Below are 978,956 nucleotides of genomic sequence, written 5' to 3'. Positions count from 1 at the left end.
GTGAAGTGCACAATATTAGATTTCTGAACATTCAGACCAAGTTGCCATTGAAATCTTGTCAAGATCTGACTGAATATTTATGCAACTTCTTTCAGTACTTCATTGTAGAGAATTGCATTGTCCGATTAGCCGGTTGGTTGATTTGGGGCTTGGAGACCAAACAGCGAGGTCATCGGTCCCATCATATTAGAGAAGGACGGGGAAGGGTGTCAGCCACGCACTTTCAAAGGAACCATCCTGGCATTTACCTGAAGCAATTTAGGTAAATCACAGAAAACATAAATCAGGCTGGTCGGACGCAGGTTTTAACCATTGTCCTCTGCAATGAAAGTCCGGTGTGCTAATCACTGTACCACTTTGCAGTGCACCTGCAAAAAGCTTGATTTTTTACAATTAATACTATCTGCAAGCCCTCCCATGAACCATTGACCTTGCCGCTGGTGGGGAGGCTTGCGTGCCTCAGCAATACATATAGCCGTAACATACGTGCAACCACAACAGAGGGGTATCTGTTGAGAGGCCAGACAAATGTATGTTTTCTGAAACGGGGCAACAGATTTTCAGTAGTTGCAGGGGCAACAATCTGGATGCTGAAAGCAAGGGAAAACTACAGCCATAATTTTTCCTGGCAGCATGCAGCTTCACTGTATGCTTAAATGATGGTGTCCTCTTGGGCAAAATATTCTGGAGGTAAAATAGTTCTCCATTCAGACCTCCGGGTGGGGACTACTCAGGAGGACGTAGTTATCAGGTGAAAGAAATCTGGTGTTCTATGGGTCGGTATGCGGAATGTCAGATCCCTTAATCAGGTAGGTATGTTAGAAAATTTAAACACGGAAATAGCTAAGTTAAAGTTATATATAGTGGGACTTAGTGAAGTCTGGTGGCAGGAAGAACAAGACTTCTGGTCAGGTGAATACAGGGTTATAAATACAAATCAAACGGGGGTAATGCAAGGGTAGGTTTAGTAATAAATAAAAAAATAGGAGTGCGGCTAAGCTACTACAAACAGCATAGTGAACGGATTATTGTAGCCAAGATAATATTAAGCCCACACCTGCCATAATAGTACAAGTTTATGACAACTAGCTCTGCAGACATCGGCAGAAGACCCAAAGGACAACCTAAGCAATGTTGGGCTGGTACGATTCATAAAGACCTCCATTGGATGAACATCCACCCACATGCAACCTGTGAGAGTGAAAGGGGGGGGGGGGGGGGGGGGGGAAGACCCATGTAGCAGACCCCACAGGTACGCAGCACAAACACTGAAGGGAAAGAAGACATTCAGTTGGCTTAAGAAGAGGCTTACCAGATTATTTTGTGGCCAGCCCAGGACATACTGTTGATACCTTTTAAAAGTGTCATGTTTACTTTGGCTTTGAAAAAATCTGATGTTTGCTGATGCAGTAGCAATGATAGCACTCTTTCGTTTAGCTGTTTTTACATGGACTTTAATATCACTCTTCCTTTATGTGCAGTAGAAAATTCTCCAGTACATAGCATGGGATAACCATGTCCAGCACTATAATCGATACACAGTCGCAAAAATTTGTACCCTTGTTGCTGATTAACATTAAACACACAATTTTGCCCATCGCTAAATAATGAAACAAGAAATGAATACAGATAAAATGATTGTAAACCAAAACAAATTACTTCAAACATGGAAACAAACACATTGCCCCTGTTGTGTTACCAAGTGACTGACAATAAGCGAAACACTGACGGAACCAGTGGCCATGCCTCTCCACTGGCACCAGCACTTACTCCAAGGTCAGCTAAGAGTGGCATGACCATAAGAGAATGTTTAAAAAATGGGATGTACAACACAGAAGAATAATATGTAAAAAAATCCCAATGTCATAAAATAATGAAACCCTGTTTACTTTTTTTTGCAGCCCCAGGCAGCGTTAAAAATCCAGGACTGTCTGGTCTAATCCCAGACATATGGTGAGCTTAAGTAGTAAGTCAACGTGAGCAAGTAAACATAATTACTTGCTGCTTAGATCATTTTTAGATGAGAATGGAAGTGATCATGTTCTTTTATTTACTGTATTTTGTATAGCACAGTTAAAGCAGCATCTCATTTCTCCATCCCACTGCAACCATCCAGAGGTCAAACTAAAGCAATATATATTTGAAAAGCTGTAATTTAACATTCACATCGCCATGTCAATGATACTTCAGTATGATAATTGTTTTGTGTGTGTGTGTGTGTGTGTGTGTGTGTGTGTGTGTGTGTGTGTGTGTGTGTGTATACACCTGTCCTTTTTTTCCCTAAGGGAAGTCTTTCCGCTCCCGGGATTGGAATGACTCCTTACCCTCTCCCTTAAAACCCACATCCTTTTGTCTTTCCCTCTCCTTCCTGAAGAAGCAACCATCGGTTGCGAAAGCTAGTAATTCTGTGTGTGTGTTTGTGTGTTTTGTTCATTGTGCCTGTCTGCCGGCGCTTTCCCGCTTGGTAAGTCTTGGAATCTTTGTTTTTAATATATTTTTCCCATGTGGAAGTTTCTTTCTATTTTATATACTTCAGTATGAAACGGAAATGTTACTCCATCGTTTGCAGCATGTAACTTTAGTCTGAAGATGGCCGTAACTGGTCAAAACCAGTTACAACATTGTGAAATGTTCATGCAATTATGCCATGTAACATACAAAAAAATTAAAGACCTAGATTCTTAGAATAAATACAAAAATCACACAAGAGAAAAATTAAGGTTCACCACAGCTTTAAACAGTAAACCAAAATAAATGCCTGTAAAACACAGTGCATAAAATAGTGCTACAGAAATTTAAACAGTTGTGATATTCACTATTTTGCTTTTATGAAATATTTTGCACTTTAGTTTCCATTTGTGACCAGTGTTACCTCACCCATTGCTGGAAGTTTCATGTATCTTAATTTAGGAACAATATTTTTTTGGGTTCTAGAGATCTTGACAGTATTATCTCAGTTATCACAGGCTTAGTAGACTGTGCTGCTTTTGATAGGCAGGTGTCAAAAATATTTTATTGTAATTAGTTCAATGTTTCAAATTTTGAAATGTTGGGTTGGTATGTCCACCAGCACCTTTGCACTAAAAATATTCTGACAGTAAAATGTTGTCTTACTTAATAGCCATGTGTTTTGGCAATTAAACATAATTGACACATGAATTTTCTGAACGCTTTGCCTTAACTTTGTTTGCGATTGCTCTTTGGCATGGTTACGCAATTTAAGATATTTCTAATCTGCAGAAATTATTCTTAACCCTTATCCATTCCACGAAGAAATTGATAAACAACTACATTCTTCACATAACTTAATTAAAATATTAATGGATTATGATACAAAACTAAAAATGCCTGCAGCTGAAAATAATGACTATTGAATACACCTCTGAATGCAAATGAAAGTTATCATGAGAATACAATCATTACAAAATCCTGGGAAGAATAAACAGGTTAAGTTATACTCTGCAGATGAGTTTTTACGAGTAACAGTAGATAATTTTACCTTTGTTAACAGATTAAAACTTATTTCTACAAATAGTTGTGAATCAAACTCACAATGCCACACAAGTATTTGTCAGCAGGGACACCAAAGCAGAATTATGTATCTACAAACCAAGTTATGTAAATGTAGAAGAGTATGTAGTGTTTTGGAGAATGTTTGCCAATATGAGCAACACGTGTGGTCTAGAGGTAATGTGACTAGTAATAAAAATGTCCTGGGTGCTGGGTTTGACTGTAGCCAAAGCACTTTTAATAAACATCAGCAATGGTGGCAAAAGACTTCCAGCACAAGGAACAACCCTCATTCTACCAACAGCCCTGTCGAAGGGGGTGGATGAATGCACAAGAGTTTGGTGCACTTGCCTTTGGGACTGGAAAATACCCATAATAGGCAGAGGAATCAGTAATGATCAATGGCATCAGCATGTAGAAGGCAATGGAAACCATTGCATTAAAGACACAAGGTGTATCCACAAGACATGCTGCCTGTAACTGAAAAACTGTGATGATGCTATAGAAGAAGAAATTGCAGTCGCTACAGAACAGAAGATAGGCAATCTAGACTTAACCAGAATTTAAAATAGCTTGAAGACTTTAGATTAGATAAAGCATCAGAATTTCTAAAGTCATAGGGTTATGTGGCAACCAAACCACTATTCATGTTTGTGTGCAGAATCTATGAGACTCGTGACACTGGATCACAATTTGAGGAAAGTGTCATCCACACATTCCGAAGATGGCAAGAGCTGATAAGTGCAAGAACTATCACACAATTGGCTTAATAGCACTTGAGTCCAATTTGCTGACAAGAATAATACACAGAAGAATAGAAAAGAGTTGAGAATTTGTTAGAAGGGTTTTGGAAAGGTAAAGGCAGCATAGGGGCAGTCCTGACATTGCACTTAATAACAGAAACAAGACAAAAGAGCTTCATAGGTTTGGTTGACTTGGAAAACGTGCTCAACACCACAAAATGATGCATGATGTTTGAAATTCTTAGAAAAATAGGAGTAAGCTATAGTGAACGGTGGGAGTATGCAATATGTACAAAAACCAAGAGGGAACACTAAGAATGGAAGAAGAATTCAGATTAAAAAAAAGAGTATGAGTCTTATCACCCCTGCTGTTCGATCTACACATCAAAGAAGCAATGATGGAAACAAAAGTAAGGTTACGAGTGGGATTAAATTCAGGGTGAAATGATATCAATTAGTTAGAACAGCAATCTGAATGTGTCACACCTTCTGAATAAATGTTGGAACAAACTTCAGCTGTTACATAACTCTACATATACTAGCCAGAGAATCTCAATCTGTAGTTTCTGCGCACCACATCAACATGATTGCAACAAATCTGTCACTTCTATTTCCTGTGCAACAAGGCAACCAAAAATTGTATGTACACATTATTAAATATTATTCCAGACTTTGCTCCAATGAGTATCAACTGTTTTAACCTGCAAGTGTCCACTTTTTCCTCCACAAACAGTATGCTAAAATAAATAATATCACAATTTGTAACAGATGCATTAAAGAAGCTTCACAGATTTAATCAATTTAAAAGATACAGTCTTTGAGTTGCTTAAAATAATAACAAAAATAACTTAAATGCCATGACAAGAAGTATAAAATTCAACAGATCATTTAAAGAAGTTTATATTTTGTACATGCAAATGATCACTTAATGATATGGAAACTAAACAGCAATGCCATGATTAGTACATGGAACATCATTTTTTTTCCAATTACTCTTTGTTCTTATGTAATAGCTCAGTGCAGGTTCAAGCAGTCTCAGGAACTGATATAGTGTGGAAGGAATTTATGAACTGTCCCTTGAGTTACAATGCAAATATATAAGTCAAAAGATTCCGTTGGAAAAAGTGAATTCTACTTACTTACAGTAGTAACTTACAACGTTCATTTTTTTAAACACAAAAGAACCTCTTGTGAGGTCTCATTTTCTTGCTACTGAAATTAGCTGAAGGATTTTGGCCTGAAATGTTTAAATTCAAACAATAAGGTGACTATTATATACACCTGTATCTGTTAAGTACCATAAATACTGCACTAGTTTATGGTTGTAAATTAATTTGTTCTTACTGTCAGTTGTAACTTATGTGGCTCTATACTGAATAATCTGCAGTCCCACTCTCAGTATCACAGTACAAAAATGGGAGGAAAAAATTCTACACATTTAGCATAAATATTTATCTAGATAAAATGAATGTTCCACTTCACTAAAAAAAAAAATGGGATTGCCAAGGCGGTATTAACAAAACACCTGAACACTACAAAATCTGGCTTCTCTTGGGGGTGCACCTTCTGTCAGTACACAAAAATCTTCTCTGGTATGCACAAAATTAAAGCTGACTATTTCTTGGAACAGAAAATTTAACTTATTAATTCAATTCACCTGGTAGCCAAAAAACAAAGCCACAGTGATGAAAGTTACATCTCAACATGATCTGCACCTAAACAACCACCTCTTCACTTGGCAACTAACAAATTTGTTTTTAAGTTACATACTACCTATTAAAACAACAAGGATGTACTAAGTTTCATTCTCACTGAATCATAATTTGGATCGTAGGTTTCATCTAACAGTATCACTGGGTATTAATGAACTACCAAAGAGTAACCAACATCACACAATGTAATATGATGCAAGCAAAAATTAACAATCAAGGAAGTTAGCAGCCATCAACAACTCTAGAGCAATCTCAGGTGCAATAGGGAATTCTGGTATCTCCGTTGAGCTGTTCGTGTAACGTACTTTGTACGTAAAGTACATACACACCTTCTGCAGAACATGAGAGCTGAAAATTAAAGTTCTGACATAAGTGAAATTCTACACACAATGCGTCATCATAACAATATATCCTATGTCGCATTGCAAATTAACAAATACTGCCGTGCTCACCCTAGTTTTAAAGAGAAAAAAAGGAGACCATCAGCAACAACATAACGTGTCAATAAAAAGACTACTTTACAGACACAAACAAAACCATATATTTGTAATTAAGGCAAGAGATATAAACAACTGAAAACTTACGGGATTTCTCTAAAATTAACTTCATTGGTTTCATTTTCTGCGAACTGTCCAGGTCCGCTGAGCATAGCTTTAATAGTTCCCGACGTCAGGGCATGTTCTCGTTTGACTATAAATTCGTGGCCATCCGATGATATCAGTTTGACATACATTGCATCGGGGCCCTCGCACCCGCCGTAGACCTTTTCTTCATCCTAAGGGAGGCAGAAACTGTTGTAAAATTATTGAATTAATGGAAAACGGTCTTTAACTTCGTGATAGTACATTGACCAACCTTTTTGTCATCCGAGATGTCGCCAGACATAGTGATACTGAACTCTGAAACATTATTTCAATTACATTTCACTGGGATATAACGAGTGGAAGATCTGCGAACTTTCGAAATTATATGTCATGGGCGCATAGATCATAATAACACCAAATACACTTTTTTAATCTTACGTACCTAATTCAATCTTCTGAGTATGACTTTCAATACTGTACACTACCACAACTCAACAGCATCGCAGGGAACTCGTTTCCGGTTTCAAAATTAAAGTCCACTGTCAACGAATATCACTTTCGGCGTACAGCAAGCGCCATCTGACGCATATTTTCTCTCATACGAACAAAGATAGTAAGGAATGTTGATGCCTCCAAAGATTAAATCGTTACTACGTTAGATTGAAATGTCTTCATAGGAACTTCTTAGATATGTCGCATCCAAAACGGATGGTTGTTATTTCTTTGTGTTGATGTTTGGCAGTGTTGTTATCAAACATGTAGGCGGCCCAATAAAAATCGCGATAAGCACGTGATAAAAGAAACAATGGCTCGACAAGGATGTGTGTACGTATCGTTTTGCTGGCACAGCAACGTAAGCATCACTTGAAGGTGGACGTGACAGAATGGCAGCTACGATACTGGTAACTGGTGGGGCTGGGTATGTGGGCTCACACACAGTAATTGAATTACTAAACTCCGGGTATGAGGTGGTGGTCGTTGACAATCTAGTGAATGCTTGCCAAGGTGAGAGGTTGTAGATATTAACATTTAAATAGTTGCTGCACTTTAAAATGTGAATGACATCGTGAAAATGTTGTCAGTATCTTAACACGACTGTCATGTAATATTTTACACTTTAACTTCTACCGTACTGTACTTTAGCAGCTTCATTTTATGCTTGGGCTAATTTATTATTTTCTTTCCTAACGCTGCTATTCACATTTCCCTAAAAATGATGAAATGAAAACTTAGCACAGCCAGTTTCAGGTTCCATGTGGTGTCTGGGGGCAGATTCTGAAGCTACACTACACCTTACTAATTACAATAACCAAAAAATGCACACAAAACTGTTGCAAATAGATAACTTCTAGCAGTGATATCCTAAAACATAGAGCACGTTTTCTCCAGAGAAATTTGCTTCATAATGCCACAGAACTGCATCAAGCAAATCAATGATTTGTGAAGATTCATTATTCTAATACTACTGCTGAAATTTTATGCTAATTTAGTTTTAGTTGCTTTTTGATTCTAGTATAGAAAATCATTTTCTATGTATTTAACCAGCGTATTGGATCTTGAAGTCTCAAATTTTTATTTTTTTTTAGTACACTGATGTTTATTTTTTCGGGGAACCATCTAAAATGTAAGATTTTTTTATGGATTTCAGGTTAGTCGTCTTTTTTTTAATGTCGTTTTTTAAAAGAGAGAGATTACAATATTTTAGATAGTTTTACTTACATTTTGAAGTTTCAGTTTTATGTTTTTTTCCCACATGAAGCATGGACCTTGCCGTTGGTGGGGAGGCTTGCGCGCTTCTGTGATACAGATAGCCATACCTTAGGTGCAACCACAACGGAGGGATATCTGTTGAGAGGCCAGGCAAATGTGTGGTTCCTGAAGAGGCGCAGTAGCCTTTTCAGTAGTGGCAAGGGCAACAGTCTGAATGATGGACTGATATGGTCTTGTTTTAACACTAATCAAAATGGCCTTGCTGTGTTGGTACTGCGAACAGCTGAAAGCTGTAATTTTTCCTGAGGGCATGCAGCGTTAGTGTATGCTTAAATTATCTACATTTATACTCCGCAAGCCACCCAACGGTGTGTGGCGGTGGGCACTTTACGTGCCACTGTCATTAGCTCCCTTTCGTGTCCAAGTCGCGTATGGTTCGCGGGAAGAATGACTGCCTAATAGCCTTCATGCGCGCTCGAATCTCTCTAATTTAACGTTCGTGATCTCCTCAGGAGGTATAAGTAGGGGGAAGAAATATATTCGATACCTCATCGAGAAACGCACCCTCTCGAAACCTGGACAGCAAGCTACACCGCGATGCAGAGCGCCTCTCTCGCAGGGTCTGCCACTCGAGTTTGCTAAACATCTCTGTAATGTTATCACGCTTACCACATAACCCTTTGATGAAACGCGCCGCTCTTCTTTGGATCTTCTCTATCTCCTCTGTCAACCCGACGTGGTACGGATCCCACACTGCTGAGCAATACTCAAGTATAGGTCGAACGAGTGTTTTGTAAGCCACATCCTTTGTTGATGGACTACATTTCCTAAGGACTCTCCCAATGAATATCAACCTGGTACCTGCCTTGCCAACAATTGATTTTATATGTTCATTCCACTTCAAATTGTTCCGCACGCATGTCGAGGGCAACAGGTTGAGTTCTGTTATTAAAGAAGTCTTCGAGCCACTCACATATCTGTGAACTTATTCCATATGCTCGTCTCTTCATTAACAGCCTGCAATGGGGCATCGTGCCAAATGCTTTTCGGAAATATAGAAATATGGAATCTCCTTGCCCTTCATCCATAGTTCTCAGTATATCATGTGAGAAAAGGGCAAGCTGACTTTCGCACGATCGATGCTTTATAAAACCATGCTGATTCGTGGACATAAGCTTCTCAGTCTAAAGAAAGTGTATTATATTCCAACTGAGAATATGTTCAAGGATTATGCAGCAAACAGAAGTTAGGGATATTGGTCTGTAATTTTGCGACTCCCTTCTTTTACCCCTCTTATATACTGGGGGTCACCTGAGATTTTTTCTAATCTACTGGGGCCTTTGTCCTAGGCGAGGGATTCACGATAAATGCAAGCTAGGTAAGGGGCCAATGACGTAGACTACTCTTTGTAAAAGCGAACTGGGATTCGATCCGGACCTGGTGATTTATTTGCTTTCAAATCTTTCAGATGTTTCACTACGCCGAGTATACTTGTTCACCTCTAAACTCAGCACAGTTACTGCCTGCAAGCAAAGACAAAGGACGCTTAGATAGCCCTCTTGAGTGCCATCTGCTTACCATCTGATGACCATGACAAATTAATAGCTTCAAATCCTCAATATCCACTTACTATACTCTCATGGCAACGAACACAGTTCATGAGGTGTTGTACTTTTTCCAGCAGTGTATTAGGGAAAACGGTGGAGAGAACGTATAAAATAGAAATGATAAATTGCTGTTAGACTTCTCATGTTTTAATATCTTCAGTAAAATCAATACATTTTTCCGACATAAGGAGATACACAGAATAACCTGGGCTCAAAGAGGACACCAGTCCAAAATAGCTTATATTTTGGTAAACCAGAAAACAGCAAATATATAATGATGATGTAAATAAAATCGAAAGAAACTTCCACATGGGAAAAATATATTAAAAACAAAGATTCCAAGACTTACCAAGTGGGAAAGCGCCGGCAGACAGGCACAATGAACAAAACACACAAACACACACACAGAATTACTAGCTTTCACAACCGATGGTTGCTTCTTCAGGAAGGAAAGGGAAAGACGAAAGAATGTCAGATCCCTTAATCGGGCAGGTAGGTTAGAAAATAAAAAAAGGGAAATGGATAGGGTGAACTTGGACATAGTGGGACTTAGTGAAGTTCGATGGCAGGAGTAACAAGACTTCTGGTCAGGTGACTTCAGGGTTATAAATACAAAATCAAATAGAGGTAATGCAGGAGTAGGTTTAATAATGAATAAAAAATAGGATTGTGGGTAAGCTACTACAAACAGCATAGTGAACACATTATTATGGCCAAGATAGACACGAAGCCCACGCCTACCACAGTAGTACAAGTTTATATACCAACTAGCTCTGCAGATGACGAAGAGATTGAAGAAATGTATGATGAGATAAAAGAAATCATTCATGTAGTGAAGGGAGATGAAAATTTAATAGCCATAGGCAAAGGAAGAGAAGGAAACATAGTAGGTGAATATGGAATGGGGGTAAGGAATGAAAGAGGAAGCCACTGGGTAGAATTTTGCATAGAGCATAACTTAATTATAGCTAACACTTGGTTCAAGAATCATGAAAGAAGGTTGTATACATGGAACAGGTCTGGCTACACCGGAAGGTTTCAGCTAGATTATATAATGGTAAGACATTGATTTAGGAACCAGGTTTAAATTGTAAGATATTTCCAGGAGCAGATGTGGACTCTGACCACAATCTATTGTTTATGAACTGTAGATTAAAACTGAAGAAACTGCAAAAAGGTAGTAATTTAAGGAGATGGGACCTGGATAAACTGACAGAACCAGAGTTTCAGGGAGATCATTATGGAACAATTGACCAGAATGGAGAAAATAAATAAAGCAGATGAAGAACGGGTAGCTTTGAGAGATGAAATAATGAAGGCAGCAGAGGTTCAAGTAGGTAAAAAGATGGCTAGTAGAAATCCTTGAGTAACTGTAGAATTATTGAATTTAATTGATGAAAGGAGAAATTATAAAAATGCAGTAAATGAAGGAGGCAAAAAGGAATACAAACATCAAAAATAAGATCGACAGGAAGTGCAAAATGGCTAAGCAGGGATGGCTAGAGGACAAAATAAGGATGTAGATGGTTATTTGCTAGGGGTAAGATAGATACTGCCTACAGGAAAATTAAAGAAGACCTTTGGGGAAAAGGGAACCACTTGTATGAATATCAAGAGCTCAGAGGGAAACCGAGCTCTAAGCAAAAAAGGGAAAGCAGAAAGGTGGAAGGAGTATATAGAGGGTCTATACAAGGGCGATGTATTTGGGGACAACATTATGAAAATGGAAGAGCATGTAGATAAAGATGAAATGGGAGATACAATACTACGTGAAGATTTTGACAGAGCACTGAAAAGCCGAAACAAGGCCCCGGGAGTAGACAACATTTCATTAGAACTACTGACAGCCTTGGGAGAGCCAGTCCTGAAAAAACTCTACCATCTGGTGAGCAAGACGTATAAGACAGGCAAAATACCCTCAGACTTCAAGAAGAATATAATAATTCCAATCCCAAAGAAATCAGGTGTTGACAGATGTGAAAATTACCGAACTATCAGTTTAATAAGTCATGGCTGCCAAATACTAACACGAATTCTTTACAGGTGACTGGAAAAACTGGTGGAAGCTAACCTCGGGGGAAGATCAGTTTGGATTCCGTAGAAATGTTGGAGCACACGGGGCAATACTGGCCCTACAACTTATCTTAGAAGATAGATTAAGGAAAGGCAAACCTACGTTGGTAGCATTTGTAGACTTAGAGAAAGCTTTTGACAATGTTGACTGGAATACTCTCTTTCAAATTCTGTGGGTGGCACAGGGCTAAAATACCAGGTGCAAAAGGCTACTTACAATTTGTACAGAATACAGATGGCAGTTATAAGAGTCGAGGGACATGAAAGGGAAGCAGTGGTTGGGAAGGGAGTGAGGCGGAGTTGTAGCATATCCCCCGATGTTACTCAGTCTGTATATTGAGCAAGCAGTAAAGGAAACAAAAGAAAAATTCAGAGTAGAAATTAAAATCTATAGAGAAGAAATACAAATTTTGAGGTTTACCGCGGACGTTGTAATTCTGTCAGAGACAGCAAAGGACCTGGAACAGCAATAGAATGGAATGGACAGTGTCTTGAAAGGAGGATATAAGATGAACATCAACAAAAGCAAAATGAGGGTAACGGAATGTAGTTGAATTCAGTTGGACAATGCTGAGGGAATTAGGAAATGAGTAGTAGATGAGTTTTGCTGTTTGGAGAGCAAAATAACTGATGATGGTCAAAGTAGAGAGGATATAAAATGTAGACTGGCAATGGCAAGGAAAGCATTTCTGAAGAAGAGAAATCTGTTAACATCGATTATAGATTTAAATGTCAGAAAGTCATTTCTGCAGGTATATGTGTGGAATGTAGCCATGTATGGAAGTGAAACATGGATGATAAATAGTTTAGACAAGAAGAGAATAGAAGCTTTTGGAATGTGGTGCTACAGAAGAATGCTGAAGATTAGATGGGTAGATCACATAACTAATGAGGAGGTATTGAGTATAATTGGGGTGAATGGAAACTTGTGGCACAACTTGACTAGAAGAAGGGATCGGTTGGTAGGACATGTTCTGAGGCATCAGGGATCACCAATTTGGTATTGGAGGGCAGCATGGAGGGTAAAAATCGTAGAGGGAGACCAAGAAATGAATACACTAAACAGATTCAGAAGGATGTAGGTTGCAGTAGGTACTGGGAGATGAAGAATAGTGAGCATGGAGAGCTGCATCAAACCAGTCTCAGGACTGAAGACAACAACAACAATAATTTTCATTCAGTTTCTTATAACCTTTAAAAGACACCGTATTTGTTATGACAGTGGTCTTGAAAATTCTGAATTTTACCCAGTTGCTTAAATTTTACTTTACATTTAAGCATGGTATCTAAAGCATAATTATTAGGACTTTGGAGTCATTAATAATGCCATAGTCAGCCAAATAACTTTTATTTTCTTATTTTATTAGTCAATTTATTACATTATTAGATTTGTACATTCTTGTTTAGACAAAAATTTGGTTTTCCAATGTTAGCTGTAAAAATATTTTAACTTACCAGTGCACTGTGAAGTTGTTGTTGGAAAGCTCTTGTAGAATATAAAATTTTTTGATTAAAGGATGCCACTCACTGAAAAGCAGAAACGTTCAGCTGCTGTATGGCGCACACACAAAATAAAAAAGCTGGCAAATTTTCAGAATTATCCTTTGCTCAGCAAGAGTAAAATACACACACACACATACCTATGCTCCTACATGGTGCTGGCTGGATTAACAAAGTCAGTGCTATATTTCGGCGGGCACACTAGTGTTGGTGGGTGTAGTGTTGGGTGGGGATGGGGTAGGTAGAGAGGGAGGTAAGTGGCAGGTAAGGAGAGCGTTTGAGGGTGGCTGGCTAGCTGCTCACAGGGAGGTGGCCAGTTTGCCGGCCAGGAATGTGGGAGGGAGGGTGGCTGCCACAATTGTAGCAGTCAGCTGGAAATGGCTCACCCTTTTACCTCCTCACCCTTTTACCTCCTGGATCCCTACTCATCATAGTTGATACATTTCCCTGTACACCGACATCCATCATGACCTTGCTGTTGTCAGACATCTCTCCCAACATTCTGCAGACTTCAAACAAACCAACTTATTCCTTATATAGCTTACTAACTATATTATGACTCACATCGACTTCTCCTTTGAAGGGGAGGCTTACAAACAAATCTCGTCCGCATACCTGGATTGAACAATTTGTAGGAATATGAAATGGAACGATGACATAGGTTCAGTTGTAGGTAAAGCAGGTAACAAGTCTTGGCTCACTGATAGAATACTAGGGAAATGTAATGAGTCTATAAAGGAAATTGCTTAAAAAACATCTGTGTGACCCATTCTGCAATATTGCTCAAAAAACATTCTTGCGAATTATTCTACAACACTCCTCAACTGCATGGAAGCTGTACCACATAGTGCTAATGGGAGATATTGACTGTATACAATGAAGGCCAGCACAAATTGTCACAGGTTTGTCTGATTATAGGGAGAGAGTCATGGAGATGCTGAAGAAACTGAGCTATTAGACAGCTGAGTATGTTGGAAACTATACAAAAAAAGGCTACTTACAAAGTTTCAAGGACCAACTTTAAGTGGGGAAAGAGAAAAGATTCCTTTGTTGCTATTATATCCAACACATTTCCATCATGCATGGCCTCCCAAACTATCTGTTCTAGGTAAGTAAACAATGGAAAATCCAGAATGGAATAAATAATATTATGAGAAGGAAAGTTGCTACTCTCCATATAGTGTGGTTTCAGTTAACAGAACATAGAGATAGTGCATTTGTCGCAATAGACAAGACACTACAATGCACGGACATAGGAACCAAAACAGCATGTGAGCAAGGTAGGTAAGAAAGCACATGAGATTGACTTCGTAAAACTCAGTATCAACAGTGGGTATAAACTTGTAAATGAATCTTTCTATCAACTGCCAGACTCATGTGCAGAGGTAACTGAAAACTTCACAGTAAACCTCAGTTAATTAGTGCATACATTTCCAATTCATACTGTCATCACTGCTGAAGATTTTAACTGTCTAATAATCAACTGGGGTAGTTAGTTTTATTTTATTTATTTATTTATTTAACCTGGCAAGATTTAGGGCCATCAGGTCCTCTCTTACATCTAACCAGGCATTCTACTTATTTTACATTCATATGTTTTAGTAGGCATGTTAAACTACATCTAATACAAAAAGTGAGATAAACAGTTAGAAAGGTACATCTGGAAAAATACATTATTGAAGAGAAAGATTTTAGATAGGAGTGCTGGCAGCAGGGAGTATGAGGGAGACGCATGGTGAAGGGAGGAGAAGAATAGAGAGACATAATGAAACATAATTACGGAAATATAAAGGAAAAGAAGACTGCGTGGCTAATAGAGATAGATGAAGAGGAAGGCATCTCAGGAGCAAGATATGAGACGCTAGCTTTGCTATTTGACAGATGAGAGGATTGGCCTTGCACATTAATTTTGTGGAGAATTTTATGAGGATGATAGTAGGAAATGCTTCAACTTCTTCTTAAAAGCAACAGGAGATTGAATTTTCCTCAAGGTAAGGGGCAGTTTGTTCCAGAGGCGGACAGCGGCAACTGAGTAGGAGTTTGCAAAAGTTTTTGTTTTGTGAGTGGGCACAGTTAGGATACCAGATAAGAGTGACCTCGTGTTTCGATTATGATGGCATGACAGGTTTTTAATCTCTGAAGCTAGGTACTGGGGTCCTTGCGCAATGAGGAGTCGGTGAAGTAGACATAGAGTGTGGTAATCACGCAGTTCGTCCGGCCGCAGCCACCCTAGCTCGGAGTATGAAGCACTAACATGATCATATCAGCGAATGTTGCAGGTGTAACGCACACAGGCATTCATGGTTAGCTCTAGCCGTCTTTTGTTTTCACTGTTCATGCCTTGTTGAATCACATCACAATAGTGGAGGTTCGGTAGAACGAGTGCTTGCACGAGCTGGCATTTCAAGTCCTGTGGAAATATGTTCCGAAGCTTTTTGAGAGCATAGAGACAAGCAGACGTCTTTCGGCACACTGCGACTGTATTCTCCGCCCAATTGAGATGCTCGTCCAAAGTTACACCCAAGTTCTTCACTGTTTTCTGATATGGTATTGGAGTACCGTCGAGCAGAATAGGAGGTAGACGTTCGCGGAAATCTGAACTTATTAATTTCTGATGGGCTATTAAGATTACTTGCGTCTTTTTTGCATTTAATTTAAGCCCCAGGTTTTTCGCCCATGTCACTACTGAAGACAGATCATCATTCATCAGAGCTATTGCAGTGTTTACATCTTCAGGTCTGACGCTTAGGTAGAGCTGGAGGTCGTCGGCATAGAAATGATGTTTACAGGAGGACAAAACTGACGAATTATCGTTGACATATAAAGAAAACAAAAGTGGCCCTAAGACTGATCCTTGTGGCACTCCCGAAGAAACATGTTTCCAGGAAGATTTTTCATTTACGCAGACAACACATTGCTGTCTGTCTTTTAAGTAGCTTTCTAACCATCTCATTGCACTATCAGAGAAATTAAGCTGTTGCATTTTTCTGAGTAATATGTCAAAGTTAACAGTGTCAAAAGCTTTGCTGAAGTCCAGTAGCATCAATATTGTTGCCTTTTGATTTTCGATGGCATATTTCAGGTCATCAGTTACTTTAATTAGAACAGTGTTTGTGCTGTGATGTTTAGGGAAACCGGATTGAAATTTGTCATATAGACTGAATTCATGCAAGTGTTCAGTGATTTGGTCATGAACAATATATTCAGGTGCTTTGGAAACAGCAGGCAGTATGCTAATTGGTCGGTAATCACTAGGCAGTTGCGGGTTTTCGATCTTAGGATGGGTTGAATTATGCTTCTTTTCCATGCAGTGGGGTATATTCCGTTCACGAGGGAAAAATTAAATATGTCAGTTAAGACAGGTACTAAGATATCAGCAACATTCTTAATCATGTTTATACCAATACTGTCGTTGCCTATTGCATCAGAAGAGATTCTCATTATTGCTTTTCTTTCCGTATTTGTTGTTACATGTTTTGTTAGTTATCCTGTTTGGGGATTCTTGTGGACGGTAATTATCAGCCATGCTGGTATTCAGAGGTGCAGAGAAGAATTCATTTAATTTGTTATCTGACACATGAAAAGTAGTTTCCGATTTTGCCTTTCCAACCCCCAAGCTACAGAGATTCTTCCATAGAGTCGTGGGTGTCAGATCGCTGCATACAAGGGAACGAGCATGCCTGATTTTGGCATTGCGAATGCATTGTTTCACTCTGTTCCGTAGCTTTCTATGTGATGGGCATGACGAGACACCCTGCAAATCAATGCTAAGTCTGAAAATTATCTAGGACAATATCTGAGAAGGAAAGTTGCTACTCACCATATCACCATATAGCAGTACGCGCACCCCCCCCCCCCCCCCCCCTCCAATCCCACACACACACGCACAACTGCACTCTCCGGCAACAAATGCGGACGAGTTGACCATTTACATTTGTGAGTCATTGATATTGTAGACATAGGAACCTACATTTGTTTTTGTTTCGTGAAGTGCAAAATATTCCATTTCTGAACATTTAAATAAAGTTACCAGTCTTTGCTCCACTTTGGAATCTTGTCAAGATCTGACTGAATATTTACATAGTTTCTTTCAGACAGTACTTCATTACAGATAACTGCATCATCTGCAAAAAGTCAGGTTAATCTGCAAGGTCATTAATATACAACATGAACAGCAAGGATCCCAACACACCTCCTTGGGATTCACCTGAAGTTATTTCTACAACTGTAAATGACTCTCCAACCAACATAACATCTGCATCCTCCCTACCAGTCACAAATTTCGCTCAGTACCCCCATTCAGTCTTACATTCAACAAAAAATGTAGGAGTTTAACCAAGTCAAATGCTTCTTGGAAGTCAAAAAATAATGTATCTACCTGTGTGCCGTGATCCAGGACTTGGAAAGTGTGAGGTGGGTTTCATATGATGAGTTTCTTTGGGTCCATGGTGAATGGCATGTAGAACGTCATTCTGTTAGAGATATTTCATTATGTTTGAGCACAGAATATATTCTAAGGTTCCACAACAATGGATGTCAAGGGTGCTGGATAGTAGTTTATGTATCACTTCTGTTACCATTCATGTAGACAGGTGTGACTTGGGCTTTCTTCTAACTAGTGGCACAGTTTTTTGAGTGGTGTATGGCATATTTGGTTTAAAGAGGAGCTAACTCGGCCATAAATTCTGTATAGAGTCTGGTAGAGATTCAATGGGCTCTGGAGCTTTGTCAGTTTTAGTGATTTCAGCTGTTTCTCGGCACCTTCGACACTAATATTTATATATCTCATTTTTGCAGTGATGTGAGAATTAGAAATGGGGTGCTACTCCCAGATTTTAATTTTTTAAAGGAACGTTTGAAAATAGAATTTAGCTTTTCTGCTTTTGTTTTACTGCCTTCAATTTCAATTCTTGTCTTACTATGGTGCCACTAATGGTCTTTACATATGATCACAATTTCTTTGGGTTTTGTGGGAGACCTTTTGATAGTATTATGCTACAGTATCATAGAAGTTTCACTAACTGCATGCTTGTCAGCCAAACGCATTTCGTTTGGGTTCATTTTATCTGTAGTCTTGTGCTGTGCCTTACTCCTATTATGTGGTAATCTGTATCTTTAGGAGTTTCTTTACATCGAATGTGTACCACAGACAGTCCCTACCATTGCCAACTGTTCTACTAGGTACATGTCTATCAGGTGCAAGGCAACTGTTCTTTTACAGGCTCCTCACCTTATTGTTCACACAGTGGAGGAGACATGATCATTTCTATTATTCATCCACAGTGTCAGCAAGGTTGTTTTCAACATTTTATTTCTACTGCAATCCTGTGCATTATACACAACTTACTTATGAAGAAGTCTGAAAGTCAGAAGTAACATAGAAAACTTGTTAACAAGCTTGTACTGAAAGCTATCAAGGATGGCAGGGACATTAAGGGACTGGTTTACCAAACTTGTAGAAAACTGGCAAATAATAATTGATGTACCTGAAAAAGTGCTTCTGAAGTGGCTATCTAAATATTACTTCTTTCATTGATCTGTGGGTATTGGAATAGTAGCAGTAGTGTTGCATGTTATTAGAAATTGTACGCTGTTCTCATAACCATGCAGACATGGGAATACTACATAGTAAAGATGAATGCGAAAAAAATAGAAATAGTGGCTCATGTCATGCCTGAAGAATGTGAAGTGTTCGAGAAAGGGAAGTTGACATCTGCAGATAAGATTAGCTATAAATGTGGCAACAGATGTTCTCTTGAGAAATTATCTAAGCTGTCTGTTCATTACTGATAAAATGCACACTCCATTTCTCATATGTGCTAACCTACAAATATATGGAATAATCATTCTGGTTAGATTGCTCCTCGTTTTTTAAAATACCTGTGGCAATGGAAGCTGTTAAAGTGAAATGCATTCTGATTTTTTATTAATAATGGATACTCCAATCTCATTTCCTAAACTGCAGATTTCATCCTTCAGGTTTCTTGTACACAGTATTAGTCTCTGTGTGGAATGAGTCCAAAATAATAACAACAATAGTAATAATAATAAGATAGTTATTACAATGTAACTGATACTACATGACTGTTTTCACAGATGCCTCTTGAAACAGGATGAGGGTAGCTACATATTTTATTTTAATAAAGTGCAATGACAAGGTAATGGTTTACATATATAGCAAGTATGCCGGGATCCATGTTGCAGATTATCTGAATATCAGCATGAAACATAATTCTCTGGGAATAAGGATGTTAAGTATGGATGAATAACTTTAAACAGTGTTGTATAATACACCTTAGATTTGTGTGAACGTACTGGTTTGTGGGGGATGACCCATATCTGCTGTAACTAAGTAACTATTTTAGAAAGCTGCTACATCTTAGATGTTAATAATGTTAAAGCCTTTTTGCAAATCAGTGGTGTAAGAAGGAGAGTAATGCAAGAAGTGACCAGTGGATTTGAAAGTAATTTTTTTACTGATCTGTCAAGATATTAACAAAATTTTGGACTTACATCAAGTCTGTAAACAAATTACAACCATCTATACTATACAGTCATTCAGTGATCACTCTGGCACCAAAATGAATGTTGGCAGAGATGGCTGAAACACTAGTCTTCTGATATTTTTCACTTTAAAGGTTTGTAATAGAATTCCTCCTTTCAATCATTTTAAAAATGCCAGAGTGGCAGAGATTGAAAAGTTATTGGGAATAGAAAATTAACTAAAATTATTTAGCACATGAAAGGCGTAATTTAACACTTCTGCTATTGCATATTTTTAATTTGCCTTTGGTTTATTCAAACATGACCAGCAGTTTGGATTCTGTTTAGATTACACAAAAGAACTTGCTCGACTTTTTAGCAACAGTTTATCATAAGTCACTAGAGACATAATGAGCTCCAGGCAATAGCAATAAGTAAATAAATGCAGGTCATTCCCATTTTCAGGGAGAATAATTGGACAGATACACATTACTGTAGGTTTGTATTACTAACATCTGTCTATTTTGTGGAATCATGAGTAAGTTTTATGTTTGAGTATTACTGCTTTTCTTCAGAATGGCACTCTCCTCTGTAGGAATCAACATCTATTACACAGGAATAGAGCATGTGGAACAAAGCACGATCTGTTTGTCACTGAAATTCAAGAATCAATAGATAACGGCATCCAGAATGTACTTGACACAATTAGTGAACAAAATAAGAGCTTACCAAGTTTCAGAAAAAAATTGTGACTGCATTTAGGACATTGTAGCATATAGAGTTTCACATGTCATCTTTAATGGTACAAAATTAACTGATGTAAAAGTTGCTTCAGTAGTACCATGGGAGCATTTAATGGCCATTGCTGTTCATGATATGTACAGGGTATATTAGCAAGAATGGTCAGTATTCAGAGGTATGGCAGGAACGATCATTTGAAGCAAAAAAGTCTAGTAATCAGGGGCTTTAAAATGCACACTTTAAGAGCTTTGTGTATTTCCTCATCTCTCATGCTGGGAAACAAATTTCTTTTACTGTAAGCTATTTCCTTTCTATATTTTGGGACGAAGCAGAATGCACCAAAACAAGAAAAAATTGTATAGTAGACATAGACTCCGGCAGGCAAATGAGCTATGAGCACTTTTCCAGTAGAATAGACATGTTTCACAGTCTGAAGATGACCAAGTGCTCAAAACTCTTAATTTATGTGCTTCAGAGCCCATGTTTATCGAACATTTTTTTTCTTGTTTTGGTCCTTACCTCCTCTCAAAATATGGAAAGCAAAGAACTTGCAATAGAAGATGAAGTAGTGTTAACAGTTCTTACAGTGTGCATTTTAGAGCCCAATTTTACTCTAGTCTTCTGCTTTGAATGATCCTCTCATCATATCCCTGAATATTGACCATCCCTCCGGGGACACCCCTTGTAAATGATCTAGTGCGTAATATCAGGAGTTCTTTGAGGCTGCTGAAAGATTATAGTGTTGTGTATGGAAATGTTGCAGTGCTAGAAAGTTGTAGTGAAAGGCAGAAGGTAGGATCTACCCTTGGTGCAGAGGTTGGCAGTCAGTATTCATCACAAATAAGTTTAATAATTTGCTCATAAACAGGTGGAAAGACCCATTATTATTCTATTACTTTATTGGTGTTTAACCGTGGCAAACAGTAACAACCATAAAATACCTAGGGAGTTTGTGTCTGGAGTGAATAGAATGACGACATAAAACTAGTTGTGGCAAAGGTATTAGACAGATATTTATTGAAAGTTTATCCATGAAATAAATGGCTTAAAATCTGTGGATCTAGTGATTCTTGAGTATTGCTCTACAGCCAGGGACACTTATTTTGTAGGAATTTTTGAGGAGCTGTAGATGATCTCAAGATGAGAAGTTAGAGAAGACTTTAAAAGACATGACCAATTTCTCTACAGATTTTTTTAAATAAGTGCCAGAGTGTCACAGAAATGCTAGTCAAATACCAGTGTCTGATGCTCTCACAGAGAGGTTTACTGTCAAAATGTGAAAGTTTATGTTCCAAGAACAGTCAGGTAATGTATTACTTCCCATCACATGGGCCTCACAATACGACCATAACAAAAATGCAAGAGATATTTCAGCCATTTTTTAAGTCTTCTGATTGTTTTATTGCAGCCTACCACAAATTCTTCTATGTCAATCTTTTCATCTCAGAGCAGCACTTGCAGCCTATGTCTTCAATTAATTGCTCTAAGTTTTCGAATATCTATCTTCCTCTACAGTTTTTACTCTATGTAACTCCCTGTAGTATCAAGGAAATTATTCCACAATGTCTTAACAGATGTCCTATCATCTTGTCCCATCTTCTTGCTAGTGTTTTCCATAACTTCCTTTCCTCATAATTTTGTGGAGAACCTTGCATTCTCTACCTTATAAGGCCACCTTATTTTCAAAATTCTTTTGTAACACTACATTTCAAATGCTTTGATTCTCTTCCGTTTCCATTTTCCCACAATCCACGTTTCTTCCCCATACAGCACTCTGCTCCATATGTATATTCTCAGAAATTTCATCATCAAATTAAGGCCTTTGTTTGATACTATCAGACTTCTCTTGGCCAGGAATGCTCTTTTTGCCAGTGATAGTCTGCTTTTCATGTCCTCCTGACTCCATCTATCGAGGGTTATTTTGCTGCTCATGTAGCAGAATTCTTTAACTTGACGATGTAGACATAGATCCTATAAGTAGTGAGAGAAGAAGTGCACAAAGCCACCATATGTGTGAAAAAAAAAAGGAAAGACAAAATCAAACAATGGAAAGTCGAGGAGGGAATAACACAGTATTGTGAAAAGAATAGATTGCTACTCACTGTATAGAGGAGTCATTGAATCACAGATAGGCCAACAAAAAGACTGCTGTATATTTTAGCTTTCACTCAAAAGGCCTTCTTCTGAAGTAAAACACACACACACACAACTAGCACACACATGAACACTGTCTCTGACACTGTGAATCTCAAAACAAGCTTCTAAAATTACTTTTATATCTGGAGGAACACAATACTGTAAACATAAACAGTGTCTGAACTAGTTCTGCTTTACAAGAAAGAGGCAGACAGGTGTAGATTATAGAGCTATTAGTGACTAAAGTTGCCATCAACCATGTAGGCATTAACTTGAGATTTGTAGATTTAGAGAAAGCTGTTGATTCAGTTTCAGCAGAATCTGTAGTAACAACCATCAAGTAGCAAGTTATTATTGTCATTATTATTATTGTCACATTGGAATTCTTGAGCTGTACCACATCCACAGTTTCTTTGAAGGTTGTAGTGTGTGGTTCTTATGGTCTGCCCACTAGCTTTACATTTGTTGTGATCCTGTTTTCCTCAATTCATCTGAAACCTTTGTAACCTTTATGTGTGTCCTTTCTGCAGGAAATGTGTGTATTAAGAAGGGTGTTAATTTTATCTCAGCATCACTTTCTCAAGTTTAAAAGCTTTGAGATTGTGCTGCATTTCTTAAGTCCATGTCCCCTATCTTCTTTCCCAGATTTCTCATCAGTAGTTGTAAGATTCTGTTTTCTGGCAGGGAGAAGAAGTATGAGAAACAAGAGATTATTTCCTTCTTCATTGTAGCGATGATTGATTTTGAATTCTGCAAGGTACAAACAAACACTGTATGTTACACAGGCCAAACAAGAATTACATAGATCACTACTCACGTTGGAGTCCACAGTCAGTGGGCTCTCGGTCCCACAAAGTGATGCTAGAGGATGAGTCCACAACCACAAAACGCCAATCACTTAGCTGGGGACCATAAAGGTTGTGTTCGGAGTTCTTACTGGCTCAGAAATATGGACAGTCAATTTCACAGGAAAGGTTGCAAGCCAACCGCTCCATAAGGATGGAGACGTCCATCAACAGCGAAGTATGAGCCATGCAAAGAGGGACACGAAACAGAATCTAGTTTTACAGTGGTGTCATAAACACTTGGGTAGTAATGCAGATTCTGAACTGCTTCATGTAGCAGAGTGATCTCTCTGTCATACATTGTGCCTGCCTTTGTAGGCTCCTTGATGCCACAAGTCTTGCCTATTGCAAATGCTATCTGCAGTCATTGCTAGTGTTGCTCGCTGCATCTATTGGGCGTCTCCCATCAATATGCCCAATGCTGGTTGTATTGATATCCTCACCCAGCAGTAGATCAAACATCTCTGCATCTTCAGCACTGCTATTAGGAGACAATAATTGGATCAGTATCTCAGTAGACAGTTTCATTATCGAGGATTCCCCTAATTCGGTCAACCTTTTTTTCTTTCTTTTTTTGTTAATAGAGGGAAATTTGGATTTGAAACTGGAGTCAGGCAAAAGAGCTTGAATATCACGAAAACTATTCTCAGCAGCCCTATAGAAATTTTCATCTCCTTCACCAAGAAAAAGAGTCTCTGGGTATTTATTAGTGAAATGTATCTGAACCGCTTTAGTTTTACTGTTGACATTGTGCTGTTTGCCTCTTAATGCAAAAAACCTTCAGCAACTAATGGGAGAAGTTTATACAATAACTTTGAAAGTGGACCTGAAAATTTTTTGTAATAAGACTAAAATAATATACATTAGGCACACCAGAAATAAAATAATACAAATTAACAAAGCAGTGAGTTTTTGTGTTTAGGGCAGGTGAAGACAACCACGTGGACAGCATAAGAAATAAGGAGAAGATTGAAAATGGGCTGTTTTATCTCTGTGGTAAACAGAATTGTTTTGAGAACAAGTCTTCTTCTGTGTCTCAAATAAAGAGTTTACAGTCAGTATGTATTACCAGTTTTGATTTTTGGCAGTGAGAGATTGATTTTTTTACTGCAAAAAATATTGAAAAATTGATGGTTGCTCAGCAAGCAATGGAGAGATTCATGTTGGAGATTACTAGGAGAATGGGCGAAACTGAGAAAATGCACAAAGAACAAATTGAATTGGAAGATATAGTTATGAATGTAGTGGAAATGAAATGTAAATAAGCAGGACATACAGCAAAACAAGTGAATAGTAAATGTCCCCAGGAGTTATTGCGCTGGGTTCCAAGAGATAATAAAATGCTTCACACGGCAGCACAATGGAAGTGCAAACACCCTATCCCATGTTCCTGTAACATCAATTATTGAACTACTTAATTGGAGAGAGGGGGTTCCCAACTGTGTTTTATGTTCTTATACTGTGTGTGTTGCTGTCCTTATATTTTTATTGTTTCTGTTTTAATCTTCTTACGTGTACAGAAATGAAACTAGGTTTGTAAATAATTAAATCAAAATTAATATGAAAACTACTACTCTATGTTCATAAGTCATGACCCTTCCCTATCCCCACCCCAACCCCCCCCCCGAACCACACTTCCATAAACACCAACAGAAACACAGTTAAGAAGAAGTTCATCATGATTTTGCTGTTACACAAATAATTACTGAACAAACTGAAAAAGTTGAAGCATTTAGACAATTGTGTTTGTACAGATCTTTCTCGGCTGAACTCCTCCTCTTCCTGCAAAGGCTTAATTCAGATTCGCCTGGTCCTTTTCCAAATTCACCTTTCTTGTTATTGACATCAACCATATTCAAGTCCGCATTCAAACCGTAGCCCATATAAAACCCTTACAGCCTAGACATCTGTGGCGAACACTTATACTCCATCATTAAATCCCTCAAAAAGTACACCAACAATCTCTCCCAAGCTTTATCTTCCCACAACTACCCTGCAGATCCTAATTACAAACAAATCTCCTGGACAGTATTGTCTACTCACCCTCTAATTAAAACAGCCACCTCTTCTAAAAACCTCAGAACCACACCCCTGTTTTCCAGTGCCACCCAGTCTTTGAATGCCTCAGTATATTACTCTTCCAAGGGTGGGACTTTCTCAGTCATGACCTGAAATAGATAATCTCTCTCTGATATCCTCCCTGTATCACCCACTATTGCCTTTCATCACCCTGTTAACTTCCATAACATCGTAGTCACACTATATAAAATCACCAAACCATTATCCCAACTGCAAGGTTCCTATCACTGCAATCACCCTCCCCTGTGAAACATGTCCCCAGACCACTACTGGTAAATCTGCAATATCAGAGGCAGAGCTACTTCCAAAACTACATTTTTTTCCTTTTTATCGACACACTTGTGTCAACTGCACAGAAGGTATTTAATATACACATGACCACCACTAAACTAGCTGAGCACATGAAAGGGAATAAAAACACTGTCCATCTCGAGGACACACAGTATGCAGTTCCTGAACATGGTCTACAGTATGCATCAAGTGACCTGAGTGCCTGTATTTTCTTTATTGTTTTTAACAACAATGTAGTATAGAGACTGTGAGCGCGCGCCCACACACACACACACACACACACACACACACACAAAGGAAGCGCACCTCACGCACACACAACCACCAACTACAGCATCTCCGGCCAGAATGCGCGAGATGCTGGGGTTGGTGATACTGTGTGAATGATGTGTGCTTGTGTATGTGGCTGTAGTGTGCCTCTCTTTCACTGATGAAGGCTAAGGTGTCTGAAAGCTTTGCCTGCCTGCAACTTGACATGACTTCTTTAGGTCCTATTCACACAGGGTTACCTGACAACGAAGAGACTGGAAGAATGGATGACTCGATTAACTGATCACAATCACATAGGCACGACACAAGAGTCTGTTGTTGCCAAGTCACTTGTGTTGTGAATAGAAAATTAAAGCAGTTCCAATGGCTGTGGGCAAAGAACGTATGTAGTATGCATTTTTGTGTGCTATGGCCCCAGTAATACAATGTCCAGTGACTCTATTAGTGATGATCATCTTATAATAGAGTGTTATTATTACCATCGGTACAGAAGGAGAAAAGAGCTGTGGGTTCATCCTTATACTGAGAATAATACAAATTTTAGGTTACAAGTTGCCTAATTGCTTGGGTGCATTGGACGGGAAACATGTCCGCATTGAAAAATTACCTGGGACATGTTCAACTAACTTCAATTATAAACAGTCCCCTCCACAGTATTGTTGGCATGCTGATGATTTAATCATTATCATTTTAATTGATTATGCATGTAAAAATAGTGATGGAGGAATATCTTGTGATTCAGTAACCAAAAACTGGATTACAAATGGAAGATTAAACTTGACATTCCGTTCGAGGCTACCAGATGATGAAAATGAATATAATTTCCCTTATTATTTTATAGGAGATGAAGTGTTTCCATTATCACGCTACTTGATGCCACCATACCCACAAAGAACACTCAATAATGCGAAGAGAATTTATTATCATAGATGAAGTAGAGGAAGGAAATCTGTTAAAGGCTAATTTGGAGTGCTAACACAGAAGTTTCAAGTCCTGGGCAGTCCTTTTCATTTTCGAACTACACGAAGTGTAGTGACATAATAAAATTCGTGTGCATACCACATAATTTCTTTCGAAAATGTGAGGGTATCCAATACAGTTGTGGTGAACAACAATGCAACAACTTCAAAACGCCATTAGTCAGAATCCTGCCAAGGAAAGACATTGCACTGCATCCTCATTCTGCTGCTTATGAAGTAAGGAATTATTTAGCCAACTACCTTCTGACACCTCGTGCTTCCTTCCTGTGGCAGTGGAAGTACTGGATCAATAGTAATCAGGATCTACTATAACAGTCTTTCTTCACAAAATTATTCATTTTGTAACATGTATTTCTGTAAAACTTCTGTATGATTTCATTTACATATTGATACATAATTAAAAATGTTTTAGTTACATATTTATTACATCAATTGTATGGTGGATGCTTATAAATTGTTGAGTAGTTTTTCAATAAAATGGATCTTAAAGCATAGTATATAGGGCTTATTTATTTTATGTTAAAAATTTTAATTACTGATAATGTACTTACCTGGCAGATCAACCTCCTTGGCTACTTCATGCCACGCTCTCTCATGTCACCTCCTTCCTTGAATACTCTTTCAATTTGTAATTTTATAGTTCCGGATATTTCTCCCACAAATTTCAAATTACACATTTGTTCATACATTGCACAACCCAATGGTACGAATGCAACTGAGAGACTAGGTGACTAGCATGTCAGGTCACATAGTATCTAAGTTGCAACGACTCTGGAATGCTGCTACTGAAGTATCCCTGTGTGGACGACCCCACCTAATTACACATGTCGGCCCCATGTTGAACAGGGCTTTAGACTAACAGCAATCTGTCTTCTCCTACATTGTTGATATTCCTACCTGGAGTTTCCATTGCTCGACTGTATTTGTTTTAGTTTTTCATCTTTGTTCGTTCCTTCTTTTTGTTTCTACTGTTTTAGTTTTTAACTTCTCTTCCCCCTAATAAGTCTATATTTCACACTCTTTCCTTTCTACATCTGGACTGAAATGGGCACAGTGCTTACCATTGTACTGTTTCTGATATGTTGCTCTCTTTGACTCCTGCCCTTTCATTGTTATTTATTCTTGTCCACACTACTGGTGGGTCCGTCTCGTCCTGGGGACAGAGTGACCTTCCCTTCGTTTTTGACCTTCCCCAACCTCACTGGGAAACAAGCTAAGATAGTGTCATCCCATTTATATGTATCTATCAATAGTACTAAACACTTTGCCTCATGGATGGAATTACTGTACAGTAAACCTGTTTTATAATTTATTAGTTTTCTTGATTGAGTACAGTTAGACCCCCAATCCAATTATGTGCTCACTGCTGATTCAACATTTCCATAACACCCTGCAAACTGCAGTACATGTGGTAGTCATGAAGTTTTAACTATCACAGCAAAAAAATAGTTATTTTTTGTTTGTTTGCAGGTACATGTTTACAGTTTTGGCAAATGTTGAAACCACTGTGCCACAGTATAATAGCACACCACTGGTGGAGACTACACAAAATGTCACAGCCCATTGATAAAATAATTTATAATGTGGTAATTCATTTTCAGCAGTAGCAGCTTAAAGTTTGCAGCTGTTTCAGACAAATCCATATAACTTCTTTAACTGTTTGGGTTGGCCTAACATGGCTGCAGCAATTCTACTGCTGCTGAAAATAGAGTACCATGCGCAGGCAAATCCAGATAACTTCTTTAACCTCTGGATTGGCCTGACATGACTGCAACAATTCCACTGCTGCTGGAAATAAAGTACCTTGTGATACTCCACTGCTGGGCTGTGCGATTTTGTTTTGGTACCTGTAGAGGCATACAGTGGCTTGGTAATTTCAACATGTACCAAAACTGTAGACATGTACGTGCAAACAAGCCGAAAACGTAACTTTATTTTTATGAATTAATAACTGAAACTTTTTGGAGTGTTTCTCATACCTTTCTCCCCATCATCACAACATTTTTACACTTGAGCAGCACTCTACAGACTATCTAAAGTGAAGAAGTCTTTGCAGACTTCGTCATCAGCAGATGACAATGTTGCTGTAGGTTAGATTGCGTATATTTCTCCACATTAACACACTGACTACCACATGAGTTAAATATAACTAGCAGATAATTTTCTCTTTGAGCCACATGAAGTAAATAAAACTCGTGGACATATTCTCATTTAAAATTCCATGCTAACTCTCAGCGGCATACTGTAAAACAAATCGTATGTGTGGCCTACGGTTATCCAGAGTGCAAGAAAAGTTATAGGCATTGCTATTCATGAGTTCTACACAACTCTCATGATTCAGTCATCTTGGACTTTTCTTCCTTTTGTTATTTAATTTTAAACATTACTTATACTATAGTATGTAAATTACATACTGTTTTCATTTACATTTTCCAACTGGATTTGAAAAAAATGGATAAGGCACTTTGTTCCTCTAAGGCCTATATGCACTGGGCACTCTGTATCTCACATATATAAGAACTGTGCTTAAAAAAAAAAAAACTGTGCAGACCTGTGGGTCACAGTTCTTACAGTTCCATGCAGTTTTGTTGGCATTTCTTGATAGCTTGCTTTCATCCATATTCATACATCATTTTTCGCGGCACTGTGCACCTTTGTCTGGCTACTCCCGCATTCACAAGTGCAAGCAATGCAGTGGCTTTACTGAGGGATGTCGTAGGTTTATATGCATCTTTTGTGCGGAACAGTTTGTCACTTTCTCTTATGAACAAAGTAAGAGCATATGGACTATCAGACCAATTGTGTGATTGGATTGAAGAGTTCCTAGATTACAGAATTCAGCATGTCACTCTCTATGGAGAAAAGTCTTCCGTAGTAAGAGTGATTTCAGGTGTGCCGCAGGGGAGTGTCGTAGGACTGTTGCTATTCACAATATATATAAATGACCTTGTAAGTAACATCTGAAGTTCAGTGAGGCTTTTGGCAGGTGATCCTGTAGTATATCGAGAGGTTGTAACAATGGAAAATTGTAGTGAATAGTAGTCTATAGGAGGTCTTTATTCAACAGTAGATGTAAAATGGCTGATAAGTGACAGTTCTTCTGGTAGTGCATTAAAAATATGAAAGTCGCTTGAAGCTACAGCAAAAAATACCTTTTTGCACTTGGTTGGCTTAGAAAACCATGATGTACAGTAGAAGAAATGTTCTCAAGTGAAGATATCGTCCACACACAGTTATTCACTTTTCTGTGAGAATTAAGTCTTCAGTTATCAAATTGCTAATGTAGAATGATCTTCAGGTTGAGAAACTCAACTTCTAGTATGTTTGAAACATCAGCAGTTAATAATAATTAGATAATAAAATCCATTGTTACAGGAAAAGATGGCCAACCTGAGGCCCTGAAACGTGTTGAGAAGATCACAGGAAAGAAAGTTAAATTCTACAATGTTGACCTGTTAAAGTTAGAGGAACTGGACAAAGTCTTTTCTGCGGTAAGTATTTATGGTGTATAGATTTACTAGAAAATGAAATAGCTTTGTAGCTACTATTTTACTTTAATAACAAAAGAATAGTGACATCTTGCTATTGTTATGCTCAAACTGACGGCCTGTCTTGTAAAAAAGAAACCAAGTGAATCTCGAGCAAAGTTGGTAATAATTGATAGTTATATGTTCCAGGGATCATTTTGCACGATAGATAATAATGATGTGGAATGAGTCATTTTACACTTGCATCACAAATTAATTTGTACATATGGCTACATTCTGAACATTTTTAAGGGCAGTTTTTCTGAAAAAAAGATATGCAGGTGTGAAGTAGTAATTCCTACCCACAACCTTTTACGCATTATGGTAATAGGAATTCTTCTGCAGAATAGAAGAAATTGTAAAGGAGAAACATTTGTAGTTTGTTCTCATATTTTACTCTGCTATCTGTCAGACATTTTGTGTCAGTGGATAAGTAATCAAAAATTTTTGTCGCAGCATTTTTTTTTTTTGCATCCCTTTTTGAGCTAAAGACAACAGAGTAATGAATGTCATTTTTCCTTCTGGTATTGTAATTGTGTACATTATTGTTACTTTTTAACTGTAGTGAATTACTTACAACAAATTGATGAGGGATGTACTGTGAAGCAATAGTCAGAAACCCGAACTCCTGAAGTAGATGTCTACAAGGTGATAATGGCTGAACAGCACATATTATTCTTACAGCATGCTTTTGTGAATGAAGGATTTCTTTTTGAAAGATGATTTACAGCAGAACATTATTCCACATGGCTTACTGAAACTTATTAATATTGTGTCCTCTGTCATATATAAAATATGATTCTGTTGCAAATGCAGTAATTGAATACTACTATTAATTCAGCCTAATCATCCGCTGTAGCAGAAAAGTTTTTTCCTGATATAGTGACTGATTGCTCACTTACATTTCAGAACATTGCACTGTAACACAAATGGGGCAACACAAAAAGAAATAACCAATAACATTTACTAAGAATACATTACAATATAGTTCTTAACTTTGGTACAGTTTGATGCAGAGCACTTGATGTCCTAAACCCAATACAGTGATATCTAAATAACTTTCTACATCTACATCCATACTCCGCAAGCCACCTGACGGTGTGTGGCGGAGGGTACCCTGAGTACCTCTATCAGTTCTCCCTTATATTCCAGTCTCGTATTGTACGTGGAAAGGAGGATTGTCGGTATGCTTCTGTGTGGGCTCTAATCTCTCTGATTTTATCCTCATAGTCTCTTCGCGAGATATACGTAGGAGGGAGCAATATACTGCTTGACTCTTCGGTGAAGGTATGTTCTCGAAACTTTAACAAAAGCCCGTACCGGGCTACTGAGCGTCTCTCCTGCAGAGTCTTCCGTAACGGTTTCGCGATTACTAAATGATCCTGTAACGAAGCGCGCTGCTCTCCATTGGATCTTCTCTATCTCTTCTATCAACCCTATCTGGTGCGGATCCCACACTGCTGAGCAGTATTCAAGCAGTGGGCGAACAAGCGCACTGTAACCTACTTCCTTTGTTGTCGGATTGCATTTCCTTAGGATTCTTCCAATGAATCTCAGTCTGGCATCTGCTTTACCGACGATCAACTTTATATGATCATTCCATTTTAAATCACTCCTAATGCGTACTCCCAGATAATTTATGGAATTAACTGCTTCCAGTTGCTGACCTGCTATTTTGTAGCTAAATGATACGGGACCTATCTTTCTATGTATTCGCATCACATTACACTTGTCTACATTGAGATTCAATTGCCATTCCGTGCACCATGCGTCAATTCGCTGCAGATCCTCCTGCATTTCAGTACAATTTTCCATTGTTGCAACCTCTCGATACACCACAGCATCATCTGCAAAAAGCCTCAGTGAACTTCCGATGTCATCCACCAGGTAATTTATGTATATTGTGAATAGCAACGGTCCTATGACACTCCCCTGCGGCACACCTGAAATCACTCTTACTTCGGAAGACTTCTCTCCATTGAGAATGACATGCTGCGTTCTGTTATCTAGGAACTCCTCAATCCAATAACACAATTGATCTGATAGTCCGTATGCTCTTACTTTGTTCATTAAACGACTGTGGGGAACTGTGTCAAACTCCTTGCGAAAGTCAAGAAACACGGCATCTACCTGTGAACCCGTGTCTAAGGCCCTCTGAGTCTCGTGGACGAATAGCGCGAGCTGGGTTTCACACAACCGTCTTTTTCGAAACCCATGCTGATTCCTACGGAGTAGATTTCTAGTCTCCAGAAAAGACATTATACTCGAACATAATACGTGTTCCAAAATTCTACAACTGATCGACGTTAGAGATATAGGTCTATAGTTCTGCACATCTGTTCGACATCCCTTTTGAAAACGGGGATGACCTGTGCCCTTTTCCAATCCTTTCTAGAGACCTACGGTACACCGCTGCAAGAAGGGGGGCAAGTTCCTTCGCGAACTCTGTGTAAAATCGAACTGGTATCCCATCAGGACCAGCGGCCTTTCCTCTTTTGAGCTATTTTAATTGTTTCTCTATCCCTCTGTCGTCCATTTCGATATCTACCATTTTGTCAACTGAGCGACAATCTAGAGAAGGAAGCACAGTGCAGTCTTCCTCTGTGAAACAGCTTTGGAAGAAGACATTTAGTATTTCGGCCTTTAGTCTGTCATCCTCTGTTTCAGTACCATTTTGGTCGCAGAGTGTCTGGACATTTCGTTTTGATCCACCTACCGCTTTGAGATAGGACCAAAATTTCTTAAGGTTTTCTGCCAAGTCAGTACATAGAACTTTACTTTCGAATTCATTGAAAGCCTCTCGCATAGCCCTCCTCACACTACATTTCACTTCGCGTAATTTTTGTTTGTCTGCAAGGCTTTGGCTATGTTTGTTTGCTGTGAAGTTCCCTTTGCTTCCGCAGCAGTTTTCTAACTCGGTTGTTGTACCACGGTGGCTCTTTCCCATCTCTTACGATCTTGCTTGGCACATACTCATCTAATGCATATTGTACGATGGTTTTGAAATTTGTCCACTGATCTTCAACACTATCTGTACTTGAGACAAAACTTTTTTGTTGAGCTGTCAGGTACTCTGTAATCTGCCTTTTGTCACTTTTGCTAAACAGAAAAATCTTCCTACCTTTTTTAATATTTCTATTTACGGCTGAAATCATCGATGCAGTAACCGCTTTATGATCACTGATTCCCTGTTCTGCATTAACTGATTCAAATAGTTCGGGTCTGTTTGTCACCAGACGGTCTAATATGTTATCGCCACGAGTCGGTTCTCTTTTAACTGCTCAAGGTAGTTTTCAGATAAAGCACTTAAAAATATTTCACTGGATTCTTTGTCCCTGCCACCTGTTATGAACGTTCGAGTCTCCCAGTCTATATCCGGTAAATTAAAATCTCCACCCAGAACTATAACATGGTGGGGAAATCTACTCGAAATATTTAATATTTTCCAAATTATTCTTCAGGTGCTGAGCCACAACAGCTGCTGAGCCCGGGGGCCTATAGAGACATCCAATTACCATGCCTGAGCCTGCTTTAACCGTGACCTTCACCCAAATCATTTCACAATTCGAATCTCCGTCAATTTCCTTTGATACTATTGCACTTCTGATCGCTATAAATACGCCTCCCCCTTCACTGTCCAGCCTCTGTCTGCGGTATACATTCCAATCTGAGTTTAGGATTTCATTACTGTTGATATGTGGTTTCAGCCAACTTTCTGTCCGTAGTACTATATGGGCATTGTGACCGTTTATTAATGAGAACAGTTCTGGGACCTTTCTATTGACGCTCCTGCAGTTTACTATTAGCACATTAATATTGTTATTCCCTGTTGTATTTTGCCCACTCCTGCCTTGCCGCATCTCAGGAGGCGTCTTGTCGGGTCTAGGGAGGGAATTCTCTAACCTAAAAACACCCCATGTGCACTCCACACGTACTCCGCTACTCTCGTAGCCGCTTCCGGCGTGTAGTGCATGCCTGACCTATTCAGGGGGACCCAACATTTCTCCACCCGATAGCGGAGGTCGAGAAATTTGCACCCCAGCTCTCCGCCGAATCGTCAGAGCCTCTGGTTTAAGCCTTCCACTCGGCTCCAAACCAGAGGACCGCGATCGGTTCTGGAAACGACACTACAAATAGTTAGCTCTGATTCTACCCCGCGAGCGAGGCTTTCCACCTTCACCAACTCCGCCAACCGCCTGTACGAACTGAGGATGACCTCTGAACCCAGACGGCAGGAGTCATTGGTGTCGACATGAGCAACAATTTGCAGTCGGGTGCACCCAGTGCTCTCTATCGCCGCCGGTAGGGCCTCCTCCACATCTTGGATGAGATCCCCCGGCAAGCAGACAGAGTGAACACTGGCCTTCTTCCCCGACCTTTCCGCTATTTCCCTAAGGGGCCCCATCACCTGCCTAACGTTGGAGCTCCCAATAACTAATAAACCCCTCCCCCCGTGTGCCTGCTCGGACCTTGCTGAAGGAGCAGCCACATGTCCACTCACAGGCAGAGCGGGCGATGCCACACGGCCAGCCTCCACATTGACCCTCCGCCTCATGCACCGCGAATGCCGCTGAACCCGCCACTCCCCTTGGGGAGAGGGTGGCCCAACCGCACCCGGTACCTGCGAAGATGTCTTGACAGCAGGGACAATGGGTGAAGCATGTAACACCTGGGGTGTACCTTGCGACACACCAGACTCCCCACTGCCGCTATACTCCGAGGCAGCAGCCTGAAGATGGCTGACCGCGGCCATCAACATGCTCAGCTGTTCGCGAAGAGTGTCCAGCTCCTCCTGCGTCCGTACACAGCAGTCACTCATCCTATCCATCCTAAGGAATCAATTTACTGGAGAGACTTAATCAACTTTTAACTAGACTGCTAATTCACTAAAGGCGGCTGATTATTGACTAAACTGTGATTGCTAACCACTTCTTGTAGAAAACAATGAAAATAGCACTACCTGTCTATGGACTGTATTCAAAACAAACACTAGCACTACTGGCACTATGGTTGACTAAAGGGACTCTCTCTGACTGAATTCAAAACAAACACGAAATCTATGGAACACTATTAATAGCACTCGACAATTAAAGCTTCCTAAAAGCAAAAACACACGGAAGAAGTGTCAAGTAAGAAAAATACAGTTAATACTTAAATTAAGGTAGCTCACTGCACAGCAGATGTGAAGCAGACGGCGGTTAGGACGACACTGACACTACTGGAACTTTGTTGTCTTTTGGCAGCCTACGATATTGTCACTGTAGCTGAAGGCAATTTTACAGATGCTCTGTTAATGGTCCTAGTTTACTGCAAATGTTGTCTCCGAAGCCAGAAGGTAGTCAGCTGCTTTACAACTATGGTTGGTCTCCCCATCGTTTTCCCATACTTTTACACAGAAATGAGTGACAGATCATTCAGTTTAAAAAAAATTTCTTTTGACTGTTTTCAAAACTCAGCCTGCAGATGCACGAGTGGCTTTAAAATTGACAGTAATGTTTAGTGCAGTCTTCCATAGGGTTTCCACTGAGAGAGGAAGATCAATAAAGCAATTTCTTTATTGTTTGAAAGTTCTTATTAATCTTGCAGTGAGTGCAATGGCCTTGGGATGAAACACTGCGATCCTGAAGTGTGAAATATTTCAAAAAACAGTTTAAATTTCTGAGAAGAAAATTGTGTGCTGTTGCCAGTGACAATAGGTTTCAGTCCTAAAGTAAAAAGACCTTTGACAAAGCCTGCAGATATCAAGGACATCTGTATCACAAATGGAAATTTGGAGGAAGCTTCAACGATGAGTTAGTAGCTTCTGAGAAATGGTCCTGGAAAATCAGTATGTAGATGTGACATAGTTTCTGAAGCTTATGGCCACAGAAAATATTGTTGAGGCAGAGCTAAATGGTATTTTTTATGTAAGTGGCATTTAGACAACATCATTTCAATGACTTCATCAATATTTCTCCAGTAACCGTGTTGTTTGCCAATGTTTGGTACAAACTGCGCCCAAATGGCACTGATGTTGTATCTGTAGTCACTTACACTTAAACATTGCAGAAATAACCACTCGTGTCTTGCCTGATTCTTAATGTATCAGAATAATACAGTCATACACTATAATTGCATACGTTGTATTCTAATAAGATTTAATTTCTGGTTCATTAAATAACTTCTTGTTGGGCTGTACCAGTTGAATATACAGTTTCATCTTGGGCTAAACAGGATCTTTAGGCACAAGTTTTGCAATTAAATTTGAGTTTACAGGGAAATTTTCCATGGTGTCTTAACTACTGACAACTATTGACAAACAAAAATTAACTGATGAGTCAAAGTTTGTCTGGCATTGATGACAAATGTGAAGGAAAGTCTATGTTCATATTTTGTGCTGTGGACGTGAATATAATTTCGTAGTTGTAATTCAACAGAAGTAGCCTCCAGCACCGCAAATGTTGAGTATTTTTCAGTCCAAAGATAACCACTAAAGGTTTGTGGCCTGCAAGGAGGATAAATTTATGTCCGTAATTACAATCATCAAATTTCTTGGCTGCAAATATAATCACAAGAGCCTCCTCCTCGATCTGAGTGTAATTTCTTTGTGCCACTGTCAGAGTCTTTGAAGCAAACACAATTGGTTGTTCAAACCCATGACATTTATGTGACAGAGTGGCACTTATGCAATAATCTGATGTATCCACAGCAGTTGTGAGCATTTTGCTTGAATCGTGTGTTGGAAGACATTTGGCATCAAGCAGTGCATTAGTATTCACTGTCCCAGCTCCGTTTGGTGCTTTATCATAACAACTTCTTCAGTGGTTCACTAATGAAAGGTACACGAGGGAGAAATTTCTTATACTAATTTATTTGCTCTAATACAGAACGTAATTGTGTGACATCTATGGGAGCAGGAAGGTTTTTAAAGGTGTCAATATGTTGTGGCATTGGCTGTGTCATGAGCAGTGTGACGCAAGTATTGAACTTCACTTTGAAATAAGATGTATGCCTTGTTGCATTTCAGATTGGCTGCTTTTAGGATTTTGGAAGCAGTTTCCAAATTCTGTAACAATTCCAGTGGAGTTTTGCTCGAGACAATTATGTCGTCAAGATAGCTCACAGTGATCGGAACTTTCTGAATTAATTGTTCTGAATACTGCTGGACCAGTCTTTGTGCAGTGATTATTCCATAGAAGAATCTTTTGTAGTAGTACAGACCAAATGTAGTATTTATCACCATAAATATCTGTGTGTCTTCATCCAAAGATATTTATAAATAGGCTTCTTTAAGATCCAGCTAGGCAAAGTGCATACCACCAGTTAATATGGACATCATTTCTTCCAGCTAGCGAATAGGATATGAATCAATAATAGAGGTAATTGTCACTTTTATCCCCGCAGATGCAAAGTGAGCCATTTGGCTTCTGTAGAACTAAGATCAATTTTGCCCTTGGCTGCTGATTATGGCCTCAATTATGTCATTCTGATCAAGATCGGAGAGTTCCTCTTTACTTTACCTTTTAACACAAAAGGAATGTTGCGTGCTTTGCAAAACTGTGACAATGCCTTCAGCTTTAGTGAAATGTGTGCCTTGTAACTTTTGATACTGTTGTTGCTTCAGAAAAAAAATTTCATCATATTTTTGCAACAGCTAATTTAACTTGCCTTTCTGAATGTCAGGGGCAAAAGTCTAGATCAGGGTCAGCAGCAGCCACAGTCGTGCTTATCTACTGTGCATAGGTTGACAATACATCAGTTCACTTAGCCAGTGGGATGATCCTTCAATATAATCAATGAGAGGCGAAAAGAGAGGCAATGTATTTATAGCACCATGTTCTTTGCTGTTTTTCAGTGTATCAGTGACTTTCAAAAGAAATAGTTTGTGATTATGGCAGCAAGTGCATAAAATGGACTGATTTAAGTGATTTAGTTCTGTACAGTGACATCGTCTGTTGGTGTGCGTATTATGGATTAAGTGCAGAGACATGAAAATATATCAAAAGTGTTGGTGAATGTGCAAGCACACTGAGTAAGTGATTGTTTTTTTAAATCAAATCATGAGAAAAGGTAGGTGGATCAACATTTATTAATAATAGAGTTGCACATATGATATGTTGAAAAACAATGATCCCCTTACCTTGTCCCATGATTTACTTTAAAAACATTGATCCACTTACTCAGTGTACGGACACAAAATGGCTCTGAGCACTATGGGACTTAACTTCTGAGGTCATCAGTGTGCTGACACAGATTGAGTCTGTAGCAAAGCATAGCAGAAAAATATTTCGTTGCTTTCTGAATGTATCATGGGTTGCAATGCTGTCCTTGATTTGCGAGTCAAACAAGAAGCTATGAAATTTATAATCCACATTTACAGCGATGTTTTACAGTTTCTTCTGAATATATTACTTTGAAACACACTGTCTGCCTGCTGCTCTCATTGGCTGAATAACACAAACAGCTGAAACACTAGCTTTTGTTCCTAGCATACATCACAGAAGTGCTGACAGCATTCCTGGATGAACCACATTAAGTACAACACTTATTCTAGACTTTTACGAAATGTCAATTTGAATTTGAGTTGTTCGCTCATAAATGGTGAAGCCCAAAGCATTGAAGAGATCCAGTCCTAGAAGATTAGTTGCGTTATTTGAATTTTCAGCTATAAATTTAGCTCATTTTGTAAATTGTTTATACGTTACATCTGTTGAAAATTATTGTCTTACTGGAATCTTCTAATTACTGTAACTGAACAGTGAACTTTGAATATCTGTTAACGTCGGCATTCCAAACTTATCGGTACGCCTGCAAATTAAAGACTGAAATTGATGACACTGTGTCAATTTGATATTCACTTGGCATTTCATTAACTCAAAGAGTCACAGATAACGACTTGATGATGCCAGATGTTTCACCTGTGAAAGTTTTCGAATTTGTCCATGTTTTGATCTATTTTTTACTTTTTATTTTTAACCATCACATGACACCTAAGTGTCTGCTGTTTTTGTTGGTTGTGCTTCATTTTGTACACCTCAGCTCTGTCTGCTCTTTTTACACTGAGTGGTCAGCCCGGCTGATTGCCATGCAGGGCTCTGGGTTTTATTTGCAGCTGGGTTAGAGATTTATCTGCTCGGGAAATAAGTGTCGTCATTGTCATCATCATGGATACCCAAGTCGCTGAAGTGGCATCAAGTAAAGAGACTTGCACTTGGTGGTCAAACAATCCCGTATGAGGTCTCCTGGCCAATAATGCCATACAATCATTCATTTCACAGTAATTGCAGTATGTGTTGTGACAGGAAAAATTTTCTGTTTTGTGGTTTACACCAGAGCATGAACGAGGTTGTAATTTTGTACGTATTTCTGAACTTGTTTACTGAATGTGTCAGTCAAGTAGCATGCACTCCCAGTATCTTCTGGATCTGGCCCTACAGGTTGTATGACCAGGTTGATGTGTAATCTTTTGCACTGTATTGCTTCAGCAGATACATGCTGTTCATATGCCCAGATTAGTGGCAAACAGTCTTGTGAAGACAGGTTTGTTAGACTAAGCAGGTCCTTCTTTACTTTGTCATGAGAGTGTGTGGTGAACTTGTCACAAATTAGTGAGTCTGCATAATGTTTCGTACACTGATCATTTACACAATGAAATTTACATTCCCAAGTCAGGCCCTACTCTTTATAGTTTTGATTTGAATTCTTGAAACATTGAAAAAATCATTATTTGGTGGCAACAGCAGCAGCATGACCTTGCAAATCAAGATATTTGGCAAGCATGTCTTTAATTTCAGTTATTAAAATGTCACCAGTCCACAAGTAGGTTACAATTTCAGGAGAAATTGAAATATGAGGTCTGTTACAAAAGTATTGAACCTTTTTTTCTGAACACGTAATCCAAATGAATCTAGCATACGTGCATGAGCCAACCTTGAACTTTCGCGTGCATGCATGAATTTTTTCCCACCAGACAAAAGCATCATTTGCTGGCAAGCAGCAGTTGAGTGAGGTAGTATGTAATGGTTGCGTTGGTTTTTCATTCCAAAGGAAATGAAGGAAAAACAGTAGCACCACTACTTCATCAAATTTTGCCTGAAATTGGGTCACAGTCAGGTGGAAAGATTCAGACAACTTTCGGTGACGAAGCTATGGGCATCACACAGATTGCCAAAGTGAATGCTGTAATGCAAGACCATCATGTGACTATCAGAGAAATTGTGGGAGAGGTGGGCATCTTCACCTTTTCAGTACATTCCATTGTGATCATAGGTTTGGCCATGAAGAGAGTGTCAGCAAAATTCGTGCCAAAACTGCTGATGGCAGTGCAAGAGCAACTTCTTGTTGAAGTCTCACAGGACATTTTGGACTCCACAAACAGTGACCTGAACTTTGTGAACACCATAATCACTGGTGACGAGTCTTGAGTGCACAGGTATGACCTGGAAACCAAATCCCAGTCATCACACTGGGAACATTCCTCATCACCGAGACCAAAGAAAGCCCGCCAAGTATGCAGCAATGTCAGACTGATGCTGACTGATTTCTTTGACTCCTGTGATGTGGTGCACCACAGTGTCAAATACTCATCAAAGAAAACTACAGGGAAGTCCTCTTTGCCTCCATAATGCAGTGTGGCGCAAAAGACTAGACGTGCAGTCAACAGGAAATTGACACCTCTATGGAAACAATGCTCCAACACATTCCTTGCACTTGTTTCAGACTTTTTCTGAGAAAGAACAGATTACTGTGTCTCAGCAGGTTCCTTACTCTCCTGATTTGGCCTCCTGTGACTTCTGGCTGTTCTCCAAACTCAAGATGCCATTGAAAGGTATGTAACTTCAGACAAGAGAGGACAATAAGGCAGCAATAACAGCTGAACTAAATTCCGTTCCAAAAGAGGCTTTTTTGGCATGCTTCGAACAAGGCAGCACAGCTGGGAGAAGTGTGTGGAGTCCCAAGAGAACTACTTTGAAGGTGATTGGGTATCCAGCACTCCAGATAAACCAGGTTTCGTTTCCCGGCCAAAGGTGATTTTCTTTTCAGATCATCTGAAATCTAATGAGATAATCCTGCTCCAGATGCTGGATATAGTTGTTCCAGGTCACAGCTTTCCAATCAGATGCTGTAAAGGGTGGTTGAGGCATGTTTAATTGAAGTGGTTGCTTGTGGCCTTAGTTATTGCTTTCTTCAAGTCTGGCCAAGCACACCGCTAAAATCAAGACAGTGTAAGATGTTCCTTGAAAGCTCATAGCACTATTACCAGCTTTCAGCTGTAAAGAGCTAATGGATGCAGGCGAAAATGGTAACCATCTACAGAGCTGTGACAACACTGGAGCAGTGCCATAGAGACGTTTGCAAAATTGCGTTACGTTATTGGTTGAGATAGGCCCACAAAGCTGCCACCTCCAGCCCACTGCAATTTTCAGAGATCAACTTGTGCCTACTCAACTGTAGGAGTTCTTGGTTTGCTGACAGCTGTTGTAGTAAATTTAGCTTTGTTTGTAGGACAAGTTCTGGTTGGGTCATGTCTCAGAAATGTGCTAAGAACAGTTTACAAAATTCGTGGAAGTTTTCCTGGAAAGGAAACGGATTAGAAACCCTTGAATCAACTATGGACAAAATATTTTAAGCCATGCGGTGTTGCCACAAAATGGTGGAATTGATCACAAACTCTAAGAAACAAATGAAAATAAAAATTTTCATACCTAGTAATTTCTCTCTTTTCTCCAGTATAGTTTTCTTTTTACTTGTCACCCAGTAAAGATAGTGCTGTGGGTTTGCACTGTCTAGTTGTCAAAAATTTCTGATTTTTTTAAATCCTGCTCCCCTGGCAAATGTTGGGGATCGGAGACAATTTATCAACAATGTTTAAAGTTTGTACTGTTGCCAAAATGTTCTGAATGAAGTTAGTGAATGCTACTGTTAGTTTAGGTGAAACGTCCAGTCCTGTAAAGGTGGCTGACTGTACAATCAAACACTTGTTTGAAATGGTGGCATTATAATAGAAATATGGCAACAGAATAAGAAATAACCAATAACATTTATAAAGAGTATGTTAAACATAGTTAATTTGGTTACAGTTTGGTGCATGGCACTTGGTATCCTAAACCTAATTCAATGATATCTAAATAACTTTGCTGTCTCTTAGTAGTCTACCATATAGTCACTACAATGGAATGTAAATTGTGTAGACACTTCGTTAATGGTCTTAGTTCTCCATAAAAAGCAACTGCTAAGTCAGAAGGTGGTCTTCGTAGTACTGTACAAAACTAGCTGCAGGCACTGAACTGAATTGTCTGACTGCTGGTTCAGAACATTATTTGTCTGCGACACATGTTTTGTGCCTGTCTGTCGAAGAATTCCTTTGTCTGCCAGTACAAGGCAGAAGCAAAGTAGTCCATGGTTGACAGTCCACACTATTGGTAGGTGTAAATGGATGCATTGAAGGAAATGTCACTGAAGCAGAAAGAGATTGAGTTTTTGAGTGCGATCTGGAGAGCAGTGCACAAAACTGGGAGGCACGAGACAAGTGTTGTGCCTGTGGGTTGGCGGCCTCTTGTGGTACTTGTGTATATCTTGCTTGGTAAAAAACAGATTCTAACATTGATATTTATTATTATTATTGATGTGCAGTGTGGACTGTAATTTAAATGCTTATGTCCTCCCATACAAACATACTGATGTCGGCAGTGTGCTGATCCTGTAGTGTACAGCAGCCAGGTTGAGCAACCCACATGTTTGCTTATTGAAGCTCATATTACTGATGTCCATTTGGACATCTTTTTTCAGAGTAGAGTTACATTCCAAATTTAGAACTTTTTGAATTATTTATGCTTCCAAATTTGATATGTTGTTGTACTGATATTTTACTTGGACTCTACTGTATAACTAATTTTGCTAAGATGTTATGTACAATAATTCAGTTTTTTACATTTCCTGTACGTGATAGTGGAAATTGCTGTTACATTTGTCAGTATAATCTGTAGGATTTAGCAATGTAATGTAATGTAAAATTTAATTACTAGCATGAGATGTATGATGAGTTGGCTTGTAATTATAGGAGATTTAATTTTCACATTTTATTATCATGTGTAAGATACTGGAATTTAAAGATATTTTTATTGTGTTTCAGCATCCAATTTCCCTTGTTATGCACTTTGCTGCTCTTAAGGCAGTTGGAGAGTCAGTGTCATTACCTCTTGCTTACTATAAAAACAATGTCAGTGGCTCAATCATTCTCCTTGAGGTATGTCATTTGCCTACTAATTATGATTGGCTTAGCTTTAAAAATTCTCTTTTTGTGGCACTTTATTCCTTTATAACTGTAGTGGATATAATAAGCAATAACCAGGAAATGCTGTGTAACAGACCACCATGTAGCTGAAATAATGGCTTATAGTTTCTCAAGGGAATCTCTGTTCAAGTGGCAAAAATGGTAAGACATAATGATTTTGGTAAGTCAGACTGGGACATTGCCAATATTATGGATTAAACTGTAATTTGTGTTGGGAGGTAAGTCAACCTGTCCTCCTCAATGTAATAGAGCAAAAGAGTGAGACAGTCCCGAAACATTTTGCCACTAATAACTGTTACCTAAATGGATATATTGAAATCGAAACACACTTTACACGGATTTTTTTAATAAGTTGCAAATAATATGTGTTCAACATAGGCAGTGAGGTTTAGCCAGTTACTCTCCCTAACCGATTCCTCCTTTCCATGTTTTTGGCAGCTCCACAGTGTTGAATTGACAAATTATCTGAAACCTTTAAGAAAGCTATCTTGCTTCCAGTAATACTTAATAGTTGTGGATGTTTTTCCACTAAGATTACTGCTTCAACCAGAGTAAAGGATAACTGCAAGATTCAATACAGAGAATGAAGCAGAATATGTTAGTGATGACAAAACAACCTCCTCTGGGCATTTATTGACTATCACAGGCCAGCTGCTGTGGCCAAGTGGTTCTAGGTGCTTCAGTACGGAACCGTGCTGCTGCTAGGGTCACAGGTTCGAATCTTGCCTCAGGCATGGATGTGTGTGATGTCCTTAGGTTAGTTAAGTTTAAGTTGCTCTAAATCTAGGGGACTGATGACCTCTCATGTTAAGTCCCATAGTGCTTAGAGCCATTTGAATTTGACTATCACAGTCAGGGACACAGATAGCAGTAGATAGCTCCCTTTTCCATTGCAAGTTTTAGACTGAGTTTACATTGCTTGGTCTTGCTTCATTATCTGTGTGCATTTGAATTAGCAATCCTTTTTTTTTTATCTTAACTGAGATAATGGCGCCTTTATAGGCACAAAACATTTAACATTGCACATTTCAGTTTGTCCCCTTTTAAAGCTCTTCACTACCATAAACTGTCAGACATCTCTGTTCTCTTACACACTACATTTTTGTAACGAATGGCTCAATAGCTTTGCAGTCCTAAAATTGATTGCATTGTTGGTGCAATACAAACAATTTAACTCACTACATAGTTGAGGTTCTGATTTGTCGATAAGCAAATAAACAAGACTCTGATTAAAAATAAAATTGTATTGCAGTTGCAGGTCACACACAACTTTTTTATTATTGGCTTCATGCATTAGACATGAACGTCTTCAGAAATTTAGTATCTAGCGGTAACATATTAAATGTATCTCACTGTGTACAGTGGTGACATCAGATGTAAAATGACATTTTACATTTCGCCACCAAATTTCTGCTTGCATCTGATGAACAAAACCTGTAATAAAAGGAAGTTGTATGCAACTTGTGGCCGCTCCACAGTTTTATTCCTTATGGTCGCTGTTCCCTGCAGGTGATGCCTGCAAGATGTCAAATGTTGCTAGCTTCCAAACAGTCCTTCTTCAGATCTATACACATACTCCTGTATGCCTACATTATCATGACTGACAACATTTTGCCAGGACTGTAGCTCACCTGGATCAAGGGTTTGTGTCAGGTAGAGTGCTTAACTGCAACCAGAATGGTTGCGGGGTTGCCGAGAATGAAAGTGCGGGGGGACCAAACGGGAGCGGCCCGCAAACAAACAAAACGAACGGGGAAGGACTGACATAAACAACAATGAACGACCTAGCAAGACCTAATGAACAACAATATGCAAATAGCAATTGGGTCACAAGCGAAACATCACAAATCCACAATGTCCACTCGTACATGGAAACCAAGTAGACATGCTGTCTGTAGGGGAGATGTCAATAGACTAATGCGAATATTAGACTGCCTGCTGAGCGAGAGGCAGGCGCTTAAACACCTGATATAGTACATTGTTATTGGCCGCTGGGACCACATGCTTCACTGTGGCACCCTCACATTATACACAGGCTTGGAGTGCGCACACAGCCACGGCTTACGGCGCGATGGCTGGAGAGACCTCTAGTGGTAATCGAGGTCCATGGCGTCTGGCACGCATTCGAAACCCGCACACTTGGTACCAGATAGAGTGGGCGAGGAGAGAGAGGACGCACATTGTCCACCACCTCTCTTGTTGACAGCATCCAAACCTCTGTCCATGTCATGCACAGTGCCTTCCATACTAAAATAGGGCCAAATGTTGTCAACACATTTGCAGTGATGGGAAATCTGCCCACTGTGCTGAAAGCCTTACTGAGACTCCCAAACAGGCAGACAGAGTTCCCATACTCTGTCCACCCCTAGGAACCAACTACAAAGGAGCATCTGCCTCACCACTCAGGATCATCTCAAACTGGAACAACTGAACCATATCCTCCGCCAGGGCTTTGACTGCTTATCTCCACACCCAGAACAAGGAATATCCTGCCTACAATCCTCCCACCGTCCCAGAGTGGTATATCACTACCCATCCAATCCTCCCATAGCCTAGTCCATTCTTACATCACTCCCTCACCATGTGCTCTGTTGAGATGTATATAATTTCATCCTTTACTGAAGATTTCCACAAATGGGATCATTAAATGAGTCTATAACAAATTTTTGTCAGCTGAGCCACAAATTTAATTCAGAGTTGGAAATTACATCAGATGGAGTTAGTAATTGATAAGTTGGTTCAGGTGCTCACATTCCTCTTGGAGTCTCACAATACTTAACATATATATTCCAATTACGCTTTGCGTTAATGGTATATATCTGAGACTCAGCACCTCAGCTGTTTGGTGATCGTTACCTTTAGTCCATAAATTATTTATAAATACTGCAAACTGATTATCTTGTGGTAGATAGTTGAACATGACTGTAATGTATATTGCTAAGATAATGATTTACTGATCCTTCATTACTTAATTTTTTGAAATTAATTTATCACTTTTCTTGCCTGTGGTTGAAATTCAATTCGCCCAATTGAGACAATGGATCTGATCTATGATAAATGTCATTTATCTTAAAGCAGTACACTCCACATAAAACTGTGTTTCAAATTTTAGCCTCAGATCTAACCCATAGCAAATGTTGCATTGTAGCTACAAGCATTCGTGAAATAATTCTTTGGGTTCTCTGTAATTGTTTTATCATTTGAAGTGAGTCCCTGGTACGGTTCGTTGAAAAATAAATTGTGTTAATGGTGGCAAATTAACTTTTCCCTTATAACAACACAATCTGAATGCCATTGTGCCGTGTACAGTAACCTCAGATGCAAAATGATTAGCATTACAAAATCCCCCCAGGTGTTCTTTCATGAATTCATGTATGATGACCATGGGGCCCCAAGCTATTGCAGCCCATTCTTCCTTTCCTGTACCCCTCCCTTCCCTTCCTTGCTCCTTCCCTGCTGCCTCCTCCTTCCCCTCTCTTGGTGTTCTTACTTATGTCGAGGTGGTGTCCACCTTGTTTACTGTATTTCTTCTGATTTTGTTCTGCTTGCCTTTTCTTTCTCGTCATTCCTTTTCAACATTTTTGGTCCCCCTTTGGGGTTCGACCTCTGTTTCTAAATTTCCTCTCTGTAGTGTGAACCATTTGGGGAGAAACTTCCTCCCTATATGGATTCCTCCCCCCCCCCCCCCCCCCTCGCAACCTGAGTCTGACCTCTTATTTACGGATGTCACCCCATCCTCAGGATGGATGGTGACCCATCAGTGTTATTGGCTCCAGCCTGTTCGCCTCCCATTTGGATACCCACTCCATGATTATTCAATGGAACTGCAATGGCTACTACTGTCACATCCCAGAGTTGCAGTTCCGCATTGCCTTTTACTCAGCAGCTTCTGTTATTCTCCAGAATCTCATTTTACTGATGCTCACTAACTGACTGTTCATGGGTTTTGTGCTTTGTTGCAACTGGGTTGGCCCTTTAAGGGCTTCCAGTGGCATTTGCACGTTGGTACATACAGATATTGTTATTACATGGATCCCACTTCATACCAAATTGGAAGCAGTTGTCATCTGTGCCCACTTGGAGTCCGTAATCTCTGTCTCCCTCCTGACAGGCCACCTATGTCTGCTGCGCTACTTCAACAACTACCTTCCTCCTCCTCGGGGATTTTAATAGCCATCACCCTTTGTGAGGCAGTTCTTTTACCCATTTCTTGTGGATGGCGACTGGTGCCTTCTTAATGATGGTTGCCCTACTCGTTTTAGTGCCATGTATGGCACTTCTCTGCAACTGATCTTTCGCTTTCTTCCCTTTCTCTCCTCTCTTCGTTTTACTGGTTGCCACATCATGACTACTGTGATAGTGACCACTTCCTGTTGATTGTCTCATTCCCTTCCCACCGTCTGATGACCAGGTTACCCTGCTGGGCTTTAAATCGTGCTGATTGGCCTGTATATAGCTCCGAAGTCATATTTACACATTATTTGCCAGGTTCTAATGATGAAGTCATCCGTGATCTTTGAACTCGGTACAGGGAATTATTTTCCACCAGGATCTTCTTCTCCAAACTGACGAGGAGCTCTGTGCAAACCTCAAGCGACAAGGAGTCCGATTTATCCACCGTGTACAGCTAGGTCCTAAAAACAATCGCACCGATACAGGCGCCTTTATCCTGGCCTTTGAGGGGGATACCCTCCCTCTTCCCACACCTTCAGCCTCACCCTCACTCCCACTCTTACTCCCCCTCCCCCTCCCCCTCGTCATCAGTACCCATACCCACCCCTTCAGGTGCTGCTCCCCCTCCTCTGCCGTAGAAGTGCTCCCCGTCTTCAGCAGCCGCCGGTACTGGAGCTTCCTCCCAGGACACCTCCCTGAAAGGCAATATGCTGTTGCACATCGGCTGTGCGATCCACGACCAGTGGGCGCCAAGATTGCCAGGTGTAATTTGTGCCTGACCTCGATGCAATGTGCCCTTCTCTTTCTTCACAAAAGAAGAAGCAGAAACACAAGACCAAGGGCAAAGCCCCTCCGGTACATCCTGAGGTACTGCCTTCTCTTCCTCCAGCCAATGAACCAACAGGGTCTGACCCCACCTATATGGACATTACCCCATCCTTATCAGTGACGGACGGCGACTCGGTGGAGTGACCGGCTCCGGTCCGTTTGCTTCCCATTTGGACTCCAGCTTGAGAATCCTCCAGTGGCATTGTAATGGCTATTTGCATCATCTCCCAGAGTTGCAGCCCCTTCTTTCCTCCTACTCTGCTGCTAGCATTGCTCTCTAGGAGGCCTATTTTATCAATCCTTACTCACACACCCTTCGTGGGTTCCATGCATTCTGTCGAAACTGAATTGACCCCTTGCGGGTGATGTTTGCACCGTGGTCCTCAAGGACATTGTTAGTAAATGGGTTCCCCTCCATACCACTCGGGAAGCCATTGCTGTCAGTCCATCTGGCCACTCGAATCACAATCTGTAACCTCTACCTCCCGCCTGACAGGTTACCCACATCCCTTGCCTTAGCAACCCTTCTTCAACAGCTCCCTTCTCCCTTGATGCTTCTAGGGGACTTTAATGCCCACAACCCTCTTTGGGGTAGCCACACAACTACTGCACTGGGCAGGACAGTTGAAGCTGTTCTGGCAGGGCTTGACTCTGTCTCCTAAACACCAGCACTCCCACACACTTTAGTGTGGCACACGGCACTTTCCCTGCCATTGACCTCTCCATATGCAGTTCCGGCCTTCTTCCCTTCATTCAGTGGGGATATCCACGATGACTTATGTGACAGCGATCATTACCCGATTGACCTTCATTCAGTATATCTCACTCGTATCACCCTCCAAGGTGATTGGTGAGCCTTCCCCTCTGCCACCATCCTCCCTGTACTACCACACAGCAGTATTTATGAGTCTACACAGACTTTGATTGCCGCCATTCTTTCCGCTGCTGTTTCATCAATCCCTTCTTCCTCAGGTTCCCCGCGTTGGAAGATGGTCCCTTGGTGGACTCCGGAAATTGCTGCAGCCATAAAAGACCGCTGCTGTGCTCATCAACAGTCCAAGTGGCACTCTTCTACTGCTCTCCTTCTGGTCTTTAAACGATTCCACAATCGGGCCTGTTACCTAATCAAATTTCTGAAATGTATTTGCTGGGAACGATGTGTGGCTGCCATAGGACCGCACCCCCATGGCTTTCAGTTTTCTGTGGCTATGTCTTGTGTCATGCATTTCTGCCGTCGCTGTACATTCCATCCCCATCCGGACATGTCCCTCGATGGCCAATCCCTCGAGGTGGTGGACATCCATCGCTTCTTAGGTCTAGTCTTCGATGCCCGGTTGACATGGCTCCTTTCGCCAGCTGAAGAGGACGTGCTTGTTACATTTCAATGTTCTTAGATGTCTGTGCAATACCACCTGGGGTGCAGACCGCCCTATTCTCCTGTGATTGTACAAAGTGCTGGTCCAGTCTTGTTTAGACTACAGGAGTCTTGCCTATGGTTGTTTGTCACCTTCGACATAGCAGATACTAGATCCCATCTACCATTGTAGGGTACGACTTGCGACTGGTGCCTTCCGGACTAGCCCCTTGATTAGCCTTCTCACAGCAGCAGGGTTCCACCGCTGCGAGTTTTGCGCTAACAACAGCTGATATATTAATATATTATGTGCTCCACATTCGCTGCACTCCAAAGCACCTTCTTTATCCTGACACGGAAATCAACCTCCCGTGACGGCGGCCACGATGTGGGCTTACCATGGTTGCCCACATTCAGTCACTCTTTTCTGGAGCTCTAACACTTCGCTTCACTGCCTCTTTTCTCTGCTTACGCAAGAACCCCTCTGTGTTGCGTCTCTCGGCCACAGCTCTGTCTTGATGTCTCCATCAATTCAAAGGATTCTATCCCTCCAGAAGCCCTTCGCCACCAATTCTACTGTCTCCTCAGTTCATTCCAGGATTGAGAAGTGATTTATACTGATTGCTCCATGGTTGATGGTCACACTGGTTATGCTTACACGTATGCGAGACACATGGAACTTCATCCCTTGCCAGATGGCTGTAGTGTTTTTACTGCAGAATTGGTCAACATCTTGCACACACTGGACCATGTCTGCTTCTGCTCAGGACTATCCTTCACTATCTGTAGTGACTTCTGCCTTGTTTGGATATCTGGTAATGAACTTGCCGTTCGACTGGCTAAATTGGCTACTAATGAGCCATCTCTTGCTGTTGGCATTCCAGAAATAGACCTTCGCTCAGTGTTATGTCGTCAGGTTGTGGGACTTTGGAATGCAGAATGGCACACAGTTTCTTCGCCGAACAAGCTCATGGTTATAAAGGATTTTATAACTATGTGGCAGTTCTCCTTATGGGCCTCTCAGAAAGCCTCTGTCATCTTTTGATGGCTCCACATTGGCCATACTTAGCTGACTCACGGTTATCTCCTCCGTCGTGAGGACCCCCCTCTCTATCGTTGTGGATCAATGTTGACCGTGGTTCACCTCTTACTGGACTATTCCAACTTAGCCACCCTGCAACGGACTTTTAGCTTCCCAGACTCGCTACCCCTGGTGTTAGCTGACAATGCCTCCGCGGCTGATCCTCTTCCCATCACCCCCCCCCCCCCCTCCCCCAAAGGCAATCTGCTGCTCCGCATCGGCAGCACGATCCACAGCCAGTGGGTGCCAAAGTAATTCTGTGCCCACCCTCGCTGAAGTCTGCCCTTTTCTTCCTTCCCAAGAGAAGAACAGAAACACAAGAACAAGGGCAAGGCCCCTCTGGTATCCCCTGAGGTGCAGCCTTTCCTTCCTCCAGTCAATGAACCAGTAGAATCTGACGCCGCGTATATGGATATTACCCCATCCTTATCGTTGACGAATGGTGACTCGGTTGCGTGACTGACTCCGGTCCGTTCGCTTCCCATTTGGACTCTGGCTTGAGAATCCTCCGGTGGAATTGTAAGGAATATTTGCGTCACCTTCCAGAGTTGCAGCCCCTTCTTTTCTTCTACTCTGCTGCTTGCATTGCACTCCAGGAGACCCATTTTGTCAATTCTTACTCATCCGTCATTTGTGAGTTCCATGCTTTCTGTCGGAACCAAATTGGCGTCCTACAGGCTTCTGATGATGTTTGCACCTTGGTCCGCAAGAACATTGTTACCACTCTGGAAGCCATTGCTGTCAGGGTCCATCTGGCCACTCCAATCACAATCTGTAGTCTCTGCCTCTCACCTGACGGGCCGCCCACATCCCTTGCCCTCACCACCTTTCTTCAACAACTCTCTTCTCTCTTCCTGTTACTAGGAGACTTTAATGCCCACAACCCTCTTTGGGGTAGTCATACGACTACTGCCCTGGGTAGGACAGTTGAAGCTGTTCTGTCAGGGCTTGACCTCTGTTTACTAAACGCAAGTGCTCCCATACAATTTAGTGTGGCGCACGGCACATTCTCTACCATTGACCTCTCCATCTGCAGTTCCGGCCTTCTTCCCTCCATTCAGTGGGGTGTCCACGATGACTTATGTGACAATGACCATTACCTGATTGTTTTGACCTTCTTTCAGTGTATCTCGCTCCGTCACCTTCACAGGTGTGCCATTCTAATGCTGATTGGTCTGCATTCTCCTCTGCTCTCATCCCCCCTGTACTGCCACACGACAGTGTTGATGAATCTACACAGACTTTGGCTGCTGCCATTCTTTCAGCAGCTGTTTCAACAATCCCTTCCTCCTCAGGTTGCCCCCATCGGAAGATGGTCCCTTGGTGAACTCCGGAAATTGCTGCAGCCATAAAAGAGGTCTTTAAACGACTCCGCGCCCGGGCCTGCTACCTAATAAAATTTCAGAAAGGGATTTGGTGGAATAGATATGTAGCTGGTACCATAGGACCACACATCCCCTCTTCACAAATCTTGGTGAAACTCAGGCGAATTTTTGGCCACCGTCCTCTCACCGGGTTGCAGGGATTTCTGTTCATGGTGTTGTCCTTACCAATCCGGAATTTTTAGCCGAAAATTTTGCTCAACACTGTGCTCAAGCTTCGCCATCGGCTCAGTATCCGCCCACATTCCTTCTCTAGAAAGAGCACTCAGAATGACTGCTTTTGTCTTTTGCTTCTCGCCACTTGGAGCCCTATAATGCCTCATTCAGTGAGTAGGAATTTGCCAGCACCCTCGCCTTTTGTCCAAACACGGCTCCTGGACCGGATCGGATACATAACCAAATGCTCCAACACTTATCGGTGGCTGGCCACCTTTGTATACTGACCCTCTTCAACCGTCTGCGGAGTGAGAGACTCTTCCCTACCCAGTGGCAGGAAGGCATTTTTATTCCGTTGTTGAATCCTGGGAAGCCACCTCTTCAGTTGGATAGCTACCATCCAAGTAGCCTTACCGACACCCTCTGCAAGCTCCTTGAATGCCTGGTGAGTCTGGTGGCTGTTTTGGATCCTTGAATCCCACAACCTTTTGTCATTTACTCAAGGTGGTTTTCGCTGTGGCCGCCATATGATGGATAACTTAGTCCACTTGGAGTCTGCTATGTGATCGGTTTTTGCCCATTGGCAACACCTCCTTGCAGTCTTCTTTGATCTGCATAAAGCCTAGACACCATCTGGTGCCACCATATCCTCTCCACCCTCCAAGAATGGGCCCTTCTCTTTTTGGGTTCAAGTTGGCTCCTCCTACAGCACTCCCCATCAGCAAGAAAATGGAGTTCCACAGGTTTCAGTGTTGAGCATCCCTCTCTTTCTCGTAACTATTAATGATCTGGTGATGGCTGTTGGGCCGACAGTGTCACAACCTTTGTATGCGGACGATTTTTATATCTATGTCGCTTCCTCCGTAATGGGCCCTGCAGAATGCCATCTACAATGGGCAATCTGCTGGGCACACTCATGGGCTTTCTCCCATGGCTTTCAGTTTTCAGCGGCCAAGTCATGTGTCATGCACTTCTGCTGTCACCGTACAGTCCATCGCCATCCGGACTTGTTCATCGATGGCCAGCCCCTCGAGTGGTGGACTCCCATCACTTCTTGGATCTAGTCTTCGCTGCCCGGTTGACATGGCTCCGTCATCTTCGCCAGCTGAAGAGGACATGCTGGTCCCACTCAATGTTCTTAGGTGTCTGTTCAGTACCACCTGGGGTGCAAACCGCTCTGTTCTTCTGCGATTGTATCAAACACTGGTCCAGTCTCGTTTAGATTGTGGAAGTCCTGTCTATTGTTCTGTGTCACCTTCGACTTTGCAGATACTAAGCCCATCCACCACTGTGGGGTCCAACTTGCGACTGGTGCCTTCCGGACTAGCTCCGTGCTTAGCCTTCTCGCAGAGGCGGCGATTCCATCTCTGTGGGTTTGTGCCAACAACAGCTGATATCTTATGCGCTCGGCATTCGCTGCACCCCAAAGCACCCTAATTATGGTCTCCTTTATCCAGACACGGAAATCCCCTTGCCGCAGCGGCAGCCACGATGTGGTCTTACCATGGTTGTCTGCATTCAGTCGCTCTTTTCTGAGCTCCAGCAATTCCTTTTACCACCTCTTTATTCCACTCACACATGTACCCCTCCGTGGTGCGTCCCTTGGTCACAGCTGTGTCTTGGTCTCTCAATTGATTCAAAGGATTCTGTCCCTACGATGGCTCTTCACCACCAGTTCTACTGTCTCCTCAGTTCCTTCCAGGTTTCAGAAGTGATGTGTACTGATGGCTGCATGGTTGCTGGCCGCACTGGTTTTGTGTACACCTATGGACGACGCATGGAACTTCTTTCCTTGCCAGGTGGCTGTAGTGTTTTTACTGCACAATTGGTAGCCACCTTGTGTGCACTGGGCCATTTCCACTCCTGCTCAGTACTATCCTTCACTATCTGCAGTGACTCATTGAGCGATATGCACGCTATTGGCCAGTGCTCCCCTTGCCAGCCATTGGTCATCGCTACCCAGGACTCCCTTTCTTTCCTTGCTCAACATGGATGCTCAGTGGTTTTCATTTAGACCCCAGGCCATGTTGGGATTCCTGGCATTGAACTTGCCGATCAACAGGCTAAATTGGCTACTACCAGGCCATCTCTTGCTATTGACATTTCGGAAATAGACCTTCACTCAGCATTGCGTCATCAGGTTTTTGGCCTGTGGGATGCAGTACGGCGTACTCTATCTTCGCCGAACAAGCTCAGGGTGATTAAGGAATCTACAACTCTGTGGTGGTTCTCCTTACAGGCCTCTTGTAAAATCTCTGTCATCCTGAGCCAGCTCCACATCGGCCATACTTGGCTGACTCAGGGTTATCTCCTCCATTCCGAGGACCCCCCCTCTCTGTTGTGGATTGATGTTGACTGTGGCCCACATCTTCTTGGGCTGTCCCAAATTAGCCACGCTGCGACAGACTTTTAGCTTTCCAGACTTGCTACCCCTGGTGTTGGCTGACACTGCCAGTGGCGGATCTCATTTTAATTTTATTCGTGATGAGGGTTTTTATCACTTTATTTAAGGGTGGGACATTCCACCTTATCAGTGAGTGGAGGGGATGACAGGCCCTCTTGCTCCCCATTTCGCCCCGATTGTATTGGCTTCAACTGGGCTTGGTGGTTCACCCCAGTCCTCTGGCTTCCCACTCCTTTCCTTATGGGGTCTGTTATGCCTTAAGCGTCTCTCTTGTCTCCTGTGCTTCTTCCTTCATGCCCCTGCCGTTAGTCACTTTCTTTCCCTCACCTCTTCTTCTTCCCTTTTTTCTTCCTTCCCTGTTAATAGTTTATCATTTTATGGACATTGTAGTTCCCTCTTCTAATATGAGATTTTATCGGTTTTAGTTACTCCTAGGTCGGAGGGACTGATGACCGCTTAGTTTGGCCCCTTCTCCACTCAACCAACCAACTGGCTTTAAATGATTACTCAAGTAATATACTACAAACCCTTATACATCCCTGACATAGAAATCATGATAAGATTAGAATAATTACAGCATCATCCATAGAGCCATTCAAGCAATCATTCTTCTCATGCTTCAAACATTAATGGAATGGGAAGAAGCCCTAATAACTGGTACAATGGGGTGTTCCCTCTTCCAAGCATTTCACTGTGGTTTTTAGAGTATAGATGAAGATGTAGACTAGACAGATTTTAGTGCACAATAGAGAAGGTATTATCAAAGTTATGAATGTGAAAACATCATTCTTGTTTTACCACTCTCAACAGCTAGGTACACGTGATTTTTTTCTTTATACACGTCTATGGCAAAGTACCTTTCAAATTATGTAAGTTTCGTTGACCTCCTTGTATAATTAATATTAAAAATCAGTACTTTAATTTTTGTGTTTGTGTATTAATATTATGATTGATTGACTAGTTTTATGTGTTTTCACACCAGTCTTTGCAAGAAGCACATCTATTTAGTTTAATGCAGACAAGAGCCCTTTTGTTGTTCATTCTCTCTCTCTCTCTCTCTCTCTCTCTCTCTCTCTCTCTCTCTCTCTCCCCCTCCCCTCCTCCCTCCCTCTCTTTCTTTCTTTCAACTTCTTTATCCTTCCTGTGTGTGGGATAGGAATTTGTACTAGGATTTTGTATATCCCATACATTTGTAAGGAACAGCACTCCAGACAATAAGAAGTGATGAACTGTAAATGGAATTCAAAGTTACATTTATTGCATTATCGATAATGTATAAATCAAGAGTAGAAAAGTCCTGTTGAATGTTTTGTGCCCTTGCCTTTGTCTTTCCACAATATCCAATCCCCCCAGAATTTAATTTGAACTACATTACAATACCCTTCTTTTGCTTTCTTGATGTTCAGTTTATAACTTCTTTTCATAACACTATCCATTCTATTCAGCTGTTCTTCCAAGCCATTTGCCATCTCTGACAGAATTTGTGTGTCATCAGCAAACATCAAAGTTTTCTCCAAGAAGTTCATTTTCCTTTCCAAATTACTTATTATACAAACAGAATAACATAGGGAATCAGTTACAACCCTATCTCAATCCCTTCACAACCACTGTTTTCTTTTAACGTCCTTCAGCTCCTGTAGATTTGGCCTGCTTCGATCTATCTTCCAAAATAAGTCACACAAACCGATATCCCTTGCGGCTGGCTTCTACCAGTCTTCCCATTCTTTTGAATATATTTATCAGTATTTTGAAACCTGGATTTTCCATTGTTTGACTTATTCAACTGATGGTTCAGTAATATTGAGACCTGCCATCACCTGTTTTCTTTGGAACTGGAATTATTACATTAATCTTGAAATCTGAGTGTATTTTACCTGTCTCATGCATTTTCCATGCGAGGTGGAATATCTTTGTCAAGGCCTGTTCTCCTAAAGAACTTCATAATTCTGAGGGAATTTCATTTACTCCATCTTTGCATGATATATTGTCAATATTGTTTCTTGGTTTTTCTGTAACCTAGCTTTCCTTTCTTTTATGAAGCAACTGCAGATTATGACTTGATGGTGGTGGTGGTGGTGGTGTGTGTGTGTGTGTGTGTGTGTGTGTGTGTGTGTGTTTTACTAAATAAATGTAATTTACTTGTCAACTTGATTGGTTACCAGGTAATGAAATCTCATGGTGTGAAGAAACTAGTTTATTCATCATCTGCAACAGTTTATGGAACTCCTCAGAGATTGCCATTAACAGAAGATCATCCCACTGGTCAAGGCTGCACCAATCCATATGGAAAAAGTAAATACTTCGTGGAAGAAATACTCAAGGACTTAGTTATATCTGATAAGGTATCTACATAATTATGTAAAATAGTTGTCATGGATAATACAAATTTATGATTCAGAGGACTTGCTTGCCCTCGTAAACATGTTGAACTTTTTTTGGAGTGCACTGGTGGTGTAATGATTACATATTTTGCTCCCCCTTGACACCGGTGTCTCCAAACTCGAGGAAAGGTAGGTGAGCATTGATCATATGCTTCGCCTCACCATGAAGTATGTGATGTGTAATCTATCCTCAATCTTTCCACTGTCACCATATTTTGTTGTTGCTTTATTCCTTTCTACTACCGAGCAAGGTGGCACAATGATTAGCACGCTGGATTCGCATTCGGCAAGACGACAGTTCAAACCTGCATGCGGCCATCCTGATTTATTTTTTCTGTGATTTACCTAAATCACTTCAGGCAGGTGCCAGGATGGTTCCTTTGAAATGGCATGGTCGACTTCCTTCCCCATCCTTCTCTAATCCGATGGGACCGATGACCTTGCTGTTTGATCCCCTCCCCCCAGATCCTTCATTTCTATAATTGTATGCCTTCCCTGTTAACATATACTTACTGTTTCTTTTTGTGTTTATTTCTCTCCCCCTGCCCATCCATCTGCTCCACCATTTCTAGTATTTGTTTCCCGCATTTGTGTCTGCATCAAGCAATTCAAGTAGCACTCTCAGCTGGAGTGGGCAGTTCATTTCTCACATAATGAACTATGATGTAACATCAAGTAAAAATACCTTTCTTCCAACAAACTCCATTCCAGTTTTAACAACACATTTACAAATAGTACACAAAATTATGTATTTTTTAGAGATCTTAAATGTGGTTCATCAATTAAACTGCATACGTTTTGTAGTGTGCAAGTTTAAATGAGAAAACCATCAAACACGACAGTTTTGCATATCATCATGGTTTCAGCTCAATTTCTCTCTACCAACTACTGACAGTACAGCATACATGATGCTGCACAAATATGACAGTCATCAAATATGATGGACCAAAGAAACTGTATCTTTGTGACATACAGACAGACTAACAGAAGAATTTAAATTACACTGCACAAGTAGTAAGATTAATCGCTTCTTAAGAAATTATGTGCGTTGTTTTTGCCAACTCATAATCATAACCTTTTAGAATGACCTAGACCTTGGGCTTTGTAACATATCACACTGTTGCCGCAGACTATATTCACAAATAGTAAAAATAATATTAAATAAACATTGGAAGAAACACAGTCGATGGTCTATTCTACTTCCTAAAAAACATGTGCATGACGTCATGTACCCTGTGCTGTGATTTGCTAATGAACCGAACTGAGTAGGGGCTATGTTGACTTACATGTTAGCACAGTTGAAGTACCATATTTGTGATTTTGTATTTATGCATGTGTACTATCAAAATATGCCGTTTGATACTTCACTAAGATCTCTCGAAACCATGTTGTTTATGGTACATTTCTAGTGCAAACATATCAGGGAACGTGATTTCACAAAATACAACTATTGCTTCTATTCCAAAATAAAAGATTTTTCATTTTTTCGGAAAAGGATTTTTTGGTGACATTCTCTTACAGTTACAGATCCAGGTTCACAGCCATAGGGTCTTGTTTCAACCATAGTATGATAATGATGAACTCCATTAATGCCGATATATGAAAGATTCCATTAAGTGTACCTGGAATTACTGGCCTAAGCCATGAATGTATTCTGAACAGATACAAATTCATCTGTAATGTAGTGGAAAAGCAGTTTTTCCTGTGGAAAATGTAGACATTGTCAAACAATTTCTGTTGTACTGATCATAAATGTAGAATACAAGTGGCTGTTTCAACACTATAGTGAAGTATTGATGTACTGACAGATAATATTTCAGAAGAAAATGAGGTTATGACAGTGCTTCCTTTTTAGAAACTTTCCAGTGGCGTGTGGTTGCTGAGTTATTTTTCCTTTTATTGATTAGGTGTAATGGGTTTTACATAAATGTGTTCCATTTTTTCTGTAATGTAAATATGTGCAATTTTTGATGTCAATGAATCTGATATTGATAAGTATATTTTCCTCTCTTTATTTATTTATTTTTTTTTTCACTGATAAACAAAATAAGGCAAAAATAAGGGACAGGTGCGGAACTTCGAAAATAAGCTATCAGAAACTGATAAAGAAATTGGCAAAAAACAGCAAATTTGGTTAAAAAGCTTAGAAATTAGCATAAAGTAGCACTGAGTTGGCCATAAAATAAAACGAGTTTTTCCTATCCCTATTTATAACACAAAATGCAGAAAATTATTGTCCATTTTGTCAGCATGGCTTCCTCTTATTACTAGTACATACCAAAAAAATCTTTTTGTGGTTTTTCTCTCAGTTTGCTAATTTTTGTAGTTAAGACTTTCATCCCTGACCTTGAAATTGTTGTCCACTATTGTACTCTCAGGAAAGAGCTTTGACAAGATTATTTATTGTGATGTCCCCATAAGATGTGCCAGTTAATAAATTATTGAATGTAAGAAGAGAGGAAAAACTATTAACATATTCACACAGGTGGAGATAAGGAAATGAAAAGACAGATTCGAAGAAAATGGGACTGAAAAAGGAAAGACAGTAGCCCCAAATTCTAATTCTAAAATGGATTTTACTAATATAATAATATGAAATAATATTCAACATTAGTTTAATGTTATTTGCAGTTGCAGGCTTTTATACAAAAAGTCCAACAATTTATCCTCACATAGTTATAAGAGAGATAAGATTAAAACCCTATTGTATATTTCCTAATGTAATATTGTTCGTCTCACAGGAGGATATCCTAAAGAATGGCTAGCAGTGATCTAAGTGAGATGCTGTCCTCTTCACATAACAGCAATTTCTCTGTCAAGAGCAGGGTGTTCTCTTATTTACAGGAAAAATATGCTCCTCTATATTGTTGCATATGTAATGCTGCTTTTGCTTGAACCTAAGAGAACATTTAACCCTTTCCACTCCTATGTCGAGTGCCACTCGACATCGCGAAATTTGTTTCCTGCTGCGATGTCGAGCCTCATTCGACACAAATTTTCAAAGCTCTCAGACGTATTTTGAGTCCACTAGGCATTATTGCTGTAGTGTGCTGCCATCTAGGAGAACTAGTGTTAACTTGGTGTCGAACAGAGCAGCTGTGTTAAGTCACAGATTGTAATTATTGCATTCAAGTCGATGCATTTGAAATGGCTAGTTCTTCAAGTATGGTCCTTTCTGTGGAAGAGACTTTAGATCTTTTAGAGCAATCTCTAAGTGAAAACAAGAGTGAAAATGATTTTGATTATGATAATGATTCATTTCAAAACAATTAGAGTGACAATGATGAAGAAAACAGTGACAATGTGCATGTTTCTAGTGATTCAGCAGAGGATTTGTGGCGAATGTGAAGCGACACTGACACGAACTTTTGACGAATCAAAGTGTGGTTTTATAACAGAAAGTAGTTCTGTTCCATCATTGCCTGTCAGATTCTTTCAATTAATTTTTACAGATAACCTATTTCAACAAATAGCAGATGAAACGAATAGGTATGCTACATCAAAAAGATGTAAAGTGGCACCACTTCCACAACATTCTGCATGGTGGGACTGGAGAAATGTTACCATGGAAGAAATGAAACGCTTCCATGGTGTGCTACTGAATATGGCATTACAAATGTGTAAGAAGTTGCAGGACTTTTTTTCAAGAGAATGGTTACAATCATCCAACTTCTTTCCAGGCTGTTTTAGTCGCTGACGATTTATGCAAATTTTCTGGGCACTTCATGTTTCTAATCCGACGAGTGCTACACATGTCAACAGTCAGGTTCAGTCACGTCTGAGTAAAGTGACATATGTAGTGAATTACTTGTCTGGCACATTTCTCGAAATTTATCGACCCTATCAGTATTTAGCTGTTGATGAATCTACAGCATCGTTCAAGGGTCGTGTATTATTCAAAATGTACAATCCTCAAAAACCAACAAAATGGGGACTCGAAGTTTATGTAATTTCAGATTCATCAAATGGTTATATCTGCAGTTTGATACCCTATTTTGACGCTGTAACAACTGAGTCATTGATTTGTCCACACTTGAATTTTTCTGAGAGAATAGTTCTTCAGCTGCTAGCTAATATCAGAAATGCTACAGGGCAATTAGGGTATCATTTGTACACTGACCGTTTTTATACAAGTGTTGCATTAGCTGATGAGCTGTTGAAACTGAACATGCATCTCCCAGGAACGATTCAGGCCAATCGCAAAAACCTTCCAGCTGCAATCAAGTAAGGAGCTGTGCGTCTAAGGAAGCACGAAATAAAATGCCTCCGGAACAATAAAATGATGGTTCTGGCATGGCAAGGTAGACGAACAGTTCTCATGCTTTCTACAAAAGCCAATAACTCAGTGTCACTTATAGAAAGGAGGAACAGATAGGAAAGGGAAGAAATAAAGAAACCATATGTGATTATTGATTATACTTCAAAGATTGGTGGAGTTGATCGATCTGACCATTTTATTTCCAGTTACGGTTTTCTAATGAAAAGTCTCAAGTGGTGGCGAAAACTATACCTTTGGCTGTTGGAGGTAGGACTTGTAAACAGCTATTTACTATACAAGAACCACTGTGAGAAAAACAACTTGACAATACTGTCTCACAAAGCATTCTGTAAAAGTGTTATAAGAGGATTAATTGCCGAAGAAAGAACTCGAGGACAGAAACGAGGACGTCATTCAACTTCTGATGATGAGGAATGCTTGAATGGAAAGCTGCACATCATCAACAAGCTTCCTGGGAGCAAGAATAAGGATTGTGCGGTGTGCTCAGACAGAAAAAAGAAAGGTGGCAGGCGATGCTCTCCACCCTGAAGAGTGTTTCAAAAAATACCACACAATGGAAAGTTTTGTACTGTAAAAGCTTACGTAAATATATGAATGAAAGCACACATTTTGTTTTAATGTATACCCCAATTGTTGGCCAGCGGCCACATTGTTTCCACAAAGAGATCCGCGCAAATCTCTGCGGTGCACTGCCGCCCAGGCGGCGGTGATTTAAATAAGAGCGCGCGGAGCTGCCCTTTGTCTGCCTTAAGAGTGCAAAGGGTTAATACTCTTGACAGAAGATAAAAGTATTAGCTGCATCAACACTGGAACACAGTCAGCTGTCTGCAGTCTGGTGCACCTAAAATTTTCTGAAATTCCATAAACTCTTAATAGCAGTACCAGCATAAGAACTGATTGTGAGTAACGATTAGCTTTTTTCTGAATAAGTTGGGCACTGTGACCATATTTAAACAAATTACTAATCCAGACTAATGGCTGCCAACAATGAAAATCTCAAACTGAAATTAATTGTGCCAATACTCAGAGAGAGAATCTTAATTTTTACATAAATAAAATCATGTATCATTTTAAGAAACAAAGCATGTATTTTAAAGGTAACAAATGCATAATTTCCAGCAATTCAGACTTTTATCATCTGAGCAAAATAAGAGCATCCAGATATTACAATAAGACAAAGCAGAATGATCACAAAGAAGACATTTCTGAATTGCAAAAGAAACAATTTTCTTAAGTATTCGATGCTTTGGTCACATCAGAGATGCCACTGGTATAACCATTTTCAAACTGTGATAGAATTCCTATGACCTGTGTCTCTGTGTTTTACATCATTTTAACACAATACACTTATATTTTTCACTAAATTTTTCCAGGAGACATTACACATTCTTTGTGGAAATGCTTACCTTCATTGGGCAAAGGAATGCTCTTATTTCACCCTGTGGGCCGTTTCTTTCATATCAGTCTAGTAGGATGCCAGTTCCATGCTATTTTGAGTGCACTGTCAACAGCAACCTTGCAACCCTTCCTTGCCACTGTATTACAGAATGACTCATGTTCAGTCCTTACTACTGAGAGAGGTAACCATTTGGATGGATTCCTATACTTACAACCTAACATCGTCATCCTGTGCATAGAAACATTGATAGGACTCATACAGAATTACAACAACTCATCTATTAAAAATAGTGTAAATCCATCCTCAATTATACCAGCTACAAACTTGAAAATTTCCTGCAAAGTCAAGTTACAAAATTTATGAATTACAAATTATAAATATTAGTAAATTACTTTTAGTTAAACAGATAGCTGACATTTGGTGATGACCAAATGCTATCAGACTACCAATTAATAACTGCTCATTAGCAAGAATCTCTAATGTCATAAACTTTTGACTTGGCCTAATATGAACAAACTTCAAAATCCAACAGAAGCTGGATAAAAGAAACTTCCTCACATTCCCATTCGTGTATTCCAGGGTTCTCTGACCCAGCCAACCTAACACAGTGAACTCCATAGTAGCTTACCACACACATACCACCCCCTTCCTTTATACTATCTGTTTCTTCAATGGAGTGACATCACCTGACATACCATATAACTACTTACTAGAATTCTCTGACCCCATAAATATAAGTCACACAGTATTCCATCTTACTGTGTTAATGTCACGTGGCTACAATAAACCTGAACTGAAACATTTGCTTTGCAATAAAATAAATAAAATGCACATGTAACAATTTAAAAAGATGACAGTGAAGAAAATAAAGGATTTTAAAGCACTTAAAACTACAGAAGACAATACAACAGCTTTAGAAACAACGACAAGGTATAAAATGTATGGTAGATATAAAACAACCAGGACTAAATAACTGATAGCTACATGTGACACAGAAAAATAAACAGAAGACCACCAAAGATAGCACAAAAAGTGCTGAAACATATTTGGGTAAAGCAAAAGTAAACAAACAGTGCCTTGCTTAAGATGTAATTTCTCTCTAATATTTAATAATGATTAAACATTTTGTAACTGCATAATTTTCTAGTATATCACAGCTACAAACCCTTGGCAGTAGCTTATTGAGACACTCTTCTTCTCTCTTATTGATATGCAGCATCTATCTGTTTCATCTGTAATTACTTTCATAATGCAAATTCAGTCTTCAGAATGAGAGTTTCACTCTGCAGCGGAGTGTGCGCTGATATGAAACTTCCTGGCAGATTAAAACTGTGTGCCCAACCGAGACTCGAACTCGGGACCTTTGCCTTTCGCGGGCAAGTGCTCTACCAACTGAGCTACCGAAGCACGACTCACGTCCGGTACTCACAGCTGCGAACCTTGCAGAAGAGCTTCGTTAAAGTTTGGAAGGTAGGAGACGGATACTGGCAGAAGTAAAGCTGTGAGTACCGGTCATGAGTCGTGCTTCGGTAGCTCAGTTGGTAGAGCACTCCCCAGTCCCACTCTTCCTCCTCCTCTCTGTTCCAGTTTGCACCTACTGACTTCACCTAATCTAGTCACATCTGTGATCCCCTCTTGTTCAACCACAGACCTGCAACCCACATTACAATCTTTTTATTTATTTTTCCTTTGATGTTATTGTCTCATCATGCCAATTTCAGTTGGTTTTTGCCTTTCAATATCAGCCTACTCCCTCAGATTTCATCTAGTTTCTCCGTACTTCATCTGTTTCATCCTCTTCGTGATTTTCACCATGTGTTTGGGTGTATTTTCAAAATGGTGAAAACCAACTGAAATAGGCAATGAGATCAAAGGAAAAATGAATAAAAAGATTGTAATGGGGGGTTGCAGGTGTGTGGGTTAATAAGTGTGAAAAAGGAGGGTGACAGATATTACAAGATTAACTGAAGTTAGTAGGTACAAACTGGAATCAAGAGGAGCAGGAGTGGGCATGAGGAGGGTTTGGTAGGATGAGATACCACAGTGTGTGACACAGGGAAGGTATGGGAAGTAACACACACAAATGTGCGAAAGTGACTCGGGGGAGAGTGATCAATTTGAAGGTATAGGATTAAAGATATCGGTGAGGGTAATGTGGAACAAGAGACGCTGCACCAACAATTCACGTGGTCTTGTAGCAGTGTGCTGTGCATGGCTAAGTTATTTATAGTAAGAACCTCAGTCTTATCGACAAAATTTTGGAGGTTGAGCGAATATATTTTCTGAGTATTTTGATACAAGGTACCCATTTTTTCATAACGGATTATTATTTCCTACCATTATTTATCTTTTTTTTTGTATTGCAACACAAATAACTGCAGTCAGTGGCATGTGCTGTGTGTCTTGTTTGGAAACAAATTTGTTGCATTTCATTTCTGTTTAGGGTTAGTTTTTTCAGCAGTATTAGTTGTACATTAACAGTGACACAAAGCAGTATGGATAGGTTTAATGCTGAAGGGTTGATCAGTATGCATGCCGAGTTTGCAGTGGAAGAGCCGAATGATGATGCTATGCTGGGCTGTTCTTGCAGTGAAGGCAACCACCTCACAGTACTTTCGCATCTGTATGTAGCTGCATTACTCCGAGTTTTGCGTTGTACATTTTCGTGACTGCATATGACGGGCTAACCCGCTGTTATGGAGGTATTTAAACAGAAACATAGGTAATTGGGGTAACAAACTGAGTAATTCATAATTAAATTGTTATTCTGTAATGAGCCACTAGAGACCACAAATGCCTTTTACCAAAATACACAAAAAATATTCCTGACCAGCCCTTGAAGTTATTTGTTGGAATTCAGATACACCTGTAGAAGCCATCATTCCATGTTACCTAAAATGCGGGACAGCTGCTACCATTGGCAATAGTGGGTGCGCACCATTACAACTAAGAAAACATGAAAAGCTCCGTGATTGTATTTGACAGTGTGTCACAAATTTGATGTTACTGTCTCGATAAAGTGGTAGTGCTGTATTATGTACATAGTGATGTGAGCATTTGTGTTGCTGGTGCATTTCTTACAGAGGTTAAAATACAAATAAAATGTATTAATATATAGCAATTTACAAAAAGAGACTACAATTTTACTGTACTAAGTTATTGAAAGGCCCAGCAAATAGGTATATGTAAGGAAGGAAAACGGGTGTGTGTGTGTCTTTACAATCATACGTCAACAAAATTACTCCTTCCAATAGACCATTAGTGTCATTCCTTCAGATATTTTCTCACTCCTTTGACGAACTCCAATGGTAGTAATTAGTCCCAAAAGCTGTAAACGGTTTTTCTGTTATGATATTTCCAGTGATGTATTTGCTTCCATCCCCATGGTATGTTACAGTCAAGCATGTATTAAATCTGGTAATTAACTTGTGCTGCTTCATTCTCCTTTGCTGTGCACAATCCCAAGCGATTATTCTATTGTCATGGAGATACTTGAATCATCTTCATATTTTATCTTTTTGAATAGCAACTGAAACCACAAAACACTTTTGATTGTTATTTTCATGCCTCATGTTCCACTGTATACAACTAAAGTTAATAGCAGAAGGAGAGGGTACTTTGTGTATTATTGTAACATCCCATATTAATTATGCCTTTCTGATATCTTTTATAAATATATTTGCTTGCAGTGTAAACCATGTGCTGCATTGTACTGTTATGTTTTAGGAATGGTCAGTTGTCTCATTGCGTTACTTTAACCCTGTTGGTGCCCACAAATCAGGTCATATTGGAGAAGATCCTAGTGGGATACCCAACAACCTCATGCCATACATATCTCAAGTGGCTGTTGGTCGTCGACCTTCATTGTCTGTGTATGGTTCTGACTATGAAACACCAGATGGTACAGGTATGTCATTATCCTTTTGTTTTCTTTCAAATGTTACACTCTAAAATGTCTGTGTATTATATTAACATTTCTGCTTGTGTTCGTTTCATTCAGCATTTGTCTTGTCATGTATCAAGTAAAATTTTTTTTATGAAAGATTGATGTACAAATAACTGAAGGAGTAAAGTTCTCAACTTACGTTATTTCTTCATAGTTAATACAGAGATACAGGTGCGCGCGCGCGCTCACACACACACACACACACACACACACAAACACACACACACACACACACACACACACACACACACACACACACACGAGTGAGAGAGAGCGATGGTGGTGAAAAAGAGGAGTAAGTTGGATTTACTTATGTTATAGATCTATTGCTGTTCTCCCACAAAGATTAATTCATTTGTTCGTCATGTTCATTCATCGTAGTGACTTCTACCTTTCTCTTGCTCAATATAGTCTTCATCCACCTAGATATGGCAGTCTCATTGCTATAGTCTTCTCCAGCTCTACCACAGATTCAAAGGTTGTGTTGCTAACATCCCCCTTGATAGGAAGATGCAGAGAGTGATTTTCTGAAAGTCTAGTTCTTTTTCCACCTTCCCAACAAGTTGGTGAAGAGGTGCTGTTTCACATAATTTGCCTGATTTATATGCATGTTGATTTTCATGTAAAGAAAACTTAGTTAGCCTCCTTTCCCAAATGTGCTCATTAATCAGTATTTCTAATGTCATGAAAAGAAAGGAGGACAGACTGGTGAGTCTCGTATCCTTGGGACCTACATAGGAACCTAATTAAACTCTCTCTTGCCAGTTGCAGCAAAGCTTGAAAAGTACCTCTTGGATTAGTTGGTATTCTGGTGAGCATTTTGTGAAGTCTAGTGTAAGCACCTGTACCTTCCACTTTCCTTCAAAATACCTTACAGGATTATAGTTTTGCTTGCTTAATCACAAGTTTGTATATGACAAGAACCTCTCGATATTTTGTCCATTGTCCTTTCCTTCTTGCAAGGTTGAACAGTCCTCTTGTCAGCTTCCTTTGCAATTCCCTGTTATTGTTCCACCAAGGTACATTCCTGTTTGTAGGCTTTTTGGTGATATGGGGTCATAATGGCAGGCAACAATGCATCTGCCATTTCCTTAAAATCTACTGGATTCCTTATCCAAGTTTTTACTTCAGATAAGTGTGAGTTGAGGTCTTTCATTTAAGAGTCCCAGTATGTTTTTCTAAGATTCCTGTAGGCCATGGTATGTTTAGCACCCATTTCAGCCTCAAACTGCATGTATATCGTGTTCAGGTAAGGATGGCTTCAAGACCACATGTCCTTGTTTGACATAGGTGCCCATTAGATTAGATCCAACTGTTATATCAGTTGCTTTTTCCCTTTTTCTTACATTGCTGAGTGAAGGTTTGTTGCCTCTATTCAGTACCTCCAGCTTATCCTTGAATAAAATTTCAAGAATGTGCTCACCTCTGTTCTTGGTGTCGCTGCTTCCCTACACCAGGTTGTAGTCATTGGCATCGGAACCTACCAGCAGTTCCGCATTCTGCTGTTAGCAGACATGTACTTCAAGGAGTACTGTCCTCACAAGGAGGGCAAGCTGAGGCAAATTCTGTTTCCCTTGTCTTCCTTCCTCATGTTGCTTTATCGTGGTGGTCACCAAGTTCCTGGAACAGAAGTCTGCCATCACGACGAATGAAGTTCCATTCTTAACATAAATTAATGTTCTGGAATCCTTTAGGTTCCTAGCATAAATCAACTTAAGTCCAGTTCTTCCAAAGCCTGAAGCACCCCCTTTATATTGATAAGGTTCCTGGATAAGGGCCATGTCAACCTCCTGTCTTCGTAGAAGACGATTTGGGGTGTTTAACCATAAATTTTGGTCAACTGCTACAACTTTTTGGTTGATTACCCTCCAGTCTGCTTTCAAGACTTTTTGCTCATGTGCCCATACTTCTTCAAACAGCCTTAGGAGGAATTCCTTAAGAAGTTTCAGTACCCAAATAGTTATCTTTGCAGTCTATGGAAGATAAGCCGCTGTCTTGACCAGCAACTTCACCTACTCCGATATAGATATCTTGGGTACCACATCCTTAAGTCAATCCACTTTTTCCATCACCTCGCAGGCAAAGATACAAGCACCCTTGAGCAGATAAACCCTCCTGACTCTGGGCCTGGACATGCATTCTTCCCAATCTTCTCAAAGAGTGTCATCTGAACAAGCTCCATCTGCTGAGAGATTATATTGACCAGTGGGTACCCCTGTTGGGTAACTGCCAACCTGAAAATGGAGACTGCAGCTCTATAGGTCTGTTTCCCTATTTCTTGCCTCAGCTTTTTCTGGGTCTGTTCATCTTGATAAGTTGGTGTATTAGACTCATCCATTGTTCCCTTATTCCCTGCCTTAGAGTAGAAGGGACGTGGTTGTATCTACATTGTGAAGCAGTCCCCCCCCCCCCCCCCCCCTTTTTTTAAAAAAGGTCTTATGTTAAAGACCTTTTAGTTCCTCCATTGATCTTTAGGACACCATTCTTTTCTTCTTGTTCTTCGAGAAGTTTTCTCCTCTGAACCCCAGACATGAATTTGTTCTTGACCTAGTCCAACTTCTCAGTAACAGTTTCCACTTCTAGAACTAGTCTCTTACCTAGTCCAATTGCGGAAACAAATTCCATCAGTTCCAACCCTGATGCTTGGGTGTTTGAGGTCTCATCAAGACCCTCAGTTTTTGTTTTGTTTTGCTTGTTCTCCATTTTGGTCCCATGAGAATTGGTAATTGCTCAGTTGACACCACGGAACCCCACCTAGTGCGGAGTTAATTACTCAGGTAGTTCGCCTGGTATCCCCGAGGCTATGTTATTGACACATGTTCCTATGTGCTGCATACCCATTGTCACAGAGCGCATCACTCCTTTGGTTAGGTACCTGGGGATTTGGGGAAGGAAGTAAGGGAGCATTGGGGCTTTGGGACAAGGGGCTTGTAGAGAAAAGGAAGAATTATCTTAATAGATACTGGTGTTGTCTGGTTACAATATTACATCATACAGGCTTATTCCTCTCCTCGCTACGTTGCTGTAAAACAAACTGGATGAGTACTCCACAAACTTCTAGAGATTACATCAAACAAATAATGAGGAAAGGCAGCCACTCACTTGCTGTTGAATGATGTTTGGTGTGTAGGTACACTTAGAATATGAAAATAAAGTTTTCAAGATTTTGTACTTTCATCATTTTTTTCTTGTGTAGAGAACAACTTCCTCCTCTGCCCCCTCCTAAGTGGCTAGACTGTGTGGAAGGGCCTTCTGGGTATGGAATATGTGGCATCTGTCAAATTGGAAGTGTTGTTAGTGGTAGGTAAGTTCCATGTGGACAATAGTGAGCCATTTTAAGTTTAGAAAATTCTGGAGAGTTATCAAGTGATGATTCAGAGGGAGTGGGGAAAGTACAGTTAGATGGAGGAATAAACTGAATAAGGCAGGGTTCAGTATTGGTTTTATGTTGAGTCTGATTCGTGGGGTTGCTAGAAAGAAATGTTTCCTCTTTAGGGACCAGGAGTAGGAGTGGGCTTTAACAAGCCTAGCATGATTGAATTGGGGGCAAGAAGATGAGGCCTTTAGAAAGGACTAATGCTTCCGTAGGAGTGAGGCTTTTGGGGAATAGATTCAAAAGTGTGTTGCCGGTCTGTTTAGGTTCTGGGTTCTGTAGTGTGGCAGGAGGGAGTTTCTGAGGATATGGCAGGTGTAGTATGTCGAGGGGGAAGATATTTTTTTATAGTCGCCTTCGGCATTACGTTTTGCAAATTTTATTGTTATATTATGCCAATTTTGGTGTTACTTTCTGCTGATTTTGTTTTTAGTTTTTGACAGCTTATTTTTTAAGCGTAAATGTGATTCTTATTTTGGGCTTATTGCTTTGTTTTTTGTTGTTATGTTGAAGCTGAGAATATACCCACTGATTACATTCTATTAACAGACATCACATTTATTTAAATGATTAAAAAAAGAAAATTTATCTGTTGAACCCATTAAATCCAATCAGTCCACAAAACAAAAATATTTTTGAAAAGTTCCCTTCTGGGACATTATGATGCAGGTTCACCAACACTTCAGAATAGTGTGAAAACAACCAGGCACAGTGTAAAACTGAACACAAAAGACAAAATGTCTATGGCGCTGCAGCAGATATTTGACAGTGTTCGTGTACCCTAACTGGCATGTAAAGTTGCTTTTCAACTAAATTGTGAAGGTATTTGTATCCCTTCAGAATATTTTACACAGCTGAGACTTTAGGATTAAATGAGACCACTCACTGAAAAGCAGAAGCATTGAGTTGTCAACAGGCACATGGAAAAGAAGAAAATTTGGTAACTTTCGGAATTACCCTGTGCCAAGCTAGAGTATAAGCACGCGCATACACACACACACACACACACACACACACACACACACACACACACACACACAAGGTCTATTCAAAAAATTCCGGAACTTTTCCACAAATTTTCCTGCACTTACCTTCTACTTATTCGAAATAGTCTCCTACAAAATTGGTACACCATTCCCAACACCATTTCCACTTCAGTCTTGGTATGGATCTTGTTGTATTGAGTGAAGCCCTGTCTATGAATTTTCTTTTATCTCATCTATAGTTACACATCTTTGTCCTTTCAACTGGATTGTCAGCTTTGGAAATAAAAAAAAAGTCCGCAAGGGCCAGGTCTGGAGAGTACAGAGGATGAGGCAGCGCAGTTATTTTGATTTTTGTGCAATAGTCATGCACCAACAGGGATGAATGTGCAGGTGCGTTATCATGATGCCAGAGCCATGAGATTTCTCACCACATTTCAGGCCGTTTCCTTCTCACAGGCATAGCAACTCGTCCAGATAGTACCATCGATTAACAGTTTCCCCCTGTGGCACAAGCTCATGATGAACTAATCCTTCAAAGTATAGAAAACTATCAGCGTGGCTGTGACATTTGGCCTGAATTGAGGTGTCTCCCCCCCCAAACCGTTGTTTGGGTCTCATCATCACAACTGTAGACCCATGTCTCATCACCAGTTATGATTCTGTTAATGAACATCTCATTCTCATTTGCACAGTTTAAAAGCTCTTCATAGATTGGAGGCGATTGTCTTTCTGGCTGGTGTTGACTCATGAACCAAGGGATGAACTGGGTGGCAACACTATGGATTCCAAGATGCTGTGTCAGGATTTCATGTCATGATCCAACCGAAATGTGACATTCTTCTGCAGTCTCTCTGACAGTCAGTCTTTGATTGGTATGCACAATTTCATTGACGTTCCTGACATGAGCATCTTTGGTAGACATTGAAGGGCGTCCTGAACGCAGGTCATCTTCAACTTCCATTTGGCCATTTTTAAACCGAGTATGGCATAAGCTCTCATCACTATAGGCTTTCTGCATAATTTTGTGTGTCTCTGTAAAGGTTTTCTTGAGTTTCGCGCAAAATTTTATGCAGGTGTGTTGCTCTTGTAACTCTGCCATCTCAAAATTCGCAAACTGTGTGACACAGTGTTCTGCTCAATAGAGCACTGAACAATAACAAACAAACATACAACATTGAAACTTCTGGCAGTTACACATTAAACACAGGCATGTGCAGGGGTGCCAGCCGCATTTCGCTCCGACACACCATTAGCGCGAAATTACGAATGTTCCAGAATTTTATTAACTGACCTCGTATGCATGCCTATGCCCCTATGTGGTACCGGCAAGATTGACCATGTCAATGCTATTCTGTGACAGGTGGGTTGCTTGTGATGGGGTACTGTCAGGTGGAGTGGGTAGAGGCTAAGAGAAGTAGGGAGAGGGACTTGAGGGGGGTAGAGGGTAAAAGAGGCAGGGAGAGGGATTGGGGGGGGGGGGGAGTAACAGCTCAGAGGGAGGCTTGTTTGCTGGCTAGGAACGCAGGAGAGAGGCTTAGCAGGTATAGTTGTAGCAGCTGGAGGGAAGCGGCACATGCTGAAGGCAATGTGGGAATGTGAATTGGGAGGGGATGACAGGATGGAGGAAGGGGAAACTGTTGGGTGGAAAAACAGTGGGTTACCTGATATTGAGCCTGGGACAGTTATGGGAGCTCTTGCCACAAAATGCTTCTGCTTTTTGGTGAGTGGTCTCCTTTAATCCTAAAGTATTTACATCTTACTAGAACTTTCCTACAACATTTTCATAACTTAGACTTGCCATTCTTGGTACATGTAAGAGAATCTTTTTGCAAGTCAGCGTTAATAGATTTCATTATCATACCATGGCTGAAAGAAGAACCTAGAACTGTGAACACACATTACATGTTTTTGAGGCCATAAAAGTTGTTAGCTTAATTAGAAGATGCAACCCCGTGTGTTTCATTGTTTCCTTCACTTCTGTCTGAAGTATACATCCCTTCATTTTCTCAAAGTTTGCTGGTTTAACCACAACAATTCATTTTCCCACTATAATGAAGCAATCTTCACTTTTAAAGAGGGATGCAGGTGATGATTTTATATGGGGATTTCTTAATTCATGATATTTTTATGCACCAGATTGTACTAAAATCGATGTGGTTGGGCAGGTGTTTAATGCAGTGCATCAGTTAAACTGTATATTTTTGTAGTATATGAATATAGATACGAAAATAACAAATTGCACTTGAGTTCCACAAACTTGTAAATCTACATCACTTGGTCAACATATCAGCACACAGGAAACGTAATGTCTTGCAAAATTTTTGTGGCAGTAAAACAAAACTCTGAGAATGTTTATTTCAATATTTATTCAATGTTATTGTTACTATTTTGTGAATGAAAAAAGGAATAGGGTTCCATATTTGCTGTTTCTCATATCTTGTGCGCAATGTAAATGTGTAGTTTAATTGATGTGCCACATTAAAGATCTCGTCCAAATGCGACATTCTTTTTTGCGACAGATTGTGTAAAAGTGGTCTGAAATGTCACGTTGGTGAATAAAACTTTTACTGGTATAAAGAGAGTTGGAAGTAGCATCTTTTCATATGGTGCCACATCAACAACCATAATTCTCTATTCAAGAAATCAACTGCCATTTTATACACAATACTCAGTGCTGAGAAAGAAAGTCAAAATCCAGTTTCAGGATTCAATAACTATTGTTTACTAGTGTGAGGCTTAGAATGACAAAACCATGTCCAGAATGTGTGTTTTTGGTTGGCATACAACATTCAGAAATTGCAAGGAAGGAGTTGAATATTAACAATGTGCTGGACATATCAGCTGTGCATTCACCTGTGCCTGATGATCTACAAATACAGAAGTTGTGCCAAAGGTTGTCTTGACGAATGAAAGAAACACTATGTAACAGTTTTTTTGTGAACTGTTGGAACATTTGGAGACCAATCCAGGTCCTCTGGGCAGAGCTGTAGCTATTGATGAACCTTAACTTTTGAGTATGATTCAAGAGTAAAGGGCAAAAGTTTCTAGTAGCACACAAGTGCCGCTACTTGATCAAAGAATTCTTGAATAAAGAAGAGAGTAACAGATATTCATTGTCTTGTTTGAGATTAAAAGTGTGCTGCGAAAGAAATTTATGTCTTGTGTAAGAATTTTGGCTGCACTCTGTTCCAAGGGAGAACACCGGTACCTGAATGTTCCGTCAAAACTGCACCCTGTCACACATCTCTGAATGTTGAGCTAGCACTGGCCAAACACAAAATGAAAATAATTAACTAACCAACTTGTTGTAAAAAGAATGAAGTTCTACTGCAAATTTCTGTACTTCACATATTATTTATTGTATTTTTCAGTGAAATACTGTTGAATCTGTGTAAATTAGAACATTACTTGGTTTCATGACTTCTGTTTCCTCATGCTAGCTAATAAGCATGCTTGTCTAAGGATTGCTGTCTCAGAATGAAAGCTGATATTAAAGTATTAGAATTTTCTTGTAGTGTAGTCAGTCAGAGTGACAAAAACTGTTTGAAAATTTCTAAAAAAAAGTATAACATAATTTTTATCTTATTGCATTCCTCATATTTCATGTATGTTCTGCTTGTAATATGTAATCACTGTTAAAGTAGGCTAACTTTAATTCTCTTCTGTGTTTCCACATCTTTACAACTTTCTATTGGACGGTGTAGAATCTTAAATAATGGTTTGGGCACATCCAGTGCATTTTGAACTAGTGTTTTGAAGGTCAGCATTAAAATGCAACATAAATTTGAAGCAGTTTTTGTGGTGCATTTGTAATCATCGACAGCAAACAGTATTTTAAGATTGTAAAAAAGTGATTCAAAAATGTGTGGTGATTATGATACCATCACATGCCTCATATTGTGAGTTGTTAATTTTTTATGTAGAACAGATAATTTCCGCGAACTCTTTGTCCTTATTCCCTAGAACCAGTATAAATGGCACTTTTGTAACAATTACATAAAATTTATTTACATATTTTGACAGAGTAGAGTTACACTTATGCTAATCTATACCTTATATTCGGAATCAAGATTACAAAAAACTGTTTTATTCCAGGTGTCCGTGATTATATTCACATAGAAGATCTGGCTCTTGGACATATAGCAGCTGCAAAATTGCTTTTATCTTCATTGTCAGGTCAATTCAAGGTCTATAACCTTGGAACAGGTCGTGGGAATTCTGTTCTTGAGGTATGCTGCAGTACTTAATTTTTAAAAACAATGGTTTCCAAAATAAAATAATTGGAGTTAAAAGAAAAATCCCTCTTAACAAAACACTAGCAGACATGCACGCGAGCAAAGAATGTCATTTCTACTGTTGATTGTCATGTCCTGCCATCACACTCTTAACCACAATCCTCGATAATTTACCATTCTGCAGTTCCAGCTGTCTCTTTTGTCATAAGAAGCAACCTCTGGCATTGAATTTGAAAACCTGATTTTTTGTGTCACCCGGCCCATGTTAACATCTACACACTAGACTTGTTATGTCTACTGGGTAGACTAGTTATTCTTCTTGTTTCACTGTAAGTAAATATCTTTGAACTGTGTATCAGAACCATATAATTTGAATTACTTTATTGGATGGACACACGAAATTTAATTTTAATGTATTATAAGCTGTGGACTAGACTACATGTGAAATAACTTTGTTAGTACACTACTGACTTTGCAAATGTAAGCATGATGAACTGTCCATCATTGCTGCCATCTGTTGGTTTCTTTCATTGTAGAACTACACTAGTCGGACTTGTAGTGTGGTTTCATGACTGTGCTGGTGGACACTGGTACACACATAGCAGTATTTTAGAAGATATTTTTGATGGTGTTTGGAATAGAATTAGCACTAGAATAAAATAATGTTGTATTACCACTATTCTTACAGTGATGCTTGGCTTGTCATTTTGAGCAGAACTATCTCCTTTAAATAATAACTATTAACTATTGACAACAGATGATAACAGAAATATTAATAACTCAGAAGAAGATAATCGGCTTCAGCCATCTTACTTCCAGTATAATAAGCCTACAAAATCGTAGACATAGCTTTCCAAGTAGACTACTTCTTGAAATTATCTGTTCCACTAAGTATGCAGGTATCATAAGAAAAGTTTTGCTTCCTTTAAATTTATATTTTTAGACTTCAAAAATTGAGTATCTGGAGAATTATCAGTTACAAACACATTTATGGCATCATAAATTATGGCACCTTGTCCTCAACTAGTGTATCTACTGTACCTTTATGCGAGAACGGTTTGTTGTATTTGCTGATTCTGGGAACTTTATGGAACCAAAACACAAATTTCCATTCTGGTTGTGGTTTCATCATATAGGATGTTTGTCTTTATTCCATCTATAACTTCACTGGTGAATTTACTATAGTCAGAAGAAATTTATAGGAATAAAACAAACTATCATGTAACGTGCGAGACAGTAGTCACAAAATAATCATCAGTTTCTAGGCATAACTTTGGACAAAAAAGATGATTTAGGTGTGACTTTAACAACTTCATTTTGTGCTGCATGTCATCATAGCGACTGTACTACAGTGTAAACATGCAAAAATTTTACCGTTACTGATGTGTCTTGTCTTTAGTGCAAAATTTGAAGGTAATGACTTTTAAGAAACTTTGAAGTGAATTTTGTAAGTGATGATTAGAATATGCATTTCTGTTTGAGAGAACATTTGAAATTTTTTGCAAGTACAGTTATTTTCTCGTATGCCAGTAAGCTATAGATATGGCAGCATACATAACAATTTTTGCATATTTACGTTAAAGTCACCCCTACAGTGCAGCAACTTGCACACATCATACCAGGCATCATACTTACTACATTTTCCCAGGGTTTCCCCTACCATATTTAGAAAACAAATTACTTTTTTATAGTACCTGTAAAGTGAGCCAACTATATAATCTTTTTTAAGTTTTTTCTTGTATGTTGTGAAACTTAAAATTTCCCATTACTTCATAGACATTATGCAGTGAATTACAGTGCAGTCTGTGACAATTATTGGGAAAAAATCTTGAAAAGTGGGGTAGGAAACACTGAACTGTTAATGCAGTATGCTGCTGTTGTATGCACCTGGTTTCTGAATTTCTCAATTTTTGTGGGAGCTTATTTAAAAATGCAAGGCACAGTAAACCACTGGCCACATTGTCATATGTGCCCAAAAAAGTGGAACCGTTATACACAAAAAATGTGAATTATAGGCATGTACTTTTCACTTTGATAATTCTGTTTATGAAATTGAAGTATGACTATCAATGTTAACCAGAAGACTTCAAACTGCAGTTCATCTCACTACAGAGATTGCAAGTAATATGACATTCCAGTTGTGCTTACAGGTCTGTATCATACCTATTAGAGTTAGTGCACCAGACCTGAGGGCAGTTTCTCCTGTTATTTCTAATGTACATCATAATCTCAACTCTCAAAAGCAAATAACTTATCTTTTAAATATTTCTCAGACAAATTCCTCTATCAAGGTAGATTTTTGTTCAAGAATTCGGCAATCCACGACTGTATGACATGATTTTCCAGCTTTGCTAGTGAGATGTTAGCTTTTGCAAAAACTTCAACAGTTCCTTTCCCAAAACAGTCTTTTTATTGATTTCTTCTTTTAACACTATTTAGGTTTTCAACAACTGATGACTGTTTATATGAGTAATGAGAAGCAGCAGCTTGATTCTCATTGATGAACAGAGTGCTTCTCTTATATAATGTTTCTTGACAATGTCTTTCTGTTGTTCGCCAACTAGACAATGGCAAAATCTTTACTACACTGTTTTTTAATCTGTTGCATATAAGCCATGACTAGCATATTGCTGAAGGGACGAATGACTCATACTTGACAATATGGCAGACAGAACTGGGAAGGTAGTAGAAGCAGAACCGAACTGAACTGCAGAACTATACCAGCATATTTTAGAAAGACTAGGCATGGCGGCTCACTAGAGCAGCTGAGTCGATAGAAATGCAATGATATCAACTCGTATTGATTGCTTTCTGGTCACTGCCAACTTTGGCTGACAGACAACATTATGTTTAGGGTGACTAAATCTACAAAACCAAAAGTGACAAGGTGAATTAATGATAACTGTTGAGTGTAACTGATTTTTAAATCATTTATTGTCATTCTAGGCACATTAAACAGTGTGCCCTCATCTAGTTACAGACAGCAGCAACTAAAAACCATAGGCCCAACTGGTCAACACATTTCAATTTCTATTGATTCTGCTACTCCCAGCAACTACCTTGCTGGAATTTGCTTGTGTGTATGAGTTTATATTGCAGGTCTACTGGCTAATGTGACAACATGTTATAAAGATCTTTCACCTACCCAACAGTTAATGAGCACAATGATACACCACCGCAGTTTTGACAGGTGTCCACATTCTCTTTTCAAACTGGGATTTTCCAGATGCTGTACAATATGAGTAACGGTCGATTACTTGATAGATGCAGAAAATAAAGCTGGGGCTTTTCACGGAAGATACATTGCTAGTGGTGAATGTATAAAATAAATGAATAATAACTTTGCAGAGAGCCACATGATTTTTCCGCTGTATCCATAGGTAGATTCCATGAAAAAGAAGAGTGCAGAACTCCTGCTGTTCAGTTTGAGAAGAGTGCAGAACTCCTGCTGTTCAGTTTGCTGATAATGAACCTAATTTCCCTGTTGGGACTGCTGTTATGGTATGGTTCTATTGTGATTCTTAACTGGATTTTGAATTGTTTGTTTCATTTTGTTTTCAGGTGATTAAAGCATTTGAAGAAGCAAGTGGTCGTAAAATTCCATATACCATCTGCCCCAGAAGACCAGGTGACATAGCAGCATCGTATGCAGATGCTTCGCTTGCTAACAAAGAGCTGGGTTGGACTGCTGCAAAATCTCTTCGCGATATGTGTTAGTATACATATATGAGTATTTGAGTGAAAATAATTCATTTTTTTATATAATAGAACTGGATAGACAAGACAATCTATTCATCAAGTGCCAGGAGGAGAAAACACATACAAAAGTTAAGAAAATATGCAAGCTTTCAGAGCCAGTGACTCCACTTCCTGGAAGAAAAGTTTAAGGGGAAGGAGGAGAGATGACGGCAAAGGGCTGGTGAGGTGTAGGATATGGGTAGAATTACAAAAAAGTTGCCCAGAACCCTGGGTTAGAAGAGAAGTACCATACAGGATGGGAAGGAAATATATGAATACATACACACATCAAAAAAGTTTTGATTCACCCCGGTTCGCAGAACTCCTGAAGATAGACGTTGACACAGACGCATCCCCTTTGACTGTTCAGAGATGTCACTAAACACGCCCAAACATGTAAGCAACCATGCATGAGCAGCGCCTATTAGACGGAGGAGGTCTGACAGACGATCAGTTCCAGTCTTTCCACCAGGAAGGAGGTACACGGCTCTTCTATCAACGTAGTTCAACCATGCCTAGACAGTCAAACCATGGTTTGATCACGTCCACATTGTTACTTTGTGCCAGGAAGGGCTCTCAACAAGGGAAGTGGCCAGGCGTCTCGGAGTGAACCAAAGTGATGTTGTTCAGACATAGAGGAACTGTCGATGACATGCCTCGCTCAGGCCGCCCAAGGGCTACTGCTGCAGTGGATGACCACTACCTACGGAATATGGCTTAGAGGAACCCTGACTGCAACGCCACCATGTTGAGTAATGCTTTTTGTGCAGCCACAGGATGTCATGTTAAGACTCAAACTGTGTGCAATAGGCAGCATGATGCGCAGCTTCACTCCCAACGTCCATGGCGAGTATCCATCTTTGCAACCAAGATACCATGCAGCACAGTACAAATGGGGCCCAACAACATGTCATACGGACCACTCAGGATTGGCATCGTGTTCTCTTCACCGATGAGTTCTGCATGTTCCTTAAATTAGACAATCGTCTGAGACATGTTTGGAGGCAACATAGTCAGGCTGAACTCCTTAGACACATTGTCCAGCGAATGCAGCAAGGTGGAGGTTCGCTGTTGTTCAGGGGAGTATTACATGGGGCTGCTGCTGGTGATCATGGAAGGCACCATAATATCTGTATGATACATGAATGCCATCCTATGACCAACAGTGCAAGCATATTGCCGAGGCAATCGTCTTCATGGACAACAATTCGTGCCCCCATTATGCACATCTTGTGAATGTCTTCCTTCAGGTTAACGACATCACGTGACTAGAGTGGCCAGCATGTTTTCCAGACATGAACCCTAACGAACATGCCCAGGATGGATAGAAAAGAGCTGTTTACGGTGACCCGCTGATGAACTTGTGGATAGTATGCCACGACGAATACAGGCATGCATCAATGCAAGAGGACGGGCTACTGGATGTTAGAGGTACCAGTGTGTACAGCAATCTGCACCACCAGCTCTGAAGGTCTCGCTGTATGGTGGTACAACATGCAACGTGTGGTTTTCATGAACAATAAAAAGGGCGGAAATGAAGTTTATGTTGATCTCTATTCCAATTTCTGTAAAAGTTTTGGAACTCTTGGAACTGAGATGATGCAAAACTTTTTTTGATGTGTGTACATTGTTGGCATTAACATCTTATTGATAGAAGTGCATTAGCATTCAGATTTATAACAACATATTGCCTGCTGACAGTGAAACAATAGTAATTTTAATGACACATTGCTAATTGGAATTTTGCACCAATCATCAGTTACATACAGGAATTATAATTACATCCTCAGGATGATTGATCGGTGGTGCTTATTTGTTACATGGGTGTGCCACCCTGCTGTCATCTGCAGCTTGGTGGTTGCCCTTCTTCATTTCTACCTGTTGTTGCCATCCTAGAATTTCCATTAGCATTGTAATTATAATTTACAATTTGTAAAATATTTACATGTAGTATAAACACCAAAATTTTAGATAAATCACTGCCTTTGCAACCCTTAAGGCTCTATAACTCTGTCAAATTGCAACATTTTCAGTGAGATAATATACATAATTAATTAGAACTTGAATGTTTAGGGCATTGGCATCGCATAAGAAATCTGATAATTTAATAGTATTTTGCCAGAGCAGTGTCCCCCCCTCCTCCTTCTGTAAGTAAGTCTAGCAGACTATAGACAGAAGCTTTCTAGTATGATGTTATATAGGTGATCATGAAGCAGTTGGTAATGTGCAGCCTGTTGAAATATGACTACTGTGTGTTAACTGTAAGACGGCAGAGTTGTGAGGGGAGTGCGGGGAAAGGAGGAAGCAAGCATTGGCTGGCTAGCAAGGGTAGAGGAGCCATTGGCGGGGGGAGCACAAGGCACGCCTACCACTTGCAGTGCTGGCACCACAAATTGCACGTCATGCTTACATAAAATCAGGCGTAAGGCTTGTAAGTAAAACTCGCTTTAAATGTTGTTCGTAAATGAAACTGAAATTGTCATGTACATTGAAATCCATATATATAAAAATGAATGTATGTACGTTTGTCTACTATACGCTCACAAACTATTCATCCGATTGCAATGAAACTTTGGTGAATTGTTCTCCGAACGCCCAAAAAGAGTAATGGACAATGTTTCAACAGTTAGGTCACTGTAGCATGCATAGCGCAATTGATTAGGTAAAGGCTTGTCATGCAGCGGACCCTGGATCAATTCACAGTGCTCGAATTGTTATTATTTTTTTAAAACTATTAATTATAAAATTTGAATATACTTAAACAGGTCATATAGTATAACGTAACTGTCAATCTCTATATATAAAAATGAATGTATGTAATGTATGTCTGTCTTCTGTGTGTTCCCAAACCATTCATGAAATTTTGGTGATTTGTTCTCAGTACGCCCATGAAGGTTCCTAACACAAAAAACAGCCATTCTTGAGGGGATATGACGTCATAAACAATGAGATTCCATCGCGGGAAAATACCCAGATTTATGCATCCACTATTTGAGAATGAGAGCACTTAGCGACTAGCAAGAAACGTTACATACAATTTCAAACCTTTACGAAAATTTTTCTTGCTGACACCCCCCACAAAATAATAGAAAGAAAAAAGGTTGTCGCTTACTACATTAGGCATGACGTTTTAATGTAGTATTTCGTTACTATTAACTCTAATCGCAACATATTTTGCTTACAGTATCCACATATATCAGTAAATGCGCCGGCAAATTTATGTCTCTTTACGCCATATAACTCAGGAGATATAACGTGGTAAACATCGAGTTGCGTGAAAGTGCCGTGTCATGCATGATGTTTTGTTCTGTTATTTCTTTCTACTAACACTATTCGCAAACGTGTTAAAGAAGTATGTAAAACCACAGGCGTATTCCTAAAAAACGTTGTGCCAAAATTTTAAATCAATCGGTCAACAACTTTTCGAGATTTCTTCCGTTGTGAAGCACGGGCGTACAGCTAGTGTTTAATAAATATCTTAACTGCAGCAATGAAGTACGCTTGTCGCAAGGAAAGAAAACAGTCTGAAATAGAAATAAAATTTATGACGCAATGATTGGCAGATTGTTTCTCGTATTTATTCGAGATGTCATACTTTTGTAAAAAACATTTAAAGCCATGTGGTCCACCGCTTTCACTGTCACTATGTTTCGTTCCTGTGTTTGATTAAAATAGAACAGAAATACAATTTACAGCAAACTAATAGGGGATGGTTTTTGTTATTTATTCAAGCTGTGATCTTTTGTAAAAACATTTCACGCCATGTGATCAATCGCTTTCACTGTCACTGTCTTCCGTTTGTGTGTCTGTGTCTTCCTCACTTACATCTGATGTGGCTGTGTTAATGATAATTTCGTCCACAGCAATTTCGATGACACCATCACATGCCCAATATTCTTCTTCTGTTTCTTTAACTTTTTTGCAATATCCCTTCCAATCATTGGCAGTAACCGACTGGAAAGCTGCGTCCACAAGATTCAGCATGTTTGTGGCAGCCAAGTCCCCTGATATGTTGTGCTCCCTAACATGCCTTTTTATCTTCGCTCATGCTAATTCTATTGCGTTTAAGTCACAGTTGTAAGGTGGCGAGCGAATGACCTGGTGGCCTTTGCTTTCAGCCAACAGGTTTACAGCAAGAGACTTCTCAGCTGGCTTATTTGCTCGTACTTTTGCATACAACTCGTCCTTCCTCGTACTCTCATCACGGGGGATATTTCTGCATTGGAGTTCTCTCTTTTTGCCTGTTATGGTAAGGAGCGTTATCCATAACAATTACTGAATTAGGCGGGAGATTTGGCAGTACCTTCTCTCCGAACCACTTCTCAAAGTTTGCCAAATTTATCTGACCGTGATAATCGCCCTTTGTCGGCTTTGCCCAGAACATAAGTTGCCCTTCCTTGACGAACCCATTCTTGGATCCGACACTTGTAACTATCAATCTTCTCGATGACTTCCCCCATGCAGTGACACCAAGGACACTCTCTTCACATAAGTCACCCTTCCTCTGCCAACATTTATTAAACGTTAAGTTATTATTGATCCACGACTCATCGAGATAAAATATTTCTCTGCCTGCTTCCCTGAAGTTCTTCATGTCAACAAGGAAACTAAATCGCCCGTGTACAATGTCTGGACGTTCTAACAACACATTCCTCTTGTTTTCCACCTTACGCCATATGAATCCTATAGACAAAAATACTTTTCTCAGAGAGACAATACTCCACTTCCAGCCTATTTTGTCGTGCAAAACAGGAAGCAGTGTTTGCAGGCTTGGCACAATCTTCCGCACTGAATAAAATTCCACTATCATGTCGCAAATGACATGCTGGTTGAAATCATTGATCATTACTTCAATTTCTCCACTTCTATTCCTAAGTTAAAAGAGAAAGATTTATAAGAAAATGCCTACTGCACTGCATGTATTGTTTTTAATTTGGAAATGTACTGTAATATGAATGTGTTTTGAAATAATACAGTAACCAGTGGTATTTCCATACAAAGCAATACGGTAGCAAGGGAAAATGAAATATAATGTAATTCAGACGAAATAGGGGGCTCCTTCAAAGTGATCGCGAACAAAATATCTGAAATGGAATGTGGTTTCTTGCCAGGCGTTTGTGGTGATACGCCAGGATGATTCTTGGAATCCAATGCTACGCATGCTTTGTCTTGTGTATGTAGCAGCTCTCACTGAAGATTTGTAAGTGGGGTGAAGCAATTGTTCTGCTCCCTTTCCCTTTCGTAGCATTCAATCACACGCAATATAATTTTGCAAGCATCACTACGTAATACTGGTTTCCTTCTAACGGTAGTCCTACCGGTAGGGGTTGTTGGCGACTCCTGAGATGGGCCAGCAACTGCCTCTTCACTCATTTTGATAATGTTTATCACAACTGCACAATAAAAACACGCAGAACAGTACAGCGCAAAACAATAATGAAGCCGACGACAATGGCTACCTTGTACAACACAGTCAGCTACGTAATGTTGGCAGCAGTCGAAACTGCGTGCCTACCGAAGCGTCCCGACGTTTATTGACTTCTACCGATTCAGGACTTGGGAGAGGTCTGCCATCTAAAAGTTTACACACCGTAGGTTCTCTCTCTCATGTTTATGAATGACTAGGTTCCCCCTCTTATGTTTATGAATGACTAGGTTCTCTCATGTTTAAGAAATAATGGCATTTGTTGTGTTTCATTAAGCAAAACAGACAGTGATATGGCTGCTTACTGAAATTGGATATAAATGTGTATGAAAGCCATGTTTGGTTTTTGTAACTAATTTCCAGTGAATTGTAAGATTGTTGTCGTGAACAGTCACAGGATTCTAGGCTTCTCAATTGATGTTCGTCTGGTCAGGTGATTTGAGTTACAGCTTTAGACATGTTCACAATCAACACTCCAACCTTGCCTTTCCTTCATTGTTATGTGCCCTTTATTCAGAACATGAACTGCTAATGTAAACAGTTTGTGAAGGATGCAACATAGAAGTGGCCTGCATAAGCCTATGTACTCTCAAATTAAAGAAATTTTAATCTCATAATATAATACCTGGATATTAGATAATAAGAATTCAGTAGAATGCATTAAAAAAAGAAAGGCATGTGGTTTATGCATCTCAGTTTCCGCATGTCGATCATCAGTCAGTCAGTCATTTCACAACCACTGCTGGCTAAAGGCCTCCTCCAGATTACTGCACATAATACAGTCTTCAGCCAAATGTATCCATTTTGCTCCTTGTGTGTTTTCTTATGTCAAGTATCTCCTTTCCATGTGGTCATTGTCTCAGTCTATTCTTATACCTTGAAATCTAGTGAATAGCTTCATTAGACTTCTACCATTCATTGTACCACCACAGTAGTAGTAATGTATTCATTCAAATATCATTTTACATTGATAGATGATTTGTCAGCCTTATACAACGAAAAGTTTAGTCGTATGTGTCGTTGTCTGTGTTGTCATCATCATCGTCGTTGTTTTCAGTCTGAAGGCTGATCTAATGCAGCACTCAATGCTAGGGAGCATGTCTCCATCTCTGCATAACTAATGTGACCTACATCCATTTGATCCTGTTTACCATATGCATCCCTTTACAGTTTTTACCTCACATGCTCACTCCCATTACCAAACTGACAATTAACTGGTGCCTCCAAATATGTGCTATCAACTAGTCATTTCTTATAGTCAAGTTCTCATAAATTTCTTTTGTCAACAATTTGATTATCCAGTCTGCCCATCTAATCTTCTGTCTCCTTTGGTTATGCGTAATGTACAATACTCTTGTTTGCATACATGTATGGGAAAAGTTAGCTGAATAAAATGAAATATAAATTATACAGTGTCAGTTAAGTTTCTCCACTCTTTTCACTGCATACACCGCGCACACTTTCTGATCACTTTAGGGCTACTACTATGCTGCTGTGTATCTGTTACATCTTCTAGTCTTCCATTCTGCCTCTCTGAAAAACTTGGCATCAACTCATAATGAATGAGATATTAAAAGTAGAAAAATGGTGGGACATTTTTAGTATTTTATGCATTAATGACCATCTCTCCTGCTACTCCTTACCAACACATGCCCTCTCCCTCTCCCCTCTGTGTTCTCTAAGTAATCTTTAACTGCATAATATGCATTACTTAAGAGGTACACCTGTACAATTCTGACCCCTAACAGCAAATGCTGTTTCTCATTGATAAATCAAAGCTGATTCCTGTTCCATGATTGTGTGTAAAACTGTTTGTGTCTTACCTAATACTGTTGTCCTCACATGCACAACAGATTGGGAAATGAACACATGTGGCAGTAAAAATCCCCAATTTTTTAAAATCTTCTCTTGAAATTAGCCCAAGGGGCAGCCAGATGAAAATGAGACAGACAGAAAAAAAGTAAGTAAACTGTTTATTATTTCAAAAGTGATTTCCATAGAAAAATGGTGGGACATTTTTAGTATTTTATGCATTAATGACCATCTCTCCTGCTACTCCTTACCAACACATGCCCTCTCCCTCTCCCCTCTGTGTTCTCTAAGTAATCTTTAACTGCATAATATGCATTACTTAAGAGGTACACCTGTACAATTCTGACCCCTAACAGCAAATGCTGTTTCTCATTGATAAATCAAAGCTGATTCCTGTTCCATGATTGTGTGTAAAACTGTTTGTGTCTTACCTAATACTGTTGTCCTCACATGCACAACAGATTGGGAAATGAACACATGTGGCAGTAAAAATCCCCAATTTTTTAAAATCTTCTCTTGAAATTAGCCCAAGGGGCAGCCAGATGAAAATGAGACAGACAGAAAAAAAGTAAGTAAACTGTTTATTATTTCAAAAGTGATTTCCATAACTGTTAACACATTTATCCCGTTGTGGGACAATGTGATCAGTGCTTTCATGGAAAAATGTTTGCTGTTATGTATGAAACCACAATTATATCCAGCCAGCATCTCTTCATCCATAGCAAATCTATGACCACAAAAGTCTTTCTTCAACGCTACAAAAATATAGTAACTGCATTGGGAGAGGTCGGGACTGTATGGAGGAGATCTAAGGGCTTCCTAGCGAAACTTCTGCAGTGCATTTGAAACACATGGGCTCGTCCATGTGTTGCCCAGTTTGTTTCAAGTATGCTGCAGAAGTTTTGCTAGGAAGCCCTTATACATTCTGCATACAGTCATATTTTTGGAGCCCTGAAGAAGGATACATGTGGCCCTGATCTGCTTTGGATGAAGAGGTGGACGCTTGGCTACAGTCATGGTTCCATAGGCAACCACAAACATTTTCCCAAAAGGGCACTGACTGCCCTGTCTCACAGTGGGGTAAAAGTATTACCAGTTATAGTGATTACTTATGAAGTGATAAACAATTTACTTCTTTTCATCTGTTTTGTTTTCATTTGACTACTGTTATACTAGTAATTATTTTTCGTATGGCACTTCTCAGCTGTTTGAAAACTTTAGCCATTTTTTGTGTATTTGATCCCTAGTAAAGTCATATAGCTAAGAATTGAATGTACATAGGAACATTATATTGGCACTAGCAATTGGCTGTTACACAGTAGAAACATAAGGGTGTGATTGCATGCAGCCACTATCTTTGTACTACTATGTTTGTGCCATGTCAGTTAATAATACTAGCCAACATAAAAAATATTTTCAAGTGTTTCTTTCATTTAATGAGTGAAATCTCACTTATTTTGAATGTGTGTGTGTGTGTGTGGGGGATATGACAAAAAAATTAACAATGTTGGAAAACATATTTTTTTTTTTTTTTTTTACATTGTTGATATTCCTACCTGGAGTTCGTTGTTTCAAACAAAGAAGTTTATTAGCTCTACTTTCTGTGATCGACAATAGGTGGAAATATTATATTCTAGTGTATTAAGAGGAAATAATATATTTTAACTAAATAGGTCAACAACATCGGAAGTTCAGTTGAAGTATATGGTAGGTGGTTGTATCTGAAGAGAATCATATGGTGGCTTCATGAGCTCGTTTTCTTTTGACTTTCCTCTTGTGAGTTCCGGAGCATCCCGATACAGAGACCAGCAGTAATCTGAAAGCTTTGGATCATTCTAATGGCTGTGATATATCTGCCCCATTACAGTAATTTCTGGGTGGCACCTTTCCCCATGTTCATCACTGACAGCTTCACAACAAGGAGGGAAAAAGTCTAGATGTGAGTGGAGGAAATGCACCTTAGGGACATGATAGATCCAAGTTGATGGTACTTTTGCAGGAGTACTACCATCAACTAAGAATTGTTACTGTCTCTTTTGTTACCTAAAAATCCATGAAGGCTTTACTAACTTCCTTTTCTTTCCCCTCCAAAATGTGATCAAACACAGGGTCCTTCACAGTTGCCGAATTTGTGGCCCACAAAAATACAGTAAAACTCCGCTTTTATGTTCCAGAATAAGCGTTTCCCATCATTTATGACATTTTTATTGCTCTTGTCAAATTTACTATGTCCACAATGTTAATTCACACCAAATTTTGCATCAACATATTTATAATTTTCACACAATTTACACTTTATGAAAAAATATTCTTGATGAAAAAAATGATGTAATTGACGTAAAATGATGTAATTCTCATATTATAATGGCCATCAATTAGTGCTTACAAACACTGTGTGGAAATGGTACATCAGTAAAAGTCAGAACAATTCATGCAGTATCTCTTGCTGCTACAAGCTCTACTCGGCATGGTGGCTGGTAGTAACTATTGGTTCATTCGAATAAAGACATCATGACTAGTCACAAGCATTTACACAGTGTTCTTACCGTTATCAAATCACATCATTGTAGCATTGTAGCATTAGTTGACACCTTAGCTTACTTTAAGTTGCTCAGATGTTTTAGTTTTAATCACAGCACCAATTACCTATTTTTTAGTACTGAGCAAAGCGCATTTTGAGATTTATTCTCTTTGTAAAGCGCAGTATTTATGTATGTAGTTTTTGTGCTGTCACACAAACAAAAAATGTTGGTGAGAGTTTGCTGTGGTTTTCTACATAATTGAGGAGGCACATTGCCTGATGACTTCAAAAATATGGCTACAGTGCAAGAGATGCAAAACAACACATATGCAAACACCACACAAAATACTGATGTAAATATTTGCACTTGACAAAGAAAAAATTCACAAAACACGTCATGCTAAGCACAAAAATAAATAACTGGTGCGGTGTTTCATTATTTAAATAATGAATGGCAGCTGTAGGCTTTGTAAAAACACCAGTTCCAATGAAACCAGCAGTTTTTATTAGAAACAAATCTTTAATTGATAATAAACAAGTCCCTGACAAGTATTTTGATGCCCAGCAGACCAACACTGACAACGATAGTTCAGGTATACATGCCGACGTCGCAAGCTGAAGATGAACAGATAGAGAAAGTGTATGAGGATGTTGAAAGGGTAATGCAGTATGTAAAGGGGGATGAAAATCTAATAGTCATGGCGACTGTAATGCAGTTGCAGGGGAAGGAGTAGAAGAAAAGGTTACAGGAGAATATGGGCTTGGGACAAGGAATGAAAGAGGAGAAAGACTAATTGAGTTCTGTAACAAGTTTCAGCTAGTAATAGCGAATACCCTGTTCAAGAATCACAAGAGGAGGAGGTATACTTGGAAAAGGCCGGGAGATACGGGAAGATTTCAATTAGATTACATCATGGACAGACAGAGATTCCGAAATCAGATACTGGATTGTAAGGCGTACCCAGGAGCAGATATAGACTCAGATCACAATATAGTAGTGATGAAGAGTAGACTGAAGTTCAAGACACTAGTCAGGAAGAATCAATACGCAAAGAAGTGGGATTCGGAAGTTCTAAGGAATGACGAGACACGTTTGAAGTTCCCTAATGCTATAGATAGAGCAATAAGGAATAGCGCAGTAGGCAGCACAGTTGAAGAGGAATGGACATCTCTAAAAAGGGCCATCACAGAAGTTGGGAAGGAAAACATAGGTACAAAGAAGGTAGCTGCGAAGAAACCATGGGTAACAGAAGAAATACTTCAGTTGATTGATGAAAGGAGGAAGAACAAACATGTTCCGGGAAAATCAGGAATACAGAAATAAAAGTCGCTGAGGAATGAAATAAATAGGAAGTGCAGGGAAGCAAAGAAGAAATGGCTGCAGAAAAAATGTGAAGACATCGAAAAAGATATGATTGTCGGAAGGCCAGACTCAGTATACAGGAAAGTCAAAACAACCTTTGGTGACATTAAAAGCAATGGTGGTAACATTAAGAGTGCAACGGGAATTCCACTGTTAAATGCAGAGGAGAGAGCAGATAGGTGGAAAGAATACATTGAAAGCCTCTATGAGGGTGAAGATTTGTCTGATGTGATAGAAGAAGAAACAGGAGTCGAGTTAGAAGAGATAGGGGATCCAGTATTAGAATCGGAATTTAAAAGAGCTTTGGAGGACTTAAGGTCAAATAAGGCAGAAGGGATAGATAACATTCCATCAGAATTTCTAAAATCATTAGTGGAAGTGGCAACAAAACGACTATTCACGTTGGTGTGTAGAATATATGAGTCTGATGACATACCATCTGACTTTCAGATAAGCATCATCCACACAATTCCGAAGACGGAAAGAGCTGACAAGTGCGAGAATTGTCGCACAATCAGCTTAACAGCTCATGCATCGAAGCTGCTTACAAGAATAATATACAGAAGAATAGAAAAGAAAATTGAGAATGCGCTAGGTGACGATCAGTTTGGCTTTAGGAAAAGTAAAGGCACGAGAGTGGCAATTCTGACGTTACGGCTAATAATGGAAGCAAGGCTAAAGAAAAATCAAGACACGTTCATAGGATTTGTGACCTGGAAAAAGCGTTCGACAATATAAAATGGTGCAAGCTGTTCAAGATTCTGAAAAAAGTGGGGGTAAGCTATAAGGAGAGACGGGTCATATACAATATGTACAACAGCCAAGAGGGAATAATAAGAGTGGACGATCAAGAAAGAAGTGCTCGTATTAAGAAGGGAGTAAGACAAGGCTGTAGCTTTTCGCCCTTACTCTTCAATCTGTACATCGAGGAAGCAATGATGGAAATAAAAGAAAGGTTCAGGAGTGGAATTAAAATACAAGGTGAAAGGATATCAATGATACGATTCGCTGATGACATTGCTATACTGAGTGAAAGTAAAGAAGAATTAAATGATGTGCTGAACTGAATGAACAGTCTAATGAGTACACAGTGTGGTCTGAGAGTAAATCGGAGAAAGACGAAGGTAATGAGAAGTAGTAGAAATGAGAACAGTGAGAAACCTAACATCAAGATTGATGGTCATGAAGTCAATGAAGTTAAGGAATTCAGCTACCTAGGCATAAAATAACCAATGACGGATGGAGCAAGGAGGACATCAAAAACAGACTCGCTATGGTAAAAAAGGCATTTCTGGCCAAGAGAAGTCTACTAATATCAAATACTGGTCTTAATTTGAGGAAGAAATTTCTGAGGATGTACGTCTGGAGTACAGCATTGTATGGTAGTGAAACATGGACTGTGGGAAAACCGGAACAGAAGAGAATCGAAGCATTTGAGATGTGGTGCTATAGACGAATGTTGAAAATTAGGTGGACTGATAAGGTAAGGAATGAGGAGGTTCTACGCAGAATCGGAGAGGAAAGGAATATGTGGAAAACACTGATGAGGAGAAGGGACAGGATGATAGGACGTCTGCTGAGACATGAGGGAATGACTTCCATGGTACTAGAGGGAGCTGTAGAGGGCAAAAACTGTAGAGGAAGACAGAGATCGAAATACGTCAAGCAAATAATTGAGGACGTAGGTTGCAAGTGCTACTCTGAGATGAAGAGGTTAGCACAGGAAAGGAATTTGTGGCGGGCCGCATCAAACTAGTCAGTAGATTGATGACACAAAAAAAAAGAAGAAGAAGAAGAAGAAGAAGTACATATATTATGCATAAAGTGTGAAAATGCAAGAGGTATCCTGTACACAACCTTCACAGCTTAAAACATTATTTCCCACATTTTACACCACTTTTTTTTAAAGTCCCTTTAAAAGTGTAAAAGCAAAGTTAACTGTACTCTCCGTAACCTTTGCATTACTTAACAAAGGCCTGCCCTTCTTAGTTCATTGCTTTGACAAAATTTTCATCAACCTCAGCTTTATAGTAGGGGTGGAAGAATAACATCTTTTGGATCTGTGAGAGGTTCAGCATTGACATTTTTCAGTCTAGGGTTAAGATTTCTTGCAGGCCAGTGTGCTTGAGTATAATGTGATTTTCTATCCCTACTGTTCCGCATACGTAAAATGCAACAGAACTAAGTGTAGCCTAGTTGTATTCCTAAGAGAGCAGCGATGACTTTTAGATCACTATATATTTTCCATTTGTTTTCAGAATATATGATTGAGTCAAGGAGAGCTTTCATGTTTGCATAAGTCTCCTTGATGTGAACTGCATGACTTAAGAAGCAATACAGCTGTTGTGAAGCCATACACCTTTCAAACTTAGCTCGAAGAATCTGTGAGTAGCCTCTAGGATCATGGTTCGCATGCAAAGATTTCATCAAACCATTAATATAAAACCAAACAAGAAGAGAGTTTTTCTTCTCAAAATGAGGAAGCAGATTCCTCAAACATTGTCTGCAATATGAAACCTTAATGTTAAAGAAGATTCCATTGCTGTATTCTTGATCCTAAAAGTTCATTGTTGTCCTTTGACAACCCAAGATGTCGAATGAGGCCACTCAATTCCAATTGACTCAGTTGGTGTGGTTTGTTATATTTTTCCACAAAATCAGGGTCATGGGATGCGTAAAGCTCCTTAGGTTCTTCTCCCACACTGCCTTCGTCTTCTATTTCCACCTCAAAGTTCTAGGGGTAGAGTAGAAGCTAGTGAAGTATCTGAATGTGAATGTGAAGTATCTGAATGTGAAATAGGTCGAATAGCAGATCGAGGATACAGGTACTGAATTGTTTTTCTGCGTTTTGTTGATAATTCTGCCTTTATAGGTGGAATCAAGCAGAAATAGCAGTCATCTATGCGACTTGTAGGGTTTCGACTAACTATAGGTAAAGCAAAAGCCATAGATGAGTCTTTATTTTTCAGTCATTCATAAAGTATAACAGAAGAAGAGTTGCAACATATATTTGGACCCCGTGACGTATCCCAGTCCCTTACCTTCATAAAAATGAGAGGTGTCAGATTCCGTTTCTGTGATGAAAATGTTATTCATCACAAATGTAAGAAATGTTATTCACTGAATTTACACATTTTCATAAAGTTTACAACTTAAGACTCGAAATATCATAATTTCCGCACTAATTAAAACAGAAACAATATGTATGTTTATAATCTAAAGACTACAGAAAAAAAAAAATATTTTTTGCAGTGACAGGTGTCCCAATTTCGAAAACAATTTTTTTTCCAAATAGAAAATGTAGACTAAGAAAATGATATGCCACTTTACTTTATCACCAAAACAAGAGCTGGTCAGTCATTTTTATGGTTATTCATATATTCAGCAGGAGAAAATACATATAATCAGCTATTTTTGCACCCGTTACATTTTCATTGTTGGCCAGTGGAATCAATATTATGAAAGAGGAAGCCTTCTGGTAGAATTTTGCACAGAGCAAAACTTAATCATAGCTAACACTTGGTTCACGAATCATGAAAGAAGGTTGTATACATGGAAGAACCCTGGAGATACTAAAAGGTTTCAGATAGATTATATAATGGTAAGACAGAGATTTAGGAACCAGGTTTTAAATTGTAAGACATTTCCAGGGGCAGACGTGGACTCTGACCACAGTCTATTGTTAAGAACTGTAGATTAAAACTGAAGAAACTGCAAAAAGGTGGGAATTTAAGGAGATGGGACCTGAATAAACTGAAAGTACCAGAGGTTATACAGAGTTTCAGGGAGAGCATAAGGGAACAATTGACAGGAATGGGGAAAAGAAATACAGTAGAAGAAGAGTAGGTAGCTTTGAGGAATGAAATAGTGAAGGCAGCAGAGGATCAAGTAGGTAAAAAGACAAGGGCTAGTAGAAATCCATGGGTAACAGAAGAGATATTGAATTTAATTGATGAAAGGAATGAGATCGACAGGAAGTGCAAAATGGCTTAGCAGGGATGGCTAGAGAACAAATGTAAGGATGTAGAGGCTTATCTCACGAGGGGGTAAGATAGATACTGCCTACAGGAAAAATGAGAGACCTTTGGAGAAAAGAGAACCACTTGCATGAATATCAAGAGCTCAGATGGAAACCCAGTTCCAAGCAAAGAAGGGAAAGCAGAAAGGTGAAAGGAGTATATAGAGGGTCTATACAAGGGCGATGTTCTTAAGGACAATATCATGGAAATGGGAGATATGCAGCTGCGTGAAGAGTTTGACAAAGCACTGAAAGACTTGAGTCGAAACAAGGCCCCGGGAGTAGACAACATTCCATTAGAACTACTGACAGCCTTGGGAGAGCCAGTCCTGACAAAATTCTACCACCTGGTGAGCAAGATGTATAAGACAGGCGAAATTCCCTCAGACTTCAAGAAGAATATAATAATTCCAATCCGAAAGGAAGCAGCTGCAAAATACTAAGGCGAATTCTTTACAGACGAAGCCAACCTCGGGGAGGATCAGTTTGGATTTCGTAGAAATGTTGGAACACATGAGGCAATACTGCCCCTACGACTTATCTTAGAAAAAGATTAAGGAAAGGCAAACCTACGTTTCTAGCATTTGTAGACTTAGAGAAAGCTTTTGACAATGTTGTCTGTAATACTCTCTTTCAAATTCTGAAGGTGGCAGGGGTAAAATACAGGGAGCGAAAGGCTATTTACAATTTGTACAGAAACCAGATGACAGTTATAAGAGTCGAGAGGTATGAAAGGGAAGCAGTGGTTGGGAAGGGAGTGAGACAGGATTGTAGCCTCTCCCCAATGCTATTCAATCTGTATATGGAGCAAGCAGTAAAGGAAACAAAAGAAAAGTTCAGAGTAGGTATTAAAATCCATGGAGAAGAAATAAAAACTTTGAGGTTCGCCAATGACATTGTAATTCTGTCAGAAATGGCAATGGACTTGGAAGAGCAGTTGAACGGAATGGACAGTGTCTTGAAAGGTGGGTATAAGATGAACATCAACAAAAACAAAACAAGGATAATGGAATATAGTCAAATTAAGTCAGGTGATGCTGAGGGAATTAGATTAGGAAATGAGACACTTAAAGTAGTAAAGGAGTTTTCCTATTTGGGGAGCAAAATAATTGATGTGGTCGAAGCAGAGAGGATATAAATTGTAGACTGGCAATGGCAAGGAAAGCGTTTCTGAAGAAGAGAAATTTGTTAACATCGAGTATTGATTTACGTGTTAGGAAGTCGTTTCTGAAAGTATTTGTATTGAGTGTAGCCATGTATGGAAGTGAAACGTGGACGGTAAATAGTTTAGACAAGAAGATAATAGAAGCTTTTGAAATGTGGTGCTACAGAAGAATGCTGAAGTTATATGGGTAGGTCACATAACTAATGAGGAGGTATTGAATAGAATTGATGAGAAGAGGAGTTTGTGGAACAGCATGACTAGAAGAAGGGATCGGTTGGTAGGACATGTTCTGAGGCATCAAGGAATCACCAATTTAGTACTGGAGGGCAGTGTGGAGAGTAAAAATCATAGAGGGAGACCAAGAGATGAGTACACTAAGCAGATTTAGAAGGATGTAGGCCGCAACCTAACATGTTAAAAACACCACTCATAAAAACAGTTTTCTTCCAGGGCTATACCTAGGGTTCTATTAGTGAGACAAAGGTAGGGTAAGATATTTTGGATAGGCTTGGGCTAGGGCAGTTATGGTTGCGTGTGGGAGTGAGAGGTGAGTTGCATATTAAAGAGAGTACAAATATGTTGCTCCGATTGTTGTGCTCAGAGAGGAGCACTTTCTCATTGGATATGTTATATTTGATTACATAACTTCTTTCATCTTGCTCTGCTAAGGTCAGGTAATTGTTGAAGTTTTTTCTGTAGTAGACGCAAACAGTAGCAAGAGGGTGTGTTGAAAACTAATGCCTCCAAATTATATTTTATGTGAAAACTCTGAAAGCTTTTTGGATAAAAGAACTTCATTAAAATTCCACGTCTTTTCTTCACTTCTACGTATTTATTTCTCAACAAAGTTACTCTGGCGACAAACACATTTCTCCCAACAAGAGACCAGTTTGTTGATACTGTCACCGTAGAATGGTTGACGTTGTCGACAGAACCACTGCTTCAGCGCTGCTTGCACTGCTGCATCACTATCAAAGTGTAGGCCTGAAAAGTGTTCTTTAAGTTTTGAAAACAGATGAAAATCAGATGGGACCAAGTTGGGACTGTATGGAGGTTGATTGATGACAGTGATCTTGGGGCTGGATTGTTGCAGATATCACAGTACTTGTGTATGATCTGGCATTATGATGCAGTAGGAGAGAGTGCTTCAAGCATGGCTAAACTCTTTGAAATTGTGCTTTCAGTTTTTTGAGAATCTCACAGTTTCTTGCAGAGTTTATCGTGATGCCTTCAGGCATGAATTTAAAATCCACCACAACTTCAATATCCCAAAACTTTGTGAGCATGACTTTACCTGCTGATAGCATGTTCTTGAATTTTTTTAGTGTGAGAGATTCTTTGTGCTGGAACTCCATGGATGATCTCTTGTTTTCGGGGTAGAAATTGTGAACAAACCTGTATCACCTGTCGCAATATTGTTAAGGATCACATCACTCTCACACTTAAAACACAAAAGAAATTGTTGACAGGTGCTACTGTTCTGTTTGCTGTTGGGAGTAAGCATTCGAGACACGACACTGTACCTAGTTTTCTGTACCACATTTCTGCAGTGATGACCTGCACACAAACTCCTGATACCCCTCAATTAAGTGAGATATGACAATGAAAACAATCCATTATTGACAAAATAATTTAATTGGATAGGTAAAAAATTTACTCACCAAGCGACAGCAGAAATCACGCACAAAAGATGGTTGTAATTGGCAAGCTTTCAGAGTCAGTGGCTCCTTCTTCAGGCAGAAGGGTTGAAGGGGAAGGAAGAGGGGTGAAGGAAAAGGAAACCTGTGAAAACACTTTGATAATTAGTTCATTCGTTTTAGAAATTAGTATGTTCATACAGACAGACAGACAGACATGGTTTTACAGTTTCATTATTAGTTTAGATATAAACCAAGGGGTGGGGGGGGGGGGGCTTTCAGACAGTCATATCACTTGCACCAACACACAAATTTGTATGCAGTAGGAGGATTTCCCCCACCCCCCACCCCCCCGAATAACTCAGTTTTTCTTGCAGATATATAGTAAGGAATGGAACTGAATACATTGTAACAGCTGAAAATTTGTGCCAGACCTGGACTTTTCACCAGGATTTCTGCCTATCATGAGTAGTGTCCTTGTCCATTAGGCTATCCCCTGAGTATTCCTCCAGGTAAGACTGAAGCCATCATTGTCAGTTATGATTCCACCTGTGATTGTCAAACACTACAGGTAGTAGTGTTGGGAAATCCCTTTGCATTAGAAAGCTATTTTTGCACCTCAGTAGATTATTATTGATACTCCCCTCAACATTTCTTTAACTTGATGTTCCATTTTATTATTCCACAGATTCAGTTCTCCTTGTGAGGTGTTTCCCGTTGCACTAGAACTTTGAGTTACATTTGTTGCTGCATCATTTAATTTATAGTTGAATTTCTAGCTGTAGCAGAGTCTTGTAGACTCTTCTTACATCAGTCAATATTAAATCTCTTTTTGCAAGAATTGTTGCATTTTAGGAGCTTTCCGCTGTCTTTGAAATGATAGGGATATTTTTGCCTGTGTCAAATGCTGACCTATTCCACATTCTTCTGCACTGTGTGTGCTTACGTCCTGAAATTTTAACTATAAATTGTAACAATGGAAAGTCTAAGTTGGAATATCAACAGTATTATGAAAAGGATAGATAGCTACTCACCGTGAAGATGTTGAGTTGTGGACAGGCACAATGAGAAGACTGTTTCACATTAAGCTGTGGCCAAACCTTTTTCAGAAAGGACACTCACACTTACACATAAGTAAGCACACCTCATGCACCCATGGCCACTGTCTCCAGCCACCCACCAAAAATAATGGTCATGTGTGTGTGGCGTGTGCATACTTGTTTGAATGAAGGGGTACATGTTAAACCTCTTCATAATATTGTTAACTATGAACTCTGTTTTGCTGTAATATAATCAGTCTCAGATGTGAAGTATTTTTCCTTTTGTGCCAGATACATGTGTATTTCTTTGTGATTAAGGTATTCATTTAAGATTTTTTCATAAGTTTGTGTCACACAAGTCTGCTACTCTCTCACTATTGGTGTTGGGATCATTTAGATTCTTCTAATAGACATTTTTTCCTAACTCTGACTTGCCATTCCCTTTGTATTTATCATTATTTGATAAAATTTCTCTTTCGTGTTTTCTTTCTCATCACTTGGAGAATATGATACAATAATAAAAAAATTTCGTCTTTACGGCCAAGTCTGCGCATATCACTTGTTTATCAATTTGTTCCTGTTTTTATCATGTTGGAGAGTTAAATATCACACTTGGAACATTAGCCTTCACCCTTATTTTATTTTTATTCCATTGTACATACCTCCATCACTTAGAGTTTAGATATCCTCATGTGTTTAATAGACCATAAATTGATTGATTCTATCTCAAAATATGTGATATAGATGACTCTTGCAACACATAACTAGCTTAATAGCACCTATATTTAAAATAATCTATGTACCAACCACAGGATTAAGTTGATTCACTTGTTTAGAAATGTTTCGAGCAGTTTTACTATTTTCTTTGCATGTAAGTTGTGTCATTTGAAGTCTTACTGTTCGTCGTTTTGCTTTTAACTATGATGCTTGAAAGCATAAGGGAATTGAAGATGAAGAAAGGAAAATTCTCTTGAGAAAAATTTTAACTTACATAGAAACATAATGGCTGGCCAGTACTTACCTTCAAGCAAAGTTCACCATACTGCTAACAGACACATGTAATTTTTTTTTTAATAAAATGTACATAGCTTTCAGAGTGTTAGTTCCTTCTTCAGGCAGGCAAGAGTTACAGATTGGAGAAGGTTTCAAAGGAGTATCAGGTCATTCAGATCCGGTGGACATAGGTGAAGGGGGACATGTCAGGGAGTAGGAGACCAAAGGAGTGTGTTAGTTTCAGCCCAGAGATGATACAGGGTGACAATTATTGAACTATATGAAAAATAAATAAATTAATTAATTAGATATGGCGTCCACACACTTCATTCAATATTTAAACGTCACTGCAGATATTCGGATTTAGGTTACAACATGTTCGATAGGCCTGCCATCACTGACGATGATGTGGGGCAGACCGAAATTCACCATGACCCGCCGAAGTGTCGGAGCATTGCTGCTGCCATTGACCTCCTGAATGGCTTTTTTCAGCTCATGATTAGACGCTGGACTGGCATTCGGGAGGACGACGGTTCAATCCCGCGTCCGGCCATCCTGATTTGGGTTTTCCGTGATTTCCCTAAATCACTCCATGTAAATTCCGGGATGGTTCCTCAGAAAGGGCACGGCCGACTTCCTTCCTAATCCTTCCCTAATCCGATGAGACCGACGACCTCGCTGTCTGGTCTCCTACCCCGAAACCAATCAACCAACCTTTTCACCTCAGCAATGATTTTGGGATTATTGCTGTACATCTTGTCTTTAATATAGCCCCACAAAAGGGAGCTGCATGTGTTCAAATCTGGAGAATATGGCTGCCAATCGAGGCCCATGCCTCAAGCAAGTAAATAAATGACTAAATAATGAAATTCTACCAGTGGGTAGGAAGGAGGAGGATTGTTCATGGAAGTCCAGGAGTGTGGTGGAATGCGAGGTTGTATCAGAGATCATAGTTTCCATCTCCAGAATTAAGGATAGAAATATCAAATTGTCATGTGTGGTGAAGCAGTATAAAGTCTCTTGAATCATGCTGTACAACAGGCTCAGGAAGTGTGCACTGGGGTCAGTCTGGAAATATATCATCTGACAACAGTGTTACAGAGATTAGGAAGGCAATAAAAGGCATCAGTGAGTGATGTGGGAAGGGTATCTGTGAGGGATGATTTCATTTAAAGGCTTGACCTGACAAAGTTGTTGGCAGAGTACTGTATCGAGGTCTGTTGGGCAAGAAGGGCACAAAATGCCTAAGATAATTGTTTGTGGACAAGGTGTGTGTGCTAGTTCAAGGAGATAGAAACCTGGGAAAGATGTTTGTAAGATTCTTTGATCGGTTCAGTGTTGGAGGAGATACGTTCTCCACGGATGTGTAGACTATTAGGAAGAAAGCATTTGATGTAGGAGTGACAGTTGAATTGATAAGCTGCAGCTGGTCAGTATTGTGTGTTCTTCATAGCCATTTCACAGAGTTTTTTTACTATTTAAAAAAAATAATTTGTTAGGAAGCAAGCACAGCCTGTCATTAACACTTTGATTGTTGCAGGTGCAGACACATGGCGTTGGCAGTCACAGAATCCACATGGATTTTCTTCATCAGAACATTAGTTACGATAAAGGATGGTACCACCTTGAAGACTGTTCATAATTGCAACTGTGCATATTCAAAAATAATTGGAAGAAACCATTACCACTAGTTCCAGTATTTATGCACCCAATAATCTGTAATTTCAATGAAGTAACATAATTTTTGTGTATGACACTATGACATATGCAATGTTTTGCATTCATAAGGGCCATAGTCTTCTTTTTATGAATTCATTATATCTGACTACTCCAAATTTGGTCCGCGTTCATTTGTTAGTCGTCAGTGTGGCTGCCTGCCACACAGTGGACCCAGTTCAGTTCCTGATACTGTCATGGATTTTTTCTCATTTGGAGGACTGGAACGGAGTCCACTCAGCCTCATGATGCCAGTTGAAGAGCTACTTGTATGAGAAGTAACAGCTCGAAGGCTTGCAGAGCCAGCAATAACTCGAAAAGCAGTGTGTTGACCCCACACCCTCCATACTGCCTCCAGATGATGCCATTGGCTGAGGATGACACAGCAGTCGGTCCAGATTGGCTCATCTGAGGTTATAATCACCGAGCTTTTCATTTGTTCCAAATTTGACTGGCATAAATTATTACTTCTTGTGTTTAATGATCTTGGATTTCAAATCTTTTCTTATCACATTATCGTATCAAGTTACACTCCCCCCCCCCCCCTCCCCGCGCCCCTCCAATGTGGGTGAATTTATGAAATGGGATGTGTGTGCATTACATTCAGTGCTTACAGATCACTTAAATACATATTTTAAAAAAGTATGCTTGCATCCCAAAAGTTTTGTTCAGATGACACTAGTAATTATTCATATTGTCCTACAGGAGTAAGACATTAAAATCTCTGTCAGTATTATTTTGATCTAAAGTGACAAAGAACACACACACACACACACACACACACACACACACACACACACACACACACACACACACACAATGGTTAATGTTCCATAGATTAGTAACACAAGTATAGGTTATCTACTTGCAGCTTGAACAATGAAACAAGCAGCTACCCAGTTTGTAATGTATTAGTAAAGCAAACTGAAATTGTAAAGTATCAGTTTTATGCAAGGTATGTAACACATGCAGCTGCTCAATACAATACTCTCCATAAAGTGATCTGCATACTTAAAGAAAGACCAGTGGAACATTTGTCTTCATAGTGGATCGCCTAATTGAATACTTGGATAGAAAGACAGTATAGTATTGTTTATAGGACATAATTACATGATAAACCATTGGAGGTACTCCAGAATATGTTTGGAGGTATGTTGAAGTTTTGGAATAGGGATCAGCTGCAAAAAATGTCCATTATTGTGATTTTGAGATTGAAGAAAATAATGTGTGCCACACTTCAGAACTTTATTTGCACCCAGAGAAGAAAGTTTGCTACAGTTAAAGTATTTTATACATAATTAATCTGATTGTATTAATACAAGCTTTACCCTGAGTTGCTGATTTTCCATTCACAGGCATGTTTACAATTTTGAATAGTGTGCAGAGTTGAATTCTTTTAATCAGTTACACATAATAAGTTAAGGAAAAAAAAATGAGACCTGTCTCTGTGATCAACTTTCTGAATAGAACAAGGTGTTGAAATTGTCATAGCAGCCATACTTGGGTCAAATGCTAGATTTTCCCTCTTATTTTTGTTTACTGTAAGAACAAGCTGACTTGAGATTATGTTAGCTGTCATTGTAGAAGGTCATCGTAAGAGTTGCAGACTTCAAAGTGGAAATGCGTAGATAAAATGTATACTCACCAAACGGCAACAGATGAAAACATATATAAAGATTAAGTGTGGTGCAGCCCCCAACAATTGGTCTTTCTTCCTCATTCTGTCTGGTAAGTTGCCTCTGACATGGGGTTCTGGGCAACTTTTCTGAACTCTTCCCATTTCCTAAACCTCACCAGCCAGTCCTTTTTCTTCGTCCCTCTTCCTTCCTCTTCAACCCTTCTGCCAGTAGCTGCTGGCTCCAAAAGCTTGCACATTTGCTTAACCTATATATATGTTGCCTCCTCTTGCTGCTGCTTGGTAAGTAGCTTCTTTATCTATCCAATTTTAATACGTTTGAAAAATTTATTATTTTCATTGCTAAGCTTCAAGCCGACATTTTATTAGAGATCTTTCCCTTTTTCTTGCATTTTTATTGTCATAGATCATGTTTTAGATTAAAACACTTGCCAACAGACGAAATGAAGATATGAAACATAAAGAGGAAAAAAAATAAGTTGTCTTAAATGGTACAAGGTAGGAAATAAGGCAGTGACATAGTGCATACTGCAAATATTTTATCTACAAATAGAATAATATTGCTTTGCTCAGTTAAAGAAAGATCTTGGTGTTGAATAGAAAATTAACGTTCTGCTAGAATCGTGTAAATAGTCTGTTCTCTTAATTATTGGCTATAAAATCTGTAGGAGAAACGTCCATTATTTTTTACAAAAACCCGCCAAATTGTAATAAAGATTATATTTCATAACATGTTACTATTAGATTAGTGCAGAATTAATTTATAAAAACTACGCTTATTTTGTCAAAATGTTACTACTATGTTTGCTTGGAAGAATTTGGCACAATGCAGAAAGAAACTAGTCCATTCTAATTTGTTTGTCATTAATACTCTTCAAATGTGACTAATTTCAAATTATGACATATGGACTCATGATTCACTATTGTCTGAGATTTTACAGCTGTGGATGTAACTAAACAAAACATTCATAAGTCTAATGACATACACTAAAAGTCCTTTAAAAGTCCTTTTCAAGCATTCACTTTCAAAAAGTGCATCTTATTGTCTGTTCTTTATAATTATCTTTAATCGTTTTGTAATGTGAATGCCATGCAATTCTCACCTAAGTACAAATGACATAGAGTATGGTAAGCAATCTTTTACACTTAGTGTTCCAAACTGCTGATTTCTGTTTATTGAAACAGAATTCGATCCTAGTCGTCCTTGCATGCAATTGTGTTATGCAAAATAAAGCTTTAAAGGTTGTTGTGTGAATTATATTAATTATTTTGTTATGTCATCGGTTTGTGTGCCCTAACAGCAGCAACCAAATCGAAATATGTTCCTTATTTGAATATGTACAGTTTTGTGATTTGCAATTTTATTGATCAGTGAAGTAGTTGCAGTGTACCGGTAGTACAATATTTGGTTGTTTATATTTGTATATATTGACATCTACCGACGTCTTACGAACGTTGGAGACTATGAAACATGTATAATTCCTATTTTACGGCCAGTTGTACAAAAAAAAAACAACAACACTGTAACTGTTTTTAGACGGTGTGGTGCAGTAAATATTATTTTATGGGCCTTGCGTTCTTTTATTATGATTTATTTAAACCCTCATACATGTATTTTACCACTTGTTATATTGTCTCTATTCAATCAACGTGGGACACAATGCAGAAATAGTGGATGACGTCAGTTTGCGTGATTGTGGACGGTACCATCTGCACACGCGCAGTGATCGCTTGGAATTTTAATGTCGAAATGTAGTACGTGTAATTGTTTGGTTGTATTGATGACGACGTATAAGTATAAAGCGCGAATCTGTTAATTGACATTAGAGGTAAGTTAGTTTATTGATAGCATCCATGAAAGATGGTTTTTCATTTTTTTGAAAGTTTGAGAATTGCACGATGCGGCGGATGAACATTTTGTGCTGCGGCAGCAAGTGGCGTCTGTGTTCGTGCCCAACCCATCGACGAACTAGTGATCTAAGTTGGCGGTTGTGTCAGAACTCTGTTTTTGTTGTTGTTTGATGGAGATTTCGACTATCAATTAAGGTAACTACCATTTTTATTTAAGTTAACGTTAGTTTTCATTGAACTGTTACATTGCGACGCTTTTAATATAATAATATTCGAGGTGTAAGTACGAACAGCGGTTTGTTTTGATGCGTTTGAATGGAATGTAAAAGGCTCATTTGTGTTGAATAAATTAAACTAACCACGTAGAGTGATAAACAAAAATAACGCTTCAACGGAGTGTCTTTAAATAAATGAACGAAGTATGGAACGTCATTAAGTAACAAAATATAAACATCAGGTACCGGACGGCGGCTTTCCTCGTAGACTGTTAACTGAGATGAAACTTATTCCAAACATGTAAACATCATTCAGAATTTTATTTTATGGTGTAAGAAGCGCGTGGCCTGAATAAAAATATTTGATATAGTATTTTCACCGCACGTGACGTATGTATATGTGGAACCATCAGTGCAATATCAGTTTGTGTTGAGGAAATTTTCTGTTAAATGCTTATTGAAACGAAACTAAATATTTGAAAGAAAAAGTGCTTATTACCGATGGGTAGCACAGCACCTTTCCCTGCGTTAATTGTGTGGATCATGCAGTGATCGAAAATTGACAGCGCAACGTATCTACAGATTTAATACGTACAAGAAATCAAACTGACTTGTTACTACTACTCTAGTATGCAACAAAACAACTGCATATTTTGAGTATGAGCTAAGATGAATATAATAGATTCACAATGGACTTACATTTAAACATGAAGCTGCACCTGTTTAGCGTAAACCGGCCCAAGCGTCATACAGATTGGCGCGAAACCTATAGGGCATATTATATAAGCACATTGACGTACACAGTAATGAGTGCTGCATGATTATGGATTACAGTTGTGGTCTCATACAGAGATGTAGCAGATCATTTATTTGTAGATGCTGTAAACTGATTTCTCAGTGATGACATAGCCTTGCAAAACCACAGATTTTGTCATTTTGTTGAAACATATAACAACTGTTATCCATTAAAAGGAAAAGTACTGTAAATAATAAAGATTTTTCAGAAAACTATGATGTATATTATTTTGTTGTGTTATTAAATTTGGGACAGAACTCGCAAATGCTAACAATATGTAGACTGTATATAGGGAAAGAATCGGCTTGAGTGGAACTAGATACTCGATAAACATCGTCAAAAAAATGAAATCATGGTCTGTATGTAGTATTTCTACTCTTTTAGTTTGACAACCATTCCTTTTATATTTTTTGAGTGTCAGTGGGTGTCAGACTACAAGGCAAAAGGTCCGGAGGGGACCAGGGTTCAATCCTAAGTCGGCCTTAGAATATTTTCCGTCACACATCGCTTCTTGGGCCACTGGCAGTGATTTAGTAATATGAATAATGTGAAGCTGCACGGAAGTTCAGTGTCCACGTTAAACTGTTTTTATTTGCGTAGTTAAGTCTGTTTTAGTGGGAGTAGGAAGGCAATGGCTTACTGTCCCCACTGAGACCATGTTTAGTAAAACACTTTGGTTTTCAAAGCAGCCTTCGGTTTAGTGACAGATTTACGTGAAACAGCGTGCTAGTTATATTATAAATATAACCGGTCGTTTTGCACTGAACAATGCATATAGGCGACATGGTAAATTCGGCGGGTCTCAATTTTTTTACAGTTATATCTTCGAGGTGAAGAAAAGTTAGTAAATTCAAAGGCTTATTATTCCGTACCGGTATTTCCACAAGTTGTATTTCGGCTCGGGATGTGACGTTTGAAATTAGAGCTTGTGACACAACGCCGCATGTGCGGCATTTCTGCAGCATTACGCGCTGTGACCCAGCAACCGTGATCAAAGCCGTGACCTTTGGCGCAGGGGAGTGTTCGCTGTCGCCAGTGACATCATCCTGGATTGGGGTCATATCACTCGTGTTCCATCAAGGGCAGTACTGCAGGTGCTTACTGATTTCAGTTGTTACAAGGTATTGGTTGGGTACAGCGGTGGAGTAATCTAAATAAAAACTTAGACACGTAGCATTTTTTTTCCGAAATACGTCGAAGAAGACAATGGGATTGTACTCATAACAAATCGATTGTTAGTTTTGGTTTGTTGCGTAATTATGTGCACCGCGACTGCATGACTCATTAGGAATACGACAGAATATTTACATCTTTACGTTTTCTACATTATTTAAGTAGTACAGTTTTAGAGTTTCAACATTTAGAGAAATGTTGACTGGAACACATTTTATGAAATTTTGTAGGTGGCAGGGATAAAATACAGGGAGCAAAAGGTTATCTACAACTTGTGTAGAAACTAGATGTGAGCGTCAAAAGGGCATGAAAGAGAAGAAATGGTTAAGAAAGGAGTGAGAGTTGTAGATTATTCCTTATTTTATTCAATTTGTGGACTGAGCAGTCAGTAAAGGAAACTGAGGAAATGTTGCCATTCTGTCAGAGACTGCAGTGGAAATGGAACATCAGTTGACTGTAATGGATAGTGCCGTGAAAAGAGGTTATAAGATGAACATCAACAAAAGTGAAAGAATGGTAATGGAATGGTTAAGTCATATGCAGCTGAGGGAATTTGGTTTAGAATTGAAACGCTGAAAGTAGTTTATATGTTGTGCTGAGAATGATCAATGTAGACAGGATACAAGGTCAAGTAAAGCATTTCTGGAAAACGTGTTAAAATTGAGTGTAAGATTAAGTTTTAGGAGTCTTCCCTGAAGATATTTTTCTGAGTATAGTGTTGTATGGAAGTGGCACGTGCTTGATAAGTGGTATAGACAAGAGGAGAATTGAAGCATTTGAAATTTATTGCTACAGCAGAATGCTGAAGGTGAGGAGGTACAGAGTCAACTTGAGGAATAAAAAAGTGTTGTGGCACAACTTGAGTAAAAATAGTGATCAGTTGATAAGGACACGTCCCGGGTCTTCAAGAAATAGCCAATTTGGTAACGGACCAAGGAGAGGAAAGGGGGGGGGGGGGGGGGGTGAGCAAGGCTTGCTACAGTAGAATAGGTTCAAATGATTTATATTGCAGTGGTTAGGTAGAGCATTTTTTTTTTTTTTCCTCACATGTGGGAACAGTGCAGAGTCACAAGGAGCAAGGTCTGGATTGCAAGGAGGGTGCTCAAGAAGCCTCAGTCCTGTTCGCCACAAATATTCAGCACATGCTTTGGCGCGGTGAGTTGGAGCGTTGCCATGATGGATGAACCAAATGCTCGTTCTTGATTTCGATCGCACGTTCTTCAAAGATTGGATGACTGGTCAGAAAGAGCTCAGTGCACCACTTCTGTGTGTCCAAAACAGCGCTCTCCACAATTCCTTTGCATTTGAAAAAAAAGACAGCTATCATTTTCTTCTTTAATGATCGGGATTTTCTGACAGCTACATGTGTGTCGTCATCTTCAAAGATTCAACCTTGTTTTGAGTCATAGGCGGCACCTCGTAATAGGACCCCAAGCCTCGTCAACTATCACGATATTATTCACGTACTAAGATTGCCTCTTAGACAACTTCTTTAACATACCACTACTCCAAGTCTCACGTTGTGTCATCTGCTCTTCGGTCAGTCTATGCAGAGACCCAGAGACAATAAAGTTTCTTTATTTTCAAATGATAATGCAGAACAGAACGAATTGCTGGTGCATTTAGTCCTAAGGTATCCTCTGTCTGCTTGTAGGTCACTTGCCTGTCTTCGTATAGCATTTTCCTCGCTGCATCAATATTTTCCTCCTTAACTGATGATCGTGGCCTTCCCATCCTCCAGAGTGAAATTTTCTCTACAGAGTTCACTGTACCATCTGAATATAATTGTACGATGTGGACACACATCACTGAGTGCAAGAGTCATTTCTTCAAAGCAATGGTTTATGTTTAAACCATGCGCAAAGTTGCACCGCAAAACTGCCCAAATATCACTTTTTGACCACGATGCCAAAGCAAGCACTTCCAACTAACCCTGCTTAGTGAACGACTGCGCCCACGGCACAGCGTCTACAATGCAAGTGTGATGTATTATCAGAACACAGCAACAGTCAGCCTCCTGCGACTCATTGTTGCGCCGTATTGTAAAACTTTCCTAGTAACCCTTTCATTTATATTGTTGGGTTTTAGCCTCAGTTGCATAACCCCATCTTGAAAAAGCAAACAAAATAGTTATGTATCTTTGTCCTCAAACAAAGCTCTCTCTTTGGTGAGAATGTTACTGTCTCACTTCTTTTCTCTTTCTGGATTTACATCCTTTTGCCAAAAGAAGAATGATTCATCATCTTGTCTCCCGTTATTTTTTTATCTCCGGAAATAATAGAGCAGTTTGTCATGCTTGGAAAAAGGATGTTATGCTGTATTTTTTGTTTTTGAAGTTGCAGGTCTCCATGACGTAACGCGAACACTTGGAAGTCTTATGCTGTAATTTTTTCCTCATCGTGCAGACCATGCAGCTGAATGCTTGGTTTCTGATTCATTTTCTTCCAGCGTGTTTGTAAGCACATACGTATATCCCGAAGCAAAATTTTGTGTTTGTCTAAGAAAAATAGCCTGTTTACCAAATGAATGCACGTTATTTGCATTATTTGAGGCGAAGCTGCACTCGATATCTGAGAGCACTAAGATGAGAAGGAAGGACACGGTGAAATTCTTATGCTCTCGATCCCTGGAGCTATGGTCGCCAAACTTATAAATGTTATGAACTACCGTGCCGTTTTTAAATCCTGCTGTGGGCTACTAAAAGAAAGTAGAACAGAAATAAGTGTTTTTTTTTTTAATCTGACATTTGTTTGTTATTAAACTTACATCTAGTAAATATGAAATGAATTTTAATTTCACTGTAAATAGGAAAAAATTCAGATTCAATTGTGCATAAGAAAGAAATTGAAGTGCAGTTAGTGATTTCAATACAGATATAAGAACAGATTTTTTTTTATCATAATTGTTTACTCGTTTCTGTCAGCAGAAAGTTATTTTGATGTTATGAGAGAGAGTGGCTGCCATTCAAATGCAGTTATCCAAACGTTCGCCAGTCAGTCTGTACTGTATTATAAATTGCATACTAGAAAAGGAAACCTCACACACATGTATTTTCAGTCGAACCTGGACCAAAATTAGTGTTTTTTTTTTTTTTTAAATAGGAACAAGAGGTTAAATATGTTCAGAGCTTGAAGAAAGTGATTTGAATCATTTTGAATATCAGTCAGTACCAACTCCACTTCAGAATTGCCTTCTTGAAAATCAAATTACTGCATGACACAAGTAGCGAACTTTTCAGCATCAAACTCCATAAAAGTGATTAAAAGGGCGTAGGCTTAGCGTCTGGGGCGTCGCTCATCCGGTGCACGGTTCGTCGATACGGCAAAGCATGTGTGATCTGTCTCTCTCAATAACCATTCTGACGAAAGATGACCTCAAGATGGGCCAAATCGACTGACAAACTAACATGGTCCGAGATGACGTGGGCCCTCCGAACCAAGATACAAGTACCGCTTCATGTTCAGCGGGATGATGACAACCGCCTGTAGATGTGTCAGTGTAAGTAGGCTTCCTGTAAACAGCGTGACCCAACGTGCCATCAACTTCCTCCCGACCAACACATCAAGGAAGGGAAGCCGGTCATCCTTTCCTCCTCCGAATAGTCGAGTGGAGGTGTTCTGAAAAGTCGTTCACAGTGCCATGAGGCCAAACTGCGATAGTATCGTCTACATATATGAAAAAACGCGAAGGTTTCATAGCACTGGTTATTAATAAAAGGTAAGTGGAAATTAACACATAGGTTCGTTAATTCAACACCAAACGTGATTAGCCGTAGCGAATTAGACAGAGCAACGCGAGTAAAGAGAGTGGGAGGCCAAATTAAAACTTACTAGAATACCAGTGAAACTGTACGTCTCGGCCGGTTCTTCTGTTTACCATTCTACTTTTGACGGTTCTACGTATCTGATCTGCAGAAATACTAAAGCACTGTCGAGTTGTCAGTTTTCTCAGCGCTCTGAGCACTATGGGATTCAACATCTGAGGTCATCATTTCCCTAGAACTTAGAACTACCTAAACCTAACTAACCTAAGGACAACACGCACATCCATGCCCGAGGCAAGATTCGAACCTGCGACCCTAGCGGTCGCGCGGTTCCAGACTGAAGCGCCTAGAACCGCTCGTCCACACCAGCCGGCGTTAAGTTTGGATGGTGCCATTATTGATCCAATGACACCAGAAGTGTTTGTTTCCCGTGTGGTCAAAATTTAGTTGTCAACTTAATATCATTCCATTTTTAGGCTTAGTGTTTTCATTTACTTACAATGTTACTATGGCTTCGAGCTTGTGAGGAAAACGTTAGAAGCACATGAAGGTAGCGGCGCAAATGATCTTGAAGATGAAAATGACCGAGTTGACATTAAACTTATTACGAACAAAGCTGTGCCTAGTGAATCAGATACTGAAGAGAGAAATGAATAAAGAGAGAAGACATCTAGTAGCACAAGCAGCTATAAGTAGTCCGCTATTGAGCCTCAAAGGAATGTGAGAACACCAGTCCACAGTTTGATCATGAAAGTTTCTATACTGAAAGGCACTACAAGAAGATTAGGAGACTCGTGCAGTCCCTTGGAAGCGTGGGAATGTTGATTTACCAGACATACGTTAGATATGTAGAAGATATTTCCCAAATCCGTTGTTCAGTGAGTGCGGAGAGAACAACTTGGATGAATGTTGAGTATTGGTGAAAGATTGTGTTTCTGTTCATAGGTGCCATTCCATTATATGCCGTTAATTTTTCACTCCTAATTCGTTCATCTTACATCAATCTATCACTGTTTCATGTTATTTCTAATGCAATACACTAGTTTGAATTTTTGTGTTCCATTTCGCTTCACTGTTATGCGTGATTAGGTGCTCTTGTTTTCCTTTTGTGATTTCTTTTGAGTTTTTTATGTTAAACAGATGTTTGGTTTTCTAATTTTTATACAAGGGATTACCCAAAAAACCTTGATTATTTTGTAAAAGCTATATGTTTTCAAATTGTTTACAAGACAACCTTATCCCCTTTAGAATACTCTCCATTCCATTTAATACATTTGTCCCATCGGTGCTTCCACTGCTTCAAAACATTTTTTGGACTCGTCTTTAGAAATGGCTTACAGCTCCTCCCTCGTTTTTCTTCTTCTTCTTCTTCTTCTTCTTCTTCTTGGCTTCTTTAGTGTTGTTAAATCGGTGTCCTTTCATGCCCCTTTTCAGCGTAGAAATAAAGTCGTATGGAACCATGTCAGGTGAGTAAGGTGCGTGGGGCGGCGGAACCAGTCCATTTTTAACCAAAACCTATCCAGCAGAGATGGCTGCGTGTGCGGGAGCATTGTCGTGGTGGAAGAAGTCTCCTGTCTGCCACAAATACTGTCTTTTTGACGAACTCTGTTGTCCAATCTTCTTAAAACTTCCAAATAAAAGGTGAGCACAGTCTCCAATTTTTTCAATATTTTCGTAGATTCGGAAAAATGAGGTTTGTCATCAATCGACGTGTCGCCATTTTCAAATCAAGGAAACCACTCGTATACTTGAGTTATTCCCATAGCGTTATCTTGGTAAGCTGTTTTCAACATTAAAACAATTTCAGCAGCATTTCTACCGACTAGAAAACAAAATTTCACAGCTGCACGGTTCACTCAAACTTGCCATCATAAAAAACGAAACAGAGCTAGCAAAAACAATCACTGTGGACAAGCAGAAAGCCAGGTCGACAACTCAGGCGGCACTGAACTGGCATTGAGGTACGCTATACGCGCCTAGCGGCCGAAATGCGTACTACACAAGCCCCGCCCACCACAATGGTATTCCGGTCTTTTGTATGAATAAATATCTGTGGTGGAAATAAAATAGGTAACTTTCCACAGAAAAAAGTGGTATCCTTTCGGACCCCACACCGCCATTTATGCTCCAAAGGAGTCACAACTCCTTAGGGGATTAACAGTCGCTCTCTAACTGAACTCAACAATGAACAAAACGCTACGGTAGCGACACTGCAGCTGGGTTGTGGTTTGCCTTCGTATTTTCTATGAATGAACATGTTCAGAAAATGAAGTGTACTATATTTTCATTTTTTAAAGAAAGTCTATTGAAAAAATTACTCTATATTGCCGATACACTTGTTGACTATTTCCACATAATTGCCATCCCTTTCAGTGCATTTGGTGATCCGTGGCATAAGCTGCTGTATGCCACGAGCTCTCCCTCAAGTTAATCCCTCCCCCTCCTCCCCCCCCCCCCCCTTCAGAACGTCTTTCTGCACCTCCTCGTCGGTTGAAAATTCAATTCCACTCGTGGTTCAAAAAAACATTCCAGCCGAATGAGTCCAAGAGCGCCTTCTATCCCACTTCTGAGGAACTTTCACATGCTGGTAATCTGCTTACATTCCTTTTCTTCTTTACCTATGTTTCAGATGCATAAGTCGGTATTGGGATGTAGAAACTTTTCTTGTGCGTCATATTTCTTCCAGATTAGGCTGCCTGTCTGTCACATCCACTGGTCTCTCATTTCTTCCATTTTCCTCTATCAGACTTCCTAAGTACTTGACACTTTGCACCTTTCTCAACTGCTCACCTCCAATTCTTATTCCACTAGTTGTCGTTGTGACCAGGATCTCAGAGTTTCTTCCCAAGCATCCAGCTGTTCCTGAATCTCCTGCCATCCTGTTTTCCCACATCAAGTCATGCACGAAGACCTTTGCTTTCATTTTATCTGCTGTAGTTTTTCTGCCAACTTAGTCATTATCTCGAATAAGACTACAGTGAAGAGGAGAGGTGAAAATGCACCACATGTTTGCTGGAGCCAGCCCGTCCTTTCATTTCCCACTTATACGCAGCCCAAGCTTCCACAGTATATCTCCTCCACTGTGCTTGTAGTCTCTTTTTTTCCACTTATTTTGTAGTGCTTCCCAGACCTTTCTTCAACAGACGCTATCAAATACCTTTTCCATGTTGCGAAAGACCATCATAGTGGTGTTCCTGGAGTTACCGTGCTTGAAAATATGAGGTTGACCTCCCAGGTCTGAAGCTATGCTATTGCTCTCTCGTTCTCTCATATATACATTATTTAATTAAGTCTACCGAAAATATAAGTGCCGATAGAGGTCTCTAAACGCCCAGGGACCTGGACTACCTTGCCAATGCACAAATCCGGTTCTTGCGATATTGGCTTACGTACTAGCAAGAACTAATCATCTTAATTATGTATTCGTCTTAAAAATAAAAAAGAATGTGAAATTGTTCTTAGTCATATCTCTTGTGAATGTATCAGATGAAGGGACTGTTTCTCTTTGGGAAATGAAGGACGACAATTTAAAGCGAGTGTACGGGCTGTATAGCGCCGTCCCTCGGTCCCGCTTTTCGAATCAACTGCGCCGGAGCGTCGCTTTTGAAAAGAGAGACGCCACAGCTGGTCGCCAGGGACGGCAGCCTCCGCCTCGCCGCTATTGTATGGGGCCCCGTCCCCCTCACTCTACCTTCGCCAAGCTTAAAGTTATTCCGCCGCACCAGGGTTCAAGGTGCGACAGCACCGCCCATCTCAATGAATGAAACAGGCGTGGGAACGTCAGTCGCTGCTAGAACGATCAAACGGCCTGTGTTACACTGTATAAGCGTTAACTTGCAATGTTAGTTGATGTCCAGTCACTACCGATATGCGTAAACTACTGATTTCTTATTTTAGAAGAACAGGTAGAATCACTATTTCATTGGATAAAGAAACACTCTTCTACAGTTGAAGAGTGAAAATGGAAACATTGTAACTGCCAAATCACGCCGGCCGGGGTGGCCCAGCGTTTCTAGGCGCTACAGTCTGGAACCGCGCGACCGCTACGGTCGCAGGTTTGAATCCTGCCTCGGGCATGGATGTGTGTGATGTCTTTAGGTTAGTTAGGTTTAAGAAGTTCTAAGTTCTAGGGGACTGATGACCTCAGATGTTAGGTCCCATAGTGCTCAGAGCCATTTTGCCAAATCACACATTTGGCAACAGAATGAAGAAAAGCATTTGATCTCTGTTTCTAAGAACCTCCAACATGGCAGCGTGTCAGCAATCGTTGGTTAATATATTAAAAAAATTAAAAATCCGCCTCGATTGCGAAAAAAGCACCTAGTGTTAGGTGTTAACCCAGGTTTCGGCGTAGATAATTACACCTTCTTTCGTTTATAAATGTCTAGCTATGGTGTTCGTTTAATCATTGACAAAGGTCTTCTTAGGCACTTGTGGGTTTTATTGTTGTTCTGAAGAAGGTGTAGTTATGTACGCCGAAACCTGGGTTAACACTTAAGTGCTTTTTTCGCAGTCGAGGCGGGTTTTTAGTTTTTTAATATAATCTCTGTTTCTGCTTAACTGATGTGTATCCAATAAATTCAGAAGCTATTCCGAAACCATAGGCTGCTCACCGTATCACAGCAAACAATAATGAGACATACATGGTGATTCAAAAAGAATATCACAACTTTGAAAATCTGTATTTAATGAAATAAATATGATGGAACCTTGAAGAGTACTTAACAACGTTTTTTCAGTAGAAAACAAGTTCATAAATGTTCAGTGTGACTCCACCAGACACTCTAACGACATCAACTCGATACTCGAACGCTTTCCATACTCTCTGTAGCATCTCCAGGCTAACAGTTTGGACAGCTGCAGTTATTCCTTCTTTTAGTTTCTCGATGTTAGCTGGTAGATGTGGTCGAAACACCATATCTTTAACAAATCCACATAGAAGAAATCACAGGGCCTAAGGTTAGGCGTCTTGGAGGCTAGTGATAACGTGCTCTGTCACGAGCTGCCTGGCGACCGATACATTGGTGTGGGTATGTTTCGTTCAAACAGGCACGGACAGAGAAGTGCCAATGGGGTGGTACCCTACCCTGCTGAAACATAAATTGAGGCACTTGTTCTTCGAATTGAGGGAACAGCCAATTCTGCAACATTTCCAGATATGTTTGCCCAGTTACAGCTGCACCTTAGAAGAAAAAAGGTCCAAAAACTTTGTTGGCTGAAATGCAACACAAAAAATTTCACCTTAGGTGAATCACGTTCATACTAAATTGTTTCCCGCGAATTCTCAGTGCCCCATAAGCGGACAATGAGCCGAGTGATTTTCCCTGCTGTGTGAAATGTCGCTTCATCGCTGAACACTAGCTTCGAAATGAACCGGTCTTCTGTTTCCATTCACTCAAGGACAAACTCGCAGAACTCGATTCTTTTCACCTTATTAGCTTCGGAAAGGGTTTGAACCATTTGTAGAGGATACGTTTTCATTACTAACCTTTTCATTGGGACTGCTAAATGGTCGGTTGTGGCATTTTCAGCTCTCTGCTAGCTCGGCTGGTCGATTTTACTGGACTGCGAGCAAATGCTTCCTGAACGCAACCAACATTTTCTTCACTCGTGCTAGGCCGTCCGACCTTTTCCCCTCGCACAAACACTCTTTCGTAAATTGTTTATAGCAACGTACGATACACCGTCTCTCAGGAGGATGAACACCATACTTGGTTCCAAACGCACGCTGAACAACTGTCGTCAATTCACTTCTTCTGTACTCGATAACGCAACATGCTTTTTGTCGAGCAGTCACCATCGGCACTGACAACAGACGTGAAGGTTATGTGCCCAGCAACGCTCCTAGCGACCACATGAGCAACCAAATGAAACTTCAGAGCTTATTTCAATCAACGACAGAAAGAGCACAGCTCTCATTTTCTTCTTTGCAAAGTTCTCCATTTTCAAAGTTGTGGTATTCTTTTCGAATCACCCTGTATTAAAAAATATATATTCCTGACATTGCCAGAAGGAGGGCGTTCTGTAATACAATGAACTCCGGAAAAACCCCAAGCAGCCAGGTACGCTAATAATGTGTTTATCTGGATGACCGGTTTTGGTAAGATTATCTTACCATCGTCGGATTTGCAAGGACGGAACCAGAGTGACAGGGTAATGATTTTAGAAAAGGTGTAACCGAATAAGGTTGGCATGGCCATAAATATGAAAAAGTTGCATACATTCAGCTGTACAATTCGCTCAATGTCCGCCATCTGCACTTTGTATCGTGTCATATCACATCGCGGGCTACCAGCAGTGGCGCCTCAACGGCCGGTCAGCTAACGTACGAGCCTCCGCAGCAACCACCTCCTTCATGGGCTCATGCTGACTGCTGTCCATCGGCGACAAAGGCGAGAATTTTCACGCCAGTATCGCAAATGGACGTCCACTCAGCGGCGACAGATGGCTTTTTCAGATGACTCAGGTTTTATGCCCCACCGGACATATGGCCGTTAGCGTGTACCGCGTGAAGTGTCTGAAAGAAAAAGAGTCCATGGCGGAGGGAGGGAGTGTTATGGTCTGGGGAATGCTTTCGTCGCATTCCCTGAATGACCTCGTCGTTCTGGAATCCACACTGGATCAACGCAAGTATGCATCTACACTGGATCAGCGCAAGTATGCATCTACCCTTAGGGGCTATATCCACCCATACATGCAGGTTTTTTTCCTCGGCACGGTAGCATCTACCAGGAGGACAATGCAACGTATACACAGCTCGTAGTGTACGTGCGTGGTTCGAAGAGCACTGGGATGAGTTTGCCGTACTCCCATGGCCAACAGGCTCCCCGGATTTGAAACTAGTCGTCAACCTGTGGGACAATCTCGCTCGAGCTGTATCCGTCATGGATCATCAACCGAGAAACCTAGGGCAACTGGCCACGGCATTGGAGTAGTCATGGACCCACATCCCTGCCGATACCATACAGAATTTCATTGACTCTCTTTCTGCACTGCAAGAAGTGGCTATTCAGGCTCTTTAACTGTCTATCTCTGTTTCTGCTTAACTGACTTGCACCCAAAAAATTCAGAAGCTATTCCGAAGTGACTGGACATTGTAAATGCCAATAAAATGTTCCAGTATAATCATAATAAGTTGTTCAAATCAGCGGTTATTACATTTGATTTTATTGACACACACACACACACACACACACACACACACACACACACACACACACACCTTCTCGTCCCTCCGGATCTGCCCTTGGTAGAGCTGCACGTGATAGCGAGCGCTTTGCGGCGAGCTCTGTGAATCGTTGTTGAAACTCAGAGAGCGGAAGTTCCGAGAAGAGTCTGCCAACATACCATTTTCTCTCCCACAGATCTGGCGCACGACGAGAAAATCAAGGAAATTAGGAGGTTCTGCGATCCGCATCGTTGTTCGCACGCGCTGTTCGTGTATGGAAGAGGAAATGGGAGAAAAGATAGCGGTAGCAGAGAGTACATGTCGTAAGGTGGATTGTGGAGTGTGGATGTAGATGAGCAGCCGCATTGTTTTCGCATATCATTGGCTGGCTTAAACCCTTTAGGTATTTATCCTTCTGTTCAGTTTAGTAAGTCACGGTTGAATTATCTACAGAAGAATGAAGCGATTGGTTGATGCTGAACAGGGCGAAGATAAACTTCAATCACGGGGAATGCAGGAACGTGAGTAGTTCTCACCGTGGAACTTACCTTCGAAGTAAGGTAGGTTGAAGAAAGACAAACAAACATTTGTAACTTTTGTGCACTCAGAAAAAAAAAATCTTTTGGAAACGTGTATGGAATATACTGTTTGAAATTCTGAAATATTAAAGATAATATACTGAGAGCGAAAGGTTATCCTCAAATTGTACAATAAAAACCTAAAAAAGGGCCGCAGTAATTGGAACAGGTGTGTGGCCTGTCTGCTGTAATATTCAATTTGTACAGAGAACAAGTAGTAAAGGAAACCATAGAGATATTAGGTTTGCCGAAGATACTGTGATTCTGCCAGAGGCAGCAAACGATTTGGAAGCTCAGTTTAACGCAATGGATAGTGAACTGAAAAACTGTTAACAAGATGAAGATCGTTAAAAGTAAAGAAATGAACTGCTATCGAATTAAATCAGGTGAGACCGAGGCAAATGGATCAGGAATGAGGCGAAAAAGTAGTTCGCAAATTTTACTATTTGGATTGCAAGAAACTGATGTCGGTAAAAGTAAAACAAGAAAAGTTCTTGTAAAAAAGAGAAATATATTGACCACTGAATATAAATTTAAGTGTTAGGAAATGTTTTCCGGTAGTATTTGTGAGGTTCGTCGCGGATGTGAGACGAGGGCGATAGATAGTACAGACAAAAACGAAATAAAAGAATTTAGAGTTTTATATTACAGTAAAATGCTGGATATTTGATGGGTGATCGGATAACCAATGAGGAGGTACTGGAACAAATCAGGTTAACTGAAGGAAGTGGTCGCGTGATAGGAGACATCACGAGGCATCAAGGAATAGTTAGATTAGTAATGTGGGAATTGAAAGAGATAAAAAAATTCTGCAGGGAGATTACGGCTTGACTACAGTAAGCAAGATCAGTTAAATGTATGTTGCAATATCCACGGAGAGATTAAAGTAGTTTGTACGGGGAAGACTAACTACCAGTTTCGCTCCGAAGATTGCAGCAGCCACATTCTGTTCATATCAAAGCCAGTGCTGCAGTATGATGTACTTACTTAAGTGCTTCACGCACGCGCATTTCTGATCGTGGACGGTCAACTTTCAAACATTCTCGGAAAAGTCGAATAAATCTCAGGTATCCGTGAACTGCCTCTGTACCATGATTATCTCCTGCACAGACCAATTGCTTTAGTGATCCTAGGGATAGTGGTTATCGCTGAAACAAAAGGTTTTGTGCTACACCGGTTCTCATCGTCTGCATTTTAATCTGACTGTTAAAACCATTCCAAACAACCGGTTTCTGAAATTACTGATTTTCAGTTTTTTGTTACTATAAACATAGACTTCAAACAAAGATGGAAATGGATAGGTTTAAGTTAGATATAGTGGGAATTAGTGAAGTACAGTGGCAGAAGGAAAAATACTAGGTGAATATGGACAGGGTAACAGGAATGAAAGAGGAAGCCACCTGGTACAACTTTGCTCAGAACACGATTTAATCATAGCTAATACTTGGTTTAAGAATCATGAAAGAACATTGTATACGTGGAAGAGACACTAGAAGGATGGAGATTGATTATGTAATGGTATAACTAAGATTTCTTGGCCTGATTCTAAATTGTAAGACATTTCCAGGGGCAGATGTGGACTCTGACCACAATTTATTGTGGATTAAACTGAAGGAACCAGAGGTTGTAGAGAGTTTGGATGGGAATATTAGGAAACGATTGACAATTCACAACGACAGATGGTTTCGTTGTATTGTAACATTCTGGTTGTTTTCGCTACTATGTATTTCACCGCCTACGTTACGCGAGGTTCTCGTGCATTACACTAGTGCCCTCCCTCGTTAGATGTGTTCCATAGCGCAAGCTTCACCTGTTTGACGCTAGCACACAGCTAAATTCGTCCCATATTTTCTATTTTACATAAATGTTTTTAAATGGTCAGATATGTTTATTTATTAAGACAGAAAGTTTGAATTAGCACAACTTTTAATAATTTTTGATGCGCTTATGTAGGTATTCATGGATTTTATTATGCACGAGTGTCTGGTACATACCACAAGTGCCCTCTCTCGGCGAAACCATCTGCCCTAGTGCTTTCACACTCTTGTCTCGATAGTTCATAGGCGAAGTACTGGTACTAAACTGTTCGCATTGACCCTGTGCACATAGTCATGTTGTACAAATGGAGAAGATGTCTTAATTATTGACGATGCCTTTGGCACAATTGATTTATTAATCTCCATTGCATGATGTAATTTTAGTAAGTAACTAAAAGATTTTGTGCCTGTATTACTCTGGTAATTTCACTGTTACTTACGATTTTGTGTTTCTCACTTCCGATGATAAGGCTTTTCTAATGAAAGTGTCTTCCTGTTCAGGATTTTTTACTTCTGGTGAAGGTATATTTATAAATACCGAAACCTTGGTCAAGAATTTTAATAAATTTTTATCCCGCAACTGTTTTGGCTGTCATCCTTTATCGCGATGAGAAGGTACTGAATAGAATTAGGAAGAAAAGAAATTTGTGGCACAACTTGACCAGAAGAAGGGAGCGGTTGGAAGGACGCATGAGTCATCAAGGGATCACTAATTTAATTCTGGAGGTAGAAATCCTAGAGGGAGGCCAAGAGACAAATACAGTAAGTGGATCCAGAAGGATGTAGGTTGCAGTAGTTACTGGGAGATGAAGAGGATTACACAGGATAGAGTTGCATGGAGAGCTGCATCAGACCGGTGACGGATACCTATGGGGGACTTCCTCTCACCCCCCCCCCCCCCCCCCCACCCTCCTTGCCGGGGCCGCCCGCATTGCCGCCCCCGCCAGTCAGCCCGCACGTCGTTCGTTCGTTTCTTTCGTCAGTCGACTCGACTGAATTGAGTTATCGAGTAGCTGTATTTTCCTATGTAGCAATCGCGTCCGCGTCATCGTATTTTATACGTTTCTGTCTGGCTCATGGTTAGCTAACACATACCTACGAAAAAAGTTGCTTCTACTCTGTTGATCTCGATATGTAATTCTGTCTGGCATTTGTTCGAGAAAAGTCACGAATATTCTATTATTTTCTTGCACAGAGAACGTAGCGTTATAAATACGGACTACTTGCAGAATAGGAAGCTTGCTTGCATTCAGAAGCAGAAATATTAAGACTGAAGAATGAATAAGTAAAAAGTTGGATGTTTTTCCTAGATCTGACTATCCTACTTTTCACACGCTGTACAAAATATTTGCTTGTCTACCTGCGCCTTGCATTGCTGAAGTAGAAAGAAATTAGGAGCTTACAAAGACATGGCTGAGGTCGACAATGGATGACGATCGACTTAATGGCTTTGCTCTGCTGAACCCTCACCCTAACATCGATTGTCCTGTTGACGATGTAATTATCCAATTTTCCAGGAGGAATAGGCTGATAGAATTCTTCATTTAAGGAAGAGAACCACAATTGTAACGTTTTTATAACGTAAGATGGCACTGTCTTGTATATGTGTATAATCATTTTAAATAAAACTTTCTTAAAATTTACATGTGACTTGATTATTTTTTATTAGGTAAAAGTTAGGGGTAGCTCAAGATATCATCAGCGCCCCCTCCTTGAGGTTTTTCTGTATCCACCACTGCATCAGACCAGTCTTCGGACTGAAGACCACAACAACAACGGTCCAGCTAGGGTAAATATAGCCACGAATTCAGCCTTTCTGTTTCTAGATCTGACAACCCTAGACGCCACAAGGGTACAGGCACATTATTGTTTCCCCATCGCTGTACCAATTCGTATGTCTTGTGTTTGTTACTGGTTCCTTGAAAAAAAAAAAAAAGTATGTGTGAAATCTTATGGGACTTAACTGCTAAGGTCATCAGTCTCTAAGCTGGTTTCTAACCATAGGCGCTGTTATTAAAATATTGTGTGCCGGTTTTCCAAATTTCTATAAAATCCAATATTTTAAAGCAATGGAAGTTTTACGAATAAACATCATTCGTTTTTTAAAAAAAAAAGTTTTATTTAAAAACCAAAAATTTTACTACAGCTGCTGTGGCAAGTCGATGTAGCCGTTTTTACTTGGTTATTAGTAAAAAACGAAAAAACCTGTTGTAAGCGAGACCAAATAAATACCGAAAAATACCGGTATTGGTTTTAACCGGTAGGTATTTCCCATCCCTGGGTGACACCCCCCCCCCCCCATAGATAAAAATTCAAAAGATGGTAAAGAAGAGGAGGGGGGAGGTATGAAGTCCATGGAATTATTCTCCCCTACAGAACCATTTGTATGGTAGATATCACCCAGTGCCTCTCGAACAACGTGGTTGCAATGTGCTAAAAGCTTCATCATGCATAAATCATACGATTTCACGTATTTTCGGAAGCATCCTCTCTAAGAAGTCTGGAAGTAAATTCTCATTAAAACCCTTTTAGGCGGATCCTCTAAGACATGCTGGGAGAATATATTGAGCTTCAAGCCAATCACGTCCAGTCCATACACAAATAATTAAACTTCTGTCGGTTTCCAACATGAATAGTAAAATGAGGATTTTCACCCTTCCACAAATATCAGTTATAAAAATTTGTTTACCTATCACTTCTGCAACGCTGCTTCATCTGCAGATAAAACTGAAGATAAATGCAAGTAATTGATAGTTTCTGCAACAAGCCATTGGCACAAATTCTCCTCTAGTCGTTGATCTATAAGCGGAAGACCCGGCAGACGTTGAAAATGATACGTAAGTATTAAATACCCCTTTGCGTTACTGTGAGATGTATTGCATGTTAAGGCAACGTGCCGCGTGCTGAGACCTGGATGTTCTTAGAGCCAGCTGAATGGTTCTTTATAGCCAGATTTAAGAGCTGGTCTTGTTCTACTCTGTTAACCATAACTGAACCAGATGGCGCAACGGCTAATGCACAGTACTAGTATTCGGAAGGACGCCGGTCCAAATTTCCTTTCGAGTATCCAGATTTAGGTTTCCTGATGTTTCCATAAAGTGCTTAAGGGAAATATATGAGATTGTGCTCCGTGTGGAATGACCTCGTCATCGACAGGGCGTTAATGCCCTTTCATCTTCGATATAGCATTTGTGGAGTTACATGTTCCTTCTCAGCAACCGCATGTGAACAGCAGCATATGTTGGACGTCTCGGCCGTTTTCCATCAGCAGTTGCAGCCGTGCAGTCTCATATTTGTTGCACTTTGCTTGGTCGTATTCTACTTGATTGCGGAAGTAAAATCCAACCATAATGAAAGGGGTCACTTTGTAGGTTACTCATTAGTAATCCGCGCCTGAAATGTTAAAGACAGATTATTTCGAGCTTATAGAAACGTCAAAAATAAAGTGTCCATAACCCGTAACCTTTGAGCGTACAATGGGTGCCTCTGCATATTGAGTTGCCATAATAATGGCGTGTGACGAGGGCCTCCCGTCGGATAGACCGCTCGCCTGATGCAAGTCTTTCGATTTGACGCCACTTCGGCGACTCGCGCGTCGATGGGGATGAAATGATGACGATTAGGACAACACAACACCCAGACCCTGAGGTGAGAAAATCTCCGACCCAGCCAGGAATCGAACCCGGCCCATAGGATTCCAGGAATCGAACCCGGCCCATAGGATTGACAGTCTGTCGGTCTGACCACTTTTTTTTTACACTTGTTCGTGGCGGACGTCCCATGACGCCCGTTGAAATTCGTTATTGATCCATTCACTTAGTTTTTTTTTTAATTACAGAGGGCAGCTAACCCTCTGACCGAGCTCGCTGAGCTACCGTGCCGGCTACCGCTCAGCTACCGGGGCGGACAGTTCCATCCATTATGGTACTCGAGTATCTAATAAAATCAATTTTGACAGTTAATGCACGATGTAGAACAGATTGCTCAGGGATATCAGAAGAGCCAGTCTATTCAGCGAGAAAAATCCTAATAGGTATACGGAATCCCAGATGCCTTTGTCAACAAGCAGTACCGTAAGTTGATGGGGTTCAAACAACGCTACGCTTCATGTTGCCATAAACGTCCTAGTTTGCCGTTACTCGATGTAACCATAGTACTGTGACAAGGCTGTAATTTCGCAAATTGTTGAAAATCGTGTACATGTTATGCAACGGCTTCGCCGTGACTTACCTCACGACTTTTATTCTGCCAGTTCATTTGTCTTACCTATTAGTCGCTTTCCGGAGAACACAAAAAAGGATATAATGGCAGATTTTAAGAGGAGGACAAACAGAGCGGCCGACAGTAGCTGCACTCGCTCTCCATCAACAAGGAACTCCTTGACTATAAGGAAGAAACTTTCAGATAAGCTTATACGGAGAAAGATAAGGAAAATCTGAGTTGAATGGAATGCTACAGATGGAAGAGAAACGCGCCTGAGAAAGAGGAACATAAGATTTTATCAACCTTACCGAAATGGGACATAATCCTTCCAGATGCATTCAGAGAAGAGTGAAGCAAGTAAGGAAATCTAGAAGGTTTTCAATTGACTCCAAAGCATACTTCATAGTTGCGCTGAGTACATTCAGACAACCTCAGAACTGCTCTCACTCGGACACCATCGATAATTGAGTAACGACGGTGCAACCTAGGTGTCGCTGTCCTCTAATTAGACGTTTGTGAAAATTTTAACTCCGACAATAATTTAAAATATTGATGTAAATGAACGTAAAACGCTTAATGCCACTACAACCTCGTTACTCTCACAGAACTGATATACAGTATAATGCAAGCATTACGAATTGCATAAAAAGTATACAATCGCGTCATCGAATTTAAGAGCCAGTTAAACCGAAGAGGAATGGGATTTTAATAAACAAAACATGTCAATTTGTTCTTTCTTACATTAACCATCAGAACGTGCATTCACCGCGAGCGTACAGTGGCATGTTCAATATGTCCTCCTTGTTGGTAAACAACGTTCTTAAAAGCATCATTGACTGGTTTCCTGCAATTGTTCTCGCCCTCAATTTTATAAAGACACAACGTTGTCAGTTCTGCACATCTAGTGGTGCTAAACCAATCATAAGCGTAACACATCGTGAGGAAACAATAAACAGGATGGAAACTTCGAACTTCTTAGGTTCCATGTTGATGAGAATATAGACTAGGAGAAGCACGTTTTGGTGTTCCTAAAGCAACTTAGTCGAGCCACATTTGCGCTTGGAATCATTGCAAATCTTAGAGAGCAACAGATTAGTAAGCTGACAAACTGAAAAAAGTTTCTCATTGAGAACTCCTTATGTTCCATAGAAGAATTTGTAGTACAATAATGTGCAAAGGGTAGTGATAGGAATTTCTAACTCGGCCCATGGCTGGACATAGCACCCCATGCACTCAGTTTTTCTCCGTAATTTTCAGTATCGCGTGCTACATTACGAACTTCTCATGCTTAAAATCTGAGATTCTGCCAATCGACGCTACCGTTCAGATGAAAGCTAAAAAAAAAATTTAAAATTGTTAATTATGTAACTATATTTACAAATTAATTTTGGATGTGAATGAAGGTTCGTGTAGGAAATCCAGTATAAAGTTTGCTGTATGGGGACGGGCTCCAATCTTCCATGAGCCATTGCATCTCCATTGTTAGCCCTGTTGGTGAAAGTTGCAGAAAATAATTGTTTTGCGACGTGTTCATGTAGTGCGCGCTGTTAACTGTGTCGCTGAAAAAGATTGGTCCAGTGACTGCATGGCTGGACATGGCACCACATGCCCTCAGTTTTTCTCCGTAATTTACAGTCTCACGTGCAACATTATGAGCTTCTCTTGCTTAAAATCTGAGATTCTGGCAATTGACGCTAGGGCGTTCAGATGAAAGTACACTTCATCAGAGAACCATGTGTTACGAATCACGGCATCATCATTTGCAAGAGCCGAAGTTACAAATATTAATCGTCATTCTTCGTTATTTTCACTCAGTTTGTGCAACGTTGCCATGAACTGAAGAGGTGGTGACACGCATGCGTGCTATTGACAAGTGCTGTCTTCTCGTGACTCACGTTCGAACTGCGGCTACTCGCCACAACATTGCACCTTTGCCAACCTCTAAATAAAATGCTACACAATGTCAGTGTGTGAAATTTCGTGCGCCATGCTGTAGCTGCTAAGCGTTGAAGCACATGTATCGACGGTTGGCGAGTGAGTTTTACCTCTAGATAAAATGTAATCAGAGGCATGTTTGGCGGAAAGAATTGCTAGAAAAAACACCGGATTTCCTTTAATGGGAGGATATCTTTGGTGTTCTGGACAGCGTGTGACTGTAATGTGTAGTGGGAACACAGCACCAAATATGCGCTGTCGGGAAGAATAGTTTTTCGTTCTCTGGCATTATTTCCACTTTATGGGAACCAAGATAATTAAAAACGCTTCGTACACTCCACTTCGCGTCATGCCTGCCGCTTATCCTCTGACGCTCTGAAGCAAATAATGTATTTTCACCTTGAACAGTTGACAACTCTGGCTAGGCTGGGCGCATAAACTCAAGGTCTGGTCAGCGGGTTGGTAGGAGGCATTGTTTTCGAATGAACGCTACCTTAACCCGGGCTGTTTGATACATACTAGACTTTAGTGTGATAAACATTGTAGAAAAATAGGGTGTTCCATAGCGGTAGCATGCAGAAGATTATTTGTTCGCCCTTGGACGAGACGAAGACATGTTGGAGACTAGACGAGATCGTTGAAGTCTCTCTGTCCGCTAGACATCAGCTTTATTGTATTAACTGGGAATAGATGAATCGCTTAACAAGCGACGTTATAAGTCAAAGTACACGTAGAACGTCAAGCAATAGTACCGAGCGAGTGGTGCAGTGGTTAACACCCTAGACTCCCATTACGGAGGATGAGGTTCAAATCCGCATTCGATCAACCAGATTTAGGTTTTTCGTGCTTTCCCTAGGTCCCTCAAAACAAATGCCGGGGTTTTTCCCTTGAAGTGGTACTGCCGATTTCCTTCCCTAATCCGAGCTTGTGCTCGGTCTCTAAGTGATCTCGTTGTTGACAGGATATTAAACTCTAATCTCCCTTCCTTCCCTTTTTTTCAACAAATAAGGTTACAATAGGGCCAGTGGACTATTGGGACTGAGGGAAAGCGCTATCTACCACACATAACGAGTGTACCAGTTGAATTAGATCTGCTGAATTGTACGGGATGAAATCAAAGATGACTTGACATGAAATGGTATCAAAGAAAACTGGTGCTGAACCTGCGTTTTAAGTATTAAATTGTGTCTGATTTTACCAGAATTCGCCTCAAACCGTGATACCTGGATTTTTCGCAACCACCCAACTCTATCCGTTATGTTATCCGAACATACCTCCAGGCTTAGCAAATTTTAACGGTCACCGGTGTTTCTGCCTATGTTTTTCGTTCTCAGCTACCCGAAATGTGGTCCTACAGGATATGTGGGAATAGCACGACTAAGGGGATAAAGTCAGTAGAGCACTGTGGCTTATCCTACCATAAGGGATGTACGTCAGAGCTGAATTGAATTCGCTGAAATGAAATGGATATTGTGCCTTAAGTCAGTGAAGTTACAATGACGTGGTCCTACAACCGATCCCTTCCCCCAGTGGTGTGACTGCAGTATAGGCGAAAGCATCAGCCAGAATGAAAGTTTGACTTAGGCGTGGAGACGTGCTCAGATACACGACGATCAAGGTAACTGACCACGAAAAGCAATAAATTGTGTTTTCGAGTTCCACTCTGACACCAATTTTCCTCTCCGCCCCGATAACTGCATGGTCAGCGTGACGGATTGCCGTACGAAGGGGCTCTGGTACGATTCCCGGCTGGGTCGGGGATTTTCTCCGCTCAGAGACTGGGTGCTGTGTTGCCCTCATCATCATTTCATCGCCATCCGGCGCGCTGGTCTCCCATTGTGGCGTCGAATGTAATAAAACCTGCACCAAGGCGGCCGGACCTGCCCCGTAAGGGGCTCCTGGCCAATAACGCCAAACGCTCATTTCCATCAATTTTCCTAAGTCACAACATATTCATCTCTCACACATACACTGCTAAACAGAAAAGAAAGAAGCACCCAGAATGGAAGGAAGAAACAAAATGAAACTTCGCGTGTTCGGAGATTACGTGATAACTTGGCAATGTTGACGGATGCATGCACGGATTAGGTTGGAAACGGCAGCCATAAAGTCGTTGTATCCTTTCCTGAGACAAGCTGGCACATAACTGCTGTAACTGGTCCTTGACTTTTTGGGTACTGGCACCGGGAAAGAGTTGACTTCTGAATGGTCCAGCGGATGTTCTATCAGGAAGTGATCTAGGGACCTTGCTGGCCACAGAAGTACATCAACATCGCGTACACAGTTTATAGAGACACGTGCCATGCGTGGACAAGCATTGTCCGGTTGTAAAACGGCACAACGATAGTGTAGCGTGAGAGATAATACATGAGGACGCAGCATATCTGTGACGTACCGTTGTGCCGTCAGAGTTCCCTCGGTAACTACCAGCCGTGACTCGAAGTCATATCCTGTGGCTCCCCAATCCATCACGGCAGAAGTAACATAACAGTACCTGTCCAAAACTTTGGAAGAATGGGACCTCTACCCAGGCATTGCCACACTCGCCGGTGATCATTACCTGATGCAGCAGAAAACCACAATCCATCGCTGAACAATGCGACGCCATTTATCAACGGTCCGTTTCCCGGTCACTGCATCCCTCCAAATGCAGCCCGTTGTGTTGTGTTGAAGGCAGCTTACGCATGCGACTATAATTTCGAAGTCAGGCTGCTGCTAGTCTCGGCCCGAGGGTACTTGGTGGCACTATATGTTGCAGAGAGTCCATTACTTGTTATCACTGGACAGGCCCAGACGTGAAGAGGGTTAGGATGTGCTTGGCGTACAATTCAGCGATCCCCCCATGTGGTGGTTAGACATGGCCGACTGGAACCTTTAAGACCGATTGTATTTACCCTCACGTTCCCATGAAGTCCATCGTCAGGTTCCTGTCACATTTGAATGCCCCACAAATCTGAATATTGCACGATCCGACCAGACAATCACAATGAGACACACAATGACGCCCCTTTCAAACTCTGTCAGATGCTGATAACGTTGTCTTACGCAGCATCTCCGTGTCCTACACAGTGTCCACTCAACATCTGACGCTGTGTACGCCCCTTGTATACCCTATCAGTAAAGACTAAACAAGAACTATACTAATGTATTCTGGTGGTCGTTCCACCTGTCACAAAGAATAGCAAATATAATCATTTACGTATTTGGCTATAGTGTGTACGTCTAAGAGGCAACATTGATATCCGATATAATTGTGCTGTCTTATGTTTTAAAATCGCTTCGCGTTTATTTTCATTGGCCAAACGAAAAGGGATTTTGAAACAAGATTCAGGGAGCATAATTATGCAAGTAATGGCAGTGCCTTAGGCTGTTACTTGAGAAACAACGGGCACCATTTACGTCCTATTGAGAATAGTTGAAACACTGCGCACTTTGTACCCAATGGCAGGGATCTGGACAGAAGACCTTGACATTTATATGCGTCGTGATACTAACCCAGATAGTATAATCAATGAACAAGTAATAAGTAACAGACAATGGTTTCTCACTGTTTTTCCAAAAAAATGGTTCAAATGGCTCTGAGCACTATGGGACTTAACTTCTGAGGTCAGCAGTCCCCTAGAACTTAGAACTACTTAAACCTAACTAACCTAAGGACATCACACACATGCATGCACGAGGCAGGATTCGAACCTGCGACCGTAGCGGTCGCGCGGTTCCGGACTGTAGCGCCTAGAACTGCTCGGCCACTCTGGCCGGCACCGTTTTTGATGTGCTGCTAGTTTCATTTCTCATTTTCACTTGTAACTAATACAAATGTTCTATCTTACGTTTTATTTGTGACGTACACACTAAGAAAAATAAAACGAATTACTTTATGACTAAGATTTTAAGCCTAGATTTAATCTTTTTACTTTACCTTTTTTGTCTTTTACTATTTATCGTAAATGTGCTTTAAATTGCTTATATGTTGACATGAAATAATACACCACTTTAAATTTGTATTAATTTCTGTTATTGCTGTAAAATAAATCTTGTTAAAAAGTAATGGATTACTATCCCGTATTGGAGGGATGCATCGCCACCACCCATACGGCAACTAGCGTAAGCGAGGTTGTTTATGCGATACTGAGGTCCGCTATACTCATTCGTCTGCTAAAACGAAACGAAACTACGTCCGAACAGGCCTTGGAAGGCGCAGCTGTACCGACCGGCCGCCGTGTCATCCTCGACGCACAGGCGTCATTGGATGCTCATATGGACGGGCATGTCGTCAGCACACCGCTCTCCCGGCCGTATATCAGTGTACGAGACCGGAGTCGTTACTCCTGAATCAAATAGCTCCTCATTTTGCCTCAGAAGGTCTGAGTGCACCCCGCTTGCCAACAGCGCTCGGCGTACCGGATGGGCACCCATCCAAGTGCTAGCCCAGCCCAACAGCGCTTAACTTCGGTGATCTGACGGGAACCAGTGTTACCACTGCTGAAAGGCCGTTGGCCATTCGTCTGCTAGCTGCGTTTGTGTGAATATAGTAACTAAATGACCTTATAAGTCGAAAGTCTTATTGGTCACAGCATTGTAATCGTGTTGCGTTGTAGTACGTATTTATGCAAAGGAAAATTTTGTGAATATTGATTCATACCTGTGTATCTGTATAAATAAGTTACTGCATGTGTTCACATTTATAATGTACTACTGTATTATTAATGTAGCAGGTCATCTAATGATGGGTTACACCTGAAATGCGTTAAGAAAATAAAGGAGTGCCATTAAAATCTAGTGACTACTTTTTGCGTCCTATCAGCTTTTTTATAATTATATTAAAATGACTGTTATCATGATGACAAGTGTCGTGGAAGATAGTGAAAACTAACGCATAAGAGATTTTCACTTTTTCCACTATTGACTGGATTCCTGTACGCCCTTCTTCCAGCACCAATGCCTCTACGTCTCTTACAATCTCACTTCGTCACATAGAGACGGGGTGCCACGTCGTTCTTCGTCATCCCGACTTGTTTGACCGCACAGGGAGCGGCTGCGCCGTCTAACCCCTGTTATATGATGGTGTGTTGTTTCCGTACATTTGCACTCTTTTTAGCGTGAGTTATTGTACAGTAGTTCCCCCTTCAAAAGTAGAAATACGTTACTTCACGATACTTATCTTTGTTACTGAGCTGCGGCACTATGTTTTGATTCCTCCGTTGGCATATTGTGGCGCGAGGATTTCAGCGTGGTGTAGAACGGTAGATGTGCTCCTGCTCCCAAACCAAACATTAATTAAAAATGGCTCTGAGCACTATGCGACGTAACTTCTGAGGTCATCAGTCGCCTAGAACTTAAAACTACTTAAATCTAACTAACCTAAGGTCATCACACACATCCATGCCCGAGGCAGGATTCGAACCTGCGACCGTAGCGGTCGCTCAGTTCCAGACTGTAGCACCTAGAACCGCACGGCCACTCTGGAAGGCCAAACATTAATTACGTAGCATTAATGGTTCAAATGGCGCTGAGCACTATGGGACTTAAAATCTGAGATCATCAGTTCCATAGAACTTTGAACTCCTTAAACCTAACTAACCTAAGGACACCACACACATCCTTGCCCGAGGCAGGATTCGAACCTGCGACCGTAGCGGTCGCGCGGTTCCAGACTGTAGCGCCTAGAACCGCTCGGCTACTCCGGCCGGCGTAACTTTAATTTTTGAGGTGACAATTTAAGCTTAGCCGGCAGCGGTGGTCTCTCGATTCTATGCGCACAGTCCGGAGCCGCGCGACTGCTACGGTCGCAGGTTCGAATCCTGCCTCGGGCATGGACGTGTGTGATGTCCTTAGGTTAGTTAGGTTTAAGTAGTTCTTAGTTCAAGGGGACTGATGACCACAGATGTTAAGTCCCATAGTGCTCAGAGCCATTTGAACCAATTAAAGCTTAACGGCTACTCATCGTATTTTTCGGCTTGTGAAGCGATACATGAAAACTCTGAGATCAGATTTTTTATCATGTCTTGCCTTTTGAAGTCGAAAGTTCGGAACGCGCTTGCGAACAGTGTATTTCGGAACGTGAGAGAGTCGACTGTTGCTTTCGCCGAGTGGTGTGGGCCTGTGGTGTAGAGTAGACTCTGGAGACCTCCGCGGCGCGGGGCAGATGTGCTGTAACGTAATGTAACGGTACGGGCGGACACGGCAGACCGGTCCTTCAGGCGCCGTGGCCTCATTCGGACGGGGCAGCCGCTGCGGCCAGAGCAGCCCAGCTCAAGAGTGCGCCTGCACTGGCCCCGTTCCCGGCGGGCCGCCGTCATTGCATTTTCTGACAGCGCCGTCACGCGCTTCTATAGCGGTCGGCATTCATTTCACGATTTTACGTTCCGTGAAGTGCACAACTTTGTAAGTCTCTGCCCTGAAAGCGTTCTTCGCACCAGCAACACTACAGTTGAGCCTAGTTTTACCAGGACTGACGTGAGACCGAAGATAATTATCGAAATTCCTGGTGTCCGGCAATTAAGGGAAAAAAATTTCAGTCCTGCTGAAGTGGTTTCCGCCTGGCGTTCCAAATAAGCCATTGTTTTGTACTTCTGCGTTGCTAACTCCCTAGGTACCATAATAATTATGTCGTGTACGTAACCCAGTGGCCAGGCGTAAGTTTTTCAGTTGGACGCCACTTCGGCAGCTTTTTGTCACTAATCTAGCCTAGTTATCCATCCGGGGAATGGAAACCTACAGATCAGCGTGGAATCCGAACTCCACACATCGAGAAGAGGTAAAGGATAGGTTAAAGGCATAATGTGAAACGTCCCCTTAGAAAAATTAATGAATTACTGTGCTGATAAACCGCTTACATTATTTGATTTTCAAACAGCTGAGCGTAACTGAACGTACTCAGACATTTCGCTCTTTACCTATTCTGATAAACATTAGACTGTCACACAATATTTTTAGCGCAACGCAATCTGACTTTCAATAATCCTTACAAAAGAATGGCCCTGACTAACATTGACCTATATCTTTCTTGAATCACCTACCTCACAAAAATCTTCGTTACTCGAACTACTGCAATACGGCGAGCGCAACTACTGCCAGCTAAATAAAAGATTGAAGCTACTGAAGGCACTAATTACTGATAGGCATAGTTAGCAAATGAAAGATTTTGATAGAGAACAAACAATGTATTTACCTTAATAGTGTTCAAAAGTCATAATATATATATAAAGCAGTTCATGACATCCAGTCTTACAAATTTACTGTCTCTGATGGATGCACGTCCAGATCATCCACTCTCAAACTCCGCCATTTCTCTCCCCACATCCACCACTGCTGGCGGCTCACCTCCAACTACGCAACGCTACGCGCTGTTAACAGCCAACTTCCCAACACTACAATAGCAAACAACAATGCAAACTAGCCACGGACTGCACACAGCACAGCCAGTGATTTTCATACAGAGCGATACGTGGCTCTGTACCATTAAAAAAAACCTAAACAGCCTTCTTATAAATGAAAACTTCAGTGCTCCGATCGGGATTCGATCCCGCAGCATCTCGGTTTCCGCGCACACGCTTTACATTACCCTCAGACCCGAAATAGTCATTGTGTCCTCAGATTGAGCACCAACTTCGTCAGCTGAACCATGATCATTGTCGCCATTATCCGCAGACGAAAATGGCGATAATTTCATCATCAGAATCATCATTTTGTAGCGAAGGCATTCAGTATGTTTCTGATTAATTTTCGACTCTGTCACCGTTGTACACTCCTGGAAATGGAAAAAAGAACACATTGACACCGGTGTGTCAGACCCACCATACTTTCTCCGGACACTGCGAGAGGGCTGTACAAGCAATGATCACACACACGGCACAGCGGACACACCAGGAACCGCGGTGTTGGCCGTCGAATGGCGTTAGCTGCGCAGCATTTGTGCACCGCCGCCGTCAGTGTCAGCCAGTTTGCCGTGGCATACGGAGCTCCATCGCAGTCTTTAACACTGGTAGGATGCCGCGACAGCGTGGACGTGAACCGTATGTGCAGTTGACGGACTTTGAGCGAGGGCGTATAGTGGGAATGCGGGAGGCCGGGTGGACGTACCGCCGAATTGCTCAACACGTGGGGCGTGAGGTCTCCACAGTACATCGATGTTGTCGCCAGTGGTCGGCGGAAGGTGCACGTGCCCGTCGACCTGGGACCGGACCGCAGCGACGCACGGATGCACGCCAAGACCGTAGGATCCTACGCAGTGCCGTAGGGAACCGCACCGCCACTTCCCAGCAAATTAGGGACACTGTTGCTCCTGGGGTATCGGCGAGGACCATTCGCAACCGTCTCCATGAAGCTGGGCTACGGTCCCGCACACCGTTAGGCCGTCTTCCGCTCACGCCCCAGCATCGTGCAGCCCGCCTCCAGTCGTGTCGCGACAGGCGTGAATGCAGGGACGAATGGAGACGTGTCGTCTTCAGCGATGAGACTCGCTTCTGCCTTGTTGCCAATGATGGTCGTATGCGTGTTTGGCGCCGTGCAGGTGAGCGCCACAATCAGGACTGCGTACGACCGAGGCACACAGGGCCAACACCCGGCATCATGGTGTGGGGAGCGATCTCCTACACTGGCCGTACACCTCTGGTGATCGTCGAGGGGACACTGAATAGTGCACGGTACATCCAAACCGTCATCGAACCCATCGTTCTACCATTCCTAGACCGGCAAGGGAACTTGCTGTTCCAACAGGACAATGCACGTCCGCATGTATCCCGTGCCACCCAACGTGCTCTAGAAGGTGTAAGTCAACTACCCTGGCCAGCAAGATATCCGGATCTGTCCCCCATTGAGCATGTTTGGGACTGGATGAAGCGTCGTCTCACATGGTCTGCACGTCCAGCACGAACGCTGGTCCAACTGAGGCGCCAGGTGGTAATGGCATGGCAAGCCGTTCCACAGGACTACATCCAGCATCTCTACGATCGTCTCCATGGGAGAATAGGAGCCTGCATTGCTGCGAAAGGTGGATATACACTGTACTAGTGCCGACATTGTGCATGACCCCAGGAATGTGTCAATAAAGTTTCCCCTTCCTGGGACAATGAATTCACGGTGTTCTTATTTCAATTTCCAGGAGTGTATTTCAGACACCAAATTTAGTAGCAACGTTGTCCAGCAGTTCTCCTTTATTCATCCTGTACACAACCTGTAACTTTTTGTGCGTAGATGCTACCATCTTTTTACTCTTTGAAGTTATTTTACACTCGCAACAAACGGGGGCAATTAAGTAGTATGCAGCCCAATGTTATCAACTGACACTGAGCCAGACTCAGTGTATGGCGGCTGACCATATTTAATGCACTTACGGCAGTAACTGTAATGAAAAAAAGTAAATCGATCCGCATGAACCAGAGGTCCCCATCAAGGAGAGCTGAATAAATTAGCTTCTAGTGCACAACAATTTTTATCGGATAGAATTCTCTCCGAGGTAAGTAACAGAATCATCTGCGAAAGAAGTAACATTTCAACTAACACTATCTCTAGTATAACATCAACAGTAATGGGCCTATTAAGGTTCCCTGCGGCACATTACATATTACTACAAAATGAGTGTGTGTGTGTTTCCTGTACCAGAAATTTTTCGATCATGTCGCGAAATACCACATTAATCTATTTTCTATGGAAGTCATCGATGTGATAATGAATCAAAAGTGTTTCGAAAGTTTGGAAACACCGAATCAATCCAATTCAATCGATGAGGTCATGTGTGAACACGATAAGTTGAATTTCGTGCGATCCGTGTTTTTGGAACACGTATTTTCTGAAATGACACAAATGTTTCGCGCTGGCTGCGCTGCGTTGAAATGGCTCTCAAATGGTTCTGAGCGCTATGGGACTTAACATCTGTGGTCATCAGTTCCCTAGAACTTAGAACTACTTAAACCTAACTAACCTAAGGACATCACACACATCCATGCCCGAGGCAGGATTCGAACCTGCTTCCGTAGCAGTCGCGCGGTTCCGGACTGAGCGCCTAGAACCGCTAGACCACTGCGGCCGGCTGCGTTGAAATTGGCGATTTTTTTACATAGTTAGAGCCGGGTAGTTTAAGCAAGGTTAGCGCCCGACTAGATACACGAGTGAAATAGCCGTAACAGCATATCGAAGCTGATGGTCTCCAAGACAGCGTAATCAAAGTAAGCCTGCGCAATCTTGGAGCCTGAAGACGACCACAAACGTAACAGCAAGCTTGACAAACATTCATGATCAAGCTCTGTGGCAAGTGTGGGTGACCGTCTGTAGGGTAACTATACTCTTGCATTCAGACTGTTAAGGCTGCTTGAGGCGTGGTTGATTTTCTGTGGCGTTGCTGGCCATTAAAATTGCAGCGCAATGAAGATTGCATTCAGGAGACGTTAAATTGACAATGCAATGCACTACACACTTCGATATTAAAGGGATTAGCATTTCAACACCACCGCAAAAAGTAGGTATGACTAACGCCATCTCCATTTTGTATACAGGATGATGATTCAGCAGCTGCCCTACCACTGGGTTTTATGCAACCCACAACAACTTCAAATACCACGTGCAAGGTTTTCATATTCTCTCACTTGCTACGCACAAACTATTTGCCCTGCAGCATAAATGAACAGGACGTTTGTGTAGGACACCTAATGAAGTTAATTTTCCTAATGGGATACGTTTTCACCAGAGATCGAAGTTTTCGAATTATTCAAGAAACACATTAAATTTCCTACAAATAGGGACTGTTCATTTCTTCTGTAGGGCTAATAGATAGGGCTTAGTGAGCGAGAGAATACGAAAATCTCGCACATGGTTTCTGAAGGCATTGCGTATTGCGTAAAACCCGACAGTAGAGGCAGCTGAATCACCGTGTATAAGGAAAGATTACGGAGCGGAAATGTAATTTAAATCTTGGTTGTTTGTTAGACCTTGTTATGTCGTGTCTAGGAAGGAAAATATCTAGCAGCACGTGTCGGAATTCTACAGTGGTATCGTCTCTAATGACCTCGTTGTCGACGGGACGTTAAACACTAATCTCCTCCTCGTCCTCCTCTACAGTGGTAGGATTGTGGCCTGTCGGGACTGGATTATCGTTCTCGAATGTTGCTGCTCTTGTTGGTCAGGGTCCCACGACTGTCATGAGAATTCAGTATTGTTGGGTTCAGGGGGGCAGTATTCATTTACTCAACACCGTGCAGTTTCTCAGCACTCCCAAGCAACTAGCACCCGAGAGGACAGACATTATGTTAGCTCGGCCGTGCAGGATCCTTCTTTCATGGCAGTAAACGGGCTTGTTCCCAGCAGAACAGCTATTCACACAGGCTGTGCAGTGACATCTGGATCACCACGAGCTGTCAGCACGGCGACCGTTATTGCGACTACCCTTTTTTTGACACGGCGGCAGAAAAATGCTCGCTGACAGTGGTGTTCCCAAAGACACCACGGACACAGGAGTGGCACCACATCGTTTTTTCAGGTAAGTCCCATTCTGCGTACAGCATCACGATGGATGTTTCAATGTGGAGGCTGCATTGCCAGATTGAATACTCCGTCATCATCATATGATCCCAGACCTAGAGTGATCGTATGAGGTGCCATTTCGTACGCAACACGACCACATAGCAATCTGTGTGGCAGGCCTTACAATTCTGATGTGTTGCAGTGCTGTATTTTCTGACGTCTCTATGACGTTATCTTTCAACAAGAATAACACAAGACCGCATATTGTCAGTTCTGTCCTGCTCTACCTCAATTAGAGGATGTCTGACTACTGCCCGCGCCTAGCATGTTTACCAGATCGCTTACTCGTTGAAAACATCAGGTCGTCAATTACCGAGAGACTAGCGCGTGCCGGCCGCGGTGGTCTCGCGGTTCTAGGCGCTCAGTCCGGAACCGCGTGACTGCTACGGTCGCAGGTTCGAATCCTGCCTCGGACATGGATGTGTGTGATGTCCTTAGGTTAGTTAGGTTTAAGTAGTTCTAAGTTCTAGGGGACTGATGACCACAGATGTTAAGTCCCATAGTGCTCAGAGCCATTTGAACCATTTTTAGACTAGCGCGTACCATTCTGCAACCACTACGATTTAGGAATTCTTACACAGAGTTGAAGCAGCCTGGAATGACACACCCACATCTGTTATCCAAGCTCAGGGCCACTCGACGTTCAGCCGTGTTAGAGCCTTGTTGCTTTACCAGTGTATACTGTGTGTACACCATACAGATTTAATCCTGTATCCTTCCTGCTCTAGAGAATGTAATGGGTATAAGTTGAGATATTTTTATATGTGGTACCACCTTATTATGTAAATACACCATTGTGTTGGTTGTTTTTTCTCTGCGTCGAACAGTCTTGCCACAGACACGTCACAAACTTTATGACCTGATGTTTTCTGCATGGCCGTAACTACACCACTAAATGGACTACGTCTGTCAGTGTACACTAACCGTTTTGCGTTGACGTGTCCACACTTCAGTCCTTGACCTGCTGCCCAGAGGAAAATAATCATTAGTGGCTTCCTCTTACCACATGTCCTTAGTGGTACTAACCAACCAGAAAACATGCCACCCCTAATAGCTACAACTAGAGACCGGATTATAAATATTTGCATGTTGCATATGCATTTGCATATTCAACTCCTTTTAACCGGTTATTGCATTTTTTAAACTAAAAACGAGCGACGATGCATATTTTCGCTCTATGTTTACAATGTTTTAAAAATATAGCTCGATCTAGTTTTGATGTCTCACAGATTGACCACGACCTAGAATGCTAACCTAGAGGTCACGGTCTGTAGAAATCATGACAGAAGAGGAACAGGAACAGGCAGACACAGTCAATGCTCTTGCGCCTGCTCCCCGGTTAATCCCCTCCGCTGTTATACCGTAAGCGTCGGCAACAATTAAAACTGTGCATGCTTTTAGTCGCACGTCCATTCTGTTAGTTCAGCTGTCTATTTACTTATGCACAGTTGAACGTTTCTACGACGTGTTGTACGTCATGCAGCCCGAATAAAGAAACGTCATTCCGTGGATAGCCGACCATCCTGGAACATTCACATATGACGGAATTGTTTCGTGCAAAAAATTTTCAAATAGACCAGCATGTCTAGACAAGGCAGGAACGCAGAAGAAATGACCACGACAACAACTTCTGACAACAGCAAGTTGCAGTAGCAGGGATTTGTCCAAAGGTAACCAAAAAAGTTGGTTTAAGATGGATCTATGTGAAGCATTTATTGCAAGAAATATTCCTCTTCATAAACTTACAAACCATATCCTCAAAGGCTTTCTGCGCAAATATTGCTTAAATCAAAATACACCAGATGAATGAACATTGCGTAAAAATTACTTACCGACAATTTACGTAAATGTACTGTAAGAAATACGCAATGAGCCGGCCGCGGTAGTCTCGCGGTTCTAGGCGCGCAGTCCGGAACCGCGTGACTGGTACGGTCGCAGGTTCGAATCCTGCCTCGGGCATGGATGTGTGTGATGTCCTTAGGTTAGTTAGGTTTAAGTAGTTCTAAGTTCTAGGGGACTGATGACCACAGATGTTAAGTCCCATAGTGCTCAGAGCCATTTGAACCAAATACGCAATAAACTCAAAAAAATGGTTCAAATGGCTCTGAGCACTATGGGACTTAACATTGGAGGTCATCAGTCCCCTAGAAATTAGAACTACTTAAACCTAACTAACCTAAGGACATCACACTTCCATGCCCGAGGCAGGATTCGAACCTGCGACCGTAGCAGTCACGCGGTTCCAGACTGAAGCGCCTAGAACCGCTCGGCTACAAACCCGGCCAATGAACTCAAGGACAGCATTATCTGGATTTCGGTTGACGAAAATAGAGATACTTTTGACCGTTACATTGCAAATTTCATTGTTGGCGCTTTAAAAGAAGAGCTCTCTTCTTCTATTTAGCAGCCTGCAAAGAACTTGAAAAAGTAAATCATTCTACGATCGCCAGATTTGTGAATGAGGGTATTAGAAAAATATTTAGAGAATCTTCTTCAGATGAAAGGGTGTATGTGTTTATTTCAAATGCTGCTCCCTATATGATCAAAACAGGAAAAGCCCTCTAGTATTTTATCCCAATTTGATTCATGTGATGTTCTTTGCTCATGGAGTACATTGCCTTGCTGAAGAACTATGTTCCAGCTGAAGAACTATGTTACACGCTTGTGAATGTAAATAACCTGATTTCATCCACAAAGAAAGTGTTCATTAAGGCTCTTGCTCGCATCAAGACCTACCAAGAGAAACTGCCAAATGTGCCTTTACTTCCTGAACCAGTGTTAACTCGTTGGGGTACGTGTGTCGAATCTGTGTTGTTTTACAATGAACATTTCTAGGCCATTAGAGGGGTAGTATACGACTTCGATAGCTTTGGCAGTGCAACGAATCTTTTAGTGATGCCGGTATTAAAAAAGACATTGCTGTGACTGGCACTCATTTTTCCCATATACCTGCAAATATTGGTTCAAATGGTTCTAAGCACTATGGGATTTAACATCTGAGGCCATCAGTCCCCTAGAACTTAGAAGTATTTAAACACAACTAACCTAAGGACATCACACACATCCATGCCCGAGGAAAGATTCGAACCTGCGACCGTAACAGCAGCGCGGTTCCCGACTGAAGCGCCTAGAACCGCTCGGCCACAGCGGCCGGTCTGCAAGTATTAAAAATCTCGAAACCTTAGATTTGACGTTGAATGAATCTATTCAGTTAATGAAAAAATTATTTTAGTGAACTCCTCATTGGCGGAGGTATTCCCAAGAAAACACAAGAAGAGTTTGAAAACATTTTAAACGATAACCCAGGCTTTTGAACCCTTGTGCCGAATTGATAGTTTTATTAATCGAACGGGTGAACTTTTTACCAGAAACAATAAGTGCTAACATAGCACCCAAATTCAAATACTGCACTGTTACGTCAGTTGATGTAGAACGGTCGTTTTCGGCTTATAAAAATGTTTTGTGTGATCGAAGACAGACACATACTACCGAACGTCTGGAACAGTACTTGGTCGTTTATGTTTACAATAGTGGAAAAATATAAGATAAATTGTAAATGATACGTTGGTCCTATAGTATTAATTAACAGTTATTGCTGTTAAAAAAAAACCTCATGATTGTGTGTTGTTTCTTTAAATAAAATCTTAGAGACAATCAACCACGGGGAGCTGCCGTAGTGAAGTAGTTGGCCTCTAGATGGCCTCAGCGTTGCAGATGGGAACCGTCGTAAGCAACACACACCATATAACTGATTGTAAGGCTACATCTTCATGCAAATGAATAAATATAATTGAAATTTTGCTGTTCATGCTTTTTTTCTGAATTTTTTATAGAGCTTTCCAGTACTGTAACGCCTTGTCACGACAGCTTACATAAATAATGTCAGTGACATTCACGTAATATCGCCAGCAATTGTGGATCAACTGATCAATGATATGAAGATGTGCGAACAAAATTTCAAACTACAGGAATTGCCGAATTTTAAAATCCGGTTTGCTCCCGCGCCCTTGAAAGTTGGAAGTTATCAAGAGCGTATGATTAGAATTTTGAATAATAGCAACATTTTGGCATGTGAATATATTTGCTTCATAGTGTAAGTACACCGTTTTGACGGGCCGAATGCCCTAACCAAGATGATTGAAAAATGAAGTTGCTGTTCCGTTATTGAAATAGCTCTTCTGTTGGCAATGCAGGTGCGTAAAAAGAACCGCATTCTGTTTCTAGCTTCATTACTCAGTCAGGTTAGGGGAGTCGAACTAGCTCCCAACAATGCTGTGGTAAGTGCTATGTCACTGTGTTCTGTAGGCGCTTTCGACTTTCGAGATTATCACGGAAGCCTGACAAGCCGTAGTTAGTGCTTGCGGCTTTCGAATGCAACAGTCATGCTGTGTATCACAATGGAGACATTTCGCAACAGTGAAAAAGTCGCGCGTGAGCCGAGAGCAGCAGGGGGTGCTCATCTCTTCGGTGTAAATAGTAGATTTTGATGTCTATGTCTTCTGCATATAATAATGAGATAGGGACCAGGTCCCATTAAATGGCGCTGTAAGTTGTATACAAGACAAGAACACCGCCTCACGATAAAGAAAACTGGTCAAGATTTGTCCAGTGAAATTAGTGTAACAAGTTCATCCTGTTTTTTCATTCGGTTAGGAAAGGTGCTGAACAAAGTTTTATAAGTAAGAATACAACTTGTATTCATTAGAATTTTTATTGATTGTGCTCTTCTCTTTCTAGCAAACAGACGCTACACAGCAGTCAGATTTTTGTAATTTTTTAAATATAATTTATGGTACGTGAAGTTCAGAACTCAAATATACATGTCCCAAAGCAATTAGAGAAAGTTTTCAAAAATACTCCAGAGAATCATGACGTTTTAATATGCTACACTAAGGTGGTGTTCTTTCCACAAGGAGCGTGCGAATGTCGTAGGTTGCTTCCCTGACGCTTGAGGGGGGTCTGATTTCGAAACCCAGCGAATTCAAATTTTTAAACAAAGGTGCATATTCTACGAGCATTTACATTCAGCTTAAAATAGAAAAAGACAGAAAAAATTAATTTATAATTTTTAAGTATACAATCTTGATTAACAATCTTTTATAAGAGATCGGCAAATACGAATTTTTGTTTGCAGTGAAAACTGGATTTCTGTGTGCGGTATATAATTAGAAATATGAAGACGTTTATTTCTCATTGAGATGACAGTTAGATGTGTTACTTGGCTTATATTTGATGAATTCTCTTTGTGCGTAAATTTTTTGGACTGTTAGCATAGTATAGGCTACAGCGTAATGTAATTTTTTAGTCTGTATTTTTGTTGGAGTTTGTAAGTCATTAAGTGATCAGCGAATGTGGAATGTGCGCTGTGGTTTTTCAGGGATATGAGGCGCTCGGAATACCTCGTTTTGTTTTTCTGTTACATCGTACAGTCTGTGGACATACACTGTTTCCTTTGTTGTTGTGAAGTCTTTGTACCTCTATTGTACTGTCGTATGGTATTCTAACTGAAGTCCCTGTTCAACCTGTTCCCTGTTGTGTTCACTAGTACGTGTAGTGCGTGTCGATGAAAAATTGACAGAAATGGTAATACAGGTGATTACTCTATGTACAGGTTGCCCATACCTTACATTAATATTACGGCGTCGATTCCAATTAAATTTGCCAAATAAGCACAAGTCGAAAGTGGACTATTGCAAAGGTACGGCCATAAAATGACAAACATCATTGAGCGCGTGGACGTCTGTGAATCCATTAGTTCATACAACTAATAGTTCATTTGCTAACGCGCTCATATACTGATGACTAGTTCAGTTAGACTAATTAAGCCAAAGTCTAAAATGGGAAACATTCAGATACGTTGAACCACCCAGCTGCTGCGGCGCACAATATTCGAATGATTTGTAGTTATAATCCGAAGTCGGGAAGTCTGCGTAATTTGGTGATGCGTTCCTGAAGACGGTTGTCAGTGATAGGGAAAACTGTGGAACGACCGAGCGTCTGTGACCCCAGGATACATTTAGGCGTGCAGGCGTTGAGTTTGGCCGCGATCCGAGGACAACCCGATGGAAGCCGAAGCTGGTAGCAGCAACAGCGAAGCGCGACGACGCGCGAGCTAACGACCTCGGGACGTGTGGCATGGCGCGCTTTCTCGCAGGTGATTGTCCGGGATGGCGCGGCCACGTGTTACGGCACGGACAGCACTGCCAAATCTGTATGCGCGTGTCGCCACACTCGACTCACAGTGGGTATGGCGTTTTCTCAGCAAGCATACAAGCAGCGCTGAGCTCTGGCTTGTCGGTGTAAGCTATAGGAATCATTTCTAAGTCGCAAGGTACATTCAAATAGTATGCCTCTAAATTATACTATCCCAGGGATGTGGGAGGATCGGCGAATAGACCTACGTATATACTCCGCAATGTCGGAGGATAAATAATACTGATATTATCGATTTTCTCTGCTTTTCCATTTGCCTACTGGTCTAGGGAAAGGTTATTAAAATTATTCTTGCTACACTACTTTCCATTAAAATAGCTACACCACGAAAATGACGTGCTACAGACGCGAAATTTAACCGACAGGAGGAAGATGCTGTGATATGCAAATGATTAGCTTTTCAGAGCATTCACGCAAGGTTGGCGCCGGTGGCGATACCTACAACGTGCTGACATGAGGAAAGATTCCAACCGATTTCTCATACACAAACAGCAGTTGACCTTGTTGTTCAAAAATGGTTCAAATGGCTCTGAGAACTATGGGACTTAACATCTGTGGTCATCAGTTCCCTAGAACTTAGAACTACTTAAACCTAACTAACCTAAGGACATCACAACCATCCATGCCCGAGGCAGAATTCGAACCTGCGACCGTAGCAGTCCCGCGGTTCCGGGCTGAGCGCCTAGAACCGCGAGACATACTTGAAAATATTTTACTCACTGTTAAAGTTCACATTTTATAAACTGACTACAATATGCGTCTTTTCAACATGACGTCCAAGACTTCACTCCCTAATGAGCGCTTACGCGCCCAAAAATCAGAGATACAAGTACGTCAAAGATCATAGCGACAAAAGAAAGAATTCACATAAGAATAATATCATTGCAATATAAACATATCAATGTATCAAACTACCTCTACATTAATGAAATCAAATTTGAATGTTGTCTCATAAATACGTTAACTACTTAACAGAATCTCAGTAGAATACTGCTGGTATCGAGAGGTTGAGGTGAGGTGCCGTAATGGTTACGTAATTTAAGTACCATTACAAAGACAACAACCAACCAACGAACAGTTCGACGACGTTTGCAGCAGCATGGACTATCAGCTCGGAGACCGTGGCTGCGGTTACCCTTGGCGCTGCATCACAGTCACGAGCGCCTGCGATGGTGTACTCAACGACGAACCTGGGTGCACGAATGGCAAAACGTCATTTTTTTCGGATGAATCCAGGTTCTGTTTACAGCATCATGGTGGTCGCAACCGTGTTTGGCGACATCGCGGTGAACGCACATTGGAAGCGTGTGTTCGTCATCGCCATACTGGCGTATCACCCGGCGTGATGGTATGGGTGCCATTGGTTACACGTCTCGGTCATCTGTTGTTCGCATTGACGGCACTTTGAATAGTGGACGTTACATTTGAGATGTGTTACGACCCGTGGCTCTACCCTTCATTCGATCCCTGCAAAACCCTACATTTCAGCAGGATAATCCACGACCGCATGTTGCAGGTGCTGTACGGGCCTTTCTGGATACAGAAAGTGTTAGACAGCTGACCTGGCCAGCACATTCTCCAGACTTCTCACCAATTGAAAACGTCTGGTCAGTGGTGGCCGGACAACTGGCTCGTCACAATACGCCAGTCACTACTCTTGATGAACTGTGGTATCGTGTTGAAGCTGCATGGGCAGCTGTACCTGTACACGCCATTCAAACTCTTGACTCAATGCCCAGGCGTATCAAGGCCGTTATTACGGCCAGAGGTGGTTGTCCTGGGTACTGATTTCTCAGGATCTATACACCCAAACTGCGTGAAAATGTAATCACATGTCAATTCTAGTATAATATATTTGTCCAATGAATACCCGTTTATCATCTGCATTTCTTTTTGGTGTATCAATTTTAATGGCCAGCAGTGTACTATGCTATGGTCTTCTGTTTCGTACCCGTCTAGAGGGGGGGATTCGATGTGGGCTCGTCATTGACCCAGTGAATCACGATCATTTATAGTCAGGTGGCAAAAGTAACAGGACACATCTTGATATCGTGTCGGACCTCTTTATGCCCGGCATAGTGCAGCAAGTCGACGTTCTCTCCTGAGCTCGCGTCTGCTCTTATGTGGGAGCCCTTTAGTACTCCACACTCGCTGCAATCAATTGATCATTGAAGACGCCTAGCCATTCGCGTTGTGACTGGCGGCAGATCAAAACGGTGAGATCTGACGCGCACCCACCACGAGTCGTCTTTTAGCCGAGAAAATGAATGACGTAACAGAGGTTACGGGTTTTATACCGGACTACGCTATGTCATAATATCGATAAGTCGAGTTCGGTTAAGCGATATACTTAATCGATATTTGTCCAGAAAATATATCCGTAACATTGATATTTTGAGGCAGTATAATCAGATAATATTGTTATAATCATTTAACTCGTAATACAGAAAACTCAACTCTACTTCCTTTGAAATATTTACAACACACGGTATAGCGTGTACTTGAGTGATTTATTCTGTTTTTTTTTGTATGTGTAGTATAATATTTTTCATTTTTTTCCAAAGATTTCTCTACGTATAAAATAATGTGTAATTAAATTTGGTTTTTCCTAAATTTTTCATTAATTCATGAAACTCACCCCTCACAGTTTTAAATAACTCGTGCAGTCATAATTGAACTGAACTTAAAAACTAAATTTTTGGCACTTATAGATCGAAATGTCGATTCTTGAATGAGTGAAGTGTCGAATTGGATGCTTAATACAGAGATATTCGCTAATATCGATATTCATCTCTCGATGTCCCATAAAGGCTTAACTGGAGTTGTATAACTCCCGAAGATTACTTACTGTAGTTTTCTTTGTAGCCTTGGTCCGTTAAGGTCCTGCCTGCGTTACCTGTACCTTAGGTGTGTTGTAAATTTGTCGTGCGTTACCTTATAACGTTCGCTTTCTTTACGTATGCGACCAGTCTCTTACTGGATTCCCCTGAAAACCTGGAACGCTGAATCGTGTAGAAAATGAGTGAAGATGTAAAAAAATGAATGTGTAAAAGAAAATTTTTGTTGTACGGAGTTATTCTCCTGTGTGTTACGTAAAAATAAACTATATTTATAGCAACAGTGAGACTGTCAGTAGTTAATTCAGGTTTTATTCGAAAATTGTTGCTTTGTTACGTTAGGGATGTTGTAATAAAAATAAAGAAAACTATACACGTTTATCATATAGCGCTAGAAAACGCAATTTCCTAAACAAAGTAAAGTTAAAAAAACGCACAACGAAAACAAACCAGAAGTCGCTTCTGTACTTCGTAGTTGTTTCTGTCATCAATAATCAACTTTCGCAGTTATCACTAATACAGGAAATTCTTGCCTTTGATCGTGATGACGAACTGTCTGTTGACCACAAAATAACAACAATAGTTAAACAGTTTTTTTATGTTTCTGAATTAAACTGTACTTGCATCAAAAGTAATTACTTTGGTTACATAAAAGCGCAGAAGTTACGCCAACTAATCTTCATTATTTATAAAATGTAGTTTATATTTTTGTAACCATGTAAAATACGCACACTGAACGACGTACGGTTATAATTATATGTAAAGCAAACAAAAAACCGAAGAGAAGCCGTCGGCTCTCTGTTTCCCTTTTACACATTCATTTATTTATCTTCCACTACCAATGCTATCAGTACTATCGATAATCCTACCATTAACTACGTGATTTGTATAGTGTATCAAAACTGCTGAATTCTAGTGCTGGTAGAATGCCACTCTAGCGTTAACACTGCAAAGACTCGCCGTATGCAGGGACCCTGGTACGAAGACACGAGACCGCCAGTTGGCCGCCGGCCGGCGAGTCTTGTGAGCGTGGCTCCGGCTGCTGACCGTGGCGCTGGCCAGATGCCCCACTACACAGCGCCCACGCAGCTCCAGCCGGCAATCTGTGCATGACTGATGACATCACCGGCGCTTATTCCCTGCAGCTAACAGGGGCACGTAGGGTGGGAGTGGGGCCGTAGGGGAAAAAGGAAAAGGAAAGGAGCGTGCCGCCGGCGCGGCGCGGCGCCTTGGCACACTCACAAGTCGGACGTGACTCGTCTGGTGAAAACATCGCCGATCGCGTTTCGCAGGTCACCCAGACGCGCGTCACTCAGCCCTGTTTTCCTGCAGCCCAGTTACAAAAAGCACGTTCCGCAGTTGGTCAGCGCCTTAGATTCGGTATATTCGTGGAAAACTCTGGTCGAGACCGCGCCTTTAGTTGTTCCCTTCCGACAGAATAATAGACCGAAATTACAGTGACGACACCCAATGGGGAAAACAACAGATCGACGAAACACTGTGTCATGCACAAATATGGTCGTTCAGAGAGAGCCAATGGTCGTACAGAGACAGACAGACAGAAAGCGCACAGAAGCTGCCAAGTTACCTGTGCGAAGAGTAATTCATGTTTCAGTATGTTCCAAGCTAATCTACCTGAATAGTTCTCAGACACATGTGTTTAATGCTAGAAAAGATTGCTTTGTAGTTTCATGATCGTTTACAATATGAAAACCTGCATAGATACACGCGCGTAGCTCGACCGCACTCCACCAAAAACATCTCAAGACGATGTTCGGGGATATTTCATGAGCATTTTGGTGAAAAGGACCACTGGGTGACCATCGGCCCTGGGCCAATGGGCCGGCCGGAGTGGCAGAGCGGTTCTAGGCGCTTCAGTCTGGAACCGCGCGACCGCTACGGTCGCAGGTTCGATCTCTTCCTCGGGCATGGATGTGTGTAATGTCCTTAGGTTAGTTAGTTAGGTTTAAGTAGTTTTAGGTTCTAGGGGACTGATGACCTCAGCATTTGAGTCCCATAGTGCTCAGAGCCAGTTGAACCATTTGGGCCAGTGTTCTCCGGCAACAGACACAGCGAAATAATGCAGTTGTGACTGATACGATTTATTTCTCCCGCTACCCTAATGAACAGTGAAAAGGCCTGCAATAGGCAACCACCAAACGTACAACACAAAATAGAGAGTAAAACTGGGTTTTCACAGGCATCAAGTAAATCCACGTGCATCCACCACTCGCATAAGTCACCTTACATGCAGAAACACCCAACTTGCACACAGTCATGCCAACTTGCGCTTAAGTTAACGAAGGAAAGTTAAAAGATGTTTAAATTTCTTACAAGGTGGCGCTTCCCCCACTATCGCCCACGAGCGCCAGCGACTGTTGCAAGGTGATTTTACTCTCATTCTACTTCTGGTTCGTTCGACAGAGTAGATCTTGACACGTTTGTTTATGTACGTGAAAAGTTAGGGTTATGCCAAAATAATAGCCTCAGTCTTCAACTAAGTAAATAAATACTTCGTAAACTGCTAAGTGATCTTAAACCGTGTGAGAACGTGAACTTGTTGAGGTTGATATCGTACGACAGCCAATATTGTAGAGGAACTTTTTATTTTAAGATAATGATTATTTTCCCTTTAGTCACTGAGTGTAAATATTGGAGAGGAATGGAAAGTTATTAGAGGTTTTAGAGATTTAAAACTACTCCTGATCCTCGTTAGGATCCTGTGTTAACTTAGCTTTGTTCGTCTTGGCGTTCCCATTCAGTAATAACTGTTCTGCACAGTACACTGAGATGACAAAAGTCATGGGAAAGCGATATGGACATATACAGATGGCTGTACTCTCGCGAACTCAAGGTAGAGAAGGGCATTACATTGGCGGAGCTGTCATTTTCAAAATATGGCTCTGAGCACTGTGGGACTTAACATCTGAGTTCATCAGTCCCTTAGAACTCAGAACTACTTAAACCTAACTAACCTAAGGACACCACACACATCCATGCCCGAGGCAGGATTCGAACCTGCGACCGTAGCGGTTGCGCGGTTCCAAACTTCAGCGCCTAGAACCGCTCGGCCACATCGGCCGTCTCTTTCGTAATAACAACTACAAAAATATGGTGCTAAACTTCATATGTACTCATCACATTCTTCTGCACCTGTCACATATCCTTGAGACACAGCTCTCACACTTCGCTATAGGAAAGATGTCACTGTTCTCGAAGAAAGAAAATGATACCAAATATGCTGAACGTATCTTTGGAGATCTCCTGGGAGACAAACTTTTTGTTTTTTCTTAATATTAGTACAATGTACATAATCACGACTATTGCTTTGATTTCGTGGTTTCATTCATCATAACAACAGTTTTCAGATCACATTACAACTAAGGCAGTATATTAACGAATTATTGTTTTTTCCCCCAAATACATATGACGTCAAGATAGACGTATGGATCTGAAAGGGGACACGTCCTTCTTTGTGTAGATTCTCCTGCTGCGTCCGACTAGTTTGTGTAGCAGTGAAGCAGAAACCTTTATGGTGAGATGACGGAGAAGTAGCAAAGAACAGATAAAACGTATTTTATCAGTCTGCCGGCACCGAGTCTTATTTGAACTTCTCTCTTGGTTTCTCGACCACCTTTCCGCTCTACTTAGCCGACGCTGCGTCCATTGTTCTTATCTCTTGCGGCAGACTTTTGGGTCTAGTCGGTCTTTCCACTTCGTCTCCTTCAGCATAACCACTTTCATTACTGTTCCCTCTTCGTTTACTCCCCATCTCTGGAGTACTGAAACTGACTCTTTGCCGTACAAAAGTACTCGTATCAGTGATCTTACAGCTCTCCCTTCCACCCTAAATTAAGTTATCAACAACGTGCACCTTTTCACAAAACCCGATTTGTAGGTATCCTCAACAAAGCTCGGTACGTGTCTTACCGGTAGTTATAATTATACGTAGCTTTAGCATCTTACCTCATAGCGTGACATACATGTACTGTAGCCCTCAAACAGTGCGATAAAGAGTCTTACATTTGGAGTCTGACAAGTGTATTTCGCCCCGTTTTCGACAGTTTGTCATGCTTTCAGCAATGGATTGCGTTATGAGGTTCCGAACCCGCTCCTTATCTACGTCTACATCTATACTATGCAAACCATTGTGAAACGCATGGTAGAGGGTACTGTCCGTTGTAGCAGTTATTGTGGATCCTTCCCATTCTATTTGTGTATGGAACGCGGAAACTATGATAGCGTAAATGCCTATGTACCCGTTGTAATTGACGTAATCTTGTCTTTGCGATCCCTACGGGAGCGTTACGCAGACGGTTGTACTATATTCGTAGATTCCCCTCTGAATGTTAGTTCTTGAACCTTTTCAAGTAGCCTTATGCGGAATAATTGATATCTATTTTGAAGCGCCTGACAAATTTTTTTTAGTATCTCCGTGAAGCGCGCCCATGGGCTCAACAGACCTCTGGCCATTCATGCTGCTCTTCTTTGTATGCATTCCGTATCTCCCATTAGCCCAATTTCGTAAGGATTCCACACATTTGGTTGCACGAGTAGTTTGTAAGCAGTTTCCTATGTAGGCTAAGTGCATTTAGCCAAAACCAATAACGTGAAGTCTGCCACGTGCTTTACCTACTACTGAAGATGTGTAATTCCATTTTATATCCTTACAAATTGTTACACCGACATATTTATTGAGCTGGTTAATTCCAGTTCTGACGTACTGACGCTGTGATATGGAATTCCAGGCTTTTTCGTTTTTTAAGTGCACAATTTTAGACTTCTTAACATTAAAAGCGAGTTGCCAATCTTTGCAATATTTCAGATTCTTATCAACATTGGAAAATAATTCTTCACTTTTTTCAGACATTAATTCAGTATACATGATGATATCATCATCTGCAAACAGTCTGAGGTTGGTTGCTATTAATATTCTCTGCCAGGTCGGTAATGTACAAAATGAACAGCAAGAGTCCATGCTCTCTTCGGTGGGGCACCCTTGAAAATACTTTTACGTTTTTCGAAGATTCATCATCCAAGATAACATATTACGTTATTCCTAACCAGAAATTCTCAGTCCTTATGTACGCACAGCAAGTGAAGACGGAAACAAATTACGTGATTGATAGTGGATGCCTATAGACTCATCTCTCCGGTATGTCATATTGGCGTTTTTCTTTCGCTAGAAGTCAGCATTTTGATAGATCATTGAGCCTTTTGTGCAGCCTGTAAAAACCTGCACTCCGTGAAGCTACCTGTTTTGCTCTTTTTAGACAGCAGCCTCAGTACCTGTCTAACACTCGACGTTCTTTGGAAGACTCGATAGATTGTTGGGTGGTTGAGCACAAAGGCTTTTCTTTCCTGTTGCGTCGCACACTGCTGCTCCAGCTTAAATTATTCTCGTCAATCTGCATTACACTTTCAGTAAGAGCACACATAGGACGACAGGTTCTGTTTCAAATTATTCCCCATTTGCCTGAGAGAAGAACGCTATTCATGAAACATATGTAGCTGATGAACAATTAGGTTGTGAACGTGACATGTACTGTAAAACTTGGTTAAGTTGGGTCCGAAAAACAGAGTGGTTAGAATTAAACTTCCACCACTTCAGAAGGCCCTCATGAAAAACGAGTCATCGTCAGACAGTGAAATTTTGTGGAAACATTTGTAAGGACATTCGGAAGAGAAATAACGAATAAATCGTTGATGAAACACGTTTCAATTTCCACATGAGAGGCTAATAACATTTGTTAATTGCCTATCATGTTTACGTTCCATTTTACAAAGGATGCTCGATGTGAAAACCATCTGCATCCACGACAGTTTGTGGGAATACCATTTTACTGTAGTTCTCAGTGCTTTTCGAACTTTCGACCATAGAATGTTCAGCTATCGTGACACAGCTCATGCATGCTTGAAGATCGTACATTGCATTGAGCATTCTTAGCCATAGCGACAGCAACAATTTGTGGCACAATTGGCTGTCGGCCTCTCCCGGGAACAATTCCCAAATCGCAAGTTAAGTTGAATTTCGGAATCATGTTCTTTACCCCCAGCGCGGAAAGAGGACCTCTCCGTATCCTTGTAATATGTCGACACTCCCGAAGTTTCTGTTTTCTTGACAAAACAGCTGCTCGCGCTGTCCAGGCCATCTTGACACTATCTGCAGCTGTAGTGCACGCTTATGCATGTGTTCCAACCCTATGTCGCCGTAGCAGTAGCGCCGCTCGACGGCAAGCCATGACACTAACACTACTAACAAAGCAAATCCCGCAGCGCACAGTCTGGAGTGCCGGGAACAGCTCGACATTTCATTGAGTATTGCGGTTTGGCATTTTTCGGTCGGCACAGGTTTCTTCATTTCGGCGGAACCGCGGTGTCAGCGCTGTTCACCCTCTTCGCTATTTTTTTGTGGTGTGAAGGAACGACTTTGGCATACCCATTGTCTGTCTGCACTAAAAGAGACAGTCGAGCGGTCGTCGTCACAAGCCTATAAAAATGAGTAGGAATGACGGAGGGGGATGAGAATGTTCAGTATACATTATGCAGTCACGTAAGCGGCAAGTACTCCAAATTTGATATGAATCAACATTAAAATACAATGCTGAAAGAATTTAAAGATTTAGTTAACAGTGAAAGGACAAAAAATTGCAACGATCGACAGACGGGGTTCTTTGTTCTGTATATCAAGAAATTATTTTTCTTAAATTTGCAGATATGGGGCACGTGAAGAAATTGGTAGTAAAAGTAGTGAAATTTCTGAAGTTGTACGCATTATTCCACTGTTAATTGCAAGGGCATGACGACTTTATATATTACTACGCCAAGTACGTTGGTTAAGTCGAGGGAAATGCCTGGGACGATTTTTCAATTTAAGACCGCTGTTGTTGAATTTATGAATGAAACCTGAGTGCGGGGACGAAAACCCCGAATGCATTTAAGTGAATTTTACGGCACACTGCTTACAGTAAGACACCGCAAGCTGAGAAACAACTTCTGTCTGATTTGGTGGGGATTCATTTAAAAAAGGCATCGCGTTGTAGAAAGGTCACATTGCGACAAACACAGTGCAATTCTGGTTCAAAAATGACTCTGAGCACTATGGGACTTAACATCTTAGGTCATCAGCCCCCTAGAACATAGAACTACTTAAACCTAACTAACCTAACGACGTCACACACCCATGCCCGAGGCAGGATTCGAACCTGCGACCGTAGAAGTCCCGCGGTTCCGGACTGCAGCGGTTTAGAACCGCACGGCCACCGCGGCCGGCACAGTGCAATTATCCAAAGTCACTGGCGCTAAATAAAACGCGATGTTTGAAGAATTCATTGTGGCCGCAAAAGAATTGCAAGGACAATTTCCTAAGCATTTTGAAGGACTCCCAGTTTTACACCTGTTTTCGAGACCCTTTTCTATTTCTGTTTAAAGCACTGCAGAGCATGTGCAGAAGTAACTCACTGATCTACAAAGTAATTCCTGTTTTAAAGACAAATCCTTTTAATGTTAAAATTGCGCAGGACATCTGCATTGCGTACCTCAGTAGATTTCCAAATGTCCACAATGAAGTTGCAAAAGTGCTACAATATTTCGATCGACATATGTATGTGAAAGACCTTTTTTTTCGATTATGAAACTAAATAAATCACGATTAGATGGCAACGTGAATGAGAAAAGCTATGAATTTGTCTGCATGTGTCCGTATCCTGACAGTTTATGCCAAACAAAATACTATTATGTCTTCAGTGCGTCAAAAATAAATAATATTGAAAATATGTTCAGTTTTTGATCTACAGTATGTTGATGAGAAATGTGAAATACAAAACCAAGTAGTATGCAGTGCAATGCGTTGCCATTTAAATGCCGGCCGCGGTGGTCGTGCGGTTCTAGCGCTGCAGTTCGGAACCGCGGGACTGCTACGGTCGCAGGTTCGAATCCTGCCTCGGGCATGGATGTGTGTGATGTCCTTAGGTTAGTTAGGTTTAAGTAGTTCTAAGTTCTAGGGGACTGATGACATAAGATGTTAAGTCCCATAGTGCTCAGAGCCATTTGAACCCTTTTTTTTTGGCATTTAAATGCTGCACGTTTGTGATTTCCCCTTCTTCCCCAGCGGAGACATGGCTTAGCCACAGCCTGGGGGATGTTGCCAGAATGATATTTTCACTCTGCAGCGGAGTGTGCGCTGATATGAAACTTCCTGGCAGATTAAAACTGTGTGCCCGACCGTGACTCGAACTCGGCACCTTTGCCTTTCGCGGGCAAGTGCTCTATCAGTTTTAATCTGCCAGGAAGTTTCATATCAGCGCACACTCCGCTGCAGAGAGAAGATCTCATTCTGGAAACATCCCCCAGGCTGTGGCTAAGCCATGTCTCCGCTATATCCTTTCTTCCAGGAGTGCTAGTTCTGCATGGTTCGCAGGAGAGCTTCTGTAAAGTTTGGAAGGTAGGAGACGAGATACTGGCAGAAGTAAAGCTGTGAGTACCGGGCGTGAGTCCTGCTTCGGTGGCTCAGATGGTAGAGCACTTGCCCGCGAAAGGCAAAGGTCCCGAGTTCGAGTCTCGGTCGGGCACACAGTTTTAATCTGCCAGGAAGTTTCATATCAGCGCACATTCCGCTGCAGAGTGAAAATCTCGTTCTGGAAACACACGCAATAATCATCGATGGTCATGGGAAAATACACACGCTTCAGTGGATACCAATCTCCAAATTCGTTTTGCCATAAATGTTTGGTGTGGCATGATCGGTAACCTTTTGATAGGTCCATTTATTATCAATCAGCGGTTGACGGGAGAGAGGTACGTACATTTTTTGGAAAATTCATTTGTGGACCTATGGGAAGGCGTTCCTTTAGCCAAGCGAACTGGAATGTACTTTCAACATGACGGTGCCCCTCCACAAAGTTACCTTACGTGCGAGGGACCATCTCAACCGCACCTACCCTAACCGCTGGTTTGGCCGTGGCGGTGCTATTAACTTTCCTCCAAGATCACCTTACCTTACACCTTTAGATTTCTGTTTATGGGGTTGGATGATATCAAAGGTGCACGAAGTGAAGGTGAATACACGAGATGAACTGCTCCGTCGCATCATGGACGCTGCTGAATTGATTAGGCACCAAACACAGGCAACACATGTTATCGCTAGAGCGCAAAAGTGCATTGACGTTCATGGTGGGGTATTCGAACCTTCTCTGTGAACTGTGCGATAAGTGTTAAAGCCGTTTGTAAAAGACGTGGTACATCTTTTTCAACTGAATACATGTAACATGCATGTTGTAACGCATTATGTACTAAACGCAAAGTAAATAAACATAATGTGAAAATGTGTAACATAACTGTAGTTCTCTGTAACATTGTTTTCTAGAAAATCACGTTACGGTCCAGTTATATTGCGTATACGTTCACGTTGTCCACATCAGTTTTCCAAAATTAAAGTTCCTTTCAATCCCCATACCTCTCTAACGAATCATTTACGGACCTATGTTCACATAACATTCTTTGTTCAGTACTACTTATACTATCACTGTGTAAAAGCCGGCCGGAATGGCCGAGCGGTTCTAGGCGCTACAGTCTGGAACCGCGCGACGCTACGGTCGCAGGTTCGAATCCTGCCTCGGGCATGGATGTGTCTGATGTCCTTAGGCTAGTTAGGTTTAAGTAGTTCTAAGTTCTAGAGGACTGATCACCTCAGATGTTAAGTCCCATAGTACTCAGAGCCTTTTGAACTGTGTAAAATATTGACCTTTCCTCCCCAAACACCCTGTATATTGCGTTTTCTTGCGATCTGAAGAATTTTGAGAGAGGTTATCAGTAAAAATAAATAAACGTGGGCTGTGCATATCATGTGGGTAGTGTAAAACGTTTGTGAGCAGCAGCGTCATCAGCTTGGTCATGTACAGACCAGACAGGCTAGTCAGTTAGGCAGACGCTGCGTGACCGCCCAAGACATCTCTCCTCTGGTGGTCCCCGTGACCAACTGCCCCTCAGGGGGTCCTGTGGCAACAGAAGACATTAAGGCCGCGGAGACAGGGCAGCGTCCCAGCTGTGCAAATGCCGGCGCGCGTTGCTCGACTCCTAATGACATTCTGATTGCAAAACTGATCCATTTACCCTTTTTCTCTCGTCTGCTTGCACAAGCTAAATTTCAGTTCCTAATGTGGGTCACTGGAGGCCGGCTCTCACGTTAACAGATTAAAATCTTCTCCATTTTGATGCTTCTCTGCTTCTGTCTTTTGCTTCTGTCATGAAGACAGCAGGTGTGGAATAAAAATCAAACTGTAATGCAAATATATCTAACTAATTGTATGCTATTTATAATGGGAATTCAGGCCTCCGTATTAAGCAAACAACTGTTGTTTATAAACGCTCATGTTTCAACACTTTATGCCATACATCAGTGGGTACTTTTATTTAGAAAATAAGAACTGACTAAAAATACCCACGATGACAGAAAAGTGATGAAACATCTTCGGACATTTATAAACAACAGTTGTTTACATAACAGGTGGACCTGAATTCCCATAATTTGCTCTGCAAAAATGGTTGCTACTAGAACTTCAAAACCAAGATGTTTATGCACTTTATGTTTTTCCATACGCTTGTTATTAAGAATTATCTTGCGTGGCCAGAAATATATACAGTTATATACTCTAACACTGTAGTTTTTAGGTCTAGCATTTGCGCTTTTTGGCGTCGTGTTTTGTTACTTAACCATGTATGTTGATGAACGTGGAATTACTTTTTCCGTGCTGATAAAGCTTGTAAGCTTTCTATGTAATTTACCTGTATTTAAAGTACTGAATATTATTTCTTCAAAAACTTTCTTCTCGTTTAACGTGTGCTTTAGGTACCGTGTTCAACTTCTCAGCAAAACTAACTGTTGGTAGGCCCTGTGTTGCGCCTGTGAACCGCATCGGGAAATAAAACAAATCTTACTGAAATGCTGCATTTCAAATAGTAAATGTAATTAAATGCCAAAAGAAACTAATTATGTCCCCAGTGAAAATTACTTAATTGACACTCGATATGAAAGTAGGTTATGGAAGTTAGCAAACATGAAGTGCAATGTCAGATTTAAAATATCCACAAAATAAAATACAGCTCAACGCAACAGAAACTAACTGCTTAAGATTAGCTATGCTGTTCACTATAAATTAATCTGCCTACTTAGCAAACACCTGTAAATTCTGACTACGTACAAGAATGCAAAATGAGATCTGCAGTGAAATAAAAGTAACTTACCTAATGCTCAGCATACTGCATTATGTCTCATGTACTGACGTTCTCGAAAGCGAATAAAAATCAGCGGATGTAGCAACTGAATCAAAATAATCTCTACATTTTTCTTTGCTTGTCAGAAACAGTCTGCCTTTGCATATAGCATGAGTTGCAATACACGCACGACAAAATGTGGAGGAGGGTATTACTTAGAAGAACATTGTCCATAAAAATTTATAGGCTAATTATTGTCAAAAAAAGACCGTACGGCATAATAAGACTCTAACAACTACGAATTTATCTCATTATAAAAATTAGACATTTCAACTAACAGCGTTATTTGTTATACCGGTGATCAAAAAGTCAGTATAAATTTGAAAACTGAATAAATCACGGGATAATGTAGATAGAGACGTACAAATTGACACACATGCTTGGAATGGCATGGGGTTTTATTACAACCAAAGTTCAAAAAATGCCCGACAGATGGCGCTTCATCTGATCAGAATAGCAACAATTAGCATAACAAAGTAAGACAAAGCAAATATGATGTTCTTTACAGGAAATGCCCAGTATGTCCACCATCATTCCTCAACAATAGCTGTAGTCGAGGAACACTGTAAAGCATTTCCGGAGTTATGGTGAGGCATTGGCGTCGGATGTTGTCTTTCAGCATCCCTAGAGATGTCGGTCGATCACGATACACTTGCGACTTCAGGTAACTCCAAGGCCAATAATCGGATGGACTGAGGTCTGGGGACCTGGGAGGCGCAGCATGACAAAAGTGGCGGCTGAGCACACGATCATCACCAAACAACGCGCGCAAGATATCTTTCACGCGTCTAGCAATATGGAGTGGAGCGCCATCGTGCATTTTGGTTCTAATAAAACTCCATGTCATTCCAAGGATGTGTGTCAATTTTTACCTCTCTATCTACATTATTCCGTGGTTTATTAAGTTTTCAAATTTATACTGACTTTTTGATCACCCGGTATAATGAAAACAGAGACATCACATTAACACAAATCATTAATATTATTAGTTATCTAATGGTCAAAGATTTTCTTCAGTTGATAGTTTTGACAAACAAACATTTCATTCTTGCGCATGCATGGATTACCTTAACCTATTCCCCCAAAAACTCCGGATAATTTCCCCCAGATTCACAAATATCAGATCTCCTCCTCTGAAAACTCAACTGCTCGCTACGATGCTTCTAACAACAACAACAATAATAATAATAATAATAATAATAATAATAATAATAACCCAGCGCTGCACAACTGACTGGCGACCAAGCGCGCCACAGATCACACTAAACACAAGAGTCGAGGCTTATCGGTTAACGTAACTAAACTGCTTTTCACTTTACTTATGATATTATGAGGTATGTTTTGTATAAGAAATGCAGTAATGGTCTCTCGAGTTTAGCGTGAGTAACAGAGAATTTTGATAGGCTTGGTCCTCTCAGTGGGTGTTGAACTCTTCCCTTCTCATAGATTTTAAATGGCCGACTTCGCCACTGCGAGCTGCAGTTTAACGTTTAAAGTCAATCGCCTAGCGACTTGGCAGTCATTTTCTTCCCCAATTTCGTCGTACAGTGATAGTGTCTCATCAGTGGTACTTTAATGTTTGGTCTCATTTTTTCCTTCTTCCCCATTATGGCAACTTTACCTCACCTGTCCGTATGTCCATCTACCGGCGAATCGTGTAAATAATACTGGAAGTTGAGTGTCAAGACATAGCTTCGCCACTAGCACATGCGTCCCATGAGCTAGTGTTTTTACTACCTACTTCGGTTTTTATGACATGTCACTGCCGTAATCTTAAAGGCTAGCAGAATTTTAAAGCCTCCACAAGGCGATGTGATTGCCCGCTCAGGGAAGTGCAGTGAATGAAGATAGATCGCTTAAGAATGTAGCAAGTGTAGAACCATCTTAGGCCGGTATTACACAATCATATTTCTTTGACAAAGACATATGATCAAATATTCGTCAAATTTCTTTTACAAAGACCTTTGACGAGACGCTAAAAAGGTGTATTACACTGTCGTCGTATTTTCCATCAAATTTCAAGCTGGTGGACAACAACTTATTATTATGCGCTGCAGTTGCTAGTACCAAAATTATGCTGTGTGTGTATTTGGAACAAAAGCGGCGGAGAAAAAGGAAACGTACGAGATAGTAAAAGCACTCAGCAAAATTTGTTACGAGAGCTGCTAGTGGAGGACGTCAAGTCTGTATATAAATTACTTACGAATGGATGAGAGTGCACTTCAGGATTTGCTCAGTAAAGTGGCTTTTCATATTAAAAGACACAATACTCTTTTCAGAAATGCTATATATGCAGAAGACAGGTAAACTATGACTTCTTGATACAGGAGAGAGCTACTCTACTTTACAGCACAGCACTGGAATATCATATTGACCGGCCGCTATGGCCAAGCGGTTCTAGGCGCTTCAGTCCGGAATCGCGCTGCTGATACGGTCGCTGGTTCGAATCGTGCCTCTGGCATGGATGTGTGTGACGGCCTTAGGTCAGTTAGGTTTGAGTAGTTCTAAGTCTAGAGGACTGGTCACCTCAGATGTTAAAGTCTCGTAGTGTTTAGAGCCATCTGAATTTGAATATCACATTACACATTAACCAAAACAATTTCAGAAACGTTTGAAGCGATTTATAAAGCAATGAAGTGGGAATATGTGAAGGCAAATAAATGTTTAGTACTCTGTATGGGCAATAATAATTATTTTTATTTTTGAATGATTTAATTAATGGAATTAGTGTTCCAACAATTACAAAATTGTTAGACAAAATTTCGGGCGAACTGCCGGATGTTAGTAACTTCCTGCCACAATATTTCGGCGCAGAGTCTTCTGGCTATCTTCAGGTGATACTGGCGAAAACGCACTGAGCTGTAGTATTTAGGACCCCTCCGCCACATGCGTGGTGGATTCAGTTGGCGTTGCGCGTGCGCTACTTGAGCGCGTTCGATTCTGCTGCGCCGCGCGCCCTCCGTGGTGAAAAGTCGCCGCATCGATATCAATTCGATTGTCTTCACACGGTTCCTTCACAGACCTATACCGGCTACGGAGGACACGAAGTTTTTCAACGGTTGGAAACTTTTCAACGTTGAAAAATAGTTGGAAAATCTCTTTCCCCTAAGACGTGCTCTGAGATTGCTGAAAAGATGAAAATCGCATGTGCAAGATCTTTCTTCCTTCTCGATCAGTGTCCCTCACGTCTATGTGGCCTTGGTAAAATTGTTGGCACCATTCCCTGTGGCTGGAGACGGCACTGCATTTAGTCCTAATACCGCCAGATTTTCACAGTAAATCTGTGTACAATTATTGCGTTTTTTCCCATAAGAAGCGTTCTGCCCCGCGTACTTCAACTTTGGAGTACGCTCACAGTTGCTGCGCCATTTTCACTAGGACACTGTGATGCACCTTCTATATGTACCGCAGCAGAGCTGTCTGTCATTGAAACCCAAAACATGTACTCTCTTCTGGGAATGCTCCGCCCTTGTTACGCAATGGTCTTAGTTGTGTGAATTGCTTTCTGAAGTCTTTACCTATTTTGAGACATTATCACATGTTGGATACTTGATTGGGTCCGCAGCTATGTGAACCATTTGGTGTCATTAAATAAGCGTATGGCTGTCGAATTATTTCATCAATAATGCACAGGTCACCAACAGTGCGAAATGAATGACGCGTCCATGTTGTTAGTTAAGTCACCTGTAGGGCAAGACTTAGGGATAAGCCAGTATTTTGGTTTTATCTGTACCGGTTTTTTTGTTTGTTAAGGAAGTTATAAATAGCGTCCGCACTTTCCTAGGATACTGTGACTGACGAGGATAAAAAATTGCACATTAAGGTACAAACTGTACGTGACAATAATCCGAAGAAATCCTCATAGCTTTAAGTGAAATTTATAGTGATGTAATGCTGTGTCATAATACAGTTCATCTCTTTTATAAGCGTTTTATTGAAGGTCGTGTGAACATGGACAGCGACAAAACAGCATAAAGGCCTTAGAACTTAACAGATGATCAAATGTGAAACTTGTGGAAGATCCACTGGAAAAAGTCCGTCATGCAACAGGTGAGGAAATTTGTGAAGCTACAGTGATACTATCGACATCAGTGTTCCGTATTTTGACAAGTGAGTTGAACGAGAGAAACCTTTCCGGGCGTTGCTGTAACTAGTATTTCACTTTGAAGTTGAAGCTTTCTTGCATCGTATCGTTGTTATTGATGAAACGTTGGTTAGCGACTTTGTGGCAGAGTTGAAAGTACAGTCGAAAGAACGGATAGGTCAGTGTTTCTCACGAACAAAAATGTCGGCCTCAATTAGAGATCAAACAAATGATGATATTAGCTCATGATTACCATAGAATCAACAGTAGAGAAAGCGTTCCATGTTGACATGGCGTCAAAGAAATGTGTTATACTGAATTCGTGCAACACCTGAGCAGAAAAATCCACAAAACCGGACTTAGTTTGCTCGAGTCTCGGCAGGTCCGTCTCCACGATAACGCTCGCCGTCACACCGCCAATGTCGTACCAGAATATCTGCGAGAATGTGGTGCCTCATGAATCATCCAGTCCTAATGCGAGTACCCTAGTCAGTGACTTATACCCAAAGTTGTAACACTCCTTGCGAGGAGGCAGGCATTCATCTCTGGAAGAGCGTTCTGCCACCCTTACCTGAACTATGATTAGCAAAGATACTATGAAACTCCCGCAACATTGGAATGCATCACTTCAGAAAGGAGACAATATTGAAGGCCTCTAGAGAAAGTATCAAAAAAATAATCGTGGCAAAAAATAAAGAATTATATGTTTTATTTATTAAATGACTCTCGTAAGTATTACTTGTCCTGCATTAAGCTACATTTTAAATTTTGAATTCATCACAGTTCAAATATTCACAACGTTGAAAAGGGCATCCGCAATACATAAAAATCGCCATACAGAGACAACCGTAAAAAAAAACACACTTTGCACATTAAAGGTAAAGGCTGAGTGTGTAATAGGACTGTTGATACGTTTAAAAATATCGTGAAACCGATATATCGATATTTAAAAAGTATAATTATTGCCATCTATATATCAAAAAAATTATCGATTGTGGACGGGAAAAATATCAACATACCGACAAAAACAAGTATCGGCTGCACGTTGTAAATATGCTGCCAGTTTTAGAGCTGTATATTTAAGTATTGATTTATTGTTAGATATTCTATACGTCAACAAGCTAGCAGCCTGCTTATCCATCTTAGAGCAAAAATTGAAAGCAAGAAGATGCACGTTCACTTTTGGCGATAACCACTTTGCTAACAATGGTAACTGCAAGTAAGTTGCACGATAACAGGTGTCTGATACTGATAGTCGTACGGTTTCGTCACATACCAGATTTGTATGGAAAACTTCATGGCCGACTTCTCTCTCTCTCTCTCTCTCTCTCTCTCTCTCTCTCTCTCTCTCTTTCAAACGCTAGCGAACTAGCTGGTGTAGTGTCAAAATTGCATGGTGACGTTGAACGTTGCAGTTTCTGTGTGCAGCGCAGATTACGTCAGCATTTCCCCTCTCCCGTCTCCGCACACGATAAAGACCATTCCTGTCATTTAGATTTCTGTTCATCAGTTTCACCAACTGTTTTTGAAGGATACCGATGTGAAGAAATAGTACACTAGTTGCGTTAAAAAATTTGTGCTATTTCTTCACATCGGATATCATGTTATTCCTGTCACACCGCCAGTTCCCAGTACAGTTTGACTACTTCTTTGTGCTATCTATACTGATGGACGTGTGCGGGTATGGAGACAACCTCATGAATCCATTGACCCTGCATGTCAGCAAGAGACTGTGGAGACTCTGTAATGATGTGGGCCGTGTGCAGTTGGGGTGATTTGGGACTCCTGATACGTCTAGATACAACTCTGACAGGTGATACGTACGTAAGCATTCTGTCTGATCACCTTCATCCATTCATGCCCGTTGTGCATTCCGACGGACTTGGGCAATTCCAGCAGGACGATGCGACGCCCCACACGTCCAGAATTGCTACAGAGTGGCTCCAGGGACACTCTTCTGAGTTTAAACACTTCCGATGGCCACCAGACTCCCCACACATGAACATTATTGAACATGTCAGACATGCCTTGCAGCGCTCTGTTCAGAAGAGATCTCCTCCCCCTCGTACTCTTACGGATTTATGGTCAGCCATGCGGGATTCGTGGTGTCAATTCCCTCCAGCACTAACTCAGAGATTAGTCGAGTCCATGCCACGTTGTGTTGCGGCACTTCTGCGTGCTCGCGGTGGCGCTATATGATATTAGACAGATGTACCAGTTTCTTTGGCTCTTCAGTGTATGTGTGCTCCACATTTTCTCCTAAACCACTGGACCGATTACAACCAAACTTGTTTAAAACATTACTTACTGTCTGGGAAGAATTGCTGTGGGGGCAATAACCACCTATTTAGGAAAGAGGTGGGTTTGGGTGTAGCCACGGATGCGCGAATACCCGACTTTACTCTTTCAATATTTGAGAATGAGAGCACTTTGCAACTTGCAACAGCCTTTGCACATAATTTAAAACCTTTACGAAACTGTTTCGCTGACAATTCCCACAAAATAATGAAAGGAAAAAGTTTAGCGCTTACTACATTTTCTCTGTTCATCTAGTAAAACTGTTGCATCAGGCATGACGATTTGATTTATTACTTATTTGGTACTAAATGTATTCGTGGCATATTTCGCAGACAGTGTTCACATCACTGAATGTACCTGCAAAACTATGTCATTGTACGACTCATAGTTCAGGAGATATGTCGCCATAAACACAAAGCTGCGTGAAAAACTGCCGCATCATACTTAAGCGTTTAAATTTATTACTACTTTTCTATACTAACTCTGTTCGCAGTATATTTAGCAGACAGTATCCGTATTAACCTCTGAATGAACCTACAAAATTTTACCTTTGTACGACACCTTGTTCAACAGATTTGACATCATAAACATTTAACTGCGTGAAACCGAAACTACAGGGCGGAATTCGTTGAGCTACAAGAGAACATGTGCACAGATATGTGCGACATACTTGTAACGTGCGTATGTGTGAAAAACCATGGGTAAAAAGCTCTTTGTAAAACCCTGTATTGATTTCAACCAATTTTTGTGCAGAGACTACTTATTACCTGGAAAGAAATGCTTTGTGGTGTTACAACCAGCAACATCGTATTGTGGTAGGAGTGATAACGTGAGGAGGGGGGAGGGAAGGAGGGAGAGAGAGAGAGGGGGGGGGAGAAGGAGGTAGAGGTTCACAGAGGAAGAAGAAACGACGAGGAGATGGACAGAAAGAAGAGGAGGAGCAGATGGACTGAGAGGTGGAGAAGGCGAAATGGATAGAAGGGGAAGGTGAGGAGATGGACAGAGGAAGAGGGGAAGATGGTAGAGAAAGGAAAGAGGTGAGGAATATATATAGAGGCGGAGAGGACTACTTTGAGAGACAGTGGGGGAAGGAGGAGATGGTCTAATAGAATATTGCAACGCCGGATACTCAGCTATAAAAACGTTCCTTTTTTTCCTTCGACTCTTATCACTGTAGTCTTTCTTTTGTGCAAATTGTAGATAACCTTTAGCCCCCTGTATTTTATTCCTACTAGTTCCAGAATTTCGACGAACGTATTCCAGTCAAAATAACTGAGGTAAGGTTTCTGCAACTCTACCCCTCCCCCTCCCCCCTCCGCTCCCTTGGACCAAGGACGTGGCCGTCGGTGGGGAGGCTGGCGTACCTCAGCGATACAGATAGCCGTACCGTAGGTGCAACCACAACAGAGGGGTATCTGTTGAGAGGCCAGACAAACATATGGTTCTTGAAGAGGCGCAGCAGCCTTTTCAGTAGTTGCAGAGGCATGGATGATTGACTAATCTGGCCTTGTAACACTAACCAGAACGGCATAGCTGTACTGGTACTGCGAGCGGCTGAAAGCAAGGGGAAACTACAGCCGTAATTTTTCCCGAGGCATGCAGCTTTACTGTATGGTTAAATGATGATGGCGTCCTCTTGGGTAAAATATTCTGGAGGTAAAATAGGCCCCCATTCCGATTTCTGGAGGGTGACTACTCAGGAGGACGCCCTTATCAGAAGAAGCAAAACTAGCGTTTTACGGACCGGAGTGTGGAACGTTAGATCCCTTAATCGGGCAGGTAGGTTAGAAAATTTAAAAAGGGAAATGGATAGGTTAAAGTTAGATATAGTGGGAATTAGTGAAGTTCGGTGGCAGGAGGAACAAGACTTCTGGTCAGGTGAATACAGGATTATAAATACAAAATCAAGTAGGGGTAAGGCAGGATTAGGTTTAATAATGAATAAAAAAATAGGAGTGCGGGTAAGCGACTTCAAACAGCATAGTGAGCGCATTATTGTGGCCAAGTTAGACACGAAGCCCACTCCTACCGCAGTAGTACAAGTTTATATGCCAACTAGCTCCGCAGATGATGAAGAGATTGATGAAATGTATGATGATATGAAAGAAATTACTCAGATAGTGAAGGGACACGAAAATTTAATAGTCATGGGTGACTGGAATTCGATAGTAGAAAAAGGAAGGGAAGGAAACGTGTCAGGTGAAAGTGGAATGGGGATAAGAAAGGAAAGAGTAAGGCGCCAGGTTGAACTTTGCACAGAACATAACTTAATCATGGCTAACACTTGGTTCAAGAATCATGAAAGAAGGTTGTGTACATGGAAGAGGCCTTGAGACGCTGGAAGGTTTCAGACAGATAACATAATGGTAAGACAGAGATTTAGGATCCAGGTTTTAAATTGTAAGCCATTTCCATGGGCAGATGTGGACTCTGACCACAATCTATTGGTTATGAACTGTAGATTAAAACTGAAGAAACTGCAAAAAGGTGGGAATTTCAGGAGGTGGGACCTGAATAAACCGAAAGAACCAGAGGTTGTACAGAGTTTCAGGGAGAGCATAAGAGAACAATTGACAGGAATTGGGGAAAGAAATACAGTAGAAGAAGAATGGGTAGCTCTGAGGGATGAAGGCAGCAGACGATCAAGTAGGTAAGAAGAAGAAGGCTGGAAGAAATCCGTGGGTAACGGCAGAAATATTGAATTTAATTGATGAAATGAGAAAATATAAAAAAGCTGTAAATGAAGTTGGCAAAAAGGAATACAAACGTCTCAAAAATGAGATCGACAGGAAGTGGAAAACTGCAGGGATGGCTAGAGGACAAATGTAAGGTTGTAGTGGCTTATGTCACTAGGGGTAAGATAGATACTGCTACAGGAAAATTAAAGAGACCTTTGGAGACAAGAAAACCACTTATGTGAATATCAAGAGCTCAGATGGAAACCCAGTTCTAAGCAAAGAAGGGAAAGCAGAAAGGTGAAAGGAGTATATAGAGGGTCTATACAAGGGCGATGTACTTGAGGACAATATTATGGGAATGGAAGAGGATGTAGATGAAGGTGAAATGTGACATGTGATATTGCGTGAATAGTTGGACAGAGCACTGAAAGACCTAAGTCGAAACAAGGCCACAGGAGTAGACAACATTCCATTAGAACTACTGACAGCCTTGGGAGAGCCAGTCCTGACAAAACTCTACCATCTGGTGAGCAAGATATATGAGACAGGCGAAACACCCTCAGGCTTCAAGAAAAATATAATAATTCCAAACCCAAAGAAAGCAGGTGTTGACAGATATGAAAATTACAGAACTGTCAGTTTAATAAGCCACGGGTGAAAAATACTAACGCGAATTCCTTATAGACGAATGGAAAAACTGGTAGAAGCCGACCTCGGGGAAGATTGGTTTGGATTCCGTAGAAATGTTGGAACACGTGAGGCAATACTGACTTATCTTAGAAAATAAATTAAGGAGAGGCAAACCTACGTTTCTAGCATTTGTAGACTCAGAGAAAGCTTTTGACAATGTTGACTGGAATATTCTCTTTCGAATTCTGAAGGTGGCAGGGGTAAAGTACAGGGAGCGAAAGGCTATTTACAATTTTTCCAGAAACCAGATGACAATTATAAGAGTCGAGGGGCATGATAGGAAAGCAGTGGTTGGGAAGGGAGTGAGACAGGGTTGTAGCCCATCACCGATGTAATTCCACTCTGTATATTGAGCAAGCAGTAAAGGAAATAAGAGAAAAATTTGAAGTAGGAATTAAAATCCATGGAGAAGAAATAAAAACGTTGAGGTTCGATGATGACATTGTAATCCTGTCAGTACAGCAAAGGACCTGGAAGAGCAGGGTTATTTGGCAAGCGTCATAGCGTTACGGAGATGTTTAGCAAACTCAAGTGGCAGACTCTGCAAGAGAGGCGCTCTGCATCGCGGTGTAGCTTGCTGTCCATGTTTCGAGAGGGTGCGTTTCTGGATGAGGTATCGAATATACTGCTTCCCCCTACTTATACCTTCCGAGGAGATCACGAATGTAAAATTAGAGAGACTCGAGTGCGCACGGAGGCTTTCCGGCAGTCGTTCTTCCCGCGAACCATACGCGACTGTAACAGGAAAGGGTGGTAATGACAGTGGCACGTAAAGTGCCCTCCTCCACACATCGTTGGGTGGCTTGCGGAGTATAAATGTAGATGTAGATGTAGCAGTTGAACGGAATGGGCAGTGTCTTGAAAGGAGGATATAAGATGAATATCAAAAAAAGTAATATGAGGGTAATGGAATGTAGTCTAATTAAGTCGGGTGGTTCTGAGGGAATTAGATTAGGAAATCAGACGCTTAAAGTAGTAGATGAGTTTTGCTATTTGGGGAGCAATATAACTGATGATGGTCGAAGTAGAGAGGGTATAAGATGTAGACTGGCAGTGGCAAGGAAAGCGTTTCTGAAGAGAAATTAATGAACATCGAGTATAGATTTAAATGTCAGAAAGTCGTTTCTGAAAGTATTTTTATGGAGTGTAGCCATGTATGGTTCAAATGGCTCTGAGCACTATGGGACTTAACATCTGAGGTCATCACTCCCCTATAACTTAGAACTACTTAAACCTAACTGACCTAAGGACAGACTGGAAGCGAAACATGAACGATAAATAGTTTAGACAAAAAGCGAATAGAAGCTTTCGAAATGTGGTGCTACAGAAGAATACTGAAGATTAGATTGGTAGATCACATAACTAATAAGGAGTTACTGAATAGAATTGGGGAAAAGAGAAATTTGTGGCACAACCTGACTAGAAGAAGGGATCGGTTGGTAGGACATGTTCTGAGGCATGAAGTGATCAACAATTTAGTATTGGAGGGCAGCGTGGATGGTAAAAATCATAGAGGGAGACCAAGAGATGAATACACTAAGCGGATTCAAAAGGATATAGGTTGCAGTAGGTACTGGGAGATGAAGAAGCTTGCACAGGAGAGAATAGCATGGAGAGCTGCATCAAACCAGTCTCAGGGCTGAAGACCACAACAACAACAACAGATGCTAGAAATATAGACGGGTTGTCTTTTTTTTTTGTCTATCTTGTAAGATTAAGTCGTAACATCAGTATTGCCCCACATCGTGGTACTTGTATCCAGAATCCAAACTGTTCTCCCTATGTGCCGGCTTCTACCGTCATTCTACTCTAGTGTACATAATTTTGTCAGTATTTTACAACCATGACTAATAAAACTGATAATATTTACACCTGTGAACACCTGCCATGTTTGCAGTTGGAATGCTTAGGTTCTCCATGGAGTTAAAAAAAAATCTAGTTGCATTGTTGACCGGGAGGCACCATCCGGGGAAGTTCGGCCAACGGGCGCAAGTCTTATTTCAGGTGACGCCACATTGGGCGACTTGCCCGTCGATGATGTTGAGATGATGACAACTCACACCCAACACCCAGTCCACGGACGGAGAAAATCTCCAACCCCATCGGGAATCGAACCCGGGCCCACTGCATGGTAGGCAGGCAGGTTACCACTCAGCTTTTTTAATTTTATTTGATTCTTATCGGATGTCACATGACATACGTGCTGAAGCTCGTTGTTGATCCCTTCACTCAGTTTTTACAGAGAACAGCCAGCTCTCTGACCGAACACGCTGAGCTACCATGCCGACTCTAAGCAAGCGGACGTTAAAGTTCCACCTCATGTGGTGTCCATAAGGGCGTGTCGAAAGACCCACCGCCATCCCTAGGAGCACCGATTTTGTTTTTCGTGCGTTACGTTACGTTTTCGTTACGTTTCTCTCAGAGGGCCACACCGCATCACGAAAGTCGGTTGTGCCGGCTGGGCGTTGGTCGGGCTTGGCTCACGCGTCAGCAGCGACGCTACGTCACGTGACCTCTAGCGTTGGAGCGGTGAAGGGGTTAGGAAGGGGGGGGGGGGGGGGTCAAGCCAAGCGGCTCTCTCCGCTTTCACCTTTCTCGAGACAGTCATGCACTCGTCGTATTGTTCTTATTCGCGTTCGCTTGCTGCATAATGGCGCTGGAGACGATCAGGAATCTCGATCGTAAAATACTTAGACATCATCATCTTCTTTCTGATTTAACAAGGCCAGCTATTCACGAATTATAATGTATTGGATGTAGAATAATAACCACAAGCAGTCACAATAGAAGGTGATTTAACACTTGGCCAATTTCGGGCTTGTGCCCATCTTCATGTGGTTTACATTTATGTACATGTTTCCATACTCAGTGCTGGAAATCTCTCTTTAAATTAAAAACAAATAATGTTATGATGAATATACAGGCCGACCGTAGTGGCCGTGCCGTTCTAGGCGCTACAGTCTGGAACCGGGCTACCGCTATGGTCGCAGGTTCGAATCCTGCCTCGGGCATGGATGTATGTGATGTCCTTAGGTTAGTTAGGTTTAATTAGTTCTGAGTTCTAGGCGACTGATGACCTCAGAAGTTAAGTCGCATAGTGCTCAGAGCCATTCATTTGAATCTACAGACAGAGTGAAACTTTTGGGAGTGACAAAGCGACATGTGTGTTATAAAATATTATATTACTTCCACACAGGTGGTGTATCCATATCGTTTTCACATTACATTTATGACATTTTATTTACAAAATATTTCGTTTTTTACATGTTTGCTGTGTATTAGCCACAATGCTAATTATTGTTGTTTCTTCATTTTGTCTTTGATAAAGTAGTGGCACTTTAGATGTTATTAGCTTCAGTAGCATATGCAGTCACGACATCCAACGTGTTTACAGTGGGAAGCAGAAGTTATGATCAAAGTGCTTAGGTCAAAGAAGTACAGAGATGTTTCACAAGAATATACATAACAGACAACACAGTTTATGAAAATAAAATTGTGTCATGATTGTGGAGCCACAGTGTCATTGTGTCATTTATAGTACATAGGAGGGTGAGTCAAATGAAAACCTTAAATTTGTAATAACAGATAGAAATTTCGCGCCGCTATCCTGTAAGTTGGTAAGCATGCTGCAAACAGTGTGCAGCATAGCGCGCAGGTGGCAGCATAGTGCAGGTACCGTGCACATACCATCGCAGTATCAGTATAAAGATGGTCGTCCCACTTGCGACTTGCACCAGGGAAGAACAGCGTTCTGTTATTCGGTTTTTGCGTAGTGAAGGTGTGAAACCTATTGAAATTCATCGACGAATGAAGATTCAGTACGGTGATGCGCGTTTGTCACAGCAGCGAGTCTGCGAATGGAGTAGGAAGTTCGTAATTGGTGTGACTTCAGTGGAAGATGCTCCCCGTCCAGGTCAGGCACAACGAGTTGTGACTCCACAGAACATTGCAGTAGTAGAAGCCATAGTGAATGATAACCGCCAAATGACATTGCAGCTTGTTTGCAGATTAGTCATGGGTAAGCACACTACTTTATGCATGATGTGCTCCAGTTTCACAAAGTGTCTGCAAGATGGGTGACCCCGCAGCTGACTCCTGAAATGAGAGAACGACGTGTTTATGCTTGTGAAGAACTTCTTCGGCGCTTTGAACGAAAAGGTGATGGCTTCCTTGCAAGAATCGTTGCTGGGGACGAAACCTGGGTTCACTTCCACCAACTGTAAACGAAGAGAGCGAGCAAGGTATGGCGCCATTCCTCATCACCAAAAGCAAAGAAGTTTCCAACAGAACCATCAGCAGGGAAGGTTATGCTGACTCTCTTTTGGGACGAAAAAGGCGTCATTTTGGAGCATTACATGCCTAGAGGGACCACTGTCATTAGTGCATCATACACAGATCTCCTAAAAAATCATCTGCGGCCTGCAATCAAATCAAAGCGACGTGGATTGCTGTCAGCAGGTGTCCTTTTGCAACATGACAATGCAAGGCCCCACACTGTCCATACAGTTGCAACAATCACAGACCTGCATTTTGAGTGTCTTCCTCATCCACCATACTCACCAGACCTGGTCCCATGTGATTTCCATATGTTTGGACCACTCAAAGAAGCAATGGGGGGAAAGAAGTTCCGTTCTCATGAAGAGGTACGCCACGCGGTGCATGAGTGGTTGCGCGGACTGCCAAAAGATTTATTTTTTTCTAAAGGAATTTATGCACTTTGTAAGCGCTGGAGGACTTGCATTGAGCGTGGGGGAGATTATGTTGAAAAGTGATATAACTTTGTACCACTTCTGCACAATAAATAATATTTAAAAAATATTTAAGGTGTTCTTTTGACTCACCCTCGTGGAATGGTTGCTGGCGAATTATATAAGGTTAAATAGGCAATATCTGTCTTTATTTTCAAAAAGTTGCTAATTGTGAGGGGGACATGAGTTACAGTTTTTGATTTTTAAAATATTTCATGAAATGACTTGTTTGCATGGTGTACTTGTTCCTTGAAAATTAGGTGTTGTGACTTAGAGCTATCACAGTGTAACTTTCCAGCTCTTCAGTAAGATTAATTTTCTTTCGTTTGCTGACAGTGCGTATTATATGCAGGTTGTTTTTCTTTAATGACTGTGGATGGGTGGTCATGTTCTTTCAGATGTGTTGCAAAATTGGATTGTTTAGCCGGAAGGCATCCACGCCGTTTGGCCTACATAGAATTGTGGGCAATTGTCATACAAAAATTTGTAAATACCTTATCTGGTGTGACACTGGCTATTTGTCTTCTTGCAGTGAATTATGTCTGTTAGCAGAAGAATTTTACCTCGTGAACGATTATAAATTTAAAAAAAAGCCTCGGTGTCTGAATTCTTTCTTTAATTCAAAATTGACAAAATCGTAGATTTTCATTTTATGTGGTGTTTTTTTCTAGTTTTTAATTTTTCCCGCCCATCTCATGTCACATCAATATTAAGACATTTAAAAGCAGAAGCGCACACTTTTATTTACGTAGGAATCCGTCTCATGAACAAGATACAAGATTGTTATATGTATTTGTTCGAATTTTTTACACTCATCGTGTTTTTAGGATTACGCCATAGGTCTAAAAAAGCTCGAAATTTGATTAAACTTTTTTCTGTAAAGTAGTTCTGAAATGATGCCGTATTACCACAATTCCTGTGGGAGAAACTATAAACAGGTTTTACAATTTTTCTTTTTAGAGAAGTTCATGAGGTTTCGTCACAGGATGTAAGTGTGAATATGTTACAACTAATCATTCTCTTCCTTTGTATAGGCGTCTAATCGTACATATCAAGATTTTATCTTGAGACCAAACTCTGTACAAAATCAGTGTATATAAACAAGAGCCTGTTATATATTTCGCGAACTGGATTTCACTCTTGAAAACGACGTGTTTGTTTTAAGTTTGAAGTGTGTACAAAGCCACTGTTAAAAACACGGCGATGTAGATGTGAACACAGTGGAGAGTAATGTGGTGTTGCGAGAACCTGTACCGCTGGTACGTTCGTGGCTGGTAAACGTTATGGTATCAGCATTAGCCGGCTGCGTTGTGCCTTCGGCGCGCTGGTAACCAGTCAGTGGCATTTCCTCACCGCCAGTGAGGTAAGCAGCAGTGATTCACAGCGCGCAACAAGGCGGTGCACTCAGCCCATACACAGCCTGCACACGGCAGCTGTTACAGCCAGAGCTTCGTTGCCACTTAACGGCAGAGATCACTTTCGTGATAGGAACACAAACACAACTGATGCTGTTCAGTGGTTCTTAAGTACCCTGGACGCCGGTAATATTACACTTAGAGAGGTAGAGACAAGGCTAATCATAAATGATAGTACGTAAAACAAGGCGGCTGTAATGTATGGTTAACATGCGATATCCACTGACGTGAAAACTTCTCTAAAGTTCGTATAATACGTAGCTGAACAAAGTAACAGACGCTACGGAGCTATAAGCTGCCTTGGTTTTCGTTATAATTTGTATATTTCAGTACATTTAAATAATATACCATGCTTTCAAGTTCAGTGTCCCAGTAGCAAAGTTTAGTCGATCATTATTTTAACGTGTTTATTTCAAAATAAAACAACAGCATACTCAGGAAAATGTTTTCCCTCAATAAATTATACTCTGGTCTTCAATTTCCTATGTAAATATTAATAAGTGCAGGGAATGTACAGCATTTTTGCCCTATACCCATGTTGGTTGTAAATTCATTTGTTTGGTGTGCTGTCAGCTGTAATACTATCCGTGTGTTACACTACAGACTTAATAGTGCTGCAGTTAGATATCAGAGTATACCAATTCTTTTCCAGTACAGCTCAAAGTTTAATTTTTGAAACATTATCGAAAGTTTTTCTAAAGTCAGTAAACTTTATAAAGTCCGTACATTAAACACTCAACATTTCTTCTTCCATAATATTAACATCATCCAAATTATACTTGTTGTCATGATACTGAAAGCAAGGGGAAACTACAGCCGTAATTTTTCCCGAGTACATGCAGCCCTAATGTATCGTTAAATGATAGAGTTCTCTTTGGTAAAATACAAATACATCGGAGATAAAATAGACCCCCATTTGGATCTCGGGGCGAGGACTACTCGTGAAGATGTCGTCATCAGGAGAAAAAAAACTGACTTTCTAGGGATCGGAGCGTGGAAAGTGAAAAAAGCGAAATGGATAGGTTGAAGTTAGATATAGTCGGAATTAATGAAGCTCGTTGGCAGAAGGAGCAGGATTTCTGGTCAGGTGATACATGGTTATAAATACAAAATCAAATAGGGGAAATGCAGAGTGGGTTTAGCAGTGAATAAGAAAATAGGAGTGCGGGTTAGCTACTATGAACAGCATAGTGAATGCATTATCGTAGTCAATATTGACACGAAGCCCACGCCTACAACAGTAGTACAAGTTTACATTCCAACTACCTTCGCAGATGATGAAGAGATTGAAGACATGTATGATGAGATAAAAAAAAATTGTTCAATTATTTAAAAGATACAAAATTTAACTGTGGTGGGGAATTGTAATTCGATGGTAGGAAAGGGAAGAGAAGGAAAAGTACTAGGTCAATATGGACTGGGGGAACGGAATGAAAGATGAAGCCGCCTGGTAGAATTTTGCACAGGGCATAATTAAATCATCAGTTGGTTTAAGAATCATGAAAGAAGGCTGTATACGTGGAAGATACCTGGAGACACCGGAAGATTTCGTATTTATTATATAATGGTTAGACGGAGATTTACGAACCAGATTTTAAATTGTTAGACATTTCCAGGGGCAGATGTGGATTTTGACCACAATTTATTGTTTATGAACTGTAGATTAAAACTGGAGAAATTTGAAAGAGATAGGAATTTAAGGAGATGAGCCCTGGATATGCTGAAAGAACTTGAGGTTGTTGAGACTTTCAGAGGGAGCATTAGGCAACGGTTGACCAGAAGAAGGGGAAGGAATACAGTAGAAGACGAATGGGTAGCTTTAAGAGATGAAGTTCTAAAGGCATCATAGCACCATATAGATAAAAAGACAGGTCTAAAGGATTCCATGGATGTCACAAGCGATATTGAATTTAACTGATGGAGAACATTTAAAAATGTAGCAAACGAAGCGGGCGACAAGGAATACAAATGTTTTAAATGTAGCTCTTTCGTGAAGTTATTGACTATTTGTATAATGTAGTGTAGTGCCGTATTGATTTTAAAAATTCTTGGGTATTGATATCTTGTTCTTGTAGAGTCTTCCCTACTGAAACCTTCCTCCAGATACTGGTAGCAGCAAGTTGCCGCACGGAAGAAGGCGATAGCAAGAAGAAAGAAACACCGGATGGAAAGATTCTGGAACACTGACGCGATACCAATACCTAAGTACTTTCAGTAGCAACGACGACGACCGATAAAGCCTACATTGTTATGTAGAGTAGTATTGTTGTCATTATAATAATTTTCATGATGATATAAGGAATAGTGTGAAGTCCAGTGATGGCATGTAGCTTACTCCTCTCGACTAGCCCATCAAGCTAAACGCCCCATTCGACGTCTAGATCATCATCAAGATTGTCGCGTGGTGTCACTCTATGAGACATTAAATCATAATATTCTACATCTGTACTCCGAAAGCACGTGGATACTTCTACCACCACTAAAGTTTCCAACCCTCTCTATTTCATTCTCGTTGCGAATGCTGTGTGGGAAGAAAGACATTTTTGTCATTAGGATTCTAACTGGTCAGATGCACCCGCCACGAATTCCTCTCTAGTGTTAGCTCTGCATCTCAGAGTGGCTGTTGCAACCAACTTTCTCAATTATTTGTTGGATGTATTCCTGTCTCTTATCTTCCCCTATAGCTGTTACTTGCTACCCTCTGCACCTCCTTGTAGTGCCGTGGAAGTTATTCTCTGATATGTTAACAGATTCCCCATCGTCCTGTCCCTGCTTCTTGTCAGTCCCTGCTTCTTCATCGATTCTGGGGAACCTCCTTAGTCCATATCTTACTACCTCTACTTACTTTTCAGCTTTCTTCTACAGGCTGATCAGAAACGGTTTGAAAAGACTGTAAGGGAGGAGCAGGGGAGGTTGTGCTAAGAAGCATTTGTTAAGAAAAAAATTCGATACGTTGCGCCTTTTCTGAGTTATTTTATAATGAAAGTAGCCAGTCAAGCCGTTGCGCGGGAAAATTCAAGCACTTGCGCGTGCTAAAATGCGGCAATGCACAGATAACTGTGGTTCCATGAGTTACCATTTATTCAAATGCTCATTACAAGTTAAAATGTGCCTTTTTCGGAAATGGTAAGCTTAACCTAGCTGAACATAAGCTAAGTTTGTTTGGTCTGACGAAAGCAAATGAAGAATAAGTTTGGCGAACTCTCTCCTGCAAGCTTCTTGAATTTGCATGTTTGGTACTAGTAGACTCCTTTTGGCCGGAAATCTATCCCTTTGGCACTAAAAATGTTACTGGGCCTGCTGTTGAAGCTGGAACGTTCCCGAGTAAATACGAAGACGTCGTCGCTTGTATCCATAACGTAAACAACGTAGCTCTGTTTGGAAGTTGGGTCTGCCAAGCCCGATATGTTACGGCCAGGGGGGAACTCGCAGCGTCTGTTCACGTGTGCTGGCACAGATTTGTCCTGAACATCGCTGTAGATGATGCACTCTTGGGTTGTGGAGGCATTAATTTGTCTGAGAAATTATTTATGTCCTCGTTGCGTACCGTGGTCTGGTATGAATTACCACCGCAGTTGTTTCTTATATCATTATTTAATATTCAGTGAATTGATTGAGATAGTCGTTGGTCTAGGCCGATAGTAGTTCTATAGCCCATGTCAGGGAGTAAAACGTTTTCCTCTAGCTAATACAACGAGCGCAACTGTGTATCGAAAGCTAGTTCTGTACGTTAGTCTACTTAAGATATGAATATCACATTATTCTTATACAGATAAAAAAGAAAGAAGATTGTAGTTTAACGTCCCGTCGACGACGATGTCATTGGAGACGGAGCATAAGCGCAGATTGGTCGAAAGATGGGGAAGGAAATAGACTGCTTGTTTTCTGAAGAACCATTCCAACCAGCATTTTGCATTCAGGGAAACGATGGAAAACTGAATCTGCGTGCCAGACGGGAATTTGAACCATCTTACTCCCAAATGCGACTGCAAAGTCTTATCACTGCACCACTTTGCTCGCTTTTCTCAATATGTGTCTTACTTGTAATGTGGTTGGTCGAACTCGTAATGCGGCAAAAAAAAGTTGATTTAACTCGAATCGTCAGGTCTACGTCCACTTTTCTGTTCGAAAGACGTCAGTGATGTATGTGTTATATCTCCGCTCTCTTTTGAATTATCTTGGATTATTGAAACATTATTAGCGATCTCTCTTCCAACACTTCATGCCCTTCTTGTTAAACATTCAAAAGTGTGTTCTTCAATCCAGATGTGAATGGTTCAGATGGCTCTGAGCGCTATGGGACTTAACATCTGAGGTCATCAGTCCCCTAGAACTTAGAACTACTTAAACCTAAGTAACCTAAGGACATCACTCACATCCATGCCCGAGGCAGGATTCGAACCTGCGACCGTAGTGGTCGCGCGGTTCCAGACTGTAGCGCCCAGTCTTAACAGCTCACATTGAGACAAATGCACGGATATAACTATTTTCTGCGCCACGGAGCAAAAATACATTAAAATGCGTTTTATTGCGTTATTCATATTATCTCCTGAACAGAGAGCGACACGGAAGTTCGCACCACTCTGCTCGGAAACCCACGTCATTGGCATCTTATATCTGACATTTATGCGTCACTTGACGGAAACTTGCATCACCGGCGTAAGACACAAAGTCACGCTTCAGCGCTAGACTTCACAAAAATTAAAATGTGATTTGAACCACAGAAAATGTTTTGTTGTGATCTTCAGTCTGGACATTGGTTTGATGCAGATGTCCAGATAGCCTTTCCTGCGCAAACCCTTTTATTTCTGCTTAACACACGTCCATTTCAACTTGCTTACTCAAATTCGAGCTTAGGGCTCTGTCTGCAACATTTACTTCCACACATTCCCCTACCGAGCGAGGTGGCGCAGTGGTCATTAAACCCGCATTCGGGAGGACAACGGTTCAAACCTGCGTCCGGCCATCCTGATTTATGTTTTCCGTGATTTCCCTAAGTCCCTTCCGGCAAATGCCGGGATGGTTCCTCTGAAAGTGCATGGCTGACTTCCTTCCCTAGCCTTCCCTAATCTGATGGGATCGATGACCTCGCTGTTAGAGTTCCCTCTCCCCATATTAACCTATCCCAATCCAGCCACATTCCTCTGACGATTTCTTTAATACCTCAGCATATGCTTTTCAACACATACCTTCTTTAATGAAGTTATGGCGTAAATTTCTTTGCCCTCCTATGTGATTCATTAATCAACACATCTGCCCATACAACCTTCTGAAGTCACCTATACACCACTTTTCAGAATATTCTGTTCTCTTTCTGAACTGTTTATCGTTGACGTTTCACTTTCGTACAAGGCTATGCTCCAGAGAAAAACCTGCTGACTTACTGACAGTTAAATTTATGTTAGATACTAACAAAATTACCAGTTTGTATTTATATCCTTTGTACTTATAGCATCGTCATTTCACTGCCCAAAGAATAAAACGCATCTAAGTTACTACTTTTAGTGATTCATTTCTTAATCTGATTACCTGAGGATCGTCAAATTTAATTCGGTTACATAGATTACCTTTGTTTTACTTGTGTTGATGTCCATCATATAACCTCTGTGCAAGACACTATCCAATGTATTTCGTTCGACATGTCGAAGAAAATAATACATTACAAAGTAAAAATCGTGAATCATAATAAATGATATAACATATGAGAGAAAATATTAAGTGGATAGGAGTATACACCATACACACCGCAAACAGATAACATATCTGAACTGAAAAGCACAAAACATAATTTTATAAGACTTATTTAAAAGAAGGACCACCATACACATTGCAATGAAATAGCAACCTGAAGATTACTAAGCCGCTGTAGGGCTTCGCCAGAGACATTAAAGATGTCTTTAATTCCTCTTCCTTTGAAACCATAAATTACTCAATTTAAAATATGGCCCATAGTTTGAAATTCACCGTGCTCACAGAATTGATCATTTGCAAGATCCCACTTTGTCATTGAGCTTTTACAGTAACATGTTCCAGTTGTTGTTGCGTTTAACCTTGTCCAAAGTCAAGGGCAAACCTAGAACCTGTTTGGTCACGCCAGCAATAAGGGATGAATTATTCAGGGTTTTTCTTCACCAGTGTTCCCGCCAGTCCCTTCCTTCCTCAAAAACATCGAACGTTTGGATGGTTTTCCAGAGAGGGGCCCTCGACTTCAGTCGATCCATTGTGTGTAAATGACGATGAATTGGGAGATCGCACTGGTTTGATGTCTTCTTCCATTCATTTTTTATTGCAGCTTTGCGTCTGGTATTTGAGCATTGGCCAGCACCGGTGGCCACGTTGTGAGGATCGATTTCAATGACCCGTTTATGAACCTCATTGATTCATTGTGCTCCACAACTTTTTTGTGTGGGCACTCATTGCTCATACTGAGGCGCAGTATTCTGCAATACTACATATCAGTGTCAATACTGATATGTGCAATGTGTTGGCTAGTATAGTATTTCTGGATTTCAAATTTTGCTTCACTTCTTTTAAGTGGTGCCTGTAGGAAAATATAATGTCAAGTTTAACTCATAAGTAGTCGAGTGTTTTCAAGTTTATTGGCTCTCTGTAGAGTTTTAAAGCTCAACTCCGTGTTAGCTGCTTTATTGTTGAGATGCTTTGTGATACAGATTTTGAAGGATTTGGTTAAATGTTTCATTTGGTATAAAACTCATGAAGAGCAAGTGAGTCACTATTCGGAGTCGCTTGACTATGATTTTATGGCAGTTGCTAAATCATCAGTGTAGGCAAATTTATGAGACTGTGTGCCGGGTAAATACGATATAGACAGGTTTAAAAGTAAAGGGCAAGCACTGAACCTTGAGGTGGCCGTTGTTCTGACACTGCTTACGTTGTCTCTCAGGTGGACACTGTAAGTTCACTCCAATAGCACAGATTTCATCATCTTAAGCTTTTGTTTGCATTTCATGACTTCTGTGAGTTTATCTAAAAGCCCTTTGATCAAGACTGTGTCATATGCTGATGACAAATCAACCTGGTTTCATTGCATCGTGGAAGCCTCTTTCTATGTATATGGCCAACGTCAATACTGGTTTACAACAGCTAATATTTTTCCTGAAATCACTTGTTCCACCAGCATCACCATTTCGATGAGTGGCATTAATCTCGAGCCCAATATCCACTCAAATAGTTTGTAGGTAGTACACGGTGGAGAGATAGGTCTGAAGTTGTTTGAATCGTCTGCTATTTTCCCTGGTACTGCAGTCAGCCTTGCCTCCTTCCATCTCTTTGGTAGTTTTATAGAATCAGTTTTTTTCAGAGTCTGCTATTTCTGTGAAGAATCTGGCCAAACAGATTTTTGGGTATGGCCCCAATTAAAAAAAAATATTCCAATATTACACCATTCATACCGGGGGCCTTAAGATTTTGCAGTTGATTTCACCAGTATCAACTGTAAATGCAATGTCTATTTCACCAGCATCTGCACACGCAGCTCTTCAGCTTTCAACTCCTCCTTTTTGAACTGCTAATTTTTAATGTTTGGTATTTTCTTAAGTGTGGAAGCAATTTGGTTTGGTGAGACACTGGTAGCTGAAGTTTTCAAATGCCTTGTTAGTCCCAGTTTTTGTAGCACATTCCAACCCTTATTACTAGAATGTGTAAAGTTAAGAGAAGACTCTGTACCCTGCCAAATGTTTCTTCATTCTTGATTTAAGAGCTCGATTACACACACAGCAACTTCATTGCCTTTAGTCTAGTATTTGCACTATTATTGTGACCAGCAAAGGATTTGCCCTTTCCTTCCTCCATGAGGGATGGATTTGCTACTGTGGTTATTAGTAGCCCAGTGAATGGATGGATAGAGAAAGGGACGGAGAGAGAGTAGGAAGAGATGGATAAGAAGAAGGGGCAAGAAGAGATGGATAAGAAGAGGGGGTAAGAGGAGGTGAGCTGAGAGAGAGAGAGAGTAGGAGATGGATAAAGAGGGTAGAGGGGATGGACAGATAGGGAGGAGGGGATGGCCAAGTGGGGAGGAAGAGGTGGGCACAGAGAGGGACGGAGTAGGAGATGTACGAGATATGTGTAGAATGCATATGCAAGTGAAGTCTAGGAGAAGCAGTTTTTTGTGTGTGTGTGTGTGTGTGTGTGTGTGTGTGTGTGTGTGTGTGTGTGTGTGTGTGTGTGTGTGTGTGTAAAGCAGACTGTATGTGTGTCTAGGATATCCGATATCATCCTAAAGTCCTGGATCGATTTCAGCCAAGTCTGGTACATAAACAGCAGACTTCACAAGTATCAGCCCCTGTCATATAGGCTGCCCTGCAAGACTGACATGTTTTGAGCGAGTAGTATCGGCCTTATCTACCTGCTTTGCAGGGGAGCCTACATGTGAGAGGCAAGAAACTTTCTTCCAGCCACTAGTGTGTAGGCTCCTTGCACAACAGGTGTGTTGTGTTTGAGGAGTACTGGACATAAGAGACCGACCGACAGACAGGGACGAGGGGGGGCACAAACAGAGAAGGGGAGGAGAAACTGAGAGAGCGGGAGGGGAAGATGTAGGAGGGAGGTCGAATGTGCAGAAGAGTAGTGGGCATGTGGAAAAGGAAGGGAGGGAGCAGGAGGGGGAAAAGAGAGGAATATTGGCAGAAGGACAAGGAAGGTATGGTCGGGGAGAAAAGGCACAGGAGATGTACAAATAGGTAGGGGAAGAAGGAATGCCGGCCGCGTTGGCCGTGCGGTTCTGGCGCTGCAGTCCGGAACCGTGGGACTGCTACGGTCGCAGGTTCGAATCCTGCCTCGGGCATGGATGTTTGTGATGTCCTTAGGTTAGTTAGGTTTAAGTAGTTCTAAGTTCTAGGGGACTTACGACCTAAGATGTTGAGTCCCATAGTGCTCAGAGCCATTTGAACCATTTGAAGAAGGAAATGAAGAAAAAGAGAGAATAGGGAGGGTGAGGGAGACAGATCGTTGGGGGAGGAAGATGTGGACGCAGAGAGGACAGAGGAGATGTGGGCAAAATGTTTTTCGAAAGTGTGTTTGACTAACCTGATACTTTTCGTAATAAGAAGGATAAAATCTTTATCAAGGCCGTACGTTTCCCCTTTCATATGACTGTAAATGGAGAAAAGACCGCGTTGTCCGATTATGCTACATCATTCATGCAAGTTTCACTGTCGTAGATCGAGAAAGTGTAAGTTCTCAGACTGTGTTCCTGTGATTTTTAACGATACTTGGTCGGTGTACAGTACTTCCTGTTATTGTCTTTCTGGAGAACCCAAATTGCTTTGTGCAGTGAAATGCGGAACGGTGATATATTTATGAAGAATACGCCGAATGCTTCTGTGAATTGTACATGCGTCTATCTTTGTATTTACGAGAACTGGCCTACGAATTTGTTTTAAAAGTGTCACGAACCGCCTTTCCTGCTGCCTTTTTGATACTGTACTGATTCGTCCCTTGAACGCGTTGCCACAATGTATGCATTACATACGCTGCTGTAGTGATTTTTTGTGTAAAACTGATGAACGGTATAATTATGCAGGATGTAACAAACAGAAATGGCCAGACTTTCAGGAAACATTCCTCACACGAAGAGGAAGAAAACATGTTACATGGGCATGGGTCTGGAAACATTTCATTTCCAACTTAGAGCACAGTTACAGAACGAGACCCTAACAAATAGTCACCAACAACGACAACACAAACACTGACTAAAATCTTCGTTGAACAAATGTTTTTGAGTGGGGTCCGCCTTTAGCAAAACACAATTTTGTTTTTTGTCCCAGACATGTTTCACTGCAATTGCAGCATCATCACTAGGTTTTTTATTATTATGGCTTCTTACCACATGGTGTGGTTTTCCTGTTGTATTACGTTTTTGCAGTGACTATTTTTCTTTACAGTTTGTCACCTGCAACTTTCACCAGCGTCTATCAGAAGTCACTTTTCTATTTCATTAAGTTTATTTACACATAATTGCTATTTCACTGTTTATTTACATGTACGACGTAAAAAATAGCAATTCTACGTAAATAAACTTTATAAAACGGTAATATGACTTCTGATAGACGCTGGTGAAAGTTGCAGGTGACAAACTGCAAAGAAAAACAGTCATTGGAAAAACATAATACTTACTTACTTACTTACTCACTGGTCATATCGGACTCCAGAGTCCATTACATAATAACATAATAAAGCAGGAAAACCGCACAATGTGGTAAAAAGCCATAATAATAAAAAAAAACTACTGATATTGCTGCAACTGCAGTGAAACATGTCTGGAACAAAAAACAAAATTGTGTTTTGCTGTGCTGGCCGCGGTGGTCTCGCGGTTAAGGCGCTCAGTCCGGAACCGCGTGACTGCTACGGTCGCAGGTTCGAATCCTGCCTCCGGCATGGATGTGTGTTATGTCCTTAGGTTGGTTAGGTTTAACTAGTTCTAAGTTCTAGGGGACTGATGACCACAGATGTTACGTCCCATAGTGCTCAGAGCCATTTGAACCATTTTTGTGTTTTGCTAAAGGCGGACCCCACTCAAAAACATATGTTGTTGTTAAAGCAAACACAGACAAAAGAGCTTCAACATCAAGATGATTCTTTGATGAAGTTGTGATTGCACAATTTCCTGAAAGTCTTCGACAAACCAATACGTGCTGAATGTCAAAATTTACCATCTGATCACGTTGAAATGTAGTCTCGTCCATAAACAGCTCATTGGCGCTGAAGTGAGAGTTGTCACATTATTGAATGATCCATTCGCAGAAGTGTACCCGTGCATGAAAATCAGTTGCTGACAGAGCCTGTACATGCTGTACATGGTACTGTTATGGCAGCTTCTCATGTAGTACTCTCCAGTCATGTGGTCAACATTACTCATTACAGTTACTCTTGACACAAGAGCCGTCGTCAACTGCACGAAGAAGTTTCGCCTCCAGTTGAGGTGTCCTCATCATTCTAGGCCTACCCCAATCGCGAGTAGTAGGTTTAGGCTACCCATGCTCCCTAAGGTGACGATCATTTGCTTCAAACGTCCTCTAGAAATCTCTTTCAATATAGACGTTGAGCGCCGCGGCCATTACCATCTGCTAATCTGTACAGAAGCAAAAGGGCTGGCATCTGCGAACTCCGCGTTGGAGTACACTTGCATTGCATAGTGCTAGCAACGAAGTGCGTGATGAACACTAAACGGTTGATGCTACGTGCTTGCACAGTCCGTGATGAACAGTAAACAGTTGATGCTAGCAGAGCACCGAAGATAGTCGCATGTCAACACAAACAATGGCGTGAATCATACGTCAACATTACTTTCGTTCTATTGGAACAGTGGCTGTGAACCTAAGAATTACGACTTACTGTACATTCTATCCAAGAGGGTGTTATAAACATTGCAGGAAAATAAAGGTGTCATGTAATACTGGTACGTTCTGTTTCTATGTGTTTCCCGTGATTAATGTGATTACGAAGACAAGTAGAAAAAGAACACTAACGTGGAAATAAAGCGCTTCCGGAGCGCTGTCCATATAACGCATTTTATACCTCGATCTGTGAGGAATATTTCCTGTAAATTTGGCGGTACGTTTCTGTTACACCCTGTACTTTCACTCAACCACGTCTTTAGATTGTTCGGCTATGCTGCTTCATCTATTTTGTATTCCACTTGCTAAGTTCATAAAGGAAGACAGAACGTCGCCTTTTTCTTTGTGTAGATGAAGGCGTCTGAGACTTTCTGGAACTGATGCTTGCAAGCACGCGTTGTACAAAACTCATGGGCAATAGAGCCATTAAGAAAAATCTGAAGGCAACGCTCAAGCGGTCTCGCTGATGATTGGCGCTTGTTAAGGACACTCAAAGCTCCATTAGAACGGGTAGACTTGTGACCACTCCAAGTCAGCTTCTCCGCTAACCTGCTATATCGCGTGCAATGAAGCAGCATTTTGCGGTCTTCTGAACTAAACTTTCTATGGTAAACTATGGTTTTCCGAAATGTCACATATTGGGATGAGTCGGGTACTACACAGCCGTTATCCACTGCCAGGCGTAACGTATTACTAACCATGCAAGTTTTACTTTTCTGAATGCCGAACCTTCAATACAATTTTTAAGTGAGTGGAAAGTTCAATATAGGCATAAATCACAACTGTGCGAACGTATAGTGGGATATTACGACAAGTGACGTGCCATTTGGGAAATACGTGTGTGGAGTGAATTCATTTAAACTAAGTCAGACCCTTTCCTTAAAGTGTGTGTTACTTCGCTTTGAAGAATATTTTCCATTATATATTTTTTTACATTATATATTTTCTCATGTGGAACTTTTGGGTTAGCATAATGCTGTGAAATGATAAGCATCTTGCATCTTATAGTGCAATCTGTAGAACAATATGGACGCAGCATTAATGTTTGTGATACAGGTCTAATACTGTGTCCTCCAGATACCAACGTGTGGCGGAGGCTACATGCAGTACAATGCATGAACAAAGCGATTTCCATAACGAATGCTCTTTTGAAGTACGTTCTTATCTGCTTCTCCCTCTTTCTTAACCTTTATCCCTTTCTCAGGACTCTATTTTCTTTGCCTAATAATAGTAATAGGTTTGTCAGTCCATTCAATCCGCTGTTTAGTGCACACGTACAAGCGCTAGCTAACAAACTGTTTGCTTCTCGCGGATCGCGACAGCAGAGGGACGTCATCAATCTAGGGCGCATCCATCTTTATGTACAACAGTGGTTGGTTTGCATTTTGAGAATGCTTCCACGCACAGTCAGTTTTATATGGTAAGTACTGTTAATCATATGTATTTGCGATTTATGAGTTATCAAAAGGTGGTTCAAATCTTGCAAGACTTTCTGTACATACGGGGTGAACAAAAATACGGAAACGCCAGAACACATCGCATACGGTGTAGGAAAAACGTTGGCATTCTAAACAGTTTCCAGTCGCCAACGGATAAATACAGGCCTTGTTTGCTTTCCAAGGGAATTGAGACAGTTCCTCCTGCAAAACAATGGCATCTCCAGGTAACAATGACGGAGGTGGACAGCGATCACTTTTCTCTAAAGTAAGTCATGATTGCTCAAAAAAAGTGAGATCTGATGCTGTGGTAGCCAGGGGATGTGAGCCAGTTCGCCCTCGTGCTCACAAAACCAGTCCTGCTCGATGTGAACAGGGTGCCCTGTCCTCTTGAACACAGTATCACAACTGGGGAACAAAAATTACACCTTGCGATGAGCCGGATCAGCCAAAATGGTTACACAACCCTTGGCAGTAATGCGAACATGGAATGACCGGCTTTCTTAGTATCAGTGTCGTCCCCATTGTCTTTTGGATATATTGTAAAAGTAGGTTCTAGCTAACATTCTTTACATGATAAAGAAAATACTAAAATAGGAGACTTTTAGAAACAATTTCCACAAGTGATATTAAAGGCAAATAAAATGGCCGCAAAATTATAGCTTACGTTAGATCTAGTTATCAGATGAAAAGTATATCTTGATCAAAGCTCTTAAAACTCTTAACAGTGTGCTCGGAGAGAAGCCATTCACCTGAATAGCATGATCGTATGGGACATCAAGCAATATTTGTGACTGGATTGAGGATGTTTTTGGTATGGGGACACATGAAGTTATCTCGGAAGCAGAGTTTTCGACAGATGTAGAAGTAACTTCGGGTGTGTTGCAGGGAAGCGTGTTAGAACCCTTGCTGTTCATATTAAGGATATTGCAGACAATATAGCCTCAGAGTTTCTGCAGACAACGCAGTTAGCTGTAGTGGAGTCCTGTCTGAAAGAAGCTCTTGATAAGATTCAAAGTGGTGCAAAGACTGGCAACTTGCTGGAAATGATTAGTAATGCTAAATTGTGCGCTTCACGAAATGAAAGAAGATATGGCATCCTGTGACTATAATATCAATGAGTCACAGTTGAAATCGGTCAGCTCATACAAAGACATAGGTGCGAAACGATCACATAGGCTAATTCGTAGGTGAAACATGTGGCAGACTTCGGTTTATTGGGAGGCTATTGGAAAAGTGCAATCAGTCTGCAAAAGAATTGCATTCCAAAGACTTGTTTGGCCAATCCTAGTCCAATTAGGACTAACAGGAGATACTGAAGCCGGCCGTTGTTGTCGAGCGGTTCTAGGAGCATGAGTCCGAAACCGCGCTGCTGCTATGGTCGCAGGTTCGAATCCTGCCTCGGGCATGGATGTGTGTGATGTCCTTAGGTTGGTTAGGTTTAAATAGTTCTACGTTCTAGGGGACTGATGACCTCAGATGTTAAGTCCGATAGTGCTTAGAGCAATTTTTTTGATATGCTGAACGGATACAAAGAGTGGCATCGCGAATAGTCACCGGTTTGTTGGACCCACGGAACAGATGCTGAAGAACTGAGCTGTTTTTCATGGAATAGTTTGCGTCTATCCTGAAGCTGCCACGGCTGCAAATTGTGTCATAGAAACATACTTACATAATTTCTAGAACCAATGTTAAGTAATGAATCTAGAAATGCATTACAACCCCCTGTGTACCCCTACCACAGACATATGAAGAGAAGATTAGACTAATTACACCACGCACAGAGGTACTTAAGCAATCATTCTTCATACGGTCCATATGTGAATGGAAAGAGAGAGGCCCTAATAATTGGTACAATGGGAGGTAACATTTGTCATGCACTTGGCGGTGGTTTGCAGAGGATGGATGTAGATATAGACTTCGCGGAGTACACACGGGACTCATGGAATAGCAAGATATGACTGCCCAAATCATCACCGAACGCCCACCATGTTTCATCCTAAGGATGTAAACTCGGCCGGAATAGGAAACAGTATGAAACAAGACTCATCCGAACAAGTGACTTTCTTCAATTGCTCTGCAGTCCAGAGTTTATGGCTTCGGCACCACATTTTCCTGTGACGGAAATTTGCATCACTGATGTGTAGTTTTGGAATTCCAGCCCGCCTTGCAATCTGTAACTTACGGAGATTCCTTCGAATAGTTTTGGTGCTGACAGGATTCGCGAGTGCGACATTCAGTTCTGCAGTGGCTTTGCAGCTGTCATCATCTTATTTTTCGTCACAATCCTTTTCAGTAGCCGGCCGGTGTGGCCGTGCGGTTCTGGCGCTTCAGTCTGGAAAGGCGCTGCTGCTACGGTCGCAGGTTCGAATCCTGCCTCGGCATGGATGTGTGTGATGTCCTTAGGTTAGTTAGGTTTAAGTAGTTCTAAGTTCTAGGGGACTGATGACCTCAGATGTTAAGTCCCATAGTGCTCAGAGCCATTTTCAATCCTCTTCAGTGGCCTTTACGCATCACTAAACCCACACTTTCGCGCGCGTTGTGACTTAGCAGATGGTGTTTTTCCCCTTTTACTGTATGCGGTTTAAATCTTTATTACGGTGTCTCTTGAAACACCAAACACTTCGGATTCCTTGGTTACGGAAACACCCACCTCACGAGCACCAAGAATTTGCGCACGTTTGTCTTCGCAGAGCTCCGACATAATGCACTCAGATGAACACAGAACGCTGTTCCGACTGACACTTGCAACGTATTGATGACATTGCACAGGTGTCGTTCGTGATCAAATACAACAGGGCAACCTGCAGGCTTAGCCAACAGTTGCATTTATGTTCATGTATGCATTGCTCGCGTGGTTTCCATATTTTTGCCCGATTCCTGTACAACAACATTTACCAAATCAGTATTTTTTAGCAGTAAACTGTAGCCTTCAGTTCCCACAACCATAGCGTAGACACGTTTACGTTGTAAGCGCTTCATTGGGCCTCTTCAGTTGACGGTTAATCATCTAAAGCATTGAGGTACTTACAGTTATATATAGATGACAATTACTGTGTATTTGTTAATTAATCTGCTTATATGCTACAACACCCCTTTTTTTTCTTTTTAACCTCATAACACTAAAGGGGGGAGGGAGATGTTACATTGCTGCTAAACCATCGTAAATAACGGGTGTCCGGGAAGTAAGGACACATTTGAATTTTGTGCCATTTTGTCATATGCCGTGGTTTTTTCATGTTTGTTATCTGCGATCCTTCCCATTAGTAGCCTGGTAGCTTTTGTGTGGTGAGCATTGTTCTTTGATGTTTATTTTCGTCTTCTAGCAAGTGGCAACGGAACAACGAATCCAAGTGATAATAAGTTACTACAAAAACAGTGAAAGTCCCACGGCAACCGTTTGTGAATTGCGTGTGGCACTCCGAAGTAATGCTGCTACAACCGAAACGCCAGTTCAGAAGTTGATCCGGAAGTTTGAGACCACGAGTTACGTTTCAACGTTAAGAGAACAGGACGACCGCGTTTTGTTCGGACACAAGAAAAAAATGCTGTCGTGCGTGACAATGTGACCGTAAGACCCAGAAAAATCACTTCGCCGGCGAGATCAACAATTGAATTTATCACGAAGTATCTGAAAATGTGTGCGTACAAGATTCAACTTACACAAGAGTTGAAGGGTGCAGATCATGGAAAGACACTTCGATTTGCTCAATGGGTCTTGGCTTGACAAGCGGAGAACTTCACAAAAAGAATAATTTTCCCAGATGTGGCGCACTTCCACTTCAGCGGGCACGACAATAAGCAGAACTGTAGAATTTTCAGTACCAAAAATCCGCGAGTGACCGTGGAAGTTTAGAGGTATCCACAACGCACGACAGTGTGGTGTGGGTTCGGAGCAGAAGTAGTGATCGTCCCTTACTTTTTTTTAAATGATGAGGGAATTGCCGTCACTGCGAACGGCGACCGTTACCCAAAGGGTTTTTTCCCTCTTATTAATGAAAATGGCGATTTTTGTCTCAACAAGACGATGCAACATGTCGCACATCCCTTGAAACGATAAACGACTGCTGCGCTGAGTGAAAGGTTTCCTCAAAAAATTATCTCCTTGCTTGACAGTCAGAAATAGCCTGCCAGATCATGGGATCCTACACCTTGTTTTTTGTGGAGATTTGTGAAATCAAAATTGTACGTGAACAAACCACAAATGACACACCAATTGAAGGATGAAATTCAAAGGATTGTTAATGGCAACCCACCTGATATTTGTGAACGCATCATCGGGAACTTCAATGTACGCATTGCTCATGGCTGCGCAGCCTTAGGTGGTCATATGAGGGATACAGTTTTTCGTACATAACTGGGGGGGTTACTTAATATGTCTGTAAATAAAAATTATATTTTCAATAAATTTTGTGTGTTCAATAGCAATTTAACATTCGTCCCTAGTTCCTGGACACCCTCAATTACTACTCCACATTTTGTTCAAAGGAAGACGTAATTTATAGGTAAGGAATTAGTTAATTACAATAATTAAATCTCCAGTGGTAGTTTACATACCAAATTAGGTACAAAAAATGGTTCAAATGGCTCAGAGCAGTATGAGACTTATCATCTTAGGTCATCAGTCCCCTAGAACTTAGAACTATTTAAACCTAACTAACCTAAGAACATTACACACATCCATGCCCGAGGCAAGTTCGAACCTGCGACCGTAGCGGTCCCGCGGTTCCGGACTGCAGCGCCTAGAACCGCACGGCAACCACGGCCGGCTAGGTATAAAAATGCCCTGTTTTGTACCCTATTGCAATGGTAAATTTTACGAGGTTTTAGTAATTAGGGTTAATTGACTCACTTGGAGAGGACTTGATAATCAGTCGAAACCGGTAATGACTTAATTTTTGCAATCTGCGACAGATATATACAATAAAAAATAGTACAGTTGTCAATGTACCTTTTTGTAGTACATGACATAGGACGAACATTCGACGGTTCAGTGTGCCTTAATTTTGTTAATTTGAATATTTGAATCGTTTTATGAGTTGTGTGTGGATGAAGTGGTGTATATACACTCCTGGAAATTGAAATAAGAACACCGTGAATTCATTGTCCCAGGAAGGGGAAACTTTATTGACACATTCCTGGGGTCAGATACATCACATGATCACACTGACAGAACCACAGGCACATAGACACAGGCAACAGAGCATGCACAATGTCGGCACTAGTACAGTGTATATCCACCTTTCGCAGCAATGCAGGCTGCTATTCTCCCATGGAGACGATCGTAGAGATGCTGGGTGTAGTCCCGTGGAACGGCTTGCCATGCCATTTCCACCTGGCGCCTCAGTTGGACCAGCGTTCGTGCTGGACGTGCAGACCGCGTGAGACGACGCTTCATCCAGTCCCAAACATGCTCAATGGGGGACAGATCCGGAGATCTTGCTGGCCACGGTAGTTGACTTACACCTTCTAGAGCACGTTGAGTGGCACGGGATACATGCGGACGTGCATTGTCCTGTTGGAACAGCAAGTTCCCTAGCCGGTCTAGGAATGGTAGAACGATGGGTTCGATGACGGTTTGGATGTACCGTGCACTATTAAGTGTCCCCTCGACGATCACCAGAGGTGTACGGCCAGTGTAGGAGATCGCTCCCCACACCACGATGCCGGGTGTTGGCCTTGTGTGCCTCGGTCGTATGCAGTCCTGATTGTGGCGCTCACCTGCACGGCGCCAAACACGCATACGACCATCATTGGCACCAAGGCAGAAGTGACTCTCATCGCTGAAGACGACACGTCTCCATTCGTCCCTCCATTCACGCCTGTCGCGACACCACTGGAGGCGGGCTGCACGATGTTGGGGCATGAGCATAAGACGGCCTAACGGTGTGCGGGACCGTAGCCCAGCTTCATGGAGACGGTTGCGAATGGTCCTCGCCGATACCCCAGGAGCAACAGTGTCCCTAATTTGCTGGGAAGTGGCGGTGCGGTCCGCTACGGCACTGCGTAGGATCCTACGGTCTCGACGTGCATCCGTGCGTCGCTGCGGTCCGGTCCCAGGTCGACGGGCACGTGCACCTTCCGCCGACCACTGGCGACAACATCGATGTACTGTGGAGACCTCACGCCCCACGTGTTGAGCAATTCGGCGGTACGTCCACCCGGCCTCCCGCATTCCCACTATACGCATTCGCTCAAAGTCCGTCAACTGCACATACGGTTCACGTCCACGCTGTCGCGGCATGCTACCAGTGTTAAAGACTGCGATGGAGCTCCGTATGCCACGGCAAACCGGCTGACACTGACGGCGGCGGTGCACAAATGCTGCGCAGCTAGCGCCATTCGACGGCCAACACCGCGGTTCCTGGTGTGTCCGCTGTGCCCTGCGTGTGATCATTGCTTGTACAGCCCTCTCGCAGTGTCCGGAGCAAGTATGGTGGGTCCTACACACCGGTGTCAATGTGTTCTTTTTTCCATTTCCAGGAGTGTATCTGCGGTCATCTTGTAAGGAACGCTCACGGAATTAATAGAATAAAGATGCTTTCTCACGTGCATAACTTCATGTGCGCACTAGGCGCATGCTTCCGTTGCTGTAAGGGGCGATGGGTCTCATGCACAAGAGCGGTCACGCTCTCCCAGGCGGGGAGATACTCGTACGTGTGCAACAGTCATGCGCCAGTTCGCGGTTCTTGTCATCCGGTGCTTTTCCCGCTGAAAGATCCAGTTTTTCTCACGCAATAAAATTTGCCTTTGCGTTAGTTCATTGGCCGAGTGGTCTAACGATAAATACGGGGAATCAGTATTACCGTGCATTTACTTCTTACTGTATGGTTAATTCCGTTGTTTATAAAAACAGCTTGAAACTAAATAACTGCCTGCAGTTCCTCACGAGCAAGAATAACCTGGAAACCACAACGGCAAACCTGAGCAAAATGAAAAAGTCTTCGCTCGTAGTTCCGAAGAATATGTAGTGAAGAATAGCAATTCCGGGACCCTTGACGTGCCGAAGCCCTGTTGGTTCCTCTACGAACTGCTTTGGTTAATACGTTGTTTGTGTCAACGAGAGCAAATTAAAAAAAAGACTGAAATCTCTAGCAGAAATGCCCATTCATGATTCATAAAGTACTTTTTGATTTCCAAATTTAATCGGAAACGTAACATCTAATATTTGATATTTCATTAGCCGCCAGCACATCCATATTCTGCGGAAACTGCTCCTCTCTATGTTTCGAAAATTTCAACTCTGAACACATCCGGCTTACCCAGCGAATCGATTTCATCAGAGTAACAACAAACTGTACCGAAGTTTCGGATTGTTTAAAATGCTTCAGTCTGTTGACTCTCCAGGTGGAGCAAAAATTTCCATTCGTAATATAAAATAAAGGACTTTATAAGCACGTTGATTTGATGGTTGTTACATTTTCTCTTCATCATAAATTATCTCGTTTATAGAGTTCATCTTTACGATTACACGTTTTGCGAGACAAGTATAATACAGGTAGTTGCATGTTCTTGACCTGTTCATTGCAAATGTTAAGAATTTCACAAGTGTCATGTTCCTCGCAGTAGGTCTGATAGGTAGCATTGCGTGGTCCTCGGGCTGCCTTTAGACGGCTTGTTTATGGTGCAGTCTCGATGCTCAGCACTGCCAGCATACCTGGCTGACCCTGACTAACGATTCCACTGCCCACTGTCCAACTCCACGGGCGCATTTAACTACGGGCTAGCCCGGGCAGTGCATAATGAACATGCCGCTGCAGCGTGATTACTAGAATAGCGTGCGTACTGCTCTCTGGGTGTGGATGGCATCAATCATACACACATGTTTAGAAAGTGGCATGCACCTACTACAAGCGTGCTTCTGCGTAAGGCGCGCGAGGACAGGCGAAACGCGAGCAGTTGTAAACGCAGCTAAAGTCTGTCGCTAATGCACGTCTTTTTCTGTTCGTTGTTGTTGAACGTTTCTTCTAATTCCTTGCACTGAGTAAGCATTCAGCAATTGTGCAGCTGATCTCTGAATATTCTCTCTTTTGTTAAGCTAATTTGTTAGTAGACCCATTGTTGCTGTTGTGGTCTTCAGTCCTGAGACTGGTTTGATGCAGCTCTCCATGCTACTCTATCCTGTGCAAGTTTCTTCATCTTCCAGTAACTACTGCAACCTACATCCTTCTGAATCTGCTTAGTGTATTCGTCTCTTGGTCTCCCTCTACGGTTTTTACCCTCCACGCTGCCCTCCAGTGCTAAATTTGTGATCCCTTGATGCCTCAGAACGTGTCCTACCAACCGGTCCCATCTTCTTGTCAAGTTGTGCCACAAACTCCTCTTCTCCCCAATTCTATTCAATACCTCCTCATTAGTTATGTGATCTACCCATCTAATCATTAGCATTCTTCTGTAGCACCACATTTCGAAAGCTTCTATTCTCTTTTTGTCCAAACTATTTATCGTCCATGTTTCACTTCCATACATGACTGCACTCCATACAAATACTTTCAGAAACGACCTCCTGCCACTTAAATGTATACTCGATGTTAACAAATTTCTCTTCTTCAGAAATGCTTACCTTGCCATTGCCAGTCTACATTTTATATCCTCTCTACTTCGACCATCGTCAGTTTTTTTGCTCCCCAAATTGCGTAATGATCACAAAATTGAAAATAACGATCGGGCGACAATTTTTAAGCGGTATTCTTCGCAGATATATTACAGTTTCCTACAATTATGGCAATAAATTTCTCTCTGTCTCACTGCTAGAGTCATGTGGTTGCCGATTCTGTAGTCAAACAGTATATACTGAGGTGACAAAAGTCATGGGATTCCTCCTAGTATCGTGTCGGACGTCCTTTTATACGCCATAGTGCGGCAACTCGGTTCGGCACCGATACAAGTACTTTTAAGTCCCCTGCAGAAATACTGAGTCATGCTGCGTCTATAACCTTACATAACTGCGAAAATGTTGCCGGTGCAGGATTTTGTGCACCAACTGACCTGTCAATTATGCCCCAGAAATGTTCGATAGGATATATGTCGGGCGATCTAGGTGGCCAGACCATTCACTAGAATCGTCCAGAATGTTCCTCAGACTAATCGCGAACTGTTGTGGCCCGGTGATGTGGAGCATTGCCATCCATAAAAACTCCCTCGTTCTTTGTGTACTTGAAATTCATGAATGGCTGTAAATGGTCTCCATGTAGCTGACCGTAATAATTTTCAGTCGTGATCGGTTCAGTTAGACAAGGAAGACCCAGTCAATTTTACGTAAACACAGTTCACACCATTATGGAGACACTACCAGCCTGTACAGTGCCTTGTTGACAACTTGGGTTCATGGCTTCGTGGGATCTGCGCCACACTCAAACCCTACCGTCAGCTCTTATCAACTGAAATCTGGACTCATCTGGCCAGACCACGGTTCTCCAGTCGTCTAGGATCCAACCGATATGGTCACGAACCCAGGAGAGGCGCTGCAGGCAATGTCATGCTGTTAGATTTCGACTTACTGTCCTAACTGATACGTTCATCGTACGTCCCACGTTAATTTCTGCTCTTATTTCACCCAGTGTTGCTTGTCTGGTAGCACCGACAACTCTGTGCATACGCCGTTCCCCTAGATCCTCAAGTGAAGGCCGTGGGCCACTGCGTTATGAGAAGTAATGCCTGACATTTGGCATTCTCGGCTCATCCTTGACACTCGCAATCTTGTGTCGATTGCCGAAATGGAGTGTCCCTTGCGTCTATCCCGAATTACGATTCCGCGTTCAATGTCTGATCATTCCCGTCGTGCGACTATTATCACGTCGGACACCTTTTCACATGAATCACTTGAGTGCAAATGACAGCTCTGCCAATGTACTGCCCTTCTATACCTTGTGGACGCGACACTACCGCCATTTGTAAAGGGTGAACGTAATAAAATCGACACACTTCAGTGACGGATTCCGATTGGAAATGGAGGAAAAAAGGTCCTATGAACATGTGTTCGGGAATGCATCATTGGCACGGTAGATGGCACTGACGAATGACAGTTCCTCTGACCACGTTCCGTGTGTTCCTTGTATGTTGCAGGTAGCAGGTATAGTAGCGGTTGTTATGCAGGATACACGTAATAATCGCTCTTTGGCTTACACCATGTTGATGTAAGCTAGCATTCGTCTCAATGTCCCGTAGAACCCGATCTGCCGGCTCCCTGCAATGTCATCTGTCTGAAAGGACCCATGATTACACAAACGCCCAAAAAGGGGCTTGAAATGGCATGTGATGTGGGTGGTGTCTGTGAGGGTTCTTGTTTTGGTACAGCCGTGCTAGCTCTCGACTGTTTCCATACGCTTGGCCGTACACAAACACCACCGTGGCTTGTTGCTTATAGTATGTCGCGTCAGTCACAGAGCCTGCAACACACAAGGCACGCACGGCACAGGGTCAGAGGATGGTTCATTCGTCAGCACCATCTACCGCGGCAACGATGCATTTCCGGACACATGTCATAGGACCTTTTTTTCCTCCATTTCCAGTCAGGAATCCGTGCCTGCAGTTTGTCGGTTTTATTCGTGTTCGCCCTGTGTATGTGCATTTTACTATCCCATAACTTTTGTCACCTCAGTGTACAGATGGTTCAAATGGCTCTGAGCACTATGGGACTTAACTTCTAAGGTCACCAGTCCCCTAGAATTTAGAACTACTTAAACCTAACTAACCTAACGACGTCACACACATCCATGCCCGAGGTAGGATTCGAACCTGCGACCGTAGCGGTCGAGCGGTTCCAGACTGAAGCGCCTAGAACCGCTCGGTCACAGCGGCCGGCTATCTCCTCCACTGCATAAGTGCTCGTAGACATTACACATTTTAGATCCCATTTTTATGAGACATTTTTTCTTGTTCTGGTCCATACTACCACATCTGAAAGTTTGTCGGTGGGGTTCACCCTGTATAGAACAATGAAAGATGTCCAAGAAAATGTTATTTCCGATAAGTTCACAGAGATGGGTACCATTTTTAATGGTTGCATTACATTTATTACGATAAAAGATACGAGAAGCTAGCAATGTTCCTGATTAGCACAATGTTATTGCTTAAACATCTAAAAAAAATTATCCAGTACTGATACGAAGTTTTAAAAAAATCGTGATTTTATTTGAGAAGAGTCATCGAATAAATTTTTATCCTATTTCTTCCTATGGGTGTAAATCTCATTTCGATATATTCATTCTGTGGCGTTTGATCGTAAGTTGCAGTGCTCAGAACACAGTTCATTCCTTTGCTATCGACATTTTAGGCGAAAAATTATTGTTCAATCATAACGGTCCTCGCTCTCGTCTGTGTACATTCAGAGAGGTTGCAATTACATTTAGTCATAATGATATAGTGTTTACCATATTGTATGTCTGTATTTATAGCCGAGGAAGATGGTGTTCTTATGTGCCTTTTCCCTTTGTTTCAGGTGAGTAGGGGAACACTGCAGAAGTTCAGCGACCGCACAGACAAAGACGAATGGCTTTGTCGATATTGGCGTCCAAGAGGATGTCAGAGACTCGCTGCTGGCGGCGCGCAATAGCTACTTGCACGCTACTCTTTAAGGAGGATTTATATTCCTCTTCTGTGGTATTCACCTCTCGGTAAGAATTACATTTCGCCGCGCTGAGCGGCGAACTACTGATAAGTGGGAGGAAGGGGGGGGAGGGGTGTACGACTTCAGGCGTTGTTGATGTTTTGTCCTGATCTCGGTACCTGGCAGAGAAGTGAAGGATAACGATAAATGTGCATATAAGGGTATCTCAGATAGATTATATAATGGTAAGACACAGATTTAGGAACCAGGTTTTAAATTGTAAAACATTTCCAAGGGCAGATGTGGACTCTGACCACAATCTATTGGTTATGACCTGTAGATTAAAACTGAAGAAACTGCAAAAAGGTGGGAATATAAGGAGATGGGACCGGGATAAACTGAAAGAACCGGAGGTTGTACAGAGTTTCAGGGAGAGCATAAGGGAACAATTGACAGGAATTGGGGAAAGAAATACAGTAGAAGAAGAATCGGTAGCTTTGAGGTATGAAATAGTGAAGGCAGCAGAGGATCACGTAGGTAAAAAGACGAGGGCTAGTAGAAATCCTTTGGTAACAGAAGAAACATTGAATTTAATTGATGAAAGGAGGAAATATAAAAATGCAGTAGATGAAGCAGGCAAAAAGGAATACAAACGTCTCAAAAATGATATCGACAGGAAGTGCAAAATGGCTAAGCAGGAGTGGCTAGAGGACAAATGTAAGGATGTAGAGGCTTATCTCACTAGGGGTAAGATAGATACTGCATATAGGAAAATTAAAGAGACCTTTGGAGAAAAGATAACGACTTTATGAATATCAAGAGCTCAGATGGAAACCCAGTTCTAAGCAAAGAAGGGAAAGCAGAAAGGTGGAAGGAGTATATAGAGGGTCTATAGAAGGGCGATGTATTTGAGGACAATATCATGGAAATGGAAGAGAATGTAGATGAAGATGAAATGGGAGATACGATACTGCGTGAAGAGTTGGACAGAGCACTGAAAGACCTGAGTCGAAACAAGGCCCCCGGAGTAGACAACATTCCATTGGAACTACTGACGGCCTTGGGAGAGCCAGTCCTGACAAAACTCTACCATCTGGTGAGCAAGATGTATGAAACAGGCAAAATACCCTCAGTCTTCAAGAAGAATATAATAATTCCAATCCCAAAGAAAGCAGGTGTTGACAGATGTGAAAATTACCGAACAATCAGTTCAATAAGCCACAGCTGCAAAATACTAACACGAATTCTTTACAGACGAATGGAAAAACTAGTAGAAGCCGACCTCGGGGAAGATCAGATTGGATTCCGTAGAAATGTTGGAACACGTGAGGCAATACTGACCCTACGACTTATCTTAGAAGAAAGATTAAGGAAAGGCAAACCTACGTTTCTAGCTTTTGTAGACTTAGAGAAAGCTTTTGCCAATGTTGACTCTCTTTCAAATTCTGAAGATGGCAGGGGTAAAATACTGGGAGCGAAAGGCTATTTACAATTTGTACAGAAACCAGAGGGCAGTTATGAGTCGAGGGACATGAAAGGGAAGCAGTGGTTGGGAAGGGAGTGAGACAGGGTTGTAGTCTCTCCCCGATGTTATTCAATTTCTATATTGAGCAAGCAGTGAAGGAAACAAAAGAAAAATTCGGAGTAGGTATTAAAATCCATGGAGAAGAAATAAAAACTTTGAGGTTCGCTGAAGACATTGGAATTCTGTCAGAGACAGCGAAGGACTTGGAAGAGCAGTTGAACGGAATGGATAGGGTGTTGAAAGGAGGATATAAGATGAACATCAACAAAAGCAAAACGTGGATAATGGAATGTAGTAGAATTAAGTCGGGTGATGCTGAGGGAATTAGATTAGGAAATGAGACACTGAAAGTAGTAAAGGAGTTTTGCTATTAGGGGAGCAAAATAACTGATGATGGTCGAAGTAGAGAGGATATAAAATGTAGACTGGCAATGGCAAGGAAAGCGTTTCTGAAGAAGAGAAATTTGTTAACATCGAGTATAGATTTAAGTGTCAGGAAGTCGTACCTGAAAGTATTTGTATGGATTGTAGCCATGTATGGAAGTGAAACGTGGACGATAAATAGTTTAGACAAGAAGATAATAGAAGCTTTCGAAAGGTGGTGCTACAGAAGAATGCTGAAGATTAGATGGGTAGATCACATAACTAATTAGGAAGTATTGAACAGGATTGGGGAGAAGAGAAGTTTGTGGCACAACTTGACCAGAAGAAGGGATCGGTTGGTAGGACATGTTTTGAGGCATCAAGGAATCACCAATTTAGTATTGGAGGGCAGCTTGGACGGTAAAAATCGTAGAGGGAGACCAAGAGATGAATACACTAAGCAGATTTAGAAGGATGTAGGTTGCAGTAGGTACTGGGAGATGAAGAAGCTTGCACAGGATAGAGTAGCATGGAGAGCTGCATCAAACCAGTCTCAGGACTGAAGACCACAACAATAAGGGTAGCTCTAGAGACTACGTCTTCGACGTCTCGCAGTTTGTAATATACCTTTACGCTATTTATGTTAGTGTAGGATCGCGTGTCACCTGACGGAGAGCATTTCATCTTGCTGAGTAAAAATTGTCTTTCACTGTAATGCATCATCCTGTAGACCCTGATTTTAAGGACGATATGAGCATGAGATTGCGTGGTAGGAATGTTTCGAAAATGGCCGTTCTTAAAGGTGAATGTGGCCTCTTGCTGTGTTATTCCAGCACCTGTGGCAAGTAATGGGCTATCATTCGTTCGCCTTAAGTTTTTTGTTTGTACACAGACAACTTCGTGTTTTGCGTACCTGATTTCATAGCAGGGCTTATTAACGGCCGTTCTGCACGTCGGGTTGAAACAGATTTGCTGCCCGCTGCCGTCAACAGTTCAGTGTCATTTCCATATCCCGTGCCACTGATGACAGCCTCATGCTTTCGCCAGTACAATTTCCCTCTCGTAAATCTGTAAAATTCTGGAATTGTTCTTCGGCACGGAAGCTAGTCGCGTAGTTTCGAGGGCGCAGTGGCCAAGGTGTCGGAAGACTTTGATCGATCCGCGTTCCGGCCATTAGATTTACGACCGCCATAATTTCGTTCATTTGTTCGATGTAAATGTCAGCGTGATTCATAAGGGCCTGCGCCCTGCGCGGAACTCTAGCTCGCTCTTTCACATTTGAAAGCTCGCTGGGTTAGTTTCGCTCAATTATCGGGCGGCTATCGTCAAATTTACAGTTATACCGTGAAGATGAATATAACATTTTAGTCGGTAGTTTGATGAAGGGAGCAACCGCCAAAAAATCCATTTTTTTTCCCTTTCTTTCCACCATACACATGTTCGTATGTAGATGCACGTTGTGATCTTTGAAAAGCGCACGAAGACCTCTATTGTGTCGGCTTATTCTGACTTGAATATATTCCTCAGTTTGAAGAAGGTAACATATCTCACTTTCGAGCTCGTCCACCCTCAACGTTGTGGTTGCACTAACAGCATGTGTTCGTATTTGCTGTTCAATCTTTTAAAACATCGTGTTTGCAGTGCATCTGAGTATTGTTTTCTGTTAAATACCTTCATTGAAGGTGATTGAATAACAATAATTTATGTAGTAACTATTCTAAGTGGTTTAAAAGCATTTTAGTTTGCCGACAACGAAGTCCCTGGAAATTTACTCGTTTTCGATTTCAAAAAACAGGATATCAGTATACTTCCTACCTAAAAATTACAGACCACACCTGAACTCGATGATCGTGTGGCAAAAAAAAAGTGCTCAGCATTCCACCATAAATTTCATAAAATGTAAAAATTCCAATACAAGACAAGAAGATCAAGGCTGTATGATAGACAGTTACATACATTCCACATGAGTACAGACTATTTCATGAGGAGGCGTTGATGAGATCAACAACAGCTGCTGCAGAGGACGATAAAAACGGGCAGTAAAGATTTTTAGGGTAAATTTCATAGACAATGCTTTCAAAACCTGTAAGTTGTATAGACATTTTTCGTATAAGTTTGTTATCAACTTTTGTGAAAATTTAGCTATTTATGAAGTCGAAATAAGAATTTTTAATGCCTAATTCATAATCAGTTTGAAGAATAGAAAATATCCACGGTTTTACATACTGTGATGCGTCCTTCAGGACAATCCAATTCGACTTTCCAAGGAACTGTGATAGTAGGAAAAAGTAAAGAATCTCATATAAAAGACAAAATTAAAAATAAGAAAAATGGCTCTGAGCACTATGGGACTTAACTGCTGAGGTCATCAGTCCCCTATAACGTAGAACTACTTAAACCTAACTAACCTAAGGACATCACACACATCCATGCCCGAGGCAGGATTCGAACCTGCGACCGTAGCGATCGCGCAGTTCTAGGCTGAAGCGCCTAAAAATAAGAACAGTAGGAAGTTATTTGTATTTCCACACAAAAGGAGGTTTTGGATTCGTTCCCTTATTCAGACTTATGAGTCAACTGACACCTTCAACGATAAGAGATACGCCGTAAATATTCACAAGGCATCGGCATTTCTAATCTCTTGCAGTTCAACCATATCGGCCCGCGGGCTCAAGGTCAACATCGATATCGCGGCGCAACACCATCTACCGGTAAAATGTGCCTGCGGTCATCGTTGCCGCTATAAATCGGAGGTAATGGATCAGTGTGACTTGGGCAGACGTGCAGGATGTCTCTCAGACGTATGTGTGAACCGTGCCGTCAACTGAGTGAGTTTGAAAGAGGGCATGAGAGCATGTTATGCATCTATACCTGGGTGTTAAAATTACGAACAACTTCAGTTGGAAGGACCACATAGATAATATTGTCGGGAAGGCGAGCCAAAGGTTGCGTTTCATTGGCAGGACACTTAGCAGATGCAACAAGTCCACTAAAGAGACAGCTTACACTACACTCGTTCGTCCTCTGTTAGAATATTGCTGTGCGGTGTGGGATCCTTACCAGGTGGGATTGACGGAGGACATCGAAAGGGTGCAAAAAAGGGCAGCTCGTTTTGTATTATCGTGTTATAGGGGAGAGAGTGTGGCAGATATGATACACGAGTTGGGATGGAAGTCATTACAGCATAGACGTTTTTCGTCGCGGCGAGACCTTTTTATGAAATTTCAGTCACCAACTTTCTCTTCCGAATGCGAAAATATTTTGTTGAGCCCAACCTACATAGGTAGGAATGATCATCAAAATAAAATAAGAGAAATCAGAGCTCGAACAGAAAGGTTTAGGTGTTCGTTTTTCCCGCTCGCTGTTCGGGAGTGGAATAGTAGAGAGATAGTATGATTGTGGTTCGATGAACCCTCTGCCAAGCACTTAAATGTGAATTGCAGAGTAGTCATGTAGATGTAGATGTAGATATCCGGGAAATTGCTGCTCGTATGGGACGATGTGTTTCGGCAGTGCAACGGTGTGTGCAGAACAGCTCACGGAAGGCCGTACAACACGACGAGGTGGGTCAGATCACACCACCCAGACCACGCCTGAGAAGATCGACATTTCATCCGAATGGCATTGCAGGACAGATCTGCATCCTCCTTGGCTCTCACGCAACAGTGGAACAAGAAATATGTGTGAGTTCTTAAGGGATAAAACTGCTGAGGTGATGGGTCCCTAGACTTACGCACTACTTAAACTAACTTATGCTAAGAACAACACACACACACACACACACACACACACACACACACACACACCGATGCCCGAGGGAGGATTCGAATCTCCGGCGGGAGGGGCAGCGCAGTCCGTGACATGGTGCCTCAAACCGTACGACCACTCAGCGTGGCACAGTGGAACACATCGTACACTATCAGGGGTGACGGTCCGGCACCGTTTATTACGGCATGGGTTTTGTGCTCGCCGTCCACTTCTCCACCTCTCTGCCTACCTTTGACGGACGTGCAGAAACATGCTATACGGCAACGGTGTATTGAACGACGACAGGAACGGCATAAGATAGTGTTCTCGGACGAATCCAGGTTCTGTTTGTTTGAAAACGATGGCCGCATTTTGGTTCGCCACAGACAGGGGGAGCGACATCACACTGACTGCATTCGGACAAGTCATACAGCGCCGACTCAAGGTTTTATGATGTGGGGTGCTATTGGGTACAGCCACAAATCTTAGTTCGTGCATGTCCAGGGCGCTGTGATCATTGTGACCTACGTGAATGACATCCTGCGACCCGTAGCCATACCCTTTCTGCACAACACCCGAGACGCCATTTTTTAGCAAGACAATGTAGGACCACATGCCGCTGCACGAACACGTGCCTTCTTGGTGTCTCAGGATGTCAGCCTTTTCCCCTGGCCCACTAGATCACCAGACTTGTTGCCGACGGGTGCAGCGTTGTGACCCATTGACAATCCCCATAGAAGATCTTCGGAACCAGGTGAATGCAGCATGGATAACTAAACCACAGGACGCCATTCGAGCCTTATAAGCGTCGATGCCATCACGTATGTAACAAGTTATCAGGGCCCATGGCGGACCCTGTGCCTACTAGGCAACAGGACACATGATGAACCGAGGTGGCGAAAATGCTAAACATTTCTGCAGAACATACTGATGTACTTGCCCTGTGTATATGACTAGTCGTTCAAAGTGTTAAGTTTTTTCTGAACATGAGTGTATGCCATATCTCAAGGCCCTGGTACCCAGCAGGGCTACACGCTTCCTCTATTTCTTAAACTACTTTCAGTCAGTTTACTTGTTCTTGACCGACGGATAAGTGGGACAATAGAGCAGCCTATATTATTACCTACTGCACGTACCTTTTGTCGCAGTCTGCTAACGCTGTCACTTAGTGCCTCCTTCAACATTCCGTAAAGCGCGCAACAAAGCGTGAGCTAAAAGGAATGGGAAAAGTGGCCACAAAGCGACCATCAGTACTGCTCGTGCAGAGGGCAAGTTGCGCACACTGTGTGTCTTACCCAGCCAATCTCCTTGACATTTAGTGCTAGTCGAACCTACTAGGTTGCTTTCGGCCAATTTCCTCGGGAGTAGATGAGGTGTATAAACAAAAGATGAACACGCGAGATGAACAGCTTGGTCGCATCATGGACGCTGCTACCCGCAATAGCGAAAGTGAGAAGCACTCAGACAAGCAACACATGTTCTCCAAAGGGTGCACAAGTACACTGCGGATGATGGTGGGATATGGAACATTGATTGTGAACTGTAAACCAAAACTGTATTTCATTTTGCAGGGCCGGCCGGAGTGGCCGAGTGGTTCTAGGCTCTACAGTCTGGAAATGCGCGACCGCTACGGTCGCAGGTTCGAATCTTGCCTCGGGCATGAATGCGTGTGATGTCCTTAGGTTAGTTTGATTTAAGTAGTTCGAAGTTCTAGGGGACTGATGACCTCAGAAGTTAAGTCCCATAGTGCTCAGAGCCATTTGAACCTTTTTTTTTATTTTGCAAAACAGTAGTCCAGATGACTGGTAGGTTATTTCAACAGAACCAAATGAGCTGATAACAGTTGTGGATTGATTGATGACTGCATGATTGGAATAGAAATTGCATTCAACAAATGCTGTGCAGTTCTGTTCGTATGTCCTGACTGATACCTTACAGCGGAATTTACGGAGGCCAACTGATCGACATAAAATTATAAGCGTTATAAGTGTACTTCTCCGTTCTATTCTCATATTTTGTACCACCTATTTTTAATTTTTAATCTGATGATTCTGATACTAATAAAACTTTTTTAAAAACACTCCATTAAATTAACATGCTTATAAGTCTTGAACTTTGATGATGTGAAACCAGTGACAAGAAGAGCCGTTAATGTCGTGTTTTCGGGCGTTCAGTCAGCTTGAGCGTAAAATGGCATAGCGTGCGCCGGGAGTCGAACTCGGCTACAAATAACCCAGCATTATCGTCAGCCCCACGAATTGCAGCCACATGTTCGGCAACATTTCCGACCCCTGTTGCTCCGTAATGTTTGCGACAATAGACTTACATCTTCGGGCCAGATGCGTTCTTAAGCACCGGAAACTGAACGGAAGGAGCTAGTGGACGGGAGTGAGTCTCTCCTGGTTTTGTATTTCACAAGGAAAAAGGTAAGAAAAAGAGAAATCAGGGTTTGTTCGCTTCTAAGTAAGCGAACTGCTTCCGAAACTTCCACTCATGAACTGATTCTGGATACGTGTCTTCTCCAGAATGTTGAAATACGATTTTGAATGTGTCGTGTAAGCAACTGGTTTGAGAATTGACAAGAACAATACCAGTATGAAAGATAGTACACCGCTTACAGCAAGATTGGCTACTGATGATACGTACAGAAATTTGATGTACTTCTTTAAGCTATAAGGGAAAGATGGAAAAGATAAGTAAGCGTTCATCATATCGAAAATAATCGCTGTAACTGTTAATGCATGTTGCCAAATTGTTCGAGTGCACTGCAGAAGTTTCTCTGGGAAGCCCTTACACATCCTCCATACAGTCCCGATCTCTCCCCATGCTATATCCATATTTTCGCAGCCATGAAGAAACATTTTCGTCCGTCGATTTCTTTCGGACGCCTGGATCCAGTTGTAGTTGGCAACCGCAATTGTTTTCCCATGAAATCATTGACCGTCTTGTCTCTCATTCGAATAAACTTATTAGCAGTCGTCGATTGCCTTTGGTTAAACAGTTTACTTAATTTTTCTCATTGTCTCATTTTCATTTGACTGCCCCTTATACACTTTTCATGGATATGCATCTTGGTACCAGATGTTTGCAACGTTTTCTCGGAAAGACTCAAGAGATTAATTACAATAGTCTCAAACAGCCGTCCACGGTTCATCTTCATATTTTCTGTGGTTCACTATTACAGTTACAGTACTTTGAATTTCATAAATGCGATATTTTACGACCACAGTTATGTGGCATGAAAAGCAATATTTACAGAGACAGTAATAAAAGGCAAGAAATACACGCGACGAACCTAAAAAAAGCAAGAAGTCTACATACATTCTTCGCAAGCGACCGTATCCTGTACCACTATTAGTCGTTTCCGTTCCTGTTCCATGGAGCGACGGAAAAACGACTGTCTGTATGCCTCCGTATGAGCCCTGATTTCTCGTATCTTATCTTCGTGGTTTTACGGGAAATGTATATTGGCGGCTGTAGGGTCGTTCTGCAGTCAGCTTCAAATGCCGCTTCTCTTACGTTTTCTCAATAGTGTTTCTAGAAAAGACTGTCGTCATCCCTCCAGGGATTCCCATTTGAGTTCCCGAAGCATCGTCTTAACACTTCCGTGTTGTTCGAGCCTACCGGTAACAAATCTAGCGGCCTGACTGCTTCATTGTCTTCCAATCCGACCTGGTGCGGGTCCCAAACACTGGAACAGTACTCAAGGATAGGTCGCACTTGAGTCCTAGATGCGCTCTCCTCCGCAGATGATCCACACTTACCTACAGTTCTTCCAATAAACCGAAGTCGACTATTCCTCTTGCCTACCACAATTCTCAAATGCTCGTTTCATTTCAATTCGCTTCGCCACGTTACGCGCAGATATTTAAAAGACGTGACTTTGTCAAGCAGGACACTACTTATGCTGTATCAGAACATTACGGGTTTGTTTTTCGTACTCATCCACATTAACTTGTATTTTTCTGCAATTAGAGTTAGCTGCCATTCATCACACCAACTAGAAATTTTGCCGAAGACACCTTGTACCATCCTACAATGACTCATATTCGACACCTTCCAGTACAGCACAGCATCATCGGCAATCAACCGACGATTTTGCCCATTCTGTTTGCCAGATCATTTAAGTATATAGAAAGTGTTAGCGATCCTGTCACACTTCCCTGGGGCGCTCCGGACGATACCCTTGTCTTTCATGAACCCAAGCCGTTAAAACGCACAACATACTGGGTTCTATTACTTAAGAAGTCTTCGAACCACTTACGTATTGGAGAACCTATTCCATGAGTTCGACATTCGTTAAGAGTTTGCAAATGCTTTTCGGAAATCTAAAACTAGGGAATCTGCCTATTGTCCTCCCTCCATAGTTCGCTGTACATCATGTGAAGAAAGGGTAAGTTGAGTTTCACGTGACCGATGTTTTCTAAAACCACTCTGATTCGTGGACATAAACTTCTCGGTCCGAGAAAATTTATTGTATTCCAACTGAGAAGAATTCGGCGGCAAACCAGTGTTTAGGATATTGGTTTGCAATTTTGCGGTTCCATTCTTTTACCCTTCTTGCATATGTGAGTTAATAATAATAACAATAAAATATATAAATGTGGTGATTGAAACCGGATGTGTTTATACCTCAGAGTACCTCTCCATAAACACAGCCTCACAGTTAAATAATTTGAAGAAGAAACAAAGGAAAACAATTTGGCAAATTTTAGGTCCAAAGTTTGAAAATGGGATTTGGAAATTGAGAAGCGACAAGGAGGATATGAAAAAAACTGAGAATATAGCAGGTACAATGAGAAAACGGAGGTCAATATTTTATACCAAAATTTCATGGTTTACAGACGTTAGGTAGGATCTACAGGGGATGGAAATAAAAGACAAAGAGATAGAAAACAGGCATGAATTCAGGGAAAAGGTACAAAAACTGAACGGTTTAAAAAAAAGTCAAAAGTAGAGAGGAGGACATGAGTAGGAGAAATTAAGTAACAACAGTGAGCAAGAATGGAGAAGTATTGGTAGCCAAAAAAAGGAAAATAATGAATTTCTAAAATCAGATGTTTCGCGTGGTCCTAATTCGGCCAGATTCCAATAATATAGCAGTGTTGTTGTTGTGGTTTTCAGTCCTGAGACTGGTTTGATGCAGCTCTCCATGCTGCTCTATCCTGTGCAAGCTTCTTCATCTCCCAGTACCTACTGCAACCTACATCCTTCTGAATCTGCTTAGTGTATTCATCTCTTGGTCTCCCTCTACGATTTTTACCCTCCACGCTGCCCTCCAATGCTAAATTTGTGATCCCTTGATGCCTCAAAACATGTCCTACCAACCGATCCCTTCTTCTAGTCAAGTAGTGCCACAAACTTCTCTTCTTCCCAATCCTATTCAATACTTCCTCATTAGTTACGTGATCTACCCATCTAATCTTCAGCATTCTTCTGTAGCACCACATTTCGAAAGCTTCTATTATCTTCTTGTCTAAACGATTAATCGTCCACGTTTCACTTCCATACATGGCTACAATCCATACAAATACTTTCAGGTACGACTTCCTGACACTTAAATCTATACTCCATGTTAACAAATTTCTCTTCTTCAGTAACGCTTTCCTTGCTATTGCCAGTCTACATTTTATATCCTCTCTACTTCGACCATCATCAGTTATTTTGCTCCCCAAATAGCAAAACTCATTTACTACTTTAAGTGTCTCATTTCCTAATCTAATTCCCTCAGCATACCCGACTTAATTCGACTACATTCCATTATCCTCGTTTTGCTTTTGTTGACGTTAATCTTATATCCTCCTTTCAAGACACTATCCATTCCGTTCAACTGCTCTTCCAAGTCCTTTGCTGTCTCTGACAGAATTACGACGTCATCGGCGAACCTCAAAGTTTTTATTTCTTCTCCCTGGATTTTAATATCTACTCCGAATTTCTCTTTTGTTTCCTTTACTGCTTGCTCAATATACAGATTGAATAACATTGGGGAGAGGCTACAACCCTGTCTCACTCCCTTCCCAACCACTGCTTCTCTTTCTTGCCCCTCGACTCTTATTACTGCCATCTGGTTTCTGTACTAATTGTAAATAGCATTTAGCTCCCTGTATTTTACCCCTGCCACCTTTGGAATTTGAAAGAGAGTATTCCAGTCAACATTGTCAAAAGCTTTCTCCAAGTCTACAAATGCTAGAAACATAGGTTTGCCTTTCCTTAATCTAGTTTCTAAGGTAAGCCGTAGGGTCAGTATTGCCTCACGTGTTCCAATATTTCTACGGAATCCAAACTGAATATAGCACTAATAATAATAATATTATTAATAATATGTTTACATAATAAATAGTGCATCAGTTAAAAAAAAATCCAAGAAATTGCATTTCAGAGAAGTATAGCATTTGAAAAGCATTCATCCGAAAATTTGAGTAGAACGTTTGTCATGGAATTAGTCTAACAACTGTAACACTTACAAACTTAAGCAATTCTGACAGCATTACAATTTACGTGAGATATAGTTGATGTGCGCGCTCAACATTATCAATATTTCACTTAACACAACAACTGTGAACAAAAGTCTGGAAACTATGGCAGTGTGTCTGTGTATATTAAGGGGATGCTTTCTCTTTCAGTCGTTTCCATCTAGGCTGCGTAAGGGAACGGATTTGTGTGTGTGATAGATAGAGAGAAAGAGAGTTTTAATGAATGGCCTTTCCCTTTCTGTCTTCTCTTAAAAGCGACCATTCACAGCCTGACAGGTTCGCCTACCCGACCAACTTTGTGTGTGGACCGGCCACTGGCGACTGTTCGGAGGATGCTACCTGCCTGCACTGGCGGAATGTGGGCTCGCAGGTATCGATTAGGGCCAGCAGGTAGAGGTCTGCCAGTCAAACCAACGGGTCCGGACCACCGACCCGATCGCGGATCCATCGCCCACACACAGGCGAACAGCTCGGGGCAGACCGGCTGACGATTGGCCGATTCGTCTGTCTGTGTATGGGGGCCCCTTGCTGAAAATCCTATTGTTTGTAGGTTCTGTCTGTATACTTGCGAACTATGTGGGTTTTATTGCTGATACACTACTTGCCATTAAAATTGCTACACCAAGAAGAAATGCAGATGATAAACGGGTATTCATTGGACAAATATATTATACTAGAACTGACATGTGTTTACATTTTCACGCCATTTGGGTGCATAGATCCTGAGAAATCAGTACCCAGAACAACCACGTCTGGCCGCAATAACGGTCTTGATACGCCTGGGCATTGAGTCAAACAGAGCTTGGATGGCGTGTACAGGTACAGCTGCCCATGCATCTTCAACACGATAGTACAGTTCATCAAGAGTAGTGACTGGCGTATTGTGACGAGCCAGTTGCTCGTTCACCGTTGACCAGACGTTTTCAGTTGGTAAGAGATCTGGAGAATGTGCTGGCCAGAGCAGCAGTCGAACATTTTCTGTATCCAGAAAGGCCCGTACAGGACCTGCAAAATGCGGTCGTGCATTATCTTGCTGAAATGTAGGGTTCCGCAGGGATCGAATGAAGGGTAGAGCTACGGTTCGTAACACAACGGAACTGTAACGTCCACTATTGAAAGTGCCGTCAATGCGGATAAGAGGTGATCGAGACGTGTAATCAGTAGCACCTCAAACCATCACGCAGAGTGATACGCCAGTATGGCGATGACGAATACACGCTTCCAATTTGCATTCACCGCGATATCACCAAACAGGGGTGTGACCATCATAATGCTGGTTTCATCCGAAAAAATGACGTTTTGCCATTCGTCCTCCCAGGTTCGTCGTTGAGTACACCATCGCTGGTGCTCGTGTCTGTGATGCAGCGCCAAGGGTAACCGCAGCCATGGTCTCCGAGCTGATAGTCCGTGCTACTGCAAACGTTGTCGAACTGTTCGTGGAGATGGTTGTTGTCTTGCAAACGTCCCCATCTGTTGACTCAGGGATCGAAACGTGGCTGCACGATCCGTTACAGCCATGCGGATAAGATGCCTCTCTATTCTCGACTGCTAGTGATACGAGGTCGTTGGTATCAAGCACGGCGTTCCGTATTACCCTCCTGAACCCACCGATTCCATATTCTGCTAACAGTCATTGGATCTCGACCAATGCGAGCAGCAGTGTCGCGATACGATAAACCGCAATCGCGACAGGCTACAATCCGACCTTTATCAAAGTCGGACACGTGATGGTACGCATTTGTCTTCCTTACACGAGGCATCACAACAACGTTTCACCAGGCAACGCCCGTCAACTGCTGTTTTTGTGTGATAAATCGGTTGGAAACTTTTCCTCATGTCAGCACGATGTAGGTGTCGCCACCGGCGCCAGCCTTGTGTGAATGCTCTGAAAAGCTAATCATTTCCATATCACAGCATCTTCTTCCTGTCGGTTAAATTTTCTCGCCTGTAGCACGTAATCTTCGTGGTGTAGCAATTTTAATGGCCAGTAGTGTAGCAGGGACAGTCAGCCTGGTAATGTGCCCATTTCCAGGTTTTAGTGTTGCGTGTAAGTTCGTCAACTTATCCTCGAGGGCAGGCCCCCAGAGAAGTAGCTCAGAAGTATCGTGTGTTAAATGCAGTTCGTAATTTCAAGAATTATTTGTCATTTTCGAGATTCTTGGTTTTTGTTACTTCATTCTCCGAAAGTTAGCTGTGGAATTTGGAAATTGATACTTGTAAAAATATAAATGCTGCTGCTTTTATGTGTCTCGGGGAGAGTCATGACAAACTCACACCATGCCCCGTGGATTTAGTGCCCACTCGCAGACTGTGTTGTGGGCGCCCCCTGCTCCCTCCGTCGCCCCCATGCCCCATACTATTGGACGCCGTAAATCACGGATCGTGTAACTGGGTCCGTTGTCAGAGCACGGCCACAGCTCTGGTGACCAGGGAGAGGATGAGCTCCGCGGTCGTAAAACGCTTGTGCCAGCGGAACAACGACAACACCGTAATCTCCGTTATTACGACCGCCGGGGCTGGCCGCCGGACACAACGGCACCGGAGCGAGCAGCTAGCAGTGCTAGAGGCTAGCGAGCTGTACACGCCGTCGCTTTCCGGGTCACTCTGCCAGCGGCCCAGGGCCACAGCTGTAGTGATAGAGTGGCGATATTTTTCTGCGACGATCGTTCAGTAAGTAAAGCAAAACATTTTTCTCCTCAAAGCATGATGGTTTAATTCGTGATTTAAACGCACCATATTACAACACTGGTCATTAAAATTGCTACACTACGAAGATGACGTGCTACAGACGCGAAATTTAACCGACTGGAAGAAGATGCTGTGATGTCCAAATAATTACCTTTTCTGAGCATTCACACAACGTTGCCGCCGGTGGCGACACCTACGACGTGTTAACATGAGGAAAGTTTCCAACCGATTTATCATACAAAAACAGCAGTTGACGGGCGTTGCCTGGTGAAACGTTGTTGTGATGCCTCGTGTAAGGAAGACAAATGCGTACCATCACGTGTCCGACTTTGATAAAGGTCAGATTGTAGCCTGTCGTGATTGCGGTTTATCGTATCGCGACACTGCTGCTCGCATTGGTCGAGATCCAATGACTGTTAGCTGAATATGGAATCGGTGGGTTCAGGAGAGTAATACGGAACGCCGTGCTTGATCCCAACGGCCTCGTATCACTAGCAGTCGAGATGAGAGGAATCTTATCCGCATGGCTGTAACGGATCGTGCAGCCACGTTTCGATCCCTGAGTCAACAGATGGGGACGTTTGCAAGACAACAACCATCTGCACGAACAGTTCGACAACGTTTGCAGTAGCATGGACTATCAGCTCGGAGACCATGGCTGCGGTTACCCTTGGCGCTGCATCACAGACACGAGCACCAGCGATGGTGTACTCAACGACGAACCTGGGAGGACGAATGGCAAAACGTCATGTTTTCGCATGAAACCAGGGTCTGTTTACAGCATCATGATGGTCACACACCTGTTTGGCGATATAGCGGTGAATGCAAATTGGAAGCGTGTATTCGTCATCGCCATACTGGCGTATCACTCGGCGTGATGGTTTGAGGTGCCACTGGTTACATTTCTCGTTCACCTCTTATCCGCATTGACGGCACTTTGAATAGTGGACGTTACATTTCAGATGTGTTACCACCCGTAGCTCTACCCTTCATTCGATCCCTGCGAAACACTACATTTCAGCAGGATAATGTACGACAGCATGTTGCAAGTCCTGTACGGTCCTTTCTGGATACAGAAAATGTTCGACTGCTGCCCTGGCCAGCACATTCTCCAGATCTCTTACCAATTGAAAACGTCTGGTCAACGGTGGACGAGCAGCTGGCTCGTCAGAATACGCCAGTCACTACTCTTGATGAACTGTAGTATCGTGTTGAAGCTGCATGGGCAGCTGTACGTGTGCACACCATCCAAGCTCTGTTTGACTCAATGCCCAGGCGTATCAAGGCCGTTATTACGGCCAGAGGTGGTTGTTCTGGGTACTGATTTCTCAGGATCTATGCACCCAAATGGCGTGAAAATGTAATCACATGTCAGTTCTAGTATAATATACTTGTCCCATGAATACCTGTTTATCATCTACATTTCTTCTTGGTGTAGCAATTTTAATGGCCAGTAGTGTATTCCCCAATTCTTTAACCATAAAACCGTTTTCAACTTAATTGCCTTTCAAATCTGTGGTCTTACGCCACCTTAATAGGAGTATGAGAGCCTATATGTCGTCGTTATAATACTCTACTGGTCGGCGTCACAACCACGTTCTTGCTGCATCAATATCTTCCCCATCATTGCTGTAACGCTTCCCGTGAAGCCCATACTTTGAAAGGTGCACATATTAGGAGAAAAGTTATGAAAGATGTACATACTTCGTAAAATGATAGTTTGTTTGATACATTTGACAATTGTATTTGGAATATTTACCATTAAGAGCATCTTTGCTTGTCTGAATACATTAGTGATACGTGTCCTTGGGCAACCGGAAGTAGTTCAAGTATTATTGAGCAGAGCGCGGGCGAACAAGGGAGCCAGCAGTTGTCAGCCAAAGACAGACGGACAATGTTGATTCGTCGCATAGTGGGGAGAGCGTAGATGGCGGACGTGCCGCATAGAGAATGGAATTTTATTTGATGTGCTCCTTCATATGTAATCCAGGATAGCGTGTATTTTCCATTAATTATTGTAGTGTCAACATTTAGGAGTGTCTGATAATATCTATATGTTGGTATACCTAGTATTCAATATACTAATTAGTTCCCTCCCATCATTGTTAGTTAAAAGCATTTCATTTAAACAGGCAAAGAGTAAATTTCTTCATAATTTATTATATGTAAAGGTTATTCTTATGGTATAAGTCAGTAATGAGAAAATGTTATCGTTCATTCTGGTTCCAGTTTCCTTTCTCTCTCAGTAACTTGATTCTATATAATTGTAGAATGCACCTCTTGTCATTTATAAATATTCGACTGAACTACTGCGTGGCAGCAAATCATATTTTCGGAAAGAGAACAAAAGTTTAATTTATAAAAAAAAAATGGCTCTGAGCACTATGGGACTTAACATCTGTGGTCATCAGTCCCCTAGAACTTAGAACTACTTACACGTAACTAACCTAAGGACATCACACACATCCATGCCCGAGGCAGGATTCGAACCTGCGACCGTAGCGGTCACGCGGTTCCAGACTGAAGCGCCTAGAACCGCACGGTCACACTGGCCGGCGATTTAATTTGTAAAAGTAAGATAAAGTAAGGTAGGGCAGTTGTCGTGCAGCGATTTATTTCAGGAACCTGCAGTTCAGCACTTCACAATCTTGCATTGTGCAGAAAAAGCCGAGTTACCCGTTTCAAGGTAAGAACCAATTCTAGGGCCTAACCGAACCTTCAGAGATGAAATAAGAAGCACTTTTCATTACCAAAATTGACATATAAACTCAGTAAATGCGTTTTTCTAACAGGACACTCATTTATTACCTGTCAGTTAGCTATTGTGTGTTACTGTTTGACGAGGAAGCCATTTTGCTAGTTACTGATAAATATTCTTGATATTCAATTTCATTTCGAAGTAGTCAGATGCAGTTTACATTAATCTATATCACAGTCATCAAAAGTAATTTGCACAGTTATGGGGTCAAATGGCTCTGATCACTATGGGACTTAACTTCTGAGGTCATCAGTCCCCTAGAACTTAGAACTAGTTAAACCTAACTAACCTAAGGACATCACACACATCCATGCCCGAAGCAGGATTCGAACCTGCGACCGTTGCGGTCGCACGGTTCCAGACTGAAGCGCCTAGAACCGCTCGGCCACTACGACCGGCTGCACAGCTATGTTCGTGTTTAACAGTAGGGTAGGAAAGGCGATTCTAGAGAAGAATCTGTAATCGGAATTTAAAGTTATACAGTACCCAGGTAAAACGCAATAGTTGCGTCATGTTCATTCAGTTACAATAGTAGAATTGTATTTAGAAAGCTTCATCTTCAGTGAGCCAAAGAGATGGAAGTCCGAAGATGCGAGATGCATGCTGTAAGGCGGATTTTGAAGTCTAGCCCGTTTAAGTTTTATGATCTCTTGGGTATTCAGTCTTGTGTGTAGCCTTGTTGACACAAACACGCTGTAATCGTTTCAAACGGCTCTGAGCACTATGGGACTTAACATCTGAGGTCATCAGTGGCCTAGAACTTAGAACTACTTAAACCTAACTAACCTAAGGACATCACACACATCCTGGATTCAAACCTGCGGCCATAGCGGTCGCGCGGTTCCAGACTGAAGTGCCTAGAACCGCTCGGTCATACCGGCCGGCTTGTAATCGTTTCCTAAGTGTTTCACAATAAACTTCGGTGTGAATTGATGGAGACATCGCGAGAGGTTATAAAAAATCAGATAGCAGTTACAAACTCAGACAAGCTCAGCATGGCGAACTGTGTTCTCGGATCCATATTACAATCGGATCGTGATTTTGGAGCGTGGAGTGAGGAAGAGATGGCGCTGTTTGCTGTATTTAGCACAAAGGCCCACATCTTGTCTACTTTCAGTCCTCCTCCTTTTCTGTTAAAGATGTTTCTGTGATCTTGAATTTCTATAGCCTCTCTTTACATTTTCGGAACTGTAGTATTGGAGAGACGAATTGAGTGGTTCCCCACTTCAAGTACATGATGTGCTACTGCAGTTATATCCGTGTTGTCAAGATGACAATTGCTCTTGTGTTCATTAAACCTGACGTTGATGCTTGTTTTACACGGGATTCAGTGAGGTTCTGGAAGGTACCGGCATGGATGTAGAGCCATATTGACTTCAGTGCCGTCTAGGTAATTCGGTTGAGGATCCTTGGCTCGAAAAGCCCGGTCGACGTGGTCCCACAAATGCGGCGACTTTGGTGGCCAGGGGAGTCGTCAGCGCGCTGGGGAAAGACGAACTGCATGTAGGGGTGAACACAGTCCCCAAGGATATACTTGTGTTGATCCATTGTGCGTTCCAGAATGACGAGATCGCCTAGGGAATTCTTCGAAAACATTCCCCAGACCATAACGCTACCTTTCCCGGCCTGAACCCTTCCGACGATTTTTGAAAGATGTTTGCTTTTAGACGTTGCAGGCAGTACGCGGTTAACGGCTTCTGTCATGTGAAAATGCCACCTATCGCCACTCAGTGGACATGACTGGACCATGTAGTATTCCGCTGTTCACTTGACCACATGCGCAAGGCATTTGGTATACTTCTGCTGTGGCAAGTAGTGGAAGTCGCTCCGTTACTAAATGGCGCAAACATCGCCAACTCTTTGGGCTACAAGCCGCATAAGACATGTTGGCGCGACACTGCGATCTTACGAAGCGACCTGATGATGTCACGGTCCGACCGTTATTTGCTGAGCGCATTTGAGTTCGAAACTACTAATTGGGTCTTTATCGCCTCTTATGACGTCTCCAGCCCTAGGAGACCAAAAGTTCGGCACAGAAGCACGCCTTGGACCACGGCCTTGTTGTTGTTGTTGTTTTTGTTGTTGTTGTTGTTGTTGTCTTCAGTCCTGAGACTGGTTTGATGCAGCTCTCCATGCTACTCTATCCTGTGCAAGCTGCTTCATCTCCCAGTACCTACTGCAACCTACATCCTTCTGAATCTGCTTAGTGTACTCATCTCTCGGTCTCCCTCTACGATTTTTACCCTCCACGCTGCCCTCCAATGCTAAATTTGTGATCCCTTGATGCCTCAAAACATGTCCTACCAACCGATCCCTTCTTCTAGTCAAGTTGTGCCACAAACTTCTCTTCTCCCCAATCCTATTCAATACCTCCTCATTAGTTACGTGATCTATCCACCTTATCTTCAGTATTCTTCTGTAGCACCACATTTCGAAAGCTTCTATTCTCTTCTTGTCCAAACTAGTTATCGTCCATGTTTCACTTCCATACATGGCTACACTCCAAACAAATACTTTCAGAAACGACTTCCTGATACATAAATCTATATTCGATGTTAACAAATTTCTCTTCTTCAGAAACGCTTTCCTTGCCATTGCCAGTCTACATTTTATATCCTCTCTACTTCGACCATCATCAGTTATTTTACTTCCTAAATAGCAAAACTCCTTTACTACTTTAAGTGTCTCATTTCCTAATCTAATTCCCTCAGCATCACCCGATTTAATTTGACTACATTCCATTATCCTCGTTTTGCTTTTGTTAATGTTCATCTTATATCCTCCTTTCAAGACACTGTCCATTCCGTTCAACTGCTCTTCCAAGTCCTTTGCCGTCTCTGACAGAATTACAATGTCATCGGCGAACCTCAAAGTTTTTACTTCGTCTCCATGAATTTTAATACCTACTCCAAATTTTTCTTTTGTTTCCTTTACTGCTTGCTCAATATACAGATTGAATAACATCGGGGAGAGGCTACAACCCTGTCTCACTCCTTTCCCAACCACTGCTTCCCTTTCATGCCCCTCGACTCTTATGACTGCCATCTGGTTTCTGTACAAATTATAAATAGCCTTTCGCTCCCTGTATTTTACCCCTGCCCCCTTTAGAATTTGAAAAAGAGTATTCCAGTCAACATTGTCAAAAGCTTTCTCTAAGTCTACAAATGCTAGAAACGTAGGTTTGCCTTTTCTTAATCTTTCTTCTAAGATAAGTCGTAAGGTCAGTATTGCCTCACGTGTTCCAACATTTCGACGGAATCCAAACTGATCCTCCCCGAGGTCTGCATCTACCACTTTTTCCATTCGTCTGTAAAGAATTCGCGTTAGTATTTTGCAGCCGTGGCTTATTAAACTGATAGTTCGGTAATTTTCACATCTGTCAGCACCTGCTTTCTTTGGGATTGGAATTATTATATTCTTCTTGAAGTCTGAGGGTATTTCGCCTGTCTCATACATCTTGCTCACCAGATGGTAGAGTTTTGTCAGGACTGGCTCTCCCAAGGGTGTCAGTAGTTCCAATGGAATGTTGTCTACTCCCGGGGCCTTGTTTCGACTCAGGTCTTTCAGTGCTCTGTCAAACTCTTCACGCAGTATCGTATCTCCCATTTCGTCTTCATCTACATCCTCTTCCATTTCCATAATATTGTCCTCAAGTACATCACACTTGTATAAACCTTCTATATACTCCTTCCACCTTTCTGCCTTCCCTTCTTTGCTTAGAACTGGGCTGCCATCTGAGCTCTTGATATTCATACACTTCGTTCTCTTCTCTCCAAAGGTCTCTCTAATTTTCCTGTAGGCAGTATCTATCTTACCCCTAGTGAGATAAGCTTCTACATCCTTACATTTGTCCTCTAGCCATCCCTGTTTAGCCATTTTGCACTTCCTGTCGATCTCATTTTTGAGACGTTTGTATTCCTTTTTGCCTGCTTCATTTACTGCATTTTTATATTTTCTCCTTTCATCAATTAAATTCAATATTTCTTCTGTTACCCAAGGATTTCTCGCAGCCCTCGTCTTTGTACCTACTTTATCCTCTGCTGCCTTCACTACTACATCCCTCAGAGCTACCCTTTCTTCTTCTACTGGATTTCTTTCCCCTATTCCTGTCAATTGTTCCCTTATGCTCTCCCTGAAACTCTGTACAACCTCTGGTTCTTTCAGTTTATCCAGGTCCCATCTCCTTAATTTCCCATTTTTTTGCTGTTTCTTCAGTTTTAATCTACAGGTCATAACCAATAGATTGTGGTCAGAGTCCACATCTGCCCCTGGAAATGTCTTACAACTTAAAACCTGGTTCCTAAATCTCTGTTTTACCATTATATAATCTATCTGATACCTTTTAGTATCTCCAGGGTTCTTCCACGTATACAACCTTCTTTCATGATTCTTAAACCAAGTGTTAGCTATGATTAAGTTGTGCTCTGTGCAAAATTCTACTAGGCGGCTTCCTCTTTCATTTCTTAGCCCCAATCCATATTCACCTACTATGTTTCCTTCTCTCCCTTTTCCTACACTCGAATTCCAGTCACCCATTACTATTAAATTTTCGTCTCCCTTCACTATCTGAATAATTTCTTTTATTTCATCGTACATTTCTTCAATTTCTTCATCATCTGCAGAGCTAGTTGGCATATAAACTAGTACTACTGTAGTAGGTGTGGGCTTCGTATCTATCTTTGCCACAATAATGCGTTCACTATGCTGTTTGTAGTAGCTTACCCGCATTCCTATTTTCCTATTCATTATTAAACCTACTCCTGCATTACCCCTATTTGATTTTGTGTTTATAACCCTGTAGTCACCTGACCAGAAGTCTTGTTCCTCCTGCCACCGAACTTCACTAATTCCCACTATATCTAACTTTAACCTATCCATTTCCCTTTTTAAATTTTCTAACCTACCTGCCCGATTAAGGGATCTGACATTCCACGCTCCGATCCGTAGAACGCCAGTTTTCTTTCTCCTGATAACGACATCCTCCTGAGTAGTCCCCGCCCGGAGATCCGAATGGGGGACTATTTTACCTCCGGAATATTTTACCCAAGATGATGCCATCATCATTTAATCATGCAGTAAAGCTGCATGTCCTCGGGAAAAATTACGGCTGTAGTTTCCCCTTGCTTTCAGCCGTTCGCAGTACCAGCACAGCAAGGCCGTTTTGGTTAATGTTGCAAGGCCAGATCAGTCAATCATCCAGACTGTTGCCCCTGCAACTACTGAAAAGGCTGCTGCCCCTCTTCAGGAACCACACGTTTGTCTGGCCTCTCAACAGATACCCCTCCGTTGTGGTTGCACCTACGGTTCGGCCATCTGTATCGCTGAGGCACGCAAGCCTCCCCACCAACGGCAAGGTCCATGGTTCATGGGGGGGGGGGGGGGGGGGGGGGGGACCACGGCCTATGGATGCAAATACAGGCCGTGAAAGCCTGCACTGAATGAGCTACAGATTTGTGTAAAGCATCAACCGGTAATCGCAAGGCCTGGTACTTATACCCTCTGTGCTGCATAAAAATAGTGAAGTGTTTTGGTCATTCTCCCTTATGTTAATTACATACAATTCTCTAACAGGCCGCTGTGGGGGAGCGGTTCTAGGCGCTTCGGTCCGGAAACGCGCTGCTGCTACAGTCGCAGTTTCGAATCATGCCTCGGGCATGGATGTGTGTGACGTCCTTAGGTTAGTTAGATTTAAGTAGTTCTAAGTCTAGGGGACTGATGACCTCGGATGTTAAGTCACATAGTGCTTAGAACCATTTGAACCATTTGAACAATCCTCTATTCCTGTCGCGTGCCAATTACTTATTCATTTCGGCATAACTATTCATTAGAACTCTTTTATGTATATACGTCTAGAGAAAGTACCTACCGCAGACTTAAATCCAGAAAACCACCACGGCCAACACAAGCTGTGCCTCGTGTATATGATACATACCAAGAATGTAAAGAAGTTTAGGGAGAAATTTCACCCGGCAAGTTCTCGCCTTATTACTGAGTCTACTAAATGGATTTGGTGTTCCCAGGAAATAGTGGGCAGTTTCGAATCGATTTCGTACTGGGTACGGATGTTGTGGCGCTTGTTTGAATAAATGGGGTTCAAGGGATACCCCGACGTGCGACTGTAGGGTTTCTGTGTGCGAAATACGCAGCACCTGATCGAAGAGTGTTTATTACGAAAAATTCCTGGTGGTCTCAATAAACTGCATTTGGTGACACCAAGATCTGTGGACTGGATAAGAGTTCTCATGGTGTCTACGACCCGGGACAAACGGGAGATCCGGGAAAAACCCGGGAATTTTTTCATCCCGGAGAAAACCGGGAAAAACCCGGGAATCTTTTTGAAATCCGGAAATTTTTTCATTGTTTTTGTTCTCAGCCTAATTTTTGGTACTTTGACTGGTAACAACCAATACTCTAACAAAGGATACTACTGTATCCTGCTACTGCAGAATAATACTGCAGCCATGAAACATGAACGAGAGAAAAAACTAAAATAAAACTTAAATTGCAAAGGAAATGCGCCATATACAGCAACAGAACACAGTGCTCATACAAGCGTCTGCCTACAGCAAAATGTGTCAAACACTTTAGGAAGACTATGCAATGCTTCGTAATAACAAATTGCCTCCGATGAGCATGACTTTACAACTGTAAACATTAGATTTGTTTTAGCAGTTACGAAATGGATCATGCTCATGCGCAGTTGAGTAGTAATTGCTTCCGCTTCTGGCTACAGAAAAAAAAAGGCAGCTAGGTGCTACTGGTAAAAATTTTATTGGGCAGCAGCCCTGGATCTAGGAGTGTGGGGGAAGGGGGGGAGGCATATTCATATAAAACTTGTTTCACAAAGCGCCTAGCATCCACCGCAGGTTGGTCTATCGATTATTCGTATGACATTGAAACGTGTCCCTGTCGGTTTGTGAACATTGTTGAACACATTCTGAGTTGGAAAATGAACAATTTTTTCAGCCTTCAGTTGCAAGGTAGTTTTTCTCGTTTACCTAGGTTTCGATTCCAGTAATGGAATCTTCTTCAGAGCAAAAAATTAAATTATTTTGTGAGCCAAACACTGGCCATGTCACAGATTAAAAATTAAAACAATGAAGACGCATAAGACGGAGTTTCCATGCCGCTCACGTGTGGTTCTTATATCTGGTCGGCGTGGCTCCGTCTACGTTCGCCTTAATGGTTTTAATTTTGACAGACATTATCTTATGATTATGCGTCTTTATTGTTTTAATTTTTAATCTGTGACATGGCCAGTGTTTGGCTCTCAAAATAATTTAATTTTTTGTCTGAAGAAGATTCCATTACTGGAATCGAAACCTAGGTAAACGAGAAAAAATACCTTGCAACTGAAGGCTGAAAAAATTGTTTATTTTCTGTACATATCACGGTTGCTGTGCGCGCTGCCTTATGTTAAAGATTTGTACATTCTGAGTTGATTTCTGAATGAATCATAAGTTGATTTGTGAATGCGTGCATAGTGTACGTGATGTCTCTTTCAGTGGAATCCTCGTCACATCTAGAAATAAACTTTCCTGCAGACAAAGGGGGCTATACGAGCTGAGCAGAGCATAGACAAATGAAAGAAAGCCAACCACTGTCTGATTATGTGGTTGATAGGGTTTGCGAATGATGAGCGTTTTTACGATTACCAGCTAAATCCACAGATTCAGACTACCAGAGTGCGGGTAAATGACTAACAGGAATAACAGGTAAGAAAGATTACGTATTATCTTCTCAATGTATCCGAGAAAATGAAATTTTGACAGAAAATTTTTGGCCAGATCGCAATACTAGCAAGAGCCAGTTCTACAGTCTCCGGCTAGCAGCCTCTTTAAGGTCTATTCGGGAAGTAGCGCAGAAAACGCGTTGTACGAACACGTAACAATGGCCAACCGGAGAATAATCGCGGGGTAACTAAACTGGTGATTCTGGCAGAGTTGTCAAGTTAACCGGCGGATAAGCTTTGACATTGGCAGGAATAGGTACGGAATTAGTGATGACAACATTGTTTGTCAGAACGAGGAAGGAGAAGAAACGGGTACATCACACAAATTATGGAAGAATAAAGACGATTCCAAATTTCGATAAAAATTTCGCACTACTAATTTTCGATCTCATGCTTGAGAAACTGGAGCGTATGAATGAAGTGTAAAACTATTTCCTAACGTAAAGCTTTCTGCTTGTAGTAGGCCTAATAGGCATTTGATATTGGTACTTTGTGAATTATAATCTGCCATCTTATAAAAACGACCATTTCTGCCAAAACGGTCTCGTTTATTTGGCGTGTGTTACAATTGTTGCAGTATTATAAAGGCCTATTTTGTTTTATCTCGCAGACAGTGACAAGGTATAGGTAGTGAGGTCGAGAAACCACACCATTCTTGGACCTATTTGTAATTAAGAGCTTTTTCCGTATTAGACAACGACATTTCGATTTTTCATGTAGCAAAACGTTTGACGATCTTTGATGAGGTAACAGATCCTTTCGCAGAAAGCTGTAGCAAGATTAGGCAGAAAAAAATCTAGGAGCTAAGGATAAAAGAAATGTTTACTGTCTTGCTTGTCTCTTCTCTTTCCTGGCTTTATGTTTCCTATACTTAATTTTATGCCACACAAAGCAGCAAGTTGTTAGCTAATAGAGAATAAAGAGTGCAAATTTTCTGAAGAGTTTTTTTTTTCTTAAAAAAAAAAAGAGAGGCAGGATGTCAAACCGGCAGACTGGAAGCAGGAGAGGCACCATAGGACATTTTAATTTCCGCTGTCCTGAATGTAGTTTGATGGCATCCAGTACAAAATACACACGTTTCAATTCCACAGACCGAAATACAGTGACGTGCGATAGAAGAATGCTGTGTGGAGAGGAGTGGCGCTGCACTTTGGCACACTTAAGGTCAGATAACATGTCTTACAATTCCTCGGACACGTATGTTTTATGTATCAGAGTCTTCAGAAAGATGCGCGCTACAAAATGAATGTATTTTTCTAAATTAGATTTTTTTAATTTTTGACGTCCTATCTCAAACGCTCGAGGGACGCCACTATCTTCTATTGACCCGGTTCGGAAATAACGTAGATACGGGTCTGATACGCAGAGCAGTCTGAGTTATAATAGGGAAGCGGGTAGTCTGCATGTGACCCGTGTTTACATTTAGTGATTTTGCTGTTTCCTCTTTGTCTACTGGACTCACGTCAAATGAAAACAAAATTGATTTCTTTGGCCGGGAGCTGTCATGTGAATTAAAATACATTCACATAATTACGGAGGGCTAAAATACGTTATTAGTTTCAGATTTTATTTTATTTCCACCTTTCTGATAGTCAAGCATTAATTGCCATGCAGAACAATGAAGTTATTTTTATCGGTTTTGCTGAAGAAATTTCTTTTATTAATATTTTCCGCTGAGGCAGTCAATATATTTGAAACAAAGGGTTTAATTTCAAACTATTGGCTAGTTTCAACTGTTCGGAGCATTTCAAGTGTACGTTTTCATCTCCTAGAACGTATGGCCTTATGCCATAACAAAGAACCAGACATGAGATAACAAAGTAGTGGTACCCAAGGAAATTTACACCATGAAACAACACTGAAAAGCTTAATATAAGGTCGATGCCTAATTCACTGGGAATCTGGGATTCATTTAAAAATCAGCTCTTTGATGACGAGCTACTTAAGAATTTATAGCCCAGAAGATCATACTTTTATGTCGTTATTAACAAATTTACTGGTACATTTGTGTGATATATCTTACAACGTAATACGTGCATAAAAGCCCAACATTATATGTGAAAGCTTAGCTTCTCTTGTAGCGTATTGGCCTTAGAGATCAATATTATATGTGAAAGCTTTGTTTTTCTTGTAGCAACATTATATATATATATTCCTTTAAACCATTAACTTTTCCTGTTCGTGTGTTCGCGTTACTTAACAGTGATGTTGCTATTGGTTGACCACACCACGTGTCCGAAGCTGAATATACGCTGTCATCGGCTGGCGAGATCACGTGACATGAACTATGGCTTACAAATAGGCATCGCAATATCGATTTCAATGCTTCGGAAAGTAACAGGTAGTGCTTGATGGAATTCGAATTTATACTTTTGTAATACGAAAATATGCAGCGTACATGTTACTGCACATCAAACATCTTTCCAAAAGGTGTTTCGTTTTCTAAAGCGCCGAGAAATCCTACGCGCATGTATAAAACCATAACCATTCAAAGGATTGATAAGTTACACAGTTCCGAGAGAAAATATACTGTCAATCAACAGGGAAAAACTGTGTTTCCACCCGGGAGAAAGTGTATTTTTAACCGGGAAATCCGGGAATTTTTTTTTTTTCCTCGTCCACGTATACACCCTGGTTCTAGATAATTAGTTATAAAATTGTTGTGTGTTTCTTTATATTATGTAGTTTTTAATGTTGTTTAACGATTTATGTATGAAGTCTTTAAACAAGAGTGTAAAATGATCCTGTAAGCCATACGAATAGTAATAATACCCTATATCCTCATACCAGACCTCCTCCGTATCTGTGTGTTCAGTGTAGATAACGGAGGACCTGGGTTCAATTCCCGGTAGTTGGTCCTTGGTGGGAGGACTGGTACGGGGTTTACTCGTGATGCCAGTTGAGGAGCTGCTTGAATGAGCAGTAGCGACTGCAAAGTCTGGCAAGTCGGCAGAGCGATCGGAAGATCATAATGCTGATCTAATGTCCGCTCTTACCGCATCCGCATAACACCGTATGGCAGGGGATGACACGGCGGCCTGTCCACATCATTTGGGCCTTAATGGCCTGGATGAGGAGTTAATTTAAATACACATACCTACGCCTGCTCCTGGAATATCTCGCGGGCGGAGCTCGGAATATGCAAGAGCTAGAGCGCCAGCGGTAGCGCTAATGTTGGAAACACGCTGCTGGAAGGTTCCATCGGCGACAGAATGGGATGGCGTGGGTGGCAGTTGCGGTGCTGTGGCAGCGAAGTGTTGGCTGACGCTTCGTGCGGAAAGAGACAGCGATGCGACGAGCTGCGGCACGTGGCTCCCGATCGAAGCCGCCGGTCTCGAAATAGTGGCGCTTCTGCATAAACACGGCCGGACGAGCGAGGACTGTCACTTGTAGAAAAACAAACGGCCGCCTCGTGTGATGTGATGTGATGCGATGCGACGCGACGCGACGTGATGTGATGCTGGGCTCCGCAGGCATTAAAAGCGCCATCTGGCCGCCTCCGGAAGCGTGTCGCTGTTGGTGTTTGTGTTTGTGCTGGCCGAGTACACCGGCCGAGCGCTGGTCTGCGCAGTGTAAACAGTCCAGGAATATCGCCGCCGCTGCCGGCTACGCAGCGCCCGTCTGGGCGGCGCGAAGGAAGCGAGACCGCCAGCTCGTGTGGCCTCTCGTTCTAAATTGAACGGGACCTCTTCGCACTCTATGACTAAACAGAGGACGCGGTTGTCAGCAGGACGCTGGGCTGCACCACCAATGGAGGACATGGGCAGGTAAAATTGTGGCCTGTAGAGTTTTTCGTAGCGACCTCCCACCAACGTTTTAGGTACCTAGGCTCCACAATCGCTGCTGATGGAATTAGAGTTAGAATCAATTGAAGCTGGAACGATTACACAGATAATGTTGTGGGAAATACAAAGCTAAGACTGCACTTTATTGGCAGAACACTTAGAAGATGCAACACATAAGACTAAAGAGACTGCTGCACTACGCAAGTCCGTCTTCTGCTAGAATATTGCCGTCCGATAGGGGGTCCTTATCAAATGGAATTCTCGGAGGACATCGAAAAAGTTAGAAGAAGAGCAACTTGTTGAGTAATATCGTTAAATAGGGGAGTTAGTGTCACGGATATGATTAGCGAGTTGGTGTGGCAGTCATTAAAACAAATGCTATTTTCATTGCAGCGAGACCTGTTCACCAAATTTCAATCTGCACCAATTTCCTCGGAATGCGAAAATATTTTGTTGACATCCACCTACATTGGCAAAAATGATCACGTTGCTAAAATAACAGAAATCAGATGTTGCAGGGAAAATTCAAGTTTTTTTCGCGCGCAGTTGGAGAGTGGAACGGTAGGGAAATAGCGTGAAAGTCTTTCAATGGACCCTGTGTAAGGACTCAAGTGAGAACTGCAGAGTAGTCATGTAGATGTGGATGGAAATCTCAGCCTAGAAATCCGTAACCGCCTGAGCAACACATGGCTCAAAAAGCGTTCTGTGACTGGCGTATGTGATTGGAATATACCAAATAGGCTCAAGTCGAAAGTATACCGACCCATACCCCGTTAAGTTGCATTGTACGGTGCTGCCCTTCAGCAAAAGACGTGGGACAACGACTTGAGCCGGCCGCTGTGGCCGAGCGGTTCTAGGCGCTTCAGTCCAGAACCGCGCTGCTGCTACGGTCGCAGGTTCGAATCCTGCTTCGGGCATGGATGTGTGTGATGTCTTTAGCTTAGTTAGGTTTAAGTAGTTCTAAGTCTAGGGGACTGATGACCCTCAGATGTTCAGTCCCATAGTGCTTAAAGCCATTTTTGAACGACGACTTGCTGTCATGGAAACAATGAGACTGAGATGCACATCTGTTTTAACACTGAACGATCATGTCACAAATGATGAAGCTCGTAAGGTATATGGAGAAGGCCAGTAGCAGAGAAGATGAAAGGAAGCCATCTACAATGGTATGTTTCTGAGAGCAGAAGCAACAACAGTGGCAAGGACAGGTTTAAGAGTAAACAGTAAACGGGCAGTATAACAACCTAGGTAGCCATGGATTGACACCCTGCACGAGGAACTGAAGATCTCAGACCTGCGCCCTGATCAGGAACAAGAGGGGATAAAATGGTGACAGAAAGCTCAAGTAGCGGACCCTGCAACCATGCAAGACGAACGCTAAGGAATGAGAAGACGAAGAAGAAGAAAAAGACGACGAAGAAGAAAAAGATCCATCATGTAAACAAGACTCTCATTTTTCAAGCTATGTCGGTGGATGGATCGCCGTCGATCGCATCGCCTGCGATCAGCGGCGACGCAGGTACACTGCAGATGTCGAGCAAATAATTGGCCTTACTCAGTATACACACAAATAAACACACTTCCACACACAACAGGCTTACGTATTTATATATAGGGCACATTATCCCAGAATTAAATTGAAAGTAGGTTCCGTCCTTCGGTTCTGGCCGAGGTTTTCAGGAGACTAATGCAAAAGCTGGAACTAAAAATTCCCTCCAAAATTGGAAGGGGATTTCCCAATTGGGAGTTCCTGTGCCACGCTACCAGCTCCCCTGGTCTTTGGGTGAAAAGACTCTGATCCTGCCAAGGGTCAGTACTAGAAGCTGTTATACAAGGTGTCGCAGAAGGAGTGGCTCGTATTCAGAGATATGAAAGAAAGGACCTTTCGAAGTAAAAATGTCTCGTAAACGTGGGCTGTGAGCACTTGTTTATCGATGCTACAGTGGAACACGTCTCGTCTACTATACAAGTGCTCTTAGTTCTTAAGCTTTAGAGCACATTTTTGCTAGACTTTTTTGCTTCGAATAATCGTCCCTGTCACTGACCACACTATCTCATGGAACACGCTGTGTAGACAGAGTGTGCCAGATAAGGTTTATCTCTGTAACTTATAGAATAATAAATGAAAGGAATATTTATTTAGGTAAGTCAGCGTAAGAAACGTTACTCTCTCTGCAGAGCTGTGAAGTACTTTATTTAGTCATTTTCGTGTGGGCTACAGCAACAATTTATAATTTTGTAAATGCAACAGTATATTTTTTATCATGTAGCTGGTGTATTTAAACAAACTGTGTGCAAATCAATGTAAATCCAAATTTTAGTCATGTAGCTAGAAACGGCAACATGGTGTAGACTCTGTCATTGTGCTCAGGATGTTCCAGTGGTGGGATGTTAATTTAAGTGAGGTTTCGAACGAGTGGCCATTTTCCTGAATACACAACTCACTGCGCCGTCTAAACGATCTGAGCGCTCGTTTGACACCTTAGTGTATCGTGTATTGAGCTGGGCACCTAGAAACGACGGAGAGGTTTCGTCCCGCCCTGGCCCTCTGTGGTCCATAACCCCCACTACAGGCCACAGCAGCCCATCCACCACACCACCGTCCCACATCGAACACAGGGTCATTGTGCGTTTCGGCCCCCAGTGGACTACTGGAGCCTCCCCCCTCCCCCCCCCCCCCCCCCCCCCCAAGGAACGTCTCATACCAGACGAGTGTAACCCCAAATGTTTGCGTGGGAGAGTAACCATGGTGTACGCGTACATGAAGACAGTGTTTGCGCAGCAATCGACGACATAGTGTAACTGAGGCGGAACAAGGGGAACCAGCCCGCATTCTCCGAGGCAGATGGAAAACCGCCTTAAAACCATCCACAAGCTGGCCGCCACACCGGACCTCGACACAAAGCCGCCGGGCGGATTCGTGCACGCTTCCCCGCTCGGGAAGCAGCGCCGTAGATCGCGCAGCTATCCGAGCCGGCTTGAACAGCTTACTTAGATGAACATTCCGCCACCTGAACATTCATCTAAACGCAGTCGATGATGTACAGTGTATTGCAGTTGCGTAAGCTTCCGCGGCCAGAGTCATTTGACATAAAAGGTTTCTGATTTAGTACCGCATCATAATATAAAAAACTATACTGGAGAAACCACGGTGCGGTCACGGTTACAGTGGCCTTCCTCTGGATCTAGCTTTTTTTCCTTTTTTACATTGTGACGCGGCATCATACTCAAAAACTTTTTTGTCAGACGTACAGCATGTTGCACCCACCCCTAAAACTTCGAACTTTTCCAGCTTCCAACTGAAATTGATAGATATTTGGATTACATTTATTCGTACAACGTTGGTTTAAGTATATTTACTATATCGTAGAAAACCCACTGCACTGTCAAAAAAATTGTCCCCGAAAAATTACTAGGTAAAATTTGTTCATAAGTCCGCAAAAGAGTAACGTTTCTGAAATTTACCTATCTCAATAAATAATTCTTTTCAGATATTACTTTATAAGTTACAGAAAAAATACCTTATCTAAAACACCCTTCAGATTGTCTACCTCCGAAAGTACGTCGTGTCAGAACTCAAACTAACTGCACTACGTGTGCGAGTAGAAAATGAAAAGTATATATGTAAACCAGCCGCGTCATGTTGAATTAAAACTCGAACTTTCTGAGATATGGATCTCTTTCTTCGTCAAAAACTGACTGCCTATCTCTTGTTTCGCCTTACTCCGTCCCTATAGTAAAAGAAGATGTAGAAATGTTGGGTTAGGTTGTTTGGGAAAGGAGACCAGACAGCGAGGCCATCGGTCTCATCGGATTAGGGAAGGACGGGGAAGAAGTCGGCCATGCCCTTTCAGAGGAACCATCCCGGCATTTGCCTGGAGTGATTTAAGTAAATCACTGTAGAAATGTGAATTAGTAAATTCAACAGAGAGAGTGACTGTTAATCTTAGTGGACCCTGGGGCAAGATTCTAGAAACGGATAATTCTCTAAAAACCAAAATTAAAACATGATTTCAAAGGAGGGTGGTGGTGCTGCTTCCGTCTCGAAACCTGTCCCGTATAGACGGGGCGGCATTCGCTTTACTGTCCATTTACTGCATTTATGCATGTCAGGCTCTCCCCAGGTAACGTCACTCTACCAACAGTAGGTACCGTTACTCTACAGGTTTTATCGCATCCTCCAAATGCTGGAACGATATGCACGACGCAACGCAGTCTTAGCATCTGACCACCATTTCCTTCTTCTTTCCTGTGTCATGCCATCCTAGGACACCTCTGTTTCTCTTACACGTCCCGTTAAGCTGAACCCCAAAATCGTCTAGTCCCCCCATCGTTGCAAACCGTGGGCGGCTACCACGCCTCCAACAACTCGTCCCACCTTGTTTCATCCGCAAACTCGCCATGTCCTTCCAACGCAATTTCAATAGCCTTCCCCTCGCAGACAATCGATTCTTGACTGATATCTCCCCTTCCTTCCAACGATAACCTTACGCACCCATTCTGAATGAATGATAGAGGCTACACTTTCCTTTTCTTGCTGGTATCCTTTTGATCTCCTAACACCTACCTAGCATCTATCAGTTCCTTCCCACATACACATCCCATATCCTGTACTACACCACTAGCCATTAAAATTGCTACACCACGAAGATGACGTGCTGCAGACGCGAAATTTAACCAACAGGAAGAAGATGCTGTGATATGCAAATGATTGGCTGTTCAGAGCATTTACACAAGGTTGGCGCCGGTGACGGCACCTACAAAGTGCTGACTTGAGAAAAGTTTCCAACCGATTTCTCATACACAAACAGCAGTTGACAGGCGTTGCCTGGTGAAATGTTTTTGTGATGCCTCGAGTAAGGAGGAGAAATGAGTACCGTCACGTTTCCGATTGTGATAAAGGTCGGATTGTAGCTTATCTTGGTGACGGTTTATCGTATCGCGACATTGCTGCTCGCGTTGGTCGAGATCCAATGACTGTTAGCAGAATATGGAATCGGTGGGTTCAGGAGAGTAATACGGAACGCCGTGCTTGATCCCAACGGACTCGTATCACTAGCAGTGAGAGGCATCTTATCCGCATGGCTGTAACGGATCGTGCAGCCACGTTTCGATCCCTGAGTAAACAGATGGGGACGTTTGCAAGACAACAACCATCTGCACGAAAAGTCCGACGATGTTTTGCAGCAGCATGGACTATCAGTTCGGGCACCATGGCTGCGGTTACCCTTGACGCTGCCTCACAGACGGGAGCGCCTGTGATGGTGTACTCAACGACGAACCAGGGTGCACGAATGGAAAAACGTCATGTTTTCGGATGAATCCAGGTTCTGTTTACAGCATCATGATGGTCGCATCCGTGTTCGGTGTCATCGCGGTGAACGCACATCGGAAGCGTGTATTCGTTATCGCCATACTGGCGTATCACCCGGCGTGATGGAATTGGGTGCCATTGGATACACGTCTCGGTCATCTCTTGTTCGCATTGACGGCACTTTGAACAGTGGACGTTACATTTCAGATGTGTTACGACCCGTGGCTCTACCCTTCATTCGATCCCTGCGAAACCCTACATTTCAGCAGGATAATGCACTGCCGCATGTTGCAGATCCTGTACGGGCCTTTCTGGATACAGAGAATGTTCGACTGCTGCCCTGTTCAGCACATTCTCCAGATCTCTCACCAATTGAAAAGGTCTGGGCAATGGTGGCCGACCAACTGTCTCGTCAGAATACGCCAGTCGCTACTCTTGATGAACTGTGGTATCGTGTTGAAGCTGCATGGACAGCTGTACCTTTACACGCCATCCAAGCTCTGTTTGACTCAATGCCCAGGCGTATCAAGACCGTTATTGCGGCCAGAGGTGATTGTACAGGGTACTGATTTCTCAGGATCTATGCACCCAAATTGGGTGAAAATGTAATCACTTGTCAGTTCTAGTATAATATATTTGTCCAAAGAATATCTGTTTAACCATCTGCATATCTTCTTGGTATAGCAATTTTAATGGCCAGTAGTGTAGATAACACCGTCTCCACTACCGTCAAATATCAATCTCTGCTCACAGGAGCCCCCTCTCACCATCCTCATAACTAAAAAACTATACACTATATCATCACCATCATCTTGTCATAAACGTGCGAAAAATTAGGGCTTATAGAGAGTCGTTTCTCTGTAGTTGGGAGTGGAACAGAAAAGGAAGTGAATAGTAGTGGTACAGGTTACCCTCCGCCATGCACTGCACGGTGGCTTGCTGCGTGTATATGTAGATGTAGATCATACCATTTTTGATCTCTTAAATATTTTACATTGCTTTCATAAATTATGATACCAGCTGGCTGCAGAGCGACAATTTGGCCGCCGCCAGCCAATCCCCAGAAAGGGGAATATGCGTTACATTTAAATTCTAAAAAAAAGGTTCCAGCTGCCCCCTTCTCAGGTCACTTGCATCTCCTTTTCGAATTGTCTAATAAGTGGAAACTTCAAATAAATCAACAGAAAAGGTAAGCCACCAATTTTGGCCCTTCCACTCGGCGGTTCCGGATTCTAGATTTCCCGCCTCTCCGCGTACAAGCAACTCATTATTTCACTAACACAGTGTCTAGGACTGACGCTTGACAGAAAGCTCACATGGACTGCACACCTTCTTACCAGTAATCACAGTACCCGAAAGCAACTAAAAATTCTGGAGTCTGTATAGCACTATCATTACTCTCACCTCTAAATAACTCATCCGACTCATCCTTAATTATGCCAAAGTTGTCTTAATGTCAACCTCTCCTAAATTTTACAGATTCCTTGTAATCCTTGAAAGATAAGTTCTCCATCTCGCTTTCCGCATCCATCTCCCGCACTGTCTTCTCTTCTTGAAGTACCTTCGAAACCAAAAGATTTATCGGAAAATCAGTCCCATTACCCAATATCCATTCAACATATCACTTGTCCGGGTACCCTGTTAAGCCACTACATCCACATCTCAGTTTCATACCTTATCCATCCTCGCCTGTCGAGTTTCAACCAATTCCCAGTATCCAACCAAGAAATCTGTCCCGAGATATAACACTTCATTCAGTCCAAATCAGCAGCGCTTCACTTTACCCAATCCTCCAGTTTCCTCCCTCCTCAATCGTATCGTTGATAACTGCAGTTTTCACAGAGCCATTTTGTAGTACTCAGTATTTCATCTCCTTCATGAAGATGGCGTATCGTGTCACGTGTCGCTCGACTTATTTGAGTCATAATATAACCTCGCAACTCTGTGAGCACATGTCATGCAGCCGAAGGTGACAAAATTGGAGTCTGGTTGCAGTGTTTGTCAAAAATCAGAGGATAGATTAGCGGGACTAGAGGAGTATTTTAGTACAACGAAGTTTGTAAACCCGTCTAGTGGAAAGTCCTGCTTGACCTTGCGATCTTGACAGGGGAGACCTTGACAAGGGAGACGCTTGTATGTCAACTCCGTTGTGTAGTAAACAGTTCGTAAATAGAACCGTTAAAAGTGTGGAGAGATAAACGACTGGTTTATGCGATGATGCCACCAGCCTGGAGTCTACTAAAAATTCCCCGTGGCTAGCTAAAGTATTGCTTACAATCCCACACGCTCATTTAGCTCAGCGCCGTTTATTTAACATTAACATTGGTGTAATTGCAACTGTGAGAAAAAATGATTTTTCTTCAAAATCAGGTAGTGATGAAGGCATACCCTCTATCCGGAAGGAGAGTGTCAGTTCCCAGCACTACCGTCTCGAATTAGGTTTTCCACGCTTTAGATAAACAATTCAGTCAGATACCATTGTTGTTCTTAAATTAAAGACCGCGACCATTCTCAGTCCTCAGCCCTGCCAAATCTTGTTTCAGATCTGTCTCTAATGACCACGCCGAGCACATGTCATTTTCAGCATTGCTCCAAAAGACAAAAATCTTAAAATTCAACGACGCAGTTTACACAATGGATGTCAAAAACGAAAGGATGCCCATATATTTCAGAGTAATACTGTTCTTAGAACACTATACTCATAAACTAGAAAATAGATTACCAGTGATTTTCTTACCGAAGTAAAAAAATCATTTCGCCGCTATCTACTTATTTAAATTAGATCCATTGCCGATTTCAGACCGGCAGGTTCACCATCAGATAGCTGTACACTGTTGATTTGCTGTTTTTTTTTTACCCTGTGTGGACAGTGAAATGTCCCTACTTATCTGCGTCGCGCTCAGTTTTTCTTTTTTTGTGCAGCTGTTGAAAATCTTGTGTGGTTTCTGAGCGACTCCTGGCGTGTAAATTTTTCAAATTCCACCGAATAAAGAAATGAACGATTTATCATCATGTGATTCGAGCATCCAACGTATGAACTCATTATTAATCGCGGCTCTCCGGATGCCAAAAGGCATTCTGTTTTGTAGGTCACTGCTAACACCAGAAAGGGCCGAATTGATGGTTCAGACTTTAGGCATTCCAAACGCGGCCACTGTGTGAAAGAATGAAATGAATGTTGTGGCTAAGACACTGTAGTTGCGTCAGGGAGGAGCGAGGTACAAATTCGCGTCCTCTACTGATTTAGGTTTTTCTGTAGTGATTCTAAGTCACTCCAGACAAACACCAGAATATTTCCTTAAGTAGAGGTTACAGTAGGTGGACAGGTTGGTAAGTGTGAGACCACAGAGGTCCAAAGGTATGGGGTTCAATTCTCAGTCTGAGTTCCCACTATACACTTCTTTCACCACTTTTTTAAATAGAAGCTAGGGTCGTTGGTTATATGGACTGGTATGAGACTGCAAATCCGAGGGTCCTCAGTCGATTCGATGATTTTTCTCTGTCATTTATTTCTTCTTTCACTTCTTTCAGTGATTTGTATGAAATAGGTTATCATTAAAGTATCCATGTATTAGAAGCAGGAACTTTCACCTTGCCTAAACCGCCTACACAAAAGTGCGGTCATAGCCAAGGATTCGCAATAGACAACCGTAAGCAAAAGACTGACTTCTAAAGAAAAACACGCGTTGTTATGAAATTGCTAAACAGCTGGTAGTTACATTGTGGCTGATAACGTGCCGTTACCCTAGATGCTGAATTTAACCACTACACTGTGAATACTGTCGGGGGAAGCTTTCGTGGTAATCTAGAGAGATCATTGCGATCGCGAGAGTGGGAGTCCGGTCAAGGCGACTTAGGGAGTTGGCTGCGACGTCGGAGGTAACTTGCAGCTTCCAGCAGGCTGCTGCGACGCTCCTGCCCGAAGCAGATGTTCTCGCCACGTTAAGACAGTTGTTGTTTTATCACGGGTGGCATTATGGGTCTCTGCTCAAGGTAATTAACAGCAAAACTGTAACGACACTCTATACCACGGGTAATCAGCCTTTTTTTACCACTGCCCACTTTCGTATCTCTGTTAGTAGCAAAATTTTCTAACCGCACATGGTTCCAATACTGTACTATATAAATTTCTTTAAAGCAGAGTTACAGCAAGTTAAAGTATATAAGAATAGTTACCAAATATTTTGTGTCAAAATTTTATGAAAACCCAGTAAAAATGTTTTCAAACCCTTTACCGCGTACTAGGGATGTTGATGAAACGTGGATATATCGTTATTTCGCGAAGATAATAACGACGTATCGACGATATTTACTTGATCGATATGTCAATATGACGATATCAAAATAGCAATATTGAGCCCCGATATTTTATTTATTACTTTTTCGCAATTTTCGGTAAATATATGAAATTATTCTTTTGAAATTGTAGTAGAACATAAGTTTACTTTCACTTTGTGAAATAGTATTACTACTTTTTGAGCTTTCGCCATGTGCAGTCTTTCTGTTAGACCGAGTGAAGCAAGAATGCGTGGCGCAGGGAAGAAGGATGATTGAACTGGGTTCGTGGTTTGGAGGGAGGTGGGGGTGGCAGTGTGAATGGAAAAACAGGTTTCCTTCCGATATGAAGAAATAGTACACCAACGCAGTTGTTAATTAACGACACAACAGTCAACCAAAGAAGTATTTTAATACAAGCTTTTCATCTGCACCGAGTCCCATTATCACCTTACAGATTTTCAAATTAAGTGGTTTTTCTTTCAATTCTTGCTCTAAGGGGAATAGGTAGACAGCTAGGTTGTTCATGCTCAGAATATCAAATAATAAATAAGTTATTAAACATACAACTCTAAAACCGGCAATATACTTACAATGTGCAGCCTATATTTTTATGGGCCGATACGTCGATATTTTTCCTTCGATTTATCGATACTCTTTGTCGATTAATCGACGGCCTGTAATGACATTTTCCCAAATGTCAGTGAAAGCTGGACTGGCCACTAGTGGGCGGTAGGGACCAGGTGGACTGTCTCTGGTCTAGATGACAAGTGCCAACAGCCGAAAGCGACAACCGTCGGCGCCTCCCGAATGTACCATCTGACTGCAACAGCTGATGTCTGAAAAGGATGAGGAATGACCGGTCCTCAATAAGTTTCCGAAGCCAGAACGTAATTCTACCTACTAGAACGTCGAAAGCAGTTAAGGCCTTCGTTCCTCAGAGGCATCCCCTCCTACCTAGGTGCCAACCGACCCAAAAGAGGACGTTTCCTGTACCAACGTGCTTCTGTGAAGAAGCAGGACCCGTTCGAATTTTCGTCGGATTCCATTGTCATCGTTTTGCTACGTTCTCTCATGATGGTCGTATCATAGATCAGATTTCGGGATATGGCTCGGTGCTGTGTGAAGAATCGGCCAATGACTTTTCTTTGAGAGGGAGGTCTGTACGTAAAGTTAAACAAATATTGAAATAAAATTGATATTAAAAAATAAATGCACTGGAGAATTAGTTGTAACGAATAGATTAATATTCTGTATGAATAAAAATTTGGTTTTAATTAATTGGAGTCTGTTTCTTTATTATTTGATCTCGCATGGGCGCTCATGTAAGCAGTTTGGTGCATGGCGAAGTGTGCTAGTGTCAGGTTCAGGTGGCTGATCGTTCGCACGTCTGTAGTGTTGGTAACAGAAGGAATGGCACCCAGCTATTTGCTTCATGCTGAGATGAGGGACACTGAACTATTTCATACAGTTATGAACTAAATTTGACGGATGTGTACGTTGCTACACCACAGAAACAAATTCAACGACGCTACCGTGAGCGCTAATGAGATGCGTTATTCGACAATAGGGATTGACAGATGTGGCTGTTATATTCAACCGAAATCTTCCGACTTAGTAGTGTGGCAGAGTAGGGAACAAAGAGGTGTATTGGTTTGGTGCATAAGTTCGTAGCATTTTTCCATAAATTTAATAAACTCAACAGATACACACAACAGAGACCTTAGTCATCAACAGTATATTCTCCTTCGTTATTTACAACAGTTTGCGAAAGATTAATTTTTCGATTCCGCGACTGTAGAAATTACATGATTTTGAGACGAAGAACTCGTCGAGCCATATTCGGAGCGCTTTTCATCCGGAAAGGAAGTTCCTTAAGGTTGTTCGTTAGAGAGCGGAAAAGATGAAAATCTGAAGGGGCAAGATCAGGTGAATAGCGTGGGTACGGAATCAGTTCCCAACCCCGCTTCTGCATAGTGTTATTTGTCAACCTAGCAGAATGCTTGAGGCCTTTATTGTGTCCTGGTTGCTGTTATTGGACTGAATAAGACGTCTCAAATGCTTCAAATGGCTCAGAGCACTATGGGACTTAACAGCTGTGGTCATCAGTTCCCTAGAACCTAGAAATACTTAAACCTAACTAACCTAAGGACATCATACAGATCCATGCCCGAGGCAGGATTCGAACCTGCGACCGTAGCGATCGCCCGGTTCCACTCTGGAGCGCCTAGGACCGCTCGGCTGCACAGGCCGGCTAAGACGTCTCAGTTCTTGATAGTAAATGTCAGCAGTGATACAGTAGTTACCCTTCGGGGAAGCAATTCGGAGTATATCACACCGTCGTTGTTCCACCAGATATATAACTTCATCTTTTGTGAAGGCGCGCAGGCTTTTGTACGGGGAGTTATTGCTTTGTTTGAGCTCCATACAAATACTTCCAGAAACGACTTCCTGACACTTAAATCTAAACTCGATGTTAACAAATTTCTCTTCTTCAGAAACGCTTTCCTTGCCATTGCCAGTCTACATTTTATATCCTCTCTACTTCGACCATCATCAGTTATTTTACTTCCTAAATAGCAAAACTCCTTTACTACTTTAAGTGTCTCATTTCCTAATCTAATTCCCTCAGCATCACTCGTTTTAATTCGACCACATTCCATTATCCTCGTTTTGCTTTTGACGATGTTCATCTTATATCCTCCTTTCAAGACACTGACCATTCCGTTCACCTGCTCTTCCAGGTCCTTTGCTGTCTCTGACAGAATTACAATGTCATCGGCGAACCTCAAAGTTTTTATTTCTTCTCCGTGGATTTTAATACCTACCCCGAATTTTTCTTTTGTTTCCTTTACTGCTTGCTCAATATGCAGTTTGAATAACATTGGCGAGAGGCTACAATCCTTTCTCACTCCCTTCCCAACCACTGCTTCCCTTTCATGCCCCTCGACTCTTTATAACTACCATCTGGTGTCTGTGCAAATTGTAAATAGCCTTTCGCTCCCTGTATTTTACCCCTGCCACGTTTAGAATTTGAAAGAAAATATTCCAGTCAACATTGTCAAAAGCTTTCTCTAAATCTACAAATGCTAAAAACATAGGTTTGCCTTTGCTTAATCTTTCTTCTAAGATAAGTCGTATGGTCAGTATTGCCTCACGTGTTCCAACATTTCTACGGAATCCAAACTTGATCATCCCCGAGGTCAGCTTCTACCAGTTTTTCTATTCGTCTGTAAAGAATGCGCGTTAGTATTTTGCAGCTGTGACTTCTTAAACTGATAGTTCGGTAATTTTTACATCTGTCAATTCCTGCTTTCTTTGGGATTAGAATTATTATGTTCTTCTTGAAGTCTGAGGGTATTCCGCCTGTCTCATACATTTTGCTCCCCAGATGGTACAGTTTTGTCAGGACTTGCTCTCCCAAGGCTGTCTGTAGTTCTAATGGAATGTTGTCTACTCCCGTGGCCTTGTTTCGACTCAGGTCTTTCAGTGCTCTGTCAAACTCTTCATGCAGTATCATATCTCCCATTTCATCTTCATTTACATCCTCTTCCATTTCCATTATATCAAAGCGATAACCATTCTCTTGCTGTGCTTTGTCCAATGACAGTATTCCCATAGACGCCGCAAATGTTTCTGGCTGCCTCCGCTGCTGTCACCCCTCTATTGAAATCAAACAAGAGAATACGTCGGAAATGTTCCGATTGCTCCACGTGGCACTCCCATTTTGTAGCGTCCCCAGTTCCACTCACTATCTCAAAATGACAGTACGTGAAGTCAGATACCAACAGCGAACTACAAGTAAGGAATGACAAGCGATAAATTAACCCGTAGCATCCGGAATACCAACAACGCTACAACTTAAAACATCAACCCAATAGAATGGATGGCGGTAGCAACTCGCTGAGTGTACAAGGTGAGTCAAAAGTTCTTGGACACCTTCATAAGTTGGAAGTTTAAAGGGAAAATTGAAATGTGATGATGGGATCATAGGTCTGATGTGCGGTCGCAACTTTTGGGATGAATGTCATTCATAGCCGCTATCTTGAAATTCGCCAATTTGGATTCAAGTCTTTTTTTTTAATGGGAAGGGAGGTGTATGACATAAAATAACACACATTTGAGCCCTGGAGCTGAGTGGTGTAATTTGTTTTTGTCTGTCTTGTACAGTTTAGAGGATATTAATGTTCAAAGTTGCACGTGCTGTCCATCCCGTGCAATGCACAACTGTAGTCGCCGCAACCACATTAATAACTTCTAAACTGTACAAGATAGACAAAAACAAATTACACCATTCAGTTCCAGAGCTCAAGCGAGTGTTATTTGATGTGTCATAGAATCCCCTTCCCATTAAAAAAAAAGACTTGAATCCAAAATGATGGATTCCAAGATGGCGGCCATGAATGACGTTCACTCCAAAAGTTGCGGCCCCACGTAAAACCTATGTTCCCATCATCACATTTCAATTTTCACTTAAATCTTCCAACTTATGAAGGTGACCAAGGACTTTTGACTCGCCCAGTATTATGCGAAATATTTCTCCCGTTCAAAGGGCTACTGAATGACGTTCAGTAACACTTGCAAGTATTCACCAGTGAAAATACATATTCAGACAAGAGATGAGTGCAGCGTCAGAAGTAAGGAGCTAAAGTCGTGGGCACCGTTGCGTGAGGATAACGATTGCCGCATAACTTTGATTCGTTCATAACACGTCACCATAGCACTTAGAGATTGCGTGTGCCGCTGTGCCGGAATGGCGGCGAGACTACAGAACCGGTCCGAGTATCGTGGGATTGCCTGCAAGCGCTGAGCGGTAGCAGGAGCTGACAAACCGGACGAGCGCCGCATCCCGTACTCAGCCGTCGCTGTTCGTCCGCGTGTGCGTGTGTATGTGTATGGTCTGCCACAGTTTACCATTCACGGAAGCCGCCCGGACGTGGAAACAGGATCCTACTCCCGCCCTCCTGTGTGTGTGTGTGTGTGTGTGTGTGTGTGTGTGTGTGTGTGAGAGAGAGAGAGAGAGAGAGAGAGAGAGAGAGAGAGACGGCGGGCTTAGCTTGTCAGGTCCCATTATCATGACAACAGGTGCGTTTCCGCAGCGGCATTGTCCTTTCATCTTGCACTCATATTTCCTTGCGAAATCAGAGCTCGTGTTTCATGTGTACAAGAATACTTCGGTTTCCATTATGATCGTAAGTAGTAAGGATGTTGTTGTCGTCATTAAGTCCAAAAACTGCTTGGTGCAACACTCCACGGGAATGTACCTAAGCAAGCCTCGTCGTTTCTACATAACAACCAGGCACGGATCCAGGGCTCGATCCTGGATAAGGACGGGGGTCATCTACATCTAATCAATACTTTGCAAGCTGCCTGACGATGTGTGGGGGAGGGTTCTTCTAGTATCAGTATCTGATCTCTCCGTACCTGTTCCATTCGCGAATGTAGCATGGGAAGACTGATTATCGGTTAGTCTCTTTATTAGCTCAAATAACTCGAATTTTCTCGCTCTGGTCATTTCGAGAGATGTACGTAGGAGGAGATAGTATGTTGTCCGACTATTCACGGTACGTACTGCCTCGGAATTACAGTAGTAACCCACTCCGTGATGCTCAACGCCTAACTTGGAGTTTGTTCAATATCTGTCCAACGCTCGCACGCCGACTAAACCACCCGGATCCTATGACGAAAGGCGCCGCTCTTCGTTGGATGTTCTCTACACCTTCTATTAGTCCTGCCTGGTATAAGTCCCACAGTGATGAGCAATACTCAAGAATCGGCCGAGTAAGCATTCTGTAAGCCAGTTCTTTCATGGATGGGTTACATTTCCTTAAGATTCTTCCTATGAATCTCAGTTGTAGCATCTGCTTTTCGTATTATTTGTTTTATGTGGTCATTCCGCTTAAGGTCGCTCCGGATGGTTACGACTGGATATTTTGCAGTATTTACTGTTTCCAGTCAATTTTTTTTCTCTTTTGTCTGTGGTCGGCATTAAACAAATGCTTTATTCTTCGAGCTTTCTTGGAGTATCGGGGCCGGCCAGAGTGGCCGAGCGGTTCTAGGCGCTACAGTCTGGAACCGCGCGACTCAAGTGGCTTACTCCTTATAAATCTTTACCATTTTTGGACCGCTTTCCGTTGGCGACTAAGTGTCTGAGACAAAGAACTGTATGCCAGCTTGGTATTCTAGTTTATCCATTTGAGCGAAACACACACGACAGTACCATTAAAGTATCAACCAACCACCGTTACTCAATTTATTCAAAATAGAACCGCACCAGCTTCGGACATACGTTTTATTTTATGGCTTCTATATTGAACTGATACTGAGTTTCGAAAGGTTACCCAATGTTTCTCGGAGTGGTTGTTCCGTCGAAATTCCAATGTTCTTTCTGAACGGATGAGGTCTGACTTTGAAATGCTTCATACTGCAACAAGTCCCGTAGTTCGTCGTAGCATTGAGGAACGTGTAGTGGTGTACACCGATTGTGCTTCAAAACGTAGAAGTGAAAAAAGATGTTCGTTTTGGTGTATTTTTTGGGCTTTCTGAAACTAAAAGTTGGTTTCCAGAGTCAACACAGAATTTTCGACGGCCCGACCTCTTTGAGAAACTTTGACTGCAGCAGGAAACTCCCTATATTTCGTTATTAACACAGCGTAAAAGGCGTTAAATAAAAAGTGCGCTACCGGCTGGAGATGAACCTGTGATTGGTTGCCTTTGATGGTACATTTTTGAAAAAGTGGTGTAGTAAATTGCAGCTGATAATGGTTTCATTTAGAAATATGTATTGTTCTATTTGCTGACCTAAACTGGTGTAAGGACAATATTACTCTGGAAAATATCTGTGCCCGATTTTGATGAATCGTGATGTAAATAGCTTCGTCAGATGGCATTATTTTTGTCTTGACTGTTAGACCGTTATTAAACAGAAAAGCTACTATAAAGCTTCACCAGCTGCGACATAGTCGCGTATATGAACAGTGATCCAATACTGTCAAATGTTTTTTATTCCAGTCTTTGATCACAATATCAATTCTTTTGACGATGACCGGTTACAGTCAGTAATGACCATCCTCAGATCTTTTCTACATCATGTCCCAAAGTGATAAGGCCGTAATGGCATAGTCAAAACATATAAATATACTCAGCACAGCATCGCCACATCGTAGAAAAGATCTGAGGATGGTCATTACTGACTGAAACCGTTCATCGTCAAAAGAATTGATATTGTGATCAGTTACTATAAAGCTGTTTAGACATAAATTCTCACGAAACTGCAAATTCTATAACCTCTTGTGTCGTATGTTTAAAGACGTCTAAAGTAACGACTTGTCCGAGATCATATCACATAAAGCGAAAAAACGTACGCACACAACATGAAATTTCCGTGTTATTCAGATAGAAAGCGCAATCAATTACCTCTTGCTATGTGGAAAAATTGTAATCTAATTTATGAAAAAAAGTCACTGAATTTACAGTATTTTCGGCTTGAGTATGTAGGACAGAGATTAATGATGGAGTGAGATAGTTTAATTTTTAGGATAGATGTAGTTTCACTGAAATTGTCCAGATTTGACTTTACCACAATTCCTGAATAATTCAGATCCAGTGTCAGTTTATGTCTCTCGGTGAAATTCATCATGTCCAGTAGAGTCTACACTGTTAGTAATTTTAAAAAAAAGATTACGTTTTGAAATCATAAGGGCATTTCCCCCGCAAAGTCCAGTACAGACTGTGAAGCTAACAGATGAAAAGCTTCTGTACTCGTAGGACAGATTAAGTGCACGTCACGGCATTGGGTACTAGAGATATGTTATCTGAGTTGTTAGAGCAGACAGATAAGTCAGTTATTGGCTCGATAGCGCATTCGAGCCTTTCTTGAGTTACTTATTTACCCACGATAAGTTGCTGTCACTTGCTAGTGCATCAAAGAAAACAGTACACTGGAAGTGAGAACGCCTTCAGTGTATTGAATACAGTCGCGTCCACAACTGCGAAAAATGGATAGAACTAGAAAGAAAACAATATCTTAGGGATCTTATCTGCAACGGATGCATCATAGGCGTTCATATTGCGGTCATCGCTTATTATTTTATCGTAGTTACTTCTTTCCTATACTTCTTTGCTCCTGGCGCCTCCATTTTGTTGTATGATTTGTCGTGCTGAACATATTTATTGTCTCTCACTGACAGCAGCGTCTGCTGCTGTGTAAAGTATAGTGTTATCAATGAGTTTTCAGTACTTATCTTATTGTGTCGCCAATCAGTCTGTGTGCATCGTAACCGAGCGAGATAGCGCAGCGATTAGGACGATGGACTCCTGTTCTGGAAGAACGGGGCGTTAAAATCTCTGTTATATTACGCATATTGAGTACACATCTCTAGGAAAGTGCGTTTTGGATTAAGTTTCAGTTGGATCAAATCGGTGTGCACATTGAAGCTTTGTTTCCTAGGAATGGGAGGGGAAAGGTCCTGAGGGGGATGAGAGGCAGTTTAATTTAAGACTGCGTAAACACTATATTGAAATACGAGTGTACACTGACGACCAAAAACGTTACGACCACTGTCTAGTGAACCAATTAGTTCGCTGTTACGAGGCTAATTCACTTATTTCTGCGACGCGTTTCAGAGATTTAAACCCCCATCATCAGGTGAATTTATGTGGACTAATGAACCAGGTATGAGTTGTATCACGACTGTGCGGAAACTTGTGACGCTGTCTAGTAGAAGACGAAAACAAAACACTATTTCAGTACACGGCTCCTAGTTTCGTTGAGGTCTTTAAAAGCGTGTACGATAGTATAAATGAGAAAGCAAAAATATCTCCAGTTACCACGAGCTCCTTGTGATAGGTAAACGCCGGCCGCAGTGGGTGTGTGGTTCTTGGCGCTACAGTCTGGAGCCGAGCGACCGCTACGTCCGCATGTTCGAATCCTGCTTCGGGCGCCGGCCGGAGTGGCCGAGCGGTTCTAGGCGCTACAATCTGGAACCGCGTGACCGCTACGGTCGCAGGTTCGAATCCTGCCTCGGGCATGGATGTGAGTCCTTAGGTTAGTTAGGTTTAAGTAGTTTTAAGTTCTGGGGGACTGATGACCTCAGATGTTAAGTCCCATAGTGCTCAGAGCCATTTGAACCCTACCTGCTTCGGGCATGGATGTGTGTGATGTCCTTAGGTTAGTTAGGTTTAAATAGTTCTAAGTTCTAGGCGAGTGATGACCTCAGAAGTTAAGTCGCATAGCGCTCAGAGCCATTCGAACCATTTTTTTTGATTGGTAACAGTGAACTTGTTGTTTCATTCGATGTTACGAGTAATGGAAGTTACAAACGGCAGATTGTTGTGGCCCGGTGTTTGGTCGCAGGTTCGAATCCTGCGTCGGGCATGGATGTGTGTGCTGTCCTTAGGTTAGTTAGGTTTAAGCAGTTCTAAGTGCTAGGGGACTGATGACCACAGATGTTAAGTCCCATAGGCTCAGAGCCATTTGAACCGGTGTTTGGGAACGAGCACATCGGAAATGGCGAGGCTGTTGGCACGATACTGTCGTGAGCACCTTTGGAAAATGGGGCTCCAAGCTGTTGGACGTCACGCCTCATCGCAGTATGTGGACGCTTGCCCGTTCTGTAAAGGACAGCCGGCGATCTGTGACCTATCTGACATCAGAGATGAGGGTTATTGGGAAAGTAAGATCCGATCAGTCACGAAATGGAAACCACAGTGAAAATACGATGAAGTTCTGGCATATGTGTCGGGGAGGGTGTCTAATACGGCCGTAGATCGAATCCCATATCTCTTCTCGGCTCGAAAAGCGCAGTGAGCTGATAAAAAAGCCTATAAAATAACGTCTTCCGCTATTTATGATTGCCTGCTGAGAAATTTCGCCTGATTTCGCGCAGCCCACCTTTAAAATAGCTGCCATGCATTACCCTCTTGATGACAATTCTTGGCAGCGCAGGGGCGATGAAGACGCTCCTGCAGCGTTTTCGATGGAAGTGTTTGATCACCCACCACACAGACCGCACTTGGCTCCCTCTGAGTTTCATCTCTGCTCACAGGAACCGCTGCCTATGAACACAACATTTTGGTTAAGCCAACGAGCTGCAGACCAGCGTAGAGAATCGGAGGAAAGTACAGGTGGCTGCCTTCTATGACGAGAGTATTGGAATTTTGGTACAGCGCTACGAGAAATGTCTAACAAGGAACCCCTTAAGTGCGAGGTCGCCCCACATATTGTCTACCTGCAACCACAAAATTCCATTTTGGATGCTGATGGCAACAGGGGGCGGGTTGGAGGTATCCAGTGGAGAGCACAGCATGAGCCTACGGCGCGTAGTTGGACTGATTAGTCGACGAGTAAATCACAACATCGCTGTAGTGCAAGCGGTGTTGGTACAAAGCAGAGCAGTGGCACCGGTAAACAAAGCAAAACATTGCATTGTATCTACAATACCACTTGCCGAAGTTGACGTATCGTCAAAAAGAAACCTAAGGAACTTCACAGAGTGAGAAGGAAGTGGCAGAAGAAATGTTTGCGTTTCTGCAGTTTGAGTCCGTCGTATACTTTCTACTGTGCGGACATTGTACATTAGGAGTAAAATGATGACGGCACGTATTTAACAAGTGAAACTGATACTGGAACAGGCGTCGAGCCTTGTGGTTCATCATCCTTGTTGGACAGGGAGACGCAAATCCCGTCGCCAGTGGAACGTAGAAAAGGACTATCATTGTCCAAGGAGCGGGTACTGAACATAATTACATAAGTGGGAGATCATCCGCGGCATAGTAACGAAACAATTATCAACAGATTTCGAATACGTCCAAAGTGTAGTGTATAAGAAAAACAACTGGTATTCAAGGGAGGATAATGCGTACTTGTTACAAAAACTGTTGTTTGTGCGTTTCAAGTATGTTCGTTTCAGTTTACAGGATGTGCATGATAGTAGGTTGCGTTATGCACATCAAATTGGGCGCGATGATTTCAAGAGAAGCAGTGGATGGTTGTACAGAAATGGAAATCATAAAATAACGAAATTTCAGACAAAGCGTCAACTTGACGATGCAGAATCGGCCTGAAAATTTTTGGATGAAACAAACTAATCCTATTGTTCAGCGAGGTGTATTCAACTCAGACCAATCGGGATTTGAAGAAGAAATACGTGTGAATGTAAGTCTGGAAATAAGAGGTGCCAAGAGAATTGTGTCAAGATCAACTAACATCAAAGTCTTAACGTATTCGTATACAATTATGCCGACTGTTAATCTGAATGGTAAATTGGCTGGAAAGTTATTTATTGTGCCTGCGAGAAGTTGAAGGTGCTCTGCCCCCTACGCTTCTTTCTCGTGTGCGCAGTCTTGCAAGGATAATAGGGGCTGGCCGTGCGGTTCTAGGCGCTGCAGTCTGGAACCGAGCGACCGCTGCGGTCGCAGGTTCGAATCCTACCTCGGGCATGGATGTGTGTGATGTCCTTAGGTTAGTTAGGTTTAATTAGTTCTAAGTTCTAGGCGACTGATGACCTCAGAAGTTAAGTCCCATAGTGCTCAGAGCCATTTCATAATAGGGAATATTTACTTTACAGCAAGCAAGAGTGGGAAAATGAGCGTACCCCAACTATGGTAGAGCACTGCTTTTGGTCAATAGCTGGTCAAAATAATATGATTTTGCCTGTTTCTTAGTCTGCGTATAAAAATCATACTCCTTTAGAGCAAACTATCCAAAAATGGCCCATGCCGGAGGCAGGATTCGAACCTGCGACCGTAGCAGTCGCGCGGTTCCAGTCTGAAGCGCCTAGAACCGCTCGGTCACCGCGGCCGGCCAAACTATTTATCGTGAAAAGTGTATGACACTGCAATACATACCACAATGAACCACTGGACGAATTCGCCCTCTGTATGTTCGTTTTGTTTTCGTGCCTATAAAACATATTGCACTATCTGCAGATACGCCTTAAAGGATAGCCAGTTTCACGATAAGCCACACGTTTGTAAATCCCAAGGAGTTCGCCTTCGATCTTGATGGTGCGAACCTTTGTGATCACTGTGGCACGCCATTTTTTATTCGGTGTTCATCATGCAAGTTAGTGGTTTGTTTTGAACATGTCTTGATTGTCGACGCTGTCCATTTTGTGAAGTGTAACACACAAATCCCATAGAAGGTTGATCTCTGCACCTTCCGGACACTCATTTTCTGTCCGTTACTGATCCATATGGTGAGCCATTAACAACTAATAATTTTCCTGTCATAACTGTTAAACAACACTTTCAAATGAGCCTTATTAAAGCGGCGACTATGTAGAGAAGTAGTTGGAAGATGTAACTGCAGCAAATAAAACATTTTTGATTTACAATGTGATTTCCATTTCATGGCTGATCGGACCTTCGGTCCGAGTAGCCCTCGCACAATGCTGGTGCAGCCACAAGTGTTTCGGATCTCAGCGTTCAGGGCACTTTTTGAATATGAGGTTTCGCAGTAGGCCACCTCTAAGTGTTCCCATGTGGACTCAACGATATCGATAATTACGATTGCAGGGAGGCACGGGATCTTCACGATTGAACCGTCGATCAATGGAAACGAATCGCGTGGTCGGGTGAATCTTGTTTCTTGTTATAGTATGTGGGCGAGGCGAAAATATGTGGGCGAAGGAAGTTCTTTGCTGTATTCTAAGATGACTAATGGTAAGTGGCTAGTTGGCATTGGAAAACATGTTGGGGCGATGTGGATTCCTATGACATTATGGTGTAATGAATATAACGTTCTAGATGAGCCTTTTATAGAGCATTGCATGTCATTCTATTGATTATGATGACGACGGTGTTCGTGAGCCACGTCCTAAACCTCTCACAAATGCGCATACGCCACTGGATCGCCGCGCGGCGTAGCCGCGTGGTCGAGAGCGTCTTGTCACGGTCCGTCCGGCTCCCGGTCGGAGGTTCGAGTCCTCCCTCGGACATGGGTGTGTGTGTTGTCCACAGCGTAAGTTAGTTAAAATGGTTCAAATGGCTCTGAGCACTATGGGACTTAACATCTGTGGTCATCAGTCCTCTAGAACTTAGAACTACTTAAACCTAACTAACCTAAGGACATCACACACATCCATGCCCGAGGCAGGATTCGAACCTGCGACCGTAGCAGTCGCGCGGTTCCGGACTGAGCGCCTTAACCGCGAGACCACCGCGGCCGACTGATAGCGTAAGTTAGTTAGATTAAGTAGTGTGTAGGCTTAGAGATCGATGACCTCAGCAGTTTGGTCTCATAAGACCTTACCACAAATTACCTGATTGCCACTGTATCGATTTTGGAAGCTCACTTTCTGGACAGTCCTCGAACGTTCTGTGGTTCTTTGGGCCTCTCTTTTTGGCGTAACTTAGAATACGCGTTTGTGGAATCAGCTTATTTTAACCGAACGGAGTTTAGGTCCTATTGCACCGGAAGTTGCTCTGGGTGTTTAGTATCCTGACAAAGTCTTTGTAAATGTTACTGTAATGTAGCTCAAGAAGTATGAAGGAATTTTTCGGAATTTTTAGAGGGGATCAGGATTCAGCTTATTATTTTCATACGAAGGGCATTCATGCATTGCTAAGAAAGGATACAAAACTTTACACTTCACAACCGGTACATACATACCCTCGCTGATACGCACGCACGCACTCAGCGGAGAATGCGGCGGGAGACGTGGGCAAAGCAACAGACATCATTACGGATTCTGCACGGAGTAGCAGTACTGTCGCTTTTAATGCCATACTTTACGGACTACTCTTTTTTTCTGTTTAAATTACTCCATTTGAGCCGGCGTCTAATGATGCTTGCCGCAGGAAAAGGGCGCCCCTCCACTTGAGACGTCCGTTGTTTCGGTCTGAGCTCCGTGGCTGCTCTAATGAGCAAAATCGCTCCCGCAGCTGACGCACTGCTTGCATCAATTCCAGCCCATTAGCTGCTGCGAAAGCGATGCGAAGATGCGACAGACTTGAATAGAGCCGTACTGCTCTGCACAGGATTGTATTGCCACGCTGGTAATGTTCGTACATTTGTGCGGTCCCGCCCCCTTCCCCCCCCCCCCCCCCCTTCCCCCCGTTTCACTCAAAAGGAAAATGAGACTGAATGACTGAAAACGCTACAAGGCTGTAAAGCCTTCTGTGTGACATTTCTAGCTCGGTAAACTGAGTTTTTCTGTACCCCTAATGCCAGATGTGGTTTGTAAATCACACATTTGTAATAGGTGTGATCTTACGGTCGCAGTGGAACGATATATTTATTCCAGTAAAGCCACAGATGTCGCCATCCGTAACATGTAATAATATTTTTATATGGATTGAAATTTTTGCCGTCACTATGCTGTTATCCACATTCATACATAGTTGTTGTTGTGTTCTTCAGTCCTGAGACTGGTTTGATGCAACTCTCCATGCTACTCTATCCTGTGCAAGCTTCTTCATCTCCCAGTACCTACTGCAACCTACATCCTTCTGAATCTGCTTAGTGTATTCATCTCTTGGTCTTCCTCTACGATTTTTACCCTCCACGCTGCTCTCCAATACTATATTTGTGATCCCTTGATGCCTCAGAACATGTCCTACCAACCGGTCCCTTCTTCTTGTCAAGTTGTGCCACAAACTCCTGTTCTCCCCAATTCTATTCAATACCTCCTCATTAGTTATGTGATCTACCCATCTAACCTTCAGCATTCTTCTGTAGCACCACATTTCGAAAGCTTCTATTCTCTTCTTGTCCAAACTATTCATCGTCCATGTTGCAATTCCATACATGGCTACACTCCATACAAATACTTTCAGAAATGACTTCCTGACACTTAAATCTGTACACGATGTTAACACATTTCTCTTCTTCAGAAACGCTTTCCTTGCCATTACCAGTCTGCATTTTATATCCTCCCTGCTTCGACAATCATCAGTTATTTCGCTCCCCAAATAGCAAAACTCATTTACTACTTTAAATGTCTCATTTCCTAACCTGATTCCCTCAGCATACCCGACTTAAATCGACTGCATTCCATTATCCTCATTTTGCTTTTGTTGATGTTCATCTTATATCCTCCTTTCAAGACCCTATCCATACCGTTCAACTGCTCTTCTAAGTCCTTAGCTGTCTCTGACAGAATTACAATGTCATCGGCGAACTTCAAAGTTTTTATTTCTTCTCTATGGATTTGAATACCTACTCCGAATTTTTCTTTTGTTTCCTTTACTGCTTGCTCAATATACACATTGAATAACATCGGGGAGAGGCTACAACCCTGTCTCACTCCCTTCCCAACCTTTGCTTCCCTTTCATGTCCCTCGACTCTTATAACTGCCATCTGGTTTCTGTACAAATTGTAAATAGCCTTTCGCTTCTGTATTTTACAACTGCCACCTTTAGAATTTGAAAGAGAGTATTCCAGTCAACATTGTCAAAAGCTTTCTCTAAGTCTACAAATGCCAGAAACGTAGGTTTGCCATACATACATAGTACAGGCCTTCAATCAATGATTCGTTCCAGAATAAGATTTTCACTCTGCAGCGGTGTGTGCGCTGACATGAAACTTCCTGGCAGATTAAAACTGTGTGCCCGTCCGAGACTCCAACTCGGGACCTTTGCATTTCGCGGGCAAGTGCTCTACCATCTGAGCTACCGAAGCACGACTCACGCCCGGTACTCACAGCTTAACTTCTGCCAGTATCTCGTCTCCTACCTTCCAAACTTTACAGAAGCTCTCTTGCGAACCTTGCAGAACTAGCACTCCTGAAAGAAAGGATATTGCGGAGACATGGCTTAGCCACAGCCTGGGGAATGTTTCCAGAATGAGATTTTCACTCTGCAGCGGAGTGTGCGCTGATATGAAACTTCCTGGCAGATTAAAACTGTGTGCCCGTCCGAGACTCCAACTCGGGACCTTTACATTTCGCGGGCAAGTGCTCTACCATCTGAGCTACCGAAGCACGACTCACACCCGGTACTCACAGCTTAACTTCTGCCAGTATCTCGTCTCCTACCTTCCAAACTTTACAGAAGCTCTCCTGCGAACCTTGCATTACTAGCACTCCTGAAAGAAAGGATATTGCGGAGACATGGCTTAGCCACAGCCTGGGGAATGTTCCCAGAATGAGATTTTCACTCTGCAGCGGAGTGTGCGCTGATATGAAATTTCCTGGCAGATTAAAACTGTGTGCTCGACCGAGACTCGAACGAACGAATGATTCGTTCGTTGTCAGAGTCCTATGTTCCGCAAAGTATTGCATGGACAAATATGGCTGAAGTCTGAATAGAACCGATAACTCACCATTGTGCCCACCAGCTGACGTTGCGAGTGCAGTGCCTTGGCAGAACGGCGACGAAACAAGAAAACAGTTTATTATGTTATCTGTTACAACAGTCCGGGTGTCATTCGGAAGGAATTGTGGAAAAGAACCGCCATCTAACCAGGACACGGTGCGATAGTATCGACAATTTTGGGACACTGGTCGTTTCTATAAACAGAAAAGTACCTGTGGACCAAGCGCATCAGATGCAACCATAGAGAGGGAGAGGAAGTTTTGTAAACACTCTAAGAAGATCAACGGTCCGCGCATACCTCGAACTTGGAGCACCGCAGCAAACTATTCAAGATTTTGCGACCACGGTTACATTTGATTTGAAAGCGTACCGTCTGCATCTCATAGCCTTAAATTTTCCCTCACAATGCAGGAAGCACTTGAAGATGAACATTTAGCCTTCAAACCTAACCTTCAGTGGCCAAACAACCTTCTATATCTCTGGAAAGGTTAATCGCCTGCCGGCCTCGGTGGTCTAGCGGTTCTAGGCGCGCAGTCCGGAACCGCGCGACTGCTACGGTCACAGGTTCGAATCCTGCCTCGGGCATGGATGTGTGTGATGTCCTTAGGTTAGTTAGGTTTAAGTAGTTCTAAGTTCTATGGGACTGATGACCACAGTAGTTAAGTCCCATAGTGCTCAGAGCCATTTGAACCATTTTTTTGTTAATCGCCACAATGTGGCTGTGGGGTTCTGAACACTCACGAAATTGTGGCGCATGAACTAGTTTCACCGTAGGTTAACGTTTTCCATGCAGTGTCGCAGGCGAAGGCATATGGGCAGTTTTTCTGCTATGAGAAGACTGTGACGGAGGCTATGTAACTCTGTATGTTGCTGTTGTGATTGACTCCTGATTCCGAGAATTTCATCGTCCAACAAGACGGTGCACCCCCTTCATTGGAGCATCGAGGTTCGTCTCTAGCTAAACGACGAAATTCCTCATCGCTGGATTGAGCATAATGGTGAAGATGGTGCGGATCTCTTCCCTAGGAGTAACTCAATCCCCACGCGTTAAGGAGCGTGTTCACGTGCCACCACTGCCACGAACACCGCTACAGCTCAGGGAACAATGCTGCTGTGATGGCCATTTAAGGATATTGCTTTATAAGGTACGAAACGAGCCTTACTATCGCTTTGATATATGTGGTGGGACTAGAGAAGTACTAACAGAACATTTATTGAGTGCAAAAAGCAAACTCGGTGAATTTACAGCCCGATTCATGCATCAGTCGTATTTGTACATGTAATACTTTTAGGATATAAAGCTTTTAAAACTAATGAGTCATTCATAGTAGCCGTGTATCATTTCCGGTGAATTTAGCATTTCAGTAATTGCCATTTAAAAACATGTAGAGGTCAGTGTGTCACGACTGATACGAACAAAAAACTAATGTATCTCTCTGTTGTCAGGTCACGTATCTGAAAGTGGCTAATCATTTCATTTTATGCTAATCCACTCTCGTAGGTGCCAACAAGACTGCAAACAGTTGCATTAACCAGCGTTCTGATTAAAATTTCGTGGCCCATCTTGTGTATGATCCATCCTGTGTGAGCTATATTGACATCGTAGCCGACTGGACACGGAACTCTAAAATAAGGAACTTCGATATGCTTAGGAAGTCGCTTGATAACATAATATTACTTAGTGTGCAAGATCTGCCACTTTTTACCGTTTCCCATATTGTAACGGCTTTCGACTGTCGCCTATATTTCCTTACAAAGAGTGAACAGAGTGTCAATACTTTATGTGAGGCTGTACATTGCACATCGTACTTCATTTCCATCTTTTGTTTGGATCATCAACATGAATGAAACAAATTCGATACATTGCGCTGTTTCCAAGTTAATTATCTTTGAAATTAGGCAATCAGGCTGCTCCGCTCGCAAATTCAAGCGGCCAGCCAGATACAATTATTCCCAGTTACTCTCATAGAGTAGATGATAGCGCAAGAGACTCCTCAACTTTTGGTTCGGATTCAAACTCTACTACGGCCCCGCGTCCATTTTTTGTATCGCACTCCATTGGAAATCAACTGAAGAACACATTTGGGCGTGCATCGGCCTTATTGGCGAACTTCAACGCAAATTATCTCGGAAACGGCGCAACGTATCGAATTTTTTTCTTGATAATTATTTCTCAGCACAACCTCCCCGGCTGCACCTTTACAAACTTTTCCAACTTGGTTAACAGTAACGGTCTTACCACACTTCCCTGAGGTACTCCTGATATTATATTTACATTTGTTGATTCTATAACTAGCCAGGTAGGCTGTCCGTTCAAAGATCGAAGGAAAGCAACGACATACCACCTACAATATGAGCACGCCTAGTAAAGAAAGCGCTGTGATGTTGCAACAAGCCTTTACCTGTACGTTATTTTGACAATTACATGTTTTTGTCAGTGTTGAAGTTTACGCAGGCCTATGTCTAAATTGCAACAACCACATTATTAGAACTACAAACATCGGTTTCCAAATTTGGTGTCGTAAGCAAGGTTCGAATAACCACTTTACCTTCTGTTCAAACCACAGTGAAAACCCATCACAGTAAATTACAGTCGTATGTGTACTTTTTCTTTTTTAATCGAAATCGTAGCTTACATTAACGTGACCAACGCAGTTAACCGATCGCGCCGTAGACGGTCCCTCTTTTCTCCTTTTGGATAAAACTAAGAACGGGCCAGGTCTGCGTGCCAGAGACGTAGCGTCTCACACGAGAAGCCGCCAGACTTTCATCTTTCAAGGAGAAGAATAACCTTCACGTGTCAGTAAACAGGTTGTGTAACGGACAGCAGTTTGTTCTCTTTTCTCGGTTTGCAGAAATACTTAAGAACTAACGAAAGTAATGTTGCTAATGCTTTCTAAGTTATTATGCGACGGTACTGTTTCTTCGTGTACGGACCATCTCCATAGAATCGCCAGCAAAAATAGTGTGCTGGTTCACAGCCTCTCCTCAGAATGCAGACTACTGTGTATAGCAACCTTTTCAGCTTTCACAGAAACAAAAAAAGTGGTACACATCGCTGTAATGTTCCTCGAAATATTCGTCTTTTAAATTTCTACACATCTGCGTGCTATGCACCCTTCTACGGAACCTTTTTTTTTCTTTTCTGATGTTGATACCTTAAAAACATGGTTCTGGAAGGATACAGTACATTCTTGACTTCTTGACGTATTTTTGGATTGACGTAAGTGAACATAAAAAGTCGATGGGTGATAAAATCGGATGAATATGGGCAATCACACATTGTTCGATGTTTTTTTTCCTCCGTCAAGTCGACCGAACGACATCGAAAATTACAAATGCAGTGTGCGCGTGATTATCGAGACAGGGCCGTGGATGAATGGAAACGTGTCACCTAGTCTGATGAATCACGTTTGTGCTACATCAGACCGGATGCGTCGTCGTCCAGATGAACAGCTGTTCTATTCTTGCGCCGCATCGTGGACGTACGCTAGTGAGGACAGGATTATGCTACCGGGGACCTCCACCTGGGCTTCTGTCTTATGATAGTAATCTAAGGCATCGTTACAGTTGCGGAACGTCATTGCGGGTCGCCTGCAACCCGCCGTGTTTGATGACATTTCCGACAGCGAAGGCGTATCCCAGTATGATAACTGCCCATGTCACAAGGCCAGAATCTTGGTACGGTGGTTGGAAGGGCATGATAGTGAGCTCATGTCCATTTCTTGATGACCGTTAAATTCACCTGATCTGAACCGAACTGGGGCGCTATCGGTGTCTACAAACTATCCGCGTGACCTGTGCGGAGACATCTAGTACCACATACCTCCGAAAACCTACCAAGGGCTTGTCGGACTCATGCTACCCAGAATCGACGCTGAAGTGCATTAACAAAGTGGACTGACGCGCTATTAAGTGGTTAATCACGACGCGGCTCAGCAGTGTAAGTAGTTTGTACAATTTAGTATAAAGATTAGAATAGCGGTGACCCACACAGACTTGAAGAAAAGACTCCAGCAGTTCCGAGACACTCAACAGCTGGAAGGTAAAGTGTAGGTTGGGTATAGTATAACTGGGTATGACTCGAGGTCATCCCGAGACGGCCGTGATACCTTGAACATGTGTAGAATCGAGATAAAGTAGTAGTATATAGGTAGGTTTCTTTCTTTATCTTTTGTTGGTGGTTCGTTTATTCAAATTTAATTTCAGTTTTTCATCTTCATTTATACCCCTAATGCCACCTTACGGTGTGTAGGAGAGGGTGCTACTGGTATCATCTTTTTCTCTATTCCCTGCTCCAGTGACGAATATGTGCGTGGGCAGAACGACTGTCGGCGAATCTAATATTCTTCTTTGTCTTTGTTCGTCGTCTGCGCAGGGTCGGCGTGATTATTAACTAATTTGGCATGATTCATTGTAAGGCGTGTCCGGACGCCGTTCCTGTCGCGCCCGTTACACCCCTCCCCCCCCCCCCCCCTTTACAAAATGTGTGTACTGTCTGCGTGTAGTGTTATTTTTGTGAAAGTTTACTAAATGTTTGCGAATCGTGTAACTGAGGTGCATCTTGGCTACCAGTTTTGTATTCACCTAGTTGAATGTGAGAAATCGTCTTAAACTACATCCAGGCTGGTCGGCATCCCGGCGCTCGTCGTTAACCCGCGGGGCGGGTTCGATGTGGAGGTTGTGTCACCGTCCTGGAAGCGTCTTCGTGGCAATTTCTCGAGATGTATAAGGGGGAAAGTAACACAATCTGGGTAAGTGTGTGGGGGGCACGAAGGAATTAAGCGCATGGGACGGTAATCGGGAGATGTAATGTGCAAACAAACAAATGATTATAGTTTCAGAAAAATTGGTTGATCGTTTCAAGGGAGTAAGCTTCACAAATTGAGTAAGTCAGTAACTTGTTGATCCTCCTTGGGACATTTCGGAAACAGTTATTCGGGTTGGCATTCATTGATAGAGTTGTTGGGTGTCCTCCTGAGGGATACCGTGCTAAATTCTGTGTAATTGGCGCGTTTTAATGTCAAAATACCGAACTCGTCGGAGGGCCCTGCCCATAATGCTCCAAACGTTCTCAATTTGGGATAATACAGAGAAGACACGCCGTAGAAAATTTCGCCGTTTTCGGGCGGGCACTATCTTTCAGGAATGTAATCCCAGGATGGCTTGCTATGATGGGCAAGAAAAAGGGGTGTAAAATATCATCGACATACCACTGTGTTGTAAAATGGCGCCCCAGACCATCACTCCCGGCCGGCAATCGATAGTCAGGTTAGTATCCCACGGGGTGTCTCTAGACAAGTGTTCACTGGTCATCGGCGCTTAGTTCGAAGCGGAACTCATCACTGAAGACAATTTTACTCCGACCAGTGGGGTTTCTGGTCGAAGGCGTTTCCGAAGACATCCTAGAGAGCGGTAGAACACCAATCTGACCGTTGCTTATCATTTGGCCCCGCATCCAGGAGCGATGGGCTGGGCTGCCATTTCTTTTCCTAGCAGAAACCCTGTGGTTGTCGTCTGCAGCACGCCTACGGCACAGAGGTACGTCGACGGTATTCCACGCCCCGTTTTGTTACTCTTCATAGCAAGCCGTCCTGGGCAAGGTAATGGCCATCTGCGCACGTCGAGAGTTTCTTCTACTGCTTGTGTTGGTGCTTGGCAAACCCTATCTTGACCAGGAAGGTCACCGAAATCTCTACCCAACTGAGGACGATTGGAGCATTATGGGCAGGTCGCTCCAAACAGCTTGGTAATTTGACGACCTTACGCGCCAGTTGGACAGAATTGGGCTCGGTGTCCCTCAGGAGCAGAACCAAAAACTCAGCCAGTCAGTGCCAAGCCGAGTAACTGCTTGCATAAGGGTCAGACTGGACCAACGCTTTATAAACTTGCTCAGTTTGTGAAGCTCATTTTCTTGAATAAATCATGTAATTTTTCTGAAATTGTAATCATTTGTTTGTCGTTACCATATTATTCCTTCGTGGTGCAGTTTTTTTGTCTTTTTTTGTTTTTGTTTTTGTGTACATTGCCCGACTCTCCTTAGAATGCGCGCTTCGACATTTCAACAGAAAACATCAGCGTGGTGCACGACCTCTCTCTCGCATCGTATGCCAATGGTGTTTGTCGAGCATCTCCGAAACGCTCTCGCGCCGACTGGATTTGTTTGTTGGATCTTCATTGCTTCTTTTATTATTTCTATTCGGTTATGGTCCCATACCAAAGAATAAGACTCAAGAATCGATCGAACAAGTATTTTATAAGCTGCTACTTATGTGGATGAATTACGTTTCCTCAAGTTTCTCCCAATGAATATGAGTGTGGCATCTGCTTCAACTATTTTTTTTATGTGATCACTCCACTTTAAGTCGCTTAGGATGGTTGCTGCTACACATTTTACGGTAATTATTGTTTTCAGAGTTTTATCGCCAATAGTGTAATCAAACAATAGTATCTACGCGCCCATGCGTTACGTGTATTTACGTTCGGGGTTAACTGCTAGTCCCTGCATCAGTCGTGATTCCCCTGCGGGTGTTCCTCATTATGTTATGTTAAAACGTTTCGTTCTGTAAGATTGTCATTGTACAGAGCTTGTGGGTTGAAAGACCAGTGGCAGAACTCTGTGAGAGTAAGCAATAAATAAATTTATAATGAATGAGTAAATGTGTCCGTAATTAAGATTCTTGTGCCTAAAAAGATGTGTGATTCAGACGAATCTGCTTCCTATAACGGCGTTAACTGTTTTAGGTAACGTTCTAATTACTGTGAAGGGAAACAGAAGGAGAACGAAGCGCGGGCGTTTCGATATTAATGAGCGCTTAATGCAGTTTCTCACTTAAGGTGGTCCGTGAAATTCGGCGTACCATAAAATCGCTCCAAGTAGGGGGAACGCCACGCCGCGCCGCGCTGGTGGAATTGCCTCATCACTTATTCATTGCGCCTGCGCGTAGCGCGCGGCAACCCGCAACGCCAAACCTTGTTTGCCAGTTTGCGCGTCGTCTCCCGCCACGTGGGTGGGTGCCAGCACGCACCTGACCCTGAATCTGACGTGCTTCGGCGTTTATCAAGTGCATACACAACACTTTTACACTCCGGCTGCTTACGATGCTTCCATGTTTAGAGCGCTCGCAGCTCGACACTCGAGGATTTGTTTATAGCAATGCCGTGTAAAGGAGAATTGTTTTTGCATGTAATACAAATTAGTTGAAGACAGGCCCCAACAATTACAGAGGAGTATCACTGCTGGATATAACATACAAGATTCTTTCTAAAGTCCTTTTGAATAGGGCAGAGCCGCAATTGGACCGCAAATCGGGGAATACCGGGGGAGGTTTTATAAAGGGTAGATCATGACGCGAACAGCGCGACTGCTACGGTCGCAGGTTCGAATCCTGCCTCGGGCTTGGATGTGTATGTGATGTCCTTAGGTTAGTTAGGTTTAAGTAGTTCTAAGTTCTAGGGGACTGGTGACCTAAGAAGTTAAGTCCCATAGTGATCAGAGCCATTTGAACCATTTTTTTCATTGACGTTCTAGTAAAAGGATACAACGTTTTTATAGTTTTGTGCAGGTCAAAATCTGATCATTTAAAGCAAATTGCCAACGCCAAATGAAACCATACCAACAAATACACGTTGCAAACCCATGCAACATGTTATAAATCAGTTAAGCGAGACCAGGTCGTCTTGTTCACTGGAGTAAAATCACACTCTGGTATCGAATCAATGAACTAGATGAGCAAGTAACTTGCAGAGGAGTATTACTGAAAAGTTAAAAAAATGGATCAAATGGTTCTGAGCACTATGATCATCAGTCCCCTAGAATTTAGAACTACTTAAACCAAACTAACCTATGGACACCACACACATTCATGCCCGAGGCTGGATTGGAACCTGCGACCGTAGCGATCGCGCGGTTCCAGACTGTAGCGCCTAGAATCGCTCGGCCACCCCGGCTGGCACTGAAACGTTAACTCTCGCGTCTATACTTTAACCACGTTATCATGGCGAGAACGGTCTCTAGGTGGCAATAAGAATGGAATCTTGGTTAAAGGGAAGACATTACGCATGAATTTAGACGACAGGCCCATCACAGCTGTAGATAACTTCGTGTAATTGCCGTGGAAAGTAAGTACCAACTAGACCTGTTATTGAATTGAGATCAACAATCGCAGTTTCGTATAATTTATTTGTTAGATTCCGCCGTCTGCGATTGTGACAGAAATTCACAGAGAAATACTACACTTTTTTTTTCGTTTACGGAAAGTACAGGGAATATTTCTATGCAAACTAATTGACTTCCGACAACGAACTACGATCATGTGTCTCCTGTGTAGGAACAAGATAGCCAGAAGTGTCCTGTGTTCGTTTGGAATATTGTTTCATTGCGAACATCAAACTATGACTATGTCATGATAATGTGTGTTACTTCGATATATTTGAAATGTGCCTAGTGTATAATTTTATATATTTTACGTTCTAAGTTCTAAGAGGAATTGTCGCTCATCCTTACGTTACTTGTGCAGGTTTAATTCGGTAATGTCAGTGGAAAAGCTTTCGGTACATCATTGGTGACTTACTTACTGGTTGGCCAGGGCAGATAAATTTTGAAAAAGTATAAATACGTCGTCTGTGCGTTAGGACGGCTTGCTGCATGTTACTCCCATACTTCACCAGACTGAACCTTTTCGCAATGTGCCACGCCCCATTTAAAACTCAGGTATAGGTGGCGTAGGTGTGTTATCTTTGCGTCACGCGGTGTCGAAATCCTTAGAAACGCTTATCTGCTACTTTCCATAAATCAGCGTCGTCCTTCAAGGTGTCGCAGGCAATTTATTTTTCCGCTAATGTACACCGTGTCGTAAATGCAGGCGCCTTTGTGCGCACTTTAGCGAGTGCCGCCGCCTTTCTGCTCGTGTGCACTCCCTCCGGTTCCCTATTAACCCCTGCGCGCTCCTTCCATTTTCCTACGCTCCCGGGTAATTAGCAACTCCTTGCGAGCGCCGCCCTCTTCGACGCGCGCTTAAACCAATTTGCAGGTAACTAACTGAATGTGTGTATGCATCAGTGCCTTTCCAAGTCAGTTATTCGCGCCGTACCTGCGCCTCTTGACAGAATATACTGTGTGTACTGGGGTATTCGTTTGGCCTTCAGCTTCTTCCAGACCAGGTTCTTACATATGATGGAAGACGGAATATTCGAAATGGTGTTACACGCAGGTCGAATCGGAGACAGAAATTTAACAAAGTTAAACGGAGATCAGGTTCGGAACCAGGGTTTGGTTGTGTGGCAGGGGGAATGAGGAGGGTCATAGTTTATTACTCTCTCCCCTCCTCTCCCCTAATACATTTTGCTGTCGCGCCGACTTTAAAGGTGCCACAAGTACAGGGCATGGGCAAATATATAGAAACACGACAAAAACAACATATTACTTTGTCTTCTTATACGGTGTAGATAAACTGTTAACGTTCAAAGCAGCTTCCAGACGTCTCAGAAAGGATAAATGTCGGTCCTGTATGGTTTTCAAAGGAGTCTTATACCATCCTTCCTGCAAAATAAAGTTCGGGTCAAGATAGTGGAGGCGAGTAAGGATCAAGTACGTGACAAAGGCTCAATAATATTGGGATCTGCTGACTGTTGGCCAGGCGAAATACGACATGTCATCTTCGTGCTCACAAAACCAGTCTTGGACGATGCGAGCTGTGTGAACAGTGGTCTTGCTACCTTGGAACACAGCATCACCATTGGGGAACGAATATTATACTGTACCATGGAGTGGACTCGATCGTCACATAATATTTGCCAGTAATGCAGACTTGCATAGAAACCATGGGGACCATGGAATACTCTGATATGGCTGCCGAAATTGTCACCGGACCCCAGCCATGTTTCACTCTTGGGACATAAACTCGGCCAGAAGCTGGGAACAGTGTGAAACGACACTCTTTCAACCAGACGAAATTGGCCGGAAGTTGTAAACAGTGTTAAACAAGAGCTTTCCGACCAGATGACATTCTTCCATTGCTCCAAGGTCCAGGTTTTACAAGTACGGCATCACGTTTCCCTTTTATAACCATGGGCATCAGTAAAGAGTGGTTTTGGAATTCGAGCACACCCCTCTTCTGGAGCTCCCTTCGTGTTGTTTTGATGCTGGCAGGGTTCGCGAGTGCGACATTTAAGTTCTGTTGTGATATTTTCAGCTGTAGTCCTCTTTATTTTTCATCGCAGTCCTCTTCAGTGTATGGGCGTCACGACCACTCCACACGCACACGCACACACACACACACACACACACACACACACACACACACACACACACACACACACACACACACACGTCCGAGCGGGGACTTATCGCATGATGTTTTTCCCAGTTTCCCTGTATGTGATATAAATCTTCCATGTGGCGCTGCTAATTTTTTTACGGATACAGCATCGTCCCCTGGGTGAAGAAGATATAATCTCCGCGTCCGACAGGTGACGGCCCAGTTCGATAGCAGGATGAAGAGTACCCATCCACATCTACATCTACTTCATACTTCGCAAGCCACCTAATGGTCTGTGGCGGAGGGTACTTTCAGTACCAGTATCTGATTCCTCTAACCCTGTTCCACTCGCGAATAGTGCGTGGGCAGAATGATTTTGGTAAGCCTCTGCATTGGCTCTAATTTCTCAAATTTTCTCCTCGTGCTCTATACGCGAGATGTATATGGGGAGAAGTAATACATTGTCCGATTCCTCTTGAAAAGCGTTGTTTCGAAATTTTAGTAGTAAATCTCTCCGTGTTGCACAACACCTCTCTTGTAACGTCTGCCAGTGGGGTTTGTTTACCATCCCCGTAAAGCCAGCTAAACGATACCGTGACGAAACGCGCCGCTCCTCGTTGGATCTTCCCTATCTCCTCTATCAGTCCTACCTGATAGGGATCCCAGATAGATGAACAATACTCAAGAATAGAGCGAATAAGCGCCTTATAGGCCACTTCTTTCGTGGATGAGTTACATTTCCTTAAGATTCGTCCGATGAATCTGCGTCTGGTGTTTGCTTTTCCCACTATCTGTTTTATGTGGCCATTCCATTTAAGGTCGCTCTGGTTATTTACGCCTAGATACTTTACGGCAGACACTGTCTCCAGCTGCTTGTCATAAATACGCACTCGTATAGCAACGTCAATGTTAGGCACTTCGATAGCAGCGTCAACGTTAGCGACTTCTTTAGGACTCTCTAAGTGGCACAGGCACTGAAGAAGACTGATTATTTTGTTTGTAATTTTCTTATTGTAATAAACCTCATTAATACGAGCTATTTGTTGGTCTAGCGAACCGAGTAAGCAGGATTCCTAGACACAACTTCAACCATCATAGGACAGCCAACAGTTTGCTCGCATTTGATTTATTTAGCTGCGACATAATGCGCAGATGAAGAAGAAATTGATGAAATGTATGGTGAGATAAAAGAAATTATCCAGGTAGTGAAGGGAGACGAAAATTTAATAGTGATGGGTGACTGGAATTCGGGAGTAGGAAAAGGGAGAGAAGGAAACATAGTAGGTGAATATGGATTGGGGCTAAGAAATGAAAGAGGAAGCCGCCTGGTAGAATTTTGCGCAGAACATAACTTAATCATAGCTAACACTTGGTTCAAGAATCATGAAAGAAGGCTGTATACATGGAAGAGACCTGGATATACTGGAAGGTTTCAGATAGATTATATAATGGTAAGACATAGATTTAGGAACCAGGTTTAAATTTTAAGACATTTCCAGGGGCAGATGTGGACTCTGGCCACAATCTATTGGTTATGAGCTGTAGATTAAAACTGAAGAAACTAGTGTCTTGAAAGGAGAGTATATGATGAACATCAACAAAAGCAAAACGAGGATAATGGAATGTAGTCGAATTAAGTCGGGTGATGGAGAGAGAATTAGATTAGGAAATGAGGCACTTAAAGTAGTAAAGGAGTTTTGCTGTTTGGAGAGCAAAATAACTGATGATGGTCGAAGTAGAGAGGATATAAAATGTAGACTGGCAATGGCAAGGAAAGCGTTTCTGAAGAAGAAAAATTTGTTAACATCGAGTATAGATTTAAATGTCAGGAAGTCGTTTCTGAAAGTATTTGTATGGAGTGTAGCCATGTATGGAAGTGAAACGTGGACAATAAATAGTTTAGAGAAGAAGAGAATAGAAGCTTTCGACGTGTGGTGCTACAGAAGAATGCTGAAGATTAGTTGGGTAGATCACATAACTAATGAGGAGGTATTGAATAGAATTGGGGAGAACAGGAGCTGCTGACGTGGCAACGCATTACGTAACAGTGACTCAGCACTTCGTTGCTGGACTTGCATTTTGGCGGACGCGGAGCACCTAGTTCGGCTAGTGCTCCCGTCCGCGATAACGCCAAAATCCAAACTATCCAAATCACAAAAACTGCATAGTTCATTCGATGTACCCTTGCCTACTGATCATCCATACCAAATATTATTCAATTTGATCAACAAATGACAGAGACTAGAAGAAGGGATCGGTTGGTAGGACATGGTCTGAGACATCGAGGGATCACCAATTTAGTATTGGAGGGCAGAGTGGAGGGTAAAAATCGTAGAGGGAGACCAAGAGATGAATACACTAAGCAGATTTAGAAAGATGTAGGCTGCAGTAGGTACTGGGAGATGAAGAAGCTTGCACAGGATAGAGTAGCATGGAGAGCTGCATCAAACCAGTCTCAGGACTGAAGCCCACAACAACAACATAATGCATTGGCATCTACGTAGGGCCGGCTGGAGTGGCCGAGCGGTTCTAGGCGCTACAGTCTAGAACCGCGCGAACGCTACGGTCGCAGGTTCGAATCCTGCCTCGGGCATGGCTGTGTGTAATGTCCTTAGGTTAGTTAGGTTTAAGTAGTTCTAAGTTCTAGAGGACTGCTGACCTCAGATTTTAAGTCCCATAGTGCTCAGAGGCATTTGAACCATTTTTGAAGCTTTGACAATGCCAGCCAGTCGTGCTGGAGAGACGTCAGAAAAATTATCAAGCAAACGTCGGCCGAAGAACACGTGACAGAAGCCAGCAGGCGCTTTGTCAACAAGTGGCCACGAAAGCCTTAACAATTTTGATTTTAACAACAGTAACAGTATAATACAAAATATTTCAATATAATAATAATAACAATAATAATAATAATTTGTTGCCGTCAGTGGCGTGTACGTCTTTTTAGTACGACATCTAAAAAATAGTAAATCAGATAAATATAGAATCTGAAAAACCTGCTCGCTACATATTTAAGATTTGATGTGTCGTGCAATTTGATTTAAGACTTAGAACAGAAGCAAAGTCAAAGAATTATGACGTCATAATTTACAAGTATAAAATCTGAGTGTGCACTCTTCTTTTGCCTTTGTCCCTCATCGACACGGGATCGCCATGGTTGTTATCGGAATTGGGGTGGTTAATTTAAGAGGCTGCCAAATGTCCTTCCTGTGTCTCCCCATCACACCGTCCGCCCCCTTGTCGTTTCTAAATTGCATACATTAAAACTGTGAGCATTTCTTCCCCGACACTGTGAAACATTACGTCTGTCGTAGATTGTAGACAGTTGGGAATGTGGGTCTCACGGGAAGTGTGCAAGGGGTAAGTGCCTGCAGTCGCGCTATTCATCTGTGTCCTCGGTGGCTCCGATGGACAGAGCGTCTGCCATGTAAGCAGGAGATCACGGGTTCGAGTCCCGGTCGAGCCACACGTTTTCAGCTGTCCCTATCGAGGTATATCAACAGCCGTTGACAGCTGAGGGTTTCAATTAATTACTATTTATTCTAGAGAAGCTGCACGGTCATCAATGGTATCTGTTCTTTCGAGAGCAGTTACTATCTTCATAAATACTGTGAAACCGGTCTCTTGTGCTGCGAGCTCTTTGCCTTACGTACTGTAGAGGTGGTAATAAGGACGATGCCAAGAATAAAATGTCCCGTAAAAAAATGGTTCAAATGGCTCTGAGCACTATGGGACTTAGCTTCTGAGGTCATCAGTCCCATAGAATTTATAACTACTTAAACCTAACTAACCTAAGGACATCACACACATCCATGTCCGAGGCAGGATTCGAACCTGCGACTACAGTGGTCGCGCGGTTCCAGACTGTAGCGCCTAGAACCGCTCGGCCACTCCGGCCTGCTGTCCCGTAAACATAGGTTCTGATAAGCGTACCCTAAGAGCCATGAGCAGTTGTTCATTTTCGATACTTCGAAAGATATCTCTGCTGCTGAACAAGTGCTCGTAGCTTTTAAGGTACGCTCTTCAGACACACACGACTTCTTATAACTAATGGCTCATCACTAGACAGATAACTTCCTCCATATGCTTTATTAGACTGATGTATAATATTAAAAGTCTTCCGAGCAATTACATCACGAGTTGGAAAGGAATCCAAATAACTCTTCTTAGCATCACTAGATCGAACAAAGGCAATAGTAATCCAACCATTACCCGTTCCTTGCACTGACATAGCCAAACTAAATCTTGCAACAGCGGAAAGCCAGAGGTGCCTCACACAGAGTGCATCCCAGAGTGCCCCTGAGAGCTACAACACCAAGAAGAATCGCTTCTCGGCTTTTCACAAGATCAATGTGTAGTTTTTTTTGGTTTTTGTTTTAATAAAAAATTTGTAATAAGGGAAAATAATATATTTATTAGTGTCAAACATTAGAATAATAAAACATAATATCTCCTTGTACATTACAATCATTACCCAAGGAACCACCACTCTTACACCATAAATATACAGATTCAGAACTTTCAAGTTTACGACACACACGACTTCTTAAAACTAGTGGCTCATCACTAGACAAATAACTTCCTCCATATGCTTTATTAGACTGATGTACAATATTAAAAGTCTTCCACGCACTTACATCACGAGTTGGAAAGGAACCAAAGAACTCTTCTTAGCATCACTAGTTCGAACAAAGGCAATAGTAATCCAACCATTACCCGTTCCTTGCACTGACATAGCCAAACTAAATCTTGCAACAAACCACAATCACTATTCATACTTATACCTCTGGGTTTCCGCTGTTGGCCGTGCTATAAATAGCGTGATTCTGGAAGATGACGTCAGTCAGCCTGCAGCCGCACGAGCAGCATGTACGTAATGTGATTGTGTCGTAAAAATATATAACTGTAAACTTCATGGGTCATATTGCCAATATTTTCATGATGTTTATGGCAAAATGCCCGTTCAGTTAGCTTTTCAAAATTTTTCTGACCCATTGACTGGATTATAAGTGTTGTTGCTGTTTTTTGTAGTTTATACTTTCGACTGACGTAATTGTCGTCCATAATATTTGGTAGGATCTGCCTTTCATTCGTGCTTGGGCGCTGCGGTGATTCGTAAACGCAGACAACAGCAAACGCTGACGGCCTGTGGTCCCGCCGCGACCGGCGCTACCTCGCCGTGAGTGATTGCCAGCGGTGCAGCGGTATTATACGTAATTGGCCGTACGGTCGCCGCAGCCGGCGTAATGTCCGGCGACCCGTGTCGTAACCACAGGGGCGCGGCCAGTACACGGGGAATGCCGGAGCGTGGCGGCGTGTCGCGGCTGTGATTTGATGGGCCCGCCGTGACTGCGCGCGCTGCCATTACGTCCAGGCCGCGGCTGCGGTCCTCTGCCGGCATGGGGCACTCATCTCGTCACCAGACGAGTTCATTAGCGGCGTGTGGTGCACGCATCAGGTCTATAACACTGCATTTTGATACGTAGAGAGCTACTTGTTCACAACTGTTCACAACTGTTCTTCCATTTACGTATTACTGACGGAGCGTAGACTTAAGTGATAAAAGTCATGAGATAGCGAGATGCACGTATACAAATGGCGGTAGTATTGCGTACACAAGGTATAGAAAGGCGGTACATTGGTGGAGCTGCCATCTGTACTTAGGTGATTCATATGAAAAGGTTTCCGACCTGATTGTGGCCACACGACAGAAATTCAGAGACTTTGGACGTGGAATGGTAGTTGGAGCTAGACGCATGGGACATTCCATTTCGGATACCATTCGGGAATTCAGTGTTCCAAGATCCACAGTGTCAAGAGCGTGCCAAGCACATTTCATGCATTACCTCTCACCACTAACAACGCAGCGACCGACGGCCTTCAGTTAACGGCCGAGAGAAGCGGCGTATGCGTAGAGTTGCTAACAGGCAGCACTGAGTGAAATAACCGCAGAAATCAATGTGGGACGTACGACGGACGTGTGTGTTACGACGGTGCTGCGAAATGTGGCGTTAATGCACAGGATAAAGTGGCCTGGAGTACAGCGTTCCAGGGTGGAAAGAAGAAAGAAAGCACAGGAAAGGAAAATGCAGTACTAACCTGACTATAACAGATGTTGAAAGTGACCACCATTCATCTCCTGGCGCTTTTAGGCTCTGGTCAGCAAGTGATTAATGCGGATCGAAGCTGGACTGCTGGAACTGCTGCTATCTCATCCGAAATGTCCTGCTGCAGTTCATGAAGTCTTGAGGGTTGTTGCGATAAGCTTTAGATTTGAGGGCTCCCCAACCAAAGTAATCGCACACTAACAGATCGGGTGACTTGGTTAGCTAACTAGGGCCGCGAGCGCGCTGGCCTCTGCAAACAAATACACTCCTGGAAATGGAAAAAAGAACACATTCACACCGGTGTGTCAGACCCACCATACTTGCTCCGGACACTGCGAGAGGGCTGTACAAGCAATGATCACACGCACGGCACAGCGGACACACCAGGAACCGCGGTATTGGCCGTCGAATGGCGCTAGCTGCGCAGCATTTGTGCACCGCCGCCGTCAGTGTCAGCCAGTTTGCCGTGGCATACGGAGCTCCATCGCAGTCTTTAACACTGGTAGCATGCCGCGACAGTGTGGGCGTGAACCGTATGTGCAGTTGACGGACTTTGAGCGAGGGCGTATAGTGGGCATGCGGGAGGCCGGGTGGACGTACCGCCGAATTGCTCAACACGTGGGGCGTGGGGTCTCCACAGTACATCGATGTTGTCGCCAGTGGTCGGCGGAAGGTGCACGTGCCCGTCGACCTGGGACCGGACCGCAGCGACGCACGGATGCACGCCAAGACCATAGGATCCTACGCAGTGCCGTAGGGGACCGCACCGCCACTTCCCGGCAAATTAGGGACACTGTTGCTCCTGGGGTATCGGCGAGGACCATTCGCAACCGTCTCCATGAAGCTGGGCTACGGTCCCGCACAGCGTTAGGCCGTCTTCCGCTCACGCCCCAACATCGTGCAGCCCGCCTCCAGTGGTGTCGAGACAGGCGTGAATGGAGGGACGAATGGAGACGTGTCGTCTTCAGCGATGAGAGTCGCTTCTGCCTTGGTGCCAATGATGGTCGTATGCGTGTTTGGCGCCGTGCATGTGAGCGCCACAATCAGGACTGCATACGACCGAATCACACAGGGCCAACACCCGGCATCATGGTGTGGGGAGCGATTTCCTACACTGGCCGTACACCTCTGGTGATCGTCGAGGGGACACTGCATAGTGCACGGTACATCCAAACCTTCATCGAACCCATCGTTCTACCATTCCTAGACCGGCAAGGGAACTTGCTGTTCCAACAGGACAATGCACGTCCGCATGTATCCCGTGCCACCCAACGTGCTCTAGAAGGTGTAAGTCAACTAACCTGGCCAGCAAGATCTCCGGATCTGTCCCCCATTGAGCATGTTTGGGACTGGATGAAGCGTCGTCTCACGCGGTCTGCACGTCCAGCACGAACGCTGGTCCAGCTGAGGTGCCAGGTGGAAATGGCATGGCAAGCCGTTCCACAGGACTACATCCAGCATCTCTACGATCGTCTCCATGGGAGAATAGCAGCCTGCATTGCTGCGAAAGGTGGATATACACTGTACTAGTGCCGACATTGTGCATGCTCTGTTGCCTGTGTCTATGTGCCTGTGGTTCTGTCAGTGTGATCATGTGATGTATCTGACCCCAGGAATGTGTCAGTAAAGTTTCCCCTTCCTGGGACAATGAATTCACGGTGTTCTTATTTCAATTTCCAGGAGTGTATGTCAGGCGTGCAGATTGTGTAAGTGTGCTGCAAGGTTCTGCCGAGCTGTAAGAGCCGTCGCTCCATCGTGTTGAAAGTCGTTATATGCACACATTTACGTCCAATCGTATCCGCTCGTCCGGGCCACTTTTATTTGGCCCACCCTGTACTATGACAGTAGACGACTGACGCGAGCGCCTTTGCTAGCGGCACAACATGGTCCGCAGAGCCTCTCCTGGGCTCGTGACAATGTCGGTTGGTCCCTAGGCGACTGGAAAACCGTCTCCTGGTCAGAGGAGTCCCGATTTCTGTTGGTAAGAAATTATTGGTGAGAGATGATAGTAGGGTTTGGGTGTGACGCACACCCCACGATGCCATGGATCCCCCAACAAGGCAGTGTACAAGTTGATGGGGCCTCCATAACAGTATGGGCCGTGTTTATATGGAATCGACTGGGTCTCTGATCCAACTGAACTGGTGATTGACTGGAAATGTTTATGTTCGGCTACTCGGAGACCGTTTACAGCCATTCATGGATTTCACGTTCCCAAACAACGATATCGTGTCAGCGGGCCACAGTTGTTCGCGATTGGTTTGAAGAACATTCTTGACAATTCGAGCAACTTATTTGGCCACCCAGATCGCCCTACATGAATTCTATCGAACATTTATGGGACCTGATCCAAAGGTTAGTTCGTGCAGAAAATGGTGTGCCACCAAGTTTTTGCAATTATGGACGGCTGTAGAGACGGCATGGTTCAATATTTCTGCAGGGGACATCCCAAGTCTTCTTGAGTCAATTCCACGTCCAGTTGCTGCGTTACGCCGATCAAAAGAATGTCCGACACGATTTTAGGAAGTACCCCATGACTTTTCTCACCACAGTGACTAACAACAGAAGGCGGATTTAGGACAAGGAAGGAAATATACATCTGCATCCACCGCAATGCTCTACAACTCACCTTATTGCGGAGGCACTTCTGGTATCGTAACACGTCAGTACAGCGAAGATGCTGAGGGTATTTAAATGCGAATGACTGGAAAAAAGCGCCATTGTTTTCTCAAAATCCTTATGAGTTAACTTAGACAGAGAGAAAAAAAGAAAAACTGTGTGTCAGAGATAGCGTGTGCACCGTTCGTAATTCCGCCTTTATTAGTGAGCTATGCAGACGGACATTTTTTCTTCGCTTTGTACGCGAATGCATTAGGCAAACAGTCGCCAATATTTATTTGTTGCTTATTCAGCCTGACCAGATTTGGAACTTACGGCCCTACCTTTCATCTGAGCAGAGATATTGTAAAAAGATTCACAGGAGTCACAATAATAATAATAATAATAATAATAATAATAATAATAATAATTGACACTAATAAACAACTGTGGCAACATGGGGAGGGAAAAGTTGGGAGGGGGGACTGACGAGTGAGCTGCAGATTAGTATATGGGAGAGTTGGCTAGTGTGATAGAACGTGGGACTTTAATCGTATTTTGAAGTTTCGAATGAATTTATTATATCTGATTTTTTTTAGGGAGATTGTTCGAAAGTCGCGTGCCTGATACAGAAAATGATTTAGAGAACGTGGCAATGGTACATGATGGTACAGAGTGGATTTTACTGGAGAAGACGATAGCGCAGGCATAAGGGTTGATAGTCTATGTTCTTATCGGCATGCAGCCACGATAATTGTTCGTAAGCAGGAGTGATATAGTCGAAATAGCGTACGTCATAAGTCTATCGCATGCAAGCATTCATCACCAGTTCTATCTTGCTCTAGCTTTTGCACGAAAGTCCTTGGAGAATATCATCACTATAGTGAAGTACAGGGAGTATTAGTGACTTTGCGAGCTTCTCTTTGAGCACGAAAGGAAATACTTTTTTATCTTTCTGTAGTGAATGAATTGACGCTGATACCTTCTTGCAAACTGTAGTTGTATTTCCACTCCAGTCTATGTGGTGGTCCAGAATTAACCTCAAGTTCTTTGACGAAGAGGAGGTGGTTATTTCTGTGTCGTTTAGCATTAACGATGGAAGAGATTCTCTGAACTGCTTGGTACTAAATGCTTTGTGAGCGATTAAGATTACTTGCTTTTTAGAGGAATTAAATTTCAGACCTATGCGCTGAGCCGACTGACATAAGGTAAGTAAATTATCATTTACATACTGGATGGCTATTTCTCAAGTTCGTTGGACTTCCACATAGATATAATGGAGTGTTGTCAGCGTACATGTAATATTTGTAGCGGGAGGGAATAGTTGACAAATCATTAACATACAATGAGAAAAGTAATGGGCCCAGTATTGAGCCTTTGGGGACCCCAGGTACTGCAACCCTTCAGTTTGACCTTTTTGTTCCAATCATTACACACTGTTGGCGAGATATAAGTTATGGGTGGAACCATTGCGCAGCACTCGCAGAAGAATGTGGCTTTCGAGTTTAACAAGTAGAAGTCAAAGTCAACAGCGTCGAAAGTTTTGCTGAAATTCAAAACGCACCTAATAGTCGCCCGCAATTTATCCACACCTTGTTTCTGTTCGTCATTCACTTTTATAAGAGCGGTCGTTGTGATGCGATTTTGCAGGGAATCAGGCTGGTATTCATCTAAAAGGTTATTTGTTGTTAGCTAATTGGTAAGCTGTTCGTGGACTATGTATTCTTAGGCTATGTAATCTTAAATCTTGGATAATGCTCATCGAATGCAGAATGTTGTTTGGCGCACCCCTTTTTGGGTATTCGTTTTATGAGATGTTAGGAAGATGCTGGAGGTCAGAGAATGGCTAAAAATGTTAGTTATTTAGAGCAGTAGGGGACCGACGAGAAAACTTATCATTACACTGTTATATTATCATGCCCTGACCTTGCCGAACGAATACGCACAGCGGACTTCCTGACTGTGTTAGGGCTTAACGGCTGCAGGAAAAAAACTTTCGTTTGTACCAACCGCTGATACTTTAAGGATTAGATTAGTACTTGTTCCATAGATCATGAATACGACACTTCGTAATGATGTGGAACGTGTCAGGTTAATAAAAGGTGTCTATACAAGATATTACATTACACAAAATAATACATGACACTTAATATTTTTAATATTTTTTTGTGGGGCTTGGGGAAATTACCCACTTACTATATCCAAAAATTCATCTAATGAGTAGAAGGAGTTGCCATTAAGAAATTCTTTCCATTTCCTTTTAAATGATATATGGCTATCTGTCAGACTTTTGATGCTATTCGGTAAGTGACCAAAGTCTTTTGTGGGAGCATAATTTACCCCCTTCTGAGCCAAAGTTAGATTTAACCTTGAGTAGTGAAGATCACCCTTTCTCCTAATGTTGTGCCCTTGTACACTGCTATTACTTTTGAATTCGTTCGGGTTGTTAATAACAAATTTCATAAGTGAATACATATATTGTGAGGCTACAGTGAAGATCTCTAGCTCTTTAAATAAGTGTCTGCAGGATGATCGTGGATGAGCTCCAGCAATTATTCTGATTACACGCTTTTGTGCAATGAACACTCTTTTACTCAATGATGTGTTACCCCAGGATATGATCCCATACGAAAGCAGAGAATGAAAATAGCGTGGTAAGCTAATTTACTGAGATGTATATCGCCAAAATTTGCAATGATCCTAATAGGGTAAGTAGCTAAACTCAAACGTTTCAGCAGATCCTCAGTGTGTTTCTTCCAATGCATACACATAGAAATTTTGAATATTCTACCTTAGCTACCGATTTCTGATCAAAGTCTGTATTTATTAATTGTGTCATTCCATTTACTGTGTGGAACTGTATATACTGTGTTTTATCAAAGTTTAATGAGAGCCCATTTGCCGAGAACCACTTAATGATTCTCTGAAAAACGTCGTTTACAATTTCACCAATTAATTCTTGTCTGTTGGGTGTGATAGCTATACTTATATCATCAGCAAAAAGTACCAGCTTTGCATCTTTGTGAATATAGAATGGCAAATCATTAATATATATAAAGAACAGCAGAGAACCCAAGACCGAACCTTGCGGCACCCCATTCTTGATTGTTCCCCAGTTTGAGAAATCACCAGTTTTTTTTGCATATTATGTGAACTGCTTATTTCAACTTCCTGCACTCTTCCAGTTAGGTATGATTTAAACCAATTGACCACTGTCCCATTCATACCACAGTACTTGAGCTTATCTAGAAGTGTTCCATGATTTACACAATCAAAAGTCTTTGAGAGATCACAAAAAATCCCAACGGGTGACTTCCGGTTACTCAGAGCATTTCATATTTAATTAGTGAAAGTATATATAGCATTTTCCGTTGAAAAACCCTTCTGGGAACCAAACTGACATTTTGTTAAAAGTTTATTTTTACTAAGGTGTGAAGCTGCTCTACAGTACATTCCTTTTTCACGAATTTTGGATAAGGCAGTCAGAAGAGAGATCGGGCGGTAGTTGTTGACATCAGACGTATCCCCTTTTTTATGCAGTGATTTAACAATGGCATACTTCAGTCTATCTGGGAAAATACAGTGCTTCAGAGAGCTATTACATATGTGGCTGAGAATCTCACTTATTTCTTGGGAACAAGCTTTTATTATCTTGCTGGAAGTGCCATCAATTCCATGTGAGCTGTCGATGGCCTGCTCCTTAATGCTTTCGTCAAGTAAAGATGGGTATGAAGTACCCTCTGCACAATATGTACAATGGCTTGCGGAGTGTATAATGCAGATCTGTTGGCGACTGCAGCGTTCGTACGAAACAGATTGGTTACAAAAGCCGGACACAGTCTGTTGTGTATTCTGGAATAGTATGGAAGTGTGACATATGAATATCAAAGAAAGAAAGGTTGGGGTGTTGTTGGGGCGGTCTTTCTGTTCCATTTATTCGAACAGACACAAATTTACAAATTACGTTGAACTTAGAGAGTTTTGTGCTCAATAATGACAGCCGGCACGTATCAGTTACGCATGCGGAGATGAACACTAAACTAGGCCGTGCGGTTCTGCGCACTACAGTCTGGAACCGAGTGACCGCTACGGTCGCAGGTTCGAATCCTGCCTCAGGCATGGATGTGTGTGATGTCCTTAGGTTAGTTAGGTTTACTTAGTTCTAAGTTCTAGGCGACTGGTGACCTCAGAAGTTAAGTCGCATAGTGCTCAGAGCCATTTTAACCATTTGAACCACTAAACTAGGTTGTTGTTACTGTGCGAGCACCTTTATTCCGCTCCGGCTAGCACGGGAAAATATGTGACGGAGGAGGGCGTGTCCCTGGCCTGTTGCTGTGAACTCGTTGCTGCTGCGAATATATGTCACTGCCTGTCGTGTTTGGGACGAGTTAATAGTCGCACTCTGTAAGTAGTTGGCTACAGCAGGTGTAACGTTGACGACATTGTCATTAGAGATAGAGCATACGCTCGGGGTAGGAAAAGACGGAAATCGGCTGCGTCCTTTTCAAAGCCTTTAATTAAGCTATTCGTGGAACTATTTCGCTAAGAAGAGATCGTGAGAATACAAAGTAGTGCAACGTAATTCTTCAGAGTTGTTTGCTGCCCCATTGAGTGCAATAGTCAAGCTCTGAATTATATCGCCTGGTGGTACCTTTTTGCACTAGTGAGTGTAATCCGTAGTAATGTAATTTATCATTTATATTAAGGACATGGAACTCTTTAACGAGATTAATTATTTCTCATTTATCAAAGAGGTGAACAAGTCTGATACATTGAGTAAAGACTACATTTGGAATCCTTAAAAATGATATGTACGAGTATTTGAGACTTAATACTTCTCCCTCGAACAATATTTCAAATAACTGCAACACATTTTGCCTAAAATTGCTTGCCAAAAAGTGCGTTCTTGAGATTTGTGAATTTTTTGAAGACACGTACTGCCCTGCCGGGTGGAAGTGAGAAGTTACCGTGTTAGCTTCCTGTGTGTGCTGCAGCGTTGTAATGACTTGCGTGAGCCAGTAAGTGGTACCAGTATTACTGATGGTGGTATTTCTTCTAGCGTTAGTGCCATGAAATTAAAAAAAAAAATGCTATGTAGCTAATTGTGTTACCATCTGGAACGGCTCATTTGTATTCCCCGTGACGTCTTCGTGATCGTCAAGTGTGCGACCTATAGCAATGTCCTTCCAATTGAAATAACATACTTTCCAAAATCGTAGAAAGTTCTTATAGAAGTTTTTATAAAAAAATAAGTACTTTTACAGATTATAATTTTGCTAAGGCATTACATTCAGAAGTTACGGAAAGAATGGTCATTCACAACCAAATGTGATGAATATTATTATCGTAAATAAGTACTTATCTTTTAACGCTATTTTGTCTAAAACTGACATGGTGAGACCGTGGCTGTATACAATTAATGTAGGTTGATTCTTACAAAGAAGAGAACAGCAACCAGCCACTATTAATACTGCTATTTATTTAAGCAAATAGCGCCGTAACCGGTTTCGAACTGAAAAGTTCATCTTCAGACGGCTGTTCACAATATTTATAAGACGCACTTTACATAATTATCAGTTTTTGATATTTATGCTTCCACTGCAGCGAAATATTCTTGGTGTGTTGGTGCCATCCAAAATTCCGCGAAAATTTTTTGCGAAGTTGCAGGTTTGAATTTTTCAAATATTGTATAGTATATGCAGCACTTATTTGATTTGCAAATGACCATATTGTGCAAAGTAACACACACACACACACACACACACACACACACACACACACACACACATACACCAAAAAGTATTTGCCACTTGTGTTGACACAAAAACTGATAATTATGTAAAGTGCGTCTTATAAATATTGTGAACAGCCGTCTGAAGATGAACTTTTCAGTTCGAAACCGGTTACGGCGCTATTTACTTAAATAAATAGCAGTATTAATAGTGGCTGGTTGCTGTTCTCTTCTTTGTAAGAATCAACCTACATTACTTATCTTTTTCTTACTAAAAATACTGTCGTCTTAACAGGTCATGATTTGGTCCTCAGGCTGATTATTTTTCAGTGAAAACACTATTCCTTGATTGTTCTTTACATTTTGATGGAAATTTCTCTTATCACGAAAGTACAACACACCCAAGAGAGCTTTTTGCGCAGCACTTTTCGGAACAAAAGGCATTCTTTGCGCGTAGTACAGTTGCTTGTATAATAGAAGCGAATCACAGACTGACTGATTCCACATTGATTACGGGTAACCGCAGACTGGCGCATTCGGCGTACATTCAGTTCCATATAGCAAAGCATTGTTTTCCAGAATGTTCGAGAAGCTATTTGTTCGAATTGAAGTTTACAGTTACATCTGGTTTTTATGTCTCTACCGATTTGAAGCGTACTGATATCTCTTTACGCTTACAAAAATCTAAGGATCAAAGTAGTAAAAGAATGTACTTAATAACTACGAAATAAATTCAACAATTTCAAAATATTTCACATGTCAAAGTTTTACATATCTAACTTTTACAGCATACCAAATTGTTTTCGAAGAAATTGAATGTGTTTTTGAACTATAATTTACCGAACAATGTGGCATTACGTAAATCATATTTGAAAAATAATAAAGTCCACGTGACATTAGTTATAAATGATACAGGAAAAATGGTAACTGAGCACATTTCTCATAGACACAAAATATTTTCATTGTATGTTTTTTTAAAGTGAGATCCATAGGTTGACTAAGTTCCATTACGAAATAATTTCACATAATAGTTCGCAACAAATGTGTTTTAAAATATCTTAAACAAATTTGGGAAAGAATGCGAATACTTCAGACTATAGCATACTAATATAAATACCACTTCTCAACCGAAATCAGAATAAACATTGCCAGAGATAGAGGTGGAATCGCAGATTTCTGTTAACTCAGTATGGTATCGTAAGCTTCGGGTGATACATAAAGCCCTAAATCTAGGTTTGTTGTACAGGGAACCTGAAGTATTGCTCATGTCTTGTATCGCCTTGAACAACTGGGAAACATAAATTTATTTGCATCTCGTTTTGCTGTAAGCCTTAACAATGTTTTAGTATCAGTCCTTCTTTCATAGAAGAAGTGTTATCTTATGCAGAAAGTCTGTATTGAAAAATGTGGATATATGGCATTAGAAAACATTCAGAGCAGAGTCTGAATTTTGATGTAACGTGTCATTTATTTCTACCAGATAAACTTAAACGTTGCCTTGCCAAACCCCTTCCCATATAAGACATGTGTTGCAACGCAAACTTATTTGACAGTATATGTTCAGCAAAGCTCTGAACCCTCAACACGTGCGGTTATAGGCGCTTCAGTCTGAAACCGCGTTACCGCTGCGGTCGCAGGTTCGAATCCTGCCTCGGGCATGGATGTATGTGATGTCCTTAGGTTAGTTAGGTTTAAGTAGTTCTAAGTCTACGGGACTAATGACCTCAGATGTTAAGTCCCATAGTGCTCAGAGCCATTTGAACGATTTGAACCCTCAAAATTTAGCATGTTTCAGTTGTTTACGACTATCTTTTCTCTTCTGTTCACAGGTACGTTCGTTTACTGGTTGACTATTCGAACATCGACTGATGTTGCTGTTCTGGGTATGTTAACTTGTTTCAAACAATCGATAAATTCTCAATAATTCACATGGATGGGAAAAACGTTAATACAGCATTCACTAAATTGGTTTTCATGTCACCGAATTTCTAGTGTTTGCAGTTTGAATGTGATTTATGGTCTCCTGCTTTCCGATTGAGATCATAAACTGAACGCTGATTAAATGAATGGAAGTGGAAAACACTAAGTGCTAAATCTCAAATTTGTCAGGGGAATTATTCTGGTAACCCAGAATTATGTGCTTACCTCATCACCGCAAAAAAAATGAGACAGGTTAAAAAATAAATACTTCATTAAGAACCAGGAAACGAGTGGCTGTAGGCGCCATTAACTTAGTTTTTTTGTTCAATGTGCCATTAATACTGAGGCACCACTTTCTATTTGTGATAATAAAAACTGAATTAGTGGACGTACTCCCCCAATTATTGTGTTTCTTACACAACTCCATTCTTGGGACCCGATGTTGCCAAGTTTACCGTAAAACTCCGTGTGCCGTTGAGGAAGAAGTGGAACATCGCCAAAAGGTCTTTCTGCTTTCCAACTGATAAACATGTTTGATCTTTCAGATGAAGTACAGCATGGCATACATCTCCGTTGGTCTTTCCTGTTTTGAAAACATTGACATTTTTCTATTCTTCTGTTTGAAAGTAAGAATTTTTAATAGCGTTTGAGATGAATGAGTATGAGACACTTAGATGATACAGCAGTTGTGGATCTTACACGCCTGCATTGAAAACACTATTTCAGCAGCATCTTCACGATCAAGGGAGTCAGATGTACGCACAAGAGTACCATGGAATGGGTTCATAGCTTTAGACGACGGAACTGCTGACGGAAGCACTGCATGGCACAAAGACCGTCAATTTCTTGTAATGGATGTTTGAAAATGTGTTCCATGATTTGACTCTTGGAACAAGTCTAGAGGACATAGACTAGAGTATCAAAATCACAGTAGCACAGAAAACACATTTTTTTTAATGTCACTTAGATCGTTTCCCATTTCCTCTCATCAAAAAATGGCTGTGCTATAATCTCCTATGTTGTTAATTTTCTGTTCATGTAATCGCAATATCTTCCACATAACATGAGAGACAGTTGATTTCAAAACACAAACTGGCAAAAAGACGGCTGACATATTTATTCGATCTTCGTTTACTGTAACATACGCTCGAATATTCTGCTCAGTTGTGCGTCATCTTCCAGTTAATTTTAGCCGTTACTGACTTCCTTGAGCGTCCGATAACTATGCAGTTGTCATTTCGTAGTGTTGCCACTGTTATTCCTTACACTCGTCTAAATTCACTGTAACTACAGGAACAGACTTAAGTTTCGCAACTTCGTGGAACACGCGGCTATCTTTTACACAGACGCTTTGCTGACCTCCCATTGCAACTCAACATAACATAAAATACACATGATCTTACGACTATCGTTGCATCGGAAGATGGTATTTTGCGGAGACTCTACCTAAACAAGGAGATGTTATTTGAAATTCAAAGAAGAAGCCTGCATTCTGCAAGACAACACGTATCGGCTATAGCTGCTCCTCGCACTGTGGAAGCAGCTGCGAGATTCCGATGGGATTTGGTCATCTGCCTTCTCGTCGTGACCTCCCGCGCAACAGCTACTTCTGCCTCCACCTGAAGAACTGGCTCTCATCTCGAAGCGAAAACTAGATTGCAGAATTGCATGAGTCCCGGAGACAGAAATATTACACTGAGTACTTGAACTGTTTGCCGATATTCGCAGTGGAATGGTGACTACAGTGGAAAGTAATGTACTTTCCATTTTTCGCGCAAATACTTGTCTCCATGTAAAAGTTTTACGCTCTCACAGTTCCCTCCATTAACAAAATAACTATTTCGGAATGAATTCATCACCGTGCAGCGGAGTGTTCGCTGATGTGAACTTCCTGGCAGATCAAAATGAGTGCAGAGCGAGCCTCGAACTCGGGACCTTCGCCTTTCACGGAAAAGTGCCCTACCAGTTGAGCTTTCATAGTACGATTCACGACCAGTACTCTCAACTTCACTTCCGCCAATACGTCATATCCTACTTCCAAACTTTCATATTAGTGTCACTCTGCTGCAGAGTGAATTCATTCTGCGAACAACACCTCAGGCTGTGCCTAAACAATTTCTACGCTGTATCTTTTCTGGCAGCTGTGCAAGTGCCGCAAGTTTCCCAAGATAACTTCTGTGAAGCTTGGAAGGTAGTAGATGCGGTACTGGCAGAAGAGGAGGCGTGAGAAAGAGTCGTGAGCGGTCGTTGAGTAGTCCAGTTGGTAGAGCACTTTCCCGCGAAAAGCAAAGATCCAGACTTAAAGTCCCAGTCCGGCACTCAGTTTTGATCATCCAGGAAGTTCAAATTAACTATTCCGTGATATCTCAATAAATGTGATATCAAATGATCCCTTCTTGTAGTCAAGTTGTGCCATAAATTTGCCCTGGGCTAGATTCACTGCCTCTCTATTGGTTAGTCGATATACCAATCCATTCTTTAGCAGTCTTCTGTCACATCAGATTTTAGACATTTTGAACGTGGCTGCTTGGTTCAGCGACCGTTTATAAATTAAAATTTAAACAAATGAGCCCTCGGTCACAATTTTTTAGTCGTATTAACCAGGTTTCAACACTTCTAGATTCTGATGAAGGCACTCTTAGAAGTGTTGAAAAGTGGTTAATACGACTAAACAATTGTGACCGAGGCCTCATTTGTTTAAATTTTTAATTTCAGGAGCTTCTTCTTCTATGAACTGTTTGTCGTCCACATTTTAATTCTGTACAAGGTAAATACCTTTAAAAGCGTTGTTAACAAATGCGTACTTGATGTGAACAAATTTCATTTTTTCAAAACCGCTTTTGTTGCTACTACGTGTCCGGATTTGATATCCCCTTTACTTCAACAATCGTCACTTACTTACAAAACTCGTCTACTGCTTTTAGTGTCTCGTTTCTACTCTAATTCCATCCGAATTACGTGATGTACTCGTAATTCGATTACATTCTACACAAATCAAAAAAAGTTTTGCACCACCTCGGGTCCGAGAGTTCCAGAACCTCTACAGAAAATGGCAATAGAGTCAATTTAAACGTCATTTCAGCTCTTTTTATAGCTCATAAAAACCACACGTTGCATGTTGTATCATCAGAGGTGATGGTCCAGATTGCTGTAAACACCGGTAGCACTTCCTATTGCATTAATGCTTGTCTGCATTCGTCGTGACATACTATCCTTAAGTTCATCAAGGCACTGTTGGTCCAGATTGTCCCACTCCTCAACGGCGATTCGACGTAGACCACTCAGAGTGGTTGGTGGGTCACGTCGTCCATAAACAGCACTTTTCAATCTATCCCAGGCATGTTCGATAGGGTTCATGTCTGAGAAATATGCTGGCCACTTTAGTCGAGCGATGTCGTTATCGGAAGGAAGTCATTCACAAGACGTGTATGATGGGAGCGCGAATTGTCGTCCATGAAGACGAATCCCTCGCTAATATGCTGCCGATATGGTTGCACTATCGGTCGGAGGATGACATTCATGTTTCGTATAGCCGTTACGGCTCTTTCCATGGCCACCAGCGGCGTACGTCGGCCTCACGTAATGCTATCCCAAAACAGCAGGGAACCTCCACCTTGCTGCACTCGCTGGACAGTGTGCCTAAGGCGTTCAGTTTGGCCGGGTTGCCTCCAAACACGTCTCCGACGATTGTCTGGTTGATGGTATATGCGACACTCATCGGCGAAGAGAACGTGATGCCAATCCTAAACGGTCCATTCGGCATGTTGTTTGGCCCATGTGTACCGCGCTGCATAGTGTCGTGGTTGACGTCGGGAGTGAAGTTGCGCATCATGCACCCTATTGCGCACTGTTTTAGTCGTAACACGACGTCCTGTGGCTGCAAGAAAAGCATTATTCAACATGGTGGTGTTGCTGTCAGGGTTCCTCCGAGCCATAATCCGTAGGTAGCGGTCATCCACTGCTGTAGTAGCCCATGGGCGGCCTGAGCGAGGCATGTCATCGACAGTTTCTGTCTTTCTGTATCTCCTCCATGTCCGAACAACATCACTTTGGTTCACTCCGAGACGCCTGGATACTTCCCTTGTTGAGAGCCCTTCCTGGCACAAAGTAACAATGCGGACACGATCTAACCGCGGTGTTGAACTTCTAGGCATGGTTGCACTACAGACAGCACGAGCCGTGTACCTCCTTCCTGGTGGAATGACTGGAACTGATCGGCTGTCCGACACGCTGCTTCTATAGGCGCTGCTCATGCATCATTGTTGAGTAACATCTCTTTACAGCAAAGTGACTGTGTCTGTGATACATTATCCACAGTCAACGTCTCTCTTCAGAAGTTCTGAGAACTGGGGTGACGCAAAACTTTTTTTGATGTGTATATTAACCTTGTTTTATTTTTTATACTATTCATCTTATAACTTCATTTCAAGACAATCTCCATTCAGTTCAACTGATCTTCCAAGTCTTTTACCATGTCTGACAGTATTACAGGTTCGTCGGCTCACCTCAAAAATTTTCATTTTTGTTCTTTGAACTTTAATTCCCTTTACTTATTTCCACTCTGTATTAGTAGCGAGAAAATGTCGAGAGACGGTGCGTGTGTCTTAATATTGCTTGAGCTGAGTATTTACAGGCGATGGCGTCAGTCGTGCATTCCACGCACGATGTTTGTGTAAATGGAGCTCCAAGGCTTGATCTTTTAATATCAGCTGATGTCATCGAGGTCAGTTAGGTTTACCGAACCGGTGCCGTTTCAGGCTTGTTTCCTGACTTCATACAGAATCTGAAACATATGATAATTATTTCCCCAAAGGGTAGTACTGTTTTATGGCGACTGTGTTGTAATGACGGTATTTATATTAAACTACAAATGGAAGAAAGGAAGTTTGAAAGTAGGCCTGAAAATTAGCTGTAATAAGACTGAAATAATATAGAATGAACTCGCAGAAAAGAAAATTTTACAAATTAACAGTGTATTGATGGATATAGTTAGAGAGGTTTTGCATTTAGGGCAGCTGAAGAGAATCATTCGATGAACAGTAAAAGGAGTAAGTAAGAAAAGAAAACGGCGCAGAGTAATTTTGATGAAATAAAAACGGTTTTCTAAACTACCCTTTGACGTGTCTTTTGTCAGTGTGTGTTACCAGTTTTGACTTATGGCAGTGAGGCATAGTCTTATAATGAGAAAACCATTCTGCAACTAACGGTTGTAGTGGACATGTGTGCCTTTAGAATATTTTCAGAGACAGGAAGACATTGAAATGGGTTATGGAACAGACTGAAGTAGAAGATGTAAAGATAGCCATACTGAAAGTAACATCGAAATGTATGGCACAGGCACCCAGGCAAATAGATGGTAGATAAACCAAGGTGTTCCTTGCAACATTCAAAAAGATAAGGAAAGACGTAGGTAACAAAATAAACTAAATGGTAGGTAGGCAGATGAAATCAGAAAATATGCTGGGGATATGTATTGGCTGAAGACCATAATGCATAGGAAAGCCTAGAGACCCATCAACGGATGTCAGATGGGGAACCAACCAGTGACATCGTTAGAGAGTTATTTCTGACATTTCTTCTTTAGCAATGCGTTTTGAACCCCCCCCCCCCCCCTTTTGCCAATAACTATCGAACCTTGAGTTTCTCTGTGCGGAGAATACAGCACGGAAATTTAAAATCTTGGTTTACAGGAATATTCCAGAAAGATAAGACAAACACACACACACACACACACACACACACACACACACACACTGTGAACACTAGCGTCAGCACACAACCACAGGCGACCAGCGTCAGAATTTATCAATCGTGCATATTAACAAACAACGGTGAGGTAGCATTAACTGTGCACCTCTGTTACTTGACCAGGGGGATCAAGATTCCAAGTAAAACACAAGCAATAACTTCAATCTTTAATGTAAAGTAACTTACTAATTTAATCTCAACTGCTTTCTTAACACCAGTATCCCCATTGCTGGAAGTGTATGCCATACTCCGCGTGTCGTTATAACCAGCAAGATGACCGGTGACAAGAAAGTGTTCTCGAGTAGCAGATTTGGTCTGTTATTGTAAGCGTGTGCTACGTTTATGCTCAATACACCGGTCACCCGCGGCCCTGATGGCCTGCCCAATATATGACGTCACATCTCCAATAAATACGATAGACACGCGCCTTGCGCATTTTCAAATGGTTCAAATGGCTCTGATCACTTTGGAATTTAACATCATAGGTCATCAGTCCCATGGAACTTAGAACTGCTTAAACCTAACTAACCTAAGGACATAACACACATCCATTCCCGAGTCAGTATTCGAACCTGCGGCCGTAGCGGTCGCGCGGTTCCAGACTGTAGCGCCTAGGACCTCTCGGCCACCGCGGCCGGCCCTTGCGCATTTTGGGTCCCTGCTTTGCAGATCCTGAAAGGATCCAAACCTTAGAATATTTCCAAAAAATACGACCAATCGTGTTGGAAATGCTTCCTGCATAAGACAGAAAAGTCAGATTCTTGGATGATATTTCGGTATCCTCTTCATTCACCCGATGCGCGATTGGTCGACAGCGCAACACTTGTCTAATCTGTCTTTCACTATAACCATTCTGACGAAAGGTGATTTCGAAGTGGGCTAACTCAGTTGACAAACTTTCAGGATCTGAAATGACATGGGTCCAATGAACCACAGTACGAAGTATTCCCTGTACTGAGCCAGGCGGTGACAACTGTCAGCCGTAAGTTTCAAGCTCTTCAATGACATGGGTTCTATGAATCAACGTACGAAGTACCCCTTTACGCTGAGTCAGATGGTGACAACAGTCAACCGTAAGATACAAATCAGTGTGCGTTGGCGTACTATGAACGACAGGTCTCAACGTACCATCACCCTCGCTCTTTACCAACACGTCAACGAAGGGAAGGCAGTCAGCCTTTTCCCCTCCATCGTGAAGGGAATATTCGGGTGGATTGAACTAAACTGCCATTTATACTTCCATGAGTATTACCCCCCGCCCCCAAAAAAAGTGGAAGTTAACAGTTGTGGAAACAGGTTCGGTAATGCAACAACAAACCTAACCTCAATTATCCCTAACGAATCAGACAGAGAACGCGAATGAAGAGAGAGACCACATCAAAACGTGCTAAAATATAAGAGTCACTCAAACATAATCTCTCTAATCGACATAATAGATCAGCCGAACTCTTTAATTTGATGCTCACACTGACGTACTAGTGGGCTCGAGTAGCAAGATGTTTTGCGACACGATATATCGGAGCGACAGTCTTACTCAGAGTCGACCTAAGGGGAACATCTTCCTTGTTGAACTTCGGAAGACCATATAACTTTGAGAGCGAGCACAATAAGAATGAAGACTCTTGATAGTCTCCTGAGACAAGGAAAATTTTCTTCAGATGGTTGTTACTCTTTCTCTCTACTCTTTTTGTCTACGGTCAGCACTGACCCTGGTGTGGTGTCACCGCCAGACACCACACTTGCTAGGTGGTAGGCTTTAAATCGGCCGCGGTCCGGTAGTATACGTCGGACCCGCGTGTCGCCACTATCAATGATTGCAGACCAAGCGCCGCCACACGGCAGGTCTAGAGAGACTTCCTAGCACTCGCCCCAGTTGTACAGCTGACTTTGCTAGCGATGGTTCACTGACTTCTACGCTCTCATTTGCCGAGACGATAGTTAGCATAGCCTTCAGCTACGTTATTTGCTACGACATAGCAAGGCGCCAATATCCGTACTACTGATATTGTGAATCATGTACCATAAAGAGCGACTTTCTCCATTAATGGATTAAAGTTAAGTATTCCACCAGCTACGTCCGTTTTTCTCAATTCTAATTCCCTTGCCGTGTTACAGACCTCATGCCAGCCTGCGTGAGCTAAAATGCGTGCATTTCGGCCTCCTTTAGTACTAAGGGGTTGGTTCTCCAGCCAACCATAACACCTGGGATGCGCTGTATCAGATAGTAAACAATGCATCTTTTGAACGTGTTCCTGCTTGTCCACCACAACTATAACATTGCCCTTGTTCATCGGTAAGATAACAATATCAGGACACCCCCTCACCCGGGTGACCGGAAAGCAGCCCTTTCGGCTGATGTTATGATACTCTTGGGTGAATACGCCCCAGAAAACACACGACATGCTTCTCTTCTAACTCCTCGATAGCATCAGTACGTATTTCAAAACCAGCCTCTTCGAGTGGACTTATAAAATCGCTTGGGCGTCAGTGCAAAATTTAACCCTGCATTGTCCAAAGCTTTCTCCGTAAGCCCGATCACAGAACGTCTAAATGTAGTATTACACTCCGAGCCACAGGAACTTTCAAACTTCGCCGAATGCCCGGTGGTTACAGTACGAAATTCTCAGTCTGAGTGCGACCAAGAAGAACTTTCCAGCCAATCCAAAGAAAATGCTGAAATTTTCAAATCAGTAATTAAATGAAGCCAAAATAATTCGTTGCAAACAAAATCTGTCGGCGAGTACTCGTATAATGGACTATTTCACGAACAAGAGCTAAACTAGGGCATTACTTTATCCGATTGGCTGCGGAAGTATTAATATGATGCAAAATTTTGGCAAATCTTGGAACTGCTTTACTGTCTCGACACAGTAACAATTTTTAACTGTGGAATTCCGTGTAACTACTTGTGCACAAATGGTTCGTTCATCTTCTGTCACAGAGAACAACACTCACTTGAGTGCAAAGGCAGTTTAAGTAGAAACTGTTGAAAGTGTGTTGCTAGATTGATGCGTAGGTTTTGTTATGCTTGTTGCGTCAATTTACTATGAGAACATTAATCGATTGTCAGTTCTTATCTGAAACATTAATATTAGACTTGAAGAGACTGCTGAATTTCCGATGTTTAACAGTAGTGAGAATCGTTGCGGACAATGGAAAAATTGAGTAGCAAATGGAAGCAGTCGACCGTCAAGATATGCTCTGCGAATTTAATAAAGGGACAAAGAAAGCGGTTACGGTTCGAAATATTTATGCTGAATTTGGGGAGAATTCTAAAACAAGAAAGTGGTCTTCTCGGTCGATGGATGTTCGTTTTAACGTAAGGGCCGGCCACTGTGGCCGAGCGGTTCTAGGCCCTTCAGTCTGGAACCGCGCGACCCCTACGGTCGCAGATTCGAATCATGCCTCGGGCATGGGTGTGTGTGATTTTATTAGGTTAGTTAGTTTTAAGTAGTTCTAAGTTCTAGGGGACTGATGACCTCAGATGTTGAGTCCCATAGTGCTCAGAGCCACTTGAAACATTTAACGTAAGGTATTTCCGTGTTCAGATGGATATCTCAGACGTCTATGAAGATCGTTTGAACTCTTTAACACACAATAATCTGTCATTGTAGCCAAAAATCAGCAAATGTTTTCGGTGACTGTGACCGTCGACCATTGTGTGACGTTTGTTTTCCAGTTTTGAAAGGTTCCGTAATTTGATGTAAGGGCTCCGAAAGACCTAATCCTAAACAAGAAAAATCAGCAGGCGCTGTCGTATCAACCAGTTTCTAGCAGCTATCGGTAGATAAAACGAGGAAAAAGAGAACCACTGTATACTCGATAAAATCTACCAACTACGTTATGATATACAAGAATAACATCATACTTAAATGCACATGCTGGAACCGATTTCCGTTGCGTTTTCTTCAGAACTGAAGGGGACGGTAGGTAGAGGTCGAGGTTTTTGTAGATGTTATGAAATAATTTATTTGCCTATTAATAGATGTTTATCTCAGCTAAAGGAATATCGACCTCGGTAGATTTTATAGTTACATTCATTAGACTAGTGCGATATGAATAATAAAATTTTTTAAGCTTCAAATTAAAAAAGTTAAATTTCGGCATTTATAATAACGGGGTAGGAAAAGAGTGATGGTAGAATGAGTTCCTAGGGCGCTACAGTCGTGGACTGTGCGGCTGGTCTCGGCGGAGGTTCGAGTCCTCCCTCGGGCATGGGTGTGTCTGTTTGTCCTTAGGATAATTTAGGTTGAGTAGTGTGTAAGCTTAGGGACTGATGGCCTTAGCAGTTAAGTCACATACACTCCTGGAAATTGAAATAAGAACACCGTGAATTCATTGCCCCAGGAAGGGGAAACTTTATTGACACATTCCTGGGGTCAGATACATCACATGATCACACTGACAGAACCACAGGCACATAGACACAGGCAACAGAGCATGCACAATGTCGGCACTTGTACAGTGTATATCCACCTTTCGCAGCAATGCAGGCTGCTATTCTCCCATGGAGACGATCGTAGAGATGCTGGATGTAGTCCTGTGGAACGGCTTGCCATGCCATTTCCACCTGGCGCCTCAGTTGGACCAGCGTTCGTGCTGGACGTGCAGACCGCGTGAGACGACGCTTCATCCAGTCCCAAACATGCTCAATGGGGGACAGATCCGGAGATCTTGCTGGCCAGGGTAGTTGACTAACACCTTCTAGAGCACGTTGGGTGGCACGGGATACATGCGGACGTGCAATGTCCTGTTGGAACAGCAAGTTCCCTTGCCGGTCTAGGAATGGTAGAACGATGGGTTCGATGACGGTTTGGATGTACCGTGCACTATTCAGTGTCCCCTCGACGATCGCCAGAGGTGTATGGCCAGTGTAGGAGATCGCTCCCCACACCATGATGCCGGGTGTTGGCACTGTGTGCTTCGGTCGTATGCAGTCCTGATTGTGGCGCTCACCTGCACGGCGCCAAACACGCATACGACCATCATTGCACCAAGGCAGAAGCGACTCTCATCGCTGAAGACGACACGTCTCCATTCGTCCCTCCATTCACGCCTGTCGCGACACCACTGGAGGCGGGCTGCACGATGTTGGGGCATGAGCGGAAGACGGCCTAACGGTGTGCGGGACCGTAGCCCAGCTTCATGGAGACGCTTGCGAATGGTCCTCGCCGATACCCCAGGAGCAACAGTGTCCCTAATTTGCTGGGAAGTGGCGTTGCGGTCCCCTACGGCACTGCGTAGGATCCTACGGTCTTGGCGTGCATCCGTGCGTCGCTGCGGTGCGGTCCCAGGTCGACGGGCACGTGCACCTTCCGCCGACCACTGGCGACAAAATCGATGTACTGTGGAGACCTCACGCCCTACGTGTTGAGCAATTCGGCGGTACGTCCACCCGGCCTCCCGCATGCCCACTATACGCCCTCGCTCAAAGTCCGTCAACTGCACATACGGTTCACGCCCACGCTGTCGCGGCATGCTACCAGTGTTAAAGACTGCGATGGAGCTCCGTATCCCACGGCAAACTGGCTGACACTGACGGTGGCGGTGCACAAATGCTGCGCAGCTAGCGCCATTCGACGGCCAACACCGCGGTTTCTGGAGTGTCCGCTGTGCCGTGCGTGTGATCATTGCTTGTACAGCCCTCTCGCAGTGTCCGGAGCAAGTACGGTGGGTCTGACACGCCGGTGTCAATGTGTTCTTTTTTCCATTTCCAGGAGTGTATATACACTCCTGGAAATTGAAATAAGAACACCGTGAATTCATTGTCCCAAGAAGGGGAAACTTTATTGACACATTCCTGGGGTCAGATACATCACATGATCACACTGACAGAACCACAGGCACATAAACACAGGCACCAGAGCATGCACAATGTCGGCACTAGTACAGTGTATATCCACCTTTCACAGCAATGCAGGCTGCTATTCTCCCATGGAGACGATCGTAGAGATGCTGGATGTAGTCCTGTGGAACGGCTTGCCATGCCATTTCCACCTGGCGCCTCAGTTGGACCAGCGTTCGTGCTGGACGTGCAGACCGCGTGAGACGACGCTTCATCCAGTCCCAAACATGCTCAATGGGGGACAGATCCGGAGATCTTGCTGGCCAGGGTAGTTGACTTACACCTTCTAGAGCACGTTGGGTGGCTCGGGATACATGCAGACGTGCATTGTCCTGTTGGAAGAGCAAGTTCCCTTGCCGGTCTAGGAATGGTAGTACGATGGGTTCGATGACGGTTTGGATGTACCGTGCACTATTCAGTGTCCCCTCGACGATCACCAGAGGTGTACGGCCATTGTAGGAGATCGCTCCCCACACCGTGATGCCGGGTGTTGGCCCTGTGTGTCTCGGTCGTATGCAGTCCTGATTGTGGCGCTCACCTGCACGGCGCCAAACACGCATACGACCATCATTGGCACCAAGGCAGAAGCGACTCTCATCGCTGAAGACGACACGTCTCCATTCGTCCCTCCATTCACGCCTGTCGCGACACCACTTGAGGCGGGCTGCACGATGTTGGGGCGTGAGCGGAAGACGGCCTAACGGTGTGCGGGACCGGAGCCCAGCTTCATGGAGACGGTTGCGAATGGTCCTCGCCGGTACCCCAGGATCAACAGTGTCCCTAATTTGCTGGGAAGTGGCGGTGCGGACCCCTACGGCACTGCGTAGGATCCTACGGTCTCGGCGTGCATCCGTGCGTCGCTGCGGTCCGGTACCAGGTCGACCGGCACGTGCACCTACCGCTGACCACTGGCGACAACATCGATGTACTGTGGAGACCTCACAGCCCCACGTGTTGAGCAATTCGGCGGTACGTCCACCCGGCCTCCCGCATGCCCACTATACGCCCTCGCTCAAAGTCCGTCAACTGCACATACGGTTCACGTCCACGCTGTCGCGGTATGCTACCAGTCTTAAAGACTGCGATGGAGCTCCGTATGCCACGGCAAACTGGCTAACACTGACGGCGGCGATGCACAAATGCTGCGCAGCTAGCGCCATTCGACGGCCAACAGCGTGGTTCCTGGTGTGTCCGCTGTGCCGTGCGTGTGATCATTGCATGTACAGCCCTCTCGCAGTGTCCGGAGCAAGTATGGTGGGTCTGACACACCGGTGTCAATGTGTTCTTTTTTCCATTTCCAGGAGTGTATATATATATATTTAAAGAAAGAATGAGTTCATAAGCATCATTGTATTGTGTGCCCTCTTGGTCGTGAACAGTATCAACCAATCCTCTTCAATATCCTTGTAGCCGACGAGAAATTATGCCTTCCTATGTTAACTGCAAAAACAGAAGGAAAAGTACGTGTTTGTGAAAAAGGTGTGTGTTCACGCACAAAGACAGTGTTATGCACCTGATGGAACAATGGGAGTGTTGTATCTTACACGTTGCTTCCCAGGAGTATAGCCATCACTGCTGACATTTATTGCCAACAACAGAGACACCTTGCGTACGCCCTCCAAGGAAAACAAGCAACAAGAGTGCGCCTAAGTGCTGCTACTTCACCATAACGGTCTGCACTCGGCCAGGCTGACAGGAGCAGCCCTGCAATCCCGCTCTCTGTCCCGTGCCGCAGACTGTCGCCTTTTCTTCTCTACCGCTCTGTATCCAACAACTATCACGGAAATTACTTTGAAGACGAAAGTGAGCTTCCTATTTAGTGTAACCGTTTCTTTAACTCCACACGAGCTGGTTTATAATGGAGTAGTTTCCAAATCTACCCAAGCATTGGTAAAATGTTGTAGATAACGTAAGAGGCAAATTATATCATTGGTCACTTATTTCTCCCACTTTTATTTAATGACCTGGTATATAGATTCCTTGAACTTTCTTAGATAATGTGTTTCCATAGAGGTTCTAATACAGGAAATTTGCAAACTTACCAGAGAGTGGACCCGAACTGCAACCAGGGAATTTCGGTGGTTGTTCAGGGATACTATCTGAATATTGTACTTCAAGATTAGCCCGTGGTCTCAGGCACTCTTTACAGAGTAATAATGTAATTTTGTTTGATCCGGTTCGTTGTCCTTGGATGGGTGATCGTCTGGGTCTGCCGAACGATGTTGGTAAGCTGGCTGCACTCAGCACTTGTGAGGTCGATTGAGGAGCTACTGACAACGGCTGGGAGAGCGGTGTGCTGACCACATGCCACTTCATATCCGCATTTAGTGACGCCTATCGACTGAGGGTGACACGGCGGTCGATTGGTTCCGTTGGGCCTATCGAGGCCTGTTCAGACGCAGTTCGGTTTTTTATCCCAGTTACATTTCTTACTGTGACATAGCTTCACAACAGTGGAAAAGATAGTACTCTGCAGTAATTTTAACACGGAAATATCCTCTTTATCTCAGGCGCCTATTTACTTATGCAAAAGGATTAGTGTTTCCATCACTTCGGGAACAGCTTACATTCAGCAAACCTGTACACAAGTTGCATATCGGCCAACTCTGCGTCAGTAAACCTACCCATAATGCTTTGTATCACTCTTAATCTACAGCTAACGCTGCCGGAAAAACAAACCCAAGACAGAATCAAACATTAAGGAATGCAAGCTAGAGGCCGTGGAGTAAAGTGGACATCACTGTTATAAACAGCAAGTATCGTGAATGAGTGGAATAGGTTTGTTCCCACTCAACACACACAGTACATCCCGCCGATGTCTACGGATACTTGCATGCATTTTAGGTGTAATACAAATACAAAAGTGGATGGATGCAAAAAATCAAACGAAATGAAATTAAAGTGGAACTTCGTTTAACCTGGATCTCCCGTTCACAAAAATCGTACTTTCTTTTGTTTTGTTTGTTGTTCGTACAGTAACAGTACAGCATTTGATACTCTGGGCCGCGCAGTATTAGCCGAGCGGTCTCAGGCGCTCCAATGGTGGACTGTGCGGCTGATCGCGGAGGAGGTTCGAGTCCTCCCTCGGGCATGGGTGTGTGTGTTTGTCCTTAGGATAATTTAGGTTAAGTAGGTTAGGGACTGATGACCTTAGCAGTTCAGTCCCATAAGATTTCACACACATTTGAACATTTTTTGATACTCTGGAAGTAGTAGCGGTAACAATCGAGAATGAGAGATGTTAAAGTGAAATTCATTCAACTGGCCTCACAGATACCGGCACGGTGACAGCTAACGAGTTAACACTAAGCTGTAGAATATACTGCTGGACTCGTTTGCAACGAGTGTAAAATAGCATCGAAGAGAAGACACTAGTCCGTGCAGAAAAAGTTACATGCACTGTATTCTATGGATAAAGGAGAATTGTTGCAAAACGTTGCTGCTGAATTTGGTGTAGGATTTCCACGGTGCCAGATTGGAAGAAGAACCGGAAATATGACAAAAATTATTGCCGTTTGCACGAGTGCAGACAGTAAAGATAGCGATGATGGACCACTGGACGGAGTTGCCGTCCACTGGAAGGCATCAGTACACCTAAAGAAGCTGCGGCGCAGATGGACAGAACAATGGTTGATATGGAATGCCAGGCGGAAACAGGTTCTATCGAAGTAACGCTGGTTAAGCTCAAAATGGTTCAAATGGCTCTGAGCACTATGGGACTCAACATCTGATGTCATCAGTCCTCTCGACTTAGAACTACTTAAACCTAACGAACCTAAGGACACCACATACATCCATGCCCGAGGCAGGATTCGAACCTGCGACCGTAGCGGTCGCGCGGTGCCAGACTGAAGCGCCTAAAACCGCTCGGCCAAACCGGCCGGAGATGGTGAAGCGCCTATGTGATCGTACTGAGTCTAAACCACATAGGACTTCAGCTCTAAACGTACTTACTGATTAATTCATTGTATAAAACTATGTTTTTATATGTAGCCACATGTATGTGAAAAAAAATTACAATGGGCGTATTTACGTGAAATTAAATATAATGAGTGTGTTTATGGGACTTAATCCGTGTTATTCTAATTTCCTTCTGAATCTCTAGATTTTCGATGTCCGCCTCGGTAGCTGTGCATTCTGCGCTCAGATTGCTAACCGAAGGTGCGTGGGTTCGACTCCGGCTGCGTCGGAGATTTTCTCCGATCGGAGACTGGGAATAGTGTTGCCCCTACGTTCGTATAGTCATAATAGGCACTTCCAGAAAGCCAATAGATTAAAAAAAGAGATTTATCGATAATCCGAATGAGCTAAGATTGCACGTAATCCTTATAAACGAGGTTCTACTGGACTCTGTGTATCGAGCCACCAGAGACCACTGGCTCCTTACACAAAATACTCAGAAAATATCATTGGACAATCTTCGTAATTTTGTTGGTGAGGTTTAGATTCACCTTATAAATTTATAGGTGTATATTAACCCATTACTGGCCAAATCTCTATCAGATCATTTTTTGCAAACTTTTATACATAAGTACGTTACATTGAGTGATTAATTGAATAAAAAGTTGTTTTGAAAATTTTCAGTTTATTAGAACAAAAACTACAGACCGTCCCATTTTTGGGACATTGGCCAAATGCGCTATCCATATTCACAACCTTATTCTCCATGCATAATATTGTAAGAAACAACACAAACAATAAATAAAGAATGTTTTAATATTATTGAATGTCTATTCTGTATGAAATGAAGCAAAACACTTGACGTGTACACCAACATTACACCTATCACTTTTTTTTTCTTGCAGTACGCACATCTCTTCTGTGTTTTACTCTCTTCTGCGTTTACTTGACACAATGAAATGATTTCCTGGATCTAGTCATACATCTGTGCTCACCCATCCTCCAATCAATTTGCTTCCTTCTGGTCCTCTGCGTTTTGGTACTGATCCCGTTTTCTTTGATTGGTAAAACATCACTATTCTCTGTCGGACATCCAAAAGTGAGACTTCTCTCTAGAGTACCGTCTACATCTTGTACAACAGACTCATTGTTCAATACATTTTTGTCAATGTCTTCTTCATCTGTTATTACATCTGCATCGCGTGGAATAATCGCCAATTCTACGTCATCATCTTCATCGTCACTCTTTTGATGGTTCGCTAGTTCTGCTAGAATTTCTTCAAGTGTAAGTCCACGCGGCATGTTTTTATCCAGTTGGAATCTTATAATTCGAAGAGAACATGAAAAAAAAGCGGATATAAAGAACGTAAAATGTATTTCTTCTCTGCATAATACGTGTATACAAGAATAGGGCACATCAACAGTAAATGATAGTGTAAGATGCCATTGTCCCATTATTGGGACGCATAAAATATATCGATATTGCACTTACTTGAAAAAATCTGAAGTATACTTAATCTTACATGGACATCCATATGTTCATAACAAACACGCCCAGACAACTAAATCACAGCTCATTGTCGTCCAGGAACTACCAGCAGACATACAGTGCTTCCAAGTGCGAGAACAAAAAATCGACAAGTCTGTAATTTTCCTGACGTGAAGAACTTTTAAAAAAAAAGTTATTTATTTTACATTTACAGGCATTATAGCAGTTAGTTGAACCTACAGGTGCAACAATAAAGGCTAAAAGCTCCATTGCTTACGTAGAAATACGTAAAATATACGCGTCCCAAAAAAGGGACAATGGCCAGTAATGGGTTAAAAGAGTTGTTTTAGATTAAAAGCGCAGGAAGTGTTAAAAAACAACCGCCTCGTCGCAGAGTGGTGGCTGCCGCTGTCGATGCCGGTTACGAAGTGTCGGCCCTTCACTGTTTAATGCCACTCTGGGGGTAGAGGAGCGGCGCATAATGAAGACAGCGGCCACTTGCAGCCCCGTGCGTCCCAGGAAGGGGAGGAGAGTCCTGTGTTTTGCGAGCGGACGTCCGGCTTCGGCTAATGAGCGGGGTTCCGTCCCCACTGCGAGTCCCTTTCTCTTCCCCCCACCCCGCCTCTTTTCCCCAGCGCTGCCAACACGCGTTCGACAGCGGGCGCCAGCGGCGGCGTCGGCGTCGGAGTGGGCATCGATTGTGCGCGCGCCCCGCCGGCGCCGCTCTAATTGGGGACGCACACTTCTCCCTCCCCTCCCTCCCGCCCCTTCAGCGCTCCCCCACTTCAGGCTCCCACTGCCACAACAGGCGCTCCGCAGACGCTTTCACTGGGCGCGCAGCGTGCGGAAGCAGCGACACCTGCAGTTAAAATTAGCCAGTCGCTAAACAAAGCATCGCTGTCTGAGAAATCGTACACACTGAAACATTCCTTTCGTCCGTGGCCCGGAGCTACCGTGGTGTCGTGCGTTGTCCTGTTCTCGGCCCCGGTTAGAATCCACGCACTCTTGGCGATTTGTGGCGAGCGAGACGAATTACACTTAAGTACTGCTCCCCAGATTTAATAGGAAACGTTTAGTGGGGGACCCGGATTAGTTCTCTGCAGTGCAACACATGTAAAGTCAATTTAAATATGCGTGCCAGTGCCCACGAGACAGTTTGAACTTCTCACTACTCCAGAGTCAATAGTTAACGTCCCGCAGCAATCTAACTACAGTGCGCATCAAAAGCAAATCGTAATTGACGACTAAATTTGAATTTTGACTCAAAGGTGCCTCCAACCTTCCTCTGTATTTGTGCAACAACGTGGCGCCCTGGGACGGCGCTCTAGAGCTCGGCGACGCTTTAAACAGTTGAGTATCGACACATGGGAAAAAAGGCCCAGCCTCAGCAATTTCATCTGAGTTGAAGGTCTGTTTATGATGTTACATTGGCACCAAAGTTCGCGCGGTCTAAGGCGCCTTGTCACGGCTCGCCCTGTCAAAGGTTCAAGTCCTCCCTCAGGCATGGATGTGTGTGTTGCTCTTAGCGTAAGTTAGTTTAAGTTAAAGTCGTGTGTAAGCCCAGGGACCGATGACCTGGCCGGCCGGAGTGGCCGAGCGGTTCTAGGCGCTACAGTCTGAAACCGCGCAACCGCTATGGTCGCAGGTTCGAATCCTGCCTCGGGCATGGATGTGTGTGATGTTCCTACGTTAGTTAGGTTTAAGTAGTTCTAAGTTCTAGGGGACTGATGTCTTCAGATGTTGAGTCCCATAGTGCTCAGTGCCACTTGAACCATTTTCAACCGATGACCTCATAGGTCCCATAGGAACTTACCACAAATTTCCAAATTTTTTTCACCAAAGTTCTGTCCACCGCCACCACGGACGTGTCACTCGATGGAAGGTCTTCACATTCTCGTTTCTCCACATTTCACATATTTTTTACCACCTTTGCGATAAAGGTCAGCAACCACGACACCCAACTTTAAAATCTCGATTTATTTCGTTTGTGTGGTGAAGGAAAACACTTCGACACTCAACCGCTCAGTATCGTAGCGATAAGTACGTTGTCCAGGCACATTAATGCGACCACCGCATACGTTCGACGTCACCGTGCAATGACCAGTGGAGGATTTACACACATCAAAAACTTTTGCATCAGCTCGGTTTCGAGTGTTCCGGAACATGTAGAGAACATTGGAATAGAGATCAACTTAAACATCATTTCCGCCCTTTTTATTGCTCGTGAAAACCACACATTGCATGTTGCATCACCATAAATTGAGATTTTCAGAGGTGTCGGTCCAGATTGCTGTACACACCGGTACCACTAATACCCAGAAGCACGCCCTTTTGCATTCCTGCTATCCACAAGTTCATCAAGGCACTGTTGGTCCAGATTGTCCCCCTCCTCAACGGCGATTTGGCGTAGATCCCTCAAAGTGGTTAGTGGGTCACGTCGTCCATAAACAGCCCTTTTCAATCTATCCCAGGCACTTTCGATAGGGTTCGTGTCTGGAGAACATCCTGGCCGCTCTAGTCGGGCGATGTCGTTATCCTGAAGGAAGTGATTTACAAAATGTGCACGATGAGGGCGTGAATTGTCGTCTGTGAAGAATGGCCCGCCAATATGCTGCCGATATGGTTGCGCTATCGTCGGAGGATGGCTTCACGTATCGTACGCATTACGGCTCCTTCCATGACCACCAGCGGCGTACATCGGCCCCACACAATGCCACTCCCAAACAGCAGGGAGCACTCGCTGGACAGTGTGTCTAAGGTGTTGAGCCTGACCGGGTTGCTTCCAAACACGTCTCCGACGATTGTCTGGTTGAAGGCATTCCTGAGCGGTCAATTCGACATGTTGTTGGGTCCATCTGTACCGCTCTGCATGGCGTCGTAGTTGAAAGATGGACCTCACCATGGACGTGAAGTTGCGCATCATGCAACCTATTGCGCACAGTTTGAGTCGTAACACGACGTCCTGTGGCTACACGAAAAGCATTATTCAACATAGTGCCGTTGCTGTCAGGGTTCCTCCGAGTCATAATCCGTAGGTAGCGGTCATCCACTGCAGTAGTAGCCCTTGGGCGGCCTGAGCGAGGCATGTCATTGACAGTTTCTGTCTTTCTGTATCTCCTCCATGCCTGAACAACATCACTTTGGTTCACTTCGAGACGCCTGGATACTTCCCTTGTTGAGAGCCCTTCCTGGCACAAAGTAACAATGCGGACACGATCTAACCGCGGTATTGAACTTCTAGGCAGCAGACAACATGAACTGTGTACCTCCTTCCTGTTGGAATGACTGGAACTGATCGGCTGTCGGACCCCCTCCGTCTGATAGGCGCTGCTCATGCATGTTTGTTTACATCTTTGGGCTGGTTTAGTGACATCTCTGAACAGTCAAAGTGATTGTTTCTGAAATACAATATCCCCAGCCGGTGCCTATCTTCAGGAATTTTTTGATGTGTATATAAAGCGTGTCGGAGAAATGTGAAATACAATGCAGTCGTTGTCGTAACGCGAAATTGGAGCGATTTATGTGACGTCTAGAATGACATTATCATTGGCTTTTGGGGCAAGGGTGGAAACTTTCGGAAACGCAAAGCTTGTAAACTGTTCGTATGTTGCTGTGTTTAAGGTGCAGGGTGCGGCGCTTAAATTAGGACATATGAGACTTTTTTTTAAAACAAATTTATTAACACAAAATAGAAATGAAAATGAGAATCCTTATACATATAAGTAGGGGTATCTTTCAGGTGTAACATTACTCGATGTATTCACCCGCAATGGTCGCCTCCAATCTTATCCTGGATCGATCGCACGCAAACTTTAAACATCGCTGTCTGCATTCGCGAATGCTGCTTGCATTGCGGGGCGTAGACATGCAACATTCGGGTGCCTCGTCTTATTGATCACTCTTGCGACTACGCCCCAAACATAGCAGTCGTATTTGCACGCTGATACTGCAGCTGGACGTCCAATGAGCGCTGACAGGTGACCTTTTCGGGTGAATCATGTTTTATGGCTCATTGGCCAGATGGCCGTTGGCGTGTACGGCGTGAAAAGTCTGAAAGGAATCATCACGTAACAATAGTCGAACGGGCCCAGGCTGAAACAGAAAACGTTATGGTCTGGGAAATGTTTTCATGATATTCTCTGAATGATCTCGTCCTTCTGTAAGGCACACTGTATTAAAACAAGTATGCATCTGTCCTTTTGATTCATTTCCACCTCTTCACGCAATTTGTTATTCTTCAGTACGATGACATTTATCAGCAGGACAATGCAACATGTCACTGAGCTTGCAATGTATGTGCGTCGTTCGAAGAGCACCGGGATGCGTTTAGCGTACTAACCTAGCCACCAGACTTCCCAGATGTAAACCCAGTCATGAGTCCGTCAGACCATTTCGTTTGGACTGTACCTGCCATAGATCCTTAACCGAGAAACCTAGCGCAGCTGGCCACAGCACTGGAGTCGGCATGGCTGCACATACCTGTGGGTATCTTCCAGAAACTGCTCGATTTTCTTGGTGCACGTCCGCGCTGGAATAGGTGGTTATTTGGCTTTGACAGGTGGTCACATTAATGTGACTGGACAGAGTATTTATTCGTACCAGACTTATGAACCCAGTCTGTAGCGTCAGCCGGTCACCGTGTCCTTCTCGCCGCAGTTCGCTGTGGGTGGCCGGATAATTGGCACGGGCTGGGAGCGCGTTGGCGCTGCCGGTCCCTACAGCTGCCGCCTGTTGCGACATACGGCGAGATGAGGCGTCGCGTCGGCGCGCGCCGCTGTCAGCGTTCCGCGTGATGCTCACCCGCGGGCAGTGACGGACGGAAGCGGAGATGCGCAGCCGACTCGGCTGGAAAGTGTCCAAGCTCCGCTGCAGGCTGCACCGGCTGCCGGCACGATCAGTGGGCGCGCACCATCCACCGCCGACGCTCCTGGTCTTGTCACGTTACTCACCGTGCGTCCGTACAGCAGTTAATATACAGCACAATTTCTGTCCTTGCAATTAAGGAACAGAGACTTCACTCATAATAGTTGTGTGTATACTCTGATGACCAACTGCATAATAACGTACTGATACAGCTGTGGAACGTAGTAGGCATGCGTCCATGATTTCCACCAGTCATTGGTGCGTTTCCGGAGATATGGGACACTAGGTGTCTACGCAGGGTGTTACAAAAAGGTACGGCCAAACTTTCAGGAAACATTCCTCACACACAAATAAAGAAGAGATGTTATGTGGACATGTGTCCGGAAACGCTTAATTTCCATGTTAGAGCTCATTTTAGTTTCGTCTGTATGTATTGTACTTCCTCGATTCACCGCCATGATTTCATATGGGATACTCTACCTGTGCTGCTAGAACATGTGCCTTTACAAGTACGACACAACATGTGGTTCATGCACGATGGAGCTCCTGCACATTTGAGTCGAAGTGTCCGTTGGCTTCTCAACAACAGATTAGGTGACCGATGGATTGGTAGAGGCGGACCAATTCCATGGCCTCCACGCTCTCCTGATCTCAACCCTCTTGACTTTCATTTATGGGGGCATATGAAAGCTCTTGTCTACACAACCCCGGAACCGAATGTAGAGACTCTTCGTGCTCGTATTCTAGACGGCTGTGATAGAATACGCCATTCTCCAGGGCTGCATCAGCGCATCAGGGATTCCATGCGACGGAGGGTGGATGCATGTATCCTCGCTAACGGAGGACATTTTGAACATTTCCTGTAACAAAGTGTTTGAAGTCACGCTGGTATGTTCTGTTGCTGTGTGTTTCCATTCCATGATTAATGTGATTTGGAGACAAGTAATAAAATTAGCTCTAACATGAAAAGTAAGCGTTTCCGGACACATGCCCACATAACATATTTTCTTTCTTTGTGTGTGAGGAATGTTTCCTGAAAGTTTTCCCGTACCTTTTTGTAACACCCTGTATACAAGTCACGCAGTTCCCGTAAATTATGGGTCGGTGGTTTGCAGGCACTATCCTGCACCTCAAACCAGCTCTGCACCTCTGGCCTTGTGATGCATTGTATTGTATGTGAAGTCCCTACTTTGCTTTTGATTTTGTGTTGAGGTTACCAGCCTGAACGTTTACAGGCTGGTGTTTATTTAATTTTTTATACTTTGGTTGCTAGATTACCTTTGTTGTTGCTTTTATTTAGGGCTTAAGATTTTTCTAACACTTTATATTTCCCTTTATTAGTTGATTTTGGTTCTTATTATTTTATGTTTTATGTATTTATAATTTTGGCTTTTTTAGTTAAGATGCCAATATTTTTGGTTCATTTAAGTCTTCGTAAGGTTCATGTTAACCCGAGACCTAGAAACGACAGAGAGGCTTAGTCCCCGTCGCAGCCGCAGTGGTCCACAACCCCACGACGACTACCGCAGTCCACTTCACCCCTCCACAGCCCCACACCGAACCCAGGGTTATTGTGCGGTTCGGCCCCAGGTGGACCCCCCAGGGACCGTCTCACACCAGACGAGAGTAACCCCTATGTTTGCATGGTAGAGTAATGGTGGTGTACGCATACGTGGAGAACTTGTGTGCGTAGCAATCGCTGACATAGCGTAACTGAGGCGGAATAAGGGGATCCAGCCCGCATTCGCCGAGGCAGATGGAACACCGCCTAAAAACCAACCACAGACTGGTCGGTTCACCAAACCTCGACACAAATCCGCCAGGCGGATTCGTGCCAGGGACCAGGCGCTCCTTCCCGCCCGGAACTGTGATACATACAGTGCTCCTGCTGGAAGACGCTAACGCGTCGTGGAAGACATCAAGCAGGAAGGGATGCGGGTGGTCCGCAGTAGTGTTTACGTGGTCCACAGCAGTTCGGTGCCTCCGATTACTACCACAGGTCCCATGAGAGTCCAGATGAATGAGCCCCATATCACAATGCTACACCCACAGGCCTGGTTTCGAGGAGCAGTTCTACACTGAAGATCCAAAGACTGGTACACTTGCCTAATACCACGTAGGGCCCCCGCGAGCACGCAGAAGTGCCGCAACGTGACGTGGCATGGACTCGACTAATGTCTGAAGTAGAGCTGAAGGGAATTGACACCATGAATCCTGCAGGGCTTACATAAATCCGTGAACAGCACGTTGCAAGGCATCCCAGGAATGCACAATAGATTTGAATTGATGCAGGTGATCAGACAGGATGCTTACGTACGTATCACGTGTCAGAGTCGTGTCTTGACGTGTCAGGGGTCCCATATCCCTCCAGCTTGAACAGTTCCCTGCTGACATGCGGATTCATGACGTTGTCTCCATACACGTACACGTCCATCCGCTCGATACAATCTGAAACGAGACTCGTGTTTCTAGTCATCAACAGTCCAATGTCGGGGTTGACGGGCCCAGGCGAGACGTGAAGCTCTGTGTCGTGCAGTCATCGAGGATATACGAGTGGCCTTCGGTTCCGAAAGCCCATGTCTATGATGTTCCGTTGAGTGATTCGCAAGCTGACAGTTGCTAAAGGCCCAGCTCTGAAATCTGCAGCAGTTTGCGGAAGAGTTCCATTTCTGTCACGTTGAACGATTCTCTTCAGTCGTCGTTGCTCCCGTTCTTGCAGCATCTTTTTCCGGCCGCAGCGATGTCGGAGATTTGATGTTTTACCGGATTCCTGATATTCACGGTACACTCGTGAAATGGTCGAACTGGAAAATCCCCACTTCGTCACTGCCTCTTAGATGCTGTGTCCCATTGCTCGTGCCCCGACTATAACACCATGTTCAGACTCACTTAAACCTTGATGACATGCCATTGTAGCAGCAGTAACCGATCTGCGCCAGACACCTGTCTTATATAGGCGTTGTCGACCGCAGCGTCGTGTTTTGCCTGTTTAAATATCTCTGTATTTGAATACGCATGCCTATACCAATACCTTTGGCGCTTCAGTGTATGACAGCGTATCTGTACACTATCATTTACCTTGTGTAACTATTCATCCGACCAGGGGACTGGTTTTCATTGATCCATTGTCCAGTCTCGTTGATCCAAAGACCAATGAAATGGCATCATGTCTACGACTTTGCTTCCGCTGTTTTGCAATACGCAGCAGCTGTGGTTAAGTGGTGGATCAGGTGGTAGGTCTTAAGTGTCGTACAATGAGCTTAGACATTTGTAAGCCCAAGGCCATCAAAATACTAGTCGATTTGTCATTGCACCATAAAGTTATTCTCGGGTGAATACGTCAACTTACGAGCGCAATTCTCGTCATTTGCTGTATGTTTTATTTTTCTGCTTTAATATGAAGAAGTCAGCGGCCTAGAGTCATAAAATGCTGGGTAAGACCTATGGCGAGGCGCGTATTAGTGAAAAAACGCGCAGAGAATGTTTTTAACGCTTCAAGAACGGTGATTTTGACGTCGAAGACCGGCATGGCGGTGGAAGAAAGAAGGTTTTCGAAGCTACTAAAACCGGCGGAAACAATCTGAGGAGACCGTTGTCGAAAGCAGTTGATGCATTTGAGTCGAGCACTGAAAGAAAAACGGCCACAGTACAACGATAGACATGACAGCATATTCTCCCTCTGACTACCACCTTTTCCGGTAAATAGCTTATGGTCTGGCCGATCAGCACCTCTGTTCATAAGAGCAAGTGCAAAATATGATCGGTTCCTAGATGAAATGACATCCAGTTCTTCCGACACGGGTACCGTATACTGCCCGAAAGATTTGAAAAAGTTGTGGCCAGCGATTCCCAATACCTAGATTCGCAGTTTTTTTTTACTATAAAGCCTCGAACTTCGAGAATAAACGGAGGAAGCAAAGTTGTAGACCTAATAACTGTCCATGTCATCAGGTCAGCATGAGAACACGTCAGAGCAGCGTGCTACGGAGCACTGTGTTCAAGGATGTGCGCTGAACAAGTGTGCTCCGAAACGCTTGTCCCCACACCAGCATTGTACTCTGACGTCAGATAAACCTATCCTGCTTTACAAGGAGGAAAAGTCTCTGACTACTGTGTTCTGTGATGAGACGTCGATGATAAAACATTCTTGCCTACTCGTGGTTTCACTGCCCTTCAACCAGTTTCCATAGATGATCTCGACAAAAGCACGCGACCACCTTAGCCACCTTCGAGAAGCTGGTGTCCACGCACCGGACTAGAACAATCTGCCCTCTCTCAAGGTCGCTTGTGTCAATGGATTTTCTCATTTGCGTACAGCCGTTAGTATGCTTCGTGTCTGTCCCGCCGATATACTTTTCTTATCAGGTCACATGTCCGCAACACTACGACGCTACATTCAGTTTCGCCTTGGCCAGTCGTCGTAATCTTTGGGCTCTTTGTGTTCGTCTAATGATTATAGACATAATGGGTACTACTCTTACCGAGATATTAAAGCATGTAAGTTTTTTTTGTTTCATAGAACGATGTACCTCTTTAAACTACATTCGAAAGGTCTTGAAAACACGAGTACAGCGTTGAAACATGTCGCAAAAGTGTCCGGGATGTATGCGAAATACGAAAGCAAGGCATCTGGAATCGGAAATTTAGTTTCAACAATGCAAAATGGGGCTCTTGTTGCACGCTCCGTTGTTACTGTAAAATAAAAAGCATACAAAAAATGGACGCCACCGAGATATTGTGACTTCGTCCTCGTAACTGTCATCGTTTGTGTTTTGTGCTTGCTGCAGAGTGTATGACACTTTATACAACAGGTGAAACCGCAAGGCAGAGGCATAAATTTGCACTTTGCACGCTGTTGTTGCGCCACCAGCCGGCAGTGCTGCTAAATGTTTTCACATAAATCACGCGTGTGGAAAGAGTAGGAAACTGTGTAATATATGCGATTGCAAGCTTTCTCGGCGTATTTCATCTTTGAAATCTTCACGGGTTATCAGCCGAGTGGCGTCGTCTTCTTGTCGCAACGTTTCAATGGATGGCGTATCCATCATCTTCAGGCGAAGTGCGACTAGAAGACGACGCCACTCGGCCGATAACCCGTGAAGATTTCATAATTGTGTAATAGTTTTGTTCTGAAGTCATATTCTTTGCTCGGTGCTACTTCCATGTCTTGTCAAATTCACTGAAAATCATCTTGCACAAGAACTGGTGTCTACCCTTCATATTGTCTGTTGTCATTTAAACGCGTTGGAGTGTATTTATTTTGTAACCGTTTACTTCTGACAACCGTCGTATAGCACAAACCTGATTATCAGGTGTACCGTACTCGCGCTCCTCAGTGCGGCGGTACTTACATACCGGCGTGACTGTAGCAAGTAGAGTTGTCAGTTGCAGAATTTGACAGTAGAATCTTATTATAGAATCTGTTTACAAGGCTTAGTGTCGATGGTTTTTGTCCAGATACGTCGGTAATAATAAAAATGTTATTCGCTAGACCACACTGCACGGGGGATCAAATTTGCGTGCTAACAAAGCAATTCTTCATCTTTGTGCTTCCCTCGCTTTCGATTCGCGACAGACATTTAATCACCTGTCCTGTCTGTCTTTAGGAACAACGACACCCGCACAGAGAGGGGAACGCTGCATCTTTATTCATAACGCTGTTTGGAAGCAAAAGATAGGGAACAGAAGCAAAGTCAAAAGAAAACTTGAATACGTTATTCTTCCTGCAGAAATATCTTTCTGTGTGTGTCAACTAAGAAAATATTTTTTTTGTTATTTCGTGTTCTTTTTTTAAAGCTACTGCGCTCGTACAAAAAGGAAGTGGAAAAGTCGTGGTTGTGGTTCACGACCCACGTTTTTCACACAAATTCCCTTGATTTCACAAATCTCATCTATGAATGTTTCTGAGTACACAAATTCTGGACAAGGATGCACCACAAGGTGATTCAGCAACTAACGGCATTCTGCCGTTTTAGTTCCTCGCGCTTCGGAGTGGGCTTGGTACATGTAGCGACAATTGTAGTGTTGGTGCGCGTGGCTACTTTGTTATGACAGATTTCAACATGGTTCACAAATAAGTAACAGATCAGATTCTGCAGAAAGAAACTGATAATTTTCGGTGCACATAAATGTCAGCGTCAGGACCAGAGACTTGTCATAGTGGCATGAAGAGCGTGCCTCACCAGTGCCAGTACCAAAGGAGAAAAGATGAAATATGGACGTTAGAGAGAGGCACCAAATTGGCAACGAGGTAATGTATTCTGTCTCCAGGCAGAACACATGAAGCCCGGTCCTTCTTGCACAACACTAGAGTGAGTTATAACAGTATCCCCTCGATGTTTATCGTCTGTCCATTACTTGTATTCTTTCCACTGTCCTCGCCTGCCCACTTCTTTCACTTGCGATTTTTCTTTTTTTTTCTTTTTTTATATTGTGTATTTCGTTTTCCGTGGGTTTTATGTTAACATTGCGAACGATATGAGACTAACATAATACTTGCTAAGATCTGTTAAAATTGTATTTGGATATTTTGCAATGCGCCCCTTTTTCTTAAGCCGAATATTGACTTGTTTTAACAAGAACGAAACACAGACGGCTTATGAATATACAAAAGAGATCCGTAATACATTAAAAACTCTAAGGGCTTGCTATGAATCCTGAATATTTTAACAAGAGTGTATGCTCACAGGAGCACTTTTTTTACTTGCTTCAAATAAAAAGTAGGTCCAAATGATAAAATCTTCCGTTTCTCCTCATGTAATCCACTGCTGGCCCTGTTAGAGTTGTTATGAACAGAGCTCACGCTGATTCTGTTAAGGTATTTTAAATTACATGTTCCAGATAGTCGATAGGTGAATATAAAAAATGGGACGGGACAAAATTGGGCTATTAGAAATGCCAGTTATCTGGAAATCCAACTTCATCTTTCCGGCTTCAGATCAACGTTTCCCCGATTGTCAGATGCCGGGTGTCATTAGCAGACTCTATACCACAAAAAATTATAGATTTCGACAGGGAGCAGGGAGTAGACATTTTTAACGTGAACGATCAGCGTGTGTGGATTCTACACTGTGGACCCGAGTTCGATTTGCAGTACTTTAGTACTTAGACAGAACATCCTCATGAGTATAAGGATCAGCAAATTGTCTGTACTGTACATTTTTTAAATATATTTTCAGTCTCAGTCGCACTCTACAGTAAACTCCCACTAATTTCGGTTTGTACATATCCATTTTCAAGTCATTGTACTCTATAGCATTTCAGTACTAACGTGAACCCATTACCTGGTTCAGTTTAAAGTCTCCCAGTAACAAGTTTGAAGGACCATATCTCCTTGTAACCAGGTAGCTGGAAGGGCCAGAGAAGTTTCGAAGGTGCCAGACAACTACTTCGCGTTGGGTGGTTGAATTTTTGTCTTTTTTTTTAAATACATGTTTAGAAACATCGTCTTTTACTCGACGAGGTGGCGTATTCGTGAGGAAGTGAGCTCAAAACCATGTCCTGGCATCCTGACTTAGGTCTCCTCATAGTCTCCGTGCATAGCGCCTGCAGTCTGTACGGCTGGCTACCTGTTCCGCCGAGCTCGGTTTTACTTTCATCGCAATGTACTTTTTCGCTCCAGTCTGTTCCCCGACACATTTGATTGTTTATTTTCACTCCATAGTAATTCCCAACGTGCATCTATCCTTTACCCGCTTAGCAATCATCAGTTTTTGAATAATTCGTTAAGTCCCTGTCTTACAGCAGTAAGTGAAAAGCTGATAATAAACACTCACTGCAAACTTTCCATTTCAGACAGTTCAAAAAGAATGTTTTTGAAAACGATATTTAGTCCACCGGAAGCACTCCCAGGCATTGTTCTCCTTCTGTTTCTTTTACTGCCCTTGCAGCTGTCGTCTTCAATTTCCACAGATAAAAATCTCTTCAGCTTGTTCCAAGTCTACGTTGATAAATTGCACTGTTGGCTACAGTTACATACCTTTAAGCTTATTACAGTTGATTTTCAGGCCTAGTTTCAACCTTGCTTCATTAATTTCTTCAGTTAATTGTTGGAAGTTGATCTGTACTAAAGATAACACGTATACATATTAAATGAAACAACAACGTATATTCGACACCTCAAAACAAACACCACCAAATGCTGTAAACAATTATTCTGTAATAATGTTGTTACGATGTATATTCTTTGCACTTAGCGATTATGTCTTCTCTTCTGCTATACGAACCTTGCACCCAGCTGACTCCAGACGCCATATTTGTTTACAAATGTGGCAGTATACATGTGATATGTTAAGACAGCAAAAGGAACCTGTGACCACTGGAGGTACTCTAGTTCACTTATTTAATGTTTACCGTTAGATATCAGTTTAATTTTTTGTCACAAGTAATCCTAAACCATATTCTGAAATAATGTCTTGTTTCTCCACTAGGCAGTGCCACAATTTCCTCCAAAAATCGTAACACAGCACACACACAAATGTCATACTAACTAATATAAATCCACCCGATGATGAAGGTTTAAACCTTCGAAACGCGTCGTGGAAATAAATAAAACGGTGACTGGTAACAGTAAACTTGTTGTTTCATTTAATGTCATTAACAGCCACGGTAAAGCCTAACCTAAAAATGTTCGCATTTGAAGTATACATATTGTTTTTTTTTCTTACTGTTAATGGATTTTAAAACTACTTCTACTCGTCGTATTCCCGAAGTACCGACGGTTGGAACAGCGTCCAAAACAACAGAAAAAAAATGTTTTACTCTATATCCGCCTTTGTAAAATTTCCCTTTGGCTACCGGTTTCTGCATACTGTACCACCCTGTAATGAAAAAATCCCAGCGCATCGTTAGCACAATAATGTAAGAGAAATTTACGTTTTTTTCCATGATAGCAAACGTATAGTGCATAGTGCAGCCATGATATATATAGCTAGCTCCTGCCTCTGGCACTCAGTTGTCACGCTAGGTTCACAAGTAGGTGTGTCAAACGCTTTAAGTGGATGCAAATTGAGGCCAGCAGCGATAACAGTGCCCCCTACCACCACCCCGCCCCCTTTGTGCAGAGTTCGTGTTTACAACTTAAAAAAGGGTCGTAATGTAAAAGATATCTAAAAAATAAAAACGGCATCAAATATGAAATATAAGCAATTACATATACACTGAGGTGACAAAAGTTGTGTCGGCCGCGGTGGTCTAGCGGTTCTAGGCGCTTCAGTCTGGAACCGCGGGACTGCTACGGTCGTAGGTTCGAATCCTGCCTCGGGCATGGATGTGTGTGATGTCCTTAGGTTAGTTAGGTTTAAGTAGTTCTAAGTTCTAGGGGACTGATGACCACAGATGTTAAGTCCCATAGTGCTCAGAGCCATTTGAACTAAAGTTGTGGAATAGCGATATGCACATTCACAAATGGAGATAGTATCGCGTAAACAAAGTATAAAAGCGCAGTGCAGTGGCGGAGCTGCCATTTGTACTCAAGTGATCCATTTGAAAGGGTTGCCGACTTGATTATGGCCGCACGACGGATGTATATCCGTACGCAGAATGGTAGTTGGAGCTAGACGCTTGGTACATTCCATTTCAGAAATCGTTAGGAAATCCAATATTCCTAGATCCTCAGTGTCAAGAGCGCGCCGAGAATACCAAATTTCAGGCATTACCTCTCAGCACGAACAACGCAGTGGGCGACGGCCTTCAGTTAACAACCGAGAGCTGTGGCGTTTGATAGAGTTGTCGGAGCTAACAGAGAGGCAACGCTGTGTGAAATATCCGCAAAAATCTGTGTGAGGCGTGCGACGAACGTATCCGTTAGGAGAGTGCGGCGAGATTTGGCGTTAAAGGAGCTACGAGGGCAGACGATCGTCGCTAATGTCGTTGCACGATGTGATCAGCAGCGCCTCTCTTGAACTCGTGGCCATATCGGTTGGCCCCTAGATGACTGGAAAATGTGGCCTGGTCGTCTGAGTCCAGATTTCAGTTGCTAAGAGCAGATGGTACGATGCGAGTTTGGCGCAGACCCCACGAAACCATGGACCTAAGTTGTCAACAAGGCACTGTTCAAGCTGGGGTGGCTCAATAATGGCGTGAGCTGTGTTTACATGGAATGGACTGTGTTCTCTTGTCTAATTGAACCGATCATTGACTGTAAATGGTTATGTTCGGCTACTTGGACACCTTGTGCAGCCATTCATGGACTTCATGTTCCCAAACGACGTTGTCAATCCGCGCCACAGTTGTTCGTGATTGGTTTGAAGAACGTTCTGGACAATCCGAGCGAATGACGTGGCCACTTATATCGACTGACATTAATCCCACCGAACATTTATGGGACATAATCGCGTGGTAGGTTCGTGCGTAACACTCTGCACCGGCAACACTTTCTCAATTATGGACAGCTATAGAGGCAACATGGCTCAATATTTCTGCAGAGGACTTCCAACTTATCTTCAACATTTCGCGGCCCTGTCAGCAACTGTATAAATATTAATTTTAAATTTAATAATGAAAAGCCTCAGTTGCACCGTTAGGTTTCAGTCGGGATAACCCAACCTTCTTCAGATTAACAGTAACTACCGTTTGTCCATAGTGGACATCGCCAAGCTAAAACTACAAATCCATACTTTATCGTCAGACATAAAACTCTTCTGGAACTGCCTCGGCCCCACCTCGCAACCGCGATGCGGCAGCCACGAGTGCTGTACTGGTCGCGATGTGGGGCCGAGGCAGTTTCAGATTAAGTTTTATAGTCTGATGATAATTTATGGATTTATAGTTTTAGCTTGACGATGTCCACTATGGACAAACGGTAGTTACTGTTAATCTGAAGAAGGTTGGGTTGTCCCGACTGAAACCTAGGTAAATTCTGGGTAAACGGTGCAACTGAGGCTGTTCATTATTAAAATTGACTTCCAACTTGTGGAGTCCATACCACGTCGAGTTAGTACACTACGCTGGACAGAAGGAGCTCCGACACAATATTAGGAGGTACCCCATGACTTTTGTAACCTCATTGTATCACATATATTTATATAAACCGGCCGGCCGCGCTGCTGCTACGGTCGCAGGTTCGAATCCTGCCTCGGGCATGGATGTGTGTGATGTCCGTAGGTTAGTTACGTATAAGTAAAAGTCTAGGGCACTGATGATCTCAGATGTTAAGTCCTATAGTGCTCAGAGCCGTTTGAACCATTTTTGATATAAACCGTATACAAACAGTAAATGTAACCAGAGATTTGCTGTTTTGCTTGTAGTGTTTTATTATAGTCGCTGCTACTTTATTCTATGTTTTGTGCGCAATTTCTTAAATTTCGTGTTTTATGCTGTTTTTATTTTTTATATATTTTACTCTCTTTGAAGTAGTAAAAATGAAACGCTGTACGTTGGAAGCACTCTTATCACGAATGGCCGCAGTTTGCCTCTATTTAAAGGTTAGTATTTCACACACTTACCGAGCGAGGTGGCGCAGTGCTTAGCATACTGGACTCGCATTCGGGAGGACGACGGTTCGTCCCGCGTCCGGCCATCCTGATTTAGGTTTTCCTTGATTTCCCTAGATCACTTCAGGCAAATGCCGGGATGGTTCCTTCGAAAGGGCACGGCCGATTTCCTTCCACATCCTTCCCTAATCCGCGCTTGTGCTCCGTCTCTAATGACCTCGTTGTCGACGGGACGTTAAACACTAATCTCCTCCTCCTTCACACACTTACTTGTGGATACCTTGCCGGGAACTAGCTCTAGATAGAAGAACATAACCAGTGCGCAATGAGCTGATTCCGAACAGTCTATCTCAGAGGCACGATGTGGCAAAATGCGAGAGAATAGGAAGGACTGCAGCCGTGAGTCGTAACTTTTGGAGAGGCCATCTTACTCGAGCTCAGCTGTAAAACGGCAGAGTGCGGCTGCGGAATGATTCCGGTTACTGCTGCTTCCACATGAAACATCCGTTGGCGGTCACACAAATCGCCAGCGCACTGAAAAATTAATGCGCCATTTTGGAGATGAAAACGCGATCCCTTCGACACAAGGCGCGTGTGGTGGATTGTGTAAAGGATATATATAAAACATTAACACATGAAGCAATTCTGACCGTATTATTTACTTAGGAAGATAGGTTGATAAAAGACAAACCTAACTTTATAGCACATTTATACTTCGAGGAAGCTGCTGAAATTCTGAAGGCAGCATAGATAAAATAAGGGACAACTTGTCCACGAACAAGCATGCAGATATAAGTGTCGAAGGACATGAAATGGAAGCAGTAGTTGAGAAGGGAGTGAGACGGAGCTATAGCGTACCCCCAATGTTATTCAATATTTACAATGAGCGAGCATTAAAGGCAACGAAGAAAAGGGGTTTAAAGTTCAGGTTTGCGGATGTACTGAAATTCTATCAGAGACGGCAATTGACTTGGAAGAGCAGTTGACCGGCTTGGTCAGTGTCTTGAAAATAGTTTATTATGATGATAACCAACGAAAAAAACAAGAGGAGTGGTATAAAGTAGAATTAAATAAGGTAATTACAGAGTGGATTACATTAAGAAATCAGACAGGCAAAATACGAGATTAGTTATGTTATTTAGGCAGCAAAGTAACTGACAGTGGCTGAAGTAAAGAAGAAACAAGACGCAGACTGCTGAGAACAAGAAAAGCGTTTCCTAAAAGAGAGCTAATTTACTTACTTAGTTGGCCACATGAACGAAAATCGGTTAATCACCTGGCTACCAGTGTCTCCGAGTCTCACTTGACTACATCCTTATACATAATTTTGGGTGTACAAAGTGGTTTCGTACCTTTCGGCTCCCCTTCTAACACTGGCTGCACAATCCTTCCTTCTCTACTCTATGCGTGTCCTAGCCTCTCAGTTCTTATACTCAGAAACAGTTAACATCGATTATAAATTTAAAGGTGAGGATATTTAGTATTGTGTAGTTTTGTACGAAAGTGAAAAATGAACGATTGGAATTTAAGACAAGTAGAGAATGAAGCGTTTGAAATGGTACAGAAGAATATCGAAAATTGGATGAGGTAATAGTAAAACAAATGAAGAGGTACTGAATCGAATTGGTGGAAAAGAAACTTTATGGCACAACATGATTAAATGAAGGGATTGGTTGGACAGATCCTGATGCATGATGGAATTGTCATTTTGGTACTGGAAGAAAGTGTACTTTCAAAATTGTAGAGGTAGATAACGTTTTGAATACAGTAAGCAGTTTCAAATGGATGTAGGTTGTACTAGTTATGTAGAGATGAAGAGTCTTGCACAGGATAGGCTAGTATGGAGAGCTACATCAAGCCAGTCTTCGGACGGAAGCCCGCAACAACAATATGGACTGATTAAATTTAATTAAATATAAACATAGGCGTCCGCGGCCATTGTCACAGTCAGTAAAATTTTTCTGGGTTTGTGACGGCAGTGTCGGTATGTAAACCCACCAACGTTTCGGTCACTGTTGCAAGTGACCTTCTTCAGGGTGTGTTTGTTTAATGTAAAAAAAAAAAAAAAACCGTTGAAGTAGGTCACTGGCAACAGGGGCCGAAACGTCGATAGTAAACAAAAACTCGCTGAAGAAGGTCACTTTGCAACAGCGACCGAAACGTCGGTAGTAAACAAAAACACGCTGAAGGAGGTCACTTGCAACATGGACCGAAACGTCGGTAGTTTTACATATTGACAACGTCACAAACCCAGAAAAATTTTACTGATCATGGGCTCATGTCGGACGCCTCGGAGGTAGTTTGAGGTCTGCACTGTTTTTGTATAGGATCCTACACTGTGTGTGAAATATTATGGGACTTACTGCTAAGGTTATCAGTCCCTAAGCTTACACACAACTTAAACTAAATTATCCTAATGTCCGAGGGAGGACTCGAACATACGCCGGGACCAGCCTTTGGATCCTACAGCTCCAACCTGTTGTCCAACCCAGAAGTCAACATTTCAGCCAACACAGTAGATAATACACTGAGTATACCACGCCCATCTCGTGAACACTTTCTTGCTGGACGAACCAATCAATTCCTGAAAAGTGGAATGAACGATCTGTGATATCTGCTGACATAAACCCGGCCGAGCCGGACTGAGTGACCGAGCGGTTCTAGGCGCTTCAGTGTCGAACCGCGCGACCGCTACGGTCGCAGGTTCAAATCCTGCCTCGAACATGGACGTGTGTGATGTCCTTCGGTTAGTTAGGTTTAAGTAGTTCTAAGTTCTACGGGACTGATGACCTCAGCAGTTAAGTCCCATAGTGCTCAGAGCCATTTGAACCATTTTTTGAAACCCGGCCGAGCATGTTTGCGAGCAGTTGTAGTGAGTCGTTGCAGAAAGAGCAGTCATTGTCGAAGAATGGAATATGCATGAACATTAACGCACAGAGCACCTTGTGGACAGCATACCAAGAAAGATCCAATCTTGTTACGATGCATGGCGGGGAGCAACATGGTACTGAATGTTTCCCAGTAACAGATTTTGATTTCACAATTGTACAAAGTTGTGCCCTTTCGAAAAGACTGCCTATATTTTGATTATTGTTTTGTTTATATTTCAACGTAAATCTAATTTTTAAATTTCGCAATGCATATTTTTTCATTCCCTGTTCTTCGTGAATCAAAGTGTACACAAATTTTCAGATTAGTACACTTAAGAATATCAAAGGAAGGTAAGTAATTAAAATCCCTTGACATATGAATATGGAAGAAATTATGTTTATACCAAATGAAATATTTGGAATGCAAACAGCGGTATATGGAAGTGTGAAGTGGTTCAGTCTTGTTAGTTCTTGTGCTTTGTGTGCCAGATTCAGCACAGATGTTACAAAAAACGTAAATAGGACACACTAAAGTAAAGAAATTTTTCTGGACATGGACAAGTTTCGGTGCATAACCTCACTGGCACACACAGCAAATATACCTCAATTCACTCCAAAGGGATCTATAAGTGATAGTTAACCTACATGTATCTGTAGCGCGTCTGATGATGGCAACATGCTGCCGAAACGCGTCGCGCTGAAAATATTGCTAAACAAAGATAACTGAAGCTGAAAAATTATTTCATAAAAATATTTCAATATTAAAAAATAAAAGCAAATATCAAAATTACTAATAGCATTTTTTCGTTATTCCGCTACAATGTGTTCTATTGTGATTTCTAAGTTTGGAAGCAGAGATATCCAGGCTGTCACAGAGTTGCTGTCTTTCTTTTTTTCCCCTTATATTCTCTCTGTCGAAATACAGCATGATTCAGGTATCCTCCGTTCTTTAGCCGCGAGCCCATACATAGGTCCTCAAATTGTCTGCACAACACATGACTTTGTCGAATGACAAGTGTAATTGCTTATAATGTGGAACAGTAGCAACACAGACGCCGCACAGCATCCCTCCGCGTGAGGCGTAGATCTGGCTTTGGGTGCTGCTTTAGGCTAGATGGGCCTTGTTGCGTGCTGCTTATAAATAGCCGTGCCGACTCATGAATCACGCTCTTGTTGCCAGAGATAACACGCCGAGGAACGGGAAGGTCCGGAATTAGGACAGAGTTTACTGAAGCGTTCGGCTCCATTATTGCCACAATGTTTAAGGTAGTCTGCTGGATCGCGATCCGTGGCGTACTCGGTTTAGCTTGAGCTGCCCACAGCCTTCAGATTGCGGACGAATGCCACTCGAGATAGGCTGTCGAGTGGGTTACTTTCCGAGCGTATTTATACACGCTATGGTGATCGATGCCCGTATTTCTCGTCCGCAGTTAAGTGCTCCACCCCGAGACCTTACTGCTGCGTCGGTTTGCCCAGTATCTCTTCAGCGCCCTGCTGTACATTGATTTTTCATTCCATTGACCCCGGGAGGAGGAGGTAATCGTTTACTTTTATCAAAGCAGTTTCAAAATATGAAAAAAAGGTTCAAATGGCTCTGAGCACTGTGGGACCTAACATCTGAGGTCATCAGTCCCCTAGAACTTGGAACTACTTCAACCTAACTAACCTAAGGACATCACACACATCCCTGCCCGAGGCGGGATTCGAACCTGCGACTGTAGCGGTCGCGCGGTTCCAGACAGAAGCGCCTAGAACCGCTCGTCCACTCCGGTCGGCATCAAAATACGACTACAGGATGATTTTTGTTGTTCACTTTTTGAAGTAGATGTACCGCGTAATGTGTCTCCATTATCTTTGTAACTGTTTGTTAGCTTTTTGCGTTGTGTAGACAGTCCTTTTAAGTAAGGGAGTGTCTTCTCCTTACGCTCCGTCCATGCGAAGGTTAATTATGATTTTCTGTCTCCGTTAATTCGTCCCTTCTCACAAGGGGTTCTAAACATTGATTAAGAAACTGAGGAGGTAGATAAGGGTCGTAACACACAAATAATTGAGCTACAATTAAAAGATTCATAATTAGCCATTGCGCTGCTACAAGCGTGCTCTTTTGCATTCCATGCTGAAGCGGCTTTCGTTATGGGTGTACTGCCCGCCTAATGTTGGTGCCTTTGCTGAGACACGGCGTTCCGGCCGATGTGAAACACACATCATCCGATATTTCGAAAACTTTTAGGTGAAAAAACCTGTGTTTTTCACGTCTTACAGTCTGATACCTTCATTCGATAAAGAATTGAATTTCTTTTCGTTATCCGTCTTACTTATTGCGGTGCATCAAATTAAGTAAAACATTGCAAGAAACTTTAAAGCGGTTACAGAGGTTAAACGCATTGCGAAAGCTTTATTTTACGTCATACATTACAGTGAATGAAATGTAGATAAGATATCGGAAATTTATTTAAAACTCAGAGCAGAACAATATCTCTTTTCGTTCTTAAATTATTGGCTTTTATATCCGAAGGATGGTCGCGCGCGATTTGCTCATTCACGTCCTTGCGCATTGAGAATCACGTGGTCGTAACAATCGTCATATCTCATAAACGATTCAAGATATCGAAATGTGGTTTCTTGCAAATGATAGTAAACAATGAGGCACATATCTTCTATGATAAATACTCGAAACTTTTTTATTCACCGAGATATGGAAATAACATACCCGCAGTAGTGATGTCGACAATTCAGGACGCATTCAGACGTACATAGCACTGGAGGAAAATGCAAGTCACGCGCGTATGCGCGCTCACTACACGTGGGGAACGGCGTAGCATACGGTGCCACAGTAGCGAAAGGGTTAGAACCAGCTCTTTCACACTGTCGAGAACATCCTCCACAGAAGTATGGTAGCATCCAAGAATTTGCTGCAGACAGCTGTAAGTAAAAGACTTAACGTTTAAAGGGAAACCGGCATTGTTAATAAGTTACTAAATACGTTTGGTAGTAGAGTGTCAGACAATATGCTTCTAGGAGCGAAATTTCACCTCTGTACTACAGGTATTGTTGGCGAATGATTTCGAGATAAACCGGAGAAATGATTGCACACATGATATTTCGAACGAGGGCACAAAAAAAAAGAAAAAACCTGGGGGTGGCACTGAAAAAGCTGTTTATTTACTCCGTTCCACTGTAGCCTCTTACTTCCAATTTAAACAGCCGCTGTGTTGATTCTTACATAAATTATCCAGTTTTTGCATTAATAATTATTGTCATCCTACACAATACTACCTCTCATCAGTGTAACTATTTATACTATTAATAATAATAATAATAATAATAATAATAATAATATTCTATCCTGTGCAACCTTATTCATCTCCCAGTACTTACTGCAACGTACATCTTTCTGAATCTGCTTAGTGTATTCATCTCTAGGTCTCCCTCTAAGATTTTTACCCTCCACGCTGACCTCCAATGCTAAATCTGTGATCCCTTGATACCTCAGAACATGTCCTACCAACCAATCCCTTCTTCTTGTCAAGTTGTGCCATAAACTCTTCTTCTCCCCAATTCTATTCAATACATCCTCGTTAGTTATGTGATCTACCCGTCTAATCTTCAGCATTCTTCTGGAGCACCACATAATGATAATAATATATTTAAAAAAGAGATGCGATGCTTCATTACTGCATGGCAATGTCGAAGGTAGCTTGGGATATCCAGCAGACTGCTACAACGCTCCTGCTCGAAACACTTTCTAGCGCCGCATTAAAACGGTTCATGAGCGTCACTACGTGTGTCTATCAAAGGTAATTAAAAGAGATTGAAGGCTGCAGCCGAATGCGATAACCTTTGGCGTCTTCCGAGCGTACCATTTAACTGCAACCTCTGATGTTCTACATTTTAGAATACAGAAACGGAACAATGCCTTTTTTTTTTTTTTTTTTTTTTTTTTTTTTTTTTGAGGTTTTCCACCCTTTTATTGTACCAACTGCCGCAAGGGAGGACGTCTTAAAAGAGGAGTCGATAAAGTTTTAGCGGATTCTAATGGCTGTCGCCATTTCGAGGAAATGTTCTCTCGTGATGACTGTATCATAGATCAGATGACGGAGAGAGTTGTACAGACATCGAGATAATATTAAAAAATTAAATACACCTGTGTGTTAGTTTTAGCGAGGTGATAATTATTCCATAGGAATATAAATCAAGCTCGTGCTCCGCGTTCTGGCCCTGATGGGGGAATATGGACCGACCGACCGCCGTGTCATCTTCTACCAGCAGCACCAGTACTGGTTGCGATATGATGGGGCTTGGGGTCAGCACACCTATCTCCCGGCCATTGTCAGCTTTCTTGGAATTACTACTTCTCACTCCAGTAGCTCATCTTGGCATAACAAGGGTGAATGCATATTGTTCCAGTCTTCTCACGAGGCCCCTGGCAGTAGCGGGAACCGAACCCGGGACCTCCTCATACCAGCGAGATGCGCTGACGACTGATCTATGTAGGCGGGCAATATAAATCTTGTTTTAATTATTTGGAGCTTTTTTTTCTTATTCGATCTCGCGTGAGCGCTCATGTACTCGTCTCGTCGTTTTTTCTTTTTTTCTTTTTTACCTTTTTTTTTTAAACTTTCACGGGCAGTTTTCTTACCGACTGAGTTATGCAGGCGCAACTAACAACCTGCCCTCACAACTTCAGCGCCCTTATCTGATTGCAGTGCAATCTTGCGCAGCACTTTGCTCGTAAGTGATGGTATATTTTGTAGAATTAATACTGCCTTTTGTTTATTCTTCTCTAAATCATCGGAGGCACTCTATATGGTACGTTTTTGTGTTTCCACGTTCGATGAGTATTCCATTGTTGTGCACGCAGTTTGTACGACTTTGGTAGTCATCGTGATCAGGTGTTGCGAGCCATGGACTAACGCGTGATAGGTGACACCCACGATCGGGGTTTAAGTACTCGTCGCGCACCATGTGCTTGAAGACGGACCGCAGATTCGGCATGAGAAAACATGGGAAAGGAAATTGGACGTATCCATTCGGAAGTAACGTTACTGTATTTTTCATAATTATGGACAACATCGTAGACCTAAACCTGAATGACAGGACGGACCGTCCATCTCATGAACAATCATAAAATATCGATCACACAGTAAGTTTGAAATTAGTAACTTTTCGTACTGAGTTAGGACTCGGGCAGATTGTTGTTAGCTGCGGAACACTGAAAAACTAGGCAAGGAGCGAGGTACGGTGAATGATGCAAAAAGAGTAGACTGAATGTTGATCGACTACAGGATCAGTCGTTGAAACACTTTGCGCAAAAATGAACGCTTCATCTAGAATGAGCAACCAATCTGTCGCTTTGAGATACTCTAAAAAATAATTGCATTCTCAAAAATGGCTCTGAGCACTATGGGACTTAACTTCTGAGGTCATCAATCCCCTAGAACTTAGAACTACTTAAACCTAACTAACCTAAGGACATCACACACATCCATGCTCGAGGCAGGATTAGAATCTGCGACCGTAGCGGTCGCGCGATTCCAGACTGTAGTGCCTAGAATATTACGGCCACCAACGCCGGCAATTGTATTTTAATATCAGGTCATAGTGCGTCAGTCAGAGCTAATTTGTGTCCCAAGAGGAAAACGCAATTTAATCTTTGAATAAAATACATCAGTTACTTGAAAAGTTGAAATACTTAAATATGTTGTTGTCATGAGCATACAATGCAGTTACGCATGGGAAAAAATGTCAGACATATCACCGCCAAAAAGTTATTCACAAACTCTTACCCTTATTACACTTTTTAATGACTTTTCTCACATTTCTGTATCGATTTCCTGAATGACGCGCTCGATTTGGTTGTTTCACTCAGCAATAGTTTTTTCTTCGCGTAAACACGTAACTTCACGTGTCCTCGCTGGAAATAGTCATGCGACGTCACGTCACAGGTACTTGGTGGCAAATTCTCGTGTCTTCTCCGTGAGAAGCTGCGATCTGGAAATTACTCGTGCAGCGAAGCGAGTGATTCGCGCGCGGTATGACAGGCGGCGCCGTCTTGCTGGAACCATTTGATTTCGAGGTTCATCTAATCCAGGTGGAACCAAAGAAATTCAGTTATCATTTTTGATAACGTAAGCCATTCGCCATCACTGCATTACCCCCCCCCCCCTCCCTGCATTCTCGAAAAAATAAGGCCCAGTCATTCTGCTCGCCCAAAATTCGCAGCAGACAATGGCTCGTTGTGCGTGCGTCGGCTGCTAAAGTGGTAGGTGACGATTCTCGTTGCCCCAAATCCAATAGTTACGCTTGTTGACGTAGCCATCCAATTGAAATTGCTGAAGATGACACTCCTCGCGTAATTGTTAAGTGTTTTCCAACAACTACTCGGCGAATCACTCCGTTGCAGGTGATCGGCTGGCAGTAATTGTCGCGTCGGTCTAGCCTTGCGAGGATTTAGATGAAGATCATTTGATAGAATTCGCTGCATGGTGCTCCTCGATGTGTCCAGTTCTTGTGGGCGACGGCGAATCGTCTTTCGGGGACTTCAGGTTACATTCTCATGCACTGAGACAGTATTTTTAGCAGACCAGCCGGCACGACGTCGCTTTGATGTCCGAACTACTTTCCTCATACCCCACTAATAGTCGTCGAATCGTCGATGAATCTTGTACGTTTCTTTGACCGAAAGTTGTACGTAATTTTTAGATCTTCCTAAAAAACTTTCCACTTATCTGCAGCCGGCGCGCAGTCCGGAACCGCGAGACTGCTACGGTCGCAGGTTCGAAACCTGCCTCCGGCATGGATGTGTGTGATGTTATTAGGTTAGTTAGGTTTAAGTAGTTCTAAGTTCTAGGAGACTGATGACCTCAGCTGTTAAGTCCCATAGTGCTCAGAGCCATTTGAACCATTTTTGAACTTACCTGCAGTATTTTCTGACATTTAAATAGCGCTGGACAAAAGCAGTAATCACACCAATCTTTAAACATGGAAACAGAAAAGATTGTAACAACTACAGAGGTATCTCATTTATCAGCGTTGTGGGTAAAATCTTCTCAGATATTGTTGAAAGAAAAGTGCGAGTAATAGTTGAGGACCAATTGGATGAAAATCAGTGTGGGTTTAGGCCTCTTAGAGGTTGTCACGTAACGTGTATCCACAGGACATGTGGCCTGTAGTTGAAGAAGTGTCATGATATCTCTCCATTGCCAAGAGATTCCGGAATAGTCCCCCATTCGGATCTCCGGGAGGGCACTGCCAAGGGGGAGGTTACCATGAGAAAAAGATTGAATAATCAACGAAAGGATAATGTTCTACGAGTCGGGGCGTGGAATGTCAGAAGCTTGAACGTGGTAGGGAAGCTAGAAAATCTGAAAAGGGAAATGCAAAGGCTCAATCTAGATATAGTAGGGGTCAGTGAAGTGAACTGGAAGGAAGACAAGGATTTCTGGTAAGATGAGTATCGGGTAATATCAACAGCAGCAGAAAATGGTATAACAGGTGTAGGATTAGTTATTAATAGGAAGGTACGGCAGAGGGTGTGTTACTGTGGACAGTTCAGTGACCGGGTTGTTCTAATCAGAATCGACAGCAGACCGACAACGATAGTTCAGGTATACATGTCGACGTCGCAAGCTGAAGATGAACAGATAGAGAAAGTGTATGAGGATATTGAAAGGGTAATGCAGTATGTAAAGGGGGACGAAAATCTAATAGTCATGGGCGACTGGAATGCAGTCGTAGGGGAAGGAGTAGAAGAAAACGTTACAGGAGAATATGGGCTTGGGACAAGGAATGAAAGAGGAGAAAGACTAATTGAGTTCTGTAACAAGTTTCAGCTAGTAATAGCGAATACCCTGTTCAAGAATCACAAGAGGAGAAGGTATACTTGGAAAAGGCCGGGAGATACGGGAAGATTTCAATTAGATTACATCATGGTCAGACAGAGATTCCGAAATCAGATACTGGATTGTAAGGCGTACCCAGGAACAGATATAGACTCAGATCACAATATAGTAGTGATGAAGAGTAGGCTGAAGTTCCAGACATTAGTCAGGAAGAATCAATACGCAAAGAAGTGGGATAGGAAGTTCTAAAGAATGACGAGATACGTTTGAAGTTCTCTAACGCTATAGATACAGCAATAAGGAATAGCGCAGTAGGCAGCACAGTTGAAGAGGAATGGACATCTCTAAAAACGGCCATCACAGAAGTTGGGAAGGAAAACATAGGTACAAAGAAGGTAGCTGCGAAGAAACCATGGGTAACAGAAGAAATACTTCAGATGATTGATGAAAGGAGGAAGAACAAACATGTTCCGGGAAAATCAGGAATACAGAAATACAAGTCGCTGAGGAATGAAATAAATAGGAAGTGCAGGGAAGCAAAGAAGAAATGGCTGCAGAAAAAATGTGAAAACATCGAAAAAGATATGATTGTCGGAAGGACAGACTCATCATACAGGAAAGTCAAAACAACCTGTGGTGATATTAAAAGCAACGGTGGTAACATTAAGAGTGCAACGGGAATTCCACTGTTAAGTGCAGAGGAGAGAGCAGATAGTTGGAAAGAATACATTGAAAGCCTCTATGAGGGTGAAGATTTGTCTGATGTGATAGAAGAAGAAACAGGAGTCGAGTTAGAAGAGATAGGAGATCCAGTATTGGAATCGGAATTTAAAAGAGCTTTAGAGGACTTACGGTCAAATAAGGCAGAAGGGATAGATAACATTCCATCAGAATTTCTAAAATCATTAGGGGAAGTGGCAACAAAACGACTATTCACGTTGGTGTGTAGAATATATGAGTCTGGCGACATACCATCTGACTTTCGGAAAAGCATCATCCACACAATTCCGAAGACGGAAAGAGCTGACAAGTGCGAGAATTATCGGACAATCAGCCTAACAGCTCATGCATCGAAACTGCTTACAAGAATAATATACAGAAGAATGGAAAAGAAAATTGAGAATGCGCTAGGTGACGATCAGTTTGGCTTTAGGAAAAGTAAAGGCACGAGAGAGGCAATTCTGACGTTACGTCTAATAATGGAAGCAAGACTAAAGAAAAATCAAGACACGTTCATAGGATTTGTCGACCTGGAAAAAGCGTTCGACAATATAAAATGGAGCAAGCTGTTCAAGATTCTTAAAAAAAGTAGGGGTAAGCTATAGGGAGAGACGGGTCATATACAATATGTACAACAACCAAGAGGGAATAATAAGAGTGGACGATCTTCAATCTGTACATCGAGGAAGCAATGATGGAAATAAAAGAAAGGTTCAGGAGTGGAATTAAAATACAAGGTGAAAGGATATCAATGATACGATTCGCTGATGACATTGCTATCCTGAGTGAAAGTGAAGAATAATTAAATGATCTGCTGAACGGAATGAACAGTCTAATGAGTACACAGTATGGTTTGAGAGTAAATCGGAGAAAGACGAAGGTAATGAGAAGTAGTAGAAATGAGAACAGCGAGAAACTTAACATCAGGATTGATGGTCACGAAGTCAATGAAGTTAAGGAATTCTGCTACCTAGGCAGTAAAATAACCAATGACGGACGGAGCAAGGAAGACATCAAAAGCAGACTCGCTATGGCAAAAAAGGCATTTCTGGCCAAGAGAAGTCTACTAATATCAAATACCGGCCTTAATTTGAGGAAGAAATTTCTGAGGATGTACGTCTGGAGTACAGCATTGTATGGTAGTGAAACATGGACTGTGGGAAAACCGGAACAGAAGAGAATCGAAGCATTTGAGATGTGGTGCTATAGACGAATGTTGAAAATTAGGTGGACTGATAAGGTAAGCAATGAGGAGGTTCTACGCAGAATCGGAGAGGAAAGGAATATGTGGAAAACACTGGTAAGGAGAAGGGACAGGATGATAGGACATCTGCTAAGACATGAGGGAATGACTTCCATGGTACTAGAGGGAGCTGTAGAGGGCAAAAACTGTAGAGGAAGACAGAGATTGGAATACGTCGAGCAAATAATTGACGACGAAGGTTGCAAGTGCTACTCTGAGATGAAGAGGTTAGCACAGGAAAGGAATTCGTGGTGGGCCGCATCAAACCAGTCAGTAGACTGATGACCCAAAAAAAAAGAGGTTGTCAGGACTAGATCTTTAGCTTACGGCAAATAATGGAGAAGTGTTATGAGTGGAACAGGGAACTGTATCTTTGCTGTATATACCCAGAAAAGGCATATGACCGGATTCCTAGGAGGAAGTTATTGTCAGTTCTACGAGATTATGGAATAGGGGGCAAACTTTTGCAAGCATTTGAGGGTCTTTACATGGATAGTCAGGCAGCAGTTAGAGTTGGCGGTAAATTGAGTTCATGGTTCAGAGTAGTTTCAGGGGTAAGACAAGGCTGCAACTTGTCTCCACTGTTGTTCATATTATTTATGGATCATATGTTGAAAACAATAGACTGGCTGGGTGAGATTAAGATATGTGAACACAAAATAAGTAGTCTTGCATATGCGGATGACTTAGTTGTGATGGCAGATTCGATTCAAAGTTTGCAAAGTAATATTTCAGAAATGTAAGGACTATGGTATGAAGATTAGCATCTCCAAAACGAAAGTAATGTCAGTGGGAAAGAAGTATAAACAAATTGAGTGCCAAATAGGAGGAACAAAGTTAGAATAGGTGGACGGTTTCAAGTACTTAGGATGCATATTCTCACAAGATGGCAACATAGTAAAAGACGTGGAAGCGAGGTGTAGCAAAGCCAATGTAGTGAGCGCTCAGCTACGATCTACTTTCTTCTGCAAGAAGGGATTCAGTACCAAGACTAAGTTATCTGTGCACCGTTCAATCTTTCGACCAACTTTGTTGTATGGGAGCGAAAGCTGGGTGGATTCAGGTTACCTTATCAACAAGGTTGAGGTTACGGATATGAAAGTAGCTAGGATGATTGCAGGTGCTAGTAGATGGGTACAATGGCAGGAGGGTGTCCACGATGAGGAAATCAAAGAAAAACTGGGAATGAACTCTATAGATGTAGCAGTCAGGGCGAACAGGTTTAGATGGTGGGGTCATGTTACACGCATGGGAGAAGCAAGGTTACCCAAGAGACTCATGGGTTCAGCGGTAGACGGTAGAAGGAGTCGGGGCAGACCAAGGAGAAGGTACCTGGATTCGGTTAAGAATGATTTTGAAGGAATAGGCTTAACATCAGAAGAGGCACCAATGTTAGTACTGAATAGGGGATCATGGAGGAGTTTTATAAGGGGGCTATGCTCCAGACTGAACGCTGAAAGGCATAATCAGTCTGAAATGATGATGATGATGATGATGATGATTTAAATATCGTTGATAACTATAGTCCGATTAAAATTACATGATAGCTTACACCTCACGCTTTGAGCTGGTTTCCTCCAATCAGAGCGCTCAGCATCACGCCCGAACTGTCACAATTGACATGCGTATGGCACCTTCATTTCGTATTTCATCACATATGATAACCACGTAGAAACAAATCACAAGCGGCTTGCAGTGAAACTGCGTAATTGACGGAAAGACATCGAGTAAAAAAGTGATTTCTTGCATTCCCCAAGGTAGTGGTATAAGCTCTTTGCTGTTCCTTATTTATAAAAACGATTTGGGAGACAATCTGAGCAGCCGTGATAGGTTGTTCGCAGATGACACTGTCGTTTGTTAACTAGTAAACAAGTTGCAAAACGATTTGGAAATCTGTATGGTACGAAAATTGACAATTGACACTAAATGACGAAAAATGTCAGGTCATTCATATGACTGCTGAAAGGAATCCCTTTAACTTCCGTTACACGGTAAATCAGCGAGATCTAAAGGCCGTAAATTCATCTAAATACCCAGTAATTACAATTACTAACAACTTAAAATTGGAAGGAACACATAGAAAATGTTGTAGGGAAGGCTAAAGAAAGACTGCGTTTTATTGGCAGGACACTTAGAAAATGTAACAGACCTACTAAGGAGACTGCCTACACTATGCTTGTCCGTCCTATTTTAGAATACTGTTGTGCGGTGTGGGATCCTTACCAGATACGACTGACGGAGTACATCGAAAAGTTCAAAGAAAGGCAGCACGTTTTGTATTATCGCGAAATATGAGAGAGAGTGTCACAGAAATAATACAGGATTTGGGCTGGACAACATTAAAAGAAAGGCGTTGTTCGTTGCGACGGAATCTTCTCACGAAATTACAATCACCAACTTTCTCCTCCGAATGCGAAAACATTTTGTTGACGCCGACCTACATGGGAAGAAACTATCACCATGATAAAACAAGGGAAATCAGAACACGGACGGAAAGATATAGGTGTTCGTTCTTTCCGCTCCCTAGAATTGTGAAGGTGGTTACAGACACACACACACACACACACACACACACACACACACACACACACACACACACACACACACACCGATGCTAATGAAATAAAACGTTTCATACACTACTGGTTTGTTACGTAAAAAACTTTACATTTAAGTTATTATAATCACGGAAATTAACTTACGTTAGAAAATCTTCGACAATGCGTGAAGCCGAATATTTGAAGGCTGCAATTCATCGTTGCGACAGGGCCATCATAGTTGTAAATACAGCTGCTCTATCCAGCGTTGTGGAATAACGCAACATTTAGCGTATTAATCCCACTTGTAGAAGGTTGTAAGCTGAATCTTGTCAAATGTTGCAATTTTTTAATTTGTAAGTCTAATTAAAAGAGTTTGATTAATATTTTTATTCAATTAATTGCTTTAAATTTGTTTCTGACACTGTAATTGTTTTAAATTTGTTTCTAATAGTTTCCGCTTCATATTCGTCATCGTATTGGCTTTTTTATTTGCTGCTATTTTTCTTTCGACCATTCTTTCTTCCGTTCATCTATTAGATGATTACCATTATTTACATAATTGTTTTTTCGTTTGGAATCTGCCTGTGTCGTCTATAAACTGTAACCAACTGTCAACGAGAACTGCTCATTGGTTAGTAACGCGGCAACTCGTATAGCCAGTGTAAGGATAGTTTCAGGTAACCAATGACAGCGAGAAATTGCACTTGGCATTTAACGCTGAAACTGAATTTTCTTCTGCTTCAGTTTTCTCGTAGAGCTTAGCATTAATTGCCGTGACCGTAACGAATGCCTCAAATTGTTAAGCGCCATTTTCTCGGACACTTTGCACATCACGAGGTTGTAGCTATCCACGAGTTTGAATTCAGGGCTAGAAAACGCCTCGTCTGCCGTAGTTTAGTCATTGGTCACTTAAAATGAGAGTCGACAGAGAATCTCGCATTTCCGATACACACGCATAAAAGCATTGTTATGTGGTGTTACTCGCCTGCCTGCTTCAGTGGCCGAGCGGTTCTAGGCGCTTCAGTCTGGAAGCGCGCGATCGCTACGGTCGCAGGTTCGAATCCTGCATCGGGCATGGACGTGTGTGATGTCCTTAGGTTAGTTAGGTTTAAGCAGTTCTAAGTTCTAGGGGACGGACGACCTCAGATGTGGTGTCCCGTAGTGGTCAGAGCCATTTGAACCATTCGTTACTTGGAATGCCTGTAGTATCGCAAGTCGGCGCCACCTGCTCGTGGGGAGGGAGGAGTGACCCAGCGCGGCGGCGACACGTGTGTTATTGACGGCGGGCGGACTTGTTGCGTGAGGCAGCAACCCGCAGCGCCGCGCGGGATGGCGTCGGGCGCCTATCGAGCGACGGGGGCGCTGCCTGCAGTAACGCTGCCTGCAGTAACGCGATCTGCAGCCACTACGCTGCCGCGCGCCGCGTGGTGAAACTGCGCCTGCAAATATAGGACTCCAGAAATACGGCTGGCTTCACCCTGCCTGCCCGCCCGTGGCGACCGAGGCCGGCTCCGTGACAGACCAGTCTCCGTGCGTCCAGCTTTACACGGGTGTCCACAGTGCGGAACATAACATACAGGGTGTCACAAAAAGGTACGGCCAAACTTTCGGGAAACATTCCTCACACACAAAGAAAGAAAATATGTTATGTGGGCATGTGTCCGGAAACGCTTACTTTACATGTTAGAGCTCATTCTATTACTTCTCTTCAAATCACATTAATCATGTCATGGAAACACACAGGAACAGAACGTACCAGCGTGACTTCAAACACTTTGTTACAGGAAATGTTCAAAATGTCCTCCGTTAGCGAGGATACATGCATCCACCCTCCGTCGCACGGAATCCCTGATGCGCTAATGCAGCCCTGGAGAATGGCGTATTGTATCACAGCCGTCCACAATACGAGCACGAAGAGTCTCTAGAGTTTTCAAATGCCCCCATAAATGAAAGTCAAGAGGGTTGAGGTCAGGAGAGCGTGGAGGCCATGGAATTGGTCCGCCTCTACCAATCCATCGGTCACCGAATCTGTTGTTGAGAAGCGTACGAACACTTCGACTGAAATGTGCAGGAGCTCCATCGTGCATGAACCACAAGTTGTGTCGTACTTGTAAAGGCACATGTTCTAGCAGTACAGGTAGAGTATCCCGTATGAAATCATGATAACTTGCTCCATTGAGCGTAGGTGGAAGAACTTGGGGCCCAATCAAGACATCACCAACAATGCTTGCCCAAACGTTCACAGAAAATCTGTGTTGATGACGTGATTGCACAATTGCGTGCGGATTCTCGTCAGCCCACGCATGTTGATTGTGAAAATTTACAATTTGATCACGTTGGAATGAAGCCTCATCCGTAAAGAGAACATTTGCACTGAAATGAGGATTGACACATTGTTGGATGAACCATTCGCACAAGTGTACCCGTGGAGGCCAATCAACTGCTGATAGTGCCTGCACACGCTGTACATGGTTCGTAAACAACTGGTTCTTCCGTAGCACTCTCCATACAGTGACGTGGTCAACGTTACCTTGTACAGCAGCAACTTCTCTGACGCTGACATTTGGGTTATCGTCAACTGCACGAAGAATTGCCTCGTGCAGGTGTCCTCGTCTTTCTAGGTCTTCCCCAGTCGCGAGTCATAGGCTGGAATGTTCCGTGTTCCCTAAGACGCCGATCAATTGCTTCCAACGTCTTCCTGTCGGGACACCTTCGTTCTGGAAATCTGTCTCGATACAAACGTACCGCGCCACGGCTATTCCCCCGTGCTAATCCATACATCAAATGGGCACCTGCCAACTCCGCATTTCTAAACATTGCACTGACTGCAAAACCACGTTCGTGATGAACACTAACCTGTTGATGCTACGTACTGATGTGCTTGATGCTAGTACTGTAGAGCAATGAGTCGCATGTCAACACGAGCACCGAAGTCAATATTACCTTCCTTCAATTGGGCCAACTGGCGGTGAATCGAGGAAGTACAGTACATATTGACGAAAATAAAATGAGTTCTAACATGGAAATTAAGCGTTTCCGGACACATGTCCACACAACATCTTTTCTTTATTTGTGTGTGAGGAATGTTTCCTGAAAGTTTGGCCGTACCTTTTTGTAACACCCTGTATACTCGTGTACATTTACACTGCGGTTACAAAAGCCATGCAATAGTGATGTACACCTATACAGACGACTACAGTATCACATGCACTACGTACCGGGTGATAAAAATTCAGTATAAATTTGAATACTTAATAAACGTCGGAATACTGTAGATAGAGAGGAAAAAATTGACACACATGCTAGGAATGACATGGGGTTTTATTAGAACAAAAAAAAACAAGGTTCACAAAATGTCCGACAGATGGCTCTGGACAGCAAAACGTCAGTGACTGTGCATGACAATCGTGTATAAAAGGAGCTGTAATGAGAGAATCAGATGCGTCAGCAGTCACAGCATGTTGAAGTTACCTGAAAAGGCGCTTTTAGTGAAGCTGTATTATCACAATGGGCAATGTGCTAGTTCAGCGTTACGATCCTATCGCCATAGGAAAGGGATTCGAACGGCTAAAGGTCCGTTGACAAATGCAGCTGTGGCGTGAATGATTTCGAAGTTCGAAGCCACGGATTGTTTAGACGATAGACCCCATAGTAGCCGACCGAGCACCAGATGGGATTGACGGAGGACATCGAAAGGGTGCAAAAAAGGTCAGCTCGTTTTGTATTATCACGTAATAGAGGGGAGAGTGTGGCAGATATGATACGCGAGTTGGGATGGAAGTCATTAAAGCAAAGACGTTTTTCGTCGCGGCGAGATCTATTTACGAAATTTCAGTCACCAACTTTTTTCTTCCGAATGCGAAAATATTTTGTTGAGCCCAATCTACATAGGTAGGAATGATCATCAAAATGAAATAAGAGAAATCAGAGCTCGAACAGAAAGGTTTAGGTGTTCGTTTTTCCCGCGCGCTATTCCGGAGTGGAATGATAGAGAAATAGTATGATCGTGGTTCGATGAACCCTCTGCCAAGCACTTAAATGTGAATTGCAGAGTAATCATGTAGATTTAGAACAGGAGACAATTATTTGGTTTCGAAAAAGCTATACGGTTTTTTGGGGGGAGGGGAGGAAGAAGAGCCTAACGGTACTGAACTCGAAATACTGTCCCAAGGCGTCTGCACAGGCATTGTAGAAGACGATGAAGGCGAAGGGTAAGTGAAGCACAGCACAACATCACAGACTGTCAAATGACAGCAAGAAAGGGCCCTTTCTTACGTTGTCAGGAGGTTGCCCTTCAGTACAAATGCAAATACCGAAGTTCTGATAATACATCTTGAGCGAACACCTGTAACATTATAGAACTTAATCACAATAGAAAACCAGCCATGTACAAGAAGTACAAAGAGCCAAAACAGATTTACCTAAGTCAGCTAAAACTGTACATTATACTCTTTTTGCCCTACTGGAAAGAAATGGATCAGATAGCAAAACTGTCTCTAGATTACGACAAATGCTATGGTCTATCTCATTTGTGATGTACGTGGCGTTGCACCCGCCGTCTCGTTGGCTCTAAGTTCCTAGAGATGCGTGGTCCACACAGCTTGTACTTTAGCAGTTGTAAACGACAACACAGAGAAACCTTTTTAGCGGCTTGGAGAAATTTTAGGGTAAACATTGGCTGCAAATTTTTAATATCATACGTGTTTTTAGTGGTTATCTGAACTCCCTCCAAGCTGCACGGAATATGTTTGATGAGCCGGGCGGGTGGCCGAGCGGTTCTAGGCGCTACAGTCTGGAACCGCGCGACCGCTACGGTCGCAGGTTCGAATCCTGCCACGGGCATGTTTGTGTGTGATGTCCTTAGGTTAGTTAGGTTTAAGTAGTGGACTGATGACCTCAGAAGTTAAGTTCCATAGTGCTCAGAGCCAATATGTTTGATGAATTCATAATGAGCTGTTTTCTGTAAATCTGTTAAAAAGTGTTACACACACACACACACACACACACACACACACACACACACACACACAGACGCGCGCGCGCGCGCGAGAGAGAGAGAGAGAGAGAGAGAGAGAGAGAGAGAGAAAAGTACAAATAGAGTTGGTAGGTGTTGAAATAGACAGTGGAACATACAGCAGGTCTCACAAATTTATGAGATGTTCTATGTCTAGTTGCATTTCCTTGATGGTATATTTGATGTAGTGTTATATTGTCTATCATTTGCTGCTACGCTAAACTGCAGCATTACAACGGTCACGGCATTTTTAATAGTTCTTTCAGTCACTGGGAAGGAACGGCCGTTCGTGTGTTAGTTTCCGCAGAGACAAATATGAGGGAAAGGCATTAGGAGATTTGAGTAAGTGCTGAGAAACTTAATACCAGCGTGCAGTCTACAATAGGATTATTAAGAAGCTTTATACGGGTCAGCATTTCGAGCTTGCATCCGGCTGAGCACGGTTCTTAATACGCGACTCAGAAAACCAGTATCTCTAGTTCTGTAATCAGATATCTAAAAACTGCACACACTATATCTCGGTGTTCTTATGACGATCATGCGAAAATACTACTCGTCGCAAGGCTTTCAAATCGTGTGAAGCTGAACGAAACCCTCCTGTACTAGCCGTTGTACCACGAAACCAATACCGGACCTTCCGGGGCAGTGGTTAAAACACTGGACACGCTTCGTGAATGACTGGGACCTAATTTTCCTATGATCACCCAGAATTTAGTTTTCGTTCCTTTCTCGTAATCGTTTGAAGCGAAGACTGGGTTGTTTCCTCCGAAAAGAAGAAAATCCTTTTCCATCCTTATCCTATTCGAGTTTGTGCATCCTCTATACTAGCCTTGTCGCCAGCTATAACATTAAACCGTAATCGTTGGTTTCTTTAGAATAATCACCCAGGACTCACTGAAAAGTTAGTATTAGTAAAATATACCATCCATGCGGGAAAATTTTCTCACTGAAAGCAATTGTCTCAAAATGTGGAATAACAGCATGGTCTCTTTGCAAGTGAATGTCCTCTACCTGTTCATAGTTCTGCAGAGATTCTCTGAACAAGAACCATATTCTTTCATTACTGCAGAAACTTTTTCACTTCTCCATGAACGAATAGTGAATATAATTGCGATTCACACTGTAGGTTACTTTGAGTAGCAATCCAGTTGATGTAGTGCCATGTAAACAGAGAAGTATCGTTGATTGTCTATACATTTGGATTCTTTCTGTTGCTGAGAACGACCAAAGTAGAAGGAGTGCTGCACCACTGCACACTACCTACCTGTGAGTAAATTGTCGCTTATTCCACTGGAACACGTGAGGCAATACTGATCTTACGACTTATCTTACAAGAAAGATTAAGAAAAGGCAAACCTACGTTTTTAGCATTTGTAGACTTAGAGAAAGCTTTTGACAATGTTGATTGGAATGCTCTCTTTCAAATGCTAAAGGTGGCAGGGGTAAAATACAGGGAGGGAAAGGCTATTTACAATTTGTACAGAAACCAGATGGCAGTTATAAGAGTCGAGGGACATGAAAGGGAAGCAGTGGTCGGGAAGGGAGTGAGACAGGGTTGTAGTCTCTCCCCGATGTTATTCAATCTGTATATTGAGCAAGCAGTAAAGGAAACAAAAGAAAAATTCGGAGTAGGTATTAAAATCCATGGAGAAGAAATAAAAACTTTGAGGTTCGCCGATGACAATGAAATTCTGTCAGAGACAGCAAATGACTTGGAAGAGAAGTTGAATGGAATGGATAGCGTCTTCAAAGGAGGATATAAGATGAACATAAAAAAAAGCAAAACGAGGATAATGGAATGTAGTCGAATTAAGTCGGGTGATGCTGAGGGAATTAGATTAGGAAATGAGACACTTAAAGTAGTAAAGGAGTTTTGCTATTTGGGGAGCAAAATAACTGATGATGGTCGAAGTAGAGAGAATATAAAATGTAGACTGGCAATGGCAAGGAAAGCGTTTCTGAAGAAGAGAAATTTGTTAACATCGAGTATAGATTTAAGTGTCAGGAAGTCATTTCTGAAAGTATTTGTATGGAGTGTAGCCATGTATGGAAGTGAAACATGGACGATAAATGGTTCAAATGGATCTGAGCACTATGAAACTTAACATCTGTGGTCATCAGTCCCCTAGAACGTAGAACTACTTAAACCTAACTAACCTAAGGACATCACACACATCCATGCCCGAGGCAGGATTCGAACCTGCGGCCCTAGCAGTCACGCGGTTCCGGACTGACCGCCTTAACCGCGAGACCACCGCGGCCGGCGGACGATAAATAGTTTGGACAAGAGGAGAATAGAAGCTTTCGAAATGTGGTGCTACAGATGAATGCTGAAGATTAGATGGGTAGATCACATAACTAATGAGGAAGTATTGAATAGGATTGGGGAGAAGAGAAGTTTGTGGCAGAACTAGACCAGAAGAAGGGATCGGTTGGTAGGACATGTTCTGAGACATCAAGGGATCACCAATTTAGTATTGGAGGGCAGCGTGTAGGGTAAAAATCGTAGAGGGAGACCAAGAAATGAATACACTAAGCACATTCAGTAGGATGTAGGGTGTAGTAAGTACTGGGAGATGAAGATGCTTGCACAGGATAGAGTAGCATGGAGAGCTGCATCAAACCAGTCTCAGGACTGAAGACCACAACAACAACATATTCCTAGTGCGTATTGGATTCGATGAGGTCACTTTTGAGAAGCAAATACGAATAATTTGCCACAGATAGCTTTAATGTTTTTGCAGTGTGCGCCGCGTATAATCTACCACACGAGAAATCGATTACCGTAGTTGAGGGAATCTAATTTCCCGTCCATGTGTCCCGACGTTAACATTCAGGAAGCTTAGATGTGTGTTTGTATTTAAAATAAAGCGTGTACGTTTTGAAGAAGACACAGATACCGCAGTAACGTTTCTTCGTGCGACCAGTAACGCTGGGGGAGCTACTGGCTCAGCGTTCTTCTGTATCAATAGAAAGGAAGCAGCCGAGGATAATTGCGACGCTCCCCTAACGTTGCGTAGCAGCGCCTCGTGCATTAAAAACTCTCGCAAAACTGTGCAGCATAAAAGTTTTAATCGCCATTGAGTCGGGATAGCAGTTGACTGGAAGATCCAAAGAGTAGCTTTTACTGCATAATTGAAAACTTCATGAACGCGCTGTGATTAAGTCCCTTTTCAACGACATACATTTGGAATTGCAACTGTGAATAGCCTTCCTTACTGTTCAAATTTGTCAATACACGCGTGCTGCGCCTGCTAAATGCTTCCTATTTTGTAGAGAGAGAGAGAGAGAGAGAGAGATTTGCTTGACTATTGTGTGCGAGTTGTGTCAACCGCTGTTCAGAGACGAGGAAAGGAGTAAATTGAAGTGTATTTGTTCGGACGTCGGTGACAGACTGCCTTCATCAGTACTCATTACTTTTAAAATAATATACTCAGTTTTCAAGAAGGACGTAATGATTCTAATCCAAAACAAGGCAGATCCTGACATTTGTGAATATTATTGAACCATCACTTTAGTAACTCATGGTTGCGAAATACTATAAAGAAATATTTACAGAAGCAGGGAAAGCCTGATGGAAGTCTAACAGCGGACGATTTTTTTGAGTTCTGGAGAAATGTAGGAACACGCGAGGCAGTACAGCCCCTACGACTTGGCGTAGAAAATAGACTGAATAAAGGTAAACCTATATTTATGTCATTTGTAAATTTAGAGAAAACTTTTGATTTTGTGACTGGATCACAATGAAATTCTAAACGTAGCATGGATGTATTACAAGTAGCGAAAGGTTGTATACAGTTTGGACAGAAATTAAACTGCCGATATAAGACTCGAGGGAGATGAAAGGAAAGCAGCAGTTGAGGAAGGACTAACGCAGCTTGTAGCCTATCAACAATGTTATTCAGTCTGTACGTTGAGCAATAAGTAAAGCCACTAAAGGGGAAATTGGAAAAAGGAATTAAAGTTCAAGGAGAAGAAATAAAATTTTTGTGGTTTTGCTGATGACCGTACAGTTCTGTGAGAGAAGGCAAGGGTACTGGAAGAGCGGTTGAAAGAAATGGATAGTGTCTTGAAAAGAGGCTATAAGATGAACACCAACAAAAATAAAAAAAAAGTAAATGAGATGTTGAATTTAAATAAGTCGATGCTGAGGGATTAGATTAGGAAATGAGACACCGCAAGCAGTTGAAGAGTTTTGCTATTTAGGCAACAAGATAATTGACAGTGGCCGAAGTTGAGAGGAGGTACACAGTGCGTTCCAGATCTGTCAGCACTGTGGCTATGAAAAACAAAAGTCATGTATTATGTTCACACAAAATCACTGCATTTATCCAAAATAGGTTACCTCTGAATCACTACACAGATGAAATCGTTTGAAAAGTGTTTTTTTTAACAATCAGTGTACTCCTGTTTTAAAACTACACTCCTGGAAATTGAAATAAGAACACCGTGAATTCATTGTCCCAGGAAGGGGAAACTTTATTGACACATTCCTGGGGTGAGATACATCACATCATCACACTGACAGTACCACAGGCACATAGACACAGGCAACAGAGCATGCACAATGTCGGCACTAGTACAGTGTATATCCACCTTTCGCAGCAATGCAGGCTGCTATTATCCCATGGAGACGATCGTAGAGATGCTGGATGTAGTCCTGTGGAACGGCTTGCCTTGCCATTTCCACCTGGCGCCTCAGTTGGACCAGCGTTCGAGCTGGACGTGCAGACCGCGTGAGACGACGCTTCATCCAGTCCCAAACATGCTCAATGGGGGACAGATCCGGAGATCTTGCTGGCCAGGGTAGTTGACTTACACCTTCTAGAGCACGTTGGATGGCACGGGATACGTGCGGACGTGCATTGTCCTGTTGGAACAGCAAGTTCCCTTGCCGGTCTAGGAATGGTAGAACGATGGGTTCGATGACGGTTTGGATGCACCGTGCACTATTCAGCGTCCCCTCGACGATCACCAGAGATGTACGGCCAGTGTAGGAGATCGATCCCCACACCATGAAGCCGGGTGTTGGCCCTGTGTGCCTCGGTCGTATGTAGTCCTGATGGTGGCGCTCACCTGCACGACGCCAAACACGCATACGACCATCATTGGCACCAAGGCAGAAGCGACTCTCATCGCTGAAGACTACACGTCTCCATTCGTCCCTCCATTGACGCCTGTCGCGACACCACTGGAGGCGGGCTGCACGATGTTGGGGCGTGAGCGGAAGACGGCCTAACGGTGTGCGGGACCGTAGCCCAGCTTCATGGAGACGGTTGCGAATGGTCCTCGCCGATACCCCAGGAGCAACAGTGTCCCTAATTTGCTGGGAAGTGGCGGTGCGGTCCCCTACGACACTGCGTAGGATCCTATGGTCTTGGCGTGCATCCGTGCGTCGCTGCGGTCCAGTTCCAGGTCGACGGGCACGTGCACCTTCCGCCGACCACTGGCGACAACATCGATGTACTGTGGAGACCTCACGCCCCACGTGTTGAGCAATTTGGCGGTACGTCCACCCGGCCTCCCGCATGCCCACTATACGCCCTCGCTCAAAGTCCGTCAACTGCACATACGGTTCAGGTCCACGCTGTCGCGGCATGCTACCAGTGTTAAAGACTGCGATGGAGCTCCGTATGCCACGGCAAACTGGCTGACACTGACGGTGGCGGTGCACAAATGCTGCGCAGCTAGCGCCATTCGACGGCCAACACCGCGGTTCCTGGTGTGTCCGCTGTGCCGTGCGTGTGATCATTGCTTGTACAGCCCTCTCGCAGTGTCCGGAGCAAGTATGGTGGGTCTGACACACCGGTGTCAATGTGTTCTTTTTTCCATTTCCAGGAGTGTACATTTAGTACCGCAGTACAGTTTTCTTGGATATCCTTAATTATGTGGTAACGGAGTCATTTCATTGCCGGCTTCAATTTGGGGAACAACCAGAAGTCGGATGGGGCCAAATCCGACGTAGACGCCGGATGATGCAGAACTGTGATCCGTTTGCTGGCCAAGAAGCTGAGCATGATCTTTGCCTCGTGGACTTCCATTATGTTTCCTCCCATTTCCATCAACTTTATGATTCCGTCATTTCTAATGCGGTCTAGTCTTGCGGCTCCGGCACTGTCTCCAGTAATCCATCTCCATATAGAAGATAATTTTCTTCTCTCTTTCTTATTTTTCCAAATTTCTGGCCCATATGGATATATGTTTTCTACTTCTTTTTTTGTAAACAAATCTTTTTAGTTTTGTTTTTTATCTTATCATTCCATATGATTTGAGCTTTTGCCAGTGACACGTTTCTCTTGTTTTATCCTATTTTCAGTATCTTCTATGGTATTTAAAGTCGCAGGTATAGTCTCCTTAGATATTTAAAAGAACAACAAAATGTAATACTAAAATTCCCCGCATCCAAATAATGCTGTTTATCACTTCTCACTAACATGTGCCAGGTTTTGTTGTGTTTATTTTTACTACGCTACCACTTTTTTGTCGTATTCTTCAAACAGTTTTCTCAACACATATTAAAGACGTTGAGAAGTAATTACACTTCGATGGGAACGTCCGTGGAAGGTGATAAACTATATTATCCTACTGACGACGTGGTAATTGCTGGAAGATAACAACCATAATTATATCTTCCAGCAATTATCTCCTTGTCATCAGTGAACGGGAGTAATATAATTTATCATCTTCCGCGGGAATTTACTTCTCTATGTCTTTAATAGTTCTGCCAGGTAAGTACACTGTCGGAATCCTCAGTTAATTCAGAATTTCTCTGATAACACAATGCATCAACAATACAAGGCTCTACTTGCATTAACGTAGGATATTAAGACACCATTATTCCTCACGCTCAGGTACAATACTCCAATGACACTGTGTCAGACGCGTTTTTTAGGTGTGTAGATGTTAAGTGGACTGTTCACTCTGATTCAGTACGTTCTTCTCATAGTCTACGTAACCGCAAAATAAGTAGACTTCTAGAAAAGTTTACCAGTTACATGAAGCGGACGACCACAGACTTATCATTGTTATCATGACCCAGGGTTCACTTTCTTTTTTCAGAGATAGTGGTGGTGGGGGGAGGGGGCACTTTCTTACTTGCTCCGTCCTCCTCCACCTCCCCTCCCTCTCTCCCAAATACAGCTTGCCGTTACCTCACTGTTTACGTGACATAGACGTGTATGATTTGAAGAGTAATAACAGTAAAATACTCGTATTTGTAATATTTTAATACAATACTGATAAATTTGTTTAACTATGGTAAAGTATATAATCCGTTGACAGCAGTGAATAAGCACATCGGTTTAGCGTAAAGTCCAAGAAATAACAACTGAGAAAAATATAGTCTTTGTAAAGTGTACTTTCGACAAATCTAGTAGTGTACTATTCACGCAAGTTTACACTCGGAGCCGTGACTAATGGAAGCCAGCTTGGAGTACGCGAATAATAAATGTGTCACCCAATTAATGAACAGTTGTAATAGCGATACACTCTCGCAACTTTGGTTAGGTCATAATTAACATAATATAAAACCTAATTGTGCACACCCAGTTATCAGTATTTCACTGATAAGGGCCTCAAACACGGCCAACTGATTCGGCTCATATTTGAAAAGTCGCTTGTGTACGACCTAGTCCGCAGCTCGTGGTTTCGTGCGGTAGCGTTCTCGCTTCCCGCGCCCGGGTTCCCGGGTTCGATTCCCGGCGGGGTCAGGGATTTTCTCTGCCTCGTGATTACTGGGTGCTGTGTGATGTCCTTAGGTTAGTTAGGTTAAGTAGTTCTAAGTTCTAGGGGACTGATGACCATAGATGTTAAGTCCCATAGTGCTCAGAGCCATTTGAACCATTTTTTGTACGACCTAAAATGATAGACTTCAAGATATTTTGGCTCATACCAACTCCTCGCTCCCCTACTCCGTTTCTGATAGAACTATTCCTGAAGTTCAAGACGCACAATCCACTTTGAATTGGTGGGATTCATAGGCGACTGACAACTGGAGCATTTTTGATAAACATATGTGGAGTCCAGAAACGAAACTGTTTCGAATTCTGCTTGTGTACCCATAGATGTATGCTGGTAATGTTTTGTTCTGTTGTGAATTTTAGTATTACACGTCACGAATATTACTAGGTCGAGTTTCCCACTTCACTGACGCAAGTTACAACCCTCTGCCGTTAGAGGGCTCGTAACTGTAGTGTGTAACACGGTGGTACGTAACGTAACTACGCCGATGCGTGAAGAACATTGGCCTGTAATCCAGTTTCCTGCGTCCAGGTATGATGAGCACACTCACCTTTAGCATGACAATACCAGACAACTCATGAGCGCTGCGACACCTGCAACAATCCGATGCCTTCGGTTCGCTGTCATCGATCATCCTCCGTAGAGTCCCGTCTTAGCATTACCAGATTCTCATCTGTATCATCTTGGTATCGCTCTTGTGTTCGGTTCTAGGTAATCAAACAAAGAACACGTTTGGCGACAGAGTCTCTAGCGGGACGTCCGAATTGGCACTCTCAGCAGCCTGATTGACTTCAATGCTACTTAACTCGGGAACGGCGAACGTATCGAATTTTTTTCCTAACACTTATTTATCGGCACACCTTTTCAGACTGTTTGTGTCCGTCCTGTACATGTATTAGTGGAAATTCTTTGCCTATGCGTCCTTCCTTACTAACTTTCTGTGGTTTGCCGGTTCTACGTACGACTCCACGAACCGTATCGGATTAGTCATTAACAGCAATTATGGTCAGTCTATAATTGTGCACCGTTACCTGCGTGGAATGTAACTGGTCGGTGTGCAAAACAATCCATTTGAACTGGCGCTTATACAAGCAACGGGGAAGGTACCTTGTGTTCGATGAGACTTGTAAGTTTTAGATTACATTGCTGTAGTCCAGTCTTAGTCTTCTCGCTACTGTATTCTTTGGAAGTTAGTTATGAAATATGAAAATTGATATTATATACACTCATGTTTATAAATTAAGGATAATTGCAGAATGTGTTGCCACACAATGTGGCACTAAACAAAACTGGCGCTAATAGCATAGACACTTAGGGAACACACACGACACAGTCTGTAAGTCCACGGTATTGGTGACAAGTTGAGAAAACCGTCCCGAAACACATGTGCTAAAAACGCCGCTGTTTACTGCGCATGTACCCCGACATAAATATGGGATACGATAACCATGCACACATACACAGGCCGCACAACTGATTGGCATACTTTGGATCAGGTGGTCGAGCCTCTGCTGGGGTACAGCCTCCCATTCTGGCACCAGTGCCTGTCGAAGCTCCTGAGGTGTCCTAGGGGTTTGAAGTAGTGTACGGAGGGCATCCCAGTCATGCTCGATGAGGTTTAGGTCTGGAGAACAGGCAGGCCACTCCATTCGCCTGATATCTTCTGTTTCAAAGTACTCCTCCACGATGGTAGCTCGGTGGGGCCGTGCGTTAGCATCCATCAGGAGGGAGGTGGGACCCACTGCACCCCTGAAAAGGCGGTCATACTGGTGCAAAATGAGATTCCGATACACCTGACCTGTTACAGTGTCTCTGTCAAAGACATGCAGGGATTGTACGTGCACCAATCATAACCATATCCCACACCATCAAACCACGACCTCCATACAGGTCCCTTTCAAGGACATTAAGGGGTTGTTATCTGGTTCGTGGTTCACGCCAGATGAAAACTCGGTGAGAATCACTGTTCAGACTATACCTGGACTCGTCTGTGAACATAACCTGGGTCCACTGTTCCAATGACCATGTACTGTGTTCTTGACACCAGGCTTTACGGGCTCTCCTGTGACTAGGGGTCAGTGGAATGCATCTTGCAGGTATGCGGGCGAATAAACCGTCTGTTCAGTCGTCTGAAGACTGTGACTCTGGAGACAACTGTTCCAGTGGCTGCGGTAAGGTCCCGAGCAAGGCTACCTGCAGTACTCCGTGGTCGTTTGCAGACACTGATGGTGAGATATCGGTCTTCTTGTGGTGTTGTACACTGTGGACGTCCCGTACTGTAGCGCCTGGGCACATTTCCTGTCTTATGGAATCGTTGCCATGATCTTGAGATCGTGCCACGACCTGCTGTGTTTGACCAGCCTCCAGTCGCCCTAGTATTCTACCCCTCATAACGTCATCAATATGTGTTCTTTGAGCCATTTTCAACACACAGTCACCATTACCACGTCTGAAAACGTCTGCACACTTACTCGCTGCACTGTACTCTGACAGGCACCAACACACCTCAGGGTATGTGGACTGCTGCCAGCGCCACTGTACGACGATCGCTGGTCAAATGCATCAAATTGTCATACTCCGAGGTGATTTAAATGGTTCAAATGGCTCTGAGCACTATGGGACTTAACGTATATGGTCATCAGTCCCCTAGAACTTAGAACTACTTAAACCTAACTAAGGACACCACACAACACCCAGCCATCATGAGGCAGAGAAAATCTCTGACCCCGCCGGGAATCGAACCGGGGAACCCGGGCGTGGGAAGAGAGAACGCTACCGCACGATCACGAGATGCGGGCGGTGATTTAAACTCGCAAACCCACACCAGAGCGTTGTTTCACCATGTATCAGCATTATGCTTAATTTATGAGCATAAGTGTATAAAAATACACACACTTGTCCCTTTTCTTGTTCTGGATCATGACCCCACGACACTTCTGTCCTTGCTGGCAAGCCGAAAAGCGCCGCAGAATGCAGTTTACATGCGTCATTGTGGAGGAGCAGACTTCGGAAGGGCGGACAGTCGTCTCTGGCGGTAAGGCTTCGCTGCTTTACATAAGCGTCGGGCGGACCTGTTCCGTGTGCTTGCCGCTCCGTGAAGCGACCCGTGTTAGTTTACACCTGCCCACCGCCGCGCCTCTGGTGCCCGTCGCCCTCACCACTCTGGACGGTAATCAGGGGGAGCCGTAAACACCGGGTAAAGCTACGTTTTCATAGCTGCGTACAACGCGTACGAGACCGTGTTCCCCACTCACACAGTACAAACATGCCAGGCCGTTTAACACAGAGTCGCTGCGGGCGCTACCTGCGGGAAACGCCTGCGTGCTTCGGGAAGAGCCTGTCCGAAACGCAGCAGCGATTTGCTCGGTCGGAGGACCGGGAGAAGTCGAACTGAGAAGCAGGCAACTACTAGATGACAGGTGCAGTAATTTGTTTCGCGCTCAAGTAGCTCAAGAGTAGCTACGGTAATTCTTTCGGTCTACCTATTGAAGCATTCACCAAAAAGTCGACTGACAGCTTCTCAGCCTCAGAAGATGAGCAACTAATGGAATTAGTTCTCGAACTGAATATTTTTGTGGGATATGCTCGAAGCTTATTGAACAACCCAAATGAAAAATGAGTTAATTTGCGCAGAAATGGGAAGAAAAACGAATGCAACAAGGAGGTAGAAATGTATTCATTGTGTCCAATGTAATAAATTTGTAAATAGCTTTTGTATTGATAGTTTATTTACCCATAGTTACAATGAGTTGGATGTTATGAATGTAATCAAAACTATGAACGATGATACCCGAATACTGTTCCCAGTAATATACAGTCTTCCACACTGGCGCAGTGTTTAGCACACTGGACTCGCATTCGGGAGGACGGCGGTTCAACCCCGCGTCCGGCCATCCTGTTCAAAAAATGTTCAAATTTGTGTGAAATCTTATGGGACCTAACTGCTAAGGTCGTCAGTCTGTAAGCTTACACACTACTTAACCTAAATTATCCTAAGGACAAACACACGCACCCGTGCCCGAGGGAGGTGTCGAACCTCCGCCGGGACCAACCGCATAGTCCCTGACTGCAGCCGGCCATCCTGATTTAGGTTTTCCGTGATTTCCCTAAATCGCTCCAGGCAAATGCCAGGATAGTTCCTTTGAAAGGGCACGGCCGACTTCCTTCCCCGTCCTTCCCTTATCCGATGAGACTGATGACTTCGCTGTCTGGTCTCCTCCCCCAGAAAACCCAATACAAAATCCAATATTAACAGTTTTTTTTAGATGGAGCTCTGTATTGGCCTTCGCTCTCTAGCGCGCCTAGCAAAACGTTCCTCGCGTCACATTCCATCTCGCCTCGCGCGAACCGACCACACAATACACTGAGGCGACAAGCCACAAGATACCTCCTAATATCGTGTCGGACCTTCTTTTGCCAAGTGTAGTGTTGCAACTCGACGTGGCATGGACTCAACAAGACGTTGGAAGTCCACTGCTGAAATACTGAGCTGTTCAAATTGCTGTGAGCACTATGGGACTTAACATCTGAGGTCATCAGTCCCCTAGACTTAGAACTACTTAAACCTAACTAACCTAAGGGCATCACACACATCCATGCCCGAGGCAGGATTTGATCCTGCGACCCTAGCAGCAGCGCCTTTCTGGACTCAAGCTCCTAGAACGGCTCTGCCACAACGGCCGGCTAATCTGAGCTGTGCTGCGTCTGTAGCTGTCCATAAATGCGAATGTGTTGCCGGTGCAGGATGTTTTCCACGAACTGACCTCTTGATTATGTCCAGTAAATGTTCGATGAGATTGATGTCAGGCGACCTGAGTGGTCAAACCATTCGCTGACATTTTCCAGAATGTTCTTCAAACTAATCGCGAACAGTTGTGGCCCGGTGACGTGGCGCATGTCATCTATAAAAATTCCATCGTTGTTTGGGAACTTAAAGTCCATGAATGGCTGCAAATGGTTTCCAAGTAGCCCGAGCATAACTGTTTCCAGCCAATGATCGGTTCAGTTGGATCAGAGGATCCTGTCAGTTCCGTGTAAACACAGCCCACACCATTCTGGAGCCAACACCAACTTGACCAATGCCTTGTCAGCAACTTGGATCATTGGCTCCGTGGGAGCTGCGTCCAAGCGATGTGGCCACGAACACAGGAGATGCGCTGCAGCCGATGTCGTGCTGTTAGCAAAGGCTCAAATGGTTCAAATGGCTCTGAGCACTATGGGTCTTAACATCTGAGCTCATCAGTCTCCTTGAACTTAGAACTGCTTAAACCTAACTAACCTAAGGACATCACACACACCCATGCCCGAGGCAGGATTCGAACCTGCGACCGTAGCGGTCGCGCGGTTCCAGACTGAAGCGCCTATAACTGATCGGCCACACTGAGAGGAGTTAGCAAAGGCACTCGCGTCGGTCGTCTGCTGCCGTAGACCATTAACGCCAAATTTCCCCGCACTGTTCTGACGGATATGTTCGTCGTACGTCCCACACTGATTTCTGCGGTTATTTCATGCAGCGTTGGTTGTCTGTTAGCACTGTCACTTCTACGTAAACGCCGCTATTGAGGAAACGATCCACATTGGCAATGAACTCGTCGTCGTCCTGGAAAGTGCCAGCCGCGTAATTGTGTCTTCATCTGAGTAAATGCGAAGAAGTCAATGGGTACCAAGCCAGAAGGGCCCCGGGATGAGTCAAAATTTGACATATCAAAAAATGGCTGCATGTGTAACTGTGTCCTGTTGCAGAATGTGCTTGGCCATTTCGTGGTGCTGAGACACCTCTTTGGATAGCTTTCACCTACGGTTCGTCCTGACAGCCCCCTGTAATGTCTTCAGGAGAATTTGGTCTGCTCGTGTGACAGTTTGCCCCTTAAGAGCATTATTTTTGCATCACTCGACAGCAGTCCAAAAAAACAGTTAGCATCACTTTGTGTGATGATGACTGGGTCTTCGCCCTTTTCGACACTGTGGACCTTTATGTGTCCTCTTTTTGCTTCCCCCCCCCCCCCCCCCCTCCTTTCTGCGCCATACAGACTTTTTTTATCACATTGAAGGCAGCGTTTCCCGACTGAGTTTTCGAAATACCTTATGCCGTACATAAAAATTCTCCAAAATTTTACAATTTCGGCAACTTCTCCAAAAATATCTTAAACCCAGCTACTGTTTTAAACTATTATTTATTATCAACTTTGTCAGCTTGAAGAGTTGGTATTAAATGTTCAGGATCATAAAATTTGTCATACATATCAAAAAATGATGGTTCATAACTAAAATTTTTAATTTTTAAATGATAACCTGCTTTTTTAAAATTCTTCTGTTGATTTAGCCTCAGCGCGGCACCTACAACACACTTCGCAGCTCGACACCCTCTATCCACTACCGTGTTGTGAACACATAAAAACCACTCCTGTGTTTTCTACTTTCACCTCCTGAACGGTCTTAACCGCCGATCTTCCATTACCTTAGATTTAATTATAACAGATCATATCAATACCGAAACGTTTTCCAGAGATACTCAATATTTGACGTCTCCTTAGAAAGCGATACGACAACTAAACTCGATAGATGTCCCAAACGGTCGAAGCTGGTCATTTACACGTCATAGTAATGCCACGGTGAAGTTCATCGTGGTGAGCCGGACATCTTCCATAAAAGTTAAGTCCAACGATTACTCTGAAGAGAGACTGACAGATAGTTAATATCTAGAAAACTTAAATATGTGTCGTTTGATCTAAAATATTAGAGATGGCATTAGTAGCAAGGCTAGACAGATAAAATACGTCCGCAGTTTCTCTGGTACCGAAATTTTCTTCACCAAAAATTTCTTCATTTTCCATTTTCCCAAAGACCACACAAAAACATTTCTCCAAAACTGCTAAAAATAAAACCCAATTTGCAGCCGCCGACAGGAAGCGCTGCGGATAGGAACCACTCTGTGATGTCGCATTGCTATCTTACAATTCCACCAGATCAGCAAGGATTGTTGCAGCTCTGTCCTTCAGATGCAGAAAATTACGGCACGGTACTCCACTTTACCAACGAGATGCGCCATTTTGATATGGTTCTTCTACTGGCGTGTTACGATACAGTGGCGCGGGATTTCACCGTGCATCGGCACTGGAACCATGTATTCCCGAATATTATGTCACTTTAGTTTTTCGAGGTGATAATTAAAGCTTTTTTACTACTTCTCGTTGTGGTAAAAGATGTATATCGCTGTATTAAAAACACTCGTTGCATCGAACTGAACAAAACTGTATTTTGTACATTTCGATGTATTCGATACATCGCTGTTCTTTTCATTCTTTGCATCGACTGGGCGTACATACACACTTTTATTTATTTTGTTACATTTGTTGCCTTCTGGGAGCGCAAGGCACACGGCACATGGACATTCGTTCGTTTCGTGAATTTGAATTTAATATCGCTTTATCCGAGTAGGTTTAACCAAAGCGAATGTGTCGTCTGTTGTTACCGATAATGCAGCCATGTTCACAGCAGGTAAGTTAGAATTGCGTAATCGCCGTAGCGGAGTCCAGCAGGGACTCAAACGGTCACTGAGCCACACACAATCAGCTTTCTGTCAGAAGAACCACATTTCTATCTCGCTCACATCTTGAATTTTATGGCTCAGGGCATAATCGCATGCAGTGGAAGGCAAAACATTATTTCTAAAATTAAACCAACAGTAACATGGTTTAAACAGAGTTGCACTGTTAGTGACGAATTGCCCAAAAGTTCCACTGTTACGACAAAATTAGTATAATGGGTGCCCACTCATTGGAACATTACTTACTGTATGGTACAAAGATTTTTAGATCTGCGGATTGCATTAAATGACATTCTTTTCCTTCAGACCAATGCTCCTTCAATGCTCCGTGGATCAGAAAATGCTTGTGACATATTGCGATCTCAGAGGCTGGTACAAAAGAAATTTCTGGTGACAAATATCGCACGTATAGGAAAATGATGCCCTTAGTCCGTGCAAGTTTTCAAAAATTGCGTCACCTGTCAGTGAAAAACCCGTGGCGAAAGAGTTGCAGAAAGTTGCTCTCAGTGAAATAACCAGAAGCATGAGTTCCATAGCTCCTGTGACTGCTATTCCATTGTAAACATTTTAGATCCCGCTTCAAAAGAAAACACCTAAACGATGCAGTAGCTTGTGCGAGTGCTGTAGCAAAAATTAATAAATTCATGGAGACTGACTGGAGTTGATTTGAAGATACTGAATCCGACTCTTGACATCTGTGATAAAAATGGAGATGTATTTTCACTATACAGTTATCATCAGCAAACTTATCGAAAGAATAACTAATCTGAAGATGAACTTTAAATTTATCCGAGAACTTCTCTTGGAAGACCAAACGAAAATCAGTTGGAAATTCGATAAATTTATAAAATACAATGACTAAAATTTTATAAAATCTCAATTAAATATTTGACAATAGTCGACACATGTGTTCCATCTAAGAGGCTAATTTCACAGATGGTTTTGAATAGACAACGAAATCGATTGACGGCCAAGCAATTCAGTGTAATTTTGTTTTTGAAAAGCATAGAAAAGAAATACTGGGATTTTTGCGGTAACTGTCTTGCTACATTCTAGTAAAAGATTTTGGACACCATGAAAACATCTATTTTCTTTTAGTTGTATCGGTATTCAGTTTAAAAAAAGAGAGAGAAGTCTATCTACTGGGGAAAAAATCGATGTGTTTCTCGATAGATCATTATTACATCGATCCCACCATGCCATGCATTACATCGAAAAAAATCGATTTTTTTAATGTCCACCTTAAACCCTCGTGTGGTTTGATGGAAAGGGAGCTGTTGTTAACCATGATAAATGTTTTGTTTCGCTTTATACGAAAGAAACTGTGATGTTACATTAGTATTTTGTCATGAATACAGTGTCATTTCATGTTGAACGTTTTCGTGTTAGAAAGTGACTGCTATTTCTTTATCTTACTAAACACTAAAAATGATAGACCGCTTTTTGATCTTGGAAGAAAATAACCTAAATACGTTAAGGCGTGTACTCGAGTACAGCGCGCTGGCAACAGTGGCTGTGCCCACGCCAGACAACCTGTCCCAACTACGGAAGAGTTATGCAGCGAGTGCCCTTCTCTTTGCGTCATCGCCCGCCATGTCGGCTCACGTCATAGCCGGCAGTGTCATAGTGATGACGTACCGCTCTCCCTTACCCATTGCTTTCTGCGAAACAGCCTAACCGCATGAAGTCAGCCCAGTTATTCGGCTGGGATCTGGAAGCAAAAGCGTCGGTGGCGGAAACATCTCTAGTTTCTAGCCTTCGGGTACATTTTCCTCCCCAGTTTAACTTCCCTCCTTGATGGCAATCACACCAAACGGACAGCGACGGTAATGATTTTTGTGTCTGACGTCCGAGGTGGACGGGGGGGGGGGGGGGGGGGGGCGTGGGTACGCTCCGCCCTTTACTGTAACTTGGTTGGTTGTAGCAGAAGATCCAGTTGTGATCTTTCCGGTCCATGTTCATTGCCTTTTTACCGGTTCGTTTTGTCCGATACAGTCGAATCCTAGAATATTACTCTGATCTTCGTCATCTTGTCTTCGGGGCCCCTATGAAAGTGAGACGCCGGCGGTTGTAGTATATTGCGCTTCCTCACATAATAATGTTTCTTCAACCTTTTTTGCCTCCAAACTATATTCCTGTCCCGGTATAATTTCCTTCAGTCTTCAAGCGCCTGCCAATTCACATGTCACAGCATTTCCGCGACGCTCTCCTGTGAGTAAAAAGTAACCTGTGACCATGTTGTGCCTTTGAATATGTTCAACTCCCCTGCTAGTCCTACGTGTCGTACACTTGAGCGATACTTCAATATGACACCTACAAGTGATTTGAAAGCAGTCTTTCTTCTAGACCTCAGTTTCCTAGTATCCTGCCAGTGAATCGAAGACTGCTGCATACGTTACTTAGGATTGAGTGATCATTCCACTTCACATGCCTACAAAATGTTACACCCAGGTATTTCTATGAACTGACTGTTTTCAATTGTGACTCATTGATATTGTCTCTATCGGAAGATATTATTCTGCGTTTTGGGAAGTGCAAAGTTTTACATACTTGTATTGCACTTTGGTGGATATGATACACGTGACGTATGCAGGCCAGTGATGTCATTACAATGCTGTAGGATCGTCACTTGGTTGTCTGGTTGTTACAGAAGAGACCATGAATCCCAGGAACTGCATATACACTCCTGGAAATGGAAAAAAGAACACATTGACACCGGTGTGTCAGACCCACCATACTTGCTCCGGACACTGCGAGAGGGCTGTACAAGCAATGATCACACGCACGGCACAGCGGACACACCAGGAACCGCGGTGTTGGCCATCGAATGGCGCTAGCTGCGCAGCATTTGTGCACCGCCGCCGTCAGTGTCAGCCAGTTTGCCGTGGCATACGGAGCTCCATCGCAGTCTTTAACACTGGTAGTATGCCGCGACAGCGTGGACGTGAACCGTATGTGCAGCTGACGGACTTTGAGCGAGGGCGTATAGTGGGCATGCGGGAGGCCGGGTGGACGTACCGCCGAATTGCTCAACACGTGGGGCGTGAGGTCTCCACAGTACATCGATGTTGTCGCCAGTGGTCGGCGGAAGGTGCACGTGCCCGTCGACCTGGGACCGGACCGCAGCGACGCACGGATGCACGCCAAGACCGTAGGATCCTACACAGTGCCGTAGGGGACCGCACCGCCACTTCCCAGCAAATTAGGGACACTGTTGCTCCTGGGGTATTGGCGAGGACCATTCGCAACCGCCTCCATGAAGCTGGGCTACGGTCCCGCACACCGTTAGGCCGTCTTCCGCTCACGCCCCAACATCGTGCAGCCCGCCTCCAGTGGTGTCGCGACAGGCGTGAATGGAGGGACGAATGGAGACGTGTCGTCTTCAGCGATGAGAGTCGCTTCTGCCTTGGTGCCAATGATGGTCGTATGCGTGTTTGGCGCCGTGCAGGTGAGCGCCACAATCAGGACTGCATACGACCGAGGCACACAGGGCCAACACCCGGCATCATGGTGTGGGGAGCGATCTCCTACACTGGCCGTACACCTCTGGTGATCGTCGAGGGGACTCTGCATAGTGCACGGTACATCCAAACCGTCATCGAACCCATCGTTCTACCATTCCTAGACCGGCAAGGGAACTTGCTGTTCCAACAGGACAATGCACGTCCGCATGTATTCCGAGCCACCCAACGTGCTCTAGAAGGTGTAAGTCAACTACCCTGGCCAGCAAGATCTCCGGATCTGTCCCCCATTGAGCATGTTTGGGACTGGATGAAGCGTCGTCTCACGCGGTCTGCACGTCAGCACGAACGCTGGCCCAACTGAGGCGGCAGGTGGAAATGGCATGGCAAGCCGTTCCACAGGACTACATCCAGCATCTCTGCGATCGTCTCCATGGGAGAATAGCAGCCTGCATTGCTGCGAAAGGTGGATATACACTGTACTAGTGCCGACATTGTGCATGCTCTGTTGCCTGTGTCTATGTGCCTGTGGTTCTGTCAGTGTGATCATGTGATGTATCTGACCCCAGGAATGTCTCAGTAAAGTTCCCCTTCCTGGGACAATGAATTCACGGTGTTCTTATTTCAATTTCCAGGAGTGTATATTACTGCTGGTTCTCTTCTTCGCCTTTACGGTGACTACCAAACAATACATGTGTTCATTAATTCTAAAAGATGAAATTTTAGGAACTTGATACTACATTGCAGTTGATGTTGAGATCGCTAAATTCGCCGGATACCTGCCTTGTCGAATACAGCTAATATTCCATCATGCACCAGCTCATATCTTAGGAAGCACATCCGCGTAATCAGTTTGCACTGTTGGCTTGCGCGTGAGCATGTGGCCCCGTCTATCTCTGTCCAAGTCAAATGGTTCAAATGGCTCTGAGCACTATGGGACTTAACATCTATGGCCATCAGTCCCCTAGAACTTAGAACTACTTAACCTAACTAACCTAAGGACATCACACAACACCCAGTCATCACGAGGCAGAGAAAATCCCTGACCCCGCCGGGAATCGAACCCGGGCATCTCTGTCCGTATGGCAAGGACTGGCAGTACCTGTGTTACTAAGAACTGTCACTGTTTCGTTTAGCAGTAAAGCGTCGATATGCTATTGGATGGAGGATCATGAGGTTCTGGCGCATAAGTGTACAGTTCTGCTGCTTAAACGTCGAAACATCCTCGTATATGACATGATCAAGAGCATAAGGTCATCAGTCCCTAAGCTTACGCACTACTTAACCTAAATTATCCTAAGGCCAAACATACACACCCATGCCCGAGGGAGGACTCGAACCTCCGCCGGGACTAGCCGCACAGTCCATGACTGCAGCGCCTTAGCCGGCCGCGGTGGTCTAGCGGTTCTAGGCGCTCAGTCAGGAACCGCGCGACTGCTACGGTCGCAGGTTCGAATCCTGCCTCGGGCATGGATGTGTGTAATGTCCTTAGGTTAGTTAGGTTTAAGTAGTTCTAAGTTCTAGGGGACTTATGACCACAGATGTTGAGTCCCATAGTGCTCAGAGCCATTTTGCAGCGCCTTAGACCGCTCGGCTAATCCCGCACTGCGAATTATTATCCACGGCTATATAGAGAAGTTATCGAAATATATAAACACGGGGACAATTTTAACAGAAAATAAGAAACCATGAAACTCAGTGATATATGGACTGTGGCGCTACAGAATCGATGAGAAATTTTTACCTTTGACGTACTATATTCGATACTTAAATTTTTTTATCTTTGACAAGGTTTATCTCTGCTATCCAATGAAATCCAGACAACGCCCACTTTCCACAGTATTTAGGCCGCTCTTCGACGTTCAACTAGTCAGTCGGCAAGACTCAGCACAACAAGAAGCCCCTCCGAAGATGTCCCCCGGCGGCGCTACAGTTTGTAACCGCGCGACCGCTACTGTCGCAGGTTCGAATCCTGCCTCGGGCATGGATGTGTATGACGTCCGTAGGCTAGTTAGGTTTAAGTAGTTCTAAGTTCTAGGGGACTTATGATCTCTGAGGTTAAGTTCCATAGTGTTCAGAGCCATTTTTTCCAAAAATTTCCAACGTAGCCGAAAAGTCAGGGATTGAAGAGTTCCATGGACCACGGCCATACAACTCGGAAAAATTCTCAGCAGCAGTCACTAAAAAAACTGAACTACTCCCAAACAGGCCATGAAGGCCCAACGGTAGGGCCTGGCTGCCGTGTCATCCACAGCTCACAGCGTCACTGGATGCGTGGTCACCATACCGTCCTCCCGGCCGTATGTCAGTTTACGTGATTGGAGTAATTACTTCTCAATAAAATGGCTCCTCAGTTTGCCTCAAAAGAGCTGAGTGCATCCCACTTGCCAACACCGCTCACCGGCGTGGATGGTCGCCCATCCATGTGTTAGCCCAGCCCGACAGCGCTTAACTTCAGTGATCTGACGGGAACCGGTGCTACCACTGCGACAAGGCCGTTGGGCCACGAAGGACTCACTACCCTTCCCTAGTTCCACTCCACAGTTGGAGTGAATGTACCTTGTTATACTGCATAAAAATACTTTATTTCGTATTACTTTACAAAGTGCACAAGGTGATTTTCGGTAATACTTTACAGGGGTTTCGCGAGCTGTGGCCATTGGCTGCTCGAGACATACGTCTGCTCGCTGCAGTCTCTCGAGGTTATTTGAGGCGTCCGCTCTCAGCGGGTACTTGGGTTCAAATGGTTCAAATGGCTCTGAGGACTATGGGACTTAACAGCTGAGGTCATCAGTCCCCTAGAACTTAGAAATACTTAAACCTAACTAACCTAAGAACATCTCACACATCCATGCCCGAGGCGGTCGCGCGGTTCCAGACTGAAGAGCCTAGAGCAGCTCGGCCACCCGGGCCGGCACTTTGGCGTTCCTGCGTGCATAAAGGGCCAGGGAAGTCCACCTCCACACACACAGAATTACAGCATTTCCAGACAGGGAGCAGACTGTGCTGGACAGACTGACATATCCAGTTTGTAAAATACCACTAGATGGCACTTGGAGTCGCTAGTGAGTTACGGAACCCAACAAACGTCGACTAATTACTGGATGTCACCACAGTAAAAGATGCATCAGCGACCTTTGAAGTTGCACAAGTCGACTGTCGGTGATCTAATAGTGAATAGGAAACGTGGAGGTTGGACCACAGGTAAACCAAAGACAGGCAGACATCATGTACTGCTGGGCAGGGACCGCCTAGTGCTGCGGAGGGTGTTTGTAGAAAACCACATGAAATCATGGTAAGGAATCACTCGTGAGCTCCACAGTGCAATCTAGCTCTTGCGTAGGGAGGTAAGAAGAATTGCGTAGAATGGTTGAGCATCTCCTTATAAGTTACACGTTTCTGAAGTAAGTGCTACGCGTGAGGTGGCGTAAAGAGCACTGCAGTTGGACTGGAAACGAGTTATTTATAGCCATGATTCATTATACACTGTGGAAATTAGATGGAAGGGTTTGGCAGATACCTGGAAAACGATATCTGTCACCACGTGTTATGCCAACAATGAAATACAGAGAAAGTGGTCTTACGGTTTGAGTGTGTATTTCGCGGTTAGAGTGTGGTCTCCTCATTGGGCTAAACGCTAAACGCGGGAGGATATTGATAAATTTTGCCGGCCGGTGTGACCGAGCGGTCCTAGGCGCTTCAGACTGGAACCGCGCGACCACTACGGTCGCAGGTTCGAATCCTGCCTCGGGCATGGATGTGTGTCATGTCCTTCGGTTGGTTAGGTTTAAGTAGTTCTGAGTTCTAGGAGATTGATGATCTCAGATGTTGAAGTCCCATAGTGCTCAGAGCCTTTTGAACCATTTGACAAATTTTACAGCATTGTGTACTGAATACAACAGAGCAATACTTTGGAGAATGTGATTGTTTGTGTCAGCATGACGGTGCATCCTATCTTAAAGCAACGTCTGAGAAGCTATGGTCGGTGGACAGTAACATCCCTAAAATGAATTGGCCTGCCCAGGATCGCGACCTGAACTCAATGGAACATCTTTGGGATGAGTTAGAATGTCGATTTGCCCTCTTACCTTTTCTGGTTTCGACTCTTGAGGAAGAATGGGCTGCCATTCCTCCACAGACATTCAGACACTTCGTAGTAAATGTCCCGGAAGAGTTCAAGTCGTCATTGGGGGCGCATCGCATACTAATGTCCACAAATACTTGTCTCAATACTTTTGATCAGATAGTATTTATTGTAGACTTTGACGTACTGTGATACAAGAAGCATGTATGATTCAGTGAGGTGTAACTGGCTGTTGAACCAGCAACTGGGTAGATTGTTTTCGTCTCGGAGTCGAGGACTTAACGTTCTGTAGACGATCATCGCCGCGGTGCGGGAACCGCTACGCCCGGAAACGACGCTGCGTGTAGGTGGACCGGACGCGTTCCGTCACGCGCCTTCTGAGCACGGCCCGTGACCCTTGAGTCACGCCTGTCTGAGGCCGTGACGCGAGCCCGCCTGCCGCGGGACCCGCCACAGACGACGCATCCAGTGGCAGCTCATTACTCACAACTATTTCTGCTGTTGCTGTCTCGTACGAGCAGGCGGCAAGTCGTAGCCAGAACACTTCCAGTGTTCTTGTTTTGGTCACCAAACCTAGCGTTAGTTTCCCGCAGCTCTCCATTTCTGTCACCAGTCAGTTATCTTTGTTTTCATGAACTGTCAATTCCGGGTCATGTGCACTACCGGATGCACTGCAAGGCTCCAATCAGTGCACGAGCCGGACTAGGAACGAATCCAAAAGTGGTTCAAATGTCTCAGAGCAGTATGGGTCTTAACATCTGTGGTCATCAGTCCCCTAGAACTTGGAACTACTTAAATCTAACTAACCTAAGGACATCACACACACACATGCCCGAGGCAGGATTCGAACCTGCGACCGTAGCAGTCGCGCGATTCCGGACTGAAGCGCCTAGAACCGCTTTGCCACCCCGGCCGGCCTAGGAACGAATCCGTCCGCAAGGCTGAAGAGTTCGATCCACCGTTTTAGTTAGTTTAAGGGGTACACAGCCCCTCCTATACAAGCTACGTCAAGTTTCAGGAATATGTTCTCTTATAACACATATTTTTCGTTTCTAGCATTTGTAGACTTAGAGAAAACTTTGGACAATGTTGACTGGAATACTCTCTTTCAAATTCTAAAGGTGGCAGGGGTAAAATACAGGGAGCGAAAGGCTATTTACAATTTGTACAGAAACCAGATGACAGTTATAAGAGTCGAGGGACATGAAAGGGAAGCAGTGGTTGGGAAGGGAGTGAGACAGGGTTGTAGTCTCTCCCCGATGTTATTCAATCTGTATATTGAGTAAGCAGTGAATGAAACAAAAGAAGAATTCGGAGTAGGTATTAAAATCCATGGAGAAGAAATAAAAATGTTGAGGTTCGCCGATTACATCGTAATTCTGTCAGAGACAGCAAAGGACTTGGAAGAGCAGTTGAACGGAATGGATAATGTCTTGAAAGGAGGATATAAGATGAACATCAACAATAGCAAAACGAGGATAATGGAATGTAGTCGAATTAAGTCGGGTGATGGCTGAGGGAATTAGATTAGGAAATGAGACACTTAAAGTAGTAAAGGAGTGTTGCTATTTGGGGAGAAAAATAACTGATCATGGTCGAAGTAGAGAGGATATAAAATGTAGACTGGCAATGGCAAGGAAAGCGTTTCTGAAGAAGAGAAATTTGTTAACATCGAGTATAGATTTAAGTGTCAGGAAGTCATTTCTGAAAGTATTTGTATGGAGTGTAGCCATGTTTGGAAGTGAAACATGGACGATAAATAGTTTGGACAAGAAGAGAAACTTTCGAAATGTGGTGCTACAGAAGAATGCTGAAGGTTAAATGGGTAGATCACATAACTAATGAGGAAGTAATGAATAGGATTGGGGAGAAGAGAAGTTTGTGGCACAACTTGACCAGAAGAAGGGATCGGTTGGTAGGACATGTTCTGAGGCATCAAGGGATCACCAATTTAGCATTGGAGGGCAGCGTGGAGGGTAAAAATCGTAGAGGGAGACCAAGAGATGAATACACTAAGCAGGCTCAGAAGGATGTAGGTTGCAGTAGGTATTGGGAGACGAAGAAGCTTGCACAAGATAGAGTAGCATGGAGAGCTACATCAAACCAGTCTCAGGACTGAAGACCACAACAACAACAACATAACACATCTACACATATATATACATAGATGAGCCAAAGAAACTGTCTAATATCACGTAGGGCCCCCGCGAGCAGCAGAAGTGCCGCAACACGACTTGGCATGCACTCGACTAATGTCTGAAGTAGTGCTGGACGGAATAGACACCATAAATCCTGCAGGGATGTCCATAAATCCGTAAGAGTACGATCGGGGGGGGGGGGGGGGGAGATCTCTTCTGAACAGCACGTGCAAGGCACCCCAGATCTTCTCAGTAATGTTCATGTCTGTGAAGTTTGATGGCCAGCGTAGGTATTTAAACTCAGAAGAGCATTCCTGGAGCCACTCTGTAGCAATTTTGGACGTGTGGAGTGTCGGTTTGTCCTGCTTTAATTGCCCAAGTCCGTCGGAAAGCACAATGGACATGAGTGGAGCGCAGATGATCAGACAGGGTGCATACGTGTGTGTCCCTTATCAGAGTCGTATATAGACGTATCAGGAGATAAGTGTTTAACGTCCCGTCGATAACGAGGTCATTAGAGACGGAACACAAACTCGGATTAGGGAAGCATGGGGCAGGAAATCGGCCGTGCCCTTTCAAAGGAACCATCCTGGAAATAACGGAAAACCTAAATCAGGATGGCCGGGAGTGGGATTGGACCGTCGTCCTCCCGAATGCTAGTCCATTGTGCTAACTACTGCGCCACCTCGCTCGGAAGACGTATCAGGGGTCCCATATCTCTCCAATTACACACGCTCCACACCATTACAGATCCTCCACCAGCTTGAACAGTCCCCTGCTGACATGCAGGTTCCATGGATTCACGAGGTTGTCTCCATACGCACACACGTCCATCCCCTCGGTACAATTAGAAAGGAGGCTCGTCCGAACAGCCAACATGTTTCCAGTCCAATGTTGGTGTTGACGGGCCCAGCCGAGGCGTAGACCTTTGTGTCGTGCAGTCATTACGGTTAACCGAGTGGACCTTAGGCTCCGAAAGCCCATATCTATTATGTTTCGTTGAATGGTTTGCACGCTGACACTTGTTGATGCCCCAGCATTGAAATCTGCAGCGGTTTGCGGAAGGGTTGCACATCTGTCACGTTGTACGATTCTCTTCAGTAGTCGTTGGTCCCGTTCTTGCAGGATCTTTTCCCGGCCGCCGCGATGTCGGAGATTTGATGTTTTACCATATTCCTGATACTCACGGTACACTTGTGAAATGGTCGTAAGGTTCATCACTGCCTCGGAGATGCTGTGTTTCATCGCTCGTGCGCCGACTATAACACCACGTTCCAACTCAAATCCTGTCAGCAGCAGTAACCCATCTAACAACTGCGCCAGACTCTTGTTGTCATGTGGGCATTACCGACTGCAGCGCCGTATTCTCCCTCTTTACATGTCTCTGTGTTAAAATCCCCAGCCCGGTTTTTCTGTCTGTGTGCGAAAGCTAGTCTCTGAAATTACTGTATGTACTTTGATACAGTTTTCACTGACAGATAGACTGATTCACGAAGAAGGTTTGTGTACACGGCGTGTACGTCTAAAAGTCGTCAGGCACATTTTCACTGATATTTCGGCAGGTATTTGAATTTTCGTTTCTGGAATGTGTATCCGGAGTCAGCCCATACAAATTCTGCTCATCACGTTTTTCATCCGACGACCATTGTCCACGGTAAGCGTTGGTTTGTTTCCCATTGCAAGGAAAATTAATTTTAAAGCGGAATTTTGCGTGCCCTCTCGATAAAGCGAACCCAAATTAGTGTACTACAATGTTTATTTTGTCGATATTTATTAACAGGGAGTAGAAAACACGTAGAATAGACGTTACCCGAGCAGCGACAGGACCGCCCTGGCCCGCAGTGACTGCTAGTGGTTTGTAGCAGCACTGCTCAGTCCCTGGTGGAGTACTGGTTATTCTCTGTGTTTTGCTGTCCCTCATAATACACATCGATAAAACAAATATCGCACTAGACTAATGTGGGAACGTTTTAATCGTAAACTTTTGAAATGTTGGCTTCAAAATTTGTCTTATTACAAATTACCGCGCTTATCATAGAATGATCAACAAATTTTTATATCGCTTATTTAAAATTGAACAAACTAAAAGCAAAATCGTGAACAATTGCCTATTTCTTCTACGCCCATCTGTCATGAGACAGTAATATAGATCAGCGCTTCAGTCTGGAACTGTGTGACCGCTACAGTCGTAGGTTCGAATCCTGCCTCGGGAATGAATGTGTGTGATGTCCTTAGGTTAGTTAGGTTTAAGTAGTTCTAAGTTCTAGGGGACTGATGGCCTCAGGAGTTAAGTCCCATAGTGCTCAGAACCATTTTTTGATTAAAATTGCAACGCCAGTAAGGCGGCCTAAAATTAACACTTAATTTGGACTGAAGTGTACTTACTATACGCAAGTCGTTAGCTTTTCAGTGCAGCAGCAGAAAGTAAGCAGGAGTAACGCCGTCTACAGTCTTTATATAAAAAAAAAAGACTATCCACGGGTTGCTCATTCAGAAATCGCATATGGGTGATGGTTCTTTGTGAGAAGAGCGTGTTATGCATCGTATAAGAAAGGAAACCTCTATCATCACTCTTCGGAATCCGACAATGGCAGATCGTGGGCTATCGAGAGTTCCGTTTCCCATTCTGCTCTGTTGCTGCTGGCATTGGTCGGGATCCCACGACTGTCATGTTAATATGGAATCGGTGGGTACAGGGGCGCCATAATCAACGCCTCCAGGATCGCAATGGCCGCAAGCGACTAGCGCTTGAGAGGACAGACATGATATTTCGACCTTCAGGATCGTTGAGCCAATCACATACTTTGATCAGGGGACAGGCTGGCTTTCCGCTAGACATAAATCCATAAGGACAAAGTGACGACGTTTGAAGCACCGTGGACTGTTAGCACAGCACAGCGCACATTGTCGCAGTTTCTCTTGGCAGCAGCGACAGAGAGAGAGAGAGAGAGAGAGAGAGAGAGAGAGAGAGAGAATGAGACGGGCCGATGGTGGTGCGTCCATTAACGACACTGGATACAATGCTGGTAACATGTCGTCTTTTAGGCGAGATACAGTTGTATGCACATCATCCCAATGGGCGTAAACGTGTGTGAAGGCTATGAGGAGAATGAACGTTGCCAAAGTACATTCATCCCCATCATACTGGCCCAGCACATGATGTAATGGTATTGGGTTCTATTGGGTACTCAACAAGATCACCGATGATTCGCGTAGCTGGTAATTTGGACAATACCCGTAACATTTTTGATGTATTGAGACCGGTGGCTGCGCCCTATTTTCAAGGTCTTCCGATATATTTCAGGAAGATAACACTGAACTGTATGTTGCCCTTTGTACTTGGACCTACCTCTGGACAAAGGCTGTTCGGCTATTGCCGTGGTCCGTAGGTTCTCCAGATTTCTCACCAACTGAAAACATCAGATCACGCTTTGCCGAGAGACTGGCATGCCACCACTCGCTAACGACTACTGTTGATGAACTCTGGCATAAGCAGCATGGAACGACATATCTATATAGTCGTCCAAGCTCAGTTCGTCTTCTTGCCCTGCCGGGCTAGGGCCACAGTTGCTGCTAGAGGCGGCGGCTCAGTGTACTAAATTTCGCCCGCTCCATCCCTCGATATTACCTTGAAATTTAACTACGTATCCTTCGTTCTAAATTGTATACGCACAGTAAGTAAAAATTAATTATTTGCTATCCTTCCTGGTGTTGCGGTTGTAATGGGCTGTGATGAATTTCCTTTTAATTTTATCTCAAGAATACATTTAGCGTCGCGACAGGTAGCAATAGAGCGTACGTAAAACGGACCACTCGAGTTCTCAACGAATGTAAGTATAATAGATTGCCAACACGCCGACTGTATGCACCCTTATAAATCAGTGTGGCCCGACAATAAAAGCCCTAAAAAAAAAATTCTCAAGAAGATGTCGGACATTACCAGACAGATATAGTGACTAGCGGTGTACGATGCATCCGAAAAAGTCAGTGCAAGAATAACTGAGTAAGCTGGAAGATATCATGGAGCAAAATGAATAAAGGGAAAGGGGGGGGAGACATTGCGGTGAATCTCCGTCGTCCCAGGCGCCATGGAAAGGATAATTTTTAGCGGTGATATCTTTTTATATCTGAAACCAGGCACGTAGCGCCGCGCATACAGAATAGGTAACCAGAGCGAAAACTTTTAATTGCAGCCACTGTCACGTATTTGCCATAGTATTTGTTTAATAATGTGTGAGCGCAGACGGTGGCGGAATCTCGCGTTTCGTTGAACGAATAGTAAAGTACGTACATTAAGGGAAAACTTGCTCCGTGATATCTAAAAATGGACGAAGTAATTATGCGACTAGCCGGTCCCATGTAGTCGTCGTATGATGGTCGAAGAAACCTGAAGGTAGAGCTGCAATATGCTGACATAAAACGAGTTAAGAATTCGTATAAAATAGTGGACTCTCTTATAAAAAACAATCGTATTAAGATGTGTGGATAAAAATTATAGGTCAGTATCGTAAACATTACTTTATTGATAACTAGTTTCAGCTCATTGACGAGCCATCATCAGATCAATAAAAAAATATTACTTAATTCAGTGTGTATCAGCCACCAGGCATCACACATGGTTTTAATCTGTTGAAATGAATCGCTGTTATTATCATGTATACACCAAAATGGAAGGTCGTTCAAAAAAATTGGTTCAAATGGCTCTGAGCACTATGGGACTTAACATCTGTGGTCATCAGTCCCCTAGAACTTAGAACTACTTAAACCTAACTAACCTAAGGACATCACACACATCCATGCCCGAGGCAGGATTCGAACCATAGCAGGCGCGCGGTTGCGGACTGAGCGCGTAGAACCGCGGCCGGCATAGAAGGTCGTCATGGTTATATAATTTACAACTTCAGCCATGTGTCACATATGGATACATGTCTGGTACATGGCTAACACTGTCCATTATGTAACAATGATGACGGCCTACTTGAGTTTGTACATGACAATAAGAGCAATTTAGCTCAACAGATTATGTCGATGTCTAATGCATGGTGGCCTATCTACACATAATTAAATAATAATTTTTGTTGATCTGAAGATGGTTCTTCAATGAGTTAAAACTAGTCATCCATAAAGGATTTTTTGTGATCTTGAGCCAGGACTTTTATTCACACATTTTAACGTAACACATCGTCTGTCTCCTTACTTGGCTCTCTCAAATAACAGTCGTATTAGGAATAAAAAAACTGAAGGAAAACTTAATAAGCTGGTTTGACATTAATGAAGAAAGATAAAGGTGACAAAGCTTCTGAATTTGACACCAAAGTAACGAATACACCCGATTTACAGTCTGGTCTAGATCGAGCACTGTCGGAGACCAGTGTCGCCTCCTCGTATAAAGCGGAGTTTACCCGCGCTTGTGCTCGAGAAGTGGGATTATTGGGTAAAACTCTTGGGCTACCAGAATGAAATTTTCACTCTGCAGCGGAGTGTGCGCTGATATGAAACTTGCTGGCAGATTAAAACAGTGTGTCGGACCGAGACTCGAACTCGGGAACTGTGCCTTTCGCGGGCAAGCGCCATACCAACTGAGCTGCCCAAGCACGACTCACGCCCCGTCCTCACAACTTTGCTTCTGCCAGTATCTCGTCTCCTACCTTCCAAACTTTACAGAAGCTCTCTTGCGAACCTTGCCGAACTAGCACTCCTGAAAGAAAGGATATTGCGGAGACATGGCTTAGCCACGGCCTGGGGGATGTTTCCAGAATGAGATTTTCACTCTTCAATGAGTGTGCGCTGATATGAGGTGCTGGCAGAAGTAAAGCTGTGAGGACGGGGCGTGAGTCGTGCTTGGGTAGTTCAGTTGGTAGAGCACTTGCCCGCGAAAGGCACAGGTCCCGAGTTCGAGTCTCGGTCCAGCACACAGTTTTAATCTGCCAGGAGGTTTCTTGGGCTACCACTGACGGGCCGTCGTTATTGGCGAGAAAGAGAAGTATTCCCGCACTAATACTAAAGAAGGGCTAAAGTGCTTGTGGCTAGCATTGGTAGGCCAACGTTGGTTGGAAAAGGATTTTTCCCACACATGTGCTGGAGAAGAGTTATTGGTTAAAATTCCTCGTGCTGCCATAGGCGGGCCGACATCATTGGCTAGAAGCAAACGGTCAGAGCATGGAAGGGGTAATGTTTATCCAAAATATGTGTTACTGTCAGCAGAGGTGGCTTCCAGGGCGTTGTCTGTATTGCTCGCACGCTGCGCCCGCTTATTCACTTCCTTGGTGGCGGGGAGCCACGATGCCCGAGCCTATAGCCGCACTCTTTTATTGGAGTTTCTTAGAAATTTCATTTGCTTCTCGAACTTTTCTTCTATAAATGTTGGTTTCCGGAGCCCGGAGTGGCCGAGCGGTTCTAGGCGCTACAGACTGGAACCGCGCGACCGCTACGGTCGCAGGTTCGAATCCTGCCTCGGGCATGGATGTGTGTGATGTCCTTAGGTTAGTTAGGTTTAAGTAGTTTTAAGTTCTAGGGGACTGATGACCTCAGAAGTTAAGTCCATAGTGCTCAGAGCCATTTTCCTGGAGTAGCAGACGTACTATATTGAAATCGATTCCAAGGCCAAAGTTCTCGTGATATTCCCCCACCGTCGATTTCATACTTTGTTTTAGCGACATGTGCCTTTCGTTTTTCCTGAATACGTTTTTTAACAGTCCTTCCTGCTCCTCCCCTATATACTACGTCGCAGCAAAACTTTTATAGAAGCCCGCAGTGTGGAGGCGCTCAGGTGCATCAGTTTTCCGTCGGAAAAAGTCTTATTTGTAACGTCACTTATTTCTAACGTCACACACGTGTGACACTCTGTAGAAATGAACCATAAAAAAACTGCAAGTACAAGTTCTTCCAAATTTCGCCACCAGTAATATAAATAATGATAATCAACTAAAAATTGCTCCACAAGCTGCGACATTGTCGCGAATAAAACAGTGACCTGTATATACAATAAGTTTCCTTTAATTTATGACTATGGTCGCAAACTTTTTGTTAACAGATTACCGGTTTCGGTCTATAATGACCTTCATCAGATCTGTTTTATAACAACATCAGGACTTTGTTTTTATAAAACAGATCTGATGATGTTGATTATAGACCGAAGCCGGTAACCAATTAACAAAAATTTTGTGACCATAGACGTAAATTAAAGGAAACTTATTATAAAAATTGCTCGTTTCTTTTAAATATTTCCTTAAAGTCAAACGAACGAAGCAGAACCTGAACCTCAAAACCATAACGAAAAAATGGCGTAGTATGCAGAAGCCATGTCAGCTGACGGTGGGCAGTTCTGGGGAGTTTTGAAGAGAGTTATGGCAGTTACTAACGCAGTCACCCGAAATTGGAAATTTGTGGTAAGGTCTTATGGGACCAAACTGCTGAGGTCATCGGTCCCTAAACTTACACACTACTTAATAAAACGTACGCTAAGTACAACACACACATCCATGTCCGAGGGAGGACTCGAACCTCCGTCGGGGAGGAGCCGCGCGAACCATGACAAGACGCCTCTGTCCGCGCGGCTACCCTGCGCAGCCAGACACCCGAGCAGCTGTTTCCGATGACTCGATCTATTCGACCTAATAAATAACATCATGGGCATCGTTGTGGACTCCATATTGAAGTAGAGCAATACTTTTTTTTATTTTGCCCTAAATAATATATACAAACCTTACACGAATGTCCTGTTTCTCGCTAAAGTCGCCTCACACAATATATGAAGCTGTGTAATTGCAACCTTGGACAAATCAATGAGCACAAGACATATATTTCCATAATAATAATGAGCGTATGGCATTGGTGGCCGGGAGACCCCTCGGGGGCGGTTCGGCCGCCGCTCCACACGTTCTTTGACGCCACCACGGCGACTTGTGAGTGAATGAGGATGAAATGATGATGACAGAGACACAACACTCAGTCATCTCGAGGCAGAGAAAATCCCTGACTCGGGACCCCGTGCGCGGGAAGCGAGAACGCTACCGCAAGACCACGAGCCTCGGACTATATATCCTTAAGAGGTGTGGATTTGAGGGTTCGCCTTTTATGCCAAAACAATAAGCATAGACAGAGGTCAAACTTCGTAGAAAAGCCTTAAATTTTAATGACGTTAGAGGTATTTACAGAGTAAATTAATGCATCTGCGTCATCCCGTCTTGCACACTAGTGGGTACGCGGAAGGTAGTATAGTTCGAGACAGGCTCGGCGCGCCGTGACAGAATAGTCTGCGCGGCAGAGACGCCAGACACCGTGGAGAGGCAGTTGGCGCACTGCGCCTCTGTGGTAGCTGCCGTCTGTTTGAAGCGCACAGATCTGTTTGCCTTGAGACGGAGCGTTACGCGATAGGGCACTGTGCAAGCCATCCCGCGATAAGCGGCCGCCCACGCAGTACAGCGCCGTCTGTCCGAGTTCGCCGAGCGAGTTCCAGCACTCCGTGTATCTGCCTACCTACCAGGGCCTCAGCCAAGCTGACGGACGCCCACATTACGCCAAGATACCCAATCATTTAAACACGAGACCCACTGGACCACGGTCAAACAGCAGTGTTGTTTCGTCCACAAACGGTGCGGTCTGACCCATTTCCTGTTAGTCCCTGTACCCCCTTGACTTTGTACAACTGGAGAAATAAATCCTTGTTTTATTGGTATCCTCTGGTTCCCCTTTCTTCTTCTGCCTTAACTATGTTGTGCAAATCTTCGGTTAAGACGGTTGTGCTACGGTGAAGTCACTGATGACAGTGCCACTAAAGTAGAATTATTAACACCGGTTTTTCCGAAACTCCTTCATCAAAGAAGACGAAGTAAATATTCCTGAATTCCAATCAAGAACTAATGCCAAGATGAGAACCATAGAAGTAGATGTCCTCGGTGTAACAAAGCAGCTTAAATCACTTAATAAAGGCAAGGCCTCCGGTCCAGATTGTATACCAATCAGGTTCCTCTCAGAGTATGCTGATAAAATAGCTCCATATTTAGCAATTATATACAACCACTCGCTCACAGAAAGACCCGTACCTAAAGACTGGAAAATTGCTCAAGTCACACCAATACCCAAAAAGGGAAGTAGGAGTAATCCGCTGAATAACAGGTCTGTATCACTAATGTCGATTTGCATTACGGTTATGGAACTTACACTGTATTCGAACATTATGAAGTACCTCGAAGAAAACGATTTATTGACTCTGTCAGCACGGTATCAGAAAATATCGTTCTTGTGAAATACAACTAGCTTTTTAGTCTCATGAAGTAATAAGTGCTATCGACAGGGGATGTGAAATTGATTCCATATTTTTAGATTTTCAGAAGGCTTTCGACGCCGTTTCTCGCAAGTGTCTTCTAACAAAACAGCGTGCCTGCGGAGTATCGCCTCAGTTGTGCGACTGGATTCGTGATTTCCTGTCAGAAAGGTCACAGTTCGCAGTGATAGACGGAAAGTAATCGATTAAAACAGAAGTAATATCCGGCGTTCCCCAAGGAAGTTTTATAAGCCCGCTATTGTTCCTGATCTATAATAACGACATAGGAGACAGTCTGAGTATCCGTCTTAGATTGTTTGCAGATATGTCATTTACCGTCTTGTTAAGTCATCAGGTGATCAAAACGACTTGCAAAATAATTTAGATAAGATATCTGTATGGTGCGAAAATGGCAATTGACCCTGAATAAAGAAAAGTGTGAAGTTATTCAGATGAGTACTAAAAGAAATCAGCTAAATTTCCATTACGCGATAAGTCACACAAATCTGAAGGCTGTAAATTCAAGTAAATACTTAGGGATTACAACTAAAAATAACGCAAATTGGAAAGATCACATAGATAATATTTTGGGTAGAGCAAATTAAAGACTACGATTCATTGGCAGAACACTTAGAAGGTGCAACAAACCTACTTAAGAGACTGCTTACACCACGCTTGTCCGCCCTGTCCAGAAGCATTGCTGTGCGGTGTGGGATCCGCATCAGGTGGGACTGACGTATGACATCGAAAAAGTACAAAGAAGGGCAGCTGGTTTTGTGTTATCGCGAAATATGGGAGATAGTGTCACAGACATGATACGTGAATTGGAGTGGCAATCATTAAAACAAAGGCGTTTTTCGTTGCGACGGGATCTTCTCGTTAAATTTCAATCACCAGTTTTCTCCTTCAATTGCGAATACATTCTGTTGCCACCCACCTACATAGGGAGAAATGATCATCACTATAAAATAAGAGAAATCAGGGCTCGCACAGAAAAATTTAACTGCTCGTTTTACCCGCGTGCCGTTCGAGAGTGGAACGGCAGAGAGACAGCTTGAGGGTGGTTCACTGAACCCTCTGCCAGGCACTTTATTGTGAATAGCAGAGTAATCACGTAGATGTTGATGTAGATCAATGCGATCTGTGCCATTTACAAGTCGTATTTGAGAACATTGGAGAATATTTGTAAAAACAATATTGATTTTTTTTTCCTTGAAAAATACATTGGTGCGAAAGAGACAGAAGATTACCTGATGGCCATCACAATGTGATGGCGACTACATCAAACACTCTTCAGTCCACAGCCATAACAGTTACTATTCTTCAACCACTATAGTTCGCCACGGGGAAACAAGAGAAGTACCAGATAAAACAGCCAGTGATTAGCGGTGGTAGATAGTTTTGAAGTTATCATCAATTACACACACACATACACACACAAACACAAAACAGCATTTACGTTCCTTCGGACTACGACTGCTCTGAAAGGTAAATACAGAGAGGAGACGTCACTCGAAAGTTACCCTGGCGTTCTATTTCACTATTTGTGTCAGTTTTTGAGGCTTCCGCTTCTGATCGTTATTGCACTGGTTCTGACTTCGTACGTGACAGCAGAAACATTGGAAAGTGGAGCCATTGACGTTGGTTCCGACGTCACTGTATGTCTGTCCAGACACTAGGCGGTAGATACCGTTGGACAAATATTTAATACCACTGGACTAAGTGTTTTCTGTTCGATTATCTATTTTCTCTCGTATAGGACAATGCAACATGCAAGTTAACGAGTTCCGTTAAAGTTTTCAGATGGCGTATTTGGTTTTGTTTCAGTACGATTGTCCATGTTGCGTGGAAGTTTGAATTGGCGAATGTGCAACTTTTTCAGGTCACTCCTAGAGCGATTGTATTTTTGGTTCCACACTGTAAGAGCTGAGTTTGACAACTTTTTATATTTGTTCTGTCTAACGTCATTTAGAATTTTTTTTTATATAGGTTGGTCTCACACTTCGCGTACCGCAGTTGTGACCATCAGCCACTTTCGGACGGCTACCTAATTGCACAATGTTGTCCCTAGCGTTCGGATAACTCAAACAGTTTTTTTTCCGAAAAACTTAACTTCAACGTGACACACTGGCGGCGTGGTGAGTGAGTGGTTGCGCAGTTATCAAACACTATTTTTATACAGTGATTCACGCTGTCTGTAAGCCAAAGATGTCGGAAACTGGTCGCGTGGAGGACACTGTGTTGAAAAAACGGAGCAACTTCGTTTCACTGAGGTGCAGTAAAGAAAGCAGTTCACTTAAGATTTCGATGTGACACAGGAGTAATTATACTCGAGCTTTATTAAATTAATATAGAGTGCAAGTGTGCGCAATACAAATTTTATGTGTGCAGCAGGTAACACTGACAAAATCCGTAGTTGGTAGGAAACGGCTTTCCACATGTAACCTGGAAAGGCCTAAGAACCTCTCGGTAGTGTGTCATGGCCGTCAGGAACCCGGTCTTCTTGCGAGCGTACGTTTCCGTGACCACCACTGCCAGCAATAATGTACTTTGGCTACATTCCTGCCAAGTCGTTGTGCAATATCGCGGAAGAAACTTCCCGCTTCTCGTAGCCCTATTACACGCTCTTATTTAAACTCAGTGAGGTGTTGATCACTGCGTCTTTGTCGCCGCATGGGCAGTATTGACATAACATCAGCTCACCACGTCCTATCTCAAAGGTAACTAACGCTCACGATCGTTACAGCGTTTATTTAAAGCAAATCTCATTTGCGTCATCATAGTGGCGCTTTACTAGCGCCACTGTTATGCAACTGGTGCGAAATCTGAATAGACATAGTCTTTCAGGCGTAGAAACAAGCACACAACTCCTTCTTGGTGATGCGTTTTTTTTTTTTTTTTTTTTTTTTTTTCAATCAGTGTCTGTACTGGAGTCAGTTTTTCGTAACAGTTATTCATGGTTCATAAGAAATTTTTCATAAAGTAAATACAATAAAGAAAATATGTATCGCCGCCTTTCTTTCACATGACTTATTCGTGTAACTTAACGTGTAGAGAGCTAGCGAGACGGAGGTGAGCCAAAGTCGGATCGAATCCTCGTGGCAGAGTAACGACCATTGGCCTCGAACACCAGCCAGACTGAGTATAGTTTTTAGGCGGTTTTCCACAATCGTTTAGTCAAATACTGGGATTGCGCCGAATCTCCGCGAAATCTCCGAACGAGTTAAAATACGATAACACGGAACAAAGTTTACACTATTCGCAGACACGTGGCGCACACGACTTCCTTCCATTAGAGAGTGTAAACACACACACACACACACACACACACACACACACACACACACACACAGAGAGAGAGAGAGAGAGAGAGAGAGAGAGAGAGAGAGGGAGTGGCCGATGTTTAACTCGAAGCTGATTGGCTGAGAGCTCAGGGCGCCATAGTTTTAACCGTCTTTTGTTTACTGTAGCTGGAGAAGTGTGCTCGGTTCTGTTGTAGGCCGATTTTAACGCTGCCAATGCCCATTATGTGCCATAATTATTTGCAGAAAGAAATACAGTAAGTTTTGGCTCACTTCTGCTGTCCTTCCGTTTACGTAATTTGTCATCAATAAAGAATCATACCATAAATCGAATGTGCGGCGATGATTGTCACATTAGCATTCTGACGCCAGTTTCTGTAGACTAAATTTTGATTCACGGGAGATTTAATTAATTTAATGTAATTTTTAAGCTCAGTAAAGAGCAATTCCGTTATTGAAAGTAAAAACAATAGCGAAGATAGTTTCATGACAGTAGTATTCCCGATAAATGAAGAAAGACGTAAACAATGGGCTATTAAAGTTAACGCAGGAAATGAGATTCGTAAAACCGACAAATTATTCCTGCTGTGGAAGTATGTATTTTGTGCTGTTTTTGTCATTAATAATGTCTAATCAACAACATTTTGTTGTACTAATGTTCCAGGAATATTCAGCTGTACGATTTGTACGTTGCTAGCACAAGAACGAATAAAAAAATTTGCATTTTTAGTACTAGACTGTTTTCATACGATGATTTTTAGTTGTTGGCCTAAAAAAATAGGTAAAATTTTTTACTTAGTACACTTGTAAATGTGTATTTCGTTTTTGTCTCAGTGGTTAAATTGTATAGCGCCCATCCAAAATAATACCAAGACCTCAAGTTCAGTTTTCAGTCAGTTCCATTTTTTCCTTCTTTTCAATTATAGCTTTCTTCGTCTCTGATAGTGATTTGTTAATGAGAAAATTTGACCTGCCTATTGTGACATATGCCAATAGTACACCCATGGACTGTGTGGCTGATCCCGGCGGAGGTTCGAGTCCTCCCTTGGGCATGGGTGTGTGTGTTTGTCCTTAGGATAATTTAGATTAAGTAGTGTGTCAGCTTAGGGACTGAGGACCTTAGCAGTTAAGTCCCATAAGATTTCACACACATTTGAACCCAATGTACATACCGCACATTTTTATCGACAATCACACGGCAAAGTATTGACTATGGGAAATAAAGGGCAAAGAATATAAATCTGACGATTGTTATTCTGCAAGCGTGTACAAGATGGATAACCAATTACCTTTTATGTCCTACTATGTGCAATTATTTTTTTTTGTTTCCGAAAATCAGGTTCTATGAATTTGTTTCTTTTCTTAGGTTCTTTTTGTTTCAGCTACGTATTGCTGAATTACCTCATGAAAGAGAATGTTATTAGGTCTACAGTGTCTCACTGAAATCATACACGGGTGAAAAATAGATATATCGAAGTACTAATTTCACCGATGAATATCCCAGCAGGAAATGGCTTCAGAACATCTGAAGTAAAAGAAATGAATCTTTATTTTTTCGGTTCCATTATTTCAGAACGTCTAGAAATCCAATGAGTGGCTATTATTTCACCTTTCTTTGCGTTCGTTCTATAACACTCTCCTGGCGTACTAATACTAGTGATTGCACACTGTAGAACTGCCCCTTTACTGGAATTTTTATTTTGACCGTGATCGTGTAAGCATTTGGAGGTGTTTGTTTTGAGGTGTCGAATATATGTGTTTGTACTTCAGGTGATACATAACCTGCATGAAACAAAACACCATGTTAACAACACAAGTATTAGCATCCTACACATCCAACCAAAAGGCAGAAACACTCCAAAGGAAACAACCAGACTCCATCTTAAATGACAAAAATGACAATATTTACAAAAGTATCATCTCTATTTTCAGCAACTGCCTACACTCTTAAAAATGCGCGCGCACCCACACGCATACACACACACACACACACACACACACACACACACACACACACAAACCCTAATATTTACCATAAATGTTGACAGCCGCCAAGCGTACAAGAGATTGACCTCATTCACAGATAATTCATCACACTAACAGCTAGTACCCCTTGTCAGCTTAAAACTGTATGTGCATCAACTACTGGCACAAATTGTATACCTATCTGCATATTTTATAGCATTAACCAACGTATTACCCCAACCTTTAGGCAGCTAATATATGTAAGATGTAATCTTAAGAGTCCTTGCCATGTGAATGTTTGCTCTCATACACCCCTGGAAATGGAACAAAGAACACATTGACACCGGTGTGTCAGACCCACCATACTTGCTCCGGACACTGCGAGAGGGCTGTACAAGCAATGATCACACGCACGGCACAGCGGACACACCAGGAACCGCGGTGTTGGCCGTCGAATGGCGCTAGCTGCGCAGCATTTGTGCACCGCTGCCGTCAGTGTCAGCCAGTTTGCCGTGGCATACGGAGCTCCATCGCAGTCTTTAACACTGGTAGCATGCCGCGACAGCGTGGACGTGAACCGTATGTGCAGTTGACGGACTTTGAGCGAGGGCGTATAGTGGGCATGCGGGAGGCCGGGTGGACTTGCTCAACACGTGGGGCGTGAGATCTCCACAGTACATCGATGTTGTCGCCAGTGGTCGGCGGAAGGTGCACGTGCCCGTCGACGTGGGACCGGACCGCAGCGACGCACGGATGCACGCCAAGACCGTAGGATCCTACGCAGTGCCGTCGGGGACGCACCGCCACTTCCCAGCAAATTAGGGACACTGTTGCTCCTGGGGTATCGGCGAGGACCATTCGCAACCGTCTCCATGAAGCTGGGCTACGGTCCCGCACACCGTTAGGCCGTCTTCCGCTGACGCCCCAACATCGTGCAGCCCGCCTCCAGTGGTGTCGCGACAGGCGTGAATGGAGGGACGAATGGAGACGTGTCGTCTTCAGCGATGAGAGTCGCTTCTGCCTTGGTGCCAATGATGGTCGTATGCGTGTTTGGCGCCGTGCAGGTGAGCGCCACAATCAGGACTGCATACGACCGAGGCACACAGGGCCAACACCCGGCATCATGGTGTGGGGAGCGATCTCCTACACTGGCCGTACACCTCTGGTGATCGTCGAGGGGATACTGAATAGTGCATGGTACATCCAAACCGTCATCGAACCCATCGTTCTACCACTCCTAGACCGGCAAGGGAACTTGCTGTTCCAACAGGACAATGCACGTCCGCATGTATCCCGTGCCACGCAACGTGCTCTAGAAGGTGTAAGTCAACTACCCTGGCCAGCAAGATCTCCGGATCTGTCCCCCATTGAGCATGTTTGGGACTGGATGAAGCGTCGTCTCACGCGGTCTGCACGTCCAGCACGAACGCTGGTCCAACTGAGGCGCCAGGTGGAAATGGCATGGCAAGCCGTTCCACAGGACTACATCCAGCATCTCTACGATCGTCTCCATGGGAGAATAGCAGCCTGCATTGCTGCGAAAGGTGGATATACACTGTACTAGTGCCGACATGTGCAATGATCTGTTGCCTGTGTCTATGTGCCTGTGGTTCTGTCAGTGTGATCATGTGATGTATCTGACCCCAGGAGTGTGTCAATAAAGTTTCCCCTTCCTGGGACAATGAATTCACGGTGTTCTTATTTCAATTTCCAGGAGTGTATAATCACTCTTTCCTCCTCCTCCTCCACTCTCTCTCTCTCTCTCTCTCTCTCTCTCTCTCTCTCTCTCTCTCTCTCTCTCTCTCTCTCTCTCTGGATGGGCGGTGAATGGGCTGCCAGGGTTACAATATCCCTCTCTCGGCTTAGAGCACTTACAAAAACAGTCATGAAATGACAAAATATAATCATAGACGCAAACATTTAAAAAGATTTCAAAATACAAACGAGAGATGGTTACAAATGCACAAATCGGTTTTCTTCGTTTAAAGTTTAAAAAGGAAATAAACATTCTGACAGTTAAAGTTAAAAATACAAAAAAATGGACGTTTAAAATGAAAATTAAACGGCAACCTTCAATAAAAAGAAGCAATGCACTCTCACTAAAGAGTCCGAAGGACATGCGCCGGGTGAAGAAGCCGTGGGGAGATTAAACATTTGGATGATGGTGGGTATAAATGTATGAAGCTGTTGGGTGGCATCTGTAGAAAAAAGATAGTTGATAAGGTGTGTACTGGGAAAGATGCAAAGGAAGGATGAGTCTGGTAGGTGGGCGGGGCCATGGTATCAGGAGGGAAGGTGGAGGGTGAGGCCTGATGTGGAGTGGAAGTGGGAAAAGCTATAGCTGGTAGGATGGATAAATATCGGAGCGGATTTTATTGATTGGGAGAGGGGAGTCGGTGACGTTGCGTTGGGCTAGAATATGGAGTGTGCGTAGGTATAGAGATGGTGGGACGTGTTAATAAAGCCGCGACATCGTACCAGGGTTGGTGATGAGAGGGGAGACAATGGGGTTATTGGAATCCAGTTTGCGAATGGTATAGGAATTGCAGAGGTGTTAGATGAAGGTAGAGGAATCGGACTGTACTTAAGACACATGACCAATTGGATATTGAGAAGAGCAGAGTTATTCGAGCAAGAATCGATTAATTTGAACCCGAGATGGCTGTAAAACTTCATTAGTGAAGGACAGTAATTTGGATATAGTTACCAAGCTGCTATTTTAAGTTAGACTGTATGTAAACCTTTACATTGCACAGAACGTGAGCTATTCATGGAGACCCTAAATCTCCTATAGATGAAGTAACATAATACAATTTTATGACTTTAATAGCACAAATAGTTCACTATAAATTAAGTTTCGCACGAACATTCACTATGACTTGCTGGTTAACTGATTATAACATGGGGGAGAAATCTTAAGCTGTTTTTTCTCACAGCACATATCCTGAGCAGCTCTTTCAATAATAAACAATAATTACTACTTACATAAAAACGAATATGTACACGAATTCACCTTTTATGAATGTGTAATACAAATATGTCTTTTACTGTAGATTGAAATTAAGCATTTTTTTACCTACCACATGGAACACTTTACCCGAAAGACTATTTGTATAACTAAATCCTATTGCTCAAAAGAATTATCAGTTCTTTTAATTATTGTAATTTACCGTTTAAGTCCTTTCACTTTCTCATAAAAGGTTACTTCGGAAAATTCTTGTAGCAGGAGTAGGCTCTTGATGTAATATGCTGTGTGAAATATTTTCTTGGCGTCGTAAATGCAGATTTTAGAGCAACATAATAAATGCTGTGATACACGGGCTAGTAAAAATCCACAACCGAGACATAATTACTCCAATTTTCCAGAAATTTTTGCCTCATTGATCACACGGCATGTTGACTTCTCGAGAGCTAGCCACTGACTGTGCCACGAAGAGTTCTGGCATCTCTTCACGCCACTTCACATTTTACATACCCGCCTAAGCGTTTTCGTTCCAGAGAGACATACATCGAGCTTTTATGAAGTATACAATTCTACATGCCCTAATAATGAAGTAGAACATAAAATGATATGACTTCAAAAAAGACATCTACAAACTATATCCAGCTTACATATTGTTACAGAATAAGGGAAAAAAAAATATTTACATACTCTCAAGTCAAAGAAGTTACCAAAACAGATGTTATAGTATAGATAATCGACATAAGTGTTAACAGTCCGACAAATACACTGCTACACATTAGACTGCTCAGGCAACGGCTCAGGGCGCTCTACACCAAACGTATAGCTATATTGCCGCGCGATTTGAGGCGCCTTGCCACGGTCTGCGCGGCTGCCCCCGTTGGACGTTCTAGTCCTCCCTCGGGCATGGGTGTGTGTGATGTTCTTAGCGTAAGTTAGACTAAGTAGTGTGTAAGCCTAGGGACCGATGGCGTCAGCAGTTTGGTCCCATAGGAACTTACCACAAATTTCCAATTTTTTTTTGTAGCCATATAGCGTTTAGGCACGTTCCTAATAACAAGCTAGAAGTGCAGCTTTGGTGTCATTTTTACGATCCCTGTCATGTTATATCCAATAGGCGACTGGATATCATGTTGCGACGCTATCTAGTTGTACATCCACCACGAAGTCTGGAAGAAAACATAGCAGCCAACTGAGGATTGGTCACTATTTCTTCGTAAATGCTGTCTCTCTGACCACTATGGGACCAACATCTGAGATCATCAGTCCCCTAGAACTTAGAACTACTTAAACCTAACTAACCTAAGGACATCACATACGTCCATGCCCGAGGCAGGATTTGAACCTGCGATCGTAGCGGTCGCGCGGTTCCAGACTGAAGCGCCTAGAACTGCTTGGCCACTCCGGCCGGCGCTAAAAAACAGATAGCTATAGATGGATAGAAAGGGAGAAAGAGAGAGAGGTAGAGAGAATGAATCGAATCGGAAGAAACTGAGTTTCATGTGACAATTTGACTAAAAGAAGGGACTTGTTGACACGACATACCAAGACTTCAAAGGGAAGTTAATTTAGTAATGGAGGGAAGTGAGTGTGTTTGTGTGAGGAGGGAAGGATTATTTTATAGAAACGGACCAGGGCTTGAACACAGTAAACTGGCTGGCTGCAGTAGTTATGCGGATACACTGTTTGATCGAAAGTATCAGGACAGTCCTATGTAACGCGGAATTGACCACTAGATGTACGACGAGTAGCCGACCTGCCAGTATAAAAGGAGGCGGGGAAGGATTGTGTCGTCAGTAGACAAGCATAATGGGTCGCTCAGGAGAGCTCAGAGATTTCGAATGTGTTCTAGTCGTTGAACAACAAATCCGTCAGGGACATTTCAACCCTTCTAAAGCTTCCCAAGTCGAGTGTTCGTGATGTGATAGTAAAGTGAAAAGGCGAAGGAGCAATCACAGCTAAACCAAGTCCAGGTATACCTCATCTACTGAGAGACAGCGGTCGGCGAACATTGCCGATGGTAGGCGCAAAAACGCGCATGAAATCAGGAGAAGAAATTACTCCAGAATTCCAATGTGCTACCAGCAATCCAGCTAGGACAATGACTGTGCATAGTCAGTTAAAGAGAATAGTCTAAAATGGTCGAGCACCTCCTCATAACTATCACATTTCTGTAAGCAATGCTAAGCAACGCTTTAGGTGCTGTCAAAAGCGACGCCGCTCGAGAGTGAATGACTGGAAACGGGTAATTTTGAGTGATGAATCACACTCTAGCCTGTGGCAATCCGATGGAAGGATTTGTGTTTGGGGAATTCCTGGAGAACGTTACATGCCGTCATGTGTCGTGTCAGCAGTGAAGTACGGAGCAGTGAGTGTTACTTACGGTATGGGGGTGTTTTTCATGGTTAGGTTGTGGTGCTCTTAAGTGTGTTTAAGAAGACGCTAAATACGGAAGGATTTGATCAGATTTTACAAGATCGTCTACTGCCTAAAGTACAGAAACAGCTCGGAGACGGTGATTGTTTGTATTAGTGTGTCAATGCATCCTGCCAAAAACAGCACCTGTGAAACAATGGTTTGTGGACAGTAACGTTCCTGAAATGGTGTGACCAGATCCCCGACCTGAACGCTGCGGAACGCCTTTTTAATGATTTTTGGACAACATGGTTGTGGGGAGAAGCAGCGATTAGTATGATTAATCAATAATTCAAGAACAGTCTTAATCGCATTTATTATTGTTATAATACCGTTATGTAGACAGGAGTGACACCACTAGCATTCGACCAATGGTGTAAACGCCCAGAAGATGACCTCTACGTCGGGTTGAAACTGGTTGGCGGTATTATAACAATAATAAATGCGATTAAGACTGTTCTTGAATTATTGCATATTTAATGAGCTAGTACGTTGATTTCGCTCCAGACCCCAGCTTCTATCACTACCTTCTCTGGTTTCGGCTGTTGAAGGAGAATGGGCTGCGGTTCCCACTCAGACATCTCGCAAAAGTGTCCCTTGCAGAGTTCAAGCTTTCAAAAGAGCAAGAGGTGGACATACACAAATTATTAATGTCCACTAATAGGTTTACATATACTTTTGATCAGGTAGTTTCTTTAGAGACTGTCCATTATAATTATCCGGACTGTTATGCCGTGGTCGGTTGATGAATGCTGTGTCAATTCCCTACGTTTCGTCCCCGTCTGCGGAGGACATCTTCAAGGGGGTCTGTAGCTGGATGGAAGGTCCAACACACCCACTGGCTCGCTACTGACTGCCGCTAAATTCCATGTCCGCGCGCTCCCGCGCCGAGGCGTGACGTCACGTGTTTTGAAAACGTCAGTGCAATGAGGCGCTGTCCGCTGCCGTCGATCGCTGTTGCCAATACCCAGTAGTGGACGGGTGGTACACATCCTCTTCAACACCGGCATCCATATACCGTTTAATTTCACACCCTCCTCCTTTCGATTGAAATTATTAGGGTGCTTGGCGATTTCGATTGCCTCCCTGTAGGGCTTTTCGTAATATCCGCTTGTGGCCGCTAGTACTTGCGTCTCCTCGAAACGAATATGGGCGTTACCTGGTTGGAAAGCATGCTCCGCAACAGCTGATCGTTCAGTTTCTCCTCTTCTACAATTGTCCTTGTGTTCTTCCAAACGTTTTGAAACAGTTCTTTTAGTGGTACCCAGGTAAACATTTCCACAGCTGCATGGTATTCTATACACTCCAACTTTTTCCAATGGTTTTCGAGCGTCCTTGGCAGGCTTAAGGTGTTCCTGTATATTTCTGGTGGGCTTGTAAATTACGGTAATATTCCGGTGCGTCAAAATCCTCCCTGTTCTCTCCGTCACATTTTTAACAAACGGCAGGAAAAGCTTGGATTTCTGCGTGGCTGCCTCAACGCACGTTTTATTTCGGCGGACGAATATCCGTTCTTCATTAGTGCATTGTAGAGATGTTCCATCTCAGCGTCGAGCAATTCAGGTTCATAAATACACTCCTGGAAATGGAAAAAAGAACACATTGACACCGGTGTGCCAGACCCACCATACTTGCTCCGGACACTGCGAGAGGGCTGTACAAGCAATGATCACACGCACGGCACAGCGGACACACCAGGAACCGCGGTGTTGGCCGTCGAATGGCGCTAGCTGCGCAGCATTTGTGCACCGCTGCCGTCAGTGTCAGCCAGTTTGCCGTGGCATACGGAGCTCCATCGCAGTCTTTAACACTGGTAGCATGCCGCGACAGCGTGAACGTGAACACTATGTGCAGTTGACGGACTTTGAGCGAGGGCGTATAGCGGGCATGCGGGAGGCCGGGTGGACGTACCGCCGAATTGCTCAACATGTGGGGCGTGAGGTCTACACAGTACATCGATGTTGTCGCCAGTGGTCGGCGGAAGGTGCACGTGCCCGTCGACGTGGGACCGGACCGCAGCGACGCACGGATGCACGCCAAGACCGTAGGATCCTACGCAGTGCCGTAGGGGACCGCACCGCCACTTCCCAGCAAATTAGGGACACTGTTGCTCCTGGGGTATCGGCGAGGACCATTTGCAACCGTCTCCATGAAGCTGGGCTACGGTCCCGCACACCGTTAGGCCGTCTTCCGCTCACGCTCCAACATCGTGCAGCCCGCCTCCAGTGGTGTCGCGACAGACGTGAATGGAGGGACGAATGGAGACGTGTTGTCTTCAGCGATGAGAGTCGCTTCTGCCTTGGTGCCAATGATGGTCGTATGCGTGTTTGGCGCTGTGCAGGTGAGCGCCACAATCAGGACTGCATACGACCAAGGCACACAGGGCCAACACCCAGCATCATGGTGTGGGGAGCGATGTCCTACACTGGCCGTACACCTCTGGTGATCGTCGAAGGGACACTGAATAGTGCACGGTGCATCCAAACCGTCGTCGAACCCATCGTTCTACCATTCCTAGACCGGCAAGGGAACTTGCTGTTCCAACAGGACAGTGCACGTCCGCATGTATCGCGTGCCACCCAACGTGCTCTAGAAGGTGTAAGTCAACTACCCTGGCACAGCAAGATCTCCGGATCTGTCTCCCATTGAGCATGTTTGGGACTTGATGAAGCGTCGTCTCACGCGGCCTGCACGTCCAGCCCGAACGCTGGTCCAACTGAGGCGCCAGGTGGAAATGGCATGGCAAGCCGTTCCACAGGACTACATCCAGCATCTCTACGATCGTCTCCATGGGAGAATAGCAGCCTGCATTGTTGCCTAAGGTGGATATACACTGTACTAGTGCCGACATTGTGCATGCTCTGTTGCCTGTGTCTATGTGCCTGTGGTTCTGTCATTGTGATCATGTGATGTATCTGACCCGAGGAATGTGTCAATAAAGTTTCCCCTTCCTGGGACAATGAATTCACGGTGTTCTTATTTCAATTTCCAGGAGTGTATTTCTAGCTCTTTCCGCTAACGTCTTGATAACACCTCGCTTCTGTTGTGGGTGGTGGTTCGAACCATAGTAGCCCGGATAATTATAATGGACATGACATTTCCGACCTTGAAAATCTACATTTTAGTATTTAGAGATTCTCAGGATACAGTAGAGAGTAATACGATGTCAGTAGTCAGTATAGTCTTCGCCAGAAGACAACAACAACAACGACGACGACGGCAGCGTTGTTGCTGCACGAGGCGTGAGCGAGTAGCAAGGCGGGAGGAAAACAGCGCAGCGGTGTGTATGGAGATGGGCCGCCGGTGTGTCCGGCAATGCGCTGCGCACGGGAGCGCGCGAGGAATGTGCTGTGTGTGCGGGCTGGATGGCCGGCTCGCGTCGCACGCCGTGTGGCGGCCTTTGTGGCGTTGTGCGTAGCTGCTGCGCCTCTGGCTGCGTACGCGCGTCTCATGGCACCCGCTGCTGCACGCCATCTGTCATGTGTAATTACATCGCACCCGCCCGCCGGACGTTGACTTTCCCACTCTGCCGCTGTGGACATTGCGTCTATGTCATACCGTTCACTGTGGCCCGATGGCTAATTGGACGAGTGCCAGACCAAACAATTCAAAGCTCTGGGGTTCGATGGTTCGATTCTCAGTGAAGTGAAATATTATTTTCCTCTGTGTCTTACGGCTTCATAGTATACGTCGCCATAAAAAAAGCCTAGACTACGTAAGTAGTGTAAGCTGCAGGAAAATACGAATGATATACAGTATGTACGAGGAAAAGGAAGTGAAGGGAACGTAGCAGGAGAATATGGATTAGGGCTAAGAAATGAAAGAGGAAGCCGCCTGGTAGAATTTTGCACAGAGCATAACTTAATCAAGAATCATGAAAGAAAGGTTGTATACAGCCAAGAACCCTGTACATACTAGAAGGCTTCAGATAGAGTATATAATGGTAAGACAGAGATTAAGAACCAAGTTTTAAGTGGTAAGACATTTCCAGGGGCAGATGTGGACTATTGTCTATTAATTATGAACTGTAGATTGAAACTGAAGAGACTGCAAAAATGTGGGAATTTAAGGAGACGGGACCTGGATAAACTGGAAGAACCAGAGGCTGTACAGAGTTTCAGCGAGAGCATAAGGGAACAATTGACAGGAACGGAGGAAAGAAATACAGTAGAAGAAGAATGGGTAGCTCTGACGGATGAAATAGTGAAGGCAGCAGAGGATCAAGTAGGTAAAAAGACGAGGGCTAGTAGAAATCCTTCGGTAACGGAAGATATATTGAATTTAATTGATGAAAGGAGAAATACAAAAAATCAGTAAATGAAGCAGTCGAGAAGGAATACAAACGTGTAAAAAATGAGATCGACAGGAAGTGCAAAATGGCTAAGCAGGGATGGATACAGGACAAATGTAAGGATATAGAGGCTTATCTCACTAGGGGTAAGATAGATACTGCCTACATGAAAATTAAAGAGACCTTTGGAGAAAAGAGAACCACTTGCATGAATATCAAGAGCTCAGATGGAAACCCAGTTCTAAGCAAAGAAGGGAAAGCCAAAAGGTGGAAGGAGTATATAGAGGGTCTATACAAGGGCGATGTTCTTGAGGACAATATTATGGAAATGGAAGATGATGTAGATGAAGATGAAATGGGAGATACGATACAGAGAGTTTGACAGAGCACAGAAAGACCTGATTCGAAACAAGGCCCCCGGAGTAGACAACATTCCATTTGAACTACTGACGGCCTTGGGAGAGCCAGTCCTGACAAAACTCTACCATCTGGTGAGTAAGATGTATGAGACAGGAGAAATTCCCTCAGACTTATAGACGAATATAATAATTCAAACCCCAAAGAAAGCAGGCGTTGACAGATGTGAAAATTGCCGAACTATCAGTTTAATAAGTCAGAGCTGCAAATTTCTAACGCGAATTCTTTACAGACGAATGGAAAAACTGGTAGAAGCCGACCTCGGGAAAGATCAGTCTGGATTCCGTAGAAATGTTGGAACACGTGAGACAATACTGACCCTACTACTTATCTTAGAAGAAAGATTAAGGAAAGGCAAACCTACGTTTCTAGCTTTTGTAGACTTAGAGAAAGCTTTTGCCAATGTTGACTGGAATACTCTCTTTCAAATTCTGAAGGTGGCAGGGGTAAAATACAGGGAGCGAAAGGCTATTTACAATTTGTACAGAAACCAGATGGTAGTTGTAAGAGTCGAGAGGCATGAAGTGGAAGCAGTGGTTGGGAAGGGAGTGAGACAGGATTGTAGCCTATCTTCAATGTTATTCAATCTGTATATTGAGCAAGCAGTAAAGGAAACAAAATAAAAATTCGGAGTAGGAATTAAAATCCATGGAGAAAAAAAAAACTTTGAGGTTCGCCGATGTCATTGTAATTCTGCCAGAGACAGCAAAGGACCTGGAAGAGCTGTTGAATGGAATGGACAGTGTCTTGAAAGGAAGGATTTAAGATGAACATCAACAAAAGCAAAACGAGGGTAATGGAATGTAGTCGAATTAAGTCTGGTGATACTGAGGGAATTGGATTAGGAAATGAGACACTTAAAGTAGTAAAGGAGTTTTGCTATTTGGGGAGTAAAATAACTGATGATGGTCAAAGTAGAGAGGATATAAAATGTAGACTGGCAATGGCAAGGAAAGCGTTTTGACGAAGAGAAATTTGTTAACGTCGATTATTGATTTCAGTGTAAGGAAGTCGTTTCTGAAAGCATTTGTATGGAGTGTAGCCATCTATGGAAGTGAAACACGGACGATAAATAGTTTAGACAAGAAGAGAATAGAAGCTTTCCAAATGTGGTGCTACAGAAGAATGCTGAAGATTAGATGGGTAGATCACATAACTAATGAGGAATTATTGAATAGAATTGGGGAGAAGAGGAGTTTGTGGCACAACTTGGCTAGAAGAAGGGATCGGTTGGTAGGACATGTTTTGAGGCATCAAGGGATCACCAATTTAGTGCTGCAAGGCAGCGTAGAGGGTAAAAATCGTAGAGGGAGACCAAGAGATGAATACACTAAGCAGATTCAGAAGGATGTAGGATGCAGTAAGTACTGGGAGATGAAGAAGCTTGCACAAAGTGGAGTAGCATGGAGAGCTGCATCAAACCATTTTCAGGACTGAAGACCACAGCTACAACAACAGGAGAACCCATGAGTGAATAATACGAATCAAAGACTGGGAGAGATTAAAAATAGTCTGACATACATGTAGCGGGATTGTAATAAGACGTTAAAGAGTATCAGTGATAAGATTCGCCGATGACATTGGTAGAAAAATTGTAGGACCTCTTGAATGAAATGATCATTCTAATAAATACACGGTATGTAGTGCGGCGAAACCAATCGGGAGTAAAAGAAACGAGAATAACTAAAAAATTAAAACTGAGAACCATGTAGTAGAGAAAGTCTTGGAATTTTGCTTCTAGAGTTGCAAAATAACGCTTGACGAAGCGAGAAGGCAATTAGAAGCATACTATCACAGGCAAATAGAACATTGCTCGCTAAGAAAAAAAAGTCTACTGGTTTTGAGCGTAGGCATTAATATGCGGAATTACTTCTAAGGATGTGCGTTCGAAATGTGTGTGAAATCTTATGGGACTTAACTGCTAAGGTCATCAGTCCCGAAGCTTACACAGTACTTAACCTAAAGCATCCTATGGACAAACACACACACCCATGCTCGAGGGAGGACTCGATGTGCGTTCCAAGTATAGCATTGTGTTGAAGTGAATGATATATTATGGGAAAACCGATAAAGAAGAGGATCGAACCGTTGGAGATGTGTTGCCATAGAAGGATTAAATGATCGGATAACTCAGTGCGAAAAGGAATATGTGGAAAATACTGTTTAGAAGAAATGACTGATTACAGGATGTGTGTTAAGATATAACGGAATAACTTATCTCACATTTGCTACGCTTTACCTTCATCTCTGCAGAAGTACCCTTCTGCAAGAGTATTCTAGAAACTGCCAAATCAGGGTTGCAAAGTCAGCCCAAACCGCTTGCTTTGTACCTCGTGTTACGGAGTGCCGCGTCATGTCTTCGGAATTTGTAATAGAATAGGCTACAGTATCGACCCGTTCGATGACACGCCTTCCTTTGACGTGATAACTTAATTTTAACAGAGGTAAAATTTAGGAACATGAACTGATTGAACGTCCTGTCTTTATTTGCAATCAGTATTCAATTAAATCATAGTGGTATTTTTAATTACGTACATAACTGTTTTGTTTATAAAGTAGCGCTTTGGGTTCGTGGTTATAAAAGCACAATAAAAATGTGTTTCACTTATTGTTTTACTCTATATTTGACGCCATCGGAAACTTCCAAACTAATTAATAAAGAATTCGCATTCACTTAAACTCTTCATGACATGAACATTTGCCTTAAATTAATCGGTTGAAAAATTTTATCTCCACAAGCTACACACTACACTTGATGCCTTAATGGAAATTCACCTACACTGGTTTCCTTGTCACACTTGGCGTCAACCGGTGGAAACCACCAAGAAATTGCAGCGCTCAAATAGCCTAGTACCTCTGTATCTTCTGTCTTTCGTGTTAAACAGTTTTTATTGACAATGCAACCTCAGCCCTAGCCACTTGCTAACAGCTTTTATTACTGAACGAATATAAGTATTTCAAAGTCGGAGTCAATACCGTACTCAGTGCTGGGAAAAAGGCAGGAATCCATGTGCTGGGCGAGGGCTAGCGTGGGTGCTTTGCCCTAATTGTTCTCCGAACAGTTGTGAAGTGACAAGTGCATTTATCTATATCGTGTGGATGGTTGAGGTGAGTTGTTATGCTGCAGTGTCGGTGTTATTTCGGATGAAGAAGGGGCGAAAGGGAAGAGAGGGTGAAAGACCCCGCCAGCGGATACTCTTCCCCTCTGGAATTTATCAAGGCGGCCGCCGAGCTTAAAGCACCGATCCTAGTGGCAGATAGCAACTTGGGACCACAATAGAAAGGCTTAAATCTGTCCCAGGATTCTCAGCTCATAGAAATACGTTAACTCCCTTCTCTCTCTTTTGACTACCGAATGTCGACGATCAAATTACTTCGTAATCTCAGACGTTAAGAGACTTGCATCCTGCAGCAAGCCTTACATTGTAAACTTTTGAAGAGAGAACCAGTTGGCAACCGACTACTAGATGACGAAACCGGAACAGGCCTTTCCTACAAGGAGACTTTACCTGCTGGCGCCCTTCGATTGCTTAATATTTATAGGGTTGGAAGTTTACAAGGAAGATTTTTTGAAATTGACGCATTGTAGAAGATATTTTGTTATTGCGTCTGTTTGTCACGGATTTTTGCAGCACTATGCCTTCGTCGGTCGTAGGTTCGTCGTCACATTGGTTTATGCGTATTCAGATTAGTTAGTTTCACTGTTTCTCGTTGTTTGTTTTCGCTAACGCTTGCTCTCATCTTCACACCCTCTGCCTCTTTCATAGGTGCATTCTGAAGTTCCTCATCCGGTGCGTTGTCAGTAACGCTGATAGCCTCTTCATCGATTGAATTACTTTTATTGTATGCCATGCCGGTCTCCATTCCGTTCACTTGCTCTGCGGCGATATGCGCATTAACGCTTGCTGTCATCTACACATGCTCTTTCAGATCCGTAGGCGCATCTGCTGTTTCACGTCATGTGTGTTATCAATGAAGCTGATATCGCCTCTGGTCGATCGATTTACTTTTTATTGACAGCTTTATCACACTACACTCCGTTCCCTCTCTCCTCGGCGACAATTCCTGTAACTTCTTCACTCACATTTCTCCCACTTCCAGGCACGGATATACCCATATAGGGGTCTGTCCGCCTAAACAGAACTCTTTATAATATGTCGCTGCCTCTGTTTGACTTTTTCCAATAGGCAGTTGTACAGGGCGCCTCGGTCTCAGTCTTCCCTCAGGTGTTCAGTTGATTTGGATATGAAGCAGGTGAGAGTTTGACAGCCACACAAAACATACGCCCTTTGACCGTATACAATCAGAAAAGTGGGTACGTGCTTTTGTAATTCCACTTTGGGTGTTCGATTGCCATTACACTTGTCACTCCAAAAGTTGTCGGACACACTGGTTCTCTGATACCGTAAACTGCCCAATACAGGCTAAGTCAATCTCTGATTTATTTCGAGTGGCACATTACAGACACGCACTGATTCCAAGCAAAACCTGCATAACTGTGCTAACAGGACCATGATTATGCTTAAATCTTACGCTATCATCAGTTTTACTGACTATTCGCACCCAAATTTCACTATTTGTTCATTTAGCATAATCACAACTTACAGCGTTGTTAATTTGGGTACCTGTCACCTCGTCATCATTGCAAATTGACATCAGTAATCTGTAATTTCGTACAGGGGAGGGGTGGGAGTAGCGTTTCGGTATTTCTTCCTTTCAAAAGAAAATTTCAAGTTTTCTACCTTCTAGGAAGACATTTTACGTACAGTTCAGCTGACACTTTCCTGGAGTACTCCGCAGTAAACAAGCGCTCCGCTGCACAGTGCCGCAGCCATTTCCTCACGCCACGGGTCCAAACACGGAATGACCGCTACCAGCGACTGCGTTAGTAAACTAGTAATGATTTGTACCTAACTACTCACGGACAGCTTCTGATCTTCAAAGGCTATTTATTTATTTCTTGAGAATTGTGTCGCTCTGCTTTAGGAAGTTAATGTCCGGGCACTGATCAGCAGATCGTAAGTATAAGAGAAATACAAAAGGGTCAGTTGGTAAGACCCCTTTCTTAGCGTAGACCTGGAAAACCAAAAGAGGATACGACAATTCTAAATCGTCCGAGCCGAGCTGTGGAGTACGGACTTCCAGCGTTTTATTCTTGGTTCTCAAAATTACTAATTCGAACACTGTTCTCGAAAAGAAGAGCTGTCGAAAGGTCAATTTACACGCTCCGATAATTTCGATTTTATTCATCAAATTCGTATATAGAAGAACACACATCAAAAAATGTTTTGCATCACCCCGGTTTCCAGAACTCTTGAAGATAGACATTGACTGTGGATACTGTATCACAGACACAGTCCCTTTCACTGTTCAGAGATGTCACTAAACCCGCCCAAATGTGTAAACAACCAGGCATGAGCAGCGCCTATTAGACGGAGGGGGTCCGATAGCCGATCAGTTCCAGTCATTCCACCAGGAAGAAGATACACGGCTCGTGTTGTCTTTAGTGCAACCATGCCTAGACGGGCAGTACCGCGGTTCGACCGCGTCCGCATTGTTACTTTGCGTCAGGAGGGGCTCTCAAAAAGGGAAATATCGTGGCGTCTCGGAGTGAACCAAAGCGATGTTGTTCGGACGTGAAGGAACTGTCGCTGACATGCCTCGCTCAGGCCGCCCAGGGGTATACTGCAATGGATGAACGCAACCTACGGATTATGAATCGGAGGAAATCTGACTGCAACGTCACCATGTTGAATGAAGCTTTTCGTGCAACCAGAGGACGTCGTGTTACGGCTCAAACTGTGAGCAATAGGCTGCATGATGCTCAAATTCACTCCCGGCGTCCATGGCGAAGTCCATCTTTGCAAAGCACGACACCACGCAGCGCGGTATAGATGGGCCTAACAACATGCTGAATGGACCGCTCAGGATTGGCATCACGTTCTCTTCACCGATGAGTGCCGCATATGCGTTCAACCAGACAACCGTCGGAGACGTGTTTAGAAGCAACCCGGTCAGGCTGAACGCCTTAGACACACTGTCCAGCGAGTGCAGCAAGGTGGAGGTTCAGGTTCCCTTCTGTTTTGGGGTGGCATTATCTGGGGCCGACGTGCGCCGCTGGTGGTTATGGAAGGCGCCGTAACGGCTGTACGATACCTGAATGCCATCCTCCGACCAATAGTTCAGCCTTATCGACAGCATATTGGCGATTTATTCGTCGCGGCGAGATTAGCCGAGCGGTCTAGGGCGCTGCAGTCATGGACTGTGCGACTGGTCCCGGCGTAAGTTAGAGTCCTCCCTCGGGCATGGGTTCAAATGCCTCTGAGCACTATGGGACTTAACTGCTGAGGTCATCAGTCCCTAGAGCTTAGAACTACTTAAACCTAACTAACCTAAGGACATCACACACATCCATGCCCGAGGCAGGATTCGAACCTGCGACCGTAGCAGCAGCGCGGTTGCGGACTGAAGCGCCTAGAACCGGTCGGCCACCGCGGCCGGCTCGGGCATGGGTGTGTGTGTGTTTGTCCTTAGGATGATTTAGGTTAATTAGTGTGTAAGCTTAGGGACTGATTACCTTAGCAGTTAACTCCCATAAAATTTCACACACATTTAGCATTTTGAACATTTGAGGTATTCGTCTTCGTGGACAACAATTAGCGCCCCCATCGTGCACATCTTGTGTCTGACTTCCTTCAGGATAACAACATCGCTCGACTAGAGTGACCAGCATGTTCTCCAGACATGAACCCTATCGAACATGCCTGGGATGGATTGAAAATGGCTGTTTATGGACGACGTGACCCACCAACCACTCTGACGGGTCTACGTCGAATCGCCATTGAGGAGTGGGACAATCTGGACCAACAGTGCCTTGATGAACTTGTGGATAGTATGTCACGGCGAATACAGGGATGCATCAATGCAAGAGGACATGCTACTGGGTTTTAGAGGTACCGGTGTATACGGCAATTTGGACCACCACCTCTGAAGGTCTCGCTGTATGGTGGTATAACAAGCAATGTGTGGATTTCATGAGCAATAAAAATGGCGGTAATGATGTTTGTTTTGATCTCTATTCCAATTTTCTGTACAGGGACTCTCGGAACCGAGGTGATGCAACACCTTTTTTGATGTGTGTAGAAAGTACATTTTGCACTAGAACAGATCGTAGATTTTAGGACTCAATATTTCGCCGAACTAAACAGGACGGCAATTTCAGAGAATCTATCAATCTCGTTCTGAAAGCCCTGACGAAGTTTGACAAAGAATAGTGATGCTGGACTTAAACGTATCGTTGACTTGCTGGTATGGAGGGTTCAGTATGAACGATGAACTAGGATGGAGGATTAAGGAAGCCTCGGATTTACTAACATAACGATCCAAACATTCGCCCTCTATATTTAGGAAAATGACTGGAAACGTAATTCAGGATCAGTATGCAGGTATTGAACTGTGCTCCCATTGAATATGAAGAGAAGAAGGAAGGCAGATTAGTGTTTAACGTCCTGTCGACAAGCTCGGATTGGGGAAGGAAATGACCGCGCTCTTCCAAACAAACCGTCCCGGCACTTGCCTTAAGCGATTTAGGGAAAGCACGGAAAATCTATCGGATGACCGGACAGGGTTTGAACCATTGTCCCGTGTGCTAACCAGTGTGCTACCTCACTCGGTATCGAATATGAGCCCCTCCTTTAATGTGTCGTGATGGCTTCACGATGCGTAACTGGAGTTGGCCACTTTACACAGCAGATGCTTGTATTGTAGAGTGTAGCCTTGTCTGGAAGTGAAGCATGGACGATAAACAGCTCTGATAAGAAGAGAATAGAAGCTTTTGAAATGTGGTGCTACAGAAGAACTTTGAAGATTATATTTGTAGATTACGTAATTAATGAGGAGGTACTGAACAGTATTAGGGAGAAAAGAAATTCGTGGCACCACCTGACAAGAAGTGTAGGAGGGATCGGTTGGTAGCACACATTCGGTAAGTGGGGGGGGGGGGGGGGTAATCGTCGTAGGGGAGACCAAGATTGAATACAGTAAGCAAATTCAGAAGGATGATTCGGATAGGATGAGGCTTGCGCAGGATACAGTAGCGTGGAGAGCTGCATCAAACCAGTCTGCGGACTGAAGACAACAAGAAAACAACCACGACACGACACAGCAGCACGCCTGTACTCCAGTTGGGTTGCTGACGGCAGTGTGACATGTCGCCCCAGCGGAAATACGTTCACAGGGCGCAGGGCACGCAGCGCTCTCGCGTTGCGTCACCCCGGAACCAGAGTCGGCCGTCCACATCAGAAGCCGTTTGTGGCGGCTGAATCACTGCAGTTGCTGCGATCGCACGACCGTTACGTGACCGCCGGTCTGCGGGCGAGCTGTGTACCGACGCCTCGGTCACGTAAGCCGTGCCCGGCAGATAATTGTCTGCGGCCGACGGAACGGAAATAACTCGGGTCTGCCTGATGAAGCCGTGCGGCCGAGGAATGCCTGCCGCACCCTTCGTGACAGCCGCCCAGCGCTGCTACTGCTCATTAGGGAGGACGTATAAGAACAATTTTCAGTCCCAGTCGCACATATATACAGCTGCCAGTCTAATCAGTCTGGAGACGGCGTCATCACTAATCTTTTGCAGCGAAACATGGAACGGCTAGTCAATCTCTCGTTAAGAGGCGTCTGCACTTTTGAATTGATTTCAGTGGGCGACGGATACGTACACTACGTGATCAAAAGTATCTGGACGCTTGGCTGAAAATGACTTACAAGTTCGTGGCGCCCCCCGACGGTAATGCTGGAATTCAGTGTGGTTTTGGCTCACCCTTAGCCTTGATTACATCTTGCACTCTCGCAAGCATACGTTCAATCAGGTGCTGGAAGGTTTGTTGGGGATTGGGGAATGGCAGCCCATTCTTCACGGAGTGCTGCACTGAGGAGAGGCATCGATTGGTCGGTGAGGCCTGGCAAGAAGTCGGCGTTCCAAAACGTTCCAAAGGTGTTCTATAAAATTCATGTCAGGACTCTGTGCAGACCATTACAGGGATGTTATTGTCGTATAACCACCGCCACAGGCCGTGCATTATGAACAGGTGCTCGATCGTGTGTAAGATCCAATCGCCATCACCGAATTGCTCTTCAACAGTGGGAAGCAAGAAGGTGCTTAAAACATCGGTGTAGGCCTGTGCTGTGATAGTGCGAAGCAAAACGACAAGGGGTGGAAGCCCCCTCCATGAAATACACGACCACACCATAACACCACCTGAACCACTGTTCAGACGTCCAATGTTTACGCTCCTTACACCAAGCAAGCCGTCGTTTGCCATTTACCGGCGTGATGTGTGGCTTATGAGCAGCTGCTCGACCATGAAATCTAAGTTTTCTTACCTCCCGCCTAACTGTCATAGTACTTGCAGTGGACCCTGATGCAATTTAGATTTCCTGTATCATTGTCTGGATAGATGTCTGCCTATTACACATTACGACCCTTTTCAACTGTCGGCGGCCTCTGTCAGTCAACAGACGAGGTCGGCCTGTACGTCCCCCTTCTCGCTTCCACTTCACTATCACATCGGAAACAGTGGACCTAGGGATGTTTAGGAGTGCGAAATTCTCACGTACAGACGTATGACACAAGTGACACCCAATCACCTGACCACGTTCGAAGTCCACGAGTTCCTCGTAGCGCCCCGTTCTGCTCTCTCACGATGTCTAATGACTACTCAGGTCGCTGATATGGAGTACCTGGCAGTAGGTGGCAGCACAATGCACCTAATATGAAAAACGTATGTTTTTGGGGGTGTTCGGATACTTTTGATCACATGGAGTATCTGTCAAAGAATGAGAAGGGCATTAGAGTACACAGTGTGTTACGACTTGTGGTAGAGTCATTTAATCGTACAAAAACACGGACCAGCGGAAGCGAAAATGTCCCACGCAAGTAGGCAGAAATTCCTGTGATAGCATATCAGGTTATGATCGTAACGATGTTGAGTTCGTCTTTAGATCAATCACAGCTGGTTCATTCATGTTAGAGCTGTTCTTTATAATGCGAGGGACGAAAGTCAAATATTGTAAATACATGCTTTTATTTTATGTGTAAATATACATGCTTTTATTTTATGTGCAGATGTGAAATGCGATATAAGAATCCCATTCTACTCTGAAGTGATAATGGGGTACCTTCCATTATCGTGTCGAACCTCCTTTTGCCCGGCGATGTGCAGCAGCCTAAGTCATTTGAAGTCCCCTGCAGAAACACTGAGCCCATGCTGCCTCTATAGCCGTCCATAATGGCGAAAGTGTTGCCCTTGCAGGATTTTGTGCACGAACTGACCTATCCCATAAATGTTGGATGGGATTCTTGCCGGGCGGTGTGGGTGGCTAAACCGTTCGCTCGAACTGTCCAGAATGTTCTTCAAACCATTCGCTGATCGGTTTAGTTGACAAGAGGATCCGGTCTATTCCACGTAAACACAGCGCACAATACCACCAACCATCAGGAGCTCGCTCAGTGCCATGCCTTGTTGACAACTTGGGTCTATGGCTTCGTAGGTTCTGTGCCACACTCGGACTCTACCGTAAGCTGAAAGCGGGACTCATCTGACCAGCCCACGGTTTTCCAATCGTCTAGGGTCCAACCGGTATGTCCACGAGCCTAGAAGAAGCGCTGGAAGCTACGTCGTGCTATTAGCAAAGGTACTGGCGTCGGTTGTCTGCTGCCAGTGTCTACTAACGCCAAATTTCGCCGCACTGTCCTAACGCATACGTCCGTCGTACATCCCACATTGATTTCTGTGGCTATTTTACGCAGAGTTTCTTGTCTGTTAGCACTGACAACTCTACACAGACGTCGCTGCTCTAGGTCGTTAATTGAAGACCAATGCGTTGTCCGTGGTGAGAGCTATACCTGAAATTTGGTATTCTCGACCCACTGTTGACACTGTGGATCTCGGAATATTGGATTCCCTAACGATTTCCGAAATGGAATGTCCCATGCGTTTAGCTGCAACTACCATTCCGCGTTCAAATTCTAGTAATTAATGTCGTATGGCCGTAATCACGACGGAAACCGGAGTACAAGTGACAACTCGTCAATAAACTGCCCTTTTATGCCTTGTGTACGCAATATTACTGCCATCTGCATATGGACAAATCGCTATCCATGACTTTGGCACCTCAGCGTAATTGCAACACTGATCCAGTTTTCGGGAATTGTCGTCCCCCTCAGACATTCTGTAAAGTATAAACAATTTCGACAATTTTCTTACATATTACTTTGCCTCTAACCGTTCCTATTGAAACGTCATCATCTACTAGCAAGTTTCCGGTCTTCATATCTAGAATTGATTTTTAACCTTCTGGAATGTCGGTGTTTTCATTATCAACTATCTGTGTTTGTGATTCATCTCTTGAACTACACTGCCGAATGAAAATGTGAAGCACTGAGAAGACATGGTCGGATATAAATGTAACTTTATACCATGTACACACCATAGGTGGGTATGCAAATTATTTAACTATTTTGCAGCGTCTGTGTTTGACGGTGTATTATGAATGTCTTTCAGACATGCAAGCGTCTCTCAAGATGAAAGGCTACATCCCTGACGCACTCTTATGTTGACCTTATTGGCCCTGTCTTCTCTTTCCTAGTATTTATTGTAATTATTGTGTGTTGAAACTTTTCTGCAATACTTCTATTAAATAACTTCATTTCCCTATGAGATTTTAGAGCATATGAAATAGGCGAAATTTATCTGTAATTGCGGGTAAGAGTAGACTTCAGATATACAATTTATTAGTGGCATATGAAAATATCAACCATGCGGGAGCTTTGATCTTTCCCTGTCTTGTTACTCTGTGTTCTGCATATTATTTGAAACTTTATTAGTGATGTGGTTTTCATATTCACCTCGAATAACGGAACCTAACTTCTGAAATATGGCAGCTGTTCTACTGATTGGTCATCTGGTACTGTTTTCGACCTGAAATTTTTGTTTGAAGACCATTACTTTGGTTTATTAGTGAAATTTTTAGATGATATTTCTTACAAACTTGATTTAGGCAGTGTGTTTCAAACTGGAGGTCATTTTCTGTCGTCTGCGTAATTATTCGGTCGTCGGCAACGCGCGGAGTGGCAGTGAGGTTTGAGGCGCCATGTCACGGACTGCATGGCCTCTTCCGCCAGAGCTTCGAGTCCTCCCTCGAGCATGGGTGGTGTATGCTGTTCTTAGAATAAGTTAAAGTGATGTGTTAGTCTATGGACCGATGACCACAGGAGTTTGGTCCCTTAGGAATTCACATACACACATTTGTATTGTGTGTGTGTGTGTGTGTGTGTGTGTGTGTGTGTGAGTGTGCGTGCGCACTCGTTCTCTTGTATTAATCGGACACTTTTAATTTTCCGCTTCCGCTCTCAAACAGTCCTCCCCCTTAGCTGAGTGTTCAGCACGTGTAACTGCCATGCAGCGGGCCCAGATTCTCAGTTCCCGGCCGTCTCGGAGATTTTTCTGCTCGTGGACTGGGTGTTGTGCTGTCCTTATAATTATCGACCGGCAAGTCGCTCATTGTAGCTACAAATTAAAAAAGACTTGCACGTCGGTGGCCGATCTTCCCCAGATGAGGACTCCCGGCCATCAATGCCGTACGATATCACTGTCAAACAATGTCGTCTAGCTATATGTTGAATATATTAGATGAAAGGCTACACTCCTGCCACACTCTTCTGTTGATCTATGCTGGTCCGGTCTTCTCTTACCCTGTATTTATCATAATTTCTGTGTTTTGATGCAAACGCTTTAATACCTGTGTGAAATAACTCAGAAAACGTTTATTTCCATGATGTCCTGAAGCTTGCTTTCATATCGAAAGCTTAAAGGGCAAGAAAACGTATTCCTAAATCTTTTCCCCTAGCTGCATCATAATCCAACCTATGCATGGTTCTCAGAATTAACGGGGGGGTTCGAAAAACTGCTGTTTAAATTGATCACAGACCGCCTTCATCCGACTGCGTTAGTGCCTCGTCCGTATTAACCTGGGGCTCTACGAATCGTTGAACACTCAAGCGTCCTTCCTTCCTTCCTTCTCTCTCTCGTGTCGTTAACACTTGCGTCCGACCACCTGTTGAGAAAAGCCGTAAATTAAAAATAGCGACCCTCCACATCTATTTCCTCCGTATGACCAGGAATTGGCTGTCCTGTGACGAGGGGAGTTGGGGGAACGAGTTTCAGTTTGCGCTCCGGGTCAGTCCGTCAACGGCGCTCCCTTTGATCTCTCGCGCGGCCGCACCGCTTTGCTGCTCAAACAATCGCCCGTTACAAAGTACACATCCCGGCGGAAAACTTTACGCCGCGCCTGCTGCCCCACAGACTCTTTCAGCTTTACACTCTGGTGATGCCAAGTTGCCACAGGGGCGAAACAAACGGCTGTTCTTAGCCGTCTCGTCTTCTCATTCGCTACCTACTTTATATAGTACTGGCGTGCAGGTAATCTCCCCGACTTTCTGTGCGGTTTAATGCGGAAAAACTACAGTAAACAGAAGCATTTATTTTTGTCTGTATCCTTTTTTCTGATGGCTGCAGTTCTTTACATACGAGTCTAATGTTTGCTAAATCGTTAATTGTCAGATATGTAACTTAGTCAGGCGCCGAGACCGCCTATACACAAAACGAATTCTCTTCTTCAGCCCGCTATGGATACCGTTGTCACCAACTGGCATAACAACTGGTCAGCCTCCTTACAGCGCATGTGGGTCGTATGCATAGCGTTAAGAACACTGACGATTTTACCAGCCGAAATAAACTTTAGCATCTTGGCCAAGGTTATACAATGGTCAGTCAACCGCTGCGTAAATCCCCTCTCTCAGTTATCTGTTAGTACAGTTGTGGGATTGTTTAAATGCACGTTGGCATCGTCGCATTTCCTATAGTGCGGCCAGTATTTCGATCAGTTGGACGGCGTGGCGATGGGAAGTGCGTTAGCTCCATCGATAGCCAACCTTTTTATGGACAAAAAAATGAAGACATCGCTTAGGACATGGCTCCAGCTAAGCTAAATAGCTTTTATCGCTACGTCGGTGATACTTCTATCATCTGGCCCCATGGACGTGAAATACAGGGAGACTTCTTAGAACTCCTGAATGTCGTTCGCTACTGCATTAGGTTTACGATGGAAATAGAGATAGCTGGTGAATTGTGCTCCTTTGACGTCCTCGTTCAACAGAAAAGCAGTGGCCGCCTCAGCCAGAATGTCTACAGGAACTGTACAGGTACGGGTCGGTGTCTACAATTTTTTAGCCACCTCCATCGGGCACAAAAACGTGGCGTTCAGAACGCACTTTTCAAATATGCTGAAGTTATCTCAGACGCTGAAAACCTGCGACTTGAGCTAAGGCACCTCCGAAAAATCTGTCGGGAAAATTGCTACAACTACCGCCAGGTATCACAGGTTATTTCTGGTGAGACGCGCAGGAATAAACCAATCGAAGAGGAGAGCAAGAAAACCGTTTTTGCTATTATGTCATAGGGAATCGGGAAAGATTAACGGCTCCTGAAGAGACGAAACATTTCGTCACTGTTCAGGCCCCTAGCAAAAATATGACAGCTCATGAGGTCAGTGACGGACGATCAAGGGTTCAGAACGATTGGAGTTTACAAGATACCATATCATTGTGGCTGCCATTACGTCGGCCAAACAGTACGCACTATGGACCAACGCCGGAGGGAACAACGAGAGGTGCTTACGCCTATGTTATCCCGAAAAGTCAGCCATGCAGAACACTCTTTAGAAAATCGACACGGGTTTCTGTTCGACGAAACATCATTATGAGGACGAAATGATTTTGGAATAACGTTGTAAAAGAAGCTATAGTAATAAAAATATCTGAAAACACCATCAATTACGGTGGCAGTTTGCAGCTTTTTACAATCCGGGGCCAGGCCACCGTGAGTTTGCAGCGGACGCGACGGACGGGGGACGGAAACGATGTCATATTTGGCGAGGAAGTGACGTCACAGCCCGCAACGCGGCTATGTAGCTACGGGGCCAACGACGACACGGAAGGCATTTGCGACTTGACAGTTTCCGAGGATAGCTCGACCGAAAGCTCGTGGGTCTTTAACCACCTAACGTGGCTGGAAGCCTGAGAAGACTTCATCAATTATAACGCCACGAGACTGTTTATTCAAATATAAACTAATTTTTCTGTTATGGAAAAATAAACCGTTCTGTAACGAAAATCGTTAACGCCTGCCTGTTCGGCGGTGCTTGCTAAGTTGTGGCCAGTTTCGAAATCTGGCGGCGGAAGAAATCTTCACCACCAATATTTGGCCCCCAGGGAGAGGAAAGATGGTGGGAAGTTCCTGATAAACAGACTTTGTGCCGATATCCCGGATGAATTTCCAGGCCTCTACGCAGTGTCTCGAGGAGCAAGGAGGGTATATGACTGTTAATGTTGATCTAGTCTGTCGGATGGGGACGTTAACCCTAGAACACTAATGAGGAGAAAATGTTGCATTGCTACTAAACCATCATAAAGTATACTACTCCACATTTTATTCCAAGTGAGTCATAATTTATAGGCTACACATTCATTAATTACCATTATTAGATATCCAGTGATCTGTTACTTTCAAATTAAGTACAAAATGCCCTGTTTTGTAGCCTAATGCAATCGCAAGTTTTACATGGAATTTAGTATTATAGGGTTAGTCAATAAGTATGTGCAATCAATTTTTAAATAATTTATTACAAAATAGTACACAATTGTTATTGACATAGTCACCCTACTTTACAGTGAGCGTGGTCCACCGCTGCAAAATCTTCCCGATGCCCTCTGAAAAGCAACATTTGTCCCCCTTCCTCCACCTGTTGATCGGAGCTGAATCGACAGCCTCTTTAAGCATCCTTAAGTGGATCAAAGCGATGGTAAACCGACGCAAGGTGGGGGTTCAGGACTGTATGCGGAGTGCTCCAACACCTGGAAACACAGCGCCTGAAGAGGTTGAATGGTGTAGGGGCGGTATGTGGAACACGTATTGTCAAGCAACAAAAGAACACGTGTTATGTATGATTATGATTTCTAATGCAGAGGCACGACTAATCTGAATATGGTTTGCACATCATCAACAGTCACCCGTCTGTTATTCGGAATGAAGGCACAGACTTGTTCGCTATTGGCATCCGTTGTGGCTGGGCCGGCCCTTTGTGGACGAGCGGTTCTAGGCGCTTCATTCTGGAATCGCGCTGCTGCTACGGTCGCAGGTTCGAATCCTGCCTCGGGCATGGATGTGTGTGGTGTCCTTAGCGTAGTTAGGTTGAAGTAGTTCTAAGTTCTAGTGGACTCATGGCCTCAGATGTAAAGTCCGATAGTGCTTAGAGCCATTAGAACCATTAGTTGTGGCTGTAGCTGGACTCCCCCGTCTTTCATCATCCTTCATGCTCGTTTGACCACTGTTGAACTGTTCAGTTCACTGGTAAACACTACGGTGTGAAAAAACATTGTCCCCATATTGTCCTGAATGTCTATGAATTGCCGTAAACAGCGTGTGGCGCAGTTATTATAGTGTATCGTTCAAAAGTACAAAGCCAGCTGAAGGCTAACGTCTAAAATAATATGATTCCTGTTGACGAACACTGAAAGGCCAATCAGTAATAAGTATACAAGAAAAGAAAACAAATAAGTACGATATTTTGAGCTTTACTTTTATGAAATCCAAGTGCTTGAAGCATAAAATTCCATATCTTGCAATAATCATTATTAGAATTACATTCCATTGTGGCTTACTGCTCAATAAAGACTTGCTACCATATGAAATATTAAGATCTTTATACTATACAATTTGAGCTGCTTCTCATGAACATTATGGAAGTTGCTATATGAAAGCTATTTTCTAAATAATAAACAGAAGTTAATCGATCACGGACGTGAAAAAGTATATTATTTAAATTGTACCACTACTACACGTTCAACAAGGATACAGTTGCAAGTGAATAGAAAATAATTTTGGTATTTCTTTTTCATTACTGCTGAGAAGAAAAGTTCTGTTTCAAAAATCTAGAAAAGAAGAGATCCAAGAAAAGAAGAGGTACAACAAAGTGGCTAAGAAACGACATGGGAAGAATTTTACCCTTTTCCCCAAAGTAAAATTACTGCGCCAGAATCTGGAAAGAAAATAAAACAAATTTTACAGTCATTTAACAAAGTACATGGATCCTAAACATGACTCATAGATAAGTTGCAAAGGCTTTTGTAAAATATGTCTAACCTAACGAGATCAGTCCTACTGTTGTAACATTACCTACACTGATTCCAACAACGCAAAGCAGACTTATGCTGAAACCTTCCACGGGCGAAGGCAACGGTGCCATCTAGCGGCTGGTGACCCAAAAAACTGTGGAGTTAAATCTAAAGACAGAGCAAAGTAGCAGGTACTTGTTTACTTACCATCGTAGCTTTCTACGTGAGAATTTCGATGAACAACCCATTAGCAAGATGTCACCAGATAAGTTTACAAAGGAGAATACATCACAATTATTTATGTGAGTGGCTCTGCATTGTATGCGATCTATATCGGGTCGGACATCGTCTGTAAACAAAGAAGCAGCTACGAATGGTCACAGGATTTTTTAATCTGGCGAGAGGGAGTAACTGAAATGTAGAAAAATCTAATCTGGCAGCAACTCAAAACAAACACGCCGCACAGCTTGCCTAGTTCCTCCGTAGGAAACTTCAAAGTAAGACTAGGGAAATAACAGCTCGCACAGAGGCTTATTTGCCACGTACTTCGTGCAGATTCAAAACATGGTTCAAATGGCTCTGAGCACTATGGGACTCAACTGCTGTGGTCATTAGTCCCCTAGAACTTAGAACTACTTAAATCTAACTAACCTAAGGACATCACACACATCCATGCCCGAGGCAGGATTCGAACCTGCGACCGTAGCAGCCGCACGGTTCGTGCAGATTCGCAGAGATGGATGTAGATAGGCTTCATAATTTCCTCTCTTCCCAGGATCTCTTCAGCCGTCCTTACGTGGGTTGTGAATTCGGACATCATCGTGCTATATACGTGACGAATTTCTGGCGTCAGGTTGAGGAAGACACACGTTGCTGAGTGTTTCCAGACGCCCAGGGTAATATCAGAAAGGCAGGTATTCTGAACGGGGTTTCGAACGTGAACAAATGAAGTGTAAGAACTTCACCTTCGTTACACGCACATCGCTTCGCGTTTAAGTACAGACAAAGCACCATGGCTGCCTGGGCACGAGAATTATGTGTATCGGTAAATGCATTTAAACAGGCCTGTGCAGCTACCATAATATACATCGACGGTGGAGACTATCTCGTGTCTTTGATAAAATGAAAAGTTAATTTGTGCATGTCCATTTCGAGACCTGATGTATATACTATCGTAAGTATGCGGGAACCTATTACTGGATACCAGTATGGGGTGCGTCCACCCTTCGTCCTTATAACGATCTGTAGTCGTCTGGGGACATGTCAACGAGGTGTCTGAATGACTGTGGAAGAACGGCAGCCCCAGAGAAGGCAGTGATTTTGAATGTTGGAGTCAGGAGCTCGCTGTGGTCTGGAGTGAATGCTCGACGGCCCCTGTCTGAAGGACGGTTGAAATGCACTTGATACATTTCGTTGGCAATGGATGTCATAAGCAAATTTGTGCTCTACGACCACAGAAGTATTGAAAACGTGGAAAACTGCAACATTGGTCATATAAATTTGAAACTATTATTATTATTATTATTGAATATCGATTTCAATCACAGAATGATCATCTTCATTGTAAGACTAATTCTAGTGGACTCACATAATCATCTACGAAGGAAGTGGCTTACAAGGTACTAGTTCGACCGATTCTTGAGTATTGTTCTTCTATCTGGGATCCCTACCAGATAGGACTGACAGGAGAGATAGAGAAGATCCAACGAAGAGCGGCACGTTTCGTCACGGAATCGTTAGTCGGCACGAGAGCGATACGGAGATGCTCAGCTAAAAGTCTATTGGCAGACGTTACAAGAGAGGCGTTATGCATCACGGAGAGGTTTATTACTGAAATTTCGAGACAGCACTTCCCGAGAAGAGTCAGACAACGTATTACTTCCCCCTACATATGTTTCGCGTAATGACCATGAGGAGAAAATGCCAGAAAGGTTGGAGGGCTCAATTAGTGGTATAGTAAGTACCCTCCGCCACACACCATTCGTGGCTTGCGGAGCATGATGCAGAGGCTGAGAACACAATATTCTCCGCCTCCTTTTACACTGGTGAGTCCACATCTCGTGACATCTAGTGGTCAATTCCGCGTTTAGTAGTGGTGTCCAGATACTTTTGATCAGGCGGTGTAGTTCGCGTGCGGCACCTGTAGCTGCCAGTTTGCCGCTGGAGCGCGCTGCGTTGGACAATCAATCGCCGTGCACTTCCCCGTGAACAAGCCATATAATTTCTTTATGTTAGCAGGATGGTAGAGATAACGTCAGAGCGTTACACGTTGCATGCCACATTCCGTGTGAAGGTGGCTGAGTCTAGCCTCAACAGGGGTTAGGGTCGGCCGAAATAACCGCAACAAGAAGGCAGCACTAGAGTAGTGCAGCGGTGCGCCGCAGGTGAGGAAGCGGCAGGTGTTTGCAGGGCTCATCCCGCGGACACTCGACGCTCTTTGTGCTCCGTTGCCGGGCAACGCGGCCCGAGTGCCCGCGAGCTGAATAACCCGCTCCACGCGCCTCAAAGGCCGCTTTAGCCCTCGTCTCGCGCCAAGGACGCCGCCACCAACCCCAAAGTTCCGCCTCGCGACACCGCAGCCAAATCCTTGCCACCTCAACGCGATCATTGGCGCCAAGCAGCAGCAGATGGCAGGTGCTGTGGTTAACGTTGCTGTTTTGACAAGAGTTCCTTCCCAAAGGCGTGGCGTACGGCTTGCTTGAACCAGTAACCAGACACGCGCCTTTTAGTAGTTAATAACAGGATGCGGATTTTGTAAACAATATAAATTGTTAGATAAATACACTAAACTAAGTGCTTTTCTATTTGCAGATGATTAAATAATAATACAAAAGGTGAGCCGACGTGCAATTGATAGTACATCAGCTATAATAAATATATGTAGAATGTCAGCTTAAATTTCATTACATAAGACGAAAGTCATGGCCTTTTTAGATAAATATCCAATATGATCCAAAATAGTGTTAACAGCTTAGTTATTGAAAAGATTTTGCATTTCCAATATCTGGGCTGCGGCACGTGTTATGATGATCCTAATGGTGTAGATGGAAAGTTATACAAGTTTCAAGCAATACTTAGAACAATAAACGGAACATTTGAGTATAAAACTTGAAGAGATTCAAAAATTAAATTTTATTGAAAATACTGCAATACTTACGTTGTTGTGTGCAGGCGACAGTTAGATAAATGGAAAGAAAAACGACAGCACAGTACAACCAGCAGAAGCAAGTTACTTGAGGAGAGTGAAGAGCTCCTCAAGAAGGTATTTGTGAATGTTCTCGTTGTTAATGAGGAAATAACTGAATACAGAGAGAGGTGGGAAGAACATATAAGTTGAATGAGGAATGAAAGACCTATCAAGACAATCCTGTCCGAAAAGAAGGCGAGACATAGGTCGACGAAGCAAACAACGGACGTAGACATTGGGAAGGCTGAGCAGGCAGTTGCTTAGTCCCTGTATCTAAGACGACGATCAGTCGGAGCTAGACAGTGGGAAAAATAGTATAGAAGCTAACAATGACACAGGATGAATCACTTAAGACTACCGCTACAAATATTTGTGGTTCTGCGATGTTCTGAGTTTTCGAAACATGGCTTGGACCCACTCATTCAAGTTACCGTTATCTTGAATCACGATGTTTATTTCAACTTTGTCGGTGACTAAATGTTTCCCTTTGGTCTATATTTTCACGGTGGGTGTTCTGTGTGAACTCCAGTCTTTCAAGACGCCAACAGCCATGGACACACCCACCATCGCTCTTTGATTGGCCCGCTAAAACACCGGTACTAACCCCGTAGAAAATGTCCGGGACTACACGGGAAAACATGTAAAGGGTAGCAATCAACATCGCCGTAGTTTTGTAGCTCTGAGAGATCTAATCAAGAAAGATTTGCTGTCGGCGGATATGCCATATCTAAAGAAACTTGTGGATTTCCTTCCCCGCCGATTGAGGCAACTGCCAAGACTAAAAGCGTTGCTAAACCATGAGTTCTGGGGTGACTAATTTGTCTGGTTTATAACAGATGAAAACCTTTAACACAGTGCAGTTTCTGCTACATTATGCTATGTTTGCCTGCCTACAGAGATAAACAACGTATATCTACAGTTTTGGGCTTTTCATCTATCACATTTTCCGTCTATTTCTGTATCAGAGGTTTTATTGCAATTTTATCTCATTACATCTCTTTCGCGAATTCTCAAATGCCGCTATAAAAATAATGTTTTCCACTAAAAAACTTAGTTGCCTCAATGTCTCGTTTACATATAAAGCCACGTATTGTAGCTCTTCAACAAATTACACACCTTGTTGCCAAGGAGTTACTTCCACGTCTTCGATTGTAGGAAACGACACATTCCTTCTCCCTTGCCTCACGCATACCCCACGCACTTGTGCTTCACCCCGTCTTTTCTCCCTCCCCCCTCCCCGTTCCTCCTCCTCCGACGCGCACACACACACACACACTCTTCAGGTCCATGTAGAGCACTTCCCTTTGAAACCCTCTCCAGCACGTTCACGCGTGTCTGGCACGTACCACAGACAAAGATATGTTACTCTGTGAACGTACACATCCCTCTCTCTGCAAATATACCTGCGTGAATTCCAAGTTCATGATTTCTGTTACCACTTCCTTTCGCCCTCTTTCCTATGCTTGACATTACTGTATGCTCCATAGCAGATACATTTAAATGTTTTTTTGTTTATATTCACTTTTCTTTACTACGAAATTTGACTGTAAATGTATCCTGAGTGTGCGGCGTGTTATATTTATTCATGTTTTGCATTTTACTTCGCTGTCTTACATAAAGATGTTATCAAATAGTACCGATACGACATCATTATACGTCTGGTTAATAATTATTGACATTGTTAGTGTCAGATTACGAGTAGTATTCATAAAGTTACAGTTACGATCACGGAAGAATAAAGTTATGTAGTAATTTTTGTTTATTTGAAGGCAAATATCTGCAGGTCCGGTACATATTGAAATCATAGTACCGTAGCAGGTCACTAGAGAAGGCAATTTCACTTCATTGGTGCCCCGCATTTGTTTCTCTTTTTTTTTCCCCTACCATTACGATCCTTCGGTATAGCGCAGCGGAATCGCTGACGAGGACCTCCCATCGATCTAGAGGGCGGAGATCGGCTCGTGGAGGTGTTTGGTGAGGCGTGTGTCAGTCGGGCGTTCGCAAGCCTGCAGGGAAGGTCCCGGGAGCTCGTGGTGTGCCCTTCGCACGTAAAAAAAAAAAAAAAACTGAATTAATTTTGTGATAGGATGGATTATGGTCAATCGAACCGGAGCGTGCTTACAGGGCAGATCCCAAGAGCCTGCGCTTCTCGGTATCCCGTTTAAAAGTGAAGAAAATTGTGGAAAGATTCTACTGACACTCGTACCAGAGCTAAAATGCGAGAATAACGCGTAGGTGTGTGAGCCAAGCTCATATTTATGTTTAGTATCTTGTGGAGTTGTTATGTAATGAAAGGCGGTTCCACAGTAACGAACCGGCAATGATGAACTCATACAAGGTCGTGATAAATGAGCGAGTGCAATCAGAACAAGTAAGAACGCGTTATGTAAATTTAAAGTGGAATAAAATAATCTATGTCTTACAAAAATGTTCACATATTATAATCTCGTCATTATTAATAGAATATTTTGGAAGGGACAAGACCACAGAAAGTGTGGGAGAATCGATAGGATATGCGTCGTAGGCTCATGGTCAGAACTTCAATTGTCGGCGCATGTACCTTGGGTGTAAATTCGGCCTCTGTACCTGGCTACTTATTTATGTCCGATACCTAATTTTCCAACCAGCCAGACTACAGCAAGTGTTAATCACCTATAGTCGTATATAAAAGCAATAAAATAGTAGGGGTGGCTTACAACCTGTCAACAAACAGAAATTATTTTTTTCTGAAACTTGCAGGTAGAATGAAAAAGAAAAATACTAGTCCTTGCTTTTACGCTTTTCAATTTATACGTGAGTTTGTAATTCGACATGGAAAATTTCTAGGAAGCGCCACTGGTCTCGATATCAAGGAAAATTTATATTATATTTTCGAAATCGAGTATAAAATCAATTTTTCCATCTGCGGAATGCAGTCTTCCACCCATTTTTATGGGTCCTGTAGCAGTTACGCTGGTTTAACGTAGAGAGGCAGTGGAAATGTTACACAAAGATACACCATCGTGTATGTCCGTTATGAGTTACAGTAGATCACCCTGTCTGTTGACTGAAGTATTTTCATTGGAGTTTCTGTACAGGCTGCAGGTTTTCTTTGATCTGCTATACTGAAACTCTGGGCTGGTAAGGATCACTGCAATAGGTGGGCCTCTCCAGATGAAATTAATTCGCGTCTCTAAGAAAATAAAACCCACTATGCTAACTCAAGATGGAGAACTGAAACGCAATAAGCATCTGATTTTACAAGCCAGCACTGAGCCAGAAACAAACCAATGCAGACAGCATTTGGAAGCTCAACTCTGCAACATTTACCGCCTGATATGAACGTACGCAGATGTTGCGTGGACATCCGATCCTACCAGAGACATTTTAAATCCCTCAGAGTCATGTGGAAAATAGATGCCCCGCGTCATATGCAGCGCCTGTTCGCATCTTACCTGCTAGTTACCGTAGCACTTCGATAACATACTTCATTTTCTGGGGGAGCCAACCCAACACTCTTGGTGGATACGCCATATCTAAAGAAACTTGAGGACTCTCTTCCTTGCCTTCCACTGGAGTAATATTTGGTAAGAGAGAGGCTCAGTCGCGGACATAACATCCATATTTCGGTTTTCCATGGTTTTCTTGATTCACATGGAAGCAAATTAGCACGGTGATCACGTATAAAAGGCAACGGCCAATTCATTTCCTTTTCCTGTCCAATCTAACGATTTTTCTGCTATCGACGCCTTTATTTTTCATTTCCAGCAACATCATAGCAACAACTGCTTCGTCAATTTCTTCATTTTTTTTAACGCTCATTGGGTGTTTTTCCTTAAACCAGGTTAAGTAAACATATTCTTTTGAGCCAGTGACTGTTGAATGCTGCCTACGTCGAATGGAGGTAACTTGCATCGGCCTTGTTACCTCTAACGATACTTTTATAACTAAATGTGTAATACTGCACGAACAAAATAATCGGACACTCGTATGTCTCAATGTACAATTCAGCTGAACAAAATAGTCATTTTACGCTAGGGTTTAGTATATTTTTCATGTATCCTTAACACCGGTCGTTTTAAAATAATACTTCAAATTACTGGAACCTCCCACAATTTATTATTATTTGCACTACGCATTTTAAAGTGTCACACCTCCGTCATCAGGTGGACTTGTGCCAATTAATAAGGCGTGTGTGTATCGTACGTACGTCATTTGCGGAAATATGTGGCCCTGTCTGGTAGCAAAAGATGGGGAAAAGAAAGAAACACTAACTTTACCACCACTCAATACCACCCCACAACAGCACCCTTACAACGAGGACCCACTCATCACACTATGTACACCAAATTTAGAAAATCGCGGAAATTTTAGAACAAAGCCCCAAGTCTAGTCACAATAAAGAAATCATTGAAAATCATGCGATTAAAAACCTTCAGTTCTGTCATAATCAACTTGTGCAATCTCTCTCTCTCTCTCTCTCTCTCTCTCTCTCTCTCTCTCTCTCTCTCTCTCTCCAGGCGTGCTTCATAAAACACACAAAGACCGAATTAATATGTTATTTTTGTATGTTCTTTGCCCTTGTCAGCTCGTAATAGGTCATACTTGCTTAATTCATTGTATACAAAGTGCATGTGATGTAGGGCCTAAACACGACCGAGAAAGACATTTAAATTTGTCTTTCTGTTAACCATGCACATGGGTGTCCTTAGATATTTCTCCAGAAGGTTGGGCAAGACGCTAAAATTGCCTTTTTTATGTAAATGAGTTGTTCAGTTCCGAGATTTGCCTTGCCTCAATAACTAAATTTTATAGGTGGCCTAAAAAAGTTGTTCTATGCCAGATAACTCGATACTTTACACTCAGTATATGAACAAAGACTCAGGCAGTCGTGAGTGTAAGCACCCCATCTTGTCTGTGTCGATCGAATCAAAAGCCTCCATGTAACTTAGAGCCTTGTACTACAACGTGTTATTTTTCTGCTTCGAGACAATGCCAGATGCTACACGAAAGTTCGTACACACAATACAAATGCGCTTCATTGATTGACATAAATAGATCTGACGATTTGGCGGTGGGGAGGGGGGAAGTGTAACGTGTAGTGGAAATTATAATAAACTACTGTGACTGGCCACGAACAAGCCTAAACCAAAATTTTGGCGTTTATATGTTGTTTTATTGAATACTTGGACAGATATTGAAAGGTTGTCTTTTTGTTTCAGGTGGGTGAATCTCCAGTCTTCTCGCTGAGAATGGATCGACGCACGCGCTTTGCTTGTTGCTCTGAAGAAGCGAAGCGAGGTGCTTCACGTGGCTCGTTTCACTAGCATTCAGGTAACGCCCCCTCTCCTCCCGAGGCCGACTCCTGAGCGATGTGTGGCGGCGCAGCAATGGTTTCCCTTAAATAAACCTGCGGTTTCCCCGAAAGCGTGCTGTTCGGAAATCCGCGCGAATCGCGTCTCGTCGCGCAGCCGTCGCTATTAGAAGCCCTAGTTATTTTCGGAGTATTACGAAAAGCCGATTACGTGGAAGCAACTATAGGGTTTCCCAGAAAAGCGCTAGCCAGCGCGGCCGAGAAGCACGTCATGCGCGTTTCAAAACACACCGGAGAGTCTGGTCACTCTAGACCATGTTGTGACTAGGGGAACGTTTTCCTCTAAAGCTAGAAACGTGTAGCCTATTTCTTTACGTGACGTCCGTTCTTGGACATTTAAAGAGTAAGTAAACCACGCTCGGTCCAGTAGGCATAATTTGCGTTGTTTTTTCCTCGGCTGCGAATTTCCTATCTTGGAAAGCAGAGCCCGGTGCTGTTTTCAGTTGTAGGGATATATATTATCTGGCCTCCTTCGTTTATTGCGAACATATTTCAGTACCAACTATCCAAAAGTTGGTTGTTTGATTCCATATTTGGTGTCGAATATTTTTAATGGCGCTCTAGGAGTCAAAACGAAATGGTGCAGCCCATTGATAAAGGGGAGAATAGTGCGGTAAGTTGACTTCGGCATCAACTAAGTTGACTTCGGCATCAAATGTTCAAAATGTTCAAATGTGTATGAATTCCTAAGGGACCAAACTGCTGAGGTCATCGGTTCCTAGACTTACTCACTACTTCAACTTGCGTTAAGAACAACACACACACACACACACACACACACACACACACACACACACACACACACACACACACACCCATGCCCGAGAGAGGACTCGAACCTCCGGAGGGAGGGGCCGCGCAATCCGTGACATTGCGCCTCAAACCGCGCGGCCACTCCGCGGGGGCTACTTCGTTATCAACGGTATGTTCCAGCTGTGTCAGGCTAATCCAGACAACTAAGGAAGTCAGCTTGACTGACTTGACACAGCTGTAACATACCGCTGGTGCCGAGGTCGGCTTACCGCACGATACTCCACTTCATCAATGGGCTCGACCATTTCGTATTGACTCTTCGAGTGATATCCTGCGGTACTACATCACAGGGATTTCAAAGTGTACCATTAATTCAAACATGTACCTGCAAATACATAAAACTGATTATGTAACTTCATTTTTTCGAGGTGATAATTAAAGTTTATGGCTAATCCTTGTGCGGTATCTAAATTCGCTTATGTGCTGTATTCCATAGAGACGTTTGCTCTTGAGAATATAATAAAGGAGCTTCTCGTCCAAGGCGTGAAGGCCCAAGGGACGTGTACCGGCCACCGTGTCGTCCTCTGCCTGGCTCCGTCATGCACATACGGTCTGGAGAGGCATATGGTCAGCCGCTACTACTCGGTCAAGTAGCTTCTCAGTTGGCACCACGAGGCTGAATGCACCCCGTACCAGTCTACCCACCAAGAAAATCTCCTTGTCAGCACAGGGAACCGCTTGGATCTCTGCGAGGCATCCATCAACGCTGACCACTCTGCTACGTAGGCAAATTCTTCAGAATATATCCCCCCCCCCCCCTGTGACTAACTAAAGGTAAAGCTGTCGTTTCAGGATCACAGTTCCTTACCAGGCATGGTTCTATCGGAGGTACTAACCTTCCTTCTACTTTCGCACTGACTTAGCGAGACCCACAGTTTATCATCGATTCAAAACCATTACAATTCAGATTCTTCACACTGACAAATGTTACCGGAAATGAAACCAAGCTCGAACTCGAAACCTCTGTATTAGTAGTCAAGCACTTTAACCAATGAGGCTCCAAGCCACCTCTCTAATTACTATGCTCTAAATATTCTGTTGTTGCTCTATCGACCTTCTGATATGAAATCCTTTTTTATTCCTTTTTTTATCGTTGTGGCAATTTGTTGTACAAACTGCGTTAAACGTTTTGCAGTTAACCCATTGTTTTTGTAATAGGGCGGTAGCCAGGCGCGGAAGTGGTGAGGGGTTGGATTAGCTAATAAACACGTAATACCTTAAAAACATCTACTACAAATAAAATTTCCCACAGCTTATCAGAATCTTAATTACGCCTGTAATTGATGACGTCCACAAAGGACTTCAACAAGCAAGCATTGCAGAAGATAACTCAATCGCAACTTCTCATTTAAATCCTGAAACGCTCAGTTAACTTTAAACTCCGGAAAATTACTGCGGCTACAAGCCAAACAGTTCTTGCAATGATAAAGTTTGCTAATGACCAAAGTAGAATTCTGAGAGACTAAAACCCAGTTCAAACCTTTCACAGCATTCCATTAAATTAATTACTCTCTGAGCCACTTAAAGAATTAAGTTTTGCACGTGAATAAGGCTGCGCGTTATCTCATAAATTACAGTAATAACCGGCTTAGGCATCACGCCAGAACCAGCAGACGTGAATACCGGCATCAGGTGAAGGAATCCTTACGTATAGCGGTAACAGGAGACTAAACCGTGACCCACATAACGCTCGCCAGCCATCACTACAAGCACTATTAGTAAGCTATCTGGAACACATGAAGGAAATATAAATAGTCTCAGAACAAATGAGCACACACAGTTTAAAAGGAACATGTTCAGATCTCCACAAATCAACAAAATTTAACCACTTGGACTTCAGCAGCTACCGCATTGATTCAAGAAGCGACTGAAAATAGCCACTGAAATGTATCAACACCTCCGACCTCAATCTTACACAATTAGGTAATTGTTTAAGGACTGTGACGATCTCAACCACCTAACTTGCTCGCGTTCAGCAAACTTTAATTAACTTCTCGAGTACCAGGTCAAATTTTATCACAGCCCGAATAGTTACACTCAACTCGATCCAAGACTGTCATTTTCTTTAAAAAAAAATTAAATTAAAAAAAAGAAATGAAGCCTCACAGTGGCAGACAACGAGAGTGAAATAAGCCTGGTAGGTTTCGCCATAAGAATGACAGTTTCCCAAGAAAATTTATCAGGGCTCACCATTAAACAAAGGAAGTCTCCGCAACAAGAGAACAAATCGAGCCGGATCCTAAGGATGTTCACGATCCACGTAAAGTCACCATCACACTGCCGTATCACAACAGCCATGGCTCTTTGCTGCTAGCCTCCAACATTGTATTGGGAACATGGCTCTACTTCAAAGATTTAATTATTTAATACTAGACTCCAGCGAGAGACGCTCCGATAGGGGGCCTACCAACTCCACTTCGTCGTCGCTCGCGTTAAGTTCATGAAGTACTTCTAGAGCCGTAAAGTGTTTTATCAGTGTGCTGATGCTGTGTGCCGCGCATCGTATGTAGGCGATTTTAGGATATTGTTGGTGTAAAATGTTGCATGCAGCCATCATATTTTGAGCATTTTCTGTTATAACAGCAGCGAACTATCACTGCTTCTTGCATCGATACGTCGGTGACAGTATACTCACAATATTGCGCAGTTTCCTTTTGCACTTCAGGACGAGTGTTGTTGTAAAATTCTGGATCCAGAATGCTTGTTATGGAATTAAGCGCACTGTGACCTTCAACATTCGTCCAGCCATCCACAATTAATGCGAGCGAACGAGACTTCTGCATCTTCTACGTAACAGCTACTTGTGCACGTTTGTATTAGGCTTCTAAAAAGCGTCTTCGGAGCGGATAATGCGTAGGTGGCTCACAACTAGATCGTAACTTTTGGTTCAATGGTTCAAATGGCCCCTTAGCACTATGAGAATTTCCAGAATGAGATTTTCACTCTGCAGCGGAGTGTGCGCTGATATGGAACTTCATGGCAGATTGGAACTGTGTGCCCGACCGAGACTCGAACTCGGGACCTTTCGCGGGAAAGTGCTCTACCATCTGAGTTACCGAAGCACGACTCACGCCCGGCCCTCACAGTTTTACTTCCCGCCAGTGTCTCGTCTCCTACCTTCCAAACTTTACATAAGCTCTCCTGTGAACCTAGCAGAACTAGCACTCCTGAAAGAAAGGATACTGCGGAGACATTGCTTTCACTATGAGAGTTAACTGCTGAGGTCATCAGTACCCTAGAACTTAGAACTACTTAAACCTAACTAACCTAAGAACATCATACACATCCATGCCCGAGGCAGGATTCGAACCTGCGACCGTAGAGGTCGCGCGGTTCCAGACTGTAGCGCCTAGAACTGCTCGGCCACACCGGCTTGCCAGTATCTTTTGGAAGGTATGTGGCCGTTATTTAAGCAACCAAGTAAACATGTTATAAAACAATGATGCCTGTTGCGATTAAACCGTTGCATACGATGTTTTTATATCTCATCACTGGTATTGCAGTGCAGCCCGTGGTTGTGTCAGGCCCTGGAAACGAGAGATGACGCCGCCACGGAGGAAGCGCGTGGGCGGCGCCTCCAGTTGACCCGGCGCCCCGTGCTGGCATGGGGGCAGCTCGGTGTTCGCTGCCTCTCTGGCAGCTGCCCGCCACCGACTCGCCGGCACTAACCACTCGCTCACATTTCGTTACGCTACCGCTGAACTGGTGTGCAAATTAGAAGGAGCGTTCTTGATGTAACGTGTCCAGTAGAAGGAAGGAAGATTAGGGTTTAACGTCTACATCTACATTTATACACCCAACGGTGTGTGGCGGAGGGCACTTTACGTGCCACTGTCATTACCTCCCTTTTCTGTTCCAGTCGCGTATGGTTCGCGGGAAGAACGAATGTTTGAAAGCCTCCGTGCGCGCTCGAATCTCTCTAATTTTACGTTCGTTATCTTCTCGGGAGGTATAAGTAGGGGGAAGCAATATATTCGATACCTCATCCAGAAACGTACCCTTTCGAAACCTGGCGAGCAAGCTACACCGCGATGCAGAGCGCCTCTCTTGCAGAGTCTGCCACTTGAGTTTGCTAAACATCTCCGTAACGCTATCATGGTTACCAAATAACCCTGTGACGAAACGCGCCGCTCTTCTTTCGATCTTCTCTATCTACTCTGTCAATCTGACCTGGTACAGATCCCACACTGATGAGCAATACTCAAGTATAGGTCGAACGAGTGTTTTGTAAGCCACCTGCTTTGTTGATGGACTACATTTTCTAAGGACTCTCCCAATGAATCTCAACCTGGTACCCGCCTTACCAACAATTAATTTTATATGATCATTCCACTTCAAATCGTCCCGCACGCATACTTCCAGATATTTCACAGAAGTAACTGCTACCAGTGTTTGTTCCGCTATCATATAATCATACAATAAAGGATCCTTCTTTCTATGTATTCGCAATACATTACATTTGTCTATGTTGTGGGTCAGTCGCCACTCCCTGCACCAAGTGCCTGTCCGCTGCAGATCTTCCTGCATTTTGCTACAATTTTCTAATGATGCAACTTCTCTGTATACTACAGCATCATCCGCGAAAAGCCGCATGGAACTTCCGACACCATCTACCAGGTCATTTATATATATTGTGAAAAACAACGGTCCCATAACACTCCCCTGTGGCACGCCAGAGGTTACTTTAACGTTTGTAGACGTCTCTCCACCGATCGCTGTTTCCGGAATCCATGTTGATTCCTACAGAGTAGATTCTGGGTTTCGAAAACCGACATGATACTCGAGTAAAAAACATGTTCTAAAATTCTACAACAGATCGACGTCAGAGATATAGGTCCCGTCGATATCGAGGTCATCAGAGGCGGAGCACAAGCACGGAATGTTTCGGCAGTAGGTGTACTTGTAATGGTTTTAGCGTCGTCCGCCAACAGATAGCATAGTGGCATAGTTACCAGAGCGCCATCTGTGTCTGCCCTTTAGTACGAAACGCTCACAGCCAGAAGGCTCAGTGTGGTGCAAACGTTTGAAGCAAGCAGACAACCATACCACCGAGATGAACTCGTGCTTCCTACAGTCAACGGGGCGAGTTTGAAAGGGGTGTGATTGTGGCCTTGCGCGAAGCAGGGTGGTCCTTTCGGAGAACTACCACACAAGTTAAAGGTGCTACGATGCTGATATCAGTGGTCACGTGAACGTTCTCACACCCATAGACGGCGTTTTGGACACCCACGCAGCACAGACGCCCGCTAGGATCGTTGTACAGGTTGCCCGAAAAGTCTTTCCTGGTTACATAAATTGATAACTCAGGCTAGAAGCAAAGTTTTTTTTCACCCATCGTTCAGGCCTTGTTGCCCAATGACAGTACACGTCGATATGACTTTGCGGTCGAAATGCTATCACGATTGAGGACGATGATGGTTATCTCAGACGAATTGGCTTTTCCGACGAAGCGACCTTTTTTTGGCAGTGGAGTAGTGAATCGCCATAATGTGCGCATTTGGGGTTCACAACCCCCTGGCGAGGTCATGGAGTGCACCAGAGGCAGTCCAAAGGTGAATGTTTGGTGCGCGCCAATGCACGATCGAATTATCGGGCCATTCTTCTTCGCTGAGGCTACCATCACATCTGCAGTGTATCTGAACATGTTTCAACTGTATGCTGTTCCTCAACTGCTTCATTATCACCCCGATGTCTTGTTTCAGCAAGACGGTGCACCGCCTCATTGGGGTTTGGACGGTCGCTATCTCGATATGACCTTACCTGGGCGATGGATTGTTCGTGATGGGCCAACGGTTTGGCCTCCACGCTCTCCTGACGTAACCCCATTAGACTTCTTTTTATGGGGTTATGTCAAGGAGGAGGTCTACGAACACGTGTACCAGATGTTGAAACCTTGCGGCATCGGATAACCACAGTCGTTGAATCGAACCCTCCAGTGATGTTGGCTAATGTGTGGACAGAAATTGAATATCGCCTAGATGTGCTACGTGCTACCAAGGGTGCTCATGTGGAAGTTTACTGATGTGTGAAAAAACTTTGATAGTTTGTAAACAATTACACACCAGTTCATATTTGTATCTTACTTCTTCCCTGAGTTATCAATTTATGTAATCAGGGAAAGACGTTTCGGGCACCCTGTATTGTAAGGGCAGCAGTGGCAGATCGTACAACTAGCACAGCAAAAATAAGAGGGCTTGTGAGTACAGACGTACCAGCACGAGCTGTTTCGAACCGGTTATTAGCAATGGGACTATTGGCAGGCATACCTCTAGCGTTAGCCCGTCTTCTACTCATATCACACAGCATCGACGTGCACCGTTCGACTGGTACCGTCAGAGGATCAATTGAGGAGTTTGATGGACTATGGGCGTAACCGAGAAAAGTGCATTTCCGGTAAAAGTGAGTTGAAGATTTGTATGTTTATATCTTATTTTAAAAAAGTTATATTTCCATGACGTAATAATATTGTCTTAGACCATACTTTTAACATACAGAATCATTCCTTACCACTGAAGTTATTTCGTCCATTTGTGATATATTATCCAAAATATGATGAATGGTTTACGCCCATTTTCCATCAAACCATGATACCTCTAGAAAATATTATGGAATTTGAGTTGAAAATTGCTTTTATTATTTTATTATCCAGTTAAACAGTACATTAATAAAAATAAATGTTCATGGCCATTATAGTTCAAAAATGGCTCTGAGCACTATGGGACATAACTTCTGAGGTCATCAGCCCCCTAGAATTTACAACTACGTAAACCTAACTAACCTAAAGACATCACACACATCCATGCCCGAGGCAGGATTCGAACATGCGACCGTTGTGGTCGCGCGGTTCCAGGCTGTAGTGCCTAGAACCTTTCGGGCCATTATAGCTTATGTTCCTGTCCAGGATCAGTAGCTTCTTCACTGTTTACTCTGTCTTCTTCTTCATACCAGCCTTTTACTGTATCAGGAAGAAAGCGCAAACAGGTCTTCAATGTCCTTCAACTTTCCCCACTGTTTCTTTTCTTCTTTTTGTCTGTAAAGTCATTTTCTGACTCATTACCACTAACTTCACTCATTATATCACACAAGTTAACGCGCAACCCAGTTCAGAGTCGATAAAATAACCTATACGCAGTAAACAAGGTGACAATTGCCTGTAATGCACTGCCCTATACCAAAGATATCGAGCTGAAATTTTCAAGGTGGGTAATTCAAATATGGAGGTATCGATTTAGCATTTTGACGGAAAAGGGCGTAAATCCAATTATGCCCATAGTTCATCACACTCCTCAATTGTAAGGTGGAATGTTGGCCGTGGTCTTCAGCGATGAAAGCAGATTCTGACTTCACGCAAGTGATGGTTGTTTGCGCATACCACGTAGACTTCGTGAGTTCTCTCTCTCGTAGAGTGCATTTGTGCAAGCCTTATGTTTTTGGATGAGATAAGCTACAAATGTCGTTCGCCGTAAGTGTTTCTGAAGGGGACGCTAACCAGCGCTTGGTACGTGCAGAATGTTGTTGGACCCGTTCCTTTACCGTTCGTGCTACAGGAAGGTAAGGTTTTGTTCCAATTGCATGACGTTCGTCCACATACTCCTTGTGAAACTCGCCATACTCTGCAAGACATGCGCCGACCGCGGTGGTCTCGCGGTTCTAGGCGCGCAGTCTGGTACCGTGCGACTCCTACGGTCGCAGGTTCGAATCCTGCTTGCTTGCTTTTTTTTTCTTTTTTTTCTTTTCTTTTTTTTTCTTTTTTTTTTTTTTTTTAAGACATGCAGCAACTTCTTTGGCAGCACCATCTCCGGACTGTCTCCTATCGAAGACGTTTGGGGTCTGATGGGAGAGATGTGATTCATGCGATTCGTCAGCCAACAGCTCTTACAGAACTACATGAAAAGGTCGAGCGGGCGTTGAGTAACATATCTGAGGACAGTATTCGCAATATGTACGATCGACTGGATGCCAGAGTCACCACCTGCATTGGAACCCGTGGAGGCTACATCACGTAACTAACACGGGTGTTGCGGCATGGGTTGGTACCTTGTGCTGCTGATCTGTAAATGTAATCATTTCGTGTGTTTCATATGCACTGTTGCAACAATAAATCTTGAATGAATTGGAAACCTCAAAAAGGTTGTACTAATTTTATCCAGCAATATACACTCCTGGAAATTGAAATAAGAACACGAGGGTAGTTGACTTACACCTTCTAGAGCACGTTGGGTGGCACGGGGTACATGCGGACGTGCATTGTCCTGTTGGAACAGCAAGTTCCCTTGCCGGTCTAGGAATGGTAGAACGATGGGTTCGATGACGGTTTGGATGTACCGCGCACTATTCAGTGTCCCCTCGACGATCACCAGAGGTGTACGGCCAGTGTAGGAGATCGCTCCCCACACCATGATGCCGGGTGTTGGCCCTGTGTGCCTCGGTCGTATGCACTCCTGACTGTGGCGCTCACCTGCACGGCGCCAAACACGCATACGACCATCATTGGCACCAAGGCAGAAGCGACTCTCATCGCTGAAGACGACACGTCTCCATTCGTCCCTCCATTGACGCCTGTCGCGACACCACTGGAGGCGGGCTGCACGATGTTGGGGCGTAAGCGGAAGACGGCTTAACGGTGTGCGGGACCGAAGCCCAGCTTCATGGAGACGGTTGCGAATGGTCCTCGCCGATACCCCAGGAGCAACAGTGTCCCTAATTTGCTGGGAAGTGGCTGTGCGGTCCCCTACGGCACTGCGTAGGATCCTACGGTCTTGGCGTGCATCCGTGCGTCGCTGCGGTCCGGTCCCAGATCGACAGGCACGTGCACCTTCCGCCGACCACTGGCGACAACATCGATGTACTGTGGAGACCTCACGCACCACGTGTTGAGCAATTCGGCGGTACGTCCACCCAGCCTCCCGCATGCGGCATGCTACCAGTGTTAAAGACTGCGATGGAGCTCCGTATGCCACGGCAAACTCGCTGACACTGACGGCGGCGGTGCACAAATGCTGCGCAGCTAGCGCCGTTCCTGGTGTGTCCGCTGTGCCGTGCGTGTGATCATTGCTTGTACAGCCCTCTCGCAGTGTCCGGAGCAAGTATGGTGGGTCTGACACACCGGTGTCAATGTGTTCTTTTTTCCATTTCCAGGAGTGTATATATGCGTGTGTGCGTGAGAGAGAGAGAGAGAGAGAGAGAGAGAGAGAGAGAGAGAGGAGAGGGAGAGGGAGGGAGGGAGGGAGGGAGGGCGGGCGGACAGGCAGGAGGGACAAGGGGGGTCACCGGAAAAGAAGTACAAGGGAAGAAGCGGAGCCGGCTGCGGTGGCCGAGCGGTTCTAGCAGCTTCAGTCCGGAACCGCGCGACTGCTACGGTCGGAGGTTCGAATCCTGCCTCGGGCATAGATATGTGTGATGTCCTTAGGTTAGTTAGGTTTAAGTAGTTCTAAGTTCTAGGGGACTGATGACCTCAGATGTGAAGTCCCATAGTGCTCAGAGCCATTTGAACAATTTTTGGAAGAAGCGGAATAAATTAAGACAGGGGGAAAAAAAAGCACTGCACACTTCCCATTGGATTTCCGAAGCCATATCAGCGAAATTGAGAGTTCGCAATTTAGCCACGTTGCATGATATCAGATTATCACAGTTATGTCGCAGTGGGTTTAGTTCCATCGCCAAACCTATACGCCATTTGAAATACACTGATGGAAATGGATAGTGTTACACAATAAAGGAACTGCCCGATATTGTGTATCAAACTTTGCGAAGATGTTCACCACATGAGGCGTATCGAGTGATTAAACTTTCATTTTATTCGGAACTCTGCCTGTAACTTCTGTCCGGATTTCAACTGCTATCATCCATATGTTCATGAGTAGCATCAGTTTGAGGGTGCGTCCCATACAGGCACGAATACACAGTTACATTCTTTGTCCATGGAAACAAAAGCCTCCCAATGTCATTTTCGGGAGGTTCTTGCCATCCTGAAACACATGCTGTGACAGTCCATGACGAGTGATGGCTGGAGGTTGGTCTGAAAGTATACGTCTTCTAGAATTCTGGAAACAACTTCCAGGCTATGGCTAAGCCATGTCTCCGCAATATCCTTTCTTTCAGGAGTGCTAGTTCTGCAAGGTTCGCAGAAGAGCTTCTGCAAAGTTTGGAAGGTAGGAGACGAGATACTGGCAGAAGTAAAGCTGTGAGGACGGGGCGTGAGTCGTGCTTGGGTGGCTCAGTTGGTAGAGCACTTGCCGCCAAAGGCAAAGATCCCGAGTTCGAGTCTCGGTCCGGCACACAGTTTTAATCTGCCAGGAAGTTTTAAACGTCTTCTCATCACACCGCAGAGGTGCTCTATTGTTGACAAATCAGTGGACTGGAAAGACCAGTCAAGCATTCGTGCATGCCTTAAGGCGTTTGACATGTGAACTGCAGTGTGAGGCCTTGCACTATCCTTCCGGAACATGCCATTTAGTACACTCGTCATGAAGGGTATAACAGGTTTACGATTTTTGCCCTACACTGCCAAACAAAGTTACAAAATCAATCCTCTTGTCATATCTAATGCCTCACCACACGACGACTCCCATGTGTCGAGAATCGCTGCTCGCTATGGTCTGCGAGCACGTTGGCGTCGATCCGGCTGCCACAAACAAAGGTGAGATTCATTTCTAACCACCACAGAATACCACTGTGTCCCAACTGGTCCTCCACTATGCAGGTCTGTGTTTTCTGTTGTGTGGTGGCAGCGGCGAACGGCGCATGGCAACTCGAATTTCAACCCACCTTCCAGTAACCTGCTCCCGCGGATTTGTGGTGACACTCTGCCTGTAACTTCTGTCCGGATTTCAACTGTTGTCCTCCATCAGTTCATAAGAGCCGATCTAGCAGTCCTACGATCTCCTCGTGATTTAGTCCTTTTGAAGGACCTGCGGATATTCTTCTTTGCACATTGTTGTCCTGAGGCCGTCTCGTTACCACTAGTTCTGAAGTTATTACACTAAAACCCAGCTTTCTACACGATCTGTCGGTATGATGCTCCCATGTCCCTCAAGTCACTGGCCTGACCATTCTCGATGTCCCATATGTGCAAGTTACACGTGGACATCCACTGCACATGCATGCTGCGTTGCGATATCCACATGAAAAGTTCGAGAACATTGGACACATACAATAGCAATCAAGTACTTACATCACCCTTAATCTGTAGGAATGATTTCCCTCTGTGCTGAAAATAAGTTCGCAGAAGGAGGAAATTTTAATCAACATATGCCGCAGGCATGGAAATACCAGAGTGTCAGTTTCAACCGTTTGCGCAAACCGGTAAGTGTAACACTTTGAATTTCCGTCAGTGTAGATATACTGGCGTCTGATGGCATCCTCCATGTCCTTTAAAGGTAACGATCCATGTTACAGCTCCAAGAGAAGATACGTCTGCATTAGATATGAATGCCGGCTGTATAACTCATGTCATACAGTGCACAAATGACATCGTTAGGGTCGGCAGTTTGCTAGCGGCTTGAAAGAAGCCAGCGGAGACGAATATAAAAGCGTCCTTACGCCCCGAGTGAGATATATGATGGTTGGTAAATAGTAACAAGTCCCGCTAGCAGGGCAGCCATGCACATCTTTAACGAGTGCAGACATTGCCTGCAGGAGGACAGCGACCGTTAGTAATCAAAACTGCAGATCAGCCAAAGGTCGCCTGTAACTTTATTTTGATGTATTTCAGTCAACCAACGCGAGCATCTTCAGAAATTACATAACCGAGGGCTACACTTTAAAAAGGTGACTTGTGGCTGCTCTGCAGTTTTAAATGCGCATCTTTTTTTCGCCCCAGAATTATTTCGAAAGTCCCTGACGTATTGTCCGGAAGCAACATAATGACTGACTTCACCACAGCCATCGTGTTCTCCATCGGAGTCAAAGCAGATAATACGAGTATTATATTGGCAGTTGGAGATTTTCGTCGCCTGACTCGCTGCTAGTTTTTGTTACCCATATGTGGTGCGCCACTTGTAACAAAGTGGTCTAGTAATATTTGAACTATTGGGGTTCGATACTTCTTCCACTGATCACAATTACGATTTTTCGGTTTTCACTACATCATTTCAGACGAATGCTGGGACAGTTGCTGAAATATTGAGATCACAGTGTGACTGACATTGGCCATACGCAGTTTCATCACAATAACTGCCGATAGATGAAGTGGAGGATATAAAATGCCGACTGGCAATATCAAGAAAAGCGTTTATGGAAGGAAGGAGAAATTTGATGACATCGAATATAAATTTAAGTGGTACGAAGTCTCTGCTGAATGCTGAATGTTTTTATCTAGATTGTATGCTTGTACGGAAGTGAGACGTTGCCGATAAACAGTGTAGGCAAGGGAATAAAAGCTTTTCAAATGTGGTACCAAAGAAAAATTGTGAAAGTAAGATGGGTAGATCGAATAACTCAAGAAGGTACAGTGAATTAAATTTGGGGAAAAAGGAATGCGTGGGAGAACTTAGCTAAGAGAAGGGATCAGTAGACATGACACAGCCTGAGGCGCGCGCGCGCGCGCGCGCGCGCGCGAGTGTGTGTGTGTGTGTGTGAGAGAGAGAGAGAGAGAGAGAGAGAGAAGCTCGGTGATAGTCCTGCCATTAGTGACCCTTGACAATTGTTATCCCTTTTATTGTAGGCACATGAGCAGCGAAATCACCATGTTAACTATCGTGCTTTTGTTTTTACTGGTCAATGCATAAGTTCAGCAATCTGGCATATAAGTCCATTCTCTCTCTCTCTCTCTCTCTCTCTCTCTCTCTCTCTCTCTCTCTCTCTCTCTCTCTCGTGTAGTAGCAAAAATTGAAAACTTCTACAACGTGTATCAGAGACTTCCCATTGTCTTTTAAGTGTTAGTTGACTGTTTATCATATCAATTTTGTCGAATTACCCTTTCTTTTACCGATAAAATGCTGCTCATAGTCGAATTACGAAGTCCAATCCACACAGTCCCAGTGTTACTAGTATAGTGATCCTAATGTGCTGTTTTTCTTCAGAGGGAAATATTTCTTTTCTCTCCTCTAACGGTCACAGCAGGTTTATATATTTGAGCTATAATCCCAACCAAATTGTTCTTAATGTTTAGTAACAGCAGATGGAACTTGGAAACACCTTTTCTTATGCTAATAAGTTTATTAGATTTCAACATAGCTACACGGTTTGCTTGTTCATTTACCTTCCATTTTTATCAAAACAAGTCGCTAGATATGTAGCTGAAGTTTTTCTGCAATGCTGTAATCTCAAGACTGGAGCACGCCTGAAACGTTATTTTAATGTTTTTATAGCTTGGTTTTTAGTAAGCAGTTGAAAATTTTGAGCTGACGTGTTAAAGGTGAAACGTTGTTGGCCAAGGAGCCCTGTTTGATGCCGTGTCTGTAGAAGGCATTAGATACAGTTACCCACAGTCATTTTAGTGAATAAAATACGAGCTTACCGTGTATCGAACCAGATTTGTGACTGAGTTCAGGACTTCGTAGCAGGTAGACCTCGAAAACATTTTCTTAACAGGACGGTATCGCCAGACGTAAAGGTGATTCGGATGTAACCCAAGGGGGCGTTACAATGTGTTTTCCGCGCACTAAATGCATATAACTGATCAAGTGGATAACGTTGGATGTTATGTGAGGCTGTTCCCAGACGATACTGTTGTCCATAGGAAGGCTGCAGCAGCAGAAAACAACAATGGAATGGACAAAAACCTGCGGAGGATCGATGATTGGTCTAAGTACTGGCAGCTGATCCAGAACATAAGAAAATGTAAAGTATTACGCATGATGGGCGAAGAGATACGTTATTGTTCGTTGTTGTTGGTGATAAATCTCTGTAAATAGCAACTACCATAAAATAGCGGGTGGTTATAATACAAGTGCAGCAGCTCGCGGGGGTCCAGTATGGGCTCTTAACTATCGGAGGGAGGCGGAACTTATTAGATATGCTAATGCGTTAATGCGGAACCAATCTGTGCTGGAAAAAAATTACTCACCAGGTGAAAACCTGTCACTGTACATCGTCTCGTCGACCTCTCCGGTGCTCATACTGAACAAATTGTGAATGCGGCGGTTAATAATAAAATTAACGTTATGCCTTTCTCACGTGTTTCACCTTTTCTTCCCACGTCCCGCTCCTAATTAATTACATGTGGAAACATTTCTGTACGTCTTTCTTGCATTCACAACGCCAGTTTTGCACCTGGTAGCCAAAATTATAACAATTTTTTCCAGCGTAAATTGTCTCCGCATTAACACATTAGAATATGTACCAAGTTTGGCTGCCATACGATAATTGGCTCTGAGCACTATGGGACTCAACTGCCATGGTTATCAGTCCCCTAGAACTTAGAACTACTTAAACCTAACTAACCTAAGGACATCACACATCCATGCCCGAGGCAGGATTCGAACCTGCGACCGTAGCAGTCGCACGGTTCCGGACTGCGCGCCTAGAACCGCGAGACCACCGCGGCTGGCCATACGATAATTACGGCCCATATTTGACCTATGTGAGTAGCTGAGTAGCTGCGATTTAACTGTAACCACCCAGTACATCAGAGCAACCGTCTGGATCGATCTAAGGCGGAATGACCACATAAAATTAACTGTAGGAAATCTGTCCACTTCATCCCAGACAATGTCAGTAGGATTACAATCAGGCCTTTGGGACGGCCACACCATAACTTTCAGTTCCTTTTTTTTTTTTTTTTTCCTTTGATGCAGTGTACTTCCTGCAAAAGGCCGTTCGATGTTTTCGGTCTTTATCCTACTCTAATGTGAAACATTTCCCAATTAATCGTAATCCTTATGGTACTTACGATGGAGAAGTATGCAGTGATAACTCTTCTTGTCGGTACACTCTTCTATTTTCATAATGTCGCCAACTCTGTCTCATGCAAAACACCCACCAACGATATCAGAAACCCCACCGTGTTTAAGTATCGGTAGAATGCGCTACTCGACCACTCTTTCTCCTTCAGATCGACGAACAAATGTCGTCCGTATGGTATGAGAAAGTTCGATTCATCTGTTAATAACACTTTTTTCCACTCGAGTGTTCTTGCCCATTCGAATCTTTTCTTTTTATTTACATGCTTCGGAAGGGATTTCCTCACTGCTACATTGTCCTTTCAATCCGGCACCAATCACTCTCCTTCTTACTGTTGACCCGATATATTTTTCTTGTCCATTTCTACCAGTACTGGGCGAATTAATGCTGCCGTTTTGAACCTACACTATCTGATCGAAAGTATCCGGACACCTGGCTGAAAATGACTCACAAGTTCGTGGCGCCCTCCATCGGTAATGCTGGAATTCAATATGGTGTTGGCCCGCCCTTAGCCTTGGTGGCAGACACTCTCGCAGGCATACGTTCAGTCAGGTGCTGGAAGGTTTCTTGGGGAATGGCAGCCCATTCTTCAAGGATTGTTACACTAAGGAGAGGTATCGATGTCGGTCGGTGAGGCCTTGCACGAAATTGGCGTTCCAAATCATCCTCAAGGTGTTCTATAAAATTAAGGTCAGGACTCTCTGCAGGGAGTCCATTATAGGAATGTTATTGTCGTGTAACCACTTCGCCACAGGCCATGCATTATGAACAAGTGCTCGATCGTGTGAAAGATCCTATCGCCATCCCCGAATTGCTCTTCAGCAGTGGGAAGCAACACAGTGCTTAAAACATCAATGTAGGCCTGTGCTCTGATAGCGCCACAAAAACAAGGGGTGCAAGCCCCTCCATGAAAAACACGACCACGCCATAACGCCACCGCCTCCGAATTTTACTGTTGGTACTACACACGCTGGCAGTTATCGTTCACCGGGCATTCGCCATACCCAAACACTACCATCGGATCGCCACATTGTGTACCTTTACCTGTAACTCCACACAACGTTTTTCCACTGTTCAATTGTCCATTGTTTACGCTCCTTACACCAAGCGAGACGTCGTTTGGCATTTGATGATGATTAGGACAACACAACACACAGTCTCTGAGCGGAGAAAATCTCCGACCCAGCCGGGAATCGTACCCGGGACCTTAGGATTGACCTTCTGTCCCGCTGACCACTCAGCAACCGGGGGCGGACATAATAATAATAATAATAATAATAATAATAATAATAATAATAATAATCTACTACAGTTCCCATTCCCTGTCTGAGTCTGCAGGGACCATAAGCCTCTCCATGTCCTCCCAACAAGTTCTTCTCTTTACTCTGTCCCAGTCTTCTCTTCTTCACACATTCCATCACTTCAACGATTCTCCTGTCTCTCGGTCTTCTTCTGGATCTCTTACCTCCTACTGTCATTTCACGAGCCTCTCTTGGTATGCTGCCAAATTCCATTCTTTTAACATGACCATACCATCTTAATCTTGTCTTTACTATGGCCTCTACCATGGGCTTCCGTTTCACTGTCTCAATTTTTACTTTTCTATTCCTGTTTGCCCTATCCAAATTCTCTGAAAATTAATCTCGTGAGCCTGTATCCAGCTCTCTACATTTTTCGTTTGTTTTTATCCGCGTTCCCGGTGTTCACTTGAGTACTGAAGTATGATATGCTCGATATATATCGTTTGTTTACTTTTTCTGTATGAGGGGCAGTCAAATGAAAACGAAAACCCGTCACAACGGGAGGATGGAATGGTTCCATTCAAAAGCAATCACCAGACGCGTTAAGACTTTTTCGCACTGAGAGAGACGAGACGATCAAATCCTGTTTAATAGAACGCCGTCGGCCGTTGACGGATCCACAAGTTCACCCACTCTTGCACTTCCTCGTCCAAATGAAACCGACGTTCACGCATGCCTTTCTTCAGGTCGCCAAAGATATAAAAACACGGTGAAAAATCCAGGCTGTACAGAGGATCTCGCAGTGTTTCCCAACCAGAAATTCAGGCTTCACCGATTATCAATGTGGAGGTGCACGTTATCGTGCAATCGAATGATTCCGTCCGCCAACATTCCGACAGCAAATGGCAAAACCAACAGTGGGAACTCTCTCCCACTAAAGTAGTCCGAAGCTGTCCACACAAGTTCTGGTAAGGTAATGATGACCTCCTTCGACTGCAGTGGTCCTCTGCTCGTCGAGATCCTCGATGTGGAACCAGAATCAATGCCCAGCACTATGAAGACACTGTGCAGAAACTGGGACGCGCCGTAAAGTCAAAACGCCGAGGGATGATGTCGAACGGACTCATGCTGTTGCACGATAATGCCAGACCCCACACTGCCAATCGGACGAAGGCAGTGTTTCAGCGATTAGGTTGGGAAACACTGCAACATCCTCCATACAGCCTGTATGTTTCACCATGTGATTTTCACATCTTTGCCGACCGGAAGAAAGACATACGTGAACGTTGGTTTCAGTTAGATGAGGGAAGTGCAAGAGTTGGTGCGGTTGTAGATCCGTCAGCGGCCGACCGCGTTCTACGAAACAGGAATTAATTGTTTCGTCTTTCTGTGGAAAAAATGTCTTAACGTGTGTGGTGATTACTTTTGAGTGGATCCATTACATGGCACCGTTGTGGCGAGCGTTCGATTTTCATTTGATTGCTCCTTATACATTCTTGCTCCACACCAAGTTTGTTGCCCTCTGCTGAAATCCAGCTGCTCCTCCTCTTTTACTGATCTCATTATTCCTCTCACTGACTTCTATTACGCGCCCCGGGTGCTTGAAACTTCCAGCTTTCTTGTATACTTGGCCTTTAATACTTATATCCGTAGCTCCTCTCACCTTTTTCGTCGTTATCACCGTCGTTTCACACTTTTTCCAATTAAATTTCAACCCATGTCGTCCCACCACTTCCTACCACACATTTAGCATTTGTTATAATCCTGCTTTTCCATTTCTCCACACCATTAAATCATCGGCAAACACCATTGCTTTCACAGTGTAATGTCCTGCTCGTGCTTCCACTAAGAGCATTATCTCATACATAAAGGTGATTAGAAATAAATGGGATAGCGTACGCCCTTGCACCATCCCATTTTTTTTTTCTATTCTGGCTAGTGTCTTTTGACAGATGCTGCTTTTACACAACTCACGCTTCTTTGTTAGACATGATTTTTTCTCTTCGTGGTCTCTCTTCCTGATCTCGCTTCTTTCCACAGTATCATAAACCTTCTCAGTGTCCAAGAACACCATTACTAAATCCTACGATATTCATATTGTTTTTCTCGGATTGCCTTACACTAAAAACTAGATCCACTGTCGAGCTACCCAGTCTAAGCCTATAATCTGTCTCTCCCCCGTCTGTCCAGCTATCTTTTTCGTAACCTGTTTTTCATGGTCTTCTCGAATACCCTGGCAGCCTGGTACATCAATCCCTTATAATTTTGACGTATTATCCTGCAACTTCTCTTAAGAACTGTGCACTATGATTACTTTTCTTCAGTCTTCAGGTGTCTTTTTTTCCGATATTGTTTTCATGGCTCGGCAGATATCCACGGCCCTGCGACAATTCCAGCTGCTCATCAATCAAAAAACAAAAATATTCATATGTGGAAATGCAGCAGTCTTCTCCTGTCCGTTCTTTTACCGCTAGCTAGCCCTCTAGCCGCAGAAATATTACTGTACGCAATAGTTTTTCCAAGTGGGAACGTCGAAAACTGTTTAAATATGGAAACTGCAAAGCCCAGAGTAACAGCAGGAATAATAGTGTCTCAGCGGAATCAGTAACTTGGAGTTAAGCCTAATTCTTCACACACACACACACACACACACACACACACACACACACACACACACACGCACCCACACCCTGCCCAGCACGTGCTGACAGGCACGTACGAACAGCAGGAGAGTTCGTCCCATGCACGATGCGCGCACGACGTCGTCCTTTGGCGTAGTGGTCTCTCAGCGAGCGCGACAAAAGGATACATTTGTCAATTGAGGTCAGCCAGAGTAGCGCGAGCTTCTCTTCATCTGGCCAAATGCCTCTTTCGTCACAGCTGCAAGAGCGGTCGCTGAGAGCCGCGAACTGGCGGCCACTGAGACAGTGCAGGTTTCGACCCTCCAGTTTTGCAACTTAACGTACTTTCCTCCTTTGTATGTTCTTATCTGACTAATAATAATAGTAATAACAATAAAACGGAAAACGTTATTACTATCAGTAACGTTGCTGATTGTCCTGCTTTCGGCAAGACAGAACTAATCAGCCGCCACCTCTCGCAAGACGGAAGATACCGAGCATTTCATGAGACAAGGGCGACAGAAATGAGATAACAATACATTAAATACGCTCAATCCCATTGGAAATGTTTGGGGTGCAGTGCTTCACGCCAGAAGGACCGGGTGCATTTTGGAACTATCTTTCATACTGACACAGCTGCAAACAGGAAACAATGACCTTTAAAACCGTCACAAGGGGAATTCTACCACGCGCTTTTCTAGTCTCTCGTTCGAATGGGATGGTCGGGCAGCTGGCTACACAGACAAGAAGTACACACAGAAACTAAAAATAGTTTGCTGACTGTTCGGTACCAGTTACTCTCTACAAGAAAATATAACTCGTCTTAACTGTACACATACGCGACAGAATGAAATGAACTTTTCCTTGGCAGTAATCTCGGCTGAACTGAGAGAGTGTGTGTCAGTTTCTCCTACAAGAGGAAACAGGATGGAGAAACCACCATTACCTGTGTTTGAAAAATGTCTGTGCCTTCCTGAAAGATAATTAGGTAACCTACCTGCAATCACCTCTGAATCGCATATTACGTCGCTGTCGTACCAAGCTTTAAATTCTCTCTCCTGCTCAGTCACTTCACCCCCACCACCATCACCACCACAATTTTCATACTTACATTCCTTACACTCTTCACCCACCCTTCGGCTGCCCGAAATATTCAACCTTCCCTAAACTTCTTCTCCCAGTAGAGAACGTGTTACAGCCGGAAAGGTCACTGTGTTTATGTACACTACTGACCATTAAAATTGCTACACCAAGAAGCAATGCAAATGATAAACTGGTATTCATTGCATAAATATACACTCCTGGAAATGGAAAAAAGAACACATTGACACCGGTGTGTCAGACCCACCATACTTGCTCCGGACACTGCGAGAGGGCTGTACAAGCAATGGTCACACACACGGCACAGTGGACACACCAGGAACCGCGGTGTTGGCCGTCGAATGGCGCTAGCTGCGCAGCATTTGTGCACCGCCGCCGTCAGTGTTAGTCAGTTTGCCATGGCATACGGAGCTCCATCGCAGTCTTTAACACTGGTAGCATGCCGCGACAGCGTGGACGTGAACCGTATGTGCAGTTGACGGACTTTGAGCGAGGGCGTATAGTGGGCATGCGGGAGGCCGGGTGGACGTACCGCCGAATTGCTCAACATGTGGGGCGTGAGGTCTCCACAGTATATCGATGTTGTCGCCAGTGGTCGGCGGAAGGTGCACGTGCCCGTCGACCTGGGACCGGACCGCAGCGACGCACGGATGCACGCCAAGACCGTAGGATCCTACGCAGTGCCGTAGGGGACCGCACCGCCACTTCCCAGCAAATTAGGGACACTGTTGCTCCTGAGGTATCGGCGAGGACCATTCGCAAACGTCTCCATGAAGCTGGGCTACGGTCCCGCACACCGTTAGGCCGTCTTCCGCTCACGCCCCAACATCGTCCAGCCCGCCTCCAGTGGTGTCGCGACAGGCGTGAATGGAGGGACGAATGGAGACGTGTCGTCTTCAGCGATGAGAGTCGCTTCTGCCTTGGTGCCAGTGATGGTCGTATGCGTGTTTGGCGCCGTGCAGGTGAGCGCCACAATCAGGACTGCATACGACCGAGGCACACAGGGCCAACACCCGGCATCATGGTGTGGGGAGCGATCTCCTACACTGGCCGTACACCTCTGGTGATCGTCGAGGGGACACTGAATAGTGCACGGTACATCCAAACCGTCATCGAACCCATCGTTCTACCATACCTAGACCGGCAAGGGAACTTGCTGTTCCAACAGGACAATGCACGTCCGCATGTATCCCGTGCCACCCAACGTGCTCTAGAAGGTGTAAGTCAACTACCCTGGCCAGCAACATCTCCGGATCTGTCCCTCATTGAGCATGTTTGGGACTGGATGAAGCGTCGTCTCACGCGGTCTGCACGTCCAGCACGAACGCTGGTCCAACTGAGGCGCCAGGTGGAAATGGCATGGCAAGCCGCTCCACAGGACTACATCCAGCATCTCTACGATCGTCTCCATGGGAGAACAGCAGCCTGCATTGCTGCGAAAGATGGATATACACTGTACTAGTGCCGACATTGTGCATGCTCTGTTGCCTGTGTCTATGTGCCTGTGGTTCTGTCAGTGTGATCATGTGATGTATCTGACCCCAGGAATGTGTCAATAAAGTTTCCCCTTCCTGGGACAATGAATTCACGGTGTTCTTATTTCAATTTCCAGGAGTGTATTATACTAGAACTGACTTGTGATTATATTTTCACGCATTTTGGGTGCATGGATCCTGAGAAATCAGTACCCAGAACAACCACCTCTGGCCGTAATCACGGCCTTGATACGCCTGGGCATTGAGTCAAACAGAGCTTGGATGGGGTGTACAGGTACAGCCCATGCAGCTGCAAGACGATACCACAGTTCATGAAGAGTAGTGACTGGCTTATTGTGACGAGCCAGTCGCTCGACCACCATTGACCGACGTTTTCATTTGGTGAGAGATCTGGAGAATGTGCTGAACAGAGCAGCAGTCGAACATTTTCTGTATACAGAAAGTCCCGTACAGGACCTCCAACATGCGGCCGTGCATTACCCTGCTGAAATGTAGGATTTCGCATGGATCGAATGAAGGGTAGCCACGGGTCGTAACAAATCTGAAATGTAACATCCACTGTTCAAAGTGCCGTCAATGCGAACAAGAGGTGTCCGAAACGTGTAACCAATGGCACCCCATACCATCACGCCGGGTGATACGCAAGCACAGCGATGACGAATACACGCTTCCTATGTGCGTTCACCGCGATGTCGCCAAACACGGATGCGACCATTATGATGCTGTAAACAGAACCTGGATTCATCCGGAAAAATGACGTTTTGCCGTTCGTGCACACAGGTTCGTCGTTGAGTACACCATCGCAGGCGCTCCTGTCTGTGATGCAGCGGCTCTGAAAATATAATCATTTGCATATCACAGCATCTTCTTCTTGTCGGTTAAAATTTCGCGTCTGTAGCACGTCATCTTCGTGGTGTAGCAATTTTAATGGCCAGTAGTGTATGTTTATTCTGCAAACTATGAGAAACAGTGATTAGTCACGCATATGATTTACGATTTATAATGTAATTAATAATGAAAAAGAGCGGCCAATTCTGGAATTACAACAGATTTGGCCACTTTCACAGAAAAAAGTAACTGACGAATATTTCGTAACGAAAGAAGATTAGCGCCAGACCGGTATTCGAACCCGGATCTCTTTCGTATTGTTAGCAATCGCTTTAACCAATCAGCTCGTCCGAGTACGTCTACAAGACCGGCGCAGATATTTATAGTCGCTTCGTACTTTACTAGTAAACAACCGGGTGTTCTCTATTCGAAAACAGTTCAACGGGTAAAGTTGGCGGACCATAACTTTTCTTGCTGTAGGGATGAACTTCAACTGAATTAAAATCGGGTGGCTTAATCGGTTACGGCGACTACTCGCGATCAACAAGAGTTCCCGGGTCGCATCCCAGCCTCGCCTATATTTTAATTTGTCACGGAGTATTCATTACATTGCAGGTACAGATTTTCTAAATGGATTTCACTGACATCATCGCATTCCACTGATTTCATTACCTTTTTTGATTCTGTTCATTTTATTGATTTTAATTTAACATAAGAATTCGCTCAATTGCGAATTGCATTTTGCAGCAGTAGTTGTAGGACAATTGGAGAGAAAGTCCACCTGTTGCAAGATAAAGTATCTTGATTTACTCATACATATTTCAGCATTTTCTGTGATATCTTCAATGTCTTTTTTTCTGTTCTGTCTCACATAACGCTGTCAGTTATTTTCTGCTGTTAGTTAGTTTGTTTGTTTGTAGTGTTTTTTTACATTTAACATCGTACAGCTCGTCTGTTTTCTGACAGTACGGTATTGGTTGCCCTAATTTTAGAAGTGTAGAAAAACACGTCCAATAACACGTGAGTTGGCGGTAGAAACCTCAGTTTTTGTGATAAAATAAATGAAATGCGTGTGTAAGGGCTAAAAGCAGAATTAGAGAAGAAAATAAAACCGTTTTAACATGACTAAAACAACATGAAACAAGGCTGCAGCAGTAGAGCCATGAAAAGCTGCACATGTGCGCGATACATAAAAAACTACAAGCACAAAGTAACTGTTAGTGTATGATAGACACAATAACAAACAATAAGCTATTGAAGTTTGCACTACCAGCGTCGAGACGTGTAAGTTAATGTAAAAATAAACAGTGTTTTCCCTACGGCGGAATTTCTCTCCAATTTTCCTAAAGTTATTACTGCGAAATGCAATCCGCGTTTCAGTGAATTCTTCAGTTGAATTAAAAACAATAAAATTAATAGAATTTTTCTTCACATGCACCGAAAGTAAGTAGAGCAACAACAGCCAAAAGAGTGTCAGTAATTTCAGAATTAGATTAGATGATAGGGCTTCGAAACGAGACAGAAGATTAGAGAGCCGCAGCATTCCTGAATAGTTTGGGGAAGGCGACACAGGAAGCGGTATACTGACAACTATACTATTAGACGCAGTCTAAAGTGTTTATATCCTATAATAAGGCTCAGACTTTGTTACTCTGATAAATCTCGTACTTACCCCTTAACCTTTTTCTCTTTGCGTTAATTCTGGATTGATCATACGACAATAATAAATGTAGTTGTACACACTCCATACAATGTGTCGGATTTCTTTGGCCTCTTTTAACAAAATGCGCGGCGATATATGGGACCAGCGAAAGCAGTTTCTCTGTCCTAACACAGGCTATTAAGGCATAAATATTTACTTGTACAAACTGAAACGTTTATCATTTCGTTTGGAAAATATGACTCCCGCTGTTGATAGGACAAAGGAAGACATTTAATTTTTCGGTGGCGGACGCTGTTGTTTGTTGTTGTGATCTTCACCGGTTTGATGCAGCTAGCCGCACAAATTTATAACGCGCAAGCCTCTTCATCCTTGCATAACTACTGCAAAATACATCTGTTTTAGCTTCTTAATGAATTCAAGTATTTTTACACCCTCCCTCCCGTCCACTTCTTTCCGTTACCAAATTGACACTTCCTTGATGCCTCAGCGCCGTCATATCAACCGATCCCTTATTGTAGTCGTGCCATGAATTTTTTTCTGCAATTTGATTCATTGCCACCTCAGTTATTCGATATACCCATCCAGTTTTCAACATTCTTCTGTAGCATCAGGTTTCAAAAGCTTCTATTCTCTTGTAGTATGACGGGCGTATCGTCTACATTTCACTTCCGTACAGGGCTTCTACACTCAAAGAAATAGCTTCAGAACGTAATTCATAACATTTAAATTTATATCGAATGTCAACAAATTCCTCACTTTTCAGACACGCTTTTTTTGCTATTGTCAAACAGCATTTTATAACACCTCTACTTTTTTCATCAACAATTATTTTGGTGCCCAAATAGCGAAAGACATCGACTACTTTTACTGTCTCATTTCCGTATGTAATTCTCTCAGCATCACATGGTTTAACCGACTACATTGCATTACCTTTGATTTAATTTTCTTGCCCCTTCATCTTACAATCTCTTTTTAAGACAATATACATTCTTCCAGAATCTTTGCCGTCTCTGGTATAATTACAATATCTTCGGCAAATTTTTACTTTCTTCTCCCTGAACCTCCCTTCTGTTTCCAAATTTTCGTGGTTTGCTTGCTCAGTATACAGATTGAATAACATCGGGAATAGGCTAGAGCCCTGTCTCACTCCCTTCTCAACCACTGCTTCCCTTTATGCCCCTCGAGCATTATTATTGTCGCTCCCTGTGCTTTACCCCTACTACCTTCAGAATTTCGAAGAGAACATGCCAGTCAACATTGTCAAAAGCTTTCTCTAAATCCACAAATGCTAGAAACGTATGATTGCCCTTCATTAACCTATCTTTTATGATAAATCGTAGGTCAGTATTACTGATCTTGCTGGAGGTCGGCTTCTATCAGTTATTCCATTCACCTGTTAACAATTCTTGTCAATATTTTGTAACCATGAGTTATTTAAGGCTGGCCGATGTGGCCGAGCGGCTCTAGGCGCTTCAGTCTCGAAACGCGCAACCGCTACGGTCGCAGGTTCGAATCCTGCCTCGAGCATGGATGTGTGTGATGTCCTTAGGTTAGTTAGGTTTAAGTAGTTCTAAGTTCTAGGGGACTGATGACCTCAGATGTTAAGTCCCATAGTGCTCAGAGCCATTTGAACCATTTTGTTTCGTTATGGCTGGCAGTCCTACGGAGTTCGATAATACTGAGGGAATGTCATCTACTCCGTGCTCTCACAGAGCTCTGTCAGTGCAGACAGGGGAATATCGAGCACTTCCAGAGCCAAAGTAAAGAAACCACGATTGCGTTTCACAGCATCAAAACAAAGTGCACGACATGTAAGTGCATGTGCACTACAGAAAAATGAAAATATATTGAATGCCAGCGAAGTGCAATCTTCTAGAAACAGGGCACATATGTATAGAACAACATTAGAAATGAAGTATGAAGCAAAAAATCATGGGCGGTATTGTAATTTAATGTTGTTTTATGATAGTAATGCAAGGCATAAGAACTGTATACGATCTTTATAAACATACACTCCTGGAAATTGAAATAAGAACACCGTGAATTCATTGTCCCAGGGGAAACTTTATTGACACATTCCAGGAATCAGATACATCACATGATCACACTGACAGAACCACAGGCACATAGACACAGGCAACAGAGCATGCACAATGTCGGCAGTAGTACAGTGTATATCCACCTTTCGCAGCAATGCAGGCTGCTATTCTCCCTTGGAGACGATCGTAGAGATGCTGGATGTAGTCCTGTGGAGCGGCTTGCCATGCCATTTCCACCTGGCGCCTCAGTTGGACCAGAGTTCGTGCTGGACGTGCTGGACGTGAGACGACGCTTCATCCAGTCCCAAACATGCTCAATGGGGGACAGATCCGGAGATCTTGCTGGCCAGGGTAGATGACTTACACCTTCTAGAGCACGTTGGGTGGCACGGGATACATGCGGACGTGCATTGTCCTGTTAGAACAGCAAGTTCCCTTGCCGGTCTAGGAATGGTAGAACGATGGGTTCGATGACGGTTTGGATGTACCGTGCACTATTCAGTGTCCCCTCGACGATCACCAGAGGTGTACGGCCAGTGTAGGAGATCGCTCCCCACACCATGATGCCGGGTGTTGGCCCTGTGTGCCTCGGTCGTATGCAGTCCTGATTGTGGCGCTCACCTGCACGGCGCCAAACACGCATACGACCATCATTGGCACCAAGGCAGAAGCGACTCTCATCGCTGAAGACGACACGTCTCCATTCGTCCCTCCATTCACGCCTGTCGCGACACCACTGGAAGCGGGCTGCACGATGTTGGGGCGTGAGCGGAAGACGGCCTAACGGTGTGCGGGACCGTAGCCCAGCTTCATGGAGGCGGTTGCGAATGGTCCTCGCCGATACCCCAGGAGCAACAGTGTCCCTAATTTGCTGGGAAGTGGCGGTGCGGTCCCCTACGGCACTGCGTAGGATCCTACGGTCTTGGCGTGCATCCGTGCTTCGCTGCGGTCCGGTCCCAGGTCGACGGGCACGTGCACCTTCCGCCGACCACTGGCGACAACATCGATGTACTGTGGAGACCTCACGCCCCACGTGTTGAGCAATTCGGCGGTACGTCCACCCGGCCTCCCGCTTGCCCACTATACGCCCTCGCTCAAAGTCCGTCAACTGCACATACGGTTCACGTCCACGCTGTCGCGGCATGCTACCAGTGTTAAAGACTGCGATGGAGCTCCGTGTGCCACGGCAAACTGGCTGACACTGACGGCGGCGGTGCACAAATGCTGCGCAGCTAGCGCCATTCGACGGCCAACACCGCGGTTCCTGGTGTGTCCACTGTGCCGTGCGTGTGATCATTGTTTGTACAGCCCTCTCGCAGTGTCCGGAGCAAGTATGGTGGGTCTGACACACCGGTGTCAATGTGTTCTTTTTTCCATTTCCAGGATTGTATTTGTTAAATTACGTCGTAACAGTGACCATCGAAGAAACTTCGAAATAAAGCGGAACGAGTATGGCTTAGGTAACTCTGCTAAAGTCGTCACAGATATCAACCTATGTCCAGGACCGATTAAAGGCACAAGCGACATCAGATGCCACTTGAGTCGCCAGAGACACCACAACTGGAATATTTCTGTTCAGGATGTATCACTATTAGTAGCGGCCGCTTAGGCCGCCAATATGAGACTGGCACCCAAGTGCAAGATCTGCATACAGCGTATATCAGAATTAGTAGCGAAAACGTAAACGGGCGAAAGTGTACGAAGAAAAAGGGTGGCGGGGGAGGTGGCGCCAAATGATAAGTCGCTTGTGCGAAAAATTTTCTAGAACTGGCCTAGCCTATATTATTTGCGTAACAGATTGCGGAAAAAAGTAATCCTGGAAACAAGAAAAACAACATGTCGAATTATTCTCGCAGTATCTTATCTCATCTTCATTAACTTCCTCTTCAAATGGTTCAAATGCCTCCGAGCACTATGGGACTGAACATGTGAGGCCATCAGTCCCCTAGAAAGTAGAAGTACTTAAACCTAACTAACCTAAGGACATCATACACATCCATGCCCGCTCGGCCACACCGGCCGGCAAACTCCCTCTTCTCCTTCCATAATACTGCCTTCGGTATTGAAGATTGTTGTATATAGACCGTCTGTGTATTCCATCCTTCCTTCAGCCTTCCCTTCTCTGCTTCGTGTATGCGCTTGTCTATCACACAAAGGTTTCGTAATATTTCTTACAATGGTCATCTATCTTTCAGGTTTTAAATTGTAAGACATTTCCAGGGGCAGATGTGGACACTGACCACAATCTATTGGTGATGACCAGTAGATTAAAACTGAAGAAACTGCAGAAAGGTGGGAATTTAAGGAGATGGGACCTGGATAAACTGAAAGAACCAGAGGTTGTACAGAGTTTCAGGGAGAGCATATGGGAACAATTGACAGGAATGGGGGAAAGAAATAGAGTAGAAGACGAATGGGTAGCTTTGAGAGACGAAATAGTGAAGGTAGCAGACGATCAAGTTGGTACAAAGACGAGGGCTAGTAGAAATCCTTGGGTGACAGAAGAAATATTGAATTTAATTGATGAAAGGAGAAAATATAAAAATGCAGTAAATGAAGATGCAAAAAGGAATGCAAACGTCTCAAAAATTAGATCGACAGGAAGTGCAAAAGGGCTAAGCAGGGATGGCTAGAGGACAAATGTAAGAATGTGGAGGCTTATCTCACTAGGGGTAAGATAGATACTGCCTACAGGAAAATTAAGGAGACCTTTGGAGATAAGAGAACTACTTGTATGAACATCAAGAGCTCAGATGGAAACCCAGTTTTAAGCAAAGAAGGGAAAGCAGAAAGGTGGAAGAAGTATATAGAGGGTCTATACAAGGGCGATGTTCTTGAGGACAATATTATGGAAATGGAAGAGGATGTAGATGAAGATGAAATGGGAGATACGATACTGCGTGAAGAGTTTGACAGAGCACTGAAAGACCTGAATCGAAACAAGGCCCCCGGAGTAGACAACATTCCATTGGAGCCAGTCCTCACAAAACTCTACCATGTGGTGAGAAAGATGTATGAGACAGGCGAAATACCCTCAGACTTCAAGAAGAATATAATAATTCCAATCCCAAAGAAAGCAGGTGTTGACAGATGTAAAAATTACCGACCAATCAGTTTAATAAGCCACAGCTGCAAAATACTAACACGAATTCTTTACAGACGAATGGAAAATGTAGTAGAAGCCGACCTCGGGGAAGATCAGTTTGGATTCCGTAGAAACACTGGAACACGTGAGGCAATACTGACCTTACGACTTATCTTAGAAGAAAGATTAAGGAAAGGCAAACCTACGTTTCTAGCATTTGTAGACTTAGAGAAAGCTTTTGACAATGTTGACTGGAATACTCTCTTTCAAATTCTAAAGGTGGCAGGGGTAAAATACAGGAAGCGAAAGGTTATTTACAATTTGTACAGAAACCAGATGGCAGTTATAAGAGACGAGGGGCATGAAAGGGAAGCAGTGGTTGGGAAGGGAGTGAGACAGGGCTGTAGCCTTTGCCCGAAGTTATTCAATCTGTATATTGAGCAAGCAGTAAAGGAAAAAAAAGAAAAATTCGGAGTCGGTATTAAAATCCACGAAGAAAAAATAAAAACTTTGAGGTTCGCCGATGACATTGTAATTCTGTCAGAGACAGCAAAGGACTTCGAAGAGCAGTTGAATGGAATGGACAGTGTCTTGAAAGAAGGATATAAGACGAGCATCAACAAAAGCAAAACGAGGATAATGGAATGTAGTCGAATTAGGTCGGGTGATGCTGAGGGAATTAGATTAGGAAATGAGACACTTAAAGTAGTAAAGCTGTTTTGCTATTTGGGGTGCAAAATAACTGATGATGGTCGAAGTAGAGAGGATATAAAATGTAGACAGGCAATGGCAAGGAAAGCGTTTCTGAAGAAGAGAAATTTGTTAACATCGAGTGTAGATATAAGTGTCAGGAAGTCATTTCTGAAAGTATTTGTATGTAGTGTAGCCATGTATGGAAGTGAAACATGGACGATAAATAGTTTAGACAAGAAGAGAATAGAAGCTTTCGGTATGTGGTGCTACAGAATAATGCTGAAGATTAGATGTGTAGATGACATAACTAATGAGGAAGTATTGAATAGGATTGGAGGGGAAGATAAGTTTGTGGCACAACTTGACTAGAAGAAGGGATCGGTTGGTCGGACATGTTCTGAGGCATCAAGGGATCACCAATTTAGTATTGGAGGGCAGCGTGGAGGGTAAAAATCGTAGAGGGAGACCAAGAGATAAATCCACTAAGCAGATTCAGAAGGATGTAGGTTGCAGTAGGTACTGGGAGATGAAGAAGCTTGCACAGGATAGAGTAGCATGGAGAGCTGCATCAAACCAGTCTCAGGACTGAAGACCAAAACAACAACACATGCTTCTACAACCTTGACTGTTGAAAGTACCAGTACTGGTACTAGAAGAAGTCTTCTGTTGACATCAGCGGGCAAGTAGGGTGCCTTAGAGTAAGAATAGTGACATCATTTCTGAACTCCCTGGAGAGGTTACGAGTTGACGCCACCCGGCTGCCATTAGGTCGCCATATCAGGGAGAAGGGCAGGAATGCGACACAGAAGGAGGGCACGACAATTAGCGCCGAGGTCGGTCAGCGGACGAGGAGGAACGGGGCCTACACTTTACGCTGGCCTTCACGTGACCACCCACAGCTGAGCCCTTTAATCCACACTCGGCGCGGTAGGAGGGTCGGTAAAAAATTTTTGTTTGTTAGAGGACCTACTCAGATTACGTGTTCCACCGGCCTTTCCATATGCATCTGCAGTTGTACTTCGCAAGTCACCTTATCGTGTGTGGCGGACGGACGACTGTAATTTCCTTCCTTCCTTATGCCCTTAGGATCCCATCATCAGTGTGTAAAATTCAGTGTCTTTTAGTTACATATTATTCATATGTACACTCAATTCTTAGCTATGGAATTCTTTCTTGGGGAACAAATGCACAACGGATGAACACAATTTTCAAACTCCAGAAAAGAGCCATAAGAATAATAACCAGAAATAGTAGTTGAGCCCATTGTAAAGATCTGTTCAGAACACTGGGGATTTTAACTGCTGCATTTGAATACATTTACCAGTCAGTTGGTCACATACAAAATAACATTGGTAATTTCTGCACAAACAGCTCTGCCCATGACCATACAACAAGAGATAGACTCACCTTACGTTAACGAAAAAAAAAAACATAAAACTCAAAACAGCAGTTTTTACCGGGGAATAAAAACTCTACAATAAATTACCAAAAGAGATTAAAGAAATTGCCAAAATACACTTACTTAAAAAGGCACCTAAAAAGTACCAGTTGTGCAATACACTTTATACATTGAACCATTACTTAGCTAAAACAAGGTAGGGGTTTGATAAAAAATGTTATACCAATAAATAATAATAATAATTTTTTTAACGTGTAACGAGGGCCTCCCGTCGGGTAGACCGTTCACCTGGTGCAAGTCTTTCGATTTGACGCCACTTTGGCGACTTGCGCGTCGATGGGGATCAAATGATGATGATTAGGACAACACAACACCCAGTCCCTGAGCAGAGAAAATCTCCGACCCAGCCGGGAATCGAACCCGGACCCTTTGAATTGACATTCCGTCTCGCTGACCGTTCAGCTACCGGGGGCGGACAATAATAATAATAATAATAATAATAATAATAATAATATACCCAACATTCCACAAAACGCTTTCACTTTACGTTTTTTTTTCCCTTCTAGAAATACTTACCCCAAACTATGCATAGCACAGTACTAACACCTCTTACTTTTTCTGAGCTCAACATCTCACTCATTATGGGGGATGCTGACTCAGCTTTTCAGCATAGCAAACGGGAAGTTGCGGTACAGAATATGGCCCAAAGGTCACCTGTGTGTGTGTGTGTGTGTGTGGTTATGAAACAATGTGTGTATAGTGTGCGCAGTGATTGATATTGAGATATGAGTGCACAGTGTGGCATTACATTATTTAATAAGTTATTTGTAAAAAAAGTATTGTATACCAGGAGTAAATCTAATGATTGTCTCTAACTAGAAGTCAGTAAATATATGCGTATACGAATTAGCTTATTTTAAATTGAGCTAAATTTGTAAATACTTTGACATATCCTATATCCCTGTAAAAAAAGATCTACAGATGAATAAAGCTGCTGCTACTACTACTACTACTACTACTACTACTACTACGTTTGTTTCTCGAATACTGCGTGGCAAGAACTACTGTCGATAAATCTCCGTATCAGCTGTCTTTGGTTCATTCTTCGTTGCAGTCATTTTGCAAGACGTACACTACCACGTATTCAGTAAACTTAATAATTGATGCCTGAGTCCCCTGTAGATACAATATATGCAATATAACACCGTGGCTACGGTTGAGTAAGCGAAGGAATATTACAGTGCTAGTGACAGCTGCTGGTCGGATGCCCTTCCTAATGCCCGCAGTCGTCTACTGCCAGGAATTTGTGTATCCCATCTCTCCGCGCCTAGAGTAAAGTGTCGTGTTCAAATGTGAGAGCGCTTTCTAAATGTTTGCTTAGTGTCTATCTGATTCGATATTTGGGTGCCAGCCCAATATTTCCGTAATTGGGTGTGGGAAACCGCGTAAAAACTACATACAGTCTGGCCAACTCACGAGCTCTGGTCATTAATCCGCAGGGCGTATTCCATCCGATCTGCTATCTGGATGGGTCCATATCGCTTTTTAGTATTAGCCCTAAATACTTGCACATTTGACATGCTCAAGATACTCGCCAATAATCAAGTCATAAGATATTATTTCGGCGTGCTGCTTATTTAATTTTTTTATTTATTTGTTTGTTTGTTTGCCCTGCCCAGAGGGCCTTCATTATATAAATCTAAACACCTATACAGCAGTCAGTGTAGAAATACGTACTTTTTTTTGCTGTTAAATATAATACACACTACGACAAAAATAAAACAACGCACCACGAAGGAATTATCTGAATCGGACGGAAATCGGTAGATTCGAGATACATGTACCATACAAACCTATAATTATAATTTCAGAAAAACTGAATGATTTAGTGGGCGGAAAGAGATTCACAAATGGGGCAAGTCAGTAATGCTTCGTCCCCCTCCAGCCATTGCGCAAGCAGCATATTGAAAATGGATTCAGCAGTATACTGCACACCTTTCTGCACAAGATTTAAGGAAGTCCGATCCAAATGCAGGTTTGATTTCTGCTGAGTATTGAGTCTTACTGTGAATGACGATGGTAAATTGTGTTACCCTTGCTGTTTCCAGTACAAATGACCCTTTTAACTATGAAGTGCGTCACTCTGATGCAGTATATCCAGTAAGGTTTTCAACCAAAGTGACGCTACACCTACACCTACAGAAAAATCGAACAGCTTACTAGGTAAATTTAGCTACCTTCTCGATGTTATTTCACAGCTTTCCCTGTTAATGGATTAATCGAGTGTACTTTACTGCAAATGTGCGCCAGTCGCTCGAAACATTAACATCAGAAAATACGGAGAGAATATTCGAAGCTGATCATGGTATAACAAAATAAAGTTAATTCAACACGTGTGACTTGTTCCTGATATTTCAACATAATTTGCATTTCAGTTCTGCTGTGGTGTTCCTTTGCTCACTTAACGGTAAATTATTGTTAGTTCTTTTTGAGTGTCTAATTTAAGGTCATTTATGTGAGAAACAATACTGGACCTAAAACTGCACCTTGTGGAACACCATAATTATTTGTAGGCCGTCAGAAAATGCGGTTCATTCGTGAGGAGAATAAGGTGAACTTGGTAGTCGTATGGTGATAGGTAAAGCTCAGTGCCTTGCAGAATGCAAACGTAGGTTTGAATCGGCACTGTCGTTACAGAGAGAGGGAAGGGCGAGAGGTTTTTATTAAGTCCTTTGTCGTGCCGCCGATCCCAGAGCGGCGAGGCGCTGTTGCAACACCTCTCTCTCGCCTTCACGTTGTTACTCTGCACAGCGGCGCGCGTTTCCGGCGTCCCGTCGCGGTGCGTACGGTGCGTGCAATCCAGCGCGGCCCCCCTCCACCTCGCCACTCCTGCGCGTCTTTCCCCCTCCACGCCGCGACACGTCATCCGTGTCACACGCGCCTCCTTCCACTGCTAGGAGGGGAGGACGAAAGAGCTTGGCGGCTCCCTCGCCAGTCAGCGAGTAACCGCGGACGGAGTGAAACGATTGTGCGCAAGTTTGTTCGTGTGCTGTGCGTTTGGAGGCAATTAATACTTCACTGTGATTGTTACTAGTATGAAGTAGCGCAGCTGCCCGCACCTAGAAGTGTCCTGCGACTGGAAAACATTGGTGGATTGCATACTTATTCCTGATTTAGGCAGTGCTGTTATTTCAGGTGAGACAGCGTCATGTTGTAAAAGATAATGTCGCGCCGCAAGCTATCGCTGGTACATATTCTGTTACGACACAGATAAAGGTTATTGCATGAAATTGGCGCAATTTGGTAGTCGGGTATTTAGTTCATTCATCATCGAGTGAAAATATGTCTCGCCCTTGCTTCTGCTCGCTCGTATGCCTCAGTCGTGCGTAGCTGTCGCATTAGTATTGAAAGTACTTCTAGTATGCTACAAACATCTCCGCGTATCCATCATACTGAATCAATCTCCCATTATTTCGCCACAGCAATTTCGAATTTCTAAACGGTTTCTGTACCACCTTTTTGTCAGACGAAGCGTCGTTTTGTAAATCCCTTGTGCTTTCATTGAAGGAATACTGTTGCTGACTGAACCGTTGAACAACGCGAGCAAATTACTCAGCTCCATCGCAAGTGCTGCACCGTTATCGATGAGGTGTGAATATGTTCATAGGCGGTATTACAAAATTAGTGATACCTGCGATGGCTCTCAGTTTCTTTTGGTGGTGGCTCGCAGAATGGCGCTACCTGGGAGTGTACGGAGATGGTAGGTAGTCCTTGTCTTGGACGCTTGCCAGCTTTGGGCGTGGTTTTACACTGTCTGTCCCGACAAATGCTGAGGTGGTTGATCCCTCGCACCTTCAAAGCACTTCGAACTCTCAAGAAAGATATTGCGCCATTCACCGGGTGGGGACACTTTCACTACATGACGAGAAGCGGTTTTCTTCAGCAATTACGAGCAAAAACTAGTAGTATAAGATGTGCAGAAGAGTAAGGACTAATAGGGTGAAGCTGAAGTTCTATGAAAAAGAGCGAGATTTTACCAAATATCAATTTATCTGAGTTGAGTGCAGATATGGTTCCTATAATTATGCCACTATCATATTCGACAGGTGAGGCAGAGCATCGTACATTAATATTTCGGGTGTCCCTATTGTTAGATGCGGTATGTTACATGACACTGGATTACGCCCGTCAGACTTCCAAGTTTTGTTATGGAGCTTTCGTAAGTGTAGCGTAATGATGTTAATGATGGTGTACGTACATGGCTACAGTCTGTATTTGTGTACTCCCTAAGTTTTCTGATGGGCGTGGAGATAAGTCACGTAACTGAAGCACGCCCAGTGAACACACAAATTCATTTTGATTATCACGAAAACTGGGTACTCGCCTGCAGACTATAGATTTGGCGTATATTTGTCACTGCAGAATGTATTATATTGCAGTGACAGTAAGTAATCTGCTGAAGCGATGATTGAGTCCACAACAACTACAGGCAACTGATGACAGGATGTGGGCACTATTTGTGTGGAGTAAATAGAGAAAAGTGCTGTTGTAATTGGATACCTATTCTTTACAAGCATTACACGGGATTTCGAACATTGGGTCAAGTAATGGTGATAATGTTCCCTAGTAGGTAAACGATATTTTTCAGCACTCGTGCGAATTTGCTGGCAAACAGTAAACCTGTTAAGCTCTTAGCGCAGGACTACGGACGGTGTTGCAGCGGTTCTCGTAGCTTGACCAGAATGAGAAACGGGAGACTGGGAAATTATGGATTTGTATAATATTAGCAGCTGAGTTCGCGACAGTTATTTTGGATTTTCACTTTATTTTTTTTAATAATTCGATGTATCATTACCTGTATTCCTTAAATCGCAGTGTTTCTGTGGGTGGAAGGTGAAGGCGTCATATATAGGTATGCGGAGCAGCATATCAATTTTGAGTTTCTTCTTTTCCTTTATATTTGCGGAAACAATACTGTTTTCGCCAAATAATGAACATTGCAGTATATTAAACATTTCTGTTTTTTTCTGAGATGAAACGTTGTCATTCGTCGTCAGCCCTGTGCTGCTGCTGCTGCTGCTGCTTCTTCTTCTTCACCTCTCTCTCTTCTTCTGTAGATAAGTTCCCACGAAAAGCGTGCCGACCGTAATGCGTTTAAGCTTAAATGGGATTAATGTTATAGAATAATGTGGGATAGATGTGAGATACTATATATTTTCAATACAATAATGTCAGTTGTTCTTAAAATACAATTACATGCTGTATTCTATATGAAAAGAATAAAGCTATTCATTGTCACTGAGGTGGGATTGCTGTCAGAAGTAGTATAGTTTATATGAAAAGCAATTTTCCCTCGACATTCGCAAATCCTGGTCCTCGACTTTACCGTACGCCCAATGGATGAAATTACCAATTGATTATAATCAAAAGGATGTGTGCTAAAAGGGATCTTCATTGTCGTTTTATTTTTTATTTTTCTCAGAGAACTGCGGAAATGTCTAACGGTTTTTTCCCCCAATGACAAACTACCGTTTTTTTTTTTTAAATCCGTTACCCGCAATCGCCCCTCTTGTAAGAGCAGACATAGATAGGCCTTTCCTGAGTGCTATTCATCGCGGTGTTAGGAACCGGCTCCGTCTCAGTTTCTGGAACAACGGCTGGAGAAGGACGCAGCGAGTTCTTCGCGCAAGGACTGAAAGGGGCGTTGGCTGTGTGAGAAAAATGGTAATATTCGGTGGACACGGTACTATCCGATGAGTGGCCTGCGACCACTCATTGCACAGTGGTAGTGGATTTGTTTGTGCGTGCTTCTGTGGTTACCTCAGGACTGGTGACAACAAGTAGGGCGTGGTTTGATGATTCACGCTGAAGGCACGATTGCTGGAGAAAACCACACGTGTCCGACCCTGACCTAGCGGGAGCTTCCCATTTTTAGGTGGAACGTAATGCATTGTTTCTGACTTGGCGGACTTCGTGTTTGTATGAGCCGCCTGCTAATTCAGCGATTTTCGATGCTGTTCGCAGCCACTATCGTACCGAGAGGGTGGTGAGATAGGCCAACGCCCAGGGCGCAGGCGCAGAAGCAACGCAAAAACTAACCGAAAAAGAAGACGAGAGACAGTTTAAGAACTAATAGGGGAGGGGTGCGTAATTTATCCAACCCATCGTGTTCGTAGCTTTTGTCTGCGAGAAGCAGCCTTCCCTCGTGGGAGAGGAGGAGATTTGTGTTTAAACGCCCCGTCGACGACGAGGTCATTAGAGACGGAGCACAAACCCGGATAACGGGAGGATGGAAAAGGAAGGCGGCTGCGCCCTTTAGAATGAACCGTCCCATCATTTTCTTTAAGCGACTTAGGGAAATCTCGGGAAACCTAAATCTGGATAGACTTCCCTCGTCCCATCACGTTAAACGAACGCTGTTGTCACACCGACATACCGTCCAAGTAGCTTAATAAGTAAATAGCTACTATCGAACGGACGTCCATCTCAAACATGGTTTATTATGGCACAATGCACACAGTTCACAATGCACAGCTCGCTCACGATCAACAATGGAGTTGTCTGTGCTACTTTTCGCTACGGAATTGTAGGATCTCAATGGTCGGCTAGCAGGTAACGAAGTAAAATTGTGCTGTTTGTCGACTGAAGACTACTAATAATGCATGAGAAGGAAACAAATCCTATTTTTTTAAACCTTCGTTTATAAAAGGCATACACAGTTTGTAATTTGCTACGGTGAAACATTTAATTTGTCGTGTGCAATGTTTTTCATCAATATACTACGATTTTTCTGTAAAGCTTCAATTTTAGTAAACCTGCAGACAAGAGTGTATAAATTTTGTCAAACCTGTCTAGAAATCTCAAAGAAACAAGTAATTTAACGGCAGAGGGCTCGATTTTGGTTCTTCTGTCAGGGTCGCTTGATCTCCGCAGTACAAATCTGAAAGAGCAGGTGATAGTAATCTTTGCGGCTGGACTATGGACATTAGGTTGCATGATTTGAAGTGCTTTTGGTTACTGCCGCTGAACGTCTCTCGCCTTTGACGAAATCCACTGGCAGTATTGTGAGGGGACATGCAATGGACTGAATACTTGAAAGGAGGCTTAGTACGGAATGGCACTATGAGATGCAGTTTTTGTTTACACAGTGCTTCTGTAAATGAAATCGCGCAAAAGAGCCTAGTGTGACCGATTATACAGTACTGATGTTAGTTTGGGGTGGTTATCATACTCGTACAACCAAAGGCAAATTCAGAAAAAAAGTTACTGGAGTCTCGATAAATGTGTGTAGGCCACAGGAAAGAGTAACAAGGACACGCGGATGACACTTCAATGGATTTTTTTTGCATTTAAGACGAAGCTGTGTGTAAAAATAAAGGGCTGATATTGAGAGAAGAAAGACCCGTTCAGATAGCCGTGTGCGTTAGCACGACGCTTCCGGGATTCAGAGAGCCGGGGGTCCGCAGCTCGTGGTCTAATGGCTAGCGTTGCTGTTTCTGGATCACGGGGTCCGAGGTTTGATGCCCTGCCGCGTTGGGGATTTTCTCTGCCCATAGACTGGATGTTTGTGTTGTCCTCATCATTTCCTCATCATCATTAGTGACAGTGGCCAGACTGGATTGTGTAAAAAACTGGACTGTGTAAAAACTGGTACTTTGTACGGGCGCTGATGACCGCGCAGTTGAACTCCCCACAAATCATCACCCGATGAGACCCCGTGTGCCGGTGAGCCTGGATTTGGTTTTTAGGCGGGTTCCCATATCCGAATAGGCGAATATCGGGCCGGTACCTACGTCCCGTCTCATTAAGGCTATTCGGAAAGGTTTAGAAAGCATTCTCACACTTTTGCATGGGTTAACACCAGACACAGATCTGTGCGGTACACAAATTTCGCCCTCGGTGTGAAAGGAGTGGCTACAGGAATGGCTCACGGCCACTCTCTACTGCTAACAATAACGAATCTAGATTAACATGGCGACCCCATGAGGATACGGGGTGAGACCAGGAGAAAGAAGAATAAGACTTTGCAACTAGAGAGATAGGGCTATGTGGCGAGGTTTCGTCCAGTTACTTTCCCATCGCGCCATATGGATTGAAACGCAGTGTCAGGTCGAGTACCCTCTTCCGTGCGTCGTTTTCAGTGGGTTGCGGATGTGTAGTTACATCGTGATAGGAACAATGCAGCACAATAAAAATTTATTGGTGTTCGTTAAAAGTAATACAAGTAACAGAAAACAGCTTTGACACAACATTCCACATTCTCAGTTCAATATCAGTATTTTATATCCAACTAAGAGCTTCAGATGAAGCATCCAAGACATCAAACCATATCGCAGAGTTATCATGTTTTGAAGCACTGCTCCGCGGTAGAAGTGACCAGATAGTATAGATATGCACCTCGCGTTATTTTGCGTGGCAGCCAGTTCAGCGGGGATTTTTAAAATTTATTTATGGCCTTTTGGTTTCACGGCTATACAGCCAATCTTATTCTATACATTTTAGTAACAGTATCCAGTTTTGACTGTTATGTATGTACAACATTGAAATCCATTTATAGTAGAAGAGGTAAAATGTTTGTGTATACTAAGCCTATCTATGTACAAGAAGCAAATTGAGTTGGAAGAAAAGAAGTAATATTTCACTTTATGCGTCCTCTTTGCCTTCTGATATACTAGGTAATTGTATCCTCCAGGCAATACGATTCTTCGTTTCGTCTCTGCGATCTCGTAGTGACTTCTTTTGCGTAACTCTTGCTGTAGTTGCAGGATTGTGATTTTGCTGATTAGATATTCCTAATTCCTTGATAGCTGTGCATACGAGCTCATACACCCTGCGACGCGCATCCAATGTTTGGTTCTGAGCGCGAGTCACATTTCCTTAATCTCTCTCTCTCTCTCTCTCTCTCTCTCTCTCTCTCTCTCTCTCTCTCTCTCTCTCTCCCGCTTCCTCCTTCCCCTTACCCCATCCCTCCCTTAAAACACCCATAAATATAACTTGCCGTTATTTTCACTTTTGATGTGCTACAGATGCCTAAGACGTTAGGGATAATACTCAAGTAAACTTCGTGCATAGGGCCTGTCGGGACCGACCGACCACCGTGTCATCCTGTCAGTGACGTCATTGGCTGCGGTGTGGAGAGGCGTTGGTCAGCACACCGAACTCCTGACCGTTGTCAGCTTTCCTGGCGTGGAACTGCTGCTAGCTCCTAAATTTTCATCACGAGGCTGAGTGCACCTCGTTCCAGACCTCCCACCGGGGGAAAACCTGGGAGAATCGATCCTGATTCCTCTGCATGACAGTTAGCCGTACTGACAGCTTAGCTACGGAGGCGGACAGTAAAAATAATCAAACATAATAAACTCCTACATATACATATCCAGCGGTCAAAAGCCTTGCAGGCTACGCGCTCCTTGCACGAAGTGCCTCCATTGCTCTCCGTTTTGTGCTCGACTCCTCCGGGCCTCTTCAGATCCCAGGGCTGCCATGTCTTCTACCCGTCGCAACATTAGTCATCCTGTCGGCCGTCTAGCGCCTGGTCGTTCCTCAAGTGTTTTTTTCACCTGTCTTCTGTGATACTGACTACATGGCCTGCCCACTGGATTCTTTTGCCTTACAGTTCTGCAGTGTTGTTGGCTGTTACATCAAGGAAAGAAGTAATTTCCTCATTCTTCTTCCTTCACCATTCTCCTTTACTCAAGATCGTTTCCCACATCTTCCTTATTATTATTCTTTCAAATATTAATAGTTTTTCCTTTTCTCGTTTAGTCATGCTCCAGGTATTTGAAACGTACATGACTGCTTGGCATATCACAGAGTTATATACAATATTTTCTTCTTAGTATTCGCTTATACTGACTTTGAACTGTCTGCCCCGATAGCTGAGTGGTGCCGGCACGGTAGCTCAGCGTGTTCGGTCAGAGTCCTGCGTGCTCTCTGTAATTAAAAAAAAAACTGAGTCAGGGAATCAACGATCAACTTGAACGGATGTCTTGTGACGTCCGCCTAGACCAAAAGGAACGAACTATATGGAACAAAAAAACAAAAAAAGAAGAAGTGGCCAGCGTGACGGATTGCCGTCCTACGGGCCCGGGTTCGATTCCCGGCTGGGTCGGGGATATTCTTCGCTCAGGGACTGGGTGTTGTCTTCATCATCATTTCATCCCCATCCGGCGTCCAGGTCGCCCAATGTGGCGTCGAATGTAATAAGACCTGCACCAAGGCGGCCGGACCTGCCCCGCTAGGGGCCTCCCGGCCAATGGCGCCAAACGCTCATTTCCATTTTTTCCATTTTGAACTGAGCGTATCTCGGAGGGAGAACATGAATTTCATTCCTGCTGCTTGATTTCCATTTCTATTCTGTTGTTACTGTTAAACGAAGATTCCAAGTATTTGAAGTGATGAACTGCCTTGAACCTCATTCTATATTTCACAGAAAATCTTAGTATAACGTCGATGAAAATGCAACTCAAAGAAATATAGCGGCAGGAGCGCAGACATTTAAAAATTGGAAAATATGTGTCATGTAATAAGTTTAACAGACTTATGATAGCAATTAAATCGGGTGATACTGCGGGAATTAGATTAGGAAATGAGACGCTTAAAGTAGTAAACGAGTTTTGCTCTATGGGGAGCAACATAACTGATCATGGTCGAAGTAGAGAGGATATAAAATGTAGAATGGCAATGGCAAGGAAAGCGTTTCTGAAGAAGAGAAATTTGTTAACATCGAGTGTAGATTTAAGTGTCAGGAAGTCATTTCTGAAAGTATTTGTATGGAGTGTAGCCATGTATGGAAGTGAAACATGGACGATAAATAGTTTGGACAAGAAGAGAATAGAAACTTTCGAAATGTGGTGCTACAGAAGAATGCTGAAGATTAGATGGGTAGATCACACAACTAATGAGGAGGTACTGAATAGAATTGGAAAGAAGAGAAATTTGTGGCAACAACTTGACTAGAAGAAGGGATGGGTTGGCAGGGCATATTCTGAGGCATCAAGGGATCACCAATTTAGTATTGGAGGGCAGCGTGGAGGGTAAAAACCGTAGAGGGAGACCAAGAGATGAATACACTAAACAGATTCAGAAGGATGTAGGTTGCAGTAGGTACTGGGAGATGAATAACCTTGCACAGGATAGAGTAGCATGGAGAGCTGCATCAAACAAGTCCTAGACTGAAGACTACAACAACAACAACGATAGCAAGATCTTCTCATAACTTTCACAGCGTGAAAACTGACATAGTACAAAATCGGAGCGTTCACACACCATTATCAGTATCTCACGTAAAAGTTGGATTCTGAATAGAGATCCGCGGACCATGGCTGTGTGAACGTGTAAATTAGGGGAATGCCGTTTCCATCAGTCGTTTCCGCCTATGTCTGGGAAGTCATTTTTCCATTGTTTCCTTTTTCTTAGTGAATGTTATTCTTCCACTTTTGTCTTCCGTTACTTAACTTCCTGTCAGTTCATTATGTGGACACACGAGCGATGTTGGAGGTGTTGACAGCATGGACAGTCTGCGTTTGAATGTGTGCATTTACCTCGCTGGAAGCACATCAACGCAGGCTGGTCCTCAGGCAAGAAACTGAAAATTAACTTGAACCCTTATCCGAGACTTTTCTCGCGGTACTTTATTCTGTCGACAGTATACGCGTAATTACGCGTCCTCCGCCTCATTTGTCTCCGCACCTGTGGCTTACTGTGCGCGGATATACATGTAATTAACATCATCTTCATATTATGAACTTTTATACTCTCGAAGCCAATCACCACAAGTCGTTATTACAGTTGCCGAACGAAACAGGCACAAATTCATGCCACCTTTTTTCAAATCCTCGCAGCGTTCTTCTCCGTGGGTACAGTTATCCTCCGTCCTGAATCACCCGCAGACGGCCAGCAGGTGCGCGCGACAGGTTTTTGTTTGTCGGGTTAGCAAAGGCAGGCGCGCAGCGTCGTCGAGTTTCCCGCGGAATGTGGGCCAGCAGCGGCAGCTGCGAGAGCAGGTGTCTGTGCAGGGTGGGGTGTTGGTGGGGGCGGGAGCCGGAGTGCAGGCTAGGTAGGGTCTGCACGCCGTTCCGCCACACTGCCTCGCTGAAGGCCGGGCTGCCACTGCGCAACTCCAACTCTGCCGGTGCGTCCGGGCAGTTGTGTTGGCAGCGTGAAGAAAAGCAACGTGCATCTGCCTACCATCGCACTCGGAGCCCAGTAAGAGTTGGCATTTTTTCTCATACTGTCACTGTGTTAAAAAAGACGTGGACTGAAGTAAGCTGGGAGCGTCACACTCTAATGCAACTGATGTTGAAAGAGCTGCGAAATAGTTTCACAGTCTACGACTATACTTTGACGTCAGATGTTCGCGACCGGTACTCGAACTCGAATTTCCCACTTACAGCGAGCGGCCACCTTAACAACTTGTGCTACCCGAGCACACCTCCATTACCGATGCAAACTTACATTGTGATCGCTTCTCAGTTTTGGTTATTGATAACTTACCAGTGTCTGAGTTTAATTTGTACAGCACTGAAGATGATCACTATGTGATGGAAAATCGATTCTGCTATCAACAAAACATTAATATTATGTCCAACGCCGACCTTCCTTTTAATTTAACATATATGGTCGTTGTGCACACAGCACTTCATGGAGTCACCTATCAAACTTACATATGCCACGGAGTCGACAGCTCAAGCTCGCACCATTCGTGGTTCGCGCAGACGGAGGCAAATATTATATCTTCAGTTCAGCCCTCTGAGGCATGGATACAGCATGGATGGCTGCAATCCTGTGCTCGGCTCTACTTCGTTATGTGTACGCTGCTGTAATCTTCGGTGACAGTGTCTTGCTTGCATGTCTATAGGACATATTTTTATAATGGTATAGACACTGTATTAACAGACATTGTAGCCATCAGTGTTGAAAGAGGACGAAGTGCCGTTAAGAACGTAAACAAATGAATGAAAATACTTTTGAATTATTTTATAGCTGTATTTCGTGCTCTTTACAGAAGTTGATACACGTATGCGACGTTAAATAGCAGTTCGCTTTCATTTGCACGGAAAACTAAGATACCTGGCAAATGGAGACCTCTTCAATGACGCTAAAGTATGCTTATCGCGTTTACACACCGAATAGCCAAAGAAACTGGTAAACCAGCCTAATATCGTGTACGACCCCTGCAAGCACAATGTCTGAAGTAGTACTGGAGGGAATTGACACCATGAAACCTGCAGGCTGTCCATAAATCCGTAAGAGTACGACGTGCAGGAGATCTCTTCTGATAAGCACGCTGCAAAGCCTCCCAGATATTCTCAATAACCCTCATGTCTGGGGAGTTTGGTGGCCACCGGAAGTGTTTAAACGCAAAAGAGTGTTCCTGGAGCCACGCTATAGCAATGGCGCCCCTCGCCATTACAGAGCCTCCACCAGCTTGAACAGTCCTCTGCCGACATGCAGGGTCCATGGATTCCATACCCATACCGGTATACGTCCACGCCCATCCGCTCGATAAAATTTGAAACGAGACTCTTCCGACCAGGCAACATGTTTCCACTCATCAACAGTCCAATGTCGGTGATGGGCCCAGGCGAGGCGTAAAGCTTTGTGTCGTGCAGTTATCAAGGCTACACTAGTGGGCCTTCGCCTCAGAAAGCCCTTATCGATGATGTTTCGTTTAATGGTTCTCACGCTGGCACTTGTTGATGGCTCAGCATTGAAATCTACAAAAAAAAAAAAATGGCTCTGAGCACTATGGGACTTAACATCTGTGGTCATCAGTCCCCTAGAACTTAGAACTACTTAAACCTAAGTAACCTAAGGACATCACACACATCCATGCCCGAGGCAGGATTCGAACCTGCGATCGTAGCAGTCGCGCGGTTCCGTACTGAGCGCCTGAACCGCTACACCACCGCGGCAGGCATTGAAATCTACAGCAATTTGCGGCAGGGTTGCACTTCTGTCACGTTAAACGATTCTCTTCAGTCGTCGTCGGTCCCGTTCTTTCAGGATCATCAGGATCATTTTCCGGCCGCAGCGATGTCGAAGGTTTGATGTTTTACCGGAGTCGTGATATTCACGGTATACTCGTGAAATGGTCGTACGAGAAAATCACTACTTCATCGCTACCTCGGATACGCTATGTCCCATGGCTCGTGCGCCGACTATAATACCACGTCCAAACTGTTGACAACCTGCCATTGTAGCAGCAGTAACCGATCTAACAACTTTGCCAGACACTTGTTGTCTTATATCGGCGTTGCCGACCACAGCGCATTGTGTATTATACATGTTTATATAGTATACGTATTGAAATGTACGTATATTAAAGATGTAGGTACCTAAAAACACGCCCACAGTTAATTCAACATGGTGACAAAGTTGGAAAGCAATCGCTCAAGAACTTTCATAGATGAACTATTTTGAACAAACCAACATTAACATTTTTATTACGTTCCCCTTTTATTACAAATATATCAAATATACACCAGGTGGCTTTCCAGTAGATATATAAAAACACGTGAGTATTCGAATGCAGTGTTGTGCCTCAATTTCAAAGCAATTTGTGAAGAACATTCAGAGATTTGAGATTTCGAAGAAATGTACGTAATAGAGAAATTGTAAGTGTTCCTAATCGCATATCCCCGAAAGTTTGTGACCGAATGCTTAGAAATTTTTACACAACGTTGCGCTGAAATACGCATCTGTTTTTTAATGCCTCTTTTTAATATATGTAAGATTTAATTCTTTATAAATTTAATAATAGAGATACGTTACTAACAATCTCAAACTGATATATATGTATCATACATTTAAAAAATAGATATCTAAAAACACTCTTGTATCAGAAAGCAACATGGTGACAAAATTTCAAAGTAATCAGTCTAGAACCGTAGGAGATACTGTTTGGAACAAACGAACATTTACATTTTTATTTATATAGATAAGTGATTATAAAGAAATGCTAAAAACTAGAATGAGATAACTATTAGAACGTTTTAGAACATTCTCCCGCTTTACCAAGTATGTAGTTACTCAGCTGAAGCCGAAGCCCATTTTTCCCTTGATGCTAACTTTTCACGTAAAGGAACAAACGATTCAAGACGTGGGCTGTCCAACGAACTAAAGCAGATCCATATAGCGGCAGCTGCCGATGCTATACAACGATGGCGGGCAGAAGCTAGCCTATACGACGGTGTTGGGGAAGGTACGTGTGGCCAGTAAGTTAAACGATTCTTAACTTTTCTTACTTTTATGCCAGCTACACGCAAGGAGCCAATGGAGTTTTCATAGGCTAGTTCACTGGCCGTTATGGTGGTGGTGGTTGGGGGGTGGGGGGGGGGGGGGAAGCGTGAAAAAGTTTTCGTTGCCTTTGGAAACGGATCTTTGGTGGTTAAACGCCTCATTGAGCAGTCGTTGCACCCAATGCCTTACATGATTTGGAGAGATGCAAAATTGAGTCTCATCGGACTGCACTGCACTTTTCCTTTCTGCTAATGTCCATTTTACATTCACACCGATACTCGGCAATCCATCTTACGGCGCATGGCAGAGGGAACCCCGTACTCTGCTAGTCATAGTACACATCAATAAAGCGATGGAAAAAAACTGCTATCTATATGGCTCCGTATGAGTCCTAATTTCTCGTATCTTCTCTTTGTGGTATTCACGCATGCATATTTTGGCGGCATTAGAATCATCCGGAAGTCAGCTTCTGATGCCAGTTCTCCAGATTTTTCTCAATAGTGTTCCTTGAACACAACGTCGCCTTCCCTCCATGGATTCCCATTTGAGTTCCCGAAGCATCTCGGTGGCGATTTCGTATTGTTCGAACCTACCAGTAACAAATCTAGCAGTTCATCTCTGAATTGCTTCGGTATCTTCCTTTACTCCAACTCGGAACGGATCCCAAACACTCAAGCAGTACTCAAGAACTGGCCTGACTAGTGTCTTATAAGAGATCTCCGTTACAGGTGATTCACACTTCCCAGGAATTCTCCCTACAAACCGAAGTCGAACATTCGCATTACCTATCATAGTCATCAGGTGTTCGTTTCATTCCGTGTCACTTTGCAACTTTACGCCCAGGTATTTAAACGACGCGACTGTGTCAAGCAGAACATTACTAATTCTGTATCCGAACATTACGTGTTTGTTTTCCTACTCATCAGCATTAACTCACATTTTCCTACATTTAGAGCCATCTCCCATTCATCACAACAACTAGAAATTTTGTCCATGTCATCTTGTATGCTCCTACAGTCACTACAGCATCATCAGCAAACAACCGCAGATTGCTGCCCGCCCTGTTCGCCAAGTCATTTATGTATATAGAGAATAACAGTAGCCCAACACACTTACCTGGGGCGCTCCTGACGATGCCTTTGTCTCTGACGAACACTCGCCGTTGAGGACAGCGTACTGTGTCTTATAACGTAAGGAGTCTTCTGTGTTGTTTGAAGACGTGCAGGCCGTAGCCGCTAATGGCCTTTTGCGAGGTAACAGACACCAAACGCCCTTTACATGCATTTCGTGTGCCAATGTACACTCGGGAAGTTTTTGGGAAGGACCTGTATTTACTGAAAGAAGAATTTACTGCCGAGTTTGAAACAAGATATCTTAGACAAAGTGTGTCAATCGTCTGCAGTCTCTGCAGTTTAGTGTCTTTTTGAGACCACTTAGGCGTATGGATGCGAGTGGTACGCTATTCCTTGTAGGTACATAGGATAGGTCCCGTTCGTATACGTATATATGGTGTAACTTCATTCAAGTTGTGGTCACGGACACGTCCAGACACTACCAATATTACACCAGCTACAGCTCTGCCAAAGCGAACAGCAGGAGTGACTATTGCTTTGTGCATTGAGCTTATGTCTGCTTTTAATCTAACTTCATAAGGCTCGCAGACAGGCGAAGAATATTCACGAATTAATCCAACAAGGGTTTTGTTTCCAATTTCCGTGCCCGAAGTCCATTACTGCAGGATTATGCCAGTAAACGTGAGTCTCAACATCTGTCGTCATCATTGCTAAATTTATATGGTCGCCCTTTCTTATATGCCTGAAATAATGAGGTCTAACGCGGCTGCTGCATGAAATCGCAAAATACACTATTCTGGGGTTGGTGCTGGCAAGGACGTCCGCAGACATTTTCCCAAGAGGGAGTAACATTCTAAAATTCCCATTTTGGATGTACCGATCAACGTATCGTACCCAAAGAACTAAATTTGAGCGAAAGTTCGGGAAACTTATTGATGTTATGTGATTGATAGTTGTCCACATCAAATTTTAAGGCTGGTTATGTTGATACCTAAACAGTAAGCATATATAATAGTATAACCAAAATAAATGTTAGTGTATTGTTGATATGAATAAGAATGCCATATCTTTATTAAAAATGCGGAGTTTAAAATGAACTATGAAATGAAGCTATAAAGTAATATCTTCCAGAACTGTTATTCATATTCGAATGATGTTAGACTGGCACTCAAAATTAAAAAAACGGAAATATAAAAAAAGCGAGAACAATTGAGAAAATCCTCTTGGATATCAACAAAAAATACCATCGAAAATTTGTCATATTTCGTAGGCCTCAAAGTGGAGAAAAGGCAAGTAAACTTTTAAAAAAGGGTTAATCAACAATGGTGTCACGTACAAAACTTTGCTCCCAAAACTTCATATAAGATCATTTTAATGGATTTGTTGCATTACTTTTATGATTTCTATTTTTAACTGTTGACTATCATAACTTTAATTGTAAAAAATGTGTTTTCAGAGCTGCGTTTTTCGGTTGGGGGAGGGGTATAATATAACCAATGGCCAGTATACGACTAGGTGAAAGTAAGAAATCTCCCAAAGCGACCTTCAGATTGGGCGGTAGAATTGCGTTTTAACAGCTTCGGTCCGAACCAAGTTAATCCTCGCCTCTACAGTTAAACACTTTATTTTGGAGCCATGGCAAGTGGAGTGCACAGTTCGTAACTGCAGGATTGCTTGTGCTGCGGTGGTGGACCCCCATTATACCTTGAGAATGTTCCAATGACTGGAGTGGACTTTTTTTCGACCTTGAAATTTCACTCGGTATATTTCTCCCTTTTAGTGCAGAAAACGGTATTTTGTTTCTTCGACCGAATTTGAGTCCATAGACTAGGTGTAGATATACGTACGCACTTCCAGTATAGCGCGGTCGTCTTCTTCAGTGTCTAGCACAGTAGCCTGGCGTGGGAAACTTGAGTATAGAACCAGCGCGTTCTTATGGGTCTTCGTTGTTCACAGCCAGACGGTAAACTACTGTTGTGATTCCGTTGTGTAGCGAGTGTAAGACGCGTCCTTGTGTGAATTGAGGTCGCATTACGTGCAGGTATACTGCAACGCTGATTATGTTATGGTATGGTGGTCCGAATCCGCGCGTCAGGATCTGCCTATTTGTGTTCCTGGATAACTAATTTTCAAGAAGGTAGTAAATGAAGGAAGATTGATGTCTCGTCAACAACGGGGTCATTAGAGACAGAGCACAAGCTCCGACTAGGGAAGGATTGGGGAAAGAAATTTGCCGTGCCCGTTTCAAACAATCATCCCACCGTTTGCCTTTAGGGATTTAGGGAATCACAGAAAAGCTAAACTGGATGGACGGACAGTGATTTGAAGCGTCGTCCGCCCGAATGCGCGACCAGGGTACTAATTACGGCGGCACCTCGCTCGGTCCACGATATGCTGATAGCTACGGGTGGTAGTATCTCCCATCGAACTCGACAAATTTAAAGCTGCAGTTTACTCGAGTCGTAAACAGTGTAAAACAACTCATTGAAAGTTCTATAGTTAATAAATCACTACTGACATTCCTGGATCTGGTGCCTCCGCCCACTCCCCCCCCCCCCCCCCCCCCTCACACACACACACCTGCTGGGTGACGATGTCCGCTCCAGAGCAAGGTGAAGGTTTGCCTGCAGCCGGCAGTGTCGCCCACAGGCGGCGGGTTGCGCAATAGAAGCCCTGCGTGGGCGGCGGAAACCGCGCACCGCAGCCTGGCTCCCCACTGAGCCGTGGCCAGGCTAACGCACAGTAGGCTCCGCGTCCGCACGGCGGGTCGCCACTCTTCATCTGGCGCTGTCCCTCAGCCTGCATTGCGACAGGCTGCAGTGCAAGACGCACTGGCTGGCGATTTTGTAGGATACGGGGCTTTCTTGCAGATGGAGTTCAAGTCGTCGAACTCATCGAAATGAAATCGACAAATGTAATTTCGGGAATTCCAAAAGGAGAGTAATACGGCCGCTACTATGTGGTATTTATAGACTGTCCAGTATTCTCGATTGGTTTTAAATCCAGTGAGTTTGGTGGCCAAGTGCGTACGGTAAACGGTGCTCTTCGAACGCACGTATACTACTGTGTGGCACGTTGTATTGGCCTTCTGGTAGATGCCATCGTGCCGAGGAAAGGCGCATTGCATGTACGTGTGGGCATGATCCCCAGGGATAGATACGTATGGTGTTAATCCATTGTGTCTTCCACAAGGACGATATGATCTTCGAACAACGCACGTATACTACTGTGTGACACAATGTATTATCCTTCGGGCAGATGCCATCGTGCTGAGGAAAGGCGCACTGCATGTACGTGTGGACATGATCCCCAGGGATAGATACGTATTGTGTTAATCCATATCGTTTTCCAGAAGGACGATATAACCCAGGGAATGCCATGAAAAGATTCCCCAGACCACAGCGCTCTGTCCTCCCCAATCTGAACCCTTACCACGATTGTTACAGCGCCAAAAACATGGTTCATCTGAAAAGACCATCTGTCGCCGCTCAGGGACATCCAGTTGTGGTATTGGCGTGCAAGTTCCAGTTTTCGTCGCCGTTGAACAGTAATCAGCATGGAAGCGTGAAACAGACGCCTGCTGCGGAAGGTCATACGCAGTAATGTTTGCTAAACGGTCGTCGAGAAGACACCGTTCGTAGGCCCTTGATTCATCTGGGACCTGGTTGGTCAGTTGCTCAACAGTTGCTCGCCTGCTCGCCCGTGTATATGTCCGCAGCCGCTGTTGAAACCTGTCACCTATGGCCCCTGATGATGATGACGATGATGGTTATGATGATGACCCATACTCCGAGGAGCGTTGTGGACGATGCAGCAGACCCGCACCGACGTACTAGGCAAGGTCCTAGCGGAGGTAATTTGCCATTGCCTTCCCCCGACCTTAATGAGGATGAATGATGATGATGAAGACGACACAACAACACCCAGTCATCTCGAGGCAGGGAAAATCCCTGACCCCGCCGGGAATCGATCCCGGGATCCCGTGCGCAGGAAGCGAGAACGCTAGCTCAAGACCAAGAGCTGCGGACCTATGGCCAGTAGTGCACTACAATAGCCTCGGCGCCGATTCTGGATAGCGTCATTTTACCATGAGCGTTATACTTGAACCACGGGGGTACGCGAACAGTTCACAAACTTAGGCGTTTCGGAAATGCTTCCGTCCTTTGCCCAAAAGCGGATCATCATGCCCTTTTGGACGTCAGATAATTCGCTCCGTTTCGGCTCTACGAGAATGACTCACTGTTTTTCCTCATTCCCCCGACACGCTTTATATACCCTCCACTGCTAGTTCTGCCACCTTCCATCTGTGAGTAGTTCTTGCACGTTGGCATCTATCATAGGCAGTGGTCACATTAATGCCACTGGACCGTGTATTAATAGTGGACAACTTTCGAGGCTCCGTGAGGAATGTTGCAACATTAGAAGACTAGCGAAATACAGGATCGATAGCCGGCCGCGGTGGCCGTGCCGTTCTAGGCGCTGCAGTCCGGAACTGCGGGACTGCCACGGTCGTAGGTTCGAATCCTGCCTCGGGCATGGATGTGTGTGATGTCCTTAGGTTAGTTAGGTTTAAGTAGGGGACTGATGACCTCAGATGTTTAAGTTCCTTAATGCTCAGAGCCATTTGAACAATTTTTAGAAGAACGGGATTCTTTAGTTGGCGCGAGAACTTTATAAAGTTTCTCAACAAACTACCAGTGCAGACGCTAGGAAGAGGGAAGAGAGGCGTCGTGCCTCACGAAGAGACTTATCGCTTAAATTTCCAGAGCGTACGTTGCAACAAGAGAAATTAGATGTATACGAAGTCTTATCGACAGTCCTCCATCACCACTCGCGAATGGAACATGGAAACGGGGGGGGGGGGGGGGGGGCGGCAATCAGTGGTTCCAGAAGTTTTCCGCACCACACTCCGTAAGAGAGCATGCACAGTATGGTTGCACATGTGGAGATATGTGTGTGCGAGACTATGTGCCACGAGAATCACCTTTTAAGTTTCTACAGAAGGTCACTAGATGCGGTTACTAAGGTGTGATATTACAACGTTTTAATTTTTTCCCCGTTTCGGTATTATTGAAACATGGCAAGTGCGGAACTGATCGATTAGCGTTACAATGAGCTAAACTGTAACCGCCTGGGTACACAACGTGCTGTTGCGTAGTGCCGTCGTGAACTTCTTGATCACCAATTTTCTCGTCGGTGTCCTGGATTAAATTCCAAACTTCTGCAAAGTCTCTCACGAGAGAGGGCACGTGACACCGCTCGTCGGATCGGGACGTTAAGCTCGGTGCTGCCTGAGAGGAGTAGGCTGTCTACCGCCACCGGGTTTCGTCCTCTCCCTCATGTCATCGTCATCCGACACCAGCATGACACGACACTATACACACCCATACGCAGGGATCTACGCTCACAAGCTACACTAAAATACACAGTTCTCACACTTCGCGCACTAAAGGATGCCAGTGTGCGCGAAGGAATAAAGAACTCTTCCAGCGAAACTTTGACTCGAAAACTGGCAGAAAATCCAAAGAGATTCTGGTCGTATGTGAAGTATGTTAGCGGCAAGAAACAATTAATGCCTTCTCTGCACGACAGCAATGGAGATACTATAGAAGACAGTGCTGCCAAAGCAGATTTACTAAACACAGCCTTTCGAATTGCCTTCACAAAAGAAGACGAAGTAAATATTCCAGAATTCGAATCGAGAACAGCTGCCAACACGAGTAACATAGAAGTAAATATCCTCGGAGTAGTGAAGCAACTTAAATCACTTAATAAAAGCAAGTCTTCTGGTCCAGACTGTATATCACTTAGGTTCCTTTCAGAGTATGCTGATGCGTCAGCTCCATACTTAACAATCATATACAATTGTTCGCTCGACGAAAGATCCGTACCCAAAGACTGGAAAGTTGAACTGGTCACACCAATATTCAAGAAAGGTAGAAGAAGTAATCCACTAAATTACAGGCCCATATCGTTAACGTCGATATGCACCAGGATTTTAGAACACATATTGTGTTCGAACATTATGAACTACCTCGAAGAAAACAGTCTATTGACACACAGTCAACACGGGTTTAAAAAACATCGTTCCTGTGAAACACAACTAGCTCTTTATTCACTTGGGTGCTATTGACAAGGGATTTCAGATCGATTCCGTAATTCTGGATTTCCGGAAGGCTTTTGACACTGTACCACACTAGCGGCTCGTAGTGAAATTGCGTGCTTATGGAATATCTTCTCAGTTATGTGACTGGATTTGTCTTTTCCTGTCAGAGAGGTCACAGTTCCTAGAAACTGACGGAAAGTCATCGAGTAAAACAGAAGTGATTTCTGGCGTTCCCCGAGGTAGTGTTATAGGCCCTTTCCCGTTCCAAGCTGTTCCTTATCTATATAAACGTTTCGGTAGACAATCTGAGCAGCCGTCTTCGGTTATTTGCAGATGACGCTGTCGTTTATCGACTAATAAAGTCATCAGAAGACCAAAACAAACTGCAAAACGATTTAGAAAAGATATCTGAATGGTGCAAAAAGTGGCAGTTCACCCTAAATAACGAAAAGTGTGAGGTCATCCACATGAGTGCTAAAAGGAACTCTTCGGTTACACGATAAATCAGTCTAATCTAAAAGCCGTAAATTCCACTAAATACCTAGGTATTACAATAACGAACAACGTAAATTGGAAGGATCACATAGAAAATGTTGTGGGGAAGGCTAACCAAAGACTACGTTTTATTTGCAGGACACTTAGAAAATGTACCAGACCTGCTAAGGAGACTGCCTACACTATGCTTGTCCGTCCTCTTTTAGAATACTGTTGCGCGGTGTGGGATCTTTACCAGATAGGACTGACGGAGTACATCGTAGAGTTCAAAGAAAGGCAGCACGTTTTGTATTATCGCGTAATATGCGAGAGAGTGTCACAGAAATAATACAGGATTTGGGCTGGACAACATTAAAAGAAAGGCGTTTTTCGTTGCGACGGAATCTTCTAACGAAATTAAAATCACCAACTTTCTCCTCCGAATGCGAAAATATTTTGTTGACACCGACCTACATAGGGAGGAACGATCACCAAGATAAAATGAGGGAAATCAGGGCCCCTACGGAAAGATAAAGGTGTTCATTCTTTCCGTGCTCTATAGGAGATTGGAATAATAGAGATTTGTGAAAGTGGTTTGATGTAACCTCTGCCAGGCACTTAAATGTGATTTGCAGAGTATCCATGAGGATGTAGAATTAGACGGCCCATCGTGGTCTCCCAGCCACACGAGTATACTTTTGCCTTCAGAAAAGACTGTTGGCAATTGATATGCAGAATTTCATCAAGGGTCGTGCTTCTGTCAACAACGAATTTCGTATACGCCTACGAAAATTGTTTACTGTTCCAAAAATCATCGAGCTGTGCTCAGCGTGATTGAAGAGGTCCGGCACGTGGCTTAACATGAGATAGAGCCATCGTTAGTCGTAACGAAGACTGTAGTACATTCAATTTTACGCGAAAATTTAGCTCTGAAAAAGATTTGTTCCCGATGGATTCTGCCCAATTTTACCTCATCTCAAAAACAGGCTCTTGTCAAATGGTGTAAGGAAATGTTAAAAAAAAATCTATAGAGGAAATGCAAAATTCGTATACAACATCGTAACAGGAGACGAATAGCCATTGTTCTTTTGCGTCACCAGTCTTCTGACTGGTCAGATGCCTACGCCAAGAATTCCTTTCCTATGCCAGCCTGTTTATTTCATAGTAGTATTTGCACCTAAAGCCCTAATTTTTATGTGTTGGGTGCGTTCCAACCTGTCTTCCTCTATAGTTCTTACCCTCTGCACTCCTCCTGGTACCATGGGGGTTATTTCCTGATATCTTACCAGATGTTCAATCATCATGTCCGTTCTTCTTGTCAGTGTTTTACATACATTCCTTTCCGCGTCGATTCTGCGGAAAAGCACTTCTTCCTTATCTTGTCAGTCCACTCAATTTTCACATTCTTCTGTAGCACCGCATCGCGAAAGCTTCGATTGTCTTTTGTTCCCGTTTTCGTATCATCCATACATACAATGCTGTGCTCCGAACCTACAGTTTAGAAATTTCTTCCACCAATTAAGGCTTACGTTTGATACTAGTAGTCTTCTCTTGGCCGGGAATGCCCTTTTTGCCATTACTAGTCTGCTTTCTGTGTTCTCTTTGCTCCCTCCGTCAGGTGGTTTTTTTTTTTCTGCCTACGTACCCAGCTGTTGCTTCTTCGATGTATAGAGGCCAAAGAGTACGTCGCTGTCGTAGCCCTTTTTAATCCGAAAAATTCGATTTGATCTCCCACTCTGTCCTCTCTTGGTTCTTGTATATATTGAATGTTACCCGCCTTTCCCTACAGCTCACCCTTTTTTTTCTCAGAAGCTCTAACGTCTTGCACTAATATTGTCGAACTCTTATTCTAGGTCTATAGATCCTATGAGCGTTCCTCGACTTTTCTTAAGTCTTGCTTCCGTTATCAAGGGCGACTTCAGAACTGCCTCTCTGGTGCCTCCTAAAGAAAAACTGATCGTCTTCTAACACATCCTCAATTTTCTTTTCCAGTCTTCTGTATGTTATTCTTGTCAGCAGCTTCGATGCATAAGCTGTTAAGCTGATTGTGCGATTGTGTTCGCACGTATTTGCCCTTGCTATCTTCGGAACTGCGTGAATGATATTTTCCCGGAAGTCTGATATATTTAGCGTAAAGCATACAAAAGAGAGGAATGTGTCCGTAGCTACGTGTTTCAGGACTCGAGCCCCCATCATCTGGCTGTCTGCGTTCAACCCTTCCAACACACGCACTTAATAAAGCACAAACTAGTCACGAAGTAAAATAAAATCAGCGTGTTCGGACATGTCATCGTCTTATTTTAAAACCGGCAATACCTGTTTCACTGTTTTGCTTCTTCTCACTACAGCCCATTCACTCAAGTGCTCCTTAATAGATACCACCGATCGCATCTGCGTGAAGTCACAGCAGCTACGCACCCGTACTGGAGCTTGTTCTGTAAACAAGTGATCACTTTCACAGCTGCTACCTCTAATCCTTAAGATGGGAAATACTGATTTGGGATATATTTGTACAAACCGGAGACTAGCAAGCAGCAGTCATCCGTTCGGTTGCTACAAACGGACCTAAATCAATCAAAGTGGTTTGTTCACGACACACTTTCAAAAAAATAACGGCTTCTTTCTTTCCTTATAGTGAAAGGGTTCACGAATCATCGATGAAATCAGAAAAAACAACCTAAAAGTCTAATAATTCTTCATCATAACAATACAGTCAGTTGGTTATTTGAAGGGAAAAAACTTCGAACTACAGTCTCATTGTCTATATCCACTTGACACATCGCGAAACTCTCTTTTCCTTCCCTTATTACAAACAAAAAAATTCTTGGACAGTTTTCGAATCCTTCCAAAAACGGTGTTTTCTTAGGGACCAATATCAGACTGGAAAAGAATGTTTCCAGAATTGGCTCGACATATTCGAAAGAGTATTAATTATTTTGAGAAACAATAAAACGTTTATTCAGGTTAATTTCTTTTGTTGTTCTTGTAAACAAGTGATTGGTTACAGTGTCAAGACGCCTTTTGCTGTTTGTTACATCACTGAATGAAAGAGTGGGCAAGTAGAAATTGGGTGTTCTCGAAATAGTGAATTTCGGGCACCTATAGTCGAAGATGCGAATATTTTGATATAAGTGAAGTAGCTCCATCCAATAAATCGTAGATATTGAGCCCATCTCGCTTGGCGAGACGATACAGCAGGCACAGTTTACTGAAATCGTTATTAATATGCAAATTGCAGCTGAGCTTTTAAGTAGTTTTGAGGCTTGAATCCATTCAGGACAGTGACAGGATGTATGGTGTCACCTCTCCTCGATGTAAATGTGATGCTTTGTCGTCGGGATTCATTTTGATTTTCCAGAGGTTGCACCATTCCAAATATCCTTAACGGCCTTTGGGGGACTCATGGTTATGTAATTAAGGTTTGATTCTGTGCGATATATTCCAACCTTTAGGGAAGCATCATTTCCTCAAGATATGCATGTGAAAGGTACCTGACGTGGCCACAGATATGCGGTGGGATCGGTACAGTTGTTCAGCAGCTTTTAACGCTTTTCGTTTTCAGTTTCCAGCTTTAGGTGTGGGTTGCGATTACATCCAAGAAAGTGATAGTGCAGCATAGATCGTGATCTGTTGTTTTAGTCGCCCACCAGACGAGTAGGTCATGGGTAGCTAGTCTTCAAAGGGCAATAGCGATGACTTTGTGTATTTTATCGTAGTGTTTTATCATGGGAGACTTTTCCATTTGTGTACCTAGAAGAAGTTGTAATTATTGTGTCTGTATTGGTCTAACGCTCTTCCATTTCAATGGTGATTGCTCTTTAACATTTTAAAAATTACGATCGCCTGTTGCAACCCTTGTGATCGTGTTATGAGAGGGGTGGTTATATAATATCAACCTGTGTTTCCTGAAAAGACGCGTCAAGGACTAGACTCAACCTTTGCAACGTTCCGATACTTGTCAGTTCGAACCAAGCCGTGTACTAGTCCACCCTGCGTTCCATTAGCTGCGAATTAGGTATTTTCCTGCGACGTACAGATCATCCGGTACACACAATGGAGCCGTGTTCCGTCGTGCCTTTAGTGCGGCAGCTGCTAATTGCTGGCTGAAGGGACCCGCTTGTAACTGTTTTCAGTCTGAGGAACGTTAGCGTTTATCACTGCCTCACATACACACAGAATGCTCTTTGTTCTTCCGTTATCTGCGTCGTTCAGCTTGCCCGAACTCAACAGTGAGACTGTATTCCCTTTTTTGGTCTGCGCTTGCTTCCAGAAACACATTCACAGGAAAAACATTGCACAATGCGCTACTTTATTACAAGTTTCTTTCTCAGTGCTACCAATAGGTTTCCGTTTGAATTCATCACGACCTCGTTTTCACTTGTAGCATGTGAAAATAATGGGCACATTTTTTAAATCCTCTTCTTTTTTTCTTTCGTTGTTTTTACACGCGCTGCAAGGCTGACTAGTGATTGGCTGGAGGTAATTTTATTTTTAATATGTGACTCAGTGCCTTTCGTGCCTACGCAATCGTCATTTAAGGCAAGGTAGGAAAGTAATGTGTGTTATCGGGCTGTGATTGTTTCAGCTGTCTTGTGCGTGTAGTCGATTCGTTCTCTGCATCAGTCTTGTGAGTGGTTTGATGCGGCTCTCTCACCACCATTTCCTGTTGTGTGCCATCTCTTCGTCCCAAATTACAACTTACCTCCAACGGCCACTATTATTTGTTCGTACATTCTATAATATCTGTACGCCCTTAAAATGTTCACCTCTAGTACCGTGGATGATGTTCCGTGATGTGTTAACATACTTCTTACACATTAAAAGCGATTTTTCAGTAGAACAGCTCACTATTTGCTTCCACATAATAACAATTATTTTATTTTGCATACTACAGAAGGCAAAAAGCAACACGAACAACAAAATGTGCCATTAGGTAAAATAAAGGAAAAGCTACTGATGATGGGATGGCGCAAGAGAGGAAAACAAGAAATTGTGTTGTGCACGAGGCAGAAACCTCAAGAAAAAAAAAAGTGTACATGTCCTATAATCGTGTCCATCTTTGAGTTATTCTCGACGTGTTCCTTTCCCCGGTGATTTTGCAAAACAACTGCCTGATTTATTATCTTATTAGTGCTTTTCTACATCTTCCTGTAGTATCATGCTTCAAACAACTCATCTCTTTTTTCTGATTTTTCTACATGCGTTCTCAAAAATTTCTTTCTGAAGTAAGGTCTGCGATACTAGAAGACTTGTTTTGCCTTTACTCTCCAGCTACTTGTAGCTTTGTTTCGTCCGCCACGCGTTATTTTCCTTCCATGGTAGCGCAATTCCTTTCTCAATTTTGATGCTACATATTTCACTAATCTCTTTCTGCTGCTTCACAATACGCTCGTCTTCGTTTGGTTTACTCTCAGTCCATATTCTGTATTCAGCAGAATATTCATCCTGTACTGTTCTTCATTCTCTCTTTTACGGGAGACAGCAATGTCGTTAGCTAATGCTATTGCTGATCACTTCATCTAGAATTTTAATCCCACTTCTGAGCATTACTTTTATACCCATCAATACTTACGTGCTGTACGGATTAAACAGTATAGGAGAAAGAATGCATTCTGACTTAAGCTCTTTTGAAACATAGCACTTCGTTCTTGGCCCTACATTCATTTTTTGCCTATTTCTTCTCGTACGTATCCATCCATCCATCCTATAACGTTTGTGTATTTTTTTCCTGAGTATTTCAGACATCTTGCCCCACTGTACCAGTGTCCGTTAGTCCAGAGCGCGAATTCATTCTAGATTGATTGAACTTCTCATCAGCAAGTTTGCGCACATTGCATCAACATGCAGGAAGACCTCGCTTCTTTTTAGAAGCGTTTACCTTATTGTGCTGTCAAATGGACACAGCTCAGTGGGCAAAAGATGCTTGTTGAAAAATATTTTATATCTAATGACTCAGTGACTTATAGAACAGCTCTACTCCTCGAAGTCATGGTAATGTGTGCAATCAATCTCGTACCTGCTTGTGGACCGTCAATGGGAAACCTAAAAAATTGCATTCAAGTCTTTCGGAACTGCTTTCAAGAATGTCTTGCCCCGGATCGCTTAACTGTGAAATTCACGCGAGGAAGAGCCTGTGGTGTTAAAATTAGAAACCAAATGAAATATTGTCGTGGAGCGTTTCCCTTCTCTATCTCACCGCGGGCACCGACATGTTTGAAGTTTGTGAGGGATGTGACACAAGATTTGGCACGAAATATTAGAACGTCTGCAGTAGATTTCAAATAGTTCCTCAATTTTAATAATCGTGAACAGAAATTCAAGATATTTGTATGTAGTAGACAGGCGAAATGGTTACAACTAAGTCCCATCAGAGTGACGTGTCACACCTCAGCCGGCCGGTGTGGCCGATCGGTTCTAGGCGCTTCAGTCTGGAACCGCGAAACCGCTATGGTCGCAGGTTCGAACCCTGCCTCGGGCATGGATGTGTGTGATGTCCTTAGATTAGTTAGGTTTAAGTAGTTCTAAGTCTAGGGGACTGATGATGTTAAGTCCCATAGTGCTCAGAGCTATTTGAACTAGTAACAGAGCGCATGGTGTGGGGGATGGCAGTGAAAGACCATGTGGTGCCGGAGATGGGTAGTCGCATGTTGCCTACACCACCCATCTGGCGTTCATGCTGAGTATTTGTAAGTAAAAAAATAAAGAAACGACTCTCTTATGTGTTTTAGCCGATGTATTACTATGTGTTTTAGCCGATGTATTACTAACTGGAACTCATTTTCAGGTTCTTGTATTATTGCCGGAAATAGTAATGCACTTAGATTATGGGTGTGTGTGTGTCAATTTCAGTTTCTGGACAATTACCATATTTCAAGGTAAGTGAGGGAGTTAGTGCATTCCAGTTCACGGGCGCTGGCTCAGTGGGGCCGTTGCGCAGCACGTCTCACCCAGCCCCCTACAACCAGGTAGCGATGGCCAAGTCGTAACTAGTTTCGAGCCAGGCCGCTGGTGTGTCTGCGGAGATGAGATTGGCCTGCAGTAATAGACGGCAGGCGCTCTCAAGGAGTGTCGCATGCTCCAGCAACTCACAGATTGCCAATCTCTGAGCAGCAATTGTGGCAGCCGAGATCGTGTGCAGGTTTTCTGCTTGGCAGGAAGCGAGTCGTAACCGGAGCTTAAATCGCTCCCCTCGCGTGGGCCGCTGAAAGGTCGCGACGTCTGGGTTATGTCCGAGACTTGTAGGCGGTTAATGTGGCACACGCCCCCTGCAGTGCGAGCACGGTGCACAGTGGCTCTGTCACGAACGTCGACAAAATGATGGCAGATTATATATGTACTGTCGGGGAAAAAAATACTGTACCTGTAAATAAGGCGTCGATTGATTGTGATCCGAGGGCGGCATATGCCACCTGGGGCATAGTAAATCTACTGGTAATGCTTTCAACGTCGTCCACCAACAGATAGCGTAGTGGCATAGCTACCAGAGCGCCATCTATATCTGCCCTTGGATAGGGAATGATCACAGCCGGAAGGCTGTGTGTGGTACGAAGTGTGAAGCAAGGACGGAGACTCACTCGTGCTTCGTACAATGACGGGATGGTTTTCTTTTGGAAAACTACCGCAAAAGTTAGACGTGCTGCATCAGTTGTCCTACGATGCTGGTATCAGCAGGATCGTCGTACTGTAAGGGGAGCACTGGTTGATTGTACACAGCTATCGCAGCAGAGAGAAGAGGACTCGTGAGCACAGACGTGTCGCCACGAATTGTTGTGGACCGGTTATTAGCAATGGGCCTACGGACACGCATATCTATAATCCGTCTTTCAATCACGCCGCAGCATCGACGTGCACGGCTCAACTGGTGGCATCAGAGGATGACTTTCGAAAATGGAATGGCGCGTAGCGGTCTTCAACAATGAAATCAAATTCTGCCTGCACGCAATTGATGGTACTTTCCGCGTACGACGTAGACCTGTCACGTAAAGTGCGTTTGTCCAACACACACAGGTCGCACACCGCGCCTTATGGTCCGGGGTGCGATAAGCTATAAATTTCTTTCACGTTTGGTGTTTGTAGAGAGGACGCTTCGGTACGTGCAAAATCACCGGGAAGGTGATGTGTTGTTACATCAGGATTATGCTCGCCCGCTTACTGCCCGTGAAACTCAATGTGCTGTGCAAGGCGTGTAGCACCTTCTCTCGCCAGCACAATCTCCGGATTTGTCTTCCACGAGTGGAATATGATGGGACGAGAAGCGACTCGTTAACCAACGATCCTTGCAGAACTACGTGAACAGGTCGAACAGGCGGCATATCTACGATCGACTGGATGTCGGAATCAGCGCTTGCGTTGCCGCCCGTGTAAGCTACAACAGTAGTTATATGTTTCAGCGTGGATCGATACCTGTTATCTCAGAACCTCTTGGCTTCTTGATCTGTAAACGTAATCGTTTCATATACCCCATATGTACTGCTGCAACAATAAATCTTCAGTGAAATGGAAACCTCTAAAATTGTGTACTAACTTTTTTCTGGCAGTGTATATACAGGGTGACAATTATTGAACTATATGAAAAAAAATCGCCATAACTTCTGAACGGTTAGCGTTAGTACGTCAAATTGCACGTGAGGCATGACGGGAATTAGTATTCTCATTGTTGTTTGGTTTAGCGACGAAGCGCTGTTTCATTGGGATGGGTTCATCAACAAGAAAAATTGGTGCATTTCAGGGACTGACAAACCGCATTTCGCGATCGTAAGTCTCTTCATCCTTGACGGGTGACTGTGTGATGTGCAATGTCCAGTCACGGAATAATCGGCGCTATATTCCTTGATAGCACGGTGACTGCCGAACGGTACGTGGAGTCTTTGGAAGATGATTTCATCCCCGTTATCCAAAGTGACTACGACAAAATGTGGTTCGGGCAAGACGAAGCTCGATCCTATCAAAGCAGAAGATTTTCTGATGTCCTGGAGGAGCACTTTTTTGACCGCATTCTGGCTCTGGGGTCGCCAGAGGCCACTGGCATAGGCCTCGATTGGCCGCCATATTCTCCGGATCTGAACACATGCGACTCCTTTTTGTGGGGCTATATTAAAGACAAGATGTAAATCAATAACCCCAAAACCATTGCTGAGCTGAAAGCAACCATTTATGTCATGACAGCATCGATGTTCCGACAGTTCAGCAGATCATACAGAATTTCGCTATTCGTCTGCGCCACATCATCGCCAATGATGGCAGGCATATCGAACATGCCATAACCTAAATCCGAATATCTGTAGTGACGTTTACATGTTCAGTAAAGTGTGCGCACGTCGTAGTTTGTAACTAATTTAAAAATTTTTTCCCACAGAGTTCAATAATTTTCACCATGTATAGAAAAACCAGCGTACAGTAGTCAATCTTTAATTTCCCTTTACAGTTTTTACTCCTCACACTCCCATTACCAAATTCACGATTCATTTACGCCTTTGGACAGGCACGAACAACCATTGGTGACCCGCTGCCGTAATTCACACACGGGCCACCTCGTTATGTGATGCGACAGCAACACGCACATAAAGTCAGAACTGCAGCGTTTGTGATGATAATATTTTTACGGCAACGCACGGATATGGATGGCACCCCTTTCTCGACGCTCCCAAGCCAGCAAATTATGCCTCAAAACACACGTTTTTGAGGCTACATTCATTTAACGTTCACCCCATCTTCAGATGTTTACATTCAGTTACGTGTTGTGAACATAGCTTATTTATTTACGTTATTTTACAATAGCTGCATGAAAACATTCGTTGCAAAACTCTGCAATGCCGTTTGTGAAGATACGTTATAAATTACCCCCCATACCAACAGTTGCAGTGTTCTCTTACTCCCATTCTCTCTCACGCCGGCCGGATTTTAATCAATTGCGGGTCGGATCCGGCCCGCAGGCTGCCAGATGTCCACCACTTCTTTAGGATATGCGCTATCAGAAATTTCTTTTCTCTCAGTTCATTATTTGTTCTGTGTCATTCAATTAATTTAAGGACCTAAATAGCAACCTTTGATATGAAAATGTACACAGTATAAAATCGAAGTTTGCGTTCACTGTTATCTGCATTTCACTTGACTGTGAACAGGTTTGTGGGCTGTTGCTATGAGAGCTTGTAAGTGGAGGAAATACTGTTTCTGCCATTTCCGACTACGCTGGGAAAATCGGTCTTTCTGTTGAAATGAAATGTACGTTGTGGCTTGGACCTCCCGTCGTGGCGACCGGTGGCCTTGTGTAAGTATATGTAGTTGACGCCGCTTCGGCAACATGCATGTCGATGAGGATGAAATAATAATGAGGACTACATAACACACAGTCCCCGAGCAGAGAAAATCTCCGACCCGCCGGGAATCGAACTCGTGGTCTCCCGCATGGCATTCTGTCGCGCAGACCACTCACGTATGGAGACGGACAATTTTGTTCTTATAGGGGTGGCACAGGGAGCCTCTCCCTTTGCCTCATGGCTTATTCAGCTTCCCCTGATATTCCGGTTCTACCTGTCTACTCACTTACTATGTCGGATTTGCTGTCTGCAGCAGGTACAGTCAATCGGTCAGCAGGCGGCATTATCTGGTCGGAATGTTCTCTGCAGCCGATTATGTTGCAAGCCAATTAACGTGGAGATGAAACCGAATTGTAACATGCAATAAAGATAACTTTTAATTTCTAGAATTACTTGCCATTTTCGAGACTTTTAGTTTTCGTTCTGTTATTCTCCAAAAGCAAGCTGATAAATTTGATGAACTAATCACCAACCAGTTGCACAAGAGACTTTTTATTCCTTTACTGGTTTCAGGCACCCAGTGCCCTTCTTCAGAAGATCGTAGAGAAAATGCGCCATAAATAAATACATATTAGATAAGAGTATTAAAATTCGAGAGAGGAAAGTTGAAAGATGAAAATATGATACATACTTATAATCACCGTATTAATAGCGACCGTCAAAAATAAGCAGGTGTGTGAAGCATACTGCTACAGCCTTAAAAATACAAGAACAATTTGTAATACAATGCCGGCCGCGGTGGTCTCGCGGTTCTAGGCGCGCAGTCCGGAACCGTGCGACTGCTACGGTCGCAGGTTCGAATCCTGCCTCGGGCATGGATATGTGTGGTGTCCTTAGGTTAGTTAGGTTTAAGTAGTTCTAAGTTCTAGGGGACTGATGACCACAGCTGTTAAGTCCCATAGTGCTCAGAGCCATTTGAACCATTTTTTGTAATACAATAATAAATATGTTAACGCGAAAAAAGGTCGTAAATTCTTACCTGTGCGTCATAGTGTCGGTGCAGATATCATGTAAGGAAACCAAACGACAAGTAAAGACATGATGCCGGAACTGGAGCTAATCAGCTAAGGATATGCGTATCTTGGGGTTGGTCTCAGGGTGGGGGTCAAAGTACGCTAAAATAATAAAACAAAAAACCTTATGCTACTGTAGGTGGCACGCGACATAAACTTTCTGACACTTTTTATAAGTAGCTGTTGACTGAGAATTGTTTGTCCACTGGTTCTAGTTAGGAGCTTGCAGTCCCATGATACGCTTCGCACTTTCTTTTCCCAGATTTTTTCCATACTAGCACGCTACTGACCTCACTACACCTGTTTGGGAGATCACTTGTAAACTTCCCATCCGTAGTGTCACATGCCTTTTGTATTGATTTATTTTCTTTATTATTAGTTTTTTGTACATTAGTCAATACACTGGATATGCGCACTTACGTTTTCGTTTGTGCCTACAGTTGCGTAAGTTTTTGTTTTATTATTTTATCATACTTTCGCCCCTATTCTGAGACCAACATCAAGATACGCGTGTTATTAGCTCCAACTCTGGCATGATGTCTGCACTTGTTGTTTAGTTTCTTTATACTATATTTGTACAGGCACTGTGATCCACATGTAAGTATTTACAAGCTCTGTTTGCATTAACACAATTGTTATTGTGTTACAGTTGTTCTTGTCTTTTTTACGACTACAGCGATATGCGGCATAAACCTGCTTATTTTTGACGCTCGCTCATAATGTGATAATTACAAGTGTGTACCATATTTTTATCTATAAATTTTTACTTCTCTTTCTTGAATTGTAAATATTCTTATGTAGCTTGTACTTATTTGTATATTTTTCTATACCGTCTTCTGAAGAAGGGCAGTAGGTGCCTGAAACCGGTAAAGCAATAAAATGTCTTTCGTTCGACTGGTTTCTGATGTTTTCAACAAATAGAAATACAATTGCTGAACATGGATAAAATGCCAAAAAAGTAATATGTTTAAAAGCCTAAAATCTTTCACTACAGTGTTTTCTTCGTGGGTCGGGGGTGGGGGGTGCGGTTCGTCATGAGTCCCCTTACCACCACTTTGATCAACGTTGGGTACCGATGCTCAAGCGTCTGCTTATTGCTTTCCTTGTGTGACTGGAAATAGATCAAGTGTCAAACAGATTTTACAGTCGTAATGATTGTGCAAAATTAGTGTACCCCGGCAGGAACAGTGGCTCAAAAATGCAATACTTGAGAAAACTCGCCTTAGAATTAATTGTACAAAACTTGTGCTGAAATTGCATAGGCTTCATTTAAATTTTAAGTAAGTATTTGGAAGTAAATTCCATTAATTTTTTCGTGAACGTTGGGGCACTGCGCAAGTATTTTTCACTGACAAACTGAAAATGGCCACTTTTCGTCTTGTGTTGCTTTTCTTGCCGGGGTGCGAAAAGTTGAAGGATGGTGGCACGAAGTGCTCGAGCTTGCATCTACATCTACATCCATACTCCGCAAGCCATCTGACGGTGTGTGGCGGAGGGTGCTTTGAGTACCTCTATCGGTTCTCCCTTCTATTCCAGTCTCGTATTGTCCGTGGAAAGAAAGATTGTTGGTATGCCACTGTGTGGGCTCTAATCTATCTGATTTTATCGTCATGGTCTCTTCGCGAGGTGTACGTAGAAGGAAGCAATATACTGCTTGACTCCTCGGTGAAGGTATGTTCTCGAAACATCAACAATAGCCCGTACCTAGCTACTGAGCATCTCTCCTGCAGAGTCTTCCACTGGAGTTTATCTATCATCTCCGTAACGCTTTCTCGATTACTAGATGATCCTGTAACGAAGCGCGTTGCTCTCCGTTGGTTCTTCTCTATCTCTTCTATCAATCCTATCTGGTACGGATCCCACACTGTGCTGAGCAGTATTCAACCAGTGGGCGAACAAGCGTACTGTAACCTACTCCCTTTGTTTTCGGATTGCATTTCCTTAGGATTCTTCCAATGAATCTCACTCTAGCATCTGCTTTACCGACGATTAACTTTATATGATCATTCCATTTTAAATCACTCCTAATGCGTACTCCCAGATAATTTATGGGATTAACGGCTTCCAGTTGCTGATCTGCTCTATTGTAGCTAAATGATAAGGGATCTGTCTTTCTTTTTATTCGCCGCACATTACACTTGTCTACATTGAGATTCAATTGCCATTCCCTGCACCATGCGTCATTTCGCTGCAGGTCCTCCAGCATATCAGTACAATTTTCCATTGTTACAACCTCTCGATTTTTGTTGTTGTTGTTCTTGTGGTCTTCAGTCCTGAGACTGGTTTGATGCAGCTCTCCATTCTACCCTATCCTGTGCAAGTTTCTTCATCTCCCAGTACCTACTGCAACCTACATCCTGCTGAATCTGCTTAGTGTATTCATCTCTTGGTCTCCCTCTACGATTTTTACCCTCCACACTGCCCTCCAGTACTAAATTGGTGATCCCTTGATGCCTCAGAACATGTGCTACCAACCGGTCCCTTCTTCTGGTCAAGTTGTGCCACAAACTTATCTTCCCCTCCAATCCTATTCAATACTTCCTCATTAGTTATGTCATCTACCCATCTAATCTTCAGCATTCTTCTGTAGCACCACATTTCGAAAGCTTCTATTCTCTTCTTGTCTAAACTATTTATCGTCCATGTTTCAGTTCCATACATGGCTACACTCCATACAAATACTTTGAGAAATGACTTTCTGACACTTACATCTATACTCGATGTTAACAAATTTATCTTCTTCAGAAACGCTTTCCTTGCCATTGCCTGTCTACATTTTATATCCTCTCTACTTCGACCATGATCAGTTATGTTGCTCCCCAAATAGCAAAACTCCTTTACTACTTTAAGTGTCTCATTTCCTAATCTAATTCCCTCAGCATACCCGACTTAATTCGACTACATTCCATTATCCTCGTTTTGCTTTTGTTGATGTTCATCTTATATCCTCCTTTCAAGACACTCTCCATTTCGTTCAACTGCTCTTCCAAGTACTTTGCTGTCTCTGACAGAATTACAATGTCATCGGCGAACCTCAAAGTTTTTATTTCTTCTCTATGGATTTTAATACCTACTCCGAATTTTTCTTTTGCTTCCTTTACTGCTTGCTCAATATACAGATTGAATAACATCGGGGAGAGGCTACAACCCTGTCTTACTCCCTTCCCAATCACTGCTTCCCTTTCATGTCCCTCGACTCTTATAACTGCCATCTGGTTTCTGTACAACCTCTCGATATACCACAGCACCATCCGCAAAAAGCCTCACTGAACTTCCGATGTCATCCACAAGGTCATTTATGTATATTGTGAATAGCAACGGTCCTACGACACTCCCCTGCGGCACACCTGAAATTACTCTTACTTCGGAAGAAGCACGCCTGTGAAGCTTGCAATTAACACGAGCAGCTGAATGAAGAAAGGCTTAGCGGGAGGCGGCGGCGATGAGTCGCGCAGCTGAAGTTGTCGGCTGTGCGGTGAACACAGACTCAAAGGAAGGTCTCGGCGCTTGTTCGTGACGTCACGTCAGTTAGGCACGGCGAACGCCAGATCTGTTGCAGGCATACTCATAATGGTGGTGTGTCTCTCTATGATACAGGAAAATGTGAAACTATTGGCGGTAATTGACCAACACACATTGTTCTGAGCGATTTCTGCAATCAGTTAATTGTGCAATTCATTACACTTCTTAACAAATAGTGTACTCCTGAACTTAAATTTCCATCTGTTTTAAGGATTGACATACAAAAACAACTTCATGGTCCAGCTGCAACAGAATTCGCGCTTCTTTGCCTTACTTGTAAATCTGAGGAAGTTACGTTTTGTACTGGGTTGCTTTTTACAAGAAACTGTGAACATATTGGTGCTCTTCTTTCGGTATCTTGGTTGACTATGGGATGGGGAGCACTGAATGTTAATGAAATATCTTGCGATTGTACACGATGGGAGAGGGAGTGGGGGACAGAAGAAGAGGCAAAAGAGAGATACTTATTTTATCAAAAAAAATTTTTTTGTCTTATAAAGTTTCACCTTTCAGTTGCAAGAGGAGAATATTTATCTTTTCAAAATGTGCATGTTTAAAAAAGTTTAAGCTCAGCAGTATTTTCGATGTATGACGCTATTTTGTTTCCTGTTTAGAATTCCTTTCGTTGAAAACGACTGTAATCTAATGACTGGCAACAGTTGGACATTTACACATGTCAATTAGTTCACACTTCCAGTGACTATGTCAAACGAAAATAAATAAATAAAAGAAATGAGTTCATTGTAAGGGGGTTGGGGTAAGTTTCGATAACAAAATGGATTAAGTAAATATAGTTTCTTGAATGTAAAATTTCCGAATCTTGCAATGGGGCAAAGCTTCTTCTCATATTGATCTACGTTTGTTTCGACAGGATTCAGTAATACAGAACTATGAACTTCATTGGTAGCTTTACGATAGTAAGAAAATCTTTCATCTAAATAAAACTGCAGAATCCAAAACAATACCAAACAGTTTGTCCAAAGATATAGTGATAAGCACCCCCAGGCGTTTCTGCCTGCGACAGACCTGGCGTTCGCCGTGCCTAGCCGACGTGACGTCACCAACAAGCGCCGAGGCCTTCCTCTGAGTCGGTGTTGGTGCAGTCCGCCACGGGGTTAGAGCAGCGGGTCACGGTGTGACCGGTGCGGCGGCGAGCCCCGTAATGCGGTCAGGGGCGGCCCGGAGACGCACCCCGCGATCAATAGCGACGCAAGTGGGCCGACAGTGTGCCGCGCCGTGCTGCGGTCCAACGCTTTCCCTCTCACTCCTCTGCCAGCTCGCGGTTCGTTACCTCTTCTGTGCTGGCGCCGCGCTGCAGGAGCAATCCCCTCGGGTAGGCGCTCCCGTGTTTGCTACCGCAGCGGAAGGCTTTTGCTTATCAGAGAGGAACAGACGCTATCCGTGCTTAAGTTGCCCTCTAGATCGCTCAATGCAAGTGCTTAGCTCCTGCTGGTGCGCCAGGCTTGTAAGTTTCTTGCCGCTCCGACCTCGCCTGCCCACCATATTGTTGCTCATCCACCTCTGGACCGCCTTTTTTTCCCACCGTCCCCTGGCTACGTTGCCGTTTGGGATCCGTGTGCAATGTGTGCTAGAGTCTCTCGATGTGGAGTCTGTACAACCTCAAGTCCTGGGTTTTAACCGCCTGCCACCCTGGTTACTGAAGAGGCCCGGAGTGATTTTAGACTTATTGCTGTACAAGAGAGATTACTCCTCTGTCATCTTTTTTAATGCAGCAATTTCTGCCATTTTATCTGAGCACCACGACTGTGTAGCTGTTTTTACGGATGGGTCGAAACAGGGGGATTCCGTTGGTTGCTCTGTTGTTTTTCCGGATCGTGTCCTCAATGTCCGACTGCCTCAGCCTTTTACTGTCTTTGATGCTGGATTGTCTGGGATCTTGCGGGCACTGGAGCAAATTAGACATTCTTCCTCTCCTAAATTTCTTGTCTGTTCCGATTCACTCAGTGCTCTTCACTAATTGCAACGTTTGTATCCAGCAGATAAAATAGTCCAGACCATCCAGGATGCCCTCCTCCAACTACAGCGACTGGGGAAGGTTGTGGCTTTCTGCTGGGTTCCGGGGCATGTCGGCATTGCTGGGAATGAAAGGGCAGATCTCGCAGCCAAGGAGGCGTGTCTCGATCCACAAGTATCTCAGTGTGTTATCCCCCTGCACGCACTCACCTCGCTGTTGAGCTCACGAGTCATGCATCGGTGGGAGGACGAGTGGCTGGAAATGACTGACAATAAGCTCCGTTTAGTCAAGCCAACAACCCGTGTATTGTGTACTTCTTTCCAGACCCGTAGACGGGACGAGGTTCTCCTCACTCGGCTTCGAATAGGCCACAGACCTGTGACGCATGGCTTCCTGCTCCGGCGAGAGGACCCTCCAATGTGTGGTGCTTGCGGCGTCCAGGTCACTGCCCGCACGTTTTATTGGATTGCGTTTTATTTTCTGACCAGCGGGCCGCGCTGACTTGCCAGGGGACCTGCTGCCATCTCTTTTAGGCACCACTCGGACGAAAGTGGTTAAAGTTTTAAAGTTCTGTGCCATGTCAAATGTTTTTATAAAGATTTTAGAAAGAGGATCTTAATTTGCTCACTGTGTGACAAGCTCCACCACATTTTATGTAAGTGGCCAGCCAATGACAATTTCCTATGGCATTCTTGTTGCTACGTTTTCCCTTTCCTTACGTTTTACTTTCTTCTGTAGCATTTTCCTTCTTTTCCTGCCTTCTTTGCGTGTGTGCTTCAGTTGCATTAGGTCTGTCCAGATTGGTTCCTTTTAATGCGTGTCAGGGCGCTGATGACCTCGACGTTGAGCGCCCATAAGCCCCAACACGCACACACGCACGCGCGCGCACACACACACACACACACACACACACACACACACACACACACAAGCGCGCACAAAACCACTCGAAACCCAATCCCTATAAAACTCACGTGTGTGCGAGAGGCGAGAAGAAACCTGTGCCCATCCCCAATACCTAGAGTTAAACAACACTGCATAGGCATGAGACAGAAGGTACTCTCAGAGAGACCAAAGTTCGTAGTGATGGACGGCAAATCATCGAGTGATATCTGGCGTTCCGCAAAGTGGTGTCATAGGCGCTCTGCTGTTCCTGATTTACATAAACGATCTAGGTGATAATCTGAGCAGCCCCTTTAGATTGTTTGCAGATAACGCTGTAATTTACCGTATAGCAGAATCATCAGACGATCAATTCCAATTGCTAAATGATCTAGAGAGAATTTCTGTATGGTGCGAAAAGTGGCAATTGGCTCTAAACAAAGAAAAATGCGAGTTTATCCACGGGGCACTAAAAGAAGTCCTATAAATTTTGGGTATACGATAAATCGCACAGTTCTAAGGGCTGTTAATTCGACTTAATACCTAGGAATTACAATTCCGAGCAACTTAAATTGGAAAGACCTCATAGATAATATTCTGGGGAATGCGAAACAAAGATTGCGCTTTGTTGGCAGAACACTTAAGAGATGCGACAAACCCATTGAAGAGACAGCCTACATTACACTTGTCCGTCCTCTGCTGAAATATTGCTGCGCGGTGTGGGATCCTTACCAGACAGGATTGACAGAGGACATTGAAAAAGTGCAAAGAAGGGCAGCTCGTTTCGTGTTATCGCGCTATAGGGCAGAGAGTGTCACTAATATACGCGAATTGGGGAGGAAGTCGCTGAAACAAAGGCGGTTTTCTTTGCAGCGAGATCTATTTACGAAATTTCAATCACCAATTTTCTCTTCCAAATGCGAAAATATTTTGTTTACATCCACCTACGTAGGGAGAAATGATCATCATAATACAATAACAGAAGTCAGAGCTCGAACGGAAAGAATTAGGTGTTACTTTTTCCCACACCCCACTCGAGAGTGGAATGGTAGAGAAGTAGTATGAAAATGTCTCGATGAACCCTCTGGCAGGCACTTAAGTGTGAACTGCAGAGTAACCATGTAGATGTAGATGTAGCAGCACAGATAACAAAATTCAAGAGAGAGATCCAAGCCATCCGTTGTTTGGTATTCATCCTTATCCGTCACGACTGAATCCAAAGAAAGCTCCCTCATAGCAACAGCACTAGCTCCAACTTCAGCAGAAGCTTGCCGAACTGAGCTGTGCAGAAAAGCGTCCCGTGGAGTATTATGAACAGCAAAAGAGAAGCTACCATCGGCCTGCCGTCTGCAATGCGGGACTTGGAAGACCCTCACGATTGACAGCAGGAATGAAGAGGTACAAAATTAATTTGAGGAAGTGGAGTATCAGCGATAATGAACTTGTGGATGCGGGGCAACGCAGCACTCTTGAACACTTGTTGGTCTTCAGTAATCTGAACGAACCCTGTGACTTCGTTGCGGCGAATGATCGTGCCGTTGTGGCTCCTGAACAGTAGACTCACAAAGTGTGAAATTCTCTGTCATTAATTGCTACACCAAGAAGAAATGCAGATGATAAACGGGTATTCATTGGACAAATATATTATACTAAAACTGACATGTGATTACATTTTCACGCAATTTGGGTGCATAGATCCTGAGAAGTCAGTACCCAGAACAACCACCTTTGGCCGTAATCACGGCCTTGATACGCCTGGGCATTGAGTTAAACAGAGCTTTGATGGGGTGTACAGGTACAGCTGCTTATGCAGCTTCAACACGATACCACAGTTCATCAAGTGTAGTGACTGGCGTTTTGTGAAGAGCCAGTTGCTGGGCCACCATTGACCAGACGTTTTCAATTGGTGAGAGATCTGGAGAATGTGCTCAACAGAGCAGCAGTCGAACATTTTCTGTACCCAGAAAGGGCCGTGTATTACCCTGCTGAAATTTAGGGTTTCGCAGGGATCGAATGAATGGTAGCCACGGGTCGTAACTCATCTGAAGTGTAACGTTCACTGTTCAAAGTGCCGTCAATGCCAACAAGAGGTGACCGAGACGTGTAACCAATGGCACCCCATACCATCGCGCCGGGTGATATGCCAGTATGGCGATGACGAATACACGCTTCGAATGTGCGTTCACCGCGATGTCGCCTAACACGGATGCGACCATCATGATGCTGTAAACAGAACCTGGATTCGCCCGAAAAAATGACGTTTTGCCATTCGTGCACCCAGGTTCGTCGTTGAGTACACCATCGCAGGAGCTCCTGTCTGTGATGCAGCGTCAAGGGTAACCGCAGCCATGGTCTCTGAGCTGATAGTCCATGCTGCTGCAAACGACGTCGAACTGTTCGTGCAGATGGTTTTTGTCTTGCAAACGCCCCCATCTATTGACTCAGGGATCGAGAGGTGGCTGCACGATCCGTTACAGCCATGCGGATACGATCCCTGTCATCTCGACTGCCGGTGATACGAGGCCGTTGGAATCCAGCACAGCGTTCCGTATTACCCTCCTGAACCCACCGATTCCATATTCTGCTAACAGTCATTGGATCTCGACCAACGCGAGCAGCAATGCCTTGATACGGTAAACCGCAATCGCGATAGGCTACAATCCGACCTTTATCAAAGTCGGAAACGTGATGGTAGACATTTCTCCTCCTTACACAACAACGTTTCACCAAGCAACGCCGGTCAACTGCTGTTTGTGTATGAGAATTCGGTTGGAAACTTTCCTCATGTCAGTACGTTGTAGGTGTCGCCACCGCTGCTAACCTCGTGTGAATGCTCTGAAACGCTAATCATTTGCATATCACAGCATCTTCTTCCTGTCGGTTAAATTTCGCGTCTGTAGGACGTCATCTTCGTGATGTAGCAATTTTAATAGCCAGTAGTGTATTAAATTGTAGTTTTAGGATTTTTTTCACTGTTTAATTTAAGACTCGGCCGGCAAATGACACACCGCGATACTGAAGGGAAAGTCACGTTGTGCCGAATACTTCCCAGAAGGACCGACCAAAGCCGAGACTGAGTGAACCTTGGCCCACACACGTGACCTGCGTGAAGCCTGGTACACCATGGCCGGCCCCTATCTAAAGCATTTCTTTGGGTTGACTACAAGTGAGCGTTAGGAGCTGCTCGCCGTTGTACCCCATTATTTTTAGTTCTCTACGTACAGTCATTGTGCTAGCTGGACTACTGGTAGCAGTTCGGAACTCGCGAGTGATTCCTTTCGCTGAGTTTAAGCGTTTTTCTACAACTATCCTCCGTCATGCTCGACTGCGCTTGTCTGTCAGTACACGAAATCTACATGGTCTAGTTCAGCTGTGGTTCCCCTTCTCATTTCCACTTATCATGCCACCAACAGTTCGACTTCGCAATTTTAGAAAGGTTGAGTGTCTCCGACGGATTTGTTAGTGAGGTGACACGCAATGATTAGTCCACGTTCGAAGTTACTGAGTTTCCTGACCGACCCATTCTGCTGACTGTTTCTCTCCTGACAACACAGTACTCCCCGCCTCCATTTCTACTTTACTCTCGTGACGTTTAGTGCTCAATTCCGCATTACATAGGGGTGTCCAGATACTGCTTATCACATTGTATAGATAACTGGAACCTCAAATTAAAAAGTTAAGTCTTTATATGGCTGAGTGATAGAAAGCCAAATAAAAACATAGCGAATGTGGGTCATCCGTACCGGTTTCAGGTCGTGGCCGAGCAAACGTAATGACCGACCCATGGTGATAAATCGTTGCCTCAGTCTGTAATCAAGTGAAGGACGACGGCCATTTAACCACCTGGATACGCAAGTCGAAAGTTAAACCTGCGTGCTATGATCATCAATCGAAATTTGTCCAGTAACTGACAGCCCGAAGTAATTTAGCCGTCTTGGTTATCCCATTAAGCCCTGACGCAAAAGTAGTTCTAACTACCATTTTGCTTTTAAACATGCACTTGTGTGCTACGTACCGACGACGCAAGAGGATAGCAGTAGCCCTCGTTTGAATATCGTTTAATGTTGTGCAACGCTTGAGCGAGAACAGAGTACCCGCCTTCGTTTTCCCAGGTTATGGTTGTCAAGGTTGAATAAAAATGCATGTATGTTTCCAGAATTATTTGTTAATGCGTCGGTATTAATTTCCTTCAAGGTACGATTCATTAGAGATGTAGGCAGTTTGTACCACTGCTTTGTTTTCTTCGATATTTGAATCATCCCTGTAACATTGTTTATAATTATGTGGTTTCGATTCTGTCTTCGTCTCTTTTTTGTTTGCAAAACGAAGTTCTTCCATGGTTCGTTGCAGGTTAATGGATGGAGAGATGTCTCTGGGAGCCATTATAGTCTGAGTACTGGACTGAGACTAGTATTCATAGTAGCAAAAATTCAGAAGAAGCAGTGAAGTGTCAGCAGGTGCTTTATTCTGACGGAACTGCTATGAACTGTTTCGCCATCCCTCACGCGTTTTTTCTGCAGATTTATTCGCCAAAACGAAGCGGAACTTCGGCATAGTATTCGTTACTGATTCTGCAAACGAAGGTTCAGCGCACCATCATATGAGAGATCAGTAGAGGGGTGCCTAAGAATTTGAGAGCATTATCGAGCGCGTTCTTTGCAAATGAACGATGCAAACATTCGCCATAATCTGCTTAGGAAAACCACGGAAAACCCTAAACTAGCTAGTGGGACAGTATTTTGAACCCCATCTTTTCGAATGCTAGTACAACATCTTAACTACTGCGATACCTCGCTCTCTGTGATCGTAATATGTGGTGGTGAAGATCTCTGCACCCTGCGCCATTTAAATCGAGGAACGTAGTGGGCAGAACCGCCCACTATGGATGGAATTTAGCGAGTGTTTTTTTATCTTAAGTCTTCGAGGATCTTCCAGTGGGACTAGCGGGCCTTGGTCCACGTCATACAGCTACACTCATGTTTCATCGCTGGTTAAACCCTGTTCCTGTTCCATCTAGCGAGGAATGCGGCGCGGTGGCAAGACAATAGATTCTCATTCGGAAGGACTGTGGTTCAAATCCCCGTCGCTACAGCCAGATTTAGGTACTTGGTGGTTGGCTTAAATAGCATATGACTAAAACCTGGATGGTTCCACCGTAAAGGATACGGCAGATTTCGTCGTTGACGAACCCGCAAACACTAATGTTCTTTCCTTCTTTCATTGCTTTGTTCGCTTGTGTGTTTTTATCTGGTATTCCTGACCAATGTCCATTCGACTCTACGTTGCCCTAAATACAAAATTATTGAAACACATTTTGCTTTGAAAACACCTGGAAAAATCATTTGGCTCGAGCCAAATAATACGTGAAAATCAGTAACGATAAATATTGGCAGGTTTAGAGTGACCATATTCTTCGCATTACTAATAAGTTTTTGTACTGCGGTGTTTAGGGCGTTACCATTTACATGTTTTTCACGGAAAAATACGAGGGCTATTCGTTTATTAAGATTCGATCGGTCGCGAAATGGAAACCACAGTGAAAATAAAAAATGTTTTATTTGCATCAGTTAGCTACACCTTCCTGGTACGATTCTAAATAGTCACCGCTCCGAGTGACACATTTGTAGTAGCGTTGTACCAACTTTCCAATAACTTCGTCATAGGAAGCAGCCCTGTGCTTTCCGTCAGTTCCGTTCGCTGGTGTGCAGTCAAAATGTCTTCATGTGAGCGGAGATGAAGCTCGGAGTCCAGTCCGGGATGTTTGGTTGCTTATCAAACACTTCCCATCGAAAACGCTTCAGGAGCGTTTTCATTGCAGTTGCAGTATGCGGCCGAGAATTGTGGTGAAGAAGGTAATGCATGACGATTACGTTATGTGGGTTGCATGGAATCAGGATAAATCTCTAAGAAGGCATTCATTCGTGGCAGGAGATACTGTTGTTCTAGCTATCTTTACGTGCTCACCCTGCGCTCAGAACTGAAGCTGTGACTTCACGCAATCGACGGGCATACGAGAGACCCTGCCAGTTCATCTACACAAAGTTTCGTCGGATTTTCACTGTGGTTTCCACATTACGACCGATCAAACCGTAACTAACGAATAGACCTTGTAATTATGCTTTTTTCAGTAACCGATGACTTTCGAAAAGCAACTTTCATTATTATTTTCAGCCATAATGGCGATGTTTGTACACAGTGACTGTGTGGGAAAACTATTTATTTCTAGTTTCTGCTACCAGTCACTTTTTATTTTATGCTTAATCTAACGTAATGCAACACGCTTCGAACATGTTTTGTTCATCTTCAAGCGTTTGTACATACATACAGTCCGCCATCTTGTGTTGCGTGTATAACATCGAAGCAATTTGTGCGGTGGCAATCAGTGACAAATTTTATGTGCTATAGTGTAATGTCAATCAACAGCTCCGCCATTATACCAGGGATGCAAGTGAAGCAGCAAGATGATGTAACTGTAAGTGATCAAGTGTCATATAAAAGCCTTTCACACTTTTTTCGTAACACATAACTGATGCAAATCTATCTGCATCCGATACAGGCTGTGATATATATAGTCAACAAAAAAGAAGAAAACCAGCAGAAGACATCACTGACTTCGATTTCTAGATGTACACTGCCCCCCTCCTCCCCCCCCCCCCCCCAAATGCCACACCAGCAGTTACGGTAAAAAACAAGGTGTTCTAGATCAATCTAGTTTAAGACTGTTTATTTCTAAGTAACATTTCTCGATTTATTTATGTATGTACAAACGCTTGAAGATGAACAAAACATGTTCGAAACGCATTGCATTATGTTAGATTAAGCATAAAATAAAAAGTGACTGGTAGCAGAAACTTGAAATAAATAACATTCAGTATGTCGAATTACGTGGTGCGCTTCAATTCTATTCTTCAAGCAAAATTTAAAATTCGCCGAGCATACCAAAACACTGCTGTTGTTTCTGACACCTAACAAAATAAGCATCCAGTGTGGGTATCAACCAACTTTAAAATGTACCTACGACAGCTACACAACTCAAGAAAAAATTGAAGGCAATTGCATGTCTAGAGATAAAGATGGGGCGCTGTGGTTGAGACATTGAACTGATATGTACATTATAGGAGGTCAGTTCCCCGTCCGGACATTCTGATTTAGTTTTCCCAAAATTGTGTAAGGGAAACGACGGAATGGTTCATGGCGCAACCGCAGTACTTCCCCGTCTGAGTTTGTGCTCCAGCTTTAATTACCTCGATATTATTTCACTGACTGCGAATTCCTTGACATCAGCTGTGCTGGGTATAGATTTACTGCCCATTAGTGACATGTGAAACCGGGATTACCCACTTGTTGCAGGATGTAGCTTTAGCCACTTCGGCTCTCCGTACGTGCCCCGTGGACCGAATTAAGCGAATTAATTTAGATGTGTTGTGTACAGCTGTGTACCATAAACAGTGTCTATTCTTTTAAACATGCATGTTAAATCCAAGTAATGTTGCCTCGCGATGGATGACGAATTTCGGGGACTCTTGTATAAGGATGTAGGCAGTGTTACATACGGAAGTTCGGGTTCGTCCGGGGAGGGTGCACAGATAACAGAAGTGTTTAAGGCGACTGCTCGCGATAAGCGGGAAATCCGGATTTGGTTTAAGGTCCGATGCAGACTTTCTCATGTCACTGTGGGTAGTAAATATATACTCAGTATATCTGATCTCAAGGAATTAGCAGTCAGTGAATTAATTTCGAAGTATTTTGTACAACTGTACGAGATGCGACAAGAAAGTAATGCGACTGATGTGAAAAAAAATGTTGCTTACCGTCTTAGTCAAGTTTAGTGTTGTCTCCTCCAAAGTAGTTCCCATCTGATTGCACACAGTTTCTCCAACGCTTCTACCATTGATGGTAACATTTGTGGAACACATCTTCTGTAATATCCTCCAAGACCCTCGTCACAGCTTTTTGGACATCTTGTGTTGTTTGAAAAAAAAGTGTCCCTTGACCGCCGTTTTGACTCTTGGAAATAGAAAAAAGTCGCACGGAGCGATATCTGGTGAATAAGGTGGCTGTGGTAGTACTGAAATCTGTTTTGAGCTTAAAACTTGCTGCACTGACAGAGCAGTATGGGATGACGCATTATGGTGATGCAGAATCCAATTATCAGCAATGTTGGCACGGTCACGAAAAACTCTTTTACGAAATCTTTCTAAAATTTCTTTGTAGTAATACTGGTTAACTGTTTGTCCAGGAGGCACCCTCTGTTTATGAACCATTTCCTTGGAATCAAATAAGCACACAAACATGCATTTCACTTTTGACTTTGACATGTGAGCTTTTTTTGGTCTGGGTGATCCCTTTGAGCACCATTGCGCCATTGTGAACTCTGGCGTTTTGTCTCTGGATCGTACTTTAAAAAAAAAGTAATAATAAATCCCGCGTTTCTCGCTGTTGTGGTGTGAGATTTTTGAGGACCATTTTTGCACAGGGTCGGCCGGTGTGACACAGCGGTTCTAAGCGCTTCAGTCTGGAACCGCGCGACCGCTACGGTCGCAGGTTCGAATCCTGCCTCGGTCATGGGTGTGTGTGATGTCGTTAGGTTAGTTAGATTTAATTAGTTCTAAGTTCTAGGGGACTGATGACCTCAGATGTAAAGTCCATTTGAGCCATTTTTGCACAAATCTTTCTCATACCAAGATCTTCAGTTATTATTAGACGAACCGTTTCTCGATTGATGTTCAGTTCTTCTGCAATCATTTTCACAGATAATCTTCGATCTGATATTACGAGTTCACGCACCCTGGCCAAGTTGACAGCCGGCCATGAGGTTGTTAGTCGTCCACTGCGGTCTTCATCTTCAACATTCGTTCTGCCTTCACTAAACCTTTTATGCCAACGAAAAACTTGCGCTCTTGACAGAACCTCCTCTCCAAAAGCCTTCTGAAGCTTACCGTAAGTCGTCGTCACGTTTTCACCCAATTCAACGCAAAAAGAAATGGCTTACCGTTGCGCAATATTATACGGTTCTATTTCCGTGACGAGAGACACAAACACGTGTTAACTTACTATAGCACAACTCACGACTGAGGAGTTGCATCGATGTGCTGCTTGGACTAGAAACAGCTTATAGACCAAGGTCAAAGATATTGTGCCTACGCAAGCCTGCAGGGTTGACACATCTTGCAAAGGAAATAAGTCTCATTACTTTATTGTCGCACCTCGAATATCATCAGCAGCATCCATCGTTTCAGACATGCATGTGTATATTTAATTAGTGCGTTTCGACGTGACGTTAAACCGTATTCTTCCCTTTTCTACGTTTAGTTTAGTCATTGCATGTGCCATGGATTACGACCTTTCTCTATGATGTGGAACGACCCAGTTTTGCAGCTATAGTTAGTTTCTCAGTAAAAAATGTGGCAACATTATGACTACTTATGTGATTGTCTTAAACTACTTTTTTCTATACAGTGATTTATAGTCCATTGTCTCTCTCTCTAAAACACGTACAGTATGCATGTATAGAGGCTGCGGAATTAAAACTGTTTCGCGTAATTTGGCAACACGAAAAACCGGCCCCGACTGCAGACTGCTCGGCAGTTACGCACAAATTGTTGCACGCCACGAGCGGATACCAACAACAAATAAATAAACATGTAATAATTAGAAGATGAAGAAATAACAAATAAGGTTTCCTACTCATAGTACGAAACGTAGTCGCAGTAGCTTCGGAACAGATGACAATTGGCGGACGACAATGAGCAGTCTAGTACTCGAGGCGGTGTTTCGTGCGCCACCGTGTAGTGCACCGGTTTTGTACAGCGATATATCGCTCGATCCTTCTGTGCCCCGCGAAGAAGAGCTCCAGCCAGCGCTTTGCAGATTGTCCAGAAGCGTGGCCCGCCTGTTCCAGTAGGCGGCGTCGGCTTCGGCGTCCGGGGCGGTTGTGCGCTGCTGGCCGGTTTTGGGGGCAAGGACGCGCCGCGTGCAGATTACATCAGCTCCCACCGTGGCCAGCCGCCGTGGATCCTGCGTCCGCAACGCACTGCGCCACCAACTTCTGTGTACAGTTCCTCTACCGTACAGTTAAAAACCTCAACACTGCCTGCGTCCCGCCAAAGATAAAACAGTACGGAGCCGCGGCAAATAATAGACTATCTTTAATGTGTGTTGTTGTTGTGGTCTTCAGTCCGAAGGCTGGTTGGGTGCTGGTCACCAAAATGGTTCAAATGGCTCTGAGCACTATGGGACTTAACATCTGAGGTCATCAGCGCCCTAGAACTTAGAACTACTTAAACCTAACTAACCTAAGGACATCACACACATCCATGCCCGAGGCATGATTCGAACCTGCGGCCGTAGCGGTCGCGCCGTTCCAAACTGAAGCTTCTAGAACCGCTCGGCCACAGCGGCCGGCTGCTGGTCTCCATCCTACTCTATCCTCTGCAATCCTCTTCGTCTCCGAATAAATACAGCAAGCTACATTTTTCATTCTGCTTACTCCTTACTGTTTTCATCTCTTTGTCTCCCTCTACGATTTTTACCCTCCTCCCTACACTTCAATCCAACACTAAATTGGTGATACGTTGAATTCTTAGAATGTGTCTACCAACCGATCCCTTCTTTTGATCAAGTTGTGCCACAAATTTATTGTCTCCCCAACTCTATTCAGTACCTCCTCATTAGTTACGTGATCGACCCATCTAATCTTCAGCATTCTTCTGTAGCACCACATTTCGAAAGCTTCTATTCTCCTTTTATTTAAATTGTTTAACGGCCATGTTTCACTTCCGTGCGTAGTCACATTCCAGACAAACACTTTCAGAAAAGCCTTTCTAACACTTAAACCTAAATTCGATGTTAACAAATTTCTCTTCTCCAGGAATACTTTTCTTGCCATTGATAGTCTACATTTTATATCTTCTCTACTTCGGCCATTATCAGTAGTTATTGTGCTGCCAAAATAGCACAAGTCATCTTCTACTTTAGGTGCCTCGTTTCCTTGCCTTAGCCTCACCTGATTTAACTCGATTATCCTTGTTTTGCTTTTGTTGATGTTCATCTTAGGTTCGCCTTTAAAGACAATGTCCATTCCTTCAACTGCTCTTCCAAGTGCTTTGCTGTCTCTGACAGTATTAGTATGTCATCGGCAAACCTCAAGGTTTTTATTTCTTCTCCCTGGGCTTTAATTCTTACTCGAAATTTTTGTTTTTTTTCCTTTACTGCCTGCTTAGTGTACAGCTTGAATAACATCGGGGATAGGCTACAACCCTTTCTTACTCCCTTCCAATCATTACCTCCCTTTCATGCCCCACGACTGTTAAAATTGCCGCCTGGTTTCTGTACAATTTGTAACTATCCTTTCGCTCCGTGAATTTTACTCCTTCTGCCTCCAGAATTTCAGAGAGAGTATGCTGCTCAACATTGTCAAAAGCTTTCTCTGAGTCTACAGACGCTATAAACATAGGTTTGCATGTCTTCTAACATAAGTCATAGGGTCGGTATTGCCTCGCGTGTTCCATGACTCTGGTGTTCATACTTTTCTCCGGAATCCAAGCTGCTGATCTCCGTAGTCGGCATCTACCACATTTTCCATTATTCTGTAAAGAACTCGTGTTAGTATTCTGCAACCATGAGTTGTGTTGTATTGTATTCTATTGTATGTTAACCGGGGACCTAGAAACGACGGAGAGGCTCCGTCCCCGCCGCAGCCGCAGTGGTCCACAACCACACGACGACTACCGCAGTCCACTTCACCCCTCCGCCGCCCCACACCGAACCACTCTATGAGGGTTATTGTGCGGTTCGGTCCCCGGTGAACACCCCCCCCCCCCCCCCTCCCAGGGAACGTGTCATACCAGACGAGTGCAACCCCTATGTTTGCGTGGTAGAGTAATGTTGGTGTACGCGTACGTGGAGAACTTGTTCGCGCAGCAATCGCCGACATAGTGTAGCTGACGCGGAATGAGGGGAACCAGCCCACATTCGCCGAGGCAGATGGAAAACCGCCTAAAAACCATCCACGGACTGGCCGGCTCACCGGACCTCGACACAATTCCGCCAGGCGGATTCGTGCCGGGGACCAGGCGCTCCTTCCCAATCCGGAAACCCGTGCGTCGATGTCTTCCTTCTGTCCGACCTGGCACAGATCCCAAAGACTCGAGCAGTACTCAAGAATAGGTCGCGCCAGTGTCCTATATACGGTCTCCTTTACAGGTGAACCACTCTTCCCTAAAATTCTCCCAATTAAGCGAAGTCTACCATTCGCCTTCCCTACCACAGTCCTTAAATGCCCCTTACATTTCATATCGCTTTGCTACGTTACGCCGAGATATTGAAATGACTGTGTCAGGCAGGACTCTACTAATACCGTATCCAAAAATTACAGGTTTATCGTCCTACTCATCCGCATTAATTTACGTTTTTCCACATGTAGGGCTAGCTGCCATTTATCACACCAGTTTTGCTGTGAGGAGAACTGGATCAGGTCTGAAGACAGAGCAGTGGTTGCACAGGTATAGGTGAAGACCATTTGGCATTCCCTACGGTGAATCTGTTCTAGTAATATAGTAGTTATGTTGTTGGTTTTGTGTTCTTGTCAAGAAAAACTATTTACAAATCTATGTAAGTCGCCACTTACGAAGCGTTAATACGAGTAGTAATAATCATAATAATAGGAGAAAATAACGAATGAAGATGTTGCATTCGTGAGATTCTCCTGCGTCTCTGTTTCGAGTTTACAGAGCCTGTGACATTGACGTTAGGGGACTTCCTGTCAAGTTTGTGTCATCCAGGACATGAGCGCATCAGCTGATTAACCCCTTGGGCGGCTGACGCAGTTTCCGAGGTAATTTTCTGGTGATCTCACTGCCACCAATTGATGCCATCATGAGCCACGAATCCGTGACATTCCGAGGCGCCTGCCACGCAACGACAGTGGGACGAAGCTGGCTTGCCTCCCATTCCTTGGGCCGCATCTCGTTGGCAAATAGACCTACATGTAGCATTTAGTAATCGAGTACAGTTTGGATTAACGGCGGGAGGTCTTGTTGGCTATAATAATAATATTATCACTCCACTTTAAGTCCTTCGCAGAGTGGCGAGGGGCGAGCACTAGTTGCACAGTACTAGCGGCAAACATCAGCCGTGACATTGTTAGGCCCGCATTAATCTGCCAAAGTTCTTTGACAAATTTGTTATAAAAGCTAAGACCACGCTCTAACTTTTATAAAAGACAGCGAAACTACCTAGTACACCGTCAAAGTTTTTATAAAACGTCTTTTCAACAGGTATTTTACAAAAATCCTGTAGTCAAATACGGGCATTAGCGTGGCAAGTGAGCCAATGTTGGCTTTTGAGGCTGTAGCGTTGGAGCCAATTGATTTAGCTACAAGCTGTTGCGACTTAACGGCGCAGGGATCTACGTTTACTAAACGGCTGAAATCACCACGTCACCGTTGCCGGTTGCCAATCTGACGTTTCCAGAGCCAATCGTCGATTTTGAGATTGTAGCATGATTGCATGGTCCCGACATCTGTTGATTTTATGGTGAACCAGTTTTGTCTACGTAGTACGCCTACACTGTATATTTGAACATTTGCGAAAAGCTGTCTGACAGACTTCTGTGATATTAGCTTCCACATGGGCCCAAAGCACAAATTTTCATTGTTGTACACCGTTCGCTGGCTACACCGACACTCATTTCTTCTTGCTGACTGGAAGGTCGTGAAGAAATTCCATTACAAAAACCTCACTTGACATGGTTTCAGCATTCCAGTCTGTAAAACGGATGCTGAGTATTTCAGGACCATTAAAAATATTATCGACTTCACTACCAAACCAAACATTGGTGTTCATGGCAGTAATGTACATTTAAGAAATTATACGTTGATGAAGTTTTCAACAAGTTGCCACGAATGAACTGTTGCTTAAAGTTACATATTCTTCAGTGGGGTTGCGTGAGAGCACCATTTTGTTCAAGTCACTTCGAGGGAGACCAGTTTATCTTCCGACGTTTTGTAGATGCCTTGCAGAATCTAGTGGGGAAATACGTAGGTGGAAGGAAAATGTCAACTTTGAAACACAAAGGCTTAACTACTAGATCACACTTGTGAAGCGCATAGACTTAACAAAACTACTAGATTCCATGACTTAACAAAACCAGTAAGTATATTTCATGCGTGAAGTGCCAGTTTTTTCTGAACCTCAAGCCAGAGAAAGTGCTTAATGAAAATAATGGTAACGAGTACCATAAAGTTTTGGGATAGGTCATAAATGTGTGTGTGTGGTACATTTGCTATATTCTCTTTATGTTCTGATTCTAGTTTCGCATTAATTACAAACCACACAACAGTCAAAAAACAATGTTGCCAATAGCCTTGATGTGAAAATTGTGTGAATTAACATAATAATTATCCTAAATATTAATTAAAATTTCGTAACATAAAATGGATTCATAATTTTTATAGGAAATATAATGTTGGGACTGGTTAAAAAACAAGCCAAACTATGAGACTGATGGTTTGCCTATAAATTTGACTTTCAGTAAAATTTGTTTTCCTCAAAACTTTGTGTCTGTGCTTTGGGCTCCTATGGTTCGCAATGCTTCATATAATAGTTGACCTAATTGAAAATGCTTTTTAATGTACTCAATAAGAGATACAGTCTAGTGATGAACCACAATAAGTATTGAAGTTAGAAACAGCATATGTCTTGAGGCAGAGCAACTTATGGCCCGCAAACTACCCAGATTACATTCATCTAATATCTGAGAGTGAGAACTATTAGCGACTTCCAACAGACTATACACATAATTTCAAACCTTTGAGGAACTTTTTCCCCCTGAAACTATCCCCACACCCTTCCCCGCTTCCGTCTCCCCCGCACGGAAACAAATAATGAAAAGAAAATCGACCAGAAGTTAATCTGTACCCACCCATCCTCCGTTCTATCCCGCTCATACCACTATTGTGGTGGTTCAGGAGAAAAGCAGTGCCGGTGTGTTCCTGTTGGCTTCAATAGTGGCAAGCGGCTACTGACCAATTAACGAACATGCTGTAATATGTTCGCACAGTGTGGTGAAATTTACTTTCGTCTATTGTGGAGTGCTCTCCAAGACGGAATTTTCTGCGCCGTTAACAGTGCTCTCGGGCGTTTATAATGGGGCCAGCGTTCCTGCCAGGCGTGTTCTCATCTCTCTGCAGTACAGTCCGGTATTTTTTTGGGTGCGAAAGGATGAGGAGAAATGAAAACAGAAAACATATGACCAGGCATGGTGCTGTTGGAGGTAGGTGTCCTTGAGTCTTCCTCTGGCTCTGTTAACAACTCTCCCAGACAATTCTAAAAGAAAGATATTTTTCGTAAACGTGTAAGGCCTCTCAAGCGTTGTAATTTAGAAAATCTTATGGATTGCCAACCAAATTGGCGGAGGTGATACAGATTCTGGACTCGAATTTGGGAAGAGCGATATCGAAATTATTGTTCAGCCATCCTGGTTTTCTGTAAATCGCTTTTGACAAAGGCTGGGATGATTTCGTGAACAAGGTCTCAGCTAGTTTTTTTTTTCTTCTTCTTCTAATTGACCCAACCACTTTTGAGTAGCAAGCACTTTTTGTAGCCACACCGTCCAGCCACATTAATGTTAACAAGTGTCAAAAGTCTGAATAACTACATTTTGTAGTGCGGATCCCTGCGAGAAGTACAGGAAGAAAGTTGGTGAGATTCTGGAAGTACCGATGCAGTTCTATTCCGGCCCCAGTGCTGTGGCCAGCTGCACTGTGCTTCTCGATTGAGGATCCCAGGCTCGCCGGCCGGTGTGGCCGAGCGGTTCTAGGCGCTTCAGTCCGGAACCGCGTGACCACTACGGTCGCAGGTTCGAATCTTGGGCATGGATGTGTGTGATGTCCTTAGGTTAGTTACGCGTAAGTAGTTCTAAGTTACAGGGGACTGATGATCACAGATGTTAAGTCCCATAGTGCTCAGAGCCATTTGATCCCAGGCTCGTACAGCTCGATTGAGGTGGCCCCACAGGTTCTCGATTCGGTTTAAATCCGGGTAGTTTGGTGGCCAAGGGAAGTACGGCAAATTCACCCTGGTGCTCTTTGAATCTCGGACGTACACTGCTACCGGAGTGGCACGTTGCGTTGTCCTGTTAATAGATGCCATCATGCCGAGGGAAAACAAACCGCATGTAGACGCCAACATGATTCCCAAGGATGGATGCATACTTGTGATCCATTGTGCCTTCCAGAATGACAAGATGATCCTGGGAATGCCACTAAAACACTCCACAGGTCATAATGCTCTCTCCTCCGGCCTGGACCCTACCTACCAATGTTCCAGGATGTTCGCTTTCAGGCGTTTTACGGCCGTCTGTCCGATGGAGCATAAAACGTCATTCATATAAAAAGGCCACCTGTCGCCATTCGGTGAACGTCCAGTTGCGGTATTAGCGTGCAAATTCCAGCCTTTTCGCCGATGAACTGGAGTCAGCATGGGTGCATAAACCAGGCACCTTCTGCGGAGGCCCGTATGCACCATCGTACGCTGAACGGTCGTTGAAGAGACACTGTTGATAGCCCCTTAATTTATCTGGGCGATCAGCTGCTCAGTTTACGTCTATATGCCCGTATACATCTCTGCAGCCATCGTTCGTCCCTGTCATCTATGGCCCGTGGGGCACCACAGATGTTTCGGCGCCGGTTTTGGATAGCGCCTTTTTACTATGTAGGTATATTTTAATCAGGACGGCACGCGAACCACCAGACTTTTTAAGAAATCCTTTCACCCTTAGATCGAAAGCCAAAGATCATGCTCTTTTGGGCGTCGCATAAATCTCTCATTTCCGCGTTACGACAAAGACTGTCCTGTTTTCAGCGTCCCCCGACACGCTTTGTATACCCTACTCTGCCAGTGCTGCCACTTGCCGTTTGTGACTCGAATTTTGACGTCGAACATAGGTGGTAGTCACTTTAACCTGACTGGATCGTGTATAAGGGGCAGTGTAATGAAAACGAGACAGATGGAAAAAATGTAAGTAAACTGTACATTATTTCAAAAGTAATGCCCGTAACTGTTAATATACTATCTCACTCAGTTAAGTCGGTCAGTGGCTATATGGAAAAACGTTTGGAGTTGTCTGCGAAACCATGGCTGAACGCAGGCAAACACTTCTTCGTCCGAAGGAAAACGACGGCCACGAATGTCTTCCTTCAGACCCCAAAAAATAGGAAAATCGCACTGGGAAAGACCGGGACTCTTATGGAGGATATGTAAGGGCTTCCCAGCAGTACTCCTGCAGCATTCAAGTACGCTGCAGAAGTATCGCTGGGAAAGCCCTTATACAATGTAGAGCCAAAGAAACTTGCACAACTGCCTCCACCAGTTTGAACAGTCACCGCTGACATGCATGTCCATGGATTCATGAGGTTGTCTCCATACCCGTACACGTCCATGCGCTCGATACAATTTGAAACGAGACTGGTCCGACCATTGTCCGCAGCTCGTGGTCTCACGGTCGCGTTCTCGCTTCCCGAGCACGGGATCCCAGGTCCGATTCCAGGCGGGGTCAGGGATTTTCACCTGCCTCGAGATGACTGGGTGTTTGTGTTGTCCTCATCGTTTCATCTTCATTCATGCAAGTGGCAAGATTGGACTGAGAAAAGGTTGGGACTTTGTACGAGCGCTGATAACCGCGCAGCTGAGCGCCCCACACTCCAATCATCATCATCATCATCATCATCTGGTCCGACCAGGCAACATGTTTCCAGTCATCAGGAGTTCAGTGACGGTGTTGACGAGCCCAGGCGAGGACTAAAGCTTTGTGTCGTGCAGTCATCAAGGGTAAACGAGATGCAGTCATCAAGGGTAAACGAGGTGGCCTTCGGCTCAGAAAGCCCATTCGATGATGTTTCGTTGAATGGTTCGCACGCTGACACTTGTTGATGGCACAGCATTGATATCTGCAGTAATTTGTGCAAGGGTTGCAGTTCTGCCACGCTGAACCATTCTCTTCAGTCGTCGTGGTCCTGCTCGTGCAGGATCTTTTTCCGGCCGCAGCGATGTCGGAGATTTGTTGTTTTACCAGACTCCTGATATTCACGGTACACACGTGAAATGGTCGTACGGGAAAATCCCGGCTTCGTCGCTACCTCGGAGATGCTGCGTCCTACCGCTCTTGCGCCGACTATAACACCACGTTCAAACTCACTCGAATCTTGATTCCCTGCCATTGTAGCAGCAGTAACCGATCTAATAGCTGCGCCAGACAGTTGTTGCCTTATATAGGCGTCGCCGACGGCAGCGCCGTATTCTGCCTGTTTACATGTCTCTGTGTGTGAATACACATGCCTATACCAGCTTCTTTGGCGCTTCAGTGTATATCCTCCATACAGTGCCGATCTCACCCTTTTGCGATTTCCATATTTTTTGAGCCGTGAAAACAGATAGTTGAGGCCGCCTATTTGCACGCCTGGGTATAATCATGGATGCTTAGCCGCAAACATTTTTTATTGAAGGCATTGACCGTCTTGTCCCGCAGTGAGATAAATGTATTAATCTTTATGTCGATTATTTTTGAAATAATAAACAATTTGAAACTTCCTGGCAGATTAAAACTGTGTGCCCGACCGAGACTCGAACTCGGGACCTTTGCCTTTCGCGGGCAAGTGCTCTACCATCTGAGCTACTGAAGCACGACTCACGCTCCGCCCTCACAGCCTTACTTCTGCCAGTAGTTCGTCTCCTACGTTCGAAACTTTACAGAAGCTCTCCTGCGAACCTTGCAGATCTAGCACTCCTGAAAGAAAGCATATTGCGGAGACATGGCTTACCCACAGCCGGCGAAAGGCAAAGTTCCCGAGTACGAGTCTCGGTCGGGCACACAGTTTTAATCTGCCAGGAAGTTTCATATCAGCGCACACTCCGCTGCAGAGTGAAAATATCATTCTGGAAACATCCCCCAGGCTGTGGCTAAGCCATGTCTCTGCAATATCCTTTCTTTCAGGAGTGCTAGATCTGCAAGGTTCGCAGGAGAGCTTCTGTAAAGTTTGGAAGGTAGGAGACGAGGTACTGGCAGAAGTAAAGCTATGAGTACCGGACGTGAGTCGTGCTTCGGTAGCTCAGATGGTAGAGCACTTGCCCGCGAAAGGCAAAGGTCCCGAGTTCGAGTCTCGGTCGGGCACACAGTTTTAATCTGCCAGGAAGTTTCATATCAGCGCACACTCCACTGCAGAGTGGTCGATGTAAATTGTGTGACTTTTCGTCTCTGCCTGCGGGTGATTGTTCGAAGGTAAAACAGCAACTGCCTCAAGAAACTGCAGGGGCCCCAGAATTTATAGGACTGTATAGAGGTGACTGGTTGTGATCCGTTTCCAACTGTTCTCTTTTTGTTTTCCTGTGCGACATGCCTGAAACTAGTAGCGTAAGTGCGCATGAAAGTGATAAGGCTCTTACGACCCTGTAAAGCCTACTCTTACTGCCAAGTTAAGCGTGAGCGTGGGAATGGAATCTCACGATCGTTACCGCCACAGATAAGGTATGAAGGCCGCCACGCACAATCTAGCAATCCAAATGGGCCTGCCCTGAGGGAAACTGGCAGTGTCTGGGGAAGCTGAGAGAGATGGACTGGCGTGGCCCAACCGGTCCGGTCGGGTTTCCGGCAGGCCCACAATGCACCACGCCGAGTCACAGAGCTCGTACTCGGCCTTCTCGTGTGTGGGAGCCGTAGGCTGCTGCTGGGATGCAGCGTTCCCAGTGACTGGAGATATGTGCATATCATTCCCGCTTTCAGGACTAGTCGTCGAACAGACGCACACCACGATAGTTTTATATCACTGACGTCTATGGTAGAATTGTAAAACACTTTCTGTTCTCTTCCAGGTCAGTGCTGTGTTCCTTAATTTCCAGAATGCGTTCGATACAGTTCGCCTAATGACCAAAATGCAGGCGTACAGTATAACAGTCCAGCAAACAGAATACAACATGTCATTCGTAAATCAGAGTATAACTTATTTTGGACATTCCACAAGGGAGTGTTTTTGGACTATTACTGTCCACTCTGCTTTTAAAAAAGCTAGTGGATAACATCAGAAGCTGGATGAGGCTGTTTGCGGGTAATGCTGCTGTGCACGTAGAAATGGAAACGTTAGAAAATTATAGCGAAAGGAAGATCACCTCGGAGTCGCTGCTTGATGCAGGAACTGGCAGTTGCGTGATTACAAAAAGCCACAACAATCATAGAAATGTCTAGTAATGTGCTCCGGAGCGATTTAAAGTCAAACTACGACATAGAACTAATCACATGTAAGGCGGACACCAGATGAAGATTCGCCGGAAAAATCCTTAGGAAATGTAGTCCAGCCACACAGAAGATGGCTTACAGAACCCTCTTTCGATCAATATACGAATATTGCTCTGCAGTCTTGGATCGGTATGAGACAGGATTGATAGGGGAAATCGAAAAGATCCAAAGAAGAGCAGTGAATTTTGTTGTCACGGAGATGCTCATGCAATTCCAGTGGCAGGCGGCGTAGTAGAGGCGTCCTGCGTTGCGATGTGGTTTACTGTCAAAATCCCGAGAGCGCACGTTCCTAGAAGAGTCCAGCAATATACTGCTTCCTTCTGCGTATATCTCGCGGAAAGGCCATGAAGGTGAAATTAGAGAGATTCGAGCTCACACGGAGATGTTTACCTACAGTCATTCCCGTCCATGATTTGCGACTAGACGCAGACGATAAGGTAGCTTGCGGATGTAGCTGTAGATTTAGTAGATGTAGACGGGGAATACGACACGCCGAACCATGCAAGTCCACTTATGGCAAGGTTTAGCTGTATCGATTGTGCTTGGCGGTCTGTAAGTACGTTGAATTTAAGTTAAATCAGAGGTGCTCAACAAAGACCTAATGTCTGGTAATAGCGTTAACGTTTCATATGTTACTTTATGGAAAAGGTTTGTGTCTATTTCCACGCTATATGATTGTGTTTTGGTGAATAAGTCGCGGATAATGTTCCTGGCAGAGATGCAAACACTCAAATTACAAAGCTGGCAATAGCTGCACCATCAACCAAAAAACGAGGTATCAGTCGCGGTAGCATTCTACACAACCATCGGTTTAGAGAACAGTATTGACGAAAAGGAGCCACCGAGATATTGAAGGAAGAAATTATTTATTTGCTTTTGTAATTTATTTTTTATGATGTGCTTTTGTTAATGGCATTCAAAAGGTCGTGGAACGATGAGCACAGTGATATAACGCTTCTTATTGTTTCCGTTTTCGCACAAACATCCCAGAAATGTAATTAAAAAATAAAATTGAAAAACAAGATGATCGGAATCGGCTATTGCGGGAGAAACACTTCTAAGTGGAGCTCTCATTCCAGGCTCTGTCGTCATATTTAAATAAGAACTCCGCCATCAGGCACAGAGGATCAACCGGAACGGATTCAGTAGTGCGTTGACAATAGGTTTATTTATTTATCGTGTGGTGAAAATTATATTACTTTCGTGGACTAATGTGCTGACTCATAAGCTCTACTTCCCTGGTCGGTTTTATGTCCTCATCCGATGCGTGCTGAATGGTCGTTGTCGTTCCTTTGCACGCTAGAACAGGACTGTCAGCAACGATAGGATGGATTCACTGTAAGGAGGCATCAGTCACAAGTCGCAGAACTAGCCCATCCCCGCTTGTGCATTAGACTACCACATTTGCGTAGTCCGGTACGTGATCTTCCATTAATTTCTGGGGGGAGATCGAATTCAAAATATCCGCGTTGAAGGGTTCTCAACTAGACATTTGTTGACTGTTGACGATAGCTCGCACTGGATTTTCCATGAATGGTTGACAAAGACGGCCCAACAAGGTTGTTTGATGTGCAATATGACGGTTGTCTTTATTTCAAACGTTTGTGCTCTGCTTGCGCAATATCTCTATGAATGTGTAGCTGAGAAATCTTCTGAAATTTATTCCGGACCTCCAGGACTGCTTCTGATCTTCAAGCCACTGTGAGTTTGTAATCTGAATACATCCATTAATTGTCCGCATTGCCTCATTGAGTTGCACGTCTATCTTCTTAGTGTGAGCACTATTGATCCGAAACGAGCAGCACTATACAGCAATAGAGTATCATAAAGCTAAGGCTATGGCTCTTAAAACATGAGCAATAGATCCTTTCCACTTTAGCAGCTACTTTCAAAGATGCTGCTTGCAAGTTAGCGTTCTATCTAATGTTATTCCAAGGTATTTTTGTGTGCTGCATTAAGACTTGGAATGTGCGTCTGACGTTAGCTGCCGGCCGGAGTAACCGAGCGGTTCTAGGCGCTTCTGTCTGGAACCGCGCGACCGCTACGGTCGCAGGTTCGAATCCTGGCATGGATGTGTGTGATGTCCTTAGGTTAGTCAGGTTTAAGTAGTTCTAAGTTCTAGGGGATTGATGACCTCAGAAGTTAAGTCCCATAGTGCTCAGAGCCATTTTTGACGTCAGCCATAACTGTTTGCTGAGGATATAGGTGAAGGCACAATTTCTTGAAAGATGCATCCAAAACTTGAAAAGAGCTTGAGATGTATATCAACTGAAGTAAAACAAGGGTGGTGAAATATATGTGAAATACACAGTCCAGTCGCATTAATGGGACCACCTGCCAAAAGACTGAGAATCTTTTTTTTTTATTTTTTAGCACAAACATTCCGGAAGAGAGGCAGTGACGACGTCCTGGATTATAACGACAGGGACGTCGAGCTTTCCCGACTCCATTCCGTGACCATCTCCACTAGTTTTCTCGTTCGAGGATTAATGGCACGAGCAGACCTATAGAGGTGGTCCCACTGGTTCTCGCTGGCGTTCAGATATGGGGACTTTGGTCGCCACGGGTGTACGCTGTTCTTCAAAACACGCATGTACAATGTGAGCTCTGTGACACGCTGCATTGTCCTGCTGGTAGATGCTGGGGAAAAACAGACTGCATATAGAGGTGGATATGGTGTGCAACGATACAGGCATACGCGTGTTGATCAATTGTGACTTCCAGAATGACACGATCACCCAGGGGCTGACATGAAAATATTCCTCAGACTATAAGGGTCCTTCCTCAGATCTGGAACCTTCCGACGATTGTTGCAGGGCGCTATTCACCAATGAGCATCTGTCCGATGAAAAGGCCACCCGTCGCCACCAGTGTAGTTGCGGTATTGGCGCGAAAATTCCAGCCGCTCAGCATGTAGATGAAGTAGGCGTCTGCTGAGGAGGCCCATACGTACCAATGTTCGCTGAGTGGTCCACCACAGTTGTGTCGGCGCCGGTTTTAGATAGTGCCATTTTGGCATGGACAGTATTCTTTAACCACGCTTTACAAACTTAGCCGTTTCGGAAGTGCTTCCACCCTGGACTCGAAAGCCAATGATCATGGTCTTTTGGACGTCAGATAAATCGCTCCGTTCCCTCATTACCAGAAAGAGAATGATTCAAATGGCTCTGAGCACTAGGGGACTCAACTGCTGTGGTCATCAGTCCCCTAGAACTTAGAACTACTTAAACGTAACTAATCTAAGGACATCACACACATCCATGCCCGAGGCAGGATTCGAACCTGCGACCGTAGCAGTCGCACGGTTCCGGACTGCAGCGCCTAGAACCGCTCGGCCACCGCGGCCGACTACCAGAACGACTGCACTGTTTTCCGCGTCCCCATAACACGCTTTATATACCGTCCGGTGCTGGTGTTGCCACCGGTGATCACATTAATTAGAGTGAACCGTGTAAATCGGGCGACGCTGTGGCACTTAAATTAGGAAAAACTAAAAGTAATAAGAGACTATTTCTTATTCGGGCAGCAGGATGTATTGAAAACCATGGATTTAAAATACAGACTAGCAGAGAAATGAATAGTTTCTAAAAATGAGAAATACTGATTAATGTCGAATATAAATTTAAATTTCAGGCAGTCTTCTGTGGAGGCATTTTTTTTTCAGCATAGCGTTGTACAGAAGTGAAATGTTGACGATGAATAAGAGAACAGAAGCTTTGGAAATGCGATGCTACAGGAGAATACAGAAGTTAGGTGGGTAGACTGAATATGAAAAGGTACTGAATCGCCTGGGAGAGGGCGGAAAAATGACACAACTTTACTAAAAGAGGGAATCGTTTTTAAGACGTATCCCGAGGCTTCAAGGAACAGCCAGTTTGGTACTGGTGAGAAGTATGGGCAACAAAATTTATTGGGAATCAAGGCTTGACTACAGCAAGCAGGTTGAAATGAATGTATGTTGCAATAGCTACGCAGTAGTTACGCATATCTGAACGCGTTTTGCACGTGATAGGCTGGTATGGTGAGCTTCTTCAAACCAGTCCTCCGCCTGATGGCCACAACAATAACAAAACATCGAAAAAACATATGTAATTAAACCTTCTGTGTCAACCGTTATGTCCCATGATGTAAATTCTTTACCCTGTGACGACTAGCAGAGCACTGGCGTGAACTCACCGCCGACGCGATAAGATCAGTGAAAGATTATCTTTGATTCATTCTGGCAAGCTGCCGCTGGTAGGGGCGAACCTGTTTGTACCGGGCCCTGTCGCACTGGACTACTCAGGGTCATTCATAGTGGCGGTGCAGACTGCCGACAGTCACTGAGCAGGTATTCTCTCTTTGCGAACTGAAGTGCGAGCAAGCGAGTCCTCACTCACCCTCCACAGCTACCTCACCAGGAGCGCCTATAGGGGTTTCACAAAGTTTTACAAGGGTGAGTCAAAAAGTAATGTCTCCTATGCCATAAAAAATTGAATAGTGAACGTATAACAGCAGAATTAGTACATATCATAACCTGAACTGCCCTCTACTCAACACTGCCGTTCAACGTATTCACCACGCAATTGTATACATTTGCGCCACTGTTGACGCAACTATCAAATCAAGTTTGGATAAATTCAGGGTTTTGCTTTTTGATTAATGAGTTTACAAACCCAGGTTTCGCCGTTGATTGTAAACTCTTACGCGTCTGTCTTCGCGAATCTCTTCGTCAGCATACCTTCGACTGACATGACATATTGTCGCGTGGCAGCTGCACGGTTTACCTGCAATCTGTTTCTCCGTTGCCAACTTCTTCATCCACCACCCCACGTTGCTGAGGTCATTACAGCGTCCCCATGCACATTCTTCATGGATGAAGTTAAAACAGCATTAAAATCATGGATCAAGAAGCAAACCTTGAATTTTTCCAAATGGTTCGATCGTCAGGGTTAGACGATGGCGCAAGTGTATACAAACGCATGGTGATTATGGAGGACGATAGTGTTGTGTAGGTGTCTGTTCAGGCCATGACCCACACTAATGCCGGTGTTATATGTTCGGTAGTAATTTTTTTAAATATTTAATTGTTTTGTGACAAAGGAGACGTTACTTTTGATCCGCCCTTATAAGAATCCCCTGGCTGCATGCATTAAGTAAATGCAGTGCACTGGCACACCCAGGGATTGATTATTTTTCAGCAAATGCGTTAACCCTGTAAGGAATACAGAATTTAGCAAGTAATACGGGGCGCATTCAAGTTCTAAGGCCTCCGATTTTGTTTCTAATTAACTACTCACCCGAAATTTATGTAACTGGCGTTACTTCTCGACGTAATCGCCCTGCAGACGTACACATTTCTCACAATGCTGACGCCATGATTCCATTGCAGCGGCGAAGGCTTCTTTAGGAGTATGTTTTGACCACTGGAAAATCGCTGAGGCATTAGCTGCACGGCTGGTGAATGTACGGCCACGGAGAGTGTCTTTCATTAGTGGAAAAAGCCAAAAGTCACAACGAGCCAGGTCAGGTGAGTAGGGAGCATGAGGAATCACTTCAATGTTGTTATCACGAAGAAACTGTTGCGTAACGTTAGCTCGATGTGCGGGTGCGTTGTCTTGGTGTTACAGCACACGCGCAGCCCTTCCCGGACGTTTTTGTTGCAGTCCAAGAAGGAATTTGTTCTTCAAAACATTTTCGTAGGATGCACCTGTTACCGTAGTGCCCTTTGGAACGCAATGGGTAGGGATTACGTCCTCGCTTTCCCAGAACATGGACACCATCATTTTTTCAGCACTGGCGGTTACCCGAATTTTTTTTGGTGGCGGTGAATCTGTGTGCTTCCATTGAGCTGGCTGGTGCTTTGTTTCTGGATTGAAAAATGTCATCCACGTCTCATCCATCGTCACAACCGACGAAAAGAAAGTCCCATTCATGCTGTCGTTGCGCGTCAACATTGCTGGTCAACATGCCACACGGGCAGCCATGTGGTCGTACATCAGCATTCGTGGCACCCACCTGGATGACACTTTTCGCATTTTCAGGTCGTCATGCAGGATTGTGTGCACAGAAACCACAGAAATGCCAACTCTGGAGGCGATCTGTTCAACAGTCATTCGGCGATCCCCCAAAACAATTCTCTCCACTTTCTCGATCATGTCGTCAGACCGGCTTGTGCGAGCCCGAGGTTGTTTCGGTTTGTTGTCACACGATGTTCTGCCTTCATTAAACTGTCGTACCCACGAACGCACTTTCGACATATCCATAACTCCATCACCACATATCTCCTTCAACTGTCGATGAATTTCAATTGGTTTCACGCCACGCAAATTCGAAAAAAGAATGATTGCACGCTGTTCAAGTAAGGAAAACGTCGCCATTTTTAAGTATTTAAAACAGTTCTCATTCTCGCCGCTTGCGGTAAAATTCCACGAGCCGTATGGTGCTGCCATCTCTGGGACGTATTGACAATGAACGCGGCCTTATTTTAAAACAATGCGCATGTTTCTATCTCTTTCCAGTCCGGAGGAAAAAAACCGGAGGCCTTAGAACTTGAATGCACCTCGTATAAGGGACGCATGACACACTCAGATAGGATTTGTATATATCACCGCACACTGCACTGCACATCAAGACGGGAAACTGACTCTTTGTCATCCTGCATGGCACTTGTAGCGCGCTTGCAGGGAGGGCCTTTTGGGAACTCAACAGTTGTCCTACAGGATGACTTCAGTGAGTTTCCCATCTGGCAGTTAAGTACAACTTTTATAGTGATTTACTTAGATTCTGTTCTAGGTCTGCGAAATATTGGTGTAACCTGTTGGTATAGCTTGTAGGTGCTCTTTGAGATGTAACTTGGTACAGGGGGTGTGCGATTCAATATTTCGCTCTTCATTTTACAGATTATTATCCGCTTGCACTTCCTATGGTCAAAAGTAACGGCGAACCAGCTACACCTCCCACTCTTCTGCTTACGTGACAACTACTTTGCTGTTCTGATCACGATATATCAACGCGCTCAAGCACGTTTAGCTATACTTCGTCATAGTAAGTTTATCCATAGTATAAACAAACGCCTGCTCAGCTAAATTCGTTAACCGCAGGCTCTGCCTTCGTTTCCGTTTGCGTTGTTTTTCTAGCGCTAGAATGTGTGAGCTTGCTTCGTTTTCTGCAGTGAAACGTAGACAGGGAAGACGGTTGAAAAGCGACGAGAGATTGTGCTTTGTCGTGTCAACTGAGTCATCCATCGCTTCTTCGTAGCACAGTATAATGAATGAAAAACACAACATTGTGTATGTTCTTCAGGATTGAGTTTTCGGCTTACGAGTACATCATCAGACTTCAACTGACTATCGTTGTCAAAGACGTTACAATATTTACAAACAACACTGGAAGAGATGTTAATAATCTAGGTTGGCTCAAACACCGTGCAGTATATGTCATCTTCGACAGTGCGGCGGTAATTCAGTTAGAAAGGTAAACAGTTGAACAGTAAATAAATATAAAGGCAGCGAACAAGGAAAAACATCAGACCTAACACTAAAATCGAAAAAACAGTAACTGTACAACACTTTGCGTTAAATACTCAGTAACTGTTGTATAGGCACGGTTTTCCGAGTTTAGTGTTGTGTTTTTCCTGTTTATATCTATTTATTTTTCAACTTTTTACCTTTTTAATTTCATTACTACTGCACTGTGAGATATGATTTTTACTGTGTGTGTGTGTGTGTGTGTGTGTGTGTGTGTGTGTGTGTGTGTGTGTGTACGTGCGCGCGCGCGCGCGCGCCTCAGTCTAGGTTTACGAGAAGTTTTCAGGAAAAAAAAAATGCGTCACGGTCCACTCCAGACTAATTATCACCTGGCGTTGTTTGTGAATACTGCAACTTCTTTGACGACGATAGTGAAACTCTGATGATGGCCTTATAAGCCAAAAACCGGTTAATTAAATAAATCAATCCTGTGTAACATAAACAGTATTTTGCTTTTCATTTAGTGTTTGATTTATGTTTACGAGAATTCATTTATTCAAAAATGTGTGTGAACTCTTAAGAGACCAAACTGCTGAGGTCATCGGTCCCTAGACTTACATACTAATTAAACTAACTTATGCTAAGAACAACACATACACCCATGCCCGAGGGAGGACTCTTGAGCCTCCGGCGGGAGGGGCCGTGCAATTCGTGACATGGCGCCCCAAACCGCAGGGGAATTCATTTATTATTGTGATTTAAGTTTACGAGAAGCTTTCAGCAAAAAATGCGTCACTGCGGATGTGGTGGATTTCAAAAATAAAGACGTGTGAAAAAGGGAAAACAGAACATCGTTAAACGGTCCACTCCGGACTAATTATCGCCTGGCGCTAATGCCAACGACAGACGGGGAGGGCAGTTTAGCTGCATGTTAGTTGCAGTAAAACTCATTCTACAGGAGCGACTTTCTGGTCAAATCAGACTACTCGTGGTGGGTGCGCGTCAAGTTACTGCCTATAAATTGGCCGCCAACAACGCAGCGAATGGGTCCGTGAGGTCACTGACAAGTTAAATGTGCCGAGTGTACAGTTCTAAAATATGGGCACACTGAAGGCTGCCAATGTGGAGAAACAGCGGGCGGCTGCTTCGTCTGCTAACATCGGAAGTTAAACTACTCTCGCTACCTTAAGTCAGATTATGTTAATGGATTTTGTGCCTTCGTATCTTGCTATAAATGGTCGAAATGGCTCTGTTCACTATGGAACTTAACTTCTGAGGTCATCAGTCTCCTAGAACTTAGAACGACTGAAACCTAACTAACCTAAGGACATCACACACATCCATGCCCGAGGCAGGATTCGAACCAGCGACCGTAGCGGTCGCGCCGTTCCAGACTGTAGCGCATAGAACCGCTCGACCACCTCGGCCGGCTGTCTTGTTATAGTTTATTTTGTTGGGTGCTTTGTTTTCGTGAAACGTTGCAAAGATTGTATGAGGACTTTATATTATTCCTAGTGGTGTTCCTCCAAAAGGGAGACCAAATATTTGAAAGCAAGTTTTACAACACTGGACATAGAAAAAGCTTATACTGTGCATAAATACGGCTGTAAATAGATGAAGAACGATTTAATGAAAGTAAGATATACTGAACAACAGGAATAGTATTGTTATTTCGCACATAAAAAAGGTGGAAAATATAAAGTAAATAGGCGCTGTCTTGAAAATGTTGATTGTTTTTGTGAGCATATAGGGTGATGAGGACAATATTATGGAAATGGCAGGGGATGTAGATGAAGATGAAATGGGAGATACGATACTGCGTGAAGAGTTTGACAGAGCACTGAAAGACTTGAGTCGAAACAAGGCCCCCAGATTAGACAACATTCCATTGGAACTACTGACGGCCTTGGGAGAGCCAGTCCTGACAAAACTCTACCATCTGGCGAGCAAGATGTATGAAACAAGCGAAATACCCTCAGACTTCAAGAAGAATATAATAATTCCAATCCCAAAGAAAGCAGGTGTTGACAGATGTGAAAATTACCGAACTATCAGTTTAGTAAGCCACAGCTGCAAAATACTAACACGAATTCTTTACAGACGAATGGAAAAACAAGCAGAAGCCAACCTCGGGGAAGACCAGTTTGGATTCCGTAGAAACACTGGAACACGTGGGGCAATACTGACCTTACGACTTATCTTAGAAGAAAGATTAAGGAAAGGCAAACCTACGTTTCTAGCATTTGTAGACTTGGAGAAAGCTTTTGACAATGTTGACTGGAATACTCTCTTTCAAATTCTAAAGGTGGCAGGGGTAAAATACAGGGAGCGAAAGGTTATTTACAATTTGTACAGAAACCAGATGGCAGTTATAAGAGTCGAGGGGCATGAAAGGGAAGCAGTGGTTCGGAAGGGAGTGAGACAGGGTTGTAGCCTTTGCCCGAAGTTATTCAATCTGTATATTGAGCAAGCAGTAATTCTGTCAGAGACAGCAAAGGACCTGGAAGAGCAGTTGAACGGAATGGACAGTGTCTTGAAAGGAGGATATAAGGTGAACATCAACAAAAGCAAAACGAGGATAATGGAATGTAGTCAAATTAAGTCGGGTGATGCTGAGGGAATTAGATTAGGAAATGAGACACTTAAAGTAGTAAAGGAGTTTTGCTATTTGGGGAGCAAAATAACTGACGATGGTCGAAGTAGAGAGGATATAAAATGTAGACCGGCAGTGGCAAGGAAAGCGTTTCTGAAGAAGAGAAATTTGTTAACATCGAGTATAGATTTAAGTGTCAGGAAGTCATTTCTTAAAGTATTTGTATGGAGTGTAGCCATGTATGGAACTGAAACATGGACGATAAATAGTTTAGACAAGAAGAGAATAGAAGCTTTCGAAATGTGGTGCTACAGAAGAATGCTGAAGATTAGATGGATAGATCACATAACTAATGAAGAGGTATTGAATAGAATTGGGGAGAAGAGGAGCTTGTGGCACAACTTGACTAGAAGAAGGGATCGGTTGGTAGGACATGTTCTGAGACATCAAGGGATCGCCAATTTAGTATTGGAGGGCAGCGTGGAGGGTAAAAACCGTAGAGGGAGACCAAGAGATGAATACACTAAGCAGATCCAGAAGGATGTAGGTTGCAGTAGGTACTGGGAGATGAAGAAGCTTGCACAGAATAGAGTAGCATGGGGAGCTGCATTAAACCAGTCTCAGGACTGACGACCACCACACACACACACACACACACACACACACACAGGGTGATTTCATTATAGCATTACACGCTTTAAGGGATGATGGTGAAGGGCAAATGTATCAGTCTGAGGTCAGGGATCATGGACATTGGGAAGTTACTTTGGGACCAAACTGATGAGGTCATTGGTCCCTAGGCGTAAACACTACTTAATCTGACTTAAACTAACTTACGCTAAGGACAACACACGCACCCATGCCCGAGGGAGGACTCGAACCTTCGACGAGGGAGCCGCGTGAACCGTGGCAAGGCACCTTAGCCCTCGCGGCCGAAATTCATTCTGACACCTCTGGCTGTGGAATAGCGGTAGTGTTGTTGCTAAGACTGTAGGGTAGGGAACTTTTCAGAGGTGGTAGTATGGACCAAAACAAGAACAAAATGTCCAGTAAATATCGGCTCTAAAGTGCACTCATTAAGGTCTATGAGCACTTGTTCAGTAGAAGAGATGTGTTCCGCAGCATCGAACATGAACAAGTGCTCGTAGCTCTCCACTGAGCACTTTGGAATTCATGTTTACTTGTCATTTTTTTTATTGTCATCCGTATACCATCTCTGAAAGTTGCCTCCATACAGTCACAGCAACATCAGTATCAGTACATGTATTCCACTGTGAGAGGTATCAGAACGTGTTTTGCTTCGAACTTTCGACTCATTCGTTTCCGGTACAGAGTCCCTTATCTCAAATTGATATATTTACCCTTCTCCATCATCCCTGAAAGCTTGTAACATCATTGCGGAATCAGCCACTATGTTACCTCGAGCAAATAAATGAAGATGTTTATAGTGACATGTGAACGACATATCTTTCAGTACTTTGCATCATGTAAAATTTGCCATACGACGTTTGTCAAGAAAATTAACTAAGAATTTTTGTTTAGTCATCAGTAAACTTTGTCATTATTACCTCCTTCATTCTATTACTGTATTTCGACTTCGTATAAGAAGGATGGTTCTCCGTAATCTCACTTTCACGGTTCTGGGTGGCAAATAGTTCAAATGACTCTGAGCACTATGGGACTTAACATCTGATGTCATCAGTCCCCTAGAACTTACAACAACTTAAATCTAACCAACCTAAGGACATAACACACATCCATGCCCGAGGCAGGATTCGAACCTGCGACCGAAGCAGTCACGCGGTTCCGGACTGAAGAGCCTAGAACCGCTCGGTCACCGGGCTGGCTTCAGGGTGGAAAATCACACAGCAAACAGTTTCACAAAGCAGGCAAGTTTATCGCTGACGTTAAACAGAAATGGCCATTGCTGAAAGACAAGACGCAGTAGAGGAATAATACGCCAGGGGCACGCTACAGTGGACTAGATTGTTACAAGTATACAATCGAGACTTTAAAATCGATCGTGTAAAATGGACCTGAGGCAATGCGCGAGCCGTGAGACCACAGCTGAAACGTACCTTGTAAACGTGCAAACGCTGAGGAATACGTGGCACATCGGTAACTTCTGTGTTAAACTTAGGACGAAGAGCATAGTAGTGTGGACGCATCTCGTAGGAGTTGGCCGTGCGTCGGACGTGTCATTGCGGCCGGTTTCGCTATCTGGCCGAGCCGCAGCCGGTGCTTACGTCAGCCTCCGGAATACTACGCTACGCTGTTAGTCGCCGGCAGCATATACCGGCCTCCGCGCTATTAATACGCAACACGTCTTATCCATCGACAGCCGGACTACTGACGAAGTTGCCCCAGTGTCAGGAGGAGAAAATAGCGGCTATTCACGAAAATATCCCACTGACTCACCTTAACAACGCGCGGCCTCTTGAGCAGCTTGGTTCGACGCCTTTTTGGACACTGAAATCGCTAAAATACACGTTCGATCCTTTAAATAATAATGATAAGAAGAAAGAACCCCCCTCCCCGCAACACACACGAACTATAAATCGCTTGCAATAACTTGCTTGTTGCGACTCCTCCGCACACTATAGATTTACCAGTATTCGAACGCCGCTGCATCGTGAACTTCAGCTACGGAAAATGACAGTTGATGTCCGTATGTCGAGTAATCCTTGCAAAAGAAAAAAAAATAATGGCCTTACGCGAGTGGGACACTCGTTCCGTACAAACTTAATTACATACGGTATATAGACAGTTCATCCATTAGTAGAACTGAGGACATCGACGATTTTTTCCTGTCATCGACGTAGATACTGGCGAGATATCAGACCCAGGGATTCCAAGAACTTCGAGAATGTTTTAATTTGAAGTTTGAAGTCGGATAACAGACGACAAAAGTGATACTTTTTTCGCCTGATATAAGTACATATTAACAATTTCGGATTTTCTCGCTTCTTGTACAGTGAAACCTTGCTTCATGCTAAATTTGATGATGCTACATCAGCAGGAAGTACCTCAAGATTTTGATGAGTGAGATTTCGAGTATGTGACATGGCCGTATCTTTTGAGTGCTTTGATTGAAAAGTTTAAAATTTTACATCGTCAAGGGACAACAGACGTTATTGAAATAAATGTGAAATTTATGCGCTAAACTATTCCAGAGAAAAAAGATCTCAATGGATGGACAAACAGACAGACGGATAAAAAAGACAAAATATTTTGTCATGTTATAAAATGACAGATTAAGAATTTTGGGATTTTTTCCTTTAGATGTTCTGCGAAACCTGCCAAATGTGATTGTTTTATGTCAGCGGGATGTAGTGAGTTTTCAAGTATCAAAATGTATGACATTGATTGCATCGACTTAGAATGTTAAATTTTTGCACTCCAAGGGACTGTGGATGTTAATATGTGACATAAGTTGGAAAGTGGTACGTCTAATCGTTCCTGAGAAGAAAGGTTGTTGACAGTCGGACAGAGAGACAAGAAAGCGATTCTATAATAAGGGGTTAATTTTTAGAGACTGAGGCACGGAACCCAAAAAAGTGTGAACTGAGATTTATTAAATTTGTTTTGGAGTGCTTTTCTTGGAAATTGTGGGCTATGTTATAGAATACATTACACATTTCGTCGACGACAACTATGTTGTGTATGTCTTTCCAGTCTGCATTTCGCAAATAGGTCTTTAAGTCCTTAATTCCTTTTTGATTTATTAGTCTCAAAGTTTTAACTACGAGTATTTACAAATGGCTTCGCTAGCTCGATGTGTCTACAGAAATGTTTGTCAGTAGCAAAATTACACGCTTCCATAACTCGTCTTTTAAAGTGTCTGAGGCAGAGTTAGAATATATGGATTCCAAACACATTATAAATACATAAATATATATTTCTATAGTTCTAACTAACTTCCAATATGCACTAAATTGCGATTCCATGTCCATCTAATTAAATTATTATTTCTGTTAAAATTTTGTGGTTTATTGTATTTTTGTACCAGTCTTTCCGCATAAGAGACTACAAACCATGAACAAGAAGTGTGATTTATTTTTTACAGCAGCATTACATCTTTATCTTGATACCATATTGCTTTTATACCTGCAAGTACTTGGACAGACTGTAATAGAATATTTTTTTGTTTCAGGTGAGCTAGAACTTCAACCACGTCGCACTGCATAGCGCGGAGCGAACGGTGCTTTTCGCTTGCTACACGCTTCTCTTCTTGAGGTACAGTATGTACTATTTACATGTCGCCACTATTTAAGTAATGTCCTGTTCTTCCGTAGTGGCATTGTGCCTTCGAATCCTTCAAACAGTAATTCCTCACTCCATATTGGTAGGTAAGCTGGTTCACAGGTCGGAAGAAATTAAAGGGCGAACCACTTTCATTGGGACCAAGTACCGTAAATCACACTGATGTCAGTCTGACGAGCCTTCCGAACGAGGACTTATATTTTGAAAACCCAACAACCGTTTTAAAAACGCTGGTTATGTTACAGCTTCGGCGTGGAAGCGTCATGAGAAGGAAGCATTGTCAGTGAGTAGCGATCTCGTGATTGCGAAGTCTTGAGTGTGCCGATATTGAAGTAGGGTAAAATGTTCGTGTTCCCGCGGTGTTATAGCGTGTACCAAATGCTGCGTGTTTGAGATTACACAAATACTTAAAAAAAAATTAAGAATTTCGCTGAAGTACGAATGATGATCCACGCGAAAAGATGACGGTCTTTGCCATAATCTCTTACCATAGAGCCTACGAAAGAACGTTTGCCAGCGAACATCAGAACGTCTGGAATGTTCATGAGTGTACTATACGCAACTACAACGGATAGTCTGCCAACTGTTAACGGCACTATTTCGCCCCCACTCTTCTCATCTGAAGCCTTGCCCCTGAAACTGTGTAAAAGGGAAGAAAGTCAGGTTAAAGTCTGGTATGGGATAGCAATAAGTTAGAACAGGTTATTGACTACGAGCGCTGAAAACTGAAGCGTTTTATATTTTTGTGTAATACGTATTCGAGCCTCATCCACTGCTCGCCAATCAGAGATGAAAATGGATGATCTAACACTAATTTAAAGAAATGTAGCAGACTGCATAATGATAACACTTCATGAGAGCGATGAACCGGACCATTTGCTGTTAATCGTGTGCTTGAGTACATTTTGGGTGTACATCACCATTCAGTTTCACAAGTTGTTGTCCTACACATTACGCTGTAAGAGAAGCGTTTTATCTAGAGTCATATTCACTCGAACGTGACAGACAAAGAGTGTTAGATTCGGTGAGGAAGCGAGAAACATTGAATACAGTTGTGTCGCAATTCTTAGCCTTATTGATGACAGTCCGGTCGAAAGGTATATAGGCTAGTGTTTTTTGCTTCCTAACTAAACTGGGCGACATCACATTCGATATTGAAATCTTCCCCATCTGGCCGGCAACATCTCGTCTTACCGGTGGGGTTCCAAAATACGTAGCATCTTACGAACGCTGAAATGCTGCACATGAAAAGTAAATCGTCGTTTTTCTTTCCCATTCGTGTCATCTGTAAAGAAAGTTTAGAGTTCAACCTCATGTTGAAACAATATCATTAGCGAAGGAACACAGGCTGGAATTGGACAGGATTGCGAAAAAAAAATCAACCCTATTCGTTTCAAAGAAATCGTCGCATGCATACGAGGAAGACAAAGGGAAAAGGGGATGGATCCATTATAAATAAATAAATTTGACAGGAAAGCATTTTTTTAAAAATGAAGCACGATGATTCATACACCAATATTTTGTTCCTGAAGCCCTTCTTTATTTTTATTAGCGCATATTTATGGAAGTAACTGTACAACTATTGTTCTTAGCATAAGTTAGTTTATGTAGTGTGTAAGTCTAGGGGCCGATGACCTAAGGAGTTTGGTCCCTTAGGAATTCACACACATTTGAACTCTTTTTTTTTCAATTTTTTAAACCTGCTCATGGTCATAAAGAAGATTGTGATAGCAATCAATACGTATAAAATTACAATTTGTTCATTCTGTTGTTTTAAAAATATTTTTAAAGCAATAATAGAGCACTCATGTCATAGTGACAAATTGTAGTCTTGGGCTCTGGAGGAACAAATGTGTTAAAAATATTTAATTATCTTTGACATTTTCTAGTGTCTGGATGTTGTCAGAACGCGTCAATTTGCAGCTGCAGGGTCTACATTACTTACCTGACTATGCCGTGAGTCTGTTTTTGTGACTTTTAACCTTCCGCGGACTTGTTTTATAGTACGATTTGTAGATAAAGGTGTGTCAACATTAACATCAGTCGGAAATAAACTGTTGCACTGCAGCATCTTCCACGAAAAAATAAATAAATGGAAAGTCTACCAAGACACACTAGTAATAACACTGCGCTAATAAAACAATAGCAAACGAATTGTCATTGAACATGCAGTTTAAAGTTAGAATTGAAATGGAGAATAAAAGACCTGCCGGTTTGATTAAGTGTAATTTGGCGTACTCAAAATTTAAAAAAAATATCCGCTGTTGTAGTGTGGTGATGAGGCGAGGCACAGTGAGAGGTAGTGTACCTTTTTTAACACTTTTCATCCAACCGTCTGATGGGGGCGTCTATTTTGAGGCTTGTTTATTGTCCTTTTCAGCCAGATTGAGTTACGAGTTTCATTTTGAATTTATTACAATTTCTCTGCTGTACTTAAAGTGCTTGTAACTTATTTCTGATGCAGTAGTTCCCAATAATTTTTTACGTCTGTGTACCATGTGAAGCTGCAGCCACGCTTCTGTGTCTGCTTGTAGCGTGTGCGTTGAGATACGCGTAGAACATTTAGCGTTGGTTTTCGTGTTTCTTTAGGTATAGTAAAGATACTTGGCCACTGAAGTGTTCATTATGGATTGCATAAAGCAGACAGGAAAAGTGACACCGATAGTTTTCCTAGCATGTAAATTTATTTAGGAAGAATCGGAAACAGAAACGGTGGCCTATTGTGTCTCTTACCTAGCGATATTAATTACCAGGATGCACACTATTATAGTACGAGGGACGTTCAGTAAGTAATGCGACACAGTTTTTTTTCTGAAAGCAGGTTGGTTTTAGTCTGGATTCTAATAAACCATATTGTTCTTCACTCTTTCAGCTAAAAAATGTTACTTCTCAACATAATCTGTGTTCAATGCGACGACCTTATGCCACATCACTGGGAGGCCCTGAATGCCCTAATGGTACCGCTCAGCTGGTCGACGCCGGCCGAGTGGTTCTAGGCGCTTCAGTCCGGAACCGCGCGACCCTTACGGTCGCAGATTCGAATTCTGCCTTGGGCATGGATGTGTGTGAAGTCCTTAGGTTAGTTAGGTTTAAGTAGTTCTACGTTCTACGGGACTGATGACCTAAGATGTTCAGTCCCATAGTGCTCAGAACCATTTTTTTCTACTGGTCGACGTCGGAGCCAACGTCTTGGTGCATCACTAACCTCGCCATCATCCATATACTGCTCCCTTCGGTGTGCATTATGCATTGGACTAAACAGATGGAAGATGAAAAGTGCGAGATCGTGTCTGTAGGGTGGATGAGGAAGAGTCCACTGCACTTTCGTGACCTCCTCTCGTGTACATAGACTTTAGTTAGACCTTGTGTTGTCGTAGAGAAGGAGAAGTTCTTTGGCATTTCGTGACGACGAATGCGCTGAAATCTTTTGTCAATTTCCAACATTGTAGGAGTCATAGCTATGTTGGGCCGGGCGGCACATGGGAGATTGGACAGGTTGCGACGATGACTACGCCTCGCCCAACGACTCACCGTGCTTTTGTTCACTGCCAGGTCTCCGTAGACATTCTGCAGGCTCCTATAAATATCTACGATCCTCTTGGTTTTCCTCCAGACGAAACTCAATGACGGCTCTCTGCTGGGAACAAACCTTCGTTACAGACGCCATTTTGAAGACTGTCTGTGGTGCCGCCACCTTTCGGATCTCATGAAACTGTGCAGGCAGAAGCGGGAGTATTCCACGATGTACTACAAGTTCCGCATTTTTCAACCGAAATTGGTCGAGAAAAGAAATACGTGGCATTACTTATTATATACGTACAGAGCGAGGGGGCGCAGTGTTAGCACATGGGATTCCCATTCAGGAGGACGACAGTTCTAACCCGCGTCCGCCATCCAGATTTAGGCTTTCTGTGGTTTCCCTAAATAGTTAAAGGCAAATGCCGGAATGATTCCTCTGAAAGGGCACGACCAATTTCCTTCCCAATCCTTTACACAGTCCGACCTTGTACTTCGCTTGTAATGACCTCGATGTCGACGGGACGTTAAACATTAATCTCCTCCACCTCCTGATTCATACACGTGCCCCATTTTTCCCTCAATAGGCGCTGGACTAGCTTTTAATTTCCACTGCATAAAATATATTAAAACAATTAATATTTCTGCGGCCAAACTCTTTCTTCCTTAACTCATTTGTGCCCTGTAGTATACAGACTGTAAGGTACTCGAATGGAGCATAAAAGTACTTTGATAAAAAAAAGTGGATTTGCCTTCTTTTCCCGCTAGTGCTCTTTATTCGTCTGAAGCTCAGTGAAACCGTGGAAAATATAAATCTGGATGGTTGGTTCACGATTTGAAACCGGCTCCTCCCGAATGCCAGTCCCGTAAATTAACACCGTGCCGTATCGCATTTTGTTCTTGTGCTGTTAACTGATGTTGCCACAATTACATCTACTACTACTTGGTGTTACTGATGTAATTAATTCTTTTGATAATATCATTTCGACTTTTAGCGTTTAGCTCTATTTCTCTCCCACCTTCCTCCCCAGTACTGTTACTTCTCTCTCTCTCTCTCTCTCTCTCTCCCTCCCTCCCTCCCTCCCCCCATTCCCCCCTCCACCCCCCATCCCCCCCTCTTCTTCACCGCCACAGAGGCGAGAGCTCTTCTGTTTCCTGTTAAACACTACACCAGCGGTGAAAGTGTAAGGTATGCAGACATGTCTGTAGGTTGGCGACCTAGTATCGCTTTCAAGGCTGTGCTCTTTGAATAGGCATAACGGGATACATTGTCGATTTCTAAATATATGTCAATACTACGCAAACGGCCTTCTGGTGTATCGCAGGATGTACATTTCGTGTGTCAATATCGTTTCGCCTCTTTCTTGCCCACTTATCGAATGTAGGACAGAGAGAACCACTGCCGTAAACGTCCGTGTGGACTCTCATTTATCATATTTCCCGGCCACTATCATTTTGCAGTATGTATATTGGATGAGGTAATGCGTTTCCTAACTCTTCGTAGATCATACACTCTTGGTATTTTAGCAGTAAAATGCCTGTCTGGTAAACGACTAATCTTTGTACCGTCTGCCACTAAAGCACCTCCGTTGCGCTCTGCGACTTCCTAAACAAACAAGTGCCGGAAATCGCCGGTCTCCTTTGTATCTTCTTTATCTCATCTATTAACCCTACAAGACTGACTCCTAGATTCAAGAACTGATCGACGATTGCTACGTCGTAGATTCGTTACGTCCTTGGAATGAGTTTATCATGTGTATTTACTGCCTTTGCTATCGCTGTTTTTAACAGTTAAACGCTCACATGGTTTATTGTATGACAAAATACAAGAATTCTGCCGTCATTTGACGTAACAATGACACGGTAGCTGACGACAGAAACCAAACCTTGTGTTTCGTGATAAAATAAATAAAATGCGAGTGTATCAATTATAAAGGACGATAGCGAAGGAAATAATCGTTTTAACACGTCTGAGGCAACAGCAAGCCAGACTACAGCTTCAGAAACCACGACAAGCTGTAGAACGTATGGTAGATTCAGAAGTACCAGCACGAAATAAATAATGCAACATTTCACACACAATGGCAAGCAAAATCCAATGAAGACGTCACAAAAAGAGCCGAAACGTGTTTGCGTATTGCAGAATTCTCTGCACTTCCGCGACAAAATTGACGTAATCGGTACAGACCTAAAAATACGTGATCAAACTTTACCTAGTGACCGAATACTTCCATAGCAAGTGCCTTGTGACTTTCTTGATCTGAAAACTGTGATCAGTATAAGCAGGGGGAACCCAATTACCCATTTTCTTTCCAAAAACAACTGTGTAATTTTTTCCCTAAAACTAAATCGCGAAACATAAGACATGAAGAATATATTAAATAGCTCGAAGACTCTTTAAGGGATAGAACCATGTAACCCAGTACCTTATCCTGTACGGCTAGTGTACATCGGAGACAAATGTATCGTCAGGAGTTCCCAGGGAAGTGTGTTGGGACCGATCTTGTTTTCTACATCTACGTTTATATCTGTATCTATACTTCGCAAGCCGCTTAGCACACTGGACTCGCATTCGGGAGGAAGAAGGTTCAGCTCCGCGTTCGCGCATCGTGATTTCAGTTTTCCGTGATTTCCCTAATTTCCCTTCAGGCAAATGCCGTGATGGTTCCTTTGGAAGGAAACGTCCAACTTCCACCCCATCCTTCCCTAATCCGATTGGACCGATGATTCGCTGTTTGGTACCCACCCTCAAATCAACAATAGCAGCAGCAAGTCACCTTAGGGTGCATGGAAGAGTACATTAAGCAGTTCCGTGCACTTTTCATGTTGAAAGTCGCGAATGGTCCGCGGGAACAACGATTGTTGGTAAGCCTCCGTGTGTACTTGAGTATCTATAACACTATCTTCACGGCATTTTCACGATACACGTAGGAGGGAGCAATACACTCCTGGAAATTGAAATAAGAACACCGTGAATTCATTGTCCCAGGAAGGGGAAACTTTATTGACACATTCCTGGGGTCAGATACATCACATGATCACACTGACAGAACCACAGGCACATAGACACAGGCAACAGAGCATGCACAATGTCGGCCTAGTACAGTGTATATCCACCTTTCGCAGCAATGCAGGCTGCTATTCTCCCATGGAGACGATCATAGAGATGCTGGATGTAGTCCTGTGGAACGGCTTGCCATGCCATTTCCACCTGGCGCCTCAGTTGGACCAGCGTTCGTGCTGGACGTGCAGACCGCGTGAGACGACGCTTCGATCTTGCTGGCCAGGGTAGTTGACTTACACCTTCTAGAGCACGTTGGGTGGCACGGGATACATGCGGACGTGCATTGTCCTGTTGGAACAGCAAGTTCCCTTGCCGGTCTAGGAATGGTAGAACGATGGGTTCGATGACGGTTTGGATGACCGTGCACTATTCAGTGTTCCCTCGACGATCACCAGAGGTGTACGGCCAGTGTAGGAGATCGCTCCCCACACCATGATGCCGGGTGTTGGCCCTGTGTGCCTCGGTCGTATGCAGTCCTGATTGTGGCGCTCACCTGCACGGCGCCAAACACGCATACGATCATCATTGGCACCAAGGCAGAAGCGACTCTCATCGCTGAAGACGACACGTCTCCATTCGTCCCTCCATTCACGTCTGTCGCGACACCACTGGAGGCGGGCTGCACGATGTTGGGGCGTGAGCGGAAGACGGCCTAACGGTGTGCGGGACCGTAGCCCAGCTTCATGGAGACGGTTGCGAATGGTCCTCGCCGATACCCCAGGAGCAACAGTGTCCCTAATTTGCTTGGAATTGGCGGTGCGATCCCCTACGGCACTGCGTAGGATCCTACGGTCTTGGCGTGCATCCGTGCGTCGCTGCGGTCCGGTCCCAGGTCGACGGGCACGTGCACCTTCCGCCGACCACTGGCGACAACATCGATGTACTGTGGAGACCTCACGCCCCACGTGTTGAGCAATTCGGCGGTACGTCCACCCGGCCTCCCGCATGCCCATTATACGCCCTCGCTCAAAGTCCGTCAACTGCACATACGGTTCATGTCCACGCTGTCGCGGCATGCTACCAGTGTTAAAGACTGCGATGGAGCTCCGTATGCCACGGCAAACTGGCTGACACTGACGGCGGCGGTGCACAAATGCTGCGCAGCTAGCGCCATTCGACGGCCAACACCGCGGTTGCTGGTATGTCCGCTGTGCCGTGCGTGTGATCATTGCTTGTACAGCCCTCTCGCAGTGTCCGGAGCAAGTATGGTGGGTCTGACACACCGGTGTCAATGTGTTCTTTTTTCCATTTCCAGGAGTGTATATTGGTTGACGGCTCCTCTAGGGCCGCGCGGGATTAGCCGAGCGGTCTCAGGCGCTGCACTCAAGGCCTGTGCGGCTGATCCTCCCTCGGGCCTGGGTGTGTGTGTTTGTCCCTAGGACAATTTATATTACGTAGTGTGTAAGTTTGGGGACTGATGACCTTAGCAGTTGAGTCCCATAAGATTTCACAAACATTTGAACATTTATTTTTGACTCCTCTAGGAGTGTTCACTCTCAGAATTCTACCACTAAACCACACCGCTTTGCAGAACGCCTCTCATTCAGCGTTTGCCACTGCATTTGCCGAGCATCTCCGTGTCACTTTCGTCCTTACTAAATGAATCTGTAACAAAATGCTCTGCTCTTCTTTGGATCTTTCCGATTTCCCTTATCAATCCAGCCTCGAACCGATCCAAGGTTGGCTAGCATTATTCAAGTATTGGTAGAACGACGGTTCTGTAAGCCATCTCCTTTGTAGGTGGACTACATTTCCTAAGGATTCTGAAGGCGAATCGTGATCTGGCATCCTCCTTACATGCGGTTAGTTTTGCGTGGTAGTTCCTCTTAAAATCATTCCTTACGCACACTCCGTGATATTTTGTGGAAGTAGCTGATTCCAATGATTTTACTGGGTGTTGTATCTACGTTTACGCAATACATCACATTTGATTAAATTTCTTTTCAGTTGTCACTCTCTGCACCAAACGTCGATCATCTGCAGGTCTTTTTGAATTTTGCTATTTGAATTTTGCTATTTTATAGCGTTGCTACTTCTGTGTGTGCTCTGGCATCCTATATAGTGTGTTTAAAAAAATCCGGAACTTTGTCCACAAAATTTTTCTACACTTACTTGTCCACAAAATTTTCCTACGCTTACCTTTCACTTGCTGTGCATGGTCTCCTTCGAAATACTCTCCTCTACAATTGATACATCGATCCCAACGCCGTTTCCACTTAAGCAGCCTTGGTACGCGTCTTGCTGGGTCGCGCGAAGCGCCGTCTGCTAATGCGCCGTCTGCTAATTTTCTTTTATCTCGTCTGTCTTTGCAAATCTTCGTCCTTTCAACGGGGCCGGCTGCTGTGGCCGAGCGCTTGTAGGCGCTTCAGTCTGGATCCGCGCGACCGCTACGGTCGCAGGTTCGAATCCTGCCTCGGGCTTGGATGTGTGTGATGTCCTTAGGTTAGTTAGGTGTAAGTAGTTCTAAGTTCTAGGGGACTGATGACCTCAGATGTAAAGTCCCATAGTGCTCAGAACCATTTGACCTTTCAACGCGGTTTTCAACTCTGGGAATAAAGAAAAGTCCTGAGGGGCCAGATCTGAAAAGTACGCAGGATGAGGCAGCACAGTGATTTCAATTTTTTATTTTTTAAAATTTTTTATTTATGTATTTTTTGCAGTAGTCACGCACCAACAGGGATGACTGTGCGGGTGCGTTATAGTGCCGTGGGACGATCTTGTCAAAACCACGATACATTTCAAGATGCTGTGTCAGGATTTCATGACATGATCCGACTGAAATGTTACATTCTTCGGCAATCTCTCGGACAGTCAGTCTTCGATTGGCACGCGCAGTTCCGTTGACATTCCTGACATGAACTTCATCAGTAGATGTCGAAGGGCGTCCTGAACGACGACCATATTTAACTTAACGTCCGGCCATTTTTAAACAGTGTGAACCATTACTAATACCGAGTAAGGCTTATGCACTTGTCATTGCAGGCGTCCTACATCATCTTTTGTGTCTCTGTAAAGGTTTTCTTGAGTTTCACGCAAAATTTAATGCAGACTCTTTGCTTCTCTAACTCCGCGATTTCGAAATTCACAAACTGTACGACACAACGTTCTACGTAATACGCTACTTAACAATTTATAACAGACGTACAACAATGAAACTTTCAGCAGTTACATATTAAACTGAGGAGTCTGCAGGGATGCCAACCGTATTTCGCCCCAACACACCATTGGCGCGGAATTAGGAATATTTTGAAATTTTTTGAACATACCTCGTATTGTGAAAATTAATTGCCCTCCCGTAGGGTACGCCTGAAATTATTTTTACGTCTGACGACATCTCTCCGTTGAGGGTGACTTGCTGTGTTCTGCTTGCTAGAAACATTTCAGTCCAGTCACGTAGTTGGTCTGACATTCCTACGCTCGTATTTTATTCATTAGGCGGCAGTGCGGATCTGTATCGAATGCCTTCCAGAAGCCAAGGAACACGACATCTACATGGGCGCCTGAATCGTCGGCTTTCTCTATATACATAAACGATCTGGCGGATAGGGTGAGCACCTGCTTGCTGATGGCCTGTAGTGGACTGCAAACTAACACCTTTGATTGGCTGTAAGATGATGTGCGATGACTTGGACATAATTTCTGTTTGGTGCGGTGGATAGAAACTTGTTCTAAATTTGCAAAAATGTAAGCTAATGCAGAGGAGTAGGAAAAGCAATCCGGTAACGCTTGAATATAGTATTTCCGGTATACCGTTTGGCGTAGCCATGTCGCTCAATTATCTGTTTGTAAAATTGCAAAGCGTTATCAAAAGGTACGAACTGTTACATTCGGTAGTAATGAGGGCGAATGGTCGACCTCGGTTTATTGGGAGAATTTTAGGAAAGTGTAGCACATACAGAACACTGATGCGTTTCATTATTGAGCGATGTTCGAGTGTTTGGGCTCCCCACCAGAATTAAAGGAAGATGTCGAAGCAATTTAGAGATGTGGTGCTAGATTTCTTACCTGTAGGTTCGATTAACACGTGTGTATTACAGAAATGCTGTGTGAACTTAAATTGGAATCCCTAGAGGGAAGATGACATCTTTTTCGTGCGCACTATTGAGGAAGTTTAAAGAACCGAGATAAGCGACAGACTGCGGAACAATTCTACTGTCGCCAACGCACAATTTCACAAAACTGCGAAGACAAGATAAGAGAAATTAGCGCTCGTAGGAAAGTAAGAGGAGCATTCCGTAAGTAATGCAACACGTTTTTTTCTTGGCCAGTTTCGATTGAGCCGACCGTTGTGGCCGAGCCGTTCTAGATGCTTCAGTCCGGAACCGCGCTGCAGCTACTGCCTAAGGTTCGAATCCTGCCTCGGGCATGGATGTGTGTGATGTCATTAGGTGAGTTAGGTTTAAGTAGTTCTCGGTCTAGGGGACTGATGACATCAGAGCCATTTGAACCATTTGAATTTCGATTGAAAACACGGAATTTTTTGTGGGACATCGTTGGAATATTCCCGCTTCAGCTACTATAGTTTCATGATGTTCCGATTGGTGACGGCGATATACGTAGACTTCACAATGGCGTCTATAATGAAAGTGGGTCCCAAGCGGAGAGCTGTCATTGGGTTTCTTTTAGCGGAAAGCCATATCATCACTGATATTCATAGGCGCTTGCAGAATGGTGAGTCGTTGAGGGAGGCGCAAAACTTTCCGACCATCGCTTACTGGCTGGCCGCACACTGCTGTGACTCCTGCAATGTTGGAACGCGCGGTCACCCTCTTTCGAAGTTGGTCCCAATCAGACACCTCTCTGCACAACTGGATGTCTTTGTTGGTATCGCTGATAAACTCGTCCACCAGTTGGGCTACTCAAAGGTGTGTGCCCAGTGGGTTTCGCGCCACCTAACACAAGACCATAAAGAGCAACGAAGGACCACCTGCGCGGAATTGTTTGCGCGTTGCAAGGCTGATCGGGATAATTTTTGTCGAACATCATCACAAGCGATGAAACATGGGTTCATCATTTCAAATTGGAAACTAAACGGTAATCCGTGGAGTGACGCCAAACTACCAGCCCTGCAAAAAATGTTCAAGACCGAACCCTCAGCCGATAAAGTCATGGCGAAGGTCTTGTGGGACTCTGAAGGGTCATTCCGTGTGATGTTCTCCCTCATCGTGCAAAGATCAAGTATGAAGCATGTTATGCTGCCCTCAGGCAACTGAAGAAACGGCTTCAGCGTGTTCGTCGCCACAAAAAAAAAGAAACTTCTCCTTCCCCATGATAACGCAAGATCCCAGACAAGTCTGCGCATCCAAGAGGAGTTCACAAAACCCTGTTTTGCCCGGTGGAGTATGCAGTCCGCGGGAAAGAGTACATAGATGATGTGGAGGTTATTGGTGCAGAAATACATTAGATCCAACATCGACCAGTTGAATGGTTCAAATGGCTCTGAGCACTATGGGACTTAACTTCTGAGGTCATCAGTCCCTTAGTCTTAGAACTACTTAAACCTAACTAACCTAAGGACATCACACACATCTATGCCCGAGGCTGGATTCGAACCTGCGACCGTAGCAGCAGCGCAGTGAAGCGCCTAGAACCGCTTGTCCAGAACGGCCGGCTTGACCAGTAGAGTGGTAGCGTGCGGGCATACAGGCCTTCCTAATAAGGTGGCGTAAGGTCGTCGAATTGATAGGAGATTATGTTGAAAAATAGGGTTTTGTAGCCAAAAGAGTTAGGAATAATATGGTGATTTAGAAGCCAAAATAAAAGGATTAGCAAAGTGATTTCGCTTTAGTACATTGGCCCCAGACAAGTGGTTCGCCAAATTGGTGTACGCCAAAGTACGATTATGTGTATCCTGCGTGACAGGCGCTAGTATCCCAATCACCGGCAACGAGTGCAAGGATTACCAGTAGTGGACTTCTCTCTACGGGGAGGATTTAGCCGATGGTTTTTGCACCAGACCATCACTGTAATGTGATTTCTATCATCAGTCGTCTTTATTCACCAAGCAACCTTAACTACACAAAATGTTCCAATGGCTCTAAGCACTATGGGACTTAACATCTGAGGTCATCCGTCCCCTAGACGTAGAACTACTTAAACGTAACTAACCTAAGGACCTCACACATATCCATGCCCGAGGCATGATTCGAACCTGCGACCGTAGCAGCAGCTGAAGCGCCTAGAACAAAGGCCGGCCCTTAACTACAGCTGGCATCATCAATCTGCATAATCGTCACCTCTGGGTTACAGACAGTTTTCCGGGAGTGGTTAAGGCGCCTCATCAGTATCGGTTCAAGGATTCTTGGCGACCACATGATTGGACCGGTTATTATACCACAACGCCTCGACGGAGGAACGTACCTGGACTGCGGTGTACTCTGTCAGGGCTGCTTGAGAATGTGCCTTTGGCAGTATGACAGGTTATGTGGTTTCTGGATGACGGAGCACGACCCCACTTCTGCATTACAGTTCGCCAATACCTCAACAACATCTTTCCCCGACTTTGAATAGGACGCGGAGGCCCTGCAGCATGGACTGCTAAATCACTGGACTGAAACCCCCGGCTTTTTATCTTTGGAGGCATCTGGAAAGCGTTGGGTATGATGAACTATTTCCTGATGGGCAGATCCTTCAGTAACGTCTTCACGAAGCTGTGACGCTATTCGGAGAGAGACAGGAACGTGCGAAAGAGTGCCGTAATTCATGATGCGACATGTGAACGCATGCATTTTTATCCCATGGAGCCTACTGGTAACATCTATTCTGACGTGGATGGGACACAGCTCCGTACTGTGTTCCGGGACGATTTGTTGTCATTGCACGCACACTGTTCATTTCCGGACACATGTTCCTAGGACGTTTTTCCAGTCCGGAATTCGTCCCTGAAATTTGTCGTTTTCATTAATGAATGACTAACAGTGGTACAAGGTACCCTCCACCATGCACTATATAGTAGGTTGCCCATTATGTGTGTATATATGTATATCCAAAGTATCGTCGATGTTGCCATTCGAGACTAAGCACACGCTGAACACGGGGTATCAGCCTTGATCGTTTCAGAGGCAGTATCTTGCTGTTCGCTTACATCGATTAAATGTGATCACTGGGAACGTAGATCGATTTGGCCCAACGACGTTTTGACCCACACACTTCCCGTATGCGATTCCAGTTTCTTACATACTGTCCTGCCCCACCCGGTATGTGTACAGGAGTACAGAAATGAAGCTTTAGTTATAGAACGGGCAGTCAGTCTAGCTGGCACCTATTTTGTGCAATAGCGGTAGAGACGAAGTGTGGCAACTTGTCTGGAAAATCGAAAATTCTCAGGGAGATAGAATTTACTTGAAAATTAAGGGAAATTTCAGGGATTCCTGAATGACTGAGAGAATAATGAGAGGTAGTATGAGGAACTGAACTGTGCGTTCACAGAAAGAAATGTTTTGAGTAATTTTATTACCAATTACTCTGAAATTCTTCAGTATTGCCCGTGGGTTCTCGGACTACAGACCCATTTCCAGTTGCAGTTGTGAGTGTGGCAGGGTATTCTTTCGTAATTGTATAATAAATACAAATACGGTTCAGTATTGTAACACGCATATCTTGTGGATGAGCACTGAATTTTCAGATTTCGTCCGTTTTTCCAGTTCCGTCGTAAAATAGTACTTTGCCGATATTGTCGTAGCATTATACTTCATGTTAACAATGAGAAAAGTGTAAAGAGAGTACGGTTTGAAATACGATGCGTGGTTGATATCAAAGTCCATTGATATTGACGTCCAGGAATAATAGTTTGTTGCTCGTATAACTAAGGTTATGGCACACTGACACGGCACGGTACGGTAACTAAGGAATTTCGGGGGCGTCAAGAGCTTATGCCTCACAGACTTTTTGATGAAACTGTAAATCCTTGGTGAACTTGAAATAATTGCTAATATGTAAGGTGGGAACGGTTCGCGAAAATTTGGCATTTCAACTTGGAAAAACCTGGAAATCACAGGGAAATCATTTAATGAAAGAGAGTAAATCACGAAATTGCTAGCTAGAACTGCATCATCGCACTTGAGAAGAATAATCCGCCGCGCAGTTTCACAGACGCCTCCAGCGAGTGCTGTACGGCGCAAAGCGCGGAAGTGCTTTTGTTCTGTGCTTCGTATTTTCTCCCCTGTGGCGGCGGATTACGTGCTGCTGTAACCTTGGCGTGACCGTGGGACGATGTCGGATGTCGGACTGGGCAGATAGACAGCCAGCTACCGGAGTGACCTCATCACTGGACAAGTCCTACGCGTCCGTACCGCCGCTCTTATTCCGATTAACCAAAAGCGCAACATGTATCTGCCCCCATCCTTTCTTGCTGTTTTGCTCTCAACAATAGCAGGTTATAACTGCAAGCCGTTGGTGCATACTTTGTTTATTGAGCTTTCAGTGATGAAGCACAAGGATGTGAAATATTTAGTAGTTACTCGACCTTTACTGTTTGTCAGAATTTATCAACAGCATTAATAGCTACCGCTATCAGCGCACACTACAGAGCTGGAAAATCGATATATTCATCTGTGACCCCAGAATGGAAAAATGAAATTCAGGACTTGAAGAAGTCACAATTCTTCACTAACTTGGCTCATCGGTAACGAAGTCGAACCAAGTGTAGTTTCGATCACTACCGACCTTCTAGCCTACGGCGTTTTATACAGTAAACAGTGTGCTATTGGTTATTTCTCGAGATTAGTGACAGTGAACAACAAAATATAGCGAATCATACTGATGAAGAAGGAGAATGCGTCGTAAGACGACAGTGTTTAGTGACTTTGTCCTGTCAACGACTGCCCGGGCCGTCAAACCAACGCTCCCTAAGATTTGTTAAACTTTCTCCCCAGGCAGTGCGTGGTACGTGTTGAGTCCAAAAGAAAGTCTTCGGTAAAATCTATGCATATCTAAGTTATCTTTGTACATCGTCATGTTAACCTGACGATTAGGTAATATCCAGAAACATGCTGGAGGAACGTAATAACTGAAGAAGAAGAAAGTATTATGACTGCCAGCGGTTTCTGTAAAACCTTCTCATTGTATTAAATGTTTTGACTCGCGTTACACATGCTTTTAAAACATAAGGACGCCATTCAAAACAATTGTTAGCTTCTTTCTTCGCTGACCCTCTACCCAAATTAGTTAAACCGCCTGCTCTCTTCAGTGCTGTGATCCATTCGTGCCCTAATAATATTGTTCTAATTCTCGATTTGTGTACCTGTGGTTCAGTAGCTGTTGTATAAGTAGTTTATTAGAACTGGAACTGTGTCCGTAACTACTGAAAGCGTTTCGCTACAATACACTTCACCTTTCATTCACTTAAATCACGCCCATGCTACGTTTTCCTCATCCGTTTCTTGCTTACAATTTGGATATGATGATAGCACGGCCGCTTCACCAGAATATCGTGCTTTTCTCTCTGCTGTTGTACATAAAAAGTAAAATAAATTGGCAGATTAAAAATGGCGAACATTCAAATACAACAAGGCAATATTTTTCAGACGGTTAGTAAACAGTTGCAGCCGCGGGGTGGAAGGGAGCAACCGGGAAAGGCTGTTTTCGCGCTCCCCGCCTTAGCTGTCGCAGACATTCTTCTCGGCTCTCAACTATTTTTGCAGATGCCGGGAGTCATCAAAATATACCTTGATGCAAGCATTCTTCGTGGTGATAAAGGGCCTGCACATGTTCAATATTTGTCAGCGCTAGTTTTACAAACCTTCAGTATATTGGAGCGATCCTCTAACCATCTGTAATATCGTCAGTTGGCAACGCGATTTTATAAGGTTAAGATATCGAACACCCAAAAGAAAGCATGTGTTACAATTAAATTAGCAGCAGCCTAAAAGAAAACGAGTAAAAAAAGGAAATGGGTCCGAAAAGACTTGGGAAAACAAGGAGCGACATAGCGCATGTTAATTTACCGGCTCAAATCGGAGTCACGGACCCGAAAGAGTTATGAATCTATTTTCCGATGAGTCTTGCATGGTACAGCAAATTACACTCATGGAAATGGAAAAAAGAACACATTGACACCGGTGTGTCAGACCCACCATACTTGCTCCGGACACTGCGAGAGGGCTGTACAAGCAATGATCACACGCACGGCACAGCGGACACACCAGGAACCGCGGTGTTGGCCGTCGAATGGCGCTAGCTGCGCAGCATTTGTGCACCGCCGCCGTCAGCCAGTTTGCCGTGGCATACGGAGCTCCATCGCAGTCTTTAACACTGGTAGCATGCCGCGACAGCGTGGACGTGAACCGTATGTGCAGTTGACGGACTTTGAGCGAGGGCGTATAATGGGCATGCGGGAGGCCGGGTGGACGTACCGCCGAATTGCTCAACAGTACATCGATGTTGTCGCCAGTGGTCGGCGGAAGGTGCACGTGCCCGTCGACCTGGGACCGGACCGCAGCGACGCACGGATGCACGCCAAGACCGTAGGATCCTACGCAGTGCCGTAGGGGACCGCACCGCCACTTCCCAGCAAATTAGGGACACTGTTGCTCCTGGTGTATCGGCGAGGACCATTCGCAACCGTCTCCATGAAGCTGGGCTACGGTCCCGCACACCGTTAGGCCGTCTTCCGCTCACGCCCCAACATCGTGCAGCCCGCCTCCATTGGTGTCGCGACAGGCGTGAATGGAGGGACGAATGGAGACGTGTCGTCTTCAGCGATGAGAGTCGCTTCTGCGTTGGTGCCAATGATGGTCGTATGCGTGTTTGGCGCCGTGCAGGTGAGCGCCACAATCAGGACTGCATACGACCGAGGCACACAGGGCCAACACCCGGCATCATGGTGTGCGGAGCGATCTCCTACACTGGCCGTACACCTCTGGTGATCGTCGAGAGGACATTGAATAGTGCACGGTACATCCAAACCGTCATCGGACCCATCGTTCTACCATTCCTAGACCGGCAAGGGAACTTGCTGTTCCAACAGGACAATGCACGTCCGCATGTATCCCGTGCCACCCAACATGCTCTAGAAGGTGTAAGTCAACTACCCTGGCCAGCAAGATCTCCGGATCTGTCCCCCATTGAGCATGTTTGGGACTGGATGAAGCGTCGTCTCACGCGGTCTGCACGTCCAGCACGAACGCTGGTCCAACTGAGGTGCCAGGTGGAAATGGCATGGCAAGGCGTTCCACAGGACTACATCCAGCATCTCTACGATCGTCTCCATGGGAGAATAGCAGCCTGCATTGCTGCGAAAGTTGGATATACACTGTACTAGTGCCTACATTGTGCATGCTCTGTTGCCTGTGTCTATGTGCCTGTGGTTCTGTCAGTGTGATCATGTGATGTATCTGACCCCAGGAATGTGTCAATAAAGTTTCCCCTTCCTGGGACAATGAATTCACGGTGTTCTTATGTCAATTTCCAGGAGTTTATTAATGTAGCTAAGAGATAAAACAGACATACGAAATAGTTTCATGAGAGAGACTATCGCAGTCTACGTCTCTAACAGTTGGGAACACAACAGAATTGTCATGGACGCCTGTGAGGCAATATTTACATCCTGTGAGCTAGTGTAAAACGAAGTGTAGCTACATACTGTGTTTATTTGTGTACATAGCTTCGTAATGCATGTTATAAGAAGCAATCAGATGTGAATACCACAAGGCAGTGCATTCACTAGCACTGCATCTAACTACTCTTGGTCCGCAACATGATGTTTTTGTAACACCTCCATCTGAAGATGAGTCTGCAGTGGCCAGATAACATGTTCATGACTGAATAAATCGTAAAAAAGCGTCTGATTGCATATTTAACACCAGATAAACGCCAAATCAAATCACAGTCGCAGTTCGTCATCCACAATGGATTTACTAAAATTATATCTGCCCTGGAAAGATATATTCAGGTGGTTTATGCAAAACATTTTTTTACGTTTTGTGATGATTTGGTGTAAATGACCTGCATGTCGCAGACCTTGCTACCTCCCATCAGAAAAAATATGTATAAAATTATACACGTAATTATAACATTCACATTTAGTGTAGCTTCCCAACAGATAAATTCCGTAACCTACCAATAATAAAATGTGACTAATCTCTCAATAAAATTGTGGCTCGCATATAACCTTTCAATTATTAATTGACTGTGAACCTAAACTTGTAAATCTGGACGTCAGCAATGCTGCGTCATGGCCCTGAAAATTCATTCTGAATAAGTTGAAAAATCTTACCTCAATGAAGTCGCCGGGTAACGCCTATATATCTGCTCCTGTAAGAATTTTTTCTGGCACAGCCCAGTGCAATGCTGGCTACTAGATTTGTTATGTATACAAAGAAACAACTGATTCTTCTTTACGATAATAGGGATGACCATGGATTGGAGAAATTGGTAAATTCTTTAATTTCAGATGAATGATTGTCAAAAAGTTAATTTTATAAGAAAGATTGTTATTAAAAGATTTTTAAAAACATTTGCATGGGACTTGATATGACAATAGTACAAATTTAGTTGTAACAAATTAGATACGCGCGCGGCTGCATTTACCTTATACTACATCGCTCAGGCACTACCGCCCCAACCGACCGATTGCGAGCTACCACCACTGCTGCCGACACTGTTCTTCACTGTTCTTACTGCAGCAGACACTGCCCTCCGGTTGGTTTGGGTTGTTTCGGGGAAGGAGACCAGACAGCGAGGTCATCGGTCTCATCAGATTAGGGAAGGAACTCGACCGTGCCCTTTGAAGGGAACCATCCCGGCATTTACCTGGAGCGACTTAGGGAAATCGCGGAAAACCTAAATCAGGATGGCCGGACGCGGGATTGAACCGCCGTCCTCCCGAACGGGAGTCCAGTGGGCTAACCACTGCGCCGCCTCGCTCGGTTTCAAATGTGTGTGAAATCTTATGGGACTTAACTGCTAAGGTCATCAGTCCCTAAGCTTACACACTACTTAACCTAAATTATACTAAGGACAAACACACAAACCCACGCCCGTGCCGAGGGAGGACTGGGAACCTCTGCCGGGACATGCCGCACAGTCCATGACTGCAGCGCCATAGACCGCTCGGCTAATCCCGCGCTGTTCTCTGGTCTGCGATTCTATAGTTGTTGTGGTCTTCAGTCCTGAGACAGGGACCTCTGCTGTTCCTAATCTGTATAAATGACCTGGGTGACAATCTGAGCAGTTCTCTTAGGTTGTTCGCAGATGACTCTGTAATTTACCGTCTAGTAAGGTCATCCGAAGACCAGTATCAGTTGCAAAGCGATTTAGAAAAGATTGCTGTACGGTGTGTCAGGTGGCAGTTGACGCCAAATAACGAAAAGTGTGAGGTGATCCACATGAGTTCCAAAAGAAATCTTTTGGAATTCGATTACTCGTTAAATAGTACAATTCTCAAGGCTGTCAATTCAACTAAGTACCTGGGTGTTAAAATTACGAACAATTTCAGTTGGAAAGACCACATAGGGGGAACGAGAGCCAAAGGTTGCGTTTTATTGACAGGACACTTAGAAGATGCAACAAGTCCACTAAAGAGACAGCTTACACTACACTCGTTCGTCCTCTGTTAGAATATAACTGCGCGGTGTTGAATCCTTACCAGGTGGGATTGACGGGCGACATCGAAAGGGTGCAAAAAAGGGCATCTCGTTTTGTATTATCACATAATAGGGGAGAGAGTGTGGCAGATACGATACGCGAGTTGGGATGGAAGTCATTAAAGCAAAGACGTTTTTCGTCGCGCCGAGATCTATTTACGAAATTTCAGTCACCAACTTTCTCTTCCGAATGCGAAAATATTTTGTTGATCCCAACCTACATAGGTAGGAATGATCATCAAAATAAAATAAGAGAAATCAGAGCTCGAACAGAAACGCTTAGGAGTGGAATGGTAGAGAGATAGTATGATTGTGGTTCGATGAACCCTCTGCCAAGCACTTAAATGTGAATTGCAGAGTAGTCATGTAGATGTAGACAGTACGACAGTCCGCGCCGTCAGACGGTCGGTACATTAACGGTGTGTCTGTATTATTGAGGGCCCCTTAACAGATATCGTAGGACGCTGCCGAGCTGCAGGACGGCTACGTGCCCTCTTCTGACTCCCCCAGCGCGACTCGGCGATCTTCAGGACCCTCGTACGGCGCGTGCTTCAGTACGGGACGGTTGTTTGGGGGAACTTGGGGCTGAAACGCACGCATATCGTCCGGAGAATACACAGGACAGTTTTCTCTGACTCGCTCTGCACCTCCAGTTGAACTGGCTGTACACTTTGGTGCGTGCACACCGCACCGGTGATGCCGTTGAATCAGCTAGCGCAGAGTTTTTCTGCTCGAGTACACGCGTGCCAAGAGTCGTAAAGATACGCGCACCAAGGTCGAAAATGTACTGCCGTGGTAGCCCAGACGTCCGGTACAGCTGCGTGACTAAGAACAGGCGGGCTCCCAGTAATAATAAATTTCCCATCGACACGCAGATTAGTGTGCCTATCCATCGCCGTTTGCATGTTCCGACAGGTCTACGGATTCCTTTTTAAGTTGGGGCTGCGGGGAACGACATGAGCGACGATTCTAAAGCAGCGGCGAAAAGTGTAAACATAATTCCCACAGCAGAGTTTATACTATGACGTTGCTCTAAGCCACGCACAGTAGTTGAGCATCGATGGGGACGTTGTAATCCTTGCATGAGTCTTCGCTTAAATTCGTGTGCGAATGTCACATTTTTTTGTTGGTAAAATTACTTGCGAAGCCCACACTGTAGGGCGAGGAAGATTTGCTTTTGACGAATTTTGGAGTGAAGTGCCAAGCTGAAAACAACACATATAAGAAGAAGTTTATTTTCACATTAATAATTGTGCTAACTAACATTGGACTCCGACAAATATAATTTTTGAAGAGATCGCGAAATTTTGCAACTCTTCAATTTGGTCTGTTGGCGGAAGCGTGCGTAGGTGCACATTCATTGGTTTTAAAATCGGTTTCCCTGTTAGATAATGTTCAAGACCATCTCTGTCAATTATTAAATTGTGAACTAAGCAAATGCATTCAAGAATACAGTCGGCTTTTGTGTGTATGTGACCAGTATTTTCTGTTTAGAATACATTATACCAGAAGGACGTTCATCTGTTCTTCGTCATAACCTGGTTTTGAAGTTTTGTTTGATAACATCTGAGGCCTTTCGTTAGGTTTTAACGCTGTAAGTAAAAGTGTGTAAGATTCGTAAGTAAAAGTGTGTAAGCTTCATTGCCGAAAAGAATAAAGGATATTATTGTATTACAGTTTGACAATCCATTGGCATCTGGAATTCTGGTTCCTCCGTTTGTCAAATGCAGAAAGAAAGGTGATGACCTGATAGTTCCAACAACGGTTGGTTTTTCGTAACCACCGATATTATTGGTTTGTTCAGTCTCGAGCTTTTTGCAGACAAATAGTATTTTTGACTAGACGCGTTACGCTTTTATTTATAAACTGTCTTCTGTGATCATTCTGAAGATATTAATGCATAACATGTCTTTGCATTTTGGTATTTATAGATTGAAAACAGCGTTTACTTATACAGCTTTTGCCTCATTTTTACACATGCTGCAGACTAAGTGCTTTTTGCAGGATGACCAAAGAAGATGCTTTACGCAAATCTATTTGGTAAAAAAAAAAAAAAAACTCTTAATACAGAGAAGCCAATAATAATTCATTATAGCAGCTGGTCCAGTAGAAGGAAGGAAGTGCAAGCCGACCGCGGTGGCCGAGCGATTCTAGGCGCTTCAGTTTGGAGCCGCGCGGCCGCTACGGTCGCAGATTCGAATCTTGCCTCGGACATGGATGTGTGTGATGTCGTTAGCTTAGTTTGGTTTAAGTAGTTCTAAGTTCTATGGGACTGATGACCTCATAAGTTGAGTCCAATGGTGCTTAGAGCCACTTGAACCATTTTTGAACGAAGTGCAAACGAACATACCATCTAAAAATCTTTGTAACACTGTAGAACATTTGTAGTTTTTCAAAATCAAGGAAGAATTAGCAGGACAGATAATTTGAATGCGTTTTTCGTCTCTACATTTCCAAAGCAGTTACGAAAATTCCAAATAATGTGACAGACATCCGTTATTTTTCTGGAATCATCAGCAGTTTTCCTTTGTGGCAATTTGACAGTCTGTTCTTATAATTTTAGTTATTTGAGTTACGATTTTCGCAATAGTTGCAACTCCACCACGAAAAGAAGTTCGTTAGTGTTCTAAATGAGCAGCAAGTAGATAGCAAAACAAATTCATTTCTTATTTTGTCGTGTTTCATAGTTATGCACTGTTGTTTTCAAAAGAAGTATTGTTATGGCATGTCCGTAAACAGATTAGCGAGCAGCGCTTGTTGTGGTGGAAGTGGCCGTACGGGATTACTGTTGCCCGGCCAGCAGTGCAAGCAATGTGCGGCAATGAACGTAGATGCTGTTCGTGTACTTTTCTTACATTAGTTTTATTAGTAACTAATATAGGTATTCCATATAGTATTAATCTTTCGTAAAAAATAATTACACGCCTCCCGTGTGTCTCTGGGCACTGCGTCGCCATTAATTCAATGGGCGCTCTGTAAAGGCTGGGCATAACTTTGTGAAACAGCATGTTGTTGCTTGTTGTGACGTAGTGGGTTAGAGACAGCGGGGACTTGCCTGCTCGCTCGTTAGTTTACAGACAGACGAAAATTACACGTCGTCTTGTTTTTCAGCAACTGCAGCATGAAGAAAATGGAAAATCTTCCGTAATAAATTTAGAATTCCCCTGGCCTCCTTTCCAAAACCAAAACAAATACACTGCTCAACACTCAACCCCACGCTGTCACCGAAGCCCCGCCATGCACGCCTCACACAAACTGAGATACACGCTTCGTTTGAGTCGTGGCCTTCTCAGATGCTCGTATCACAGCTTCAACATAACGAACCGTTAGGACCACCACAGATGTCGCGTTGTCACAGTCGTGATTTACGAGGTGCAAGACCAAGTTACCGGTAGGACAATAATTTCTCTGGGACCAAACGTATGAGGGTCTTCTTCTCCCCCCCCCCCCCCCCCCCCCCCTTACCCCCTCTCTAAGTTCCGATCGGACAGCATGAACTCCACTCAAGTGGCAGGCGGGCTGTGCGCATGCGCACAGTAGGCGACTGCTCATATGAGATTCGTCCGGCAAATTTCCACGACTGCCCGGTTAACCTAAACCACGTAACTTGAGTCTGTTGTCGGATACAAGTGGACTCTGCCAGCGTAGAAAGAGCGAGTACACGAGTTCGCAAGCACGACAGTGGACCCGGCAGCATTGCCGCTACGTAAGCAACCGTTGTGCGTGACGATTACCATACACTGGCTGCTGCACGTGGCTGCGCTCGCGCATCAGTAGTTTTGTTGTGACGAGTGATGGTGAGTAAGTAAGCTACTGTACATGCAATAACATCAGCTGCGCTTACGTGTCTGCCTAGTCGGATAAGCATAGCTCTCTCCCTAAACACGGTGCAGATTGTGGAACCATTGTATTCATTACTTTGACTCGTATCGCGTAGCACATATCAACCATTAGCAGCATCTTCACAAAAATTTCGTCGAAATCGGTTCAGCGTGTTAGTAATATAAATTATAAATTTAAACGCCATGCATGATGCGGCACTTTTTCATGCATCTCAGGGTTTATGACACCATACATTCTGAACTGCTTGTCGTACAGTGACGTAATTTTGCACGTACATTTAGAGGTGTATGTGAACACTGTCTCCAAAGTGTATCGTGGATACAGTAGGTATCAAATAAGAAATAAAAACGTGTGACAGTTTTACTGCATGAAGAGCGAAATTGTAGTATGTGACAAACCCGGTTCAAATGGCTCTGAGCACTATGGGACTTAACATCTGTGGTCATCAGTCCCCTAGAACTTAGAACTACTTAAACCTAACTAATCTAAGGACATCACACACACCCATGCCCGAGGCAGGATTCGAACTTGCGACCCTAACGGTCACGCGGTTCCAGACGGAAGCGCGTAGAACCGCACGGCCACACCGGCCGGGTAACCCTTTTCCTTTCATTATTTTTTGGAGATTGTAAGCGAGAAAAAGTGTTGTAAGTGGTTAAAGTTATGTGTAAAGTTTGTTGCAAATCACTGAGTGCTCCCATTCTCAAATACTGGATGAATAAAATATGGGTATTCGCCCGTTGTGGCCTACACTTCCATTTGATCCCCACCCCTTTGGTACGTATGTGAGTCTTAGTCTCACAGCGATTCGTCCAGACAGTAAGTGGCATGGAATTAGATTTTCACTGTGCAGCGGAGTGTGCGCTGATATGAAACTTTCCTGTCAGATTAAAACTTTGTGCCGGGCCGACACTCGAACTCGGGACCAGAGCCTTTCGCGGGCAAGTGCTCTACCATCTGAGCTACCTAAGCACGCCTCGCGCCCCATCCTCACAGCTTTACTTCCGCCTTTAGAACACTTGCCCGCGCAAGGCAAAGGTCCCGAATTCGAGTCTCGGTCCGGCACACAGTTTTAATCTGCCAGGAAAGTTTCAGTAAGGGACGTGTGTGCAAAGTTTGGTTGAAAGCTGTCGATTGGTTTCGGAGGAGATATGGAAAACACATACTTACACTTTTATAGTATGTGTGGGTATCTTTTGTTTCCGTGATCCGATTTCGATATACGATGCCCAAATCAGTAGTCAAGTTACCTGCGAGAATCCCATGAAAAGTCGTCTAGTAGTTTCGGAGAACAACGTGTTCAGACTGACAGACACGACGGTTATATATATATAAAGACTGTTGTAAATTTATTTTAATGTTTAGGCCCTACTCAGCCTCAAAAAGATTCAAATGGCTCTGAGCACTAGGGGACTCAACTTCTGAGGTCATCAGTCCCCTAGAACTTAGAACTATTTAAACCTAACTAGCCTAAGGACATCACACACATCCATGCCCGAGGCAGGATTCGAATCTGCGACCGTAGCAGTCTCGCGGTTCCAGACTGCAGCGCTTAGAACCGCTCGGACACAGTGGCGGGCTACTCAGCCTCGTTAGAGGCGATGTGCTGATCCCGACAGTCGGTCACGTAAAGCCACGATTAACCTTACAGGAGGGCACGCTCAGTAAGCGAGAACTAGTCGAAGAGTAAGAAGCAACCGCAAGCCATACCGTTCTCAGACCCGTCATACACGCGGAACTGTGGCGGGCAGGAAGGAAGCCGTTATAGCACTGACGTAACAGCGACGCCTTGATTTGTAATGTATGCAACGTGCAACATTAGAGTCGTACTTCCTCCGTTTCTGCTCTGCCGCATCACACGCTCTGTCACTGTCGATTTCAAGACACCGTTCTGTGCTGAGCCGCAGTCACATAAACGTGGCCACTTAACATTGACTGATTTTCCAGCCAAGTGCAAATTGTGAAGCATCGTTTGTTTCTAGCAAGCAGAAGGGAATAGTGAAACAGGAATTCAGCGAAGAATGAACCGAGTGTATGGAGAAAACTTTAAGAGTGACAGCGATGTCCGTGCATGAGTCCCGGAATTGTTCGGATCGATGTCAGCGCCTGTACTCACAGTGCTGGTGCAATCCAACGGCTCTTTGATCAGTTTCACTGTGACATTTTCTATCACCCGCCATACAGCCTCGACTTAGCGCCAAGTGACTTCCATTCATAACTGGCTAGGAGGGCAGTGCACACCCAGGCTAACGAGGAGCCGTACAACATCAAGACTCATTTGTATTCGGTGGGGCAGCATTTTATGAAGAGGGTATTGGAAAGTTTGCTGACAGGTACGACAAATGCTTCAATCGTTGTGGTTATTATGTCGAAAAGTAACCACAGGTGTACGAAACTTTTAGTAATAAAATATTTTATTTATACAGGGTGTGCCGGCCGGGGTGGCCGAGCGGTTCTAGGCGCTGAAGTCTGGAACCGTGCGACTGCTACGGTCGCAGGTTCGAATCCTGCCTCGGGCATGGATGTGTGTGATGTCCTTAGGTTAGTTAGATTTAAGTAGTTCTAAGTTTTAGGGGACTGATGACCTCACCTGTTAAGTCCCATAGTGCTCAGAGCCATTTGAACCATTTTATACAGGGTGTAAACAGTAAAGCTTCTAATTTACACAGACGGTACATCTCAGTGGTTTACAAAAAAGTCTAATGAAATACGGTTATATCATGTTCTTTACTTTTGTATTCCTAAAAAAAAACAGATTTTTAGGATTGATACTAGACGCATTTCCGTTTACATCATCAACTAACGGTACATGAACTTTCTTGTGCATTACCGACATCGACGCGGCAGTCAGAAAAAGGTAACGAACCAGAGTAACGTAAATATTGGACGCCTACAACGACGCTGCACGGCGGGCAGGTCCTACAGAAACAAGCAATATAAACAGTCATTGGGTTGTCGAGAACGTTTAATTCATTTTGCTTAATCGATAAATAAGATAGAAAAATGGTTCAAATGGCTCTGAGCACTATGGGTCTTAACTTCTGAGGTCATCAGTACCTTAGAACTACTTTAACCTCACTAATCTAAGGACATCACACACATCCATGCCCGAGGCAGGATTCTAGCCTGCGACCGCAGCGGTCGCGTGGTTACAGACTGTAGCGCCTAGAACCGCTCGGCCACTACAGCCGGCAATAAGATATAAATAGACGTTTTCTCTTTTAGAGCATTACCATAACGAAGGTAATGGTAGTAAAGAAGACCTAATATCAAATAAAATGTCTTTCCTGTAGTACAAAATCAACCAGTTGCCAAGGAATTCTTTGTGCCTTAATTACAATCGACTCCTTCCTCTTTTTATAACAATACCCTAAAGAATGTTAATTTTTGCACAGCAGTACCATAACGAAAATGAAAGCTACCTTAGTTTCATTCCTCCTACACCAGTACTGTAATGTGTTCAAAACGCCCACCATTCGATTCGACGCATGCTTCATTACGGCGAATGCAGTTCCGTCGCAATCGTTCACACACATGCACATTTGCGTTCATGGTATTGCCAGCATCGAAGATCCTCTGCGTATGTTCGTCTATATTATTCACTTGCTGAGCCTAACTAAATTCCTTCGTATGGCGTAGAAGTAAAAATCCAATGGGTTTAAATCAGAACAGCGTGCTGGTCATCGAGGAGAACCAAAACGTCATATCCATCGTCCTAGAAATTGTGTATTCAAATATTTTCGTACTATGTGATCAATGGGGGGTTGACCTCTATAGTGGGGGAACTACGGCTAATGGAATATGTTCTAATAAAGTTGGTAGCAATGTTTCCTCTAGAAAGGTTCGACAATTGTTACCAGTCAATCGTGCAGATGGAACCTAAGGCCTAATAATGTAATCATCGACTACACCCGCCCATACATTTACGGAAAAGCGGCGCCGAAAATGTGTTGCTACTACTTGGCGCGGGTTGTGTATACTCCACGGGTGCATGTTATGGAAATTAGTTTTTCCGTCGCGAGTCAAACACGCTTCATTTGTGACGAGTATTTTTTTACAAAATCATGCTGCGCAGGTTGCAACAAAAACCACACTGAGAATTCTCATTCCGGAGGGAAATCTTGCGCTTCCAACGCGTGTACGCGTTCAATGTGGTAAGGCCGCAGACGCTCCTCTTTCAAAGTGCGATAACGACAGCGTGGGATACATCCACTTGGCGTGTAATGCTTCTACTACTCTGACAGTGAATAGGATCTTCGTCGATGCGGTGCAGGGTTTGTTCCTTAGCTTCAAAGGTACATTGATCGCGTTGTGGTCCTCTGTCTTCTGCGTGGGGCAGTAAAGAGACTATATCTCTCAATTTTTCTAAATTAAATAGGTATTTCTAAGTTGTATTCTGTTATGATTCATGTAACAATAAAATGAAAGCATATCAAAACAGGCAGTACATTTTGCATACAGAGTTCATTGTAAAAAGGTAAAGATAACTAGTGTGCTAAGTTGCAAAATAATCGAGTATAGGGCGATACAAAGCTATGGTGAAAATCAACGAATGTCGGTCGTGCAGGAAGTCTTCGTTGTGGGAAGCGTTCTCGATAAATTCGTACAGCCGCCCTCGCAACTACTTCTGCCTCAGCATAAATTAAATGAATATCGCATAGTTCAGCGTTAGTAGATTTCCCTTCCATCCTAACGTTTAACAGAGTTGCAGTAATGTCCGCTTAGGTAAATCGACGGCTGACGATGATCGGCGTATTACAGTGACTCAGCCACGTAGGCCGTAGTTGCCTATGTGTTTACGACTGACGCTCGCGATATCAGTACCCGTAGCGGTAAATGACACGAACCGATTGCTTACATAAGCTCACCTGTGTTGTTGGGGGAAGGGACCGTAGCAGGCAGGCAGCAGGCAGCGTGTTTTGCTCCTGTGTAATGAATTCTCCCAGTGTACTGTGCTTGATGTTTACACAAGTCACATCTAATTGATGACTGGGTGTTGTGTGATGTTCTCAGGTTAGTTAGGTTTAAGTAGTTCTAAGTTCTAGGGGACTGATGACCATAGATGTTAAGTCCCATAGTGTTCAGAGCCATTTGAACCACATCTAATTCTGGTGTACTATCCAATGTCTACTTGTCCAAAAACATTGTCTCGAGACGAACTTTTTTTTTTTTCTTGGCAACCGTAGGAAATGGATAAACATGTTACTAGACGTTTTAAATCAGTTACTTCTGGCCTACTAACCGGATTCTTTTTTTTTTAGCTTATACCTTTTGTACCTTGTTTTCACTTGTCTTACATGTGGCCTCGTTGTTATGTGTAGACACTAGTACGAATTATAGCAAAAATAAATAAAAATCTCACATTATTAAACAACTATGGGTTCTGACGGTATCAGTTTGCGACTGTTGCCCGACCTCGAATACTGTATCCTTAAGATCGGACGACCCGTTTACTGCAGAGGTTTCTTACTTACACTCCGCATTTGAAAGTTAAAAAACGCTGAAATATGAACTCAACTGAATTGTACTAACTGGACATATTTGGTAAGTACGTTAATGTGAAAATGTTCAGATCTCGCATACATTGTTCAGCGGAGCAGAACAACACACTTTCAGTGAACTACTCCCACACTATCACTGAGTCGATCGAGAAAGTTGAAAATTGCTACTAGCCAATGACTATCCGAGATCGATAAACTAATAAGCCACTACGTTTAATTCCACATTTTATTTATTGACCTAGTGTGTCAGATCGAAAATCCCCTTCGTACATAAATGGTGCCGAAAACGCCATATTTGATGCTTCTGGATTGATGTCAACCAGGGAACTTAGAAAAGTAAACGCGTAAAAATTTTCGGAATGGTGGGACTGAGGCCAGTATGTACTCATGATGGACCGGACTTTCGTTAGTTAGCGAGTGGTGATCCCCTTGCGCATTCGGTTTTGGCTCTCAGCGACAGCAATGTAATTTCTTGATGGTAGTAAATAACATTGTAACGAACACACCATCTACGAAGGTAATCCCAAAAGTAAGCTCTCCAATTTTTTTATTAGTACATAGAGCCGTTTATTTCTACAATGGCTTACATCAGTTTACAGCTTGAACATTTAGCTATTTTCGACATAAACACCATTTCTGTCGATGCATTATTGTAGACGGTTTGGCAGTTTTTGTATGTCCGTGTCATATCAGCTCCTCGTCATGCTGTTCCTCTTTCACCTCGTCGTCGGAGCTGAATTGCTTTCCGGCCAAATGTTCTTCTAGCCTAGGGAACAGGCGACAGTCACTGGGCGCCAAGTCAAAACTATAGGGTGAGTGGGTGATTGTGTTCCACTGAAACTGTTGCAGGAGAGCAGCCGTTTGCCGAGCGATGTGTGGGCGAGCGTTGTGATGGAGAATGTGTACGCCCTTGCTCAACATTTCTCTTCTCCGGTTCTGAATTGCTCGTTTGAGTTTTTTCAGAGTCTCACAGTACCTGTCAGCGTTAATTGTTGTCCCACTGATTCAGCTCCGACGACGAGGTGAAAGAGGAGGTTCATAACTTTTTGAACAGCATGGCGGCGAGCTGGTATGACATGGGCATACAAAAACTGCCACAGCGTCTACAAAAATGCATCGACAGAAATGGTGATTATGCCGAAAAATAGCTAAATGTTCAAGCTGTAAACTCATGTAAACCATTGTAGAAATAAATAGGTCTATGTACTCATAAAAAAAATAGGAGTCCTTACTTTTGGGATTACCCTCGTACTAATAACTGCGGTAAACCCAAAAAAGTTATAAATACTTAATGGCTCTGAAACTTTTGTCTAAGGCGATTCATGACATTAACACCTTACCTCTTTCCCCCTTGACTAATCTGTTTTCAGCAATTCGTGGTGACAAAAATACTTTTTTTTTTCTTTCCGCCATGTATCATGTTATCATAGAAGGTATTCCGTTAAGCAGATCATTCAGTAGTCTTAATTAGTTTTTCGTTGGAATAATCTGATTGCTACGTGTTTCAACTGCAGTGAATTATTTACCTGTGTATCCACTAAAGTTGTAGGCGCATTTTCACTGATGTTTCGACAGATATTTGCAATTTAGGCTGTGCATAGTTGGAATCACTGCAAAAAATACTGCCAATCACGTCTTTCATGCAACTTCCAAGCCAACGGAAGACAATCGTTTAACAGAAACGCAGTTCGTGTGTGTCAACCAGAAGTAAGGTGCATAATGCTCACGTATCTAGCACGTGGTTCACAAAATAGATTGTAGCGAAAGAGTTAATCCAAAGACAGTGGATATTTTCCATCTGTGCCCCCTTGTTAGAAGGGATTGGGACAATTTCATTTTAAATATATAGAAGAACCGCAATCTTGCAAATAAGGCGCTGTGAGTCCGACAAGAAACTTTTTTACACTGTAGTTGATTCTGGGAATTGGGAAAAGGAGTCAACAGTTAACAAGTCGCTGCCGCGGCTGCTGGAGGTTCGTAGCTGACTCAGCGACGAGGGCGAAGGCTGGATGGCAGCGTCAATCGTTGTTGGCAAACTCCTGTGACTTGTCCCCGCTTCCCACTGTTTGCCAACAAACGCGGTGGATGGCGCTGAACGAATCACGACGGCCGTGTAATCGAGCTGTCAGCCTCCCGATTCAGCCACGCATTTCCCTGCCCTAAACGGCTGCACATAATCCCGATGGCTAGCGGTGTCGTATCTCGTAAACGTGGCAGCTTGGCAGTGGAATAAACGTTCTAATCGCATCGTAGTACACATTACCCATGGAGAGACGTGTAATTCTTCAGGCTGAGAGACTTCGTTTCACCTCTGTATACCTCTATGAAACTCCATAGCTCTGATAATTTACATGGTGCTCCTGGAATTGTGGTGCCTTTTCGGGAGTACCTACCCACTCAGTTACACTATTGAAATCACTTACATTGCAGCAGCCGGCTGGTGTGGCCGAGCGGTTCTAGGCGCTACAGTCTGGAACCGCGCGACCACTACGGTGGCAGGTTCGAATCCTGCCTCGGGCATGGATGTGTGTGATGTCGGTAGGTTACTTAGTTTTAAGTAGTTCTAAGTTCTAGAGGACTGATCACCTTAGCAGTCAAGTTTCATAGTGCTCAGAGCCATTTGAACCATTGTAGCTGTTCGGAATTTATACAGACAGCAGTGGGTTAATAGCGAATAATTTGCTATAGGTAATGGACAAAGAATTAATATTAAAATCCCAGATATTTTTCATTTGTTTCACGTGTTACGAAGCATTTGAACATTCTTTAATAAAAAAAGATAGATAAGAACATGCAGTCCTGTGAAGAATTCGCATAATGCTTGAAAGTAAATAAAAGTGCAGAAAGAAGCAAATCGTTCTGAAGTAATATAGGAAGGCCGACGCATTAAGCACACTAATAAATTCACATATTCCGATAGAAAGTGTGAAAGCTGTACAGTCCACCATCAGTTTTTATGTAAAATAATCAAAATTCTATCTTGAAACAAAACATCCTTTAAATAGAGCCACCACAACTGTATTAATGACCACATCTCCAAAATGTCAATGTTGTACTGTCAAGTCTATGTGAAAGACGTCAGATAATTCGAGTATTGGTGTCTTAAACGCTTTGAAACTTTATTGACTCTTTTTTAGTATTATGGAATACAAATTAAAATACAACTGTCATTTCGATCGTCCTTAAAACGGTCGTCTTCCAACCTGACGAGGATCGCTGCGAAGACGAAAAATGTTCAAATGTGTTTGAAATCTTACAGGACATAACTGCTAAGGTCCTCAGTCCGTAAGCTTACACACTACTTAACCTAAATGAACCTAAGGACAAACACACACACACACACACCCATGCCCGAGGGAGGACTCGAACCTCCGCCGGGACCAGCCGTGCAGTTGCGAAGACGATCGAAACGTCGGTTCTGTACTTGCTTTACACGCGGCCTAACTCGCAGAAGGATTTTATTGAAATTGCTGATCGTGGAAGACTACTCGCTTGTACAGTCTGATCAGAAGTATCCGGACGTCCATTAATAAATAATGATTGGCCCTGAACTCTGTTGGCATCATTTACAATGAGGTGTCTGAATGTCTATGGAGGAGTGGTAGCCCATTTTTCTAAAGGGCCGAAATTAAAAAAGGTAATGATGTTGGACGCCGGGGTCTGGAGTGAAATCAGCGCTCTAACTCATTCCAAAGATGTTCCATTCGTTTCGTGTCGGGACTCTGGACTGGCCAGTCCATTTCAGGACTGTTGTTGTACACAAACCACTACACCATAGAAGCTGCTTTGTGACGAGGAGCAATGTAATACTGATACAATCAGTCACCGTCTTCGAACATTTTCTTTACTGTACCCAGTACACAGTGCTGTAAAATGTGTTCACATCCTTCCGCATTTAGCTTTTCCTTAAGGGGGGTAGGACGCCAAACGGGCCGACTTGGAGCATGAAAGGCATCACAGGACATTTTAATTTCCACTGTCTATACTTTTACAAATAAATTCATAAAACTTTGTCAGCATGGTCAGGAAGGATTCAGAATTTACACTTACAGCAGTGCAAGTTCGAAAACATAAGAAATATATTTTTTTTACATGTGAAATTTCATCATTTTTTTCACTTACTAATGGCAGCATTTGTTGCCATAGGTACACTTTTCTTCATAAGCAAGAGAAATTCTTCGATGAATTTTGCACAGCATACAAACCATACTCAAATGTGTATCAAACACTAGAATTTTACAAATCTATTAAAAACTGTGGTAAAAATTGAGGTAATTAGCTAGAAAATTTGTGTTTTTTCTAAACATGAAGTTTAAAATATAACAACTGATTCGTTTTTTCATAAATTAAATAAATTCTAGAGTTTCGTACACCAAAATTCATCGAATAATCTCTCTAACCTTTGAAGAAAAGTGTACCTATAGCAACAAATGCAACCATTAGTAAGTGAAAAAATGATGAAACTTCACACGTAAAAAAAATTATTTTGTTTTGTTTTCGAACTTCCACTGTAATGGGTGTGAATCCTGAATCCTTCCTGGTGATGCTGACAGAGTTTTATGAATTTATTTGTAAAAGTATAGGCACTCTAAATTAGAATGTCCTGAGGTGCCTCTCCTGCTCCAAGTTGGCCCGTTGGACGTCCTCCCCCCCCTTAAGCTCAATAAGGGGTTCACACCGCAAGCATCCTCATACAGTAACAACACCACCTCCTCAGTACTTTACTGCTGCCACTGCACGGGAGGGCTGGTAACGTTCGTAGGCAGCCGCCAAACCTAAACCCTTCCATCGGATTACAACTGGGTATAGCGTGATTCTCAGCTCCAAATTACTCGTTTCCAGACATTCACTGCCCAGTGGCGTCGCTTTTTGCATCCCCTCAAAGATCGATTGGCATTGACTGTAGCAATGTTTGGCTTCTGAGGAGCTTCTCGACCGTTATACCCCGTTCTTTTTGACTCCCTATGCACACTGATTGTGCTAGTTGGATTTCTGGTAGTACTTTGGGACTTACGAGTAACTCCGTCCGCTGATTTCATGCGATTTGTTACAACCTTCCTTCGCACTCCGCTATGCTCGATAGTCTGCCTGGTACTGGTTTATCTGTGGTTGTTCATTTGCGTTTCCACTTCAGTCACACCATGGACAGTCGACCAGGGCAGCTTTGGAAGAGGTGAAACGTTCCTGGCGGATTTGTTACTCAGGTGATACCCGACGATTAGTCCGCGTCGGAAGTCACTGATCTCTCATGGCCTAATGATCCAGCTGTTACCGCTCCTCTACTAACAACACAATACTCCCCTCCTTTTATGCTGGCGGGTCTTCTCAAGATATCTTGTAAACAGTTCCACATAACGTAGGGGTCCCAGGGTACTTTCGATAAAATAGTGCATTTCTCGGCTGTATTTAGAATAAATTGAATATTTGACAGTGGCTAGTAGCTGTCACTGTTTTCATAAGGTTCAAATGGTTCTGAGCACTATGGGATTTAACACCTGCGGTCATCAGTCCCTTAGAACTTAGAACTACTTCAACCTAACTAACCTAAGGACGTAACACACACCCATGCCCGAGGCCGGATTCGAAACTGCGACCGTAGCGTTTTCATAAGGACTCACGTAAAAATCATTAAACACAGTCGTAATGTGTGTATCCTCCTTTTCGAACTAGTGAATTCTGATACAGTTCGTCGCCTCTGAGGTAACTACGCTAGAATAAGTTGGCTCGATAATTCAACGCTCCTATCGTGAGACCGCTGTAATGGCCGTTGCCGACGATAAAAGAAAGATGCGGCAACTGTTTTGATATGCTGTTCATTCAAGCGGTGAAACGTCAAGCTCTGCTGCTTTAATTATTGAGATACACTGGAGGCGGAAGTCCAGACAAGAAAAAAGCAAGCACACAACGGACTAGCGGATTAGAACGAACGTGATGAAGTTATCTAGTGAGGCAGTAAAAATACGTCGTGCTCCGTCACGTTTCGCCTCGGTTGTGGTAAACTTGCTGGAATTCGTCGACACTCAATTATTTGAAGCGCCTGCGAACGAGCTCTCTAAGATGAAGTTCTAGATTAAAGGAAGGAAGAATATGCTTTATTACCTAGATGTCAGGGTTGTTGAGCCCTAAGGATTCTTCTTTTCCTTCGACGATACGACCCGATGCTTCCTTCAGATTCACTACGCTCAGTTCTGTCTTGCGTTTTAAGTGAGGCTCTTTAGACAGTCAAGATGTGTGAAGTGCTGAGGAAGTGAGACTGTTGGTTATCTGAATTCTCAAAAATCGGGATAATCGAAAAATTCAGAGGAAAGAAAGGTTTGGATTATATGCCGTAAACAAGCGCGTTACATTTCTCTTCACATAAATTTTGACTATAGCTGGGAAAATAGCAAAAATAGTGAAAAATTCACTGAAAAAATCAGTAAATTGTTTAGTCAGATTCGAATGTCGTTTATATGCAACACGATCGCGTTTGTGTTTCACTAGCGATAATTCAGCCTAATCTGTTTCCTCTGGCGTTTCTTATAAACCATTTATTTGTCCTTCTAATTTGTTGCCTCTGCATGTGTAATAACGCTATTAGATTAAACGCCAGTTTCGTCTGCAGATCCACATCATCGCTGTCGTCGTCGTCTGCAGATTTACAAACCCCTATAATGTCGTTCAGAAATCTTACACTGACCATCGTCATTGTCAGTCTGGAACCGCCCGACCGCTACGGTCGCAGGTTCGAATCCTGCCTCGTGCATGACTGTGTGTGATGTCCTTAGGTTAGTTAGGTTTAAATAGTTCTAAGTTCTAGGGGACTGATGACCTCAGACGTTAAGACCCATAGTGCTCAGAGCCATTTGAACCATCGTCATTGTCATTTCACTATCAGTAGTTTACGTCTGTGCCTTAGCATCCTGGAATGTTGACAAAACTTTGAACACAAAATTCAGCAGGTATGTTTTCCTTTAGACATCCTATGTGCTGTATCTTCTTCTTCTTTTGCACTCGGTACAGCAGTATGGTGTTTCCCTTGTGTCCAGATGTACATGATATGCGACAGTTATAAAATCAGACAAGAAAAATCGCTACCAACATTAACTGGTCGTCGGGCTCGAGAGCAGTGTGTTTGTTTTTATTATCCATTTATAGCATCAGGCAGGTATGCAAACGCCGTCGCGTCACGCTTATTCAGCAGCAGCAGAAGCAGCAGCCGTGTGCGAGGATATCGGGCAGACACATCGGCAACGCTATCGTCGTGTTTATGACAGCGGCCTGTGACACAGAGTTTTATTACAAGGGGGCGTGGTGAGTGGGTGATGGGGAGGGGGATGTGGAATGGGCGGGGGCTTGGCCGTGCGTGGTCGCGAGCAGCTACGGGGGGCGTGGCGTGCTGCCACCGGCACGCTCTGCAGCTGCGTCTCACACGGGCAAGGGAGAAATTAACAGCCATCGGTCTAAGCAACAGAGCGCGTGCACTGACCAAGACATCTCTACGGTGTTTTTCATACGATCCTCAAAAACTCTCATTTCAGCTGTCTACTCCGTCATGCCTCTTGCAAACGTACACTACTGGCCATTAAAATTGCTACACCACGAATATGACGTGCCACAGACGCGAAATTTGACCGACAGCAAGAAGTGCTGTGATATGCAAATGATTAGCTTTTCAGAGCATTCATGATTAGCTTTTCAGAGCATTCACACAAGGTTGGCACCGGTGGCGACACCTACAACGTACTGTCGATGAGGAAAGTTTCCAACCGATCTCTCATACACAAACAGCAGTTGCTGGCGTTGCCTAGTGAAACGTTGTTGTGATGCAACGTGTAAGGAGGAGAAATGCGTACCATCTCGTTTCCGACTTTGATAAAGGTCGGATTGTAGCCTATCGCGATTGCGCTGCTCGCGGTTAGCAGAATATGGAATCGGTGGGTTCATGAGGGTAATACGGAACGCTGCGCTGAATCCCAACGGCCTCGTATTACTAGCAGTCGAGATGACAGGCATCTTATCCGCATGGCTGTAATGGATCGTGGAGCCACGTCTCGATCCCTGAGTCAACAGATCGGGACGTTTGCAAGACAACAACTATCTGCACGACCAATTATACGTCGTTTGCAGCTGCATGGACTATCAGCTCGGAGACCGTGGCTGCGGTTACCCTTGACGGTGCATCACAGACAAGAGCTCCTGCGATGGTGTGCTCAACGACGAACCTGGGTGCACGAATGGCAAAAGGTCATTTTTTCGGATGAATCCAGGTTCTGTTACAACATCGTGATGGTCACATCCGTGTTTGGCGACATCGCGTTGATCACACATTGGAAGCGTGTATTCGTCATCGCCATACTGGCGTATCACCGGCGTGATGGATGGGGTGCCATTGGTTACACGTCTCGGTCACCTCTTGTTCGCATTGACGGCACTTTGAACAGTGGACGTTACATTTCAGATGTGTTACGACCCATGGCTCTACCCCTCATTCGATCCCTGCGAAACCCTACATTTCAGCAAGATATTGCAGTACCGCATTTTGCAGGTCCTGTACGGGCCTTTCTGGATACAGAAAATGTTCAACTGCTGCCCTGGCCAGCACATTCTCCAGATCTCTCACCAATTGAAAACATCTGGTCAATGGTGGCCGAGCAACTGGATCGTCACAATACGCCAGTCACTACTCTTGATGCACTGTGGTATCGTGTTGAAGGTGCATGGGCAGCTGTACATGCACACGCCATCCAAGCTCTGTTTGACTCAATGCCCAGGCGTATCAAGGCCGTTATTACGACCAGAGGTGGTTGTTCTGGGTACTGATTTCTCAGGATCTATTCACCCAAATTGTATGAAAATGTAATCACATGTCAGTTCTAGTATAATATATTTGTCCGATGAATACCCGTTTATCATCTGCATTTCTTCTTGGTGTAGCAATTTTAATGTCCAGTATTCTATTAGTAACGATTTAAGGGGAAAAAAGACCGAAATGTTAGAATTTACGATGAGCGTTCAGGATGGAAATAAACATTTTTTTTTTCTTCTGAAAGCAGGTTTGTGTAATTCGGGATTACAATTAATCATAAGGGATACCAATAGAGGATACACTATTGTTGACCAACTGGTGGATGAGTGTGTTAGCACAAGCAGCAGAGACATCGAGTTGTGCAGTGAAGTGCTTGGTTGTGATCCACCGATCAACTCGAATGAGAGTGTCCGCACGTTCAAACATTACATGAATCTCAACTATGTGCGGCCGGCCAGCACGCGGGAGAACGGACAGGTTTGCACGATGTTGTTGCAATGATGACAGACGCCTCGCACAAACGACTCGTCGTGCTTTTGTTCACTGCCAGGTCTCCTACGTAGACATTCTGCTAGCGCCTATGAATATCTACGATGCTCTGGATTTCCGCCAAAGAAACTCAATGACAGCCCTTTGCTTGGAACGCACCTCCGTTGCCGACGCCATTTTGAAAGCAACATCTAACGCCGCCATCTGTCGGAACGTCATGGAACTATAAGGGCTGACTTCACAAGAAACTACGTTATCTCATGTGTGAACCTCTCCTCGTTCATTCTAAGGATGTATAAATGGAACGTGCTTTTTCTTTTCCTGATTTCGCCCGAGATCTCGCCATTTGGATATAGAGTTCCTGATCCGCTCACCATAAATATGGTCCACCTGTTCTTCGAGTTCCCAGTCTCCTCGTGAAAATACTGCGTCCCACAACCTCTTAAGTAATCCTGCTTTGCGTATAAGGCTTCAGGGCGGTCCACTGTTTGGTAACGTTTCAATTTTGCGTTTATCTTCTTATTCTAGATTATCATAGTGCGTCCTAAATCCATGTTATTTATACGTGCTCCTGCAGCTTCTTTTTCTGTCAGACTCGTTTCTATCCTTTCTTTTAGATATTTAAATTTCTCTGTCTTTCGAATTTTTCTTCTTTTTGATGTCGTCCAGCCAAGAACTGTCTCGGTGTTCGTCTTACTCTATGTCTTCTTGATAGTGATCTGTAAACGAGTTTCAGTCTCTTGCCTCTGCAGTCAGGTGGTTTGATTTGTCGCCTCTTGTAATCATTCCGACAATATCACAGTATCCTGATGGCAGACATTTTACCCGTATTCCTGTCTTTTTTTTTGTCCCAGTCGTGGATACGACACCATTGATTTGTCGACGACATTGAGACGAGCACCTTATGACGCCATCAATTTTACCCTTCTAGATTTCGTGGTCAGTATCAATTTCATCACCTTCACAGTCAGCGAGAGCCTCTTGACCTGTACTAAATGATAGCAAATCTTACTACTACACTGATGCTCATAAATTAAGGATAATGCTGATACATGGTGAAACAAGGTTTAAATCACCTTGGGGTATGGCCATGCGGTGCATTTAACCTGCGGTCGTCTCACGGTGGCGCTGGCAGCAGTCCACATACGCAGAGGTGTGTTGGTGCATGTCAGAGTACGGTACAGCGAGTAAGTGTGCAGACGTTTTCAGACGTGCTAATGATGAGTGTGTGTTGAAAATGGTTCGGAGAGTCCAGGTATAGTCTGAACAGTGATTCTCGCTGGATTTTCATCTGGCGTGAACCAGGAACCAGATGCCAACCCCTTAATATCCTTGACCTGTATGGAGGTCGTGGTTTGATGGTGTTGGGTGGGATTATGATTGGTGCACGTACACCCCTGCATGTCTTTGACACAGGAACTGTAACAGGTCAGGTGTATCGGGACGTCATTTTACACCAGTATGTCCGCCTTTTCAGGGGTGTAGTGGGTCCCACCTTCCTCCTGATGGATGATAACGCATGGCCCCACCGAGCTGCCATCGTGGAGGAGTACCTTGAAACAGAAGATACAAGGCGAATGGAATGGCCTGCCTGGTCTCCAGATCTAAACCCCATCGACCACGTCTGGGATGCTCTCGGTCGGCGTATCGCTGCACGTCTTCAAACCCTAGGACACTTCAGAAGCTCCGACAGGCACTGGTACAAGAATGGGAGGCTGTACCCCAGCAGGTGCTCGACCACCTGATCCAGAGTATGCCAACCCGTTGTGCGGCCTGTGTACGTGTGCATGGCGATCATATCACATACTGATGTCGGGGTTCATGCGCACGAAACAGTGGCGTTTTGTAGCACATGTGTCTCGGGACGGTTTTCTCAACTTATCACCAATACCGCGGACTTTCTAACAACCGTACCACAACAAAGGTCAAAAATTAATTATGATTGTAGTGTTGCTTACGCTGCTAAATATTGCGTTTTCGGGCAACAACAAAGTTATATTATGTGGCAGGTGTCATTAGAGCACAGTTAATAAAGTCATTTCTTGAAATTATGGATATACTAGGCACTCATCTTTTCGTATTTCCCAAGCTGGTCTCGTTGTGAACTCATGGCCCAATCGTCGAAAATCTAGGTAGTGATGATTCCAAGCTCGGATGCAATGAGGCCTAGGTGTTATTCTGCGATATTCAAAAGTTTTATAGATGTATTTCGTAAACCATTGAAGATTAAACTTTGGCAAGTTAGGACAATGGTGATGTAAAAAATAAAAAAAATAATCAGCACTCCGAATTTGAGTTACACTTCTTTTTTATTACTTTTGTTGCAATATCACTTAACTCGTTCCAAAACATTACTTCACAATATAAAACATACTTGAAAATACCTTCCACACTGTTGAAGCCCACATTTCATAAACTGACTACAATGTGCGTCTCTTTAACATGACGACCAAAGCTTGACTCTCCAATAACCGCTTACGCGCCCAAAAATCAGAGTTACAAGTATGTCAATGATCATAGTGACAAAAGAAAGAATACACTTAAGAATAATATTGCAATATTTACATATCGACGTATCGAAGTACCTCTACATTAATGAAATAAAATCTGAATGTTGTCAGAGAAATATGTTAACTGTTTTACAGAAACACAGTAGAATATTGCTGGTATCGAGAGGTTGAGGAGAGATGCCGTAATGGTTACGTAATTGAAGTACCATTACAACTTACAGATCTGTGTAGTGTGTGTTCCCTATGTGCCTATGCTATTAGCGCCAGTTTTGTGTAGTGCCACGTTGTGTGGCACCACATTCTGCAATTATCCTTAATTTATGAGCATGAGTGTAGAAAGCTGGCATGTAAAAATCACCAAGAGTCGCCTCAATCGGTCCCCTGTTTTCGCGCACGCGCAGTCTGGAGCATACTCAAGAATTCAGCAACTACACTCTACCTGATGATTGACGTCACCGACCCATTCGCGACGAGGCTGGCGGCTGATTTACACGCCAACGCGTGCCGCGCAGCCACAGCGAGTTGTCGGTCTTGGCCAGCAAGTTGCTCGTGTAAAGCGGTCTTCGAAGAAGTTGCGATGCGACCAACGGGACGCCGTGGTACGGACGAGTTGAGCCGAGCCTATCGAACGGTCCCGCTGTGCCGTGCCGTGGTGTGGTGTGCGGTGCCGGCGTGCGCTGTCCCGGTGGCCGCTATCGAGCGCGGCGGCCGCGTCGCTTCCGCAGGTCGATGACCTCGGCCACGGCGGCCGCGCCGCGGAAACCTGCGCGCCGCCCCCTCCCCCAACCTCCCGCCCCCCTCTGACCCGGCCGTCGGCGGCAGACCGCCAGCGGCCGCGCGCCTACTGGCCCGCAACAGGCGATTCAGGGGTCGCCGCCGTGCGAGGAAAAGATTTGCCGCCGCTCGTGCCCGGCGAATGGTGCTAGGGGAATCCCCTCTACCTTGTCTGCTAGGGCTACCGGTGCCTACGCTATCTAGTATTTGGCACATGGTGTATCTCCACAAGTGGTAACGAGATTACAGGGAGATACAAAGATTGAAAGGCTTTTTACAATTTTTACAGAAACTAGACGGCAGTTACAAGACTCGACGGGCATCAAAAGCAAGCAGTGATTGAGAAGGGAGTGACACGGTTGTGCTTATTCCTGAAGTTATTCGAGCCTGAAGCGATGCAGACCTTCAACAAAGGAAATAGCTTATAATACGTTAGTTACTCCAGTCTTGGAGTATTGTTCGTCTGTATGGGACCCTGATAGTTGGGTCTGATTCAAGAGACTGAGAAGGTCTAAAGAAGAGCGGCAAGATTCGTGACTGGTACATTTAGCCATCGCGAGAGCGTTACAAATCTCTTTGAAAGTGGGACACACTTGCATCTAAACGGAAGGGGCTGCTCACTAAATTCCGGAATACAATCTTCACCGAGGATGTAGAAAAAATGGTTCAACTGGCTGAGCACTATGGGACTTAACTACTGAGGTCATCAGTCCCCTAGAACTTAGAAGTACTTAAACCTAACTAACCTAAGGACATCACACACATCCATGCCCGAGGCAGGATTCGAATCTGCGACGCAGCGGTCACGCGGTTCCAGACTGAAGCGCCTAGAACCGCACGGCCACACCGGCCGGCGTTGACGCCGATTATAGATTTTACCGGCGGCTGTGGCCTAGCGATTCTAGGCGCTTCAGTCCGGAACCGCGCTGCTGGTACGGTCGCAGGTTCGAATCCTGCCTCTGGCACGGATGTGTGTGTTGTCCTTAAAGTAGTTCTAAGTCTAGGGGACTGATGACCTCAGATGTTAAGTTCCATAGTGTTAATAGCCATTTGAACCATTTGATTATAGATTTAAGTGTCAGCTAGTAGCCTTTTCGGAAATTATTTGTATGGAGTGTGACCCTTGTACGGAGAAAGAAGATGGACGACAAACAGTTCAGTGGACAAGAGAATAGAAACCTTTGAGATGCGATGAATAGGACAATGCTGAATATAAGGAGGGCAGATCGAATAACTAATGAGGAGATATGAATCAAATTTTGGCAAAAGGGAATTTATGGCATAGATTGAAAAAAAAGGATCAGTTGATAGGAAACATCCTGAGATATCGAGGAATCGGCAGTTTCGTAATGTAGGGAAGTGTGGGGAGTAACAGTTGTAGGGGGAGAGCAAGGCTTGACCACATTAAGTAGGTTCAAGTAGACGTAGGTTGCAGTAGTTATTCGGAGATGGAGAGGCTTGCACGGCACAGAATAGCATGGAGAGCTGGTTCAAACGAGTCTTCGGACTGAAGACCAAGACAACATCATACGTGCAAGACTAAGGAAGCACAATGAACCACATTCCTTTGTGTCACATGTTTCCTTCTATTTTTCACAATATTTTTATATACGTCTCTCTCCAATATTTTTAACGATTCGTCTTTCTTTTTTAAATCCCTCGGTACTGTTAATTCTTATTGAATGAAAATTCGACCTGAATACTTCTTAAATTCGGGTCAAGAAATTTTATGTTTCACAAAATAAATGGCAAATTAAATAGTAACAGCGAAACTTATTAAAATTTGTTGGTACTGATTACGATCTATTTAGAAAGATATCGCCGCTTCTACGATAATGATCTGCCAGATATCACTTCCTTCATCTCTGGAAATGTTGGTTAATGTGAAAATGTCGAGTTTGACTTTGTTTCGGTGTCCAGAGTAAACTGTAGGTCCTCCTATAATTGCTTGCTAAATCAGTTCAGCACTAGTAAGTGCTTAGAGCGATGTCAACCATTTGATTTAGCAGAAAATATCGAGGATGATAAAATATCATTGATTTTTATAATGCTCACCAACATATAAGAATGTATATTGTCTTCAGTCTCGGTAGACAGATAAATGACTTGATGGCCTCGAACAACAATTCGCACCTTGCCAGGTAAATGTGTCGTGATATTCGTTCAATGATAGTTTATTTCGTCTTTCTCTGTGCGATCAAAGTCAGCGAGCAAAGTATGTGCCATAGTGGAGATTTAAATTACCCGCTGTCCGTCTCTGGTGTAACAAGCAGAATTTACTTTCTCGTCAAGTGTTGTATTTTAAATAGCATTCTATCGTAGAAGACTAAAGGCAGGAATGTTGCATTGTTACTAAACCATCGTAAATTTTACTATTCCATATTTTGTTCAGTGGAAGTCACCAGTCAGTTATGATTATGAGGTCTCCAGTTGTATGTCACAAACAAAATAAGTACAAAATGCCCTGTTTTACGTTTACTGAAAATACTAGATTTGCCGAAACGACGCATTAGTACCATCTGCAGTCGTAAATTTTACTGGGGTTTAGTAATCGACAGTTAATTGAGACACTACATTCCTACTTCTAGATACCTTGAGCTGCACCGTCACATTTGTGCTTTCCCTCTTTTTCCCGTATGCGCGTTCACTGGACACCGTGTTCGCTTCATGTTATTCCATTAAGTGCTGTTTGTTTCGGTTTCCCTCGCTTGTTTAGTTTCACTGCCGTAATGTACAATTCAGCTCTGTACGTGTCACGACCGCACTTCACTCTCACGTGCTCTGATACGTGTAGCGCACTCGCTTTTCGCAGTGTGACAGATGACAGGTATGCGACCAGAATATAAATTTTACTTGCGGTATCTGTGTCCGTTGACGCGTGTGCCGCTGACGTGGACAGCTCTCGCGCCGTTTGATGTCTGGCGAAAGAGTCCATTTCGTTTAACGGTGTGTTTGCGTGCGGCGTTCCGAAGAGTTAACATAGCCGGTTGGCGGGGTGACAGAATCAGGCGGGCTCTCGCGATTGGGTTGTGTATGTGTTTCCTTGCCTATATCGTTAATCTCCGTCGACGGTTTAATCACAGCGTTTGTTTCCTAGCCGGTAAACGAATGGTGACTTGGTTGAACCGTGTGCCCCATTCTTCGTAGTGGTAACATAATGAACCGTCACTCAAGAGGACCATGGCTGGCTAAGGGTTTTAATTCACGGCACTGTTCCTACATTCTGTCTTTCTTTCCTTTTTTTGTTCTCTCTACGGGGTAGTTGTGTTGTTTTTAATAAACTTTGGAAGTCGCGAGTTGGTGGAAATAATTTTGCTGTGCAACAGACGCCTGTTTACAGTAACAGCGCCTTATGGAATGTCTTGTGCGGGGTGCTGTGTTTACACTACCGCCCGTGGTCCGTGCCGTAATTGCGTGTGGTAATATCATCAGAAGGGAGAGACAAAGAGCCGTGTTGACATACCTGCGTTACAAATGTTTCTCTTCAGGGGCGTGGGCGCTTGGGTGCTGCTGGTCTTCTGGTTGTACAGTGGTATGTGTTTGCTTTTGGCCGCTTCCGTCTCGTGTGTTCACCTCTTCACGTGTGTGTGTGCAGATCTTGGGCTGCCTTCTGCGTGGTACGCTAGGGAGGGCGTGTCCGTGGTGTCAGTGACCCCCGCGCCTAGCCCAGCAGTACGTCGCGCTTAGCCACTGGGCTCTCCCTCGTCGTCGCAGCTCACTGTGCCGCATCGGGTTTTTCTGGCTGCCAGTTTATTCTTTCGTCAGGCACGCCGCTGTTTACTCCATTCAGCGAAATGCGTTTAGTATACTACTGGGCATTAAAATAGTAACACCAGGAAGGATAATGAATAACGAAAGTTGTGATTGCCCGCATCTCGTGGTCGTGCGGTAGCGTTCTCGCTTCCCGCGCCCGGGTTCCCGGGTTCGATTCCCGGCGGAGTCAGGGATTTTCTCTGTCTCGTGATGGCTGGGTGTTGTGTGTTGTCCTTAGGTTAGTTAGGTTTAAGTAGTTCTAAGTTATAGGTGACTGATGACCATAAATGTTAAGTCCCATAATGCTCAAAGCCATTTGAACAATTTTTTTGAAAGTTGTGATTATGCAGTAGTAGCGAACCCAGCAGAGCTTCGCGATTTCTAAGTGTGTATAGGAATTCGATATACGTCCTCAACTCCTCCCCCCCCCCCTCTCTCTCTCTCTCTCTCTCTCTCTCTCTCTCTCTCTCTCTCTCTCTCTCTCTCTCTCTCTCTCTCTCTCTGCCCATCTCCTCTTGATCCTGCCCTCTCACTGTGCATCACCTCCTCCGCCATGTTTCTGTCAATTTCTTTCCCTCTCTCTATTTCCATTTACTCCCTTCCCCTGCCCATCCACCCCTCTATCTGACCTTGAGCCTTGTTGATTGTTACTGCAAATGAAACTTTGATTCGGAATTGAAATTGCTTAAAACGAATGGGTAAATCGGTTATTGTCGCTTATACACGGGGTATGAGAGAGAACTCTCCAACTGCTAGATCTGTGATTATAGTAGCTTCAAAGCCAGTACTTCGCGGTAAGTATATTAAAACATATAATTATTTTCCAAGTGCTTCTTACAATATCGTGTAAAAATTTAAAGTAAATCGGTCAAGAACTTAACGAGATTTTTGGTAACAAAGTTAAACTACGGCTTCATTGAGAAGCATAGATTTCATGTAAATATTTATATACGGTACATATTTAAAAATATGTAGCTCACATTTTTTAGAATGTTTATTGTAGTATTGTTTATGAGTTGAAGTAAATTGGTCAAGAATTTTTTGAAGTTTTTTTTATAATACCTTCAAACTACGACTTATAAAGATGAAGTAGTATAGATAGTAGGAAATAGATGATTAAATTTGTAGGTTGTTGGGAATGTGGATAGTGCAAAATATAGCACACAGAGCTGCCACGTCTGGCGGCAACAAAGACTCTAAACGCGGCTGGACAACGAGTCGAACTAAGGTCGTGTACGGTTTGGTCATTCCGTGCTTCTTCACCTACACTGATCTACATCGACATCTACATCCATACTCCGCAAGCCACCTGACGGCGTGTGGCGGAGGGTACCCTGACTACCTCTATCGGTTCTCCCTTCTATTCCAGTCTCGTATTGTTCGTGGAAAGAAAGATTATCGGTATGCCTTTGTGTGGGCTCTAGTCTCTCTGATTTTATTCTCATGGTCTCTTCGCGAGATATACATAGGAGGGAGTAGGAAAAGTCAGAACATCATGACCACCAACCTGTTGTCGATATGAACCCGTTCACGCGAAAGCAACGTCATCTGGCGGGGAATGACTGCTAGTCAGACACACGCACGGTGAATTTAGAATCTGTCTGTGTGCAGAATGGGTAAGGCGCGTGATCTATCTGAGTTTGACAGAGGGCAGATTGTGACAGCCCGGAGGCTCCGCACGAGCATTTCGTAAACTGCACGATTTGTCGGGTGTTCGAGGAGTTCTGTGGTGAGTGTCTTCAACACGTGGCGAAACAAAGATGAATCTGCGTTCAGACATCTTGGGATTGAGCGGCCGCCCCTCATTACAGATGTCCGACGTCATAGGCTAGGCAGGTTGGTAAAACAGGACAGACGGCGAACTGTGCCAGAACTGACATCAGAATTTTATGCTGGGCAGATTACAAGTGTGTGTGGACACACAGTGCTCCTAACACTCCTAACGATGGGCCTCCGCGACCGACGACCTTCGCATGAGACGTGCCGATGTTAACACCACGACATCGGCAAGTACAACTGAAAGGGGCACGTGAACATCGGCGGTGGACGTTGGCACAGTAGAAGAGCGTTGCGTGGTCTAATGAATCCCGATACCTTCTTCATCATGCCGATGGACGGAACGGAGACAAGCTGGCAGCGGCTTCAGTATGCTCTGAGGAACATTCACGTGAGCATCCATGGATCCAGTGGAGCTCGTGCATGGCCCATGACGGCCAAGGAATATCGTGTACTAGTTGAAGACCAGTTACTCCCCGGCCGGCCGGAGTGACCGAGTGGTTCTAGGCGCTACAGTCCGGAACCGCGCTGCTGCTACGGTCGCAGGTTCGGATCGTGCCTCGGGCATGGATGATGTCCTTAGAACTACTTAAACCTATCTAACCTAAGTTCTAGGGGACTGATAACCTCAGCAGTTAAGTCCATAATGCTCAGAGCCATTTGACCCATTTGAATGTACTCCCCTTCCTGACGATCACGTTTCCCTACGGTAGCGCCATTTTTCAACAAGATAATGCGTCATGTTACAAGTGAGGAGTGTGGTGGAGTGGTTCGAGGAACACGGTGGCGAGTTCCAATGGTGTGCTGGCCCCTCCAACTCGCCGGATCTGAACCCGATCAAACACATCTGGGATATGATTGAACGTGGCGTCAGAGCTCATCGCCCCCTCCCCCCCCCCCCCCCCCTCCTCGCAATTTATGGAATTGCGTGACTTTTGTGTGCAGATGTGGTGCCAACTCCCTCCAGCGACATACCAAGACCTCACTGCTTCCTTGTCACGAAGTGTCGCCGCTGGCTACTAGATAGGTGGTCATAATCTCTTGACTAATCAGTGTTTAAGCCAAGAGTTCATCAGTCGTAGTGACCCACGAGTGGTGGCGTGCGTACCAGCTTCTCCCCAACCTGTGACCAACTGTTTTCAATGGGTGAGAGATCTGGCGAACGCGCTGACCAGAGCAACTGTCGAACACCCTGTGAATGTACGAGGGTTGTCCAGAAGGTAAGTTCCGATCGGTCGCGAAATGGAAACCACTGTGAAAATCGGGTAAAGCTTTGCACAGATGTGTTGGGCAGTGTCTCTAGTATGTATGCCCTTCGATCGTGTCGCGTCGCTCTTTTCAGTTTTGAGTGAACAGTGAGCACGTAAAGATGCGTAGGGTGTAGCGTCTGCCGCCAAGTATGAGGGCCTGGTTAGAGATTTCGCCTGTGCCATGCAGCCCACATAACGCAACTGTCGAGCGGTTCCTTCTTCATGCCAATTCTCGGCCGCACACTGTAGGGGCAATGAAGACGCTCCTGCAGCGTTTCCGATGAGAAGTGTTTGGTCACCCACAATACAGTCCGTAATTGGCTCCCCCTAAGTCTCATCTCTGCTCACAAGAACCGCTGGCTATGAAGACAAAATTTTTCCACAGACAACGAACTGCAGACCAGTGCAGATAGCTGGCCGAAGGCACAGGCGGCTGCTTTCTATGACGAGGATACTGGAAGGTTGATACAACACTACGACAAAACTCGAAGTTGCAGCGGCGACTATGTAGAGAAAGAGGTGGAAGGTGTACCTAACTGTTGCAAATAAAATGTTTCTGGTTTTAACTGTGATTTCCATTTCGCGACCGATCTGAACTTGCTTTCTGGACAATCCTAGTACTAAGTTACGACAACACGGATACCATGCGGTCTTGCGTTATCTTGTTGAAGGATAACATTACGGAGACCTCGAAGGTAGTGCACACCCACTGCCCTTAACACGTCATAAGTGTGCCGGCTGCAGTCAAATTACGGTCTGTGCGAACCAGAGTTGACCGTGTTATGTACCCAGTGGCTCCATATGCCAGCATGCCAGGTGCTAGACTCGTATTGACGACGAAGAGGACGGCTAATGCCGTCTGGAGCCCCCACCGTTGTGTCGTACACAGACCCAGGACTCGTCTGACCCATGTCCAGTGTTGTTGCGCGCAGCTCTGTCAGCGTGCGTTTCTGTTGTCGAGACAAGAGAAGCCCCTACAGTGGCCGCCGTGCTGACAATCCGGGGTACTCCAGACGTCGCCGCAGTGTCCTGAATACTTATCTGGCTTCAAGCAACCCATTTCGTGATCACACAGCAGTCGGACTTTTGTTTTTAATATCTATGGTACATGGAGTTCAGAACTCAAATGTCAGACAACTGATGCAGTTTGATGCAACTGTAAAAAATAATCGAGAAAATCAACTTTGTAGATTTCCGAGCTTCCATAATACCTTGTAGCAAGGACTGATATTCCATGGAACGCATGGCTGTGTGGTAGAATGATGATCTGTGAAGTGTCTAGACTGGGTTCGACTCCCATCCGTGATAAAATTTTAAACAAAGGTGCATGTTTCATGAACACTCCCGTCAAGCGTAAACTAGATAAGGATGAAAAAATTAATTTGTAATGTTTTATTGAATTTAAACAACCTTTTGTGAGAGATCTGTAATTAAGAATTCATATTTGCAATTAAAATTGGATTTTTTCTACAATATGTAAGTAGAAATAGAAACACGTGCATTTTTCTCAAATAATAATGTGTCCATTCATGTTAACACTAAGCATGCATACATATCCTGTAAACTGACTCTTTCCATATCATTTCGATAAAAGAATCGAAAAAATGGCTCTAAGCACTATGAGACTTAACATCTGGGGTCGTGACTCCCCTAGAACTTAGAACCACCTAAACCTAACTAACCTAAGGACATCATACACATCCAAGCCCGAGGCAGGATTCGAACCTGCGACCGTAACGGTCGCGCGGTTCCAGACTGAAGTGCCTAGAACCGTTCGGCCACTGGGACCTGCTCGACTACTGACCCGGCATAAATTTTCACTGCCGTCATTCCATGATGCAGCTGACAGTTGTCCATATTCATAACTGTGAATACATTCCATTAGCATACATTTGATGAATTTTACCTTTAAATGGTTTAGATATTCGAACTCAACAAAAAAAAAAAAAAAAAAAAACAATAAATGCCGAAACGAGACTCGAATCAGCAATTACCAGGCTAATGCACACTGACCTTTTCCCATCTTTGTGTATTTTGCGCATCACGGAAATGGTACTAGAACCTACACTTCTGTTTAAAAATCTGTATCAGCTGCGAATCGAACCTAATACCCGTAGATGGGAGTCGAGCATTTTACAACAGAGACACTCCGCGAGCCACTAGAAATAGACTTTCCTCTGACGTATTACAAATCTCTAGGAAACTTCAAAACCGATTTTCCCGAAAATTTCTGAGACTTGCATTGAGATACTTGGGCTGATCGATATTTGAGTTCTGAACTTCGCGTCATTAATATAAAAAAAAAATTACAAAAATGCGATTACCGTGTGATCTGTTTGTAAGTTGTGTGACGTACTTGTGTCATCCTTCACGGCTGAGTGAACAATGTGCTTGCCCCTCGAGTGCTACTTTGCTGGACCACTCAAATCCTACGTGACGCTGAATATGGCCCTCCGGAACCCTTCGATTGCATATTTGCGTTATAATTGTGGGACAAGTCCCCGGGAGTAGACAACATTCCGTCAGAACTACAGATAGTCTTTGGAAAGCCAGCCGTGACATGTGAGACGCGCGAAATACTGTCAGACTTCGTGAAGAATATAATAATTCCAGTTCCAAAGAAAGCAGATGCTGATAGGTGTGAATATTACCGAACTTTCAGTTTTTATATAAGTCATGGTTGCAAAATACTACCATGGTTTCTTTACAGAAAAAAGGCAAAAAATGTAGAAACCGACATAGGGGGAGTTTTGATTCCGGATAAATGTAGAAACACGCGAGGCAATACTGACCCTGCGACTTCGCTTGGAAGAGCAAAGAAAGGCAAAACTATGTTTATAGCAATTGTAGACTTAGCGCAAGCTTTTGACAATGTTGTCTGGAATATTCTCTTTGAAATTCTGAGCAGAGGGGAAAGTACCTCGGGAGCGAAAGACTATTTACAACTTGTACGCAAAACAGACGGGAGTAAGACTCGAAGGGCTTGAAAGGGATGCAGTGGTTGTGAAGGTAGTAAGACAGGGTTGTAGCCTATCCCCTAAGTTATTCAATCTGTACATTCAGCAAGCAACAAAGGATACAAAAGAAAAATTTGGAGTAGGAAACTAAACTCCAGACAGATTTGCCGACGACATTGTCAGAGACGGCGAAGGACTTAAAGAACAGTTGAACGGAATGGACAGTGTCTTAAAAGGAGGATTTAAGACGAACGTCAACAAAATCAAAACAGGAATAATCGAATGTAGTCGAATAACATCAGGTGGTGCTGAGGGAATTAGATTAGCAAATGAGACACTTAAAATAGTTGATGAGTTTTGCTATTGCAACAGCAAAATAACTGATGATGGTCTAAGTAGAGAGGATATAAAATGTAGAGTGGCATTGGCAAAGGAAAGCGTTTCGGAAGAAGAGAAATTTCTTCACGTGGAGTATAGATTTACGTGTCAGGAAGTCATTTCCGAAAGTATTTGTATGGACTGTAGCCATGTATGGAACAGTAACACGGGCGATAAACAGTTTAGACAAGAAGAGAGTAGAAGCTTTAGAAATGTTGTGCTACAAAATAAAGATGAAGTTTGATTGGCTAGATCACGTAACGAATGAGACGGTACTGAATAGAATTGGGGAAAAGAGGAATTTGTGAGCGCAACGTGACTAGAAGAACGGATCGGTTGATAAAACACGTTCTGAGGCATCGAGGGATCAGCAATTTAGTACTGGAGGAAAGCATGGGAGAGGAGATGAAAATTATAGTGGGAGACCAAGAGATGAATGAAAGAAGTAAGCAGATTCAGAAGAAAGTAGGTTGCTCTATTTAATCGGAGAGGATGAGACTTACAAAGGATACAGTATCCTGAGGAACTGCATCAAACTAATTGGACCACAACAGATAAACAATCATGAGATCCAAACCAACGCGACCTGCAGTACGACGAAACGATAGGCAGAAGCGTCGATAGGCCAAGTTTCTGCCGCTCTCGATTTCCGACAAATGCTGGTAGGCGTTTCTCGTTCTTAAGACGAGGCATAACACGGCCATATTAATGAAATTCAAATGCGATTTCTGAAAGTTGTTGACGTTATTCCTAGCTGCTTTGTGCGGTACACTTCATATCAGTTGACATATCTTACAGGTCACATTCATGGTGCCGCCACTTTAATGGCCAGCAGTAAAGATGCATTACCTACCTTTGCTACACACAGAGTTGTACTTGACCACACATACTCAGTTGCTATTGCTGTTCCGAGCTTTCTACTGTTAATGAGATGTGTACGTCTTCTCTTTTGTTTCATTTAAGTCGCCACTTTTAATCATGAGTTTACCGTTTCATTGACGAGACGTCGAGTATAAATGTTGTACGAGTCCAATGTGATAACTACCGTAACGCACAAAAGTTAAACATAATCAAGGAAAAATAATGTAGAAAGTCAACAGGTTGAGCGCCGAGCTCCTAAACTGAAGAGTTTGTTTGTAACAAGAATTGATATGGTGACGGATTGTTTAATATCAGAAATCGATAGTATCTCAATACTTCCTGTCCTCTCAGGCTGCCAAATAAAATATGTTATTAATCGCAAGACATTGACACTTGGCAGATCCAAACAAGTGATAATGTCTTCATGTTTTTCGACCACAGTCATGTGATAATGTTTGAATGATTTTTCCGTCATTTGACTGTACAAACTTCTTTATTTTGTATTACTATCGTTATCAGCCATTATCAGGTACAACAGCAAATTTTTTTTTATACAGATGCGTTGAAGTTTAACATCGGTATTCCGTTCTAGTGTCAGATTAAAAATTATCGAAATAATACTACTTACATATAGGTGTAATTAGACTTTGCTAAGTGAAGTCATCGTCAAGATCTATTAAAGTGCTTGTAGATCAGTAGATAATCACCGAAATCTATGGCAGTCAAGTAGCAATCATGTTTTGCAGCCATAAAACTCATTGATTGTCATTGCAAGTCATTCTGCAAATAGATATTGACTTCTGGCGTTGATACTTCCTTATAGACAACAGCACCATCAGCAAACTGCGTTAAAGAGTTTCCGATGCTATCTAGTAGATCATTTATATAGTTTGTAAACGGTTTCGGTTATCTCACACTTCGTTGAGGTTCTCCTGAAATTACCTTTACATAAGGCGATTTTGTTCCGTTGAGAGTGACGCGTTGCTTTATCTGCAAGGGAGTTCTGAGACTAGTCGCAGATATTTTTCGGTAGTACTAAGATGATATTCTGTTTGGTATTCGACAGTGCCTTCCTGAAGTCAAGGAGTTTGTATCACGACAATATAATTTTTCTTCCTATTATCCTACCCGACATACCAAGTTGTTGTTGGCATTGTCGACTGCGATGCCCGTGAATACCGGCAACACTGAACGCTGTTCTCAGAAGATTAAAGTTGGCCCTATTCTTCAGTGTCACCATAACTAAGTCCTTCCAGTACGGCTATTAGTTCCTCATTTAACGGAGAGGTCTCCGGAAGAGCCATTAATTATCCTCTTTGCTGCTTCTTTACCGTAGTATCCATTACTCACGCTCGACGCAGTACGTGAACAGTGCATAAAGAGGCGTCACAAATTTTCCCATTCATCAACAGCATCCAACAATTTCTTGTAATAGATCCCACGTAAGGACTGTGCGTTTGAATGTCCAAATCCGTTACTGTATTCAAATGGTTCAAATGGCTCTGAGCACTATGGGACTCAACTTCTGAGGTCATTAGTCCCCTAGAACTTAGAACTAGTTAAAACTAACCTAAGGACATCACACACATCCATGCCCGAGGCAGGATTCGAACCTGCGACCGTAGCGGTCTCGCGGTTCCAGACTGCAGCGCCTAGAACCGCACGGCCACTTCCGCCGGCGTCACTGTATTCCTATAATTTGCAACAATACATTGATGATAAGACGCCACAACTGAGCGACACAACTATGAGTGTCAAGGAGTACTCTACGGCATTGGCCCCTTACCTAGCTTGCATTTACCTGCCGCTGTGGCCGAGCGGTTCAGTCCGGAACCGTGCTGCTGTTACGGTCGCAGTTTCGAATCCTGCCTCGGGCATGGATGTGTGTGATGTCCTTAGGTTAGTTAGGTTTAAGTAGTTCTATGTCTAGGGGACTGATGACCATAGATGTTACGTTCCATAGTGCTCAGAGCCATTTGAACCACGATATACTGAGAACAGTGGATGAACCCATTCCAAGCTGTTAACGGAGGTACGAGCATATGGAATAAGTTCACAGATATGTGAGTGGCTCGAAGACATCGTAAATAATAGAACCCCAGTGTGCTGTCGATGGGGAGTGTTCATCGGAGATAAGGCTATCGTCAAGAGTGCCCCAGAGAAGTGTGATAGGACCGCTGTTGTTCTTCATACACATAAATGATTTGGCGGACAGGGTGGGCAGCAGTCTGTTTGCTGATGATGCCGTGATTTACGGTAACGTGTCGAAGGTGGGTGGTTATAAGAAGATACAAGATGACTTAGACAACATTTCCGGCTGGTGTGATGAATGGTGAGAAAATGTAAGAGAACCGGTATTTGAAGCCGAGTGCGGAAAGATTCTACTTCCGCCAACATACCGGGTGATCAAAAAGTCAGCATAAATTTGAAAACTTAATAAAACTTAATAATGTAGATAGAAAGGTAAAAATTGGCACACTTGCCTGGAATGACATGGGGTTTTATTAGAACAAAAAAATAAGTATTGCTAGACGCGTGAAAGATCTCTTGCGCTCGTCGTTTGGTGATGATCGTGTGCTCAGCCGCCACTTTCGTCATGCTTGGGCTTACAGGTCCCCATACCTCAGTCCGTGCGATTATTGGCTTTGGGGTTACCTGAAGTCGGAAGTGTATCGTGATTGACCGACATCTCTACGGATGCTGAAAGACAACATCCGAAGCCAATGCCTCACCATAACTCCGGACATGCTTTACAGTGCTGTTCACAACATTATTCCCCGACTATAGCTATTGTTGAGGAATGATGGTGGACAAATGGTTCTGAGCACTATGGGACTTAACATCTGAGATCACCAGTCCCCTAGAACTTAGAACTACTTAAACCTAACTAACCTAAGGACATCACACACATCCATGCCCAAGTCAGGATTCGAACCTGTGACTGTAGCAGTCTCGCGGTTCCGGACTGAAGTGCCTAGTACCGCTCGGCCACCGCGGCCGGCTAATGGTGGACATATTGAGCATTTCCTGTAAAGAACATCATCTTTGCTTTTTCTTACTTTGTTATGCTAATTATTGCTATTCTGATCAGATGAAACGCCATCTGTCGGCCATTTTTTGAACTTTTGTATTTTTTTGTTCTAATAAAACCCCATGTCATTCCAAGCATGTGTGTCAATTTGTACCTCTCTATCTACACTCCTGGAAACTGAAATAAGAACATCGTGAATTCATTGTCCCAGGAAGGGGAAACTTTGGGACATATTCCTGGGGTCAGATACATCACATGATCACACTGACAGAACCACAGGCACATAGACACAGGCAACAGAGCATGCACAATGTCGGCACTAGTACAGTGTATATCCACCTTTCGCAGCAATGCAGGCTGCTATTCTCCCATGGAGACGATCGTAGAGATGCTGTATGTAGTCCTGTGGAACGGCTTGCCATGCCATTTCCACCTGGCGCCTCAGTTGGACCAGCGTTCGTGCTGGACGTGCAGACCGCGTGAGACGACGCTTCATCCAGTCTCAAACATGCTCAATGGGGGACAGATCCGGAGATCTTGCTGGCCAGGGTAGTTGACTTACACCTTCTAGAGCACGTTGGGTGGCACGGGATACATGCGGACGTGCATTGTCCTGTTGGAACAGCAAGTTCCCTTGCCGGTCTAGGAATGGTAGAACGATGGGTTCGATGACGGTTTGGATGTACCGTGCACTATTCAATGTCCCCTCGACGATCACCAGAGGTGTACGGCCAGTGTAGGAGATCGCTCCCCACACCATGGTGCCGGGTGTTGGCCCTGTGTGCCTCGGTCGTATGCAGTCCTGATTGTGGCGCTCACCTGCACGGCGCCAAACACGCATACGACCATCATTGGCACCAATGCAGAAGCGACTCTCATCGCTGAAGACGACCCGTCTCCATTCACGCCTGTCGCGACACCACTGGAGGCGGGCTGCACGATGTTGGGGCGTGAGCGGAAGACGGCCTAACGGTGTGCGGGACCGTAGCCCAGCTTCATGGAGACGGTTGCGAATGGTCCTCGCCGATACTCCAGGAGCAACAGTGTCCCTAATTTGCTGGGAAGTGGCGGTGCGGTCCCCTACGGCACTGCGTAGGATCCTACGGTCTTGGCGTGCATCCGTGCGTCGCTGCGGTCCGGTCCCAGGTCGACGGGCACGTGCACCTTCCGCCGACCACTGGCGACAACATCGATGTACTGTGGAGACCTCACGCCCCACGTGTTGAGCAATTCGGCGGTACGTCCACCCGGCCTCCCGCATGCCCACTATACGCCCTCGCTCAAAGTCCGTCAACTGCACATACGGTTCACGTCCACGCTGTCGCGGCATGCTACCAGTGTTAAAGACTGCGATGGAGCTCCGTATGCCACGGCAAACTGGCTGACACTGACGGCGGCGGTGCACAAATGCTGCGCAGCGGTTCCTGGTGTGTCCGCTGTGCCGTACGTGTGATCATTGCTTGTACAGCCCTCTCGCAGCAAGTATGGTGGGTCTTACACACCGGTGTCAATGTGTTCTTTTTTCCATTTCCAGGAGTGTACATTATTCCTTGATTTATTCAGTTTTAAAATTTATACTGACTTTTTGATCACCCGGAACATCGCTCTTAAGGACCACAAAGATAAGATACGAGAAATTAGGGCTCATACGGAGGCGTACATACAGTCGTATTTCCCCCGCTCTATTTGCGAGTGGAACATGAGGGGAATGACAAGTAGTGGCACAGGGAGCCTCCGACACGTACCGCTTGCGGAGTATCTGCGCAGATGTAGATGAGATGGGTGCAGATTATTGAAATTTATTGAATAAAACTAAAGTTCATATTTATCCCTGTAGAAGTTCGTGATCCTCGCGCCTCTTTAATTATTTTGAAGTCGGGCGTTTATTTCAGAGTCTTATCCACATTTCCGTCAGCCCCCGGTAGCTGAGTAGTCAGCGCGACAGAAGTCAATCCTAAGGGGCCGGGTTCGATACCCGGCTGCGTCGGAGATTTTCTCCGCTCAGGGAGAGGATATTGTGTTGTCATTTCATCCCCATCGACGCGCAAAGTGGCGTCAAATCAAAAGATCTGCACCCGGCGAACGGTCTACCCGACGGGAGGCCCTAGTCACACGACATTTACATTTTTACATCTACATTTCCAACTAGTTTTAACTTGCGCCAATGATGTATCAGAGGAGTCTAAACTTCTAGCAGTGCCTGCTACCATATAAGTAGTCGAGCAATCCACCTGCTCTATGCATGCAGTTCGTTCATCACCCTCGCGTATTTCGAATGCAGGCAGTGTAGGAGTCGCAAATCATCCCCGTTTTCTGCCGCGTTATCGATCTACAGCTTCCTTCGCTTGAAGTTGTCGCTGAGTCAGATAACGAGCACAGGTGAAAAAAAGAGAGTCCCGTCTGCAAAGTGAGAGCGGCAGCCGCCATCGCTTTGATCGTATCTCGGCGCTGGTAACGGCGCCTTTCGTGCCGTAATGGGCTGTCTGTGTGGGTCGAGCATGCCTGCAGAGTCATTGCCGGTGGAAATGCCGACCCGTGACATCATCTAGCAAGGACGTGAAAGTAAAACAACGTTACACAATATCCTCCGATAGGTCCTTCAACTCTCTATGCCGAATTGAGGACACACGGATTAACGATAGCGGTGTGCAGGTAAAAAGGCAACTTCGTGGTGTGTTATGCGAAAAGAGGGATGGAGAATACTTTGCGGCGTCGCCAGCGTTCTCCCAGCCTGCCACACGCCTCATGCTCCAGCCGTTGCCTACTATGGTAAACTGGCGACGCTGGGGTAAGAGCCACATCGGGCCACTGCCTCCGCGTCGGACTCTAGAAATACACACATCAAAAAAAGTTTTGTATCACCCCACTTTCCAGAACTCATGAAGATAGACGTTGATTGTTGATATTGTATTACAGACACAGTCCGTCTGCCTGTTCAGAAATGTCACTAAACCCGCCCAGAGGTGTAAACAACCATGCATGAGCAGCGCCTTTTAGACGGAGGGGCTCTGACAACCGATCAGTTCCACTCATTCCACCAGGAAGGAGGTACACGGCTCGTGTTGTCTGTAGTTCAACCATGCCTAGCCGGTCAATACCGCGGTTCGATCGCGTCCTCGTTGTTACTTTATGCCAGGAAGGGCTCTCAACAAGCGAAGTGTCCAGGCGTATCGGAGTGAACCAAAGCGGCGTTGTTCAGACATGGAGGAGATACAGAGAGACAGGAACTGTCGATGACATGCCTCGCTCAGGTCGCCGAAGGGCTACTACTGCAGTGGATGACTGCTACCTACTCGGCTCGGAGGAACTGTCACAGCAACGCCATCATGTTGAATAATGCTTTTCGTGCAGCCACAGGACGTCGTGTTACGACTCAAACTGTGCGCAATAGGCTGAATGATGCGCAACTTCACTCCCGACGTCCGTGGCGAGGTCCATCTTTGCAACCACGACACCATGCAGTACGGTACAGATGGGCCCAACAACATGCTGAATGGAGCGCCCAGGATTGGCATTACGTTCTCTTCATCGATGAGTGTGTCATATACCTTCAACCAGACGTCGGAGACGTGTTTTTAGGAAACCCGGCCAGGCTGGACGCCATAGACACACTGTCCAGTGAGGGCAGTTGGAGATTCCCTACTGTTTTGGGGTGGCATTATGTGAGGCCGACGTACGCCGCAGGTGGTCATTGAAGGCGCCGTAACGGCTGTACGATACGTGGAAACCATCCTCCGACCTGTAGTGCAACCATATCAGCAGCATACAGACAAGGCATTCGCTTCAAGAACGACAGTTCGCGCTCCCATCGTGCACATCTTATGAATAATTTCCTTCAGGATAACGACATCGCTCGACTAGAGTGGCCAGCGTGTTCTCCAGTCATGAACCCTACCGAACATGCCTGGGATAGATTGAAAAGGGCTGTTTATGGACGACGTGACCCACCAATCACTCTGAGGGACCTACACCGAATTAGCGTTGTTAAGTGGGACAATCTGGACCATTGGTGGCTTGATGGACTTGTGGATAGTATGCCACGACGAATACAGGCATGCATCGATGCAAGAGGACGTGCTACTGGGTGTTAGAGGTACCGGTGTGTACAGAAATCTGGACCACCACCTCTGAAGGTCTCGCTGTATAGTGGTACAATATGTAATGTGTGGTTTTCAGGAGCAATAAAAAGGGCGGAAATGAGTTTATGTTGATCTCTATTCCAATTTTCTGCACATGATCCGGAACTCTCAGCGTCGAGGTGATGCAAAACTTTTTTGATGTGTGTGTACATGCAGAGTGATCAGGTACAGTTTGAAAAGCTTGTAAGGGTTGGTTGGTTGGTTTGGGGAAGGAGACCAGAGAACGTGGTCATCGGTCTCATCGGATTAGGGAAGGATGGGGAAGGAAGTCGGCCGTGCCCTTTCAGAGGAACCATCCCGGCATTTGCCTGGAGTGATTTAGGGAAATCACCTAGGCTTGTAAGGGTGTTGTAGGGTAGGCTGTGCTGTGAAATAATTGTTACGGGAAAAGTTCGATACGTCGCGACGTGTCCGACTTAATTAGCACTGAAGTTAGGAAGTCAGGCCGTTGCGCTCGCAAATTCAAGCTGCCCACCAGGTAAAATTGGTGCCAGTTGTCCTCATAGCGAATATGACAGCGCACGAGACTGCTCAGCCCTTACCGGCCCTTCTGGCCGAGCGGTTCTAGGCGCTTCAGTCTGGAACCGCTGCGGTCGCAGGTTCGAATCCTGCCTCGGGCATGGATGTGTCTGACGTCCTTGGGTTAGTTAGGTTTAAGTAGTTCTAAGTTCTAAGGGACTGATGACCTCAGATAATAAGTCCCATAGTTCTCAGTGCCATTTGAACTAATCTGCTCAGCCGTTGGCTCGGGTTCGGTCCTTAATACCGCCCCATGTCCAGTTTCTGTACATATCTCTTGTTCGCTTTCAGGAAGCCAAACGAAGAATACATCTGGACACACCGTCACTTGCGGGCCCTTTGAATTTACGCGGGCAACGGCCTGACTTTGCTAACTTCGATGGTAATTAATTCTTTCTTAATCGTGTATAAACTAACAATAACGTCAACGCTTCATTTTGTACGCACATATCGAAGAGTTCCATACAGACAGACGCAGAAGACTTGACACTATTGGCTAGATCGTCACGTGCTACACAGTTTCTTGCCAGCCCTACCACTCACCTTTTTATGTCCACACCACATCTTCCAGTCTATGAAAAATAAATCTAAAGTAAACTCTGCCCGAACAGGCCATGAAGTGTCACTGGATGCGGGTATGGAGGTGCATGTGGTCAGCACAACGCTCTCCCGGCCGTTTTGTCAGTTTACAAGACTGGAGCCTCTACTTCTCAATCAAGTAGCTCCTCAGTTTGCCTCACAAGGGCTGAGTGCACCCCGCTTTCCAACAGCGCTCGGCAGACCGGATGTTCAGCCATACAAGTGCTACCTAGTCAGACAGTTCGTAGCTTCGGTGATCTGACGGGAACCGGTGTTACCACTGCGGCAAGGCAGTTGGCGTTGACACTGAAGAGTTAAAAAAAAAAATATTTTCTGCTTGTTTTGGTAAGTTTTGGACTGTTTTTCATTATAATTTCCGTTGCTTAATTAGCGACTTCGGAAATTAACATCTAACAACCTCAGAAAATTACGTTCCACCTCACCTCTGTTGCGAGTAGACGTAAACAGTGTGTTACAAGATTTGTATCTGACGATGTAGCTGCAGGTTCCGAAATGCATCGTGTGATTTAATATAACACGACAATTTTTGTGACTAAAGACGCTATTATTAGTGTTTGCTCTATATTACGTTTCTTTTGCGTCTTGCAAAGGCATAAGCGTTTTAATGAAAAAATTTTTACCTGCTTGTCTGTGGCAACGTGTTTAAGACAAGCTTTCCGCCCTGCCTGCAACAGACATTTTAAGACAGCAGCTCGTGTTATTAGCCGTGCTTGTCCCCCTGTGGGATTTCCCTGCGTGTGTTTTGCAGGCGGAAAATGGGCGGACTTTCGCGTTGCTGAGTGCTCACACGGTTTGTGAACCCACACGGCATAACAAATTGCAGCCGCCACGGCCGTGGAAACTTTCCCAGCCTCCGGCCGTGTGCAACCACTCTGTGCGTTGACCGCGCTTACGAGGGTCGGGAGCCTGTAAAACCTGTCACGGACAGCTGCGAGCTATCTCCAAGCCGATCGGGGGTAAGGATCGCGCCAAAACTTCTTTACGTCACTCTTTCTTCCCTACCCGAGCATGTTCGAGTACCACTGGTGGAAGAAGTTTTCATCGCCGAGATTTGGTTGGCTGGGAAGGAGAGGCCAACAATTCTGCACAGGGGCAGATGATGCAAGTTGGGTTGCCTAATTTTAGGTGCGTGAAATACACTAACACCTATTAGTGAACATTAACATGGAGTGTGAAAATGGTTTTCACTCCGATAAATATGTGGCTGTGCTTCACTCATTTTTAATGACTGTATCTTCTTCGTATTTATCTTATAAAATCCACGTATGTTGCGCATACGTTTATGGCACTACATACTTGAGGAATTGTTTGGAAAATACAGGGTGGCGCACGAAATGTGTTACCAATTGTTTCTTTCACAATTTACGACGCACATTAGAAATCCCGCTGGGATCACTACAGCAGTACCAGCAGAGCTTGGAAAAACAAATGAGTTACGAAATGACGTGTAATTCACGATAGTGCCGCTATGTGACTGGTAAGCAGCAATGGCTAACAATGGAAGACTGACGACGCAGCAACGATCGGCAGTTGTGTTACTTTTTCATGAAACGAAAAGCCTTGTTGTGACTCAGCGGTGTTTTCGACAACAGTTTAACACACGATGGGTCCCTTGCAAGAAGACCATCCACGGGTTGTACAAGAAGGAACAGTATTGGAAGCGAAGCGACCTCGGCCTAAGCATGTTTGTTCGCGGGAAAATATTGAAGCGGTACGAGTTGCTGCACAGAGAAGTCCCGGGAAATCTTATAGAAAGGCAGCAGTGCAACTGGGAATATCCAGACGCTCCGTTCAACGCATTCTTAAAAGTGACCTCCATATTTACCCATTCAAGATGACCTGTGCACAGAAGCTCACTGAAGAACACAAGTAGCAGAGACTACAGTTTGCTCAGTGGGCGGAGGGAGGATAGGGGAGAAACTCTCAACAACGTTTGGTTTTCAGACGAGGCGTATTTTCAGTTAGACGGTAACTCCAGCCTGTTGCTAAGAATCGCAGCGTTAGTGCTCTCTTGTGCTGATATGGATCGTCGATCATTTGTATCTTGCTTCGAAATCTTCGCTTCAATTACAGCTAAAAGGAGGAATCCATGGAGATGCGGGTGAAGTTTTGGTATGAAGCAAGCGATAGTTGGGCAGCTGCAAAACACTAATCGGAGCAAAACCACAACTTCTTTAACGTTTGCGCAAAAATTCGGTCCCCCGCTGTTTTCTGCCTGCGACGTTATGCTTTCATGACCAACAGCGTACTCGCTGTACAAAATAAACCAAGTTTTACGCTTCTTTTCTCCCTTAGTCTGCTGAATATAAGTTTAGCGATATTACCGCGGCAGCTTTTTTGCACAAGAAAGCCATCACATAGTGTGCTTTCTCTTCCTTTGGGTCTCGTGCAAATGCTTATTCGCAGGTACAAGACAATGATCTCACGCGCAAGCGCTTCTGTATAAAAGGGGCTTTATTGTCTACAAACCATTGCCTCGCAGATGCTGCTTTATGACAGGCTGCATTGTCGTGCGATTCATGCAATCATCTAGGCATTGTTCCTCTTCTGCACACAGCACACTGTATTGTAAAATGTGTTCATAATCTTCCGCATTTAGCGTTTTCTTAAGCGCAATAAGCGGACTCCACCGCCTTAACCGTAACACCATCTTCTCTGTGATTCACATAATGGCTCTACACAATGATTGTAACGTTCTTCCGGCATTGGCCAAATCCAAAACCTTCTACCAGACTGCCACATGGTATAGCGTGTGTCCTCACTCCAGATCGTCGCTTAGAACTGACTGCAGTAATAGATGGCTTACAATGAGCTGCTGGACCATTGTAGCCCATTATTTTTAAGTGCGTGCGCACAATCATTGTACTAGCTGGACGAGTATATCCCTCCGCTGGTTTCATGAAACTTGCTACAGCGATCCTCGCATTATTCCCTGTACCTCAGTACATGAGATTTGCCTGCTTTTGGTTTAGATGTAGTTGTTCCTTCGCATTTCCCCTTCACAGTCCCATCGCCAACTATTGATTAGAGCAGCTGTAGAAGGGTTGAAGTGTCCAAGATGCATTTGTCACTCACGTGGCATCCAATGACTAGTTCATGTTCGAAATCACAGAGGTCACCTAACCGACCGATTCTGCTGTCACTGCGTCTCTACTGACAACACAGTACCTCCTACCTCATTTTATACTGCCGGGTTCGCATGTCGTGACATCTAGTGGCCAATTTTTCAGCACTACGTGTGGGTGTTCGGATACTTTTGTGCAGATTAAATCTGCACTTAACACTCAGCAAACCACCTTATTTTATGTAGAGTGTGACGACTTGCCGGAAACACCTGAAAAATCGGGAATTCTCAGGGAAATTGAATTTATACAAACGTCAGGGTAATCTAGGGGAATTCTGAAAGGTTCGGGAAATTCTCCGAGACTCTGGGGTACTTGAACTGTTCGTCGATGGAAGTAAATGCTCTGAAACATTTTGTTACAAATAATTCCGAGATTCCGCCCCGGAAACAACTGGTAGTGGAGGCGCGAAAGGAATGCTGAAAAAGTGCATTGAATTGTAATATTTGTTGCTTGATCGCACCTATCTCTTGCGCGCTCGCCGTCCTTGGGAATCATCTTTTCCGTTTCTGTGAGTTTCCCATTGCCTGGTTGGGAATACGACGGACTGTGACTGCGGGTCAGAATTTGTCACGTTGCTGTGATTTTGTTATCCATACAAAAATAAATATATGGTTTTTAAAATGAAAACCTATAGCTACGGGTCCATATTTAAACACCCATTCCGAACCGGCCGCGGTGGCCGAGCGGTTCAAGGCGTTTCAGTCCGGCACCACGCGACTGCTACGGTCGCAGGTTCGAATCCTGCCTCGGGCGTGAATGTATGTCCTGTCCTTAGGTTAGTTAGGTTTAAGTAGTTCTAAGTTCTAGGGGACTGATGACCTCAGATGTTAAGTCCCATAGTTCTCAGAGCAATTTTTTGAACCAATTCCGACAAATGTTTGCAAAGCAGTGTCACAAATATTTCTCCGGCAGCACACTACGAGAACATCGGTCTTCGGGAGCAGCAATCGTGGAGTAGCACATCTTGGCGTAAACAGATGCTATTTCATTCTTTTAATGGGGCTTCTTCTTTAATGCAACGCTGTCTGCCTTTGCTCTGTTAGCGATAATTGGCACATGTTCTCATTTCGTCAACTGTTTCTGAAGAAAAGCCTCTGCTCTTTGGGCCTACTCACCCCTCCCCGTATTTTAACTTACAGCCCTCGTTCGCTGCATTTTCGTGGTGCAATATTTCAGCAGGTACTGTAAATCACAAAGTATGGCTTTTAAGTCATTGTCTTTAATGTTTTCATCTCACGAATCAGCTAAGCCCACTGTGCTACTACGTCTCTCAAACTCTATACCAAACTAAAGTGAAAATCAACAAATATCATGGAACAGATTGATTTGCTCAAGATCCACTTCACAGTTTACTGGCCGACCCCATGTCACTGCATCCTTTCGTAACTAGTGAAATGAGCGTTTCATGCTACTCGTGTCATCTGGTAACGAGAACGACACTTCAAATACGAGAGCTTCCGATTTTACAGCTCCATTGTCGTCTGGTAGGTGCATTAACCGTGCTTCACTGTTTCCCTACTTCCTTGTCCATACGCAGCACTTGCCTTTACAACGAAGATTAGTCACCTGAAGTATACGCCTCATGGGTGGTCTTTACTTGACTGCTAATGCTTTCTTTCGTTCTTCGGGCTAAGGACTGCCCTTCAAATACGCACGTCAGACGACCATCGTATACCACATCGACTTGTTTGATCCGTGATGACGTGGGCTGCCATATACAGCTCATCCTATGTCGATGGCCGATCAAGTACGTGGTAGATGTGTCGTTAATTATGTGTGCTTGCGATCTCCGAGCCGGCGGCGTATCATTCACTTCGTAGTTCTGTCAAGCCTTAATAGGACAAAGAGGTTTTGTTTCTGATGTGTTGTATGTTGACATTTGTGAATCATTCACATTCACTTTCCTTTCCTAATATTTTAATTTGGCATGTGGTCATCGCCAAACAGCCATCCATCACATTTACAAAGCATCTTTCTTAATGGTTATTCTACTATGCGCTTCGTGAATTGCTATTTACAAAAATATTTAGTGTATGAATGTTTTCGGGGTGCACTCAGCCTCGTGATGCCAGTTGAGGAGCTACTCGACCGAATGGTAGTGGCTCCGCTCAAAGAAAACCACCATAACGACCGGGAGAGCAGTGTGCTGACCACATGCCCCTCCTATCCGCTTCCTCCTTTGAGGATGACACGGCGGTCGGATGGTCCCGATGGGCCACTTGTGGCCTGTAGGCGGAGTGGTATGAATGTTAAGCTTTTTTTTATTACTGTTGTCTAATCACTTTATTTGTAGTGGCATCACTATAAACTACACATCAAGTGTTTATACGACACTTATAAAAAACATAACATGCAAAACTCTACACATTAATTAAACAGTGCCACATCCAGATACGCTATCATTAAGGCGCACGGCTGCTCGAAAAAATGCAACACGTCACGGGCGCACACCGGTGGGGCAATGTGCTATAGAGGACATTACTTAGACTTCCGTGAGACTTGTAGTAATGATAGTAGATAACACGTCAGCTGCTGCCTATGTGAACGTTACTTCCATCCCTTCATGCTTTATGTATTCCCTAACGGCGATGGCATCTTCCAGCAACATACTATTCGTGTCAGAATGTCAGTATTGTGCTGCAGCCGTTTGAGGAAAATGACAGCGAACTCACGTTGATGTTTTGGCCACCGAATTCAGCTGATCTGAACCTAATGGAACATACCTGAGGTGCAACCGGGCGCCATCTCCGCGTCCACAGATCACTCCGTTGTAATTTATGGGATATGGGTTACAATAGATGGCATCACAAACAGTTGGAACAAATTTGTCAGTTGTGGACTCAGGAACACGAACAGGTATTGTAGTGTAGAATATGAATCGCCACTTGCCAGGAAACACAATGTAATTTGTAACTTTAGCTCCGACGATAATGCTTCACTCATTACAGTATCTTTTTTCCGTATTGCATTGCTCATTTGTATCATTCGGAGGTGATTAAAATAACTTTTTGGGTCTTCCACTACAATTTCTTCTAGCAATGTTGGAGAGCAAGTTAGCTGATGTCTCTTCTTGACCCAGTCGCAAACCCAAATACGTTTCTTAATTTTTTTATCTTTTTTCTTGTGCAGTGATTTTACGCAAAGGAGCATTAACTCCGCCACAACTCGTGCAGCTGCCAAAACTTTCATTTTAGACAAGAATATACGGCACTCACAAACGACAAAACTGAAGTGTACACAGGTGGCAGCGTGTCTACAGACATATACGAAACTATTTCCATGCACCTTCTTTCACGCAACGAGTGGCGCAAGTCAGTGTCGTGTAAACGGCATTTGGTCATTGCGGTGACTCTCTTTTCCAAAAGGAGGCACGCGCATTTTGTCCATTCTGTCACGCCGACGGCCAGAAAAACGTCTCCTGACATACCAACTTACATGATTCATCAATATACTACATTCGCTGTGGCGACTGCAACGCTTTCGCTGCAACGCAACAGCTGTCCCTAACAGCTTTGCTCGTGAAGGTAGCTGTAGCGCAGGGGACTGCTGTATTAGCTTATTTTGTTCTGTCTGTTTATACCGTCCAACAAACTGAAACATTTTTTTTATGCATCTAATTTCTAAATGGATGATTTTTACCTAATGAAAACGATCATTGTATCACACAAAAAGTGGCATCTACCTTCCAAATAGTAATAATGATTAGAAATGTTTATGCACTACCTAGTTACATGTCAGTTTATTTGTAGAAGTGAGATGAAGACGTTTTTATTTTGTAAGATATCTCATCAGTCTCTCTAAATAAAAACCAACGGTAATCCCTCTTCACTAAAGAATCCATGATGGCAATGTTTCATGTTAACTGTGTATACGTGGAAGCTTTGTGCTTGTTCATGGCACCCACGTAATGCGAGAAAATAAAAGACGCGAATATAAAAACGTTTTTGCAGTTATCCAACAATACAGTCACAATAGAAACATAGTTCTCTTCTCTTCTGTGGCCTAAAAAGTCAAGAACAGAGGCTTTCAAAGAAGTTCAGGTATGTATCTCCGCATTCGTGAGTTTCGCATCAAACTTCTTATCGATCAGCAAGTATGCGATTTGTGGCCCGATAAATTCACCTTCTTTTGAATGACTGAAAGCCTCTCCCTGTTTATTGTGACTGCCTTTTCAGTTGCCGATATGTACCCTCCATAAATATTAGTGTGTAGAAATGTTGAGAAATCTTTTTGAAATTGAAACGATTGATGCAAAGAAGCACTAAACCGAAATGTGATGTGATGACTGCAGTGTCTCGAAACAAATCGAAAAAAGCGAAGGAATCGAACGAAGCAAAATAAATAATTTGTTGTTTCCCGAAAGAAGTTCAGATGTTCGATATTCGGTAAGGAGGTTTTGTTTTGAAAGAGAAACATAACACAAAAATTAATATGATTAATATACAGATAAATCGCTACATTCTGCGTATTATTTGACACCCGTAATTCCCCTCCCATTCGATTCAGAAAAGAATGAAACATTTACTCTCTGTTTTAAGAAAAAATAGTTTTTCACCCATCTCAATGCTTATGATGTCGTATCTCGTGAACTATTTGTCATACAATGATATAATTTTGCAGATACATACAATGGTGTTCATGGATGGTATTTGCAAAATGTGTTGCGAATAGAGATATTAGTTAAGAAGGAACAAATTAAAACGTGTACGCCCGATGCTGAAGCATTACTGCATACACAATGGGGAAGTAGTAAGCTATAATTTTTTTTCCTTCCATTATTTTGTGGGAGGCGTAAGCGACAAAAGGTTCCAAAAAGTTCGAGATAGTGTGTATAGTTTGTTAGAAGTCGCTGAGTGCTCTCATTATCAAATATTGGACAATATCTCATAATGAGTAGATTATGACAAATTTTAATTATTTTAAATTCGATCAATGATTAAATGAAAATATTTGAAATAAAATTTTCGATGACCCTGGAAGAAACTGGCAACTGTGACTGGGCGCCGAGTGAGCCGCTGAGTAATATTTATATTACTGGTTTCGTTATCAGACGCATGCGTTTCCAAATGTTTATTGTCTCGGTGGCAACAAGTTAAAAGGTGAAAGTCCCGCTCGCATCTACGCCTGCACTTCACATTGTTGCCGTGACGGCAACGGTGGCCGAACTGTTCTACGCGCTTCAGTCTGGAACCGCGCGACCGCTACGGTCGCAGGTTCGAATCCTGTCTCGGGCATGGATGTGTGTGATGTCCTTAGGTTAGTTAGGTTTAAGTAGTTCTAAGTTCTAGGGGACTTATGACCACAGATGTTGAGTCCCATAGTGCTCAGTCATTTTTTTTTTAAACGAACCTGACTAGGGCGTGGTCGCGTGTCTTGTGACCAGAGGGGCACCCGTAGAAGATTTGTGGAGTGCAAAATGCAAACTTGGAGTGTTTACTGTTCTGTTAATGCATCAGTTATATTTGTTAATGTAATATTTGGGAAAATATAGAACTTTGCTAACGAATGAATCACTTATAGGAGCCCTGTTTATAAAATAATACGCGACATCTGATTATTTATCTGCACTTTAATTTCCAAAGGCTGCCGTGTTACCGGCAGGCGAAACCAGAGTTAATGCTTCCATTTGCTAGCATGTGATGATCATCACTGTATTGTAGAAAGGTTCAAATGGCTCTGAGCACTATGGGACTCAACTGCTGTGGTCATTAGTCCCCTAGAACTTAGAACTACTTAAACCTAACTAACCTAAGGACATCACACACATCCATGCCCGAGGCAGGATTCGAACCTGCGACCGTAGCAGTCACACTATTGTAGAAAGATCACGTGTAATGGCGTCCCATATTCCCACCCAGTGGCATATCGTACAATCACAGGTGGTCAGGTTGGATGATGCAGTCATCAGATTTTGTACTTTTCTTCCTGTAAGACATATACTGCGCAGTATTGAAGAAGTTTTCTGGCATATTTCAGTGTAATATGATACGGTGACTAAACCCACATATAGGTTGCACTTTCCCGTTCTAGCTATACAGAACCTCACTTCTATTATTGTACGGCATTACGTCATTCGGCGGGAACATGGTACGCAGTAATAATGGTGATCTTTCCACAGTGCTGTGTGGATGTGGATATGCTTACAGACAGAAGCATATGACGTCTTTTTTGTCTGATATTTCTTAATAAAGTCCAAGGAGCAGTAGTTAACTAATCGCCAGTTAAGTGAAGTGTTTGATACAAATAAAAAAATAACCATACATATAAAAAGATTTCTTGCAAGATATTTCTAGTTGCATGTACGTGCAGTAAAAGAATGTTCGTGGTGAATGGGGCAGAGAGCGGGGAAGTAGTACTCTTCCTCGTTCCTTTCCGCCACAAGGCTGCAAGTAGTTTTTGTTGTTGACCGCCTGAAAAAAATTGCCTCCACATTAGACCTTTGTTATTCCCGTTGTACAGTCTCCGTTTTGATTTTTGTTTACAGCACCGATGCCCAAGAGGAAAGTCATGTCAAACTTGCGTGACGACATCGCAACCATGTTGTAAACAAAAATAGACGTAGGAAACCCTAGCACTGAAGATCTTTTAAGTGAATAAAACGGGATGTACATCGTGATGAAAGCAAATTTCTGTAGTTGCGTACAAAGCGGCAGTGTTAATAAACAAACCATTTATACAGTAGCCACTAATAATACGACCATAGAAATGCAGGCTTAAACTGATATTATTCCGTAAAAATCTGAAAAGATGCGATAATTTTAGCTTGTAGTCAACCTGCTCGCGCCTCATACAACTGGCAATAATGTACGTGGCCAAATGGTACAGGAATACAGCATTTTATTTGAATTTCTCTAGCGCATATTTTACCTGCCGAAAATTAATTTTCAGATATTGTCAGCAATACCCTTTTATTATTTTTGAGACATACATGATCACATGGAATGAATTTTCGGCGTGGTACACTCTGAAGCAGTCTTAGAAACAAAGTGCTGATACGTTTTCTCTTTCTGTGAATTTCCAGCAGATCTGTTACGAAACACATCTTGAAATATATTTATAAGAATCTTCAAAAATGTTCAAATGTGTGTGAAATCCTATGGGACTTAACTGCTAAGGTCATCAGTCCCTAAACTTACACCCTACTTAACCTAAATTATCCTAAGGACAAACACATTCGAACCTCCGTCGGGACCAGCCGCACAGTCCACGACTGCAGCGCCTGAGACCGCTCGGCTAATCCCGCGCGGCTAAGAATCTTCCATTGCCTTTTCAGTAGCATGATAAGCAGTAAATACGTAGTGCACTGAAATATTCAGTAGCCTTCTAAAAAAAAAGTGGAGCACCCAGGAGACATTGTCCGATGTCAGCATAACTTCGTACACTTACACGCCAACGGTAAATATGTTTGTAAACAATTAGAGTTACGATTGTCTGTGACAGGTAGAACGGCCACCGCAGTGCACTAGTGTTGACAGCGTTTAGAGTTGTTACCAGGCCTGGTAAGTTATACAGGGTGAGTCAGGAGGAAAGGTACATGCTTTGAGGGATGATAAGTATTAGTGATTCTGAACAAAAAAAAAACTTCAAATGGACGTACGCCCTATTCCGAATGGTTTCCGAGGTACAACACATTTATATCACTTTTGAACTTTTTTCTTGAATAACTAGAAAACCGCACACGCCAGCGAAAACGTGTTGCAGTACAAAATTGTGCTATATTAAATTTCCTACGTAAAAGCTCCTATTCATTTTTTTCCGTAGAAATAATGGTTTGTGCGAAAAGAGCGCGAGTATGTTGAAAAACTCGCTCGACGCGCTGCACTGTAGCTCACGTACTTTTTGTAGGCCAATTTGAGGTAGCAGCCGGCCGTTGTGGCCGAGCGGTTCTAGGAGCGTCTGTCCGGAACCGCGCGATTGCTACGCTCGCAGGTTCGAATCCTGCCCCGGGCATGGATGTGTGTGATGTCCTTAGGTTAGTTAGGTTCAAGTACGAGTTCTAAGTTCTAGGGGACCGATCATCTTAGATGTTAAGTCCCTTAGTGCTCAGAGCCATTTGAATTTTGAGGTAGCATAGTGAGGTAGCAAGTTGAGACGAACAATTTGATACGGGACACTTGTTATCTATCAAGTCGGGAAACTACCTCTAAGTGGCCTACAAAAACTAACGTAAGCTACAGCGTTTGCGCCTGGAGCGAGTTTTTCAACATAATCGCGCTCTCTTTTCACAAAGCATTAGCTCTAGAGAAAAAATGAATAGGACCTTCTCTGGAAGGGAATTTAATATAGTTTCATTTTGTACTGCGTCACGTTTTCGCTGGAAGGTGCGGTTTTCGAGTTATCGTCTCAGTTGTGTGACTGGATTCGTGATTTCCTGTCAGAGAAGTTTCAGTTCATAGTGATAGACGGTAAATCATCGAGTAGAACAGAAGTGATACCTGGCGTTCCGAAAGGTGGTGTCATAGGCCCTCTGCTGCTCCTGATTTACATAAATGATCTAGGTGATAATCTGAGCAGCCCCCTTTGATTGTTTGCAGATGACGCTGTAATTTACCGTCTAGTAAAATCATCAGACGATCAGTTCCAATCACAAAATGATCTAGAGAGAATTTCTGTATGGTGCGAAAAGTTGAAATTGGCACTAAACTAAGAAAAATGCGAGGTCATCCACATGCGTACTAAAAGAAATTCGATAAATTTTGGGTATACGATAAATCGCACAAATCTAAGGGCTGTCAATTCGACTAAATACCTAGGAATTACAATTACTTGCCACTTAAATTGGAAAGACCACATAGATAATATTGTGGGGAACGCGAAACAAAGACTGAGCTTTGTCGGCAGAACACTTAAGAGATGCGACAAATCCACTAAAGAGGCAGCTTACATTACACTTGTCCATCTTCTGCGGGAATATTGCTGCGCGCTGTGGGATCTTCACCAGGTAGGATTGACGGAGGATATCGAAAAAGTCCAAGGAAGGGCCGCCCGTTTCGTGTTATCGCGCAAGAGGGGTGAGAGTCACTGATACGATACACGAGTTGGGGTGGCAGTCACAAAGGCGATTTTCTTTTCGGCGAGATCTGTTTACGAAATTTCAATCACCAACTTGCTCTTCCGAATATTTTGTTGACGCCCACCTACGTAGGGAGAAATGATCATCATAATAAAATAAGAGAAATCAGAGCTCGAAGGGAAATATTTGGGTGTTCCTTTTGCCCACGCGCCATTCGAGAGTGGAACTGTATAGAAGTAGTATGAAAATGGTTCGATGAACCCTCTGCCAGGCACTTAAGTGTGAGTTTTAGAGAAACCATGTAGATGTAGATGTAGAAAGTACAAATGTGATATTTTGTGTTCTATCTCGGAAACCATTCGGAATAGGGCATACGTCCACATGGAGTTTTTTGTTCAGAATCACTAATACCTCAAATGGTTCAATTGGCTCTGAGCACTATGGGACTTAACATCTGAGGTCATCAGTCCCCTAGACTTATAACTACTTAAACCTAACGAACCTAAGGACATCACACACATCCATTTCCCGAGGCAGGATTCGAACCTGCGATCGTAGCAGCAGCGCGGTTCCAGACTGAAGCGCCTAGAACCGCTCGGCCACACCGGCCGGCTCACTAATACTATCACCCCTCAAAGCATGTACCTTTCCTACTGACTCATGCTATATAAAGTGCGTGAACAATGTCTGAGCACCTGACAGTTTGAAAGTAGCCTCATTATGGGTCTCCATTTGGCCGACTGGTCGAATCGTGCAACAGCCAGATATGTGGGCCATTCGGATGTGAGAGCGGCCCGATGTTTGAATGCACAGAATGTGTTGTGGTGTTGGGATAATGTAGCAATGGGCGTACTTTGAAAACGGTACACTCACCGGTCAAAACCGGTACACCACGTGTGGGATACGTTGGGGAAACGTATTGGAGCACGTCGACACGCAAGAACGACCATCCATTATTTGTCATCCGCGCTGGTGGAAGAATGGAACTCCCTGCCACAATAACTCCTTACGGACCGTGTGGTCACTGTGGAAGCACGTTGCACTGCTCCATGTGGCGATCACGCGCCCTATTGAGAACCATGTCCCGCCTTCTATAACGTCCAGGGGACCATCATAACTCGAAGTGACTTCATTGCAGTTATTGTCTTTGAATATAAGTCTACGTTCTGTACTACACAGTGGAAGTTCTTTGTGTGGTCCAAATTTCATCGAGCCATGTATGTCACTTGCCAGTGGCGCATTAAGGGAAGGTTACTTCCGTTATTTGCTTTTTGCAGACATCGCTCGAATTGCATCAAGACAGTCACAGTTACAATGTTGCTGCTTTTAGGACGGCACGTGCTATTTTGCTCTAGACTGCGCCCGACTTGACGTCGCATTCCTACCGCGCACATTCTTCTCTCGGGCACCTCTCACTCACTGGTGCTCCCCCTGTCTGCTTTTAAGCGGACCCTTACAGCTTGCGGAATCGAGCCGAGCACGAGTGGCGGCTCGCTAAGTGTAGCCGGTGGCGAGCGTCGGCGCATAATCGGCGATCGTTAGGGCGTCTGGCCGACGCGGTATTCCCGGCGGGCGGGGGTCGCGTGCGCCGCCGCGCCCTCTCGTGCCGAGGAGCCGTTCCGCGGCGGCAGGCGCCACGCCGTCGCGACGACGCCGCCGCCGCCGCCGCTGGTGTCGGCGCCGTCTGGCGGACCCTGCGTCGTTGCGTGTGGCGACGCCAGCTGCCGCACCGCCTGTTCCCAGTATCAGAATCGCCTGAAGCCGCCCAGCCGATCGACGAACATACACTGTCTGACGGCTGTTGGTAAACATCATTTCCTAGTCCGTCACCCCGTCTCTGTCTTTGTTTTTGCGTTCCGTATCTAAATCGCTAAAAGCGGACCCGTAATAGAATCACTTCGTTGTCTGTATATCTGCCTGCCCGATTGTTAAGACCCCCTTTTTCTCAGCCAAACCTATGGCCGTAAGATATTTTTTACTCAGAATCAAAAACTGACACCCTGGGGAGACGCCTCGGGCCGCGTATCTACCAGTCTTCTTACTGATTGGTAATGTAAGACATAAAAACTGACCGCCGGCCGCTGGTGGTTATGATGGTTTGGCTCAACAATGTATAACAACGTTTGATCTTCCTTGTAGATGCAGTTGGTGACGTTCCAGATATTTACACAGCTTTCAAGCAGTGTTAATACTTATTTAGCTATTTTGATTCTGTTATCTCATGAATTCATGCAATTTATTGTAGTACACTACGGGGCAAGCAAGCATTATGTACATAATAATTCGGTTTCCACAGATTACGAACTAGTATACGAACAATACAAAAAGTGAGGTTTGGCTGGTAATTCTCCAAATGGACCAGAGAATAGAGATATGGAACAAGTAACTGGGACTGTAATAAAAATATAATTGAGATGAGTGAGTCATGCAGCCAGATGAATGTATGGTAGAGTGGCATGTGAAATTCTTCGCTGGGCTCCAAGTGATACGCAACAATAGAGATGACGACCCAATAGAAAGTGGGTGGATGAAATTAGAAAACAAGGAAAAGTTCAGTGAAAGATTTTATGCAGTAATGGATGTCATATGGCTGATAAAAATATTATACACGACATTTTTCTCGAATGTGCTGAAAGATCTATAGGAAGAACAACACATCAGTGGGTAGCAACTGAGGATGTAGTGTTCGCCACCTCCATCGGAGACCAGTAAGAAGACACAAATAGTCGAACTGATATTAATGCATGCCAGCGGTGAAAGAGACGCGGAACTCTACGCTCTCTCCCGTTCATAACGTGCACGGTTTTTACTTCTGTTCTTTCAACTGTAATATTAATTTAATTGAAGTTGTGGGTAAGTGCTCGACAACTGGTGAATGATCTGAAGACCCCTGTGGCCTTGTGTGAATGGCGCCCATTTTCTTTTTGTTGTGTACCTTCATTGATATCCCGCAGGAAAAACCACCCGGTATGACCTCGAAGTTGTATCGTCGCTTCTGATTGTTTCACGTGCCGATGTACGTGACTTGCACCAGAAAGAGGGCATGTCATAACTGCATTCCGCCAGTGACCTCAAGAAAGTCTACCTTTGTGTTAGTGGTTTCAAGTCAAGTCGTTTACCATTTGCACAGGACTGTTATACTGTCACTGACTAGCGGGGACTAAAATGGGTTATGTGGCGTGTGACTAATTGCTGGTTTTTCCATTAAAATTTCGGAAAGATCTGGTTTATTTTTTCCGTTGTTTGTACTCGCCACCGTGTCAATTGTCAATTTCCTTTCATGGAACATTTACTAGTTTTAAAGTTCTTTTATTCTCCACATTGTGACAATCTTGTATGTTTGAGGGATTCTCCAACATAGAAATTTACACTTATAGCCCAAAACATTACGACCACTGCCCACCGCGACGTTGGATGCCTTAAGGAGAGTATTTAAGCTTAGCAGACACGGACGGGCTAGCGAAGATACGGGCTGCAAACGGGGAAATCCATTGAGATAAGTGACTTCGACGGAGGGCAGAGTATTATTACGCAGTATCTCGGAAACGGCGAAGGTGGTCGAATGTTCACGTGCTACTGTAGTGAGCATCTACGGATAGAGGTAGGACAGTGAAACTACCAGTGGGCGCGAAATGGTTGGACGTCCACGACTCTTCACAGAACGTAGGGTTCGGAGGCTTGTCTGCTCTGTAATATAGGGTAGATCGTGATCTGAGGCATCTCTGCCGAAAGAGCACAATGCCGGTGCACGCAAAATTGTTTCGGAGACACCATTCACCGTACAGTGTTGAACATGGAGCTCCGCAGCAGACCACTCCTACGTGTTCACATGTTGACTCCTAGGTATTCACATGTTGACCCAAAGACATAGTTACAAAATGGCCGGCCGTGGTGGCCGAGCGGTTCTAGGCGCTTCAGTCTGGAACCGCGCGACCGCTATGGTCGCAGGTTCGAATCCAGCCTCGGGCATGGATGTGTGTGATATCCTTAGGTTAGTTAGGTTTAAGTAGTTCTAAGTTCTAGGGAACTGATGACCTCAGAAGTTAAGTCCCATAGTGCTCAGAGCCAGCCAGTTACAAAATGGTTCAAATGGCTCTGATCACTATGGCACTTAACTTCTGAGGTCATCAGTCCCCTAGAACTTAGAACTACTTAAACCTAATTAACCTAAGGGTATCACACACATCCAAGCCCGAGGCAGGATTCGAACCTGTGGCCGTAGCGGTCGCGCGGTTCCAGACTGAAGCGCCTAGAACCGCTGGGCCACTCCGGCCGCCTTGTCAGTTACAGTTGTTGTGGGCTCGAGACCATATGGATTCGACCTTCGATCAATGCAAACGTGTCGGCTCTTCGAGTGAATCACATTTTTCTTGCACTAGATCGATGGTCGTCTCCACAAACGCCGTCATGTAGATATACGGCTCGAAACGTTCAGCGCGCTACGCAGGCTAGTGGCAGCGGTATTATGCTATGGGAGACACTCTCCTGCGCTTGCATGGGACTTCTGGCAGCAATCGAAGATACGCTAGCATCTGGAAACACCTGCATCCCTTCATGCTTGATGTCTTCCCCAACGGCGATGTCATCTTTCAGCGGTATAATTGCCTGTTTTTTCGGAGCAAAATTTGGAAATTTGTGGGAAAACTTTATGGGACCAAACTGCTGAGTTCATCGGCCTCTAAGCTTCACTCCGTCTTTGGGCCACAAGGGGTCCATCGGGAACATCCGACCGTCGTGTCATCCTCAGCTGAGGATGGGGATAGGAGGGGCGTGTGGTCAATACACCGCTCTCCCAGTCGTTATGATGGTTTTCTTTGATCGGAGCCGCTACTGTTCGGTCGAGTAGCTTCACAATTGGCGTCACGAGGCTGAGTGCACCCCGAAAAATGGCAACGGCACATGGCAGCTCGGATGGTCACCCAACCAGGTGCCGGCCATGTCCGACAGCGCTTAACTTCGGCGATCTGACGGAAACCGGTGTATCCACTGTGGCAAGGCCGTTGCTGGACCCTAAGTCTACACATTGCTTAATCTAACTTAAACTAACTTATGCTAAGGACAACACACATACCCATGCCCGAGGGAGGACTCGAACCTCCGACGGGTGTAGCCGCGTGAACCGTGAAAGACGCCCCTTAGACCGCGCGGCGTTTCTCTCATCCAGAATCGTGCTACAGTGGTTTGAGGAGCGTTATACTGAACTCAAGTTGACTCTGGGCGACCATATTCGCCAGATTTAAATCTATGGAACCCATCTGGGTTGTTATCGGGCGCCATACCGCGTACGCAAATCAGTGGCTCGTTATTTGCGCGAAGTACATGACCTGTGCGTAGATATCTAATGCTGCATGTCCCCTCAGACCTACCAACAAACTGTCGGATCCCTGATACGGACAAACAAGCAAAGCCATTCTAATGAAAGTAAATAACAAAGACGTGGGTAGCACGCTGGAGGCGGCACATACCCCCGCGTGTAGCCGGTCGGGAGTCGGTTGTGGCCTTATACGGCATCGGCGGTTGGCCACGAGTCGGCCGGGATTGAAGAGGAGAGGGGGGGGGGGGGGGGGGGGAGACCGACAGCCTGTGGCTATTCCTCGAGCGAAGCCGGCACGTGCAGCCGTCTGCTGGCGCGATCGGTTAAAACGGCACGTCGGATGGCTCTTCAGATGTTAAGCAAGCCGCTGTGTGACTGACGCAATTCAATAAAATTTTGCAGACCTCACGTTTAAAAGTAGATTCATACTCGACGTCAGCAAACGGATCGGGAAGGAAGGCGATGTCACCTCAGCCCTATGGAAGTCGTGTTACGAGATATCATCCGTGATAGAAAAATTTGGACGTCGTGTCAGAGTAAAGGAACTAGCAGTGGTAGAATTTATTAACGGCCGACGCTAGATTCATAACGGACGTTATCCTGACGAAGTTTGTATGGTAAACTGCTGAGAAATGAAACAATCGGAAAAATGTTGTCCAAACATTTCAAAAAAATCGACGGTTATTTGCGAAAGAAAATGTATACATGCAAACACATCATACTGTATCTAGAATGCAATACGCATAGCCTTTTTACCCGATCCATTTTATGTTTTCCTTTTTAAGTGTCAAATAACATAAAAAACAATCGTAGTTTTGTATTTGAAAAGAGCTGACGTAATCACTGTTTAGAAAGGTTGTTCAACGAAAATTAATTCTAGAGTACATGATGTTTTACTTCTTCGGGGTACTGTAAAACATAAATCTCTTGTGGAAGAACACTCGCGGAAAACGTTGACGCTGACATAATATTCCGTTGACAGCCTGTGTGAATGCGGCCGTGCGTTGGGGGAATATTTTGACATTCCGTTCCCTCAACATTTAATGAATAAATTACAGAAATAATATTTTACTTATAGAATGGCACCAACAATATTTAATCATCCTTTGAACTGACATCAGAAACTTTGATTTTCTAGGTGAAAATACGTATAATTATTATTAAAACAGCGCTAAGGAATGAAATAAATGGCTTAATACGCCTAATACAATAGTAAACAAAGTGTGTAAAGTACGACACGACCTACACAAAGTAACTGATGCGGTATGTGAGACAGAGCAATTAAAAATCCACGAGGATCACACATCAGCTGCTCAAACAACGTGCTCAGAGTTATGTAAGTAATCATTCCACCCACGCTATATCCATGAATGGAACAAGAAGACACTGTAATACACATAGTAAACTACACAGTACCATCTGCCACACACTTTGAAACGGTCCATGAGGCACAGATGGATTGAATTTTTTTTTTCCATCTTACTTCTGGCATCCTCAGCTGCATGTGGAAACTGTTATATTAACTTTGTCTATATGCCACTGAATGAAACTAAATTTTATCAGAACGAAACGTAAAGGAAATGTGTCTTCATGAAAGCAAGAAAATTGGGTTATTATTACGTTATGGTAAGTCGCAAACTACAAGAACTGTGTCTAACCTGAAAGTACAACATCTATTATGGTAAAAAAAAAAAATGGTATACACACAAATGTTTACATACTGTATGACATCTAGTGATCAATTGCACATTACATAGGGTGTCCAGATAATTTGATCAGATAGTGCATATCGTGATAAAAATTAGTTTTACTCAGCTGCACATATATAGACGTAATTTGTGAATTTTATTTGTATCAAAAGCAAATTTCTCTGGAGAAAACTAAAATATTATAAGACACAATTGAAGGCCAGCACTTAGTTCATTATTGTTGTTAGACACCTATGAAAGTGCACATGCTATCTTAGCTTTTGGAAGTAATAGTTTCTTCATCAGCCAATAGAGAGGGGTAGAATGGGGAAGATTAAGAAGGAAGGGCAACTGACTCAGACTCTGTCTTTCTTAGGCCTGTGCTGAAATTTAGCCTCTTGAAGGCAAGTAATGGTCAGTGGATCTCTCTCTCTCTCTCTCTCTCTCTCTCTCTCTCTTCTGTATGTTTATGTGTCACTCTTTAATTTTATTTCTTAGTTTCCACAGAAGTTTGTGGGGATATAATGTATTTGTTTTGAGAAGACCTGCAGTGTAAGGTAATGAAAGGATGTTTGTTTTGTTGCAGCATGCCTGAGGAGACGAAGGCGGCTGAGAAGGGCGAACAACAGCCGGCCGTGAAGCAGAGCAGTGGGGGAGGGAAGACCGTCCTCGCCAGGGTCACCCTGCTCGATGGCAGCCTGCTGGAGCTCAATGTGGAGGTAGGTCTACGTGGCATTAGGTTCAAACCAGTGGCTGTTGAATTGCCCAGTATCTGCATTATTAGACAGCATTTGTTATGTGTCAGTGCATGCTTGATTATAGATTTCCCAGTGCATGCCAGTTTAAGTTCTTTATGTACAGAGCATTCGCAATTAACTTTGCCAGCTCTTTTTGTAAAAATGTTTTGTTGACAATATTGGCAAACAGGTCCCTCATTGGATAAAATGTGTTTGTCGCCAGGGTGACTGTGTTCAGAAATAAACATGTAGGCATGAAGAATAAAGATGTAGAATGTTAATAATAGCAGTTTCATTTTAAAAACTTTAAGAATTTACGCACAAAAACTCGGAGGCCTTACTTTCCAGTATGCTCCTCCAAATTGTGTTAAACAAACGGAAATAATCATAGGCCTACCCTTCAGCAAAACAGATATCTTGTGAATTTCCTGAAAACTTTCAATACGGTTCCTTATTGCTGTTTAATGAAGAAAGTACTAGCTTACTCATATTGGAATACATCTACATCTGCAACTCAGCAAGCTACTCTGTACTGCATGGCAGAGGATACCTTGTACAACTACTAGTCATTTCCTTTTCTGTTCCACTTTCGAATAGATCAGGGGTGAAGCAACCGTCTATAAGCCTTCGTACGATCCCTAATTTCTCTTATCCTATCTTTGTGACTGGGTTCACACACACACACACACACACACACACACACACACACACACACACACACTCTCTCTCTCTCTCTCTCTCTCTCTCTCTCTCTCTCTCTCTCTCTCACTCACTCACTCACTCACTCACCCACTCTAAAGACCCAAAGAAACTGGTACACCTACGTAAGATAGTGTATGGCCCCCACGAGCACGCAGAAGTGCCACAATACGATGTGGCGTGGACTTGACTAATGTCTGAAGTAGTGCTGGACGCAATTGACACCATGAATCCTGCAGGGCTGTCCATAAATCCATAAGAGTATGAGGGGGTGGAAATCTCTTCTTAACAGCACATTGCTAGGCATCCCAGATTTGCTCAATAATGTTCATGTCTGGGGAGTTTGGTGGCCAGTGGAAGTGCTTAAACTCAGGAGAGTGTTCCTGGAGCCACTATGTAGCAATTCTGGATGTGTGGAGTGTCGCATTGTCCTGATGGAATTTCTCCAAGTCCCGTCGCAATGGACATGAATGGATGCATGTGATGAGACAGGATGCTTACATATGTGTCACCCATCAGAGTCATATCTAGATGTATCGGGGATCCCATATCACTCCAATTGCATGTGCCCCACACCATTACAGAGCCTCAATCAGCTTGAATAGCCCCTGTTGACATGCAGGGTCCATGGATTCATGAGGTTGTTCCCATTCCTTTACATGTCCATCTGCTCAATACAATTTGAAACGAGACTTACCCGACCAGGCAATATGTTTCCAGTCATCAACAGTCCAATGTCGGTGTTGACAGGCCCAGGCGAGGCGTAAAGCTTTGTGTCATGCTGTCATCAAGGGTACACTAGTGGGCCTTCAGCTCCGAAAGCCCATATCAATGATGTTTTGTTGAATCGTTCGTACCCTGATACTTGTTGATGGCCCATCATTGAAATCCGTAGCAATTTGTGGAAGGGTTGCACGTCTGTCATGTTAAAAGATTCTCTTCAGTTGTCGTTGGTCCCATTCTTGCAAGATCTTGTTCCAGCCACAGCGACGTCAGAGATTTGATATTTTCTCAGATTTCTAATATTCACGGTATACTCATGAAATGGTTGTTTGGGAAAATCCCCACTTCATCGCTACCTGGGAGATGCACTTTCAGACTCACTTAAATATTGATAACGTGCCATTGTAGCAGCAGTAATAGCTCTAACAACTGTGTTTGCCGACCGGAGCACCGTGTTCTGCCTAAATGCGTGCTATACTGGAGGATGGTCACAAAGTACAGGAAGATCTACAGATTAGTGATTTGGCCTGGGACTGGCAGTTGACTGAGAACTAAACAAATGTAACACATTCTGTATATAGATGAGGAGATTCAGTTACTATTCGATAGTGCTTTAGGCTACAAATCACTGGAAACAATAATAACCTTGCAATACTAGGAACTAACTGTCCCAAGTGATCTAAAGTAGGATGTCACATAAAACTATATACTCATTCGACCGATTCTTCAGTACTGCTTGTCAGTGTACGACACTTACCAAGTTGGATTAATGGGAAGAGAGACACAGAATACTCAGTGAAGAGTTGTTGATCTTGAGAAGTTTTCATTACAAAAACAAAACAAAGAATAATGATCATACTGTCATTAAAGTATCTGAAACTGACTGGGATCAAATACTTGAAAGTCAGTTAATGCACTGAACTTTATAAAGTTACTAAATTATGTTGATATAATGCTGTAATAAAAATTCTTCGTGTTATCCAGTTAAACATCAGCATCTGCAGAAAGTGAAGCAATGGATGAACGCATTGAACATATACATAACTCGAGTAATCTGTGTCGAAAATATGATCTGCTGCTGTTGCTTTAGAGGAGGAAGTCCAAATCTTACAACTGATCAGAGTAAGAAAGATGCTGACACTAATATGATCACACATGTTTGTGGATTTTGAAGTAATTTATTTCCATCTTGAAGTCACCCAGAAGACAAGCACTGGGCTAATTGTGCACAGTGTGTACCTTGAAGAATGATTTCAGATTCACAATCAGAGCAGCACAGTGGCCACCTCGAAAGTCCATGCAAAATTGGCCTACAACAGTGCTCCCGATGGGCCTTATATACATTAGGTACAGTGTTGGTGATTGTTAAAACTAGATAATTAATGAAATACAATGAAATTTGACTTGTATCCAAATGGAAAATGATGTAGTATGAATCGTAAAATAAAATGTCATTAGGCAGGAAATGTACCTTGTTTCAGAACAGTCTCATTCACAATGAAAATAGTAAGATATTCGAATATAATAGCATATAAAAATGTTGCATTTGTGGATCATGTGAAAAAATATCAAATACAATTTCTCCCTAGCATATTTCCTAGCTTAATTAAAAATATACTTCATTTGAATAATAACAGTCTTTGGAAAAACAGTCTAGGAATTCCTTAAGTAGTTGTTCACATATTTGCAATTAGCCTTCTTGTTAATAACAGTAATTACATTTCACACAGTAAACAAAATGCTCTGCAATTACATAATAAGACTCAGATTTTAATTTTATTCAGTTTCTTAGTTACAGATAATATCAGATTTAAAATATGTCACAGACAATTGTCATAACCGTTTTTTAGTGATTTTAAGTAAATTTGTTTTCAAACAGTCCAACAATTTACGTTGTGTACTTGAGGCATAAAGAATACTTTGTACAAGGCATCCTGTGCTGGCTCAGGAGTATTATCAACACTGATTAGCAACTCATACCTGTTGCTAAGGCATAAGGAGCAAGCCACACAGCCCAATCCCCTCTTTTGCCTTCCATCCAGTGAGAAGGGAATCCAACACTATCTGCCACTCACTCTCAAGTGAAGACAGACCAGTCAGATGTTGCATATTGGAAGATGCAGTGACAACCAAGTCACCAATGGATTCAAGCAGCACCAAAGGCGTTACTACTCTCGTCACTGGTGTCCCAGTGTTGTCACAGCTTTGAGTAGTAGTCAAAAGCCTGTTTACTGGACCCAATGCAGCTTCCAGCTGTTTATGGGCACCAGCCAATTCTCCTTGTGTCTGCTCGCTACCAGCACAGTCCCTAGCAATACTGTAGAGCGTAAAAAACTGAATAAGATCTCAAGAAATACAAACTGAGCAGTCTGAAGTAACTGAGAAAGTATGAACAGACCCCTGCAAAAGAGAAAATTACCTGATGGTGGTGCTACTGAGATCAGAATGTGTGCAACATACAAACAAGGAGAGAAAACAGAAGAAACACTTTGTCTCAAGGCTTAACCCACTGACTGCCACACAGCCGGTAGCAGAGCAGAGGCAGTAACCTCTGCTATGCAGAGCCTAAGATCACAAGATCTGTAAGTTTTTAATACAGAAATAAATTTCTCTGCTGAAAACTCATGTATTAACAGTTACTTTTTACTAGAAAAACTGCCTACTCAAAATCTACTGCAGGAAATAAGTACGCAAATTATAAAGCACTGATTGAAGCTATAACCCTGTGCACTAACATGAGGTTTAAATAGTCACGTCACATAGTGCTTCTCGAGGTGGGAAGCTATGTGGGAAAGTTGTGTTCCACAAAGATGTGCACCAAAATTTATGCAAAAACGTAGAGTAAGTTAGTAAACACTAGCCTAAAGAGTAAAGTGCACAGGTACAGTTTACTTTCTCACAGAAGTCTGCGAGAAACAGAAACTAAACTAAAGTATTGTATATCAAACAAACTAGTTCAGCTACAGGCACAACCTCTCTGCTCTGCAGGTGTGGCTACATGAAAACTCGTACAGTAATTCACAAAAGGATGCTATAGTGTTCTGTGGTGTTGCTGGAACAACAGCTGCTGGGTGATGAACAGTGATTAAGTTCTGAGTGAACTGACGTAAGTCTCAAACAAATAGCCTCACATCCATTGATCACCTTACATAGATCAGTGTATGCATTTTGAAGTTTCTTTAAAAGTATGGTCTAATTTCATGTTGTGTTATAGACACTATGTGATACTTGGTACTGGTTCAGTGCTACTCTTTAGTGTGTGAATGTATGTCAGATGTAGGTTTGTAAGCTTTACATTCACTCCCGATACGAAAGCATAACTCTCAACAGAGTAGGATTTGTCATTATCTGTGCACTGAACGTAAGCCAATAGCAAAAGCCGGATAGTTTATAAACATAGCAGTGTCATCATAAGCATAGCGATAAGATACTAGACTAAACACCTCATACAGCTTGGAACAAGCACCAAAGTGACCCTTTGCTGGCTTACATCCACATTAGTGTTGTCACACGTGGTCCTGACCCTTGTGGCCACAGTTTCCATGCTGGGAATTTGCAGCTTCTATACGTCACTGCTGCTATTGACACCCACTGGAGATAGGTTCCTAACTCTAATTGCTATGTAGAGCCAATTATGTCCAGGTTTATGTTGATGCAGGCATGAGAGGAGGGGAATTGTAGTGGAGCTCCCCATCATGTGTTCAAGTGGCATGGATAACTTAAACGGCCTTGTGTTTTTCCAGAGCTGGCTGGGTTGACGATATGTGGGAGGCAAATGGCTGGAATGGGGGTACAACAGGGGCTGGCGGTGGGAGTGATTTTGCGTTCACGGTTTACCATGATTGTGTGTGTTAATGAGCGAGGTAGTAGGGGCCACAGGTTGTACCAGTGAGTGAGCAGTAGATGTGATACAGGACTATTATATGATAGCACAGTGGGTGGCAGTGGTGCTGTTTGTGCATGCAATCATGGCCAGACTGAGCCTGGTTGCGAGTTACGAGCTTGTGAGCGGCTGTGTTGTCGAGCATCTGACACCCCCTACATCCTACAACAGCCACTCGGGTCACCCCTGGCAGCAGTGTAATATGCATACCCAGACACAGTTGCCATATGCACTCTGTAAGGGGCACAGCAGCTCTGGCAGGGTTTGATGCGTGCACCCATATAATATTTTGGCCAGACATGTCAAGTCCACGGGAGCGAACCTTTATGTGGTGAGGAAGCTGTATAGTGCTCCCTCGGTCAACATTATCCGCAAATCCTTGGGTACATAGGTCTTGAAAGTCATGACCTGCTTGGCATCTGAATTGGAAGCTGTGTGGAAATGGGCAGTGATCAGACGTTTAATGCTGTTATGGCAAAGAAAGGCCTTGAATTGTAATGGCATAAACTGGAAATCTGGCGGACATCAATATGTAGTGCAAGCTCTCAGTTGCACAAGTTAAACAGAGGGCACAGATGGTAGTGACGGCAGTGGATGATAGCATCTGTGCCACAAAAGGCAAACTGGAGATAGCATCCCCCCCACAAGAAACCACATAGCCTCCTGAAATGGCGCAAAAAAATTGACATACACTCATTTCCATGGGTGCTTTGGCCCTGACTATGGCAAGCACTGCTATACCAGGGTTGGCTGGTTCAGTGAGCAGGCAGGAGTGACACACATGTTCAGTTGCAGCATTAATACAGAGCCAATACACGTGCCACTTGGCACAGCTTTCTGCTTATTGTCCTCAAGTGTAAGGCACAAAGTGGCTGGAGTGTGGGTGGAATGATGACCAGTATTCGGAGTTTTTTTATGTTAGTGTTAAGTTGCTGTTTGTTGCACTAAGCATTTGCTACATCCCAAAATAGTTTTGATGTGCTAGGTCAGCATGTTTTGATAAACACTCTGGCCACTGTGACTGCACTGCAGAAAAACTAGGCAATACTGGGTCAGGGGCAGTACTACTGCACATGCTGTCGGCAGATACTCATCTAGGGTTTGTTGCAGATACTGGTTAGGTTCAAAACAGTTTCCTGAAGATTGAACTTGACTTCGGCAACACTGGGAAATGGGAGTAGGACATATACATTAGCAAACTGGTTGATGGAAGTGGATTTCATTGGTTAACCACTCAAAAACAATGGCCTTCGCTGTAGATGCTGTGATATCTTTTCTGGAAGCTTAGTCCAATGCCCACAAAGCAATATTAATGCCCTGTTGTCGAACAATAAGTGGAATTTTGCAGGCACACCAAGTACACATGAAACTTCTTCCCAGCATAAATAATTGCTAAAGCCACGTTTTCAGTGTGGGAATAATTCAGTTGTGCTGCCAATAATGTTTTTCAGGGGCAGGCAAGCAATCCTTTGGATCTGTCTGACATTTTATGAGACATAAGCGCCCCATTTCAGTACAGAGATGCTTCCGTTGATAGTGCCAGCTGCAATCCCAGTGTATCATGCATTGTGCCGCCACCTGACCATGACTGAAGATTCGATGATGTGTATGATGCCACATGCTTCTGTGCTGACGTGGAAGGAGATTTTTGACCCACCCATTTATAATTATAAAAAGTTTTACACATTGTTGAGTGGAAATTGTTATGATCGAATTAGTGAAGTCTCTCATGAGATACTAGTGATTCGGATGACCTTGAACTTTGGTGAGACTTTAGGATGGAAGAAAAAGATGACAAGTCAAAATCATCAGCTGGATGCTGGTGTCATGACAGTCACTAACTACTTTTGAAACCTTGATTACTTTATCGAATGTACACTTGAGCTTTAGAAGCAACCTCAAAAGATTTAGCAAGACTCCATGAAGGCCAGAATTGAATGTTGCTAATGCTTAGGCCAGACTTCCCTGTTGGGGACTAGGCACAGCTGGACACATAACCATGTTATGAATCAGTGGTTCTACATAGGAACCTTTCCAACTCTGGTAATTGAAACTACATTGTTGTGCAAGACCCTGGAAGTCACCAGCTCATGCCGCATACAATTGTCCCTCTTGTTTATAACACAGATTAAACTTTAGGTTGGTTGCTACAAGGTGTGCTTGATGACTATAGTGTTTAGTTAACAGAGTACGTAACTCATTGAAAGATAAATTACTATGGACTGTGAATGGTCACAATTTCTGCACCACTAGAAGACAGGAGTAAAGCTTTGCTGCCTATCTGAAATGCAAAACAGTGGTGTTCAAAATGTTAGGAGGTATGTGTTCCAGCTCTCTGAAGCCTTGTCGAAGCAGGTGAATGGTAATGGAGCCCTAGTTGCAACCAACGACTGATGTTGTTACTACTGACACATGAGCTCCAGGATAGCAACGTGCTGTTCTTGCTGTTGCTACTTTGCAGTTTCAGTTGTTACTAGCGCTGTTGCTGTTGTTACTGCAGTAACAGCTGTTTTGTCAAAGTTTAAGAAGAAACTTGGTGTTCATAGTACCTGGATGAATTAGGCTGTGTCATGAAATGCGTGGTAGGGTAGCAAGTACTTACCACCACTCCTAATATGAAAGTGTAAATGTAAACAGAGCAAGAATTGTTGTCATTTGTGTGCTGAATGTATACTAATAACAAAAACCAGACAGTCCAGAAAAAAAGTAGTGTCATTCTAAGGGTAGTGACATGACAATAGACTTAACACTTCATGTAGCGCATAACAACTGCTGATACTGTCCATGGGCCAGCTTATATGCATGTCAACGGCATTGCCCAAATGACCAAGATCCTGCCTCTTCTTGGGTCATGCATGGTAGCGAATTTAGTGCTGGCGACCTGCAGCATCTAAAATGCATCACCTACTGGATGCAAGTCTAGAACCTTAACTACAGTGTTTGCAATCGTTAGACCCACTTAGTAGCCTCTCTATAGCCTGATCTTACCGAGTTTGACTTTGTCTTGTTTCGAAAGCAGTAATGCATATTAAGGGCAGGCTATTTGGAGTGTCCTTGCAAACTATAGACGAAAATGTGTCCAGCTACTGGAAGATCCATGGGGAAAAGTAGATTTGAAATATGAGGAGATGCATTAAAAACAATGGAAGTTATTTTGTGCAAGGGGAATAAATGGGTTTTTATGCAAAACTGTTCTAGTACCCTTTCTATCAGTAGTAGATGCGAAGACTGAATTTTCTCATGTTGAACGGAAGGAGTGATCCGTGTTTTACTTGAGACTGTCTGTATATTATGTATTTTAAGAATTAACAAGCTTCTATGAGCACTACGGACACGAACATGTCCATGTGCACAAGGGGATTTTTAATTGTAAATAATCCTATTTCTGTCAAAACCTATAAATAATGTGATGTATTGTATCTAATATAATCATAACATTGTATGAGCTACTAAATTACAGTGGACACATTTTATAACAAAAACCTTTTTGAAGAACAGCAAATGACAGTTCAATTGTCGAAACTGGTTGTCAGCAATGAAGACTAATTTATGTGATCTTGACTATTGAAAGTTTTTCCCCAAGATCTGAAGAATTTTAAGAGTAGCTTGAAGAAATCTTTTGTAACAGGTGTTAATATGGCAGAAAAAGAGTATTGCAGAATGTTGAGGAACTCAGGTTCCTTAATTGGATTTCTGGTACTCACCATATAGCGGAGATGCTGAGTCGCAGATAGGCACAACAAAAAGATTTTCACACTTAAAGCTTTACCGTCAATGGGCTTTGTCAACAATAGACACACATACGCGCACGCACGCACACACACACACACACTCACACAAACGTAACTCACACACACGACTTGGGTTTGCGTGAGTGTGTGTGCGTGTATGTATGTCTGTTGTTGACAAAGGCCATTGGCCGAGAGCTTTAGGTGTGAAAAATCTTTTTGTTGTGCCTATCTGTGACTCAGCATCTCCACTATATGGTGAGTAGCAACTTTCCTTCTCATAATATTGTTACATTCCATCCTGTATTTTCCATTGTTTGATTTAATTGGATTTCTATGTGTGAATAGTAGAATACTTAAAACAAAAGTTCAATTATGGTTTTATCAGATGAATCCAATAAAATGAGTTAGGAATGTTATGATCATGACTGAAGTAACAATGATATCCAGTGGTACCCAGTCCTTTATTCACTTTCATGTCGTAAAATAAAAAGGTGAAATGTGTTGTCTGTGATCAAACATATTTGTGAATTGTATAAAATCTTTTCCCAGTATTTACAGTCCATCACTGAGAGTATGTTTTTGTTCACAGCGAAGAGCAAAGGGCCAGGATGTGCTGGATAAAGTGTGTGAGCACTTGAATCTTCTAGAGAAGGACTACTTTGCCCTGACTTACGAAGACAGACACGATCCTCGTAATTGGCTCGAGCTGGACAAACGGGTCACGAAATTCATAAAGAGTAAGTGAAACTGTGGTTTCATATAAATTACTTGTATTTTTCAGTATTTCTTTTAGTACTTCTGTTTGTGAGAGACTTGTGTGAGACGTAATGATTTTATAACATTTTGCACATGCCAGTATTTTAATGGACAGTTTATGGCCTCAGTTGCTGCTTCTTGATTCAACAAATGAGTAACCAGATGTGACATACATGCAAAATTGATGGCTGTTTTTGATGTAATTTCACAGTTTTTGGGATTATTTTGAACAAAACTGCCCTGTTGTTCGATCATTTGAAGTCAAACGGAAAGTTACATCATTTTATGCATTAAATTCTTGTTCACTAGAAAGGGGGAAAAGTATCCTTTCTTTACAAAAGGGCAGGACTCATTGACACACAGTTTTTCAAAATGAAGATTGCTTCATCATGAACAGGGGGGAAAGTGGAGATTCATTTCTGAGGCTATTGAGAAAATTAGCAGAGAAGTCAATCATTAACCACATATCATGTAGGCCACAGCCAGACAAATCCAAAGAGAAATCAAATAATGCTGAATAGTTAATTCTACTCTCATCCAAGACTACCCACACTTTTGGCAGAATGGACCTTGTGTCCTCAGATTTTCGTGTGTGTGCCACTTGTCAAGTAGCCACTTTTTCATTATTCAGCTGTCATTTCTTGTTTGGAGTTTTTACATCTGATAATAACTAGTGAATCATACAAATGTAATTCATCATATTAATTAATCATTTCCTTGCTGCCTGTATCATCACAATTAGTTTTCTCTCACATTTCTCAGCAACACACAGTACTGATGCATTCCATCCATGCAGTGAATACATTAATTAAATTGTTATAGAAATAAAAGATAATTTTAACAACATCCTATAAACAGTTACTCGTCATGCCCCCAGTGTCATTTAATCTGAATGTACAGTTTGCATTTTGAACAACTTATATTCTTAAGAAGAATCCATTGCAGTACTGTATCTGTAACAAATTTAGTTTAGCAAGTTGCACCACTGCTCACGCTGCATGTAAAATATGCAGTGAAGAACCAAAAAACTGGTACACCTGCCTAATATCATGCAGGGCCTCCACAAACACACAGATGTGCCGTGACACTACATGGCATGGACTCGACTAATGTCTGAAGTAGTACTGGAGGGAATTGACACCATAAATCTTGCAGGGTTGTCCATAAATCCATAACAGTACGAGGGGGTGCAGATCTCTTCTGAACAGCACATTGCAAAGCATTCCAGATATGCTCAATAATGTTCATGTCTGGGGAGTTTGGTGGCCAGAGGAAGTGTTTAAAGTCAGAAGTGTGTTCCTGGAGCCAGTCTGGACACGTGGGGTGTCACATTGTCCTGCTGGAATTTCCCAAGTCTGTCGGAATGCAAAATGGACATGAATGGATGCAGGTGATCTGACAGGATGCTTATGTACATGTCACCTGTCAGAGTCGTATCTAGACGTATCAGGGGCCCCGTATTACCCCAACTGCACATGCCCCACACCACTACAGACTCTCCACCAGCGTGAGCAGTACTCTGCTGATAGGCAGAGTCCGTGGATTCATGAGGTTGTTTCCATACCCATACATGTATATACGCTACATACAATTTGAAAGAGACTCATCCGACCATGTTTCCATTCATCAACAATCCAATTTTGGTGTTGATGGGTCCAGGTGATGCGTGAAACTTCATGTCATGCAGTCAACAGGGATACACGAGTGGGCCTTTGACTCCGAAAGCCCATGTCGATGATGTTTTGTTGAATGGTTCGCACGCTGACCCTTGTTAATGGCCCAGCGTTGAACTGCTGCAGTTTGCTGAAGAGTTGCACTTCTGTCATGTTGAACGATTTTCTTGTCATTTTTGCTCCCGTTCTTGCAGTACCTTTTTCCAGCCACAGAGATGTCAGAGATTTGATGTTTTACCAGATTGCTGAAATTCACGGTACACTCATGAAATGGTCGTATGGGAAAGTCCCCACTTCATTGCTACCTGGAAGATGCTGTGTCCCATCACTAAAGTTCTGACTGTGAACTACTTTCAAACTCACTTAAATCTTGATAACCTGCCATTGTAGCAGCAGTAACCAGTCTAACAACTGCATAAGACACTTATCGTCTTGTCTAGGCACTGCCTACCACAGTGCCATATTCTGCCTGTTTACATATCTCTGTATTTGAAAACGCATGCCTATACCAATTTCTTTGGCACTTCATTGTATGTCGGTAATAAATAAATGTAAAAAGAAAAGATTTTGTCACAGAAGAACTGTATAAAGAATTTCAATTTGATCCAGGTTTGTAAAGTTATATCTGATTTGCTTAAATGAAGTACCATTCATCGTAGATTTTGAACTTGACGACAACAACGAAAGCAACAGCAACAATGAATGGTGCTGAAAATACAGAACCAGGAAGTGTATGAATTTTGAATCAATGGGCACTAAAAATATCACTATCATTATTATTGTATTGCATCTTATCTTAAGTTGCACGTTTCCTGTAAATGCCTACATATTTCAGTCACATGATAAAATGCATCATTCTCTGCAATAGGAACTGTTGTTGTAGCGGCCCTATTATGAGTTAAGCTAGCTGTTTCTGAGGAATTAATATTATTTTTTGTGTTTTTGGTAATTGTAAATAATAGTTAGCTGTGTATTTTATGAAAAAAATTTCACAATGATCTGCTACTTGTATGTTTCATTATGAGTTTCCTAAAAGTTGGAAGCATGAATGAGAACAAAGAAAAATAAATGACCTCCACTACAGCTCTGTAATGAGCTGCACAATTAACATTCTTTTCTTAATGACTGGATCAACAGATGTCCAAAAATACAAAAGTACTAATAACTTTTTAAAATAAATAAAAGCAAAGCTAGCAGCCCATCTTGCGTAACTCAGGCTGAGCCAATTATAGCAACAGTCTATTCACATATTATTCAGCACAAGGATTTAGATTTGCATTTCTAGTTCACATACTGACTTAACATCCTGGTGTAGCTCAAAACAAGCTGCATTTAGTGTAGACAACATGTTGCATTTAGTGTAGACTTAAGACTGAGATGGAATAGGTAATTACAAGACATAGATAATGGAATTTTAGGTAGGTATAACAAACAGAAATATAATGTGAAAGTAGCGATAAATTTAAAGCTAGAAACTCCTGAATTCATACTTTCTGCAGCGGTGCTTGCAGTAAAAATAAAGAAGTGTTCACTGATGCTGAAACTGTTCAGAAACATGTTTAGGTAAAATAAACAAAAAGTGCATTCTTTTAAGGAAGCATGTTATGTTACTACAATATAAAGGGATATGTTATGTAAGTCATTAAAATTATATGAATATAATAGAGAGAAACATTCCACGTGGGAAAAATATATCTAAAAACAAAGATGATGTAACTTACCAGACGAAAGCGTTGGTATGTCGATAGAGACACTCACAAACACTAACACACTGATGTGCGGATGGATATGTGTGTGTATATGTGTCTGCGCGAGTGTATACCTGTCCCCCCCCCCCTCCCCCCCAAGGTAAGTCTTTCCGCTCCCGGGATTGGAATGACTTCTTACCATCTCCCTTAAAACCCACATCCTTTCGTCTTTTCCTCTCCTTCCCCCTTTCATGATGAAGCAACCGTGGGTTGCGAAAGCTTGAATTTTGTGTGTGTGTTTGTGTTTGTGAGTGTCTCTATCAACATACCAACGCTTTCGTTTGGTAAGTTACATCATCTTTGTTTTTAGATTCATGAAAATTATGTTTCAATAACTGTTGGGCTCTGTTTATCCACCAATTGGTTCATTTCATGTGTTGGGCACTGTTAAACTTCTCGCTCTTTCATTTCATTTGATTGCATTGTTGAATCAAGATTCTTATTTAGTGATTTATATATTTTCTTTACTTTATGTGTGTTGTTGATTGACTTTGTCAATATTTACTTTCGGGAACATTTTTTTAATTTATAAAAATGTTGTCCTTAATATTCTTACAAATCCTGTGTCTCTTTTCAAATGTCAGTTCAAAACTGTATGTTGTATCATAAATTGTATTCACATTTTCCTTTCATAACTTTCCTGTAGTAGACTGTTAGAAATGATCATTTCCTTACTTTTGTTAAGAATTAATTTGTAATTAATTTTATGATTTTGGTCATATTTCCATGCAAATTTCTTTTTATTTATAGATGAACCATGGAAATTCAACTTTGAGGTCAAATTTTACCCTCCAGATCCAGCACAGCTACAAGAAGACATCACAAGGTGAGTTTACCATGATCACCATATATATTGATTATAGTTTATTTGCAGATTGTACTTCATAACAATGGTGAGGATGTTCAAAGGCAATGTCTAAATATGGCCCACTTTTCTCTTATATCTAAAAATGTTTTCCTGACTTTATGTACCGTCTATCCATTGTTAAATTAATTTTTATATACTAAACACTGGAGACTTAGTTGTACATTCTTGTATGGATACAGTAATGTTTATTGGTTACCGGAACCACACTGATGAGCCAAAATACTATGACCACATGTACCATGAATTTGACAAGTCTGTGGTAAGTTTCCAAAGGTATTTCTACCCACAGGTCAAGCAATTTGTGTGAACTGGGGTCATAGTGTTTGTGGGAATAGTGCTTGAGGACGTGCTCCATAGGGTTCAAATCACGTAAATTTGGTGACCAAGACATCAATTTGAGTTCACTATCATCTACATCTACATCTACATCCACACTCCGCAAGCCACCTGACTGTGTGTGGCGGAGGGTACCTTGAGTACCTCTATTGGTTCTGCCTTCTATTCCAGTCTCGTATTCATGGAAAAAAAGATTGTCAGTATGCCTCTGTGTGGGCTCTAATCTCTCTGATTTTATCCTCATGGTCTCTTCGTGAGATATATGTAGGAGGGAGCAGTATACTGCTTGACTCCCCGGTGAAGGTATGTTCTCGAAACTTCAACAAAAGTCCATATCGACCTACTGAGCGTCTCTTGCAGAGTCTTCCACTGGAGTTTATCTATCATCTCCTTAATGCTTTCGCGATTACTAAGTGATCCTGTAACGAAGCACGCTGCTCTCCATTGGATCTTCTCTATCTCTTCTATCAACTCTATCTGGTACGGATCCCACACTTGTGAGCAGTATTCAAGCAGTGGGTGAACAAGTGTACTGTAACCTACTTCCTTTGTTTTCAGACTGCATTTCCTTAGTATTCTTTCAATGAATCTCAGTCTGGCATCTGCTTTACCGCCGATTAATTTTATATGGTAATTCCATTTTAAATCACTCCTAATGCCTACTCCCAGATAATTTATGGAATTAACTGCTTGCAGTTGCTGACCTGCTATGTTGTAGCTAAACCATTGTATCTTGGTTCTAGCCTTTGGATACAGACAGGTATCCGGCTGGACAGTGCCATCGCTGTCAGAGAAGACATCAAGCATGAAGAGATGTAGGAGGTTCACAATGTTCACATAGTACACAGCTGTCGCAGTACCTACAATTACTGCTACAGGTCCTGTGGAAACATATGTCTCCCATGGAATTTTTGCCCTCCATCATTCATGGCATGATTAATGTTTTGAGCCACCATTCGTGCTGATGATAGTTTATCCAGGCACAAAAGTCTTGGTGTAACAAGAAATGTAACTCATCTGACCAGGTGGCATGTTTCCTTTGATCCATGATCCAATCTTGATGATCACTTGCACAATAAAATTGTGACTGATGATGTCATTGGGTCAACATGGGAACAGACGTTGGGGTGGTCTGCTTCAGTCCCCCAAGTTCAACAATGTGCACTAAATAGTGGGCTCTGGAAGACTTGTACCTAAACCAATATCATATTTTGTCATCCAATGTGCCACAGATTACCACCTGTCCTGCTTTAGAGGGCAGGCAAGCCTTCGACCTCTACATTCTGTGATGAGGTGTCTGCACCCAACACTTTCTCGTCAACTTGTGGTTTCGCAGTCGTTCAGCTACTTTCCATAGATGTTCATGACAGTTGTACACAAACAGCTGACAAGTTTCATACTTTTGATATGCTCATTCCCATGCAGTGGGGCATAACCATATACCATCTTGGGACCCATGTAATCGCTAAAATGATTGCCCTGTTATCTCTGCTGTGCTTATATACTTTCAGTATCAAGACAAGTTCCCTCTACGCCACCATGCAGCATTCATTCCCATGGTGGGCAGTTGTCATAATGTTTTAGCTTGTCACTGTACATTCATGTGGTAAATATAAAGTGAGAAATGAACAGTGGTTAGACAGGTCAACAAGAAGCTGAAAGTTAATTTTGAACTTGCATCTTTCTCCATATCACAGACTTGTACACTCCCTTTATTTGAAGTTGGAGAATGCTGTTTATGTCCTTGATTCAGTAAATTGACTTATGTTTAATACATATAAATAATCCTTCAAAAAATCTACTATCCTGGTAGTCGTCCACTCTCTCTCTCTCTCTCTCTCTCTCTCTCTCTCTCTCTCTCTCTCTCTCTGGGATAACTGCCTACAGTAAAGCTGCTTCTAACAAAAACATAATGAAGCATTTTACTGCTGATGTTAAATAATAATTCAGTATTGTTCTGCTAATCTACAGAAATAAAATGTGAATACTTACCCAAGCAGTGTCTTTTTTTCTGTGCATAGGAAAATATGTATTTTTTCTTGGGTTTCAGATACCAGCTGTGCCTACAGATCCGCAATGACATTCTAGAAGGAAAGTGAGTATTGTTCTAATATACAATAAATATGACCGAGGACAGAATAGCAAATCGTGCAGTTGTGTTAAATCAGTATGTTTTGGATGAGTGAATTCCATAACTGTTATTGTATTTCATTCTTCACAGGTTTATTATTCAGCCGTCAGTTTAAAAACTGCATACAGTATTTCTGTTACTGGGGAGAAAGTGAAATATTCATAATTCTGTTAGTCATTTTAACTTTTTTAACCATAATATACATCAGCCTAAGATTTTATTATTCTCTTACCCTTGCACACACACCTGTGTGCATAAGCACCACAACCCCCCCCCCCCCCCCCCCCCCCTCCTCTCATGTGCACACATTTTTTCCACAGAAACATATATTATACAAGATGCTAGGTTTTTCAGAGAATTTTTCATCTGTAATCTGACGGGTGATTTAGTTTGCACAGTTCCTGAGGATAAAAATAAAGAGGGCTTTATGTATAGTGACTCTTAAAGAAACACAGATTGCAGCAGCAACAGTCTAAAAGTTCTTATGCAAAATTTATTTCAAAAGATATGATTAATGTCTTCCTGTTGTTATTTTTCAGGCTACCTTGCTCATTCGTAACACATGCTCTTTTGGGATCATACTTAGTTCAGTCAGAGCTTGGAGACTATGATCCAGATGAACATGGGAGGAATTACTTAAAAGACTTCAGGTTTGCTCCAAACCAAACAGCCGAGCTGGAGGAGAAAGTCATGGATCTGCACCGCACACACAAGTAAGTAATTATGCTTGGTTTGTATTGATAATGGAACACTTTAGTTTGCAGGATTATGACAGTTATTCCACTCTGCAGAAATTTTCCATTTGGTATGTGGTTGGGGATCTCATAGTGAAATAGTTAAAAAGCAAGAATTTACATCAGAGGTTTTCCATATCATTTCGGCTACTTGTAAATGATACAAATTTTAAAGTTAAAAGCCAGTCTTTTTTTGTTTTATGCTAGTGTATTGTTTTTATAGTCACTTGACTTATGACAAGGTTATTTGACTCATTGATGTGGTGAAAAACCTTTTGATGGAATTGATTTGAAATAACACATTGCTGAAATTTTTTAAAAATTTGTTGTGTACAGCATCAGTGTATCAGCTATTACGTAATAAATTTTATTACAATCAACTAGGGACTGATCTGTTACAGATTAATTATCACATCACAGTAAATTAAAATGTCTTTAACATATTCACATTCTTGACCAGAGAGAGTTTGATTTATAGACTACATTCAGTAGCATGATGTTGATTCATGAATTTACTTATTCATTGTGGCATGAGCACTTAGATGACACTTTTCTCAGAGGGCAGACACCAGCAGAAGCAGAGCTCCACTATCTGGAAAATGCGAAGAAACTTGCGATGTACGGAGTTGACCTCCACCCTGCTAAGGATTCAGAAGGTGTGGACATAATGCTGGGGGTTTGTGCCTCTGGTCTGCTGGTTTACAGGGATAGGTATGCCAATTTTATGTCACAATTTACGTTTCATTAATAGAGTTGAATTATACATGACATTACTGTATAACCCTTCTAGTCTCTTAATTTTAATTAAGTTGTTTCATATTAATACACCACTGAAAAAATTGTTTTCAGCTGTCTGTAAATCCAGATAATAATAAATTTAACTCTGGGAATAATGTTGTTCGTTTGAGAATGAAAAGCATGGAGATGAAAAAAATTCTTATTTAATAATAATAATAGGGCAGGAACAATAATAGCACTGACTAGAGAGGGTTGCACTAGGAACAAGATAATAGCTGCAAATAACAATTTTATTCTTCTTTAGTGTTCTCTGTTACTCCTTCTGTACAACAGTTCAATTTGCACCACTGCATTGCATGTTTTATTACTTTCCACCCCTATTAACATTTATTCGGTACATGTTTCCAAGACTACTGGCCAGTCAGCACCCTTTTAGCCTCAAGACATACTTACCGTTACCATCTGTGTGCTGGGTGCTTGTTTATATTTTTATTTTGGGGTACATTGTTATAACCTTTAATCACCAATAATTGCGTGGATATTCAAACACTCTCTCTTAGAAAAAATAGCTGATTACATGATAACAACTCAGTATCTCGTATTCGACTGCTGTGCCGTGACATGCGGCCGGCGCCGTTCGTAGCTAGGTGGCGCTCCCGCGCTCAGCCGATTCGGAGCGCCTCTATCGCCATTTGCGCGTACTGTCGTGGCGGCACTGTTAAATGTTGTGGCACTGTCACAACACTTTTCCCCCCTTGCAAAAAAAAAAAAAAAAAAAAACACTCACTTCCTTGGAGACATGGACAGTGCGGAGACATGTCCAGGATGGAAGCTCATGCGTGGAATGTACCTCCTGGACGAGATGATGGGTGAAAACTCCGGAGCAGCATCCATAGGTGTCATGGACCTGGGGGTGTGCTCCAGCAAGATGGGTCCCGGAGAAGGCGGCGTAGCGACTGGGGCCGGTTCCGGCATACTCTGAAGCGGTAGTGATGCCAGCTGCATCAACACATATGGTAGATCGGCAGTGGTGACAGGACTGGCTTCTCGGGCTGGTGGAGACGAAGGAAGGGGTGGTGGCACCGGCGTGGCCACCACTCGTGGGCGTCTCTGGTCGTAATGGCGAACAACCGTGCAGTCGTCCGTACGTATTTCACAAAGCCGGCGGCGGCGAAGAGCCTTGACCACCCCTGGAATCCATTTAGGGCGAGATCCATACCCTCGTGCTCACACGTCGGCGCCCACTGAGTATTTTCCCGCACTAGGGGACACAGCACAAGGCCTGACAGGGTGAAGCAGGTGCAGTAGAGTGCGCGGTTGGCGGCTATGCAAGAGTTCAGCTGGGCTGCGATCACCCAGAGGCGTGAAGCGATAAGAACTCAGAAATTGCAGCAGAGCATCATCTGTGGAAAAATCACTAAGGAATTTTTTCATCTGGCATTTGAAAGTGCAGACAAGGCGCTCGACCTCCCCATTCGATTGCGGATGGAAGGGCGGTGCTGTAACATGATGAATCCCTTGTACAGTACAAAAATCACGGAAGGCCTGCGAAGAGAACTGAGGGCCATTTTCCGTGATGCTCGTGGATGGAAGACCTTCTAGCTAAAAGATTTTGGACAAAGCCAGCGTCGTCGTCGCAGTGGTGGGCGACGGACATCTAACAACAAACGGAAACTTCAAGAAGGCGTCAATCAACAGTAGCCAATAAGTACCGAGGAAGGGGCCGGCATAGTCAGCGTGCACCCGTTCCCATGGCTGTGCTGGATCAGGCCACGGAGAGGGCATTGTACGAGGTGCAGCCAGTTGTTGAGCACACTGACCACACGCAGCAACCATGTGGGTGATGTCCGAATCAATACCGGGCCAATAAACATGCCTGTGGGCCAGGGACTTAGTCCAAGAAATACCACAATGACCTTCATGCAACAGTTTGAGAACATCTTTGCGAAGAGAGGCTGGCACCACGACCCGTGGAGATGCGCCATCCGTGGCCAGAAGAACAACACCATCACGAACAGACAGACGAAGGCGCAAGGCATGGTAGTTGCGAAGGGGATCCGATGCCCGGCCCCTGGTCCTGTCCAGCCAACTCCGTTGAACAAAACCGATCACCCGACGCAGGACCGGGTCCCGCGCAGTAGCCGACGCGACCTGCGAACCTGTAAGTGGAAAACCCTCGACCGCACGACGTTCTTCCTCATCAATGTGGAAACAGAGTAGTTCATCACGATCGAAAACCGGATCGGGCCCCATCGGCAATCGCAGCAATGCGTCAGCGTTGGCATGATGGGCCGTCCGGTGATAGTGAATCTCATAGTGAAAATGAGACAAGTATAAGGCCCAACGTTGCAGTCGGTGACCTGCCTTATCCAGAAGCGACGCCAATGGGCTGAACAGAGAGACCAGCTGTTTGTGGTCAGTGATGAGGTGAAACTTAGAACCATACAAAAAAATGCTGAACTTTTTTAGAGCATAAATGATAGTGAGCGCCTCCTTTTCGATTTGAGAGTAATGCTGTAGCGCATCGTTGATGGTCTTGGAAGCATAGGCGATGGATGGTTCCAACCCATCCTCATACCGATGGGCGAGAACAGCCCCTAGGCCATACTGTGACGCGTCAGTCGCCAGAACCAAGTGCTGACCCGGAGGGAATGTGGCAAGACAAGGTGCCGACTGCAAATGAGCCTTCAGGCGGACAAAAGCCTGCTCACACTCGTCGGACTAACAGAAAGGGACGTTTTAGCGTAACAGCTGATGCAGAGGATAAGCTATCGCAGCTGCGGATTGAATGAATTTGTGATAATAAGCAATCTTGCCTAGAAACGCCTGAAGTTCTTTGACCGTAGACGGCCGGGATAGAGTGTTAATGGCCGCAACGTGCTGACATAAGAGGACGTATACCCTCACGGGACAAGTGGAAACCAAGATACACAATGGAGGGTTGGAAGAACTGTGACTTGTCCAGATTGCACCTCAACCCAGCCGAATGCAAAACCTGAAATAGTGAACGCAAATTACTAAGGTGCTCCTCAGTGGAGGCCCCCGTGACAACAATGTCATCCAGATAGTTTATGCAGCCAGGAACGGAAGCTGTGAGCTGTTCCAAAAACTGCTGAAAAACGGCCAATGCGCTAGTGATGCCAAATGGTAACCGCTGGTACTGATACAACCCACAAGGAGTGTTGATAACGAGAAATTCCTTGGAAGTAGCATCCAACGGCAACTGATGGTACGCCTCCGATAAGTCAAGTTTGGAAAAGAACTGGTCCCCAGCGAGCTTGGTAAACAACTCCTCAGGACGGGGAAGAGGATAAGTGGCAATGAGGCTCTGAGCATTGACAGTGGCTTTAAAATCACCACACAATCGCAGACTCCCGTTTGGTTTAGAAACCACCACGATCGTCGATGCCCATTCGCTGGAGGTAACAGGAAGGAGAATCCCTGAAGCTGTTAACCTATCTATCTCAGCCTTGACAGGTGCACGCAGTGCCACCGGAATAGGGCGTGCCCGGAAAAACTTAGGGCGAGCGGTAGGTTTAAGAGTAATGTGGGCTTCAAAATCCTTGGCACAACCCAGACCAGCAGAGAACATGGGTCAAAATTCAGAACACAATCCATCCAGCTGTTGATACGGAATATCCTCAGATATGAAGTGCACATCATCATCAATGGAAACCCGAACAACTGGAAAGCATTATAACCGAACAGGTTTTCAGTGCCCGCATTATCCACCACATAAAATGTGAGGGGCCGAACAACAGACTTGTAGGCAGTGGAAGCATCAAACTGGCCCATGATAGGAATTTTCTGTTTATTATAAGTCCTCAGATTTCGCGTACCTGGAGACAAAGGAGGGGAGCCCAACTCCAAATACGTGCGAAAATTAATGAGAGTTACTGCAGAGCCAGTGTCCACTTGCATGCGGATGTCTTTATCCAGAACACGAACAGTAACGAACAACTTATTTGTTTGAGAAAGCACACAGTGAACATCCATGTCTGATGCCTTGTTCTCGTCGACAGGAACTACATGAATTACACGTGGGCCAACGTTTTGGACACGCGGCCCTGTCAAGCTGTACGAAACAACGGGGGCAAGAAGGAAGTGCGGAACAAACCTGCTTCTGTGGTTGCTGGTTTCGCTGCGAGCATTGTGGCCCAACGCGACATTGTTTACGCGAGTGAACCGCCGCCACATCTCCCTTCTCTTGTGAAACAGGCAAAACGTCCGTGGCGAGAGTTGAGTGTACAGCGCCTACATCACACCACGCGTCTATTTGCGCGCCAGCAGCGTGAGACCCTTCAAAGGATTGAGCGATGCTTAGAACTTCCGACAACGACGGGTTTGGCAGTTGTAGGGCACGTTGCCGAACTTCTTTATCAGGAGCAAGCCGTTGAATAGCATCCCTAACCATTGAATCAGCATAAGACTCATGATGAGTGTCCGTGATAAACTGACATTTCCTACTCAGACCGTGTAGTTCCGCCAACCAAGCCCCGTAAGATTGATGGGGCTATTTACGACACCGGTAGAACGCCATGCGGGTGCAAAAACGTGGGTGTTTCTTCGGTAATAGTTAGACAATAAGTCACACATTTCTTGGAAGGACAGAGAGGCAGGTTCCCACAGAGGGGCTAACTGAGATAGCAGCTGATAGATCCGTGGGGAAATCCAAGATAGAAATAACGACTTACACATAGGAGCGTCGACAACGCCGAAAGCCAAGAAGTGTTGCCGCAAACGCTTCTCATAATCCTCCCAGTCTTCAGCGGCCTCGTCGTAAGGAGGGAATGGAGGCGGAGAAGCGGAAGACAGACGATGAGTAAGCGATGTCGACAATGCCTGAATCGCAGCCGTCAGTTGTGTTTGTTGAGCCTGAATAGCAGCCGTCAGCTGTGTTTGTTGTTCAATGAGCACTTGCTTAAGCTATTCCATGTCTGCCCTGTCACGAACATGCAAATCCACAATGCAGTGAAAATATCCGACCTCGTCGCCAAAAGTGTTATAACCTTTAATCACCAATAATTGCGTGGATATTCAAACACTCTCTCTTAGAAACAATAGCTGATTACATGATAACAACTCAGTACCTCGTATTCAACTGCCGTGCCGTGACATGCGGCCGGCGCCGTTTGTAGCTAGGTGGCGCTCCCGCGCTCAGCCAAGTTGCAGAGCGCCTCTGTCGCCGTTTGCGCGTACTGTCGTGGTGGCACTGTTAAATGTCGTGGCACTGTCACAACATACATAAATTTGATGCCACTGTTTGTTCTTATTCTTGATTTTTTTTTGTATTTTGTGAGTACCATATTTTGTTTTTAGGCAGCTTTTAATATGTAAATTCATGACCAACTTCCAGTTTGAGGTTTGTCAATGATATTGTAATTCTGTCAGAGACAGCAAAGGACCTGGAAGAGCTGTTGAACTGAGTGAACAGTGTCTTGAAAGGAGGATATAAGATGAACATCAGCAAAAGCAAAATGAGGATAATGGAATGCAATTAAACTAAATCGTGAGATGCTGAGGGAATTAGGTTAGGGAATGAGACACTTAAAGTGGTAGATGAGTTTTGTTATTTGTGAAGCAAAATAAGTGATGATGGTCTAAGTAGAGAGGATATAAAATGTAGACTGGCAATAGCAAGGAAAGCGTTTCTGAAGAAGAGAAATTTGTGAACATTGAGTATAGATTTAATGGTCAGGAAGTCGTTTCTGAAAGTATTTATATTGAGTGTAGCCATGTATGGAAGTGAAACATGGACGATAAATAGTTTAGGCAAGAAGAGGATAGAGGGTTTCGAAATGTGGTGCTACAGAAGAATGCTGAAGATTAGATGGGTAGATCGCATAACAAATGAGGAGGTATTGAATAGAATTGGGGAGAAGAGGAATTTGTGGCACAACTTGACTAGAAGAAGGTATTGGTTGGTAGGACTTGTTTTGAGGCATCAAGGGATCACCAGTTTAGTATTGGAGGGCAGTGTGGAGTGTAAAAATCAGGGAGACCAAGAGATGAATACACTAAGCAGATTTAGAAGGACGTAGGTTGTAGTAGGTACTTTGAGATGAAGGAGCTTGCACAGTATAGAGAAGGATGTGGGTTGCAGAAGGTACTTTGAGATGAAGGAGCTTGCGCAGTATAGGGTAACATGGAGAGCTGCATCAAACCAGTCTCTGGACTGAAGACCACAACAACAACAACATGATATACACAGTCTTTTAATATTTGTCCATGAATCTTACTTGCACTTGGGAAGCTTGCAGCTCTGTGACCTTTGTAATTGATGGGAAATTTTTACATTTTTAGTCTTAGCAGGAGTGTTGTTGATTCTGTCAGCAATATTGTTTCATAACTTTTCTCATCCAAGCTAATGCTCTACATTATCACTATGTTGTATTGGTTATTTCCTCTTGTCATTCGTTTTAAAATACGTGGACCCATATCTTTCAGTATTCTCTACATAGTCCGTTTGCTTTCATTAAAATTTTTGGTTTCTTTCATATGAGAAACACTATACAGGGCACTATTCCTCTGGTTTGTTTGTACAGCATTTGGTGTGATTACTTACCACTGAAAATAACACTACAAGGGCAAAATAATCACTCAGCATGGAACACTGTGACTGAAATAAACAGTAAGCTGTACGATCGCAGCACAGTCTGCACAGAACAAAGACAAGAATATCACTGATGCATGATAGGCTGTGAGTGATGGTGGATCAGACCTTGGCCTGACTTGGCAGATGCTCTGAACTCTTAATTGTATCAAAGGAATGTTCATTCTAGAAAAATAAATTATGAGCCAAGTTTCAGGCCAGTACTTACCTTCAGGAGGAAAAATTTGTAGTACTGCTGATAGACACACATAAAATTAAAATGGACATGCTATCTAGCTTTTGGAACTCACATTTTCTTCATAGGTGAAAAGAGAAGGGGTTAGGTGGAGTGGGGGTGTGAGCTTGGGGGGGGGGGGGGGGGCGGAGACGAGAGGCTCACTTTCAGTGAGACAAAAACTTTGACTACTACTGTCCTCACCACAGGTTGATCTCTCGTATCCTGGTGTCTGACTGAACTGTCTTTTCTGTTTAACGTTCCCCAAACTATCCCTTCAAATCCCCTAAGAAGGATCTGTTAGTTCCGGAAGCTAGGTACTGTGTCACTTTTGTATGTGTCTATCGGCACAATGGCGCATTTTCCTTGTGAAAAGTAAGCAATGCTCAGCAATTCTGTCTCATTATTTGTTTATACACTGTCTGTAGCATATTACATTGAATTATGCTGGTATCATAAAAGGTTTTCTTCAAAACTTCCTTTTGGTGAATGTTGGGAAAGTACTTACATGGTGTGCAGTTTTAATTATTGCTTTGTTATTTCAGTTGATTTATTATGTTAATATATCAAAAAATACATTGAAATATCGTAATGTAACTCCATTTACTGTTCCGCTTGCGTATTTAAATTGCCCACTGTGAAAAAAGTTTTGTGGCTCAAATTTAAATCTTGAAGATACTAGAATGAATTTTCACTTTGCAGCGGATCCCATTCTGGTTTGAAAATGCCTGGCAGATTAAAACTGTGTGATGGATCTGGACTCAAACGTGGAAACTTTTTTATTTATTTTTATTTATTTTTTATTTTTAAGATATTGGTTATACACTGCAAGATATCATTGTTGCTCTAGTTTTTCTCACTAAGAAGTTTCAGCAAATAATTAAACACATGCAGAAATACACTGTATTTGCAATCATTCTTCTGATATGTTACACAGGTTACGGATTAACCGGTTTGCGTGGCCAAAGATCCTGAAAATTTCATATAAGAGGCACAATTTCTATATAAAGATCCGTCCTGGTGAATTTGAACAGTATGAATCAACCATTGGTTTCAAGCTGGCCAACCATCGAGCTGCTAAAAAGCTATGGAAGGTTTCTGTGGAACATCACACTTTCTTTAGGTATGTGTTTTAATATGAGAGATGTAACTATAATTTTAGTTTATTGGAAATATTTTTATAGTTAATAACTATAATTTTAATTTATTGCAGCAAACATTTTACAGTTATTTGTAAATTGTAATATCTGTCTTGAAAATAATGTCAAATGCATTTTCAAATCAGTTAATTGTCTGTTCAACTAAATGTAGAGCTTTGCTACAAGCTATAAAAAGTTATCCATATTTCTGTAGTTAAATGTCATTGATTGTAGAGATGCTCATGTTAGCTGACTTTGACCTTCAATGTAGTATTGCTGCTGACTTAGTCTTCACCATACTTCAATTTATGAATGCTGGAATGCGTAGAAATAAGTGTAAGAACTTGGGGAGTAATTTTTTTACAAATGTGTTATTCGTGAGCTAAGATGTACTATTCTTATTTTCAGCACTTTACAACAGTTTTGCACTATGAAAATTAGTACACAGTTGATAAGAGCACTAACATTTACAACATGTGCTTGTAGACTTTTGGGGAGAGGGGGGGGGGGGGGGGGGGATAAATCTCTTCATGAGGCATCAGTGATTGGGCTACACTACTTTACTGAGGTGTAGATTGAGAAAGACAATGGCAACTGCTGTCTATTCTCTGCTCAGGAAACTCCATGCATCTACAATTGAGGTGGATATTACAATATTATGAAAAGGAAAGTTGCTACGGCACAACAAAAACACAGTCACAATATAAGCTTTCAGCCAACCAAGCCTTTGTGGACGACTGACACACACACACACACACACACACACACACACACACACACACATACACAAAATGCCCCCTGTGGGTCTGGGTGTTAGAATAGGCCCGAGGTTTTCCTGCCTGTCGTAAGAGGCGACTAAAAGGAGTGCCTCCCCCTCAAGGGGGTAGTTAGCGCCTGCGTCTGGAGACGGGTGGTTCCACGACCTATATTTGCGGTCATTTTGGTTTTTCATTTCTTCTGGTTTCTTACTTCCTTCCTTTGGTTGGTTCCTTTCTTTGTTCTTCTCCATCTCACTGTCTTACTTACTCATTCCCTTGCCTTCTTCTCGTTGCCTTCTCTGGTCTCCGCCTTGGCGTTTGAGACAGTCTGTCCTTTCTCTCCCTTCTTTTTCCTCTTCTCCCTTCCTCCCTGTGCGTGCATGAAGGCCGACCCCCGCATTCGCACGCGTAGCCGGTGATGGGGTAATGCGTAATTCCCTGCCCTGGGTAGACAGGTACGGCACGCACGTACCCCCTGGTAAAGGCCTGGCCCAGGGAGGGGTGAATGCCTGAGCTGACACCTGCCGACCATGCCCATTGGTCCCTCCGTCCGTTTCTCGAGAGGTGTGACCTGAGATGTAAACATTCACGTAAGGCGGGAGTGCCCTTTGAGAGGGTCCCCACAAGGAAGGAGCACGCCATCGGAGACACTGGCAATCATGGGGGGATTCCTCCGCAATGGATTTCTCTTCTTCTTCTCTCTCGACTTCCGCCCAAAAACGGAAACTTGACCAACCACCAGTGACAAAAGTACTACCGCCTGTCTCACAGTTCCTCATTGTTTCTCGATCTGAGAACGGAGAAGGGCGTAGATGCCATATCCGGATCTGTCAAGTCTTGTACCAGGTTGCGTAACGGTACCTTGTTACTAGAAACTGAGAGCGCCTTTCAGGCACAAAAACTGCTTTGGACCACACTCCTGTACATGTTCCCTGTCCGGGTGGAGGCTCACTGCACTTTGAATTCGTCTCGTGGTGTGGTGTATACTAGATCACTCGACGGATTGACTGACGAGGAGATTCAGTCTTTCTTTGCTGAGCAGGGTGTGACGGCTGTCCATAGGGTCATGAAAAAGGTCAACAATGACCTGGACACTTTTCTTGACCTTTGATAGTGTTCACCTGCTGTCGCGCATCAAAGTGGGCTACGAGGTTATTTATGTTCACCCCTATGTCCCGACACCTACGTGATGCTACCAGTGTCAGCGTTTTAATCATACTCGCCAATCTTGTTCCAATGCGGCTAAATGTGTCACTTGTAGCAGGGATGCCCATGAGGGTGACTGTCCACCTCCGTCTCCTCGTTGTGTGAACTGTCAGGGCGACCATGCAGCGTCCTCCCATAACTGTCCCATCTACAAGGAAGAACGCTGTATACAGGAGCTTCAGGTCAAAGAAAAGTGTCCACCTCGGCTGCTTGCAAGCTATTTGCTAGTAGGAAGCCCACGCTGCTCCCAGCGGGGAAATACAGTACTGTCCTCGCCTCTCCTCGGACTACCAGGGAGGTGGCGACGCAGACATGCGATCTGACCTTCAGCACTACGGTCGTCCGTTCGGCCAGTGCTAAGATCGCCCGGTCGACGTCTCTTCTTCCTCCCGTCACCCCTCAGACACAAGCACCTTCATCAGCTTCTGCCAAGACGAAGACCCAGATGCACGGGCCTTCACGAAGGAACCGTCCCGTGCAGACTTCCTACGTACCTCGAACTCCCAGCCATCGACCAGTACTTCCACTAAACAACCTTCCAAGAAGGCTCATAGGAAGCACAGTTCTCCTTCTCTGCCATGGCGCATTTCTTCTCCTACACCACCCAGCAGTTGCCGCCCCAGGCCGTCATCCGTTTCACCTGGCCGCACTGCTGGTAGCTGAACATCTGGCCCTTCACAGGCGGAGGAAGCTCCCCCTCCCTGCCATCTTAAGAAGATGGCCGATGAACCTATAGAACCAATAGACAATGACTGTCTGCCTACTGATAGCGGCGGCAGTGCTCGCTCGAAGCCAGGCCCTCAGCGGCCTGCGAGGTGACCCCTTTTTTCACCTTCTTTTTCTTCTCACGATGGCACTTATTCACTGGAATATTCGCAGCATTCGCTCCAACCGAGAGGACTTAAAGTTGCTGCTCTGCTTGCACCGTCCGCTCGTCGTAGCCCTCCAGGAAACGAAGCTACGCCCATGCGATCAAATTGCCTTGGCACACTACACCTCTGTGCGTTTTGACCTACCCCATGTGGCAGGTATTCCGGCTCATGGAGGGGTTATGTTGCTGGTCCGCGATGATATTTACTATGATCCCATCACATTGCACACCGATCTGCAGGCAGTTGCCGTCCGAATTACTCTCCCCACTTTCACATTTTCCATTTGTACCATTTACACTCCATCTTCGTCTGCCGTTACCAGGGCAGACATGATGCAAATTATTGCTCAGCTACCTGCGCCATTTTTGTTAACTGGAGACTTCAATGCCCTCCATCCCCTTTGGGGCTCTCCAGTATCCTGCCCAAGGAGTTCCCTGTTAGCAGACCTTTTCAACCAGCTCAATCTTGTCTCCCTCAATACTGACGCCCCCACTTTTATCTCGGACACAACTCACACCTATTCCCATTTAGACCTCTCTATATGTACTACCCAACTTGCACGCTGGTTTGAGTGGTATGCACTTTCTGATACATATTCGAGCGACCACTTCCCGTGTGTTAACCATCTCCTACATCATACCCCCTCTCCGTGCTCAACTAGTTGGAACATCTCCAAAGCAGACTGGGGGCTCTTCTCTTCCAGGGCGACCTTTCAGGACCAACCTTCACAAGCTGCGATAGTCAGGAAGCACACCTCACAGAAGTCATTCTCACTGCTGCTGAATATTCCATCCCTCACACTACTTCTTCTCCACGTCGCTTACCGGTCTCCTGGTGGACCGCAGCATGCAGGGACGCTTTACGTGCTTGTCGACGTGCTTTACGCACCTTTAAATGCCCCCCTACAGTGGCGAATTGTATCAATTATAAACGATTACGTGCGCAGTGTCGTCGTATTATTAAAGAAAGTAAGAAAGCCAGCTGGGCTGATTTCAGAAGCACCTTCAACAGTTTTACTCCTTCTTCTGTTGTCTGGGGTAGCCTGCACCGGCTATCTGGCACTAAGGTCCACTCACCAGTTTCTGGCTTGACGGTCGCGAATGACATCCTTGTGGCCCCTGAGGATGTCTCCAATGCCTTCGGCCGCTTTTTCACAGAGGTTTCAGCTCCGCTCATTACCACCCAGCCTTCCTCCCCAGAAAACAGGCAGAGGATGCTAGGCCACCTAACTTCCGCTCCTCAAATCATGAAAGTTACAATGCCCCATTCACCATGCGGGAACTCGAAAGTGCACTTGTCCGGTCATGGTCCTCCACTCCAGGGCCTGATTCTATTCATATTCAGATGCTGAAGAACCTTTCTCCTGTAGGTAAAGGTTTCCTTCTTCGTACTTATAATCACATCTGGGTTGAGGGACATGTTCCCGCATGCTGGCGCGAGTCTATTGTTGTACCGATTCCTAAGCATATGCCAGTTATTGACTCATCTTGCTTACCAGCTGTGTTTGTAAGTGATGAAGCGAGTGGTTAACTCTCGTTTGGTTTGGTTGCTTGAATCTCGACGCCTACTTACCAATGTACAATGTGGATTTCGTAGGCGCCGCTCTGCTGTTGACCATCTGGTTACCTTGTCGACCTTCATTATGAATAACTTCTTGCGGAAGCGCCCGACTGCAGCTGTGTTCTTTGATTTGGAGAAGGCTTACGACACCTGTTGGACGGCGGGCATTCTCCGCACCATGCATACATGGGGCCTTCGCAGTCGCCTCCCTCTTTTTATTCGTTCCTTTTTAATGGATCGACAGTTCAGGGTACGTGTGGGCTCTGTCCTGCCAGAAACCTTTCGCCAGGAGAATGGGGTGCCACAGGGCTCAGTTTTGAGCGTCACTCTCTTTGCCATAGCGATCAATACAATAATGGATTGCCTCCCAGCTGATGTATCAGGCTCCCTTTTCGTGGACGATTTTACCATCTATTGCAGCGCGCAGCGTACATGTTTCCTGGAGCGCTGTCTTCAGCATTCTCTTGACCGTATTTACTCCTGGAGTGTCGCCAATGGCTTTCGTTTTTCTGCCGAGTAGACGGTCTGTATCAACTTCCGGCGATACAAAGAGTTTCTCCCACCATCCTTACGACTCGATCCCGTTGCTCTCCCATTCGTGGAGACAACAAAATTTTTAGGTCTTATATTTGACAGGAAACTTAGCTGGTCTCCACATGTGTCATGTTTGGCTGCCCGTTGTACCCGTTCTCTAAATGTCTTCCGTGTTCTCAGTGGTATGTCGTGGGGAGCGGATCGAACTGTCCTACTTCGCCTATATCGGTCGATCGTCCGCTCCAAGCTGAATTATGGAAGCTTCGTATACTCCTCTGCACTGCCGTCCATCTTACGCCGCCTCAACTCCATACAACAATGTGTTTACTTCTTGCGATCGGAGCGTTTTATACTAGTCCCGTCGAGAGTCTTCATGCTGAAGCCGGTGAATTGCCACTCACCTACCGGCGTGATATACTGCATACTTGTCGGTATGCCTGTCGGCTGCTGTCAATGCCCGACCACCCGTCTTATCGTTCCTTTCTTGACGACTCTCTCGACCGTCAATACAGGTTGTATGTCTCTGCCCTGCTATCCCCTGGAGTTCGCTTTCGTCGCCTCCTTCAACACCTTGATTTTTCACTCCCTGCAACCTTTAGAGTGGGCGAGAGCCACACGCCACCTTGGCTCCAGGCTCAGGTTCGCGTTCACCTTGACCTCAGCTCGCTCCCAAAGAATGTTACCCCTGGTTCGGTATACCACTCCCATTTTGTCGAACTTCGTTTGAAGTTCATTAATATGACTTTCATTTATACAGATGGCTCTAAGACCAATGACGGGGTCGGGTGTTCTCTTATTGTCGGGACACAAAGTTTCCAATACTGGCTCCATGGCCATTGTTCGGTCTTCACAGCAGAGCTCTTTGCCCTCTACCAGACTGTTCTTTACATCTGCCGCCACCGACATTCTGCTTATGTCATCTGCTCCAATTCCCTGAGCGCCATCTAGAGCCTCAGTGATCTGTATCCGGTTCACCCTTTCTTGCACCAGATCCAACGCTCTCTTCAGCAGCTGGTGGACGACGGTTGTCTGGTTAGCTTTATGTGGGTTCCTGGCCATGTCGGTATCCCTGGGAACGAAGCTGCAGATGCCGCTGCCAAGGCTGCGGTCCTCCAGCCTCAGACAGCTTCTTGTTGTGTTCCTTCCTCAGATTGTAGGACGGTCATTTGTTGGCGCATTTTATCGCTGTGGCATGCCGATAGGGCTGCCCTTACAGACAACAAGCTTCGGGCCTTGAAACCTCTTCCCGTGGCTTGGATGTCCTCCTCACGCCCTTCTTGGTGGGAGGAGGTCGATTTGGCCCGGCTACGAATTGGACACTGCGGGGCGCCGTTCTGCCCGTGTGGGCAATTGTTGACGGTCCACCACATTTTAATGTCCTGTCCAAATTTTAATACACTGCGTCTTGATCTTGGCCTGTCATGTACTCTGGATGCCATTTTAGCGGATGACCCAGGAGCAGCTGCTCGCGTTCTTCGTTTTGTCAACTTGACAAACCTGTCTAAGGACATTTGATTATGCTGTTTTTTTAATCCACTGCTTGTCTACATCTTTTATAGTATTGTCCCTTTTAGTTGCTGTTTTAACCTTGTGTCTCGCAGTGCATTCCTAACTTAGTCAGGGTGCTAATGACTATTGTAGTTGTGTGCCCTAAAACCACAAATATATATATGTATATATGCAAATGCTGCTCACACTTGCACATGGATAAAGGCCTTGTTGGCCGAAAGCTTATATTGTGACATTCTTTTTGTTGTGCCTATTTGTGACTCGGCATCTCTGCTATATTGTGAGTAGCAACTTTTCTTAATATTGTTACATTCCATCCTTGATTTTCCATTGTTAGAGGAAGATGTTTGTTGAATATGAAGGCCAAGGAGCACAGTATGTGTTTTTCATGGAGGACATCCTGTATATGGTGGTTGTTAGTGTTTAACGTCCTGTCGACAACGAGGTCATTAGAGACGGAGCGCAAGCTCGGGTTAGGGAAGGATTGGGAAGGAAATCGGCTGTGCCCTTTCAAAGGAACCATCCCGGTATTTGCCTGAAATGATTTAGGGAAATCATGGAAAACCTAAATCTGGATGGCCGGAGACGGGATTGAACCGTCGTCCTGCCGAATGCGAGGGACATCCTGTATAGTCCCAAGTAATTGGGTGCCAGGTATTATTGTGCTGTGAAATTGTGCCAGGACAGTGGTAAAATACCAGTACTACTTTTGAAGTTATGGTACAGTATAAGCATGGTAAAGAGCCAGATTTTATAGATCCAGAGATCTCAAGTTCGTTCCTGATATGTCTTTAGGATTTTTATGTGTTAGGTATCACTTCATTCGCCTCTGGCAATGTCTGTTGTAATAGATGCTGAGCTGCTTTGTAATTTGGAGTTCACTTTAAACTTTAGGCTCCTCTGTTGCTTGCTGGGTAAGACAGTTCAGAGATCGGAGGAAAAGACATGGAATACCACTTTCAATAGGACCATGCCTAGTAAAATGTTATGATTTTCAAACCAGTTGTCAGATTTATGAGAGCTTTACCTTTTTTGAAGTATAGTGTAGTTGATGTGAGATATGAGAAATACATCTGTGGTCTCTTAAAAGCCATTGGAAAGGATACCAAACCTTGTCACTCAAAGCTGGGATGAGCATTTTTCTAAAAAAAAGGCTTACATCCCTCATCGTTTGCCATTCTAGATGTATACAAAATGTTTCTAAATTTTACAGACTCCTACAGTATGCAAAGGACGTTGGAGTGGTAATGGTTTGATTAGAAACTCATGTCTCAGTATCATGAATAGTAATGGATTTGTCACAACCGTTTTCTCTTTTGATAATGTTTTGTACACAAAGAAAACCAGTTTGACAGTTACTGGTGTTTTTTTTAATACAATTTTTTTGTGGAGTATTTGGATGGCACACGAAGAACATTCATTTGTACTGTTCTTGCTATAACACTATAGTGTAATTTTATTCGTTTACAAGCTCTCTCTTTTTGTGTTTGGGGAAATCGGATAAAGGAAGCCACGTTTTTGAATATGGCAATACCTTAAAAATTATGTAAATAATACAAATGAAATATCTGTGAAAGGAAAGGCAAAATGGGAAACCTTTCAATTGAATGGCAATACCTTAAAAATAATGGAAATGCAAATGAAATATCTGTGAAAGGAAAGGCAAAATGGGAAACCTTTCATTGACACCTATCCAGCATATAGTGTAGGGGCTGAAGTAGATAGAATGTAATACTTATGAGATGTCTAAAACTTTTTGTTGCTGTAAATAAGGAAGTTTGTGAAAATATCTTACTAACTTTGTGACATTAGGTATTGACAAAATCTTGACTTTCAGACTTATGACACCTGAACCAACACAAAAATCAGGCTTATTCCCACGTTTCGGATCAAAATTCCGTTACTCTGGCCGGACACATTATGAGACTAAAAAGGCACTTATAGAAAGGCCTGCTCCACGGTTTGAACGCAGCTTGAGTGGTCGAGCTCTCACCTCACGAAGCATGGATGGTAAGCTGAGAATGAAAGACTTTTTTTCACGTGTGTTATGTAACCTAACTGTGAGAGAAAATTGTGCAGTCAGTGTCAGTTTCTTTGAATGAGCAATATATTTTTCTGTCAGTAGTTTTAGGTTTCAAAGCTCAATTTTAAATGCTGGCACACATTTCCTATGCAAAGTTCCTTGTTTTACATGTATAAAAAGAGTCCTTTACCTGAAGAACACAATTTTGGATTGATCCTTTTCTGTTTTTGTATGTGTTGTTTTATATGTCTTTCTTATTTATTATAGAGAGAATTGTACGTAAGAGAAAATAAAATGAGCTGCTACTTTATACTGTGCACCATGATGAAACATGAAGTTGTTGTAGTTTAACAGTGCTTCTACTCACCATATTACACATCTTAAACCACTTATACTGTTCAGTATTCTTTAGTTTGTATTCTCACACATCCCGTACCCAACTACTTCTTCCTCACAGTTCCAGAAGGAGGTCACTATTTCTCGTGCAACTTTAAATCTTTGTTGCTGAGAATGTTCATTATACGTTTGTCATTCTGCCTGTTGAGAAAAGTGCTTTTTTTCCCTCAGTAATTGTCCAAGGCGAATATGTTTCAAGTACTATCTTTTCATATTCGTAATGAAAAGAAAAACATGCATGAAAATTACAGGCAATAAAAGAATATTATCTAGGTGTGAGCTGTAGATTCAAGAACAGTTTAGGCAAGGGGCAATTTAAAAAAAAAAAAAAAAAAAAAAAAATTGTTGATTGTTTGGATCCTGGAATTTTTGGAGCTTTTTTTCTTGGGGAAAAGAGAAATATAAGAAATTAACAATAGAAGGTTCTGACAAAAAGGGAAAGTTTCTCCAAAAATTGAATCAGGAGAATCCGCCTTGCTCTCCTTTTCTGTTTATATACTGCTTTTAATTTTCTTTCCATTTGTGTCTGCCATGTTTTCAAATATTCTTTGTTTTAGACAGGGGTACTTTTCAGTGTATTCAAGACTTACCAAGCGGGAAAGCGCCGGTAGATAGGCACAATAAATAAAACACGCAAACACACACAGAATTTCTAGCTTTCGCAACCGACGGTTGCTTCTTCAGGAAAGAGGGAAGGAGAGGGAAAGATGAAAGGATGTGGTTTTTAAGGGAGAGAGTAAGGAGTCATTCCAATCCCGGGAGCGGAAAGACTTACCTTAGGGGGAAAAAAGGACAGGAGTACACTCGCGCGCTGTCTGTGTATGTGCGTATGTGCGGGTGGATATGTGTGTGTGTGCGAGTGTACACCTGTCCTTTCCAAGACTTACCAAGCGGGAAAGCGCCAGTAGACAGGCACAATAAAATAACACACAAACACACACACAAAATTACAAGCTTTCGCAACCGGCGGTTGCTTCGTCAGGAAAGGGGGAAGGAAAAGGAAAGATGAAAGGATGTGGGTTTTAAGGGAGAGTCATTCCAGTCCCGGGAGCAGAAAGACTTCCCTTAAGGGAAAAAATGGACAGGTGTACACTCACACACACACACACACACACACACACACACACACACACACACACACACACCATCCATCCGTCTGTGTATGTTCGGATGGATATGTGTGTGTGTGTGTGTGTGTGTGTGTGTGTGTGTGTGTGTGTGTGTGTGAGTGTACACCTGTCCATTTTTTCCCTTAAGGGAAGTCTTTCCGCTCCCGGGATTGGAGTGACTCCTTGCCCTCTCCCTTGGAACCCACATCCTTTCGTCTTTCCCTCTCCTTCCTGAAGAAGCAACCATCGGTTGCGAAAGCTAGTAATTCTGTGTGTGTGTTTGTGTGTTTTGTTCGTGTGTCTGTCTGCCGGCGCTTTCCCGCTTGGTGGGTCTTGGAATCTTTGTTTTTAATATATATATGGTGCTTCTGCCTGAAGTAATAGAAGAAAGGAAAAGATAGATGGAAAGACATTGATTTAAAGAAACTATGTACTCCACTGCTGAAGCTGTCAATTTAAATAAATGTTGGCTGATATTGACCATTCAGTTATTTTCAGTTTCACCTAGGAACATGACAATGTAAAAAGCTCACGGAAAAGAAAATGGGACTAAAATTATAATATTATTGGCACTTTATAACAGATTATACATTACTATTGGGGCTATAATCTCTCTGTATTCGTATTGTTATATTCCTTGGTGCACTTGAAAATCACTGTACAGTTGAAATTAGCCAATTGTTTAATTTAAATTGACAGTCTCAGTAGGAAAAAAGATTGACTTATTGTTGCTGTGGATCTAAATATGAAGAAATCAAAGATATACCAATGTTAATATGTGGATTCATAGCAAGCAATATTTTAATTTTGGTAGCAGAAACTGAACTTAAAAATAAAAGATTTAACTGTCTTTTTTTTCACACAATGTAGCACTATCAGGGCCAGGAAGACTGCAGGCAGAAAATGCCAGTGATGCCAACAAACGCCATACAATGTCGCACCCACCCGATCACTTTCCTGATATGGAACCAGCACGCCCTGTGAAGGAGCTCAAGGAGAAGGAGGAGAAGATAAAGGACAAGGTACTTGATGTGATAGTGAATATATCAGAGACTTTTAAGAGCCAGTATTGCTGCTTACAACCAACTTGTTTTTTTTACTAACATTGTATATCACATATAATTGCAGAAAGCAAATAATGAGTTCATTCCCATTAATATTTTGTGATGAGCATGCTTATTGTGGTTCTTTGGTGGAATACACTAAAGGGGTAGTTTCTGGATTTATGGTAAAATATTTAATTTATATTTACTTCTTCATGAAAGTGGAATACTATAGTGTCTTTCATAATGGGAGCAAATTTGACAGATGGTCAGAATATTTAAAAATTGCTACAGAAGAGCAAAAGAGGTGGGGAGGGAGGATAGAAAATGGAAGAATATGAGGAAATGAAAAGTCGTAAAATTAAGAGCTTAAAAAGGCACTACAAGAGAGAAATGGAGAGGCTACAGTGACACCAGTACTATTTTTGATTTGCCATTGTCTCACACTAGGAATTTGCTTGGAAATTTATTTAATAGTATTTTTGAAAGTAATTTGCCAGTACATAACCCTTCTGATCGTATTTAGACAGCCATAATTCTCACTTGCCACACAGTAATTAAGAGGAAACCACTAACCTAAGTTTTTGATCTTACAAGTAATCGTCTACTTTGTTGGTAGATTTCATTTCAGTCAGTGTAAGAACAAATTGTGATAAGTAACTATATGGCCACATACTGAGTGAAATGGCCCAGTAGTAAAACATTGAACTCACATTTAGGGACAGTAGGATTCAGTATCCCATGCAGCCATCCAAATTTAGATTTTCCTAAATCACTTAGGTGATTATTGAAATGCTTTCTTTGCAGAAGACATGGCAGATTTACTTCACATACTGACAAATCTCATCTTTTGTTCCATCTCCAATTATCTCCTTATGAATAAGACTTCAAACTATAATCTTCCTTCCAACATGGCAACAATTCATATCTAATTACTCCTCTTGCAGTATCAGTGTAGCCAAATATTCCATCTCATGATAAAATACTTACAAAAGACTGAGTTACAGTATTGTCTACCTGTGGTCGGTGGAAAGAAAAAGTGAGGCAAGAATAGTTATTTGAAGTTTCCAGCTATAATACAAAACACTCAACACCGCGCCTAAAAACGTAAAAATGTGGTTGATTTGAGAGGACATTTTCATTTTTTATTTTGTGTTAGTTCTTCATTGTGAGGATAATTTTTTCTTGTGTCCCCCAGGCTCACAAGTCTAATTAGAGGTGTTACCAATGTATACTTCTTATTCACCTTTCACATTATGCTCCCTTTTCTATTCTACATCATTCAAGTGCTAAGACAACAATTGTTGATCCTAAACTACTTTTACAGTTTGATAACATAGTAATTATGATGATGACAACAACAGTAGTAATAATGCCAATAATAATATAAAACTTGTGTTAATTGCACAGCTGCCATAATCCTCATGTATGTACATGGTAGGCCATGTGATCATGTTGTATGCAATATTGCACAAGGACAGAGGCCTACTACTCAAACCCATTTATGGTGTATTATTAAGGACCCAGTATTGGCCCTATAATGCAATATTTTGTTGCATGTGCAGTCCAGTGCCAGCTATGATATTTTTGTTTAATGGTATATCCTTCATTGTGGAGGGGGCATACACATTCAAATGTATCATCAACAGAGTTGCTTAATTCACTTCCTCAGGTTTTGAGAGGAAGTGAGATAGTGTCATATCATATGCAATTAGAGGACCTCCTTGTATCTGTCATTCCACTGAATATTTCAGTCCATTCAGTTTGTCAGAAGAAGTAATTGAAATATACAGGGACAGATCTTTGAAAATATTAATGCCACAATGTACATATGCAGCATTCTAAAATAGCAGATGCTGCAGAAGACACAGTCATTTTTAACAAGTACTTAATAGTGAGGATTAACTTACTACACTTAGCTGCTGTAATGTACCATGAAAAAAAATGCAAATTAGATTATAACCTTGTTTAATATTTGCATGCTGGAGTGAATCTACAATGTCGGAGGAAGATCATGAGGTAGCATGCGAAAATATTTTTGTTGTAAGAGTAAAATCTTTTATTCAAGCTTTGTAGATTGTGTTGTTATAACAGAATCCTGGATACAGGGTTTTCTGCACCAATATTGTGGAACGTCCTCTATAACATATCTTAGTTCAAATATTTTTATTATTATTGCAATGCGAGTGCCACTGTGAAAGTGGAAACTGTGTGCTGTAGCATACAATAAATGCACATAGTAGCTAGTAATATTGGCCCTGTACTTTGCATTCTAATTTAATCTGTGCATGTGGTTACCCATGCAGGCAGTGAGAAACAAAGTGGGAACACATTCTTCAAAGTCTGTCAACCTGATAATCTAGGTCTCACTTCATGTTATACACGATGAGAACTGTTACAACTGTAACTGTTTGACAATTCATAATAAATACAAGCTGCCTTCAGTCACTAAATGCATTCTTATTGATCCACTAATACACTAATAATAAAAACATATAAGGGAATTGCCATTACAGTAATGTATGGAGGGTGGAAAGAAAGAAAAAAAATCAATGACTCTACACTTATATTTCAGAACAAAGTGAGAAATTCTTTTAGTAAATGCTACTGCTAGTTGACAGGGCACCAAGCTAAGAACTTGAGCACAATGAACCCAATTTCTCTCAGATTAAGAGCGCAAATGAAGGTACACAACATCAGCGAGCTGGCAAGGCCTATTGTTACTTGAGCAATGTGAAAGGGGTGTCTAGTTTGCTGGAAGAAACTTTAATAAATCATTCAGAAAAAAAAAGTTTGGTCAGATCAGCATGTACAACACACCTTATCACCATAGTATACATACGCATGCTGCCTCTACATTGTTGTTGCAGATAGCGTTCACTTGCCTGTGTTGGAGAACAACCTCAAACAGGGATCACTTTAAAGAGAGAGCAAAACTGATTCATAAGCTGAGTATAAAAATTAGAAACAAAACTCAAACCCTACAAGGAGGAAAAATTCCACAGAAAAGTATGTCAGAAGATAAAATCAAACAATGGAAAATCCGGGATGGAATGTAACAGTTTAATGAAAAGGATACTGGCTACTCACCAGAGATGCTGATTCACAGATAGGCACAACAAAAAGACTGTCACAGCCAAAACACACACACACACACACACACCTGCAAAGGCAACTCGCACACCTGACCACAGTCTCTACTGGCTGAAGCTAGACTACAAGCAGCAGCGCATGATGGGAGAGGCAACTGGGTGGGGGTAAGGAAGAGTCTAGGGCGGGGAGGGGGAGGGATAGCGGGATGAATTGGAGAGAAAGTAGGGCAGCTAGATGCAGTTGGGACATTAGATGGAGGGGTGACTGGGTGGGGGAGGAGGGGAAGGGGGTTAGTGGAGGAGGAGAGAAGTGAAAAGACTAGATGTGCTAGTGGGATAGTGGGCTATGTAGTGCTGAATTGGGAACAGGGAAGGGGCTAGATGGGTAAGGACAATGACTAACGAAAGTTGAGGCCAGGAGGGTTACGGGAACGTAGGATATCTTGCAGGGAGTGTTCCCTGTGCAACAAGAAGATAGTGGCACAAACATTGTTGCAAATTCCACCTTACATACTGCATTGGTGAAAATGTTAGAAGTTTCTACACATATTTCAATGAGAATGTGGGTGTATTTCATCTGAAATATTTTGAGAAATCATCAACAGCTACACAGAAGTAGACCTCTGGGCATACAGTAAGTGACCAGTACAGTAAGTACACAGAAAATAAGAGGAGCAATTGTAATATTATGGAAGATCCAGAAATTAATGTACTCTTAACAGCATGCTAATGAAAATACTGAGTGTAATGGGTACATCATTATTGCATTGTTGCAAATGATCAAAATTTACAATATATAAATGTATGTGGCAGTAGTCCTCTGTGACCGTTAAGTAGCATCTGAAGATGAAGCCCCAAGGTGCGAAATCCAGTGTACATAAATCAATAAAAAAACTGTTGACTAATGGCAGCTTTTATTTATTGCTGGCTTTTTCATTTTACATCTGCCTTTAAGTGAAAATGAACTCGTCACTATCTTACATGTACCGACCATCTTCTGTAATTGCAACACTGAATTGCTATGCCCTTAAAATTTAAACACAGATTATGGGGAAAAATAAACATATCAGTTAGGATGAGGAAATATGACAACTGGCCAAATGGAGGAGATTATAATTTCTGGGCAGACATATAAAATAATGGTGATTATTGTACGTAGGCTATTGAAATTGCATTGTGTAAGAATAGTTCAGTAAATGAGTTACAAAAATCAGCATTTTTTATGTGTCTGTGTGCTACTCTATGCTTTTTTTTCTGTGTGGAGAACAATTCCCTTTCCATGTCTTCACACATTTGAAAAGAAGCCAGTATTGCAAGATGTTCTAAAATTAGCATTGACCACTGTGTCCTTTATGCAACTGACACCCTGATTGTCTCGTGAGTGACTGGTTCCTTTGCCCTGCAGAGAGACATTGATGACTGTGGGAAAGATGGAAACCAATGAGTTTGTTCATAATCAAAAGAAATTTATGTTGGAACCAAAGATATAATCTCTTTATCCTGGAGCTAAGTATATAAAGAGCAATCATAAAGCCTTACTTCCTGTTCATGTTCACTGCAGAACAAGACAAATTTTTTAAAACATTTTGGTTTTTCTTTTCATTTTGACTATCCAGTGCCTTTCTTGTCAAACTGGAAATTTTGGTCCAGCAACAAAGATGAAATAGTGCAAATGACCTAATCACCATACTGCAACTGCTCTACACACAAAATGTGATTCAAATGTGGGAAGAGGGATAATCTGTGGTTTTACATAATAGAGAACATTGCAAAGTTTTCTGGCTATTTACAGAACAATATATGCTCTTCGGACTTAATGAATGTTGTGTGACTGTAAAGAGCTGCATAAGAACATTGCACTTTTTTATTTTATTTTTTAAAGTAATAATATGCAATTGTTCTAAAGACTTTTATGAAACCAAATGAAGTGAAGTACTACAAGAAAATTGACAAAAGTCTTGTTCTGCTTCAGCGTTTGACTTGTACTTTGCTTGGGAGCAGTGAACCTTTCCATTTTGATCTTGTTAAAACATATAATTAACATTTGCTGTTAAGGCGATGTCTTCAGATGTTTTATCAGAGTTGTCAGTTAATCAAATGTCCTACATGCTGACAACTTCATTTTTGGAATACATTACTAAGTTATTGTAACAATATTTTGAAAGGATAGTTGCTACTCGCCATATAGTGGAAATAGATGCTGAGTCACAGATAGACACAACAAAAAGACCGTCAGAAACTGAGCTTTCGGCCAATGTGGCTTTTGTCCAAAAACACACACACACACACACACACACACACACAAACTCAAACACAACTCATACACACATATGACAATGAGTTTCTGGCAGCTGAAGGCAGACGTATATGCGAGTTGCATTTGCTGAAAGCTCACTTTGCGTCTCCACTATACGTTGAGTATCAACTATCCTTTTCATAATATTGTTACATTCCATCCTGAATTCTCCATTGTATGATTATTTTTACCCTTGGCACAATTTCGTCAGTGGTTACTTCACAATCTTCAAAGATTAGCTGATCATTTTTACAGGAAAGATAATTGTATGAGTAGTTGATGATAATTATAATTTCAGTGTGGTTGTATTGCTGATTGTTCATTGTTTAATTAAATCATAAAGCTGACTGTCCCAAAAGCTGCATGAACGTTAGGTATGTTTCACATTGAAGACTGGGTAACTGATTTAAAAAATGGGGTTCATATGAAGGGAAGAAATAGAAAAATGGTTCACACTTAAGACTGGTGAGTTATTTAAAAGAATAAACTGACATATTTGGTAGTGAAATGTGTAGAGTGAGAGGGCTATTACATCATTATTGTAACAGGAATTACAAATAAGTCAGAGTTTTGACTTTCATTCTAGAGGGAACTGTGACCAGAACAAAGTTAACTTAATGCACTTTGCATGTACAGCTATCACCTGAGTAATGATTTCTGCTGCTGTGTATTTAGGATTCCTTATTGGTTATTCTTACTAACAGGAAGTCACCAAAGCAGTTGCATAAACCAATGTTATATTATGCTTGTGATTCATATAACTAACTTCATAGCCAAATTAATTCAAATTCAGTTTCATAACATTTGTGGGTTTTGTAAAAGTGGATTGTAAGTATAGTTATTTCTAAAATTAATTCTGGTTTAGCAAAGTTCAATACATTTATTTTCAATATCACTTTATGATAACTTTTTACTAATATTCTGGCTCCCACTTTGTAAAAATACCATTGCCTGCTACTTTTAACTATACTAACATCCCCATGCAGACCACACCCTTCCCATCCTTCTGTATTAATTTCCTTGTGGAGGTAGCTAGTTGTGGCATGCATGCTGTGTATGTTATAACTACCGGTGGCAGCTGGAGCGCAAGTCGAGCACAGGGACGACATCTGCCAGCAGCAGCAGTTCGATGGAGGGCGAATATGAAGCTGCATCAGGAAGAGCAGACGACTCGCAGGATGACAAGCCGAAGGTAGAAGAGCTGGATTGTACAGTGTGGGAGTGTGCTTTCCTGGCCTCCAAATGCACCTGGTTGTGAGAATGGCAAGGGAGAACTTAGGATTCTACAGCTAAACATATCCTGTGAAAGGAAATCTTATTATCATTTTTGAGTGTGGTATGAGAGTAGAGACACTGTGAATGAAATCATGTTTCATGATTCTCATAGTTATTGAATTTTGTAATGGTATCTCTTTCCCTTTTAGGGATTTACAAGGAATATAGAAATACTAACTCACCAACAGTATGTTTATGCAGGCGGTAGACTGCACATGAAAGATTTGCCGCCTCCCGCTACACCCCCCCCCCCCCCCCCCCCCAGGAAAAAGAAAGAAAAAAGAAATTACTCCTACTCCTCCTTCCACTTAACTTCAGCTTTAGTTTATGGGGCACTTGTTAACCTGGAGCCAGACTCGTTACAAAGAATAGTGTGGAGAATGGCATAATTTATCACTGAAAAACTGAAAAAAATTAAAATCTCTATAAATTCTCACAAAGTAATCCCAAAGTTTCAGTAACAATGTTCAGCTTCGATTCAGTGTATTTCCACAATTTAATAATAATAACCCGCCACTGTTTTAAGTTTTGTAATGGAGGTTGTCCAGCCTTTCCTGAAAGGACTTATTATATACGCATTTCTGGAAATTTTTCTCTAATTTTGCGTTTCTCATACTGCTGAAAACCAAGCCCTTTTTACAATGGACATAGCTCACTTTCCACAAAAGCAACTGACATTCCTGTTTGTCAGCCGTGAAAGTGAGATTTGAACCAACTTTGGGCTGAGAATAGCCACTATAATAATACCTCAGTTGTGAGTATTAGTGTCAAGAGTTATGAGCTTTTGTGCTGGCTTGCAACTGCGATCAAGTTAACTGAGATACAGTAGAAAATACGAGTAGCATTGATTCATTGTCACAAACTAGCACAAGTTCTTTACACTGGATTGACAATCATTTTATACAAGACATATTCCAAACTCTCACCTGTAGTGAAGACTTGTTTGTTTATCCTCCACAGTAGCCAATGTACCATTTAGCTTTTATGAGTATGTGTTCACATCTCAAATATATTGGCTCATTACTCCTTTTCTTTCTTTGTAGTGCATGTATTCACCCTATCAGTTGCAAGTGGTCGTGAATTTCTGTAATTGTCAGATTTGAATCACTGGAAAGATATTTCTACCCAGCCAGACAAGCTCACAGAGAAAGTGGCATGTTAAAAGATTTTGCTCTATAAGTGTTATGTGTGCTATCCAACTTCATTAGATTATTCACTTGTTCGTTCATAATGTAATACAGTCTCAGGTCTTAGCAGAGAGAGAACTGGTGTGTGTGTGTGTGTGTGTGTGTGTGTGTGTGTGTGTGTGTGTGTGTGTGTGTGTGGGCACGCGCGCGCGCTGGAACAGGGATTCGAATGCACTTAGGCATTTGTGGATGTGGATTGAACTGCTTGGAGCAATAGATTTAAAATACCAAGGACATTGGCACTAATGATCATTAGGGATATTAATTCACAAGGACCCTTGTGATACATGTTTACAGCCAGGTGTTGAAGAGGCCAGAGTGAGGCAAATATAGTGCTTTGAATGTCATAGAATAAAATAGATGCTGTGTACTTTGTGGCTGACAGTTTGCTTACAGCATGAACATTGGTATGTGTTGAAATGAAATTTTGCATTGTTACCTCTGTTTCAGTTTCCTTCTTTTAAGACTGTTTCATCTTGGTTTGAGGATTCATGTATTATTGCATGCACTTTGTCTTTATTTTGTCTGGTAGGACAATTACTGTGCATTTGCTTTAAATTACTTAGAAGTTTTGTGAAGAATGAAGTTTTAATTTGATTGAAATTACACATATTTATTTGTGTTTCAAGGTAACCCAGTACTCTATTTTAAACATAGTTTATAACAGATTGCATAAATCTGTCTATTGTCTACCAATGTTTTAGTTGTTAGGTACACATTTAGTAGTAGTGCAGGGTTCCAGAAACACAAATGGTTTTTTAGTAATTTTATTTGTTTTTAATTTCTCTGGTATGTCTCATCATGTTTAAGTAATGAAGGTGACAGGATATACAGTAAATAACATTTCAGAAATTCAACTTATATGCATGCAACTGTTTGCTTTCTGTATATTTTGTTTTCTTGTGAGGATGAGAGGCAAAATCACAGTGAATGTGAGAGTAGTTTTCTGACTATTTGAGTTGAATAAAGACTGCATTTACCTCTTTTTTTGCATTTTGTGGTGCTAGTATAATTTTTAAACACTTCAGTAAGTACAGACACAACTATTAATAACTAAGAAAAAAACTACTGCCATTTTTACTGCAATAACATTCCTGCCTTACCCTCTCAGCTGGAAAAAATAAATACATTTCAAGAATTTATTTGTGTTTTGTACTTTCAATTTGATGACACATCATCCACTTCTTCAATTTTTCCACATGTCTTTTACAACTAATGATGTATTGTAGCTATTACCCATCATATAAATGACAGACTTGCTCTGTTGTTCTCCCTACTATCAGTTTTATAATGATGTATGCCTATAAACACAAACCATATTTTGGTACCCCCTCTTCTTGTACACAGTGTCTCATTTGTCTTTGTTATCGGTGGGTTTATAATTGTGGCTGCCTTACGATGATTTCCATTTTATGACATCTATATCTTGATGAGATTTAAAAGCTTTTCTCGTGGTTACTGTATCTACAGTATTTACCCTGCCCTTTATCAGTCCAATTACGTTTTAAACAAATATGGGGTGAGCCAGCTGTTCAGCTGTAGTTGATTAATATGCGATATGTACTTAAACTAACATGAGTGGTAGCTCAGTATTTAGAAAAACATTTGGGCTGTTACATGTGTGTATGCAGCAAGTATCAATGAGCTACTATTGAGTGGCTGCCATTCCTCATTTTTGTTTATTGTTGCTGTCCCGAAGTTTCAACACTTAACTTTTAATATGGCTATACAGCACTATCTTTCAGTTGCTTTCAACTTAATTGTTAAGTTTCACATCATATTGCACTGAGCTACAAAAATACAGCTTGAGTAACATATTTATTTCTGCAGAATATGAGACAGCAAAGATTTCTTCCTTGGGAAAAAATTACAATATTGTGTAACATTCAACGTCCTTTATCCTCCTTGCAAACTCTTTAGTCTGTAAGGATTGTGATGAGACTATAATCCCTAATTTCTGTTTTCTTATTTCTTATCCAAAAAAGAAAAGTTTTGACATTTAACAAAACCTTACATGTTCATCATGTCCCTTTATGTGTCACTGAGACACGTTCCTCGCAAAATTCCTTTTTTATGACGTCTGAATATTCTGTCTGTTATCAGTGGGTTATCAATTTTACAAGGCAGTAGCAACCTTTTCATTTGCAGAAGTCTTAATAATCACTTTGTCTGTTTGCCCATTTTCTTGGTAATGTGAAAAAATAGGTAATGTCTGCCTCTTCAGAAAATGACTATTTACGAAATACTAACATGTGGATGTAAATAACAGCATTTCTCTTCTCAGATCAGTAATATAAAATAGTTAATTTCTCCTTATCTCAAAATGTTATATTCCCAGTTAATTACACATTATGGAAGAGTTCCATACACACTACATTGTAATTGAACTAGTTTGCTGTTAATGGACTAACTGTGTCTGTACTTACTGCAGGTATTCATTCAGGCGGTATATTGGTGAGCTTAAGAGTGTGTCCTTTTTGACTGTGGCTTCAGATGTGTAGCACATAAGCATTGTAACTATGAACCAAACAAAAATTGTAACACAATGTTTTTTCTGGTAGAACTACTTTTAAGTAATTTTTACCATATACAGGGTGTTTCAAAAAGAATGATCTGATTTCGGATTGTAGTAATTACGAAACATGGGATGAGTTGGCAAAGGAAATGTGTGTTGTTTGAATGGATGTGGCCTAAAGTTTCATAAAATTTCTGGTAGATGTCAGTGCGTCTTCTCAGTTTGTAGTCCGTCAGAAGTAAGATGTTGACCATGCAGCAGAACGTGTTTCATGTGTAGCAGTCTGCAAAGAGTGAGTCAGCTATTTCAGTCCAGCACGCTTTTCATAGTTGTTTTTGCATTGATCTGCCTGCAACCAAAAACATTTGTCAATGGTATCACCAACTTGTAACATTTCTCTGGAAAAAGTTTATCGTCCCTTCGATTTTGATGAAAATGCTGTGACTGGAATGAGCTATCTTCAAGTGCTGCAGAACGGGAGTTCTCCACAACTCCAGGACTCCGATTATTTCATTTTCCAACAGGATGTAGCTCCACCACATTGGCACAACAATATGTCAGTTTCTCAATGACTGTGCCTCAGTGCTGGATAGGGCACAAGGGACCCTGAGACACTGCCCTGGATTCTTGGCCTCCAAGATTGCGTGACATGACTCCATGTGATCTTTACTTGTGGGGATATGTGAAGGAAAGTGTGTTTATTTCCCCTTTACCTCCTGACTGAAGAACAAAGTAATAACTGCCATAACTTCTGTAAAAGCACACACAGAGCATTTTTAATAGAATAGCCTCAACTTTAAGATTTTGTGAGTGTTTTGCAATTCATCCCACTTTTGTTTTATGTTTTTATTAATAAATAAGTAGTATTGAAATCTGGTAATTCTTTTTGAAACACTCTGTATTATAAAATGTCACCTACTTATACATATGATTTAATGTAGTTATTTGTTGTGAATGTTTCTTTGCACACTTGTTTTTATTACAGTTATTGTCACATTACACATCCTTCTATTTTTATGGTATGCTCTCACTTCCAGTTTTACATGTGGAAAATATGGATTTTTAAATTTTTGGGGATTGAAGATAATGCCAAACCCAGGAAAAACTTTATTTAAGAAAGAAACTATTGCACAGAGACAAATTTTTATTCTGACTTGTGATTATATTCAACCTAAGTTAATATCCAAAGTAATTTTATTTTATATATTGACTTTTCTCCCACTACCATGCAGTTGTTACTGCTGTAATAGTCTCTCTGAATTTGTGGTACATGTGAGTTTTTCTGTTGTACTTCCCTTGTGATTTTCTGTGAAACCAACTGTTTTATCTGTCACAATTTTTCCTGTTATAGTGTTTGCATTAATATTTCTTTTGGTATATATTGTGAAGTATGGGGACATGAAAACTATTAAATATCGTGTTGTGCTATTCAAGTGTCATTACACAAATGGTGTGGGAAAAATACATGTATTTGCTGGAAATTGATAAGTAGAAGTTTGTCATATTTTTGCAAGTTATAGAACTGAAATGTAAATTCGTTGAACTACACTTGATGGATGCTGATGACAGGAGCTACAACTAGTTACAATTTGCATTTTGAAATTTACCATGTCTCTTGACCAATGTAGAATGTTTTCATATCCATCTTTTAAGGGTACACATTTATTCAGTGTAGCAGTTAGAGGTCTGCATCTGACGTTTTCGCTTGCTCAGATTGCTCAGAACATGTAGTTTCCTGTAAGTCTGTCAGACGTCAATATAACCACTTTGGACTGAGGGGGCAACCACACTCCACTCTCATGACACTTCTTCAAGTGTAGCGCCTCTCAGTTGTCCGCTGTAGGACCATGGTGCAAGAATGTGAGATGAAGGAGAGTGCGAAAGCAAAACCTTATTCAGAATGATATATCCTGAGTGTGAAAGATGGTGGCTGTAACAATGTTAGGGAGAGATTTTCATCAGTGACTGACAAGGGTGTCAGCTACACGTACTGTGGCACATGCTCTACTCTTCAGTCTTACATTCCACCACCACACATCTGAAGACAAATGTCTGCAGATTTAGACAAAGTGTAATTTCTGAAGCATTAGCAGTTTGGGTGAAAGGTACACTAATTAAAAAGGTGTGTAGAAATGTGTCTCAGAGGCCTTCATCCAAATACTTTAACATTAGGTGTAGGATTTTGTGTTTTTTGTATCAGGAGCTTGTAAATGTCAGTTCGGAATTGGGAGATGCACATGTTTCCAACATTCTGACTCCTCCTATGATAATAGTACAAAACACTGAAAGACAAGCCGATGAAATATGATGTCCAGCGTTATTCAGGCCATAGGCATGAATGCATATGGATGTACAGCGGATGGACCAACAATATCAGGAAAAGTGTTACCTATCTAGTACTGTGAACTTTGATTATTGAGATTAGGCACTGCGGAATATGGCATTGATGACAAATCACTTTTCTGAGAAGAAAAAGAAGTATGCGGAATTTATTAAGAACTACATCGAGGAAACACTATTTAGATTGTTAGGAGTAAATCCCCACCATTTTAATAAGATTTCATTTTCCGTTGACGAAGACACTAGTGTACGCAAGGTACTGCAATCCTTTCAGTATTATGCATGTATTAAACATGTATTGAACATAGTCCGGAAGCATATGTTAGATGACAATTACTTAATAAATGGGCTTGGAGTAGTTTATTCCACAACCTATGCTGCTAAAGATAGTGACTGTTTCATGAAGAAAAATTGTGACCTGATTTTGATATAGACAAGCTTAAGAAAGAAATGTAGAGTAAGTGTAACAGCTTGTTTAGAACGCTACACTATGTATGAAGGCATAACGACAAAGTCATGGAACTGCTTCCAGAGAGAGGTGTCTCTGAATAACTTACGGATTATGACAACAACACTGCAAAAGAATTTGTGACATTTTTAGAGCCAATCATAGCTGCAACGGAAATGCTTGAAGGCGAGAAGTTTCCAACAGTTCAGTTTGTTTTATTATGGTTGCACAAACTGAAAAGTCATTGCAGTTTAGGACCTAAAGATACAAAAATGCATACATTTAAATTTCTGTAGATACACTGTGTGTCCAACAAATTGCGCCTAATTGCAATACGCCGCTTTCAGTGTCACTGCTGTTTTGGCAGTACATTACAATTGTCATATTATCATCTATTAACTGTAAGTACTACGAGTACTGAATCATCGCTGTCTCTCTTTCTCACAGACTAGAAAGTTGAAACTTTGGCATTGCACAGAGTAGTAACAATTCTGCGGTCACCCTTCTGATTATTGTCAATGATATTTGTTTGTGACAGAGATGAAACCTAAAATAGTGTGGATCAAATGTGTGATGAAGCATCAGGTTCTGATAAGCTAGACCAAAAAAATTTCAGTGCGGTTTGGAACTTTATTTCTGACTGACAAAGCGAACTTGATCTGAAATTAGTTGATTCATTGTAATTATGCCAACAGGGAGTAATTTGGAGACAATTTTGTTCTTGTTAGATTATGCACTTTTGAATCAATAAAGCAGGTGTTATAAAAAGCAGCAAGACGTTCTTCATTTTGAGACTGACAAAAGTTAGATATGTAATTCTCCTGTGAAATTCCCAGTTCATTATGAGACTGACAAAAGTTAGATATGTAATTCTCCTGTGAAATTCCCAGTTGTTTCCAAAGTTTTCTTATTGCATAAAGCAAGCTGTTTTCTCCTTATGATTCACAATGATATCACAATTAAAAACTGCCACTCAGGAGTATATGTCTGATCTGAGTGTAGTTCCATCAGCTGGTGGACATATGTCAGGAGCAGCACCAGCCTGCGGGCACAGAGTGCTGCTATTAAAATGGTGGCAACAGCATCACAGCAAGTGTGTCAGAAGGGCTGTCCCCTGCTCTCCTCTCCCCACAGTGCCTCATTCAACTACAGCCCACTTCGAGCGTTTGTACTCGGGGAAGCCGTGATTGAGCGCAGCACGCTCGAGCGAGTAGAGTGAGCGAAACCCCCAATTTGCTGATCTCTAGTAGCTGTAGTTACTTTCTAAACATGAAAAGAGATGGAGCCAGTCAAGGAAAATTTAAAATAGTATATGTTAGTGTCCACTAATCTGTTATCAATAAAATGACATGTATAGATTTGTTAAAAAAAGGTAGTCATGGTCATTGCATCTCAAAGAACAACTACATCCGAAGTCAAATTAAAAAAGAGAGAGAGAGAGTTTTGCTATGTTATAATGAGATGGTGTAAGTTGTGTGTAAATACTTAAAAGTAATATGATGCTCTGAATAAGAAAAAATTAAGTAAATGGCACACTCCTCAACCTTCACAGAAACCTGTTGGAGGTGTTGCAGTTCTGCCTCCTGGTGCTCTTGGCTTTGGCAAAAAGCAAAAAAAGAAAGATAAGGATGGCAGTGACAAAGAAAAGGGAGCAGCAGAGGCAGAAGATGAAGAAAAAGAGAACAGACAGGACAACGACTCACTAAATACTTCCGATGAAAAATCACCTACCAGGAAGAGAGAGAAGCTCAAGATTAAGGTAAGATTTATCTGCTTAGTTTATAGGATTCAACTTTCAGGAGAGCAAAGCATCATATAATGCTGGAAAACATTTCAGTGCTGTTTTTTTCCATCTGGAGTGAGATAAGATGTATCCTTACCAATTACACTCAACCTCTTCAGTCTTAAAATTTACAACTCTTTCATAGTGAAGTACTCATTTACATTTAACATAGTGTAATTATTGATTTATTTTTAAGTAAATTTAAATAAAGTAAATTCTAGATTTTTTGTTAATTGTTTCTAATTTACTTACCATTCTTAAGATCTTATTTCTACAAGAAAGAAAGAAAGAAAGAAAAGGGGAAAGAACATGGTAAAAGTTTAATCTTTGTTAAACTGCATTGTGAAGAAAATACTAATAACAACAAAAGAGAGAGCAACTACGCATTAGAATGATATTTCTTATTTTGAGAGACATCACTGACACATGGTCGAGTTAAAAAAAAAAAAAACACCTTTACTGTGGGGTATGTCAGTCTTGTTTCTAGAATTCTTAGCTCTGAAGGAATAGCAGAAGAAAGAAAGGAAATACTGTTGCCAGGAGTTGGTGATAATGTATATCATGGTCACCATCTAACTGGAAACAGGATTTTCTGCCATCATATGTTTACCCAGTTTTAACCAAATTTATTGTATTAACATATTTAGTGTGATGACACTTTTTTTTTGTAGAGCCATATACTTTTTTGAAGTTTAATATCTTTTTCATAAGTGATCATACTACTTGTCCACAACATAGCAGATTTTTTACTTAGCATTTTATCACGTAAACAGAAATTCATATGCGGGCAACTGTATTATTTCAAAATATTTTTGAATAGTTTTAACACTCTGTTTCAGAATGGCTCTTTCATAGACTTATCAAAGGAAAACATATACAGAACCTAACATAATTTCTACGGTAGAAAAAAGTGTTATTTAGTGAAAAAAATGAAAATTTTATGGAAATGCCTGTAGTCATTTTAATTATACCTCTCTCTCTCTCTCTCTCTCTCTCTCTCTCTCTCTCTCTCTCTCTCTCCCCCCCCCCCCCCCCCCCCAATGATCAATAAATTCCCACATTAGTGCCATAAAACCTTGTAGTATTATGTAATATTTCAGAACATTATTTGTTTATATTAGTTGAATAATTGTGCAAAGTCATTGTTATGTAAGCCAGAAGGACCATATCTTCAGTTCAAAGGCAAGTATATGGTGTATGTGATATTTGAACAGTGATTGCTTTAGAAGCATTGTGGTTTGTTGTAGTTCATTTGCATAAGTATTGTTTGAATTTTTGTACATAGAATTTGTATATAGCGTAATGTTTGATTTTGCATATGACTACCTTAAAATAACAAAGAATGCTAATTGTGTAAATAAATTTATTACACACTTAAGAAAAAAAAGTCTTAAAAACTATTTATCTCGTGCAGAGAGATAGAAATTAGGTAAAATGTCCATGTTCAGTAGTGAAAAGTTGTGCTCCGTACTCTCCCCTATGTATGCTATTAAAGAAGAACTACAAGGGCCATGAAGTGAGGATGGTAGTGAAAGGGATTCAATAGAGGCAAAATTATTGATGCACAGAATACTGCTCTAAGAGGTCAGGAAACAAGTAGTGAAATAAACAGTTGGTTGGTTGGTTGGTTTCGGGGAAGGAGACCAGACAGCGAGGTCATTGGTCTCATCAAATTAGGGAAGGATGGGGAAGGAAGTCGGCCGTGTCCTTTCAGAGGAACCATCCCGGCATTTGCCTGGAGTGATTTAGGGAAATCACGGAAAACCTAAATCAGGATGGCCGGACGCGGGATTGAACCGTCGTCCTCCCGAATGCGAGTCCAGTGTCTTAACCACTGCGCCACCTCGCTCGGTAACAAACAGTAGAGAGGCCTTATACAGTGACCCAATATTTAATGCATGTAATTAACAATTTGAAGAGATTATTTAAACTGGACATTAAAAAAATGAACAGCAAATGAGGGATTGCAGAGTGAAGGAAAATAGAAAAAAAAGGATGAAGAGGAATTAAAAATAAAACAGGGGAAAGACACTTATGAGATGTTGGGGTGCCCATATGAGAAATGAAACTACTCTTGACATAATTAATGTTGACACAGAGAACTTGTGTTAAACATACATTGAAACAAATAGTTGTATCCCATCAGACAGCTATCAATCCACATGTGAAAGTGAACATTGTAAAACTGTACAATAGAATAAATATGAAGACTGTTCATCTTACAGCTCACTATATCTTATTATAGATTCTTTTATAACATAACCAATAGACGCTGGGTATTAGCTTCACCACCACATTCTTTTATACCTCATTTCCTCAAAGGTCATTGTGTGACTTCCACCATTCACCATTTCTCCACCATCACTGCTGTCACAGATGTTTTCTTTCATATATGTTTTCTTTCATATAATTTCTTCTTCTATAATTATAACCATTCTGTTCATGTAGTTAATTCTGCATGAACTGCTTTGAACTGCATTTCCTTTATTTCTACTTACTGTTTTCTTATGTATCATCTTCATTTTCGGGGTTTTATGTGTCTTTTTTGTTCTGTTACTGGACGTTTCTTTTCAGTTGAATTCTCGACTGAATGTTATTATGCTATTACAGTTTTTAACTATTGAATAATGGTCAGGGAAATTAAAGGCACACTGCAGAATGAAAGAAGAAAAATGATGTCATAAATTGTGAATCCACAAATATATCACTATTGACAGTTGCCACATCCTTCACCTTGTTCATATTATTTTAAAATTGTTTCTTGTAACATTTCAGAACTATTTCAATTTTAATAGGATGTAAAGTACATTAAAGTAGTTAATATTAGTTTTGATTTATATTATAAATGGAATGTGGTAATTTTCTAATTTTAATATTGTGTAAAAACAAGATGTATTTTGTAGAAATAGACCGATAATGAGGCATGGTGATACTTTGCTGCATGGTAATGAAAAAACTCATTGTTTTTGAACAGCACTAATTACGGAAGCCATAAGATTTTATTGTCTATAAGTCTTATCTGATAAAAATGCAAATTAAATAGGGCATTAGTTGTTATTCTTTTCTTGCTCATGCACAGTGGAAAGAGCTTCATATTTGAAGTGCTAGCTTAATTATTTCTTAAACAGTTTCAGAATCTAGAGAAAGATCAGGTCTGGGATTGTACTCTTGATTTTACAGTGATTATTGTGTGACACATAGGAAGCATTTATAAAATGCACAGAGCAAAAGATAACTAAGGACATATAGGTGACATTTAACAACTGTGAATAGTCTTATAAAAAATTATCAGAATATTAGATGTCAAACAGAACAATAGATTTCCCTTAAAATACAATTTAGAGGAATTTTTCCTATCTCTTGCTTTTCATCCCCTGATGAAATGACAGTTAGTTTTTCAGCATCAGAAAAGAATTAATTTGCTTTACACTTCACATTTACAGGTGTTCAAATCATCCACTGGCAATACCAAAATACAATTATACATCTCTTTCCTCGTGTTTATCATTATAAATTCACTCACTTATTTTCATATTTCACTTTCCTACCATTAAATCAGATGCTCTCTGAAATGAAGTTCTGTACCCCCTCATGTGCTTTTGGCACTGCTCTGATTATTCATTTGTTTTCCAAGATAACATACACTTCTTTATTAGATTGCTTTTTTTTCTGGAAATCTGTTAAGAAATGGTCTATGATTTCATTCTGATCCTTATGTTTGTAAAATGTTTGCAGTTCGATTGTGTGTGCCCAGCCCGAAACCTATTTTGCTCCAGTATTGCAATCTTATCCACAGGATAATATTCTACAATGCAATCAGCAATTCACAGTTAAATTACTGAAATCTTTTGTTCAGTGCCACTTATGCAGTGGATTATTGAATACTAACATTTTAATTGCGGCTTTGCCCTCTTACACATGTCACATATATTGCATAATTGATGCCTTGTCTTAGGAAACATAACCTCTTTTGTTATAATAAATAAACAAACACTGTCTATTTCACAACTTTTCATTACCATCTAACACTTTCAATCTGCTCTGGAGATCATCTTCATATTGGGTTCCATAGAGCATAGTTTTTTAACTGTTTACAAAGTGCACTTGGTGACACCAGACCTGAAGATGATCTACAGTGCATACTATAACTGGTAGTCGAAAATAAAAAGTTGTGATCCTTTGTGTGTTTGTTTATTTATTACATATGTTGTACACATCATCTTTCCCTTCTCTGTGTCAAAAAGCGGGAAAGCGCCGGTAGATAGGCACAATAAATAAAACACACAAACACACACACAGAATTTCAAGCTTTCGCAACCGGCGACTGCTTCGTCAGGAAAGAGGGAAGGAAAAGGAAAGATGAAAGGATGTGGGTTTTAAGGGAGAGAGTAAGGAGTCGTTCCAATCCCATGACTCCTTACCCTCTCCCTTAAAACCCACATCCTTTCATCTTTCCTTTTCCTTCCCTCTTTCCTGACGAAGCAGTCGCCGGTTGCGAAAGCTCGAAATGCTGTGTGTGTGTGTTTGTGCGTTTTATTTATTGTGCCTATCTACCGGCACTTTCCCGCTTGGTAAGTCTTGGAATCTTTGTTTTTAGTATATTTTTCCCATGTGGAAGTTTCTTTCTTTCTATATATAATATATATATTAAAAACAAAGATTCCAAGACTTACCAAGCGGGAAAGCGCCGGCAGACAGGCACATGAACAAAACACACACACACACACACACAGAATTACGAGCTTTCGCAACTGGCAGTTGCTTCGTCAGGAAAGAGGGAAGGAGAGGGAAAACTGAAAGGATGTGGGTTTTAAGGGAGAGGGTAAGGAGTCATTCCAATCCCGGGAGCGGAAAGACTTCCCTTAGGGGAAAAAAAGGACAGGTGTACACTCGCGCACACACACACACACACACATATCCATCCGCACATACACAGACATGTCTGCTTGTGTCTGTGTATGTGCGGATGGATATGTGTGTGTGTGTGTGTGTGTGTGTGTGTGTGTGTGTGTGTGTGTGTGTGTGTGTGTGTGTGTGTGCGAGTGTACACCTGTCCTTTTTTCCCCCTAAGGGAAGTCTTTCCGCTCCCGGGATTGGAATGACTCCTTACCCTCTCCCTTAAAACCCACATCCTTTCATTTTTCCCTCTCCTTCCCTCTTTCCTGATGAGGCAACTGCCAGTTGCGAAAGCTCGTAATTCTGTGTGTGTGTGTTTGTGTGTTTTGTTCATGTGCCTGTCTGCCGGCGCTTTCCCGCTTGGTAAGTCTTGGAATCTTTGTTTTTAATATATTTTTCCCATGTGGAAGTTTCTTTATCCCTCCTGTCTGTCTGTCTGTCTGTCTGTCTGTCTCTTGTGTCACCCTGTTGTTTTCATTCCCACGTCCACCTCGATGGGAGATGGTTCTTGCCCCAACAGTAGTTCTTTCCCGACAACAAGCGGTTTATGTATCAAATTTGGTTGAAATCAGTCCAGTGGCATAGGAGGAAATGTGGTACAGGCACAAACACATCCATTTATAAAATATATATCTAGATATATAGATTTAGGCATTAATGACTGTTGAGGGTTTTTTGATCTTTTGTGAGGTGTTTTTTATTCTGTTTGTTTCATGTTTGGTATTGTGGTTTCTTTCTTTCTTTTTTCATATTTAGACTCCAGGTTTCCTGTTTGCGAAGGGCAGCCCTCCAAAAGACAAGGAAAAGGAAGAGAAAGAAAAAGAAGATGGTACACCAGAAAAAGAAAAGAAAGAGAAGGAAAGAAAAGACAAAGAAAAGAAAGAAAAAGATAAAAAAGATAAAGATAAAAAAGATAAAAAAGTGAAAGATGAGAAAGTGGCAGTTGCACTTACTGATGACACTGCCAAGTCTGGGGTTTCAGGTGGTCCACCCAAGGGTTCCCCTCAGCTTCCAGGGTACACAAGAGAGTATGATTATGTAGAGGAGGAGCCACAGAGTGAGGACCAAAGGCGTTTTGAACCTCAAGGGGGCTTTAGTTATGAGAAGGGTCGACTGGAAGCTACTCCCGAACGTTCCCCCCCATCCTCCTCTGGGCGACGTGCTACTGGCTTAGCTTTCAATTACGCACCTGGTGAGACCACACCTGCAAGTAAAGGGCTACGTACTCCTGGAATTGATTATGTGGCTTCTGCAGGGCTTAAGGAGCAGGCAAAAGGTGCCGGTGCAGCCCCAGCTATTGTGCCCCCGACAACCCAATCGTCAAAGTTTATAATTATTGCTGGAGGTAAACCTTCAGTTGTTGCTGGCTGTGAACCTCCAATAGTGAAGGCTGAAGATGGAAAATTGGTTGTAGATAGTGCATGGCCCAGTCCTCTTGCTAAAGCCCAAGTGGTTGCTGGCACAGATGAGAAACCTGCTCCTGTCAGAGATATCTATCCTGGACTGATACTGAAGGATGGAAAGTTGCATTTGCCAAAAGATGTTGATGTCATTGAAGGGTATGAAGTTCTCGAGAACAAAGATGGTAGTGGTGTGACGGTAAATCAATGTCGCTACTTGGGAACTTACACAGGTCGAGATGGACGGCCTGTGCAGGGCAAGAAGAAACCAGCTTCTGTGGCTGGAGCAGAACTTCTTGTAAGTCGAGATGGGAAACCTTTATTAGCAGCTGATTCAAAGGGCAAAGGTGGCATTTTTGTTGTAGGACGTAGTGGCAAGATAGATATTCCCCCCGAAGAACCATTTTCTGCAACACTTTCAGGTGCCATGGCTGTGAAAGGTCATGATGGAAATCCACTTCTTGTTTGGGGTCAACTTCCCAATACAACAACAGGGCCTGATGGAACACTTTACATTACAGGGAGACATTCAGGTGACCTAGATGGTGCTCCTGTTATAATGGGCAATGATGGAAAACCACTTCCAATTACAGCAGTGTGTGGAAGTTCCAAACATAATTCACTTATACCTGGTGGCATAGTTTCTGTATCAAAAGGAAAAACTGATGTACACCGGACTGGTTTCTTGGGAGAAGTTGAAGATGATGGTGATCGTGTACGTGGAATTTCTGTCACTGTTGATCGTAATGGGCAACCAGTTGAAGCACCTCCTGTTGCAGTGGCCATCCTGGGGCCTACTGGTAAGACAGCTCTGCTCACTGGAGACCACCAATTGGCTATTGCAGCAGGTAAGGATGGTAAAGGCACTGTTACTTGCAGTGGAGAATTTGAAGGTGCGCCAACACTGATCAACAAAGACGGTAAGCCTGTTCTTGTAGATGGATGGCCTGCCATGCTTAAAGCCGATGGAGGATACCAGGCTGAGTTTTCAGATGTCATCGAGGGTGCAAGAATTATTCGCGGGGAGGATGGTCAGCCGAAAACAGTGAAGAGCAAGTATATTGGCACTGTTGTAACTGGAGACAAAGGAAGGATTGAAAAAGTTAAGCTGGTTCTAGACCCTGAAGGACAGCCACTTGCAGTTACAGAATCAGACCTGGGAACAGTAGTAAGTGCAGATGGCAAACCAATTGAGAGACTGCAGGTTGTGCCTAGTCCCAAGACTACTCCAGAAAAGAAGACTTCTTCACCTATACCCTCATTGCCCAAGATAACCTTACCTAAGATATCTACTGGGTCACCACGTCTACCTGCAGCTGATGGCAATAAAATTCAGGATACAGAAGCTCTGCTAGCAGCAGAGAGAAGCCATGCAGGCATTTTGGGCATTGCACCAGGGGCAGTAGTTGCCTTACCAGAAAGTCAAGTACTTTTGCTCACTTCCAAAAATGGAAAACCTTTGCTTGCAACTGGAAGTATACCACCTCCAATTGTAGAACAGGATGGTAGGAAAGCTATCCCTGGCAAATTCTCAGGCAGCCTGGATGGTGCTACTGTCATCACTGATAGACAAGGGCAGCCTGTAGCTGCAAGTGGGTGCCGAGCAGATGTAGTGAGAGGACCAGATGGAAAGCCTGCTGTTAGTGCACAATTTACACATGTTGTGGAAGGAGCCAAAATTACACCAGGGAAAGTTTCACAAAAGCCAGATGTGAGCTACACAAAATATTTAGTTAACTTGACTGGTAGTGGAGGAAAACCCATTGGACCAGCAGAAAGGCCAGAGAATGTAGAGGCTGCCACAGTCATTCTTGGAGCAGATGGAAAACCACTAGAGGTAACAGAACCAGCACCCGGTGTACTGATTGCAGGTGATAAAAAGCCTGTAATAAATACTGCTTCGGGTGTCAGTGGAGTATTAGCTGCTGGAAAAACATCTCCCTCAGGTGCAAGAGCACTGCCACCTGATCATGTTCTGTGCTTAGTTGCTAAAGATGGCAGTCCTGTAGTTATAACTGGTGACATACCTACACTGGTAACTAACAAGGATGGTAGGAAGGCACTTCCAGGAAAAATGGGTGGGAAGCTTGATGGTGCGACAGTACTGGTGGATAAGAGTGGGCAGCCAGTTACTGCTGTAGGGCAGCCTATTGATCTAATCACTGGTAATGATGGCAAGCTGGTAATTTCTGCACCATTCACTCATGTAGTGGAGGGAGCCAAGATCAGACCAGGTAAAGGAGGAAAATTGGATGCAACTAATACCAAGTACTTGACATCGGTTGTAGGATCTGGAGGCAGGACTCTGAAGCCTGGTGAAAAACTGGAAAACATTGAAACGGTTATGTTGGTTGTTACAGCTGATGGGAAACCAGTAGAAGTTACTGAACCAACTCCAGGAGTTTTGCTGTCTAGTGATGGGAAGCCTGTAGTTAATTCAGCGACATCTTTTGAAAGTGGACATGCTGGAACCCTAATTCCAAAGTTACAGATAACTGAATTGCCTGTGAATGAAGCACTGTTGCTCATATCCAAAGAAGGTGTTCCTGTAATTGTTACTGGTGATTTGCCAGCACCAGTCATCACTAAAGATGGAAAAAAAACACTTCCAGGTAAGTTTACTGGAAAGCTTGAAGGTGCAGTTGTTAGTGCAAAACCAGATGGACAAACTATGACTCTTAAAGGACTTGAAATAGAACCTATTACTAGCCCAGCAGGAAAGCCAGCAGTTGGTGCCCAGTACACTCATGTAGTAGAAGGAGCTAAGATCATGCCAAAGAAGAGTGGGAAACCAGAAGTGACACTCACTAAATATCTTGTTACACTGGTTGATAAGGAAGGGAAACCAGTCACACTTGGAACTAAAAATATAGATGTGGAGGAAGCTACTGTTGTTCTTGGAGCTAATGGGAAGCCATTAGAAGTTTCAGAAACACCAACAGGTGAACTTCGTTCAAGTGATGGAAAACCGGTGATGAAACTAACCTCTGATGCAGATGCAGAAGGCATTGTGAGAGCTATTGTGAGTCCAGGTCATCCTGTATCTTTCTTAGCTGCTGATGGAAAGCAAGTGTCTACTGTACCTCTGCGATATGGAGGACTCATTGGTACAACTGATCCAGCACCATATGTTGATGGAGTTACAGTAGTCGTGGATAAAGAAGGACGTCCAGTTGTTCTAACTGGACAGTATCCAGCACCAATAATCAGCAAGGATGGAAAGAAGATCCTTCCACCTGGAAAATTTCCAGGAAGTCTGGATGGTGCCATTGTTCTGGAGGATGAACACTCAAAGCCTCTGATTCCTCGGGGCCTATACACCGAAGTTGTTGCAGGGCCTGATGGTAAGCCACAGAAGGTGGTTCATTATGCACACATCATAGATGGTGCCAGAATTATTATAGGGAAAAATGGTGAGCCTGTAGTATCCCGAGAGAAATTTTTGGGCACTTTGGTGGGTAAAGATGGAGAACTGTGGTCGCCAGACAAGTCTCCATCAGACATTAAAGGAGCAGTAGTGGTAGTGGAAAAGGATGGAGAACCAGTCACTGTTGTGGAGAAACTGCCGGGTATTATAGCTGACAAAGATGGACAACTGATCATTTCTGTTGAGAAGCACTTGGGCATAACACCTCATTCAAGGCTTGTGATAAGCCAAGGCAGTCCAGCAACTGGAATTGGCAGTCAGCCATTTATGCTGAGTGCACCATTTACTCAGACTGTGGCTGTAGCTAGTGGTGTTGTTGCTGTTGTAGGAAATGATGGAAATGTCTCAATTGTTGCAGGACAATTTCCAGCTCCTGTCTCAAAAAGTGGTAAAATGGTACTCCCAGAAGACTTTCCAGGTAAACTGGCAGGAGCTCCTATTCTTGTTGGTCATGATGGTAAACCTGTGATAATGAAGGGTCTACCGGCTCAACAAGTTTCTTCGAGTGATGGAAAACCAATGCTAACTGCAGACCACTCACACATTGTAGAAGGAACAACTGTTACTCTAAATAAGGATGGGAAGCCTTTATCTTCACCAGCAAAATTCCTGTTGACTCTTATTGGCAGGGATGGCAAGCCACTGCCACCAGAAAAGACTATGGCCACTGAAGTCAATGGGGTAACCATTGTGTTGGGATCTGATGGCCAACCACTTCCTGTTACGGAGATAGTTGCTGGAACTGTTGTAAGCAAAGATGGTAAACCAGTAGTTACTACAAGACATCCAAGCATGGTGACAAGTGTTGAACACAAAATACCAGCTATTAAACCAGTGACAACAGTTAGAAGTGCTGACAGCACAGTAACCACTTTGGTAACACCTCAGCCTATACATATAATTGAAGGAGTAATAGCAGTTGTTAGGAAGGATGGAAAGCCAGTGATTCTTACTGGTCAGTACCCAGCACCCATAACAGACAAAAGTGGGAAAAAAGTTTTGCCTCCAAAATTTCCAGGAAATTTGGAAGGAGCTGTTGTTCTGGTTGACAAAGACTCAAAACCTACAATCCTGAAAGGAACAGAGATAGCTCAAACAACAGGCAGTGATGGGAAGCCCTTGGCAGTTGCTGATTATACACAGGTCATAGAAGCAGCAAGAGTTAGTCTTGGAAAGGATGGGAAACCTATAGTGACAGCTGATAAATTTGTAGGCTCACTTCTGACAAGAGATGGTAAACCTCTACCTCCTGGGAGATCACCGTTGGAAGCTGAAGGTGTTACTGTTGTCTTAGGGAAGGATGGACAGCCAATGGCAGTGGAAGAAACTCCTATAGGTGTAGTGAGTGCACAGGATCGACAGCCGTTACTGTCTGTGCAAAAATTCTTGGAAAGTGTCCCAGGTTCTTCAGTCTCATACTCACCACCTCCAGGTCACACATCTTCAGGCACTGTACAAACAACTAGGGTAGTGATGGGTTCTGCTTTAGGAAGAGGACCACCAGTTGTTACAACTCATACAATAAATATTGTAGAAGGAGTTATGGCAGCTGTAAAGAAAGATGGAAAACCAGTTATTTTAGTTGGTCAGTTTCCAGCTCCAGTTTCTGGTAAGGATGGAAAGAAAATACTACCAGCAAACTTTCCTGGTGGTCTCGAAGGAGCAACTGTCTTGGTTGGGAAAGACAGTCAGCCAGTATTACTAAAGGGACAATATGCTGCAGCTACGGCTGGTAATGATGGCAAACCTGTAACAGTTGCTGATTATACACAGGTTGTGGAAGGGGCTAGAGTTACCCTTGACAAAGAGAGTAAACCTTTAGTTACTAACACTAAATTCCTTGGATCATTTGTTGGGAGTGATGGCAAACCACTTCCACCTGGTCGTTCTCTTGTTGATTCTCAAGGTGCAATGGTAGTTTTGGGGCAGGATGGTCAGCCGTTGCCAGTGAGAGTATCTTCATTTGGATCTGTTACTAGTGAAAGTGGGGAACCTATCTTATCAGTTCAAAAGTTCTTGGAATCAGTTCCTGGAGCTACTGTGGCTTTCGAACAAGCTGGTCCAACAACTTCGACAACTGTAGAGACTACTTCTGTTATTCTTGGGCCTGATGGCAGGCCTGTACAGCTTGGGTCCCCCCATACCACATCCCGCACCATAGGAATTGTTGATGGTATTATGGCTGTAGTTAGAAAAGATGGTAAACCAGTGATATTAACAGGAAGATTTCCAGCTCCTGTGCCTGGTAAAGATGGAAAAAAGGTACTCCCACCTAAATTTCCAGCAAATTTGGAAGGAGCTACAGTTCTCACAGACAGGCATGGCAAGCCCCTCACACTGAAGGGTCTATATGCTGCAAAGACGTCAGATAATGATGGAAAACCACTGGCTGTAGCCGACTACTCTGAAGTTATTGAAGGTGTGAAACTTGTTATGGATGAAGATAATAAAGTGACAGCAAGCCCTGATAAGTTCCTTGCCACATTAGTCACGAGAGATGGAAAGACGTGGTCACCTGGGCGCTATCCGGGAGACATGGAAAGTGTTACGGTAGTTCTCGGGCAGGATGGCCAACCATTGTCGATAACAGATATTGGTGGAACAATACTGGGTAAGGATGGCGTTCCAGTCTTGTCTGTTCAAAAGTTTGCTGAGACTGTTCCTGGTTCTACAGTATCATTCATGCAGAAAGGTGGTGCACCTTCAACTGGTACAGTGCAAACATCGTCAGTTGTTCTTGGTCCTGACGGAAAGCCTGTTGCAAGCGTAACAGGCAAAGATTCGATGGAGTCATTTACCAGTCACACTATAAGTACTGTGGAAGGAGTGATGGCAGTTGTGAAAAAAGATGGTAAACCAGCAATTCTTACAGGGCAATATCCAGCCCCTGTGATAGCAAAAGATGGAAGGAGAATTTTACCTGCCAAATTTCCAAGTAGTTTAGAAGGTGCGACTGTTCTCACAAGTAAGGAAGGGAAGCCACTAATTCTGAAAGGTGTGTATGCTGCACAAACTGAGGACCCTAGTGGAAAGCCCCTGTATGTGGCAGATTATTCTCAAGTTGTTGATGGGGCAAAAGTTAGCTTAGGAAAGGACGGAAAAGTGACTGTTATGAATGAAAAGTTCTTAGCTAAACTTTTTGGGAACGACGGACAACCATTATCACCTTCAGCTGTCAGTCCAGGAAGTGTACACTCAGTTTCAGTAATTTTGGGCAAGGATGGTCAGCCATTAGCAGTAACAGAGAAGCCATCAGGTGATGTGGTAGGAAGTGACGGAACATCGGTTATTACAATGCAAAGGTTCACAGAATCAGTTACAACATCAACTGTTAAAACAGCATCATCAGTTGGTGGAGTTGTCAGAACAGAGACAATAGCTATCATGGAAGGCGTAACAGCACTGCTGGCAAGAAATGGACAACCTTTAATCATAACAGGACAATACCCAGCTCCAGTTGTAGGTGCAGATGGGCGGACTATCATACCGGGGCAGTTTTCAGGATTATTAGATGGTGCCACAGTTTTGACAGGAACGGATGGTCGACCACTAGTTCTCAAGGGAGTACCTGCGGAGGCAACAAAGTCTCGCAGTGGTGAACCTGCTTTGTCGGTAGACTATACACATGTATTAGAAGGAGCAAAACTTTCAGTGGGTCGAGATGGTAAGCCAACTGTAGTACCAAAACGTTACCTTGCAAAACTGCTCGGTCCAGGAGGAGAAAAGGTGCCCTCAGGTTCCCTTCCATCCCAAGTAACAGGTGTAGTCGTGGTACTGGGGGAGGATGGTGAGCCAGTAGCTGTGTCTGGTTTAGAACGGGGACGTGTCAGAGCGGAAGGAAATGACCTAAAAGTTTTTCGGCGAGGTTCAGATGGGGAGCTTTCAGATGAAGAAGATTCAGGTGATGAACTTGCAGCATATGCAGAGGACACAATACTCGGCCCCAAGGTTGTCAAAACGACAACAAAAAGGACTGTAGTGAAGGACAGTGGTGGCCTGCGTCGTAATGTGGAAGAGAAAGTGGAGGACCTGGGTGCAGGAACAGTGTCTCTTACAACACACGAAGATGAGGTGATGACCATGAACATTATTCTGGTGGTGGCAAATGCTGCTCTTTGATTGCCATAATTTTCTGCATATGACTAATATACATAGCTTTAAAACACTGGCATCTGAGCAAATGTAAAAAAATAACCATCTTTTTCATGCCCTGCACACTTGTGTGATCCACATTCTTCAGGGAATTGTCATTAATGAAATGCCAAGTACACATTAGGAGTAAAGAAAATGTGTTAGCAATAATTTGGGGGAAAAAATCAAGCCTTGTATGGGTATCTCTTTCGTGTTGAGCAATGCAAGAACACATGTGAGCAAGTTCTTTCACTTGCAATACAAGAGTGAAGATAAAAGTGGCACTTGTACAAATCATACTCATATGTCAGTGCATTGCTCAGGTGCTGGTAAGCATGATTGTATATTTATCGCTGGTAATGCTCTTAAGTATTTATAGTACTAACATTAAAAAGCTGCATGCAGTGAATGTAGTGGGGAGATGTTGTGTGGCATGTACTAGCCAAGGCACTTGTAATGTAACGTAAGATTTTTGTTGGAGTTTTCTTACAAGCTTTTCTCAGTTTGTGAATTTAATTTATTTGTAGTTAGTTGTTAGTGTTATTTGCCAGTGTACCTAACAACTCTTCACCGTTTCTCTGCTGGGTAAGCGTATTCTAAATTGAAAATTGTTAGTTATTTCTGTCAGCTTGTTTCAAAGCACAATGTAACAACTGTTCTCGCTAGAGCCTGAATTATCTTACATCTGCCATATTAAATCAGTTGTCATTTATGATAAGTAAGTAATAATGTGCTTTTGCTGTTTACAATGGTATTTTACTCTTTCTTTAAAAGTAATTCTATTAAGTGTCTTATTTGCAACTGCCGTTAGTAACTAATGTGTCAACTTCTATGTCCCTAAGAGTCAATATTATGTATATAGTTTATATTTTTCCAGCTTCTGAAATAATGCATTTTCTTTTATTGCTGCAGTTTTATTCCATGGCTTTGAAAGATTTGGAAAAAGGACATACAGAAAGAACAGTGTGTGCAATATCAGATGAATGAATTAATCATACACAGTAAATAATAGTTGTTAAGAACTTTTAATGGAAACTATGTGGAATAACTGCTATTGTACATTTAGGCTTTCGGACTCCACAGTTGACCACCGCAAGGTGTGCACAAAAAGAACAGTGAATGTAGGAAATCAAGTGAAGTCCTACTGACCGTAAGATGCTAATCACTCACTGATATTATGAAAGTTATGGACTGTTGTATCATGTTTACAGCACGAACATATTTCATTGTCCTTATTCTGGTAATCTGTATGCAGGTCACTTGATTTTCTTTCAGTTCCTTCAGTGTTTGATTCCTTATCCTATCTGTAATCAGAAAACCATATTTGCTAAAAACTGAATCATTATAATATGCCATACATTACTGTTTAGTTTAATACTGGCTTCAACTATTTGCTTTAGACCTTTTTCTTCCCCCAATGAACTGGAATATAATTTCCTGAATTTCAAGGGACTTGTTATGTGACTGAACATATAAAATTATTGTTTTCTTTGTATCTTTATTGATACAAAGTTGTTGATTCTGTTGTGTACTAAAACTGGCGTACTGTTGTAAAAAAACATATTATATTCAAAATTTTTCAAATGCACTTCATTCACTACATATTAAAATCAAACTTGGCTGTATACATTAAATGTTACATGTGTAGCACTTGTTTTTGGCATAATTCAGTAGATTGGTTATTTCTAGCATTAATGTAATCAGTGTTACACTCAACACACCATTTGGGTTGGATGTGATCTTGCTGCAGTTGTGTTAATGTCATTTCACATTGTCATTTTTATGCACAAGCATGTATATTTTGTGTTGTACTTTTCACAGACTGAACTGTGTAAGTAATTTTGAAAATGAAACAATTTTTGGTGTAATTCAGTATCTGTAACGTCCAGTCTAATGTCATGTGTAGCAGATAAAACAAAAGCATGAACTTTGTGACTGTTAGTTCAAGTTTTATAGAGAAAGACACAAGATAAAAGAATAACTTGGGAAACATAATCCTGAGAGAACAATTGAATAACCAATGGCAGCAACTGAATAACCAGTATCAGTAAAATTTAAATAATGCTGTAAACCTATGCAAACATAAGCCATATGAGAGCAGTTGGCATCAACCACCAAAAAGTATATTTGCTACAATGAGCCAGGCAGATGAAACCAGTAAAGATAGAAGTTTAAAGGCACAGTAGTAACTTTGTGTGTGTGTGTGTGTGTGTGTGTGTGTGTGTGTGTGTGTGTGTGTGTGTGTGTAAAGGGGATGTTGGTTGTGTATTATCTAGTCTTAAAATAAGAAATCAAAGTAATTTTGTGTTACACAGTATGTGTTGTTACTCTAGAATGGTTAGGTAGAAGTTGGAGTTATAGTCTGACCAAAATTACTTGTTAGTTGACACCTCATGCCTTGGGCTTTGCTTCCTCTTGTCAGAGCTCAAACGCAGGCCGTACATTTTTTTCAATGCACCATGACAAAGCGACAGTTAGTTTGCAGTTTTTGAGTAGCGTCGTGTGAACAGATAATACATTGTAGGACACTACATGCATCCCATTTAGCTGTTGCTAGCCTCAACAATGAAAAGGTCCCCAGATTATGTTTGCACCATTCTCCCAGTTGTCTGAAATTTAACTGAAGCTCAACTGACAGCTGATTTGGCAACACTATAGCAGCATTTTTAAAATGATTTGATATGCTGCACTCGTTTTTTTAACATATTTAGTTACTTCATCATACCATGTAAATGTGTAAAAAATTAATTACTCAGTTTCTTTTGACTGCAGTAAATACCTATTGGATTCAGAACATTAATAAGGCACAGAAAAGTAGTGGAAACAGCAGTAAGCTAATAACGAAGGTTCAGATTACAGAGTACCTACATGAGGCCTTGTATCAGCAGGTCAAAATGAGAGAGAAACTCAGAATGAATTGCAGAATAGTTGTGTTGAAATAAAAGTATGGAAAAATAGACAGATCAGATGAACTGGAAGAAAAGAAAATAGGTAATAAAAATAAAATATCAGTATGGCAAAATGGATGTTAATAGTCAGCTATAGAGAGAAGACAGAATTTAAACATTTTCAGTCATCGGTTTTTTGACTGTTCTGATACTGTTTTCATTAAGCGTTGATGGTGTGGTATATGCCTCAGCCAACTTGTTTCTCATCTTAATTGACAGAGACCAGAGACAGGGTATCATGGTTGTCAAAGTCGGTTTCAATTGCTGCTGTTAGTGAATACAGGTTAATCTCAATCTGTTTGCGAGTGGACTTTGTGAAGGAAATTGCATGCAATGGACATTTGGAATCGGGTGTCTCACAAAAGGGCCATGGATCACAGTAATACATAAAGTTGTTTGTCGTCAGTGGGCAAAACAACAGTGGAACTAGACAGTACTGTACTGGATGTGTGTAGTGTTGCCTGACAAGTTGTGATTTTGGCGCATTTCAAATTGTGCAAGTTGCTGAGTATCCAGTGTGCTGTTTAACCCTCACTTTACAAGCGCTTTTCTTACTGTGGCTTGGATCCACTCATTCATATTACCATGAACACGAACCAGAATGTTTTTTTCACCATTCTCAGTGACTAAATATTGCTCTTTCTGCTGCGCTGTCCTGATGAATATACTGTGGACACCCCTGTCTTCCAAGATGGTAACAGTCATGTTCAAAAGGCTGCACATTTATGCTCCTGGTTTAATAAACACATAGTTACCCTACGGAACTTCTATTTGCACACTAAATCACATGATCTTAAGACCATAGAAAATGTCTGAGATTATTTGGAACAGTGAGTGAATCATAGTAGTCGACATACTCACATTTCGCTACCTCTGTGTTCTAATCACAAAAAAATGGCTTCAGATATATAAGGCATAACTTAAGAAACTTCTGGTCTCTCTTCTTCACCAAATTGAGCCCATTATGAAGGCTAGAAGCAGTGTTTAGTGTGATATCTCCTGAGGGTGACTAATTACACTAGTCAACGAATTTAAACTTTTTTCCTTGGTTCTAGTTTGTAAAAGGGTGGTTTTGCCTAATTTTGGGGTCCTATATTCACCGGTAAAATAATTTTTTCTCTATCAAGTCACAGTACCTCAATACACAAAAGAACCAAAACATTACTGATGAACATTGACAGAATTAAAAGAAACAAGGCATACATATTCAGACTATGTATGTATGTATGTATGTATGTATGTATGTATGGGCATGGCCCCAGTAGAAGATCTAAATTAGTTCACAACATAATTTCAACTTTAATCTCCTTTGGTATTAAAAACTGTGGGAATGATGCTTTTTAGATGTTCGCCATTTCATCATACTTCATAACAAAATCCCAGCAGTAGTCACCCATCATTCAATGGATCCAGTGACCTTGATAGTGGTGTTCCATCATACAGATGTTTTGGTGAAAGTGCTAACCCTGCTCATCGCTTATGGCTCCCTTTTTGAATCTTTCATCAAATTTTCTTATTTGTAGTCCAATAAATACGCCTTCTGCCAGTTTTGCCTCCCTTTGCTAAGGAAACTTTTCTGTCAAATGGGTGAAAGCTCGACCTCCTTCATCATAGCTTTTACAAAGTTCTTCATAAGGTTGAACTTGAGGTGAAGAGAAGGCAAAAAGTTATTTTATTGGGTTCAAGCAATTGAGTGTTTTTGCAGATTTTCTTTTCCAGATGTGTATGATTTTCTTATAGACCATTCCTTGACTGTATTGTGGTTCTTTCTGGCACAGATGTCCATAGGCACAAAAACTACGACATTTTGTGAGCCCATCCTGTAAGTTTGTGGCTTCAAGTTACAGACAGGAGTATACTATTACACACTAGAACATTTCGAAATGTAGATTCAGATTCTACACATCGAAACACATACTAACTGATACATCCCAGATGCAAAATGGTTGTTGAGTAGTGTTATTTGTCTGATGTGTTTATTACATGTATGAAACAAAGACAACAAATCATGTTCTGAGTAATTGAAGGAAAAAAGACATGTGGAGATAGAGAGATGTATTTTGCATTTATCTTTGTATAAATTATGAACATAAAACAATGAAAGAAAAAAAATTAGTCTAATGTGCACATAACTGTATTTAAAATTGAAGAAAGGCTCAGGAATGTTGTGTTATTTAAGTCTGAAGAAGAAATTGTTGAAGCAGTATTGAGTAATTGTAAATATGTAGAGTTGCGTTACAGTGAACAGAAATGATACTTACGTATTGAAAATATTTGTGCTTTGGTAAAAAAATATAGCTTCAGAAACACACAGCAGTATAAAGAGCTAGATTTTCTCCATAGTGTCCTTTAGCTCCACTTTACTAATTTTGGAATAGTTTTCTTCGTCCTTGTGCATGTGAAATAATGTGTGTTGTGTATTTACTGCAGGCACTATGCTGTCTCAGTTTCTCAATTTAGGATTCTAGGTCTCCCCCCCCCCCCCCTCCCCCTTCCCCAGTGGAATGGGTTGCACATTATGATCATGGTGATGGTACTCAAAAGTGTGAATAACAAATGTAATTAAATATTCTGCCTACTAACTCACTGTTGTTTATGTGTAAGAAATTCTAAAGTAAAGTCAAAGAGAAGTTTAGACTATTGCTATTTTTGTTACAGCTGCTTTCAGTTTGTGATTGATGTATTGTTTATTACGAACTTGTCGGTAAAATTAAATGTTTCTTCTGCATTTGAAATTCGTCCGCTCATTCTTCATTGACTGGGTTACATGGATTTTTGTGATAATGCCTCTGAACAATTTTGTTGTGTACACTGATTGGGACTTGCACATTAAATGCATGATTGAATCAGGGATACATGTTATTAACACCTTGCTGTTCCTGATATCAACAAGAGAAACTGCTTTGCATCACGCTTATATTGGAGAATTTTTTTGCAAACATACAGTGTTATGCAGTGACTTGCATATTTATAGGGTCAGTTTTTGCAGTCTGTGCCATACTAACTCCTCATTGGGTCCTTACAGGCAGAGGTGGGCAGTGATGATGGACGATCCCCCCATGTGACAGCAACTGCTGTAACGACTCGAACAGCGACGACTCACGAGGACAAAGAGACAAATGCGAAAACTAGTCAGGTGAGAAAAATAACATTGTGCTACATTGACATGATTGCCTATTGCTTTAGAATGAGAAAGTAAGTACTTATACAATGGAAACTCCCCACTTGGAATATCGACAATGTAAGGAAAAGATAGATTGTTGCTTACTGTAAAGATGAAATGTTAAGTTTCAGACAGACACAATTAGAAGACACTTATGTATTAGTTTCAGCCACAGCCTTCATACGAAACAGCACACACACACACACACACACACACACACACACACACACCTCATGCACATATGACTGCCATCTTCGACAGCTTGGGCAGTTCGCACCATTCTGGTCTGAGGCTGGTGAAGGCTGTGGCAGACAGCTAATGTGGAAATGTCTTTTAATTGTGTCTATCAGCCTATTATTCGTAATTATACTGAATCAAATAATGCTGAATTTCAGGTGGAAGAGAAGACAGTAGCCCACACCACAACTACAAGTGGTGCAAGGCAAGAACAACGAACTGTTACTCAGGAAATGAGAGCTACGTCAACAGTAGTTACAACAGATCAACAGGTACTGACATACTGCTTGAAATCTTAAATAAGCATTTACATCATTCTTGCATGTTGATGGTTGAGTGCCAGATACTGTCACATGAAAAATTCTGCATGTGGATGTCAAATGATTGATTTGATGATTGTCTCAAGTTACTGTCATCTACAGAAACATAACAATTCCTCTAGAAGTTGTTCACTTCTATGTCAATCCAGTTTCATGCATTTAGTGAGAAAATTAAAATTTCTTTTTTGTGCATTTTTTCAAAATATTCTGCACTTTAGTTGATAATCTTTAGAAATTGTGTCTGCTTGCCATTGTATATTCTGTTGCAGAATGTAACCTTGTATGGTCCTAAGTTTGTGTTGCTATTATGTTATTCAAAATTTATTTTACTGAGCAAAGATTTGTGACAACTAGTCGCTGTTTATGAAATTTAAGTTACTGCCATAGTATGAAATGTTCAAACAAATTATAGAAATGCAGTCAGGTGATATCACTACAGCAGCTGATATTTTGACACATGTATATCCTGTCAGTTTCAAGGCACAAATGCAATGAGAGAGTGCTCTGCAAGGAAATTTCAAACGTCATTATTCAGGGCGTATGCAGAAAGGCAACAGACACACCATAAACAACTAACACTGAATATTAATCACCAATGGATGAGCTAGTAACATTAACTTTGTCCCTACATGATTTGACCAGGAAGCGAGAAGGGCTTACAACAGGAATACCTCCATACCAAAATATAAACAATAATATGACATCATTTTTAACTGCCCCTTTACACACACAGTTACCATAATTATAGTGGGACATGTTTATGTAGCACTAAACTGTTACAGAATCAGAGATTGAGAACTTATGCAAGTGCAATGTAGTAGTCACCTGTATTTTAATCTCACTATAACAGTTGCTTTTCACTTAAAGTTAAACTAATAACTATTTGAAAAGCTTTTAGGCTGATTCTTATATCTATTAATTATGGAAGCAACAATCATGACTGAATTCAGGAGAGAGGAGGAAGTTTAAGGTCAAGATTAAATATTCTACACAAACAGAAAAGAAATGAAACTCATTTGAAGACAATGTATTATTCTTTATATACAGTATGGGGTTACTGAGTGGTCAATTTATGAATCTGAGTGTGGCCTAACTGAAGTATAATAGTTCCTCAGTATGTTACTTTACCATTTGAAGGATATAGCCAGTGCTTGCAGCTCAGTGAGTGAGCCAATCACCCTTTGGATAAATGCACTGCATGTTGTCAAACAATAGGATGGGCATGTTTTCCAAGTATCATCCTCAGTGTTGCCCATTTAGCAAAATGCATAGCACACCCATGACACATGTCCATTTGCAGTCCAAGCTCTTCACTGTCTTTCTGTGTGACTTTGTCTCAGACATAACAAACAGTTAGTACTGAAGAAGCTATAGTGCCCTATCAAACATTCACAAAATTAAGTGTTGTTTAAAAAGGATTTGAACATAAGTTTTTGTATGGCATTATAATATTTACATGATAAATGATTCAAAATACATATAAATATTGAACAAAATATGAAACTGATAATTTACAAAACTTAAATTTATGTAATTTAGCTAGTTATGAGAATAACCAACAGATGGTGCCACAGACTGGACAACTCACATTTATGGACAACCAGTACAGAAAACACTTAAAATTACCCAGATTTCCAACAGATAACAGTACAAACTGGTCAGCACATTACAGATGACTAGACTAATGACTAGGGTGAGGGGAGGGAGGGGGGGGGGGGGAGGATAAGAGAGAGATTAATTGCACAAGTAGCCTTATTGTTACAGGTTCTAAGCATAAATTAAGAAAAAATCTCCATCTCTAATCTCAAATACCAACAGCTCAAAGTGCACATTAGAATCTCTACATCTGTACTCCATGAGCCACATTACAGTGGAAGATACTTTGTGCACATATGTCATGTCTCATTTTGCCTGTTCCAGTCATGTGTGGTTTGGAGGAAGAATAGTTTCTCTAATTTTATATTTTATCTTTGCAGTCTTTTTGTGAGATATATGTAGGACAAAGAAATACATTGGTTGACTCTTCTGGGAATGTACCCTGTCGGTACCTTAACAGTGAACCATACTATGATGCAGAATGCCTCTCTTGCAGTGTTCACCACTGGAGTTTGATAAGCATCTCTCTGATGCTTTTGCACTTCCTGAATGAAACTGTAATGAAATGTGCTGCTCTTCTTTGGATTATCTCTACTTCCTTTATCAGTACTATCTGGTACAGATCTCAGACTGACAAGCAATTTTCAAGTATTGGTCAAATGTACATTTTATAAGTTATTTCATGTGTTGATGGACTACCTTTCCCAAGGCTTCTTTCTGTGAATCTCAATCTGGTATCTGGCTTATCCATGATTGATTTGATGTGGTTTTTCCACTTCAAATCACTTTGTATGCATTCTTATTGACATTTTATGGAAGTAACTGCTTCCAGTGATTATTCTGTAATTGTGTAATCATACAATAAAGGGTATTTCTATGTATTTGCAATTTAGAATATGCTACATTTGTTTATGTTGTGGTTTGATTGCCACTCTCAGCACCAAGCATAGAGATCTACATCTACATCAATATTCCACAAGCCACCTGATTGTATGTGGCAGAGGTTATGTCTGGTGCCACTAACTGGTCTTCCTTCACTGTTGCATTCATGAATCGCTTTTGGGAAGAGGGATTGTGCGTAAGCGTTTGCATTAACTCTAATTTCTCAAATTCTCTCGTTGCCTTGCATCAGTCCTACCCAGTTAGGGTCCCAGATTGAGGGACAAAAATCAGTCAAACAAGTGCCTTGTGAGCTCTTTTTTTGTGAATGAATTACATTCCTTTTCCTCGTGAGTCTCAATCTGATGTGTGCTTTACCTACTATTTGGTCCTGTGCAGTTCTTTCTGCATTTCACTCCAATTTTCTAACAGTGCAGCTTCTCTTTGTATGACAGAATCATCTGCAAAAAGCCTCATGGAACTTCCATTGTTTTCTCTCCATTCGGAATGACATTCTGTGTTGTGCATGCTAGAAAATCTTCAGTCTAATGACACAGTTGGCCTGATATTCTGTATGGTCATATTTTGTTCATTAAGTGGCTGTGTGAAACTGTATTGAATGCCTTCTGGAATTTACGAACCCAACATCTACATGAGTGCCTGTATGTTCTGCTTTCTGGATGTTGTGGATGAAGAGAACAAGCTGGATTTCCCATGTATGTTGTTTTCGAAACCCATGGTGATTGTTACAGAGGAAATTTTAAGTCTCTAAAAATGTTATACTATGCTAGAATAAAACACCTTCCAAAATTCTACATCGATGTGAGAGCTAATAGGGCTGTAGTCTTGTGTATCTGTTTGACAACCCGTCTTGAAAATGGGAATGATCTATGCTTGCTTTCAATTATTAGGAGCACTTCATTCCTGAAGAGACATATGGTCCGCAGCTGCTAGAAAAGAAGCAAGTTCTTTCACATACTCTGTGTAGACTCAAATTGGTACATCCTCAGGTCCAGTGATCTTTCTTCCATTAAGCACTTTCAATTGCTTTTCTGTCCCTTGGTCATTTATATTAATATGTCATTTTATCATTCGTGCGAATATTTAAAGTAGGAATAACAGTGCAATCTTCCTCTGTGAGACAGTATTGGAGAAAGACATTTAGTAGATAGAATTTTACTTTCAAATTCATTGAGTGCTTCTTGCATAGCCCTCCTTATGCTAATTTTGGTTTTGTTTAGCTTTTATTTTTCTGTGAGGCTTTGACTATATTTAAATTTGCAGGTAATCTCTTTTTGCTTTTATAGCAGCATTCTAACATAGTTGTCGAAACAAGGCACATCTTTTTCATACCTCATAATCTTGCATGGCACATATATGTCTAAAGTGTATTGTACAATACTGTTGACTTTGCTCCCTTAGGCTCAAAATTGTCAGTGCTGGAGGTGAAATTTTCATGTTGACCTGTGAGATAATCTGAAACCTGTGTCTGTGTTTGTCACATTGAGGTGCCAAAAGTCATGGGATACACCCTAACATTGTGTTGCACCTCCTTTTGCCCAACATAGTGCAGCAATTTGACATGGCATGAACTCAACAAGTTATTGGAAGTCCCCTGCAAAAATATTGAACCATTCTGCCTCTACATCCGTCCATAATTGTAAATGTCTTGCCGTTGCAGGATTCTGTGCACAAACTGACCTCTCAATTATGACCCATAAATGTTTGATGGGATTCATGTCGGGTGGCCATATCATTCACTTGAATGTGTCCAGTATGTTCTCCAAACCTGTCATGAATAATTGTGACCTGGTCACCTGGAACATTGTCATCCATAAAGATTCCATTGTTGTTTGGGAACATGAAGTCCATGAATGGCTGCCAATGGTCTCCAAGTTGCCGAACGTGACCATTTCCAGTCAATGATTGGTTCAGTGGGACCAAAGGACTCAGTCCATCGTATATAAACACAGTCCACACCATTATGGAGAAACTACGAGCTGGCACAGTGCCTTGTTAACAACTTAGGTCCATGCTTCATGAGATCTGCACCACACTCCAACCCTACCATCAGCTCTTATCAACTGGAATTGGAACTCTCCTGCCAAAGCCATGGTTTTCCAGTCGTCTATGGTCCAACTGATGTGGTCATCAACCCAGGAGATGTTGCACTGTTAGCAAAGGCACTCACATAGGTTGTCTGCTGCCATAGTCCATTAATGCCAAATTTTGCCACCCTGTTCTAATGGATTCATTCGTCGCATGTCGCACATTGATTTATGTGCTTATTTCATGCAGTATTGCTTGTCTGTTAGCACTAACAAGTCTACACAGATGACGCTGCTCTTGGTCATTAAGTGAAGGCCATCGGCCACTGCATTTTTTGTGATGAGGTAATGCCTGAAATTTGGTATTTTCAGTACACTCTTGACGGTATGGATCTCGAAATATTACATTTTCTAACGATTTCTGAAATGAAATGTCCCATGCATGTAGTTCCAACTACCATTCCTTGTTCAAAAGTATGTTAATTCCTGTTGTGTGGCCACAATCATATTGGAAACCTTTTTTATGAATCATCTGGGTATAAATGGCAGTTCTGTCGATGCACTTCCCTTTAATATCTTGTGCGTGCGATGCTACTACCATCTTTATATGTGCATATCACTGCCCCATGACTTTCATCACCTCAGTGTCTTTTTCACAGGAGGACTGGTGCTAATGCATTGTTCTGGAACAACAGATTTGCTTGGCTGTTGTAAGCATGTATGACACTTGTGCTCAGTACACCATTCCTCGATGGTTCTGATGGTTGCCATATGATGTCACGTCTCCAAGAAGTACAATAGACACTCACTCTACACAAACAAAGACCCTTTGCAAACCCTAAAATGGCCCTAATACTAAAATGTGGTTGAAAAATGTGCTTCGCACCGTTTTTTAGGGGAGTATGACCATCCTGTTGGAAGTCTTATCTGCATAAGGAAAAAAGACTGTAAACTTTGGGGCCCCCTCTACATTTTAATCCCTCACCCAATCCACAATTGGTCGATACGGTAGCATGTTTGTGTTCTGTCTTTCACTGTAACCATTTTAGCAAAAGGTGACTTTGAGGTAGGCTATCTCGGCTGACAAACTTTCAGGGTTTGAGATGACATGGACTCTATGAACCAAGTTATGAAGTACCCTTTCATGCAGTGCTAGATGGTGGTAACTATCAACCTCAAGATACAAATCAGTTGATTTGCCTTCCAATAAATGGCCTGTCCCAATGAACCGTCAGCCTTCTACCTGACCAACACATCAGGGAGTGTGATGTTAATATTTGGGTTCAGTGAATTCAGATGTTTCAGGAAGTGTTTAAATTATCCATTCTACTAGACCAAACAACAAAAGTGTCGTCTGCATATATAAATAAACTAAGGAAAGATTTAAACTTTGTACTGATGTCCAAACATTTGACAGTTCTTGATTTTATAAGTTCTGTTAAAACAGGCTGTTTTTGAGTGCCTTCTGATACTGCTGAGGATGTTAGGAGAGAATCATTTCATATGTTGACTGTTATTACATGTTCGCCAAAGAGTACTATTACAGCAGTTAGGAGGTCTGCTTGGTGTTCATTCGTAGGCCTATTGTCAGTAACATGGATGCTGTGACTTACCATGTAGCAAAACACCTTACCGTGTAGCAAAACACATTACCGTGTAACAAAACTCCTTGCTGCTCTGGAACCCACTAATAGGTTACTGTGTATGTCACATTAAGAACTTGGCAAATTTCTTACATTGATATTATAATGAATTTTGATGTGGTCTCTCTCTTGACTTGCATTCTTCTGATTCATTACAATTCATTCGCGTTAGGTTTGGTGATGGATTAATGAATGTATTTTGACATATGCGATTTCCACTTACTTTTTATTCAACAACCAGTTCTACGAACAGACAGATGGTGTTGCAGTGGAGAGTCCTCTATCACCTGTTGTTGCCTATCTGTTCGTAAAGATTTTGATTGGTTGGTTGATTTGGGGCAGGGGATCAAACAGTGAGGTCATCGGTCCCATTGGATTGAGGAAGGATGGAGAAGGAAGTCAGATCATCCCAGCATTTGCCTGAAGCAATTTAGGGAAATCACGGAAAACCTAAATCAGGATGGTCAGACATGGGTTTGAACTGTCATCATCCTGAATGTGAGTCCAGTGTGCTAACCGCTGTGCCACCTCTCTCAGTTAATATTTTGAGCAACATATACAGGAGTTGTCAGCATTGAGACGTGCACTATTTTTTAGATATATACCCAAGAACACTGTAACTTTATTGCGTGAAGAAGCATAAATACGTGAGAGACAAATTACGTACAGCAGAAAACACACAAAAGTGCCCACCAGAGCCTTGCATTGCATTTTATGTGGTCATTATTTCTAACAGGGGACACAGCTGGCAGGGTGCACACACTACTGTCATACCAGCAGGCTGGGTGGCCTCTCGTGGCTGAATTAAGCACGGTGAACTGTAAACAATTGTACTATAAAATGGTACACACACAAATTTGATAGTTAAAGCATAAACGTACTTATGTTGTTTAGCCTTACGGAAGTGAGAATTTAAAAACTTTTGTAGAACATCTGAGTTCAGTCCATCTGAATATTAGCTTCTTGGTGGAGGTGGAAAAGGATGGCTGTCTTCTCTGTCTCGATGTGTCAATCAGGAGGAAGGTTGACTGTACGTTGGGACATTCTGTTTCTATGAAGTTAACTCACACTGATTTGTATCTTATGGGTAATAGTTGACACCGTCTGGCTCAGTGTAAAGGGGTACTAAGTACCTTGGTTCATAGCACCCATGTCATCTCAGACCCTGAAAGTCTGTCAGATGAGTTAGCCTACCTCAAAGTCGCCCTCCATCAGAATGGTTATAGTGAAAGACAGATCACACACATACACATTGTGCTATTGACCAACCATGAATCAGGTGGGGAACGAAACTACTCAAGTGACATTAAGGTCTATGGCCATTTTGCCATATGCAGGTAGTATTTCCAAAAGGACTGGTGGTATTCTGTGGAAACATGAGTGAAATCTGTTTTTTGACCATGATCTAAGACTAGGGCCCTTTACTGATCTGTGAAGGATGATCTCAGTTTGTGGATGTGTACTCTACACCTTGCAGTAATGGCATGTCACACATTGATCAGACCATCAAGACTATGGAGGGCAGGTCTACTGAGCATAACTGTCACACATGCTTTCAATAGCTGAACAAATCTGATATTGCAGAACATTGCCTTAGCACCAGTCACCCCGTGGAATAAAACAACAAAGAGATTCTGACATTAACTTCCGGCTATTGGGTTAGTGTCATTTAGGAAACAGTTGAGATTAAATTTGGATGTAGCTTGTAAACAGAGACAGAGGCGGTTTTTGTTTAAGTTTTTCATGGAACCTTCTGACAGCATAATGCTACTTGCTTACCTTTTGATAATTAATATTCACTATTGACAACTTCTGTCATCTTTGGTTGTATGTTGGCCCCAGTTGTTTACGGTGTGTGTGTGTGTGTGTGTGTGTGTGTGTGTGTGTGTGTGTGTTTTACCTTTTTGTATTCGCTCTACAAACCAAGGCCGTGAATTTCCTTGCACAGCATGTTTTAACTGCATTTGTCTCCTGGAATGACAGGGTGTCTGCCAGTCAAAATATCGGTGTTTGTTGAAGGCATCATCTAGCTGCATTCTCATAAATTGTTAAATAGTCACTACTTAGTTTTTTAACCTTCTTTTAGCACCCTTCACTGTTTTCAGGTAATATCAACACATCTATGAAGGATTCACATTTAAATTTACACTACATAAAAGCAAATAAGTGCCATGCTTTTTACTTTGAATACTCACACTTCTTACCTTTTGCTAAGTGAGGCTATGGCAGTCTTACCAGAATGCCTTGAAGTCACAGTTTGTGTGGCTGAGATATGTGTAATAAATACTGTGTAAATCTAAATGTTCATCTTCTGTAAATGTACGTAAGATCATCTATCGAGTAAATGATAATGAAATAAATTTGAAATCCTAAATCGTAAACAATTGCTGCAAATGTTTGCTCAGAAATGTATGTAAGTCACCACGGTTGTTAATGTGTATGGAGAATTTGTATTTTTGAGGCCTCTACATAATATCATTTGAAAATCTTTAGAACTATACACTTCACAAATAGGCATGAAAATCCCCTAATTGCCTTCTAACGCGTCATTCCAATTTGAGTTACAATCACTATGGCAGTTTCTTCTAACATGGTTTCTTTTCTCAGCTTTGTATGCTTAAGAATGTCATTTTATGTGTAATTTAATATTTGCGGCGGTGAAACTATTATTTTTCTTTCTCTTCCATCTTCTTTCTATTAACAAATGGTCATCATTTGTTAAATTTACAAAGAAATCTGTTGTAATTTTGGATTATGATTGTTTATTTTCACTCCATGGGATAACAGTTAATTTCATTCCTATGCACAAGGAATAAAAATTTAGTCCAGTTTTTGTACTCTGGCAGGCAAAAATTTCAGTCATCAAACATGAAATTAATTTCACAAATTAAGAGTAGCACAAGTAAGTAGTTACAATTTCATAGGAATGTGCTTCACTGCTGGCATGTCAGCCATTTGCCCACCCATGGCCATTTGTGTCCATGCGTGCCCTACTTTCCCCAGGTGGGCCTGTGAGTTGGAACAGCCTTTATTATGCCATAAAATTCAAAACATAGTTATTCTGATGGTTTGAAATTGAGTGACAAACCAGAACTTGAACCCAGGTCTCATTCATCCCTCGTCATGATGTTTTGATTACATTATGGTCACAGTTTTCATTAAATATATTACATCGTATTTTGAACATGTTTTCTCATCTTCATGTGTATCAGCAAACAGATTAAAATGAAATAGGTACTATGTAGAGCCTATTCTGAATAGTATTGGAAGGTAGTGGGAAAGTAGGTGAAGTCTTGGTGTTTTTCTTGTTGCGATGATGTAGGTCACCTCACCAATAGAATGACTTCTTAAGTGATGTCATATTGCTTTTAGCTGTTACTGTTTTTATTTTACTATTGAAATTTCAGCATTTGTTCCATTTTCAAGCATCTACAAAACTTAACACAATATGCTGAGAGCAATGTAACATGGGATTATTGTACATGAAAGTAATTTTGCAGTTTGTTGATGTTTATGTACATGCAGGTTGAAATTGGGCACAGATTACAAAATAATATGCATGCACATCAAAGAGCAACCAGTCAACACTCCCAGTCACTTATTGGTCATGACATCCCATTTTATGCACTGTAATTTTGAATGTATTGTATGTATCATGACACATTGACACATCTAAAAATGTACACTTATACTACATCAGAGTAAAAGTGTAAAACAATCAAGAAAATTTTTATTTATGAGAATATATTGTGAGTGTTCTTTGAAGGCACTGTAAATTTCCGTTAGTCATCCTTTCTATTAGTCTTCCTTGCTACTGGTGTTACAATTGTAGTTTTGTAGATGTGCACTAAGTGAGATTTTAGAGTTCTCACTTATGTTTGTGTGCTCTGTGAATCTGGTGAAGAAACATCTACCTGTTTGTTCTATATAATTATTTAATTATATTTAAAAACAAAGATCCTGTAACTTACCAAACGAAAGCGTTGGTACATTGATAGAGACAATAACAAACACAAACACATATTTCAAGCTTTCGCAACCCACGGTTGCTTCATCAGGAAAGAGGGAAGGAGAGGGAAAGGCGAAAGAATGTGGGTTTTAAGGGAGAGGGTAAGGGGTCATTCCAATCCCGGGAGCGGAAAGGGACAGGTATACACTCGCGCGCGTGCGCACACACACACACACACACACACACACACACACACACACATATGTGGATGGATATGTGTGTGTGTGTGTGTGTGTGTGTGTATACCTATCCCTTCCCCCCCCCCCCCCCCCCCCCCCCCCCCCCCCAAGGTGAGTCTTTCTGCTCCCGGGATTGGAATGACTCCTTACCCTCTCCCTTAAAACCCACATCCTTTCGTCTTTCCTTCTCCTTCCCTCTTTCCTGATGAAGCAACCGTGGGTTGCGAAAGCTTGAAATTTGTGTGTGTGTTTGTGTTTGTTATTGTCTCTATCAACATTCCAACACTTTTGTTTGGTAAGTTACAGAATCTTTGTTTTTAGATATATTTTTCCCACATGGAATTTTTTCCTCTATTATATTCATAGCATTAATTATTTAATTGGATAGATAAAAAAATCTACTCACCAAGCGGCAACAGAACAAACACATAAAAGACCGTTGTGATTGGCAACCTTTCGGAGCCAGTGCCTCCTTCTTCATGCAGAATGAAGGGGGAAAAGGACTGGAAAGGTCCAGGAAAAGGGGTAGATTTTGGGAAAGTCACCCAGAACCATGGGTCAGGGGAGACTTACCATAGGGGATGAGTAAAATAGACCGATTGTTGGGGACTGCCGTGGACAAGACTTGGAAACCTGAGAGCTTAAAGGTGGAAGACAAGGTTATATGAAAGACAAAGATTACTACTAAAATATCATGCACATTTTCAAAAGAGTGAAAACATAAATGTATTGTGCGTAACAGAGGTGGGAGGGAGGGCAGTGAAAAATAGACAAAAAAGAAATGAAACATCTAGAAAACTAAAACAGAATGAAGCAAAGAGTAGTTACACTGAACAAAAGCTGAGATGGAAGAAATCAACGTGAATTAAGGCCAGGTGGAAATTATTGTTTGTTCCATATAGAAACTATAATATTCACCACATTTCATTTTATAAATTTCTTATTGTATAAATCATTTTATTTTAGTGTAGTGTGTCTGACCATTTTACCTACTTTGTTGTTTGTGGGGAAAAAGTGAAAATTATGGGTTGTTCCGTCTGATATGGTACTGTTATAAGTTAAAACAATGTATTTCATTATTTCTGATTCTCTTTCATGTTAATGTTATTTATTTCACTAGATTGTTATTTTGTACAGTTTGTCTACCATATTAGTACTGTGGCCATTAGTTGTTGCTATATGTTTTAGCATACATAACTCTTTGCTGATTTCGTTCTGTTCTAAAGGGAGCTTAATGATTCGGATGGTCACAGAGTGAGAAAAGGCCTTCTTATGTATTTCTGGGTGGCATGAACTGTTGGGGATTATGCTGTCAGTGCAGGTTGATTTCAGGAATATTCCAAATTTATGGGTGTCATTGTCATTCTGTATGGGCTTGCTTGTCTCTCTCTCTCTCTCTCTCTCTCTCTCTCTCTCTCTCTCTCTCTCTCTCTCTCTCTCTCTTTTTAAGTCATATAGTAAAACCAATATTGGCTTATCTACTATTAGAGTGTGAAAGCATACTTTTGATTTCAGCAATTGTGCCCTAAAAGAGAACAAGAGCGTTGTCTACATACCTCATATAGTATAAAATTTTCCTAGTGGTAGTTGTAAATATTTCAAAAAGTTGGGTCTCTGTATGATTTACAAAACTAACTGCAGGACGCTAGCAATACAACTGCCATGGCAACTCCATCTTGTTATCAATGTATCTTATATTGGAATTTAAAATAATTGAAAGATAAGTCCACTTGTAGTAATTTGGTAATTTTATCAGCTTTGGCTATTCCAGTTTCTTAATATATGAGTGGGATACTTTTTATAATACAATGGTTTCTATTGTGTATTGTAGATGCTTGAAAATGAAACAAATACCAAAACTGCAATAGTGACATCTTAAAGCAACATGACATCATTTGAAAAAATTATAAAAACTGTGGATCCATATTAGAAGAAAGGATAATTTATGTTCCATAGTTTTAGATTATTTAAATAATGGGTGTTTTTGAGTAACTGACAATCAGTATATAAATGCATCAACATGCGAGTTACATGTGCTCAAAACACATCACTTTGTATTAAAGTAAAATATGCCATTGTGACTAGTAGCAGTTACAACAAATAAATGAGGACTATCATACCCTAAATCCTACCCACATCATCCAAGTTAGTATTCCACCACCCAGCCAACCTACAGAATGTCCTTGCCCAGACCTATCCCAATCTTGCACCTACTGGGTCATTCCCTTGTGGCTGGCCCAGATGCAAGACTTGTCCCATACACCCACCCACCACCTCCTACCACAGTTCAGTCACAGACATTTCATACCCAGTGAAAGGTGGGCCACATCTGAAAGCAGCTGTGTTGTACAGGGTGTCCTAGGAGGAATGGTCAATATTTAGAGATGTGACGAGAATGATTATTCAAAACAAAAAGAGTGTAGTAAATATAAGCTCTAAAATGCATACCTTATGAGCTTTGAGCACTTCTTCATCTTTGATACAGTGAAATACATCTCTTCTACTGAGAGGTATTTGCCTTCTGCTTCGGGAGAAGATGGTGCAGACCAAAACACCAAAAAATTTTGTGGTAAACAGAGGCTCTAAAACGCATACCTTAAAAACTATGAGCACTTGTTCAGTAGAAGAAATGTGTTTCATAGTAGTGAAGATGAACAAGTGGTTATAGATCTTCGGATATGCACTTTCTAGCCCATGTTAGAGGACATTTTTTTCTTGTTTTGGTTTATACTGCTATCTCTCAAAATATGGAAGCAAAGAGCTTGCAGTAGAAGATACTTGTTTCACAGTATTGAAGATAAAGAATTGCTCATGTCTCTTAAGGCATGTATTTAGAACCCAGGTTTACTAGATGTTTTTGATTTGAATGATCGTTCCTGCCATATCCCTGTATATTGACCATTCCTCCTAGGACATCCTGTACATCAGCTATGCTGCAATTACTGTGCAGCAAACTATGTGCATGACAAGTAACCAGCTGTCCTACTCAGACGAATGGCCACCACCAAACTGTGGCAAACTGCAAACTTGACCATCCAGTTGCCGAACATGCTGCACACCACAGCACAAATGACAACAGCTGCTTCAAAATGACAACAGCTGCTTCAATATGCGGGATATCTGGATTTGCCCTTCCATTACAAATTTTCTGAACTACACAGGGGAAAATTGTCTCTCAGTATATTTTGCACTCGCATAGTTCCCCTGGCCTAAATCTCCGGTAATCTGGTCCTGACTCTCTCACCTTACCTTGTCCCTTCTCTCTTCCGCCCACATCACTCCTTCCCCAATCCTGATCATTTACCGCCTTCTGCCACCACTCTTCTTCCCCCTATGTGGCCTCTCTCTCTCTCTCTCTCTCTCTCTCTCTCTCTCTCTCTCTCTCTCTCTCACTCTCTCTCTCTCTCTCTCTCTCTCTCTCTCTCTCCTCTCTCTCTCTCTCTGTCTCTCCCCCCCCCCTCTCCCTCCCTCCTTTTCGACCCATATCCCTTTCTCTCTCATCTCCCTCCACCCCCCTCTCCCTCTTCCTGTCTCTCTTTTACGCTCTACCTCATACTCTTTTCATCTTGTTATGCTGTGGTTGTATCATCTGTTGAAAGACCTGCGACTTTCTCACTGCCGCCTTCTTGCATCATTCCCTACCACTTCCCACCTCCTTCAGTCCAGAAAACTGCTTTCAGTAATCAATAATCAATCTCCGCTGTGACCAAGGGAGTGTCATTTTGGTGTCTGTGTGGTTGTGTGGCGAAGCTTGACAGTTAATGTGAGTATTATTTTCTGTTACCTGTTTCTATGCTCCACACATCAATTTATGCGTTGTTTCTTCCAGGCATTTTCATTATTGTCATACATTTAAACAGAGATAGAAAAAGAAACTTGCTCTATTGGCTGACAGTGTATATAGAGAGGGATAGAAATGCTAGTTTTCTCAAACTGGTCAGTATAATATGCATTTTCCCAATCTTATTTTCTTATCACTAGGTTCATATTCTTGATAGTTCTTGCACAACAGTTTATTTTTTCTACAGGTATTCTTACCACTAGCTACTTCTAATCCCTCACTGATAAGACATACTCAATCAGAGAGCCACTTGTCGGATGACTCATGTTACGTTCCAGATGGCATCATGCGTGGCACTGTTTCCTGTTTATATGTTATGTGATGATCACTTAGCTGCCAGTAAGGATCAGCCAATGTGTACTAATAATACACATGTTATGCTGCATAAGAGCCATGACCTTGATAGCTCCTTTTTCACAGAAATGATTTGGATTTTGTCTCATGTATTCCTTGAATATTCCCACTTTCTTCAATACTTTTGTCTCATTTACCAGATGATGGAATTGCTGGTCCTGAATGTTAACGCTTTTGTAAGCTTTTGTTATTGTCTGTTTCTGTTGTCTCCTGTTAACTAGAAAGTGTTTTTATTTGTCTGCAATTCCATTTTGGTGATTATTTTCTTTAGACAGAACACATATCAATTTGTGTCTGTTTTGTAACTTATGTTGATGACTTTCCAGTTTCGTGCACACCCTCTTGGTCTTTTATAATTGTTACTTATAATGTGATTGTTTTCCATTCCTCTGTGCCTGTTCTGTTATTTATATTTAAGTTTTTCTTTCTCTCTAACCTTTTCTTTCTTGTGTGTCGCTTTTTTGTTGAACAGTCTGATGCTCTTGTAAAAAAAACACAGAAGTGTTGTCACTATTAACTAATATATTTTGTTATTTTCCCACAATTGTCTTCTGCCTTTATCTGGTGGGGTTAGGTCATTGATGCTAATTATGTTAAGCATATGCCAACATTATCCCTCTTAACCTGATTCTCAAGTAAATTACTAACAAGGAAAATTTGGCTCTGGAACCTCAAAATCATGTTGTGTTTTACCTGTTCCTGTTGATTTGACACCTGCGAAAACTTCAGATGTTTGTAGTAATTTTTGTAATTTGTTAAAATTAATAACATTCATGCTTGCTATAGAGCAATTTTATATTTCCCTGGTTACTGTGTTCAGTGTCCAGTCAAGCAGGAAATTATATTACATATACCAGAAAGAAAAGCTAGTGAAGGCCACCCCCTCCCCCTTCCAAAAGAGAAATACGAGCCTCCATTGCTTTTTGCTGTTTCTGCTCTAATGCTACACACTCTGCCCTGATCCTTGCCCTGCTTGGCTTGCTGTATGGCTAATGGTATTGCTGCATGCCTTCCACTTTCTTAGCAGTTTTCCAGACGCTCAAGTACAAGCTCTGATGACTCTGGAACACCTGTGGATCTGCTGGACGAACCTGAGGATGGTCTCTTCTATGCCAATGGCGGTGCCAGACTTCAGGTAAGCATTACAGTGTTTTATCTCTCTTATTCTGATTACAGCAGCATATGTGTCCAGGTGAGACCACTCGATAGTTCCTCTCACAGGACTTACTCCCATCTCATCAACCATAGTATAGAAATTGTAATGAGATTGTATCGGTCTTTCTTTTCTAAAACACATTTCTGGTAAGTCTGGTATCATTAGATAGTACCTTCTTGTGCTGACGTGACTGATACTTCTGAGTGCTGCACCAAAGACTACAGTTCAGGAACCAGTGTGTACAGGAATGTTAATTTTATCAGTAGCAGTATTATAATACATGCACTAAGAGCAGTTGCTATCACACTCTACTGTATAATGAGGAAGATATTTCAATGCTATTCTGTTGTGATAAATGTAAGACCCCCATTTTTGGAAAGATTGTAGCAGTTTTCAGTCCATAATTTCAATCCAGATGTGACAGTTTACTTTGCACTGTTGCAGCTCTCAAATTAAAAAAAAATCTTTTGTGTATTAATGAGTAAATGTGATAATGTGAGAAAAATAGACTATAAAGGATGTAAGCTACTCCCTTAGATTATTATCGTTACTATTGTTATATTAAATGAGTTAATTTTGATGCAGAAGATGACTCCAACACCATCAGTGAGCTGTGAAATGTAAGATTTTTTAATTTTAGTTCTATTGAAACTGTATAATACATTTTGTGTGTAACAGACTAATCCACTGTTAAAGAATTTCCTTGCTATTGCTGTGTCTTTTAGCACCCTGCTTGCAACTAACTTCAACACAAACAATATGAGCACACATGGAAAAATTGTTAGGCAAAACTGTCATTGAAGGTACTACATTTTCATACTTTATTATAAATAATTTTTTGAGTTTTGTAAGTAGCTTCAAAATGTCCAATTCCTTCAAAGCAAGAAATTGTGTACCGTCGCTAACATTTACGTTAATGTGGAAACATTGAAATTAATTGAATATGTCCATATTAACAAGAGCCTGGATGAATTGCTATAAAACAGAAGGTTCGTGTTGCAAAACCATTGTAAATTATGTCTATGTGTATATGTACTGTTTATCAGATTTTGAGGATCTTTCTGTGAGTGTGCATAATAACCATAACAGCTTGAATTCATTTATCTCAATTCACTACTGATTCATTTGTAATAATTTTTATTAGCGTGTAAATAAACCTTGAGAATTTAGCTTATCATCATCAGTTCATGTGACGTATCTTATCCCAATTCCCAAAACATATCTGTACAGTAATAAAAGTTGTTACAAGATGCCTGAAATGAATTATTGATGCCAAAGAAGTTATCAGCTTTGTTGAATTGTTGGTAACTGAGATTACTGTGCGTATTTCTCCTGAGGATTAAAACAGTACAAGTGCAGGAGACTCAGTTGGACAGAGGGTAGAGGTATTAATTTTGAGATTGTGCATTCGTGTCATCATGGCACATTAGATGTAACTTGTTTACTTCGGTGTCTGTGGAGTGATTCTGTGACTATGAAAGTGTGTTTGCCCACGTTTATCTTATTGTATACTGGTGTGGTTTTATTTCAAAATCAAGTGATTATGTTTTCTCTGACAGTTGTTCTGAATTTGTGACTCTCCCTGTGTGATACTTAACTCTTTAACTGCTCTGGACATGTTAACACGTGCGCCTTTGTAGCTGCCCATGTGTGCTCCGAATGTAGACACATTCAGAGTACCAGGTAGAAGGACTGGTGGTGCAGGTAAACACATTCCGAGCGCACAGGGACAGGCACAAAGGCGCGTGCGTTAACAGGTCCAGAGCTGTTAAAGGGTTAACAAAAGTGATTTGCTTATGATTGTATAATAATTAATTTCTTTTTCTGCAAGAACTGATTACAACTTTTGTCTTAATTGTGTAACAGCCCATTGTGCCAACTGAAAGTAAAGTGTATAGCCAGCCAGGATCTCCCAGCACAACCAGTGTAACGAGCACAACAAAAGTACCTGTTGTAGCTACAGAGACACGTAAGGTAACAGTCGAAGAAGGACCTTATAGTGCCTCGGGAGAGATTGTCAGTTCGCAGACCATCTCCAGCAAAACGAGAACTGTTGAGACAATAACGGTGAGAGACAGAAGCAATACTTAGCACAGTGTTGTAACTATGATTTTTATTAATCTTTCATTAGGCATGTTCTATTTTTTGTGTTCTCTACTTTTCCCCTCCCTTGCTTGGTATTTATGTGGTTTAACAGATTATTTAAACATCCAGTGTAACATGAGTTTGTCAATAATTGTTTGGTAGTAGTGGCTTTTTTTCTGTTTATGTGATTTTAACCTCCTACAGTTCTTTATGTATGTAGAAAAAAAAATCAATTTGCACTGTGGTTTGGTTGCTCATTAGTTTTTAGACCATCCTATATCTGGGTAGCTCAATAAATTTCATTCTTGGACAATACTATGGGTGTAAAACATCACATAAGACAATTCATAGCTAAGCACTGAGAGTTCATGTACATAGAACAGAAAAAAGATAGAGTTAACGTCATAAGGAACAATTGGTGAACACTCTTTTTCACTTTGGTTTCTTCATGCTGCTTCCCTCTCGTATCATTTAAAGTAAATGGAATTACTAATGCATTTATATTTACCATGATTTCAATTGCGTCAGCCACTAACCAGAAATGAAGCTGTCCAGAACACTTAATGTATTTTCTTATTTATAACATCTTTCACCCATTGCCATCATCAAATTCAAACTTAGAAGCTGTCAAACAACATTCAGCATCAGTATCATTTGAAAGTGTCCTCTGGTATTGACTGATGTGTTGATAATGACACTAACTTGTTTTACTTGTTCAGAGTTTTGATCTGATACGGCAGTAGCCAAAATGATGATAAAAATAAAGAAATATGGTAAACGATTGAGGCAGCTTCATCCACAAAATGTCTACAGTGCTTACAGAGTCATTAAGGAAATTTATTTCCTTTATTAATACTAACCAAAAAGCAACAACCATAAGATTTTGACAGTTAGGTCCCGTGTTGAGTTCTCCATACTGCCAAGTGTATCTCCTTGTACTGATATGGAGTGCACTCATCATCTTGATGCCGACTGAGGAGCTACTTGAATGAGAAGTAGCAGCATCATGATCTGGAAAGTGTGCTAAGTGGCTTCGAGAGCAGTGTTCTGACCACATAACTGTCCATACCGCATCCACATGATGCCATAAGGCAAGAGGATGAAATGACAGCTGGTATACATCCCTTGTGCGTTCATGACCTGGACAAGGAACTCACACAAAATAGATAGGAGTAATGTTAATATGTGTATAAGGAAAGATAGTGCAGGTGGTTTGTCATCCATTTATCAGGTTTGAATGTTGTTTGTGAGAAGATTGTGTTATGCCATATGCAAGAAGGAGAACAATACCAGCTGGATCACAGCCTATGAACAGGCCAAGAAAAAATTATTTGATTTTATTGGCAAATTTGGTGTTATTTTTTGTCAAAATATTTATTTTTTTGCCAGATTTTTTGTTGTTTTGCAAATCAGTTAATACTTTTATCAATTTTTTTATATTTGTCAAATTTGGTGTAGATTTTTTGACGTATTAGCTATTTTTTTGTGACATTTAGTATCATTTCCTGCCAAAGTCGGTGTTGCTTTTGCCAAACACAATGCATTTTTTGCCAAATTTGGTCTTATTTTTACAATTTGGTGTTTTTTTCAAATTCAGTGTTATTTTTTTGGAAAATGTAGGTTTTTTGCAGAATTGGTGTTATATTTTGCAAAATTTGGGTGTTTCTTAAAAATTCAGTGCTGTTTTTTTGCCAAATTTTGTTATTTTTTGCCAAATTCATGTTTTTCTAAATTTGATGTTCATTTCTGGCCAAATTTGATAATGCTTTTGCCAAATTCCATGTTGTGTTTTTTTTTTCCAAATTTGCTGCTTTTTTGCCAAATTGTGCATTATATTTTCTGTTTCAGTGGACATCAAAGTTCATTAAATGGTAAATTTTAGGATTATACATGAACATTACTGTTGAGAGATAAGATGTCAAGATGCAATTTTAACATTCAGTAATTGTCAATTATGTATAGTAATAAACTGCCATTCTCAGATTTAAACATTTTTACATAGCAAAATTACAAATTTTGCAGTCTCATAAAGTTTGCAGATTTTGTTATTGTTCTGAAAATTGCTTATTTCTAATTATAGTCTTCAGAAAATTTTCCTGTCCCTACCTGTTGAGATTGGTTTTCTCATTCCATGATATTGCTGCTTCATTGGTCAGGAAACCTCGAGTGACATGTGAAAGGAGGGCCATACTAAATGCCTTGTAGGATCTCAACATGTTTTTCACTTGGCAGTGCAGGTTGGTACAACTGCATCATGTACCTTGAGTTGGTAAATGGGTTTGTTGCAGCAAGTATACACACGGACAGTGTGACCATGGACAGTCAGCACAGTGACCATTGTGGTGGCTTGCCTCAACATGGCAGCAAAGAGAGGCATGCCGAAAGTAATTATGCTCCTGACAACTGTATAGCCAATGGCTGTGCTTTATTTCTGAGGTCTCCCTGACATTACCTTTCACAGTATTATGCAACATCACCTGTTGTGTGTACTGTCCCTACCTATCTCAGTACAGTGGGTATGCAACTGTTGTGATGGCCAACACATACTTTTAAATCTTTCACCCAATAAAAATATATGGAAAAAAATTGCAGAGAGATTGTTGTACAGGTACTCACCAGATACCACAATTGCTGAACTCTTGCATAGAGTTGAAGTAGCATGGGTAGACATTACTGTCTTGTCATCCAAGGTCAGTTCAACTTGATGCCCAGCCGGATTAGAGCCACTGTTGGTGTACTTTATTTCATATCCCGTGTACTTTCAAGTCAGATTTTGTTATTTACTATCCTTCCAGGTGATGCAGTTTCAATGGCTAGTAATGTATATGAGAGTATTAACAACTTGTAGCAATTCTTCTCTGTATACTGTTCATTTTCAAACAATTAATTCTTTTTGTCAGATGAACTGTGCCAAGTTCATGCAGCAGGAAATCTGCTTATCATCAGTGTACCTGACAGATTGAAAATTAACTTTATTCTGTTTGTACATCTTATTCATTACTTGGCTGTTGACAGCTTGCTGTAAACGTACTGCAGCTGTTGGCACTGTTTAGAATGGCTTGTTCCATTTCTGACAACTCATGTAGTATCATTAACTTGGGGATTCTGTTTATGAGAGATAATTTTATGAGGGAGAATCTGATAGTTGTTGCTGTCAGCTTCTCTCTCGTCATTTAAGTATATTTTGCTGAATCAGAAATAATTGTTGGACCATTATTCACTAAATTCTTCCATTTGCTTCATTGTCTAATAAGGTGACATCAGGCAAAAGCTTAACATCCCACGATTAAGATGTCATGAACAAACTGTACAGTGCCAGTTCCTAAACACATGGCAGAATGGAATGGGACAAATCCTTGCTTTCTTTAATTTTTTATGAAAGAAACTTAATCCAAATAGGAGAGTATGATTTTAGAAAACTTTGTTATTGATATCTAGTTGGTTTCTAAATTCTACCTATTTTTTATTGCAGTACAAAACAGAAAAAGATGGAGTGGTAGAGACGCGTGTGGAACAGAAAATAACTATTCAGTCAGATGGTGATCCTATTGACCATGACAGGGCACTAGCAGAAGCTATTCAAGAAGCAACTGCCATGAATCCTGACATGACTGTTGAGAAGATTGAGATTCAGCAACAGCAGCAGCAGCAGCAAGGGGCTCCAGGTAACGTTCCATGTTTCCAATTCAGAAATGATATACTAGTTTTTCCATATACATGGAGAATGAATAAAACAAATTAAAACATTGGTACCACATACTCTAATATATTCACCAGGGACTTACTGCTTTTTGAAAATATTTTCAATGCGAGTTTTTCCGTTGTGTTGATGGCATCAGTCTTAACAGGAACTGATTGTGAGGTGTTTCGTACATTGCTAGTTTTCAACATAAAATCATTTTATTTCTATTTATAAAGTACCTGCCTCTCTGAGTGAGATTTTACATTCCAAATGAATAAGGATGGCTTCACATTTGTTTCTTGTGTAGTAGTCAGTCCAGTTCCATTTATTTATGGTGAACGCAAAATGTGACAAAATGCCAGTATTTTCATCAGTGATCAAGTGAGCATGTGTTGTGCCATGCCGTGCTGTTTTCCGAGTCCTGTTCCACAACAGTCACACTCAGACAGTTGTAGTAATAACGTTTTCTCTCTCTCCCTCTCTCCCCCCCTCCCCCCTCCCCCCTCTCTCCCTCTCCCCCTCCCTTCCCATCTCTCTCTTCCACAACTCTCCCCCACTTCTTTGCCACCATCAATAAATACCACTGAATTTATTACCACACCAGATTAGTGTAAGAGGCGACTCTTGTCAGTTGGGCACATAAAATTACGGTTTGTTAAGTTTTCATTGTGTTAAGTATTTTTCATTGGCACTGGGCCTTTCACGAAACACTTCGCAAGACTGCACATTGTTTGAGCTGACTCCACCTACAAACCACAAAAATGAAACTGAATATGTTTTCAGGGAAAAGGACCTGATGACAGTACAGAGACCCAATCAGATGCCTGCTATTAGAGTTAAGTTGTAATAACTTGCTACTTTTGATAGTTCTGCACTGAGTGAGCAAAGGGGAACATTGTTACCAGCATGTGCCGAGTGCAGCACTCCTACTTCAGGCATGTAATCATTAACCAGCCTTCACTGAAGCTTTGTTAAATAATAAACAGATGACAGTACCAAACAAGGCACTTAAGTCAGTTAATATTTTGGAAGTATTCACAATTACAGTTTGTGTCATGTCTGCCCGGGTCAAGTCCTCTTCCTCAGACCAGGAACTCATGCTGGAGCTGACAGAAATGACCATTAGATATTTTCTTTTAGCAGTTTTTCTTTCATGTGTTTATGTTTCGTTGACTAAATTCTTGGTATGGCTCACATCTCGGACAAATCTTGTGGGATAATATTTCCAATAGGTGCTTTTTTCTTCCTTTTTTTAAATCAGTATTTATGTTTCACAGAGAATAAAATTGTTGTTTGTACTTGCCCTGTTACTTTTCATCCAGGCCCACCATGTGTCCTTTCACTGCAACCAGTCATTGAACCTGATTGTTTGGATTTTTTGCTTGTATTGCCTTGCAAATTTCATAACTGCATTGTATTTACCCTAGCTACAGTATTCTCCAATGAAACATCTCTCTCTCTCTCTCTCTCTCTCTCTCTCTCTCTCTCTCTATAAAAATATATCTAAAGACAAAGATGATGTAACTTACCAAACGAAAGTGTTGGTATGTTGATAGACACACAAATAAAGACACACAAATAAACACACACACACACACACACACACACACACACACACACACACACACACAAACACACAAAATTCAAGCTTTCACAACCCATGGTTGCTTCATCAGGAAAGAGGGAAGAAGAGGGAAAGATAAAAGGATGTGGGTTTTAAGGGAGAGGGTATGGAGTCATTCCAATCCCGGGAGTCGAAAGACTTAGCTTAGGGGGAAAAAGGACAGGTATACACTCATGCGCGCGCACCCACACATATCCATCCGCACATATACAGGCAAAAGCTGACATCTCTGCCCAAACTCTTTGCCTTTACAAATGTCTGCTTGTGCTGTATATGTGTGTGTGTGTGTGTGTGTGTGTGTGTGTGTGTGTGTGTGTGTGCGCGCTAAGTCTTTCCACTCCTGGAATTGGAATGACTCCTTACCCTCTCTCTTAAAACCCACATCCTTTCGTCTTTCCCTCTCCTTCCCTCTTTCCTGATGAAGCAACCGTGGGTTCCGAAAGCTTGAATTTTGTGTGTGTGTTTGTGTTTATTTGTGTGTCTATCAACATACCAACGCTTTCATTTGGTAAGTTGCATCATCTTTATTTTTTTTTTTTTTAATATATATATTGCTGTAACTTACCAAACGAGAAAGTGCTAGTATGTTGATAGACACAGTAAAAACACAAACACACACACAAATTTCCAGCTTTCACAACCCAAGGTTGCTTCATCAGGAAAGAGGGAAGGAGAGGAAAAGGCGAAAGGATGTGGGTTGTAAGGGAGAGGGTAAGGATCATTCCAATCCCGGGAGCGGGAAGACTTACCTTAGGGGGGAAAAAAGGACAGGTATACACACGCGCGCGCGTGCACGCATCCTCGCGCGCCCACACACACACACACACACACACACACACACACACACAAATATACACAAATAGACACAGGCAGTCATATGTAAATGCAAAGAGGTTGGGCAGAGATGTCAGTCGAGGCAGAAGTACAGAGGCAAAGATGTTGTTGAATGACAGGTGAGGTACGGGGGGCGCCAACTTGAAATTAGCGGAGGTTGAGGTCTGGTGGGTAACGGGAAGAGAGGATATATTGAAGGGCTAGTTCCCATCTCCGGGATGTATCCAGATAACCCGGACGGTGTAACACTGTGCCAAGATGTGCTGGCCATGCACCGAGGCATGTTTAGCCACAGGGTGATCCTCATTACCAACAAACACTGTCTGCCTGTCTCTGTTCATGTGACAAACTTGTTGCATTGTCAAAGTTTTATTTAACACTATAAAGTGGTTATGTGCATTACTGCTTCTTAATTGCAAAAATATTCTGGAGGAGAGAATTGGATAACTTCTGTAAAAACTGTGGCATTCATTCCCTCATGATAGTCACCTTTATCCTGCTACATTTTTCCTATCAGTGTGTTTGTTATTTTTAAGCTGCACTGTCCGTTCGACCATTTAATAGCATCCAACATGCATTATTCGACATCTTAGCAAACCACAGTGTCTTCAAATGAAATTTTCCTTACAACATGCAGATACCAGCACTCCAGGCCACTGTGCCACTTCTCTCAATGATTAACTTCTGGTATAAAAACTTTTTGTGCCAGAAACCAAACTTGTGAAGACAGTTTTGTAGAGACAACTTACTCCCATTAAATAAGCTTATTTGAAGCTTCAAAGAAGTTTGCTTAAAGTATAATCAAACAATGGAAAATCCAGGATGGAAAAACAAGTATGTGAAAAGGATAGGTTGCTTCTCACCACGTAGGGGAGGTGTTGAGTGGCAGACAAGACTGTTAGGTATTGTTGGCTATCAGACTAAGTCCTTCATCAGATATAGACAAAACAAAAGAAACACACACACACACACACACACACACACACACACACACACACACACACACACACACACACACACACACGGCCACTGTCATGTTGTCTTCGGGCACTAAGGCCCAACTGTGACTGTGTTCGAGGTGAGCAGCAATTTTTGCTACGGTGATCGGTGGAAGTACAGAAGAGGTGTAGGGTGGTGAGGGGGGGAGGGATAACAGGATGATGTTGGGGTAAGGTATTAGTGCTGCATGTGGGAGCTTGCAAGGCCATGATGGGGACAGGATAGTTGGCTGCTATGGCATTGAGAGGATGTGCTTTGGGCCGGGGGGGGGGGGGGGGGGAGGGGGGGGGGTTGGCAGCAAGACAAGAGGAGAGGTGTAGAGAAGGGGATATGTAAATGCTCTTGCAGGATAGAAGACATTCATAGGACTGAAGTGGGAACAGGGACTAACAAAGGCCAGCGGGTAACAGGAAGGAAGGATCTGTTGCAAGTATAGTTCCCACCTGTGCAGTTATAAAAGCTGTTTGTTGGTAGAAGAAACCAGATAATGCGGGCTCTGAAGCAGTTGTTGAAGTCAAGCACATTATGTTAGGCAGTACACTTAGCACCTGAGTGGTCCACTTACCTCTTGGCCACAGTTTGGTGTCACTATTCATACAGACAGCCGGCTTGTTAGTGGTCATGCCCACATAGAATGCAGCACATTGGTTGCAGCTAAGTTGGTAGGTCACTTGACTGCATTTATAGCTGGCTCAGTGTTCGGTGGTGTGGGAGCCACGTGTGACAGAACTGGGATAAGTGGATGTGGGAGGATGTATGGGACAGGTCTTGCATTTAGGTGTACTGCAGTGAGATGAACCTTGGGGCAAAGGGTTTTAAGCAGGAATGAAATAGGAATGGACAAGGATATTGTATAAGTTGTCTGGACACTGAAATACCATATTGAAGCATGGTGGTGAGGATATTTCTCATTTCTGGGCATAGCATGAAGTAGTCGAAACCTTAGTGTAGAATGTGATTCAATTGCTGCAGAGCTTGGATGGTACTGAGTGACGAGTGGGCTGCCTCTTTGTGGCCTGGCAGTGCATATGGGGGGATGGTAGATAAGGCAGAGGAGGGCTTTTTCTGAATAGTATGGGGAGGGTAATTTTGGTCTGTGAAGACCATAGTGAGATCTTTGGTGCACTTAGAGTGAGACTGCTTGCCACTACACATCTGATGACCACAGGTGGCTAGGCTGCATGGAAGTGACTTCTTGGTGAGAACCTGGTGGCAATGCTGAAGAGAAGGTATTGTTTGTGCTTGGGAGGGTTGATGTGCAAGGATGTACTGCTCCTTGAGAAGGTATTGATCTTATAGAGAAATATGGGTAGGGTGTCCTCACCCTTGGTTCAAATCGTGAGGATATCATCAGTGTATCTGAAGCAGATGAGGAGTCTTGGATTCTGGGTGGTTAGGAATAATAATAATAATAATAATAATAATAATGGCATGTGACGAGGGCCTCCCGTCGGGTAGAACGCTCGCCTGGTCTTTCAGTTTGACGCCACTTCGGCGACTTGCGCGTCGATGGGGATGAAATGATGATGATTAGGACAACACAACACAGAGTCCCTGAGCGGAGAAAATCTCCAACCCAGCTGGGAATTGAACCCGGGCCCTTAGGATTGACAGTCTGTCGCGCTGACCACTCAGCTACCAGGGGCGGACGGTGGTTAGGAATGATTCCTCTGGATGGCTCATGAATGGTTTTATATAGGATAGTGTCATATAAGTGTCAATTTGACTACCACAGATTTGTTTGTAGATGATGCCGTCAATTGAGAAGTAATTGTGGATGAGGATAAATTTGGTTATGGTGACCAGTAAAGAGGGTGTAGATCAGGAGTCAGTTGGGAGATGAGAAAGTCAGTGTTCAAATAGCATTTGTTTAACATAGGGTTTTCATTGCTTGTAATAACCATACATATGTCTACATATTGCAACAGGCTGGAATGCAACTTTTCCCATTAGAGAATGACTTGATAATGCTTCATCAGTCTTACCTTCCTTTCTAACCTCCTCCTCCTCCTCCTGAATTTTCAGCGCTGTAATTGGCGACCTTGTCCACAGACTGGAATTTTCGTTCCAACCCTCAATATTTGTATTCTCAGACAACATCTTTAACAACAAACCCCACGTTCATAAGTGTGAAACTGCCTCTCAAACGAAACTGATACAAAAACACTAGTTCCCAACAAAAGCTGACAAAGGGAGAACACCTGAAAATTCTGCACTTGAAATAAGAGCTGAGGAACATGCAAGTAACTGATGCTTGGCAGTGTGTACAACCTTTTACTGATGGGTTGGTGACAGGGTCACAATACATGCAGAGATATTTGCGGCACAGCAGTGGAAACAGGTTTGTTGTTGCTCTTACCGAGGCAATGGCATCAAGGCCCCTCTATCAGGTGGAACTGTTTAAAGTCTCAAGGTATTTTAATCACATAGTAGTTAACATTAACACAAGCACTTCCTTCAGAGATGATGTGCCACGTGGAGGAAAATATGTGAAACTTATGTTACAAAACATTGCTGTGCAGAATTTTTTTATAGTTTTATTTCAGAAATTTCAGTTTGCTGTTGAGAAGTTATTTATTTATTAATTTATGACAGTGAGAAATCCTTACAATGAGGTAGTCGTGAACTTCTCTCAATACCTGCATAGTTCATTTTTAGTATTTTCATCAAACCATGCTATGGAAGGGGCACTCTTGACATGTTATGCCAAAAATAATAATTGGAAATAAATGAGCACTGAGGATACATTCATTAAGTTTCCTAGGATTCACCTTCTTGTTCAAGAAAGTGGCCCTTGGAAATAAAACATAAATAATCCAATTACAGTACCACCAAACTTTCCAGAAATTAAAAAAAAAAGAGATTAGAATGAAATTTGACCAAATCATGTCTGTTCCTAGAGTACTGTATTGAATCAGAGTATGAGCTGCAATATGAGAGTAATTGAGAAGAATAAAAAGATACACAAGATGATGGAGGAAAATAAAAGTACAATGCCGGCCAAAAACAAGTACGACATTTCACTCACATGACTATGGAAAAATGGATTAATTAGCTGGATGGAATGGGCTGAATGGTATTTCCAATAAGATACAAAGTCTAATAATAATAATAATAATAATAATAATAATAATAATAATAATAAATCATAATTCCATAGTAATGTGAACAGTCTCATGTTGTTGTTGTTGCTGAAGACGACAACAACAACAACAACAACATGAGACTGTTCACATTACTATGGAATTATTTTTAAAGGTGTATTAGTGTGTATGTGTTATTTACCTTGAACGTGTCCTTACACATTCACCAAATTTGATCAATTCATTGGTGGTGGACGGGCAGTTGACTACAAAAATGTTCTTGCAGTCCACTGGAAGGCATAAGTAGTGAAGATCCCGCACAGCTTCGCAAGAAATAACAATCAAAAATGCTCTGAGTAGACATGTGCAAATGCAGGGATGTGTGCACCGGGTAATGGATGTACTTTGAGAGCAATTGCTATTAATTGGACATATTTGGTATGTATACTAAATGCTAGCTCAGTCTGATTTTTGTTGTGTCACCTTTAACTGATTAGAAGAACACTTCCGTAAACTGCTTGTCTACATTCACAATTGATAGTTTGTTGGAATTTGTCTCAGCATAAACTCAGAGTAGAGTTCAAACACAGTCATGAACTAACATGCCATGATAAATGCGTTCGCAGTAATGCAGGCAGTTTCTCCCTCTTTGTCAAACCTCAGAAGTACATCAGCCAGGGGATGGAGATTGTTGGGTCAACCAGGAAGGAGGTGGAAGGCCAATGCCATAAAGAGGATCAATATATATGTGATGCTGTAGGTAAATGACACAAGAGTTATTTGTAATGATGACATGTATCATGAGTACTTAACCCTCCAACCATCAGCGAATTACCGATTTTTCTTTATAAAATCGCAGACCAATTTCATTTGATAATTAGTATAGTTCAAAGATTGTAACAAGAAAACCAAGACTTAATTTAGAAGTGATTTTTGACTGATATTTAATGTACATAGTTCAGGAAACATGAAAATTTGTGTTCAGTGTTATAAACACAGGAAAAAGTTTTTGGTAATTTTTGTTGAGTTTGATATATTTTGAAGTAAGGTTCCATACACAAGCTCGCAAAAATGGCTACAAAATTGCTGCCATGAGACTGTATATGTGTAAGTGCATGGGTGATACTTGAGGATGTGTAAAATGCAACTCCCGACATTCTAGAGAAACAGGAAAAGATTAGATGGGAAAATAGTGGCTCTTGATGTTCTAGAGCAACCAAAAAAGATTTGACAAGCAAATAGTGACTTCCGACGTACAGACAGGCTATAAACTATATCAAGTGTGATAACAATGTGCCCTGCAGGATCAATCGAAAAGAGCTGAATGCAGACATCCGCGTTGCCCCTGGCTGAAGATAAGACATCTTTTGTGATTGGTAATTTTAGCATAAAAATAATAAAAAGATGAAACATGCTTTTGCTCCATTGATTATTATACAAGCTATACTTTGAGAACTATTGTTTAATTAATTTATAAGGTATTTAAAAGCATATTTATGTGTAACAATATTGTGGCCCTGCAATATGACCTACATGTACTGCCAAGGGGAACCTCCAAATTATCCCAAGGGAGTGGGAGGGAACAAGTTATTATTGGTTATTATGCCTCTTGCTTATGCACCCTATGACTAATACTGCTGTAATGGATAGCTGATTGATAAATTTGCTTATTCCTTTTGTCATTTCTTGCTCTTGTGTTTTCAGGGCCCTGAAGTGACTGAACAGCCACCTGTGAAAGCACCTTGTGCCACCTGGCTGGCCCCTTCACTGCCTCAGCACAGTTTTGTCCGTTCTACATTATCATCAGAAGTTCAGCAAAACTCAGAACAATAACAGATATATATGTATATATATATAGGTTCACGTTTGTTTTATACATACACGTTGTCAGTCTTAGATTTTTGACACATAATGTGTGCAAAATTATTGTAAAATCTCAACTTTTTGTTAATTAGCTCTATTTTCTCCCTTTTTTTATGCTGTGTGATTTTGTGTGTGTGTGTGTGTGTGTGTGTGTGTGTGTGTGTGTGTGTGCGCGCGCGCGCGTTTTCCATTTTGTATTTACGATGACAGCTTTTTGCTTTGTTTTTTAGCAGTCACATAATGACTGCCTTGCAGCATTTTTCATTATATCACCAATGCTGAAGAATAAAAGGCAGGTACTGCATTCTTACAAAATTCCAACTTTCATGCCAGTGGAAAAGAGTAAATATATATAAGTTTTGAGTGCAATGGCTAAGTTGCAAAATAAAGTGGAAAATCTGCTTTGCCTGTATTTGATAATCAGTGGTAGTGCACATTCAAGAAGCTTCTTTCAGCTTCCTTCAGAATACTGGGATGGAATAAATATTACAATCAATATTGTTGACATGTGGTCGAATTCAGATGTTTAGAGGCTGGACTGGTTCAAAACTGTATGTGAAAGAAACAGAATAAGGATTAAGTAAATGCAATTCAATCCCAGTGCTTACACTTGTGATATCCATTTTAGTAGGATTTGTGGTATCTTTAGAAGTTGAACTGCAAGATATCAAGAGGAGCGCCTTTTGTGTTTGTGGCAGGAATATTGCCTTATGTTGCTTGCCATGCAACATTTCAGACTGAATGCAGAGTTTATTGCCTAAAGTGCAACTGACCAATAAAAAGATTTATTATATCTTGAAAAGTCTAAACAAGTTGAAATGTAAAATATATATATATATATAATATATATAAACGTACAATGAGCAAGACATTCCAGTTACTTAATTGACAAGAACTTGTTTATATTTCTTTTACTGATAAAATGAGCCATCACAGAAACATAACTGTGAAGGTTGGCATTTGTCCTTTGTGTGCTAATGGCAGCTAGTTCCAAATATTGTTTCCACTTTTTTTGTCTTGATGCAGAATTTGCCTCCTACTAACATGTTCACGGACTGTAAAAATGTATGTTGTAAATATTTATAATAATGGCACATTGATTGTCAAAAAGGTGGAATCGTCATATGCTTGCCATTCAGAGTATTTGCATAGCACTGCTTCTGTTATCAAAATAAATTTATTGATTGAATATGTTTTAGTTTCATTTCACTCCTTATTTATTGTAAAGCATTCAGTTTATTTAGGTAAGTTATATGTGCTGCAAGTATTTCTCACTTAAAATACTGTATTGCAGTGTGTTTTTCTTAAAAAGTCCCACCTACAAAGGAGTAATACACATTCACATCTGCATAAACACCTTAGATTTCTTTTGCAATCTTTTTTGTCTCATACATTGCCGGCCAGTGGCCGAGGTGGGTTAAAATGATGTAGAAAATGTGCAGCTTGCACATTAAGGCTAGGTAATTTGGTAATGATGGAGTGTAAAATATTTTGGCGAGCAGTGTACATACCTCAATGAAACTGAACGTAGTTTCAATCAGGCACAGAGGACCATATGGTGCCGACCACATGCCATGTAATCCATTACCATAAGGCATCATTTGTATGTGACGTGGAAGGGCATGATGGAGTAGCTTTGCAGTTTGTCTCATGTGAGGCTGAGTGCAACATCATCATGCTCATGTCTCCTCCCAAGGAAAAACCAGGGTAGTACCAGGAATTGGACCTAGTCCTCTGTGTGGCAGTCAAGGCAAGATGACCACTCAGCTATTAAGGCATACTTTTTATTTATGTAGTTTCTGTAAATTAAAATAGCTGTAACAGATGAAATTTGCTATGAAACTAACTTGTAAGAGTACTTACTGAAATTCGGATAGCTTTAATTCAAAGGACTACTCATAACTCATCTACATCTTTCAGCTCACCAGGAAGTGAACTATTACAATAACAGAAAATCCACTGTGGCTAAACAAGAAATGGGAGAATGGTAACCACTCACCTGTAGCTGATTGAAACATGGGTGCCATGGCATTGATACAGACACATTACTACCTTTCGAATGGTTACTCACACACACACACACACACACTGTATGCAAGCTCTATCTGATATTCACAGTTATATCAGCAGTCTTCATAATACTGATGTCATTCAGAGACAATGCCTATACTGAGAGGTAGCTGGCAATAACTTCAGTTGCTGTGCACTCAAACTGATGTATTTTTAAGCAGAGGTATCGTGCAGCAGCAGCCTTTGATATTTTGGGTGCCATGAGGTGGAAACTTTAATAAGGACACTTCAATGGAAAGCAAGATTAGTGAGTTAATATTCAGTAGTAGTTGCAGTAGCACACCTCCGTCAGTATCCATGGCGATTATTTTCCTGTGTTGTTACCGTTCTTGTTTAATGTGAATTTCAAGTACAAATACACATGAAGTACCTGGAATAACCAACTGCTGATTGGTCTGGGTGAGTGGTCACTCACTCTCAAGCACGTCCAATGATTACAAACCAAATAAGACTTCCCTGACAAAATAGGATTCCTATTACGATTAAGTTAGAATATGAAAGTGGATGTTACATTATCATATCATTTAGAGCGCAGAAAAATGTGGGGTATAATGTTTTGCCCTGTTGAATTGTTGCAGCTTGAGACTGAATGGTGTACCAGAAATGTGTAGAAACTGTTAATCTGTGGCGTAGTTATTATCTTGTGCCCAAATACTCAGAGGAGTCATTAGCCACTATAGAGTATTCAAAACTCAGTATTGTATTAACAGAGAAATAATACTGGGCTTCTGTGCAGTTAACATCAAACACAGGGGATTTTCATTTATATAGTGTTTTTAATCTTATTAGAAGATAGGTGGATGTCCAAGATTTGTGCAAGGTGCATAATTTATTTTTGTAAATATGAATTTCATTATTTACTTTCTCATGGTGTGCTGGACTATCTTCACTTGTGCCCTCATAATATCTTAAAATAAGTCTAAATGAAATTCACCATGTGTTCGGGTGTGAGGAATGTAGAGGAGCTAAGGTTTTTTATTAACTGTAATTTAAAATGGAATTATTTTATGGGCTCACATAGGTGAAACAGGAGGAAGCTACTATTTCAGTGCAGTACTGCTGTCATGATGCTGGCCCTTAAACATTTCTTTAGGAGGCACAAAATGCACTTCACCCACTGTAACATCCTCCAGTCACTATAAGAGCAGCACTATGTCAGAAAAGCAGCTCCCTCTTACCTCACAGGGGCAAATCAATTCTGTTTTAAATTATAATTAATATAAACTTTCCTCTCCTCTCTCAGCTTTCATTCATATCATGAACTATATTTATGCTACTTTGAAGAAATTAGTGGCGCAGTTGTGGGGCTGTTTTATGAATTTGCATTCCCCCGGTAGTATTGTATACCCCACTGAGGGTCACTTGCAATAGTGACCTAAACATTGGTTCATCATTTTTAAAATATGCCACAGTCTACTACAAAGAAGAATTTTATGTAAGTTGATTTACAGAGGTATATACACATGAAAACAGTACACCAGAAGACTCTAAACTGTGCAGAATTAAAGAAGTGTGCCCCAAGGAAGTTGTACTATTTAAATAAAAAAACTCTGTTGTGAACATTTTGAAAATTCAACCTGCAGTGTAGTAAACACATTCGTGTGCAATGTTTAAGAGAATATTGTCTCAGTACAAATAATTTCTATGTTTGATGTTCACTGATTGGATGTTGCTGTTAATTTTGAACCACTCCATATAATTAAGGAAAAATTCAGCAAGGGAATATATCCACAGGGATGGCAGAGGTAGTATTTTGAGGCCCTCGAACAATGCCCTGTACTAAGTTTGTGAACTGACACTCTTACTATAACTCTCCCTTTCAGACCAAGAGGAAGCATTATATAACAAAAAGAACAAATACTGTTACATATTCTGATTTTGAGACTGAGAGATGTAGAATCATTGTCCACTGATGGAATAATAGGCTCACAATTTCCAATTCACAACTGTGTGAATAATAATTATTACAGGCACCTCAGTTTGATCCCGTTAAGATGTGGGACTTCATAGAGAATTAATAAGCAGGCTCTGAAAAAAGTTTGCTATCATTGGTAGTGATCTGCATGAGATGTAAAAAAATTACTGCTAATTGTTCGTCAGCAAGCCTTTCTTCCAGAAACCAGAATAAGTACTCACAAAAACTCAACACCTGATCCACCAGCTGCGAAAATGGTGTTATTATGCTTTGAAATAAACCCACTTCCACAATTTCATGTTGACATACTTATTATCAATGAAAATTACAAATGCTTACACAGGCAATGGACAAGGCAGGAGAGAGAGAAGTGTGTCTCTTAAAAAACGAGTGAGAGAGAGACTGAATCTCAAAAAGCAGGTGAGGAACAACTTACAAAAATTCAAAGATAGCATTTAGTTCACTTTCATCATGATAACTGATGTACAGTAAATCTGCCCTCCCTGGCCATAAAAAGTCATCGGATTTCGTATTTTCAAAAACATCTATAATACAAAATACAAATCACTGGCCCCTTTGGTTGAGACAAAGAATTTTCTTTATAAAATTACTCAGTGTAAACAAATGTTTCACTGCAAAGTGTACCTCTGTATGATGTGTATTTTATATTTAAAGTCATTTTCTATAAGTTTCACTTCATGATTTATAATTTTTTTTGTCCAGATCATTTTAGCATTAGCTCACAGTTTGTTAATCTGTACTCATGGTTTCTTTACTTTCATTTTAGTTTGACTTAAAGTCACCTTATACTAGGCACATAAAGGTTTAAGCATTTCACTGAATTTTAGTTTGTTCACTTAACATCTAATAGAAAATTACAAAGAAAATCATTTCAAATGTTTTTCTAGAAAGAGAATTGAGAAAGTCACTTTATCATTTATTTGAGGTAAAATGTAGTACATCAGGGTTGCCACAGGTTCTGGAAATCAGGGAATATAAGGGAATTTCAAACATATCAGGGAAATATGAAAAAAAAACACTGGAAAAATTTTGTGTAGATGAAATCGTTTGTTTACTGAGATGTCATGCATCGTCGCTGGTTGGGTGTAGCTGAGCACATGTGCTGCTTTCCTACTCCCTCATCCCTACTGCTTCACCCCTTCCTACCACACCCTCTGCATTTGAGCACATGTGCCGCTTTCCTACTCCCTCATCCCTACTGCTTCTCCCATTCCTACCACTCCCTCAGCTTGCAGTTAGAGCTGCCACAACATCTCGCCACTAGCCTAGCAGCTGCTGGTGAGAGGCAGGGATGCATGAGGAGTGGTTCATGTGTGTGGAGTGATTTTGTGAATGTGCATGTGCTCTCATTTTCTAACAAAGGCTATGGCCAAAAATTTAGTTGTGAGAGTGTAATTGTGTTTTATACGTGCCTGTCTGTGGCTCAGTAATCATCTTTATGGTGAGGTGCTACCTATCCTCATTATTACTGATTCTCAGAGTATTTGCACAAGTTATCTGTTGCATGGATTGATCACACCATGGTCCCATTTCATCAATGTGCTGTCTGTGACTCCTGGATAGCGTGGCCACACGAGTGGATTTCCATGACAGGCTGAAACTGCTGGCCATTTCTGCGGGTATCTCTTAACGGATGGGGCCTGCCGATATGAGGCCCTTTGTTTATCACTGATGTGCAGGTCTTGCCCATCAGATCTAGTCTCATTGCACTGCCCACAGGCGGGGTCTATTTGTGTGTGGCGTAATGCAGTGGATTTTCATGGTTTATCCATGGACCCAGGATTGTAGTGCTCCTTGGCAGGCCAGAGGCCATGGTCAGTCAATTTGTTGGCTTACACAACTCTTCCTACCTTAAATATTTATTTCAAGAGCCCTATTTCTTTCTGAGGTTATTTCTGGAATCGGTGAAGGTATTTTAAATCTGTCTTGGGACTCCAAGGAAATGTGTATTTCTGTCACGAAATATGTTTCATTTTATTGAAATAAAATAATATCAGTGGTCTTAACGAAACACATATACCATTTCGCTTGCTTTCTCTACCTAAAAATAGTTCACTACAATAGATGTTGATGTTGGTACTTAAAATTTTTGCTCAGATTATGAAACACCGTGTGCTTGCAAGTTTTATTTATGTATTTCCTTGTTTGGCACTGTTGATTCTTGTACTGTAGCTACAAATATAGATTGTCAACTTATGTCTTTACTTACTTCATTTTTCATTTTTGTCCTAAAAATTTAATTTGTAATGTTTTCTAAATTTAAATAAACTTTATTAACAATATTTTACAAAATGTCAATAATTAAGGATTGATATTTGCAACAAAAACTGCAATAAACAATTAGAAACAAGAGTAAGTGCATTTTTAATTAAAATAGAAATTAGATATATGGTACTTAGCACATATTTAATGAATTTTACATTTCAAAGATTTAGGTATGCCAAATTTAGTGAAAAAGAAAGAACAACCAATGCGATACTTTAAACATCGATAAAGAGATTAAAATTCTGGATTACCATTCTATAATGCTACCGATTCAGCTGTGCATCCTGTATTAAAAAATTCCTTTAGTTTCGTTCATATAGTTCCTCAGAAAAACTGAAAGATGATTTTCTCTGAAAACTCATAAAAACACTAAGAACAACCTGCTACTCACCACTTTTTGACAGTGTTCCACACGCATTTTACTATGGAACAGAAAGCAGTGTCAGACACTTTCACACTGCATGTTACCAGAGTGACAATCTGAGCACAAAAGCACAGAGATTGCGACTGTCAGATAAGTTTTTAAATAAAAAACTGTATTGCTGAAATATGGTTAAGAAAAAAAGTTTATCACTTTCGAACATTAGATTATCTTAAAGTTTCATTTACCTTAACACAGTGATAAGATATCTAATACATAAGTAGGATTTACTTCCAAGAATGTAACAACTCTGGTTTACATGGGCAATGGCTGCTGGCCAGTCACCACATTTATGTTTGTTTACATCAGGTTTATTCTTGTGATGAACATAGTATAAAAGGTATTGCAGCCTGTCTTTCACAGTTGCTCAAGCTCAACACTACGGGAGGGCTGAAAGAGGAACAGTGACACCAGCGTGACTAAGTGTTATTATATGGTCGAGGGAAGGGGAGCAGTGAGTGAGCAACAGATTTCATCATGCGACCAAACTTGGGACTCTATACTTCTTACTTTGGCTTTTTATGAACATTTACCATGTGTAAATAGCAGTTGGCCGAATACAATTGTAATCGGTATCAAACTGACTTCAGAACTGGACAAAAACTCAACAGTTTTCATTTCTGCAGGAGATGGTAAAAGTCTAGATAGGGGTCAGTTGTGTACATATGTGTTTCTTGCTGCAATGTTGTTGACACTTGCTGCTATCTGTGATGGGAGTGGGAGGGGTGGGGGGTGTCAATGGATGCCACACAACCAATGAAAGAGCTGCTGTTAGACGATTAAGCCACAATTTATTTGGAAGCAAGAGGTACTGTAACATTCTCACATCGGTATCGATGCGAAATCCGATATTTATTCGGAAACGAGCAACTGTGTTCTCAGGACCCATCTTAATGACAATCTCAGAAATAGCAACATACTCAGAAGAAACTGTGAAATATTTGTCACAGCGAAGATATAAATTTCACAATTGTGCTGTTAGGATGGTGGTGCTGATGATTAAAAATAATCATACCACATTCTATAGGATTAGTAAGCAAAAAAGGTAGAAAACAAATGTTCCGAAAATTTATGTAGACCATTCCTTTTTGTTTGCTTTATTTCTCCTAGTATTATCAAAATGTAGAAATCAGTAAATGGCATAAGTTTAGAATAGACATCATGTTAACTTTTTTGCACATACTTTATGTTAAGAAAACAGTTTGACTCTGATTAGTCAGAATATGTTAGAAATAAATTTTTCTGAAGCCGCCTCTTAAGAAAGATGGGTTGTCTTATATTCAGGCCATCTTATAGTCAGATAAATGTGGTAACATTCCGAAAGGATGACGAGAGTTCATCTCAAGATCGCTAAACCATATTACAGGTACACAAGTGCACATTACTGTCGTGTATTGCTGAACCCACGAACCATGGACCTTGTCGTTGGTGGGGAGGCTTGCGTGCCTCAGCGACACAGATAGCCGTACCGTAGGTGCAACCACAGCGGAGGGGTATCTGTTCAGAGGCTGGACAAATGTGTGGTTCCTGAAGAGGGGCAGCAGTCTTTTCAGTAGTTGCAAGGGTAACAGTCTGGATGATTGACTGATCTGGCCTTGTAACACTAACCAAAACGGCCTTGCTGTGCTGGTACTGCGAACGGCTGAAAGCAAGGGGAAACTACAGCCGTAATTTTTCCCGAGGGCATGCAGCTTTACTGTATGGTTAAATGATGATGGTGTCCTCTTGGGTAATATATTCCCATCGGATCTCTGGGTGGGGACTACTCAAGAGGATGTCGTTATCAAGAGAAAGAAAACTGGCATTCTACTGATTAGAGTGTGGAATGTCAGATCCCTTAATCGGGCAGGTAGGTTAGAAAATTTAAAAAGGGAAATGGATAGGTTAAAGTTAGATATAGTGGGAATTAGTGAAGTTCGGTGGCAGGAGGAACAAGACTTCTGGTCAGGTGACTACAGGGTTATAAACACAAAATCAAATAGGGGTAATGCAGGAGTAGGTTTAATAATGAATAGGAAAATAGGAATGCGGGTAAGCTACTACAAACAGCATAGTGAACGCATTATTGTGACCAAGATAGATACGAAGCCCACACCTACTACAGTAGTACAAGTTTATATGCCAACTAGCTCTGCAAATGACGAAGAAAGTGAAGAAATGTATGATGAAATAAAAGAAATTATTTAGATTGTGAAGGGAGGCGAAAATTTAATAGTCATGGGTGACTGGAAATCGGAAGTAGGAAAAGGGAGAGAAGGAAACGTAGTAGGTGAATACGGATTGGGGGTAGGAAATGAAAGAGGAAGCCGCCTGGTAGAATTTTGCACAGAGCACAACTTAATCATAGCTAACACTTGGTTCAAGAATCATGAAGGTTGTCTATGTGGAAGAGACCTGGAGACACTGGAAGGTTTCAGATAGATTATATAAAGGTAAGACAGAGATTTAGGAACCAGGTTTTAAATTGTAAGACATTTCCAGGGGCAGATGTGGATTCTGACCACAATCTGTTGGTTATGACCTGTATATTAAAATTGAAGAAACTGCAAAAAGGTAAGAATTTAAGGAGATGGGACCTGGATAAACTGAAAGAACCAGAGGTTGTACAGGGTTTCAGGGAGAGCATAAGGGAACAATTGACAGGAATGGCGGAAAGAAATACAGTAGAAGAAGAGTGGGTAGCTTTGAGGGATGAAGTAGTGAAGGCAGCAGAGGATCAAGTAGATAAAAAGACGAGGGCTAGTAGAAATCCTTGGATGACAGAAGAAATACTGAATTTAACTGATGAAAGGAGAAAATATAAAAATGCAGTAAATGAAGCAGGCAAAAAGGAATACAAATGTCTCAAAAATGAGATCGACAGGAAGTGCAAAATGACTAAGCAGGCATGGCTAGAGGACAAGTGTAAGGATGTAGAGGCTTATCTCACTAAGGGTAAGATAGATACAGCCTACAGGAAAATTAAAGAGACCTTTGGAGAAAAGAGAACCACTTGTATGAATATCAAAAGCTCAGATGGAAACCCAGTTCTAAGCAAAGAAGGGAAAGCAGAAAGGTGGAAGGAGTATATAGAGGGTCTATACAAGGGCAAGGTACTTGAGGACAATATTATGGAAATGGAAGGAGATGTTGATGAAGATGAAATGGGAGATGCGATACTGTGTGAAGAGTTTGACAGAGCACTGAAAGACCTGAATCTAAACAAGGCCCCGGGAGTAGACAACATTCGATTAGAACTACTGACAGCCTTGGGAGAGCCAGTCCTGACGAAACTCTACCATCTGGTGAGCAAGATGTATGAAACAGGCGAAATACCTTCAGACTTCAAGAAGAATATAATAATTCCAATCCCAAAGAAAGCAGGTGTTGACAAATGTGAAAATTAGCGCACTACCAGTTTAATAAGTCACAGCTGCAAAACACTAATGCGGATTCTTTACAGACGAACGGAAAAACTAGTAGAAGCCGATCTCAGGGAAGATCAGTTTGGATTCCATAGAAATGCTGGAACATGTGAGGTAATACTGACCCTACGACTTATCTTAGAAGCTAGATTAAGAAAAGGCAAACCTACGTTTCTAGCATTTGTAGACTTAGAGAAAGCTTTTGACAATGTTGACTGGAACATGCTCTTTCAAATTCTGAAGGTGGCAGGGGTAAAATACAGGGAGAGAAAGACTGTTTACAATTTGTACAGAAACAAGATGGCAGCTATAAGAGTCGAGGGGCATGAAAGGGAAGCAGTGGTTGGGAAGGGAGTGAGACAGGGTTGTAGTCTCTCTCCGATGTTACTCAATCTGTATATTGAGCAAGCAGTGAAGGAAACAAAAGAAAAATTCGGAGTAGGTATTAAAATCCATGGAGCAGAAATAAAAACTTTGAGGTTTGCCGATGACATTGTAATTCTGTCAGAGACAGCAAAGGGCCTGGAAGAGCAGTTGAACAGAATGAACAGTGTCTTGAAAGGAGGGTATAAGATGAACATCAACAAAAGCAAAACAGGGATAATGGAATGTAGTCAAATTAAGTCGGGTGATGCTGAGGGAATTAGATTAGGAAATGAGACACTTAAAATAGTAAAGGAGTTTTGGTATTTGGGAAGCAAAATAACTGATGATGGTCAAAGTAGAGAGTATATAAAATGTAGACTGGCAATGGCAAGGAAAGTGTTTCTGAAGAAGAGAAATTTGTTAACATCGAGTATAGATTTAAGTGTCAGGAAGTCATTTCTGAAAGTATTTGTATGGAGTGTAGCCATGTATAGAAGTGAAACATGGATGATAAATAGTTTAGACAAGAAGAGAATAGAAGCTTTCAAAATGTGGTGCTACAGAAGAATGCTGAAGATTATATGGGTAGATCACATAACTAATGAGGAGGTATTGAGTAGAATTGGAGAGAAGAGAAATTTGTGGCACAACTTGACTAGAAGAAGGGATCGGTTGGTAGGACATCTGTTGAGGCATCAAGGGATCACCAATTTAGTATTGGAGGGCAGTGTGGAGGGTAAAAATCGTAGAGGGAGACCAAGAGATGAATACATTAAGCAAATTCAGAAGGATGTAGGTATGGGGAGCTGCATCAAACCAATCTCAGGACTGAAGACCACAACAACAACAACATTGCTGTCTGTGCTTGTATGTGTTACACTGTTTGCGTCTGAAGTCTATTTTAGTACTAGCTGCTTGAAATTGATTACTATCATGATTCCTTGTCGCCTTGCTGTATTTATATTGTGCTTTAAGCACAAGTTTGTTGGCCTCGCTCATAAGAAATCCAATTAGAATACACCTACTGGCATGTCTAATGCCCGAACAGTTCATTACAACAATTGAAGAGTGCTCTTTCAAAACTCGGTAAGTGCAACAGATACAGTTCTCCATAAAATAAGTTTTACTATTTTTACCTACATAGATATGTCTCAGTATCTGATTTTTTCATCTCAACTAGATCTTGTTGGTGTTAGTGAGTTAATTAATGAAATATATTAAAATTTAATTTTTATGACAGTGTATTAGGGTGAGATTTTTCCAGTCTTTTCGAAAGTCAATAAATGTTTGTAATTATTGTTGATATCTATTATGTTGCATTCTTTAATTCTATGTATTTGTTCTTCCCTGCCCGCCGCCCAACCTGCAGCACTCACAATACTATCCCTCTCCTTCCCTGCCCCAGCCTCCTCCTTTCTGCCAGCTAGTCGCCACTCCCATCATGCACTGGTGCTTCTGTTTCTGCGTGTGTGTGTGTGTGTGTGTGTGTGTGTGTGTGTGTGTGTGTGCGCGCGCGCACTCTGCTTGTCAAGCTGTATTACAAGATTTAAGACTATGCACATGTTGCTCTGTATAAGTTTCAGACTCTGAAAGGTTTGAAAAAAGGCATCGGTCCAATGACTGCCGTGGATCTGGAGAAAATTATTTGGAAATTCGAAAAGATTAGTTCTTTTGGTGTGCAACCTGGTAGAGGGAGGAAACGAACTGATTCGACATCAGTGGAAGCAGTGAGCATAGCAATGCAGGAGGAGATGAGTAGTGGTGTGCAAACGTGTAGTGCACGGAGATTTGTCCGAACATGGGACATACCCATGAGCATGGTGCGTAAAATCCTATGAAACATCCTTCTGTGCTATCCATTCAAAATTACCCATGTGCATGAGTTGTTTTCTGCTGACCTGCCAGCAAGACAGACCTTCACTTTAGAATTTCTTCCTTGCATGCAAGTGGACAATGATTGGCCATGGAAGATTTTGTGGACAGACGAAGCTCACTTCCATCTGACAGGATATGTCAGTACACAGAATTATCGAATATGGGCAACGGAAAATCCACATGCAATTCAACCAGTGCCACTTCATCCTGGATAGGATTTATCATAGGGCCATGTTTTTTTGAAGAGAAATAATCTGATTTGATTTTGATTTATGCTTTTTATGCAGTTTTTGGCCTCAGGACAATTAAAAACCGATGTGATTGATGCTTTTTGTGCAGGTTTTGGCTTCGGGACAACTAAAAGCGAATGTGGTTAACACTTTTTAAGCAGTTTTTGGCCTCAGGACAATTAAAAACTGATGTGAGCGATGCTTTTTATACGGTTTTTGGCATCAGGACAATTAAAAACCAATTTTTATCATCCGATGTGATATGACCTTGCTGTGGTGGATGGGCTTACGTAACTAACAGTATCACACTTGTACACCCATACATGCTGAGTAGCACAATTTCTTTAATGTCAAATGTACACCTTAGACATTGTTGTATGACTCACTTGTCATTTGTAGTTGACCACTGTTAAATTATTATGTTTACAGCACCATCTATTACTATATTTTGTAACTATTTATTTTCCTTCTGTCAAACATTTTCCCCCTTCTCTGATAATATTCCGTTGCAATTTGATGTTATGAGCAGTGGGGGTATTTCTACAGCAGTTTGAAAGTTTAACTTTAATTATAATTGCCCTGCATTTCACAAATGTTTCAATGTATCATTCAGGACATCTCATATAGATACATAAGGGTGGTTTAATGGAAATAAAAGTGGAAACATGGCTGGAGAAGAAGAATAAACTATGAACTAGACACAGAGTCATGCACAGTGCTTTCATAGTATACTAAAGGAAAATAATCCAACTGTCATTAAGATTTGCTTTGACATCCAGCAAAGCCAGTCTATTCCAAAACTATAAGTCAGTGATTTTTTTTTAATGCTAGACAAGTATAGTTATACAAACTGTGCGTCATGATCCATATTACGGAGCAAAAGAAAGAAAGCATTGTTTCCTACATCTGGTTGGAGACAGAATCTTCAAGAGGGTGCAGTTAAGTTGCTTTGGCTTTGCCGGACTTACTTTCTGACTTAGATAAAAGGAGAAAACACACACACACAACCAAATGATGATACTAATACTATATATCTATTCTCAGATTCTTGCAGGTGCCCAAAGAAAAGTGGTTGTATGATGGCAATGCTTACAGTGTTCTTGGAAAAAAGAGAACAAAATTCAGTAATATTCATCACTTCTTCCCTGTTCGTTGACATAACTACTTGTCTCCAGATCAGTTGCTTGGTATTATTGAGAAGTCTTACAGAAAAAAACTAAGCACCTTGTCTCCTAAAGAATACTGATATGAGTTAAACAACTATGTTACAATACTTAACACTGCTATTACTGTATTATGCCACTGTATACCTGTTATTATTGTTTGTATTCTCTATAAAGCTGAAAACCATAAATTTAAAAAAATGAAACAATGAAAACTCCAGGATGGAATGTAGCAATATTCTCAGAAGGAAAGTTGATACTCGGTGAGATGCTGAGTTGCAGATAGGCACAACAAAAAGATTTTCACACTTAAAGCTTTTGTCCAATGGCCTTTATTAACAAAAGACAGTTATGGCAAGGAAAAGCAAAGCAGGCCATTGGGCTTGGCCACAACTAGAAGTGGACAACAGTAAGGAGAGAAAGAGGGCTCGATGAGCCACCACTCTAACATACATTGTATTTCTTGAATTGCCGCCTCTCTCTTAGACAACGGAACTCAATAAGTGTTTTTACAAAATGTTTCATGGGGCTTCACCTCCATGTGGTATTATTAGGTTTTATTTATGGCAGATTTCTTGTCAAACTTCTGAATGTACTTTGACATTAAATCTTTCAATTGCTTTTGCTGTTGGAAAGTAATATTGGTAGACCCTAAGACTTTATCCTGAAGTAATATTTTTCATCTTCACAGTTCGAAGTACTCTGATGAAACAAATCAATAACCAGTAACTGTCTCATTTTGACAAGCTGTAATCGAATGTTTTGACAATAATTATTGTGGCGCTTAGGAATTTTGATTAAATCGATGGTGACTCCTTTCTCATCAACACGAAGACAGCATTTTTACATTTATAAGTAAATTTTGACACACTTCTCCCTTTAAAATTCAACACCAGAAAGTACATCCTTCTGTCAGATGTTCCACTCCTGAAAGGAGATTTCTATGACTGTGTCTCCCACCATCACACTAACATGGGATTGGATTTTTACTAGTTTCCATTCACTACCCTCTGCACCAACGATCTTGTATTTTCAGCTGGGTAAATTGGGGGCTTTCAAATTTTACTTGTTTCATCAAATAATACTTTAGACGTAACATTGATCAATGCCACGTACGTGAGTGCACTATTTCCTTTGAATATTCAGCACCCATATGAAAACTACGTTAATTTGTTACTCAAATCTGCATCTTCATTATACTGTAACAGGTGACTACAGAAATCAGTTTCATTCCCACTCCAACCCATGGTCATCATCCAAAGGTTAAATGTGACCTACACTAGTTTGTTGAACTGGGCACTAAAGGACGAGTCTCATTTGTAACTTCGAGATTGTTCTCTGTGGCATTTTGATTATGCCAACGTGTGTCAACATCATGATTTACTTCAGGATTTTGTTGCAGATAAGTGTTACCGTTTCCATTAAAGGTTATGTGATTCTGCTGATTGGAAAGTCACTGACTGAATTACTTTGTGTAGCACTGAACTGTAATGTGTCTTGAGCATTGGAATACCTCTGATTACAGTTATTGTGTTTATTCCAGGGGCATACTCCATTATTTTGATAACCGGATGGTGTCTGTAGCTGTTCCTCCGCATTATCTTAAGATTTGGAGAGTCAACATTTACATACCTAACAGCACTTGATATTTGAGGTGCTGGTGCGGGGCAACAAGTCTAGCACGAGCATCATCTGATCTGTCATGATTGTTGCCGTAATGCTGATGTGGCAGCATTGCCTAATTCATTCCATTCCCATTATTATGATTATTTCCATTGCTGTTACCCCTTGAATCTTCATTTATCAATTCAATGGCGTCTAGTACAGATGAAAAGTATTCCAAATTAGATTCAGGTACCTCCACGAGCTATTCCCTGATGTGGATCGCCAGCTTGCCTTTAAAAATATGTAACACATCTTTATCAGATATAGGTTCATTCAAGAAGTGAATCTTGTTCAAATATTTCTCAAAACACTTTCTTAGACTTCTCTGTCTAGGACTTCATAAGTCTGGATTAAGGAGTTCCTTTCTTAGTTTTTCTTGAACACATTTTGACCAATACTTATCCAAAAAGGCATTTTCAAATCGTCCATACAAGTGACAACATTCTGCAATAGCAGCAGCCCAAAGAGCAACCATGCCCTGGACAAAACTTGTGGTGAAATGAATCTTTTGGGGATCAGACCACATATCGGACAATAATTTTTAAAAGATTTAATGAAAATAACAGGATGTACGGTACAGTACTCTTTTCTGATATGAACACCTGAAATTTTCTATGTCTAAGGAGACTTTCCTCCAACAAGACAGAAGTAAGGGTAGGTTCTTCCACTAAACTTCAACTGGTGTAGCTTCGTGGACATTGTCTACTTGAGCACACGTTATCACTGGATGCATTGTATTGCATCAGACTATGGTAGTCGCCTCTGGCTTGAGCTACTTGAGCCGTATGTGGTGTGTTATCACCAGTTTGCCCTTTCACAGTATTTAATTGCTTTTCCACTTGACCAATTCGATCAATTAATTTAACCTGAACCTCATGTTGCCAGTTGAGCATATCTCCAGTCTAAGTTTTTCTCACGAAACTAAATTCACTTTTGACAGCTTGCACTGTTAAGGCCTGGTTCACCATATATCTTGGTGACAATCTGAGCTATCACTTTCTTTATCTCTACTTTGAATTTTTCAGTAATATGATTACCCTTTTCTTTTAGAAATTCCTCCATTTTGCTTTCGGCCTCTGCAGTTAGATTTTCTATGCAGTACATTATTTGCTTTACTGTGAGCTTCTGACTATTTTGCTCTTGTTGTAAAGCATCAAAACTTTCGGACAAATCTTTTACCTTTTCAGGAAGCCCCTTCCTGTAAATCTGATATTTCAGTATTTATGTGATCCTGATCGGATCTTAACACTAATGTTATGTGGCTAGCCACTTCTACTTTCAACCGTTTGGTCTGATTCTTATGTTTTTAACTAACTTGCTCAACTTGTTGTCTCAAAGCAGAAAAACCATTTCTTGTTTTTGATTCATGCTTTCTAATTTTTACAAAATCAGTCTAAGAGGATCTTGCGCTGTAGTAACAGATTCAGTTGTCTGGGCTGATGTCACATTATCTACACCAACAAGGGGGCTAGAAATCATTGCATCTGGATCAATTGCTGGATTAATATTCATAGCATTAACATGAGCAACAGATGCAATGGTCATGATCTTGGACTCTCAATATGCATCATTTTCAGCCAGTGACATAATGCTACTTGCCACAGCCAGATCGGTAGTTGTATGTATATCGGCTGACCCATTGTTAACTATCGGAATATTTTCATTTGCTGTAATAGTTAGTGCCACTCTCAGCGATTGTGAGTTAACACCATAACAAGGGATAGTAACTTTCTAAAATGTTATCACTTTTACGCAATACTACTCGTTAATACACTTGGCAAAGTGTGTCTTTGGTAATGTACCGATCACACTGGTCAATGGCGTGCGCTTAACTACGCAGATACACCATCTTGTGAAATTTATACAGATTGTAATTTTAATTACAAAAAATTCAAAAATCTAGCTAAATACAAAATAAAAAAATAAAAATGCCCAAGGAGATTTATTTCTACTTACACGGGTCTATTGAATTTAAAACCACTGATTAATTAATTTTTTTGGTTACCTGGTGCTGTATACGCCAACAATTGTTATGATAGTAAACTCATAACTCCTTTACCGGTATTTCAGAGTCAATGAAATTTTTTATGTATCAGTATCAGACTTTCAGACACTGTAGCACTACAAACCAAGATGAATAGATCTTTTATTTGCTGTAGCACTGACACTGCATATTTGCGATATAAATAAGTTTAAGTGTGAAATCTACCAGATACAGCACAATAGGCTGGCTACTGTAGCCAAACAGTTCTAGGCGCTTCAGTCCAGAACCATGATGCTGCTGTGGTCACAGGTTCTAATCTTGCCTCAGGCATGGATGTTGTATGTCCTTAGGTTAGTTGGGTTTAAGTAGTTCTAAGTCTAGGGGACTGATGACCTCAGATGTTAAGTCCCATAGTGCTCAGAGCCATTTGAACCATTTTTTGACTGGCACGATAGCTTCGGAAACTGTGAAATCAAGATTGCACTGTACGATGTGCTTTTGTCGCGCAATCTGAGCGCAGGGCCAATACTGGTATACATTTCATTCATTCATCTTCATTTCATTATTTTCTCGTAAATCATATACGTGATGTAGGAATTGTCACAACGAAGTTATCTTACAATTACAAGTACTACAAACATGATAATGGAATATCACTTTCAACGCATTTTTAAAAGTACAAATTCAGACATATAAATTAAAATTTTTGGCTATAAATTTACACACAATCAGAGTACTCATCTACGTCACAGGAAGTTTAGCTTAAAATGTAATTTTTAAGTTCAGTCTTAATTTTTACTTAATCTATTATTTCCTTCATGTACACTGACAGAGCATTGTAAAGTTCTATTCCAAAATAACTTGCTTGCTTTTGGGTTTGTGTTGTCCTTACCCTTTCTACATACAAATTCTTGCGACTTCTTGTATTATAATTTGGCAGTCCTCATTTGTACATAGATTTTTCATATGTGCTATTGTACACAGAATGCTTTCAAATATATACAGTAATGGTATTGTGAGTATTTGCAGGTATTTGAAAAGGGGTCTACAGTGAGTTCTTGGAGAATTATATGTTATGATTTGTATAGCTCTTTTCTGAAATTTGAAGAAATCTATTAAGCTTGATTTAGTTTTACCCTAGAACACTGTACCGTAAGACACGATGGACTGAAAGTAAGCAAAATACACTAGTCTAGTACAGTCTGTGCTGCATGCTCTAGATAATATCCTCAATGCAAAACATGCCGAATTGAGTCTGTGGGATAAATACTCGAGATGGTCTTTCCAGCTTAAGTCTTGATCAATGTGCATGCCCAAAAGCTTTGTGGATTGCACACTCTCTGTCTCCTTATCAATTAGTTTTAACTGTAGGTCTATATCTTGGGTTGCTTTGCCATACTATATATAATTTGTTTTACTTAGATTAAGTGTTAACTCATTAGCATTTAACCAATGTTGTATATGTTGGGTTGTTGTTGGGTTGCAAGGTCATTAGTCTCATCAAATTAGGGAAGTATGGAAAAGGAAGTTGGCCACACCTTTTCAAAGGAACCATCCCGGAATTTGCCTGGAGCGATGTAGGGAAATCATGGAAAACCTAAATCAGAATGGCTGGACACGGGACTGAACTGTCGTCCTCCCGAATGCGAGTCCATGGTGCTAGCCACTGCTCCACCTCTCTTGGTCATTGTTGTATATATTTCAGGACTGTGTCAGTTGTGGTGTTTAGTGATTTTTTATCATAACTTATAATTATGCTCGTGTCATCTGTGAACAACATTAGTTTGGTGGAAATATTTGGATTTTTTATGTCATTTATGTAAACCAAGAATAATAAGGGACCAAGAGCACTGCTCAGTGGGACTCCTATTTCCAATTTCTTTGCATCTGAAACCCACTTGATTTTCTGACTTTTTTGTTCTGCGATGATTTCTACCAGCTGTGTTCTGTCTTGAAGGTAAGATTCAAACCATTGCCTTACAACTCCCCTTACACCTATTGCCTCCATCTTTTTTAACAGAATTTGATGATTTACTGTATCAAAAGCTTTAGATAGATCTAAGTTAATTCCCACTACAGAATTTTAATTGTTGAGATTCCTGAGAATCTCTTCAGCATATGCATGGATAGCTGATTCTGTGCTGTGGCCCGAGTGAAAGCCATGTTGATGGCAGATCGGAAGTTTGTCAGCATCTAAGTAATTTATGAGTCTGGTTTTCATTAATTTCTCTAGAATTTTGGAAAATGATTGGAGAAGGGATATTGGTCTATAATTTTCTACCTAGTGCGGATCTCCTTTTTTAAACAGAGGTCTAACCTTAGAGATTTTCAACCTCTGAGGAAACACTCCTTCGCTGAAAGACAAATTGGTAATATGTACCAGGGGCTTTATAATTTGTTGGGCAACTTTTTTTTTTATTATTGACACGGGCACTTCATCCACACCTGCAGACATTTTTGATTTTAGACTCTTTATCACCATTAATATTTCATTATCATTTGTGGGCGTAAACAACATACTACTGTCTACTTTTGGGGCTTTTAATTTCTCATGTTTAGTAAAGTTTTTACTTAGTGACACAGGCACACTTAAAAAAATAATTACTTATGTAATTTGCCAGTGTTTTATCTTTTAATTAAATATTTTCACTATTTTTGAGTACTATTTCCTGATCCTTGGGGCCCTTATCTATTTCCCTTTTCACAATTTCCCAAGTAGTTCTTGATTTATTACTTGATTTTGTTATTAATTTATCATTACTTAATAATTTTGCTTTTGCAATTACTTTTCTATATTTTTTTGTAGTTTATATAAAAAACAAAGATGCTGTGACTTACCAAACGAGAAAGTCATGGTAGATAGACACAATAAAAAACACACACACAAATTTCAGGCTTTCGTAACCCAAGGTTGCTTCATCAGGAAAGAGGGAAGGAGAGGGAAAGACGAAAGGATGTGGGTTGTAAGGGAGAGGGTAAGGAGTCATTCCAATCTCGATTTTTGTAGTTTGTTACATGTTCTTTAAACTTGGGGTCAGTACAACTTTTGAGCTTGTAGTTAAGCATCTTCATGGTCCTGGAGGAATTTTTAATGCCTGTTGTGATCCAGGAGTTAACATGTAAATGTCCGTATGAGTTTGTTTTGACAAAAGTTCTACTTCATTTCCTTTCCTTCCAGATTTTTTCGCTTTTTCCTAGTTTAGTACATTTTATCAATTCTTTCTGGTCAGGTGTCTCAGTGTATTCAGTCAATGGCTCATTGATTTATAGTCTTTGTATATTGCTAGTAACAGAAAAGAACAAAATTATTACAGCATATACAGCATAAAATTCAAGTCCTGCATGCGTTGTCGTCAGTATAACTTTCCCTTTCAGACCTAGATGAAGAATTATATGGGCAAAAGATTAAATATTGTTAATTATTTTGTTTTTGAGATTAAGACATGTAGAATCATTGTCCGCTGCCAGAATAATAGGCTTGCAATTTCTAATTTGCGACAGCATGAATAATAATTATTACAGGTGCATAAGTTTGTTCGCGCTAAGACATGGGAATTAATAAGAGAATTGATAAGCAGGATTGAAAAACGTTTGCTACTGTTAGAATTGATTTGCATGAGATTAAAAAGAAAAAAAGATTGTTAATTGCTCGTTGGCAAGCCTTTACTCCAGAAAGCATTATAAGTACAAAACTCAGCACCTGGTCCATCAGTTCTTGGAAATATGTCCAGGTACTTAATTTCGTGTTAATGTACTTATTATCAGTCAAAGTTACAAGTGCTTGCATAGGCAATGACCAAGGCAGGAGAAGAAAAATGCATGTGTCTAAAGAATAAGCGAGAGTGAGAGTGAGTATCAAGAAAACAAGTGATGAACAACTTACAAAAATTCAAAGGTAGCATTTCATTCATTTTCATCAAGGTCACTAATATATACTAAGTCTGTCTTCTCTGGCTGAGAAAAGTCACTGGATTACATATTTTAAACATCATCTAAAATACAAAATACAAATCACTTGATGTGTCATTTCACTAGGTAAGAACAGTTTTTGTGGATGGACAAAAGTTCATAAAAATGTTATACCATACAATGTAATAGTGGGAAAAATTAGGAGAGTAAATGAAGTTTTGCATATTGGCATTGGTAACATTGCTGTGGAGAGGTGTTTGTTTATTACAGGCACAAACAGTAGGGACAAGTAGAGAAATTGAAGCAAGCAAATAATTCTAATATAAACATTGGTCTATAAACCGATGGTTTCCTTGATACGCCATGCGCACAAGTGCAGTCATGTCTGTGTCAAAACTGTGTTGTCTAAGGCTACATTGATTTCATAATATCGCAAGTGAGAGATATTCCTGAATGAATATTTCGATGATCGTGTGATTGCTTTGGGCTATCCAAAACATCCTGTAAATTACAAAGTGATAAACTGCTCTTGTTTAATTTTATCATCATTCAGGATATTCATGTGCTGGTAAATAGCATTTTGACAAGTTGCTCACCAGTCCCCTGACTTTCTAGGTCCCCCAACTTCAACCTGTTGGATTCTTTTGTATGGGTTTAGCACTTGTGCTGTTATGATTAAATGTTTGAGAAGATCAATGCTGGTGAAGTGTTGGAGAGAACTGTTGCTCTTCATGACGAATAATTGAGAGATACCATGCTGTGGCCAGGAGCAAAGTAGACCACTCTCTAGCACAACCTGCAGCTAAACATAGCATGCTTCATTTCAGTGGCTGCTTCCAACCCTGGCCATTTGGATTCTCCCGTCCACCACCAGCTTTTTGGAACTTTCCAGACGAGAGTTATCCTTACAATACATTCTCTACTCTCAAAATTATGCTGGCTTCAACCTATGGTATCCTCTGTCTCCACACCTTCCACCCAACAGTTTCTGCTCCTTCTGTCCTATCACCTCCTCCAAATTCAGTTCCCTTCACACTCACTGTGCACTGCTCTCTGCCAACACACCCTGCGGTCTCTTCCCCTCTGTGCTCATGTCTGTTTCCTCTCCCCCTTACCCCCTTAGTGCTGTCATATTGGGGTTATGTTATTAATTCAGCTTCTAAAAAGCTGAAAATCATATGGACCTCTCCCCCTTTAGTTATTTACGTTGGGGCACCTCTGGTTGCATAAGAGTTGCTGCAAAAATTATTTATCTGGGCAAAAATTGTTTACTGAATGCCTCAGGATGTTTATTATGCTTGCTATCCTCCTGTGATTACTGTCATCTGAGTCATCCCCCCTGTGGTAGAATCTGTTTTTGGATTTTGAATTATCCAAGTATTCCATTTCTCTGTTTTCCTTAGGCTGAATGATGTGATTGTTGTGACCTCTCACACGGGTGCACGTGTGCTACAAAAGTCTCTCATTTACATGTAATGTCGATGAACTCTGTGAATGCTTAGTGGATGGTTGTCAGTGCATTCAAAACATGCCTGGGATTTTTGAATGTGTACAGGAATTGATGAGGAGACATGCTAAAGGCTGCTTTCACATGGACTGTTGCCATGTGGAACAAATTGTGTAAAGTGCTTGTCCATAAGTGCATATCTGCAGCTTGTACAATCTGCAACAACTGGATCCCATGGGTTCACTCTAATTGAATCTCCTCTGTACAGTACCGACTTGGCCCCATCTAATTTTCCTCTGTTTCAAACACACATTGTAATTCTGTCAGAGACAGCAAAGGACCTGGAAGAGCAGTTGAACGGAATGGACAATGTCTTGAAAGGAGGATATAAGATGAACATCAACAAAAGCAAAACGAGGATAATGGAAAGTAGTCTAATTAAATCGGGCGATGCTACTGGAATTAGATTAGGAAATGAGACACAGTAGTAAAAGAGTTTTGCTATTTGGAGAGCAAAATAACTTATGATGGTCGAAGTAGAGAGGATATAAAATGTAGTCTGACAATGGCAGGGAAAGTGTTTCTGAAGAAGAGAAATTTGTTAACATCGAGTATAGATTTAAGTGTCAGGAAGTCATTTCTGAAAGTATTTGTATGGAGTGTAGCCATGTATGGAAGTGAAACATGGACGATGAATAGTTTAGACAAGAAGAGAATAGAAGCTTTCAAAATGTGTGCTACAGAAGAATGCTGAAGATTATATGGGTAGATCACATAACTAATGAGGAGGAATTGGAATTGGAGAGAAGAGAAATTTGTTGCCCAACTTGACTAGAAGAAGGGAACAGCTGGTAGGGCATATTCTGAGGCATCAAGGTATCACCAATTTAGTATTGGAGGGCAGTGTGGAGGGTAAAAATCGTAGAGGGAGACCAAGAGATGAATACACTAAACAGATACAGAAGGATGTAGGTTGCAGTAGGTACTGGGAGATGAAGAAGTTTGCACAGGATAGATTAGCATGGAGAGCTGCATCAAACCAGTCTCTGGATGGAAGATCACAACAACATCAACTACAAGAAACACTATCAAGGACTTCACTTTGATAATGATGAAACAGTGCAAGCAGAGGTAAGATTGTGGTTCCCCTAAGAAAAATTCTACAGTGATGGTATCAACAAACTGGTGTGTCATTTGAAGAAAAGTGTTTGTCAGCAGGGTGTATATCTTGAAAAATAAATATGTAGACATGAAAAATAAAGATGTAGAATGTTAATAAAGTTTGTTTTATTTAAAAAGTCCAAAGAGTTTTCGTATAAAAAATTCGGAGGCTTTACTTTTCAGCATCCTTCATAGATGCGTCACTCTATTTGATAAATTGTTTACATTATGCTACAGCTTTCACAAAAGGCACTTACGTCACTGCATATAGACAAAACATTAATCCCCTGTCATCATTATTAGAAGATCTTTGGTATGGAAAAAAGTGGTGTACGTTGAACTGTCCTCCTCCAACTTGTCATCATCAAAGTCAGATTTAACTTATTCTCTTTTTGCTGAAACCAGGAGATAACTTTTGTTTCTTGTTATCTAGAAGAAAAATTAAAAAAATGAATTTTCTATCAGTGCTCATTTCCTGTAAATGAACTGTGGTTCCAAGGTTGAAATATGTATACTGAGATGTGTTACTATTATTTTTAGCATTGACTTTCCAGAAACATTTTAAAACAGTGGTTGTATGGAATTCTAAATATAATTGTTCTTATCTTCTCCTTCTAGAAAGTAGTGTTACTAACAAGACAAGCGTTTAAACACATTTTGTTGATATACATGCAAACAAACTGAAGAAGTACAAAGTTTTGTTGCGTCCTGTTGACTGAAATGCTATGTCCTTTGAAATTAGGTATTGAAAATTGTCACTTTGTGAGTCAACACAATTTTTGCACATACAGAGATCTGTGTTCTTCTGCAGTTTGGTATGTTTGTGTACATAAACCCACACAAGAAATTTTTGATATCGATATCACATTTCAAATGCTAACTTTTTGCTAACATAGCATTTATTGTTCAGTGCAAATTATACAGGTTGGTCCACTGATAGTGACCAGGCCAAATATCTCATGAAGTAAGCATTAAACGAAAAAACTACAAAGAACAAAACTTGTCTAGCTTGAAGGGGGAAACCAGATGGCGCTATGGTTGGCCCACTAGATGGCGCTGCCATAGGTCAAACAGATATCAATTGCATTTTTTAAAATAGAAACCCTCATTTTTTATTACATATTCGTGTAGTACCTAAAGAAATATGAATGTTTTAGTTGGACCACTTTTTTTTGCTTTGTGCGCAGAATGAGGTTGCTGTGTCATGCCAGTTCTCTCCTTGGCTGGTCCTCGAGCACCCTTGGGAGAAGGTGCTTGTCAATTTTGTGGGTCCAGTCTTGGACAGCATGTAGTTTTTGGTGGTCAATGTGACGTTGTATTTCCTATAAGTAGTCAAGCTGTTCTTTATGTCACTGACGGCCACTATTCACACGTTGTCAGTTATTTTTGCCATCAGGAAGCCCCAAGAAGCTTCCTTTTAATAACACTTAGCAGTTTGTGTTGCGATTATTTGTAAACTTTTGCATTCACCATGGTATCTAGCATCTGAATACCGTTCTGTTGCACTCAACTTCTAACTCGGAGGTGGAGCACTTTATGCACATTCAAGCCCCAAATAAATTCAATATCTTCCTCTTCCTATGATGATGCATTGTTGAGTTCCTTGGCTACATATCAGATGACACCAGTCAGCAGGTGCACTCTGGCAGAATGTTTGCATGGATGCCTGCTGTGTCGTCTCCTGGATTTATCGCACTGTGAGTCACAGTGTCCCAGACCACTGTGGCTCACCCTTTTTCCTCCTGGGGTTGCAGTTTGGTCCTGTTCCATTGGCCAGCAGCAGTAGTGGTCCCTGGTGTGGTGGTGGAATAGAAAGATTGACAGTTATTTGTGATGGATGTTGCTAGCAAGTAGCTGACCCATCATGCAAATCAGTTGCACATGTACGCTACTGGGACACACCGTCATGGTATAGTTAGCCATGCAGCAGAGTTGGTCATGGTGTTGTTCCAGTCTGCAACAGACATTTGTGCTATGCTATCAGATTGCCATGATTTGTATCAAGTGGTTACCTGGACTTTGTGTATAGCAAGAACTTTACTGTTTTCATGTTGTCTCTCACTAGCAACATTTGCTGTAACCATCGTTAAGTACTGTCAGTGGCTTTATTAAAATAAAACTACTAATTTTATTTCTTTGAATTGTTGTATACCATTCAAAGAATGCAACATCCTTTAGGCACCCTATAACCAATGAGTGGGCAAGACCCCATAACTAGTGACGAGGTGTTAGAAATGAACTACATGCCTGCTGGCCACAGACTTCTGTTTTTTTTTTTTGTTGCTTGCACATTAATCCTCTCTTGTATTTACTTTACAGGGGGTGCATATTGCTTTAACAGTTTCTTGTCATTTTTGCTAATCAGTGTTTTCAGGTGGGCACTGCAGAAACTTTCTTTGTACATATTTTTGCCTATTTTACTTGCTTATCTATTTGTTTCATTTGTGTCTTCAAACATGCCCACCCCTCCAGTCCTGCCCCCTACTCAGACGCCACAGCCACAAGTGTTAGATGCCACACAGCTAATGCAGATGTTTCAGTTCCAGACACAGCAGACATTTACTCTTCTCAATACAGTGCAGCAGTTATTGGCCAACGCAGCGCACCCGACAGAACAAGCACCACCCACCACAGCTGCTATACAACATTTTGACAGTTTTGTGCACAGAAAGAGGAATGGCTTGAGTGGCTCTCATAGTTCGAGATGCACATCATCACCCACAATGTACTTCCCTACCTATTATCCACGGTAGGAAGTTCAGTGTTCATGTTATTTAAAAAGCTTTTTCCTAACGCTACTCCAAATCAACTTGATTAAGTTCTGGTGGTAAAAGCCTGAACAAACTATTATGACCAACAAGTGAATGTGGTAGTAGCTAAGTAACAATTCTTCAATTGCAAAAAATGGTCAGAACAAAATTATTGCAAGTGGGTAACAGATTTTCAGGGTATGACAAGGAAATGCAAATTCAAATGTACTTGCAGTGCTTTATATTCAGATGTTATGTTGCATGATGCAATCATGTACAATGTGCCTGATGTAAAAATCAGAGAACAAATTTTGAAACAGTCCGATCTATCATTTCAGCAGGTAGTGCAAATGCTAGATCAGTACAATTCTGGTGCCTTGTTGACTCATACATTGGAGCAACCAGCTATTTGTCAGGTTGAGTCCCTTAGTTGTGATTACTCCATTCCATACTGGCGGCGTGCACTAGCTACGACACTTGTCCAAAACGTGAAAGCAGTTCCCCAAACAGGCGGCTACACGGGCAAACAAAATTAAGTCTTGTCCTCACTGGTGTACATGGCACAAACTCCAAGACTGCCCCTCCCGACAAGCTCAGTGTTATGCTTGTGACTGGAAAGGACATGTGCAATCCATGTGTTTGTAATGGAACACACATAAGAATTTGGCCCACTCACAAAAACCTAATCACAAGGCTCATGTCATTAATGAAGTATATTCCAGGTCTGCAGCTAGCAAGCATGTAGTTTTGTCAGCGATACATCAGTCAAACAAACTTTTTGTTCCGTTACTTATTTTTGGGAAATGTGTGAAATTTCAGTTGGACATGGGTGCTTCTGCCACATTGCTCAATCGTCGCACATATGAATTATTAGGCTCCCCATGCCTCTCTAAAACAAGCACACAACTGATGGCTTATAATGGACAAAACACTCCCGTTCTCGGAACATGTACTTTGCCTGCCATGTATTGTTTGCATACGCGAACAGTATCTTTTACAGTGCTCCAATCGTGCAAGTGTGAGAACATATTTGGCCTTGATCCTTTAGATTTGTTTGACTTTAACATTCAGGACAATGTGTTGTCAGTGTCTGTATTTAATGCAAAAGACAGTGTAGATAGCTTGTTAAAAGAATGCCTGGAACTCTTTTCTGAAGTTTCAGGCAAAGCTAACAATTCTGTTGCACATATTACACTGAAAAACAATGCTCAGCCACAATTTTGCCATCTCAGAACTGTTCCCATTGCATTACAGGACAAAGTCATGGCTGAACTTAAAGAATTGCAAGATAACGTAGTTATTGTGCCCATATCAGCTAGTCAACGGGCAAGTCCACTGGTTTTGCTCCCCAAACTTGCAGGTCACATTCGCCTCTGTTGACTTTAAGTCTACAGTTAACCCACAAACTGTCATTGATACTTATCCATTGGCACACCCAGTGGACAAATTAGGCACTGAACAGTACTTTTCAAAAATTGATTTGTGCAACACATATCTTCAAATACTGCTTGATGCAGAATCTCAGAAAGTGTGTATAATAAATACTCATATGGGCTTGTTTAAATATTTGCATTTGCCTTTTGGCAGTGCTTCCGCACCCACTGTTTTCCAACAGTAGTTGGAACAGCTGACTGTGCAAGTGCCAAACTGTTCAAACTATTCAGATCATATTGTAGTAACAGGTCATACACCTGAAGAACATACAGCAAATTTATGTGCTTTGTTTTGTGCGTTATCTGATGCAGGACTAAAGTGTAAACGGGACAAGTGTGATTTTTTAAACCTGAGTTGCATTATCTTGGTCACGTCATAAACAGTCAAGGTGTATATCCTATTCAGTCACATTGCTTAGCCATGTGAGACTCGCAAGTTCCTCGCAGTATCACAGAATTGCAGTCAGTTTTAGGGACAATGAACTATTATATTTTGTTCATACCAAATGCCACACAAATCGCAGCTCCATTGCATTGCTGTGTTGCAAGAACATCCCATTTGTTTGGACAGATGACTGCCAAGTAGCTTTTGAAAAACTTAAAATGTATTGCTCAGTGATTGATGCTTAGTTCACTTTGATCACGACAAACCAGTTGTATAGCAAGTTGACGCTTCCTCTTACGGAATCGGTGCAGTGCTTCTGCACAGAATTGGTGATAGGGACAGACCTATTGCTTTCACATCAAAAGTGTTATCCAAAGCTCAGTGGAACTATTCACAAATTGAAAAAGAGGCTTTGGCTATTGTTTGTGATGTCACTGAATTTCACCACTACTTGTATGGCAGAAAATTCTGCTTAGTAATTGATCACAAGCTTTTGCAGTCCTTGTTTCATCTGACGAAACTGGTTCCTGTATGAATTGCCCAAAAATTACAAAGATGGTCTTTGTTGTTGTCTCAAAACCAGTACAAGATTGTGTTTCATCCGATGGCTCAACATGGTAATGCAGACGCACTTTCACGTCTTTCAGTTAGCCCTGACACAGACTTTGACACTTCTTCTGAATCTTGTTGTCACACAGATGCTCAGGATTTTGAATTGCTTCCATCTTTTCTGTTGAACTATAAGAAAATTGCACAGGCCATGGATTCTGATCCAGATTTGAACGTTTTGCTCAAATACATATGCACATATTGGCCTCACTCACTGAATAGTGTGGCATCGATAGCTATGATGCCATGGCGTAGGTGCAAGTTCTTAGGTTGGTACTACGAGAAAGGAAGATCTTTGCTGACTACAGCGCCCTCTAGCCAGTGGTGTGCAGCTCTACAAGTGCCACTCCAGATTCAGCCCATTTGATCACAAGTAGACCACCAAGCAACATTGTTTCTGTTTAATAGTGGGTGAGCCACTACAGATTTGCCTTTGTAACTTTTAGTAGCTGTTAGCTTTCACACATGAATGGCTTTGCACGTACAGTCCCGAAGTACTTCACCTTTTCCTGCTCCTACTCGCGTCCTTCACTCTCGGCCTAGTTTCAGAAGCAATTCACAGGGGCAGATACACATGCCGCCTATCCAGGTGGGATACAAAAAATAGCATAAAAAACACTGTAGTGTGCCGATACTTCGCACGTCAGCATAAACTCACTGCACAGAAAGGCATAATTCTTGTTCAAGATAACAGTGGCCAGTCACATGTGTTGATCTCTAAAGCTTTGCAAAAAGAAGTGTTGCCATTACTGCACCAAGGACACTGGGGGATTGTTCAAATGAAACAGTTAGCACGTTGATACTGTACTTGGCAAGGTATTCATGCTCAAATAGAACAGACAACATCACAGTGTCATGCATGTGCAGAAAGTCAATCTGCTCTGCCACAAAAGTTCTCTGCTTGACCTAAGTCGCAATTGCTATGGCAACATGGGCACATAGACTTTGCAGGATCTTTTTGGAACACTTGCTGGCTAATTGTGATTGACTCATGTAGCAAGTTTCCTTGTGCTGTGCCAAATGAACTCGACAACCTCACATAGCACAATTCAGGAGTGTCATCAGTATTTTGCCTAGAAGGTTTACCTGAAGTGATAGTGTCAGACAATGGGTCTCTGTTCACATCAAATGAATTTGAAACATTTTGTGAACGCAATGGCTTACTACATCTGACTAGTGCACCATTCCATCCATAGTTAAACAGTGAAGCGGAACATTTTGCCAGAACATTCAAGCAGCAGATGGCCAAAGTTTGCTCCCCACACATCAGGGATCAAGCATTGCAACTGTTTCTCGCCTTGTATCATTCACACCCGTGAGAATGGACCATCGCTGGTGGAATTGCTTCATGGCTGCCGCCATCACACACTGCTCCACCTGCTCCACCCTCCTCAGCATCCGGCACCACAGAGACACCGCAAGTATCACATTGCGGTACATGATAGTCTCTTTTACAGGGATTTTAGTGGCAGCAGATGGTGGGTGTGAGGCAAGATCTTTCAGTCTCTCTTCCCCCAGATTCACGGGACCAGAGGACAGCGCGGCCACAGCAGCCACCAGAGGGTGTCATCATGACCCCGCAGGATGATCCAATGTGGAGACGGAGCCTTCACCTCCTCTACCTCCTCTCGTTCTACCGATGTAGCTGGACCTGCGCATATGGCAGCAGTTGCTGCCTTCTTCATCTGGTTCATGGCAGCAGGAGGTCATTTTCCGGGGGATGTTTCCACCAGAGCACAGGCCGGATGGAAGGGTACGGACAGAAGCTTGATGTGTCCTGCAGCCATAGCATCCGGCCCATTGATACACCCACACTTCTGCATCCCCTGCTATGGTCGCACTCCATACATGACAGTCTGTCACTTTGGGAGGGGGGGGGGGAAATGTTCTGGCATAACCACAAGCCCAGAATGAAGATGCAGAACACAAGACCAGAGGAGGCAGTGAGGAAACATCAGCCAGTGGTGAGCGGAATTGGACCACACTGCACCAAGAGCGACACCTGGAAGAAGTGAATATAAGTGCCACTCCTTCCGGCCTTGGCCACTCAGATTTCCCCAGTCTGCAATGGACATTTGTGCTATGCTATCAGATTGTCATGATCCATATCAAGTGCTTACCTGGACTTTGTATATAACAAGAACTTTACTGTTTTCATGTCGTCTCTCACTAGCAACATTTGCTGTAACCAAAGTTAAGTATTGTCAATTTTTTTATAGAAATAAAATTACTTATGTTATTTGTTTGAATTGTTGCATGGCATTCCAAGATTGCAACATCCTTTAGTCCCGTATAAGCAACTAGTGGGCAAGATCCCACAAATGCAGTCTAAAAACACTGCCAATATAAACGAAAAACTTAAGAAACAGAGCGAAAAAATGGAAAGGAATAACCAAAAGTTAGAAACAATTAATAATAAAATAGGTTTTCTGACTGAGGAACATGTTAACATGAAGAAAGATGTGAAATATTTAGGTGAAACTGTTAATAATATACAGGCAGAAATTGTGCACATTAATGACAGGATTGAAATTGAAATAGAGAAAATACAGGAGCAGGTCAAGCCTATGGTAGAGTTAAAGGTCGAGGAAAAATTTTCCTATGTTAAAAAAGCAATAACAAAAGTGAATGAAGAACAGGTTCCTCAACTGGAATTACTGTTTGAGAGACTGAGAAAAACTTAGAAAGGAAACTAGAGCATTGTGAAGAGAAGTGTTGCAATAACACTTCGAGTATACAAGAAAAAGTTAGTGACCTAGAAAGAAACATTACATGTAATGAACCTTATGTGGAAGACAGAATACCAATTTACAAGGTACTACTGGGCAAAGAAAAATTTGACCCTTACCGAAAACACAGTGGATTATCCCCTGTGGATTTTATTAAGAACTGCAATAGGCTACTTCCTGAAAATATCACCGATCAGGAAAAAATAAATATCATAAGTAGTGGTTTATCAGGAGATGCTAAATGATCAGGAATTAACTTACGTACTGAAGCAATGACCCTCAGTGAATTTAGAGAAATTCTTGAATGAGTATTGGTCTGAGTAGATACAAAATAGTCTCTGGATTGAGTTTATAATGATAAGAATGTTTGAAGGTAAAAGCCGAATGAAAATGAAAGAATTTTGTGAGTCATGTGTAGGAGACTGGCTCAATCAAAGGAGTGATTCCGAGATCATATGGAAACTCTGGAAGAAATTACCAGAAGACTCCAAAAGGTATGTGGGCAGTAACCACAGTACTTTTCCTGCATTTTTAGAAAAAGTGATTGACGAAAACCACTGGTTAGAAAACAACTTCCATTAGAATAATAACCTCCAGAATGAAAGAAATGATAGGAATAACAGCTATTATGAGTAGAATGATAACCAGCATCATGTTAATATTGTTCAAAGAGGAAGAGGCAGAAGCAGATTTTCCTCTGCCCATCGCGGAAGTGGACATAGGCTGCGAAATAGCCTCCATTGAGAAGAGTTAAACTAAATAACACAAATGTTGAAGGTCATACAGACACGAGAATAAGATACAGGAGTCCTAAACACAATAAATATTCTTGACATAGACAGAGAAGGTTCAATACGCTGAAATATGGTGCAGATGAGAGGCCGGGAAACTAAGAAAAAGGAACCTCCCGACAAAATGATTAGTGAACAGCAACAACTAGAGATCATAAACCATTTTGCGATTGGAAAGAAGAAATAACCACCTGACTTAGAATGTAAAGAGATGAATACCATTTAATGGGAAGATGTAATGGAGCTCAAGACTTATTGTGGGAGGAACAAGAGGACAAGGAAGTGAAAGTGATGAAACAAACCATAATCGTGATTGAAGTTTACGGTTACAAAATTAGAGCATTATTGGGCACTGGTTCCCAGATTAGTGCGATATCTCAGTCTTTCTTTGAATACATTAACGACAAGCTAGGAACAGTTGTAATCTCAGTGCAGGGAATTAGAATAGTGCTTGTGACTGCAAGAAAAAGCAAACCAATTAACACGCAAATTTTGATAGAATTTGTAATAAAGGGTCATCCTTTTACACAAAACTTTCTGGTGATCTCGGAATTTAGCGCCATAATAATTATGGGCATAGATTGGCTACAGAAACAACAGGTAGTCATCAAAAGCGCAAATGAAATTGGTGGCGCCATGAGTAAGGAAGGGACTGTGAACATAGAGTTTGAAGAAACTGACAAAGACCTTGAACCAGAGTTTCAGTCTACGATGATGCAGATAGATACTAATAATGAACCACTATCAGAATTGTTTGAAGGTTATCACGTAAGAAGCATCAAAAGTTTAGACCAGATGTTAGAAGAATTTTGTAAAATTGTCACTGATGTACCATATTTGGACCCAGTGCAGAAAAATGAGTTACTGAAAATACTGGATCAAAATTACAGTGTGTTTTCAGATACTCCCGGTAGAGTGAAATATCTTGAGTATCACATGGAAATTCTGCCACGTAAGGCTAGGCGCAAATTGAGACGCGTATAGCGCGGGTGGCGCGACGGAGCGCAGCGCGTGTTTTTGTAACATCACAGGTTCAAATGGGACCGCGCAAATTGCGACGCGACGCGACTGGGACGCGACACGCGCCTGCGCCAGGTCGCGCGGCGTTGTGGTCGAGGCACAGTTTCTCCCGCCGCGTGTCGCGCTTGCCTCGCTAGCACCGTGGGAAATTTGAGGAGGGGAGGGGAAACGTAGCCCGGCCTTGTGGTCACATCGGAACGGCGCGTGTCAGCAGTGGTAGTATTGCCAATACGATAAATTTTGCCTTACTGTGTACTGAAATTTATTGCCTTTGGGTAGTGTTTCGTTTTTCGCCATTTAAACGCTCGAGCATTCTTCGTTAGCAAGTTATACTTTTCTGTTATTTATGTCTGCATAGTTTTGTTTTGTTTTTCTTCTGTCAAGAAAAATGTATACTTCAGTAACTCATGAGCCATTGGCCTCTGGAATTGCACCATATGCTTCCGCGATGTTTTCAGATCACAAGAAAGCACAGAGGGTAGTGAATAACGAAGCAAGGAATAGGCTATTATAAAATCATGTGATTAAGAATCAAGGCAGGAAAGTAAAGCAAGATTATATTCCCGCTGCCTAGTAAGCTAGCGTATCTGTACGATCTGTTACAAAAAAATAGAAAGGGATAATCTCCACAGGTGTGATCCCTTTGTTCTTGTGGTAAAAAGCGTCCAAGATCTGAGGTATAGAAGTTTCACTGTGATTACTCTGATATGGATGTAATAATGTAATATACACACTGTACTACATGCATGTGAACAACATATTTCGACTGCAAGCTAGAAACAGTCGAAAAACAGTCACAAATAACAATGTTTTAATTGGTTCGCCGTGATGAGAAAAAGCATTTCAATTGTTGCATGGACATCATCAGCATTAATAAACTAATTATACAACAGGCTACACAAATGAAGAAAATGTTCTGTATTATTACGAAAGTAGGAATATCCTAAAAGAGTGTTATTAGATATATTTAATTTGTTGAAATGTGCTGCTGACAAATGCAGATCTACTTTCGTGACAATGTTTTTCGAACTCCATCTCACAAGGCACACATGGCTAGCTTCTGCGTTCCTGTCGCGCGCATTTTCCTCCGCTGCTGACAATACAATGACCGTTGTGTTGTGCGACAGATCAATTGTTTATTTTTCTCAATAACAACTATTTTATTCGCGATCACGCATTGTCAGTTTGACAAGCCCTAGGCGAGTAAACAGTTTCTGGCATGTGCCTATCATTACGCCTGGAGGAACGCTCGTCAGTATTTTAATACTGCTCAGATCAAGAGAAGGAATGAAATCCTTTGGTAAGTTTCCATTCCATTCGCTCGTTGTTAAAAATACGATGAGTTACGGGGATTCCACCAAAATTTCAACAGAATTGCCAATCTGTTTTTGTGTGAGTTGTTAACCTTTTCTCATTTGAAGAAGCATTGTTGTGGTTGGCAGGAGAGCCAATCGTGTTTTTCTAAACGAGGCCGAAATGCACGCGTTTTAGCTCACGCAGGCTGGCGTGAGGTTTGGAACATGACAAGGGAATTAGAATTGAGAAAAACGGACGTAGCTGGTGGAATACTTAACTTTAATCCATTCATGACGAACGTCGCTCTTTATGGTACATGATTCACAATATCAATAGTACGGATACTGGCGCCTTGCTAGGTCGTAGCAAATAACGTAGCTGAAGGCTATGCTAACTATAGTCTCGGCAAATGAGAGCGCTAGCAAAGTCGGCTATTAGTTCAAAGAGTAATAGCTTTTGAAAGTAAATTCCAATAAGATAGAGGTTTTTTTTTAAGTGAAATGTTTAGTATAAAAATGTGTGCTTTAGTATCTAAGTGTTTTAGTATTTACGTTTGTTGACAATGGAAAGTTTTTTTTATAACAGTCTGCCCTAGCCAAATTTTTTTAGCTTTCTGGAAGTTATCTACTGTTTTTTTTCTCTTTTAAGAACATAATGTATAAGGGTGTAGTCCAACATTGTTTAAGTAGAGTAATATTTATTTGAAGAACTAAATTAAACAGCAGCAAGGAAGTATGCAAAATTCATACTTCTCCTTTCGAATACTTCACTGTTTCATTGCCTGGATAGGCTGAGGACCATTAGTACATGTTATTAAGTACTAAATGAACTTTGAACTGAGTTGTCCGAGCTTCAATATTATATTATTCATACTGTTTTTCTATCTAACCACTGGGTAAGATCTTAGGGAAAGAAGTGAATAGTCTGATTTACTTATCCATTAGACACAACACATGGTCAAATCCTGTAAAAAGGGTAACTCTATTGATTAGCTTTTCCTGAAGACAAAACTATCCTTCCATAGAGTACTTTATTTGGAAATTAAATTGTAGTAAGAGAGGTATACATGGCAACATAGGGACAGGGTTTCTGTTATTTAGGTAAAAGCATACTAAATTACAATAGTAATGTTAGGGTTATAGCCTGCCATGGGCTCTTCTGGATTTGTCACACCCTGAGTCTTAAGTGCTGGTCCACCATTGTCTGCCAAATTCTCCTCACGGGGCTGCTGTTGTGGCATGGTTATGCAGCCAGTGGCAGGAGGAGTCACTGTTGGGTGTTGCTGTGGGCCAGAAAGATCAGCAGGTGTTTGGTGGATGTCAGCAGGAAGCAGCTAACCCATTATGTAAACCAGTTGTGCCTGTGTCATGTTGGAGCATCACCACTACAGTCTTCTGTTCATCCATGCAACAGTGTTGGTCTTGGCATTGTTTCACAGGCAAGCTTGAATTTGGAGAGGTTTACCTCCCCATTTCCACATCCTCCTATCACTAAAAGCCTTAGACCCAGTGAGGTTGGCGGCTGCACCTGCTGATATGAAGCTCATGGATTTTAACTCATCTGCTTCCCCTAAGCTTTCCCCCTGACCTTATGTGAAGCTACATAAATGCAAGAGCTTGTATTGTAACATTACTGTATTAGTGTACTGATGAAAATGTCAACTTAAGATGAATTGTGATCAATTAAGATGAACTGTAATTAATTTATAAAGATTCTGAACTACGCACTAGAAACATCTCAAAAATAAAGTAAACCGAAGTCTAAGTTATCGTTCATGAAATTCATATGCAGAAATGTTATGGTAATTATGATAAAGCCAACTATAAAGATAAAGGATTTATGTTAGGAACTAAAACCAAATTGTATTTGTAAAGTACTTAACAATAATCAAGACATTGTTATGGGTGCACATTTCATATAATTTTGATATGAGAATTATAATTTTCTGACACGCTGACTTTTTCAGAAGCATTGCTACACACTGTAAAGCCAAATTGCATAACTGGTTTTGTAAAATCATTGAAATCTTACCTGTAAATTCGAACAAGCTTGGTTGAAACAATGTACAATGTAACTTTGTAATTGATGGAAGCTGTGTAAGGAACAACAGCAGTAGCTGTGACATGTCAGCCTTACCTCACCTTTTAGGCACTAAACCTGTGCCAGTTTTAAAAGCAATTTGATGTTTTTTGGTTTCATTATTTATTTGATTAACTCAACATAAATTTCCTGAAACAAGAAAATTGATACGCACATTATATCAGGTGGAGCCATTGCAGTAGATCTGAGTTACACACCCCATTCAAGATCGTCGATTATCAGCAAGTTAGTTAAACTGCACCCATAAAAGCTGGTCGTGTTTTATGCATTTTGATCATTTTACAATTATTTTTGTGCTAGCATTTTATTTGCTCATTTGAGATTACAAATGTAATTGTAAACGGACACCCTCCTCTAGCATTACTTTTCCTCAAAAGGAGTAATCGATAACAAAAAAATTTGTTTTGAATTCTGAAAAGGTTAACAATATTTCAGCTGTTTTTCTAAAAGAATTTATTTTCTTTATTACAATTGATGTGTACTAGTTCTGAATGTACAGATGAAATTGTTCTTTTAGAAACATTTGAAATTATGAAATATTTGGCACCAATTAAAACTTCTATTATTATTTATGTAATTTGACTCTATTTGTTTTGTTAATTTCCAGAATCATTTATAAAATTATAACATAAATTAACAGATATTCACTTGTCAAGAAAATTTGTAAAACCTATGGAATATAGTTAGTACCACAGAATGAGGTAGTAATGGGCATGCCTCTGATGTGATTGGATGTGTTTTAATTTTTTGGAAGAACAATGCAATTTTTGGCTTTGTTGACGTGGAAATCTTAAAGATAGTATGATATAGAAAAATATGAGATACTAAAATTTTGAGTAAAACAAAAAATTGGTTCACTTCAAATTTATTACATCAATTGGAATCCTGAGAACCTACAATGTCAAAAATTTCAGCTTCAAGAATCACCCCTACATATGAAGAACTGGAACCAACTACGAGAAAAGAGGATAAGTAAGAAGTTTATTGTAAATCTTACTCCTCTTGGAGGTTAATTAAAATATTTAACCATAAAGACAGTGACAATCAACATATGATGTGAGTGAGAAGTAGATTTCAAGTGGTGGATGGCATCATCTGGGATCAGTTCACTAATAAAGAAGTTTTGTCTGTTGCAGAAGAAGGGAGAGTGGTTTGTGTCACCTGCAGTTTATTTATAAATGGATTTCTGATCATGTAAAGAAAAAGGACCGACAGCTGCCCAACAAAGTAAATTTCATCAACAGTGACAATGTACTACCAACAAAGACGGACCAGATTGCATGATAGAGGACTCAAAAACTACAACCAGGAACATCAAAAAGGAAAGATAAGTACAAACTATTTCTGAAGTTAATTTGTTTGTGGACTCATGTGCTTGTTAACAAAGTGAAAAGAGATGAGGGTTGGTGTGATGTATTAGTGAAAGCTGTAGGATCCACCCAGGACATGTCTGAGCCGAGTGAAATCGTAGTCGGTAAAGAAACAATAAAAATTGGTATTCTGCAGTTAATTTTGGCAAAACTAGAGGAAATAAAAACAGATAACAATAGCAAATATAGTGCAGTTAATGATCAGTTAACTGAAAACAATACTAAAATGGACGGGGTCAAAGAGCAAATGGACCTACTTAGTAATTAGGTTTCAGAGCTAAAAAATGGGTTGTCAGAGGGGTTAAAAGTGTGAATGAAAAAGCTGATGTTCTTAGAAAATAAATTTGTTGTTTTGGAAAATGAGCTAGTAACTGAATTGGCAAGACAGTCAAAGAGTGTTAATGATGTCAGAGTTGAACAGAAGCCCGTAGCAGAAAAAATGGAACAAAACATTGCCAGTTTACACCAAAAAAATTTAAATGTTGAAAACAATATGCAAACTAATGTAACTGTTTCAGATCAAAAAATCCCAGTATATCACGAAATTTTCATCCAGAAAAATCTGTATTCAAACAATGGTATTGCGTGGTCCAACACTTCTACCAAGCGTTTTCCATCAGACAATTTACATCCGGTGGATTTTCTGCAACACTGTAGAGATAGTTTTGTGTCAGGCATGAATGACACTCAAAAAATTAAATTTGTGAAAAGATGTCTTGAAGGCAAAGCTCTATCATGGGTAAATTTAAATTTAAGTCTGTGGGAAACATACCAAAGTTCCAAAAAAAGGTTTTTAAATGAATTTTTGTCAGAAGCTGAACAGGGGAGAATTAGAAGTGAATTTTTGAATGGTCATAATTCTAGGAATAGGGATGGAATGCTGAAAGAGTTTTGTAAGAATCAACTTAAAAAATTAACACAACTTGATAAACCATTTGAGAAAATGACCTTGATTGACACACTTAAAAGGAGATTACCCGAAAGGTTGCAGTGGGATTTAGTACACAGACGTGATGAATGTCTTGAACAACTTTTATAGTGTGTTGACAGGCTGGATAGGGCAGTAGAAAGAAGTATGTACCATAACAATCAGAAGGATAGAAACCACAATGGGAATAGCTATAGAAACAGAGATAATGGTAACTTCTATCAGGATAAAAATGTTAATTTAGACAGAAATTTTGAACATCAGCAGGGCAGAAATAATGGCAATAACCATGGGCAATTTAATATTAGAAACAATCACAGAAGTAACTACTCAGGAAGTGGCAGTTCACCTCAATGGAGGGTCACAGTTTTGCAGCGAGAAAACATAACAAGCATAGGACCCCCAAGTTACACTTGCAAGTAGACAATAATAGCAGTGTTAATAGTATGACACATGTATCTGAAATTGAACAGAAGAATATCAGATTTATCATTTATGTTTTGATCAAAAGTTTTGGGATACCATATTTAATTATAGTGATGTAGGTGCTGATTACAAACCAGAATGTGAGAGTAGGGAGAATTTTGATATACTGTGTACTCATGATTTCTTCTTTTGGTCAGAAAACAATGTTATTGATGTGTGTACATCAGGTGATGACTGTATTGAATCTGAACTAGGTGGTATTATTGATGTAGACATAAATGAGAGCTGCGAAATAATTGAGATTGGTAAGTCTGAGACTGGTATCTTATTGCAAATGAATGTAGGTGAGGTAAGTGACTTTGATGGAGATGTGACTTGTGTTGTTAATGATGTTGGTGAAGAAATTTTGGAAGAATGACAATGATGATGATGAGGAGGAGGAGGAGGAGGAGGAGAAGGAGGAGGAAGAGGATAAGTATCAGGTATTTGTGGAGTTTAAGAATAATGAAGTTTCACAGTTATTTGTGAATGATGTTGACAATACAGGTAAGGTAAGTGATGTATGTGATGTTGTAAGTGAGAGTCATGGGATACCAATCCAGCCAAAACTGTTTCTCATTCATGTCATACAGAGTAATGATCCAATCAGTAAAGGTAAGTTATCTGTGAGCCTAGAGAATAAAGTTCAAAACTTTCTGAAGTTTGTTTGGGACCAGATTGATGATAACATAGATAAATGTGCATTTTGGAGTAAGTTAGATGTGGTTAGGCAAACTTAGTATCCCATTTGGTGGAATGAAGTGAAAGATGACCTAAGAAGGAAGTGTAAATTTGACAATAATATATATTGTGTTTCTCCTGTAACAAGTGATAGTTGTGCCATGGAATCCATTTATTGTGTTCAATCTTTACCTGACAACATGAGTAACCAAAGTAATTCTATGATACCAGTAAAGTGTATAAAACCCTGTAAAGTCAATGTGGATGTAGCATTTGATGAAATTGAAGTATCTAATAGTAGTGCAGATAATTCAGATTTTGGGTATCCTTACATTAAAATGAAGATCGATCAATGGGAAGGTAACTGTTTGATTGATACAAGTAGCCCAATTTGTTGTATTTCTGAACAATTTTAAGACAAGATCCAGTATAGTAGATCCAGTATTGTGGAAAATGTCCATTGTACATGTAAAGATAAGAGGCACTACTGATAAGCAAAGCAAGTTTGTAAAATGTCAAATACTGTTAACTTTTAGTACAAAGGATAAGATCTTTCAACATGGATGCATAATGATCCCTCATCTAGGTGAAAATATTCGCTATGTTTGCAGATTCATAAGACTATATAATTGTGTTTTGTTTATCAGGAATGTAGTATGTAAGATCATGTGATTTCTATAGTTCTGCCTTACCTTCTGACTGAGTTTAACTCTATGATATACTATGTTTGGAGGTTCATACAACTATATAATTATGTTTTGTAATACACACATCAAAAAAGGTTTTTCATCACTCTGGTTCTCAGAACTCCTGGAGATAGACGTTGACTGTGGATATTGTATCACAGACACAGTCCCTTTCACTGTTCAGAGATGTCACTAAATCCGCCAAAAGATGTAAACAACCATGCACGAGTAGCGCCCATTAAGTGGAGTGGGTCTGACTGCTGATCAGATCCAATCATTCCACCAGGAAAGAGGTACATGGCTCATGTTGTCTGTGGTTCAACCATGCCTAGAAGGTCAGTACTGCAGTTTGATCATGTCGGCATTGTTATTTTGTGCCAGGAAGGGCTCTCAACAAGGGAAGTGTCCAGGCATCTCAGAGTGAACCAAAGAAATGTTGTACGGACATGGAGGAGATACAGAGGCATGAACTGTCGATGACATGCTTCGCTGAGGCCGCCCAAAGTCTACTACTGCAGCGGATGACTGCTACCTTGGAGGAACCCTGACAGCAATGCCACCATGTTGAATAATGGTTTTTGTGCAGCCACGGGACATCATGTTATGACTTAAAATGTGCACAATAGGCTGCTTGATGTGCAGCTTCACTCCTGACATCCATGGCGTGGTTCAGCTTTGCAACCACAATGCCATGTGTAATGAACTGCTCAGTATTGGCATCATGTTCTCTTCACCAATGAGTGTCACATATGCCTTCAAACAGACAATTGTCGGAGATGTGTTTGGAGGCAACCCGGTCAGGCTGAAAGCCTTAGACACACTGTTCAGCAAGTGGAGCAAGGCGGAGGTTTGCTGTTGTTTTGGGGTGTCATTATGTGGGGACGACGTTCGCCACTAGTGGTCATGGAAGACGCCATAACAGCTGTACGATACTTGAATGCCATCATCCGAATGATAGTGCAACCATATTGGCAGCATATTGGTGAGACATTCTTCTTCATGGATGACAATTTGCACTTGCATCATGCACATCTCCTGAATGACTACATTCAGGATAATTACATCCCTCGATTAGAGTTGCCATCATGTTCTCCTGACATGAACCCTATAGAACATGCCTGGGATACACTGAAAAGGGCTGTTTATGTACAATGTGACCCACCAACCACTGTGAGGGATCTACGCCGAATCGCCATTGGGGAGCGGGACAATCTGGACCAACAGTGCGTTGGGATAGTATGCTACGACGAATACAGGCATTCATCAATGCAAGAGAACGTGCTGCTGGGTATTAGAGTAACTGGTGTGTGCAGCAATCTGGACCATCACCTCTGAAGGTCTTGTTGTGTGGTGGTGCAACATGCAATGTGTAGTTTTTGTGAGCAATAAAAAGGGTGGAAATGATGTTTATGTTGATCTCTATTCCAATTTTTTGTACAGATTACAGAACTCCCTGAACCGAGGTGATGCAAAACATTTTTTATGTGTGTAGATTTGTGCTTTAGAATTTGATACATGCATGCCATGAGACTAAATGAGTAGGTCCTTCTACAATTTTGAATTGGGACAATGCCATTAAATCTCTAGTCCTCATACCTTCACTATAAAAATTTGGAATAGTGTCTTAGTACATCTGTGTGTATCACCTTATTAGTTCATTTTATCATTGCATTTAGCTCTGTTTATTAAGGTTTCATATGTGAACACTTTTTAATCCTGTCTGATGTAAATCCTATAGACTTGCTTTTTGAATATAAATAGGGAGAGCTTATGCCATGTGATGTGTGGAAGGTATTGAACAGCATATTTAGTACACAAAACAATGTTTAAGGGTTTGATGTGAATGTCAGACAGGAAGTTACCTATCCATTGGAGCGTGTGATGAGAACTCTTGGGATGAAACTAAAAGATGTTGGCAGATCCACTCCCCACACTGCTGTGTGGCTGTACCATGCTGGGTGTTGCAGTATTTGTGTGCAAATTCCAGCCATTTTCACTGATGAACAGCAGTCAGCATGGGTGCATGAACCAGGCACCAGCTGCAGAGCCCCATACCCAAATGTTTACTGAACCATCATTGAGCAGACACTGTTGGTAGCCCCTTGGTTCATCTGGGTGGTCAGTTGCTCAACAGCTGCATGTCTGCCCATACACATCTCTACAGCTTTTGTTCACCCATCACCTATGGCCCATGGTGCACCACAGTTGTCTTGGCACCAGTTTTAGATAGTCCCATTGTGCCATTCTTGCTTCAACCACTGATCATTGGAACTGTTTAGAAACTTACCCATTTTGGAAATGCTTCCAACCTTGATCCCAAAATCAATGATCATGCCCTTTTGAATGTCAGATAAATCGCTCTTTTCTCCGCATTATGTCTACAACTGAACTGTTTTCCGTGTCCCCCAACATGCATTATATACCCTCCACTGCGAGTGCTGCCATCTGCTCTCCGTGAGTGGTTACTGCATGTTGATGTTGAACATATGTGATGGTCACATTAATGTGACTGGACTGCATGTTTCGTATTTCCTCAAAACTACTTTTATGTTCAATCCAGTTTGATTGCTCTATACTACATTAAGTCCTCCATTATCTACCATTTTTCCTCAGATAACTTTTAATTAATATGTGCTTTATATTTTCCTCTTCTATAAAACTCTTTTGCAATTTAGAAGTAAACTGAACACCATTGTCAGAAAGACTTGCTTTTGGTATTCCTAATTTTCCAAAGTAACATTTTTTAAATTTTCTGTATTATGAGTTTGTTAGTTGCTTTCTTTATAGGATGTAACTTTACGAATTAGAAAATAAACCTATCATAACAAGAAGGTAACTTCAAGCTCTTTTGGCTTTTGGTAGTTGCCCTAACAAGTCAATTCCTGTGAGTTTTATCTGTTTTTTTTTTTTTTTTTTTTTTTTTTTTTTTTTTTTGTAATAATTTTCTGTGTGTATAATTTTAGTAGTAAGGTTAGTGATCTTTACATGTTGATATCTGACAGAAGCAGCTAAAATAATTCTGACTCTTTTGGCTAGTTTATAAAAATATAAATCATCTCAATCCTTTTGGATACATTTCAAAGCTTCACAGTGTCTGTAGCTTTCACATACAAACTTTCAAGTAAGATTAGCTATATATTGTTCTGGCCAACACAACTTCCTATTATCACTGTCTGGACTGTTTCTCCTAAATTACAGTCCTTTGTAAATTTTATAATATAGTTCTATTAAAAACAAAGATTCCAAGACTTACCAAGCGGGAAAGCGCCGGCAGACAGGCACATGAACAAAACACACAAACACACACACAGAATTACTAGCTTTCGCAACCGATGGTTGCTTCTTCAGGAAGGAGAGGGAAAGATGAAAGGATGTGGGTTTTAAGGGAGAGGGTAAGGAGTCATTCCAATCCCGGGAGCGGAAAGACTTCCCTTACGGGAAAAAAAGGGACAGGTGTACACACACACACACACACACACACACACACACACACACACACACACACACACACACACACACACACACACACACACATATCCATCCGCACATACACAGACACAAGCAGACATATTTAAAGGCAAAGAGTAAGGGCAGAGATGTCAGTCGAGGTGGAAGTACAGAGGCAAAGAAGTTGTTGAAAGACAGGTGAGGTATGAGCGGCGGCATCTTGAAATTAGCGGAGGTTGAGGCCTGGCGGATATCGAGAAGAGAGGATATACTGAAGGGCGACTTCCCATCTCCGGAGTTCGGATAGGTTGGTGTTGGTGGGAAGTATCCAGATAACTCGGACGATGTAACACTGTGCCAAGATGTGCTGGCCGTGCATCAAGGCATGTTTAGCCACAGGGTGATCCTCATTACCAACAAACACTGTCTGCCTGTGTCCATTCATGCGAATGGATAGTTTGTTGCTGGTCATTCCCACATAGAAAGCCTCACAGTGCAGGCAGGTCAGTTGGTAAATCACGTGGGTGCTTTCACACATGGCTCTCCCTTTGATCGTGTACACCTTCCGGGTTACAGGACTGGAGTAGGTGGTGGTGGTGGTGGTGGTGGTGGTGGTGGTGGTAACATTTCACAAGCTTACAATTTTCATCTTGTTACAAACCCTCCTGTTCTCTTTTTCATTTTTAATTCTTAAATCTTTCCATATAGATTATCCTGAAATCCCTTTCTCCTTGATTCCTACTCCCTTTATATTTACCATCCCACCAAACAATAATTATTCAATGCATGTGCAATTACAGTTACCTTTCCTTTTATGTATTTTATTCAATAATAAAATTGTTTGAAGAAAAGTGCTCATTTTTTAATTTTACTGTGCTATAACTTGTACTCCTGCAAACAACTTAAAGCCTTGGAATCAGTATACACAATAGTTTCATGTCTCAGTACAAAGTTTCTAATTGTTTTGAAAGCCCAATGTTCTACCAATACTCCTGCAAACAATTTAAAGCCTTGGGATCAGTATATACAATAGTTTCATGTCTCAGTAAATAGTTTCTAATTTCTTCAAAAGCCTAATTTCTGCCAATAACTCTTTTCCAGTCGCAGTGTAATTCTTCTCATATTTTTGTAATAATCGCTTGCAGATGCTACAGAGTGATGTTTTACTCTGCTATTTATTACTTCCTGTTGGAAAAATGAGCTTGCACTCCTCTATCACTAATGTCTGTCATTATGCAAGATGGTAATGGCAAATCTGGTCTGTGTAAATTCTGCTGTCACATAACTGTATCTTTATTTAATTTAAAGCTTGTTGGCATTCCTTACTCCATTCCCACAATATATTTTTCCTTAAAACATTATTCAAACACAGTGCATTCAGAACCTGAGTTCTTATAAATTTTCTATAAAAATATATTTTATTCAATCAAGAGAATGATTGTGACTCCTTTTTTTTTTACTTATGGGCAGGAAATTTTGCTATGGTTAATATTTTATCACTGTCAGGCAAAATTCTTTCCTCTTTAATGCTATGGCCAAAATATTAACTGTTTTGCAGAAAAATTAAACTTTTCCAACTTAAGTAGCGTATCTCCATCCCTTAACTTTCTCCCTACTTCCCTTAATAACTGTAACTAAAATATCATCTACATAAATTATCAATCTCATACGTGATTCCCTTCTCAGAAAAATATCCAAACCTCGCATAAACTCTGCATCAGAATTTTTAATCCAAATACTACAACACAGTATTGATAAGATCTATCACTATATAGAAAAGCAGTGTGCATTTTGGAATCAGGTTCAAGTGATGTCTGATGAAAATCTCAGGTAAGATCAGGAGTAATCACGTAAGTTACATCTTTAAATTTATGTAATTGTTTGTATTTTCAGGGTGGTAAATTTCTCTCTCTAATTCGTTGAAGTGATAAAAAAATTGTTATAGGCATGTGTATTCAAATACAGATATATGTAAACTGACAGAATATTACACTGTAGTTGGCAACACCAATATTAGACAAAAAGTGTCTGGGGCAGTTGTTAGATCAGTTACTGCTTGTACAGTGGCAGGTTATCAAGATTTAACTGAGTTTGAACATGGTGTTATAGTTAGTGCAAGAGCAATGGGACACAGCATCTCTGAGGTAGCGATGAAATGGGGACTTTCCCATATGACCATTCCATGAGTGTACCATGAATATCAGGAATCCGGTAAAACATCATGCCTCTGACATCGCTGTGGCCAGAAAAAGAACCTGCAAGAATGAGACCAATGACGACTGAAGAGAATCGTTCAGTGTGACAGAAGTGCGACCCTTCTGCAAATTGTTGCTGATTTCAGTGCTGGGTCATCAAGTGTCAGTGTGCCATTCAATGAAACATCACAGGCATGAGCTTTCAGAGCTGAAGGCCCACTTGTGTAACTTTGATGACTGCATGACACGACACTTTATGCCCCTCTGGATCCATCAACACTGAAATTGGACTGTTGATGACTGGTGACATGTTACCTGGTTTCAAGCTGGTAGTGGTTCTATAAGGGTGTGAGACATGTGCAGTTGGAGTGATATAGGATCCTTGATATTTTTAGATACGACTCTGACAGGTGACATGTGCATAAGCATCCTGTCTGATCACCTGCATCCATTCATGTCCATTGTGCATTACAATGGGCTTGGGCAATTCCAGAAGGACAATGTAACACCCCACACTTCCACAATTGCTACATAGTGGCTCCAGGAACACTCTTCTGAGTTTAAACTCTTTTGCTGGCCACCAAACTCCCAAGACATGAACATCATTGAGCATATCTGGGGTGCCTTGCAATGTGCTGTTCAGAAGAGATCTCCACACTCTCATGCTCTTATGGATTTGTGGGCAACTTTGCAGGATTTATGGTGTCAATTCTCTCCAGCACTACGTCAAACATTAGTTGAGTCCATGCCATGTCATGCTGCATCACTTCTGCGTACTTGTGGGGGCCCTGCATGATATTAGGCCGGTGTACCAGTCTCTTTGGTTCTCTGTGTATTTTATTTAAGTGTATGGAATCCAATACAAGTATTATCCCTCTGTATCTTCTACAGCTGCTTCACGTCTGCTGTGCAGAGAGCTCCCTTAATTTAAGTATTAACTGTATTTTTCTTACTTGTCACTTCTTGTTCCGTGTGTTTTTGCTTTTAGGAAGCTTAAATTGTCGAGTGCTACTAATAGTGTTCCATAGATGTCGTGTTTGTTTTGAATACAGTCAGAGAGAGTCCCTTTAGTCAACCATAGTGCCAGTAGTGCTAGTGTTTGTTTTCAATACAGGTCAGAGACCGGTAGTGCTATTTTCATTGTTTTCTACAAGAAGTGGCTAGCAATCACAGTTTAGGCAATAATCAGCTGCCTTTAGTGAATTAGCAGTCTAGTAAAAAGTTGATTAAGTCTCTTCAGTAAACTGATTCCTTAGGATGGATAGGATGTGTGACTGCTGTGTACGGACGCAGGAGGAGCTGGCCACTCTTCACGAACAGCTGAGCGTGTTGATGGCCGCAGTCAGCCATCTTCAGGCTGCTGCCTCGGAGTTTAGCGGCAGTGAGGAGTGTGGTGCGTCGCAAGGTAGACCCCAGGTGTTACATGCTTCTTCACCCACTGTCCCTGCTGTCGAGACATATTCGCGGGTACCGGGCGGGATTGGGCCACCCTCTCCCCAAGGGGAGTGGTGGGTTCAGCGGCGTTCGCGGCACACGAGGTGGAGGGTAAATGTGGAGGCTGGCTGTGTGGCATCGCCCCCTCTGCCTGTGAGTGGACATGTGGCTGCTCCTTCAGCAAGGTCCGAGCAGGCACACGGGGAGGGGGGTTTATTAGTTATTGGGAGCTCCAACGTTAGGCGGGTGATGGAGACCATTAGGGAAATACCGAAAGGTCTGGGAAGAAGGCCAGTGTTCACTCTGTCTGCTTGCCAGGGGGTCTCATCCGAGATGTGGAGGAGGCCCTACCGGCGGCGATAGAGAGCACTGGGTGCACCCGACTGCGAATTGTTGCTCATGTCGGCACCAATGACTCTTGCCGTCTGCGTTCGGAGGTCATCCTCAGTTCGTACAGGCGGTTGGCAGGGCAGAATTGGTGAAGGTGGAAAGCCTCACTCGCGGGGTGGAATCAGACCTAACTATTTGTAGTATCGTTCCCAGAACCGATCGCGGTCCTCTGGTTTGTAGCCGAGTGGAAGGCTTAAACCAGAGGCTCAGATGATTCTGCGGAGAGCTGGGGTGCAAATTTCTCGACCTCCACTATCAGGTGGAGAAATGTAGGGTCCCCCTGAATAGGTCAGGCATGCACTACACGCCGGAAGCGGCTACAAGGGTAGCGGAGTACATGTAGAGTGCACATGGGGGTTTTTCAGGTTAGAGAATTCCCTTCCTAGGCCCAACAAGACGCCTTCTGAGATGCGGCAAGGTAGGAGTAAGCAAAATGCAACAGGGAATAACAATATTAATGTGCTAATAGTAAACTGAAGGAGTGTCTATAGAAAGGTTCCAGAACTGCTCTCATTAATAAACGGTCACAACGCCCATATAGTACTAGGGACAGAAAGTTGGCTGAAACCAGACGTAAACAGTAAAGAAATCCTAAACTCAGATTGGAATGTATACCGCAGAGACAGGCTGGACAGTGAAGGGGGAGGCATGTTTCTAGCGATAAGAAGTGCAATAGTATCGAAGGAAATTGATGGAGATCCGAAATGTGAAATGATTTGGGTGAAGGTCACAGTTAAAGCAGGCTCAGACATGGTAATTGGATGTCTCTATAGGCCCCCGGGCTCAGCAGCTGTTGTGGCTGAGCACCTGAAGAATAATTTGGAAAATATTTCGAGTAGATTTCCCCACCATGTTATAGTTCTGGGTGGAGATTTTAATTTGCCGGATATAGACTGGGAGACTCAAATGTTCATAACGGGTGGCAGGGACAAAGAATCCAGTGAAATTTTTTTAAGTGCTTTATCTGAAAACTACCTTGAGCAGTTAAACAGAGAACCGACTCGTGGCAATAACATATTAAACCTTCTGGTGACAAACAGACCCGAACTATTTGAAACAGTTAATGCAAAACAGGGAATCAGCGATCATAAAGCGGTTACTGCATCGATGATTTCAGCCATAAATAGAAATATTAAAAAAGGTAGGAAGATTTTTCTGTTTAGCAGAAGTGACAAAAAGCTGATCACAGAGTAGAAAAGTTTTGTTTCAAGTACAGATAGTGTTGAGGATCAGTGGACAAAGTTCAAAACCATTGTACAATATGCGTTAGATGAGTATGTGCCTAGCAAGATCGTAAGAGATGGAAAAGAGCCACTGTGGTACAACAACCCAGTTAGAAAACTGCTGCGGAAGCAAAGGGAGCTTCACAGCAAACATAAACATAGCCAAAGCCTTGCAGACAAACAAAAATTACGCAAAGCGAAATGTAGTGTGAGGAGGGCTATGCGAGAGGCGTTCAGTGAATTCGAAAGTAAAGTTCTATGTACTGACTTGGCAGAAAATCCTAATAAATTTTGGTCTTATGTCAAAGCGGTGGGTGGATCAAAACAAACTGTCCAGACACTCTGTGACCAAAATGGTACTGAAACAGAGGATGACAGACTAAAGGCTGAAATACTAAATGTCTTTTTCCAAAGCTGTTTCACAGAGGAAGACTGCACTGTAGTTCCTTGTCTAGATTGTCACACAGATGACAAAATGGTAGATATCGAAATAGACGACAGAGGGATAGAGAAACAAATAAAATCGCTCAAAAGAGGAAAGGCCGCTGGACCTGATGGGATACCAGTTCGATTTTACACAGAGTACACGGAGGAACTTGCCCCCCTTCTTGCAGCGGTGTACCGTAGGTCTCTAGAAGAGTGAAGAGTTCCAAAGGATTGGAAAAGGGCACAGCTCATCCCCGTTTTCAAAAGGGACGTCGAACAGATGTGCAGAACTATAGACCTATATCTCTAACGTCGATCAGTTGTAGAATTTTGGAACACGTATTATATTAGAGTATAATGACTTTTCTGGAGACTAGAAATCTACTCTGTAGGAATCAGTATGGATTTCGAAAAAGACGGTCGTGTGAAACCCAGCTCGCGCTATTCGTTCACGAGACTCAGAGGGCCTTAGACACGGGTCCACAGGTAGATGCCGTGTTTCTTGACTTCCGCAAGGCATTCGAGACAGTTCCCCACAGTCGTCTAATGAACAAAGTAAGAGCATATGGACTATCAGACCAATTGTGTGATTGGATTGAGGAGTTCCTAGATAACAACGCAGCATGTCATTCTCAATGGAGAGAAGTCTTCCGAAGTGAGACTGATTTCAGGTGCGCCGCAGGGGAGTCTCATAGGACTGTTGCTATTCACAATATACATAAATGACCTGGTGGATAACATCGGAAGTTCACTGAGGCTTTTTTCAGATGATGCTGTGGTGTATCGAGAGGTTGTAACAATGGAAAATTGTACTGAAATGCAGGAGGATCTGCAGCGAATTGACGCATGGTGCAGGGAATGGCAATTGAATCTCAATGTAGACAAGTGTAATGTGCTGTGAATACATAGAAATATAGATCCTTTATCATTTAGCTACAAAATAGCAGGTCAGCAACTGGAAGCAGTTAATTCCATAAATTATCTGGGAGTACACATTAGGAGCGATTTAAAATGGAATGATCATATAAAGTTGATCGTCGGTCAAGCAGATGCCAGACTGAGATTCATTGGAAGAATCCTAAGTAAATGCAATCCGAAAACAAAGGAAGTAGGTTACAGTACGCTTGTTCGCCCACTGCTTGAATACTGCTCAGCAGTGTGGGATCCGTACCAGATATGATTGATAGAAGAGATAGAGAAGATCCAACGGAGAGCAGCGCGCTTCGTTACAGGATCATTTAGTAATCACGAAAGTGTTACGCAGATGATAGTTAAACTCCAGTGGAAGACTCTGCAGGAGAGACGCTCAGTAGCTCGGTACGAGCTTTTGTTGAAGTTCCGAGAACATACCTTCCCCAGAGAGTCAAGCAGTATATTGCTCCCTCCTACGTATATCTCGCAAAGAGACCATGAGGATAAAATCAGAGAGATTAGAGCCCACACAGAAGCATACCGACAATCCTTCTTTCCACGAACAATATGAGACTGGAATAGAAGGGAGAACTGATAAAGGTACTCAGGGTACCCTCCACCACACACCGTCGGTGGCTTGCGGAGTATGGATGTAGATGTAGATGTATTCATAGCACCTCCTTTCTATAAGACCCCAACTCACCATCTTTTGTAATTCTCTTTTTACAGCCTCCCTTCTATAGATAGGTACTCCATAATGTTTAATGAAAAATGGGTTCTGTGGTCTTAAGTTCACACTGGTTATTCTTTTCTCTTGCTGGTTTCTCATTAAAAACATGATAGTACTCCCATAAGAATTTTCTTAAACCCCCTTTCTGCCTGTGTGTAAGTTTCTCCAAACCTTGTCCTTGGTTTCAACTAAATTATGATAATATTCTAATTTTCCTTCTCAATTAAACTATACTCCTCTTCTTCAATATATCCACTATCATCGATACACTTTACCCCACTGACTTGATTACTGCTATTTATGCTATTCTAATGATCAATTTTGTCTGAAAAGAAATTCTACTTCTTGGTTCTGTAAAGTTTAATTCTTTGATGGTCCAACAAAGTGTCAGTTTATCCTTCACAGTCCAATTCTAGCTCAAAATAATTTCCTCACTCGGTTTGGTTATCAACAAACAAATCTAGAGAAATGACATGTTATTGATTCTAAATGACAGTAATATTTGTTTGTTAACTCTCTGTAGCACCCCTAATCAGAATCCCTATTACATGTAACTCAACAAAATTTGGACTGCACTTTATTCCATCCCTTAACTTCCTGTATCCATCAGACAGCAGACTTCCCATTTATCAGTTTCATTACAAATATATGGGCTTTGCTGCGTATCACTATCATCTTTCTTTTCTGTCTTGTACAAGAGTTCCCTCTCAATGTCTTTTATTTCATCTTCGTTTATATGTGTCTCTTCTTAGTTGCATGGTTTCACAGGCATATTAGGTTTTTTTATACGGTCTCTTGATTATTTCTTGTCTCTCCCCACAATTCTGGATGGAAGCTTTCACACATCTTTCCCAATGTGTCTTTTATTCTATTACCACTATTTTCATCACCACAATGGTTCTAAGCTACCCTTAAAATTTCATTAATTGTACACTTCTCATACTCTATTTCAACCTATCAATCATTTACTGCTTTACTGATATCAACTGGTAAAATCTCACTCCCATTTACAGGAGTTTTGGCCTCCTTGGATGTGGTCATTCCTACTTTATAAATACACTCTTGTAACACATTATGTGGTAACCAAAGCCAACTGCGGGAAAGCCTTGAGCTGTGGATCGGAGCCGCCAGGTGGGGAAGCCGCCAGTCGTGGAGCACGCACCACCCGGTAAACACAAGGACGTGTCGTACGACAGACCAACGACAACCGACAACAACCGACAATGACTGACTATGACTGACACAACAAGGAAGAGATAAACAATGGAGGCTTGTAGAAACCACAACACCAAACACCAACAGTAAATTCACTTGGAACCAGAGCCAGGCAAATGTCAACAACGAGCAATGACCAGAATGCAGAACCGCCGAGATAGAGATGCAATCCAGAGTGAGGACCAGACTGACTGGACTAGGGCAGAGCGGGTCCCTATATACAAAACCGGAGGGAGCGGCTATTGACCGCGGTCTGCACGTGGTGTAGCAGTGGTGCCCTCGCAGCGCGAGAGCCGATGTGCTGAAGAGCCACCATGGACGCAGAGCCCTCTATGGGCTGGCCATGTCCATTTGTTCTGGCGTGTGTTCAACTTCCGCAGCGGGAGGTACTAGACATTAACTTTAACTTCTACATAAACCATGTCATCTAATTCTGTATATAAGTCTATACCACTTTGTATTTTCTCATCAACATGTGGTTTGTTATGGAGTGAAAATCTGCATAATATGCAAAATGAGGATAATGGAATGTAGTCGAATTAAGTTGGGTGATGCCAAGGGAATTAGACTAGGAAATAAGACACTTAAAGTAGTAAAGGAGTTTTGCTATTTGGGGAACAAAATAACTGATGATGGTCAAAGTAGAGAGGATATAAAATGTAGACTGGCAATGGCAAGGAAAGTGTTTCTGAAGAAGAGAAATTTGTTAACATCGAATATAGATTTATGTATCAGGAAGTCGTTTCTGAAAGTATTTGTTTGGAGTGTAGCCATGTATGGAAGTGAAACATGGACGATAAATAGTTTGGACAAGAAGAGAATAGAAGCGGTTGAAATGTGTTGCTACAGAAGAATGCTGAAGATTAGATGGGTAGATCACATAACTAATGTGGAGATATTGAATAGAATTGAAGAGAAGAGAAATTTGTGACACAACTTGACAAGAAGAAGGGATCGGTTCTGAGACATCAAGGAATCACCAATTTAGTATTGGAGGGCAGTGTGGAGAGTAAAAATTGTAGAGGGGGATCAAGAGATGAATACACTAAACAGATTCAGAAGGATGTAGGTTGCTGTAGGTACTGGGAGATGAAGAAGCTCACACAGGATAGAGTAGCATGGAGACCTGCATCAAAACAGTCTCAGGACTGAAGACCACAACAAACAAACAATGGTGTGCTAATGACATAACAAGAATTGAGTCAGGAGTGTAATGAAGTAGGATATTTGCTAGCTTGTGGCTTTAATGTGCACATACAAAGAAAGCAAACTAAGGTATCAGTGTAATCACAGCACATTCTCATACTGTACACTGAGTGTGCGGTGAATCTCAAGATACTCCGTATCTGTTTGAAACCAGTTAACTGAGTAATGTTCTAGACACCGTTTTAGTAGCAGAATAAAATCCAAATATACAGGTAAATAAAATCTTTACTCCAAACCATTGAAGCATCTGCAGTCACTCAGTATGTCTTATCTGAACAAACGATGTCCTCAGAAACAGTATTGCTGTGATAAAGCCGTTGAACAACTATCAGCAGCTTTGTGGTATAGTCTTACAATACGTATTAATAATTAATAGGGGGATCCATGCATGCTGTGTGTGGATGCTGGAGGAGCCTTTTGCAGTTCAAGAACAGCTGAATGTGCTTTTGGCTATGGTCAGTTGTCTGCCACAGGGTGCAGCAGGAGCAGAGAAACTAGCACTTTGTGTGAAACACTTCAGGTATTGCCTCTTTTGCCCACAGGCTCTGCTTTTGAGGCACCACTAACTGTACGTAATGTGGTGGATCTGCGATCATGGCAGGATGAGTGGCAGGTAGTAACATGTTTTGTTGCTCCAGGCAGAAGGCCAATGTGGAGACTGAGCATCTGGCTTTGCCTATTTGCCCTTTGAATGAACAGGTGGCAGTTCCTTCAGCAGCGTATGAGCAGGCAAACAGGGGCAGGAATTTATTAGTTATTGGGAGCTACAACATAGACACATTATCGAGCTCTTTAGGGAAATAGTGTTCAGGGTAAGAAGAAAGCCAATGTGCACTTGGTAAAGCTGCTGGACGTCCTCACCTGAGATGTGGATGAGACGTTGTCTGTGGCTATTGACTGTGCATGGTGCATTCATCTGCAAGTTGTGGCACACCTGGGCACCAGTGGCATCTGTCTCTTGGGTTCTGAGGCCTTCCTCAGTACACACAGGTAACTGGAGGAGGTGGTGAAGCCTGTTGGCCTCATGCAGACAGGGCTCACAATTTGCAGCATTGTTCCCAGAGTTGATTGGTATCCTTTGGTTTGAAGACAAGTTGGGGATCTCGGCCGAAGACTTTGTTGACTCTGTGATGTTCTTGGCTGCAGATTTCTGGACCTGTGTTATGGGAGGGGAATTGTAGGACTCTCCTTGATAGGTCAGCAGTGTACTACACAAAGGAAGCTGCTTCTTGGGTAGCAGAGTGTTGGTGGAGTGCACATGGTTTTTTCTTAGGCTAGACAGTAGCTTGAGGTACTCTTATTAACAGTCACTAGATGAAACGCTGATAGTGAAACCAGACTATGTACAGAGTAGTGATAGTTTGACTGTCATCAGCATATTGTTGAAATATTCATAAGTTATGAACTTACTGCCCTGCAGGAAATTTCTCACCCTCAAATTATTCTTGGAACTGAGACCTGGCAAAATCCCAAAGTAGAAAGCTCTGAGATATTTAGCGATTCATGGGACATATATCAAAAAGACAGATTAGACACCATAGGAGGGGGAGTGTTCATTGCAGTTGACTAAAATGTAGTCTCTACTGATGTCAAACTTGAGTGTGGCGGTGAAGTTATCTGGTCATGTGTAACAAGTCTAGGTGAAATCAAGTTAATTGTTAGATGTTTTTACTGGCCACCTGATTCTGCTGTGGCAGTTTTAGAGTGATCCAGAGGAAGTCTATGGACAGTAGTGCAGAAACACCCAAACCAAGCAGTATTAGTTGGAGGCAGCTTTAACCTGCTGAATATAGACTGGGACATTCATGGATTTATTGCATGGGTACAGATCGACGGTATTGCAAAGTACTTTTGAACACAATTTCCGAAAACTGTTTGACAGCCCACATGCAATGTAAATAATGTAGACCTTGTAGATACAAACAGGCCTGACCTTATCAATGGCATCAGTAAAGAGACAGGAATTAGTGACCATGATATCATCATAGCAATGATAGTCATTAAAGTTAAGAAATCAATCCAGATGGCTAGGAGAGTATTTGTACTAGATGGCACAGATAAGTAGTTGGTAGTGTTCCATTTACACAATGAATTGATATCATTTAGTTCCAGTATGATGAACATAGTGGATTTATGGGCAAAGTATAAGTAGATTATAAATTGTGCACTGGAGAGGTATGTGCAGGGTAAGTGGATTAAGGATGGGAAAGACCCACTGTGACTTAACAATGAAATTCAGAAAATGCTGGGAACACAAAGACCATTGTACTGATTAAAAACAGAACACACAAATGATGATAGGCAGAAGTTAATAGAAATTTGTGCATCTGCGTGAAGGTCAACTGACAAAGCAAACAACTACCATCATCACACTTCAGCAAAAGCTCTTGCCGAGACCCTGATAAAATTATGGTCCTATGCAAAATCACTTAGTGGGCCTAGGGCTTGTATACAGGCAATTGTTGACCAGTCTGGTGTGGCAGTAGAAGGCAGCAGAAGGAAATCCAAAGATTCAAATTTCACATTTAAAAAATTGTTCAAGCAGGTCATTTGACCATTGCACAGACTCCTGTATGGAGGGCATAGTAATAAGCATTCCTAGCATAGAGAAACAACTAAAAGAGTTGAATGCAAATAAGTTACCAGGTCCAAAATCCCAGTACAGTTTCACAAAGAGTACTCTACAACATTGGTCCCTTACTTAGTTTGCATTTATCATGAATCTCTTGCCCAGCACAAAGTCACAAGTAACTGGAAAAGGTGCAGGTGACTCCTGTATATAAGAAGGGTAAAAGAATGGATTTACGAAATTATAGACCAATAGCTTTCACTGGTTTGATGCAGAGTCCTTAAATATATTCTTACTTTGAATATAATAAATTTTCTTGAGACAGCAAAGCTTCTGTCCACAAATGACCATGGTTTTAGAAATATTGTTCATGTGAAACTCAGCTTGCCATTTTCCCACATGATACCCTACAAGCAATCGATGCAGGGTAACAGGCAGATTCCACATTCCTCGATTTGTGAAAAGCATTTAACATGCCCCTAGGGAGCTCACCACTCTTTGGTGAGTACATGCCTGACTACCACAGGCCTCAGACTTTGCAGCACCACTTCCTTTTTCTGTGTTTCAAACATACACTTTGACTATTTCTTAACTCATCTGAATTCCCATCGGATGGTCCTTTTGATGAAGACACTGTTTGGATTTGGTTCATGATTTTGGTCTCAATTTTCTTCACTTTCCATTAATGATTATATTTTCCTTATTATTGGGTTTGAGCTGCCATTTTTCCCAAATTTTATAGAAGTGTGTGTCATACAGGCAAGGTCTCCCACTGTAGTGTATGCCCTACCTCTGTGTCCTTCCACCCTGGCACCCTTCCTTCCTGTTGTCATAGTATGCCCAAAACTAGCACAGTAGTCATCCCATTGTGGGGGTGTTGTTGAGTGCCTCCATGGTGGTAGCCCCCTAACTTTGCAGGGATAGTACTGTTGGTGCCTGCACCACACACTCCCCATGCCATGGAGTATGTGCCCATCATGACTGGGGCACAGAGCCTCCCAGCAGTGGATTACTAGCAAAGTAGCTGTTGCAGAGACTCGCTGGCACCAATGGGGAGAGCCCCTGTTCAGAGTTGGTGGCACCATGACAGATAGTTCGAATGTGAAGTGACTTAAATTTTCTCCCGATGGTGGTCACACATCCCAAGCAGTCTCTTTGCATCGAAAAGCCTCAGATGATGCAACAAAATACAATACCAATGTGTTACCCTTCTCAGCCAAATTGTGGGAGGAATGTAGGACTAGATGACAAGGAGCAAGATAGTCCCCCCAATATCTGATATGTACCAGGACCAGCAGGGACATCTTTTTGGCCACAAAGGCTTTATTTTTTGTGAAACACATTGAAGACAAATATGTAGAAGTTGAAGCCATCTCTAAGATGAAGAGCAGTTCCCTCCTGTTTAAAATGTCATTTCCTGCCCAGTTACCGGTGCTGCTTTCTTGTGAAAAGTTGGGTGACATTCCCATGACTGTCACCCCCACCAGAGTCTCAGTATGATCCAAGGCATCTTTCACTGTGATCTTTTGCAATCTAATGATGAGCTGCAGGCGAACTTAGAGTAACGGTTTGCACTTTATCCACTGTATACATAGGGAACCAAGGGAAAGCTGAGTTGCTACCAGGGCCTTCATCTTGGCTTTTGAGGGTGATACGTTGCCTGGGGGGTCAAGGTGTCTTTCCATTGCACTGGCCTGTCTGCAGGGATTACAGACATCTGTTGCACATGAACATTCCTTGTGCCCCTCCCCCCATCCATGTAAACTTAGGTGGACTCCATTATCCAGTATCAACAGATTTCTCCATTTGTAAGCATGAGAATAAAATCCAGGAGGATAAGGCTCAGGACAAGTTCACATATCAAGAAGCCAGAAAAAAATATGAGTGTCTTAATCTCACACAAATAACACAAACTTATGCTGCAGCCAGAACATCATCACCTTCTCTGTTGACAGTGCTTTCCTCTGTTGTGCCTCTCACGGTGGGTCTCTGAACCACCCGCTAATGCCTGCCTCCAAGTGATTAGGGGCCGTTCTGGTGCTTCCTCCTCACCCCCACCTGGAGGTGCCTCATCTTCCTCCAGCTTCTCTAGCTACGAAGAGGTCTTTCGGGACTCTGCCTTCCATGGTCTCTGCTGGTCCACAGCCAGACGCCAGCCAGTGGCTGAAGGAACTACAAGCTGCTGCTTTCAGACTTCTCATTCTTCCTCTGTCCCTGAAACTTAATCAGGGAAACCTTTCCAGTCATTGTCTTCTAAGGAGAAGATGGACAAGAAGGACAAATGGAAGTTCTCTAAGATGAAGGAAACTCTGTTGGTTCCCATGCCATTGGACTCTGCATGTACTCTAATGCCCTAGGTGGAGATCTCAGTGGTCCCTGAGGCACCAGATCTCCCTAGGCAATGTGCCACAGAAGGTATGTCAGTGGATTCCCTTATGTCTCAGCCTGTGGCACTACATGATCTTAGATCATAACCTGCCTCCCCAACCCCTTCTCCGGTCACTTCATGACCCCACAGTATTCAGACAGTTTGGCTTGCAGTGGGATTATATACCATCCAGGAAATGTGGTTTCCTGCAACTTGGACCCCCATCCTTTACAGCCACCGAGGTTTTTTTTTGAGAATCATACTGACTATGAGAGGATATCAGGTGGAGTTTGTATGTATGTACTAGACTCTATATATAGTGCCCTTGTTCCTCTTGATACACCTTTGGAAGCTGTGGCTGTTCAGGGAACATCAGGATTTTATCATCTGTAATGTTTATCTCTCTCCTGATTATGTCATTCCCAGGATATACTGTCCCATCTTTCCTAGTCCTGGGTGATTCAATGTCCATAACCCTTTTTGGGATGGAACAATGATCACTGACCATGGTAAAGTCATCGAAAATTTGCTGGCACATTGGATCACGTATCTCTCTATCACACGTATGGGTAAAGATCAGACGTCCCTACAGGTGTACCAAGTATTGCCATAGATGAAGCCATTTATACTAATCCGGATGCTGTTCCGAACATTTTTCTGAACATTATGCTGATGTATCTGCATCTGAGAACTACCACCCCACCTTTCGGCTAATAAAACAATGGGTGGAGTGAAAGCGCTTATCTTTTACTACCTGCCACCTGGAGCCATATAATGCTCCATTCAGTGAATGGGAACTCTCAGTGTCCTGGCCTATTACCCTGATATGGCTGCAAGGCCGGACTGCATCCACAACCAAATGTTGAAAAATCTCTCATTGGATTGTCTGCATCATATCCTTGCCCTCTTTAATCAGATCTGGACCAAGGGTGAGTTCTCATTTCAGTGGCGAGAAAGTGAAATAGTTCTGGTACAGAAACCGATAAAAACCTCCTAGAGATGGACAGGTATTGCCCAATCAGTCTTACTGATATTCTGTGTAAGTTGCTTGAATGCATGGTGAGCAAGTGGCTGTGTTGGCTCCTTGCGTCTCAGGGCCTTTTATCTGCATCTCAGGGCAGTTTTCACAATGGTGTCTCCACATCCTTACTATGTTAAATGAGTGTGGTCTCCAGGGCCCATTCCTGATTTTTGTTGAGGACTTCTTGTCCCTCCGTGCATTCTGGATTCAAGTGAGTTCTTCACTCAGTACCCCCGCATGTCCAAGAGAATATCGAGAATTTCTGTGTAAATTCTAGAACCACTCAGCCTTCCACCATCTTGAACACACGATATTCTAGACACAAGTACGGGATGGTAAAATCCTACCTACTGCGTGTCACATGTTTGTGTGTGCAGGTTTAAAATCAGCCACGGGAAGAAAGTAGACACAGTGATCCAACAGCACCGGCAAGCACCTGTTGGACAATTCATAGATGTGTTAGTGAGTGTGTAATGAAGAACCATGTAGTTTACATGCCGTTCTGTGCTTATTGTGTCATTGACTACTGTTAATTATAACAAGAACAGTTGAAAAAGTACTACTGTGGACACAGCCTTGGTAGAAGCAAGATGTATTATCTGATTCATTTTAAGAAAGTCATGGTAGTAAAGCCAATTTTCTTTTATCTGTAACTCATTTTGTTTCTAATGTTTGACGGGATGAGGTACTTACAGGAAGTTGCAAATGTATGTTGAAAGTGTGAATTATGTTGTGCATGAAAGTCAAATACATTGTTAACTGACGAAAAGGAAAGTTTGTATGTCTACTCATTTTACAAGCAGCTGACTATCCTGTAAAGAAGAGGGGCTGCAAAATTCCAAGTAACTCACCTTGTAAAGAAGTGGAATGTGATTTGGGGAAATAAATCAGTATAACCCCACACCCACACTCACACTTTAAGTCATCAGAACATTAGAGCACCTCCACATCCTTACCATATTACATGAGTGGGGTCCCCAGGGCCCACTACTGATTTTTGTTGAGAACTTCTTGTCGCTCTGTGTGTTCTGGATTCGAGTGGGTTCTTCACTCAATACTCCCACATGTCCAAGAGAATGGGACCCTGCAGGGCTCTCTACTGATTGTTCCCCTATTTCTGGTGACAGTCAATGGCCTAGCAGGAGCCGTGGGATCTTGGTATCTCCCTCCTTATAGTTTAATGTTTTTGATGACCAAGAGAGTGTGAAGTGTATGTGCAAACTCCCCACTTCTCTTACACAAGTTGACTCACTTGGGACTGCGCAGCCGATCTTCTCTGGATAGCCAGCTTCTGGAATCTCTACAAACTTCTTGTCTGAAGCACGATGCTAGTCACAGAAACCTTTAAGACTATCTCTCTTTTTGTGAAATAATGAGGTACTCTAAGAATACTTTTCAACAGCTATCAGTATATTTGAACTTCCACAAAGAACAAAATTCACACTTCTTGCATAAACAATTGACTTCTTGTAAGTCACCCATGTCATCTCACGTTAGAAACAATTAAGTTAAATTTATGACAGAGTTGGCTTGGTAACCATGGCTCTTATAGAGGAATCAACATGTGTCTTGCCTCTAGTAAGTTCAAGTTAAATGTTACTAAAAATCTTTTTTCACTCAATTGTTCTTTCATCACTAACAATAGATACCGTTACAAAACAGCACAGAATAACACAGAAGTTCCTTGGTGCTGCTGCGTGCTTTTACTATGACTTTCGTGTATCAACAGGCAAGTACTTGTCGGTGCCATTTGACCGTCGTGTCTACCGTCTTCATCTGACAAACATCAAACCTGCACACACAGACAGGTGACGTGCAGTAGCTAGGGTTCCTTTCTCGCACTCAGATCTAAAATATCATGTGTGGAGACTGTGGAAGGCTGAGTGGTTCTCGAATTTATGAGGAAATTCTTGTAACTCTACAATATGCTGACGATTTTTGCTATTATATAGCTCTTCTAGTATGGATGCCTTCAGAGCACTATAAGAAAGGCACAGTCATGGACTCTCACCCATGGCTTTTGGTTTTCAGCCACCAAGATCTGTTTCATGCACTTCTGTCGCCATTGTACTGCCCATCCACACCCAGAGCTTTACCTAGATAATCAATTACTTCTTGTAGTTGAGACATTCCACGTGTTGGGACTGATCTTTGACTCCTGGCTGACGTGGCTTCCCCGCCTCCGTCAACTTAAGTGAAAGTGCTGGCAACAGTTCAATACACTTTGCTGGCTCAGTAACAATAGCTGGGGTGCAGATCGCTCTACCATTTTGCAGCTCTACAAAGCCCTCAGTCTGTCCTGTCTTTATTATGATAGTCTCAAAAATGGTTCAGCATCACTCTCAGCATTCTGCAAACTAGACCCCATTCACTATTGTGGGGTCCAAACTGTGACAGGGGCCTTCCGAACTAGCCCTGTGAACAGCCTACTAGTCAAGACTGGAGTCCCTCCATTACCTATAATGGGCCAACAACAGCTGCTGAATTACACTATGTGTTCATAGCCTCCCTGAACATCCCAATCACAGTATTCTTTTTCCTGGAAAGGAGCTCCACTTCCCATAACAGTGATCCATGACTAGGCTTACAAGTGCTGCATGCCTACAGTGTCTCTGTTTGGAACTGCAACTCCTTTCACTGTCGCATATAGTCAGGTAGACATCACATCTGCCACATGGCTTGTGACCCAAACCTCTGATTTGTCTCAAAGTATCCTTTGGTGCAAAAAATTCCGCTGACCCAACAATTTTTCACCACCTCTTCTTGGCTGTCCTTGAGACATACTCGGGTTCAGATGTGTTATTCACCAATGGCTCAACAGCCAATGGATGGATAGGCTTTGCATACAGACATGTACGGTGCAGTGATTTCCAGTCTTGCCAAATGGCTGCAGTGGATTCACTGCTGAATTGATGGCCATTAATCTAGTCCTTAGCAAGGTTCGTTCTTGCACTGGCAAGAGAATTGTAATCAGTGGTGACTCCCTTGGCAGCCTTCATGTTATTGACTATTGCTACTCTCCTCACCCACTGATTATGGTTTTCCAGGATCTTGTCTCTGACCTCCATCAAGATGGACAGCTAGTCATTTTCATTTGGACTCCCTGGTCATGTTGGGGTTTTGGGAAATGAATGAGCTGACCAGTTGGCCACCAGGATGATGATTCTGGAAAGGACTTTCAGTTGTTTATATGCCATCAACTGCTGGAAGCCTAGAACTTAGAATGGTCTGCCCTGATCTCCCTAAGCAGACTGAGGGCAATTAAGGTGACCACAACCACGTGGCAGTCTTCCCTGCATGCTTCTTGCAGGGAATCCACCATCCTCTGTTGACTCTGCATTGGCCACACTTGGCTGACCCATGGTCACAGTCTTTGATGACCCCATGTACCGCTGATGGGGAGCCTGCATGGTGGCCTACTTGCCTATAGCCTGCCCTAATTTGACTGTTTTGGGGTGAAGTATTAATCTTCATGACCCACTACCTCTGGTGCTAGAAGGCAGCACTAAAGCAGCTGATCTGGTGTTATGTTTCACCTGCGAAGATGGTCTCTATTCATCCCTTTAAGGTAGGGCCTTTTGGCGAAATTTAACACCTGAGGGGTTGGTGGGGCATCCCTCCCCTACTCTCCCCTCCCCCCACCCCATGAATCCCTTGGTAACCCTTGCTCGATGACCCCTCCTCGCCTCTACCCTTACCACCTTATTATTCTCTTTATTCTTTTCCATTTCTCAGTTTTATTGCCTTGTCTTGTTGATCTTTCAACAACTTTCCTTTTTTCTGGGCTTTCATATCTGTTTTTTATTTATTTTTTATTTTTTATTATTATACTTACTTTTAGGCTCTGCCTTTCAGCTCCTTCCTTGGTGACCACTCCAGGTTCCACTTAAGGGATGAAGCAACTGTGACCTCATTCGAGTTTACTCACTTTCACTGTACAACACCATCACCACTCATTTGACATGGTGCCCCACTGCAGACTGTTATCAAAGATATGAGCATATGGAATAGTTCCCCAGATATGCGAGAGGCTTGAAGACTTCGTAAGTAACAGAAGCCAGTCAGTTGTTCTCAATCATGTGTGTTCATCAGAGACAAGGGTATTGTCAAGAAAGCCCCACAGAAGTGTGATAGGAATGCTGCTATTTGCTGTATTCATAAATGAACTGGTGGACAGGGTGAACAGGAATCCACAGCTTTTTGCTGGTTATGCTGTAGTGTACAGGAAGGGGTCACCATTGAGTGACTGTAGGAGGGTACAAGATTACTTAGACAAAATTTCTGATTGGTGTGCTAGCTATAAATATATAGAAATTTAAATTAGTGCAGATGAGTAGGAAAAATGAGCCCATAATGTTCAGATACAGCATTAATAGTGTCCTGCTTGGCAAGGACATGTCATTTAAGTATCTGGGCATGATGTTGCACAGCTAAATTTAATGGAACAAGCATGTAAGGATTGTGGTAGGGAAGACAAATCATCAACTTTAATTTACTGGGAGAATTTTAGGAAACTGCAGTTCATCTTTATAGGAGACCACATATTGGACACTAGTGAGACTCATTCTTGAGTGCTGCTTGAGTGTTTGGGATCTGCACCAAGTCAGATTAAATTAGGACATCAAAGCAATTCAGAGGCAGGCTGCTGGGTTTGTTACTGGTAGGTTCAAACAACACACAAGTATTATGGAGATGCTTTGGGAAATCAAATAGGAATCCCTGGAGGGAAGGCAATGTTCTTTTTGAGGACCATTACTGAGAAAATTTAGAGAACCAGCATTTGAAGCTGACTGCAGAACAATTCTACTGCCACTAGCATCCATTTCAAGTAAGAACCATGAAGAAAAGATAACAGAAATTAGGGCTTGGATGGAGGCATATAGACAGTCATTTTTCCCTTGCTCTGTTTGCAGGTGGAACAAGAAAGGAACTATTAGTGGCACAGGGTACCCTCTGCTTAGCACTTGGCTAGAGGAGAATATATGTAGATGTAGATTCAGAAAGACTTCCTTTCCAGGTCAATGCCAAAAGTGCATGCACTAAAGTTATCTTAGGTTGGAATCATTTCACAATATTTCCCATCATTGATGGAAAGTTGATAGTGGGAAAAAGAGTGATTTTATGGACGATAATGTAATTGCAATATAGTATTAAAAACTGTATATGTCTGGAAGAGATAAATAAACAAAACATATCATTAAACCTATAGGGAAGAAACAAACTACTAATGAAAGACTAATGGTATCATACAGACATATGTGGCTAGCTGATCCCTGACAAAAATTGGGTGTATCAGTTGTCTTGTAAAATATGAAAGTTCAACAATTCTGCTGGAAAGAAGTCTAGATCATACACAAGACTTCTCATCTTAACAAAACTATGACTGTTGTGAGATAAAATATTTCTTAATGAGGTGAAAGTAACTGAATTATTGTATTAACACTTTCCTCCAGGAGAATGTGTTTGTCTGATAAGTAAAAACAAAGAATGATAAAAAAAACCAGACACTCCTAGGAAACATAAAATTCTCCACCTGTACACTTTATGGAGCAGGCAAGACAGTTTGCAGAATTATAGTCTGAGTGCTAGATTATGCCCATCACCAACTATAATAAGAAAACCAATCTCTAAATAAACTGAGGGTAGCCCCCCCCTCAGCCAATAAAAAAAGTCTGGTTAAAGTATTGCTGTATGAGGTCTTCTTTTAGTAAAGCAGCCATAAATCCTGTGTTGTTCTTTCCTTGACTCTTGCAATATCTTATGAAATTCTATACCCAAAGACAGTAATGCCTTTAAGAAGGCAGTGACAAAGTCATCATCCGCAAATGATCCTTCCTTGATGCCTGCTCACCACCACTATGTTTGGAGTCAAAGAAAGGCTGCTGTACTGCTCACCCCCCCTCCTCATGAGCAGGTATCAGGACATCTAATGTTTTGGGTGCAATAAAATCCAGCCCTGGCCAACACAGTCTGTATTTTCTGTAGAAGAATGTATGAAAGTATATGATGACTAGGAACAAAAGAAAAACCAGCCTGGCCCTTTTTTCCCAGGCACCAGGGTAAAATATAGCAAACTGCAGGCAGAAGTAAATTGACAAAAACTGGAAGGAAGTTAAAGAGGCTGTATAAGGAGTAACTTCAGTCATTGGCAGAATTGCATATTACTTCTGACCATTGTTATGGCTTTCAGTTCAAAGCATGGTTTAATGCAGCTCTCCATGCTGTCCTACCCTGTGTGAACCTGCACATCTCCTTGTAACAGCTGCAGTCTGCATTCACTGAAATTGATTACTGTATTTTACCCTTCATCTCCCTCCACAAATTTTACCATTGACACCTCCATCCATTATCAGATTCTTATCTTAGAATGTGTCCTAGTAACTAATCCTTTCTTTTAATCAGGCTGTATGATAAATTACCTTTTCTCCCAATTCATATCAGAACCTCATTTTTTATTTGTTTTATCCATCCAATCTTCAGTAGTTTCTGTAGAAGTTCATTTCAAAGGCTTCTCTTCTCTAATGATGTATTTTTTGCTGTATGTATACCTTGCTGTTGTGCATCTCACCATCACATCATCATCATCATCATCATCATCATCATCATCATCATCATCACTAGCTTGTCTCAAATGATTATCATCAATGTTTAACTTTCATACATCCAAATACTTGAGACAAATTTTTTTAGAAAATATATCCTAACCCTTAAATTAAATTTCTGTTTTTCAGGAATGCTTTTCTTGCTATTATCAGTCTGCATCTCACATTCTCTCTATTTTGGCCATGTCTTCTGATTGGTTTGATGCAAGCCACCACGAATTCCTGTTCCATGTAAACCCATCTTGCAGTAACACTTACACCTTCTTCCTCAATTATTTGTTGTTTATATTCCAGTCTCCATTCTCTTCTATAGTTTTACCCTCTACAGCTTTCTCTTGTACCATGGAAATTACTGCGTGATGTTTTAACACATGTTTTATCATCCTGTCCCTTCTTCTTGTCAGAATTTTCCACATATTTCTTTCCTCACTGGTTATGCAGGGAACCACCTCATTTCTTACCTCAGTAGTTCATCTAATTTACAACATCCATCTGTAGTACCACATCTCAAATGCTTCGATTCCTTTCTTTTCCAGTCTTCTCACAATCCATGACTCACTCACATATAGCACTGTGTTCCAAATATATGCTCTCAGAAATCCTTTTCTCAAATTGGGGCCTATGTTTGATACTGGCAAAATTCTTTCACAAGGAATGCACTCTATGACTGTGCGAGTCTGCTTCTTTTATCCTTGCTTTGTTTGTTGTGTATTATTTTGCTTCCAAGGTAGAAGAATTCCTTCAGTTTATCTACTTTGTGGTTCCCTAATTTTGATATTATGTTTATTGTGAATGTTATTGTTGCTACTCCTCATTACTTTAGTCTTTGTTTTATTTACAATCCTTATTCGTCGCACATCAGACTGCATGTTCCCTTCTACATGTCCTGTAATTTTTCCTCACTTTCACTGAGAAATCAGCAAATATGTTTTTGTTATCAAATTTAATCCCAATTTTGAACCTTTCTTTAGTTCCCCGCATTGCTTCCATGATGTACAAATTGAACAGTAGTAGAGAAAGACTCCATCCGTGCTAATAGATAGTCACAAAACATGTGGCACTTCTGCACTGTCTGCCTCGTCCCAGGTTCAGACAAATGATGAATGCTTACACTGACTGCAAAGGCAAGTCAATTGAGAATGAAAGTACATTGTTGGTGAAAGTGTACTGCATGGTTAGTAGGACATTGTGAAATATTTACATATGTGCTGCCCTGATGGGGGAGTGGGGGGTCATGTGGGTCGAGGAGCAGGGCGGGGGGGGGGGGGGGGGGGGAGGAGCGGGAGGGTGGCCAGGAAGATGGAGCAAAATGCCTGGACATAGGACCCATGCTTCGTGGACCCTTGAAGGTCTGCCTGATGCACAGGGCTCAACACTCCCACAGTCAGAGAAGGAACCCAGTCCTTCTGGCCAAGCAGATATACATATTTCTAGTCAAAACTGTAAAACATTTTTTTGTCATAGCAAATAAGCAAAAACTAATCTGTTTAGTCTGCTGTTGCTTAAAAATGAATTAGTGGTTTTTGTACCATTTGGTTTAGTGTTACCCAGGGTGCTATATGAGGAAGTGAACTATCTCAGGTTTCACTTTATAGGAAACTAGTTTTGCATATTGCATCTTGCAGTTTTTTCATCTTCGAAGTTTGTTACCTGTTGCCTTCTAAATTTTAAATAAGGACAAGATCTTTCCTACTTTTTTTTTTTTTTTTTTTTTTTTGAAGTATTGATTTCAATTTTAGTGTTAAGTTGAATTTGCTGTGGTATCTCAAGAAATCTACATACATAATCTGAAGTGCAGGAATAGAACTGATTTGCTGTGGAAACTTTTTCAAGCATTGGTAGTTTCGTCTATTGCAACTTACATGTTAGTTCTGCCCACATGGAAGGAGGAAAGAGTGTGATTTTGTCTGTATAAGCATCTACTAAGTAGTCACAGAATTTTTGTAGTTTTTCACACACAGGCATCACTGAGATTAAGTCCTCAACAAATCATATCGGAATACAGCACTGGCAGATCAAATATATAAGACAGAAACTTACTGATTTCATTTCTAGAATAGCAGTTATGTGTAGGTCCCAGATTTGCATTTTTTGCCACCAGTTTTATGTTGGATGAAATTTATAACCTTAGATTTTCACATTAGTCCAGAGTTCACTTCCAACTTTCATTATGCTTCCTTCAAACTCTGAAAACATTGTGGTTGAAGATAATTCCAGACATAGATTATTACATATATATTAACAACTGTTGAAAAGAAAGGTGAACTTTTCTTATTGTTCAACAAAGAAAAAACCTTTTACCATTATGGATGAGGAACACTGTGACTGTGATGAGTGAAGGTTTCTTGGAACTTTTGCAACCAGTAACCTTTTGTTTTGTTCTTCAATTTTTATTATTATTTCATTATTGGTTTTAAACTGCCTAGTAGTTCATCATCTGATGGTACATGTTTATTAATTGTCTGGAGCAGTGTGGAAGACATGTAGCTGTGGTAAGCCACATGACTCCAACACTGTTGCAGGCAATTAATAAACATGTACCATCTGATGATGAATCTCTAGGCTGTTCAAAACTAGTGATGGAATAATAAAAAATTAAAGAACAAAACAAAAGATGACTGGTTGCAGTACTTTCAAGAAATGTTTAAAGAAAAAAACCCACTGGAATATAACGTCTCTTAACAAGCTCAAGGACAGTAAATGGCCAACAAAAAACTTTGTGCAATATTGGAAAGTTCCATTAACATATATTGACACACAAAGTATTTTGAGGTTTTCAGCTTCACAGAATATTACAATGTTCTTGTCAGCTTCATTATGTAACAACAGATTCTCCCCATCTGTATGTATCTCACTTCATTTGTTCAGAGGAACATTAACTTCCTGAATACTTGTAGATAATTTTGGTAGAATTTTCCATCTAGTTGGATTTGCGAAAGTTGTCAATATGTTTAATGATTATCTCTTCTCTGTATTCTCCTCTCAGTTGCTTATGTATAAGTTTTGGTGGTCTCTTCAATATTATGAAAACATTTTGCAGGAGGTAACACAACTGGATCTTCTGTTTTTAAGTACACTTCTTCCTCTACTGATATTGGACTGGTGTATTCCCTATTACCCGCTGAAATTTATTGCAGAACTCAGTTGTTCTCCTCCACCATTGGATGTCAACTGAGTAACAAATTGATCAGAGACATTTCAACCTTTTTAAAGCTGCTCATGTCGACTGCTTGTGATGTGATTGTAAAGCTGAAATAAAGAATAACCACAGCTAAACCAAGACCAGGTGAACCTCATCACACTGACGGACAAAGACCGTCGAGCACTGAGCAGTTTCACAGAAGCCAAACATTTTCAAGAGACGCTAGGGGTGGCTTAAGGAGCGATGGTAGTGAAAAGTGGATGACTGGAAACGAGTCATTTGGAATGGAGAATCACGCTGTACCTGGTGGCAATCCGATGAAAGGATTTGGGTTTTGCAAATACCTGGAAAAGCTACCTCCAATCATGTTCAGTGCCAATAGTGAGGTACGGAGGGTTGGTGTTAGAACATGGGGGTATTATTCGTGCTTAAGGTGTGGTACTGCTGTTATTGTGTTTAAGAAAATGCTAAATGTGAAATGATATGAACACATTTTATTGCATTCTGCACTGAATACAGTACAGGAACAGTTTGGAGACGATGACTGTATCAGCCTGACAGTGTACCCTCCCATAAAGCAGCATCTTTGAGGCAACAGTTTGTGAACAGTAACATTCCCAAAATGTCAGACCTGCCCAGATTCACGACCTGAAACCAGTAGAACACCTTTGGGACGAGTTAGAGCGTCGATTTCGCTCCAGACCACATTGTGCAACATCACTAGCCTCTCTGGTTTCGGCTCTTGAGGAAGAATGGGCCGCCATTGCTTTGCACACATTCAGACATCTCACAGAAAGTACCTGCAGCAGCGTTCAAGCGATCATAAAGACGAAAGAATTGACACATGTAATATTAATGTCCACCATTAGGTGTCGGGATAGTTTTGTTGGATATTACACGGTCCAATTCAGTGCTGTGACCAGTTGCACTAGACTGCTCGGTTGAGAATTCATGGCATGAACAGCCTGATTCTCTATTGGGTTTAAATCTGGGGAGTCTGGTGACCAGAGGAGCACAGTACTCTCATCTTGGTGCTCTCCAAACCACGTACGGATACTGTGAGATGTGTGACATGTTGCATTGTCCTGCTGGTAGATGCCATTGTGCCGAGGAAAAGTAAACTGCATGTAGGGGCGCATATGGTTGAAATCTATTTTCACAGGATAGAGTGGATCAGGTTATGATTGTGGAGGGGGCTGTAATAAGTTACTGTTATTTGCAAAAACACACAAACTTTTGTTTACCTAAGAACCACTTTATCACACATTGCCTTAAAAGGATCAAATTAAAACAATACGGCTGAAGGCCTAGTTAAGAAAACTTGCGATATCTCCTGAGATGGAGGCCCAAAATCACACCAAAAACAAGAACGGCTGAAGGCCTGAACACAAGTTATAAAAAAATTGCTTTAAAGAGTGCCCACGGCTGAAGGTCTTATTTTAAACAAAATATTTCACGTAAATACTTGGCTGAAGGCCACACACAAGACATTGAACAACTCAGGGCTTAGGGCCTGGATAACAAGAATTTCAGATAGAGTAAATTAAACAAAATTAGTTTTAAACAAATCAATTTTCAAAATTTTAATTTAAGACGGCTGAAGGCCTCATCTTAAAAACATTTCACGATAAAGCTCGGCTGAAGGCCACACACTGGACATTGAACAACTCAGGACTTAGGGCCTGGATAATAAGAATTTCAGATAGAACAAACTTTCAAAGTTTTATGAAGCTTCCTGGCAGACTAAAATGGTGTGCCCGACCGAGACTCGACCTCGGGACCTTTGCCTTTCGTGGGCAAGTGCTCTACAATTTTTTTTTTTAATTTCATTTTGCTCTATATTGGTCGACGAATCTGTTCGTGGCGGACGTCCGATGACAGCCGTTCAGGTTCTTTGTTGATCCGTTCACTCAGTTTTTTATTACAGAGGGTAGTTAACCCTCTGACCAAGCACGCTGATCTATCGTGCTGGCTACTAACTGAGCTACCGAAGCACTACTCACGGCCGGTCCTCACAGCCTTACTTCTGCCAGTATCTTGTCTCCTGCCTTCCAAACTTTACAGAAGCTCTCCTGCGAACCTCGTAGAACTAGCACTCCTGAAAGAAAGGATACTGCGGAGACATGGCTTAGCCACAGCCTGGGTCGAGGTACGAGACGAGATACTGGCAGAAGTAAAGCTGTGAGTACCGGCCGTGAGTCGTGCTTCGGTAGCTCAGTTAGTAGAGCACTTGCCCGCTAAAGGCAAAGGTCCCAAGTTCGAGTCTCGGTCGGGCACACGGTTTTAGTCTGCCAGGAAGTTTCATATCAGCGCACACTCCGCTGCAGAGTGAAAATCTCATTCTGGTTTCGAAATTTTAGTTATTAAACAAAACAATCTTCAAATTTTTATTAATTCGGCTGAAGGCCTTATTTAAAACTAAAACAAACTAAATTAATAGATGGCTGAAGGCCTCGCACAGCACATCAGACTAAAATGAAAAACACAATCTAAAATCAAAAGAACAGTGGTCTTCAGAAGTTTTCCGAGGGTCGGCCTGAGGAGGTAGCTCTAACGTAAGGTGAGGTGAGACAATAAAGTTAAATAATCGGATGGCAACCTGACCAAGGGACGGCTGAAGGAGCGACCAACAACCTAATCAATTCCCTTCCGCCCAACCAATGATGCAACAACGGGAAAATATCAGCCGAGGACGAAGATGCTAGCCGCACTACGTCTTCAAAATTGGCAACCGAGCGAGGCGGCGCAGTGGTTAGACACTGGACTCGCATTCGGGAGGACGACGGTTCCAGCCCGCGTCCGGCCATCCTGATTCAGGTTTTCCGTGATTTCCCTAAATCGCTCCAGAGAAATGCCGGGATGGTTCCTCTGAAAGGGCACAGCCGACTTCCTTCCCCATCCTTCCCTAATCCGATGAGACTGATGACCTTGCTGTCTGGTCTCCTTCCCCAAAACAACAACAACAACAACAACAACAATAAAATTGGCATCTAAAAACATCCAAGGCACAATAACCTCTCTTAAGAGAAAAAAAATGAACAAACAACTAAAAGGCTGTCGAACTATGCGCTGTGCCAGACAGCATCAACACGGAAAGAAAACACACTGCCGGAAAACTACGCTAACGATCAGGGCAGGTAACTGGGGCGTTAACGGCCACAAGGCAGAAAATACCGCTGGTGCACTTCACTGATAAGTAACAACCAGTTTAAGAGTTAAAGACCATAAAGGAAAACAGCTGCATAATTTCGCCGTCTCCAACACACCATACGTTGCTGCTAGCCAGAACGGCTCAGCAAGCAACAACCGGCAATGAACAAAGTAATGCCACAGCAGTGAGGTTTCATAACAGGTTAACTGATCACTCAACTTCAGTGTCCAGGTTCAGTGGGCGACGAACTTCGCGGCTAGCGCCTCACAATCCGACCGTGCGTGCACGCCGCCAGCGGTCCCGGCCTGACCTCACGCTGTGGAGAGTTCCTCGCTGCTCCGTCCCAACCGACTGGCTCAATCCAGCACGCAGACAGCATTATAATAGCTGCTCAGGCAAAACCACACAAGCTACACACGGTTGTGCGAAACCACTACCACAAACAACTCGAACAATACTCAACTGCTCAGGACGAATCACAAGTCGACATACACACAGAGCCCAGAAGCGGTCGGCGACCAAATAAACGTCGTCCGATGAGACGACCGACCGACCGACCAACCAAGGTCGTCCCCACTCAAGTCATGTGTGTCGGCAAAGGTCGGGGAAGTCATGGTTGTCCAGACCTCACTGCTACTCTGTCCCGGATGAACTCCCGACACACAATGACGTGGAAATACTATCAGTCCCTCCAAAGATAGTACGACAGTGCTCTTATTAATAAGCGCTGCTGGTGCCACTCATGGGCAGGCAATCCAGCAACTCAGTGACGCCAGTAAACCAAATAAGAAACGGGACTCCAGTACCGCAAATACAAGATGTCAAGTAATAAACGGCATGAACACGAGCCGCGCACGGCTTCAATGGTCCCCACAGATAGAGGCATACTTGCGTTAATCCATTGTGCCTTCCAGAGTGATGAGATCACCGAGGGAATGGAATAAAAACATTCCCCAGAACATAACACTCCCTCCTCCGCTCTGGACTCTTCCGACGGCTGTTTCAGGCCATCCGTGTGATACAGCGTAAAACGTTTCTTATCTGAAAAGTCCTCCTATCGCCACTCAGTGGACGTCCATTTGCGATATTGGCGTCCAGATTCCAGTCTTCGTCGCTGATGAACAGCTGTCAGGATGGGTTCATTAACCAGACGCCTGTTATGGAGGTCTGTACGCGGCACGTTCACTGAACTGTCATTGAGAAAATGCTGTTGGTAACCCCTGTATTCATGTGGGAGGTCAGTCGCTCAGCAGTTGGAACGTCTATCTGCGTCTATTCGCTTGTACACAACTCGACAGCCGTCCTTCACCCCTGTCATCTATGGCACGGACCTGCATACTCAGCGGAAGAGAAAGCAGAGGCAATGGCCCGAACACTCACAGCGCCATTCACATTGAACCTGGTACCATCAGATCCAGTGTTCACACTTGCTCCTGACCAAGAGGTTAAACGCATTCTAGCACAACCATCGCACGACGACATTCGACATGCTAGCACAGCCGAAGTCTCCTGGGCTATAATGCATTCCGCTGCTAGGAAAGCCCCTGGTCATGATGGCATTCAAAACCGTGTCCTCCAGGAGTTCACGGATAAAGCAACTGAGTACCTAACACACATAACGAATGCCATACTAAAACACCAACACTTCCCCGCCTTTTGGAAGACGACCAAGGTCCTGATGTTCTGGAAGCCGGGGAAAGACCACAGCCTCCCACAAAATTACCGACCCATCAGCCTTCTGAGCTCGCTCAGTAAGATTGTTGAGAATGTGATTCTGAAACGCATTACTAGGCACTGCATAACAAATGACATTCTGAGACCGGAGCAGTTCGGCTTCAGGAACCATCACTCCACAACACAACAACTCCTACGGGTCGTTGAACACATAACATATGGCTTCAACATAAACAAAGCTACAGGGACGGTGTTCCTGGACATCGAAAAGGCTTTCGACCGTCTATGGCACAACGGCCTCATCCGCAAACTCAGGGACGCGGGATTCCCCGACGGGCTGCTGCGTCTAATACACTCATACCTCACAGACAGGAGTTTCAACACTGACGTGCAGGGAAAACAATCAACACGACACGGTATACACGCGGGAGTACCCCAGGCAAACATCCTAGGGCCCCTACTGTTTAACCTCTACATAAACGACCTCCCAACCACACACAACACAACGATGGCAATCTACGCGGATGACACAGCCATCCTTGAGCAAGATTGGAAACCATCAAACATTACGTCACGCCTACAGACTGCACCCAGAGTGGTTGAGCCTCGGTTGGAGAAATGACGTGTTAGAGTAAACGTCGACAACTGCGAAGCCGTTCTGTTCACTAGAAGACCGAAGCAACTGCGCAAACACCGCTACTGCAGACCAATAACTCTACATGCACGTCCAATACGTTTCCTCGAGAAAGTCAAATACCTCGGTGTCTGGCTGGATCGGAAATTACTCTGGGGGGACCACATACAACACATGACCAACCGAGCTAGCGCGAGGCTCAAACAGTTGTATCCTATGCTCGACAGGCGTAGCACACTGAACAGAAGGGTGTCGAGGCCCATGTACATGACACTTATTAGACCCATGATGACGTACGCAGCCCCTGTCTGGGGATTCGCTGCGCCCACTCTCCTGCGCCGTCTGCAGCTCACACAAAACAAAGTACTCAAAATCATAAGCAATGCTCCACGATACACACGCATCGTGGACCTTCACCGGGAATACCGACTTGAGACTCTCACGGAGGTAATCCACAAACTCACCATTAGGCTATACAGAAACTCCAGACATTCGCAGAACCCGTTTATTCTGAATCTGGGGAACTAGGACCACAACCATAGATGGAAACATAAAAGACCAAAAGACATACTAGTAAGGACATAACATCTATGGCCAAGCATACGCAAACATAACGGAACAGTCGAGCCCTTGTTAATCAGACGCCATTACTGGATATCCAGCTGGAATACACTGCCGAATAACTGGCACCACACAGGGAAGCCGTACCGTACACTGCATGCAGACGAGCTTCACACACACCCCACACAGTGAGATGATCTATAGCCTATCTCCCACTACTGCATAACGATCTTGATTGTTCCAGGAATGTAGCAGCTGCAGCAAGTGGGACACATCGCCATCGCTTGTCACGGTAATGATGCATGATACCTATACTAACAAATCCAACCTTGCATGAACTATCGCAGCTAGTAAGCCACTACTGCTCCTACTACCCATCCCACTGTCGCAGAGGTTTTTTCCCCACGGCACGAGCCATGGGACTTTTTTCACTCTGCTCTTCAAATCGCTACCCTCACTCGCGTTTCGTCCACTGTCTATCACCTGATGGACCGTGTTAATGCGTAGTCTTACCCAGACGCACGCACAACATCACAACCCAGCATCCTGTGTTCCACTTACTAGATAACTAACATGTTTACGGAGGTGACAGTAGAACTTTTGGTTTGAAGAAAAAAAAAAAAGAAAAGAAAACTAGCCTCCAAAGTCACCAGACGCGACTGTACGTGATTATTTCTTGTGGGGGTTTACAAAAGACACTGTTTACGTGCCCCCATTACTAACAACAGTGAATATACGGGGTGGTCCACTGATCGTGACCGGGCCAAATATCTCACGAAATAAGCGTCAAACCAAAAAACTGCAAAGAACGAAACTTGTCTAGCTTGAAGGGGGAATCCAGATGGCGCTATGGTTGGCCCGCTAGATGGCGCTGTCATAGGTCAAACGGATATCAACTTAGTTTTTTTTAATAGGAACCCCCCACTTTTTATTACATATTCGTGTAGTACGTAAAGGGATATGAATGTTTTAGCTGGTCCACTTTTTTCGCTTTGTGGTAGATGGCGCTATAATAGTCACGAACATATGGCTCACAATTTTAGACAAACAGTTGGTAACAGGTAGATTTTTTTAAAATTAAAGCACAGAACTTAGGTACGTTTGAACATTTTATTTCGGTTGTTCCAATGTGATACATGTACCTTTGTGAACTTGTCATTTCTGAGAACGCATACCGTTACAGCGTGATTACCTGTAAATACCACATTAATGCAACATGATGTCCGTCAACCTCAATAGATTTGGCGATACGTGTAACGACATTCCTCTCAACAGCGAGTAGTTCGCCTTCCGTAACGTTCGCACATGCATTGGCAATGCGCTGACGCGTATTGTCAGGCGTTGTCGGTGGATCACGATAGCAAGTATCCGGGGACGTCAGATCCGGTGAACGTTCGGGACGTGGTATGGTGCTTCGACGACCAATCCACCTGTCATAAAATATGCTAGGCAGTACCGCTTCAAACGCACGCCAGCTATGTGCCGGACATCCATCATGTTGGAAGAACATCGCCATTCTGTGATGCAGTGAAACATCTTGCAGTAACATCGGTAGAACATTACGTAGGAAATCAGCATACATTGCTCCATTTAGATTGCCATCGATGAAACAGGGGCCAATTATGCTTCCTCCCATAATGCCGCACCATACATTAACCCGTCAAGGTCGCTGATGTTCCACTTATCGCAGCCATCGTGGATTTTCCGTTGCCCAATAGTTCATATTATGCCGGTTTACGTTACCGCTGTTGATGAATGACGCTTCATCGGTAAATAGAACACTTGCAAAAAATCTGTCATCGTCCCGTAATTTCTCTTGTGCCCAATGGCAGAACTGTACACGGCGTTCGAAGTCGTCGCCATGCAAATATGGTATGGATGCAATCGATGTTGATGTACCATTCTCGACACCGACGATTTTGAGATTCCCGATTCTCGCGCAATTTCTGTGCAGCAGCTAAAACACCTACTTGGGTACCATCATTTGTTGCAGATCGTGGTTGATGTTTCACATGTGGCTGAACACTTCCTGTTTCCTTACTTAACATAACTATCAGGCGAACGGTCCAGACACTTGGATGATGTCGTCCAGGATACCGAGCAGTATACGTAGCACACGGTCGTTGGGCATTTTGATCGCAATAGCCATACATGAATACGATATCGACCTTTTCCGCAATTGGTAAACGGTCCATTTTAACACGGGCAATGTATCACGAACCAAATACCGTCTGCACTGGCGGAATGTTACGTGATACCACGTACTTATACGTTTGTGAGTATTACAGCGCCATCTATCACAAGGCGAAGAAAGTCGTCCAACTAAAACATTCATATTTCTTTACGTACTACACGAATATGTAATAAAAATGGGTGTTCCTATTTAAAAAATACGCAGTTGATACTGTTTGACCTATGGCAGCGCCATCTGGTTTCTCCCTTTAAGCTAGACGAGTTTCGTTCTTTGTAGTTTTTTCGTTTGATGCTTATTCCGTGAGATATTTGGCCCTATCACTATCAATGGACCACTCTGTATAGTCAACTGGCACTGAGCACTATGGGACTTAACATCTCAGGTCATCAGTCCCCTAGACTTAGAACTACACAAACGTAACTAACCTAAGGACATAACACACATCCATGCCCGAGGCGGGTTTCGAATCTGCGACCGTAGCTGTCGCGCGGTTCCACGCTGTAGTACCTAGAACCGCTCGAGGTAATTTGTACTGAGTTGCGTTTAGTCTTGCTAGTTTGTGCATAATTTTTGAGGCTTTGTCAATTGTCAATTTTATATGTTGGTTGAAAGTCTTTTTCTCGTTTGCTTCTTCTGTATGCTTGTATTGTCTAATTTTAGAATTGGATTCCTGTGTAGTGTCCCTCTGAGCAGTAAGTATACAATTTTGTTGGGAGCTATTTTTAATTCAATTTCTGCGCACCAACTGTTAATTTTCTGAAGTAGTTGCGTGCCTTTTGTCTCTAGTGCTGCTCTCGAGTTGGCTCACACGACTACGAGCAGGTCATCTGCGTATGCCGCTACACGTCTTACCCTGTCTTCACTGTCCAGGGTGTTCAGCAAGGCCTCGATTGCGATATCCCAGAATATTGGTCCGCAGATCGAGCCCTGTGGACATCCCTTTGTTATTCTGTTGACAACCTTCTGTGTACCAGCCCTCCACTCCGCCACTGCAATAATCGAGGAGGCTATTGTAGAGGGAAGTTCATAGCCACATATCCCTTAACCTGGCGAAGAGGGACGGCCACCATAATTTGTCAAAAGCCCCGGCTATGTCGATTGTGTAGCGGGAGACGTCCGTGAGTCAGCATAGCGAGGCTAGCGCGACAGAACAGCGCGCACACATCCGGCCTTGGCGGCGGCGGCGGCGGCGGCGGCAGCGGCGGTTCTTCCCCATCGCTATCTGGCGCGCACGCGGGCTCGCACGTGTACTCTGCCGGCCACTGGCGATGTTTACTGGCGGCCGCTAACCTCTGCAAGAGGGACACGCCTCTGCTCCGCTCACCAGTGCTCTCGCCAGTACTCTGGCCACTCGCGTGCCGTCATGGAGCAACAGAAGCAGCAGCAGCAGCAGCAGCAGCAGGCGACGCAGCCCAGGGTGAGTGTGGCGCGCCGCTCGCTGTCCCTGGCTCTTCATCTGCTCGGTGTCGGCCCACCCAGCACCCTCTACCTGGTGCGAGGGAGCCCACACCCGTGGCTACGAAGGCGGGGGATGGGGGTGGGGGGAGGAGGAGGGGTGGGCAGCGCCCCCTATCCCTCCCCGCTGGGTCTCAGAAAAGTAAAAAGTATATTGTAGTCAGGTGATCCTCTTTCAATAAAATTATATAAAAGTCGGTATGACGCAGGTTTTTAACAGCAGTCGGGCGGAACTGAAACTTTTTTATGCTTACTTACAAGTTGCCATTCGTCTTACAAAATAGGAAAAATACTTCATATCTCCAGGTCTAGCCCCTCCCCTTGCATGCAGTCGTATGGGCATCCTTACCCTCTGCTCCATGATTGTTTTGCTTTTCCTATAGGGAGCAGATGTAAGAGAAGGTGGCTGTGTTTATAAGGATTATCGACTCTCGAAACAACTTTTTACTGAAGAACTTATACGAGGTCCCTCAGGTGGAATGGCCAGCATTCAGGGAAATGACAAGAACGACCATTTGAAGCATAAAAACTTCATACGGACATATGCCGTATTCCGAATGATTTCCGAGATAAAACACATTTAATGAACACTGTTTTACATCTACATCCATACTCCACAAGCCACCTGACGGTGTGTGGCGGACGGTACCTTGAGTACCTCTATCGGTTCTCCCTTCTATTCCAGTCTCGTATTGTTCGTGGAAGGAAGGAATGTCGGTTTGCTTCTGTGTGGGCGCTAATCTCTCTGATTTTATCCTCATGGTCTCTTCGCGAGATATACGTAGAAGGGAGCAATATACTGCTTGACTCTTCGATGAAGGTATGTTCTCGAAACTTTAACAAAAGCCCATACCGAGCTACTGAGCGTCTCTCCTGCAGAGTCTTCCACTGGAGTTTATCTATCATCTCCGTAACGCTTTCGCGATTACTAAATGATCCTGTAACGAAGCGCGCTGCTCTCCGTTGGATCTTCTCTATCTCTTCTATCAGCCCTATCTGGTACGGATCCCACACTGCTGAGCAGTATTCAACCAGTGGGCGAACAAGCGTACTGTAACCTACTTCCTTTGTTTTCGGATTGCATTTCCTTAGGATTCTTCCAATGAATCTCATTCTAGCATCTGCTTTACCGACGATCAACTTTATATGATCATTCCATTTTAAATCACTCGTAATGCGTAGTCCAGGATAATTTATGGAATTAACTGCTTCCAGTTGCTGACCTGCTATTTTGTAGCTAAATGATAAGGGATCTATCTTTCTATGTATTCGCAGCACATTACACTTGTCTACATTGAGATTCAATTGCCATTCCCTGCACCATGCGTCAATTCGCTGCAGATCCTCCTGCATTTCAGTACAATTTTCCATCGTTACAACCTCTCGATATACCACAGCATCATCCACAAAAAGCCTCAGTGAACTTCCGATGTTATCCACAAGGTCATTTATATATATTGTGCATAGCAACGGTCCTACGACACTCCTCTACGGCACACATGAAATCACTCTTACTTTGGAAGACTTCTTTCCATTGAGAGCGACATGCTGCATTTTGTTATCTAGGAACTCTTCAATTGGTCTGATAATCCATATGCTCTTCCTTTGTTCATTAAACGACTGTGGGGAACTGTATGAAACGCCTTGCGGAAGTCAAGAAACACGACATTTACCTGGAAACCCGTGTCTATGGCTCTGAGTCTCGTGGACGAATAGCGCGAGCTGGGTTTCACACGATCGTCTTTTTCGAAACCTATGTTGATTCCTACAGAGTAGATTTCTAGTCTCCAGAAAACTCATTATACTCGAACATGATACGTGTTCCAAAATTCTACAACTGATCGACGTTAGAGATATAGGTCTATAGTTCTGCACATCGGTTCGACGTCCCTTCTAGAAAACGGGGATGACCTGTGCCCTTTTTCAATATTTTGGAACGCTACGCTCTTCTAGAGACCTACGGTACACCGCTGCAAGAAGGGGGGCAAGTTCCTTCGCGTACTCTGTGTAAAATCGAACTGGTATCCCATCAGGTCCAGCGGCCTTTCCTCTTTTGAGCGATTTTATTTGTTTCTCTATCCCTCTGTCGTCTATTTTGATACCTACCATTTTGTCATCTGTGCGACAATCTAGAGAAGGAACTACAGTGCTGTCTTCCTCTGTGAAACAGCTTTGGAAAAAGACATTTAGTATTTCAGCCTTTAGTCTGTCATCCTCTGTCATGAAACAAAAGTCGGTATTACGCAGGTTTTTAACAGCAGTCGGAACTGAAACTTTTTTTATGCTTACGTACATGTTGCCATTCGTCTTTCAAAATAGCAAAAATATTTCATACTCCCAAGTCTAGCTCCTCCCCTTGCATACTGTCGTATGAGCACCCTTGCCCTCTGCTCCCTGATTGTTTTGCTATTCCTATAGGGAGCCGCTGTAAGGGAAGGTGGTTGTGGTCATAAGGATTATCGCCTCTCGAAACAACTTTTTACTGAAGAGCTTATACGAGGTCCCTCAGGTGGAATGGCCAGCATTCAGGGATATGACAGGAACGACCATTTGAAGCATAGAAACTTCATACGGACATATGCCGTATTCTGAATGATTTCCGAGATAGAACACATTTAATGTACACTGTTATTTCTTTTCTGTATTATTCAGCATATCGCCGGGTTTACACATTTATATAAGTGCAACAGATAGTAAACATTAACCTGCCAGGATAGCCGAGAGCGCTAACGCGCTGTTTCCAGGACTCGGGTAGGCACGCCGGCCTCGGATCGAATCCGCCTGGCGTATTAACGACGACGGCCGGTGTGGCGGTCAGCCTGGATGTGGTTTTTAGGCGGTTTTCCACATCCTACTAGGTGAATACCGGGCTGGTCCCCATGTCCCGCCTCCGTTACACGACTCGCAGACATTTGACACACATTCACACTATTTCACGATTGACACTAGACACAGACAACTAAGGTACACTAATTCCATCCCGTGGGGTATGGGGTGGCGGCAGGAAGGATCCGGCCACCCCTTAAAATTAACCACGCCAAATCTGTGCTTAACCCTGTTGACCTCACGCACAATGTGGGATACAGGCTATAGCAAAAGAAAGAAAAGAAAGAACAGTTAGTAAACATTACAAAACTTGCACCACGTAGCAACTAAAAAAGACGTATTTCTAACACATTCACCTCTATCGATTATCGTACACAACACATTACAGCTGTTGTACAGTTCACAATAAATGTTCGAATATCCCACCGTCATGCGAACCAACAGGCATTTGTCAGAAACGGCTTTTACCGCTAGTCCTACAGGAATTGCAACTCCCCTGCTTTCGCTCTATGTTAGGTACTTTCTTGACCCCTGTGTCGTACTTGCCATCCGATTTCGGAAGGGGGACAAACATTAATCATGACCTTAAGCACGTACTTACCCAATATTGGCCACAGTGCGCTTGTATCTGTACGGTGGCTACGAAAGTGAGGCGGGTGTGGGATATCCTTCCTTCAGTCCCTCTAGTGACACATACCAAATAATTGCACTGCGCCCTGAATCGCCTATCAACAAGACGGAGTTACTGGCTATCAGGGAGGCAATTTATTATGGCACGCAGACTTTCCGGCTCATACTAATCCCCAGGGGAGAAAAATGCCTTGGAGGCCACAATGGACGCGGGAACATCGGGCACTGACGTCCGCTTACTTTTGGTAAAAGAGTATCAAATTCTGCTTAATGAAGCTATTGAGCACCTAGAGCAGATCCGCCCGACACCAATCCCTTATAAGGATTTCAACTCGACGGTCAAGAAAGCTGCTTATAACGACTGGAAGTGTGAATGGCACTTTTCCCAGCCCTTTAAGGCCGGCCACCTGGCGGCCATACAACCTAACGTTTCTTCTCGGTCGTGAATAATCTCGGTGAAGCTTAATAGACGTCATGTGATCTCTCTGTCTCATCTGCATGAGGTGGATGTTACTCCGCCAACCTACACCTTCTGAAAATCATCGCTTCTGACCACTGTGATCAGGAAACAAAGGCGGTGGCGGATCTGAAACACGTCTTATTGTACTCGGCCGCACTGGTGGTTTTTTTTACAAAAAACTGACTGCGAGGAGCTATCCCCTCTCTACAAGTGTATCTGCCTTACTTGACCATTTCGATATATATATAATTTGCTCGGAACTATTTAAAAGCTGCCAGTATCCAGCATTGACCTGTAAGTTGTGTGGATGTTGTGCTTCCATTGAAACATTCCGGTTTGAAAACTGGACCGTCTGCTTGTGTTTTTACTTCGCATTAAGAACCTCAACTTTGTGAACGACACCGTTGTCCAGCTTTCAATTATAAGTCGCTCTGTGTGTAGCAGGCCCGGTTCGAATCTTTCTTCTTTTTTTTAAAAAAATTTGTATAACGAACTTATATTTGTACTTCACACTCCTTATCATTGTCCTGTCTGCCCCGATAGCTGAGTGGTATTCAGCGTCTTGGTCAGAGGGTTAGCTACCCTCTGTAATAAAAAACTGAGTGAACGGATCAACAAAGAACCTGAACTGGGTGTTGTTTTGTCTTCATCATCATTTCATCCCCATCCGGCGCGCAGGTCGCCCAGTATGGCGTCGAATGTAATAAGACCTGCACCAGGGCGGGCGTATGTGCCCCGTAAGAGGCCTTCCGGCCAATTTCCATTTCCATCATTGTCCTATTGTGAAAACTCCACTAATGTTAACTTGGCACCGTTTTAACTACTACTGGCTGTCTGGTGTCTGTCTTTCAGTGTTTTTATTTTCCATTAAGAACTTATGTTTGTGCGTCCAACTCTTTTATGTTGTTGTCGTGCTGTGGAAATTGAAATTATGTTAGTACGGCACTTTTAGCTACTTTTGGCTGTATGGTCTTTGCTGCCTAAAGCTAAAAATAAATAAAAACCTCTCCGTCAGTTTCAGTGCATTTGTGCACTCTCGGAAAAAACATGTTTTCCTTGTCTGTGCCTCTACAGTTCCCTAATGAGGGCAGCACCGTTCATGATCCCCTCACAGAGCTCACCACTCTTTAGCGGGTTTGTCCTTGGCTGCCACGGGGCCTCAGGCTTTACAGTATCTTTTCCCTTCTGTGGTGCATATCTATCCTCTTACTACTCTTTTTCCCCTCCCTTGGGGAACATGTCTGGGGTGTTATTGGGAATGTTCCGCATTGTCTGCCATTGATGTAAGAACAGTCTCACCACTGTTTTTGTTGCCTTTTCCTCTCTTTGTTTGCCTTCTCCTCTCGTTCCTCCACTTCGGTGTTTGAGATTCCTCTTTTTCTTCTTCCTCTATGTGCACTACTGAAAGCCGGCCCATACGTGTGACCCGTAACAGGTGACTGAGTAACGCGTAATTCCCAACACCAGGTCAACAGGCAGGGTTTGCACTTACCCCCTGGTACAGGCCAGGCCCAGGGAGGTTCTGAGCCGCTACTTTCCCAAATTGCCAATTGGTCCCTCTGTCAGGTGTTTAGGAGGTGTGACCTGAGGTGTGAACAATCACCTAAGTCAGGTGCACCCCCCTGTGTAGGGGACCCCCAGTTGCAAGGAGCGCTCCATTGGAGATGCTGGCAGTCATGGGCCATTTTCTCGCAATAAGCCAATTATCTTCACAATCAACATCTACGAAACGTAAACGGTATGAGGCTAACGATTCAAAGACCCTTCCAGCTGCAACACAGTTCCTCGTGGTCTCACGTACTGAAGATGGTCAGTCCTTTGCAATGGTAAAACCGTTTACTTTTCAGAAAGGTGTTGATGCAATTGCTGGCCCTGTGAAATCCTGCTCTCGTTTAAGGAATGGCACTTTGCTTTTGTATACTTCTGATTCTCAAGCACAACAACTACTTGTCACCTCACTTCTCCACAGCTATCCTGTTTGTGTCGAGGCCCAAACAACTCTGAATTCTTCCCGTGGTGTTATTTACACTAGGCTGTTCGACGGTCTGACTGAGGCCAAAATCCAATCTTACCTCTTCGATCAGTGTATCGTTGTCGTCCATCGGGTGATGAAAAAGGTCGATTCCTCCTTGGTGTGCACCGACTCTCTTCTCACCTCTGATTTCAACCACACTAGAACATCTTGTCGACACCCAGCCAAATTTGTATCCTGTGGTAGGGATGTGTATGAGGGCGATTGTCTGTTTCCTTCTCCCCGCTGTGTCAACTGCAATGGTGGCCATGCCACCTACTCTCGGGATTATCCCATGTATCTTCATGAGTTGGCTGTCGATCTGGATAAAGGAAAAAGTGCCCTATCCAGTCGTTCGCAAGTAATTGGCTAGTCGCAAATTCTACGTTCTCCCATTTGGTATCTATAGTTATGTTCTTGTTAGCTCTCGTTCCGTGAAGGACATGGCCACGCAGACGTGCGACCTCAAATTCAGCTCTGAGGTTGTGAAATCGCCCAGTGTCAAGGTAGCATCGCCATCCCCCACGTCCAGCTGTGCAACAAGCCATCAAACCCTCACTTCAAGGGGTGAAGCCACCAGCTACCCAACTGGTAGGCCAGAAAGGACGGAAGGAGTACTTCTCTAAAGACATCCTATGTCCTTCCAGCCAAACAACACCCAAGTCTTCCTCTGATAACCGGAAAAGTTTGAAGAAATACACCAAAGGCAAACAGTCGTCTCCTTCACTGACTCGAACATCCTCTTGGATGGTGATGCCACGTGATACCTTAGTCCGGCTAGTTTCTGTATCACTGGTGTGCACCACCAACAGTTTTTCTACATTGGGCTCCACAGACCGACAGCACAAGTGGGCCAATGCTTATGTGGATAATGGAGAAGGATGCTCCTGCTTCTGTACCCTGTAGCAGCGAGTCTTTGCAGTCTGTCTCTCGGCAGCTGCCGAGGTAACACCCCTTCATCTCTTCCTCATCATGACTCTCCTCCAATGGAACTTTTGCGGTCTTAGTTCCCACCTGAGTTTTCCCTCCATACCATTTATGTCCCTCGAGAGGTACCCTTCTGGCCGATCTTCTTAATCGACTCAACCTCTTCAGCCTTAACACTGGAGCACCCACATTCCTTTCCGACTCTACATACACCTATTCCAATTTGTACTTATCCTTCTGCACTACCCAGTTTGCCCATCATCTTGAGTGGTCCGTTCTTTCTGACACCTACTCTAGCGACCATTTCCCATGTGTTATCCGTTTGCTGACTCCTAACCCAGCTGCGTGCACACGCAAGTGTCAGCTTACTAAGGCTGACTGGTGGCTTTACTCCTCCCTGGCGACCTTCGAAGAACAAGATTTCCCCAGTTGTGATGACCAGGTGGAATAGCTCAAAAACATTATCCTTACTGCTGCAGGACGTTCCATTCCTTTACCACGCCGTGTCCCAATCCTTTGGCGAACTGAAGCATGCCACTACGCAATTCGCGCACGGAGACGTGCTCTCCGCGTTTTTAACCAACATCCCACGACAGCAAATTGCATTCATTATAAACAGAAGCGTGAAAAGTGTCGTCGCGGATTTCATTCACTAGTTCTTTTAACGGTTCCACCCCTTCCTCTGTCGTGTGGGCCAACTTCCAATGGCTCTCAAGGACCAAGATCCATTCGCCAATGTCCGGCCTGCCAATAGCAGACGATGTCATCGTGGACCCTATTGCTATCTCAAGCACCTTGGGCCGCCATTTTGCGGTAATTTCGAGCTCTTCCTACTATTACTCTGCCTCCGAAGGAGGCTAGGATGATAACCTTCTCTTCTTGGAATCGCGAGTGGTACAATGCCGCCTTTACTATGAGGGAGGTAGATCATGCTCTCAGTTCATCTCGATCGTCTGCCCCAGGGCCAGACGCTGTCCACATTCAGATGTCGCAGCACCTTTCTCTTGCGGGCAAGCACTTTCTGCTTAACATGTACAACTGTATCAGGGCAGAGGGCACATTTCCCGGACGGTGGCATGAAGCCGCCATCATACCCGTACTTAAGCCTAAGGACAAAGACCTTCCTTCTAGCTACTGCTCCATCTCTCTCACCAGCTGTGCAAGGGGATGGAATGTATGATTCATGCCCGGCTGGTATGATTGTTCGAGTCTCGAAATTTACTAATGACTGCACAGTGTGGATTTCGAACGTGCCGTTCTGCAGTTGATCATCTCTTTACTTTGTCCACCCATGTCATGAATGGTTTTCTGCGGAAGTCCCACACTCTGACCGTGTTTATCGATTTGGAGAAGGCCTACGACACCTGCTGGTGTCTGCTGGTGTCCTCTGTACACGTGGGGCTTCCGTGGCCGCCTGCCCTGTTTTCCTTAGGAATTTTTAGAAGGCCGAGTTTTCAAGGTACGTATGGGTTCTGTCTTGTCAGACACCTTTATCCAGGACAACGGTGTGCCTCAGGTTTCCGTCTTGAGCGTCCTCCTCTTTGCTATCACCATTAACCCTATAATGACCTGTCTCCCACTGGGCATCTCCGGCTACTTTTTTGCTGACGATTTTGCCATCTATTGCAGTTATCCACGGACCTGTCTCACTGAGCGGCGTCTTCAGCGATGACTTGATCGTCTGTACTCCTGAAGCGTTGACAATGGCATTCGTTTTCCCACTGACAAAACAGTCTGTATGGATTTCTGGCGGCGTAATTGGTTCCTCCTACCAACTTTACATCTTGGACCTGTTGTTCTTCCCTTTGTTGAAACTACGAAATTCCTGGGGCTCATGCTCTATAGGAAACTCCTCCCGAGTGTCTTACCTGGCAGCCTGCTGTACGCAGAGTCCTCTGTGTCTTCAGTGGTACTTCCTGTGGTACCAATCGAACCACCCTGCTCCGTTTGTACCGATCCCTTGTTTGTTTGAGACTAGACTATGCTTTGTTTATATGTCTACACGTCCATCCCTCTTATGCTGTCTCAACACTATCCACCATCGTGGCACCCATTTGCCCACTAGCGCCTTTTACACTAGCCGAGATGAGAGTCTGTATGCTGAAGCTGCTCGGCTACCACTGTCCTACGGCCGTGACTTTATCCTCAGCAGGTATGCATGCCGTTTGTCTGCCATGCGTGGCCACCTATCCTATGCCTCCTTCTTTGAGATTCCTTTGTTCTCCAGTATGGGGCGCGTCCCTCTTCTATGTTACCTCCTGGAGTTCGCTTTCGGCACTTGCTCCGGCAGCTTAACTTCACACTACCTGCGACTTTCCCGAAGGGTGTAAACCCTTCACCACCTCGGCTTCATGAAGTGGCCCATGTTAACCTTGACCTTCATTCACTTCCTAAGGATACTAATCCAGCCCCGCTCTATCGCCTTCAGTTTCACCACCTTTGCATGGAATTTCACGATAATGCATTTGTGTACACTAATGGCTCTCGGATTGACCGCGCTGTCGGGTGTGCCTTCGTCATTGGCGCCCACGTCTTTCGGTATGGGCTTCTGGCACACTGCTCAGTATTTACAGCCGAGCTCTCCGCCCTGCATCAGGCCACAAAGTACATCCGGCGACACAGAATTTTCAGTTTGCTTAGACTGTCTCAGCGCCCTTCAAAGTCTATGTGCGCTATACACCGCCCATCCCTTAGTGCAAAGGGTCCAGGAAAACTGTCACTTGCTCATTGTTGGGGGAGCCACTGTGATGTCTATGTGGGTTCCTGGACATGTTGGTCTGCCAGGAAATGAGGCAGCTGATGCTGCTGCCAAGGCTGCAGTGTTCGTACCTTGGCCCACTAGTTCCTACATTCCCTCCAATGATCTCTGTGTTGCAATCTGTCAGGAGGTGGTGTCTCTTTGGCATTGCCATTGGTCCTCCCTTCACGGGAATAGGCTCAGGTTTATTAAGCCTCTCGCAGAAGCTTGGACGACCCCCCACTGGGAGGAGGTCATTTAAACTATGTAGCGTATTGGGCACTGCCTTTTTAGCCATCGTCATTTGATATGTGGCGCTCCCCCACCACTTTGTACACGTTGCGCCCAAGTTTGAACTGCCCTCCGCTTCCTGACGGAATGCCCATTTTTTAACCGTTTACGTTCCCGCTTGGGTTTGCCGTCTGAGTTATAGGCGTTTTAGCAAATGACGCGCGGACTGTCGACTGCGTTTTAGTTTTGATCCGTCAAAGCAATACGGCGAAGGCCATTTAATTTTTAGTTTTGGACCTCCGTTTCTGTACGGTGTCTTTTGTAGCCCTTTCTCCACGTCCCTGTTTATAGATGTCTTCCCTTATGTCAATTGGGATTGATATATAGTCGTTTTTAAACTCCTCTCTGCCTTCGTGTTCTGTAGTTTTGACTTGGGCGCGTATGACTCTAGTTGTTTTAGCGCCCTAAAAGAAAACAAAGTAAAACAAATCTTCCATGATGAGGCAAAGCTTCTTATCTCGCGTATTTACTTTTGGTTTGTATATCTCAGATTTCATCCGACGCCATAAACAAAATATAAGAATGTAACGTTCGGCGATCTTGGTGGGGCTTGTTAATTGATCTACCACGACTAATCCAGCGATTAGGGTTAATGCAGTTTGGCTCCTTCCACACGTCTGATAAACTGTGTGTGGGGGAGGGGAGGGGTGAGGGGGTGAGGGTTGGAGAAGTCCAGTGCAGTCCACGTGGCCAAAGGAACGACCTCAAGGTTTTTAACAAACGGATTTTCCAAAAAAAAAAAAAAAAAATCAAGTCATTCTGTCGCTCTTTCAAAATGACTGTATCTATCAACATGTTAGGTAGGAAAAACACAAACGTGCGCTACATAGCCCAAACACAAACGTTAGTTAAATGTGTTAGATCTCGGAAACCATTCGGAATTGTGCATAGGTCCACATGAAGTTTTTTGATTCAATGAGCGTTCCCGTCATATCCGTCAATATTGCCCATTTCTCATGTGATATCCTGTATTTTTACACATCGATATCAATCTACAAACTTTCCAGATAACTTTCGGAATGTACACCGTGAGAAATAAGAGTCTCCAAAATGGCAAGATATTCTGAAAACATTTTTTGAAGGCCACTGACAAGAGCTGTTTCATATTTTTCCAGTGCATCACACACAACTCTTGAATTGAAGACAGTCACGGAAGAACGGGCTAACCCTCAAATGTAAAAACTTACAGATAAGTGTTGTCATCTGTTGCTGGGTGCGGGAACTATCAAAACTGACATTTGTCTTACCCCTAAATACCCTAAAGTGATACTTAGGGGTGGGACCAATGTCAGTTTTGATAGTTCCCGCACCCAGCAACAGATGGCAACACTTCTCTCTAAGTTTTTACATTTGAGGGTAGGCCTGTTTTTCCACGCATGTCTTCAGTTGTGTGTTATTGTAACTGTCGGTTTCGATTTACACCATTATCACGATATGTGTTTACATTAAAATAAAGCATGAAACCGGTGGAAATGCATGTAAGTCCAATCAAACTCTCCAGATTCAGTCTCCAGATCGCTTTGCTGTATTTCCGTATGACCAGTTTCGGGCCAGCTGCCCATCTTCAGGACGACGTGTCGACGTGTTGCTCTGTAACTGTAAAATATTATCTGAAGATAGGCTGCTGGCCCGACACCGGTCATATGGAAATACAGGAAAGCGACCTGGAGACTGAAGTTGGTCAATTTTACGTAAGTAACAATCGCGGACGCTGTCAGAAATAAACATGTTTTGATAAAGTCCAATCAATTATGCACAGGTTTATAAATGAATACCTACAAATGATCAAATATTGATGACGTGTCACAGCATATCATATCAGTATGGCAACCCGTATGATTACTGTATCTTCTGAAGTGGGAAACATGTACAGAACTAAACAGATATCCTTGCACAAGACGTGGTGTGTCCAGTTCGAAGCCACAGCTATAACTGATCTGATCTGACTCAACACTGCCGACCGGTGTGGCCGAGCGGTTCTAGGCGCTTCAGTCCGGAGCCGCTCTGCTGCTACGGTCGCAGGTTTGAATCCTGCCTCGGGCGTGGATGTGTGTGATGTCCTTAGGTTCGTTAGGTTTAAGTAGTTCTAAGTCTAGGGGACTGATGACCTCAGATGTTAAGTCCCATAGTGCTCAGAGCCATCTGAATCATTTGATTCATCACCTCTTGTGCAAGGATACCGTTTTGTTCTGTACATGATCAGCAGTGGTTCACATGGGGCAGTAGTTGTATGGCTTGCGATATTCGTATGATATGCAATGACATAGGTTAGTATTTGATCTTTTGTAAGTATTAATTTATACCAAACGTCAGTCAGGCATGGTTTATGTCAGGCACCACAAGCAACTGGGCTTGTACATTTCAGTCAACCCTAAGGATATGTTACACAAGAACTGGATGAACAACATGCAGTCCTCTTGGATAACATTATGAGAGCACCGACTGAGACATTTTGACCGATTGCAAACGGCCCATATTAAAAGCTATGCTTTACCTAAGTTCAACCTCGTCGCATCAATACATCTAGATCTACATACATATTCTGAAAGCCACCGTACGGCGCATGGCGAAGAGTAACCTCCATCACTACTAGTCACTTCCATTCCTGTTCCACTTGATAATAAAATGAGGGAAAACGACTGTCCATTTGCCTTCGTATGAGCTCTAATTTCTCGTATCTTGTCTCCGTGGTCCGTACGCGAAATGTATATTGGTGGCAGAAGAACAGTTCTACAGCCAGCTTCAAACGCTGGCTCTCTAAATTTTCTCAATAGTGATCCTCAAATGTCGAATTTCTTCCAGGGAAACCCATTTGAGATCCCGAAGCTGCCTGCTGTTCGAGCCTACCGGTAACAAATCTAACAGCACACCTCTGAACTGCTTCGATATCTTTAATCCAACGTAGTGCGGATCCCAAACACTTGAGCAGTACTCAAGAATAGGCCGCACTAGCGTCGTATACGCGATCTTCCTAACAGATGAAGCACACTTACCCAAAATTCTCCCAATAGATTGAAGTCGACCATTCACCTTCCCTACCACAGTTCTCAATTGCTCATTCCATTTTATATCGCTCTGCAACGTTGCGCCCAGATATTTGAATGATGGAACTGTATCAAGCAATATCCAAACATTATGGGTTTGTTTTTCCTACTCGTCCGCATTAACTTACATTTTTCTACGCTTAAATCTAGCTTCCATTCATCACACCATGTAGAAATTTGGTCCAAGTCACTCACCATCACAGTGAACACAGCGAAACAAATTCTGACAGACGCTGCTTCGGCAGCCTAGTCGTCTAACATCTTCAATGTGTCCTTTTTAGTCACAGTCACATCCATTTCGGAAAGCGGTTTGGATTTGCGCAACCTTCTAATCCATTTAATATTAATTTTGCCTGATCTGTTTCCAGTCTTGTTGGCTACTAGAAATTCTGCCAAAAAAACAAATGGCTCTAAGCACTGAGGTCATCAGTCCCCTAGAACTCAGAACTACTTAAACCTAACTAACCTAAGGACATCATACACATCCATGCCCGAGGTAGGATTCGAACCTGCGACCGTAGCGGCTCTAGGGGAGTCAATATGTCGCCGCCAGTGTCCATGCCCGTAACAGTACACCTGCCACGTTATATTCATGTGTATTTCATTATGGAAAGTTACATGTGGAGGATTCGCTCCATCGTTCGACAACTTTTTTTATTCCAACAAGCATTTCACCATCCACCAATACACACACTTTACAGGAGTGATCCATCGATAGTCTGGAGCAAAATTTGACGAAATGTTTATCAAAAATTCCTACCGTCAGATGTCAGGTCCATTTGGTTGGATGTAATCTGTGGAATGGTTCCAACTAAAGTGAACTTGGACGCATCAAATCTTCTTTACAGAAAGTGTCGGTTACGGTATATGCCCGTACACGTATTCATTTATTCAAACCGAAATGCAGTTTGGTCGTGGACGATGAAGAAATTGACTTTATTTGCCAGAATGAGCCCTATCACCATATGGTTCAAATGGCTCTGAGCTCTATGGAACTTAACATCTGAGGTCATCAGTCCCCTAGAACTTAGAACTACCTAAACCTAACTAACCTAAGGACATCACACACATCCATGTCCGATGCAGGATTCGAACCTGCGACAGTAGCAGTCGCGCGGTTCCGGATTGTAGCGCCTAGAACCGCTCGGCCACCGCGCCCGGCGAGCCCTATCACTATCGAAGTATTTTTCCAACCGGACTGGCACTTGTTTTCAGGTACAAAACATCGGTTGTCCACTTGGTACGGGGCTCATTTCACTAGCTGTTGCATTACCACAGCTACTCCGGAAATGTTGGACTACAAATCTTGTGTGCAACATGGAAAGTCCCCTCGCATATCTGAACTTCCATACAATTTTCTCAAATCCATCACGTTGCATTCTATGCAGACCAACGACCGTAACGGTAATATAGCTCTTAGTTTATAAATTTCTGTAACATTTCACTACCGACATCGCATTCTAGATGTAGCATTTATTTTTACGAGATGTCTTTTAACTAAAATTTTAACGGGAACAGTAACTCTTGCGCATACCACTTACACATATCATGGACTGGTCGACCTTCGTTGGACGCTTTCCCCACAGATAGCCACTTTGGCCCTAGTAAGACGAGCAGGTAGCCATGGTTACTAGAGTCGCGTCCTTGTTATCATCTTTGCTTTGATCGATAACAGTACATGATAGGGGGCCACACTATTTACGTCGCAGTAATTACCTTTTTACACTTTATTTTATAAGCTATAAGATTTTAACTTATTTTATAAGTTCTATAGATGGTAATAATGATTTAATAGTAACTACCACGTTAGTTTCTTAAGCGGCAAAAATGCAACTTACGTCATTGGCTATGCATGACGTTATGCCGGAGACGGTGGACGGGGCTTCAAGTATTTAATTAGCAGCTGGCGTCTTTCACGTTGCAGTACACCACCAGCTACAAACAAGAAGGTTGCCTTGCGCCACCGCCTCCGGCAGACACCTATGGTATATCAGCGTCATTTACTGTTTTGTCTATATACGATTTCGTCCTCTATATGTTTATAAGGATTCTTGTTCATTTTAGGTCTGAAGATGATCTTATATAAGATCGAAACCGGTCACCACATTAAAAAATTTATGCGATCAAGACTGCTTCCAGTTCATTTATAATATTTGTAGATCGCTGTCTCCTATAATAAGAACTATGTTCTTTAAAATGTTAAACAATTTTCTCGGTTGAATCGCATCTCTGTAGAAAGCGGTAAGGGTAACGTGCAGTATACTGGTCAGACCTTCATAACGGGATCTGCGCTGGTTAGGATGACCCATTCTTGGATTACAAATAGTGAATCGGCGCGTAGTGTTTCCTCTTACCTATACTCTGTGAAGCTCTCATTGTTGATGCCCCAAAAGCAGATCTGGTAGCCCACTGGATTCTTCGGAAAGTGCAGGCGGGCGACCTGTGATTCTAATTAATGGCGTGGGTAGCTAGTTAATATAAAATAAATACTAGTATGCTATTATGATGCGTTTATTTGCCAACGCCGTAATTTTGTAGCAGTTTAGTGGCGTGAAACGACTCCTTTTGCAAGGTGAATAAGTTCTGAGAACACGATACAGGCGAGATTTATATATGAACAGTATCTGCATACATTCTATCACCGACTCTCACATATACGTCCCATCGCCAACTGGCGAGCTTGGTTCAAAAATGGCTCTGAGCACTACGGGACTTAACATCTGAGGTCATCAGTCCCCTAGAACTTAGAACTACTTAAACCTAACTAACCTAAGGACATTACGCACATCCATGCCCGAGGCAGGATTCGAACCTACGACCGTAGCAGCAGCGCGGATCCAGACTGAAGCCTCTAGAACCGCTCGCTCACCGCGGCCGGCATTACGTATTGTCATTTTGTCATTCGAAGATAGTGAGTGGAGCCGTGGACCCTGGAAAATGGAGTGCCAAGAGGAGAAACCGGGACATTTCCGCCATATTCTTCTTTTTGAGTTCAATACAGGGGTGACAGCAGCGGAAGCAGCCAGAAACCTATGCACCGTGCACGGGGATGTCATTGGACAGAGCACGGCATGAAAATGGTTCTATCGTTTTGAGGAGAATCGTTTTGACATTAGTGACTCTCTACCTTCAGGCAAACATCGTTTAAATGCATTAATCCACAGTGATCCACGTCACTGTACTCAAGAAATGGCAAATGTGATGAACAGTGATCATTACATTATCGTGCAACCTTTTTCATGCAGTGGGGAAGGTTCAAAAATAGGGTGCATTGGTACTAACTAGGCTCTAAGCCAAAATCACAAAAATCGGGGGTGACCACATGTGCATCTGTGTTTGCTCGTCATTAATTGGGTCTTGAACGACACCGACCATTCCTATGCTATATCGTTACTATTGACGAGAAATGGTGTATTTATGCTACCATAAGAAAAAGAAAGGAATGGTTGAGGCCAAACAAAGTTCTGCACACATCCCCAAAAGATAATGCTATGCATCTGATGAAACGGCGATGGTATGTTGTACTACGAATTGCTTCCCCGAAGCTTAACCACCACTGTTGACATTAATTGTCATCAACTGAAATGTCTTCCAGACGCATTCCAAAAACAATGATCAGGAAGACTGCGTGAAGTGATGCGACTCCCACGATAACGCCCGCCCACATTCTGCTAGACTAGAATCTTCATCTGGTGTCCGCCTTACATGTGATTACTTTTGTCATAGTTCCACTTCAAATCGCTCCGGACGCATACTACTAGATATTCCAGTGATTGTTGTGCCTTTTCGTAATCACACAATAACTAGAATTTCCAGTTACACTACTGCCCATTAAAATTGCTACACCAACAAAAATGCAGATCATAAACGGGTATTCATTGGACAAATATATTATACTAGAACTGACATGTGATAACGTTTTCACGCAATTTGGGTGCATAGATCCTGAGAAATCAGTATCTAGAACAACCACCTCTGGCCGTATTAACGGCCCTGATACTCCTGGGCATTGAGTCAAATAGAGCTTGGATGGCGTGAACAGGTACAGCTGCCCATGCAGCTTCAACACGATACAACAGTTCATCAAGAGTAGTGACTGGCGTATTGTGACGAACCAGTTGCTCGGCCACAATTGACCAGACGTTGTCAGCTGGTGAGAGATCGGAGAATGTGCTGGCCAGGGCAGCAGTCGAACATGTTCTGTATCCAGAAAGGCCCATACAGGACCTGCAACATGCGGGCGTGCATTATCCTACTGAATTGTAGGGTTTCGCAGGGATTAAAATCAAATGGCTCTGAGCACTATGGGACTTAACTGCTGTGGTCTTCAGTCCCCTAGAATTAAACTACTTAAACCTAACTAACCTAAGGACATCACACACATCCATGCCCGAAGCAGGATTCGAACCTGCGACAGTAGCGGTCACGCGGTTCCAGACTGTAGCGCCTAGAACCGCACAGCCACTAAGGCCGACTCGCAGGGATCAAATGAAGGGTAGAGCCACGGGTCGTAACACATCTGAAATGTAACGTCCTCTGTTCAAAGGGCCGTCAATGCAAATAAGAGGTGACCGAGACGTGTAACCAATGGCACCCCATCCATCACGCCGGGTGATACGCCAGTATGGGGCTGACGAATACACGCTTCCAACGTGCGTTCACCATTATGTCACCAAACACGGATGCGACCATCATGATGCTGTAAACAGAACCTGGATTCATCAGAGAAAATGAAGTTTTCCCATTCGTGCACACAGGTTGTTCGTTGAGTACACCATCGCAGCCGCTCCTGTCTGTGATGCAGCGTCAAGGGTAACCGCAATCATAGTCTCCGAGCTGATAGTCCATGCTGTTGCAAACGTCGTCGAACTGTTCGTGCAGATGGTTGTTGTCTTGCAAACGTCCCCATCTGTTGACTCAGGGACCGAGACGTGGCTGTACGATCCGTTACAGCCATGCAGATAAGATGCCTGTCATCTCGACTGCTAGTGATACGAGGCCGTTGGGATCAAGCACGGCGTTCCGTATTACCCTCCTGAACCCACCGATTCCATATTCTGCTAACAGTCATTGGATCTCGACCAACGCGAGCTGCAATGTCGCGGTACGATAAACAGCAATCACGATACGCTACAATTCGACCTTTATCAAAGTGGGAAACGTGATGGTACGCATTTCTCCTCCTTACAACAACGTTTCACCAGGCAACGCCGGTCAACTGCTGTTTGTGTGTGAGAAATCGGTTATAAACTTTCTTCATGTCAGCACGTTGTAGGTATCGCCACCGGCGCCAACCTTGTATGAATGCTCTGAAAATCTAATTATTTACATATCACAGCATCTTCTGCCTGTCGGTTTATTTTCGTGTCTGTAGCACGTCATCTTCGTGGTGTAGCAATTATAATGGCCAGTAGTGTATACGAGACATAATCGAGAAGTGAGTTCGTGCACACAGTGCTGTGCCGGCAATACTTTCGTAATTATGGACGGCTGCAGAGTCCATGCCACGTCGAGTTGCTGCAGTACGGCGGGCAAAAGGATGTTAGGAGGTATCTCAGGACATTTGTCACCTCAGCGTATAATAAACTCTCTTCCCCACCCCCCCCCCCCCCCCCAATCTCCCAGATGAAAATCAGACCTTACCGATATCTTGCGTGACTCGACCAGATAGACAGCCCTCTAGTAGGTGGAACCACAGTGGAGAAGTTTGTATGGAGAGGCCGTCCGTTCCGACAGCTGAGTGGTGCCGGCACGGTAGCTCAGCGTGCTCGGTCAGAGGGCCAGCTGCCCTCTGTAATAAAAAAAGAAAAACCTCAGTTAATGGATCAACAACGAACTGTAACGGGTGTCTTTCGACGTCCGCCTAGAGCAGATAAAACGTACAAAATGAGATTAAAAAAAAAAGTGGTCAGCGTGACGGATTTCCGTACGCCGGGCCTGGGTTCGATTCCTGACTGGGTCGGGAATTTTCTCCGCTCAAGGACTGGGTGTTGTGTTGCTTCATCATCATTTCATCCCCATCTGTCGCGCAGGTCGCCCAATGTGGCGTCGAATGTAATAAGACCTGCACCAAGGCGGCCGGACCTGCCCCGCAAGGGGCCTCCCGGCCAATGACGCCAAACGCTCATTACCATTTTTTTATGGAGGCCAGACAGGCCTGTGGTTTCTCAAGAGGAGCAGTTGTCTCTTCAGTAGTTCCTGGGGCAACAGTTTGGATAACTCACTGATTTGGCCTTTTAACGCTTAGCCAACATGGCGTGGCTATGTTGGTACTACATATGACAGAAATCGAGGCGAAGCTACAACCGTTATTTCTTCCCTAGGGCATGCAACTCTACTGTATCGCTTAATGATATTTGCACCCTTCCGGTTAAAATATTGCACAGGCAATATAGTCCCCAATTCGGATCTCCAGGCAGGGTCAACTTGGGGGAGGGAATATCGTCATCACAAAAAACGAAATAAGCGTTATATGGGTTGAAGTAGGTAGGGAAACGGATAGGTTATGGTTAGATATAGTGGGAATTTGTGAAGTATCATTGCAGGAAGAACAGGACGTCTGAGCAGGTAAGTACAGAGTTACAGATACAAAATCAAATATTGGGAAATCAAAATTGGGTCTAATAATGAACAAGAAAGTAAAAATGCTGGTAAGCTACTATGAACAACGTAGTGAACGTCATGTCGTAGCTAAGACAGATAAGAAGCCAAGATCCGTGACAAAAGTTTGTCTTCATTTACGTAGATACTCCGCAAGCCTTCACACGATGCGTGCTGATGGACCTTGTGCCACTCCTGCTCATTCCCTATTTTACTCGGGAGGGAAAAACGGTTGTCTACATTATTCCGTACGAATCCTTATTTTCCTTATCTTCGCGTCCCTTATACGAGATGAATGTTGATGACACTAGGATCGCTCTACAATCTGTCGCAGTTGCCGATTTTGTTGTCAACAGCGTTTGGCGCAATTTACATCTCGCCTCCAGGAATTCCCATTTAAGTTCACAGAACATTTACGTTAGGCTTGTGTGTTGATCGAACAAACCGACAATAAATCTAGCAGCACGCCTTTGAATTGCTTCGATGTCTTCCTTTAATCCGATCTGGTAGGGATCCCAATCATTCGAGAAGTACTCAAGAACGCGTCACAAAACTGTGCTGTCTCCTTACACATGAGCTACACTTTCCTAGAATTCTCTCTGTAAACCAAAGTCGACCATTCGCCTTCCCTACCACCCTCCTTACATGTTAGTTCCATTTATAACACTTTTCAACGTCACACTTACACGTTTAACAGGCATAACTCTGTCAAGCAACACACCACCAGTACTGTATTCTAAGATTGCAGCATGGTTTTTCTGTTCATCTGCACTGGCTTTAATTTTTCTGCATTTACAGCAATTCATCATACCGAATACACATTTTGTTTAAGTCACCCTGTATCCTACTACAGTGACTAAAAGACGTCACTTTAAAGTACACTAGAGCATCATCAGCCAACGATCGCAAATTGTTGCTCTCTCTGTTCGTCATATTGTTGATGTATATACAGAACAAGAGTGATCCTATTACACTTTCCCGGGGAACTCCTGACGATACTTTTGTCTTCGATGAACACAGCCGTCCAAGAATAGTTCACTGAGTTATATTACTTAAAAAGTGTTCGAGGCATTCACATACTTGATAACCTTTTCCGTATGCTCTGTCTAAAGCGTTACACTGTATTAAACGTTTTCCAGACATCTACACTACTGGCCATTAAAATTGCTACACCAAGAAGATGAAGTGCTATAGACGCGAAATTTATCCGACCGGAAGAAAATGCTGTGGTATGCAAATGATTAGCTTTCAGAGCATTCACACAAGGATGGCGCTGGTGGAGATACCTACAACGTGCTGACATGAGGAAAGTTTCCAACCAATTTCTCATACACCAACACTAGTTGACCGGCGTTGCCTGGTGAAACGTTGTTGTGAAGCCTTGTGTAAGGAGGAGAATTGCGTATTGTAGCCTATCGCGATTGCGGTTTATCGTATCGCGACATTGCTACTCACGTTGGCGAGATCCAATGACTGTTAGCAGAATATGGAATCGGTGGGTTCAGGAGGGTAATACAGAACGCCGTGCTCGATCCCAATGGCCTCTTATCACTGGCAGTCGAGATGACAGGCATCTTATCTGCATGGCTGTAACGGATCGTGCAGCCACCTCTCGATCCTTGAGTCAACAGATGGGGACGTGTGCAAGACAACAACCATCTGCACGAACAGTTCGACGACGTTTGCAGCAGCATGGACTATCAGCTCGAGGACCATGGCTGCGGTTACCCTTGAGGCTGCATCACACACAGGAGCGCCTGCGATGGTGTACTCAACGACGAACTCGGGTGCACGAATGGAAAACGTCATTTTTTCGGATCAATCCAGGTTCTGTTTACAGCATAATGATGGTCGCATCCGTGTTTGGTGACATCGTGGTGAGCGCAAATTGGAAGCGTGTATTCGTCATCGCCATACGGCGTATAACCCGGCGTGCCATTGGTTACAGGTCTCGGTCACCTCTTGTTCGCATTGACGGCACTTTGAACAGTGGACATTACATTTCATATGTGTTACGACCCGTGGCTCTACCCTTCATTCGATCCCTACGAAACCCTACATTTCAGCAGGGTAATGCACGACTGCATGTTGCAGGTCATGTACGGGCTTTTCTGGATACAGAACATGTTCGACTGCTGCCCTGGCCAGCACATTCTCCAGATCTCTCACCAATTGAAAACGTCTGGTCAATGGTGGACGAGCAACTGACTCGTCACAATACGCCACTCACTACTCTTGATGAACTGTGGTATCGTGTTGAAGCTGCATGGGCAGCTGTACCTGTACACGCCATCCAAGCTCTGTTTGACTCAATGCCCAGGCTTATCAAGGCCGCTATTACGGCCAGAAGTGGTTATTCTGGGTACTGATAGGATCTATGCACCCAAATTGCGTGAAAATGTAATCACATGTCAGTTCTAGTATAATATATTTGTCCAATGAATACCCCTTTATGATCTGCATTTCTTCTTGGTGTAGCAATTTTAATGGCCAGTAGTGTAGATGAATGAAATTTTCCTGTTGCCCTTCCTCCGTGGTTGCTGGGTATAGTGTGAGAAAGGGCAAGTTGGGTTTCGCATGCGCGATGACTTCTAAATCCAGATTGATTTATGCATATAAGTTTTTCTCGTTGAAGGAAGTTTATTATATTCGAAAATAGAGTATGCTCAAGAATTGTGCGGCAGATCGATGTTGAGGATACTGGTCAGCAATTTTACTGGTCCGTACTTTTCCCTTTATGTATATGGGAGTCACGTGAACTTTTTTCCAGTCGGTTGGGACTTTCCGCTTGGCGAGAGATTCACGATAAATTCTAGCTGAGCTTGGCTGACAATATCGAGGAGTATTCTATGCAAAACCGAATTGGGATTCCATCTGGATCTTGCGGCTTCTTTGTTTTTTACTCTTTCAGCTGCTTTTCAATGCCACGGATGCCAGTTCGATGTCCCCCATACGGGATTTTCTGCTGCGGTCAGACGATGTTGTGTCTGTTTTATCTTCCTGTGTGAATGATTTAGTAAACGCGAGATCTAAATTTATGTGGTTTATCGGGTAATTAACGGAGCTCTATTAGTACTCGTGTGGATGACCTCACAGTTTTCCTTATTTAGAGTCAACTGCCACTTTTCGCACTTTATGGATATCTCGTTTAAATAATTTTGCTAATGGATTTGATCTCCTGATGACTTTAGTAGATTGTAAACGAGTGTATCATCTGCAATGTAAGATGCCTGTTCATACTGTGTCCTAAGCCGTTTATACAGATTAGCAACAGCAGAGGGCTTGGGGAACTTCCTTGGGGAACACCAGGTATCACTTTTGCTTTACTCGACGAATAAACTCAGGGTGACTGCTCAAAAAGTGCATCTGTAGGCTCATCAAACAGCCTAACTTCTCGAATGTTGGCTACGGGGAAAGTGTTATATGTGTTAAAGTTTTAAACATGGCTGCGTTGTCAGCAGTCGTTACAACGTAAAATTAAAGCAATAACAGCCCTCGGTTGCATCATCCGATGCTACCGCAGCTCATGTGTGAGCATCCCATAGTAGCTTGCCTTCTGTTCTCCATTTTAAAATTCTATGACTAAAGCTTTATCGCTTGATATTTTTCTTATACGTGGCATGCCAGTTTAAATGTTTTATTTCTGATGAAGGCACTCTTAAAAGTTCCCGAAACCTGGGTCAAAAAGACTTGATTTTGCGACCGAGGGCTGTTATTGCTTTAAATTTTTAAAAATAATATGCGTTCTTTTTGTTCCATGAGAATGTAGTAACAACCTCCTTGAATGATACCCAAGCTGTGTTATTTTTCTCAATTTTGGTTTAAAATTGAAATGGAATATCATTTATCGAATGTCATGTCCAATGAATACGCCTTGTTCCAATTTTGCCCGTGACAGATAAGAGCTTCTTGCAGAGTCGCTTGAAACATCTTTCGGTAAAGCTTTCATAAATAGTTTCATAACGCACAAATTCATATTTGGAGGTTGTAAAGAAGTTTCTTCGGCTGCACGAGATTCTTGCACAAAACTGCCTTCTCAGCAGGATTCAAGGATTTCTTGCAGGCCAATTTATTCTGGATCACAGTTCATCCTTTACCCTAATATACCATTGACAAAAGGAGGATATTCAGTAGTAAAAGCCACTGGCTTACGACGACGCACGCATGATACTTTTAGACCGTCCCATGTATTCCTGATATGAGAGCAATGGTTTATTTCATATAAAACTATAACAAGATCGTATCACGATGTTTTCCGTCGTTCCTTACTTAATTCCATATTTTTGGAGATGTGGTCCATCTATGCAACTAAATGAAAGGCTGTTTGCTTTGTGCCGTATACGTTTTGCTTCTTTTTGCTTATGAAGGATCGTGGTTGGTAATGCAAGCTTGTTTTATGTCTATAACAAGTTTGTTTTATGTCAATAACATCTCAGAAATGATGTTATAATTTTTGTTGTGATTCTCTTATTGTTAATTAGGAAAGAAACGTCTTTTTGGAGCACAATTTCCGTATGATGAAATTAGCATTTGGATCTACTTTAGGTTTCATGATCTCATTATTCCATGTGAGTCGTCCTGGAATTGTACTTAGTCGACCTGCATACATCAATATGTCCGATTTTCGGTGGTTATGAACACGTTTTAATCGAACACTTGGCCACTTTGTGTTGGTTGTGCGTTTTTACTGCATATAATGTTCCTAGCTGTCGCTGTGTGTTTGTTGTTGATATTTTGTTTGTGTTGTGACGTCTGTGTGTAGTTCGACATCTGTTTTTTTATGTATGTGAGCGTATTATTGTGCACACACAATTGGGCCTTCTCTGGGAAAAAGGGGGGCGGGGATTCTAGTGGGTGGAATCGAAAATAATAGATTTTTTTGTAAGAGTGTTTGTGATGGAAAATTAAGTAATTATTTAGTCTGGTTATGTTCTACATCTGTATTTCTTGTTGTTTCAGTGGTTAACATGGTACGTGAGTTGTTACTTATGTTGATTTGGTCACTTTTGCTTTCTTATTCACTCATAGGACTCTTTATATGTGAAAGGATTTCCTGTAATTTTTGGAGCCTTATGATGTAACTGTTAATTTTATCATTTTTATGGCCTGTTCCACGTCAGAAGGTTCACACCTATGCTTCGTTAGGTGTTCAGTAAATGAAGAACGCTTGGAAAAATGTGAGATGACATAGATCGACAACCGTTTTCTGTCATACATACGAACGAAACAAAAGAGAAAGACATGAACATCGAAACACAATACAATTTCCAAAGAAAAAATGAATCGAAAACTTCATATACTGTACTTACGAAAAATTTTTACAGTGGCAACATCACGTAGCATTCATTTCTATAGATATAAATAAATAACATGGTGCAGTCAAAAAATGTAAGGAACATTTAACATAGGTTCTCAGTACTACAGCAATGGCTCAACCAACAAGTGAAATACTGGCAATTCACCACACAAGTACGATACAACAGGTCGCAAACCTAAGCCAATGGACATAGAGCCAAAGACATTGCAAGTACAAAGTCAGATGCAATATAATGCTGCAACTTACGAAGTATAAAACAGTTAAATTTAACTATGATGAACACAGGGATGTTATACATAAATTTTTCTTCCATTCACACATACAACAATCGATATCAAAGGTCTTCATACAACTAAGCGACATAAAAACATCACCTACTTGAAATTAATTACATTCAAATGCGTCAGGAGTCTAATGAAGAGAACAAAACTTCCATCTCAAGCCATAAAATAATTACATATAGATACCTGCATTGAAAATATATGAGTAAGTTTATATAAATTCTTGAAGTAAAGTATGACATATCAATACCAATCAAAAATGTGAATAAAGCTTGTGTATCAGGTCTCTCTTGTGCCTACACTATGCCCAATACGTCGTATTCAACTGTACATCAAAAGTATTCGCCAGATCTAATCGATTACCAGACGATAGAACCCAAAAACCAGTTAAGATAAACATAATGTCACGAAACCTTCAAATTGATAATCGTATTAACCAAGAGTAGGAAGGGAGGGTGGGGTTGAATATAGGCACATGTACTAGATATAATACTAAATTAGTTGTATATATACATGTATCAAGGTCAGCTCCATGAAAAGCTAATGAGCACTTGAACCAACATAGTAAGGGCCAAAAGTTAATTTAAAGGGTAATAAATTGAAGACCTCTCAAACTGTGAATCCAACACTTGTACAGAGTGAAAAATATAAAATATGAAGCTTTATGTATGTAGGAATCACCCTTATGTACCTACACATAATAGTCAGTCTATATGGAAAATATAATTAAAATTATTAAACAGGAAACAGAGATCAACTTATCAAATCCATATACATAACTGAAACTATAGATCAAGTCCGCCAAAAGATTTACATAACATCACATTGTGATTGTTTCAAACACAAAACCAAATTTTACACTGTACAATAAAAGCTAACATATAATGAGAACGTTATGTTACAAGAGGAGGAAAATGGAACATTTAAGCACCTTCACATAAGAATAAAGAATATATTGAAATAGTATAATAACCTTCCATAGAATAATGTGAGCAGAAGGTCCATCAGTATCAGTGTAGGAGGACATGTCAGTAGTATGTATCAACCATGTGTCTCACCACACACAAGAGCATGCTCAGCTAAAAAGCTTACTGAAGTGAAAGTAAGAATTATAAAGGACTTGAAGGTGGAGTGTGGAGGTGGGAAAGTGAGTACTGTAATAGCGAAAAATAAAATTTATGAGCTGGCACAAGGCAAAAATGTTTAATATGTATAGCATAATCTAAGGAATCATGAGAAAACTATAAGACATAAACTGAAAAGTAATTCGTTCATTTATCTTTAATATTAGCGAATGACTATCCAATATTAAACTTATAGCCTTAATTATGACAGTTTATATAGGATGGGGCCCCTCCACGCCCGCACCAACGTGGTGACCAAACCAAAAGTTCTACTGTCACCTCCGTAAGCATGTTAGTTTTGAATCAGGCGTCACAGGATGCAGGCTGTGATGTTGTCCATGCGTCTGGGTAAGATTACTCATTTACATGGTCCATCAGGAGATAGAAGTGGTCGAAAGCGATCGAAGGGTAGCGGTTGTAAGGGCAGAGGGAAAAACGTGCCAAGGCCAGCGCCAAGGGAAAAAAAAACCTTTGCGACAGTAGGACGGGTAGTAAGGGCAGTAGCGGCTTGCTAGCTGCGATAGAGCATGCAAGGTGAGGTCAGGTTAGCGTGAGGTATCATGCATCGTTACCTATGTGCTGCGTGTCCGTTAGCTGGGTCAGTCCGAGTGCTGCGGCTGGGCTCGCTTGTAGCCTCCTGGGCCGGCCGCAGTGGCTTCCTCCCTGTAACATAAGAGTTCGGCGCGGCAACGCATGCGTTGCTGTTAGGCCCTCTGCTGCACCTTGTCGTCGGTGACTTGGTGCAGCTTCATCAGGCTGGTTCAGAACGACAGCGAGGCTACCGTTCAGCGTCCTCCTCTACTGCACGCCGCAGCCCTTTCGCAATGTAGCTTCAAAGAGCTCCGTTTGTTCGAAGAGCTGCGTCAGTTCAGCGTCGGAGGAAGTATTGCCGTTCGCTCGCGACTCGGCGATAAAGGCTGCCCTTTTGGCTTCTCGAACCCTTGCGGGACCCGCTCCCATAGCGGTCGGCGTTGCCACCGGTTCAGCTGGGGCGGCGGTTTTCTTCTTAGCACCTTTCACCTGCGGTGGTGCTGGGGCAACCGCTGGCTCAGGCGCGCGGACGTCCTTCTGCGAGGTCGCAGGAGTGTTCGCAGGTACTACTGCGCTGGGGCCTCGGGAATAGACTGTTCGCAGCTGCCTCAAGGCCTCTTCTTTCTCTGCAGCCACGGCGGCTGCGAAGGCAGCCCTCTCTGCCGCAATGACGGCTCTGAGGGCTGCAGTGGCCTCCTTCATGGCGGTGCCGAGTTCGAGGTCACGTATCTTCTCGGGAGCGCGGGCTGCGTCCTGGCCGCTCGTTTCCGAGCGGTCTTCCCTGCTCCTAGCAGGTGGAGCTGCTGTTGCGCCGTCCCTCTGCTGCGTCGGGCTGTTCTGCGCCCTACACCGTTTCCGACGTCGTCTGCGCTTCTTCCGATGTGTCGGTGCGGCCGCGGCCGCCTCGCCGCCCCCGGCACGGCTGCGGCTTGCGAAAGCCGCACAACCGCGCCAACTGGCGACGTGCGGGCCGCCACACCGGACACAGGTCGGCAGAACGTTGCTGCCGCGGTCGCAGGCGCGGCTGTCGTGCTCCCCTGAGCACTTGACGCACCGCCACGCGTTGCGGCAATACTTCGCGACATGGCCCTCGCCCTGGCACCTGAAGCACTGGGGCTGGGGGTCCGTGGCGGTCGGGAGAGCCTCTGACGTCACCGTGAAGCCCAGCAACTTCCGCAAGTCGAAGATGTCGCTCCCGCCGTCGACCGTATGCACGGTCACGGCATAGAGCGGCGCCCTCTTCTTGTTGGTCCGGTTGTGCAGCCTTGCGGTTGCATTACCAAACCCGGCTCGCAGCAGCCCTTCCCGGACCGCTGCCTCGTCACAGCACCAAGGTAGCCCCCTGAGGAGTGCCTCGGTCGTCTTCATCCTTCCTGCGGAAGGTGCCTTCTCACGCGCCGGCGGCGCGTCGACGATGTGGTCGGCCACTGCGACCTTGATCGCCCTGTGGTCGGCCACGTTTGCAGCTCGAACGCAGATCAGCGAGTCTGTATCGACAGATTCGTAGACCACTTCGTTCCGAGCGCAGTTCGTCATGGTGTCGAACAGCGCTGTCCACCCACCTTTACACTTGATGTATAAAGGGGGGACAGGCCGCGACTCGTCTTCTCGGGAGTTCCTTGCATGGTCGGCAGGCTCAGTGAGTTGCGCAACCGAAGGACCCTTCGTAACTGCAGGTTTCCTCTGCGCACCCTTGTTTCCCATGCTGTGAGGCGCGGAACACGACAATCTGCACGCGTTGGGAAAACAACGCACGACAATTTGCTCTGCGCGGCTCCCACAGCACAGAAACCTCTTCACGAGCTCTCAACGGCCGAGTTAGCGTAGCGCGCAACGGCAGCGATGCGCTCGCCTCGCTAGCTCAGGCCGCTCTAATTATGACAGTGTGAAATGAATGCCTGGTAAGCACCAATATACGAGGGTACATCAGTTGTTTGCTTCAATCAGGAATCTAGTCATAACTATATTAATTCATATAAAATACGAGGGATCTAGCTACAGCTAAACTCGTTTGTCTGATATACACCGTATGAGATAAAAACATCTATGTTATAGGTCTCACAGGTGGGGATTTACTGTAGCAGAACATTAATAAATATTATCTGTGGCTATAAAATTGTCATAATGAAGACTAAGTCTACTACTGGGTAGTCAGTATCTTATGTTAGAGATACACAAAGGAATTACTTTCCAGTTTGTGTTACTGTTTTCTTATGATTCCTAAGATTTAATTATGCGTAGCATACATTTTTCCATATGTTATCTTATACATTTTATTCTTTACAATTATAGTATTCCCTCTCCCATACCTCCCTCCTCCCCACCCCACAATCCACCCTCATACTCTTTATACTTACGTGTTATCCTCACTTCAGTAAGCTATGTCTTTGAGCATGCACTTCTGTATGGTCAGACACTTAGGTGATACATCCTTCTACTAATGTACATATGAACTTTCTGCACACATTATTATATATAAAAGAGTAAGACTCGTTTAATATATTTTTTATTCTTATTTGAAGGTACTTAATGCATAGTACTTTCCTGGCCTTGTCTCATAGCCTTCTCAATACACCTTGAATTTTACTGTACAATGCAGAATTTGGTTTTGTGCTTGAAGCAGTCACAACGTGATGGTACATGAATCCTGATTCTTTTGGCAGGTTATACCTATAGTTTTTGTTATGTAAATGGACTTGATATGTTTAATAATCTTAATTATTTTTACCATATGGGCTGACTATTGTGTGAAGGCATACAAGAGTGCATTACTGTATTTATACTTCTTCATCTCCCACATTTTTCACTCTGTGTTCATGCTGCTTCCAAAATTTGAGAGGCCTTCAATTTATTACCCTTTAAACTATTTTTTGGCAACTCCCACGTTTGCTAATATGTCTAATAGTGGCTGCTTACATGCAACCCCATCCCCCACCCCATCCCTGTGTTAATCTCATTATCAGTTTGATGGATAAATCCTTTACTGGTATTTGGGTTCGCTCTGATAACGGATTCGATCTTGTGTGTATTTTTGGATTTATACTTGGCTAAGACAATACATAATATAGGCACACAGAAGGCATGCTGTATAGAATTTATTCATATATTTGATTGGTTTTGGCTTTTTGTACTTTACTACAAAAATATATAAGAACTTACATGAAGATTTCCGATGCTGGCGTCAATATGTAATTATTTTATGGCTTGAGATGGAAGTTTGGTTCTGTTTGTTGTGCTCCTGGCATATCTGAATGTAATTTAGTTTCACGTAGGTGATGTTTTTATGTTACTTGGCTGTATTTAGGCCTTTAATATCAGTCAATGTGCTTGTGGACGAAAAAAAAACATGTATGTATATAAATCCTTGTGTTCACCATAGCTATTTTTCACTATTTTATATTTCGTAAGTTACAGCTTTATGTTGCATCTTACTTTGTACTTGTATTGTCTTTGAGTGTATAGCCTTTGACTTAGATTTGTGATCTTTTGTATCATACTTGCAATGTGTTTTACTATCACTATTTTAATTGTTGTAGATCGACTAATTGCTGTAGTGCTGAATACGATGTGTGTGAGAAAAGTAATGAGACTGGGTACACTGCAAGCGATCTGGCAATGCTGTGTTGTTCTGCTTGCGTTCATCTCATCCAGATGCACAGTCTGAGTTTCATCTCCATACAGCCATTACGTGATTTCTGAGAGGACAATCAGTGAAGTTGTGTTTTTCTTGTGTGTTACGAAAATGTAACAGCGGAATTTAGAGCAACGGTATGTGACCTTCGACAAGTTGAAAGAGGCCTTTGGAAAACATTTCTTATCAAGAACACAAGTTTTTCGCTGGCGCAAATCATTCTTGGAAGACCGAGAACACGTTGAAGACGAACCTTGCTGATGGAAACCTTCAACTTCCAAAACCGACGAAAACATCGAACCTGTGCGTGCTCTTGTGAGATCAGGCAGACCTTTAAGAATAGGGATGATTGTTGACCTGTTAAACACTTTCGCCGTACATCAATTTTTGACCGAAGATTTGCACATGCGCAAGGTTATTGCCAAAATGGTGACGAAAAACCTAATAAGTGAGCAAAAGCACGATCGAAGAAGTGTGTGCGTTGATATTCTTGAGAGGATGCCAATGACCACGAATGTTTCAGTCATATGATCACAGGTGAAGAATCCTGGACTTTTTAGTTTAATCCTGAGACAAAGCAGCAAAGTGACGAGTGGCACTCTGAGACCTCCTTGGCCCAAGAAAACTCTAATGAACAAATCTAAGGTCAAACCAATGCTGATTTGCTTTTGTGACAGTAGGGGCATCATGTATTAAGAATTTTTTACTCCTGGCCAAACTATCAGCCTAGTGTTTCACAAAAATGTCCTTGAAAGGCGTAGGAAAATGGTGAATAGAGTGAGATCGGACTTTGCAGACAAGGGGATGCTGAATCATGACAGAGCCCCATGTAACACAGCCATTTCCATGACGGAATTTTTGACCTCAAAATGGAATATGTGTTGTTCCACAGCCACTGTATTCAGCTGATCTGAGGCCTTGTGACATTTTTCTGTTCCCAAAAATTGAAAAATTTCTAAAATGGATGTCATTGTGGGACTCTGGAGAGCATTTAAAAGAATGTGACCGACATGGTAAAGGCGCTCCCAGTTAAAATTTTCAGCTCTGCTACCAAGACTGGGAACCCGATGTATAGCTGCCTAAGGGAACCGCTTTGAAAGGGACAATATTGTTGTTTGAAGAAAATAAAAATTCTGATAGATAAAAAATAAGTCTCGTTACTTTTCTCTCACACTTCATATCTGTGTTCAATGTTTCTTACATTTTTTACGTGACTATGTTGTTCATTTATATCTGACGACATGAATGCCATGTGATGTTGCCAGCATAAAAATTTTCATAGGTATCTGAAGTTTTTGGTTACGTTTTCTTTGGAAATTGTGTTTTGTTTCAGTGTTCGTATCTTTCGTTATTGTTTCATTCATATGTTCAGCACTGTGAAGATGGAATGCCTGTTTTGATACTTCCATATTATTTAGCGTTGTTTGTATGTAGTTTTGAAATGACTACCTGTCAGTCCCAGGTAAAGTGACTTGCAGTCTTGACATTCTAACTGGTACACAGCAGCTCTTTGGTATTTGACTGATTTTTCTATTAATTTGACTAGACTGCGCTTATTGTTCTGTATGCTACGTGAATCTTTGTTTCTTCAATATATTTGTTATTCTGTGTTTTGATTTGTGTTTTTGTATTACAGTGTACCATTTCTTTTTATTAGTCGTGTCGTGAGTGTTCCTATTCTGTGTTCTTGTTATTTTCACTTTTGTGTTGTTATGGTTTGTTTTTTTGGTTGAATCTCCGAATATATGGCTATGGTCTATATTGTTTCTAATTCTTTTTCATAGTTTTCTCTGCTGAGTGGGGTTTTATTCAGTTTGTCATTACGAGTTGAAGAGCTGCCGATCTGTGGTTTTGTGGGTGGTTTGAAGTTACATGTATAATCGTGTTTGTTACTATGGGGTATCTGTAAATGACATGTTTGTTATTATTGTTCTCTCTTTATTGTTACATACAGGAGGTGTATTTGTTTTTCTGTTTCTATCCTTGAGGATAGTGGACATAGGAACACATGATAGTTTTTGTTCGTACTTCTGTCCAACGACTGATTCTAAAAATCACATGAAGGAACTCACACTAGAGATTACCACAAGCAGCTTCCAGCATTTTCTACAATTTTGCTGTGGGTAGGCTTGAGGTTGTGTTTAGTGCAGCATTTATAAATATTTCGAGTTCTACACACTTAAGTGCTTTATAATGTATTAAAGCTATTTGTAATATACTGTTAATTCTTGTGTCACAGAATTTTATAGCAAGTACTAGTTCACATATTTTTAAAACTAGTTACATAACATACTTCATTGGTCATGCACTATCTCCTACCGTGAAACAGAATGGAGTTTCATTAATGTCTTAGGAATTGTAACTTTCTTGAAAATGGGAATTTGTATTAATTGCCAATAGTTTCTATTTCAAAATGTATTTAACGTGTAACTGGTTTTTGACAATATTTCTGCTCAATTTGATTTCACTTGATTATTGGCGTAATAGACGAATAAATACATTAGGTTTGATTACATGGCAGTAATTGTGCCCCATGACCAAGACATAATCCAGGCCAGAAGGAAGGTCAGCGTCAGTCATAAAGTCATCTGTATTTTATTGCAGATCTAGATTTCAATGGTCAGCTGTTAACTATGATGATCTTCTTTCTGTCCTTGGATAGGTATAGTATTGACCTGATTTTTCGGATTGTAAAGCTTTTAAATTTGTACAGAATATTTGTTCCTAGATAAATAACGATGTTGTACCTTGGAACATGTTTACATTTGGAAAAACCTTAACTTTCTTGAGTAATTTTTGTAATTTTAGAAAAAGGCTGCAGCATATAAAAATGCGAAAACAACATTTAAAAACGGAAAAATATATTAAACTCCTATTACAGAGCTGGCTAGATGTGAAAGTCTGAAAAGTGTCCCGAAGTCCAACGCTCTCACCTATGCTGTTTGTGTCTGCATGAAGTTTATTTTCTCTGTTGACTCATCTATTGTACAGATTTTATCTTCCATAAATCTTTACCAGTAAACTATTTTGTACAATTTGTTGCAATGATTGTCTCAAGGATTGAATTTTCTGTATGGTTGAAAACGTATTTGTCAGTGTTTCATACTCGGGATCGCTTTGGAAAGCCATCCTTGTAATACCTGTGCAATATTCCTTTTCAAATAATAAATGGATGTGATTACCTTAATGGTTTGGGTTATTTCTGTAATATTATTTGTGATTAGTTTTATGTGTGTCAGTAAGTTCTCTTCAGTCAGTTTCATTGTTTCTAGAGTTGATACAGAGGTTTAAATCTTTTCTTTGTCAAACAAAATAAGCGAAGATGTTTTAAGAGTTTTGGCACATAGAATGATGACGCATTAAAAAAATTTATGATGCACAAAACTCTCAGGACCCATCCAAAAACACACAAACCAAATATTCCGATGAGACTTTCACAAAGTTTACATTCCACATCCTGGGTAAAGATTTTTAAGGTCGCAGATGCAAGTGAATGTCTTCCTGCATCGACAAGATTATTTTATTCTCAGATAAGATGCTTATCCAAAGTTACACCCAAGCTCTTCACTGTCTTTACATAAAGAACAGGAATACATTAAGAAAAATTGGAGACAATTGCTCACAGAAATCAGAACTTTGATTTCTCATGAGATACTAAAATTACTTGTGACGTTTTCATTTTTAGTTGAAGTCCCAGTTTTTGCACCTGTCTTACAATCAAAGATGCATCACAATGATTTTTTGTATACATCAGTCTGGTTTGATTCGTCCTGTCATGAAAGACTCCTGCGCCAACCTCGTCATCTTAAAGTGTAACTTGCACCCTACATGCTCAATTATTTTGTGGATTACTCCATTCTCAGTCTTTCACTACAGCTTTTACAATCTACAGCGCCCTCTAGTACCATGGAAGTTATTCCCTGATGTCTTAACGCATGGTCTGTTATCCCGTCTCTTCTTCTTGCCAGTGTTTTCTATACGTTCCTTTCTTTGCCGATTCTGCAGAGAACTTCCTTATTCCTTATCAGTCCACCAGATTTTCTACATTTTTATGTAGCACCGTATCTCAGTCGCTTCGAATCTCTACTGTTTTGGTTTTCCAACTGTCCATGTTTCGCTGCCATTCAGGACTATACTGCAAACATACATTTTCAGAACTTTATCCTCAAATTAAGGCCTATGTTTGATACCAGCAGACTTCTCTTGGCCTAGAATGACGTCTTTGCCTGTATAGTTTGCTTTTTTATGTTCTCCTTACTTCGTCTATCGTGGGTTATTTTGTTTCCAAGGTAGCAGAATTCCTTAACTTCACCTACTTCTCAATCCCGATGTTGAGTTTCTTGCTATTTCCATTTCTGCTACTTCTCATTACTTTCGTCTTTCTTCGATTTAATGTCAATTAATATTCTGTGCTCATTAGACTGTTCTTGTAATTCTTCTTCAGTTTCACCGCGGACAGCAATGTTATCATTTGATTGATTGATATATAGATTGAACAGCAGGGGCGAAAGACTAAATCACTGTTTTATACCCTTTTTAATCCGAGCACTTCGTTGTTGGCTTTCGAATCTTACTGTTCCTTCTTAGTTCTTGTACATATTGTATATTACCCGTCTTTTCCTACTGCTTACTCAGAATTTAGAACATTGCACCTTGTTTTTATAGATCGACAGACCGCAACATCGTCTCTTTATTTTTCTGTAGTCTTACTTCCGTTATCAAGTGAAACGTGAAAGCTGCCTCTCTGGTGCAAGGTGCCTAAAGGTAAACTGACCGTCATCTAACAGATCCTCTACTTTCTTTTTCATTCTACTGTATATTATTCCTGTCGGCATCTTGAATGAATGAGGAGTATCTATTAACCTAATAGTGCAACACTTCTCGCACTTATCAGCTCTTACTATCTTCGGAATTTTTCCGAAAGGTTCTGCCACAAATACTTGGTCGCCACTCCCCCTGCCTTATTTGATCTCAGGTCTTCCACAGCTCTTTCAAATTCTAACTCTAATACTGGATACCCCATGTCTTCCGCATCGACTCAAATTTCTCGGTCCATCACCTCATAGAGGCCTTCAGTGTTCTCTTCCCACCTATCAGCTCTCTCCTCTGAGTTTAACAGTTGAACTCCCACTGCGCTGCTAATGCTATCACCCTTGCTTTTAATTTCACATGAAGCTGTTTTGCCTTTTCTACTAGGCCTACAGTTTTGCTTCCGTCGTTTTTTCTCGAAGTTCGGGGCTTTATTGTGAAAACTTACAAAAAAATTATGATACATAGTATTGCCCATAGCTGGACACTACATTCTCCCATCTTTCAGGTAGCATACGAATCCCGTGGCGGAAGAACTGGGCGTATTTTGTGGGGATCCATGAATAGATTCAATTTTGCACTCGTTCATGTGATCGGAAGTGCTGATCAGCCAGACTGTACGCCACTGATCGAAAAAGGTGGTAGTCAGAGAGAGCAACTTATGGAGAATACGGCGGGAGGGATAGGACCTCTCATTTCAAAGTTCCCATGTATATTTTGACGGGTTTTGCGACATGGGGTCGAGCACTGACCTGCTGCAACATTACCTTTACGTGTCTATCGCTGTATCGTGGCCGTTTGTGTTTCAGTGCTGGGCTCGAATGCATCAATTGCTTTCGATAATGATGTCGTGTGAGGCTCTTCGTCTGTTTCAGTAGCTACGAAAACGTTCTGTCATCCAACTCCATGCTGGTCTTCAGCATCAAAATCACCGTTCTTAAAGGCGTTGAAAACATTCTCTGTGCGTTCTTGCACTAATAGTTCAATTGGTTCAAATGGCTCTAGGCACCATGGGACTTAAGATATGAGGTCATCAGTCCCCTAGACTTAGAACTACTTAAACCTAACTAACCTAAGGACATCACACACATCCATGCCCGAGGCAGGCTTCGAACGTGCGACCGTAGCGGTCGCGCGGTTCCAGACTGTAGCGCCTAGAACCGCTCGGCCACTCCGGCCGGCAAAGTTGTAGAACTAATATATGCGGAGCCAGTCCTTCGGACGATCATTTATTTTTCGATTTCTTCACATTTTTCACGAAGCCATTTCGCCATAACTTCTTTGTAGTTCCTAGTTATTTCATTCCTAAGTGACAAGTATTTATGTATTCCTGTCCGTCCCTAATCATATTTGTACTTCCTTCTATCGTCGATCAGTTGAATTATTTCTTCTGTTACCCCGAGTTTATTTGCAGTTGCTTTCCTTGTATCTATGTTTGTCTCTTCAACATCTGCCGTTGCACTAGTTGTTACCGGAGAAGCCGTTTTTCACTGTAGTTTTTACTATTCTAGAAATGGACAAGCGCTCACATACAGAATTTAACTCACTGTTACACACTATTAAATGGTATCAGTCAGGTAACTTCTATAAAATATGAAGTATCTACCGTGTTATTCATACTCCTTACGTAGTTTTCTCGTGACTGATGTGAAAAGAACAGAACATTTGCAGTTTAATTGTAGGCAGTGCCAGATGCAGTGGGCAGGGCAGATAATTTAGAGTGAACTGTGCTTGGTCGCGGGTCGTGCTGTGCTCGTTCAGGCAAGGCGTAGAACTGCGACAAGGCAAACGTAGCGTGAGAGATCCAGTCGGTGGATCCCCGACCGGTGGATCCCCGGCCAGTGGATTCCTCGTATGATAATAGCAACCGTTGCGCCATGCCCGCTGCGTGCAGCTGCGACGCACTGTCTCTCTCTCCCTCTCTCTCTCTCTCTCCTGCCTTTCTTGTTTACACCTTCTTAGCCTTCCTTGAGAACACTTCCTGTTATTTTTAACACGGAAAGCCTCTCAGAAAATCTGCAGAATTCAGATGTGGTAGCGAGACTTCATCTCGAGACAGCTGACGAGATTATCTTACGGGTATTAATATTAAATTTAGAACTATATAGGGCAGTGGTCATCAGAGCGACGTCCGCGGGTCGCATGCAGCCCTAATCAACCATTCGTGCTGTCCGCCGTTCTCGGCCGTATTTTAGAGTAACATGCGTCTAACAGCTAATAGCCGAATCCAAAACTGTCACCAACTGCTTCTAGCAGCGTAGTTGTCCTGCTCGATTAAAAGCAAAAATACTTGCGCCGATAGCAATATTTTAATTTGGGCTTAATTTAAATTGACGTTGGTGAATTCGGCCGTGAGCTAAGAAAGATTGACCGTTTACACTGATACCGACTAGATTTTGATAGTGACTCAGAGTGATCAAATTACGAACATGTCTCATACTTTTTTGCTCCCTTCGCATGCATCTGTCAAACGATATTGACATTAAAAAATCCCGCACTACAGGTGAACTTAATTTTCATAGGGATAAGGTTCAAAAATGGTTCAAATGGCTCTGAGCACTAAGGGACTTAACATCTATGGTCATACGTCGCCTAGAACCCAGAACTACATAAACCTAACTAACCTAAGGACATTACACAACACCCAGCCATCACGAGGCAGAGAAAATCCCTGACCCCGCCTGGAATCGAATCCGGGAACCCAGGCGTGGGAAGTGAGTACGATAACGCACGACCACGAGATGCGAGCTAGGGATAAGGTGGACTGGACCTAATTAGACAGGGGCAATATAAACTGAAGAGCCAAAGAGACTGGTACACCTGCCTAATATCGTGTAGGGCCCCGTCGACCACACAGAGTGCCAATACACGATGTGGCATGGACTCGACTAAAGTCTCAAGTAGTGCTGGAGGGTATTGACGCCAGATCCTGCAGGGCTGCCCATAAATCCGTAAGAGGACGATGGGGTGGAGACCTTTTCTGAACAACCACTCGGTAGCAATGCTGGACGTGCTGTTGAAATTGCCCACGTCCGTCGAAACGCACAATGGACACGAATGGATGCAGGTGATTAGGCAGGATTTTATGTACGTGTCAGCTGTCAGAGTCGTATCTAGATGCATCAGGCGTCCCATATCATTCCAATAGCGCACGCCGCACACCATTACAGAGCCTCCACCAGCTTGAACAGTCCCCTCCGGACATGCAGGGTCGATGGATTCATGAGGTTGTCTGCATACCTGTACACGTACATACGCTAGATACAATTTGAAACGAGACTCGTCCGACCAGGCAACATGTTTCCAGTCTTCAACAGTCCAATGCCGGTGTTGGTGGATCTAGGCGAGGCGTAAAGTTGTGTGTCGTGCTGTCATCAAGGGTACATGAGTGGACCTTCGGCTCCGAAAGCCCATATCGATGATGTTTCATTGAGTGGTTGGCACGCTGGCATTTGCTGATGGCGCGGCATTGAAATCTGCATCAGTTTGTAGAGAGGTTGCACTTCCGTCACGTTGAGCGATTCTATTCAGTCCATTGTTGGTTCCGTTCTTGCAGGATCTTTTTCCGGTCACAGCGATGTCGGAGATTTGATGTTTTACCCGATTCCTGATATTCACGGTACACTCGTGAAATGGTTGTACGGGAAAATTCTCATTTCATCGCTACCTTGGAGATGCTGTGTCCCATCGCTCGTGCGCCGACTATAACACCACGTTCAAGCTCACTTAAATCTTGATAACCCGCCATTGTAATAGCAGTAACCGATCTAACAACTGCGCCAGACACTTGTTTTCTTAATACGCGTCGCTAACCGAAGCGCCATATTCTGCCATATCTCAGTTTTTGAATACGCATTCCTATACCAGTTTCTTTGCCGTTGCACTGTATTTTATCTGTTAGTTTAACTTTATGTTATTTTCTACAGTCGCGAACATGGTGGTAGTCATTCAATGACATTTTGTCAGCGGCGAATACTGTGAATGTCTTATGCTACAACAACGATTGTTCTACTTGGCGCAAACGATCGAACGCCGTCCCGTGAATGCATCACAAAAATATAATTGATGCCAAACCGGCATACGACAGCGTAAAATTGATTATCCCTATACAGGAGGCTTGTAATGTCATAAACGCGGCTGATCATTATCGGAAACTGCACGTTAATTTTATTCGACGAAGAAGTCAGCTATAGCCAAAAACTGTGAATGGTAAGTATTTAACCAACACCGGTATCGAATATAAATTTCCATTTTTAACAGGTTTTAACGTTTAATAGCTTCTGCAGAAGGATAACTTAGTGCATTCGATATGGAGGTATTATACAGGGTGTATTACAATTAATCGCGTAAACGTATACAGTTGAAACGACACGATATTGGAAGCCAAAACGTCTAGTAAACTAGTGCTCTGAAATGCGTATCTTAAGATTCTTTATTTTTGGTACTGTGAAAGAGATCTATTCTACTGCAACTGTTGTTTTACATATTTCGAGGCCCGCATCTCGTGGTCGTGCGGTAGCGTTCTCGCTTCCCGCGCCCGGGTTCCCGGGTTCGATTTCCGGCGGGGTCAGGGATTTTCTCTGCCTCGTGATGGCTGGGTGTTGTGTGTTGTCCTTAGGTTAGTTAGGTTTAAGTAATTCTAAGTTCTAGGGGACTGATGGCCATAGATGTTAAGTCCCATAGTGCTCAGCGCCATTTGAACCATTTGAACATATTTCGAGAGGCGGCAGTATGGACCAAAGCAAGAAAAAAGGCTCAATAAACATGGGCTATAAAATTCATACCTTAAGACTTATGAGGAATTGTTCAGTGGAAGAGATGTTTTCTCACAGTAGGGGAGATGAGCAAGTCCACATAACTCTTAAGATAACAGTTTTACAGCCCATATTTACTGGACATGTTTTTCTTGTTTTAGTTGACGCTACCACGTCTCAAAATATGTAAAACAAGAGCTTGCAGTAGAGGCTATACCGGTAAAGCATAATTATTGGGGACTAATAGCATACTAATTTATTTAGATCGGTCCATATGCGGCCCGAGCTGCCGCCCCACGATTTCAGTGCTGGCGTATGTGCAAAAACGTTTAACGACAACTGACACGGGGTGTTTCAGGTAGTATTGGAGACTAATTCGAATAAAACATTCCATATATCACATGTCCAATTTTTACTGGTTTCTGAGATGCAGCTGTTAGAATGAAACCCACCAATACTCACAGAAAGTACTGTGTTAAGGCAAAGGATTAAGTTGAATTTTAATTTTCATACATTCCAACTAAGAACTAAACGTACGTATCATGTGCCTGCACATAGGCGCATTAAAACACACATCACAGTAGTACAAAATATAATAAAGTGCAAAACACTTTCCAGGTCTCTTGAAAACACCATGTGTATCTCCTTTGATATCATCTTGGCGTTCTTTTATGAGTGCAGCACTATTCAGAACAATCATTTCATCCCTTGTGTCTACTACTTCTTTGTAGACTTGGCATGTCAACCAGGCGTTAGGTCCGAGGACTTTGGTGGCCAGACAACGTGACTATACCTGCTGATTCATCTTCCGAGAAATGTTATGTTTACATAAGATGTCATCAGAGCAATAGAATGTGCAGTGGCTGGAAGAACAGACCCATTCTTCTAGCCAAGCGAACCTCTTCTAATAATGCTGAAAGTCTTTTCCATGAATTTCTACAAAGTGTAAATATGTACAGCATGCTTGAACGGTACAGTAGCATTTGATAACAGATAAGAATTGGTTGAAAAAAATCTGTTATGTAAATTCAAGCACAACTTCTCGTCTTGAACTTCAAAATAAAAATGACAATCGATAAATAGGTCAATTTTTAGGCTTCCCTGGCTCAATCGGTGTAAACGGAACCGTTATGGGATTGCTTTTTTCCCGCCTGTCTGTCTGTTAGACGTGTCAGTTTGAAATTTATCTCACATATTAAGCTATAAATGAGTACAAAATACGTGTTGAGAGAAAACAGAAGAAAGAGGAAAGTAATGAGAAACAGCAAAAATGACAACGAAAAATTTAACATCAGAACTGGGATCAAGAAGTAGACAAATATAACGAATTGTGTTTCCTAGGGAATAAAATAATCCATGGTGAACGGTGCAAGGAGGACGTAAAAGGCAGACTAGCACTGACAAAAACGACATTCCTGATCAAGAGGATCTACTGATATCAAACATAGGTCTTAATGTTAGGAAGAAATTCCTGAGAATTTACGTTTCTACATCTACATCTACATCCATACTCCGTAAGCCACATGGCGGTATGGGGCGGAGGGTACCTTGAGTACCTCTATCAGTTCTCCCTTCTATTCCAGTCTCGTATTGTTCGTGGAAAGAAAGATTGTCGGTACGACTCTGTGTGGGCTCTAATCTCTCTGATTTTATCCTCATGGTCTCTTCGCGAGATATACGTGGGAGGGAGCAATATACTGCTTGACTCCTCCGTGAAGGTATGTTCTCGAAACTTCAACAAAAGCCCGTACCGAGCTACTGAGCGTCTCTCCTGCAGAGTCTTCCACTGGAGTTTATCATCTCCGTAACGCTTTCGCGATTACTAAATGATTCTGTAAGGAAGCGCGCTGCTCTCCGTTGGACCTTCTCTATCTCTTTTATCAACCTTATTAGGTACGGATCCCACACCGGTGAGCAGTATTCAAGCACTGGGCGAACAAGTGTACTGTAACCTACTTCCTTTGTTTTCGGACTGCATTTCCTTGGGATTCTTCCAATGAATCTCAGTCTGGCATCTGCTTTACCGACGATTAATTTTATATGGTCATTCCATTTAAAATCACTCCTAATGCCTACTCCCAGGTAATTTATGGAATTAACTGAACTGCTATACTGTAGTTAAATGATAAAGGATCTTTCTTTCCTTGTATTCGCAGCACATTACACTTGTCCACATTGACATTCAATTTCCATTCCCTGCTCCATGCGTCAGTTCGTTGCAGATCCTTCTGCATTTCAGTACAATTTTCCATTGTTACAACCTCTCGATACACCACAGCATCATCAGCAAAAAGCCTCAGTGAACTTCCGATGTCATCCACAAGGTCATTTATGTATATTGTGAATAGTAACGGTCGTATGACACTCCGCTGCGCCACACCTGAAATCAGTCTTACTTCGGTAGACTTCTCTCCTTCGAGAATGACATGCTGCGTTCTGTTATCTAGGAACTCTTCAATCCAATCACACAATTGGTCTGATAGTCCATATGCTCTTACTTTATTCATTAAACAACTGTGGGGAACTGTATCGAGCGCCTTGCGGAAGTCAGGAAACATCGCATCTACCTGGGAACCTCTGTCTATGGCCCTCTGAGTCTCGTGGACGAATAGCGCGAGCTGGGTTTCACGTGATCGTCTTTTTCGAAACCCATGCCGATTCCTACAGAGTAGATTTCTAGTCTCCAGAAAAGTCATTATACTTGAACATAATACGTTTTCCAAAATTCTACAACTGATCGACGTTAGAGGTATAGCTCTATAGTTCTGCACATCTGTTGCATCTTGGGTATAAAATCGCGTCTTCAGTTTCATAACGACGGTGGTTCTAAGTTAGTGATAGATGTTGGTGAGGTACTGCGCTCCCTGTGATACATCTGCTTGACAGATGTCCCATTTACAGAGTTAATTTCGCATGTCAAACGCCTCTGCTAGACGTTTGTCTGTATCCTTGTAAGAGGTATTCTCCATTACTAGTGGTCATTTTCTATAGGACTGATGTGATCATAGCATAATTTCTGAACTGTGATCAGATATGAACAGTGGACGCTACACATCTCTGGAAATCTATATTGTGTGACACAGAGAATCGATGTTTTAAGGAAGTAGATTTTCATTTTACGGTTTGTCACCATACTTTATCATAGAGGAACTTGCAAGAAGGATGTATGAACACTGTAAATATATTTCTTACATTGGAATATGAACAGTGTTGCATTCCACGAAACTAATAGGTCAGAAATTGCAACGATCTAACCATATAGCCTGTTTCAAGTGCAGAACCGTGTAGCCTTAGGGGTGCATGTGTTTATGTTCTCTCTTGCCATTACCTTCTTGGTACCTCCGTCTGGGGCTTCATCATGCGTAAAAACCACCCGTTTCTTGTTCTTCTTAAGCGCTATTACATCAAAACACTTTCCTTTCTACTACTACACACCGATAAGGGGTGCTACCCTCCGCGATATGCACGCATCTTTGGCATGCTCCACTCCTTCATGAGACATGGAATGTAGCAGTCTATTTCTGGTCATCTGCAGGTTAAATCAGGGATAGTGCTGCAGGGCAGGTTGGTCAAAGAGTGCGAGGAGATGTGGTATACTTCGATGTATATGTTCAAAAATTAACAATGATAGGACGTACTGCACAGTCAACTATGTACATTTGCAATGATACTCTCAAAGTGGAGAATTTTGATTTTTCTGCCACGACTTCTGTGTCAGGTTCTAAACTGACATTAACACGTTTTGACCCACTGCCCCTCACAGAAAACTCGCATGGTGTAAATCACGTTGTTTCTACTGCTGCTACAACACACACACACACACACACACTGGATGATTTTAAATACGACAGTCACAACATATGGAAACAGGAAGATTTTTGCTGCGTTGTTGAGAGTTTCCAGACTGCTGCCCGAAGGTGATTAACGGGCTCTACATTTAAACTCATCTTTAACAGTGACGGAATAGCTGATGAATCCGTTTCGATCGACTCCATATTGTTGTCCTGCACGTGATCATTGTTTCGGTGCTAGCCGTCCCCGGAAGGTGTTACCCCACCACCAAGACTCTTTCTCCATCTCAAACAATCTATCTCAGTCAATCATTATGTGGTAATCAACAGTGTACTGGTGAACGGATAGAACGGAAAAGACACCACCGATGTAATGTAATGTAATAATAAGTGTTGTGGTTGGCAGGAGAGCCAACAGCGTGTTACTAGAGGAGGCCGATAGGCACGCGTTTTAGCTCACGCAGGCTGGCGTGAGGTCTGGAACTGGACAAGGGAATTAGAATTGAGAAAAACGGACGTAGCTGGTGGAATACTTAACTTTAATCCATTAATGACGAACGTCGCTCTTTATGGTACATGATTCACAATATCAATAGTAAGGATACTGGCGCCTTGCTAGGTCGTAGCAAATAACGTAGCAGAAGGCTATGCTAACTATCGTCTCGGCAAATGAGAGCGTAGAAGTCAGTGAACCATCGCTAGCAAAGTCGGCTGTACAACTGGGGCGAGTGCTAGGAAGTGTCTCTAGACCTGCCATGTGGCGGCGCTCGGTTTGCAATCAATTGATAGTGGCAACACGCGGGTCCGACGTATACTACCGGACCGCGGCGGATTTAAAGGCTACCACCTAGCAAGTGTGGTGTCTGGCGGTGACACCACAATAAGCATCACTGTTGATAGTGCAAACAATTTTAGCAATTTTACCATAATTTCAACACCGTCCAATGACGTGACAGCATGCTTCCAATTTCAGTATCATCGCTAAACTGCGTAGGGTTTGAAGGTGGGCCCACCACATATATTATATGGAGCGATGCTTGGATGCACGGACATGGCATTTTGTGGTTCCACATCCGAACTCCGCTCCAGATAAAATGCACATCGGATCCTCACTCGAACCCTAACTCGTGCCTACCTGTGGGTTCTTCTTGATCCATACTCGAATGCTGCTCAGATGTGGTATATTGTGAATCAGCATTACTGCTGCAAGATGGGGAGCAAGTTCCTTTGAGTACTCCGTGTAAAATCGAAGTGGTATCCCGTCGGGTCCAGCGACCCTTCCTCTTTGAGCGATTTTAATTGTTTTTCCATCCCTCTGTCATCTATTTCGTTATCTATCATTTTGTCATCTGTGCGACAATCTAGAGAAGGAACTACAGTGCAGTCTTCCTCTGTGGAACAGGTTTGGAAAAAGACATTTAGTATTTCGGTCTTTAGTGTGTTACCCTGTGTTTCAGTACCATTTTGGTCGCAGAGTGTTTGGACATTTTGTTTTGATCCACCTGCCGCTTTGACATAAGATCAAAATTTCTTAGGATTTTCTGCCAAGTCAGTACATATAACTTTACTTTGGAATTCGTTGAACGCCTCACGCATAGCCCTCCTCACACTACATTTCGCTTTGTGTAATTTTTGTTTGTCTGCAAGGCTTGGAGTACGGGATTGTATGGTAGGGAAACATGGACTAAGGGGCTCCCAGAACCCACAGGTAGACACGAGTTAGGGTTCGAGCGTGGATCCGATGTGCATTTTATCCGGAGCGGAGTTCGGATGTGTAATCACAAAATGCCATGTCCGTGATAGGGTTTGAAGGTGGACCCACCACACATAATATAGCGAGCGATGCTTGGATGCAGATCCACAATATACCACATCTGAGACAGCATTCGAGTATGGATCTGTTACCCATTATATTCAGATCGATGTGCTGAGGCAGATCCATCACATATCACATCTGGGATAGAGTTTCAAGATGGATCAACCAAATGTCACATCCGGAAATATGTTCTATGTTCGCCAACGGGAAGATCGCTTTCTAAGACACAGTGGTATCACTCGCAAGAAAATCTTATGTGACATGTCCACTCACTGATTTTCGCTCAGTATCGTTTCATATTCCCAGTATTCAGTCATTGGTGAAGTTATGCACTTAGTAGTAGGGAATGCGTGATATATTCGCCTTGAGCGGCAGGCTTATAAAATATGTGTGTTCCGACATGTGCAAAGAAAATGACTATGTCCTGTCATAAGGAAGAAATAGATCCGACATGGAAACCTGCAATAGCCGCAAAACGAATGACAGATTTGTTTACTTGGAAAATTATGTCCAGTCATAAGAATGATACAGATATTTCTATATCGAGAGCCACAGCCATCAGCAGGGGATATTTCTGATACTTCGCTCATTATCGAATGTCGTCCGATTGACACTGCAATTGTAACATTTAATTGTAAGTACTGTTATAAAATATATGTGGTCAGTTGATATGTAATGGATATGTGATGGACATGCTGTGTCATTAGAATCGGTAGGAAGAATGGATCCTGTGCTATTCTGGGATACTTCTGTAAACAGTTTCTGAAAGTGGCGCAAAAGATTTCTATAGCGTGTCCAGAGGGAGAATTGGCTGTCATTTACATAAACATGAGATGTTCGTTTAACACTGACAACCTTTCAGCTGAGCCTACGAGAGCGGGTCGTTAGGGAAACATCTCGCTTGGCAATTAGGACAGCACTGGACCTTCAGGTACAAAGGTAATGCGCCAGCACACCAGCCACAGTGCTCAGGTAAACAGCTCGCTACATTCTCCAGGTGTGCGCACACCGGCCAGGCGTACACACCTTGGATCTCTGGAGGGAACAGATTGGTGATATGTCGCGGTCAAATTTCTTAACAATTGCTCAAAAGTGTCTTTACATGCAATGAGTGTTTGTGCACTGCATTATTTCACCTGTTTAAATGTTGTAAGCGTGTATGCACAGTATTATACATGCATTTTTTGACAATTTTAGGCATGGTGAACGTGTCTGTACATCAGTGTACCTCATTATTTTGTGAACATGCTTGTAGGCTGTGCAATCCATTATTTCCACAGTTTACAATTAGTAAGCGTGTTTGCAGAGAATTTACGAGTTGTTTGCGTGTTTGTACAACAGTGTACTGCGCTATTTCGATCATTTACGAGTAGTTTGCGGGTCTGTAGGTTATGTATTGTGATCCCAAGCACGACAGGGCGACTGTTTCGAATCAGCATAGTAAATAAACAACACTACTGGCCATTAAAATTGCTACATCAAGAAGAAATGCAGATGATAAACGGGTATTCATTGGACAAATATATTATACTAGAACTGAAATCTGATTACATTTTCACGCAATTTGGGTGCAAAGATCCTGAGAAATCAGTACCCAGAACAACCACCTCTGGCCGTAATAACGGCCTTGATACGCCTGGGCATTGAGTCAAACAGAGCTCGGATGGCATATACAGGTACAGCTGCCCATGCAGCTTCAACACGATACCACAGTTCATCAAGAGTAGTGACTGGCGTATTGTGACGAGCCAGTTGCTCGGCCACCATTGACCAGACGTTTTCAATTGGTGAGAGATCTGGAGAATGTGCTGGCCAGGGCAGCAGTCGAACATTTTCTGTATCCAGAGAGGCCCGTACAGGACCTGCAACATATGGTCGTGCATTATCGTGCTGAAATGTAGGGTTTCGCAGGGATCGAATGAAGGATAGAGTCACGGATCGTAACACATATGAAATGTAACGTCCACTGTTCAAAGTGCCGTCAATGCGAACAAGAGGTGACCGAAACCTGTAACCAATGGCACGCCGGGTGATATGCCGTATGGCGATGACGAATACACGCTTCCAATTTGCGTTCACCGCGATGTTGCCAAACACGGATGCCACCATCATGATGCTGTAAACAGAACCTGGCTTCATCCAAAAAAATGAAGTTTTGCCATTCGTGCACCCGGGTTCGTCGTTGAGTACACCATCGCAGGCGCTCTGTGATGCACCGTCAAGGGTAACGGCAGCCATGGTCTCCGAGCTGATAGTCCATGCTGCTGCAGACGTCGTCGAACTGTTCGTGCAGATGGTTGTTGCCTTGCAAACGTCCCCATCTGTTGACTCAGGGATCGAGTCGTGGCTGCACGATCCGTTACAGCCATGCGGATAAGATGCCTCTCATCTCGACTGCTAGTGATACGAGGCCGTTGGGATCGAGCACGGCCTTCCGTATTACCCTCCTGAACCCACCGTTTCCATATTCTGCTAACAGTCACTGGATCTCGACCAACGCGAGCTGCAATGTCGCTATACGATAAACAGCAATCGCGATAGGCTACAATCCGACCTTTTTCAAAGTGGGAAACGTGATGGTACGCATTTCTCCTCCTTACACGAGGTATCACAACAACGTTTCACCAGGCAACGCCGGTCCACTGCTGTTTGTGTGTGAGAAATCGGTTATAAACTTTCCTCGTGTGAGCACGTTGTAGGTGTCGCCAATCGGCGCCAACCTTGTGTGAATGCTGTGAAAAGCTAATCATTTGCATATCACAGCGTCTTCTTCTTGTCGGTGAAATTTCGCGTCTGTAGCATGTCATCTTCGTGGTGTAGCAATTTTAATGGCCAGTAGTGTACATGAAATCCACCCCCTAAGTAAATTGTTCCAGCTTCCCACTAAAATAAATAAAGTACACTTCTTCTTCTCCAGCAGATTTATGAAGACCGTCTGTTTTCCACTAATTCCGAGGAAGAGGTGGTGGTTGGATGACTTAGGTTAGTGAAGGTAGCCCAACTGATCTGTTTTCCCACCAAAATGTGAACTAACCGCCAAAATTTAATCATGCCACCAAAATTTTCCTGCCATTTTCTTGGGGAGAGGAGGGAGGAAGGAGGAGGGGAGGGTGTTAGGTTAGCGGAGGTAATCCAGTTAATCCATTATCCCGCCAAAATTTCAACTTCCCACCATGACGACATTCACATATTTATGGCCGCCATCTTGGATCCGCCATCTTGAATAAATTTGGGGACAATGCAGATTGGGGCAATACGAACTTTGTCCCACTACTTATGTCTGCAATGTAGCATCCTTGGATCGATGATTCGTCTTTATACCTTATATCCCAGGTGGTTGTTTGTAACGTCTACGATATTTATTTGAGAATCTCAGTCTTCATTCTGCTAATGTACGAAAATGAGCTTGTATAATCAGTGCAATACATACATTGTTTTATGGATTAGTTTCTTATGCTTGACTTGCTGATATACGATTGTTCTCATGTTCGTATAATATCGTTCCTTTACAGTATATAAGACGCATTTCAAGAGATTCACTGAAATATACTGCGTAAGGTATTCATCACAATAAATGCTGGGCAATAACGATCTAGGATGTTTGAAGTTGTTATACTTCTGTATTTGCATTAATCTAGGTCGCACCCTAACTTGACACTGTCAAGCATATATAATTAGTCAGCTATAAAATATTTACCATTCTTTCTGAAACATCCTTTATAAATTAAACGGGAGAAGCAATTAAAGAAGCAAATTATTGAAAGTCCTCAATTTTCTCGTAGAGTCGTTAACTGCGTGCGTTAATGGCGTGTTAAAGGGAGTACGACTTTCAATAGTTAAGTATTTATTAATTTGCAAAATGTGTACTATAACCTAAGAATATCGTCGCTACTGGGCAACTGTATCCATGGTGAGGCCGCAGTCAGACATTACATTATCAAATTTCAAAACCAGTGTCGTATTGCCTGCAACACGATGGTGCTGATTCGAACTTAAATGCACTCCGCAGATTTAAGGGGTCGTCATGGTGCGGAAGACCGTTGCAACTGGCACTCCAATCCTCGCTTGTTAAGCGTGGTTTACACGGAAGTCAGGATAAACCATAGCATCACTGAACAATCATTCTCTCTGCAATAAACGTGGGCGAGCACGAGCAAACAGCATTCGATCATGGCCGATTGGCATTCGCTCGAGCTCCGCTGCTTGTCGGCTTACGGCGAGCCATCAAAGGAAGTTCACGTGACCTCCGCTTTGCTTTTGCAGGGCAGGCAACACCCACATGATTTATTGTGCGCGAACTACTTTCCTAGTAAACGTTGAGTTTCGTCAGAGATGTGTGGTTAGAAGAAAATGTAACATTGCTAACAGAAAAATATAGATATCACATGCGCTTGTCGGATGAAAAAACGAAAAAAGAAACATTCGCTTGGTAGGAAATTGCCGAATATGGCTGGAGATGTAAGTGGGAACGTGAGAGATACCATAAATCATAGCGTGCTTCCATCAGACGGAAACGGAGCGAAGAGACAAGCCTTTGTGCTTCTCTTAAATGAAATTTCCTAGCAAGTAAACATATAAGAATATGTATTTGTGCTCCTAATTAATGAAAAGTTAAAAATATTTACGAGAGACTTACTCCTACTTCGCTTAAGTCCAAGGTGGCTGAATGACGTAATAGATGCATCTGCTATTTGACGTAATCTGTACTAATAAGAAAACTGTAAAATTGTAGTGTATGTTTGTCTGTATGCCTGAACACGCTCCTCCAAAAGTGCTAGATGAATTTTCATGCGGTTTTCGCAGGTAACGCGAGCATAGCATGAGGCACCGTATAGGCTTTAGTTCATCAGGATCGGGTCATGGAATAATACTTATCTTAAACTTTCGTTATCTGTCTGTTTGAACACACCAATCTCTTTATGGGTTTCTCACGGGTATCTTGGATTTAGCTTGCGGCACCGTATAGGCTTTATTTAATCAAAAACGAATCACGGAAAAAAGAGACTTAAAATTTTATCCCTACTAATATTATAAATGCGAAAGTAACTCTGTTACATTTTCGCGACTAACCCGCTGAGCAGATTCTACCGAAATTGTTATGGAGATAGCTTGAACCCTGTGGAAGTGCGTAGGTTGAATTTTCTCATTATGTGAGTATTGAAGGGCGATCTGTTTTAATTGTTAATAACCATCCCCCTGACATCGTGTGCATGAGGTTCAGCGTGAAATGTTTTACTACAATGTTTAAGACCTGAAGACGACAGCTTAGACTGTTGAAGCCGGTTGTCTAGAATGAAAAATATTTTGTTAGGTTTTGGCTTTTGGTTGGTTTTTATGAAGAACATAGTCTACTTTAGAAAGTGTGTAGTACAAGATAGTTATTGATTTGAAGAATATTATGCGAATTAAGGAAAAAAATTACTCTTTGAAAAACCTGTCTATTCTTTGGCTTCTGACTTTTATCATATTTTTGAAAATGCTTTTTTTGTTTGGTATGTGCTATGCGATATGGTTAAAAGTAATGAATACAATACTTATACAATCTTCCATAAGCTTAATCCATGCTTCCACACTTGTTGTTACGTAATGTAACACGATGCATAGACGCGCATCCCTGCCATGACCCTCTGTACGCAGTGACGCTGCGTATAGGGACTCATCGTTTGCGAAGGGGGGCAGTCAGCCCCCGTTAGCTGAGTGGTCAGCGTCGTGGAATGCTCCGCCAAGGGGCCCGGGTCCGATTCCCAGCTGGGGCAGAGTTTCTCCGCGCAGCGACTGGGTGTTGTGTTCTCCTCATCATCATTTCATCCCCATCCCCGACGCGCAAGTCGTTCATTGTGGCGTCGAACGCAGTTAAGTACTTGCCCTCGGCGGCCGAACTTCCCCGAATGGGGGACTCCCGACCCACAATGCCGTACGATTATTTCCATTTTTGCGAGGGGGGAGAGCGGGTCGCACGTTACGAGCTATATTCACCCAAGCAGGCAAACACTTGAGGGCAGCTGATGTTATTGCACGTACAGTAGCTTACTTACACACTATCATTCATCATAACAAAACTACTGATATGTGAGTACAGCCATAGGTAACAGCTAACTCAATCACGCTATCTGCCTTTCAGCAAAGTGCACATAAGCTTTTACCACACAGTCTACGTACTCATACTTCATTGATATTATCTTTCTAATACATATTTTAATAAAGCCTTTGAGTGCTTCATGTACATCACAGCGGACATCAGGAAACACCTGAGATAAAGCAGGTATTGAACTGCGAAACCAGTACTGATGTAATTATCTCTAGCTGCTAAAAATAGGTGTGTAAATGCTACAGATTATGTTGCTTACTTCATGATTGCGTAAAAATTCAGATACCAGCATTAGTCACTGGACTCGCATTCGGAAAGATGACGGTTCAAACCCGCGTCTGGCCGTTCTGATTTAGGTTTTCCGTGATTTCCCTAAATCGCCTCAGGCAAATGCCAGGACGTTTCCTTTGAAAGGGCACGGCCGAATTGCCTTCCGCATCTTTCCCTAATCCGACGGGGCCGATGACCTTACTGTTTGGTCCCCTCCCCCAAATCAGCCAGCCAACCTATATTACTGTTTTCCTTTGTCATTATGACTGCCTCATCAAAAACAATGCACGTCTCATCCACAGCAATCCGACTTCAGTACTACAGTTTTGCATCGCAATTATAACTAGCATTGCATTGACTGAAAAGTTAGTGCACATTATTAACGAAAAAATAAAATAAACAAAACTGCATAAGTATGAGTAGAACTCGCGCACCGAAGGTTCTGCAAAGACTTAAAAACGTATATAAACAGTTCAACCATCCCAGGAACGAGAATCTCGACGATTTTCTTGTTATCGACATCTACACTGCCAAGATACCGGTCCCAAGAATTCCAGGACTTTCGAGAATGACAAAACGAATATTTTTTCATGTGATATAGTTATAGATTTACAACTTCCCGACTTTTTTCCTTTCTTGTAATGTGAAACCTTACTTTTTGCCGAATTTCATGCTTCTAATTCAAAGCGAAGTACCCTATATGTTTCCATGAATGAGTTTGCATGTGTTTATTTGATACTACAATAGTGAATCTATAGTCACAATATATATTTTTTTCCTTAAACAAGCGTTTACAATATCGGTTTCACCGAACTACGTCGTCATTTTCACATGTAAGGCATAAGTTGGAGAATATATAATGGGAATTATGACCATACATCTTACAAAAATTACGAGCAATGACAAGACCAGGCAACTGAGGCAATGGGGTCACAACCAAGTCACTACAAGCTATGCCTATGCTTGCCAAAAACTTATTCCATGTCCTAATGTAGAACAGATAAAAACTACACCAAGGTAAAATGAAAGGACGTGGAAGGAACTTTTGGGCAAGCATGGGCATAACCTGTAGTGACCTGGTTGTGTCCCCTTTGCTTCGGTTGCCTGGTCTCATTATTTCCCGTAATTTTTGTGAGATGCATGGTCATAATTCCCATTATATATTCTCCAACTAATGTTTTACATTTGAAAATGACGACATAGTTCATTGAAACCGGTAATGTAACCCTTTGTTAAAGAAAAAAATTATATACTGTAACTATGGCTTCACTACTGTAGTGTCAAATAAACATTTAAGTTATATTTTGGTCACACTCCTTACGACAATTATGTCGGAATATAGAGTTTGCGCCGGCTGGAGTGGCCTAGCGATTCTAGGCGCGTCAGTCTGGAACCACGTGGCTGCTACGGTCGCAGGTTCGAATCCTGCCTCGGGCATGGGTGTGTGTTATGTCCTTAGGTTAGTTAGGTTTAAGTAGTTCTAAGTTCTAGGGGACTGATGACCTTAGATGTAGTGCTCAGAGCCATGTATGTGGCATTGACTTAGAAGCTGAAAAGCTGTATACCGCCAAGGAACTGTAGATCTTAGTATGTGAAGTAAATTTGAACTTTACCTGTTACTGAGAAAAAGGGTTCTTAGTGGGACAGACTGACAAAAAATGTATTTTTTCATGTGATGCAATTACAGATGAGCAACTTTCGGATGTTTTTTCTTTACTGTTAGTACCTTGTTTCTTGACAAATTTCGGGATTCGGAGTCAAAGGGAAGTGTCCAATAGGTTTTGATAAAGCAGTTTGTGAATATCAAAATAAGACATAAATGGCTGTGTCTTCTGATTGCACTGACTTACTCTCTCTCTCTCTCCATCTGAACAGGCCTCGGAAGGCCCAAAGCTATCGAGCAACTGCTGTGTCATCCTCATCCCATAGGCGTCACTGGATGAGGATATTGAGGGGATGTGGTCAGTACATCACTCTTCCGGCTGTTGTCAGTTTTCGTGACCAGAGCCGCTACTTCTCAGTCAAGTAACTCCTCAACTGGCCTCACGAGGGCTGAATGCACCCCTCATGCCAACAGCACTCGGTAGACCCGGACGGTCACCCATCTAAGTGCTAGCCAAGCCCGACAGCGCTTAACTTCGATGTTACCTCCGCGGCAAGGTCGTTGACCATTGCATTCACTTAGAAGGTTAAATTGTTTACACTGTCAGTGTACAATTGACCTTGATATGTGATATAAATTTGAACTTGATACGTCTGTCCCTTCCTGATAAAAAAACTTTCCTAACAGTCAGACAGACAGATATACAGACAACAAAGAAATCTTGTTAGGATACAGTTTTTATCAACTGCGGCACAGTACCATAGAACCGCAGCTTTCGTAGGATTGGTACTCTTTATGTACTCGTTCTCATGCGATTCCTGCACTGTAATGGCTTGTTGTTGATATACACAAGCGAATGATAGTGAACACTGGCGAATTGTCTGCGAATGTTTGCTTAGCCTTAGTGTAAACGAGTATTTACACCTGCCTGAAGCTACACTCTCAAGTGCTTCCAAACACACTGAACGGACGACACTTATATTTAATTATTTCGTTGGAACAGAGTTAATTTCATACAGAACGAGATCCAATGATAATTAAATCAAAAACCTTAGCTGCCAACAGGTATAGTTGATATACATCAATGGCAACAGCTGAAAATGTGTGCCTCGACCGGGACTCAAACCCGGGATCTGCTGCTTACATAGCAGACGTTCTATCCATCTGAGCCACCGAGGGCACAGAGGATAGTGCGACTGCATGGGCTTATCCCTTGCACACTTCCCGTGAAACCCACATTTCCAACTGCCCACAACCTACATTCTTAGTGTTCCTAATAGATGTGGGGTCTCACGGGAAGCGTGCAAGGGTGCCTGCCCGGTGGCTCAGATGGATAGAACGTCTGCCATGTAAGCATGTTTTTTGTGCCCCCCCCCTCCCCACCGACCTGCGACAAGTTTTATATACCCTCCACTGCTAGTACTGTCAACAGTCAGCTGTGAACGGTTGTTGCACGCTGACGTTTAACATAGGCGTTGGTCACATTAATTTAACTGGACATGTATTAAGGGCAGTTGAATGAAAACGACGCAGGCCTGCTCGTTGAAATTCATGGAGTAATGGATAGTCTGAATTATGGGGACATATTAAGAAAATATATGATATCTCGCGGAAGACGAAATGCGCCTCGTAATTGGTAATTCCAACACGACAATGATGCGAAGCACACTTCTACCCATGTGAAGACAGTTCTGGAGCAGCATGTACTAAAGGAATGTCCAACCACAGTCGAGACCCACAGAATACCTTTCGGGCGAGCTCGATAGACGTGTTCGCCAACAAAACTGCATAAACAAGGGCATTTTCTACAAAAAATTGTGTGAGCATTAGAAGAAGATTACTAAAATGGCTCTGAGCACTATGCGACTTAACTTCTGAGGTCATTAGTCGCCTAGAACCTAGAACTAATTAAACCTAACCAACCTAAGGACATCAAAGACATCTGTGCCAGAGGCACCGCAGCGGTCGCTCGGCTCCAGACTGTAGCGCCTAGAGCCGCACGGCCACTCCGGCCGGCAGAATATTACTCACACGCGATTGGCCAAACTCATGGATTCTATGTCATACAGCTATCCTGTAGAAATACATGCAAAGGGATATACAAACAAGTGTTTATTATTTAAAAAATAATCGCTATAACTGTCAATACACTCATCACACTGTGAGACAAGGTGGTCGATGTCGTCATGGAAGAATTTTTGTTCACATGGCTCTAAGCGCTATGGGACTGAGCTCATCAGTCCCATAGACTTACGAGGGTCACTCCAAAAGAAATGCACATTTTTTTTAGATCCATCTTTTATTCTATATGTTTGTAAGTTTTACAGTGTGTAGATACATCATTTAGGTATAATATTTTCATTTCTCCACATAATTTCCATTCCTCTCAACTGCCTTACACCATCTTGGAACCAGCGCCTGTATACCCTCACAGTAAAATTAGGGACCAACCTGTTGGGAGCCACTGTTTGGTAGCGTGCACCAGGGAGTCATCATCTTCAAACCTTGTTCCACAAAGAGAGTCTTTCAGTTTCCCAAATGGATGACAGTCACATGGAGCCAGGTCAGGACTGTAGGGCGGATGTTTCAGTGTTGTACATCCGAGTTTTGTGATCGCTTCCATGGGTTCTTGACTGACATGTGGCCGTGCATTGTCGTGCAACAGCATAACATCCTGGTTTTGCCGATGTGGTCGAACACGACTCAGTCGAGTTTGAAGTTTCTTCAGTGTCATCACATATGCATCAGATTTTATGGTGGTTCCACTTGGCATGATGTTCACAAGCAAGAGTCCTTCGGAATCGAAAAACACTGTAGCCATAACTTTTCCAGCAGAAGGCGTGATATTGATTTTTTTTTCTTGAGTGATTTTGCATGATGCCACTCGATTGATTGCCTCTTCGTATCTGGTGAAAAATGGTGGAGCCATGTTTCATCACCTGTCATGATTTTTCCAATAAATTCTCCACCATTCTCGTACTGTTCCAAAACTTCGCTGCATACCGTTTTTCTTGTTTCTTTGTGAGCCACTGTCAACAGGCCTGGGAACCCAACTGGCACAAACCTTTTTTAACGCCAACACTTTCAATATTTTGCAAACACTTCCTTCCCCTATCCCAAAGTAGCATGAAAATTCGTTCACTGTGATGCGTCTGTCAGCTGTCACCAATTCGTTAATTCTGTGCACATTGTCTGGAGTGTATGCAGTACGAGGCCTGCCGCTGCGAGGACAATCCTCAATATTGCCGTGCCCGCTTTCATCGCGTAACTTGCTTGCCCACCAACTAACTGTACTGCGATCGACAGCAGCATCTCCGTACACGTTTTTTAACCTCTTGTGCATGTTCCCAACAGTCTCGTTTTCACAGCACAGGAATTCTACGACAGCACGTTGCTTCTCACGAACGTCAAGTGTAGCAGTCATCTTGAAGACATGCTGTGACGGCGCCTCTCACGGGAACAGTTTGAACTAAGTTTGAAAACAAGCGGGTAGGATGTATCTACACACTGTAAAACTTTTTCACATGCAGAATGAAAACTGTATTTTTACAAAAATAGTGTGCATTTCTTTTGGAGTGATCCTTACAGAGCTACTTAAACCTAACTAACCTAATGACATCACACACATCCTGCGACCGTAACAGCAGCGCGGTTCCGGATGAAGTGCCTAGAACCGCTCGGCCACAGCTGCTGGCAAGAATTTTTGTGGTTGCCTGTGTAACCATGACTGTACCGAGGAGAACACATCTTGGTCTGAATCAAATCGACGCCTACGAATGTCTTCCTTCAGGGCTCCAAAAATATGGAAATGTTACGGCAAGAGATCGGGAGTGTATGGAGGATGTGTAAAGGCTTCCCAAAGAGACTTCTCGGGGTAGTCGAAACTGCATCGTTCTGTTGCATGATGATGCTAGCCCACGTATTGCCGAGACTGTTTCGACAACACTGCAAGAGATTCACTGAGAAGCCATTACGCATCGTCCGTACAGTCCCGATCTCTCGCCACGCGTTTCTGTATTTTTGTAGCCCTGAAGAAAGGCATTCGGGGCCTTTCCATTTGCTTCGGACGAAGAGGTGCACGCCTGGGTACAATCTTGCTTCCGTAGGCAACCGCAAACATTTGTACATGAAGGCACTGACCGTCTTCTCTCTCAGTGGGATAAACGTATCAACAGTTACGGCGGTTACTTTCGATACAATAAACAGTTTTCTTAATTTTTTCCGTCTGTCTCGTTTTCGTTTAACTGCCCTTTAAATTAACCGTATATCTCAGTTAGTGAATTTGAATTTTGTAACTGTGCGCTGGTATCAAAGTGTAAACGTATTAGTTTCTTTTGTTGTCTTTCAGTGTCAAAGAAAATTAATTAAATGAGCATTACACCACCATCACATTATAGTCAATCTCGCTGCACAAACTACTCAAGGCAAATACCCTCCCCAACACAAACTCCAATTCACATCTTCCCTTATGTCGTCACTATTACCAGGGCTCTCCAACATAAGGGGACATGTGAATTGGAGTTTGTGTTGGGGAGGGTATTTCACTTGAGTAGTTTGTGCAGCATTTTTGTCCATAATGCTGTGGTAGTGTAATGGTCAGCATATCTGCCTAGTATGTAAGAATACCTGGGTTCGAGTCCCGGCCGCAGCACAGATTTTAATTCACTTCTTCAGCTCCCAACGTTATCGTGTATAAAAAGCTTAGCAATGCAGATGGCTACTGAGTGGGCCGTCCAGGCAGCTGAAACTACTGGTTGTTGTGCTCTTTATTTTAAATGTGATCATGCTTGAGCTAAGGGATGGGTAGAGACCGCCCGGTTGGCCGTGCGGTCTAACGCATGGCTTTCCGGGCGGGAAGAAGCACCTGGTCCCCGGCACGACTCTGCCCGGCGGATTTGTGTCGAGGTACGGTGAACTGGCCAGTCTGTGGATGGTTTTTAGGTGGTTTTCCTTCTACCTCAGCGAATGCGGGCTGGTTAGCCGAGCGGTCTAAGGCGCTGCAGTCATGGACTGTGCGGCTGGTTCCGGCGGAGGTTCGAGTCCTCTCTCGGGCATGGGTGTGTGTGTTTGTCCTTAGGATAATGTAGGTTAAGTAGTGTGTAGGCTTAGGGACTAATGACCTTAGCAGTTAAAGTCCCATAAGATTTCACACACATTTTGAGCTGGTTCCCCTTATTCCAGTGCAGCTACACTATGTCGGCGAATGCTGCGCAAACAAGTTCTCCATGTACGCGTGCACCACCATTACTCTACCACGCAAACATAGGGGCTACACTCGTCTGGTGTGAGACGTTCCCTGGGGGGGTCCACCGCGGCCGAACCTCACAATAACCCTGGGTTCGGTGTGGGGCGGCGGAGGGCTGAAGTGGACTGCGGTAGTCCTCGTGGGGTTGCGGACCGCTGCGGCTGCGGCGGGGACGGAGCCTCTCCGTCGTTTCTAGGTCCCCGGTTAACATACAGTACAATACAAGGGGTGGGTAGAATGTTGACTCTAAAAGCCATGATGCTCCGAGGCGTCAGGAGCCTTCGCCGGATGTGTGTACTGTGTGCAAAGCAGCTTCGCGCTACAAATGCGCAATGCGCGTCTCCCGTACGTGATATGCCAGCGCGGCTACCGTCTAGGCGGAACTGCAGTTCCACCACAGAGCGCGAACGCCGTCGGTTTGCGGTAAGGGAGTGCGGAAGTTGAGTTCCAGGGCGACATTGTCACGCACGAAGAAACACATGAAGAGCTAGTGACGTTTGGAACCTGGAAGGGAACTAATGGCTGAAACGATGCTACGATGGCGGATCGTGTTTCGTGCCAGGGTTGCTCACTCGACAGAGCACTACGACGGAAAGCAAAGTTCCATGTTCAACCAGCAGTTTAGCCCAGTTTTAGTGGATATGGACTAAGACCGGTTGAAAAACAATAAATAAGTCCGATATGCAACTAACATTTTTTACTATGGCCTTTATCATCGTAGACTTTCTCCTCCATGCGCTGCACTCCCTAAAAGCCAAAGAAAGTGCCTATTACAATAACAACAGACAACAATATATATACAGGGTGGTCCATTGATCGTGACCAGGCCAAATATCTCACGAAATAAGCGTCAAACGAAAAAACTACAAAGAACGAAACTGGTCTAGCTTGAAGGGCGAAACCAGATGGCGTTATGTTTGGCCCGCTAGATGGCGCTGTTATAGGTCACACGGATCTCAACTGCGTTTTTTAAAATAGGCAGCCCCATTTTTTATTACATATTCGTGTAGTAAAGAAATCTGAATGTTTTAGTTGGACCACTTTTTTCGCTTTGTGCTAGATGGCGCTGTAATAGTCACAAACATATGGCTCACAATTTTAGACGAACAGTTGGTAACAGGTAGGTTTTGTAAATTAAAATACAAAATGTAGGTACGTTTGAATATTTTATTTCGGTTGTTCCAATGTGATACACCTTTGTGAACTTATCATTTCTGAGAACGCATGCTGTTACAGCGTGTTTACCTGTAATTACGACACTAATGCAATATATGCACAAAATGATGTCCGTCATCCTCAATCCATTTGGCAATACGTGTAACGACATTCCTCTCAACAGCGAGTAGTTCGCCTTCCGTAATGTTCGTACATGCATTGACAATGCGCTGACGCATGTTGTCAGGCGTTGTCGGTGGATCACGATAGCAAATATCCTTCAACTTTCCCTACAGAAAGAAATCCGGGGACGTCAGATACGGTGAACGTGCGGCCAATCCACCTATCATGAAATATGCTGTTCAATACCACTTCAACTGCACGCGAGCTGTGTGCCGGACATCCATCATGTTGGAAGTATACTGCCATTTTGTCATGCAGTGAAACATCTTGTAGTAACATCTGTAGAACATTACGAAGGAAATCAGCATACATTGCACCATTTAGGTTGCCATCGATAAAATGGGGGCCAATTATACTTTCTCCCATAAAACTGCACCGTACATTAACCCCCAAGGTCAGTGACGTTCCACTTGTCGCAGCCATCGTGGATTTTCCGCTGCCCAATAGTGCTTATTATGCCGGTTTACGTTACCGCTGTTGGTGAATGACGCTTCGTCGCTTAATAGAACGCTTGCAAAAAATCTGTCACTGTCCCGTAATTTCTCTTCTGCCAAGTGGCAGAACTGTACACGTCTTTCAAAGTCGTCGCCATGCAATTCCTAGTGCTCAGAAATATGGTACGGGCGCAATCGATGTTGATGTAGCATTCTCAACACCGACGTTTTTGAGATTCCCGATTCTCGCGCAATTTGTCTGCTACTGATGTGGGGATTAGCCGAGATAGCAGCTAAACCACCTACTTGGGCATCATCATTTGTTGCAGGTCGTGGTTCACGTTTCACATGTCGCTGAATACTTCCTGTTTCCTTAAATAACATAACTATCCGGCGAACGGTCCGGACACTTTGATGATGTCGTCCAGCATACCGAGCAGCATACATAGCACACGCCCGTTGGAGCTTTTTGATCACAATAGCCATACATCAACACGATATCGACCTTTTCCGTACTTGGTAAACGGTCCATTTTAACACGAGTAATGTATCACGAAGCAAATACCGTCCGCACTGGCGGAATGTTGCGTGATACCACGTACTTATACGTTTGTATTACAGCGCCATCTATCACAAAGCGAAAAAAGTGGTCCAACTAAAACATTCATATTTCTTTACGTACTACGCGAATATTTAATAAAAATTGGGATTCCTATTTAAGAAAACGCAGTTGATATCCGTTTGACCTATGGCAGCGACATCTAGCGGGCCAGCCATAGCGCCATCTGGTTTCCCCCTTTAAGCTAGACTAGTTTCGTTCTTTGTGGTTTTTTTCGTTTGATTCTTATTTCGTGAGATATTTGGCCCGGTCACTGTGTGTGTGTGTGTGTGTGTGTGTGCTTCTCAAGCATGAAATGCAGCGCGGGTTTAGCCGCGCGGTCTAAGGCGCTGGAGTCATGGATTGTGCGGCTGATCCCGGCGGAGGTTCGGGTTCTCCCTCGGGCATGGGGGTGTGTGTTTGTCCTTAGGATAATTTAGGTTAATGATGATGACCTTAGCAGTTAAGTCCCATAAGAATTCACACACATTTGAACATTTCATGCACGAAATGTGTCTATATTCCCTTGCTTTCAACGGAGCACGCTGCAAATGTAACACATATTCGAAAGTATTTCGTCATGAATGAGTTGTAGCTGATGTCATTGAACCAGTGTGTTTTGACTCTTGAGGCGTGGCGCCTTATATCGCTGCTGTCTAGAGTCTGTGTATCGGGAGAATAACTCACGCGTACTCAGTGACAGATGGTCCGAAGCGGGTTCAGTCGTGTCCGTAGTTCTAATTTTCATCTGCTAAGGTCATAAGGTCCTCGGGAGATATGAAACAGGGCACTGCAGGGCAGTATATTTATGATTGTATTGTAACGATATTGTAACGTTGAGACATTTACTAAGTAATGTCGTTTTTTTTAATAACAAAAAAATTGGTAGTAAACGCCTGAAGAACTGACCTTTTAAAGAAAGACGTAATATATCTAGTCAACAAAATAGTTTTGTTCGCTGCACTGTCACCCAGATCAGCACAGAGACATTCAAGAAGCAGGTCAATAGAATTTTTTGTGAATTGTTCTGTTTATTTCTTGAAGTCTTTTTTGTTTATTTATGTTTTTACAGTTTTGAATACGCTTTTAGTAGTGCGAATAAGGCGTGAATGTGGTCTAAAGTAAATATGTAGATCATTGTCCTACTGTTCAAATGTTCAAATGCCTCTGAATTCCTAAAGGACCAAACTGCTGAGGTCATCAGTCTCTAGACTTACACGCTACTTAAACTAACTTGAAGTAACTTATGCTAAGAACTACACACACACACACACACACACACACACACACACACACACACACACACACACACACATGCCCGAGGGAGGACTCGAACCTCCGGCGGGACAGGCCGCGCATTCCTTCACATGGCGCCTCAAACCGCGTGGCCATTGTTCTACTGATGAACACTGTGCGACGGGGGTATTTTGTATCATAATATGTTAAGTAAGTTTGTGGTACAGGGAAAGCTAATTCGAGTGCAAATGGAAGTAGTTAATAACGTAAAGTATAAACAAAATATCAGAATGTTAAATATTTATTTCGGGAAAAAGTACACTTCGAAAGTGTGTGTTCGTTGATTGGTCAGTCATGAAAAGCGCGGAATATCGCGGGAGAATTCCTAAGGAACCAAACTGCTTAGGTCATTGGGCCCTAGACTTCTACACTACTTAAACTACCGTATGCTAAGGACAAAACACACACCAATGCCCGAGGAAGGCGGGAGACACAGCGCAGTCCGTGACATGACGTTCAGCTGCTCCGCTCGGCAAAAGTGTTTTAAAGGAAAGGCATATTTATTCCGGCGTGTTTTTTTTAGAAACTACGGACTTTTTAAGTCATGCTCCGCTCGGAAAAAGTGTTTTAAAGGAAAGGCATATTTATTCCGGTGTGTTTTCTATAGAAACTACGGACTTTTTAAGTCATTTTGTGTATGAGAGAAAACAGTAATTCCGCGTGGCATATTGAGTAGATCGGTGACTAAAAACTTGAGTGTACTAGATACCGATAAACTTGATAGTATGGCGAGCATTTTCATTTAAGAACAAACCGTGCCTATTAGCTGTTCAGATTTCGGGAAATACGTTACTATAGTCTTGCTAACGTGAATGAAAGTGTTTGTGCATCACTGTGTTAAGATTAGCACGTGCTTGGCAGTGAACGCTTACATTATGAAGGTTCAGAATATATCGAAGTTTTGCCAATGTCCACCTTTCATTCGAAATTAAGATCTTTTTCCGATTCTTGGAATAGTTACGTTGTATGCAGCCTGTATGCAGCTGAAAGCAAGAGAATATAGACAAATTTCATGCACGAGAAGCGCGCACACACACACACACACACACACACACACACACACACACACACACACACACACACGCATGTTGTTATTATAATAGGCACTTTCTTTGACTTTTAGTGAGTCCAACGAGTCGCCCTTTTATACAGTTCACTCTACTTGCTAACTCATGAGTGTTTTTAAAAGTGTAACTATTTTCTTTCAAACGAAAATGTGTTGAAGATTATTGCTGTTAATTGCTCAGATTTAGTAACAATCGTGGAACTGATTTCTCCTGCGTTGGGAAACAGTTTCATTGTTTTTGACGATTTATTATCATTTCTTTGGGGTCTTCCCTTAAGCTACAGTTGTGTTGGCTAATTTATACGTGAAATAATGTAAGTATTACATTCCCATAGGTTTCATATGACCCACATCCACTGATCTAGCTGACAGTGTAGCGAACAAAACCTGCAGTACGGTAGGTTTCTGCTTGGCTTTCCTGTCGGCGACCAGCTGCAACGAGTTCGCAGGTAGGTGCAGGTAATGGACGAAAGGAACCGCGCCGCCACACTCTTTTTACTTGTACTTCACGGTAGTTCATGTCTCTTGGTCACTTGGAACGCAAAAATATAACAATTCTTCCGTTGATTAAGTAGAAAGCAATTAAAAACAAACATTATCCTTACGACGCGTGTGACTGACTGCTTTCTCACCGCTTGGAGTGCTAGCATCGTACCGGCTGACACGGGAATAACTTTCGCACCAGAGAGTGTCGTGACTGTATTTATTAAACGGTGGCCAAACCCAGTTTCGCTTGTTAATCTTTCACCATGGTTATTGTTTCGTTTCATGATGTTATGACTCATTTTGATGAGCGATACGCTGTAATATTCTTCAGCGTGACGTGTGAAATACCGTGTTTGTGTTGTTGTAGGAAGTTATGGTAGTGCAGGAAGAGAGAGATTTGAAGTAACTTAGACTGTTTCGCTTTAATAACACTCACCAAGTGGACAGCAGACATACACACCTCCGTTCACCGGATGTGTCACTGTCAACAGTGACACACGCTCTCATTTCATGGGAGATTCTTGAGAGGCTATAGCTTGTTTTACACGAACCATTCTCTGATTAAAATCTACTGCTCGTTATAGGTGCACATCGTGCGCTTGCGTGTAAACCAGCAGCCAATGTGGTCTTATCTTTGGCGTGTGCTATCAAGAGCTTCCATGCATTTAAACATGCAGTTAAGAATATGAAACGCATCTGGAAAAGTTACGCGCTCCCCGTCGGAGATGGGTGCTGGCCGTCGTAAGGCTTGCAGTGTCACAGGCTGTGACGCACGCACCGCCGCCTGTCTTTCTCGAGGGATTCGCATGTGAGACAGTGACGTCAATGATCGATTAACTGTGCCGAGTGCAGAGTACTAGAATCAAGGGTATGCCATAGGCTGCGCATGCGCAGAAACAGGGGTCTGTGACGTCTGCTGACATGTGAAATAAACCTATTCTCGCTGAGCTCAAAACTACTCTACTAATGGATTTTGCGGTTTTGGGTCTCATTAATATTTATTTTGTTGCTTGCTTTGTTTTCAATAATGTTGTGCGATGGTTTGGTGTTTTTCCTATTACAACTCTCCCACAGAAAGACGGAATATCTGAAAGCAAAGAGGTATTTATGTTTTAAAATACCTGGACGAAGAAAAGGTCTACACTCTGCGTAAATAAGAGACACAATTTCATGAAAATTATTTCCTTCAAAATACTGGAAAATTCAAATAATTACTTGCTGCAAGTTTAAAATGGAGAAAAATTTAAAACTGGAGTTGGAGCACTGTTCTAAAAGTGAAAAAGAGGCGGACCAATTCCATGGCCTCCACGCTCTCCTGACCTCAACCCTCTTGACTTTCATTTATGGGGGCATTTGAAAGCTCTTGTCTACGCAACCCCGGTACCAAAAGTAGAGACTCTTTGTGCTCGTATTGTGGACGGCTGTGATACAATACGCCATTCTCCAGGGCTGCATCAGCGCATCAGGGATTCCGTGCGACGGAGGGTGGATGCATGTATCCTCGCTAACGGAGGACGTTTTGAACATTTCCTGTAAAAAAGTGTTTGAAGTCACGCTGGTACGTTCTGTTGCTGTGCGTTTCCATTCCATGATTAATGTGATTTGAAGAGAAGTAATAAAATGAGCTCTAACATTGAAAGTAAGCGTTTCCGGACACATGTCCACATTACATATTTTCTTTCTTTGTGTGTGAGGAATGTTTCCTGAAAGTTTGGCCGTACCGTTTTGTAACACCCTGTATACTATCCTATCAAAAATATCCGGGAACCTAATAACAGACATTAGTATTGGATATTTGTTAACACTTTGCCGTCCGCACGTCTCGTACAAATTTATTCGCTTGGCGCCGGCAGCGCTACTTCGGATTACTTGGCTTGTCGCCGGCCGCTTGTCACCTTTCCGTTGATGACAAGCTTCAAACACATTGACTTTTGCGTTCTTTAATTTTTCCGGAAATCCTCTATTTTGCCGTATCGTTCCACAAACTCGAATTTTCTTTTCAAGTAACTTCTCTGCAAGTTCTACACTGTTATAATAATTATCCGTGCAGAGGTGATGCTACTTTCCATCAGAAGGTGTCAATAGTTCCATCACTGTTTTTGCTAAAGGCTGTCCAGCGCCGGAATATATCTTGAATGCGGAAATGTATCCCGTACTCGAATCACTCAGCATCCGAATGAGTATGCCGTATTTCGTAATTTTCGACGGACTGCAAACTTTAAAATATAACTGTCCACGCCACGGCATCATTCCTTCATCAACTGAGATGTTTTGACTCAGATCAAACGTTTCTTTAAATTTTTTGGAAAAATAATCAATTACGAATTGCACTTTGACAAGCCGGTCGGCATTACCCAGTTCATTGTTGCTGTTGGAAAAATGTAAAAATGATAATATTTGTCTCAACCTGTTTCGGGACATCGTTTTTAGAAATATCGGTGTGTCTATCAACGGATTCCTTGACCAATAATCATTGATCCTTGCTTTTCTTACAATTTCCAGAAGAATAGCGAGCCCAAACCATTTTCTATGTTCGGGTCCCGTAACGCCGACAAATTTGACATTTTTAAAATCCATTTTCCTTCTATAGCAATTTTGACTGTAGTACTTTCTGGTTTCGTTACTAATATATTCAAATAGATCGTTCCCAATATATAATTGTATGATATCCTCGACGCTCTGTGTATCTTTGGGAAATATGTTTTGACCCGGGGATCCTACAAATTTATAATTGGTCCTCGGTAAATCAAAGACTGACCCCTGTGCACTGCCTTCTTCGTTTGATTCAGTCGAATCAGTCGCCAACCGTAGCTTTCGCCGACTTCTTCTTGGACGTATTTCACTCTCTTCCCACGATTCTGCTTCACTTTCATTTTTTTGACATCCAATGTCATCTTCTCAATCGGCCAAGTCGTCCGGAACGTCAGACAATACGTCTGCGCATTCATCGTAAATAATCTAATTGTCTCTTTCGTCCGCCATGATGAAAGGGCATAAGTAATTATAAAAACAAAACACTTGTTGTCGTGTGTAACTTTTTGTTACCTAAACAAAACACCAACAGGATGCAAAAGATACTGAAGTGCTGTCGCCGGCCATTGAGCGATACTATGCAGACGACACCACTGTGGTGTCGCCGGACGGCATAGTGTTAAACAAAATGTTTTTGAAATCAAAATACTTTTAATGCATGTATCGCAATTTTCCTATTAACATGAAGTTAAATTAACTAGTTTCGGTTGCTTTCTATAACTATCTTCAGATCTGTAAATAAATGGAGGAAAAGTGACACGAGAAAATTTTGTACTTATCAAGTAGGATATAAAACACCGTATAAAAGCTGACCAAAAAATGTATTGGGGAGCCGATTCTTACAGTAAAAGTGAAGATTTGACAAATCCATTTAACAGTGTTGTACACAATAAGATAACATACCGTTATAAGATAACATACCGTTCAAAACATAAAAAAAAGTGGTTAATATGCATCGGAAAGAATTGTCAGCTGAAGAACAGCTAATGATGTTTTCCATAAGCACTTGAAGGAATCATTCGCTGTAGTACGCATATGCAGTGGAAACTATCATTAGCTGCAGTACAGGTATTGATGCTTTGCAATGCTTATTCGCTGCTTCTTTACATTTTGAACGCTATGTTACATTATAAGCATTGCCATATTTTGTGCTACACTATTGTATGCATCTATCAGATTTCACTTTTACTATTGGAGCTGGCTCCTTATTATGTTTTTTTTGGCCAACTTTTACACAGTCTTTTCATATCGTATTTGACCGTATAAAACTTTCTTAGGCAATTTTTTCTCTATTTCTTTATAGATCTGGGGATGGTTGTAGAAAGCAACCGAAACTAGTTTTCATACTTTAACTGTATTAGCAAAATTGCGGTCTAGGCAGTAATTTTTTGTGCTTCAAAAATTTTTATTTAATAAACAACATTAAGAGCGGCGTCTGCTCCCAGACTTTGTCACGCTTCACTGGTATAGAATGTATTCATTGTTCGCCATTATGACAGCTTGAGCTCTACTGGGGAAACTTTCAATGACGTATCTGACTACCTGTGAGGGAATGGCACCGCATTCTTCTTGGGAAACTTTCAATGAGGTATCTGTCTATCTGTGAGGGAATGGCAGCGTATTCTTCTTCAAGAGACGAAACCAGAGATGTTAGTGACTGACTCTGGGATCTGGATCGAAGTCGATGTTCTAACTCATTCCAAAGGTATTCCGTTGCGTTCAGCTCGGGACTCTTGGCAGGTTAATCCATTGCAGGAATATTATTGTCTAGAAACCACTGGCTCGCAGACGCTGCATTATTACATGGTGCATTACTATGCTGATGGAAACAGTCGCCGTCTCCGAACTATTCCTCCAATTGTATGCTGTAAACTGTGTTCATAACTTTTCGAATTCGACGTTTTCTTAACCCTAAACCACTAAAGGGGGGAAAACGTTTCATTGTCACTCAACAATCGTATATTTTACCTCTCCATATTTTATTTAAAGGAAGTCATAAATTATAGTTTATATACCTGTTAATTACAATGATAAGGTTTCCAACGGTATGTTCCTGACACACTACATAAGTATAAAATGTCAGTTTTCCTCCCTATACTGGCAATACTACACTCATGCTCATAAATGAAGGATAATGCTGATACATGGTGAAACAACGCTCTGGTGGGCGGTCTGCGGATTTAAATCACCTCGGTGTATGACCATGCGGTGCATTTGACCTGCGGTGGCGTGGCGCTGGCAGCAGTCCACATACACAGAGGTGTGTTGGTGCATGTCAGATTCTGTGCGAATAAGCGTGCAGACGTGCTAATGGTGACTGTGTGTTGAAAATGGCTCAAAGAACACACCTTGATGACGTTATGAGGGGTAGACAACTCGGGCGACTGGAGGCTGGTCAAACACAGCAGGTCTTAGCACGGGCACTCCTTGTGCCACAAAGTGTGATCTCAAGGGTATGGCAACGATTCCAGCAGACAGGAAACGTGTCCAGGTGCTACAGTACGGGACGTTCACAGTGTACAGCGCTACACTTAGACCGATATCTTACCATCAATGCGCGCAGATGGCCACTGAGTACTGCAGGTAGCCTTGCTTGGGACCTTACCGCAGCCACTGGAACAGTTGTCTCCAGACACACAGTCTTCAGACGACTGAACCGACATGGTATATTCTCCCGGAGACCTGCAAGGTGCATTCCACTGACCCCTGGTCACAGGATAGACCGTAAAGCCTAGTGTCAAGAACACAGTACTTGGTCTTGAAACAGCAGTCCCAGGTTATGTTCACGGACGAGTCCAGGTACAGTCTGAACAGTGATTCTCGCCGGGCTTTCATCTGGCGTGAACCAGGAACCAGATACCAACCCCTTACTGCCCTTGAAAGAGACCTGTATGGAGGTGGTGGCTTGATGGTGTGGGGTGGGATTATGATTGGTGCAAGTACACCCCTGCATGTCTGACAGAGGAACTGTAACAGTTCAGGTGTATCAGGACGTCATTTTGAACCAGTATGTCCCCCTTTTCAGGTGTACAGTGGGTCCCACCGAGCTGCCGTCGTGGAGGTGTACCTTCAAACAGAGGATATCAGGCGAATGGAGTGGCCTGCCTGTTCTCCAGACCTAAACCCCATCGAGCATGTCTGGGATGCTCTCGGTCGACGTATCGCTTCACGTCTTCAGACCCCTACGATACTTCACGAGCTCCGACGGCACTGGTGCAAGAATGGGAGGCTATACCCCAGCAGCTGCTGGACCACCTGATCCAGAGTATGCCTACCCATTGTGCTGCCAGTGTACGTGTGCATGGTGATCATATCCCATATTGGTGTCGGGGTACTTGCGCAGGAAACAGTGGCGTTTTGTAGCAAATGTGGCCGTGCGGTTCTAGGCGCTGCAGTCTGGAACCACGAGACCGCTACGGTCGCAGGTTCGAATCCTGCCTCGGGCATGGATGTGTGTGGTGTCCTTAGGTTAGTTAGGTTTTACTAGTTCTAAGTTCTAGGGGACTAATGACCTCAGAAGTTGAGTCCCATAGTTCTCAGAGCCATTTGAACCATTTGTAGCAAATGTGTTTCGGGACAGTTTTTTCAACTGATCACCAATATCGTTTGCTTACAGATCTGTGTCGTGTGTGTTCCCTGTGTGCCTATGCTATTAGCGCTAGTTTTGTATAGTGGCACGTTGTGTGGCACCGCGTTCTGCAATTATCCTTAATTTATGATCATGAGTGTAGATAAGCAGGAACGCGAATTTGTACCAACTGCAATTATAATTTTTTGACGGTTTAGTTATTAGCACAATAACGGTACCACGTCCTGATCACGAAAAACACCTCCTTACCGTAACACGGCCTTCTCTGTACTTCATCAATGGCAGTATACATTATGGCACTCATCAGACCCAAACCCTTCCATCTGATTGCCACAGGATATCACCCCAAATCATGAGCTGCTCGACCAGTGTAGCCCATTCTCTTTAACTTCCTAGGCACAGCCGTTGTTCTTGTTGGCCCTCTGGCAGCAATTTGGAAACCTCGAGTGATTCCTTCCGCTAATTTCAGGTGAACTCTCACAACCATCGTCCACAATACTCGACTGTCCCACTCCTTCAGTAGATGAGGTCTGCCTGGTCTCGATTTAGCTTTTGTTGTTCCTTCACGTTTCCATTTCACAAACCCCTCACCAACAACTGAGTTGGCCAGCTTTATAAGGGTTAAAAAGGCCCTGATGGCTTTGTTATTCAGATGACAGCCAGTGAGCAGCCCACGTTCGAAGTCACAGAGCTGTCCCGACGAACTGATTGTCATATTAGTGCTTGTCTACTGAAATCAAAATACTCTCTGCTTCCTTTTATATTGTGAGGCCTTCCTCTAATGACATCATTACATAAGGATGGTTTTGATCAGACAGCGTACCACTTTTCTCAAGAACATTCACTATGAATTTTTGTTTGATTACTGACGTCATCCTCCCACTTTCCCGTAGGTCTCCTTCTATGAATTTTTGTATAATTTCGAATCCAATAAAAACTTTCTTCGCCCATACACTATGCATTCGTCTGGCTTTATGCCCTGCGCATCTCCATTTTCATTGCGGTCGTAGCTACTTGTTCTAGTCTAGTTTGCTGTCGGATCCATTTGTTTGCTATCCTGCCTCGCATATTAACTTCTGTCATATAACGCTTCATTTCTTGTTGAGAATCCCCCAGTTTTTAAATAATTTTCCTATTAAATGTGACGTAAGTCGAACGGGTAATGTCTCCTGGATACAAACTAGTTTCAGAATCTTTGCCGCACATACTCTTTTTAGTTTACCAAAAGCTGCTTCAGTTCATTTTCATTTTTTTTCTTTTGCTATCCATCCACTCATTTTCAGCTGCCATAGACGCAAAAAAAAGCTCGTCTCTTGGCTCTATAATTTCATTTTATTTTAAAGTTACTAACATATACTAGTGTAGATCTTAAAATAGTGAGAACAGAAGTAAACTCGAAAAAAATGATACCGTATGTAATGAAGCCGTACGTGAACAAGCAACGAAGGAAACTAAAGAGAAACTTGGAAATGGAATTAAAGTTCAGGGAGAGAACACAAAAAAAAATCTGCGCATATGCCAATTATATTGTAATTCTGTCAGAGACGGGAAAGAACTTCCAAGATCCGCTGAACGGAATGGATAGCGTCTCGAACAGAGGTTATACGATGAATGCCAACAAAAGTAAAATAAGGGTAAAAGAATACAGTCGAATAATTTAGGTGATGCTGATTGAATTAGATTAAGGAATGAAACACTAATAGTAGTGGGCAAGTTTTGGTGTTGGGGTAGCAACGTAGGTAACTGATGGTGGTGGAAGTAGACTGGATATAAAATGCAGACCGGCAATAGCGAGAAATGCACTTCTGAATAATAGAAATTTGTTAACGTCAATATAAATCCAAGTGTTAAGGAGTTTTTTCTCGATTTATTTGTCTGGTGTGTAGCCGCATACGACGATAAGCAGTTTAGGTAAGAAGAGAACAGAACCTTCTGAAATGTGGTACCCACTACAGAAAAATGATGAAGGTAATGTAACGAATGAGGAGGCACTGAATCGACCTCAGGATACAAAAGACTTTTATGGCACAACTAAAAGAACGGTTCGGTTTATATAACACATCCTTTCTTATACCACACATAAGGAATCGTCAATTTTGTAATGAGTGGGGGTGTTATTGTGAGTAAAGATTTTGGATACCAAGGCTTGAACGCAGTGATGAGGTTCAAATGGATGTAGGTTGCAGTAGTTATTCTGAAATGAAGAGGTTTTCCACGTGGTTGACTACCTTAGAGAGCTGTATGATATCAATCTTCGGGCTCAAGATCAGAACAAAGACAATAACAAATTTATTGCAGGACATGGTTATATTACTTTAATAATAGGGCGACCGTAACTTACGCGGGACAGCCACATTACTGTGCCCAACGCCTATGTTCGACGTTAGCGTGCAGTAATCACTCACAGACAGCAGGTGGCAGTAAAAGCTGTTTGTAAACTGCCAAATTGTTCGCGTGTCGCCGCGGTTAAACTACGCTGTGCGTGGCAAAATGGCGCTATCCAAAATCGGCGCCGAGGTAACTGTGGTGCATCATAGGCCATAGAAGACAGTGTTGACGATGGCTGTGGAGATGTATAGGGGCTAGTAAACGTGCAACTGTTGAACAACTGACCGCCCAAATGAACCAAGGGGCTACAAACAGTTTCTCCTGAACGACCGTTCAGCAATCATTGCTGGGTATGGGACTTCGCATCAAGCAATCGCTTGTGTCATGCATTAATGCTGACAGGTGTTCATCGGCGACGAAGGTTTGAATTGCACTCCAATACCGCAAATGAATGTCTACCGAATGGCGACAGGTGGCCTTTTCACATTAATCACGTTTTATGATCCATCGGATGCAAAGCAAACACACTGCTACAATTGTCGAAATGGTCCAGGCCGCAGGAGGGAAGTTTACCGTCTGGGGAATGTTTTCGTGACATTCCGTACTGCTCTCGTCATTCTGTAACGCACAATGGATCTTATGCATCTGTCCTTGGGATACATGTTTACCCCTACATGCAGTCTATTTTTCGTCGGCACGGTGACATCTAACAACAGGGGCGGGTATGTTCTTCCAGCTTGATGGGATCACTGCAAATTCTAATCATCAGGCGACACATCACGTAAACCTAACGTTTCCCGAAAGATGAATCGGCAAAAATGGTCACGATTCTTGGTAACAACCCTCCCCGGATTTTAGCTACTTTGCGTTTTTGCCTTTGGGGCTGATCGGAAAGCGAAGTCTACAAAGAATAAGGAAACACCATCTGTCGTTCGGATTATGAATAGTGCTGCCCTCACAAAAGAATGCCATGACGATCTGCACACTGTGTTGTCAACAGAACACGGAAGTGAATTGAAGTGGAGGTGGAAATGATATAAATGAGCTACGAACTACGAGAGTGAATAATCTCCCAGCAGCGGAGAGTGCGCTGATATGATACTTCCTGACAGATTAAAAGTCAGTCCGAATCACAGGACTCTAACCTGGATGCTTGTGTGCAACCTGTTAAAACGAGATATCTACAGAGATGATGAGTATGAGACTAACTCTAAGCACGGTTCGACAGACATCAGTACATGTACTGAAAACGGTACAATCTATCAGTATTTAGAGATGGTATGGCTCTATTAATAAATAACCCCTGTAGGCTACTAACAGGCAGTGCGCATGTTTATACAGAGTGGTCCATTGATCGTGACCGGGCCAAAAATCTCACGAAATAAGCGTCAAACCAAAAAACTACAAAGAACGAAACTGGTCTAGCTTGAAGGGCGAAACCAGATGGCGCTATGGTTGGCCCGCTAGATGGCGCTGCCATAGGTCAAACGGATATCAACTGCGTTTTTTTTTTAATAGGAACCCCCACTTTTTATTACATATTCGTGTAGTAGTATGAATGTTTTACTTGGACCACATTTTTCGCTTTGAGATAGATGGCACTGTAATAGTCACAAACATATGACTCACAATTTTACACAAAGAGTTGGTAAAAGGTAGGTTTTTTAAATTAAAATACAGTACGTAGGTACGTCTGAACATTTTATTTTGATTGTTCCAATGTGATACATGTACCTTTGTGAACTTATCATTTCTGATAACTCATGCCGTTACAGCGTGATTACCTGTAAATACCACATTAATGCAATAAATGCTCAAAATGATGTCCGTAAACCTCATTGCATTTGGCAATACGAGTAACGACATTCCTCTCAACAGCGGGTAGTTCGCCTTCCGTAATGTTCGCACATGCATTGACAACGCACTGACGCATGTTGTCAGGCGTTGTCGGTGGATCACGATAGCAAATACCCTTCAACTTCCCCACAGAAAGAAATCCGGGGATGTCAGATATGGTGAACGTGCGGGCCATGGTATGGTGCTTCGACGACCAAACCACCTGTCATGAAATATGCCATTCAATACCGCTTCAACCGCACGCAAGCTATGTGCCGGACATCCGTCATGTTGGTAGTACATAGCCATTCTGTCATGCAGTGAAACATCTTGTAGTAACATCGGTAGAACATTGCGTAGGAAATCAGCATACATTGTACCATTCAGATTGCCATCGATAAAATAGGGGCTAATTATCCTTCCTCCCATAATGCCGCACCATACATTAATCCGCCAAGGTCGCTGATGTTCCACTTGCCGCAGCCATCGTGGATTTTCCGTTGCCCAATAGCGCATATTATGCCGGTTTACGTTACCGCTGTTGGTGAATGACGCTTCGTCGCTAAATAGAGCGCGTGCAAAAAAAAATCTGTCATCGTCCAATAATTTCTCTTGTGCCCAGTGGCAGAACTGTACACGACGTAAAAAGTCGTCGCCATGCAATTCCTGGTGTATAGAAATATGGTACGGGTGCAATCGATGTTGATGTAGCATTCTCAACACCGACGTTTTTGAGATTCCCGATTCTCGCGCAATTTGTCTGCTACTGACGTGCGGATTAGCCGCGACAGCAGCTAAAACACCTACTTGCGCCTTATTTGTTTCAGGTCGTGGTTGACGTTTCACATGTGGCTGAACACTTCATGTTTCCTTAACTAACGTAACTATCCGCGAACGGTCCGGACACTTGGATGATGTCGTCCAGGATACCGAGCAGCATACATAGCACACGCCCGTTGGGCATTTTGATCACAATAGCCATACATCAACACGATATCGACTTTTTCCGCAATCGGTCCATTTTAACACGGGTAATGTTCACGAAGCAAATACCGTCCGCACTGCCGGAATGTTACGTGATACCACTTACTTATACGTTTGCGACTATTACAGCGCCACCTACCACAAAGTGAAAAAAGTGGTCCAGCTAAAACATTCATATTTCTTTACGTACTACACGAATATATATATAAAAATGGGGGCTTCGTATTCAAAAAAACGCAGTTGATAACCGTTCGACCTAAGGTAGCGCCATCTAGCGGGCCAACCATAGCGCCATCTGGTTTCCCCCTTCAAGCTAGACGAGTTTCGTTCTTCGTAGTGTTTTCGTTTGATGCTTATTTCGTGAGATATTTGGCCCGGTCACTATCAATGGACTACCCTGTATGTGTGAATAAAAAATTAAATCATAGATACAGTTACTCATACATGGGCTGATAACGCCACTGCAGAACTCGGGAGACCTATCCTGGTCGTTCGGCAGCGTGACCTACCATTTTTTTTTTAATTGACGCCAACACTCAACTGTGACTTCTCAAAGACATCGTACTTAGCCAACAAAAGTTAATAAAAGACACTAACATTATTAACAACATATTTATTGATTATTACTTTAGAAAAAGCGTGACATGGGAGCATTAATCTGACCGAGGTAAAGACATTGGGAAATTCACAAACTTCTGGTTTGTGAGAATAATTACTCCAACAAGCTGGCACATAAATTTATACAACACACAGTACCTGCTACGCTTAATATAGTTACATTTGGCTCGATTCCTGAAATGAAAATATTAAGAAATACAGTAATATTTCCAAACTGTTCGGTGCACTGGTGCATGATAACAATGATTTACCAAGTCCCGATCGCGAGTTAAATATTGGCCGCTACATAACCAGTGCTAAATATTGAGCTCAGCGTAATTGGCATACTGATGTGTGGTTCGTCCGGAAACATAATCAGTCACACTGCCAGAAAGTACGCGCCAGGCCGGAAGGAAAGGAAAGCAGTAACATCTTCCGTCTGATCGCTGAATAGAATACACAGAGAGGATCAACAGGTGTTCTCAAAATCAATTAAAAACATAGCTTGGTCTCCCAAACTAATGTTGCAGCCACCCTGAATATCAATAGCAACATCAGTCACTCCTTTCCAATCGAGTGGCAACAGAATTATCAGAGCACAGCTTGTCTGATACAAATTACTTCCAACCGGCCTCTTCCGGCTCAGCACTGCCTGTCCGCATCAACTCACGGAACACGCAGTTCACGCGCAAAACTGCTCAGCGCCGGCTAACTCGTAACAAGATGCACTGCACTACAAGGCAAGCCCACTTAGGTCTGCGCACATCGGACAACAGGCTGACTGCATCACTACAACAGGCTCCATATAACTCGCTCTTTACAAATTATTTAACTTTTTAAGACACCAACTTACAATTTTCCATTATTATTGAATGCACCTTCCCGATACACTGAACTAGAATTATTACTGAAACTGTATTGTGGGGCACATTATCTTTTCTTTCAAACAATCAATTTTTTAACATAATTTTGCAAATAAATGAACATAAAAACAAAACAACTCAGAATATTTAAATTATTCTAGTTCCATATGTGTTGAATCTCACACTTGGCATATTGTAAAAATTTCATGTCTCTATCATCAGTACTTTTTTAGAAAATGGGTCATTTGTTTGCAAAAAATGTAGTTCAGAGATACTGAGGTTTAAAACTTTTACTACAAAATCTTACAGATACATTTCTGCGTCTTTTATGCACTAGAATTGCCCTGGCCCATAGTCTGTGTCTTCTTCAGTGTCACAAAAGCCCAGTGCTTGCTTCCTCCTTTGCTGTCTTCCTTCTTTTGCCATTTGCTGAGGAGCTAACCCTTCTTCACGTATGCGAAGCTCGTCTAGTTCCCACAGTCCTTTAGCTGTGTTCTGTCCAAATCTTACCCCTTATTTCTCCAGAACCGTAAGTCTTTCATAGTCCCCATCATTAGTTATTACAGCATCACACCCACTACTAACTTTAGAGTCATAAGGCCAAGAAATACATTTTTTAGACATGTGGCACCACACAACATTATTGAAGGACTCATTCACATTCTGGGTTTTCTTTAGTAGCTCAGAATTTGCCCAGTCTCTGTAAATAGGTATGATTGCAATAATATCATTACTTTTACCACTGTCACCCGTTTCTAAAGTTACTTTCCTTTTCGATGCACTTGGGAAGGCGTGGTAACTTCGGAACAATTATTGTGGTTTCCTTCATTGCTATGACTCATGTTTTCAAGTACTTCAGAAGAAAATTCAGGTCTCAAATATCTGTTGCCCGCAAATTTGCGATTCTTGAAGTTCCTTGTACGCTTAGTAATTTTATTTTTGTATAAAAAGCAATAGAAGTCAGATTACTACAAAAATAGCTGATAATCACACTACTTTCAACGGAAACTAGTATCAGAAACAAAGGACTGATTTGTTTATTCGTAATGCCAACTTCTGAGACGTAGCAGCAGGCGCAAAACAAAGCAATTCACAGCCTTCTAGACTCTCTAGTTTTCAAGATATGACTGCTCAGCTGTGGCACTATACGCATAGCGACGAAATTTAACAGTCACACATCAACATTCAAAATATTATTTGAAGGTCACACAATTGTCTGATTATAATGTATTATACACCAAAATGTTCAGGAAAGTCCAAAGTACATTATGGAGTAGAAAACAGAAAATGTCAAATTTCAACGAATTTCACATACAATCTCCGCTTAAGTAGTGTGTAAGTGTAAGGACCGACGACCTCAGCAGTTTGGTCCCTTAGGAATTCATCCACATTTGAACGTTTTTCTACTATCCCTCACCTTTCGAACTTCACACATGTTTTCCAGTGTACCTTTGGGAACTCCTGGAAGAAAGCATATTGTTGAGACATGGCTTAGCCACAGCGTAAGGGACTGTTTACAGGACGAATTTATACTGTGGCACTATCTGCACTCTCTAGCGCTGTATCACTCTCATATGCTGGCTCTCATATGCTCTCACTTTGCTACTCTTACGAGAAAGAAAGTTTTGGAAGCAGGAGATGAGGTACCGGCACAATTTCAGCTATGAGACCGTGTTGTGAGACGTGGATGAATAGCTCAGTCGATAGAAAACTTACCCAAGAAAGGCAAAGGTCCCAGGTTCGGATCCGGTGTAGCACAGAGTTTTAACTGCAGAAAGTTTCAACTTTTAACTTCAGCACTTGCCTTTGCTTAACACTTCTTGTGACTATTTGTTTAGGGTACTTTCTGTAAAGGAACTGAAAATATTGTGATTTAATCGCAGAGGTGCTGAAAGATTGTTCCAGTGACACACCAGAGAAATATCTGGTAAACTTTTTATCTTTGAGAGACATAGGAACAATTTCGCCCTTCGTTTTTTTATTTCTTGTATGAACGACTACCTTCTTGTTCTGATGGGCTGGTGGGATGTCGTACTGTCTAATTACTAGTGTGTGTGTGTGTGTGTGTGTGTGGTAAATGAATGAGTTAAAAGACGCAAGATGTGTTTTATATTATTTTCATCGCACAACAAGCCTTATTCCCATGCCTATGGAGTATTTATGTTAAGCAGAGAAGGCGAGTTTTAGATGGAACCGACGATCTTCAAAACGGCGCTGCTCAACAATAGAGGTACGTGATTGTGCTCTCTACTTTCCTTTCGTGGCCGCTAAAATTACTTCCGATTCGTTTTGCCGAGACATTCAGAACGTGCAATCTTCTTTTTCTTATAAAAATACTAGTCCGATGCAAAAGAAATACTCTTAGATTTAAATAATTGCCATTCTTTTACTCAGGCCACGGGGAATGATAGAACGTACGTGCCTCTACTCTGAATGTACGTTCGCAATCTCCGAGTGTGTTACGACGAAAGTATTTCACAATGAAAATTTCTCATCAGACCGCAACCACTTGCACGCGAATGTACGTACCCTCTGAATGTATCTAGTCAGTCACGCGCGTTGTTCAAAAGCTTTACTTTTAATATTCAGTGGATTACATTTCCGAAATTAATTTTTGTTTATGCTGCAAATCGTACTTCACGCGAAGTATTTATTACGTAAGTTTCAGGCTCAATTTAATTAAAAAAAAGGATTCCGAATAATAGAAATAAAGAATAACAATCAAACAAATCAAACCTAAATAAACAGAAAGAGGGAACGTTACATTTCCAATAGCTGTATCTCTGTATGTTACATGGAATGCTTTATTGGTATTGGTCTTCCGCCTCCTAAGATATTTACTATTCTCCCTAAAACGGCCTGTATAATGTGGGAGTACTCGTCGGAATTTCACGCATTGCTGAGAGACTGCACCACATCTCCCTTAAAGTTGTTGATCCACATTCAAATTTACATGACCCTGTTGACGAGTGAGTCCCAGTAGTTTTGAAGACTGCACTGGAACTGGTGTAGTGTCGAACAATATCTTGTGCTCATTCGTGACTTAATTTGACAACAGCACATTTTTCTGCGTTTCTTTTCTTGCTTCGCAGTTGATGTTCCAATGTGACTTATTACTGCGAGAGTAACTGCGTGGAGCAGTTTATTCCAAGTGCCTCCAAGCACTGTACTGAACTACGAGATGGTGTTGCGTGAGAGTTTTCCATTGCTGACGATGTTTTAGGTAGTGCGTCTCTTCCGGCAGATCGTCGATATGTGGGCGTTTAGCACCCGTGTATCAGTTTCGGGCAGGCCGCGACATTCGAGTATCAGATATCGCAGCGTCAGTCTACGCCACGCGAACGCAGTCGCCTATCATTGCAAACTTAGTGTTATCAGCAGATAAAGTCTCCATGCTCAGTTCCATTGTCGCTGATTGCAGCACACACAGTTGCGGTTGCTGCACTATGTAGCTGGAAGCTACAGTCGTCCCTATAGATGATCTACATCCACATTTATATACTATTGTGGTTCTACATCCGCATCAACGCCCTGAAAATTATTGTAAGTGTGATTATGTATTTCCTATTACTCTTACTGTCCTTGTGTTGGGTGGCACACGGACAGACTGACTTCATGTGTGTGGATGTGTGGACTGTTGTTACCTAATAAAAAATAAATGTCGTGTGGCTAGGTCCTCCCGTTGGGTAGACCATTCACCGGGTGCAAGTCTTTCGATTTGTTGCCACTTCGGCGACTTGCTAGCTGATGGGGATGAAATGATGATGATTAGGACAACACAACACCCAGTCCCTGAGCGGAGAAAATCTCCGACCCAGCCGAGAATCGAACCCGGGCCCTTAGGATTGAAATTCTGTCGCGTTGAACACTCAGCTACTGGTGTCGGACTTGTTACAACTATAGCCCACCACGAGATAGAATGCTGCCTGGTAGCGTTGCGACTACAAGACGCGGTAGGGAAAATACGCTGTCCAGTCACATCGATGTGACTGCGTATCACAAGACTGAATAACAATCTTTTACAGTGTGGACCACTGCGATGCGTGCAGGGAGAGAATTAGTGAGGTTCTGGGTGGTACCAATAGGGTAGTGAAGCCATGCCGACTCCAGCGCTGTGTCCAGCTGAGCTAGGTTTCTCTGTTGAGGGTCCGTGGTATGTGCAGACCGATCGAGGTGATCCCAAAGATTGTCCATTCGGTTTAAAGCTGGTGAATTTGGTGGCCAGGAGAGTACGGTAAGCTCATATTGATGCTCTTCCAACCACACACGTACACTGCGATCTGTGTGACACGCTGCATTAGCGGTGGACATGGTCCTCAGTGACAGATGCATACTTGCATTGATCCATTGTGTCTCCCAAAATGGCGAGATCACTCAGAGGATCCCAAGTAAACATTCCCTAGACCGTAACACTCCATCTTCCGTCTTTTGTGTCTGCTTTCAGACATTTTATTCCGCACACACCAGTGACCATCTGGCGAATGGACCATAAAACGCGATTCATTTGAAAAAGCGGCTTATTGCCAGTCAGGGGACGTCTACTTGCGGTACTGGCGCGCAAATTCCCACCAATGAAGAGGAGTCGACATTGGTGCACGAACCAGGCAGCTGCTGAGGACACCTATATGCAGCAACGTTCCCTGAACGGTCGTTGAAGAGACGCTGTTGGTAGCCCCTTGGTCAGATGCTCAATAGTTGCACGTCTGAAACCTCCTGGCAGATTAAAACTGTGAGCCGGACCGAGACTCGAACTCGGGACCTTTGCCTTTCGCGGGCAAGTGCTCTACCATCTGAGCTACCCAAGCACTACTCACACCCCGTCCTGACAGCTTTAATTCCGTCAGTACCTCGTCTCCTACCTCATATCATCGCACACTCCGCTGCAGAATGAAAATCTCATTCTAGTTGCACGTCTATTCGCCCGTATCCATCGCCGCAACTGCCGTTAACCTCTGTCGTCTATGGCCCATGGGGCACCACAAATGCCTCGGAGCCGGTTTTGCTTAACGCCTTTTTGCCACGCATGATTTACTTTAATCGCGGTGGCATGCGAACAGTTTACTAACTTATCCGTTCGGAAAATCTTCCACCCTTGGCTCGAAAGCCAAGATAATGATCTAAGATAATGATCTTTTGGACGTCATTCCGACAACGTCTGCACCACTTTCCGCGTCCCCCCGACACGGTTTATATACCCTCCACCTGCAGTGCTGCCACCTGCCACCTGCCGTCTGTGTGAAGTTATTGCACCTTGACGTCGAACATAGGCGACGATCATGTGACTGGACCGTGTATAAGCTTGGCAGAGTATCATTCTATCAAAGATATGGGCCGTAAATATATTGATGCACGGCTTTCCGTGCCTGATTGTCTTGGGTTCTAAATGACTGGACCAAAGTGGCATGCTATCTTGCGAACCATGGATGAAGAGTATCAGACGGATGTCATATTCCTTAACTTCTGGAAAGCGTTTGACTCGGTACCCCACTGCAGACACCTAACTAAGGTACGAGCATATGATATTGGTTCCCAAATATGTGAGTGGCTCGAAGACTTCTTAAGTAATAGAACCCAGTACGTTGTCCTCGATGATGAGTGTTCATCGGAGGTGAGGGTATCATCTGGAGTGCCCAAGGGGAGTATGGTAGGTCCGCTGTTGTTTTCTATCTACATAAATGATCTCTTGGATCGGGTGGATAGCAATGTGCGGCTGTTTGCTGATGATGCTGTGGTGTACGGGAAGGTGTCGTCGTTGAGTGACTGTAGGAGGATACAAGATGACTTGGAAAGGATTTGTGATTGGTGTAAAGAATGGTAGCTAACTATAAATATAGATAAATTAAATTAATGCAGATGAATAGGAAAAAGGACCCCGTAATGTTTGAATACTCCATTAGTAATGTAGCGCTTGACACAGTCACGTCGATTAAATATTTGTGCGTAACATCGCACAGCGATATGAAGTGGGACAAGCATGTAATGGCAGTTGTGGGGACGGCGGATAGTCGTCTTCGGTTCATTGGTTGAATTTTGGTTCATCTGTAAAGGACACCGCTTATAAAACACTAATACGACCTATTCTTGAGTACTGCTCGAGCGTTTGGGATCCCTATCAGGTCGGATTGAGGAAGGACATAGAAGCAGTTCAGAGGCGGGCTGCTAGATTTGTTACTGGTCGGTATGATCATCACGCGAGTGCTCCTGAAATGCTTCAGGGTTCGGGTGGGAGTCTCTGCAGGAAGGGAGGCGTTCTTTTCGTGAATCGCTACTGAGGAAATTTAGAGAACCAGCATCTGAGGTTGACTGCAGTACAATTTTACCGTCGCCAACTTATATTTCGCGGAAAGACCACAAAGATAAGATAAGAGAGATTAGGGCTCGTACAGAGGCATATAGTGAGTCATTTTTCCCTCGTTCTGTTTTGGAGTGGAACAGGGAGAGAAGATGCTAGTTGTGGTACGAGGTACTGCAGAGTATGTATGTAGATGTAGAAATGTGAATGTCGTGTGACTCGGGCCTCCCGTTGGGTAGATAGTTCTTTCGATTTGACGCCAATTCGGCGACTTGGCGTCTATAAGGATGAAATGATGGTTAAAACAACACAACGACCAGTCCCTCAACGGAGAAACTCTCCGACCCAGCCGGGAATCGAACCCGGGCCCTTAAGATTGACATTCTGTCGCGCTGACCACTTGGCTGCCGGGGGTGGACAAAGAAGTATTGATCATCATTCGTGGGACTAACAAGTTTAAAATACATTTATTGAACGTACATCAATCAAATAAGTGATAACACTAGACTTTCCTCCACAATGATTTTAAGCATTGACAAAATAACGATATCAAATATATAGTGTGTTTCATATCAATCCACAAAACCAGAGCTTCGATTTAAAACAATTATTAAATCGAAAGTTATTCAAAAGGTTAACACTTGCTGAATAGGAGTGTGGAAATTGCTTGAATAATTGGAAAAAATTGATTGGAAAGAATAGTGAAAAAAATTGAAGGTAATTTATGAATCTGTGCACAGTCTTGGGTGAACTTTAACTAATACCAGTATCAACTGACCTTTAATATCATTACATTTAAGGTCAATAAATATAATTTCCATTATGTACAGCGGTTTCCAGTAGTATGCATTACCAAACAATCACCGCAAACATTGAAACTGTCGATCTGTCATACGAAGAACAATATTTTTAGTATAAGTAAACAAAATTCAATAGGTGCCTATCAAGTCTGAGTCATTATATTTACATTAATTCCATTGTGTTTAGTCTTGAGTGTGACAATGTCGATGCAATAAACCTCCTCCAGATACAGTGTGCATTTTTCTTGTTGGCACCGAATCTCTTGATGCAGGATATCGGCGACGAGTGAAATGATGAACAGATAGGATTTCAACTTATAATCGTGCGAATAAATATTCTTTTTCTAATAACTTTTTATAAAGCTTTAAATGAACGGTTAAAACACACATTTTATCCATGCTGGTACGATGGATCCAAGCATACGTCCGTACGCTACCACTTCCCGAAACAGAAGGGTGAAGATACATGAATTAATACATTGAAGAGCGTATTTCTTACTTTGTTTCATACATATATTGAACGATGTATCAAAATCTTATCCTTGCCACAACACAGCTCGTTAGGTGTCTTCGCTTTATAGCTCATTCAGTTTACGTATAGCTTATATATAAGAAAAGAAATGAAAGAAAAATAATACGATTCAACACATATCTTGAGCTATTAGTGTTCTTGAAATTTGCTTAAGGAAAACCACTGGAAACATTACTGGTCAAAACAAGCTATCGAACTTAACAAAAGGTAACGCACGAATAGGAAAAATATGTACATAAGTAAACTCTGCTTGCGAGTAAGCCACTCAGTGGCTAATAACATGCCCCGACGTCGCCCAAACTTTCGGGACGTCTTACAATCAATCACCCCCAGTAATCAGGTTCCGCCTCTCTAAAATATAAAAACTAACGATGAAATACATTAACATTTACAGCCATTGTGGGACGCGTCCCGAGATACAGTTAGCTTTAAGTGACAAAAAAACAATGAAAGCCCAAAGGTCGGCAAGTTTTCTTAGGCTCCAGACTGGAACAAAACAATTATTTCAGACCTAATTAAATGTGTCAAAGATATTTACAACGACAAGGCTGCGTCTCTAAACGTTACGGGGCCTCGCAATGACAGAATCAGCATACCACTCGCACATGATAAATGCAAAACAGAATAATAAATATTTCAAAATGTAATAAGTCGTTAAACATAGACCAGCTTAAAGATCGGCGCCACATGCACCCAAAAGGTGAGGTCAAAGCCTGGAGAAGTAGCAGTTCGTTTTGCAATTTTGACACCTGAGAATTGATCAACAGAGCAGAAACCGTTATTAATTTTCTCAAAGTTTACAGTGTTAATTAGATACATAATTGATGGCAAGCCAACAAGCCAGCACAAGAAAATAGATCACTCAAAGGCTTAAAACATCTATTAAGTACGTTGTACAAATCCGCCTACGGTGGCATGCATGACAACCAAACAGTTACAGAAGTCGGGCGCTGGCACGAACGAATAGAACTCCAGTAGCCGCACACAACTCGCGATTTAGACCAAACCATGTTTACGGAACCGTTACCAAAATATACGGAAGAGCCAGAGAAACTGGTACACGTGCCTAATATCGTGTAGGGCCCCCGCGAGCACACAGAAGTGCCACAATACGACGTGGCGTGGACTCGACTAATGTCTGAAGTAGTGCTGGAAGGAATTGACACCATCAATCCTGCAGGACTGTACATAAATCCGTAAAAGTACGGGGGCGGGGGGGGGGGGGGGGGGGGGGGAAGGTGTAGATCACTTCTGAACAGCACATTGCAAGGTATCCCGGATATGCTCTACAATGGTCATATCTGGGGAATTTGGTGGTCAGCGGAAGTGTTTCAACTCACAGGAGTGTTCCTGCAGCCACTCTGTAGCAATTCTGGACGTATGGCGTGTCGCATTGTCATGCTGGAATTGACCAAGTCTTTTGGAAAACAAAACGGACATGAATGGATGGTGGTTATCAGACAGGATGCGCACCCATGTGTCACCTGTCAGAGTCGTATCTAGACGTATCAGGGGTCCCATATCACTCCAACTGCACACGCCCCACACAATTAAAGAGCCCCACTAGCTTGAACGGTCCCCTGCTGAGATGCATGGTCCATTGATTCATGAAGTTGTTTCCATGCCCGTAAAAGTCCATCCGCTCGACACAACTTAAAACGAGATTCGTCCAACCAGGCAACATGTTTCCAGTCATCAACAGTCCAATGTCGGTGATGGAGGGCCCAGGCGAGGCGTAAAGCTTTGTGTCGTGCAATCATCAAGGGTACCCGTGTGGGCCTTCATCTCCGAAACCCCATATCGATGATGTTTCGTTGAATGGTTGGCACGCTGACACTTGTTGATGGCCCAGCGCTGAAATCTGCGGCAGTTTGCTGAAGGATTGCACTTCTGTAACGTTGAACGATTCTGTTCAGTCACCGTTGGTCCCGTTCTTGGAGGATCTTTTGCCAGCTGCAGCGATGTAGATTTGATGTTTTACGTGATTCCTGATATTCACGGTACACTCGTGAAATGGTGGTATGGCAAAATCTCCACTTCATCGATTCGTCGGAGATGTTGTGTCCCATCGCTCGTGCGCCGACTATGACACCACGTTAAAACTCACTTAAATCTTGATAACCTGCCATTGTAGCAGCAGTAACCGATCTAACAATTACGCTAGACGCTTATTGTCCTACATAGGCGTTGCCGACCGCAGCGTCGCATTCTGCCTGTTTACATATCTCTGTATCTGAATACGCATGTCTGTACCAGTTACTTTGGCGCTTCAGTGTATAATTGTCTGCAAAACCCCACGAAACTTGAAGTACACTAGAAACACCTCCTGAGATCAAACAACCGGCCACAGTACACAGTCCAGGTACAAGCGATCCCTCTTTTAAAAAAGGAAACTAAAACTAGCACTCTGCAAATATGTACACCAATCCCAGTTCAAGTTAGGAAGGCTGAGCAGTGATTGCATTTCGGCAGTTAATGTTGTTACTCTTAAACTCTAGGTAACACAGAACCAACAGTTTCAAAATTAAAGGGGAGTTAGGGCGTGGTGATGGTGCTGCAACAGATCACTTACGAAGGAGTATACACACACGCTCACGACGATACTGTGTCAGACAGCTTAACGCCGAACGTAAACATTTGCAAGGAAGAACGTTCTCGAAGTAGCTCGCCCGGCGTAGAGCAGAAGGTGACAGCGGAGACGAAGGAGCAGAGGCCAAACGCACTTCCATTTACTCGAGACTGAACTGCTTTACAAAACGATGTCACACGGAAGAATTTAGCAGACTGACGGCGGATTTCTTCCTACTGACCGCACGCCCCAACTCAGTCTGTTTTTTGCTTTCGTTAACCACCAACGAAGCACGCCCCGCGTACTCGGGCCAGCACCAGGCAACGAACCCACGGATCTGTAGAAGAGGCCCACACGGCCACAAAACTGACCGACTCGACCGTTACTGTCCCCGTTACGCCACTTCCTCTCTCTCCGCGCACCACGCCTCCCACTGCCCAAGTCGTACTCTCTCTCTTCTCTGGCCAAAGGTAACGAGTGCGAGCGAGAGCGTGACGCGAGTTATCGAACGCGGTACGGCTCATATACATGTAACAGACTTGGGCAAAGCACGCATTGTTGTGGCCCGGGTAGGGAAACGAACATCTCGGAAATGGTGAAGTTGTTCGGCAGTTCGACTGCTACTGTCCCGAGTGCTGTGCCGGACGAAATTACTCTCGTCATCACAGTGGCGGTTTCTTCGATTTTGTGTTGTGGTTCGCAGGAGAGCCAACACCGTGTTACTAGAGGAGGGCGAAAGGCACGCCTTTTAGCTCACGCAGGCTGGCGTGAGGTCTGGGACAGGACGAGGAAATTAGACTTCAGAAAAACGGACGTAGCTGGTGGAATACTTAACTTTAATCCATTTATGACGAACGTCGCTCTTGACATTACATGATTCCCAGTATCAATAGTAACTGATAATGGCGCCTTACTAGGTCGTAGCAAAGAACGTAGCTGAAGGCTATGCTATCGTCTCGGCAAATGAGAGCGTAGAAGTCAGTGAACCACCGCTAGCAAAGTCGGCTGTACAACTGGGGCGAGTGCTATGAAGTGTCTCTAGACCTGCCGTGTGGCGGCGCTCGGTCTGCAATCACTGATAGTGGCGACACGCGGGTCCGACGTATACCGGACCGTGGCCGATTTAAAGGCTACCACCTAGCAAGTGTGGTGTCTGGCGGTGACACTACATTTTGTTCTGGCGGAAGCCGATTGGATATTACAACATACACAAAACATTAGATAACTGTATTATAACTTGAACAAGATGAAATACTTATCTCTGAAACAATACGTGTCCACAGGAATGCCATTTGTATTTGTTACTCTCACTGAACACTAACATACACTATGTGATCAAAAGTATCCGAACACCCCCAGAAACATACATTTTTCATATTAGGTGCATTATATCAGCGACCTCAGTAGCTATTAGACATCGTGAGAGAGCAGTATGGGGCGCTCCGTGGAACTCATGGGCTTCGAACGTGGTCAAGTTACTGGGTGTCACTTTTGTCATACGTCTGTACGCGAGACTTTCACACTCCCAAAGATTACTAGGTCCACCGTTTACGGTGTGATGGTGAAGTGGAATGAAGTGGAAACGTGAAGGGACACGTACAACACAAAAGCGTACAGGCTGACCTCGTCTGTTGACAGACAGAGACCGCCGACAATTGAAGAGGGTCGTAACGTGTAATAGGCAGACATCTAACCAGAACATCACACAGGAAATCCAAACTGCATCAGATTCAACTGCAAGTATTATGAAAGTTAGGCGGAAGGTGAAAAAAACTTGGATTTCATAGTCGAGCGGCTGCTCATAAGCCACACATCACGCCGGTAAATGCCAAACGACGCCTATCTTGGTGCAAGGAGCGTGAACGTCGGACGATTGAACAGTGGAAAAACGTTGTGTGGAGTGACGAATCGTACACAATGTGGCGATCCGATGGCAGGGTGTGGGTAAGGCGAATGCCCAGTGTACGTCATCTGCCAGCGTGTGTAGTGCCAACAGTAAAATGGGGAGGGGGGGGGGGGGGGGAGCGGTGGTGTTATACTGTGGTCATGTTTTTCATGGAGGGGGCTCACCCCCCACCCCTCTTGTTCTTTTGTGTGGTACTATCAAAGCACAGGCCGACATTGGTATCTTAAGCACCATCTTGCTTCCCACTGTTAAAGAGCAATTTGGGGATGGCGATTGCATCTTTTAACACGATTGAGCACCTGTTCATAATACACGGCCTGTGGCGGAGTAGTTACATGACAATAACAACCCTGTAAAGGACTGTCCTGCACAAAGTCCTGACCTGAATCCTATAGAACACCTTTGGGATATTTTGAAACGCCGACTTCGTGCCAGGTCTCATCGACCGACATCGATACCGCTCCTCAGTGCAACACCCCGTGAAGAATGAGGTGGCATTCTCCAAGGAACCTTCTAACACATGATTGAACGTATGCCTGCGACAGTAGAAGCTATCATCAAGGGTAAGGGTGGGCTAACACCATACTGAGTTCCAGTATCACCGATGGAGGGCGCTACGAACTTGTAAGTCATTTTCAGCCAGGTGTCGGGATACTTTTGACCACATAGTATATCACTTGATACAGTACAAGATAATAGTGTGTTGTCTCAAAGTAAAATTGACCATAAACTTTCCTACATGGTTCTGTCTAATACAACTCTTGCACTGCTGACTCTGTAGTGAGATGATGATGTCATCTTCGACCATGACTGTAGAGGGGGCTGAGCGACACTCCGTTCTGACAGAAAGTAAGCATGTTGCAGCGGAGGGCTCATCTGTGCGGATGTCTCTCATTTGTCGTTGCGTCAAGCAGCGACAGTACTTTCTTGTGGTTTTATAGCGAGTTGCCAGTCTTGTCTTGAGCCTTCGTTCTTCGGACGACACAACACTGAGCGTGAATGGAAAGTTGTTGATTGATGGACGAACCACATGTAGGCGGTAAGAAGTTTGACGCTTGCCCAAAATCACAGAACGTGCAGGTTGGTTGGTTGGTTGATTTGTGGTAAGGCACCAAACAGAGAGCTCATCGGTCCCGTCGGATTACGGAGGGATGGGAAAGTAAGTCGGCCATGCCCTTTCAAAGGAACCATACCGGCATTTGACAGGAGCGATTTAGGGAAATCACGGAAACCTAAATCAGTATGGCCGGCCGCGAGTTTGAACCGTCGCCCTGCCGAATGCGAGTCCAGCGTACTAACCACTGCGCCACCTCGCTCGGTAGAACGTGCAGGTCGGAGGCTTACGCGTTCTTTAAAGCGTAACAGATGGCAATCTATGGCATATCTGACAACAGAGTAGGCTACAAAGCTGCTGCAGGCACAAGTTTTTCGGATAACATCGCTGTGCGGACGTTGCCTAAGCGGTGTTCCGCAGCATCCGAACTTGACGTATTTCCATGTTGACCCAACGAAATCGCAATTACGGCAGCAGTGGACACGAGTTAAATAAGATTGGCCCGTGGATCAATGAAAACGTGTCCTCCGGTTGGACACGCCAAGTTTCTTGTCCACTAGGTCGATGACTGCTTTTGGATCGCGATTATCCAGGCAAACGGCTGTTCGGAACTTGCACCGCGATACGGATGTAATCAAGTGTGGGCAGTATTATGCTATAGGGACAGTCACCGAGGTTTCTGAGGGAGTAACTGACACCAAGACGGCTGTGGATTACTTGAACATTGTTGTGGACCACCTGTATCCCTTCATGCTTGATGTCTTTCCAGATGGCGATGGCATTTTCTAACAGGATAATGGTTTGTGTCGCAAGGTCAAAATCCTGTTACAGTGGCTTGAGGAACATGGTAGTCAACTCAAGTTTATATTTTTCTGACCAAATTCGCCTAATCTGAACCTAACAGAACACATGATGTTGCGTACCAGTCCCGAGCCGATGGTACCACATACCTCTGGAAACCTATCAAGGTCTTATCTTACCCATGCCACGCAGAATCGCTGTTGTATTGCGTTCCAAATGTGGACCACATGCTACTGAACCTTTGATCTTAATGCTTTCGTTCACCAGCGTATCTGTATGACTGTTGCAGGTATTTCTCACTGAAAACCATTTCTCGAAATTTTATAATCCAGCACCGCAAACTAATTTTTTTTTCGTCACCGAGAGTTTACAATTTTAGCGACGTTCTCCCGATAGTAAGACGAATCTTGGTTCAAATGGCTCTGAGCACTATGGGACTTAACATCTTAGGTCATCAGTCCCCTACAACTTAGAACTAATTAAACCTAACTAACCTAAGGACACCACACACATCCATGCCCGAAGAAGGATTCGAACCTGCGACCGTAGCGGTCGCGCGGTTCCAGGCTGAAGCGCCTAGATCCGCTTGGCCACTCCGGCCGGCGTAAAACGAATCTGTTAGCGTTTCTCGTGATACACAGCCTAGTCACATTAATGTGACAACCACCCATGTTCGACGTCAACGAGCAATAACCACACCCAAACGGCAGGAGGCATCACTAGCAGAGGTTGGTGTATAAAAAGAGTGTCTGGTAGGTCGCGGAAAACGGTGCTGACGTTGTCGGAATGCGGAAACAGTGCGATTTCTCTGACATCCAAAAGGGCATAATCATTGGCTTTATAGCCACAGGTCATTTCTGAAACGGCCAAGACTGTAAAATGTTCGTGTGCCGGCATGGTTAAAGCATACCCTGCGTGGCAATTTGGAGCTATCCAAAACCGTGGTGCAGCACATGTCGCAGATGACAGGGGTGAACGCGCTGCGAAGATGTGTACGGGCGAGTAGATGCGCTGCTGTTGAATAGCTTGCGGGATCCTGCCCACTTGTCTCTTACAGTGTGCCTAGGAAGCTGTTTTCTCGGATAGCTAGACAACAACAAGCAAATCATATTAACGGATTACTTTTGAATACATTATGGGAGGAAACATTGATCAATGTTACTACTAATATTTACTATCAAAAATTGTACTGTGCCCTCTCGATTACTTTCTTTCTTAGTAGTGATGGTAAGAATGAATTATTCTGTATCGAGTAATCTCTATAAATGGAAGTCTCTTATTACACAATGAAATCGTATCCGTGCAGCATGTACTAAAACACGTCAGTTAACGATTTTTGCAACCTCCTCATTGGAAAGCGCCCTGATAGAGCGTCTATCGTTTCAATAAAAACATGTTGCTGCTCGGTAGTACTTCGTCTGATGTGACAGTGTTTGCCATTCAATTCTCACAACAACTTCGTTGGAAATAAGTCTGCTGCCACATCTTTGGAATGGCGTCCTTCCTCACCATGGCAACCACTAGTTCGCCTATCGACTTTACAACAAATTCAGTGGAAGGAAGCCTGCTGCCACATCTTTGGAACGGCGTCTAACGTCACCATGGCAACCAGTGGTTCCAAATGTTTCGCTAACAGGCCTAGAGAGGGCAACCCATGTACTGTCAAAACGATGTTAATTTATCCTATATGTTTAAATATTTTTAACGCTTCTTAACTGACAATAGCTGTTGAACAAGCTAAGTTTTCTGTGTGTTTATTTTTCTTTCTTGACACTGTTCTTTCAACTAAGAAATTTTACGTTGATATTCGACCTATAACCCATTGGTTAGCGATGACATTCTGTCAGAAGTGGGCGAAGCCTCCACTACACATAGTAAGACGTGCACTGGTTTATCCAGTAGTGATTTACCACCACAACGAGGTTCTTGCTCATCGGTAATTCATCGTTTTTTTATAACTTTGTAGCTTTATATATTTTTATTTAATGTATGTAGCCCTCTGACCTAACTTCGTATTTGACTTGTAAGTCTGAACATGACCACAGTTGTGGTCGAAACCGATCAACGGAATAAATAATTTGTGATCAAGATTTTTTTGATAGTAAACATATTAATGGAGTTTACCTGCAATGGAACCTCCCCATCGCACCCCCCTCAGATTTAATTATAAGTTAGCACAGTGGATAGGCCTTGAAAAACTGAACGCAGAACAATCGGGAAAACAGGAAGAAGTTGTGTGGAACTACGAAAAAAATAAGCGAAATATACAAACTGAGTAGTCCATGCGTAAGATATGCAACATCAAGGAAAGTGTGAGCTCAGGGGCGCCGTGGTACCGTGGTTAGCGTGAGCTGCTGTGGAACGAGAAGTCCGTGGTTCAAGTCTTCCCTCGAGTGAAAAATTTACTATCTTTATTTTCGCAAAGTTATGATCTGTCCGTTCGTTCATTGACGTCTCTGTTCACTGTAATAAGTTTAGTGTCTGTGTTTTGCGACCGCACCGCAAAACTGTGCGATTAGTAGACGAAAGGACGTTCCTCTCCAGTGGGAACGAAAACATTTAATCGCAAGGCCATAGGTCAACCGATTCCTCCAAAGAAAACACGTCTGATGTTTCTATACGACACTGGTGACGGCATGTGCGCCACATGACAGGAATATGTTGTCGACCCACCTAACTTGTACATTTGGCAAATGGATCAAAAGATTCTTCTACCTTGCCCGATTTAGGTTTTCTTGTGGATGGAATAACCGCTCCCAAAAAAGCGATGAAAACGTAAGAGTTTGTCACATAAATCGAAAATAAAAAATTAAACTTGCACTCGAGGGAAGACTTGAAACAAGGACCTCTCATTCCACAGCTGCTCACGCTAACCACGGGACCACGGCGCTCCTGTGCTCACGTTGTCCTTGATGTTGCCTATCTTGCGCACGAACTACTCAGTTTGTGTATTTTGCTTATATTTTTCATAGTTCCACACAACTTCTTCCTGTTTTCTCGATTGATCTGTGTTCAGTTTTTCAAGGCCTATCCACTGTGCCAACTTATAACTAAAGCTGAAGGGGGTGCGATGGGGATGTTCCCTTGTTAGTAACTGAATTGGCAAAACTTTATTTTCTACATGATGGGTCGCAAACAGTTGGCGATACGCAATTAATCAATTTCCTTCGCTATATACAATGTCCATGAAAGCAGTTGATACAGATCAGATGTCACGGCTCTTCTAGTGTGCGTCTTCTACTGTTCGCCAGTGGCTAGGCGGCGCGTCGCTTAGATTCTCTTCGTGTAGAGGCCGCTCCTGTCGTGATTACGTCCTAGTCGGCGTGCTATTGGCTGACGTCGTCTACAAACCCTCTCTGCTGTATCATTCTTGATCTTCGTGCCGGCGCTTGTCGTTTCGCCGGAACACAGCTGACCAAGAGGTTACCAACAGTGTCTCCTCAATGACCGTTCAGCGACCATGCTGCGTATGAGCCTCCACAACAAGAGCCTGGTTATGCACCCATACTGACTGCTGTTTATCGCTGACAAAGGCTGGAATTTTCATGCAAATGCCGCAACTGGACGTCCACTGAGTGGAGAAGGGTAGCCTTTTCTGATGAAGCACCTTTTATGCTTCGTCGGACACACAGCCGTTGGCTCATGCTGCACGAGCTCTGAAAGCAACTTGCAACAATCCCCGGAAGAATCCAGGCCGGAGGAGGGACTGTTGTGGTCTGCGGTATGTTTTCGTGGGATTCCGTGGGTGATCTCGTCATCCTGGAACACACGGTGGATCAGCATAAGTATGTATCTATGCTGGGGACCATGTCCATCCTTAGATGCAGCTTGTTTTCCCTCTGTACAATGGCATCTACTAACAGGGCAATGCAACGTTTCACTCAGGTCGCAATGTACGTGCGTGGTTGGAAGAGCACCAGGATGAGTTGATAGGACTCCCTCGGTCACCGCCGGCCGCAGTGACCGAGCGGTTCTAGGCGCATCAGTCTGGAACCGCGCGACCGCTACAGTCGCAGGTTCGAATCCTGCCTCGGGCATGGATGTGTGTGATGTCCTTAGGTTAGTTAGGTTTAAGTAGTTCTAAGTTCTAGGGGGCTGATGACCTCAGATGTTAAGTCCCATAGTGCTCAGAGCCATTTGAACCATTTTGAACCCTGATCACCAACTTTCTCGGATTTAAACCCAATCGAGAATTTGTGGAACGACCTTGCTCGGGCTGTTGGCGCCATGGATCATCAACCGAGAAACCTAGCGCTGCTGGCCACTGCAATGGAGTCGGTATGACTTCATGTTACGTTCCAGAACCTGACTGACTTTCTTATTGCAGTCAATGCGACTGGACGGTGTAGTTCCTTCACAGTTGGTTGCAACATCAATTTTGTGATGTGTAGGTTCACTGTAGATGATAGGTGGTCATGTAAAATTATTGTGCTTTTTGTTCCTGTGACGATGGACTGAGAGACCGAAACGGTACCTAGCAGTAAAGATTTACTTGTACAGCTGCAGCGCAGCGCTCTCAGTATCTGACAGCTATAGAAAGTCAAATGGTTCAAATGGCTCTGAGCACTATGGCGACTTAACTTCTTAGGTCATCAGTCCCCTAGAACTTAGAACTACTTAAACCTAACTAACTTAAGGACATCACACACATCCGAGCCCGAGGCAGGATTCGAACCTGCTACCGTAGCGGTCGCGCGGTTCCAGACTGTAGCGCCTAAAACCTCCTAGAACCGTGTAGAAAGTCACCTCGCTAAAATATTGTTTCGCTAAAATGAGCAACATAAAAATTTTATCCAAATTATCATTACCTTTTTGTTACATAGATGATCCTTCTTTATTCTTACAAAATAAAAGTTGTAAAAATTGTACAATATTGGTGCTGAGTAGGCCAAGTTCCTCTTGACGGCGCTTCCTCTTCGACTGTTGGTTCGTTCCACAGGCCTGTTCACACCGTAGCGAGTCTAAGTTTGCAGGCATCACCTACAGCACGGGCGCACTGGAGTAACAGCTGTGGGCAGCTTGTTGGGCAACTTTCTACAGCAGGAAGTCGTTTTATAACTTGAAATACGTGCCTGATGAACTCATTTCGTCCATTTAGTAATTTATGCGGTTTCTTTGTTTTTTTGCGTAACTTTCTAGCTCCTCTAGGTTGTCCAGTGAATGTCCCTTGTCGGCTCTAAGCAAAATGTTTAGAATGAAATTACAATGGCAGTTGAAAATATCCCATTGACTTGTATCAACGCCTGTATGCAGCTAGGGGTATTCATTTCATTATAATTTCATTCTAACGAGCTGCATAGTCACAGATGGTATCTGCTCTTCCGGACATGTCCGAAAGAACAGATACCCGGTGATATCTGTTTCTTATATATATGAAGATGGTATCTGTTCTTTCGGACGTGTCATATATACACAGGGTGTTACAAAAAGGTACGGCCAAACTTTCAGGAAACATTCCTCACACACAAATAAAGAAAAGATGTTATGTGGACATGTGTCCGGAATCGCTTAATTTCCATGTTAGAGCTCATTTTAGTTTCGTCCACCTACGCTCAATGGAGCATGTTATCATGATTTCATACGGGATACTCTACCTGTGCTGCTAGAACATGTGCCTTTACAAGTACGACACAACATGTGGTTCATGCACGATGGAGCTCCTGCACATTTCAGTCAAAGTGTTCGTACGCTTCTCAACCACAGATTCGGTGACCGATGGATTGGTAGAGGCGGACCAATTCCGTGGGCTCCACGCTCTCCTAACCTCAACACTCTTGACTTTCATTTATGGGGGCATTTGAAAGCTCTTGTCTACACAACCCCGGTACCAAATGTAGAGACTCTTCGTGCTCGTATTGTGGACGGCTGTGATACAATACGCCATTCTCCAGGGCTGCATCAGCGCATCAGGGATTCCATGCGACGGAGGGTGGATGCATGTATCCTCCTAACGGAGGACATTTTGAACGTTTCCTGTAACAAAGTATTTGAAGTCACGCTGGTACGTTCTGTTGCTGTGTGTTTCCATTCCATGATTAATGTGATTTGAAGAGAAGTAATAAAATGAGCTCTAACATGGAAAGTAAGCGTTTCCGGACACATGTCCACATAACATATTTTCTTTCTTTGTGTGTGAGGAATGTTTCCTGAAAGTTTGGCCGTACCTTTTTGTAACACCCTGTATATATTTCATTCTAATGAGCTGCATGGTCATATATAAAGGCTCACCGGCCATTTGACCACCTTCTTCTGTGCGGATGCACAAACAGTGCCCGAACTCTTACGGGAATCGGCGAAAAGCCACGAGTAATGAATATAATGGGCGGGGGCACTATGAATATAGTGCGGGACAATAAGTTGGGAATGTGGGTCTCACGGGAGGCGTGCCAGAGAGAAGTCCCTGCAGTCGCACTATCCTCTGTGTCCTCGGTGGCTCAGATGGAGCAGGCACGGTAGTTCAGCGTGTTCGGTCAGAGGGTTAGCTGCCCTTTTTTTTTTTTTTTTAACTTAGTTAATGGCTCAACACTGAACTTGAACGGGTGTCATGGGACATCCGCACCGAAAAAATGCAACGAACATAATCTAAAAAAAAAACGAGAACAATAAAAAAAGATGGATAGAGCGTCTGCTATGTAAGCAGGAGATCCCGGGTTTGAGTCCCGACCGGGGCAAACATTTTCAACTGTCCCCGTTTCCCCGTTGACTTATACCAACGCCTGTATGCAGCTAGGGGTATTCATTTCATTAATTTTGTCGATTGTTGTAACGGTATATTTTGCTATTTGTAACTGATAAATCCAAACATGTTTTGTTAGCAGCGTACCGTACGTATATTGTTTATAACGCGTGGGGAAAATGTCGTCTCGTTTGTCCTACATAATGTTTTCAAGAATAGCAAACGGCAAATTTAAAAATAACTGTGTTGTCACGTTTCAACATCGATGTCTAGTAGTAATTTGTTAAAAAGAAAAGGAGACCCTCCTTACACGTAGCGAAGCCGAGATAGCGTCGCTGTTTTGTTTTCGAGGCCCCATCTCCCAGGAACGTGTGCACTCTGGCGGAGGTTATCGGAACTAAGGCAGCTGGCGCGGTCGCCCGGCCGGGATTCCCAGTTGGCCGCGCGGAGGCGTGTCGAGATTTGCGAGTGGAGTGTGCATACGTCGCGAAACACGCTGGCGGGACGACGGGCGAGGACTCACTTCTGGGCCGCGGAGGTCAGTGACACTTCTGCCGATCCCCATGTCGCCTCGCGTTGCTAAACACCCTGAGCGCAGCCGAACAATTGCCGCGCGCAGGTCTCCGATTCAGCAAACAAAACACTTGTGTCCAATAAAGACAGTCTGGCATTTTCACGTTGCGGCTTTTGTGAGCCTATACTAAAGGCAATTACTGGGATGTGTGAATTTCGATAAAAGCAAGATGCCGAGACATGGAATTTAAGCACAGAAAGTGTTCGTGTTAGATTGGCAGCTTAATCACACGCTTAATACCATTGTTCACGTAAAACAGCAACATGTTTCGTGATACATTGGTCTAGTCATTGAGTTGTCAGTGTTCGTATCATCTTACCAGAACTACAAAAACACAAATAGCAGCCGTCATAACATGAAACGTGTTGTACGAAAAAAAAGTCCGTCTTACTTTTAAAGCGTTCGCTGCTGTCCCATTTACCGGTTCCATCACAAAGAGCGGTTGCACTTGATGGGGACTGGTGCAATGATTTGAATCGGGTGACAGAGAGAAGCTGCTAGCATTGAATCCTGAAACGCTGAGCTAGCTCGCTATGAAGTGTGTTTAATGCTGCTGCTACCCTATGACAATTAGTATTTGAACCTGCCTCACTTCTATAGAAATAGGTAATGATATTAAAATCGAATTTTTGTAAACACATAGTTGGTGCTTGCATAGCACTTTCCCAGAGGCGTTTCAAAACGTACTACTACATTCATATCTAAATTTACAACTGCAAACGTTTGGCAGAGACTACTTATACTACGATGATATCAAGCCTCATTCATGTACTGAGCACGGAAAGAATGATTGCTCTTACGATCTTGTTTCAATCTTACCCTAATTTGTTCATTTTGCTGTGTAAGGACTTAATACATGGCGTCTGAAGATATTTGTAATTTCCAACGCGGATGCGTCTACGAACGTTTGATTCGATTTCATTTGTATATACGCCGTTTTTCTTTGAGTATCAGTCAGTTGAAATACTGCAGTTATACGGCGTCTGTTAAAAGGAGTTATTTATATCGAGTATGCGCATCTAACTAAATCCAAGCGCGGTTCGACAGACACCAATACATTTATTGTGCAACAGTACGATCTATCAGTATTTTAGAGGTGTTCTGGTGTGGTTCGATTAATAAACAACCTCTGTAAATTATTTACCGGCAGTTTATTTCTTTAAATTTGAAAATAAATATAAAATGGGGGATATAATTATTCATACATGGGCTGATAACGCCGCACAACTTCGAAAGAATAAGAACTCTGCAGGCTCTGTTTGGTCATTCGGTAGCGTGTCTTACCTTAAGTTTATAAAATTAACTCCAACATAAAACTGTGACTCATCATAGACATCGTACTGAGGCAGTGAAAGTTAATAATCCGCGCTAAAACTGAGCACAAAATATTTATTGATTATTGCTTTAGAAAAAGCAAGAGATGGGAGCATTAGTCTGACCAAGATAAAGAAACTGGAAAATTGAAATAAACTCCTGGTGTAATAGTGTAATTGCAACAAACACACGTAGCATTTTCTACACTTAGTACAGTTACATTTGGTTCGATTCCTGACTCGGAAATATTAAGAAAATAAATAAGTATATCCCATCTGTTTAGTGAATGAAAACAACGATTTACTTAAGTCCTGATCGTGGTTTAAATATTGGCCGCTAACGTAACCACTGCTGAATGCTGTTCTCAGCCTAATCGTCACTCTGTTACGTGGTTCATCAGGAAACATAATCAGTCACACTGTCACTAGAGACACACGTGGCCGTAAGAAAAAGTCAAGCAGTAACACCTTACCTTGGATCGCTGAGCGGAATGCGTATAGCAACAGGTTTTTGTTAAAATCAGTTCAAAAAAACAATAGCTTGCTCTCTCCAAACTAATACTGCAGCCACTCTGAATACCAATAGCAGCATTATTCACTCCTTTTCAATCGAGTGGAAACAGAATTATCAGAGCACTGCTTGTCTGATACAAACAACTTCCAACCGGCCTCTTCTGACTCAGCACTGGCCGCTTGCACCAACTCACAGTAACAAGCAGTTCACGCTCACATCTGACAAGTCTGGGTGCCTCAGTTAAATGGCTCCATACAACTCGCTCTTTACAACTGACACTTTGCAACTGCGTCCTTTCCTTCCTTCAAATAACGGGTGCACACATAGCACCACCACGCCCTAGGCGTTTATTGGCTCAGATAGCCACTCCATATATCGCCAGTGAAGCCCAAATACGTCCTATGTAGCAGAGAGGTATCGAAATCGACCAGCGATCATTCATAAAATATACTAAAGAACACTGCCGTAATAAGCATAAATAGGTGATCGGAATGAAGGGTGCTCAGTCAACAGACAGCTTTGGCAATCAACAAAATTTTGTCAATCTTCCCAGTGATGACACCTCTATGACCTTTCGGCCATAACCTTATCGACTATAGTATTCAACGACTGTCAACATGAGCGTGAACATATCTGCGGTAGCGTCAATAAGAAAGCTATGGAGATCGAAATGCCCGACAACACCATCGACAAACACAATTGTTCGTGACTGGATACAGCGTGTAACCTGACCATCGCGAGATTAAATTTGGCGCGGTATCTCGCCGATTGCCGTAAGAGTTCGAGCTGGGTGTCCATCCAAACAAAAGGAATCATTTGCTATCTTCCCCTTAATTGTAAATATGTGGTGTCTGCTCTTTAGGACATGTTCGAAACAGTGGTCCGCTGTTTCTCAGTCAAGTGGAAGGTGTGAATCAGAGACTTCGAAGTCTTTGCGACGTCTGCTGCAGGTTTGTGCACTACATATCAGAGGCTACTGCTCAGGTAGCTGAATGCGTGTGACGTGCACAGAAGGTTTTCTTTATATGGCGACTTTCCTTCTAGAGCAGATAACGATGCCTGTAGGAGACACGGAATTTTTTGTGGAAGATCCAAAGAAATGCTACAAAAATAACTTTACCCGCGGTAACTGGTACTCCAAATATATATATATATATATATATATATATATATATATATATATATATATATATATATAGAGAGAGAGAGAGAGAGAGAGAGAGAGAGAGATATATTGTTGTGGTCTTCAGTCCTGAGACTGGTTTGATGCAGCTCTCCATGCTACCCTATCCTGTGCAAGCTTCTTCATCTCCCAGTACTTACTGCGACCCACATCCTTCTGAATCTGCTTAGTGGATTCATCTCTTGGTCTCCCTCTACGATTTTTACCCTCCACGCTGCCTTCCAATGCTAAATTTGTGATCCCTTGATGCCTCAGAACATGTCCTACTAACCGGTCCCTTCTTCTTGTCAAGTTGTGCCACAAACTCCTCTTCTCCCCAATTCTATTGAATACTTCATCATTAGTTATGTGATCTACCCATCTAATCTTCAGCATTCTTCTATAGGACCACATTTCGAAAGCTTCTATTCTCTTCTTGTCCAAACTATTTATCGTCCATGTTTCACTTCCATAAATGGCCACACTCATACAAATACTTTCAGAAACGACTTCCTGACACTTAAATCTATATTCGATGTTAACAAATATCTCTTCTTCAGAAACGCTTTCTTTGCCATTGCCAGTCTACATTTTGTATCTTCTCCACTTCGATCATCATCAGTTATTTTGCTCCCCAAATAGGCAAACTCCTTTACTACTTTAAGTGTCTCATTCATGGTAGAGTTTTGTCAGGACTAGCTCTCCCATTTCCTAATCTAATTCCCTCAGCATCACCCGATTTAATTCGACTACATTCCATTTCCTCGTTTTGCTTTTGTTAATGTTCATCTTATACGCTCATTTCAAGACACTGTCCATTCCGTTCAACTGCTCTTGCAAGTCCTTAGCTGTCTCTGATAGAATTACAATGTCATCGGCGAACCTCAAAGTTTTTATTTCTTCTCCATGGGTTTTAATACCTACTCCAAATTTTTCTTTTGTTTCCTTTACTACTTGCTCAATACACAGAGTGAGTAACATCGGGGAGAGGCTACAACCCTGTCTCACTCCCTTCCCAACCACTGCTTCCCTTTCATGTCCCTCGACTCTTATATCTGCCATCTGGCTTCTGTACAAATTGTAAATAGCCTTTAGCTCCCTGTATTATACCCCTGCCACCTTTAGAATTTGAAAGAGAGTATTCCAGTCAACATTGTCAAAAGCTTTCTCTAAGTCTAAATATAGCGACAGAGAGAGAGAGAGAGAGAGAGAGAGAGAGAGAGAGAGATAGAGATTCGGACCGAAGATTTATTTTGGAGTACCAGTTATCGCGGGTACAGTTATTTTGTATACCACTTACCTTTAACAGTTGTTTATAACTATCACGCTTATTTCCACTACCGAATTACCCAGACAGATTCAGTTAACTCTGAGCGCTCATGAAACGCGAGCGGCTGGATTTCCATCAGCTTGTGTACGCTCTATCTCGGACTTAGAATAATTTCTCTCCAGTGTATTTCTTATAGGTAGGAGGTAAACTTTCGTCACTTAGTTTATAAATAGTGTCCAATCCCTTAAGGTAATCAACTGGCAGTGGGGCATCGCGCGCCAGCGCAGTTGTGTAACGTCAAACCCCATTTTGAAACATTTTTATTAATTAACATTTTTCATTTTTTGTTGTATTGTGGTTCTGTAGCTACGAGGGTGAGTCAAATAAAAACCTTAAATTTGTAATAAATCGAAATTTCGCGCCGTTATCCTGTAAGTTGGTAAGCGTGTTACAAACAGCGTGCAGAATGGCCTGTAGGTGGCAACATAGAGCAGATGCACACATACCGTCGCAGTATTAGTATAAAGATGGCCGCTCCACTTCAGACTTGCACCAGGCATGGAAAGAGTTCTGTAATTCGGTTTTTGAATAGTGAAGGTGTGAAACCTATTGAAATTCATCGACGAATGAAGGTTCAGGACGGTGATGCATGTTTGTCAGAACAGCAGGTCTACGAATGGAGTAGGAAGTTCGCAAATGGCGTGACTTCAATGGAAGATGCTCCTCGTCCAGGTCAGGCACAACGAGTTGTGACTCCACAGAACATTGCAGCAGTTGAAGCCATAGTGAAGGAAAACTACCGAGTGACACTGAAAGACATTGCAGCATGTTTACAGATTAGTCATGGGTCAGCACACCACATTGTGCATGATGTGCTCCAGTTTCACAAAGTGTCTGCGAGATGGGTGCCATGGCAGCTGATTCCTGAAATGAGAGTACGACGTGTTGATGCTTGTGAAGAACTTCTTCGGCGCTTTGAACGAGAAGGTGACGGCTTCTTTGCAAGAATCATTACTGGGGACGAAACCTGGGTTCATTTCCACCAACCAGAAACGAAGAGAGTGAGCAAGGAATGACGCCATTACCCATCACGAAAATCAAAGACGTTTCGAACAGAAGCGTCAGCAGGGAAGATTTTGCTGACACTCTTTTGAGACGCAAAAGGCGCCATTTTGGAGCATTACATGTCTGTAGGGACCACTGTCACCAGTGCATTATACACAGATCTCCTAAAAAATCATCTGCGGCCTGCAATCGAATCAAAGCGACGTGGATTGCTGTCATCATGTGTCCTTTTGCAACATGACAATGCAAGGCCCCACATTGCCCGTACAACAGCTGCAACAATCACAGACATGCAGTTTGAGTGTCTTCCTCATCCACCATACTCACCAGACCTTGCCCCAAGTGATTTCCATATGTTTGGACCACTCAAAGACGCAGTGGTAGGAAAGAAGTTCCGTTCTAATGAAGAGGTACGCCACGCGGTGGATGAGTGGCTGCGCGGACTACCAAAAGAATTTTTTTCTAAAGGTATTTATGCTCTTTGTAAGCGCTGGTAGACTTGCATTGAGCGTGGGGGAGATTATGTTGAAAAGTGATAGAGCTTTGTACCACTTCTGCACAATAAGTAATATTTAAAAAAATATTTAAGGTTTTCATTTGACTCATCCTGTAAATCTGCGAAACATTTGATATATTTAACTCTTATTTGGTTTGGTAATCGTGCAGGCTGATTGCTTCGCGCCGTTCCGGGCTAATAGCTCCCAGTACTGCATATACGTCATTGGCAACTCCATGTGTGGCGGCTTGTGAATCACGTTAAGTGTAATAACAATCCAGTTCTTTGTAAACTCTGTGAAACCCTTTGACGGCCGGCATTTATTTCCATAGAAGTGCGAAAATATTTTGTTTCACTTGAATGTCTATCCTCCTACTACGATCTACTCAAGTCCGACATACAGTTAACAAATGCGAGGTTACCTGTGGCGATAGCCTGTAACTCTCAGAGAACAAGAACTGTCTTTCTTTCATTCCTGGAGCCTTTGTCCCACTTCAAAGCGGGGTCGGCTATGTTACCTCTGATTTGGCAGTGTTAGTTGCAGAGAGTGACTGGATACCCTTCCTGTCGCCACCCCGAACCCCCAGGGACGGAATTAGTATACACCAGCTGTCTGCGTCTAGTGTAAGCCATGGAATAGTGTGAACGTTGTCAAATGTCTGCGAGTCGTGTAACTGGGGCGGAACGTGGGGACCAGCCCGGTATTCACCTATCAGGATGTGGAAAACCGCCTAAAAACCACACCCAGGCTGCCCGGAATACCGGCCCTCGCCTTTTATCTGCCGGGCGGATTCGATCCGGGGCCGGCGCGTCTAACCAAGTCAAGGAAGCAGCGCATTAGCGCTCTCGGCTACCCTTGCCGGTGGAACAAGAACTTTGAGGGAATAATATAAATGCCACAGAAAAATGCTTACACACATCAGCTATTTTCATATACTCACGGATTCCTTGTGGTCGCTGTGCTTAGTTAAATAGCAAGAAAGCCTTGTACAAAGTCGAAAAACAGATGGCGTGCAGTCTCATATTTATTTCCATGAGATGTAGAATACCTTCTACGTAGGTCAGACCACAGATGACACGAAGCGTAGTACGCACTGTGGTGAACGGATGGCACTCCACACATATTTTGATACGACAAAATGAATATTGTTTATAGTCATACCAAAAAGTTCAGTTATATGTAAAGAGTAATGAAAAGGAGAATCTAGGCTCAATCAATACTTGTACTCTGTCCTTTGGTACACACACACACACACACACACACACACACACACACACACACACACACACGTCTCCGTTGACTTCGTCGTCGATGGGATGCTAAATTCCAAGCTTCCTCTCTCCCTTCATTAGCAGTGCTGAATTCGATAGCTGGAACTTCGCCATTTGCATCAAACGTAAGAAACTTTCAAAGGCGCTACACCTGCTCCATTATCTCCCTTCATCTCCACTTGTAGCAGCCACATTATCGCAGATCTGAAGTGCTGGAGGGTTGTGGCTTGGCTGACATTGAAACGCGTGCTTTCCCTGTCGCTCTTAAGTGCTACCGAAATAAACCACGAGAGATAAACAAGCCGCTGGCTCTAGCGCAGAGCTGCTAGGCCACACTAGCAAGCGGTTGGTTTGTTTTGCATATCACGATTAGTTCTGAGAACGGACATTGGCGGCGTGTCAGCAAACGATCTACGTATGATTTCCTGTTTTATACTGGGCCTGTCCCTGTATCAACAATCTGTCTCTTTAGGCTTAGATCCAATCATTCCCCAAGTTCGTTTAGTGCCAATGCGTAACACGATTTAAGTACCTAGACAATATCTGTTAAGCAGTTGTGCGCAAAACGTATATCTCATTTTTCTTTCGTTTATATGGCAAGAGCCTTTCTACTCTTTAACCTGTTCCACAAACCTCACCCTTTTAGTTCTGTGTAATGGTTTTGTTGTCCATGTGGTATTATTATGCGTCTTAGCTGCGTCACTCTGGATTTTATCCAACCATCTGCTTGTTGGTTGTCTTCCTCGCATTATATATATTTACCCACAAAATGCTGTACAGGATATTAACTAAAGCATTCCATGTTTTGAAAGATTGTAGTATAGATTTAAAAAAAGTCCATTAAAAATGGGCTCTACAATGCATACCTTGAGAGCTATGAGCACTTGTTCTCTTCGTTGCTGAGAAATATATCTCTTCTGCTGCAAGCTCTTTGCTGTTATTTATTTTTATTATTTGTTAATTACGCATTTAACCTGATATGGTTAGCACCATCAGGCTCTCTCTTACATAGGACCATGGTCTTCAGCGACTCTTTTGCTTCTTAGTAACCTACGAAATGACAATTTTACTGTGACAAATAGTATTAAAATTATTTGAGTATCTATAATGACACTATGAACAAATAAAGTTATTGTTGGCAGTACTTCCATTACTGCTGCCGCTAATAATAATAATAATAATAATAATGATAATAATGACGTTTCTGGAAGAAGAAATCGACAATAGCATGGATTACAGAAGTAAGGAAACATCTAGAAAGAAACAACATCAAAGAATCAGAAATAGTGGAAAGAAACAGTTTCAAAAATAAAATACTAAATTTTGAAGGCTTTCAAAGAAGAAGAAATAAAAAAATCGGGAACAAAAGGGACAGAAGAAAGGAAGAGACTTCATGGGGAGAAAATGGGGATTACTGGAAAAATAGGAAACAACAACAAAGGAAGAAGAGGAACGGACGCTGTTGACGTGATCCTATTTGGTCTATACGATTGTAAAAAAAATAATAACAACAACAATAATGATAGCGTTAGATATAAAAAATATATAGGTGTACAAAATAGATGTTTTCTGATAAAGCGAGCTCTGGGGACAAAGTTTAAGGAGACTGCTCCAGCTAAGAATACTGGGAAATGAGGACGATCTGGTTGGAAAGAAGGATTAAAAGAATAACATGTGTGCACAGGGACTATAGAAATCATTATTATTACTTTCGTAGGTATGTCATTAACTTCATTTGTGTGGCCATGTTGTCCGTAGTTGCTTTACAGTTGCTGGGGTATTTTTGTTCCGTCGTTACAACCCCAAAAAACGCGTGTTTTTCTCAGCCGACGCGTTTCGCTTTATTGTAGTAAAGAATCATCAGTGATGGTAATTTCTGGTTGGTTTTTCGCCTAGATCGGGAAATGCCGTCTGATGGCAAGTCCTTCGTTTCTTTCTTCATTAGGCGCTGATAATTATCCTCTAATTTTACGCTTCTTTGCAGAATCATGCATTTGTTACGTCTAACACGGAAGAGTTTCATACCCCACTGTTTACTACACATACAAATAAAATTCTGCAAGTTTTCGCGTGTGATAACTTATAATTAGTTCATCCCGAAATATGCACAAACATCTACAATGGCAAAAAAAATTTGCAACACCGAGAAGGTGTTGTGCTAAATAAAGGGAAGTTGGTTCAAATGGCTCTGCGCACTATGGGACTCAACTGCTGTGGTCATTTGTCCCCTAGAACTTAGAACTACTTAAACCTAACTAACCTAAGGACATCACACACATCCATGCCCGCGGCAGGATTCGAACCTGCGACCGTAGCAGTCGCACGGTAAAGGGAAGTTGGTAGGCGTGTTTCTACATCAGAAAGATGTCTATTCAAATGTCACACCAGTAACATAAGAGAGGCACTAATAACGCCACTCTGAAGGTCGAAATCAGGTTCACTTTAAAAACACGCTGCAACGTTCGTGAGCATTATTTACCTTTAAGATTGGACGTGATGAGTTGATCGTAGTTAGCGGAGAACATAGGACAGCTTTAACTGCTGCTAGTGAATCGAGGAGCAAAAACATTCATATTCTTCCTTGTCACAAAGACGATAGCAGATATGCAATCAGCCGGCCGAAGTGGCCGAGCGGTTCTAGGCGTTACAGTCTGGACCCGCGAGACCTATACGGTCGCAGGTCCGAATCCTGCCTCGGTCATGAATGTGTGTGATGTCCTTAGGTTAGTTAGGTTTAAGTAGTTCTAGGTTCTAGGGGACTGATGACCTCAGAAGTTGAGTCTCATAGTTCTCAGAGCCATTTTTGAGAAATGCGATCGTCGATATTGCTAATGCCAAAAAAGACACTACGTTTGCTGGAAGTGTTGTGAAATGAGTGTTAACCACGATAAAAGTTCTTTTGTTTTGTGCTAATCATGATAATTTACCCTTTTCTGTGTATCGGCATAAAGATACCACTAAATTTTTTTGGTATTATAAAAGAAGAAGGTTGTTTTATCACGATAAAGAAAAAACAATAGAACATTAATCGCTTACGTAAAAACCACAAAATACTATCTCTGAAAGATTTTGCTTTGTCATTGAGTTTTAGCGAAATAGAAATTACATTGTAAAGACAGAGCATAGCTGTAGTCGGAACTGTCAAAATACCTGACAAAATTAAATTTTACCTGGATCACGCAAACGAAAGTACGTATCATAAATAACGCAATGATAACATAACTAAAAGCCAACCGACATTTACTCTCCAAGTAGCAATATGGACCACGTTGTACCAACTGAGACGTAAGCAGAATGTGCCATGCGCAGGCATAGATTGACATAGACGTAAGAAACAATATTATACCTATTATACCATCTCCACAAGTGCACTAGATAATGGCAAAACGTCGAAATGAGCTCTCGTACAACTTGTATCACTATGAGTAAATAAATAAATATTGCAGCAGAAAAAAATATCTGCATTGCACTGCAGATGTCGACGGTATGCACTGCGTTTTGCTTGGAAACACTTGTTCCATTAACTCGTGGTACTTGTTGATAACGCTAAAGTGCACTTTGCTCTTCGATCACACGATTGCACTCAGTAGTGCTCGGTTCTGTCTTTTTCCGGCTGAGCTAATTGTTCGTTAACAGTGATATACAATAGTACGGGCAGGGTTAGTGATGGGAAGGTTGTCGAAATGCACTTCACATAACGGTTTGAATTTGTCGCTGGTGACGATGTACCATTTAGATTTCACGACCGAAGTGAGGTGAACGTTACGTTCGTTTCTCCAGCCGATGTTTCATTTCGACCGAGGATGTTTTTCACCGCTTCGGTTTCAGTGGGCTGCTGATGTCAGGATACATTCCGACCTCAGTGCGGAGCAGTGAGCAGCAAGAGATGCTGATCTGTCAACGGCTGTGGAGGCCAGGGACGTCCAAAATTAGACGAGTCTTGTTGGACGCTAGCAGTCGGCAGCGATCCTCATTTCTGCTGTCCTCGTTACTGGGCCGTCTTGAAGTGGCAGCGGCAGGGCGGAATGATTAATGACATGAGACAGAATCACGCCACATTTGATGGAGCTCGCTTGTCACTATTGTGACATTATGCCTCGTGTTATGACGCTGAGCCCAGGCTGAACACTGGTTGTCAATTTATTTGAACACTTTCAAATAATCTACGGGAACGCAGCCGCGTGGTATCGTAGACAACCATGGATATTTCGACAGATGACCACCCTGTCGTTTTCAAAGCAAAACTGCAGCAAGTAAGCGCTGTGCAACGGAATTCAAAACCTAGGTTTGCAGAGCAATTCCGAGAAGACAAAAAATAATAAAACACGTCAAAAAAGAAACACACACACACACACACACACACACACACACACACACACACACACACGCGCGCGCGCGCGTGCGCTCTGTAAACACTAGCGCCATTTCACCACCAAAGATAACCGCCATCAGACGTTATTGATATTGAAAACTTATAACCAATGTGTGAGGTAGCATTAACTGTGTCCCTCCGCTATTTTGATATGGGAGAGAGCAGAACTCCACGCAGGATATAGACAAAAACCTCCATTTCTATTTTTATGCTTGCTTGCTTGCTAATTTATTTTCAACTGCTTCCTTAATAACACTATCCAAATAGCTGGAAGTGCATGCCGAAATCTCCGCGTTGTTATATTCCATAGGAAGACCGATGTCAAGACAATGTTCTGCAATAGTCTATTTGCTAGGCAATTTTAAGCGTGTGTGATGTTTACACTCAATACACCGGTCCTTCACGATCCTGGTAGTCTAACGATTGTATGACACTCCACCGCCGCAAGGAATATGGTAGACATCCGCCTTACGCAAAGCAACGTCATCCTAAAAGGACCCTTATACGGAGATTGTAAAACACATTTCAAATCCTTGCTTAACTGCTGCGTGCTGGGTATATTGGAACTTCAACTCATTTTAGATTGTGATGTGAAAGAAGACAGCCTGAATTGCAACTGAAATAGATATTTATTTAGTTGACGATCAGCTTCGCGCTACGCCCGTCTTCAAACGAACCATTGTTTGTCAAGTAAAATATCCGTCCGACAAAATAGCAAATAAAGTGGGTACATACGTTTATGGTGCCAACTGGAGGTCGTTAACGATACGAACATTAGATGGGACCACACACATACACTATGTGGTCAAAAGTATCCGGACACCCCCAAAAACTGAAGTTTTTCTTATTAGGCGCAATGTGCCACCACCTCTGCCAGGTACTCCATATCAGCGGCCTCAGTAGTCACTAGACATCGTGATAGAGCAGAATGGGGCGCCCCGAGGAACTCACGGACTTCGAACGTGGTCAGGTGATTGGGTGTCACTTGTGTCATACCTCCGTACACGAGATTTCCACACTCCTAGACAACCCTAGGTCCACTGTTTCCGATGTGACAGTGAAGTGCAAACGTGAAGGGACACGCACAGCACAAAAGCGTAGAGGCCGACCTCGTCTGTTCACTGACAGAGACCGCCGACTGATGTAGAGAGTCGTAATGTGTAAGAGGAGACATCTATCCAGACCACTGTCTTTCAGCATTTCCGTGGATAAAACAAACCTGTCACCATTCATTCCGCCCTTCTTTGTATTGAACAACATTCTAAGGTGGACAGCAGAAGTGAGTTGTATAAGCAGTCTTCTTTGTAAACTGATTGCATTTTCCTGCCACTGAACCGAAGTCTGCGACTTCTCCTACCTACGACTCAACCTACGTGATCCTCACAAATCGTTACACTCTCCTATTTATATGAGTTGGCCGATTTCAATTGTAAGTCACTGTTGTCATAGAATACAACATGTCTGTCTCTTACGTCATGCACATTTTTACGTTTTCGAACATTTATAGTTAGCTGCCATTCTGTACTCAGCATTGAAATCTTATCAATATCTGACTGATTATTTCTACAGCGTTTTTCGGACAGAACATTATACGCAGGGACCTCAGGAAGTAAGCTAAGACCATTGCGGAAGATTGGGGCGTTGTCAGAAGAGAGTAAATGTTCCCTGTATCTTGTGGATGCGGTTCTGCTGCGGCACGATAACAGGTGCACCACAGTGTGCGAGCGAAACGGCGGGGTAACTGGAAACGTACCCCAAAGTTTAAGTACGCTGGAGAGTGAGATTCTTGTGGACAAAACGTCTAAATTGCGCGCTGACGAACAATGAAATTTTAGCGTTGTATGGAGCGAATTCAATGTCGGCTCCAGCAGTACTGAAATGGTGTCAACAATTTGCTAAAAACATTCTAAAGCCTAGATCTCAAAAAAAATTCTTTATTTAAAACAAGCGATTTCGACACACTTTGCTGTCACCTTCAGGTCTAAAAAATTCTTTTCGTTATGAAACATGTTCATTTTAAGTTGGACCTCACATTTCATAACAAAGGGATTTTTTAAGTTCTGAATATGGCATCAAAATCTGTCAAAACTGGTTCAAATGGCTCTGAGCACTATGGGACTTAACATCTATGGTCATCAGTCCCCTAGAACTACTTAAACCTAACTAACCTAAGGACATCACACAACACCCAGTCATCACGAGGCAGAGAAAATCCCTGACCCCGCAGGGAATCGACCCCGGGAATCCGGGTCTCGGGAAGCGAGAACGCTACCACACGACCACGAGCTGCGGACTGTGTCTAAACTGGTTGTTTTAAATAAAGAAATAGTTATGCGATCTTGGCTTTATAATGTCTTTAGGTAGTTAAACAGATCGCTCCTTCTGTCTTCTCAAAATGACAAAATTCAGCCAACAATTTGAAGATGGCCACATGGAAGTGGGAAGGAACCATCCCGGCATTCGCCTGGAGCGTTATGGGGATATCAATGAAAACCGCTGCCTATGGTCGACGTCAACGTGCAAAAACCACTCACAGATGCCATGTGGCAACAGTAGGACTGGAGGGTACGTAAAGTGTGTCAAGAACACGCAGAAAACAATGGAGCCGGCCGGAGTGGCCGAGCGGTTCTAGGCGCTTCAGTCTGGAAGCGTGCGACAGCTACGGTCGCAGGTTCGAATCCTGCCTCGGGCATGGATGTGTGTGTCGTCCTTAGGTGAGTTAGGTTTAAGTAGTTCTAAGTCTAGGGGACTGATGACCTCCGATGTGAAGTCCCATACTGCTCAGAGACATCTGAACCATTCGAAAACAATGGAGTCGTTGTCGTATTGCGGAAACTGAGCTATTAATCTGACATCCAAAAGGGCATGATCATTGGCTTCCGGAACAAAGGTGGCTAATTCTGTAATCTACGTGCCGCTGAGGATACAGTACACCACGCATGCCAAAATGTCGCCCTCTAAAACCGTCGCTGAGGCAACTAAGTTGCACCACTGGCCATAGGTAACAGGGGTGAATGACGGCTGAGGGGAACATACGTGCAACTGCTGACTATGCCCAAATGAATCGATGGTCTACTAGCAGTGTCTCCTCAATGACTGTTCAGGGAACGTTGACGCAGATGGGCCTCTGCAACAGGATACTGGTTCATGCATCCATTCCGACTGCTGTTCATCGACGACGAAGGCTTGAATTTGCCCGCCAGTACCTCAACTGGACGTCCACAGGTTTTGAAACCCATCGGACAGATGGCCTTTGGGATGTACGGCGTGAAGCATCGCAAAGTAAAAGGCCTATGCCGGAGGAGAGAGCGTTATAGTCTGGGGAATGTTTTCATGGCATGCTCTGGGTGATCTCCACATTCTGGAGGCATAATGGATCAAAACAATTACTCATGTATGCGAGGGGACCATGTCCACATTTACATGCGATGGCATCTGTCAGCAGGACGAACTCCATGGATTTAAATTCAATCGAGAATCTGTGGGACCGCCTCGTTAAGGCTGTTCACGACATGGATCAATAGTCCGCAGCTCGTGGTCGAGTGGTTAGCGTTGCTGCCTCTGGATCCCGGAGTCCTGTTTTCGATTCCAGGCCGGGTCGGGGATTTTCTCCACCCGAGGACTGAATGTTTGTGTTGTGCTCGTCATTCATCATCATTCGGGAACATGGCGAGACTGGACCGTGAAGAAATTGTTAATTTGTACGGGTGCTGATAATCACGTCCTTGAGCGCCCCCAAACCAAACATCATCATCTTGGATCCTCAGTCGACAAACGTGGCGCAGCTGTCCGCGGCGCTGAAGTCTGCATGACTCCACATCTCTGTCGACACCTCCCAGAACCTCACTGATCTGGTCCTACACGTCTACTAGCAGTCCGTGCTGCAAAAGTTGGTTATTCAGACCCTTGACAGTTAGTATATTACTGACCCTATAACAGTCCCTTCGGATACTCCATAAATTCCCTTTACAGTTGTTCATATTCTTCCGTTAAGAATAACGTGATGAGTTCTGCGTAAAAGTACGTTCTATACCCATGCGCAAATCTAGCCTGCTACCCGATACGTCCCTACTTTGTTCACTAAATATGAAGGCCGACTCCAGTGCCATGGGCAGGTGCGCTAGGTTTTTCGGTACAGGAAACGTGGCGCGAACAGTCCGATCGAGGTGGCCCCACAGATTCTCGACTGGGCTTAAATCAGGAAGGGTTGGTGGCCGGGGAATATGGCAAAGTCATCTTGGCACTCATGTACTCACCTAGGTGTGTGACATGTCGTCTTGTCCTGATGGTAGATGCCATTGTACCAAGGAAAAACAGCTGCATATAGGGGTCGACTTTGCCCCGAAGGGCATGTGGATCTTGCGTTTATCTATCAGCAGTCAGCAGGGGTGCATGAGCCAGATGCCTGATGCGGAGGCCCATACACATCAACGTTCCCTGGACGGTAGTCGATGAGACACTGTTGGCAGCCCCTTGGTTCATCTGTGTGGTCAGTTGCTGTGTGGTCAGTTGCTCAGCAGTTGCACGTCTGTTCATCCGTACACGTCTACGCAGTCTTCGCTCACCCCTGTCATCTACGGCCAGTGGTGCACCAAAGTTGCCTTGTCGCCGGTTTTGGATAGAGCTGTTTTGCCATGCACGATATGCTTTAACCACAGCTTCCACCCTTGACCAGACAGCAAATGGTCATCCTCTCTCGACGCCAGGTAAATAGCTCTGTTTCAATTCTACGACAACGACGGCAGTGTTTTCCACGTCCCCCCGCCACGTTTCATATGCCCTCCAGTGCTGGTGCTGACTAATGCTGTTTGCGAGTGGTTAGGACCCCTTGACGTGCAACATGGGTGGTGATCACATTAATATGACTGGAACATGTATACACTGTTTGTATTAATGGTATTGTCGATTACGTTGAAGGCACCGTGAAGCTAGTCGAGGAAGATGCTACTGTCTATGGGAAAGTTGCAGCGTCAGAAGACTGTAGTGAAATGCAGGAAGACCCAGAGAGGACCGGTGCAGGAACTCCCAGTTGACCCTGAAAGTAAATAAACAACAAGTACTGCAAATACACACCTGGAAATGGAAAAAAGAACACATTGACACCGGTGTGTCACACCCACCATACTTGCTCCGGACACTGCGAGAGGGCTGTACAAGCAATGATCACAAGCACGGCACAGCGGACACACCAGGAACCGCGGTGTTGGCCGTCGAATGGCGCTAGCTGCGCAGCATTTGTGCACCGCCGCCGTCAGTGTCAGCCAGTTTGCCGTGGCATACGGAGCTCCATCGCAGTCTTTAACACTGGTAGCATCCCGCGACAGCGTGGACGTGAACCGTATGTGCAGTTGACGGACTTTGAGCGAGGGCGTATAGTGGGCATGCGGGAGGCCGGGTGGACGTACCGCCGAATTGCTCAACACGTGGGGCGTGAGGTTTCCACAGTCCATCGATGTTGTCGCCAGTGGTCGGCGGAAAGTGCACGTGCCCGTCGACCTGGGACCGGACCGCAGCGACGCACGGATGCACGCCAAGACCGTAGGATCCTACGCAGTGCCGTAGGGGACCGCACCGCCACTTCCCTGCAAATTAGGGACACTGTTGCTCCTGGGGTATCGGCGAGGACCATTCGCAACCGTCTCCATGAAGCTGGGCTACGGTCCCGCACACCGTTAGGCCGTCTTCCGCTCACGCCCCAACATCGTGCAGCCCGCCTCCAGTGGTGTCGCGACAGGCGTGAATGGAGGGACGAATGGAGACGTGTCGTCTTCAGCGATGAGAGTCGCTTCTGCCTTGGTGCCAATGATGGTCGTATGCGTGTTTGGCGGCGTGCAGGTGAGCGCCACAATCAGGACTGCATACGAACGAGGCACACAGGGCCAACACCCGGCATCATGGTGTGGGGAGCGATCTCCTACACTGGCCGTACACCTCTGGTGATCGTCGAGGGGACACTGAATAGTGCACGGTACATCCAAACCGTCATCGAACCCATCGTTCTACCATTCCTAGACCGGCAAGGGAACTTGCTGTTCCAACAGGACAATGCACGTCCGCATGTATCCCGTGCCACCCAACGTGCTCTAGAAGGTGTAAGTCAACTACCCTGGCCAGCAAGATCTTCGGATCTGTCCCCCATTGAGCATGTTTGGGACTGGATGAAGCGTCGTCTCACGCGGTCTGCACGTCCAGCACGAACGCTGGTCCAACTGAGGCGCCAGGTGGAAATGGCATGGCAAGCCGTTCCACAGGACCACATCCAGCATCTCTACGATCGTCTCCATGGGAGAATAGCAGCCTGCATTGCTGCGAAAGGAGGATATACACTGTACTAGTGCCGACATTGTGCATGCTCTGTTGCCTGTGTCTATGTGCCTGTGGTTCTGTCAGTGTGATCATGTGATGTATGTGACCCCAGGAACGTGTAAATAAAGTTTCCCCTTCCTGGGACAATGAATTCACGGTGTTCTTATTTCAATTTCCAGGAGTGTAGTAGCCAACCGGAGTGACCTGAAGTAGAACGACGAAATGGCTCTGAGCACTATGGGACTTCCCGAGGTCATCAGTCCCCTAGAACTTAGAACTCCTTAAATCTAACTAACCTAAGGACATCACACACATCCATGTCCAAGGCAGGATTCGAACCTCCGACCGTAGCGGTCGCGCGGTTCCAGACTGAAGCGCCTAGAACCGCTCGGCCACTCCGGTCGGCAAAATAAGCGAGTCAGGCTTATTGGGGGAGATGGGCCTAATATCGGCTAGCGCCCCCTCGAGCACGCAGAAGTGCCGCAAGACGACGTGGCATGCACATGCACTCCACTAATGTCTGAAGTAGTGCTGGAGGGAATTAACAGCGTGAATCCTGGAGCACTCAATTCTGGACGTGTCGGGTGTCGCAGTGTCCTACTGGAATTGTGCAAGTCCGTGGGAAAGCACTATGGACATGAATGGATGAGATCATCAGACAGGATACTTACGTAGGTGTCACCTGTCAGAGTCGTATCTAGAAGTATGGGGGGCCCACATCACTCCAACTGCGCATACCTCACGCCATTAAAGAGCCTCCACCAGCTTACCAGCTCCCCGCTGACATGCAGGGTCCATGGGTTCATGAGGACACGTACACGTCCATCCGCTCGATACAATTTGAAAAGAGACTCGCCCGACTAGGCAGCATGTTTCCAGTCATCAACAGTCCAATGTTGGTGTTGGCGGGCCCAGCTGAGGCGTAAAGCTTTGTTTCGTGCAGTCATCAAGGATACACGCTTTAGCCTTCGGCTCCGAAAGCCCATACCAATAATGTTTCCTCGAATGGTTCGCACACTGACACTTGTTGAGGCCCACCGTTGAAATCTGCAGCAATTTGCGGAAGGGTTGCACTTCTGTCACGATGAACGATTCTCTTCAGTCGTCGTTGGCTCCGTCCTTGCACGATTTTTTTCCGGACACAGCGATGTCGGAGATTCGATGCTTACCGCATTCCTGATGTCCAAGGTACCCTCGTGAAATGGTCGTACGGATAAACCCCCACTTTGTCACTACCTTGGAGATGCTTTGTCCCATCCCTCATGCACCGACTATAACAACACGTTCAAACTCACCTAAATCTTGATAACCTGCCATTGCAGCAACGGTAACCGATATAACAACTGCGCCAGACGCTTGTCTTATATGGGCGTTGCCGACCGCAGCGCCGTACTCTGCTTGCTAACATATCTCTCTATTTGAATACGCATGCCTATACCAGTTTCTTTGGCGCTTCAGTGTACGTACGTTCTTAATATACATGTAATCTACCTGTGATTGCGGTTATTCGATCTGTAATGTCCTTAGCTGTCAGAATCGGTGATCTGAATTGTCTGGATTCCTGACAGAGTAACGTAACAGGTTGAAGTGGGACGGAGCAAACTAGGACGCAACGCGAATGGTGAAGCGCTTCGCGCCTCCACCTTGGGATGTGCCGTTGTGGTTGCGGGTGTTACTCGCGCTGCACGGGAGGCGGAGATGAGTCCAGGAGGGGAAAAGCAGTCCTCCCATATGCTCCCTTCGGCACCTCGGATATTGGCTGTGGTAGTGTTGGCCGTCCGAAAAATTTTGCCTTTCTATTGAACTTTATTTCATTGAGTAGTGTTTCGTTTTGCGACATTGAAGCTCACGGGCTTATTTCATTAGTACGTTATATGGGATGTATCGAAAAGAATCATGCGATGATCTGAAACTAATGAATTTTGTTTTTTGATGAACGGAAAACTGAAAGTTTTTTTTTTTTCATACCTTTTCATAGGTGTTCAATATCCCCCTTTCAGATGCACGGCATAGGTCAGTACGGTATTCAAATTGTTCCCACACTGCAGCGAGCATGTCTTGAGTTACAGCTTCCACAGCTGCTATTACGCTATATCTCAGTTCATTCATTTTTGTTGGTAACGGAGGCACATAAGTAGAGTCTTTTATAAGCCCCCACAAGAAATAATCACGTATAGCCAGGTCCGATGACCTTGGTGGCCAGTAATGTAAGGCTGAATCAATTGGTCCAGTACGACCGATCTATCGTTCGTAATCCTTTGATTTAAATATTCCCTATTCCCACACTTCCAGATACCCGTTGGTAAATGAAGTCGTTCGAATCAGTTTCAAACTAAGGGAAAAAAAGTTATCAAGCATATCGAGATACGTGGTTCTTGTAACAGTGCTCTCGGCAAAGAAAAATTGGCCATACACCATTTTCCCATGAAACTGCACGTATTAGATTTTGGAGAATCTCTCCCATGTTGTACAGCTTCATGTCGTTGTTCCGTACCCCATACTCTCATATTATGACAGTTCACCTTTTTATTTAAGTGGAATATTGCCTTATCACTAAACACTAAGCGTGGAAGAAATCTGTCGCCTTCCATCTTGTCAAGAACGAAATTACGGAACTACACACGTTGTGTCTGTCACCTTCACGAAGAACTTGCATTAGCTGAATTTTGTATGGTTTCGTGTGTAAACATCGACACAACACACGCCAGACCGGCATCGGGGACACGTTGAGCTGTCGAACTGCACGGCGAACGTATTTCTGTGGACTTCTTGTGAAACTATGGCTGATGTGTTTGACGTCTGTGTCGGACACTGGGGACGGCCCGGCGATTTGCCTTTATACAAACAATCTGTTTCTCGGAATTGTTCATGCCATCGTCTAATGCTCTGCGCTGCAGGAGGATCCACACTAAACTTAGTACGAAAGTCACGCCGAACAGTTGTTATTGTCCTGCACTGCGCAAAACGTAAGACACAAAACGCTTTCCGCTGTCCCGACACCATTTTTATTAGAACTGAAGTGCGCGCATACTGCTGTTACCTAGCGGGAACCATATAAAACTCGAGAGTTTGCACTTTTGAACAGTACGTTGTTCACACACTTATCTCAAATGACATAATAGTGATGATTTTTTTTACATTGGATGATTCTTTTTGATACACCCTGTATTTTTCACTTATTCATATCTGTATAGTTTTGCCGTTTGGTTTCGTTACTTTCCTTTTGTCATGAACAATTCAGAATTCAGTGACTGGTGAGTCATTAGCCACTGGGATTATGTCTTCTCCCTCTAGTGCCTTCAGATCGCGAGTAGGCATAGACCACTCAAAGTGAGGCTAGTGAAATAAATGGTAAGAAATATTATAAAATCATGTGATCAAGAAGCAAGGCAGGAAGTGCTAAATACACAATCAAAAAATTTTCCTACGCGTTACCATTTATGCTGGGATATTCCCTTTCTGCGCCTGGTAAAAAGCATCCAAGGCATCACATTTTCACTGTAACAGAAATAGTCGACAAACCCCCACGAATGACAAAGTTATAATTGGAGCGTCTGGACGAGGAAAGTTTTTGTTGTTGCATACGCAATATCAGCATTACCAAACTAATTATACAACAGGCTACACAAACGTGCTCGGTATTATTCTGAAAGTATCAGTTTCATGAAAGACTAGTGATTCGATGTATTTAATATGCTTAAATGTGTTGCAGAGAAAGGTAGGCGTACTTTCGTGACAATGTTTTGCGAACGACGTGCTGTATGCTCCCATGCAGTAATTCAGATAACTGCTTTCCAGTCATTCTGAAGTAATCTGTAAAATCAGCACCACTCGTTTTCGTCGTAGATTGAAATTATGCGCAGCTTTTCCTTTCAAACAAAATATTTCAGGCCACTGATGATGCTTCCCAAATAAATGAAGCGAAACGCGTATGGCAACAAACAAACTGCCTTCATTTAGTTGCATAGACGGCACATACCTCCACGAAAATATATTCGTTTGATGATTTGAATTGTTTATTCATTTAAGAATAAAGCAACACTTCGCCTTCAACATTAATATCCGAATCTGATATGGAACTTAAGTGTAGCAATAATAACGCTTTTGATGAAATGAATTTTTTTTAAAACTCTGTTTAATACAATAACAATCATACAACATAACCCACTACATAAACTTATTAGTGGGCCTTATATTTAATACAACAAACAATTGCAGCTTTATTCTTTAATTAGTATCTATTGCTGTTGCTATGGACAAGGTAACTGCAAATCTACTATTCTACTCTACAAAATACAAAGTCTAATTATGCAGCGTTACAAGTGTGCCAGAAGTCTTAAAAACCTACTACTGCTGGCCTGCCCACCGAGCTAAACCCAGTGGGCGTGCCTCTGGCACTGGGCTGGCCCAAAATTACTTGGAATCCTGCAGTCCCTATCATGTTAGCAGTCGTTAGTTAGTACCTCCGTTGTATTCTAAACTGATAATATCTAGTAGCTAAAACAGAAGTGCTTTTTCGGTTTGATGTTGTTGACACATCTTCCCCCCTGATCCTGGAGCGCGGCGGATCTCGGTCGTAACGGCGATCGGCCATGCCGCTCCCGGCGGTACTGAGCAGGTGCATCTCGGTCTTTCTTGATTTTTATTCAATGACAATTATGGTCCCTTAAGAACTCCCTCAGGTTCTTCTGTGATACGTCATTTGCCAAGGTGTTGAGAATCTGATAGATATCGGCTCGTCTTAGCAGGGAATAGGTGTCGCGGTTCCGTAATTGGTGTCGTAGTTCGGTTGCCACGTCGTTGTGTACTGGACACTCGTAAAAAACGTGTTCCGGTGTACCGTCTTCAGCGCCACAGTCACACGCGGGTGTAGCGCGTTTCCCAAATCGATATAAATATGTCGGATATGGTCCATGCCCTGTAAGGAAGTACAGCAAACCCCTACTCGGCTCAAAATAACCCATCTGTAACCTCTCCCGAAGTCAGGCAACAATTGAAAGACGCTCCGCCTCGTTTCTTCATTCTCCCATGGCTCCTTCCGTAATTCCTTCCCCCTTCTTCTAACTGCAAATTTATCGCCTACCTGTACCCCCACGATCTCTCTGGTCTTTTCAGTTGTTCCTTTGGTTACCCAATACCATGCTGCCTGTTCGCAGATCCTGATGCCTAGAGGCCATAGCCCCATTAACACCAACAAAACGCGTCTAGGAGTTGTTCTGTACTCCCCGACAGAGCGTAACACCATATTCCGCTGCACACTTCTTACCGTCATGGCAGGCATCACCCTCGTGAGCCTGTGTGCCCAGACTGCTGCCCCGTATCCTACTATTGATAATAATATACTATTGCGATAGAGTTTAATAAGATTGTGTGGCAGGTGGAATCTTTTGTGCCGAATGTTAATGAGATTATTTAGGACTTCCAGAGTTCGTTGGGCTATGGCATCTATATGGGCCATTTAATTACATTTTTCATCTATTATGACTCCTAGATATTGAGCCTCGCGGCACTGAAGACCTGGTGTTCCATCAATCCTCACAGTAGGATTCATAATTAGGCTACCTTTATGCAGTAGGTACGTTGACTTGTTTGGTGCGATATTCGCTTTCGATTTGTGGCACCATTCAGCGAGCAATGTCATGGCCCGTTCCACTATGGTTTTAAGTCCTCACGGCTGCAGCCACCGACCAGCAGGAGGAGGTCGTCTGCGTAGGCTATCACGTCTAGCACGTCCTCACAGGGCTGTAGTTTTTCTAGCAAAAGGTTCCATGTTTATATCCGAAGAGAGTGGCCCCAGGTCAGATGCCTGTGGACACGCGACAACCCTCCCCGTTCAACGCAGCCCGGAGTTGTAGAAAGATGTTGGCCCGGGTCTTATGTTATGGAGTTTGACAGCAACGAGACGGTGCGGCAGTCAAACCCAAGTTACTTTCCTCGGAGGGCCTCCACACGTACTGGGGAATCATGACCGGCCATGTCTCACCCACCGATTTTGATAATTCACTGTGGGCCAGTGCGGACCAGTCAGGATTGCACTCAGGGCCTAGCCTTTTAAAGTCATGCATAGACGGCCCTTCCCGTGTTAGCTTCATCCGATCCAAGGTGGCTACTATTAGCCAGGGTCACTTCAAGGTCACGGGATAGGAAGATTTCCGGGAGTCAGAGGGTCTCCTGGCGGTTTTAATCGAGTTACAGAAGGCAACAAACCTGCTCTCGGAGGCGCCACGCAGACCGCTTTCCCAAAAATAATTACTGACTCGGCTGCAATTAGGCACTGAAATAGTTTCAATGTTCGAAAGTACACACTCTACACATATATAAAATATGTATATATGGCCTGGCGGCCATAAGGCCCCTCCACTGCGAATGCACTCTCTTTTCTGGCGTCTTGCTGCAATGCAAAGAAAGCCGGCGATCAATGAGTACAATGGACAGTAGTGTGCAATAAGACGGAAATTTGGGTCAGACGGGAGTTGTATCCTGATAGTTCAGGATGTCAAGGCGACTGTTCGCGAGAAGCGGGAAATCCGGGTTCGGGACCCCGTCCGGCCCAAATTTTCACTTGTTACTGAAATTATTTCACCGCCTAATTACAGTCGAGTCAAAAAATGGTTCAAATGGCTCTGAGCACTATGGGACTCAACTGCTGTGGTCATCAGTCCCCTAGAACTTAGAACTACTTAAACCTAACTAACCTAAGGACATCACACACATCCATTCCCGAGGCAGGATTCGAACCTGCGACCGTAGCAGTCGCACGGTTCCACAGTCGAGTCAGAAATTATTTAATTTAATTTAATGTCATCCCGTGTCATTTCGTTTCATCATTTATATGTAAAAAAGCAGGATCAGGAACGGTGTCTGTCGGCATTATAAATAACTCCTTTATTCGCGGATCACACATTGTCAGTTTCACAAGTCGTAGGTGAGTAACCATCATCCGGCATGCGCTCGTCACGCCATCTGAAGGGCGCGCACTCGTCATATACGTCTCAGTATGCGCAGGACCGCACGATACGTGTGGAACGTGCGCTTCGCGCTGTGATGTCTTGACACTTCACACGTGCTACTATGGGACTCAACTGCTGTGGTCATCAGTCCCCTAGACTTACAACTACTTAAACGTAGCTAACCTAAGGTATCACAGACATCCATGCCCGAGGCAGGATTCGAACCTGCGACCGTAGCAGCAGCGCTGTTCCGGACTGAAGCGTCTACAACCGCTCTGCCACAGTGGTTGGCTTACACAACGGGTCCCTCACACCAAAATACTGAGAAAATACCACTGAAGGCTCTCCGAAATTTTGTCGATGGCGTACGGGTTATTACATCTACATAGTACATACAGGGTGTTTCAAAAATGACCGGTATATTTGAAACGGCAATAAAAACTAAACGAGCAGCGATAGAAATACACCGTTTGTTGCAATATGCTTGGGACAACAGTACATTTTCAGGCGGACAAACTTTCGAAATTACAGTAGTTACAATTTTCAACAACAGATGGCGCTGCAAGTGATGTGGAAGATATAGAAGACAACGCAGTCTGTGGGTGCGCCATTCTGTACGTCGTCTTTCTGCTGTAAGCGTGTGCTGTTCTCAACGTGCAAGTGTGCTGTGGATAACATGGTTTATTCCTTAGAACAGAGGATTTTTCTGGTGTTGGAATTCCACCGCCTAGAACACAGTGTTGTTGCAACAAGACGAAGTTTTCAACGGAGGTTTAATGTAACCAAAGGACCGAAAAGCGATACAATAAAGGATCTGTTTGAAAAATTTCAACGGACTGGGAATGTGACGGATGAACGTGCTGGAAAGGCAGGGCGACCGCGTACGGCAACCACAGAGGGCAACGCGCAGCTAGTGCAGCAGGTGATCCAACAGTGGCCTCGGGTTTCCGTTCGCCGTGTTGCCGCTGCGGTCCAAATGACGCCAACGTCCACGTATCGTCTCATGCGCCAGAGCTTACACCTCTATCCATACAGAATACAAACGCGGCAACCCCTCAGCGCCGCTACCATTGCTGCACGAGAGACATTCGCTAACGATATAGTGCACAGGATTGATGACGGTGATATGCATGTGGGCAGCATTTGGTTTACTGACGAAGCTTATTTTTACCTGGACGGCTTCATCAATAAACAGAACTGGCGCATATGGGGAACCGAAAAGCCCCACGTTGCAGTCCCATCATCCCTGCATCCTCAAAAAGTACTGGTCTGGGCCGCCATTTCTTCCAAAGGAATCATTGGCCCATTTTTCAGATCCGAAACGATTACTGCATCACGATATCTGGACATTCTTCGTGAATTTGTGGCGGTACAAACTGCCTTAGACGACACTGCGAACACCTCGTGGTTTATGCAAGATGGTGCCCGGCCACATCGCACGGCCGACGTCTTTAATTTCCTGAATGAATATTTCGATGATCGTTCGATTGCTTTGGGCTATCCGAAACATACAGGCGGCGGCGTGGATTGGCCTCCCTATTCGCCAGACATGAACCCCTGTGACTTCTTTCTGTGGGGACACTTGAAAGACCAGGTGTACCGCCAGAATCCAGAAACAATTGAACAGCTGAAGCAGTACATCTCATCTGCATGTGAAGCCATTCCGCCAGACACGTTGTCAAAGGTTTCGGGTAATTTCATTCAGAGACTACGCCATATTATTGCTATGCATGGTGGATATGTGGAACATATCGTACTATAGAGTTTCCCAGACTGCAACGCCATTTGTTGTTGACAATTGTAACTACTGTAATTTCGAAAGTTTGTCTGCCTGAAAATGTACTGTTGTCCCAAGCATATTGCAACAAACGGTGTATTTCTATCGCTGCTCGTTTAGTTTGTATTGCCGTTTCAAATATACCGGTCATTTTTAAAACACCCTGTACAAACTGATCCAACCAACATACAGGGCATCATGAAGAGTACCTTGTAGCAGCCGGCCGTTGTGGCCGAGCGGTTCTAGGCGCTTCAGTCGCAGGTTCGAATCCTGTCTCAGGCATAGATGTGTGTGATGTCCTTAGGTTAGTTAGGTTTAAGTAGTTCGAAGTCTAGCGGACTGATGACCTCAGATGTTAAGTCCCCTAGTACTCAGAGCCACCTTGTAGCACCGCGTGTCGTTCCCTTTCCTGTTACACTCGCAAGGCTTGCGGAGTGGCCACGCGGTTAGAGAGGCGCCATGTCACGAATTGCCTCCCCCCCTCCCTTCCCCTTCCCCCCCCCCCCCGAGGTTCGAGTCCTCCCTCGGGCATGGCTGTGTGTGTTGCAAGTTAGTTCAAGTAGTGTGTAAGTCTAGGGACAGATGGCCTCAGCAGTTTGGTCCCTTAGAAATTCACACACACGCAATTAGGAGGGAAAACGACTGTCTATAAGCTTCCGTACGATCCCTATTTTCTCTTGCATTCGGGATTAACGAGTAAGATGTCTATCGATGGGAATGAAGTCTATCGCAAATGCCAACTCTCTGAACTTCCCCAATAATCTTTCGGGAAAGAAACGTCTTCCTCCCGCTAGTAGCACACGCGTTTTAATCGAATCTACCAGTAACAAATCTAGCAACTGTCAATACACCTCTGAGTTCCTTCGCTGTCTGATCTCAGATAATCGGGCAATACTGAAGAATGGGTCGTACAAGTTTTGTGTAAACGGTTTCCTTTCAGATGAGCTAAACTTTCCCAGGCTTTCAACAAACCCGAGTCGACGACTAGGCTTGCCTACAACCGGCACTGCATGTCGCTATGTAACGTTACGCCTAGATATTTAATAACGTGACTGTGTTAGGCAACACCGCGCTAATACTGTACCTGATAATTACAACATTGTTTTTCTACTATTATACACTTTTTTATTATTTCCAAAATCGCCAGACGCGTTCAACATTCCAGCATTCCAGCATTTTCAAAGGCTGTAAAATAAAACATAAAACTGGTATCAAAAGATAATGTTACATTCCACTAATGATTAGAGACTAATGATTAACAGACAGTTTGCCTGATGTACTCTAGCGTCACTCAGTAGCCTCTTCCACTGGATTATTTTCGACCATTCAAAAGATCTGTTACGCATTGTTTTGCTAAAAAAAGTAACTTTCCGTAAAACAGCGTAAAGTGATTTCCATGATTCTTTACTCATGAAATCGTTTCATACGATACAACGATGAAACTGTAGTTGTGAACAAATAAATGTAGCGTGTGCCAAGAGGCCAGCGCCATCTAGCGGTTTAGTCCACTTGCTTTCCAATTTGTTGAATGATAGTAGTTTGCACTTGTCTCGTGACTGAGAAAGTTGAAGAGGTGCTATGTATCTGTTTAACAGTTTTACGTGATTGACTTTGGTAAGTTAGGAAGCCATATTCTACCCATTGTACTATGTCTCTGATCAGTGGTAGAATGTGGCATATTTTCATATCCTTCGATACCTGTTCTCTATTTTACAACCTTTGAAAATGACAGGCTGTCGAAAAGCGTAAGGAGATTTTGAAAATAATCAAATGTAGTCAAGACATCTTAAAGTTATTAAATTTCATTCAAATAGCCGCTTCGTCTCATAGCATTTTCATGCAAAATACAGTCAAGAACAACTGCCTCCTGTATATAGCGTCATCATCAAAAAGCCGCAGAGTGCTGGTCACCCTATGCGTCAGGTAGCTTATGTACACACATGTTTCACAGCTGCTATTACAGGCTTCTAGGGGTCGTACACGGGTCTTAGTACGGGGTGTTCAAAAAGTCTCTCCGCAATGTCGTATGATTGTTAGCCGCGCGTACCGTATGATTGTTCGCCTGCCTGGGTTACTTCCTTTCAGGTGAACTCTCCCAACATTCCACTGTTTCGTTTATCTCAGCCAGCGTCAGTAGTATCATTGGTGTGTGCAGTTATGTGTTGACGTGAACGTTTCGTTTTTGTCAATGTTAAAATGCTAACTATTGAAGAATGCATGTTTTTAGACGAACAATGTGCAAAGGTTTCAGTTCGTCAAACATTTAATTCAGTTTTCACGGAGACAACACTCCCACATCGCGATACTGTGCGAGATTTGTTTCACAAATTTCGAAGTACGGGTTCAGTGACAGATGCACCGAGGAGTGGTCGTCCAAGCGTTTTGTCTGAGGATAAACTACTCGATATTTCCGATAAAGTATCCGTGAGTCCGAACAAGTCTCTAAGAAAACTCACCCAGGAAATCGACGTTAGTGTCGGAACGGCCCTCACAGCTGTAAGGAAAACAGTACAACTTTTCCCTTACGAAGTGACAGTCGTGCAAGAACTGAAAAATACTGTTCATGGCAAGAGACTGCATTATTGACAATGGTTCAAAAATTTCGTTCAACAAAATCGAAGGGATATTCTTAATGAAACGTTTTCGACTGATGAGGCGTGGTTTCATTTATCCGAGTGCATGAAATCGCAAAATTGTCGTATGTGAAGTATTGAAAATCCATTCTGTATTCGTGAGGAACCACTTCATTCTGTGAAAATAGGAGCTTGGATTGCAATTTCTAGACATCGGATTGTGCGTCTCATATTTTTCAACGAAACAATAAATGCACAACGATACTGCAGTGATATTCTGTACCCACTCATAGGAGAACTTGTGTTAAGTGAAATACTGAATGGTTATTTTCAACAAGATGGTGCAACCGCGCATACAGTTCGCGTTTCAATGTCACTGCTTGCTGATGATGTTGGTGATCGCATAATTTCAGAGGGACTTTGGCCTCCACGATCGCCTGACATGACTTCTTTTTCTGGAGTGCAGCGAAAGCAACTGTCTGTAAAAACCGTCCAAAATCCATCGATGAATTGAAAACTGCAATTGAACAACAGGAGGGGGGGGGGGCGGCACTTTAAACATTTAATGTGAAAATTTGTAAGTAAAAATGAATATTCAATAAATTAATAACTTGTATTTCACTTAGCTTCATTTCGGTATATTGACTGCGGCATACGGCAAGCGCGGCTAGCAATCATTCGGCACTGTGGAGAGCGTTTTTGAACACCTCGCAGATAAAGTTTTTCTAAGGAACGCAAACGGGAAATGTACCGTTTAAACATAAAATAAGTTTGAAGATCGGATTACATTCAAATCATACGCTTCAAGGTGCGCACAGGAACTGAGAAAAGAACTCCGTCGCCGTTGTAATTATAATAACGTATACCATTTTAGTCCGATTACAACACCTGCTGCAAGAAACTGGTACGCCCGCGACTAAAAGGGTTGAATGTGGAGCTCTACGGACGCGCCCGCAATTTCGACTTTGATGAGGACGTCCTTCGTGTCGTAGAAGAGAACCTGCCGCCGGGTGCTCGAAACATGGCTCATGTAGTTGGCTGCTCTAGATAAAACAGTTCAGCGCTCATTGTCTGCACTGTGTGCGCACCGTGAAGATTTGAATGTGATCCGATTTTGCACTCAATCGGAACATTTCCAGACATGGGTTCGTTAACAAAACTACGAGGAGGAGTCAAATCGAAACGTTGAAAGTATAATCGAAAGTCGACTTTTCTCGCAGTTGCTCTGTACTTTGGCAGTACTCTTACCAGTAATGTAAGGAGTGGCTTCAAATGGTTCAAATGGCTCTGAGCACTATGGGACTTAACATCTATGGTCATCAGTCCCCTAGAAATTAGAACTAAGGACATCACATACATCCATGCCCGAGGCAGGATTCGAACCTGCGACTGTAGCGGTCACGCGGTTCCAGACTGAAGCGCCTAGAACCGCACGGCCTCACCGGCCGGCGAGGAATGGCCTATAGGTGCCAGTACACTACAGACAAGCTAAACGCGGCCGCAATACAGGTTAAAAGTGGCTGGCCGGCTTGCGACGTGTGATTTCGAACAACAGCGTTCTGTCATACGTTATGTGTGCAATGAAGGTACGAAATCTATTGAAATTCATCGGCGACTGAAGGTCCAGTATGCTGATACACGTCTATTACTGCAACAAGTGTATGAGTGGAGTACAACGGAAATTGCGTGACTTTTGTGTCACTGAGCTCCGAGGTCAAGCAAATCGTGTCGTGAAACCGGAGTCTACTGAAGCAGGTGGGACCATTGTGATTGAAAGCCGAGATGTGAAGTTGGATGAAATAACCGCAAATCTGGACATTATTCGTGGCTCAGCACATCACATCACATCATTCATGAGCGCGTAAGTTGGTTCAAATGGTTCAAATGGCTCTGAGCACTATGGGACTCAACTTCTGAGATCATTAGTCCCCTAGAACTTAGAACTACTAAAACCTAACTAACCTAAGGACATCACACACATCCATGCTGGAGGCAGGATTCGAACCTGCGACCGTAGCGGTCACACGGTTCCAGACTGTAGCGCATAGAACCGCACGGCCACTTCGGCCGGCAAGCGCGTAAGTTCCTCAGGATGTCTGCAAGACAGGTACCACGGCAGCTCGCTCCAGAATTGAAAGATCGACGCGTTGTGGTCCGTGAAGAACTTTTGAGGTGCTTTGAAGCAGAAGACTACCACCACACCGAAACAAAGGGAGCAGGAAAGGGATGGCGCCACTCCTCACCACCAAAACCAAGGAGTTCCTGACGCATAAGTCTGCAGAGAAGGTTTTCTGGGTCTTTTTCGAGCTGAACGAAGCGTTGTCTTGCAACACTACACGACCAAGATCAAAGGGACAGGAGCTACTGACATCAAACGTCATTTTGGGACTCGGTAATACTCCACCTCCGACTGTATGTGTGACACTTGCAACGACCGATGACCTTCACTTTGGTACTCTGCCACATCCGCCATACTCAACGCACTCGCACTGAATGATTACCACATGTTTGGACCACTCGGAGAGGCGACTGCAGGAAAGAAATTTCGTCACCATGAAGAGATGGAGCAGACAGTACTAGAGTGGTTGCACACACGACGGAAAGAATTTTTTTCTTTCGGAGTAATCCGTTCACTTCCTACGTGGTTGAGGCGGTTTGTTGAACGACAGGCAGACTATGTCAAAAAAAATCAGCATCCACTGGGAAACGGATAACAATTTCATTCCACAATACTTCTATTATTAAACGAACCAACTGCTTCTGGGATAGGGTAGTAAAGGAAGCAATGGAGATCAGCATAATGGACAATACCCTAAATAAAGACGGTAGATTGCAGCTGAGAACGGCCTGGGATCCTGTGATTGAGGAGCTGAGGCGGTCGTTGTGGTCGCTCCTTCTAAACATTGCCATATGGGTGGGGTGTGGGACTGGGCACCAGTGACGTCACTGGCGGCGGCACGGCTATTTACGCACGGCAGCGGCATTCACACGACAGTCGACCACTTGGCAGTGGCAGAGATCTGAGCCGAAAACTCGTGGGCTAACCAATCTACTCGGCTTGACACCCGAGATAATTAATGGACATCGCCGCGAGAGCATACTTTCGTACACAGGTTTATATTGTAATAATGTAGCCACGCCTGTGGACACCGCGGAGGTTACTGAAGCAGAGGAGGCAGCCCCTCGGCCGTGGTTGGGAAGGCAGCGACATACACTCCTGGAAATGGAAAAAAGAACACGTTGACATCGGTGTGTCAGACCCACCATACTTGCTCCGGACACTGCGAGAGGGCTGTACAAGCAATGATCACACGCACGGCACAGCGGACACACCAGGAACCGCGGTGTTGGCCGTCGAATGGCGCTAGCTGCACAGCATTTGTGCACCGCCGCCGTGAGTGTCAGCCAGTTTGCCGTGGCATACGGAGCTCCATCGCAGTCTTTAACACTGGTAGCATGCCGCGACAGCGTGGACGTGAACCGTATGTGCAGTTGACGGACTTTGAGCGAGGGCGTATAGTGGGCATGCGGGAGGCCGGATGGACGAACCGCCGAATTGCTCAACACGTGGGGCGTGAGGTCTCCACAGTACATCGATGTTGTCGCCAGTGGTCGGCGGAAGGTGCACGTGCCCGTCGACCTGGGACCGGACCGCAGCGACGCACGGATGCACGCCAAGACCGTAGGATCCTACGCAGTGCCGTAGGGGACCGCACCGCCACTTCCCAGCAAATTAGGGACACTGTTGCTCCTGGGGTATCGGCGAGAACCATTCGCAACCGCCTCCATGAAGCTGGGCTACGGTCCCGCACACCGTTAGGCCGTCTTCCGCTCACACCCCAACATCGTGCAGCCCGCCTCCAGTGGTGTCGCGACAGGCGTGAATGGAGGGACGAATGGAGACGTGTCGTCTTCAGCGATGAGAGTCGCTTCTGCCTTGGTGCCAATGATGGTCGTATGCGTGTTTGGCGCCGTGCAGGTGAGCGCCACAATCAGGACTGCATACGACCGAGGCACACAGGCCCAACACCCGGCATCATGGTGTGGGGAGCGATCTCCTACACTGGCCGTACACCTCTGGTGATCGTCGAGGGGACACTGAATAGTGCACGGTACATCCAAACCGTTATCGAACCCATCGTTCTACCATTCATAGACCGGCAAGGGAACTTGCTGTTCCAACAGGACAATGCACGTCCGCATGTATCCCGTGCCACCCAACGTGCTCTAGAAGGTGTAAGTCAACTACCATGGCCAGCAAGATCTCCGGATCTGTCCCCCATTGACTGTTTGGGACTGGATGAAGCGTCGTCTCACGCGGTCTGCACGTCCAGCACGAACGCTGGTCCAACTGAGGCGCCAGGTGGAAATGGCATGGCAAGCCGTTCCACAGGACTACATCCAGCATCTCTACGATCGTCTCCATGGGAGAATAGCAGCGTGCATTGCTGCGAAAGGTGGATATACACTGTACTAGTGCCGACATTGTGCATGCTCTGTTGCCTGTGTCTATGTGCCTGTGGTTCTGTCAGTGTGATCATGTGATGTATCTGACCCCAGGAATGTGTCAATAAAGTTTCCCCTTCCTGGGACAATGAATTCACGGTGTTCTTATTTCAATTTCCAGGAGTGTATGTAGCTGGCTGGCACAGTGGCCTATGTTCCGTCCGACAGCGAGAGGCGTGATGGACCGCAAGCCACTTCCTACTGCGGAACTGATTTTCTCCTCATCTTTTGTTTTGCATTTTCGCTTAATTTCCGCTTTTGAGGTCTCCTGTGGTTCGTCTTCCGTAGATGTGGTGCATCCGTGTGATACTGCCGCCAGAGATTAAGAGCTAGAGTAGAGTTTACAACACCCCAGGCAGGCAAATATTCCGCAAGACTTTTTCATTGTTCCGCCTCTTCCTAAAGGGTTTGCATTTATAGCGAATCTCTCACCGACCGGAGCGTACTAAGCAACTACATTCATGCTCATAAATTAAGGATAATGCTGATACATGGTGAAACAACGCTCTGGTGGGCGGTTTGCGGGTTTAAGTCTCCTCAGGGTATGACCATGTGGTGCATTTGAACTGCGGTCGTCGCACGGTGGCGCTGGCAGCAGTCCACATACGCAGAGGTGTTTTGGTGCATGTGAGAGTACGGTGCAGCGAGTAAGTGTGCAGACGTTTTCAGACATGCTAATAGTGACTGTGTGTTGAAAACGGCTCAAAGAACACATACTGATGACGTTATGAGGGGTAGAATACTAGGCCAACTGGAGTTTGTCAAATACAGCCGGCCGTAGCACGGGCCCTTCGTGTGTGATCTAAAAATTATGGCAACGATTTCAGCAGACAGGAAACGTGTCCAGGCGCTACAGTACGGGACGTCCATAGTGTACAACACGACACTTACACCGATATCGCACCATCAGTGCCCGTAGATGGCTATGGAGTTCTGCAGGTAGCTTTGCTCAGGACCTTATCGCAGCCACTTGAACAGTTGTCTCTAGACACAAATTCTACAGTCGACTGAACAGACGTGGTTTATTCGCGCAAAGACCTGCAAGGTGCATTCCACTGACGCCTGGTCACAGGAGACCCCATAAAGCCTGGTGTCAAGAAACCAGTACATGGTTATCGAATCAGTGGTCCCAGGTAATGTTCACGAAGGAGCCCAGGTGTAGTCTGAACAGTGATTCTCACCGTGTTTTTATCTGGCGTGAACCAGGAACGAGATACCAACCCCTTAATGTCCTTGAAAGGGCCCCACCGAGCTGCCGTCGTGGATGAGTACCTTGAAACAGAAGATTTCAGGCGAATGGAGTGACCTGCCTGTTCTCCAGACCTAAACCCCATCGAGCATGTCTGGGATGCTCTCGGTCGACGTATCGCTGCACGTATTCAAACCCCTAGGACACTTCAGGAGCTCCGATAGGCACTGGTGCAAGAATGGGAGGCTATACCCCAGCAGCTGCTCGACCACCTGATACAGAGTATGCAACCCGTTGTGCGGTCTGTGTACTTGTGCATGGTGATCATATCCCATATTGATGTCGGGTTACATGCGCAGGAAACAGCTGCTTGGAGCCCTTTGAACCTATTACAGACGTCTAGAAGTTTGTAGAGGGGATGTAATACCTGGGAGGAGTCAAATGAAAACATCTTTTTATCTTTTAACTGAACAAACCCCATTTTTCGGGATAGTGTATCAGAAACACCTTTCATGTTCTATGCGGCGCTGTTCAATAGCGCGAACAGCTCGACCGATATAAAACTGCCAACATCCAAACGGTATTTTGTATATTCCAGGTATTCTGAGACCTACATTGTCTTTCGCATGCTTCATTAGTTGCTGTATCTTTGCTGAAGGCATGAAGACTGTGTCAGTTTTATGTTTCTTCAGGAGCAGGCTAATCTTCCTTGTTATTGAGACACAAAACAGGAAAAACGTAATCCTGTCAGAGAGGTCACAGTTCGTAGTAACTGATGGAAAGTCATCGAGTAAAACAGAAGTGATTCCTGGCGTTTCCCAAGGTACTGTTATAGGCCCTTTGCTGTTCCTTATCTATATAAACGATTTGGGAGGGAATCTGAGCAGCCGTCTTCGGTTGTTTGCAGACGACGCTGTCGTTTATCGACTAGTAAAGTCATCAGAAGATCAAAACAAATTGCAAAATGATTTAGAAAAGGTATCTGAATGTTGCGAAAAGTGGCAGTTGACTCTAAATAACGAAAAGTGTGAGGTCATCCACATGAGTGCTAAAAGAAACTTGTTAAACTTCGGTTAGACGATAAATCAGTCTAATCTAAAAGCCGCAAATTCAACTAAGTACCTAGGTATTACAATTACGAACAAGTTAAATTGGAATGAACACATAGAAAATGTTGTGGGGAACGCTAAACAAAGATTGAGTTTTATTAGCAGGACACATAGAGAATGTAACAGACCTACTAAGGAGACTGCCTACATTACGCTTGTCCGTCCTCTTTTAGAATACTGCTGCGCGGTGTGGGATCCTTACCAGATAGGGGTGACTGAGTACGTCGAAAAAGTTCGAAGAAGGGCAGCACGTTTTGTCTTACAGCGAGATAGGGGAGAGAGTGTCACTGAAGTGATACAGGATTTGGGGTGGACATCATTAAAACAAAGGCGTTTTTCTTTGCGAAGTCATCTTCTCACGAAAGTCCGATCACCAACTTTCCCTTGCGAATGAGAAAATATTTTATTGACACCTACCTACATTGGGAGTAACGATCACCAGGATAAAGTAAGGGAAATCAGAGCTAGCACGGAAATATATAGGTGTTCATTCTTTCCGCGTGCTGTACGAGATTGGAATAATAGAAAATTGTGAAGGTGGTTCGAAGAACCCTCTGCCAGGCACTTAAATGTGATTTGCAGAGCATCCATGTAGATGTAGATCTTCGTGTCTTCTTCGGAGGTCTTCTGCTTGTGCGGCTTAGATAAAACTGCTTGGGAATTTTTTCTGTTATTTTAACCGTTTTTCTTGGAAATTTTACGTAAGTGGCAGGTTTTCAGCGTCTGAGACGGTTTCAGTTCGGTGTAGCAAGGTGCTCAGAACTGACCGTTTCCATGCTAGGTGGTGGTAGCTGGTGCCGTGCAGATACCGATCCGTGTGGGTTTACGGTGCACAGAGACGTTCGGGAACGGCAAGGAACAGTCCTTCCTGGGGCAGAACGAAAAACTGCGGAAGGTGTCATGATCAACGTGGTAGCAAGAAACTTGGACGCGTGTGCCACCTCAGCAGTAGACAAACGTGCCGCATTCTTTTAAAATCCAAGCCGCTAGCGCCAAACATGACTGGAGCTGAACGCGATGGCCTCTGTGCCCTCTGCAACGATCCTCTCGCTGTCGTATTGCCATCTGACAAGGGCAATGCTGCTGTCCTAATGGAACGAGCCGAGTATGACGCAAAAAATCCAGAATAGTGAAAGGTCTCTGTGGGATCCCTTTCATGTTAATTTCTTAAATACGTTGTCTTTTACGGCATAAATTCCTCTTCTAAATTTACTGTGGTGTTTCTATCTGGGAGGAGACTGAGCAGTGGAACGTGTTAGTTTTACACATAAACAAGAACGATCTGTAACACTACTACACTTTAAAACACAGTTTATATGTAATTCATGGCACACAGTCTCATACGGAACCTACATCCGCTTTCTTTTATATACTGTATATGATAAGATACTGTCATCGCCCTTCCCTTATGTGTGAGAGGATGAATGAGCAAATGTGTTTCTAGTTGCATGCTTGATGTTAGCAGACAAGCCTGTCTGCTAGAGAACAGTAGGACCAACGTCGGAACAGGTAGCTACGCTTTCTAAAAGCAGAGAGGTTTCTATTCTTAGTATGGTCCTGTCCGTCCCTTGTCATGTTTGTACAGGAAGTTGCATCTCTAGTCACTTCCGTTTGTATCTGTTAAGCACTCTCGGTAGCGGGCCAGGGCAGTCTGTCCGCAGCGAGCGTCTGAAGTGGTAAGATCTTCGGCTAAGCGGGTGTCTGCTAAGTCCGTAGGACAATGGATTTCTTAAGTTCAGCCTAACTGAAAATTTAATCACCTTTATTCCAGGTTTAGCTCTAAAATATCTAATGTTATCTTAAATTGCAACGCAATGTAATTTGAGTGTGAAGTTCAGGATATCTTCTGGTAGTTGCTTTGTCACTACTTTGTGAGTAAAGTGGAACCACGTGTTGATCAGTAACTCTAACTAAGATCATCAATCTTAAATGCGAATGTGCGTGAGATTATAACGTCTCGTCTTGACAATATTTTTCAATATAGCAACTTTCCTTTATGTTCAACCCACGTGAGGTGTACTTTGTGAGACCAGTGCCACGTGCTTATACAATTGTTTGACCCATCAGGTTAATAGAAAGACGATAGTAACCAGTTCGAGGTTTTTCTTTTGTAAATTGCGTTTCGATGTAATTTATTTTAATTATCAAAATTATTGTGGAGTTACACTCTTTGTGCAAACCAAGTTGACCACGTGAAGCATGTGGTGTAAGCATCAAAGTAGCCCTCAGCTATTCTTTTCGGGAAGATTTCACAGAGAGTTAGTATGAATTTAGTATACCAGTGTGTGGTAATTTCATGACGGACGGGATTGCGCTACGAACGTAACTTCTTTGGGTGAAAATTGAATCGGTTGGTTGTGGTTAATTTCCTCTTGCACATGTTTCAACGTTCTTTGTGTGTTATTTTATAAATGCAGTGTTGTATGCAGTCTCCCAATCTTGACTCCATATTTGATGTGTCCCGTAAGATTACAAACTCACATTTTCACAATCCTAAATGAGGCACCAGTTTAGTTATGAATCAAGTTTAATATGCTGAAATTTTAACCGCACAATGATCAATGTTAAAATAAATGTGCAAATATAAACTGATTTATTTCTTTTTATTTAAATTGTCTTTTCATATATATATCACCGGTTATCGTAAGATGAGTACTAAAAGATGTTAGTCTGGTTGGGAATTTGGTAAGCTAGACTGGATACCTGGTGAAACAGTTGCTCAGTAATACAAGGTTAACTTCTGCAGATAGCTCACAACTTTTAACCCGCTTTTATTGTCTTGAATATCAGCACCGCTAACACCACAAATTACATAACAACATTATAATAGCGAAGAAAACTTCTGAACGTATCGAATGATCGTCGCTAGAATAGAGTGTCATTAAAAACCTCTTTCTCTGGCACCCGGACCATCTATGTTCTATGATCCTCCAAGAAGGATTCGCCTTTAAGGCCTATAGTGAGCACCATTTCGTCGCCGACATATAGATCTACAAAGCATTTGGCCAACCTCCTCTTACTGTTCGGTGACAATCGTGCGCTCCATATAAAGAATACATATGACATTGTACAACATATGGAATCAGCTAATGTAATTTACCACTATGCGATGTAACAAACCCCGCTCCTTCTGAAGAAGATATTTTTAGAAATCTCGAAACCTAGGTCAAGGGCTAAACAAACGTGAAGTTTGCAAATGGTTGGCTTATTTTTTCAACCTCTTCGATAGAAGAAACTTGTACGCGGTGCCATCTCAGCAGTGGACAAACGTCCGACATTCTTTTAAAATCCAAACCGCCAGTGCCAAAAACGACTAGAGCTGAACGCGATGGCCTCCGTACTCTCCACTTCCACTACGTATTACCTACAGGAGCAGTATTTGCAATTATAGGCGGTGTTATTCAATGATACCCACTGTTCCCGGGACTAACCATAAACAATACATGATTAGAAATTCAGTTCACAGTTATATTTGTTGGAGTAAACTTGACATTCTTCCCTCAACACTTCTTAGGATTAGCGGTAATACCACGACGATACTCAAACTACCGGACGCATATACATCTTGAAATGCAGTTTGACCAATTGGATCTACAATTTCTATTGTAGGAATCATCATATTTGTTGCAATCATATGAGAAAGAATAGTTATTTAGAGCTAATATAAGTAGATCAACAGAATGGTTACAAAATAATCCACCTGCAGAACATAGTTACTCAGAATTACCATTAATTCTAGATTCTAATATGGCAGATTAGTGCAGTAGATTTAAGCTATACAAATAAAGGTTTGACCTTTTACTAGAAATTTACTGATGGCAACATGATCAAATTTATCACTTCAAGATGGAGCTTCACCATTAATGGAGCAATTACCATTCTTCCATGACCACACTATGGTTGTATTATTACTAATTACAGTAATTGTAGGCTATGCCCTAAGATATATACTATTTATAGCTTACATAAACCGAAATATACTTCATGAACACCTGATTGAAACTATTTGAACAGCATTACAAGCAATTACCCTAATTTTTATTGCACTACCCTCAGTATGACTATTATATATACTTGATGATTCAGTAGACGCAATAATCACAATTAAAACAATTGGACATCAATGTCACTGGAGATACGAATACTCAGACTTCATAGACGTAGAATTTGACACATATATGACACCAGAGCGAGATCTAGAAAACGATGGATTTCGACTTCTAAATGCAGATAATCGGACAATTCTACCTATAAATACAGAAGTAAGAGTATTAACAAGAGCCTCAGATGTCGATAGAAATAAACGTGTGCGCCTTCGTAAAGGGGACATATGGCTTCCCTATTCTCGTGTGTGTCCACCGCAGACTCTACAGTCTTCCTGTCTCGGCCATTTTACGACACCGACGTGGATTTATTTAAACATGCCCTGACGTCATCCTATTTTTTACATGGTGGAGAATATTTCAGCTCTAGTTGTAGCCATCCTCTTTATGGAGCATCTTGAGGACATTGCCTTGGACACGGCGTCTTCAAAGCCTTGTTGTTTTTATCCCTAAGTCGACGATACCTTCATCATATGGCCTCATGGACATGAAAAGCTGAAAGAGATACTGGAACACATCAACAAAATCCACGATTACATAAAGTTATCGATGGAAGTAGAAAAAGTCACATGGTTGACCGCAAGCCAACCCACAAGAATAGGTGTCAGCATGCCACCAGCTACCTCCACCCAGCACAGAAACTGACTGTTCTTATGACGTTGCTTACACCTCTCAGACACTGAAAACCTGCCGAGGAAATTAACTCACTTATGTAAAGTTTTGAATGAAAACGATCACAACAACAGAAAAAAATCGCAAGTAGTTTTATCTAAGCCTCGAATGCAGAATGCCTCCGAAGAAGACACGAAGATGATTGCATTTTTACCGCTTTGTGGCTCAATAGCAGGAAAGATTAGCTGGCTCCTGAAGAAAGATAAAATCAACACAGTCTTCAGATCGCCAGCAAAGATCTGGCAACTAATGAAGTCTGTGAAAGACGATGTAGACCTCAGAACACGTGGAATAAATAAAGGACTGTGTGGGGTCCGAGCAGTTTCATGTCGGCCAGACTACCCGCACTGTTGATCAGCGCCGCATGCGAGGGTAAGTCAAATATTATCCGCAAAGTAGTTATGAAATTGTACTATAATCAAATAGGAAACTTATAAGAACATCATGTTCCGACATAGTCTCCTTGCGTTTCAACGCGCTTGGTCCATCGTTGTTCAAGCTTTTTGTTGCCCTCATGAAAGAAGGTTCTCGGTTGAGCTGCGAGCCAGGAATGCACTGCTTCTTTCACTGCTTCATCCAAGGCAAATAGACGTCCCCTTAATACCTATTTGAGTGGACCAAACAAGTGATAGTCAGAAGGGCAAGATCGGCACTATATGGAGGATAATCCAGTACTCCAAATTTGAATTTCTGGACTGTTTCAGCAGTGTGGGCAGCAGTATGAGGACGGGCATTGTAGTGCAACAACACAACACCTTTTGACAGCAATCCTCGGCGTTTGCTTCGAATTGCAGGCTTTGGCCTGGCAGTAAGCATCTCACTGTAACGTACACTGTTTGTTGTTGTGCCCCTTTCCCCATAATGTTCCAGTACAGAATCTTGTGCATCCCAAAAAACCGTAAGCATCAGTTTTCTTGCGGACGGTTGGGTGTTGAACTTTTTCTTGCACGGCGAATTTGGATGGTTCCATTCCATACTCTGCCGTTTACTCTCCGGCTCGTAATGATGGGTCCATGTTTCGTCACCAGCTATGATCCTGTCTAAGATGTTAGTCTGACTGAAAAAGAGAGTAGCTCACGACGCACCAATTCGCCGACTTTATTCAACAAATTTTTGAGAATGAGAGACTCGGTAACTTGCAACAAACTTTACACATAATTTCAAACCCTTACGAAACTTTTTCTCGTTGACAACAGGCACAAAATAATGACAGGGAAGAAATTTATCGCTTACTATATTTTCGCAGTTCATGCAGTGAAATGGCCGCATCAGGCGTGACGTTTTGAGTTCTTAGTTCTTTGCTGCTAATTGTATTCAAGTTACATTTTTCAGACAGTATTTACCTATACCACTGACTGCTCCAGCAAAATTATCAATGTACAATACATAGTGCAGGATACAGTCAAACTCTGAGATACGTGAAAAACTTCCGCTTCATGGACGACGTTTTAATTTATTACGTCTTTTCAACTAACTCTATAAGCAGCTCATTTCGTAGAGAGTATACAAATATATCAAAGAATGTACCTGCCAAATTATGTCATTGTACAACACATAGTTCAGGACATACGACGTCAAACATGGAGCAGCGTGAAAATGAAACTGTAGGTCGAAATTCCCTAGAGATACTAGAGAAGGACGTGTACGTATACGTATGGAATACACTGAAGCGCCAAAGAAACTGGCATAGGAATGCGTATTCAAATAGAGAGATGTGTAAACAGTCCGAATACGGCCCTGCGGTCGGCAACGCCTGTCTAAGACAAGTGTCAGCACAGTTGTTAGGTCGGTTACTGCTGCTACAATGGCAGGTTATCAAGATTTAAGTGAGTCTGAACGTAATTTTATAGTCGGCGCAGGAGCGACGGGACACAGCGTCTCCGACGTAGGCATCAAGTGGGAATTTTCCCGTACAAACATTTCATGAGTGTACCGTGAATATCAGCTGATCCGGTAAAACATGAAATCTCCAACATCGCTGCGCTCGTAAAAAGATCCTGCAAGAACGGTACCAACGACGACTGACGAGAATCGTTCAACGTGACGGAATCGCAATCCTTCCCCAAACTGCTGCAGATTTCAATGCTGGGCAATCAACAAGTGTCAGCGTACGAAACATTCAACGGAAGATCGTCTATATGGGATTTCGGAGCCAATGGTCAACTCGTGTACCCTGCACGACACAAGGCTTTACACCTCGCCTGGGCCCGTTAATACCAACATTGGACTGTTGATGACTGAAAACACGTTGCCTAGTCGGATGAGTCTAGTTTCAAATTGTATCGAGCGGATGGACGAGTAAGGGTATGGAGGACACCTTTTGAATCCATGGACCTGCAAGGTCAGAAGGGGACTGTTGAAGATAGTATTGGCTCTGTAATGGAGTGGGGAATGTGCAGTTGGAGTGATTTGGTACACTGACACGTCTAGATACGACTCTGACAGGTTTACTTATTTAATCGTATGGCTAGGGCCCCACCGTCGGGCAAGCCGTTCGCCGGGTGCTGTCTTTCAATTTGACGCCATTTTGGCGACCTGCAGTCGCTGACGATGATAGGATAATGATGAGGTCAGTACAACGTCCAGTCCCTGGGCGCAGAAAATTCCCCGACCCAGCCGGGAATCGAACTTGGGACCAGAGGATTGACAATCTGTCACGCTGACCATTCAGCAACCGGGAGCGGACGCCACTGACAGGTGACAAGTACGTAAGAATCTTGTCTGATCAACTGCATCCACTGTGCATTCAGATGGACTTGGGAAATTCCAGCAGGAAATGCAACACCCCACAAGTCCAGAATTACTACAGAGTGGCTCCAGAAACTCTCTTCTGAGTTTAAACACTTCCGCTGGCCATCAAACTCCCCAGACATGAACATTAATGAAGATATCTGAGATGCCTTGCAACGTTCTGTTCAGAAGAGATCTCTACCCTCTAGTACTCTTACGGATTTATGGACAGCCCTGCAAGTTTCTTGGTGTCAGTTCGCTCCAGCACTACTTTACACATTAATCGACTCCATGCCACGGCACTTCTGCGTGCTCGTGGCGGTCCTATACGATATTAGGCAAGTGTAACAGCGTCTTTGGCTCTTCAGTATATGTCAAATGTATTTTAAATATATTTCAGCGAGCAAAGTTACGGGCAAAAAGCTCATTCTAAACCCCTGGCAGAGGGGGGGGGGGGAGGGAGGGAGGAGGATGAAGAGGAGATGGACTGACAGCTAGGGGGAAGGAGGAGATGGGGTAGAGGAGAGGAGCAGGAGATGGGGTGTAAGGAATGTAGAATCATATCCTATCTGATATAAAGTTTTAGTATTAGTAGACATTAACATGGGATGTGTCCGTCCTTGGCGTTTACGATGGTTTGAACTCTCCTCGGGACACTTTAAATGAGGTTTCTGAATGTCTGTGGAGAAATGGCAGCCCATTATTTCTCAGGAGGTAGGGATGTTGGGCGCCGGGGTCTGGAGAGGAATCTACGTTCTAACTCATCCCAAGGGGGGTACCAATCGATTCAGGTCGGGACTTGCGAAGGCCACTCCATTTAAGGACAGTTATTGTTCACACACCATTGCCTCATATGTGCCACTTTGTGGCATACTCATGCTCACACAATAATCGTCTCCTGACTGTTTCTCCATTGTACTCAGTACACAGAGCCGTAAAATATCCTTCCGTATTTAGCGTTTTCTTAAGAGCAATAAGGGGATCTCCCCCTGCGGGTTCGGGGGTACGAATAGGCCCGCGGTATTCCTGCCTGTCGTAAGAGGCGACTAAAAGGAGTCTTCAAAGTTTCGGCCTTATGTGATGGTCCCCACTTGGGTTTGACCTGCCATTTTCAAAATTTCCGTTGTTAGTGCGTGCCATTTGGGGAAGGACGCCTTACGTGGTGTTTTTCTATTGGTCCATCGTGCACCTCCATATTGCATGCTATCTATTGTCGTGTGGAGGGATTTACACCCCATGTCTTCTGGGTTGCCTCCTCGTCTTGTGCGCAATCCCCTTCTTAGCGCCCACGGCAATTGTGGACCCTTTCAACACCTAAAATCCAGCACGGTAGCCAGTCCGTTGTGGTGGGGTCGTCATGTACCCTCTTGGTGGTAGCCCCCTGACCACGCAGGGATCGCACTACAGATGCCAGAGCTGTTTCCTCCCCATGCATGCCAAGGAGTATGTGCCCATCTTGTCTGGGGCACGGGGACTCCGGGCAATGGGATATCGGCCAGGTACCCGTTGCTTTGGCTGGGTGGCGCCCTTGGGGAGAGCCCTCGTTCGGAGTAGGTGGCATCTGGGCGGATGTGGCGCAATGAAGCGCAATAAATCTCAGCAAGCTGGTGGTCGCACTGCCACCAGCGTCTCTAAGCGAGGCAAAATTGAATTCGATGCTGCACAATATGATCCTCAGTCGTTCCCCTCGTTGGCTGCGCCATGGGAGGGACGCAGATCTAGTGCCAAGCAGGAGCCTTATGTACCACAATACCTTGTCTGCAGCAGAAGTGATGGTGACTCCTTTCTTTCGACAAAGCCTATGTTTTTTGTGGAACACCTGGAGGATAAGTTTGGGGAAGTGGCGGGTTTGTCTAAAATGAGGAATGGGTCCATCCTCCTCAAGACGGCCTCCCCAGCCCAGTCACGGGCGTTGCTCTTGTGTGATAAGCTGGGAGACGTCCCTGTTACCGTCACTCCCCACAGTAGCTTAAATATGGTCCAGGGGATTATTTACCATCGCGACCTCTTGTTACAGTCCGATGACGAGCTGAGAGCTGACTTGGAACGACGTGGTGTGCATTTTGTCCGTCGTGTGCACAGAGGACCCAAGACCAACAGGGTGGCCACCGGTGCCTTTATCTTGGCCTTCGAGGGTGCTGTATTGCCTGAGAAGGTCAAGGTAATGGTTTACCGTTGTGACGTCAAGCCATACGTCCCTCCCCCGATGCGGTGCTTCCAGTGCTGGAAGTTTGGGCATATGTCCTCCCGTTGCCCATCCAGTGCCACATGTCGAGATTGCGGACGCCCCTCCCATCCCGATTCTCCATGTGCGCCTCCGCCTGTCTGTGTCAACTGTGGGGAACACCACTCTCCATGCTCGCCGGACTGCCCCGTTCTTCATAAGGAGCGGAAGATTATGGAATTTAAGACCCTGGACCGGCTTACTTATCGCGAGGCAAAACTGAAATTTGAAAGGTTGCATCCTGTCCCTCTTCAAACTTCTTATGCTGCAGCTACGTTATCGTCGCCCTCGCGGGCGGCAGTTGTCGCCTCCTCTGTGCCGCCTTCAGTTGGCCCTCGGGGCCGTCCATCTCTGTCTGCCCCCCTTGTGTCTGGGGGCAAGCCTTCCTCTGTTGCCCCCTTAGCAGTTGGGGGCAAACCCCCTTCTGTCACTCCCCCCGCACATGCTTCAGGAGTGACATCTGCTCCAAAACCAGGGGGCTCGATACCTCCCCCTCCCCCTCCCCCTCCCCCTTCTCTGCCAGCGTCGTCTCTGCCGGCTCCTCTCTCGCGGAAGGGGTCCCTCGGGGCCCTCCCTTCTTCCGGTTCTTCTGCTACCCCGCCGGATGTCAGCCAGTGGCTGAAGGTTCATCCACCTGCTGGTCGTAGGGCTTCTGCGTCGTCGTCAGCCTCCGACGCTCCTTTAGAGAAACTCTCCCAGCCCTCTAAGCCAAAGGACAGACGCGAGAAGAAGGACCGGAACGTGTCCAAGAAGAAGGACGCTCCGGCAGTTTCAGTACCGCCTGCTGTCAATAGCTCTGGCTCTGGGGATGCGGTGGAGATCCTCGCCTCTGCCGCGGATCTCGCCCTCACGGAACCCTCGGGGACCTCTCCTATGGACACAGCTGACTCTCGCTCGGTGGCGGCCGTTGACTCTGCGGCGCCGTCTGTCTCTTAGTGGACTTAACGCCCTCCCAGTCCCTTCCTGCTTCCATTCTCCAGTGGAATTGCGGCGGTTATTTCCGCCACCTGCCTGAGCTCCGGATGCTTTTGAGTGTTTCCCCTGTTCTGTGCATTGCTCTTCAGGAAACTTGGTTTCCAGCAATGCGGACCCCTGCCCTTCGCGGTTATCGGGGATACTATAAGAACCGCGCTGACTGTCAACGAGCTTCAGGTGGAGTTTGCCTCTTTGTTCACCACTCTGTCTGTAGCTCACCAGTACCCCTTCTGACGCCTTTAGAGGCAGTCGCTGTCAGGATTGAGCTCTCGCCGGCTATTACTGTTTGCTCTGTTTACATTCCTCCGTATGGGCAACTCCCCCGACATGTCTTGGCTGCGCTGCTGGCTCAACTCCCGCCGCCATTGCTGCTTCTGGGCGATTTCAATGCCCACAACCCTCTATGGGGTGGGACTGTCTCCGATGACCGTGGTCGCGCTGTGGAGCATGTGTTGGCTCAGCTCGACCTTAGCCTCTTGAACACCGGTGCTCCCACGCATTTCAGTGTGGCCCATGGCTCGTTCTCGGCCATCGATCTCTCTCTTTGCAGCCCCGGACTTCTCCCATCCCTTCACTGGAGAGTGCATCCTGACCTGTGTGGTAGTGACCATTTTCCCATCTATTTGTCACTGCCCCAGTGTCATTCTTCTGGGCGCCTGCCCCGCTGGGCTCTCAACAGGGCTGACTGGCCGGCTTTTACTTCCGCTGCCACCATTACTTCTCTCCCACAGGGTGACATTGACGAGGTGGTCCGTGTCTTGACCTCGTCAATTATTTCTGCGGCCGAGATTGCCATCCCTCGCTCTTCTGGACTCCCTCGGAGGAAGTCTGTCCCCTGGTGGTCGCCGGAGATTGCTGAGGCTATTCGCGACCGTAGGCGGGCTCTCCAGCGTCATAAGCGGCACCCGTCTCTGGAGACCCTCATCGCCTTTAAGAAGCTCCGTGCCTTGGCCCGTCGTCTTATTGCACGGCGTAAGCAGGAATGCTGGGAGAGGTACATTTCATCCTTGGGCTCCCGTGTCTCCCCGTCGCTCGTGTGGTCCCGCATCCGGCGGATTTATGGATACCAGACCCCTATGGGTGTCCCTGGAATCTCCCTGGACGGCGCTGTCTGCACGGACGCCGCCACCATTGCTGACCACCTTGCCACGCACTTTGCTACGAGCTCTGCGACTGCAACTTACCCTCCTGCCTTTCGCTCTCTAAAGGAGCGCGCCGAGCGGACGCCGTTATCGTTCCACACACGTCGTTCTGAAAAATACAATGCTCCTTTCAGCGAGAGGGAATTCCTCGCTGCCCTCGCCAATTGCCCTGATACAGCGCCAGGACCGGACTGCATCCACGCGCAGATGCTGAAGCATCTCTCCAGGGACTGCCAGAGACACATCCTCACCATCTTTAACCGCATTTGGAGCGAGGGCGTGTTCCCGTCGCAATGGCGAGAGGGTGTTATCGTTCCCATCTTGAAGCCCGGTGCGGACCCTCTGGCGGTGGACGGCTATCGCCCCATTACACTAACCAACGTTTTGTGCAAATTGCTCGAACGTATGGTGGGGCGGCGTTTGTGTTGGGTCCTTGAGTCGCGCGGTCTCCTCGCTCCATCCCAGGGTGGCTTCCGTCAGGGCCGGTCTGCTGCGGACAATTTGGTGCGGCTGGAATCTGCTATCCGTACGGCCTTTTCCCGCCGTCAGCATCTCGTTGCTGTATTTTTTGATCTGCGGAAGGCATATGACACAACATGGAGGCATCACATCCTTGCTACGTTGCGCGAGTGGGGTCTTCGTGGTCAGCTTCCAGCTTTTCTTCAAAAGTTTTTATTGCGCCGCTCTTTCCGGGTGCAAGTCGGTGCCGCCTCTAGTTCATCTTATATACAGGAAAATGGGGTCCCGCAGGGCTCGGTGTTGAGCGTTTCCTTATTTCTAGTGGCCATTAATGGTCTGGCTGCAGCTGTGGGGTCGTCGGTGTCTCCTTCTTTGTATGCCGACGACTTCTGCATCTCATTTAGCTCAACGACTACGGGAGTCGCCGAACGCAGGCTGCAAGCAGCCGTTCGCAAGGCGGCATCATGGGCTCTGACTCATGGATTTCAGTTCTCTGCGGCCAAGACTCGAGTTATGCACTTCTGCAGGCGTCGGACGGTCCACCCTCATCCGGAACTTTACCTCGACGGTCACCTACTTGAAGTGGTGGACACTAGCCGCTTCTTAGGACTCGTCTTTGATGCCCGGCTCACATGGGTTCCTCATATTACTCAGCTGAAGCAAAAGTGCTGGCAGCACCTCAACGCCCTCCGCTGCCTGAGCCATGCGTCTTGGGGTGCAGATCGTAGCACGCTGTTGCGATTATACAGAGCCCTTGTGCAGTCCAGGCTTGATTATGGGAGCCTGGCCTATGGGTCTGCATCGCCCTCAGTGTTGACGTTGTTGGACCCCATACACCACTGTGGGGTTCGGCTTGCAACTGGTGCTTTCCGTACGAGCCCCGTGGATAGTCTGCTGGTGGAGGCCGGGGTTCCCCCGCTGCGGATTCGCCGCCACCGACTGCTCGCCGACTATGCTGCCCATGTGCATTGCTCACCGGGCCATCCCAATCATCGCCTGCTTTTCCCTGCCAGGGTCCTCCCTCTGCCCGACCGGCGACCTAGGTCTGGGCTTTCCATTGCTGTCCGTGTCCAGTCCCTGCTGTCGGAACTGGGGTCGTTCCCTCTTCTGCCGCCCTTCCGGGCCTGTGCACCCACGCCTCCCTGGTGTATGACCCGTCCGTCCGTCCGCCTGGACTTGGCACGGGAACCCAAGGACTCGGTTCCGCATGTGGCCCTCCGTCACCGTTTTCTTGCGCTCGTCGCCTCGTTTTCAGGCTGTGAGCCTGTCTACACTGATGGTTCCCTGGTGGATGGTCGTCCTGCCTACGCTTTTGCCCACGCTGCCCATGTTGAACAGCGCTCCTTGCCGGCTGGCTGCAGTATTTTTACTGCAGAGCTGGTGGCCATATTGCGCGCTCTTGAGCATATGCGTTCCTGCTCAGGTACGTCCATCGTCATCTGCAGTGACTCCCTGAGCAGCCTCCAGGCTATCGACCGCTGCTATACCTCTTGTCCTCTGGTATCCTTTATTCAGGAGTCTGTTTTTGCCATTACCCGCTCTGGTCGTTCGGTGGTCTTTGTTTGGACGCCAGGTCACGTTGGCATCCCGGGGAATGAACGTGTCGACAGGCTGGCCAAAGGGGCGGTCGACGCCCCCACTTTGGCGATCGGCCTCCCGGCTCGTGATTTGCAGCTGGCGGTGCGCCGTAAGGTGCTTCAGATGTGGCGTGACGAGTGGCGTAGCCTGACTTCTCCGAATAAACTGCGGGCTGTCAAGGAGACGACCGATGTGTGGCAGTCCTCCCTGCGGGCTTCTCGCAGGGACTCTGTCATCCTGTGTCGGCTCCGCATCGGCCATACCTACCTGACGCACGGACATCTTTTGCGTCAGGAGGATCCCCCCCTGTGTCAGTGTGGGTCCCGGTTGACGGTCGCCCACATTTTGTTGGAGTGTCCCCGCCTGCGCATCCTCCGGCAGACTTTTAATCTCCCGGGCACGTTGCCTTTGGTTTTATGCGACGATGCCTCCATGGCTGACGACGTTTTAAATTTTATCCGTGGTAGTCCTTTTTATGGTTCCATTTAGGGGGGACCTGTCCCTTTCCCTTTCTGTGTATCTTGTCCTCGAGTGTCTCATTGGTTCCAGATTTTAATGTGTGTATTCGGATGGTTGACTCTTTCCCAATTTTTGTACCCATGGTCAGTCAACCAGTCTCCGACCCTCTTATTTTCTTCCGTTTCTTTCTGTCCAGTGTTCGTCTGTACTCTTCTTGTCTCTAGTGTTCGCTGACACACTGGTGTTCTTTCAGTGACTGGGGGGAGGGGCGTCTCCTCCCCCCTTGGGGTTTTACCTGTTCCGTAAATTTTGTTTCGCTGGTTTTTTTGGAATGGGGGACTGATGACCTTAGCTGTTTAGTCCCCCTTAAACATCCCAACAACAACAACAACAATAAGGGGATCACACCAGAACCACCTAAAGTACTGTGATACTATAACACGGAGTCCTATGTACTTCACTATTACGCTAATCGTAATAGCAGGTGGCGCTTTACAGACATAACCCAAAACCAAACGCTTCCACCGGGTTGCTAGTGCGTACAGCGAGATGTGTGTGTGGTGGTCTTCAGTCCTGAGACTGGTTTGATGCAGCTCTCCATGCTGCTCTATCATGCGCAAGCTTCTTCATCTCCCAGTACCTACTGCAACCTATATCCTTCTGAATCTGCTTAGTGTATTCATCTCTTGGTCTCCCTCTATGATTTTTACTCTCCACGCTACCCTCTAATACTAAATTGGTGATCCATTGATGCCTCAGAACATGTCCTACCAACCGATCCCTTCTTCTGGTCAAGTTGTGCCACAAACTTCTCTTCTCCCCAATCCTATTCAATACTTCCTCATTATTTATGTGATCTACCCATCTAATCTTCAGCATTCTTCTGTAACACCACATTTCGAAAGCTTCTATTCACTTCCTGTCCAAACTATTTATCGTCCATGTTTCACTTCCATACATGGCTACACTCCGTACAAATACTTTCAGAAATGAGTTTCTGACACTTAAATTTATACTCGATGTTAACAAATTTCTCTTCTTCAGAAACACTTTCCTTGCCATTGCCAGTCTACATTTTATATTCTCACTACTTCGACCATCATCAGTTATTTTGCTCCCCAAATAGCAAAACTCCTTTACTACTTTAAGTGTCTCATTTCCTAATCTAATTCCCTCAGGATCACCTGACTTAATTCGACTACATTCCATTATGCTCGTTTTGCTTTTGTTGATGTTCATCTTATATCCTCCTTTCAAGACACTGTCCATTCCATTCAACTGCTCTTCCAAGTCCTTTGCTGTCTCTGACAGAATTACAATGTCATCGGCGAACCTCAAAGTTTTTATTTCTTCTCCATGGATTTTAATACCTACTCTGAATTTTTCTTTTGTTTTCTTTACTGCTTGATAAATACACAGAGTGAGTAACATCGGGGAGAGGCTAAAACCGTGTCTCACTCCCTTCCCAACCACTGCTTCTCTTTCATGTCCCTCAACTCTTATAACTGCCATCTGCTTTCTGTACAAATTGTAAATAGCCTTTCGCTCCCTGTATTTTACCCCTGCAACCTTCAGAATTTGGAAAAGAATATTCCAATCAACATTGTCAAAAACTTTCTGTAAGTCTACAAATTCTACAAACGTAGGTTTGCCTTTCCTTAATCTTTCTTCTAAGATAAGTCGTAAGGTCAGTATTCCCTCACGTGTTCCAGTATTTCTACGGAATCCAAACTGATCTTCCCAGAGGTCAGCTTTTACTAGTTTTTCCATTCGTCTGTAAAGAATTCGTGTTAGTATATTGCAGCTGTGGCTTATTAAACTGATTGTTCGGTAATTTTCACATCTGTCAACACTTGCTTTCTTTGGGATTGGAATTATTATATTCTTCTTGAAGTCTGGCGGTATTTCGCCCGTTTCATACATCTTGCTCACCAGCTGGTAGAGTTTTGTCAGGACTGGCTTTCCCAAGGCCGTCAGTAGTTCCAATGGAATGTTGTCTACTCCGGGGGCCTTGTTTCGACTCAGGTCCTTCAGTGCTCTGTCAAACTCTTCACGAAGTATCACATCTCCCATTTCATCCTCATCTACATCCTCTTCCATTTCCATAATATTGTCCTCAAGTACATCGCCCTTGTATAGACCCTCTATATACTACTTCCACCTTTCTGCTTTCCCTTCTTTGCTTAGAACTGGGTTTCCATTTGAGCTCTTGATGTTCATACAAGAGGTTCTCTTATCGCCAAAGGTCTCTTTAATTTTCCTGTAGGCAGTATCTATCTTACCTCTAGTGAGATAAGCCTCTACATCCTTACATTTGTCCTCGAGCCATGCCTGCTTAGACATTTTGCATTTCCTGTCGATCTCATTTTTGAGACGTTTGTATTCCTTTTTGCCTGCTTCATTTACTGCATTCTTATATTTTCTCCTTTCATCAATCAAATTCAATATTTCTTCTGTTACCCAACGGTTTCTACTAGCCCTCGTCTTTTTACCTACTTGATCCTCTGCTGCCTTCACTACTTCATCCCTCAATGCTACCCATTCTTCTTCTACTGTATTTCTTTCCCCCATTCCCGTCAATTGTTCCCTTATGCTCTCCCTGAAACTCTGTACAACCTCTGGTTCTTTCAGTTTATCCTCAAATTTCCACCTTTTTGCCGTTTCTTCAGTTTTAATCTACAGGTCATAACCAATAGATTGTGGTCAGAGTCCACATCTGCCCCTGGAAATGTCATACAATTTAAAACCTGGTTCCTAAATCTCTGTCTTACCATTATATAATCTATCTGATATCTTTTAGTATCTCCAGGCTTTTCCATGTATACAGCCTTCTTTTATGATTCTTGAACCAAGTGTTAGCTATGATTAAGTTCTGCTCTGTGCAAAATTCTATCAGGCGGCTTCCTCGTTCATTTCTTACCCACAATCCATATTCACCTACTACGTTTCCTTCTCTTCCTTTTCGTACTACCGAATTCCAGTCACCTATGACTATTAAATTTTCGTCTCCCTTCACTATCTGAATAATTTCTTTTATTTCATCATATATTTCTTCAATTTCTTCGTCATCTGCAGAGCTAGTTGGCATATAAACGTGTACTATTGTAGTAGGTGTGGGCTTTGTATCTATCTTGGCCACAATAATGCGTTCACTATGCTGTTTGTAGTAGCTTACCCGCATTCCTATTTTCCTATTCATTATTAAACCTACTCCTGCATTACCCCTATGTGATTTTGTATTTATAACCCTGTAGTCACCTGACCAAAGGTCTTGTTCCTCCTTCCACCGAACTTCACTAATTCCCACTATATTTAACCTTAAGTTATCCATGTCTCTTTTTAAATTTTCTAACCTACCTACCCGATAAGGGATCTGACATTCCACGCTCCGATCCGTAGAACGCCAGTTTTCTTTCTCCTGATAACGACATCCTCCTGAGTAGTCCCCGCCCGGAGATCCGAATGGGGGACTATTTTACCTCCGGAATATTTTACCCAAGAGGACGCCATCATCATTTAATCATACAGTAAAGCTGCATGCCCTCGGGAAAAATTATGGCCGTAGTTTCCCCTTGCTTTCAGCCGTTCGCAGTACCAACACAGCAAGGCCGTTTTGGTTATTGTTACAAGGCCAGATCAGTCAATCATCCAGACTGCTGCCCCTGCAACTACTGAAAAGGCTGCTGCCCCTCTTCAGGAACCACACGTTTGTCTGGCCTCTCAACAGATACCCCTCCGTTGTGGTTGTACCTATGGTACGGCTATCTGGATCGCTGAGGCACGCAAGCCTCCCCACCAACGGCAAGGTCCATGGTTCATGGGGAGATTCATCACTCCAAATTACTCTCGTCCGGTTATCCACTATCAAATGGCTTCGTTCTTTGCATCACCTCCAGCGACGCTTAGCGACTACTACACAAATGTGTTGATTTATGAGGAACTGCTAGACTACTATATGGAATACTTTTTAATTCCCTGGACACATTGTGCCGGCTGAACCCCTGGCACCACTTTGTACGGGTGATTCCTTCCCCTGTTCTTAAACGATTTTTTACAACCACCCTCCGCAGTGACAGACCGTCCCTGTCTGTCAGTTGATAAAGTCTGCCTGGCCTCGGTTCAGCTGTGGCTATTCCTTCGCGTTTCCACTTCACATCACCTCATTCCACTTGGGCATATTCAGAGGGGGTGAAATGTCGCCGTTGGTTTGTGACCCAGGTGCCATCGAATGACTAGCCCACTCTCCTGACTGACCCATTCCGCTGTTACCGCTTCTCTGCTGACAACACAGTACTCTCCACCCTCTTAAGCCGGCCGGAGTAGCCGTGCTGTTCTAGGCGTTACTGTCTGGAGACATGCGACCGCTACGGTCGCAGGTTCGAATCCTGCCTCGGGCATGGATGTGTGTGATGTCCTTAGGTTAGTAAGGTTTAATTAGTTCTAAGTTTTGGCGACTGATGACCTCTGAAGTTACGTCACATAGTGCTCAGACCCATTTGAACCATTTCTCCGCACTCTTATACAACGTGGCCCATTGACAGTGACCGGGCCAAATAACTCATGAAGTAAGCATCAAATGAAAAAACTACAAACAAAGAACGAAACTCGTCTAGCTTGAAGGGCGAAATCAGATAGCGCTATGGTTGGCCCGCTAGATGGCGCTGCTATAGGTCAAACGGATATCAACTGCGTTTTAAAAAAATAGGAATCCCCATTTTTATTACATATTTGTGTAGTACGTAAAGAAATATGAATGCTTTAGTTGCACCTCTTTTATAGCTTTGTGATAGATGGCATGTATTAGTCACAAACGTATATGTAAGTGGTATCACGTAACATTTCGCCAATGCGGACGGTATTTGCTTCGTGGTACATTACCCGTGGTAAATTGGAACGTTTACCAATTGCGGGAAAGGTCGATGTCGTGTTGATGTATGGCTATTGTGATCAAAATGCCCAACGGGCGTGCACATCAGTAGCAGACAAACTGCGCGAGAATCGGGAATCTCAAAAACGTCGGTATTGAGATGCTACATCAACATCGATTGCATCCGTACCATATTTGTATGCACCAGTAATAGCATGGCGACGGCTTTGAACGTCGTGTATAGTTCTACCACTGGGCACAAGAGAAATTACGGGACGATCACAGATTTTTTGCACGCGTTCTATTTAGCGACGAAGCGTCATTCACCAACAGCGGTAACGTAAACCGGCATAATATGCATTATTGGGTAGCGGAAAATCCACGATGGCTGCGACAAGTAGAAAATCTATGACCTTGGCGGGTTAATGTATGGTCCGGCATTATGGGAGGAAGGATAGTTGGTCCCCATTTTATCGATGGCTATCTACATGGTGCATTGTACGTCGATTTCCTACGTAATGTTCTACCGATGTTATTACAAGATGTTTCACTGATGACAGAATGGCGATGTACTTCCTACATGATGAATGTCCGGGAGATAGCTCCCGTGCTGTTGAAGCGGTATTAAATAGCATATTTCATGACAGGTGGATTGGGCGTCAAAGCACGTTCACCGGATCTGAAGTCCCCGGATTTCTTTCTGTGGAGAAAGTTGAAGATATTTGCTATCGTGATCCACCAACAACGCCTGACAACGTGCGTCAGCGCATTGTCAATGCATATGCGAACATTACGGAAGGCGAATTACTCGCTGTTGAGAGGAATGTCGTTGCACGTATCGGCAAATGCATTGAGATTGATGGACATCATTTTGAGCATTTATTGTATTAATGTGGTATTTACAGGTAATCACTCTGTAACAGCATGCTTTTTCAGAAATGATAAGTTCACAAAGGTACATGTATCACATTGGGACAACCGAAATACAATGTTCAAACGTACCTACGTTCTGTATCTTAATTTAAAAAACCTACCTGTTACCAACTGTTCGTCTAAAATTGTGAGCCATATGTTTGTGACTATTACTGCACCATCTATCACAAAGCGGAAAAAGTGGTTCAACTAAAACATTCATACTTCTTTACGTACTACACGAATATGTAATAAAAATGGGGGTTCCTAATTTAAAAAATGCAGTTGATATCCAATTGACCTATAGCAGCGCCAGCTAGCGGGCCAACCACACCGCCATCTGGTTTCCCCCTTCAAGCTAGAGAAGCTTCTTTCTTTGTAGTTTTTGGTTTGACGCTTATTTCGTGAGATACTTGACCCGGTCACGAGCAATGGACCACCCTACACGTATACTGGCAGGTCCACGTATCGTGATATTGACTGCTCAGCTCCGTATTACATAGAGGTGTTTATATACTTTTGTACAAAAATGATTTATAAGCACAGCAAACACAAATGGGGACTCATTCTAGCGTACATACTGACAGCAGTTGCGGAAATACACTCCTGGAAATAGAAAAAAGAACACATTGACACCGGTGTGTCAGACCCACCATACTTGTTCCGGACACTGCGAGAGGGCTGTACAAGCAATGATCACACGCACGGCACAGCGGACACGCCAGGAACCGCGGTGTTGGCCGTCGAATGGCGCTAGCTGCGCAGCATTTGTGCACCGCCGCCGTCAGTGTCAGCCAGTTTGCCGTGGCATACGGAGCTCCATCGCAGTCTTTAACACTGGTAGCATGCCGCGACAGCGTGGACGTGAACCGTATGTGAAGTTGACGGACTTTGAGCGAGGGCGTATAGTGGGCATGCGGGAGGCCGGGTGGACGTACCGCCGAATTGCTCAACACGTGGGGCGTGAGGTCTCCACAGTACATCGATGTTGTCGCCAGTGGTCGGCGGAAGGTGCACGTGCCCGTCGACCTGGGACCGGACCGCAGCGACGCACGGATGCACGCCAAGACCGTAGGATCATACGCAGTGCCGTAGGGGACCGCACCGCCACTTCCCAGCAAATTAGAGACACTGTTGCTCCTGGGGTATCGGCGGGGACCATTCGCAACCGTCTCCATGAAGCTGGGCTACGGTCCCACACACCGTTAGGCCGTCTTCCGCTCACGCCCCAACATCGTGCAGCCCGCCTCCAGTGGTGTCGCGACAGGCGTGAATGGAGGGACGAATGGAGACGTGTCGTCTTCAGCGATGAGAGTCGCTTCTGCCTTGGTGCCAATGATGGTCGTGTGCGTGTTTGGCGGCGTGCAGGTGAGCGCCACAATCAGGACTGCATACGACCGAGGCACACAGGGCCTACACCCGGCATCATGGTGTGGGGAGCGATCTTCTACACTGGCCGTACACCTCTGGTGATCGTCGAGGGGACACTGAATAGTGCACGGTACATCCAAACCGTCATCGAACCCATCGTTCTACCATTCCTAGACCGGCAAGGGAACTTGCTGTTCCAACAGGACAATGCACGTCCGCATGTATCCCGTGCCACCCAACGTGCTCTAGAAGGTGTAAGTCAACTACCCTGGCCAGCAAGATCTCCGGATCTGTCCCCCATTGACTGTTTGGGACTGGATGAAGCGTCGTCTCACGCGGTCTGCACGTCCAGCACGAACGCTGGTCCAACTGCGGCGCCAGGTGGAAATGGCATGGCAAGCCGTTCCACAGGACTACATCCAGCATCTCTACGATCGTCTCCATGGGAGAATAGGAGCGTGCATTGCTGCGAAAGGTGGATATACACTGTACTAGTGCCGACATTGGGCATGCTCTGTTGCCTGTGTCTATGTGCCTGTGTTTCTGTCAGTGTGATCATGTGATGTATCTGACCCCAGGAATGTGTCAATAAAGTTTCCCCTTCCTGGGACAATGAATTCACGGTGTTCTTATTTCAATTTCCAGGAGTGTACATTGACCCAGCGACTCTGACAAAGAACAGATTGTTATTGCTCGGCACCTGGGAACGAACCTGGTGGCCGCTGTCGTGCTGCTGTCTTGAGCATCTACGGAATGTGGTTGAAGGACGGTGAAAACACGAGTAGGCTGCAAGGATTTCTGTATTAATCCCTCTCTGACCATCTGCTTCTCCCTCCACCTTCTCCTACCGTATTTCTCTGTCCATTTCATCCTCCCCCCTTTCTTTAACCATTTCTTCCCCCCTTTCTTTGCGTCTGCTCTTCCTCTCTCACTGATATTGAGCCTTCTTAATTGTTATTGGCAACTATCCCTTGACTGGAAACTGATTTCGCTTAAAATTAATATGTAAATCTGTTGCGATCACTGTATCCTGAGTATGAGAGACCTCTCCTGCTGTTGGATCTATGAAGAGAGTAGATACATTGAAAGTACTTCACTTAGTTTTATTGTGCAGACAGGTAGGATTACAAAGTATCAGACCATTCAGATGCCGTAGTAGTACTCTAACGATCATTACAACTTCCCTGTTTTATGTGAAAACAGGCTACGAAGAAAAAGAAATCGATACATCAGATAATTGTGTATAAAACGATGGTCTTCCCTCTCGGTAATGCCACGTGGCCCTCCGGAGCCTGGCCGGCCGGTGTGGCCGAGCGGTTCTATGTGCATCAGTCTGGAACCGCGTGACCGGTACGGTTGCAGGTTCGAATCCTGCCTCGGGCATAGATGTGTATGATGTCCTTAGGTTAGTTAGGTTTAAGTAGTTCTAAGTTCTAGGGGACTGATTGGAACGTCCTCTTATAAAAATTAAGAATGACTGTGCTGGTAAACCCCTTTTCTTATTTGCTTTTCAAACAGCTGAACAAAACTGAACGTACTCAGACATTTCTCTCTTTACTTATTCTGCTCAACACTAAATTGACACATAATATTTTTAGCGCAACGCAGTCTGACTTTCAATAATCCCTACAAAAGAATGGCCCTGACTAACAATAACCTATACCTTTCATGAATCACTTACCTCACAAAAATCTGCATTACTCGAACTACTGCAATACAGCGAGCGTCAATACTGCCAGCTAAATAAAATATTCTAGCTACTGAAGGCACTAACTACTGATAGGCATAGTTAGCAAATGAAAGATATTGATAAAGAACAAACAATGTATTTACCTTAATAGTGTCCAAAGTCATAATATATATATCAGTTGATGACATCCAGTGTTACAAATTTCAAAACTCCACCATTTCTCTCCCCCCGTCCACCATTGCTGGCGGCTCACCTCCAACTGCGCAACGCTACGCGCTGTTGACAGCCAACTGCCCAACACTACAATAGCAAATTCCAACAATGCCAACCAGCCAGAGACTGCACACAGCACCACAGTCAGTGCTTTCATACAGAGCGCTACGTGGCGGTGGCGTTACCAATATAAGAACCTAAACCGCTTCTTACATGATGACCTCAGATGTTAAGTCCCATAGTGCTCAGAGCCATTTGAACCAGTTGAACCACCCGTGGTCTAGGGTAGCGTCTTTGATAAGAAATCAAAACGTCCTCGGTTTCGGACAGCCAAAAACGAAGTGCTCAGATTAAAAAGGATATAAAACAGGGATGTAGTCTTTCTCCCCTACTTTTCAATCTGCACATAGAAGAAGCAATGATTGAAATGAAAGAAAGGTTCAGGAGTGGAATTAAAATTCAAGTTGAAAGGATATCCATGACATTGCTATCCTGAGTGAAAGTGATGAAGAATTACATGATCTGCTGAATGGAATAAATAGTCTAATGAGTACAGAATATGGACTGAGAGTAAATCGAAGAAAGACGAAAGTAATGAGAAGTAGCAAAAATGAGAACAGCGAGAAACTTAATGGTCACGAAGTAGATGGAGTTAAGGAATTCGTCTACCTAGGCAGCGAAATAATCCTTGACGGACGGAGCAGGGAGGATATCAGAATAGCACAGGCAAGAGAAATCTAGCGATATCAATCGCAGGCCCTAATCTGAGGGAGAAATTTCTGAGAATGTACGTTTGGAGAACAGCATTGTACGATAGTGAAACATGGGCTGTGGGAAAACCGGAACAGAAGAGAATCGAAGCATTTAAAATGTGGTGCTGCAGACGAATATTGAGAATTTGGTGGACTGACAAGGTAAGTAATGAGGAAGTTCTGCGCAGAATCGGAGAGGAAAGGAATATGTGGAAAACACTGACAAGGAGAAGGGTCAGGATGGTAGTTCATCCCTTAAGACATCAGGGATGACTTGGGGTATTTGAGGGAGCTGCAGAGGGCAAAAATTGTAGACGTGTAGGCACCGATTAGAATGTTTTTCAGAAGTTAACAGTCCTATATCCACTTGGTTACCTCGATGCGTGGATTGAAGGATGTCACGAAAGATAAGGAAATGCAGCTTCTTCGGTGGACACATTATAACATGCTCGACTGTGACGGGTGCGTGTGCTTGCGTTAAACGGCGGACCGGCGCTGAGGCCGTCGGTGCAGCAGCGGGGCAGAGCGTTCAGCATTGGGTCGGGCGATATTTATAGGCCGCTGGTATGCGAAGGGAGGCCCGGCTGATGACGCAGTACCACTGTGCGGGCCGCCCTCTGGCTGCGTCACCGGTTCGGCTGTCTGTCTGTCCGCTGGCGCTACACTCTGCGGTTCCCAGTCGCTAGGCAAGGCGTCGTGTAGTGTGAATTTTTAACACTGTGCTGGGTAGTGGTCCAGTCAGTATCAATTAAGGCGATTCAAATTTTGGTCACGTTATCACAACTGCAGTCGAGTTTCGGCATTGAAACTGCCTCCAAGTCTTATTTTACTTCTCTGGGATTGGCTATTGTGAAAAAAAAATGTTATGATAATTGGTAAGGTTCCTGCAGTTAACTTAAGATCCACATAGCAACTAATAAACACACGAAACCCTCAGTTGCAAAATTTACCTTTTAAATTACAATGAAATGAACACCCCTTAGCTGCATACAGGCTTTGACATTCGCCAACGGGGCCAGATGAAAATGTGTGCCCCGACCGGGACTCGAATCCGGGATCTCCTGCTCACATGGCAGACGGTCTATCCATCTGAGCCACCGAGGACACAGAGGATTGCGCAACTGCAGGGATTCTATTTCTGGCACGCCTCCCGCGAAACCCACATTCTCAACGTATTGTCCCGCACTACATTCGTAGTGTCCCCGCCCATTATACTCATTACTCGCGGCGGGTTGCCGATTCCCGTAAGAGTTCGGGCACTGTTTGTGCATTCGCACAGAAGGAGATCCCGGGTTCGAGTCCCGGTCGGGGCACACATTTTCATCTGTCCCCGTTGACGTATGTCAACGCCTGTAAGCAGCTAAGGGTGTTCATTTCATTGTAATTTCATTCTAACGAGCTGCTTGGTCACCGATGGACATGTCCGAAAGAACAGATACCATCTTAGTAAATATATAGTTAAGTCAACAGTTGACTTCGTAGCAGCTGAGGAGAGCTCCGCCTACCATCCTAAGGGAGCCATGGATCTGATGATGGTTATGTAAAAATAACCGAAACCGGTTACCTATGTCATTGAAACATAAATGGTGTGATCAAGAATGAACTTTAGTTAAAATATAATAATCTATTGATCACTTTATTCCAAAAATGTTTACCAAAATTGTAACCCAGTATGACTGGTCTTAAAGATGACACGGACCGTTTCGCGGCCGAACGCGCATAATATTTTGCTAATTCGTAACGATCTGGGGTACTTACTAAAACAGTTATGTTATCTCGATAAGCTGAAATTTGTTTTTATTAGTAGGCCTACAGTTCATAGTAATTAGTGTTTCTTCGTTCATTTATATCTTATATTTACGTGTTGTGCTTAACACACTAATCAGCATTAAACAGTCTGACAAAGTTCGGATGGTTTTTCAATTTCACTCCTGTGCATAGTATGTTGGTAGCACTTCGTCGCCTTGCCTGTTATGCTGTGGAGCAGACTTTAAAGCTGTGCGGATCAGCATAACGAAAGGGGAGGGGTCTCGCTCGTTTTGTCCACGGCTGTACGTAAAAAAACAGTATTCCATTTGAGTCCATAGACTTATCACGACAGCCACTGAAAACGTATTTGAATGTGTGCAGGGGCGGTTGAATTTAGTGAAACTAAACTTCTAATTGTTGTTGTTTATGAGTCCCCTAACTCTGCCAGTACGGGGCATTTCTGCTCAAGCTAGAGAGGATTCACTTTATAGGAAGTACCGGAAATTAGTTATATGTAGTGATTTCAATATCAATTTTGTGTATGATTGTGCAATAAAAAGATGTTGATAGATCCCCTCAATTGGTATGACCTGATGCAGACTGTGTTTTCTCCAACGAGGGTGCAGGGGAACAGTAGCACAGCCATAGACAATATTTTTATTCATTCTTCATTACTAGATGGGCATTCTGCTAGTAAAAGGGTGGATGGCCTTTCAGACCATGATGCACAAATTTTAACATTAAAAGGCTTTTGTACTCAAACAAATGTCACATATAATTACAAACTATGTAGGAAAGCTAATCCAACGGCAATAGAGAGCTTTTTAAACCTTGTCACGCAACAAGAGTGGCAGGATGTTTATTGTGCCGATAACATAGATAACAAATGTAATGCTTTCCTTAACACATTTCTCATGCTTTTTGAGAGTTGGTTTCCATCAGAACCTTCTAAACGGGGTACGAGCAGTAAAAGGCACCCTGGGTAGCTGACTGGTGGAATAAGGATATCATGTATAACAAACTGGGAATTGTATCAAAATGTTAGAAGTAGTCACAATCAAGCTACAATAGCCCATTACGAACAATATTGTAAGGTGCTTCAAAATGTTATTAGGAGTGCAAAGAGTATGTGGTACCGAAATAGAATTGCTAATTCACAGGATAAAATTGAAACCACATGGTCAAAAAAATGGTTCAAATGGCTCTGAGCACTATGCGACTCAACTGCTGTGGTCATCAGTCCCCTAGAACTTAAAACTACTTAAACCTAACTAACCTAAGGACATCACACACATCCATACCTGAGGCAGGATTCGAACCTGCGACCGTAGCGGTCGCACCCACATGATCAGTTGTGAAGGAAGTGTCTGGTCAGAACAATGTCGACGATATAAGGTCAGTTCATAGCAAAAATATTTCAGTTACTGATACATCAGATATATGTACAGTATTTAACATGCATTTTATGAGCATCGTTGGTGAATTAAATAAAAATTTAGTTTCTACAGGGAATCGTATAACTCTCTTGGCAAATGCCTTTCCGAGATTGATGTCTGAAATACTCCTCTGTGATACAGATAAGCGGGAGATTGAGTCAATAATTAAATCACTGAAGACTAAGGACTCTCATGGATTTGATGAGGGCCTAGCAGAATATTAGAATACTGCGTTGCGCATGCTAGCCATGTACTTAACCAGATTTGTAATTTTTGCTTAAGGACTCAGTAGTAAAGCTACCTTGTAAAAAGAGAGAAACGGATAATGTAGACAATTTTAGACCTGCTTCTATGCCACCAGTGTTTGATAAAGTTATTGAAAAGGCTGTGTGTGTAAGAACAATTGATCATTTTATATCACATATTTTGCTTTCAAATGTACAGTTCGGCTTTAGAAGTGGTTTAACAACTGAAAATGCTGTATTCTCTTTTCTCTGTGAGGTACTGGATGCGTTGAATGAAAGGTTTCGAACGCTGGGTATATTTTTTTGATTTAACTAAGGCGTTTGATTATGTAGATTACAAATTATTGCTGCAGAAGTTGGACCATTACAGAATAAGGGAGTAGCTCACAACTTGTTCACAACGGACAGCAAAAGGTCAGTATTCACAGTGTTGGGAATGACTTCTCTTGAAATAATTTTTATAGAACTTCTCGGTAATTTTGGTTGTACTTCTATTCTCTGATCATATGTTTAATGCAGATGGTACACTTTACAAACTGACTATTCTCCCCCTTTTTTCAGAAAAGATACCAAACAGATGATTGATTTTTGCTGTTCATTTTCAAAACAACAACAAAAAACTCTATAGCGCGGAATTTCCTCAACCAACAGAGACTATCGGTGGCTGCGAAAAGTATTGATCGTTTCATGTCGGCACCATTCGGAACACTTAGTCGCTTCTGTGCTTTATGTCTCATTGCTGCCAACGACAGCGATTCATCAGTTGTGGCACTACAGTTGCGTGATGAAGAATAATCGTGTTGTTGTGTGGCGCTTAAATAACTAAATGAGTGACGAAGCCATTGTTGGCACGTTGAGATCACCTCCTATGATATGCCGTAGAGCTAGAAGCATCGGAGGCAGAGGTCTTGCTCGTGAAGCTCGAAAAATTATTAATCATGTTGCAGAATGATGTAAACTCGAAGAAATGAAAAAAATAATGGTGAGCTTATTCACTCGCTGCCCAAGTTTTAAGCAAGGGATTTTAGAATTAAAGGGGAATGAGCTTAAGAAATATCTACATGATTTGGAGTTTTGGAAAAACATTGCTTGACGATCACAGTCAACTCCTCGGCAAGAAGAGATTAGTTTTGTCTCACATCCACTGAAACATTCACATTTCGCCCGAACTATTTATGAATACGCACTGCAATGTTGTCAAAGCATATAAGATATAAATACAGCTGTATATTTTAATGATTATGTTCAGCCACCACAGAAAAAAAACTTGATACTAGACAGGTTGTGCTTTTACTATACTCAGTTTTGCAGGAGCTGGTGTGTCCTCGAAGGAACAAGCTCCGCTAATTGACCACAACATGGGCAACCAGAATATGAAAGATATTTGTGCTTCTGCAGAAGCAGAAGTGAGGATTGCGTCAGTGTTTTGTGTTTTCGAATTACTTTACACATTAACATGTACAACTGAAAACATTTGTAAATACAATGAGGAATCAGAAACAGAAGAGGATAGTAGCAGGTGTGTTGAATTAATAACGACGATAATTGTATTTATTTTAAAATGCATTTTACAGTACAATCAGGAACACTTAATAAATCTTTAAAAATGGTTCAAATGGCTCTGAGCACTATGCGACTCAACTGCTGTGGTCATCAGTCCCCTAGAACTTAGAACTACTTAAACCTAACTAACCTACAGACATCACACATATCCATGCCTGAGGCAGGATTCGAACCTGCGACCGCAGCGGTCTCGCGGTTCCAGACTGTAGCGCCTAGAACCGCTCGGCCACTGCGGCCGGCCCTTATTTACATTTGTATTCCTTGCTACAAGTAAGCAAGCTCACACATTTGAAGATGAAAATCAGTATAATGCACATTCACGAATCGATGGTATTTACGTGTGTAGTTTTTACCATAAGCCTCTCATTGGTATGAGATGCGCACGACCGTGAGTTGTCACCACTGAAAGAAAAACAAGAACATTCCTTCTTTCACGACCCTTCCCCCACGGCGACCCACCTATTAACAACATAGTATATAAACAACTTAGACTTGCTAAGGCGGCACCATATTTTTGTTGATTAAATACCTCTACACAATCTGCTTTCCCTCTGCACTCCAGACGCCATGGAACCCACAGTTTTCAAGCGCCATTTCAAAAATAATAACATTGTAAACGATAGGACTATTGATAGTTAAACGAGACTACTAATAGTGACGATAGTGCAGATACTATCGATTAATTGATAGTTTATCGATGTTTAAATAACACTATTGCATTCCCTCCTCCGACTGAAACTGACGTTCACACTTTTTTTTCTTCAAGTGGCCAAAGATGTGAAAATCACTCAATGAAAGATCCTGGCTGTACGGAGAATGTTACACTGTTTCGCAACCAAATCACAGAAGCGGTTTGGTTGTGGTTCCATGCCAGAGGAACTTGTCGTAGTATGTAACGTGCGACCGAGGAATGCAGGCCATGTTTGCTACACAGCTGTCTGAAGGGCAGCCGAGGCGTAGGCGCTGGCCAGGCGATACTATGACAGCTGGGTGACCGCACTAGGCCAGTCAGCCAACAACCAAGATCATACCCCAATAACTGCGTGCACCTGTCATGTGGCACTACGCCGTTCCCCTACCACAGCTGTCTCACTATAGAAACGTAACAACAGTTGAACCACCTGTTGCGCGGACTGTTTTATTGCGTGCATTCGGTTTTCACACGAGCGGTATTCGGAATGCAACCTCCGATTGGTCGGGAAAGGGAAACCCAAGTGAAAATCAAAAAGTTTTATTTGCAAAATGAGCTTCACCTTCCAACTACTTCTCTACATGGTCGCTGCCCCGACTGAAATACTTGTCGTAGCGTTGTGCCAATTTTCCAATACCCTCGTCATAGAAGGTAGCCGCTTGTGCTTTCTGCCAGTTCTCCACAGTGATCTGCAGCTTGTTGTCAGTGACAAAACCACTCTGGCTGAGCAATGAACTACAGCTCCTCAAGTTACCGGGTCGGTTCTACAACAGCATCGCGAGCCATCGCTGCAGTCTGGCTGTTCCCATCGTGTTGACGCAGTAACACTGCAGCATCCTCCGTCGTCATCACATCATCATAGTTTATGAGCCTTGTCATAATCAACATGCAAGCTAGGTATGTGCCCCTCGCTGCACACCGACTCGCCCTTCCCAACACCATCATCAACGGGGTGGTCTCAAAATAGTATTAATACTAATGCAGATGATCATGTGGCCAGTGGTAGTTCTCTCTCCCGTTCTTTTAGTGACGGACTTCAGGACTGTGATACCATACCGCAGTTACAATACTTGGTGATTGCAGACACTTTGGAGGAGAATCGAGAATTCGGCAGGGGGGTACCGCAACCCTGTTGTTTTTCTGAGGACATGCCTTTCTGTAGTGGAAACGGAGCTCCTCAAGGTAGTCAATGATCCACAGTATCCCGCCATTAAATGCAGTGCGGTGCTTTGCATCGAATTAATGCAACCCCCTAAAGTTCAGTCTGGTGTTGAAGAGACAATTCTTTATTATCTTTGGGGGGGGGGGGGGGGTGATGGTGTGATAGCGCGGAGCACATCAATCGCCGAATGGTTTCTTAAATCCACCTTTAATGCTATACTTGTCCAGTTTTCCGAGATGGAGGTCAGAGGGTCAGCTAAAGCACTCAGCCAAAAACCGCTTTTGGACATCCATACACATGTCTACGCCAGCAGTTTATGTGAGCATACACGAAAATCAGAGGGAGCCAATTCAGAGCTGGATGATGGGTCATTAAACGCTTCCCATCGAAAACACTTGTAACCTCCCCACAAAATATAAAATAATATGAATAATACTCTCATTTAGTGTAACTACACAACAGTGAAAATATAATACGATGTGACAAACCTATAACCTTTCAATAATTGACAGTCAAGTTAACCTGGTAAATTTTGGACGTCAGCAATGCTGCGTCATGGCCCTGATACATCATTCTGAATAAACTGAAAAATCTTACCTTAATTAGATCGCCGGATAATACGTATATATCTGCTCCTATAAGAAATTTTTCCTGGCGCAGCTAAGTGCAATGCTGGCAGATAGATTTGTCTTATATAAAAAAGGAAAGAACTGACTTTTCTTTTCAATAATCGGGATTGCCAAGGATTGGAGAAATTAGTGAATTCTTTAAATTGCGATAAATGTCAAAAGTTACTTTTTATGAGAAAGATTATTATTAACAGATTTAAAAAAAAACATTTACATGGGACTTGATGTAACAATACTACATATGCGCGAGGCTGCTTTTACCTTATCCTATAACGCTCAGGCTCTGCCATCGCTGCACACGAGCGGCCCAGCCAACACGATACACCAGACACGACTGCTCGGTAGCAACAACATACTGCTACTGCTACACAGTTTCTACTGCAGTCAATACTACTCTTTGGTCTCAGATTCTCTTCTAGCTTACATATCGCAGGCAGCGCGTGAGCAATACATCGAAATTACATCAGCTCGAGTGCGCTAGCAGCAAGTTCTCTAATTATGGACCTCTTACATAACCCTCCACTGGGGGGAAAAAATTTGGCAGCGATGGTGAGTCAATTGGACTTGCCATGAGAAACAAATTTTTCTATAATCTATTTAGTTTACTAAGGCTACAATCACAGAGTATATACATCATTGATAAGTGGAGAACATATTAAGAAATTAGACAAAGTGCACATGCACTGAGTACAAAACATATTCAGAAATGACAAAGTATATACGCAATGAGTACAAAATATATTAACAAAAGAGTGCACGCGCATTGAGCACAAAACATCATTTTACAAGAATTTAAATGCACTGTATAAGCCTTTACTATTTTACAGGAACTAGGAAAGGAATGGGAAGGATTGCATCATGGTTGTAGCGCAGTAGGTTGCACGTAGCTGCACTGAAAGTCCATATCTTTCTACAGAAGCACAACACCAAGTGAGACAATCTGAAGTTCTCTTCCCTGAAGTATTTATTAGTGTAGCCAAGACACTGAAATTTTGTATTAATATTCAATGTTATCATTTTGGTAGTACATTAGGTACATCTCCATCGTTCAAGGTGGTGTACAGCTTGATATGTCAACACCATATTCTTGTAGAATCCTTACTCTTACAGCAACGTAGAATTCGTGCAAAAACCAATATAGTGCTCCATGATCATGAGGATGGACAGGATAAACGGTTATTGCAGTAATTAGGTCAGAAGGTGAAGGACACATTAAGTCTTATGCTTGTCATCATAGAATTACACTAGTGTATCAACCGATATGAACAATATTATTACAAAACACTATTCATAACTCATCTGACTGCATCTGTGGCATTCACTGGCCAGTTATAAAGTATTCATGTAGTGTTACAAAACATTATTTAGTGTTATTCACAAGTCAATCAGTGGCATTCATTGGCCAGTTACCAAAAGTATTCATATAGTGTTACAAAACATTATTCAGTGTTATTCACAAGTCATCATTTAAAACAGGAGCTATTGAGTTAATGACATTCATTGGCTAGTTACAAAGTATTCATATAGTGTTACAAAACATTATTCAGTGTTATTCACAAGTCAATCAGTGGCATTCATTTGCCAGTTACCAAAAGTATTAATATAGTGTTACAAAACATTATTCAGTGTTATTCACAAGGCATCATTTAAAACAGGAGACATTGAATTACTGACATTCATTGGCTAGTTACAAAACATTATTCAGTGTTATTCACAAGTCATCATTTAAAACAGGAGTTATTGAGTGTAGCATCAAGTTACTGGTGTTCATATACAATATCATGTAAGTGACATAACACATATTTAAAATGTAAGACATTGGAACTATTACTCAAGGTCGGTAGTCCAATAACACATAGACATAATGCAATCAATACACAGAAAATTTGCATTATCTTTCGGACTAAAAATATATCTTAACCTGGTAGCATTATTTAGTTGTATACTGGTAATAGTTGGGACCCTTAATAATAATTATTTTTTTTCTTTTTTGCTAGCAATGCATTGCACTGGCATCGATAATTAATTGCTGGGGCATGAAAATATTTGCTTTTGACTTATTGCTGGAAATAAGGAGTATTAACGTCATTCATCATGAGTCAGCTGTAGCAAGGTTATGAACTAAGTACAGTATCTGTGATCACATTCATAAATGATAGACACAACTGGGAAAAAAATGAAAGTACTAGAACACGTTTAATAACTAACTACTTATAGCATATTATGTCACGAAGAGCTTCTCCTGGAAAAAATACAAAATGGATTATTGAGCTGAAAGAAGAAATGCATATTATGCTGAAAAATAGTGAACTTCGAATTAACAGGTAGTGAAACGTGTACTTAATATGTATGTACTCTAGCTGTCTTTTCCAAAACATTCAGTCATTATACTATGCGACATAAGACATACTGTCAAAAGGAACTGCAACAAATACTTACATAACGACATAGCATTTCTTAACTAACAGTAAATATTATCATCATCTGCAAAGAAAAACTTCATTATTCATAATATCATAACTTCATCACTATAACCATCTGCAAAGAAAAACTTCATTATTCATATTACCATATTCTTCATATAACTATTCATCATCATTTATTACCATCTGCAAAAAATAGACACTTCATTATGCATATTCATATTACCATTTACTTCATACAACTATTCATTACTTCATATAGTATAGAGTTTCTTACTTCTAGCATATTTCATCACTAAAATTAATATCTGTAGTTCTGTCTGACAGTCTGCATCAATCGCCTTGTATTCTGAAAGAAAAAGAATTAGTCAAGACTGCTATCATACAATGTGTACAGTATATTCTGGTTAATGCTTGTTAATTCTGATCCATTTACTCTTCATGATAATATATTGCATTTTCTTTCCTTCATTCTGATGGTAAAATTTCCATTTCATAGTAAACCACTGTGGTTGTTTAATTCATTTCTTTTACACGGTATTGCTTTCTGAAAAATGATGCATAAGGATTAATATCTTGCATTTAATTCATATACCCATTATATAAAAACTTGTTTCTAGTAAGCATACAGCATAGCATGACAGAAAACATATTAGGTCAAAAACATAGACAATTTTCAAGTGCAAAAAAATGTACACGCAGTATCATAATGTAGTAGCAAAAAATGTAAAATAGTCAAGATGTTGAGATAACATAATGCAAAACGTCAATGTCAACTGGTGTTTGTTACATCTTAAACATTTCATAGTGCATACAGACAAAAATTCTACTTTCGACAGGAAAACAATCATACATACACAAAAAAATCGAAAATGTACACGGTCTGATATATAACGACAAGAAAAGCGACCTGCTAACCTTACCTTGCCGGGCACTTGCCAGGAAAAAATATGATAATCATCAGTAAATAGTCACATAAATATAATTGCGTGAGTGGTCATATAAATATCAGGAAATGGCGGTACAGTGTGATAAATCGTAAAGTATGTTCATTCAATAAAGGGTTTAATATTGGAAATATGGTGATTGCCCCTGCTTTTTCTAGTTCTCAGAGTTTCAACATGTACCACATTGGGATGAGGAATGCTGCGAATACTGTATGGATCTGCGTATAGAAGTTCAAATTTACTGCATCTACTCTTTCCTCTGTTGGATAAATAGTGTGTACATACTAATATCTTCTGTCCTATGTGAAAATCACGGCGTGTACAAACCTGTTTTTGCTGTCTTCTCCGGCGCTCTGCTGCACGTTTGATGTTGTTAGAGCGCAATCTCAATTACTTCATGGTGGCGTAGTCGACGAGATGTAGGAAAGGATACTAATTCTTTAATTTTGTTAGGTGGTTCAACATTTTTCAATATAACAGTCGGAGATAGCATAGTGGATTCATTTGGTATGGAGTTAATTACATCCTGGAATGAGTGTATGTGTGTATCCCAATCAATATGTCTTTTATGGCAGTACATTCTACACAGTTTAACAATTTCTTTCATCAGTCGTTCACAAGGGTTCGAAGAAGCGTGATACTTGGATATATAGATCGGAGAAATGTTTCTAGCTCGTAACATACGTGTCCATATCGCGGATCGAAATTGTGGTCCATTGTCGGAAATTACTTTCAATACATGCCCTACATGAAATAAAAAATGTTTTACAAATGCATTCGAAATAGATTTAGCAGTAGCTTTGCGCAACGGAGTGAAGGTAACAAATTTCGAAGTGAGTTCAACAGCGACAAAGATGTAGCAAAAACCTCTATTAGTTCTGGGAATCGGTCCAAAAATGTCTACAGCGGCCATGTGTCTCAATTTAACAGGTACAATGGGATGTAACGGAGGAATATGTGAAGTCGTGTCTGATTTAGCTTTCTGGCAGATTTTACATGACGCTAAAACTCGTCGTATACGTTTCTCCATGTTGGCAAAATAACAGTTCTGTCTCAGTATAAGAAAACATTTTCTGGCTCCATAATGTGCGTAACTTAAATGAGTATACCAAATTAATTTGTTAACAAGTTCGTCAGGAATGCATAATAACCAGTTGTTGCCGTCAGGGTGAGAGCGGCGGAACAGAATGTTATTGCGTACCGTGTAATGGTTTCTAATGGTAGCGTTATTCTTATCTTGCCAAAGATGTTTAATTTCTTTCCATACGTTGTCTTTACTTTGCTCTTGTGCTATGTCTTGTAATGACGATGAAATGAAGTTTTCAAATGCGACTTGTTGAATATACATGACGCTAGAATTTGCTTGGCAGAAGTTGGTTGCGATGTCTTGCTGACTGTTGCAGAGAGAACGGGATAGTGCGTCTGCTACAATATTTTGTGTACCGGGAATATGAACAATTGTAAAATTAAATTCCTGTAAATACAGTTTCCATCTGCTTAATCTGTCATGTATAAATTTAGCGGAAAGTAAAAACTGGATAGCTCTATGGTCTGTGTAAACGGTAGTATGTCTTCCATAAAGAAAATGCCTAAATCTCGTAAATGCCCATACAACACATAATGTTTCAAGTTCTGTAACAGAATAATTGCGTTCAGCAGATGACAAAATGCGACTTGCAAAGGCGATGTTTTTAATTACTGTATTACCGACTGCTTCAATTTCCTGAAAAATGTGTACGCCTAAAGCTGTGTTAGAACTGTCGGTGGCAATGGAAAAATTTCTAGTGAGATCTGGGTGTGATAAAAGTGGTGCATTCAACAAAGCTTGTTTCAGATTGACAAATTCAGACTGCGCTTGGCTATCCCAGGACCAAATAGTGTTCTTACTCGTCAGTTGGCATAATCTAGGGGTGTCTAAAGCAGAGTAATGAATAAATTTACGGAAAAAGTTAATTAAACCCAGAAAGCTGCGTAGTTGTTTCTTCGTCTTTGGAACAGTAATGTCACGTAAAGCTTGAAGTTTTTCCCGGTCAGGCGCAATGCCTTCTGCTGAAATTACATGTCCAAGAAATTTTATAGAAGTTTTGCCAAAGTGTGATTTGCTAAGATTAACTGTCAGTCCTCGTGCACGAAAAGTTTGCAACAGTTGTTCCAGAATCAAATTGTGTTCAGACCAGTTAGCTTCTGCAATAAGTATGTCTTCTACATACGTTGTGATTCTGTCTTTTAATTCTGTCGGAAGTATACTATTCAAACCGCGAATAAATGCTGCTGAAGAAATTGTTAAACCGAAAGGTAATTTGCAAAATTGATAACAGTCACAAAAACAGAGAAATGCTGTGTACTTACTGCAGTTCGGATGGAGCTGAATTTGCCAAAATCCCGATCTCAAATCTAATGTGGAATAAACAGCAGTACCATGAAATTTCTGTAGAAGTTCTTCTAGTGTTTGTGGGCGATCTGTTTCATTAATAATAACGTCATTGATGTGACGCGAATCAAGTACGAGGCGAAGTGAGCCATCCTTTTTCTTAGCAATATGGAGCGGGTTTATGTACGGACTAACTGCTGGTTCAATAATACCTTGGTCAAGCATAGCTTGCAATTCTTTCTTAACTTGTTCTCTGTGAATATACGGAATGGGATAATGTTTAGCTTTAAATGTGTCGTGCTGTTTAACTTGAAATTCATACATGAAACCCGACATAGCACCAGGGATGTTGTCAAAAACTGGAGCTTGCTGTAAAAGAATTTTGCGTAGTTGCGTACGTTCGTCGTCTGTATTTGCGCTGCTCTGTTTAACTTTATCAGAAATCATTTGCATAACGTCATAGTCGGCTTCGTCTGGTATATTATAGTTGTGTACGAACGTATCTGTGAACAATGTGGAATGACAGTCTATGTTACGTGATGCAGAAATGACCTCTGTCCGATTAATTGTTTGTTCTTCTGCAGATAAAGAGTGCTGAAAATCTAAAGCCAGTTGTACATTTTCATCCTTTAACATTAAATAAGAATTTTGAAAGTCAATAATTGCGTCGTGTTGTACCAAAAAATTCGTACCTAAAATGACGTCTGTTGTCAATAGGGGAACAATCCAAAAATTTGAGTGGAACGTATGACCTGCAATACAAAATGATATGTGTGTCTGTAATTTTACATCTACTCCTTTACCAGATAGTGCTCCTTTTACTTTAGTTTTGCCTAATGGTAATGTAGGATAAGTATTCTCTTTGTTACAATCTTTGAAAGTTTCCTCATTTATAACTGACATAGGTGATCCAGAGTCGATTACTGCCGAAAATGTGGATGATCCAATCTTTACTTCAATGACAGGGTGGGAAATGGTTTTTTGAATAACTGGTTTTTCATGCAAAAGGGTGTCTCGGATGTCGTCAAAAGTAATAACATTTTCGTGAACAAGAGTCTGTGTATCAAAAGTATTGCTTACATCGCTCGAAGGTTCAATCTGTGCTGTATCTAGTCAAATTCTATATGACATGCTGTTATTTGTGGGAGGACGCTGTGGCATTTCCACTATTTGTACTGTTCTGTTATTTCTCCCTGACGTATTACGTTCGGGATGATATCTACTGTCTGGTTCATTCATGATAATCTGTTGTTGCCGATGATTCTGCTGCTGGTAAGACCGACTGTTACGCTGAAAACTGTGCTCATTACTTTTACGTCTGTCATAATAATCGTTGCTATACGGTGCATTGCGATATGAGTTGAAATGGTGTGTTCTCCGTACGTAGTGATTTCCTTGTTGCTGTGCGTTACTATTTGGTGGAGCCGACGCTATACGTGTAGGCGGCGAAACATTAAAGCTTGGTTGACCTTGCAGACTACATTGTTGGTTAGGTATGCTAACCGACTGGTTTTGTTGATGTTCTGGGGAAAAGCCTCTATTGTTGCCAAAATGTCTTTGCTGTTGCTGATAACTATGAGGATACTGATAATTAAAATTTTGCCTGTTCTTAAAGTTCTGGTGGTTGTCATTCCTGGACCGTCTATCACCTTTGCTATTAAAATAGCGAGGCTGATCGTAATTTCCGTATGCTTGTTTGCCTTGGTTATGATGTGAAAAATTTTTGTTAATGAAGGAATAGTCTGATTGCTGAACTTCCAAAAGCTGTAACAGATCTCTGAATGCCGAAATATTTTCTTTCTGCTGACCTGTTAAAAGTGATACTCTTAACGATCGTGGTAATTTAGAAATACATAATTGGATAAGTGCTGATTCACTGTATGGTTCACTTAAGTATTGGTTTTGTTGGACCACGTGCTAAAAAAATTGCGTGACAGTGGGAAAATTTGAGTTCTCATAATTTGGTAAGCTAATTAATTGATCCTTGATTCCGCGCTGTGTCGTCTTCGACCAATACGCTGACAGAAAGGCATTCTGAAATTCTTCTACCGAGTAGCACTGTCTCGCGATCGGTCTCATACGAGTTGCCGGTTCGCCTTCCAAAAAACTGCAAATAAATTCAAGTTTGTGTGTCACGGGCCAAGTTGGTGGAAAAGCAAAGCTAAATTGTTGTATCCAATCCAAGGGGTGAATCTGTGTTCTGTCATTTTTAAATACCTTAAATTTCCTAACGGACAGAAAGTGCTTGTAATCAAAATTTTCGTCTCTGAATGTCTGAACAGGTTCAGGACTGTATGATAATCTGTTTGTCTGTGACTGTTCGGAATCTAAGTCACGTACTCTCTGTAAATTACCTAACTTGTACTGGCTGTGTGAGTGTGAGAAATGTTCGGAAAGTGGCGCATGCTGTGATGTGTTAAAGGCTGAAATATTTTTCATCTCCGTCAATTCGTGCTGTAAAGATGACAATTTTCTACGTAATGTATTATTGGACGATCCTATCTCACTAGTCGTCTGCTGTAAATTTTGGAATTCAGGTGTTTGATTAAACGAAACTGGTGACGTATCGTCTGATTTGGTGTCATTGTTATTTTCGATAACGTCAATACGACTGGCCAATTCATCAAATTTTTCAGTCAATGCTTTAACCTGATCATCATTTTTAGTGTCACAAGCATTAATTTGTTTTTGGATTTTACGGGTAGTTTTGTTCAATTTCTTAACGTCTGCTTTAATGGCATCGGGATCCTGTATTAATTCTAATTGTTCAAGTCTGTTGGTCATTGTCTGAAAGTCTACTGTGTGTGTGTCTGTTTTTGTTTTAAGATCGGAGATTTCATCATGCAATTCGGTGTTCAACTGTTTAATAGTATTGATTTCGTCTGATACTGTAGCAATGTTATTGTCTACGTATGTTTTTGCTTTCGTAAATAATTTACGCTTATCTTCCTGTCTCTGTGCAGTAATTGTTTCCATGACTTGTTTCTTTACTTTGTTCTGTTCCTGTATGAATTTACGGTAACGCGTTTCACTGTTCTGTAGGTGGTGATTAAAACGTTCGTCAATTAGGCTGTTCTGGTGTTCGAATTTCTTGTCTACTTTCGCGTCCAGCGTGTGTGAAAGTTCTGCTGACATTAATTTAAACTCGTCGCGTAACTATGTTACGTTTGCAGAACATTGTTTAGCGACTGCACTAATTTCATCTCTAAGTAATTTAGTTGTGGCTGCATGTGTATTACTTAATTCTTGTGCCACAGATCTAATTTCTTCACTACTATTCCTAGCACAAGCCTTAATTTCCTCACGTAATTGTTTTTTAGTTTCATTACACTGCTCGGCAACGGCTGCAATCCGTTCAGTAAGCTGTTCAGTAGAGGTGTCAAGTTTTTCATTAATCTGTTTGGAATTGTTGTCTAGTTTTTCATTAAGTTGTTTGGAATTGTTATCTAGTTTTTCATTAAGTTGTTTGTAATTATTATCTTGTTTTTCATTCGACTGTTTGGAATTGTTGTCAAGTTTTTCATTAAGTTGTTTGTAATTGTTGACTTGTTTTTCATTAAGTTGTTTATTCGATTCATTAAGTCGTTTGAAATTGTCGTCTTGTTTTTCATTCGACTGTCTGAGTTTTTCATCAAGTTGTAGCAATACTGCCATAACTTGATCCATGCCAAAAGTAGCGACTCTATTTTGTATGATGTGTGATGGTGTATCTGCATGTGACACGTTTTGAATAACCATTTGGTCATTGCCTGATTCACGAAAAGGTTCGCTAATCTGATGTGCACTGTTGGTCACTAGAGCGGAATCAAATAAATCTGACGTGTTTTGTGTATGTTGTTCACCTTCGTTACAAACAATTATCTGTTCACTACGTAAATTTTGCAAATCAGGCGTGTCAAACTGGACAGCGTTCATTGTAACGGAAAGTGCCGCGTCATCAATTGTCATTAAATTAACAGAGGACACCATTGAATTTGTTTGCTCATCATTAGCATCAAAATCATTACTAGTGATCGTCACACCCTGATTATCTGTAATTAGAGGATTATCACTATTACATTGAGTGTCGCTAGTATTATCGGTCAAATTATTCGAGTCAGCTTTTTCACTCCTTGCACATCGCGATGCACTGTTAGCAGTTTTGCGCGGCATTTTCACAACTCGAAGTTAAGCACAAAATCGAACAAAGACAAAGCAAAATGGAATAAATACAGTTACAATAAAGAGCAATAAATTGCCGATGATCTGTGAAAGAAAAAGTGACAAATTAGTAAATGCGTTGCGCCAGATGCAAACAACTTTTAATTTTAAGTAAATAAGAGCAGATATATAGCTGACCACTTCTCAGAAATTCACAAAAATACGATCCTGGCCGGTTGTCGCCAAGTGTAACCTCCCCACAAAATATAAAATAATATGAATAATACTCTCATTTAGTGTAACTACACAACAGTGAAAATATAATACGTTGTGACAAACCTACAACCTTTCAATAATTGACAGTCAAGTTAACCTGGTAAATTTTGTATGTCAGCAATGCTGCGTCATGGCCCTGATACATCATTCTGAATAAACTGAAAAATCTTACCTTAATTAGATCGCCGGATAATACGTATATATCTGCTCCTATAAGAAATTTTTCCTGGCGCAGCTAAGTGCAATGCTGGCAGATAGATTTGTCTTATATAAAAAAGGAAAGAACTGACTTTTCTTTTCAATAATCGGGATTGCCAAGGATTGGAGAAATTAGTGAATTCTTTAAATTGCGATAAATGTCAAAAGTTACTTTTTATGAGAAAGATTATTATTAACAGATTAAAAAAAAACATTTACATGGGACCTGATGTAACAATACTACATATGCGCGAGGCTGCTTTTACCTTATCCTATAACGCTCAGGCTCTGCCATCGCTGCACACGAGCGGCCCAGCCAACACGATACACCAGACACGACTGCTCGGTAGCAACAACATACTGCTACTGCTACACAGTTTCTACTGCAGTCAATACTACTCTTTGGTCTCAGATTCTCTTCTAGCTTACATATCGCAGGCAGCGCGTGAGCAATACATCGAAATTACATCAGCTCGAGTGCGCTAGCAGCAAGTTCTCTAATTATGGACCTCTTACATAACCCTCCACTGGGGGGAAAAAATTTGGCAGCGATGGTGAGTCAATTGGACTTGCCATGAGAAACAAATTTTTCTATAATCTATTTAGTTTACTAAGGCTACAATCACAGAGTATATACATCATTGATAAGTGGAGAACATATTAAGATATTAGACAAAGTGCACATGCACTGAGTACAAAACATATTCAGAAATGACAAAGTATATACGCAATGAGTACAAAATATATTAACAAAAGAGTGCACGCGCATTGAGCACAAAACATCATTTTACAAGAATTTAAATGCACTGTATAAGCCTTTACTATTTTACAGGAACTAGGAAAGGAATGGGAAGGATTGCATCATGGTTGTAGCACAGTAGGTTGCACGTAGCTGCACTGAAAGTCCATATCTTTCTACAGAAGCACAACACCAAGTGAGACAATCTGAAGTTCTCTTCCCTGAAGTATTTATTAGTGTAGCCAAGACACTGAAATTTTGTATTAATATTCAATGTTATCATTTTGGTAGTACATTAGGTACATCTCCATCGTTCAAGGTGGTGGACAGCTTGATATGTCAACACCATATTCTTGTAGAATCCTTACTCTTACAGCAACGTAGAATTCGTGCAAAAACCAATATAGTGCTCCATGATCATGAGGATGGACAGGATAAACGGTTATTGCAGTAATTAGGTCAGAAGGTGAAGGACACATTAAGTCTTATGCTTGTCATCATAGAATTACACTAGTGTATCAACCGATATGAACAATATTATTACAAAACACTATTCATAACTCATCTGACTGCATCTGTGGCATTCACTGGCCAGTTATAAAGTATTCATGTAGTGTTACAAAACATTATTTAGTGTTATTCACAAGTCAATCAGTGGCATTCATTGGCCAGTTACCAAAAGTATTCATATAGTGTTACAAAACATTATTCAGTGTTATTCACAAGTCATCATTTAAAACAGGAGCTATTGAGTTAATGACATTCATTGGCTAGTTACAAAGTATTCATATAGTGTTACAAAACATTATTCAGTGTTATTCACAAGTCAATCAGTGGCATTCATTTGCCAGTTACCAAAAGTATTAATATAGTGTTACAAAACATTATTCAGTGTTATTCACAAGTCATCATTTAAAACAGGAGACATTGAATTACTGACATTCATTGGCTAGTTACAAAACATTATTCAGTGTTATTCACAAGTCATCATTTAAAACAGGAGTTATTGAGTGTAGCATCAAGTTACTGGTGTTCATATACAATATCATGTAAGTGACATAACACATATTTAAAATGTAAGACATTGGAACTATTACTCAAGGTCGGTAGTCCAATAACACATAGACATAATGCAATCAATACACAGAAAATTTGCATTATCTTTCGGACTAAAAATATATCTTAACCTGGTAGCATTATTTAGTTGTATACTGGTAATAGTTGGGACCCTTAATAATAATTATTTTTTTTCTTTTTTGCTAGCAATGCATTGCACTGGCATCGATAATTAATTGCTGGGGCATGAAAATATTTGCTTTTGACTTATTGCTGGAAATAAGGAGTATTAACGTCATTCATCATGAGTCAGCTGTAGCAAGGTTATGAACTAAGTACAGTATCTGTGATCACATTCATAAATGATAGACACAACTGGGAAAAAAATGAAAGTACTAGAACACGTTTAATAACTAACTACTTATAGCATATTATGTCACGAAGAGCTTCTCCTGGAAAAAATACAAAATGGATTATTGAGCTGAAAGAAGAAATGCATATTATGCTGAAAAATAGTGAACTTCGAATTAACAGGTAGTGAAACGTGTACTTAATATGTATGTACTCTAGCTGTCTTTTCCAAAACATTCAGTCATTATACTATGCGACATAAGACATACTGTCAAAAGGAACTGCAACAAATACTTACATAACGACATAGCATTTCTTAACTAACAGTAAATATTATCATCATCTGCAAAGAAAAACTTCATTATTCATAATATCATAACTTCATCACTATAACCATCTGCAAAGAAAAACTTCATTATTCATATTACCATATTCTTCATATAACTATTCATCATCATTTATTACCATCTGCAAAAAATAGACACTTCATTATGCATATTCATATTACCATTTACTTCATACAACTATTCATTACTTCATATAGTATAGAGTTTCTTACTTCTAGCATATTTCATCACTAAAATTAATATCTGTAGTTCTGTCTGACAGTCTGCATCAATCGCCTTGTATTCTGAAAGAAAAAGAATTAGTCAAGACTGCTATCATACAATGTGTACAGTATATTCTGGTTAATGCTTGTTAATTCTGATCCATTTACTCTTCATGATAATATATTGCATTTTCTTTCCTTCATTCTGATGGTAAAATTTCCATTTCATAGTAAACCACTGTGGTTGTTTAATTCATTTCTTTTACACGGTATTGCTTTCTGAAAAATGATGCATAAGGATTAATATCTTGCATTTAATTCATATACCCATTATATAAAAACTTGTTTCTAGTAAGCATACAGCATAGCATGACAGAAAACATATTAGGTCAAAAACATAGACAATTTTCAAGTGCAAAAAAATGTACACGCAGTATCATAATGTAGTAGCAAAAAATGTAAAATAGTCAAGATGTTGAGATAACATAATGCAAAACGTCAATGTCAACTGGTGTTTGTTACATCTTAAACATTTCATAGTGCATACAGACAAAAATTCTACTTTCGACAGGAAAACAATCATACATACACAAAAAAATCGAAAATGTACACGGTCTGATATATAACGACAAGAAAAGCGACCTGCTAACCTTACCTTGCCGGGCACTTGCCAGGAAAAAATATGATAATCATCAGTAAATAGTCACATAAATATAATTGCGTGAGTGGTCATATAAATATCAGGAAATGGCGGTACAGTGTGATAAATCGTAAAGTATGTTCATTCAATAAAGGGTTTAATATTGGAAATATGGTGATTGCCCCTGCTTTTTCTAGTTCTCAGAGTTTCAACATGTACCACATTGGGATGAGGAATGCTGCGAATTCTGTATGGATCTGCGTATAGAAGTTCAAATTTACTGCATCTACTCTTTCCTCTGTTGGATAAATAGTGTGTACATACTAATATCTTCTGTCCTATGTGAAAATCACGGCGTGTACAAACCTGTTTTTGCTGTCTTCTCCGGCGCTCTGCTGCACGTTTGATGTTGTTAGAGCGCAATCTCAATTACTTCATGGTGGCGTAGTCGACGAGATGTAGGAAAGGATACTAATTCTTTAATTTTGTTAGGTGGTTCAACATTTTTCAATATAACAGTCGGAGATAGCATAGTGGATTCATTTGGTATGGAGTTAATTACATCCTGGAATGAGTGTATGTGTGTATCCCAATCAATATGTCTTTTATGGCAGTACATTCTACACAGTTTAACAATTTCTTTCATCAGTCGTTCACAAGGGTTCGAAGAAGCGTGATACTTGGATATATAGATCGGAGAAATGTTTCTAGCTCGTAACATACGTGTCCATATCGCGGATCGAAATTGTGGTCCATTGTCGGAAATTACTTTCAATACATGCCCTACATGAAATAAAAAATGTTTTACAAATGCATTCGAAATAGATTTAGCAGTAGCTTTGCGCAACGGAGTGAAGGTAACAAATTTCGAAGTGAGTTCAACAGCGACAAAGATGTAGCAAAAACCTCTATTAGTTCTGGGAATCGGTCCAAAAATGTCTACAGCGGCCATGTGTCTCAATTTAACAGGTACAATGGGATGTAACGGAGGAATATGTGAAGTCGTGTCTGATTTAGCTTTCTGGCAGATTTTACATGACGCTAAAACTCGTCGTATACGTTTCTCCATGTTGGCAAAATAACAGTTCTGTCTCAGTATAAGAAAACATTTTCTGGCTCCATAATGTGCGTAACTTAAATGAGTATACCAAATTAATTTGTTAACAAGTTCGTCAGGAATGCATAATAACCAGTTGTTGCCGTCAGGGTGAGAGCGGCGGAACAGAATGTTATTGCGTACCGTGTAATGGTTTCTAATGGTAGCGTTATTCTTATCTTGCCAAAGATGTTTAATTTCTTTCCATACGTTGTCTTTACTTTGCTCTTGTGCTATGTCTTGTAATGACGATGAAATGAAGTTTTCAAATGCGACTTGTTGAATATACATGACGCTAGAATTTGCTTGGCAGAAGTTGGTTGCGATGTCTTGCTGACTGTTGCAGAGAGAACGGGATAGTGCGTCTGCTACAATATTTTGTGTACCGGGAATATGAACAATTGTAAAATTAAATTCCTGTAAATACAGTTTCCATCTGCTTAATCTGTCATGTATAAATTTAGCGGAAAGTAAAAACTGGATAGCTCTATGGTCTGTGTAAACGGTAGTATGTCTTCCATAAAGAAAATGCCTAAATCTCGTAAATGCCCATACAACACATAATGTTTCAAGTTCTGTAACAGAATAATTGCGTTCAGCAGATGACAAAATGCGACTTGCAAAGGCGATGTTTTTAATTACTGTATTACCGACTGCTTCAATTTCCTGAAAAATGTGTACGCCTAAAGCTGTGTTAGAACTGTCGGTGGCAATGGAAAAATTTCTAGTGAGATCTGGGTGTGATAAAAGTGGTGCATTCAACAAAGCTTGTTTCAGATTGACAAATTCAGACTGCGCTTGGCTATCCCAGGACCAAATAGTGTTCTTACTCGTCAGTTGGCATAATCTAGGGGTGTCTAAAGCAGAGTAATGAATAAATTTACGGAAAAAGTTAATTAAACCCAGAAAGCTGCGTAGTTGTTTCTTCGTCTTTGGAACAGTAATGTCACGTAAAGCTTGAAGTTTTTCCCGGTCAGGCGCAATGCCTTCTGCTGAAATTACATGTCCAAGAAATTTTATAGAAGTTTTGCCAAAGTGTGATTTGCTAAGATTAACTGTCAGTCCTCGTGCACGAAAAGTTTGCAACAGTTGTTCCAGAATCAAATTGTGTTCAGACCAGTTAGCTTCTGCAATAAGTATGTCTTCTACATACGTTGTGATTCTGTCTTTTAATTCTGTCGGAAGTATACTATTCAAACCGCGAATAAATGCTGCTGAAGAAATTGTTAAACCGAAAGGTAATTTGCAAAATTGATAACAGTCACAAAAACAGAGAAATGCTGTGTACTTACTGCAGTTCGGATGGAGCTGAATTTGCCAAAATCCCGATCTCAAATCTAATGTGGAATAAACAGCAGTACCATGAAATTTCTGTAGAAGTTCTTCTAGTGTTTGTGGGCGATCTGTTTCATTAATAATAACGTCATTGATGTGACGCGAATCAAGTACGAGGCGAAGTGAGCCATCCTTTTTCTTAGCAATATGGAGCGGGTTTATGTACGGACTAACTGCTGGTTCAATAATACCTTGGTCAAGCATAGCTTGCAATTCTTTCTTAACTTGTTCTCTGTGAATATACGGAATGGGATAATGTTTAGCTTTAAATGTGTCGTGCTGTTTAACTTGAAATTCATACATGAAACCCGACATAGCACCAGGGATGTTGTCAAAAACTGGAGCTTGCTGTAAAAGAATTTTGCGTAGTTGCGTACGTTCGTCGTCTGTATTTGCGCTGCTCTGTTTAACTTTATCAGAAATCATTTGCATAACGTCATAGTCGGCTTCGTCTGGTATATTATAGTTGTGTACGAACGTATCTGTGAACAATGTGGAATGACAGTCTATGTTACGTGATGCAGAAATGACCTCTGTCCGATTAATTGTTTGTTCTTCTGCAGATAAAGAGTGCTGAAAATCTAAAGCCAGTTGTACATTTTCATCCTTTAACATTAAATAAGAATTTTGAAAGTCAATAATTGCGTCGTGTTGTACCAAAAAATTCGTACCTAAAATGACGTCTGTTGTCAATAGGGGAACAATCCAAAAATTTGAGTGGAACGTATGACCTGCAATACAAAATGATATGTGTGTCTGTAATTTTACATCTACTCCTTTACCAGATAGTGCTCCTTTTACTTTAGTTTTGCCTAATGGTAATGTAGGATAAGTATTCTCTTTGTTACAATCTTTGAAAGTTTCCTCATTTATAACTGACATAGGTGATCCAGAGTCGATTACTGCCGAAAATGTGGATGATCCAATCTTTACTTCAATGACAGGGTGGGAAATGGTTTTTTGAATAACTGGTTTTTCATGCAAAAGGGTGTCTCGGATGTCGTCAAAAGTAATAACATTTTCGTGAACAAGAGTCTGTGTATCAAAAGTATTGCTTACATCGCTCGAAGGTTCAATCTGTGCTGTATCTAGTCAAATTCTATATGACATGCTGTTATTTGTGGGAGGACGCTGTGGCATTTCCACTATTTGTACTGTTCTGTTATTTCTCCCTGACGTATTACGTTCGGGATGATATCTACTGTCTGGTTCATTCATGATAATCTGTTGTTGCCGATGATTCTGCTGCTGGTAAGACCGACTGTTACGCTGAAAACTGTGCTCATTACTTTTACGTCTGTCATAATAATCGTTGCTATACGGTGCATTGCGATATGAGTTGAAATGGTGTGTTCTCCGTACGTAGTGATTTCCTTGTTGCTGTGCGTTACTATTTGGTGGAGCCGACGCTATACGTGTAGGCGGCGAAACATTAAAGCTTGGTTGACCTTGCAGACTACATTGTTGGTTAGGTATGCTAACCGACTGGTTTTGTTGATGTTCTGGGGAAAAGCCTCTATTGTTGCCAAAATGTCTTTGCTGTTGCTGATAACTATGAGGATACTGATAATTAAAATTTTGCCTGTTCTTAAAGTTCTGGTGGTTGTCATTCCTGGACCGTCTATCACCTTTGCTATTAAAATAGCGAGGCTGATCGTAATTTCCGTATGCTTGTTTGCCTTGGTTATGATGTGAAAAATTTTTGTTAATGAAGGAATAGTCTGATTGCTGAACTTCCAAAAGCTGTAACAGATCTCTGAATGCCGAAATATTTTCTTTCTGCTGACCTGTTAAAAGTGATACTCTTAACGATCGTGGTAATTTAGAAATACATAATTGGATAAGTGCTGATTCACTGTATGGTTCACTTAAGTATTGGTTTTGTTGGACCACGTGCTAAAAAAATTGCGTGACAGTGGGAAAATTTGAGTTCTCATAATTTGGTAAGCTAATTAATTGATCCTTGATTCCGCGCTGTGTCGTCTTCGACCAATACGCTGACAGAAAGGCATTCTGAAATTCTTCTACCGAGTAGCACTGTCTCGCGATCGGTCTCATACGAGTTGCCGGTTCGCCTTCCAAAAAACTGCAAATAAATTCAAGTTTGTGTGTCACGGGCCAAGTTGGTGGAAAAGCAAAGCTAAATTGTTGTATCCAATCCAAGGGGTGAATCTGTGTTCTGTCATTTTTAAATACCTTAAATTTCCTAACGGACAGAAAGTGCTTGTAATCAAAATTTTCGTCTCTGAATGTCTGAACAGGTTGTCTGTGACTGTTCGGAATCTAAGTCACGTACTCTCTGTAAATTACCTAACTTGTACTGGCTGTGTGAGTGTGAGAAATGTTCGGAAAGTGGCGCATGCTGTGATGTGTTAAAGGCTGAAATATTTTTCATCTCCGTCAATTCGTGCTGTAAAGATGACAATTTTCTACGTAATGTATTATTGGACGATCCTATCTCACTAGTCGTCTGCTGTAAATTTTGGAATTCAGGTGTTTGATTAAACGAAACTGGTGACGTATCGTCTGATTTGGTGTCATTGTTATTTTCGATAACGTCAATACGACTGGCCAATTCATCAAATTTTTCAGTCAATGCTTTAACCTGATCATCATTTTTAGTGTCACAAGCATTAATTTGTTTTTGGATTTTACGGGTAGTTTTGTTCAATTTCTTAACGTCTGCTTTAATGGCATCGGGATCCTGTATTAATTCTAATTGTTCAAGTCTGTTGGTCATTGTCTGAAAGTCTACTGTGTGTGTGTCTGTTTTTGTTTTAAGATCGGAGATTTCATCATGCAATTCGGTGTTCAACTGTTTAATAGTATTGATTTCGTCTGATACTGTAGCAATGTTATTGTCTACGTATGTTTTTGCTTTCGTAAATAATTTACGCTTATCTTCCTGTCTCTGTGCAGTAATTGTTTCCATGACTTGTTTCTTTACTTTGTTCTGTTCCTGTATGAATTTACGGTAACGCGTTTCACTGTTCTGTAGGTGGTGATTAAAACGTTCGTCAATTAGGCTGTTCTGGTGTTCGAATTTCTTGTCTACTTTCGCGTCCAGCGTGTGTGAAAGTTCTGCTGACATTAATTTAAACTCGTCGCGTAACTATGTTACGTTTGCAGAACATTGTTTAGCGACTGCACTAATTTCATCTCTAAGTAATTTAGTTGTGGCTGCATGTGTATTACTTAATTCTTGTGCCACAGATCTAATTTCTTCACTACTATTCCTAGCACAAGCCTTAATTTCCTCACGTAATTGTTTTTTAGTTTCATTACACTGCTCGGCAACGGCTGCAATCCGTTCAGTAAGCTGTTCAGTAGAGGTGTCAAGTTTTTCATTAATCTGTTTGGAATTGTTGTCTAGTTTTTCATTAAGTTGTTTGGAATTGTTATCTAGTTTTTCATTAAGTTGTTTGTAATTATTATCTTGTTTTTCATTCGACTGTTTGGAATTGTTGTCAAGTTTTTCATTAAGTTGTTTGTAATTGTTGACTTGTTTTTCATTAAGTTGTTTATTCGATTCATTAAGTCGTTTGAAATTGTCGTCTTGTTTTTCATTCGACTGTCTGAGTTTTTCATCAAGTTGTAGCAATACTGCCATAACTTGATCCATGCCAAAAGTAGCGACTCTATTTTGTATGATGTGTGATGGTGTATCTGCATGTGACACGTTTTGAATAACCATTTGGTCATTGCCTGATTCACGAAAAGGTTCGCTAATCTGATGTGCACTGTTGGTCACTAGAGCGGAATCAAATAAATCTGACGTGTTTTGTGTATGTTGTTCACCTTCGTTACAAACAATTATCTGTTCACTACGTAAATTTTGCAAATCAGGCGTGTCAAACTGGACAGCGTTCATTGTAACGGAAAGTGCCGCGTCATCAATTGTCATTAAATTAACAGAGGACACCATTGAATTTGTTTGCTCATCATTAGCATCAAAATCATTACTAGTGATCGTCACACCCTGATTATCTGTAATTAGAGGATTATCACTATTACATTGAGTGTCGCTAGTATTATCGGTCAAATTATTCGAGTCAGCTTTTTCACTCCTTGCACATCGCGATGCACTGTTAGCAGTTTTGCGCGGCATTTTCACAACTCGAAGTTAAGCACAAAATCGAACAAAGACAAAGCAAAATGGAATAAATACAGTTACAATAAAGAGCAATAAATTGCCGATGATCTGTGAAAGAAAAAGTGACAAATTAGTAAATGCGTTGCGCCAGATGCAAACAACTTTTAATTTTAAGTAAATAAGAGCAGATATATAGCTGACCACTTCTCAGAAATTCACAAAAATACGATCCTGGCCGGTTGTCGCCAAGTGTAACCTCCCCACAAAATATAAAATAATATGAATAATACTCTCATTTAGTGTAACTACACAACAGTGAAAATATAATACGTTGTGACAAACCTACAACCTTTCAATAATTGACAGTCAAGTTAACCTGGTAAATTTTGTATGTCAGCAATGCTGCGTCATGGCCCTGATACATCATTCTGAATAAACTGAAAAATCTTACCTTAATTAGATCGCCGGATAATACGTATATATCTGCTCCTATAAGAAATTTTTCCTGGCGCAGCTAAGTGCAATGCTGGCAGATAGATTTGTCTTATATAAAAAAGGAAAGAACTGACTTTTCTTTTCAATAATCGGGATTGCCAAGGATTGGAGAAATTAGTGAATTCTTTAAATTGCGATAAATGTCAAAAGTTACTTTTTATGAGAAAGATTATTATTAACAGATTCAAAAAAAACATTTACATGGGACCTGATGTAACAATACTACATATGCGCGAGGCTGCTTTTACCTTATCCTATAACGCTCAGGCTCTGCCATCGCTGCACACGACCGACCCAGCCAACACGATACACCAGACACGACTGCTCGGTAGCAACAACATACTGCTACTGCTACACAGTTTCTACTGCAGTCAATACTACTCTTTGGTCTCAGATTCTCTTCTAGCTTACATATCGCAGGCAGCGCGTGAGCAATACATCGAAATTACATCAGCTCGAGTGCGCTAGCAGCAAGTTCTCTAATTATGGACCTCTTACACACTCCAGGAGCGTCCTCAAAGTCCTGCATTTTGCAGCCGAGAATTGTTATGTAGAAAGAAATACATGACAGTTACTTTGAGCTGCATGAAATCAGGCAAAATGTCTCACAGGCACATATACCTTATGGAAGCCACCATGTTCTAGGCGTCTTTGCGAGCTCACTGTGCGCTTAGAAATGGAAAGAGCGGCGTGACGCGGTCGACGGACATACTAGAGACACTGACCAACACATCTGTGTATAGCTTCAGCACATTTTCAATGTGGTTTCCATTTCGCGATCGATCGGACCTGACTTTCCGAATAGCTCTCGAATGACTGCTCCTCATAATTTCAGCTGGAGGAAGCACACCATAGAACTACTGAAACACCTAAATAAATCTGTTGTCGCACAAAGGTGTCATACTTCGCCATCTTACATCCTATAATGTTTACAGTAGTACATTTCGAGGTACACTTCGAAGCAATTTTGCGAGTCCAGAAAAATGTAATACTAATTATTTATGTCGTGAATTCAAGGCGTTTTGCTGAAGTTTGTTCACAGAACTTGGTGGGCGAATTCCTGCTTTTATTTGTATTTGTACTTAAATGAAATATGCCCTAAGAAACATAAATAAATAAATCTATCAAATAACAGCTCTGTACACGGAATCAGTACTGGAAATATGAACAATCTTCATAAAGACTTGGTCACTCACTTTGGTCCAAAAATATGTCCATTGTCCAGGAATATACATTTGCAGTAACTTGGCAGCAGGCATAGGAAGTATATCTAATACAGTAATAACGTACAGCTGAAGGGCGTCTAAGAAACCAAGACCTTCTACTCAAAAGATGAAATTCTTACTAGAACCTAAAATATATATCACTCACTGTATAACATAATGTGAATACTATATTGAATGTAGTCATTTCGCATACTATTATTAAAAATAATTACTGCGACTGTAATTTCAACTTGTCGAGTAATGCCTTATTTCGGCAAAGCTTCTTTGTAGTAGACCCTAATTCGACCTGAAAAAACGTCTTTAATTTTATTTGTTGTATGGCGAGGCTTTGCTTAAATAACCTAGAATTTATCAATTGCATTTCATTACTTGTACAGTTACACAGCTGTGGTGAGATTCTTAAATAAAATCGGTCCGTGCACGACATTGCTTGGCACCAATATATTACAAAAAGTTGCGCGCGAAAATGCAAAAGTTCAGGCTGTCGTATGTCGCGTTCTATTGATCAGACATAAGTGATTAAATGTTTTGGGTAGTTCTTGGTCTAGCGACCATCTGTACGCTTATCGGAAGACCGGACATACTGTAGCTATCCTATAGCACAGGTTCAAAATTTAAACATTACATATTCCTCCAGTCCAGGTTTTTTGCCGTTTTTGAACTGTGGTCATTAATTATCTGAATAATAAACTGCAGCAAATGTCTAAAATTTTGACAGCACATTCTTTTGACATTTATCTAGAACCGCTATTTACAGTTTTCGAAAATATGTATCCCTTATCAAAATACACCCGAAAAACCATGATTTTTGGGTACCGAAAATACCAGTTGTGGGGATGGGCTTCTATAATTTCTGTTCATGGCAATTTGTCGAAATTTTACTACGTGTTCTTAAGATGATGTTCTCGGGGAACCGTGAAATTTTCAGTATCATTGTCTCCTACTGAGATCCATAAATTGAAAGTTGCGTAATCATTTACGTAAATTATGCACGTAATATCCGGTCTGATTCGTAAACTGACGCACTGAACACATGTCAAGGGTTCGGCGGCCATAGCAAGTGTACTGAGGTCACCAAACTATGGTTTTGTTAGCCTATCTTTTTCACCAATAAAACTTTATGACGCGTCGTCTCTGTATAACGGGCATATCACGCCCATACATGCTCTCTTGAGTAGGAGATTATTCGGTGATGCTACCTGGCGGCGTAAGCTCCTTACAAAAATTGTGATACGAAATACTTTGTACTTGCGAATCAGATACCGTATTTTTTGGTATACTGTAAGTGTAGCCTAAAAATGTTGTGCATTCTTATATAAAGTAATGTAAAGTGAACTTGCGTTGGCTAGAGTCCTGTACTCTGTTTAAACTAGAGGAAGCGTCTGTTTTATGGTGTGGTCACTTTACACCGTCTCTTAATACCTTTCGCCATTGTTTCTCAAGTGGCGGTTTTCGTTAGGATACAATCTGCGTTTGGAGGAAACGGGCGTCTATTCCAGTTGCGACGGAAAGAAGGTCTATTTTGCGTTCTGGGAAAAGCTTTCGCACGTTGATTTTATTGCACAGAAAAGCTTATCGACTCTGAGTTATTTAAATTTGCATAAACTTTCGAAATTATCCCCGCAAAAGGAAATTTTGCATTTTTTACAGGTATTTCCGTAACAAAATGGTTCAAATGGCTCTGAGCACTATGAGACTTAACATCTGAGGTCATCAGTCTCGTAGACTTAGAACTACTTAAACCTAACTAACCTAAGGACATCACATACATCCATGCCCGTGGCAGGATTCGAACTTGCGACTGTAGCAGCAGCGCGGTTCCGGACTGAAGTGCCTAGAACCGCTCGGTCACATGGACCGGCCTAGTTCCGTAAGAGATGGTCGTTAATCGCGTTTGTACTTCCTAATTAAACACCGTATTTTTTGGTATACTGACAGTTCTGACAGATGTACCCGTTATAGGTCGTCGTTAATCGTGTCCCTAACGAAAAATTTTGTAGTCTTGACTGGTATGCACTTCAGAGTGTGCTACAAGGCAGAAGAAATACAACTTAAGGAGCTGATAAAATTGAAGATTTTGTCCTACCGACAAATGAACCCATAAATGAAAATGTAAATGTAGCCATCGATCAAGTCCAGCTGGAGAATCAGCCATATCTAGTATTCCCACGTTAAGAAAGGCGTTCAATAAGTAATGCAGCATACTTTTTTTCTGAATGCTGCTTGGTTTTACTCAGAATTCCAGTACATCATATTGTTCCCCGTTCTTTTTTCTACAAAACTCTTTTCGATATTATATCCCTTCAGTGCGACGACTTTATGCCACCTTACTGGGAGAGCCTTTATGCCCGTATGGCACCACTCTACTGGTCGAGGTCAGAGCCAACGTCTCGCTGCATCAGTAACTCCCCCATCATCCACGTACTGCTTCCTGCGGCGTGCATCCTTCATTGGGCCAAACAGATCGAAACTCGAAGGTCCACGATCCAGGCTATTGGGTGGACGAGGAAGAACGAAGAACAGCTCAATGAAGTTTTTTGAGCTCTCTCGGGTGCGCAGACTTGTGCGAAGCCTCACGCTGTCAGGGAGAAGGGCAAGTTGGTTTGCATCTCTGTGGCTACGAATTCGCTGAAATCATTTCTTTAGTTTCCTGAAGGTAGCTGTGTGCGGCCGAAATCGGACAGGTTTGCGCGACCTGTTGCGATGGTGACAGACACCTCACCCTGCGATTCGCCGTGTAGCCAGTCTCCATAAACATTCTGGAAGCGTCTACGAATATCTGCGATGCTCCGAATTTCCGCCAAAAGAAACTGAATGACAACTCTCTGACTAGAACGAACCTCCGTTACAGACGCCATTTTGAAAGCTACGTATATCGCCGCTACCTATCAGAGTTTCACGAAACTGTAGGGACTAAAGTGACAATATTCCACTGTGAACCACAACAGATTTCGCGATTTTTTTTCAACCGAAATTGGCAGATGAAAAAATGTGTCACTTTACTTGTTCAACGTCCCTCGTAGTCTAATAGACGAGACCTGACGTCTTCACGTATTTGAGAGTTATTTGGCTATGTTCCTTAGCAGTTTTTAATACTTTACTTGGCGATGCACTGTGCAGCATTTTATCATCTTTTGATGTAACAGCCACATGCATGTGTCTCAGATCACTGGACCTGCAAAATTTGCCATTACTACGAGTAGGTCAATATGAACGACTGGAAACATTATGAAACAACATCGTCGTATCAAGTGAAACTCTCAACTTGACTCGAAAACAATTTACGTGTTTTTTATGGAAAGATTTTGAAAGTGGCAGGTTATGTAGTTCTTAGCTGTACATTCAAACGAATGCTAAATGCAATTAACCGTTTTAAAGCATATTTTTAACTATGGCTGATGTCGGTGCAGAATTTACTTTCATTTCAGATATGCCCTCAACTGTTATAATGTACGGTAGATGCGCCGATCATTGCTTAAAGTTTTCATCAAACGCAAATATTTTAGCGTAGTATTTCTATCGGTAGCAGGTATTCAGGTATGCCCAAAATAGTACTGCAGTGACAGAAAAAATGGCCTAGAACGGGTCTTACCTTCCAAAAATTATGTAAAGCTGGAGAAACTGTAAATTCAGTACAGTATTTCCAATAACACTTTTACCCTTTTAAGGCAGAAATCATTGTCCCGGCACTTTCGATGACGTATAATCGATGAGCAAAGTATCCAGAAGAAACGTAAAGGAAACGATATTGTCTTAACCTTACATTATGCTTACTTATTTGTTATTTATATGTGTCAGAGTATATAGATGAGTCGAAGCCTTTCAGTGTTCTTGATAAACATTTACCCTTGTCTCTGCTTATGTGTTCTATGTTCAGTTGGAAAACTCAGAACAGCATACTCCGGAAGCTAACAGGAACCGCCTGGGGTGTCACGGCGACAGTCCTCAGACCATCAGCTCTATCTCTATCGTACTCAGTCACAGAATACTGCTTTTCCGCCTGGCTAGACAGCGCTCACACTAAAATAATTGACACGCAGTTAAATCAAGCAATGTGCCTCATCAGAGGGTGTATTCGTCCCTCACTCACTGGCTACCCGTACTTATTAATACTGCGCCACCATTCATAAGATCACAGTCATAGCTGAACGGATTGACAAGAATAACAATCAACCAGGAATTACCAATTCGTTCAGGAATGTCATCATCAGAAACCTAGCGACTCAGGTCCAGAAAACCATCGTGGGGCTCAGCAATCAGCCTGCACGAGACTAACTTCAACTTGCAAGAAGCCTGGGACAATCAGTGGCAGGAGCAGTCCTCCATAAAGCATCACTCCCTGTGAGCTCCCTGTGAGCGACCAGCAGGTTTTCGTCTACCCCGACGACACTGCTGCATACTGAACCGTATCAGAATTGAACAGGAAAGATGGTAGTCTATTCCGAATGTGACTGCGGCGAAGAGCAGAAAATTGTACAGCATATAATATTTGAATGTTGCCTCAGAGCATTGAGAGAGGACAGTGGAAGACCTTCACAATTTGTTTGTAGAAGCTGGATTTCCAATCTGGCCAAAGATGTGAATCCATTACGAACTTGAGATTGTATGTATTGTTGTAAATAGTTGTAGTTGTTGTAAATAGTTCTCAACACGGCATATAACAAAGCTTTAGTGACCTATACAATTCGTTTTATACAGAGTGTCTCAACCATTTTGGGTCAATTCTATTATGGACATACACAGCGTACAGTGCATAACAGCAATGTAGCTCGTTGTAATTGTCAAACCGACCACCACCATTGTCAGTGCATGTACTGCAACGGCGCATGCAGTTGTGCCGCACTCTCACAGTGATTACAGGTATCTGTTGTGTAGTAGAACGGGTAGCAAGCCACCAAGCACATACTGTAGACGGCCGCGTGGTTCGAGGCGCCATGTCACGGATTACGAGGTCGGTCCGGTCGGATGTTCGAGTCCTCCCTCGGGCATGGGTGTGTGTGTTGTTCTTAGCATTAAATTAGTTTAAATAGTGTGTAAGTCTAGGGACCGACGACCTCAGCAGTTTGGTCCCTTAGGAATTCACACACACACATACGATACACAGCTTAGCTCATAGCATGTGTGTCACCTGACGACCGCATGCTTCGCACCGGTGCATTAACCTGTGACACACACACACACACACACTTGTCACGAGAATTGGCAGATATGTATCTTTCGTACGGTGCGGCAGCCCATTAAGCAGCAAAAAAATTGAAAGTCGCGAGCTCTATCTTCTTATCTCGTGTTTTCTACTGAAAATCTCGTGCTTGCACTCTTGTTCACTTTACTATCACAGAGATCTCCTAAATTTTACTTATTTTTTTAAAAAAATTGTTCCTGTGCGCAACAAATAACTTACTTGGTCTTTCCGCTGCCACTGCTTGATCTGCTGCATTCCATTATTTAACAAAAACATTAAAAAACCTATCATTCATGCTGAGTGGCATGCATGTTCTGTATGGCGGCTCCTGCTTTTGCTGCGGCTGCTGCTGCTTACTACACCTACATATAATTCAAGAGAAAGGGTTTGGTCAAATCTTAACTCTATAAAAGATAACACAGACAAGTAACTCCTTTTTGCAATAACTATATTCTGAAAGCGATTCTTTCTCATTCAATTAACAAAACGCTAGAAGCTCTATGAACGAGAGGAGACAGTAGCAGTGGAGACAAAGAAAGAGGAGACAATGATGATGGGAGGGAGAAAGTGGCAGTGAAAGAGGTGGATGAAGACAGTAGTAGTGGGAATCAAAGAGAGAGAAGATAGTGATAGTCGACGAGAGACAACAGCAGTAAAAGAGAGAGAGAGAGACATGGCTGGATGGAGATAGTAGCAGCGGGACCAATAGTGAGAGGAGACAATTGAAATGAGAAAGGGAAATGTGTGGATACCATACATTGGTTTGGAGGGGTGGGAGGGTCTGCACTCCCCTACACAGGCGAACTTTAACACTTAGGTATAGATGAGGGTTCATTTTGGACCGAAATTTTAAACATGTGAGCACAGGGGAAAAAGTAAGTTGGAATTCCTCCGCCCTCCCCCCTGAATTTTTGAACTGCCATGGTATGGTGGAGACAGTGGGAGTGGGATATACTTTAAATACAAGAAACAGTATAAGTGAGACATAGAAGGCAAGCCAGTGGCAGTGGGAGAGAATGGCAGAAGAAGCCAGTGTAGGCTAAGTGAGATAAAAGACAGCATCAATACTAGACAAAGAAACAAGTGCAGACTGTCCCAGCGAAAGAGAGGAGCCTCCATGTCAGACAGTCGCATGTGTCGAAGGGGGATGGTCGACTTCTGTCAATTTTCTCCCATTGCCCTATACCCATGTGTTAAAAAAATGTCCTGTGGTTTACCGATTATGTTGGTGATCTCAAGAACCGCGTCGATTGGACGGTTTTTCTTGCCTCGGAAACAACTTAAATTGGAAAATTTTGTGGGGAAAGCGAACTAAAGAATGCGTTTTAGTGGTTCAGATGGCTCTGAGCACTATGGGACTTAACTTCTTTGGTCATCAGTCCCATAGACTTAGAACTATTTAAACCTAACTAACCTAAAGACATCACACACATCCATGCCCGAGGCAGGATTCGAACCTGCGACCGTAGTAGCAGCGCGGTTCCAGACTGAAGCGCCTAGAACCGCTCGGCCACAGCGACCGGCGCGTTATAGTGGCAGAACACTTAGAACATGCAACAAATCTACAAAACAGATTGCCTTTCTTACACTTGTCCGAGCTCTTCTGGAGTGTTGGTATGCGCAATGGGATCCTTCACCGGATGGGGTTGACAGAGGAAGTTGGAGAAGTTCGAGAACTGCAGCTCGTTTTGCATTACAACGAAATAAAGGAGAGAGTGTCATGGATATGATAAGCGAGTTGAGGTGACAATCGTTAAAAGAAGGGCATTTTAGTTTGAGCAAGATCCTGGCATGAAATTTCGATCACTCACGTTCTCCTCCGAATGGCAAAATATATTGCTAATTCCCACCCACATAGGGACACAGGACAATCGTAATAAAATAAGAGAAATTTATAATATTTGAAACCAGGATCACTTGATGTGCAATAGTTCATTTCATGGTTAGTTTTGATAGCAACGAACTGCCATCTTCAGATTCTCAGATCTCCCAGAAATATGACTACACACCAGTCTCTTCGACATACTGAGAATATGCTCCAGTTACAAAATATAGCTCCACACTGGTTTGTCAAATATATAAACCTTGCCAAAAAAATATTCATAGCACTAATATGTAGTACAGTTGTAAAAATAGGTACATCAGTAAAGATGACGCATCGACGACATTCTGGAAGTCTTCCTAAGTTGTCGTCGACGCATCATCTTTACTGAAGATGACAGCTAGTTTCTTTCAAAACTGGTCATGAAATATTTCACATCAAGCGATCTTGGTTTTTAATATTATAAATTACAACATTAGATCACACAACCAACACGTGTAAAATAAGAGAAATCAAAACTCGTATGGAAAGATTTATGCGTTCGTTATTCCCACGAGCTATTCGAGAGTGGAGCAGCCTAGAAATTATTTAAAGTCGTTCTATGCACCGTTTGCCAAATACCTAAGTACGAGATAGCCTTCAGAATACAACTGTAAAGTATGTTGTGTTGTACATACCTCGTAATTTTCTAGAGTCTTCGCTCTTTTCGAGACTCTTGGATATCGTGCTATTTTATCCATCGATTGTTAGTTGATAAATTTGGAAATTGATTTTCAGAAAAATATAAATGCTTTTGGTAAAATGTCATAGGGGTCACGTCAGACATTGCCCCCCCCCCCCTTCTACTTTTATCCTCGGCTGTCAGAGGGGCGTCGGCGCCAGCACCTACAGTGCTGACGTCAGTTCCTGTTTCTCTTTTGTTTCCGTTTCGGCATTTTTCCCAACTTCTTCTGTGCTTCTTCGACGTACCCTTAAGCAACAGTGGCGATATGCTACATGCCGTAGTATGCCCTTCTGCGGGCGAAATTATGAACTGCAAGAAGGACAGCGTCGCCTCGAACCGGAACAGACGTCAGCAGGTGGTGCAAAGTTCACTTGCGTCAACAGACTCGGCGAATCTGCTCACGCAGTACCGCGAAAGCGACTATGGTCTCTGGCCGGAAATAAAGTGGAGCCCACCTGTCTACGACGTTTGCGTAGACTCGTTCTGATAAACGAAAGCTGCCTACTTCAAAATTACGTTGACTGCAGGGAGCAAGCTGAACTGTAACAGTATTGCATAATTTCATAATCGAAGGAAAGTCGACCGTGACGCCACAATAAGCCATACCTCTCATTTATACTGTTGCTAACTACACCTTGTACAATATCATATACAGACATTACAAGTTACTATATTAGTGCTTATGAAACTTGCGACTACAACAATGATACATGCGACATAAATGCTGAAATCATAAGCAAGTTCCGGCCGGAGTGGCCGAGCGGTTCTAGGCGCTTCAGTCTGGAACCGCGCGACGCCTTCGATCGCAGGTTCGTATCCTGCCTCGGGCAAGGATGTGTGTGATGTTCTTAGGTTAGTTAGGTTTAAGTAGTCCTAAGTTCTAGGGGACTGATGACCTCAGAAGTTAAGTCCCATAGTGCTCAGAGCCATTTGAAGCATTTTGATTTAATCGTATGTTTTATTTATGGCATGCTACATTGAATGGAGGGGTCAATCTGTGGGATTCCTAATTTCAAAGACTAAATAATTAAATTGGCTGTCGAACTTCCCGCTAGTATACCGCGGAGAGATTTAGCACACCAGACTGATAGCCAGGTTAGCAATGAATTCATTATAATTGTAATCTATTTAAAATGAATAAATAAAGAATGGTAAAGAAAGTTCAAATGCTATATATGAACAGATGGCGGTATCGTTATCTTCAGTACTCTAGTATGCACTTAATGATAATAAGGGAGCCGCGCAGGGTAGCCGCCCGGTGTCAGGCGCCTTGTCACGGTTCGCGGTGCTCCCCCCGTCGGAGGTTCGAGTCCTCCCTCGGGCATGTGTATGTGTGTGTGTGTGTGTGTGTGTGTGTGTGTGTGTGTGTGTGTGTGTGTGTGTTGTCCTTAGCGTAAGTTAGTTTAAGCTGGATTAAGAAATGTGTAAGCTTAGGGACCCATGACATCAGCAGTTTTGTCCCATAAGATCTTACCACAAATTTCAAAAAGAAATAAAGGGGGACGGGTGTGGGGGAAGTTTCTGTTACTTATTGCTCTACTACATATCTATCAATAAACAGTAAATGAAATCGTACCAAGCGGAAGTATTAACAAAAACCTTTTAAACTTAAATACATTGTGAAATAGAAATGATAACTTCGTGATGAGAGACTTATACAAGGTACCGCATGAAAAACTGCCCCGAAGTAACTATACTGGTCATTGTTGGCCAGCATTTGTCATCTATTGTTTCAAAGCCGTTGCGACTACGCTTTGTATTGTCAGCATTTCTTTATTATCTGATGGTTAAAAAAATGGTTCAAATGGCTCTGAGCACTATGGGACTCAACGTCTGAGGTCCCCTAGAACTTAGAACTACTTAAACCTAACTAACCTAAGTACAATCACACACATCCATGCCCGAGGCAGGATTCGAACCTGCGACCGTAGCGGTCGCGGGGTTCCAGTCTGTAGCGCCTAGAACCGCTCGACCACTCTGGCCGGCTTATTATCTGATGATTACACGTTTATTTATTTGTTGTATCTGTCCGTGTCGGGCAACAATTTGCGCGTAATTGGAGAGCAGTCTGTGTTTTGACTGTGTTATTCTTGACAGGCAAACGCAGTTTTAGTTTGATCAGTTTCTTAGTAGTCCACATAATGAGGGAAACGTAGTGCCATGCGGCTACATTTCCGGTTACGTCGGATCCACAAATTCACACGCTCGTGTTGCCGTTAATTTCCCGTCTCACATTTTTTTCCCTCTTTTATCATACTCTTAAAATTACAGCGAATACTAAATACTTTGGTAACTTTGAGCTACACATATTACTGGTAACAGTTGGTATGTTGGCGTATTGTGAATGTACGTATATACAATGTTGTTTGCTTTGTTTGTAGCAGGTCTGAAGATAAAATTCTGTGATCTCGAAAGCCACAATGTGAATTAAAATGCCGTCAACAAAACAGGTGAACAGATTGTCCAATAACATTATATCAATACTGTTGTGTTGGCAGAAGAGCCAACACTGTGATACTAGAGGAGGCCGAAATGCACGCGTTTTAGCTCACGCAGGCTGGTTTGAGGAGGGAAGAACTATACTGACGTGTGGTCTGGAACATGACAGGGAATTAGAATTCAGAAAGCGGACGTAGCTTGTTTTATACTTAACTTTAAACCGTTAATGATGAACGTCGCTCTTGACGGTACATGATTCACAACGTAATTATAGTAACTGAATATGGCGCCTTGCTAGGTCGTAGCAAATGACGTAGCTGAAGGCTATCCTAAACTATTTTCTCGGCAAATGAGAGCGTATGTAGGTAGTGAACCATCGTCGGCTCCACATCTGGGGCGAGTGCTAGGGAGTGTCTCTAGACTAGACCTGCCGTGTGGCGGCGCTCGGTCTGCAATCACTGATAGTGGCGACACGCCGGTCCGACGTATACTAACGGACCGCGGCCGATTTAAAGGCTACCACCTAGCAAGTGTGGTGTCTGGCGGTGACATCACAAATACTATCTCAGTAATAAGAAAAACCAGCCGCGCGGAATTACCCGAGCGGTCTGAGGCACTGCAGTCATGGACTGTGCGGCTGGTCCCGGCGGAGGCTCGAGACCTCCCTCGGGCATGGGTGTGTGTGTTTGTCCTTACGATAATTTAGGTCAAGTAGTGTGTAAGCTTAGGGATGATGACCTTAGCAGTTAAGTCCCATAAGATTTCACACACATTCGAACATTTTTGAGTAAGTAAAACCACACAGTCCCCACACGAACGGCGGCGCTATGCCGGCACAGGAAATGTCACGTGTGAGATTCGTTGAAGATGACGGCTGTTCGTACCTAGCTCACGTCGGCACAATAGACGGCACGTGACGCAATCTTCGAGCAGCGCCTCCATCGGGCGTCTTGCAGTGAACCTACTTGCGTCACTCTGCACCTTGAGCATTGTTTTTTTCGGTTACATTGACCCAAACCAGACAGTACGTGCGTAACTGAAAGCCCTTAAATTAACTTTTAGCTCTCTCACATATTTGTCCGTTTCTTTCGATGTTAGCTTGGTCACCTTTTATATAATAGATTGTAACATTCCGACCGAGGTGGCAATGTCAATTTACTGTTCTCTTCCTCTTCTGTCACAATCCTATTGCACCCATAGCCAGTTTCGTCTGACTAGTTGGATACGTTCATATTAATTTCAGTAGTAGGGGAGAGTGTTGTACCACGGAACATTTTTCAGAATATCACCTCTAGCTAGCCCTGCAATAGGCGCTTAATATGTTTTCGTATTGCATTTTTAAATGATGGCATTCACTTTTCGTGTGCTGCCACGGAAGTGTAAGGTTTCTTCTAGATTGAAGGAAAAAAAAGTTTCAAGGTATATCGTGGAACAAACCGCTATTCAAATTTAAAAGCATTGCTATGGAGAAAATCTTGCCCATACTGTATTTAATAGTTAATCTGTTATATTATTATCCTACTATACGCCAATCAATAATCAGTGTGTGATATCAAGTTAAGGAGAAGTACCATCCAAAATCATTAAGTACTTACACTACTGGCCATTAAAATTGCTACACCACAAAGATGACGTGCTACAGACGCGAAATTTAACCGACAGGAAGAAGATGCTGTGATATGCAAATTAATAGCTTTTCAGAGCATTCACATAAGGTTCGCGCCGGTGGCGATACCTACAACGTGCTGACATGAGTAAAGTTTCCAACCGATTTCTCGTACACAAACAGCTTGTTGACCAGCGTTGCCTGGTGGAACGTTGTTGTGATGCCTCGTGTAAGGAGGAGAAATGCGTACCTGCACGTTTCCGACTTTGATAAAGGTCGGATTGTAGCCTATGGCGATTGCGGTTTATCGTATCGCGATATTGCTGCTCGCGTTGGTCGAGATCCAATGACTGTTAGCAGACTATGGAATCGGTGGGTTCAGGAGGGTAATAGGAAACTAAAGAACAAACCGCCTTCAGTCACAAGTTGCATTTATTTATTGCACTATGCATTTCGAGCCCTGGAGGCTCATCTTCAGGTGCTTTT

The 978,956-nt window shown here is 42.8% G+C and overlaps 3 protein-coding genes, 1 long non-coding RNA gene and 2 pseudogenes across 12 annotated transcripts; 2 read left to right on the top strand and 4 right to left on the bottom strand.

Moving 5' to 3' along the window:
- Positions 1-5,031: 5,031 nt before the first annotated feature.
- On the bottom strand, positions 5,032-7,166 carry LOC126277908 (elongin-C). Its single transcript, XM_049977476.1, has 4 exons — positions 6,992-7,166; positions 6,821-6,864; positions 6,550-6,740; positions 5,032-6,313 (listed from the first exon to the last, which is right to left on the bottom strand). The coding sequence occupies exons 2-4, from the start codon at positions 6,848-6,850 to the stop codon at positions 6,172-6,174; spliced, it is 363 nt and encodes a 120-aa protein (XP_049833433.1). The 5' UTR covers positions 6,851-6,864; positions 6,992-7,166; the 3' UTR covers positions 5,032-6,171.
- Positions 7,167-7,239: 73 nt separating this feature from the next.
- On the top strand, positions 7,240-104,675 carry LOC126277907 (UDP-glucose 4-epimerase). 2 transcript variants are annotated; one of them, XM_049977475.1, is made up of 8 exons: positions 7,240-7,402; positions 30,640-30,755; positions 43,903-44,016; positions 57,605-57,784; positions 67,228-67,408; positions 75,902-76,035; positions 79,603-79,753; positions 101,294-104,675. In XM_049977475.1, the coding sequence occupies exons 1-8, from the start codon at positions 7,369-7,371 to the stop codon at positions 101,353-101,355; spliced, it is 972 nt and encodes a 323-aa protein (XP_049833432.1). In that variant the 5' UTR covers positions 7,240-7,368; the 3' UTR covers positions 101,356-104,675. The 2 variants fall into 2 exon arrangements, with proteins under 2 accessions (XP_049833432.1, XP_049833431.1); XM_049977474.1 differs by having other exon boundaries at positions 7,240-7,554.
- LOC126277910 (uncharacterized) lies at positions 85,844-514,016 on the bottom strand. Its single transcript, XR_007550619.1, has 3 exons — positions 513,918-514,016; positions 97,745-97,865; positions 85,844-86,737 (listed from the first exon to the last, which is right to left on the bottom strand). It is a non-coding gene; the product is annotated as an uncharacterized LOC126277910 (long non-coding RNA).
- Positions 104,835-700,829, top strand: LOC126277906 (mesocentin-like). 8 transcript variants are annotated; one of them, XM_049977469.1, is made up of 19 exons: positions 105,030-105,151; positions 597,161-597,293; positions 606,937-607,084; positions 611,275-611,350; positions 613,779-613,823; positions 614,399-614,572; positions 615,152-615,304; positions 623,096-623,281; positions 631,574-631,746; positions 634,135-634,286; positions 640,774-640,887; positions 649,013-649,219; positions 654,896-663,037; positions 669,071-669,181; positions 669,604-669,717; positions 685,342-685,449; positions 687,337-687,537; positions 691,028-691,220; positions 699,482-700,829. In XM_049977469.1, the coding sequence occupies exons 2-19, from the start codon at positions 597,162-597,164 to the stop codon at positions 699,487-699,489; spliced, it is 10,437 nt and encodes a 3,478-aa protein (XP_049833426.1). In that variant the 5' UTR covers positions 105,030-105,151; position 597,161; the 3' UTR covers positions 699,490-700,829. The 8 variants fall into 8 exon arrangements, with proteins under 8 accessions (XP_049833428.1, XP_049833426.1, XP_049833422.1 ...); XM_049977465.1 differs by having other exon boundaries at positions 685,339-685,449; XM_049977472.1 differs by lacking the exon at positions 640,774-640,887 and adding an exon at positions 408,933-409,044 and having other exon boundaries at positions 105,034-105,151; positions 685,339-685,449.
- Positions 130,985-131,102, bottom strand: LOC126279781 (5S ribosomal RNA; annotated as a pseudogene).
- Positions 594,460-594,577, bottom strand: LOC126279267 (5S ribosomal RNA; annotated as a pseudogene).
- Positions 700,830-978,956: the final 278,127 nt, after the last annotated feature.

Source organism: Schistocerca gregaria, chromosome 6 (genome assembly GCF_023897955.1).
Source record: "Schistocerca gregaria isolate iqSchGreg1 chromosome 6, iqSchGreg1.2, whole genome shotgun sequence".
Classification (NCBI taxonomy): Eukaryota; Metazoa; Arthropoda; class Insecta; order Orthoptera; family Acrididae; genus Schistocerca; species Schistocerca gregaria.
Note: the sequence above shows the minus strand (reverse complement) of the source record. Positions and strands in the feature narration are given on the sequence as shown.

Bases quoted from the DNA above. Each gene is read 5' to 3' on its own strand.
- LOC126277908 (XM_049977476.1), bottom strand. From the start codon at position 6,850: ATGTCTGGCGACATCTCGGATGACAAAAAG. The intron at 6,741-6,820 runs GTTGGTCAATGT...TGCCTCCCTTAG, and splicing joins ACATCTCGGATGACAAAAAG to GATGAAGAAAAGGTCTACGG. The intron at 6,314-6,549 runs GTAAGTTTTCAG...TTTAATTTTCAG, and splicing joins GTTAATTTTAGAGAAATCCC to CTCTCATGTTCTGCAGAAGG.
- LOC126277907 (XM_049977474.1), top strand. From the start codon at position 7,434: ATGGCAGCTACGATACTGGTAACTGGTGGGGCTGGGTATGTGGGCTCA. The intron at 7,555-30,639 runs GTGAGAGGTTGT...CCATTGTTACAG, and splicing joins TCTAGTGAATGCTTGCCAAG to GAAAAGATGGCCAACCTGAG. The intron at 76,036-79,602 runs GTATGCTGCAGT...TTTTGTTTTCAG, and splicing joins GTGGGAATTCTGTTCTTGAG to GTGATTAAAGCATTTGAAGA.
- LOC126277906 (XM_049977465.1), top strand. From the start codon at position 597,162: ATGCCTGAGGAGACGAAGGCGGCTGAGAAGGGCGAACAACAGCCGGCC. The intron at 607,085-611,274 runs GTAAGTGAAACT...TTTTATTTATAG, and splicing joins GGTCACGAAATTCATAAAGA to ATGAACCATGGAAATTCAAC. The intron at 631,747-634,134 runs GTAAGCTGAGAA...CACACAATGTAG, and splicing joins CACCTCACGAAGCATGGATG to CACTATCAGGGCCAGGAAGA.